At 29.2% G+C, this 1,111,230-nt stretch overlaps 163 protein-coding genes, 4 long non-coding RNA genes, 37 other non-coding genes and 6 pseudogenes across 253 annotated transcripts; 105 read left to right on the forward strand and 105 right to left on the reverse strand.

The window, feature by feature from the left end:
• Positions 1-6,171: 6,171 nt before the first annotated feature.
• On the forward strand, positions 6,172-7,624 carry LOC145750748 (contactin-associated protein-like 2). The gene is made up of 6 exons (XM_082566829.1): positions 6,172-6,434; positions 6,576-6,660; positions 6,737-6,871; positions 6,945-7,096; positions 7,236-7,368; positions 7,437-7,624. Exons 1-6 carry the CDS (start codon positions 6,225-6,227, stop codon positions 7,622-7,624), a joined length of 903 nt encoding a protein of 300 aa, XP_082422955.1. The 5' UTR covers positions 6,172-6,224.
• Positions 7,625-8,108: 484 nt separating this feature from the next.
• LOC145750749 (contactin-associated protein-like 2) lies at positions 8,109-9,280 on the forward strand. Its single transcript, XM_082566830.1, has 5 exons — positions 8,109-8,219; positions 8,362-8,581; positions 8,654-8,805; positions 8,891-9,023; positions 9,093-9,280. Exons 1-5 carry the CDS (start codon positions 8,151-8,153, stop codon positions 9,278-9,280), a joined length of 762 nt encoding a protein of 253 aa, XP_082422956.1. The 5' UTR covers positions 8,109-8,150.
• Positions 9,281-9,404: 124 nt separating this feature from the next.
• Positions 9,405-12,737, reverse strand: LOC145749476 (sialate:O-sulfotransferase 1-like). Of its 2 annotated transcripts, none has more exons than XM_082565247.1 (9): positions 12,620-12,737; positions 12,238-12,417; positions 11,926-12,068; positions 11,669-11,789; positions 11,423-11,604; positions 10,929-11,130; positions 10,495-10,793; positions 10,098-10,316; positions 9,405-9,942 (listed from the first exon to the last, which is right to left on the reverse strand). In XM_082565247.1, exons 1-9 carry the CDS (start codon positions 12,676-12,678, stop codon positions 9,581-9,583), a joined length of 1,767 nt encoding a protein of 588 aa, XP_082421373.1. In that variant the 5' UTR covers positions 12,679-12,737; the 3' UTR covers positions 9,405-9,580. The 2 variants fall into 2 exon arrangements, with proteins under 2 accessions (XP_082421373.1, XP_082421374.1); XM_082565248.1 differs by having other exon boundaries at positions 9,841-9,972.
• Positions 12,680-17,031, reverse strand: LOC145749477 (phospholipid scramblase 2-like). Its single transcript, XM_082565249.1, has 8 exons — positions 16,660-17,031; positions 16,304-16,584; positions 16,188-16,230; positions 15,912-16,008; positions 15,297-15,420; positions 14,692-14,853; positions 13,973-14,131; positions 12,680-13,218 (listed from the first exon to the last, which is right to left on the reverse strand). The coding sequence occupies exons 1-8, from the start codon at positions 16,676-16,678 to the stop codon at positions 13,156-13,158; spliced, it is 948 nt and encodes a 315-aa protein (XP_082421375.1). The 5' UTR covers positions 16,679-17,031; the 3' UTR covers positions 12,680-13,155.
• Positions 17,032-17,619: 588 nt separating this feature from the next.
• Positions 17,620-23,762, reverse strand: LOC145749762 (armadillo-like helical domain-containing protein 3). Its single transcript, XM_082565623.1, has 19 exons — positions 23,577-23,762; positions 23,330-23,386; positions 22,736-22,882; positions 22,248-22,499; positions 21,815-21,982; positions 21,623-21,679; positions 21,256-21,363; positions 21,123-21,172; positions 20,943-21,018; positions 20,700-20,775; positions 20,082-20,177; positions 19,811-19,935; positions 19,463-19,593; positions 19,129-19,217; positions 18,847-18,935; positions 18,586-18,712; positions 18,134-18,285; positions 17,909-18,025; positions 17,620-17,805 (listed from the first exon to the last, which is right to left on the reverse strand). Exons 1-19 carry the CDS (start codon positions 23,649-23,651, stop codon positions 17,725-17,727), a joined length of 2,073 nt encoding a protein of 690 aa, XP_082421749.1. The 5' UTR covers positions 23,652-23,762; the 3' UTR covers positions 17,620-17,724.
• Positions 23,763-24,250: 488 nt separating this feature from the next.
• Positions 24,251-27,256, reverse strand: LOC145749319 (ADP-ribosylation factor-like protein 8B-A). The gene is made up of 7 exons (XM_082565050.1): positions 27,041-27,256; positions 26,854-26,934; positions 26,611-26,684; positions 26,196-26,289; positions 25,741-25,808; positions 25,504-25,574; positions 24,251-25,320 (listed from the first exon to the last, which is right to left on the reverse strand). Exons 1-7 carry the CDS (start codon positions 27,161-27,163, stop codon positions 25,277-25,279), a joined length of 555 nt encoding a protein of 184 aa, XP_082421176.1. The 5' UTR covers positions 27,164-27,256; the 3' UTR covers positions 24,251-25,276.
• A 514-nt stretch (positions 27,257-27,770) lies between these two features.
• Positions 27,771-30,771, forward strand: LOC145749354 (ruvB-like 1). Its single transcript, XM_082565103.1, has 8 exons — positions 27,771-27,948; positions 28,068-28,196; positions 28,422-28,596; positions 28,939-29,096; positions 29,210-29,423; positions 29,635-29,833; positions 29,952-30,146; positions 30,374-30,771. Exons 1-8 carry the CDS (start codon positions 27,808-27,810, stop codon positions 30,531-30,533), a joined length of 1,371 nt encoding a protein of 456 aa, XP_082421229.1. The 5' UTR covers positions 27,771-27,807; the 3' UTR covers positions 30,534-30,771.
• Positions 30,772-31,326: 555 nt separating this feature from the next.
• On the forward strand, positions 31,327-44,213 carry LOC145750750 (uncharacterized). The gene is made up of 13 exons (XM_082566831.1): positions 31,327-31,405; positions 32,050-32,270; positions 32,341-32,440; positions 32,512-32,689; positions 33,177-33,298; positions 33,434-33,712; positions 33,801-34,004; positions 34,307-34,495; positions 34,753-34,922; positions 35,293-35,410; positions 35,566-43,161; positions 43,247-43,462; positions 43,626-44,213. The coding sequence occupies exons 1-13, from the start codon at positions 31,327-31,329 to the stop codon at positions 43,748-43,750; spliced, it is 9,597 nt and encodes a 3,198-aa protein (XP_082422957.1). The 3' UTR covers positions 43,751-44,213.
• A 357-nt stretch (positions 44,214-44,570) lies between these two features.
• On the forward strand, positions 44,571-46,992 carry LOC145750333 (bridging integrator 3-like). The gene is made up of 6 exons (XM_082566335.1): positions 44,571-44,673; positions 44,757-44,843; positions 45,616-45,802; positions 45,918-46,100; positions 46,182-46,316; positions 46,530-46,992. Exons 1-6 carry the CDS (start codon positions 44,666-44,668, stop codon positions 46,668-46,670), a joined length of 741 nt encoding a protein of 246 aa, XP_082422461.1. The 5' UTR covers positions 44,571-44,665; the 3' UTR covers positions 46,671-46,992.
• A 982-nt stretch (positions 46,993-47,974) lies between these two features.
• LOC145751682 (coatomer subunit zeta-1-like) lies at positions 47,975-48,929 on the forward strand. The gene has a single exon (XM_082567880.1). The coding sequence runs from the start codon at positions 48,132-48,134 to the stop codon at positions 48,660-48,662; it is 531 nt and encodes a 176-aa protein (XP_082424006.1). The 5' UTR covers positions 47,975-48,131; the 3' UTR covers positions 48,663-48,929.
• A 30-nt stretch (positions 48,930-48,959) lies between these two features.
• Positions 48,960-49,999, forward strand: LOC145751681 (methyltransferase-like protein 22). Its single transcript, XM_082567879.1, has one exon. The coding sequence runs from the start codon at positions 48,962-48,964 to the stop codon at positions 49,853-49,855; it is 894 nt and encodes a 297-aa protein (XP_082424005.1). The 5' UTR covers positions 48,960-48,961; the 3' UTR covers positions 49,856-49,999.
• A 5,829-nt stretch (positions 50,000-55,828) lies between these two features.
• LOC145749404 (uncharacterized) lies at positions 55,829-65,344 on the forward strand. The gene is made up of 11 exons (XM_082565161.1): positions 55,829-55,945; positions 56,164-56,464; positions 56,590-56,706; positions 56,859-57,595; positions 58,533-58,628; positions 60,541-60,589; positions 61,724-61,876; positions 62,075-62,116; positions 62,592-62,703; positions 63,226-63,326; positions 63,516-65,344. The coding sequence occupies exons 1-11, from the start codon at positions 55,905-55,907 to the stop codon at positions 64,200-64,202; spliced, it is 2,436 nt and encodes an 811-aa protein (XP_082421287.1). The 5' UTR covers positions 55,829-55,904; the 3' UTR covers positions 64,203-65,344.
• A 749-nt stretch (positions 65,345-66,093) lies between these two features.
• On the forward strand, positions 66,094-81,875 carry LOC145750222 (uncharacterized). The gene is made up of 18 exons (XM_082566203.1): positions 66,094-66,414; positions 66,700-66,838; positions 66,969-67,097; positions 67,532-67,626; positions 67,831-68,067; positions 68,256-68,381; positions 68,462-68,597; positions 68,755-68,860; positions 69,053-69,187; positions 69,788-69,905; positions 70,224-70,284; positions 70,869-70,957; positions 71,085-71,246; positions 78,576-78,846; positions 79,056-79,235; positions 79,415-79,754; positions 79,856-79,933; positions 80,061-81,875. The coding sequence occupies exons 1-18, from the start codon at positions 66,283-66,285 to the stop codon at positions 80,707-80,709; spliced, it is 3,183 nt and encodes a 1,060-aa protein (XP_082422329.1). The 5' UTR covers positions 66,094-66,282; the 3' UTR covers positions 80,710-81,875.
• On the reverse strand, positions 81,829-86,817 carry LOC145750223 (intraflagellar transport protein 81 homolog). Its single transcript, XM_082566204.1, has 14 exons — positions 86,566-86,817; positions 86,066-86,276; positions 85,823-85,882; positions 85,614-85,745; positions 85,363-85,532; positions 85,150-85,267; positions 84,397-84,585; positions 84,163-84,306; positions 83,895-84,075; positions 83,476-83,663; positions 82,989-83,147; positions 82,747-82,869; positions 82,322-82,414; positions 81,829-82,224 (listed from the first exon to the last, which is right to left on the reverse strand). Exons 1-14 carry the CDS (start codon positions 86,724-86,726, stop codon positions 82,129-82,131), a joined length of 2,025 nt encoding a protein of 674 aa, XP_082422330.1. The 5' UTR covers positions 86,727-86,817; the 3' UTR covers positions 81,829-82,128.
• Positions 86,818-88,946: 2,129 nt separating this feature from the next.
• LOC145751015 (uncharacterized) lies at positions 88,947-97,096 on the forward strand. Its single transcript, XM_082567084.1, has 5 exons — positions 88,947-90,156; positions 93,619-93,778; positions 93,970-94,129; positions 94,244-94,992; positions 95,086-97,096. The coding sequence occupies exons 1-5, from the start codon at positions 90,108-90,110 to the stop codon at positions 95,834-95,836; spliced, it is 1,869 nt and encodes a 622-aa protein (XP_082423210.1). The 5' UTR covers positions 88,947-90,107; the 3' UTR covers positions 95,837-97,096.
• A 2,427-nt stretch (positions 97,097-99,523) lies between these two features.
• LOC145751404 (ras-related protein Rab-6A-like) lies at positions 99,524-104,226 on the forward strand. The gene is made up of 8 exons (XM_082567537.1): positions 99,524-99,678; positions 99,944-100,002; positions 100,866-100,919; positions 101,244-101,349; positions 101,642-101,753; positions 102,038-102,131; positions 102,614-102,680; positions 103,001-104,226. The coding sequence occupies exons 1-8, from the start codon at positions 99,615-99,617 to the stop codon at positions 103,072-103,074; spliced, it is 630 nt and encodes a 209-aa protein (XP_082423663.1). The 5' UTR covers positions 99,524-99,614; the 3' UTR covers positions 103,075-104,226.
• A 21,292-nt stretch (positions 104,227-125,518) lies between these two features.
• Positions 125,519-151,104, reverse strand: LOC145750751 (uncharacterized). Its single transcript, XM_082566832.1, has 71 exons — positions 151,004-151,104; positions 150,290-150,455; positions 149,963-150,128; positions 149,229-149,495; positions 148,818-148,897; positions 148,255-148,353; positions 147,861-148,032; positions 147,566-147,704; positions 147,103-147,278; positions 146,752-146,858; positions 145,963-146,140; positions 145,488-145,692; positions 144,939-145,112; positions 144,557-144,789; positions 144,218-144,359; positions 143,789-144,004; positions 143,448-143,617; positions 143,263-143,353; positions 143,027-143,186; positions 142,783-142,924; positions 142,583-142,680; positions 142,313-142,470; positions 141,823-141,962; positions 141,311-141,611; positions 141,112-141,246; positions 140,806-140,963; positions 140,422-140,632; positions 140,109-140,287; positions 139,808-139,970; positions 139,305-139,497; positions 139,065-139,195; positions 138,668-138,854; positions 138,333-138,528; positions 138,144-138,188; positions 137,806-137,972; positions 137,518-137,696; positions 137,250-137,377; positions 136,945-137,132; positions 136,574-136,730; positions 136,301-136,415; positions 136,034-136,188; positions 135,678-135,794; positions 135,196-135,426; positions 134,894-135,022; positions 134,438-134,704; positions 134,151-134,307; positions 133,911-134,018; positions 133,597-133,751; positions 133,399-133,464; positions 133,185-133,328; positions 132,948-133,094; positions 132,515-132,756; positions 132,167-132,371; positions 132,002-132,022; positions 131,676-131,888; positions 131,135-131,420; positions 130,779-130,884; positions 130,442-130,604; positions 130,084-130,191; positions 129,685-129,950; positions 129,327-129,588; positions 128,581-129,166; positions 128,221-128,402; positions 127,972-128,048; positions 127,705-127,837; positions 127,516-127,620; positions 127,039-127,397; positions 126,693-126,892; positions 126,454-126,602; positions 125,975-126,211; positions 125,519-125,718 (listed from the first exon to the last, which is right to left on the reverse strand). Exons 1-71 carry the CDS (start codon positions 151,102-151,104, stop codon positions 125,579-125,581), a joined length of 12,129 nt encoding a protein of 4,042 aa, XP_082422958.1. The 3' UTR covers positions 125,519-125,578.
• A 3,223-nt stretch (positions 151,105-154,327) lies between these two features.
• On the reverse strand, positions 154,328-164,891 carry LOC145751395 (serine/threonine-protein kinase B-raf-like). The gene is made up of 18 exons (XM_082567527.1): positions 164,714-164,891; positions 164,381-164,482; positions 163,845-164,046; positions 163,627-163,724; positions 162,744-162,853; positions 162,369-162,486; positions 162,010-162,167; positions 161,225-161,276; positions 160,746-160,853; positions 159,710-159,725; positions 158,114-158,181; positions 157,411-157,610; positions 156,864-157,040; positions 156,534-156,580; positions 156,175-156,302; positions 155,802-155,924; positions 155,365-155,499; positions 154,328-155,251 (listed from the first exon to the last, which is right to left on the reverse strand). The coding sequence occupies exons 1-18, from the start codon at positions 164,798-164,800 to the stop codon at positions 155,105-155,107; spliced, it is 2,076 nt and encodes a 691-aa protein (XP_082423653.1). The 5' UTR covers positions 164,801-164,891; the 3' UTR covers positions 154,328-155,104.
• Positions 164,892-165,989: 1,098 nt separating this feature from the next.
• On the forward strand, positions 165,990-169,253 carry LOC145750490 (uncharacterized). The gene is made up of 6 exons (XM_082566536.1): positions 165,990-166,080; positions 166,179-166,256; positions 166,418-166,590; positions 166,689-166,833; positions 166,917-168,430; positions 168,545-169,253. Exons 1-6 carry the CDS (start codon positions 166,023-166,025, stop codon positions 168,623-168,625), a joined length of 2,049 nt encoding a protein of 682 aa, XP_082422662.1. The 5' UTR covers positions 165,990-166,022; the 3' UTR covers positions 168,626-169,253.
• A 276-nt stretch (positions 169,254-169,529) lies between these two features.
• LOC145749585 (uncharacterized) lies at positions 169,530-180,556 on the reverse strand. 4 transcript variants are annotated; one of them, XM_082565389.1, is made up of 23 exons: positions 180,422-180,556; positions 180,105-180,180; positions 179,833-180,014; positions 179,521-179,677; positions 179,306-179,349; positions 179,031-179,083; positions 178,630-178,784; positions 178,145-178,242; positions 177,724-177,942; positions 177,440-177,544; positions 177,132-177,313; positions 176,736-176,934; positions 176,472-176,586; positions 175,809-176,355; positions 173,362-175,499; positions 173,159-173,263; positions 172,833-173,059; positions 172,353-172,734; positions 172,120-172,269; positions 171,911-172,014; positions 171,652-171,771; positions 171,406-171,480; positions 169,530-170,733 (listed from the first exon to the last, which is right to left on the reverse strand). In XM_082565389.1, exons 1-23 carry the CDS (start codon positions 180,449-180,451, stop codon positions 169,756-169,758), a joined length of 6,441 nt encoding a protein of 2,146 aa, XP_082421515.1. In that variant the 5' UTR covers positions 180,452-180,556; the 3' UTR covers positions 169,530-169,755. The 4 variants fall into 4 exon arrangements, with proteins under 4 accessions (XP_082421515.1, XP_082421514.1, XP_082421516.1 ...); XM_082565388.1 differs by having other exon boundaries at positions 171,911-172,038; XM_082565391.1 differs by having other exon boundaries at positions 170,592-171,152; positions 171,911-172,038.
• A 2,543-nt stretch (positions 180,557-183,099) lies between these two features.
• LOC145749540 (actin, muscle) lies at positions 183,100-224,917 on the forward strand. The gene is made up of 2 exons (XM_082565330.1): positions 183,100-183,114; positions 223,765-224,917. Exon 2 carries the CDS (start codon positions 223,778-223,780, stop codon positions 224,912-224,914), a length of 1,137 nt encoding a protein of 378 aa, XP_082421456.1. The 5' UTR covers positions 183,100-183,114; positions 223,765-223,777; the 3' UTR covers positions 224,915-224,917.
• On the reverse strand, positions 184,720-188,999 carry LOC145749924 (sphingosine-1-phosphate phosphatase 2-like). The gene is made up of 6 exons (XM_082565808.1): positions 188,454-188,999; positions 188,019-188,190; positions 187,669-187,758; positions 187,309-187,441; positions 186,456-186,576; positions 184,720-185,943 (listed from the first exon to the last, which is right to left on the reverse strand). The coding sequence occupies exons 1-6, from the start codon at positions 188,891-188,893 to the stop codon at positions 185,643-185,645; spliced, it is 1,257 nt and encodes a 418-aa protein (XP_082421934.1). The 5' UTR covers positions 188,894-188,999; the 3' UTR covers positions 184,720-185,642.
• On the forward strand, positions 190,439-194,166 carry LOC145749964 (solute carrier family 13 member 2-like). 3 transcript variants are annotated; one of them, XM_082565861.1, is made up of 15 exons: positions 190,439-190,634; positions 190,712-190,840; positions 190,916-191,052; positions 191,312-191,432; positions 191,502-191,535; positions 191,623-191,691; positions 191,768-191,820; positions 191,933-192,072; positions 192,176-192,298; positions 192,359-192,445; positions 192,542-192,646; positions 192,817-193,048; positions 193,129-193,234; positions 193,585-193,778; positions 193,899-194,166. In XM_082565861.1, exons 1-15 carry the CDS (start codon positions 190,527-190,529, stop codon positions 194,037-194,039), a joined length of 1,779 nt encoding a protein of 592 aa, XP_082421987.1. In that variant the 5' UTR covers positions 190,439-190,526; the 3' UTR covers positions 194,040-194,166. The 3 variants fall into 3 exon arrangements, with proteins under 3 accessions (XP_082421987.1, XP_082421989.1, XP_082421988.1); XM_082565863.1 differs by having other exon boundaries at positions 193,637-193,778; positions 193,899-194,040; XM_082565862.1 differs by lacking the exon at positions 192,176-192,298.
• On the reverse strand, positions 194,435-201,181 carry LOC145751283 (tyrosine-protein phosphatase non-receptor type 11-like). The gene is made up of 15 exons (XM_082567396.1): positions 201,035-201,181; positions 200,781-200,903; positions 200,365-200,559; positions 199,753-199,915; positions 199,021-199,242; positions 198,750-198,846; positions 198,493-198,572; positions 197,931-198,086; positions 197,512-197,643; positions 197,251-197,364; positions 196,980-197,088; positions 196,612-196,763; positions 195,725-195,817; positions 195,550-195,653; positions 194,435-195,252 (listed from the first exon to the last, which is right to left on the reverse strand). The coding sequence occupies exons 1-15, from the start codon at positions 201,043-201,045 to the stop codon at positions 195,132-195,134; spliced, it is 1,872 nt and encodes a 623-aa protein (XP_082423522.1). The 5' UTR covers positions 201,046-201,181; the 3' UTR covers positions 194,435-195,131.
• On the reverse strand, positions 201,369-202,089 carry LOC145751284 (uncharacterized). The gene has a single exon (XM_082567397.1). It carries the CDS (start codon positions 202,046-202,048, stop codon positions 201,455-201,457), a length of 594 nt encoding a protein of 197 aa, XP_082423523.1. The 5' UTR covers positions 202,049-202,089; the 3' UTR covers positions 201,369-201,454.
• On the reverse strand, positions 202,323-203,301 carry LOC145750500 (protein SYS1 homolog). The gene has a single exon (XM_082566551.1). It carries the CDS (start codon positions 203,211-203,213, stop codon positions 202,638-202,640), a length of 576 nt encoding a protein of 191 aa, XP_082422677.1. The 5' UTR covers positions 203,214-203,301; the 3' UTR covers positions 202,323-202,637.
• LOC145749538 (glutamate-rich protein 6-like) lies at positions 203,745-209,298 on the forward strand. Its single transcript, XM_082565328.1, has 16 exons — positions 203,745-203,978; positions 204,130-204,236; positions 204,338-204,392; positions 204,481-204,617; positions 204,779-204,977; positions 205,120-205,201; positions 205,388-205,528; positions 205,703-205,873; positions 206,017-206,122; positions 206,274-206,428; positions 206,697-206,858; positions 207,162-207,286; positions 207,604-207,796; positions 207,873-207,949; positions 208,141-208,339; positions 208,635-209,298. The coding sequence occupies exons 1-16, from the start codon at positions 203,839-203,841 to the stop codon at positions 208,725-208,727; spliced, it is 2,142 nt and encodes a 713-aa protein (XP_082421454.1). The 5' UTR covers positions 203,745-203,838; the 3' UTR covers positions 208,728-209,298.
• Positions 208,965-221,520, reverse strand: LOC145749537 (conserved oligomeric Golgi complex subunit 3-like). Of its 3 annotated transcripts, none has more exons than XM_082565325.1 (21): positions 221,356-221,520; positions 221,055-221,195; positions 220,683-220,844; positions 220,368-220,508; positions 220,154-220,246; positions 219,854-219,982; positions 219,342-219,496; positions 219,099-219,210; positions 218,759-218,865; positions 218,479-218,618; positions 218,131-218,291; positions 217,896-218,001; positions 217,480-217,610; positions 217,240-217,365; positions 216,924-217,041; positions 216,546-216,690; positions 215,272-215,353; positions 214,752-214,830; positions 214,432-214,559; positions 213,379-213,477; positions 208,965-209,414 (listed from the first exon to the last, which is right to left on the reverse strand). In XM_082565325.1, the coding sequence occupies exons 1-21, from the start codon at positions 221,503-221,505 to the stop codon at positions 209,379-209,381; spliced, it is 2,541 nt and encodes an 846-aa protein (XP_082421451.1). In that variant the 5' UTR covers positions 221,506-221,520; the 3' UTR covers positions 208,965-209,378. The 3 variants fall into 3 exon arrangements, with proteins under 3 accessions (XP_082421451.1, XP_082421453.1, XP_082421452.1); XM_082565326.1 differs by lacking the exon at positions 208,965-209,414 and adding an exon at positions 212,446-212,588; XM_082565327.1 differs by lacking the exons at positions 208,965-209,414; positions 214,432-214,559; positions 214,752-214,830; ... (15 more) ...; positions 221,055-221,195; positions 221,356-221,520 and adding exons at positions 209,495-210,103; positions 210,268-210,393; positions 210,633-211,135; ... (1 more) ...; positions 211,545-211,754; positions 211,960-212,588 and having other exon boundaries at positions 213,379-213,471.
• Positions 221,584-223,210, reverse strand: LOC145749541 (uncharacterized). 2 transcript variants are annotated; one of them, XM_082565332.1, is made up of 3 exons: positions 223,112-223,197; positions 223,003-223,047; positions 221,584-222,802 (listed from the first exon to the last, which is right to left on the reverse strand). In XM_082565332.1, the coding sequence occupies exon 3, from the start codon at positions 222,793-222,795 to the stop codon at positions 222,088-222,090; it is 708 nt and encodes a 235-aa protein (XP_082421458.1). In that variant the 5' UTR covers positions 222,796-222,802; positions 223,003-223,047; positions 223,112-223,197; the 3' UTR covers positions 221,584-222,087. The 2 variants fall into 2 exon arrangements, with proteins under 2 accessions (XP_082421458.1, XP_082421457.1); XM_082565331.1 differs by lacking the exon at positions 223,003-223,047 and having other exon boundaries at positions 223,112-223,210.
• A 621-nt stretch (positions 224,918-225,538) lies between the features above and the next one.
• On the reverse strand, positions 225,539-228,643 carry LOC145749388 (neuronal acetylcholine receptor subunit beta-4-like). The gene is made up of 9 exons (XM_082565144.1): positions 228,389-228,643; positions 228,034-228,179; positions 227,813-227,967; positions 227,463-227,636; positions 227,237-227,377; positions 226,470-226,681; positions 226,052-226,267; positions 225,791-225,942; positions 225,539-225,709 (listed from the first exon to the last, which is right to left on the reverse strand). The coding sequence occupies exons 1-9, from the start codon at positions 228,447-228,449 to the stop codon at positions 225,596-225,598; spliced, it is 1,371 nt and encodes a 456-aa protein (XP_082421270.1). The 5' UTR covers positions 228,450-228,643; the 3' UTR covers positions 225,539-225,595.
• A 409-nt stretch (positions 228,644-229,052) lies between these two features.
• Positions 229,053-235,209, reverse strand: LOC145751576 (DNA-directed RNA polymerase, mitochondrial-like). Its single transcript, XM_082567755.1, has 11 exons — positions 234,974-235,209; positions 234,380-234,637; positions 233,968-234,215; positions 233,632-233,789; positions 231,852-233,407; positions 231,555-231,703; positions 231,161-231,391; positions 230,676-230,854; positions 230,295-230,439; positions 229,650-229,906; positions 229,053-229,442 (listed from the first exon to the last, which is right to left on the reverse strand). The coding sequence occupies exons 1-11, from the start codon at positions 235,068-235,070 to the stop codon at positions 229,181-229,183; spliced, it is 3,540 nt and encodes a 1,179-aa protein (XP_082423881.1). The 5' UTR covers positions 235,071-235,209; the 3' UTR covers positions 229,053-229,180.
• Positions 235,210-236,392: 1,183 nt separating this feature from the next.
• Positions 236,393-238,385, reverse strand: LOC145750752 (cytochrome P450 1B1-like). The gene is made up of 5 exons (XM_082566833.1): positions 237,717-238,385; positions 237,548-237,638; positions 237,353-237,371; positions 237,104-237,252; positions 236,393-236,982 (listed from the first exon to the last, which is right to left on the reverse strand). The coding sequence occupies exons 1-5, from the start codon at positions 238,383-238,385 to the stop codon at positions 236,393-236,395; spliced, it is 1,518 nt and encodes a 505-aa protein (XP_082422959.1).
• Positions 238,386-239,401: 1,016 nt separating this feature from the next.
• Positions 239,402-241,578, reverse strand: LOC145750753 (cytochrome P450 1A1-like). The gene is made up of 5 exons (XM_082566834.1): positions 240,907-241,578; positions 240,736-240,822; positions 240,570-240,646; positions 240,317-240,462; positions 239,402-239,997 (listed from the first exon to the last, which is right to left on the reverse strand). The coding sequence occupies exons 1-5, from the start codon at positions 241,576-241,578 to the stop codon at positions 239,402-239,404; spliced, it is 1,578 nt and encodes a 525-aa protein (XP_082422960.1).
• Positions 241,579-242,839: 1,261 nt separating this feature from the next.
• Positions 242,840-244,641, reverse strand: LOC145749794 (lipid droplet-associated hydrolase-like). The gene is made up of 3 exons (XM_082565657.1): positions 243,976-244,641; positions 243,800-243,898; positions 242,840-243,550 (listed from the first exon to the last, which is right to left on the reverse strand). The coding sequence occupies exons 1-3, from the start codon at positions 244,564-244,566 to the stop codon at positions 243,311-243,313; spliced, it is 930 nt and encodes a 309-aa protein (XP_082421783.1). The 5' UTR covers positions 244,567-244,641; the 3' UTR covers positions 242,840-243,310.
• A 24-nt stretch (positions 244,642-244,665) lies between these two features.
• LOC145749793 (uncharacterized) lies at positions 244,666-247,430 on the reverse strand. The gene is made up of 3 exons (XM_082565655.1): positions 247,188-247,430; positions 246,124-246,309; positions 244,666-245,952 (listed from the first exon to the last, which is right to left on the reverse strand). Exons 1-3 carry the CDS (start codon positions 247,346-247,348, stop codon positions 245,328-245,330), a joined length of 972 nt encoding a protein of 323 aa, XP_082421781.1. The 5' UTR covers positions 247,349-247,430; the 3' UTR covers positions 244,666-245,327.
• Positions 247,431-248,512: 1,082 nt separating this feature from the next.
• On the forward strand, positions 248,513-250,170 carry LOC145750754 (amine sulfotransferase-like). The gene is made up of 7 exons (XM_082566835.1): positions 248,513-248,753; positions 248,880-248,996; positions 249,134-249,240; positions 249,419-249,560; positions 249,643-249,758; positions 249,837-249,990; positions 250,058-250,170. The coding sequence occupies exons 1-7, from the start codon at positions 248,513-248,515 to the stop codon at positions 250,168-250,170; spliced, it is 990 nt and encodes a 329-aa protein (XP_082422961.1).
• Positions 250,171-251,329: 1,159 nt separating this feature from the next.
• Positions 251,330-255,421, forward strand: LOC145750756 (uncharacterized). The gene is made up of 12 exons (XM_082566836.1): positions 251,330-251,570; positions 251,699-251,815; positions 251,953-252,059; positions 252,152-252,293; positions 252,372-252,487; positions 253,718-254,009; positions 254,120-254,236; positions 254,337-254,443; positions 254,528-254,669; positions 254,789-254,904; positions 254,967-255,102; positions 255,187-255,421. Exons 1-12 carry the CDS (start codon positions 251,330-251,332, stop codon positions 255,297-255,299), a joined length of 1,746 nt encoding a protein of 581 aa, XP_082422962.1. The 3' UTR covers positions 255,300-255,421.
• A 1,396-nt stretch (positions 255,422-256,817) lies between these two features.
• On the forward strand, positions 256,818-258,348 carry LOC145750757 (amine sulfotransferase-like; annotated as a pseudogene).
• A 2,550-nt stretch (positions 258,349-260,898) lies between these two features.
• On the forward strand, positions 260,899-263,044 carry LOC145750758 (amine sulfotransferase-like). Its single transcript, XM_082566837.1, has 6 exons — positions 260,899-261,397; positions 261,662-261,696; positions 262,028-262,169; positions 262,237-262,352; positions 262,422-262,572; positions 262,661-263,044. The coding sequence occupies exons 1-6, from the start codon at positions 261,148-261,150 to the stop codon at positions 262,795-262,797; spliced, it is 831 nt and encodes a 276-aa protein (XP_082422963.1). The 5' UTR covers positions 260,899-261,147; the 3' UTR covers positions 262,798-263,044.
• Positions 263,045-263,637: 593 nt separating this feature from the next.
• LOC145749825 (gamma-aminobutyric acid receptor-associated protein) lies at positions 263,638-265,734 on the forward strand. The gene is made up of 4 exons (XM_082565690.1): positions 263,638-263,805; positions 264,331-264,409; positions 264,504-264,622; positions 264,941-265,734. Exons 1-4 carry the CDS (start codon positions 263,716-263,718, stop codon positions 265,007-265,009), a joined length of 357 nt encoding a protein of 118 aa, XP_082421816.1. The 5' UTR covers positions 263,638-263,715; the 3' UTR covers positions 265,010-265,734.
• Positions 265,680-270,128, reverse strand: LOC145749824 (uncharacterized). 2 transcript variants are annotated; one of them, XM_082565688.1, is made up of 13 exons: positions 270,019-270,128; positions 269,738-269,887; positions 269,321-269,383; positions 268,981-269,110; positions 268,489-268,591; positions 268,376-268,415; positions 268,201-268,295; positions 267,869-267,978; positions 267,642-267,729; positions 267,161-267,534; positions 266,834-267,075; positions 266,634-266,764; positions 265,682-266,522 (listed from the first exon to the last, which is right to left on the reverse strand). In XM_082565688.1, the coding sequence occupies exons 2-12, from the start codon at positions 269,793-269,795 to the stop codon at positions 266,640-266,642; spliced, it is 1,428 nt and encodes a 475-aa protein (XP_082421814.1). In that variant the 5' UTR covers positions 269,796-269,887; positions 270,019-270,128; the 3' UTR covers positions 265,682-266,522; positions 266,634-266,639. The 2 variants fall into 2 exon arrangements, with proteins under 2 accessions (XP_082421813.1, XP_082421814.1); XM_082565687.1 differs by having other exon boundaries at positions 265,680-266,764.
• A 744-nt stretch (positions 270,129-270,872) lies between these two features.
• On the forward strand, positions 270,873-275,284 carry LOC145750040 (major facilitator superfamily domain-containing protein 8-like). The gene is made up of 9 exons (XM_082565954.1): positions 270,873-271,059; positions 271,516-271,701; positions 271,876-272,138; positions 272,461-272,656; positions 272,882-273,039; positions 273,221-273,362; positions 273,615-273,734; positions 273,948-274,078; positions 274,402-275,284. Exons 1-9 carry the CDS (start codon positions 270,978-270,980, stop codon positions 274,537-274,539), a joined length of 1,416 nt encoding a protein of 471 aa, XP_082422080.1. The 5' UTR covers positions 270,873-270,977; the 3' UTR covers positions 274,540-275,284.
• A 2,734-nt stretch (positions 275,285-278,018) lies between these two features.
• Positions 278,019-280,442, forward strand: LOC145750564 (sulfotransferase 6B1-like). The gene is made up of 7 exons (XM_082566632.1): positions 278,019-278,299; positions 278,603-278,719; positions 278,869-278,975; positions 279,244-279,388; positions 279,565-279,680; positions 279,778-279,922; positions 279,993-280,442. Exons 1-7 carry the CDS (start codon positions 278,059-278,061, stop codon positions 280,103-280,105), a joined length of 984 nt encoding a protein of 327 aa, XP_082422758.1. The 5' UTR covers positions 278,019-278,058; the 3' UTR covers positions 280,106-280,442.
• Positions 280,443-281,810: 1,368 nt separating this feature from the next.
• Positions 281,811-282,468, forward strand: LOC145750759 (amine sulfotransferase-like). The gene is given in 4 exon segments (XM_082566839.1): positions 281,811-281,847; positions 281,963-282,078; positions 282,146-282,296; positions 282,356-282,468. Coding segments are annotated over 4 exon segments (417 nt in total).
• Positions 282,469-286,604: 4,136 nt separating this feature from the next.
• On the forward strand, positions 286,605-293,388 carry LOC145751250 (plastin-3-like). Its single transcript, XM_082567356.1, has 14 exons — positions 286,605-286,758; positions 286,894-287,045; positions 287,420-287,587; positions 287,944-288,035; positions 288,484-288,565; positions 288,899-289,064; positions 289,226-289,494; positions 290,211-290,391; positions 290,609-290,684; positions 291,150-291,250; positions 291,508-291,655; positions 291,786-291,912; positions 292,061-292,182; positions 292,505-293,388. Exons 1-14 carry the CDS (start codon positions 286,659-286,661, stop codon positions 292,635-292,637), a joined length of 1,917 nt encoding a protein of 638 aa, XP_082423482.1. The 5' UTR covers positions 286,605-286,658; the 3' UTR covers positions 292,638-293,388.
• A 1,003-nt stretch (positions 293,389-294,391) lies between these two features.
• On the forward strand, positions 294,392-297,828 carry LOC145751208 (alpha-enolase-like). The gene is made up of 9 exons (XM_082567310.1): positions 294,392-294,688; positions 294,857-294,985; positions 295,074-295,207; positions 295,397-295,636; positions 295,869-296,012; positions 296,245-296,384; positions 296,653-296,769; positions 296,983-297,150; positions 297,435-297,828. Exons 1-9 carry the CDS (start codon positions 294,508-294,510, stop codon positions 297,502-297,504), a joined length of 1,323 nt encoding a protein of 440 aa, XP_082423436.1. The 5' UTR covers positions 294,392-294,507; the 3' UTR covers positions 297,505-297,828.
• LOC145751209 (transmembrane protein 107-like) lies at positions 297,807-299,549 on the reverse strand. Its single transcript, XM_082567311.1, has 4 exons — positions 299,226-299,549; positions 298,751-298,919; positions 298,080-298,176; positions 297,807-297,988 (listed from the first exon to the last, which is right to left on the reverse strand). The coding sequence occupies exons 1-4, from the start codon at positions 299,310-299,312 to the stop codon at positions 297,922-297,924; spliced, it is 420 nt and encodes a 139-aa protein (XP_082423437.1). The 5' UTR covers positions 299,313-299,549; the 3' UTR covers positions 297,807-297,921.
• A 2,099-nt stretch (positions 299,550-301,648) lies between these two features.
• On the reverse strand, positions 301,649-321,664 carry LOC145750760 (uncharacterized). Its single transcript, XM_082566840.1, has 46 exons — positions 321,652-321,664; positions 320,290-320,421; positions 319,890-320,021; positions 319,372-319,497; positions 319,111-319,233; positions 318,776-318,898; positions 318,553-318,675; positions 318,077-318,199; positions 317,450-317,575; positions 315,423-315,497; positions 314,321-314,443; positions 313,888-314,019; positions 313,555-313,680; positions 313,033-313,164; positions 312,836-312,961; positions 312,520-312,651; positions 312,327-312,452; positions 312,084-312,206; positions 311,830-311,952; positions 311,574-311,696; positions 311,322-311,444; positions 310,253-310,384; positions 309,962-310,087; positions 309,437-309,568; positions 309,250-309,375; positions 309,004-309,126; positions 308,678-308,800; positions 308,376-308,501; positions 308,040-308,162; positions 307,609-307,823; positions 307,333-307,438; positions 306,681-306,812; positions 306,327-306,452; positions 306,014-306,145; positions 305,826-305,951; positions 305,507-305,638; positions 305,207-305,329; positions 304,871-304,993; positions 304,291-304,422; positions 304,013-304,138; positions 303,637-303,768; positions 303,253-303,375; positions 302,865-302,987; positions 302,604-302,729; positions 302,318-302,449; positions 301,649-302,086 (listed from the first exon to the last, which is right to left on the reverse strand). Exons 1-46 carry the CDS (start codon positions 321,662-321,664, stop codon positions 302,076-302,078), a joined length of 5,616 nt encoding a protein of 1,871 aa, XP_082422966.1. The 3' UTR covers positions 301,649-302,075.
• A 1,389-nt stretch (positions 321,665-323,053) lies between these two features.
• Positions 323,054-330,900, reverse strand: LOC145750019 (uncharacterized). Its single transcript, XM_082565926.1, has 9 exons — positions 327,351-330,900; positions 326,397-326,494; positions 326,198-326,289; positions 325,797-325,839; positions 324,819-324,955; positions 324,334-324,739; positions 324,059-324,169; positions 323,834-323,942; positions 323,054-323,441 (listed from the first exon to the last, which is right to left on the reverse strand). The coding sequence occupies exons 1-9, from the start codon at positions 330,832-330,834 to the stop codon at positions 323,392-323,394; spliced, it is 4,530 nt and encodes a 1,509-aa protein (XP_082422052.1). The 5' UTR covers positions 330,835-330,900; the 3' UTR covers positions 323,054-323,391.
• A 4,146-nt stretch (positions 330,901-335,046) lies between these two features.
• On the reverse strand, positions 335,047-338,373 carry LOC145750761 (actin nucleation-promoting factor WAS-like). Its single transcript, XM_082566841.1, has 5 exons — positions 338,257-338,373; positions 337,814-337,951; positions 337,270-337,356; positions 336,843-336,942; positions 335,047-335,063 (listed from the first exon to the last, which is right to left on the reverse strand). Exons 1-5 carry the CDS (start codon positions 338,371-338,373, stop codon positions 335,047-335,049), a joined length of 459 nt encoding a protein of 152 aa, XP_082422967.1.
• Positions 338,374-339,208: 835 nt separating this feature from the next.
• LOC145750032 (45 kDa calcium-binding protein-like) lies at positions 339,209-342,054 on the reverse strand. The gene is made up of 8 exons (XM_082565942.1): positions 341,728-342,054; positions 341,508-341,605; positions 341,077-341,252; positions 340,683-340,877; positions 340,468-340,564; positions 340,220-340,340; positions 339,972-340,135; positions 339,209-339,841 (listed from the first exon to the last, which is right to left on the reverse strand). Exons 1-8 carry the CDS (start codon positions 341,849-341,851, stop codon positions 339,665-339,667), a joined length of 1,152 nt encoding a protein of 383 aa, XP_082422068.1. The 5' UTR covers positions 341,852-342,054; the 3' UTR covers positions 339,209-339,664.
• A 560-nt stretch (positions 342,055-342,614) lies between these two features.
• LOC145750023 (uncharacterized) lies at positions 342,615-347,448 on the reverse strand. 3 transcript variants are annotated; one of them, XM_082565930.1, is made up of 12 exons: positions 347,312-347,448; positions 346,636-347,134; positions 346,154-346,387; positions 345,951-346,020; positions 345,700-345,828; positions 344,894-345,032; positions 344,652-344,739; positions 344,473-344,582; positions 344,055-344,312; positions 343,677-343,832; positions 343,214-343,375; positions 342,615-342,968 (listed from the first exon to the last, which is right to left on the reverse strand). In XM_082565930.1, the coding sequence occupies exons 2-12, from the start codon at positions 347,120-347,122 to the stop codon at positions 342,819-342,821; spliced, it is 1,983 nt and encodes a 660-aa protein (XP_082422056.1). In that variant the 5' UTR covers positions 347,123-347,134; positions 347,312-347,448; the 3' UTR covers positions 342,615-342,818. The 3 variants fall into 3 exon arrangements, with proteins under 3 accessions (XP_082422056.1, XP_082422055.1, XP_082422057.1); XM_082565929.1 differs by having other exon boundaries at positions 343,677-343,850; XM_082565931.1 differs by lacking the exons at positions 342,615-342,968; positions 343,214-343,375 and having other exon boundaries at positions 343,452-343,850.
• Positions 347,449-347,712: 264 nt separating this feature from the next.
• LOC145750762 (uncharacterized) lies at positions 347,713-350,541 on the reverse strand. Its single transcript, XM_082566842.1, has 7 exons — positions 350,218-350,541; positions 349,897-349,994; positions 349,552-349,688; positions 348,724-348,862; positions 348,285-348,529; positions 348,141-348,203; positions 347,713-348,057 (listed from the first exon to the last, which is right to left on the reverse strand). Exons 1-7 carry the CDS (start codon positions 350,539-350,541, stop codon positions 347,963-347,965), a joined length of 1,101 nt encoding a protein of 366 aa, XP_082422968.1. The 3' UTR covers positions 347,713-347,962.
• Positions 350,542-351,673: 1,132 nt separating this feature from the next.
• LOC145750035 (uncharacterized) lies at positions 351,674-354,022 on the forward strand. 2 transcript variants are annotated; one of them, XM_082565950.1, is made up of 4 exons: positions 351,674-351,912; positions 352,070-352,102; positions 352,940-353,187; positions 353,575-354,022. In XM_082565950.1, exons 1-4 carry the CDS (start codon positions 351,702-351,704, stop codon positions 353,758-353,760), a joined length of 678 nt encoding a protein of 225 aa, XP_082422076.1. In that variant the 5' UTR covers positions 351,674-351,701; the 3' UTR covers positions 353,761-354,022. The 2 variants fall into 2 exon arrangements, with proteins under 2 accessions (XP_082422076.1, XP_082422077.1); XM_082565951.1 differs by having other exon boundaries at positions 352,940-353,178.
• Positions 354,023-354,105: 83 nt separating this feature from the next.
• Positions 354,106-367,529, reverse strand: LOC145750020 (phosphatidylinositol 3,4,5-trisphosphate 5-phosphatase 2A-like). The gene is made up of 30 exons (XM_082565927.1): positions 367,421-367,529; positions 367,082-367,250; positions 366,867-366,930; positions 366,486-366,630; positions 366,108-366,309; positions 365,681-365,821; positions 365,286-365,435; positions 364,945-365,035; positions 364,617-364,712; positions 364,060-364,152; positions 363,777-363,894; positions 362,905-363,102; positions 362,557-362,753; positions 361,975-362,074; positions 361,497-361,611; positions 360,980-361,099; positions 360,445-360,563; positions 359,839-360,009; positions 359,460-359,549; positions 359,266-359,388; positions 358,732-358,914; positions 358,231-358,351; positions 358,068-358,137; positions 357,591-357,667; positions 357,354-357,466; positions 356,642-356,827; positions 356,064-356,281; positions 355,676-355,718; positions 355,052-355,151; positions 354,106-354,891 (listed from the first exon to the last, which is right to left on the reverse strand). The coding sequence occupies exons 2-30, from the start codon at positions 367,216-367,218 to the stop codon at positions 354,804-354,806; spliced, it is 3,669 nt and encodes a 1,222-aa protein (XP_082422053.1). The 5' UTR covers positions 367,219-367,250; positions 367,421-367,529; the 3' UTR covers positions 354,106-354,803.
• A 7,340-nt stretch (positions 367,530-374,869) lies between these two features.
• On the forward strand, positions 374,870-377,043 carry LOC145750036 (proteasome subunit beta type-6-like). The gene is made up of 6 exons (XM_082565952.1): positions 374,870-375,051; positions 375,177-375,244; positions 375,648-375,779; positions 376,030-376,159; positions 376,345-376,489; positions 376,682-377,043. The coding sequence occupies exons 1-6, from the start codon at positions 374,998-375,000 to the stop codon at positions 376,807-376,809; spliced, it is 657 nt and encodes a 218-aa protein (XP_082422078.1). The 5' UTR covers positions 374,870-374,997; the 3' UTR covers positions 376,810-377,043.
• A 525-nt stretch (positions 377,044-377,568) lies between these two features.
• LOC145750028 (hydroxyacid-oxoacid transhydrogenase, mitochondrial-like) lies at positions 377,569-380,430 on the forward strand. Its single transcript, XM_082565939.1, has 12 exons — positions 377,569-377,660; positions 377,813-377,853; positions 377,937-377,965; positions 378,074-378,178; positions 378,258-378,361; positions 378,478-378,674; positions 378,841-379,024; positions 379,163-379,264; positions 379,437-379,586; positions 379,656-379,734; positions 379,884-380,063; positions 380,191-380,430. The coding sequence occupies exons 1-12, from the start codon at positions 377,617-377,619 to the stop codon at positions 380,347-380,349; spliced, it is 1,374 nt and encodes a 457-aa protein (XP_082422065.1). The 5' UTR covers positions 377,569-377,616; the 3' UTR covers positions 380,350-380,430.
• A 327-nt stretch (positions 380,431-380,757) lies between these two features.
• Positions 380,758-382,262, forward strand: LOC145750037 (uncharacterized protein C1orf50 homolog). Its single transcript, XM_082565953.1, has 5 exons — positions 380,758-380,839; positions 381,105-381,229; positions 381,379-381,456; positions 381,597-381,737; positions 381,887-382,262. The coding sequence occupies exons 1-5, from the start codon at positions 380,824-380,826 to the stop codon at positions 382,061-382,063; spliced, it is 537 nt and encodes a 178-aa protein (XP_082422079.1). The 5' UTR covers positions 380,758-380,823; the 3' UTR covers positions 382,064-382,262.
• Positions 382,263-382,407: 145 nt separating this feature from the next.
• Positions 382,408-383,544, reverse strand: LOC145750034 (diphthine methyltransferase-like). The gene has a single exon (XM_082565949.1). It carries the CDS (start codon positions 383,506-383,508, stop codon positions 382,408-382,410), a length of 1,101 nt encoding a protein of 366 aa, XP_082422075.1. The 5' UTR covers positions 383,509-383,544.
• Positions 383,545-383,611: 67 nt separating this feature from the next.
• Positions 383,612-387,596, reverse strand: LOC145750024 (uncharacterized). The gene is made up of 11 exons (XM_082565932.1): positions 387,363-387,596; positions 387,009-387,135; positions 386,775-386,849; positions 386,326-386,686; positions 386,072-386,193; positions 385,716-385,916; positions 385,545-385,639; positions 385,222-385,468; positions 385,013-385,138; positions 384,544-384,715; positions 383,612-384,478 (listed from the first exon to the last, which is right to left on the reverse strand). The coding sequence occupies exons 1-11, from the start codon at positions 387,504-387,506 to the stop codon at positions 384,211-384,213; spliced, it is 1,938 nt and encodes a 645-aa protein (XP_082422058.1). The 5' UTR covers positions 387,507-387,596; the 3' UTR covers positions 383,612-384,210.
• Positions 387,597-387,808: 212 nt separating this feature from the next.
• LOC145750026 (uncharacterized) lies at positions 387,809-391,340 on the reverse strand. Its single transcript, XM_082565935.1, has 12 exons — positions 391,143-391,340; positions 390,911-391,042; positions 390,539-390,750; positions 390,263-390,400; positions 390,092-390,176; positions 389,922-390,030; positions 389,634-389,780; positions 389,315-389,481; positions 389,061-389,194; positions 388,813-388,924; positions 388,579-388,700; positions 387,809-388,373 (listed from the first exon to the last, which is right to left on the reverse strand). Exons 1-12 carry the CDS (start codon positions 391,255-391,257, stop codon positions 388,119-388,121), a joined length of 1,728 nt encoding a protein of 575 aa, XP_082422061.1. The 5' UTR covers positions 391,258-391,340; the 3' UTR covers positions 387,809-388,118.
• A 280-nt stretch (positions 391,341-391,620) lies between these two features.
• Positions 391,621-394,109, forward strand: LOC145750025 (WD repeat-containing and planar cell polarity effector protein fritz homolog). Its single transcript, XM_082565934.1, has one exon. It carries the CDS (start codon positions 391,907-391,909, stop codon positions 393,725-393,727), a length of 1,821 nt encoding a protein of 606 aa, XP_082422060.1. The 5' UTR covers positions 391,621-391,906; the 3' UTR covers positions 393,728-394,109.
• A 165-nt stretch (positions 394,110-394,274) lies between these two features.
• LOC145750029 (dol-P-Man:Man(5)GlcNAc(2)-PP-Dol alpha-1,3-mannosyltransferase-like) lies at positions 394,275-397,477 on the forward strand. The gene is made up of 9 exons (XM_082565940.1): positions 394,275-394,472; positions 394,707-394,817; positions 394,974-395,110; positions 395,523-395,659; positions 395,808-395,952; positions 396,134-396,339; positions 396,453-396,528; positions 396,770-396,906; positions 397,089-397,477. The coding sequence occupies exons 1-9, from the start codon at positions 394,301-394,303 to the stop codon at positions 397,270-397,272; spliced, it is 1,305 nt and encodes a 434-aa protein (XP_082422066.1). The 5' UTR covers positions 394,275-394,300; the 3' UTR covers positions 397,273-397,477.
• A 364-nt stretch (positions 397,478-397,841) lies between these two features.
• LOC145750763 (matrilin-2-like) lies at positions 397,842-399,306 on the reverse strand. Its single transcript, XM_082566843.1, has 6 exons — positions 399,141-399,306; positions 398,805-398,993; positions 398,543-398,677; positions 398,353-398,466; positions 398,165-398,272; positions 397,842-398,062 (listed from the first exon to the last, which is right to left on the reverse strand). Exons 1-6 carry the CDS (start codon positions 399,304-399,306, stop codon positions 397,842-397,844), a joined length of 933 nt encoding a protein of 310 aa, XP_082422969.1.
• A 1,314-nt stretch (positions 399,307-400,620) lies between these two features.
• On the reverse strand, positions 400,621-416,584 carry LOC145750764 (uncharacterized). The gene is made up of 37 exons (XM_082566844.1): positions 416,479-416,584; positions 416,245-416,357; positions 415,824-416,040; positions 415,526-415,690; positions 415,164-415,348; positions 414,927-415,072; positions 414,746-414,759; positions 414,290-414,404; positions 413,986-414,154; positions 413,640-413,787; positions 412,981-413,158; positions 412,622-412,747; positions 412,312-412,481; positions 412,023-412,130; positions 411,529-411,668; positions 410,901-411,081; positions 410,549-410,734; positions 410,321-410,473; positions 410,028-410,239; positions 409,639-409,753; positions 408,398-408,517; positions 407,950-408,065; positions 407,644-407,800; positions 407,377-407,490; positions 407,132-407,254; positions 406,947-407,057; positions 406,712-406,834; positions 406,495-406,617; positions 406,034-406,156; positions 405,764-405,886; positions 405,371-405,500; positions 404,954-405,087; positions 404,578-404,784; positions 404,374-404,493; positions 403,946-404,236; positions 401,018-403,534; positions 400,621-400,913 (listed from the first exon to the last, which is right to left on the reverse strand). The coding sequence occupies exons 1-37, from the start codon at positions 416,582-416,584 to the stop codon at positions 400,621-400,623; spliced, it is 7,872 nt and encodes a 2,623-aa protein (XP_082422970.1).
• Positions 408,482-409,326, reverse strand: LOC145750038 (uncharacterized). The gene is made up of 4 exons (XR_014283660.1): positions 409,279-409,326; positions 409,043-409,094; positions 408,874-408,959; positions 408,482-408,614 (listed from the first exon to the last, which is right to left on the reverse strand). It is a non-coding gene; the product is annotated as an uncharacterized LOC145750038 (long non-coding RNA).
• A 3,475-nt stretch (positions 416,585-420,059) lies between the features above and the next one.
• LOC145750027 (uncharacterized) lies at positions 420,060-427,924 on the forward strand. 2 transcript variants are annotated; one of them, XM_082565938.1, is made up of 3 exons: positions 420,060-420,904; positions 424,343-424,517; positions 426,788-427,924. In XM_082565938.1, exons 1-3 carry the CDS (start codon positions 420,147-420,149, stop codon positions 427,457-427,459), a joined length of 1,605 nt encoding a protein of 534 aa, XP_082422064.1. In that variant the 5' UTR covers positions 420,060-420,146; the 3' UTR covers positions 427,460-427,924. The 2 variants fall into 2 exon arrangements, with proteins under 2 accessions (XP_082422064.1, XP_082422062.1); XM_082565936.1 differs by having other exon boundaries at positions 420,065-420,900; positions 424,336-424,517.
• An 808-nt stretch (positions 427,925-428,732) lies between these two features.
• On the forward strand, positions 428,733-432,950 carry LOC145750033 (uncharacterized). Of its 5 annotated transcripts, none has more exons than XM_082565945.1 (8): positions 428,772-428,854; positions 429,616-429,680; positions 430,384-430,515; positions 430,808-430,943; positions 431,135-431,212; positions 431,419-431,591; positions 431,687-431,912; positions 432,095-432,949. In XM_082565945.1, the coding sequence occupies exons 2-8, from the start codon at positions 429,673-429,675 to the stop codon at positions 432,374-432,376; spliced, it is 1,035 nt and encodes a 344-aa protein (XP_082422071.1). In that variant the 5' UTR covers positions 428,772-428,854; positions 429,616-429,672; the 3' UTR covers positions 432,377-432,949. The 5 variants fall into 5 exon arrangements, with proteins under 5 accessions (XP_082422073.1, XP_082422071.1, XP_082422074.1 ...); XM_082565943.1 differs by lacking the exon at positions 428,772-428,854 and adding an exon at positions 429,032-429,452 and having other exon boundaries at positions 432,095-432,950; XM_082565947.1 differs by lacking the exon at positions 429,616-429,680 and having other exon boundaries at positions 428,733-428,854; positions 432,095-432,947.
• Positions 432,863-435,508, reverse strand: LOC145750030 (UDP-N-acetylglucosamine--dolichyl-phosphate N-acetylglucosaminephosphotransferase-like). The gene is made up of 5 exons (XM_082565941.1): positions 434,975-435,508; positions 434,611-434,828; positions 434,163-434,394; positions 433,610-433,798; positions 432,863-433,526 (listed from the first exon to the last, which is right to left on the reverse strand). Exons 1-5 carry the CDS (start codon positions 435,244-435,246, stop codon positions 433,220-433,222), a joined length of 1,218 nt encoding a protein of 405 aa, XP_082422067.1. The 5' UTR covers positions 435,247-435,508; the 3' UTR covers positions 432,863-433,219.
• Positions 435,509-436,279: 771 nt separating this feature from the next.
• On the forward strand, positions 436,280-439,147 carry LOC145750765 (protein artemis-like). Its single transcript, XM_082566845.1, has 7 exons — positions 436,280-436,584; positions 436,761-436,843; positions 437,381-437,595; positions 437,783-437,976; positions 438,203-438,382; positions 438,697-438,852; positions 438,986-439,147. Exons 1-7 carry the CDS (start codon positions 436,312-436,314, stop codon positions 439,145-439,147), a joined length of 1,263 nt encoding a protein of 420 aa, XP_082422971.1. The 5' UTR covers positions 436,280-436,311.
• Positions 439,110-450,320, forward strand: LOC145750018 (uncharacterized). Its single transcript, XM_082565925.1, has 24 exons — positions 439,110-439,143; positions 440,120-440,260; positions 440,388-440,519; positions 440,693-440,828; positions 440,899-441,073; positions 441,251-441,321; positions 441,394-441,505; positions 441,698-441,770; positions 442,218-442,312; positions 442,483-442,564; positions 442,940-443,111; positions 443,237-443,389; positions 443,634-443,772; positions 443,884-443,973; positions 444,183-444,260; positions 444,365-444,472; positions 444,591-444,778; positions 444,857-445,061; positions 445,197-445,494; positions 445,704-445,839; positions 445,942-446,954; positions 447,837-448,301; positions 448,752-448,772; positions 449,058-450,320. Exons 2-24 carry the CDS (start codon positions 440,197-440,199, stop codon positions 449,951-449,953), a joined length of 4,902 nt encoding a protein of 1,633 aa, XP_082422051.1. The 5' UTR covers positions 439,110-439,143; positions 440,120-440,196; the 3' UTR covers positions 449,954-450,320.
• A 99-nt stretch (positions 450,321-450,419) lies between these two features.
• LOC145750767 (parapinopsin-like) lies at positions 450,420-452,418 on the reverse strand. The gene is made up of 9 exons (XM_082566846.1): positions 452,365-452,418; positions 451,990-452,217; positions 451,753-451,915; positions 451,563-451,667; positions 451,344-451,467; positions 451,171-451,270; positions 450,899-451,042; positions 450,687-450,776; positions 450,420-450,551 (listed from the first exon to the last, which is right to left on the reverse strand). The coding sequence occupies exons 1-9, from the start codon at positions 452,416-452,418 to the stop codon at positions 450,420-450,422; spliced, it is 1,140 nt and encodes a 379-aa protein (XP_082422972.1).
• A 2,507-nt stretch (positions 452,419-454,925) lies between these two features.
• On the forward strand, positions 454,926-459,766 carry LOC145749704 (uncharacterized). Of its 2 annotated transcripts, none has more exons than XM_082565537.1 (14): positions 454,926-455,061; positions 455,193-455,264; positions 455,423-455,539; positions 455,738-455,824; positions 455,952-456,122; positions 456,243-456,296; positions 456,412-456,514; positions 456,658-456,775; positions 456,907-457,037; positions 457,388-457,529; positions 457,801-458,027; positions 458,235-458,364; positions 458,602-458,753; positions 459,045-459,766. In XM_082565537.1, the coding sequence occupies exons 1-14, from the start codon at positions 455,035-455,037 to the stop codon at positions 459,179-459,181; spliced, it is 1,668 nt and encodes a 555-aa protein (XP_082421663.1). In that variant the 5' UTR covers positions 454,926-455,034; the 3' UTR covers positions 459,182-459,766. The 2 variants fall into 2 exon arrangements, with proteins under 2 accessions (XP_082421663.1, XP_082421664.1); XM_082565538.1 differs by having other exon boundaries at positions 454,935-455,061; positions 455,738-455,809.
• A 5,234-nt stretch (positions 459,767-465,000) lies between these two features.
• On the forward strand, positions 465,001-468,210 carry LOC145750411 (transcription factor HES-4-A-like). 2 transcript variants are annotated; one of them, XM_082566448.1, is made up of 7 exons: positions 465,001-465,141; positions 465,506-465,601; positions 465,696-465,783; positions 466,591-466,751; positions 466,838-466,949; positions 467,040-467,446; positions 467,520-467,623. In XM_082566448.1, the coding sequence occupies exons 1-7, from the start codon at positions 465,055-465,057 to the stop codon at positions 467,523-467,525; spliced, it is 957 nt and encodes a 318-aa protein (XP_082422574.1). In that variant the 5' UTR covers positions 465,001-465,054; the 3' UTR covers positions 467,526-467,623. The 2 variants fall into 2 exon arrangements, with proteins under 2 accessions (XP_082422574.1, XP_082422573.1); XM_082566447.1 differs by having other exon boundaries at positions 467,040-468,210.
• A 2,597-nt stretch (positions 468,211-470,807) lies between these two features.
• On the reverse strand, positions 470,808-479,265 carry LOC145750021 (uncharacterized). Its single transcript, XM_082565928.1, has 23 exons — positions 479,177-479,265; positions 478,722-478,917; positions 478,450-478,641; positions 478,170-478,291; positions 477,859-478,081; positions 477,296-477,472; positions 477,163-477,204; positions 477,018-477,056; positions 476,839-476,942; positions 476,522-476,729; positions 476,190-476,378; positions 475,948-476,081; positions 475,668-475,884; positions 475,387-475,584; positions 475,244-475,291; positions 475,128-475,175; positions 474,950-475,053; positions 474,597-474,810; positions 473,877-474,068; positions 473,550-473,692; positions 473,242-473,473; positions 472,926-473,105; positions 470,808-471,256 (listed from the first exon to the last, which is right to left on the reverse strand). Exons 1-23 carry the CDS (start codon positions 479,237-479,239, stop codon positions 471,108-471,110), a joined length of 3,414 nt encoding a protein of 1,137 aa, XP_082422054.1. The 5' UTR covers positions 479,240-479,265; the 3' UTR covers positions 470,808-471,107.
• Positions 479,266-479,757: 492 nt separating this feature from the next.
• On the reverse strand, positions 479,758-485,255 carry LOC145749493 (lysosome-associated membrane glycoprotein 1-like). 2 transcript variants are annotated; one of them, XM_082565269.1, is made up of 6 exons: positions 485,082-485,255; positions 483,998-484,033; positions 483,508-483,875; positions 483,201-483,372; positions 482,877-483,038; positions 479,758-480,981 (listed from the first exon to the last, which is right to left on the reverse strand). In XM_082565269.1, the coding sequence occupies exons 1-6, from the start codon at positions 485,128-485,130 to the stop codon at positions 480,839-480,841; spliced, it is 930 nt and encodes a 309-aa protein (XP_082421395.1). In that variant the 5' UTR covers positions 485,131-485,255; the 3' UTR covers positions 479,758-480,838. The 2 variants fall into 2 exon arrangements, with proteins under 2 accessions (XP_082421395.1, XP_082421396.1); XM_082565270.1 differs by lacking the exon at positions 479,758-480,981 and adding an exon at positions 481,973-482,638.
• LOC145749492 (E3 ubiquitin-protein ligase RMND5A-like) lies at positions 485,202-487,210 on the reverse strand. Its single transcript, XM_082565268.1, has one exon. The coding sequence runs from the start codon at positions 486,844-486,846 to the stop codon at positions 485,671-485,673; it is 1,176 nt and encodes a 391-aa protein (XP_082421394.1). The 5' UTR covers positions 486,847-487,210; the 3' UTR covers positions 485,202-485,670.
• An 840-nt stretch (positions 487,211-488,050) lies between these two features.
• On the forward strand, positions 488,051-496,861 carry LOC145749324 (protein ECT2-like). 2 transcript variants are annotated; one of them, XM_082565061.1, is made up of 19 exons: positions 488,051-488,375; positions 488,532-488,621; positions 489,061-489,243; positions 489,449-489,646; positions 489,782-489,947; positions 490,147-490,304; positions 490,456-490,570; positions 490,663-490,796; positions 490,885-491,038; positions 492,290-492,393; positions 492,584-492,772; positions 493,004-493,211; positions 493,492-493,684; positions 493,919-494,015; positions 494,185-494,341; positions 494,537-494,649; positions 494,974-495,182; positions 495,483-495,762; positions 496,106-496,861. In XM_082565061.1, exons 1-19 carry the CDS (start codon positions 488,196-488,198, stop codon positions 496,331-496,333), a joined length of 3,156 nt encoding a protein of 1,051 aa, XP_082421187.1. In that variant the 5' UTR covers positions 488,051-488,195; the 3' UTR covers positions 496,334-496,861. The 2 variants fall into 2 exon arrangements, with proteins under 2 accessions (XP_082421187.1, XP_082421188.1); XM_082565062.1 differs by lacking the exon at positions 488,532-488,621 and having other exon boundaries at positions 488,052-488,375; positions 496,106-496,860.
• A 1,054-nt stretch (positions 496,862-497,915) lies between these two features.
• Positions 497,916-503,899, forward strand: LOC145749831 (protein MON2 homolog). Of its 2 annotated transcripts, none has more exons than XM_082565698.1 (3): positions 497,916-498,005; positions 498,138-502,298; positions 502,426-503,899. In XM_082565698.1, exons 2-3 carry the CDS (start codon positions 498,141-498,143, stop codon positions 503,146-503,148), a joined length of 4,881 nt encoding a protein of 1,626 aa, XP_082421824.1. In that variant the 5' UTR covers positions 497,916-498,005; positions 498,138-498,140; the 3' UTR covers positions 503,149-503,899. The 2 variants fall into 2 exon arrangements, with proteins under 2 accessions (XP_082421824.1, XP_082421822.1); XM_082565696.1 differs by having other exon boundaries at positions 497,922-497,985.
• Positions 503,630-504,881, reverse strand: LOC145749832 (DNA-directed RNA polymerases I, II, and III subunit RPABC5). Its single transcript, XM_082565699.1, has 2 exons — positions 504,751-504,881; positions 503,630-504,058 (listed from the first exon to the last, which is right to left on the reverse strand). Exons 1-2 carry the CDS (start codon positions 504,843-504,845, stop codon positions 503,950-503,952), a joined length of 204 nt encoding a protein of 67 aa, XP_082421825.1. The 5' UTR covers positions 504,846-504,881; the 3' UTR covers positions 503,630-503,949.
• A 307-nt stretch (positions 504,882-505,188) lies between these two features.
• Positions 505,189-507,800, forward strand: LOC145749464 (set1/Ash2 histone methyltransferase complex subunit ASH2-like). The gene is made up of 5 exons (XM_082565230.1): positions 505,189-505,424; positions 505,730-505,917; positions 506,040-506,276; positions 506,541-506,706; positions 507,113-507,800. The coding sequence occupies exons 1-5, from the start codon at positions 505,266-505,268 to the stop codon at positions 507,413-507,415; spliced, it is 1,053 nt and encodes a 350-aa protein (XP_082421356.1). The 5' UTR covers positions 505,189-505,265; the 3' UTR covers positions 507,416-507,800.
• Positions 507,579-509,432, reverse strand: LOC145749463 (dolichol kinase-like). Its single transcript, XM_082565229.1, has one exon. The coding sequence runs from the start codon at positions 509,305-509,307 to the stop codon at positions 507,841-507,843; it is 1,467 nt and encodes a 488-aa protein (XP_082421355.1). The 5' UTR covers positions 509,308-509,432; the 3' UTR covers positions 507,579-507,840.
• Positions 509,433-510,840: 1,408 nt separating this feature from the next.
• LOC145749367 (ras-related protein Rap-2a-like) lies at positions 510,841-515,290 on the forward strand. The gene is made up of 4 exons (XM_082565115.1): positions 510,841-511,077; positions 511,184-511,412; positions 511,621-511,866; positions 512,909-515,290. Exons 1-3 carry the CDS (start codon positions 510,956-510,958, stop codon positions 511,810-511,812), a joined length of 543 nt encoding a protein of 180 aa, XP_082421241.1. The 5' UTR covers positions 510,841-510,955; the 3' UTR covers positions 511,813-511,866; positions 512,909-515,290.
• Positions 515,291-515,646: 356 nt separating this feature from the next.
• LOC145751064 (leucine-rich repeat-containing protein 3B-like) lies at positions 515,647-518,700 on the reverse strand. The gene is made up of 7 exons (XM_082567144.1): positions 518,421-518,700; positions 518,149-518,298; positions 517,419-517,676; positions 517,199-517,279; positions 516,810-517,011; positions 516,435-516,564; positions 515,647-516,194 (listed from the first exon to the last, which is right to left on the reverse strand). The coding sequence occupies exons 1-7, from the start codon at positions 518,630-518,632 to the stop codon at positions 516,082-516,084; spliced, it is 1,146 nt and encodes a 381-aa protein (XP_082423270.1). The 5' UTR covers positions 518,633-518,700; the 3' UTR covers positions 515,647-516,081.
• A 6,578-nt stretch (positions 518,701-525,278) lies between these two features.
• On the reverse strand, positions 525,279-526,120 carry LOC145750768 (uncharacterized). The gene is made up of 3 exons (XR_014283693.1): positions 525,997-526,120; positions 525,669-525,763; positions 525,279-525,372 (listed from the first exon to the last, which is right to left on the reverse strand). It is a non-coding gene; the product is annotated as an uncharacterized LOC145750768 (long non-coding RNA).
• Positions 526,121-527,630: 1,510 nt separating this feature from the next.
• On the reverse strand, positions 527,631-530,777 carry LOC145750769 (transmembrane protein 26-like). Its single transcript, XM_082566847.1, has 4 exons — positions 530,506-530,777; positions 529,220-529,400; positions 528,667-528,867; positions 527,631-528,515 (listed from the first exon to the last, which is right to left on the reverse strand). The coding sequence occupies exons 1-4, from the start codon at positions 530,775-530,777 to the stop codon at positions 527,631-527,633; spliced, it is 1,539 nt and encodes a 512-aa protein (XP_082422973.1).
• A 7,009-nt stretch (positions 530,778-537,786) lies between these two features.
• Positions 537,787-541,155, forward strand: LOC145750236 (major facilitator superfamily domain-containing protein 8-like). Its single transcript, XM_082566218.1, has 9 exons — positions 537,787-537,982; positions 538,661-538,846; positions 538,965-539,227; positions 539,301-539,505; positions 539,665-539,822; positions 539,936-540,077; positions 540,157-540,276; positions 540,399-540,529; positions 540,677-541,155. The coding sequence occupies exons 1-9, from the start codon at positions 537,919-537,921 to the stop codon at positions 540,803-540,805; spliced, it is 1,398 nt and encodes a 465-aa protein (XP_082422344.1). The 5' UTR covers positions 537,787-537,918; the 3' UTR covers positions 540,806-541,155.
• Positions 541,156-552,246: 11,091 nt separating this feature from the next.
• On the forward strand, positions 552,247-565,037 carry LOC145749720 (thrombospondin type-1 domain-containing protein 7A-like). Its single transcript, XM_082565558.1, has 32 exons — positions 552,247-552,312; positions 552,463-552,611; positions 552,776-552,966; positions 553,243-553,366; positions 553,789-553,953; positions 554,194-554,330; positions 554,505-554,723; positions 554,807-554,927; positions 555,279-555,365; positions 556,554-556,816; positions 556,928-557,206; positions 557,340-557,496; positions 557,641-557,802; positions 558,213-558,384; positions 558,505-558,634; positions 558,844-559,003; positions 559,270-559,518; positions 559,617-559,814; positions 560,039-560,242; positions 560,420-560,531; positions 560,632-560,916; positions 561,024-561,120; positions 561,208-561,327; positions 561,513-561,663; positions 561,809-561,986; positions 562,148-562,273; positions 562,408-562,529; positions 562,621-562,704; positions 562,804-562,905; positions 563,255-563,437; positions 563,584-563,748; positions 563,861-565,037. Exons 2-32 carry the CDS (start codon positions 552,510-552,512, stop codon positions 564,194-564,196), a joined length of 5,181 nt encoding a protein of 1,726 aa, XP_082421684.1. The 5' UTR covers positions 552,247-552,312; positions 552,463-552,509; the 3' UTR covers positions 564,197-565,037.
• Positions 565,038-565,357: 320 nt separating this feature from the next.
• LOC145749721 (guanine nucleotide-binding protein-like 3 homolog) lies at positions 565,358-575,234 on the forward strand. Its single transcript, XM_082565559.1, has 17 exons — positions 565,358-565,456; positions 565,647-565,705; positions 567,962-568,105; positions 568,228-568,344; positions 568,495-568,587; positions 568,719-568,854; positions 569,007-569,110; positions 569,243-569,390; positions 569,686-569,773; positions 569,962-570,073; positions 570,401-570,466; positions 573,282-573,424; positions 573,639-573,732; positions 574,022-574,109; positions 574,313-574,452; positions 574,535-574,706; positions 574,866-575,234. The coding sequence occupies exons 1-17, from the start codon at positions 565,438-565,440 to the stop codon at positions 574,964-574,966; spliced, it is 1,824 nt and encodes a 607-aa protein (XP_082421685.1). The 5' UTR covers positions 565,358-565,437; the 3' UTR covers positions 574,967-575,234.
• On the forward strand, positions 565,815-567,419 carry LOC145749543 (uncharacterized; annotated as a pseudogene).
• LOC145750770 (guanine nucleotide-binding protein-like 3-like protein) lies at positions 575,046-581,828 on the forward strand (annotated as a pseudogene).
• On the forward strand, positions 581,640-588,423 carry LOC145750771 (guanine nucleotide-binding protein-like 3-like protein; annotated as a pseudogene).
• LOC145750772 (guanine nucleotide-binding protein-like 3-like protein) lies at positions 588,235-594,093 on the forward strand (annotated as a pseudogene).
• Positions 590,505-593,020, reverse strand: LOC145750323 (DNA-directed primase/polymerase protein-like). The gene is made up of 2 exons (XM_082566323.1): positions 592,855-593,020; positions 590,505-592,382 (listed from the first exon to the last, which is right to left on the reverse strand). Exon 2 carries the CDS (start codon positions 592,340-592,342, stop codon positions 591,113-591,115), a length of 1,230 nt encoding a protein of 409 aa, XP_082422449.1. The 5' UTR covers positions 592,343-592,382; positions 592,855-593,020; the 3' UTR covers positions 590,505-591,112.
• A 1,552-nt stretch (positions 594,094-595,645) lies between the features above and the next one.
• Positions 595,646-605,926, forward strand: LOC145749387 (tubulin tyrosine ligase 3-like). 4 transcript variants are annotated; one of them, XM_082565142.1, is made up of 20 exons: positions 595,646-596,546; positions 597,149-597,292; positions 597,643-597,708; positions 597,850-597,892; positions 598,209-598,289; positions 598,351-598,565; positions 598,862-599,021; positions 599,143-599,246; positions 599,455-599,580; positions 599,641-599,755; positions 599,971-600,087; positions 600,182-600,347; positions 600,428-600,576; positions 600,802-601,045; positions 601,442-601,558; positions 601,943-602,044; positions 602,174-602,325; positions 602,419-602,525; positions 602,663-603,608; positions 605,524-605,926. In XM_082565142.1, the coding sequence occupies exons 1-20, from the start codon at positions 596,451-596,453 to the stop codon at positions 605,736-605,738; spliced, it is 3,465 nt and encodes a 1,154-aa protein (XP_082421268.1). In that variant the 5' UTR covers positions 595,646-596,450; the 3' UTR covers positions 605,739-605,926. The 4 variants fall into 4 exon arrangements, with proteins under 4 accessions (XP_082421268.1, XP_082421266.1, XP_082421267.1 ...); XM_082565143.1 differs by having other exon boundaries at positions 595,647-596,546; positions 605,520-605,663; XM_082565140.1 differs by lacking the exon at positions 605,524-605,926 and having other exon boundaries at positions 602,663-605,489.
• A 1,186-nt stretch (positions 605,927-607,112) lies between these two features.
• Positions 607,113-610,321, reverse strand: LOC145750375 (uncharacterized). Its single transcript, XM_082566398.1, has 3 exons — positions 609,753-610,321; positions 609,347-609,459; positions 607,113-609,183 (listed from the first exon to the last, which is right to left on the reverse strand). The coding sequence occupies exons 1-3, from the start codon at positions 609,859-609,861 to the stop codon at positions 607,363-607,365; spliced, it is 2,043 nt and encodes a 680-aa protein (XP_082422524.1). The 5' UTR covers positions 609,862-610,321; the 3' UTR covers positions 607,113-607,362.
• A 2,832-nt stretch (positions 610,322-613,153) lies between these two features.
• LOC145750773 (sodium-coupled monocarboxylate transporter 1-like) lies at positions 613,154-619,932 on the reverse strand. The gene is made up of 20 exons (XM_082566849.1): positions 619,842-619,932; positions 619,648-619,751; positions 619,464-619,487; positions 619,356-619,399; positions 618,240-618,346; positions 617,957-618,089; positions 617,710-617,822; positions 617,458-617,615; positions 617,142-617,356; positions 616,199-616,230; positions 615,598-615,788; positions 615,461-615,526; positions 615,182-615,301; positions 614,952-615,106; positions 614,283-614,501; positions 614,101-614,213; positions 613,858-614,015; positions 613,560-613,774; positions 613,389-613,492; positions 613,154-613,320 (listed from the first exon to the last, which is right to left on the reverse strand). Exons 2-20 carry the CDS (start codon positions 619,747-619,749, stop codon positions 613,154-613,156), a joined length of 2,436 nt encoding a protein of 811 aa, XP_082422975.1. The 5' UTR covers positions 619,750-619,751; positions 619,842-619,932.
• Positions 619,933-620,311: 379 nt separating this feature from the next.
• On the reverse strand, positions 620,312-623,783 carry LOC145750774 (sodium-coupled monocarboxylate transporter 1-like). Its single transcript, XM_082566850.1, has 12 exons — positions 623,741-623,783; positions 623,512-623,615; positions 623,157-623,345; positions 623,015-623,080; positions 622,755-622,881; positions 622,299-622,443; positions 621,976-622,116; positions 621,786-621,904; positions 621,332-621,489; positions 620,816-621,030; positions 620,712-620,728; positions 620,312-620,478 (listed from the first exon to the last, which is right to left on the reverse strand). Exons 1-12 carry the CDS (start codon positions 623,781-623,783, stop codon positions 620,312-620,314), a joined length of 1,491 nt encoding a protein of 496 aa, XP_082422976.1.
• A 711-nt stretch (positions 623,784-624,494) lies between these two features.
• Positions 624,495-627,542, reverse strand: LOC145750775 (sodium-coupled monocarboxylate transporter 1-like; annotated as a pseudogene).
• Positions 627,543-628,951: 1,409 nt separating this feature from the next.
• LOC145750776 (sodium-coupled monocarboxylate transporter 1-like) lies at positions 628,952-633,189 on the reverse strand. Its single transcript, XM_082566851.1, has 13 exons — positions 633,150-633,189; positions 631,792-631,848; positions 631,562-631,665; positions 631,256-631,444; positions 630,917-631,036; positions 630,693-630,847; positions 630,472-630,612; positions 630,187-630,405; positions 629,950-630,062; positions 629,706-629,863; positions 629,360-629,574; positions 629,184-629,302; positions 628,952-629,118 (listed from the first exon to the last, which is right to left on the reverse strand). The coding sequence occupies exons 1-13, from the start codon at positions 633,187-633,189 to the stop codon at positions 628,952-628,954; spliced, it is 1,797 nt and encodes a 598-aa protein (XP_082422977.1).
• A 6,534-nt stretch (positions 633,190-639,723) lies between these two features.
• LOC145751210 (uncharacterized) lies at positions 639,724-640,729 on the reverse strand. Its single transcript, XM_082567313.1, has 3 exons — positions 640,549-640,729; positions 640,269-640,393; positions 639,724-640,118 (listed from the first exon to the last, which is right to left on the reverse strand). Exons 1-3 carry the CDS (start codon positions 640,650-640,652, stop codon positions 640,033-640,035), a joined length of 315 nt encoding a protein of 104 aa, XP_082423439.1. The 5' UTR covers positions 640,653-640,729; the 3' UTR covers positions 639,724-640,032.
• Positions 640,730-642,046: 1,317 nt separating this feature from the next.
• LOC145750778 (sodium-coupled monocarboxylate transporter 1-like) lies at positions 642,047-647,368 on the reverse strand. Its single transcript, XM_082566853.1, has 13 exons — positions 647,326-647,368; positions 647,001-647,104; positions 646,541-646,729; positions 646,396-646,461; positions 646,141-646,260; positions 645,924-646,078; positions 645,632-645,769; positions 645,242-645,460; positions 645,070-645,182; positions 644,730-644,887; positions 642,518-642,723; positions 642,306-642,409; positions 642,047-642,216 (listed from the first exon to the last, which is right to left on the reverse strand). The coding sequence occupies exons 1-13, from the start codon at positions 647,366-647,368 to the stop codon at positions 642,047-642,049; spliced, it is 1,785 nt and encodes a 594-aa protein (XP_082422979.1).
• Positions 647,369-647,619: 251 nt separating this feature from the next.
• Positions 647,620-651,015, forward strand: LOC145750779 (sodium-coupled monocarboxylate transporter 1-like). The gene is made up of 13 exons (XM_082566854.1): positions 647,620-647,662; positions 647,797-647,900; positions 648,018-648,206; positions 648,293-648,358; positions 648,447-648,566; positions 648,713-648,867; positions 648,988-649,038; positions 649,190-649,408; positions 649,548-649,660; positions 649,769-649,926; positions 650,115-650,338; positions 650,441-650,544; positions 650,834-651,015. The coding sequence occupies exons 1-13, from the start codon at positions 647,620-647,622 to the stop codon at positions 651,013-651,015; spliced, it is 1,728 nt and encodes a 575-aa protein (XP_082422980.1).
• A 2,718-nt stretch (positions 651,016-653,733) lies between these two features.
• LOC145750324 (putative glutathione S-transferase 8) lies at positions 653,734-654,829 on the reverse strand. The gene is made up of 4 exons (XM_082566324.1): positions 654,657-654,829; positions 654,377-654,579; positions 654,093-654,194; positions 653,734-654,014 (listed from the first exon to the last, which is right to left on the reverse strand). Exons 1-4 carry the CDS (start codon positions 654,787-654,789, stop codon positions 653,847-653,849), a joined length of 606 nt encoding a protein of 201 aa, XP_082422450.1. The 5' UTR covers positions 654,790-654,829; the 3' UTR covers positions 653,734-653,846.
• A 5,987-nt stretch (positions 654,830-660,816) lies between these two features.
• On the forward strand, positions 660,817-662,921 carry LOC145751178 (uncharacterized). Its single transcript, XM_082567278.1, has 5 exons — positions 660,817-661,068; positions 661,779-661,892; positions 662,094-662,237; positions 662,380-662,487; positions 662,584-662,921. Exons 1-5 carry the CDS (start codon positions 660,861-660,863, stop codon positions 662,604-662,606), a joined length of 597 nt encoding a protein of 198 aa, XP_082423404.1. The 5' UTR covers positions 660,817-660,860; the 3' UTR covers positions 662,607-662,921.
• Positions 662,922-663,818: 897 nt separating this feature from the next.
• On the forward strand, positions 663,819-667,085 carry LOC145751196 (intraflagellar transport protein 88 homolog). Its single transcript, XM_082567299.1, has 4 exons — positions 663,819-665,660; positions 665,849-666,225; positions 666,301-666,400; positions 666,534-667,085. Exons 1-4 carry the CDS (start codon positions 663,881-663,883, stop codon positions 666,770-666,772), a joined length of 2,496 nt encoding a protein of 831 aa, XP_082423425.1. The 5' UTR covers positions 663,819-663,880; the 3' UTR covers positions 666,773-667,085.
• Positions 667,086-667,147: 62 nt separating this feature from the next.
• Positions 667,148-670,635, reverse strand: LOC145751197 (ras-related protein Rab-10-like). Its single transcript, XM_082567300.1, has 6 exons — positions 670,378-670,635; positions 670,079-670,139; positions 669,252-669,390; positions 668,983-669,072; positions 668,552-668,653; positions 667,148-668,370 (listed from the first exon to the last, which is right to left on the reverse strand). Exons 1-6 carry the CDS (start codon positions 670,502-670,504, stop codon positions 668,278-668,280), a joined length of 612 nt encoding a protein of 203 aa, XP_082423426.1. The 5' UTR covers positions 670,505-670,635; the 3' UTR covers positions 667,148-668,277.
• Positions 670,636-671,457: 822 nt separating this feature from the next.
• LOC145751264 (proto-oncogene tyrosine-protein kinase Src-like) lies at positions 671,458-682,153 on the reverse strand. Of its 2 annotated transcripts, none has more exons than XM_082567371.1 (14): positions 682,041-682,153; positions 681,587-681,653; positions 680,376-680,581; positions 678,483-678,582; positions 677,673-677,771; positions 677,286-677,389; positions 676,687-676,836; positions 675,276-675,434; positions 674,452-674,585; positions 674,124-674,246; positions 673,762-673,915; positions 673,188-673,319; positions 672,864-673,027; positions 671,458-672,655 (listed from the first exon to the last, which is right to left on the reverse strand). In XM_082567371.1, exons 2-14 carry the CDS (start codon positions 681,643-681,645, stop codon positions 672,593-672,595), a joined length of 1,647 nt encoding a protein of 548 aa, XP_082423497.1. In that variant the 5' UTR covers positions 681,646-681,653; positions 682,041-682,153; the 3' UTR covers positions 671,458-672,592. The 2 variants fall into 2 exon arrangements, with proteins under 2 accessions (XP_082423497.1, XP_082423498.1); XM_082567372.1 differs by lacking the exon at positions 675,276-675,434 and adding an exon at positions 676,042-676,197.
• A 3,290-nt stretch (positions 682,154-685,443) lies between these two features.
• LOC145751073 (uncharacterized) lies at positions 685,444-692,005 on the reverse strand. Its single transcript, XM_082567153.1, has 15 exons — positions 691,716-692,005; positions 690,883-691,005; positions 690,491-690,610; positions 690,012-690,140; positions 689,269-689,394; positions 688,767-688,886; positions 688,331-688,459; positions 687,888-688,037; positions 687,524-687,694; positions 687,097-687,237; positions 686,620-686,784; positions 686,205-686,354; positions 685,913-686,071; positions 685,696-685,722; positions 685,444-685,599 (listed from the first exon to the last, which is right to left on the reverse strand). Exons 1-14 carry the CDS (start codon positions 691,888-691,890, stop codon positions 685,715-685,717), a joined length of 1,866 nt encoding a protein of 621 aa, XP_082423279.1. The 5' UTR covers positions 691,891-692,005; the 3' UTR covers positions 685,444-685,599; positions 685,696-685,714.
• Positions 692,006-694,838: 2,833 nt separating this feature from the next.
• LOC145749893 (integrin beta-1-binding protein 1-like) lies at positions 694,839-697,548 on the forward strand. The gene is made up of 7 exons (XM_082565776.1): positions 694,839-695,121; positions 695,271-695,376; positions 695,456-695,583; positions 695,703-695,795; positions 695,927-696,088; positions 696,214-696,368; positions 697,018-697,548. The coding sequence occupies exons 1-6, from the start codon at positions 695,041-695,043 to the stop codon at positions 696,319-696,321; spliced, it is 678 nt and encodes a 225-aa protein (XP_082421902.1). The 5' UTR covers positions 694,839-695,040; the 3' UTR covers positions 696,322-696,368; positions 697,018-697,548.
• Positions 696,427-704,017, reverse strand: LOC145749892 (cerebral cavernous malformations 2 protein-like). Its single transcript, XM_082565775.1, has 18 exons — positions 703,883-704,017; positions 703,287-703,481; positions 703,003-703,086; positions 702,703-702,793; positions 702,186-702,278; positions 701,751-701,806; positions 701,395-701,527; positions 700,964-701,018; positions 699,888-699,971; positions 699,523-699,718; positions 699,276-699,417; positions 698,790-698,898; positions 698,528-698,622; positions 698,083-698,297; positions 697,801-697,963; positions 697,593-697,687; positions 697,294-697,395; positions 696,427-697,195 (listed from the first exon to the last, which is right to left on the reverse strand). Exons 1-18 carry the CDS (start codon positions 703,937-703,939, stop codon positions 696,935-696,937), a joined length of 2,226 nt encoding a protein of 741 aa, XP_082421901.1. The 5' UTR covers positions 703,940-704,017; the 3' UTR covers positions 696,427-696,934.
• Positions 704,018-705,310: 1,293 nt separating this feature from the next.
• On the reverse strand, positions 705,311-715,116 carry LOC145749549 (uncharacterized). Its single transcript, XM_082565343.1, has 7 exons — positions 708,870-715,116; positions 708,042-708,199; positions 707,788-707,851; positions 707,483-707,586; positions 707,125-707,268; positions 706,887-707,049; positions 705,311-706,652 (listed from the first exon to the last, which is right to left on the reverse strand). The coding sequence occupies exons 1-7, from the start codon at positions 712,373-712,375 to the stop codon at positions 706,436-706,438; spliced, it is 4,356 nt and encodes a 1,451-aa protein (XP_082421469.1). The 5' UTR covers positions 712,376-715,116; the 3' UTR covers positions 705,311-706,435.
• Positions 715,117-722,711: 7,595 nt separating this feature from the next.
• On the forward strand, positions 722,712-725,392 carry LOC145749550 (isoaspartyl peptidase/L-asparaginase-like). Its single transcript, XM_082565345.1, has 7 exons — positions 722,712-722,904; positions 723,040-723,122; positions 723,298-723,440; positions 723,705-723,868; positions 724,015-724,163; positions 724,287-724,367; positions 724,672-725,392. The coding sequence occupies exons 1-7, from the start codon at positions 722,738-722,740 to the stop codon at positions 724,908-724,910; spliced, it is 1,026 nt and encodes a 341-aa protein (XP_082421471.1). The 5' UTR covers positions 722,712-722,737; the 3' UTR covers positions 724,911-725,392.
• Positions 725,393-726,358: 966 nt separating this feature from the next.
• Positions 726,359-727,750, forward strand: LOC145750780 (uncharacterized). Its single transcript, XM_082566855.1, has one exon. The coding sequence runs from the start codon at positions 726,359-726,361 to the stop codon at positions 727,748-727,750; it is 1,392 nt and encodes a 463-aa protein (XP_082422981.1).
• A 1,112-nt stretch (positions 727,751-728,862) lies between these two features.
• On the forward strand, positions 728,863-731,142 carry LOC145750781 (uncharacterized). The gene is made up of 7 exons (XM_082566857.1): positions 728,863-729,067; positions 729,126-729,328; positions 729,491-730,011; positions 730,172-730,334; positions 730,532-730,595; positions 730,680-730,845; positions 731,019-731,142. The coding sequence occupies exons 1-7, from the start codon at positions 728,863-728,865 to the stop codon at positions 731,140-731,142; spliced, it is 1,446 nt and encodes a 481-aa protein (XP_082422983.1).
• Positions 731,143-731,435: 293 nt separating this feature from the next.
• On the reverse strand, positions 731,436-731,554 carry LOC145751690 (5S ribosomal RNA). The gene has a single exon (XR_014283751.1). It is a non-coding gene; the product is annotated as a 5S ribosomal RNA (ribosomal RNA).
• Positions 731,555-732,241: 687 nt separating this feature from the next.
• Positions 732,242-732,360, reverse strand: LOC145751697 (5S ribosomal RNA). The gene has a single exon (XR_014283757.1). It is a non-coding gene; the product is annotated as a 5S ribosomal RNA (ribosomal RNA).
• A 515-nt stretch (positions 732,361-732,875) lies between these two features.
• LOC145749602 (transcription initiation factor IIA subunit 1-like) lies at positions 732,876-733,944 on the forward strand. The gene has a single exon (XM_082565416.1). The coding sequence runs from the start codon at positions 732,989-732,991 to the stop codon at positions 733,937-733,939; it is 951 nt and encodes a 316-aa protein (XP_082421542.1). The 5' UTR covers positions 732,876-732,988; the 3' UTR covers positions 733,940-733,944.
• Positions 733,945-734,346: 402 nt separating this feature from the next.
• LOC145749603 (transcription initiation factor TFIID subunit 9-like) lies at positions 734,347-735,426 on the forward strand. The gene is made up of 5 exons (XM_082565417.1): positions 734,347-734,487; positions 734,619-734,755; positions 734,821-734,958; positions 735,085-735,162; positions 735,244-735,426. Exons 1-5 carry the CDS (start codon positions 734,364-734,366, stop codon positions 735,301-735,303), a joined length of 537 nt encoding a protein of 178 aa, XP_082421543.1. The 5' UTR covers positions 734,347-734,363; the 3' UTR covers positions 735,304-735,426.
• A 139-nt stretch (positions 735,427-735,565) lies between these two features.
• LOC145749519 (uncharacterized) lies at positions 735,566-746,281 on the reverse strand. The gene is made up of 12 exons (XM_082565304.1): positions 746,018-746,281; positions 745,818-745,878; positions 745,604-745,737; positions 745,121-745,293; positions 744,750-744,809; positions 744,018-744,189; positions 740,033-740,176; positions 739,168-739,236; positions 738,758-738,906; positions 738,290-738,456; positions 737,916-738,012; positions 735,566-737,083 (listed from the first exon to the last, which is right to left on the reverse strand). Exons 1-12 carry the CDS (start codon positions 746,261-746,263, stop codon positions 736,813-736,815), a joined length of 1,743 nt encoding a protein of 580 aa, XP_082421430.1. The 5' UTR covers positions 746,264-746,281; the 3' UTR covers positions 735,566-736,812.
• A 1,887-nt stretch (positions 746,282-748,168) lies between these two features.
• LOC145750782 (P2X purinoceptor 7-like) lies at positions 748,169-751,729 on the reverse strand. Its single transcript, XM_082566858.1, has 6 exons — positions 751,545-751,729; positions 751,019-751,231; positions 750,193-750,867; positions 749,614-749,852; positions 749,125-749,276; positions 748,169-748,634 (listed from the first exon to the last, which is right to left on the reverse strand). Exons 1-3 carry the CDS (start codon positions 751,727-751,729, stop codon positions 750,708-750,710), a joined length of 558 nt encoding a protein of 185 aa, XP_082422984.1. The 3' UTR covers positions 748,169-748,634; positions 749,125-749,276; positions 749,614-749,852; positions 750,193-750,707.
• A 931-nt stretch (positions 751,730-752,660) lies between these two features.
• LOC145751382 (guanine nucleotide-binding protein subunit beta-1-like) lies at positions 752,661-759,184 on the reverse strand. Its single transcript, XM_082567515.1, has 9 exons — positions 758,880-759,184; positions 758,737-758,775; positions 758,327-758,433; positions 758,101-758,164; positions 757,700-757,862; positions 757,553-757,619; positions 756,798-756,999; positions 756,378-756,594; positions 752,661-755,665 (listed from the first exon to the last, which is right to left on the reverse strand). The coding sequence occupies exons 1-9, from the start codon at positions 758,949-758,951 to the stop codon at positions 755,559-755,561; spliced, it is 1,038 nt and encodes a 345-aa protein (XP_082423641.1). The 5' UTR covers positions 758,952-759,184; the 3' UTR covers positions 752,661-755,558.
• A 3,370-nt stretch (positions 759,185-762,554) lies between these two features.
• On the forward strand, positions 762,555-765,410 carry LOC145749474 (uncharacterized). Its single transcript, XM_082565246.1, has 4 exons — positions 762,555-763,357; positions 763,512-763,836; positions 764,010-764,204; positions 764,669-765,410. The coding sequence occupies exons 1-4, from the start codon at positions 763,133-763,135 to the stop codon at positions 764,899-764,901; spliced, it is 978 nt and encodes a 325-aa protein (XP_082421372.1). The 5' UTR covers positions 762,555-763,132; the 3' UTR covers positions 764,902-765,410.
• On the reverse strand, positions 765,162-771,686 carry LOC145749473 (uncharacterized). 2 transcript variants are annotated; one of them, XM_082565245.1, is made up of 16 exons: positions 771,415-771,686; positions 771,100-771,303; positions 770,808-770,882; positions 770,499-770,602; positions 770,216-770,363; positions 769,668-769,750; positions 769,412-769,532; positions 768,930-769,106; positions 768,337-768,498; positions 767,605-767,709; positions 767,411-767,499; positions 767,101-767,271; positions 766,883-767,015; positions 766,608-766,808; positions 766,406-766,530; positions 765,162-766,319 (listed from the first exon to the last, which is right to left on the reverse strand). In XM_082565245.1, the coding sequence occupies exons 1-16, from the start codon at positions 771,416-771,418 to the stop codon at positions 766,128-766,130; spliced, it is 2,094 nt and encodes a 697-aa protein (XP_082421371.1). In that variant the 5' UTR covers positions 771,419-771,686; the 3' UTR covers positions 765,162-766,127. The 2 variants fall into 2 exon arrangements, with proteins under 2 accessions (XP_082421371.1, XP_082421370.1); XM_082565244.1 differs by having other exon boundaries at positions 766,406-766,533.
• A 7,118-nt stretch (positions 771,687-778,804) lies between these two features.
• On the reverse strand, positions 778,805-780,221 carry LOC145749936 (UPF0488 protein C8orf33 homolog). Its single transcript, XM_082565826.1, has 4 exons — positions 779,999-780,221; positions 779,822-779,920; positions 779,465-779,599; positions 778,805-779,289 (listed from the first exon to the last, which is right to left on the reverse strand). The coding sequence occupies exons 1-4, from the start codon at positions 780,069-780,071 to the stop codon at positions 779,084-779,086; spliced, it is 513 nt and encodes a 170-aa protein (XP_082421952.1). The 5' UTR covers positions 780,072-780,221; the 3' UTR covers positions 778,805-779,083.
• Positions 780,114-785,934, reverse strand: LOC145749934 (ankyrin repeat domain-containing protein 49-like). Of its 6 annotated transcripts, none has more exons than XM_082565820.1 (6): positions 785,865-785,934; positions 784,954-785,121; positions 781,865-782,884; positions 781,068-781,218; positions 780,743-780,839; positions 780,114-780,506 (listed from the first exon to the last, which is right to left on the reverse strand). In XM_082565820.1, exons 3-6 carry the CDS (start codon positions 781,975-781,977, stop codon positions 780,349-780,351), a joined length of 519 nt encoding a protein of 172 aa, XP_082421946.1. In that variant the 5' UTR covers positions 781,978-782,884; positions 784,954-785,121; positions 785,865-785,934; the 3' UTR covers positions 780,114-780,348. The 6 variants fall into 6 exon arrangements, with proteins under 6 accessions (XP_082421946.1, XP_082421944.1, XP_082421945.1 ...); XM_082565818.1 differs by having other exon boundaries at positions 784,954-785,617; positions 785,865-785,913; XM_082565819.1 differs by lacking the exon at positions 785,865-785,934 and adding an exon at positions 785,504-785,838.
• On the forward strand, positions 783,342-784,144 carry LOC145750783 (cytochrome P450 2H1-like). The gene is made up of 4 exons (XM_082566859.1): positions 783,342-783,470; positions 783,600-783,685; positions 783,838-783,940; positions 784,028-784,144. Exons 1-4 carry the CDS (start codon positions 783,342-783,344, stop codon positions 784,142-784,144), a joined length of 435 nt encoding a protein of 144 aa, XP_082422985.1.
• LOC145750784 (cytochrome P450 2U1-like) lies at positions 784,301-785,580 on the forward strand. Its single transcript, XM_082566860.1, has 5 exons — positions 784,301-784,366; positions 784,443-784,572; positions 784,711-784,855; positions 784,978-785,135; positions 785,269-785,580. The coding sequence occupies exons 2-5, from the start codon at positions 784,465-784,467 to the stop codon at positions 785,578-785,580; spliced, it is 723 nt and encodes a 240-aa protein (XP_082422986.1). The 5' UTR covers positions 784,301-784,366; positions 784,443-784,464.
• A 362-nt stretch (positions 785,935-786,296) lies between the features above and the next one.
• Positions 786,297-793,825, reverse strand: LOC145750631 (uncharacterized). The gene is made up of 9 exons (XM_082566704.1): positions 793,705-793,825; positions 792,888-793,024; positions 792,174-792,678; positions 789,370-789,458; positions 789,084-789,169; positions 788,791-788,988; positions 788,396-788,541; positions 788,144-788,273; positions 786,297-787,296 (listed from the first exon to the last, which is right to left on the reverse strand). The coding sequence occupies exons 1-9, from the start codon at positions 793,801-793,803 to the stop codon at positions 787,166-787,168; spliced, it is 1,521 nt and encodes a 506-aa protein (XP_082422830.1). The 5' UTR covers positions 793,804-793,825; the 3' UTR covers positions 786,297-787,165.
• Positions 793,826-796,786: 2,961 nt separating this feature from the next.
• Positions 796,787-800,315, forward strand: LOC145750339 (uncharacterized). Its single transcript, XM_082566351.1, has 8 exons — positions 796,787-796,949; positions 797,090-797,302; positions 797,571-797,701; positions 797,921-798,191; positions 798,280-798,395; positions 798,738-798,916; positions 799,624-799,759; positions 799,904-800,315. The coding sequence occupies exons 2-8, from the start codon at positions 797,122-797,124 to the stop codon at positions 800,078-800,080; spliced, it is 1,191 nt and encodes a 396-aa protein (XP_082422477.1). The 5' UTR covers positions 796,787-796,949; positions 797,090-797,121; the 3' UTR covers positions 800,081-800,315.
• Positions 800,316-801,037: 722 nt separating this feature from the next.
• LOC145750785 (uncharacterized) lies at positions 801,038-807,200 on the forward strand. Its single transcript, XM_082566861.1, has 17 exons — positions 801,038-801,071; positions 801,218-801,361; positions 801,477-801,547; positions 801,685-802,357; positions 802,515-802,688; positions 802,894-803,061; positions 803,192-803,299; positions 803,377-803,472; positions 803,575-803,689; positions 803,804-803,925; positions 804,110-804,343; positions 804,844-805,049; positions 805,378-805,492; positions 805,555-805,674; positions 805,772-805,933; positions 806,079-806,245; positions 806,494-807,200. Exons 1-17 carry the CDS (start codon positions 801,038-801,040, stop codon positions 806,623-806,625), a joined length of 2,841 nt encoding a protein of 946 aa, XP_082422987.1. The 3' UTR covers positions 806,626-807,200.
• Positions 807,201-807,996: 796 nt separating this feature from the next.
• Positions 807,997-810,827, reverse strand: LOC145749888 (solute carrier family 25 member 36-like). Its single transcript, XM_082565769.1, has 7 exons — positions 810,387-810,827; positions 809,623-809,958; positions 809,366-809,536; positions 809,121-809,268; positions 808,844-808,976; positions 808,545-808,681; positions 807,997-808,442 (listed from the first exon to the last, which is right to left on the reverse strand). Exons 1-7 carry the CDS (start codon positions 810,728-810,730, stop codon positions 808,383-808,385), a joined length of 1,329 nt encoding a protein of 442 aa, XP_082421895.1. The 5' UTR covers positions 810,731-810,827; the 3' UTR covers positions 807,997-808,382.
• A 5,457-nt stretch (positions 810,828-816,284) lies between these two features.
• Trnam-cau (transfer RNA methionine (anticodon CAU)) lies at positions 816,285-816,357 on the forward strand. The gene has a single exon. It is a non-coding gene; the product is annotated as a tRNA-Met (tRNA).
• A 400-nt stretch (positions 816,358-816,757) lies between these two features.
• Positions 816,758-816,830, reverse strand: Trnam-cau (transfer RNA methionine (anticodon CAU)). The gene has a single exon. It is a non-coding gene; the product is annotated as a tRNA-Met (tRNA).
• A 104-nt stretch (positions 816,831-816,934) lies between these two features.
• Trnam-cau (transfer RNA methionine (anticodon CAU)) lies at positions 816,935-817,007 on the forward strand. The gene has a single exon. It is a non-coding gene; the product is annotated as a tRNA-Met (tRNA).
• A 220-nt stretch (positions 817,008-817,227) lies between these two features.
• Trnam-cau (transfer RNA methionine (anticodon CAU)) lies at positions 817,228-817,300 on the forward strand. The gene has a single exon. It is a non-coding gene; the product is annotated as a tRNA-Met (tRNA).
• Positions 817,301-817,965: 665 nt separating this feature from the next.
• On the forward strand, positions 817,966-818,038 carry Trnam-cau (transfer RNA methionine (anticodon CAU)). The gene has a single exon. It is a non-coding gene; the product is annotated as a tRNA-Met (tRNA).
• Positions 818,039-818,607: 569 nt separating this feature from the next.
• Trnam-cau (transfer RNA methionine (anticodon CAU)) lies at positions 818,608-818,680 on the reverse strand. The gene has a single exon. It is a non-coding gene; the product is annotated as a tRNA-Met (tRNA).
• A 1,627-nt stretch (positions 818,681-820,307) lies between these two features.
• Trnam-cau (transfer RNA methionine (anticodon CAU)) lies at positions 820,308-820,380 on the forward strand. Its single transcript has one exon. It is a non-coding gene; the product is annotated as a tRNA-Met (tRNA).
• A 184-nt stretch (positions 820,381-820,564) lies between these two features.
• Trnam-cau (transfer RNA methionine (anticodon CAU)) lies at positions 820,565-820,637 on the reverse strand. Its single transcript has one exon. It is a non-coding gene; the product is annotated as a tRNA-Met (tRNA).
• A 941-nt stretch (positions 820,638-821,578) lies between these two features.
• On the forward strand, positions 821,579-821,651 carry Trnam-cau (transfer RNA methionine (anticodon CAU)). The gene has a single exon. It is a non-coding gene; the product is annotated as a tRNA-Met (tRNA).
• A 400-nt stretch (positions 821,652-822,051) lies between these two features.
• Trnam-cau (transfer RNA methionine (anticodon CAU)) lies at positions 822,052-822,124 on the reverse strand. Its single transcript has one exon. It is a non-coding gene; the product is annotated as a tRNA-Met (tRNA).
• A 104-nt stretch (positions 822,125-822,228) lies between these two features.
• Positions 822,229-822,301, forward strand: Trnam-cau (transfer RNA methionine (anticodon CAU)). Its single transcript has one exon. It is a non-coding gene; the product is annotated as a tRNA-Met (tRNA).
• A 1,308-nt stretch (positions 822,302-823,609) lies between these two features.
• On the reverse strand, positions 823,610-823,682 carry Trnam-cau (transfer RNA methionine (anticodon CAU)). The gene has a single exon. It is a non-coding gene; the product is annotated as a tRNA-Met (tRNA).
• Positions 823,683-824,623: 941 nt separating this feature from the next.
• On the forward strand, positions 824,624-824,696 carry Trnam-cau (transfer RNA methionine (anticodon CAU)). The gene has a single exon. It is a non-coding gene; the product is annotated as a tRNA-Met (tRNA).
• Positions 824,697-825,096: 400 nt separating this feature from the next.
• Trnam-cau (transfer RNA methionine (anticodon CAU)) lies at positions 825,097-825,169 on the reverse strand. The gene has a single exon. It is a non-coding gene; the product is annotated as a tRNA-Met (tRNA).
• Positions 825,170-825,273: 104 nt separating this feature from the next.
• Positions 825,274-825,346, forward strand: Trnam-cau (transfer RNA methionine (anticodon CAU)). The gene has a single exon. It is a non-coding gene; the product is annotated as a tRNA-Met (tRNA).
• Positions 825,347-826,013: 667 nt separating this feature from the next.
• Trnam-cau (transfer RNA methionine (anticodon CAU)) lies at positions 826,014-826,086 on the forward strand. Its single transcript has one exon. It is a non-coding gene; the product is annotated as a tRNA-Met (tRNA).
• A 568-nt stretch (positions 826,087-826,654) lies between these two features.
• On the reverse strand, positions 826,655-826,727 carry Trnam-cau (transfer RNA methionine (anticodon CAU)). The gene has a single exon. It is a non-coding gene; the product is annotated as a tRNA-Met (tRNA).
• A 941-nt stretch (positions 826,728-827,668) lies between these two features.
• Trnam-cau (transfer RNA methionine (anticodon CAU)) lies at positions 827,669-827,741 on the forward strand. The gene has a single exon. It is a non-coding gene; the product is annotated as a tRNA-Met (tRNA).
• A 400-nt stretch (positions 827,742-828,141) lies between these two features.
• Positions 828,142-828,214, reverse strand: Trnam-cau (transfer RNA methionine (anticodon CAU)). The gene has a single exon. It is a non-coding gene; the product is annotated as a tRNA-Met (tRNA).
• Positions 828,215-828,318: 104 nt separating this feature from the next.
• Positions 828,319-828,391, forward strand: Trnam-cau (transfer RNA methionine (anticodon CAU)). The gene has a single exon. It is a non-coding gene; the product is annotated as a tRNA-Met (tRNA).
• A 667-nt stretch (positions 828,392-829,058) lies between these two features.
• On the forward strand, positions 829,059-829,131 carry Trnam-cau (transfer RNA methionine (anticodon CAU)). The gene has a single exon. It is a non-coding gene; the product is annotated as a tRNA-Met (tRNA).
• Positions 829,132-829,699: 568 nt separating this feature from the next.
• Trnam-cau (transfer RNA methionine (anticodon CAU)) lies at positions 829,700-829,772 on the reverse strand. The gene has a single exon. It is a non-coding gene; the product is annotated as a tRNA-Met (tRNA).
• A 941-nt stretch (positions 829,773-830,713) lies between these two features.
• Positions 830,714-830,786, forward strand: Trnam-cau (transfer RNA methionine (anticodon CAU)). Its single transcript has one exon. It is a non-coding gene; the product is annotated as a tRNA-Met (tRNA).
• Positions 830,787-831,186: 400 nt separating this feature from the next.
• On the reverse strand, positions 831,187-831,259 carry Trnam-cau (transfer RNA methionine (anticodon CAU)). The gene has a single exon. It is a non-coding gene; the product is annotated as a tRNA-Met (tRNA).
• A 104-nt stretch (positions 831,260-831,363) lies between these two features.
• Trnam-cau (transfer RNA methionine (anticodon CAU)) lies at positions 831,364-831,436 on the forward strand. Its single transcript has one exon. It is a non-coding gene; the product is annotated as a tRNA-Met (tRNA).
• Positions 831,437-831,656: 220 nt separating this feature from the next.
• On the forward strand, positions 831,657-831,729 carry Trnam-cau (transfer RNA methionine (anticodon CAU)). Its single transcript has one exon. It is a non-coding gene; the product is annotated as a tRNA-Met (tRNA).
• A 667-nt stretch (positions 831,730-832,396) lies between these two features.
• Positions 832,397-832,469, forward strand: Trnam-cau (transfer RNA methionine (anticodon CAU)). Its single transcript has one exon. It is a non-coding gene; the product is annotated as a tRNA-Met (tRNA).
• A 569-nt stretch (positions 832,470-833,038) lies between these two features.
• On the reverse strand, positions 833,039-833,111 carry Trnam-cau (transfer RNA methionine (anticodon CAU)). Its single transcript has one exon. It is a non-coding gene; the product is annotated as a tRNA-Met (tRNA).
• Positions 833,112-834,052: 941 nt separating this feature from the next.
• Positions 834,053-834,125, forward strand: Trnam-cau (transfer RNA methionine (anticodon CAU)). Its single transcript has one exon. It is a non-coding gene; the product is annotated as a tRNA-Met (tRNA).
• Positions 834,126-834,570: 445 nt separating this feature from the next.
• On the forward strand, positions 834,571-834,643 carry Trnai-uau (transfer RNA isoleucine (anticodon UAU)). The gene has a single exon. It is a non-coding gene; the product is annotated as a tRNA-Ile (tRNA).
• Positions 834,644-834,862: 219 nt separating this feature from the next.
• Trnam-cau (transfer RNA methionine (anticodon CAU)) lies at positions 834,863-834,935 on the forward strand. The gene has a single exon. It is a non-coding gene; the product is annotated as a tRNA-Met (tRNA).
• Positions 834,936-835,341: 406 nt separating this feature from the next.
• Trnam-cau (transfer RNA methionine (anticodon CAU)) lies at positions 835,342-835,414 on the reverse strand. Its single transcript has one exon. It is a non-coding gene; the product is annotated as a tRNA-Met (tRNA).
• Positions 835,415-836,310: 896 nt separating this feature from the next.
• Positions 836,311-836,383, reverse strand: Trnam-cau (transfer RNA methionine (anticodon CAU)). The gene has a single exon. It is a non-coding gene; the product is annotated as a tRNA-Met (tRNA).
• Positions 836,384-836,696: 313 nt separating this feature from the next.
• Trnam-cau (transfer RNA methionine (anticodon CAU)) lies at positions 836,697-836,769 on the reverse strand. Its single transcript has one exon. It is a non-coding gene; the product is annotated as a tRNA-Met (tRNA).
• Positions 836,770-836,936: 167 nt separating this feature from the next.
• Trnam-cau (transfer RNA methionine (anticodon CAU)) lies at positions 836,937-837,009 on the forward strand. Its single transcript has one exon. It is a non-coding gene; the product is annotated as a tRNA-Met (tRNA).
• A 12,423-nt stretch (positions 837,010-849,432) lies between these two features.
• Positions 849,433-853,977, reverse strand: LOC145750449 (tetraspanin-7-like). The gene is made up of 7 exons (XM_082566488.1): positions 853,842-853,977; positions 853,400-853,588; positions 852,985-853,059; positions 852,723-852,818; positions 851,548-851,718; positions 850,964-851,047; positions 849,433-850,215 (listed from the first exon to the last, which is right to left on the reverse strand). The coding sequence occupies exons 1-7, from the start codon at positions 853,923-853,925 to the stop codon at positions 850,147-850,149; spliced, it is 768 nt and encodes a 255-aa protein (XP_082422614.1). The 5' UTR covers positions 853,926-853,977; the 3' UTR covers positions 849,433-850,146.
• A 1,161-nt stretch (positions 853,978-855,138) lies between these two features.
• On the reverse strand, positions 855,139-856,377 carry LOC145750439 (uncharacterized). Its single transcript, XM_082566477.1, has 2 exons — positions 855,671-856,377; positions 855,139-855,581 (listed from the first exon to the last, which is right to left on the reverse strand). Exons 1-2 carry the CDS (start codon positions 856,102-856,104, stop codon positions 855,230-855,232), a joined length of 786 nt encoding a protein of 261 aa, XP_082422603.1. The 5' UTR covers positions 856,105-856,377; the 3' UTR covers positions 855,139-855,229.
• Positions 856,378-856,832: 455 nt separating this feature from the next.
• LOC145750786 (uncharacterized) lies at positions 856,833-863,303 on the reverse strand. The gene is made up of 12 exons (XM_082566862.1): positions 863,088-863,303; positions 862,288-862,416; positions 861,688-861,777; positions 860,833-860,960; positions 860,134-860,315; positions 859,974-860,044; positions 859,420-859,581; positions 859,034-859,143; positions 858,263-858,421; positions 857,939-858,075; positions 857,716-857,763; positions 856,833-857,498 (listed from the first exon to the last, which is right to left on the reverse strand). Exons 1-12 carry the CDS (start codon positions 863,301-863,303, stop codon positions 857,125-857,127), a joined length of 1,806 nt encoding a protein of 601 aa, XP_082422988.1. The 3' UTR covers positions 856,833-857,124.
• Positions 863,304-874,299: 10,996 nt separating this feature from the next.
• LOC145751235 (kinesin-associated protein 3-like) lies at positions 874,300-881,104 on the forward strand. Of its 2 annotated transcripts, none has more exons than XM_082567340.1 (19): positions 874,300-874,435; positions 874,967-875,098; positions 875,499-875,647; positions 875,820-876,053; positions 876,174-876,310; positions 876,458-876,545; positions 876,756-876,854; positions 877,018-877,199; positions 877,351-877,523; positions 877,765-877,840; positions 877,959-878,054; positions 878,199-878,333; positions 878,540-878,705; positions 878,949-879,074; positions 879,248-879,348; positions 879,620-879,703; positions 879,882-880,059; positions 880,347-880,470; positions 880,638-881,104. In XM_082567340.1, the coding sequence occupies exons 1-19, from the start codon at positions 874,401-874,403 to the stop codon at positions 880,771-880,773; spliced, it is 2,451 nt and encodes an 816-aa protein (XP_082423466.1). In that variant the 5' UTR covers positions 874,300-874,400; the 3' UTR covers positions 880,774-881,104. The 2 variants fall into 2 exon arrangements, with proteins under 2 accessions (XP_082423466.1, XP_082423464.1); XM_082567338.1 differs by having other exon boundaries at positions 877,351-877,519; positions 877,740-877,840.
• On the reverse strand, positions 879,626-885,542 carry LOC145749413 (glomulin-like). 2 transcript variants are annotated; one of them, XM_082565174.1, is made up of 13 exons: positions 885,387-885,542; positions 884,870-885,083; positions 884,520-884,685; positions 883,829-883,946; positions 883,502-883,637; positions 883,154-883,362; positions 882,919-883,006; positions 882,578-882,767; positions 882,361-882,490; positions 882,007-882,183; positions 881,774-881,897; positions 881,346-881,422; positions 879,626-881,277 (listed from the first exon to the last, which is right to left on the reverse strand). In XM_082565174.1, the coding sequence occupies exons 1-13, from the start codon at positions 885,504-885,506 to the stop codon at positions 881,185-881,187; spliced, it is 1,842 nt and encodes a 613-aa protein (XP_082421300.1). In that variant the 5' UTR covers positions 885,507-885,542; the 3' UTR covers positions 879,626-881,184. The 2 variants fall into 2 exon arrangements, with proteins under 2 accessions (XP_082421300.1, XP_082421299.1); XM_082565173.1 differs by having other exon boundaries at positions 879,626-881,422.
• A 154-nt stretch (positions 885,543-885,696) lies between these two features.
• Positions 885,697-888,847, reverse strand: LOC145749414 (protein odr-4 homolog). Of its 2 annotated transcripts, none has more exons than XM_082565176.1 (11): positions 888,709-888,847; positions 888,350-888,430; positions 888,118-888,246; positions 887,805-887,945; positions 887,542-887,676; positions 887,203-887,397; positions 886,996-887,109; positions 886,766-886,862; positions 886,325-886,434; positions 886,017-886,173; positions 885,697-885,931 (listed from the first exon to the last, which is right to left on the reverse strand). In XM_082565176.1, the coding sequence occupies exons 1-11, from the start codon at positions 888,802-888,804 to the stop codon at positions 885,864-885,866; spliced, it is 1,323 nt and encodes a 440-aa protein (XP_082421302.1). In that variant the 5' UTR covers positions 888,805-888,847; the 3' UTR covers positions 885,697-885,863. The 2 variants fall into 2 exon arrangements, with proteins under 2 accessions (XP_082421302.1, XP_082421301.1); XM_082565175.1 differs by having other exon boundaries at positions 887,194-887,397.
• Positions 888,848-890,221: 1,374 nt separating this feature from the next.
• On the reverse strand, positions 890,222-893,483 carry LOC145750342 (protein LTV1 homolog). The gene is made up of 13 exons (XM_082566354.1): positions 893,396-893,483; positions 893,247-893,311; positions 893,027-893,117; positions 892,749-892,890; positions 892,425-892,565; positions 892,054-892,192; positions 891,689-891,850; positions 891,398-891,544; positions 891,101-891,252; positions 890,918-890,970; positions 890,759-890,830; positions 890,532-890,651; positions 890,222-890,458 (listed from the first exon to the last, which is right to left on the reverse strand). The coding sequence occupies exons 1-13, from the start codon at positions 893,396-893,398 to the stop codon at positions 890,345-890,347; spliced, it is 1,401 nt and encodes a 466-aa protein (XP_082422480.1). The 5' UTR covers positions 893,399-893,483; the 3' UTR covers positions 890,222-890,344.
• Positions 893,484-901,274: 7,791 nt separating this feature from the next.
• Positions 901,275-904,355, forward strand: LOC145750637 (visinin-like protein 1). The gene is made up of 5 exons (XM_082566712.1): positions 901,275-901,452; positions 902,333-902,456; positions 902,828-902,973; positions 903,196-903,283; positions 903,614-904,355. The coding sequence occupies exons 1-5, from the start codon at positions 901,339-901,341 to the stop codon at positions 903,727-903,729; spliced, it is 588 nt and encodes a 195-aa protein (XP_082422838.1). The 5' UTR covers positions 901,275-901,338; the 3' UTR covers positions 903,730-904,355.
• Positions 904,356-905,526: 1,171 nt separating this feature from the next.
• LOC145751390 (uncharacterized) lies at positions 905,527-906,495 on the forward strand. Its single transcript, XR_014283733.1, has 3 exons — positions 905,527-905,635; positions 905,886-906,021; positions 906,376-906,495. It is a non-coding gene; the product is annotated as an uncharacterized LOC145751390 (long non-coding RNA).
• Positions 906,496-907,075: 580 nt separating this feature from the next.
• On the forward strand, positions 907,076-909,973 carry LOC145750645 (uncharacterized). 2 transcript variants are annotated; one of them, XR_014283689.1, is made up of 5 exons: positions 907,076-907,362; positions 907,745-907,886; positions 908,362-909,182; positions 909,340-909,501; positions 909,753-909,973. It is a non-coding gene; the product is annotated as an uncharacterized LOC145750645 (long non-coding RNA). The 2 variants fall into 2 exon arrangements; XR_014283688.1 differs by lacking the exon at positions 907,745-907,886.
• Positions 909,974-912,989: 3,016 nt separating this feature from the next.
• On the reverse strand, positions 912,990-917,583 carry LOC145750056 (calcyphosin-2-like). The gene is made up of 13 exons (XM_082565979.1): positions 917,453-917,583; positions 916,987-917,227; positions 916,797-916,868; positions 916,576-916,710; positions 916,268-916,369; positions 915,861-916,036; positions 915,552-915,719; positions 915,090-915,248; positions 914,736-914,872; positions 914,423-914,577; positions 914,224-914,305; positions 913,626-913,760; positions 912,990-913,462 (listed from the first exon to the last, which is right to left on the reverse strand). The coding sequence occupies exons 1-13, from the start codon at positions 917,512-917,514 to the stop codon at positions 913,284-913,286; spliced, it is 1,803 nt and encodes a 600-aa protein (XP_082422105.1). The 5' UTR covers positions 917,515-917,583; the 3' UTR covers positions 912,990-913,283.
• Positions 917,584-918,136: 553 nt separating this feature from the next.
• LOC145750787 (nose resistant to fluoxetine protein 6-like) lies at positions 918,137-921,872 on the forward strand. Its single transcript, XM_082566863.1, has 14 exons — positions 918,137-918,143; positions 918,390-918,535; positions 918,622-918,794; positions 918,923-918,987; positions 919,066-919,233; positions 919,453-919,642; positions 919,815-919,983; positions 920,121-920,200; positions 920,388-920,498; positions 920,722-920,911; positions 921,025-921,214; positions 921,357-921,515; positions 921,657-921,767; positions 921,859-921,872. The coding sequence occupies exons 1-14, from the start codon at positions 918,137-918,139 to the stop codon at positions 921,870-921,872; spliced, it is 1,773 nt and encodes a 590-aa protein (XP_082422989.1).
• A 127-nt stretch (positions 921,873-921,999) lies between these two features.
• Positions 922,000-946,758, reverse strand: LOC145751281 (uncharacterized). 4 transcript variants are annotated; one of them, XM_082567392.1, is made up of 21 exons: positions 946,534-946,758; positions 944,594-944,754; positions 943,411-943,513; positions 942,914-943,091; positions 942,601-942,722; positions 942,201-942,482; positions 941,896-942,087; positions 941,587-941,781; positions 941,250-941,425; positions 940,975-941,092; positions 926,703-940,769; positions 926,500-926,591; positions 926,104-926,263; positions 925,796-925,956; positions 925,442-925,562; positions 925,135-925,275; positions 924,805-924,918; positions 923,485-924,570; positions 922,768-922,986; positions 922,499-922,635; positions 922,000-922,410 (listed from the first exon to the last, which is right to left on the reverse strand). In XM_082567392.1, exons 1-21 carry the CDS (start codon positions 946,595-946,597, stop codon positions 922,393-922,395), a joined length of 17,907 nt encoding a protein of 5,968 aa, XP_082423518.1. In that variant the 5' UTR covers positions 946,598-946,758; the 3' UTR covers positions 922,000-922,392. The 4 variants fall into 4 exon arrangements, with proteins under 4 accessions (XP_082423518.1, XP_082423519.1, XP_082423520.1 ...); XM_082567393.1 differs by lacking the exon at positions 946,534-946,758 and adding an exon at positions 944,982-945,030; XM_082567394.1 differs by lacking the exons at positions 944,594-944,754; positions 946,534-946,758 and adding an exon at positions 943,615-943,754.
• A 3,025-nt stretch (positions 946,759-949,783) lies between these two features.
• LOC145750788 (solute carrier family 49 member A3-like) lies at positions 949,784-953,110 on the forward strand. The gene is made up of 10 exons (XM_082566865.1): positions 949,784-949,891; positions 950,084-950,295; positions 950,354-950,517; positions 950,816-950,901; positions 951,353-951,484; positions 951,673-951,796; positions 952,009-952,157; positions 952,224-952,378; positions 952,537-952,796; positions 952,938-953,110. Exons 1-10 carry the CDS (start codon positions 949,784-949,786, stop codon positions 953,108-953,110), a joined length of 1,563 nt encoding a protein of 520 aa, XP_082422991.1.
• Positions 953,111-953,408: 298 nt separating this feature from the next.
• LOC145750630 (uncharacterized) lies at positions 953,409-982,236 on the reverse strand. Its single transcript, XM_082566703.1, has 38 exons — positions 982,036-982,236; positions 981,681-981,811; positions 981,324-981,437; positions 981,090-981,226; positions 980,737-980,864; positions 980,341-980,521; positions 980,072-980,191; positions 979,752-979,948; positions 979,251-979,431; positions 978,938-979,016; positions 978,706-978,861; positions 977,827-977,974; positions 977,338-977,487; positions 977,077-977,180; positions 976,811-976,906; positions 976,469-976,623; positions 976,177-976,303; positions 975,884-975,988; positions 975,482-975,625; positions 962,387-962,577; positions 961,954-962,098; positions 961,723-961,857; positions 961,356-961,503; positions 960,957-961,101; positions 960,773-960,850; positions 960,544-960,657; positions 960,201-960,332; positions 959,355-959,459; positions 958,767-958,850; positions 958,553-958,642; positions 958,257-958,441; positions 957,013-958,164; positions 956,735-956,863; positions 956,473-956,608; positions 956,189-956,315; positions 955,894-956,006; positions 954,022-955,642; positions 953,409-953,881 (listed from the first exon to the last, which is right to left on the reverse strand). The coding sequence occupies exons 1-38, from the start codon at positions 982,163-982,165 to the stop codon at positions 953,783-953,785; spliced, it is 7,512 nt and encodes a 2,503-aa protein (XP_082422829.1). The 5' UTR covers positions 982,166-982,236; the 3' UTR covers positions 953,409-953,782.
• On the forward strand, positions 958,753-965,726 carry LOC145750632 (alpha-L-fucosidase-like). Of its 2 annotated transcripts, XM_082566707.1 has the most exons (8): positions 958,753-958,772; positions 963,609-963,756; positions 963,828-963,957; positions 964,100-964,310; positions 964,445-964,628; positions 964,741-964,817; positions 964,903-965,026; positions 965,157-965,726. In XM_082566707.1, the coding sequence occupies exons 1-8, from the start codon at positions 958,753-958,755 to the stop codon at positions 965,589-965,591; spliced, it is 1,329 nt and encodes a 442-aa protein (XP_082422833.1). In that variant the 3' UTR covers positions 965,592-965,726. The 2 variants fall into 2 exon arrangements, with proteins under 2 accessions (XP_082422833.1, XP_082422832.1); XM_082566706.1 differs by lacking the exon at positions 958,753-958,772 and having other exon boundaries at positions 963,171-963,756.
• Positions 966,237-968,866, forward strand: LOC145750633 (alpha-L-fucosidase-like). The gene is made up of 7 exons (XM_082566708.1): positions 966,237-966,582; positions 966,778-966,907; positions 967,072-967,282; positions 967,363-967,543; positions 967,781-967,857; positions 967,927-968,050; positions 968,125-968,866. The coding sequence occupies exons 1-7, from the start codon at positions 966,241-966,243 to the stop codon at positions 968,557-968,559; spliced, it is 1,500 nt and encodes a 499-aa protein (XP_082422834.1). The 5' UTR covers positions 966,237-966,240; the 3' UTR covers positions 968,560-968,866.
• Positions 969,311-972,025, forward strand: LOC145750634 (alpha-L-fucosidase-like). The gene is made up of 7 exons (XM_082566709.1): positions 969,311-969,643; positions 969,841-969,970; positions 970,150-970,360; positions 970,526-970,709; positions 970,923-970,999; positions 971,083-971,206; positions 971,338-972,025. The coding sequence occupies exons 1-7, from the start codon at positions 969,317-969,319 to the stop codon at positions 971,770-971,772; spliced, it is 1,488 nt and encodes a 495-aa protein (XP_082422835.1). The 5' UTR covers positions 969,311-969,316; the 3' UTR covers positions 971,773-972,025.
• Positions 972,097-975,289, forward strand: LOC145750635 (alpha-L-fucosidase-like). The gene is made up of 6 exons (XM_082566710.1): positions 972,097-972,369; positions 972,493-972,622; positions 972,793-973,003; positions 973,403-973,583; positions 973,835-974,035; positions 974,256-975,289. The coding sequence occupies exons 1-6, from the start codon at positions 972,097-972,099 to the stop codon at positions 974,697-974,699; spliced, it is 1,440 nt and encodes a 479-aa protein (XP_082422836.1). The 3' UTR covers positions 974,700-975,289.
• An 831-nt stretch (positions 982,237-983,067) lies between the features above and the next one.
• Positions 983,068-990,535, forward strand: LOC145750636 (calcium/calmodulin-dependent protein kinase type 1D-like). Its single transcript, XM_082566711.1, has 11 exons — positions 983,068-983,291; positions 983,504-983,635; positions 983,787-983,861; positions 984,119-984,257; positions 984,656-984,782; positions 986,565-986,640; positions 988,037-988,149; positions 988,270-988,348; positions 988,892-988,979; positions 989,101-989,177; positions 989,319-990,535. Exons 1-10 carry the CDS (start codon positions 983,227-983,229, stop codon positions 989,173-989,175), a joined length of 969 nt encoding a protein of 322 aa, XP_082422837.1. The 5' UTR covers positions 983,068-983,226; the 3' UTR covers positions 989,176-989,177; positions 989,319-990,535.
• Positions 990,536-997,232: 6,697 nt separating this feature from the next.
• Positions 997,233-1,004,305, forward strand: LOC145749885 (dual specificity tyrosine-phosphorylation-regulated kinase 2-like). Its single transcript, XM_082565767.1, has 7 exons — positions 997,233-997,610; positions 999,324-999,467; positions 999,629-1,000,024; positions 1,000,177-1,000,305; positions 1,000,646-1,000,780; positions 1,000,924-1,001,049; positions 1,001,876-1,004,305. Exons 1-7 carry the CDS (start codon positions 997,434-997,436, stop codon positions 1,002,539-1,002,541), a joined length of 1,773 nt encoding a protein of 590 aa, XP_082421893.1. The 5' UTR covers positions 997,233-997,433; the 3' UTR covers positions 1,002,542-1,004,305.
• A 419-nt stretch (positions 1,004,306-1,004,724) lies between these two features.
• LOC145749591 (neurexin-4-like) lies at positions 1,004,725-1,005,067 on the reverse strand. The gene is made up of 2 exons (XM_082565402.1): positions 1,005,007-1,005,067; positions 1,004,725-1,004,912 (listed from the first exon to the last, which is right to left on the reverse strand). The coding sequence occupies exons 1-2, from the start codon at positions 1,005,065-1,005,067 to the stop codon at positions 1,004,725-1,004,727; spliced, it is 249 nt and encodes an 82-aa protein (XP_082421528.1).
• A 1,771-nt stretch (positions 1,005,068-1,006,838) lies between these two features.
• Positions 1,006,839-1,008,412, reverse strand: LOC145749590 (neurexin-4-like). The gene is made up of 6 exons (XM_082565401.1): positions 1,008,199-1,008,412; positions 1,008,032-1,008,086; positions 1,007,802-1,007,924; positions 1,007,409-1,007,560; positions 1,007,186-1,007,321; positions 1,006,839-1,007,026 (listed from the first exon to the last, which is right to left on the reverse strand). Exons 1-6 carry the CDS (start codon positions 1,008,406-1,008,408, stop codon positions 1,006,839-1,006,841), a joined length of 864 nt encoding a protein of 287 aa, XP_082421527.1. The 5' UTR covers positions 1,008,409-1,008,412.
• Positions 1,008,413-1,008,975: 563 nt separating this feature from the next.
• On the reverse strand, positions 1,008,976-1,018,171 carry LOC145749638 (uncharacterized). Of its 2 annotated transcripts, XM_082565464.1 has the most exons (26): positions 1,018,063-1,018,171; positions 1,017,674-1,017,825; positions 1,017,403-1,017,563; positions 1,017,148-1,017,307; positions 1,016,808-1,016,982; positions 1,016,077-1,016,294; positions 1,015,716-1,015,889; positions 1,015,552-1,015,635; positions 1,015,071-1,015,233; positions 1,014,737-1,014,858; positions 1,014,301-1,014,456; positions 1,013,950-1,014,223; positions 1,013,592-1,013,770; positions 1,013,287-1,013,453; positions 1,012,874-1,013,061; positions 1,012,550-1,012,669; positions 1,012,332-1,012,412; positions 1,012,014-1,012,178; positions 1,011,445-1,011,553; positions 1,011,189-1,011,300; positions 1,010,936-1,011,064; positions 1,010,554-1,010,687; positions 1,010,235-1,010,360; positions 1,009,960-1,010,107; positions 1,009,552-1,009,732; positions 1,008,976-1,009,454 (listed from the first exon to the last, which is right to left on the reverse strand). In XM_082565464.1, exons 1-26 carry the CDS (start codon positions 1,018,106-1,018,108, stop codon positions 1,009,381-1,009,383), a joined length of 3,798 nt encoding a protein of 1,265 aa, XP_082421590.1. In that variant the 5' UTR covers positions 1,018,109-1,018,171; the 3' UTR covers positions 1,008,976-1,009,380. The 2 variants fall into 2 exon arrangements, 1 of the variants encoding a protein (XP_082421590.1); XR_014283641.1 differs by lacking the exons at positions 1,008,976-1,009,454; positions 1,009,552-1,009,732; positions 1,010,554-1,010,687 and having other exon boundaries at positions 1,010,088-1,010,107.
• A 303-nt stretch (positions 1,018,172-1,018,474) lies between these two features.
• Positions 1,018,475-1,019,778, forward strand: LOC145750317 (ubiquitin thioesterase OTU1-like). The gene has a single exon (XM_082566317.1). It carries the CDS (start codon positions 1,018,669-1,018,671, stop codon positions 1,019,572-1,019,574), a length of 906 nt encoding a protein of 301 aa, XP_082422443.1. The 5' UTR covers positions 1,018,475-1,018,668; the 3' UTR covers positions 1,019,575-1,019,778.
• A 1,928-nt stretch (positions 1,019,779-1,021,706) lies between these two features.
• Positions 1,021,707-1,023,291, forward strand: LOC145749947 (cleavage and polyadenylation specificity factor subunit 5-like). Its single transcript, XM_082565841.1, has one exon. It carries the CDS (start codon positions 1,022,368-1,022,370, stop codon positions 1,023,079-1,023,081), a length of 714 nt encoding a protein of 237 aa, XP_082421967.1. The 5' UTR covers positions 1,021,707-1,022,367; the 3' UTR covers positions 1,023,082-1,023,291.
• Positions 1,023,292-1,023,562: 271 nt separating this feature from the next.
• Positions 1,023,563-1,026,581, forward strand: LOC145749945 (heparan sulfate glucosamine 3-O-sulfotransferase 5-like). The gene is made up of 6 exons (XM_082565839.1): positions 1,023,563-1,023,846; positions 1,023,960-1,024,158; positions 1,024,466-1,024,637; positions 1,024,845-1,025,040; positions 1,025,275-1,025,435; positions 1,025,496-1,026,581. The coding sequence occupies exons 1-6, from the start codon at positions 1,023,693-1,023,695 to the stop codon at positions 1,025,586-1,025,588; spliced, it is 975 nt and encodes a 324-aa protein (XP_082421965.1). The 5' UTR covers positions 1,023,563-1,023,692; the 3' UTR covers positions 1,025,589-1,026,581.
• On the reverse strand, positions 1,026,488-1,028,989 carry LOC145749946 (transmembrane protein 45B-like). The gene is made up of 8 exons (XM_082565840.1): positions 1,028,827-1,028,989; positions 1,028,605-1,028,708; positions 1,028,176-1,028,346; positions 1,027,912-1,028,018; positions 1,027,687-1,027,818; positions 1,027,499-1,027,574; positions 1,027,228-1,027,339; positions 1,026,488-1,027,081 (listed from the first exon to the last, which is right to left on the reverse strand). The coding sequence occupies exons 1-8, from the start codon at positions 1,028,919-1,028,921 to the stop codon at positions 1,026,958-1,026,960; spliced, it is 921 nt and encodes a 306-aa protein (XP_082421966.1). The 5' UTR covers positions 1,028,922-1,028,989; the 3' UTR covers positions 1,026,488-1,026,957.
• An 11,757-nt stretch (positions 1,028,990-1,040,746) lies between these two features.
• LOC145751462 (uncharacterized) lies at positions 1,040,747-1,043,878 on the forward strand. 2 transcript variants are annotated; one of them, XM_082567620.1, is made up of 7 exons: positions 1,040,747-1,041,002; positions 1,041,220-1,041,318; positions 1,042,001-1,042,200; positions 1,042,317-1,042,479; positions 1,042,593-1,042,814; positions 1,042,880-1,042,966; positions 1,043,068-1,043,207. In XM_082567620.1, exons 1-7 carry the CDS (start codon positions 1,040,946-1,040,948, stop codon positions 1,043,071-1,043,073), a joined length of 834 nt encoding a protein of 277 aa, XP_082423746.1. In that variant the 5' UTR covers positions 1,040,747-1,040,945; the 3' UTR covers positions 1,043,074-1,043,207. The 2 variants fall into 2 exon arrangements, with proteins under 2 accessions (XP_082423746.1, XP_082423745.1); XM_082567619.1 differs by having other exon boundaries at positions 1,040,751-1,041,002; positions 1,043,037-1,043,878.
• On the reverse strand, positions 1,043,567-1,047,168 carry LOC145751463 (receptor expression-enhancing protein 1-like). Of its 3 annotated transcripts, XM_082567624.1 has the most exons (10): positions 1,047,021-1,047,168; positions 1,046,796-1,046,868; positions 1,046,551-1,046,627; positions 1,045,797-1,045,917; positions 1,045,395-1,045,596; positions 1,045,020-1,045,214; positions 1,044,753-1,044,845; positions 1,044,481-1,044,566; positions 1,044,346-1,044,377; positions 1,043,567-1,044,012 (listed from the first exon to the last, which is right to left on the reverse strand). In XM_082567624.1, exons 1-9 carry the CDS (start codon positions 1,047,050-1,047,052, stop codon positions 1,044,348-1,044,350), a joined length of 909 nt encoding a protein of 302 aa, XP_082423750.1. In that variant the 5' UTR covers positions 1,047,053-1,047,168; the 3' UTR covers positions 1,043,567-1,044,012; positions 1,044,346-1,044,347. The 3 variants fall into 3 exon arrangements, with proteins under 3 accessions (XP_082423750.1, XP_082423748.1, XP_082423749.1); XM_082567622.1 differs by lacking the exon at positions 1,044,346-1,044,377; XM_082567623.1 differs by lacking the exon at positions 1,044,346-1,044,377 and having other exon boundaries at positions 1,045,389-1,045,596.
• Positions 1,047,169-1,047,816: 648 nt separating this feature from the next.
• Positions 1,047,817-1,055,560, reverse strand: LOC145749587 (uncharacterized). Of its 2 annotated transcripts, XM_082565393.1 has the most exons (14): positions 1,055,270-1,055,560; positions 1,054,688-1,054,806; positions 1,053,587-1,053,823; positions 1,053,215-1,053,415; positions 1,052,606-1,053,088; positions 1,052,045-1,052,426; positions 1,051,121-1,051,245; positions 1,050,805-1,050,878; positions 1,050,512-1,050,647; positions 1,050,097-1,050,200; positions 1,049,674-1,049,827; positions 1,049,339-1,049,530; positions 1,048,702-1,048,810; positions 1,047,817-1,048,630 (listed from the first exon to the last, which is right to left on the reverse strand). In XM_082565393.1, exons 1-14 carry the CDS (start codon positions 1,055,372-1,055,374, stop codon positions 1,048,484-1,048,486), a joined length of 2,568 nt encoding a protein of 855 aa, XP_082421519.1. In that variant the 5' UTR covers positions 1,055,375-1,055,560; the 3' UTR covers positions 1,047,817-1,048,483. The 2 variants fall into 2 exon arrangements, with proteins under 2 accessions (XP_082421519.1, XP_082421520.1); XM_082565394.1 differs by lacking the exons at positions 1,054,688-1,054,806; positions 1,055,270-1,055,560 and adding an exon at positions 1,053,896-1,054,025.
• A 750-nt stretch (positions 1,055,561-1,056,310) lies between these two features.
• LOC145750452 (thiosulfate sulfurtransferase/rhodanese-like domain-containing protein 3) lies at positions 1,056,311-1,058,615 on the forward strand. Of its 3 annotated transcripts, none has more exons than XM_082566491.1 (4): positions 1,056,311-1,056,434; positions 1,056,515-1,056,862; positions 1,057,043-1,057,149; positions 1,058,062-1,058,615. In XM_082566491.1, the coding sequence occupies exons 1-3, from the start codon at positions 1,056,421-1,056,423 to the stop codon at positions 1,057,110-1,057,112; spliced, it is 432 nt and encodes a 143-aa protein (XP_082422617.1). In that variant the 5' UTR covers positions 1,056,311-1,056,420; the 3' UTR covers positions 1,057,113-1,057,149; positions 1,058,062-1,058,615. The 3 variants fall into 3 exon arrangements, with proteins under 3 accessions (XP_082422617.1, XP_082422618.1, XP_082422616.1); XM_082566492.1 differs by having other exon boundaries at positions 1,056,515-1,056,660; positions 1,056,715-1,056,862; positions 1,057,043-1,058,615; XM_082566490.1 differs by having other exon boundaries at positions 1,057,043-1,058,615.
• On the reverse strand, positions 1,056,948-1,058,492 carry LOC145750451 (uncharacterized). Its single transcript, XM_082566489.1, has 3 exons — positions 1,058,356-1,058,492; positions 1,058,031-1,058,258; positions 1,056,948-1,057,921 (listed from the first exon to the last, which is right to left on the reverse strand). The coding sequence occupies exons 2-3, from the start codon at positions 1,058,174-1,058,176 to the stop codon at positions 1,057,546-1,057,548; spliced, it is 522 nt and encodes a 173-aa protein (XP_082422615.1). The 5' UTR covers positions 1,058,177-1,058,258; positions 1,058,356-1,058,492; the 3' UTR covers positions 1,056,948-1,057,545.
• Positions 1,058,616-1,061,385: 2,770 nt separating the features above from the next.
• Positions 1,061,386-1,064,184, reverse strand: LOC145751076 (beta-1,3-galactosyltransferase 5-like). The gene is made up of 7 exons (XM_082567156.1): positions 1,063,912-1,064,184; positions 1,063,588-1,063,674; positions 1,063,204-1,063,353; positions 1,062,841-1,062,980; positions 1,062,614-1,062,704; positions 1,061,942-1,062,065; positions 1,061,386-1,061,677 (listed from the first exon to the last, which is right to left on the reverse strand). The coding sequence occupies exons 1-7, from the start codon at positions 1,064,182-1,064,184 to the stop codon at positions 1,061,424-1,061,426; spliced, it is 1,119 nt and encodes a 372-aa protein (XP_082423282.1). The 3' UTR covers positions 1,061,386-1,061,423.
• Positions 1,064,185-1,064,628: 444 nt separating this feature from the next.
• Positions 1,064,629-1,070,170, forward strand: LOC145749671 (rho guanine nucleotide exchange factor 26-like). Its single transcript, XM_082565500.1, has 14 exons — positions 1,064,629-1,064,834; positions 1,065,499-1,065,619; positions 1,065,816-1,065,906; positions 1,066,280-1,066,389; positions 1,066,536-1,066,696; positions 1,067,003-1,067,161; positions 1,067,296-1,067,422; positions 1,067,879-1,067,962; positions 1,068,156-1,068,239; positions 1,068,385-1,068,539; positions 1,068,724-1,068,829; positions 1,068,900-1,069,019; positions 1,069,177-1,069,230; positions 1,069,393-1,070,170. Exons 1-14 carry the CDS (start codon positions 1,064,752-1,064,754, stop codon positions 1,069,573-1,069,575), a joined length of 1,638 nt encoding a protein of 545 aa, XP_082421626.1. The 5' UTR covers positions 1,064,629-1,064,751; the 3' UTR covers positions 1,069,576-1,070,170.
• On the reverse strand, positions 1,069,736-1,074,070 carry LOC145750789 (gamma-aminobutyric acid receptor subunit rho-2-like). Its single transcript, XM_082566866.1, has 11 exons — positions 1,073,995-1,074,070; positions 1,073,423-1,073,527; positions 1,073,288-1,073,355; positions 1,072,799-1,072,919; positions 1,072,577-1,072,679; positions 1,072,206-1,072,288; positions 1,071,629-1,071,793; positions 1,071,338-1,071,490; positions 1,071,111-1,071,172; positions 1,070,848-1,071,007; positions 1,069,736-1,069,872 (listed from the first exon to the last, which is right to left on the reverse strand). Exons 1-11 carry the CDS (start codon positions 1,074,068-1,074,070, stop codon positions 1,069,736-1,069,738), a joined length of 1,233 nt encoding a protein of 410 aa, XP_082422992.1.
• A 719-nt stretch (positions 1,074,071-1,074,789) lies between these two features.
• LOC145750790 (gamma-aminobutyric acid receptor subunit rho-2-like) lies at positions 1,074,790-1,078,454 on the reverse strand. The gene is made up of 11 exons (XM_082566867.1): positions 1,078,358-1,078,454; positions 1,078,084-1,078,185; positions 1,077,354-1,077,421; positions 1,077,083-1,077,203; positions 1,076,880-1,076,982; positions 1,076,591-1,076,673; positions 1,076,225-1,076,386; positions 1,075,908-1,076,060; positions 1,075,707-1,075,768; positions 1,075,479-1,075,628; positions 1,074,790-1,074,951 (listed from the first exon to the last, which is right to left on the reverse strand). The coding sequence occupies exons 1-11, from the start codon at positions 1,078,452-1,078,454 to the stop codon at positions 1,074,790-1,074,792; spliced, it is 1,263 nt and encodes a 420-aa protein (XP_082422993.1).
• A 1,809-nt stretch (positions 1,078,455-1,080,263) lies between these two features.
• On the forward strand, positions 1,080,264-1,086,947 carry LOC145751383 (transmembrane 9 superfamily member 2-like). The gene is made up of 15 exons (XM_082567516.1): positions 1,080,264-1,080,384; positions 1,080,919-1,081,086; positions 1,081,420-1,081,535; positions 1,081,697-1,081,826; positions 1,082,351-1,082,478; positions 1,082,592-1,082,688; positions 1,083,056-1,083,244; positions 1,083,550-1,083,654; positions 1,083,903-1,084,050; positions 1,084,338-1,084,395; positions 1,084,607-1,084,766; positions 1,084,939-1,085,090; positions 1,085,385-1,085,496; positions 1,086,092-1,086,263; positions 1,086,348-1,086,947. The coding sequence occupies exons 1-15, from the start codon at positions 1,080,277-1,080,279 to the stop codon at positions 1,086,413-1,086,415; spliced, it is 1,911 nt and encodes a 636-aa protein (XP_082423642.1). The 5' UTR covers positions 1,080,264-1,080,276; the 3' UTR covers positions 1,086,416-1,086,947.
• A 71-nt stretch (positions 1,086,948-1,087,018) lies between these two features.
• On the reverse strand, positions 1,087,019-1,089,209 carry LOC145750791 (tartrate-resistant acid phosphatase type 5-like). The gene is made up of 7 exons (XM_082566868.1): positions 1,089,146-1,089,209; positions 1,088,859-1,089,064; positions 1,088,568-1,088,692; positions 1,087,996-1,088,187; positions 1,087,713-1,087,863; positions 1,087,281-1,087,399; positions 1,087,019-1,087,154 (listed from the first exon to the last, which is right to left on the reverse strand). The coding sequence occupies exons 1-7, from the start codon at positions 1,089,207-1,089,209 to the stop codon at positions 1,087,019-1,087,021; spliced, it is 993 nt and encodes a 330-aa protein (XP_082422994.1).
• A 979-nt stretch (positions 1,089,210-1,090,188) lies between these two features.
• Positions 1,090,189-1,103,974, forward strand: LOC145751132 (peripheral plasma membrane protein CASK-like). The gene is made up of 23 exons (XM_082567221.1): positions 1,090,189-1,090,301; positions 1,090,577-1,090,689; positions 1,090,940-1,091,045; positions 1,091,745-1,091,822; positions 1,092,087-1,092,159; positions 1,093,450-1,093,552; positions 1,093,823-1,093,998; positions 1,094,284-1,094,490; positions 1,094,653-1,094,764; positions 1,095,184-1,095,305; positions 1,098,526-1,098,684; positions 1,098,986-1,099,183; positions 1,099,353-1,099,431; positions 1,100,223-1,100,308; positions 1,100,472-1,100,540; positions 1,100,934-1,101,130; positions 1,101,257-1,101,372; positions 1,101,489-1,101,569; positions 1,101,656-1,101,736; positions 1,101,924-1,102,126; positions 1,102,252-1,102,338; positions 1,102,606-1,102,722; positions 1,102,896-1,103,974. The coding sequence occupies exons 1-23, from the start codon at positions 1,090,246-1,090,248 to the stop codon at positions 1,102,953-1,102,955; spliced, it is 2,679 nt and encodes an 892-aa protein (XP_082423347.1). The 5' UTR covers positions 1,090,189-1,090,245; the 3' UTR covers positions 1,102,956-1,103,974.
• LOC145751134 (uncharacterized) lies at positions 1,095,668-1,097,591 on the forward strand. Of its 2 annotated transcripts, XM_082567224.1 has the most exons (3): positions 1,095,668-1,096,455; positions 1,096,562-1,096,699; positions 1,097,160-1,097,591. In XM_082567224.1, the coding sequence occupies exons 2-3, from the start codon at positions 1,096,566-1,096,568 to the stop codon at positions 1,097,359-1,097,361; spliced, it is 336 nt and encodes a 111-aa protein (XP_082423350.1). In that variant the 5' UTR covers positions 1,095,668-1,096,455; positions 1,096,562-1,096,565; the 3' UTR covers positions 1,097,362-1,097,591. The 2 variants fall into 2 exon arrangements, with proteins under 2 accessions (XP_082423350.1, XP_082423349.1); XM_082567223.1 differs by having other exon boundaries at positions 1,095,668-1,096,699.
• Positions 1,103,918-1,105,597, reverse strand: LOC145751133 (coiled-coil domain-containing protein 42 homolog). The gene has a single exon (XM_082567222.1). It carries the CDS (start codon positions 1,105,426-1,105,428, stop codon positions 1,104,496-1,104,498), a length of 933 nt encoding a protein of 310 aa, XP_082423348.1. The 5' UTR covers positions 1,105,429-1,105,597; the 3' UTR covers positions 1,103,918-1,104,495.
• A 641-nt stretch (positions 1,105,598-1,106,238) lies between these two features.
• On the reverse strand, positions 1,106,239-1,108,085 carry LOC145750625 (testis-expressed protein 36-like). Its single transcript, XM_082566699.1, has 7 exons — positions 1,107,973-1,108,085; positions 1,107,721-1,107,855; positions 1,107,459-1,107,539; positions 1,107,107-1,107,224; positions 1,106,844-1,107,001; positions 1,106,667-1,106,743; positions 1,106,239-1,106,321 (listed from the first exon to the last, which is right to left on the reverse strand). The coding sequence occupies exons 1-7, from the start codon at positions 1,108,021-1,108,023 to the stop codon at positions 1,106,303-1,106,305; spliced, it is 639 nt and encodes a 212-aa protein (XP_082422825.1). The 5' UTR covers positions 1,108,024-1,108,085; the 3' UTR covers positions 1,106,239-1,106,302.
• Positions 1,108,086-1,111,230: the final 3,145 nt, after the last annotated feature.

Raw genomic sequence — 1,111,230 nt, forward strand, 5'->3', positions numbered from 1 at the left:
ATCAACGTTTAAAAAAACACACACATGTAATCGTGATACTAATGCGTAACACTACATTATTTATGTTGTATATGTAGACATTATTAATATAAACTATAATTTTTACCTAAGTGCAAATTAAGCGTGTGTTATCTTAGTTGTTTTAAATTTATATCCGTCGAAAGAACTATGTAGTTTTAAAAAGAGGATAAACTAAATTGAAATAAGTCACGTGCGTAAAACACCCAATCAAAAGCATTTTTAAAAACGTGGGATTTTATTTGTGGCATTTGTCTTTGAGTCGCAATTTAAATTTATTTTTGAACTTTTTAGGGCGTTTGGTGCGGGCTAACTTAAAACTTATGTTTTGCGAGGTATGCTTAGTGATAGATAATGTAGTACTATTACCTCTTTTATCGAAAAAAGAGTAGATATTACCTAGGGTTTGAGCAAGTAGGGTCGTAAATTAAACTCATTTATATATTTCGGGCAAGCTGGCAAGCAAGTATAGTTAAAGTTAATAGTAGTGATAACTTGGAAAATTAGTGCACATTTCCTACTAGGGTTGTTTATAAATAACTGGTTTGAATGTGTCATCGTATTGGTTTTATTAGTATATTTAGATATTTTCAGATCTTACATAAATAGATAAAAGCATAAGCAAATAAGGCAAGCATAAGCAAATAACACAAAGGGGGTTGTTCCTTGACCAATCTATACACTGAAGAAAATTCTAACACAAGCTTTTGTAACTTTAACTAACTTAATTTTTTATTTAAAGTGCTTAGGGTAAGGTATAATAGAAAAAAATAATTATAAAGCCTAGAAAACCTTTTAAAAAAGCTAGGTATTATTGCTATATGTTTAAGTATTTGACGCCCATTTAAGTATTTTTGTTTAAGATATGTTAAAAAGGAAACCCAAAAGAAGTTATTACAAAAGATTTGAAAATTTGTCGAAGGTTCAAAAATGGAGAAGAACGAAAAGAAATAAAAATGATACTGTAAACCAATATTTATTAAATACTTCGGTGCCTATAGTTATGGAGAAAACTCCACCAAGTTCAACCAGTGAAGACTCAGCAGAGTCTGTTAAATCTTTAGTATATGAATCTGAAAATGAGCAAAGTAAAAGTGTATGTTCTGATAACCATACAATGGTTAGTGATAAAAAATACACCATTTTGGAAGTTGTTCAAAATTGGGCATTAAATGAAGTTAATGTTCCTAAAGCCAGCATAACTCGATTGCTTCAATCTCTTCATGAATTTCATCCAAGTTTACCACGTAGTTTTTCAACGCTTTTACCTTCTTCAAATCTAAATTTTAGAGAAATGGGTGATGGTCAGTATGTTCATTTTCCCAACTGGATAAATTCTTTATCAAATTTGCTTCACACTTTCAGTTTAAAAGAAAGTGTTGGAATGACTTGCAATATTGATCTTTTAATAAACATTGATGGTTTACCATTATTTCAACACTCGCCAGACTTTAATATTCACCCAATTTTAATTACAATTTATGGTTTTCAATCTCGACCAATTTGTGCTGGTATTTATTGCAGCCATAAATGTTTGCGACGTGAAATGCCACCTCCTGACATTTTTTTACGCGAATTTATCACAGATCTTTCCCGAATTTATGAAAATTCAATTATCATTAATGGTATTAAATTTTGTTTGAAGTCCTATGGTATATTCGTGTGCGATGCCCCAGCAAGATCTATTTTAAAATGCATAAAATCTCACACTGGATATAGCAGTTGTGAACGTAGCAAAATTCATGGCGAATATCACTCCAATCGTGTAACGTTGTTATCTACTACGAGACCAAACACATGTTCCATAAATTTTTGTGATAGGAGGTTAAATAGTGATTTTTTGGAATGTTCGGATACTAATCATCATATTAAAAAATCTATTTTGGCCAGTCTAGGTGTGAATATGGTCTCTCACTTTGTGTTAGACTATATGCATTTGTGTTGTCTCGGTGTGATGAAAAGACTATTACTTTGGTGGAAGGGAGTTCCTCGGTAATTATTTAAAATTTTAAAAAGAAGTTACTAAAAAGATTGATTAAAACTGTATTTTAGCCCTATATTTTAAACTATAAATTTAAATGTTTAAAAATATATTATACCATTATTTACTAGTAGTAATGCATTATTTGTATATTTAAAGGCAGCTGGGTGCTAAGATGTCTCTGGGAGCAATTTCTCGATCCAATGAAAAAATTTTAAAGGCAAAAGTATTTATTCCTATTGAATTTAATAGAAAATTGAGAGGTTTATCAGACTTGGCGTACTGGAAGGCATCGGAGTTTCGGTTATTTCTTTTGTATACTGGATTTTCTATGCTTAAGAGTAAAAAAATATTGAGCAAGGCAAAATATAATCATTTTATAAAATTTGCTATAGCATTAAGGTTTTTAGTTTCTTCTGAAACTAAACCCAGTGACATATTATTGTCTTCACAACTCCTACAACAATTTGTAGATGAATCATCTACAATTTATGGGAATGCATTTGTAACATACAATATTCACAGTTTATCACACTTGGCTGACGATTATAAAAATTTTGGGTCATTGGATTTAATTAGTTGTTTTCCATTTGAAAGTTATCTTGGACGTCTAAAAAATTGTGTTCGATCTGGATTTAAGCCCTTGCAACAGGTAGCAAATTATGCTCATTTTTTAAATGAAAATGTTCAAAAGACCATTGAAAATAACATAGCTCCAACTCCAAAAGGTTTACGTGAGTATGGTGTTGAAGGACTTTTTGATGATGAATTTCCTGTAGCCCATTATGACAAAATAACAATTAAAAAATGTACAATTAGAAGACAAACCGAAGGAGACAGTACAGTACTTTTTGAGTCCTTTAATGTGGCTGAAGTGTGCGATATTGTTATACATAATAAAAAAATATATTTTATTTTAAAACAATATGAAAAAGTGGAAAATCTTTTTAATCACCCATGTCCATCGGTAAATGTGGGTATATTATTAGTATCTTGTTTATCCAAGAATTATTCTATTGTAGAGATGTCAAGCATGCCAATCAAATGTTTATGTATTCCTTACAAAAAAAAGTTTCTTGCATGTACTTTAGTTCACATGCTGTAATTGTTTAAATTTTAATTTCATAACGTAAAAGTACTTTAAAAGTTGTGATATTTTAAAAATACGGAAAATGTTTTTTTTTTAGATTTTTGTATTAAAAATGAAAAATTTCGTGTGTGTAAAATTTGAAAATCAAACCACTGATGTTATTCCAAAGCAGTGGATGTTATCCCCCACTGAGTGCTTGTGGCCCCCATCATCAAGCAATGCAAATGTTCAAATGATGGTGTCGAATAGAATCAGTCCACAAAAGGATTGGAAGGCATTTTCATGTGCCATACTTTGCCAAGCTTGTAAGTTTGTTTGTGTTTACACATCAATACTTTCATTAACAACTACATATTTATTTAGCTACTAAGGATAAGTGTGTGAGAAGGGCATATGCCGCAACTAATTTGGAAACTGAGTCGGAAGAATCCTCGGCAGATGATAAATCCCCTCCAAATTACAAGCTTAAAAGAACTAAAGCATGTCGCAATATTCAGGAATTCAGGTAACTTTAGGTTTTTTCTGAAATAATGTATCAGTAAATTAACCAAAACAATGCTTTAAATGGGAATTTTTTTTAGAGATTACTTTTCTGAAACTGAAAAACAAGAAGATTTTGAATTTCGTGTGCCGCAGTTGCCATTTTCTCGAAAAAGGAAAAGTGAAAATTCATTACCAGAAGTTGATGTGCAAAAAGTTTTTAAAAAAATAGAAAAGTTGGAGGAAAAACTAGACATCATTTTAACAAAACTTGATACTCCGAAAAAAACGCAATGGGATTTTCCGAAGCCCTCGGACACTCTTGAAAGTCTTCAAGAAATAATAAAGGAAAACATGGTAAAATATAACAATTATAAATATTTGTTTTAATAATGCAATACTGTTGTTGTTTGTGGACACTTAACTAAAAAATTAACTCACAGTTTATTGATTTATGGTTTGTACTTTAGGACATTGATGGTTTGGCACGCTACATAATATCCGACACTTTAAGGGGAACTGTGCGTAATTTTATTAAAGTATTCATGAAAAAGTGTCTGGCCCTTAAGTTTTCGTGGACAGGTTTGGGTACTAAACGAATGAAGAAAAAGGAATCATTTCGAGACCACCCAATCTATCAAATACTCCTAAGTAAGTTCTATTTTCTAAAATAAGTTTTGTTGAATTTATTTTTCTAAAATAAGTTTTGTTGAATTTATTTTAACAGATGTGCTCAGTTCTACCGAATTTTCAACATCAAGGCACTCTGAGATAGCCTGTGCCATTCAAGTGGTTTTTAACGGAGTACCTGACTGGGATGGAGGAAGAGCTATGCGGCGCCCGTATTCAGCTCCTAGTTCTCTTTAGTTAATATTAAAGCTGGGCACTAGAGACTATACATAGGTTTAGTTTTTTTTATTTTAAAAATAAATTGCAATTAACTTTTGTAAATTAGCAAACTATTTAAATGGTCTACTCTAAATACCACAATGTAGCTAATGTTATCCTTTAAATGCAATAATATAAAAAAAGCTTTTAAAGGATAACATCAGCTACATTGTGGTATTAACAGTAGACCATTGAAATAGTTTGCTAATTCACTAAAGTTAATTTTAATTTATTCATAGTTTAATGTAATTTTTTTTATTTTGTAATTTAATGAAGAAGTTAAATCTAAACAGTTATGTTAATAACTGTTATTTCTATAAATCATGTTTCTATCCTAACCCCCTTGACAGAATTTTTTAAATATTAAACTTGAAATATTGCTATTTTTAAAGCTATTTTAGTTACATGAGTTGATTAAGTTACTTTAGAATAACTGTGCCCACCTTTGATGTTAACTAAACAGGCTATTTTCAGTCATTTTTCAGTCATTTTTACCCACAAATACTGTAATTTTGTATTTTTTTGTGATTCTTTTTTACAAAAATTAATACTGTGGATTTTGTTCTTCCCTACTGTGGATTTTGTTCAGTTCTTTCTTACTGCTATTGTTGTAAATCTTATACTGTGGATTTTGTTCAGTTCTTTCTTACTGCTATTGTTGTAAATCTTATACTGTGGATTTTGTTCAGTTCTTTCTTACTGCTATTGTCATTGTTAAAGTTTTTTATGCTGAGATCGGTTACACCGTATTGAGTTAAAGTGGAATGGTGACTTTTACAAAAATTCTTTAGCGTCATTCGAAATGCTAATTTCGTCACAAGTAAAATAAACATAACTCTTGTAACCAATTAAAGAGAAAATTTATAATAATAATTAATAAGTTATCAAATAGTGACATTTTAAAATGTATTTTTTTAAATTTTGTTATGACAATAATCATTTCGTTTTATTTTTAATTAAGTATAGTCATCTTCAAGTTTGTACAATGATTAAAAAAATTATGCTGTAATAAATTCGTTTTACTAATTCTTGTGTTTTTTCATTTAAATCGGTGTGCAAAAATAACCTCATTCTAACAATGGTTGCAAACACCAAATCTTGACATTTAAAACTCTGTTTAATCTTTTTATCAAACCTTAAGATCGGATAAAAAAAATGCGAATAAAATATTTAGATATAGATAAGCCAAACTTGTTTGTTTTTTGGTTTACGTCTAAGTGGGATAAAATCTTTTATCCAGTCACCAAAACACACAAATTTCAAACTAAAATGTAATAAACTTTAACATTAACCCTGAGCTTAATGGATTAACTTGTTAAAATTTGAAGAAGTATTTATTTATTGTTGCTAAGATCGTGCGCTTTTCTTATAGTCCCTTATGTGTATCGCGTAAAAAGCTTTTTTATTAAGATTAGGTTTTTGTGTTTATTGTTTTTTACATTCTTTGGCGTAAACTAAATTTACAGTGAAAATTTAATTAAAAAAATTTATATATTAAAATTTTCCTTGACATATGTTTACAAACACATATAAGATTTAGCTAAGCCATTGCTTAAAATAATATATTCTAAAAAATGTTCAACAACACGAATATATGCCTTTTTTTAACAACCAATATATTTTTTCTGTAATATAAATTTCTTTTCGTGACTAACGTAACTAAGATTCAAAAGATTTAAACAAGTGCATGACATTTTTTTGGGCGCAAGTTAGTTTTCTTCAACAGCTTTTTGCGCAAATAACAAGGCAAATTGGTATATTAGAAAGATGTATAGGATTTTTGCAACAATTTTGTTTGTACATGTAGTAAGCAGCCAGCCTAATGATTGTGTTAGTTACACAATTAATCACAATTACCCATCATCTGACTTTACAGATAACGACAACAACATTGTCAACAACAATAACGACGAAGAAGTAAGACGAATACAAGGTCCTCCTGGAAAGCGTGGTCCTCCTGGACCTAGAGGAAGAAAGGTGCTAATAAAAATAAGTTACTAAAATTATTCAGTTTATTTTTTTAGGCATGTGATGACTACAAAAGAATTCTCCAATATTTAAATAATAAAAATACAAAACATGTTTAGTCGGGTTTACGACATTTAAGTTATTGTTAAGGGTGAAATCGGAAGTATTGGACCAGTTGGACCACCGGTAGATCCGACATTTTTACAAAATTTGATTGACGAAAGAGTTGTCGCTGGTATTTATAAAATCAACCATCTAAACTTTATTCTACACTAGAAAACGTAATCTTAAATTTTGGACTGCTTTTTTAGGTTTTAAAGGTTCTGGAAAAACATGTGCATATATTAAACCAGGAAGTCCATCTGGAAATTATCTCATTAATCCTATACCACAGTTATTGCCTCCATTTAACGTGTATTGTAATTTCTCCGATCCACACAATCCAAGTAAGCCGCCTCAAGCTATTAAAACTAAAATGTATAGCTTAGGTAATTTTTATTAACTTATTTTTAATAACAGTTACCATGTTGGGAAATGATTTTGAAACTGAAAAAGAAGTAATAAATTGCGAACCCAACAAATGTTCAAGTCAAACTGTAAATTACGACGTTGCCATGCAGCAAATAGTTTCCGTTATTGAAGCTTCACTTACATGCCGACAATTTATTAAAGTAGGGCCTTAGTAATGTTAATAGATTATTTTTTATCGGTAAAAATCTTTACAATTCTGTAAAAAAAAGGAATTTTTTATACCCTGTAGGCTACGTGCATTTAATAGATTAAATAGTTATGTTTTTTGATTTATTCTAGTTGCGGTGTCTCCAATCGGTGCTTTTTTACAGCAATAGTGATCCTATAGGCGCATGGGTGTCACGTAATGGAGTGGACCGACATTATTGGGGAGGAGCGACACGTGACTTTTATTGCGCGTGTGGTGAAGATGGTATTAGAACTTTATTTGATAAGTTTTTGCTTACAGCTAACCATAACTATTTATTTCTGTTATCATAGGGACGTGTGAAGATTCATCAAAAAAATGCAATTGTGACAAAAATAGCCTTCCAGAAACCTTTGACGAAGGTTATTTAACGAACAAGGACCACCTACCAGTTATTGGGTTAAAACATGGAGATGCAGGGGATTCTAGTGAAACAGCTTGGCACACTTTAGGAAAGCTTGAGTGTTTCGGCAAAGCATAAATAAGATAAAGCATAGCGTTGGTTTTAACAATAAATATACTAAACATTCATTGACTATTTGTATATTTTTTTTTCTATTGCTACTTTAGTATACATCGTGTAAAAGATGAATTTATAAACGTATGTTACCCTTTGTTCTAAAAGTGACCCTCGTTTCTTTTGTTGTGATTTAAACCTAACACATTGCTTTAAATTTGCATATATTCATTCTGGTTGTAAACGCATTAACTTAGCATGTGATACTAACACATCAATGGTGATCTTAAATCGTGAGGATTGTAAGTCATAACGAAAATAACGTTTTTGTTGTAAATAAATTTTACTTTAAAACAACTTTACTTAAGTTTTGTAAATGCGGTTTGGCGAAAAGTCAGATTATCTAATAATGAAGTGTTCTAAAAAGATATACCGAATTTTTGCAATAACTTTGTTGGCACATATAGTTAGCAACCAGCCTAATAATTGTATTAGTTACACCATTAATCACAATTATCCATCATCTGACTTAGAAGAAAACAACATCAACATGGAAGAAGTAAGAAGAATACAAGGTCTTCCGGGAAAACGCGGTCCTCAAGGAATCAAGGGAGATAAAGTAATGAAAGAAAAATTTAAAATTAGAAAAGAAAAAATCGATTTAAATAAAAAGATACAAATATGCGTTTTTAAAAGCCTTAAATAGAATATTTTAGGTAACTTGTTACCAAGTTTAAATAATTAAACAACACATTTTCAAGGGTGATTCAGGAAATATTGTACTGGTAGGGTCAGAGCAGTTAGATGATTTATCCTTACAAACTTTAATTGATGAAAGAGTTGTTGCCATGACAGGTATTGTAAAAACATGTGCGTACAAAGAACCAGGAAGTCCATCTGGAAATTATCTCATTAATCCCATACCACAGTTATTGTCACCATTCAACGTTTATTGTAATTTCTCGGATCCACACAATCCGGGTAAGATGATAACTTTTAAAAACATGCTTTTAAGTTAGGTTGATAAACCCATTATTACCATATACGCAATAGTAACTGTGTTCGGAAATGATTTTGAAACTGAACAAGAAGTGATAAATTGTGAACCAAAAAAATGCTCAAGCCAGACCGTAAATTACAAAGTTGAATTGGAAAAAATAGTTTCCGTTATTGAAGTTTCGCTGACATGCAGGCAGTTTATTAAAGTGAGTAATATCACATAAAATAAAATACAAAACCATCGTGGTGTAACTCATCAAACTAATAATGTTATTTTTTGATGAATTCCAGGTTCGTTGTCTTCAATCCTTACTTTTTTCAAGCAGTTCTGCTCCGTCGGGCGCATGGGTGTCACGTGATGGCGTTGACCGACATTATTGGGGAGGAGCAACACGTGACTTTTATTGCGCGTGTGGTGAAGAAGGTATTTATTTAAATAGAAATATAATCAAAAAATGTGCTCGTTGTTTTTACAACTTTGAAAATGTTTAAGGAACGTGTGTTAATTCAACAAAGAAATGCAATTGTGACAAAAACAGCCTTCCAGCAACTTCAGACGAGGGTTATTTAACGAACAAGGACCACTTACCAGTTATTGGATTAAAACATGGAGATGCAGCGGATAAAAGTGAAACAGCTTGGCACACTTTAGGAAAGCTTGAGTGTTTCGGAAAAGCTTAAAACTAATAAACATATGTTGGTAATATATATTAACTTTTTATTGTAGAGTATGTTGCATGTGTATATACATACTGTATCAATATTTTATAATAGATAAGAATTAGTACAAAACAACTTAATAGTTTTGGGGTTTATTTTTAACACAACATTAACTGTCGCTTAACATAAAAACCAAACTACCAGCAAAGCTTCTATTAAAATTGCGAGGCTGTTAAAATTTGTTTTAAGTTAAATTAAGAGTGTTGACGAACTCAGATTGTAATAATAAATATGTAAAATAAAAAAAAAATTATGAAAAATTTATTGGGTTCGATTTTGGTGTTCCCACTTTGGTAAAACTCCTAAGCCTTCATCTGCAAATTTCATCCGCAAATTTGCGATGTTTTTGTTAATTAACTCCTCTTGTTGTTTTGTATATGGATTAAAGTTAATTCTTTCCCTGCGTTTGTAAAATCCGTCAGGATTTCTTTTAAGACACGACATTCGCTTTTCAAAATCCAAAGGTTTAAACTCGAGAAATTTAAAAATTGTTTTCAGTTCGCGTTGAAAATTGTCCCTAAGGTTGTTGTATTGAACAAGCAAAATAGGCAATTTAGACGATAAAACAGTCTCGTGAATGTTTTTCCATATCCTAATGGAAGATTCGACGTATTTTTTCCAATCTATTTAAATCAAGAAAGTCTCATAAAAGCCTATTTCAAAACAAAAAAAATTCTAAAAATTTATTTTTAAAATAACATTACAAGTTTAATAAAATCTAAAAATAGATCTACTTTTTATTTAAAAATAATTAACTAAACTTATATTGGTTAGTTACCAGTTGAGTTGAATGCTTTTTTTGGTGCAAATCCTGTGTGGGAATGTTTATCGTTGTTATGGCGATTAAACTCGGCCAATATAGCTTCGTATGGATTTCGAATCAGCAAAATGACTCGCTTATAGGAAGAGGGAAATTTCGTGTACGCTTTGTGCATCACGTGATCTTTTACAACCAAGGTTCGACGCGAGGTAATATTATCCATTTCACCAAAAAATCCTGATAATAGCATAACACTAATAATGGTATTACCACAAAACAAGAAGTTGTCAAGAAATAAAAAGCAATATTAATGACGGCTTTTACTTACCAATATACCCCGATATTTGTAAACCAAAAACGTCAAAAATTAAAATATTATCAGAATATATTAAACAATATCCATAACTGTACCTACCATCGGTAGCAATATAGTTATCCGTGTAAACGCTTCCAGTATACACTCCACTTACTGTTTCTACCAAATACCTAGTCCACGAGTTTCCTGAGCCGGGAAAACTGGAAAGTGCCGTGTTGGGATATTTTCCTTTCGGCAAATAGTTTTTCACGCTACATTGCTCGGTATTCAGTGTCCGCCAAACTGACATGTGAGAGCTGTGATCGCCGCATAACAGCCCGGTTGTAAGCGATCTTGACTCGTCAGTACAGGGCACGTTACAGATTGAAGAATTTACACGAAGAGAATCTAGATCCAGCCTAGAAAAACAATTGCAGCGCTTGGTGAATTAAGCTTAAAAAAAGCTACGTAGAAATTTAGTCTATCAAATTTTTTTATTTATGTTGTTAAATTTATAAAAAAAATGTCCAAAAAAAACAGAGATTTTTTTTAACCTTTGGTGAAAGTTTGCGCAGAAGCACAGATGCGGAGAAGTTATGACAGCTAAATGAAACTTGGATCGCTCGCAAGTAATAAGACAAGCTATTGGACTAAGATAATAAGCAAAGAGTGCACGCGACATAAATTTCTCAAATTTTGCAGGCTTTCGAAAGCATCCATATTCTTGCGGAATAACATGCTCAGCCAAAATTGGGCCTTAAAAAGTATATCATAGTGTAATTAAAATAAAAACGGCGTTGTAGTGTGGTTTAAATATTGGCATTACTATCAAATGATTTTAATCACAACTTTTTTCAATTCGTAGCGCAACAATGAATATTTAACATTTTTTTAAATTTCAAAGCGAATCGAAACTGGGTCAGAATGTTAAGGTTACCCTATATGTTTATGTCGTAACGATATCCTTTCTATATCAAAAACAAAGGTGTACTAAAAAAAGGTCAAAGGTGTACCCGTGCCGTTCTATAACCCGAGTTAGTTTAGTTACCCTTGGAACATTCGTCCACTATTTTGTAAATTTGCCAGCCTTTCTTTCCACCGCACGTATCCTCAGGGTTTCCATTGCAGCGTGACTGACATTCGTCGTTGTCCACGTCAATCTGATGATCTTTCACAAATTCGTTCGTGCAAATGCACTTTGTCTCATGTATTGCAGCCAGTTTAAACTTGCTAAAAAATATGCACAATTTAGGTAAGTTATTACACCCTTGAGGTATATGTTTAATAAATTTACCCGTCTGAACAGAACGTAAAACATTTTTCTAAGGTCATCTCAATGCGAGTCAGAACTGTTATATTTTGAAATATCAGTTTTGGAAATCCCTTCTCCGATGTAATGCAACCAAGATCTAGAACTAAGTAAAATATATGGGATAGTTTTTTAATGAGTAGCTATGCTTTTAAATTTAATAATTTAACAAGGTCGTAAACCGGTGGGCATAAAAGACATGAAACAGTATGGCTAAACACAATGACATTATAATGAGTTACCTTTGCAGCGAAATCCATTTTTCATATACCGGGCGTCGATTTGAAGCAGTTCCGCTTTTTTGCCCTTTCCTGTCTTGTTAATCTTTTTATTTTCGTATTCTTTCTGTTTTGGACTGTGATCGATTACTTTAACGGAACGAATTCTGCAAAAAAGTAGGGTAATTAATTATGTTCCTATAGTTAATGAAGCAGTGAATATTAGTTTTGTTACCACAATTCCGTATTTTGTAAACACTATAATATATCTTTGCCATACTCAACACGCCAGTAAAATTCCAACGCAAAAAGTAACAAATAAAATCAGATACGTACGAAACGCTTCTTTCTTGGCTGCTGACTTCATTAGCTCGCCAACTAACTGCTAACCAAAACAAAGCAACTATACAAACTACACTAAAACCTTTGCCTCTTCGTTTTACAAATAAGCCGGCTCGGTTGCCGATGGAGTAGCAGCTGTTTAAATTTCGGGTTGCCATACCATGCGGATTGTATCTATAACAGATATTGGTATAAACTGTTTGAATGAATTAAACCTAACGTACGAACACCCTAGTGCTTCCGTTGTTTATTATTAAACTTTAACACAGTAACTTAAAAAAATGTACCAATAATTCCACATTGCTGTGGAAAAATAGTATATCGGAAACATGTTTTTTTTTTGATAAAGGGTGTGAAATTTTTAAAGCTTTATTACCTGGCATAGTTTATAGAACATTTCCTTTGATAATTGATCAAAACTGTTATAAAGTACATCTCTGAAATTATTTTTTTTATAGAACAATAAGTTGAACAACATAAGATTGTAGAAACAAAAATTGGTTATAATCTAAACAACACTGCTGTAAATTAAATTTTTAAAGAAATTTAAAAATAAAATCGACAACAAGACCTGAGAAAAAATCCACAATTTTAAGTGGGTTTGGAAATATTAAACGATATACACATTTCAATTAGTTGACTAATTTTTTTGATAAAATTTACATTTAAATTTTTGCAACTTTTGAAATAAAATAAAGGGTGGTCTTAATTAAGTCTTTACACATTGTAAATTTACAATGGAACTCTATAAAAATATATATTTCCAGTAATCAGTTAATAAAACTACACATTGCGTTAAAAATAAATCATAAAAAATATTAACAACAAAAGTATTATGCAAATACAGTTAACGTCTACACTTTAAATTTAATGCACTACATAAGTTCATTTATTTTTTTATTGCCAGAACACTTATTGCCAGACCCCAACTCTTTGATTGTTATCGTTATTCGTTTCTTCAAAAAACATAAAATCCTAAAAAAAAATTTTAAAAGCTTAAATTTTTAAATGATCAAATTTTTACGCACAAACAAAACGCGGCCCTTTATTAAAATGCGGTCCTTTTTTTTGTGTTTACACAGCTAAGTATAGACAAATAGACCGGTCTTTAAAAGCAAGGTTAAACTAACAAAGTGGTGATTTTTCAGCTAAAAATTTTCATTTATTTAAAATCACATTTAAACTCCTAAAAAGTAAATATCTCCAAGCCTTGTTAGTTAAGCAAATACATTCTATGATGCAAAACAGCTCATCAAATTTCAGGTTAAGTTTAATTTTTTTAAACAGAAAAAAATAGTTATGAGTATATATAAATTTTTTTCAATCTAATCTAACTTAAATTTTGTGTAGTAAACCATTTCATAAAATATTAAAAACTGAAAGCACAATAAATACCGCTGTGATAAAACACAGAATTTGACATAGAAACCCAGAATTCGATTTTGTAAACCAGTTAGTGTAATTTCATTTTAAAATGTATTTACTTTTCTCAGCCATATAAGTGCTTATAAATTATAAATGAGAAAATTAATCTTTTTTTATTTAATTAAATGTTTTTCTTTACACAATGGTGATACTTTTATGCTTATACAATTGATATAACTTTAATTTTTTTTTTTAATGTGTCACTTATGTAAAATAAATATATATAACTATATATAAATGTAATATAAAAAGTCACCTTAAAAAAGAAAATTGATATGGAATAAATACTGAAAGTTAAACTTACAATCAGGAAAACAGCTCCTAACAGACTGGCTTTCACTTTTACATCTAAATCCATTGGAAATTGAATTCCAAAGTTGTCGGCATCTGTAAACATTTCTTTGACCAAACCAGACCATTGTTTCGATATTTTACCGACTTCCTCACCTTTGGTTGTTAAAACCTAAAAAAAATCAAAAGATATGCTAAATTTTGATGCAGCATTTAAAATCTATTTAGCTTTAATTTTTAGATTAACAGAAAAATAATTTTTAAAATTGATGTTAAAAAAGTTGTTAAATTAACCTCAAAGATTAGTAAGGTTGATGAAGCCAATGCATTCAAGAAAAATTTTTTAATGTAAACCTTCAAATATAATTTAATAAGGCTTCTCATTTACTGCAAGATGCTATAATAGTTTTATAAGAAATTGAATTGCTTCCTAAGCTTACAATAACAGGAAATTTCTCATTAAAGCTGGGAAGGATATTAACCATAGGTATGGGCAAGATATAAAGCACAAAGTTTCTTATAATTTTATACACCAGTAAAAAGCAAAATGAAAACACAGTAAAAAGCAAAATAAGAAATTAAATTGCTTCCTAAGCTTACAATAACAGGAAATTTTTCATTAAAACATGCTGGGAAGGATATTAACCATAGGTATGGGCAAGATATTAAGCACAAAGTTTCTTATAATTAGCAAAATGAAAAAAAAAAAAAAAAATATTACACAAACCATACCTTAAATTCCACATCTCCACAAGCATTACAAGTAAAGCATGGGCCCTCAATTTTAAGCACACATTCCTTGTTTTCATTAAGGATATCAAACTTGGGCAAACAGATATCCCATTGTTGCTCAATATACCCGATAACAGTGCCAGGCGGGGCATGGATTTCCATCTTTAATAATTACAACATATTGTTACCAAAATTTAAAAAAATCATATATAATTTAATTATGAAGTACATAAATGTATCATTAATAAACTCTAAATGGCCCAAAGGCATGTTAATTAATTATAAACATAAACAAACAACAGGTGGTAGGTAATATTAAAAGCTTAATAATATTCCAATACCAACAACAACAGAAACATGAACAGTCATAGTTTAGATTTAGAAAACATCCTGATTAAATAGCCTATCTAAAAAATGTTGACATGAATAAGTAAAATAAAGCTTTATTCTTATACCTGCTTTATCCTAATTGTAAAAGGTAACACAAAATTTACATTTCTAAAAAATTGGGACGAAAAACTAACAATAAACTACTAAAATTTTAAGGGCCATTTAAAAGGCATGACCGCATGACCATTTCTTAAAAAATATAAGTGTCAATTTACCTTTTGAAGACAACAGGGAGTCCAACAAGACGCACATCTGAGTGGTCTTTCAAGATGCATGACTTCCTGCTGATTGTTGTCCAGTATTTTCATGTCAAAGTTACGAATAGGGCCACAACATTGCCTGCAATAAAAAAAAATATAAAATTTGTGAACTTTCAAGTTACCTATATCATGAGCCCCAGGTTAATTTAGATATGAAAATAGTGGGTTATTTGACTTACAAATAATACAAACGTCGGCAGTCAGAAATATTAAAAAAAATTGTATGTGTAAATGTTTATATAATTATCTTGATTATTAAAGTTAAATGATTTACAGATTTTTGTAACGCCATAAATGAAATTTTTTTAGCTTTGTTATTATTAATTTTTCGATTTAAAAAACCCTGTAAATTGTGGCAATAAATAAGTGTTGGGTATCTACTTTAAACTTATATTATGTTACACAAACCACCAAACACACAGTATTAGTTTACACTGTCATGTAGTCAAAAACCAGAACAAACAGTAGTAAAACTAAATCCGAACATCATAGTCATATATGTATGCTAAAAAATACAATAGCTGATATATAAACGATTATATATTTAAAGAAACTTTTTTTTAGTTTTACCTTGTACAACAATCACTCTGCTCAGCTGCAAAAAATACTTTTTGTCCAAGAGTGTTTTTAACGTCATATTTGTTTGCTGTTTCAAATCCAGTTATAGCTAAAAAATATATTAAAAACTCTTAATTTGTAATTATATACTTAGAGGACATCTTTTATTAAATAGATTACAAACCTTGGTATATATATTTTTAGTAAGAATATCTTTTTTACTACTTGTACTGTATTAAAATCGATTTTATAAACACCACACATTTGTCTTTAATAATGCTGCATTACCTTCAAGAAGCTCAACTTTTTGATGCACCAACAATTGATTAATCTTAAAATAAATCAAAAGTTTTAAACTAATTTTGCCAACAAATGCAAATAATAAAAATTATTCCTTAAATTACCTGAGTCAAGTACTCGAGCCCAGGTGGGCATCCTGTCACCCCTTGGGGTAAAGGCATCCACTGTGCTTGTGGTGGACCACCTTGAGGGGGTGCTCCTTGCGGAGGAGGATAACCACCCTGGGGAGGTGCATACCCACCTTGTGAGGGTCCATACTGTCCTTGAGGGGCATAACCACCTTGCTGTGGAGGAGGGTAACCACCTTGTTGGGGAGAAGGGTAACCGCCTTGCTGTGGGGGAGCGTAACCACCCTGGGGGGGAGGATAGCCACCTTGTTGATAACCTAAGATGCAATTTGTTAAATAAATTTAAGAACAAATATAAACATTTTTATAAACTTTAATATTGAAATACTTACCTGGATTTGTGCCTGACATTGTCAAGTTATCAAGCAAAAAAAATTTACGAACAACTTATGTTTATTAGGCTCAGATTCTAAAATAAAAATTTAAGTAAAATTAAAAGTTTGCATATTACCAACAGAAGAACGCAACCGACAAAAAGACATCAACAATTTAGATTTTCAAATAAAAACAAGTTTTGTTGATCAACTATAATAGCAAGTACCTCTCCCAAAAAGTCGCAATTTTTTTCAAAACGGAAAATAATATTTTTGTTAAATATATTGTTTGTTATAAAGCTCGCCATTGCAAATACTATATTATATACTCAAAAAGACACGTGTAAATTTACTGGTCTAAGAACCAAACGTCTTATTTCTAGTCTTACCATCACTTATATATCTGATCATGTGCTTCTTTACACATGATCATGTGATGCAACCGCACATCAACAACTAAACTACAGAATTACGTATTGTGTTGCTATTAACATCAGAATGACGATAGTTGCCACTAGAGGCAAAGGTTTAATCATTAAAAACGCCGATATAATTTTTTTTATAACACCAGACCGTTTGTGTACTTTTAAACATTCTATAGTTATATAAACTACTTGTTTTTATTTCTTTAAAAAAACATACATGAATATTATATAAATGTATGTATATTGCCAACGGTAACTTTCTATCGCACATAACGGTGCTTTGCTAAGCTCTGGATTTGATTAACTTAGCCGTAACTATAAAGTTATAATAGTTAGATTTTTAACAATAAAGGGTAAAACCATTAAATACAATCTTAGTACTACCTGAAGTTGGATTTTGACATAAAAAATGGTTGTTAAACGCAAAATTATTAGATATGCTAACAGGGATTTTAAATCAACCATAGTTAAATTATTTAATGACAATAAAATCACTTAAAATTCACTTTTTACATAACAAAACACCAGAAAAAAATTGAAAGTTATTTTGAACTCAATTTTTGCAATTTTATTCCAAGAAAAAAATTTATTGATTGCACAAATAGTAAAGTAACATGCACACAGTATTAAGACAACACTAAAAAAGTGGTAATTAAAATTAGGAGATGCAGGAGTATTTCTGTAGATCAATATGCTCAAAACCAAATCCTTTTTGATAACCTTCTATCACTGACCTAACCTAGAAAGTAGTATTTTTGTAACTGTACTAGAAATGTCTTTTGTATATATGCTTTGGGTAGAAAAAGTTAAAAATTAGGAATTTTTTTGGTAAAAAAACTTACCATATCGCTAAAGAAAGCAGCTTCTTTCGGTCTTTCTGAATATCTTTCAAAGTTGTCCAAATTATCCTGAAGTCTTAGTGTTAAACTATCGTAATTATTTCGAACAACTTCCAATACCTTAAAAAACATTTAACAACTGAGAATCGATAAAAAAAAAAAAAACACGACGATGCCAAAATTTGGTGCTAATATATACCAGCACAGAATTTTTTAAATAAATCCTACCTCTTCTTCTGTTAATGTTGTTAAATTGTTGTCTTTTGACCACTTGTCAATTCTTGGTCGAAAGTGGTGAACAATTGCACGAATGTTAACAACAGCATGTTGGAGTCTGGAAGCAAATTCCTTGTACTCAGGATGGTTTACATAACGTAACACTAAATAAGAAATTAAAATATTGGTATTTATATTGTTCTACATCTTTAACACTTCATTAGTACAATAGTATTACAAAATTCAAGGGCAGTTTTTGAGTCTAATTAACAATGTTCAATTTACAAGAATTAAAAATTAAAATATGTTATTTGTGGGGTGTGGGTAAATTACAAATTGGATATATAACAGTAAGCAATGTAATGGCAACTACCAATGTGTAAAATTTAGCCCCTTTATAAACACAACATAAAAAAATTTGTATATGTATACCACTCAAAATAAAAAACTTTTACAAAATATACCTATAGCATGTAGGTTATCAAATACTTGAGACATTCGCACAATCTCATAATAAAGCTCGTCATAACTGGTGGGGGATGGAAGAAAAGTGTCGCCAAATGTTATAAACATGTTGAACAAATTAATAACCTTTTTTTAAAAAAAATAATATTAAAGTTTCAAAATATAATATATATTTTCTTTTTTTTTAATATATTTTATTTTTGATAAAAATTAATTAAACCTAGGTTAAATTGTATTTTTAACAATAGTAAAATGTTTACCTGTGTTAACAAAACAAAAACTCCATTTTTCCACTGGGCAACAAAATGACTTTCGTTGGTCAAAATAAATTTAATAAAGGTGATCAAAGCTATAAAATAAAACATGTTCATAATAGATCTTAAAATATCAAAAACATTAAAAAATTTTAAATTAATAAATAATTTTTAATTAGTAATAAAGTAGTGGAATTACATTTAATAAATAAATACATTTTTTTTATTAACATTACAATGTATGTTGTAATAGTTTAACTGTATAAGACAAAGTATTGGTTAACATACCACTCCACAATTCTTTCCACTGATATTGCAGACGAATTTCACATTTCTTTTGATAGCACATTAACCTATGTATGATACCAATACATCTCCTATAAACAAACAATAATACAAGATTATTAATTTATGTAATTAAATATAGGCTACAAAATAAATAAAAAAGATTTAAAATGTAAAATGATTTTTATTTTATTTTTATTTTTAAATTAATTTATAAAAATTAAAAAAAATAGTAAAATATAACTTGCTATAAAAACTACATATGAGTAAAATTGAAAACCAAAAAAATGTTTTAAATGTATTTTTTTTAAAAACCTTTTTTCAATAAACAACTTACATGTGCTGCATAAACGGAAATTCCTTCATCATGTGACTAACTAGAAATTCTGTTGTAAGATCAAACAACCAACAAGCAAGTGGACGACTTCTACCATCCTCGTTTGAACGAATTTTGCGATGCCTCATTGGCTAAATTATTAAAAATTAAAAAATTAGGACAATTGACTATGTTTTACGTTATTAAAGTTAATTTAAAGAAACCACTGTTAAAAAGCAATTTATAAATACAATACCTAAAAAATAATATTTAAAAAAAAATGCAACTTTAAAAATTAACCATAAAATAACAATTTTATTTAGTGTTACCCTATAAATATGTATTATAAATTATATACTTTTTTATTACCATTCTGTGAATTTGTATGTGAAAAATCATGTTGTCATCATGTAAGAATGAATTTGCAAATTGATCTTCAGTAATGCAAGTTAAAATAAGAAAACACAACTTTGCGCTACTTATATTCTGCTTCACTAATAGAAAAAAAAATTAAAGTTTTAATCAAAACCAAATTTTATAGCATTATAAAAATCAACTCGTTCAATATTTAAAGACCCTTTACAATTTTTTTTGGGATATTTATACATTAAAAAAAATAAACACAAGTTAAAAAAGTTACGTTTAGTATCTTGCATGATGATAGAAGTATATTGGATAAAAGTGCACAAAACATTATTTGTTGTTCCAACCAACATTGTCATATCTGCAGTAGGAGCTGTAAATATAGGCTATTAATTATTGAAACAAATACCAAAAATTTAAACCAACAATGCAAAACCCTTAAATAAACTAACTGATAAATCAAATTTTACCAAAATGGCTTTAAATATAATTAAATAAAAATTAATTAATGTTTACCAAAAGCATCGTTTCACAAATATTTATTTAATTAAAAAAGTAAACAATAACTCATTCTTCTAATATATTTAAACACCATGTAAGAAAACCATAAAGTTGTAAATATTTTTAACGATGAACTGTAATTATTATAAACTTTTAACATACATATACATTACATAAAAAGTTTTCACTTATGTAAATACTACATACTCAAATATAATCAACAATATCCCAAACTGCCAAAGTCAAATCAAGACTGGATCAGGGAAAATGATGTTACATATGTTTAGGTGGTAAAGTCAACCTTCCCACATCAAGAATAAATGAATGAAAAAAAAAAATAATAATCAACTTTAGGTTATACAAGTTTAGATTACAGTATCAGAATTTCTCTTACTGTTAGGGTTGCTTATTCTTTCCCCTTCACTTTTTGGTGTCGAAGGCGGGGTTCCAATTAAAGTATCAGGGTGAGACTAAAGATAATTATTATTTAAATCTAATGGTCAATAAATTTAAACAAAACTTTTAAACTGTAATAGGAAATAGGCTTTTATTAAGATCGATAAGCTACTGCACATCAATATTACTTTAATTTAAAAATTGGATGGTTGTGTAACATAGACATAAAAAGATTGCTTACATGAGTAAGAACAGATATAAAATTTCGATTTAAGTTCACAGCTTCATATAATGCCAACAACACAGATTCATTTGTTCTACAAAAAAAAATTTTAATTAATTTTATATAATCTTTATTAAAATTTAATGAAAAATTGTTTTAAAATAAAAGAAAATACAACAAACTTTAATATTTACTTACTTTACCATTTGCTTTTGTTCATCTGAATCCCCAATAAACATATTCCCAACCTATTTAGATGTTAAATCAGTGTTATTAGATTTTTTACAGAAAAAACTATAAATAACATTACAATAAGTTATTTGTAACCTACCATATTGGTTATGGTTGAAAATAATCCTGTACTTTTTGACTCTTCTTGCTTGTTTACAAATTGTCGATTGAAAGAGGCAAGAGCTGAGGATATAACAGAAGACAAACCCTAAAAAATATAAAAAAAAATTTGAAATTTCAATAAATATATTGAACTCAAAAACTTTGTTTTAAAAATAAAAGCTGTACTTTACAAAACAAAACAACAATTTGAAACAAGCAAAGAACAAAACAAAAAAATGGTAATTACACTTTGATATTATTTAAGGTAACAGTCATAAACAAAGTTGCCAAGTTAGCATTTTTGCAAAAATTGTGTTGATTATGCATATTCCAATAAGAAAGTTTAAATTGGAATTAAAACTTACATTGAGAGCAAGCTCGTTGTCAAGCACCGATAACTTCATGATGTAAGGATTAATCGACTAAAAATAAATATATTTTAACTGTATAAAAACAATCAAACAATATATAACAAAATAAATATTTCAAAAATCAAAACAAATCAATTCAAACCATAATAATAATAATGACACCAATATTTTAAAATACAACATTACTTCATATTTCCTGTAATTCACTAAAAGTGTGAGAAGTAGAACAACATCTTGTCCATGCCTGCTTCTTTCAACTGGGTTGGCGAGCAACTGAACCAATGCATTTTCAATAACTTCTTCCTCCAATATTATGTACTCCAAAAATGTATTTTGACTGATGTTGTTGGAACCCTGGGAATGCAAAGCACAAAAAATAGCTGATTTAACATTTTGTTTGATAGGCTATTGTTTATACCCAGAATAAAAAATGAAATCACTACATAAACATATAACATTAGTAATTAAATACGCCAATTTAAAAATTTTTAAAATTGCACTTTTTATACAAAAATTCAACACTTTTTTTTATATATATCAAAAAACTGTTTTTTAATATAACCATTGGTACAGTGCTTAAATTTAACAAACACAAAACTAAATGAAAAGTTTTTTGTACCGTTGCTATGACAAGTAATAATTGCAAGATCAATGATTTAAGGATGGGTGGGTAATGTTTGTCTTCTTTGTATTCTTCTTCATTAGACATTGGAGATGTAATCGATGTATTAGTAAGTATAGAAGTTAGTGATCTAAGTAGAAGTTGCATTTGAACGTCAGCCGAGTTAAAACCAATCAGTAAATCGATCGCTTCAAAACTATGATCTCCTAGGTCATGGGTAAGCACGATCCGAAACAAACATGACATTGTCTAAAATTTAGTTTGTTATTTTAGGTAAAAAATAATTACATATATATTTTAGGCATTAAGAATTTTAAAAATTTTTGTAAATGCTTTTTAATTCGTTTTATGTTTATACATAAAACCAGGTATAAGAATTTTACTTAATTAACTTATAGGCTATACAAAAAAACTCTTTGTTACTTTCTAAATAATATTTGAAATCAACAATCTTTAAAAGTAAAAATAATAGACATAAAAGTAACCTGAATAGCATTGAGCATTCGAATAAGATGATCACATTCAATATATTCCGAACATTTACTAAAAAATCTGTTTAGATCTGGTTTGAAATTTAAAAGCTCTTTGGCAGTCAGTGCTTCAAATTTCTTTTCCAAATAGTCAGAATTTACCTTTTTTTGACAACCAATTTATAAAGTTAAATTGTTTTGAAAAAAAACAATATTTTTCAAATAGTAATATTTATATATATCTTTATCCTTGATGTGGAAAGGTCAAATGCGCGACCTAAACATAGAGTAACATCAGTTACCCCAAACCAGTCTCGATTTTTTTTTAGTTTGGGATATTATAAAAATTATAATTGCCCAGTAATTATGCTGCTGATTAAGTGCTGGCTCAGCAGGAGTTTATACCGTTTATAGCACCTTACTCAAGGGCGCTACAGCATGAGAGCAGTGGGGATTAAACACACAACCTCATGGTAGTGTAGCAAGTGTCTTACCACTACACTTTGCTGCCAGGTTATATGTAATTTATATTTAATTTAACACAGTTTTAGTGCATCTGGTAGTTAGTAAATATATTAAAATTAACAAAAATGCAAAACACATTTATACCTTTAATAAAAAAAATTCATCCCAAAAATTTGGATTCTCCAATGCTACATCGTCCGCCTGAATTAATTAAAACATATAATCACCATATAATTTTTAAAAAAATAGAAAAAAAACAAATTTAAAGATATTTTTGTTGCAAACTTAAATTCTGGCATCAAATAATCGTATATGCCTGTATATGTGGCTGTAAGTAAGAATCATGCTTAAACGTTCAAATTTGCCAGATTAAAAAAAAAACAATCCTCACCTTAAAGATTGCATCATACAGTAGTAAGACTTTTTCTTTTAATGGTTTCTTTCCCTCTGATCCTCTTCGAAGCATGTTATTCTATTAAACTTATATTCCAGGTTGTTGTTATTCTGCTACACGAAGTTATATTTTTTTATATATAACCAAACAACTTTGCTTTGTTGTCGTTGGTGGAAACATGGAAAATGTAAGAAAAAAATGAGAGAATGAAAATGGAAATAAAAAAGATATCGAAATAAACAAATTTTAATTATTGATTTTGCCGTTAAAACATAATCACAACTAATAACTTATATGATTTTTACTATCTAGATGTAATTCATTAGGTAATATTCTAAAGTTTACATAATTACTGTGACAATAGTTAGCTAGCTCCGAACATTAACTTTTAAAATGCCGAAGTGTTTTTAAATGAGACCACAACATAACCGGATTTTATACAGACAAACAATTTCTAAATTTGGGCAATAAAACCATAGTCATTGCTGTGGTTTTTCAATAACACCTCCAGAAGCAAATTTAAGCAGGCCTGAAACAGTCTACTTTCTCTTAAGTTAAGCATTATTATGCATGATGAAAGTTAAGTAGCTGTTTTAAACTTTTGAATTCTTTTGTTCTTATAATAAATGTATTTACAATTAAGCTATTGTGTTATAATACAAAAATTACAATACACAAGAGTAATTTGTATTTAACATTCAATCACAATTGGCGCAAAATATATTAAACAAAGAATAAACTATAAAATAAGCTTTGAAATAACACAAAAGATTTTTAAAAGAAAAATAAGATTCTGCTTAGGTAATATAAGATTACATTTTACTTAAATTATGTTAATTAATAAAAGCCTTTATGATACAGTAATCACCTTCATTTCAATTGCTACATTTCTAAAAGTCAAACAATCAAAATATATAGCTTTCAATAAAATAAAAAAGAAAATATCAATTCAGGAAATTAATTTTCAATAAACATTATTATTTTTGTAAAAATATGGCATACAGTTTTAATACGAAAAGCTCCGAAATGTGTTACAACAACAATGCGTAAATACAACATTAAGTCAAACAAAAAGATGATAAATTTTATCATCTGACATCTTTATATTTGAAACAAAGCTTCAAAATTTTAGTTATTATCGCCTTTTAGTAAGGCTTTCACAGTAGACCCAAAACATTCATACATTAAATGTGGTTCTTTAATAATTTTTTGACCTTGTGACCTAAATAAATTTAGAGCATTCACATATTGATTGCATTGGCTTTAAACATATATAAAAAATGAAATGTTCAAATATAGAGAGCTCCATAGGCTATAAATTTAAATAAATTAAAAAATCCTTTATAGTTTTTAAGGCTATAAAATGGCACGTTGTTTGTTATGCTATTCAAATTAAAAAAAATTAAATCACAAATTTAGAAACAATTTATCAGCAAAATGGCTACAATAAAGAAAGTACACATTGACAAAAAATTCCGTGAAAAACTTTCACGACAAAAATGACAATAAAATGTTAAACTTGTCTATATTCTTTTTAAGGATATATTAAACTGTAAGCGTGACATCATTTTGCAATCAATTTGAAGACAGTGTAAGAAATATTTTCTGCCAATTCATGAATTTTAACTTTTTCCACAAACTTATATTATTACTACTAATGCACTAAGTAAGTGCATTTTCTGCAAGTCGCCATTAATTTAACTGGATTTTGAATGCTGTGTAAGCCATTGTAAGGTTATATCTGTAATATAGTATATTATGTTTTAATGTTTCAAAATTAAAAAATATGAAACTTAATAGCATATGAAACTTAATAGCTTTTACTAAAATAGAAGCCTGACACATTTTTGATTTAAAATAAGTTTAAATATACAAAATTAAATGCAGTTTTAATTTCTTAAACTAGTTTAGTTACACAACCTACCTATATTATCTTTTTCTTTGCAGGAAATAGAGTAACAACATATTTCACGATCTTGTATTGCAGCCAAGTTCCTGTAGTTAATGAAAATAAAAAATAATAAACAAATACACAACTAATAATCCAGTAAAATACATGGTAATAACTTTAAAATATTGAGTAAAATAATTATTACATTAAAATTTTTGTTTACCTTTTTTGTGCATTTAAAATATTAAATTAATGGCCTTTAAAACTTACATTCTTTCTATTAATTCCTTTTCGTCCAGTGAATTAGGCAAATCCTTTTTATTTCCAAGTACTAATACCTAAATATAATTACAAATGGTATAAACAGAATTACTACATATTAGTGAATAAGTTAATTAAAACAGTAGGTATTAAATTTAATCTGTGTAATTGTAATATATATATTGCTAATGGAGGAAAATAAGGCTTTAAAAAGAAATTTAAAATATATATTTAATTATATAATTTATTCGATTACATATAAGCCAAAGACAACTCAGCCCTTGACAAATCAACCCAAAGGCAACTCAGTCTTGGACAAACTAAATGACAACTTAACCAGACTTTGGTATGTTTGTTATAATAAACTAAACTCTTAGGGGTGAATATATACAAGGTAGGGCTGTCATCGGGTAAAATTTACAAGTTAAAATTTTTTTAAATATGGTCTGTTTTTTTATATTTACAGGAATTCCTTGCAATTGCGGTTTTTCAAGAAGGTTGTGAAGCTCGTTTCTTGATGCTTCTACCTTTTCTATATCTGCAGCATCAACCATATATCTAAAATTATATAATTTACCTGTAGTTAAAACATGCAATTGTAATGACATACAATAATTTGTTATTTTTCTTTTTCGACTAATCATGATCATGTGACAATGACCACTCACTACAAAACAGTTTAGTTTTTCATTTACAAAATCCTTACATCAAATTAAAAAAAAATGTACATAAATATATCTATGTTTGCTATTTAAAAATAATGTATTATTATAAAATACAAAGTTAAAAAATATGTTATAAATTTGTCTTTACAGTCAAACTTTTAATACAAGACCGCTGAAAGTTTTTTACACTAAATTATTTTAATAAAAGACATACACAATTGCATTTACTCCTCTACAATATCGTTCCCACATGCTTCGAAATCTTGGTTGGCCACCAATGTCCCAGACCTGTTTTCAAAAATATTCATAAATAGTTTTTACAACAAAATGTATAAAATTGTTTTTATAAGAAAAACATATTGTATTTTGCAGCGAAAAGGTACATACTATAAAATACAATAAAATCAACAAAGATTAAATAACAGGAATATATTACAGATAAGTTAAAATTGTTTACCTTAATTGTAACATTTCCCTTTGTGACTTTTCTCATATTAAATCCAACAGTTGGAATCATGTCTTCATTAAACTGGCCAGACTAAAATAAACCAATAAGTTATGCATAAAAATATATATACTGTACATATAATATTGGATAACAAATAGACAAAAGTATTTTTTGACATTTTAATTAAAAATCATACCGCAATAACATTAACAAATGTGGTTTTTCCAGAATACTGAAGTCCCACTAATGTTAACTCCATTTCTTCCTTCCAGAACAGGGATCGAAACCAGTCAAGAAATTTGCCAAGGAACTCAAACATCGTTAATTTCAGACAAGTTCAATTAAATCAAAAAACACTAGATTTCTTTAGAAACAAGTAAACAACTAACAAAAACAATATGATAGTTAACACTAACAGGTTAATATTTAATTATATTCGGCGCAAGTTGATCTAGCGTAAAGTTACAACTGTCATTAACCTAACATTTAACAAACTAAAATGTAAACAACACACATCAACGTCACATGATCAACGAATTCCCTTAAAGTTTCTCTTTTCTCTATTACTTTGTAGTGCTGCGGTAACAAAATGTGACCAGTATCTAAAACAAATAAATATTTATCGTTTTAAAATTTTAACATGTCATTATTAGTTAATATTATTTAGTGTGAAAATAATTAATCTTATTTTACTTAGGACAACATCAAAAAAATATTTAGACAACCACTGATTAAATACAATGTTTATAAATTCATCCGCGTGGTGGCGTAGTACAGTCATGCTTTTATTTCTAGAGCGTTCGATTTTAAAATTTTTTAACGAACTTAGTTTTAAGAAAAATAGCGTTTTCTTAAGAATTTCAAAGTAGAAATTACTGTCACAATCAATTCAGATACCTTACTTGTTAATACTATTTTTTAGAATCAGTATACCATTTTTTTTTTAAATTAATAAATAAAAAAATGAAAATCGAAGAAGTAAAAAGTACCACAAAAACTCAACGAATTGCAGCTCATTCTCATATCAAAGGACTTGGTCTTGATGAAGAAGGAAAAGCAATAGCAACTGCTGCTGGTCTTGTTGGACAAGAAGACGCACGTGAAGTAATATATATTACCATGTCATATTTTCTTAGATTTTTTAAACTAACTTTTCATTTACCATATTTTAATTTGTATCCTACAGTCCTAGCAATGCAAAAATTTGAATTTCAATTTTTTAGGCATGTGGAGTTGTGGTAGAATTAATTCGAAGCAAAAAGATGGCGGGAAGAGGAGTTCTTTTGGCTGGACCCCCAGGAACAGGAAAAACTGCATTGGCACTTGCAATTGCACAAGAATTGGGAAATAAAGTATTTTTTAATTTTTACATTTTACCTATGTATTCTTATGAACCTTAAATCAATATGATGCGATAAATAATAATTCAATATTTGTTTAACTGTCGATATAACATTGTTAATTATGTAAAAAAATTTTTTACAAGTTTTTTTAGATGGTTTAAAAAAATAAACAAAATTTAAAGCATATATAGTTTTTTGTGATTTTTTCAAAATTAACTTCATAGTATTTTTTAGGTTCCATTTTGTCCAATGGTTGGTAGTGAAGTATATTCAAGCGAGATCAAAAAAACTGAAGTCTTAATGGAGAATTTCAGACGAGCCATCGGGTTAAGAATAAAGGAAACAAAAGAAGTTTATGAAGGAGAAGTTACGGAGATTACTCCGAACGAAACTGAAAATCCGATGGGAGGTAAAAAAACATTTAATTTATAAATTTGCTCTATTTTATCCGTAACATTTATATATATATTTTAATTAACTCACAGAAATGATATCAGTACTTGACATGTATATATTTTATTTAAATAGAACAATGTTTAGTTGACATCTACTGTTAATTTCTTTTAATATACTTTATTAATTGTACTAACGTAATTAAAAAAATGTGAATACCTATTTTAGTTTGACTTAAGTTATGTCTGATTATATTGTTAATTTTTTTTTACTTTCAATTGTATAAATTAATCTGAACACTCCTGTGATATCCATTTTTTTAAACAATTTTAATGTATATATAAAAATTCATATATAGGATATGGAAAAACTGTAAGCCATGTTGTTATTGGAATGAAAACAGCAAAAGGTTCCAAACAGTTGAAGTTGGATCCTTCCATTTATGACAATATACAGAAGGAAAAAGTTGAAGTCGGTGATGTAATTTACATTGAGGCAAATAGTGGAGCAGTCAAGGTAGTTTTTAACAACAACTTTTTATATATATTTTATGTTATGCCTATTCAAATATATGGTATATATAAATTAAACTTCAACTTAATAAGGTAAGAATTAATTCACATTTTTAGAGACAAGGTCGTTCTGATACTTATGCAACAGAATATGACTTGGAGGCAGAAGAATACGTTCCTATTCCGAAAGGTGATGTCCACAAAAGAAGAGAGGTTATCCAGGATGTGACTCTTCATGACCTAGATGTTGCGAACGCACGACCACAAGGAGGCCAAGATGTAATGTCGATGATGGGTCAACTTATGAAACCAAAGAAAACGGAAATCACTGGTAAACAATTTTTAATATTTAAACTTGAATAAAGGGTCTAGTTTAGTAAACATATAATTTTGGTAAGTTTTTTGTCGACAAAAATACCAATATTAATGAAACTGTTAATGACCCATTTTTTTTAATTTTATTTTGTATTTACATATGTTTACTTTAAATGTTGCAAAAAAATATAAAAAATATTATATAACTAAAATTTCTACTTTATTAGACAAGCTTCGAATTGAGATTAACAAGGTTGTGAACAAGTATATTGACCAGGGTGTGGCAGAGTTGGTGCCTGGTGTGTTGTTTATTGATGAGATCCACATGCTTGATATTGAGTGCTTTACTTATCTACACAGAGCATTGGAGTCTGCGATCAGTCCCATTGTTATATTTGCAACAAACAGGGGACATTGCACAATTAAGTGTGTATATTGCACTTTACTAAATCTGTTTTACAATCAATTTCGTTTTTAAGATTGATAGGCAAATTAATTTTGTTTTTAAAATATTTTTAGACTGTAAATTTTTTGAAATTTTTAGGGGAACTGAAGATATTATTGCACCTCACGGTATTCCCCTAGATTTACTTGACCGAATTTTAATCATCAAAACCATGATGTATACCACAGAAGAGATGATGCATATTCTTCAGATTCGAGCCAAGATCGAAAGTATTCAAGTCTCACCTGAAGCACTAAAAATCTTCGGTGAAATTGGACACAAGACTTCGCTGCGGTAAGTCATGTTTTATTAAAAAATGTCTTTTGAAATTTGATTATTTAAATATATTTTTTAAAAACTAGTTGATAAAAACTTAAGATAGCGTCATTAAAAAAAACGCTTTTGAACGTAGGTAGCTATTAATAATTACACAAAATTATAGCAATATGCCTTGGTTATTATACTTTACTTGTACATTAATACAATTTAACTGTTTTTTTTTAATTTTTAACCTAATACAGTTACGTAGTCCAGCTGCTCACTCCTGCAAACATATTAGCTAAAATAAACGGGCGGGATACGGTTATGAAGGAGGACATCGACGAAACGAACGAATTATTTTACGACGCAAAATCGTCGGCTAAAATCCTGACGGAACAGAAAGACAAATTTATGCAATAACTTCTCGTTGCGTAAATGGGTTAGACATGATTAAATTTTTGTTTTTTTAGTAACAAATGCCCCGTGTTTTGCGCTGTTGGTCAGATTATGACAAATTTTACTAGTTTTTCCAAAAAGGCTTTGCTGTTTTTGTGTTCAAAGCTTGTTTCATTCCGTGTTTATTTTTCTCGGTTTTTACTATTTTGTAGCTTTTCTGTAGTTTCAATTTAAAATGTATAATAAAATTAGCTTTTTTGTATCAGCCGTTTTTTATTTCAAAACAAAAAGAGAAGTAGACTAAAAAAAAAAGAAAATGTTTAATATTTAATAAATATTATTTTTCAAGAGTGATAAATGGGGTTAGCCTTGGCTGTAAGGTAATTTTAGCAATGACGTTATATGTCTATAATTAATAACGTTGCTTCCTGATAAAAAAAATTAAGGTATATTTGTTTGTTCCAAAATAGTACCCAAATGGAATGTCGTTATACGATAATAACAATCTTTAATCCGTTTTTACGATGCTAAAAAATTATTGGAGGATTTAGCATTTGTAAAGCGTTTCCGTCCTCTTGTATTTTGCTTTAACCAATGTTAAAATACTAAACAGCCATACCTAATAATTAACATTATATATAAAACAATTAATTACCAATAAATTTTTGTAATGCCGGATATCTATAAACAATTACAAACAAGATTTTGTTTATTGTTGTATTTGTATCTATAAGGTATTTGGAAAGAAATTATTTGCTTAGTTAATCAGTTAAACAAGATTGAAGATTCCGTATATTTAAATGTTTAAACTTAAAGAATGGAAAAGTTCCATTTCTATTTAATCTACATATTTGTTTCGTCGGTTTCTGTTATATTCGCACAAAAAAATTTAGATGGTAAGTCAATAACTTATAAAAAGTTTGGATTTAAAAAATCACATTATGCATTTAATAATTGTGGGTAGTATTTATATGTACGTTTTTAAAATTATTTTTCGGGTATTGTTGATAATCGCTTTACTTATGCTATTATTTTTTTCCGCTTTGTAAATTGTTTCTTTATTAATTCTTGTAATGCTAGTGTGTTGGCTATGCAATACTATTTACCCTGCTTTTTAACCGATTTAAAAACAAATCGTTAAAAAGGACCAGTAATTGTTTCTTTATCCAAATTACCTATTTTGACGTAAATTTATATAGTTTGGATAAGTTAAGAAAATATTTTCAAAATATAAAATATCTGTGAAAATTAAATTTTAAAAGCAGCAAGAAATCGACTTATTTCTATCAATAATAATTACTGGCCGCAATATAGTCGCAACACAAGGAATATTGCCCATTACAAACTGTGGGTTGTATGCCGTTTTTGGTAATACTTATTTTTCCAACTTGTTTGCTGAATATTATGTATTTAATTTACGTAAATTTGTTATTTAGACATTATTTTAGGGGTGCAAGCATTTGTTTCTACTGTTTTTCAATCAATGATATCCCCCCCCTATTATTTTGTTTCCTCTTTTTTAATATTCTTTATGCCTCAGTTGACTTAATTAAAAACAAACCTACTAAAGCTAATCTTTATGTTCTTGCAGTTCCAAAAATAAAAAATATATCGAACGTTACTCATAGAAGTTTTCATGTTGAATTTTCTGAAGTTGCAAACGCTGTTTTGTACAAAGTGGAATATATTCCACAACATAGTCCGTTAGATGTTGGAGCCGTTAGTGGTACACGGAGTCCTCTTGTTGCAACCGTAAGTGTAGTGACCCTAAACTGCTAAAGTAAAGAAGACGTAAAAATCAAATATAAATAAATAATTTATTTTTCTTAAGAGTAATGTTCAATCGAACATCAACTATAGGGTCAAGGTTAGATCCATTGATGCAAACAATAAAACAAGTGAATATAGCGAGAATTACGATGTCAGGACGGGTATGTTATAAATATGATACACAGAATTTTATTATTATGAACTTGATTTATTAGGCTCATTTGTCTTTTAGCACATTCAGGTTCAAAAGTTCTGCAATCCATATCAACGCCAGAGTTCATAACAGTTTTTATTGAACAAACACCAGGAGCTACAGCATGGGTGATTGAATACACTAACACAGATACAGGAATAGTAAACCAAACCATTGCTCCTGATGATGTACCTGCCAACACTTATTATATTGCAGTGTAAGGCAGTTAATTAATTACAAAAAATAATAAAAAAATGCTATTTTTTTATTTATTTTTTTTATTTATATTTTTTATTTATAATTTATATTTTTTTATATATCTTTGTTCTTAATGTGGAAACGTTGACTTTACCACCTAAACATAGAGTAACAACTGTTACTCCATCCCAGTCTTGAGTTGACTTTGGCAGTTTGGGATAATATAAATTATAATAGCCTCATAATGAAGCTGTTGATTAGGTGCTTACTCAGCAGAAGTTTTTACTATTTACACACTTTACTCAACCGCGGAAATCCCCGATGCTCAGCATGAGAGCATCGGGGATTAAACCCAGAACCTCACTTAGTGTAGAAAGTATTATGACCCCTACAACTTGCTGCTGGTATTTATTAGGTATATTATATGTATCATTAAATATAATAACTTTTTATAGCCTAAACTGCTAAATATTAACTAGTTATTTTTTTTATCCTTTAATAAATAGGATTCTTGGCTTAACACCAGATACAGAATATTCAGTAAGAATTCGAGTCTTGCGGATAAATGATGAAATAGTTTTTACTGAGGATCAAAGTCCTTTTGGACAACCTACCACAATATTTACTGGTATATTTATTTTAAAAAACTAAAATAACCAACCAAAGCTTACTCTAAATTTTGTAGTACTTTTATTAAAATATAGACATAGTTAATTTATTATAGAATATATTGTTTATTTAAAATTTCTTGTTAATTTAACAGCGAAGATAACTGCGTTTGGTCGGGTGCATTCCACCACTCTCGCATTTTCTGCTGCCGATCAAAACAATGCTACGTTAAAAGACAAGATATCTCAACAATTGACATCACTATACCAAACCTTATCAACCAGTGTTACCCAAGTATTTGTACTAAAGTTGTTTGGAAATACTATTGACCATGAAATATTTCTTAATGAAACAACTACAGAACCAAATGTAACAAACTTGATGGCTGCTCCATTGGGTCCAGGGTTTAGCAATAACACAGTGGAAAGTACAAGTAAAAACTTAAATTTTGATTATTATCACAAAAACATGTTAAATAATTTATGTAACCATAGTTATAAAATGTTTCAAAATTTTGATAGGATATTTTCTTGGTTCTTACGTATTTTCTCAGCAAAATAACTTGGCTTATAGAGATGCACCATTTTCCAATGTGTCTTGCACACCAAAAGATGTAAGAATATGGGCATTATATGACAAGAATGGGTTTATACAAAAATATGTTTTTAGTTCAACTGGTGGTGACTCTGCCTCTTCTGTGCACAGTATTCAATTTAATTGTAAAGGTATTTAAAACAATTAAATAATTATTCATTGGCTCATGCCATACATATGTTTTGTGTGTATTTATTTATTTATTTATTTGATACGTGGTTGATTTGTAATTGCCCAATGATTAACCTGCTCATTTTTTGGGGGGCTTAACGGCAGTTTATACTGTTAAGGGCGCCACAGCATAGTGGTTTAAACCTAAAACCATGTGTAGTAAAGGAAATTGTTCTAACTACAATACTGCCAGTATATATATATATATATATATATATATATATATATGAACTAATTTTAATATATATATATACTATAATAGATATCATCGATCAAACAAATGCAGTCACCATTTTTTCTTTGAAAGAAAACACTATTTATGGAATAGCACAGAATTATTTGATTATGTGTCCCGAAACTAGTTCGAATTTTCATTACGATGAATTTTATGCTGCTACAAACCAATTAACTGAACCAGCTTCCAAAAAGTATACCATCATGTACACAACAGGTTACTTAATAAACCTTTTTTACCAACCAAAATCTGTGTGGGCCTTGAAAATTTGTAATCTTATACGATTATTTACTCATCCTGTCCTTTTTTAACTTTGCAAGAGTTATTACCATTTATAAAGCATTTCTTAGAATTGATACCTCATGCAAACAGTTGGAATCAAACCTAGAACCTTGTGTAATAATGCAAAGTGTTCTAAAGCTGACTTTATAAAAAACGCCAATTAATTTAAAAAGTAAATCATATGTTTTAAGATCCTGATCCAGTAGAAATACTTTCTTATACTGTTTCACCCAATGGAACAAATGCAGAGTTGACAATTTCTGCAAATACATCAAGAGCAATTGAATATTTAATCAGCTGTAATGAAACCTTATTGACAACTTTAAAGCCATCTGATATAGATAGCAGTAGTCAATATTTGGTATTGTTATGTTTTACCAAACTATATTTTTAACATTTTTGAACAACTGGTAGCATGGTGTAGTAGTCAGAAAGAGTGGTGACACTACATGAGGTCCTGGGTCGATCCCCACTTATCTCATGCTGTTGCGTCCTTGAGTAAGGTGCTATAAACGGTATAACCTCTGCTGAGCCAGCGCTTAATTAGCAGCCTAATTATCGGGCAATTATATCTATTTCAGTCCAAACTGCTTAAGGCAACTCAAGAATGGGTTGGGGTAACGGTTGTTACTCTATATTTAGGTTGTGAAGTTGACCTTCCCGCATCAAGGATAAAGATATATACATAAAAAACAAAAAAAGGAATTTAATTTAATTGTTTATTGGTAAAGGTTCAAATTGAAAACCTTCAGCCAGATATGATTGTTCCATTAGGCATTACAGTCAAAGTAAGATCGGCAACCAATGCTACACTCACTTCTTCCACGCACATTTTTAACATTTCAACATGTTGGTAGTTTAATCAGTCAATAATAAAAATAAATACTATAATAATGTAGTTTTTTTGAAAAAGTGTGTATACTTTTTGTAAAACTTTAAATATATTTTTTTTCTAAACAAAATAATTTTTTACAATAGTAACTATACCGTTTTTTATTTTATAGATGTGAATAAATGTGAAATGAATACCAGCAACTGTAATGTAAATGCTGAGTGTGATTATCTGGACAGCGGATTTGGAAATTACACTTGTAGTTGTAATATTGGATATTCTGGAAATGGGGTAAACTGTGATGACATTGATGAATGCTTAGTAAACACAGATGATTGTTCTACGAATGCAACTTGTACAAATACAATGGGAAGTTTTACTTGTGGTTGTAATATTGGATATTCTGGCAATGGGGTAAATTGTGATGACATTGATGAATGCTTAGTAAACACAGATGATTGTTCTACAAATGCAACTTGTACAAATACAATGGGAAGTTTTACTTGTGGTTGTAATACTGGATATTCTGGAAATGGGGTAAATTGTGACGACATTGATGAATGCCTAGTAAGTACAGATGATTGTTCTACAAATGCAACTTGTACAAATACAATCGGAAGTTTTACTTGTGGTTGTAATACTGGGTTTTCTGGCAATGGAGTAAATTGTGATGACATTGATGAATGCCTAGTCAACACAGATGATTGTTCTCCAAATGCAACTTGTACGAATACAATTGGAAGTTACACTTGTGGTTGTAATATTGGATATTCTGGCAATGGGGTAAATTGTGATGACATTGATGAATGCCTAAAAAAGACAGATGATTGTTCTCCAAATGCAACTTGTACAAATACAATTGGAAGTTACACTTGTGGTTGTAATATTGGATATTCTGGCAATGGGGTAAATTGTGATGACATTGATGAATGCCTAAAAAAGACAGATGATTGTTCTACAAATGCAACTTGTACAAATACAATCGGAAGTTTTACTTGTGGTTGTAATACTGGGTTTTCTGGCAATGGAGTAAATTGTGATGACATTGATGAATGCCTAAAAAAGACAGATGATTGTTCTACAAATGCAACTTGTACAAATACAATGGGAAGTTTTACTTGTGGTTGTAATACTGGGTATTCTGGCAATGGGGTAAATTGTGATGACATTGATGAATGCTTAGTAAACACAGATGATTGTTCTACAAATGCAACTTGTACAAATACAATGGGAAGTTTTACTTGTGGTTGTAATACTGGATATTCTGGAAATGGGGTAAATTGTGATGACATTGATGAATGCTTAGTAAACACAGATGATTGTTCTACAAATGCAACTTGTACAAATACAATGGGAAGTTTTACTTGTGGTTGTAATACTGGATATTCTGGAAATGGGGTAAATTGTGACGACATTGATGAATGCCTAGTAAGTACAGATGATTGTTCTACAAATGCAACTTGTACAAATACAATCGGAAGTTTTACTTGTGGTTGTAATACTGGATATTCTGGAAATGGGGTAAATTGTGACGACATTGATGAATGCCTAGTAAGTACAGATGATTGTTCTACAAATGCAACTTGTACAAATACAATCGGAAGTTTTACTTGTGGTTGTAATACTGGATATTCTGGAAATGGGGTAAATTGTGATGACATTGATGAATGCCTAGTCAACACAGATGATTGTTCTCCAAATGCAACTTGTACGAATACAATTGGAAGTTACACTTGTGGTTGTAATATTGGATATTCTGGCAATGGGGTAAATTGTGATGACATTGATGAATGCCTAGTCAACACAGATAATTGTTCTCCAAGTGCAACTTGTACAAATACAATGGGAAGTTTTACTTGTGGTTGTAATACTGGATATTCTGGCAATGGGGTAAATTGTGATGACATTGATGAATGCCTAGTCAACACAGATGATTGTTCTCCAAATGCAACTTGTACAAATACAATGGGAAGTTTTACTTGTGGTTGTAATACTGGGTATTCTGGCAATGGGGTAAATTGTGATGACATTGATGAATGCTTAGTAAACACAGATGATTGTTCTACAAATGCAACTTGTACAAATACAATGGGAAGTTTTACTTGTGGTTGTAATACTGGATATTCGGGAAATGGGGTAATTTGTGACGACATTGATGAATGCCTAGTAAGTACAGATGATTGTTCTACAAATGCAACTTGTACGAATACAATTGGAAGTTACACTTGTGGTTGTAATATTGGGTATTTTGGCAATGGGGTAAATTGTGATGACATTGATGAATGCCTAAAAAAGACAGATGATTGTTCCTCAAATGCAACTTGTACAAATACAATGGGAAGTTTTACTTGTGGTTGTAATACTGGATATTCTGGCAATGGGGTAAATTGTGATGACATTGATGAATGCCTAGTCAACACAGATGATTGTTCTCCAAGTGCAACTTGTACAAATACAATGGGAAGTTTTACTTGTGGTTGTAATACTGGATATTTTGGCAATGGGGTAAATTGTGATGACATTGATGAATGCCTAGTCAACACAGATGATTGTTCTTCAAATGCAACTTGTACAAATACAATGGGAAGTTTTACTTGTGGTTGTAATACTGGATATTCTGGCAATGGGGTAAATTGTGATGACATTGATGAATGCCTAAAAAAGACAGATGATTGTTCTACAAATGCAACATGTACAAATACAATCGGAAGTTACACTTGTGGTTGTAATATTGGGTATTCTGGAAATGGGGTAAGTTGTGATGACATTGACGAATGCCTAGTAAGTACAGATGATTGTTCTACAAATGCAACTTGTACAAATACAATGGGAAGTTTTACTTGTGGTTGTAATACTGGATATTCTGGCAATGGGGTAAATTGTGATGACATTGATGAATGCCTAAAAAAGACAGATGATTGTTCTTCAAATGCAACATGTACGAATACAATTGGAAGTTACACTTGTGGTTGTAATATTGGATATTCTGGCAATGGGGTAAATTGTGATGACATTGATGAATGCCTAGTCAACACAGATGATTGTTCTTCAAATGCAACTTGTACAAATACAATGGGAAGTTTTACTTGTGGTTGTAATACTGGATATTCTGGCAATGGGGTAAATTGTGATGACATTGATGAATGCCTAGTCAACACAGATAATTGTTCTCCAAGTGCAAATTGTACAAATACAATGAGAAGTTTTACTTGTGGTTGTAATACTGGATATTCTGGCAATGGGGTAAATTGTGATGACATTGATGAATGCCTAGTCAACACAGATGATTGTTCTCCAAATGCAACTTGTACAAATACAATGGGATGTTTTACTTGTGGTTGTAATACTGGATATTCTGGCAATGGGGTAAATTGTGATGACATTGATGAATGCCTAGTCAACACAGATGATTGTTCTCCAAATGCAACTTGTACAAATACAATGGGAAGTTTTACTTGTGGTTGTAATACTGGGTATTCTGGCAATGGGGTAAATTGTGATGACATTGATGAATGCCTAAAAAACATAGATGATTGTTCTTCAAATGCAACATGTACAAATACAATTGGAAGTTACACTTGTGGTTGTAATATTGGATATTCTGGCAATGGAGTAAATTGTGATGACATTGATGAATGCCTAAAAAACACAGATGATTGTTCTTCAAATGCAACATGTACAAATACAATTGGAAGTTACACTTGTGGTTGTAATATTGGATATTCTGGCAATGGGGTAAATTGTGATGACATTGATGAATGCCTAGTCAACACAGATGATTGTTCTTTAAATGCAACATGTACAAATACAATTGGAAGTTACACTTGTGGTTGTAATATTGGATATTCTGGCAATGGAGTAAATTGTGACGACATTGATGAATGCCTAGTAAGTACAGATGATTGTTCTACAAATGCAACTTGTACGAATACAATGGGAAGTTTTACTTGCAGTTGTAATACTGGGTATTCTGGCAATGGGGTAAATTGTGATGACATTGATGAATGCCTAAAAAACACAGATGATTGTTTTTCAAATGCAACATGTACGAATACAATTGGAAGTTACACTTGTGGTTGTAATATTGGATATTCTGGCAATGGGGTAAATTGTGATGACATTGATGAATGCCTAGTACGTACAGATAATTGTTCTCCAAATGCAACGTGTACGAATACAATCGGAAGTTACACTTGTGGTTGTAATATTGGGTATTCTGGCAATGGGGTAAATTGTGATGACATTGATGAATGCCTAGTCAACACAGATGATTGTTCTTTAAATGCAACATGTACAAATACAATTGGAAGTTACACTTGTGGTTGTAATATTGGATATTCTGGCAATGGAGTAAATTGTGACGACATTGATGAATGCCTAGTAAGTACAGATGATTGTTCTACAAATGCAACTTGTACGAATACAATTGGAAATTTTACTTGCAGTTGTAATACTGGGTTTTCTGGCAATGGAGTAAATTGTGATGACATTGATGAATGCCTAGTCAACACAGATGATTGTTCTCCAAATGCAACTTGTACAAATACAATGGGAAGTTTTACTTGTGGTTGTAATACTGGGTATTCTGGCAATGGGGTAAATTGTGATGACATTGATGAATGCTTAGTAAACACAGATGATTGTTCTACAAATGCAACTTGTACGAATACAATTGGAAGTTACACTTGTGGTTGTAATATTGGATATTTTGGCAATGGGGTAAATTGTGATGACATTGATGAATGCCTAAAAAAGACAGATGATTGTTCCTCAAATGCAACTTGTACAAATACAATGGGAAGTTTTACTTGTGGTTGTAATACTGGATATTCTGGCAATGGGGTAAATTGTGATGACATTGATGAATGCCTAGTCAACACAGATGATTGTTCTCCAAGTGCAACTTGTACAAATACAATGGGAAGTTTTACTTGTGGTTGTAATACTGGATATTTTGGCAATGGGGTAAATTGTGATGACATTGATGAATGCCTAAAAAAGACAGATGATTGTTCTACAAATGCAACATGTACAAATACAATCGGAAGTTACACTTGTGGTTGTAATATTGGGTATTCTGGAAATGGGGTAAGTTGTGATGACATTGACGAATGCCTAGTAAGTACAGATGATTGTTCTAGAAATGCAACTTGTACAAATACAATGGGAAGTTTTACTTGTGGTTGTAATACTGGATATTTTGGCAATGGGGTAAATTGTGATGACATTGATGAATGCCTAAAAAAGACAGATGATTGTTCTTCAAATGCAACATGTACGAATACAATTGGAAGTTACACTTGTGGTTGTAATATTGGATATTCTGGCAATGGGGTAAATTGTGATGACATTGATGAATGCCTAGTCAACACAGATGATTGTTCTTCAAATGCAACTTGTACAAATACAATGGGAAGTTTTACTTGTGGTTGTAATACTGGATATTCTGGCAATGGGGTAAATTGTGATGACATTGATGAATGCCTAGTCAACACAGATAATTGTTCTCCAAGTGCAACTTGTACAAATACAATGGGAAGTTTTACTTGTGGTTGTAATACTGGATATTCTGGCAATGGGGTAAATTGTGATGACATTGATGAATGCCTAGTCAACACAGATGATTGTTCTCCAAATGCAACTTGTACAAATACAATGGGAAGTTTTACTTATGGTTGTAATACTGGATATTCTGGCAATGGGGTAAATTGTGATGACATTGATGAATGCCTAGTCAACACAGATGATTGTTCTCCAAATGCAACTTGTACAAATACAATGGGAAGTTTTACTTGTGGTTGTAATACTGGGTATTCTGGCAATGGGGTAAATTGTGATGACATTGATGAATGCCTAAAAAACACAGATGATTGTTCTTCAAATGCAACATGTACAAATACAATTGGAAGTTACACTTGTGGTTGTAATATTGGATATTCTGGCAATGGAGTAAATTGTGATGACATTGATGAATGCCTAAAAAACACAGATGATTGTTCTTCAAATGCAACATGTACAAATACAATTGAAAGTTACACTTGTGGTTGTAATATTGGATATTCTGGCAATGGGGTAAATTGTGATGACTTTGATGAATGCCTAGTCAACACAGATGATTGTTCTTTAAATGCAACATGTACAAATACAATTGGAAGTTACACTTGTGGTTGTAATATTGGATATTCTGGCAATGGAGTAAATTGTGACGACATTGATGAATGCCTAGTAAGTACAGATGATTGTTCTACAAATGCAACTTGTACGAATACAATTGGAAGTTTTACTTGCAGTTGTAATACTGGGTATTCTGGCAATGGGGTAAATTGTGATGACATTGATGAATGCCTAAAAAACACAGATGATTGTTTTTCAAATGCAACATGTACGAATACAATTGGAAGTTACACTTGTGGTTGTAATATTGGATATTCTGGCAATGGGGTAAATTGTGATGACATTGATGAATGCCTAGTACGTACAGATAATTGTTCTCCAAATGCAACGTGTACGAATACAATCGGAAGTTACACTTGTGGTTGTAATATTGGATATTCTGGAAATGGGGTAAATTGTGATGACATTGATGAATGCCTAGTAAGTACAGATGATTGTTCTACAAATGCAACTTGTACAAATACAATGGGAAGTTTTACTTGTGGTTGTAATACTGGATATTTCAAAGATGGTGTAAGTTGTGAAGACATAAATGAATGTAATTTAGAAATAGATGATTGTAGTCTAAAAGCTATTTGTACCAACACTCTAGGGAGTTATAAATGTGATTGTAATACTGGATTTACTGGCAATGGAGTAACTTGTGAGGACATTGATGAATGCATAATTAACACAGATAATTGTTCACCAAATGCAACTTGTACAAACATACCTGGAAGTTTTACCTGTGATTGTAATATTGGATTTTCTGGGAATGGAGTAGACTGTAATGACATAGACGATTGCTCAATTAGCACAGATAATTGTTCTTCAAATGCCACATGTGTAAACTTGGCTGGAAGTTTTGCATGTAGTTGTAATACAGGTTATATTGGTGATGGTATAACTTGTACTGATGAAAATGAGTGTAACACTGTTTTTCGTTGTGACCCAAATGCCCAGTGCTTTAATGTCCCCGGTAGTTTTTTATGCCAATGTAATTCTGGGTATTCTGGTGATGGTTTTACATGTACAGACGATGACGAATGTATTCTTGGAACTTATAACTGCAATGGAGATACACCATGCACAAACACACCTGGAAGTTATAGATGTGATTGTAAGATTGGCTTAACGGGTGATGGAGTAACATGTTCTGATGTTAATGAGTGTCATCTTGACAGTCATGACTGCAATGAAAATTCAGTTTGTTTAAATAATCATGGAAGTTATGATTGTGTATGTGAGATTGGATTTTTTGGTGATAATGTTACATGTTTTGATAGAGATGAATGTGGCGATAGTACGCATAACTGTAGTTCAAATGCAGAATGTCAAAACAACAATGGAAGCTTTTCATGTAGTTGTATATCTGGGTATAATGGGGATGGATTTACCTGTGTGGATACAAATGAATGTGCTTTAAATACACATAATTGTAATGAAAAAGCGACTTGTGTTAATTTTATGGGCGGATTCGTTTGTGAGTGTCTTGAAGGCTATTCTGGTGACGGAAAAAATTGTTCGTGTGAAAATTCTAGAATATCAGAGGTTTGTTCACAAGAGAATCAAGAAAAGTACTGCACGTTGGAAACCTGTGAAGTAATTGATAGAAGTAGGTTTTATTAATGGTCAGGTTATTTGATTTTTTTTACATAAATCAATTATTTTTAATAGTATCTTATCTAATTATGTTTTAGCTGCTCAAACTATCCAGTATCTGTGTTCTCCATGCGAAGTTCCAGTTAATATTGATTGCATACAAACAACAGCACCATGCTACACGAAGCCAGAATATTGTAAAATAAATACCACTTGCAAAAATCATCTAAACTCATCTTGTTCACCAGATACTACTGGTGGTTATAAATGTGTATGTCCAGATAATTTAGAATTTGATTCTGATCACTCAAATTGTAAGTCTAAAATTTATATTAAAAAATTTACTTATATTATAATTAACATCTCCCTTAACTTATATGTTATAGGCAAAGAATACTTTTTTTAAATGTAAATTTATTGAACTTATGTAAATTAGTTCGAAGTATTAAATGATTATATAACTATCATTTTGCAAAGGTCTTCAATTGCCGTCTAATCAGTTTTCGGGAATGGAGCCCTGGGTTAAGGCAGTTATAGGAGTTGTTGTTATTATGGCGGTCGGTTACACAATTCTATTTGTATGGTTTTACATAAAAGATTAGCCATTTGCAAAGTTTTAATTATATTTGACAATACCCAATTTCTAAGATGAAACTTTTCAACAACATTTCAATTTAACTTTATTATTATGTTGTGATCTGTTACTACATATGTGGTGTATTTTTATTTCGTCTTAATTATTTATATGACATTTGCTATGCTGCAAATTTAATTTATGTAGCTATACCATATTCATTAATGAAAGTATTTTAAGCCAGTAAATTAATTTTGAAACTATTTTTTATAATTTTGAAACTATTTTTTATAAAAACCGGCAGCGTGGTGTAGTGGTAAGAACACTTGCTACACCACACATGAGGTCGTGGGTTCAATCCCCACTGATCTCATGCTGTAGCGCCCTTGAGTAAGGCGCTATAAACGGTACAAACTCCTGCTGAGCCAGCACTTAATCAGCAGCATAATTACCAGGCAATTATAGTCTCTATAATATCCCAAACTGCTACAGGCAACTCGAGACTGGGTCGGAGTAACTTATGTTACTCTATGTTTAAGTCGCGCATTCGACTTTCCCACATCGAGGATAAAGATATATACAAAAAAAAAAAAAAAATAATAAAATATTGAGTGGATTTGAAGATGGGCAAATGAAGACATTTTTTGTAATATTAAATTGTTAAAAACAGTCAATTTTTATTCGTGGTATTTTATTTTTTGTTTGTGTTAAATAAAATTAATGACATCAAACCAATGATATATATATAATATATAATAAACCAATGATATATAATGTTTATTATATATCATTGCATCAAACTTTTTTTGAAGTAGGAGTTGTAACAATTGTGTGCGTTTGGTCGAAAATATGTCACAGCCTTTGTTAAATAAAAGCATCAAAAAGAAAACAAAGTCGTTTTCACTTTTCTGCGTTATCTTTTAGTTTTTCATCAAAATATAACATGATTAAGTAAGTATAAGATTATATTAATGATCACACGGTATTATGACATATTTAAGATAATTGGCGTTAAGTTTCACCCTTTTTTGCAGAAATATATTCAACAAACAGACAAGAAAAAGTTTGGTTTCAAAAGCAGAGGAGAGAGATTTTGAAAGAGAATGTACAAAAATGCAAAAGTAAGGAAACCAGTCTTTGTGTTTTAATTTTTTCATAATTAAAATTTAGTTTTTATGCATCTGGTTTTTCTAAAATTTTAAATGATATATACTATTCACAATAAAAAAGAGGAACTTGAAAAAATCTAGTATGCCAGACACTTTTGACTTTAGCCTGCAGACACCTCGGCTCAATTAATATATATTTTTTTAACAATAATATCCAAAAAACTGTTGTTATTTAGAATCAATGTATTTTTTTAAATTTATATACACTCTAAAATTTATTTTAAAATGATTTTGAATTAGGCAACAATGGCAAGTGAGTTTTGTTTTTTTGGAAAATATGATATATCATAGCCCAACTTATTTTTTTATAGGTTTTAGTTTGTAAAATTAAAAAATTGACACAAAAGGAAAACAACAACATATTTTTGCTTATTATTAAAAAAATAATTGATTTATTGCATATTTTATTTCAAATACTTTCTAAAAAATTGTTTATAAAAATGCAATAACAAAATTTTCTACTGTAATTTAAATGTTTTTAAAAACATCTTCGAGCCACAGCTCACAAATTTTTGAATCATGTCAACATTGTCAAGGTTTTCAAGTTAGGTTAGAGTGAATATATTTTAAGAAATCTAAAAAATAAGGAGAACTTTGTTATGAGAAAATATTAAAATTGTCAATTTATCATGATCCAAATTTATACTAATGAGTAGTAGCCCAAATACATTTATCTTTATTTCTATTATATATATTATTAAATTACTTTTGTTAATGATTTTAGCCTTGCAGAGGCCAGTAAAAAAATTCACAAAGATGCTAAAAAAGTATCAAGTTCTATTACTGAATATGGTAAAGCCAGTCTAAAACTAGGACAAGATGTAATTACCTCATTGAGTGACAACGATTCAAAAAATTTGCAGCCCTTTGAAACTGCAATGTCAAATAATGAACAGCTTCTTCAGGAAAAGGTATAAAATTTTTAATTTTACAAAATAATTATTTCTTTTCAACATAAAAGGAAACTATGGCGTTAAAATATAAATATTTTTATTCCTTAGTTTAAAAAATTGAAGATGTGTTTAGAGTGCTATGCTGCATCAAAGTGTTGTGGAGCCTATGAAAAAGTACAACACAATATTTCCCAATTATGCAGCACATATAAAAAGTAGGGAGAAAGCACTTGAGTTGTATACTAAAGCACAAATCAAGCTAGAAAAGCATGAAAAAAGTGAACACACAGGAAATATAGTTGTTAAAATTGAAATGGTTAGTATACTAAATAAGTTACATAAAACTATATTGTCAATAACTGATTGGTTTATTTTTAAATATTTACTCTTCGTTTAGGCCAGAAAAGATATGGAACCTGTAAAGAATGACTTTGATACGAAAAATGATAGATTAATGAATGAGATGCCCCTTTTTTATGACGATCGACTTAATTACATTCAGCCTTCATTAGAAGCAATGATAAATGCCCAAGTAAGTTTTTTTTTCAAATTCAATTAAGATTTTTAAACATTATTTACTTTTGCTGACTTAAAATCTCATCAACCAGCCTGATTATTAATATTCAAAATTTGTCAAACAAGACTAAGGAAAGACTAGGATGGAGTAACAAATGTTTTTTATTGTTAAGCCGATAAAGTCTTCCCTTTTTACTGCCAGAATAAATATATATATTTTATTAACTAGTGCTGGAGTTACAATGAGTCAATTAAAACACTTACCACTTGCCTTGATGAAATGAATATTGAGATCGGAGACAAAGCCGATATAAGTGTAAGAAATGCGTTACAAGAAATCAGAAATTTATCAATTACCGAAGATGATTAGAAAAAACAGAGTGCAGTTTTTTATATATATTTTTTTTAATGTGCTATGTAAAGTAAATGTTTGTGTAACATATTATTTTTCAATCTCCTGTTTTTTTAAAATATTTTATATGTAATTTTAATAGTATTCATCTTTTTATCCGCTCTTGTTTTGAATGAGTAATATGGTGTCACAATTAAAAACTTGCATTTATTTTTCTATGTAAATTTTTTTTTTTAATGTACAACTTCCTGGTGCAATATTGTAATAACATTTCAAAAAACACAATTGTGTTATGGCTTAAATTTATATTGTCTTTCAAACATTAAAAAAGGATAATATACAACAAAAACTTTGATCAATAATAAGGCAACTTATTTTTAGAGTTTATTTCATGCTTACCTAGTCAGTAGATAATCAAGTTATTAATCATAACATTTTTTTAAACTATTGCAACGAAAAATAAATACCAAAGTGTGCTAATAGTCTTTGTACGACATAAAATTTCGTTGATTGCAAATGATTTAAAAAAAACATTGTTTTTTTATTTTATAGTTGGAAACTTGACAAATACATGGAAACCCTGCAAAAATTCATAAACATCTTATAAAACGCGACGTGTTTAAGTTTACGTTTTTCTGTTTGTTGACGATAATAGCAAACTAAATAACTCAGTAACAAACCCACACTTAGACTTAGTAGCAGTTTGTTGTAAAGCTTTGTTAAAATTAATGTTGTTCATTATTAAAAACGTGTAAGTTTTATTGACAAAGTATAGTGCACCAATATATTAACTAAAAAACACATTTTTATTAGTTCGCATGTTTTTTTGTATATATATTTATCCTCGATGTAGGAAGGTCGAATGCGAGACCTAAACATAGAGTAACATTAGTTACTCCAACCCAGTCTCACGTTTCTTTTAGCGGTTTGGAATATTTTAGAATATAATTGCCTGGGAATTACTAATTATGCTGCTGATTAAAGTGTTGGCTCAGCAGGAGTTCATAGCGCCTTACTCAAGGGTGCTGCAGCATGAAAGCAGTGAGAATTATACCCACGGCCTTATGGTGGTGTAGCAAGTGTTCTGACTACCCCATGCTGCTGGTCAAGTAAATACATTTTTTTGTATTTATTTATCAGTTTATTAGAAATGTAATAAGGTCGACTTTACTGCCCAATGCAGATAATATTTCGTCCCACCCTTTGGCAGGTTGATTTTATTCCATAATATGTAACCCGCCAAGAATGGGTAATGGTTCGGCAGGAGTGCTTATGTTTATGGTAATGACTTCATGGCCATGGGTGACTATGGCACAAAAGTAGTAAGCATTAAACCGATCAACCCGAATACAGGACAAACAAACTGCTAGTTTAGTTGAAAAATGTTCTTAAGTTTTAATGTTCAATAACTTATTTTTACACTTTTGTTTCTACAGGAAGGTTTAAGTTTTACGCGATTCTTGATTTAATTAGTCCACAATGGAAGGTTTGGCTGAACCAAGTTTATATTCAATTAAAGCAATTATTATTCTTGACAATGATGGGGAACGACTTCTTGCAAAATACTATGACGATACCTACCCAACTTTGCGAGAACAAAAAGCATTTGAAAAAAATGTTTTTAACAAAACCCACAAATCTGATTCCGAAATTGCCTTATTGGAAGGGCTTACAGTTGTGTACAAAGGCAATGTTGACTTATTTTTCTATGTAGTCGGTAGTTCTCAAGAAAATGAACTTATGCTAATGTCTGTGCTTAGTTGCCTGTATGATTCTGTTAACATGCTGCTTAGAAAAAACGTGGAAAAGAGGATACTTCTCCGACACATCGACAGCGTGTTTTTAATTGTCGATGAAATCGTAGATGGAGGAGTTATCATGCAAGTCGAAGCGGGAAATGTCCTTGACCAAATTGCAATGCGAGGAGATGACATTCCCATAACAGAACAAACTATTTCTCAAGTTTTGCAATCGGCTAAAGATCAAATAAAATGGTCTTTATTGAAATAAACTAAAAAAATCGTGTTTATGCTTGCTGGATTTTTTGAGTTCTCACTTATTTTAGTGCAATTTTATATTATTAATGCATTAAATTAAACCGTGTGCTTTTGAAATATCCTAAATTAAAAGTCTAGATTATGATACCACATAACTGGTTTCAAATGTGAATTTAAAAAATGTTGTGCTGACAGGTTTATGTATAACATATTTTTAGTAAAATGTAAATAAAGATATATTAATACAAAGTATTACAAAGTACTTGTTATTTTTTTATAGTTTGTTTAGGCATATCGATTTTTGCAAAACTAATGGATGAAGATGAAGTTGTGTTATCTGATGTCCATATTAACAAAATCATAAAACCCAACTCTAAAACTTACCATTTATCTCGCTTTGTGTTTAAATGTTCTGAAAGTAATCAAACTAAATCTTCATGTGTGGAATACGATGATATCAACAATCTGACAACAGACAGTGATGGTGATTTTATTTTACCAAATGCTGCAAGAAATTGCGAAGTTATTTGTATTTATCATGAAATGAAATCGACCCTACCAATGGTAGGTCTCCAAGTTTGGAGGGGTGCTTTGTTTATGTGTGATTACATCGCAAGCAAACAGGAACATTTTTATGAGAAACGTGTACTTGAATTGGGGTGTGGAGTTGGTCTTACTGGTATTTTTGCATCCCAGTTTGCATCTTTAGTAGTTTGTACAGATTATGATCCAAAGATAGTGGATTTGTGTAGAAAAAATATAGAATATAATTCCATAATTTCTGGTGATAACTATATCAAAACTGAACTTCTTGATTGGTTTAATTTTAAGGGGGAAGAACTGTTAAACCTTTACACTGAATTGCCTAATGTTATAATAATTTGTGATTGTATTTATGATGATGAGCTGACTAATGCTCTTTTTGGCACAATATACAACATAATACAGTTTAGTAAGAAATTATCCCCAACACATTTGTTATTTTTTTACATTTCTCTTGAAAAGCGGTTAAACTTTACCCTAGAAGATCGAGATGTCACTTGTCGCCAATATGATTACTTTATATCGTCTGTAAAACAACTAAAATCTTTATGTAAAATGATATCTTTCGATATAAGCATAAATGTTCTTAAATGGAATGATGTGCCTCCCTGTTTTGAATATGAAAAGGTCAAGCAATTGGAATTATGGACCATTTCTGTTTAAAGCATACCATTGTTATTTATGTATTAACATTTTACTATAATAACATTTCTTTAAATATGGTGTTTTCTTTTAAATGTTTGAAATGTACTATTACACCTATCTAATGAAAAAAATAAAGATCCTTAGAGCAATAAAGTCTACAAATTAATCACCACGTTTCATTAAAAAATAGTTCAAATAAAATAATTGTGGAAAAATGTAAGTTACAAAATATATGAAAGTTTTATTTGATGTATAGTCAAAAGTTGTATTGAAAGTAAAGTGTTCTAGTGATTTTACATATTAAGTAACATTAAACATATCTTAATAAAATATAATTGTTGGCAACAGTGGTAACAAACGCAAATAACGGTTTTTAATGTAATTGGTACTAAAATTAAAACATAAAATGTATATATGTGTGGTGTAGTGGTAAAAACACTTGCAACACCACACATGAGGTCATGGGTTCAATCCCCACTGCTCTCATGCTGTAGTGCCCTTGAGTAAGGCGCTATAAACAGTATGAACTCCTGCTGAGCCAGCACTTAATCAGCAGAATAGTTATCGGGCAATTATAATCTATAATATCCCAAACTTCCACAGGCAACTGGAGACTGGATTAAAGTAACTGATGTTACTCTATGTTTAAGTCACGCATTCCACTTTTCCACATCGAGGATACAGATATATACAAAAAAATATATACAAAGATTGTTGGTCCAATGTCAATTTAACCCATACACTGCTTCACCAGTCAACAACTCTGGCTTAGAAAAATTAACCTCGTACCTTCCTAATTTTTTCATTCACCAAAAAAAAACCTTAAGGATTGAATTGTCCAAAGTTAAGTTGTCTTCAGATTAAACTTACTGGTCATCAATTGATTAGACAAACTTTTATGAAGCAAATGTTTCCCAATAACTCACTAACCATTCATTGTTTTGTAACTAATTAATTTTTGTAAATACAAAAGTTTTGTACAAAAACATCAAATGGGACAGAGTCAATCAAGTTTAACAATTGGGAATTAAGTAAATTTTGTGATGCTAACTTTTCATGCAATTTCCCCTTCTCAATAATTTTTCGTGATGCTTGAAGATACTTCAAAGCCTGTGCAAATTGAGAGGTACAAAAAAGGGCCGAGCCAAGACTACTGCATAAAGTAGCTACATATTTATCTATAGAAATGTCCATGGATATATTTTTGTATATTTCTAATGAAGTTTGAAATGCCAAAATTGCATCATCAAAGTTTTGAGTTACTAAGTGAATATTTCCTATGTCGCTGTAAACTTTCGCAACTTTTTTTTCTTTTTTTGCAATATTACTTTGATAAAAAACTTTAATTGCTTTTTGATAACAGGATAGCCCTTCTTGTTTAAAACCACTGAGAACTTTAACTTCACCTAGGTTTCTACAAGCCATTGCAATTTGATAAAAAGGGTATGGTGATACAGTTTCAAACATTTCAATGGCTTTGTTGTATGCTATTTCAGCTTCAGTATATTCTTTAAATTCGTGTTGACATTTTCCTATGATATCCCATTGAGCTGCAAGCCTTAATGGCATGTTTTTATATAAATTAGAAACAGATATATGGTCATATATGTTTAAAAACTTATAACAAAAATGCAATGCATTAGTAAAATCATTTGCAGCATAATAATAGTTACTTAAAAAGTGATATGTATCTGCTATATCAATATCAATTGCTTGGTCTTTTGATACAGATTCACATACAGCTAAAGCTTTTAACCCATATTCTATAGCCTTTAAAGGTTGGGTTTTCATTTTATGATAATTTACAGACATTTCTTGGTATATATTGGCAACATTTAAATTTTTATCTGGGTTTGGTAATGATTCAAACAATTTTAAAGATTTTTCTAAGTACATCTTTCCATCTTGGTGCATTTCTTCTTCAACTTTTAAAGCACCCATGTAATAATATAGTTGGGCCAGATCATTTACCTGGGTTTGATTATCAGGCAAAGTTTCGTATACCTTTTTTGCTTTTTCCAAGTTTTCCCAGGCTTGGTCAAAAAATTTTAACCTTAGCTTACAATGACCAATCCCTCTATAAACACTTGCTGTTTCTTTATCACCTGTTAAGGCTGCACAAGTATTTGTGTAGATTAACAGAGCTTTATTGTAATATACAACTGCTTCTTCAAAATACTCAAGTTTGGTTTTACAAGCTCCAATGTTATAATACACGCGAGCTAAATTAACATCCACGACTTGGTTTGTTGAAATCTTTTCATACAATTCAAGTGATTGTTGATAGAAACAAAATGCCTCACCATGCGAGTTGAGGTCTATTTTACAGTTTGCAATATTACTAAGACAAAGAGCTATGTCACCTGCCCAACTTTGTTTAATATTATTCTTTTTTAATGCCAGCTGTTTATAAATGTTTAATGCATTTTCATGAGTTTTTATAGAATCTGAACTTAAATTTAACTGTCTTTCACAATTTCCAATATTTGTGTATGCATTAGCAACCCCCGGATCAAGTTCTTTATTTTGTGTAATGCTTAAATGCAATTTTAAGGCTTTTTTAAAAATAATCAAAGCCTCAGAATATTGGTTAAGTAATGATTTACAGACACCTAAAGCACAGGTGATATTTGCCTTTTTATCCACAGATAAATCACCCTTTAACACAATCTTGAAATGCTCCACAGCTTTTTCATAATCTTGCAATCTCAAGTAAGACATAGCAATATTTTCATTAAGAAACATGTCTTCACTGTTGGACAATTTTAGTTGTTTAATAGATTCTTGTATTGCTCTCTCAAATTGGTTAATGTGGTACAAAACCAATGAAGAAAGTCTATAATCTACTTCTAAACCTTTTTTTAAATAACCAGTAAGGCTGTTTTGTGCAACAGCTAATAATTTTAAATCTTCATCAAAAAGTTGCAAATTCTTTTGCAAAGCTGCAATAATTACAAAATACTCCACAATGCTTTTTATACCAACTTCTTCAATAATCTCAGAATGATTCTGTGTAGTTAAAACCATTTCATCTTGTGATTTCTTTCTTTCATAAATTTTTAAGCGAGTTTCGCAAGCAACGGCAACAGCAAATTGTAAGTTGATTTTTTCAGTTGAGTTAAACAATGATTTTTTAAACAATTCCTCCACGATATCAAAACAAGAAAATAATCGAATCCAATATTTTCTTCCAAGAGCTGAAATAAACAATGTTGAAGTTCTGTAGACAATTCTTTTAATGTTTAAAACATATTGTCTTGAGTCTTCCAAGCGTTTAAAGCTGTTTAAAATATCAAACTCTTTAAAGTTTTCGGTAATTTCCTTTTTGTTCGAGGCAAAAAAAACGTTTGTTTCATTTTGTTTGATATGCTCCAGTTTTATTTCAACCAACACAGCAAATTTTTCGTAGATTTCAAGATTTCCGGCAACGAAACATGACATCGTCAGCATATCAGCCAAGTGATATCCATTCTTAATATCTTCTTCTGACTCAATAAAACTTGCCATTATGCTTGCAGGCTGAATTAATTCAAGTGGAGGTTTATTGTTTTCTGTTTCAAATAGTCGACCCAGAGGGTTTTTACATGCATAAGGCACCATCCCGTCCGGGGAAATCCCTCGAGGTGTATGAGCATCAAAAAACTTGAATACAGAATATTTTCCACCATTTATACTTGGTATATCCGCACATGGAATAATAGTTTCTCCCAAGTTAATTAAAATAACTTGAAAAATCAAGGCAAACCACCTAAAATATTCCTTCACTTTTTCATAACTTTTCAATCCATCCTCCAGGACAATTACATGCTCAAAATCGGAGTAAGTTGTTATTTCTTGTCGTGCTAGCGATCCAAGTCCCACCAAAGCAAATTTACAGGGGGGATCCCCCATTACAGTGACACATAAATTACATAAATCTTGCATTATATTTCTAAAAGTTTGAGTTACCTCAATTTGTACAGCCTTTACTTTTTTAATTTTTTCCTCCTTTAGTTTCAGAAACATTTCACTTTCTGCATCTTCAGGAATAATTTTGATTTTTCCTGATAATTCTGCAATATTTTCTCTCATAGTAGTAATTGAACATTTAATTTTGCTTGTAATTTTTATAAGCTCGCTACCCTTATTTTTTGCAGTTGATATCTGAAGTAATTCAAAGCAAAATTTATTTAGAATATTTTTAATTTCTTTTTTGTTTTCAGGATTTCGAACTATAGCAGCATTTAACAAAATTGCACATTGCAAAACACACATTTTTTTATTATATATTTTTTCATTTAAAGTTTCCAAACTTAAAGCTCTTTCTTTGTAAACCAAAGCAAGTTCATGAAGGAATTCTGCAGATATTTTGGGGTCAAGTTCCTTTCCATCTTTAGTGCATGATTCTTCAAGTTTTTTGGCAATTTCATTTTCCTTATGAACCAACATTTTGTTGAACCAAATTTACAAAATTCTAAAAAATGTCCAAAATATTTAAAAATATAAATTGTAGATTTTTTATTTCTTCACTTATAACTTTAAATGCTTCTTTGAGGTAAAAGTAGGTGTACAAACTCAACAAAGGTAAAAAAATGTGTACAGGTGTGTTAATTTTCAAATCAAATATCGCCAATATAAAAATTATTGTACGATTTGTGTTACTTTTTCTAACTGAAATTTATTTTTTCCAGAAAACGATTTTCAAACTGATTTCGGCGAAATTACAATCGTATATTAATTTATAATTTTAACGGATTTAGGGGATTCACCTACCTTGGCCACATTTCGCATGTAAAACACCTTTACTACGTTGCGGATGTGAACACTTTGGCCACAAAAGCAGAACTTGCCGCGTATTCCATAAAAAAAACACATGTAAAATAAACAAAAAATATTTTTGTTTACATATCTTTGTTCCTTCGCAACCACAGTTCCATGCCAATGAATTTGTTATTACTAAAGCTTATCCTCGATAAATAAATTGCAATTAATCTTAATTTGTTTTTTAAAATAGATAAATATTAAGAGTAATTTAAAAATAATTTATTAATGCACAAATGCGTTAAAATTTTGCTAAATTAAATTTTATGAGCAGTTGCAACTTTGAAACTTTTAAGTATGTAAACTAGTATCGCGACAAAAGAAAGCTTTATTTTGTTAGTTAAATTTTTATATTTAAACGATTAATTTCTAAAAAAAAGAAATTAATCGTTTTTTTTTTTTTATAATTTAGGCCCGAAAAATAGAAAACAGGACAGCCCTTCCTTCGTGACCCCTGACCCCGTCTTAATGGGCAATGTAATTTTAACCCTTTAACTATTTCAATGTCGATTTTTAAAGTATTATAAGGCTTAAAATCGGTTAAAATAAATAATTTTTAAAGTATTTAGAATTAAAATTAATCATCTTATTGATTAAAATATAATTTTGAATTTATTACTTCTAAACAATGTAAAATAAACTTTTTAGATGGATGATAATATTTAAAAAATGGTCCCAATATTGAAAGAGTTACCCGTACAAAACAGTAAAAAACAAGTTAAGACGATTTTAAGAAAACTTCGTTCAACACTAATTTGTTATTAAAAAAATAATTTCTGCGTGTAAAATATGTGTTTTTGTGTTTATTTGTTATAAACAGAACTCAAGATTTTATTTATAAAAGTTCAGGCTATGTTATTCGGTCTATGTTGAGTTATTTGCTAACTTAAAAATGTAATTTTTTTTACTAATCATCAATCATGGGTGTTTTTAAATTTGACAAAGTCCTATAAAATTTATTTACAACAAGAAGATTGTTTGGTAAATTCAACTTATTAAAATGGTATTTTCGACTGTCTGGGGCATTTTCTGCATTATATAAAGGAATTTGTCAGTTTGCCTGTCAGCGGCTAAAATTGTCATAATTAGAGTTTCTAGTTTATTAATAATTGTGAAGTTATTAGTAAGTACGGTAAGATGGTATACTGTCACTATTTCGTAATAAATTGTAAACTTCTTTTTGTTAGATTTAGGTTATAGTAATGCGATTGTAATTTTTGTGTTCGAATCGGTTTTGATTCGCTTTTTGTCGCATAAAAAGTTTGAAATGAGTGTTTCCGCCAATGATGCATTAGAACAGCATCCAGGGTGGGTAAAGAGTTTATTTAAGGCTTAATTTTTAAGTAAACTGTTACCTTGTTTACTTTTTTACATTCTTGACGTATTTTCGATTTTTAAAGTTATTTGTTATTTTAAGCGAATTAAATACTTGCTTTAGCAAAATACATAGTAAAAAACCTTTAGTTGCAAAGAATTTTACCTATAACGCTATTGCACCTTTATTTTATTAAAAATAAAATTTTTAGACCCACTCAACAGGCCTTGGCCAATCATCCAAAAAAGAAAGGAGGATTTGTGATCACGAGTGTCAAGGATAATGTTGATGGGGATGAAAGTGCAGATGATTTGGATGAATCCCATACCTCCTATTCGGACATGTCTTACTCTCGAACCACTGATGCGGATCATGATCCAGAGAGTTCAGCATCTGAAGATACCCTAAATATGACATTGGAGAGTACTTTAACATCAACAGGGGGTCAACCTGGCTATATTATGGCTCCAGGAATGCATGATAAAACTAATATTCAATTGTCTGGTCTACAGGTAATACAGTACTGCTATATAAATTTTGTTGGAGTCTTTTTTTAATGGTCTTCTTTTATTTTAAGTTTTTAAGTTTTAATTTTGTATTTTTTTATTACTATTTATTTAAACTAAGTTTTAAACAGGCAACAGCAATTTTACATGACATAGAAGCTAAAAAATTGAAACCAGGAGGGGTATTACTAAACCCGAGTAAAGAAAACAACTTAGAGAAAATCACTGAAAATGCCACTTCTTCACAGGTCACTGGTTTGATAATTTTTTGTTCAGAAATTTTATTATTATTATTACATATATATATATTTTCAGTGTGTTATTAACAAATTTTAATGTTTGTATTAAATTTTGTTAAACCGCATAATGACATATAGTTTTACAACTATGCTATTTTCAGGTTATTTTGCCTTCCACATCCAATGCTACTCAATCATCTGTTAAAAACTTAAATGAAAAAGCCATCTCAAACAGCCAAACACCTCAATCATCTGCATCGGCCCAAACTTTAAAACAGACAGCACAGGCAAAGGTTCCTGTGACAAATAAAGTGGTTACTACTACCAGTAATGTCCCAATCTCGTCTGTAGTAACTACAACTGCAAGCAAGCCAGCTACTGTAACTGGTGGTCCTACAAAGGGGGGTGCATCAAGAGTTTATAAAGTAGTTAAAAGAGAGGCTTTACTTCCTTCGAAGCGTCTTAAACAGCGCTGGGGTTTGTACGATTACGCCGACAACCAAACCCCACATTTAGATTTTATTGTTCAATCAATCAGCGATTCAAGATTGAATTTTCAAGATCCAAATCATCACCACTCACACCATCATGCTCCCACTCTTCCCTTATCAATGTCCGCCACTTCTGTTCCCTCAAGTTCAAGTGCTTATAATTTACATCATTCAGACAGTAACTCTTCTGTGTACAGAGACCCTAATAACATGCCTATTTCAATGCAACCAGGCATGGTTGGTATGCCAGTAGGTTTAGCAACCAATCAAATGCAGGTCCAACATTCAACAAGTGCATCTTCAGTAACCCATGAACTGGATAATAGATTGCTTCAAAATATGGGGGCACCTTATTCTTTTAATGAAAATCTTGAAGATCTAAATCGGAGAAAAAGTATTGAGGATAGGTAAGCAGTAAACTTTTATTTGTTCGAATATTTTGTTTAATTGAACCACATCAACTTAAGATCAATAATTTTGCATTTTGGAGAAAAAGATTTTAAGGAAGTTTAGAAACATAATATATTTAAAAAGAAATGTGAATTAGACCTAAAAAGTGTGTTTTTATTTGGGTTTGGTTTTTCGCTATCAGTTTAAACACAAAATTTTCGTTAATTTATTTTACCAATGTTACAAACTCCAAAATGTACCAGTTTATCTACCTAAGACTGTATAGCTTAGGTTTTCATTTAAGTGATGGACACCAAGTTGTTTGTTGCCAAAATTTAAAGACAACTTTATTGATTTAAATGTTGACAGCAAGCTCAGCTGTTCAAGGTTGTTAATGATATTTCCAGGTCTACCTATTGATTATCTCTTTCCTTATCCTTGAATGCTCTCTTTAGAAGGGAAGCTTAATTAACAAGTTGCTTGTGCAAGCTTGCAATTACTAATTGAGCAGGTTGGAAAAGAGAGCTGGTTTATAGCACTTAGTTTAAAAGATTAAAAGAGCAAGATCACCTGTATTATAGATCTATGTTTAGTTGCTTCTTAGGGATAGTGTATTATTTAGCTTATTCTATTCCTAGCACGATAATATTTTATATTGACTTGATTATGCAGAAATTTAAAGATTTTATTATGTAATATCTTATAATATTTTAGCAGCTTCAGTCAATATTCCCTAAATTGATTTGTTTTTTTATTATGATATTTCTGTAATATATTTCTTATATAAATTTTATTATTTTGCAATATTAGAATATATTTTATTTAGTTCCAGTAATTTTAAACCCAACTATAAAATAAGTTTTATGCTTTCAATAAAGCATAAAAGCTTACTATTAAATCCAAATTAAATTTTTCTAATTAAATTTAAATGGATTTATCGCAACATTGTGACAGATTGCAAGATGCAGAACATGACTCGATTAAAAATGCGATCCAATCTTATGCCGATTTAACAACCCAAGGGGCAGATAATACCTCAGAAGATGAAAGGTAAATTAAAATTTTATGCATTTTTATAAAACTGTTATATAAATATACATTGTGTAAAAAATTTTTTTTATTGCAACTTAGTATGTTAATTTTCTGTGACTTAAAGTTGTTTTATGGGCTTTAATTTGATTTTTTGTTGAAGTTCATAGTAGTATAGTTCTTACATGTAGCTATTTTCTATCTGTTTAATAACCAATGGGTATGTTAAATTGATTTGATAATTTGTTTATTATTGAACAAAAGTGTAATTAATGTATATAATCCATTTAAAATTGTTGGAAGTTCAAATGTTACATTGTTGGTCATGAATTTGGTACACAGCATTTATATTTTGATTAAAATAACAAAACCAAGTTTAATCAGTAAGCATTACTAGACATTATAGTTGTCTTTATAATATGGGTGAACAGTTAAAATACAATTTTTAAAACATTTGTCTTGGTTTGTGTATTCTTAAAGCTTGTGTTGGTCAATTTAGTTAATAGGCCTTTAAAATTAAAAAATATATATTTAAACAAATGACAAAAATATGAAAATGAAACCCACACATTCAACAACCTGTAGTTTGTTCTAATTTTCATATATTTTTTTTTGCATATAAGTTTACCAACTGTGATTTTTTACTGCATAGTTGTGATACATTATGGAATTTTAATGTAACATAGAGTGGTGTGTTATTTTTCAGGCATGCCCTATCTACACCTAATGTTTATTGTTTTGTCTATAGTTTACAAGGAAATTATATAGTCTACTTGTTTGATTTGTAAAACTATTTTTCTAGCGGCTTTTTTTATTTTTTAAAGATTTTGTTTCTTTAATTATTTAATTGATTGCATTTAAATTTTATGTTTTATTTTATTACATGACATACAGTTTTAGATATTCTTTATTAAATTAAATTTTAAAATTACATATTCTAATTTAAAATTTTACCATCTAATTTACAATTTGAAATTTAACGCTTTTTAAAATTTTTTTTTTCTTTTCTTCTAGGTGTCACCCTTCTTTTAATCATCTTTCTCTTACTCTTCTGTAAGTTTTTTATTCCTTTCTTCCATTTTTAATTTCCTTTTATCAAATTTACTTACGCACTTGCTTTTACATATTTTTACAAAGTGTTTTCTTATTAATTTTTTCAAGGTTTTCAAATTTAAGGCAAATTTTACAGAATTTAAGTCAAAATTGTTGTGTTTAGACTTGTTATAGATAGATTCTTTAGTGATTACTGGTTAGGTTAACCAGAGGTATTTTAATATACACAAAGCTGCAATAAATAACACATGATGTCATCATATAAAATCTTTAAGAAACCACATCACCTGACTTAAGGCCAAAATTGGAAATTATAAACCACAATTTACTTATAATGACCGATCCACTTGCAGTAATTATTATATTCCACTTGTTCATTTTTTAAATGCTTTTTTTGTAATCTAAAAGTTGATGGATTTCTTCTGTCGTTTGATTAAGTTTCAAGTACATGGTTGTTATCTTTTGATTTGTTTATTTTAAAGAAACACACTAAAGGTAGATTCATATTGCTGAGCCATGTCGTAATAACAGCTTATAGTTCTAAATTGTAATTGGCTTATAAACTGTAATAGAAATGTCAACTTGGCAGATAATTTAATGTTTATATTAATTGCATTTTAATTATATTGGTCAAGGAGTCAATGCTATAATATTTGATGTAAAAAAAATTGCTAAACTGCATAAAGTTTATATTTGTCTATTTAGTTTGTTGGTATCTTTTGTTTTGTTTTAATTAACTTGTAGTTTCCTTTAAATTTAGCAAGATTGTTTAGTTATATTTAGCAGGCTTTTGAGTATATAAATTTGAAATGACTAATGTGTGTTACTGTGTTTATGTAGTGTATATCAAATTGCAGTTAAACATGCATTTGATTTGCAGCGCCTCATCCAGAACTGTAAGAATTGACAACAAGATAGAAGCCGCTATGGTGAGTTTCATCTTTATTTTTTAATAAAATTTTATTTATATACATATATTTTTTTTGGAACAATTTAATGTTATTGTATTTACAAGTACAATAGTGGCAAATCATAAATTCTGAGCACCATTGGTAAGTTAAATCTCTAATTTTTGTATTTAAATGGTTATATTTACAAAACTGTATTCAACGCAAAATAGTCACAAACTATACTTGATGTTATAACCGAAATTTAATTACAAATCCTCTATTTCTTTTATATTTATTCAGTGATTTTTTTTACCCATAAAAGCCGAAATTTTTGTGGATTTTTATTGGCTTAAAGTTGCCCCTGGCATTATGGATTTGTGATTTTGTAATTACCACATAATAAGCACTGGCTTAAATACTTTTGTAAAATGTAGGTCAGGTGGTGTAATTTAAATACTTAAATGGTCAAGAAATTTTTCTAGGTAATAAAAAGTTCTTTTTCAGAATAGAAGTGCAATAAAGTATTAATGTATTTACACCTATTTAAAAAAAAAATTTCTGTGTTCTAAATTTGATAACTTTTACATTAAAATGTAGGTTAGTAGGCGATTAACTGAGAAAAGAATTTATGATTGATAAGATTAAATGGTGATCATTCATTAAAACACATTGTTGACTGTTAGCAAACTTTCTACCAATCCAATAAAACCACCTGTCAATTTTCACATTTTTCATTTGTTTGTTTTCTATGTGTTCGAATTTAAATCTGGTATTTGAATGTTGGGTTAATTGTAGTTTACAGTTCTTAAACGAACTGTTAAACTTTTTGGTTTTCTGGAAATTCCTCATTACTTAAATCGTCTATATATTTTCTAATGAGAAATTTTTTTTCTGTCATACTTGGGGTAACTTATACATTGGTATTTTTACTTTTAATATTCTTGTAACTTATTATAAACTATAAACCGAGATTATAAACTATACTGATTTAAAAAAAAACATGGATATTTATAAGTTTTCTTTTACTTATGAAATTTTGGTTTGTTTAACAAAAATATATTTTAATCTGTATTCAATATAACTTTAAAATACTAATTCCTAAGTTTATGAAGTGTATTCATTTTCTTTAAGCAAAAATATTTATTTTCTGTTTTAATTTTATTTTTTTAACAGGATCTAGTTAAGAAACATCTGATGCTTGCAGTTAGAGACGAAGTAGATGAATTAAAAGAACAAATAGTTGAACTTAAAATGGAGAATGATACACTCAAAGGCGTACTAACCCACGAACAAATTCACCAAGTACAACACAACTTAATTAGACAGGTAAATTTTTTTTAGTACTTTTTTAAGTTTATATTCAGTCACAAGAATAAAACAAACAAGTTTTTGTTTCGAATTTAAAATAATTATTTTTAATTTATTGCTTAAGAAATTATTTTTTATTTACATTTTTTATAACCTATTTTGCATGCCTAAAATTCACATTTTGATTTTTAAATTCCATTTCCTAAAATATTTCAGAAAACTCCTGGATCCTCACAATCATCTTTATTCCAAACCCACGTAACCAAACCTTAATTAAACCATTTGGTTCAATCTCCTTGCTACTTTAAAAACTTAAAATAACAACCAACTATCGGGGCTTAATAGGCTGCCTGTAATCACTTCACTGTATCCTGACTGTTTAAATTTATGTTTACTAAACTGCAGTTGAGCTGGCTTATTTAACGTTGTGATGGCTAAATATAGAAAACGTTTTCATATACTGGGCTCATAAATCATTTGCTTATTTATGATATTACATGATTTGAATATTGTATTGTGAAACTGGTGTAGAGCCAAAAAGTTAGATCAAAAATTTAAATTTCAATTGTCTTAAGAAATTAGTGCCTTTAATAATTGTAATTCCAAACCAATATTTAATTAATGTGTGGATTTATCACATTTTATATAACAAATATAGTTAGTCTCTTCTACTCTATATTTTGTAAAATTGTAAGCAATGGTGTATTTTATTTAATACAAAGTTTTATTTCAGCCTACTGGTGTAGGATCAGTGTTGGGTTACCCTATACAAGCCTTACCTGAGGGAAATAATCCTCAAATCTATCACCAAGTCCTTGGTCCGAAACAATCACTTCCAATGCCAAGTATGTTGTATTATCCTACAAATTTTTTTAAGAGTGAAATATACATAATATATACATAAAACACTGCAATTATTCTATATTTGTTTTTATTAGTTTGTCTATTTTATTTTTGATTTGTTTAATATTACCCTATCTTCAAAAAAGATTTTAATCCTACTCTAGCAGCTTAAATGCCAATTGCTTTCAATGGGAATGAACTTTATGTTTTATTAATGATAAAGTTTAATTTAAATATGTAAAAACGTTACAGTACATTTACATTCAATAAACATGAGTACATAGTGTGTAAATGCTAAAGGTTCAATTTTTTGGGAGTTTAAATTGAAATGCTGAATTGTGATCATTGATAAGTTGTGGTCAAATGAATATGCCAAACAACTGATATGTTATTTGACTTTGTATTTCAATATTTATTATTACCAGTTTAATTGGAAATGCATTATAGAATTACCACTAAATTTGGGTTTAATAATTTTGTGTTATTTTTTTATGTTATTTATTTTGATTTTTTTTTGTTTATAGATATGCCAACGACTCAAGTAGTTCCTCAAAATTTTTCCAAGCCATCGAACATGGTAAACCCACCACAAACTTATATCCAACCAACTCAAACTAAACCCACGGTAATAACCATTACATCATTGTTTAAAATGAGTTATTTAAATAAAATACAAACATAATTTTCTCCTTTACAATATAACAATTTTTAAAATACAATGGCTTAACAAACAAATAATATCATAATAGTAAACCTTTTTTAGTTAAGGTTTTAATTTAAAGTTTGTTCAATAAATTTTGTTTAATTAAAATAGAACTTGGGCATAATTAAACCAGTGAACCCACAAACCATTCATGTACAATCACCAACTCAACAAAATTTAACCATGGTTCCGCAACAACAACAACAACAAATAATTCAACAACAACAACTTCATGGGCAGTCGACCATCCCAATGCAAGGCAAGGTTGCTAATTTTCAAACAAATCAACAAGCCAACTTTCAACCCAATCAACAAATATATCATCCCAATATACAGACTCAACAACAACAGTTTACCCCTCAACAAATACATGGTTTGCGACAACAACAGGCTTTTCAACATCAAACGGGGCTGCCCCAAAACCCTGGAACCATCCCGCAAGGTTTTCAACAGCCTCAAGCTAGTAATTTTAACCCAGTTGGATTTCAACCGCAACAGCTAACCGTCCAGCCGACTTCAGATCCCATGACCCAATCACAACTTGTTTTTCAATCTCAACAACAAGCTACTAGGCAACAGCCCCAACAGCTAAGCCACCCAGCTGCTAATATAACAAGTCCCACCAGTTCTAATCCAACTGGCCACCAGATTGGAGCCTACCAAGTTCAACAACAGAATATTCCACCTCAAGTTCCGACCACAACTGTCTACAGACACTCTGCACCGATACCAAGTGCAAGCCAATCCCAGGTCTCCCACAACGGACAATTACCCGATCTAAGGCCACCCCATTCCTAGTACACAGCTGCTAACAAACTGCATCGCTGCCTTAATGTCCGAAGTTGTAGCCCAAGTTTACACCACTGATAAGGTATGGTGGAAAAATGTACATGAGAGTTATCCGACCCAGTGTTGAAAAATATATGAAGTGTCAAGTTGAGAAAAATTTACAACTTGAAACTAACGTATTGTTGAGTTTATGTTTTAATTCGGCTACAAATGTATGCAAAGATTACAAAGATATTTTTCGCTTATAGCGATAAGTTATTAAAGTTTAACATATATCTTGAATTTAGTTTTTGGCAATTATTTAACCCCAAACCATTTTTGTTGTTGTACTGTCAGATTATTATGACGAATTTTTTTTCGAATTTTAAGTTTTTTTTACTTACATTATACTAACTTTTTGGTCTTTAAAATTTCATTTAACTAATATCCTAAACACCATAAGGCAACTAGAGTATTTGATTTTGTATGCAAAAAATATTAAATATATAGTTTTCTTATAAATTGACAAAAAATTAAAATGCTTATTTGTGGTTGCATTCTATTAAGTTCTGATTTTCGTTTTTTATCTTAATTATAAATTGGTGTAATTTTGTTTCTCTAACATTGTAAAGTCAAGCCAATTTTATTATGTTTGATTCTATTTCATGTTTGGTATTATCAAAAAAATTACTTGAAACTTGAGATCTTTGAACGTACTATGGTTTTTTTGATTCCGATTTTGACAAATGATGGCTTGTAGCAAAAAATTAGTTCAAATTAAATTTACTTCACTTTTTTGTTTTTACTTTGCATATGGGTTAGTTCTTTCTCTCTTTAACTTCTGTTTTTTTTTCTTATAATAGTGCAGAGACAGATGACCTTTAATATATATTCTTGTTTAAAACTCTACATCACCTACTCTTCAGCGTCCTTGTGTTGTTTTTATGCATTTGTTAGCGTGCATTTTTGGCACACTTTGACGTCAAAGAGTTACGAGTTGTTTGTGATACTTAAATCTTGTTTTTTAAACTCTGTCAAAAATCTGCTATATTGTATTTGCTTTGCTGATTAACTAATATTTTGCAATGTCAATGTCGTTACTCGATTGTTAAAATGCAAGCTATTGTTTACGTATATTATGTGAATATAAGAAATATATATTATATAAAATATTATATTGTAAAACATGTTTTAAATATGGGTAGTGCAATGAAAATTGACATAATTGATTTGAAACCACAATATATTAAAAATAATGATTAACATAAATTAGTATTTTTAATTGCTTTTAAGGTTTCTAAGTTTAAACATTGAAAAGTAATTTTTTTTGATAATATTATTATTGCAAAATCGGAATTGAAGATATTGGTATTTGTTAAAATTAGGAGATATGGTATCAACCAAACATATAGATTGTTTTAAATTATTTTTTTTTGAATAGTAAAAGTGTAACAATAGATGGGTTAGCATTCTAATATTATTTAGCAAAAGGTTACCAAAAATGTTGGGTAAGGTTGTTGAAACTATATTCCAACAATAATTTTAAATACCATTATAGAAAAAGTATGCCCAAGGCGTTTTGGAATTGTGGATAAAAAACAATTAGTTGTAAAGTTTAGTTTTGCTGACAAACCTTTTCAGGTGAAACTTTTTTGCTTACTTTAATATTTAATGACGCATGCGATTTGCGGACAGCACATGGTTTTGTCTATTGTAAAGTTAGTACCCTGTAGCGTCCAGACGTCATGACATTTTCAAGTGGTCCCTTGGTAAAAGCTATACAGGTTGAATAGGCATTAAGTAGTCGAAATGTTGAAGTTGCTTGAGATATTCTACCGTTAACAAATTTTTTTTTATAGTCAATAAAATTAAAATTGTGATATTTTATTTCCAGCCTTAGGGTTATTGAAGTAATCGATTGAAACTTGACCGCTAGAAGCTAGGCGTTAACTAAACAAACGATGTTAGCAAACACGAGACGGTAATTAACGTGACGTAATGTTTCTTGGGATAAACTAAATTTGTTGAGTCAGGTTAAGGCAAATGCTTGCCTGTCTATTATGGTGAAAACTAAAACACCTGGATTTGCAAATTTCTTTATTTTATCAAAATGGATGTAATACAAACATCTTTGAGTGAGGAGAAAAAAGAAGAAGTATATCGTGTTAAGGAAGATATTCTGTTAAAGAACTTCTTGCAAAAATCAAGACAAGATAAAGCCAAAGTCCTACGCTTACAACAGGTACAAAAAAATACAATTAATTTTTATTTTTATAATTTTAAACTGAAACTTTTTAATGTCATTTAAAATGTTATAAATTATTTTAAAAACTCTGCTAGTATTATTGTTAAAAGATTATAAATATGAATTTCTGTATAACATTTATAACATTTAAATTTTAAAAAGTTATATATATATATGCCTACATCTTTTTCAAAAAAAAAATTGACAGTACAGGCTATATCATGTAAACAACAAATTATGCTGAAATTTTAAAAATGATATTTATTTATTTTATGTTTGTAGTTAAAAAATTATGAAGAAAGTTTACAAAGTGATGCAAGTGAAAAATTTGCAAGAAATCAAAAAGTAGCTGACAGACGTGTTAGTTTTTCATCATCTAGCCTTGTTCAAGAAGCTATAATAGATGGAAATAAATACGAAGGTAAAACTTAAACTTTAAACGCTATTTAAAAAGGACCAAAAGTTAGGTTTTAAATATATAACTTAAATACAATCTTATTTGACAGCTATCCTTAATTGATAAATTTATTTTTTCTGTTGTTATTTTACAGTATTGGAGTTAATCTCATCTGGTGGAATTCACTTGAATTTTAATATTTTACAAGGAGAAGGAATGTCTTTATTACACCAATCATGTGTTTATGATGATTATATTATTGCCCAGGCTTTAATTAAAGAAGGTAACTGTAAACTTAAATGAAAAATGCATAACTACATAAATTATGTCATCTGTATATAATGGGACTTAGTGGACGATATATATCCAAGTTACAAACCTTCAAAATAAAAAACACTACCGTTTGTGGTGGGCTACTAAATTACAACATGCAAGTATTTGTTGCAACCCTATTTAGGCAGTTAAAAAGCAGCTCAAAGGGTATGTAAACAAATAGTCCATATGTTAGACTTTAGTTAGTAAGTTTATTGCAATATAAATTGTATATATACAAGTATGTATAAACCAAATATAAACCAGGTATATTGCAATTTATATTGTCTACACCTATGAATATATATCCTATTAAATTTAAAGAAATAAAGAAAAATGTCTATTAAAGAAATGTTTAAACTTTGTATTTTTGTAACTTATTTGTATAAATATTTTTTTAATTAGGTGCATCGGTAAACAGTAAAGATGATTTTGGAGGAACACCTCTTCATATTTGTTGTATGTGGGAGTCTTTGAAATGTGCACAACTTCTTATTGCCGTAACTTTATGTTTTTTTATTTATTTTTATTAGGGTATTAAAATATTAAATAACCATCTCTTTATTTATGCTCTGTCTAGATATCTTGCTTAGTATTATATCAATAATGAATATTTATTAGACCTCTGACTCTAGTATGAAAATTTTTTAGGTGTTTTTGACCAAACAGTATTTTCTAAAAATTGAAAGTTTTTTTGATTTTAGAATAATGCCTCTGCAAATATTCTTGACGTTGACGGCAACTTTGCAGTTGATCTAGCTCCCGAAAACAGTCATTTAAAGTCTATGATGAAAAAACACATGCAACAAAAACTTAAAATTGATGACAACAATATACAAAATCTAAGAAACAAATCCCAAAAATCTTTGCTTCAAGGAATCCGTAAAATTTTAGAAGAAGGACAGTCGGTTGATATAACTAACAGCGATGGAATTTCATTTGTAAGAACAATTATTTAATTTTTTTTTAAATACAAATGTTAGACTGACATTTATTTTAAGTTTTGATTTTTATATGATTTTTAGTTTTAAATGTACTCCCGATTTTTTTCAGTTATTTTAGCTAAACATAGTATTGTAACTTGATATTTTTATGTTACATTTAACATGTTAAACATTAAATTGTGTAGCTTCATATTGCTGTCACGAATGGTTACTTAGTAGTTGCTAGAATGTTGTTGGAAAATAGTGCAAATGTAAATATTTCCGACTCAGATTTATGGACACCACTGCATTGTGCTTCAAAATATGGACAAGTAAATTAAATTATTTTAATTTTTTTTTTTGTGTTTCTGTCTTATAAGTCTAAGTTAATCTATAATTTTTTTTGTTTTAGGTAAAAATGGTCAAATTGCTTTTATCACATTATGCCAATCCACATGCAAAATCAAACACGAATTATACTCCGCGAGAATTTGCTAAAAATAAAGAAATAATTAATATGCTTGTTGATGCAGAAGATACATTTCTTGGTAAAATAGCTTATACGTCTTTATAACTTTTATTTAAAACACTTATATTCCTTGTTACTATTATATGGTTAAAAAAAATATTAAAACGTGTATAGTAAAAATAAATTGCCTTTATAAAATTTATTATTTTTACCTTTAAATTTAAAAAAATGTGTAGATTTACCAAAACAAAAAACTCCAGCAAAACCAAAAAGATTTTCTGCGAGTTTGTTGGACCAGTGTGATGATGATGAAGATATTATAAGAGTAACAACAAGATTTATGTAAGTAAAAGATCTTAAATTTTACTTTTTTCTTTTTTTTTTGTTTAACAGCATACAATAAAAATAATTTAGGTAACTCCATAAAAAAAAATTGAAAACTGCTTGTGGTAAGTATTTTATAAATTTATAGTTAAACATAAGTATAAAAATAAATGTATGAGTTAACAAACATGTGTTACTTTCATTTTACAGAACTTCAACTAAGTTGTGTAAGAGAGATGTGAGAAAAGAGAAAGAGATTGTAAATAACGTGGAGAGCAGTTTAAAACAAGAACTGAAGATCGATGTTGATTTTGTGCCACTTCCTAATTCTGAATCAGGACAAATGTGAGTGTTTTTCTTACAAAATAAATAAACTCCGCGAATAAAATTAGCATATTATAGAAGTTAAATAATTGGTTATTATTAAACATACTAAATGGATCATGGCGCCTTAATAGATTGTTTGGTGGCAAAGTCTACATTGATGTTTGCTCAAAGTTTAAGTCTTACATCTATTGTACTTAAACCACTTGTAAACAGGGGTGATTTAAAAGCTTTAATCATAAGCTAAAGAGTGTTAGTTTAATTTAAAAAAATTTCAATAGTACAAAGTTAATTTTTTTTATGATGGTTACCTTCCATTTCTATTAGTTTTATTTTTTTATTTTTTGTGTTGAAATTTTATTTGTTAGACTTGCTTGCTTGTCTTTGAAAAAAAAAGTTTATTTTATCCAAATGATAAATTAAATTTAATTATTTGTTTATGATTGTTAGCTTTAGCATAATTAAATCAAATTGTCCTATTAAATTGAATTATAAAAATAAATTAAATTTAATTCTTTGTTCTTATGGGTAATTGTTTAAAAAATCATTAAAACTTTGTTTATTTCTTATTAGTATTTGAAAAATTAAATTGATAATGATGTTTTTACAATTTTTGCTTAGTTTACGATCCACTTCCCCCTCCATGTGGAATTTCCTGCCACCCCCAGTTCCTCCTAGAGATGAAGCTCAATCTGAAGGGGTGGTCACTGATATTGATGGGAGAGGCCAATATAAAATGGTTAGTGTGATTGGTTTAATCTACTTTTGTTCTTAGATATTTTTATAGTAAAAATTGAGCATTTTAAAAATTTAATTTTAATATTAAAAGTAAATTACTCTAATCAAATTTTTTTAGGATTTAGTTATATTTTTATATATATATGATTTATTTTTTAAAAAATGTTTTTTAGAAGTTGAATCAAATTTTATTAAACCAGTTATGTTTGATTAAATAACTATGCATATTACTTTTTCCTTTTATTTTGCATGCCAAATTTTGATTTACAAAAAAAAAATTCTGTTTTTTTATTTTACTTTTTCTTTTATTTTATGTAAGACTAACAAAGCAGTGGTGCATGATGATATTACAGTCAATGCTGTTATAACAATACAAAGAGGTAAAAAAAATGTTTTTTTTTGTAAAATTTTAATCAAAGTAAAATTTTATTCTTTAAATAATAGAAAATCTAATAACATTGCATTAATGTTCGGTGCACATTTTCTTATTTTACCTCACTCATTTACTTATGATTTTTATGTTGCCAAGTTAAAATTGGAATTATTGGAAAATCTTTAAACATATAAATTAAGCGTTGATTTTTGTATGATTTATGTTGCATGTTTCTTTTATTTTTAACATATCTGTAGTAAAATTGATATTTGCATAGACTAAAATTTATTTTAAGTTAGGAGTTTTTTAAATTTATTTATTTCAATGTGGGAAGGCTAACTTTACAACCTAAACATCTGGTGGCATTTGTTACCTTGGCCTTATGTTGTCTTCAGTTGACTTCGACAGTTCGTTTTGGCTCGGCAGGAGTTAATACTGTTTATAGACATACTTGGGGGAATCAAGCATGGGAGCAGTGGGGATTGAACCAGACGCCTCATGTAGTGATTGCAAGTGTTTTGGCAGTTAAATTACATTATAATTTGTATGAAATATTAAATAGATTTTTTACTAAAAGTAATTGTGTTATAGCTGTTCGAACTTATCTATCGAGACGTTGTTTTGATGTGAGTAGAGCTTTAACCAAAATAGAGGAATGTGGGAACGCCTTTTTTGACCAGGTATTAAATTTAAAAATTTGTATTACATTTTATAATTGATAAGAATATTTATTTATTTAACTAACTTAATATTAGATACAAAAATAAATATTTATATGTGGTATCTTTTAAATAATCTTATTTTTAGACCGTGATACAAAATGCCGAAGATATCGCCTGTGAGAGTGACCGCACCAGGGCGCTAAGGAGCAGTCAACGAAATAGTTGGTGTGTTCAGGACAACGTGAGGACGAAAGTTGTTCGAAATTTGACCTCGCAATCTCGACCGCTTTCTACTGGGACTTTACCAGTAAGTATATTATTATGTGTTTCCATGGTGTTTAACAATTTCAAATAATAATTTATTTTTTTAATCGTATTTTATTTATTTAACATTTAATTTCTGCCAATTTTGTCACGATTTAGTTTATTTTATTCAGTCTTACTTTTTGTAGGGGTAAATTATATTAAAGAGAGAAATATATACGTTTTTAAAATGTTAGTTTGTAAGCTTATTATTGCAACACCCGATTTTACAACATTTTTAAAGCAATTATTTCTTATGCAAATTGTGACCGTAGTGGATGTCACGATATCATATGCTAATGCTTTAAAACCTGATGATTACGAGTACGTTCTGTCAGTAAAATTTTTTGAGCATAGGCTATTAGTCTTTTTCACGTCAGTCTAGACACTCCAGAAATCTGTGAATCAGAAACTTATTCGACCAAATGTCACCCTTTGCCGACCAAGGGAGTGGTAATTAAACAGGGTGCGAACATGTGTTCACGCCCCTTCTGCAGCGAAAGAGTTAGCGCGACTTTGCTTTAGTTTTTTCGGGAGTTTTTCGCTAAATTTCGTGAAAGTTGAAAGCGATTTTGATTTATGCCAGTGCGATTTTCAATTGTCCATTTCTCAAAAAAAAAATCACAGTGGGCGGTGAGGTCCCGCGCTACAGATTGTTTGATGTTGACAATAAAAAGTTGTCCGCTAGCAATATGACGTCATACAAGGGGGTTTAGTGTGTACATAAAGCTTGAAAAGCGTGAAGTATTACTTGACCGAAAATGTGGTATAGTAACATGGTAAGGTCAACAAAAACTAACAGACTAGAAAAGATAGATTAGTTGTAACATAAACACGTTTTAAAATTTTCTAGACAGGTAATTTACCCTGAGCTAAGTGTCGTATTTTAGTAAATGTCAAGAGTCAATAAATGTGTTTTTAAAATGGCTTTGTCATTTTTGTATAACTGTGATAAACCTGTTTAATTGCTATTGCCTAATAAAAAAAGGTAAAAACAGTAATTATAGTCATCTGATAGTAATAATAATATTTGCAGAACTGAGTCAATGCAAATATTATTATTATTACTCCTAAGACATCCAGTCTAGTCTTATAGATGTAAACAAAGAGTTACTCCGTTTAAATTATAGTAAAAGTGCCAAAAAGGGGATGTAAAGTAATCTAAGCATAAGATCATAATATTTACATTAGTGATAATCTTATTTCTTATGGAGATATAAAAGTTTATTTTATTGCTCAGTTTGTCGGTTGTTAGCTAAAGAGAATGGGTCAGCAAAATCTTTCGCAAATTATTAAGTTCATTTCTTTATTGATTTTGTATTTTTAATAAAAAATATGTAAGTTTGCTTAAAAATATAGGTAAATAAAATTGTTTTGAACTATTTTAAAAAGTTAATTTTGTAACTTATAACTTATTGTGCATTGAATGGCTGTGTTACGTTATTTAATTTGTTTTCTATCGAATTTGATTGTGATAAATCAATTTGTATTACCCCGTTTTAAAAACTTAGCAAAAAGGGGATTTTCGGGTTAAATGAATTCCATGGAAAAGTACCGAAAGAAAAATCTTTTTTCTATTTTAAGACCGGTTCGTTTAGGTTTAAAGTTTACTGCCAAACTCTTCTCTCAGACACAAACAACCTCGGATTATGACGTCATCTGAAACGAGACGGCTACGTCACGGTCCTGGACTTGTATTAATGACGTAATGAGCACCTAGTTGTGATTAGTCAGGCTGACGTCATGCATTAACCACGTGGTGATTGGATTTGTATTTTTTGTTATATAACCAATCCAATCGACCAGTCCAATCTATTAGGCCATAGATCTATATTTTGAATGTAAAGTATGGTAAGTCGTTAGTTAAGTTAAGATTTACTAGTCAGACTGCGGGTACGGCGTTAACATATATTGTTATTTACCGAGTACATGTACATGGTGTAGATTTATTAGTTTCTGTATGTACACTGCGTGTCGTTGCCGTAAACCCACACACAAAACTTTGAAATGTCGTGTTTTTGTACGCGCCAAGATAAGGTGCTTGTTAAAACGACAAAGTACGAGTTAATGTAAAAGGTGGTTTCTGTCGTTTCGTGAAACCAGGAGAAGTTAAGCGATTTTAATAATATTTACTAGTGTGTTTTTAGGTTTATAACTACATCAAACAGTTATTAAAGCAGCATTATTTAATCTGTAGGTCAGGCTAGCAGAACAGTCAAAACATTTTTAATATAACTGTAGTTAATTCTTATGTTTTATTGGTTGGGAAAACAAATGCTTATTCGAATTGAATGTTTAAATTGAAATTGCGGTATATTAAAGGAGTTTGTATTTCATTACATACGGACGTTGTTTTTATAGCCTAAATGTTTGTAAAAATTTAATTTAAAGTTTTAAATAATTATGAAAATCATTTAGACTTAAGTTGTAAGAAATTGCACATTTTTTGTATTTTGGTAAGGTTAGGTAACTAATTAAAAAAGGTTAATTGTGGGAAATATAGTCACGGGTTAAGAAAGGCTACGTCAGTTAAGCATTGGTTATTTCTATACTAACCCTTTAAGAGCGGGATTTATTATTTTAAGCATAACATATGCAGTAAACTTTTGACATGGAAAGATAAAGGGTTAATTAAAAATATTGATTTATAGAAACAGTTGTGATTAAACTGCACGTTTTAATAAGGCACAAAACACGAAAAACATTTAAACTAAACTATACATAACCACGCGCAGTATTCAATATGTTAAATCTTAACACACAGAGTCATACTATAAAATACACACACTTGTGAGTAAGGAATAAGACTTACAAAAATAAATGTTATAAATTTCTATATGTTTGTTTTGCGTTTCTGACATGATGTTAATATTCGTGACATAACTACCGACAATTTTTAGTATCAAGAAGACTGATAGTTCCTTGGTTTGAGCGATTTCTGTGACTGGTATTTTAAAGGGACAAATCAGTTTGAGTTTTAGTGATCTATTAATATCCGTTTTTTTGTGAATTTAAACACTGAGGTAGACAGGTTATAGGCGGGTATTGAGCTCTAAAAATACTACTTAAATGGTATGGAATTATGTTATATTTTAAAGTATTAGATACGGACTATATTTATATTAATATTAACTAGTATAAAATAGTCATATAGAAATATGTAAGTGGTTTTACATTTTTAAATGTAATTTTTTGAATTAATTTTTTTTTAAAAAACAGGAAAAAATGGATATTAAATAGCGATTTTTTTAAGACTTGTTTACATTTTAAGATTTTGTAAAAATCGAATTTTTATAAAATTTTAAAATAAAGAGAAAAAATTATATATAGTTGTAATCAAAAAAAATTTCAGGACAGCAAAATTTTTGGTTGTATAAAAATCAATAAGTTCGATAGGTTTATCGATGTCTTGCTGACACTCGATGTCTCTAATGTATTTATTTGTCAATATCTCATTCGTTATAAGCTCGTATGTGCGGCAGATGAATGATAAAAGCCTGACACGCTTTTAAGGAATAAACGTTCTCTGTGCCATCACGTTTTATTTAATTAAGTTTTTTTTTTTAGCTCTTGTATTGATAAGCTTATTTGTTGTCAGCCTGATGTATATATAGAGTAGCCTAAAAAGGGTATTTTTTTGCTTTAAAGTAATGTAAAAATATTAATATATGGAAATACGTAACGGTATGTATATATTCAGAAATATTTTTTTAATTTTAAAAATAAAATATTATAGAATTTTTTTTCGAGCAGCGTTTATACATTTAGTACAAACCGAAATATCAAAAAAAATTTTATTTGTTTTCTTACATTCCTACTAAATGTGTATTTAAGATGAGATAAAACATTTCGGAACTTGAGGTTTAGAAAGTTGAATTGCTAATGGGAAGTCTTTTGTTGAAAATCACTTTCTTGTATGATGTTAAGGGGCTAGTTACGTGCGTCAAAATGTATAGAAATGAAATGTATTCAGGATATGTGTACTTGCAATTGACGTCTTGCAGTAATATTTAAATAGGAGCTCATTTGGCATTCAAAATATCAGTTCAAAAATTCGAAATCAATTAAACCATTTTGTCAAGTGCGTAAATGCTAAGGTTTGACCCTTTGACTTAACATGTCAATTTTTAGGCGGTATTTTTTGTTGATTTTTTGTAGCGCGGTAGTTAAAGGGTGATAGACCGCGTTTCAATTTCCAATGAATTAAATAAACGTCTTCTGCGGTTTTAATTCGATTTCTATTTACGAATTTCAATACGTATTTTGACTGATTAATTTTTCCTTTATGCAGTAAACAGAAATGCAATAGAAAGTGAAATGTATTGGGCAAAATAAAAGAAATGTTATTAATTTAATATAGTATTGTATACAGTAAGATAATTCACATTTTATTATAGAACCAAACTTGGTTTAATATTTATTATTTTTTTACTTTTAAATATCCAAGTATCTAACATATAACTTTATTTATATTTAAATAAAACACTTGAATGATTTTTGATTTAAAAGTGAGGGAATTTTTATTCCCATGCGAGTTTTAACTTTACAATACCTAAACCTCGCGGGATGGTGGTTAGACAGTTATAGCCTATTGTTCGCTTTTCTATAGGGTGTATGCGCTAAAAAAATTAGTATTTCTTTAAATAGAAATATCGTGTAACTTGACCTAGGTTAGCTTATAATGAATACTGTGAAAAAAGTTAGGCAATTTGTCTTTAAAATTAAACGTCAGGCAATTTGTCTTTAAAATTAGTTTATTTAAATAAATAATGGCTTTAAAATGTGCTTTTCAAAGATTTTTGAGTAATTTAGAAGTTCTTTTTTGGAGAACTTTAGTGTGAAAAATATTTTGTTTAATAAACTAAAACAGTGAAAGTTGGTTAACTTCGCAGCTGTGCCCACCCGCACCTCACACCTGTGTTTGTTTATTTTAACAAGTTAACAATAAACTTAACCTTTAACCCTCGATTGAAGATACCTTAAAACAGAAACTTATTCTCATCGTTTAAATTGATTTGACATAAACAAAGATATAAAACACAAAAACTATTATTTAAATTCTTTGTTATTTTTTTCAATTTTGCCAACCTAAAATGGATTTAGTTAAACCATGTTTAACTATCATGGTAGCTGTAATTAATGAGGCGATCCATTTCCTAGCTTCCCCTTCCTAATTTAGGTGTTACTTAGTTTAGCGCCCATGGTTATAATTAAGGAGAAATTATACAAAGCTTGTGTAGTGTGATTTCAAGTATGTTTATTGCTTGATTGTAAGATAAATTTTTGTTTATTGGGCAAAAATTTTCAAAGAAAAAGAAAAGGGTTTTTGAAATCTCTGTAAGCCTAAAATCATAAAAAGGATCTAAAACCAATATAGTTTAATTAATTTAGTATTTTTTAAATTTATTTAAAGTTATATATTTTAATACGTTAGTAAAGGATGTTGCGTTTAATTAAACAATTAAAACAGTATTTTGAATTTTTTTTTTTATTAAATACGTGATACAAAATAGTGAAAGTTAAAATTTTAATTCGTGAAATATTAAAACTCCTATAAGTTTTTTAAAGGCAAACCATTGTCGTTAATTTTTGTTTAAAAACATTAATGTATTGGCATATATGTTATTACTGCTAAGAAGTTATTTTAATACGTATAATATTGCTTTTAGGTAAGTGCGTAAAAATGGTGATTTAAACGCTTATACCCATTACCGCCAAAGTTATATTTCTTTGTACTGGGAAAAAGGGGAGGGCGTTTTATTGTGTAATGGGAAATTGCCAATAGTTCAACCTTCTGTTAAACTTAATACCTGGTACGTTATTTGCCTTAAATCGTAACCCTACACCCTAGCATGTGATCGGTATTGAGAATTTGTATGGTGTATTTGTTTGCCGTTAAGTACGGCTACCCGTTCGATTGGAATGTGCTCATATTTAAATTAGTTCAAAGGGTTTAGTGATTCATTTATTAGGACAACTCTTCTGTTATTTATCGTAGCATACCAGGGTTAAGGTATCAACAGTTGTTGCGATAAGAATTTGATTAAACAGCAGCAAAAGTACACAGTCTGTTTGATGTAACCTATACATAGTACCAAGGGTATCAAGAAATAAAATTTCAAATATTTTTCAGAGTCGGGCGAAACATAGTTTTTGTTGGTGTAATTGATTGACTTGGCTCGTGATGTCATTACATTTGGCAGTGTTGTCTTAACACTCTTGATTTTTTTTTTTATTTGGCGAAAACAGTTTGGCAGTTAAATATTTTACCGATATTTGTATTGCGTTAAAAAACGAGGTTAAAAAAGACTTCAAGTTGTTAAAAAACCCTAAAAAATCTAAGATTCAAAAAATAAGTTCATTTTAAAAAGATAAGATAGTGATATCCGGAAAGACATGTCAATTATGGAATTTGATTTAATATTTATTTGTTTACTCCCTTGGTAGTTTAATCAAAAAAAATCTTCCAAAAATTGAAAAAAAATTTGGACGATATACGCAGTCAAATCACGTATTGGAGAGGCTAATTAAATGCCATAAGAACGATAATTATCCGTTTTAAGTAGAGGGGATTAAAGCAATATTGAAGATTATTAAGATGACTAGACGAGAAAACTGCCCATTAAAAATGCAGTGTTGTTATTAAGCGCTCAATTTATTACTCAAAACGGCAAATGCAGCCTTACAGTAGCACATAAAGCAGTCTAGGAAAATATGAAGTTTGTTGGGGGTTATTATACTTATTCAATAAGTTAAAGTTTAGCATTATTAGACACTTACATAAAAAAGGGCAAATGTATTCGTGACATTGCTTAAAGGCAATTTACAAATTCGCTTACAACAGAAATCCAATCTATGACTAATAATCGTTTGTGAATTGCGCGCACGTGAAAATGCTGGACTTGTCATTTTTAACATTGCTTCGAAATGTTACACTGTATTCACTTCCGTTTGATGTTGCATTAAGTGATTTTAAACTGCAGTAGCACGTTTTGGTTGTCATTCCAATTTTGTTTGCGATTTAAATAGAAAGTCGATATGCTAGTTAGGAAAGTCATAATTTGGATTCCCTATTTTAGGAAATTATCAGGTCACGTTTTGGAGCATTTCAACATTTTGAGATCAGCGTTATTAATTATTGATTAGCACTTAAATTGTTTGTTTCGTATTATTTGCAATGCCAGATAAGCAGTTTAGTTTTTTAATTTTGCCTACGCATGAACATTTTTGTAGCTTTTTGATATAACATTGATTTTATTATTTACAGATCTTTAGTTTTTAAAATATCTGTCTATATATGATTTCTATGTATAACAAAAACCCTTTGACCCAGATGCCGAACATGACTGACCCAAATCATGTGTGGGTTCATCACCCCCAAAAAGGGAGTTACCCTGACCCCTACCATCACTACGACTTACCCCCAGATGTGATACCCCATTACCAAGAAAGACCGGACACTTGGTCCACGATGCCCAGATCACGTATGGGTAAAACAAAGAGGGCTGATTCGTTGGATAGTGGGGTTTCAATGGATTCAACTAAAAAGGATTATATTGAGTTAGCTGGTACCGTAAAGAGAAGTTTGACTATGAAAAATAAAGGTAAACTTTCCCTTTCTCCCCCACAACTAGTAATTTTATCTGCAAATCTTGCACTTAACTGAACTTTTGCTTTAGTTTAAAAAAAATATAATTTTATAATATTTTGTAGGTTAATTATTTGTCAAATAGGTTTTTTAAATTTAAAACCAGGGTATTTTCTGTGTAAATTTTGCTTACACTTTAACTTATTAATAAATTTGATTTTACAGATTTTGAAAATGCTCGCGCGAAGCAATTTGGTGGGGTTCGATTGCGTAAAAACTCTTATCTTAACAGCGCAAACCCAACTTACTGCATGCCACCCCTTACCCCAACTGTGGCATCTTTACTCCACACTGCTGTGTCTAAACCAAGACACCAACATGACACCAGTAAAGTTATGAAGCCAGGTAATAAATGGTGGTTATTTTATTAGAAATGCTATAATAATTTTTCACTTAATAACAGATTAAAAATGAGTTAAGTTAAAATGTAAGAAAAAGTAAATTGTATAGTATTTTAAATAGATTTGTGGTTATTTGATATTATTTTATTTTTTATTCTTATTTTACCTTAATTTTTTTGTCAGTTATGTCAACACGGTCTTTAAGTGGTAGTTATTATGTTGAACCAAACTCCCAACAATATAACCAATACACTAGTTCACCAACTGTAAACCAACCAATATATGATATACCAGGAGACCATTATAGGCAGCCAGTTAGAAACCATATATACACCAATGTAGATGGTCCGAATACAAACCCATACAGCCAACCAGTAAATCGATATAGTCATCCGAACAATGCTCTCTACAGCACACCAAAAAACCACAATGACCATCCCAACCAATATAATAATCAAATGAACCATCAAAACCAGCAGTTTAACCGAACTAATTCTCCAGTTCAATCACCAAGAGAACACAGGTAAGATAACAAAAAAAATCAACACAAAATTTATTTAAATATTTTCTATTACCAACTTTTTTGTTACTTTATACAAAAAATGTTTTTAATTTCATTTTTAGATATGGTACATTGATGTCTAACAGAGCAGCAATATTAAGAGATGCAAAAAAAGAGAGGAACCTAGAATCGCAAGCCAGGTATAATTTTTTTAGTGCCTATTATAAATGCTTTAGAAATAGCTGTAACTAAACCTTTTTAAATAAAATTTTAGCATTTAAAGCCCAAATTGGGTATATTTAAAATTAATCGACTTCTTATTATTAGACATAGCTGGAATGGGGATAGGGGTATGTCCCAACAAGCCCAACCGGGGCCCTCACCCTTAAGGGCTGTTCACCCGATTATATCACCTCCTGCAGAGGTGGAAGGTAAAATGTTTACCGATGGGTTACCACCCACATCGCCAACAAATCATACTCGGTCAAACAGCAACCCCCATTTTGGGACCCAATTTTCTTTACCCAGAACCCCCTCAGGTAGAAGGGGGTCCAAAGGTTCAGAAAATCCTCCCCCACCGCCAAGGCGCAGTCCTAGTACTAAGTTAAGTACAACTGGGGCAAATAAAAGCCCTGTGGCCCCAGTTAATGGGCAAAAACAGCCATTGGGTTCACCTGGTCAATCCCCTGTAAATACCCCAATTGTGCCTGTTTCTTTACCCATCAATCAAAGTGCACAATTTCCTGCTCCTTCAACGGATTTATCTCCAGATGATGATCTTCCGGTAATACCCCCAGCATTACCCCTTTTGACCCCACAAGCACTTGTTAGTAGGGGGTCAGTTTCTGATAATTCGCTCCCCCCACCCCCACCACCTGATGAACTTTTAAAAGACACCCTTCGAAATATGGGGACCCTTAGAAAGCAACAATCTAAGGAACGGGAATTTTTTCCACCCCCTCCCCCATCTTTTTAACCTGTGAATTTGTTTACAAAGTCAAATTTTAATCCCTGCTTTTTCTTCATACTGCTTTATTATTTTCTTGTGCAATTTGTTTCCGTGTTGGTGTTTTTCCTTCTTCAAACACTTTATTGTCTAGAATCTGTAAATGCAGGTCATTTGCAGGTTACATATCTGACTCAAGAAAGTTGTTGTTAATATTTGCCAAACAAATTGTGGTCAGTTAAATAGGAATTAAAAAAAAATTCGTAAAAAGACTTTTTTTAAATTATCAAACTTACATATAATATTAAAATTAGGTCAAGTGTATTAAGGCTATTTGGTAAGTAAATTTTGGTCTGTTGTTAAAAAATTAATATCAATCAATTTCAATTTATATTTAACTTTAAAACTTTCCTAACATTTAACCTTTTAGTTATATCCGATTTCACTATTATTACAACAGAATGTTGATGCACTTACTTAAAGTGTTTGGGAATTAGCCAAAAATGTTAGTGCCTTAAATGATGGATGAGGCACTGAACTGAAATGTTATGCTTTGGCCTTACTTGTTCCTAATTTTATAAATTGGAATTTTTGTGGTGAAATTTTTTAAAGTCTTTGCTGTTTTGTTGTTGCTTCAGGCAAAGTAAAATGAAATCTATTGTTAAATTATGCTTTCCATTCCTTCTGTATAAGTGTTTTACTAAAAACAAAATTAATTAAGACTAACTCGGAATATATTTCATGATTACATTCCTCTTTGCTTTATAATCTGTGATTTGGTTTAACACTGCAATTACCTGTGTCATTTTTAAGACTGTGTCAGTGACCTTTTCTCCTACCTATATTTCTGTATTGCATTGTAATTAAGCCATGACACTCTGTCAAAATATTAACTAATTCTGTGCAGTTTTTTCAACAAACGCGCTGGTTTTTAAAACCCAAATTTAAATAATATATAAAGTTATATTTGGATTTAAAATGGTATGTGCTCTGTGTTTAGTATACTCAATGCTGTTTTAATTAAATAATGGTATTCTTTTTTGCTGTTAAGTTGTTTAATTTTGATTTAAAAGCTAAAAAAGCCTAGTTTTAGTTGTTGTCGATAATGATGTTTTAGCACAATTTACTGTTTTTGTATAATATTGTGTTCTAATTGGTTTATGTGCAAATTAACAATCAACATTTGAATAAAAATTTAAAAAGTATTGTTGCAAAAACTTATTCAGAAACCCAGTATTTTCTTGACCATTGGAAATAGCTATCAAAATTTTTTTGCTTGGTTAAATGTAAGTATTCCAACATAGTTCTTTAAGTTGTACTACATAACTCTAATCAAAACATATCCAAAAAACATCACATTTTTTAAAAGCGAAATTTAATACTACTTTGCGTAAACTAACAAACAACATATGTAAATGAACAACATAAAAGTTAGATGACCATTCTATCTTAACTTCCCTCTCTACTTGCAGAAAATCCAGGTGGACCTCCGTTTCTCTGAGGTGTTATTTCTGCTTTCTTTCTCTCGAGAATATCTAACTTTAGCTAAAATACGAATAAAGTTGAAGTTATGAATATATTTATTTTATTCTTGACGTGAATGGGGCAGTTACTTATAATGAATTTTGTTTTTTAAATTCACCTTCAACAAAGCTTCCAAATCCTTCCACATTGCAGATTGTTGAGTATTACTTTGTTGATTATCACGAACACTTTTCTGTCGATCTTTTAGTTTCTTGAATATAAAAAAAGGAAAAATTTTCTGTATTAGTTTATCCTTACTGTGTGGAGAGACAACTTTTTGGCCTAAACTCAGGGCCCACTTAGTATCAAGTTAACTTTGGCAGTGTTGAAAATTATTGAATATTTTTGCCTAATCCTTAATTTGCTGTTTTTTTGCTCAGCAGGATATAATAACATTTATAGTGGTTTACTGAAGGCTCTATAGTATAAAAAAGGGGAAAAAACTTGGTATCTCCTTTACTTAAGTTTATTGGATAAAAACCCGGGACCCTATAGTAAAGTTATGTGTTCTAAACACTACACCATGCTGCGAGTTGGACCTACCTTGGATTCATTTTCTTGTTCCTGTATTTTTTTGCTGTAATATTCACGGAGGGAATTCTTTTTATCACCCATCGTGTACAACTTCATCTCCTTACCAGCTTGCTCCAACTTTGATTGTGCAATCTAAAAATAAAGAAATAGTCCACCCAGGTTGCACAATGTTTGTGCTAAGTCATATTTTTTATATATGACACACAAAAGTAATTCATAAATTTGGACAAAAAAATAATTTTTATCTTAACCTTTATCATAGACTGCAAATAATAATATCGACTGTCATGAACAAACACTTCCTCTCTCAATGCTGACACCGAGTGTTCTAATTGTGATCGATTTGATTCCAACCCAGCAGCTATACCATCGTATTGCAACTTTTTTTCATCTCTCTCCAAGGTAAGTTCCTGATCAAGAAAATAGAAAAAAAAGTGTTAATGCATGAAAAGCATAAACAATACATAGCAATCTTAAATCAAGCACAAAATATAAGCATTACGCAAAATGTCATTTTATTATTAACAGGACACTAGTCAATATTTAAATTGTCACGAAATGTTTAAATTTTTTTTTATTTTTGCCAACTTTGTCTGCAGTAAATAAGCACCATCAACGGTTTTTAATATTTTTAAAGGCCTATTGAACCACGAAGTATGCCCCATTAAATATAGATTTTTGAAGTGCTACACATTAGCTCTGTGATCATAAAATTGGTACAAAAAAGGATAATATTACCTGACATTTTTGTCTCATTGGTCTCAGTTCCTTTAAAATAGGAGCAAGTGATGCTTTTTTCTCCATTACTTTAGCGTTGAGTTGTTTTACCATCTCTGACATGTCGTCCAAGGTTCGATGTTTGATGTCATCCATCTCACTTTTCATAGAGGAAACTTTTTCCAATTCATCTTGGGTGTCTCTGAAACCTAAAGGAGATATTAAAATATAATTTTTTTTAAATATATTCAATTTTTTTAAATATATTTTTTTAAATATATTCATTAGTTCTGATTTTCAAAAATAATACTTAACACTAACAAATTTTTTTAAGCTGTTTACCATTTGTTTTAAGCAATTTTCATACAATATTGTATCAAGATTGGTTATTACAAACCTACATTTGAAAGAGGGTTGAAATATGCTAAAACTATCTTTACCTTTAACCCCCTTTCTGGATTCGGTTGCAGAAAGTTCTTCTTGTGTTTGTGAGTGTAAAGTTTGTAAAACTGTTTCAGTTCTGGACAGAACTCCGTGCTCAGATCGAAACTCAGCCAATTCTGCTCGGTTACGCTTGTATTGATTGCTTTTCGATCGCAATGAGGTCACATATTTCTTGTACTGTAAAAAAGGTTAATCTCGAATATTTTTAATACAAATAAACCGAAGCATATTCTAGAAATCCATTTTTTCGTTTGTTTTATGCACCTCATCTCCTTTCAGAACCTCTCCTCCAAGTTCTTGCAAGGCCTTTCTCTTCTCAAACAACTCCTTCTGGATGACCTCCTCCTCTTCCCTGTTTCTCTGAACAGTCTCAGCAAGTTGTTCTTTCTTGTGAAGTAATATAGAGGCCTGGATACAAATTTTTCAGATTAATTTTTTTAAAGGTCATGCTTTATATATTATATTTTGGGTAATATAGGAATTAGGTTTTTTGTTAACCTGTTGTCGAAACATTGCCAGTTTGTCTTTGGCTGGGTTGGCGTTCATCATTCTTTTTTCCACAAGTCGATTTATCTTCACATTAGCTTCATCAATTTCTTCCTGAATTACCATCAAGTCTTGCTGACTGATTGGCTCCATTGCCACTTTCTTAAGATCCCTATACAACTTCTTTTTAGCTTCATATTCCTAGAAAAATTGAATGATTTTTTTAGTTTTTTTGGAAAAATAATTTTGGCAAAAATTGGCATACTTTAAAGTGCGGCTTTGCATTAGCACTGTTTGAATTTAATTTATTATTTTAATTCACAAAAATTAATTTTTCAAATAAAAAATATACTTTTGCTATTTGGTAAGTAAGTTTTGGTCTGTTGTTAAAAAATTAATATCAATCAATTTCAATTTATATTTAACTTTAAAACTTTCCTAACATTTAACCTTTTAGTTATATCCGATTTAACTATTATTACAACAGAATGTTGATGCACTTACTTAAAGTGTTTGGGAATTAGCCAAAAATGTTAGTGCCTTAAATGATGGATGAGGCACTGAACTAAAATGTTATGCTTTGGCCTTACTTGTTCCTAATTTTATAAATTGGAATTTTTGTGGTGGAAATTTTTAAAGTGTTTGCTGTTTTGTTGTTGCTTCAGGCAAAGTAAATAAAATCTATTGTTTAATTATGCTTTCCATACCTTCTGTATAAGTGTTATTTTAATTCATAAAAATAAATAATTTAAATAAAAAATATACTTTTGGTAACTTGTCCTCCAGAAGATAAAGATTGATCTTGTTATCTTCCTGCATCCTACTTATAAGAGATTCAGGAGAAGTATCTGCACCAGCTTGTTTTATTTCATACAGTTGTTGTCTGTCATTAAATCATTTTAATTAATAGCTTGAAGCTATTTTAATTGCAAATAATTACTAAAAAAAAGTTAAATTTTATTGTTTAACATCGCTGACCTGGTTCTTTGCAATCTTTGCTCTGCTGATTGCATCAGTCTTCTTTGCTGTTGAATCTTCCTCTGAAGATCAGTTCCTCTCTCCTTTTCCATTCTCATCTTCTGAGCAACTTGCAGAGTCTCTGTAAAGTCCGGAGTACCCTCTGCCTTTTTCTTTATTCTATCAACTTTCTAAAGTTTTTAAAAAAAATTAATTTTGAAAATGTAACAACAATAAAAAAACGTATAGGCTGTAAGATTATTATAATCTACTCTAGTCAGATTTTCTTTTTCTTCTTCCATTGTTTTGATGTCATTTTTAACTTCGGAAGTTCCATGACTTTGTTTTTTGATCTCAGCCAACTCTTTATGAATTCCAGCAAAATGAGTTTGCATTTCACTATACTGTATAAAACGATGATAATTATACATAAATAAGTATTAGCTAGTTTAATATGCTTCTATATATATATAGTGCCTACCTTTGCCCATGCATCTTGTAGTGGCATATCTGAAGAATCATGAATTAGTTCATCTGGAACCTAGGTTAAAATATTACCCATTAAAACTATGTTTCTACTCTTACCACACAAAAATACTAAGATTCCATTTTTAAATATGTTCCTTGCACAAAACAGTAAAGAAATAAATTGTAATAAAAATAACAAAACCACAAGACATGCAAAATTTGCATTCTTTACTAATAACTACAATAAGAAACTTACCTGAAGTTTGACAAGGTATCTAGCCAGGTAAGCTCTAAGTTTAAGGGCTTCTAGGTTGGTTAAAAGATAAAACAAAATAGGATGAACGATCGGTTTTTCACCGAGTACAATTCCCTGTCGAAAACTCGACACATCAGTGTTGTGAGGAACATATTTTAAGTTTCTTAGAAAAGTTAAAGTACGAGTTGTTCGTGAATCTGATGCTTCCTCTCTATTGAAAAAATATACAAAAATCAAAAAACTAACATATTGTATAGATTTATATATATACATAGTAATTATTAATCTCGACTTTAACAATTCTGTAATTTTTAAATGCCAAATTGCAATTTAAACTTTAATTTCGGCAACCATTTAAAATTTAGCAATTATACACCCTTAATCTGTTAATGCAGTGATGTTAATTTGTTAAACAGTTAGATAAAATTAGCAAATTAGTCAAGTAAGCAGTATTAGTAGTTTAAGAAGGTAAAATTACAATTTAAATAAAACTAACTTACCTGATATCGCCCCCTTCTTTTGGATCAATTTCACCTAAAACATCATTCAACAACTGAAGCAATTGTTCGGGTTCAAACGAGTGGAAAGTAATGAGATTTAAGTTTCGTTTTAGTGGTTCTTTATTAAGAAGTTCAACAACTTGTTTTGCTTCTTCGGTCATCGCTGTTTAAGTAATATTAAACTGGCAAATGAAAGTTTGTTGGAAGTTTTTTTTATTTAATTTTATATACTTGGGTTATTGTTGTCGCGCGGCATTTTCCTAATTCAAGCTGTTGCTAGAAAAAGGCTGACATCTAGCGAATATTACTAAACTACTTATTTTAAATGGACAATGAACTTAAAAAGTATGCTCAATGTTATCCCAATTTTTTAATTAATCAATTTGCAAAAAACATTAAAACGAAATTGACGTTGTTTTGTTATATTCAGATAAATATAACGTTGGTTTAGTTATTTAACTATAAAAGCGATATTAAACCAAGTCCCCAAATCAATTACAATAAAACTTATAAAAACAACCAAGTATTTCAAAAGAATACCTAAACGGATTTGTCAATATAAATGTCAAGTACAAAATCATGATGATGTATAAGTTCATAGAAAAAATAATAATAAAACGAGTTTGAATCGTTCTTGTGTTAATACAGGCAGGGATTATCTTTTAAAAGCATATAATGGCTTCGTGAGCTCTCTTTTAATTTAGAAACTTCTAATACAGGACTTGTACGAGCTATTAATAAACATGAAATATGCGTTTGTGTCGATTTAGTTCACTTGGGAACGATGTACGCGATAGTAATGGACACAGCATTTTGTTTGTTTAGCTGTCGGCGTTGAGGGATTTGAACAAGCGGGGATTTATTTGAAGCAATTTCGTACTGTATCAAAGTTACGATAAACTTTTATCTTTTACCGTAAATCTATTTTAAAATTCTTATAACAAATAATATTAAATTATCGTAATTAATAGAAGGTTAAACCAATACTTAAGGTTTATCACAAACTTGAGTAAAAGGGAAAGTGTTTTTTTTTAATTTTAGCTTTTCATTTTTTTTTACTATAAAAAATAACATGTTTTTCATTTTCTCAAACTAGCATTAAAACGCTATTAGGCCGCATTTTAAAGTAGTAAACAAAATAACAATATTTTTCAACAAAACAGTCTTATTTACGTGTAAATCTCACATTTGAGAAATTTTCGCTAGACTTGATTTTAATAATATTTATTCAACGTGATCCCGGGAATAAAAACCAGATTTTCATTTTAATATATATTCGTCATAACCCTACTGAATCATAACATTACCGTGGTAACATATAGGTTAAGTCATTTCAAGAGTTTTTAATGATGAATGTAAATAGCATTTCTTCCGCTTCAGTTTTGGTCGTCGTCGGAAATATAAAATGAAAAAAAATGACGTCAATATAAAATTAAAACGTCATTTACAGATTTTTTAACAAAATTTTTTTACATAAGTTATATTATTTTTTTATTAAAGACTAAAATTTCTTTCGAAATAAAATTATTTTTTGCAATGCTGCCTAAAAATATATTTTTACCCTTACTTGAATTAAAAATATGAATTTTAAGTTTTTCATTAAAATGATGTTAAATAATATGAAAAACACGAAATTTTTGTTGTGTTTTGCAATAATCAGAAACAGTGTGTTGTTATAGCAATATTTCTGTGTTAAAAACATACCATTTCTGATCAAAGGAAGAAGTGGTTTTGCGAAATACCGGCGACAACAAAAGCAAAACAAATAGTTTTACATATTCAGTCAATCATGTTGGGACACTTTTGTTATGTTAAAATCGAAAACTAAATAGTAACCACAATTAGTGATTGATTTAAATATTACACAATATGATTTTCGTGATATTCAAAATGAAAAAGAGTGAAAAATTATGCTGTTTTTAAAGTATGTGGTTTATTGAAATATTTATTATTTATTAAATATCCAGAAATAAAAAACAGAAAAAATAATTTTAAACTATAAAAAAAATTAAATTTGTAAACAAGTTATAAAATTAAAAGCGGTATTTTATTAATTGGGATTTAATTAGATTACAACTATTTTTCTTAGCATTATGCTTAATAAACATATTTCTTTTGAAATAAAAAATTAAAGGGCCGCTATCAATTCAATATGTTACATAAGAAGCGAACAGCACCATACAAACCTATGATATCAATATCCAATTCTAAAAATAAAGAAGCCGACATGATGTTTTGTTTAGTCAAGCCATGTTTCGATATCGGATTTCTTCTTTTTGTCGTCCACTTCGCCCAACTTTAAAAACTCGAGACTGGGCCGCTCGCTCGGCGTTTTGTATTCTCATTTCTGAGAGTTTAAAGTAGCGAAAGTTGGCATGGAATTTTTTTAAAATTTTGGCAGAAGTTAGTTATCATTAAATATACTTAACAAAATATTTGCGGACTAGTAAACCCACCTTAATGAAGAAGCGTTTTTAAAGTCTTTTAGATTAGAGTTGTTTCTAAACAATCGTATTTTTTGAAAGTGTGTTTTAAATATGAGTTTATAAGTTAATTATTAGGTATTTACATTTAGTTTTTAAAAACCTAATAAAAAATAATTATTTAGTTCAATATTTACCAAACCGGTGATTTAAAATGTCTAAAATTAAATTAAATAGTAAAATAATATTTAACTTACAGGGTTTTATTGAAATCGCGATCAAGTACCTGCAAATAAAGGAAGCAAATCGTCTTTGTTACGCTACATGTCAATCAGCATCGCATGTAGAAGAATGTTGATTATTAACTCGTAATTGTCGTAATGTGTTTTTTCCTTTGTTATGCTTTTAATTGTAGCAACAGACGCGTGCTTCGACCCAAGGAAATTAAGAGTGAGTTTAGGGCTGTTCGTTGTTATAGCGCAAACAACACAGTTTCGTTGGCTTTTAAGATGTAGATTTCGCCATAAGCGAGTTAGGGTTTGGTAAGGCTGAAACTGCGTTTTAACAAAAGTCGACGACTGCGCTGAGAATATAGCGTGTTAGCTCTGGCACAACGGCAGGGTGTGTTTAGCTGTTTTTCTTGTAACGCACGGCCCTTTAGATTTAGTAAAAGTTACTTTATATCAATTTAAACAACCACCCGATTTGACAGGCAGTTATATTTGCGAAAGATTAATGAACAAATGCGATCTGAGGTTTCGGTAAACGGCCCAACCTTATTTGCTCGCTTCCTGACACCTGGAAAAGGATTTTTTCATGAATTATTTGCGGTGCAATCTAAGTTTTACACTTAAAAGTGCAAGACACGTAAATTAAACAAAATACCTAAAACTATGATTTGTGGGTCATGAGAGGTATTGTATTAAAATGTAAATATTATATTTGCGGTTGTCAGGCATCAATTCCGGTAATTCTTTAAGGCCAAATGTAAGGTGATTTTGTTTTATTTAACCAACACCCATGTTTGTCTTTTTAAATTAGTATGAAGTTGTTGGTGTTATAATAGTAAGATATTTCTGATAAACTGATGAACACTGTACTTGAAAAGCCTACAAGATAATGAATGAAGTCTCATCTAGCCAATTCTCTGGATCAACAGCAGATTCAGGTATTTTAAGATTGATGCTTTTTTAAATCTTGAACTATAAAATCAAACGCCATGTTAAAGATTTGGCCTGTTTAATTAGGCAGATTGTAATACTTATTCAACGTATCATTCAAAGATGTACAAAATTAGTTATTTTAAACAAGCTACTTTATCATGATTAATCAGCTATTGTCCACCAATAATTATATGTTTTGTATATTTTAGCCTATATATTATATATTATTTTTTAATCAAGTAGCACTTTTTAATGTATGTATTGCTGATGTGTATGTGGTGTAAAATTCCTTGTTTCGTTCTCTTATTTGCACAAAGTTTGCTCTTATTTGCACAAAGTTTAATATATTGGTTACTACATATTATGTTTTAAATTCCTATAGCAAAAACAACCTTTTTCTAATAAGACATTAAACTCATTTAACTTAAAACCAACAAAGTACTTTGACCACGTTGCCTCTTGCAAAAGTCGTGTAGTTACTGGAAAATTACTGAAGAGGGTGAAAGTCATTTGCTCAATCTCTGCTTGGTTTGCCAGAGTTCAATGTGTAGCGTTCGCTCGAGGGCTTTTGGGCATAGGTTTTGAACAAGTTTGGTACAAGTAGGCTTCACTGAAGGACGTTGTTACAGTAGTTTAATTTCGCCGTCCCTGAAAAAAAAATTAAAAACAAAACTCTTTTACTTTCCCGGCCCGGCTAAAGTGGAGGAACGTGACCAATTTGAACCGCAGAAGGCAGTAATATGTGTGAGATTTTGTTATGTCATGTTCGTTTAACGCTGTTACAAATCAGCACATTACTAATAGAATAACACCTTGTAATCTGACAGAACATCACAGTTATGTAATTGCGATAAAATTTTTATTAGTTTATTTTATTTACCGAGCAAATAGGCGTGATGGTCAAGGCGGGCAAATTCCAATTCATTTGCGTCATCTTTTGATATTAAAACCTTTTATTGTTACCGGTCGGGTACAATGTTACGTGTTGGAGACGACAATATTATTACTTTGCTTTTTATGATTTTTTTCTTATACAGCATGATCTAAGGAATAGTTGTCTTGTCTAAATATTGTTCCTGCTCTTTTCAAGCGTACAATAGAGTCTGCGAATTGTAAAACTTTATATTTACGCGTTCCGTTGTGTTTAAACCAATGGAGGTTTTAATGTAAATATCCTGTAACTTTCCGTCTTATTGTTTTGGTTTATTTAAAGTGTTGTGCTATAATATTTGGTATGCATGACAGGCTCTGTGAAGTTTGTTAACTAAATAATTCTGCGCATGATATTTCGATGTCAAAACTCGAGTAAAGTTTAAAGTAAGATGATCAAGTTTTTGGCTTTTCCCTAAACCGTGTTCTGGGCGGTTTTCACAACAAACACGTGAGCAGCTGTCAAGGTTTCGTTAATAAAGCCCAATTCAATCAACTTTGAGCAACACAAAGCTTGACTTATTGTCGGCAATTAGTTCTTTCATTTATGATTTAACTCTTTATTTGTTCACGCCCGTTTTCATAATGTTAGTTTGTGGAAAGTGGTGCTTGTAAAAGGATTCCCGTTGTTTATGGGTCGGTAATCGAACAGGAACAGCACACGTGTTACTGTGTACAATAGGTTTACGAAACCAAGAGTATAAACCTAACGAGAAAATTTAATATACCAGGCTTTGTTCATTAACCTTTGTCATACATGCCGTTCTTTCAGGCTTATTACAAATGGAAATTTTACTTGTTTTCTAAATTTTTCCAGATCACAAAAGTTTGTTGTTAATATTGTCAGATTTTGAAAACTTTAAAATAGTTGTAGTTATTTTCTTTACCTAGCTGTTGATTTTTGTTGCAATATTTAACTTTTATTTGGCAATACTGGCTTAACCAGATTACTTCGATTTCGATATCCAAATCCAAACAATTATTTAGAGAAATTATTTGATGTTAAATGTAAATATTAAATACATTTTGCAGAATAGCCCCTTCTCAGAAGTATTAAGAAAATGTAATCTAATCTGCCAACATTTTAAAGATTAGGCAATGGTCCAGTAGCATTCCGTGTTTTTAGTATTAAACTAAGAATTAAAGTTTAATGTAAGGTTAAGGGGATCTTATCGTGTTAGTTTTTGGTTTATCACACTATAAATCAACTTCTTTGACAACTTGAATGACCATTGCGTGGGCCTTGGCAATATCAATAAAAAATTCTATTTTAGGCAACGAACCTACCTGCTCCCCGGCTATCAAATTTGTGTTGGCTTTAAAATGAACCTACCCCACAGCGCGGGTTTGATTTCATATTGTTATATTGAACTATGATCGAATTTCTCACGCTCCTAATGACAATACCTTGGCGCACACTTCAAGACTGATAAGAGCATGGCTGGCTCGTGCTGGTTGCGCAACACTCATATGTCAGACTTGTGTTATAGAAAATTAATTGATTACAAAATTAAGTGACATATTTGTTGCGAAATTTTTCTATTGAATTTTATGGATACCTTGCGTAACGAACTAATATATCTTTATAACGTTTATAAAGTTTAAAATTTTGCGTGCAGATCGCTCGATAAAATTTGCACGTTCTTTTTTAAGTTTCATATATTATAGTTTATTTTCAATACAAATGTATACAGTGGATCCTTATAATGTTGTTTTTGTCCCTCCAAAAATATCCAAAGTCGAGCGCATTTCAAGTGGCTTAAAATCAATTGAGCTTTATTATTTTTTTCTTATGACCAAGACCGTACCCTAGTTTTTTTGCTAAGGTTATCTTATCCCCTCTATTAAAAAAGAAGAGGTCGAGCCAGGATTTTTGTAAGGTGGAAAGCTACTTATATAAGCTGCTAAGTGGATATTGTAAAAATATTCACTATTGTATCGTTAAATAATGCTTTGAGCACGTATTACCTTTTTTCTAGTCACACTTCGGACCGAGAGTAAATAGTTTAAAGTGCACAAATCATGGCTGTGTAATCGCATGTATTTCTTTCTAAACCCACTTTCAATTGTCAACTTTACTGCCCATTTTGGACAATTGATGTATTAGGCGTTTGCTATTTTTTAAAATAACACAAGTTTTCTAAATTTAGTTCTCGGGGCTATATAAGGTCGAGTCTTCGATAAGGCTTTCAAAAGAAAAGTTTTTCGCCTAAATAATAGCTTTGTCATAATAACGCTATGTACTCTGCGTCGTTGACCAATCACAATGAAAGCATTTTCTTTTTGTTATTACATAACAGTCGTGGCGCCGACTGTAGTTCAGATCGTACATAGAGAATAGTCTCGTCCATTAAGATGCCCATTGTCCACCTCCAAGTCCAAATTTGCTCACTTTATCGACATCTGAATGTTTTTTGAGCAAATATCTTGAAATGTCACACTTTTAAAGTGCATTGTGCAAAAATGACCATTTATTAATGCTAGGCTTCAGTATTTAAGTGTTTTGTATTTAATAATCACATGTAATTGTTGTTTAGGTCACATTAGCGGACGTGAACTATTTAATGATGTACACAGTTGTCTAAAGAAAAAAGAAAGCACCTTCATTTGCGCTATCCGATCACAACACATGAGTCAAAATAACAAAATTCCGATTAAGAGGATTGTAGGAAACTCAACCCAGTCAACCAATCAAAAGTAAATATATTTTTTATTTATTAATAATTATATTATTTTATTCCTACACCAATTTATAGAATCTCTCTTAGGAACACAAAGTTTTAAAAAAGTTATAGAATTTATTATATTAACACGGATACAAACTTTTAAAAGTCACAAGTCGCTTTTTGACAAGAGCTAATTATAAATTAAAAATTAATTCATTATAGAAACGGGAAAACGAACATGAATGTAAAAAATGGTGGACCAAGATTCGTTCGAACCAACACATCAGACTCAATTCGAAACAATGTTAACGGATCTTATTTACAACCACCTAAGAGGATGAATTTAAACCAAAGACGAAAGTCAATTGACTGTACTTACGGGGTAAATAAGCCTTTTTGATTTATGTATTTAATTTGTCAATTAATTTGGTGACTGAATTTTTATCTTTATGGAAGTTCTTTTGATGGTAACTTAAGTTACAATTTGCTGTTACAGATTATTCGATCTCCTGGAGCTAAAATGCAAAGATCTTTTCTTCTCGTTCCTCCCAAAACGAGTTATTCAAGTCATTCGGACGAAGCTCACGAAGGATTGTTCCCACCACTTAACAATACTGCAAAATCTACTGCTGGCACCAATGGAAGTTTTAAATGTAAATCAAATGTTTCTAACAGCGACAGCCTTTCCCTGAGAGCTCCATCGCCCAACCCTCCTGGCCGAGGCCCACAAACAGCTCGCAATCTTGGCGCAAAATCGCCTAAGTTTGGTCTTATCCAAACTTCACGAAACGATACTGTACAGTACAGACCTACAACGAATTACGACCTAAACGGTCGCCTAACCCAACGAAATGTTAATGTTCAAGATCAACGAAGGCCTAGGCCAATTTCATCTGAAAGAAGAAGGTCGTACGATCTAGTACGACGAACATTCGATGTCCTGCCTTCAAATCATAACGAAGATGTTAACCCACAGACAACAGATGTGTATAATGCATGGAATGGTACTGCGCCAAAAATTCATGCCATTCCTGCCACCGCTAATCAACTTCAACGACGTTTAAGGTCGTCTAGTGTTTATTCTCCTTCCAGTGGTGGAAGTGCTGATAAACTTTCTGATCGAATGAACTTTAATCATCGCCGACGAGCTTCATTGCCTTGTGCAGTTCCTTTAGATACATCGAACAGTCCCGAGTTTTACAAAGCAGTTTCAGATCTGTGTAACAGCAATAAAAATACAACTAAGTAAGAACAAAAAACAACTCTTTTTTGTCAATAATAATGATAAGAAGTATTTTATATTTGTTTTTAAATACTTAATATAACTTATTGTTACAGTGTTCTTTCATCATCAGCAGCGGCAACTTCCGCTCTTACAAATAAAGATCTTACTCCAACAGGATTAAGAGGAAGAGAAGCACTTCACCGAATCACAGAAGAGGCTCCTACAGAAGAAAAAGATCCAAATCCTACTGAGGAGAAACAAGAAACAAGCGGAGTAGCGAAAACTCCTGAGCTTGTTTTACCGGACAGTCCAAACGATAAATCACGGACGGATTCCGCGTTTGTAGATTGCATTGATGAAAACAGTACCGAAAACGTTATTGATGAAATTTCTAAAGTAAATTTAAACGGAGATGCGACATTGCCAGAACCAGTCAAAGTAGACAAAAGCAAGTCGCGGTCGTTATTTTATATTCCCGAGCCCGGTACCCCATTTCACAAAGTTTCGAGCCGTTTAAAAGACACAGTCGAGATTTCCAAAAACGAGGAAAATCGACATTTCATATCGGGCATGCCAGCCCAAGTTCCCAAAAACGAAAATATTGAACAAAACGGAAATGACGCTTATTTTGAGATGCTCGACGGCGACGACGATGATGATTTTGTCGACTCTTCGATTCTCCATATTCCCGATGAAGACTTATGTGAGGAAGACTTTCAGAGAAAGAGAATTACAATCTGGTTAATGGGGGTACAGACAGGGGACAAAGCGGAGCAAGTTGTTGTTTCTGCTACTCCTCCCCCTTCCCCGGTACCTCGCAGAGAAACCGCGATTGTTGTAGTTTTTAATGGCGACGAGACGTGAGCATCAGTTACTTACCAAACTTTATGGTTAATCTGGTGAATTTTTTACTCCAAGTGGGAAAATTCACGGTATAATTTGTCATTCGGCGGTTTCCGTACATTTGCCAAAATGACTTCGGTCGTGACTAGCGTGATCCGTTCTAGAAATACACTAGCTTACAATAACGTGTTTTATTCTTACAAATCAGCCTTTATTACCTTTATACGACCTCACACCATTGTGCTGTAGTTTGATTTAATCAGGGTGGTTTTAAATAAATCGGCCTGCCTCTGTATAACCCCACGCACAACTAATCGCTATTAGTAGTTAGTTGTTGATTGAATTCAACGCTGGAACAACTAGACTTAAAAGTTTTTGTAGTAGCTTTCGTTTAGCATGCTATGTACACATTAAGCGATCAATTTTAAAAGTGTGGTTTCACTTTTTGTGTTTAGATCGTGCAATTATCCGATATATGTGCCCCAAAAAGTGTTTAATAATTTGTTTAGGTAAGATTATTTTAAACCATTTATATATTTACCTTAGCTTCGATTTTTTAAAATTTTGGGCAAAGATAACTAACGCTAATTTTCATTAATTCTCTAAATGTTTGGACAAAATACCAAAACTCTCTCTAAGCATTGTTATATTGTGATCGTGTTTGTTTAGTTGACGATGGCATATCGCTTTGATTTTGCCGAAATCATAGTTATAGAAAACCTTTCCATTTTTGGTTAAACCGAATTAAGCTAAAGAAATTTGTAAACCGCCAAAATTTATTATTTATTCTTATTTAATAATATGTCAAACTATCAAGCTTTATTTTTAAATTAATCGCCTACTGTCTTTATTATTTAAATATTTTAGTTTTAGCACTCTTCAAAGTTCTTTTAAAATTAGTTGTTCACAAAGTTCCTTTTCTTTTTCGCACTTAGTTTTTGTTAAAATACTTAATGTTCTGTGTCAAAGTGATGTTTTATTTTTTACTTCTTAACCATTTCTTATCTATAAAAATAACTTTTAATTTACATTTGATTTAACTTAAAAATGATTTTTAATAACATACAAATTTTTAAAAATGATTTACAAAATTATGAATTTTTTTTCATTTTTCATGTTTCTTTATTATATTTTATTTCGCATAGTCTTGCAGACTCTAACTCCTAGTAAATATTTCAGTAAAACTGGATAAACCACTTTTAATTACTTTCAGCATACGTGAATTGGGTGTTTGTTGACGAGCTAAACTGTGGGAAATACTTTTAGAAATAAATAAAAGACTTGAAAAGTAAAATGGTAGCTTTTTTAACTACAATTATTATTAAAAACTTAGTGCGCTTAAAGTTACGTTGTTTCTATAAAAGGTATAAAGCTGGTTTAAACGTAAAACCGGTATTCAATAGGGCTTATAGTTTAACCCTCATTAAGAGCTTAAATTGTTTACTTAAAATGAAAAATAGGATTAGTTGATTTAATTAGTTTATAGTGCAAGACCGAAGTGGTTTATTTTTAGCCAAAAACTTATGCACATTGTCTTTGCTGGAATTGGACAATAAGAAGACTCCACAATGGTGCTTTAAAAAAACAATGCTGCTAATACCAGGCATTGTTTAACGAAAGCAACGCTTAGTTGTACTGGAAAGTAAGCTTACCACATTAAACATTGTCAATTGCTACTTGGAAACCCTTTCGACTGTCGTTGTGATTTGACAAATCACTACCACGCCCCTTGCGTTAACGTGACATAAAAAAATTCCACTTTAACATTTTATTTTTTAAGATAATAAATTGTTCAAGGTTGTCGTTGAAATTAAAAAAAAATTAAATTTTTAAATAATTTTAACTTACCTAACATATTTTTATTTGATTGATACGTTTTGAAATGTTTTTGGAAGGTCTTGAGGTCGCGTGAACGGACATTACAGGCCGTGAAAACAGATTCGGATTAAAAACCATTGTCCAGCATATCTTCGCTAATATTGTGTTCATTTGATGTCAATGACCGCTGCCAAATTAAACCAACAAGTTTAATTTTGTTATTGTGTATGTGTTATTTCAAGATAGAACTATTTTGGTGATTTTATAGTAAAAGAGGTCCAGTAAAATTGTGATGTACCTTTAAAGCAGCCCTTGCTATTGTTGCCGGAAATAAGTTGTTTATCTATCTTTTATATTTTAAAACTCAGGCGTTTCTAATAACTTATGGAGTTTGTATTTTCTTGTATTTAAAAAAATATTTTGGGTGTTTAATCAATGTTTTTGTTGTTACGTGGCAGACTGTCATTTATTGTTAAGCCCAACCTTCTAAGCTTATTAATGTTTTAAATGCGTATCCTTTAACTGACAAGCTTAGCCTAAAAGTAAATATGAATTCCCAAACGATTTCATACAGTAAAATAATAAGCGTGACAGACACACTTATCTATAATCCCTTTAGGTGTAAAATCTAAAGTTTGGCATAACAGTTAAGTCAATACCGACGCACTTTTTATTTTTTTGTATATTAATATATTTTTTAACTTAATTCTAGGGTAATTTTCTTGTAATGAATCGGTAAAACTTTTATGCAAAACATGATTATGAAGTTAATTGATTTTTATTTAATAAATACAACAGAATATTTTATTCAATGCGTTGATAAACTAATAAACTATTAAACAAAACAATGCTGCCAATTTGCCATATATCCTTATGTATATTAAATAAGTAGTAATAATTACATTAAAACTGTTAAACAATAGTATCCACAATGTTTTAGAAAACAAGGAATGTAGTTGTTTGTAATTTTCAGGAATGTTAATTAGCGTGTTACCACAATCCAAGTTAATCTCAAAACAACTCTCCAAGCACTTCTTGAGGACAAAGATCTAAGTAAGCCTAATTACCACATCCGATTCTATTTATAGACTTTGCTTAATTTGATTGCTATTTAAAAGCTAATTATGTAATTGTGCTAAGAAATTACATAAATCTTTATCCAGTAAAATTAACTTAATTCATTTTGATAAAAATAATAGCCTAAATGTTTTACATAATAAAATTAGTACAAATTTCGTAAAAATGTTATATACATTGTAATAAATTTCTAAAAAAATAAATAATTATTATGATTTTTTTTTGTATGTGTTCATTAAAAATAAAAAATATTGCTTGGAAGTTGATTTTACTACTAGTAACGACAACGACGTTACAGTAATTTCAACTTTTGCATAAAATTCGATATGTAATTAATTACTTCGAATTGTATGTAATTAATTACTTTGAATTGTATTTTATGTATCTAAAACAAAGTTTTTTTATTTTAAAAATTGATATTACTTTTTTTTATATAAAGATCGACGAAAAATAATCGGTTTAGTTGATTTGGGGATAAACGTCTCTATTATACATGAACCAATGTGATAATAAACAACAAGAAATCTATTATGACGTAAAAAGTTTCATGCGTAACGGTCTATGTGGAAAAAGTTGCATTTCAGAAATTGCAATTTGTCCCTCTTTGTGATTTTTTTGTTTATTTCCGAATGTTTGGTGATAATGGATATTTAATATACATTGTGGATATATAATATTAAAATTAAGATGACAATTTTTAGCTAGTAGAGCTAAAAAAGCTAAATCTGTAAAGGTAATAAACAGTCAACCAGACAACTTTCAGACTTACAGACTTACGACGGTCTGACGATTAAAATGTGAAAAATAAAAAAAAAACTGGTTAAATTTTTATTACCATTTCATAAGATTTTTTTGAAAGATATTTTGTGTTGTAGTTTAATAAAATTTAGTATTAAAATATAAAATGACGAGCGATTTTGGAAATCCACTTCGTAAATTCAAACTTGTTTTTCTTGGGGAGCAAAGTGGTAAGATTAAAGTTTATATATATTGTTTTTGTTATAAATATTTTATAGTTTATGTAATGTTGTCACCTTTTTTATAATAATAATGGTATTTTATTGGTAAACCATTGCACCATGCCAAATACATTTTCAAATTTTTAAAAGAATAAAATAAATTTAAATATTTATTATGCCTACTAATATGTGACAAAATATTTTAATTGTATTTACGTAGTTTTTTGTATAAGGTTTTTAATTTATTAATTGAAAAATTTAATTCCATTTGCAGTTGGAAAAACTTCATTAATTACCAGATTTATGTACGATAGTTTTGATAATACCTATCAGGTAACATCTTACAACTAATTTAATTTTAAAATGAACTTTTACAATGGTTAAAATTTTATGTCTTAACAGACTTAGTTAATTGATCTTTTACTTAATATGATGTTACAAAATTAAAATCAAATTAGAACTTAATTGACTTCCAATTTTAAATAACGTTGATTTGTATGACTTTTTGTATTAGTTTTTGTACACTATGTAAAATATAGTTTATTTAAAAAAAAATACTTTTCTGTAAATATATATACTATTGCACCATTTGTTTATATTGGCGAAGTTATTGTTTATGTAGTTCTCTTGTGCTCAAAATGCTAATAAGAATCAATAATTTGTAATAGGATATTTTAATTTAAACAACTCAAAAGATATTGTTTTAAATATTTCAGATAAAATATAACTTTTATGAAATTTGTGTTAACATATATTTATATATGATAAATATGTGTAGCATCTTTTATTTACATAACAGTATATTTACATTTTTATTTTTGCGCTTGGGTTATTTTTCTCAATCAACAAAAGTCCAAGGTACAAATTACAAATGTTGAATGTGTAGCCTGTTTGTTTTTGTAAATTTTATTTATTTCTTAAAAAGCGTGCTGAAACATTTTGAGCACAAGATGAATTTTACTGCATATATATATATATGTGTTTATTGTTAAAAGTCTTATAACCCTAAAAGTACTTAGTATTGTTTCTATACCTATTTTTCTGTGGAAATCATATAACTTGGTCTTGATAAATAATTCATGTGTTCAATGTAGTCAAAGTATCTAACATATAGGCCAACTATTACTTACTACAATTTTATTGTTTAGGTTTTAGTCATATCAAAAATTTTGCTGACTTTAAGTTTTCTTTTTTAGGCCACTATCGGAATTGACTTTTTATCCAAAACAATGTATCTCGAAGACAGAACAGTAAGAATTTATTTTTATTGTTTACAATACTGAATTAAAATTTCCAATTTTGAAATATTTTTTATCTGGTTTTGGGTATATATGATTACATATATGTAAACTTTGGCTTATTTTTGTTTTTGGTATGCAATAAAACTTTAAGAGTCAAAAGGGAATTGTTATATAGGTCATGCTTATAGAAATTATTGATTTTTTAGTGCATGGAAGTTCCCTTTTTTCGAGGCCTTCAGAGTTCTTATTTAATGACAATATTAGTTTTGAAAATAAAATTTTAATTTAAAAAACTATTGCTAATGCTAAACATATTTTCAAATTGATGTCTAGGTTCGATTACAATTATGGGATACCGCTGGACAAGAAAGATTTCGAAGTTTAATTCCAAGTTATATTCGTGACTCAACTGTCGCTGTAGTTGTTTATGACATCACAAGTAAGTAGTGACATTGTTTGTGATGATGTAATGGTGGAGTAAAGCTCAAAGTTCCCCAATGTTTATTTAATAATATGGTAAACCTTTTAAAAACTACTGGTATTGTTATATTCATAAATATTAATAACATTGCTTTAAAGCTTACTTTTATTATGAAGTGGAAAAGATAAATTCAATTTGGTCTAACTTTTGTTTTTATTTCTCTAGCATTTTTTGTTTGCATATGCTACTTGTAAATATAAATTAAGATTTTGTGATAAATTTCAAGTAATATTATGCCCCATTTTTCTAGATGTAAATTCTTTTCAACAAACGTCGAAATGGATTGATGATGTTAGAACTGAGAGGGGCAGTGATGTTATTATTATGTTGGTTGGAAATAAAACTGATTTATCTGATAAAAGGTAATGTTTTTTTAATAAAAGTAAATTTTTCTTGTGCCTTAAAATTGCTTCGGTTGGGCTTCTGATTATTTTATTCATTATTTTTTTATATTTATTATTTTTAGTTTATATTCATTAAAACTAAGGTATTTTTGTTATTTAAATTTGGACAAAGCTAGGGTGAAGTACTGTAAAGTAGATTTTAGATTGGGGTCAGTTACAGGATCAAGTGATTTTTAACACTTTTATTTCCACTTAACAATGATGGAAGATTAAATAAAAACTTTTACTTTTTAATTCTGCAGACAAGTATCTATTGAAGAAGGGGAGCGAAAAGCGAAAGAATTAAATGTAATGTTTATTGAAACGAGTGCAAAAACCGGTTACAATGTCAAACAAGTACGTTTAAAACCTTAACATTTTACTTGACATTTCTCCTAAAAAAAATTTTGTCAAAGCAATTAAAAGCAAATTAGTATCTTTTATAGTGTATGAGTAAAGGTTTAATTTAATTTTTAATGAAAAACAAAACTTTAAAAATTATAATTTTATAAATTTTGTTTTAATTTTTATAAAAATGTGTGTAGTTTACATTTAAAAATATGCATTGATATAATCGTTTTTAATAGTAAAATCTTGTAGTTATGGTGTAGCAGTTCTTTATAAATTATTAAAACAATTTAATCATCTTAAAATGTAAAATATTGATTAAATTCTAAATGAAATACTTCTGAAGTTAAGATAGGATTTTGTATTCTAACAATATAAACTTTGAATTGTTTTAAATTATGTAAATGTAATGCATATTTTGTAGGGTAGTTTTTCAGTTACATTTATTGTAGCCTTAAATATATTTATGACATAATTTTTGTGTTTTCTAGTTGTTTCGTCGTGTTGCAGCAGCCTTGCCTGGTATGGAAAACTCTCCCGATAAAGAAAAGACTGTCAGTATCCTTTCACACAAAATGCATTGTTGTTGACAGAATATATTCAAACAACTTTTAACACTAACTTAAATATAGATTAAAAGCTAATCTTTTAAAAAAAATTTTTTGGCGATTAGTAAAATCTTGTCAAACTTTTTATTTTTTAGACTAATGCTAAATTTTTTAAAACTTTAAATCAGTTTAAGAATAGTGATATTCTTAATCCTTTATTTAATTTATTTTTTGTAAAGGATGTTTTATTTTATTGTTTAAAAATTGTTTGTGGTTAAAATTAATTAAAAAAGTTTTTTTCCTTAACTTTGGATTTTTCCCTTGCTTCAGTGGATGAAGTTGTTCTTGATCGCCGACCACAATCTGAACCCACTCAATCAGCTGAAAGCATGTGTGGTTGCTAAGCAACCATCTGCCAAGTCTGTTCTGAGACTACTGAATTTCCGATTCTGGACTATCAACGACTTTTTTGATCACAAAACCCTTGAACAGCAGCAATTTTTCCCAATTCAAATTTTAAAGCTTTCTCTTTCTAGTCTTACCAATTTTCTGAATTGAGAATCTCATTTATTGGATTGGAATCTTTTTTTAACATTGTGGACAGTTACTGCAATTGACTTAAAGAATATCAATGGATATTCTTTAGCTGTTTAAAAGGTACATCCGAAATGCCAATCAACCTGTTTGTACTTTTCCTGACTAGAATTCAATAATTGTTATATATATTTGTTTGTATTTTTAGCTCTTATTGTTACATAGAAACACTATATATATATTTGTGAACACTTTATTTTGATTTAATTGTGTTTATCAGGTTTTTGTGCTCTGCCTTAAGGCATTGCTGTACACAATTAACAAAATAATTATCAAGGGCTAAATTATTGTATTTAGGTCTATCGTTATGTTTAGCAGTAAATTAAATAGTTTGGTAGTTTGTTATTTTACTCTTTTTCTTATTAAATTCTAGGTATTTATAGTAATTTATACTTTTCGTTATTTTCAATACTGGTTCTTTAATTTAAACATTCCTAAACGAATAATTGGCTAAATTATTAACGCTAAAATGAGCAGCAATTTTTTTATTTTGCTGTTCAGTAAAATATATAAGGGTATCTTACTTTATTATTATATTAGTTAAGAAATATACTTAGAGAATGTTATTAGACAAATTTTTATTTTTTGCATTTTTTTTTCGTGCCTGTTATCTTACTTAAGAAAAAACAAATGATACGGATTTGAATTGGATATCTTTTAATTTTTTTTGTACATTTGGTCAATAATAAAAAAAGCCTTGTTAAATTCTGATATGGAGCATTGTAAAGCATTTCTTTGTACTAATATGTTACCGTTGCTGCTAAGGTGCTTACAGCTTGTAAATTTCTTATTTATTTGTAGCAGAAAATATGCTAACGAATAAGTATTTACGTAAATACTTATTAAAAAATGAAATTGTACACTTTATATTGGTATTGCTATTGTAAAAAATGTTTACTGGCTTTTTGTATCGAATTTGTAAAATTCCTTGGAAAGCAAATAAATAATTTAGAACGTTCAGCTTCGATCCGTCTAGTCTTGGTAAATGCTTTGCCTTATGGGTAGCACCAGCAGTAAGGCTAGAGTAGTTTTAATTATTTATTACGGGTCTCAATTGGAAAAAAAATTCCGAGCTATGACGTGTAGACATTTATTGTGCCTCAGTGTATTACGTCGTCACTAGTTTTTCGTTATATTTTTAATGTAATGTAACGATTTGTCCATAAACTCGTAATACTAACCCACAATGCATTTCAACACAGTTAAACTAACAAGTCACGTAATACAGATAAGTTGTAAATACGTGAGCAAAGGTGTAAACACGTGACTAAAGGTAGATAACAACTAAAAGTAAACAAGGAAATGAAAGATTCGTTACAGTAAAAAGGACGAATTTACACCCTAAATATAATTAAATTGACAATTAGTTTCCGGGTCAGCGGTATATCAAACCGTTTATACAGCACATAACTTAAGGTGATACAGCATAGAACTAGTAAAAATCGAACTCAGAACCTCGTGTAGTAAAGCCAAATGTTCTTACCCCTACGACGTATTGCAACCTAACACTTACCCAAATTTGTAAATTGAATTTTAATTAAACTTCCAAAACCGCACTGTTTTAAACAATCTATTTCTACTTTTAACTGAATTTAGTTTTTGAATCATCATTTCGGACAGCTTAAGTGACATAATTTTATATAACTAAGGCGAAAATAATTAAGATTGTGATCATACAAGTTTTTAATTTATTTTGAATTGCCATATTCGTTAAACATTACTTTACATTTTGCATTCTACAATTAATATATATAAACCTTACTTATTCTACAATTAATATATATAAACCTTACTTACCTTAATATTCTTTATTATATTAAAAATACAATTTGGAATTTTTTTTTTAACATTTTTTTTTATTACGTAGTTAATTACGCAAAAATGCAACATTTGTTGTATCGTTGTTGTGGCGTTATGGGTAAGGCGCATAATTTAAATTGTTAGGAATTTTGTTCGAATTGTGTTTTATTTAGAAGACCTAACCCCAAAATTGTAATTAAAAAATGTCCATTTTAGGTTTCAATAACTGTTGTTTAATAATTTTGTTTGTCGATTTTTTTATTTAGTTTGTTAGTAAGGTAAAAACGCCCCCAACGAAATGTTTAATATCGGGTTTTGAAATTTAGCACCAACTCGAAAGATATGTCATACCTTATCAAATATCAATTATTTTTTATCAAGAAAAGGTTGTTTAAACCTTTGCGAATTCAACGAAACGATTTAAATTTAATTTAAATTTTTTTAAAGTTTTTTGTCGGAATCTGTGTAACCCCAATGAAAACTAGATTTATTTGATAAATAGAATATGGTTCGAAATCAATTGATTATTTTTAAAATTAATTTTTATTTGTAAATAAATTTGTGCATAAACATTACCAAATTAAGAATAATAACTAAATTAATAAATCAAATATTACGTATTTATTTATTAGACTAAAAACCTATTAAACGTATTAAACTATTGGACTAAGAAAATTTTAAAACAAAATTATTTTAAAATTTTAAAATATTAATCTTATTTTCAAACAAGTAATTAAATATACTTAACAAACAAAAATTATTTTTCAACCCAGTTTTAAATCGATTATTTATTTCTATTCAAAAGTCAGTTAAATGCTTGTAATTGCACGATGCAGATAATTAGAAATAAACATTTAATTTAAAATAATAAATTGCTGTTGTTATCGTCATTATTATGGTTCGAAATCTTAAATTTCAAAACAATTTCGAAACATATTGTTATCGTCATTATCAATTAATATTATATTCCAGTGTCTTAAACTGTAAATTTTGAGTCGGAAAAACTAAATAACCTTTTTTATAAACTGTAAATTTTGAGTCGGAATAACTTTTGTTGTAATAGTCAAAAGTTTTGAAATTTTAGTATGTTGTTTTTTATCGGATTATGTTCATATTCTTCTTTTTTAAAATTTAATTATTATTAATTACTAACTAATAGGTTTTTATTTATTAAAATTTAAAGATTGTTATTTATTTTTTAAATCTTGGACATTTGTATAATATGAGATTAGTAACTCAAAAGTGAATTAAAATTTTAATTTTTATTACTAATTACTAATTATTAGGTGTTTATTTATAAAAATTTAAAGATTGTTATTAATTTTTTAAATTTGGTCAATTGTATATCATGATATTAGTAACTCAAAAGTGAATTAAAATTTTAATTTTTATTACTAATTACTAATTATTAGGTGTTTATTTATTAAAATTTAAAAATTGTTATCACTTTTTTAAATCTTGGTCTATCGTATATCATGATATTAGTAACTTAAAATAGATAGAAAAAATTAATTTTTGTTTGTTTATTAGATTTAAATTATTGTATATTTATTTAAATTTAAAGTTTGACATTAAGTATTCAAAATTTAATATAATGTATTTTATAATATAAGTAGTTAAAAAACATATTTGAAAAATAATTTTTGTTTATTTATCATATGTAAATGCCTGTTAATTTATTAGAAATCAAAAATCAATTTTAGTAATTTAAAATTTAGCATGATGTGTATCCTGGTATTAACAACTTAAAACTGGGTTAAAATATTAATTTTTGTATGTATATTTAAAATCAAAGATATGTAATATTCTTAGTGAATGTTTATGCATATCTTTTTTATTTATTAAAGTTTATGCTAAACATATTCAAATAATTTCAAACCATATTTTATTTATCAAATAAATCTAGTTTTTATTTTTATTCTTACTAATCCGAATTTTGAAATCGAATAATTTTTGTTTTTGTGTATATAAATTTTTAAAATTTTAGTATGTTGTTTATTATCATATCGTGTTTCAATCCTCCTATTTTGATAAATTAAATATTATTAATTGGTAATTAATAAGTGTTTGTTTATTAAAATTTAGAGATCGTTATTAAGTTTTCAAATTTTGGTCAGTTATATATCATAATATTAATAACTCGAAAATGGATTAAAAATTTAATTTTTGTTTGTTTATTATATTTAAATTCTTGTTTGTTTATTAAAAATAAAAGTTTGATATTAGGCATTTAAAATTTAATATAATGTATTTTATAATATTTGTAATAAAATACTTGTTTAAAAAATAATTTTCGGTTGTTTATTTTATTTAAATGCTTTAATTTTTATTACTAATTACTAATTATTAGGTGTTTATTTATAAAAATTTAAAGATTGTTATTAATTTTTTAAATTTGGTCAAATGTATATCATGATATTGGTAACTCAAAAATGAATTAAAATTCTAATTTTTGTCACTAATTACTAATTAATAGGTGTTTGTTTATTTAAATTTAAAGATTGTTATTAGGTATTTAAAGTTTGGTCGGTTATATCTTATAATATTTATATTTCGAAAATGAATTAAAAAATAATTCTTGTTTGTTTGTTATATTTAAATGCTGGTTTGTTCATTAAATATTAAAGTTTGACATTAAGCATTAAAAATTTGGTATGATGTATTTTATAATATAAGTAATTAAAAAACATATTAGAAAAATAATTTTCGTTTATTTATAATATTTAAATGCTTGTTTATTTAATAAAAATCAATTTTAAGAATTTAAAATTTACTATAATTTATATCCTAATATCACCAACTTAAAACTGGGTTAAATATTGGTTTTTGTTTGTATTATATATATAAATGCTTGTTTGTTTATTAAAAATTAAAGGTTTGTATTATTCTTAGTTAATGTTTATGCATATCTTTTTTTATTTATAAAAATTTATGTTAAAAATAATCAAATATTTTCGAACCATATTTTATCTATCAAATAAATCTAGTTTTTTATTATTACAAGTGCTTACTTAAGATATGTATACAATTTTGCATCATTGAAAGGTCGTGGCAGTTAGCTCAGTGCGAAAGGCCCACAACTCTCAGTACTATTATTCTTAGTTAATGTTTATGCATATCTTTTTTTATTTATAAAAATTTATGTTAAAAATAATCAAATATTTTCGAACCATATTTTATCTATCAAATAAATCTAGTTTTTTATTATTACAAGTGCTTACTTAAGATATGTATACAATTTTGCACCATTGAAAGGTCGTGGCAGTTAGCTCAGTGCGAAAGGCCCACAACTCTCAGTACTGAGTTTCGAGGTTTGGTTCCCAGCTTAGAGTCCTCAAAATAATCAACTTACAAATTTTTTGTATTTTGCGTACATATGGTCGGTCCTATGATCACGTCACCTACCTAGCACACTAGTAAAAAAGTTTTAAATTTTTTTTTTTTTTTTTAAATCAAAAGATAACTATACCAATAAAACCACACTGTTCTAACAGACATGCTTGCAAAAATTTTTAGCAAACATTAGTATTTCCGAAAGATATGACAAATTTATGACATTGATTTTTAAATTTTTTTAGAACTGTTTTGGTATAACTAATGCTCAAGATAAAGAAATTTTCGAAAATAATTAAAAAAACAAAAAAACATTTTTTTATTTCGCGTACATTGAATTGTTCGCGCGACCTTTTGACCTAATTAAACCCAAAATAAAAATTACCTCAAACTTTTGTTTTACTAAAAATTTTCGCGAAATGTTTTATCTTGAATGTTAGTTAGGCCAATGCACGTCTAATAAAATACAAAATTTTAGGTTTTGAGATTTCATAAATTTTTAATAAAAGTTTCATAACTTTTATGAATATTAATATTTAAAAAAAATATTTTGTAAACACGGTAATTGGACCTGTGCGGTTCTAACACAATAATTATTTTTCGATTTAAAATTTTTTATTTTTTTAAAAAAAATTTGTATGCAATATCATTGGCCAAAAATATCACGTGACCCAATGAAAACCAAAATAAAAATTACCTCAAACTTTTGTTTTACTGAAAATTTTCGCGAAATGTTTTATCTTGAATGTTAGCTAGGCCAATGCGCGTCTAATAAAATACAAAATTTTAGGTTTTGAGATTTCATGAATTTTTAATAAAAGTTTCATAACTTTTATGAATATTAATATTTTCGAAAAATATTTTGTAAACACGGTAATTGGACCTGTGCGGTTCTAACACAACAATTATTTTTCGATTTTAAATTTTTTTTTTTTTTTTTTAAATTTGTATGCAATCTCATTGGCCAAAAACATCACATGACCTAATTAAACCCAAAATACAAATTATCTCAAACTTTTGTTCTACTTAAAATTTTTGCAAAATGTTTTATCTTGAATGTTAGTTAGGCCAATGCGCGCCTAATTAAATATAAAAATTCAGATTTTGAGATTTCATAAATTTTTAATAAAAGTTTCATAACTTTTATGAATATTAATATTTTCGAAAAATATTTTGTAAACACGGTAATTGGACCTGTGCGGTTCTAACACAACAATTATTTTTCGATTTAAAATTTTTAATTTTTTAAAAAAAAATTTGTATGCAATATCATTGGCCAAAAATATCACGTGACCTAATTAAACCCAAAATAAAAATTACCTCAAACTTTTGTTTTACTGAAAATTTTCGCGAAATGTTTTATCTTGAATGTTAGTTAGGCCAATGCGCGTCTAATAAAATACAAAATTTTAGGTTTTGAGATTTCATAAATTTTTAATAAAAGTTTCATAACTTTTATGAATATTAATATTTTCAAAAAATTTTTGTAAACACGGTAATTGGTCCTGTGCGGTTCTAACACAATAATTATTTTTCGATTTAAATTTTTTAATTTTTTTTTTTAAATTTGTATGCAATATCATTGGCCAAAAATATCACGTGACCTAATTAAACCCAAAATAAAAAATACCTCAAACTTTTGTTTTACTAAAAATTTTCGCGAAATGTTTTATCTTGAATGTTAGTTAGGCCAATGTGCGTCTAATAAAATACAAAATTTTAGGTTTTGAGATTTCATAAATTTTTAATAAAAGTTTCATAACTTTTATTAAATATTAATATTTTCGAAAAATATTTTGTAAACACGTTAAATTGGACCTGTGCGGTTCTAACACAACAATTATTTGGCGATTTAAAATTTTTAATTTTTTTAAAAAAAATTTGTATGCAATATCATTGGCCAAAAATATCACGTGACCTAATTAAACCCAAAATAAAAATTACCTCAAACTTTTGTTTTACTGAAAATTTTCGCGAAATGTTTTATCTTGAATGTTAGTTAGGCCAATGCGCGTCTAATAAAATACAAAATTTTAGGTTTTGAGATTTCATAAATTTTTAATAAAAGTTTCATAACTTTTATAAATATTAATATTTTCAAAAATTTTTTGTAAACACGGTAATTGGACCTGTGCGGTTCTAACACAACAATTACTTTTCGATTTAAAATTTTTAATTTTTTTTCAAAAAATTTGTATGCAATATCATTGGCCAAAAATATCACGTGACCTAATTAAACCCAAAATAAAAATTACCTCAAACTTTTGTTTTACTGAAAATTTTCGCGAAATGTTTTATCTTGAATGTTAGTTAGGTCAATGCGCGTCTAATAAAATACAAAATTTTAGGTTTTGAGATTTCATAAATTTTTAATAAAAGTTTCGTAACTTTTATAAATATTAATATTTTCGAAAAATATTTTGTAAACACGGTAATTGGACCTGTGCGGTTCTAACACAATAATTATTTTTCGATTTAAAATTTTTAATTTTTTTTCAAAAAATTTGTATGCAATATCATTGGCAAAAAATATCACGTGACCTAATTAAACCCAAAATAAAAATTACCTCAAACTTTTGTTTTACTGAAAATTTTCGCGAAATGTTTTATCTTGAATGTTAGTTAGGCCAATGCGCGTGTAATAAAATACAAAATTTTAGGTTTTGAGATTTCATAAATTTTTAATAAAAGTTTCATAACTTTTATAAATATTAATATTTTCGAAAAATATTTTGTAAACACGGTAATTGGACCTGTTCGGTTCTAACACAACAATTATTTTTCGATTTAAAATTTAAAATTTTTTTTCAAAAAATTTGTATGCAATATCATTGGCCAAAAATATCACGTGACCTAATTAAACCCAAAATAAAAATTACCTCAAACTTTTTCTTGAATGTTAGTTAGGCCAATGCGCGTCTAATAAAATACAAAATTTTAGGTTTTGAGATTTCATAAATATTTAATAAAAGTTTCATAACTTTTATTAAATATTAATATTTTCAAAAAATATTTTGTAAACACGGTAATTGGACCTGTGCGGTTCTAACACAACAATTATTTTTCGATTTAAAATTTTAAATTTTTTTTCAAAAAATTTGTATGCAATATCATTGGCCAAAAATATCACGTGACCTAATGAAAACCAAAATAAAAATTACCTCAAACTTTTGTTTTACTGAAAATTTTCGCGAAATGTTTTATCTTGAATTTTAGTTAGGCCAATGCGCGTCTAATAAAATACAAAACTTTAGGTTTTGAGATAAATTTTTAATAAAAGTTTCATAACTTTTATAAATATTAATATTTTCGAAAACTATTTTGTAAACACGGTAATTGGACCTGTGCGGTTCTAACACAACAATTATTTTTTGATTTAAAATTTTTAATTTTTTTTCAAAAAATTTGTATGCAATATCATTGGCCAAAAATATCACGTGACCTAATTAAACCCAAAATAAAAATTACCTCAAACTTTTGTTTTACTGAAAATTTTCGCGAAATGTTTTATCTTGAATGTTAGTTAGGCCAATGCGCGTCTAATAAAATACAAAATTTTAGGTTTTGAGATTTCATAAATTTTTAATAAAAGTTTCATAACTTTTATAAATATTAATATTTTCAAAAGTTTTTTTAAACACGGTAATTGGACCTGTGCGGTTCTAACACAACAATTACTTTTCGATTTAAAATTTTTAATTTTTTTTCAAAAAATTTGTATGCAATATCATTGGCCAAAAATATCACGTGACCTAATTAAACCCAAAATAAAAATTACCTCAAACTTTTGTTTTACTGAAAATTTTCGCGAAATGTTTTATCTTGAATGTTAGTTAGGTCAATGCGCGTCTAATAAAATACAAAATTTTAGGTTTTGAGATTTCATAAATTTTTAATAAAAGTTTCGTAACTTTTATAAATATTAATATTTTCGGAAAATATTTTGTAAACACGGTAATTGGACCTGTGCGGTTCTAACACAATAATTATTTTTCGATTTAAAATTTTTAATTTTTTTTCAAAAAATTTGTATGCAATATCATTGGCAAAAAATATCACGTGACCTAATTAAACCCAAAATAAAAATTACCTCAAACTTTTGTTTTACTGAAAATTTTCGCGAAATGTTTTATCTTGAATGTTAGTTAGGCCAATGCGCGTGTAATAAAATACAAAATTTTAGGTTTTGAGATTTCATAAATTTTTAATAAAAGTTTCATAACTTTTATAAATATTAATATTTTCGAAAAATATTTTGTAAACACGGTAATTGGACCTGTTCGGTTCTAACACAACAATTATTTTTCGATTTAAAATTTAAAATTTTTTTTCAAAAAATTTGTATGCAATATCATTGGCCAAAAATATCACGTGACCTAATTAAACCCAAAATAAAAATTACCTCAAACTTTTTCTTGAATGTTAGTTAGGCCAATGCGCGTCTAATAAAATACAAAATTTTAGGTTTTGAGATTTCATAAATATTTAATAAAAGTTTCATAACTTTTATTAAATATTAATATTTTCAAAAAATATTTTGTAAACACGGTAATTGGACCTGTGCGGTTCTAACACAACAATTATTTTTCGATTTAAAATTTTTAATTTTTTTTCAAAAAATTTGTATGCAATATCATTGGCCAAAAATATCACGTGACCTAATGAAAACCAAAATAAAAATTACCTCAAACTTTTGTTTTACTGAAAATTTTCGCGAAATGTTTTATCTTGAATTTTAGTTAGGCCAATGCGCGTCTAATAAAATACAAAACTTTAGGTTTTGAGATAAATTTTTAATAAAAGTTTCATAACTTTTATAAATATTAATATTTTCGAAAACTATTTTGTAAACACGGTAATTGGACCTGTGCGGTTCTAACACAACAATTATTTTTTGATTTAAAATTTTTAATTTTTTTTCAAAAAATTTGTATGCAATATCATTGGCCAAAAATATCACGTGACCTAATTAAACCCAAAATAAAAATTACCTCAAACTTTTGTTTTACTGAAAATTTTCGCGAAATGTTTTATCTTGAATGTTAGTTAGGCCAATGCGCGTCTAATAAAATACAAAATTTTAGGTTTTGAGATTTCATAAATTTTTAATAAAAGTTTCATAACTTTTATAAATATTAATATTTTCAAAAGTTTTTTGTAAACACGGTAATTGGACCTGTGCGGTTCTAACACAACAATTACTTTTCGATTTAAAATTTTTAATTTTTTTTCAAAAAATTTGTATGCAATATCATTGGCCAAAAATATCACGTGACCTAATTAAACCCAAAATAAAAATTACCTCAAACTTTTGTTTTACTGAAAATTTTCGCGAAATGTTTTATCTTGAATGTTAGTTAGGTCAATGCGCGTCTAATAAAATACAAAATTTTAGGTTTTGAGATTTCATAAATTTTTAATAAAAGTTTCGTAACTTTTATAAATATTAATATTTTCGGAAAATATTTTGTAAACACGGTAATTGGACCTGTGCGGTTCTAACACAATAATTATTTTTCGATTTAAAATTTTTAATTTTTTTTCAAAAAATTTGTATGCAATATCATTGGCAAAAAATATCACGTGACCTAATTAAACCCAAAATAAAAATTACCTCAAACTTTTGTTTTACTGAAAATTTTCGCGAAATGTTTTATCTTGAATGTTAGTTAGGCCAATGCGCGTGTAATAAAATACAAAATTTTAGGTTTTGAGATTTCATAAATTTTTAATAAAAGTTTCATAACTTTTATGAATATTAATATTTCCAAAAAATATTTTGTAAACACGGTAATTGGACCTGTGCGGTTCTAACACAACAATTATTTTTCGATTAAAAATTTTTAATTTTTTTTTCAAAAAATTTGTATGCAATATCATTGGCCAAAAATATCACGTGACCTAATGAAAACCAAAATAAAAATTACCTCAAACTTTTGTTTTACTGAAAATTTTTGCGAAAGTTTTATCTTGAATGTTAGTTAGGCCAATGCGCGTCTAATAAAATACAAAATTTTAGGTTTTGAGATTTCATAAATTTTTGAGATTTCATAAAAATTTTAGGTTTTGTAATAAAATACAAAATTTTAGGTCTAATAAAATACAAAATTTTAGGTTTTGTTCTAACACAACAATTATTTTTCAATTTAAAATTTTCCATTTTTAAAAAAAAATTTGTATGCAATATCATTGGCCAAAAATATCACGTGACCTAATGAAAACCAAAATAAAAATTACCTCAAACTTTTGTTTTACTGAAAATTTTCGCGAAATGTTTTATCTTAAATGTTAGTTAGGCCAATGCGCGTCTAATAAAATACAAAATTTTAGGTTTTGAGATTTCATAAATTTTTAATAAAAGTTTCATAACTTTTATGAATATTAATATTTCCAAAAAATATTTTGTAAACACGGCAATTGGACCTGTGCGGTACTAAAACAACAATTATTTTTTGATTTAAAATTTTTTAATTTTTTTTAAAAAATTTGTATGCAATCTCATTGGCCAAAAATATCACGTGACCTAATTAAACCCAAAATAAAAATTATTTCCAACTTTTGTTCTACTCAAAATTTTTGCAGAATGTTTTATCTTGAATGTTAGTTAGGCAAATGCGCGCCTAATTAAATATAAAATTTCAGATTTTGAGATTTCATAAATTTTTAATAAAAGTTTCATAACTTTTATGAATATTAATATTTTTGAAAAATATTTTGTAAACACGGTAATTGGACCTGTGCGGTTCTAACACAACAATTATTTTTCGATTTAAAATTTTTAATTTTTTTTTAAAAAATTTGTATGCAATATCATTGGCCAAAAATATCACGTGACCTAATTAAACCCAAAATAAAAATTACCTCAAACTTTTGTTTTACTGAAAATTTTCGCGAAATGTTTTATCTTGAATGTTAGTTAGGCCAATGCGCGTCTAATAAAATACGAAATTTTAGGTTTTGAGATTTCATAAATTTTTAATAAAAGTTTCATAACTTTTATAAATATTAATATTTTTGAAAAATATTTTGTAAACACGGTAATTGGACCTCTGTGCGGTTCTAACACAAAAATTATTTTTCGATTTAAAATTTATAATTTTTTTTCAAAAAATTTGTATGCAATATCATTGGCCAAAAATATCACGTGACCTAATGAAAACCAAAATAAAAATTACCTCAAACTTTTGTTTTACTGAAAATTTTCGCGAAATGTTTTATCTTAAATGTTAGTTAGGCCAATGCGCGTCTAATAAAATACAAAATTTTAGGTTTTGAGATTTCATAAATTTTTGAGATTTCATAAAAATTTTAGGTTTTGTAATAAAATACAAAATTTTAGGTTTAATAAAATACAAAATTTTAGGTTTTGTTCTAACACAACAATTATTTTTCAATTTAAAATTTTTCATTTTTAAAAAAAAAATTTGTATGCAATATCATTGGCCAAAAATATCACGTGACCTAATTAAACCCAAAATAAAAATTACCTCAAACTTTTGTTTTACTGAAAATTTTCGCGAAATGTTTTATCTTGAATGTTAGTTAGGCCAATGCGCGTCTAATAAAATACAAAATTTTAGGTTTTGAGATTTCATAAATTTTTAATAAAAGTTTCATAACTTTTATAAATATTAATATTTTCAAAAATTTTTTGTAAACACGGTAATTGGACCTGTGCGGTTCTAACACAACAATTACTTTTCGATTTAAAATTTTTAATTTTTTTTCAAAAAATTTGTATGCAATATCATTGGCCAAAAATATCACGTGACCTAATTAAACCCAAAATAAAAATTACCTCAAACTTTTGTTTTACTGAAAATTTTCGCGAAATGTTTTATCTTGAATGTTAGTTAGGTCAATGCGCGTCTAATAAAATACAAAATTTTAGGTTTTGAGATTTCATAAATTTTTAATAAAAGTTTCGTAACTTTTATAAATATTAATATTTTCGAAAAATATTTTGTAAACACGGTAATTGGACCTGTGCGGTTCTAACACAATAATTATTTTTCGATTTAAAATTTTTAATTTTTTTTCAAAAAATTTGTATGCAATATCATTGGCAAAAAATATCACGTGACCTAATTAAACCCAAAATAAAAATTACCTCAAACTTTTGTTTTACTGAAAATTTTCGCGAAATGTTTTATCTTGAATGTTAGTTAGGCCAATGCGCGTGTAATAAAATACAAAATTTTAGGTTTTGAGATTTCATAAATTTTTAATAAAAGTTTCATAACTTTTATAAATATTAATATTTTCGAAAAATATTTTGTAAACACGGTAATTGGACCTGTTCGGTTCTAACACAACAATTATTTTTCGATTTAAAATTTAAAATTTTTTTTCAAAAAATTTGTATGCAATATCATTGGCCAAAAATATCACGTGACCTAATTAAACCCAAAATAAAAATTACCTCAAACTTTTTCTTGAATGTTAGTTAGGCCAATGCGCGTCTAATAAAATACAAAATTTTAGGTTTTGAGATTTCATAAATATTTAATAAAAGTTTCATAACTTTTATTAAATATTAATATTTTCAAAAAATATTTTGTAAACACGGTAATTGGACCTGTGCGGTTCTAACACAACAATTATTTTTCGATTTAAAATTTTTAATTTTTTTTCAAAAAATTTGTATGCAATATCATTGGCCAAAAATATCACGTGACCTAATGAAAACCAAAATAAAAATTACCTCAAACTTTTGTTTTACTGAAAATTTTCGCGAAATGTTTTATCTTAAATGTTAGTTAGGCCAATGCGCGTCTAATAAAATACAAAATTTTAGGTTTTGAGATTTCATAAATTTTTAATAAAAGTTTCATAACTTTTATGAATATTAATATTTCCAAAAAATATTTTGTAAACACGGCAATTGGACCTGTGCGGTACTAACACAACAATTATTTTTTGATTTAAAATTTTTTAATTTTTTTTAAAAAATTTGTATGCAATCTCATTGGCCAAAAATATCACGTGACCTAATTAAACCCAAAATAAAAATTATTTCCAACTTTTGTTCTACTCAAAATTTTTGCAGAATGTTTTATCTTGAATGTTAGTTAGGCAAATGCGCGCCTAATTAAATATAAAATTTCAGATTTTGAGATTTCATAAATTTTTAATAAAAGTTTCATAACTTTTATGAATATTAATATTTTTGAAAAATATTTTGTAAACACGGTAATTGGACCTGTGCGGTTCTAAGACAACAATTATTTTTCGATTTAAAATTTTTAATTTTTTTTTAAAAAATTTGTATGCAATATCATTGGCCAAAAATATCACGTGACCTAATTAAACCCAAAATAAAAATTACCTCAAACTTTTGTTTTACTGAAAATTTTCGCGAAATGTTTTATCTTGAATGTTAGTTAGGCCAATGCGCGTCTAATAAAATACGAAATTTTAGGTTTTGAGATTTCATAAATTTTTAATAAAAGTTTCATAACTTTTATAAATATTAATATTTTTGAAAAATATTTTGTAAACACGGTAATTGGACCTCTGTGCGGTTCTAACACAACAATTATTTTTCGATTTAAAATTTATAATTTTTTTTCAAAAAATTTGTATGCAATATCATTGGCCAAAAATATCACGTGACCTAATGAAAACCAAAATAAAAATTACCTCAAACTTTTGTTTTACTGAAAATTTTCGCGAAATGTTTTATCTTAAATGTTAGTTAGGCCAATGCGCGTCTAATAAAATACAAAATTTTAGGTTTTGAGATTTCATAAATTTTTGAGATTTCATAAAAATTTTAGGTTTTGTAATAAAATACAAAATTTTAGGTCTAATAAAATACAAAATTTTAGGTTTTGTTCTAACACAACAATTATTTTTCAATTTAAAATTTTTCATTTTTAAAAAAAAAATTTGTATGCAATATCATTGGCCAAAAATATCACGTGACCTAATGAAAACCAAAATAAAAATTACCTCAAACTTTTGTTTTACTGAAAATTTTCGCGAAATGTTTTATCTTAAATGTTAGTTAGGCCAATGCGCGTCTAATAAAATACAAAATTTTAGGTTTTGAGATTTCATAAATTTTTAATAAAAGTTTCATAACTTTTATGAATATTAATATTTCCAAAAAATATTTTGTAAACACGGTAATTGGACCTGTGCGGTTCTAACACAACAATTATTTTTCGATTTAAAATTTTTAATTTTTTTTTAAAAAATTTGTATGCAATATCATTGGCCAAAAATATCACGTGACCTAATTAAACCCAAAATAAAAATTACCTCAAACTTTTGTTTTACTGAAAATTTTCGCGAAATGTTTTATCTTGAATGTTAGTTAGGCCAATGCGCGTCTAATAAAATACGAAATTTTAGGTTTTAAGATTTCATAAATTTTTAATAAAAGTTTCATAACTTTTATAAATATTAATATTTTTGAAAAATATTTTGTAAACACGGTAATTGGACCTCTGTGCGGTTCTAACACAACAATTATTTTTCGATTTAAAATTTTTAATTTTTTTTCAAAAAATTTGTATGCAATATCATTGGCCAAAAATATCACGTGACCTAATGAAAACCAAAATAAAAATTACCTCAAACTTTTGTTTTACTGAAAATTTTCGCGAAATGTTTTATCTTAAATGTTAGTTAGGCCAATGCGCGTCTAATAAAATACAAAATTTTAGGTTTTGAGATTTCATAAAAATTTTAGGTTTTGTAATAAAATACAAAATTTTAGGTCTAATAAAATACAAAATTTTAGGTTTTGTTCTAACACAACAATTATTTTTCAATTTAAAATTTTTCATTTTTAAAAAAAAAATTTGTATGCAATATCATTGGCCAAAAATATCACGTGACCTAATGAAAACCAAAATAAAAATTACCTCAAACTTTTGTTTTACTGAAAATTTTCGCGAAATGTTTTATCTTGAATGTTAGTTAGGCCAATGCGCGTCTAATAAAATACAAAATTTTAGGTTTTGAGATTTCATAAATTTTTAATAAAAGTTTCATAACTTTTATGAATATTAATATTTTCGAAAAATATTTTGTAAACACAGTAATTGGTCCTGTGCGATTCTAACACAACAATTATTTTTTGATTTAAAATTTTTAATTTTTTTTCAAAAAATTTGTATGCAATCTCATTGGCCAAAAATATCACGTGACCTAATTAAACCCAAAATAAAAATTATTTCCAACTTTTGTTCTACTCAAAATTTTTGCAAAATGTTTTATCTTGAATGTTAGTTAGGCCAATGCGCGCCTAATTAAATATAAAATTTCAGATTTTGAGATTTCATAAATTTTTAATAAAAGTTTCATAACTTTTATGAATATTAATATTTTCGAAAAATATTTTGTAAACACGGTAATTGGACCTGTGCGGTTCTAACACAACAATTATTTTTCGATTTAAAATTTTTAATTTTTTTTCAAAAAATTTGTATGCAATATCATTGGCCAAAAATATCACGTGACCTAATGAAAACCAAAATAAAAATTACCTCAAACTTTTGTTTTACTGAAAATTTTCGCGAAATGTTTTATCTTGAATTTTAGTTAGGCCAATGCGCGTCTAATAAGATACAAAATTTTGGGTTTTGAGATTTCATAAATTTTTAATAAAAGTTTCATAACTTTATGAATATTAATATTTTCGAAAAATATTTTGTAAACACGGTAATTGGACCTGTGCAGTTCTAACACAACAATTATTTTTCGATTTAAAATTTTTAATTTTTTTTTTAAAGTGTATGCAATCTCATTGGCCAAAAATATCACGTGACCTAATTAAACCCAAAATAAAAATTATTTCCAACTTTTGGTCTACTCAAAATTTTTGCAAAATGTTTTATCTTGAATGTTAGTTAGGCCAATGCGCGTCTAATAAAATATAAAATTTTAGGTTTTGAGATTTCATAAATTTTTAATAAAAGTTTCATAACTTTTATGAATATTAATATTTTTGAAAAATATTTTGTAAACACGGTAATTGGACCTCTGTGCGGTTTTAACACAACAATTATTTTTCGATTTAAAATTTTTAATTTTTTTTCAAAAAATTTGTATGCAATATCATTGGCCAAAAATATCACGTGACCTAATGAAAACCAAAATAAAAATTACCTCAAACTTTTGTTTTACTGAAAATTTTCGCGAAATGTTTTATCTTAAATGTTAGTTAGGCCAATGCGCGTCTAATAAAATACAAAATTTTAGGTTTTGTAATAAAATACAAAATTTTAGGTCTAATAAAATACAAAATTTTAGGTTTTGTTCTAACACAACAATTATTTTTCAATTTAAAATTTTTCATTTTTTAAAAAAAAATTTGTATGCAATATCATTGGCCAAAAATATCATGTGACCTAATGTAAACCAAAATAAAAATTACCTCAAACTTTTGTTTTACTGAAAATTTTCGCGAAATGTTTTATCTTAAATGTTAGTTAGGCCAATGCGCGTCTAATAAAATACAAAATTTTAGGTTTTGAGATTTCATAAATTTTTAATAAAAGTTTCATAACTTTTATGAATATTAATATTTTCAAAAAATATTTTGTAAACACGGCAATTGGACCTGTGCGGTACTAACACAACAATTATTTTTTGATTTAAAATTTTTTAATTTTTTTAAAAAATTTGTATGCAATCTCATTGGCCAAAAATATCACGTGACCTAATTAAACCCAAAATAAAAATTATTTCCAACTTTTGTTCTACTCCAAATTTTTGCAAAATGTTTTATCTTGAATGTTAGTTAGGCCAATGCGCGCCTAATTAAATATAAAATTTCAGATTTTGAGATTTCATAAATTTTTAATAAAGGTTTCATAACTTTTATGAATATTAATATTTTCAAAAATATTTTGTAAACACGGTAATCGGACCTGTGCAGTTCTAACACAACAATTATTTTTCGATTTAAAATTTGCTATTTTAAAAAAAAAAAATTTGTATGCAATATCATTGGCCAAAAATATCACGTGACCTAATTAAACCCAAAATAAAAATTATTTCAAACTTTTGTTCTACTCAAAATTTTCGCGAAATGTTTTATCTTAAATGTTAGTTAGGCCAATGCGCGCCTTATTAAATATAAAATTTCATATTTTGAGATTTCATAAATTTTTAATAAAAGTTTCATACATTTTATGAATATTAATATTTTCGAAAAATATTTTGTAAACACGGTAATTGGACCTGTGCGGTTCTAACACAACAATTATTTTTTGATTTAAAATTTTTTATTTTTTTTCAAAAAATTTGTTTGCATAATCATTGGCCAAAAATATCACGTGACCTAATTAAACCCAAAATAAAAATTACCTCAAACTTTTGTTTTACTGAAAATTTTCGCGAAATATTTTATCTTAAATGTTAGTTAGGCCAATGCGCGTCTAATAAAATACAAAATTTTAGGTTTTGAGATTTCATGAATTTTTAATAAAAGTATCATAACTTTTATGAATATTAATATTTTCAAAAAATATTATGTAAACACGGTAATCGGACCTGTACGGTTCTAACACAACAATTATTTTTCGACTTAAAATTTTTAATTTTTTTTCAAAAAATTTGTATGCAATATCATTGGCCAAAAATATCACGTGACCTAATTAAACCCAATATAAAAATTATCTCAAACTTTTGTTTTACTTAAAATTTATTACTAATTAATAGGTGTTTACTGATTAAAATTTAAAGATTGTTATTAATTTTTCAAATCTTGGTCAATTGTATATCATAATATAAGTAACTCAAAAAAAAAATTTAATTTAATTTTTATAACTAATTACTAATTAATAGGTGTTTGTTTATTAAAATTTAAATATTGTTATTTATTTTTTAAATTTTGGTTAATTGTATATCATGATATTGGTAACTCAAAAATGAATTAAAATTTTAATTTTTATTACTAATTACCAAATAATTGGTGTTTGTTTATTAAAATTTAAAAATTGTTATTATTTTTTCTTAATGTTGGTCAATCGTATATTATTAAATGATTTACATGAAAACGAATAAAAAAAATTAATTTTTGTATGTTTATCATATTTAAATGCTTGTTTATTCCATAAAAACTAAAGATTATTACTTAAGCGCAGAACAATAAAAAAAATTATAATTTTTTAGTGTAATAATTAAAAAAGGTATACGTAATATTTGATTAATTAGTTCAGTTAATATTTTTAATTAGGTTATGTTTGTTTATAAATTTATTTACAATAAAGATTAATTTTAAAAATAATCAAATAATTTTGAACCATTTTTTATTTATTAAATAAATCTAATTGTTTTTATTCTTTCTAGTCAGACTTTTGAAAGACGATAACTTTTGTTCTTTAAAACTAAATGTCTGTTTGTTATTATCCCAACGAATCGCAAATCTCCTATTTACGAAATTTAATTATAACTTATTACTAATTTATAGGTGTTTGTTTATTAAAATTTAAAGGTTGTTATTAATTTTTTAAATCTTGATCAATTGTATATTATGATATTCATAACTCAAAAATGAATTAATATTTTAATTTTTATTACTAATTACTAACTAATAGGTGTTTGTTTATTTAAATTTAAAGATTGTTATTAGGTTCTTAAAGTTTGGTCGGTTATATCTTATAATATTTATATTTCAAAAATGAATTAAAAAATAATTCTTGTTTGTTTGTTATATTTAAATGTTGGTTTGTTCATTAAATATTAAAGTTCGATATTAAGCATTAAAAATTTGGTATGATGTATTTATTTTATAATATAAGTAGTTAAAAAACATATAGGAAAAATAATTTACGTTTATTTATCATATTTGAATGCTTGTTTATTCCATAAACACTAAAAATTGTTATTTAAGCGCAGAACAAAGAAAAAAAATTAATTTTTTAGTGTAATAATTAAAAAAGGTATACGTAATATTTGATTAATTAGTTCAGTTAATCTTTTTTAATAGGTAATGTTTGTCTATAAATTTATTTACAATAAATATTAATTTTAAAAATAATTAAATAATTTTGAACCATATTTTATTTATCAAATAAATCTAGTTGTTTTTATTCTTATTTGCTCGAATTTTGAAAGATGATAACTTTTGTTTTTTAAAACTAAAAGTTCTAAATTTTTAGTATGTTGGTTATTATCCTAACGAATCGCAAACCTCCTATTTACGACACTTAAATGTCACTAATTACTAATTAATAGGTGTTTGTTTATTAAAATTTAAAGGTTGTTGTTAATTTTTTAAATCTTGGTCAATTGTATATCATGATATTACTAACTCAAAAATGTATTAAAATTAAAATTTTTATTACTAATTACTTATCAATAGGTATTTGTTTATTCAAATTTAATGATTAGGTTTTTAAATTTTGGTCGGTTATATCTTATTATAATTATAATTTGAAAATGAATTAAAAAATAATTCTTGTTTGTTTGTTATATTTAAATGCTGGTTTGTTTATTAAAAATCAAAGTTATGTAATATTCCTAGTTAATGTTTATGCATATATTTTTTATTTATAAAATTTTATGTTAAAAATAATCAAATAATTTTGAAACATATTTTATTTATCAAATAAATCTAGTTTTTATTGGCCTATCTATATTGACCTCATTTGACCTTATATTGATACCATATAATATCACCAAAAACAATTTCAAAAAAATTAATTAATTTTTATCGAATTTTATTTATGTCAATAGAACCGCAATAACTTATATAACTTATTGTTAAAAAAATTAGAAACAAATATTTATAATTAATAAAGGTATGACATACTTTCTAATTTTTTACTGAATGTTAAAACATGAAATTGAACATTTTATTAGATCCACACTGGCCAAACTAACATACTAAACAAAAAAATTTGAAGCAAAATTAATTGGAACACAAATTAGAAATAATTTTTATTAGCCTATATTCCCTTTATTTGATCTCATATATAAGTCAGATTTAAAAAAAAAATTATTTTCATTCTTTTTGTTTTGTTTTAAATAGTTATGTTTTTTTATATGTTAAAACATTATTTCAATATCATATCTCTTTTTTTAATACTACTCTTTTTTTAAAGTTCATATATACGCTATTAAGTTAATAGCTGAGTGGTAAGGGTTACGCTCTGGTACGGTATGCCCTAGGTTCAAATCCGGTTGCCGTTTACTAGCTCCTAAGAATTATTGCTTGAAATCTTTAATTTTGTAACATATTTTTATTTAGTGTATTTATTATTATTATGGTTTAATATCTTAGATTTCGAAATATAATCTTTATTCCTTTGCAATGTCTTATTAGCTGTAAATTTTTCATTAAAATAACTTTTGTTCTTGAACATTTACAGTTTTGAAATTTTAGTACCAATCCTCCTATTTATAAAATTTAATTATTACTAATTACTTATTAATAGGTGTTTGTTTGTTAAAATTTAAAGGTTATCATCAACTTGAAAAGAAGTTAAAAAAAATAATTTTTGTTTGTTTTTTATATTTAATTGCTTGTTTATTTATTAAAATCAAAGATAAATTTTAGGCATTCAAAACTTTGTGCAAGGTCTATTCTGATAACAACAACTTAATGTTTTTAAAATTATTTTAACTTAAACATTTTAAACTACTTGAACATTTTTAAAATGGTTATATTACACTTTGTTTACTTTAGCATTTACTAATTTGCTAAAAATGTATTTATAAAAAATATATTTGTTTTCAATCCACTTGCTAAAATGTTGTTACAACTTTAGAAACGTTTACTGTTATGTTTTACTTTTAACGTAAAATAGTCAATAATTAAAACAATAAAACTCTAGATTCTAAATCATTTAATTTTGTAATCCTTTCTTAACAACTTAAAATCCTTTAATTCTAATCAGTTTCTTGTTTAAGCGTAAGGCATTGTTTTGTTTTTGTGGCGAGAGGCAATACTGAAACCTTGATTTTTAAGAGAAAATTTAAAATGTGCTAGTAAGTTAGTGTTGTTATATTACAAATAAATTATTTTTTTTAAATATAAATAAAAAAAAATCTGTGAAATTTTTTTTGTTTATAACAACATAATAAAGGTTTAATAGCATATTTTGTACTATACGTAAAGACAACTTTAAAGCTAACTCAAAAGAATCAATGACATCAGAAAACAATTTTAAGCACAAAAACAAAATAAAAATATGGAAAATAGTGAGGTGTTAAAAGAAATCACGTGATGTTTTGTCTTATTAGAAAATTCCCGTTAATTTTTCGTTGTCCGATGTTGTCATTACTTCGTAGAATTAATGTAACTTGTTCAGCTTGTATTGTAAACATTAAACCGTTGTCATTTGCACCAGAATATTGCCCTGAAACAAAACACACTGGTAAAAAATGCTGATAACAAATAAGAAACAAATAATTGCATTTAAAAAAGGTGATTTAAATTAGTAGCGGTTATTTAACTTTTTAAGTCATAATAAAGCATTAATAAAAATTGTTATATTAGAGGATTTTTTACGACTGGTATTGGATTAAATTAAATATTGGATTAATAGCAAAGCAATTTTGAGATGTGGGTTAATATATTTGTGGTTAACCAAAATAAATAAAATATCGATCTACCTGACAACACTTTATCATTTCCTGTTCCAGTATATACAAGCAACTCATCGTTGGGTGACGTCACAAATTCACTGAAACTGAACGTGATAACGTGATCAAGCATGTCAAATTCGTTTGATGATTGTGGAGCTAAGATGAGCCAAGTACAATCCCCATTACCAGTATGCAAATTGGGGTAATTTTTACTGATTATTTCCCCGTTCAAAAGTCCGTTATATAATCGCCTGCCCTCACAGCCTAGAAAAAATGTGATAAGACTATTTAAATAAAAGTGCAATGTCAATAGACTGGAGATATAGGCTACAGTTTTCATTCTGGCAAACTAAAATTAAAAATAAATATTTTTTTTATTTAAACGCGCAAGTTAATACTAAACTAAACGCTTTCGTTTGTTGATTAAAGGTAAAATAACCACAAAATTTAAATATAAAACTACTAAAAAAATATGCAACAGATAGATTGTTAATACTTAAAATCACCTGATTGGCAAGCTAATTCATCCGAATAATCCTCACAATCAAGAACACCATCACACACTTTTTCAGGTGACACACACATCCCATCGGCACACACATGTTGGTCTGCACACTCTCCCTCGGCCTCCATGTAAAATGTGAACTGTTGGTTTCTGTATGTGGAATTTAAAATTTATAAAATTATGAATTGTTTGACATTAAATCTTATATCGTAATAATTACAAAAACTAAATATATTTTACCTTATTTTAGTTAAATATTTTTCGCTCAATGGAGGTGATAATGTTAGTTGAATAGGTTGACCCGACACAGAAGTATAATAGTTAGGTCCAGTCGACCAATCGTTGGTAAATATCCCGCTATCCGTCGTTATTTGCAATAAACCACCGCCTATTACTGGATTTACTGCCATTTTAGGAACACGGATTACAGCTACTTTGCCCTAAATAGTATTATGGGGTTAGAAATTATAGAAATTTAACACCAACATTTTTTTATTTATTGTTTTGCATTTTATATTTTTTATAGTCAAAACTTGCGTAGATTGATTTAGCTGTGTTAGTATTGTCTACAATTTTCAGTACTTACTGGGCTTGGAAATATTAACCATCGACATTTTCCAACATGGCTCCCAACAACTTGATTAAACCGAATCGTCCTTTTTTTATCATCAGCTTCGTTTAACCAAGAACGCCGCGGATCTATTTCATTTCCTGTGACGTTTGCAAGATATACGTCACCAGGGAGCATAAAGCCTTTGTTTTTAAGGCTGGTATAGTAAACGTTAAACTGATCTTTTAACGGGTTGTAAGAACAACCGGAATCACAGTTTAGTTCGTCCAAATAATTGTCTGGGCAGTCAATTATTCCGTCACAAACACGATCCATTGTGACGCATTTAGTTGTGGAAGAAGATGGCGGATAGCAGGAGAATTCACCGGGACAAACTAAATTTAAAATTTTAAGTTGAACATAATAAATGTAAGCAACATAACCAATTTACTTTAGCTTATACTTTATGTAGAAAAAACTTTTGAATTTATTTAATTTAAGAAAATAACTTACCATCTTGCAAGGTGCTGTCGACCCATTGGTTAATTTTTGGAGTTAGTTTTGTGAAGTAATCGTTTCCAAGAGGCATACCCGATTCTGGTCGGGTAAACGAAAATGCTAAACAATAAGAATAATAAACTCTATTTTAGTCCCGTATTAAAAATAGTGGTTCATATTGGTTTTATCTACAAGATAACATACTGTGCATTTCACTGATAATAGTTGCAAAGTTTTGTCTGAGGTCGCTTCTTCGTAAGCTAAGCCAGTTAAATAGTCCGCTTAAAAACCAACGACCGTCGTAATGTTGACAGAACACTGTTAACCCTGGATCTTGCTAAAGTTAAATCAAAATATCACATTCTGTTGTTTAATTGTTTACAAATTTTACACTACTTAAGATTTATTTTTACCAACTTTTATAACTATTATTTGTCGCAAGGTTTGATCTAGCTTAAACAATTTTCTTACCATAAAACCGGCGGATTTTACTCCCTTGTACCCACTTAGAATTAAAGTATTGAGCTGTTGTTTAACTGAAGATGGTCCTAAAACAAAACAAAATATAGAAACATTTTTTTAAACTTTCATAGGGCATTTTAATTTAAAAAAAATAATATAGGATTTAGGATTTAAAACTTTTTCAGTTGCCTGCCTTTAGAAATAATATTATCTTGTTTACTGATAGCGATTCTTTAACAGATAAGTTTTACACTTTACCTCGAGTAGGCTGAATGGTGTCAAGTTGATTCATGCATTTCTCTCGCGTCGAAGTATCTTTAAATAAATCACAGAAAAATCTGCGTGCACTAATTTCCGATGACGTCACCGGAACTTTTTGCTGACGTAATCCCCACCTTAAATAACTGCCTTGATTATTTTCTGATTCTTCAGAATCGAAACTAAAAAAATGTTTAAATTTAAAATGCAGACCATAAAAGGGCAAATAATGTACACGTACAAGCAAATTTAATAACGCAACGCCAATACCAAAGGTATACTATTTAAAAGTCAGCAGAGTTTTAGTTTTTTTTAGGTTTTAAAATAGGTATAAAATTATAAAAACAAAAACTAATTTACTTTGTTATAGGAGAATGCCCAACTAAATAACAATTTGCTTTTATAGGGAGACCGCTATCTGGTCTCCCACTATCTGTTGAAAATCGTTCAAGTTCCAGCGGAAGTTTAAAAAGTCCTGAATCTGCTCTTCCTCCGATACTTCTGCTCTCTTCCGCTTTGGATATGGATGTTGGGATCTCAACGCAAGCAGAACTGGAAATTTGTTCCTCCATGTTTGTGATATTACCCATTTGTGCATCATAAAATATTTCTTCTTCCATCTCCGTCAAATCAAACTTTTCAAACTCCAAATTCTCTTCGTGTGAGATAGGATTTAATATATCGTCATCCATCTCTACTAAGAGAAGAGCAATGTCGTAGTTGATTTTTGAAAACTCCGACAAAAGTTCGTCAAAATCCTCCTCCGGATTTCTCGTTCTGTTTCCTCTTGACTCTTCATTACCCGCATTAAAGTCCGGATGCGTGATCGACTTTCGGACTCTCCATGTCAATTGAGGATTTTCTCCGATACCTTTAGGACTTAGTATGACGTAAGAATACCCTTCATCAAATTCAATATCCTCTAGTGCATTTTCGTCATCAAATTCTGAAAACCAAAAAATCAGTATATCGAGTGTAAACTAGGTTTAATTAAACTGTGCATCTTGTAGCAAATAAATTGTTTACTGCTTTTAAAAGCCATCTATTTTTTGTTCTTACACAAAGGAGTTTTAGTATTAACAGCAATAAAGTATGCATCATATTACCTGCTAATCCAAGATCTTCTTCCTGATTAATATCACTGCTAGTCCCCCTTTCAACATATTCAGCAAATGTTGATGGATCAAGTAAACAATGTGCTGGAACAGTAACCCAGTTTTGTCGAACAAAAACAGCAGAACATAAGAATGTGTAACCGTTATCTCCAGGTGTATGAACTTGGTTAAATGATTTCCTGGTTTTACGTGAAGGAGGTCGAGCTACATACAATCCAGCTACCCATGGCCATTTTTCTGGTTGTGCCACGACCTAAAATATTAAAATTCAGTTTCACATAAAGCTAAAACAGTTTCACATAAAGCTAATTTATAGTTTAAGAAATATCTTTTCTTCCACGATTCTTACTGGTAAAACTTGGTCATTTTCGTCCTCATTAGTAGAAACTTTTACATTTCCACATTCAGGATTCAATGAATCTTGTAATTTAGATTTAGATTGTTCGTCAGAAGTGACGTCACAAAATGATTCGTCATAACCCCCAAAGCAATCGTAAATCTGGTCGCACGTAAAGTTGTGAACTCGAGTTAACGACAAAGATCTAAGTCCACACCGATCCACGTTTTCTTGCTTGCAAATTTCATGAATCGTTGTGTCAACAGGAATAAGTCGTTCTACAATTTAATATAAAAATAATTACAACACAGCAGGTCATATATAACATTAAACTATATTTGGAACAATTTAAAGCAAACACCATAGTTATATATGAACATTACAACTGTAGTATAAGGTTTATACGCTTACCCGCACGGCACATAGTTCTCAATGTTGACTGACATGCCATTTCATCTGAACCACTTTCGCAATCCACTTTCCCGTCGCAAATTTGCTCTGACAAAATACATTCACCGTCTAAAAATAATTTATAATTAAAAATATTTAATATAATCATATGTTCTTTTAAATAATAAGTAACACTTGGAAAAGCAACAAGTTGTTCATTTAAAACTTTCATGTTATTGGATAAAGTAAAAGTGATTTTTTCCAACTGTATAAAATGACAAAAAAGAAACATCTTGAGATATATTTAAACAGATTTTGGCGGTTGAAAATACCCTAATAATTGTTTACTGTTAAGGTTGCAATATAAATATTTTATTACCACTATCAGATCCGGGTGGTGAACTACATCTATGAAAACCGCTATGAGCTTTACAAACATCATCACCCGATCCATCATTTTCACATGTTCCTTCAAATAATACAATATTGTCGATAGCTAAGTCAGACTGGTAAGTTCTACCTCTTACCCCTTCGAATACAATCTGCAATAGTAAAAAAATTAACACACTTGTTTAAAAATAATGGTTAAACTAAAGACAAATTTTACATTTAATTCAATAAATATTTATACCAAATTAACACTGTTTTGTAAATAACGCATTAAAAAAAGGTAATTACATATCATAACGAGAAGATACATATCACTAAAAACTAACCTGAAAATCGTTGTACGGGTAAAATGTAAGTCCAACATTTACCCAGGGTTCCTCATTAGCGCCCCTGTGCGAACCAGCCCTACTCCAAAGCAGATAACTTTGAGTTCTATAAGTAAAAACAGTTAGTTATAAATGTTAACATATAACATATTTATTAAAACGTTAAAAATACATCAAAATACAAAAATTTATTGACCATTTAAAAAAAAAAGCTTTTGAAAATTTACACATTGGAAATTTTAAACATCTGTAAGATTTGTAGTTATAAAAAATTAAGCTAATGTCCGACATAATAATGTTAAACGCCAATGACATAATAGGATTGAAAAATATAATAATAAAACCCCAAATCTTACCCCGATTGGATGCCTTGTTTTTCGGAACCTAATCCAAACATATAAACTAATGGATCGGTTGCTTCAACCGTTTCTATACGATCTTCATTTAAATCTTCACCAGTACTTGTTCGTTTAGGTGAGATCAAAACATACACGTTTAAAATTCCGATTGTCTTACCATACATATCGTAAGCAAACTTAAGACAAACTGGTTTATCGGGGCTAGCTGGTAAAACTGGTGTAACTATTCTAGCGTGATCTCCAGGAATTCGTGGCATAGATGTCTCGATAAAAATGTAATAACCTAGTAATAAAGAAATTTTACATAGTTATAATAGTATCGTGCTTTAGTTTCATACAATTTATTATACAATGTAGTTTTATTATTTTACGTTTTAATAAAAAAAAAATGAGTTAGATTTTTTAAATGTAAAACATCTCCAACCCATGCACAAATAAGTATTGATTTAATTGTATAACAATTAATTTGGTAAATCACCCAAATACGTTTAAGCAAACTCTACGTCACCAATTGAAGTCACCATGTTAAGAGTTTTACCCATTCCGTCGCTGGAGGCGTCGTAAGGCGGACCAGTTTTGTCAGAATCGGTGCTTAGTTGGTTTCGCCTCCAGATAAAATTTGAGACCGTAGTCTCGTGTGTAAGGCCACAAAAATCTTTTGAAAAGTCGCAAGAAAACAAAACGTTTTTAGAGTCTAAATAATTCTCAACTGGTAAGGCTGTTGGCTGGGTTGTAACGATGGCATAAAATCCTAAGATATAAAACAAGAACTAAATATCTAAATTGATATTTTGTTGTCTTATTAAGCGCTTAAAAGCTGGGATACATATGGCGCTGCACCCTTAAGCCGAAATCTAAAATTACCTTTATACTTTTCATTTATTCCTACAAAAAATGTAAGGTGTTTTATTACCAAATCCAACTAATTAAAAAAAAAATATTCGCATAAAAAATAATGCCAAATATTAAAAAAATTTACCAGAAATAATTTTTTTTTAATTTTAGTTGTTTATATAATTGTAAAATTACCTCTGTCATTAACCACGTGATCTGACGTAAACTTTAACGTCATCACATTATCGCTGGAAACTTGAAGGAAAATAAAAGCATCGGAAGCATGACAAAATATTCCGATTCTTGACGCGGTAGTATCTGGCCCATCGTAAAGCGTAACTGAATCGAACCTACAAAGAGCGTGGGCCTCCAAACTTAGCTCCGTGAAGTTAAGTACGATCTAAAATAAAAATAAACATATTGAGAATTTTATAATACCAGAAAATTACATTTGTACTCAAAAGTTGATACAAATATAGACTTTTAGGAAACACAATTTCGCAAATGCTCTATTATAATTAAAACTATTAAAACATTATGTACATGGTGGCCGGGCTGTGTTGTAAGTGTCCACAAACAATTTGACGAATATGGATAATTGTTGGGGTAGTTTGGTGAAAAAATTCCCCACCTCGTACTCTCGGGATTTAATTGAGTTGCTGTGTTAGGACAAGTAGAGACCACACTTGAGAAACTAGCAACAACATCGTCATCTAATGAAGTTGGTGTTAAATTTGAGGACAAAGTGGTTGTAGTGTCTATACTTTTAGTCAATAAAGGAAAAACTGAAATAAAAATTGACAGATATTAAATTAAACATATACTGTTATTTTAAATACACAGTATATATTAAATACCAATTTATATAATGATAATTGAATATTACAATAAAATCTGGCATAGAATGCTTCTTTTTTTAAATATTTTATTGTTATAAAAAAACTTAAAAACTTGAATAAAACTAAATTTAGCGTACCTGTTGGTTGATTGAAAAACGAAGCAATATCGTTAGCTAAAACAAGGTCTTGTGAAGATTGGGGCACAATAGGGTTAGCTATCATTAATGGTTGGTGGGTGGGACCTCCCATTAAAGGATGAACAAGAACAGACCGTGACAGTCTCTCTAAAACATAAAAATCGAAATAAAATATGCTTAAAAATACAAAAGTGTAAAATTTTTTTGAATGGGATTGGTTACTTTTCATTTACTTACGGTGATCTGACGTTTTTAACTCTTCTATTTTGTGATCATTGAACAGCGAACTATCAAAATTGTCAGTTACTTGATAAGAAATAGAAAATTTATCGCTAACAGATGGCATGTCTAATACTAAAGAAAGTCCATTTCCAGTAAAATCTAAATAAATAAATATTATTATAATGTTTATAAAATATAATTCACAAAATAAATAGGAATTTAAACTTACCCGCGTACACCAACAAAAGTTTTTGTTCAATTGGTTGAGTAATTTCACTATTATTACCGCTCGATTCTAAAAATTATCAAAAACAAATCATGTTAAAATATTAGTTAGAAAAAAGAAATTTTGTAATACAAACAGTTCAAAACATTGTAATACAAACAGTTGAAAACATATAACGTATTTAAAATATATATTAATTACCTTCTTGAGTTTCTATACTAAACAAAATATCGGTCATTGGATCCCAGTTTGAATCTGAACAATAACGGGAAGTTACATAGTTAAGAGCTGAAAAAGTTGTCACTGATATAGTTTCGACCAAGGTAAGTAAATCACACCAGTCTACTGTTGAGCATCTTAAACAATTTTAAGATAAAATTAATAAAAAAACGTATTATCCTAAGAAAAATAGTTAAAACAAAAAAAATAGTTTAAAAAGATCAGTAGTGCCATGAATTTTAGTAAAATTTACCCTTATCAATTAACATGTTTTGTATGTATAGATAGTTAATTACCTGGTTAATAAAGTGCAATTAAGAATTAGTAACGAATCTCCTAGTACATCAAACATTTTGTATATTTGACCAGCACATTCGTTTGATGAAAATCGTAGAAAAGATTCACTAAAAATAAAAATAACTTTAATCTTAAAATTATTTTTAAAGAGTACTTTAACTTAGCTTGAATTTTAATTTATTAACCAAAAAATTTTTCAAATAAAAATATATTGTATTATTAAATTTAAGTTAACTCACAAACATATCTGGTCTTGTGAAATATGGTTTGATATGTTTATTTCCTCTTCGCTCAGTATATCTAATAACATTGTAGAAGTTGTTGAGTTAGTTGTTGTTACTTCAGTTTCCCCAGACCCAGAAACAATGTTGGTATGATTGGTTGAAGTTATAGTATCTATGAATGTTAATACAAAATAATGTTCACATATGGGTATATGTTCAATCAAACAAAACATTAAGTGGTCGTATAAACATAATTTTACTTGTATAATTTGTTGAGAATCTAATCAAGTTAAAATATTTACCTATTATTGAAGTTCCTGTTAAAGTATACAATGGTTGTTTTCCAGATGCCACATCACCTTCATATATAACAACAGACTCTGATAGTTGATAACTGTTTATTTCAAGGAGAATAAATCGAGTTGAACTTAAAGTTGGAGGCAATATTCGCCAAATACAACTGCTCGCACTTGAGTTATCAAACTGAATCTCTTCAGCAATCGATTCAATCAAATGCATGCACTCTGTTGAAGTCATTGCACCACGACTTTCTACACTAGTTTGTAAATCTATAATATATAAAATAAGTGAAAAAATACACAACAATAATCTTTCATAATTTTAATAATTTAAAATATTTGGTGTCCGATTATATTTAGTCATGTTTAATCTAAATATAATCGTTTACTAATTTAAATAGTTGTAGCCTATTTTTGATTTTAATTTAATTGTGAAAACATAATAAGTTAAAATTCTACCTTGTCGTTCAGTAAAGTTAAGTTTGACTGTTCTCCAAGCGAATCCTGTCCACAATTGCCACTCTGCAGTAACTTGATTAGGCAAAGACGAACTGTCATTAGCATACAGCCAACTTTCCAAACCTTCGCCTGTTCGAAACGAAAATTTAAAAAAATAATTCGTTTACGTCGAATATTTAAATTAAAATGGCAATCACAATACTTTTCTGATAATAAATATTTTTACTTTAATTAAAAATGATAAATTTAATGTTTTTTCAAATGCATATTTTAAAATAACCAACGGTTACAACAAAACTTACCAGTTGAGCCAATTCCTTCTACTCTCCACTGTCCCAAAGTTTCGTGATAATATAATCTATGACGTAGCATCCGTCCATCTATTGATACAGTCTCTTTTGATTGTTCGTAGGCAGGTCTTCTACCAACAAAATGAGGGGTCGGATAAAAATTTCCGAGAAATTGTGTAACCAAGTTAAAAGTTGATTCAATTGTAGTCGACGCTCGGTTAATTGAAATAGGAAAAACTTCACCTGAAATATGCAAGAAAAAATATTAATTTTGTAAAGTTGTTACTAAGTACCAATTTTTTTTTTTAGATCATTAGTTTATATTAGTAAAACTAATAATTAAAACCTAATATTAATTTAAAACATCCAATAAATAAATATAACTAATAGGTTACAGTTAACTTAAAATAAAAGTTAAGGTAGTAAAACATTTTTTCTTAACATTTAAAGCCATTTTTCTACTAACAATAATCAAAAAATCATATTTAACCAACCTGTGTAGTTTGTAGGTTCTCCAACAATGGTCCACTTAGCCATAAAGCCATCGTCAACAATTCCTGTATCTGATGTAAATACAATTTCCATCGTTGCATTTTGGACGTTGAACACAGCTGCAAAATAAAATACAACAATTGCAACACACACGTTAGTTTTGATTTATGTTATTTGGCAAATCCAAATTTAAAAAAAAAAAATATAAAATTTAGTTTGCAAAAGGTTATGCATTCAAACACATTGCACATTCAAAAATTGCAACGAGTTTCATTTAAAATCAAGACCTTAAGGTATGTAACTTTTATTATTTCGAATTTTGTTATCTAAATAAAAACCAAAGCCCAAATTATAATACCTTCGTTATTTCCACCAGAAAATTGTGAAACGAGATTTGAAAACGAAACACCAGTGCGAAATATTGCAAGAAAGTCGTAATTTTCTTCAGTTTGAAAAGTCTCAAGCCGAAGTTGAATGGTTTGCCCAGGTCCAGCAATAATTCGATACGTACATCTTAAAAGTAAAATAAAGCTTGATTCAAGGCATTATACATTATTAAAATATGTTAAAACAATAAAAATTATATATTTTTGAGACCGTAATCTTAAAAGAAAGTAGTTTTTACTTTGCATCGTTCGGATATGTGCCTGGCCATCCAGGTGAAGCAAAGTGACCACTTGTTTGACCAAAATACGTTCCACCACATGTACCTGGTTGTATATGAATAGGTATAGGAACACCTGAAATAAAAACAATAAATTTACTAAAAAGTTTAAAATAGTCTTCTTCTATTTTATGTTTTAAAAATATTTATTTATCTAATCCCAATAAAATGTTCCCCTTGTTTGCATAAAAGCTCCGTATATAGCTGAATACTCGTTAAAATTTGTTTCCTTACTCATATTAGTGTGCAAGTTAATCCATTCAATAAAATACTGAACATCAGTAAGTACGTCAGGTTTTCCACGTAGAGCACAACCAATACTCCAGCTTGCAATACCAGTTAAGTAGTACGACCCAGAGTCTTCACAAACTAACGGGCCGCCACTGTCGCCCTATTTAACATACATCATATTAACGAAATCATAATTAATTAAAATAACAGAATTTGACCAATGAAATAGTGAATAGTTACGATAAACAAAGAAAAATATTTTTTTTCATATAAAAACATATATGAGCCAAACAAATAAAACAACAAACTTAAACCCTACGGAAAGCATTTAAAATGAAATAGACACGATAAAAAAACCTTAAAAAACAGCTTACGTTACATATCCCGGTGCCACCTGTCCGTGGATTTCCAGCACATATCATTCTTGGAGTAATGGCATCCTTGTAAAAGCCACTGTTACAAACTTCGTGCGCTACTATTGGTGTCATGGCATTAATCAATGTTAACGAGTGCATACCGTGTTCTTCGCGGTGGCCAAAGCCAGCAAGATGACAAACTTTTCCTAAAGTTCAGGAACAATTGTTAGCAATTTTTTTAAATAAATAACCGTAATAATTGTGACAATAAAATACGAAATGGGTTATTATTTTTAATCACATTACAATTAACATGTTTATACCGGGTCTAAACTGAACATCTCCACCGGGCAGGCAAGCAGGTAAAATATAACGGGAAAATGGTATTTTTCGATCCATCTCCAATATAGCGATATCCCAATCCGGTATAGTGTCTTCAGGTTTATAATTTCTAATTATATTATAAATTTTAAAACAATGTTATTGCAATATCAGATATACACGTTTGTCGTATATTTTGGTACTATTTACAACGTCAACATGTAAAACACATGGTTAAAGGACAATTTATTTTGTATTTTAAAATCTTACGGATGAATGACGTCACTGATAATGTCAAATTCATCTTCCCCGAGTTCTACGACCTTTAAATGATTAGATCCAGCCGTTACAATAAAGTCTTTGGATGAATTTTTATCGAAACAATGGGCAGCTGTCAGAACGTATTTTTCGGATATTATTGTGCCTCCACATCGGTGCATTTTTCCAGTCTAAAAATATGTTGAAAATTTACAATATTTGTTTTAAATTTTTGCATTTACCAATTTAAATTAAAGACATTTGCAGAAAAAAAAATTGCTTAAAGAACTAATTTGTTACCCTTAAAGCTACAGAAACCATCCACGGCCATCTTCCTCTTCTAGCCTCAACTCCACCAACAATCCTCAACATTGGTCTGTTTATCGTCGGTTTTTCCGGGTTACTTACTCCACATTGGAAGGGTTTGCAGTTTGCTATCCAAGTTTCACCAGAAACACATTCATGTCCTTTCAATGTTTTTAATTCACATAATGTTAGATTAAATATAATATTGACAATTTACATATTTAAAGTCGTAAAATACATGACTTAAAACTATGCTATAGTACTATAAATTAAATTGAACAAATATAGTAACAATAATTCAAAATGATATTAAAAATTAAGAGCAAGCTTACCAGTTGCAGGTTGATTTGTCAGAATACTTTGAAGGTACTGAGTGTCTAAACAAAAATTTTACAATTAACAAAAATGATCAATTAACCATTTTTGTGAAAATAGTATTTGTCTAAAATTATTAGTGAATAAATTTGTAATACTTTTTATAAGTATTTTTTAAACGATTTTGCCAATTGTTTAAAGTTTACCTTCTGCAATCTCTGAAGAGTTAGGATGTAAGATGTAGGGAGCAAATGTTAGGTGAGGAGGAGCCTGAATAAAACGAAGTGGTTCCTCCGCTTTCCAAAATCCTTCCTGACGACAAACAAGATCAGCAACTTCTGAAGTAAAATTGTCAGCGCACAAAACTTGAAACTGGTCGTTATGGCGACGAACTTCTAAAACCTACCAAAAAAAGGTTACTTGCAACAATTTATTAAAAAAAAGAGTAGTTTATAAATAATAGGTTTGTCTAATGCAGCATAAAACATTCTTACATTATAAAATAACTTTTTTTTACAAATAATAATAATTTTAAACTTACTTGTTCTTCTCCGACGTTGACAAATCTAGTGCAGTTATTTTCGTCCTCCTCTTCAGGGCAACCCACTATTCCGTCACAATTGTAATTGTCTGTGACGCAATAACGATCCGGGCATACCACGTGACAATGATCTTGTTCAACTATACTTGTTTGTATGTTTACCGTTGAGGGAAAAATAGAGACTAAACTAAATAAAATAATATAGAATTTGGGTGATTTTGATTTTGACGAAAACTTGCTAATGACATACTTTTCTTATTTTTAGTTATTATGTCTGTAGTTAGTAAAAGGTATAATAAAAATTAAGCAATAGTTGCACTATTCTGTGCTGAGATGTGTTTGTAAGCATCATACTTTGCTAATTTGTTGCAAGTACCTAATGTTTAAATTAAATTACCTTGTAAATTCCAAAATCACAGTTGTATCTTGATCATCAACCAAATAAACAGAATCTGATTCGAATTCGGTTTTTGTAAAAAGAGGATTATTATTTAAAACAGCACCAGAAAGGCCCCGATACACTTTTAGCTATAAAACAACGCGTTCAGTTAAATTTTTAAACTAATAAAAAGATACACATTCTGTTATTTTAATCAATTTTTTTATATAAAATAAACTAAAACTGAGAAAAATTTACCGTTAGCTGATTATCGTTATTTATCGATCTAAGTTTTCCGACTTTTACAAGCATGTGTTTTCCAAATTCTCCGTGAATTCTCCAAAAGCACGTGTTGCGAGATGTCGAGTTGTGTTCGATTAGTAAAGTGTTTTCTTTGCCAAATATATCAGCTATACCTCTACAATTTGACGGACAACCCACCTCGTCGGACCTTAAAAAAATTCGGGAATTTACTGAATAAGACATCCAAAAAAATAATCCATACAATGTATTTGTAAATGGCTACGATGATTAGTTCCCCCCAAAAATGCTAGTACTTAATGTTCACAAATTAAAGGTTAGAAGTACACTGGCATTCTTGTTTTTGATAAATTGAAAAATACATTGGCATTAATTATTTTAAAACAAGTAATTTACAATTGTAGCAACTAAAATCCTTATAAATTAGCGTGATTCATTAGTGTTAAACATAAAGTAAACACAAACGGAGAACTACTCTTATCGCGTGATTTTAAACCCACCAATCACCACAGTCGTTTCTTCTGTCACACAATGCACTACTTTCCACACATTTGTTGTTTGAGCACAAAACTTTGTTGTTACAAAAACCAGTTTCTTCGGTTGGACATTTACTTGTAGACAGTGAAATCGAGTTTACGAATGTTTCCAATAACCCATGAAATTCTAAGAAAAAATATTGTATTAAAATTATGTTTATACAGTACATTTTCTTTCTATGAGTAATGTATTATTTATTTTATTTCTACGCTTTTATATGGTATTAATATATTCTACTAAGCTAAAAAAAATTAACATTTTCACCAAGAACAAACATTCCGTTTGCTGCCAGAGCAACCGAAGAGTCGATTTGGACTCGCATGTTTAACCATGGTAACACTGACGTCACTGCTTTTAACTCATGTTGAGCAGTTGCTTTCCACTGGGTGGATGTCAAACTTCGAATAATTACTCCTATTGCACCATCTTGTGGCAATTTTTGTCTGAAATAAAAAAAATTAATAAAAACAAAAAGTCAAATTTAATTTTTTAAAGCGTTTTTAAAAAGTTCCAAAAAGTTGATAATAAGATATAATATTTTAACATGCGTATTCAAAGAAAGAATAGAAACTCCTACCTATAATTGATGTTTAAACAATAAACATCATAAAATTCAGAAATTGCTGGAATGGGCGGGGTCTCAATGATCGGGATGGTTGATAGGTCAGAAAAATCAATTACTTTGTTTGACGTCACAATTGTAGCCATCTCCAATCGGTCGGAAATAATAAAAGGATCAAACTGACCACGTTGATATAAATGATCAACTTTTATATATTCGATGTCGTCTAATATTGTTATAAAAAAATTAGTGTACGTTAAGTTTCTTTATATTGTTATTTTCATAATAGAACAAAAATATAAAGGGTAAAATGTATTTTATAATAACCCTGGGGTTTTTTTTATACTTCAATAAAAGTGTAAAAAAAATGTAATTTTTAAATTTTTTGAACTTTTTTACCTGTTGTCAATATAAAAGCGCATTGCTTTTTAACAGGTTCGTTAAAATCGCACTCGTACACTTGAGGTCGCAAACATGGCATTTTTGTTATAATGACGTCATCAATAGCAACGTAACCTTCGGCGGAACTACTTTTAGTTGTTAACTGAATATCATATCTATAAAACATTAAAAGGTTTTTTAAAATATAATCGTAGGCTATAAATTGTCTATAAAAAAAAAATTGCCCCATATTACTAGTATAATTTTATAATTTGTGTTTATCCATGTTACGTAAAAATTACTACAAACATTTATTAAACCTACTTTATATCCGGTGCTGGTATAGTGACACTTGCTTCTTTCCAACCAACATCATTAGTCGCATACATTGACCAAAGCATGTATTTACCGTTTATGTTAATTCCAAGTGTAGGGTTATTTTCACCATGAATAAAGTACCTAGAATTTTTAACAGTTTAATAAAACTAAATAAACAACAAAAATGTGTATATAAAACTCTTACCTAAATGATAAACACCATCTTGAATGCTCTAGCAAATTGATTGTCGAATTAGGCGATTTTTCAGGTGCCCTATACATTGGAATAACCAGTCTTCCATTGGTCGAACTTGCTGAATAATGATCAAACACAAGATATCGATCGACTTCGCGGTTAGTATTTGTTTTTGGATCGTAATCGATGATGGATTGGGGAATTGTGACGTCACAGCGATAATAGGTCGGCGCAAAGAATCTCGATACGACTCCAAAGGAGCGAATCGAAACTGGTTCGTTCCATCGCAAACGAGTAAACCCCGAGTTGCCTAAAAATCATACAACTTTTAAAAAATATATATTACTCAAAAATTAAATGGATATATTATCCTAATAAAATGGGTAGGCTACCTAGCAAAGGTTTTTTTTAAATATGTTATGTGAAATCTTGAAAACATTTTTTAAAAAGAATAATGGTCACTTAATTACCAAATAACTAGCATTTAGAAAAAAAATATAATTACTAAAAATTATGTTTACCTTTACAGTTCTTAAAATCTCCAACTTCGTACGCAAAATTCTCTCCTCCAATAAACTCACAATGATCTTCACCATTACCTGCTCCATCTCCAATATTCATAAACAAACCAAGTAGTTCGTTGCCAAGATATATCTTGTACCTTATTATAACAAACAATTGAATTGATTTATATTGTCAAAAAAAGCAAACTTAAAATATATAAAGCAATTGTTAAGTTATAGAACAATTGCTAAAATATTGAACAGTTGGTAAATACTTGCTAAAACGCTTTGTTAAAATAAGCATATCAACAAGATGCTTGCAACTATCTCAATAGATAGTTTGCAGTAATCTTAATAATAAGTTTGCAAGTATCTTAAAGTGCAGTTAGGCCTAAACCTAATAAAACTTTAACAAAAGGATAATTATATGTTTAATAATATAGGTTATTTCAATACTAAACCGAATTTTTTAAAAGTAACAGTACTGTGTACTTTTTAAGTCTCTTACTTGGTGGAATCGCATAATACTAGGCCGGCATATTTTGGACTTCCATAAGAAGTTAAGTCTCGAACAATTTTTGTTCCATTACATACTGAACAACCAGGCGTTACATCGTATTTAAAATCAAAATAAAACCATTCGGAACCGAGGTCAATAAATGGGTTCTAAAACACAATTTTAATTTTAATTTTAAAGTCATTTAAAGTTAGTTTTTTTTTATTTTAAAGCCTTTGAGAAATTATAAATACCGTTTTTTTTAATTTGGAAATAACTTACTATAATATTTTCTTCAGTAAGAATTTCGTCCAATGAATTTAAATTATCGGCCAATTCTCCTGATCCAATTAACCAACCAGAAGATGTTGCTGGCGAGCCTATCAATAATTTATTATTAATACTGAACTAAATTCTATAAAAATAATCAAGGATATGTTTTAAGTTATTTGTAAATTATTGCAATTGTTATCTTAACATACCATCGGTAAATCCACAAAGCGAATACTCATCTTTTTGAAAATCACAAATCTCCTCAGTTTCGCACAACCCATCATCGATTATGACGTCATCAATAGCAACGTCACTACGGTAGTCACCACCTCTTATTGCCTCAAAAAATAGCTGACATAAAAAAAATCAATCATTACTTAACGTTTACATTTCTAATTACTGTTACACAATTTTTTACATTTAGTGTTCTAATTTCTTCCTTAAATATGATACCTGATATAAACCATGCTGAGTTATTGACACTCTAGCATTTTTCCAAAATATTCCCTGATTTCCAGTTACGCTCCACACTTCTAACACGCGATCGGAATCTAGCGATCGAACTTTGATATTCAAAGAATCAATTGTGTCTCCCAACATAAAATAAGAAAACCTTAAAATAAAATATATGCAATGTTTATTTTTTGCTAATTTACTGATTATTAAATACTTTACGTAGTTTAACATACCTTAAACAAATTGGTCTAACAAACCAAGTAGAAATAAGTCTGGCATTAGCTCCTATGTTTTGTGGTGTAGCCTCAGTATACATGTACGAACCTAAACGTTAAAATAAAATATTTAAACACTGTTTAAACTTGTACCCAAAAATAACTAATAAATGACAAAGTGTGATTATTTTAACTGAACTTACTGTTTGGACTAAGTTTGGTATGGTCGAAATGAGGTCCGGTAAAATTGGAAGGAGTTCGTCCGCTCATTCTTTTCCAATCAAAGTCATCGCCGGAGTCTTGCTTCCAAAGACACAAATCTTCATCGAAGTTGCAAGATTGATTCTGAGTTGGACAATTTGTCTCGTCAGAGCTAATAAAAAAAAATGATTAATTTTTTAATGTGTTTTTTTTAAGATTTTAACAAAAAACTTTGTTTGGTTTTATAACATGTTTTCTACTCGGTGGATCTTCTTTGCGGGAATTTAATTTAAAAGTAATTGAAATCGTTTTTTTTTTAAATTTAAAAACAATCTAAACATACCCATCTCTACAATCTAGTCTTCCATCACACAACGAGCTATAATCCACACACTTTAATCCATTTTTACACTGGAACAACTCTGCTCCTATCGGTCGAGATTTTCGAAGATCTTCGCATACGTTTGTAATGTCACAATCAGATAAGAGTTCGTCATCGCCATTAGGACAATCAACTTTCCCATCACATTTTAACATAGAATTTATGCAAACACCAGAACTGTTAACAAAAATGTATTAATTTGAAATTAACCTGATAACATTTATTTCGGTTATCCGTCTCTAGAGAAAATGTTAAGTAAGTTTAATTGGTCCGGTCATTATAATTTTTACTACATTTACGGTTGCTATTTTTGGCTAATTTTTATTAAACTGAACAATCAAATTTTTAAGTTTAAATATTAAAACAAATATGTATCTTGTGCTAAGTTACCTATTCGAGCATAACATCTCCCATGGAAAACATTGGCTTGTACAAACCGAATCCTTTAACGTTGTGGATACACATAATTCCTTGCAATTATTATCTATATTTGAACACGAAAAACCAACTAAATTGGAGTTCAGAAGAATCGCTAAAAACATATATAATATAAAAAATAACATGATGTGTGTAACCTTATAGTATAGTACGTAAAAATATTAAAAAAGTCCCAGATATTTTAGATTGTCTTTTATTTTTTAATAAAAAAATAGTATTATATTTCGTATTATTTTACTACTCTACATATAGATTGCTAGATTTATTTAAAAACATTAAAACACTACAAACCTTTTTCATAATCTTTTATTACTGGTACACTTATCCCAGAAATAGAAATATTGATCAAAATATTAATAACTCTAGTTTCTTGCGGTTCATCGGTATTTGCAAAATCAAGCGACAATTTGTTCCACTGTTTGCTGACTCTGTTAATCCAATTAAGTTGTGTTCCACTAGCTGTGAGGTAAATGTCTTCGTTGCTAAATCCCATTGCTTCATTGTATCGATCGCTGCCATCAGTTCTGTTTGCATTAAAAAATCATGTTAGTTTAGCAAGTTTTTATATATTTTTGTTTAAAAAATTTAAAACTATCAAAGGATCACAATTAAAAAAATTAAAAATAGCAAGTATTTTAGGTTTATACAATAAAAAGAAATTTGTTTAACTTACTTTATAGATTCTAGATTTCCTTGGTTAGAATCAAACCAGTATAGTTGGTTGTTAAAGAGAGAGTAAGTAAGACTGTGGACTCTAATTTGAGGATCATTGACAAGAATCCTTTTCTCACTTCCATCCATTCCACTTCTGGTGATCTTCCCAGAGGAGTCGCTCCAGAACAAAAATCTTTAATGCAAAAATTACTCAAAACGATTTTTAGGTAAAATAAATTTGTATTGGCAAAATGATTATACAAAGTTTGGGAAAATATTCTTGACATCATACTTAAAAATAACCAAAAAACAATGAGTATTTGTGTTTAAATAAAAGATGGCATTCTTGTACATAAAGATTGATATCAATAAATTGTGGATTAACCACTGAGTCATATACGTTTGACTGATTGTTTTAATGATAATAAGCAAAATGATTGATATCTTGTATATTCGTTATAGCTGTATCATTTCTATCAAACTTACCATTTAACGTATTTAAAAACTATTAACGAGAATCATGTTTAAGCTAAGTTTTTAAAATTTTAAATATTTTTTTATTTACTACCTTTCAATTAGATTCATTGCAATTCCAATAGGTGTGTCACTGTTTTCCAGGGTTACCAGACGTCTGTTTAGTTTCCTGTTTTCAGGTAAATTAAAAATGTCGGAATAATTTAAACTGGCAACACCGATCGTTTGACTTGCAATGTCGGTCCAATAAATTGAGTTGTCATAATTGTCGATAACTAAACCAACTGGTTGAAGCAATCCTATTTATAAAAATTTATAAAAAAACGTGAGTGATGAAGTTAAATAAATGTTTTTCGTCCTTGAAATATCAAAGTCAATTGTAAGCTTTTGGCATATACATTTTCAAGCACTTTGACCTTACATAACCATCGATAATTAACTTACCACAAATCTATTATAATAACACAGTTACTAAAATAGGACCAGACTGGCAGGGTTTTATTAAGGTTTTTAACGTACATGTTACATAACTACAAAATTAAATATGTTATTAAGATCAGGTTTTTTACCAGAAACTAAGGTATTCGTTCTTATGACGTCATCGACAAACTCCGTTACTTTGATGTCTCGTTGTAATCTGTCGATCCAAAGAACCGAGTCGACCCAAGTGGGCGGAGCGTCGGAACTGTCAATCAACTTGCGGTGGTAAACAGCGTTCACTACACCTCCAGGTACATCCAAAATTTTCTACAAAATAAAATTATCCTTAAAATAGTTACAGTTTTCGTGTTTCACTTTTTATAATTGACCTATTAAAAAATAATTTAATTTAAAAAAAATATTATTATGAATCAGTTTATGGGCCGGTTAAGCTGTAAAATAAACGAACATCTAACCATGTAAAAATAATTTACTCAAATTGCATATCATAAGCAAATAAATTTAGTGTCTGCTACTAATTTAATAAACAAATGTGCAGAAAAGTGTGGCCATCTTATTTTAAAAGTCTACATTTTAAGTCATTAAACAAACAAACAAATCGTGTTTATCAATATTGTATCATTCATATCACAAAATCTGAAAATCGTTTTTTAAATATACAATTTCCGTTCGAAACATTATGTACATACGAACGTGAAATAAAAATAACATCCATTTCCGATTTTAAAATATCCTGGAGATATATTTATTACATAAAATTTCCATTTTGTCAATTTAGTTTTAAGTTAAGCAAAACTGATAGAATCAGTAAACATTTTTTTAACTTAGGGTAAAACGATTTAATGTAGTAAAATTATAGTTTATATTAAAACTTATTTTAAATCAGATAAAATGTATAATAGGAAAAAGTCTGTTACCCTAGCTGAAGAAATATCGTTGTTTTCTGCATATATTGTTTGGATATAGATTCCATCTTCCGCAGATATTAAAATTGAGTTCATAAGATCAGTCCCCAAAAAGTTTTCTAAGTAAATAATAACATAATGCCTTAATCGTTATATTTAAAAATATATATAATTCAAAATTTTGTTAAAAAAAGTTTTGTAAGTACAATATAACATGACGCTTTGATTGTTACATTAAAAAAATATACATAACTACAAATCTTATTAAAAAAACAATAAAAAGTCAGTGTGTTATATCATCACATACATATCTTGTACAATATTAAGATTTAATAGTGTCCAGTAAATAGGCTTAATACTTACGTTCAAAATTTCCTGTATAATAAGAAAAAGAAATTCCCAACAAGCTTAACACGTCATTGCTCAAGGTATGCAATGTGACAAGATATTCAGTCGAAGGTAGAATGTTTGTAAAAGTGTGATTATAGAGGAGTTGTGAACGTTTTACATTCGACGTCATAGCTTGAATAATAACTTTTCTGAAAATAGTAATAATAAATTTGTTTGTTTAAACTCACTAATCTGGCCAGTACTGTAACGCAAAAGCTACATAATTATTAATGTTTAAACAACTTTAAATCAAACAAAATTTAAGCATTCGCCCAACACTAAAAAAACACTTGCTTCAATCTATAAAAATACAAACCCAGGCTAGGATGGGTAAACACATTTTTCTATTTTTTGCTTAAACATCCTTAGATTGAGCCAACTCATATAAAAATTCAACATTGTTATAAATATCTCTTTTAATATATACATTACTTACTTTGAGTATTTACTTCCATAGGAACTGGTCAAAGTCAATTGAAATGCATCAAATATTCCAAGTTTTGGAGATTGCCAACTTACAGCCAAATTATTTGCTCCTAACATTTTAACTGTTACGTTTTGAGAATTTAAAGGTGCTAAAACAAAAAATATCCAATTAACCAAAACCTATATTTAAATGTAAATATTATTAATTTTTTGAAGCATTTAACATATTTTTTTAAATGTGTTTTCTTTTATCTAACACCCAAAAATTAATACAAAAAGTAGATGTCAAAAAAGATTGTACTTACGAACTACAACAGAATCAATCACAGAATCACTTATAAAGCCTTGATTAAATGCCGCAGCCAGCACAATTTCATATTTCACACCAGGTTGTACTGGACCAAAAACTATTTGCGTTTCAGCATCTGCAAACTCTCTAAGTGGAGTTAGCCTTGGTAACTCAGGTGATATACTAACCTGAAAAATAACAGATAAAAATGTTGTGAAATAAAATAAAATAAGAAATTTTATTGTTAAAGATGTACTGGTAAGGGAAAACTGCAAATTTAATTTGTAAGATAAATAATACAAAAATTGAAGTACTTTTGAATTAATTTAATGTTTAAAAAAAACTGTTAAAGTAAAAATAACTAAACACTCAACCTAATTTCTAAAATAATATTAAACTCAAATTTATACCTTGTTTACATATTTGTTAGTTCTCCAAATTAAACGAATGTTGTTAAATCTTAAACTACATTCCAATTCGTTGTCGTCGAATTCCGAAGCATATGTCACCTTAAAGGAAACAATTAGATAAAACATTTTGCATCAAACAAAATAGTTTTGGCATATAAAGCTAAGTTCGTCTGGTTGTTTAAAAAGTATGTAACATCTCATCAGTTCTTGTTTTAGCTGAATTGGATCTAATCTAACCTATTCCAACATTGAATTTAAGGTGGGGCAGCCAGTTAGATTAAAGTAAAATCTACTTATATATCAGGTCATGAAATGAAGACTTAGTTATTGCATATTTAACGAAACTTTACCCAATGTAATTTAAACGTAAAACCTATTCCTAGTTTGCTTCCTTTCTTATTAAACTCTTGTTTAACATAAACAACAATCTTATATCATAATTATAAGTCAATCTAATTTAGTTAAACAAAAGCTTGATATAAGATATTTGACTTAGAATTAATATCAGTTAGTATTTGGAGGTAGCGTATATCAGAGACTATATATTTTATGAAGTTACAAACCGTTTGAGGTATGTTTATTGACGTTTGGCATTCCTCTTCAGATTCTAGTTTAATGTTCACATCCACCACAGGAACTTTATCTTTAATAATAAATATGATTAATAAAAAAATCCCCAGTTTTATTTAAAATCTATAGTTTAAGTTGATAAGTTAAATATAAAGGTTAAAAATATTTGGAAACAAAATTTATAGTAAATAAAATTTACAAAGTTAATTTAATTCTAAAAGTGTTTATATTTAAATGTGAGGTGTTTTTTTAGATAAATAATGGTTAAAAAGTAGCTTAAAGTTATCAATGAAAAAATAAATTATTTTTTAATGTATTTATAGAAATGTTACTAAAACAACAACCTATTACATATTTAAATAATAAAAAATGTGTTTATTTATATAAAAAAAAAACGTATTTACTTGTTTGAAAAACAAAAACTGTTCCTCTACCAAAGTCCCCGCTTTCAAAAACTGGGGTTAAAGTCACCATATACTTAGTCATAGGTTTAAGATTTGTAATAGTTCTGGTTGTGTCATTTTGAAATTGCGGAACAACAATGTTCCCATATCGGGGTTGGTAGTCAACAATGTAATCAACAGGGGCAGGGTTAATTAAATTCCAAGTAAAACTTAAATTTGTAAAGGTTGCTTCTGAACGCAAAATTTGAAGAATTTGCTGGTTTTCAACTGAAACAAAACAAATTTGAATTAGATAGAGTACAAGTCTAAATGACCGTTTTACGCAATATCTCGTAACCATTTTAAATTAACATATCTTTAGCACGTACGAATTTCTTCGAAAGCTATAAACGTAAGACTTTGTAGAAATTCGTAGCTGACCAAAACTTTTAAAATATATCAAACTTTGCCTTACAACAGTTTTAAATATGTTGTTATATAAAATAAAGTTACCCATAAAAGCAAAAAATTTTTAGTTGATAAATTGTTCACGATATATTCAAATTAGGTTTTTACGATAATCTGCGGCTTTCATTACACTTCTATCCAAACTGTAATTACATGCGACTAGCCCATAAGTCGGGACCAAAAGAATTAATTATTCAAAAATCTCACTTACACTTCAATTATCCTATATACATTAGGGTTTGGCAAATTATCATTTATTCAGAATAAAAAATGTTAATATAAATTACCTTCAATTAGGTTGACAGTATCAATCGATTTCTTTATTCCTGATAAATTTTCCATTTTACTCTTAGGTTTTTGATAGTTTTGCACAGTTTCACACATTAAAGCAAGAGCGCTTTCCAATAAATTTAGAGAAAATCCTGTTTTGTTTAATTCGTAAAGCAAGTTTTTCTAAAATAAAAGTTATATTTTTTTAAAGAAAAGTTACACATAAAAAACAATGTTTTTTGTAACTTCATAAATTTCTACAAAAAATTAATCAAAAATATATAAAATATAAACTGAAAATACAACAAAAATTAAATTTATTTATTTAAAAATTATTATATTACCTTAGTCGGAGGACTGGCAACATCTTTTAACTGCGTTTTTGAGGCTTCTTGTTTTGCAACAACGATAATTTTGACACCAAATCTACGCAAAGACCGGGCCAAAAATTTGGGATCATCGTTTGATTTGTCGTCGGTGAAGATTAAAAGAACAAAAGGAACCCCGGGCCTAAATTGCAGACAATTTAAACTTATTAAATAACATAAAAAAAATTTTAAAAGTGATGTGAAATAAAAAATAATATTAAAGATATTAAGCAACTATCAATTGTGAACATAGAAAATAAACGTCTTACTAAAAAAAATCAAGTCATTCTTATCATACCCATAAATATTGTAGAACAATTAACTTGGTCACATTTAAAAAGTTTAATATGTTTTATCAAGAGGCATTTGCCGAGTAGATTTCTATAACCAGTTAGGCCAGTTGAGTCGTAACAAAATGTAGGCCTATTGATGCATGTCGCATATACGACAACATTAAACAATATCCATAACGATAATTTTAAAGTTTATTTATGATTGGTGCGAGTTGGCACATACGTAGATAGATACTAATCTAAGCCTTATTTAAACCCACAAGTTAATGCCAAAGATAAAGACATTTAAATGTCTAAAAATGGATAGTCAACATAACAAAATCATATCAAAGACAGCCAAAATAATTAAAAGTAAAATCTTATTAAAGGCAACCAAAATATGAATTTAAGAACTTGCCTTCTGTTAGCAAATCTTGCTTTAGATGTGAAATATTTTTGCCTGACATAGCGTAATGCTTTTCTCAAAAGATTTACTCTGACGATTTTTGTTAATTTCATATTTAAAATATCCTGAAGCATGGTGGTCTTGTTGGTGAAGGTACGAAATCCGAACTTATGTGTCGGTCGTCTGTCATACCTAAAAACAAGTTCGATTGAAATTTGCCAAACTTGATAAAAATTCAAATGTTTATTGTTAAAATAAATACAGCTTTTGTATGCAATGTAAAGTTTCTAAAGAACGGCCCAAAATATACGTCGATCCTAATCTTGCAGTTTAACTTGAACTTTAAGTGTTAGGTAGCCTAGGTAATGCTTTTATAGCTGGTATTTTTATTTACGAAAATGATCGTATCTGCAAAATTTTATAATCGAACTGCCAGAAAACAATAGAACAATAATTGGGCGTATCCTCTGACAACTGATTTGTTTTAATGATAAAAGAAGGAAAAGTTTACAGCATTTCAGCATATAAATAAACATGTTTTTAATATATAAAACGTCAAATTATACAAACCTTTAAAGAAATCCTATGAAAATATTTAAAACTTAAAAATTTAAAAATTATTAAAAATAACAGGGTGTTCATATTTAATTATTTAAAAAAATCTTAGTCGGCCAAATTTAAAAAGAAATTCATTAGTTTTTAAAAATTTTTAACATAAAAATCTTGTATCAGATGTAAAACCAGACTAATAATTGTTTATGACGTTAATAGTTACCAAGAAAAGTGATTTTAAAATCACAACAAATTCATTTAGAAGTAACTAAAAATAAAGACAATTTACCTGACTAACGCGACGCGGTTATTTTCTTCACCAACATCCAGAGCGTTAACTAAATGATACGTTGTTTGTTTCAAAATATTGAAACGGCTATCTACATCGTTGACTTTGTTTAAAGAAACACCCTTTGTCCGAGTTGAGGTATCTAATAATATTAATAGGTCCAGCGTTTGGTTGTTAAAGCAGTTATTAAGTCTCCATGGATTGGGGATATCTTCTGTACAACGTACTAAAGGTACGGATAAAAGGACAATACATATAATAGTCCACATGATAGTATTGTTTTCACGAAGTTATTTCACAATTTTAATAGCACATTTTTTAAATTACTTTGAGGCACTAATGCAGCTGTAAAATATAATTAGTAGTTTAAAAATTCAGTTTGTAATCAATTAACGTACAATTCTTTCTACATTGCTTAACTTATAAAAAGCACTTTTAGTAACTCTTAACTTTAGTAACTCTGTTTCGTTATTGTCGTAGCTTTAGGTTATTTTCTCAACTTATACGTAATTTATATAAATTCAATTGACGTCATGTCTTTAGGAAATTAGTTTAAAAATAATTTTATCGACGAATAAATATAGGGTGCTGTTGTGTTTATAGTTTAGATGTTTATTTGTTTCGTATTTTCAAGTAACTTTAAATATTCACGCATTCTTTGCCTGCCTTTGGCTTTTACGTATTGTGTATAAGTTATACAAACCCGGTTCTGACACTTATCATAATGCTTGACAGGTTTTTAAGTAAAGTTTGATGTAATATCCACATGGACTAAATACCGTAGGCTATAACGCTCTTTATACCGACCTGCTATAAGCTGTTTACAATTGGTTAACTCTTTTCTGTTTTGTCTACATAAAGGTACCGTATATTTCTTAATTACATAGTATAAGAACCTCAATTTATCAACATTGTTAAATCTGCACAATAACCTTTAAGACCAGCTGATGTATGTGACACAACATTTCTTTTAAACTGCTAGCTTTAAATTTGAACCTTCTGGCCTGCGGGGGTCATAGCTACTACGCACAAATAAATTTATATCAGTCAAATTCGTCGATTTCTGTAGCCTGTGGAAAGCGTTAAAACTTTAAAAATGTTTTGATAACCATTTAAATATTTAAAACACATCAAAAATATTGTCACAGTATATAAATAGACATTTCATCCCCAAATGTACGCTATTAAAGTATTATCTATATAAAAATATACATCTAAACTATATGTATTTTTAATAGCTTAGTGCTGAATTTACTTTATTTTTTTATTAGCTATTGTTAATTGTTAGTAATCTGATTAGTTTCTGTAATATATGACCACAAATATTTTAGTAATGCCTAATTTCTTTAATTGCTAGCGGCAAATTTGACCAAACCAGAAAAATTATAAAAACCTAATTTATCTTGTTTTTAAGTGGTTTTATAAGCTAGAGCTATTTTATTTAAAGTTTAATTATTGTTTATAGCTTTTTACCTAATTTACGTTTTGCAAAGTCCAATTGCTATCTATCTTTACATCTAAAATAATAAATAAAGACAATTTACAATTTTATATCTTGTTTTTAAGTGGTTTTATAAGCTAGAGCTATTTTATTTAAAGTTTAATTATTGTTTATAGCTTTTTACCTAATTTACGTTTTGCAAAGTCCAATTGCTATCTATCTTTACATCTAAAATAATAAATAAAGACAATTTACAATTTTATATTCTTGTCTTAAGTTAACGCTAAATCCTTTTCATTTTAAGCTTCTAACATGGTAGAAATGACCTTTCCATTGATTAAATACCAAAACATTGACACTTGCTTTTAAGTTATGGAGTTAATTGCTAATGACAGCCTCGGGCATTAGTTTACAAGAAAATATTTGGATAAAAGATATTGTTTTTTCCTATTATGTCACTTGACAATAGAGGTCATTCCTTTAATTACCACATATCGGTTGTTAAACGAATAATTCTAAAAAAACATTGACAAAGAAGTTGTAAAAAAATGTTTACAAATAAAATGAAAGACCAATAATCAGTAGCTTTGTATTTAAATAATTTAACAAATTATTAAAAACAGTTCAACGTCACAAAATTAATTGAGTAGCACATTTTTTTAAAAAGCAAATCCTTTAAAATTGTTTAAAACCTAATTCATTGCGATTAACTATGGCCTAAGTTAACAATAACTAATTTACACAAATTTTTACCTGTTACTTGCTTTATTTAAAAAAAATTATCTACCAACAAATTAAAAATTATCCACAAACGAAGCCGGAATATAACTTAATTACGAAGTTAGTCAGATAGCATTTGCTTTTTGAAATCCTAGTATAACAAAACTCAACCAAAAATGAATTTAGATACATTTATTAACAATTTTAACGTTCTCCTGGTTAAAAATCTGACTTTCTAATAAAACTTATACCGAAGTAATATGAACAACTTTTTAAACGCGGTTGTAAATATATTTTATCAAGAAAAGGGTATTACAAGTCGCACACCAAAACGAAAAAAAGCATTGTCTAGTAAATATAACAATAATTAATAAGGAAAATCAATAACAAATTCTCTAAGTAGCGTTATTACAGACTGTGTCAAAAAAACAAACTAAAAAATCTTAATTATGGTTTAAACTAGTCAAAAATAAGGCTTAATATTAATATCACTTGACTTTAAATTTATAAAGCAAAAAAGTGTGCAAAATACAAGTATATATATTCTGTAAATATTTTTTACCAAAAAATACAAGTATATATATTCTGTAAATATTTTTTACTTTTTAATTAATTCCGTGTTTATTTTTTTTGCCGAAAAAAAAATTCTGAAAAAAAAATTCTGCTCAAAATAAATTGGCAACATTACGATTTTTGCCAAAAGCTCAATTACACGCAACAAAGCAACGAGATAAGATTATAATGGCAAGCATTATTAGGGTATGTACTAATGTTTAAAAAAAGAAAAAAAATTAATACCGATGGTGTGACCACACGGAAATCGTGACGTCATCAGCAATAACGTCACGACGATCAGTGCATTTCGTGGATTGCATCATGGTTATATTGTTGTGGGTTATAAGAGAATTACTTTGTTTAAGGCAAAAGCAAAATCAGCAGTTATTGGCAATCTTGATTTTTTAACATTTGGGTCACGTGTTCGTGACGTCATCACGTCTCAAACGGAAGTCTTGTCGACCTTCCGCGAAAAAAACGTCGTTCGCGCTTTCCAACCTCGTTCTGCAAAAGCTAGAGAAATCAGGTGGTCGAGAAAAGGAAAAAGGAGTCGCGGTTAGGAGAGAATGAAGGTAAAAGAGTTTTGAGTTTTGGCGAGATCGTCGTTCGATGCGGTCCCGGCTCTATGTATATAACCAGGATCACTTTGACTTCGGTTAATTCGGGGTAAGGCTTGATAAATGGTGTTCAGACTGTTCCAAATCTGTTAAAAAAAGTGTTTTACAAAATATTTTCCATTTTGCAGATATAAAATAAGCAGATACCACAGAAATTAAGCCTACATTTTGAATATTTCAAATTTACTTAATTACATACCTCATCGAATAAGGGACGCTCGTCCCTGTCCTTTTGAATACAATTAGTTATAAGTTTTCTGCATGCACGTGGTGTATCTAATCTTATTAATGTAAAATCAGGTTTTAGGTAACCTCTTCCCACTTGAAACAGTATCTAAAAAAGTAAGTGATATTTCAATTTGAAATTACTTTTATTTTATAGTAGAAAAAATTATGCCAAAGTGTAGATATTAGGTTTTGTATTAGACTTCTATCAAATAGACCAAAGAATAGTTATACGTCAATCAAAAATGGGCCTTACAACATATATAGTACTGGCACTAATAATTAAACACCCAACAAATTTTACACAAAATCGTGGCTCAACAGACCAAGATTAGGGCTCAAAGGCCAAGATTAGTAAATGCACTTAATAGTAACCTATAATATTAATAAACCTGGATTAAACAATCTTACCATATCTCTGTTACCAATATGACTGTAAGGCAAAGTGCTGCTAACCATCTCAAATAAAACAATTCCAAATGCATAAACATCAGATTGAAAGGTGTAAGGGTTCCCGTCTATCATTCTTATAACCTAGAAATTTTATATAAAATTTTGGTAATAAATAAATAAATATATGTTTAATTAAATACTAAATACTATGGCACAAACAACATAGGCATAAATAAAAAGTCAGAGAAGTATTTTTTATTAATAAAATGATGTATAAGGGCCAATATATATTTATACAGAATAAAAAAAACATTTTTTTCATTAGTTTCGCAAGAAAATAATATCTGTCCAGTTATGTAAGTTAAAACAACATAAAAACCTAGGTAATTACCTCAGGGGCCATCCATAAAATTGAACCAGTGGGTTGCATTAGTTGTTCAGAACCTGACCACCTTGATTTAACAGTGGCCAACCCAAAATCTCCTATCTTGACTGTGTAGTCTTCCAGTAAAAATATATCTTTGTTGCAGACGATTGGGGTTAAGGCAAATTGTAATTAAAATAATAGTGGGCTAATAATTGTTTTTGGATCATATAAAAATTTAGTAGTAGGCTAATCTTATTACAAATTAATATATTATCAAAAAAAAGTTATATTTTAATTTAAGTAAAAAATTCCAACAAAATATATGTGAATGTGCAATTTTAAAACATGCTATAACAATTTTAGAAAATGTATTAAAAGGATACTATTTGATTTCATGTCTCTGTGGATAATATTTTTTGCATGAAGATATCTGTAAAACAAATTTAAACCGTAAAATTAAAAAATCAATAAGAAAATCTTTAAAAAAAATCTGAATTAAAACCCTAAATAAAAATCCATTAAATCCATTTTGGAAATAGCGCGTCTATCATGTTACAGGATTAATTAAATATCCTCTAATATAGAAATAAAAACGTGCAGCAACTGATCAATATCATATTGCAAACACAATACTGTCGAAAAAATCCATTAGGAATGGAAACCCCAGAGAATTTTAATCGGTAAAATTTCCCAAAAAAGGATGCTATACTTACTCCATTCCTTGCGCTGTCTGTCTTGCAATTTCTATTGTCTGGAGCATGTCTATTTTGGTATCGAGAACATGTAAATGTCGATATAAACTTGAGCCATCGCACCACTGGGTTACAATACACAACTGCTTTTTAATCGTGTACCCCATGAATAATAAAATGTTGACATGACGAGTCTTTCTGTAAAATGTTAAAGATGATTAGTTGCTTAATCCAATAAAGTATGTCTTACATATTCAACTTGCAATTATATTTGGTTCATGTACTGCTTTTTCTAAGATTAGTATATAGTACTTGCTTTACATTACAAATATTCTTTACTTAAATAAATTTTTGCCAAAAATATTTTCAAAAACAACCCTTTGTAGTACTTGTTATGGTGACCTTATAAATTGCAAGACTACACACATTAGGCTTTTTTTGCGATAAGTTTTTTTTTATTTCTTTTACTAATGGATTAGATTGCCTAAATATTAACATTTAACAAACAAATTCATTGATGTAATACCAGCTGCCACATGCATACCATTAAAATTAATAAATCACTTGCCTTAATACTGCAACTTCATTCTTAAACTCTTGCAACTGGGAAGGAGTCGGATCAGAAACATTCAAAACTTTTACTGCAACAATACCATGCCATCGACATCTGTAAACGATCCCATATGACCCCGACCCAATCTTCTCACCCCATTCGATCTCATCCTCCGGGACCTCCCAGTCTTCGTTAGAGTCTCTTCTTGGAGAATGCTGAAAATAAGAAAAAATGTAAAAAAAAAATTTAGAATTCTTTTTTAATATTCTTAATTATTAATAATTTTTATCTTAAAATATAAAACAAAAAAGCAATAGATTAGTATTAGTTCATATAGTTTTTCACAAGTTGTGGTATAAATAACTTGTAATAAATAGCATGGGAACAAATGAATTGAACTGGAATAAGGTCAAATAAATTAACACAGGAAGTTTTTGTGTTTGTATCCAAAAATAAACAAAATTTTGCAAAAATTACAAAAAACTTTTAAATATTTATTCTTGCTTAATTTTTTATTATTTTTAATTTTGCCTATATAGCTTACTTTTAAGTTAAAGTTTAATACCTACAAACTTGCATGTAAAATTGTGCCCGAATATCTTTAAAGAATAAATAAAACATTTAAATCAAACAGGTAACACAAAAATAAAGATGCATAAATTCTGGTGACAGTTTACTCTTAGTAATTATTTTATATTTCAATAAAACTTGAACTTACCCTGTCATTATGATGAGCAGAAGGGGGCCTATATTCCACATCTGGAACGTTTAAGGTATGCGAATATCCTTTAAATAAAAATAGAATATTTTAAAGTGTGTTAAAATAAAGGCTAAATCGCATTCATTTTAAAATTGAAATAATATTATTAAAAATTATATTGATCAATGAATTAATTAGTTGTAAGAACTTTAAAACAAGGGAGTGCACATAATTGATGAAATAATCAAATTACTGATAAAAGTGAAGTCCAATGTATTAGAAAGGCAAATATTAGATCAAGTAATTGGCATTCCTAACAAGTTAAAAATTGTTCAAATACTCTAAATGCCAGACAAGTGTGCAAACACTGATATTAGCTATCAAGTTTTGGCTACTTGATAACTAAGAAATAGTAGATAAAACATTCAGATGAATCATATTCTAAACAAATCTGTTATTAATTAACTGCATGCAAAGGTAAATGTAAGATGTGAAAAAAAATTTTGACTAACTAAATAAAGTCACTAAAATATTTTTTTAATCAAAAAAAACATTTTTCCCAAAAACAATGTTCATATTAGTTAGCCAAAAAAAATGCAAATCACAAGTTACTAAACCAAAATATCTGTAGCACCCAAAAAATCAAAATTAAAAATTGGATTAGATAAAACTGAACTATGCATAATGTTGCTATTTAATCATTCTTATAATGCTAAAAAATTAGAATATGCTTTGCTAAAATCATTTTAAAATAAGCTGAAAAATTATTTTTTGTTGCTAAATCACTCTTAAAAATGCCGATTTTTAAGAAAAAATTATTTTTTTTTCAGATTCAATCGAAACTGACTTCTAGTACCTGACCCCCTTCTTGAGGCTCGTTTATAATCAACACTTTGCACTGCTCGACTGAGCAGTTCTACTGCATTGGCCTGCATAAGTATGCCAGCTGCGATACAGCTCTCTGTGATTTTAGGGGCTGGGGCCTTTCCACCCTCATGGAGATGATTGACAGAGGAAGAGCGTTTGGAATGACTATCGAGCTTACCCTGGTTGTGATATTCAGAATGGCCTTCTGAATATGAACAGGCAAGTTTAGGGTTTGCTCAATTTTTAATCACTCTCGAATGCCCCTAATGTTTTTTTAACCTTACAGGCCTATTTCAATTAACAAAAACCCCATTTTATTATGATTATATTGTAGTGTAATTTTCATAATGGAAACCCAATTTGTAATTTATATGATAAATTGGCTGTTTCCCGACTTTAAAACAACAGCAAGTCCCAATTAACCCAAAAACATCATAAAAATGTCTCTAAAATTCCATTTCTGCAATGTGCTGCAGTCTCAGGATTATTCGAAATTAAACAAGTATAAATACACTTAAACCACCATGCAAAACAACCTTAATACCATCTAGAAGCACCCATTGCAAGGCTTATGTGCATGCAGCACCACATTAAACACTCATATATATATATATAAACAGTAAAGGTAATTTAGCTTTCAATGTAAGCATGATGAAACATAAACAAAGCATGTTTGGTTAATGTAATGTGTCTGTACAATTTACTGCATGCCAAATAAAACAAGTTATAAATAAAAAAAATTCTTACCTTGGCCATATGCACCCTGAAAAATAAAAAAATATTTATTAATTACATATATAAAAAAAAAGTAATAATAATACAAATACAAATTTACCAACAAAAATTGTACTTTTTAAAAGCTTTAATATAACAAAATTCTATAAGAAATTCTATTTAAACACTAATTGTATATAGGGATCGCAAGGTATTTCAGAATTTAATGTATATTACATCAAAGCATGATTTAACATACCAAAATTAGTCATACAACATCATATTATTGACCTAACACTGTTATGACATAATATCTAATAATATACATCAGTATATCATGTGCTCTTAAAAAAATAAAAAATAATCCAGTAACTGCTGATAAAAATAAACATATATGGGAAATTTTTATTGCAGCATATTGCTGTGATATTGGCTTGCAAACTGCTGCATGATATTGCAATTAATAAACATGGTAATGTATTGCTTTATGTCATACAGAAACTAGCATCATTTATTATCAAATTGGCGCCCTAAATATAGAATGTGTTTCACTTTAAGTTAAAATTCCGAGTAAAATAAAAATAGATTCGGTTCGTATTGAAACTTTCAAAACATGTTTTTGTAGTGAATGTGATGTCGCTTTAATACGAGTTAAAACAAGTTGTAATAATATATCCTACACAAGTGTTAACAATACAGACACAATAACATAGAAACTAAGTAATTAAACATACAACAAACTCACCTACACCAAACTAGATTGACATGAATGTTAGTTATGTTTGTACGAATAAAAAGACTAACATTTTTTGTGATGGCCTGATAGTTCTACACTTTTTAAACATTGAACGAAAAACAGGCAATGATAATTTTGACAATCCTTTAAATTAGCTGTTATTTTAAAACTTTAAATTTATTACAAAAACTTGCAATCTAAAGAGTAAAACAAACACAGTGTTTTTAAATACCGATTTATAAACAATGTAACCCTCTAAAAATAAATGTTAGGCCAAACTGTTATGAATTACAACCTAATTTAATCATTTTTTTTATGTAAACTGGGCAATACCTGTTGCCTACTGGACGGGTCTTGAACAGCAATACTGTGAATAAGAAGACTTGGTTGAGAACTGGATCGGGAACGTTGGAGTGTTGTAAATTGATCATCACTGCCGCTCTATAAATAAAATCTTACTTATTAAAACCATCCAGCTCATGTGTGTTTATTTGAAGTTATTTTGAAGGAATTTCTATTTTATCACCAGTTTAATTTTGACTTGTTAAAAAACTTATTTTATACAAATATTTAAACTAAATTTAAGTTATTTTTAGTTATACGAATTTATTTTAAGTTTATTTTACCAAAAAAATAAGTTGTTAAAAAAATATAAAGGTGGCCTAATACAAGCTAAAAAATATAAGGATGGCCTAAACCATGTTAAAAAATTTAAGAGTGGCCTAATACATGCTAAAAAGTATAAGGGTGGCCTAATATAACAATTAACAGTCTACTTAGCAAGGTAAAAATTTTACAAAAATGTTTTTTACCTGATGATCGTTGGGTGAATCGGGAGAAGGTGTTTGTGGGCGAATTGTGGCTCTAAAAATAAGAAAAAAAAATATTAATTTAACAAAAATAACAGTTCCCATTTAAATAAATAAAACATAAATAAATAATTTAAGCATAGTTTTTTAACTTATTTTATAAAGTTTATTTAAAATAAATGACTTTTAAATCTTAAATTAAAAAAATGGTATTTTTCTGCATAACCACATAAAAGATTTCACCTAACGAAAGAATAAAAACTCTAGAACATTGCACCTAATACCCCAACTAAACAAATATAAGCGTTCAATATTAATATATGATATATTCCATACAACCACTTTTTTTCTTAAATATACAAGAAAAAATATGCAGACCAGGTTGAACTAACAAATTTGGAATTTAATTTAAAAAACAGGCGTTGTGCCTTGATATTTAAAGGTCATTGAACTCTATGTGACCATTTGGTTCAGTTAAGAATTAATCAAAATAAATATGTTTCGTTAAATTACATGTCGCTGAAAATAGAAAGTTATTTATAGCCCTGTTAGGGCAGCTATATATAAATATTAGCTTTGTTAAACCAAGCGTTCAAATATTTGAAACCCTTAAAATGAGTAAATTATTGATTTATAAAATATGAAAAAAGCTAAAAATACTAAAAAAAAATTATTCGACACAAATTGATTTAGAAAAAACATACATAAAAAAATTATAATTACTTGTTACATTTTTAAATTAAACCAACTGGCCAAAATTAATTAATTTTTAACACTTCAGTACTTACTCAATTTTAGACATTTGGTCCCTGGTAATGCAGTAATCAGGCACATCCTGTACACATTTACTATGTAACTTATATCCACACATTTTACATGTGACTCCTTGAAATAAAATGCGATGACATCGATCACAATATGTCAACGAAAAAAATGTCTTGCGTGCCTTAAATTAATAAAAAAACTTTTTTATTAACTGTCAAAAAATTTTATTTTGTTTTAAACTAAAAACTATTAAGAGGTAATCAATATTTAAAGGTGTATGTTTTAAATTTACCATAAAAACTTATATTAAATGATTATAATATAGGCCTGATTAGTAATAGTAGAAATTATTTTGTTTGTGAAGTAAACATGTAGTCCTTACAAAGTTGTGGCTGGCTTGTAAAATTCTTGTCGATTTTTGAAAAGTTTTATTTTCGGTTCGTAGTTCCAACTGAATTCCTGCCAACTCCCCTGAATCAATTTTCCAACTAACTTGATCACTTTAAAAAAATAAAATAAAATAAAAAGCCATAATAAAATAATTTCTTAACATCCAGAATGGATCTCTTAATAACATTAGGTAGTTTAAAAATGACCAGTACTAAGAAGTACCAAAAATTCTTAGATTTAAAATTGTATATAAATAATAAAACCAAACGAAATAACAGATGCTGCACTATTTATGCTATACTTCAATGCTAAAAGAGGCCTTAATACAGAGTCATAAAAGGTAATAAATGTATAAGGTTTCACTCACTTTGTACCAAACTTATACACAGAACATTGATCAGCTTTATCACGCAGGCTTTTTAACCTTGCCGATTTAAAAAGGACTTCTTTCAGTCTTTTACCAGGAATTGCACCAATCTGAAACAATCATAAATTATGCATAATGAGCAATAGGGTTATTTATTCGAAAATAATAGCAAAATTACATGATGCCCCTTAACTTAATGCTTGATTGCAGCATGCAGTCTGCAATTGTGAAATAACAGTACTGAGTGCCAATCATAGCTTAAAACACACAAATTTATAATACCAGTTCTTATGAAATGGTAAACCATTAATCTTAACATGTTGCCGGCTGTTATGTTATAATATAAAAATAAATATACAAATGAAATTTCGCAATAGGAAATTTAAAAAACTTTGCAAAAACATTGCAGCACCGGCGTAACCTAAATATTGCATCATAATTGCCAGGTATGGTAAATTTGGAGAATAAGCAATGCTGTTTTATTGCTCTGTTAGCAGTTTAAGGATATTAAAATTATACCTTAAATGACTGGCTGAATATTAATGCAAACAGCATTGCAAAAATTAAATTCATAACATATTTTTTAATTTTTTTTTTGTTTATAAATTAAATAAAATTTAGAATTTTAGTGCAATATATAGTTACAACTTATAACAAATCACAAAAAATAGGGCGTTTATTTTATAAAAATTTGAAAAAATATCTGTTTTTTATTTGTAAAATCCTATATGTATATATATTAATCACAATTTTAAATGATAGTTTAAATTACTTAAATCAAAAACAACTCGACAACTAAAAACTTATTTCAAAAGCATTTCATCACCCTAATGATGTTATGTAAATGTTTGTTTAAGCCAATAAAAAATTATTTCTGTCTTACGGTTGTCTTTCCATTTGGCAAAAAGATTTTAATTACTCCGATCGGTTTTTCACCCTTCGAAGTTGATTGATTTGGTGAATTTGGGTTTTCCGATGAACCTAAAAAATATTTAAAAACATAAGAAACCATTTTCAGAAAAAAAATAATTTAAAACTTTAAACTTATACAATAATTAAACTAAACTAACATAGTAGGCTACAAAAATAAAAATAACCTACCTATAATTTGTTGATTTGATTGCCCGTTATGACCAGGTAACGTGGTTGGGTGATTTTTGCGACCCCTAGGTTTAGGAGGTGTGGGTGAAACAGGAGGAAGGCTGACCTCAAGTTTTGGTACATGATCAAGTTCTTTTATGTCATTTAATTCTTCGAGGCGATTCTGTAGCTCATCCAGCTTATCTGTCATTTCTCGATATTCCTATATTGGTTAAATGGAAATAGTATTACCTACCTTGATTTGTAAAAACTATAATTTCTATAATATGCTTAAGTATATTATAGTTGTATTAATGACTTGTTTAGTGGCATTATAAAATCATAATATATATAATGACACATTTGTGTTGGATTTAGTTTAAGCAAATAAAAGCCAAGATGTGAAATCTGACAACTTCATGTTATTGACAAACAAACAAAGTTCAATTAAAATTAATACTTGCAATAAATTAGGGTTATATATATACACAATACTGTAAATTGATTTGAAAAACAAGTTATTAAAAAACAACTTTTACTAAAATTCAAATATTTACATCTAAGTATATTGGGGGTGGGTTGACTTTTCCACCAAATTCCTGGTTAAGTCGAGTAATTGAAGCTTTCATTAAGGTAATTACATGTTCAAGGTTGGATATCTAAACATATAGATAATTAAAAAATAACATGATTTGAAATAGTGAATACATATCTTATTTGGTTGTGATTACATTACATTTAAAAACCCGATAAGCAAAGTGGTATGGTTATAATCTAAATTAGGTTTTATATTTTTTGTTACCTATTTTTTAATGCGATACCACAAATGCCAAAAATCATCCACAGCTTTTAAAAATTAAAGTTTATGCCAAATATAAAACAAGACTTACGTCTTCATCCAGTTTTCTTTTATCAATTCTATTTTGCTCGTTCACATAATTGTATACTCCACGTGAGCGATCTGTCATGGTAGCCATCAGGCAATAAGCATTGACCTCATAAATAAACCTACAATTTACTTTTTTTTAACAAACCTAACATACCAGCCTAGGTACCAGAAATATAGTTTTTATAACAACATTTACCTGTTTTCCGTGACTGACAACTTAATGATTAATGAATAAACTATTAGACCATACTATAATCAAGTCTAACCTGACAACATTGCTTAAGTATTACTCAATGCTTTAAAATAATAAATTAAAACAAACAGACAAAGCACAATAATTGTCTAACGAATTAGTCAGCTAAACTAATATCTATTATTGTTTTAATTGCACGTCAAATTAAAAAAAAAACTACTGGAAATCCCAATAACCTATATCAGCATTGATTGCAGTCTAAGTATGATGTAATAGTTGTAACCTTATCCCAGCTGATCAGCCTGCTTTGTTGTAATCGTCGTTCGCTTTTATTTACAACCAGACATAAAACAAGCGTCGTCAAATGTCCACTCCCGTATTGTGTCTACGAGCAGTAGTTGTAACACCAGTTTTTTTCCATTTTAATGTCACGTAAGAGTTTTTTCTCCCAAACCGGGTTATTAATAGCAACACGGCATTAGATTATATTAAAAAAAAATAACAAAAAGTTTATTTAAAGAAAAACATACCTTAAAAATGTAATTTGTTACTCGAGTTGGTGTTTTGATTTGTGTGCACAGTTTACTCGACTAGAATACGTGAAGTAAAGTACAGGTTAAACAAAATTAACATTGAAACGTATTCGGTCCTAACCCAAACTACCAGGTTATAAATGCAGTTTTAACAATGCAACCTCAAGCAAAAAAAATAAAAAATTACTGTCGTAAGAGTTTAACCGCAAGAAAAAGTACATTCTTCACTTGCATGCGGATGACGACATTGTATCCTATACGTGTAACAATACGTTTAATGAATCACTGTTTTAGCATGGATAAATATTACTAACATGGGGAAATAAGCAACGCCGTTAAGAAGTGGTCGGCATTATAGATGTACAGTTTCCAATAACAAGTATTTTTAAATTTAATTAAATTTGTTTGTTATTATTCATAAGCTTTTTTGTCTACTATTAATAGACTATGCGTAGTCTGGGTAGAAACTTAAGTAACTATAGAAAGTTTAATATAATTGAAATTTTCAATGCATACATAAAACAATATACTTGTTTTTCCAAAGTCAACAGAATGTTTATTTAGCACAATGATAGTTTAGAAAAATGGGATTAAGTATGGCAAAACTTATACATAAATCAAAAGTGGACGTTCTGATGTTTGGTAAGTAAGGTTCAAATTCGAACAACATACTGTAAACAAAAACGCAATTTTGAAATATTATCATTGTTTGTTTACAGAATTTTTTTTTGTTGTTTTAGGACTAAAAGATGTTGGAAAAACAACGCTTCTCTATAAACTATTAGAAAAGAAAAACTACAAATCTGTTCCAACATTCGGTTAGTATACATTGATAAAAATATAAGCTAATGTAGAAATATGTGTATTGTAATAAACGATTATGTGTTTAATTTCAACTAAATATATAGCTTGAATAACTTTTTGTACCACTTAAGGCTTTAAAAATTACTGTCATAGTTAACTTTTGCGATGACATTAGGTTTCAACATGGAGGTTTTACCCTTTGCTGATCTTGATCTTGACGTTATGGATGTGGGAGGTGATCCAAAGATCGTTCCCCTCTGGAAGCATTATTTGTTAGACGCCGGGGCACTCATCTACGTCATCGATGATGACGTCACGCAAATGAATAAAAACAGAGAACTTTTGTCGGTAAATATTGTAATATATGTAAATCAACTGTGGAGTATAAAATAACAACTTTTCTGTTTAAGTAATTTAAACGTTTTTTTTTGTTGTTATTATTGAAGGATATGCTATCGTGGCCTGAAAGAAAGCTAATTCCTCTATTAATCATTTTCAACAAGACTGGTCAAAATCGTAAACAAACATTGTATGTTGAAGATGTAATAGAACAACTCAGTCTACAACAAACATGCAAAAACAGAAATTATAGTAAGTTCAACAAGCGACTTTTAAAAAATTTAGCACTTTTTATCAAAATTTCAATCAACTAACAAATTTATGTAAAATTTTAGAAGTTCAATTTGTAGCACATGATTCTTACTCTGGATTGAACGAGGCGATCACGTGGTTGTGCTCGACACTGGGGTCATCTTCCGCTGCTAAGAAGCTAAAACGACTGAGAGCAAAACAAGCTAAAAAAACGAGAAAAATAAGATACAAAAAGCGGCGAAAAAACAAGGCTAAGGATGTACCACCACCCGGGTTTGAAATTAACAAAGAACAAGAACAACAGAAGCTAGTTAATGAAGCCCCACCGATACATCCTGCTCTTAGTAATCAACTTCGATCACGAAAAAAATCGCAAACCAAATCTTCTAACCCTAAATATAACGTTGAAAGTGGGGTCGAAAAGAAATCTTTTGTGTACGAGGAAAGCTTTCAAAGAATTGACAGTTTTTTTAAGTCGCACGAGGAAAGAAAAATCAAACCCAGAGAGCGGTTTCTTAGCAACAATGTTAATGACAATGTCACACCAAACATTATAGACACAATATCGACTGATCCATTTTCGCCTATATCACCACGTAGGCCTGGCACATTGGTTAGACTTAACGAGTTTATGGAAAAACGAAAGCTTTCAAAAGAACAAACAAAAAACAACGTTAAATCTTCTGAGCCTTTGACACCATCTAGGTTTGCGAAGGTTTTAAAGTTTTTCCAGCCTAGGCTTTCCCCTGTTATTGATGCAAACCAACAGGTTGATAGCAGAGCCAACAATGCTGATGAAAATTTAGCTATAGTTGAGGAAGAAAATGATATTAAACTATCAACTGCAACAACAGGCGAGTCACAAAACGTTTTGCTAGACGACAAGATAGATTCTGAAAATATTGTGACAAACACACAAGAGTTCAAAAAGTTATCAATAAACCAAAATAAGGAAGAAGAAATTCGCAAAATCAACTTACAACCTAACGACATATTCCCAAATCAGTGCAACAATACACATGAAAGTTCCATTGTCGTAGATCATTTAAAACATACCCAGACAACCTTGTCTGAAAAAATATCTAAGGATAGTGTAACGAAAATAGATAGCCCGCAACCCGAAACCTCGGCTACTGAACAGGTTCAAAATAACTTTAACCTTATTCATAATCACGAGAAAAAACTTTCGCGGAAAACCCCTCCACGTAAAATATCACAGCATGACATACACGTTAACACAGCATTGTTAAATCGAGTGCCTGGCGCAACTAAGAACGAACAACGCAGCAACGAAAGACAAAATGCTAAGAAAAAGGAAAACGAAGTAGCGTTAACTAAAAAGAAACCAAATTTGAGAAAAAGAAGAAAACGAAAGAAGCCGACTACATTGCCGAATGGTAATTCTGTCTTATCTCCATCTTCTACAAATGTAAGCCAAGTGTCACCAGTTAAAGTGAGTGTTCATTCTATTATTGCTGCATTGCGTTTTGGGGGCGGTAAAAGAGATATAGATTCTTCCGGAAACGAGTCGTATCAATCTACTTCAAATTACAAAGTGAAAACCAGCAATGCAAGTACACCCAACCCTATAGTGCAGGTAAATCTATTTAAGTATATTTTTAAACTTTTTATTTAATTTTATTAAAAAGTTCATTAACCTTAAAAAAGTACCATTAAGGTAATAATTTTAATTAAACTCATACCTTTTTAGGTTGAAACGCCTTCACCCAAACACCGCTTGCACAATGATCATATTGGAACTAACTTTGAGGTTGGCGAAAGCTTTGCGTAATCTCGACAAGAAATAGGATTACATCTAGAAACTGTTAGGTTCAAATAAGTTCACGCAAGTTACTTCATAGCGTAACTAAACGTAAATTTCGTTTGGTAATTAGCAAATAACATCAATTGAACCTCAATCGGGCCTGCGTCATTAATGAACTAACATGACGTCATTAATAAGTTAATCAGGGGACAACTGAATTTTAAATCCAAAAAAATTAAACTGAAAATACCTAAAATCAAAATGCAATAAAATGTACTATGTATACAACATATTTACATTTGAAACATAAATGATTGTTTTTATCACTTAAACTGGTATATAAGTATAATTGGCAATGGGTGATTGGAAGGAATAGTGCAAAAATGAATCACTAAAAATATACACTATACTAATTTAACATTACGTAAGAAATTTGTCCTTATAACCTTTTAGCCCTAAGTATTACCTTGCTTTACTTTTATTGTTGTTCACGGTGCTTATAGTGTTTACATTTGTTTTTAAATTATTTCTTGTAATAAATATATTAAAAGTACACCTTGGACTGCATTATAATCTGTTAACTCGGTGTTCATTTTATAATACCATGTTCTTACTAAACAAACATTATTTTAGTAATCCTTTTTAAACTTTTCAACAAATAAACGTCATTGTATGATTGATTTAAATTCAATTTGCCCTTATAACAGTATATGGTAATACTATAACCTTTATCAAAACAAAGTAATTCTTTTAAAGCAGGAACAATAAAATTTAAAATATTTATTTTTTTGGATTACCTTTTTTTAATGAAAAACTAAAACTTTTTAGTTTAAATAATTTTTGTAGTTCAACGAAAATATACTATTTCTAACCTGAAAAATTTGATTTAAATTTAAACAATTTATTAACCACTTAACACAAAGAAGAAAAAGTTTTTATTTTGATTTAAAGCACGGAATGACGCAAAAAACAAAAGCGCTACAGAAGTATTACAAATAAATACAAAAAAATGCAATTGTGTTTTACTATGGCAGTGGCAATCAAGCGAAAAATGTACAAAAAAAGCAAGAAAAGTGAATAGAACGGAATCCGAATTTCAATTTTTAAGTATTTTAGAGAATTGTTTGGACGAAAATATGAATTAACTTTTGAAATAATTACTCCTCTGATTCTGAACTATTATGATTTGGATTTTTAACAACTTGAAGTAAATTCTTTTTGGAATAAACTCGAATTGATCTTCGTTTTTTTAATATCGCCCCTTTCTTGATTGAAATTTCCCCTTGCTTGGTGGTTGAAGGTAAAATTTTTGATTTCATTTTTGACCCATTTCTAAGACTTTTTAGTTGATTGGTTTTAAGCAAGTTGTTTTTTACTTTAAACCTTCCAGAAAGTAGCACTTTGCCATTTAAAGAAGATCGATTCCGTTTTTTTCTTTCCGTAGCCTGAAAACTTTCTAGTAAATTATGTCTTTCAAGCTGTTTTCTTAGATTAAAATCAGTAAGATCGTAGGTATGATCATGAGAAGTTTTCTTGCAAAAATAAGTGTCAATGTCGTTTAAGTTCAACTTTTTCGGCGTTACTGAACTTATGCCAGTGTTTAGCTTGCCAACATTGGTAACAGGTAAATTATTTGGTTCTTCCACTATTTCTGTTCGCCTTTCAATGGACTCATCAAACTCCAAGTAAACATCGTAAGTATCAGAAAAATGCTGAAGACTATTGTCCACTTTTTCAGGTTTTAAAGATTTCCCGATCAGCCTATTTGCTGCAAACGGGTAATAGTTAGAGATTTGCTTGTCGTCATCTAACGAATGATTTTTGATTTTTGTGAGTAAATAATGCTGTTCCCTTATTTGAGGATGCATATCGAAATTTGAACTTTTTGGATTATTGTCGTCTTCGTTTTTTAAATCATTTTTGCTATTTTTACTCTTTTGGCTATCAGGTTTAACTTCTGAATGTTCGGGTAATTCATCGGCTAGTTTAACAACCGCAACAGCCTTTTTGATATCAGATATTTTCAAAATCCAAGTAAAATCAGACCAATCGGATTTTGGAATTTCAACTGTTTTACGGCCTTTAGGTTTTTTGTTTTCTAATTTACGAACCTTCTTAGCAACTGTAGGCAATTTCTATAAAAAAAATTTAAACAAACCAGAATTTTAATTTATAATATTTTGTCAAATTAAATTTAAGTTTATGGTATTATCGAAATAAGGAAAATAAGTAATATTTTTGTGCGTTGTATGTGATATACGTTGTGAAAGGCTATTCTGGGACGTTCTTTCTTTAGGTAGGTTTATTTCGGTTAGTCCCTTTATCACATGCAATTTATCGTGACCAGTTCGTGCTTTCCTACTAGAGCCATACTGGGTTATATTAAATGTAATTATTATTTTTTTTGAATTATTTTTTACACTGTAACTCCCATCGACAGTGATTGCTTTACTATTATAAATCAAATGTGTCGTAACTTTCTTTTTTTTTCGTACAATTTTGTTTTGTTATTTCGTCACTCCTTCGTTATAGTTTTATTTTTTTGGTGTATATTCTGTAAAATATATATTATTTATCGCATTTATTATTAATATAATCTATACTGGGTTTGGTGACCATGCCATAATGTACTATAAAATCTTTGTATAAACATTATTACTTTTGGCATGTTTTAAATCATTAAATTGATTTTGTCATTTTTTCCCGTCGCATTGTTGTAATAATAATTGTATATCGTATTTATTTATATACTTTTATCAATGCGCGAAAAAACAAAAAAACAAAAAAAAAGTTTTCTAAAAATTCACCTTTTCTTTCTGATTATCCGATTTCCGTTTTCTTAAACTATATCTTTCAACTAAGGAGCATCGTGAAACGTGTTTCTAAAAATTAAAATAACAAATTAGTTTTTATAGTAAGACAACTTGAGCAATGATATCCATGTTAAAGAATAAAATTCGTAGTACAATCATTTTACCAATTACAAATTTGTTAAGTACATGCTTTAATAATGCATGTTATATTTTAAAATTGTTTTTAGAATTTTTATTTACTTTGTACATAGATTTTCCCTTGACTGAAATATGGCAATGATTGCAAAAGTGAAGATCCTTATTCTCATTTGTCTTGGGAATTTCCCTGACTGTCCATTCCATTTTGGCCACTCCTTTTTCCTGGGAAAACATTTTTTGTAATGCATCAAGTAGCTTACAACACATTGAATAAGTTTCACTTGATAGTTACCATATGTATATACAGTTTATTATAACAACATTTGATTTCATTAGTGTTCTGATAAGACACCTAGCCTACCTTGGATTTTACTGCAATTAATTTTAACTTTTTAACCAATTTTTTGGGTTCTTCACGTTTTGGTGAAACATTTTCTTTTTTGCATGAAATCTTGCTTTTCTCTGCTGCTTTTAAGAAAGATTTAGGTTCTTAAAAAATTAAGAACTTGTGTTATGTAAATAGGCCTATGCAGCAAACTAACAATAAACACTGTAGAAAGAATAAGCTACCTTTTGATATTATATTGTCAACTATTTCACCCTTCTTAGGGTTTGGCTTGGTCAGGGTAGTTAAGTCTTTTTCGAAAGATAAATCAGTTTCTTTTAATATATCGTCGGACTCAGTTGAAAGATTTGTCTCTTTTAGTGCGGTAAATACAGCTACATATAACAAAATATATTTATATTTACAAAAAATACAGAATGATGTAAACGATTTTTTTAAATTATTTTTTTTAAATCACCTGGGTAATCTGTATTAGGATTATCTTTTTCAATTTTATCCTCATCTTTGTTTTCACAATCTAATATTTTACATTGATCATTATTAGTTAAGCCAGTGCTTTCCTCAATAGTTACATCAGAGCTCGTTTCGGCAAATTGTTTATTTGTTTTAGAGCTTTTTTTCACTGAGATTGTTTTGATTTCACTTTTGTCAGAAGAAACATTTTTTAACGATTTTTTCTGCTCAATTTGTGATTTGGTTGGTGGTGATTTTGTGGACATTTCTTCAATTACTTTTGGTGAACTGTTTTCACTTTCTTTTTGTAATGCCAAATCCTGACTTATTGGCGAATCACTTAAAAACAAATTTTCTTCAAGATCTAGTAAGGGTGGTGGACTTAACTAAAACAAAAAACGATCATAAAAAATAGGTAAAAAACGATAGTTATAGAACATTTTTTTAACTAAAAAAGTATTAGTACCCTAACAAATAATTTTACCTTTTCCTTTACACATTGAACTTCTTTATCTGCAACCTTGAAAAAACTTATATTTTGCATTGGAGAAGTTTCAATTAAAATAACATCATTGTCTTGTTCCAGTTCTGGTTCATTTAAAGATTTAAACTCCTCCTCTTCTTTGCTTGAGTCTTCTCCAGTTGTTTCAAACCCGGGAGTCATTGTCAATTTACTTCTTTGCAATTCAAAATTTGAAGTGGATATTTCATCTAAAATTAAAAAGTTTTTAATTTGTTATTTTATGTCAAGAATTTTTTCATTGAATACAAGGTTAAATAGTAGGTAGTATGCTAGGTAGTAAGCTAGACCTGCTCTTGAAGAAAAAGCAAATTGGTTGTTTTCAATTAAAGATCCAACATCTTTGGTCTTTAAAATATAACTTGCAGCAACATCGCATACACTATCAACTTTTTCTAAAGAATAACACAAAAACAAACCTATCAACAATTTCAATAAAACCTAATACAACACACATAAATATCAACTAAAAATTAAAGTGTGTCTGAATTACCATTTGCCTTAGTTTTTAGTTGGCCTTTAGAGGAAATTGTATTATAAATTGGTAAACCGAAAGAAGTGCATTGATCTTGAATATTTAGTTTTTCATTTCCAGCAGAAAATGAGCGTCCCCTTCTATGTTCCAACTCTGATTTAGCTTTTTCAATACAGCGTTGCATGACATCTTGGTCTGTAATGTTTTTCTTTGTTTTTTGATCTGAATAACAAGGTTCCTCGGTAAACTTTTCCTTCCGCTTTAGAATATCCAGATTTGCTTTAATAATATCGGAAAGGGGTTTAAGCTTTGTTTGACTTAAAAAATCGTTACCAAATTTATGATTATATTTCTGATAATCAGCTTGCTTTTTATTTTGAAGATTTAATTCAGTAAACCGATCATGAAAAAATGATGGTGCTGGGTTTGTTAAATCTTGTTTGTTTTGAAGATAAAAATCATTTGTTTTGGATGAACCAGGTCTGTATAAATTGGAACTATGTGGTTGATAATGTTTATTAGAATACATGAGATCTTTCGTCGGCAGTCTGTACTTAGGGGGAGACTTTTTTGGGTAGGGGGAGTTGTATTTGTTGGGAGAGTTTAAGCGGTAATGCTGAAAGCGACTTTGAGAATACTCGGAGCTGTTTTGTGGTTGTACTTTTGGCTCAAAACTTTTAGATACCATTGGAACGAAGTCATCACCACTTAAGCTTCGAGGTCTTATATGCGTAGGGTTAAAATAAGGTGAAAATTGTTCCTTAACATATCTGGTTTCCATTTGTGAGTTCCACGGCATGTTAATATCTGATAGTTTTTCATCAGCATACTTGTCAGAATAGGAAAACTCGTGAAAAGTGTTTAGTTGTTTAGTTGGTCTTCCACCTCCACACTGACCCAACACCTGCTTTCCATTATTAAACTCAACATTATGAAATTTTAAAGTTGAATTTGAACTTTGAGTATTGTCAAACTTGATATCGTGAAATCGAAATGGTTTTGACTGATTCTCTTTTCTTAATGATTGCTTGTCAACAAATGGTTTAATAGGTTTTACATTGCAATGGTCAATTTTTTTACTATCCAATGCTGTATCAGATAAATTTTCTGTTGGTTTCTTCTTGCTAAAATCCAACACACCATCTTTAGTAACAACATAATCATCCTCCTTTTTACTACTTTTTGTTAGATCAAGCGGCATTTCATTATCACAAGTTGACTTAGTTAATGTTGGTAACTTTGATTCTTTAAAAGCGGTTGCAAATTCTTTTTGAGCATATATTGTATTCACCTGTGCATTTTGTCTAAAATTGGGTCTTATTTCAGAATGTAAAATAGACTGAGCTTGAATCCGAGGTTTAAAACAATGGTGTGGTCTATTGTGAAAATTAGAATTTGAAGAAAAATCATTTCTATTAGAACGGTTTAAATTACGAGAGTTTCTACCAAGACTGACTTTTGGTCGATGATTTTCGGGTCTTGAAGATAACTGACAGTGACCACATGGGTGATTTCTATTGCAAGCCACAGAATTCATTTTTGAATTCCAACATCTATCCAAAAAAGATCCCCCACTGTTGGATGAAAAACGAGGCTTCATAAATTCTCGATGATTTCTTTCTTGAGAAAAAGACCCTCGACGACTGCTTCCTTGTCTTTTATCTCCCAAGTTATAACTTGGTATTTTCAAGGGATATTTCGAATAACTGCTTATACTTGGTTCAGCATGTTGATTCGAATACATTGCTGCTGACCCAGAGTTTAAATAATTGAATCTGTCAGCTTTATTCCTACTGGATGTCTGTAAATTGTGGTTCATAGAGTTGTAAGGATATGTTTTTTTACGAAACTGCTTAGAGGAATATGAATTAAATGGCCTTTGTGAATACTTATAACTGTTGTGTTGCTGCAAGTTTTGGTTTTGAAATTCTTTAGAGGGAAATTTTGAAGCATTTCTGTGCAGAACAGTTCCCATTCTTTTCTCCTGGTTATCTGATTGTTTTTGAAATGGTGGAATTTCCATTGGAATGATTTCTCGAGGAGATATCATTTTGCGATTACCATCTACTAATACCTGGTCATTAGGTTCTAGGTTGGAATGAAACCGATTTCTTGAAAAATTTTGAATTGAAAATTTAGAGCTAGAGACATCTTTACTGTAAATACGAAAAGTGGGTTTAAAATTAAAAAAAAACACAAATATTGAAACTGTTAGTTTTTAAAAAAAAGACATTTACTAGTTTATAAGGCTTCACGTCAATTTAACTTAAAGACAACTTAACCTGATAACAACTCAGCCCTGCACAAACCAACCTAAAACACTATTCCATTAATTTTTTTTTTTTTTTTTTTTTTTAAGTTGTCCAAAGCTAAGTTGTCTTTGTTAACCAGTTTAACTGACCAGCCATTAAGCTTTGTTGTAGTAGTTTAATCTATATACAGTAACATATTAACACACATTTTACCTTTCTTTTTTGTTTGAAAGTCGTTCTAAAATCTTGTTAAGTTTTCCACCTTGTTTTGTGTTGATTTTTTTGGTTAAATTATTCCTTTCCTTAGAAAGCAACACATTTGAGTTATTATTATTTTCTTGGGCAACTAAACCTAAATCAGGTGACTTATTTAAAATTGGGTCATTTGATTTTCTAATTAATGTTAGAGCTTTAAAAACAGGTGCTGCATTATTTGTGAATGAACTTATACTATTATCGTTATTTGTCAGGTCTATTTTTTCATAAAAATCAGATTCATGATGTATTTTTGTCTCTTGAAATAAAAGTGAATTTTTATCAGGAATCCATTTTTGAGTTGAGTTCGAAACAATTTTAAGTAATTCATCAACTGATTTTCTGGACTCCCTTTGGTCAAAAGAAGATTTTTTGTCAGGCAAACTAACTTTGTCAGCACCAAGTTGCGCTAAATCTATTTTGTTTTTCGATATGTTTGGTTCTTTAACAGTCTTGGCCACTAAATTATTTTGCTTGGTGCTCAATGTTGTTGCAACATGAATATCTAAAAAATATTATTTTTGTATGTAAAATTTAATATGAATGTTTAATATCAATATATTAAAATTTTTACTAATGTAAATAAAATCTAAGATAAAATATTAAGTTGAAATTAAATACCTTTATTTGTTATAGAAAAATTAAAAGATTTTTCATTTTGAGAGTTAGTTGCATTATCATCTTTTATCATATATTTTTGCACAACCATACTAACTGGTGCTGTAGCTCTAAGACTCTGTAAAATAATATAAACAAAATTTTATTTTATTGAAATATTTAAAATTGTGATTTTTGTTACCCATTAATAGCAAATGCATGCGAATATAACAAATAATCAATATTATTTCCCAATTTAGATAGTTTAATTAGCAAAAAAATCAATACCTGAGAGCGTTCATGTTTTAATCGATAATGTCGCTTTAAGTTAACGTTGCTGGTAAAAGATTTAGCACAATCTGAACATTTAAACGACCTTTCTGGTTCTTCACTATTTAAAGCCTTTTCTGACTTGGAAATTTTGTTTTTTGGAGAAACAGATTTATCTTTTGGCTTTAAAAATGCCTTTGGTTCATTTAATTTTTGGCTAAATTAAAAACATTATAAAAATAAGTCCAACTATAAAATAATAAATCATAAAAAAATATTGAATAAACTATGAGTACATATAACTTTTTTTAAAGTTGTAATATTAGTGCAATTTTAAAAATTTTTAAATTTTTGTTTGTATCATTAGCATTTTATAAAGACACCTATTTGCGCTTTAAAAATAAATGTTCCTACTTAGATTGACCCTTTAAATTTTGTGTTTTATCAATATTGACATATCCCATCAGCGAACCCTGTTCAAATTGATCAAGTTTTAAGTATGCAGCAAAGTCAATATTTTCTTCAAAACGATTATTTTTATCAATCTCCGCATTTTCAGATTTTTCTTCATTTTTTAAGGTAGGTTTAGAAGCAACCTACAATTTTATTGGTATTATTCAGATGTTTATTAATGTATTCTTACTTTCTGCCTCCTATTTCAAATTAGTTTCTATTTACTGTTGTGCTAATGTTAGGTTAATAGTTTCTGTGTTTGTACTTACACTTTTTCCTGCCTTTTCCGCCTTAGTTTTGGTCACTTTCATTTTATGAACTGACAGCAAATGTTTTACCATGTCGTTTTTCTGAATAAAATTCTTTTTGCAAACCTATAAATAAAAATAAATTATAATGCTAGTAAATATTTTAACAATAAAGCCAAATGTCAAGTTAGTTTTTTCCCAAAAAAGTTTGTGCGATAAATATATATCTAAAAAATTAAGATCATCCAAAATTTTTTGTTTTTATTTTTACAAACCAAATTAAATTCCTAAAAATTTTAACATACTTTACAGACATGAGGTCTTTCGCCTGTATGAGTTCTTTCATGTCTTCTTGCATTTGTTGACGTTGGAAACCTTTTCTCACAAATTCTGCAAGCATATGGTCTTTCTCCTGAATGAGATCTTTTATGGCGGTCCAATTCATGTCTGGTTGAATAGTTTCGATCGCAAGAATCGCAATTAAAGACGTTGCGGGTGGGGTTTACTACGTCTAAGTGTTTTAGCTATAACATATTTCAAAAATTGTTAGTTTTTAAAGGAGTGTACTTTATTTAAAAACTATTACTAATACAATAAACTGTTTAAAAATATAATTTTATGTGATGTTTAGTGTAAACCTTTACAGATCTGTGTTGTGTTGTGTTGTTTTGTTAACAAAAACTACCTAAATTTGGTAACTGTTAAAAAAAGAAGAAACCTAATCACCTGGTGATGATTGCGTAGTTGATTTTTTTCCTTGAAATAAACCCTTTGCCGACAAAGTTTACAAGCATACAAATAATGAGATTCATTTTCTGTTGTTTCTTGAAATAAATACAATAAATATAAAGTTAAATTGTTATGGGTATATGTAAACATATTGGCTTTATTTATTTCATAAGAAGTGACTTCTCGAGCCTTATACCACTTTTTTAAGACTAAAAGCAAATTATATTCCATACATTTCAAGTTTTGTTACTATTTGTTTATTGTGTGGTTGTGTCTGTTAAAAAATTCTGTTTTAAAAAGTTTATCGTTTAAATAATGCAAGACTTTTATAGCCGAGGGCAGAAATGCACTTTCATCTTGATATGTATTACGCAGAAGCAAATTTATAAAAAAACATTATTTTGCTTGTATGAATAAGAAAAATATATATAAAATCTAGTTATGTAATACATAAATTACAAAACCTTAAAATGAAATCTTACCGCCATTTTTGTTGGTTGTATTTTCAGTGTTATTATTTGTATTTTCTGCAAATTGTTTTGCCTTATTTTTAACAAACCGAGGATTAATATGAATTCTTTCATAATGACGTCGAAGACTGAATGAGCGTGGAAATAACATGTCACATATATCGCAACTAAATTAAAAAAAAATTATATTATGATTTATTTTTTGCTGAGTAATCTTGAACACTATGTCAAAGTAAATATTTTTCAAATTACAACGAAAAGCTTACTTTTAAAGTTTTAAGGGAAGTCATATGTAAACAGATAAAATAACTATTATGCAATAAATTTAAAATGTTTTTATTTCAGTAAAAACTATCCAAATCATAATTTTTTTTATTTATTTAACTTTGTAGAAAAGCAAATATTTAAAGTACCTATATGATGTCATTCGAGCTGATTTATTGTGTATAGTATGTTCAGGACATACCTGTAATAAAACATGTTTTTATTTGGTTTAATATCATGTGATTATGTCTGTAATTAGCAAATTTTAATTACATAATTAAAACCAGTTACCCAAGATTAAATATTGACCTTTTTTAAGTAGTTATACAAAAAAAATACACAAAAAACTAATTTTAACAACCTTAATAAATCAATTCATTTTACAATACCACTAAAGTTAAAAAAGAGAACTAACTATATTTACCTTGAATTTAAAGTTTCCCTCATCATCAAATGTAACACATTCACCTTTAAAATATTTATAACATTACCCTGTTATATTCAAATTAGATAGAAATATAAAAGCCAAATTATTACCCTTTAACGTTAGTCTAAACTAAACAATGTAAAATTACTTTAAAAAAGAAGAAAGAAATTAAAACATGAGTTAATAAAATGTTTTTTTTTGTATTATTTAACCTGCAGTTTTACTACAATAAAGTGGTACAACTTGAGTCTGAGAGCAGGTAGAATTTTGTGATTCCTGTTTTTTAGATTCTGTTGTTTGTTTATGCAAATTTTCATTTGGTTTGTTAGTTTTGTTTTTCTTTTTACTGCCTTCTTTTGGGACTGATGCCTGTAAAGTTAAAAGGACAATGACAAATAAAAAATATTAACTTCAATTTGAAAGCCCTACGTACTAAAAAAGTTTAACCAAACAATATTATTTTCTTATAATTTAATATTTTTTAACCAGTATGCTATTTTTTAACAATAATCGCAACAACCTACCTCATTTGTAGTTGGCTTGGTTTTATGAAAATCAAATCTGACAGATTTAGTAGGAAGATCGAATTCACTGTCTCGGTATCGGGAAGGTTTTCTTGTTATTCTGCCCAGCTTTGTTTTTTCTTGAATTTTCTGTGATTGAGCTTTTATCTCAACACAAGTGTTTAACTCATTTGTGGATAAATCTATAAGAAACAGTTGATTATTATGCAAAAAAGTAACACTTCAAGGTAGTTTTGGTTTTAAAAATTTTTTTTTTTATTTTAATTTTTTACCTTTATCATTCTGATCAACAACATCTTCTGAAATGTTTTCTTTGATATATTTATCCTGTTTAGAACTTAAAGACTTCTAAAACAAAAAATATAAAATAAATCTTTTATTGAAATTTATACCTCTATTAAAATTGAACAAAGTTAACTTATTATAATACATATTGATATATAATTATAATAGCACATTTTAGATAAACTTAATAAAAATAAAGATTCCAAACACGGTAATAGGAATTTTTATGAACACCCAAGTGCAATAGCCTTAAAAATACGTTAACAAAGTGAAGGCAATAGATAAACGTTATGATATAACAAACCTTATCATTTTGCAAAGATGCTTGAGCCATTTTCTTTGTGTTTAAGGTTTGTTTGACGCCTTTTTATCACTCAATTTTTAGTCAATATTCGTATCAGTGAAATTTGTGGGGTTGCTATTGAACAAATGGTGTTTCACTACGTTCTATTACAAAATACCTATGCGCACACTACAAAAAGGAATAACGTGTAATACTTTTAAACAACATGTAGTTGCAAGGGTAAACATGTTCACAATGACTCTGTCTTTTAAATAGTCCACTTAAGAAACATACCCTCCTTAGGAAAACAGTGTATCTTACGCAATAACTAAACTAACAAACGTGTCACATGTTATAGATTAAACTACACTAAAAAATTATAGATTAACTTACTAAGCTTTGCTTTAAAAAACTCAGTATTTAATAAAAAGGGCATACAGTTAATGCAACAAAAGTAACAAAGTGATTTAAATGACTAACAAAACATTTTTTAACTTTGAATGGAGTTCTAGGCATGAGTAATATTATAAAAAATCGTTCAAACTGGAAAAGTGCGGTTTGTCAGACAATCGAGCAATAAAAGTCGTACTAGTTTTATATACTAAAACCGATCTTACAACAACACATGTGTTTTTAATCCATCATTAAAATCAGTTTTATAGCTTTAACATCTATGAATTATTTCCGCTCATCAACATTTCCTCTCAATATTAAGTAATACAGTAAATTGACTTTATATGACGTTTTACAGTTCTATAACAATTTACTATACTAAATGCAAGCTATTTTAGGTCAAATTTCGCTGGGTACATAAAGGGCTTTTAAAGGTTTTAAATCGACCCCAATTGTGCGTGTTTGTTAGATTGAAACGTACACGTTCTATGCTTTGTTAAACAAATTTGACTCTAAAACTTGCTTTATTTATTACTAATGATCGAAATAATATTGAAGGTTTCTAAAACCCCCAACCAAAAAAGTTTCTACTTCAATGCCCTATTTTAGACTGTAAGTAGGTTATGAATGTAGTCTCTACTTAATAATCCAATAAGCAAATTGTTTAATAATATTTTGTTTTAACACATTGGGTGTTAACATTTTTTGTGTACTCCGTGATTGGGTGATCATTTCTAAATTAACACACGTAACCTAACTTAATCGATAGTTAACGTTAACTAATACTTATGGCTATACAAATATTACACAGCGATTTCAACATATAAAGGTATGTAAGCTTTCAATTTAAACGCCAAGTATAGGTATAGCATATTATTTTAAATGTAACCTTTCCGCCTCCGGGGAAATAGATCTACAAAATAACTTCCAAAAGCCAACGTCGTGTCCACATGCAATGTTTTTAACAAAGAAAATATCGCGCTTTTAATTAAGATCGATAACGTGTAAGGCAATGTATGTCTAGTCGTTTTTTCTTTACATATTACAGCCAAGCTTATCACAAGGTCAACTTCTAGTTGACTTACTGAAGTTAAATTGTATAGCACCGCCACATTATTTATTTAGGGTCATCTTTTAGGTTAAAACCTTTTTTAAACGAAAAACTATTTACAATTTAAGCTTAACTAAAAACTTCCAGTGCAAGGTAGTCTTCAAATTTAGATTTTATTCAAATTCAAGCCGTAAAATACGCTGCTAAGTTTTGTTGTATAATAATTTTAAACGTCATTCACAGTAGAATGATTTCCAGTTATTACTGAACGCGCTTTTTTGCACACCAAAGCCTTTATAAAAGCACAAGGGCACTCAATACACAAATAAAGATTATTTCTTTTAGATTTAAAACCTAAAATATTCGTTTTTATTCTAAAATAACAGTAGAACTAAACATATTTACTAAATTTTAACCAGCTTTTCAAACAACCTTTTATTCGTGATTGCTAGATGCAAATTTAGTGATGCTGTGTTAACTTATCATGTTTTACTTCACTTAATTGTAAACTAAAATCAACACTGCCATTTCCGTCCTAGTTGCTTTATTACATAAGCTAAACCTGACTCAAAACCATAGAGAAAAGCTGTGTGATTTTAGCATGTGCTTATTATTACCAAAGGAAACCTATTTTTGCCTCCAGTCAAAATTTATAGCGCAAAAGCATTCAGTCACGTATAACACAATACATTCAGATACAGAAACTGCATAGTTGTCTTAACTCTTGTACTATAAATGTAACTGGGTAAGTTAGTGTTTAATTTTACCAAACAAAGCGATAAGATACGTGCACGCCTTTTTCGCTATTGACATAATACCGAGCTTCGTTTGGCCTTTTCGAAACCAAGATGGCGCGGGAATCCGTCTGGCGGAGCATTACAAAAAGTTGGCCTACAAACCATGGCTTGTATGCTCATGTAGGGTGGTTTTTGACCAAAGCAACTGGTATAACGTACAGTGGCATATATGGACTCTGTAGTGAACGTGTTTTTGTTATGGTTTTGTGTGAGGTTTAGCTTAAATTCAAGCGTCAAGTCCGCCCACTTTTTGTCAAATTTTATCGAGTTTAAGAGAGAGTTTTTGTTTTGTGTGTGCGTCGCAGACAGGCGTTTCGCTTGGATAGGGTTGGCTAGCATTCGATCATTACTAAAAGCTCACATGGCGTGGTGTATGGTAAGTAGTGCTCAAAAGTACGTGATGTTTCGTGCGTGTGCGCTACGTTTGTGCACGCGCCTTACTAATAAGCCTTCTGTTTAAGTCTTCAGAATTTGTGGTATTCAGTAACCACGTTCTAATTTACAACATACCGTTTCTTAAAACTAATTATACGCTAAGTTTTTTTATCTATTTAAACGTGCTGTGTGAAGTAAATAAACATTATAATGTTTGTGGCAAATACATGATTTATAGAGATTAAAAACAATAAATTATTTATCTCCAGAGCAGTGGGCCTTTTTACATTAAATAACTGGCTTATCTACTTTTAAGTAAAAAAAGACATTGATTATTACAATATTAGACTAAAAAATCTTTCGTCAGACACTTCAAATACTCTTAAAAATGCCTTATAAAGATAAAAAGTTGAATATTTTTTTATTTCAAACAATATATTGCTTATTGACAAGTTTTTTTAAACCAGTTTTAAACAAAAAATGTTAGTACCTGTTAGTAATGTTAGTACCCCGATTTATTGGCAAGGGGCATTTACCAAGAAAAAATAGTAAAAACCACAAACAAGCTTTTGGGCAAACGCGTATGTACATTTAAAATTATTTTAGAAATTTAAGCAAAGTTAAAAGTTTAACAAAATCTAAAAAGTAAAAGTGTAATATAATTTGCTTAAAGTACAATACACACTTAAAAGAATGCACGTGGAGGCAATTAACTTTTTATTAAGTGTATTATATTTAAAACTTTCGCCTAGCTCTATTTTTACATGACTTATTGCATTTATGCAATATTTTAAAACAATTTTTTTACGTATATTGTTAATTGGGAAGTATCGTTTACAGGGTCTTAAAAAGTTTTAACTTCTCTTTTTATATTTACATACCGTACAGTTGCAATTTATAACAATTTAGACAATTTTAGCGTAAATTATTGTAATGTCAATACGTTCTTATTAAAAAAATTAAAAAAAATTAAAAGGCAAAATAAATATATATTTCCCAACTATTTGGGGATAAAATTAAGTTGACAAAATTTGGATTTGGGTCTATAGCACCCGTTAGCGGCAAAATGTAGACGTCAAAAAAGTAAAGTTTACAATATTACGTAAGTCAAATGTCCTTTACATTTTCTACAATCGATATACACAAACGGTTATTGACGTTTTAGTTTCAAATGCGACGTCAAAAAACAAACACTTTTTTTCATAGAAATTGATTTTAAGAATAGGTAAAGAATATTTTATACGTTGTGATATATTTTAACTGTAAGCAATGTACAATTTAATCACACATTACATCCATGTATTACATCCATGTATTACATGTACAATATACTTAACTTAAGATGTAAACTACAAAATAATTTGTCAACTGAATAATTTATAAGATACATAAATAGCCAGTTTAACAACAACCTCAAAGTTTCTGTTACCACGCAGTTTTAACCTTTGCACGCGTTAAAGCTTAAATAAATTAAGAGCTTAACAGAGTGCAACTAAAATGGAAAACTTTCAGCACATTTACCCTCAAGCTTAAGCCCTTATGCAAAAACAATAAAAATTAAGCTAAGTTTGCAAAAGCTAGCTAGTTGCTATCGAGAAACTATTCAATTGCTTAATAATTTAAAAAAAATCAAAATTAAATCTTAATTTTTTTCTTTTCTCAAATATCATACTACCTTGTCTCTATTATTAGATAAATTTTTTTAGTTTTATTGCAATGAAATTTTTAACAAAAAATCGAAGAACAGTAACAAAAATATGCATTAGTCACTGTATCAAGATTAAGAAACTATAAAATAAAGTCAGGACGAGTAAAAATTTGACATCAAAATTAAAATAACACTTAAAGAATTAAACAAATTAAAATGTTATTTCTTAAAAAATGCATAAACATAAACAGGCACAATTTCAAAACTTCTAAATTAGACTAAATTAAAATTGGACGTGAAATATTTTTACTAAAAGCAAAAAGAATATTTTTTAAAAGATCATTACAATACGATGTAATCATGTGTGACTGTATTTGCCATTTTTACATACATTTACTTAGTATAGCCTCACTTTAAAAAAAAATTATAGGTTGAATATAGTGGTATATACAGCTTTTTCATGATTTTCAATCCAAAGCTGGTGTATAAATTATGGTAAATATATGTACTATATATACATTAAACACCTAAAAATATATAAGTTGATAAAAAGGCCACAAATAAAAAAAATGCAAAAAGAAAAAGTATTAACTGTTATTTCTGCATTAATTTTACAAAAACTTTTTGGCATGAAATTACAAACCCATATTTAAAAAATGCTTTTTTTTAAATAGCAAATTTTGTTTTCTGCTTTAAAATTACGAAAAGCAACACATATGAATCCTGCATAAAAAAAGGCATAAAGAAACTTCAGGACGGTAACTCCATAGTTGCATTTAACAATTGTAAAAAATCTAACTAATATAAACCTAAATGATTACACCACACAACTTATTAATATGTACAATCAATTAATTTGCAACAACAGTTTAAAATTTTGCACACATTTAAACAATAACCTGAAAGTAAATTACAGAAATTCATTAAACATACATGACCCTGTGTTTTTGTGTTTTTTGTTTACCCTTATGTAATGGTCTAATTACTATTAGATAAGTTAAGATGATACATCGCAATTGGTGCAATAGCAATCGCCGTGAATCCCACCATGGTGTAAGTAACAAACTTGTACATTACTTCCACATCCTTTCGTTGCCTTGCTTTGCGATCATTTTTCGATACCCCTACAGCATGGCACACCAACGACAAACTTAACCACTTGGTGGCAAAGCGAGCAACTGCTGTCATGACTATTCCGATCACAGCTCGCAGACAACCGAGACTAAAACCAGTGAATGTAGGATAACCAATTTGGTAGGGTAGTTCACCTGCAGGTTCACTGTAATGTATAGGTGTAATTTATTGTGTTAATTGTTAAAGCAAAAGGCAGTAAATGTAAAACAGTGCCAGAAATAGATTAAAATGCTGTGAGCTAAATATAAGTAAGTGCTGTTCAAAAAAAATTAGGATGGCTTTGTTATAATTGTAGGCTTTTTCTTATAGTCCAAATCAACAGTTTTATTTTTTATCATATAGGGAAATTAGTTTCAAAATGGTTTTACATTGCTTATTTAAATGACAATGTTTAACAAATTGTTTTGACAGATTGTCAAAATCATTAAAAATTTATGATTAAACATGTATAAATTATGGTCAACAGGAACTCTATTGGGTGTTTTGCATTAGAATTTCTGAGAAAACAAATAAATTTGTTTGTGGAAATGGTATGTAATCAGATGTTTGTGATATTTTTGAATATACTTATATAAAACATATTTTGCATAGTTAAATTATTTTAAAGGCCTGATTCATATTAAAATATTTATATGTATTTGGAAAAAGCCAACTCACAAATTAAATCCATATTGATACAGTAGCCAAGATGCACAACTAACACCAGCGCCAGCTCCTAATATTATAACAGTATCACCTCTGCTTGTACTATATTGATCAGTACTAGGGTATATTACACCTAAAAATATAATGTTTAATAATAAAAAAAATCAAATATATATGCTGATATTTTTGACGCGTAAAATAAATAACATTTTTGGGAGATGTTTCCATTTGATTTAATTTTTTATGATAATTTATGCATTTACAAATAATAGTTTAAATAGTCAAGCAATCAGCAAAAACAACAAACAGTTGTTTTAAAAATGTAATTTACAATACTTAACTGCAATTAAATCATGACCTTTGAACGTAAACCAACTGTTATTGACAATTTGTCACAGTGTTATTGGTGGTCCTCAAAGGTAACTTAATGTCAATTAAACATTACCAAAAGGCAAAGTACAGTATATAATAATAGGCCTACTGTTGTAAAATTTTTTAAGAGGTAATAAGATCTGTCACATGCCTAAAAATCAACATTATGTCACTGTAAATTGGAATACACATTTGTGGGTGATATTGTATTTACAATTCGAAAATTCCAGTAAAGGAGACCATCTAGTTAAAATTTAACTTGTAAAATTAAAAAAAAACTAAGCCAAAAGGCATGCTTTTTAATATATTCCAACAAAGACAAACAGTTTATAGTATGGTTTTAACACAAAACAGGGTTATATATTAAAAAATGTCAAAATCTTAAATAAACTGAAGCATTTAAAAAAAGGTTTTTAAAATAATATGTTATGTAAAATTGCTACATGTTTTATTTTTATTGATCAAACTACTTCTAAAGTTGATTTTTTCTTACCTAACAAAAAATGTGACATTATAATAATCCACGGTGAAAATTTCGTAGTTAGTGTATACTCGTCAACCATTTCCATAAAAGGCCATCCAAGCCACAGATAAATTGCAGTAAGTCCAATCCCAGCCATAACATCCTGTTAAAAACAATTACACTAGTAAGCACTGTCACGTAAAATTTTGATGACAATATTAAAAAAAGAATGTAGTTTAAAGTCTATAACAACGTCTAAATATTATCACACTGCAAAAAATTGGTTAACTAGCATGGAATTTTATTTTGTTAGGTTTTCTTTCGTTGTGAAATAAATATATAAATATTTTGGCTTTAAATTTGCTTTTACTATTTAAATGATGTTCTTACCAGAATAGAATGCATTCCTACATACAATCTACTCAAGCAAACTAATCCACACCAACAGCATGCTAACAATACACCAATCTCCAGGGGAAACTATAATTAAACAATTACAATTTAAGTGAATAATAACAGTAAGTATAATAACAGCATAATTGGCATTCTTTAATCGCCTAACATTTTTGGAATATATATATATATATTAAAAAACTTAACTTTATTAAATATAGTAATTTTTTTTGTTAATTTGGCAAATAAACTTTTTAGAATGATTTCTATTTAAATCCTATTCAGATTAAAGAGTCATTTTATAGTTTATAAGCAAAAAACTGCATTATACAAGAAATAAGTTGTACCTCATATCTTCTATACATTGACATTAGTAAAGAAAAAGGTAGTGCAGTACCAGCAACAGCATGGGTAGAAGGTACCCCATATTCGGCTGCAACTCTTTTTTCCAATCTGAACACTGGGGGCCAAGAGGGTCTCGGCCATTTTATTAAATCTTTTAAAGCTTGTCCGATATACCTGGAAAAAAAGAGGTTTAAATCGTTATTCAAAAATGACAATTGGGTTATTGATTGTGTCACATTTCACTTCCTGTATTTTAGGATGTAATCGAACATATTGACTTTCTGTTTTGATTATTCATGCATAGGTTTATTTAATAAAAAAGTTAACACTGGATATTATTATGTAAAGCACAATAACACCCTTTTTACAATTGTTTTAAACAATACAAATATTTAAACACCAATTATGCATTGAAACAATGCAATAATTGTACTTACATTGTTACAACCCAGACGACAACCATTTTTCTTGCAACAAATGGATCAAGATTCCAGAACATAATCGGAATAATTGTTATGTAGAATACCTCATGGCCAAGCATCGATCCAAATAAGAAAAGGTAATGTAAAAAATGATTGGTCACAATATAGTTTTTCGTCTCACAATTCGTATCGTTAGTTTTCGCTTCATTATTGTTACCGTTTATATCTTCACTGCAACATTTCTCGTTTTGTTTTCGGTATGTTAGCTCCGTATTATTGCCATAAATTTCGTCGTAAAGTGGATTTTCGTTTGATGCTGGAACGTTTGGATTTAAATTCCCGCCATTAGCCCCTTGAGAATAACCTTTTGCCTCCCGTAAACCACACAATTCTTGAAATGTTCGCACCTTGTTGAAGTCCATAAAATAATCGGTAAACTTCCATAACAAATCCATATTAACTACCACCTTATTCTACTATACAAACGACACAAAAATCACCAAACAAATAGCCGCGCCCACTGTAGCAAGTAAATCCGTTCTGCGAGTAAAAAATAGTTTAATCGCATGTCACTGGTCACGCGCTTATAACTACGCTGACGAATATTTAAAGAGAGAAAACAATTTTTCTTTACGCGCCGCCGGCGGAGTGGTTGCTATACGCTATATTGTGTTGTTACAAAACGAGAGCTACGATATGTGCAAACAAAATTGTAAATTGTTTAATCCTGTAAAGTTTTTAAATTTGTATTAACCAAATTATTAATACCTACACACGCGATTAAAACTTATTATAACAAGATAACAATATCAAATTAAAGGGTTTTTGGTAACTAAACACAAAACAAAGAAATCTGATACATCACGTGATAGTATTTTAATATTGACCTTTGTTCTTTTTTCTTAATAAAAGAAGTAACTCTTTCAATGTATGTATTGAACATTAAACAAAAAAATATCAACACAACAACTAACGTGCGTGGTGTAATTTATTATTAATCTTTGTTTAAACATAATTTATTTTATTCATTAAAAGTCTGACTTCCGGATTATGGCATTTACCAATTGACGTAATGTAAAAAAACTAAAAACATTTGGACAGAATAAAATTCATTTTTAGGTCTTTTATTTTATGCTTTATAACTTTAGCCTTACTCTAAAATAAGGCGTTATATAAACTGATTGCACTTAGGCTTAAATAACACCGTCAGTGATTCAGCAATTTACAAATATAGCTTAAATCCCAAACTTTTCAAACCGCATACCACATGATGTTTTAATATACAAGCCCAGTTACTTTTTACACGTCACATAGGCACGTGTTATAACAAAAATATATTTTACGTAACAAATCTTTTTTTAAGAGACAATAAACTTTATTCTTATTGTTCTCACAAAAAGGTCAATTATAGTTATGAACAACTAATTTTTATATTTTTAATGCGTTAAATCCAACTTGATGCAAGAGAATATAGTCTACACCTTTTAAATTCAGTATATTTCAATACCAAATTAAATTATTTAATTTTTCCATTTTTAAACAAACATACGTGCATTTGTATACAAAACAAGTGGGTTTCAAATGTTAATAGACTATAATTAAATAAAAAAAAGTTTCCAGATCTGGTTGATCAGAAAACAAATTTCAATAAAACTTTGTGGCAAATTTAAGTCATTTAACAGTTTTAAAATCACGAAGTGTAGCGTTAAACGTAAAGTATTTATCTTATGTTTGCCTTGTTTAATTTTTTGTGATGCAAGTCGTCAGCAAAAACAACTCATGCATTAACAACACCAGTGTCCTACTTTAAAAAAATACGAAACAATAGTTCTAAAAAATATTTCGAAAACTGATAGCCGGAGGCTAGATAAAAAATGAATTGATGTAGAAAATATATTACGTAATCATAGGTATTTTTAGATTTGTAAATGCAATATTTTTACCCAGCCTAAGCTTAAAATATTTGATTTTAAAATCAAGTTTTGCAATTTTTAGCTGGTGCAATTTTTCTTCACGTTATTCTAATTACAGTAGAAAAATAACTTAATTAATCATCTTTCAAAAATTTATTTATCTAATAATTTTAAAATGGGAATAAAAGAATATTTCAAAGTTCTCTGGATATACAGAAATTCCTTGATTATTATTGCAACCCCTCTGCTGCTACTTCCATTGCCTTTAGTTGACCAAACATCGGTAAAAAATTAGTTACAAGTTAATATGGTGCAAAAATAATTACTGGGTATTAGGTTACTAAACATATTTGCATACAGGTGTCAAGATGCGCATATGCCCTAATAATAATGGCTGTCTTTTGGACTACCGAAGCATGTCCATTGGCCGTGACGTCACTACTACCTGTTATTTTATTTCCAATGCTCGGAATATTAACAGCTGACCAAGTAGGTGGTACAACTTTACTGTTTTTATTGTTAAAAAATTAACTATAACATAGACATATTAACTTTTTCGTTAAGGTTTCTATGTCATATATGCGACAAACTAATTTCCTATTTATCGGCGGTCTTATCGTGGCAGTTGCTATCGAGGAATGGAATCTACACAAGCGAATTGCGCTTAGAATATTAATGCTTATCGGCACCAAACCTTGCTGGCAAGTTTTTATTTTTAAAAGTCGATGCATTTTGATAACCTAAGCTAACATTTTATTGATATGACGTAACATTTTTATGCTTTTAATGATGGTAACCTCCCTATGGTTGTTCATTTATCGAATGGTTAATCATGGTAACTTTTAATGGATGTTTATCTACATTATGGTTACCCTTATTGTTTATATAATTTAAAATGATTGGTCTGTTTTTGCTAAATCGCATTTTATTGGTTTTTATTTTTTAATAAAATTGTTACAGGTTATTGCTGGGTTTTATGTTAGTTACGGCTTTTTTATCAATGTGGATAAGCAATACTGCTACAACTGCAATGATGATTCCTATTGCTGTGGCTGTTCACAAAAACACTCTAGAAATTCACGTAATTATTTTTGTGTAAAATGTAATATTTCAATCGTTTAACAAAAGAAAACTAAGACTTTAAATTTAGGATAAAGATGAAAAAGAAACAGCGGGTCTTACAGGTAACCAGCTTACAATGAAAAAAAGGATTTACCATATAATTTGAATAAATAGTTACTGTAATAAGTGTTTTTCTTTAAAAAAAACAGAAATAAAACCTGAAAACGAAAATGTAGAGGACAACCACTCTGACCTAGAAATTATAACACAAGAAATAGGTAAAATACAACAATTAAACACTAACTGTAACAAACCAATTAGACTTTTAAAATTATGCTATAATTTTCGTTACAGATGTAGAAGAAAGCAAGCATTTAAAAGAAAAGGACAAGTCCCTAGAAAAAAATGTATATTGAATTTAGTTTGTTATACCAAATCTTCAAAATTGATTTTATTAATTTTGGTAATGCATTATTTTTTATTACTTAATATATTAATATATGCTTATGTTATTAATAGAAAAAACTACGAGCACATCAAGAAAACCAAATGAGAAAGGGACTGCTATTATGCGTCGCCTATTCAGCTAATATTGGCGGATTTTCAACCCTTATTGGAACCCCTTCTAATTTAATTTTGCCCGGAACATTAGACGCAATGTAAGTTTAAAACATCAATCCTAATTCCAATTTTTGTATTATATTTATAACCTGGTTTTAAACCTTTGGGTTTCTACCGACTTTGGTGTTTTTAAATTTACAGTTTTGGAGAAGAGACTTCGGATTCGGTAGATTTTATTACTTGGATCGGGTTTTGCTTTCCGGTTTCCTGTGTATGTTTAGCTTGTGCGTGGATTTGGCTGCAAATCCGATTTACTGGAATTAAGTAAAATATAAATTAAAAATAGCATTGTTTTAGATTAGAAACTAACTAAATTATGTTTAGGAATCTTTGGAAAAAGGGAAATGAAGAAAGTGAAAAACGTGCGTCAAGATATATATCCCAGTCATATTACGATCTTGGTCCAATGAAGTAATATATTCTCATAAAAAAAAACTATTCTTTCTAATACAAATTACAAACTATTATAGATATATTGGATATAAATTGTTTTTATTTTTTTTTTAGATTTGGAGAATTTGCAGTTCTAGGACATTTTATTGTTTTAGCTTTGTTATGGATAACTAGAGATCCAAAGTTTATAAGTGGCTGGAACGATATATTTCCAAGAAGGTTAGTTCATTATTAAAGTTTTATATAGTCGGGATAACATACTAAGGTTCATAAAAAAGTTATTAATTTAAATTAAAGTAGACTGTGTGAATTATGCCATAAATTTATATTTACTTTATTGCAACGAATTTAGAAGAAATTAAAAATGAAGAATATTTACCTTTTAACAGCCTTATAAAAGATTCGACGTCTGCCATTATAGTAAGTTTCAGTTTGTTTGTGTTTCCATCGGAAAATCCATTGCCAGCTTTCCGAAAACTTTTCTGTTGCTGTGTGAATCAAAATCAACAAAACTTTAAATCATCGAAATCTTTGCTACCTTGGAAAGCAGCCCAAGCAAGACTGGCATGGGATGTGTTAATTTTACTAGGTGCTGGATTTGCCCTTGCAAAAGCGTGTGAAGTAAGTTTTAAATAAAATTTGATTACCTAATGTGCAATTACTTAAACGCTTGAAATTGCTATTTAATGGATTTTTTTTAGGAATCAAAGCTAACGGAATGGATAGGCGACCTATTGTCTGGACTTGGTAATATTTCTCCAGCTTTATTGGCCTTGATCGTTTCAATCGTTCTTTCGCTAGTTACAGGTAAATTCTGAATTAATATAAAATAATAATAATGAAATTTACATGTTAAGTTACTAAAAAAAACGTTTTTTTGTAGCCATAACATTATTTTGAAATAGGCACTTTTTAAAATTTATAAACTTAAAGAAGCCACCTGCATGTCTTAAATAAATCTTGTTATCCCTACTAGAGTTTTAATTTTCTTTACCAGTTTTGGGACACTAATACATTATAGAAGTTAAGTCAACTTTATAAAATCAGTGGAAATCGAACACAGAATTTAAGGTAATAAAGCTTAGTGCCTTAAGAAATGCTAAGACATCGAGTTTGAAAGATATAAATACTTGATCCTAACCAGTTGATTTTTTTAGAGTTTACTTCCAATGTTAGCACGGTAAGCATTTTTTTGCCTGTTTTGTGTAGACTCGCATATAACGTCGGCATTCATCCATTATACATCGCCATACCAGCTACAATATCTTGTTCGTTTGCATTTTCCTTACCTGTGGCAACTCCACCAAATGCAATCGCATTTTCGTTTGGCTCCCTAAAAGTAATCGACATGGTAAGAAAAAAATGTATCAGCGTAAGAAAATAGGCTTGCTAATTTACCTAAGCTACCTATTTAACATTATATAATAAAATTAAATGTTCACATCCCTTTAAATGCAATTTTGTTTTACAGATTTCAGCTGGACTAGTGCTTAATTTTATTTGTGTGTTTGTTCTTAATGTCTTTTTAAACACAACTGGGGTGGCAATATTTAATTTTAACAACCCGACACTTTTTAACATAAGTAGTACAGAAATAGTTGGACAAAACTAAACTAACATTTTTTAAAACCAATTAAAAAAATTTTTTTAAGCAGCATTTCTTACTTTTTATTGTTTTTTTAGTAACTTGCGCATTTCAACTGGTTTTACCTAATAATAAACTACTTTAACTGTTAAAATTATTTTTAATCACGAATTAAAAATATAGTTACTTTTCAAATAAAAGTTGATGAACTATTAAACATATCAATATTAATGCTAAACTTTTTTTACCTTGATATAAACTTTACTAAAACATTTTAAAAACGCGGCAAAAAATAATTTTTAAGTTTATTTTGTATAATAATAAACAATTCAAAGCTTAAAAAAAACAGACACAGCAAAGCAAATTTATAAAAATTTCATTTTTAATTTGTAAGTTAAATATATTTTGCCGTATATAATTAACACAAGGACTTGTTAAAAGTAATACTTGAAGCTTTTGTTGTAAAGATTAAGATTTTAATAAAAAAAAAATTAAATAAAATTATTTCAAATAGGATGTAAAGGATTGAGAGAAGGCACCACTAATATAAATAGCTTGGTAACATAATTATAATTAAAACAAATACAAATTATTTTACCAAAAATATACTAAAAAAAACATCATTTAGATAAAAAAAAAAGTTTACAAATTATTCGTTTGTAAATTGTGTTAAAAATAAAACATAGCGCAAAAAACATAAATTTGCATTAAATAATTAATTCAAAAGCAAAAAAAATAAGCAATTTCAGCGGTATACTGTTTGTTAATAAATACATTTTACTTACTTTTTAGTTTAATTTGGTAAAGTACCATATATTGTGTTTAATGATAATACTAGCATTAAGTAAATAAAGGCAGTATAATACAATTATTATATTTATTCAACTTAAAAAATGCAGATAATAAACTTATTTATAGGAACTTATACCATAGCTTACAAAAAAAAATATTTATAGTTTATATATAATTTAAATCATTTTTATATATGGTGTGGACATGTTTTGTCATTTTTGAAGCGATGTATTTTTTTACTATACCAAATTATTTTGAAAAGCAAGACCAAATTAAATTTCTTCGGTTTACGATAGCACAAAATAATAACTTTCTAAGTAAGTGCTTTTATCTTCTAGGAGCCATCTGCGGGGTATGTGGTGTACTTCTGTTATTGTAAATATTGTTTGTGTTTTCGTAGATGGCTCGATGGCTTGGTAGACTAAGTGGAGTACTGGGCTGACTGGGTCTAAAATATTTACAAAATTAATATAAAATTGCAAGGTTAGGTAATTGTAAGTATTAACAAATTTATTGTGAAAAATTGTAAATAGATCCCCAATAATTTTAAGATATATGTAAAGGTTAATAAAGTTAATTTGACAATGACCTAAAAGTTAATTCGACAATGACTTTTTTGTGACGATTTTATTGCGACTAAAACAAAATTACAAATGCAATGCTATTTAAAAAGTAAAAGATTTAGCAATATATTATTTAACATTAGCTGGGGTATTAATATTTCATTATCTTATATAATACTTACATGGAATTGTTTCTTATCCCACCTGAAGTGGGGGTGGGTGGAATAGGGGGTTGTAAAATCATTCCACCAGGTGAAGATGGAATGGCATTAAAAGGAGAACGTGCCTGGAATGTAAAAAATAAGTTTAAAAACAAAAAAACAATTGTTTAAAATATTTTTTTTTAATATTTTTTACATTTTGTAAAGCTGCAATGATAGATGGATCTCCTGCAGCTGCTTCTGTAGATTGTCTTGTGTTTATATATTCCCTTCCTTTTCCTCTGTTCATCTACAAATATATTAACTCACATCAATATTGTTATTAAGATCATTTTGTAACATCCCAAAAATGAAATAGTGAAGTAAACTACTGTATGGTAGATATTGATAACACATTAATGAACACAATTTAAAAAAGGCATAGTAGTTATTTTCAATTTCTTAACTTTTATAAAGTAATTGCATTTAAAATAGCCCAGGTATTAATCCCATGGCTTATACTGGTAGTAAGTAAAGATTAATCAAGGTTGAGTTACAGACAGGAAGCATGGAATAGTGGAAATACTTAACGTCATTTAAACTGTGCTTAGCTCTTTATTACGAGAACACATAAAAGTTGTATAACACGTATAAGTTGCTTTATGAACTTAATAAAGGTCACAATGAAATATAAAAAACAAAGAATCACACATAGTAACGAAAATTAAGGTTTTTAAAATTGTAAATAAAAATTTACAGGTAATTGGCAGCGTGGTTTGTTAGTTAAAAGGTTCGGTTTACCACATGTGGAACTGTGTTCAACCCCCCCTGCCACAATTTTATTGCATTCTTAAATGAAGCACTTTAATTAGTATAAACTTCTGATAAGCCAAAAACGAACAAAAAGGTTAATTTTTAAACAATATGTTTAACAATATCCAAAAAGGGCTAGAAACTGAGTGATCTTAAATTTTGGCTGTAGGGACATTTATTTCATATTGTGGATAAGTATACACAAAAAAAAATAAAAACTAGTAACCAACCTAATAATTGCCTTATACTCAAGCTATTATAAATAAAAGTGACAGTACACCATTTTCCTACCTGTTCTGCTTCCATTCTTTTAGTTAAAGTTTCGATATGTTGCTTTACAGCCTGATAAACAAATTGATATTGAGCTTCAGTCTGAACCATTCCTGACCTCTGACTTCGAACCATTTGGATCGTTCTTTGGATGTCTATTTCACAATCCAAACCTAAAATTATATAAAAACCAAATTTTTCGTGGGAAGAAAACAAAAATGGCCCCTTACAATAAATTACATGTTAGTGATATAAAATAAAAAAGGTATTTAAAAACAAACCCCAAAAATAATTAAATTTTTTTGAAATATTTCATTCACTTAAAATTTAGTTTTTTTTTAATTTATTTTTTTGTGTAACTCTAATCTTAAAATAACAAAACTTTTTACCTTGTTGTCTTATAATGTCCAGTATAATATCAATAACAATAAAAGTTCCAGATCTACCAATACCTGCACTACAATGCACCACAACAGGACCATCACAAGATAAATTCCTCTAAAAAATTGAACAAATTTGTGTTAAAATTAAACAAATCCCTAAAAAGTATAAAAACCAAATCAAAATAGCTAGGTAAATCAAGACACAAGAAACCATATTGAACTAACCAAACTAAAAAATATTACAAACCAATATTACAAATTATTTAATATAACTTACATAACGTTCGTTAATATCATGAAGAAAGTTTAGAACACCCCCCGGATCACTTGGAACTCCATGATCTGGCCAAACTTTAAAGTGGTAGTGAAATAAATGGCGAGGATTTTTGGGCTGTAAAAATAATTTTATGATTTTTATCAATTATTGTTTTTTTTATGTTTAGAATGTAACAACGACATTTCAACAATAAGATGAAAAATGAAACATAAATTTTTTTTGATTGAGGCAAAAAAAAAAAACAAGGCATTTTTTACTTACATCATTTTTATGAGATAACTTAAATTCTCTTAAAGTGTAATCAAGAAAATCTGTTTCATTTGCATTAAAAATGACACAATTTCCATGTTCTTTCTTTTCACCCTTTGGAGGCCAATATCGAATACATTTGTTCTAAATAATAAAAAATCAAAATTTTTGAGTTGAAAAAAGTAATTAAATCGATATTATGCCATATGTTGCTCATAAAATATTTTTTAAAGCAAGCAAATTTAAAATGCATAGGAGTTGGTAGCATATGCATTAATAACCATATTTAGATATAATTTTTCATTTTAGCCTATTAAATATACTTAAAATACAGTATATATAACCTACAAACCAACTACAAACTATTAAACATTAAAATTAGAATTCTGTATCCTTTTTTTTATTTTAGAAAAAGTAAAAATTGTGCCTACCCTTCCCCTTTCTACTTCTTTTGTTGTCATGACGATAATTTGAGATTTTTCTTGATAGACCATGTTCCAAAAATCATCAACTGTGTTAACCAAACAACCTTGTGTAGAAACATAAGTTTTACTCGTCCACATTCCACCCAACTCTTCAATATCAGGCTGTACAAACAAATTAATATTAAGAAAAAGAATAAAATTTAGAATAAAGATTTTCTATTGGGTAATTTTTTTAATTAATTTTAAAAAAAATTGTAATTTCTCGACTTAAAAAAATGTTATTCTTCTTAATCATTTTTTTTGCAACAAAAATAATTTTTTTAAATTTTTTTATCTATTTAATTAAAAACAGTAAGATTGGTAAGAAGAATAACTCGGCAAACAAGTAGGAAAACAACTATTATCCTTTTTATTAAAAACCAATGCTCTTTACATTTAAGTTCAAATAAAATATTTCATAAAAATAATCATGTACCAAATTAATGATAACAAGTAACAAATGTATTTTAAAACCATTGGGCACTTATGTAAAATAGCAAAAAATAGTATTTTAAACTAAATTACTTACTTTAATATAATTAGCGTTTATATAATCTGAACCTGGAACCTTAGAATCAACATCTTGTAATATAACTCTTGTGTGATCAACTAAAAATTATATATATACATTCACTTTTTATTTCAAAATAGCAAATATGTTTATCAGCACACTAATTTTGCATATCAGATATAATCATGTATTTCAGATTAAGGTATATTAAATGCCAATTAAATAGTCTATACAGTTTTGTAAGTTTAAAATTTTAAATGCTTAATTTAACCTACATGGTAAGATATTTTTGTATCTGTTTTTTGATTTGTTTTCAGGTTTTGCACCTTCCTTTCTACTAAATAAATGTTTGCATTCTTGTTGTTGTAAAGTCTATACAAAAAAAAATAAGATTAAAATTGATATCCTACTAATAAAATAAAAAAATGAAACCACAAAAAGTTTATATATATACCCAAGTAAAAAAGACATTAGTTAAAATTTAAAATTAAAAAATTAAAAACAAAAATTTTTAATTAAAAATTTAAAAATTGAGTCAAAAATTACTTCAAATTCTTCCCAGAACCCAGCCTTGCTGGCATCTAATTGTTGTAATTCCTTTACCCTAACATCGATTAATGCTGCATTGATTTTTGTGGCATTGTAAGGTTGTTTAAGATAGACCACACTACCAGTTTGTTCCACCATGGCATTATGTTTGTAGTGTTCAATTAGTTCACTGAGAGAGTCAAATCTTTGCCCGCCCCCGATATCAAATTTGTCATTATCCTAGATTAAAACATACAAAAATGGTAAAATTTTTAATAAAAATTGTAAATAATTCAACAGAATATTACATTTGTATATAAGAAATCAAACATAAAATTATATTTTTAAACATACTATTTAATATCTAATAGGAAATGTTGGCCAAAAATTTTTGAACATGCTCAGCCATTTGTTAATTATCCTGTCAATTATAGGGCTTGGCAAAACTAATTACAGCTAACAGCTCAGTCCGCAAAAAATATGAAAAAAAACAAAAAACAGCAATATAAATCTTAAAATTTTTAGACAGTAGGATTTTTAATGTCCTAAAACCTAGACATTTCTTATAGACACACTTGAAATTTAAATCTTAACAAGGTAACAGCTTAGCACACGAAAAATATTAAAAAAACATAGCAATATCAATCTTAAAATTTTTAGACAGTAGGAGTTTTGATATCCTAAAATCTAGACATTTCTTATAGACATACTTAAAATTTAAATCTTAACAAAAATAAATGAAAAACTTACGCTGTGACTGATCATGATGTGAATAATTTTGTCGTCACATCGGACCGAAAGCACAAACGCTCCCGGTTGGCTTAAACTTTGTCGAACTAAAAAACTTCCATTTTTCCCCTTTTCCATCAACAAATTCTCTGCTTGCTTACCTGAAGTATGACCATGAAACCACCTGGAAATAAAAAGAAATCTTTAAAAATAATAGAAATTATGTTATTTGAGCTCATATGTAAATAGTAATAATTTGCACTTACTTTTTTTTGTTATTTTAAAAAGTTTAAAAAAACAAAAAATTTTATTTTAACAAAATTTAAACACATTTATAAATTTTTTTAGCATGCGCTGTTAAGACTGACACTGTAATTACTGGGTTGTGGTAATAACTACTTAAATAAAATGGTATTACATGATTGACATTTTATAACAGGTAGACATTATTTAACATTAACACCAGCAATTATAAAAGAAATTTATATAATATTAATTCGAAAATTCATCAAAAAAAGACTGTATGTATAAAAAATAAGGTAGCCTATATATATACAGTTAAATCTATAGAGTTTAGAAAAAAAGCCTATACAAAAAAACTGTAAAAAAAAAAAAAAAATTGTAAATTGTCACCTTTCTGAAGTGGCATCAGCACAGTTAAGAGGGTATTTTAACTCGATAATTTCCCCGCTGACTTCTCTTAACTGACCCAGTTTCTCAGTGTAAAACTGAACAAGCTCAGCGAGGGTTGCAAATTTTTCACCACCGTATAAATCATAAAAATCTCCTGTACTTTGGATCTTTATATGTGTTACATCATCCCCTCTCCTGTTTATGTTAATAAATTTATCAGGACAAATCAGAAAAAAAATTTATTTTTTTAATTTTTGACATAATTTATAAAGTGCTAATTAAAAAAAAAATTATTATTTTTGATGTTAAATTTAAAAAAAAGCTTTTAAGTAAAAATATTTTTTTTGATTATCAACATTTTAAAATTACATTTAATTTAAATATTACAAGTGGAACGGTAAAAAAAATTAACCCACCTTACAGATAAGGTGAAATACCCGGGGTTACTTTTACTGGGTCTTGCTAGAAAACTTCCCGGCACCCCCCTTTCTTTTAACAATTTTTCTGCATCAGCCCCATTTATGTTGGGGTGAAACCACCTAAAATATAAACATTAATTTTTTTAACATTTAGTAATAAATTTATGAATTAAAAAATTTTTGAACATTACAAAATCTCTATATAAAAAAAAATTGAAAAAATAATAATAATTTTGTAATAGTATAGTTACCTTCGTGACATTAAAGATGTTACAAGAAAAATTAACAAACAACAACCTTTAAAAAAGTATAAAAAATATATAATATTTATAAATATAGGTGACTTTTGTTTAATAACATTTTGCAAAAAAATTAAAAAACAGTGCAACAAAATTTAGACATAAATATGAACAAACTAGACATAATTAAGCTTTATTTTGCAAGCACAGTAAAAAACGTAAAATTGATTGTTGCAAAAATAACCACAACAAACAGTAAACCTTACCATTACAAAAGACGTTACTACTAAACATTAACTAATATATGTTATACAATTTAGTTTATGATTACCAATGCATTTCATACAACATTTATAGGCCTATTCAATAGCACCAAATTTTATTCACCATAAGCTTAGTAAATTTAAATTCAAGTATAGATAAGAAATAGTGTTAATTTGCTGATATTTGTTGCTTAACTTGCAAGTAATTTCTTCTACTATCGATAGCCTGCTGCACCCATAATAATTCCATTGTAATATCCCTTCTTTTATCTAACAAAGACTTTATAATATCTTCCTTGTTTACAGAGGTATTGGTATGAGAAAGCTCATCCGCTTTTAAGGACAAATTATTAGAATCAATTGATGTATGTTCATTTGTTTCCAAAGATGTATCTGTATTATTTACAGTGACATTAATAACGTCCACATCTTTATTTTCAAGCTTTGCAGTAGAGTGTAACAGCTCTGTATTTCCACTATTTGAACTTGAATCATTCTCAAAATCATCAGAATATGTGACTTCCAACACACTAACATCCTTTAGTGGAGCGTGAAATATGCTTTGGTTGGTCAATAACAATGGCCTGCGTAACACTGAGTATTTTGAACTTTTTGGTAAAAAAATGTTCTTGATTTTATAATTTTTGTCATCAATTTCATTTAAAACATCAGTATACCATTCCAGAGTTAGCAATAATTCTTTTCTAGTTTTTTGTCCTCTCCATATTTTTTGTAAACAGATGGCAGCTTGATTATAATCCATTTTGTTTTACAGCTTTTATTTAACATTAAAAACCTAAAATGATTTCTAAAAATATTTTATTTCCAAGATTTAAATTTCCAAAATAAAAAAAATTTAGTTTTTATAATACATTTTTTAAAAAGAAAATGGGCCTAATTCAGAAATTTAGATTTAAATTATATTTGGCACGTTTTTATATTAAATTTTTAAGAAGTTAAAAAATCAATAAAAAGTTAGGCCTATTTAAAAAAAATTTTTTTCTAAATACATATGCAAAGTACCATGCCTACATTCACTAAAATATAAATAAAATTTTAACACAATTACACATAAGGTAATAATGCAATAAAGTAACACAGTGTCATTATTATATTAAAATTTGAATTTAAATATGTAAAAACGAAGTTCGTTGAACTTTTAACAACTATCCAACTTTAAAATTTAATATTAAATATTTTTCTTTAACTTTTTGGAAACCAAAAACACATCATGTTTAAACAAAAATTGTAGAAACATTTATATACATATTTATAGATAAATAATGAATCCATTTGTATAAAATACAAAACAAGTATATATAAATAATTAAAATAATAAAATAATTGCTGTTTTATACATCTGCTTTTGCCCCAACTAAGGGAATATCTTTCATGTCAGTTTTAAAACACAAGTATTCGCCAATAGAAACCATTAAGACAATACAAACTATTTGCACTAACCACCATGCTACCTGGGTTGGAAAATATCCAGAGTAAATCCAACATAAAATTAAATGAAACATGTGTAGGGTACAACTAAAGTCAAGGCATTGTTTTGCTCTTTGTACTATGTACCATAATGCCAATGCGCCCATAATAGAGTTTAAAAGATGGGCAATCATAACTAATTGATTATCGGGTCCATAGAATTGCACTAATTCCCACTCAAAAAAGTATTTTATTGCTGGGTTATAACTTCGCAGTGATAATAAAAATGTCATAATAAGTCCAAGTGTGGTGTAATAAACACATTGCATTGTTATAATTTGGGAGATAATCAACGGCGGATCCCATACGTAGCTTCGAAAACGTCCCGTAAAATTCGATGGCGCATTTGTGCTGAGTTTTTGATATTGAACAACTGAAGGAAAAGTTCTACCGATTACTCCTGTTATGTTTCCCCATAACTTCTGTGCTGGGCCCATCATCGAGCCAAATTTATGCTAAATTAATAAAAAAAACTTTTGTCTGTCAGTTTGTCAGTTTGTTGTTGTACTTAGCCTAAGTAAAGTTACAGTCACAGTCACGCAGTTTTGAAATTAACTAGTGTTTATAATGACGTCATGTGCTTACACAAATCGCCACTTGATGGCCTTCAATATATCCCTTTATTTTTTATAAAATATAATTTTTCTAAATCTAATTTTTGCAACATTTTTTTTTAGTTTATATTTTACAGTTAAAAGTTTTTAAAATATGTTTTATTTTTTGTAGTTGCAGGTAAAATTGCGTAACTTTATCTATTAATGTATTATTAAAGTTTTACATTTTCAATATATCAAAAAATCTCACTATATAAAGTAATTTAAAACTATTTAAATTATATTAAAAAACAAATTTATATAGGTTTTTAAATCTTAACCCCATTACCAAACGAACAAGGTTTTTCGGCATGTGGCGCTGTAATTGATAAACATTTCTCTATGGCAACCAGCTACGCGCGAAGGTGGGTTGTGCACTTTCACCGCAACTAAAAGTAGCAAGAATATTGCCTGGCCTATCAATGGTTCTGTAGTGAGTAATACGCCAATGCCAAACGTTTAGGCATTAAAGATGGAAGAGCAAAGCACACTGGAAAGTGAAATAACTGAAGAAATTAACCCAGAACTTTCTGCACAACCCCAAACCTTATCTAATATCGAAAGTGAGCGCACCAATTCTTTAGAAAATAACCCAGACGAAAAAATTGAAAAGTAAGAGACGAGAGTTATTTACAATCTTAACCTTTAGTTTAAACGTTTTTTTAGTTTTTAACATCTTGAATATTTTTTATCAAATGATAATTCAAGTCTTAAGGGAAAAAAAGCATTAATGGTCACACTATATTTATATTTTAATATTTAGAGCAAAGCCACGTGTTCCATCTGCATTGACCGTTGAAAACTTGAAAAATCATGATGAAAAAACAGAACCATTGAATGTTGCGGAACTTATGAACAAAACTGCTCCTGGTATGCTTTCTAGACCATTTAAACTACTACTTTTAAAACTTTATTGTGTGAGAAAAATTTAAAGAAAAACAAACTGTGGACTCTAACTTTTTTATTTTTAGATTCAACTGAACAGTCACAAAACACAACAGAAGAAGCACTTCATTTTCCTATCATGTAAGTAGGGTTATATTATTGAAAATTGGCACTTTGTTATGAAATTTTAGCAATAACACAAATAAATCAATTGCCAAAATATTTATAGTTCAAACAAAAGTCCAGCTGTTAAAGAGGTAACCAAAGGTTTAAAATTTACTGGGGAAGAATATATTGCAATTTCAATCGATGTTCAAACTGATGAAAGTTGGCTTAACCAAATTCTATTGGAACGAAAACCTGAAGGTAAGTAGTTTATAAGTGTAGATGATACACAATTTGAAATGGTCCCGTTATGAACTTTAAGATTTTACATTTTTAGCAATTTTGAATTTTAGCCTTTTGAACTAAATTTGGGACCTGTGTTGTGTTTTTATTTTCAAAAATTATTATTTACTTTTTTTTAGATCAAGCATTATTAAGGATAAGTCCAAGTAAGACATACAATGCTGTAGCCGCCACCGATGATGCAAAAAGTAGTTCAAATAAATCCTCGAACAAGCGAAAAAAGAAGCATATTACATCTGATTTGTCAACTTCTGATTTTTTGGACTCAACTAGCGCTGAGGAGGAAATTAGATCAGCAAAATTTAAACAAGAATTTAAGTGAGATATATTTAAATTAAGTTTTTATTTTTATGTTGGGGTGAAAAAGTTTTATCACTAACAACACTGTTACCTAAATAATTTATAATTTAAATATTTTTTTGAAGTTTACATAACTTGAAAATTTTCTCTAATTTTTTAGGAAAAGTCCTTCATTAAAGACCCCTGGCCAAAGCTTAACATCTACTCAATCCGAAACTGATGAAGACAATCCAATAACACAGGTTAAAATATTGATCAAACTAATAATTATTTACTTGTCAAGTTACTTTATGTATGTTATAGTTACTTCTTTGATATAACAAGCACTAAGCCCCACCCAAATATAAAATATGATGAAACAATGCCATAAAGTAAATAACATTCAAGTTGGTTTGATTTAGTTAATAAAACCAATTTATTTGCTTTAGGTTCATTTCACAGAGTCCGAATTTGGCGAATCTGAAATAGACACAAACTCAACAAACACAATATCAAGTGTTGGACCACCTTATATATTACAATATAAGGCTGAATCAAAGGCACCAATTATTGACTATGATAATATAAAGGTATAGAATGTATATTAATAAAAATATTATATCATTTAAATACAATTTTTAAATGACATTGAGAACAATAAATTTGTTTTAAAACTACCTAATCCTACTGTTTTTCAATCTTTTTTTATTTATATAAATGTTTTTAAATTTCAAAAAAAAAAAAAATATTTTTTTCAAACCAAGGATTCAATTCCTTCTGATCTTAACTGGGAAGACCTGAGTCCAGAGGACAAAGAGTACTATGAAAAGTTGATCAAGGAGACTGAGATATTAAGGAAGGAGAGGTATGAGGAAGCAAGTTTGCATGAGAAGAAGATCGACATTGAACCTCATGCTGCATTCGGAACACAACAAGTACTAATTTTAAAATAAAAGTTTAAAAAACGAGTTTTACAATTTAACAAAAAATAAATGCTGGAAAAACAGAAATGCTATTTTTAGTTAAAAAAAACGTCAAAAAAACCTTGTATTTATTATTCCTTACCTTTTTTATTTAGGATAGAAAAATGGCAAAAGAGAGAGATGCTGAGAGATTAAAAGCAAGAGAAGTAGAAAGACAAAAACACAACACAGTTACAACCAATCAGACTAACTTCTATGCATGTATGTTTTAATGCTTTTTAACAAATTTAAACATTTTGTAATGTCTAAAAAAGTTAGTATCTGATATATTAGTAACTTATTTAATACTTAAAAAACTAAGTTAAATTTAAAAAAAATTAAAAATTTTTTTTAATTTTTAATCTATTTTTAGTTGCCCGACAACTTAAAACTGTTAATTATTCGTTATCCTCGGAGAAGTGTATGGATGAAGGGTGGACGATTAGACCCAAGACTCCACCACCTCCCGCTGAACCTGCTAAAGAATTTTTTGTGCAGGAATCAGGAACAGATATCGTCAGTGCTAAGGTAAATTTTTAAACTTGTTCTGTTAAAAAAACTAAAAATTCATAACAAATAAGGGGTTTTTAAATTATATCTAAAATTAATATGGCAACAATGGAAATTAAACTCTTGACCTTAGGTCTTGGTGCAACCTAATGCTTAGTTTTCTCATTAGAAAATTATTTTATAGTCTACATTTGTCTATAGTTGAATGTGCCTTAAACAAATTAAAAATTTACTATTTTCAATATATATTTCTTATAACATATTGTGTAACTTGTCTGTTTAACAGAGATATCACCAAACTTTTGTGGAGAAATTTTATGACAATGGACAATTGTTTCTTGCTGTGTTCTCCGATGGAACAGGAAGTGTTTGGTATTCTTCTGGAAATCTCGCCATCTCCATTATAGCTGCTGAAAAGCCTGGAAAACTGATATTTATAATCCAAGAGGTAAAATAATGTGCTTAATTTTTGTAATAGCAAAATGTGAGATAGTTTGATTAAAATAAATATATATATCCTCCATGTGGTAAGGTTTACTTCATGACCTAAACATAGAATAACATCTATTATCCCGACCCAGTTTTAAGTTGCCTTTGGCAGTTTGGTATTTTATAGATTATAACTGCCCAATAATTATACTGCTGATTAAGAGTTGGCTCAGCAGAAGTTCCTACTGGTTATAGCACATTACCCCAGGGGGCCTACAGCATGAGAGCAGAGCAGGTTTCTTACAAAGTATTAAATTTTAAGGACAAGGAGAATGTCGAAATGCCAAGTATTCAAGCAGTGTTTGAACCAAATGGAAATTGTATTTGTTATTATCCAAGTGGAAGTATTAGAGTAATTCTTTCTCCTTTTGGTGGAGAATACCTTAGGTAAGGTTTTAAAATAGTAAATTTTTTTTTATATTACAATCTATTTGTTGCTATAATTTATGGCTACCTGTAAAGTTATACCAAAGACAACTTGACCCAATGACAATTCATCCCATAAGGAAAAATTTTATTAAAAAAACGAACAAAAATATTGTGCTATTGGGTTGGTTATTTCAGGACATAGTTGCCGTTGGATTTAGTTGCCGTTGGATTTAGTTGCCTTCGCGTTAAATTGACCTGAAGCCATCACAATTTCTTGCATTTAACTGAACGAGTAAATTAAAGTCATAAATAATTTATTTTATTTCGACTTGTAGTCCCTTTGGAGAAAGGTTAAAAAAGTGGAAATGGAAAGATGAAGAGACCCATGTACATGCCCCACCATTTCAACCAATCACATTTGGTTTAAGCAGACAAGTAGGAATTCGCATTATCGCACAGGAGTTTATCTACTTAACCTTCAGTGATGGGAAAAAAAGTGCCAGGTTTAATGTTGGAACTCTACTTAGAGTGAGTTTAAAAATATTCATAAAAGGGTACGAGTTATAAAAAGTCAAATATAATAATTTATTTTTCTACTTTTTAGTTGAAACAGGCCTTACCCAAAATGGATACAATTGATATGGACACTTTGGTTTTACATGAAAAAGTTGCTTACCTACAGTAGGTTGCTTTTAACAAATTCTTTAATGAGTTTATATTATAACTTAAAGTTGTAAAGGGCCTCTTGTATAGAACCATAATTTTAATACATGTTATAGCACAACATTTAGAGGCCTATACTCTTTTATAAATTAATAAATATACAATCTTAATAATAATCTTGATTACTGTTCATCTTATAATAATTTTAGATCACTTATGGAGAGGATTCACCACACTTTTAAATTCCCCAATTCGCCAAGACTCGAAAAATTGAGATTATCAAATCACCTGACCTCGAAAATACAGAGAACTGCTCAGATCAGGGAAAGAGTAAACTCAGTGACAAAACTTCCGGCCATCGAGAATAAAATGCACAAACTGATGACAAAATCATCTCAAAAGATAAAAGTAAAGCATTGTTTATTTAATCACATAAAAAAGGACTTAGTCTTGAGTCTATTATTAGAATTTTGTTTATATCATATTACTTAAAGACTTTAAAGCAGTGGGGATCAAACTCAGGACCTTCTATAAAAACTAAAGTTCTTATTACTACACCAAGCCATTGGTTAACAATTAAAATCAATACAAGAAAAATAATAGTTATAGGCATAAAAATAGCTATGGACACCTGTACAATAAATAAGATAAAAAACATACACTAATGTATAACCCTGTTTTGTTAAAACATTGTTTTGAGCAGAATAAGAAAAACAGAGTAAAAAGAACAAAACTACCTACAGCATTAGAACCTATTCCGTCGAAAGACAGCACCGCCACTGTAACAGTCAACTAATACGTCCCTTTATATTTAAATAAGATAAATTTTTTAATACTATACATTCTTTACCATGTTTACCATCCATTTTTCCCTACTGTGATAGAATGATTATTGCAAACTTAATTGCTTAGCATGTTGGACTTTTTATTGCAAATAACTGCCAAGGTTTAGTTGTTTAATAGAGTTTACCACGCACTTGATATAATGCAGAAAAATAAAATTATGTTATTTTTTGTAAATTATGACACAAAAACTCTTGTATAAATAATGTATTTGCGTAAATGTAATAAAATGTATAGGAAATATATAGAAAAAAAGAATATAGCACCGTAAGTGTATTGTACATATTATGTCAATTGAGAATCATTGTTTTAGGAATAGAAATTTTTGTGGATATTTTAAATTTGTGTTAAACTAATAGTGTTCTTATTCATGAGTAAATATTTGCCAATAAACAATACCTGGAAAATAAATATGTAAACAAACACAATAAAAATCCTTCTAGTAGAAGCTATTTTAAGTAAAAATTCAGCTGACGTAATACCTCCCCTTTAGATTCTCAGGAAAAAATAATCCATAAAAATTTTTATTTGAAGTGTCATCATATTTTCTTGTCTTTAGTTAGATATTAATAAATATTGCACAAAAATATTAAATATTGCAGCTTTACTGTCGAATCACGGTGTTCATAAGTAAACCAACCTAAAAAAATAAATTAAATTAAAATATTCCAGAATTTTCTGCAATAGTAAACAAAAGTTAAATTTCAAAGTTATAAACCCTAACTTCAACCTTTTTTTTTATTTAACTTTCTGCCAACTTAACTATCAAATATTAAAAGCACAATTTTGAATTAAAAATTTTTTTATTCGAAAGGTAATAAAAAAACAAAGGTATGTAGAAAAAGTTACACAGTGTAAAAAATAAATGTTTAAAAAATATCGAAAATTGTTTTATGCAAAAAACATATAAAAAACACACATATAATTTTTGTTTTAAACATTTGAAACGACTTCGTTTATTACTTCACAAACCACAGACTGTGGACCATCATTAGAAACATAATCAGAATAACTTGAAACCCCAGATGACATTGAGTTCCTTGGCTCTTTATGCCAGCCTACTTTTGGCACAGACAACTGATTTTGAGTATTAGATGTACTAGCATTACAACGACTACCTTGTTTTAAATTTGTCACCTTGTTTTTCCTTTTTTTAATTTTGTTAACACAAAACTTGCAATTTTTGAGGCATAGAAAGCGGACATATTTTTTAAGTTCTCGGTTAGTGTATGTGTATACAATTGGATTAATTGCAGAGTTAGTGAAGCCAAGACATAATAAATAAGTGGCCACTATATTCTGCAGATGACACGCACTTCCACATATAATCTAAAAAGTAAACACAATCGCTGAATACACATTTTAGTGGCCATTAAACCAAAAAAAAATATTAATAAAAATGGCAAAAAAATTTCATTTGAACAACATTGGTTGGAAACATAAAAAAAGTAGTAAGTAAAATTTTAATAGTTAGAAAGATGTTTTTTTTTTACCTGAACTGATGAGGTGATCAAAAAAGGACTCCACATTATAAAAAAAAATCCTGTTACCATAGCAACAGTTCGTAATGCTTTTACGTCTCTGGAAATTAATTTTGACGACTTTAGGCGATTTGTAATCTATGGGGAAAGATCAATATTAGTTTTTCGAAAACCACAAAAATACAATTTCCTTAAGATTTTATTATCGTTAAAATAACTATTAAATGTGTTTATTGCCCATATTAAATGTTTTATAGTTTCAAAACCAACTACTGACATTTGTAATAAAACATCAAAGCAAACACTAAAGGTTAACTCAAAGCCACAATTTTTAGAAAAAAAAAAAAAAAAAAAAAACTTCTAAAACTTATGCTTACTTGTGTGGTAAATGAAGGCATCCTAACATGGTTTGCATAAGACTGCGTTCTTCTTAAAGCTGCTCCAGTTATTTTCTTTTTGCTTGGTCCAACAGGTGGCCTTGTTGCAACATTAACTTTATCTGAATCCAAATCATTTATTTGAACTTTAGAGTTAACAAAAACCGAGTTAGAAGCATTGGAAATAGTGCCAGGTAAATCCAATGACCGCTCGAACACACTGTCTTTATCATTGTCATCATTAGGTAAGCTAAATCGAATACCAGTTGAGCATGAAGGATTAAAACTAACAGTTCGTGAGTGATATTGGGAATCAAACTCAAGATCCTTGCTTACCCGACGACTAAATATCGCAGGCCCCGCTCTGCCCATTACCGGCGAAGTGGGGCAAGATCGGGATTGGGGAACTTGTTTTTTTAGAATATCCTTAGCTAGTCGACCCTCTGACATTCTTGGAGTGTTAGGGCAAACCATAGCAATTTGCTGTGAGTGTTTGCGAGACACTAAAAAAATAATTAATATAGTTTTGTAATTTAAAATGAGTTTTTTTTCTAACATGAAAACTTTTCTAAAATAAGAAAAAGTTTATCTTATTTATATCTTACCTTTAAATAACCTTACATGTAGATAAACCACCAATGTAACTGACGGAATAAATAATCCAAAACACATAAAAGCGACATAAGAAGGTTCGACAACGTAAAGAAACGAACATTTTATATTTGTGTCAATGTGGGGTTTACCCCAGCCCATCATTGGGGCAAACCCTAGTAATATTGAGCACACCCAAATGCAGGCAACAAGGCAAAGACTCTAAAAAAATTAATAAAAACATATTTTTTTTCAATTTTAAAATCAATTTGACCCCCTAAAAAAAGATTTTAATACTTTTGTTTTTTAAAAAAAATTTACCTTCCATAATTTCATAAACAAATCATATTTAATTGGATGCATAATTGAGATATATCGATCGATTCCAATGGTAGTCATAGTGAACACTGAAGCAGCACAAGGAGCAACTGTTACACTAAGTTGTGCTAAACATTTCTTGTGAACGTGATTTCGCTCATTTTCTTGAGTTGAATATTGTAAAGAAATATTAACAACAGATACTAGACCAACCTGTTGGAATATAATAAATATATATATGTTAAACGCACAACTTTTAACATTTTAAAACATTGTTTTGAATTTCTTTTTTTAATTTTTTTTAATTTGGTGACAGAAAATTGTAAGATTTACAAGTTTGATAACATTTAATTATATGGTTTGCGTGGTTAATGTTTTAGGTCACGTATTAATTATTTAAATAAAAACTAAAACTTACCAGTAGATCAGCGATCGCCAGGTTGAGAACAAAAACATATCCAGCACGAAATCTCATATTACTTTGCCTGCTCGCCCTTCTTATTGCAATCTTTACCAAACTAATAATCACCACCGTATTAGCAAGCAATATCACAATAATAACAATCATCAAAATGGCAGCTGATATGTTGTAGTGAATTGTCCATGGGTCTTCCATGGGTGGGGGGCAACTGCAATTCAAGGACCCATTACCAAGCGAAAAATCGGGTAAAAAATTCGACGACGTTGTATTTGTCATATTCTGCAAAGTTGATTCTGTTGTTGTATCAATATTGTAGCCTTCAACAGAACCTGATCCTTCTGCGTATATGTTTAACTCATTTTGAGCAAATACATTTTCCCTTTCATACGGAAAAATTTGGCGCCCGAATGGCAGTAAAACTTCGCGACCTCCTTTTTCATCTGTAAACAAACGAAACCGATCTCGCTTGATAACAGATTTGTAAGCGATTCCAAGTTGTTTAAGTTGGAAAGTTTGAACTTTGGCCGCTTCTTGAATTCGAATCGTGTCATTTACCGTTTCGTTTATTTTTGTGTCGCACTCACATTTTCCAGAATATATCAGACCTAGGTAACTTCCCATTTTTGCTATAACATTATACGGGTATTACAGTTCCTTTTTAAATAAAAATTGTAAATAGCAAATAAACTATTAAAGTAGCATAGCTTGAGCTGGAATATATAGTAACTGAACTGTTAACATGTTTACAAAGTTTTCTGGACTTTTTTTGACCTTATATTAACTGCTACCTAATTTTAACGACCTATTTAATTTAAAACGACCATTAACTGTTACTGTGACCTTCCCACATACATTGTGTACTCATCTGATACAAAAAATCTCAGTGTTTCGCGTGTCTGCGTTATCTGAAACAATACGAATAATGGCGTGATAAAAAAAATTAACCACAAATAAACATTTAACAAAATAGATGACCATATAGCACACAGAAGATTTTCCACTTGATTTGTTGGGGCCTTGTGTTTTTCTGTGGATTTTTCAACGATGTGTACGCAAATGCTCGCTTGTTTACTAACCGATATTTTGTGTTTATTTTAAACTTCCGATTGCCTGAACATATGGCACAGAAATCGGCTTTCGGTTTTTACCGCAAAATTAGTTTATTTTATTGCAAAAATATGCTTTAAATCATTAATCCAAATTAAAAGACTAATAACTATTAATTTTTTTCAATGAATTTACGACTTTAAGTCTAGTGTCAATAAAAATTTAAAAAAAATGATTACAAATAATTTTTTTTAAATTTTTGTGTTTTTCTAACAGTAAAAATAAAAAACTATTGAATTTTTTTAATTTTATGATCAACTTTGTTTAACTATTTTGTAATTTCAGTAACTCTTAAATTTATTTAAATACCTGATCAGAAACAGGTGCAGCAATAATAGCTTTGTCTTCGTCCGTATAATTCTCAAGTAGCAGCATGTGCAATTTTTGAAACACTTGTTGAACATTCATCTAATAAAAAAAAATTAGAGAAAAAACATTTTTATTAAAAAAAAAACAATTTTATTTAAAAAAAAAAACGTTAAACAAAACATTTTGAGCATAAGACATTTATATAAATGTTAGTATTAAATAATTCCTTTAACTTGAAATATTATGTAAATTTTCCATAAAAAACTATTAATAGTTTTTTAACAGTTTATTTTAATAACAATAAATTTAACAAGCTCGATTGGGTTACAATATCATAACTGAGTCAATAAAAATTTTATCGTTGCTTTACAAGAATTGTTTTTTTGCTGTTCCGATAAAACAATTAAACAGTAAACTGTCATTCATGAAAATTAACAGTCAGCTAGACTATGTCAACTTTAAAATGAAATGTGTGTCACGTAAAGTTAGGTTGGTTGTGTTTAAACTAGATTGGAAAATTCTAAGTTTAGCATCAAAATAAGGGACTGATATTCAAAACAATTAAGTGCTTGTGGAAGTAAATTAAATTGTTACGTAACTTTTATTTACCAATGATGTAACTGTAACTTAAATTTTGCAACTCAAGTTTTTTAACTAATCATAATATATTTAAAAACTAAAGTTTAATAAGTAGTACAAATTTAACTTAATAATAGAATAGTTAAAAATTAATTTTAATTTTTTAATCTTTTTTTTTATAAAAAAAATCGTGAAAATTTTTTTAATTATTTTCAGTAATACTTTACCAACAAATATAGTGTTATAAAAAATAAATGTTGATTTTTTAAAGTGGCAATTAGATAAAGCAAATATCATGATATTATATCGTGCCACTTTCTACAAGGTTATGTCAATTCAAACCCACACAAACCTTAGCATAGATCCTAAAATGACACAACAAAAAAAATAAAATATTGTAGAGTCAATACTCTTGAAAATGTTGAAAAAAATTGTTATTAAAATTTTGATAATAAATTTTTTTGACATTCTTACCTTGATTGGTTTAAAAAGAATATTTTCAGTTTCCTTGTTAGCGAGATACAGAGACATACTTGTTGCTGTTCTCTTTATTAGAAGCTTAAGATCTCGGTATACTTGACTGACTAATGAATGCAATACCTCTACAAAATGAAAAATTCATAAGTTTAAAAATTTTAAGGGGCAAATATAATGAGAAAGTGACTTAAAAACAAACTATTTTAAAATAAATGCCTTCACACCCAATAAAAAAATCTTTTAAACATTTTTTTTTTAATTTTTAGAATATAGATGTCCCATATTAAGAATTTTATTTTTTTACATGATATAATCACCTGGAGTTGCATAATGTTGTTGCCGTAGAGAGGATTTAACAATTCCCTCTTCTTTGCTCATGTTGACAAATTTGTTTGCCTAATTGTTTAAAAAAACATAAATTTTCAACAATTCTTATTTTGTATAACAAAAATTACAACTGTTAGGTAAATAATTTTTAAATGTGTATAAATTCGTTAAAGATAATCTGTGATATTTTTAATTAGTTATATATTATACATTATTTCATTTATTTATCAAGATTTTTAAATTCTTAGTATTTTTGTACAATTTATTACTATTTCTGCTTACAAGTTATGTAACTATTGTTAAAGATGAAAGATGCCAAGTTATAAATCAATCAGTAAATTAGAAAACTACACACTTTTAAGTCTTAAATAAATATTTAGTTACTACACATTCGGTCGAATATGTTAGCAATAAATCGAATTTAAAATTCAATTTAACAAATTTTTTGTCAGAATAACAACGACTATTTTTTTTTATATTAGAAATATTAAATGATTTATTATGTTTTACCTTTTCGAGGAACTCCGTCAGAGGACCACAGAATTGTAACGTTTGGTGCGAAATGAATTCTTCGCAAACCAATTTTAACTGCCTTCAAAAAAATCAATATAGACAATAACACTTCACCAAAAATTTGCATATTACATTTGATTAAATATTAAATAAAATTTAAAGAATTAAACCATATGTTAAAAAATTGTTTATAAAAAAATTTTACAATTGCTACAAAAATAGATATATGATTTATGATTGATTTTGAACCGTATTTTGCAGATTTAATCAAACTATATATATATATGTTATGTCATAACAAGTGTTTTCCATTTTTATTTATTAATCTTTTTTGTATGTATTTTTATCGTCGCTGTATGAAAACCAATAGTGCGACCTAAACATAAAGTAACAACAGTTACCCCGTCCCAGTCTCGAATTGCCTGTGGCTGTTTGGAATAGATTATATTTGCTCAATAATTGAGCTGCTGGTTAGGTGCTGGCTCAACAAGAGTTTATACCGTTCAGGGAACGAAATAACGGGTCGCTATTCGCTAAAAGCGAATCGTTTTTTGAAATTAGCGAATCATTTTTCACAAATATATTAGAATTAGCGAATCGACCAAAAAAGTTCAACCGACATTAAAACATTAGTGTATATTAGTGTATTGTTACGATCTATTTTTAACCGGTTACACACATTTATAATTACATCATCATAATCCTGCGTAAATGTAGGTTACTATAGGGCATTTAAAACAATAACTTTCCATGATCTCACAATGCGTATTTTCCACTCTCGCATTTTGTTTTGTTAAGTAGTTGCGCAATTTTTTATATACATAATAGTCTTGATGTCTTGTTTTTTTGTGCAAAAAATAATTAACGATTGTTTAACAATACGTTACATTTTAAAAATCCCACGCAACCCGTCAAGTGTTATTAAAAAACGAAGATCATGACTTGGACCTAACTATTGCTCTAAAAATGCGACCTCCTTTTTAGCGAATCGTTTTTTAAACTTTAATTCGTACCCTGCCGTTTATAGCACCTCACTCAGGGAAGCTACAGCATGAGATCACTGGGGATCAAACCTTTCACAACCTGAACAAAGGTTAACTTTTTTTTGTCTTCGAAATCGACTTGGGCAGTTTGTGATATTATTAAATATAACTGCCTGTTAATTAACCAACCAAATAACTTTGGCTCAGCAGAAGAAGAATTAAATCCAATTGAACAAATTGATAACAAGATTGCAGTTAAGATAAATATAAACTTTAAAAATATCTTACCTATCAACATCCTTCTTGCTGTCAATGTAAAATTCCTTGACCTCTGGCGCCCCCTGGTAAACAAACTGCAGAAGCGAATTGCTGGAATTAACCTTAAGGAGATTTGAAATTGTACTTGGTTCCCAAACAAACTTAAAAGCAGCATCTACAAGAAATAAATGTATTGCATAATTATTAATAACATAATTACTTGCTGTTTAAAAAGAAATAATATCTAGGGTACAAGCTACATAAATAAAACAAATATTATGTTTCTTAACAAATATTATGCTAGTTAAAGAATATAACCAATTTTTAACTAAAGACTATGGCTGCAAAAATTTATCAATTTAAACGCAAAATTTTAAAATCTAGAAATGTTTATAAAAAAGAAAAAACCTTTAGTGCGGCTAAAATCAAGTTGGGTTTCTCTAATAGCAAAGTCAGCTTGAAAGGGAGCGATTTGTTCTCTTAATATTAGGAGATGTTTAATCAAAAATAACTGGCCATCAATAACCTTTAGATAAAAATAGTATTAGAAAAAAAAATGCTGTAATATTTTTTTAACTTTTAATCTTTATATAACTGTTATTGCGCCAAAGTAATAAAAAATTAATTTAAAAAGTATTTGTTTATTTTTAAATTAGTTTTGAGGTTTATTTTTTTTTAATTTTGCATGCAAAATTAATTAAAAATTTTTAAGTACACTTTTTACCTTGTTTTCGGGTTTTAAATTTGCTTGTTTTTTCAGATTTCCAGTTTTAATTGAATTAGCTGCAGTAACTAAAGACTGAACACAAGCTTCCAATGCCTCTTGTGATAACCCTTGAAATATTGTTTTCTGAAAAACATTAAGTTTTGTCATTTTGTTTTCGTTTTAAATTTTACATAAAAAAAGTAATATTTTGTTTAAAAATTGTATTTCTCCAAATTCGGTCTGAAATAAAATTCTTACGTCAATGCATCGATAAAGTTTTGACAAGCAAACAAGAACCCTTCGGACTGTTGGAAACCACATTCCATGCATATCAGCCGGCGATGTCTGAAATTTTTGCGATTTTCGAGAACCACTTGAAAGAGATGGATCTATAAAAAATATTAAATAAACTTTGGGCAGAAATTTTTTTTAAATTTAAAGACTGACTTAACAGCCTTAGCAGAGAGTAACACTTGTTATCCTGACCCAGTCTCAATATCATTAAATCTAATTGCCTAAAATTACTCTGCCAAATGGTTACAAGCATAACAGGAATTTTTAACATTAACATCAATAGCTCATGCAGTAAAGCCAAACGTTCTTACCACATCAAACCAGTTTTATATATATTAAATTGATTAAAATCATTAAAAAACATTGCCTCATGTTATTACCAGTCATTGTATTATTTTTATCCCCATTTTCTTCTTCAGTAAGTTGAATCTCCGTAAAAGAACCATCAAGACTTTTATTCGTCTGTTTTAAACTCTGTGCTATTTCCTAAAATACAAAAATTAAATTAGAAAAAAATACCTTCAAAAAGTCAAACAAACTATTTAGAAATATTCACATTCATTTATTTTATTTTTAACTTTATCCAAATTTTTTTTAATTAATTTTTTAACTTACCTCCATCATTTGTAGTTTTTCAGGATATGCAACATCTCCTGGAGAAGGTTTATATCCTCTGATGTCATCCCTGATGTAGATGTTAGCTCGGAAAACCAACCTCTCTTGAACATCCTCCAACATCTGAGATGCAACAGAGTGAAAAGCTTGCAATTGTTCAGCTAAGAAAATTTAAAAAAAATTCAAAAATTAATTTTATTTATTTTTACGAACTTGAACCAAAAAATATTTAGAAAAATAATTATTAAAAGAAAAAAGATATTATACAAATTAGGAAAACTAGTTTCTTGCTCACATAATAAACAAATTAAAAAAAGAATAGCATAAGGAAAAGAGTTTATAATTTACGATTGTTTTGTACATGGTCGTCAATCATTTCGGTTTTTAGAATTGTACAAAGTTCGGCAAGAGTTTCCATGTGGGAAACATGAATTATTAAAGGTCGAAGAAGGTCGTACAAATTACCACATAACCGAAGAAGCATTTCACTTAAATTAAAAAAAAATTTTAAATAAAATTCTGTGGAAATTAAAACTATAATTTATACACATAGAAAAATAGCAATTTTGTTTTAAAAAGTTTTTTATTTAATTGGTGAAAACCAAAATTCTTGATTTTTAAAACTTACTGAAGTTTGGGAGATTGATTTGAGAAAAAATGTCCATAAAGTTGAAACTCATCTTCACAAACATGAACCATAAAAGCACAACCACTTCTCACCAGTGCACAGTGGTCCTGGGTTATATTATCAATTTATTTACATATTGAAAAAATAATAAACAATTTTAATAAAATTTAAAAAATACCAGTAGATTTTTATGTCAAGTAAATAAATTAATTTAAAAAAAGTGATGGAAACAATGCAATCAGTAGGTATTAAACCCATTACCACAGGTTGTGTTAGTATGTTGTTAAATATTTATATCCAATTTGGGATGTTTTTTTTAATTTACAAAAGTGAAACAAACCTGTTTGTTTAAGTTAACTAACTCGGTCATAGCAGAAGACACAGAAGGACTAAGAAGTAGTTCACGCTGACTGAAGTAACAATAATGTATGTCTGACAAAAGATGTCTATATCTAAATGATAAAAAAGTAACCTGTTAAAAACATAAAAGAAAAAACAATTATTAATCAACAGAACTTAGTACCTTCCCAAAGTAAATAACAAAAGCATAAAAAGTTTTTTTATAAATATGTAAAATTCTTACTCTTGATTTTTCTCTAATCTCTGCTCTATCTGCTCCATAACTCCTTTAATTTTGGGAGCATTTGTTCGAAACTTCCCATAGTAAAGTGTAAAAGCATCTTCAGTTGAATCTGAGTTGGATTTGCCTTCATTTGAAGTAGAAACCTCATTGGCTTGCTATGAAAATAAATAAATTTATTCCAAACAAACAGTAAAAATAAAATTATATACTCTACGAAACAACAGTGAAATAAATTGGATAAAACACTTGGCTTTTCTACAAAGTGGAGTTCGATTCCCACTGCTTTTTATGCCTAAAAAGGTGCTATAAATGATATAAACCCATGTCAAGCAAAAAATTAATAAAAACTTTTTGCCAAGTCAAAAATATAAGCATTAATATGCTTGTGAGCATGGTTATTAATGCTACTATGATCAAATGAGCACATAAAGAATAAATAAAAAAAAATAAAAAATTAAATTAATGGTATAAATTGTATAGTCCCCCTTGACAAAAAAAATTCATTTTGTTACCTTTCTGTTAAGAATAGATTGCGTTGTACTCTCAAGTGACTTTACAACATAAGATTTAATCATTCCCAAAGCAGAAGACAGTGATGTTTTATATTTAAGCAAATAATCAGCACTGCCTTTGTAAGAAGACTAAAAAAAATAATTAAAATTAAAAAAGTATATAAAGTTCAGCAATTGCAATAATTTAACACCAATTTTTTGTTTTGTTTTGCAAATTTAAAGTGAACTATAAAATGTTTGGTGTTAATGAACTTTGGTTTTTTATATTAATTTAGAAATCATATTGTAGCTTAAACTAACATGTGCAGTCATGTACTCTATACAGTCATCTATCGTTGATAACATAGCTTGAAATGATTCACCAGTTACCAGAAGATTAGGTGAAGATAGTTTCTAAAAAAATATAAAAATTTCAAACAAAACTTTATTACTTTTTTACATGTAGCACCTTTAAATTCTTAACAAAAAATACGATCAAAATGCATTTACTGAATATTTAAGTTTAAAAACTTACTGTTGTAATTTTATCGATTTCATTAAAATATTTTAAATTTTTGTGGATTTCTTCAGCAGTGTTAATAAGATTGGTTTGGTCTGCGAGTAAGTGTTCACAAGCTTCGTGCAATGCATTGGTTTTTGTTGATACAAAAACATACTAAAGAAATTATATTTTTATTTAAATTTTTAGGTAAATCTAACTGTTTTTGTTCAAAAGCTCATTTACTAAGTTAAAAATATTACTAAACACTTACCTAAAATTTTAAAAATGTTAAAAGAAATATTAATTTACTGAAAATAAATACAACTTTAAAAACATTAAAAGCAATACCTCTTTATCTAATACAGTTAAAGATTCCAATGCTTTATTAACATCATCAGTTATATGTTGACAATACTGCTGATATCTCTTTAATGTTTTAACTTGTTCGTGATATTCATCAGTTTCTTTCTGGGACATTTGTTCTTCTATTTTAGAATACCAAGTGTAAAACTAGAAAAAATGTTGTTTAAATATTTATATTAGTGAAAAATAAAACTACTTGGAAACATAATAAATTTTTTCATATTTTTGCTCCCAAAAATAAAACCAATCTATAAAAAATCAAAACTTTTTTAAATACAAGTTAAGTTATTAAATGCGCAAAACATAGTAAAATATAATAACAAGATTTTTGTATGAAAATTTTTGTCAAACATTTACTTGTTGGGCATTTTCAATTTTACTTCTTCCCATTCCCAACTTAGAAAATCCCTGAGCTAATATGTCCTCAGTTGATCCAGGCACCAAAGCTCCCTTTATTGCCACTTTGTGGCCAATATTTACTGGCTCTTCAAGAGGAACCTAAAATTAACAAAAATTTTTGAATGCAACACATTTTATGTAATTTGTTTGTTTAATAAATTATTGAATCAAATTTTGACATTATGTAAACATTCCTAAATCTGCATATCGCTTAATTCATGATCTTAAATTTAGTTATAGCTTATTAAACAATTTATACCTCCTTGGGAAATGGTCTGTTAGAGGCTATTGAAGCTAACTCGAGAAAACTATCCTTTTCTGGATTGCCTAATGGCGCCAGTGCCTTATCATCTAGAGTATCCCATAAGCTTAATTTTTCCAATTGGCTGATGTTGTTTGATATATCCATTGTTTATTGTTTTAAATTTTTAATACAATTATTCACAAAAGTGTAATATATAAGCTTGCATAACAGTATTTATTATACCTAAAATCCAAGAATGTTTATCATTATTTAACAGTTGATCATTTTAATCAGTGGATAAACGCTTCAAACAAAAATGCAAGACACAAATAAAAAACTTTATAGCTACAGCAGGGAGTTTTTGGGGTTAAACAAGTACATATCAAAGCGTAAATGGTAATGTGAAAAACATTTTGATTTTGAAAACACCTTTGTCAAAATTTTATCATACATTCCCCTGTAACAATTGACAACAACATCACATTGAAAAAATAACATTTTGAGTTGATATAACTTCAGTGACGAAAACAAAGGTTTGAAAATGGAGGCATGATTGACGGTAAAATAAAGTTTAGTTCAAACTATAAAATAATGTACAGAAATGTGCTCATATTTGGCATGCAAAATAAAGATTACCAAACAAAGCAAAAACCTGTATGTACTTTGTAAAATGGTATTAACAGTTGAATTGTTTTCAGAATTACAAAAAAGTTAAGAATTAATATTGGTGGTTGATGCATTCCGAATTCAATAACCACCTCCTTGATTATAATTGCCACCCCCATATCCCCCACCACCATGACCATAACCTCCGCCACCCCCCTGTCCATATCCACCACCTCCATAACCTCCTCCTCCCCCTCCTTGTCCATAACCACCACCCCCATAACCTCCTCCTCCTTGGCCGCCATATCCACCACCTCCGCCGCCGTGACCACCATACCCTCCTCTATAACCCCCTCCTCCACCACCATAACCTTCACCACCTCCTCCATAACCCCCGCCCCCATATCCACCATCTCCATATCCACCCCCTCCATACCCTTGATCTCCATGGCGACCACCCCCATATCCACCTCCGCCATAACCTCCATACCCCCCACCTCCGTAATGGCCTCTTCCACCACCACCACCTCCTCTTTGATATCTTCCTCCTCCACTTCCTCCTTCTCCTCCTCTACTATCTTGATGGTCTGCAATTTTTACAACCAGTTCTCGATCGAAGGCTAGAAACCCATGCATAATTTTAACAGCTTCTTCAGCAGCTTTTTGGTCAGCAAAGGTAACGAAAGCAAACCCCCTTGATCTTTGACACGGCTGCCTGTCATATACAATAGCACAAGCAACAACATCATGGGTCTTTTCATGAAATAAAGCTTCAAGAGCTTCCAATTTACATGTAAAGTTAAGATTTCCAACAAAAACCTTGCATGGTTTTCTTTCTTCTTCAGACATTTTGAATCTAAGTTAAATCCAAAATTGTTTAGAAAATATTGTTAAAGTATGGCCAAGATAGACTATTAAAAATACTAGGTTTTAAATAAAAGTTAAATATATAAATCATTTCAACATCATTTAAAATAATGTTACAAAACATTATTTACAAAAAAAAACTTGTTTACTAACAATTTAGAAAAAAGAAATCAGGCCAGACGGGCTCACCTGGTTCCGTTTTAAATTATGGAAAAGAGCGTATGGCAGGTACTTCTGTTTGAAGCACATTGCATTTAGAATAAACTATAAGCCTACGTTATAAACAATAAACGCTTACCAGTCCAGTCAATAGTCAACAGTCAATTTGAATCAGGCACAAACGCAATAGACACGCAAACAGGCCTACCACCCAGACAGGAAACGTCGAAAAGGAAAATAAAATTTGTCAGCTTGAATTTTAGAGACGCCATGTGGCAGTTGAATTTTCCATAAAAAACATATAAAATTAGCGGGAACGAAGTGACGCACATTTAGTTATAATTCTCTTGGAGATATTTGTAAATTCATTGATTTTAATTTTGAAAAAAAAATAAAATTATAAAATGCGCTAGCAAAATAAAAAAATTATTAAAATAATTAATAAGTTGTGTACCACAACGAAAACTTATTACCAGAACAAATACATAAAATTGAATTTAGCCACCAAGGCAGTTGTTGTCGCCTTTCAATTAAAAAAATTCTCACCCTTTATATTAGCTGTCAAGTTCAGCTGGCGTCGCCAAATACGGTAATGTTTACCTTTTTCTAATCACAATTGTTGATATATAAAGAGCAACGACATAACAGCGGAACATCAAATCTAATTATTAGCAATTTGTTTTTACTATTCAAGCAGTACCAAAATAATGTAAGTAAAACTATTATTAAATTTCTTTTAACAATTCGTTAAGTAGTACAGCGTTAGTTATATAATTTATTTTTATTTTTTAGTTAGTTTTTTAACATGTCTGACTCAGAAGAAGATCAAACCGCTTTAGTGTGCGACAATGGATCAGGATTAGTCAAATCTGGTTTTGCTGGTGACGATGCACCAAGAGCTGTCTTTCCATCGATCGTTGGACGACCAAGACATCAGGGCGTTATGGTCGGCATGGGACAGAAAGACAGCTACGTAGGTGATGAGGCACAGAGCAAGCGAGGTATCCTTACCTTGAAATACCCAATAGAGCACGGAATTATAACCAACTGGGACGACATGGAAAAAATCTGGCATCACACTTTTTACAACGAACTTAGAGTTGCTCCGGAAGAACACCCAACCCTTCTTACTGAAGCCCCACTTAACCCCAAAGCTAATCGTGAAAAGATGACCCAAATTATGTTCGAAACATTTAATGTTCCAGCTATGTACGTTGCTATTCAAGCAGTCCTTTCTTTGTACGCTTCAGGCAGAACAACTGGTATAGTTTTAGATGCCGGTGATGGTGTTTCTCACAACGTTCCAATTTACGAAGGATATGCGCTCCCCCACGCCATCGCACGGTTGGACTTGGCTGGACGAGATCTTACAGATTATTTGATGAAAATTTTAACAGAAAGAGGTTATGCTTTTGTTACCACAGCCGAGCGAGAAATCGTTCGCGACATCAAAGAAAAGTTATGCTATGTCGCACTTGACTTTGAACAAGAGATGGCAACTGCTGCTTCATCTACCTCTTTGGAAAAAAGTTACGAGTTGCCAGACGGTCAAGTCATTACCATTGGAAACGAACGATTCCGTTGCCCAGAAACCCTCTTCCAACCTTCATTCATCGGCATGGAGTCTGCTGGTATCCACGAAACAACTTACAATTCAATCATGAAGTGCGACATCGACATCCGAAAAGATCTTTACGCTAACAACGTCCTCTCCGGAGGAACAACAATGTATCCCGGTATTGCTGACAGGATGCAGAAAGAGATTACTGCACTTGCCCCAAGCACCATGAAGATCAAGATCATTGCTCCTCCAGAGAGGAAATACTCTGTATGGATTGGAGGATCTATCCTTGCTTCCCTCTCAACCTTCCAACAAATGTGGATCACCAAACAAGAATACGACGAAGCCGGCCCATCAATTGTTCATCGAAAATGTTTTTAAATTTTTGATCTCATAATAATTTTTACAAAGTTAATTTATTTTTAATTTAAAATCTTTTAGGCTTAATCTTTATTCAAATCTAATAAAACTGATTGCGCACTGTTATTACATAAGATTTCGGTATATATTTTTGACAATAAAAAACAGAAGACTTTTATTTTCGTATCTGTGTTTAACTATAGCTCGGAATAATATAAAATAAACATATCGAGCCTTATCTAATTATCAATTAAAAATGTTTATTCGAACAACGTCTTTATATATTAAAAACTATAAAAAATATATTTTACAAACTTAAAAATCCAAACAATATATTTCGTTTTGCCTATATGCATAAAATACAGGTGATTATAAACTGCGCCGCCTACATACTCCAATAGATTTTTATTTAATAGGAAGCCTATAAATCACGGTTAGGCAAGTATATTACTTTATTGTTCTTGTACAATATGTTGATCGCCACTTTAAATGTATTTTAGCTAAAAATTTTCGGCTGTAAAAAACATTTAAAATGTTGTCATTAAACCCGAAATTAATAAATTTGCCTTAAATATTTTTTTATAATTTTTTAAAGGTAATGCTGCTATTATAGATAAAAAGACCTCTTGAAATCAGGAATAAGTTGTTTGTATATTTATTAAGAAAGAAAGCAAAATGTCAATCAAAATATTCATATACAAATTAAATAAAAGGTTGAATAAATATTCCCACTGTGCCGACCACACAAACAACCACAAAAACGTACAAAAATAATCTGTCTATTACCATGGCAACGTACTTCCAATCTTCCTTTACCTAAACAAAAAAAATTAAATCTTTTTAAGACACTTTAATTTTAAAATAAAATTTAAAATGACCGAACATTTTAAAACTTACATTCTGATCTTTGTCTTCACTTCTCATGTGATCTGCTATAAATTTAACCCCGTCTATCGCAGATTGTAATTCCGAAGTTATAGGCTTCGGGTTACGATTTCGTAACGCGTCACTTCCGGAAAGTTTCGTGACGTCATTTCCAGAGACATCATCTATATAAAAATGTGTTGCATTTTTTTAGTTGCAATAATCATAAAAGATACAAAAATTACACAAAAAGTTATTTTAAAGATTTAAAGTCTTCAATTTTATTTCTCTTACCGTTTTCACCATTAAATTTTTCCTCTTCACAACCGCAGTCAGTTGGCAAACTTGGTCTCTGCATGAACAAAATTTTTGGCAACTTGACCAAAAACATGCTCTTCATCCAGTCAGGCATGTTATGAGTGCTTGGCGATCTGTGATGAATGTTAAGTACAAGAACACTTGCTACAATACTGAACGTCACCAACACCATCGTAAACATGAGATATTTACCTAAAAAAATTAAATTTTAAAACTTTCGCTTATATTATAATACAGTGAAACTTAAATTTCTTTTCATTATGTTTTTATTGTAAAAAAAAGTTTTATTGTTTTTAACTAAACCTTTTTAATTAAACAAGGTTAGGCAGAGAATACTATTAAAAATCGATTCACTAAATTATTTTTTTAGTTTTTAAAAAAGTAACGCACTTACCTATTAATGGAACATCCAAAGATGTCGGTGGCACAATTTTGGAAATAAGAAGTAAGAAAACAGTAAGTGCGAGTAAAACCGAGATACAGAGTGTCATCTTTTCCCCACAGTCAGAAGGCAGATAAAATACCAGAATGGCGAGTGACGTAATCAGAATGCAGGGGACGATAAGGTTGACAGTATAAAAAAGTGGTTTACGACGTATGATCAGACTAAACAAGTTATGTATTTTATGTTAATGTGGTGTGTATCATTTAATAAAAAACAAGCACTTTAAGCCAAATAGACAAGTTTACTATTAACAAAATGCTGGGCGTGATATGGTCTAAACATAAAAAATATTTAGCGTCCCAACAGGTGATTTTGTGTTTTTTTTTGCTTAAACTAATATTATCAACCCTTTCTTGTTGATTATCAATTAATTAAACGTAAACATCGTTTGCATTTTTAATCCATTTAGAAGATTATTACTGAAAAATGCCGTAAAATAATCATAGTGATTTTTAGTCTATTTTTGTATATATATATCTTTATCCTCGATGTGGGAAAGTCGAATGTGCGACTTAAACATAGAGTAACATCAGTTACTCCGACCCAGTCTCGAGTTGCCTGTGGCAGTTTGGGATATTATAGATTATATAATTGCCCGCTAATTATACTGCTGATTAAGTCCTGACTCAGGAGAAGTTTATACCGTTTATAGCACCTTACTCAAGGGCGCTACTTTTAATGATACTACTTTGTGTAGGGCAAGCCAATATAAGTACCTGTACACGAGATCCTGATATGTTGGATCTAGGGGATTAAGATTTGAGTAGCCTGGTGTTGCAATTAAATCCCATTCACCACTTGGTGTGAAATCATCTAAGGTCGCTGTTGGTCGCATTAAGTTCAACTCTATGTCAATTCTATTTTAAAAAAGCGGTACATGTTCTGCACTTTTCAATGTTAAGTTTTACTCTTATTGTTTCGTGTACATTATTTACAATTCACCTATTATATGTCCACGATCTAAATTTCATTGAGCAGTTTTGAATGTCAAATGGAAAATCTTTAACTTTAATTTTGCAAGCACTTCTGTAAATAGCAGGTGGCATCCATGAGACTGTCCCGTTGGCTAAAACTATTGCATTTGACTGCAGGGATACTTCATATTTACCATCTGCACTAAACAAATGTTAAAATGTTTATGTTTAAATTAATGTTGTCTTGTTACGAAAAGGCTGATTTTACGCCAAATCTAAAATTTACTTGTACGAAGCAATCTTTTAAAACGTAAAAAAATAAGAATTTTTAAATATAGACTGGGCTTTTTAGACAGCAGGTTTACATTTCATACATACTTGTTAAATAAAACAATATCGGGTAGCCAAATCATGTCCGATGGCAACTGAACTTTTGTTATGTTTTCGTACTGACTCGGTTGCCATGTCAACCGATAATCCTTCCATACTTGAGGAAGCCAAACTTTTGTTATCATGTACTGCTCGCGTTCATTCTAAACCATACACAACAAAAACATCTTTTATAATAAAAATGCTTATATTATATAATAATAACTTACAATTCCAATTAGTTGTGATATAATTAAATCGAAGTAAATATCGACTCTGTCTTTTAACTCGATAGACGGTGGGACTAGCTTGTTATATTTTGATGTTTCCATCAAATACCGCAGCAATCTTTCTTCGGCATGTTCGCCAGTACAACCTTAAAGCAAGTATAAACAAAGAAGTTATTACAATGAATGTACTTATATAAAATAAAAAAGGTAACAGCCTTTTGAGAATGGTGCACACACAAAAAAGAAACAATTTAATTTTAAATCCATGCAATCGATATCAGTACTCTAAACACGTTTAAACTATTGATTAGGCGCTTAGATAGTGGTAAATGATAAATAGTATTATTTTTTTTACTTTGGAATTGTGCTGTACAGAAGCAAATTAGAATAGTTTTAAATATCCACAACTTTTTCATGTTCAAACTATTTTACGCTTTCTAATAATGTTCTCTTTACAAACTAAATTAACAAAAATACTGTACATAAAAATAATTTATTCTTGTTAAGTACCTAGTTTATCAACATGAACCTACATGTTTTCTTTTTATTTCTCTCACAGCTAACAAAAAAACTTTAACTTGTTACTTAACTAGCCTCTACACAAATTGCAGATAACTACATCAAGCCTATGCCTTAACTAACTTACCAATGTTGTGCAGTTTAGCCATACACAATCAAATCTAGAACAATTCCAGACCTCAAGGGAGTGACGTCATTAATTAAGCGATAGCAAAGTAGAACAGCTGTTTGTTTAGTGTATCAAAGGTGAAAAATATTTAGGCAAACAATCAATAAAAAAAACTCATTAATTTTGAGTACACTGATCAAAATGTTAAATAATGCTTTTAAAGGTGTATTTGGACAATTAAAGTGTAAATTTAACTCGTCAAACAACAAAGCTAATAGCAGAACACGTGTCAATTTCTTCTTGCAATCAAAGGTTTTTTTAACTCGAGTTATTTAATATATCCTAAAAGTATATTGATGGCTTACTATAATGGTCCTATCACGACAACTATTTAAATATATTAGGAAAACAACTATAAAAAGCCTTTACCAAGCTGCAAAAAAACTTTTTTTATACAAACATCGAACATTTTATTAGAAACTTTCATAGACAATTACAGAAATTTAAAAATTTGTGAAATCAACTGAAGAAAAAGGTTGACTTTTTAATATCATTTAAATTAAAATCTCCTTTGGAAGGAATTTGGTTTAGTAAAGTCTTAAACTCATCACTTTGGTCGGGGTCTTGACTTGCAAACTGACTCAAATGTTGACTTAAGTCACTCAGAATTGGTTGTGAGTGAAGTTTCACAAACTCATCACGACATATCACGTTCATGGCGTCTATATCACAAGCATGAGTCCAATAACAATCATGAATGGCATTAAACTTAATTCCGGCACTATATTTAGAAGAAAAAAAATATTGTTACAAAAATTTTAAAAAGAAAGTAGTGGAAATTTTACTTCAGATATAAAGTTTTAAAAAATAGGGACAACATTAGTTTCATTGTGTATCTTGCTAAGCTACATTATTAAGTAAAACCTATTTAATTAAATCAGCAATACAAAATTGATTTAATGAAAAATTAGCCATGAAAAAAACTCACTGGTGGCAATGTAAGGCTGTTAACATCATGTGTGTAGAATCTAATGAATGCACAAAATTAGCTGGAAAGGCATTACACTGTTTTTTTGTGTTTGGTTTTCGGCTGGGGTATTGGTAATTAAGTGCTTGAATAGTTGTCAACATTTTCACAGTATTCATTTGAAAGTAAGGTTGAACAACGTGTAATCCTAAAGGTGTTATCCACTCGACACTGTTGCCTTTGTTGGACATACAGCGAGCTAAACTGGTGAACCAGTGCTAAAAAGATAGTCATATAGTGAAGTTTTACTTTTATGTTACAATCATGACAAGGGCAACTATGTTGACGCTGTAATGTCAGGCTTTTAAAAATAAGAAAGATAATTCATGGTGGCAAGGTTTAATAGTTAGCACACTCGAATTTACCAAAAAAGGTAAAGTCACAGCATGCTTAAGTAAGGACACATAAGGTGCTATAAATACTGCCTACTCCAAAAAATTTTTGACATGTTAATTATTAGGCAATATGATAAATAATATTTAAAACTGCCAGAGGCAACTTAAGGCTGGGTCAAGGAGTCAAGGTAACAAACAATAAACTATGTTTAGACTAAAAGTCGGCTTTTTCAAATTAAAGATACATAAATATAAAGAAAAATGAACTTACTTGAATTTCACTGGCACCAGTAAACATAGATGCAAGGCACTCAAACAAAAGAACACAAACATACATGGAAGCTTTTAAGTATTGCTCTGGTGGAAAAGTTTCATGACTTTGCAACTGTCGCTTTATTTGACGAGTGGCACCAAACCTTGTTAAATTTTAGAACAAAAAAATTAAAAATCCATAAAAAATTAAAACAAATTTTTTGAAAATGCCCAAAAATGTATATAAAATTTAAAGTGTTTTTAAAAATTAAAACTAATTAAAGTTATCAAGTACTTTTAGCTTAATTTTATGAAGTAACATGACAACAGTTAAACGAGTAATCTACACAATCATTAACTTAATATAAAACAACATATTAGCTACAAAAAATAAACCTACTTAGTAACTCCATACACAGTTGTCATGATAGACTGTTTGACCAATTTTCTTTCAATAAAACCTTCCAATAAAATTGCCAATTCCTTTCCATTTGCTGCATCTTTTGCTCGACGCTCTTCAACTTTTTCAGCCACTCTTGAATAAACATCTTTCGGGGTTACAGAGGGGGAAAGATTAACCTTGAAAAATTGATTACAGTTTTATTTGGATTTTTTTTAATAATAAATAAATTACATAATTTAGTTTAGGTTAAATTAAAATTCTGTATTTATTTATAAAAGCTTTATTTAGGGTATATTTTAAAATTTAATAAAGGCTTTAGCTGATATTTAAGACTCTTCTAACAGTAGTTTTGTTAACACTTCGTATGAATTGGACAAACAACAAAACCTTTTTTTTCAATTTATGTTTGTATCGATTAGGGGTTCAATGGATTTGAAAATTGTAGACTTGTCAACCCTACAAACTAGAATCTAAAATTATACCTGTTCTGCTCCATCTACATCTCTTCCCATTGCTGCATAATGTTGTAAACCATTACATGACCCATCTTGGTAGATGGGCACACAGGAAACATATTTCTCGGGGTCAGGGCTTCGTAATGCTTCAGTGAGCTCTATGCAAGCAACAAGAGTTTGCCATGGTTCGTCGGACATCCTCCACCAACCTTCTCCATTTAGGGGATTATCAGCAGAGTCCATTATTTTATCAAGAACCTAAAATTTATTTTTAAAAATTTTAAAACTATTTTAAAACGTATTAAGACATGAATTTTATTATTATATTAAAAGAATTAATGAAGTCAAAAAAGTATTATTCCTTCCTTATTGCTTATTACCTAAAAATAATGTGTTTGCTTTTTAAAGCAAAAAACTTTACCTCATCAGCATATTTTAATCGGTTGCTTAAAGAACTCATTTTTTTAAAACCAGTAAGATTAATAAGGTGAATTTTGAGCCAATCTAAACCTTTCTTTCCAAGAGGTTTTCCGTTTGCAAACAAAAACAAAGATCGATTAACATCAGAACCTAGAAGGAAAAAAAGGGAGACTTAAAAATTTTTATTTACATACAACCAAGCTAACCTTAAAATAAATAATAATAAATATATATAAAATTCGTAACAATAAATATATTTTTAACTAAAACAAATTATAAAAAAAGTTTTAAAATTTACCCATGTAGTTAAAATAAGGTGGAACTGGATACATTCTTCCTCGGAAATCAAGGTTATGTGGGAACCAAATTATTTTGTCGCGATAATGATTTGCTATAGAAAATTTATAAAGTCCATCCATAAAAAGGCTATACATTTCCCTGTGCGATTTCTTAGCATGGTGGGCTTTCAATCTTAACAGTCTTTGTTTATTAGGATCTTCATCATGAATTGGGTTAAGACATGGGGGCAAATTCTTGTCTACAGCTTGTGGTATTTGCAGAGCTGCATCTCCTTTGCTTTTAAATACTTTTAATTGAATGTCTAAAACTCTTTTATTTATTCTCCAAGCAACTGAACTTAGGACATTAATTGCATCAGTTATTGCAGAAGCATTCTGATGTTTCACAGAAATACAATCCAATTTTGAGTAGTTATCTGGTTGTCTTATAAATCTTGTGGGAGTTAACAGAAGTCCTCCCTGTTCTGGATCAAGCCATGGAGTAGGAGGAACGACCATAGGAAGAAAAGAATTGCTGAATGAGAAATCGTGAGCTGCATCCTGCACAAGTTTAACATAGAGCGGATGCGGTAAGGTCATCCCATACATCTTCTTTCCCCATGCTTTGTAAGAGTTAAATGCAGCAGGAATAGACACATATGCAGGAGGAACTTTACTACCTCCAACTCCAACTTCAAATGATAACACTGATACCATAATTTCTAAGAGTTTTTTTCCGACAGTTAATTTCCATAAATCTTTCCACTGTTGAGTTGAACATTCAGGCCGTACATCTCCATACTTTAAAGCAAGATTTTCCCAAAACTCACGAGGTACATCTGTTTTATTTTTGGAAGTATACAGTTGAATATATTCTTTGTAAATCTGCATTAATCGTTTTTCAGAGTCATTTTCTAACAAATGCTTGACAGCATATCGATTATATACAGCTTGGCCGAGATCACAACAGGTTATTAAAGTTATTTCACCATTTTTATGCATTTCATACATTTTCCACAAAATAATTTTGGCATATTCTTCAGGGGAAAGCAAACAGAGAAAGGGGTACAACAAACCCCGTTTCATACTTGTATTTTTTACCCATCGCCCCTTTTCTTCTTCTTTGCAATCATTTATACCCTTAACAAGCAAATTCAGCCACGTGTTATGCAATTGTGTTAATTCTTTTCGCTTCTTTTTGATAAAACTTTGTGACTGTGCATTATTATTAAGAACTCTGGGTATTGATACAACTTGGTTAATTTCTTGTGACAATTGTTCTTGAAATAATTGCTTAATGTTCATTGTTTCCATTTCCGATTTCAACAACATTGCATTTTTTGATGCCTTTTGCTTGCTTATAGTCTCTAGCAAAGGCAAAGTATTTTTATTTGTTTTGCTGGTAATAGTACCTGGAACAAACTTAAAATTTGGATCCATTATTAGAATAGCTTTTTTGCAATACTTAAAGGTATCACTGTCTCTGTGGCAAGCATTTAGACACTCATTAAATGAATGATCTGGAATAGTATTGGTGTAAAAGTCTTGTAATGCTGTTTGATTGATATCCAAAAATCTAAAAATTTTATTAGTTTAGAAACCGTAGATTTTATAAATTATCCACGCAATAAAAGTAATAATATATAAGTATAAAATACAAAGTAGAAAATAAAAATTGTATTTAATTATTAGTTTAAATTGGTATCACTTTTGTCTTATTTAAAAAGTAAAAAATTAAGCATCACAATTCTTAAACAAACTGATTTTACAGGCCATTTTAAAAATATTAATAGTACTCACTTTACTAAAGAACCAATTGCACAGGCAGATATTAAAGGTGATGGTTTAAGTTCATAAGTTTTAAGGAAACTAAATAATAAGTCTAATTTATCTAAACTTGAGGCGTTTGTTGTTGGTTTTGGCAAATTTAAAACACTTAAAAACATAAGCTCAAATACCTAAAAAAATAAGATATCTGTAAAATTACTGTAAAACATTGTAAATTTTAAATAAAAATTCAAAAGAATATGATTTTTTTTACAAATATCATAATAATATAAATATACAATCAAAAAAAAGCTTTTTTTTTAAAATGTAAATGCAATAAAAATAGGAAAATCATCAAAATTAGAATACCTTTATATTAACAGATTGTGCTTTTTGTTTTGCGAAAACAAGAAAATGTTTAAATGCACCGTCTGTAAGATCAGCATGAATACAAGCCTGTAAAAAATTACTGAGAACTGTGGGGGAAACTGACATTTCGTATTGAAATCTGGTTCGAAATTGTCCTGTTTTGGTTTTGCGAGTGTAATCTTCAACCACAGAATCAGTGCTCGTAGTGGAATGGTTTTCGTTAACTTTATCTGTGTTGTTTAAAATTTCTAAGAATATAAACATAATAAAAAGTTAAAACATTAGTAACAAGCATTTCAATTTTTTAAAACTAATAAATTTAAAAAAAATGTAAAAGTAAGTTTGTGGTTATAATTTACAATAACAATAATAAATTGTTGTGCTAGGTTTACATAATATATTTTTACTTCACCTTCATAATTGTGAGTTTTAGCACCCAAATCTAAACCTTCTATTTCACTGAGATTCTCCATTTCTATTTGCTCAAAATAGTCAGCAAATTCTTTGTCTATTTGTAAGTTACTTTGAGCATTCGCATTGGCTTTGGTTTGGTTGAAATATCGTTGTTGGCACCATGTTAGTTTTGAACCAGCTTCAAGATTTTTGTTGAGCAAATTTGAAAGTTTTCTTAAATTAGGATTTTTTTTCGGTAGCAAAGTTAAATGTGAATCTGAAATAAAAATACAGTAACATTGAAAAACAGAGAAATAATTAAATTAACAAAATGCCCCTCAAAAGTTTTACATTGGCTATACTATTTTTACATTGGCTATACTCAAAATGCAAAAAAGCGTAGACATTTGTTTTTTGTGTTTAAGGCACATTGAAAAGTTATGGCCAGTAATAAGATCTGATTTGGCATTAACCATCGTACAAAATTTGAACCTCAGTCAGTGAGTATGTCATGTTTTTGTTATTCAAAAATTGTTATTGCTAAATGTTTTTACCCAAAATTTTAATAAAAAAATTAAAATATTTAAACAGACAAATCAAAGTCCTTTTGTACCTGGTTTGCAGTGTAATTTTATACAACGTTGTCCGGGATTGCGAAGGTCAAATTTCATTAAAAGTGTGCCCTTTCCATTTATTCGAAGTAACGACATTATCGCCCTTTTTCCTTATATGGATTTTTATTCCTTGTGTTAAAGATTTGAGTCATTTATTAATCGTTTTATGCAGTTTAATCCATAATGTTATGTTATGTAATTTCGTAAACCAGAAGTTGTTTCCAAGCCATGCTGTTTTAGCAATTTCTAAAACGCAGTCACCCAAAACGAACTACATTCAGAGTTTCCACTATATTACATGATAATTTTTCTTTGAACATGAAACACATTTAACCTATCAAGACTTGTTTTACTTAGCAAAAGGTTTATTTACAAGCTACAAACGCACAAATTTAGTATCATTAATCAAAAAACTATTTTTGGTTCACACGTAAAACAAAAAAACACCAAAGCAGCATCGTTTTTAATAAATTACCAGTAAATTATCCTTATAAATACATTAACTAAGAACTTATTACTGCCGAGAATTTTTTTGATTTTTTAGACTGGGCTCTCGGACCATATACTCCAAAAAGCAACACCAACCTTATCATATTCCTTCAACCACCCTGAACAAATAATTTGGACCATACAAAGCTACTTATTCATCCAGCTACTCCAACACTTTGCGTCACTAACTTAACTTAATTATGCAATCTCTCTTTAAAACTATCAATGTAATATATTTTAATTTATCAAGTTTCCTCTTTCTTTTCTATTATTAACTAATTTTAAACATTTATATTCACTTACTCTATATATGTGAACCCCCACTAGTTGGTGGGTTGTTTAATATTTTTTGCGTTGTATGTGATATACGTTGTGAAAGGCCATTCTGGGACGTTCTTTCTTTAGGTAGGTTTATTTCGGTTAGTCCCTTTATCACATGCAATTTATCGTGACCAGTTCGTGCTTTCCTACTAGAGCCATACTGGGTTATATTAAATGTAATTATTATTTTCTTTAAGTTATTTTTTATACTGTAATTTCCATCGACAGTGATTGCTTTACTTTTATAAATCAAATGTGTCGTAACTTTCTTTTTTTTCGTACAATTTTATTTTGTTATTTCGTCACTCCTTTGTTATAGTTTTATTTTTTTTGGTGTATATTCTGTAAAATGTATTTTATTTATCGCATTTATTAATAATATAATCTATACTGGGTTTGGTGACCATGCCATAAAATAATTAAAATCTTCATGTTACCATTAATACTTAGCATGTTTTAAATCATTAATTTGATTTTGTCATTTTTTTCCGTCACATTGTTGTAATATTAATTGTATATCGTATTTACTATCTACTTTTATCAATGCGCGAAAAACCAAAATAAAAAAAAAATAAATAAATAAAGGTCATACAATTAATACAACTCTTTTATTGATTTATTAACAGTTTTAGCTGTAAATGTTTGGGCTTTAGAATCAATCCATATTCTGCTTCTGTGGTAGGTGGGCAACTCGGATCATTAAACAACTCACACTTTTGAACTAGAATAGCAGTGGCAAGGCAAAGCCACTGTCGAGCCATTTCCACGCCAGGACATTTTCTTGTGCCCACCGAAAACACCATGTACTTATCAACCAATGAGTTAAGCTGTGTTGTACCATCTTCATTGACCGTAAGAAACCTACAAGGGTCAAACTTTTCTGGTTCGGGCCAATACATAGGGTCTCGGTTGATTGTGTATTGGTTTACGATAACCATTGTGTCTTGTGGTACCAGGTAACCATTTAAAATTGTGTCACCACTGGTGGTATGCGGTAACGAGCTTGGCAATAGTGATGAGTGTCGAAAAACCTCATGTATAAATGCTTCAATATAAGGTAACTGTTCACGATCTTTTAACGTGGGAAGACGATCACCTACAGCCTCGCTTATTTCTTTCTTCATTCGTAATTTGACTTGTTTGTAGGTTTGAAGATATGTTAACACCCAAAAGAAAGTTGAAGATGTAGAATGCTGTCCTTTAAAATACATTAAACAATTATTGTTAGTTAATGCTACTCATAAATTTACCCACAATAGTAAACTAATCCTAAAAAAGTTAAAGTTAAAATAAAAAATAATACGATTTAAACGGAACACCTGCTCCAAAAATGTCTTCAATTAAAGCCGACAGGCTTTCTTTTCCAGAATTCTTCAATCCCAAAGTATTAGGTAAAATGAATTCTGGTGTCAATGCAGCAACAAGATTTCTGCAGTCTTGGGAGGTAGAATTTAAAACCTCGTTAACCCTTAAATAAATAAAGTTACATGTTTGTTAATTAGGTTATACTAAATTTGAAACTCCTCTGTTTCTATTGTAACTCAATTTTAAATAGTTTGTCTTTTTACCTTTTCATTCCCCAATCATCTAATTGTTTATTAATAAACAAAAAATCTTTCATTGCCTTTTTAAACTTTGGTATAAACTAAAACAAAAAACAATAGTTAAAAACTATAGAAGCTTTTTAATTGTTACAATGCTATAACCTTTTGAATTCTAATCTATAGTAACCATACCACACTACCAAAATACTTATAATTTACTTACTGTTAACCAAGGCATTGCATCGACTGCGGCTCCTAGCGTTAAAACTGAACCAAATTCCGAATTCATGCCTAAAAGCTGGCAAAACTCCTGTTAAAACATAAAACATCAACAAAGGCGTTATTAAATATAAAAAAAGTAAATAAGTAATTACCTAAGTATACGTACCTTGTTATTGTATTCAAATCGTTTTCCAAAACAAATTGCGCACACTGAATTAGCAACCGTCATTCGTATAACATCTTCAGGATTAAAAAATTTGTCAGAACTTTGTGTAATTCGATCCAGCTCCGTGATCATGTGAAGCGTTTCCGTCGTGATAAGTTCGTTCATACGATCACGAGTTTTCACGGCGGTCGTGAACTGATGAAGATTTCTAACCAAGATTGCTCTGTTGCGTTTCCAGACCTCTCCTTGCGTATTAGTATCGTTAAACATTACACTTTGCCCGCGAGAAACAATCTTATACGTAGAAAAATCCGGGCGGCACGAAAACAAAGATTTTTGCAAACAGAATGCAGCCTTTGTAGTTGCTAGATCGTTGATCACAACTGCGTTAACAGAGCCTATTTTTACCTTGAAGATAGGTCCATACCTCAAAGCTAACTTATGGTATGTTAAATGGGGACTTGAACCAAAAGAAAGAATATTTCCAATGATAGGCCATGGAAATAAGCCAGGCAATGCAGGATGATCATGTTGTGCTTTGCGCTCTTTGACTAGAACAGTTCTGATTATTTTAAATAAAACCAGAGTCAATATGCAAAGTAGAATACTTTGCACTAAACTTATCCAAAATGAAAGTTGATATTTGGTTATACTTATTGACGAAGACATAATTTTATTTTAGTAAATTTACTTTTTTACAATCTAAATACATTAAACATAATTAATTAAAAATCGAACAAATAATTTTTCCATTTTTAAATAAAAACTTATAATTTTGAACAAAATTTATTCTTGAATTTTTTTATTTTAGCTTGAATTCTTTAAACAATTTAACGTTTTTTGGCAAAACTTCAATACAAAAATTTCACAATTCTAATTAATTTTAGATATCATCATATTTTACCTTATATGTTAAAATTATTTATTTAGCAGTGGCGACAGTGTTAACGCCTGTGTTTCCTGATCACAGAAATGCTAATTTTGATTAATTAAAATAACTTTAACAGAAAACATATAAACAAATTAAAAAAATAATAAAAGATTTGACAAATGAGTTTGTTATTGCAGGAAACGTATTATTAACAAATTAGGCAGTTTATCATAAATTGTAGCAAAGAATGCAACGGGCGTTTAGCTTTGTTCATCTTTATAAACTATGCAAATAATCTTATTTTTAAAACTTGCAACTTAAATATCTAAAAATTAAACAAAATTTTAACTTTTTGGATGTTTAAACTTCTGCATTAATCAACAACGTATACAATTTGACCCAATTTAGAATACATTTTATTTTGTTAAAATAGCACTATATAGAGTGTAAGTTCTACTTTGTTGCCCATGCATAGGCAAATGTACTTAAAAAGTTGAAATGCAGAAAAAGAACCAACCCTTTAATCTTAACAACAGTTTGTAGGTCACTGGCATACACCCTTCATTTAGCCATACATAAGTGTATATGCATTTTGCCTAACCCAAAGCAGTAAAAACTACAACGGTCTAAGCCGCTCACAAAACAAAAATTTAGGTTAAATTAATTTTTACGATAAGAAATGTGTCGTTACAGAATTAAAATTTATAAAACATCAGCAATCTAATGCTATTTATTAAAAGTATTTTGTTTGCAAAATGGTAAACATCGTCATATATATCTCGAAGCATAAACAATCATGTTAATTTTACTTTTTTCATTGGTTGTTGTTGTTTTTTAGTTTAAGAAATAAACGTTTTGGTTTTAAAACTAGTCCATATTCTGCATCTGTCGTAGGTGGGTGAATGGGATCATTTAATATTTCAGACTGCTGGACCAATATGGCAGTTGCAAGGTAAAGCCATTGCTTTGCTATTTCCATACCTGGACACTTTCTAGTACCAATAGAAAATACTATGTACTTATCCACCAATGAGTTAAGCTCTACGACACCATTCTGATTTGTTGTTAAAAACCTACTAGGGTCAAACTTTTCTGGATCGGGCCAATACATAGGGTCCCGGTTAATTGTATATTGGTTTACTATTACCATTGTGCCGCGTGGTACCAGGAACCCATTTAAGACTGTGTCACCACTTGTGGTATGAGGTAACGAGCTTGACAATAATGATGAGTGTCGAAATACTTCATGTATAAATGCTTCAATGTAAGGTAAACGGTCACGATCTTTTAACATGGGAAGACGATCACCTACAACGTCGCTAATTTCCTTCCTTATTCGTAATTTAACTTGTTCGTAAGTTTGAAGATAAGTTAACACCCAAAAGAAAGTAGATGATGTCGTATGTTGGCCTGAAAAAGTGTCGTGTCATTGTTAAAGAATTAAATCCTAGACTTTTAATAGTAATTACGAAATAATTTAGGCTAATATGAAGTTCAAACCCAAGCGTAATAAACATTAATTAACGCCATTTACATAAAGCTCTAATGAATATAGAGATAATTGGGCGACATCGTAAACTTGTATAATATTAGTAATTTGTTGGTACAAGCACCCAATTGCAACCTGAATTGACGCAATCTGGCCCGCCTAGAGGTGTAATGATAAAAACATTCACACGCCATAAAATTTTACAATAACGATTTAAAAATGAGTACAATATCAACGAACCGGCAGCAAATATATCTTCAATTAAAGCCGACAGAGTTTCTTTTCCGAAATCTTCCAACCGCGATGACGTAGGTGAAATAAATTCTGACGTCATCGAAGTAACAAGATTTCTGTTTTCGTTGGTGTAGTTTAACACTTCGTCAACCCTAATTATATTTGTAGATATTAAAAGCAAATTAAAATGGAAATAAGTCATAAGTTTAAGTTTAGCCCATTATATTACCAACAATTTTGAATTTAATACAACAAGGACCTGTTCATAACCCAATCATCCAATTTCTTGTTAATAAACAAATAATCTTTCATAGCTTTTTTGAATTTTGGAATAATCTACAACAATCATTTTATACTTTTTAGTGTTTGTAAGATTATTATTAAGTTATTTTTATTTAAAAAAACGGAACTGTTTGAAAACTTACAGTTAACCAAGGCATTGCATCAATTGCTGCGCCAGCTGTTAAAACTGCACCAAATTCCGTATTCATGCTTAGCAGTTGACAAAATTCCTGATAAAAGCAAAATTTAATAATATTTTAATTATGCTTTTGTAAAAAAAAGGGCAATTAATATTTTAGAAAAAAAATACAAACCTTGTTATTGTATTCAAATCGTTTTCCAAAACAAATTGCACACACTGAATTAGCAACCGTCATTCGTACAACATCCTCAGGATTGAAAAATTTCTCAGAACTTCGTGAAATTCGATCCAGCTCCGTGAGCATGTGAAGCGTTTCCGTCGTAATAAGTTCGTTCATACGATCACGAGTTTTTAAGGCAGTCGTGAATTGATGAAGATGTCGTACAACAGTCGACCTGTTTCGTTTCCAGTCCTTGCCAAGCGTTGTTTCATCGTTAAAAACAACACTTTGTCCACGTGACACGTATTTGTAACTGGCGAAGTTTGGACGACATGAAAATAAAGATTTTTGTTGGCAAAATGCGGATTTTGCAGTGGCCAGATTATTTATTATAACAGCATTTACAGCTCCTATCTTTACTTTATAAATTGACCCATATTTAGCTGCCAAATTGTGAAAGGCTAAATGTGGATTACATCCAAAAGAAAGGACATTTCCTATTACTGGCCATGGGAATAAACCAGGCAGCTCTTGGTGCTTTACTTTAATAACTAGTTTCTTCACTTGAAATAACTGAAAAAATTCAACTAGCATCGCGCAAACGGCACAGATGACAATACATTCGCCCAAACTGGAAGGAAATGCAGAAAGATAAACTGAAATAGAGTTTAATAACACTGACATGATTATACTTAAAAAATAAATCTGTAAAATGTCACCCATTTAATCTTTAGTTATACTATACAAAAATTTTTATTTGCTAAACTTGTAAGTAAGAAGATTTGCATCTTTTCTACAACAATGTTATACCCGTAAACTCAAACTTCATTCGATGTTAATATAAAACAGGTTAGATTCCAGCAAAGGCTCTTTTACAATAGGCCTAGGCCTATTTGTTAAGGGCTAAAGCCTAAGTTTTATTTAGCGACTAAATATAATTTGGATCGCAGCTATTTTATTAAGATTAAGACAATTAGTTCAAATAATTACGACCTGATGAAATAACAACGGGAAATCCATGTTAAGTGCCGCTTTTTGAAACCGCTCATCACGTTAACCAATTATTTTAATGTTAATTTATTTAAGAAAATTTTCACAGCCAATTGTAGCTATTTCGTGTAAAATATTTCTTAAGTTAAAATTTTGCCCTGTTACCTATAACTTACAACCAGGGGTAAAAATCGCAAATTTTTGTCTTGCAATATATGATATAAGTTAAGCATAAAAATCATAAAAAAATGTAGAATGTATTTTGTAAAAAAATGCACAACAAAACAATTAAACGAAACAAGTAAAATGGCAGTTTTTAAAATAAAAATTGATCTATAATTATTGCTCGTAAGTGTTTGGAAAAAAACAACTTTTTTTCAGCAAAATATATGGTGGTTTTTGCTTTTTTATATCATAATATAAAATAAATATTTTCTAAATTTTGCAAAAATAAATTTTTGCCAAGTCATTTGGCAAGATTTTGACTAAAATAGTCGTTATAATACCGGGGTAATTAAAATTAATAAGGTAATTAAAATAAAAGTAATTGGCGCTCTAAGCTAAAGAACATAAATATTCACCTCCCATTAACGTAAATTAATGGTAATTTTTTTATACCATCCCTACAAAATACAGATTTTAAGAATCTTTTTTTTTTCGAATAAGAAAGGTGTTGTTATTAACACTTACCTTAAAAACGTCCATTTTAAAATGGTAGACATCTCACACAATTTTAAGCTCTGTTATCAAGTCTAGAAATATTAATAACCGATACACATTTAAAACTTGTTTTGTTAATTTAAGTTAGTACTTTTATTACATATTTTATTTAATTAATTATTCTAATTGTGCCTTCAAAACCTAAAGATAAAAATTAAATAAAGAAAGAATTACAATCAAAAATCGATCTAAAAAATTACCTTAAAATTTTTAACATAATCTACTCGGGATTTTATTTAGCAAATTAAATTAACTAAATTTATTAAACACGTTATATAAGTTTAATATTTACACATAAAAAATCTAAAAGGTGTAATTTACAATATTAGGAACTTCATATAATAGTACTAAATTAATGCACAGAAAAAAAGTGCATAGTTGTCAGAGTAATAAATTAAAATGCATAACTTAGGATAAAATTTTACAAATATAAGAAAAGCTGCAAAAATTTTTGAATTTATGAAAATTAATAATAAAACTGCAGAAAAAATTTAATAAAAATAATTTTAAAAAAATGAAAAATTAACAACAACAAATTTTAAGGAATAAAAAACGTGAAAATATGGCCAAACACAGTATAATTAAAAACATTACTTCAAATACAACAAAACAAATGTTTAACAGAAACTACTACGCTTTTAATGCATAACATAATAAATTAAAAATTATACAAAATAAATTATTAAAACCAAGTATAAGTTAAACTTCAAATTTCAAGTTTAAGGTCATGAACCCACTTTGAAACAATGTGTGCACCTTCCACACTATGGGTAAGAACGAATGCATGTGGAATATTCTTTTCACATAGAAGGACATTTTGGGGATTTTTATACTCGCTACATACATCCTTGTAGAATGAAACTGGGCACCAATGATCATCAACACCGTAATAGAAGATCAACTTATCCATGTGCTTTTCAAGAATGTGGTCATCTCTTTTGTCAACCTAGTTAAAAAATATTTAAATTTTTATTAAAATATATGTACTGTAACTTATATATATAAATTAAAAAGCTTTAATGTTAATTGAATACAGTAATAACTTAACCATTGGACTAACCAATCTAATTCCACCTTTCTTCTGTTAGTTTATTTTAATAAACACCCACATTTGATTAGTTATCGATATGAGTTTTCTTCTCAGACTGTGGAGGTAAAGTTTGTTAACCTAAAGTTTTGTTTATATGTATTTTACCTCAAACATTTCTTCTAAGGCCATATAAGTCATTGAATCAACTGCTTGGGAATTAGTCATGTCAGATTTAATAGAGTCTACAATACATTTTTCTTTCGTCTGAAAAAAAAACAACATTAAAAAACAGTCCAATAAATCAAAATTTAAAGAATTTGTAAGTTCATTCTTACAATTACCTTCACAAAAGTTGACACTAACATATTTTTAAGGGCTTCAGGAAAGTATGAGAGAACCCCAGCAAGAATTACAAACAACCATCTAGCATTACTAAGAAGCGGGGTCATGATTTTACCCTTTGGTGTACTGCTCATTTTTTCAATAGTGGGAAAAAGTAAAAAGCCTTTGACGATCTGATCGCTTTGCATTCGATCAATGATCTGCAAGATGATGTAACATCCGATAGAATGACCAATAAGAATAACCTTTTCTGCATAAGGTAGAACTTCACTTTTAATAAACTCAATTTTGTGTAAAATTTGTTTTTCAAGACCACAATCTTCCTTTGCCGGGTGTTCAAGCCCTTTTGAGTTTCCAAGTTTCACATGACCAGTGTGGCTAATTCCCCAAACAGGTATGTTAGTCAACAAGTTCAGTGTTTCCGAGAATTTGTCGTAAATAGATATCGGACCAGGGTTTCCAGGGATTACGACAATCACAACAGGATGTTTAGAGTTGCTGTTGTTGTTCACATTTTTCTGGTCGCACTTCATAAAATTTATGGCAACACCGGATTGCGATTTCCACTTGTTTTTACACTTTCCAGACATTTTATTCAAAATTATATCACCTGAACAAAACAAATGAGTTTATTGATCGTATAATAATAGTATATAATAAATGAAGTATGGTATAACTTTACATTAAAAATACAATAATGAAAAGTAGCATAAGAAAAAAATAAAGCTTAACGCTAAACAAAACACACACTGTGATTGGTAATATTGACATAGTAAATATTATTATGATGTTTTTCTATTTAGGCAATTTAAGCTACGACATTAGAATACAGCTTAATACATATTAACTTCAATGAATGCTCTACATAAGATAGGTATTTTATTATAGACACTTTTAACATTTAAAAATCTTTTTTTTAAGGAATATAACTGTAATCTGTAAAAATAAAAACAAAATGAAATGGCAAAATAATGCAAATCAAAAATCTAAATTTCACTAAGGTTAAGCATAAGACTGGACAAGATTGCTAGCTGTGCAATACAACAAATCTAAATTCAAACAATGGCTAATCATTCAAAAAGAAAGTGAATATAACAAGTAGGCAAATAATATATTGACTTAAACCAGTATGAAAGTGTAACAGGAAGTAAAAAATTCAACCTAAATACAGTGCTTAACGATTGCGTATTACACTAAGATATGCATTCAAACACTCAACCATGTATGTTTTAAAGTGTGTTTGACTGAGATGAAATACTAATAACACTGTTAATCAATTTCTAACAAAAGGTAAATAGGCCTATATAATGTTGTCATATTAACCTTTATCAGGTAAAAAATAAACAATAGATTAATTTTGTTGCATGATTTCCTTCAATTCTTCAGTGTATCGCTTATGCAATTCTAAAAAGTTATTATACCGGCACACTGCTGTCGTTTTCATTGACCAATCTTGTTCAGAAACTTTGACTCTCATAGTATTGTGTTCCTTTTTTCTTCTCGACTTTGGACTGGGTTTCATAAATTTAGAAAGTCTGGGCGAATTTTTACCTTTTAAAGTGGTGCGTGTTGTACTTGCAATAGACACATTGTTACTACTCAGTGCATCTGTCGATTTCGATCGTCTTAAATTCTCAGATTTGGATTTAGTTTTTTTATTGGTATAAATGTTAAAATCAAGCAAATTATTTTCAGGTTCATCATAATCACTTGTGTCAGTAAGAGTATCAACTGAATTTGATTTCACGCTCAAACTGCTTGACAAAAAGTGGTCTTTTAAGAAAGTTATTTCAGGATTTGAAGCTGTATTGTTTCCCAAAGTTAAGGAACTTCGAAGATGTTCATTGGAAGACAATGAAGAGGTGGATGCTGTTGGAGTACTATCCTCCGAAGGAAGATTTATTGTCACTGTTTCAGTTCTATTTTTTAGTGCTTTAACCTCTTTTTCAAGTCCTTCCACTAATATTTCCAAATATCTAAACATTTTTAAATTATTTATTCATAGGAGGTAGAAAACAAAAACAAACAGTGATAAGCCTACTTTACTAGCATTTATACATGAAGCACTTAACGTAACTAACTAAAATAAACAATATTTAGAACTAGTTAATTTAATTGCGAAATATATTTATTTAAAGTTAACTCACTGATAACTTGAATTTGTGAGTGCCTTAATCCAGGCATTACAAGTTGCATCATCATCTGCTGTTAACTTATAAACTCGGGTCCCCTCACCAGGAAAAAGAATGGAAAATGTGTAGGGGGAATCACCACCTTCTGCTAATTGTACACAACAACCCTCTAACACTATTACTCCAATTGGGTTCTCTGATCTATAAACAATAAAACTTAAAATTAAATGCACACTATTTTTTGGATTTCTAATAGAAAATTACAAAAATTACAAATCACAATTGTAAAAAAAAACAGAATTACTTAAGCACAATTTTTTTACTTTAACTATAACCAAGCTTTGTGTAGGCAGTGAAAGTAGGATTTTTAACAGAATTAAAAATATGCATTTATACTATTTAAATTAAATAACACTAAAGTATAGAAGACAAAAAAGTATGGTATCATAAACATTAACCAAAATTTACGGATTGCAAATGGAACTTTCTAACTTTGCTGCGGAATGCGGTATTTACCTAAGAAGCTAAGAAACAATGCAGTAGTAATTTTTTTTTATTTCGGTTTTTCGCGCACTGTAAGAAGTAAATAATAAATGTGATGTATATACAAATAATATTACACATATGATGATAAGGGCAGTACAACCGCAATTTTCGTAAAAGTTAGCATACAGTCTGCTTATTTCCCGCATCATGCAACTTCTTTTAAATCTCTATTAGTTTCGCACGCCCTACATAAACAGGGTGTGTAACCAAAATGCGGCACATGTAATTAAACAAAAAGGTTGCATAAATTAAACCCTTACCCTAACCCTCATATTCAGTTTACCCATTAACACATCTGACTCGTAAAACGGATTAAGTTATACTCATTAAAACATATTTCAACTAATTTTTAATGTCTGGTTGAACAATTGCCATACTTAGGTTATAAGGCCTTGTTAAATTCGGGCGTGCGAAACTAATAGAGATCCCTTCTTTTAGTATAATGCCATGCGTTTACAATTAAGGCATAAATTCTAATTTAAACCCTTTAAATAACATATGTGTTTTTTTGCTGTCAAAATGTATAATCTTACCCCGACTTTTCATAGTAAAACAACAAGTTTCCTTTCAAAATGCAGTAACGTCGTTGATAACTTGTGTTAAGTTCACCTTTTTTCGACAACCAGCCCTGCTTATCAATTGCAATGTCCGGAGACGACCCGATATACGAGAGATGTTTATCATTCAGCTTCATACCATTAGCAAGTCGAGATATCCAAAACAATATTACCGCTATGCAAAAGTTATATTGTTAAACAAATTAGAAACCGAAGTAAAAAAATTCTTAACAAATCAACATGCAACACAAGTTATAACCGATGAGAGTTCGAGCAGGGCTTTTTTACGTTACTTTTTTTCTTTGTTTATTTTTTTTTGGTTACATACTTATTAATAGTTTGACAGTTTATAAAAACAAATAGAACAGTAACACATAAAAAGTACAGCAAGCCACAAAACTAAAAAAAAAAAGTCAAAATTCATAAAAATGACCACGCAAAACTAGGTATAGCAAAAACGGCAAATACATGTGTTAAAGTCAGAATAGGTTGTGGACTATGCCCTGTTGATTTTGCTAAAATTAAAAAAGCTAAGTCATAGTCATATTCTCAATACATAATTATTTCAGCGTAATTACATCACAAGACCTTAATTTCATGTGTCGTAAGGCTATTTAGTTTTAATGTTCCCTAAAAGACGTTTAACGATTGGTAACGTAGATACCAACACATAATAAAAACGGATATACACGCCTAATTTTGTTTTCGTACATCAAATTAAAATGTGACGATATCTTAGTATTAAATATCTTAGTGACGATATCTTAGTATTAAATTAAGGAGGTGTTTAGAGTTAGACCATTCAAAATAGCTTAAATCTAACATGGGGAAAATAGTTTAGTCTAAGGGCAGGCCGACGTATTAAAAAACGCATATTTAGAATTTTAGTATTTAAATTATCCTAATACAGTTTAGTGATTTTGTTGTTGTTTTTATGTTTTAAATAATTATAAGAGAAAAAACAAGTAAAACAAGTTGCCAAAACGTTTATTAAAAAGGCTAAATTACTTGGTATTTAACACATTAAATCATCGAAAATAACTATTTTTACATAAATTAATTGGTATTCAAAACATTAAAATGCCTGTGTTTAAAGTTTAGCCAACTTACTTATATTTTTACTTTGGAACTATTGCCAGGCACTATGTTATTTACAAAAAGATTTCTTATCAGGTGTTTAATTATTAAACATTAAACATTTAATGCAAACATTCGATCTTATATATAGTTTAATCTTTAAATTCATATTCTGTGTTAAAAAGTGAATCAAGTTAAAACGTTTAATTTGCTAAATATCAACGATGGAAAAAGTCTTAATGGCATCGTGCACAAAAGCATTTGATCTTATACCCAAAGAGAAACAACCTGACTTGAAAGCATTTTCAGTTGCGCTACAAAATGCTTTTCAGCTAAAACCAATAATAACGGAATGGAATGGATACTTCTTTTTTCCGGGCTTTGATACAGAAATTGCAAAGTATATTTACAACGAATGGCAGCCAAGAAAAGGAGATGTCGTTATATCATCTTACGCCAAAACAGGTTTGTTTTTTTTATTTTTTTGACCCTAAAGCTTGTATTGATTGGTATATTTTAAGACTAATGTATCAAATAAAAACATAAACCAAATGGTAAATACTTCTAATGTTAATGTTTTCGGAAAAATAGGCACAACTTGGACACGAGAAATAATCCGACAGATGATTTACAGAAAAGATAAAGCACTTCTTGAAGCCACAAATATCAGTGGACCGATGTTTTCATATTTGGAAACACTGCCAAAAGGTAAATAAAATATTGAATATGTTTTGATAACATCAGTGTTTTACCTTTTTATAACTTAAATATGGAAATACAGATGCACAATTTGTACGAGTAAATTACTTTGCAATGTGTGAACATGCAAAAATGTTTTTGTTTAGAGAAATTTCAGGTGATGGACAACTTTCCAATGGAACGAAGAGTTTTGGGAACCCATTTACCAGCTCCATTATTCAACCATAAAAAATTTCGAAAAAACGGAAATAAAGTTAGTTTTGTATAAATCGATCGAATATTCGGATTTTTTGAATTTATTTGTATATAACGTAAGTTTGGTATTGCTTTGAATTGCCTAGATAAAACATTCACATGACAAGACACAAGCTTAGGAACAGAACCAACGATCTTATGTAATATGGTTGCGCATTCTCATAAATTTTTTTTAGGTCATTTACGTGATTAGAAATCCGAAAGATCAAGTAGTTTCTTGGTATAACTTTACAATGGGTTTCCCTTACATTGACAAAGAACCATTCTCAAAAATGTTTCCAAGAGATGAAAAAGCATTTTTTGATCAGGCAATATTAGGTTAGTTTATTAGCTAATTGCAAGAAAGTTTGTTTTAATACTTTTTAAACTTATAAGACTAACATTTGTAATCTTTTTAAAGGCAATCAAAAAAATATGGCGAAGGAAGGTGAAGGATATTTAGAGCACATTAGAGGATGGTACGAACACAAAAATGACGACAACGTTATGTTTTTGTGTTATGAAGATATGAAAGAGGTAGAACATTAGAGTCACTAACCATTAAGTTAATCCAGTTATTACCACAATTAAAACCTATTTGCTTTTTGTTACAAGAATATATGTAAAGAGCTCAACAAAATTGCTAAATTTATCGGCGAAGATTTGTCCGAAGAAGAAATAAAAGAGGTGGCTAATGCAACCTCATTCAATAAAATGAAAGAAGTTGAAAAAAAGGCAAACGCCTCAGGACTAAACCTTATGCGAAAAGGTAACGTAAGGGTTTAAAGAGAATTAATAATAATAAAAATTTATATTTATAAAAATTTATATTTAAGGTCAAGTTGGTAGCTGGAAAAATCATCTGACGGTCGCACAATCTGAACTGATCGATTCCAAGGTTGAGAAAATACTTGGAGACACCGACATTAAATTTAGATATACGTTGTAAAACTTAAGTTATGCACAAGAGAAATAATATATAGCATTTGTAATACTCGTTTTACTGCTCAATAATCAATTAGATATAATAATATGTTAGGGTGTAGTTCCAAACCATTACCTGAATTTTTTGTTGCGATTACCAAAAGGTATTGTCGCTAGGATTAAAAAAAACGTGTAAAAAAGTGACCTGAGTGGTTTAACTTCGATTTACAATCCATACCAATTCTAATGTTTTTAACAGCATTTTGGCTTTCAACAATGGACACAAAATATAATATACAGAAAATCTAACAAGGCTTATAACAATTATTCTTAAAAAAAATTTTAATAAAAGCAGTCAGGCAGTTTGTCCATTTGCGTATATACTCGCTTAGCCTTTTATACATAAATACCAACTTTTAAGCTGCGTTAAGGCATGTAGTAACAAAATGAAAATGACCACATGTTATAGCATTGTTTTGTTAATATATATTTTTTTATATTGCTACACGATACGACGATTTAGTTTGGCATAACAATAAAAATATATTTGCTTAACAAAACCAGCCAAATGTAACTCTTGTAACATGTCTAAAAACTATATTTATTGCTGCAGCTAAACAAATATAACACTTAAACACAGTAGAACTATGCTTGGAGGGATTTATAAGCGTTTTCCTTATAGGTTAACTTTTAAAGAAAACTGGCATGGCTTCAAAACAGCTTATGATCGCATCACAAAGTGTAGCTAGCCATACCCACCCATTCGCCTACAACCCGGTGACGTCATAAAGAGTTCGTCGAAGTTTTAAAGCATCGAATCAGGCCTATTATAGACGTAAATATATTTTTAATTACATTTCTAAACTCAGTACAGTTAAAATAAATATGTAAGCTACCCGTATTTTTTATTGGGTTTTTCTTTTAAATAAATTATTAAGGTGTACTATACATTAAAATGTACGTGTTCAAAGTTCAAGCTATTTTAACTTTGTATTTACTTTGGAATTACCACCAGCCACTAAGTTGTTGACAAATTGATTTCTTACCAGGCATTTACTTATTAAACATTAACTTTAAATATTCACTAATGTTCTACAATCTGGCAATAAAGTTTGATCTTTTAAACCATATTTCGTGTTATAAAGCTAGTTAAGTTAAAAAATTTAATTTGCTAAATATCAACGATGGAAAAACTTATGTTAGCTTCTTGCACAAAAGCATTTGATCTTATACCAGAAGAAAAACGACCTGATTTGAAAGCATTTACAGCAGCACTTCTAAATGCTTTTCAGTTAAAACCAACATTAACAGAATGGGATGGTTACTTTTTTCCTCCGGGCTTTAATGCAGAAATTGCAAAGTATGTATACAACGAATGGGAACCAAGACGTGGAGATGTCGTTATCTCATCTTACGCCAAAACAGGTTCGTTTCTTTTAAATTCTTTTGGCCTTTAAGCTTGTAGTGATTGGTATATATTCCAAAATGAATGGATTAAATAAACATGGAGCAAATGGTGTACATTTTTAAATTTATTGTTTTTGAGTAAATAGGTACAACTTGGACACGGGAAATAATCCGACAGATGATTTACAGAAAAGATAAAGCACTTCTTGAAGCCACAAATATTTATGGACCGATGTTTTCATATTTGGAAACACTGCCAAAAAGTAAATACATTATTGAATGTGTTTTGATAATGTCAGCGTTTCACTTTTTATAACCTTTTAATATAAAAATGTAGATTTACAATTCCTAAGAATAAATTACTTGGCAATATGCTAACATGCAAATTTATTTTGTTTAGAGAAATTTCAGGTGATGGACAACTTTTCAATGAAACGGAGAGTTTTGGGAACCCATCTACCAGCTCAACTGTTTAACTTTCAAAAATTTCAAAGCAAGGAAAATAAAGTTAGTTTTGTAAAGTCGGCCGAATCCTCATATTTTTTTATTGATTTAATATACTTAACATAAACATTTTCCTCACATATTTCTGTTTTCAGGTCATTTACGTGATTAGAAATCCGAAAGACCAAGTAGTTTCCTTATATAACTTTATGATGGGTTTTCCTTACGTTAACGAAGAACCATTCTCAGAAATGTTTCCAAAAGATGAAAGGGCATTTTTTGATCAGGCAATATTAGGTTAGTTAAATATGGGGTTGAAATAAAGTCTGTTTTAATATTTCAAAAAATGCATATTTCCGTGTATATATTTTAAAGGCAATCAAAAATTTATGGCAAAGGAAGGTGAAGGATATTTAGAACATATTAGAGGATGGTACGAGCACAAAAACGACGACAACGTCATGTTTTTGTGTTATGAAGACATGAAGGAGGTAAGATAATAAAGTCACCAAACGTTTGATAATCTTGTTCATAAAACAATAAAATCTGTTTGTTTATTTTTTGTCACAGGATATATGTGGACAGCTTAAAAAAATTGCTAAATTTATTGGCGAGGATTTGACTGAGGAAGAAATAAAAGTCAATAACAACATTCAATAAAATGAAAGAAGTCGAGAAAGAAGCAAACGCCTCGGGGATAAACCTTATGCGAAAAGGTAACGTAACGATTTAAAAAGAATTAGTTGGAGAAAATATAATAAATTACCCGTTAATAATAATAATAATTTATATTTAAGGTCAAGTTGGTAGCTGGAAAAATCATCTGACGGTCGCACAATCTGAGCTCATCGATTCAAAGGTCGAGAAAACACTTGGACACACCGACATTAAATTTAGATACGAGTTGTAAAACTTAGTAGTGTGGAACGGAAATTATATATAACATTTATAATATTCGCTTTTACTGCTTAATATTAATAAAGTGTATTAATACGTTAGCATGTATTTATATTTCTAAACCATCACTTGCATTTTTCTAATAGCGATTACTGAAAGGTATTAAGGCTAAAATTTGTAAAAAACAGTTTAAAAAAGCAATCTGTGTGGTTTAACGTCGATTCATTCAAGTTAAAATACCATGTTCACAGGGCGTAAAGTGGATTTTCGTTTGAAATTATTGCAGTAGTGCCTTTCACAGTATATATCAAGTCTGAAGGTTTATAAGGGAAAATAGATAAAAGATTTAATGGATATTTAGCATTGAACAAACAAAAATTACATAAGCCATTGCATTACTTTCAGTAAGACGTGACAAAATGTATAACTGCTTTCCTATGACGTTAAAACGTGTAATATCAATTAATACAAGTCATGAGTTCGCTATTTTTTGTTATGTTTTTAACAAAGTTTTAAAAACGTTAGTAATATGCCATATTTTCAATACTAATAAAACAGGCAATACTAACAAAACAGCAAAATAAAAAGATTTATATTATTTGCGTGACTTAAAGTAAACGTTAATTATTTAGTTTTAATAAAACGAAAATTATAAAATACCAGGAAATATTTAAGTACAGATGTTAATTTTACAATTTTATGAACATAAGTCACTGACCGCCAAAGGCAACAAATTATCTAAAAATACATAATTTTAATCACAGTCTTTTTCAAAGTTATCTTAAAAGGTAAAGGCATTGTATCAATTTGTACTTTTTTAACGGGTTTATACCAAACGTTTAATAAGCTGTTGTAATTTGCAAATTGATACGAAAATGGAAGATATGTTAACAAATACGTGTAAAAAGGCATTTGATCTTATACCTGAAGAAAAGCGGCCTGATTTGCAATCATATGTAGCCACTTTACAAAAATATTTTGGTGACCCTGAACCCAATACTTCATGGAAAGACTTCTTTTTCCCTCCTTTGTTTTACGGAGATATTGCTAAATACATTTTTGAGGAATGGGAGCCAAAAAATAGCGATATTGTGATAGCATGCTATCCCAAAACAGGTAAAAATTAAAATCAACTTAAGGTTTTAAAAAATTCAGAAAAAGGTTTTTTATCAATATTAATTATTTAATTGTATTATCTGTATTATTTTAAATTTTTATTTATAAAGGCAGTACATGGGTTAAGGAAATTGTTCATCAGATGATTTACAGAAACGATAAAACTCTTTCGGAAAAAACTCACATGTATGGACCATTTTTCGTGTCTTTGGAAGCTGGGCCAAAGGGTACATTTTTAATACATAAACGATTTTTTATTTAAATTGTTTTGTGTAACAGTTGGATTTTGTATATGTTTTTTAAAACACTTAAACATATTTCTGACAGAAAAATTTCAAGTGATAAACAACTTTCCAATGGATCGAAGAATCCTGAAAACTCATATACCAGCTCCAATATTTAACTTTGAAAAATTTAGAAGAAATGGAACAAAGGTATTTTCTGAATAGATAATTGATCACCTTAATGTAATGGTCTTAAAGGCCTATTTTTAACAAAATATTATTTTGCAATGCTAGATTATTTACATGATGAGAAATCCAAAAGATCAAGTTGTGTCCTGGTTCAATTTCGCATTAAAACATCCGTACATTGACAAAAAACCTTTCTCTGAAGTGTTACCAAGAAAAGAAAAAGAATTTATTGATCTAGCTATTGCAGGTTATCTTTTTACCCGTTCTTAATTAAACATTTATTAACTAACTTGCTAAAAGTTTTTTTTAAATGTAAAAACAATTATTTAAAATTTAAAATATGTCTAACATTTTTTTAATAAAAAGGAAAACAAAAAATGTTTGCAAAGGAAGGTGAAGGATATTTGGAGCATATTAGAGGATGGTACGAGCACAAAAACGACGACAACGTCATGTTCTTATGTTATGAAGATATGCAGGAGGTAAATTACCAAAATTATTATCTTTAAACCAATTCATAAACAGTTTATATTTGTGTTATTAGGATATTTTTGGACAACTCAAAAAAATCAGTAAATTCATTGGCGAGAATTTAACTGAAGAAGAAATAAAAGTTGTAGCTGAGAAAACATCTTTTAAGAGTATGAAAAAGAACGATCCGTTAAATTTTGCACGAAAGGGTAATTGTCAAACTACCTTTAAATACCTACCTTACCTTTAAATTTCACAATTTTGATATTTTTCAAATGTAATGTTGTACTCAGGTCAAGTTGGTGGCTGGAAAGATCATCTGACAGTCGCTCAATCCGAACTAATTGATTTCAAGGTTGGAAACATACTTGGAGACACCGACATCAAATTTAAATACGAGTTGTAACAAATTCAAGTTTGTTGCCTTTACTGTTTATTAACTACTAAAGTTATATAATAGGCTGTTATAAAATATTTCTTAACCCATATACCTCGCTTACCTAATCGAGATCACGTCATTTAAAATATAAATCAATATATTATATAAATAGAAGTATTGTGGTTTTAATTACTAAAAAAAGGTGTAAAAGCAAGCTGTGTGGTTTATTTTAGTATTATGGATTAGATTAACCTATTTTATTATTTGTGGTCAAATGCAATCGTTATAAAACATAGAAAGTCGCATGGATATTACTGATACCATTTGCGATAAATATCAAGCCGAAATATGCACAGGAGATAGAAGAAATAAATATATTAAAAGTGATATGATTTTAAAAAAATAGTTGTTAGCTAATCGATTGCGTACCTTTCTGTCAAACGTGGCGGTGTGACATTATTTGTTTAATGTCGGTACATAAAAAAAGGAAAAAATTTTAATTGTACACAAAAAAATTAAATTTTTTAAATTACAGAAAACTTGACAAATATCAAGTTTACTATTTTAAAGAACATAAACCCCCTAAAAACTACGAGCAACAAGTTATTTGATTATATATTTTAAACCGAATTTGTTTTAAATTATGGAATCAAATGGAACGGATATAAATAAAACCGAATGAAATGAGGTAAATTAAATAAAGTTGCTTGACAGGGAATGAGAATAAAATATAAGTTTTCATATAGAATAAAACCAAGTAGAGATATAATTTAAGTTGAATGGTAATAACCCGAATTTTAATTTTTTTTCATTTCATTTTGTTCGACAAAAATCGGGTTTTACTAAAATCTGTGTTCCATCAAAATATTATCCGTTAAAAATCCGCTTGATTAAGATCCAAACCAATAGTTTCCGGTCCATTAGTTTACTTTTCATTTATTTCCTTTTATTTTTTCCCTCAGAAAATTGAAATACGAATTAAAATTGTATTAAACTAACTTTGTAAAGTGTTGCCGTTTGAATTATATGCGTTTTTGTGTAATAATTATTAAAATATTTGTATATAGTTTAATTAATGCACACTTTTTTAAATCATAAAAAATTACATATTTAAAGAAGTTTTATTTTTTAACTATAGGAATAGAATTAGAAATGTTTATTCTTCTTTAAGATATTAGTTGGGTAAATATCAGTTAATAATTTATGACCAATTCTTAAATCAATTGTGCTGTTTAATTTGTGAGTAAACTGTTAAATATAACAAACCTGTAAAAAGTTTAAACACGATATAAGAAAAGCTTTATAGAAATGGAAAAAAGTTTTAAAATTCTATAAACGAATAAGGTTAAATTATTAAAAATCATAGAAAATTTAACTATAAAATGTCGTTATATAATGCAATAGTTATTGGCTAAAGCAAGCAAAAATTGATTAAACGATTTCATTGATATGCTTTGCACGTTAATATACGATTTAATTACATAACCCAAAAACTTTAATTGACAAACGTATGGGCTAATATTATTTGCAGTAAAATAGAACAAAATGGAAAATGTGTTAACAAATACGTGTAAAAAAGCATTTAATCTTATACCTGAAGAAAAACGGCCTGATTTGCAATCATATGTAGCCGCTTTACAAAAAGATTTTAATGACCCTGAACCCAATACTACATGGAAAAACTTCTTTTTCCCTCCTTTGTTTTACGGGGATATTGCTAAATACATTTTTGAGGAATGGGAACCAAGAAATAGCGATATTGTGATAGCATCTTTCCCCAAAACAGGTAAAATAAATACAAAAATTATAACCTTATTTGACAAAAAAATAATCTGGCTTTACTGCTATCCATTGTTTTATGTATAGGTACTACATGGGCCAGAGAAATAGTTCGTCAAATGATACCGTAACAATGAAGCTCTTCTTGAAAGAACGAATTTGTATGGACCATTTTTTGCGTACTTAGAAATGGGTCCAAAGGGTATATTTAAATTTTTATTTATTTAACAGTATCTTGCATTAATTAAACACACCAAATATCTTTCGTCTATAATTGCATTGTAGTAGGATATAAAAATTACGTGTTGGTCAATAAGTACCACCTAATAGTACGTCAAGCCTAATTATTTTGAAAGAAAAATTCCAGGTTATTGATAACTTTTCAATGGAACGAAGAGTCTTGGGAACTCATCTACCAGCTCCATTATTTAATTTCAAAAAATTCAAAAGCGCTAAAGCAAAGGTTTGTGCTTTGTATATAACGTTGTCTACTAGTTGTCTGGGCCCTTTTTGCATTAAAAAATCTTCTTTCGTTGCTAGGTCATTTACATGATAAGAAATCCAAAAGATCAAGTTGTGTCCTGGTATAATTTTGCAATGGAACATCCGTATGTTGATAAAAAACCCTTTTCCGATGTGTTACCGAGAAAAGAAAAGGAATTTATTGATTTAGCTATTGCAGGTCAGCATTCGAATGCTTTTAGCCCCTGATTTGTAGCAGCCCACTAGCTCGTTTTAATTTAAAAAAATAAGTCTTATTTTGTTTTGTGAAAAAAGGAAAACAAAAAATGTTTGCGAAAGAAGGTGAGGGATATTTGGAGCATGTTAGAAGATGGTACGAGCACAAAAACGACGACAATGTCATGCTCTTGTGTTATGAAGATATGAAAAAGGTAATTTATCAAAATTATAGACTTTAAACCAGTTAATTAACTACTTAAATTTGTGTTGTAAGGATATTCACGGAAAACTAAGAAAAATCAGTAAATTTATTGGCGAGGATTTAACTGAAGAAGAAATAAAAGTTGTAGCTGAGAGAACATCTTTTAAGAAAAAGGACAACTCATTAAATTTTGCACGAAAAGGTAAAACAAATTTGAATGACAGATGACAGCATAAAGCTAAACTTGTTTAAAATGTATAAAATATAGAGATTAAATTCGTAATGTAATTTTGTTGTAAAGGTCAAGTTGGTAGCTGGAAAAATCATCTGACAGTTGCACAATCAGAACTATTCTATTACAAGGTCAAAAAAATTCTTGGGGACAAGGACATCGAATTCAAATACGAGTTGTAACATTAGGTTTCGTGTTATCAAAAGTTACAAAAAAATGTGTAATTTGTCTTGAAAAAAAAAAGTTATTTGTCTTAAAAAAAGGATGTTATTTGCCCTAAAAACTAATCTTGGGCTACTTATTTATCATTTTTAAATTGTACATATAAACTATACATGTTCAAATAGGTATAAACACCAAATTTGTTGTTAACGTATTGTAGTATAGCAACACATGTTGTGTTCAGAAAAAGTACCGTTTTAAATCAATGTTGGGTCTTATACATTTAAATTTGCAATTTGGTAAACTGTTGGTTTTGATAGAAAACCTTAATCTGTTTAAAAAATTAAGCAATTTGTTTATGTTAATAATACATCTTCTACTCTGTTATTTTTAAAGTAACTATTAAATATTGTAAAAATTTATATAAACTTAAAACGTAAATATAAAAAAAATCATTCCTTATTCTAATTTTATAGCAGGACAAATGTTTAAAAAAGTATTTGAACTGAAATATTAAGGCCTTTTTTACCAAAGTTATGATTTCATTTGCTTTTGATTACGTAATATTCTTTGGTCGGGCGGTTTCAAGTAGAGATCGTAAACTTTATGCTTGTTGCTTTGCTGCGTTTATTTAAACTATGCAAGTTTATTACAATGCTGAAAATGTAGATAGTAAGAAATACCATATTTTTAAACTAATTTAACAAAGTTTTTTTGTGTTAATGATATTTTTAGAAGTTTTTTTTCCTATGCTTATATTAATAAACATTAAATAAAAACATATTTATTATATAGCATCTCGTCAGAAGTTTTATTTTGTGCCAATATTAATTTTTAAATACAAAGTTGTTTAGCAGTTAAAATTTTGAATTAAAACGCTTATAATGTCGGAAGGTAAAGAAATAGATTCCATTAAAACTATATGTCAAAAAGAACTTATACCAGCCAAAAAACGACCTGATTTAGAAAAATATGTTGAACCATTTGCAAAAAGTTTGATACTTGAGTCAAAAATTACTAGTTGAATAGATTACAATTTTTTTACCGGTTTCAATGCCGACATGGCTAAGTATGTATATGAGGAATAGCAACTTAGAAGAGGCGATGTAGTAGTTGCATTCTTACCTAAAACTGGTAAGTTTTATTTAAAACATTTGATTGGCAACAACTAAACACAACATGTTTTTCAAGAACAACATGGACAAGAAAAATTGGTCGGCAAATCGTGTACAGAAATGACAAAAATCTCAACTAATTTTTTTTAGACCTTATTTTGCCTATTTGACCATGTTACCCAAAGGTACAAAAAACATTTTATAATAAAGGCTTATTACAGAATATTAACATAAAACCATTTATTTATTCCTTTTAAAACTGGATTTAGAGAAGTTTTAGGTGATTGACAACTTTCCAATAAAGCAAAAAGTCTTGGGAACCCATCTACCAGCTCCCTTATACAGCTCCGGTACGAGCACAAAAAAACGACGACAACGTCATGTTCTTGTGTTATAAAGACATGAAAAAAGTAAACTCAAACTAATTTAATTTAGCAATGGTAATGAGTATAAATACAATTACAAAAATAGGATATTTGCGGTCAAATTAAAAAAATTGGTGAATTTATTGGCGGGACAATTTAACAGAAGAATTTAAATTTAACAGAAGAAGAAATTAAACATGTTGTTGACGTCACGTCGTTTAGTAAAATCAAAAATATCAAAGAAAATTCATCAGTTGCTAAATTCTTGTTAAGAAAAGATTGTTTAATATAGATTTATTATATAAAATCTTATGGAATTTTTAAAGGGCCTATTTTATACTTATATATCAAACAACCCAATATTGTAGACCAAAATATTAATTTTAGTAATTCTGGAAATGTCATTTAACAGTCTTACAATCTTAACTAATCGATTACAAAGTCGAAAAGATTCTACGAGACATCGATATTAAATTCAAATACGAGCCATCGGGTTTTAGCGCTTTAAGTTGCGTGCCATCGAAATTCTAACATAAGTAATACATATATTTTTTTCTTCGTATATATCTTTATCCTAGATGTGGAAAAGTCGAATGCGCGACTTAAACATAGAGTAACATCATAGCGCTACAGCATAAGATCAGTGGGGATTGAACCCACGACCTCATGTGTGGTGTAGCAAGTGTTCTTACCACTACACCACGCTGCCGGCGTATATGACTTACTTTTCGTTTTTTACATGCTTGTTGCTATAGTTTAATAAGCTAGTGTAGTATTGCGACATTAACTTTACGTATATTTGTAATGTTTTTCAATTGTCTTTAAAATAAATCTTTATTGAGGTCAAACTGGTGTTTAAATATGTGAATTGAAAGCGTAAATGTCTTCGTTAAGGTTAATAATTATGTGTGTTACGTAACTGAGTTTGTCTGCGGTTATTTCAGCCAAACAGATATGGTTCGGCAGGTTTAAGAACAAAGCTATTTTGCTAAAATCAAGCAATTGCTGCGTTTATTGTGTATATAATATATGGCTTAAAGCTTAGTGTATAAAACACAACAGGGCGGTTAACCTAAGAGATTGCTTAAGACTTAAAATTCTAATTAACTGCAGATAGAAAAAAATAATAGACGATAATGAAATCTCTTTTAACATAGATTAAAGTAAAATCGTTTATTACAAAAAGATTTGCCAAAGCAATATTATTCTTGTAAGCTATTGCATGTTCTAAAATAAATAGACTTTGCCATTTTTGTAATTTAGTGTCGCCGAAAAATCGCCGAAAGATTTTAATTTGAATCAATATTTTTGCAATTCCATTGTAGAATCAGTTATTACAATGTCGGGGGGTAAGAACGGCGTTGAAGCTATATGTAAGAAGGTATTTGAGCTTATACCAGAGGAAAAACGACCCAATTTAGACGCATATGTTGACGCAATTGTAAAAAGTATGGGGCTTGAGCCAGAAATAACCCAATGGAAAGATTTTTATTTGTTACCCGGATTAAATGCCGATATCGCCAAGTACGTATATGAGGAATGGCAACCAAGAAAAGGCGACATTGTTATTGCTTCTTTTATCAAAACAGGTAAGGTTTATGATGATGTTATCTTAATAAATTAAAATTTTGGATTAAATTGCAATGATCGACCACTTTAACCTAAGCACCAAACTCACTTATGTCTTATTACGAGTTTATTTGTAAAATTCGTAAACTGGCTTTATTCTAAAGAATTTTTTACCAATAAAAGTTAGGTTAAATGTTTTATCCACAAATACTAACATTTAGTTATTCTATCAGTTTATTTAGAATTTTGCTTAAAAAAAACTAAAAAAAATACATGTTTTTAAGGAACAACATGGACAAGAGAAATTGTTCGACAAATGGTGTAGAGAAATGACAAAAATCTCTTAGAAAAAACTGATGTGATGAGACCATATTTTGCTTATTTGTCCATATTACCAAAAGGTACTTCTATTTTAAAAATTGGTTACAAAGTTTTATTATTACTATTTATTACTAACCATTCTTAAATTTAGAAAAATTTCAAGTGATTGACAACTTTCCAATGGAACAAAGAGTCTTGGGAACTCATTTACCAGCTCCATTATTTAATTTTGAAAAATTTTAAAAGCAAGGAACTAAGGTTGGTTAAGATTTATTATAAATGGATTAGACAAGATAATAGGTTAACTTCAGATAATCAACATGTTGCAGGTTATTTATGTGATTCGTAATCCAAAGGACCAAGCAGTATCAATGTACTATTTCTTAAGGGGTCAGATTTTTAGCAACAAAGAACCCTTTTCTGAATTATGGCCCAAAAACGAAAATAAATTTTATGACCAATGCATTGCAGGTTGTTTACATTTTTAGTTTGCTAACTAGTTAGTTTGATAAACTTATAATATGAATTAAAATGTTAGGAACTCAAAAAAATATGGCGAAAGAAGGTGAAGGATATTTGGAGCATGTTAGAGGATGGTACGAGCACAAAAACGACAACAACGTCATGTTTTTGTGTTATGAGGACATGAAAGAAGTAAGCTATAGATAATACTAAAAGGTGTTTGTTAGTATAAATACAACCACAAATTATTCCTTTAAACAGGATTTGTGCAGTCAGATTAAAAAAATCAGTGAATTCGTTGGCGAGAATTTATCTGATGGAGAAATAAAACATGTTGCTGACGTCACGTCGTTTAATAAGATGAAAACTAACCAAGTAGATACAAAGATTGCCAACCTTTTATTAAGAAAAGGTAAATCTCGATTTAATTTTATAGAATCGTAACTTGTGATTCAGGTCGTTTACCTTTTTTTGTTTATTAACAACTTTTTTTTGAAAAGGTCAAGTCGGTGAATGGAAAAATCATCTGACAGTCGCACAATCTAAAATGATCGATTCCAAAGTGCAAAAAATACTTGGAGACACCGACATCAAGTTTAAATACTCGATTAATAAACACCTGAGCACTGAGCAGTAATATTTAACAATGCGGCTAAACAATTAATGCTATGGTTGGCTTAATGTGTTACGCTGTTTTATCATAGATATTGATTGCAATACCGTGTAATGTAATATCTATGGTTTTGCTGTAGAACTTAATCTTGAAAAGAAGTTATTTAACTGAGATATAAAAAAGTCAGCTATTGATAGTATGCTATGAGTTAGGTTTTTTTAATACACCTCCTAATTTATTCTATTAAATTTTAAAATAAAGTTTTGTTAAATAATTTATGCTTGCGTTATATACTAACCTTAAAATAAAGTTTTGTTATATAATTTTAACACTTGCGTTATATACCACCAATTAAATTTGTATAAAACTTGCACAAAATGTGTTTAATATTAAGAAAAATAAAAAAAAAAACCTTAATGCAATTATTTTTAAATATTAAAAGCAAACTAATACCTAGAAATATCTCTAAGTCACGGCGGATGAATATCATGACGTCACAATGTTTTGTTTGTTTCGATCAGCTGACTTGTTTGTTGACAGTCACTCGCCAAGATTTGTGGAATTTGTTGGTGTAATAGTTTCGCAATGTTGTAGTGTTATACCGGCTTATTAGTTGTTATACACCTTATGATGTATTTTATAATATTTTTTATTAGCAATTTATATAATTAGCGTCAATTTAAAATCAAAAACTTCGTCGTACGTCTGTTTGCTTTGTCAGTTTGTATTTTTATGAACGTCAGGGGGTAAGCAAGGTCAGACAAAACAAGAAAAGTATAAAGGCACTTTTTGAGTTGTAAAATACTATTTTACATTCATTATTAAATTGCAATTTTAAGAAAAACTTTACCAAATAAACCATATTTTTTGTTCATATGCTTAGACAACTGATAAGTTTGTAAGTTATAAATCAAATTAAAATAAAGATCGAACAAATAAACTATGAAGTGGCAATACAAGGAAGAACACACTTTTGATAAGAGAAGAAGTGAGGGCGAGAAAATCCGAAGAAAATACCCTGATCGTGTTCCAGTAAAAACTTAAACTTAATTAATAATATTTTTAGGCATTATGACACGGATTTGAGCCTGATTTTGTAATGCATTAGCGATACATACTTCTGCTGTGCATTAGCGATACATTTTTAAAAAAATAAGCATTACATACAAATTTTAACTGGTCATAAAGCCAATATTAAATAATCAAGACCAAAATTCTCTTAAAGTCAACTTAAGATTGGGCAGGGGTAGTACAATATTTTGTAATTATGACTTTCTGTCATCGTGGAAAAATAAATGGAGAAAAATTATATATTATATACAATTGTAGTTTATAAAAAATTTTAGTTTACATTAGGCTTTGGCATTTTATTTGTATTTATTTATTTTTTAAATTCAAATTATTAAACTCATTATATTAAGTATTACAGCCCCTTAAGTCCCCAATTAAAAATTTGGTAATTACCAGTGTTCCATTAAACCAATTAAATAGATTAAAAAATTATAATTCAAAGCTGATTATAAAGATTTTTTTAATGGTGTATATATAATATTTAAGGTTATTGTTGAGAAAGCTGCAAAAGCTCGAATTGGTGATTTGGATAAAAAGAAGTATCTAGTACCTTCTGATTTAACAGGTAGTGTTAAAGTATTACAATATTTGTACCGTTCTTACACAATTCTATGCATTAAAAATGGTGTTAACAGGGGCTTATTTACTCTTATATTTAGTTGGACAGTTTTACTTTTTGATTCGTAAGCGAATCCATTTAAGGCCTGAAGAAGCCTTGTTCTTTTTCGTTAACAATGTGATTCCACCAACCAGTACAACTATGGGACAACTGTACCAGGTACTTTGATTGTAGATTACTTGTCATAAAAAATCTTATTTAATTGTTGTATGCTTTGCAAGTTTAATTGTTGTAATTGTTTGTTATTATGCTGACTGAATTCTGTTTAGTTCGGTATTTAAAGGCATAAGTTTGTGTTATTTTTAGTGTTTAACGCGCCAGTTTTTTGTAAATATTAACCCATATCAAGTGTAATTATACTGGTATTACTGAACTTAGCATAATAATAATTTCTAGCTGTAATTAGGATTAATGAATTGTCCGTGGTAGTTTTTTGCTTCCAATTTTCCAAGTAAAAACATTTTTTTCTTTCTTAAGGAGCATCATGAGGAAGACTTTTTTCTCTACATAGCGTACAGTGATGAGAGTGTGTATGGAGGAGTCTAATCTGCATCTTTAATTCCCGCTCTTTTCTTTCCTTCTTTCTGCCACAATAAAAACTGTGTTTTAACACAAACTTTTTGATTAAAAAGCAGATTTGCTTTAGTTGTAGTGTATTTTAGATGTTTCTTTTTCATTTTAATTGTGCAAACTTTTAATTATTTTAAAAACTGTTCGTTACAGTATAGTGGTTCTTCGTATCAAATGCTCTTTTTTTGTTAAAAAAAATGCGGTTTGTACTTTATTTTAGTACCATAAACCTTAATGTTCTCTATCATTTTTTTATAATCTTGTGTAAGCTTTGGTGTCTTACTGATAAAGTAAATGTGTTAAAACTAATTTCTTAACTATTGGTTTTAATGTGTTTGCTTAAATCAACTTAAAGGTTTGCTGGTGAATTAATCAAATCAGCTATTACTGATATAAATATTGTAAAAACGTAAATTCTAAACATTTTTTCATCTAAATTTGGGTACCAGTTGATACACTCATTAAACTGTCATGACAATAAAAATAGTTTACCTTCGAACAATTAACAATTTCTGTTTTAAATCCATTTGTGTATTGGAGCCATCTGTAAAATATCCTTAATTCAGCAAAGCACTTTGCGTTTTTGTCTTTAATAGCATAAAATAAAATGTACTTTTTTATGTAATTAAATTTTAAAGGAAAAAACTTTTGCTGTGTTTTAAATTGTCAAGCATTTAAAATGTCTACTTGTAGTAATAAGAATATCAAATTTACTATGAACCTAAATTTGTACTAAACATGTATTTATTTTAAACACAAATAAAGTAACAATGGTATGTTTTACACATAACTAAACAGGAAAATGAAACAAAAATACAGTACTATAAAGGCTTCTAAAACATAATTTTGGCAAAAATTCACAAGCTAAATCACACTAAACAATATTAATACTTTTGTTGTACAATGAATTTTAACATAAGATATGAAACAATTTTAGGTATTGCATTAAATAAAAATATATACAAATAATATAAAAGTTGGAATATTAAAAGTACAAATTGAGTTACATTATCAAAAAATGAGTTGATTATAATCAACTACAAAAATTATCTGACAAGGAAATTTAAGGTTATTTTGCTAAAATTAATTATATGAAAAACGTTTAAAAAATATGCTAAATAAAATAGGTACATTATAAAATAATAAAAATCAGTAAAGGCAGTAAAAAAATATCTATCACATTAGCATCGGTAATAAAATTTAACAGTTTTCAGCATTCTTCTTTGTGTTTTTTATTGCTTGCATTGATTTAAACTAACATGCCATTTTAGAGATATCATCACAAAATAACACATTTAAATTTAAACTGTAGCAATATACTTGACTTTTAAGTGTTGACATATAAATTACCAATCAACCCAACTTGACCTTTAATTATTAGGTCAAATATTGTTTCTTCCCTGTTTGTAATTCCTTTTAATAATGTTGTTTACATTTCCAATTTTCATTTCTGTTTACAATTTTTTATTTTTGTCGATGTTTTAATTCCCTTAAAAAAAGTTTGTTTACAATTAAAATTTGTTTACATTTTCAAATTTTAATATATATACACAATTCAATTTTAAACTAATTTTGTTACAAAATGCATTTTTGTTGTTACTATATTTTATTGTTGTTTGCAATCTCCCTTGCTCTTTTTCTTTTGTAAAGGTGGTTGATTCCTCTCGTGGTACCAAGATTCTTGTTCAGTCAAACGACTGAAACCCTCACCATATTCTAAATCTTCATCATCTGATTTAAAAACAGTTAAAAAAAATTTTAGAATAAAAAACTTTAATTTTAAACCTAACAACAACTCACTCTGTAGGTTATCCCTTGAACCATTTCTTTGCGGTCCACTACTACGAGTACTTCGCTGCTCATCATCCCCCTCTAATGGCTCAATAAAATGAGCTGGCATCCGATCAATAAGTTGTTCGGGTTGAGTTTGGGGTGGAGGGGGCCGACGAGGTTGTTCACTGTTAGTACGGCGGGGTGGGGGGTGGTCAGAAGTGGGTTCTTGTCGTTCTCTTACTGTATTTCTTCTTCGATCAAAAACAGGGCTTTGCAAAAATAAGGATAAAATATTTTAAACGCATAAATTTTTAATTTTTAAAAAGTTTAATTTTATCTGACACAGATTAATACCTCTCAGATGTTCTTTCCCTAATAGATTTCGGAACAGTTTCTTCAATATTGGTTTTTGGGGGAGGTGGTCGCTGCGGTCCTCGAGATCCTTTCTTCTCTTCCTTATGAAGGTTTCTATTGTCGAAGGATCTTTGTTTTTCTGGAGTTCTTCCTTCATGATAATCTCTAGAGCGGGAGTCAGGTCCTTGGTTTAAAGATTCATTGTTTTGAGTTCTATGTGATCTTTCTGAATGATAGTTTCTGTCCCGGGGATTTTTTGTTTCTTCCCGGGGTCGATTCCTTGATGAAGGGCCAGGTCTCTCATGATCTCTGTATCGAGGGTGATCAACAGGAAGGTCATCTGGGTAATACCCTGGAGGGGCATCCCCGGGAGGCTTTATAAGAAACAGTTTTAAATAAATATGTTCGGACTTTTTTATTTCTACACATTGATTTTTTTAAGAAATATTTAAGCAATTTTATTTCAGAACATTTTTAGTACCATTCTTGTTTTCTTTTTTCCTTTTTTGCGTCTCTGTTCTTGCTGGTACATCATCTCTGCTTCTTCCATATCCCTTTCATGAATATACCTTAAAACAAGCAAATCACTTGATCATTATTAAAGTCAAAAAACAAATTAGCAAAAAAAAACAAAAAAATTTGATCTGTGAGTAATTTTTTCTTATAAACCACAACCAAAACCCACCATGTTTTTATTTAAAAACTTACCTAGCTAACTCTTCATCTTGCATCTCCACCACAGTTTTCATATTATTTCTTTTTTCCTCTTTATATTTTAACCTAAGTTTTTCTTCATGTTGTAATCTTTTGGCAAGTTCCTATATCATATTAGTTTTTATAGGCTACTAATCAAAAATGATGCCACAGGTTTATGGTTAGGTAATATGTAAAATAGAAAACAGCATAAAGCAAAACGCAACTGAAAAATAACTTTAGAGGTTAACCTACAATGCCGACTTTACTTCACTAAATTTTAAACTATAACACACAAATATACATAAAAATGTTTTTGATAAAAATGATTAAAAACAACTTGCTACCTCATCTGATAGCTTTCTCATTCGATTTTCTTCTTCAAATTCCTCCTTACTCAACATTTTCGCCAATCTATGGTCCTCAACGTTTCTTCGGATATCTATATATTTGGTATATTGCATTAATGTCATTATGACTAACAAATAAGTTATGCCACTATAAAATGAAAGGAAACATTACCTCTTCTTCTATCTCTTTCCCTAATCATTAAGGCTGTTTCCTAAACAAATACAAAAAAAATGTAATTAGATTTTGCTTACTTTTGCTTTTACAAAAATTTAAATTTATTTTACCTGGTCTCTTCTTTCCCTCTCTTTTCTTTTTTTCTCCTCCATTAAATGTTTGTGAACTAACTCTTCTTGCATTACTTCTGCCAATCGTCCATCCAGTTCTTTACTAATAATAAATTAATGCAAATAAAAACGTTATAAAAACCAAAACTTATCCAATAAAAACAAAAAATACTAATTTACTTTTACTAATTGAAAGAAAAATAAACAAGTTATTTAGAATTACTGTCAAATTAATAAAACGGAAAAACAATAAAAGTATCGAAATCAAAATATATTAATTAACACGATTATAAAATAAAAATAATTTATCATAAGTTATATATATATAGCAATAATAGAGTTACAGTCACGGTAGATATAACATTAAAGTATACTAAAATATCTTTCAAATTAATAAAAGTAAAAATGCATTTGGTGAAAAGGTAAGCCTGAGAAGTGCACATGATTAATTAGGACCTTATTAGAACACTTTATACTTTAAATTAATCTTACATCTCTTCCTGTTGGTCCATGGTTAATATTCTTGCCTCCGTATCTTCTTCATCCTGAAGTTTCTTTGCTGTTACAATATCCCCCATCACGGTCCTTCTCTGTTCAACATTGCTGGAATAATGGTGCTCAACTAGAAAGGGTTCAATAATTTTATTAACAGTTTAAATACATAACCAATATAATTAAAATAATTTGGTAATTTTTTCAAAGGTTTTTAAATTTATTTTTTTACAACTATAATGTTCATTTTGACAGCATTTTAAATATAATTTTTTTTTTGTTATTTGGAATATGTATTTATAGGTTATTTAAAAAAAATTAATTTGTAAAGTTTAATTACTTTCTCTTTCCTGAAGGTAATATGCCAATGCCCCATCTTCTATTACCCTGTATTCCTGTACAGCTAAAAAAGTCGTTTTATTAATTTACTTTTCAAATTTACAAAATAAATAAATAAATATATATACATATATACATATCCATATACGGCAATAAATTAAAAGTAAATAAATTAAGGAATCATGTACTGACACAATGCGAAAATTTAAGGCAAAAGTCCAATACAGTACAATTATCATATTAAATTAGTGTTTTTTTGGATGATGTTGTTGGTAATCACATGGCCAAATAATTAATCTTGTCATAAGTTTTAAGCTTGGCAAAAGTTCATATTATTTATAGCATCTTTCTCATGGGTGCTACAACAATACAGCAGTTAAGTTTATTACGCTTTAATATAAATTACAAGAAACACTACCTTCATTCACTGGACGTACATGTTCACTTTCAATAGAAGATTGGTTAGTTGCTGCCATTTTATGCAAAGTTTTTGTCTTCTTTTCAAAAATGGAACAACTTAAATCATTTTTTGATAACCAGTTTTATTATCATAAATTGTCTAATGATTCTGTAACATGCAAGTATTAATTTTAAATCTCACAATCAATGTGAAAAACCCAAACCTACCCTTTTTGTTTTTTTAATATACAAACTACGTTAAAAACACATTTTTAATATTGAAAACTTTTCAAAACTTACTAAAGATTTATTAGTTATTACTGATTTGATTGTACTTTGTCGTATATTGTGACTTTTACTACACATTCATAAGTTTTTTAAATAAACAAACAAAATTACTAACTCCCCTGCTGTAAAACAATTTTATAGTTTAAAAGTTTACTTTTACTAAAAATGGTCAGATGGCGTTACACGAAAAATGACGTAATATGATAAGCGTTTGGAATCGCTTCAATACCGTTCAATACACGTTTCGATTTACTTGATCTACATTCTACACCACATATTTTATTACGCCAACGCATTGTGCTTTTTCATTATCAGCCTGTCACCTGTTTAGTCGGTTTTAGTTACAAAAAGTATACTTAAAAAACACCTAACGAACACTTCAAATTTTTAGCGTGCATGATCTTTTTTTATTTACTCAACATGGTTTTGCCTAAAGTGTAACTGTTCGAACAAAAGTATATATTTTTAATATAAAAACATTTTACTAACTTTAAACGAATTAATCTACGCAAAAGTTTTATTCAAAAATTAAACACAATTGCGATTTACGTATTTATTAAATAAACCAATAAAAACAATGGCTGAATAGAATATAACAAACGTGTAAAATGACTGGCATTAAAGAATAGTTGATTGTTTTCATTGTCGTTTATTAAAAAAAAATAATATAAACCAGACAGTAAGCAATTATCAATAAATAGCTTTTTTGAATATTTTTTCAGACATAACATATTAATGTAAATATTATTTTAATCTAAAGCTGTACTTAAAAGTAAGAATAAATTTGTACTTTATGAGGATAAATAAATCCTTTTAAATCCCTAAAAGTAAAACTATGTAAACAAATCAGCTGACTGAGTTATGTAACTAATTTGGCAATGTGCCACAGTTTAACTTTCTACGAAACCTTGGTTTAGGTTGCAGTTAAAGGAAAAATTGTACATTTAAAAAAAAACTTTAATGACCTAAATATGAAAGGGTGTTGTAAATCACAAAAAGTCGGCACTTATGCTGTTATTGGTCTTTACTTCTTTTTCAGTGGTGTTGAATATGGTAAGTTTATTTAAGTTTTAATATTCACTAGTTTAAGTTTTATTAAAGTTTTACAAATACGATTGTTAGTAAGGACTATTCAAAATATTTAGATATATATATATATTTTTTTGTATATATCTTTATTCTCGATGTGGTAAAGTCGAAAGCGACTTAAACATAGAGTAACATCAGTTACTCCGACCCAGTCTCGAGTTGCCTGTGGCAGTTTGGGATGTTATAGATTATAATTGCCCAAAAATTATGCTGCTGATTAAGTGCTGGCATAGCAGGAGTTTATACCGTTTATAGCGCCTTACACAAGGGCACTACAGCATAAGATCAATGGGGATCGGATTAAACCCACGACCTTATGTGTGGTGTAGCAAGTGTTTTTACCACTACACCACGCTGCCGGTTTATATATATATATATATATATGCATATATAATTGTTGATAAAATCTATTTTTGCCAGCGGTTATCCTTCCTACATTGAATCTGTACTTACTCAGCCTAAATGCACCACAACAGTATATTGGTTTTGTGATGTCATCATTTAGCCTTTCAGGTCTAATTTCTGGACCATTATATGGTATATTTACTGACAAGACTGGGTCAACGAAAGCTACTGTCATGTTTAGTGACTTGTTCGAAATTGCAGGTAATTTTATTGCAAATGTTTTAATAGTTTCTATACATAGGGTATTAATTGTTATTTAAGTTTGTATAACCTTGAATGAACTGTGTTTTGTATGATTTATAATTTTATATTGAACTGACTTTTTTATTGGTCAATAAATGTCAACTTTTATAATGTTTATAATTAAAAAAAAAGGAAATCTGTTGTACTTATTTGGATCCAGTCCTGCTATGATCTTGGGAAGTCGTTTACTAGCTGGAGTAGGATCTGGATCTGCCTCTTCTATTTTTGGCATGATCTCACGAAGTACAACAGAAGAGGAAAGAACAAAAGTCTTCTCGCAAATGATGTCCCTTCGACAATTTGGTTTACTATTGGGCCCAGCGTTTAATATTTTTTTAAGGAAACTGGATTTTTATATGGGACCATATCATGTTAATGCTTATACTGCACCAGGGGTAATAAATAATTTTTTATTTTTGATAAAAAAAAAACTTTAAAACAAATTTATTTGGCCTAATTTTAAATAGGCCTATTTAACCAACCTTTACCCGGTTGACTTAGCCTGATTTACTATTTAGGTGTGTGTAGTGTTTGTTTTTTAGCCAATGATTGGTTAACTAATGCAAATAAATGTATTTGCATAACTCTAATAAAAAAAACTATGTATCACATGTCAGTAGAAATGACAAACTATTTAAATCATTTTGTATATTTTTCCATGCTTTATAGTAAAACCTAAGTTATTAGAAATATTGCATTTCAAATTTATTTTTTTAGCTTTTTATGGCTTTGGTTTGGGGTCTTCACTTTGTTGCGATGTTTTTTTTGTACAAAGAACTTCATCAAATTAAACGGGAAGAACAGCAAATTATTGCACAGCAAAATGCTTCAAATGGAATTAATAATTCAGAAATAGATTCTGCTGAAACAGAAGTTCAACAACCTGTCAAATTTGGATTTTATGTAATAAAAGGTAGTACTTATGGCATTACTATATGTATTTACTTAGAAAAATTTGTAGTAGATGTATCTTAATTATAATATATGCATAGAAATATAGCTCTTTTTTATTTTATTTTATATATTCCATTACTTCATGCCAACTGAATTTTTATTGCCATTATTCAGCAGTTATAAATATGCCATAAAAACTGTATACACAAATTTGTAACACTTACTAAACAATCATGGAATTTAGATTTGATGCGTGAAGAGGTGGTGGTTTGCCTGTCTGTCACATTTGTTTTACTGTTTGCGCAATGTAGTTATGAAACATTGGTCACACCGTTAACGTTGCGCCTATTTGACTGGGGAGAATTACCAAATAGTATATTCTTTTGTGCCGCTGGGGCTACAGTAAGTTTTTAACTGATTTTGGTATTTTAAACTCATGTATATACATTTTTAATACTAAGTTTATATTTTACATATATGTTTTATAATATATTTTATAATGTATTCTAAATCTAGCACATACGCAGATTATTTGATGCTTTATTAAATGCTTTTAAATTTTTTTTTTACTTTTGTTGTTTAGATCATCATCAGTTTTTTGTCACTTGCAAAATTGAGCAAATATATGTCAGATAGAATGATGTTGTTGATTGGTACAACTACACTTACAATTCTTTATATCATTTTTATTCCGTTAATTATATATTCACTCAAAGCCCCAAAAGGTAGACAAAAAATGGTATTTTTTATTACAATTAAATAAATTAAAATTATTGTATTACATTTGTATATATAAAATGAATTTGTTTCAAAAAACAATTAACAACACAGCTGATTTAACATTTTATATTGGTAACTTAAAATAAAACTGAAAGTAATAAAACTATTACATTTATTTTTTTAGAATATTGAATAGTGTTTTTATATATTTTGTTATCAAATTTATTTTTTTAACATTTTTATTTATTATTTTTTAGGTACCTTTTGGGTGGTAGTTTTGTTTTGCGCTCACATGGTTTTAACTGTACTCGATCTACCTTTTGTTTTCGTACCTCAAGCTTCATTATTTTCAAAAGTTACCAGTAAAAAATACCAAGGTAAGTTAATGTTTGACTGTATTGGCCTTCTACTTAATTGTTTGTATATTTAGAATATTGTAAAATGAAAGTAGATATTTAAATTCCATTTTTTCAATATTTGAAATTAACTAACTAAGCCAAATATAAGATGTTCTTTATATTAAGTAAGGAACAACTAACTGAATTCCTAATGGGTTAACCTCATTTGTTTAACCCAATTTTCTTTTTTAGCATTTAATCAGGGCATAAGAATGCTTTGCCAAAGAATTGGTCAAATATTGGGTCCTCTATGGGCTGGATCTATGCTTAATAATCTTATTATTATGTCCATTGTTAATCTAGCGGTCACTCTTATGATCACTGTAAGTTAAATTTATCTGAATTGATTAAAATAATAGCTACCAACTTGTTTTTTTTATGTTAAAAATATTTATTGATATTATACTGTAGTACATAAAAATATTCTTGTTCTATAAATGTGATTATGAATTTGATAATTTTTCTATCCTGTTAATGTATTATCTATTTTATCTGTTTTTATTGTTTTTAATAATAGATAAAAAACCTAAATATATATATATATATATATTTGTAAATATGGAGAGTATACATATTTATTTGTAATTTTATTATTTGTATATTTTTTTAATTTAAAACCTTTTTAAATTTATTTTTTTGTGTTTAGTTGATGGTTGTTGCCTCTTACAACAGACTGAATGTTAATTATGATGAAGTTACTGCAAACAGGGACACAGAAGATCCAATGTATGAGAATAATTCTTCAGAAAAAACACCACTTTTACGTAAAAGTATTAATGCATAATGCTGTTAATTTTTTTCGAAAATTATTTTAGTTATTTTTTATAGAAGTAAAAAATATGAAAATAATGTTTTTTTACATTGTTTTGTAATTTGTTTATGTTAATTCGTACTTTATAAAATGTGGTACAAATATACTATCACTTTAAATATTAGCACAACACCTCTTCATATATTTGTACTTATATTTAAATTTTTTTTTATATTGAATCAATTTTTAATATATTCTACAAAATCAAACAATCCCTAAATGCATGATTTTGTAATTTTTAACCTTATTACTGTATAAGTAATCGAATATATATGCCATACCATTTAATATGCTTATGTATACGTTTTCACTTTCTTATTTACATTTGAATTTTGTTAACATTTAATTTTATTTATTTCATATGCAAGAAACATTTCTAGTGTTCCTTTGTTATTATTCTCACGGGCATTGTTTTGTTTAAATTTTTTATTTCTTTGGGTAAAATATTGTAATGAGATTTCCTTTCAAAAGTGCAATAATATATTAACATCAGAATTTGTAACAATTACACTTAAACGAATATTGCTTGCAACCTCATTAATTTTTAAGTAAATTTCTCTTTGCGTTTACTAATTGTTAGTTTTAAAAAAACTGTGTTTGTTATGAGAGCTTTAAAGTTAAAAACTGTGTTTATTATGAGAGCTTTACCATTTGTGGATGCAATTTCGAGTACTAATATACCTGTAAGTCACGTGTTATTATACAAATTAAAAAAAGTTTTGCATACTCTACGTTATATGACTGTCATCCACATTACTACCATTTATAAAAAAAAATTCTTATTTTACAGCAATTCAAAAGTAAGTATTTTTTTATAGTAATAGTTAGACTTGGACCCTAAGTAGTCTAAGGCGCTATAAACAGTACGAACTCTTGTCAGGCCGAAGAAAATCAAATTAAAAAAGATGCTAAAGAGTTTTTTGTTATAACGCAACGATTCCATTTTTACAGCGGTTGAAAACTTGAATTACTTTTACTTTACGGTTCTTAAAAAAAACTTAGGACCGTAAAGTACGATTGCGAGTGCCGTAGTACATAAGAAAATTTGCAAGGACCGTAAAGTACAAAAGAGAATTATCTAGGAGCTTTAAATACTACAAAGAATTATGACCGAAAAGTACAAGAGAGTTTTCTTTAGAACCGTAAAAGACAAGTGATCTTACAACTGTTTTGACAATTACGTTTTTTGGGAAAATTTGCCTTGTTTGTTTCAATGCCCTTTTTGTTTTTAATTATGCATCAAACATTCGATGTGTAGTGTACGACTTTATGTCTATTATTAATGTAATTTATTACAAGGTAGAAATAAATCCTGATTTAGTCCGTAGTTGACTATGAAGATTACGTCTTAAATGAGTTTAATTCCCCAAGTACAAGCTGAAATGGCTATCATTTTCAACCTGGATTTAATAGCAAAATTGCAAAGTACATATCTGAAAAATGGGAGCCAAAAACAAGTGACATAATCGTAGTTTCTTATCCAAAAACAGGTCCTAAAATGGTTGGGTTATATCGAAAATAAAAAAAGTTGTATTTGTATATTAAAGTACACAATTTTTTTAAAAAATTTAAGAAAAACAAGGTAAACGTAAAATATTTATCAGATGAACACCTTAAGGTAATAGGGAAAAATTTATAAAGTTGTCAAAGGGGACTAAACACTTTATCAGGGTAACAAAGGCATAGGGTGAAAATATATACAAATATAATTTGTTTAGGTTATTTATGTTTTACGCAACCCAAAAGACCAAGCCGTTTCCTGGTATAACTTTGCAATGACATTTCCATACATTAATCAAGAACCATGGTGCAAACTTTTGCCTAAAAATAAAAAACTGTTTTACGACAACTTTTAGCAGGTTTGATTTTACTGAAAGTTACCATAGTAACTTGTAGGGTTGTCAAACTATTTTAAAATTAACCATTTTACTTTTTATTAAAAATTTTGTTTAGGCAAACAAAAAATGTTTGCAAAAGAAGGTGAAGGATATTTAGAGCATGGAAGGATGATACGAACACAATGACGACGACAACGTTATGTTTTTGTGTTATGAAGACTTAAAAGAAGTAAATTATAAATCAAAAAATAATTTTTTTTTGATTAACGTGTTATCAAATTGTAGATACTTATGTTACAAATTTACTTACGATAACAAATAACGATTTACGTTCTACAAGTTGTACAGTTAACCTTTAACGTTGTCTAACACGCAGTATGCAGAATTGAAAATTAAAAAAACTGCAAACTTTATTGGAGAAAGTTTGACAAATGAAGAAACAAAAAATATTGCCCAATCTTTAAATTTCAAAACAATAAAAGCTAAATTTAGAGATCTCTCTAGTTCATTTGTAATATTTAAAAGAAAGTAAATTGCCTTAAATTGCTTGTGTACATACAGTTTTGTAAAGTGACACGCGTCATAATCTTGTGCTTTTATAAAAAATTATATATATTAACAAAGAAGTTTTTGGCCTTTTAATAAAGGTCAAGTTGGTAGCTGGAAAAATCATCTGACAGTCGCACAATTTGAACTCATCGATTTCAAGGTCGAGAAAATATTTGGAGACACCGACATTAAATTTAGATGTAACGTTGTAACATTATAGGTTTTAGGCATTTAAAGTTTAAACAGGCATTTTATTATTTTACTCTTACATAATTGAACAATTTTATATTAGGTTAACCGGCGAATAATGCAACAAATTGGTTAATAAAAGTAGATATTTTTTACTTCTAAGTTATTTAATAAAGGTAAACAATTTGAAAATTTTTTAAATACCAAAATTATATTTGTTATTTAAATGGACAAAAATGCACTTTAAATAAAATGCAAAAAAATATAGCTATAAGGTGAACAAAAATTTTGAAAAATATATTAATATATTACAATATGACACGGAATACATCCTGTTCTACTAAAATGTATCACGATTTTTCATGTTTTTTAGGTTATATTATAGTTTTTTTTTGCGACATAGTTAATAGACTGTAAACAAAAATAAATTTAATGACCTATTGACATTATATTAAACGGTACGATTTTCAAAAAAGTGTCTATAGTATTCCAGCTTGTAAAGTGTAAACAGAACATTTTTAGTTATGTGTTTAGATGAGTTCGCGCAACTTTACGACCCTTAGGCCTATAATTTAGACCGTGCTAAGTTGTACTAAAATACAGAGAAATAAGCAGAGCATATCACATTTGAAACAATTCTTGGTTTAAGAAACGCTTCGCCTACTTGTCAAGCACTGTCGTTTTAAGGCGTTTTTCTGCTGAAAACAAGTATTTATTTAGTCATCTTCGCAAGTTAATTAAATTCGTTACGATTTTTTAATTTAGTTTACATAAATATTTAGAAATTGCGTGTAAATGTAGAAAAACTGCGTAAAAACAAAACAAATATGTTATACAATGTATTTTTACACCGATTTTACCTATTTTAGTGTTTTTTTCTATTGTGTGTATTTGTAAGGCTATAGAATAATTAAAAATGGATCCTGCTATATTTGCCAAATATGTACAAAGAGCATTTGAACTTATACCCAAAGACAAATGGCCCGACATAGATAACTACGTTAAAGAGATAATGGAGCCAATGGTTAATCCACAGTATAAAGAATACAAGGAGTACTCGCTTCCACCCGGATTCGAACCAGAGATGATAAGGATAGTAAACGAAGAATGGGAACCACGAGAGGGAGATATTTTGGTGGCTTCTTATCCAAAAACAGGTAACAAACTTGATCGCACCGTATTTTTCATGTTTTGCGGTTAGTTACGTTTTACGCTTGATTAGCACCTAATTTGCCCGCGACTGCGGATTGAAGGCTTACGTGTGTTGTTAATTTTAAGATTCTTAGACGCGTAAAATGTTATACTAGGTAAACATTATAACGTTGTGTTTGACACTAAGTATACTAAAACGTAAATGACAAAATTTAACCCAATCTTAAGTGCTAAAAGCGCCGTAAACACATGCTGAAGTGTTATTATGGTTAACAAATATCAATAAAATAAGTTGCATTCATGTTTAGGAACGACGTGGATGCGGGAAATTATCAGAAATATGATATACAAGAACGACGATTTTGTCTTGGAGAAAACCAATTTGCCTTTCCCATGGTTTTGCTACTTGGAGTATCCACCAAAGGGTATTTATATATTAATTATATGTGATATATAGTTTTGTCTGTCAACTACAAAAATATTAGAAAAAATATGACATAAAAAAATAATATTTTTAAATACTTTTTATCTCAGTATTTCATTTAGATTAATATAATAATGTTATATATTTCAGAAAAATTTGATGTACAGGATTTGTATCCAATGAAACGCCGAATTTTTGCAACCCATCTTCCTGAGGAATTGATCCCCTACGAAAAATTTCGCAGTAAAGGCGTCAAGGTAAAGTTTGTTAACCATCTTTTTGTTTAATTTGGGTTTGACTTACTAAACATATTAAAACAATAGTGAAAGTAAAGTGATATTTTTTATATTTATTTATCTCTAAGGTGGTAATGTCGACTTTACGACCTAAACATAGAGTAGCATTAGTTACTTCGACTCATTCTCGAGTTAGTTTGTCAGTTTTGGATATTATTGATCTTATTCACCAGTAATTACCCTGTAGATTGGTTATTTAATGCCGCTAATTTTTTGTTTAACTATTTAGATAATTTACATGATGAGGAATCCCAAAGATCAGGTAATTTCGCTTCATAAGTTTTTGCTCAGTTTTCCCTTTGTTACAAAGCTGAAGCCGTTCACGGAGTATGTGCCACAGGATGAAAAGTTGTTTATCGACTTTACCTTAGAAGGTAAGTTAAAAAAAACAACTTTATAACACGCAGTTATGTTGAATGTAAAATAATCACTTATAAATATTAAACATATTATTAACAGTTTGTCATGCATATTATTAATATGATATTAGGTTTTAGCCAATGGCAATTTACAATGCTGACCAATATTTCGTTTATTTTACCTTTAATAGATAAACACCAATCCTTTACAAGGAAAGGTGAAGGATATTTGGAAAGCCTAAGAGATTGGTACAAACATAAGGATGATGACAACGTTAAAGTTGTTATGTTTGAAGACTTAAAACGGGCAAGTCAAAATAAAATTTAATTTCAATTACTTTTTTTAATCATGAACGTAATAATAGTCAAAAACATAAAAATCAACATGTTTTGATATTTTAAAGGATATATTTACCCAATTAAAAAGTGTTGCTGACTTTATTGGGGAAGATCTAAGCGACGATGAAATAAATGACATCATTCAAAAAACAACTGTCAGTGAAATGCGAGATGTAAGCAATGAAACTGGAGCCAAATTTGTGCGAAAAGGTATAAAAAAAACACGTTTATTTAAAAAAGGTTAAAATTGTTTAAAATTTATATTTTGTTAATCCTTAAGGCGAGGTTGGAAATTGGAAAAACCATTTCACCGTGGCCCAATCGCAAAAGATGGATGAAAAAGTGAAGAAAATATTAAAAGATACTGACATCGAGTTTATATATAAATTGTAACAAACCAATTAACTAGCTTTAATCTTTCATGATACTAATATAACAAGTTAACATAGCAGGCAATTTAAATGTATTTCTTTAGTTGTTTTTTAACATTTATATAACACACTTATTTACGTTTTGCACAACAGAAAAATTGTTATTATTCTTTGGAAGCTGCTTTAACTATAAAGTTTTTCGGCTAAAATTAAAAAGGAACTTTAGTATTGCTTACTTGTAAGCTAAAAGAAAAGTAAAAAAAAATGAACGTGTCTGTTCATCGCAATTTTTTCATGATTGAATCTTCACAATTTAAAAATATAATTCATTAAATAAAATTTTTAAAAGTTTCATGTTATTAACAAATTTTTTTGTCTCAAAGAACATTTTTGACCCATATTCCACAGCAATAGACATAACTATGGTTTACAGATTATCTTAAAAGGCTTATAACAATTATTTTAAAAGTTTAAATTTTTAATAAAAGGCGTTTGTATTTTTGCGACATAACTTTTTTTTGCCTTTTATACAATAATACCAATTTTTAAGCGTGTAGTAACAGAATAGAAATTACCACATATTATAGCGTTGTTTTACTAACATAATTTTATATATTGCTATATGATAAATCGAGTCAGTTTGGCAAGGTGATGAGTCTATTTGTTTAAACTTAAACAGTTGAAAATAAGTTCTTGTAACATACCTAAAAACTTTACTTTTGCTTATCTATACGAATAAAAACACTTGTACAATGTAGAATTATCCTTGGGAAAGCTTATAAACGTTTTATAATAATTTAACTTTTAGGTGTCGTTTCTGGAAAATCTATATAACAATGGGAGAAACCTAGAAGAAATTGTAACATAGGTATAACAAAACACATTTAAGTGCATGTCAAAGTGTTTGGTGTAATTAAAGGTCTTGTAAACTGATATACAACATAATGCATAGTGATTAATAACGGATTATGCCTAATATGGTAACAGAATTTTAAATTTAAAGTAAATGTTAGTATTTTAGTTTTAAGTATAGTGAATGATAAAAAGTAGTTTGCTAAGTTTTGAGAATTCAACTTCGTAAGTCAGTTAACATAAATACCAATTGTACAGTAGTAATTGTATATAAACATGGACAAAAAAGCAAGCAAAGAATTTGTTTTGCAAGCCTTTAGATTAATACCTAAAAACAAAACCTAAATTGGACACATTTGCTAAATATGTATTTACAAGAATATGGCAAAGTGAAATTTTAACCTGGAAAGGTTATAACTTTTGCCCACTCTTTGAGCGGAATTAACAAAATTTGTTTTTAAAGAATGGGAACCAAGATCTGGTGACGTTATTGTAGACTTGTAAACATCATATTACTTTCAAGCATGCCTTTATATTGATGGTATGTTTTTCAAGTACAACTTGGACGAATGAAATCGTATCTTAAATTGATTAATTGCTAACTAATGACTCGTTTTATTTGGTAATTTTTAATTTAGAAAAGTTTCAAGTAATTGACAACTATCCCTTTTCTCGAAGAGTATTTTTGACCCATATTCCAGCTCCACTGCTTAGTTTTTTAAATTTTCGACATAACAACACAAAAATAAGAATCTTAAATATAATATAAAGATACGACTCAGATTTATTAAAACATTTCATTCTCAATTAAACTTAGCTCATTTGTGTCATAAAAAATCCTAAAGACCCAAGCAGTATCTTGGTACAACTATGCAATGAAATTTCCGTATTTGGATGAAGAACCATGGCCAGGTTCATGCCAAGACATGAAAAAACATTTTACAACAACTTTCTCGCTGGTATACCAACAAAACATATAAAATAAAATCCTTTTTTTTGTTATAATTTTGTATTTTAAATTATATAGAAAAACAAAAAATGTTTGCAAAAGAAGGTGAAGGATATTTAGAGCATGTTAGAGGATGGGACGAGCACAAAAACGACGACAACGTCATGTTCTTGTGTTATGAAGATTTGAAAGAGGTTGGTAATCTTAATTTCGCAATGGGTTTTACTGTTATTATTTTAATTGTTTTATTTGCACGAAAAGGATATTTTTCGGGAAATAAGACGAATCAGTGATTTTAATGGTGCGGATTTAACTGATAAGGAAATAAATCATGTTGCTGACGTCACGTCTTTAAAAAATATGAAAAAGGAAGAATCAAAAACTAAAACATTTTTTGACGAATGTTTTAGAGGTTTGTTTAAAAAAATAAAAAGCGCATAATGAATCTGGTTAGATGTTCTGTTGCAACAGGTCAAGTTGGTGGCTGAAAAAATCATCTGACAGTCGTGCAGTCTGAACTGATCAGTTGCAAAGTTAAGAAAGTACTTGGAGACACTGACATCAAATTTAAATACGAGTTGTAAAATTGTTATTTTTAACAAAAAGGTTTCTTCCTTAACACGACCTTTATGGGTGTCAATATCTTTACTGGTATATATTTAGAATTAGCAGCAATACACCGCTAGCGGTTAAAAACGCTTGTTGCCTAAAGGGTGTTTTTCATGGTGACTTTTTTTTTAAAATCTTATATAGTAAAAGTCTAGGCCATACATAAAAAAGTAACCGGGAAATTAAGTTTCGTTTTTACAGTTCCTGGATAGAGTATTAATGTAGTGTAAGCTATAGTCAATAGAAGCGTTCAAAGATTGCTGACATTGCCTTATATAGTAATATTTACAAAGGGCTTTTTAGAAAGAAAAAGGTTGCGTCACTCGGCATAGTCATTTTATTAAGTAATTGTGTGATTAGACAGCTTACTGTTAAAGAGAAAGCGATGATTTCATTATTTTTACGAACTATGGCATTAGTGAGTAATTAATTCAATGTGTTTGCTGTGTACCTGCGTCATACGTAGTAAAGTATCATATTAATTAATATAGGGTAACATGCGTCACTAAAAGTATTTTAGATATCTGCACACTAGTTAAACCCTCACAGTTTGTAACAACTTTTTGTCGGTTGTAAAGCAGCATTTTTTACTAAAGTCGGTAAAAAAGTAGTAATAGGTAATAAAAAAAACATGGATTAATTTAAACAAAACCTTAAAACCTACTTCTGTTTGTTGTTTGCTTATTTGTTTAATTTTCTTTAACAATGGTGGTAAGCCAATTCGTACTTCTATATTTGTACTGGGCTTGTCAGCAGAAGGGTAGTCTGTAAGAGTAAATTGTCGTAATGAGTTATTGTTAGGTAATAATCAGCCTACTTAAAGAGAATTTCAGTCTTGGCCAACCTTGTTTAATGATTACCTAATTAAACTACCTCCAACGTTGTAATATTTATTTAAGGTCAAAAATTGCCTTTTTTGGGTATTTATATAAAAAAATAAACTTATAAAAATACAAAGTAGTTAACGTTTCATTTGTGTACAGTAAATCAAAATAATGAAGAAGTTAAAATGACCAGTTTATAGTACGCGTAATTTGATATTGAAATAAAACGGCTTTGTGTTCTATTTAGTGTGTAGATTGATTTAGAAAAACACCCACACATTTAAATTTAATAAATAGGCTGATATTCAGTAAAGCAGCTTGTTTACCGCAGTTTCTACAGATTACAAGCAAAAATGGCGTAAATGGGTACTAAATAATATGCATTTTATGGTTTGTATTTGTGTAAATTGAAGTTTACTTACGCTGGTCTAGCCTTGGGCTAAACGTTTAAATTGATTATACCTCTTTACCTTGTTGTAAAGCCCACTTTATGTCTGCTAAAAGTTTATGATTTAAGAAGTGAGTGTAGTGCATTTGGAAGTATTTAATGACGTGTACCTTAAAAGGTAATTACATTTTATAGGGTGTATTTGTTGTCTTCCGCCTTTAAAGTAATTTACCAGACAGGCCAAAGTTGGTAATTAATTTAAAAACTGAATAATATACGCCCATCTGGAAAATACCTTTGTAAAAAGATCAAGCAAGTCTACCAGGCCGTGTCAAAGTCTCATAGTTGAGATGTAAAACATATTTTAGTTGTGTAACTTAAATACATACAGCCGCGTCGCATCCTTTAGCACTGATGTAATCTTTTTAGTGGTTTTGTATTTATCAGATTAGGGAGTTTAACAGTGAATATAAATCACTGTCAACTATCCGGTTACATAAATAAACGTTTAAATAATGTAATTTCGTCAAATTAAAAGTAGCTAAGTAAAAATTAACAATCACTGGTCTGTACATCGTGATTTTTTAACAGCTTTAGAGTTTGACTTTTTTTAATGATTGAATATGTGGTAATGGTAATAAACTGTTATAAAAGTAGTGACTGTATTGTGTTAGCTGCTTTCCTATTTAAGTTATTTAGTTGTTTAACCAACGCTCGTTAACCTATTAATTGCTATACAAAGTTTAGATGTTCAAAGGCAGTGCGATAAGCAATTGTTTAAGTATAGCAATAAACCTAAAAATCTAAGTTTAGAATTTAAAATTTGCTTTCAATTCAGACTGGTCATCTTAAATATTTACAAAATGTTATCGGTGAGCGTGTAACTTATTTAGAAACACGCCCAGCAACTATATGATAAGTTTTGGAGATATAAATTAGTGAAACCTTTACAAGAATTTGATTTATGCGGTATTAATCACTTTTAGTAAAACCAATATTGTTTAAGTAATGTGCGCTGTTTGCCTTGAAATATTTTGCAAAATTAAAATTGGTTTTCGGTAACGCTACTTGTTGTGGAGCTTGCGAAATTGCCGAATGGCACTTTTTTAAATTTATACAACGAATGTTAAAACATAAAGGAAGTATAATATTGTTATAACAAAATATTTTTATTTAAAAAAATAAATGCTGGTTTATTTTTTTACGTAGAAAATGTTTATAAAATTGTTTGAAATGTGTTGTGTATGTTGGACTGGCTGATTATGAAGTATCATGCTGTGCTGTGAATTTTTTTCCAGTTTTTATTTTTAATTAAATACCAGAAAATTATTTACGCCAATTAAACATAGGGTTTAGTGTTTAGAGTGTTGTTGTCTAACTTTATTAGGATACAAAATGTTTTATATTTAAATGTAGAGCTACTTTAATGAGATGCAGTATTATTATGTCGACCATGGTTGGGCAAATTACCACATATAGTTTAATTAGCCCAATTCACTCTTAATACTAAGTTGATGTGTAAACTTTCTTTTATGTACTTACGTGGAAACGATTGTAAATCTTTTTATTGGGTTAAAACACTGCCATAAACGGAAAGTAGTCTAAATGAAAGTAGTTTTTTAATGCAAATTAGTTTAAACTTTTGCAACACAATTATTTGCGTTTATTAAAGTGAAAGTTAATTAAATTTAAATAAGGGCATAACAATAAAACTAATTAATATTTGGCAGTGATTCTTTAAAACTATAAATAAAAAAGGAGTCGCATAATGTTGTCATATAAGGTTTAGTTAAAAAATTACGTCACGTTTTAAAATATGTGCGAATGTCGAAATAGCTATTATTTCAATTGATTTACATTGACATTATGTTGCTTTCAGAAAATCTCACGTTAATCAATAATTTATTAATTTAAAGAGCTTTGAGTAATACATTTCTGGGCGTAAGTTAAAAGTTTGGCGTAAAACAAGTAGCCTGTTATTTAAATTTCGTCACAGATTGGGTCTTTTAGTTGCCTCATATTTTAATGTAATACTAGCTATTGATTTAAATTCTTTAAATACGTTGCAATTTTTTACGTAAACAAAGGATGAATAACCAACCATGCAGCATGACAAGTTATTGTACTCAGCGGGTTTTTAGTGAATCAAGGGACTTTATTATCGGGGTTTATGACGCGATGTTGCAGCGAACAATGTGCTGGACGACTATTATTATTAATATGAGCTTTTACCGGCTAGAGATGTGTGCGTTGCTAAGCATTTTAGGTGTGAGTGTGTGTACTAATGCGTGGCGCGTGGCGCGCGACTTCGGAAATGATGCATGTTGCGTCATAGCTTGGTAGGACGGCGAAGGAAGTAACTTGTTTATCTGTTGTTTCATTTTTCGGGACGCCTGGGCGTTGCTGGCTATGCGTTTGTTGTTAGAGTTAGATGTTTAGTGTTTTTATGAAAGCATTTAAATAAACGTGAGTTTATTTTTTTTGATTTCAGCTTATTGCTTTTCGACTTAGTTAAGGAAATAACAGAAATTTGGTTCGGCTTGTTTTACGTAGAAGATCTTACACTACTAATTAGTGCGCGCCACAGCACAATATTATTAAACAAACAACAAAAAATGTAAGCTATAAGTTTCTGCAGAAATTACAGGGTCGTGAAAGTTTGCAGATTTAAAAAAAATACGAAATGCCGGGTTTCAAGCCGGGCGCATGAATAGGCTAAGCCTATGCCCAAATAAGGCAATAAAGCGTACTCGAATGAAAAAAATAGTTAAGTCATAAACCATGTAAACAAACCCACAGTTAGTGCAGAGATGTTGTTAACAGTTATTAAAAAATATATGCTTAGCATTAAAATAAAATACACCTATATATAATATTATTTTTTTGTTTTTATAGCCACTCGGAAAAAGCTTAATATATTTAATTACTGTTGGTCTAAAATTGTTTTAACAAAATGTCGTACGAAGAGGGAATAAGGCAACAATTGGAAGGATTAGACGTCAACTTAAGTTGTGATGACAAAGACAAAATTGTGACAGCATTTGTAGAAGTTGGTAAGAAAAAAATTATTTCAAAAAAAATTTTCATTATTGACTCATGTTAAATATGAGTAAATTATTATAACTCTGTACTGCTATAAATATGTTTATTGCCAAATTGCCAACTAATTTCTTAATTTGTTTAACTAGATACTAATAAAAATGGGACAGTAGACCACGATGAAATTGGTGATTTGTTAAAATGTTGTAACACACCAACGGCAGCTTACAAAATCCGACAGCTTTTGGATAAAGCTGATCTTAATAAAGATGATGTCATCAGTCCAGATGAATTTGCTAAGGTAACGATAAAATGGTAGAAAAAAATTATTTTTTGTAGCTTTTGCAAAACCTTGCGAAAAAGGTTGAAATCACATGTAGTTTACTGTCATACATAACATGTAGGTCCAAAAAGTTAAAAGATGCGATAACTTTAAAAGTAGCAAGTATGTACAATATGTATTAGGTATTGCAAATATAAAATATTAATCTTTTATTAAATGTGTAGTGATTACATAGAGTTAGGTTTAAGATATACAAACTTTAAAGATATTTAACAAAAATTTGGCATAAACTGTAAAGATAAGGTGTAAGGACTGCAAACTACAACAAGTGATCCTAAATGAAAAAGTACTGGTTTTTAAATTCAAAGTAAATTAACATTTTTCGTTAATAGATCTACCACACCCTAAACGAAGGAGAAATGGGTAAGACATTCAAGCAGGCTATCAGAGCTAAAGAGGGAATTGTAGCAAAGGGGGGTCTGTCACAATCTTCAGCTGAAGGAACTCAACATTCTTATTCTGATGAGGAATGTGCTGCTTTTTCCAACTACATAGTCCGGGTAAAAATTTTTTGTGTTGCTTATTTTATATTAATTTTAACTATATATGCAAAGATGTTTGTAAAAAGACCAACTAGAGTAACATTTTGTTACCCCAAGCATAAAGTATATATTTTTGTTACTCACCAAGATTGTCAGCTATTTTCTATGTCTTTTAGGAAGTAAATTAATAATTAATTTGTTAGCGAGTTACCGAGTCCTAATTTCTGTTATCTTTGCGGCACTGATAATGTTTCTAGTAGGTCAAATAAAATCCTCTTATAGATTGCAGTGGCGCCCAAGTGTTGCACAACAACATAAAACAAATATTTTTAAACTATTGTATTAATACAGCGAATATTTTGTTTAATTTTTAGCACTTAAAAAATGATCCCGATTGTGCAAGCAAGTTACAGGGACTTGGAGGGGAAGAACTTTTTAAAAAAATGGGAGATGGAATTCTTTTATGGTAAAAAATATTCACTTTTGATTGAATTTTTAATGTATATACAATATACACAAATCTAAGTCATTAGAGAAAGTTATTAACCAATATCTTGATTTTACCTGCCACAGTTCTTGTTAATATTTTATAAATTTATTATCTGCCATGACAGTCACTCCACAATCAGTGACATGTGCTTATGGTTATAACACTTTACTACATGAGGTCTGTGGTTTAATACCTACTGCTTCTATGTTGTAGTACTGTTAAGTAAAGCGCAAAAAATGGTTCAGAGTGTGCCAAAAACCATTGGGTAAATTGATCTTTGGGCAAAATGATTAATAATATACCAAACTGCCAGAGTCAACTGAAGACTGAGATGGGTTTAATTATAAATAAATATTAAAACAAAGTCTGCCAACTAAACCCAATCTTTGCATTTTATTTATTTAATTTTTTTGCATTTTTTTAGTAAACTGATCAACATGTCAGCACCAGAAACAATTGATGAAAGAACTATCAACAAAAAGAATTTAAACAAGTTCCGAAAACAGGTATTATACATTTTATTTATTTAGTTAAATTAATTGTAAGCAACATCACCAGCAGCGTGGTGTAGTTGTACGAACACTTGCTACACCACCATGAGGTCGTGGGTTCAATCCCCACAGCTCTCATGCTTTAGTGCCTTTGAGTAAGGCGCTGTAAATTGTATAAACTCCTGCTGAGTCAACACTTAATCAGCAGCATAATTACCAGGCAATTATAATCTATATGATATTTTAAACTGCTAAAGGCAACTTGAGTCTTGGTCGGAGTAACTGATGTTACTCTATGTTTAGGTCGCGCAAGATATATACAAAAAAAATTGTATAAATTTTTTTTAGGAAAATCTTAATCTTGCTCTTATGTCTTCTGTTGCCATTGGTTGCAACATTGTCAATATTGGAGCAACTGATATCATGGACGAAAAACCTCACTTGATTTTGGGACTTCTCTGGCAAATTATTAGAATCGGACTTTTTGCTAAGATTGATTTACAAAAAACTCCAGGTTAAAAAAAATTAAAAATATTGCTCATTTATTGCTTATTTAGCTCAATTATATATGCTTAATTAGATATATATATTATGTATATATATAAATGGCCTTTAAAATTTTTCAAACATGTATATATGTCTATTAAATAAAATACGTAAATTAAATTTTTTTAGATCTTGCTGCTTTGTTGAGGGATGGTGAAGAAATGGAAGATCTTGAGAATTTGTCTCCAGAAGATCTTCTACTCCGATGGGTGAACTACCATCTTGATAACTCTCCGAAATATAAACACGCTAAGAACGGGGAACACATCAAAAATTTCGGCGCTGATATTAAAGACTCTATTGCTTATGCTTGTCTTTTGGAACAAATTCAACCAATCAATGATGAGGTAGACCCCCCGGAATATGAACTTGACTCACCAATCCAGGCACAACTTGAGGTTGGTTTATTACAATGTTTTTAAACAACGCAATGAAATATAAACAAAGTCTTAGAAATTTTTTTAAATTTTAATTATAGTAAATTTAACTTTTTTTTATTATTAATCAGATATTATTTATTTTGTTATTTTATAGTTAAGGTAGGTTTGATTTTTCTATTTTTAAACCATGACTATTTATTTGTGTTGCATTTTAGTACATTAATAATTAACTATTAATATGGTAATGTTTAATGTTATGGTACAAACTAGAACTTAGCGTTTTGTCATTGATTAAAAGATAAGCAAATATTGGAAATATGAATGCTTTCTCTTTATTCAACATGATCAAAAAAGAAAATTTAAATGAAAGCCATGGTGATTGATGAATGATATTATAAAAAAAATTTCTTTGTCTGGGCTGTAAAAAAGATTATGAAAATAAAAAAAAACACCAGACAGCCTGCCTACACTTTGTTTGTTTTCTTTGTTTTGTACAAAACTAACACAGGGAAATCATATTCTGTTATTCGTATTTTAATAAACCATATTTAGTTTTCTTATATTAAATTATTTTTTTACAAAAATTACGGATTTTTTTTATTCACTATTTAAATTGTAAAATTTTTTCCATGTTTTTAAGGGGTAGTTTTATACAAGTTATTTTTTTTAAAACAGGATCTGCTTAAGGATATACATTTTTATTGTTAATTAAATCCCTTTTGTTGTTTATATAGGCTTCGTCTGATTTAGTGAGGGCTGAGAACATGCTTATTGAAGCAGATAAAATAAACTGTCGTGAATTTGTGACAGCCAAAGATGTTACGAAGGGAAATGTGAAACTGAACATGGCTTTTGTTGCCAACTTGTTTAACACTTACCCAGCTCTTAAAGCAATGTCTCCAATTGAATATGAAGGTAGGCTTAATGTGCATTTTAAATAAATCAAAATTTTCATGGTATTTTGATAAAAAAGTATATAAACTTATGTGCATGTAACTATGCTTATAGCTGAACTATAAAATAAAACAATTTTAGGCCATAGATAACTTTGAAATGCATGTGCCTTTTTTAAAAGCACATTTTGTTGAAAGAAAATGATTAAATTTACAAGATCATTATTTTATTTTAACAGCGGAAACCAGGGAAGTAAAAACATTTAGAAATTGGATGAACAGCCTTGGAGTTCGAAGAGTGAACAAATTTCATAGGTGCTTTTTTAAATACAAATTATTTTGTTGTGCTATAAAATCGTTATAACTGCCCAGAATAGCATGAGGCATTGCACTTATAGTTTAAGTTAGTTGGTTAAAAGAAGGAACTGTTACAAGATTTGTAGAGTTTTGTTTTTAAATTGATGTGTAGTTATATCTGGGTAATATGAAAGATTGCAAGATTTTTTGGGGTTTTGTTTTCAAGTTGATTTCTGGGTATATTATGGTTTAATATAAATACCTTATATTGAGTATACTGTGTAGCGGCCTGTCTGCATTTTAAATAATATGGACGCAGCATTCAGTTAATATTCGCCAGCGATTATAAACTTGTGTACCACAAATTGCAAATTTATTTATTTTGTAGACCTGTAAATTGGACAAAATCTATAAATATCAATTACTAAGCTACATTATACATAGATATAACTAAAATTAAAAATAAATTTAAAAAATTAATAGAGACCTTAATGATGGAGTTGTGCTTCTGCAATTGTATGATCACATTAAGGATGGTTCTGTTGACTGGAAAAAAGTTAAACTTGTATTCAAAAGACCAAACAGTAAGTTGATAAAAAAACTATAACATTTTCGCTTGGCATTCTTTAGTAGTTTATACTTTATATTTACTTGCTTTACAATATTGTTAATAAAGAAGGTAACAGAATGACCCAACAATTAAAAAAAAACTTTGTTAAAATTATATTTATTTCTATAATAAAAATACGTAATAATATTCGATTTTGGCACTTTACATGTCATGAAAAATGAAGGTAGTATTGACAAAATCAAAAATTAGATATAAATTTCCATTTAACAGCGGCCAGGATTGAAAAGGTTGAAAACTGCAATTATGCCTGCGACCTTGGCAAAAAAATGGGCTACAAGGTTATTGGAATGGACGGTAATGATATCCAATCAGAAAACAAGACATTGACCCTTGGACTTACCTGGCAAATCATGAGAAGGTACAACTTTTTTTATTAAGTTATGTTATTAATTTTCAGTATTGGGAATTGTATTGATAAATATATTGGGGATGGTTGTGATGAATATAAATGTTCAAAAAACTACCAACGACCTTTTTTTGTTATGCAGTTACACTTTGAAAATTCTGGAAGATTTGAACATTGATGGAAGTGGGTCTCGTGACTCCCTGATTATTAACTGGGTTAATCAGAAACTGGAAGAAAACAATAAAACCACTAGGATTAATGCTTTTAATGTAAGATTTTTATTTATTCTCAATCATTATTTACATATTATTTGTGTAAAAATTAAGGTTTCTATTTTAGCAATGTTAATAACTTATTTACTTGAAATATTATTTTATATAATAAAATTAGTTTTTAAATTGCTTATTTTATTAACAGGATTCCAGCATTTCCACTTCTAATGTGGTTATTGATTTGATTGACTCAATTGAACCTGGATTTATTAATTACGAAATTGTTAAAGTGTGTGAAAATGATGCTGATAAGCTCAGCAATGCAAAGTAAGTAAAAAAATTTGTTGTTTATTTTTGCTATATAGTAAAAATTACTTAAAAACCTTCCTATTATGGTGCATTTTTGACCAATTTAACAGTTACTATTAAATTGCTGTAATTTAGTCACAAGAAATTGTTGGGTTTTTTTTTAAAGCCCATATACTATACACACATAGTGGTATGTATATACTTTGTATACCAGAAAGACTACAAATTAAATACAATTACAGCCCTAATACTGTTTTAGCTAAAAAAATAGATCAAACTTTTTTACTATAATGGCATACTTTTTATTAAATATAAATTTTTATGGCATTTAAACTTTTAGATATGCTATCTCCATGGCCAGAAAATTGGGGGCAAAAATTTATGCCTTGCCAGAAGATCTAGTTGAGGTAAAAGCAAAAATGGTCATGACTGTTTTTGCCTGTCTTATGGGCCGTGGACTTGACAAAGTATAACTTCATTTCTGTAGATGGCAAGATACTTATACATTTAGTCGTTAATAGTTTTAAAACACTGACTATGACTTAAATATGTGGATTTTTTGTTCTTATTTCTTATCAACATTGGAAAGTTTATGATTCTTGCTTCTTTTTATGCTAAGCAATTTAAAAACTAATCACATTTTTTAATATTAATATTTTTTTAGACTGATTTATTGTTTTATAATAATTCCTTATTACATTTCAATTGGCATTCCACAACTTATATTTTTCAGTTACACACATCATTTATATATTACACTTAATCTACTTAACATCGTGTTAATAATTCCTATTTTGCTGTTTGATAGATTTTTTCAACAAATTGTTTTTAGTAGTGCATTTTTGAATGTTGCTATTCCAGTAAATTCTTCGTCATTCCAATAAGTATTACGTCTATAAATCGATGATTGTTACGTCATCGCCGCCGAGCCCATTGTTTTTATATTCAGTGCAATAATTTGGACATATCGATTTTTAATTTTAGTCACTTGTTAAAATTTTCAAGTGTTTTGTATTTTTTTTATAATTTAAACAAATCTACACACGATGATGATATGCAGAAATGGATTTTAATGAAATATTGTGATAACCTTTTAACGTTGTGCCTTTGTCGTTCTTTAACATATATTTCCTTTAGAAAAAAAGCTAACCTTCTCGACTGCTGTTTGTATGAGTTAATTCTGACACTATTGTAACCACTGATAAGTAAACTATATATTCTGTTCCGAAACTTGTGTTATTTTTTCATCAGAGAAATGAAAAACAAAGCACTGTAGGCAAAATTAAAAAGTTTATCAGATAAGAAGTTAGTTCTGTAGATTTAGCATTACTATAAAAAAGCTTTATTTAAGGATCGATTGAAATTTTATTTTCTATGTTTTAAGTTACACATAGGTATTAATATATAAATAAACACAACTGTTGCTAATACTTAATTATCTTATAAGTTTTCCGATTAAGTATATAATACTGTCATTAATTAAAATATATTTAAAAATATTATAAAATGTGGATTTATGTAAACGGGTAGGTGGCGCAAAAGAGCAAAAAAAAACATCAATGTCATATCGGTTCATCAAGAAATGTCGAACAAGGTTATTTGGATTTGTTGAAGCATGTTTTAAATTAATACAAGGCGATGTATTTGTGCGAAGTAAATGACCTTCAAAGGTTGTTATAAATATATAGCATTGTTCAAAGTTTGTTTATTTAGTTTCAAAGATTAGTAACAAAAATAAAATAATAAAAAGATTTATAAATATTAAAAAAATTAATACCTATTTTAGCATGAAACGTTTCAGCTGGTAAGTTCCTTAATTTTCTATAAAAATAAAGTAACCTGTAGGTAATATACGGAAGTATCGTGATAGCGTAGCGAGCATACGTGCATCAAATAGCGTCTATCAATCACGGTATATATTGTTAGACGCCGCTATATACGTAACAACATAAACGATGCACATCGCACGTACACACCGCTATAGGCTGATAGGTAGCGAGTTTACCGTGGCTTTTAACCTTAATAAGCGCCCGCTTCTCAAATTGTGCACGCGTTGGCACATGCAGAAAAGGTTAGGTTTGGCAAATCTGATAAATTAGTTTTTACACACTTTTTGTTGATATCTTTTATGCCTTGAATTACCTAGACCTGGTGAACATCAGTTGTAAATTATTAGTAAAATTCATTAAAAGACAAAAACAGTTTAAAAGAGCTTTATAGTTATGTTTACAGATTTTTAAAACAGTTGTAACCTTAACAATTGCATAATTTTTAGGGTTTAGTTTTAGTTCACTCTGTTTCAATTAATACAGTTTTGTTTACACACTGCATCAATACTCGACAATGTCAATCTCCAAAATTCATGCCCGACAAATTTATGACAGTAGAGGTAACCCCACTGTTGAAGTTGACCTTGTTACCCCTAAGGGACTTTTTCGAGCAGCAGTTCCTAGCGGCGCATCCACTGGAATTTATGAAGCTCTGGAACTAAGGGACAAAGACCCCAAGGCTTTTCTTGGAAAGGGTATTTTGTTTAATATATTTTGAAATTGATAAATAACTGTAAATTGTAAAACCTTTATAACCCTTTTTGTAAATTACTTGATTGATTTGTTTTATTGTCATTTAGCCCAAAATGTGTTATAATTAAATATCTATTTGGAGTCATTTCTATTTATAAATTTTATTTTAGGAGTTTCCAAAGCCATTGACAATGTGAACACGAAGATTGCTCCTGCATTGATTGGGAAGAACCTTGATTTAAAAAACCAAGCAACCATTGACAAGATTATGCTGGATTTGGACGGCACTGAGAATAAATGTAAGATAAAATAAATAATTTACATGCACTACTACAGACTTTTGATCTTGAACAAATTTATTACTTTGACACTTTTGTTTATTTTTAGCCAACTTTGGAGCAAATGCTATCCTTGGAGTGTCCTTGGCTGTTGCCAAGGCAGCAGCATCCGAGAAAGGTGTTCCACTATACCGACATTTAGCTGACTTGGCTGGAAACAAAGATGTTTTGTTGCCTGTTCCTGTAAGTTCTACACTTTTTTAATTGGTTATTTAGAAAAAAAGGCCAAATGGTATTTTGCAAGGAAAGTATGTTGTTTTACCTAGCACTTGGTTTTACAATTAACATATTTAAAAAAACAACATTTGAGACATATATAAAACAAACTTTTATTCAATGCAATTTATTATTTTAAATTTTTTATTTTAATAGTCCTTTAATGTCATCAATGGAGGAAGTCATGCTGGCAACAAGCTGGCCATGCAAGAGTTCATGATTTTTCCATGCGGCGCAAATTCCTTTAGTGAAGCAATGAGAATGGGAGCTGAGACTTACCAGAATCTGAAAACAGTCATCAAGAAGAAGTATGGTCAGGATGCCACAAACGTTGGTGATGAGGGAGGTTTTGCACCAAATATTATGAACAACAAGGAAGCATTGGAGCTTATTAAGGTTTATACAAATATAAAATTTGTTTTAATTTAAAAAAAACATAAAAATGTAGCATATTTGGTTTTATAGGTTTATTATTAATGAATTCTATTTCCCTTGTTGGGTTGTTAATAATGAATTTTACATTTATAGATTAAAAAATAAAATGGTATCTGACTAACTATACCTAAATGAGATTTTCAGAATGTTGAATTCCTTTTTTTGTTGAATTCCTTTTGTTTTGTGCATTTAGGAAGCTGTTGCTAAAGCAGGTTACACTGACAAGATTAAGATTTGTATGGACACTGCAGCTTCAGAATTTTGGAATAATGATATGAAGAAATACGATCTGGACTTTAAGAGTCCAGCTGGGGATCCATCTGACAACAACAGATATGTTAGTATCAAACTAAAATATGAAAAAATAAATGGTTTGGTATAACATTTTTATGAGTTTCACATGTGGCAATGCTGTTTATATACTTACTTTATAAAATTATACAATATTTTTTTATTTTAGGCAATATTGTTAACCATATAATGCCCAAGATGAGACTGGCTCTATAAAACAAATGTTAAATAAAGAAATCAAAATCTTATCACCTTTTAAACAAATATTTGTTTAACAGAAAACTCCCAAAGAACTTGGTGATGTGTACAGAGGTTTTATCGCTGAATATCCGATCGTTTCTATTGAGGATCCGTTTGATCAAGATGATTGGGAAGGTTACGCAGCTTTGACTGCTTCTATTAAGGAACAAGTTGTTGGGTAAAAAAATTTATGAATAATTCATGGATTTTTATCGATTTCGTATTTTTATGGTTTTAAATATGTAGTTGGAAATTAAGAATTCTTGAATTTTTTGGGTCGTTAAAAAGATTATTTGTTTTAATTTTAAGTAGTGTATATAATGATGAATTATCATAATTTTTAAAAGTTTATACATTATATTTATTTATTTTTTTCGTTTTTTGGAATGTTAGTTAAATGAGAATCAGATTAAAACAGAAATAAAAGATAAATCTTTTTGCTTTAGTGACGATTTGTTGGTGACAAATCCCAAGAAAATCAACACAGCATTGGAGAAGAAAGCTTGCAATGCTCTTTTGTTGAAGGTTAACCAGATTGGTTCACTTACAGAAGCTATTGATGCGTAAGTATTAAAGAAAAAGCTTATATCACTGTTACTGGTATTGTATTTTTGCTGTTGTCATAAGGCTATATTTTTACATTTAAAATGCATAGCTGTAAAAAATTTTGAGTTTTTGTTTTTCTGACTAAAGAAAATGTATTAAGAAAAAGGGTTTTATAATAAAAAAAACATTTGTTTGTGAGCTGTTAATTTAAAATTATTTGTATTTTTAAGTTGTAAGTTGGCTCAGAGTAATGGATGGGGAGTTATGGTATCTCATCGCTCAGGTGAGACTGAGGACAGCTTTATTGCCGATCTCTCAGTAGGACTCTGCACCGGTCAGATCAAAACTGGAGCTCCATGCCGTTCTGAACGACTAGCGAAATACAATCAGCTTCTTAGGTAAAAATTTGTGTTGATAGCTACACTTGGCCTCTTAACCGCGATAATTTTACACCACAGTCTGCAGTTTTATTCATTTTGTAGGTCTATAAGTTGGACATACATAAATATTACCAAGGTCCCATTTATATAGAAAACATTGTAGCTTTTTAGGTGCTAACTTGATCTTGTTTTGATTGTAAATTTTGGTATACTTTTGTGCCCTTGGTAAAGTTCCCACTCCCCACAATACTTAGCAATACCATGTATAATAAGATAAGGAATTTAATTATTTTTTGATTTAGAATTGAGGAGGAGCTTGGTGCTAATGCTAAATTTGCTGGACAAAAATGGAGAAACCCATTGGCCCGTTAAATGTACAACAATGTTGTTTACCATATACACTTATAAGCTTTAAAATATTTAACCCCTTATCTGCCAAACTTTAATTCTACTAAAACTGTAATTGGCTTATACACATTTTTGTTCTAAGCTTTACTGTACAGTATCTACAAAGCTTTTAAATTTTGATTTTTATGTACCCCCACCTTTCAAATGGTCGTGTTTAATGTACATACTACGAGATAATACTTCTATTTAGAATTTAAAATGTTATTCAGAAGTTCAAAGTACCACTTACTCAGAAGTTCAAAGTATTACCACTGTTTGTTGCAAATAAAGATTTATTGGTTTGCATGATTTCGCGTTGAAATTTAAGTATATCAAAAATACAAACTATATAACAGAAAGGATAAAAAGATACTACTTGACTAGCAACAGTGTAAAAATGTTTTAAAACCCTCTCTTGAATGCAGCCACAGCAATTATAGTGCACACTTCTGTAAAAGCGGGTAGAAAACTAAAAATACAAGTTTACTAGTATCAATACAAAATTTTTTGACAAAAGGTTATACCCATTTAACCTGAATATTAGTTGATGATAATCATACCTGCAAAACCAAAAAATATACCAATACAATGTGCACTCCCATTCATCAAATATGAAAAATGAAAGTGTTACACTTGCTCCAGCATGCGCCGCAATTGCTACAACAAAAAAGCTTTATATCAATATATATCAAAGTTGTACTTAAAACGGGGGCCACAAAATAGGCAAGGTGTATTCAATTACCCTTATATCAACCTAAAAAGGAAAATCAACTACCTCGTAAACCATTTCTTATTGTTAAGTGTTTTAGTTGGTAATATTGGCTACAAATTTATTTTTAATAGAAATTCAGTTGTTGTGAATATGAGCAGTGTAAATTAAAACTGGCCGCTGGGCTTATCGGTCAAAACAATTTCTACAGTTCGACCCCCAGTGATCTTGTGCTGTAGCGCCCTTAAGTATGGCGCTATAAACGGTATGAACTCTTGCTGAGCCAGCACCTAATCATCAGCTCAATTATCGGGCGATTAAAATCTCTAATATTCCAAACTGTCACAGACAGCTCGAGACTGGGTTGGGGTAACTGTTGTTACTTTATGTTTAGGTTGAGCATTTGACCTTTCCACATTGAGAATAAAGATATGTACAAAAAAAATCTCTGCAATATTAAACATGTTATTGATACATGCTTTAAAATTTAATTTTATATAATAACTTAAAAATGAATATTACATAGTAAAGATTGTGAGCTGTTAAACATTGAAAAACCGGCAACGAATCCAATAAGTTCCACCAGAAACAGAAAAAGAGTAATTGAAAGTAACACAATTAAAAATGTTCGCTGGCTGTCAAACTCTGCAGTTGTGTAATTTGTGGGCAAGCATGCTAAAACATTAGCATCCTAGTCACAACATAAAAAAGACAAACATTAATTATTAACCCACTTTTGGACCAAATAATATTATCAGGGGTTAAATTATGAAATAGTTGTGTTATAAAGTGCTAAAGTTAAGGTTTAATATTAACACAAAAAAAGCTTTTTGTAAGTGAAAAGAACAATTGAAGTGCTTTTACATTACCATTAAAAAAAGTTTAATTGCTTTACATAACCATTACAAATGATAGAGGCAAACTAACTTATAATAAAAAAATAAAGTATCCATTTTAAAATGTTACAAAAAAAAATTTGATTGTAAAAATATCTTACCAAAGACCAAAACATTGTTGCAACAATAACAAGATGAGATATTATTGTTAGAAATCTTGCAGGCACTAAACCCTGAACAGCCTTCATGTTAAATATTTAAATTTTACTTTTCTGCTTATAATTATGGTTGGTGTATAAATATTATATCGTGCTATTTTTCTTTTCTTCTTCAGTTCTTATTCGTAAAGGGAGAAATATTGAACAAGGGTTATATTTCTAATGTTTATTTACGTAAAAAAAAAAAAATTTTTAAATATCATAAATGATTTACTAAATTTACAATATAGTTCATAGAAGTGACAAGTGAGACAAGTCACGATGTAATTTAACTTAATAAAAACGGAAAATTGGTTTGTGTTTACAATCTAATCCCGCTGGACTTGTTTTTACATTATTTCAAGCTGTTTTTATTATATTATTTTTCTAAAAAGTGATGCGCATTTTAATTTATTTTATGTTATAATAATTGATGAGTATTAATAACTTCAAAATGATCAAAAAAAATTTATCAATAAAATACGTTTTTCTAAAAGTTCCGATTTATAATACTTAAATCATAGATATTACATTACAAACAATTTTTTTTTTCAAAATTAAAAATTGATTACACTTTAAAAAACGTGGTTGTTTAACTAACATTTTTACAAAATTTTAATATCGTATAACAATATATACGCTAGTTATGACCAATTTATTAAATTTTTGCAAAGTCGTCAAACTCAAAAAATTGTATTGTAACAGAAGCGTATTGTCTTAACTAAGATTTTTTTTTCAAAACTTAAAGTTAATTACTCTTTTAAAATCTCAGTATTTAAACTAATATTTTTACAAAATTTTAATATCGTATAACAATATATACGCTAGTTATGACAAATTTATTACATTTTTGCAAAATTGCCAAACTCAAAAAATTGTATTGTAACAGAAGCGTATTGTTGTAACTAAGATTCAAGATAAAACATTTCGCAGAAAAATGCAATAGAACAAAAGTTACAGCATTTCTTTATCCCGCTGCCATTGTGACCTATTAACCTATAGGGTGGTATAGAAGTATCATATACAAATTGACCAAAAAAAAAAATTTTTTTCAAAACTTAAAATTAATCACTCTTTTAAAAGCTCAGTTGTTTAACTAAGATTTTTACAAAATTTTGGTATTGTATATTAATATATGCACTAGTTATGACAAATTCATTAATGTTTTGCAAAATCGCCAAACTCAAAAAATTGTATTGTAACAGAAGCGTATTGTCGTAACTAAGATTCAAGATAAAACATTTCGCAGAAAAATGTAATAGAACAAAAGTTACAGCATTTTTTATCCCGCTGATATCGTGACCTAGACAAAAAAAACACGTGTTTCATATTCTAAAACTCTGTTTCTTGCAAAATCATAATATATATTCTTTCATATTCTAGAACTCCGTTCTTGCGTTTCTTGCAAACCTGGCGCTAAAATTTGATCTCGGCGTGAATTTAATCAACGCGTGTGCGTCTCTCTTGATTAGGTTAAAGGGATGAAACGTTTCTCTAGAAGAGAATTTACAAATTTTTTGTAGGCATCTACATTTCCACTAAAAAATTTTTGTACCTTATATAAATCCCACGTTCTCTTTATGTGGTATTTAAGTAATGTTTATGCAAATCTTTATTTAGCGATTATAATAATTTATATTAAAAATGATCAACCGATTTTAAACCTTATTTTTTTAGTTGGTTTTTAAAATTTGCTGTTCCTATGACGTTCTTGTTTTGAAACCCACTAAACCCTACTATTTTTTATTTAAATATAAATGATCTGGTGTTTGTACTTAAAGCATTGGTTTTTTTCTTTATTTTAACCGTTTTATTAAACTGGCATAATTAATTAAATAGATTTATTTAAAAAATAAAATAAGGTTTAAAATCAAATCGTTTAATCACTCTTTATTTAAATTTGTATAGAAATAAATGAAGATTTATAAACAGAGTTAATTAAGTATACTAGGTAAATTAAACAACTAACTATTTGGTTTTAAGTATTTACATTTAAAATAAACGGGAGCCTTTGATCACTAATAAGTTTTTTTATTACACTTAAATAACAAACCACAACAAAATATTTGGCTCTTACTAATCTTATGATACAATTACGAAAACTGATTATATTTATAATAAACAATTAATAAATCGACAGACATTTAAATATAATAAACAAACAAAAATTATTTTTTTAACTTGTTTTCAAGTTATTGATATTAAGGTACATTGATCGAAATTTAAACACAATCGATAGGTTAAACACTTATTAATTAGTAATTAGGAATAATTAAGTTATAAAAAATATTTTCGACTTCACTATATCATAATATACAATATACTTAAATTTAAAAAAAATGTTAATGTACAAGAACAAAAGTTATTACAACTTAAAATTTATGGCTTTTAAGACAGTGAAATATAATTTGAATACTTATAATAATTATATGATCAAAATATGATAATTATAGTTTTACAACTCCACGGTTATGTCATAAGAGTAAGTGAGCAAAATGAAACTTTAAAACGGTATAAATTTACGAAAACAGCCTAAAAGTGAATATTGTTAATAGAAATTTAATTTAAAGCTGACAAAAGTTTGAAGTTGATAATCCCTTTATTTTTAACTAATTTTTAGTTTTGAAAATATTTAGAAAAATTATTTTTAAATCTTACATATATTATATTAATCATAAAAAAATTCAAAAAATCAATAATTTAACACATTTATTTGCTTAATTTAAAGAAGAAAAATAAAACAAAAATATTGTAGTTTTGAAAATTTTTATTTGATCTAGGAACTTTTTTACGTTTGCTGTCTTTGCCATCACATTATTCCAGTACTAAAAAAAAATTATATATAAAAAATTACTTTAAAACTAATTTTTTTTCAATATAGTATAAACTTAGACTAAAAAAATGGTGTTATACAAATAAGATATTGAATGTTATGTGTAACAAAAATTTATATTGGTTGTTATTGATATGCAATGTACCCTACAAAAATATTAGGCTTTTATACGGTAAAAAATAAATTTTTCTTTTATTTTTAACTACAATAAAGTTTAAAAAACCTTGACATCCAAAACGTCCAATTCCAGTTCCAGTATACCCAATATTACACATACAAGTAAAAAAGCCTGGTGTGTTTATACATCTTGCATTTATGTTGCAATTATGTAGATTTGTAGAACAATTATCTATGTCTGTAAAAAAAATAATAAAGTTTAACATCATATCACAAGTAAATAAATATTTTTTTAATAATATAATTTATTTATTAATAAATTTTTTTTATTCATCACAGTATATAATATGACTATTGATATGTAATTCAATTCTGTGATATTTTATTATTACCAGAACATGTTCTTCCATCTCCTACATAACCTCTATTACATCTACAAGTATAAGAACCTCGTGTATTTCTGCATGTTGCTAGAGTACTGTGACAATTATCAGAGTTCATTCTACATTCATTTATGTCTGTAAAATAAAAACAATCTAGCTATAAACAAGCTAATGATAATATTTACATTAAACACAATTCATTTCTAAAGATATATTAAACTCCTTTTTAATATTTAATAATAAATATTTAAAAAAAATTAGTAAATTAACCTGAGCATGTTACTCCATTACCAGTATATCCATCTCTACATCTACAAGTAAAAGAACCTTTTGTGTTTGTACACAATGCATTTCTGTGACAATTATCTCTATTTGTAGCACACTCATCTATGTCTATAAAATATCTTATAGTTGACAAAGAAGATTAGAAAATGAGAAATTAAAAAAATGGGTTAATACTTAAACGCCTAAAAGGTTTGAATTTTTATTGTATGTCATTTATACGTAATAGTGAGAAAACCAACTGCATATTTTAAAGCACCTTTTATATCCTAAAGGTGTTATTTAATATTAGTGCTCAGTTTGTTTAAATTTATATATCAAATGTTAGTATTATTTTTATAAAACAAAAATATAGTAAAACAGGTTTTATATTTACCAGAACATGTTCTTCCATTTCCAGCATAACCTCTATTACAACTACACAAAAAAGAACCTTGTGTATTTCTGCATGTTGCTAGAGTATCGCAAAAATCTGTACCTATTCTACATTCATTTATGTCTGTAAAATAAACTTGTTATTTAAACATTAAAAAAATTAAGATAGTTTTTTTTTATTCCCACTTAATCATAAGACATTATAAATTTAAGGTTATTGAAGACAGAATCTAAAATATCATTTAACAATAATGTTTCTAAGTTGTTACATTTTAAATCTGACGACAAAAAAACATTTTTTAAACAATACACCTAAAAGCTGTAAGTACTTAGTAATATATTAACTAAAAATTTAAATTATCCTGCTTTTATTAATTTACAATACCCTGACATCCTGGAATTCCAAAACCACTTCCAGTAAAACCATTTCTACATCTACACATGAAAGAACCTACTGTGTTTGTACATCTTGCATTTCTGTGACAGTTATTTATATTTGGATTACATTCATTTACATCTGTGAAATAAACCACAAATTTACATCAATTGTAGTTAAAGTTAAAAATGAATTGTTGAAAAAGTATTTATTTATGTGTTAAAGTTATTATATAAAAAGTATTTATTTATGTGTTATTTAAAAATATTAATAAAAACAAACTGGATAATTCAACATATCACTGTAATAAAAAATTAATTACTTAAATAAAAGTTAAATTTGTCCTAAATGTTAAGTAATCCTTTTAAAATCTTTTTATATTTACCAAAACATATTCTTCCATCTCCAACATAACCTCTTTTACATGCACAAGAAAAGGAACCTTCTAAGTTTGTACATGTTGCCAGAGTATTGTGACAACTATCTGTATTTGTAAGACATTCATCTACGTCTGTAAAATAAAACAAACATTTTTAAATTTATCTGAAAACCATATCGATTTAAAAATAATTTAACACTAGTTTTAATAAAAGGTTTAAACAAAAAAATCTTTAACAGGTATACATTCTTACGACTTTACAATTTTAAAAATGATAATATTACCTAGACATCCAAAAAGTCCAACTCCATTTCCAGTATATCCAATATTACATTTGCAAGTAAAAGAACCAACTATATTAGTACATCTTGCATTTAGGCTGCAATTATGTCTATTCGTATAGCATTCATCATCGTCTATATAAAATATTGCAGTTAAAATTAATTTCAAAATAAAATTGTAAAAATTAACAAATCACCTTTAACAACAAGATTATTACTAAATCAGAAATAAAACTGTTTAGTTGCTTACAAACTAATAAAAAAGTACATATATATTTTTTGTATATATCTTTGTCCTCAATGTGAGAAGGTTAACTTTATGACCTAAACATAGAGTAACATTAGTTACCCTGACCCAATCTTGAGTTTCAATTGGCAGTTTAGAATACTATAAAATAAAATTAAGCTTCCCATCAATGGCTGTCTAAGCAGGAGTTTATACCGTCTATATTGCCTTTTTCAAGGGCGCTACAGCACTAGAGCATTTTGAGTCAAACCCAGGATCTTATGTGATGTAGAAAATGTCTTTATAAAACATGTATTTAATTAAAATATAATTGCAAATTATAAATTTTGTATTTACCTGAGCATGTTACTCCATTTCCAGTAAACCCACTATTACATTTACAAGTAAAAGAGCCTGGTGTGTTTGTACAAACTGCATTTATGTTGCAAAAACTTGTGTTTGTCTCACATTCATCCATGTCTAATAATATATTAAAAAAACAATAATTTAATTAGTTATTGCAATGTTTAAAGAGTAATAAATATAACTTTAAAATTCTAACAAAATATTTTTTATTATTTTAGTATGTTGTTACCTAACTGCTTCAAAAAAAAGCAAAAAGTAAAATTAGATCTTTAATTACAACACTGGTATGATGTCATAAATTTTAAAAAATATAAATTATATATTTACCAAAACATGTTTTTCCATCTCCAGTATAACCTCTATCGCATGCACAGATAAATGAACCTGGTGTGTTTGTGCACCTTGCATTTATGTGGCAATTATCTGTGTTTCTAAAACATTCCTCTACGTCTGAAAAAACAATAAAGATATTTTTTTGGAATAAACCTTTAGTAAACAATAATGTTTTTATACCATAAATTCAACAAATTGTTTAAATGGGAGTGTGTATATATTTAAACAAAAATTTATTTGCTTGATTTTTCATAAATTTATACAGCATTACAACAACAAAAATGTTAACAAAACCTTGACATCCAGTAAGTCCAACTCCATTTCCAAAAAAACCATTAACGCATCTACAAGTAAAAGAACCAGCTGTGTTTATACACCTGGCATTTCTGTTGCAATTATGTCTATTCGTTAAACATTCATTTATGTCTAAAAAAAAATTAATAAAATTTTATGTTTATTACAACTTTTCAATAACTTTAATGAACATTTTTTGTATTTTTTATTAATATAAATTAACCTAATATTGAACAACAAATTAGGTTAAAATGTATAATATTTATGTGAGATCGTTATTAAAAAGCTTTAATTAAAAATATAAAAACTCTTTTATCACCAGAACATGCTCTTCCATTTCCAGTATAACCTCTATTACATGTACAAATAAAAGAACCTTGTGTGTTTGTACATGTTGCTAGAGTATTATGACAATTATCTGTATTTTTGTAACATTCATCTATGTCTGTAAATGAAGCATGTATAATAAAGTCTTTAAATATTTGATTATAAAAATATAAATACAACCTTGACAGCCAGAAAGTCCAACTCCATTACCGATATACCCACTATTACATCTACAAGTAAAAGAACCAAAAGCGTTTCTACACCTTGCATTTCCATTGCAATTGTTTCTATTTAAAGTACATTCATTTACATCTGCAAAACAAAATGTAGACTTACAAAGATATGTTTTATAAATTTTCAATAAATAAAAAATATTATGTTGTATGTCGTTTGTAAATGTTTGCGTACAAATGAAATAATATACTATTAAAACTATCTTGAAAAATATGGTAACATAATATAGCACATAAAAAAATAAATATTTTATTTTCACCAGAACAAGATCTTCCATTTCCAACAAAACCTCTAAAACATGCACAGGAAAAAGAACCTTGTGTATTTGAACATGTTGCTAGAGTATTATGACAATTATCTGTATTTCTAAAACATTCATCTATGTCTAAAAAAATACAATATTAAATTATTCAACAGTAAACGTACTCCTTAATCTAGCACATTAAACATTAGTTTTAAAAAATTGTTTAGTCTTTGATGTGCATATTTTAACATCTTTTTTCTAAATAAATTATTGTTCAAAATTTTAATAAAATATTTTTTAAATTTAATTAAAGTTTGCTATAGCATTTATATGCCTAATTTCTATTAACTACTGTAAAAACGTAACTACCTTGACATCCAGAATTTCCGACTCCATTTCCAATATAACCATTATTACATCTACAAATAAAAGCCCCTTGTGTGTTTGTGCACATTGCATTTGTGCTGCAGCTTTCATTATTTGTATCACAATTACTGTTATCTAAATAGTTTATCACACTTTATAAAACGGTTAAATATTCAAAGTTAAAAAACAGGGATCACTTGCACTAACTGATTGTTGGAGAATCTTAGAACCATAAAGTCCGAGAGAAAATTAGCAGGGACTGTTTTATACGAGAAAAAATCAGCTAGGACTGTGAAATACGAGAGAAAGACTTAGCTAGGCCACAATACTACGAGAAAAATATAGGTAGGATCGTAAAGTTTGAAGAGAATTAGGCAGTACCATAAAGTAAAAAAAGAGAATTACCTTGCAAAGTACAAAGGTTTTCACAAGAACCATCGAGTACAATTGACCAAAAAACAGTTAAGGGTTCAAACAGTTTAAAGTATAAAAAAAAATACGCTTAATAACCAATAAAAATTATTTTAAAAATTGTTAAATATAAAAAGCATAATTTAATTTTTAATATGTTTCCCATTTGATGTCGCTATTTAAATTTAACTTTTAACCCTTTATTAATGCCAATTGATTTAATTTTTATTAAAAACAAGTTTACCTGTCACAGTTACTGTGATACTTTGAAAAACTGTCTGTCTTTTTTGTAAGGGACCAAAAAAGTTGTAAGCAACACAGGTGTACGTTCCTTGGTCTTCAAATCCTGCCTTTATTAAAAAAATTAAATTTTTTTTTTAATTTTACCGATTTTTGTAATGGTTATATCTTGTTTACGAACAAACAGACACTTTTCTAAAACACACAAAAGATATTTTTTTACGACCAAAAAAAGTTTTAAGATTTGGGCAACTTAAATTACCATTTTTGTAATACTTACGTTAGTTAGAATTAGTCTACTAGCAGCATTTCCACCAGTTTGTATTGTTTGATAAACACTTGAGCTACTCGAATTAGCAACATCTTCATTATTTTTTCTCCAAACTACAGTTGGCGAAGGTGTGCCGGTTGATGTACAATCAACAGTAACTGTTCTTGGGTTACTACTTCTTATAATATCAACCTGAGATTCAGAGACCTGAATACTGACAGGAACTAATTTACAAAACAAATTTAGATAAGTCACAATAATAAAAAAAAACTTTAATTTTGATATAGAGAAAATGCGGTATTTGTATAAAGTTATAATACTTAAGATTAGGAATAAATAAACTAGTTTGGTAAGAATTATTTTGTTAACATTACATAAAGATGCATATGCTTGAGTATTTAAATAGGGTTTAAAAACCAAAAAAATTTAAGAAAACTCACCTGAGCATGTTACTCCATTTCCAACAAAGCCAAGATCACATCTACAAATAAAAGAACCTGGTGTGTTTGTACAAACTGCATTCATGTTGCAATTATCCCTGTTTGTAGCACATTCATCTATGTCTGTATAACAAAATTGATAAAATTTAACAAACATTTACAAACAAGCATTGTCAACTGACTGTCTCAATATTTTCATAAATTTTCTATGAAGTCCTATTTTTTTTTTTAAACAACATAAATAAACAAACTTCATAAAAATACTTTAATCCAATCAAGTATTTAACTTTTAATTTCAGTAAATGTGCTACAGGCAAAGAAATGCTTAATAAATACCAAAACATGTTCTTCCAGTGCCAACATAACCTCTAATACAGGCACAGGTGAAAGAACCTTCCGAGTTAGTACATGTAGCTAAAGTGTTATGACAACTGTCTGTATTTGATTCACATTCATCTATGTCTTTTAAGACAACAAAAGTAAAAATACCATGTTTTAAAAAAAATAATAAAAAATCCACACCTTACTGATTTAATTTTTTTAATTTAAATATGTTTAATATATTATCAATACAATTCTTATAACACATTTTTTTTAATATTAAATACCAAATATTTTAAAAATTTTTGGTAAATTACCTGAGCATGTTACTCCATTACCAGTATACCCATTTCTACATATACAAATAAAAGAACCTGGTGTGTTTGTACACTCTGCATTTCTGTCGCAATCATCTCTATTTGGATCACATTCATTTATTTCTATAAAAACAAAATTGATTAATTTAACAAGTATTGAAAAATTAGCATAACCACTGACTGGGTACAATAGTCATTTAAACCTATTTTATTAATCTTTTTAATTAAACATAAATTAACAAACTTTATTAAGGCAAAATAGAACAAAATTGTATTCAGTTTTAGTATCAATGAAATATACTTCACAAAAAAAGTCTAATACATACCTGAGCATGTGACTCCATTTCCAGTGTAACCAGTATTACATCTACATGTAAAAGACCCTTGTGTGTTTGTACAGACTGCATTGGGATCGCAACCACCTCTATTTGTATCACATTCATTTATGTCTGTAAAAAAATTAAAATAATTTAGGTTACTAAATACAAATCAATATGTATTTAGGCTATTTTTTTAGTGCCAAGCGCACTAAAATAATTATTATTTTGTAACAAGTTTTGCTTAATAAATACCAAAACATGTTTGTCCATTTCCAGTATAACCTCCATTACAAGCACAAGTGAAAGAACCTTGTGTGTTTGTACATGTTGCAAGAGTTCTATCACAGATGGATGTATTGGTAGCACATTCATCAACATCTAAAAAATAAAACATAAATTTCATGGAAAAATAATGTTGAAAATAAAATTTTAGCAATACCTTGACATCCTAAAGTTCCATCTCCATTTCCAGCAAATCCATCATTACATCTACAAGTAAAAGAACCAACAGTGTTTGAACACACTGCATTTATGTTGCAATTATCAGTATTTGTACCACATTCATCTATATCTATAAAATAAAATAAAATTGTACATAAAATATAACTTAGCAATCCCAATGACTTAAAACTATTTTTCAAGTTTTTCTATTAGCCCAAATTGAATGATTTTTACAGCAATGTTAGGACAATCTTTGATACAAAACATTAACGGATTTAACAACTTGAAATCACAAGTTTAATTTGTAAAGCAGATTAAAAATCAGTATTAAAATTACACTTATATGAAATAAAGTTATTAACTAAAACAAAATCATTGAATATGTTAATTAAGCAATCTAACAAAAAAAATATATTTGTACCTTAATATTATTGCTCCAAATTTAATAATAAGTTAAGATTGTTTCAATTACTTACCATCACAATTTTTTTTTTATGAAAAAATTATTTATGTATATACGAACCAAAACATGTTTTTCCATCTCCAGTATAACCTCTATGACATGCACAATTAAAAGAACCTCGAGTGTTCGTACATGTTGCTAAAGTATTATCACAATCATCTGTATTTATTCTACATTCATTAATGTCTGCAGAAATATATACAACAGAAATTAATATTAACTACATAAGTTAAGTTTATGTATTAATTAGCACTTCTTTAAATTATTTATCAAACCTAACTAAAATTAGTTTTGTCTACACTACTTAAAATTGAATATCTGTTTTTATTTTTATTGGACAAAATGTAATACCCCGACATCCAGAATTTCCAACTCCAAAACCAACAAACCCATTTCTACATCTACAAGTAAAAGAACCTGGTGTGTTTGTACAAACTGCATTTCGGTTACAATTATCTCTATTTGTAGCACATTCATTTATATCTGCAAAAAAATAAAAATAAATATAAAAATAAATTTAAACCAGTTTTGTTTTTAAATTAAACTCTTTTTTATTACTAAAAGCCTGATTTAATCCTTAACACTTCGTAACAATTTTTTATTTACCAGAACATATTTGTCCATCTCCAGCAAACCCTCTATTACAGTGGTTATATTAACCTTTTTCTAACCACACCTCCCTTAAATATTGATAATACCCTTTAAGCACCCCTTCTCTCAATTTTTTAATACATACAAAATGTATTTTTTGTCAATTTATATAATTAACTGCAGTAAAATGACTACTGTAAGTTACCTTTTTCTACAGAACTTATGCTTATTTTAATGACTACATAAACTCTTGTGCTAAGATCTATTTATCAATTTTTTTGTGCTAAATTTTTAAATTTGAATTTAAGGGCTTTGCCCCCTTGGAAATACCTGATGCCCCCCTTGAGGGCGTGCCCCCCTGGTAAAGAACCACTGCTTTATTACATACACAGACAAAAGAACCTAATGTGTTTGTACATGTTCCTAGCATATTATCAAAACTTTCAGACAAAATAATCAACATATTAAAATTAAAACATAATAATTACAGCATACACCAATTAATTAAACATTGCTAATTTTACTATCCTTTAATTATTATGATTATTTATTGTCATTAATTTCTGCAGAAATAAAATATTAAAAAAAGAATAAATATATGTTTAACCTAACCTAAATTAAGATTATATATTTTAATTCAATTTTCTTTTGATACAATTGATTATTTTTATTCTAGTATGACATTAGAACAAGTAGTTTTTATCAAGAGTAGCGAAAAAAAGATGACAAGAAGTTCCTTAAAAAATAGTTTGTTTATCAAATCCAACTAGAAATGTTTGGCTTTTAATTTGCAAAAAATCTTTTTTTTATTTTACAAAAATGTAAATACCTCTACATTCCACTCCAAATCCAACAAATCCATGTCTACATCCACAAATAAAAGAACCAACTGTGTTTGTACACCTTGCATCTTCGTTGCAATTATCTGTATTTGTAGCACATTCATTTATATCTGTAAAAAACAAAAGTAGTAAATAAATACACGTCAAAAGCTGTTTTTATTTAAAATAAATAGGCCACCCTTTAATGATAATAAAAGCATGATTTAACATTCAACACATTTTAGCAAGTGTTTATCTACCAGAACATGTTCTTCCATTTCCTGTATAACCTCTATCACATCTACAAGTGAAAGAACCTTGTGTGTTTGTACAAACTGCATTTCGGTTACAACTATCTCTACTTGTAGCACATTCATCTATGTCTGTCAAAAACAAAACCAGTTAATTAAAAAAATACGAATCAAGAGCTGTTTTTAGATAAAATAAATAGGCAACCTTTAATGATTTAAAGAACATGATTTAACATTTAACACATTTTGACAAGTTTTTATCTACCAGAACATGTTCTTCCATTCCCAGCATAACCACTATTACATCTACAAGTAAAAGAACCTTGCGTGTTTGTACAAACTGCATTTGGGTTACAATTATCTCTATTTGTAGCACATTCATCTATGTCTGTCAAAAACAAAACCAGTTAATTAAAAAAATACGAATTAAGAGCTGTTTTAGATAAAATAATAGGCAACCTTTAATGATTTAAAGAACATGATTTAACATTTAACACATTTTGACGAGTTTTTATCTACCAGAACATGTTCTTCCATTCCCAGCATAACCACTATTACATCTACAAGTAAAAGAACCTTGCGTGTTTGTACAAACTGCATTTGGGTTACAATTATCTCTATTTGTAGCACATTCATTTATGTCTGTCAAAAACAAAACCAGTTGATTAAAAAAATATGAATCAAGAGCTGTTTTTAATTAAAATAAATAGGCTATCCTTTAATGATTTAACATTTAACAAATTTTAACAAGTTTTACTCTACCAGAACATCTTCTTCCATCTCCAACATAACCTCCATTACATGTACAAATAAAAGAACCTTGCGTGTTTGTACATGTTGCTAGGGTATTGTGACAATTATCTGTATTTCTAGAACATTCATTCATGTCTGTAACATAAAAAATATGTGCTAGAAAGTAAGAAAAACATTAAAAAAAAATTAATATTACCAATACCTTGACATCCAAAAGTTCCAACTCCATTTCCAGTATACCCATTATTACATGTACAAATAAAAGAACCTGGTGTGTTTGCACAAACTGCATTTCTGTTACAATTATCTCTATTTGTAGCACATTCATCTAGGTCTGTAAAATAAAATAGATAAAAATTCGTAAACTAAACAGCCTTAACATTTCCTTAGATTTTTTACAAACTTTTATTAATTCATTTTAAATAAATAAAAAAATAAAAATTAATTTAATAAAGTATTCATTTTTAATATTAAGTAAATACTCTCAATGCTGAAACCAAAAAAGTTTTAATATTAACCAAAACATATTCGTCCATTTCCAGCAAAACCTTCATTACAAGCACAAGTAAAAGAACCTTCTATGTTTGTACATGTTGCTAGGGTACTATGACAATTATCTGTATTTGTAACACACTCATCTACATCTGTAAAAAAATGCATAGTTTTAGTTAAAAATGCATAGTTTTAGTAAAAATTACAAAAATATTATCAATACCTGGACATCCAAAGATTCCATCCCCATTTCCAGTATACCCATCATTACATCTACAAGTAAAAGAACCAACAGTGTTTGTACATCTTGCATTTATGTTGCAACTATCTCTGTTTGTTGCACATTCATCTATGTCTACAAAATATGATAAAGTTGTATATCAAAAAATAACTGTTTTTTTTAGTGTTTCTATTGAAACAAGTTGTGTGTTTTTTTACAGCAGTTTTAGGATAATTTTTATGCAAAAAATAAAAAAACTCTAGCAGTATAATATTGAAAAAAAAACACCTTAAGCAGATAATGAGTTTAAATCACATTTAAAAATTACCTGGCATAAACAATCAAAAATAAAACAAAGTTATCCAATATGTTATTATAAGAAAAATAACAAAACTAACTGTATGTTTGTAGTTGTACCTATTTTTTTTGCCCTAAATTTGTAATTTTTTAAAGTCTGTTTAAATCAAAAGAATTTCAGAAAGATACTTCTAAAAATAGCTTAAAAAATATAAATTTTATATTTACCAGAACATGTTTTTCCATCTCCAGCATAACCTCTATTACATGTGCAAATAAAAAAGCCTCGTGTATTAGTACATGTTGCTAGTGTATTATCACAATCATCTGTATTTAGTGTACATTCATTTATGTCTGCAGAAATATATACAAAAAAAGAGTTTTTGTTAAACCTCATTAAATTAAAAGCATAATATTTAAAAATTTATTTTTTTTAAAAAATTGTTGATTTTCTTGCTTGAACAACAATAGGCCTATCACTTTTAAAATTAAAAAAATAGTAACAGAAAATAAAACAAAATTTTTTTTCGTATTATTTTTATTTTCCAACAAAATAACTACCCCGACATCCAGAATTTCTCACTCCAGATCCAATAAAACCAGTATTACATCTACAAATAAAAGAACCTAGTGTGTTTATACACCTTGCATCTCTGTTGCAGTTATCCCTATTTGTGTCACATTCATTTATGTCTATAAAATATATTATAGGCTTAAAAAAAACAGTAATTTAAAAATATAATTACAAGACGAGATATTTGAATGTAAACAGTTAAACTTTTATTCTATGATGTTTCATTTTTAACTAAAACTAAAAAATGCACTGTATTTATTATTTATACATTAACTTTAAAATTAACAAGGATAAATGTTATATTAAATATCAGTGTCAAAGGTATTTCCAAAAGAATATTAACTTTAACGAAATTAACGACTTAGATCTTATCTTTTATTAATAGCTAAACAGGATTAAAAAAAACAAACTTGTATTAACCAAAGCATTCTCTTCCATTTCCAGCATAACCACTACGACATCTACAAGTAAAAGAACCAACTGTGTTTATACAAGCTGCATCTCTGTGGCAATTATCTAAATTTCTAAAACACTCATCTATGTCTGTAATATAAAAATAGTAATAATTAAAAGTTCAAATTTTATTGTTTCAAGTCTGTTAAACAATTTTTTTATACAATTTTAAAAAATACGGAATTAATTTTTTTGTATACAACTTTATCTTTGATGTAGAAAGATCGAATGAGCGACCTCAACATAGATTAACAACTGTTACCCCAACCCAGTCTCAAGTTGCCTGTTTGTCCCAGTCTGGAAAGTATGGTAGCGTGCCAGCACGAGATTTTGTTATGGTGAAAAAAATGCTTTCAAAAAAATTGTCTGCATGCCCTGAGTATTATTTAAGTTTGTCCCCAATTTTCATTCATACAACAATGTGTTTTTGACGTGATAATGTTTAGTAAACAACATTTTGGACATTTTTTATTATTTTATTTCTTTTTTACTTTTTTTTTAATTATATCTCTATTTAATAACAACACTACACGAAAAAAACTGCGCGTAAAAATGTTAAAATATTAGTAAAATGGAATTCCGGTGAAATTTTTAGATTTTTACGTATGGAGTTCTTGTAAAACGAGATTTTCGTGTTTTTTCCTATACCTGTATTGCATTTCTAAGACCCATTTTGATCTTCTAATTTTACTTCCGGTCATGTGTTAAACTACTTTTGTTTCTATATATACTTTGGGTCGGAGTAACTAATGTTACTCTATGTTTCAGTCGCGCGTTCGACTTTCCCACATCGAGAATAAAGATATATACGAAAAAAACAAAAAAAAAACAGCGAATTGACATTTCATTAGAACCATTCAACATTGAAATAATGTTTGTTTACAACTAAAATTACCCAGGCGAATCAAAACAATTTATTGTTTTTAGGGATAAAATAATATTTACAGGGTTTAGGATTAAAACACTGCTAAAACATTTTATTTGAAACTATTTCACATGCCGAAAAATTTTTATATTGTAAACTTATTAGCCTTTTATTAAAAAATTAAAATAACGTAAAATAAATTACCTTGTGTTAGTATCAGCGTAGGAGTAAAACTGAACAATATTATCAGCAACAGCATTTCCATTTTACAAACCAGTGCTAACCAAAAAAACAAATGTAATTAATTATTACCAAATTACTTTCGTTTTTTTTAAATTAATGCATTTTAGCGATCATATTACTTTTCTAGACTAATTTTTCAATTAAAATTTTGCCAAATCGCGCCGATTAAATTTGGTAGACAACACATCCTGTTCGAAACCTTTTTCATTTTGTAACATGTTTAAATGGCAATTTAAAGAACCTTGATTCACGTTATTCGTTTTATACACAGAAATATGACAAAATCGTGATCTTAGCAGACGAAATCATGATCCTAGCTTAATAACGTTCGTGGTGTAGGTCATCAATTAAATAACTAAAAGCAATGTATTGCCAACAAACATTTTTACAAACGGCTGTTTTGCGATAAAGGCAAAAACCAATTTAAATTTATTCAACTTCTTAAAGATATTTAAATAAATTACAAAATCAAATTCATAATTTTTAAATTTAATCCTTAAAGATAGTTTTTAACTTTTACATTCCCTATGTAAAGGATAATAAATAACTGACATCAGCACTGCATTTTAACCACACTAGTTTAACTGGGACATGGTTTATCGCAGTCATCTCTCCTAACTAAACTCCTAAACCGGCAGCGTGGTGTAGTGGTAAGAACTCTTGCTACACCACACATGAGGTCGTGGGTTTAATCCCCACTAATCTCATGCTGTAGCGCCCTTCAGTAAGGCGCTATACACGGTATGAACTCCTGCTGAGCCAGCACTTAATCAGCAGCATGGATACCGGGCAATTATAGTCTCTATAATATCCCAAACTGCCACAAGCAACTCGAGACTGGGTCGGAGTAACTTCTGTTACTCTATGTTTAAGTCGCGCATTCGACTTTTCCACATCGAGGATAAAGATACACAAAAAAATGAAAAAAAAACTACTTCCACAATACATGATATTTTACTCCGTATTAATAGTAACTGTTGGCCTGTACACGTAAAACATAAGACTTTTTCTTCTATATTTTTACAGGTTCATGAAACTGACAACAATCAATTATGAAATCACGCTTGCTTGGTTATACAATAAGCAAGCAATATTAAATACAAAAAATAATTAAATACTTACAAAAAACTGAAAAAATGGTGGTATTAAATTTTATTTTTGTCATAAATTTCGTTAATTGATTTAATTACTTTATTTACATTTGCCGTTTTTTACGTTACCTTCACTAAATCTGAAACAAATCCAGATAATAATAAAAATTTTACTTTTTCGTTTTTATAATGTCTTAATGGAAATTTCAATAAAATTATAGGAAAATAATTTTTAAACTTTTTCGAAATATTATAATTTTTGACTTAAGTTAAGCGGATTGCAGTTAATTTACAACATTTTTCCATTTCCAGTATAGCCACTATTGCAACTACAGGCAAAGGAACCATTAGTGTTTATACACACTGCATTTCTGTGACAATTATGACTATTCGTAGCACATTCATTTATGTCTGTAAAACATGTTACATTCTATAAACAAAAAACATGTTATTCAAATAATAATAATTTAAAAACATGTTATTCAAATAATAATTATAAATAGTCAGAGTTAAGATTATCCTAATTGTTTAATTCTAAATCATATTTTAATAAAAGTTTATCTACCAAAACATGTTCTTCCATCTCCAGTATAACCTCTATTGCATGTACAAATAAAAGAACCTGGTGTGTTTGTATGTTGCTAAGGTATTGTGACAATTATCTGTATTTGTTAAACATTCATCTATGTCTGATAAAAAAACAAAAAATATTGCAAAAAAACGCTCAAACACCTTAATTAAATTGTTTTAAAATTTTTACACACCTAAATTGTACTTAACCTTATCTTTTTTGTCACAGTTAGTCAACATTTTACAAATCCAAAATTTAATATACTTTAAACTTTACTTTTGTAATAAATAACTAGTATTTAAACTGTTTTTTTTTAGTATTTTAACCTGTTGAGCATGTTATTCCATTACCAGTATAACCATCATTACATCTACAAGTAAAAGAACCTGGTGTGTTTGTACATCTTGCATTAATGTTGCAGTTGTCTGTACTTGTAGCACATTCATCTATGTCTGTTTTATAGACAATCAGTTAAAAAAAAGTAATTTAAAGTAAAAATAAATTACGTTACAATTCGACTAATTATAAGTTACCTCCACTTCCTTTGCATGTGAAATAAAATTAAAAATCAATAACTATAAAAAAATTACAACAATAAAATGTATACTAAAAAAGTTTATAGATTTTAAACCATATAAATTATAAAGTATCAAAGAGGATTAAATCAATAAAATGAAAGTTTTAAAAATAATGTTAAAATATTTAAGCATTACAAATTTTTGTTTTTTTAGATTTATTATCTAAATCTACCCTACTAAAAATATTAGATAATCAAAAAATTTTAATGTTTTTACCAATATTATTTTTATTAACAAAAATGTTAACAATACCTTGACATCCATGAGTTACATTTTCATTATTCATAACTAAATGTAAAAAGTAAAATAGGTAATAACAATAAGATTAAATGCAAAATATACTTCTAAATTTAAAACAAAAATTAGTGTAAAGACCTGAGCATGTGACTCCATTTCCAGTATACCCACTATTACATCTACATGTAAAAGAACCTCGTGTGTTTGTACACTTTGCATTTATGTTGCAATTATTAGAATTTGTGGCACATTCGTCTGTATCTGTAAAAACAATAAAATTTCAGAGCATTTACAAGTTAAGATAACCACGAACTGGCTGATACATTTTACTAAACTCTTACCAACTTTTATAAATCTTTTTTTAAAAACATCTCATAAAAATGAGATTTAACAAAAATATTTTAACTAGAACATTCATCTATGTCTGTTAAATAAAACCATTGTCACGAATTGATGTTTTAAGTTTAACCAGATATAATTTACACAGTAATTACTTAACATAATTGTTTTTATTTTAATAAATGTTCAACAAACTACTAACACTAATTTAGTATTCATCAAACTTTACAAGATTAAATAATAAATATTTAAAAAATAAATTTTAGTAAGTTTACCTGAGCATGATTCTCCATTTCCAGTATACCCATTATCACATCTACAAGTAAAAGAACCAAATGTGTTGATACATGTTTGATTTGGGTTGCAATTATGTCTATCTGTAGCACACTCATTTATATCTGAAAATTGATAATAATCAGAAATAATAAAACTATAAGATCAACTTTATAAAATTTATACACCTAATACCTACTTTAAAAAAAAAATTAGTGTAAGTACCTGAGCAAGATACTCCATTTCCTGTTAAACCATTTCTACACAAACAAGTAAAAGAACCAACTGTGTTTGTACACATTGCATTTCTGTTGCAATTATCTCTTTTTGTATCACATTCGTTTATGTCTGTAAAAAAATAAAATTTACCATACATATACAAGCATAATCACTAGCGCGCTAAAACATTTCTTTTAAATTCTTTACAACTTTTATCACTCTTGTTGTATTTTACTTCAATAAACAAACTACAACTAAAAAATTAAATTTAAAACACTAGTCAACATTAATATAGAGAAAAAATAATCTATGCACAAAACAAATAGAATTTCTACATTTACCCAAACATGTTGTTCCATTTCCAGTATACCCACTACTACATCTACAAGTATAAGAACCTCGTGTGTTTATACATGTTGTTTTTGAGTTGCAATTATCTCTATTTGTAGTACATTCATTTATGTCTGTGAAATAATAACAATAGTAAATAGTATAATATCGATAATTTTTAAATTTGTTTAAAAGATTTATTTATAACAATAAATATACTTGTGAAAATAGTAATTAAGATTTAATAAAAAATATTTTAATTTTATAATTACCAAAACAGTGTCTTCCATTTCCAGTATAACCTTTTTTACACGTACAAATGAAAGAGCCTGGCGTGTTTCTACATGATGCTAGGGTATTGTGACAATTATCTGTACTTGTTGAACATTCATCTATGTCTGTTAAATTAAAATATGGCTAATAGTTCTATAATGAAATTATTGAGATATAATTTACGCACCTTTTCCTTATTTTAAGAATTTAGAATTTATTCTACATTCATTTACGTCTGTAAAATAAACTTATAATTTAAATCCTAAAAAATGAAATTAAAATTTTTTTAATAATTCAACCTTATAATTAGGTTTAAGAATTTTAATTTTTTTTATTAAAATAGTTGAGTAACCTATTAAAATTTATGTTACTAAGCAAATTTATAAAATGTAATATTAAAATTTTGACTACTAGAAACTATAATTTATTAAAATGCTTTAAGTAGAGATATATTATTACTAAAAGTTTAAACTCTTGTGCTTTTATTAATTGACAACAAACAAAATGTTAACAATACCTTGACATCCTGAACTTCCAGTGCCATTTCCAGTAAAACCATTTCTACACCGACAAGTAAAAGAACCTACAGTGTTTGAACACCTAGCATTTTCGTGGCAGTTATTTATATTCAGATCACATTCACTTATATCTGTAATATGAAATTAAAAAAGCTTAACAAACATTTACAAGTTAGCATAATCACTGACTGCCTACAACATTTTCTCTTATTTTTTATCAACTTTCATGAAGCTTTCCAAATTAACATAAATAAACAAACTTAATAAATACATTTTTATTTTAATAAAGTATGTTGTTAAGTTTATTATTTGTTTGAAATATTTCTTTATAAGAGTAAATATACTCTGATCAAATAATAAAAGAGGTTTACTGAAAAAAAAATTTAATTTTATATTTACCAGAACATGTTCTTCCATTTCCAGTATAACCTTTTTTACACGTACAAGTAAAAGAGCCTGGCGTGTTTCTACATGATGCTAGGGTATTGTGACAATTATCTGTTTTTGTTAAACATTCATCTATGTCTATGTCTGTTCAATCAAAACAGAATTAACAAGATTATTTGATGAACAAAATATGGTTAAAAAACATTTTATCCTTTTTATCAATATTCTTAAATTTAATTAATATATTAAATATATTATATTTAAAATTTAATTAACATCAACTTAAAAACAGAATATTGATCTTTAATTTTAAAGAAATAAAAAACTGTTTAGGTATAATTTACACATACATATTTGAACATTTTTTTTAAAACACATTTTTACTTTACTAATATTTTGAACTTCAACCCTGACAGCCAGACAGCGAACAAAATGCTATTTGATAGTGACCAAAATGCTATTTAATCATTTAAGCATAATAAATGTGTTAAGTTAAATTTAACCTGATGAAATATTTGAGCAACTTTTAAAAAAATTAAACTGTAATTACCCACAGTTAAATCTTCATTTTAAAAATTACCTCCAATTAACACAGTTTACATAAAAACAATAATTAAGTTATAGGCTAAGACTGAACTTTTAAACTAAAATCACTTTTCAACTTTATATATGAGGCATAATTATTCACAGTGGAATCTTTATTCTAAATAGCAGCATACGTAATATTTACAAATTAACAACATATTAAAGTTTCAGAAAATTTAAGTAGCTGGGCTGGGCTTTTGCTAGCATAACAATTGTTTTTACCTTTTCTTTGGTTGCCGAGCCCGTTACTTTTCAAATTTATTACAGACAAACAAACAAGGCGAATTTTTTTTAAATTAGTGAAAATTTAAAAAAACACCGAGTGACCAACGTTCTTATTTAAATATTTCTTAAAAAATACACTAACTAACTAACTAACGACTACACCTGAATTATGTTTTCAAAAATAATTTGAAATCAAAGATTATTTTTATATTTGTTTGTCCTCGATGTGAAATTTCGATTTTACTTTCTTAACATAAAGTAATTTTTGTTACTCCGACCCAGTCTAAGGATGACCTTGCCAGTTTAAAATATTATTAACTATAATTGCTCAATAATAAAGCTGCTGATAAAGTATTGGCTCAGCAGGAGTTTATACCGTTTATAGCTCTTAAATCAAGGGCTCACTTTTATTGTACGTAATAAATTTGGAGTTGGATTGCAACTACACATTTAAACGACAATAAATCAAATTTATTTTCCAAGGTTGAAATTTATATAATTTAACAAATCGCTATCACCAGAATACATTTTACGGAATAAACATTTGATCAAAAAACCATTTACCCATAAACGGCATATGGTTTTCCAACAACTTTTGGGGAAATGAAGTAGATAAAAAATTTAACTTTTAGGAAAATAAGGCAGAAAATAAATTTGACTTTTGGGAAACAAGGTTTGTACAAATTGGACGGACATAAATTTAACACTTTTTTAAAAGTTTAAAAATGTTACTGACATATTATAAAAAAAAAACATTTCACCCAATTGACCTTTACTAAAAATTATAGGTCTGAAAGGCAATTTTGGTGACAATTAGCCCCCTTTTATTCCAATCCATATCTATAAATCCCCTTTTATTTACAAAAAAAATTTAAATTAAATTTTGATTAATGTAGTTTTAGAAGATATGTAAACTCTGTAAAATAAATTTAGGTAACAATGGAAAATAATTGGCATATCCTAAAAAATAACTTTTATATGTTTTAATTAAAAAATAAAAAATACCTTGTGTTAACATTAATGAAGGTATTAAACTTAGCAATAGTATCTTCAATATCATGTCCATCTTACATACCAGTGCACAGAAAATATAAAGGTTAAAATTGATACTTAAACAAATTGCTATAGTTGTTTTTAACTTCAATATAGCTACGAAACTAAATCATATTCTTCCAATGCATTGTTTTAAATCATCTTTTTGCAAATTCGCTTAAAATATCTTATTTTAATTAATTTTATACACAGGAAGATGACAGGTTAAATCATGACCTTATCCATACAATAATCGTGGTCTGGGCAAATAATTTAATTACTAAAAAAATTGCAAAACTGATACGGAAAAAATGTGCAAACGTGTGCAAAAAGTTTACTTTAATATAGCATAACATAAAGTTTTTCTTTACAAACTTATTTATTAAGTACTTCTACTGGGTTATCTAACCTTGCTCTGTAATTTTTGTTAATCAACATTTATTCACCAAAACATCGGTATCACAAAAATAGTTTTGTTTACAATACTAACGTTTTTTTTATATTATAATAAAAAATGAAACCTTATTCCAAGATATTTACTCATAGTACTTTGAATATGTCTTAGCATAATTCATCCGTTTTTGCTGCGAAAGATATGTTGTAAATATACTTTAAAATTAGGTAAGATAAAATTTTAATTTTTTTATATTTTAGTGAGCTTGTCATTGCTATGTCATTTATTAACTAATGATTTAGTTAAAAGCTTTTTACCGTTACTGCATTTACCAAAAGAATGACAGGTTTTCTTCTTTATTTTTACAGTTTCATGTAACTGACATGAACAATCTATTATGATATTACACTTACTAGGTTATATAAGTAGATTAAGTATAAGCAAAATAAAATACAAAAGAACACAAAATTGCAAAAAAACGAAGCATAATTTTGAATAATTGGATATTTACAAAAAAAAATTAATAATAACGTTAAGGGTTACAACGATGTTTAATTAAAACAGCAATAGCTAAATAATAAAGGTAATATTGTTAATTAGAATTAATATTTTAGCAAACAATTACATTATGTTATCCTAAAATAATAATTAAAATATTGTTAAATACATTTTTGGTATTGGAATTTTATTTTTTTAAGTTAACTTATTTCATAACAAACGCAATTGCTATAAAAAAGACCAATAAATATAATTTTTAATCACGAAAAATTTAGGCAAAAATTTGGCGCATTATAGCATGATCGTGTATCTTATTCTAATCCAATTTTTTAATCATGATTTAAAATTATTTTTTTTTTAATTTAAAAATTATAAAATTTTTAATCACTCCATTCATCTTCACTATCTTCTGCCTCACTTGAATCCGAATCTGAAAAAAAATTCCAATCAATAATTTAAATAGAGAAATATTTTAACTTTAACTTTTAACTACAAAATTTGGCTAAATCAAAATTTACAACAGGTTGTTAATTAAAAACATAACACGTTTTATAATAAAAAAATTAATTATCGGTCTCAATAAAATTGTTTTTACGATAAAAATTTTTTTTAAATTAAATGTAATTATTAAACTTTTAAATACAAAAATTTAGATTACAATCTCAATAGAACACTTGATAAAAAAACTGATCTAAGGTATTGTTTTAATTTTGTTTATAAATATTTACACAAACTGTCCTTTAAAGCAATCTGATTCTAATTTTATTGATATTTAGAGTTAATTACTAACTTAAAATAAACCAAAAGATAAAATTTATTTACCTGTATGAATATCCTTAGCTCTGTTATGCAAAGCACGAGCAAGCGCTCCAGCAAGACCAACATCCTCTTCTTGAGGAGGAGCTTGTTTCTCAACTTGATCTTGAGACACCTTAAAAGATGAGCAACCAAGTTAATATGTGCCAGAAATTCCAAAAGTTTTAAATTCCTCCAAAAATTTAAAGATCCGAAAAAGGTCTTGAAACTTGTTTTAAACATGAAACAAACCTTATTTAGAGCAGCTCCCTTTCTAATTGCATCCAGAAGAGCTCCTCTGCCACCTCCACCACTACTGGGTGGTGGAGGATCATTTCGTTCTTCTGGAGCCTTTAACTGTTTCTAAACAAATTTTAAAACAAGATAAATTTTTACATTGTAAAAAATTCAACCTAAGACTTTTTTGATTTTTTATAAGAGAAACTCTTCATGAGCTTTCTTAATAAAAAAAAAAAAAACATTTTTAAAATAAAAAAAAAAAACATTTTTAAAATATAACAAATTACCCCTTGATGAATCTGTGAAAGCAGAGCTCCTCTTCCACCACCACCTGAGGGCAATGTTGGAGGGGGTGGCATCGCCCCTGACCCCCCTGAGAGAGTTGGTGGGGGTGGCATTGCAGAAAGTGTAGGCGGAGGTGGTATTCCACTCATCGATGGTGGTGGGGGTGGCTGGTACTGTTGTTGGGGCCTAGACTGGGGTTTGTGATGACTTTGTGGTGGTGGCGGGGGTGGGGCTCCACCTGATTGACGTTGAGGTGGAGGAGGTGGTCCCTCACGACGATTATCATGGCGCTTGGATTGAGGAGCTGGTGGTGGGTAATTGTTGCCACGTGTTGGGGGAGGAGGGGGAAGTGACCCCCTTCCACCTCTAGTAGGGGGAGGTGGGGGTGGTGCCCTCGTGCTGCGATCCCTAAATAATGGTAAATAAAATTCAATGAATTTTCAACATATTTATAAAATGACAAAATGCTAAAATAAAAGGAACATACTTTTTAACGGCTTCTAGACCTCCTTGTTTCTCAATAAAGTCATAAATAAATTGAGCTTTCTCCTTGTCCTCCATGTCCTTTTCTGTGACTCCAGCTTGGGCAAATAAATCTTTCACATCTGGATCCATGTTGTTCATCTGTAAAATAAAATTTGTTATAAAATAAATTCAAAGTTTTTGAATTTTTTAAAGTAATAAGAGCTTGAACAGACTTTAATTTAAATAAATGACTAAAAATGGTTCTTTTGATATTTTTTGTTCAAAATACAAAGCCAATATTTACAATTTTTTTAAATTAGTGACTAAACTAAAATATTACGGGGAAGTTATGATAACTAACTAAAAATAAATTACTAATTTTGTTAATTTTGATAGCTCACATGTTTTAAAGACGGTGTTTCATAAATAAATTTTGACATAGTTAATAGAAAAATATCAAAGCCTAATCCAGTATCCATTTTAACAATTTTCCCTTATTTTAATTAACTAAAGTTTTCTAAATAACTCAAATTTAACTACACCTAATATTTGTAACTAATAAACTTAATCACATTAACCAAGCATTATTAAAATATTTCACAATTTGTCCAATTTTAACAACCACTGAATTTAATTAACAGTTATTCTAAAAAAAATTTCCCTTAATAATATAAATGAATGTGCTTAATCATGCAGTTAACATTGAAAAAGGGATTAATGGCATATGCTTAATATGAATCTTAATCCTATTTATTTTTTTTACTTTAACACACAACTAAATTTGATATAATTATTATGTAATTTTATAGAAAATAGTTGTTTTAATTTTTATTTAACTGTGAAGGTTATAATAAAAGAGGTTTTTCTTTAACTTTTTAAATCATTATTTTTTTAAGTTTAATTAAAAAAAAATTTTTTTTTAATTTGTTCTGAAAAAAATATCATTTTTTCATGTTTTAATGCCTTATTCGCTAAATAAAAAAAAAATAAAAATACTTACATCAAAACCTTTGTTTGGGTCCCAGCCAACATGACCAACATGTCTAAAAAAATTTTAAATTTGGTTTAGAAAGAAATATTTAATCTATTAAAAAAACACATAAAACAATTAAAGTTAGCGATAAATTTTGCATAAAATGGCATTTTGTTTAGCAGCAAATACAAACACAACAACAAATACTAATTAATCAACTTAAGTATCCAATTTAGTGCTGATTGAAGACATGATAGTGCAAATTGCTGACAACATTTAATTGTTATCAAAAACAAATACATGACACCAAATTTGTTCACACAAATAACTATCTTTTAAAAATGTGCAAAAATATTTTTTTTAAAGAATTTTATCCAAAATTTAATTTTAGCAACTAAAAAGAGACAAAAAAATTATTAACAACTTACTGAAATCCTGATGGATTGCTAATGTCAGTCTTAGAAAGTTTCTTTTTCTTATTTTTTCCCTTTTTCTTGTCCTTTTTATTTTCAACCACAGGCTTAACAAAAAACAAAAATTAAAAACAAAAAAAATTTCTAATTACTAATTCCTTCAAAAATTCTACACAATTGCATTTTTAATTAAAAAATAGTTGAGGACATGTACCTTTGGTGGTTGTTTGTTATCAACAACAGTTCGGTTTATTACAGGTCTGGGTGCAGAATTATAACTTGGTGCATTGCTGGGCGGGACATGGTTTTGACCTAAAATATAGATTTTAATTTTTTCAATAACTCAAATATTAAACTAAAATTGCTATATATATATATTTTTTTTTTTATTCTACAGATAAGGCGTAATAGCTTAAACTTAAATACTGTTATGTTTATATATGTTAAGTCATTTAAAAAAAATAAAAAGAAAGACATGTAGTAAATGTTTACACCATAACACATTAACAAATGGTAAATCCATATTTGTATAAACACATAAAAGTCTATTTCCTAGACTTTAGCAATAAAAAAACTTTAGAAACTCATAGATTAGTAATTCACCAGTTAACTACAAAGTTAGTTTTATATATTTTCTCACCAGCATGCTGCCTTAGTTATTAGCTATTAAACATTGCTTACAAAAAAAAAACAGTGTTTAGAACAAGAAAAATAAAAGTCTCCCCGATATAGTTTAGTGGTGGTAATATAAAGCATAGAAAGGGAATAAGTTAAAGCACCGCCATAAATTGTCATGCTCTTGGGCATTTTTTATACCTGGAGATTGCAAAGGCCTTGGCGAGGTGGGTGTTCGAACAGATGGAGCTCTACCTACTTTTGCTGTTTACGCATAAAAAAGAAATTGATGGACTAACATTTCGTGATAGGGTTCAATAAAATATGTTTATTAGGTTTTAAAAAATAAGTTTAAAATAGAAAAAATGTTTGTAGCATAACATAATAGTTTAATGAATAAACCAAAAAACCAGACAAATCGACAATTTATTTCACTAACAAACAACAACATCAACAGAAAATCGAAATATACAAACAAAATAAGCCCCCATAATATAAGACAACCTAAACATTTAAGAACTCTACAAATCTTCCATTAAAAAGTTAAGCTTACCTAAAAATTGTGATTTTGATTTGCTTCGTTTTAAAACTTTACTCATATTAGACAATAAGGTATCCCCCATGCTTTTTTTTGTAGTTTCGCTCGATAATTTTTCCCTACTCTCAAACATCTCTCGAATTTTTCCAACTTTTTGAATCGAATCATTGTTGATAAATGATGACATAAGCTCGAGGCTTTCATTCTTCATCGTAAAAACTTTGTCAATATTCAACTGAAACTCAGCATGAGGATGCTGCATTCTGTCAGTAAGCGGCACCGAAACATCAAAAACTGATTTCGTTTTGCGACTCTTTCGCATTTTCGGAGCTTTAGTATCCGAGCTGTCACTCTCAAAAAATTTCCGCCGATCAGTTAGAGGTGTCCCGAATGGCGACAATGTTACGTAACTTGAAAGACTTGAAGTCCCACTGCTGCATCTGCTAAGTGTTTCAGAGTCTTGCTTGTTAGCATGTTTTTTTGGCGTCCAGAAAGAATTTGATCTTAATTTCATAGCACTGTTGTTAGCGTTAGCATTGATAAGCAAAGCTTTTCCATGATTTGGGCTGCTAGATGACAAGTTTTTTGTCGCATTTCGAAATTTAGCTAAATAGGATGAATTTGATACACCATTTTGTTGTTGTTTATTTGGAGAAGATTGATTAAAATTAGAAAATGTATTTGCCCGGTTTATCATCGATTGATGGCTGTGTTTTTTAGAATTCATTTTTGCAGTGTTTATAACTAACCCATTGCTGTGTATTGGATTAGGGGATTTTTTAGGGGTCACAATATTACGTTTGGGCAAAGGTGGGGTCTGGTAAAAAGAGTCATAACTAACATAATCATCATCAGACTCAACTAGATCCCCACTCTTATCAATATTTAGTTTGTTGTTGCATTTTCCATTTTCATAAATATCTCCACTAGCAATACACATTGCAGCTTGCAATGAAGACTGATTTTTAGAATTGTTTTTATTAACAAGGTTTGTTCTATTAGTCATGTTGATTTTGTTTTCAGGAGACTGGGGGGTAACAACAATATGTGGCACTGTACTGTTTTTACAAATCTCGTCAACACTTGGGGGCAGTATGTGTCTTTGCGGCAAAGGACTGCCTAATATTTTTTCCATATTGTTTAACAACCATGAATCTTTTGTGTTTTTTGTTTTCAATTTTTCGTGAGTGGAATTTTTATGAAGCGGTGATGAAAATTCAGGTGGGGGGCTGGGAAAAGCAAATATGTCATCAGGTTCTAGGCCATTTGAAGAGACCCTAACCACTGGAGAAGGCAGTGCAAACACATCTTCATTATAAACATAATCGTCACATGTCGTCAAAAATTTTCTATCAAATTGCGAGTAATCTTCACCTAGACTGGAAGTCCTTTTTTCAAGTGATTTATATTTAATTGACTCTGTTTTAAGAGAAACAGATAATGGCGTAGAGGACAAAGGTGATTTTTGGTTTTCCATGTTTTTCCTAAGGAGTTTAGACAGTCTAGCAGGACTGGCAACAGTGTGATATTGCCTATATGGAAGTGATACGTGTCTTTGTGACTTAAAACTGCTCAGATTCCTGCTGCTATGCGACGAGCTGAGCGTAGAATTGGACAACGATAAATTGCGTTTTCGTATGATGTCATTCTCACGTAAGTTAATATTATTGCTCAAATCGATCAAGCTACCTTCGTGTTGTGTGACGTCACTATAATTTGACCCAATCGACGAACCGGACAGCTGTTGAACAAGGTTATTATGCTCAATCCCGCTGTTTCTTGACCGCCTTCCGGTTTGATCCAGAACGGCAAGTCGCATTTTTAAGCTGGCCCTAGGGTCGGATTTCCTATTTTCGGACTTTGACTTTAGGTATTTTTCGTAACCGTCCCAAACAAGTTTTTCTGGTGATTTCTTAGTGTTTTTAGACATTTTTTCGCGGTTTTCAGTGTGTTGTTTCTCGGCTTCAACCATGCCAAAACTAGTCGTCGGTTCCGCGTAATTGTTGCACTCAGTAGGCTCATTAGCACCAATCATGATATCAATGTCTGTGATAGTGTCTGGCTCCATGCTCTTTCGAACACTGTTTGTAGAGTAAGCACCGCTTCGTTTTATTGACCTGCGTAGGAACGACCATTGGGTCTGACTTTTGCTGGGCGATCTGCGCAGTAAACTGCGGTAATCGAGGCACAGGTTGTCCATGTTGTCTTCCTTGTCGTACCACTTTTTAATTGGTGTTGACCGTTTCTCGTTGGACAAAGACGACGTATCATCGCTATATTTTGAACTTAAATCGCTGTATACGTCACTCGTTGAATATTCGTTGCTGTTCGACGTAGCCCGACTTTCCTGGCTTTTTACAGGTGTTGAAATAGGCTTATCCCATACGGCGTATATACTAGCACGTTCGAATATACTTTCATCGTGTCGAGGGTCCAACGTTTTTGACTTAGATTCGGGGTTGTTATCTCTAGATGCTGCTCTTTTTGCCGACAACCTATACGCTTCCATGGCTCTCTTGTAATGCTTCCATTGCTTTACCGTGTTACTGGTACAAGTGTCTGCGTAGCCTACGCTGTCCTCGTCCGTGTCTGTTTTGAGACTACGGTTGCTTAGCAACGACGAGCACCGTGACCTAGGGGAAGCCGAGGGAACAAAAGTGGTTTGGCCTCGGTTTCGAATCATATCGTAATTTAGAGTCTGGCATCGCGAGCGATCGATACTGTGGATTGGCGTGGATTGATAACTGGAGGTTTTACTAGTAGGCTCGTGTGATTGCTGTTGTGGTTTGTTGTTTAACTCTGGTGTTACAACTCCGTTTCGATTTTGAACCTTCGAAAGTAATGCTAAGCTTGTTAACGATAGGTCGACTGATTTTCGGCTCGGGCTTTTGATTTCTTTCGTTGTGTTAGGAACGTTTTCGAACAAATGAACGATCTGTGAAACGCCGTACTTGGCCGTTTGCTTGTTGATCGATAATTTACTGGAACGACGCCGAGACCATCTATTCGACATGGTGGGATATCTTTCTAGGGTATTTTTACCAAAAGAGTGAGTATTCTTAACACTATTACTGTTTGAAAGTAAAGGGGGCTTTTTTGCCATTTTAATAGAACTTCGCCTATAATCGTCATACGATTTTTCTGCTGTTGTATTATAGTTTATATCCTCAATGTGTAGACGTTCGTATAGGGAAGTCGTAATTCTGTTCGTAACGATTACGGGTATTTCAACAGAGGTCGGAAAAAACGGCTTCGTTCTGCGGGGATTGACGACCTGTTTTCCCGCGTTTGTGTTCCGTCTGCTTCGTATATCGCTGTTATCCAAGGCATCGTCGATATCGGACAAACTATAATCCGATCCTGTTTTATCGTCATTATCTATACTCGAATTGTCGTCGTTAAAAATATTCTCATAGTCGTTGTTTGTTGAATATCCCATTGTCTTGCGTAGGTTTAAATCCTTGTTATTGTAACTTCGTTGTAAAACAGAGGCAGACATTTTAGCGGATTAAAAATTGTATTTACCGAAGTAAAATCATATTTTATTTGACATATATATATATTTAAAAACCTGTACATAAGCAATACAAATTATTTAATTAAAAAATCTATAAAATTACGAATTACTAACACACCATTGTTGTAGCCAAAACCAAATAAGTTCATTAAAAACTGCGCCATGTAAAGTGCGGGACACCCAGGTTAAGTACCTGATAGAACGCAATTTTTCACGCGCACATTTTCACAACAAAATTTAAGGAAATTAAAGTGTTACCTTCGAATCATTAATTGTTCTAACACGAAAAAAAAAACATATTTAAAACAAAAACTAAATACAAAAATCTTTAAAATTTTGTCACGTTTTTCTGTTGTATGACAAAAAAAATAAATTGCGTGTAAATGACGTCATACAAACGTTTGCGGCCTTATTCTAAGTAAACATACTATTCCTTATTTAGTTATAATTTCTAAATATTTTATTAAAAAAATGTCAAAAAATAACTAACCTAGAAAAAAAATTTGTAACATTTTTTAATTAAAAAAAACTTTCAATATTTACGTACAATCTATATTTTACAACATTATTATTTACCAAATAAAAAAACCTAACTGACTTAAGAGTTCGCAGCACAATTCTGTTCTGACTATAGAAGATATTTTGATAGATATATAAAATGTATTACTTAGATGCAAACTGCATTCAATAAATTATAAATCCTATTGAATACAAATAACATGGACAATTTGATATAGTGCATTTGATACAATATATGACGCACTTGTGCCAATGAATGTATAGAAACAAAAATGAACTATCGTAATATATACATTAAATTAAAATCTAAATATAAATAAAACTAAAATCTTATTTTTTCAAAAGATTTTCAAACATATTAAATCTAAAATTAAATAAGAGAAACTACAAATACAATTAAAAAAAATTTTTTTTATTAAATTTATTTTCTATGATTGAATTTAAATTTATGTCTAATTTTTATTAAATCTTATAATGTGAACTTCTCTATAACTTCGACTTGAACTGTGATTCATTATAGCTTCCTAAAATCTGTTCTTTTTAAAAATAGAAATTAAAAACCATTTTGTAGAAGATATTTAAGAAGTCCAATAATTTATGAAGTTTTCTCTAGTTTGGTTTTCGAATGGTGTTATGACTTCATTATTGTTAAAACAAAAAGTACTTCCAAATTTTGACCAAATTTTTCGCTTATAAACTAAACTTTTTAAGTCAACCCATATCACCTTTCCATGTTAATATTTACATTATTAAAACTTTAAATCAACCAAAAAAAATGAACTAAAATCCATATTTTTTTTCGCTATATTTGCTATCGTTACGTAATGACAGACCTTTAAAACAGGGTTAGCGGGGACAGAATATTAATACGAAATCAGACAAAACACTAATTACTTTATCTTCACATGACGTAACAATATCCGATTGTTTTAGAATCGAAGAAATTTCTGTGTGCATAAAAGCATTTGTAATTAATTATCTGACGTCGAGAATAAGACATACACGTAGTATATCTATATTTTAAAAAATAATAATTAATTCAATATTAATTTTGAAAACAGGTCTACTAAAAGTTTACGGTTTAATATATAACTTGTTAACTTTACGGTCCTTACGGTTTATTTAAAAATATATTTAAATATAACTTTATGCCTTCACATGTATTTAATGACGGGTTATTATTTTAAAAATCTTACTTCTAGGGTTTTTGTACCTTTTTATTTTTCGGTCTAAATTTTGATTTTAAAACATAAATTTGAGTGAAAAAATTAATCAAAAAATTTGCCTTTTTCGTGTTTTTATAGAAATGCATTATCTATACAAGACAAACGCTATCTATTACGTCTGTAGTATATCCTATGTTCAATATTCTAATTTAAAACCTCAATGACTAATACAAACATATAGAAAACATTATTTAACTTGCGAAAATGAACACGTACATCAATGACCATTCAAAATCTGACGACTTTTTTGACGACAATTAAAACAAAACACTTCCTAAATAATTAACTGTTTTGTCCACAACAAAATTTTCATAAACGAGGAAATACAAACTTTAGACTTAAGTTAAGTCAAAATCCTAAAACTTAATTCGACGTGTGATTTATAAACTCGGTCAGTTTATTGAATTATAAAAAAAAACGTACAAAAATAATTTTCTTAAAAAAGTATTTTTAGATATTACAAATGATAATTACTGATATCCAAAATTAATGGTAATTAATTCATTAGCAGAATCTAAAAATACAAAATCTAAAGCCAAACAAGTTTTTATGTTTTAAAAATATACCAAATTTCGACAAAAAATTGAATTTTTTTTCGACATTTTCTGGGAATTGTAATTATCCAGATTCGAGTAATTACTAAATTGTTGAAAAAAAATTTGGCATTTTTCCCATTTTAACAAATTACCGCAATATAATTGTTTTAAACGAAACGTATTGCAGTGGTAAAAAAAGTAATAAAATGTAGGAAATTTCAGTAATCAACACACGCGTAGATGTAACCACAAATTCATGTAAACGGATATTTCTAACAAAGCGTGGAATTTTTTTGGTAAAGTGAATAAAGGCTACTTATGTAGCTTATCCTCTCTGGGTCGCCTGTAGTTTACAATTTGCAAATACTCATTACTATTACGGTTCTTAACAATTTTCCCATTAATTTTAAAACATACATACATTGTTTAACACTATAACATGCTCTAAATATATATACCCTGACCTCAGGTCTATAATTAATATATGCCTAACAATAGGTAAATGTTTATGCATAATTTTTCTATCTTTTTAACAAATATATAGTACAACATAGAAAAATTAAAACATAATGTAAAAAGCTACCTTTCTCTTTATTTTATATGCCCTCTTACTAAACCAAAAATTCCTAGATTCAAAAAGTCGCGTTTTTAAATTTTAACGCTAACGAACAAAAACCAAGTCACAAAAATGCCACAATAATAGCTCCGGAAACAATTGACCAATCAGATCGGAGTGATTGTTCGACGTCACGATACGACAACGTTGAAACGGATGTAGGAACGATGGCGTTGTGCTTTTATTATTCACGATTGAATAATGTTAAGATTTAAAAAAAAATGTTTATTTTGAAATCAGTGAATTGGCAGTTTTATGTAAGTTATTAAAAGGAATTTTAAATAAATGCATACCAAATAGGTAAAAAGGTGTAAAAAAAGGCAAGATTAATCCCAAATTAATTTTTTTTGGAAATACTAGGTATTTTTTAAACTTAATACATTAAAAAAATTAATATATTTTTTAATATCAACGAAGTTTAAAATTTGTACTAACATACACATAAAAACGTCATAATTGAATAATTCATTTAAATAAAAATCAACTAATTATTGATGGATATCAAATTCGTCGTAATAAAAATAAACGTGTTAATATAACGCGATCGAAAAATAAAAATGTTAAAAATATCAAAAATCTTTTATACTCCAGACTTTCAGATATGACATTTAAGAACGTCAGCATGCTGACAAATAATAAATTAGATCCATAATTAAAAATACGAATACTGCATATGTATTGGTTATCTATGTTTACTACAGGTTTATTTTTTGGTTTACAGGTTTATTTTTTTGGTTTATTAAATATGTAGTATAGTCAAATAGAGTTTTTTAGGTAAAATTAAATTTTTTACAGTTAAAAAAAAAAGGTTATATATTCTGTATTAATGTACCGAATATGTGATAATATTGTATTTAAAAATCAAACCATGGTCAAAACTAAAAAAAATTTTAGGACCTAAATGCTGCTAATAACAGCATTCTTCAAGACACCAGAAAAATTGTTATACAGTTTTTTGTTTAATTTGGAAAGATTTGGGCGTGTTCTGTGTTTAAGTAAGACTAGCGTGGATTTATGCAGGTCGAACGCGACACCCTGCGGATCATAATGCGATTTTACCAAGATTGGTATATTACCACATTACATAATTTTTTTTTTTAAACAAGAAAATTTAATAAACTGAAAACTTAATGATGGGCGACATCTAACGGTCAAAAATATTAAAAAATTTTAATATTAACTGAACCTAAATTTTATAAAAGTAGAATTAAACAAACTTAAAAAACATATTAGATAATACAATAAATTTTATCATCCTAAATATTTATTTAAAACATATTTTAAAGAAAAACTAAACTTATTCAAGTAAAGAGCCTGTATAAAAATGTAAATGTAGTTAAATATTTAATTCCATATTACAATCACGTGTTGTGTAGGTAATATTGACTTAACTTAAACTTATAATGTAATGGGCGCTTAGCAAATAGTAAACTGATAAAGTTATTTAAAATATAAACAAATTAACATAGAAGCGATTATGAAAGTAGATTTATAGAAATGTTTGTTTAACCATTTTATTTATCATACCCAGAAAAAATTATTTACAAATTTTTTTCAAAAAATTGCTTTAAATTAATTTTTTTTTTCATCAGCAAAATATATTTTATTTGAAAATTTATCACAGGCACAGCTAAGTATACTTTAACGATAGGACTCGTGTATATTGTATATAGCAATTCGCCCACGTATACACCGCTTTATAGAGTGTCTAGTGACTCCACGCAAAAGATACAAATACGATGTTTCCTGTGCATTTTATATCAATCAAAAATCATGTTCTTATCGGGCAAAACATTATTTTGCTGGTAAACGCAACATAGAAATAAGATAAATATGAATCTAGTTTGTTAGGCCAGGAAATAAAGTCGTCACGCAGAGGCTTCAAGCCAAAAAAAAAAGTTGCTGTTTTTTGTTTATAATTAACCAGAGCGACGCGTCGCCAAAATGCCTGCTTATGGTAATATTAACAAACAATAACAAATAAAAAATAACCTTATGTATGAATGTAAAATACTTTTTACAACTTTAATAAAGAAATTTAAAAAATATATACAGTAAACAGTAGGATATACTGATATCAAAAAAGCCTACATTACAGTTGTTAAATTGATTTTCGGTTACAAAAAAATAACTTTAACTTGTTAACATTCAAATTTTAATAACACATTCCTAAATATATCACATAAGTATTTAAAACTGTTAATTTACAGACGCAATCAATTTTTCACACACGCCCAATTTATATATCACATACCCGATATTTTAACATGGATTTTAATAAATATAGATTAAAGTCACTAATTACATCTTAGCTTTCATGGGCTGTGGCTGATTTAAGCGCTACAACGTGACCACAAAAACAGTGTTAGTTTTTAATTTGTAAGATTGTAAAACGGCGGGCACCAAACAAAAACGCTTTGTTACATGTCCAGTTAATTTAAACGTGCTTTGAATTTTTGTTTGTGCTAATACCACGTTTGGCCCATAAATAAACTATTTTAGATCGAAACAGTTATTTTTAACTAGCCAAGCTCTATTATGAGTAAAAGAAAACTTAACATTATACTGTAGTGTACAAAATAATGTTAATATAAGGTCTTATAAGTTATTTTTAATGACTACATACAAAATTTTAAGTGACGCAATATATACGTTTAAGGATGTAATGATGATAATTTCCTGAAAAATTTAAGAAAATAAAAAAAATTGGCAAACGTTGATGCAAAGTTTTAATTGATAAAAATTAATACAATATTTTTGACAATTTGTCATATAATAGTGTTATTCATTAAATAACACTATTATAACTTTTATTAAACACCATATGCTAGCCAAGAATATCATTTTAAAAGACAAGAAAAACACAGAATCTGACCAAGAATTTACACCATTTTTATATCAAAAAGACATCAATTATAACAATTAATAAAAGTTGTAAATGTTGCATTATGCATTGTGTCATTCTACCAAAAATATATTATTTTAACTACCACCAAAACCCACTACACTACACATATTATAATAATAAAAAAATGTTAACTGACTTAAGTTTAATTTTATTAATATTGTTAAATATATGTGAAAATGTTTTACCTGTCCTTCTCTCTTGTTTTTGCCGAATTTTTTCCTCAACAACATTCTGAAACTTGTTTGCTTCGGATTCGCTTGCAAAATTTAAACCAGCTCTACATTTCTATATCATAAAATATAAAAAATTTTATTTAAAACTGAGAAATGTGATGGTTTAGATATTTAAAAAAGTACTTAAAAAAATGTAGTTTATACCTAAAAAATATGGTAAGCATATACTTAAAAAAAATTGTAGTTTATACCTCAAAAATATTGTAAGCATACACTTAAAAATATTGTAAGTAAGTGTATACTTAAAAAAAATATTGAAGGTATTGTAAGTTTTTGAAATATAATAGTAATTATTGCATGAGTCAGTCATTTAAACGAGTTTATTTTTATACTTAAAAGCTCAACATAAACTTTTTTGCAACCACAAAAGTTGGCTTACATCGGTATCAAAAGTATGAAAGTAAGATCTTGGCGTGCTGTACTTGAACTGGTTGTACAACTCCTGTTCCCACACTTTAGAATGGTTCTGTGAAGTTGATGAAAATATTAGGATCAGCAATTTATAAAATCATGTCTAATTATAGAAACATTATTTAATAACATACCAACTACATAAGGGTGTAAGTAATAACGTATTAACAGCCCATAAATATTTAATTACCATTTTTTGATTTATATTTATTTGTAAATTTTATAAAACTTATTTTTTATTGCTTTAGTCACCAATACTGTACCAAAGACCAGATAAATAATTTTATATTGTGGTTTTTATTTTAGATGCACATACACAAATTACTAATGTTAAAAATTAACAAAAAACAATACTGCAAAGCAAAGTGGCAATAAGAGATCATTAACATATTTACTTAACACGACACAATACAAAACTAAAAGGATACAAAATTTTATAAATAAAAAAACATATTATATAAATATTTTTTTATATTATATAAATATTTTTTTTTATATATCACAATACTTACCCTTAGACTGTAAACTCTAATGTAGTATGACCTCATTGGATTATCTTTAACAAAACAACAAACCCCAGTGCATCTTTTCTGCCAATCTCTACCTGAACCCTCTGCAAGATAAACTTGCACTACACCTGTGGCTAAAGTCTAATAAAAAAATAAATCAAATAACTACTTTTATTTGTATATGACAAAGTTACATTTATATAAAAAAAAAAGTAGTTTTACAATTAAAAGGTTAAAGTGATAAATTATTATATATATAGCTTTAAATAAATAAAACCCAGATTCTTATAGATTAAATAAAGTTGTTCTTTAAAAATGTATTTTTTTCCCTTAAATAACATATATATTTTAAAACGAAACAAAAAAAACATCAATTTTTAAATAACTTTTAGATATTTTATGCAATATGAGTTAAAAAACACAAAATAAAAAACAATTAAACTTACAAAGCATTTTTTCCCCAGCATTCCAAATATGGTCTCATTTTCTTGATCTGACAATAAACTAGATGGAGAATTAGTTGCTGGGGTTCGATTTCTTCTAGGAGGTGGTGGCCCATTCATTTCAAAACTTTAACTTTGTTTTAACTTTAATATTTAAAAAACTTGTTTTGTCTAAATTTTAAACAAAAAGCTGTCAGGCTGTAAAGGCTATATATACACAGAAGTGTAATAAAACTAAGAAGCTTATGCTATATTAAGTTACATGTTTACAATTTTTTTACAACTAATTAGCATAGGAAATAGCACCATAAATTTATTGGTGTGCACAGCTATTCAGACAGAAAGACTATACAGCAATACAGACGCAAAGAATTTTTTTAAATATCACCTAAAATAGAATAATAAGACTTGTAATTTAACTGAATTAACTTAACTAAAAAACAAAAACGTATTTTTGGCGCAAATTTTCGTACGATAATCTGATCTGCTGAGTGATAGTTACAAGAGAAAAATTGCGCAATTCGTTTAATTAACGTTCAAACCATTTTTTCCCCAGTTTATATTTTTACATTTTTAATATTTCTTCTTTTTCCAGTACGCTTCTTTTTAATAAAAGTTTAAATATTTAAACAGTTTAAAGCAAATTTACACCAGCAAAAAACAAGATGCATGATTACCATATAAAATTTATCTCGTTTATTAAATTAGGAGATAACTACGTAAGAAGTCCTTCAACCATAACCTGTTTATCCCCGAGGTATTTATTTCCGTGTTGTTGAATTTAGTTTAAACAAATATTCTAAAATCCCTGTGTGATGATTTTTTGCCCAAGCTATCAAAAATAATTTATTTTGTCAAAGCTTAAAACTCGGACTCTTTTTCTCCAGTTCATGTACAAAATTTGTATTAATTTTTATTCCTAAAAATTCGATTTTTGGACTCACGTATTTTGGAATAAAAAAGTGTATTAAATATTACAGATGAAAATACGATTGAATTACAAATTATAATAAAAATAATTGAAGGATGTTAAAAATATAAAATAACATACACTTATTAAATTAAAAGTTTTACAAATACATCGACAGAACAAATATATCAACAACAAACTCTGAATATCAATTTAATAAACTTTAACACATCATAACAATAAAGTTACATACAGGTTTAGGTAGCAATACAGAAAAATGTTTAACATTTTTTATCCATTTTAAAAACTAAGTGATGAAATAGCACAAAAATATACATTCAAGAAAACTAGAACTGCTTTATTTGCTCTTAATCATTCTACAAAAGCAGTTGTACTAAAAATCTACAATTTAAAATGGAACTGCATTACTAGTAAAAAAAATATACTGCAAATATGAAACAATCTGGTCGTCACAGTTTACAAAATTGCACCTATTATAGATTAAAACTCCTCATGTACACTCAGTGCGTAGTTATACAATTTACTGCCAGTATAGTATTCACTGTTCTCCAATATCTCATCCAGAGAAAGTTTATCGTTTTCATTCTCATCTCCAAACAAAATTAACTGTCTTGCTTCTTGCTGAGACATCCCCTCACTTAAAGGGTTAAGATATTTCTACACAAAATGCATGAATAAAAACCTTTTTTTAATAAAAAAATAACAAAACGATAAGAATACATTAAACTTTGGCCTATGAACTTAAAATATAAGATTCAGTTATTAAAAGCATTTAAATATAAATTACCTCCAATTCATCTTTAGTTACTTTTCCATCTTTATCTGCGTCAATAATGTTCCTAAACTCCTCTCTCCTCTCTTTTCCCCATACATCATCCTGTGTGTCTGCATCCACATCAGATCCAATCGCCATGTACTCGTGAATTGAAAGGATTCCATCCGCATCGTTATCTTAAAAAATCAAAAATTTTTTAGATGAAATATGTATAACTTTTGAAATTTTTTTGGAGTAGTGATTACATCTCCTTCATTCACCCATATCATGCATAAAATCTTCCACCATAAAAGCAAGCATCCCCTTGCTTGCTTCCGGATGTTGAAAGTCAAGAAACTCTTGGGAGGACAAAGAATCATCTTCTGCATTATCACTTGAAGCCTAAACAAAATAAATAAAAATCAATGATCACAGAGTTACAATTCTACAACATTTTACTAATTTTATTACCTTGTGAAAAGGTATATATGTTTAAAATAGAAAGCTGTTTTAGGTATATAAGGCTAACCTGCAGCCATTCATTTCTCATATCATCAATTTCATCTTTGAGATCTTGTTCAATTTCAATCTGAACTTTGTTTTTTAAATTTTCAGCAACAAACTCTCTAAACAATTACATATTTTGTAAATTGATTATAAATTAGATCTACATATTCTAGTTAGCTCAAAGCCCTACAAAAAATCAGTACCATAAAATAGATTAAGTTTGTTCTTGTTAATTACCGATTTAATCCTTTTTGAACCAAGAATTCAGTTAAATATTCGTCCCAAGTTAACCTTTCATTTTCGTCTATATCCAACTTTTTAAATTTAATCTCATTTCCTTGTTTTGCTTCCTCAAAATGTTCCCGAGTTTTTAGTAAAACCCAAGCAGCTAACTCATCAACCCCAATTTCTTTGTCTCCATCAAGATCGATTCTGTAAACAAGAAATTATTTAAAGACAAAAAATGCTTTTTATATTTATTTGATAATTTCTGATAATACATATTTATTAAATTGATACATAGATTTAAAAAAAAAAACAGCACCCTTTATTTTTTGATACTATAACACAACAAAATTCTGAGCAAATTTAGAACAATTGTATTAATATAAATTATCAAAAATCAACTTACTGCTCAAAAATTTCTTTTAGTTTATTTTTCTGTTCCTTTAATGCATAATCTCCATTTGCAAATTTTTCAACATCCTCTCCCAAAAAAACTTCTTTGTGGAAGTTTGAGTTAAGGTTTCCATCTCTTCCAAATTTTACAGCATCCAAGTGCTTTGGGGGAGCAACATCAATCACTTCCTAAAATATTGCAAAAATTTTAAGATTTTAAATTTTTTTAAGTAACATGTTTTTAACTTAATTAAATTTGTCAAAAAAATATGCAGCAAAAACAAAACAAAAATTTTATACAAAAAGGTATATATATCTAAAAATATTATAAATTTATATATAAATTATAAAAAAGTAAGACCAGAAGTTATAAAGAACCGAATAAGAGACAAAAAAATGTAATAAATTTTAAAAATAACATAGTTAAGTAATATTTTAAAGTACAGGAACAACTAGATTTGCTGGGTCTGCATCTTCAATAACTTTCATTTTTGGTTTGTCTTCACTTATAAATTCTATTTGATTTTCATCATGAAGTTGTTCTATATTAAAATTTAAATCAGAGTATAAATGCCTTTACAACTATATAATATGGGTAATTTACTTACATGCATACATCCGTACTTATTTTAAGAAAATAGTTAACTAATAATTAAATATTTACCTTGTTTAGGCTCAGATTTTTCCAATTTTAAAACTGATTTAGCATTACAACAATTTAGAAGAAGCAAGCATAAAATGAACAATTTAACACTGTATAATTTTTGTTTAAAAATTATATTTAACATATTTGTTATTTTATGCTCTAAAGTCTGAAAGTCTATGAACCAGAACTTTAAAAAAATATTTCTTGACGAAATAAAATGAAGAGGCAAACTTCGGATTTACTGACCAATTGTAGTTAAATACAAAATCTTCTAATCCATCAACTTTACCGTTTTGACAGTGCATTTGCCAAGGGTTACGGTGTATGCCTATTACACAAAATCACAACGCTCGCAAGTTTTGTCAACAAAGATGACGTCACTACTAAAGCGACACGAATTTGGTGGTAACCGGCCGCAAAAATAATTTTGTATGTATATTTCTTATATCATAGATATTACATTGTAATGTAATATCTATGATAATAGTAACTGTTTTGTGAACGGAATGAATTAATAACATTGTAACTGTGAAAATTTAAATGATTGATTCCACCTAAATAAAACAACAAAACACTCGCGTGTAATAATTAATGCATTTCAAAATAATTTGTTGCTATGGTTTTTGTTATGAGTAAGGTTTCTACATTTTTGTTAATTTTTTTAAATTAGGTGCAAATGTTGTTTTAAAAGTCAGACTTGGCCATTAGACCCTAAATTAGACTTTCTTGTACAAAATAACCAAAAAAACACTTTAGATTAATTAAAATTGCTAAAATTAAAAATATTAACCATGCTGCATTAGTTCGTATTTCAAACTATTAAACAATAACCATTGTTACACAACAGGTAACTATTGTTCGACTTCAAACAGTTATTACGCAATTTGGCTTCAGCTTCTATTTTGCTCTAGGTCTATATTTGGCAAGATAATCAGTACAGAAAATATATAAAAAAATGTGCAGTATGTGCATATAAGAGTAAAAAATGACAAAAAATAAAATTTAGATACATAGAACAGTTTATACTTGGTTAAAAAAGAGAAGTAAATACTTATGTGTAATACAATAGGTAATAAGACAACACCTTTATATATGTTTACAGTGAATTTTTAAACTTTAAAATGAGGTCTTTTCTTTCTTCGTTTCACAGTTGGCTTTTTAACAGAAGGTAATTTTAACGCATATTTTGAAATATCTTCGTAACAAACACTTCCCTTTCGCTTTACATCAATTTGATCAACTACACGTTCAATTTCCAACTAAAACATTTTTTTTAAATAATTGTAAAAACAGAGATACCCAACAAGATTTTAAATAAGTTTAATGAAAAAAATAATTAAATTTCAAGGGTAAATAAATAATTTTTAATTGAATTTTCTATTACTTACACAAATTAATAAATAAAAATTTTTTAAATATATTTCTACCTCAAAAGTTTAAATTACAGATCCAACAACATATACATTAAACATCAAAATAAAAACAAAATTTTGATCCAACTTACCTCACTTATAGAATCCACATTGCTCAGAGCAAGTTTAAGAGTTTTGCTTTGAACAGTTTTAATATTCTCATCAGATAACGAAGAAAAAAATTCTTCAGCATCTATTCTCTTTTCCTTTAACACCCTATGTAGAATAATACCTCCACATTGTATTGCACTAGTCTAAAATAATTTGTAATTAAAGATAACAATAGCATACATTTTCTAAATATATAAAAAAGAATATCACTGACTTAAACAAATTGGTTATATACAAATTGAGATTGTGATTATAAGTGTTTCTGTTAAATGTACAAATGTGGGATTTCAAATACTTTATTTTAGTATTGCCTTTTTTTTGTAGTTATAATATTTTATGCCAGAAACTGTTTTCACAAACATTCATTAAATAATTCTTGCTACAATACCAAAAATATTATTTGTAATCATTTTAAATCAAATAAAAAAGTTGTTTATATCAAACCATTTTGTCAAGTTCAAATTGTCCTTCATAAAATATTGAAGCGTTTGACGATGTTGTTAATTTTTTGATCATAGAATTAATTTCGGGAGCAATTACGACTTCTCTTATACTCAGATCAATAAGACATTCACTTTGCTCCATGTGCTTTAGAAAAGCCTTCAAATGTACAATAATCTTTAACAAAAATACTTTTATAATGTTCACATAACAATATCTACATGTTTTTAACTTTAATTTATACTTAAAAGTGGTGTATATATTTTTAAGTCCAAATGATTTATTTGCAAAATAAAAAAAAAACATATGCATTAGGTACCAAAGTATAAAAAACTTTTATATTAACTAGTGATTTAGCTAAAAATAAATTTTACAGCTTACTGATATTCCTTTGCTTCCAAGTGGGTTTCGATCAAGAATCAGGGACCTTAAAGCACAACTTGATCGCTTGCTATGTCTTCCTTTACCACCACACACACCTGCAGCAAGTTTTTCTGCACCAAATGGCCCAATATGGTTAACAGCCAGTGATAAAAGGTGTAAGGTTGAGTTTGAAGCCAGAGGTTTGGCTAAAAGAGCTGTGCCCTCGTCACCAAGGCCATTCCAAGATAAATCAAGACTCTTCAACGCAACATTAACCTAGATTTTATTCAATTTAATATCATTTTAATATACCTGAAATCTCTTTATGAGCCTACGAATTTCTTACCAAACTTATCAACCTTCATACTGAACTAATTTTTACAAAAAATGTGTTCAGGCCCAAACTATATAGGCTATAAAAATAATTTTTTTTTACCTTTAAGGCTTTACCAATTGCAGCAGCTGTTACTTTACACAACATGTTCCAAGATAAATTTAAACTCATTAAATCATGATTGTCCATTAAAACTGCAGCTACCGCTTGACCTAGAACAGAAGGTTAGTTAGAAAATGGAGTACTAATAAGTAACCATAAAGTTTGGATAAAGAGTTAACCTGTTAAATCAGTGAAGTGATTGTGACTAACATCTAGAAATTCCAGAATGTTATTAATTCTTAAGGCTTCAAATAAAGCAATGCCCTCCTAAAAATTAAAATAATATTTATTTACTTAAATAAATTAACTAAGTGTAAACTTTTATTACTTTACTAATCAACAAAATTTTAATTTATTAAAAAAAAGAATTTAATTATATTTTGTTAAAATTTTTAAAAAAAATATTTTTTTTAAATTTCACCTTGTCTCCTAGCTTATTGTGGCTTAAACAAAGGTGAGTTATAGTTGAGTTTTCTTGCAACATAACCGCAAGTTGTTCGCCGGCAAAACTGTTCAAATAATTCTTACTTAAATCAACTCGATTGATGTGAAAATTTTTCCTAAAAAAGTTTTATGTTACACAATATTGACTTCATAAAATTAGCAATCGATATTAAAGTATTGAGTTACTATTATTATTTTTGAGAACAAAAATTTATTTTTGGAACATATATAATATACAAAAGAAAAAAATTATTTTCTTCTTAATTAATTTTAAAATTTAATTATGTCAATACAAAAAATTTAAGTCCATAGCCTAAGGTTCACTGGCTAAGCAAATAAAAAGTTTAATTGTTATTTTATGTCGACAATACAAATCAAATGTCCGAAAATAAACAAAAAGTCGACTTTTTAATCATCTGTTTAAACAGACGGGGATTAAATCTTGGCATAACAATACAAATTCTAAGTAGCAAATGTAAGTCAATATATCTAAAGGGTAAACAATACCCACTTGTTAAACCTTGTAAGAGGTACTCAAGGGTCGCAAGCTTGATAAAAGGTTAAAGATGACGCCAACACACCAGACAAAACACATTGTTTAGCAACACACACAATAGACAAAAGGGTACTTGTATTAGGCAACCTAAATTGTATTGTTCTTATGTTTAATTGGGAGGGATATTAACTGTAGTAATATGTTGTCCTGACACTTTTAATAATAAAAAGGTCAGACAGATATTCGATCTGTTTTCAACAATTTAAGTTCTAAAATAAATTATTTACTTTAACATTTTTGCAAGTGGAACCGCAGCAATATCTTCAATGCAATTTTCTGATAAGTTTAAAGATTGAACAAAGGTGTTGTGGGTTAATCCACTTGCTAAAGCAAAAGTATCTTTCTTGTTTAAACATCTGCAATATAATACCATAAAATTATAAAAAATACACACTGTAATTTAAAAAAAATAAAAATCTATTTCTAAATTTTCCCAAAAAGATATTTTAGAACTTAAATCAGGTATATAATATCTTACCTGTGTTGTAATGAAAATTGATTACTTTCCTCGGAAAGTTTATGTACAACTTGTTGACTTAAGGCAATATCTTAAAATTACAACATTTTTTAAATTAATGAAATCAAAATTATTAAACTTTATAAACAAAAACTTTTAAATGCTAAAAGTTTAAAAAATTTAAAATCAAAACCGAATAACCAAAAAAATTAAGTTTATTTTACTTTTAGCTTCACAGATATCTTGGTAATGTACAACTCCAGTATAATCATCTTCAGGAATATTGTAATCAACAAAATTATCCTCCAAATCAGTGTCATAATCCTCTGACTTTTGATCCAAACCTTCCAGAAAGTCGGTAAATGTCATAGAAGAATCAGTTCTAGTTACTCCCGATTCTCTGCTAGCAAGTCTTTCTTTGATCCATGCCCAATTATTGTTTACACTTGGGTTTGATCCTTTATTAAAATATAACAAAATGTTGAATATATTGTTAAACTTTTGGTACATGTTTCAAGAATAGAACCAAAAACAAATGTTTTGACCTTGAAAGATCAAAACTAATAAAATATTTTGTAAGACAGTACACTATAAATAAGTTTAATTTATATTTTTTATTTTAATTAGTTTAACAACTACAGGGCTATATAAAAATTGGACCAAAAATTTTAAATAACAAAAAACAATTGTTTTATTATTAACATACTTGGTGTATCCTCAAAAAATTTATCTGGTGAAGTTTGTAGTCTCATCAATTCTGGTTCTGGAGAACTTTGACCCCAGTTTTGTCTGTAAGAAATTAGTCTTTCTGTAACCTCTTGACTTCTGGGCGTACTTATAAGTTTTGGTAGGTCGTATTCATGCTCATATTGCCGTTTAGCATCGTCGTTGTTGATGCTATTCTCCCTGCTGTCTTGACTAGCATTGATAACAACAATTTTTGGGGGAGATCGATAAGAGATTGGAGAGGTACTAAATTCCGGTCTCAAAATTGCCGGAGCAGAAAAAACTTCTGGCCGATTTAAAGGCATTTTGGTCTTCTTTCTCCTGCATTCTCCTGATGTTATTAAACCGCGATGATATTTTCCAGAGTTTTTGAGAATTGAAAGTTGTTCGTGCTGAACTTGGCGCTTTGCAGCTCGACTTAAAACAGCCATCGCTCGAGATGAAATAGGTGATTCATAATCCATCATAATTTATCAAATCTGTTTAACAAGTTCATATTTTTTTTTAATTAACTAAGCACAAAAATAGTACCAATATACATCTATGTTAACTTAGAGTTACTAAAGTTAATTTTCTTTTAATTTATTTTTTAGTTTATGAAAGTTAAAGAAAGATTAAACAATGCTAATTAGAGTTGGTAAAAATGACAAACTTACCTAAATGCAATTGCGCTGCTAGTATACTTTTTCACTTGTCATGAATTCAAGAACCTAACTGCTATAAAATCTTGCTTAGGATAGCAATACACCTTTGCTATTTTAGCATAGTAATATATTTTTCTCTTAACCTTTCTGTCCCGTAGAGTTCCCGAAATGATATCAACTTCCATGTTTTTCAATGTTTTGATTGTTGCGCTGTAACGGCTCGTTAAGCGCAAAAGAAAACACGCGAGCACGTGCAGCTTAGTAGCATCACCTCGCGGATAACTAATTCTTATTTTACACTAATATTTCGTTGGGCTAAAATTGTTTATGGTATACACGAATAAAAATAACAACTATTTGAAGAGTGTTTGCAATGTTATTATTTATTTAAAAATTTAAAATACGCGGTAATTAATAAAAAGTAACACAAGGTGCAAAAAACTAACACAGCAAATAGTTTTATATATGGATGCAACAGAACAAATTGTAAAAAAATGTAGTACAAAAACTAACAGGTAACATTTAATAATAAAATTACTTTCCGCCAGTAAATGCCAACAGCTGTTAATTTTTTTTCTGCTACCTTTACTGGCATTTGTATCGCATTATAAACTATAATAAATTCACTATGTTTCTCAAAAAAATGCAAATGCCAAATAAAAGTTATTTCATAGTGCCCATTTCATCAATTGAAAAGTATAAAGATTCTTCTGGTGAAATAGGCAAAGGAGATAAATAACCATCACTTGAAGGTTGTCCTAAAACAACAAAATATTCAAACATGTTTAAAAAATAATTTTTTTTAAATAACTTTCATCACGTTTATCAATATATTGCTTACCAAATCGTGGATTTGCAACCGGTTCAGCGGATGAATACGTTGACACATCAGCCTTATCGTATTCTATAAATACAAAAAGTACTTTGAAGTTAAAACATATTTAATTGACAAGTGTATTAGCTGGTTTGATAAATATAAACTTACCAAATTTCGGTACTGGTAGCTGTTCATTATGATGAGTCCCATTAGAAGAAGACGGTGTGATTTCATGGTAAAGAGTATTGTTAACTGTTTTAGGAGCCCCTAAACTCGACCTTGCCGAATTATCCGACATTATTGTTGTCTGTCGAATTGGCAAGGCTGGTGGATAGGGATCCACCATTGTACCACCCCTGGACCTATTTTCTTCAAACATAATGTTGTTGTTCGCTGTGTTTTGTAGCACGGGTCTAAAAAATATTATTTTTTATAATTTTACATAAATTTACAACAAAGGCTATTTTTGATCATTTACACACGTTAATTAGCAATATTTTACAAGCCTTATAAAAATAGTTTAATAGGTTGTTTCATTTAAGCCCATATGCAAAAAAGTGCATGAATTTTAACATCTAAGGTTTTACAAGATGTATTATAAACTCACGGTTGTTGTTGCTTTTTCTTTTTTATTACTACAACAATTGCCACGATGGCAATACAAATTACAGTCACCGAACCCAATATAGAAGCAAGAATGATTAAATCGTTGCCGGCCAATATCGGAGGACTGGAAGGGGGTTCCTCTAAAAAACAGTTAAATATTGTCAATCGTAAATTTTTATGTCAATTATTATTTCTTTATATATTAATGTAGTAAGTGTATTGTAATTTTTTTTATGCAACAAAGTATAGATCATTATTAATAAGTATTCTTCAGTGCTAAGAAGTTTCTACTATTTTCAAATAATTTAAGCTTAAAATTAAATACAAAATTAAAACAAAACTTAATGCTTTTACAACATCCGTCAAAGCCTTTGCAGTAAAGTTTGTTATAATTTATTAATAAAAGTTAGCATGTCATATATCATTTAGGTGTAGTCTTTGATGGTAGAAAGTTAAACTGACGTTTATTACGGATATGACGTCACAATTTTTCGTGTCATCACAATGATTTTATAAAAATTGTTGCAAGTTTTGAGTGAAAAAAAAAGATAATTTCTACAACATACTCTTTATCCATTACAGCATATAAACAGAGTCACTTAAATTGTCTTTTACTCTTTATGTATTGACAAAAGTACCACTATTAGTTTTATTTTAAATAAACCCGTCTGTCATGTTATGACGTAATTTATCATGCCTTTAAGCTTGGTGAGCAACTTCACGGTTATACATGGCAAATTTACTACAAACGTCAAGCCAAAATGTCATCACGAAATTATTTAAATAAAATTTCTTCGCATTAATTAATAAATTTGTAGTTGCTACTCACGTGTTCCCAAGACTGGTGACTGTGTACTTGTTGTTGTCGTCTCTTGAACTCTTGTTCTTGTTGTTGGCGTCGTTGTTGTTGTTGTTGTAGGTAAGGTTGAAGATGTCTCGATTGTTACAATTGGAGGAATGGAAAAACTACATTAAATATTTTTACGCAAAATAAATTTCTATAATTCAATAAGAGATTTTCTAATATAGTAAATTTAATATTTATAAAAACAATGTACAAAAACACAAATGTACATACAAACGATATTGCAATAGCAAGAAACGAAAACACAAACAAAACAAAAGTAATTACATAAAATTACTGACAAACACAATATTTTTATTGTTCTTTTACCTTGTACATCCAGGCTGTGTCCTGGTGCAAGTTTGGGTTCGATGTTGATCTGCGTCCTCATTTGAACCAACACAATCTTTCGTTCGTCGGTTCGTGTCCTGTAACATTTAACAAAGTAAAAAAGCAGTTGTTTTAAAGAAACCAGAATACTTCAAAAACTTAAGGTGTAAATTTAAAATACAGTAATAATAAAGTACGAAAATTTCCTAGAGATTCTAATTACAAACTTTAGATCCAGTATTGAAAAAATTTATGCACTAAAAATAATATTCTGCATATAGTTAGCATAAAAAAATTTACATTTAAATATAATTAACTCACAATATAACACGTTCTAGATTGTTGCTGTTCACCCGGACGCCCACATATAGAAGTACATTGATTAGTGTTCGACCACGGCCCCCACTGCGCTCCACAGGTACACGTTTCTTGTACGTCACAATTAGTGACGACACCAACTGTACAACTTCTCTGCCTAATTCGTGTACAAACTCCGGTAAGGGTTCTGTCTGTACATTCACCCCAGTTTGTTAAAAAAGAACCCCACGACCCGGCATTCGAGATAAATTGACAAACACAAATACTTTGCGCATTTGAGGCGTGAAAAATTGTTACAAGTAACACTAAAATCTCTTGAACTAACATCTTAATATAATTTATGTCTGTGTTTAAAACCAAATAAATACGTTAAAGCGTTATAAACTAAACATTTTAGTTCACACAGTAACTTTAAGAGTTTATTGGTTTTTAAAAAATAGTAAATTTTTCTAATTTATATATAACTGTATCTTTTTAATATATAATATAACACTTTTAACTTACAATAAACAAACTAATGACCTATTGATAATACTGTAATGTGTTTTGAGTTAAACATTTAACAAAACTTTAAAATTATTTCTCCGGAAGCACGTAATGCTAAAAAGCCTTAAAGCATAAGCGTAATGTTTGCTGTGAATGCATGACATAAGCATGATATAAAACGTAAGTTGTCTGAAATTTGAAATATCTTCTAATTGGCCTGACGTCTATTCTAAGAAGATTTTATTTATAGCAGCATGCATGTCTGATTATATGTAACGTTTTATAGTTGAGTTAATACACGATTTTGAAATATATTTTTTAATTCATATAAATTGTAAAAATAAAATATTAATTAACAATTTAATTTTTGTTGGGCAAAAATTATTATGTCGTATATCATAACAAATAAGTAAAAATTAAAAAAAAAATTTTTTTTACCAAAAAACTTGTAAATTTTAATTTTAACGCAATAAATTAACAATATCTTATTTTTTATTATAAATAAAGTCCTTATGACGTTTAGGCAACATCCTTTAAATATAAAGTGTGTTGGCATTAAGTTTTAATGTTTGTTTTGTATTTATAATAACGAATGTAGAAAAATTTCGAACATTTTAACATTACTGTAATATGCAAAATTTCGAGAAATTGATTTTTAATATTATAAGTGTTTTGATATTTTAAAGATAAAAAAAATGTTTGGTAAATACATGCAAATACGCTTTTTCCATAATTTATCCAAAAAAATTAAAAAAAAGATTTTTAGTTAAAAAAGTAAACTTACTTTAACTTTTAAAAAACAATTTTTAAAAGATGCTTTAAACAAGAATGACGAAATTTAAAAACACTTCGTTTGCGTTCAGAAAAGACCGCGAATTTTGAACATGGCTTGAAGCATTTCAATGGAAAAAATATATAACCCACTATATATAAACAATAGTTATCGCGAACTTTTGCTACTTCGTTAATTCAACTTGTTCGCATAGTAAAGTATAAACGCAATGAGTTCAAGTTTACCCTTAAGTGTAATATTAATGCTGGTTATGACAGTAGCCTATGCGCAGTTTGGTAAAGAACTTTGTAGCGACCAGAACGAGAATTTTCAAATCTGTTTGGCGGTTAAAAATTTTCAGAACTTAAATCCTAAAACAGAACCAGAATGTGATACGAAAAAAATTGAAAATCTTGAAAAACAAGTCAACTTGTTGCAAAGTAAGAATATAAAAAAGTACTAAAAAGTATAAAAAATCTATTTTGGGGAATAAATAAAATGTTTTATTTTAAATTTCTCCAAGATAAAAAAGTTTCTTAACTTAATTTTTTGATAAAATTTAAAAAGTATACTAATAAACATTTTTTTAATTTGCAGACGCATTGGATAAATTTGTCAAAAAAGATCCAAGTAAGTTGTTACTATTAAAAAAAAACATTTATAACAAATTTTAACAAGTTGCATAAAATAGCCCATACTTATAAATTTATATGCTAATTTTTGGTTTTGTTTTGATAATTAAAAAACGACTTTCTCGATATTTTGTTAACCTCAAAAACAAGTCATCTAACATGAAAGGTCACTAAACAATAAAGCCAGAGTTTTAACATTAAGTAAATTACAAAACAATAAAGAAGATTACCTCAGATAATAATTTACAATCTTAAACGTGACGCATAAGCAAAGAGTGAGCGCGTGGGTTTTAATCTTAAAAGATTATAGCGCGATATTTATTGCAAAATCAACGTAAAAAAATTTTTGCCGCCAAGCAAAAAAATTCGGTCATATTTTTCGAAGAATTCAATTTTTTCGCTCCAGTTTTCCGGTATGTGGTAAAGAATTATTAATGTGTGTATTTGGTATATAGATTAAACGAACGTTAAGCTTAATAAGAAGTACTATAAAAATGTTATAAAAATATCACATTTTGTTGCGAAATGTTATCTTAATTTCAATTTGCCTAAGAACTTTGGTGGGAAATATTACATAACGAGTGGTTAAGTTGGCGGAATAACGTTCACAGTGACAATTTTAGTTCACCATAAAAATAATATTCTATTTATAACATGCACTTGGCATGTGCAATTGTATTTCGATTTATCCCAAATATATTACGGAAATACCGATCCACGAATATAGTGCTAACATGTTTTTAAGTGGAATGACATTTTTATAACTTAGCAATTATATAAAATTTCCAATGTTTTGAAAGTTTGTCTGATTAAAAATGATTTAAACGTTTTTTAGAATGCCCTGGAACGGTGTTTAGAAACAAATGTTACTTCTTACTTGACCGCAATGGAAATCGAAGCATGGTGACACATCTGCTAGCCACGGCAGCCTGTAGGGCTAAACGTGCTGAGCTGGCTTTTATCGACAACAACGAACTTTATGTCGTCATAAACAACTACATCGCGCAAAATTCGCGCGATTTTGTCGACTTGAGCCGTGATTTTGTTTTAGTTTGGACGGGAGCGACCTACAAAGTGGGTTCGGTATTGTATTTGGTGATATTTACATGTTTTGTTGACTAACATAGAAATGTGGAATGCCGTTGTTTTTGTTGAGAGCAACATAATCATTGTGAACAACAAAAGTTTGAGAACACAAGTGTTTTATAGAAATCAATTTAATTTAAAAAATCATTACTAATGTTAAAAATCAAGTTATTGTGATCATATAACAAAAATTAACTCTGGTTAACGAAATTTAACACTTTAATTTGGCCTGTTAACTCATATTTTAACATCACTTTTATTAACAATTTAAAAAAATGATGTCAGACTGTAAAGTTAAAGTCTTCTTACAACAAAAGTAGTTTAAAAATCGACTTTTTAACCTAATATTAAGGTGATTTTCATTTGCATTTTATCGAATTTTAGAACCAGCAAGTTTACATGGACGGCAGAACGTCTCAGTTTGTGCACTGGAATCAGGACCACCCAAAAAACGCAAAAGACAGAACAAAAATAGCTTTAGCTGTAGCCAATCGGTTGGATTTAGAAGGTATGGTGGATGCCATGCCATGGTTGCAGTTTTACCCACTATGTCAAACAACTATCAACTAAATTGCAGTTGTATAAAGTGGCTAACATTTTAAGAAGATTTAGATTTGACTTAATGTTAAATACAGCTAAGTCACCAAAATTTATTCCAAAAATAAAGAAAACTTAAGGGTATTTAGCACAACACCTTTTTCATAATTTAGATGACGGTAATTTAATGTTACCATGGTATTTTAAAATGCATTGAACTTATGCGTTGTATATGCTTGTTTATTTAAGTAATACGTGTTTTGCATTATTTATTTTAATAAATACGCCTGCCTATTTATAATCTGGAAATTTCTCAGTTATTTTAGGCATTTCATTAACTCGTTTGAGTCATAAACCAGATAAAGTTTTGTGGCTGCGTTATCTGCGTATATATTTTATTGAAGAATAATTTCAAAAAAATGATTAATAGTAATAACTAATTTCATTTACAGCGTTTCGCTTTCGACAATAGCAAAAATTTCCTAAGACAATTAAAGCAATTCCAGAAAACTGCAAGATTAAAAAATAAAATAACTTGAAAGCGGAGATGAACTAAAACAAAACATGGACAATGTTGTGAAGGGTTAAAAAATGTAAATGTAAATTCATTTTAAACAATACAGTGATTAAACAATATCTTAAAATAAAAAAAGTCAAATTAAATAACAAAAGAAAAAAGACAGCTCAATATGATTATAAGCAAGAATTATACAAACAAAACAAATATTTATAGCAGAAAATTGTAAATAAACAACTAAAATGTTTGCTAAGCAATGGCATTCTCTACAAACGCTCTATTTACTATATGTTAATCTCGCGGGGTATACTGCATATATTTTACGCGGATGAGTATTATTTACCTCATCAATACACATTGTGCAATGACGTCATAATTACCCTTGACTACGTCACTATTTACACACCAGTTACGTTTTGTAATTACAATACCAAGTTTTTGGTTAAAAATTTAGTATACTTATGACATATTTTAAATTTTGTGACGTCATTAGTTAGTAATTTTTGTAACAGCGAAGGTTTTATTGTGACGTCATCCCAAATTAGAATAAAAAACTTAATCAGAGTAAACGAAGTTGTTCCAATATTTTACGACAATGATTGGGGTTATGAATTCCTGAGTCAACTAAATCTTGCTCTGATATTTCACTATATATTCAAAAAAAACATAAATATTTGATAAATTTTAAAATAAACTTAAAAATGTATTCATATATAAAAAACTTAAAAAAAATGGTAAAATCATTAGAAATTCAAAATAAAAAAAATTTTTTTTTTTTTTTAAATAAATACGAAATATTTTTCTGACCTTAAAAACTCAATGCTGTCCCACCCATTTTGTTTAAGATCTGAGGTGTAATGTTGAAGATTTAATCTTGTTAGGAACTCTTCAACTGACGCTGGTCGTCCTAATTAAATTACAAGTTCAAAATAAAACCACCAAAAATTATCATATTTCGATAACTTTTATATTAAATATGTAAAAAATACTTAAACACATTTTTACAAGTATAAAAATTAAAATGCAGCATATAAAAAAAAAGATATCTATATACCTGTAGTTTTAAAATATAAATTTATATACTTAAGTGGGTAACATTTACATAACACTTAATTTAATTCATTAAATACTTAAAAAGTTAAAATATTTATTTTTGGTAAGCATATAGTTAAGGCTAGGTTTAATATAATAACTACTAATAATAAACATCAAACTATTTACAAAAATTCCGTTTTATTACTGAACCAAATTAATTAAAATATCATTACCACGCAAATAGCATTGAAAAAAATAATCTTTTGTTTGAAAAATAAATAAATAAAATTTATCTCAAAATTTCCAGACAGGCCACAATATAAAGCCTAATTAAATATCATAAAAGATTAAGTAAAACCACAAAATGACAACTTATAATTATCTTTAAACATTTACCTTCCGTATTGATTCTTAAAAGACTATTCCCCACAGGCAGCTTCTAAAAATTATAAAAAATAAAATCAAACAATTAATAAATAAACAAAATTAAAACCACGAACTTCATTAAAATCTTTTGTATTCCTAAAAAATATTAATGTTAAAAAAAAAACATTAACGCAGCGGCAGCGTGGTATATTGGTTAAAACACTTGGCTTTACATAAGGTTTTAATCCCTACTGCTCTCATTGACCCAGAAATCAAGCAGCAGAATAAATATTTAGCAATGAACAAGCTAACTAATGGGCTTCTTTAAAACCCTTAAGTTTTCTTTATTATATTTAGTATAAATAAATACAAAGAAAACTAATTACAAATTTTTTATTTACAAAAAAAAATTATTTACCATAATTAATTCCTCGTTCAAAGACTTTCCAACATTTTCGAACTCAGCCAATGCTTCATCCAATATATCATGCGCTTTCGCAACACTAGGGGTCCTTTTTACCCCTGGGGATTGATTAAAGGTGGGTGAATGGTTACCCCGAATAACAGGTGAGGGTAAGTTGGGTTTCCTGCCAATGTTGGGACGAGGGGAAGGCCGAGTAGGAGCTTGTTTCATCCCTAATTGAACACAAATTTCATATTACATTCTAATTCTACTACAAAACATGTCTATTTGGTAAATAAATTGTAATATATTAAATATATAAATTAAAAGCAGACTTTAAGCCCCAAATTTACATACAAAATATTACTAATTAGATTCAGATTTAACCTATTATAAATTTGTTTATAATTTATATTACTTGTTAAACCAATACAAAGACTCTGTTAAAACATTATTTTAAATAAAAATACTGGTTAAACATAATATTAAACTTTAAACTTGTTAAAAATAAAATATATTAACAAAACAACACATTTACATTAGTTTACGAAATAAATTATTATTAAAATAAGGTTAATTTAAAAAACAAAAACCTGTTAATTTAATTCCTGTTTGTGCCTTAGTTGGAGATGGGTTAATATCTTCATATTTTCCTAAAGTTTTTAACTCAGGAACATCCTCATATTGGGGGGCAATGGATTTGTTGGGTGAGTTATTTGGGGGTGAAGTTCTTATGTTTGGTCTTGCTATCGCATCAGGGTCAGCATATTCATTTTCAGCTAAAAAAAATAAAAGTTATTATTGTTTGAAGAAATGTTTATACAAAATATTTAATTTAAAAAAGAATGTTAATTATTAAAAAATGGATGTATTCAATAATCTATTTTAATTATTTATAGATATATAACAAAGCTTGCTTGACGATATTTTAAATATATGTATGACCAATAATATTTATTATAATTGCCCAACAATGAAGCTGCTGATTTGGTGTTGGCTTAGCAGGAGTTTACTGTTTACAGCGCCTTACTCAAGAGTGCTACAGCATATGAGGAGTGGGGATCAACATCACAACCTCATGTAGTGTAGCAAGTGTTGCGACTACTTAACCACTCCGACAAGTAAATGTATAGATTTACAAAATAAATAAAAATGAAGTGGTGCCTGTGTAAATTTTCGCAAGCAAGTATTAGTCAAGAGTTGCAACTTTTACACAACAATTAAAATGACAAACAAAGACTAAGTTATTAACCAATTAAATTATATTTTTTAACAAAACTAAAATAATTTTTTTTTAATTTTTACCATCAGGTACACCACCGTAAACAGCAACTTCTGGGACATTTGATTTATTTCCCATTTGCTTTCCAACTTTTCCCTTTTGGGGTAATAAACCGGGTAATGATCTCTTTGGAGACCTAAAATTATTACAAAAATACTGCTTATAGCAAAAATACACACTTATTGATTTGGTCAAAAAAAATTAAAAATTTTTTTTTTTAAATAACTAAAAAATTAAAACAGTAAAATTAACAATCTTACAAAGCTCTATTTCTAGGTGCAGCCTTAATAGCAACAGCTTTACTGCTTTCTGGTATATCTGAATAAGCTTCTTCAATCTAAAAATTTAATTTCGAATTAAAACCGCTTTTTTACATTATTTAAAAACAAATTTAAGTTAAAAAGTTTGCTATAAATTAATACTTCGCATTTTTACATACATTTTTTTTAGTTTTTTTACGAATCTATTTTAAAAACAAACCATTTTTTTAATTACTCGTTACCGATTTTTTAAATGACATGCAATTTTAAGATAATACTCAATCAATTTTTTTTAGACTCCTTAATTAATATATTTGTTAGGTAGGTTTTACCTTATTATGTCTAATCATATTTTGCATATTAAGGTTTTTAAATAATAAAAAAAATGTAATATTTCCCTGTACAACTAGGTTTTTAATATAGATACAATAGTATTATTATGGTAATAAAGAAAAATATTCAAAATAATATATTTACCTGATATCTTCCATCTGTATCTCTCTGGATGAAGTCATAAGTTTTATCTTTCCTGGACTGTGGCACATCCCTGTTTAAAAGTAAGAATAATTTAAAACATTCAAAAAAAATTATTTTCTATTATTTTTAAGAAAAATATTCTAGTATAAATATAAAATTCCACCTTGCTTTGACCAGCATCCTTCCTCTGATCGATCCTGTGTCTTCTCCCTTCCTCGTTAATTTTTCCTCAAAGCTCTGAGGGGAAGTCCCTATCATGGACCTTAGGGCCAGAACACACTCAGCTACAAATGCGTTTGTGTTTTTTACAAAAAAGTTTTTGATTTTTTTTTCCGGACAAAATGAACTTTGTGATATTAGATTTTTTTAAATCTGTTACATGGTTATAGGCTAAACAAAAGTAAGAACTGTAAATGTTGTCTTAAAAGTGACTTAAAATGTTGTCATTTGCTACCAAACCTTTTTGAATTAATATTAAACAAAAGATAATAAAACAAAGATCACAGAAAAATTATTATATGGCATATCTAAACAAAACCAAAATCACTGATAAATTTTTGAAACCTATAAATTCTGGTTTATAGAACCAATATTTATCAAGATATAATAAGGTTTAATTATTCAAAACAAAATACTGAACAATGAAATAAAATAATTTGATCACCATGAACTTCATTGTCATCTTCAGACTTGATAGAAACAAGAATATGTTGATCAACAAGGTAAGCTCGATCACTAATAATGGGTTTCAACACTTCAATGCTCTCGTTGTTCCAACATATTTGAACATGGTTGTTCATGTGTTCACATGATGAGAATTTTGTGTTTCGCTGACTTCTGACAGGCTCTAAATTTGTTGATGGCTTTTTAATTATTTTTATTGTTTAAGTTGTTACTTTTTTTTTTATTTACCGCAAAGTTAAATTAGTTTTTTTTATGGTATAATTTAATTCCCAAGTTTATAAACAGTTTTTATAAAATTAATTTTTTAAATAAATAATAATCAAAATAACTAGCCAATTTTTTATTTATGGGTTTGCTTAAGTTATGCACAAAAATCCAACTAGTCTTTTCTTAAAACAGGTAATTTTAATTTTATTATCTAAAACCTATAAATTTAAATGTGGACTTAAAATAAATAAAACAATAAACTATTATCAAACTATAAGTTTTAAGTAAAATATTTCTTTTAACTTACTAGTAAGGCACAATGAATGAAATTGGAGATAGAAAGTGCTTTTACCAGGAGCTTTTAAAACTATTTCAACTTGTTCAAAATTGATTGAACCCTGCATAGAACTGCTTGATGAAGCAGAAATACCTGAAATTTAACAAAAATGTTTGTTTTTAATCAAATTGTGGGACGAATTAAAACATAAAAAATAGATTTACCTTCATTAGAAACGTATTGGCCTCTGACACCAACTTTGAAGTTCGAGAATAATGGAGAATGATCGCTTGTCATGATATCTTCACTACAACCTATATTGAAGTAAAAATGAATAGGTTAGTTACAACTTTCAGTAATTTAATTTTACTTAGCAAATTAAAATATTTTTTATCAGTACTGACAATGACTTCCGAAAATCTTTATTTTCTTACAAAAGTTTAATTAAAAAATGTTTCTTTATATATTAGGCTGCAACATTATGCTAAAAACAATGATATATTAAGCTTTAATTTTAGAAGATGGAAAGTAGTACTTTACTTGTTAGTTAAAAAAAATGTTTTACTCAAAAATTTTACTAAAAATTTTAATTTCTATATTTACCATAAGCATGGCACTCATTATGGGTTTCTGGGTAAGATTTTTTCATAACTCGATCACACCATGATGGAACATTTATTTTAATTCCTGTTTTCTTGACTTTCATGTAAGCATAAACCTCCCTTGTACCTCTTTCATACCTGTATGTTGGTGGGAAACCTATCTCTTCCTCATCTTAAAACAAGAAAAAATGTTTTTAATATAAAAAAAATTCATAAAAGGTAGTAAGGTCTGGGGTTTAGGTGGCAACAACGCCATAGTGTTCTACATTAGGCCTTTGCAAAAGTTTATATGCAACTAATCAGGTTGACTTAATCTACATTTAAAAAAGACTTTATGTATGTTTTTGTTTTTAGATCTTCAGAATAAAAAACTGCCGTCGAGATGCATGGGCAAATTATAATAGAAAAATATTTGTTATTATCCTATTACACTAAGCAATGTGAATGTTGGCAGACGGATGGGTAAAAAAACAGAATTTTTTGGGCAGGCATTTTACTAAAACTAGTTCAACGAAAAAAAAAAAGTTTTTTAAAACTTTTCAACAAACATAATTATGCATACAAAAAACTAGGAAACATTTTTTCTCTACAGATTAAATGGACTTACTAAATCCATAAAAACATTTGTTAGAATCTTTATCTCTTCTTAATTGATCAACTTTCATTAAAGTATTTAAATCTTGTCTATTTAAATTGCTCATTATTTCTTGGTAATCCATCTCTAACCTGTAACAAGGTTCCATTTTTAAATTTTTAACACCCATTTAAAAGATTAAACAATAAAAAATACCTGGATACTATTATCCAACAATAAAAAATAGTAAAGTTAAAAAACAAGTATTTTTGTACATATTGTTAATGTAATGGAAGAACCATTTTATGGCCTAAACATTGTCTCGAATTGGTTTTGGCAGTATGGAATATTAATAGTTACAATTGACCAATAAATAATTTGGTAATTAGTATTTGGCTTATAAGAAGTTGATACATGTATCACACAGAAGCATTACAGCATGGAAGCAGTAGGAATCAAACCCAGAATCTATTAAACTAAAAATTTTTACCACTAAACAATTTAACCATGTAAATAAAAAGCATAACTAAATCCAATTTAAGGTAATTTTTTTTAAAATTTTTATTACCTGTAATTTAAATCTCCCAGAAAATAAAGATGATCGAATCTATTTGAAAGATCAAAAGCACTAAGCCTATCTTCACCCAGATTGAGGTTACGCATGATATCATGATAGTTTTGGTTTCTCCTGTATAAGTGTAAAAACAAGTAAGCCAAAAAGCACAGGAAATTGAGCCCATTTAAAAATATAAATTAAGTTACTTCCTATTATTTAAAATAAAGGCAAGCAATTATAACGTGGTTGTGGTGTTAAATTAAAACCAATTGACGTTATACAGACTTCAACATTATACTTACATCAAATAAATAATTACTTATAAATTAAAGTATAAATAAATATTTAATATTGAACAAGACTTTCTTTTTGAACCAGTGCAAACGTGTAATAACTACGTTAAATTAAAAATCGGAAATAAAGTAATAAATTTATGTAACATTACTACAATAAAATTTAAACTTTAATTTATTCAATTATTTAAAAAAATTGATTAAAAACTTAAGTCAAAAAACAAAACATTTTTTACCTCACACACTTTTCGGCACCCGATGTTAGATGAGCGTTAATAAAACAAAATGAAGTTCCACCAAACTGAAATGAAACAGCAACTGCTCCTTTATTTCCAAGTGCATTCGCTATTCCTAGAAACAAAAATACAAAAAAATAACACCAAAAAAATTAATTTTAAAATTTTTTAAACTTAATATTTAGAACACGAATAATGAGTATGTAATGCTGTTTAATATAAAAAATTATAAAAAATATTTTTTTAGGTTGCAAAGTAAAAAGATTATTGGTAGAAAGAACAAATTATTTACAATAAAATTAATGACTGTAAACAAATATTGTATTCGCTCGAATGAATCTTTAATAAAATTACAGATAACTAACATATGGCAAAATATGAATGATAATACTAAAGAGAAACATTACTAATAAATTACCTATGTACACTACAAAGTCCAAGTGTAATAAAGATTTTATTACTTGGTTAACAATTATACCTGTTTTTACTGTAGAGGTTCTTACATGACTTATCCTATTCTTATGTTCTTCCTTCACAAAAATGAGAATTTTGATATGCCATAAAGCATCCATTGCAATCTAAAACATTGTACAAAATTAAAAATATTAAAATAATTAGTATTTTAGCAGCAATTTCTGAGAATTTTTTGCTCATATTAAAGTATTTATATTATTTCCTGCACCTGGCACAGTATGACCTTTTTAAATGTTGTTCCAGATATTGACCAAAAAGATAATAAATTACATAAACTTTAAATGTAAGAAATTTTTATTGCATATAAAAACACAGACCTTACAAAATCAAAAGCGTATTTTATGAATTAGGGTAGCATTAGCTTTTTGCATAATATTACCCTTACATTAATGTAATATGTTTATTAATGAACCCTGCCACAAGAAAAACTTATATTTTAAGAATGTTACAATACTCGTCAAAGAAATATCTAACCATTAACTTTTAATTGAATACATTTTTTATGTAGAGTAAGTTTAATTCTTATTAATATATCCAAGTTTCAAGATTCAAAGGAATTTCAAGGTATAGTAACTATTTTACTCACCAAATGAAAGTTAGCCTGTGTTACTTCATGCACCGTGTCCATGACTTTGTGCATCCACTCCTTTTCGGGTAACCCAGTTTCTTGGGTCCCTACTACGTAGATATCATGGGGAATCCCCTGCAGGGAGGGGTCCAAACACTTACCCAACCCGCTGCATAGAAACCAGGAGCTTATGTCCGAAGGTGGGATTGCGTCCCCTGCATATTAAAAAAGTATTTAAAAAATTTTACTATCTGAAAAAAGGTAACCAAGTCATTAAGCACAATATTAATTAATTAGAGTTAGAATCAAAACTAAAAAAAATAATTTTTATTTAAATTACGATAAAATTCACAAAAATATTTTTACCCATGTTCCAAGAACCACAAAAAATTGAAACACAATCTGGTTCCTTTAAGTTGCTCATTACATTTCGAACATGTTGCATTAACTGACAAAATGCTTCTCGATCTGGACTTTTCTCAAACATAAAATCCTTTTTCTTGTTTCCTTCAAGCACAATTCCAAGTTTGCTTTTCGATTTGTTGTTTTTGATAATCTGCAAAACTAAATTAAAATGTCAGATTTTAGTTGAAAATAAAAAAAATTGTTTTTGAACAAAATTTTACCCGTCCGTATCTTATTCTAACTTGTGGATATTGATAAATATTTAATGATATTACACATACTATTAAAAAATTGATTATTTTAGATTACAATGTGCAAATCTCAGTTTAGTTATAATAATTAATGAGTTGTTTAATAAAATAAATTTAAATTTTAAGAAAAGCATAATTTGGATAACTACCCAAACAACACAACAATATTTTATATATTGCATAAGTGTTTACTCTATTAAAAAGATTCCTTTACTTTTGTATTACTTCCTTCTTTCAGTTAACTGCAACCTTATAACCTATATTGTTTAGTAAATTAAATACAGTTGGCTAAGCGTGTATTAAAAACAGGCTTTTGCAGTATTTTAGAGCAAAAATTATACAATAAACATTTTAAATACCATTATAAAAAACCTTTTTTTTTAAAAGTCATAAAGTTTAAAACTTTGTAAAAATGTATTTAATAAAAGTTCATAAATTTAAAAGTTTGTTAAAATCTATTAAATAAAAATTTAAAAAAATCTAGTTGATATTGGTTGTAGTATTAAAACTTAAGCTTGGTTATATTATTATTTGAATGATTGTTGTACAAAAAGTAACAAAAAATAATAAATGATTAAAAACCTTTTGTGTGATGATAGTCAATTTGTCCATCAGGTTTTATTATAGTTAACTTGCCCGTGTTGACATTTATTTTAAGTTTTTGTTTGTTGTAAGTCTTTAATGCTGTTTCTTGCTTAACCTACGCACATAAATATAATTTAAAATTAAAGTATTATTATATATATGAATCCTAAATTTTTTTTGCATATTTTCTCAAATAATGATTTTTCCATTAAAAAAAATAGTTTAAGTTGAAAAAAACCTACACAAAGAAATATGAAAAATTAAATTTACAAAAAGTTACCTCAAAAATTTTCTCAGTAAGAGGTACAATAGTTTTTGATAATTTTCGAACATTTTTTTGCTTCGAAGTGGTGGAGGCCAAGCCTAACGAACTCTAAACATAAAAAAAAATTATAATTTGAATTTATAATAACATAGCTAAAGAATATTTAATGCAAAGAAAGTTTAAATAAAACATTTAATCCTAATAAAAAAATAAGCAAAAAAGTTAAAAATTAAAAGATATAGTTGATAAAACAATGCATGAAAAATAAGTTGTGAGAATGCTGGCATAGTTCATAATAATTTTAAAAGCAACAATAGAATGAGCAAACAAAAGGTTTCCTTATACATTAATATCATGCGGAAAAAACAAACAGGCAGAGTGAAGCCCAGAAACAGAAACTGGTTTAAAATTAAATTAAAACCAGAAAAAATATTTACCAAGCAACTTGATTTGCTCGTAAAAAATATTTTAAATAAAACAAAATTAAATAATTTTTTTTTAATTCGTTCTCGCATTTATACACTTACAACAAGCTTAAATAGCATTAACTTAAAATGTTTTCTTTTATTTACCTGTATAGTACCACATGCTTGACTGTTAAGAGATTTAACAACAGCTTGACAGTCTGCAAGTTTTCTTAAAAAAGTCTCTAAATCCACATCTTCGTCCTTAAAATATAATTCAGTTTTTTTAAACGTTTGCTTAATAACAAATGTTTAACAAAGTAAATGATAATTTTAATCTAATAGCAAAACCACAAAATTTTTAAAACAAAATGTGGTTAAGTTCAAATAAATAAGAAGCCATGTTAAAAGTAAAAGTTTATATTAATAACTAACTTCCTTATTTAATAATTAACCGTTTTTATTATTGTATAATAATAATTTGAATGCCACTTACTCTATTGTATTCATGGGATGGTTTTGGCTTAGAAGAAAGATCGAACAATTGCCGCAAAACGTCAATTTTTAGATAAAATTTTTCTAGTTCACTGAAAAAAGAATAAATGTATAAAAAACAAAAAATTACTTATAGCCTATTCAGTTAATATTAATAATAACACTAAAAAAATAAAACTCTGGGATTAAATATCTAAAAGAAGTTGTACTTTCAAATAAATATTATTTATTACCATAATAAAAATATAGCCAGTTTATAGTAACAGCAAAAAAATATTTTTTAAATTTAAAAAAAAAAATTATATAATTAATTAAAAAAAAACATAATAAATAAAATAACACCTTTGAAAAGCTACCGCTTCTCTTGCAAGAAGAGTTTGTAGTTCAGCACATTGTACAGTTCCTCGTTTAACACTTTTAATATCAGACATTAGGCCCCCCTCTGATATATATTGGACCACAATGCTCATAAATAATTTTAACTTGGAATCACTAAAACATGAATATTTGTTTAATAATGTATACCAGCACTATGCCTTTTTGCTATAAAAATCTTATGTAAAGTGTTTATGTTAGGTTTTAAATTTGATATAGAGCTATATTTAAATAATAATATGTTACGAACTAATTTTTACTATAAGTTTACATAAGTTTATAGAGATGATCACCCTATGTAATGTTCGCTACTCTGTTTTTTTAAGTTTTAATTTTATATTTTGCAGATAGAGTTTATAAACCTGATTGAATTGATTTCAGTTATCCTAGAGTTCAGTTTATCTTGTAATTCATTTTCTTTATTAATTCCAACAGCAGCATTACTGTTTTGTTGGATTGGTGGTTTAGGTAAAACTACTTTGTTAAGTGGTCTTGGAGCCTCTCTAAATATATAATATTAAGATTTTTTTTTCTAAATATATTATTTAAAAATAAAAAAAATTATTTAAAAAAGCTACATTTGCTATTTTAGAAAAATTCTATGGGGTAATTTTTAATTTATTTTTTGTATTATTTAATTTTACAAATACTGCTTAATAAGTATAAACCATCTTTGTATTAAATTTCTTACAAAAGTTAAATAAAAATCCATTTATAAAAATACAGGAAATTCAAGTTTTCAACAACAGCTTTAACAAATATGTTTGTTTACTAAATAAATGACAGCACCTCGTCGGAACAGGCGGTAAGTCCCTAAAAGTTGGAGATTTTTCAGTCGTGTGAGGAGTTGAAGTGGTGGGAGCAGCAGAAAAAAAATCGGTGGGCATCACTTTTATACCTCCTTTTGAGATAGGAACCACACGAGATGAAGAGGGTAATGGGGTATTTTGAGGGGGTGGAGGGGGAAGGGCATCAGTTCGAATATGTTTGTCTAGATTAAACTTTTAATTTTTCCACGTTTTTAAATTATATAAAAAAATATTCTAAATTAGATAAAATATGGGCATTTGTTACTTTAATTTTTTTTTTTTAAATTTGAAATTTTTTACAACATAAATTAAAAATTTTTAATTTTGTTGCTTATTCGAAAGTGATGAAATTTTTTACCCCCAACGTTAAACATGGGTGAAGAAGGAACCTCAAGTCCAACTGGGTTAGTTAAACCACAAACTAAACCATTTTGTGAGCTGTAATATTCACGAATAAGATCATTTAAACATACAAACTGTCTCTGTTGAACTCCTTTTAATGTCTAAAAACAAATATATCATTCGAAAGCATATTTTAATAAGCAGCAAATTTAATTTTTGTGACTTAATTTATCCTTTATTTAAAAATGACAATATTGTTGGCCATTTGTAAAACAAGTTTTACCCTTTTTAAAAATAAGCTTGTTAAAATAAAAATACAATTTTAAATTGTATTTTTTTTTTTAATTGGAAGACAATTTTAAATCTTAGTACAAAAAATGATATAGAAATAACTTACTTGAACTGCAAGCATTCTATTTTCTGTTGGTAGAACGCGATAAGTATGCACAGTTTTCTGGTGTCTAGAAATCAACAAATATTTTTTAATAAAAATACTTCACAGGCATATATATCAAACCTCAAAACATTTTAAAATGATGCATATTTATCTGTGATATTTAACTTCTACCATTATATACCACAAGGCTAATATAAACATTGTTGATTACTTACAAAACACTTAAGGCATATGCTCCAGATATAGTTTCACTTGCCCTGACCACAAAACTACCATCAACACCAGCATTCTGAAGCATTTCTTCTGCTTTTTGTCGACTAAGACGACTGTGATACCATTTCTCCTCGGACATTATTCAGTTTTTAGTTTTTAATAGGCTCAGAACTGCTTTGGAAAGTAAATTTTACATTAAAAAAAAACAAAACAAATTAAAAAAATAAATTACCACGTCTGCACGTTGTAAACATATATTTTGTTATAAAAATATTTCTTTGTTAACTTTCGTTACATTCCTTTTAATTTAACTAAACAACGCTAACGAAAACTGTACCCACCTATGACCTATGCTACTTACACAAAAAAAAGTAAAAACGGTTGAAACCTGTAAAAATATACAACATGCACATTTACACATAGCCAAAAACGTAAGCCTATACACTTCCCTTCTCTATATCGAAAATACTTCCGCATCGCATTTTAAGTTTCTTTGCATAACACAACAACACTGCTTTAAGTGCCGATTACTGTAGTGTAAAGTCACGTGCATAAACATTACATCTTTAAGTTGTGGTTATCCTCACTATAAATAGCGTTTTATTAAATAGTTTTGACGGTTATAAAAACAAAAAATAAAATTAATTTAATTGTCATTAGCTTAAATAATATAAAAAAGCACAACAAGCTATACACATTAATTTTTAACAAAGGCTAATGTGATGTCACATAAAGAAAAACTTTACTAAAAAAGTACGAAAAAATTAAAAACTTTATTATCAAAAATCTATTTTATCGTTCACACGTAAAAATAAATTTAGATAAATTGCTAGTAAATTTTAGAATTTATTCTATTTATACTAATCAGTATATATCAAGCAAAATGGGAAATTGTTGTAGTGGATGTAAAAAGCCGAGAGAAGAGGAGGTTTGTATGCAATTTAAATAAAAGCTTGTTAAAAAATTAATTTTAGTTTTTTAATTTTTTTAATTTACACTTGAATTAACAGCCGTGTAGATCATAATGTATAAGAAATGTTATGTTCTTTGCAAAAATGTTGATAAAGTAACTCTATGTTATTATAAATAATAAATATAGATATATTTTTTTATTTAATTAGGATGTAGAAATGATAATTGGCATGCCAGTTGTCGGTAGTTCTACGTCTAAAACACCAGTGGTCAAAGTTACAATTGAAAATGAAATTGAAGGTAAAATTGTACCTTGTGACAAGAGCAATGTAGAGGAGATAGTAGTTAAGAGTAGCGCACTCTTCTCACCAAAATTGGTTGAGGTAATTTTATTTTTTTTATAATACATTAGTTTTAAACCTGTCACTTAAAAACAGAAAGCTAATATCCTTTAGACATTTTAAAACTGAGTTGGAGTATATATAATATGCCTATTTTTAATTTTATTATTTATAAATATCCTTTTTAGGAAGAAGCTGCGATAAAATTGGCAGATAGTTCTTTTGCACTGGTAAGTTCAGCCTAATTTCTAACGTAAACGCAACTTGCAAATAACAAAAAACATATAATTATTTATCAACATTGGTTTGTGAATGTATTAACTTTATTTTCAGAAAGACGTGCATGCTGTTAGTAGATGTGTTGCTACGTTAGTTGGGCGAGTTGATGATGAGGTATATTAGTGTTTAAAGTAAAGTGTTGTAAAGCACTAATAACACAATTCAACTTTGTACATAAAGCAAATTTGTCTGTTTAAAATCTATTTTTTTAGATTATGAAAAAGAAATGTGAAAAAACTGCCCAAGATTTTGTTAAATTGCTTTTGTTTGAAAGCATTAACGTTGTGAAGGCTGAAAATGCATTGAGAATCGCTAATGCACCAGGCCTTATCGGTCTTTTGGATGTAACAAATACAACAGCCGATGAAGTTTTATCAGATTCTGCAAGTATTTTAGGATCGACAGGCAAAACTAATACTGTCGAAGCAATTAAACCCGTTGCTGTAGCAGATATTGCAGTTGCGCAAAGCGTATTGGACAAAGCGATTGCAGCTGACCAGGTTAGTTTAGTAGCTTTTGATAATTTAATAATTGTGCCCTAGCTAAGTATAATATTGTTTAAATCTTGGATAATTAAAAGTACCAGAGTTTAAATGTTGTTTTGTATCTTGAATGGTTTAAAAATATTTCCAGGATAAAGAAAAGCGATTTGCTGCAGTTGCTAATAATTTGGTGACGTTGGTTATCAAGGGGAGCAAGGTTATTGTAGCTGCTGAAAATATCCTTGCCACTGGACAAGCACTTAACATTGCCACTGGACAGGAACTTGGCATTGTTAGCCACCCAAAATTGGCAAGTTTATCGGATACTGCCATTGCATTGACCGATAAAACGTTACTTGATTCTGTAAATGAATTGAGCTTAGTAGACTCAATGGATATCGCCCCATTATTGAACCCAACGGACGTGAAAATAATGGATGCTGGAAAAGCACAGAAAGAAGTAATCTTTAGGCACTTTAAGTTAACATTTTAACCTATTTTATAGTATGTACTTTTTTATAGAAAAATGCTTTACTGTAGAATTAGTTCGTCCATTTTATAACTATTCTTGTTTTAGATTATGAAAAAGAAATATAAAAAAACTGCCCAAGATTTTGTTAAAATGCTTTTGCTCAAAAGCGCTGATGTCGTGAAAGCTGAAAATGCATTGAAATTTGTCAATGCACCAGCCTTTATCGGTCCTTTGGATGCTACAAATGCATTAGCCGACGTGGTTTCATCAAATTCTGCAAGTAGATTGAGCTCAACGAGCACAACTAATACTGTCATAGCATTTGACGTCGTCGCCGTAGCAAATATTGCAACTGCACCAAGAGTGTTGAAAATGCCGATTCCAGCTGACCTGGTAAGTTTATCTGATATAGACAATAAATTAATCATGCACTAGCTTAGTATAATATTGTTTTTATCTTAAACTATTATTAGTAAAAGTAACAGCTTCAAATTTTGTTATTTGAATGATGGATTAAAAATATCTTCAGGAAAATGAAAAACGATTTTCTGCGATTGCTCGTGGTTTGGTGACGTTAGTTATCAACGAAAGTAAGGCTATTGTAGCTGCTAAAGATATCCTTGCTATTGGACAAGCGCTTGGCATTGTCAGCCACCCAAGCTTGACAAGTTTATCGGATACTGCCATTGCATTGACCGATAAAACATTACTTGATTCTGTAAATGAATTAGGCATGGTATGCCCAACAGATATCGCCCCATTATCAGATCCAATGGACGTGAATATATTAGATGATGGAAAGGCACAAAAAGAAGTAATTTTGGGGGGCTTTTTAAGTTTACATTTTTACCATTTTTATAAAATCTATTTTTCATAAAAAAAGTTTTTTTTTTGTAATGTTAGTTCTATTTTACAACTAGTCATCTATTTTACAACGAATCTTTTTTAGATTATGAAGAAGAAATGTAAAAAAACTGCTCAAGATTTTGGTAAATTGCTTTTGTTCAAAAGCATCGATGTTGTTGTGAAGGCTGAAAAAGCATTGAGAATAGCCAATGTAACAGGTCTTATCGATCCCTTGGATGCTACAAATGCGTCAGCCGAAGTAGTTTCATCAGATTCTTCAAGAATATTGGGCTCGACAAGCACTGTTGCAGCATTTGACAACGTTGCTGTGGCAGATATTGCAACTGCACCAAGAGTATTGGACATGGCAATTTCAGTTGACCTGGTAAGTTTATCTTACATAAACAATTAATAAAGCGTGCACTACTTCAGTATGGTGTTGTATTTATCTTAAAATATCATTTGTAAAAGTAACAGCTTTAAATTTTGTTATTTAAATGTTAGATTAAAAACATTTTAAGGAAAATAAAAAGCGATTTTCTGCGATTGCTCAGGGTTTGGTGACGTTGGTTATTAATGAGAGCAAGGTTGTTGTAGCTGCTGAAGATATCCTTGCCCTTGGACAAGCCTTGGGCATTGCCAGCTACCCAAAAATGGCAAGTTTATCGGAAATTGCCATTGCATTGGCCGATAAGACGTTACTTGATGCTACAAATGCATTAGCCGATGTACTTTCATCAAATTTTGCAAGTATATCAGGATCGGCAACCACAACTAATACTGTCACAGGATTTGAACCCGTCGCTGTGGCAGATAGTGCAGCTACACCAAGAGTGTTGGACATGGCGATTCCAGCTGACCTGGTGAGTTTATTATCTATTGACAATTCAATAATCGTGCACTAGCTTAGTAAGACATTATTAATTGTTAAAATAACAAGATTTAAATATTGTTTTGTATCTTGAATGGTTTAAAAATATTTCCAGGATAAAGAAAAGCGATTTGCTGAAGTTGCTAATGATTTGGTGACGTTGATTATTAACGAGAGTAAGGTTGTTGTAGCTGCTAAAGATATCCTTGCCACTGGACAAGCACTTGGCATTGCCACTGGACAAGCACTTGGCATTGCAACTGGACAAGCGCTTGGCATTGTTAGCCAACCAAGATTGACAAGTTTATCGGATACTGCCATTGCATTGGTCCATCAGACGTTACTCGATTCTGTAAATAAATTGGGCTTGGTATGCCCAACAGATATCGCTCCATTATTGGATCCAACAGGCGTGAATAAAATAGATGCTGAAAAGGCACATAAAAAGGTAATTTTTTTGGGCACTTTAAGTTTACATTTTAACCCATTTTATACTATGTATTTTTATAAAAAGTGTTTTTCTGTATATTTAGTTTATATTTTTTATAACTAGTTCTTTTTAGATTACGAAGAAGAAATATAAAAAAACTGCCCAAGATTTTGTTAAAATCCTATTGATCGAAAGCATTGATGTTGTAGAAGCTAAAAATGCATTAAAAATTGCCAATGCACAAGCCTTTATTCGTCCTTTGGATGCTACAAATGAATCAGCCGAAGTAGTTTCATCAGATTCTGCAAAAATATTGGGCTCGACGAGCACTGTCGCAGCATTTGACCCCGTTGCTGTGGCAGATATTGCAACTGCACCAAGAGTATTGGACATGGCGATTCCAGTTGACCTAGTGAGTTAATCTTATATAGGCAATTAATAAAGCGTGCACTACTTCAGTATGGTGTTGTATTTATCTTAAAATATTATTTGTAAAAGTAACAGCTTTAAGTTTTGTTATTCAAATGTTAGATTAAAAACATTTTCAGGAAAATAAAAAGCGATTTTCTGCGATTGCTCATAATTTGGTGACGTTGGTTATCAACGAGAGCAAGGTTGTTGTAGCTGCTGAAGATATCCTTGCCCTTGGACAAGCCTTGGGCATTGCCAGCTACCCAAAAATGGCAAGTTTATCGGATATTGCCATTGCATTGGCCGATAAGACGTTACTCGATGCTACAAATGCATTAGCCGATGTACTTTCATTAGATTTTGCAAGTATATCAGGATCCGCAAGCACAACTAATACTGTCACAGGATTTGAACCCGTCGCTGTGGCAGATAGTGCAGCTGCACCAAAAGTGTTGGACATGGCGATTCCAGCTGACCTGGTGAGTTTATTATCTATTTACAATTCAATAATCGTGCACTAGCTTAGTAAGACATTATTAATTGTTAAAATAACAAGATTTAAATATTGTTTTGTATCTCAAATGATTTAAAAAACTTTCAGGATAATGAAGAGCGATTTGCTGCAGTTGCTAATGATTTGGTGACGTTAGTTATCAAAGAAAGCAAGGTTATTGTAGCTGCTGAAAATATCCTTGCCACTGGACAAGCGCTTGGCATTGCTAGCCACCCAAGCTTGGCAAGTTTGTCGGATACTGCCATTGCATTGACCGATAAAACATTACTTGATTCTGTAAATGAAATGGTCTTGGTAGACTTAACAGCTAATGCACAGGGGTTGGTAAGTATTTTTAAACACTTTAGGTTTACATTCTGACTTTTTGTATTTATACTCTTGTTCTCTATTTTCTTTATAGAAAAAGGTTCAATTAAAATTATTAAAGGATGCTTTGTCCAACCAAAGCCCTAATCAGCTACCAGCTAAGCAGTCACCGAGTTTGCCAAGTTCTTCAGACACTGCCATTGCATTGGCCGATGAGGTATTGTTTGATTCTGTAAATGAATTGGGACTAGATGAATCCACTGACGTTGCATTTGGCTCTGATAATTTATTGGATTTGGTGAGTTTTTTATGACAATAAAGTTTAAACTAACTTAGGTTATTCACTAAAATGTTTCCGTTTGTTTATATAGGTCCAATCTTTTTAAGTGATTTTTAAAAAGAAAAGGATCGTTTGAAGTTCAAGCCCACGTTTGCTGTTCTTCAAACATTTATTTATATGTTATGTGTATTATATCTTTTTTAATAAACTGCTCAAAAATATATATTTTGTTGTTTGTTATTCTTATTATTAAAATAAGATTTCTTTCTATTACTTAAAAGTAAAAAATCAACCTTAAGTTAACGACTAAGGTATTAAATTAAGCAAACTACTGTTCAGCGAATAAGTTAGTTAGTTTTAATTATTAAACAAAATTTACTATTAAATCTTTGAAACGTTTAATTGTAAAGTGTGGGACCTAGCTTATTTTTTTGCTGACCTTTTTATATTAAAACACGCAGAACGCTACGCCAAAAAAAAACGCAACAAAACTGATAACTTAATTTATTATAAATCACCTGTAGTAATTTAAGTTTAAAAATCATTTTAAATAAACTTTTTCAAACACGAATTCACATTTCTAGATAAATTTTGACGTAAAAATGTGCAAACGCTGTTTCTTCAACATACGCTTTGACAATGTTTTCATTCGCGCTTTGACGTTTTTTTAATAATTTTATTTTATTAAAAAGTTTATTTTAATTTAGTTTGTATTCTTGTTTACTAAACCAAACCTTAGCATGACGTGAGAATTTCCTAAAAAACTATGAGACCAAAGTATAAAAAGTGCTCATTAATAAAATTGTCTTATAGCGCCTTAAATTTTTTTGTGTTTCCAATATCAACGCCAGTATAAACGCCAGAAGCGGAACCAATACTGTTTTCCTGACGATCTATGTATTTTCATAAGCGTGTTAGTATAAGCATAGATATTGTAAGAGTAAAAAAAACAGAATTCTATTTATATAATAATATACTATAGAACTTCAACCTTTGTTTAACTACAAATAAATTTTTCGCAAATTTCAAAGGTGAAAATAGCGTAACAAAATTCTCTGTTTCTTCTTTTGTGGTTATTTTATTACACACATAGATGTTCAAAAATGGGCTGTTTAAATGCATGTAGGTTTACAAAGCATTTAACCTACAATTTGGCATTTTTTTCAATTTAAAATATTCTATTTTAACAGAAGCAATTTAAGTTTATTAAAATTAAATTTTAAAAGCCTTCAATCTTACACACAACAATCGTGTTGATATTATAAAAAAATATCATTTTTTTATAAAACATTTTGCATTAGCCTAAGTTCTGGGTCAAACAATAAAATTGCCTTTTTAACAACCAAATAGCATACCTAAGTCATTTAACATAAAGTTTTACAATAATATTTACGTTAATGTAAAATAAGATTTTATGACCCAGAGCCCCAATTTCATTGGTAAGTATCACCATAGAGGTATCACGTGCAATTTCATTTCCTATTTTCTGTTGGTTTGACCATTATCCAAGCAAAGTTAAAAAATGAAAATATATGCTTCAGGCATTACAACGTAATATATTAAGTTTTAATGCAAAAAAAATTATCACTTTTTTAATTTACATGTGTCTCAATGACGTTTGGACTCAATTTAACCACGACTCTTGCTCCAGTATGATTTATGAAAATTGAAAACAAAATTAATCAAATAAATTTTTCGATATACTTTGAGCGAATTGCCAACACTACAGAGTGACAAAGCATTTATACATTTGTAACAAACAACAATATTAAAAATGACAGACTTTAATGGAAATTATGGACTTAGTGATAACGAAGTTAGCACTGGGGTAAGTTATGTAGGGTAACATAGACCATAGTCAGATATAGAGTTTATTTTCGTACTATAGACTTTATTCTGGTATTGAATATTAATTTAAAACAAAAAAATTTAATATTAAACTTTAAATTTCAGACTTCAATCATGGCCGTGGAATTTAATGGCGGCGTTGTTATTGGTGCAGATTCAAGGACTACTACTGGGTATAATTAATACTAAATTAATTTTTAGTTAAAGCATTTTAATTAACTTCTCAAATAAAATATATTATATATAAAAATGTGTGGTAATTTATGGGTACCTGTAAAACAAACAGGATCAAATAGACCGAGTGAATCAAATGTATATCAAATGGTTAGCGAATGAATTGAAAGAATCTCGTAAATTGAACCCTAACCCCAACCCTTATCCATTCAGCATAAACTTTAAACATGCAATCCACTTGATCCATTCGATCTTTTCGGTTTATTCGATTCTGTATATTTTTTAGGTATTGGTAATTTATGTCTGTAAATGATACCCATTAGCATTTGTCTGTTAACAAACTCTGAACATTTTTGGTATAAAATTTTTAATAAAAGATTAAAATTTGTAATTAATTTTTAGTGCTTACATTGCTAATCGTGTCACGGATAAGTTAACTCCAATCCACGATCGAATATTTTGTTGTCGATCAGGTTCTGCAGCTGATACCCAAGCAATTGCTGATATTGTTGCAGTTAATGTTGAATTAGACAGGTGATTATTGTTTGGATTGTTATTAAATTTCTTTAATTAAAAATTGTTATAGAAACATATTTTTTGGATGGTTTAAAGTGGTTAACTAAACTTAAATATTCTTAAATGTATTATTACTTTCTTTAAAAAAAAGTTCTTAATTATTTATGATTACTTTAATAAACCCAAAGACTTTTATCGCTAAGCTTGGTTCCTTTATTTTATGCATTTGAAGTAGTTATTTTTTTAACATTTCTTATAATATTTTCAGTATCACGATGGGTGGTTTACCCGATGTACACAAAGCAGCATCAGTTTTTAAGGAATATTGTTATGACTACAGGGATAGTTTAATGGCAGGTATTATTGTGGCTGGCTGGGACCCTAAAAAAGGAGGGCAGGTAAAAGTTTAAATGATACAATAAGTTAAAAAAATATTTTATATTGTTGCATTTAAATGCTTTTTATACCTTAAATCTTTTGTGGTGTTAACATAAATACCTCTTGAATATTAAATTCTTCAGTGCATTCGTACTAACAGTTTTGTGCTTTTTAATGAAACTCTTAAAAATATAAATGTTTCAAGGTTTATACAATTCCACTTGGTGGCATGTTAGTAAGACAACCTATTTCTATTGGTGGTTCAGGTAGTACGTATATCTATGGACATATTGATGCCACTTTTCGAGAAAATATGGAAAAAGAGGAATGTGTGAAATTCATAACAAATGGTATAATATTTAAAAATTTATTTTTTTATTATTTTTTTTAAAACAATTTTTTAAACTCTGAATTTTTTATTTTGGAAAAAATATCAATTGTAGTAAAGTACATTTAATTTTTTCTTCTTATTTTTATTAAAATTTTAACATTTTTTTCAAAAAGGGCCTTGCTAATCTATTTTAATTTTTTTATTTGTTTAGCTTTGGCACTTGCCATAAATAGAGATGGGTCAAGTGGTGGTGTTGTAAGACTTGCAATCATTACTGAAGAATCAGTTGAAAGAAGAGTTATATTAGGAAATGAGTTACCTCGTTTTTACGAAGGATAAATATGCATTTGAATTTTTAGATCAGAAATTTGAGTTCTTAAAACCCAGAGTTGGAAATGCATTAGCAGACAATTTTAAATTAACAAGCTTATATTCTGTGGGCTTATACGATGAAATTGTTTAAACGTTTTTGTATTGTATTTAATAAAAAGTTCAATAAACAACTCCTTTTTTAAATTACTATTGTATGGTTAGTTACTGTTAAAACTAGGCTACTGTAATAAATAAATTGTAAAAAAGTTGTATAAATATTTTTACACAATGTCATTGCTAGAGATTGGTTTTGCAATATTTGCTAAACAAGAACTTTTTGAAGGGTGCTATAAAACCAACACGAGTTACAAGATGTTGCAACTAAGACTTTGTTTAAATAAGTCCGCTTTCAATATTAATGGAGACTTTAGACTTCTTGCGTAAAGTAAATATTTACATTAGCTGGTACACGTTTTATTAAAATTCACTTTTGAAGAAAACTATTGGTTTTACTAAAAAGATTCTAATATAATTACTTGATAAGTTCATGTTACGTAAAACGCATGTTAGGTTTTTGCTTCGTCAGCAGTTTCCTAGGTTACGTTACACTGCACATGGTTGCAAGTATTATGCAGACTTATGCTTTTCATAAATTAACCTTTTCCATATATTTCTTATAACAGAAGCAGCTAACTATATGTTGTAAAATGACACAATTTTTGTTAAGCAACAATAAAATATTGTGTTAATTTAGCTATTTATAGAATCTTTTTGTGTTTAGTTTTTGCAGCAAACGTTAAACGTCGTTTAAATTAATTTTTGTAAAAAACAACAATGAAGGGTTTACAAATAATTGGAAATATTTTATCAAGATGCAGGTAAAAAAAATATTATTTAAAATAATAATTTCGATATTTTTGTATATTTTACTAAACCTTTATTAAACCTGCAATCAAATACTAGTGTAGTAAAATATAGGAAATGCAATTTACTGTTATTTAATTAAAACATTATATTTTAATTTTTTTAGAAGTTTAAATGCTATTTCATTGACAAGAAATTACTCAGCAGGTATATTTGTTTTTTTTGTTATTAAAAATTAATTTTCTATATATAGTTGTTTTTATTTCTTTTATAACGAATTATATATTTAGATGCAGCCCAATATGAATATGCCATCGAGGTAAATAAGTGTTTATTTTACCTTAGAAATGTTAATCAATGTTCCTTTTTTGACAGTCTATTAGGTTTAACATAATATAAATAATCAAGTATTAGCATGTTTTTGTAGATGGCTTGCTCTAATATAAGATATGGAAATGGGGTATCTGCTGAAGTAGGCAAAGATCTTGAAAATTGGAAAGCTAAAAAGGTTTTGGTTGTAACAGATCCAAATGTAAGTTATTTCAAAATGCTTATGTGTTAATTATTTATCTAAATAAGCACAGAAGACGGTAAATATTAATTTGATTTAGCTCGAGAAATTACCCCCAGTCCAAACTGTAAGAGTGTCTTTAGAATTAAGTAAAATAAATTATGAAGTTTTTTCTAATGTAAGAGTGGAACCAACTAATGAAAGGTGATTATTGATATATTTCAGTTTTAATTTAAAGTGAAAAAATTATATATAAAAGGTAATTAAATGTGGTAAGGATCACCTTATTTAACAAAAAATTTTACTAATATTTTCTATAGTTTTGCCGAGGCCATCAACTTTGCAAAACAGGGTAATTTTGATGCTTATGTTGCTGTGGGTGGGGGTTCAGTTATAGATACTTGTAAAGCAGCGAACTTATATGCTTGCCATCCTGACGCTGAACTTCTGGAATTTGTAAATGCACCAATAGGAAAAGCAAAACCGGTTATTAAAGAATTAAAGCCACTAATAGCTAGTAAGTAATTAATAACTGCATATTTATCGTAGATTTATTTATATAAGTATAACCCAATATAGGTTATCACAGTTATAAGATTTTTAAACAGACTTTTTTTTTGACAGTCTTTTTAAATATATAATTTCAAAATAATTTGAAAATTTTTATGAAATTATTTTTATAGTAACAACAACTGCTGGCACTGGAAGTGAAACCACAGGAGTAACAATTTTCGACTACTTGCCCCTGAAAGCGAAGACTGGTATTGCAAACAGAGCTTTAAAACCAACACTTGGTGTCGTTGATCCGTTAAATTTGTTATATCTACCCAACAGAGTGGCTTGTTATTCTGGCTTTGATGTCCTATGGTATGTAAAAATATTAGACTATACAATCTTCCATAAATTTAAGCATATTATAGAACTTCAAAACCATAAACTTGGCTTGATAATTTTCTGCAAAGTTGAATCCACTATAAAAACATTTAAAACTTTTTTGTTTTTCAGTCATGCCTTGGAATCTTTTACAGCAATTCCCTATAACGAACGCCAACCACGGCCAAGTAATCCAGCACAAAGACCTGCTTATCAAGGAAGTAACCCAATAAGGTATAAGAAAGCACAACATCTTTGCATAATTATTTGTTATTCATAACTTGTCAAATTTTCGCGTATTTAAATATTCTTGGTGTATAATTTTATTTTCAAGTAATATCAAATCCAAAACAATAATAAAAATTTTAAAGTGCTTTATATTTTAATAACAATTTTTAACTACTAGTGATGTTTGGTCCAAGCATGCACTTAAGATATCCAGCAAATATTTAAGAAGAGCAGTTAAAAATATGGATGATCTTGAAGCTAGGTCAAACATGCATCTTGCCAGTGCTTTTGCTGGGATTGGGTTTGGAAATGCAGGAGTTCATCTTTGGTGAGAATTACTTTTTCTTTAATAAAAAATGAAAAAGTAGTTTATAGAATTTGTTTTTGTTGGTTATAGCCATGGAATGTCGTATCCTATATCAGGAATGGTAAAAAACTATACATCAGCTGACTATGATCAAAATCAGCCACTAATTGTAAGTAAATAATAGTTATTTTAGTTAGGTTTTTCTTCTTGTTGAAAGTTACATTTAAGAAGTAAGAAAATTAGTTTTTAAAAATATTTATCATGACCGAGTAATGAATCCAATTTTTTGGTACTCACAATTTCTAAATTTATTTTTAGCCCCATGGATTATCAGTAATTATATCAGCTCCAGCTGTATTTCAATTTACTGCACCAGCATGTCCTGAAAGACATATTGAAGCTGCTTCTTTACTTGGTATGGATATATCAAATGTAAAAAGAGAAGATGCTGGTAAAGTTGTTGCTGATGTTCTGTTGGAAATTATGCAAGATTTAGAGGTTTGTTTATGTGTTGGGTATAAAAACCTTGAATTTAATGTGTTAATTCTGATTTTAATGTTAATTCTGTATCCCAATATGGTAGAAAAATTTACAAGTTGTAATTTTCAAATAAATTTGTATTTAGATTCCAGATGGAATATCAGCACTGGGCTATACCAAAGATGATATTCCAGCTTTAGTTGAAGGCACTCTGCCGCAAGAGCGAGTTACAAAGTTATCACCGAGAAAAGTTGGAAAGGAAGAATTAACAGATTTGTTCCTGAATTCTTTAAAAATTTATTAAATGGCAATATTAAATGCTTTGCACTATTATCATAATAATTTTATATGCTTTGTTTTAGTTTATATTATGGTTAATTTTAATGCAAGGGTGCAATGATAATTTCTATAGTGTTGTTAATTCATATTCCTGCAGTATTAGTATGTAATTTCCTTTATGCAAAATATGTTTAATTAATTACTACAAAAATTTTTGCAATCAACATACAATAAAATCATGTATTTAGTAATTCAAAATTGTAAAATACAATTTTTTTAAAAATGTGTGTTTTAATACCATTATTCTTTTAAAAAATAAGCTGTCGACCTTAAAACCTCTGAAGCAGGTAATTATTTTATTAGTATTAATGTAGCTCTTTAAAACGTAACACTTGCACAACCTTTATTTTGTGTTGTTTGTTTATATTGTGACGTCATCGCGCCACACGTTCTAAAATTTCATTACTGGCAAAAACGATTTGCCTTAAAAAGGAACATCATGTCCGAGGAAAAAGGTAAGAAGTTGGTTACTTTAAATCAGTTCACGTTTAACGATATTTAATTGGTAAAATATGTTAACAGTTTTGTGAATTACCTGAAAACAAAAAAAAATACTTAAAACGGAACAATAAAGATGTTTATTTCCTGCCTTTCTGTTAGCTCAAATAGCTAACAGCTGTAAAACACTATTTAAAAGGAATTAACTCTAGTTAATACAGTTGTTGAAAAATAGTAAACCTTAGTTTCTTTGTATTTTTTTATTTATAAACTTCTGTCAAGGCAAACCTACGATGTCGATGACAACATTCGACAATGGAACTTCAAGTAGAAAGCCAAACCTAGTAGAAGGTAGTAAACCAGAAAACAAAGAAGATTTAATCAATCTTGCACAACAAATACAACAAGTAAATAAAAAACAACACATTTAGATTATAGATAGTTAAACCTTATAACTTGCTGCTGTAAAAATACTATTTTATATATATAAATACTTTTTTATAGCTGTTACATTTATTTCATTTGTGTAATTGCTATGTCTTCGTTTATGTAACAGTGTGATGCTTCCGTTAAAGCAGCTGCTGGAAGTAAGCTTAGAACAATTTTAGATCAAATGAGACATCTTCAAGATCAGGTTTTGTTATATTTTGTTTTAATAAAACTTCTTATTTGTTGTTAATTGTCCAGATATTTATATAAAAAAATAATGGTATGAGGCAAAAGTGGTTTAGAAAGAGTAACAAGACCTTTAAATAATATAAAATTGTACTTCAGGCTCGCAGAGTTTTGGAGGAAGCAAAAAGAGATGCCGACCTTCATCATGCTGCATGCAACTTTAAGAAAATACCTGGAAAACTTTATTACTTGTATAAACGAAAATCTGGACAAACCTATTTTTCAATCCTATCCCCAGAGGTAAAAACAAATGTATACCTCAATAAGAACTGTAAATTAAAGTAGTTGGAGAAAGTTAGCAACAAATTCATCGATTTTTTATATTTTAGCAAAATATCTTTGTTGGCAAATCAATTGCAAAATTTGTAGTTTTTATGTTTTTTTTATAGGAATGGGGTAGTAGTTGTCCCCATGAATCTTTAGGATGTTACAAGTTGGAGTTTGATCTTACTTGGACGCTGTATGAAGATCTTCACAAGCGAGAAGAAGACAATGCAATGATTGAGAAATTAATCAACCAACAATTTCAACCTTCTTTAACTTATCATGATTCTAACCAATCATAACTTTTTAGGAGAATTTATAGTTTAAAAATATGCAAGATTTTATGTAAATGTATTTTTTGTTTTACCTGGTAATATAGTGGGTTTTAAAAATATTTTAATTTTTGTTTAACAGATACCTTATGTTTTAATATTTTAAAGGTAAAGAAATATATAAATATTTGGGGTGTAAGGTAGATAAATACCTGCTACAATTTTAATTATTGCCTAATAAATAAAAATCCTTATTTAAGCATGGAATTAATCTTTAAAGAAGCTTTCAGGTAATATAAATCAGTTTTATACCCAAATAAAATACAAAGAATTAAACATTTAGTTTTTTTTAATTACAGAAGTAAATGTAAAAATTATTTATTTAAGGTCCATTTCCATAAACATAATTTATGGTCATAAAATGAGCAGGTAGCAACAATATTTTCAATCTCAGTGTTAACATTGCCATTAATATTTTGCTTACTAACAACTGATAAATAACACCAATCACTACCATATGCTAGAGATTCGTGGTTTTTATACAGTGTCAAAATAGATTGTCCTTTACTAGAAATATCCGTACAGTCTAAAATTGCAAAACCATTGTGCATGGCAGCTGCAAATAAATACAAACCATCATTTGGTCTCCATTTAATTCTCCATACTCCACCCCCAACACAAGTTTTTGATAATGGTGTTTTTTTAATCATTCTTGTGTCCCAAATGCGAACGTTTTCGTCATAACTTCCGGTTGCTAATAAATTTTCTTTCAGTGGATTACAGTGCATGCTACATACCCCCATGTCATGAGACTTGTTTACAAATATTGCTGAGTCTAATGACATTCGCAAATCCCAACCCTTAAACAAACAATCATCACCTCCAGAATAAACAACTGAGGTGTTCCAGTAATTATGAGCTGTTATCCAAGCCTCATAAGAATGAGCATGCCACTGTGATATACAAGCCAAACCTGTGGAAGAGACAGAGTATAACCCTAAATCCCCAGTAGAATAACTTACTAAAATATTGTGTTTTGAAGTGTCAATGGCAGATGACCAATCCAGGGAAAGTGCAATACAAGGTTGTTTTGCTGCTATTTTCGATTGTAATTTCAATTGTTTTATATCTGTATTACAACCAAGAGCATATACATTTAAATCACCATTTGCATTGGCAGTTGCCAAGGCTGGTACATTATCACAAACTTTATGCTGACACCATTTCATATCTAAAATACCATCGGTATCAATTTTATCATGTTTTTGTAAATTCCAATTGTCGTTTACCTGTGTTAACTTATATACTTGAAGATAACCGATTCTAGTGTCGGTATCATCACTTTTCACTTCACAACTTTGTAGTTGATAAGTTCCACCAATAAGAATGTTCTGATAAGATTCAATAGGGCACCATTCCACTGTATCCGCATGTAAAACTGTATCCAATTCACAAAAAGTTTTAACACTACTCATAATATTTAAAAATTCAATCTGCAAAATAACCGAGATGATTTTTATCGCAATATATCTTAATAATAAATTAAATAAATCTTAATACATGATATTATATAACACAGGTTTAACATAATATTAGGCTTCATTTAAACATTGAGAAGAAATATTTTAACAGTACATGATTGAATTTGAACAAAAAATTACACTAATAACACAATAATATATAAATGTATCGACTTTACATGTTCACGAGACTTAACCTGACAAGGCGGTAACATAGTAAATAACGAAAATTTCATAGTGCATTTTTACAGATGAGTTGAATATGCTGCAACCTTCCACCAATGCTACCGAGTAGTAAGGAACATAACTATAACTAAATGTGTTCATATTCATTTAATACCATTTTCTATGCTTACAAATAGTAGGAACTTTATAAAATTATATTATTAATTATGTAGACAGTAAAAAAGTAATTATGTAGATTAAAATTAATTATGTAGACAGTAAAAAAAAGTTCACATTTAAAAAAAAATTATAAACAAAAAAAAAAACTTTTGAATTCTGTTAACATAATAATAAACTATTTACGATGAATTGCAAATAAGCATGGATAACAAAATACTTCTGTCAAAAACTCTGAGTAGAATTGGATTGCATACAGTGTCTCTTGCTCTTACATGACTTTGTTTTTTCAATTATATAACTAAAAATTAAAGTTTACAAAAGAGAACACCATGATGACCATCCATTATAACTTGTATCTTGATCTTTATTCGAACTTTCACTGTCATCCGAATCCGAGTCACTTTCCCTCTTCACCTTTTTGGTCGGAGTTGTTGGCATCTTCTTCCAAAAATGCCACCCCCCTTCCTCCGTCTCTTCCCCAGAGTCTGATTCTACATCTGATGGAGCAGCGTGCTTTCCAATATCACTTGTCGTCTTTCCTTTAAAATGAATTTTTCCTTCAACATCCAAGGAAGTGGAGCTACAAAAAAAAACAATTTTTATTACAAATATTTTTTCGCAATAGCACATAAAAATTCAACTTACTTTTTAAAATCTTGATTTTGTGATTCAATCCAAACTAAAAGTTTACTTCCACCAGTTACAAAAGTGTGTTTTGGAGCAAAACAGTCCACTCCCAGACAAGTTATTCTGGGAATTTGTGAATGGCCAAGGGTTGCAATATAAACCATTGGTGATTCCCCATTAATTACCCGGACTAAAAATTATTAAAATAAGTAAATATTAAATTATTTTATTTATATATCTCTTAGGTTAAAAGACTGACTAAATAACTTAATATAGACTTTGGCATAATGTTTATACTTGGAGAGTTTATACAATTAACACCACTTTATTTGAGAACTCTACCATGTAAAAACAGTTCGTTCTACCATGTAAAACAGGATTAAACCCAGAACCTTTTGTAGTAATACAAAGTTTTTTAACCACTACACAATCCCAATTAACAAATACTGAAAGCTTTTTGCTAACATAATACAAGAAAATTGCTTACGGTTTATACTTCCTTCTCCACTATCCAAATCATAAGAACTCATAAACAAAAAGTTGTTGAAAACAATAACATCGTCAGTAAACCCAGATGAACCTGCTTTATGGTTTGGATGGCGGGTTATTAGACCTGGATTTAGATGCAAAAATAAAATAAAAATTTTTATGCCAGATACATTATACTGCTTTCACATCTAAGTAGAAAATATTTGCCTTCAGATTTGTCCAAAACTTTAAGATTAACTCCATCGTCGCCGAAATAGATTTTATCTTTATTTATACAAGATGACAAAACTTGTCTTCCCTCTACAAAGCTGTCAGTATCCCTATATGAGTATACTAGGTTCAAGTTGACAGATCCTTTTATTTTATCCAAAACAGAGCGTTTGTCATTGTCGTAGACTTCAAATAATTTAAGATTTCCATCAAGTGATGTGGATACTATTTCACTTACATTGCCCTATAGTATATAAAGCTTTTTAAACATTTATGAAACAGTTAATAACACCAACTTATATTTGACAGTAGTGGGTCACCTGTAAGGATGATATAAGATCAGTGTGAATCAATTCTTCATAAACATTTTGTCCAGTTATTAAGTTATACCCAGTTAGTTTGCCAGTTTCAGAACCTAAACGAAAATTTAAAATTTTTTTAGAGCAACTGAATTAAATTTTTTTAGAGCCTCTGAATTAAAGTTAACTTACCCACAAAGACGTAGTTGTGAAAATAAAACATGCTTGAAATGGGCGAATAATTATAAATCGACTTGATGCAAAGACCCTGTGGTAGCAGCCATAGTTTAATGTAACAGTCAATGGAAACTGTGATCAAAAACTGTTCGCGATCAAATTCTTTGGTGCTGATATCATGCATTAATTCACTTACTTCACCCTTAATCATTTCTCCTGTAAAAATGAGAAAAAAATAGGTAAAAAGAAAAAGCTATAACCCTATCATTTTTTGGCCATTTAATAAATGAACAGGCTTAATATTTGCTTTCGCTTTAAATTTTACTTCATATGTAAGAGAAATACGAAAAAAATTTTTATACTGTACTTACTTAGTCTTTCTGTATCTTGTTCATTAATTAGTTTAACTCCAGTTACAGAACCAGTATGCCCAGCCATGTTTCTTATTTCAGATAAGGTGGATATCTTCCATAGCTTAACAGAAGTATCCCGACTAAAAAATTTAAAATTTCCAAAAATATTTTTAGGAAAAAATTTTTTTTTATTTTTAGGAAAAAATTTTTTTAATTTTTTTACCTAAAATTAAACTAGTTTTTACTTTGAATTTATCTTTAATCTCGCTTACCTTCCACTAACAAGCCAGTCATTATAGACATCGACATCACAAACGGACTCGTTATGGCCTTCCAAATATGAAACTTTGAAGACTTTGTTTCGCCAAAGCTTTCTTAATTTTGTGCGCTGTTTGTGGCGTTTTTCCTTCGCTTTTCGTTGAACTTCTGCATTTATTTCATATTTCGATTTAATATCTACACCATCGCCACTTTCACCAGAAATATCCTTGCCCAAGTTAGGAATATAAGTAGGTTTTTCTAAAGAAATCTGATCGCCAATAACCACTGTTTTAGCAGGAGGAGAGATTGTTGGAATATCTTTATCTTCAGCAATAATTTCAAGGTTTTGAGCAAGTCTTGTAGCTTCTAAATCTATATACATAAGAGCATCAGATTTATATTTTAAGAATGACTTTAAATTTTATATGAGACACGAAAATTAGTTGTCTTAAAAACCTACTTTCTCTTGCGGGTTGATACTGAGTTTCATTAAATTCAGGATAATTTTCTTCACTTTCTATTTCATTATCACCAACTAATTAAATACAAAGTTTAAATTTTAAAGTAAAGGAATACAACAAAAAAAACATGAAAAGAAAAAAAAGTTAATAAATAACCCAAATAAAAAAGATGAATTGTAACACCAACTCTAAAACTATTGCATAAATTATAAAAAAAACTTTAAAAATTAAACCATTAAGGTGTGAATCATCTTCCTCTGAGTTTTCATCCTGGACTTGATCTTCCAAATATTCTTCTTTATTACTTTGGTTTAATAAAACTTCTTGCAATTTCGAGCGAATATAAGCCTTGGCATTAAGCTATTAAATACAGTAAAATATATTCAGTTGATTACATAAATTACGATATCATGTAACAAAGCAAAACATATATCTCACCAAGAAAAAAAAAATATATATGTAAATAGTCATGTACTATCTGATTTAGTTTTCTCCTTGTAAAAAAATATGATTTCTTAATATAAAATAAATGTAAGAAAAGGGCTTTAATAAAACATTTTTTCACAGTTGTGTATAATTCTGTTTACCTTTTCTTGTTCATCTTCTGTAAGCTCCCTACCAGAAGCTTCTAATCGTTCAATTTGTCGCAATTTTTTCCGATATTTTCGGATAACTCTAATTGAATCCTCGGCATTCTGATCCCTACCATCCTCATCTAATTCCACAGACATGCGTTAGTTTTAGTAATTACCACCTAAATAATAAAGTTCCTGTTAAAGGCATTGCATATCCGCTTGAAGATTTATCAAAAAACTTTTCCGGAAAACGTGCCAACCATTTATATGAGGGAATTTCCCTAAATTGGTGACGTCACCCAAGCAAAGTCAACCAACCAAATATTTTATTATTAAGTTTTGCAAATTAAATATTTTAAAACCGAAATGGGATATTGTTTATTTATAGTTATTGACCTTTGCTCAATAAAACTTTTACTATTTAGCTGCTCTTGTTGAATAAAAAGAAACTATTTAAGCAACAAATATATTTATAAATGCAAAATATTACAAAACGAACTCGAAAGAACAAATTAATTAAATGAAACATCGAAGTACCATAAGCGCCATGCCAAAATTAGAAAAACATTTTTGTCCTTAAATTAATGGCCATAAAAGCAACAAAGAGATGACAGCTTAAGCAAAATTATTTTTTAGTTTTATAAGGAGAAAGCTTATTTATAACACAACCCATAGCAAATATACCAAACTCTCTTAAATAAAGATAATATTGAAATTATTAACCAAAAGAAATTAACAGAAATTATATATGTGATTCATCAACCAAGCTTATTTACAACACCGAATTGCCATCCAAATACAAAAACCTTCGTAGAAATCCTTCACATTTAACCTTTTGTAGAAACTACTACACAACTCATATGGCACACTATGATCTTCTTTACGAGCCATTGCCTCAGCGCAATGCGTTACTACCCAAGATTGCAGCTGTTTACATTTAACATCATCACTTAGTTGGCCACAAGGGGGCATAGCAAACATGTCAAGGTGTAAAATATTGGCAGCTTCGCATGCCGTTATTCTCTATAATAAAAAAGTTAACTAATATAAGAAATATAAACCTGGAAAAAAAATTTTTTTTTTTAATTATAAAATTTTATTAAATGCAGATTATGGTTACTGTTTTAAAAATCTTTTATGTTAATTAAATACAGGATATTAGTATGGATACTTCATTTTACGCAATGCACTTAAAATATTTAATTATCAGCATTTTAGTTATGTTTACCTTTTTGGGGTCAACCTCAACCAGCATTTCTAATACTCTTACCAAGGTGTTTGATATAACTAAACTTTGTAGATTTGGAAGATCTTTTGTCGCATAACTACATACATCTAATCCACTATTTTCTACAAAGCAAAACTTGGTTTTAACTTCAACTTTTTTAATTTAACAACAACCATAAAATACAAAGTATAAACAATATATATCCTTACTAAACTAAATCAATCTTTAACTTACCTCCAAACAGTTTTCTTCCAGTTAATATCTCATATCCAATAACCCCAGTTTTCCAAGCATCTGTTTTCCGATAATCAATTACATTTCTTATTCCAGGTTTTGCTTTAGCAACCTGTGTAAGTAACAACAGAACAATGATTTGCAAGTCAAAACACTACCTATAATCAATAGAATGCTTTTTTATGTTGTAAATGTCAAGAATAAAATGATTTGGGCTTATTTAACCAGATAAGTATAGTAAATGTTACCTCAGGTGCTTTAACAGATAACTCCTTAACTCTGGTATCTAGAGATTGATGGGCAAAAGGAACCTTTAAATCATTTGCCGAATTACCACTAAAAGCAAAGTCAAAACCCCCCAAAACAAGTTGAACAAAACCATCTAAAAAATCCAAAAAATTAAATTTTTTAAACTGTAACACAAAAATACCTAGTAAAGTTAGATTTTTTGTAGTAAGCAGAAATATGCCTGAAAACATGAAATAAATGAAAAAAAACCCACCCTTATCAGCCTCAATAAAGATATTATCAGTGTTAATGTTTCGATGAGTGATATTATGTTGTTCTAAATGAGCAACAGCTTCAAGAAGTTGTAACATTAAAACACAGGTTGTGATATCATCTATTTCATTGTGGTTTTTCAAATACGATGTTAATGTTGTTAAATATCTATAAAGAAAAAAACAAATATTCTATGATAAAATAGTTCTAATGGTATATACGAGTAGTAGTGTTATAATACTAGTACAATTGTATCTTTATTAAATTATTATATATATACACTGTTTTTTAATTTATTTATTTTTAATCATATTAATAACCTTTTGGAAACTAAATACATGGCTTTATCAGAGTACATCTCATCAAAAAGGCTGTAACTTTTATCAAATTCCATGTCAAGTTCTGGTAATACATTGTCAATAAAAGCCCGCTCTAAGTTAATTATATTGGGATGAGGTGGCATTTTCCTATAAACAAAATTCCAATTTTATTAAATCCTTATTTCAAAATATACATTTAATTAATTCCAGTTAAAAAAAAATGTGTTAATCCAGAAAAATCTGTTGTAATATTTTAAAAAGAAATTATTTAAAAATAACTTAATTTACCTTCCAAATTGATCACTTCTGTAGCACAGAAGATGCCCAGAAGCTCTTTTTAAAAGATTGTTGTAATTTGAAGATGGACATTCATTTAGCAAAACTTTTACAGAAAAATCTAAAAAATATTATATTTGCAAAATAATTTTTATTTTAGTAAAATCTAAAAAAAAATTTACCTGATTTTAATTCATTTACAGTCTCGGTTAAAATGTTGTCTTCCCAAACTGTATGCTCATTAATATCCAGAGAATTACCCTTATTCTAACATGAAATATTGTTGTTTGGTAAACAGTTTCAAAATGATATACATTATTGTATATTTTAAAAAACTTATATGATAAATTGACCTGTTGAAGTTGAGCATTAAGAACAACTTCTTTAGAATTTGATGACGTTTTTTGAATTAAGTTGAACTTAAAATCTTGAACTGAATTACCAAGATTTTCATCCATTGACTTTTTATCACAATACTCAGGAAAATATTCCTAAAATTTTAGTGGCTTATTTAAAATTTGAAAAACTTCAGTTTGTAAACAATTAGTTTTTTTTAATTTAGAAGTTAAACTTGGGCAATTTTGTTTCATAAATGTGTTAAAATATTTACTAAACTATAAAACTGTTACCTTAATATTTTCACAAATGTTGCTGTAGATTTTAAATTGAGTTTCAAGTTTTAAGTTTGATTCCTGTGTTTCTTCCTGGTACAGAAACAATCCTCCAAATGCAATCAAGTGTCGAGATCTTGCTCTGCGCCAAATAAAATCCCGACGAAAATAACTTTTCTTGCTACATTTTGTCAAAGAATTGTTCTGCCTTAATGCTCTTGCAGCGTTTTCTAAAACAAATTATTAGTAAATTAACTTTTTGTAAACGAAAATAAATATTTCCAAAACTATAAAAAAATTAAAAACTAATGAATTTCTAAACTTGTTAAGTTCAGAACAATTGTTAAATAAAATAAAAGTTTTACTTGTAACAAAAAGTAAAAGTTTTACCTTTTACTGTTGTTTGAAAGTTTTGCAACTTTAAATCAAATCGTCTTTGTACAAAATTTTCTGGTTGGGTTACAACATTGGGTTGTTGTCCGGATGTTTTGGGGCAAGCTGATGGAGCAACTTTCTTTTTGACTAAAAATTAAAAATTTAAGCTATGTGATTTTTTAAATAAACCACACAACTCTTATTTATAGGTACCAAAAATATTTAAAACAGTATCAACAATACTTACGCTTTCCTAGACTCTCCTTGACAACTTTAACAACATTGTCTACCTTTAGATAAAGAACATTTGTTCGATTTCCAATTTCTACAAAACTTTTAGGCAACAGCCAAGCAACCGGCATAGTTGCTTGGCCACCAGCTTAGATTTTTATATTAAAAATTTTAAATTCAGAATTTAGGTTTGCTGTAATCAATAAAATAGAAAGATGCATACCAAAAGCAAATCAATATAAATTCAAATACATTAAACAAAAACTTATCTTGTGTCAAACAACATTAACAAATTTAAAAGAGTATATTTACTTTAGGTTGAAATAGGACACAAAAAAGTTAAACACGTCAACTATTTCACAAAACCAATAACATTCAAAGTCACGTGACGTCGTTCTTGTTATTGTTTTTACCTGAAACGTTGTGTGTTTAACTTTTGCGAATAATTAAGTTACGATCATTCATGAACTTACTTATATCAAAGTTATTGTAAATTGATTTGTTTTTTCTTCTTCTTTTGATTTTTTACGTTTATAAAGTTCTTAAACAACAACAAGCCTAAAATGACAAAACGTGTCGTGTCAACTTAAATCGTCGTGCCGCTTTACAAGGGTTAAGTTCGGTTAATATTCAATTTAAATACTTGACTTGTAAGTTTGTACAAAAAGTAAAGTTTGGAAATACTGCATTGGGTATTTATACTTTAAGTTTACTTTAAAATATTGTTTATACATGAAGTGTTAGTTATTTTTGTAATCTGAAAAACTGAAAGGTAAAATAATGGCTGGCCATGGTTTTTGTTTAAAATTCTGGGGATATCAACAAAATCAAATTTCCGAAAAAGATATCACAGCTCTTCAATATTATGAGAAAGGAGCAGAGGATATTGGTGAATATTACAATGCTAAAAAAAATTTTGTTGAAAGTCGTGGTGAGCTTTGGACGCCACGAAACAAAAGACCTGAAAAATTACGAGATAATTTAAGTTCACTTGAAGATAATCTTAAATCTAACGAGGTCATTTTCATGCGATGGAAAACTCAAAATATAGTTCAACTTGTTTTTAGCTCCGGCCTTTTGGCTGATATCGTTATTGGAAACTCGAACGATATCAATAAAATCATATTTGATAAATCAGCAACTGGTGACATAACTTCCACATCTTCAGCTATTTATGCTGATCATTTTGTTTGTTTTTCTTTTGAAAATCAAGGTGCACTTGCCTATTCGAGTTTAAAACCTGATATCAAGTTAACATATGTAAACATGCCTGGTCCTAAGTCTCTCTTGACTCGTAATTTGTGTCTGAATGCCAGTGAAGATTTACTGGCTTGCTGGTGGCAATTTGGCCCATGGATACAAACTGCAAATGAGGCCGACAGGAAAAATGTTGTCCTATTTTCATGTTCATATGGTAGGCTTGATGTCTTGTGTTCACTGCAAACCGAAAACAACATTACACATTTAGAATTTAGTAAATATCCCAACCAGCTTTTAACATTGGAAAAATCATACAACACCAGACACGAACGACATGTTGATGTCGTGACATACGAGTGCAATAAAGATCACATACAAAGGTTACATGTTATTTCATTTCCCTTAAAAAGTGGGGTCTTGTCATGTTCACGGAATCATGATGAAAATAAAGTGTTGATTGGGTGCAGTGATGGGACGATTAATTTGTACGACCTCACAATACAACAATTGGTTTCATCTGTATCGAGAAACACAATTGTCCCAACATTGTCAATGTGGTTAGGAGGAGTTATTGTTGTTGCCAGTGGACAAGGCGAACTCATGACAATGGATTCAAATTTAAACCCATTGGCGCTTTATGATATGGAGGAAAAGAAATACCTTAAGTTAGAACTCTCTAAATATCTAACTTCTGGAAACGGGCTAATGCAAATGACAAATTCTGGTAATGCTTTACTTTTACTATTTAATGGTGGCCCACTAACTGTACTTAACATCCTTGGAAAGTTATCGACCATTGAAATAATAAAACAACATGTTCATAATAACAAGTTAACAGAAGCTGTCAGTCTGCTATGCTCTGTTAACTGGAATTACGAAGGTGATCAAGCATACCAGGGTTTAATGATGATTGTTGACTTTATCCTCAAACAACCCCTAGACCATGATTATGAGGTTCAACTTGAGTCAGCATTTTCATCATTTTACTTATCAACTCGACCTATTTCGGATGCTATTGTGCTTAAATATCGCAACACAATAAGTTGTTATGCTCGCCGTTTTTTCCACCACTTAATTCGGTATCAACGGTTTGAAAAAGCATTTCTCCTAGCAAAAGATATCAACTCAGCCGATTTATTCATGGATATTTATTTTAATGCTAAAGACGTTGGTGAGACTAAGATTGCAAAACTTGCAAAACAAAAAGCAGATGAAATTATTGCAGTTGAATCATCAGACAGCACTGATTCGTTGCCGGATGATAATCATTTTGACGGGCAGGAGTTGGAAGCCGAAGATTTAAAAGAAATGTTGGATGTATTGGATAAAAGTGTTGATAACACCTTAGATGCTTCTGAGAGTACAAGCACTCTGAAAGTAACCAACCTAGGCTATGTTTAAAATCATGTTATTTTTGTCCCCCTTTTTAATAAAATTTAAATACTTTCATTTATACAAATGTAATTGCAGTTTGTGTTGAATAATTTTAAAAATTATTGAAGGCCAATAAAATTTTCTTATGATCTAAGGCAACTTTTTTCTTTTTTTTATGTAACTAATGTGGTACAAATTTAACACTTATTTAATTTTAAAAGTTTTCTATTATTTAATTCACACTTAACTAATTTTCAGCTGTTTTGGGTGCTAAAATTCAACTCACATTTTCTTTTTTTATTTATATATACCTTTATTAAATCATTTAACTGTTATAATTTACAATAGGTCTGCTAAATGTTTGTAATTATGTTTAAGATGATATTTTATATAGATTTGCCTAAAAATAGCATTTAGTGTTAGAAAATAAAAAATGAATTATATTTAAAATATTTTAAATTTGCACTATAAAATGAAAATTAGCATTATTGCCTGTTAAATCGTGTCATATTTTTTTCTATTTTTGTAATAAAATTTTTTTTAATATAATGCAATATATATATTTTTTAGGTTTCAAAGGTAAAACAAGGTTTAAAAGATATGACTTTAATACAAAAAAGACCAAAAACTCATGTGGCAAATGCAGTATTCCGAAAGGTTCTGACAGAAGCTCCAAATTTTTTATTTGATCCTTCTTATATCTGGATGCTGGGGTTGCTTTTATGGAATTTAGAAATTGTCATAAATTTGTTTGTAATCAACCAAGTAAAATGTAAGAACCAATCTTTTATTAAGTTTTTAAATATAAAAAAGGTAATTTTAAAGTCAAATCTATATTTTTTGTGCATTTGTTAAGTTCTTTTTTCCATATTACCTTAATATGAATGCCAGGCTCAAGGGCGAATTGTGCAGCTCGACTTAAAAACCTTTTGTCCTGTTGCCTGTTGCAATGACCACTATACAACACTCCCAGACATTTATTTAATTTTTATGTTGTGATTTTTAGATACAAACATTGATTGGAATGCTTACATGCAAGAAGTGGAAGGATTTTTGAATGGAACACGAGATTACATGAAATTAGAAGGAGATACTGGACCATTAGTTTACCCTGCAGGTTTTTTACAAAAGTTGTTGTTTTATAGAAAAAATATTAAAAACCCTTTACAAGTAGTCTTATGCATTCTAATGTAAATTCTAAATAAAATCACTGATTTAGATTGTAGCTGATACATTTTTATAACTAAACGATCTTTGCTCTTTCTGTTTTTAGGTTTTGTTTATATTTACTCAGCTTTATATTATGCAACTAATCATGGAGCAAATGTCAGACTAGCTCAATATATTTTCGGTCTGTTCTATTTTATCAATTTGTTTGCTGTGATCAGAATTTATAACAAAACACAAAAGGTAAACCGAACTAATATACAATTGTTTCTACGATTTTAATTGTAAATTGTGTTTTTTAATGTATAGTTATTTTTTATTTTTTTATCCCCGATGTGGGAAGGTTAACTTTACAACCTAAACATAGAGAGATTAACAATAGTTACCCGACCCAGTCTTCAGTTGCCTTTGGCAGTTTGGAATATAATAGATTATAATAGCACAGTAATTGAGCTGCTTATTATGTGCTGGCCCAGCAGGAGTTTATGCAGTTTATAATGCCTTATTCAAGGGTGCTACATAATAAAAGCATTGGGGATCAAACCCAGGACTTTATGTAGTGTAGGAAGTGTTCTGACAACTACACCACGCTGCTGATTACCCACATTCTCTTAAATATTCTACACACAATTTATTTTTTGGTTTATCATTTTAGTGCCCACCTTATGTATTGATATTTATATGCTGCACATCATATCGAGTACACTCCATTTTTGTGCTTCGATTATTTAACGACCCTGTTGCCATGCTGCTATTTTTTATTTCCATGAATTTTATGCTGGACAAAAAATGGTGAAACAACAAAGAATGTCAATTAAAACCTAAATAGTTTTTTTTTAATTAAGGATTATTTAAAGTATTTGTCAGTTTAGGATTAATTTTTTTGGAAATTTGGGATTAATTTTTTTGTTGTGCTCTTTTTAACATTTTTATTTTTTAGGTACTTGGGTTCGTTTTTCTTTAGTTTAGCTGTTTCAGTGAAAATGAATATTCTACTTTTTGCTCCCGGCCTTTTAGTTATTTTGTTAGCTGAAAATGGGATTTTTAAAACAATTCAAAACTTATCAATCTGTGCTGCTCTACAGGTTACATAAAAAACATTTATTAATAAAATGTAAAACTAGCTGTAAATTATATAATATTGTCATCAACAGAATAGAATTTAAAAACTAAATTGATTTTTTTTTAAATTTTTAAATAGGCTAACTATTGTGTGTTTTAGGAATTTCTTTAAATCAATTTCATCTTTCTTACCTTTGATTTAAGGTTTTACTTGCTCTGCCTTTTTTATCCACCAACCCAAAAGGATATTTTATACGATCTTTCGATTTAAGTCGTCAATTCTTCTACCAATGGACTGTTAATTGGAGATTTTTAACACCCGAGTTATTTGCTGACAGAAGATTACATTTAGCACTTTTATTCTTACATTTATTTGTTCTATTTGCTTTTGCTTGTTGGAGGTGGCGAAGGTAGGAAATTTATTAAAATTTTATTTGTTTTGATATCAGAAGTTTTTCCAAAAAAATGTTTAAAATTGTTTCGAATTTTGTGCTAAAATTTGTTTTATTTTTTTTGTTTTCAGAAATATATTAGATTTGTTTCAACTTGTAAATCTAAAAGAAAGATGGGATAAAGGAGTTATTACCTTATCTGCTGATCATATCCTTTTATTTACCATAATTTATTGTTGTGTTTAAATAACCTAGAATAATTTTTATGAAATAAAACTAATAAAAATTCCATTAGCAATCGGAATGGTATCTTACTAGTTTTTATTTTAAATATATTTGTAGTTTGTTAAATTTAGAAATATATATATCTAATAGTTTTGTATATATCTAAAATTTTTAAATGCCTCTGTATTTCAATCTTTTCTTAACTCCCTATATTTTGTTCATACAAATTGCAACAGTTTTGTTCACCAGCAACTTTATAGGAATGTGCTTTAGTAGATCGTTACATTATCAGTTTTATGTTTGGTATTACCACACCATTCCTTACCTTCTGTGGTGCACTAATTACTCTTCAACATTAAGGTAATATTTGTATACCAAAAGTTTAAATTTATAAAAGTTTTGTTTAGTGAAATATTCTATTTTTCTGTTGTTTTAGTTTACTGTTATTTTAAATATTTTTTTTCTTTTTTAATTTTTCTTCCTGCAACTATTTAAAATCTAATTTTTTTAAACATTTGTACAAATTTTAACTCTTATTTCAGGTTACTATTGTTTGGCCTGATCGAGTTGTGTTGGAATACATACCCATCTACTAACTACAGTTCACTCTGTTTACATTTATGTCACATTATAATACTTGTCGGACTTTGGAAAAATAACAAGGTTGTTTTGGATAAGGAATACACTGCCATTCAAGCTGATAACAAAGGACAAAAAAAGCAATAAATAAATATTGATCATATAAATATAAAGTTTTTGTTGTGCAAAAAATTACATCTGGATATAAAATTTTACCTAACTATGCTTTATTGTTTAAAAAATTTAAATTCTTCAAATCATGTTTAAAAAAAGCAATATTTTTAGTTTGCAATATTAAATTAAATTGCAGTATGGTTTTGTTGTTGTGAAATTTTTGATATTGGTGCTTTTAAATGCCAAATAAAAAATAGATTATAACAACTGAGCTTTATATTATATCCCCACCCAGCAAATTAGTGTAATACAGAAAAAGGGTCAAATTTTAACATTGAAAGTTGTGTTTTAAAAAAAAATACCTTTGTAGCAAATGTCATATCTGAATATCTTGGGTAAAGTCTGTTACAGCAAGAATGAACAAAAAATGCTAAAAGTAAGTGAACACGTACTGTGATAGGGTTTTTGTTACCTTATTACAATTTTTTTTATCAAGAAATTAAACGAAAAATAACAATATATATTTTAATATTTATATACAAATATTCAGAATACAAAAAAATTTAAATTAAGATATAGCTTCATATGGTTGACATAGAAGATTACACATTAACTTGTTTGCATATCTTGTTGAGCACTAATGGAAATGCTTTAGGTAGGAGCTCATCATACTTTTCAACTCTTACAGTACTTTCACCAGAAAGTGACTTCAGTTGGTTTGGGTTGGAAGAGCCAAGTGTAACAGTAATTACCGAGGCTCCTACAGTGCGAAAACTTTTTCTCCAAAACTCAAACTCTTCTTGTGTTGTGGCACCCTTGGAACCTAGATTTAATTTTTTAATAGATTAAATGTAAAACACTGTAGATACAAATATACTTTTATAGAAATTAAAAAATATTATTAAAAGAAAATACTAATTGTTACCTGTTAAAAGTATCACTACACCAGGGTGATCTACCCTTCTACCAGCTAATGGATGAAAATTAACATATCTAGCTAATGACAAGGCTTTCCCAATTTGCTGACCTTTACCTACAACAGACAATTTATTATTGACAAATTTTCATACAAAAATTAAAAAATATTTGGGCTAAAATTTTAAATATTTTTACCTAATTCTCTCATGTTATTTACTGCTGCATTTACTATTATATTGTTAGTTCCATGTTCCAAATGCAATAAAGTTTTAGCTCCTAATGCAAACTGCACTATTCCGATATGTGTACCTGATAAAATAAAAACATTAGTTAAAAGTGTATTATCAAATTTATTATTTTATAAATAAATTTATAATTTATTTACCATTTATTCCTATTGGAAATTGTTGAATTATTTCTCTTATAAAATTCTTGGTAAATTCAAGATCGCTAACATCAATTTTTGTTCGAGAATCAATTACAAAAAGAATATCAAAAGAAGCTTTGGAAGGACATTTTTCTAAATTTACACACATAAAAATTAAAGAATTATTGAGTACAAATTTCAATAAAATATGCTATGTTTTTTTAAAATGCTTTACTGCTAAAAATTTTGAAATGACAAAATTAATAAAAAAGTAATTAACCTGGATGACTGTAAGGTGTCAATGTCATTTCTCTCCTCTTAACAATTCCTGTTTTTAAACTAGTTGGGCATAAATGTAATTTTAAATCATCCACATGACCAGCAAGATTGTAGGCTGATGGGGCTTCTATTATGTTTGCTATTTGAAGAGATCTGGAGTTTGTGCTATTTAAAAGCAACGTCTTTTCTCCTAAAATTTATATAAAAAATAACATTTTTTTCGTTTTTTCAACAAGTAAAAGTAAATAAAGAAAAGCCATTCAATATTACTATAAGTAAAACTTTATTTTTATGCCTAAAATAATAATTTAATTGTTTTAAATTACTAAAAACTTACCAATTAAAACAAATGTGAGATCTATGTTAAGGGAATCATAAGTTAAAAGTTCATTAAATATAATATCATGAGAAGGGCCAGAAGTGATAATAACAACTGAGGTTGGAATCATATTTCTTGATTTTCCTTGTGATGGAATTAAAAATCTTTCACGAACCCAACGCATAGCAGAACCTTAAATTAAAAAGAAATAAATTTGTTAAGTTTGTTAATTAAACACATTTTGTAATACAACAAATATAACTTCTTACCAATATCACGATTAGCATTTCTTTTTGTTCCAACAGAATTTGTTTTTCTCAATGCAGAATTAATTGCATTAAAATTGTGTCCATTTCTCAGGTAAATACTTTTAAAAGTTTTTGAATAAAAGGTTGCTACTCCAACCTAGCAAATACAATTTTCCATAGATCAACAAGCAAAAATAATAAATGGTAACCTAAATACATATGTACATATATTATGAAATAAATCAAATGCATTATCTGTTACCTGGACTTGATCTTGGCCAAGATTAAAAGGAAATGAAATATTTTTTATAAATTCAAAGATTTTTCCATATGTGAAAGGTGTTGAAGTACGATCAACTAGAAAGGCAATGTCCCGAGGTTGACAAATCATTGGATCAATCAAAGCTATAATTAATAAAAAATGTATTAAAATTAAAACAATGTATACACTTTCAGTTATTATATGATGATAAAACGAATATTTCCTCCTTTTACATTCATGATTTTTATTTTCTTTTTGTATATATCTTTATCCTCAATGTGGGAAAGTCGAATGTGTGACTTAAACATAGGGACATAAATTACATAAATTACTCCGACCCAGTCGTGAGTTGCCTGTGACAGTTTGGGATATCATAGAGAATATAATTGCCCGGTAATTATGCTGATTAAGTGCTAGCTCAGCAGGAGTTCATACCATTTATAGCGCCTTGTTAAGGGCGCTACAGCATGAGATCAGTGGGGATTAAACCCACGACCGCATGTGTGGTGTAGCAAGTGTTCTTACCACTACACCACGCTGCCGGTCACTACACCAGCTGCCGGTGTCTTTATATGTTCTTTTTATACCTAGCTCAAATAAAAGCCTTAATTTATATTAACTAAAGATGTAATTACCCTTGCATGATTTCCCATCTCCCTCATAATACTTTCTACATTTGCAATTAAATGATCCAATAGTGTTAACACAGTATGCATTTTTATCGCAATCATGTTCACCATAATAACATTCATTCAGATCTTGGCAGTTAATGATATGGGTATCTTCTCTGCTGTAATAAATATATGTTGATTATTTACATACTGAATCATAGTCTGATGTAAAGTTGGAAACAAAAATGTTTTAAATTAAGTTGTAAAGTTAATTTAACTAAAAAATGCAAAAAAATTAATTTGATACTTGTGGATTTAAAAATTTATGTTATTTTTGGAATTTGCACATTAGTTTAATTAATTTATCAGTTTTTATTTTACCTTCTGAATCCTTGTAAACAATCACAATTATAACCTCCTGGAAAATTATGACATGTTGAGGTTAAGTTGTTACACTTATGTTGTCCCGTTGCACATTCATTAACGTCATTGCACTGAAAACCATTGCCTTCATACCCACTGTAACATGAGCACCCATATGCACCTACAGTGTTAAGGCATTCTGCTGACTGGTGGCACTTGTTAGCATTTTTATCAAGGCATTCATTTACATCTTTGCAGATAAATCCATCGCCAGTAAATCCATTGGTACATTGGCAACTAAAACTGCCTAAAATTCGAAAAAAGAATAAATATCAAGATACACATTTTACAAAACAATAATTAAAAAAAACTACAAAAATATATTCTAAACAAATAAATAATATTACTTACCTTTAGTATTAGTGCAATTAGCATTTGCATTGCAAGGTAAATTAACACACTCATTGGTATCATTACATGTAAGCCCATTGCCAAAGTAACCAGTTCTACATTTACAAGAATAACTTCCAATTACATTTAAGCAATCAGCATCATCATGGCAGTCATTATCTAATGTGCATTCATTGATATCTTCACAACTCTTTCCATCACCTTTAAATCCAGTAAGACAATGACAGGTGTAACTACCCACAATGTTTGTGCAATTGGAGTTTTCATGACAATTGTTTTCACCTAGACACTCATTAATATCATCACAATCTGATCCATTTCCGTGATAGCCATCATAACATTTACATGAAAAATTTCCTTGCAAGTTCATACATTTTGCATTTTCATTGCAACCATGGTCACCCAGACACTCATTAATATCTTCACAATGTGATCCATTTCCGTGATACCCATCACGACATTTACATGAAAAATTTCCTTGCAAGTTCATACATTTTGCATTTTTATTGCAACCATGGTCACCCAGACACTCGTTAATATCTTCACAATGTGATCCATTTCCGTGATAGCCGTCATGACATTTACATGAAAAACTTCCTTGCAAGTTCATACATTTTGCATTTTCATTGCAACCATGATTACCCAAACACTCGTTAATATCTTCACAATGTGATCCATTTCCGTGAAAGCCATCACGACATTCACATAAAAAATTTCCTTGCAAGTTCATACATTTTGCATTTTCATGGCAACCATGATCACCCAGACACTCGTTAATATCTTTACAATGTGATCTATTTCCGTGATACCCATCAATACATTTACATGAAAAACTTCCTTGCAAGTTCATACATTTTGCATTTTCATGGCAACCATGATCACCCAGACACTCATTAATATCTTCACAACGTGATCCATTTCCGTGATAGCCTTCATGACATTTACACGAAAAATTTCCTTGCAAATTCATACATTTTGCATTTTCATGGCAACCATGATTACCCAGACACTCGTTAATATCTTCACAATGTGATCCATTTCCGTGATACCCATCAATACATTTACATGAAAAATTTCCTTGTAAGTTCATACATTTTGCATTTTCATGGCAACCATGATCACCCAGACACTCATTAATATCTTTACAATGTGATCCATTTCCGTGATAGCCATCAATACATTTACATGAAAAATTACCTTGCAAGTTAATACACTTTGCATTTTTATTGCAACCATGATTACCCAGACACTCGTTAATATCTTCACAATGTGATCCATTTCCGTGATACCCATCAATACATTTACATGAAAAATTTCCATGTAAGTTCATACATTTTGCATTTTCATGGCAACCATGATCACCCAGACACTCATTAATATCTTCACAATGTGATCCATTTCCGTGATAGCCATCATGACATTTACATGAAAAATTACCTTGTAAGTTAATACACTTTGCATTTTTATTGCAACCATGATTACCCAGACACTCGTTAATATCTTTACAATGTGATCCATTTCCGTGATAGCCATCAATACATTTACATGAAAAATTTCCTTGCAAGTTTATACATTTTGCATTTTTATTGCAACCATGGTCACCCAGACACTCGTTAATATCTTCACAATGTGATCCATTTCCGTGATAGCCATCATGACATTTACATGAAAAATTACCTTGCAAGTTAATACACTTTGCATTTTTATTGCAACCATGATTACCCAGACACTCGTTAATATCTTCACAATGTGATCCATTTCCGTGATACCCATCAATACATTTACATGAAAAATTTCCATGTAAGTTCATACATTTTGCATTTTCATGGCAACCATGATCACCCAGACACTCATTAATATCTTCACAATGTGATCCATTTCCGTGATAGCCATCATGACATTTACATGAAAAATTACCTTGCAAGTTAATACACTTTGCATTTTTATTGCAACCATGATTACCCAGACACTCGTTAATATCTTTACAATGTGATCCATTTCCGTGATAGCCATCAATACATTTACATGAAAAATTTCCGTGCAAGTTTATACATTTTGCATTTTTATTGCAACCATGGTCACCCATACACTCGTTAATATCTTCACAATGTGATCCATTTCCGTGATAGCCATCATGACATTTACATGAAAAATTACCTTGCAAGTTAATACACTTTGCATTTTTATTGCAACCATGATTACCCAGACACTCATTAATATCTTTACAATGTGATCCATTTCCGTGATAGCCATCAATACATTTACATGAAAAATTTCCTTGCAAGTTTATACATTTTGCATTTTTATTGCAACCATGGTCACCCAGACACTCATTAATATCTTCACAATGTGATCCATTTCCGTGATAGCCATCATAACACCCACATAAGTAACTACCAAATGAATTAATACACTCAGATTTATTGTGGCAATTGTTGCTGTTTTCGCATTCATTGATATCTTCACATTTCTGTCCATTTTCTTTAAATCCAGTTTTGCATGAACATTCATAAGAGCCTAGAGCAATATTGTTATATATTTTATGTTAAAAGAACTCTAATTAGAAAGTTTGTAATAATGTAAAGTACCAACAAAAAAAACAGCTCAATTTTTGTTGTCAATATTTTCCCAAAACAATAAAACCATGCAAAATAAATATTTCTTAAGTCAATTGCTTCACTAAGCAACATATTTAAACTTATCACCATAAAATAACATCAAAAAAAATTTGTGGTTTCTGTATTTCATGCAATCAAACATAAAAATCTCCAACACAAATGTAAAAATAAACTCTTTAAATATAAAAAACACAAAGTGCAAAAAAAACAGTTCAAGCCAAGTGTGAGTGTTCTGTTTTTACCTAAACAAAAACAAAATGCAAAATAAGCCTTGCAAAATAGTTTAAAAGTTTTTAAATCAGGCTTGAACATGTGCTTCCATCACCAGTGAATCCTGCATTGCAAACACAGTCAAACGAACCATTGTTATTGGTGCAATTTGCATTAATATCGCAAGCAGTTGGGTTTAGACATTCATCTAAATCATCACAGAATACCAATCCATCGCCAGTGTAACCAGGTAGACAAGCACATGTGAATAGACCTGGCATATTTGTACAAATGGAATTAGTTGCACAAAATCCAAGGGCACATTCATCTACGTCAGCGCAAGTAATTCCGTCCCCATTATACCCAACCTTACAGTCGCAAGTATATGATCCTGAAAAAATGATAACCTAATTAAATAACAATACCAAGATTTTGAAAAAGGTTACTTTGTGAATAAGATTTTTAATAGATAAGGCAAAGCTAAAAAAAAAAAACTTTACATTGTTTTCAAATTGGTTAAATAATTACCAAATGAGTTTGTGCAATCTGCATTCACATCACAATTATTAACCCCAGTGCATTCATCAACATCTGAACATTGCTTTCCATCTCCAATAAATCCAGTTGCACACAAGCAAGTAAATGTACCTTAAATAAGTAAAAAAAATCTGTTTTTAAAAAATATTCAAACAAATTAATCTTTAAAATATAAATTTTAACATTTGTATTAACCTGGAGCATTCATACAAACAGCTAGCACATGGCAGTCATGACTACCGGCTGTACATTCATTAATGTCAATGCAAGTATTTGTGCCAGTCCCATCGTCTTCAAATCCTGCGGCACATTCACAGCGAAATGAACCAGGCATGTTGACACAAGCCCTGTTGATGCCTGGACATATTGCGGAGATTGGCCCAGCAGAACATTCATCAATATCTATAAAAATATTGTTATTTAGTTCTTTTAGAATTTGTTTAGCAAGAAAAAAAGAATAAAAAATATAAGTTTACTATAAGTTCCACTAAACAATTTTTAAAAGTTCACTAAACAATTTTTAATCAAAATATTTGAATTAAGTTTTTTGTTTTAATTTTAATTATCTTACCAACACAAGTTTTTCCATCACCAGTGAAACCGGCTCTACAAGCACAATCAAAAGAGTTCACAGTATCAATACAGGCTGCATTTACATCACAATCATGAGTTCCAAGAGAGCATTCATCTGTTAGTGGTACTGCAGTTGTGACAGCTATAAAAATTGACAGCTATAACAGCTATAAAAAAATTATCTTACCAACTCCTAAATATTTTAATTTTAACAAAACAAAGGCTTACTTGTGCATGTAAATCCATCACCAACAAAGCCAGGGGAGCAAGTACAAGTATGACCTCCAACTAAGTTGCTACAAACTGCATCAGGTGAACAACCATGTGTGCCGATGACACATTCATTTACATCTAAAAATAATAGTTTGCGTAAAATTATTTTTGTTTAAAATAGGTCTTGTTATGTCTGAAATATTATTTACCAGTGCAAGTCCTTCCATCGCCCTGGTAACCCGGTAAACAAGAACAAGCAAAAGTAGCAGGAATATTCGAACAAGTTGCTTGTGGGCTGCAATTATCTATTCCTCTTGCACATTCATCAATATCTTTAGCGAATTGTAAGATTAAATTTTTAATAAAATAAGTGTAAAAACATGCTGCCTCAAGTAAAAATTATATGTTTAGAATTTAAAAAAGTGCAAAATAAAGATTTTAACATTATTGATTTGTACTTCCAATCTACATATTAACAAATCTACAGCATCTATGTTAAAAACCTATTTTAAGTTAGCTTAAAGAGTGGTACAATTAATGAAAAAATGTTTTTTTTATAGTCAAGATCTGTTATATATTTATAAATAAACTTTACCTTGGCAAACTAGACCTATCTTTTCAAACCCAGTCGTACAAATACAATTAAAACTACCAAGAGTATTAACACAAGTAGTTGTTGGATGACAAGTGTCTATTGCAAGTGTACATTCATCTACATCTAAATATTTAACATTATGCTTTTTTATTTAGCGTCAAAAGCTTTGTTTAAAAAAGCTAAGATGTAAATTTATTTCAAATCACAAACACTATAAATGTTGTTATATGTATATTAATCATGAAACACTATAATAATTGTATTATTTACCTGTGCATGTTCTACCATTACCCAAATATCCAGTATTACAAACACAAGCAAAAGCTCCATTTAAGTTCGTGCAAGTTGCTTGTGTATGACAATCATGTGTTCCTCTTGCACATTCATCAATATCTTAACAGTAAAAATATATTACAGATTGAGATAAAGAATAGTTAAACTAAGGCAACTTAAGTTGTTAAAATGTTAAACATGGGCATTACAAAAGTAAATATTTTTAAAAACAATACCAGTATTTAATTTTTATTTATTTCTATGTTTATTTTAAATGTGGGAAGGTCAACTTCACAGCCTAAACTTTAAGAACCATTTATTACTCCCAATTCCAGCTAAGTCTTAACTTCACTTTAGCAGTTTAGCATATTATTATTAATTGATCATAATTGCCAGATACAAAACCTGCTAGTTGGTTTTTGAGAACCCAAGACCATGTAGTAAAACCAAGTGTTTACCTATGCATATCAATCCAAATTTTTCATAATTTTTATCACAATTGCAATCAAAACTTCCAACTCTGTTCACACAAATGGTTGATGGGTCACAATCATTAGTTCCCAACGTACACTCATCTAAATCTATTAGAATAACAAAGTAGATAAAAGCTCTTATGCAAAGTATAAGTTTTTATACGATATAAGTTTAAACAAAAAGATTGAAATGAATTGTTACCGATGCATTCGGTTCCAACAAGATTAAATCCAATAGCACAAACACAAGTATAAGAGCCATCAGTGTTAATACAGCTTGTAGTTAGTGGACAGTTAGCTGTACCCAATGCACATTCATTGATGTCTGTTTAAAAAATAAAAAATAAATATGCCGGAGCTATATTTTTTTATTGATTTAGTATGTACATTTAAATTCCGTAAAAAAATATTTTATTTGTAAATAAAATATGGCTAACCTGTGCAAGTGAACCCATCACCATTGGTTCCAAGTGGGCAAGTACATTGAAAAGACCCAATTGTGTTTAAACAATTGTTGGGACAAACATTTTGTGCACATTCATTTACATCTGAACAAAACAAAATAACAATCAATAAAACAATACACAAAGAAATCAACAAATTTGTTTAAAAGAGGGTTTACCAAAGCAAGATATTCCATCTCCATTATACCCATTTTTACATAAGCAAGAATGTGATCCTGGTGTGTTCTGACACATTGCTTCAGCATGACACACATCATCACCAGTAACACATTCATTAATGTCTGGTAAAAAAAAATTGGTTAGTTTGGTTATTAGTTACTAACAATGTTTAGGCACTTAGCATCTCAAGTAGCGTTTAGTTTTTATAGTTAATATACTTATAAGCCTTAAGGATTTCACTAACCTTGGCAAGGGTTTCCAGCATACCCACGAATACAATTACAAGTTGGACCACTCGGTTGATTTTCACAAATCTCATTAGATCCAGTACAAGTTGTTGGTGTGCATTGGTTAATTACTAAAAAAGGTATGGTGTTTAAATTTTGAGAAAGGTAAAAAATGTAAAAGTATTTCTCTTTCTGGAAAATTATTTCGGATAAAGTTAATTTTGTTTTCCTTTTTCTTTAACTTCATATGTAAATGATTAAGTTGTTGTTTCTTTTAATCTTACTTGTTTGTGTGTAAGTATATATCCCTTCACTTGAAGCTGAACCACTTTGTGTCACAATGGAGAAAATAAAATCCGTGTTTTGTGTTAGACCATCAACCACTACCTTAGTCTCAGTACCAGGTAAATAAAATGGAGATTTTGGATTTCCGGTTTGGCCCTAGTAACATAATTAAATAATTTACAATCAAATAAATTAATTTAGAAATAAAAAAAATTTTAAATTGCACTTTACAAATTTATTTTGTTTTTTTTAGGCAAGATTATATTTTATCACTATCATTATTTTAAAAGTAACAATTTTATTACCTGTGGAAAATAAGTGACTTTATATCCTTCATGAAAACCTCTTGGTACTTGCCAGGATATCTCAACAGCATTTCCATTTATAGAAACTGCTCTTAAATCTTTTACGTCCAGAGGAGCTATTTAAAAGAGTAAATGTCAATAAATTTTCACTGGCAGCGTGGTGTAGTAGTCCCAACACTTGCTACACTACATAAGGTCATAGGTTTGATCCCCAATGCTCTCATGCTGTACTTGAGTAAGCCGCTATAAGTGGTATAAACTTCTGCGGAGCCAGTAATTAATCAACAGCTTAATTATTAAAGTTGGGGTAACAGTTAATACACTCTATGTTTAGGTAGAAAAGTTGCCCTTCTCACTTCGTGGATAAAATTATTTTAAAACAATTCTGCGCCAAGTCCTTTAAATAAATGATAACCTTAAAATTTCTTTTCGCATATTTTAAACTTACTTGTAGTTAGGTAAATGCTTGATGGAGCTCCTTCCCCCAAATAATTTATATTTCTCGCTTCAAATTGATAATTTGTTCCTGGTTCTAGGTTGTTCATAACTGCTGATGTTTTATCCTTGGCTACATTTACAGTTTGATACAAAGTTGCCAAATACTGTTGGTCTATGTTTGCATTTTTAAAGTAGAGGCCATCTGTTGCAAGTGGACTATATGAAATCTATTTATTTAAAAAAATTAAACAAAAAAATAATTAAAGTTATTACTATAAATTTAAAATGTAAAGGCTATTATTGCTCAAAGTATAACAGTTTTAAATAAAATACCAAAACTTAATTATATTGGACAAAATGCTTATGTATTAAAATGTAACCTGTGTCTTAAAGAATAATATATCTTAAAGCCAAAATGAATTACTAAAAAAGATTTAATCACCAAAAAATTTATATATATTCAAATAATCAAAATAATAATTCTACCTTTAAACTATCCACATCTGTTGGGACTTGATTCCACTGAAGTTCAACTGATGAATCAGAAACATAAACTGCCTGCAAGTTGTTAACTAAAAAAAGTATGTATATAATACTGTTAAAATTTTAAGAAAATTATATTTACATTGTAATGATAAAGTTGATTGCAACTTACCATTTGGTAGTTGGGGAACAGTTGGCTGCACAGTCCACTGGTCATTAGGATCCTGAAACATTTTAAAACTTAAAAATTTTTAAACTTAAAAATTTAAAACACAAATTTTGTCAAGTTTTAATAACTCAAAATATCAGCTAAATTTTTTTTGTGCAATAAACTTATTGGTTAAAGATTAACACTTGTAACTAACAAAAAAAATTTCTTAAAGTTAAAGGTAAAAAATTTGTTTTTACAATTGTTGGTGTAGGTTGGTTTGGAAGTGGACCACCATTAGGGTCGGCTTTGAGACTAAAACTCCTTGATGCAATGGCTGAACCTGGGTTGAGATCTTTGTATTCTTTGAGGCAATTATTCACATCAAAGTTATATGGAGCATGGCTTTCTAAAATTAACAAATGAACAGTTTGAATTTTTATTCAAGTATAAATCTGATCAGACAATTTAAACAATGTTTTTTTTAAATTTTTTAGATATTTTATGTAGAAAATCGCCTTATGCTTTAACTTGAGTAACTTTTACAAAAAAACATTTCTTTTTAACAAATATAAATTACAGATAATTACCAAGTAATTCACATATATATATAGTTTTACCTAAGTAAGAGAAAGCATAACTGCTATCCTTAAAACATTCTGGTGAATAAATTCCATTAGCAAGATGAAAATGAACGGTAAACCCAATAAAATCTTGAGTTACTTGCCAATCAACCTAATAAAATTTCACAAATTTTATTTTCAAATCATTTTAAATTTTTTTGATCAGATGCTTGTTCAATATTTTTAATCAAAATTTAAGGGCATTGCACAAATTCACATTAGCAAATGTTACTTGTTCAATAAAAACCAAAAACCATTATCAATAATTAGCTGCATTTTTCATTATATATATATATATTAATATATATAATATATATACGTATATATATATATACATCTAAACCTTTTTATATAAAATAGTAAATAGCAAAATAAAATAAATTTGCCTGCTCAAAAACAAAATGGCCTCCAGGTGGATTGCTTAAACTATCAGCAGGACAAGCTCCCCAAAATTGAAAAGTTTTAATCACACATTCTGGTGGAACAATCATCCCTAGCAACCATCTTCCCTCTTCGTTAGGTCTTGAGTCACGAATTTGAATGTGACCTTGACCGCCTGAGCCCCATTGGGTCATCCACTCAATATATGGTAAAAACTCTGGGTAAAATGTTTGATAAATATTAAAAAAAACATTTTTTTTTAATTTTTAGTATTTTTAAAAACTTCTTTTTAAAATACCTGTAAAAATTGGTTTGGGTTCCTCTCCAGGAGGCAATGGTTGGTTTTCAACTGGTAATAATGGTGTCTGAGTTGGACCAATAAAAATGGTTGTTGTGGTTGGTGGTATGGGAGGTGTTTGGAATGGTTGCGTAGTTTGTGGAACTGGTGTCTCTATTAAATATAGTTTTTCAAGTCTTAAAATAACAAATAGAAAAAAATTTAATATTTGTCATTAGTTGAACTCACGATAATAATTCACAGTTGTTGCTTGTCGAGGTACAGGCGGAAAATTAAAATCCCCACTACCCCCACTTCCTCCAAAGCCCCCACTGCCCTCCCAGAACCCACTTCCACCCCCTGAACCTCCTTCAAATATGTGGGGGAGTTGCCGTGGGCAATCATCTGGGGAGAATCGACCCAGCCATGGGGCAGCTAAAAATACAAAAAATTTTATTTTACTAACATAAGCTATCTTTTATATTACCAAGTTTTAACATTTTTAACACCACAAATATAAAAATGGTATTTACAATAAATACACTATTTAAAATAAAATAGTTTCAAGATTTTAACAAATAATGGTTGATGATTTACATACCTTCTTCTACTATAACAAATCTAAATGCTTCCTCACTAAGACAATTTCGAAAATAAACAGCTGAAGTAAACTGAAATTTAATTCCAATGAAGTCCAAATTATTCTGCCAGCCTAACTGCTGCATAAAGATTTCACTTCTTCGCAGATTAGAGTCTCTTACATTTAAACAGGCATTCCAGATCTAAAATAAAATTTGATTTATACACATGTTAGAAGTAACATATATACATTTTTTTTAAATTTGTTTATCCTCAACGTTGGAAGGTCAACTTTACAACCTAAACACAGAGTAACTTCAGTTGCCCAAACCCAGTTTTAAGTTACCTTTGGCAGTTTAGAATATTATAATATATAAATGCCTGATATTAACCTACTCATTAAATGTTGCAGGAGTTCATATTGTTTATAGTCTTTACTAAAGACACTACACCATGCAAGCAGTAAAGATTAAACCTAAGACCTTATGTAGTGTTCTAACCACTACAACACTTACTTTTTTAAAATAGTATATAAAATAAATGTTACCACTTTTTAAGTCAAATTAAAAAATTATACAAAATAAATTAAACATTTTTTGTATTAGAAAACTTGAAAGTCAAAATATTATGCACAAAATTTAAAATCTTACATCAGCATCAGTTAAAGGACATTCTGGTGGAAAAATGACTCTAAGTTGCCAAGCTCCATTTGGTTTAACATTGGGCAGAACCAACTGTAGTTCAGCTCCATTTGGCCAAGTATTTGTAACCTTAAGAACAGGCACTAAACCTACAAATAATATGAAAATAAAAAACAGTTTTTACAATAAGTAAATTAAAGAAATTAAATTAAATTTTTGATTGAAATATATCGATTTTTTATGAAGTTTTTTTTTATAAATATTGCCTTTTAGATGGACTGGGGTACCTATAAAATATACAGGCTCGAATAAATCAAATGGTTGTCAAATGGACCAATTGGATCTAATGTTTATCAAATAGTTACTGAATGGAACAAAAGGATCGTATAGATTAAACCCTAACCCCAACCCATATCCATTTGAAAACCCTAACCTTTATCCATTTAAATTTTTAGTATCGGTTGGACCAGAAACCCAGCTTTCTAGAAACATATTTAACTTACGGTGTTCACAATTTCTTCCAAACACATTATCAGGACAATCACACAAATAATTTAATCCAGCAATGTTTGAACATTCTCCATCATTATCACAAGGGTCAGATATACATGCTGGAAGAATAAAAAGTGTTTTTTATTAACACCAAAACCATTTTAAACTATGATTTATAAGCTAACGAAAAATAAAGCTATTAATATAATTCATTCTCAAGTTTTACATAACAGTTAAATGCAAATCCTTTTTTTTTTTTGTTTAGATATAATTAATAATAATTTTATTAAAATATTTTACCATCAAATTTAGGAATGTTATCAGCACTAAAAATATCAGCGGCAGCAGCATGAGGATCCATTCCAAGAATTACCTCGCTTGGTTGAACAAAAAACATCGAAACACCAGCTACTGCTGATTGAAAAGCAGAGTTGATTAAAATACTAGGTTGGTTTCCAATAAAATTTTTCCTAAAAATAAAATTAAGTATATATATATATTTTTTTAACTTCAGTTAAAAACATTTGCAAGTACTGTTAATATAGCTGTGTTATATTTTAGTAGTAAGCTATTTAAAAAAAACTTATAAAAATAATCAAAATATAAATACCTAGAGTCCTCATGTTTTCCTGTTGATCCTGGACCTCCGACAATGGCTCCAATTAAAGTGTTTGCATTGGGTTTTGATGATTTAAAAAAACCCCAACCACAACTTTCTGGGGGAGTTGGACAGGAACTACAAATTTCATTAAAATGTTACAAATACAAACCCTTTTAGGATCATTTTATGTGCAAAAATCACTTTAAAAAAAGGTTTATTCTATTCTAAACGTAACACATAATTCATAATGTGCCTAAATACCAAATAGTAAATATTTATCCATACTTAGAAATGTTTTAAGCCCAGTCCTTGAACTTAGAACAAGTGATTTATTTATTGTTTAACTGTGACAAACTTTAGTTTTTTACCTGTCTCGGTCGTGAATAAATTTGGGAAAATCATTTCCATATCCAACCATGTAACTTGTTCCGGAGTTTTTCCCCAATATTTCCTCAATTTGTTCGGTTGCCATTCTTCTGTAATTTGTTTTTCTTGCATCGTCGGTTACAAAGTCGGAAGCCATTAAACATAGAAATGCAGTGTTTGCTGTAAAAAATATAAAAATTTTTACACATTTAAATATATAAACTTTAAAGAACAAAAATACAATATTAAACTTTTTACAAAAAATCTCACAGAAACTAATATTTAGTTAAAGCTTAGATATTAGACATAGGGCAGCTTTTATTTAACTAAACATAACAAACCGGCAGCATGGTGTACTGGTCAAAACACTTCCAACACCACATGATGCTGTAAAGTGCTATAAATGATATGAACTCCTACTGAGCCAGCACCTAAGCAGCAGCTTAACTATTGGGCAATAATAATCTATAACATCCAATACTGCCAAAGGAAACTTATGACTGAGTCAGGGCAACTGCTGTTACTCTATGTTAAGTCGTGCATTTGACTCCCACATCGAGGATAAAAATACATATATACATAAAAAAATCGAAATATATTTTGCAATAACAATATCGCATCAAAAAAATGTGCTGAAAATCCGAAGAGTTAAAAAAGAGACCTGCAAATTTATTAGGATATTTAATTCCTTGCATTCCAAGTATTCCATCAGGAGTAAAAGTTGCTTGAGGTCCGCTCCAAAAATCACAAAATCTTCGAACTGGAACAAAAAATTTTGCACTGTCCCCAGTCACTTCAGCAAGCATCAACTAAAAGTTTTAAACAAATACTTTTAAATTTAATAATACAAAAAAATTTAAACAAGTATATATATATATAAATATATATACAGTTTGTAAAAAAATATAATCTTTGTTCTTTTGGCTGTAAGGTATGGCCAAATGGCATATAAAATTTGTATTGTAACTCACAAAAATAAAATAAAATCTTTAAAATTCAATTTCTACCTGAATTGCCAGAACTTTATTGTCATAATCAACTCCTTTCTCGGTTTTAACATCTCCAAGTTTAAATTCGTCATATTTGATCAAAGCCTGATCCATATATGCCTGATTATTGGTGGCTCTGTACAGCCAGATTGCAGCCCACGCCAATTCATCGCCATATCCTGTTGACCTACGTTGAAAAATTGTTTTAAACTTAATTTTTTTCAAATTCACATGTTTGAATCTAAAACAATGCAACACGTGTAGAATAACAAATGGTTTAGGGTTGCCAAACTAGATTTAATTTAACATTTAATATACTAACGGGTAAAAATTCTTCGCTGAAGGTATCGAGAAGGCATCGTATCTTCCTCGGTTCATATCAGCAAAATAATAAAGTTGTTCAGCATGTTGAATAAGAGCATTCGAATACTGTTGGTCTAAAATATAAAATTATGTAGAATGTGTATTGCAGATTACTTTATATTTAATCGCCATGTCGAACTACAAACCCCCATTTAATAAGGTTTGAACAAAACCAAATTTCATAGATCAAAGTAAAATACCAAAACAAAAATCACAACATTTGTGTATACTGTGACGTAAGTAATTTATTTCGCGTATCCCGCAATTAACCAATTAACATCGTCGCCTTGGCCTAGTAGTTATTTGAACACGTGTTTTGCCGGGAGCTTTAGGTTATGATTTTATAACTTATGACGAGCCTTTAGTGCTTATTACAAAATGTAAAGTTATTTGCTTTACGTATATCAAATAAAACTTATCTTCAAGAAACTTATATAAGCATACAAGAATGTATTTACAACATTCTTTGGTTTTTACCTTTTTAAATAAATCAAAATCGCTAAAAATTCCTAACGTCTAAATTATTAAAGAATTTAAAGTAATAAATCAGATTAAAATTTAAGCCCATACCTACGCCGACCAATAAAGAATTAAACAGCATTGCAGTTGAACACAAAGCAGCGACAGTTTCACCGATAAGGTCGGTCCCTGGATCAGTTGTTGTCAGTTTGTATGCTGGTCTTCTCCAATCCATACTACTTCCACTTTCCCATTCTCCATGCTCTATTGATGGATCCCCAACCTGTAAAGAAAAATATGTGATTTATTTAGTTTTTGACCTTATTTGTTTAATAACCTTAAGATTTCCCTTAATATTATAAACCACCACTTACCATTCCATAAAACACATTATCTTCAACGTGAGCTTTAAGGAAGTAATCGGTTCCCCATTTTACGGTTTTAAGAAGGTTAATAGTCTCCAAAGCTCGTTCGTATCCTTGTTTGTATCGTAATCCACCCCAAGCAAGCTGGGTCATTGCAAACGCCATGGGGTAACCAAACTTAACGTAATCTCCCGCTAAAAAATATAATGTTGAGTTTAAAAGATTATTGGAAAAAACTTGTTGATGAAAAAATTATAAAAGTTTTATATTTTAAAATAATTTTAAAATAAATTATTTAAGGTTAAGTGTTTATAAAACGCAAATAATCTTTATTAATGCAAAATTTTATTCACAAAACTTAAAATTCTTACAGATGTAGTATCCTCCAGTTAAGTCAACACCTTCTGCTCCTCCGTCGTAAGTACCGGAAGATTGTTTCCAAAACACAACTTGGTCTTTTGGCAAAGTCCCCGATTTTTGAGATTCAAAAAACCTCAGTGAAGAAGCAAGAACGTAATTAAAGTCGACCTGAAAATCTAGAAAAAAAAGATTGTGTTAGAAATTTATATTATTTACTAAACTTCAAATAAATACTTTTTATTTTAGTTCATTTATTAAATTAAATGTAATTCTTTTTTTTTAATTATTTTAAAAATGAACTAAACTTACTGTTATCAACTTCCAATGGAGTAATTGCCTTTCCTTTCGACAAACCTAAAACGTGACCTTGAAAATCAATGGTTAGCGAGGGAAGACCATTTTGAGAATATCCAAGAATGTGAAACTCGAGTTTTGATCCCGCATATAAGTTTCCGTTCCACGCTTGGTTCTCGATAACGTAATAAGTAAAATCGCGACCAACGTCACTGACTTTTCCGGTCCATAACTTAGACAAAATCGTAACAATTTCATAAATTATTATTTTGTTAAAAAAATGACAACATATTTAAAAAAGAGCGTCTGGATAACATTTTTAATTCAAATACTATCGCTGACTTGAGTTGTTATACGTTAACCGTTTTAATTTGTAAAAATATATATTAATTAGGTACAATATATAGTAAATTAGATATTTTTTTAAATATGTTACCTGTAATCCCTTCACTGGTCTGTCAAAGTTTATAGTTAATTTCCAAGTTCCTTTTGTTGACTCAAAAACTGTGACTTTAACATCACCTTCAAACCCTCCGTCAGCAAAAGTTTCTAAAAATTAAAAAAAAATACATAAACGTTAAAACTAATTAATTGTTATTTTAAAATAAATTCGATTACTTTAAAAATTGTTGATGTTTTAACGATACTATATTTTGTTATTAAAACTTACTTGATACTGACCAGATATCCGAAAAAGGACTTGCAAACGAACTTACAGAATAAATAAAATAATTTAAAAATAAAAATATAATAGAAATTTTCTTCATTTTTTCCATTTCTGCGCCAAAACCCAAGCGGCCCTTTTTTTGTTGTAAATAATTCGACTATAATAATGCCTAAATTTAAATTTAATAAAAAAACAAAGTTTTCTGCTAAAAACAAAAATTCCTTAAAAATAACAAAATGAAACATAGGAACTTGTTTTACTAACATTCACGTTATACTGACTACTTTAAAAAGTTAACCAAACAACTCGTAATAAACTAAAGTTTTCCCATTTTACTGTAATAAACAATACTTTATACCTCGTCTAACGTTCTTAGCCCGAGCAAATTTCCATAAATCTTCACGATTTTGACGTTGACAATCATCGATTGTTACGTAAACAATGGCCCCCAATTATGAGCAAACAATTAACTGGTATAATGAAGCGGTTTTACGGGCTAGTTAGTGTTAGACGACTGGAAATAAACGTCAAAGCTTGTAATAATTATGTCAGAACTAGAAAAGAAGACATGCCTCGTAAAAGTTTTACCAACAAATTGGCAAAAAAATTTTTGACCAAATAAAATAAATAAATATATTTTTAAATCAAAAATAAAAAAAAATTACCCAGTCTTTATTTCGATAAAAAAATTGTTTTCTCGAAATCTTAAATTTTTTACCAAAATATATAAAAAATAATATCGCTTTATATGTTTAATCTTACGCACTCTTATAAAAATTTGGGTTAAAAACAATTTAAATTAAATTGATATTACACTAATTAGCGTACAAGCGACGTTAATTAGTATATTTAATAACAGGCTAGAATTGATCTTATTTTTTAACACGTTTACGTAATGTGCACATTAAATACAAGTTATTAACAAATTTATAAACTATACCGGTTTATATGTAACAGTTAAAAAAATTTTTTTGCAGTAATATGTATTGATTCTGCTAATGTTAAAAATTTGGTGGTTAAGATTTTTAAAAAAATGTAGTTGAATTTTAAATGGTCAAAAAGTTAGAAATTAAATTTAGAGCAATATTTCAGATCAAACGAACATCACCTTGCGCTACAAAAATACTCAGCAGTAAAAATCATGGTGATGCTACATGTTGTTTTAACACACAACACGCTTTTTTTAAAAACATTTAACAATTAAAGCCTATAGAAATGTATTAAAAAACCCAGAATTCAAAAATACATCTTTTTAAAAAATTGAATAAGTCAAAAATTAATGCTTTAAAAATATTTCTTTCAGTTTTATAAGTAATACAGTTTGCCTTGATAAGATAACGCAATTGAAGCGACTTGTACCTGCAACATTTGTCCAATTACCGCAAATCATTTTAGGCAACAAGCTGGGTAAATAAACTGTATTAATATAAGTACCATTAGAGGGCGCACTTGAAGGTACTTAGCCTTTTCAGGATGTGTTTGATAATTCACGAAACGGCCACTTCAAACGCAACTTTACATAACAGTCAACAAAACAATTTGTTTTCGATGCCGCTTTGATATAATTACACCGAACTATTTTAAGCTTCTAAAGGCCACATTGGTTTACCCCCGAAAAGAGTCTGCTCAAGGATTTTAAATAGGAGTGTGCCGTCTTGTTTCGTATCACCAATAAAACAGTGTGAAACGATGGCTAATGAGCTCCTTTCGGCGTCATTGTCAAAAAATGTAAACGGTAATTAGCTGGGGCTGTATGACCGACCATTGATGTGCATGAGTGCCAATTAACGATACAGCGTTTACGTTTTTAGGCTAATTCAATTGAATTTCGATCCACTTTGGGGCTCGTTCAGAACTCGTTAATTAGCCCAACTAGTAACACTCAATGTCATCGCAATAGCACACGAAATGGTAAATAAATTACAAAGGGTATTTAGCGTTTAGGATTTTAACTAAATTTAGAATGTTAAACATATTTAAAAAAATGACTCAATTATAAATTTTTTTAATTCTTTCTTTTTTCGGATATTTCGCCACTTGTCCCCAAAAACGCCGTCCTCAGGATTTCATAACAAGATAAGTGACGTCATAACACCAAGGAATGTGACGTCATAATAGGTGAGACAACTTATAGCGCAACATTTCGCCAATACGTCGTTATTTTAAGTATATTGCCCATTGTTGTCGAATTATATCAAAGTCCCGCGGTCAGTTACGTGCCGTTTGATACAAATCAAAAGATCAAGAATTTCTTTGATCCGGATCTGATCAGAATAGCAGCGTCTTGGGAAGTTTTAAAAAATATTTTAATTTACAATTTTTTTTCATGTTAATTGGGTAAAGTAAAATTTAAAGCTTGAGTATTCGTTAATATACTGAATTTGGCGTAATAATACTAGTGTGTAAAAGATTGTACCTTGACACTGTAGCAAGTTTAATACTGTTAGAATACTTTTTAATTTTAAGAAGCTATCTCAAATATTGCAAGATCACTGTAAATATTTTTTATATTATGTTTTTTTTTATAAAAAAATATGAACCCAAGTTTGGTTAGTTATCCCAAACCCAGCTGCCCCAAAAATGTTTCTTTTTAGCTTATTTTAGCAAGTGACGTATTTACTAAACGTTGAATCAAAATTTCCGTTTACTTCAAAGAAGTATTCACGTATGTTTCACTTCGCAAAATAAACATCTATTCAAAATGGATTTTAACTGGATATGGGCTATTATTGTGGAAGTTTTTGCCTTCATGTAATGTTTAGATAGTAACATCACTTAAATTAGGTTTTAACAGAAGTTGACATAATTGTAATTTATTCAGAAAAAATTTAGAAACAAAACAAAAAATTGTAAAATTTATAGTTTGAAATTTTATTTTGTGTGATTTTATAAAAAAAAATAATGTAAGCACATTTTAGAATCATGATATGAATAGTATTTGTGAATAAATATAGAAATTAGAAATTTATTGTATATTTGAAGTCATTCCGCCAATCATCTGTGCATATGTATTCCTGTATTGACTTTATTTATATTCGGCTATCGATAGACCACTTGGTATTTATATTAAGCGCAGTAGTGCTTATAACAGCTTCTGAAATTCATATTAAAATTAATCACCTACTAATCAGACCGGCGTTATTTATAATCTGCACACCAGGCCCACGCATGTTTTGAGCAGAGCCAATGTATAAGCTACCACCATGCTTGCTTTTTAAAAACCTATTCCCAGCTATTTGCGTTGCTAGCTCGCCCAGACATTACAGCCTTGCGTAGCAGGGTAAGCTATATAGCAAATTGGTAGAACGTTACGTTTCCTGTTTGAGCGAGCAGCTTGCTATATCTACTCTACAGGTCACACAATGCCAGAGTAGCGCATGGAATTAGGAGACTTTTTTTTATATATAGTAAAGTTCTAGAAGTATTTTGGCTTACAGAAACAGCATCGCAGACTTTTATAAAATAATTTATATTGAATAAGACAGTTTACTTGTGCACGAAGTAACTATAAATGGATATACAGTAGTTTAAATTAGTAAATTCTTAACAAAACGTAAACAACAACAAAAATACCCTTTATATTAGAATATAATTTGGAAGATGAATGAAATTGCGAATAAGGGTAACCCACTTAACTTTTGAACTTTATTTTTGTAGAGTAATTATGCCAAATGGTGAAGTTTTTTGATAACATGATGCAATTTGAGAGTCCGGTAGCAACCACATTTTCAACCCCAGGAAACTCCATGACATCCAACACCCCATACGTCGCCCATCAACCCACCCCGTTTTACATCGACAATATACTTGGCCCCACATCACAGCAACCCAACGAAGAACAAGACGCGGGGTCTACTGTGGGTATTAGCAGAGTAAACGGGGAACCTGAGTTGAACAAATTAACCGCGTTGCCCAACGCGTCACCGAACGGGCATATTAACTCGATGATGCATAACGCCCCTGATATTTTAACCCCACAAAATGGGGTTTGTATTCAGGATCATCACCCGTCAAACGGGGAACAGCACGGGTCGATTCACGGCCCGTCGTCGCCTTACTTATCCGCCCCATCAAACGGGGGCGACAACAGTTACATTACCCCTTCCCCTCCCAATATGCACCCATCCAGTGCTTTAACCCGCCCAGAACATGTAACTCGACCTCTTGTTCCGACCCCAATTCAAGCAGTACCCAGTCACCATTCTTCCATGCTTACTTACCCCGGATCGGGTTATCCAAGAGGATCGGGAATGTATGACGGTCCTGGCGGGCTTCAAAGTCCTTATAACCCGTCGGCGATGCAATACGGCCCGGGACCTTACGGAAGTGGACCTCCCCCACACGGCCCCCCTGGCGCCCCAATTTACCCCTACCCGAGGCCCGATTCTTACACAAGCTGGTTTCTAGATCGTTCGTTTCCAAAAGGTGAGTTAAAACTTTTTTGTTGTTAAAATCCTAAACTAGGAAAACTGAAGAAATATTTAAAATTTTCTTATAAAAGCCCCCCCAAAAAAATAAAATTGCTAAAAATATCGAAAAACATTAAATTTGTGACAAGTAATTGGATTAGTAATAGAAAAGTTCACGACCACCGATTTTAAACAAATCAAAATGGCGGCCGTAAAACTTGACCACGTTAAGATTTAGTTTACAAATATGTCAGTTTCATAAAAAATCCAAATAAAAATTATAAAAAAATTAATTAAAAGTATAATACAGTTTTTAATACAATACATTAATAAAAATTTTTATGTTAAAATTGTGTTTATTACGGCACTTGCAATATTGTTTACGTAATAGAAAAATGAATTAAAATTAAACTAAACCAGAATAACAAATATGAAAGTGTGTCGAAATTTGCAACGTTACATTTTCATGTAAATTTAAATATAGTGAAAAAGAGGAAAATATCAAATTGCATAATACAATATAAATTTGGCAGTGCGTTTGAAATAAATAATTTTTAATAAACAGCGTTATTTTACCAAGAACCTACTTAACATTTTAACATTGTAAATAAGCGTAAATTTGAAAGTTAACTTTGAATTAAATGTTATCAAAAATTAAAAAAACCAATTAACTAATTATTTATAAGGCAAGTTTTAAAAAAAATTGTAATTATTATGAAACGAATTTTCGTTAAAATAAACATTAATTTTATTGAAACATTTTTCAATTTTGTTATGTTTTATAAAAATAAAACGCATCGGCTTTTTGAAATATTTATTAATTTTTGTAATTATTTGGTTGCACCGTAAATCGAATTTTCACTCGTTTTCGGCATTAAATGTTTTGTCATAAACATATTATTATGATGTCACATTTAGTACGTGATTTCACGCCGATCAAGTGACGCATCAATATATTAGCTGGGCAGTTTCCTTAAAATGTCGTTAAACGTTTTTGCTTCGTTCACGAAACGAAAACATTTGGATTTAACAAATTCTTGAAGAACGTCACCAAAAAATTTTCCGTTTTTGTCAGGATTATAAAACGTAATTCTTAGTTATGCTATGCCAAAAGAGCTTGTTCATTTTTGCCCAAAAAGTTGAAGTAAAATTAAGCAAAAATTGTAGATTTTTTTATACCCGGTATGTTGCATATTTTTATAAGCATGCTAAATAAGCAGAATATCAATCTCAGGTCATTTGGTCGCTCAAAGTCACGTGTTGAAGTTGGTGGTCACGTGACCACGTCGTTTTCCCGTTTAAGGAACGTTTTCCAGGCTAAGCAATTTCGGAAAATTTACAAACACAACACTAGACTTCGCGGCACCTTTGGACGTGTATGTGTTCGCAAAATACTTGAGACAAGTTTTCTACAACATGAAAGCAAAGTTGCTTAATATCAAAATAACACCAACAAGCTACCCTTAAAATTTCCATACAAAAATATGACTAAAAGCTACTAAAAGCGGTGGTAAAAGTTTTATATCATAGGTAGTGTTTATTATAACAAAAAAAAACTACTGCTTTTTTTTGGAGTAGATACAATTTTTTCAAAATCAAATTAAACATTTTTTGTCAGATTGTACATGTTTTGACATACATTAATTTAACCTTGCAATCAACCTGCAATTAGTTGGCCTTTACAACCGCGCATTGACCTTAAATCAACGCGTATTCGTTAAAGGAATAAGCCAATCCGAAATTGTTTGTTGTATATTAACTAGGCAGGGATATGTCGCGAAATTAAAGCAATCAAAACAAAGCAAATGAAAGAGCGTATTGTCAGATTCTTGCGGGTTTTTTATTAGCTGACATGTCCTAATCGCATGTAGTTTGCATTAAGTAAAGTTCAATATTTGCACTCTATTAATATGCAATTAAAGTGTGATATAATCGACTGGTGTAGCATAATTAACTAAGCCCGTTTTTCATTTTTTTGATTTATCAATTCAACGCTCAACATTTTCTTTAGGTATAAATCGTTTATTAGTATAATGGCCCTTAGGGTAATTGATTTTAATTGTTATCAACAATGTTGTTCATAAAATTCAATAAAGTTTATAGAACGAGATTTGGGCAATAACATAGCTATAGTGAGTATGTGCTTGTGCGTAATAAAACAAGCAATTATGTCATGATAAGTGGCCTTGTATAATACGCCGACATACTGTCCCCAACAATGTTTGCTAACCATAAACCCCCAAATCTATCTCGTATGTTATATTGAACTATATTGGCGTCTTCTTATCAGCGTATGATTTAAATGGCCAAAGATATCTATAACCTGTATTGCTGCGATCTGTTTGTTTTTCACTGAAAGTAAGCCGTTAATTGCTGCCGATAGAGAGGCCATTACATTATTAATTGTCAAGCACATTACTTCAATCCATTCACACGTTTTTTTCGCGCTTTGTGATATGCAAATGTTAGATTTGTTGATTTATTTTGGCGAAGTAGCTCTATCTTTATATGTTTGATTCATCGCTTGTAAGTGGAGCCTTAACAAACTCAGTGCAAATTGACTTAAGGCACTTTAGATATTTCCCTGTCAACATAATACCAAAACAAACGCTGTAAAAACATATATAGCAAAAACTGCTTTCAAAATTTAAAATATACAAAATTGTCGCATGGCGCGAAACTCGAAAAAATTTACTACTAAAACTCCATAAAAAGTAGATTTTTATTGGCAATAATTATCAATAAACATACAAAAAACGTTGTCCAAATTGTTTAATCACCCCTGATTACGTCATTGGCTGTTTTATTCAAACAAGTTTATTGCGGAACCGCAGTCAAAACAGACCCCCACTAGTGTTTTAGAACAAGTGTTTAACTTATATGGAGTAATTTTACTTTATAAGTCGAATCAACTCATCAGTAAGCGGCGCCGGGTCGTTAAAAAGTATAAAAAAAGACCACAAAACTAATCTTGGCTTGCGCCTATCGGAAGATTCTTGGATCCAGTGTCTTAAATTTAAGTTGGCAAATATTTATATCTGGTTCAGTAGCGGCAATACATTATTAGTTCATTGCTGTTTGACAAGATATAACAATGTTGGAAGTAAACACGGGGTTGGCGCCTTTTTTATTTGTTGGGACGTCAATCAAGAATGTGAAGCGAATGATTATGACGAGTTTTAAACATGTCGTAAATTGTGGCAACCTTAAATATTTTTTAATCATTTTACACTTATTTGTAACAAAAAAATTAAAAAACTATAGTTTGAATTAAAAACACGCTAAATAAAAATAAAATTTTATTAAAAATAATTTTTTTGTTTTTTTTATTATTTTTTTCAAATTTTAAAAAATGGAACTAACAAAAAACAGAATTAAACAATAAAGTGTACTATAGTATAAATTTAAACAACAATTTATTCATTTAAAAAATTTTATTCATTTTTTGCAGTGGGTAGACCGATGATTTGGGGTTCATTTGTGCATAGAAGTATGCATAAAAGAAAGGGTGGTCAAGTCAGATTCTCGAATGACCAAACAGCCGAACTAGAAAAAAAATTTGAAGCCCAGAAATATCTTTCACCCCCAGAACGAAAAAAATTGGCAAAATCGTTACAACTATCTGAACGACAGGTAAACCTACTGTTTATAAAATCAATATTAAATAATAAGTGATGGCTTATACAGAAACAGTCGTTATGTATCTTTAAATTATATTAAAATACTTCATTAAAAATGATATGTATTAAACGAAAAGTTTTCGAGAAAAAGCCTTTCGACTTGCTTATTTGAATAAGGAAGAATTATATTACGACTGAAATGAAAAAAACAATTCTTCCCACGCAAGCGAAATTCTAAACTTTAGTTTCGCTGAAAATTTTCCCCACTTCCCGGCTTTCCCGAAATGCGTCATCGCTCATAGGTTCGAAACGTTGTGAGAATACGCTCGCCTCGACCACTCCATGCCTGTAGGGAATGCGCGCCGTTGGCATAGGAACAGGATGTCACGTGACCCCCTGTTTCCCCTTTCCAGCTCAATCTGACAGCTTATTGTAGCAAATAAGCCAAAGAGTGGTTATATTATAGCGGTCATAATAATAGTTTGATTACAATAACACATGTGAAACCTATTGGTCTAAAAATTAAATTAAATTAATTCATAGAAAATGTCGATCAAACTTCGCATAACAGTTTCCACATCCCAGTTATTTTTGAGCTGTTTAAAAATAAAATATCATAATAAATTTAAGTCATTACTTAATTTTAATTGTTGCCCAATGAAAAAGCAAATTGTTTTTAAACAAATACATTTTGAATACCAGTTAATACTATCGCATATATATATTGGCAGGGTCTGTGTTCAAACAACATTTCGATAAATAAAAAAGTGTTGTGTAGTTATGATGATTAATGATAAATATTTCCTATACAAATTCAACACGACCTTGATGCGTTTTCAATGGTGGGAAATTGCGACCCTGTTTTGCTGTTAACCTCTTTCAATGTTGTTCTTTGAAGCTATGTAGAACGGCCCACGTATTCATGCATACTCTAAAGTACCATACGCTTCATGTTATTAATTCCCATCCATGTAAACTGAGCAGCAATTTCCTGCTATTGAAACCCGACAGCCTGTTATGCCGAACACGCAAGCTCGATTGCAAGCAATATACTGGTATAAATATCGCATAAAACTGCTATAGTTTTGACTGTAAAAGTTAAATGTTATGTCAAAAGTAGTGCGAAAACTACGAACCCAATTGCATTAATTTTGGCTAGAGTTAAAATTTATAACTGTGTTAAAATGTATTTATTTAATAGATCCTCCATAAACCTATCATCAATTTTATTAAATTAATGCTTTCTCTTTTTACTACATTACTTATAGTGAATGGCAGTGGCGGTATATACACATTTTGTTACAATAAAGACATTTACTATGAAAGGGTAATATAATCAATATATATTCGGCATATAGATTGATTAAATAACTGCCACTTCGTTGCAATACTACTGATCGATAATCGTCGCGTAGTATAAGGCATATACGGAAATAGTTGTTCTTAATCTACTCGCATGAAATAGCTTTACTATAACAAGCTTGTATTAAAACATACTAACCTACGTTATTTAGAATAGGATGTAGTTTGTAGATATATTTCACTCATTAAGCATCATTTCGTGCTTTATTGAGAAGCTTAATAAGCCAATTCGTCTAATCCAATGGTTAAGAAATGTGACTAAGTTTAGATTGTCATGTTTAAAGGCATGGCAAATAGTAGTTAAACTCCGGATTAATTTAAATATATTCGCCCACACATTTTGAATAATGCATATTCGTAAATTTTCCAATATTGCGCACAATATAAATTGGAAATTTGAAACCCTCATCCTGGCTAAGGAAATTTGCGCGCCAGGGCTTTTGTTGCCTACGTCATTGCATTCAAATTTTGTTGCTGGTGGCAACTGGGAAAGGGGAGACTGAAAACTCCGGAAAGAATGTCGCGTTTCGCAGTCGCTCGCGTGCAACTAGCTAAAAACCAACACATAAGCAAGAACCAGGCTACTGCTATAAAAGGAATATGCTTGGAGTTTGTCATCCGGTTTGTCCGACTGTCGACGCGTATGCGCAATGTGCTCAGTGGTCGCGCGCCCCGGGCTTTGTACAACAACAGGAAACTGGAAAGGCCATGCTTAGTGCGTTCGACCTGGCACAGCACGCGACGTCTTCCGCTCGTCCTAGAGTCGAGCTTGTAAACAAGTTGAAATCTTTAAACTAGTTTGCCCGCAATGACTAATGTTTTTAACTTACAATATGGCACGTTATGTTATCTTTAAGGAATTGGTTTAAGCATTTTAGAACTTGTTATTGTATTTTCACTATTTTTCTTTTATTTTTGCAGGTTAAGACTTGGTTTCAAAACCGTCGTGCAAAATGGCGTCGCTTGAAACAAGATGGCGGCGAAGGAGAAAAGGAAGAAGCTTTAAAGAATGGAGAAAGGCGAATAAAGAAGGAAGGGGGGTCAGACGATGAAATATCAGTCGATGACGACGATTCTCCGAATTATGGCGATGCAGACAAGAAAGCGAAACTTCAAGAGAACGGAATCATCGACGACAAAATATTGCCTTTAGAAGCAGCCAATAATATAGTTCCAGTCGAGTACCCAAATCACAAACTTGAGCCCGAAACCAACGGTAGCACATACCCCGAAAATTCCAGCCTACCGTTTCAACCTAACAACACATTAGTGTCGAGTCAATCCTCGTCTCTATCCCCTCAGTTACAATCCCAACCTTTCTCTACCGGTAGCTCCCATCCTTACCACAGACTTGCTAACTTAAGCACCCATCAGCCTTACTATCAAATATCTCACCATCCCCAACCCTTCCACCACCCCAACACAACATACCACGACTACCCGGCCGCCATTTTACCCAACCACACACCACATCAAGCCCTATTACCCCAATACGATTCTTACGGGCCTACAGGGTCACATAACCCTCAGCCTAACGATCAATCTGCTCCTGTATTAACCCACGGGTTAGGGATGCAGCCTTCGCCACAATGAAACGGTTATTTGTGGAATATTTTTTTAGATATCGACGCTGTAAATGTATCATAACCTACTGGTGCTACCACATTACATGCTGTCCAATCACATAAGACATTATCGTGAACAATTCAGCAACTGTGTAAAAACTGTATCACAGAATCAAGGTTAAGTCTCGTTTACCAATGCTGTTCTTATACTTTTTCACCCAAAGTGCTAAACATTTTTTACTTTTCCTTATGTACCAAACTTATCATATTTATTTATAAACTCATGCAACAAATTTTCATTTTTTTAAGTTTGTATTCGTCTGCATCAATTTTTTATTGTGTCATTTTTGATGTTTTCTAACACCATACAGCAATACTAAATTACCATATAACTCCTACAAGCCAAAAAGCTAAACAAATTAACACAAACATTTAAAACGAGATAATTTTGAAATATTGTTGTACATTTTAGCGTGCATAGTTGAACGTAATAAAGTGCTAATAAAGAATAATTCAGAAATACAAATTTGACCAACTACATTAAGAAATATTAAATTAACAAAAAAATTTTAAAATAATATTAATGACAATGGTTTTAGTTTTAAAATTTTCTTTCGCATGGTGGCGCCAAAGATTTAAATTTTGTTTAACATCGTTAGATGTTTGAAGTATACATTTACGAAGAATTAATTTAAAAATTTAACGAGGTCTTTAATATTGAAATCTTAATTTGGGTAAGTTATTCTTTTAAATTAAAGTATACACAGTCAACTGGCTACGTGCATCGTTAGTCCTTTAAATGACTTTCAACTAGAGACTATTTGTCACTCTATTTATAACGTATACAAGCCGGTATTAAATTTTTTAAATAATTCACTTTGATATCAAGAATGACAGTTATATAAATAGGTTTTCGAATCAAAACAATTCCAATTAAAAACTGACATCGATTGACAAAATATTGACTGGGAATGGTATAAATATGGGCATCAATAAGAGTGTGGTTTCCGACATGATATAAACAAAGAGAAATGTGACATTTTAACCTCTTTGACACAGTTTTTTTAGGAATTTGGTAAGCTAATTTTATGATATAGCCAACGCCGTAGCCTTGGCGACTAAATCCCTTTAACTAAGCGCTCGGCTCATGCATTGTTAAATAGCTACGGAATTTCTATTGTCCAAGGCTGGCTATTCATTTGTTTTAAGTTTGATTACATCTCTATCATTCGGTAATTGGAGAGCCTTTGAATCAGAACAAGGGACTTTAGCTTGCCCACGCCAAAGTTACCACTCCCAATATACGCTTTAATTAAATGCCTGCTTTCGACTTGTTACAATATTGTAACGACAAACAATTCAAGGTCTGACAGCAAGCAACAAATTTGTATTGCTCTAAGCAAAAAAATACTTCAAGTTTTCGGTAAGAAAATAAAAATCGCACACATTAACTAACTATTGCAACCATTTTTTAAGTAATACTAACCATTTGAACTGAACAGTTTTTTAAGGTATGTGTTATATATATTTTTTTGTATTTTTTTTTGCTGTATGTAAACAGAATAGTACAGAAGTTAGTTTTCTATTAATTATGCAGGGTATAAAGGATTAAAGTTTTAGCAAATGTTTTAGCAAAAAACGACCTTCTGTTTATTTTGGAAGAAAATATACAATTAACTCAAAACATAAATTTAAAAAGAACAGTTTTGTTTAGTGTTTCTTGCTTGGATTTAAATTCTATTCGTTGTTTAAAACCCGTACAAAGAAACTATTTGTATTGATTCTACCTAATATAAAGCATAACGTAAGTCCCGTTTATACCGAAAAAAACGAAGTATCGTTTTTTTAAATTGCTCTGCTCTTATTAAAAAATCGAAACCGCGTTTGAATGTTATTGTTTGGCTAGGATTATACCGCGTTAACCAAACATTATATTTGAAATCAGTATAGATGTAATCGTAGCTAAAATATCGAACAAAATTAAACGAAAAATTATGAGTGACCAACAGAATCAATTAACGGTAAATATTTGTATATTAACACATTCTAAAGGCGATTATAATTTATTTAAGTAAAATAAAGAAATATTATACCAATGGTTTATAAGGATATCTTCAATATTGATTCTAAAATTTAAAATTTAACCGGTTATGTTGCTTACGATTGTTTGTCGCTTAACTTTAGGCTGAAAACGGGCAGGATTCGGTAGCAGCATCGTTATTCAAGTTGACTTTGGATCGAATGGAGAGGTAATCGCACGAGCGTTTGTATGCTTTTATTATTTGTATTTTAATCAGGACACTTAGCATGTTTGCTCTGTGTGCTCAATCAAACGTAATGTTACAAATTAAAACTCAAAGCTAGGGTAATATATCAACCAAAGCTAGGGTAATATATCAACCAAGTTGATAATGACAAACATAGCATATTTTGCCTAAATTTAAATAAATGTCAGTCTTTATTTCTTATAAAATTATAAACTTATTGCGTTGTAGTGGTTTCTTTATTGTGTAAGAATTAGTTTAAGTAATAAGCGTAACGAGACGAATTAAGGAATTCGTAGGACCCGGGTATTCTTTGTGTGGCGACCCTTCAAACCTCTTCGAATTATTTCAGGTTTTTCGCTACGACAGTTTAAGCCATTTTAATAGAAATCTATATACCATATTAGACCAGTACAGACCAATGCAGAGAGTAGGGATAATAGAAAAAGGACACTTAACAAGTTTTGTATAATTTAGAGGTCAAAGTCATACTGGAGAAGGTTATTGAAACTATTAAATTTTATTCTTGAAAATTAGAATTTAACTAATAAAAAATATAAAATGAATGGCCATAGATCGTTTGCTGATAGCCCAAACAGTAGCCTTACGTAAGTAATCTAAGAAAAAATACTAGGTAACAAACCTGAAAAGTGTAATAAGTAATTTAAAATTAATATTTTTTTTGCAGAGATTATCCTAGTATGAGTAAATTAAGCCCAAGAGGAATGTCATCTGCATTAACAGCCTACACCAGTCCGACACATCAGAGTTGGGATTGCGCTTTAACTGACGTCTTGAGTGTACTGCGTATACAATACAGGTAAAATAAATCTATTGGGCATATCAACAAGTTTTTATTAATTGAAAAATTACCCAAGTCAGCAAATACCTTAATTTGCAAAGCTAAGTAATTACATATACAATGTAAGAAAAATAATAATTAGAAGTAAAGCATTATGTAAAACGTATTTATTTATTTAAATATTTGCCAGTAAACCCTTGACCTGTATAATGTAGTGTAATATCATTAAATATTCATGGGCATTTTCAGTTTTAGCGCGAAATTTAAACGATGCTAATACTATCACCAACAAATGGTTTTATTGTCACAGGAATGACGATGACGTCATGTTATTTTTGACCGACTCGGACAGGTTGAAGCAGCTTCAGTACAGCACTGCTGCGAAAATGGAATGGAACAGAAGATGTATTAAAGAAGAAATGGATTCCGGAATTCACAGCCCACCGGTACAACCATAAGTTTAAATGTATTCAAAATTAAAGACCCTATATATTATTCTATATCTTTATATGAGCACCACTATAAAACTCAAGATCATTTGTGGGTTTTGATATAAAAGCACTAGCGTTTGTGAACTAAAAACTTAAATTTAATTAAACCCAAAATTTGGATAATACTCTATTTTTTTGTTATTTAGAGATCGCGTAGAATCGCAAAAGAAGTTGCGATCGATTACATCAGAAGATATCTTGACGGAGAGGAAGAAAGAATGGATGTAAGACTTTAGCATTAGCCATCGTTTTTTTTATGAATTTTTATGGTTGGGGTATAAGCTAGCCTTAATAAATATAAAAACTGCGTCATAGAGTAATTAGAACACATACTAAAAAATATCACAGTATAGAAAAAATATATAATTGGTAAAATAAATGTATTTTACATTAGATATTTGTCGATTTTATTTCTAAAATATTGTTACAGTTGCTCCGTAAAATCCAATGTCTTCAAGCCGACAAAGACGAAACTTTGGGAACAATTATCGAGCTCGAAAGAGACCTCAAGCGGTGCAAAGAGGAAAACACAAGACTAAACTGTGAGAATTCAACCCTCAAGGACGACTCTGATAGATTAAGAACAGACGGTGACAGCGTAAGGTAAAGAGTGATGACCTAATAATTTCTCTTTAAGAGTAGAATATAAAAAATAGTGAAATAATACTAAATTAATTGTTTTTGTTTTTAAAACTTAGGGAAAACAACCAAGATCTTCGCCAGGAAAACAACAAAACACGTGATGAAAACGAACTTGTTCGTACTGAGAACGCTAAACTCAGAGACGAAAACAAGAAACTGAGACTTGAAAACCAAGATTTAAGGAATGAAAATGGAGCCTTGAGGTCTGAGAACCAAAAAGTTAGAGTGGATAACGGGAAATTGCGAGACGAAGCTGGTGATATGAGAAGTGAAAATATGAAGGTGAAAATCTATTTATTTTTTCCGCCTGAAAAAAAAACTGATTTTATTGTAATTCCACAGAGATTTTAAAATAACACGTTTGGATATTTTATCCCATTATTTTAAAATATTGCCCCGTATAATTTATAACAATATGGTTTCACATAAACTATATAGGCAAAATGCACATTTTTACGTTATAGGTTCGAGGTGAGAACCAAGCGCTTCGGGATGAAAACCAGGAGGTTCGCGGCGAAAATCTTAAGGTCCGGGACAACAACACAGGTCTTCGATCTGAGAACGAACGTCTGCGAACTAACAACGAGGTCGTACAAAGTGAGAACCGCAAGGTGGTGCGCGATAACCTGGAGTTGAGAGCCAGGGAGGACGAGATGAGGATGCTAGTCAACGTCCAAAGAAGCTTGTTGGCGGGAAAACCAAGAGAAGTAGAGGTTGGAGATGGTCAGGAGGAGGAGAGTAATTAATTGACGCGAAAATTTTAACGCAGTAACATTCTCTCTGTTTCCCATTTTCGTGATTTTTTTCAAATTGCAAAGATTTTTTAAACTACGTTTTTCTATTTTTATAACAACATAAAATTAGTCATCTTGTTTTTTAAATGACTATTTTCAGGCCTCGAATAGTGTAAATATGTAAGGATCAATTTTACTTCTTCTCAGCATATTTACGTAAGTTGCTAGCTTAACTAGCGCTGCTTCCGAAAGCCAGCTACTTTTTTCAAAATTCGCCAAAGTTAAAATGATTGTAAATATACATTTTTGTACTTATTATACACTAAAATCTATACACGATTCACAAGTTTAAGTCGTGTTTTTACATGGACAAGAACGTCTTACCTGTAAATATTGGTTTTAATAGCGCACATGCACTTCTGCCTAGGTTGTAGTCACAAAATTTTTATGTGTGATCTAGGCTTGTATTACTTAGATTTATTAAATACACAAAACGTATATTTAACGGGCGTTTTTATATTTGCATACATGTTTTTTTGTTAAATTAATTTAAAAAGAAGTAATTACCATGTACATATTCTTTATATATACAAATCATTTTTTTTCATTATCAGTTAGCATAGAAAGAAAAATTTGTAATAATAAAAAAGTCAACCCAATTGAAAAACTAAATTTTCTCAAAAACTTTTAAATCAAAGCAAATAAAAAGGTATTACACAGCCTAGGGAAAGTGCAAATCACACATATAACAAAAACATTATATATAGACATCCACATATCAATATGGAATGTAAATATTAAAAATAGGCTGCTTCCACTGACAACAACAAACAAAAAATGAAAAAAAAAGGAATTTTAATTGTAAAATATAGAGCTCAGATAATACCTTATAAAGAAAGCAACGCCAGAGCATAAACATTGTATGAAAAGTAAAAGTACTGTAAGTGACCTTTCGTGCATTGGGCCAAACAATTTTAGTAGAAAATTATTCAACGTTAAATTATTGCATTCAATATGGTCCCCTTCTTCACCCAACCCCCTTTTAATAGAAACAACTCCAAATGTTTCAGCAAGGCTTAACACCATACCACCAGGAAATTTAATTTCAGAAGTTTTAAAAGTGGCTTTGCTCATTCCTATAAGACCAGTTTCAGGATTAAATCTACAGAATTAAAGAAATATTAATGATAAAAATTTTTTTTGAACTATACATTTATATTCTTAATTAATGTATATACTACATACTTTGGCAACCGATGTCTTGGACAGGGTATAAATCGAAATAATTGTGGCAGAGAATAAAGAAAATTTAGAACTTGTGGAATAAAAAACAGGATCATAGTTTTGCTGAAATGGCCAAGAATTCCAACAACAGCAAAAGTCATTCCAGCAAAATAACAAAAAGTGTCGCCAACAAAAACTTTGGAAGGATACCTAGAAAAATAGAGCGACTTTAAATATATAGAAAAGTCAAAAAAGCTTACAGTGTAAAACAATAGTTTAAGTGCCAAGCATTGCACCCTTCAAAGTGGTAAGGCACATAGCCTGGCTTTAGCTGTTGTTGAAATTTTCGTAATAACAACAGCACTGTGCTTAGAAATAGTTACAAGTCTTCAGATTCTCCTGTTAACTCTTGCATTTAAAAGTAACCTATTATTTGTGAACCACACAAAAAAGATCTTCTGTCTATCGAGTATAGAGTGTAACTTAGGCAAAGCTTTAAATTGTCTTTGCACGAAGTCATAAGGTTTCAATTATATGCAATATTAGTGAGACTCTTGCTAAAATTTACACCTACCAATTATACTGCAATAATCCCAATGAAGTGCCCAAAAATGGCATCATAAAATATAATGAAAACTTATGATAGGCTGCTTCGGGTCCACGTAACTCAATAAGGTTATGTATAATAATCGATATACAAATAATCACAGATTGACCGACTTCTAAGCCGTTTATTCCTGACAAAATATTGATGGCGTTTGTACAAAAGACAGCTAGCATACCCATATAAACATAGTAAAGGATACCTAAAAAATAATAAAGGTATGCCACTCAAAACATCTTGCTTACTTCGAAAAAGTTATGGTATATATAAAAACAATTTTTAAAAATAAGTATATACAATTTATGTTTTAATGTGATAATACACAGTCCATGCCCTTAGTACTATACTGATAGTTACTTTAATACTAATACAACTATACAATACACTAATTATAAACTTTATAATTTAAGCTAGAAACCTAAGTCTAGTTCCACTCCTATGAAAAACTGTAAAGGTTTCGGTACAATGATAGTTGTGTTGCTAATATTTGTATAATACACCATTAATAAAGGCAGAGATGCAACCGTTGGCAAAGTAAGTTTATGCCTCCATTTTAAATTTAAAACATCATCAGCAAACCCAAGAAAGACCATACAACATATGGATAGTAAAGCTCCGATAAATTGAATAAACTCCCTAAAAGTATATAAATTAAAATTGATTAACTGAATAAAAAAATGACCCTTTTAGGATTTTATCTTAGGTAATTAAAACTATGAAGTTATATATTTGATATATTCCAATATTTATAGAAATTATATTACCAGATAACATATTCATACCTGTGATGAAAAATTAACTGATTTGTACCGTTTAACGACGTACTGAAAAACGGCACTGGAATGAAAAAGAACATGCAAACTAAAAACACAGCTCCAGAAATAACACCAAGAGCTTCTGGTACTTTTTGTTTAGATTTCTTATTAAGATCCCTTCCAAAAAGCCCAGCGGCAATAAAAGAATCAGAAAATGAAGGAATAAGCATAGAAGTTAGAATAAAACCAACAAAAGAGACAAGCACATTTAGTAACAGAGTGCCATCTAATTCAATCATTGTTTTTGTTATATTTGAAGGTTGAACTTCTAATTTCCCACTAACATCAACATAAACTGACACGATATAACCGGAAGCACTGCAAAGGTTAAAAAGAACCTGGTTCCACTAAACAGGCAACCGAAAAAAGCCTTGTTAATGGCGTACCCAAGTCTGAAGAAGAAAAATAGTGGAGCCTTTATTCCCATACTGCCATACAGATAAGTTAACTTTATAAACTATTATTGTACAATGATTTTTATTCCTAAAAAATAACAATAAAATAAGTTTAATTGATGATAGCTCATCTACCTATAGTGTAACTGCTTATTTTTTATGTGATAGATAACAATAGGCTGATAGGCAGTTGTTATATCTTGAATAAAAGAATAATAAGTTTTAAAATATAAGTAACAAAAGCTATTTCACCATTTGTCCCCAATCTTTTACATTAATTTGTTAAGAAATATTTTAGTTGTTTAGTGAAAGTTTAATTTGGTGTTATAACTGTTTGACTAACTGACTGACTGACTGTACAAACATTTAAAATCATATTTCATGTAAAACTGTAAAATGAGCTATGTAAACATTATCCATACTTGATAATTCAAAAAGAAATAACGTTTTAAACTTAATACACTAGTAATATAAACTTTTCTAAACAGATATATATATTAAAACAACAAATAAAAATCAGGACCAACCAACAACAACAGAGTCGGGTTATTTCCTTGTTAAAAATTATAATAGACAAAACGCGATCAATGTCGAATTTTCGAGAGGGAACAAGCAAAAAAACAAAAGAAAAAGGCAACCACGTATGCGTAAAAAGCACAATAATTTTTTTTTTTTAGTTGAATAACACATTAAACAATTCGTAAATAAAAAAATATGTGTTAATAAGTAATTTTTGATTAAATTATTTTTAAATATTAAAATTATAAATCTTAAAATGATATTAGTTTAGGTTATTCCCCCATTGTTTCTTATAATTTATGTTTTGCTTTATACGCGCCAAGATGTGCTTTTTCTTTAACCGTTTTTCAACAAAATCAAAAAAATCACCAACTTGACCTTTTTTTAAAAATGAGTTGTTTTCCTGGTCAAATGAACGAATATCAATATTTTTCCATTGACAGATTTGATGGAATAAACTTAAAAGCATCCGCATTTTTCTTATCTCATTGCCACACAGATCATATGATCGGTCTCGATTCACATTGGTTACTAGATGAATTAATTCAACGTAAAAACACAAAATTGTACGTTTCCAATGTCACAAAGATTTTGCTGTCTGCCGATTTAAAATACAATGAATTAAAACCTTTTATTGAAACGCTTGCCATTGAAGAATCGAAGGTATAATATATATTTGTTTTATATGAAATTGAAATTTAACAAAGTTATGTTGGGTGATGGTTTGCTTTATATTTAATTTTTTAATAGCCTACTTTAATAAATATGCAAAAACTATTTAATAAATATGTTTATTTTTATTTTATATTTTCATAAATAAACAATGTGTTTTTGTTTAGTTAATTAAAGTAAATGTTAAAGGTAAAGTTAAAAGGGTGACAGTTACTTTACTTCCTGCTGGACATTGCCCTGGTTCAGTAATGTAAGTTTACTTTAACTCAATCTGCATTTGTTTATTTATTTAAAGAATCGCACTTAATCCACCTAACGAAAATATATATTTGACGGATCAATGGATTAATGTATCGAGTTTTATTAACTGAATTGAATATATATTAAATAGATATTACATAATTCGAATGCATATTTGACGGATATTTAATTAAACAAATAGTTTGCATAAATTAAACCCTTACCCTGACCCTCACCTATTCAGATTACCCATTAACACATTCGATCCTTTGATCCATGTAATAATCAGTCAATCCACGCGATCCGAAAATATATTTTCGTAAGGTGGATTAAGTGGTAATCTTATTTAAATAGCATTTTTAAGGGTAAACTAGTATTTAAATTATTACTTATTAAAACAAAGTTTGAGATGTAGAGTTGTCAATACACCTAGAAATTTATTAATTTGAAGCCTAATTTAGAAATTGATTAAATTAAAGCGTATTTGTATTGTTGGTTTTAGGTTTTGTGTATTGTTGGTTTTAAGTATTTGTATTGTTGGTTTTAGGTTTTTGTTTGAGGGAAATGAAGGTACATCTTTATATACTGGTGATTTTCGCCTACCAACTGGTTCGGCTTCAAGAATTCAATGTTTAAAAGGGAAGAAGGTTGATCATTTATATCTTGATACAACTTTTTGTATTCCTGATGCCAATTTTATTCCAGACAGAGAAATTTGCTTGAAAGCTTTGGAAAATCTGGTGGAAAACTGGATAAACAAAAGTAATGTTTAATTTAAAAATTTTTTATATTCATTAATTATTTTTGATTAATATTATATACTTATTTTGTGTTATTTTTAATATTTTTATCTAATGTATTGACTTTATGTATTGTTAAACACATTTTAAATTAATATTTTTTAAAATAAGCTTATGTATATATATAATAATTTTTTTTATTCTTATAGGTCCTAATCATGTTGTGCGTATGAATTTAAGTGCAAAATATGGTTATGAATATTTATATGAAGCGCTCTACAAGAAATATAAATGCAAAATATATTGTGCAAGAGCGAGCAACTATAAATGTTTACCTGACATTGCTAAGATTTTAACTGATGATTCAACAAATGCACAAATTTATGCATGCTTTAAAAAAGAAGTATGGTTCTATTTTTCGACATTTATTGTAGTGAATTTTTGGAGTATATAGTATGGCATATTTGTAATTAATTGCATTATTGTATAACTAATACTAATTGGATACGTAGTATATATAGTTATATTTTGTATATACATTCCTAAATCAATATATTAAATTCAAAAAATTATATCTGCTAATATATATATATATATTGGATTTATACTTATAAATTTTTTATATTTAGAAAGTTAACAATCAATGGAAAAGTAGTGAAAATGAAGATTTGGGAAACAACAAACAATTTTTATTTGTTACTTTAAGTACCTTATATTTTACTCATACTGCCCTACCTGAAGATGTTTTAATTAAAATGGGAAAAAATCAGTACAGACTTTGTTTTTCATTTCATTCTTCACTAAGTGAGGTAATACTGATATTTAAAATTTTTTTGGTAAAGAAACAGCTGATATATAACTACACAATCTCTTTAAATTTTGATTTTTGTTGTTTTATATAAGCATTTTATTATATTTAATGCACGGTTTAACATTTTATTTACTTCATATATTTTAAAATTAATTTTAAATTGAAATTTTTTTTTTAATTTTATACATATATATAAATATTAATTACTTTGGTTGGGTATATATATCACTTTTAATATACTATTACTTTTATGTTATATAACTTTGTGTTTATATGTCAATTTTATAATTTAAAATGTAAATTTTTTATTAGGTTTGTGATTTTGTGCGGTATATAAAACCAGTTACACTTCATGCCAATGTTGTTCCAAGGCCACAAGAAACATTTCAAACTGTCGAAGATCGAATTAGGAAATTATGTTTTATGGAAAATTATAATTTTAACTATGAAAATAAGACTAAAATCAAGGTGAATATAATATGACAATCTTTGTTTAACATTTTTTTTGCTTAATGGTATTTTTAATTTTTAGTATTATTTATTTTTTTGGTACACTCTTATTTTGTTTTTGTTATTTATTTAAATTTTTTTTTAATTTTAGGTAAGAAATCAAACTTTAGGAGATTTATCGAAACTTATCGGCAAAAAAAAGAAATCAAAAACAAAAAACATCGAACCAAAAAAAAGTAAAATTTTATTGGATCAAAAAAGTAGTTCAGATGATGATTTCACATTTGTTAAAAAATCAAAAAAAGAAAAGTAATTTATGTTTTTTTTGTATTTTTGTTAGTTTATGTTTCTGTTTTTTTTTTTTTTTTTAAAGTTGGAAATTAAAATAAGAGTTTTAATGTATTATTAAAATTATAAAAAAATGTTTAAATTATAATTTAATAAATGTTTATTTGTTTATTTATGTTTATAAATTTTATTTTTGTTATTTGCTTTTCTTTAAACTAGGTTTGGTGAAGTTTGCTTTTGGATAAGATCAATTTTATTTGGGTGTTAAAAAGAATTTGCAGGCAAGAAAAGACTTATTTATTATATATTAACATTAACTATAGTTTAAGGCTAGATTGGAAAAAAAGGTATAATTAACAAAACTAGTTTAATTTAGAATTTATGTATTATGATTTATTTTATAGAAAGCATTTAAAATTTAACGTACTATTAAGAACATAGTTTGGTAAATTATGCAGAATTTACAAAACATTAAAAATTTGACTTTCTCTGTTAATACCAAATATTAAAAGCAAGATAGTTAAAGTAAACCTGAAGATATACTAAGCAATATATTTATTAACGATTATTAAAAAATTGAAAGGGTAGTTACTTAATACTAGCACTCTATGGAATAAGATACTTATAGTAACAAGTTTTAACAAATTATTGCGATAACTGTTATTATTTCGATTTCCAAAAGCATATATCAGCTTTTCTTGCCGAGGGCGATTTGACTAACGTGTCTCACCAGTTTGTAATCATATAAACTTGCTTGGCTATGTTACTAAAAATAGGTTGTTAGAGTTTTTGTTAGGTTTTTTATAAAACAATATTTAAGTTTAAAACCTATTTATTTTAGTTCACGAAAATTTTAAAATTACATTTTATTTACCAATGGTTAGATTGGCAGTTTTTAGATTAAATAGTGAAAATATGTGATATACTTTTACGTTTAATTCGTTAATATAAGTGTATAGACAGAAAACAAAACAATTAATCCCTATTTTTTATTTAGTTCAGGTAATTTTATTATCAGGAACTTATTCAGAATATTATAAATGTAAATTTATTCTCATGAACATATAAACAACCATGGATTCACTAAACAATGCTGTTAAAATTTTAACATTATATATCGCAACAATCACTATAGTAGGTAAGAAACAAAAATATTTTTAAATAAGAGAGCTTGAAATATACAACCAGAACATAGTTAAAGATTAAAAATATTTTTTTGTTATTGTAATTTATTTTTTATTTTCAAACATGTGTTTTAAATTCAGATTCGCAGTGTGTTGACACTGGTGGTGCTTTGTACTGTAACGAAGTTTTAAAGAACGTCCAAGGACATTGCAGTAAACTGAGTTCTGAACAGTTGGACAGATGCCGAAATCTATGCCAAGCCTGTCCTAAAGGTTTGTAAGGATCTATATTAAAACGTTAAATTTCGTAGTGTTGTCCTTACGATTTTTTGCCTTGGTAGAAGCCTATTTTTGACATATAAGCTAAATTTTAACATGTTAAATGCCTTAACTAAAAAAAAATAAATTTGCCGTAATTTTATTTTCTTTGTCTATGTTTTGTTTAGAAGTTGTACCTGCTGGTTCGAATCCCGGTGCACCCCCATCTTTTGCTCGTCCACCACCCAACTTTCCACCACCTCCAAGCAACAACAATAATTTTAACCCCAACACCAACCAAGGGAATGATTCTTCTTCAAATAGGTAAAATCTTTTTCAACCACCTAAAAACATAAATTTATTCACATACTTAAATTTTTGTCATTGTTTATAGCTTCAGCCTTCCCATTTGGGCTGTTATACTTATTCTTGGATTCGTGGTGGCTTTGTTTTGTAGTTTGATTTGTTTTTATTGTTACTGCAAACGAAAGAGAAAATATAAAAAGATGGAAAAAAATAGAATGTTGCTACAAAGAGCTGCATCGTCATATAATAATCCTACTATGCCAGTAAGTTATTGCTGTTTATTTATAATACAATCTTGCCTTTAAACTATAAAATAAAATATTAAATTATTAAACACTATTTGAACTATTAAATTTACTTTATTTAGGAGTTTGTAATTTTAGTATTTAATTTTTTTCACAAATTAGCTAATGCTTGGTAAATATGCTTTGTTATTTTAGCGGAATAATTCTGAGTGGGGAAATTTTCATGATGGATACGACACTTCAGACAACGAAAATAATATATCTAGGTAATTCTTGCAATAATTATTATGTTTTTATCATCAAGGGTAAAGTTATAAGATAAGGTTTTTTATCTGCAGGAAAGCGTCTCACCTGCCAGGTCACGTGAGTAACATGTCATGGAAACAAAATAATTTAAAGGACAACAATGATGTTGAATCTGTTATAAGAGACACAAGATATCATTCTTCGGTAAGTTTTTATTTCACTGTCTAAGGACTCAAGCTTTAAGTTATTAAGTAGTGAATATGTTTAGAAAGATGATATGCAACTTTAATTTTGTTATATTTTAATGTACCAATCATTAGTTGTTTATTATTTTTTTTTGAAAATTGAGGCTAAAATTATAAATTTTTAGTTATAAAATATTTTTTTTATTTACAGAAAAACATCAACTTACTTCAGCAAGAAACTGAAACTTTAAGAAGGAAAGCACCTCCACCCCCACCACCAGAAGGTTAATATAAATAAATATTAAATCATTTTGGTCATATATATGTCCAATTTACATGAGTTTTTAATAGTAACTTACTCGATGGGATTAAAAATGATAGAAGATAAATTATCGTAAAATAATATGACGGTACACTATCATGTTAAAATGGTATGAATTAATTGATAAATAGGGGGGGTGAAAATATCAGTATTATTCTAAAAATATAACATAAAAATCACTGACTAGTCCGCAATATTTTATGTGTTGCGCCCTTGAGTAATCGTTTTAATATTCTAAACAAAAGATAGTACCAAAAGTAGTGGTACCTATTTCGTTAACATTTAGATGATAGCTAACAATACGGCTTGAAAATATATCTTACAAATCCTTGCTTTTGGTGCGCAATATTTATTTTAGTGATTTTTAAAATGGTAATTGCCATTTTAAATGGTGCTATTTTATTAACAGAACAAGTGTATGAAAACTTGCCCATAAAGGAGGAAAAATACGCGACAACTAAATCAAGAAGGGCGCCCCCACCACCACCTCATACAAGCGACACGGTAATAACATTATAATATAATCAATATTATATTAACTTAAAGATTATGAAAGAATACTAAGTTAAGACAATTTCTTTATTTTTGCACATAAGCCTAAGTGAATTGTTTACAATATTTAAAAATTTGGTGTTTTGGTTTAAAATCAAATTAGTGAGTTATAATTTTTTTAGATGTCGACCATTTCAACGGCGACTTCGGTTCCTAACCCAAGATCTTCGGAAGTCGATGTTGAGTTTAAAAAACCGAACAATGGTTAGTTACTATATGTAACAAACTCCATCTATATATAATGGAGCTTAGTGGGCGATATTTGTGTATATAGTCCAATTTACAGGACTACAAAATAAATAAATCTTCCTTTTGTGGTAAATTATTGCAGACACATATTAGTTGCGCTTTGCGACCATATCTAATACTTAAAATACCGACCTTAGGTCGGGCTATTGACTAGTATAAACAAAAAATATACCAAAACATAACATTGTTGTAGTAAATATGCGTTGAATTATATACAATACAAAATTATTTATGTAAGTTAACTTGTATATATTTGAAAATTTTAATTATTCGTAAGTGTTAAAATATAAAATAGTTGAGCATAATTTATATGTGACGTTGATATTTTAGTGCCAAGCAGTGATGGATGGCCAACCTTACCACCGAACGTTAAACCTCGACCCGTAAGCATGCGTCGACCACCAACCGACACTTCTACAATTACTTCTGCTTCAAGGCTACCTGACTATGACAATTACGGCAATGATGACGTCACAGACAAAGAAGATGACCGTTCTGTTTTGTAAGAATTTAAAAAATAACAAAAATTATTTAATTTGCACCAAAGTAAAATAAAATATGACCTTTTCCTTTTTCTGTATTTACAAAATTGTTTAAACTTCATTTTTTAAATTAAATATTTTATAGTCCTTCAGACACAGATGCCACGTCATCATTTTTTACGTCACGTGATCGCAATTTTAGCGAAGAGACAGAAGCGACAGAATTAGTTGGAATATTAAATGAATGGAAAGAACATTTAAATGCTCAGAAAACGGAGCTGGAGGATTATTACAACAGGTAAGAAAAAGGAAAGGTGAAATACTCGTTCGCTAATTCATGATTTTACATTTATAACTTTTGACGATAGAGTTAAAAATCGTTTTTTAGTATTAATTTTTATATGTAATTTAGAGTTGTTTTAGCGTTACGTTAAACATTTTTTGGGTTTTTTATTGCATATTAAATTTTTTCAATAAACTTTAAAACCTACTTTGCATTTCAAATTAAAATTTCGTTTAATTTTATTCTGGTTTTGCTCTAGATTGCAGGGTTATGTTGATGCTATTTCGATCCAGCCTGCCGACAGTGTTTCAAACATAGATGGTGGAGATGACCACATGATGTCGCAAGAACCTGTTTTTCCTGGGGCCGGACTGCGTCGAAGCAGGTCAATGAGAAATGTAGGTTAAAAAGTTGAACATTTACAATTCCAATGAATATTAAATACTAAAAAGTACTGGCAAATTTTTTTTTAAATTTTTTTGTTTAATTTTTTATTGTTATGTTAAAAGAAATCTCGCATTCCGGCTTACCCTGATCCACCCGAGTCTGTTCGTGATGAATGGATTCACGACCCTAGTGATATACAAGGACAAAAAGGAGTAAGTTAACTATTTCTTAAGTGTGTGTATGTTAAAGACGCGAGTTTTAAATTATTTTTTTTAAGTCAATACATTTTTTTAGAGTTTGGTTTTATTTAATTGCAAACTTATTCAGTTAAGGGATGCGTTACTCCGGTTAAGGCTGTTAATTAAAGAAATTTTAAACCTTAATATATTAAAATTTAAATGGCTAAATTCCTTTTTTTTAGATTGTAAATGATTTAAAATTAAAATTGGCAGAATTGGAAAATTTGTTGCAAAGTACAAAAGAAATGGCTGTAGAAGAGGTAGTTCTTATTATTATTCTACTCCACCATTTTTTAAGTTTTAAGGAGCATATATTTAAAGATGTAAGCTTATAAAATATTTTTAACCTAATCTGGGAATGTAGGAATCCGTGTATGAAGCTGCAATAAAACAACCAGCAAACAAACAACCATATCAACCAACTTATGCTAAAATTGTACCAACTAAACGTAGAGAAAAGTTAACAATCATGGTAGGTATTATTGTTTATGACTTTAGAAAATCCTTTTTTATATTACATTTTTATGTCTAAAAATATAACCAGAAAAAAAAACTTTTAATTTTTTGATTTTTTTTACAATTTTTTTTAGATTTTCTTGTCCCGATTGGATCGAGCTGAAGGCGAACGAATTCTGTTAAAAATTACCAAAGTTCTAGAACAAGCTCGCAAGCATGTTGGCATGACGATGAACAACGAACATTTCGTAACGTCATCGTCATCCGCTCGGCTCGCTCGACAGATACATCATGTTATGCGTGACGTCATCAACCCAAGATTGTAAGTTTAAATAACACTTATAAATAAATATTAAGGTGGGAGTTAATTAATATAATAATCTTTTCGACTTTTTTTTAGGCATACTCACGTTCTATTAGCTGCACAAGCTGCTGCTAACTTGATGGCAAAAATGGCTCGAAGTCACTTCCTGGAGCAACAGGAAGTCGTGGGAAAACAGAAGGAAAATAGCGCAAGCCAGTGCGAGCGTATCAACTCGTTCGTCAGGGAATTTTTGAAGATTGCGCTGGAACTGGAAAATAGAGGTCATACTTATGGAAAACAGGTGCGTTTGTATGACTAAGAATTTAATCAAAATGGCTTTAAATCGTAAATAATATTATGTGAGTTCTAACAATAATGAATTAATTTCAATTGAAAATTTCTGTGATTGGATTTAAATTAAATAATAACTTCGTAGAAAATAACATCGTCGATCAACGTGTTCGTACAAACAGCTTTACGAATAATGGAGTCAACATATCGCTACGTTTGTATCGACATAGAGGCTCGTAAACCCGCCCCGGAACCTGTATATTCACCCCCAGTGTCTATCACCCCGACTCCACTTCGATCCCCGCCGAACGCTACTACGTCACCTGTTCAAGCCGAACCGGCAAAACAAGAAGATATTTTGCCGATCCTTAATGCTTTGACCGCTGGCGATATTGGGAAGTTTAATGTTGGATTGGCACGACTTGAACAGTTGTTAAAATCTGGTAACCTTATAAGCAAATAAATAATATATATGTTTATGTAGGTAAACAATAGAACAATATTTTAAACTTAAGTTATATTTAATTAACACAATTTAATTGTGCTTGGTTTGAAAGCTCTAATAAACATAAGACTAAAAAGTAAAAAGTTACCATAAACCATAAAGAGAAACCTATTTTATTGTAATAATAATTATGTTAACTTTTTTTAGGTAAAATTTCCGCTTTGGAAAATGCTACCACTCCGTCTACAAACACTTATCTCTTGCCGAGTCAAACAACTGATGATTTTGATAATGAATCAATGGTTAGTTGTGATACTGAATGCGATACTGAATCGTTTATCAGGTACATAAGTAGTTTATTTTTCTAAAAAGACTATAATTGATTTATTTTAATATAAGTTTGGTTGATTGTTCAAGAGTTTTACCGTTTTTAATCTTTTTTTAGTGACTGTTCTACTTGTGTGCCTGAAATACATCAGCAACAATATTCTAGTTTGCCAGCAAGAAATCCTTACTATTTTCCCGGTGCTTCCCGGCCTCGTTTTTCAATGTCTCCTCCTGCCACGCGGGAAACCGCAGGTGACCGTCTAGCTATGCGTCCGTCTGGTCGGCCACCAATGAGACCAAATCAGGATCAAAAGAAATCAAAATCAAGTGAAAAATCTCCAACTCGCCGAATACCTTCTAAAGAAGAGAATATTTATCTTGATCCGCGAGAGATTAAAAAAGGAAGAAGGCGTCCTGATCGCGGTGTCTTGCCTAACGTAGCGGAACCACTGCACACCAATCAAAGGCAATTTGAAGACCAAGAAAAAGACGCTCAACATCAACTGCTGCTTGCAAAATACCTAAACGATCTTCTGCGAATGCAAAATGAGAAGCCTATAGCATCTTCTGTACCACTGCGTCAAGAAAACCCTTACGCTCACGTGATAGCTCGTCCAGCACCGCCTCCAGATTATCGAGCTGACAGAAAACCAAAAAGTTATCCGTCTTTACCGAATGTTGATGTGGTTCGCAATCCAAAAGATAAAGCAAAGAAGAGCAGCAAAAAGAAACAAAAGAAGTCAAAAGACAAAGGTCCCAAAAAGGAAAATGTTTCTCCTTCTAAAACAGCAAATATTTTACCTATAAGCGTAGACGCTGAGCCAAAAGATAAACAACCAAACGCTGAACGAGAATCAGAAAAGAATTTAAATCAACCAAAAAAGAATAAACCAGAGGATGAACCACACAAACCTGAGGACAAGCAAAATAAACCAGACGATCCACAGGACAAGCCAGATGAACCAGAGGATAAGCCAGACGAACCTGAGGACAAGCCAGATGAACCAAAGGATAAGCCAGACGAACCTGAGGACAAGCCAGATGAACCAGAGGACAAGCTGTACAGACCAGAGGATAAGTCAGACGAACCTGAGGACAAGCCAGTTGAACCTGAAGACAAGCCGGACGAACCTGAGGACAAACGAGATGAACCAGAGGGAAAACCAGATGAACCAGAGGAAAAGCCAGATGAACCAAACGACATGCCAGATGAACCAGAGGACAAGCCAGACGAACCAGAGGACAAGCCAGTTGAACCTGAGGACAAGCCGGACGAACCTGAGGACAAACCAGATGAACCAGAGGAAAAGCCAGATGAACCAGAGGAAAAGCCAGATGAACCAAACGACATGCCAGATGAACCAGAGGACAAGCCAGACGAACCAGAGGACAAGCCAGATGAACCAGAGGACAAGCCAGATGAACCAGAGGACAAGCCAGATGAGCCAGAGGACAAGCCAGATGAACCAGAGGACAAGCCAGATAAACCAGAGGACAAACCGAACGAAACTGAGGATAAGCCAGATGAACCAGAGGACAAGTCAGATAAACCTAAGGATAAGCCGGATGAACCTGAAGACAAGCTAGATGATAAACCACAGGACAAGCCTAATGAACCAGAGGATAAGCCAGACGAACCTGAGGACAAGTCACCTGATGAACCAGAGAACAAGCCAGATGATGAACCACAGGACCAGCCAGATGGACCAGAAGATAAGCCAGATGAACCTAAGGAAAAACCAGATGATGCACCACAGGACAAGCCAGATGAACCAGAGTATAAGCCAGACGAACCTGAGGACTGCTCGGATGATGAACCTGAAGACAAGCCGGACGAACAAGAGGACAAGCCAGATGAACCAGAGGATAAGCCAGATAAACCAGAGGATAAGCCAGACGCACCTGAGGACAAGTCAGATGATGAACCAGAGGACAAACTAGATGAACCAGAGGATAAGCCAGATGAACCAGAGGATAAGCCAGACGAACCTAAGGACAAGTCAGATGATGAACCAGAAGATAAGCCAGATGAACCAGAGGATAAGCCAGATGAACCAGAAGACAAGCCAGATGAACCAGAGGACAAACCAGATGAACCAGAAGATAAGCCAGATGAACCAGAGGATAAGCCGGACGAACCTGAAGACAAGTCAGATGATGAACCTGAGGACAAGTCAGATGATGAACCTGAGGACAAGTCAGATGATGAACCAGAGGATAAGCCAGATGAACCAGAGGATAAGCCAGATGAATCAGAGGACAAGCCAGATGAACCAGAGGACAAACCAGATGAACCAAAAGATAAGCCAGATGAACCAGAGGATAAGCCGGACGAACCTGAAGACAAGTCAGATGATGAACCTGAGGACAAGTCAGATGATGAACCAGAGGATAAGCCAGATGAACCAGAGGACAAGCCGGACAAACCAGATGAACCAGAAGATAAGCCAGATGAACCAGAGGATAAGCCAGACGAACCTGAGAACAAATCAGATGATGAACCAGATGAGAAGCCAGATGAACCAGAGGACAAGCCAGATGAACCAGATGATAAGCCAGACGAACCTATGGACAAATCAGACGATGAACCAGTGGATAAGCCAGATGAACCAGAGCCGGACAAACCAGAGGACAAGCCAGATGAACCAGAGGACAAGCCAGATGAGCCAGAGGACAAGCCAGATGAACCAGAGGACAAGCCAGATAAACCAGAGGACAAACCGAACGAAACTGAGGATAAGCCAGATGAACCAGAGGACAAGTCAGATAAACCTAAGGATAAGCCGGATGAACCTGAAGACAAGCTAGATGATAAACCACAGGACAAGCCTAATGAACCAGAGGATAAGCCAGACGAACCTGAGGACAAGTCACCTGATGAACCAGAGAACAAGCCAGATGATGAACCACAGGACCAGCCAGATGGACCAGAAGATAAGCCAGATGAACCTAAGGAAAAACCAGATGATGCACCACAGGACAAGCCAGATGAACCAGAGTATAAGCCAGACGAACCTGAGGACTGCTCGGATGATGAACCTGAAGACAAGCCGGACGAACAAGAGGACAAGCCAGATGAACCAGAGGATAAGCCAGATAAACCAGAGGATAAGCCAGACGCACCTGAGGACAAGTCAGATGATGAACCAGAGGACAAACTAGATGAACCAGAGGATAAGCCAGATGAACCAGAGGATAAGCCAGACGAACCTAAGGACAAGTCAGATGATGAACCAGAAGATAAGCCAGATGAACCAGAGGATAAGCCAGATGAACCAGAAGACAAGCCAGATGAACCAGAGGACAAACCAGATGAACCAGAAGATAAGCCAGATGAACCAGAGGATAAGCCGGACGAACCTGAAGACAAGTCAGATGATGAACCTGAGGACAAGTCAGATGATGAACCTGAGGACAAGTCAGATGATGAACCAGAGGATAAGCCAGATGAACCAGAGGATAAGCCAGATGAATCAGAGGACAAGCCAGATGAACCAGAGGACAAACCAGATGAACCAAAAGATAAGCCAGATGAACCAGAGGATAAGCCGGACGAACCTGAAGACAAGTCAGATGATGAACCTGAGGACAAGTCAGATGATGAACCAGAGGATAAGCCAGATGAACCAGAGGACAAGCCGGACAAACCAGATGAACCAGAAGATAAGCCAGATGAACCAGAGGATAAGCCAGACGAACCTGAGAACAAATCAGATGATGAACCAGATGAGAAGCCAGATGAACCAGAGGACAAGCCAGATGAACCAGATGATAAGCCAGACGAACCTATGGACAAATCAGACGATGAACCAGTGGATAAGCCAGATGAACCAGAGCCGGACAAACCAGAGGACAAGCCAGATGAACCAGATGAACCAAAGGATAAGCCGGGCGAACCTGAGGACAAATCAGACGATGAACCAGAGGACAAGCCAGATGAACCAGAGGACAAGCCGGACGAACCAGAGGATGAACCAGACGAGCCAGATGAATCAGAGGATATGCCAGACGAACCACAAGAAAAGCCAAAAGAACCAGACGATAAACCTGAACCAAAAGACAAGACAAAACCAAAAAAGGACAAAAAATTTGGAGGATTAAAATTACCCAAATTGTTTGGAAAAAAATAGGGTTTTACGATACAATATACAAAACTTGTACTAAATTATATTTTGTTAAATGCAACTCTCGCTTTTTAAATAAACAATATGTTTGCGCCTACTTTTGGTTAAGAGCTATTTTGTTATAAATTATGTATATACTTTATATTAACTTGCTTATTTTTACTATTGAAAACAAAATATAAGGAGGTATAGCATTAATTTTATTATTTAAATAGAATTGATTAAATGGCGTATTTAATAAGTATAGGATAATCTTTTACTAAGCGGATTTTAATATATTTAAGCGCCGTGAAATGATTTCACGTTTATTGATTTCAAATCATGTTAGCATGACAAAATTTATGCAAAAATGATGGTCCAGATGTATTAAAACGATACAATACAAACACGGTACAAAGAACTAAAATTGTTTTTTTTTTCATTTTTCTTCATTGTTAAATATAAAATCCATTGCAGAAAACCGGGTAATTTTCTAAGGTGCTGGCGCAACTTGGTTGGTACTGACAGTTGTGACTTGAGATGCAGTACTTGGTTGACTTGCCATTCCTTCTTCGCTCCATGGGTTTTTGCCCTTGAAGAACATCTTAATCACACAGTCACGGAACTGGATAATGTAAAAGGCAAAAAGTTATTTAACTATTCCAGGTCGATTAAAAAAAACGCTAAACAAACTTATGCATGACATAACAAATTTTTATCCAAACAAAAATGCTTTGTAAAATTACAAAAAATCGTTTACCTGTCGATTAAGACCAATATAAATCAACGGATTGTAAATTGTCGCCGTTTTAGCGAAGAAAGCTGGTGCAGCGCCCATCGCATAATCAATCTAAATCGTTAAATAGAGAAGTTTAAATTAAGAATCTGGCAATTTCAAAATAAATTTTTATACTAAATAAGGGGCAATTTTTAGGGACTTTAAATAATATAAACACGTTTTCAGTTATCTACCTGTGCTTGTGGATTCACAACATTGTACATTGCAAACGTTGCATAAGGAAGCCAAGCGATGACGAAAGCGGCAACCATGACAACCACCATCTTTGTCACATCCGCTTCGGGGTTCTTACCCCCGGAGGAGCTCTCTTTAGCAATCTTAAAATATTACAACAAAATTAAAAAACATAAAAAAATTTCAGTCAACTTAGCGCAAAGTTTTAGATTTTTAATAACAAATTTCACTCCTAAATCAGGTTTTGTTTTATTTAATGTGATTTTTTTACCTGTCTTAATGTCCAGATAAGTTTTCCATAACATAATACAATAACCGTCAATGGAATCACAAAGCAGAAAATGAAATACAAAACAATAAACAACCGCTCTCTGTCAAAATTAAATAAATTTATTCATTTTCTTAACAAAATTTGTTGATTTAATTTGAAATTTTTGCTCTTACTTTTTGCCAGTGACAAACCAGTTAGGAGCACAACTAGTACCCAAACCTTCGGGGTCGTATCCATCCCACCAAATTAATGGCGGAGTGTTCCAGAACATAGCGTAAATCCATGTAAAGGCAATACCTATAAAAACAAATTTGTTTTAACCTTGAACTAAACAATTTATTAAAAATGTCGTAAAGTCAGCAAAAATTAATTTGTAATAAATAAGCAAATACCTATTAGAGAATGGTTTTTCTTAAAGGGTATTGGGCCGAATGGTTTGCAAATAACAAAGTAACGCTCAAACGCCATAACAGCAATCGAAAGTAGCCCAGTGATACCTGTAGAGAAATGTCAAATACATTTTAAAATTGTTCAATGTAAAACACAAACTATTTATGACACAAATGATTAACTTGATCTTACCAAAATTTGAAACTACGTAGCCTTCAATTTGGCACATAATTTTGCCCATGAAAAAGTAACCAGCACCGTTTGAAAACATACTGATACCACTTCCGATAAAGCCACTGAGCAAGTCTACGACCGCCAAATTAACAATAATGTAATTCAGAGGTTGTCGCAGTACCTACAAAAAGGGACATAGTTGTTAAAAGAATTTATTTTTTATATGTTATGTTTTTTTAATTTTTAATTGCGTACCCTGTTTTTTATAGTTGCCAGTATCACGATAAGGTTTAAGGAGACGGCAAGCAGAAATATAAACGTCATATAAACAGCGAGAAATGAATAAAGACTTCTGTTTGCTATAACAATATGCTGCGGGATCCAACCATCGTTTTTAAGAACATATGGATTAATTTCAGCACATTGTGGTATGTCAGGTAGATCTGTATCATGAATCTCATATTTTGGAAAGTCGTGTGTAAACTGAAAACCGTCGTCAGACTGTAATGCGTTTGCAACTAAAACGTAAAACTCAAGATTTAGCATTTTAAATTATCAAATTTATAATAATTGTTATTTTACACAATATTAAAAAAAGATTTACGTAATTTACTTACCACCAATTGTAGCTGTTTCATTCATCATTCCCTTTTCTACCAGCATTTGTTTTAGCCACCTGTCCATTTTATTATTTTGTGTTATTCTATTCAACTAAAGGTTACAACCATTCCAAAAACAAACCCTATAAATGTAAAGAAGTTTTGTTATTTAAAAACAGATAGGCCTGCACTAAATTTCTATTTCGTCACAATAGTCAAATTGTTTTTTCTCGATAAAGATCCCGACACTTTTATCAAATACAGCAAATAATAATAGCCTTTTGCTTATATATTAGATATTGTAAACATATGTTATCTTTTTTAAAGGCGATTAATTTAGGTAAGCGATAGAAATCCTCTTATAAGATAATATTTCTATGGATTGGGTTGATTAATTGATGTCTTGTAATTCTTGTTTTGTTTAAATGCTACGCTATTTTATCTTTAACTTAAAATCAAGTTAATTAAAAAAGAGTCTAAACAAAGTTTTTTTTTATTTAAAAAAAAAAGAAAAAAATTGATAAAGAAAACATTTTGAAAACTTAGTATCTAATGTTATGATATAATTTATCACATATGGTAAAGTATGATAGGCTACATAATCACTCGTAAAATTGCACTTATATTGGTGCACATGACGTGTATATTGATGCAATATTAAGCATGTAAAATTGGTACACAATATTGCAATATTCAATCAAAAATTCGAAGCAAATATTTGATTGATTAACTTTATTCCGAAATCGTAATCCTTAAAAATAAATATTTACATAGCATAGCGCCATAGCCCAAGCTTATAAAAAAATAGAAAATAATTACATTTTATCGTTTTCAGTGATGAAGATATATACAATGTGTTCTAGTCCAACAGTCTATTATTTCGTTTTGCAATCAAATCGTCAATTTCAACTTGTAACACTAAAGCTTCTTCCTCGATATGTTGAATCCGTTGCTTATTACCAGCTACCCTGCTGCGTAAACGAAGTTTTTGAGCGGTCAGCCTTTTGCGAGAGGTTTCCGCTTCAACGTTCGCGTTTTTTAGCTTTTGTTTTTCAGATTCCAAGTCGTTTATTTTTCGCTGAAAAATCATGGTGAGTTTATTCTTTTCCTCTTGAAGCAGCAAAGTCAATTGTTTAGAAAATTTTCCATCGCATTTTAACGAGTTGGTCTCATTTAAAATCTGATTTGCTTTTGTATTGCTGGCTTTAATTTGAGATTCGATTTCGACGATTTGTTTTGAAATATGACAGTTTGCTTCACGTGTTTCAAAATTTTTAACAAAGTCTTGTATTTTTGCACGATATAATGTTTTGCTTACTGGAAAAATATCCTTGGCAGGCGGGTTGGCTAATTCCGATTTTCTTTTTAGCAATAAAATAATCCTATCGCGAACTTCATTAATTTCTGACCGCAAGGTAGCACCCTCTTCCATTGTTAAGTAAGTTTTACGTTTCCACGATTTTTGTTCGTTGATTAAATTGGCGTGTAGTGCACGCAGCGAGGCTAGACTTGTGTTTTTCTCCAACAAAACGTCTTCTCTTACTTTAAGAAATTCAAGTTGCTGTTTCTGTTCTTCAGCTACCTTGTTCACGAAAATTGACAAGTTTGGCACCTCGTTTGGCTGGGCATTACGCAAGACTTCAACTGAACGTGATACGCAGCTGTAAGGCTGGTTATGGAAAGTCGACTTTTTAGCATTATTGCTGGGTATATTTTGCAAAGCTTTGAATGATATCAAAGCTCGCTTTGGCTGTGGAGGGCTTTCCATGTTCTATTATTTATTTACAACAATATGGCGAGTATAAAACTAAATTAATACACAAGGAATTTTGGAACTATACGGTTTTGATATATAATAAATAAAAATGCGATAACTTCACTGCTGAAAACATTAAAAATATTGGACAACTTTTGTTATTGTTTTTACGCGGTGTGTTTTTTAGCGCTCAAATTAATAAACATAACATAATTTAATAGTTTTTTATTTTTTCAGTTAATTATATTTTATATATTATTGCTATTTATTTAAATAACTTTTTTGTTAATTTGTGAAATATTTTGCAAATTACATCCGGGTTTTTAATGCTCATGCCATAGACATCGTAAATGTGACGTCATATTTAAAGATTTTTTTTCCTCTCACGTGTACGGCAAAAAAGAAAAACGTAAAAAACGTGGTTAGTGCTTTTTGGTTTGCTAGAATAAGGTTAGCTGTAATTTCGCAATCGCACGTGGGTTTCATGTAAGTTTATTAACTTTCTGCCTATAAGATTTTGTAAAACTAATCAACTTGCTAAGTTTTAAGCATTGTTAAATTTAATTTGCAAAAATGATTGCTAATTGGCAGACATTTTAATGTGTTAAACAGCGAAAGGCGTCTGCCATTCAGCCATTTTTGTTCTGTTGTCAGTTTGCTAAAATAGATAATTTGGCAATTCTTTTAAACGTTAGACTTTCTGTTAAAACGATTAAAATTGCATATTTATTTCGTTAGTCTTAATCACTTTTGGAATTATTGAATTATTGCGTTACAAATAAAATTTGACCACGTGTTTGCCCCACGTGTTGATTTTTTCGAGAATTTTTTTTATTAGATTTACGTATTGTTTAGAACTATTTGATTACATTTTTAAATTTACAGATTGGCCAATAATTAAATTATTTTCTAAAACTAATTTTTAACTTTAAAATATCTTTAAAAATGGTTCAATTAAAGTCAAAATCAAAGGTGAGATTATATTTAATAGATATTTTATATTTTAACATTTACATAATTATTGTTTTAGTATAAGTGTATAGTTTTGTTAAATTTTTTTTTATAAATGTTATATTGATTTCTTATTTTTAATTTAATTTTAGGGTGGCAAAAAAGACAAAACTGCAGTTGTAAAACCAGTTAAAATTGCAAAAGAACCTGAAGCAGAACCGGAGGTAAAACATGTTTTGAAAGCTTTATTTAAAACAATTTTTATTGAAAAATTTTTTATATTTTATATATTTATATATATCTATATAACAATTATTACAAAAAATGTAAAGTAAAATAAATATTTATTAAATGTATATACTGATTGACTGAAAATATTTAGTTAAAAAAGCCAAAGAAGGGAAAGAAGGCAAAAGTGGTGGAACCAGTAAAAGAGGAATCTTCGTCGGAGGAGGAAGAAGAAGAAGAATCTTCTGATGAAGAGACTGCTCCAAAACAGGTCAATTTATTGTTTATGTACTAATGAGCTTTTATTTATTAAGTTTTACTTTTAATAGGTGACAAAGTAAAAAAATGTTTTGTAAAAAAATACTTGCAATTGTTTGTTTTACACGAAGACAGTTGTTGCATATTTTTTGTTGGTTTGTTGCAGTGTGTTATATACATAATTTTTTAAACAACGTTTAAATAATTTCAGGTTAAAAATGGCAAAGTTGCCAAGAAAGAAGAATCTTCAGATGATGAAGAAGAGGAAAGTGACGAAGACGAAGTTAGTGAATTTTTGGTTGGATTTTAAACTTTAAATTTGGAGAATTTTATTAACAAAAAAAACTTTATTTTTTTTTAGCTTATATGTATTTTATCTACTTTAATTCTGTATTTTTTTCATTGTTATATTTGAATTTTTGCAGGAAGTAGAAGCTGAAGAGTCAGATAATGAGGAAGAATCAGAGGAGGAAGAAGAAGAGGAGAAAGTAACAAAAAAGACTAAAAAAGCTGCAGCAAAGAAGGAAGAGGAATCTGATGAGGAGGAAAATGATGATGATGACGATGAGGAGGAGTCAGAAGAGGAAGAAGAAACTGTAAATTTCATTTAATTTTAACTTAAACTCATAATTGCTTAAAACAAGTTTAAATACCCATAAATGTTTCCAACTTGTATTATTATTAAACAAAGTTTTTTTTAAATGTTTGCTTTTAAGGAGGCAAAAGCAAAGACAGAGGAGGATAGTGATGAAGACGAAGATGAAGATGAGGTTAATTCATGTTTTTATTTTAATAATTTAATCCATTGTAATCCACCCATTTATATTGTTTAAATAATGTGTATTTTTATCATAATTTCATGTTGAAAGTTTGTTTAATTTTTAGGAAGAGTCGGAAGAAGAAATGGAAGAAGAAAAAACTAATTTAAAAAGAAAGAAAACAACAGAAAGCGAAGTTGAGACAAAGAAACAAAAAGTTGACCCAGATGGTAAAATTTTGTCATATTAAATTTTACAGTATTAGTCTAAACAACACCAATTAACACTTCCTATTTTTTTATGTAACAACTGATGCTACGTTACATAGATTTTTTCTATTTATTTTTTTAAAGTTTGTTTATTTTGTTTATAGATATCACCACAATGATGTTTACCGAACTACCTGAAGGTATAAGTGACGAAGTTTTTAACAAATTTATGAGAAAACATGGAGTTCAGTGTGTTGCTTGCCGAGCCAATTACGGAAGACAGTAAGCTCGATTAGAATTTATTTTCAATGGACAGTGGTATACTTAGTGCTCTAGTTAAAATTTTGTATTTTTAACTTATTCAAAAATATAATTTACTTTTCCACGCATTACAGCATAATTTTTCTTTTTAGAAAAGCGTTTGTTGATGTTAAGAAATCGGACAAAGACAAAGCACTTGAGATGAACGGAACTGAATGGAAGGGTCAAGAAATATCGGTCACTGAAGCTCTTCCTAAAGGTCAACGGGAAAACAAGGCTGGCGGTAAAAATTGTCTTCTCTTTTATAACATTTATTTACTTTATTTTGTAGCCTGTCTAATACTTACATAAATGACACTTTAAATAAAGGTATGTGCTGCTTTAACACTACCTGTCAAAGTGTTTAACAAGGGACCTACTAACTACCACATAGAAAGCTTTGTTTGTTATTTGGGGATACTATCTTTTAATTAAAAACCAAATACCAACAATGAGAGACTTTTTATTAACCCCAGCCCTAACCCTTTTCTGGGAAATGCCCTTGGTTCGCCTCCTGTGCAGTCCTGTGTGGTAATTAGTAGGATTGTTTTAATATTGCTTCACGTTTTAAATAAAAAAAATACTGTTACACAGGTGATTGGGCAGACAAAGATGAAAGAACTCTCTTTGTTAAAAACCTTCCTTATTCGGCTGATGAAAGTATGGTGTCTGATTTATTCGAGAACGTGAAGGAAGTCAGATTATTGACTGATAGGGACACCGGAAGAGCAAGAGGGTAAGTTTCACTATTTTAAATATAAAAAAAAACAAGAGAGTAAGTTTCACTAAATAAATATAAATATTAACTACTAAACCTGATGTGTTTTACGATACAATACATTAAACAACATTTAGAAAAATGCCTTTAAATTTTTTTTTTGCATTTTTCCAAACCTTACTTAGAAATACTGACAATTCTTTCTCTAATCTGGTTAGTTGGGTTTCGTAAAGTTGTGTTCTAAGCCAATTTTATGCTCTTAATAATTTTAAACAACTTTTTATTTTAGAATGGGATTTGTTGAGTTTCAAAGCAAAGCTGACTTGGACACTGCTTTTGCAATGAAAGATGAGTTGGAGTTGGAAGGAAGAAGTGTCTTCATGGATCTTGCCACAAGTCGTTCAAACACTCCCAGAGGAAGGGGAAGAGGTGGCAGAGACAGTTTTGGAGGAAGAGGAGGAAGAGATAGTTTTGGAGGCAGGGGAGGAAGAGGTGGAGGTCGTGGAAGAGGGCCCTGTAAGTTTTTTTTGGTTAAAATATTGTAAGAATATAGTTTGTACTTAAAAACATAAAAAAATTATAAGATAGGTGTATGTAGAAAATAAAAAAGCACTACACAATATAGTTTACCAAACTTCCAAACTAACCCTTATTTTCCTTAATAAATTAAAATGCTAAATTCCTAGTTGTTGACAAATTTTAAATTTTTTTAATGAATTGCAGCCACTCCCAGCAAGACCTTGTTTGTTAAAGGAATCACCGAAGATATGACAACTGATTCACTTTACGAGAAATTCGAGGGGGCGTCCGATATCAGAATTCCACAAGACAGAGAAACTGGAAAAAATAAATAGTAAGTTAACCTCTTTGTCTACACAAAAAAGGTGAAACTTTGAATTATTTTTTTAAACTTGAGATAAATAATCCCTGATTTTTAACTGCTCCATATTAAGCCTTTAGGTTATTTTTCTTAAATTCGGTGAATAACAGTGAGCTAATGCCAATGACAGGCTGTCTATTTACTAATATTTTAATTGCAAAACAACTTTTTTCTTTTCTGAGTTTAAAAAAAAAAATTGTTTTTTTTCAGCTTCGCTTATATTGAGTATGACAGTGAAAGTTCGGCAACTCAAGTTTACAGAGGAGCAAAAGGAGGAGTCAGTTGTGCCGGTGAAAGATTGATGGTGGATTACGCTGCCGAGAGAAGCAATGATGGAGGTGGAAGAGGTGGCGGAAGAGGAGGTAAAAAGAAGATTTTATATTTTAAAATTAACTTTTATTTTTTGTGCTTGTGTTTGTTTTTAAATTCTCAAAATTTTTGATTATGTAGTAAGGAAAACTTACGTTCTACGAGTGTTGTTGCTGGTCCATTTAAATAGTTGTTTAGCTCCTAAGGACACCTTGATTATTTATATACTGTTCTAAGCCAAATTTAAAAAATTCCGCTATAAAATAAACAAAAATTTAACTGTGCAGAAGAATCTGACAGTTTTTGTACAAAATAATTTAACATTATTTTGTTTGTTGCGTTAGGAGGCCGTGGTTTTGGCGGAGGACGGGGCAGAGGTGGTGGTCGCGGGCGCGGCGGGGGACGAGGTGGTTTTGCTGCAGCAAAGAACAAGGGTACGATTCAACCGTTCGAAGGAACTCGTATCCAGTTCGACGACTGAGTCCCTTAAGCGAGTACGTAAATGTGCTCGTTTAAACTAAAACATGGATTTAAAACGATACCATAATGAGCAAATACGCTCTCTCGCCCCTGTGTGTTGCGAATCTTGTGTTTTCATTTTTTTGCGTTTTTAAATTAGTGTCTCGGTGTTTGTGTGTTCAGTTCGGACTGGTTCGAAATTCTACACCGCGATGATTACGTCATAACGCCTTCTTCTTTTTTAAGAAACCCGAGAGAAATTGCTTCGTCATTTGTCTTCTGTATTTTTGAACTTTTACTATCATGGGCTAGGGTTGGATTTAAGTAATTAAACGACACTGTACGATTTACACTGCCTGTGTTTAATACAAGTACGACAGTGTTTTTTTTTATTTCTTGATTATCCTTCATTTTATTTGCCAGTTTTTATTTTAAACAAAAATTAAAAGTTTCAACATTTTGAAACCTTAACTATGAACTTCACACTTCAAAAGATGTCGGTTTTAACCTCGAAATCGTGTTTTTGTTTTTTTGAAGTTGTCTCTCGTTTTGCTCACCGCTAGTTGGCGCCTCTGTGCTTCTCGTAATAAACCATGGATTCCTGCAATTTAAATGTTTGTGTTGGGTGCATAATTTGATGCAGTTTAAACTTTAGTTGATACTTATTAGGCATGACATGCGGGGTGTTTTTTATAAAGGATCTAGGTGCCTTGCTTGTCGTTTTTAAAAATGGACTCAATATTTTTAAAGCTATTATAAATAAATTTCCTTGGTAGATTTAAACATACCTAATAAAACAAGCTGTAATTTGACTTTGCCTTTATTAAATTTGTGAAATACTTGAAGGTTTAACCCTCGACTGCAGAAAGGTTAAACATTTTTTATCCCAAATACTGTTGTCGCGTGGTGGCGTTGTTGATTAGGACACTTAACATTAGTCGGGCTTTCCCTTTAACCTTTGTCCTATGAGATTAAATTAAATGTTTCACACATGTTGGTTAATTATTCGCGTGAATTGTTATATAAGCCCTCCTGATAACTTTATTTACTTTTACATTTTTTTAATAATGAAACTTTAGCACAAAGCTTGACGTTTATTGTTTAAAATCTACCCTTTTCAATTAAAGGTAAAATATATTAATTAAATTGAAATTAAGTTTATTAAATACACAAATTTTGCAAATACGTAATTGGTCAAGCTGCCAGATAGTAGGTCTCACAAATTCTTTATATTTAAAAATTTAAGATAAGTGAAACAATATAACTTTTTTTAAAACAGTTTTTAAAACAAAAAAAGCAAATTCGACACCTTTACTTTCACTGGCAAAACATCGCACATTTTAACGCCGCAAATTTTCACGCACATATTCTTAGATTCCAGGCTTCGGATTAATCTCTTAGAGCTAGGGCCGGCATTAGCGCGTGCACCCCGAGTCTTGGCAGGCGTGGTTATTATTTACGAGCAGGCTAAACCGCAGACGACGTAGCTCGGCCTGGGAACGATCGTTTCGCCACTTTCCCACACTAGCTGTTGTTTACATAAGACAGCGCGGCGCGTGCAAGGGTATAAGGAGAAACAGAAACGCACGAGCGAGCCGCGGAAAATTCGCTTCCGGTGGCCAAGTTGAATTTCGACAAAGCAAGAGAAAAATTCCAATGATGCGAATTTCGGAAATGCGATACCTTTGTGGGTATTCTAAGCCCATGACGTCAATAAATTGTTGTGATCGTCGAATTGAAGTAAATTTTTTATGTAAATATATCGCGGAGCGGGTGCTTTTTTGGCCGATAGTTCAATAGGTAAAGTTTAGAATGCACATACCGCGAAGTAGGTTAATGTACGTCGTATAATTCGATCTCCTACATAATATATTACCGTCTTAAACATTTACGACCCAAACTTTAAACCTTTTCAAGAAGGTAATTAAATTGTGCGGACCTTGAAGAGTAAAAAACAAACAATCTAACTTTTTAATGAATTGCTAAAAATAAAACTAACGCAATAAATTATATATTAATACCAACTTTAGTCATAACATATGTTAACTGGATTTTTGTTGCATGTAAAATAAAGCCAATTTAGGATAAAATTTCAGCCAGTGTTGTTGCGTGTTCAGTTAAACCAATTAGTGACGTCACTGCAGTTCTAGAATTCCTGGTCAACATAACAAGACTCGAGAACGAGCGCACTTTGATCGCGTGGCTTCGAAGTTTTTCTGTTGGCTGTTCGCGCCCGATTGCTTTCAAACTCGTTGCACAACAGCAATAGAAGTCACACTTCACACCAGTTTATACCCGGCCGTGGGAAATGTACACAAGGCAATGTCCCCACTTCGCTTTTATCTCGAAGCTTGTTAATATTGTTCCGGAACGTTATGACCGGTTATGGGCTAAGTCGTAATGCACGTTGCGCTTTGCTTCGGCAAGCGACTGAGGCCCGCATAAACATGATCGAAAACGACCTCCTATGATTTTGTTTTGAGGGGGCGTGACAAATAATAACTGCGCCGATTGAAGGCTCGATTTATTCGATTCAAATCAATAGATTTCAACAAATTTCACAGCAAAGCGAGGCTGGGAAAATGGCGAGGATTAAAAATTCGCTCCTTTATCGTCGCACACTTGTTTGTTTTTGTTGATTCGCTTATTTTTCTACTTTCTCGGTCATGCGTTTGACAAGTTTGAATCAACAGCGATCTCTATGCCTTTCTATTGACAGCAATTCATTCGAAATTCGTATCATCTTTAGACCGCGTTCTTTATTGTGTAAATACGCGGCCAGGTGGCATTGCGATAAGTTTAATAATAACTCCATTCGTGAGTAATGGCAACCTTACATTACCCCATCTCGACACTTTGCGTCTGTGTGTTCAAATTTAAAAGCAAAGTGTTTTAAAGTTAGAGTTAAATCACGATTTAAATTTTGCATACCCAGCGTTTAAGTTGACTTGGGCAGATAGCTACGAACACTTGTCTTTTAAATTGGACATGAGTTTGTTATTCTTAGCGCCTGTCTTTGAATCGTTAGGTGCACACGCAGGTGTGCAATTACTGAGATTTGCTCGTAAACGTTGACAAAATAACTTGATCGAAATGTAATTACAGAATTGGAAGATGTTATCGCAAGTTTTTCTACTTTATAAAAACAAAGACTTACACTCTTCAAAAACGGGGCCACCGATTCTCTTTATTAATATGCTGTAATCCAGCGGCGTCGTTTTGATAGGGTTTATGTGCTCTGGACATTATTAACCCTTGTACGAGTTAGTTTATTTGTTTAATCTCGATCAAGAAATTTTACCGCCTTTTATCTGGGTTCGATTACAAAATATGACCATGTTTATTTTTGAATGAATTTTCAATTGATGTAAAATTTAGAGAATGTTTATTTAAACATTTATGTAAACGACCTGCAGACTTTTAATGCGAATTTTATAGCGAACGGCGTCTTTACCCAACTGCTCTCAACGAAACGACATTTCTTAATACCCCAAAAATCCTATGTGAGATCATTAATCAACTTGAAGTTTTATATAACTTTTTAATATAAAAAATCGAATCAACAATAGTCCAAAACTGTATGCTAAGCGTTCATTAATCGTCAAGTTTTATTTGAGCGACGCCTACACAATTGGCTATTTGGACGAGAAAAGTCAAATAAACGGAGCTTTAATTTACTTGAAATTGTGAAGATTGGGCGGTGACGACTCTTGTCCGAAAAGGGCGCCTTTGTTTGTGCAAGTTATGTCAAGGATTTCGTCGATTACTTGCGCCGTTTCGAACGCACTAAGACGAGAGGTGACGGCCGTGGGAAAGACACACAAGACCGGTGTGCCAAGTACCGTCGTAAGTCAACCCAAGACCTCGTATAAACCCTTTAAATTCCACGAGCACAGCGGTGGCCCGAATTTTTATTCACTTTTTTATTAATGTTGTATAGCACGAGGGAAGGCTGTAAATACTTTACCAAATTCTACCAAGCACTATTTTTCTTGATCTGGTGGTGTCCTGTTGTTTTTACTTTGATTGATTAATCCCGGCTGTTATCACTTCAAGTGCTTTGAAAGGATGTTTTGACGGGAAGTTTTCATAGCGCACTGGGGCCTCATTGTTTTTCCACAAATTAAGTCACCTTTTCAACAACGTTTTCTATTTAAAATCTAAAAATTTAGGCAAGGTGGTCCCGTTTAACACAACCAGAACTCTAATTAAACAATGAAGAATCCATTTTTACTATATTTTAAATGGATAGGATAAAAATATACATAAAACATAAAACGATATAAGAAATTATGCTTACAGTTTTTTTTTTGGCTGTTTTTATTATTCTACGTATAAATTGTAAACGTCATATCGAAAGGGTCAAAGTTGAATGACGTCACACGCTGGGAGTGTCGTCAGCTCGCGTTTGTCGCGTGGCTTCTCTTGCCTTCTTTCTTTCCCTCTCTTTCCCTTTCTCTCTCGAAGGTGTGTGTCCGACGTTAGGTTAGCCACGCGCAAGGTACTCTAACTTCTCACTTGGCATTTAGCTCTTGTTGGATAAGCAGCCAAGCCAAAAGTGTTATTTTATTTAAATTTTTAGTAAAATATATTGCTTGTTTAAAAGATTAGGCAATAAATTGATTTCTGATTAGAATATTATCTAAATTTTTGAATTGCAAAACATAGGGCTCTTAAATTGGATTTTTTTTTATTCTTCCGTTGTCTGTAACTGAATAGCCCAAATTGATAGATAATTATTTAGAGTTATGCGTATGGAGGATAATTTAAGAGGTGTTAGTGTTATAATAATGATAAATGTTCGTTCGAAGTGTCATAATTTGAGTGGTCAAAACGAAAATTACCGGTTTAGATATCACATTTTTATATGAATATGACAGAATTAAAAAAAAAAAGATACGATTATTATTTTTCGATAATATCGTTTTTATTTAAAAAAAAAACTATAAGATACAGTAAATAATATAGAGTAAAGGGTTCAAGGACAAATAATATATTTGTTTAAAGATGAACTAATAACATTGATTAATATTGGAGTCTTGTCAGCTTGTAGCTTATTTAAAATCATTTTTAAGTTATTTTCACTTTGTATAAAAACAAGAAAACAAATTAAGTTAACATGCAAAATACTTCAGTTTAACAGCAACAATGTAGAAATTAACTTACAATATGGACGCAAACAAATTAAATGAAAAATATACTTTTATGTTATGCTTTAAAAAGTATGGAAATGGTCATTTGAAAAGAAAACAAAAGTAGCCAAAACTTTAAAAATTGAATAAGAATTAAAAATTAAACCCTAAATCAAGGCTTTAAATGGCGTTTTATTAGTTAAAAAAAGTCATGTAATATTACATCGCATGGTAATGTGTTAAATTATTCGGTCAAAAAGTTTACATAAGAATTTGTTAGACGTTTAAATGTTAAAGTTTCAATATTTAAAAGGTCAACGGCAAGGTCATATTCCAATATAACTAGGGTAACTAATCCTGTGTTCGTCTTTGTTTACGGTCAACGGGCGTCAACGTGGCTACATAATTGTTAAAAACACCTCTAAAGTTCTAAAGTTATTGAATATGTTTTATTTTGTAAATAATCCAAACTGTTTGCCCTTTTAATTTAAATGGACATGCTGTTTTCATGGTCCGACGATAAGCGAAATTAAATATCCCAAAACTAGAAGATCATGAAATTGATTTATAAAAGTCCTGCAACAAGTTTTTAACGGCGAACTTTACTAAAAATCTTAAACCAATTAATCGTCTTGTCGATCTGGCTATTTTTCTCTCGAAATTTTTTTTGTGCTTATTTCTGACTACAATTTATTTTTTTTGCAGAAACCTAAGGTGTATGTAAATACCTGAAAAAGTTTATTTTTATTTAATTTGTAAAGTCATGCAATCAGAGAGTATGTCGTCCAGTGACGAAACAATTGGAGATTCAGAAAGTCCTTCGACAAAATCTTACGCAGAAAGACGTAAGGTAAAAAAAAATAAAAATAACTAAAAAAATTTAATTAAAATATTTTTTTAGTTTTTTTAAATGATTATAATAAGGCCATGTGCACAAAAAATTAAAATGTATTGCAAGTATTGCTTTTAACAAAAATGGCCAAATTTAAAACGGTTTTATAGCGTGATTACGAATTTTGCGGCTTCTTACTTAAAATGGCGACATTTAGGATATCTAAATTTTACCTAATTACTTTTCAAAAGGTTAATCTTAGATTATGCAATCAAATTATTCAATTATCACATATCGATTTTCTCAAAATATCAAAATTTCTTTTTCGTTAACATAATATACGATGTATTTAAATGTTGAATATTTTATATTTCTATTTTAGTCGTCGAAACCAATTATGGAAAAACGACGCCGTGCCAGAATTAACAGCAGTTTAAACGAACTGAAATCAATTCTTCTTGACGCTTTAAAAAAAGATGTAGGTTAAATTAGAATTCCGGTACCTATATTTCTGCCTTTAAAATCGTGACATTAAAATTTGATATTTTATACAACATTTTTCTGATTTTTAGACAACTCGGCATTCAAAATTGGAAAAAGCGGATATTTTAGAAATGACAGTTAAATATTTGAAAAACGTCGAAAGACAACGGATGTCAGGTATAATAAAGGTTATTTGTATATTAAAGAAATTGGTCATTCTAAATTTAATTATTACTGCAAACAAAAACACATAAAAAAACAAACGCTTTTATAGCTTAAGTCAAAGATAAACGGTAACACGTTTATTTTGCGTTTTTAAATGACCAAAAAATAATAACAAATTTTGAACAAACGTTCACGTGACTGTGCAAACCTAATCCATCAGGATTTGAAACTGAAATTTGATCCGTCAAAAAACTTCTTCTTTTGGCCATTTCTTTGCGTACCCAAGATTCGCAATAAAGCGATGATATCGTATTGGTGTTTGCAAAGATTAGCGTCTAAAAAGCCCATCCAACCTTCCGCTAAATTCGCTCTTATTAAAGGATTTAGGTGAAAAGCTCCTTATTTTATTCACAATTCCACCTAAAAATGCTGGAAAGTGAAAAACATTGCTTGCTTTGCTTACACCAAAATGTAAAAAAATTGATTGATCGATACAGATTACATTATGTCATTTCATTTGTGCAAAAGACCTAATCCTGTGTTACTACCAGGCTCCATTTTAAATGGCTTAACAGTTGAACTAATAAACTCCAAGTTAAATTTGGAAACTTGGCATTTAATGTTTTAAAGATTAAGTTTATCCAGTTCTTAGCACTTATTAACATTAAACGCTTCGAAGTGTTACTTAACACCAATAGGTCTATTTATAAATCTTGTTGTTTTATTGTTTATACAAGTTTAATCATTTACAAAAGTCAAAAAGATTACATACACTAACACCTCACTATAACCTTCTAAAGAAGCCTTATTTTCACACAGTTTCGCTCAGTATTGATCCTGCAGTTGTGGATAAATACAAAGCCGGATTTAACGAGTGTCGAAATGAAGTTATGAGGTTTTTGAGCACTTGTGAGGGGGTAACAGTCAACGTCCGGACTCGGCTTCTTAGCCACTTGGCGGCGTGCTTACAATCAATTCAGGTTCTTATTAGAACAACTACAAACCTAAATATTTGGTTCGTTAGCACGTTTAAGTCATAATAAATGAGGTAATTTATGTTAACCAGAGCCAGCCTGGTATTTTCGATGATTCAAACTTCGATTGCCACAATCCGATTTCTTCTGGTTTGCTTATTAACGGACACAACCAACCAATACAACTGGCTATGCCAGAAACAGGTACAATCTAAATTTAAGTTAAATTTTTTTTTTAAAGCTTAGTACGTAAGCGGCTTGTACTATTAAATATTTTATTTTGGGTTAATTAAGGTTTTTACCCTGCATCAATCGCTCCGAGGCTTACGCCTTCTACCCAGTATCACCCTGTGTTTGATCCAAAATTAACCGTGATCAAACCTCGTGTTTCAACCCCCATCGTCTTAAAAGAGGGGATTCATCTGACGTCATCACTGAACGCACTGGGGCCTGGAAACATCACCCTTCTTCTACCCACAAACGATGGGGGTAACACGGCTACGTTTTTTACCACTCCGCTCTCCTCAGCCCATACTAATATTAGTCCTGAAAGACCGAGAACAAAAGTGGCCTCGCCGCCGACAAAATCGCCCAAAGAGTCGGCAAAAGCGACACAAAAATCTCCTTCTCTATTATCCGACATCGAAAGAAAACAAGCAAGTCCAGCGAACGTAAAACCCGAAAGCAAGTCAACAAATCAGGTAAAGCCCGTTACTAAACCACCAGGAAAACTTCGAAAGATTCTTTCTAATCCTCTTTCGACATCCCACGCAGACTTAGCGGAAAATAAAATAAAAGTCTCAGCTTCTGTAAGCGACAAAAATGTCCCAAATGCGAATGATGATCACATAGCTTCTAATAATATCCCGGAATTACCGCCGAAAACAATAACAACAAAAAATAGTTTAACCCGAACGCAATCCGGTGACCTCCGGAGAAAACGAACTTCGAGCGATTGTGACGTCATAAGTAGCGGTCACCATGACAGCGGCGTGGTGGGTTTGTCTTCGCCGAAACGAACTCGAATAGTGAGTTCTGAAACGTCACGTGATCGCCTTACTGAATCTCCAGATTGCCATAGTAACAGTGCTGTCCCAAACATAACCAGTTCTCTTACTTTTTTTGCCATGAACACTGTCGATACTCTTGCTGAGCATCAAACCAAGGCCACGTGCGTTGATGACGTCAGTTGTCGGCGATCCAATGCGCCTTGTATGACGTCAAAGGGTAACCCATGGCGACCATGGTCAAAATCTAATTTAATAAGTGATACCTAGCCAAAAAAAATAAAAATATTAATTAAATTTATATTTTATTGTTAATTAATTTTAAAGTTTAATATAGGTAAATCACATATGCAGTTGTAAGGGAATCCTTACAAAACTTTGTTAAAAAGTTCAAACTTTTAATTGTTTTTATATCGTTCCAAGTGTGTGCACTTCAATTTTGTTAACCCTTTAATAAATAAATGGTATTTCCTATAAAAACTGCAATATTTTGCAATGCAATATAAGAAAGGTTTAAAAATATTTAAAATTAATTATTAATTGCTAAACAAATAAAAGTCTTAAAGATTCGTTTTGTTTATGTCAAGCTCAAATTAATTTTAAATTATTTATAAGAAGAAGAAAAAGGTTTATTATTAAAAACTGAATTTATTTTTTTTTTAATTACACACAAGAAAAAAAATTATTTTATTCAAAAACACACAGAAATATTGTTTGGGTATAAACAGCTTTTTTCTACTTATTGATTAGTCAGTTTTTAAATTGAATTTTGTTATGAAATAAAAAGAGAATTTTTTATATTTTAAGAAATTTTTTAAGAAGAAACTTATCGATTTTTAGTATTATTCTAACACTAAAATACCTTTAAATGTTTTTTAATAATTGCAGTACACATACTTGAAATGTGTTATTATATCAACAATTTAAGGCATTTATAAAAATGAAAATACTTTTTAATCTATTAAACATCCACAGAGTACGATTGTAATATAAACACTCAACGTTAAAAGCATGTTCACTTTCCGTGTAATTTATTAGAGTTAATCGCAAAGCGGTTATGTTAAATTTAAATGCCTAGGTTAACTTTTAAAAACTTCTTGACACCAGTTTAAACTTTTATCCACTAACTAAAAAACAGTGTTTTAATAAAAGGCTTTTATGCAATAATAAAAATAACATCTTAACAAAATTTTAGGTGATTTAGACATAATATTTTAAACAACATAAATGGTTTAAACATTTTTATTCAACTTTATGTTTTTTCTTTTATTTCCAAGGTAAGTTTATTACGTAAAATTATGCTAAACATTTGTTTCCCATTTTCCACAAATATTTTGTTATTGTGCTCAATTTCAAATTAAAACTCTAATCTAACGGATTAATTTTCTTTCGATGGATTAAGCGAATTTGTTTGTCTATAAAGATGCAGCCTATATACGTCACACTATACTGCATCAAAAACTCTTCGATATTTATTATTTACTCAGAATTATGTTTCTAATCCAGCTTAAGAGTAAACTGAAAATTTCTTTCTGCCTTAAGCTGTCATGCACTAAAATAACAGAAGGAAATTAATGCTCAATTTTTCAAAATATTTTTACAAAATTTCTGACGTGAACGTATAGCATAGAAGATCATTTTTTCTTTTTTTTCAAGAATGGTTTTAAAATTGGTTACGTTTTTTGAACGTATAATATAAAAAAAATTGAAATTATAAGTGAATTTTACCTACAGTAATTACTATGGTTATTTAATTTGGAATATAACACAAAATGGCGAATTAAAACGAATTAAACACGAGTATTTAAAATTAAAAATTTTGATTTTATGAATAGCGTGATATAAAAATTCACTTTTTTACATATTGTTTTTAGTTGTAGTTTTGTTAATAAAAATTTAACAAAAAAAATTATAATTTTAAATTAACATTTATTTTAATAAGATTAAAAAATAAAATCAATTTTGTGATTATAACACCTTCTTTATAATTAAATAAAAATACTTCAAGTATATATAATTATTCATAATTGAAAAGTTATAGTAATTTAAATAATTTATTAAAATGCTATTATGCTTGTGTTATTTATTTAATAAAACAAAAAAATTATAGATATAATTTATAAAATAAAGCATAGATGTGGTTAAATTTTAATGCATTAAAAAAATTAAAAATTGATAATTTATTTTTTTAAATCTAAAAAAAAAAATTGTTTCCAACTCCATTTTAAAACTAAAAATATTCGGGGCTTCTTGTCAGTTCAAGCGATCGTGGGAAAAATTTGCCGATACAGAATGCTTACGGCAAAAAGCAATATCAGCTGAGTTAATCTACGAATATCTCGTTATGTTCGAACTTATCGCTGAGTATCAATAACACTAGAACACTGTCGGTATGTCCATGGTAAACAGCCGTAAAAAAACGCGACACTTAAATTATCATAACACTTGCAACTACAATATACCAATGTTTTTTCAGTGTTGTTTATTTTTAATGGTACCGAAGATTTAAGTGCTATGAGCAGAATGTTATGCACGTTTTTTTGTATATTAAATATAAACTCTTGTAACGTAGCTGCTTTTGATCTTTATATTAATACTCTCTGGTAACAACAAACATTGTTGTAATAAATGTTTGATTTGCATGTTATTTGGTGGTTATAGTATTGCCAGAGGTGGTGCTAATTTAATTAAAATTTAGCCTACTTAACTGGTTTTGACCTGTCTTTGAACTACAGTTATGATTTAAAAATGATGGTTGTAGATGAAAGCCGTTTGATGGCGCTATTAAGTTGTAAGTAAAAAACATATTTCTTTTTAATATGTGTCTGACGGTGGGGTATTTTAGCCATGGTAGCCGACTACTAGCCGAAATGTTTCGGGTTCGAGCCACTCCAAAGCTACAATCTGCCATTATGCCCGGCTTTTAAAAGTAGCTCAAACACGTCACAACAATCAACACCTTTTCAAAACGAATACAAAAACCTATCGCGGTACTTAAAACGGACATGAAGTTTTAAATTTGAATAAAAACGTGATTTAAACTAATTGTATTTGCTTCAATATTGCACATTTGATATTCATAAAGAACAACACTTCACAGCAATGTTCACAACGATAATTAATGACAAATATTATAATACACTCATTTACAAAGTACTACATTAACGAGTAATCAAACTATATTTGACGTTGAAAATATGCTTCAAAACAGTTATTCGTTTAGTATTATTACATAATGGTATATACAATTTTACACTTTAAACTACACGTACAAATAATTACAAAATTTACAGTAAAGCAAAGCGTTTTTTTAGCCCTGCTGTACATTTTAAACCTTAGTTGCATTAATGTTAACCTAAATTGTTTCGTATTCAGGTTTCTTTGACCTTGCTCGTCCAATAAAGTAAGCGACCATTACAATCACGATAAGACCAGCTAGTATAGCGCCAACTATGATTGGTATAATTGGGCTCAAATCATCATTACTTGTCGCACAGTCGTCAGCTATATTGGGTTAATAAGTAAAAGCAGGGCAAAAGATAAGTAAGAAGAGCATTGATATATAAAGTGAATGTGATTTATCACACAAGAAAGTAATAGGGTATGGCATACATAACATTTTTGATTGCAAAAATTGAATAAAATGCAGAAATAAAGGTAGCAAATAGAAGGAATGAAAGTTGGGGTAAAAAAATAAAAATAAATTTTGGTTAGTCTCGATTGGTTTATAATTTTGTGCTTTGTATTAACTTACATTCCTCTATCTAAACTACATTTATTTTTTTAAACACCACACAAAAAATTACCTTTAGCAATAATCAATAAATATTAAGTAAGTTTCTTAATTTAAAAATCGCTTTTGTAACACTGTTTTGGTAAAAATGATGCTTATTACAAAGATATTACAGTCAGAATTATATAATAACAGTAACTAAAGCATAATAACGTTTTGCATTTATTTATAGTCTAAAATAATAAAAATGTAGGCCCAAAAGATGCTCAATTTGGCATATAAATGATTTTAATTATTCTGTTGAGATTTCGGGCTTAAAGTTTTAATTTAAATTTATCCAAATGCTTCATATGCGCTTCGTGGCTTGCGAAGTTTTCGAAACACAATGAAACCAATGCCAGCAAAGATGGCTAACCCAACGACAATAATTGTTACAAAAATGGCAATTTTCGCAGTGCTCCAATCACCCGTTACTGCATTGCAGTCGTCAGCTAACAAACATTACGTTAAAGTTAAGTAGTGGACGACATAAAAAACGAAAAATTAATTAATGTAAATGTAAGCGTCAAGCAAGTTATTTTAAATGTTTAAATTAGGTCGTTTTTTTAATCGAATGGTTCGTAGGTGGTACGCGGTTTTCGCAACAAGTAAAACACCACGTAGAAGATACCGCTAAGAAACAACAGCGCCACCAACATAAGTGCAGTTAGGCCGACGATTTGAGCTGTCGTCCAACTGGGGACGGTAAGGCAATTGTCAGCTAACAAACAGATTGGTTTTGTTAAAATTTGGATTATGAGACAAAAGCTTAAATATTATAATAATCCAATGTTGATACATATACATTTATTATCCCCCAAAAATATTTAACTTCATTTAACAGTGGCGCCGTTTTTTTTAGTGTCAATTTTAAGAATTAATTTTTTACACGACAAAGTATATACAGGACTGATAAATTGTTAGTAGCTTAATTCTTGGTATCCTTTTTGCTTGTGTTGTCGGCAGATATAAGTAAGCAGGCAGGCTACTAGTACAACGAACACGAGGCAGCAAACAATAATAATTGCGATTTCTGCACCGCTTAAATCGTTTACCTCTATAGTAGAACAGTCGTCAGCTACACAGACTCAGTTTTAATATTTAAAACACATTTTGTAGGCTTAAAAAGCCCCCGCAATTAAAATATAATTTAACGTAGAAGTATACAAATAATACTAGTTATGTGGTTTGGAATAAATTAAATGTTGAAATTTCGTACAACTATGAATTCAAATTAGGTGTAGGCCATTATTTTTTAGCTGTAAGGTTAAAACGGTGGTATTATGCTTAACAGAAGACGACATTTGTAACAAGCCTTTACATTGAACCAAACTAAGACTTTATCTGTAATGTTGCCATTTTACCATTTTACCACTGTCAAAATGTAATATTTACACTTACCAGCACTGAATCCGCCGTCTTTGTTGTTTTCCACGCCGAAGGGTTGAACCTGGACATCTTTAAACTCAACGAAAGCCATCGATCCGTTAAGATGTACCATCTTGTCAGCCGTACATTTGTACGAATGGTCTTGGTTCGATTGAAACAAAGTCAGTGTGCTATTGTAAAGTTCATTCGTTCCTAAGAAATTAAAAACATGGTTTTGATTTTACATAAACAACTAAAGTACAAGTTTTGAGTTGAAACATAAAAAATTGGTCACCCAATTACAGTAACTTTTACAATGCTAAAGCATAAATAATAATTTTTTAGTTACCTGTTAAAGGGTGATTTGGAAAGAACTTCGAGGTGGACTCGTACATTATATTTATCATTTGCAGATAGAAATCAAATGTAGTGTTACTGGTGTAGTTTCTAGCAAAAAAGAATGTAAAACCAACCTGGCTTTCCATCATGCTAACTGTTAAGTAGCGCATATTTTTATTAACATCACCACATGATCCGGTGTAAGAAGATGAGTTGTCCAGGGGTATTCGAGTGGTCACCGTCTAAAAAAAGAGTTGCATTATTTAGAAAATTGATTTTGAATATTTTTTTACAAACTACATCTGTTTTAAGACTTACTTTTCCTGCTAGATCCATATAAGTAACATTGGCCACCATGGAGAACATATACTTAGCACATACGGTTTTGTTACCATGCATTATCTTCCAGTCTCCGACATTTGCTTTGAGAGTTGGTATAGAGTCGGCAAAGCAATGAGTAGCTGAAAAAAATGCAGGTATACCTTTAAATACTTGATGCCCACAAATTATTTAAAATTTAAATAATAGAAAATAGATTTCTTATTCTAAAACCCTATAAAGAGTACTCCAATTAATGGTGGATTATTTAAATTTTTATGAGGATAAATTAAACAACAATGCACCAACCGATGAGAGGATAATTACCTGCTGAATACGACTTGCTGTCAACAATACCGAAGGCCTGTACTTGAAGACCAACTATTCTAATGACTGCTGACGTTTTACCATCAGTGACTACAACATCTGTGTCCGCAGTATCACATTTGTACGAACCATTTCCCATTGCAACCATCTCATTTAATGCAGAACTTGCCAAGGTATAGGTCGTGTTGAAAACTAAAAAGTAAGTTGTTAAAGAACATTATTTTTGGTAAACACGTTGTAATATTTGAATGCTATAAAACTATGTGCAGACACCATTGTTGACATTTTTAACAATTGCATAGTTTTATTTAATTGGGTTATCTTTATATGTTATCTCAACCGGCAGCGTCGTGTAGTGGTAAGAACACTTGGTAAACCATCATGAGGTCGTGCGTTCAATCCCAACCGTTCTCGCGCTGTAGCGCCTTTAAGTAAAGCGCTTTAAAAGGTATGAACTTCTGCTGAGCCAGCACTTAATCAGCAGCTTAATTACCTGACATTTATAATCTATATAACATCCCAAACTGCCAAATGCAACTCGAGAGTAAGTCGGAGTAACTGATGTTACTCTATGTTTGGGTTGCGGATTTGACTTTCCCATCGAGGATAAAGATATATACAAAAAAATCCGTGATCTCGATAAACGGTTTATATCAAAGCACATGATATGTGTGTAGAGAACAGCATGAACTGTGACACACTTTAAAATGTTTAGCATACTTGTTTTATTTGCATGCGGGAAAAATTGGTTGATAGTGTACTTGGCTTCTACTTTTGTCAAGGCCGCTTTGTTGGTCGTTGTGTTTAGCATAAAAGTAAGGGTTATGGTTTGTGCCAATGTTGGGTCAGTAAAAGTAACTTTGGATGAAGTTTTTCCATCGCAGGAAGCCATTGTAGTCGTTCGGTTAACGTCGAAGCCAAAGGCAATATCAGTCTAAAATAGATTTTATGTTAAATTAACTGCGTTTTATTTTTAAGGCCAAAAAAATCAGATAACCGATAACAATTTATGACCATGTCATTTTTTACGAACTCTAAGTAATGTAACACGTGGATAATTAGGTAGTATTTACTGTTTTAGTGTCGTTGTTTAGGTAACTTGTCCTAAGTTGTAATCCGAAATCGGCATGTAGACAATTTGTTTTATTATTCTTCGAATCCGTAACGAAGTATTTCTCTGTTGTATGAACAATTTGTTAATTAAGAAGTAGTAGTAGCATTTATTATTGGATCATTTGACTTTATACTCACGTAATACTGGCTCAGAGGGAACGAACGGTTGCACAGTAGTAACTGGAGCTAAAAATAAATAATTTGAAAAAAAGATTACAATTACCTTACTTTTAACTTATTTTTTTTGTATTTACCTGTCGTCAGAGGCATTGGGGTTGTTTGTTCTTGGGCGCAAAACTGGGCTGTTAAAAAACATATGTTAAAATTTGGCGTTATTTTGCTACAAAATGTCCTTGTTTTACTACGCAGTTATTTAAGTGTGGATTAGAAATTATACCTGCGCTAAAGTGCCCTGTTTTGTTAATTCCAAATGATTCCCACAAAGATTTTTTCCAATAAACTTTCAGGCCGTCCATAGAATCTGTCTTGGTGTTGATCACTGATTGTTGTTGGAGGTCGCATTTGTAAGCCCGTTTCAAAGGGGTTTTGTAGAGATTTAAACCACTTGCACCAGCCATTCCACGCATTTCACGGTCTGTGTTTAAAATTGTTTGATTATTGTTAAACAAAAAAATTAACTTAAAAGTAGTTTAAGGGACGGAAACATAAACTACTAACCCATGTGATTTGGTAGATACGGGTTATTGTTAGAATACGACAATTTCACTCCTTCTAACGCGTACATGGTTTCGTTATCGGTTTTAATAAAACTTAAAGTTAGCTGGGTTTCGTTTTTTCCATCTAACCCAACAGTAATCGATGTTGCATTTGCACTACAGGCACTTGACAAAACTATTGTCTTGTTTCCTTCAATCGGTATAACGCCACTTTGAACCTAAAACACATTTAAAATGTTATAAGGTTCGTGTAAAAACCTTAAAGCTTTACTCATGTTTACCTTTCCCAAAATGTCGCTGTACTGGACGCTTAGTGAAAATGTAGACTTGATTCGGGCGCAAACACTGGTTTTGTTTATTAACCAATCGCCTTCAACTGCAGCAGGGGCTGGTCTGTCACTAAAACAGCTCTCCTCTGAATAAAATCAAGTTTATACTAATAACCTAAATGTATTTCGAATTATATATACACCAGCTTTAAAACCAGAATATTGTAAGGTTTTCAGTCTTTTGCATTGCTCACCTTTAGAGAAATTACTTCCTGCTAAGAAAGCCTCAAGGTGAAAAACGCTGGTTAATCTTATTATAACGCTGTCAATGGCGGTGGTTGCCAGAGCAACTTGGGTTTCAGTCAAACAGGTATAGGATTTGTTTAAGGGTGTTTTCAGTAAACTTAAACCGGTGGCGTTTGCAGTAGCTTGGGTGTTTGGGTCTGAACAAAAATATAGTATTATATTATGAGCTATTACATCTGAAGCAATGTGTAATGTAGTTACCAAGGAGGACCTTGGTTTTAAACGAGGTAAATACCCATTAAACATAGATCGAACTGATTTATTATAAGATGCTACTTACTTGATGCATTGGGAAAAGTTTGAGTTACGAGAGCGAATTGCAGCCTAACCATAGTAAGAGCGTACATTGTATTGTTGCCAGTTTTGGAGAAAGTTAACATCAAAGTTTGGTTTCTAGCAAGTTCTGTGATTGTCACATCAACTGTTTCGTTTCCACAAGTATCAACTTGGCTAACTTTTGTGTTAGTCATGTCGTAATTAAACCACACCTAAATAAATTTAAAGACTAAGCATTTTATATTTTACTTTCAAAAAGAAAGAAGAATTAAATTTTTTGTTTCTGCAATCCTACTAAAACATATGGGTAAAAATATTCACATTTTCTGTCATGTTTGCTGTATTGTTGTAACTTGCTCGCACTTGAATCCCAGCTTTGGCAAGAAAACAGGTTTTGTTCATTTTGTCCATAACCTTCCAAGTGCCTATTTAAACACAATTTACAACTTATATCGTTTTTTTACATTTTATAACAAGTTGCAATTATAAAAAAAACTTACTAGCTGTTGGTTGAAGGGGATCAGGTCCAGGCGTAGCAACTATAAATATGAAATTATAGTTTACAAAACAGGAAGTAAACTGTTAACAAGAGTCCTTCATTATTAACTTTTTTAATGTAAATTGCGATTAAATAAAACATTTTACCTGGTGTCATTGGAGTAGTAATCATAAGAGGGCATTTTTCGCCTAAAATAATAGAAGAGTTATTAATTTGTTAAACATTAAATAGATAAATTTTTTAAAGTTATGTTTTTAAAGGTTTAATTACACATCGTACCATTGTCAAATGTTTGGTTTTTGGCATCAAAAACTTGGAGTTGTGTTTGGTCAAAACTGGCTTTTAGAGAACTGCTAATTTTTGCATTTTGTGGAATGAGGCACTCATAAGAATTATTCATGGTAGTTGTAAACAACGCCAGGCTCTCGTTTAAAACAGTAGTTATATTTACATCATCTGGCAAAAATAGTTTGCTTAGTTTAATACACTTAGTTAAAGTAATAATATATTGCTAGCGTAAAATTAAAACAATGTGTTATTATACTGGCAGCGTGGTGTAGTTGTAAGAACACTTGCTATACCACACGAGGTTGTGGGTTCAATCCCCACTGCTCGTATGCTGTAGCCCCCTTGAGTAAGGGGCCATAAACGGTATAAACTCCTGTTAAACCAGCACTTAATCGGCAGCATAATTATCGGGCAATTCTAATCTATTCCATAATATCCCAAACTGCCATAGGCAACTCTAGGTTGGGTCGGGGTAACAGTTGTTACACTGTGTTTGGATCATGAATTTTCCACATCAAAAATAAAGATATATACAAAAAAATGTTTTGACTTACACTTATGGTTGGGGAAGTATCTGTTCGTTGAGTTGTATGCAAGGCCAAGCGCGGTCATCTGATATTGTCCAGATGCTGCTTTGGTGGCAATTTTTTGAAATTTCATCATCACACTAACCTTTTCCTCAACTGCAAATGTCACGGTGGCAGTCTTATTATCTGGGGCCTTTATAGAGCATGTAAAATTTGCATTCTTCGGCAGTGGGATCATTGTTTGAACTTCCTGCAAATAATAACATATTTATGCTTATCTTAAATTCAATCTTTTATTGAAAGTTTATATTGGATGTTGAACATAATTTAAAAAATACCATTCCAGATATAGTTTGGTACGTATAATTAAGCATAAGTGAGGTCTTCATTCGCAAACATGGAATGCTTTGATATATTCCAACTTCTGCTGTTCTAGGCTGGTCGGCAAAGCAATTTGAAGCTTGAAACATTTTTATTAAGGTAAGACTTTATTAACAAGGCAGTATACTTTAAGCTTTATGAACAATTATACACCTTTAAAAGAAGTTACCCTTTTTTCGTTTTTAACAACATAATGTTGTTATATATGTCACTAAGTGGGCTACATGTTTTACTTACCATTTAAAAATGTGTTATTTGAAACAAATGCTTGCAGTTGAATTCCTCCAAATTTAAACCAAGCTCCTGTAATTCCTTCTTCAGTGTCCAACTCTATTTCAGTACCCTTTGAACACAAATACGATGTATGTAATTTGCTTTGAAAAACCATGCCCGCCTTTGTCATTACAGCAGTGCCATTAGTATTTAGTTCTGCAAAGGTAAATATAACATTATTAGGATTATAATAATATAGCATAGGCCTTATAATCTTGAATATAGTAAATTCGTACTTGTTGCATTTGGAAAAGTCGTTGTTGTATTGTAATTCAATTTGAATTCGGTAAGTGAATACATTTTTCCATCGCTTGTAAACGTCATCAAAATACTGTTGTTTGTCTTTTTATCAGATATTTTTAACGCAATAATAGTGTCGTTATTGAACTCAGTTGTAATTGCACTGTTGGGTTGCGTAAAACTGATATTCACCTAAAAAAATGTTTTTTGCTTTAAAAATAAATACGGTCTTACCAATTTGTGTCAAATTCAAATATATCAAACATAGTTGGTAGTTTTTAAAAAAAGGGTTAGAAAGGATGATTAAAAATAATATTATATAACTATTAAACCCAACATACGAAATTGGGTGTAAAGGCAGTATAATATTATTTGTAAAAATCTAAATTTTATAAAAGTTTATTTTTTTAATTGAACGTTAGTCCACCATGTGCCTAGTTACAAATTTAACCTTAACAAGATTTTTGTCGCCGGCTATATATTGAGCATGAAATTTGAGGGCCATATTTGCCATAAATACAGTGATATTTTTGCCATCAGTCGACGTTGCGGTCCATAATTCTATATAGTTATATCAAAAAAAATTTTTTTTAATTTATTTATTGTTTTTTAGGTAATTATAATTGTAAAATGTTTTGTAACTTAAAAACTATTAGGGAAGGATTAAAATTTAAGGTTTTTAGGTTTATTATTACCTGGGGTGGCATCGGCGAAAGTGTGAATACCTGTAATGCATAAACAAAGTTTTGTAAAATAATTCAATACACAATAGTTTCAAATAAAGTTTTAGTAAAATATATGTAATAACTTACGGTAAATTAAGTTTTATCTTCAGTTTAAAAAAAAATTATTTTGCGGCTAGCGTTTTTAAGCTTACAATTAATTTACCAACACAATTTTAAGGGTGTACGTTACCAGTTTGCGTTAAATTTAAAACTATAACTGTACTGTTGGTATGACGTTTCATCTGTTACTAGGTATTTCTTTAACTTGTCTAATTAACTTTGCTAACATACTAAACAACGACACATGTATAATGAATTTGATATATTTCCACACAGTAAATAGAACTTTTAAAGAAGAAAACAAGAATATTTTCGAAAGCGTTTAAATATAACAGATATTAAAAATAAAGGGGATTTGGTATGTTTGTTGTGTTAAGGAAATAACAAAACTGGCCACTAGTTTTTCAAATTATAGTTTTTAAACAGCTAAAAATTGGTCATTTTATTATGGCAAACTTTGGTTAAGTTTTGTAAGAATTTTTATTCTTTAAATAATATTAATTTATTACAACGCCCACACTAATACTTTGCCAATGTAGCAACGTATTAGCAACTCGTTGGTTTTATGACACTATTTGCTCAATGCAATATCAATATCGATTTTAGTAATGTATAATCCATGTCGGTTTGGTAAACATGTGGTATCGCATAAATGTTTCATCACGAGTTAGATCGTGCCTAGCAGATCACGCGCCGATGCATCACGTATTAGCTAACTAAGTTTTGTTTGATTTGTAAATACGAAAAACACGTGCTTTTACGGTGTTTTAATGTGACTTTCAGAAGGCAACATTAAACTCAATTCTCTTTACTCAAGTACAATATAGCTTTAAAGTTATTCAATACACGAAAATGCGTTTTTGCTATTTTCCATTGACTACCAGTTAAAACTATTGCAAGGAAATGACGTCAGTCAGGTCACGTGATTCTTGAGACACAATGACAAATTGGGTGCTCACAATAATGCAGGAAAACGTGGTTATATAAATGTGTATTTAGGTGCGAAAACCAGAATAACAAATAGTTCAAAAAATATTTAATATCTTGGATTTAAATTTTAAATGATAGTACGTTAACAGGTGTAACTAACAAACCCCGTTGTTAAATTTACCAAAACACAAGAAATCATATTTTAAATTTATCCGGATTTTTTTGCAACGAAAATGTCTAATCCAATAAAAAAGTAAATTTTAACAAAAAAAAAAGCCATTCGATACATAAAAATTAAATAAATTATAAAACAACCACACGAACTTTACAAAAAAAGCAAAAACTTCACACTCTAAAAGTCCTGGGTAAGTGACGTGGCTTTGGCAACGGTCACGTGACTACATGGCCTCGTATCTGTGCTGGGCACGTCGTCTTCCAATCAAATAAGCAATCACAACTATGATGATCAAGCCACCCAATGCACAGCCAACCACGATCGGAATAAAGATGTTTTTCTTCAGGTCGCCGTTGCAAATTTGAGCTGTATTTGGGTTTAGGGTCGATTGTATGAAATGTGGGTACAAGATTGTGACGTTTTGGGTGTTTGTTGGGTAAGCACGACGTGTAATCAATGTGTGTAGTGTATTAAAATATAGTTTGGTGAATTTAGTATCGTTGGGTTCAGTGTGCAAGTACATAGAGTCATTTGTGTTTTTCGGTAAAAATGTGGTGAAATCGTTCAAAAATTGTTGTTTTGCAAATCGAATTATCCACATATGAAAACAATGGTGAAATTTTGAGTTGGTGGCATTTGTTATAGTGCGTGTGTTATTTAATGCAAATAGTGTTGTTGTAATTTATTGAGGGTTGGAAAAAAACAAAAAAATTGTTATTTGTTAAAAATTTGCCACCAACTTAATTATATAAGATAGTGGTTTGATTATTTATTAGTGGGCACTACAACGCTGACATGCAGGGAGTAGCAAACTTCAACCAATCAACACCTCTTACCACAAGAGAGATTAACAACTCCAAAATTTCAAACGCACAAAATACAACGACACGTTTACCAACCTAGAAATTGTATCACAAATTGACATAATACATACATAAAAGTTTCCTAGGCGCCAATGTATGACGTCACGCAACTATTTCCGGAGGTGATTTCCAAAAAAAATCATGGCGACTCAAATTAGAACAAATAAAATGCCGAGCTGTACAATTTTCGGGTCAAAGTATAAAAACTAAAAAGCTACGTTGCGAAATTATTGTTAAAATGGCGGTAAAATCATGTGACTACTATATCACGTGACCCATATAATGAAAACGCAGTTTTAATATCACTTTCACTCTATCGGCAAATGTCATAATTAATTACGCTTTAGTAATTTTAATTTATTTGACAGTTGTTGTGTTAAAATAATTACTAATGCATTTTAAGTTGCTTAACAAACAAAAGTTTGTTTAATTTTTTAAAAGTTTTGCAATTCATGACTATTTGATTTGTTGTTAATTATTAACAGCGAGGCATCTGACAGTCACAAGACCTTATTTTATTGCCTCAATGTGCAAACAAACACAGTTGAATTTGCTAAAAACAAAAATTATTGCTCACCGAAACTATGGAATTAGTTTAAGGCCTATTTTTGGTTTTTGATTTTTTTGTGTGTATTGAATGATAGTTAGTCATTTAAAAAATAATTACCCTATTTAAAAATCATAATTCAAAATTTAATTTGTATTAAATTTCTATGTAAATGAAACAATGTAAATGATTAAATTAAATGGGTTGATTGCTGTAAAGATTTTCTATTGAAGTTAAGTTAATTTGTTATATTGGCCAGTTTTGCTTTTGATTTTTGATGTTAAATTTTTTTGGGGTCAGTGAAATGTATAACCAAAAAATGAACTGCGTTTATATACAAAAAATAAGCAAACAAACTAAAGAAAAATAATACAATGAAAAAAAGCAATCTAACTGCTTTTTACTTATATGAAAAAAACACAAGTCCATATTACTGTTGGCTAAAAAAAATGTTGCATTATAAACAAAATATCATTTTAAATTTCTTCGTAGCCAGTTCTGCTGCGGCTACGCCCGACAATATAAGAGACAATCACAATAAGGACAAGGGCCGCCAAAACTGAGCCGACAACTATTGGAATTATTGGGCTCAGGTCTGAGTGACAAGTTGTTGCTACACACAAATATTTAAAAAAATTGTCAAAAAATTCTCATACGATTAATAAATCACCAATACATTTAAATAAAGGAGCTAAAATCCTATATATTAATTCAAATGCCAAATATGCCACTCTTTTTTCATATCAATTAATTACTCTTCAAAAACACTAACATACAAATTCACATGCAAACAATTTCAATTTTAACTTAACTAGTTGTAATTAAATAGGAATTATCTAACACAGACTTACCCGTTCCAAACTTATCCTGGGTCACGTTAAATGCTTGGTATTGTAAGTTGTTCATCACAAATGTAATGTTGTTTGATAGATTGATGGTTAAGCCAGTCAGGCACATGTATGAAGCCTTCATCGAAGCTTTGCCAACCATAAGGTTAGAAGCATTTGAGGTTACTGCACCAATTAAAAAAGAAATTCAAATACTATTTTTTTAATTTACCAGCCAAGCTTACGATAATCCTAAAATGTTAAGTTTGGATATTTTCCTTGTTTGAGAAAATAGAAATGATTTGATTTATTTAAAAGTCAAATGCTTTTAATGCTTAACAAACATACCTCCATACACATCAGCATCCACCTCTTGTAGAAAATAGGAGGAGTTATCCTTTGTCAACCCAAAAGTCATTTTGAACATATCCTTTCCAAATTTAACCGCCAACACATTACATGAGCTTTTCTTTGCATCAATAACTGCATCAGAAGTAACATTTACAATTGGTTTGCCGGTCTGTAAATCAAAATCATATATTTTTAAAAGATTTTAATTCAAGAGTTTTAAAATATAACAAAGTAGGAGGTACACTACATCTATTTAGTGATTGAGATATATAAAAATTTTTTTTTTGCAAATTTAAACTTTTACCTGTTCAAAATGAGCTTCCATCTGAACTTTCAAGCAAGTCTTGTTGTGGCTATCCATATAACTATACTTGTTCAAATTAGCGTCTGTGCTTGGCTTTGGTGTGGTTACAACTGCTGGTTTAGTTGTAGCAGCTCCTGTTGTCGGAGCATCAGTTGTAGCCGGCTTTGTTGTAGTTTGGGGTTGGGTAGTAGGGGGTTGGGTGGTAACGGGTTGAGTGGTAGGAGGTTGGGTAGTTTGGGGTTTTGTTGTATGGGGTTTTGTTGTAGGGGGTTGAGTAGTAGGGGGTTGAGTAGTTGGAGGTTGGGTAGTAGGGACCTTTGTTGTAGGGGCATCGGTGGTTGGGGCTTTTGTTGTTTTAGCTGCTGTAGCTGTAAACAAATTTTGTGTTTACGTATCTTACATAAGAAATATTTTACTTTCAATAGAAAAAAAATCATGTTGCATTTGGTAGCAATTTTAATTAGTATCAGATTTAACTCTTGTAACTTACTTGTTTTTTTGGAATCTTCACCCACAGAGAAGGTCACTAAAATCAAAAAATATATTTATATTAGTTTCTGACAATAATATAATTTGGTTTAAAATATATTTTTTTAATTGTAATCATAAATTATTAAATATTGTTATAATTCGATTAGATTTATCAAGAAGAACATTTTTTTGGGGTTGATTAAAAACCATGAAAAATCTTTTCGTTTTGCAATTACAACTCATCTTTTGTTTAATAAATATATATAATTAATTATATATAGTTGATTGTAAGTAGTGGGTCTTTTTATACAGGCGTTTGTCATCTTTTTGTAATTATTTAATGTCATGAAATGGTAGAAAGTTTTTAATTATAAAAGACACATTTAATTACATATTAGTTAACAACAATGTGACTTAAATTTTTTTTCTGATATGTTGATAAAAGCACACAATCATAAACAAAATTACATAACTTAACTTTTTTTGTAAAATCAAACAAAATTTGTGAATTAACCACTTTTATTTTTTTCCACAACACAACTCACCAAAATTTCTCCCACACTTTCTTCATAATTGGGAAAAAACTCATAGTATATAACAATCCCATAGCAGAAATAACATTTCAAATAATAAAATTTTGCGGTTTTTATTTTTTAATCTTATTAACCCTCCGGCTAGATTATATGCTAGATAAGCTAAAACTGAACTAAACAACCTTTACCACGAAATAAATACAGACTAATTATAAGCATTATAGGTCTTACTGTTGCGAACTATCATGTTTTAATACACTAAACTATATGTTTAGTTGTAATAGTATCCAAAATCTTTTTTACGGTATATATATATAGCATAAATATTAATAAAATAAAAATGTAACTTAATTAATCAAGCTCAATCAACCAACAGGAAACCATTTGCGTTTAATTGTTTAAAAGCAGAAACACCACTTTTTAAGTAAGGTGTTTCGATTATTAAACAATTTTTCATTGGTGAACAGGCCACCAACAAAATATTTTTAAATTTTTTTTAAATAATTGATAATATTAAGTATATATATATTGTGAAAATAGGTTACTTTATTAAAACAATAACAAACTTACCACACAGTGCAAGAACTCCAACTATCAAAATAGCTTTGACTGCTCCCATATTTCCGGCTTGCTTGTTGTAATATTCAACAAATCAAAACAAAATTTTTAACACAACTAAATACTGTCAACCTAGAAAATCCACAAAAGAACTTTGTTAAATAAAATATATCACAATTTATGTATCATGTGTACCAAGAAAAAGAAGAAAATAATGAGCAACAAGCTTTAAATTAGTTAAAACTCACAGAACGGTTATACCGTCTCTTTATAATTAGTTTTATAATACGCAACATTAGTATTTCATTGGTTTAACAAATACACCTGAACACCAGGTCTGTTATCTTACTATCACTTTACTTACAGTAATTAAATATAAAATAATAAACAGAAGTCAGGTAAAAATAAGTTATCAAATAAAATAAAGCTGTGTAAACATTTTAAAGATTTGAACAGAATTAGGTATGCAAGCAACAGTTTTCCAAAATTCATTCGAATATTTGATCTAATTAATTTTATTAACTAAATAAATACAAGTGAAATTCTTAACGTAAGTGATTTACAAATATATTTAAACTAGTTTCGCTTTTAGCCTGGGAATTTAAAAATAAACTTCTTTTGCATCATTGGGTGACTGTTCTACTGGACAGTATGGGCATTTTACTTTCGCCCCTGACACAAGTTTATTAAGAGCTTCTCTTGATATAACGTGGCCACAAACCAACCTTAACGGTGGATTTTTAGATGTGGTTTGTTGTCTTAGTATAGGACAAGCGAATACCGAGTGATAGTGCTGCGTAGTTTGCAAGTCAATGTCAATGGGTAACTCGTCATTGTTTGTTAAAACGCCTGAGCATTGCCTCTGTTCAATCACAGATTTTATTGCGACCAAAGCTGGTAATGCCTGGCATCCTGCCATAAAACTAGCCATTAGTGGGCTGTCAATAGACATGCCCATTAACCTACATGCATCTTGTGCAAAAGTGTCATAAACTTCTTCCCACAGGGAGTGGTTAAGAAATTTACTATAAGGCGATGATTGTAGGTCTTGTCTTAAAAATATGAAGCAGCCCATCAACTCTTGAATGTCTTGACAATGCTCATTGGCAAACTGTTGAAAGTTTTTAGAGTATGACAACGCTTCCAATTGATGAGATTGACCTTTTGATAAAAGTTCAATAAATTTAATACGATGAAGCATAAATTCGAGGTTGCTGTGATCTTGCGTCAGTTTTTCCTTATTTTGACTCGCCCATTCTAGTGCAGGACCAACGTCTTTATTTTTTAAGCTCTTTAGAATTTCGTTCATAATAACAAACGGTTTTCTCCATTTATCATCAATTTCTATAGTTGCTTCTTTTGCAATACTTTCTGCGACTGAAAGGGAGCCTTGTCTATAAAAATGTTCACAAATCGCTGTGTTTAAAAGTTTATGGTGCTCACTTTCGCTTAATATTTCAGTGATATTTACAGACCCACAATCGGCGTCAAAATTTCGATCAATCGTTTTTCCTATCCTCGATACGCTACTATGCAAATCTTTATGTTGACTTGAAATTTTTTGACCAAAACTCTTAACTTTTTTACTGTTTTGTACAACTACAGATTGCGTTGCTTTTGATATTACTTCATTTAATTCTGATTGGGATATCTCTTGTCGTAACTTTGTTAATTGGGCATATAATTGATCAAAAGTTTGGGCGGTTTGTTTACTGTACGAGTCAAACTTTGTTAAAAGTTTTTCAACATCTTTTTCGGTATTTATACACCCCTCCATTACCAACACTAGACAGCTAGATCACAGACAAACTTATGTCTAAATATTAATTATTTATATCAGGATGGTAGCTTATTAACAACGTTGAATTACAATGCGCAGTTACGTATGCATTGTGCTTACTTGGCAGCTGAATCAGTCAATAAATTTTAATGTAATTTTTCAGTTTTAAAATATTCACGCAAATACGAAACTATTAAATTTAAACATAAAAAAAAATACGAAACGTTGCCTTAAAATATTATTGCTAATAATTATTCAAAAAAATTACAATTACGTAAATTTATATACTGCGAAACAGCTTTTGCCTTATGACTTCGTTCTTTAGGCAAGTAAACAAAGATTTCTAACGATGACGCAACAAGTCATGGGGCAACGTTCTGATATTACAAAGAACAATTGTTATTCAATAAAGAACGCCTTTTTTGCGACACGATTGAGGGTTTCCCCATCATTAATTTAAATTTTAACAACAAATATTAAATTTCCAATACACAAATAATGCTCTTAACAAAGTTAAGCTCGCTTTTTGTTTTGGGCAGCTAAAATTTAAACTAACATTTCAAAAATCTGTAATTAATAATTTGTTTAATTAACAAAACAAAAATACAATAAAGTTTTTTCTAATACAATGGTATTGTTATTTGATAATTTCTATTTAATTTAAAAAATTATTTATATAATTTTATTAATTTGTGATACAACAAATTAAATTTATCTAGATATTTATTTAACGAGGATAAACCGAAAGTAGTGAAAGTGGTCACGTGTTAACGATAACCAATCACGAAACGATTTGAAATGGCTCTAATCAAAACGCATTTCAAACAAACAAAAAGTTACGATAAGGCAATGTTTCAGTAAAATGCTTTTTATTTAAAACCTAAAGATGTAGGTAACAAGCTAACAAGAAACAGAGATAGTGTAATAGTTTATCTGTGTTAGTGTATAAAATTATTATCAAGATTTTTATCGTGCGTGTTCAGTTAGTATGTCAATGAGTTTAGTAAATTAGTAAAACGCTAACGAATTTTTGAAAAGAAAAAATGCTTTATAACAGTTATAAGCAGATAAGCGGAGAAAGAAATGTCATAATTTGTAAATTTCCGTGTCAGTATGTCTGTATGTTAAATAACGAAACGAACTGTAGTATAAAGTCATTTTTATAGCTTAATTTTTGTTCTAGGCAGCTAGGTGATTAGGTAATTAAAGGTTTAGGGAAGTTTGTAAACTAAACTTAAAGTCTTTGCAACGTTTGAACAGTCTGACCGTTGAACGCGACGCGCCCTTTCGCCTTTTTATTGCTAATCATAACTTTTCTACTTGGACTGTTGGACAATATTTTAATCATGAGTATGATAAGAATGGAAGTAAGCCACGCTGGCTCAAATCAAAGTTTGAAAACATTGTCTTCAACTGTTGCTTCTGATTCAAGCAATGAAAGTAGTGGAAGACATCAGTCGATTGAAACTCGTGTATGTTTAGTTGGAAATATTTCTGGAAACGAAGGTCTCAAAAAAAAATTAAAGGTTTGTATTTATTAAATTTGATGAACACGTTTTTTTTGTAAAAATGGAACTACATATACCCTTGTATTTTGTTATATACCTACGTTAGTTTGTGTTGTATATATCTTTAATTTTATAAGGTTATTGTATATATATATTTTTGTAAAAACTCAACAGCGAATCATGAAAATGGAGTTGTTAGCTATCGAATTAATAAAACAAAAGGCTGGTGCAAAGCCAAAATACTCCTTTCATATTAGAACCGTGGTATGTGTTGAAACAAACAAAAAAATAACTGTCAGTTAACATGCAAACTAATAGTTAAAACAATTTTGCGCCGCTTTCAATTTTTAATATGAATCATAAAGCCTGTTTTGCATGTATTAAAAATTAAATTGTTTGGTTATTGTTTTCACTTTCTTTACTAACACAAGTTAACAGGTTATGAGTGTAATTAGTATATATATAAATTATTATGAAGAAAATTTTGATATGGTTGCTTCACTTTTTTTGTATAATTAAGTAGTTTTTGTAATTAGATAAATATGAAAAAATCTTATTATTTTTTGGCAAATAAAGTTAAACTAAATTTGGGTGTCGTAAAAATAATTTTAATGAACAAACTGTTAAATGTAACTATTACCTAATAAGACCTGTTTCCATTTAAATATACAAGTTATTTTTATTTCTTTTCTGTTTGTAATAGGACCTTAATATTCCATACTTAATTTCGGATTCTGGTATGGAATATGCTGAAGAAGATGACCCGTATTATGAAACTATTTTTATTCTCCAAGATTTTGAAGGACAAGTATTTGAATCCTTAAGAAAAACTGACAATCGTTTACTCGGTCCTCCTGTTATAAATGCTGTTGCAATTATAAATGAGGTATATATATTTTGTGTAAATTAATATTAATTTTGTTATTTTTGTGTAGAAATATTGGTAAATTATATATATTATTATTAGAGGAATTGTTTTATTTTTTTTTTTTTAAATCATAACTTATGTATTAGCTGTTGTCGTATATATAATTTTTTTTTAACTTTTTTGGACAAAAAACGGATTCAAAATTTTTGTAAATCTTTATTAGCCACTACCTTACACATCCCGTCCATTATATTGCACCTGCATGCAAGGAATAAATCTTTGTTTCACCAACTTTAAAACCAAAGAACACCTGGCTCATCTGGTCACCTTATGTCATTACATGGGTGCATGTATCAGAAAAGATATGAGCTCTAAGATTGACTTTCTAGTGACTAATAGCCTTCATGGATCAAAGTATAGGGTAAATTAATTTTTAAAACTGTTGTAACATATGTTATATATAAAAGGAAATAATTTACTTACATTATAAAATTTAAGCCATTTTATTTTACAATATGACATGTACCTATTTGTATAAAAAAATTATGTTTTTTAGACTGCAGTGAGTCTTGGAACTCCTGTGATGAAGGAAGAATGGATCCACCGATGTTGGACTGCTCGACATCGTGAAACTCTCTATAAAGCAACTGATGATGAGTTTTTAGCTCCTTGTAAATCAAGACCTTTTGAAGGATGTTGTGTCAGTTTTTTAGGATTCTCTGGTAAGTCTATATTGAACGTGTTAGTTTAAATTACTAAAATCATTTTTTGTGATAGTGTGTTATTTTTTGTTGTTGTGCTATTCTCAAAAAAATATATTTTGTTGTTATATGTGTAATTTCTTATAAAGTAAAAGGGATTTAAAATAACAATTTTTAGTGTATCAAAATGACAAAAAATATTTGAAATAACTTTTTTTAGAAAGTGAAAAAAATCACATGGAAGACCAGGCTCGCCAGCAAGGTGGATCTGTAGCTGAAGTAAATGATGTTTCATGCACTCATGTTGTAGTTGATGAAAATAATGTAAAAACTCTTCCGTTTGTACCACAAGGAAAATTATATGTTGTAGTTCAGGAGGTAAGCTTTGACAATGTTAAAATATTTTTGAAAGCCTAAGATGCCTTGTTTTATTAAGTCTTACATAAATTTAAACTTCATTTTTATTTTAACCCAACTATGACATACACAGAATAGGCCTTTATGTAAAATTCTCCATTTTTTTTGTTAGTGGTTTTGGGGTAGCATACAAATTGAAGCGAAAGCAGAGGAAAAGATGTATGTTTTTGATCGAGTAGAATCAAATAAAATAATGACAAGAAGCTCGACTACCTCATCTCTTCTTGGTAAAAAAAAATATTTTAATAAAATGTGAAATTTTCTTTTAGACTTTTTTTGTTTCTGCAAATATATGTTTTTAAATATTCTAATTTTCCAGGAACACCCAAATGGAGAGGATCAACAGGAACACTTGGATCAGCATCCCGAGCTACACGTTCCTCCTCTGGAAAGAGTCCTTTTTCAAGAAAGAGATCAAGATTAAGGGAAGAGACTTTAGCAAAACTTGCCCAGGTAATTTTTAAAAAAAATTGTTTTGCAAAAGGATATATTTAACTTTTATCATTTTTCTAATAATCTAAGATTTTGGTTACTTTCTCAGGACACGGATGGGGAAACAGGAAGACAGGTTCCTCCTAGAAAGCGACCCTCCACAGACACCTCTGCTTGTCTTCCCGACTCTATGTTGGATTTATCGAACAACACAACAACAACAAGTGTCAATCTTCAACAAACACCCGAGAATGTGTTTAGAGGTAAAAATTGTTTTTTTGCAAAGCAAGTTAATATTACCAGCATTAGGTAGATATTAGTCTGATTATAATTTGTGTAAAAATTAAATTGAAATTTATTTAATAGGCCTTTTTAGTTGTTTATATTTAAACATAAACTTAGATTGTAGACAAAGTATTGTATTGCTCTTAGGCCGAGGCAGCTAAGCTAAAAGACTAACTTTTTTTAACAACAATCACAGTATAATTAAATGCAATAGGTTCAGGAGTAATCCTTTTTTATATATATAAAATTTTATTTATGCAAATAATTTTAAAACAAGTTATAAAGATTTATAATATTTGTTGTAGGCATTAACCCAATGATGTTAAGAAGTGGTAAAAAACTTGTCGACAGTTTCTCAGATTTATCAAAAGTTAGCAGAATGTCAAACCCAAAGTTAACCCCAAAATCAGGATATCTAACTCCAACAGAAAGAACACAAAAGTTTAGGTCTAAAACGAATAGCCAAGGTAGTTTACAGTTAAGACAAAGAGGTGTTAATACAGAATGTATTCACAAAAAAACTCCCACTTCAGTGGATGATTTGACAAGGTTGAGTAGAAAAAGGAAAAGTTCTGAACAATCAACTAAAACCAAAAGAGGTTTGTTTAAGTTAGATGTAACTCTGTAACCAAAAATTAGGTATTAACACTTTATTTTTAGCATTCACTTTTTGGTTTTATTATATTTTGAAGGATTTAAATCTGTTGTTATGTTGGTTTTAAATCTAGAAAGTAGGTAAAATTAATAGCAGTAAATATACATAAATGTTTAAAAAGTAAACAATTAAATAAAGATAAAAAGCGAGAAGATGAGGAAAGGTCTGCCTCCCCTGAGTTTAAAACTCCAGTTGGTGCGCCCCCATCCAATAAAAAGTCGTCAAAAAAATCCGAAAACCGAGAAGTTGTAGTCTCAAAACGCAGGCGTAGATTCTCTGTTTCAGCCAACACATTACGTGAAACTACACACTCAGCTACAGGAGTCTTCAGAAGACTAAGTTTGCTTCCAACTGGAAAAAGGGGAGTTAATTTATTGTTAGAAGATAACAATAGTGATCAGTTAAGTGACAATGATGAGTTTAATAAGCAAAGTTTTGTAGAACAGGATGCATCGTTTAATGATGAGCTAGAAATTAAAGGTATATTACCTTGTATTAAAAAGAAAAAAAATGTTTTTTTTAGATTCATTTTTTTTAATATTTAAAATCTTTTTTTTATTATTTGTTTTCGCAGAAAAAAGTCCCAAGACAGCCCAACTATCTGCTCGTGGCCATGTTGCTATGGAACTTCTTCAGACTGAGAAAAATTATGTTGGGATTCTTCAAACCATATTAAATGTAAGCAACAATACTCTATGGATCAGTATTTATTATCCTGTCCAAAACTAAGTAATATTTTAAACATGTTTTTGTTAAAAGTTTATTTAATTAAATATTTTAAAACTGTTTTATTATTTTTATATACTAGTTGACAATGCTAATATATATAGACCTCTTACAATTTTTTACCATTTTTTCTATTTTTTAGTTATTTAAAAAACCATTAGACGACCCAAACCAAGCTGGGGGACCAATATTAGCCATGGAAGATGTAAAAGCAATATTTAGTTCACTGCCAGAGATTGAAGCAGTACATAGAAAAATGAGTGGAGATTTACAAACTGTTATTCAAAACTGGAATGATAGTTCATGTATTGGATCACTTGTGCTAAAATATGTAAGTTGTATTGTTTGTCTATTAAACATATAATTAATTGTCAATATCATTTTGGGTTGGGTTATTCATTTTCATAAAACTATTGTCCTAAAAATTAAATTAAATTTTATATATTTTTTAAATTTATATGAAAATTTATATGAACCTTTTTATGTTTGTTATAATATGTTTATTATATATACAATGTTTTTTTTCATTTAATTTTTTAAACAATTTTTTTTTTTAAATTAGGTCGAAGAATTTGGAAAGTGTTACCCCCCGTTTGTTAATTTTTTTGAAGTAAGTGCGGACACCATAAACCACTGTGAATCCAGATTACCACGTTTTCACGCTTTCCTTAAAATTAATCAGTCAAAACCTGAATGTGGAAGACAAACTTTAGCTGAACTAATGATCAACCCTGTACAGAGGGTGCCCAGGATAATACTTTTATTACAAGGTAAGGCTATAGGGATAAACATGCCAAAGATTGGTTCATCTTTAGGAAAAATGTTGTTGACCAAATAAGTTGAAATAGGATTTTACAATTAGCTTGCTGAAAGTTTAAATTTTAACATCTTTAAAAACATTAAAAATCTTTATTACTTAACTGGTTTAAAAACTATGTCGATTTGTTGTAATAACACCCCCCAAAAATTATGATGAGTATTAGTTTTTAATTACATTATTGTCAACTTATATACTTTTACAACAATCAAAACAATATATTTTACCCACAGATATTAAAAAACACACTGAACGTGAAAACACAAACCACCCCGATGTAAAACAAATTCAATCTTCCATCGACGCCCTCAAAGAAGTGATGACACATATAAATGAGGATAAACGAAAAACTGAGTCCCAGCGACAGATATTTGATATAGTTTATGAAGTAGATGGATGCCCTCCCACAATTGTATCTTCTCACAGGTCAGATTTGTCAAATTTAAATGGGTTGCGATTTAGAATTGTAGTTAAAAAAGGCTCGATTTTGTACTTATCCGAACTTAAAAATTAAAAAGGCTCGATTTTGTACCTTATCCAAACTTAAAAATTAATTTTACACATATTGTTGACTATTGTACTGACACTATCTAATTTTAAATTGTTCTGTGTATTAGATGGTAACTTTTTAAGATGATCTAATATTTTTTGTGATTTTAGGCAATTTGTTGGCCGAGCTGAGCTAGTAACAGCAGATGAAAATCTTTGTAACAAGGGAGATCATATTTGTGTGTTCATCTTTTCAGACTGTATTGAGGTAAGTATTATACCACTAAATATAGTCAAAGCACCAAATTTAGTTAAACTGTGTAATTTAATGCAATCTGCTAAATGTTGCTTATTTTTTAAGGTATATATATAAAATATTTTAAAAATTGTATTTATAATTTTTTTTATAATAATTTTTAAAAATAATCTTTTTTTAGATTGCCAAAAGACGGAGAGGTATTAAGAGTAGTCATAGTTTTAAGAGTCCAAGTGTTAATTCGAGGCCTCCCTCTTCTGCTGTTAAGTGCCTGAAACACATTAAACTTATGTCTTTATCTCATATTAAGAAGGTCGTCAATATCAACGATTCTGACGGTAGGTTACGTAATTTCTTCAGCTATTTTTTTACGTGAAAAATATAACACATCTTTGGTGTAGGGTGAATTTTTCTATGAATAGACTTTAAATAAAAAATATTTTAAAATGCTTGTTATCATAAAATTTTACACACATTTTTGGTCACATATTTATCTTTGAAAACCCCTCTTTTAAATTTTAAGTTTGTTTTAGATTGTCAAAACGCGGTTTCACTTTATTGCCGCACGCCAACCGACACTCAAGATTGGTTATATACATTTAAGGTTATTTCGTGTTCGGGTGGAAATTCGAACTCCAAAAATGACGTAAGTATAACTTATAACATTTAATTATTTATATTACGACTTTCATAAGATTTATTGCTTTATTGCAAAAAAATTTCTAACATGTAATTACTAAGTAGTGATTATAGGCAGCTGTTTTATACACGTACATAATAAAGATTGGGTTATTTAAATAATAGAATTAAGGTCGTTATAATTTAGAAAAAATGTTTGGGTTTAAAATAAAAAAGTGTAAATAAATAGTGCAACAAAATATATTTTGTTTGAATTAATTGGAATTTTAGATTTTTAAACTTAAAAAAGCTAAACTTGAAATTTTCTTAAATACAAAAATTAATTTTAAAGGAATCAACAAAGGAAAACAATGTACCGCAAAATAAGGAAAACGACGACGTAGCAGTTTTGGGGAAGTCCCTATTTCTCCAAACATTGGCAAGACATCGAGCAAGTACGGTGTGTAAGACGATCGACAACACGTTTGTGTGTAGTGTTAACCCTGACGAGTTGGATGTTAATACTGCCGATCTTGGATCGACTTTTGGCCGTGCAGTCAGGTAAATAATTCGATTTTTTTGAGTTTCACACAATTTCCCATAATCATGAAAAATTATCTAGTTTTTAAAACGTTTTTCTTTTTTAAAAATTTTACATTGGGAATAATTTAAAAGTAATACAGATTTTATTTTAGCATTTGTCAGCTATCATACTATAACTCATGTTGTTTTTAAACATTTTATATACTCTATTTGGTGGATTAAACACCATATTGTTTTAACGCTAGACTTAAACCAGGTCATTACATTATCCGCTAAAATTTTAATCGATATCCTGTTTTAAATTCTATTCTCCCACAGAGCCGCTAAGAAATCCAGCCGAAAACTGACGAGAGCATTTTCGTTCAGTCGGACCCCGCGCCGCGTGGTACAGCGAGCGGTAACCAACATGTTGAGTCCTTCCCAACAAAGACCACCAACTGGTCTCCAGCGTGCCGATAGCACAACGTCACGTGACCTCACTGATGACGACATGGGAAGCCAGAGCTCGGGTTTGACTCCAAGTATGAGCGTAACAAGTCTATGTACGCCACAGAGGGACCGAAAAGGAAGCCGGGTTCTTGGATCAGCCAGCTTTCAGGTGCTTGACAGTAACGGTCCCGAAACGCCCGGGCGCCGCGGCAAATTTGATGTTTTAGAAAGTAGCTTTGACTCGGACAGTGCTGCCCCGACGCTTAAACGAAAGGGAAAACTGCCCAAACTGTTGGCTTAAAATGGGCGTGTGTGTTAAATATTAAGTGTGTTTATAAATTAAAATTAAAGACCACTATGTTTTAAAAAAGAATTTATATAAAATAATCGTTTCAAAGTTTTAACTTTTGCACTTGTTTTTATTTTTGGGCACATTCTTGCGGTTTTCGTCACGTGTGTTGCACTTGTTTGTGATCGCATTCTTTCCATTGTGACGTCATAATCAACAACAGTCCGAAGACGAGGAAGATGCGACGCAAGCTCGATACGCCACCCTACGACCTTCAGTAAGCACGATGACTCTCGCACGCCAACCAACGGCCAAAGATAAATCGGATTTTCCAGCTGTGCCTACACCGCCGACCCGAAGAAAAAAGACAAATGCTATCAAAGCGGCAACCATTGCTTTCCATAGATCTGCTTCGTTCAGAAGGCGACCTAAGCTCGAATCAATGGTGTAATATCGACCTTAGATTTAAATTTAAAACTATATTGCAGCAAAAAGCACGAACTAAAGACTAGGTTTCATATTTTTATGATTTTGTTTTTGGAGCTCTACCACGAAAAAATAAGATTTCGTTGGTTTATTGTATTAATTTAAAAGATTTGCGGTGGTTCTTTTAAGTAGTTTTGTTATCTGTACTATTCATATTGTGCACCTCACTATAGCCTGTTCACACTTTCATTTTTCCATAACTTGCTTATTCTCATTGACAAAAGAATTATAATCTTTTATTTCTTATGCAAACAAACATATTTCAAAATAGAATTTGGTGCATTGCCTTTACTGCTACTTCTACACGCCCTGTCCCCCTTTCTTAATGTGTTATATTTATTTTTCGCTTCTTTTTAGATTAGCTAACATGCTGTTTAGCTAAGGTAGTTTTTTTTGTGAAAACGGCTAACAAAAATATGTTTTTCTTTTAATACAAATGAAGTACGAAAATTTTGTAGCTTATATACTATTGCATATATTAATTATTTTGTCAATCTCGGGTTACCCCAAAACATATTTGAATAAAATAACTTTTTGAAATATTCTAGTTCACCGGTTTTAGTAACCTTTTATAGTATTACAACAGTGAGGCTATAGAAGTAAACTGAGTTTTACATTAAAGATAATGTGAAATTAACTAAGTTGAGCAATTTATATTACAAACAATTTTTTAAATTAATGTTTTTCAATAAAAGATTTTATAAATATAATATTTATTTTTATTAAATTTTACGAAGATTTATAAATATAATATTTATTTTTATTAAATTTCTGGGTCGACTGAAAATGAGGGAATGGAAATTGAAGGAACGGAAAATGAAGAAACCGGAAAATGAAGGAACGGAAAATGAAAGAACCGGAAAATGAAGGAACGGAAAATGAAGGAACGGAAAATGAAGGAACGGAAAATGAAGGAAACGGAAAATGAGGGAACCGGAAAATGAAGGAAAGCAAAAAAGGAGAGGGCGGAATTTAAATACTAAAACGCGGAAATACCGTTGACTGTTTATTTAGGATTACTGTCATTTATTCGAGAACTGATAAGCGATAATAAGTTAATTTTTATTACCCCAGCATACCCTAACCCTCTTCTATAAAATGCCAGTTTATTTTTAAAATAATATTGACTTAAATACAAATAAACAGTCAACGGAATTTCCGCGTTTTATTTTTTTTAAATTCCGCCTCTCCTTTTTTCACTTTCCTTCAATTTCCGTTCCTTCATTTTCCGGTTCCTTCATTTTTCGTTCCTTCATTTTCCGATTCCTTCATTTTCCGTTCCTTCAATTTCCGGTTTCTTCATTTTCCGTTCCTTCATTTTCCGGTTCCTTCATTTTCCGTTTCTTCAATTTCCGTTCCTTCATTTTCCATTCCCTCAAATTCCGCGTCCCCAAATTTCTGATGCGTGACATGTGTACTAAAATTCGATATACGTCATTATAAATTAAGTTAAAAATTTTACGTACTGTAAAATGTCTGTTTATAAGATTAACATTGAAAAAATTATATTACTAATATTAAATTTGCACTTAAAACTCTTTTATAGATTAAAAGGCAAAATGTTTATAAAACTAACGATCAAAATTAAGTAAACAATATAAGGTGAAGTTCTGAAAGGTGAGAGTTAAAAAATTATAGTAAGTTTTACGTATTGTACACTTTTTTTATGTATGATATAAAATATATATAAATATTTGTAAAAGATCTTAAACTATCTACTTCTTTTAATGCACACATTTCAAAATTCTCCTTTTTTTTATTACCAATAGACAATGCCATCATCAAGAGAAAAGCGACTTATAGAAGATTTGCAAAGTGATTTGCGCCAACTTTCCAATGAAACGAAACGCAGATACCCACCTGTCAAAGAAGCTGCAGAATCGGCAATAATGAAAATCCGAACTGTCATACCATCCTATGGAAAAATGATGGAACCAAGTAATATAGTTCCACTTTTAAGGGATTGCTGTAATGACATAATGCAGCCATTTGTGATGGGTTGTGATACTAGAAGTTTACAAGTCACACAACTGTCCCTTACATCTATACAAAGGATGGTCAACCATGAAATAATTGATGCAACTATGGCACAAAATGTAGTTAATATGTTATGGCAACTTTTTGACCAAGGTGTAGAAGATATACAGTTGCGATTACTGCAAACCATCATTGTATTGTGCACATCAAAATCAAGTGGACTGATAGGACATGCTCTATCTCGTGCAATAGTGTTATGCTTTCGATTACATTTCACTAAAAATGAAGTAACGAATAACACGGCAGAAGCAACAGTCCGACAAGTTGTATCAATCGTTTTTGATCGAGTTGTTAATGAAGATGAACAAAATAAAGTGATTGATTGGGAAGGTGAAGATTACATTCCTAAATCCGGTAGTGACAAGTATGCCGTCCCTCAAAATTTAACACCAATGGTGGCTGATGCTTACAATTTATTTCAAGATTTATGTCAACTTGTGAACGCCGATAGTCCCCACTGGCTTGTGGGTATAACTGAGATGACTCGAACTTTTGGATTGGAACTTCTTGAAAATGTGTTAATCGATTATGAGAGCATATTCAAAAAGCATCCCGAATTTAAATTCCTTTTAAAAGATCGAGTTTGTGCTTTGGTGATTCGCCTTTTTTCGCCTAATATTAAACACCGACAAGGTGCCCCACCGCCACCATCTGGGGTGTCTCTTAACTTAAGCAAAGAAAAACCTTATTTCCCAATATCAATGCGACTTCTTAGAGTTGTGGCAATTTTACTCAAAAAATACCACAGTGCGTTAGTTACAGAGAGTGAGATTTTCTTATCTTTACTAATTAAATTTCTCGACACTGACAAACCAGGATGGCAGCGAGCTCTTGCCATTGAAGTTATTTGCCAGCTATGTGGTCAACCTAAGTTACTAAAATCATTTTGTAAATCATATGACATGCAAGTACACAGCACTAAAATATTCCACAACCTAGTGTCTGCTTTGGGAATGTTTATTCAGAATTTGTTTGGTCAAGCACAAGCCAACACTGGCAATATCCTCACTTCTACACTCGATAGCACAATGTCCAATACTGTAAATTCTCATATAAATTTTGAGTATCATGGCGTAATCATTCCTTTAATGTCACTGCCCGTAAGCAGTTCAAATTGCATCAAGTACATGTATTTGGAAATGCTTGATAAGCAAGAACCACCTGCAATACCTGATGGTTATGTATTGACTGTCGCTTATAATGCCATGTTGGACTTAATCCGAGGTCTTACAGCTTTGATAGATGGTGATTTAGCAGAGCAAAATCCAGAAAATGAGGATATGATTCCAATATTAGAAAATATGGTAAATTCGTCTTGGGTTGGTTTTTTGTCAGTTTTATCCCTACTTTTGGAGGGCAGTATTGAAGAAACTTGCACAGAAAATATATTAAAATGTATTGAGTCATTTGCTGGTGTATGTGGACAATTAAAGATCAATTCCGCCCGTGATGCATTTATTATTGTGTTGTGCAAATCATCCCTTCCCATTCATTATGTCATTCCTGTTCTTGTTTCTTCAATGCCCCGTCTTCCACAAAAAATATTCACACAAGATAGCAGCAGTGAATCAACAAATGAACAACATGTTGTTGCTGTGGGCCAAGCCTTGCCTTTTATAAATGGGTCTCAGCCTTACACAGCTACATCAGTTGCACTTACAGCTAAAAATGTGCAATGCATGAGGACTATTCTTAACCTAGCGAATTGCCATGGTGCTTACATGAACACAGCATGGCAACTTATCCTAACGACCCTTCAACATTTAGTTTGGATTCTGGGATTAAAACCCACCACTGGAGGGCAGCTAAAGCCAGGGCCGAGAGCTAGTGGAGATGGTGGGAATTCTGCTGGTAACACAGTCTTGACAACTGCAGTTTTAAGTGACCTTCCAGTTTTATCGAACATGCTGACCCGTTTATTTGAAACTTCACAAACTCTGGATGATGTTGCCCTACATCATTTGATTAATGCACTATGTTCTTTATCAGTTGAAGCAATGGACACTGCATACAACACTTCAGTGAAGGTCCCAAGTTTGTTTGCTGTTGCAAAGTTGCTTGAAACTGGTTTGGTCAACATGGATAGGATTGAAGTTTTGTGGAGACCAGTCACAGGACATTTGCTTGAAGTATGTCAACATCCAAATACACTTCTCAGGGAATGGGGTGCAGAGGGTGTTACTGCTTTGGTAAAAGCAGCATTGAAGCACTACCATGGGGAAAAACTTAATGACAACCCACGATTACTGAACATGTTTCTTATGCCACTAAAAGAAGTTTGCTCAATTTCGCATTTAGATGTGAGACATAAACAACTTGACGGCATACTACAAATTCTACACAGCTGTGGAGAGTCTCTATCAGCTGGTTGGCCAGTTATTTTATGCATTATTGGATCTGCAACCAACTGCCCATCAGAATCTCTGGTTCGTCTTGGCTTTAAAAGCGTTCAACTTATCATAACTGACTACATGTTGTCTTTGCCTATTGCATCGTTACCAAAATGTATTGATGTGGTTGCCCAATATGCACAACAACTCCAGGATTTTAACATAAGTCTCACAGCCATTGGATTATTATGGAGTATGTCGGATTACATGCATCAAAATCGGGATAAGATTACTCCTGGGCTTGAAACAGAAAAGAAAAGCGAAAATTTTAAGAAGTTTGAAAACGTGCCATCTAGTGATCTACTTTGGATGTATTTGTTTTGTACAATGGGAAAACTTTGTGTCGATGAGAGACCAGCTGTGAGAAAAAGTGCTGGCCAAACCTTGTTCTCCACTATATCAGCAAACTGGTCCAAGATGTCAGAAGAAACATGGCATGAGATTTTATGGAAAGTTCTTTTTCCTTTATTTGATGAGGTACAAAAGGCGTACATCACCGCTCCAAGGAACAAAAATGATGAACAAGATCAAAATATCTTGATGCATCATTCAAGAGACACAGAAGAAAAACAATGGCAAGAAACCAGTGTTCTTACTTTAGCAGGTATAGCAAGAGTTTTTAAGACAAAGCGAGCCATTTTGTTAAACATGGATGACTTTGAGCAATCTTGGGATAGGATATTGGACTACATACAATCAGCTGCAACATCAAACACCTGTGAATTATCAAGGTCGGCTTTATGTAGCTTTGAGGAGGTATTAAATCCTGTTGGTTGTGAAGTTAAGACCAATCAAAATGTTAAATTGTGGAAGAAAGCTTGGCAGATTTGGTGCAATATTGGCATTAAAGTTACTATCCCGCCTCCACCTGGTCAAACCGAACCAGATGAAATGTTGTCACAAGCTTACTTGACATCACTGATAATGCTTTTCCCCACTTTGCATAATCACTTCTTTGAAACCTTTACAACAATCAACTTCAAACAGCTAGGAAAAGTTCTCTATGGTGCAGTTTGCGTTCCAGTAAGATCCGATACAACTGCTTTTATCATGCCTACTTCAAACGATGTGTTGACCCCTCTACAAGAAGTTGTAGTAAATGCCGTTGACATAGTCCAAAAATCTATATCATCCCAATCAGATAGCACAATGTACCCTGCAGTGTTCGAATTCTTGCTTTCAATTGTTGATTTTGCTACAACGCCACCTACATACGGCGATATTAAGAACCACACTGGACCTCCAGATAAGAATAAATGGTTTTGTGTTAACTACATCAAGTTTGCTGAATATTGCATCAAAGTAGTTGTTGAACTATTCCAAATCACAGCCTGCCATAAAGCAGTAATTCAACATGGAATTTTAACATCAATTATTAAAACATTTCGAGTTCCAATTAAAAGAAAATATGGAACTAGATCATCTTCAACTTGGCAGTTAGCAGTCCATGCTTTTATGCAGGTTTTGCAAGCAGGATTGCCTGTTGTTCGCCAACATTCAAAGGTAAAACTTAAGTTTGCTTTTACTGTTAAGTTACCCTGTATATCTGAAGTAATTATTAATAAGAAGTTTTAAAAGTAAACTATAGCCTAAAGTTTATAATAACATTAAACTTTTTTGTGTTTTCCAGGTTTCTTTATTTTCAAATTTATGGGATGAATTAGCAGGATGCATGGAGGACTTTTTATTCCCTTCTGGTCCTCCCACTTCTACATTATCAGTGGAGACTAGAAAAAAACATGAATCGTTCGACATTCTCCTCATAGAACTTATTAGAACGGAGATCCTTCCTTACAACTCTTCGTTTCCGAAATCTTTTTTGGTGAGAATTGTTGCAATGCTCAACAAGGGATCAATTCCTCTTTCCACCCGAGATATTGGAATTGATGATGTAAAAGACCGTGGCAGAGATGAGTTAAGTAAACAGTGTTTCAGTACGTTGTTTCAATTTTCCATGCTCCCAACTGTAAATGGTGGAAGTGGAGGAAGTACTACAAATGACGACCACAAACTGAGTGAAATTAATGAAATGACTGTAACAAGCTTGGTGCAGAGATGCAGAAGTGCACTAACTCAGTACATCAGTGCAGACAGGTTAAAAACACAGCTTCCATTTCCAGAATCTCAACTCAGCGAAGTTATGTTCGCTCTAAAAGCATTGGATGCTTTACTTCAAAGCTTTGTCACCACACAAAAATCGATTGATAAAAATCTCTGGCGTCATGTGCTGGACATTTATCCTGTTTTGGTTGAGTGTATCCCTACATCAAGTCCAGATGTTAGAAAAGGAGTCGCACAAGTTATTGGACATTTTCAATCTTTTATGTCTCTTGAACCTGTAGTTAACCCTTAATTGGTTAGTTGGTGTGCAATAATTTTGATTAGAATTTAGTATATTCAGCTACCTAGGAAATAAAATTACCTTTCTTTTTTTAACTGCATGGAGGTGCTAAGTTTTTGCTTGTACATTGTACAAATATACATTTACAAGTTGCTAAATTATAAACTTTATTAAATTCAAAATAATCTCCATACAGTTAAGTATTTTATTTTAATGTTTATCGATAGTATTTTTCATAAAGCTTATTTAAATGAAATGTTTTTATTTATGGCCATTTGTTTAAACAATCTTAAGTTATTTATAAAATATATAATTGAAAGTTCCACTTTTTTGTGTTTTTATAGTAACCTGTTATAAACCTTCGTAACAATATTAATACCCTTTTGTTGCAATATTAGTTAAAAAAATTTAAACTGTTCAAATTAACTTTTAGTGAGGCCTATATATCTTTATATTCTCTGCTAAAATTTAAAAACAAAGTTGCACTACTGAGTAGAAAGAGTATATTTATTATTACTGGCAATGATAAAACAATTGTTCTAAATGTCAAAAATTATTAACGTTTATTGGAAGTCTTTAAAATGTTTTTACAAATTAGTATACCATGTACTGTGTAACCTGGTTCAATATCTTTCAAATGTGTCATTATTGTTATTCCATTATGAATTGTATTATTTAAACTATCGGAAAAAGAATGTTTGATATTTATAAGTTACATTTTAATGTACAGTGTTGCAAACTTATAAACCATTTTAAAAGTGGCAAATATCTGCGAAAAAAATAAGAGAAAAGTTGTTTTTTTGATAGTTTTAACTATTTTTCCAAGGGAGCATAATTAAGTAATTTTTCGATTAGATCAACATGAGACAATAGCATTCTTCGGCAGCAGTAACGTTTCAATCCCAAAGAATCCAATGCATCACTGTAAAACAATAAGTTGAAAGTTAAATTAAAGTTTTGTTCCTAATCCTTGCAGTAAAATAAGATATCAAAATATTTTAAAATTTGGCTAATAGAATTGTGATGTAAGTTACAATCTCTAAATATACCAATCTGGAAAGAAAGGCAGTTTTCAATGGGATCTCATGCATGTAAACGTAAAAAATTGCGTAACTGCGCGTGCATGCCTACCAAATTACCGGTTTATGCTGGACGAGTGATTCTTTCATGCTAATCGCTAATTTCCGGCAACCATTTTTTAAACAAAAAAAATTTTGTGCAAGAACACTGCATTACCTTTTACAGTGGCAATGTATATGTACACCTTTGGCAGTGTGTTGTACTGGTAAAAACACTTGGCTTTACTACATCATATCCCGGGTTCAATTCCCACTGCTCTTACGATGTAGCACCCTTAAGGCGCTATAAACGGTATGCTATTCTAATCTATTATATTCCGAACTGGCAAAAGCAACTCACACTAGGTCAGGTCAGGGTGACTGATGTTATTCTATGTTTATGTCATGAAATCGACTTTCTTACATTAGAAATAAATATTTAAAAAAAAATTACAAAACTACGTTGTACGTTATTAACAAAAATTTAACCTTTATATAACAGTATACAATTTAATATTTCGTTATAAAAGATTAATAAAAACACAAAAAAGATTACCCTTCTGTATATTCAGCTTGTAAAAGACCTAAGTACTTATCCCACTTATTTCCCACCACTTTTCCACAAGTAAAACATCGAATTGGGATAATCATTGCAAGCCAAGCTACGCCAACAGTTTTATTAATATAATGTCGTAGTGACTAAGGTTAGAAAATATCAACAAACCATGCGCAGCATTGGCAGTGTTTCCAGATTATTAGTTTTTGGTTCAGCTTGTAGTAAAAATTAAATTGTGATATATATTTTAATTTTATAGGATGTAAATTAAAAAATGCAATATTTTAACATTTTTTTATTATAAAATAGTTTTTAAAAGGTGAATTAATAGTGTGCAGCATTAACTTAGAGAAATACACATACTCGTTGAATGACAACACGCAACATTTGTACGCTTGATTTCATACAAATTGAATTTGTCCGCAAAATAAACGTAAACACAAGGTCCATTTTTCAACGTATTTAGCACGTGTTTTTTGTTTATCTGATACGTGTTGCCAATAGTTTCTCTAAAAATGAATTCCCCATATAATAATCCACCCCCACCTACCCAGCATACGAGCTCTTTGCCCGCTTTTGGCAAGGGAAGGGGCACAAGAAAGAAGAGAAAACAACAGGAAAATACAAGTGGAAGTTCGAACAAAAAAAGCAAAATAGAAGTTCCATATAGCCAGGTTAGTATTATTTTATGTTGTTTTAAAGAATTGAGTGTGTGTTCCTAAAAATTAATTAATTAATAGGCAATCTTATTTTTAAGAATTATTTAATTTCATTCAATTAATTCTTTTAAAATATTAATATTTTGCCAAATGTTTTTCGTTAATTATTATAAAATTAATTTAAAACTAATTAACCAAACTCTAAAAAATCTTCTTTTAAAAAGTGTTTTTATTTTAAATATATCAACATTTTGGTTTTTTGGTTCAAACAATATTCAAAAAATTTTATCAAATTTTTTTTAACATTAAAAAATCTTAAGCGTCTGCCTGCCCATGGTTTTCCTCTTGAGCATCCATTTAACAAAGATGGATACAGATACATCCTGGCAGAACCTGATCCACATATTCCCGATACTGATCCGGATCCTGATCTTCCAGGAAAACCAATCCCTGGAAAACTGTATAGACGATGGCTGCATGGGAAAGTTTTGCTGACATTACATGATAGGTAAATTACTGCCTTCCTTGACAATTTTTTTTTATCTATTTAGATATAAAATATGTCGTATTTTAATTTTAAATCCCTTAAATTTCTGTAAATACCAGTTTAATTAAACATTAAAAATTTAGAGCACCTCAATTAAAAATATCAGATGATCGTTTATCGGTTACTGGAGAAAAAGGGTACTCCATGGTCCGTGGATCTCACTCCATAAGAGAAGGAGGTTGGTTTTATGAGATCACAGTCAGTGACATGCCGGAGGGATCGGCTACAAGAGTGGGTTGGTCACAGAAACTTGGCAATCTTCAAGCCCCACTTGGATACGATAAGTTTAGCTATTCTTGGAGAAGTAGAAAAGGAACAAGGTTAATGCATTTTTGTTAATATTATTTTAAGTTTTATAAACAAAATATACTGTATAATGTATTACGTTACATATTTTGTATGTACTAATTTAAGAAAATTGTGATTGCCAATGTAATTTTATAATAGAATAAATAATTAACAATTGCTAGTTATCTTTTTTTAATGGAAAATATTTTCACACATTTTAACATTAGTACAGATTCGACACCTTATTACCACTGCTTAAAGTCTATGTAATTAAACTAAATTAAATGTGTTTAAAGATTTCATCAAAGCAGGGGCCATCATTATAGTGATGGTTATAAAAAGGGAGATATTCTTGGAATTTATATTTATCTGCCACCTACCCAAGCATCTCAAGGCTTAACAGATACTTGCAAAGAAAATGCTTTGATCAAGTTTAAGAGTTTTTTTTACTTTGAGGAAAAGGTAATTTGTTTTTGGATTTATTTAAAATGTTTATATTTTGTTAATAGCTAAATTAAAAAATAATTAATAAAATACATTTTATGAGCTATTTTTATACAACCTGTCAAAATACTGATTTAATTACCGCATGTGGACTATTGTTGTACACCATTTTAGTGTACTATAAAACACGTTTACTATAAGAATGCCAATGTATAGAAATTGATTCTTGTTGTTTTTAAATTACCTGTTTATGACTCAAAACATGTAAACAAGAAAATGATGAGTAATTACAATTCAAGCCCTGCATTAATTTCCTGTATTACTATCTACATTAAAAACTCCATATGGATCAAACCCCCCAAATCCTTAAGCAACTTATTTTAAAATAAATTTGTTTTATATTATTTTTACTTATTTTCTGTAGGATGAAGTTGAATCAACAGAAAAATCACTTAAACCGTTACAAGGAGCTTTTATCGAGTTTTTCAAAAATGGTGTTTCGCAGGGAAGAGCATGGGAAAATGAGATATACGCTGGTAACTATTACCCTTGTGTTTCACTCTACAAATCTGCAACCCTCGCTACGAACTTCGGACCAAGATTCAGGTATCCTCCTCCTAAAACTCTGCGACCCTGCAAGCCAATGTCTGCAAGGGCAAGAAGTGCTATTACTGAAAGTTGCTTGGCTGATATGGTGTATGCTGTAGAGCATGATATTGATAGTTAAAAATTGCCACTACAAGTGGCAAATGATTTGTAAGTGCTACTACCTTATTAGAGTTAGGTAAGGTAGCCTATGTGTCTATGTTGACAATATTAAAAATTGATGTTTTCTTCCAAAATTTGCTTGACCAAAGTAACGACAATCATATTTTTTTTTTTACATTTTATTTCTTGACACAAAACAAGTAGATTATGTTGTGTAACCAAACACAGATACATTTAAAATATTGATAATGGCACACCTGTAATTTAATATAATTGCATATAGGATATTTTGCTAAATAACAGTAAATATATTTACATTTGAAGTAAAAGGGCAATTTAGAGACATTAAATTGGAACTGTTCTAATAACAAATATTATGTTTATTAAAAATAAATTTTTAAAATAATTGTGTACATGGAATTTAAGAGTTGTGTTTGGTAAAAATCATAATAGAAAATACATCAGTATTGGAAGAACGAGGTTATCTATTTCCTTTGTATATGCTTCTACTATAGCAACAACACAAATGGAAAATAGAGTGTGAATAAGCCTTGCTTGCACTAAACCAAAAAACATCAGAAAAAATGCAAAAACTGTTTGTGAAATCACAGAAGCAATCGTTCCTTCCCAGGTTTTCCTTGTGCCTTTAAAATAAGTTTTTCCATATTTTGAGCCAATGACAGAGGCAACTGCATCACCAATTCCCACGGATAAAATTCCACTAAAACTCTGCAAAGGTGGCAAAAGTTGTGGGTTGTAGAATAATGTTGGGTTTTGGCAACAAGCAAACCAAATTGGGTATGACAACCCCAACAACAAATAAACCGGGGTTAAGACAAATTTACCACAGTCCTGTTTTCCAGTAAAAATATCCAATGAAGAATGAAGTCGGTTCCCAATAGGTGCAATTTTAAAAGCATGCATTGTTGCTATTACTGCAAAAAATCCACATACAAAACTAGAGCACAAAAAAAGTAAAGAAATATCCAACAAAAGTCCAGGAATGTAAACAAGCAGGATAAATATGTGAAACACTTTTCTTTCGGCAGTAGAGGCAGCCTTTTTTGATTTGCGAAACACAATATAATTAACACATGCAAATACTACTATAAACCAAAATATGATCAAGTAAAATCGAAACAGAGATTCTTTAATGAAGAAGTAATATGATTTTTCAAGGTTGCTTAATATCCACTTTTTATAAAAAATAAAACAAAATCCAAGCATAACACAAAGTAAGGAATAAAATACATAATTTTTTCTACTTTCAAATTTGTTAATGAGAATTATAGCTAATGCTATAAACACGGCAATAAATTTTGCATAAAATATTGAAACACTAAAAAAATATAACTCAGAATTTTCGTTGGCATAACCAAATAAAAATGAAGTCATGTGGCTGATTAAAATACTTTCACCTAATGAAAAACTTTGTGGGCAATAATTAAAGCATAGAAAAAATACAATAAGGAATACAAAAGTTTTAATAAGCAAGGATATAAAATATTTATGGTCAGTAAATACTTCAACGAAGTCCAAACAAACAAAAAAGTACATAATACAACTAACCAACAGAAATATTGTAAGACCCAACTTTGCACCAATATGAAGTTCACTACATATTAAAAGTACAAACAATGTTACAATTGATATAACCAAAGCGGCAGAATTGTAATGATAACTATGGGTCGAACTGTAGAAAATAACGTTAGGTAAAATAACACAGGAATAGTAAAGTGCATTATCTGTATTAGGACGAAATTTGTTAGTTAAAAATCTGAAACCCAGGCCATGAATAATGGCACATACCAGACAGAGAATAATGTTCACTTCGTCATGACACGCCGACCACTTTACTTTAGAAGTAAATAACGTGTACACAAACGTAGAAGAAATCAGCGCATTTTCCATTGGACTAAGTTTTTTTGTTTTGCCTTAATTTACCTAAATAGTCTTTGCAAAGTAAATTATATATATAAAACTTTTACAAATTATTCTAAAATATTTCCTACAACTTAAACCAGCCTAAAATACTGTTTTAGCTTATAGTCGCGCTTTTAAACTGAAAGTAAGTAGAGAAAAGATAAAGCCAATCAAAGAAGGGTAAAAATAACTCGGTAATCCCCTGTACAGAAAAGTTCTATTTTTTCTTCTAAATAGATAAATAAAGATATTTATAGTTGTACCTTTTAAATGCACGCAAAATTATTATTAATTGTATAAATTATCGTTATTCATATTTTTTTTTAATTTTTGCAAATTTTTCGTTTTGATTACAGCATCATTTTTTATTGAGGATAAAATACGTAAATCAGTTATTAAAAGTAAAAAATAGTTAACATAACTTATTTAAAAATGTTTATTCAATTAAAGATTAAACGTTAAAATTTAATAAAAAAAGCTTTTACGTTTTTCTTTGTTTTTCGAGTGGTGTCGAAATCTTTTAAAATTCACCCAAGGGTAACGGCGACGCCCGACGTCACGTCACATAGTTGGTCATTTCGTTCGTTCAAAGAGTGGCTGACTACTCTTTTTTTCTTTGTCAAAAATTACGTTACCTTGTTTATATTATACTGTACTATCGTAGGACATTCGTGTAAAATAAATTTAAAATAACCTATTTTTAACCTAATTTGTTGGCCGTACGTTATGATCGCTATTAACTTATGGTTTATGCTTGTCAGCTTGTTAAGACATTTTGCTTAAGAATTATAAAAAAAAATTAGTCAGCAAGTGGCAATTCATCATTTACATGTGCTAATGGAATGACGCGTATTTAAATTTTTTAGTCAGTTTCGGGTTATGTGTCTAACAGTAAGTTTTAGTTCATGTATAAATTATAAAGGGTAAAGCTTTACCATTTCAGCATGGTGTTTTTTAATCAAAAAGTGAATGATTGATTATTTATAACTTTTCTAAAATTTAAAACGAAGGTGTAAGGTCTAAAGGTGGAAGAATATACAAATGTTAGATATTATTTTTTAATTGAATTCAGCAGTTTAATTTAAATAAATTAAAAATAAACTGAATTATAGCCCATATTTTATTTTATTATATAATTAAAGAAATTAGAAATCAACAGTTTATGATACCAGCCGACTAGCTATAAGGGAAAACAAATTAGAAGTTGTTACTATATTTAAATATTGACCAATGTATAAAGAATTACTTAATTTAATAAATTTCATTCAACTTTCTTATAAAAGAGTTGTTGTAGCAGTTAAAATTAAACCCATTTTCTCTAAATAACAACATTTTTCACCATATCCTTCCACAAAAGACTACATTATTACTTTTTTGTTGTTAATGAAATGTATTAACATTTGCTATATATAATGAAATTGTCTGGTTTAAATAGGTGATTATTTTTTTATATATGTGTTTAACTGGCCTTTTGCTTTTCACATTTTTTTATGTTTTAACAATGTATTTGTTCTTAGGTCAATTTAGAAACAGTTTAAACCTGTCTAGACATATAAAAATAAATTTATTTTCATGCTCAGCATGGTGTGCTGAATACCCAAGGATTGTATCACAATTTTAACCAAAAAATCCTAAAATGAAAGAGTTTAAAGTAGTTGTTTTGGGCTCTGGAGGAGTTGGTAAAAGTGCTCTTACTGTTCAGTTTGTAACAGGAACATTTGCAGAAAAATATGATCCAACTATTGAAGATTTTTACAGGTGCTCAATTTGATTTTAAATTTGTTTTAGTAAGGGGATTATATATGTAATAAGGTTCTTATATAAGTAAGGTTATATATTTTAACCATATATTTTTTTTTATCAGAAAAGAAATTGAAGTCGACACCTCTCCGTCAATACTGGAGATTTTAGACACAGCAGGAACCGAACAATTTGCTTCCATGCGAGATTTATACATTAAAAATGGACAGGGTTTCATCCTTGTTTACTCCCTTGTTAATTCCCAGTCTTTCCATGACATTAAACCAATGAGGGAGCAAATATGTCGTCTCAAGGGGACAGACAGAGTACCAATTGTCCTGGTAGGAAATAAGGTATGTGTATATCATCTTTACCCTCTTTAAATAGATGTACTGAATGGAACATTTTTTACAGACTGTCTGGTAATTCTAATGCGGGAAATGTAAAATTGTCTCATTGTTTATATATTATTCGTGAAATATGTAAGCACAAGTTTACATAATTTAGGATTGAATTGCTGTTTTTCTGTCTTAATTTTTATATTGTTTTTTTAAAATTTAGGTTGATTTAGAATCCGAACGTGAAGTTCGAACAGTAGATGGTGCTACACTCGCAAGCGAATGGGGATGTCCCTTTTTAGAAACCTCGGCCAAGAGTAAGCGCAACGTAGATGAACTATTTGCCGAGATTGTCAGGGAAACAAATTTTTTGACGCAGCCCAAAACGGGAGATGGCTGCTGTAATATTTTATAGCTATTCCCACCCCTGGTGGAATTACAGGGGTCAATGACACTATAAATGAAACAGGTATGTAAAATATTAAAAAAAACTGGTTTAAAACAAACGTGTTTTGTGATTTTGCTTCAATAGTTTGCCCACCATTTCAAAAACATATTGTATAGGCTATATATACAATTTTTTATTTGGAGTTGTTTGTAAAAGAGTCTGCTTTTTATGAACAATTGCCCGGCAATGTCTCAAAAATGTTTGCTTTGTGTTTGGCACATGCTTTTCTATGAAAGATGATTATGTTTACTAAACAGTTTGGTAAAGTTATGGACAATGGTTTTAGAGTTTGATTCAATGTTGATTGTGTAAATTAGTCAAAAGACCATGTAGTCAAATGAAATATCAGTTGCCAGTTTGTTGAAAAGTGCATTGCACTAATTTAACCTTTTTTGTAATAACTTTTTGGTATTCATAACCAGCTTCTTTTCTTAAAGTATAAACTGTAATCATTATCTGTGCCACAGAATTTAAGCATTAAAATTAAAACTATTTAACCTGAGGGCATATCAAATTAAAATGGCAACTATGTAGTGTTAAATTAATTAAGTGTGATTGTATATTTTATGATAGCATTAACTTTTAAAAAGTTTTACAATATTTCCTATACCTAGGTGGGCTATCCTGTAATTATATTCCCTTAATTACTGAAACAAATACCTCATACATTTTTTACTTCTGGTAAAGAAATTTAAAAACTACTCAATAACAAAAAATTAAAATTTAATATTTGTCAAATTAATATATATTGAATATATAAAAATAATGGTAATACCAATAGATATGACTTACAGTTAATTAATGTGACTAAGACATTGGTGTAGGCAAATTTAAAGGTTTAACATGTAATTAATTACTTTGAATCTTACCATATATGGCCTTTAAATTAACAACTACCATATAAACTAGTTTATTATGAATATACAATTTAGGAAATTATCTTTTTTTGTATACGGAATTAACATTTTTTTAAGTATTAAAATTCCATGTGCCCTGCCCTTGGTTATTTAAATTTCTTCCTATAACAACCAAATTAAGGCTATTTTTTTTTTGCTTTTTTTAGGTCCACAGATAGGAAGTTAAACACCTGACAACTTTAAAACCAAACAAGCTCAAACTTTCCAACCATTTATTTAAATAAGAACATTTGTAAAACCAACTCACTATTAAGGTACTACAAAAACATATTTAGTCTTATTTTACTGATAACAAAAAGTCAAGAGTTCATCATATTTATGTTTGATTTTTATGTTTATGACTCTTAACTGCTTTGTACATAAACTAATATTAACATTTTTATGTAATTCTTCCTATAATAAATCAATTTTTTGCCTTAAAATACCTACAAATAAATCTAATGCTAGTTTGGTTAATTAGCATTTAAAAATGTTGTATAGAATATATTTTAAGTTATTTCTAAAATCTTTATAAAGTTTGCGGAAAAATATATTTTTTTCGTTGGGTGCCATTCGATTATAATTAAAATATTTATTTCAGCGCACTTTTTAATGATTATTTTATGTAATACACATAAGTGTGTCGTATTACTTTTAATATGTTAAAAAGTACAAGAAGTACAACAGTAACTGGATTTATATTTCAAATTTGAATGGTTTAGTTAAATTGATCAGAAAAATAATTTATATTATATACTTTTTCGTTTGCCTTTCAAACGCTTTTTTTATTTTGTTGTGATTTATTTATGAGTTTGTTATGAAAATGTTGCATTTTAAATTTGAATGTTATATAACTTTTTTAAGTTAGTTATTAGTATACATATGTGTAACATGTATAATGCTTAGTTTTTATTGCTTTTCCAAATATGCATATGTACATTTTAGAGTATATTCTATAATAAAAATTGGCCAAACTCGTATCTGGCTGACTTTAAAAAATTAACCAAATTTTGTAAAAATTCTAATGTGTACATTTGCTTAAAACCCTAGCACAATATTTAAGGCATTTTTTCATTTTTTTAAGTGCTGTTATTATGGAAAAGCTTTTATTTGCTCTGCCAGCCTTAAAATTACAGGATTGCAAAAGTCGTGTGCTTTATTTCATTCCAACTTTATACACAAGTGAATTTACGCTGGTAACCTTAGTTCAAACCTACGCTTATCCAAAACGTGTACAAAGAGACCTTCGTTTACGACATGGCGTAATGTTTACTCAAATAAAGCGCTTGGCAACGTTGCCTGTAAATGTGTATGATCGCTTGCTCAGCATTTTGGCAGTCGAGCGTCAATTGCACAAATTACAAACATCGACGCGGTGTTAATGACAATTAAGTCTGTCTTCCCCATTACACTGTACCTAAATTGACCGACTAAAAATCGACGTAATAACTGTATTTATATAGAACTAATCAGTTCGACGCCAGGCATAATTAATTAAGGAAATCACAACCGGTTTAGCAAATTATCGCCACCCTATTTAGCGTTTTCAAGTACAACATTTCGCCCTTGTAATGACTTACGCACTGTAATCGGTCAATTCAATTTTAAACCATGTTTATTTGGATAATGTTACACATAATCGAACACAGGTATTTTGAAAAGTTAAATTGTATATGAACATTAAAGCATTGTATTTAAATTAAAATGCCCGCCTAAAACCTACTACCAAGTTCAAATGAAGTGTGCCGATATACCTATTACAATTGATATATTTCCGTATTGCCTACAAAACAATTTGATATTATTGTTATTTGACATAATTTGATGTAACTTCCTACAAAAATTCTAAAAATAATTTAATTTCGATTTTACGGATATTTTCATTGTTTCAATGCGCTTTAAAAGAGTTTATAAGAAGTCCTTTTTAATTAACTCATAAAACATACATCTTGAATTGTAAAGTAATAAGTACTTTGTTTCGGCAATTATTTTAGGTTGTAATGGCATTCAATAACAATAATACCTGAGCTAAACCCTTTCCCAATTTCCTGTGTTTTGTAATACGATACAACCACTGGCGTCTAGTGTTAAAAACGAGCGGGAGGAGTAATTACCTTGAAAAAAGTCGCAGTAGTTTTTGTTGTCTAATCTTGGCCTTTATGTTCACACGATATTTTGTATGCCCTTTAGCAAATAAAAATTGTTAAAATTTTTGAAGCACAATTTTAATGCCTTTTTTGATACCAACTTAAAAAAATTGGGCTAACGTTAGGCAATGTTTTTAAGCAAATGTTTTTTAACTCATAAAATGAACTCAAAATTAAGTTTTCATTTTGGTTGCATGTATAAACATATCATACGATTTTACATTCCACCTGTACGCTTATATATTTTAAATCAAACGAATATTGCTTTGTAATTGTTTATTTTTCATTGATGTTATTATATTATTATTATGTGTAGCCTTATTGTTATTTTTTCGTATTTCGAGTTATCTAACGAAGATTTTTAAATAAATTACTTTTTTGGCGTTTTAAAAAAAAGTGTTTTTATATATTTTTTAAGAATATTTAATTAGATTACTTTTTCATTTATTAGGTTAGATAGACTCTGCTAAATTACCTTTCAAATAGTTTTTATACCCATTCCAGTGCTAGTTTAATTAACAGTTTAATTTATATTTAATTTACCGATACTATGACGTCATTATATAAAACTTCCTAATGAAAAATACCTAATTAATTTGTAAAACAATCGTTAAAACATGAATAATTTAGAAAAAATGTTAATTAACATGAACTTTATGATTAAAAATGTTAATTTCTCATTTTATGATGATTTATTATTTTAAAGAGAATTAGATTAGAAACAACTAAAGGAGAATAGAAGCTTAAAAATTCGCTGACGTAACTAAAAAAAAGATGACGCATGAAATGAAAAGCGAATATTTCATTGTTTCATAATGTTAAATACGTAAATAAAAATAACATTCGCCATATATGTACATGACATAATAGCCAAAAATACTCAAAATTATACCAAATTGTTTGTAACATATTTCTACATATAATGTAGATTAATAAAAAATATGAATTTTTATTCATAGGCCTTCATAGTATAATAAAAACCACAGATTGTGATGTGTGGGTAAAATTAATAAACAGCTCAATATATAAAAATGCAGCCTCGTGAATGGCGCTGTACCTGTGTGACCAATGCACAAATGACCCACTGAAATGTGCTATGGTTTTCTTGCATATGCGTATTATATACAGCTCCATAAGCATGACTTGTCTGTTGGCGCACAGTCCCGTCCCGCCCTCTTAGTCAATGTTATCTATTAAGACTTCGATAATGTGGGCGTTGAGGGTGTAGAAAAACTTTGTATTTGTCGGTGCTTCCAAATTGGGGACGGTTTTGGAAAATTTGGGTTTAGAAGTGGCCGCTTTACACCTGTTTATATTAAAAGCTTTATTTATTGACTATGTTCAATAAAGTGGTATACGGTCTTGGGAACAGGTTGGACACGACATGGTTTCGAGTTTGAACCTCACTAATGTAACACTATTCGCCGTTCATCCAAAATTTACAAGTCACATTTTGGACAGATTAGCTTTTTTAAATTTTTTATTATACATACATTAAATATTATAAGAATTAACTTTTAATACAGTGTCAACTATAAATGTTTACTTTTTGTGAGTGTTTCTTCTGAATTAGAATGATCACTTTTTCTACTCATAAATGGAGATTTATCAACACTAGTTTGTCTTAATTCCTTTAATCTCGCTAATCTTTTTGCCTCTTCTTCGATCGATTTTTTCTATTTAAGGGAACAAGAAATAATTGTAAAGTGTATGTTTGACAAATATAAGGTTATTATTATAAGCAGGTACAAAACGAAAATATTTGCATATTTAATAAAGAGTTTTTTAAAGACGCCAATATTGGCCCAAACTTGCAAAAATAACTTAAAACCATGGCCTGTTGTATTTATTTATTCTAGTTTTTGTTATAAACAGTTTATACCAAAAATAACTATAAATTTGCATTACTACTTGTAATCACCTTTTCCAACGACGCAATATATGATTTATGTCTTGAAACTTCTCTGTTGTTCCACATGACAAAGTGAATAACATATCCCATCATAACTCCAATCCAGGAAAAAATAACGATAAGTAAAGCGAAGTCGATTCCACCAGTTCTTATAATGCACATGTTAACAAATTGAAGGTGTCTTGAGATTGGGTCTATACTACTGGATAACCTTAAAAACATAAAAAAATACAGTAACAGGCTTTTGTTTTGCAAATTATGCTGTATGTTCATTAATTTTACAACCAGAATTGCTCGCAAACTTGTTTTGGTTTGCGAAGGACTTGAAAAAGCATGGTTATCTAAAATGTTAATAAATTTTATATTATATAATATAAGAGACTAAAACAAAAACAAACCTATTTAGTGGAACACCTTTTAAAGATTTCGGCGATTCGCAATATCCAATGGAATCATCTGTTTGAGTGATCGGAATAAACCTGTATAAAATATTGTTAAATTTACAAATATACGGTAGAAAATCACAGGAACGTGCTCAAAACGTCGAGAATTAGGAAAACATTTTACTATTAGTAAACTAGTCGTATTATTTTTCAGTAAAATCTTATATAGACATACCACACACAAACTGGAGTATCCTGGCAGCTGTGAAACTGGAAAAACTGCTGCAGGTAGCAAGAGCATTCCCACGGATTTCCAACAAGCTTTAGGCGCAACGTTGTGTTTCGCGGCTCGTACGTTTTAACAGGACAGGAAAATGGACTGAGTTGGTATTGCCATGGACAGAGCATGCCATCTGGTATAGTTCGTAGTTGGTTGTTGCTTAAATCAAGGAATTCCAGCGAGTTGAGGTGAATGAATGTATTGTTCGAAATACTAAGAAAAAAGAAAATAAGAACATTATAAATATGAAGCTTTTAAAATATTGCGAAATAAAAAAACTGATACTACTGAAGGTACACTTAATAGTTATACGTGTAGTTTAATATTTTCTATTTAATATATTGTACTTGAGGTCGTTTTTTGTCTATACCATGTTAAGATAAAGATATAAAGTTGTGCCACAGCCTCTTTTTTGGTTATATGCCAAATTAAGATAAAAAAAGAACGTTAAAACCATGCAGTTGTATATCGACTTGATAAGATCATTAATTACGTAATTTCATGTCAAACGTTAACGGTACATTAGACTACATCCATATTAAACCTAAAATAGTATTAAACACAGAGGCGGCTTAAGTGTTAATATAAATATAGCATAATATATTTTTACCTCTTTTGCAATTTTTTGGTTTTATCATTGTAACTAAGCATAGCACAGTTTCACTACATACGGGTATTACAATACCTTGATATTCTGTTGTTGTCCAACGCAAGTGCTTTAACGTTGCTTACATTTTCGAATGAGTTTGCGTGAATTGTTGTGATGTAATTTTGAGAAAGGTAAAGCATTGTGGTATTCTGTGATAGATCTGTGGGAACTGTTACTAACCGTTGCCTGAAAAATCATGTTTTTATTTATTTAAATAGTTAAATTTAATAAAACTTTATGATTTTTATTTAAATGTAACGTTTGGTTTGTTGGTATAAGTAAGTCAAACTATAATACCTAAATCCTACCTTTGACATGATACGGTCAATGCAAATTGCTGGTTATCAACCAAGGGTAAAGAATACATCGACGGAATTGCGTCCAACAATTCAGGTTCCACGTAGAAACATTTGCATTTTTTCGAACACGTGCTCAGGTTGGGGGCTTCCCCGCTATAACCTGTAACTTGTCCGACTAAAAAAATAACTAACGCCAGGATTTTATTTAAATGGGCTAACATGTTTTTTTTTCTCGTAAAAGTTGATCCAATTGTTTAATATTATGAAATTAATTTAGCATTTTGTACTTATTTCAACTTATCTAAACTAAAAAAAAGAAAAATTAGTATTTATTAGACATTTAAATTGATATTTTTGCGCGGGAATATAACCTTTTTAAAAGCAGTTTATCCTAAATATATATTTTACTATAATCTGTTACTTATAGTATGTGAATTTCGCTGCTTCATTTTTAACCTTAACTTTCCTAACTAAAACACAAAACAATTATGTTCTTAAAATACCAAAATATATGGTTTGTGAATTGTCTTCGTAAATGCTTAAGCGAAATTATATCGGGCTACTAAATTATTAATATAATGTCATTGACGAAGAAATTAATTGTACGGCAAATTACTTATTAAAATCAAACATATCCTTTAAAAGACAAAACCAGTCAATAACAGTCTACCGTGAATGCCCTTTGTATTGAAATTTTTATGATTGACATAAAGCATATTTAGGAACTGTTATTTTAGAATTTGTTACTAAATACCGTAATATTAAACTACTAAGGCGTTTAACAAATAGGCAATTACACTCTAGTACCAAATATTTAAGCGTTATAACACGATAAAAGTTAGTTTAAAAATGCTTTATTGTTAAAAAAAATGCTAAAAGTTTTTAAAAAAGGGGATAATGTTTTTAAATAGTATATTTAACATTTTTGTTATTTTTTAAATGAATTATAAAAGTAATAATCAGCAAGTTGTTACATATTTAGCGGTAACCTGCTGACATATCAGCTGTTAACGGATTACTAATGCATTTAATTTAAACATTACCGAAGTCATATAAAGTTCAAACTGTCATTGCAGTAATTTAGTTCAATTTAATACCTGAATTTTAGGTAAATTTGATCTATAAACTGTAAATGTTTAATGTGAATGGGTTTTTGATTATTTAATAGTACTAAATTTTTGTTTTATGCAGTTTAACAAAATAACAAAAATGTTACTATCCGACTGTCTATTTCTTTGACTTCAATTTTTTAATTCTCTATAAAAAAACTCTTAATAACTAGTATAAGCTACTTAATATTCAACGTAATAGTGGGTTTAGGAATAAACTGGTAATTAGGGCTGAGTACGTAATTTATTTTAACTAGCAATATAACTGTAGGCCGCACAGTTGGTAACAATCTAACATTAGACATTGAAAATCCACTGTATATCTATAACCAGCTAATATCATTTACTAAACGGTTTCACTCGCCTATCTCTGTATCTCTAATGTAATTAAGTGGTCCGTAAATCTGGCGTTCTATATCAGAAATTCCGTTGAGTATTGAGTTATGCCTTGCTGAAAATTGACGACGGGTGTAACGTTTCGGCATATCATAAACACAGTCTTATCTAGTTGTTTAAATATTAATTTTATTTTTGTGCTGAATTTTTTTAAACTTCATTTGTCTGTAGATCTGATATACAGTATGCCATATGCGTTTATATATATTTATAGCTTGTTTTAACATTTTTGATATTAGTAATCAATAATTGATCGAACGTTTATTAAAACTGACATGCGTAAAAATATTTAGTAAATTCACAAGTTTAGTGTTTTTAGGTTAAAAAAAATACTATGATATAATTTTAAAATTATGCTAAACAATATTTAGTACATTTTACATTTACAAAATAAACTTTTTCTTTGCCCTGTCTTAATCTATCTGGAGTATGATTAATATGTATGTCTAAATGTTATACCGATCAATATTATTTATAATTCCCAAAGACAAATCAAAGCTGTGTTTTGCCTAGGTATACACATACACAGTTAATTTGGGTGTTCGAATCAATAAATCTTTTGTAGGAAGGTCATAATATTTAATATTTGTGTTGTAAAAATTTTAAGGGGGATTTTTTTTGTTTTATAAAAACGTTACGTTAAGTTTGTAGTATTTTTTGGTTTAAAATATAGTAAACACAGATGCTTTATGTTAATTAAAATAATGTTTTTTTCTAGTGTCGGTAAAAAAAAACCATTTGCGTGGAAAATTATTATTTGATTTTAAACCTTAAATTTCATGTTTTTTGTTCCGATTTTAACCTAACTTAAAATGAGAAAAATAAGTAATAATTGGCTATTTAAATTGGATTTTTTTTTTTTCAATCAGACACAAATTATTTATTCAATGTAACGTTAACGAGTACAGCATGCAACTTTGTATGCGTTTAAAGATAACAAATTATTTGATTAAGTCAAATAAATAGATGACATTGCAAATATTCATTTTTGCTCAACTCAGTCGTTTTGTAATAAAGTCATACTGCGAAGTTGAAAAACTCTTGATATTAAGGTTTACGAAAAATTAAAATTTGTGCAGAATAACTTATAGCCTTTGCAATTGTTTTTAATATGACTATTTTTTTTTTTTTAATTTACAAAAATTATTCAAATTTAAAAGAAAAAACTGTTATTGTTCTTATGCAATATTGGCCTAAAAATGTTAAAAAATGCAATGCAATAGTAGCCCTAATTAAATTATTAAGAATTTTGTTAGTTAGTTGATATATAATTATGTTAAGGGTATTTACTATCTCTGGACGCATTAAAATAACGACGTAAATTTTTTTTAATTTTTAAACCGTTGGTCACAATTACGTCACAACCGCTAATTGTTTCTTTTCCTTTTTTTGTTCAAATAATTTTCTTTTCCATTCTGGGATAACTTCGACTAAATCCTCATCTTCAATTGAGGGTAACTGGGTTCTTGGCGGTTGTTTTTTGCTGTTTTTTAAGGGTTGTGTTTTTGGGCTTTGACCCTGTTTTTTTAGTTTGCTTTTCGGGATTTCTTTTTGAAATAAAATAAATCATTTTTAAATTGTAGGTTTATATTAATAAAAAAATGTTTTTTTTGTATGTAACATAAGAGCAAAAGTAAAACATGGTTTTAAATTTGAATTTTGCGTATTGGAATTTTGTGTAGCTTAATTAAAACCAGAACCATTTTATGTCAACAAAATATGTCATTGTCAATTACTTGTTTATATCTTACCTTTGTTAACATGTGGTGAATTATTTGGCTTCCAGGTATTAGGATTATTTACAACAAAAGCTGGCCTTGAATTTTCCTGTTTCACACTCCATTGGTATTTAGCGCCATCGTCCGACTAAAGTTTTGTAATTTAAATCTATAGATTGTTGTGTAAAATATGATGGTGTAAATTCGCCCGAATTTTCACCGATTAAAAACCAAACCTTGGTCTAATACATCTAACCCTGAGCGAGTACCCTTATCTTTTCTTTTTATTTTTATTTTAATTTTGTCATTTAAAATAAATAGGAAAGCTATTGAGCTTATTTAATGCAGTAAAAGATGATGGATAATTTCTTTTTCGGTAGTGACTTAACCAAAGGTAAAACCGACAAAAACGTAAACGCAACATTTACATTGCGGTAACTTGAGGATAACAATACCTAACAACGCCCTCAAGAATGTTGGATAATACACTTTCTCGACTTAAGTAAATTTGTTTAATTCTTACCGCAATAAATCGAGAATATCCCGCGTCTGAAACCCTTCTCACAGGGGTCTGTTTTTCTAAAAAAGTTAACCTTATTTAAATACAAGTTTAACAGATTGTGTGTCATTAACGTTAAATTTTTCGCTACTAGGATTGAATATTTGAAGCGTAAACAGTCTATTAAATTAGGTATGCTAAAAATTTGAATAATATGCTAATTAACAAACCTTTGGGTTGTTGGTTTTGAGGAGGTAATGGTGTTGCATAACTATGTCGTCTCATTTTAAAAAATATATCTTACATGTAATTCTAAATTGAAAAATTACATAATATTTATTAAATCACATAATATTTATTAAAAAAAAAAAACCTGCTTTACATACTTTTTAGTCCTATTGTAAAATCTATTACCTACGTCATAATATAAAACACTGCCCTACTAGATTAACTTTATCTTGTTACAACTTTATGTAAGCGCCAACAGTTTTAAAATAACAGCTTCAAATAAAGTCAACATTAGGTGTCACGCAGCCTACTTTAATGCTATTTACGTAAATCAATAAAAACCGCAGCAGCTATCACGTATATACTTGAAACCTAAGTTTATTAACGACTAGGTTTTTTAAGGGCGTGTTAAAGTAATGTAATAGCTGAAATGAAATCCAGTTTCAAAATATTTATACTGCTGTAACTTTATGTGTAAATGTATAGCATTGACTTTTTGTTGGCTAGCTTTTAGCACATTTATCTCCAGCTAGCTATTCGCTTTTCCACAGAGAGTAGGTTGCGACTAAAACTTGACAACTTTAATTGCTTTGTCAATTTTGCGGAACCTAACTTTAAATAGCCTTTGTTAAACTGTAACTAAATGTCCACAGCTACACGAGGTCATAAAGTTAACTACAAATAAAATTCCTACACCGAGCTTAGCAAATATGTGTTCAGTTTTTAGACATGATATTTACTGCCCTTTAAGTTACGACTTGCGAAATTTTGTTGTTGTATATTGAACCTTGTGACCATACATTAGGGTCTGTTATTTTACTGTTTTTATCTATTTTGCGCTTGTTTCTTGCTTTACCCAACTTTTTGTTTACTTTTTTTAAATGTAGATTTTTAAAACATTTTGTTTGTTCCGGAATACTATTCCCTTTTAAACCAATTTGTATGGGTACAAATTTTTTTTTATTTTTCACATAAAAAGTGCCTGTGAATAATAATAATAATAATATCAAGAAACAGATAATTGGCCCTTATGTAGAAAAAATTTAACATTTATAACTTTGAACTATTTAATGAAGATATTTTTTGTAGTTGTAAGTTGTATCTTAAGAAGGGTTTAAAATATTTATTTTTTTGTTATCTTATTTGCCAGGTTACCACTTAACTTAGAATTTTTGTTCGTAAAATAATCAATACACACGAAATATTACGAACCTTGATAATATGGATATTTACATTTTTTTGTTAATTTTGATTCAGTTTAACCACGTTTTGGCTTCACTGTAGATTATTACAATAAAGGTTGTGTTTATACCTGTCAGGGTAGTGGACAACGAGCTGACAGACCAAAAAAAAACAGAATCGACCAATTTCACAATGGGTTCGAATGAAGACTGGAAATAAAATAAGATACAACGCCAAAAGACGTCATTGGCGAAGAACTAAGCTTTGTAACGTTTATTTGCCTGATAGTCTTTTGCATGAAAACCGTTTTTAATCTTATAGTATTTTATTGCGAAAAGGTTTACAAACAACCGTTTACAAGCTTGTACCACGAATACTACATATAATACACCACAACACGTTTAACTAATAAATCACGTGATACAACCCACGTGATACAGATAACGGTGTAAACACGTGACTAGGAACAGATAACACTTAGCGTAAACAAGAAAATGGCGGATTCGTTTCAGCTTGGATTGTAAGCTTTTCTTCAACTGCAAAAAAAAATAATTCGGGTTCGAGGTATATGACTTACTTTATCGTTGGGATCGGTGTTACGAATAGCTTAACCACGGCCTAACATCCACAACTTTGCCCAGTAAAAATACAAAAAATGAGCCAAACGGAAACCTAATAAATTGAAAGTTTGAGAAGGGTTGGTAGTAATAAACTAGTAATAAACTAAAAGAAGGGTTGGTTTAATAAATAGTTTTAACTTTGTAAACTTTCTTTCAGTTCTTTAAAATAAAACAAAAAATGATTTTGTTGATATAAACTTGAGTTGCGATACATTTGGCAAAATAAAAAAGATTAACAAGCGTACATTTTTTTACAATTCGTACAATTAAACTAACGTTTAAAGTTTAAAGAAACACGCCTTAAATTTTGCCAAAACTGTTTGAGTTATGTAATTTTTTTTTCAAATAAATAACAGATTTATTTTCTCACGTTTTTTCTGACAACAATAAGTTACGTTTATTTAGGTTGAGTTAAATAAAGGGAGGGGCAAGCGAATTATTGCGTAAAATTTTTGCGTAGGGTGTAATCTTTACAAATCTTGTTATTTTTGGGTGACAATGTTTATGATCGAAATGTTAACTTATTGAAGATTAATTGGCGTAAGCCTAAAATAGACTTTTTGGAAAATGTCATTTTTTTATAATTATGTCAATATTGGGACGTTGTTTACCGCATGTTTTTGATGGTAATTTTTTAAGCAAATATTACAAATTTTAAAGGCAGCTGGAAGTTATTTTCTAAATACAAAATGTTAAACATAGATTACTTTAATTTGAATCACAGATTAATATTTAAAGAAATGTTATTGGTTTATTTATTGACTTTTAAATGAACTTTTTAAATGTTTTTAGAAGATTTTTAATTTTATGTGTAATAAATATTTTATTTTATAGTATTTTTTAAAAAATTGAAGACAATAGTTTTTTAAACTCACGAGGGCTTTTTCTTTATTAAAAAATAACATAAATAACATATCTTAATAAAAATCACAAGATAAGGCATTAATTGAAACAAAAACAAAAAAACACAAATAACAGCATTTTAGCAAATCACATACATTTAAATTGAAGTTTTAATAGAAATAAATAAATAAATGATAATTTGTAATAAATTAAATATAAAAAGGGCAAACTAATCGACAAGTTTTTTACTCGTGAAAACTTTTTGTTTAAAATCAAAAACAAAATCCATTCGGACATGGTAGGAGGTCCATAGAATTTCGAAAGACAAAGTTTTTTCGTCCGCATTTCCAAACATGTGGTGATTTGCTACAAAAAAAAATTTTTAGAAAATTTATATTATCAATTTGGTTTATTAAGGTTTATTTGCCTAAAGTAAACTTGAGTTATTTTATTTTTTCATTTTTTGTTAAAGCGTTAACTGCTTACAATTATCACATACAATAAACCTTTTAAGATTAAAATGGTTTAGCAAAACAAAAAAATACTTTATACAATATAGTGTTCAAGATTGTAGTTTTTAATTTAGGTAATTAAAAAACTTACTGTTTAACAATAAACTTTTTTTAACAAATATAAGTTTTTATTAAAAAAAAGCAACTTACCTAAATAAACGAGCTATTCGGGCACTTGATAATTTTCCTTGTAATAATCTTCGACAAAGTTCAATGTGGTATCTTCTGTGGTTACGTCCCTTGTTCTATATAAATTAAAATTTTTTTATTATTATTGTTACTTATTTGTAGATTTTTTCAGAAGACATTTTTGTTTGTTTATAAAATTTATTTTTTAAATACTGTTGATAGTTTAATTCTAAGTTTTTTCACCCGAAATTTCTAAAACTGTTACAACTTAAGTAAATACTTTTTTTTAATCTTTTTAAAGTATTTCTGTAAAACTAAACATTAATTGAATTTCGGTATAAAAACGTACCATGAATTGTCTTGGTCTAGCAGTTACAGTATTAATGAGTACACAGACAACAACAAAAATTACGAAAATTTTCAGTTGGGTAGGCATCGCTTTGAAATTTTAATCGTTTTTTTCGTCTTTATTTTGATTCGTCCTTGCAGAGTTAATTTTGCTACGTTTAAAAATGTTTTCCAAATCTCGGCTTTTATAGAATTTTGGATTTCGTTATTTTTTTGTTTAAATACTACTATTTTAAACCGCTTCGGTGGCCCTAAAAAAGAAACGTTACGTTTAAGCGTTTTTTGCGTAACGTTAGCGTTATAATTAGAGATAAATGTCTAAACGTGATGGGTAAAATCCAATCAAAATAACTTATTTATGTTTGCGCGCTTTAACAAATTGTTTTGGCAAGTTGTTTTAAATTTAGATATGTTGCCCAGAAAATAGCAACGCACATAGCTCATATTTATATAGTTTACGACAACACAAAAACGCTGTTGACAAACTTGTCACTATTTTTATAAAATAGTTTTTAATTTTAACCCTATATTAAATATAGGTCAAATCAATAATGCTGTTTACTAATTTTTATGTTAAATGTTTTGCTTTTTAGTCAAAGATTTAAAAGTCACTTCTCCTAAAAAAATTATGTATAATTTAACCAAGCAGAGCTTTTCGCGAATTTTTGCTAATCGGAAATAAATTCCCTCATGCATTTAACCTCAGTTAATTATAGATAATAAGATAAAATACAACTATTTTTAATTATTTTGTTGGTAATAATGAAGTAAATAAAATTTTACAACAAGAATTTTCTGCTTGATTACCACCTATAAGTGAATACCATACACTGTTTTCACTATTACTTACTACTACGCCAGGAAAAGTGTTGGAGATGTAGAAATTACTGAGAACTCTGTAAATTCGTTTGTCTTGTTGTTTTAATAGAATACTTGGAAATTAATATAATTTTTTTTAAAGAATTAGCAAATATTAATTTTATAGCAATTTCAATGCCAACTTTATTTGTTTTATTTCAAATGAAAGGAGGCAGTATTTTAAACTAAAAGAAAATAATATGTTCGTTTAAAAAGTCTAATTTTTTTAACACGGAATATTCAGTTTTATTTACTTTATTGACAGGTCATTTTTTAAAAATGCGTCAAAAGGTTCAAAATAATTATTCCTTGTTTTCACGTGACTCAAATTTACGCAAAGTCACGTTTTATTAAAAACTTTATTTAAAAGTATTTCGAAATAGATTTGAGAATTAATTTTTTTTATTATTTCTCAATACAGCGCGGTGGTTGTCATATGTAATTAGTTGTAACGGGGCATTCATTGACGTGAGTAACGACCGCCAAACCTATTTACTTTGCTCATAACAAAAACATCGCGACCCGAAGTGTTCGGTTGTGGGTCAGGCGGCGTAAAAGGAAGACACTACATCCAAAATAAAACTATTTAAATTAAATAAGTTGTTCAACAGTTTTTCTTTAACATCAAACAGTTTATTTAACCCTAGCAGAACGATAACTGTACATACGAAAGTTAAAGCAAAAACTCTGGCGCAAAAAGGCACAATGCGATTTCTCGAGTTAAAATACTATAAGACAGAATATGTTAAAGACAGTTTTTAAAAATAGTTTACATAGTTATGCCCTCCATATAATCCAACGTGGCTTGCTAAGTTTAGGAGTATTTTCTGTTCGATTTCTGACTTCACTTTGCTCTGTCTTCCCTTTTCTCGGTGGAAGGCCGAGTTCCTTCCTTCTCTCATCTTTGTCATTGTCTCTTTTTTTCTTTACTTCTCTCATATGCGTTTTCCAAGGCTTTTTCTCTTCCAGTACGATTACTCGAATGCGATTCAGCAGTAATAGGATAACAAGCACGTTTTTACACGTGAAAAAAACATTCATGTGAGTAACCACCCCATAATGAAGCATTATAAATAGGCGAATAATAAGGAAGGGGCCATCTTGAAATGCTATGCTCATTACCATTCCCCAAATCTCTGTGTAACAGCAAAAACATTCAAAGCACCGTCTGCCATCCACGAAAGCACTTACTTCTTCTTCCGCTTGGAGGCGCTCAAGGGCTTTACGACTGCTCGTCGGTTTTTCATAAATTTCATCTTTTTTGTTCGTGTCACCAGTGCCGTTTCTAGCTTTCGAATTATTGTTTTTAGCGTCGTTTTTTGTCTCGATTTCGTGGTTAAGCTTCGTTTGATTCGCAGTAATTGTGTTTCTTCTGTCGTGGGGGATTTGCAAAGTGTTGTTGTCAATATCTGGGTGTTTCTGACCGTTGTGTCTTCGCGACATAGGTGAACGATAAACTCCGTTTTCTGTCAAACCGTTTTTCTTGAAGGGATCTTCCATATTTTCAATATCCCCATTTTTGTTTTTGTAAATGGGAATATCATCATTATCATCTTCTAGTTTGGGCAATTCTTTTGTTGCTGTAAGAACAAACCCAAATTGAAGCAAGCTCCAACTCCATATAGATAACACCATGTAAACTATCTCACGATTTTGGCTTACCTATAATTTAAAAATATAATAAAAAAATATTAAATTTTTTAGGAAATTATTTATCAAAAAAGGATTAACCAATTTTTTTTTATCTATTTGCATACTTCATTTTTTATCTAATTTTTCTTTTTTTTGTGCATTTTTTTACTAACATTTTTACCTGGTCTTCACCAAATACTTCCAACAACTCAACAATGTCTGCTCCAGCTGCAATATTGACCAATAGGAGCTGAGAAAATTCATCACGTGACAGTTCCCCCTTTGGACCAATCCATTTACCAAGAACCAGGACGAAAATTAGAATTTGCTCCAAAGCTAGCGTCCAACCTTCATCACTTAAACTTAAAACGTTGTTGATTTGCTAAAATAAAAGAAGTGTTAGTTGATTATATTCAAACGATGAGAGTTTGCAAACGTTAAAAAAAAGATTCCCAGGTTAGCCCGGAATTTTATTTGTTACCGCGCAAAGTTACAGCGCAATTTGCTTGTAAGCGATATTTCTGGATAACTTTTTGGATCTAGCAATCACCTTTGCTTTTCCCATTGAGGATGATATATTACCATTGCTATAGCTAACTGACAGAGTATCTCTTTAATTTTGGTATATTGTGGCGAATTTTAGATATTAGCTTTTACCTAATTCTGATAGAAAAAGTTAAAATGCTAACAAGCAAGATTTATCTTCTACATTTTATAAAATGGTTTTTACTTACTGAAAGAGTATCTTGGGATTGTGTAACACTAACAAAAGCAGTAGCCATTGGAAACATGGTTGTCGTAGTGGTTTCTACAGCTGGTTCAGCTGATAAAAGTCGGTCTCGAACTAGCTTTAACTCTAGCAACCAAATGCACGGGATTCCACAAAGAAGGTAGAAAAACACGCTAGGGGTCATCCTAGTAAATACAACCGGGTTAGGTACTTAAGGTTCAAAGTAAACAATGATTTTTACAGATATTAATTCAAAAAAAATAGTTTTACAAATAATGAAGGTTGTGTAATTGTAAAGACTGATAAGTATTATATTATGAAGTTATTTTAAGCTAATTTGATATTTTTTGTTAAAAGAGAACCAAAAACTTACTCAAAAGTTGTTTTGGAAACAAATCTAAATAGCTGAAAAGATTTTATGAAATAAAATGTTTAAATAACAGTTTACTGTGACAAGAAAATGTGCTCAATAAAACATGTGAATGTCGACACAAAAACATTATCCACTAACAAAACAACACACGCACAGCCTCATGACAGGATTAAAATGGGCAAGATTTACCCGATCAAAAATTCGTTTTGGGCTAAGAAAACTATTCCCAGTTATTAATTGAAACCTTAAAGCTAGGTGTACGCAGTTTAAATAAATTTAAATCGATTGTTTATTTTACTTTGTTGTTTTGTAAACTCGACAAATTGTCGAATAACATAAAAAATAAGTGTAAAAACAAATTTTATCAACTTGAAAAACGGTAAAACACTCGGACTGACATTAACTAGATAATTTTAACAATGTCACAAATTTTTTGAGAACACTTCCACTAACATATTTTATTAAAAAATATATATACTCCGGTTCATGACGTTTTTTTAAATTTAATAAAAAGTTTGTTAGGCAAAATTTTCTTTTCACAGACATATCGTTTGAACTTCAAATTAAAAGTTTTAATCTATTGTGATTTTAAACTTGGTTGAACTGCCGTTTTTATGTTTGTTAAGGTGTTGTAATAGAGCAATTAAAAATTGTTAAATGTGTCTACAGACACTATGCTAAAAAAATGACTATGGTTTTACATTAAGCACAATAGATTTAAATTATCTTATTTGTTAATTTAAAAAAGTTAGAGTTTAAAATATTCTTGTAAAAGCCTAGATAACGTTTATAAAAAATTTGAAAATTTATTAGTAATAAATATTTAAAGCCTTCTTATCTTAGCATAAAGTTATTTCGGAAATTTAGTTCATAATTTGCATTGTTAAGATTACATAAGTTTTTTTTATAAGTTTTACCATTTCATTTCGTTTCCCCTTCTTACTAACACTGCATGTACAGTTTCAAGTGCAAGTGGACATAACGTCAGAAGCAGAAGCCAATATTCGGGTTCCTGTATTGCTTCTGTAACTCTCCACACAGCAATAAAAGTATATAAAACATACAAACAACGCGATAATACAGACTTAATAATTCGAAGTGTAGTTTTTAAAAAATTTGCAATCGAAGATCCTTTAATTGTTCCAAGTTTGGTGTGCCAACTTTTTTTTCGTAGAGATCCCATGCACATATTGCTACTTGTTTTTTGTTAAGACAATAAATAAATAAAACTATTAGAATGTGTTATGCAGGATAATTCACATTGTTTAAAACTCTAAAAAAATATAAATTGCTTTGGTTTAATTTTTTTTGTTTATATCTTTCTCCTCGATGTGGGAAGGTAGAATGCGCGACTTAAACATAGAGTAACATCAGTTACTCCAACCCAGTCCTGAGTTGCCTTTAGCAGTTTGGGATATTATAGAGATTAATATTTTATATAATAACTTCAGAAATCAACACATTTTGTTCTGTGCGACTGTAATCACAAAGTTCAGTAGGCAATCTTTTGTAACCCTATTGATCGCGTTTTATAACCACAATTTGTCATTCCAATTGTATAAATTAATCCGTGAAATGTTGTGTTTTTGTAAATCAAGTAGAGGACAAAACACTAATTCAGCTGTTTTTAAACATTCAATCAAACTTTAGCGAATTTTCAAAGACCGAGTTTACTTAGTTACTTAGACACGTTTAACTTATACCTTTAAAAGTTATAATCTTTTTTAGCATAATATAACCGATCAAACGTGTTGCATTCAATTGCTGAAATTATTAAGCTTTTCTTAAATATACAAAACACACGTCTATTGTTAAACATACTTTATCAATTTTACTTATAGGAAATTTTTGAATAGGTATATAACTATTATAAATTATGTGGTTTTGTTAGGTTTGATTAAAATTTGATTTAATTTGAACAATACAGTACTTTGTTTGTCAAATAACCTAGCGTAATTTTCTTTTAAATTGCCCTGGCAACCTAACGATTTTTATTGTTATTTAAAAAATAAAAAATGTTGTAACACAATTAAAAATAATTCAACTGTAATGGATTTAACAAGTTTGTGTTTTAAAACATTCAAAAATAATATTTTTTAAATTTCAGGATGGCTAATATTTTTCTTGTCTTAAGTTAACACAAAACTGTTTTTTTCTGTAACTGTTTGGCCCTTGTTATTATTTACTGATGCTATCTTATCAGATTTTTTACTCGCCAAAAATCGGCCATACTACGCGTTTTCAGATAAAGAATGCTTGACCAAATATTATTAAATAAGCTGTAGGACAAAATGTTAAACCACCATAAACTCTAAGCTGACATTACCTAAAGTACACCCTCCGTGCATTTTAATGCGCTTTCTATAGTTAAAAGTTTAACTAGTTAATTACGTGTTCCAATTTACTTTTACTTACCTATACCGGTTCTACTAAATAAATGCAAGCCAATTATAGAAACTTGCGTTGTTTTCGAAATCATTTTATCTAATAAGGTTGAGTTTGCTTTTATAAACACATTGCCCATCCCATTTGAAAATTTAAACATTTATTTGTTAATATAAATAACAGAAATAAATTATAAATTTTTGTAATCTTTTTTAAAATGACTGTCATACTTTTTGTAAAATTTATTTAATTTTAAAATCTATTAACTACCTTGTTTATTAGAAAACAATGCTTTAAACAAACGTATCAATGGCTAATTATTTTCTTATAAACTGAACTAAAACTCAAGTAAATTGTTTAGGCAATAAACCTAAATTAAAGCTGGCCTTATTTATTATTTAGAAGGTTAACAATAATTATAGTTAAGAAAATTGCCTTTTTGTTATGAATTTAAAATAATTGTTTAAACAGTATTTTTTTTTTCTATGTTTTAAATTAATTTAAAAAAATGTTATACCATGTCAAATTTTTTGTTAATTACAAAATTATTTAAAAAAAAAAACATCAAAAAACTATTACTATTGAAAAGTTTTAGTATGATAATTTGTCTTAACTAATAGAAAAACATCACAACTTAATTATAAAAACCACCTTATAAATATTTATGTAACTTATTTTTGTTAAATTGTTTTATACTTTATTCGTTGACAAAAAGGAATAAATTATGAAAACCGAAATAAGATATATAATGCTAATGTAATTTTTGCCTAATCTACTTCAACTTTTTTTAACGAAACTGTTCAATGTATTTTAGCCTTACTCAAACATTTAATTTGTATCATTAATTTAACTTCCATATTTGACTAATATAAATGAGACACGCGATATGACGTTCCTTTGCGCAAGGAGATTATAGATAAAGTTAAGCGCTACAGCGTACATACTCCGAGTCTTTTGTCCTCACAAATATCATCGAGCCTTAGTGCGTTTACCTATTGTTGAGCTCCAACTGCAGTAACAACATATAAGTTTTAACACCCCCCGCGCTGAAAGAACACTTGAATTTCAACGCGATTTCGCTCTAATGTTGGTTTAACTCCGTCGATTTTGCCGCCTATGGCTTCTGTTCTATTCCTTATCATTAGTTCTTTATGCAAAATTGTTTCTAATAACTTATAGCCTTTTGTAAATAGGATATAAACGTTATACCGGATTAGATGAGGAACTACGCAATAACTGGGAGAATATCCTTGTACTTAAATTCTGATTCGTATTAATAAACTTTATTCCTAATAAATCTAAAAAAGGTTATTTTTTAGGTTCCGGTAAAGTTAATATATATTTTTGTGGAAATTGAAAAAAGTTGTTCCTACTTATTTCATGTTTGAATAATTTTTATGTTTTATGTCTATTTTTAATGTTTTATTTCCATTCTTAGGTGTTAATTAAACAGTAAAAAATGCGGGTCCTGTGCGGTAACAATGTACTTCATATATCAACGTTGAATAGTTTGGGATTCTTATGTGATAATTAAAGACACTTTATCTGTGGTCCTTAGTGTTGATTGGTTACCTGTTTGATCCTGTGTGATAATTAGACACTCTATGTGGAGTAATGTGTGATAGTGGTCCAGTATGGTCCTGTGCGATTAGTAGAATCAATTTTCTCGCAATGGTCATACAACATTGTATCTATCATATAGTGGACAGACTTGACGCTGACCTGCCAAGGCGCCTTCGCGAAACAAAACTGTACTAACGGCGAGTAAAAACAAGTAGTGTAACAAATAGCGTTATCACTTAGTTTGTCCTCAATTATTTGGCGCCACTTACTTTGCCTTTAAATTAATGATTGGTCTGGACCCGCTGATAAGGGCGTCACAGTTTAGCGGCATGTGATTGAAAGTTTGAGAGTTGTATTTTATGTGGAGTGGCATTGTGAACAACCTGCTGAACGGTCAAGTTAAAAGATGGTGGTGATTGTGTCGTGCATTTTTGCTTGTAAATAAATATTATACGCTGAACTCTGTGCGAGGTTATAGTTACGGATAAGCTGCAGAGAAAAAGTACGTTACATTTGGAGGTCCTGCCGAGATTGTGTAGAATATTAAATTGAAATGTACTGTGCAACTTCAAGTGAAATTGGCGCACCTGAAGAATACTATGATGGAAATGAAAGCATTAGCCAATGCGACGATCTAGTAACCTGTGGGGATTTAGAAGAAATTAAAAAGGAAATTGTAATTAAAGTCATGGTTAAAGTGATGGATATCTTTGAAAATATGAAGAAACAGTTTGAAAAATTACAGAAAGATTTACAGCTGTTCAAGGAATGAAAAAATAAAAAAGAAAGTGTAAAAAATAAAAATGAAGAGATTTCTTTGTTAAAGACTACGATGTCACTATCAATTAATGATTTAAGGACAGCAGTTTTAAAATTGATTAAATCGAATGCTGTTGGTAATGAAACAAACCAGAATAAAATTCTAGAAGACACTGCAAAGAAAGTTAGTCACCCCGAAGAGAAAATCGTTTTGCCAAACTTTAATAGGCCTACGGGTAAAAAAGACAAAATAGATAACAACGCCCGGAAGAAAAAAGAAATGATCGAAACAGAAATGAAAAGTAATCCGAAAATAGTGCACATACGAAGAATAATTGCAACGCCACAAAAAATTCCCCTGCAGACGCCAAGCTCAATTCGTAAAGAACAAAATCTGGACAAAGATAAAAAAGGATTGTTTATAGGAAGAACACAAGTTTAAAACGACCAAGTTTAAATACGTTTTGCTATGGCTCATTGAGCAAAACCGATTATTGTCGTGCGTCGTGCATTTTTGCTTGTAAATAAATATTATACGCTGAACTCTGTGCGGGGTTATAGTTATGGATAAGCTGCAGAGACGAAATACGTTACAGTAGTTGTCCCATTAAATCAGTCTTCAACTGATGCTAAGAAACGGGCTTTCAAGCAGGCAATTTGTTAGTATGCTGCAAGATCTATTGCGATACGGGCGGGCGAACGGGCGCAGTGCGACTTCGACCATAGTGGGGGGGTGCTTTACTTTTTTCACTTTCGACTTTATAGATCGGGGTTGTTGACATTTTTATCTTATTTGTCCCAAATTCTAGTTTTATTAATTTTTTTGTATATATTTTTATTTTTGATGTGGAAAGGTCAAATGCGCGACCTAAATATAACAATTATTACCCCAACCCAGTCTTGAATTGCTTGTGGAGGTTTGGGATATTGTAGATTACAGAAATGGGGCATGTTAAATGAAATGCACACAGGGTCATTCCTGCGTCAAAACTTTTATCATATATCTATATAAGTAAATACTGCGGATAACTTTTCTACATTTTATGTACCTTCGATAGTTGTATATTTACTTTATGCTATAAACATCCTGACATAACATTCTGATGACGTTACCAAAACAGATCGTAACGTTTTAAAAAATAAAAACACTCCGCTTTCCGCGCTCTGCATTTGCACTCCGCCTTTTACAAAGCGCCATGGAGAATGACGCTGGTTAATGTAATCGCCGTAATCGGTATAAGTTAGCAGACTAGAAAACGAGTCGGAGTAATGACTAAAGTCTGGCATCAATGACATGCCAAACTATATTTGTGGTCTGGCCAAAGTTATTTTATGGTCGGGCCAGAATTTATTTGCGGTCTGGCAAAAGTTATTTTGTGGTCGGGCAAGAATTTATTTGCGGTCTGGCCAAAGTTATTTTGTGGTCGGGCCAGAATTTATTTGCGGTCTGGCCAAAGTTATTTTGTGGTCGGGCCAGAATTTATTTGCGGTCTGGCCAAAGTTATTTTGTGGTCTGGCCAGAATTTATTTGCGGTCTGGCAAAAGTTATTTTGTGGTCGGGCCAGAATATATTTGTAGTCAATATAAAAAAAGTTATTACGATCAGGGCAACCTTTATTTTCGGTAGAGTTAAATTGTTTTATAGTCGTTCCAAAAGTTTAAGACGGTTGGCAAAAGCAATACTTGTTTTTAGCCGATTGCAGCTTCGCCTACGTACGTGTTTTTCTATATATTATGTTATGGCACCAAACGGGCTTAATAACATTTAATGCTATAAACATTAAATAAAAAGATGTATAAAATGTAACCAAGTCATGTATTTTTTTATTTATTACTTTCTTTTATTCGTAAATTTTATTTTTAAACGGGCAATACTGACTTTAAAGCGCTTTGAAGCGAGTTGAAAATGGGCTCACTCTACCAGGGTTAAGGATTAGTGCTAAATTTTGTAATAAAAAGAAAAAATTATTTATTTTAACGAAACCAAAAAGTGTGTAGATGTATAAAGTCCATGTGAAAAAAAAAATTTAGTCACCTTAACAATAATTACAATCCCAGGATACTAAGCGAAGCTTTCAACCTTGTTATGTTTTTTATCGGCTAATAATTGGGTGTTTTTAAATTTGTAGCGTTTATTGTATTCTGTACGTTTATTGTATTTCTGTACATTTTGTACACATTTTATTATTTTACATGTAAAGTTACAATACTGACAAAAAAGGCTTAGAAAAAATAAAGGTTGAAAAAGTGCTAAGAAAACAAAAAGTTACGAAAATAAAAATGACCACCAACAGGTTTTTAAAAAAAAAGCATGTTTAATTCACACCTATTTGATTCTGGCTTCTAAAAATCTGTTATAAAAACGCCATTGCAAAGTGCGAAATAGCTCATGTTAAATAATTACTTTGACCTATTTTTAATTTTGTAGAAATTTAGTGCTTGAAAAAATTAAATTGCGTTTGGGTTTCTGTTTATGAGCCTAAAAACTTAGACAATATTACGTTATTTTGTTTAAGCAAAATTTTAAAAGGTCCTAATTTAAAAAAACAATTTACATCGTTTAACAAATAAAAAACGAGAATAATATTTTAACAGTTAACCTTTAAAACTTAATATTGTGTAAATTTGATTTAGTTTGTTTCATCTATGCAATTTTATTGTGAAAATTGAAGGAAATTGTAAATGTCTTAGTGTAAACTTTTAAGTGTGGGTATTTTAATTTTGTGTGTATGTTCGTTGTTTTATTTTTTACTATTTGTTTTTTTAAATTCGAGTTTTATTCGTTTTTTAAAACTTGTATTAGAGTCTTCTTTAAAATATTTTATATTAGAGTCTTTTTTAAAATACACTTTAAAATATTATCTAAATTGCAAAAAACTTTATAGATACAAATAAAATGCACTTAAACTTAAATATACTCAGCTGCAGGGCACAAAAAAAAATTACTATTGTCAGAAGTCAAATGTTTTAAAATTGAAACTTGTAACTTGTGCAAGACTGTCCGTAAGACCGTAATTTACATTTGGCAAAGCAAATTTAGCATGACAAAAAACATTTTAACCAGTCAGTAATAATATTTAGTTACGGTAATAAAAAAACTTAGGCTGTTTGGTAATACAGTGAATATAAAGGTAGTTTGGCCAGACCACAAATAACTTTTGCCAGACGGCAAATAAATTCTGGCCCGACTATAAAGGTAGTTTGGCCAGACCACAAATAACTTTGGCCAGACGGCAAATAAATTCTGGCCCGACCATAAAGGTAGTTTGGCCAGACCACAAAATAACTTTGGCCAGACCGCAAATAAATTCTGGCCCGACCATAAAGGTAGTTTGGCCAGACCACAAAATAACTTTGGCCAGACCGCAAATAAATTCTGGCCCGATCATAAAGGTAGTTTGGCCCGACCATAAAATAACTTTGGGCCGACAATGAAAAAATTTTGTGTGCGCAACTTGCCAATTTTTTATCATAACCTCTGTTGTAGAAAACGATGGCATAACGTTAACTTCAAATTTGTTTTCACTGTTAAATAAGGACATATGAATTATAATTTAGCGTCCCTAAAACACTACAACAACTAACTAGAGAAATTAGGATTCGTTACTTGAAAATCAGAAAAAATGGGAAAGCGAATCACTTATGGAATTATAGGAATTTATTACTTATTAAGTGGAGTTGAATATGGTATGTTTAGTAAATTTAATTTAAGAATTTGATTATTTCAGGTTTTATTTGTTTATTTTATATTTGGGTGGGTTTAATGTTTCAACAGCAGCGTTGTGGGTTCAATCCCCATTGCTCTCATGCTGTACCGCTCTTCAGTAAGGCGATATAAACAGTATAAACTCTTGCTGAGTCAGCACTTAATTAGCAGCATAATTACTGGGCAATTATAATCTCTATAATATTCAAAACTGCTAAAAGGCAACTCGAGACTTGGTTGAAGTAACTGAAGTTACTCTACGTTTAGGTTGCGCATTCGACCTTCCCACATCGAGGATAAAGATATGTACAAACAAAAAAAAATATCATTCAAGTAAATTTTCTTTATAATACTAAAATAAGGAATGCGAGAATTTGCGGGGTGCAGAAATAACAAGATCATAATGTTAACATTAACAAAACATTGCTAAATGCAGAAAGGGGTGAAGCTTTTATACCTTGCCCTAATCTTTCTTTGTGTTTTACAGTCAATCTCGTATCATTTCTCAGCTCTGCGAATTTTCGTTAACCTATCATTTCATCCTGCACTATCCCATATCACATACTTTAGAATTGTTCAAATTTCTGCATCTTTTTACCATAATACATTAGTGTAAACTGTAATCACCTCTAATGCTTTATTTTCTCCATTGATTTTAGCTGTTATACTTCCAACCTTGAATCTTTACCTGCTCAGCTTAAATGCTGAATCCTTTTACATTGGAATTGTAATGTCGGCTTTCAGTATTACAGGATTTTTATCAGCTCCAATTTATGGCAGAGTTACTGATGTCACTGGGTCAACTAAAGCAACTGTTATATTCAGTAATTTGTTTGAAATAGGAGGCAAGTTCAAATTGGTTTTCTGTAAATTTTCAAGATGTTTATTATGTACTAAAATATAAATAAGGCTTATGAAGAGCATAAGATTGCATGGAGAAACTTTTTTTTTTTCAAATTTCAGGTAATTTTATGTACTTTGCTGCCACAAGTCCATTGTTTATTGTTGGAAGTAGATTAGTGGCTGGAATTGGCTCTGGATCCGGCTCTTCAATATTTGGAATGATATCCAGAAGTACTAGCAAAGAAGAAAGAACTAAAACTTTTTCTTTTTTGATGTCTCTTCGGCAGTTTGGATTATTATTTGGACCAGCATTTAATTTATTTTTAAACAAGCTGGATTTTTATATTGGACCTTTTCATGTTAATTCGTACACTTCTCCAGGAGTAAGTTACTTGATTATGTTTAAATACAAAATTGCATAAACTATGTTTTTGATGTTAATATACTTTCATTTAGCTTTTAATGGCCCTGCTATGGTGTATTCATACACTGTTAATGGTTATTGGCTACAAAGAGCTATCACAATATGTTAACAACGACCTGGATGAGGTTTTTGAACAAGAAGTTACTAGCACACAAACTAATGGTGATGCAGTAGAAATTGATGTTGTGGAGGCAAGAGATAGAATGCCTTCTAAATTTGGAGCCTACGTTGTTGATGGTAAGTTATATCAATTAAAACAATATATGCCTAGTTATAATTTTATAATGTAATGTTGATTAAATTTCATTGTGTGCATTAATTAATCAATTTCTGAACTTGGTTAATAAATGTTTTTATATATATATATGTGCAATAAGAAATTTTATTTGTTTTTAGATTTACTTAGAGAAGAAGTAATAGTTTGTTTGACAGTTACATTTACTGTAATGTTTGCTCAAACTGGTATAGAAACATTGGTTACACCAATGACACTTCAGTTATTTGAGTGGGGAGAAATACCAAACAGTATTTTTTTCAGTGTGGCTGGATTAATAGTAAGTGCCAAGTGGTATTGTAATTTTGGACTAAATATTATTAATTTTATTTTGATTAAGCATTACTTTTTGTTTAATTTATATAGACAGACATATATATATTTTTTTTTTAGATTATCATGAGTTTTTTAACTTTAGGATATCTTAGTAAAAAATATTCCGACCGCCAACTGTTACTAGTTGGGTGTATTGTTATGGTGTCATATTATTGTTTCTTTTTGGTTTTTATAATCTTTGCAGTAAAAGCACCTCCAGGTAAATATTTAATTTATGTTTGAATATGTAAAACTGGTAACTTAAAACGTTTACATAATTAAAATTAAAAACTTTTTAGATACCACATGGGTTCTGGTCCTATTTGTCATTGGATCTTTTGTTTTAATATTTGATCTTCCTTTTGTGTGGGTACCTCAAGCTTCTTTATTTTCTAAAATTACTAGTGAAAGAACACAAGGTTTGTTAATGCACTTGTACACCTTATTATTCTTAATGTTGAAAGCCCAGTTTTATAATCTAAACATAGGATAATATTTGTTACCTCTAAAAAATTTTAATTTGAAATTATACTCTTTTCAGCATTCAATCAGGGTATTCGATTATTTGTGATGGGTCTTGGACAAATTGTTGGTCCTGTTTGGGCTGCTTCTTTATTAAATAACTTGACAATTATGGCTGTTGTAAATTTAACCCTTATCACTTTATTATTGGTAAGTATATGTTTTTTTGTAGTTTTTGTGTTAAGCTTCTAAATAAACAGGTCTAGGTAATTAATTTTTTTAGTTATGTAAGTGATAATCTATTTATTTAATGTAAAATTTAATTGAGTAATTTTCATTATTGTATTTTCTGTTAAGGTCATGATATTAGCTTCCTACAAAAGACTTCACGTAGAACCAGAAACCTCAGCTATTAGTAATTCGAATTCAGATCAAGATTTTTCAGAAAGAGCTCCCTTAATCAACAACGGTACAGTACAAGCATAACATTTTTGGGTAAAATTTGTTTTAAAATTGATGAAGTTTATGCAAAAATTATAAGTAAATAACAACTATTCGTATTTTTTTAATTTTATAAAAATAATGTGTTTGGAATATGATTTTATTTCAATGTCATCTTTTCCTTTAGTTTAATTAATTTGTTTGTTAAATTTTATAGCACTTAATGTTTAACTATATGGTTTATCTTGCATGTACTACGCATTTCTTTTTTAATGTTTTAACTTAATTTATTTTTTATTGATTTTATATGCATAATAAAATAGTAAATTATTATCATAGTACACCATTAAACTATTCCATTGTTTTCATATTTTATTTTTAACCTTTTTGTTTTAAAATATATTATTTTCTTGGTTGCCTAAATGTTAGTGCAATTTATTTTTAAAAACAAGTTATTTTTCGTATTCTTTAAATTATTGAAATTCTAAATTTTTGGTTTATTGTAATTCTAGTACAAAATACACTTTTGTTGTTTATGCTTTAGCAAATTTGTTTACAGTGTGGAATAGATTTTATTTTTTAATGTTTTAACTTTTAATTATAATTCAGATATATTTAAAACTTACATATGTTATTTATAAAATTAATTTAATTTAAAGCTAAAACAAACAATTAAATTTAACAAGATTATTGCAAAACCAAACCGAAATAAACTTTGTTGGATTTATTGGTGCTTTTTAAACATATGGGTTCTATAATTCTTTTAACTCTGATGATATAAAAAAACTAAAATTTTTAATAAAAAATGATTTCATTGTTGTAACAGTTGCACATGACCTCATGTGGTTAGTCATTGCACAGTATCAGTAAATTTATCAAAGAAAGGGCTAGATACCAAAGTTATGGAAAAAAATTTTTGATGAAGCTGCAATAACACAAAATTAGATTAAGGTTCTTCAGAAAGAGCTCCTTTAATTGACAATAGTATGGTAATAGCCTAATTTTTTTGGTTAATTCTTTGTATTTTGTTAAATTTTATAGCACTTTATTTTAAATAATTTAAGTTATACATTGCATTAACTATACTTTTTTATTTTTATTGTACAACTAAGTTGTGTTGTTATTTTTAAGATATGTTTTGCGTAATATAAATCTAACTGAACTTTATATCATAATAAGAGTGTATATTATGATAAGACTGTATATTATGCATTATTATTTTGTAATTGCTTAAATGTTTGTAGTACTTTTTTTAATCCTGGTATAGTTTGAGGACAAATAAATATACAGAGTTTATGCATCAGCAAATTTGTTTACTGTGTGAAGCGGGTAATTAAATAACAAAAGGGAGCCACACTTGGCTGGCTTTTAAATTTTAAAGCGTGTTTTGACAATCAGAATTTTAACAAAAAATATCGAGAAACTATAAAGAGTTACACAAAATCTTTGCAGTCAGACATAACTACCGAAACAGTTTTATCAACTGCCTTACTGCTCAATAATAATATTTGCATTAAACAGCTAAACAACTAGAGGTTATTTAAAATTGTGTTTGAATTAATTCTTACAGCAAAAAATTGTTAATCTTCAGGTCGTTGTAAAGGTTAAAATTTGGCATGTAATATGTGCGCGTCTGTTGCATGTAAAAGCCAATGTACAAACAAATACCTATATTTACACTGACAATTTGTATATTGACAGAATTTAATATGTTGGTTCATGTTTCGGTATTTTTACTTTCTACAAATTTAACTTGTTTTTAAAAGAGATAGGCCCGAACAGGTACATTTGTTAGGATACAGACGAATTTGTAGTCTTTAGTTATTTTATTTTTCATTTTCCTAACTCTCCTAGCCCATCGTTCCAGACGTTGAGGCAATGTATAAGAATTTGACTTAATTTTTAAGTTAAAAATTACAACTTACTTTTTCTTTTTAATATTTTGTTCCATGTTTACTATTTAGTGGCGCCCCATATCACAGTAGGTTATCAGTTGCACGACTTTGTTGTCAGTGACCCGTTACTAAGCAACGCAGACGACCTGTTCACTGACTACAAATTTCCTGTTTTTAATATACAATTAGGTCTTTGTTCTTTGATCCGTTTAATTCCTAGTCAAACCTATATAACATAACGAAACTAGGAAACATTTTCTTGACTGTAAATCATTTTTCGCATTTTTGCTTTTCGTAACTGTGGTGCATATATGAAATTAGTTGGGTAAAACGACCGTGATTTTAATTGTAGATTCTTTATTCTATTAGTTTGTACGATTTGTTTTAATGATTACATATTATAGTCATAGTTTTACAAATTTGTTGTTAACTTTAGATTTTTTTCTATACGCTAATATTATTTTGTTTTCGGCTGCAACATAACACCATCTAATTTTAATGAAGTCTACCGACAATGTAAATAACGAGATTGAAAGGAAATTGGATTAAAGTTTTGAAAACTGATCGCTTCTATTTGTTTTTAATGGGGCAGGATTTTCCTGCAACGTCTGTTTACAGTTTTTAGTCCATTTTTTTTCTTTTGGGGGAATAGAGGAAGTTTATATTTAAGTTTTATTTTTTAAATATAGGTTTTACAAAAACAAGTTATGTAAAAAAGTGGTCAAATTTTAAATGTTATCAGTATTAGTTCGAGTTTTTCTAATTTAAAATAAGATATTAAATTAGTTTAAAACAATATATATTGTACATTAGGAAGCATTCATTTAGCTGTGGAATAAATATGAAAAAATAAGATTTTACGAAAATTTTTAACCGCAAAAATAATTTTAAAACAAAATCAAAATTTTTATACGCGCGTGTGGTTGTGTAAAGTGATTATTGACTGTATAATTATGGTCAAGTTAAACTTAAACCTACAATTTTCTTTCCTGTGTACAAAATATAGGAAAACAGGAAACTTAAAATTTTCGCACGAATTATTTCTAACTTAGACGCGGGAATAAAAAAATTATGTTTTTCTGCTTAAAATTAAACAAAATTTTCGAAAATTGGCGGCAATTTGGTGCGGTTTTATAAAAAAATTTAAATAAAGGTCGTTTATCATTGTTAACCTATTGTGATGTCATAATGATTAGTTTTCGTTTGTTGTCGACCGCACGCGATTTAACTTTGAACTCTTAAACAATCAAAGATAATTTTCGAGCCTTAACTTACCCTTTAAACATACCCGGTCGTCGTTAGAGGGTTGTTAACGTGACTTTTTCTTGTTACACTAATAGCTTTCTATTGAGTCGAAACATTCAGGAAACTAGTAAATTTTGATGGAAAAACAAGCTTTGTCGTCGGCCCAGGACGCCATGTTATTATTTCTTTAATACCGGTGGGGTATTGTTGCTTAATACGCTCCGTTTAATTCTTTACGGAACACTTATTAGCTACAACCGTAGTAGCAATCGATAAAGCGAAAACGTCAATACGACAGATTGACGTTTAAATCAGTATTTAGTTTTTTTGATTTTTTGACTAGAAAGTACATATATTTTAACTTGTTATGTAATTTCAGGACATTATACTTGTTTTTTTTTACATTTTTAGACAATATTTATTGTCTATTTTAAATTGTGAATCTAGTTCTGCTTTTCGCCCAATTTTTTCCTTTAAAACGTATCGGCGATTTCAAAACACAACATAGTTATTAGTTCGATGTTCGTCCAGATGGCCAGCGGCCTAGCCGATAAGAGAGTGGGAATTTTTAATGAAAGGACTCGAAAACTTTAAACCCCCAATCAGGCGGCGTATTATAAAGGCGTTGGTCGCGTGTTAAAATGCGATGTTTTAATGTTCAATTTTTACGTGTTAATCGTTGAAGAATGGAGGCAGGTGGGGATGTACTTATGAATAAAAGTACAAATACATGTAGCATTTAATTAGGGGTAGTAATGGAATATATAGTTTAACATAACGACTTAAATATTTTATGAATTCTATTTTTTTATAATTTTATGAGAATTTTAAACTATTTAATGCACTGCTAATGTTAATTCACAATAAGAATGATAAATAAAAAGTTGTACTTCGATTTTTTTGCATTGCAGTTGCAGCGTAATTCAGAGAGCTTGTATCTAGTTGTATATTATAGGGTATTAAACTTTATTTTAAATTAACTCTAGTTTAATTAAAACATCTAATACACTTGCGCACGACTTTGTCGGTTTTCGATTGATTTTTTCCGTCGTATTCGTAATTAGGAAAGCCTAGCAAATAAAAATCGATTATTTTGCGACTAAGTCATGAGATTCAAACTTTTTTTGTCTCTTTATTATTTTTTATCTCTTTTGATATTTTTCAAAAAATTCTCATGGTTTAGATTTTGACAGAAAGATATACTGCACAGACACTATTCATAGTTTTTTATGCGAATAGCCTTTAATTTAGTCTGAGTTTAGTTAGTTTATAGAATACAGTGTGTATTTATGTCATGCAATATTCATGGTATAGTTCAAAAGAATAAGATGTTGTTGGTTTAGCAGCATTTTTTACAAAGGAAGAAAAATAAAAATTAAAATGCAATGCACTAATTTATAGTTTTGCATATTTACCCAAAAATAATATTTTTAACTCCTTTCTAGCCTATAGTTTTTATGAAAACATCGATATAATATGCAGGGTATTTTATATTTAGATACATAAATTAAACATTAAAGAGATGGTTCGGTCGCAGAGTTTCTTTTTTAATTATGTTGTATTTTTTCCAACTTGCACGAGAATACCATTATTTAAAAATTGGTTTAGTAGTTTTTGAGATATCGGGATTTGAAGGTAAATATTGTAAATAGGGAAAGTCCCAACGCTTGCGAGTCACGTGACGCATGACGTCATCGTCGTAAGATCATATGCTGGCAGACATAGGAAAATGACCTTATTTTGTCCTCTCTGAGCCGTTTGTTGTACTTTTTTTAATTTTTTTTGCAGAAAGCAAACTTAACATAAAAAGCAATATTTAGCTATATTATATAAGACATTTTTTACTTTTAAAGTATTTTTAATTAGGTAGGCTGTATTTGAAAAATTCTAACAAGTTAAGGTTATGTTGTTAATTTTGGAAATTTACAAGCCAGAAACGGTTGATATTGGCTGACAAACACTTACAAGAAACAGACAGGTTAACTAAGTGTTACTGAAGCAAAGTTAACCTGTTACTTTATATATCCTTTATATATCCGACAATTTTGTTGGGTATCATATAAAAATAGTTCTAATCACTAAACGTCAAATGGGTTAACCACATAAAGTATATAATACATCAATAAACTATAAACTAAATATTCTGGTTAACATCTTTTATGTATTTTTTTAATTAATAATTCCAAACAATTTTTAATATAACGTACAATATACGTAGGTACTTGTACCCCTGGCAACAAATATCAGTGTTTGCTGCCTTTTTTAACTTTAGTTTGTGCTTTACATATGTAAAAATATAACTAAAGTAATTGTTATAGTATAACCAAAATAAAAGTATATATCGTCTGTATAGGCTAAAAACGCTAATTTGAACAATTTGACAATATAACAATGACAAGATAACAATGAAGTGATTTTATTTTAAACAAAACTAAGACTGTGTTAACGGTAAACTTTGCTTTAATAAGACTTAGTTTACCTGTCTTTTTCCTGCAAGAGTTTGTAAGCGTTTTTGGCTGGTAAATTTTTAAAATTAACAGCATAGCCATAATTTGTTAAATTTTTTTAAATACGGCCCACCCAACAAAAAATACTTAAAAAGTAACAACTGTCTTATATAATATGGATAAATTTTGCTTTTCATGCCAAGTTTGTTTTTTGCAAAAAAGTTTAAAAAAAAAGTACAACAAACGGCTCAGAGAGGGCAAAATAAGGTTATTTTCCTATCACGTGACTCGCGAGCGATTTTCCCTATTTACAATATTTACCTTTAAATTACGATATCTCAAAAACTACTTGACCAATTTTTAAAATAATCGTATCCTCGTGCAAATTGGATAAATTCTAACATAATTAAAAAAGAAATTCTTCGACCGAACCATCTCTTTAAGTATTTTTTAGATAGTTTGTTATGTCTCTCCCTTTTTAAAAATGTTTCTAAGGCGACATTTAAAGAAAACTATTTTAGTAGATTTAATTTATTAAAATTTATTCAGAACTTAGAAAATTATAAAATAAATTATAACAAAGATTTAACAATTACCGTATTAGAATAGGCATTTTACTAAAAATATACAACTTATTAGAATTACTATTACAAAAAAGGCTGTTTGTTTATATTTTATTCGAAACCGAAGCAGGCAATTAAATCCTATCATTTTAATTACTCTAACGTAAACATTTTCACATTGGGCGTCTCGCCGACGTAACTGTGACGTCATAACAGAGCACGTGGTCTAGCGTCTACGCAAAGTGTGCCACTTAGCAAGGTAACAACTTTCAGGTAAATAAGTTCGTTTGATTCTTACAAATAAATTGCTACAGGAAGAAATATTGAATATTTTTAGCTAAATCGCCATATTGGAAGTGTCGTCTGCAAGCCAATTGTGCGCTCGGATTATTAGTTTAAGAATCTGTTTATTGGTATATAGCAGGCTGGTATATCAGGGGACGTGATTTTGTGGTCATTTTTTTGTCTACTAAGCTTAAATGTTAACAAAAAAAATTGTTTTTATTGGTGGGTAAAATATCGGTGGGCACCCGTGACCAAACCCTGTGCTGATAAATTTAGTAAATGTGTCCTATGGTATATTGACCTTTTAGTTAATATAAGATGTGTATTACACACGTCCGCGGTTATATAAATAGATAGCGCATCAGATTTCTATGAAAGATATCTTTGTTAAAAGGCAGTTCAAAAAAATTAACATGTTGTTTTTACATTTAAGAGGCTTTTAGTAATAAAAAAATAACAGACCAGTTTAATGTATTATCAGATATGCAAGTTTATTAAGTTTTAGGCTTGTATTTCAATAAAGCAATTTTATATAACATTTTTAAATGTTAAATTTGTTTTATAGCTTTTAGTTTTGTAACATAACATATAATGTGTCATACTTTTACTGTTTTATGATTTTTATAGAAGTCTTTTATTGCTGGGAGGCCGCCCGCCGCGTCGTATTTATATGACATCATAATTCAGTATTTATATTAAAAAACAGAAAAATTGTAATAGCAAAAGTATTTATTACAAAAAATTGGTTATAAATAATATTTATTTAAAACTTATTTTGGGCAATAACAATCAAATAATAACCTTAAAACCTAAATTGACTTATTTTAAATGCGATAAAAACAAGATTTTCCTTAAAACTTGTGTGAAAAAAATCGAATACAAACAAATTAATTTCAAAAATGTCAGTGGCCTTTTACTGTCATTCGATTTTAATTCAATCAAACTCTAGCTCTAACTTGTTTTCTTGCTGACTGGCGGGTTATATTGCAGTAACATATACGAGACTACGTGTTTTTGGAAAATGCCTTGATTAATTATTTCACCTCATTTTGAGAAAATTTCGATTAATATAAAACACACCTGGCCAGTGCTTTGATTGCATACGGAAGTAAGGCTAAGTGCTTACTCTGATTACAAGATACTTTTAGAAATTAAAACCGAGTAATTGAATTTACAGTTAAACAGACTTAGAAAAGTGAGTGATAGGCTGACATTTGTGATTTTAGCTGCTGACTGACATGCTTAAAAGTGGTCAAAGTTTAAAAATTTAAAAATACTGAGTTTTGGATATCTCGAAGTTACTTGTACAAGTGTATTTTAGAGTTACAAAGTTTTTACAACTTTATTTTTAATTCGATTTATTTAAAGTTTTGGTGGCCTATTGAAAACTGTTCAAGTCGTTTCGTTTTTCTAAAATGTTAATGATAACAAGTTTTGTCATTTACAGAAATTACTTTAATTGAATTTCAGATGATTTTTTTGCATTAATCCCTATCGCATCGCAAGTGACAGTTGTAACCTTTTAGCTTCTTAGTGAAACAATGGTGTGTCTAATTTAGGCAGTGGCACATTTAAAAAAACTTAGGTGCAAGAATATAAATTCAAGTCTAGTTTTGTTCTATTTATAAAAAAAATATTTGCCTTGTTTAAAAAATTAAATTAAGGTATGTTATCTGCTAGAGAAAGGGAGGTAAGGTAAGAAAAGAGGGTAAATGCGTGTGTAGCCACCTTATAATTTACCCATTTTTTGTCTTTGTCGAATGACGCCACTGTAGCATCTAAAGTGTGGCAAACGGATGCTTTTTATCAGTTGAGTAATGCGATTAAACGTTGGCCGAAATCGCCAGAGAGATAAAAACTCTTAACCCCGCGAACTTTACGTTTCCGCACCTAGCCCACAAGGACATATCGCGTTCGTAATCTTTCTTATGCAAACACGCAAATGTAACGAACGTATTAAAAGTTTGATTGACGGTTGTGTTGGTATGTAACGACAGATGCCAAAAAATGTGAGCATTTAGAGTTGGAGTCTTGTAGATTATAAACTAAGAATTAAGAGAAGTCAAAAAAATGTAAAAGTGTTCGAGCCCTACATTTTTTTAATATAGTATTTTTTTAATATAATCTGTAAAATATTAAAATGTAATTTAAAAACCTTGTTTAAATGATATCAAAAAGTTACTAGCCATTAGTGGAAATCAAACTAGTTTTGGTCGCTTAAATTAAGATTTGAAATGCATGAATTCACAATTTACTTTCCCATGAATATCGCTTACTAAAGGTCGGAGTTGTCACCCTTGTTAAGTCATTACAGAAAAATAAATAATTGGCCTATTAGTCGAAAAAATATTTTTGTTAAAATAATAAGTTGAGGGTATATTGTTTAACGGTTTAAAGTTTCATGTTGATTTTAAATGCAGTTGTGTAATGTTTAAATAAGCTAGAAAAAATATCAATAAGACAAAGTAGGGAAAAAATATCACTTTTATTTTTGTTAAATTGTTAATGCTTCATATTAAAATAAATAGTATTCTTGGACAGGTTAGAATTATTTTTGATTTACTTTTCAATCATGTTAGTGTTCGACCAATAGTTTAGCTTTTATGTCAACATTGTCGGACATTTACTTTTGTTTGTACAGAACAAAATTATGCCGATGTATTATGGTAGCCAAGTGATATCAAAACTAGAAAAATTATTCTTTAAGAGCTTGTCCAACTATGTGAACAGAAAAACAATTTATGGTATTTATTTGTTTATTTCAGGGCTTTAAAATTGTTAAAAAAAGGGATTGTTTAAGCAGTAGTTTATGCCTAAATTTATTAAAGTAATTGTATTAGTTGAATCAACGTAAGTGTCTTTATTTTTGGAATAGTTAACGTTACTAGCAGCAAAAATTTAGAATTTTGATAGACTCATAATTTGTTAAGTTACTTTCTAATATTAAATGTTTACGGATTTCAAATTTTAAGGATTACTTGAATTAAATCTTGTTATGCACGGTATTATATTCACACTGTGACCACCTTATAACAGCTTAAAATATAATTGTTAGTTTAAACTGGCCAAGCCAAAAATCCTGGGATTATATGACAATTATTTTCAACTCTTAAAGGATGTCGTTAAATTAGTTTCACCGGTGACCACGTGACTCACTGGACAATATAATAAAAATTACTGTTAGTAAATTAAAATTATAAATAAGCCACCTAAAAAGCGCGTTTTAGTAGTTTTTTCTAAAACTTATTTTCGTTATTTGTTTATTTAGGTAAATACAAAATTGGTGCCATTCTTTTTAATGTTTTGTTTATTGTCGTACCCTATTATAATGGTATCAGGATCAAATTAATCCCTCCACCCTGTATGAGTAATAAGAAAATTATCCCTAATTGCGTAACTACGTCATATTGTTGTTTGCAATATGACTTTGAACTTTAAATTGTTCAACTTCAAAGAATATTATTGTTTTTAAATTAAACTTGTAAATTATCACTACTTTATTTTATGAAAGTTAATTAGAATAACATTTTGTAATAGTGATTTATTTTTAACATTGCTTTTACGTAGGGCTTTATGATTTCGTGTTTGTTGATATGTAAAACGCTTTGTTTTGTCAGGTTAACTTACAAATTTATAAGGGGGTGACGTCACGCAAACTTAAAGAATCAAGTAATTTTTGCTAATTGCTATTCAATTTCTGTTTGGGACAATAAATATTACGTTATTACCTTATGAAATGTTTTGGTTCGTTTTTGACAAACACGTTTTTATATAAAAAAAATTCCCAGGACTGTTTAAATAATCTAATAAATGCGTAGGCTAAAAATAATTACGTTTTAGATGAACATTTTTAAGAAAAATATACAAAATAAAAATGTTTTGTGAGCTGTTGTTGAATGCGAAGATTAAAGAATATTTTTTATGATTTTTTAATCTGTAATTTTTTTAGTTTAAATCGCGTATTTGTTTAAAACTTGTAATTATTACAATTTAACCAAGTTATTAGGTAAAATTTTCCGTCCATTTTTTGCACACTCACGTTCCCTGCTGTACCTGATCAGTAATTGCTATTTAGGTTACTAATACGTGGTTTAAATTGGAAGTTGTTTTTTTATTCATCTGCTAAATTCACCAACCATCTAAAAAATCAAATCAGTTTAAAAATTGCCCTAGTATGTTTTAGTGCCACTATAGCAAGAATATTTTAAAAGCAGTAGCACATTTAAAACTTAGCTAAAAAATCAAAGATATACATGTTGAAGTAAAATAATAAGGGTGATAAAAATTTGGCGTAAAAATAAATCAAAAATAGCAAGTCCAAAACGCACGTGGTCTTAGCGGGCCATCAAAGCCAATGCGTAGCAATCTTCAGTGTTTAAATTGGCACTCAGTAGTGGTCGTTAGGCCGCTTTCATCTCTCAGTCAGCAAACACAAGTCAATGGTTATGTGGATTAACCTCTATTTGTGGTCACTATGTATATTCAGCGTGACGTTATATTTGATTTAAGGTATTTCGCGCAGGTGTTATTAGTTCGCGTTTACCTAATTTTGTTATTTGATATAATTTCATTTATATTTATTTTTGCAATCACAATTTTCTTTATATTGTTCTTAAATTTAAAATAATGAAGTTTAATGTAAATATTAAGGCATACGCAACATTTTTTTGTAATTGAAGTCCCTATTTTGGCCTGTTATGATGTCGACTTTTAAAATAAAATTGTATTTTTTCGTAGCGTTTTTATTGCTTTTAAAACGCTTTTTATTAAAAACAATTTTTTAGTAAAATTTGGTAAAAAATGTGTGATCAATCATCTCGAAAAATTGACACAGTTTTGGAAGTAACGACGTCAAATTGGCCACCCATAATAACTAGCACTTAAAAACTCAAACCTTATTTTTGTTCTATCTACAGAACTACAGGCGCCGTACGCGTGCATATGTAATGTTATTTAAGCCTAGTTAAGTGCCGGCAAAAACTGTGTAAATATGATCTGGCCTATGTCCAACTGCAAAAAGCAATCGACGTCACTTGGTGGAAGAATCTTGTTGTTTTTGTTTGTTTTGTGTCAATATGGTTTCGCGTCTACACAATTTGTTGGAGTATGGACCACAGGTAATTTAAAACTTTGTTTGACTTTTTTAGTAATTTTTTGTTAGTTATAAATATATAACGAAAATATTTTATTTTTGTTTTAAAAGAAAAAATATTTTTTTTTTACTTTTAATATTAATTTTTTTGCCTTAATATTTTTAAATGTTTTAGACACTTGGGGGCAGTGTGTGGGTGAATGTGGGGCTGGAGGGGTACAAATGAGAGGGGTGTCATGCCAGCATGCCACATCCAATTATCACATGACCAAAGAAAATTGCAATAAAAAGTTAAAACTCTTGGATAGAAGGGAATGCTTTAAAGTAAAAATAAAATTAAAAAAAACAATTAAATCTTTTTTATAAAAATTACATAAAAATGAATCTTATTTAATTATTTATTTTACATTAAATTTAAAAGCCTAAAAAGTAGTTTAATATTTAATAGAGAATCATTTTAATAAACCCACTAAACAAATTTATTTTAGATTTGCGAAGAACAAAGAAACCAATATAAATGGAGCGCTGGTCAATGGGGAGATTGTGTGACCCCAAAATCACTTATTTTGCCTCTGCAATGTGGACCAGTAGGGGGTCAACATGGTATTCAAACCCGAGACCTTTCATGTATAAGTAACTTGGATTCTAATATTAGAGTTGCTAATTATGTTTGTGAATAGTAAGTTTTTTTATTTGTTTTAAATATTGTTTTTAAGATTTAAATAAAATTTTTGTGTCTATTATTAAAAGAGGTGTATTTTCTTTTTTTATAAATAAAATTTTATCAATAAAAAAAATCTTAAATGGAGCAAATATTATTTTTTTTTTCTAACAAAATTAATATAATTAATAAAAAATATGTTTTAATGTTGGGATTTTAATTTGGTTTTAAATTTTAATAGAAATAATTAAATTGTTGCCAAAATATTTTATTTAATTTTGATTAATTTTTTAGTTTTACAAAATCACTAGCAACTGAACAAAATTGTTCCATACCATGTCCACAAAATTGTGTAACATCACAATTTGGTCCATGGTCAATTTGCTCAAAAACTTGCGGAAATGGAACCCAAACCAGGGTAAGATTTTATCAGTTTTATTTTTGTTGTAAATTATAAAAAATTATTTTGATAATTTATTTTACTGTAAATATTTCAGGTTTCAATTTTATTTTATTTTTTTATTGATTTTTACAGGATAATAAAAATATATAATTCACTGCACATGTATTAAATTTAATTCAGTAATAAAATAAATTGGAAAATTGTTGTTTGGGGTTTGTGGTTTTATTTGGGAGAAAGGAGAATATAATTTATTTTTAATTTTAAGTCTTTTAAATATGACATATTTAATTTTAAAATTATATTAACTTATTTACATTTTTTTCCTTTTTATTAGATTTATTAATTAATAAACTTGCATATAATTTAAGATTTTATTATATTTACTGATATTTATTTAAGAAATCTTGTTGTAATTAATTTATAAATTTATTTTTTAGACTCGTAATGTACTTAGAGCTGCTAAATATGGAGGCGAAAAATGTCCAAGTTTATTAGAAATAAGAGTTTGTAGTGATCTTAAATTTTGTCCGCTTCATTTTCAATCCAGTAATGACAAATTCAAATTTCAAGATTGGTCAAACTGCAAGCGTAGGAAGGTTAATGTAAGTACTGTTTAAAAAAGGTTTAATTAAGGATTAAATTTTTAAATTTTTATATATAAAATCATCAAAATATTGATACATTTTTAACATGAATAATATTTTTATAGATTTTTTTTTTATCAAAAACACTATTTTTTGCTAGAAATTTAAAAATATGTGTTCATTTTAAAAATAACAATTGGTCTTAAATTTTTTTTCCGAAATTTGGCTTTGTTGTTAATATTTGTTTAAACTATTTAGACTCGGACATTAGCTCGTGGTGGTCGTAGCAATAAGAACAAGAGAAGAAGGAGGCCAAGAGTAAATGAAAACTTAATTGGGGCAAGAAACAGAAAAGTTCGATGTTTAACTGAAAACGGGGAATCTTTTGGTGAAAGGTAATTAATAATTAAAATCTAATATATTTGTAATTGTAGTTTAAATTACTTATGTATATAACAGAATTTTGGTTTTAATCAAATTTTGTGTCTGACACTAGAAATAAGATATAGCAACCATGGTGTGTTGAATTACTACTTTTATGTTTTTCATTTCTAATTTTTTTTTTTTAGTTTTCGGATTTATGAAACATGTGCTTTAACACAACTTTGTGAAGTGTCCATGTGGTCACAATGGAGCAGTTGCAGTGCTTCCTGTGGCCAAAATGGCACACAATCTCGAACGAGAGATATAACAAAACTTCCACTTGGAGTTGATGTCTTACCATGTCCTAAACTTATCGACGTTAGACAATGTTTGGTGAATTTTCAAAAACAAAATTTATGTTTAAGGTAATATTTTTATTTATATTAAAACTGATGTTTTGTATTTAGAAATTTTAATATTATATATCTTAACAAATTGTTAAATATAGTTACAGATGGGTAGCCGGGGGATGGAGTGATTGTGAGTTAACTTATAATGTAAGTTGTGGAGGAGGATTGCAATGGAGACATGTTTATTGTGTTCAACATAACGACTTTATGAGGGAACAGGTTTGTCTATATTTTTTAAATATTTTCTACATGACATATTTTATATTATTAAGAAATTATATATAAAAAAGCTTAGTGGACAATATATATTTAATATGGCCAATTTATAGATCTTTCATTTGTGAAGCATAGGTAAATTAATGCGGGCTAATATTAGTTCCACGTTGACCATATTGCTACAATTAAAATACTATCATTTTAATAAAACGTGATATTAATTTTTATAATTTAGTAATATTACTTTTAACGGGGCATTTTTTTAGGTATATTTCTGCACTGCTTAACCATGTGCAACATACACATTTTTTAAATGTAGACTTTTAAATAAATATGTTTTTTGTTGTGTTATAGGCATCAACAACCTTCACTGTTGGTGGAATTAGTGGTGCAAATGCATGGGCTCAAATGATACCGGTAGAAGATAAATATTGCCAACAGGTAAAAATTTTAAAAAACATTTAATAAATTAATGTATATATTTTTAAAAAAGTTGTTAAAATCTGTGCATTATCTAGAGAGTAAATTTGTAAAAAATTTGTTTTTTTTTCAAGCTTAAAATTATTTGTATTTTCAATTTTAACTTTTTAAATCAATTTTGCCCATAAAAAATTTTGTGATGGATATCGATTTAAATTTGTTAGTGAAATTGTAAAACAAAAAAACTTGAAACGGAAATCAATATTGTGAATAATTGAACAGATTTGTTTAATTTAATTTACACTCTAATGAGATTTGTCTGTTTCATAATTGGTTTAACTTTTGGTTTGTTTTTTAAAAAGCATGTAAACTATATTCATTTTTGCATGTAAAATGTGTATATGTTCTAAGTCAACTTAATTTAAAAGATATATGTAACTATTATCACAAGATAAGTGACTGTTATTCTATAATTTTAAATTGCTTTGTGATATGTTAATTAAGTACAGCAATGTGAATATATAAAAAAGAACTTAAAACTTTAAGTGGCATTTAAACTGGGCTTGGCAAGCTTATAGGTGTTACATTATTCTGTGTTGAACATGAAATAAGTGTGACATATTAAAGGTCATTTTCAAGTGTTTTAACTTTGCTTTGTATGCTTTAATCATTGTAATTAATTTTAAGTGCTTAAACATAGTGGTTTGCAAAATAGGTGTGGCTATATTATTCTCAAATATTTTAAAATATAATAACTGGTTTTAAAACTCAAAGTTATATTGCAGCTTTGGTAATTTTGCAAAAAAATAATATTCAATTTTAAGAATTATGGCTTATATTAGTTATTTTTTGTATATATTTTTTTATAATTGATATTTTTAACTTAATTCGTTTGACAAGTGATTAGGCCTTTATGCATGTTAGGCAAATGCAACACATTTCAATTCTAACTGAATAATTAATGATTGTCACCTGACACATGCATAAATAAAAACATTTTTAAAATAATTTATTGATTTTATGTCATCTTGTTTACCAGTCAAATTATTTTACAATAAAAAGTTTTTTTATTAAAACAAATATTTTTTTTGGTATTTTTAAATTTTTTTACGACCTTCTTTATAAATAGAAAATTTCTTGCTCAGAATTTATTTTTAAAATTATTATTAACAACAAGTATTTTTATTTTTTACTTCTTTATTTTTTTAGTTTCAAAAACCTGTTGCGTGGAAAGAATGTGACATTGCTTGTCGTCAGAAGTGTCTGCTTGGTCAATGGTCTGACTGGTCAGATTGTGTGTTTGATCATTGTCCAAAGGACCCATCTATAGCACTTGTATTATCATCAGAATCTCGAAAAAATATGAGAAACAATAAAGGTTTTAAAAGAAGAAAAAGAGTTGTGTATAATGATAACGATAAACCTGAAGATTGTCCACATTCATTGGAAGTTATCCCATGTGATAAAGCAAGGTAAACATCACTAAAAACTAAAAAATAATCTATTTTTTGCCTTTAAATGCTATGTTAAAAAAAATAATGTAAAAAATAGTTAAAAAATAAATTATAAAAAAAAATTTTTAGGTGTTTTTCATGGCATGTCACTAATTCATCTAACTGCTCTCCAACACGTGGCATTTGTGGTAGTGGCATCATGACACGATCACTTGAATGTCGCAACATGTGGCGCAGTGTAGTTGATGATCGATGGTGTCGTAAATCTCCCGTGGCGTACCCAGTGTCCAAGGAAATAACTTGTGATGTTCCATGCGGAGGGGACTGTGTGTTAGGGAGTTGGGGAGAGTGGACTCCTTGTACCCATACCTGTAAGAGGGGTAAGAGGGAGTCAATTAGTCAAACAAGGTTAGTGATTGATTTGTGTTAGATAAAAATTGTAATTTTATGAAGCTTAATTTTTAGCAAGATTTGTTTTAAATTAAGAGAGTAAAAAAATAACTGGTTTGATATTATGTAAATATTTTTAAATATTTTGTAGGAAAAGGGAAATATTGGCTCGACCAAGTAGAACAGGAACTCCATGTCCAAGAGAAGAAGATTTAGTTGAAACAAGATTGTGTAATCAACATAAATGTTCAATTTATTATTGGGATGCTGGAAAGTGGGGGGATTGCTTACAGACTGAAAAGGACACTGTAAGATTTCAATATTAAATGAATATTTTTAGTATTAAATAATATATAAAAAAATAACATAAATTTTTTTGGTTACATTTTTAACGATTAATCTTGGTTTGAATCTTTAATATTTTAAACAAAATTATTTTTATAACATTTTAGCCTGCTGGTTTAAGTAACAAAATGATGTCAGATGAAGGTGTAACAACTATGGGGGATTCCCTTATTTACCCACAAAATGATGAACCTGAGGCATGTGGGGTAGGAATTCAAATGAGAGTGATACATTGCCGAAAAAAACACAGCGGAAGGGTGCGACAAAAAGTAAGAAATAAATTTATTTGATCTGCTTGATTTTTTACTAAAATTTATTTATTTTTGTATATAATTTATTTATAGAATTATACCATCCATAATTTACAATGTAGCACATAATAGCATAGTTAAAAATATTTTAATTAGGCATTTTTCAGATTGGATAAGAATATTTTGGTTGAGTACATTGGAATTAAGTTAGCATTACAATTTATATGTATTAAAGCTTAACAATATATACATAGACATTTTTATTGATTAAAAGGCCTTTAAAATAAAAAAAGTCGTTTTCGGTGCCCTAGTAAATTACCTTTTTGGTTGTGTATTGCAAATATATTATGACATCTAAAAAGCAGCTTGTAGGGCAAGCAATCGATTAATCATAATTAATAACTCTGTAATTTTATTTTCACTTTTAGATGTGTATGGAGTGGGACAAACCTGTGGACTCACGATCCTGTAATATTGAGTGCAGGAAAGATTGTATATTGTCTCTATGGAGTACTTGGAGTAGTTGCTCTCAGGAATGTGAAAAAGTGTCGACCAACACCTCGTCAAATCCTGTTTCTACCTCATCAAGAAAACCGGCTGGTAATATGATACAAAAAAACAAATATATTTTTTAAGCTTTAAACACAATACCAGAGATTTTTTATGCCTTCTTAACCAAATTTTTATCTATTTAATTTAAATATATTTATTTACTTTTAGGTTTAATTAGTGTTTATCAACGTAGAAGTCGATATATAATTCAACATAGAATAGGAAGAGGAGTTCCTTGTTTGAGGGAATTAGAACAAACTAAAATATGTGAACAAGCTCAAGAATGTTCAGTATATAAGTAAGTTTACAAAGAAATTTTAACCAAAGTTTTAAAAAAAATTTGTTTACTGAGTTTTATGCAATTTTTTCTTGTGTTTAAAAGTTGTGCCTCGAAAATTTGTTAATTTTGAAGTAATTAGGGCAAAATTATTATCTATTATAAAACTTAAAAATTTAATTTTTTTTAAATATGTATTTTTTTATTAACTTATTTTATGGTTTATTTAGATGGCATATTAGTAAATGGAGTCCGTGTGTATTAGCTACTGGTATGTCGAGTATTGATGATAGAGACACAAAATGTAAAGGGGTAAAGACAAGAACAGTTCAATGTTATAGACATATGTCAAGTGGTATTATACCAGCAGATGGGGCTAAGTGTATAATGGTAAGACAATTTTTTTTTGTACCTTTAAATTGAAAATTACAAATTAAACTTGTGTTTTTGTAAGTTTAAATTAATATTTTTATGATTTACAGAAAATTCTGCAAATTTATTTTATAAATTATGTTTTTACAATAAACTTACTAAAAACATATTCCAAACTACCTAAATCAACCCAAGGCTAAGCTAAGCAACAAATGTTACTTTAAAGTTTTGTTGTAAAGTTAGCCTTTACACATTTGAAATTTTATAAATAATTTTTTTTTTAGAGTGGTGTTAAAATTCCACATGCCACTAGACCGTGTCTATCTCTTTGTCCCCAAAATTTCCGTTTCACTGAGTGGCAGGAAAAAAATGGTTGCACTGCTTCCACAGCTGATGTAAGCACAATTGCAATCACTGAGAACTCTTTAGAAACACCTAGTAATGACAATGGTGAAGAGACAACATATAATCCTACTCAGTCTATTGCAAAACCTGTTGGCCCATGGTCTTCTTGTATTATTACAGTAAATAAGGTAATTGTTGTATTTTTTACAGAAAGTGTTAGTCTAAAAAATATTTCACAAGTTTTTTCAGTTTTAATTTTTTTTTTTTTTTTGGAAACTCGGTTTAGCTCTCTGTAGAAGTAGATGAGGATTTAGATTCGGAATACACCTCTGATCTTTTGCCTTTCTCTTCTCAGGAGGAAGTTGCTCCCCAATGTGGGATGGGGAAGAGGAAAAGACCTATGGGATGTTTTGAGGAAGGAACAGGAGTGATGTTGGAGATGTCATATTGCTCTGTTGAAGCGATTCAAGAAGAAGACTGTGAAGTAAAAATTCTAAAATCTTTAAAAAATTTTTGTATTTTTTTTTGTAAAAAATATTTTTTTTAATAGAAATAACTTAAACATTTCTATAAGAAGTATTTACGTTAAAGTAACTCTTTGGGTAAAATTAAGCAAAATGCAACAACGCTGTCATAACAACAATTTAAATTAAAAAATTTTAAATGTTTTTTTAACTTTTTTTTAAAATAAATTTTTTTTACATTCAGGTTCCTTGCCCCTTAGATTGTGAAATGAGTCAATGGACAAACTGGGGTTCTTGTGGAAACCTGAAAGAGGGTCGAATAACCCCCGACAACAGTGAACCTCAGGTATTTCCCTGTGGTGAGAACCTAAGGGTGAGGTATAAGTATTTTATGGAAATGCCACAAAATGGAGGAAGAAGTTGCCCAGTGTTGGATGCTCTAGGACAGGTTGGTTTTATTTAATTACTTTAGATTTTTTTAATATAAAAGCCAACTTTAAAGTTCAACTGTTTAAAGTGTTTAGTCGCTCTTTACTAGCCAAAAAGACAATATTTTTTTCTAATCATTTACTTTTTCAAATTTCAATAAACCTTTTTTTTAATTTAAAATATTCATGTTTTCTAGACATATCAAACACAACCTTGTTATAATGAATGTGATTTAAATTTCTGGGTAGCAAAGTCTTTCGACACTTGTCAGATTACAAAGAAATCTTTGTCACCTACTTGTGGACAAGGTCAGATAGTTTATTATTTATTGTTTGCTACGAATTTTATTGCTACAGATTTTTTGTTTAATTAAAAAAAAAACCTTGATTAATTGACTTGTATTTTTAGGAATACAAACTCAAAGTGTTGATTGTTATAAATCGATGAAATCTTCTGGTTTTGACAACGTCGCTCGTCTTTTAACTGACAAACGTTTATGTGATGTCAACATTATGCCCCTCGGTTCAAGAAAATGCTCACTTCCTTGTCCTGGTGAATGTGTGATCTCTGAATGGTCGACATGGCAACCATGCATGCAAAAGGATGGTTCGTTAATAGGACAGGAGGGCACTTGCTTAGGGGCGGTCAGGATAAGGACAAGAAGGGTGATTAGAGATGCTGATCTTGGATTTTGTAAGTAAAATTTAATTTACAGTTAAATTTTAATAAAATTGTTTATTAAAAAAAAAACACTTTACATAAACATAAATAATATTAAACTTGTGTTTTTACATTTACAGTGTTAACAGCTACTACACCCAGCGATCCATGTCCTGAAAAAAATAATCTTGAAGAAACTGAAAATTGTCAGCTTAACAAAACATGTTATACTTACAGGTAAACATTGTATTTAATTATTGTTCAATATTTGATTAAAAACAACCTTTTTTACCTAATAAAAATGCATTTTTTTGTATTTTTTAGTGTAATGTGGGCAGTTTGGAGTAGTTGTTCGTTGTCGGAGAACTCTCAATGTGGAAGTGGAAGAAAAATGAGAAGATCAAATTGTGTGAGAAGCGATGGATTGCCTGTTCATCGGTCAAAGTAATTATTTTTTTTATTGTGTGAGGAAATCTATTATTTGTTCAAATCTTCACACAATAATGCAGAATATAAATATAAATATATTTTGAGATTAAATTTTTTTTGAAATTGCAATTTATTTTTTAAACTTATGATATACTCATTTTAACTTTTAATTAATCTTTAATTTGCAATTTATATTGTAGATGTACTGACAGTAACTTGGTTATGTTACCACCACAAACAATGTCATGCTCTATCGCCTGCCCTGTAGATTGTCTGGTCTCTGATTGGTCGGAATGGGGAGCATGCTCGGCAACTTGTGGAACCACAAGAGTGCAGTCAAGATCTAGAGAAGTTTGTTATTGTTCAAAAAATAGTTAAAAAAAATTAAAATAACTTTTTATAATAGAATTTTATTATACACCATTTTAAAAGTCTTTAATAAAAACTAAAGTTTTTAAAAGTCTTTAAAAAAAAGTAAAGTTTTATTTTTTTTTAGGTTATTCGACAGTCTTCAGGCCCAGGTCGAATATGCCCGGAAGAGGTAACACAAAACTTACCATGTTCAGCTAAACCTTGTTATTCCTGGCAGTTTCAGGGTTGGAAAGAATGTGTTTTGTCACATGGAAATTGTGGAACTGGAGTGCAGGAGAGAGTGGTCGTTTGCACTCAACAAGGTTAACTAAAATTTTTTTATATATTGTTTTTTTTTTTTAGATTGGCAACCACTAAAAGAACTTAAATATGGTCTATAACTTTTTGATGTTGTTTTTACAAACCTAAGTCTTAGGACAATAGTTATATAATTTATACTAAATTATGATTTCTATTTAAACAGATGGGGTAGAGGTAGATAACCTGTTGTGTAAGCAACATCAGAAAAAGAGAGATGGAGGAAATGGACAACTTTATGACTGGTTTACTTCTGATCAACTAACAAGACCTTGTCAGATCTCTTGTCCTGGTAAATTTGATTTGTAATAATTTGGTTTGTCTTTATTTTGTATTTGAAATTTTAACCTGTTTATAAAATTTAATGTTTTGATGGCTATCAATTAAAAGAAGTTTGTTTATTTTGAAATTTTTAATTTTTTTTAGGGGAGTGTCATCAAACCGAGTGGTCAGCGTGGGGTCGTTGTCATGGTGATTGTGAACTTGGGTTTACGGGATCAGTAATGGGTAAGAAGACAAGGTCAAGAGTCGGATATGTTGAAGGACAAGTAAGGCCTTTTTAATCTCAATTTAAATTTATTCAAGGACTTTAATTAGTGTTTAATGGAATTTATTACTAAAACGTTAAATAAATTTTAGTTGGAGTTAGGACAGGAATGTTTAGATCAAGAAATAGAAGAAAAAGATTGTTATTTATCTCAATGTATCAACTATGTTTGGAAGGTAATTTAACTTTAATTTTACTGTGGCAACATGATAGTAAAACACAAACAACATAGAATATGTAACAAATTTTTAAATTTGATTACTTTATTTTAAAAGGTTGGCCCTTATATTGGACACGCGCGTGAGGTTTGGTGCTCCCAGGAGGATATTGATCTTCTTGTGTCCTACGGATGCAGGGAGGAGCTAAAACCTCCAAAGGTTTGTTTAACACATTAAAAACTATTTTTGGTAAATAGCCTTTGTTGTTGCGTTTTTAAAAATTTACATCAAACATTAAATTTTTTTAACCTTTCGTTAAAAAATACAAGCTAAATAGTTAGAACGGGCACTTTAAATGTATAGGAATAAACCTTTAATACCAAATTATAAAAAAAGGAAACTGCACTGATTTCATCGCAAAACGTGATATGGAGTTCTAAAGCCTAAATCTAAGAAAATTCTTACAACTAAACGAGTTCAAAAAATAAATAATTTGTATTAAATGTATCAAAAAAAATAAAAAAACATAACATCATTTTTATTACCCTTAAATCAATTTACATTGCAGAGAATATCAACACCATATTGCCGGCAACCTTGCGACCTGATCCCTTATAGTTACTGTACAGCAGCTGGACAATGTAAATGTCCGATCCCTTATAAACCTTATTACAGTTCAGATGGATTGCTGACGTCATGCGTTGACCCGAGTAATAATAATCAGAGAGATCAAGGCACAGATGACCTAACCGTAAGATTGTTTTTTTTTTATTTTTATTTCCTATTAGATTATTCGAAACTAATGGTAGTTAGTATAGATAACTTATTGTTAAGTTGTGAATATTTATTTGTTTATTAGTGCAAAATTTATTAATTTTTTTTTTCTTTTTTCATTAGGAAACAATTCAGTTAAGAAATTCTCCAAAATCAAGCAAAACCGTTGACGACAAATACGTCACAACCGTTGTCCCGGATGTTGTAGTGAAACCAGCCAATCAGAGTAATGAAAACGATGGGGTGTGGTCGATGATCAATCCATTAGAACACGACGGAACCTTAAAGGTAACAACTTTTTTTTTTTATGTATTTTTGCAAATTTTTTTACGAATAATTGTTATTGATTTTAAAATCGCTTATTAATTATGACGTCATTACAACAATTGTTACGTTACAGGTTTGGGCATACGGCGCGATTGCGGGATTGGTGATCTTGTTGGTTTTGGTATTCGCTGTCATTTACCTTACTTATTCAGCATGCCGTAAAGCGAACCCAAAGAAAAAACAATACCGGCCACGCCGGGGCCATGGTGCCGGGAGCAACGTCGGGGTCGGAATGGTGACCAGCAGCGGGGTGGGTTCCGCCGTTTACGGTGGAAACGGGATGCCCCCATATTACCCAAACTCTTTGTCTTCGTCGGGGAGACACACGCTGGGAAAACCTCTGAGTCGAACCTCGTCCGCGAGAAGCGGTTTCTCGTTTCCTGACCGGTACGATAGTGACGTAGGATGACGTGACGGAATCTCTAAACGTCATTGAAATCGTTTTTTATTTTTAAGTTTAAGTGTCAGTCATTTGTAAATGGCTTGACGTCATTTTCGCGGAGAAAAATATTCTTAATATGACGTCACTGGGACATTTAAGACTGAATAAAAAAACGTTTTTAAATGCAGTATTTTATGTCGAAGCAAATAATGTCGATTTTTTTCCATTTTCTTTTATTTATTTTACCTATTTTTATTTTTTATTTTATTTTTTTGTCATGCCAGTATTTTAATCATTTTTTTATTTTTATTTGTAAAACAACCATCAAAATAATAATACGATTATTCTTTCTGTTCACATTTGTATATATAATTTAATGGATAAGCTAAATTCATGACGTCATGTGTTTGTGACGTCACTTGAAAAGGACTAAATTGTTGAACCCAAATGATAAGTGCAGAGATTTGCGTTTATTTTCACTGTGATTTGATATTTTTATGTTCCACAATCAAACGGTGTGAAAATAACAATCAGCATAAAGTTTGTGATATGCGATTTCTTCTAACATTGTCAATTTATACTCAAAATTAGCTTTTTATTAATTTAATTTTTGAAAACTTGCTGCTTTACTAATCTAACAGATAGGCAACTTGCCAATGAAAAACCCTACCTCTTCCTTTGTTTTTATTTCTGGTGTTTGACCAAGGCAATTTTGTTGCAGAGTTTTGTTTAAAAATTAGCAATAATTTAGAGCAATTATTTTGGTAGACAACATTTCTATATTTTAGTAGTTTTTTGGCACAAGCACATTTTCATATTTTTTTGGTTTGCACTGTTTTATTTTTATCTATTTTATATTAGACTTTAAATCATGAGTTGTTTGCATGGTTCATTTAATTTTCTAATTTTTAAATATACATTGTCGATTTATCTAATTATTAATTTGATGGTTAAGTAAAACAAATACTTAAAACTTTTTTGATTGTATTTCAACTTTAAAACAACAGCATGCAAGAGTTAAAACCTATATATTAATAAACCATAAGACTTAAAAAGAATAACTAATACAAGTTAAGAAAACCATTAATATTACATAATTTATTTTAATATTGAGGATAAATTAGGTTAGTTGTCATGATTCTACGGTTGAAAGATTTCACGTGTCTTAGTTAAAAAGGTTTGTTTTTTCGTGAGTTTGTTTTAAAAATTTAGAAAAAGTTTAAGACGTATATTACATTTAGAAAAGGTTTAATTACAATAAAATAACTATGGGAATGAAAAGACCAAGTAAGATTTAAAACTTTGTAATGTTTTTGGACATAAAATCAACCTAAACTGTTGCATTGAGTAAAACTTTACAATTTTATTCTTATTTTCAAATTATTTTTTTTTAAACAGTCTGACAAGAAAAAAAATTACTTATTTTTAATTGATACACTAACTATAGTAGCAGATAATTAAAATATTTATATTTTAGAGCTTAAAAAGGCAAGCAAACGTATGACCTGCAGCAAAAAATATAGAATTGAAAAAAACGTAAGATATTTTATATATACTCAAATACCAGTCTGGACAGCTGGAATGTAGGGCAGTTTTCGACGAGATCTCGTGCGTGTAAGCAAAAAATAGGCGTAACTGCGCATGCATGAATACCCAAATTTTAAGTCTACGCGTGATCATAAGGTGTGATGTACTAAAGCATCTTCGACCTCTATACCCAATTACTTTTAAACTAAATATTTTACAACCCACAAAAACAATAGTTACATTATGTAATGTATTTTACTTAACACACTTTGCATTAGCTCGACTTAACAATGAATTAACTACGAAAAAAAATTAATAACCAATTTTTACACCATGTTTGGTCGGGGCCGTGGCCATGCTTAATATCACAGGTTGGCGACGGAAAAAGGCTTTTCATCCCATGTTGCAAAAGTGTTTTCGACAACACGTTTACGAGTAGTGCCTTTGACCAGTTTATATCTATTTATAAAAGTTACGAGGCTTTGGTAACGGCATTCTCCCAAGAACGGGAAACTGAAGACAGTTGCGAGGAATTAAAATATTTAATAAAAGGTCGAGATTTTTGCTTCGACCTGTGTAGTATTTTAGACATTTTAACTCCTATAATAACATTAATGATCAAATGCCAAAGCGTTTCGAATTACTTTGGTCCATAACCAAATGGTGGCCCAAAATTAAGCGAAAAATTATAGCGATGCAACAAAATATTTTTGATCAGTTAAAGAAACCAGCGAAGTGTATTTTAAATTCTGATCTTTTTCCTAAATTGTCCCACCACTTTGGTATAATGACGGTGAACAATGCAGCTTTTTAAATATTAATTTAATTAAAGGCTGGATCGTTAAAAAAACAAACAACAAATGAAGATTCGTCCAAAAAAATAAAAATATAACGTGGGTCGTCAGCAGAGACCACAAAGATTGCCTAAAAGAAGTTGGGAATTTTTGCGGCAAAATTTTTGAATTTGTTGATTTTTGCTACAACAAATGCGTAAAGAATGCTGCCTTTGTTCTTGGTAGGTGCTTCGAGCTCGAAGACTTACTAAAATTACTGAGCGGAAGCCCTATGAGAACAGCACGGCAACGAGCCCAATTAAGTGACTACGGGCATCATGATTTTGATTTGTTTTTTTCTTATGTGTGCGAATTACCGCATGTACAAAAACTTGCAGCGGAAATTCCGCAACTAAATTTGCTGTCACACTTCTCAAAAGAAGTACTTCAGTCGTATAAAAATGTTATAAACGCAGTTGTTTTTTACAATTTTTGGGGGATTAGAAACACCTGGTTTAATCCCATAGCTGGAACACTTCCAGATACAAATGCCGATTCTTTTAAAGTAATTGAAAACCAACACGATTTCGAAAATAATTAGGAGTTTGAATTCCTCGATATTGAAACAATTTGCTGTCGGTTAGACAAAGCAGCATACAAAACTTTTTATACTAACGAAAATGTATACGAGAAAGTGGAAAAAGAATTTTGCATTGCTTTGGATGTAGGGGTGGAGGCGGTCATTGAATCTTACTACTCAGTAATGAAAACTCAAAGTGGCGGACAAAACAATGACACTTTAATAGAAAGAACTAACATTGATTGGATTTATCCAATGCCCAAACGTAATGCAAGAAGTTTTCTGTTTGTATTTGGATGGCGATAAAAACTTTGGAATACCACAAGCACAGAAAACCTTTAAAAAATTCTTTTATTTTACGGGGATTTGATGATTAATATTTCCTTTGTTCTTAGTTTTTTTTTTTTTTGTTATATTTATTTTTTAATTAAATTTTGTGTTTGTTTATGTCTTTTGTACTTAAGTTTTTTTCTTATACAACTGTTTTGGATTTCTGGGCGCGTAAACAATAAAATGTTATAAAAACCACCCATCCCATTTCGTAAGAAACAATTTAAAAGTCTAAAAAAATCCTCATACAAAAAATTTCAAACTAACATACTAAAACGGTAGCATAAAAACTTTAGACGTGTTTTAAAGGAACAAAATAAATTAGTACCAAAAAAAATCACTTGGGCGCAACCGAAGCGAATGCGATTTTTTTTAGGCTTGCATTTTTTGCGTGAAAAAATATGTCGTGCAAGCAGACTGCCCTACTTTCCTGACTGGCTTGTATATACATTTTTTTTATTTATTTTTGTTACATTTAATTGTGAAAAAAGTTTTATTTTGTATTACCACCTTCAAACTTGAGAAATAAACTGTTTAGAATTGTTGATTAAATCAAAATGAAAAATTTTACTATTTATTTAGGTAAGAGCACACAAGAAAAAGTTGAAGAAAGAAGCAAAAAAGAATCCAGGAAAAGTGAAACAAATAAAACGAGATCCTGGTGTTCCTAATTCAGCTCCATTTAAAGAAAAAGTTTTAAGAGAAGCAGAACTTCGTAAACAACGAGTAAACAATTATTTGGATTATTTGTATTTTCCCATATTCTTGCATATTAAGTTTATTAAGTTTTGATAATTCATAAAAAATATATCTTTTTATAATGCAATATATATCTGTAAAACTTTTAGGCGGAAGCAGAAAAACAGAGACAGAAAGAACAAAGGAGAAATGAAGTTAATAAACGAAGAAGTTTGGAAGGTTTACAAAAAGATGCTCTGCAACGACAACAAATTTTTGAAACTGAAGTAAATTATAAATTAGATTTAACCATAACAAACTATTAAAACATAGTATTATATAGATAAAAAATTTTAAGTTGTTGTGCAATTTCATTTTTTTAAATTTAAATTGTTGTTTTTATATTAATTTTTGTTGTTTAACTTAACGTTTTTCAGAAGGTGAAAGTGATAAAGTTAAAACAGCAAAAATCTGTTGGTTTAATAAATAATGAAACTTCTTTGAAAACATACTACAAAGAGTTTAGAAAGGTATTTTTTTCTAACAAATTGGTGGCTAAAATTGTCTTTTTTAACAAAAAACATATATACCATTTTCTAGCTATTAATATTAAATATTATATTTAAATAGATTTTTGAATTTACTTCTTTTTTGTATATAGGTTGTCGAGACAGCTGATGTTGTTTTGGAAGTTCTGGATGCAAGAGATCCTCTTGGATGCAGATGTTTGGAAGTTGAGAGGACTGCATTAGAGTCAGGAGCTAATAAGAAAGTTGTTCTTGTTTTAAATAAAATTGGTTAGTGTAATATCAAAACGATCGGTATTGTTTATTAGTAAAAATTAAAACTATTCTAATTTTATTAGACTGTAAATTTGTATAAAGTTTGATTTGTAATGTAGAAACAAAATATCACTATTTGGAGTTTAATATTTGTGTTTTTAATTTAGATTTAGTACCGAAAGAAAATGTTGAGGAATGGATCAAATACCTAAGAAATGAATTTCCCACAGTTGCTTTCAAATCTTCAACTCAATCCCAGAAAAATAACTTGGTAAGATGTTGCTTCTTATTTTTTTAATTATATATATAAAATATACATATCTAATATTTATTTATCAGTTCACTAAATTGTAGTATGTATATAAATTAACTAACTTTTCTAAACAAAGGTATTTTTTATTAGATCCAATGTAAAGTCCCATTAAAACAGATCAACACTCAATTGTTGTCGACAACAAGTCAATGTGTTGGGGCTGAAAGTCTTCTTAAACTTTTGTCAAACTACTGTCGACAGAATGATGTTGAAACTTCGATAACTGTTGGTGTAGTAGGTGAGTACTTAGTATATTTTATTCTAATTTAGGTTCTACTGTGAAAATGTTTTATTCGCAGTTAGTGATGTTTTAATTTTTTTTATTGATCTTGAATAGCCTTCAAAGGTTATATGAATTTTGGTGACCCTATGGAAATTCAACCTTTGGATTTCATAGGTTTATATCAGATACTTTTGCTATCATTTTGTTAGTTGTATTTTACATAAAAGTTTCTTTTAAATTCCTATTTTGCATAAATGAACTCTTTCTTGGTCCCTAAGTCGTTACAATTTTGATTATATATAATTTTTAGGTTTTCCAAATGTGGGTAAGAGTAGTGTGATTAACAGTCTTAAGAGAGCTAAGGCCTGCAATGTTGGAGCTATGCCTGGAATTACCAAGTTTGTTTATTTTATTTTTTTAGTTTATATATATATAATAATTAGTTCTTTTAAATTATATATAATACTTAGGTATTTTTTAGGCTATATTATTTGTGGTTTACCATTGTCATAAATCTGTGTAAAAATAATATCTAATTTTAAAAAGTTTAACTGAGTTTAGTACAATTGACATTTATTTTATATAGGAGTATGCAAGAAGTCACAATAAACAAAAACATTAAAATTCTTGATTGTCCTGGTATTGTAATGGCTTCTGGATCAAGTGATGCAGCTGTTATTCTTCGAAATTGTGTCAAAGTAAGTTTTATTTTAACATTAGTTTAGTATTTATATAGTATATATATATATATATAGTATTTTTTATTTTTTGGATTTTTTTTAAATTAGTAAGTATATTAACTCTTTGAAGCTAGTTATGAATTGCTTTGACTTTTTAGGTGCCAATTTTTATAAAATTTAGCATATTTTATACTGCATTATGTAACCTAAGAATTTTTTGAGAATTTAAAAATTAATTAAATTTGCTTAAAGTATTATGTAAACAGTTAAAGAGTAATTAGTATCAATCTGTTTGAAACTAAACTCACACTATTTATAAAACTTTCTACTTTTATTTTCACACAGATTGAAACACTGGTTGACCCCGTGACCCCTGTACAAGCGATATTAAGAAGGTGCAACAAACAACAGGTTAGAAATTAAAACAATTACCCTGTTTACATGGACAATTTTTGCGCGACTAATACTGCTAAATCGACCGCATAGTGATGTAATATACGGTTCATTACACATAAATCAAAAAAAGGATAATTTAAGCGGTAGTTCTCTCAAATTGCAAATGACCGCTTGCAGCGGGTTGTCTTAGTATCGGTTGTTTTTGTTTCGGTAATCAACTAATTAGAAATAGTTTAACTGGGGTTTTTTAGAAGGATTGTAGCGTACATTATTTTTATTAAACACACTTTTTACAGATTATACAATTTAATATACAAATTAATACCTTATTCAAATATAATTACCTATAAATATTAGTTTCGGTTCCTTTATATCATGTAAACGGAACAAGAACTAACACATGCGCAACAATTGCGGTGACGTCAAAAATATCGGTATTAGTAGCGATATAAAAAGTGTCCATGTAAACAGGGTAAATGTTTAAGCTTGCGACAAAATTTAAAATAGTTAATATTTACAAGAATACTTAGAAAATTAAATTAAAACAAACAAAGTAAAAGTTTAGTTATCCCATGTAAAATTAAGTTACTATTAAACAACTTCCATTTGGTGGTAACAAAACTTAGTCAGAAAATCACTTTTTAATTAAATATATATTTTAATGAAACATTTAAATCTTAGTTCGGTCCAAATTTATTGTCAACAAATGATAATACAAATTTAATAACCTTACAATATCACGATAAAATTAACAAGAATAATTCACAGAAATTACAAAAAAAAACTTTCATAATCTATTTAGTTATAGCAGGGTTTGGATCGTTTTTTATTTTGGGAATATAATGAATGTCCCTGCATTTTAGTGGCTTGTTTTCTTCCACACATTCAAGGCACTCTAAATACATAATTTTTTTTGCTAAATCAGCTATTACAAACACCTCTAACTTTTCCCCTTCATGCCTTTCTTGAGTGTAACAACAATAATTGGTAACTATTCGAAATTTTACAATTTTTCGGTCAGCCTTATAATTTGCACCATTTAATTTTTTGAAATTTTTACCATATTCATCATGAACAAATTCTAAAGCCATTTTTCTTAAAAATTGATTGGGAATTCTTTTGATTGATTGACTTCGAAATTCTTCAATTTTCTTTGTAGGATAACATTTTAGGGGAAGGGGTTGTTCATATTCTGGTTTGCTTTCAAAGTAAATACATTCAGCATTAAAACATTTGCTATACATCGTTTTTTTGGCCATATCTGCACATACAAAAACTCCACTCTTTGTGTGTTCTCTTTTAACATTTTCACAATAGCGAGTTCCCCCCAATACATACGTTCTTGTTTTCCGTTCTTCGTCATAATTAGCACTTTTTATTTCTATTTGGGCTTCACCATCAAATTTTTTCAAAAAGTTTTTTTCAATAAATTTTTTTGCTTCAGCTCTAATATTTAGTTGTGGAATCATCTCTTTGTCGATTTGTATGTTGCGAAATTCTTCTACTTCTGACGGTAGTTCTTTTAAAATTTTGCATGTTTCCTGGTCAATGTTAGACACCAAGGATTCTAGAAAGATTTGCTTTTCGTTGTTAGGCTTTTGTTTTTTGTTTGGTGGATTCTTTTTTTTACCAAATATCTTTACTTCGTTAAAATCAAACTTGCAACTCTTAGAAAGTTTAAGTTCTTTTTCAGTATTTCTGCTTATTGATGAATATAATCTAAAATTTTGATTTCTTATATATACTCCAGTGTTTACAAAAATCTTCTGCAAATTGTTGATCTTGTATCAGTTAGTTTTAATCAAAAGATTTTTTAAATCACTAGCAAAGGAAAGTTGCTCTATCCAATGCTCTTTTGTATTTTCTTCTTCTGTAAATTCCCTAAATTCTTTAATAATTTTTCTGACAAATTTTCCGCATTCTTTGTTTGACTTGAATGCCTTTTTTTGGGGGAAATGCCATATTAAATGCTGGCTGAACTTTGTTTGAGTGCTTGATTCCAACTCAACGACGTTTTGTCTGCTACATTTAAGTTTAAATTCTCTTTTCAAGCATTCATTCACGTAATCAATCCAAAGTGTTACCATAGAGTTTCCATTCTTTGCAGGGTTTAAGGTTTTATCAAATTCCAAATCAAAATAAAGTCGGCAAGCTCTACTAGGTAAAATAACTTCATGGTAATAAAGGTCATCAGGATGAGATTGATTAATTTCAGTCCAAAGTTGCTCAGCTGTCATTACGTAAAATGTTCTTGTTTCGTCTTCGTTTTCAGATGCAAACACGCAATTATTTTCATTTTGAAAGCTAAGAAAACTAGTAGCATCATAAAGTGTATTGTATGGTTGCAGATGTAAACTTAAATGCTGTTGTTCTTTAAAACTACTGGTTGAAAGATTTTTATAACTTTGTGTTGAAAAAAAGTTATCATTTTCTTTTGATGGTGAAGTATGCCTCTTCCTTTTTCTTATTTTTAAACTATTTTCAGGAATTTGACTACTCATTTCTTATTGTTGTTTTAATACAAAATCTTATTTCTTTATGCTGAATAAGACTGTTTTGCCAAATCTTTTACAAAACTATGTAATTTAACTATAGAGTGAAACTCTTATCTTTGTTAGTTCAGTATTTTAATGTTGCAACATCATGGTTAATAATTAATTTTAAAAGGTTATTTACTGTTGCCATATTATATACATATATTTAGGCCTTCTTTTGATTAAATAATTAATTTTGATAATCAATTGAGGGTCGAAATTAAAGTCTATATTTATTTTATTTAAAAAAATTTTAAATTGACAATTGTTTTAAAATCTATTTTTATTGTAAACAGATGATGATGCGATATAATGTTACAAATTATGATGACGTCACAGACTTTCTGGAACTACTCGCAAAACGAAGAGGAATGTTAAAAAAAGGGGGAATACCCAACATCGATGCTGCAGCGAAACGAATTTTACAAGATTGGAATAGGTAGAAAACTATTAATTTTTGCAGTAAACTACCGTTTTCAATATAAATAAATGACATTTAAATTTTTAATATTTGTTTTTAGAGTATTGACTTTGTTTTGTATTAAAATGTTATCAAAACTAATTAGGCAACTAAAACACTTACATTTTTGTTCCCCAAAGTTTTAATGTATATGTTACCTTATCACAACTCTCAAATAATAAATTTGTTTTAGTGGAAAGATAACTTACTACACTCATCCTCCCTTAAATACTGAATCTCATGTTGAAGCGAAAATTGTGAGTTCAATGAAAGAAGAATTTGACTGGGTAAGTTAAGTTTGACTATTATGTTTTTTGTATAATGCAACATTAGTTTATTGATTGTCCACCGCAAATGCTGCAATTTTATCAGAAATAATATGATTGCAACAAAGTATGTGCATCGTAATTTATAAACTGCAATTTTTTTTTTTTAAAGCTCTTTAAATTAGGCACACATTCATATACATACAGAGTTCAATAAGCGTTGTATTTAAATGGTTAAAGTGCTTAATGTAGCAGTAATAAACAGGTAATGAATGGTGTATTAAATGATATTCTATTATTTTAATTATAGGATCTTCTTGAAGAAGAAAATAAAAATTCTTTGGAAAATTTAAGGGGAGCTCCTTCTGCTTCCAGATCTATTTTATTTAAATCATCAGGTTGATAATTTTATTAAAAAAAGTTGTATATATATAAAATATAAATTTTTTTGGGTTTTGGTAAATTAATGTTTAAACTTGTTTTTTTTTTAAAAGCATTCAATCAAAACATTATAAATGCATTAAGCTTATTTAAGGGTTACTATTTTATCCAATCAAAAAATAAAAAATTTGTTGTTTTTTTTTGTTAATTTTTATACTAGGTCCAACTGAGATGGCAGACCAGGAAGAAAAAGAAGAAGAACAAGAGATGGAGGAAAATGAGAAACAGAATGAAGAAGAAGGGGAAGATGATGAATACGAAGATATGGAAGAAGATGAAGAAGAATCGAAATCTTTGGAGGTAAAATTTTAAATTAGGTTTTTAAAAATTAAAGAAAATATTTAAAATTTCCCAAAATTAAGCAGTTTTTTAAATTTTGAAGCTTGGAGAAATTACAATAGATGTAAAGTCGAAAAAAGTTGAAGAGAAAGGCCAAAAAGAGAAAGAAGGGAAAATTAAGATGGAAGATATAGTCAAGGATGGTAGCAATATCCAAGCTAATAAAATGTTAAAGGAATTAATGAAAAACAACAAGAAAAAGAAGAAAAGAGCTGGTATGTAAACAATAAAATAACTGTTAGCTTTTTTACAGCATTTAAATAAAATGAATTTGTAATGATGGCTGTTTTTGTTTTAAAATATCAAAAAAAAAAATGTTTTGGCAATTTTTTCATATGAAAAACCTAATTTGTTTATAAATAAATTTTTCGCAGATAAAATATCAGATAAACTTGGTGATTCGTTATTATCTGCAATGGACTTTTCTTCGAATGAAAATTATGACTTTAACGTTGACCTTGGCCTGCCAGGTTGATTCAAAGCTACAAAAACAATTATAGACCAAGGTTTTGTTTTATATTTCTATAATATTACAATCTTGTAACAGTAAAGACATGAATACCAATGTATGACATTGGTAATTAAATGCAATCGTGTAATTTTTAGAAAGTTTTAAAAAATAATTAATTATAAAGACCTGAATTATAACATTTTCATACAAATATGAATTCTTACTATTTATCTGGATATTGTTGAAGTGTAAATGTTTATTACTTGAAGGAATAAATGACAATGGTGGATAATTTTTTGTGGTTTTGTTTAGATTAAATATTGGATTACAAATTAATGTCCAATTAAATTAATTATCAGATAAACTAAAATAAATATATGTAAATGTTGTTGTATTTTAGGGCATTAAAAATTGAGTTTATTCATTTTTAAATATATTTTTTTTAAATAATTTTGATTTTTTAAACTTGAAATATTTATGGCTTTGATGTTATTTCAGTTACAAAATGAGTTTTGAATGGTTTTTTAACACAAATAGCAGTTCTTTAAGGATATAAAATAGGAACAGGTTACATAACAAACATTCTTGTGTTGCTTACTTCCAAGCAATTTTAAAGTTTTTATATTAAAATTGTCTATTTTGTATTAATGTTTGTTGTTTAACTTGACGTTTTTCAGAAGGTAAAAGTGATAAAGTTAAAACAGCAAAAATCTGTTGGTTTAATATATAATGAAACTTCTTTGAAAACATACTACAAAGAGTTAAGAAAGGTAAATATGATGGCTTAAATTTGATGTTGTTCTGGAAGTTCTGGATGCAAGAGATCCTCTTGGATGCAGGTGTTTAGAAGTTGAGAGGACTGCATTGGAGTCAGGAGCTAATAAGAAATTTGTTCTTGTTTTGAATAAAATTGGTTAGTGTATTAACAAAAAGATCAATATTGTTCATAGGTAAAAAATAAAACTATTCTAATTTTATTAGACTGTAAATTTGTATAAAGTTTAATCTGTAATGTAGAAACAAAATATCACTATTTGGGTTTTAATATTTGTGTTTTTAATTTAGATTTAGTACCGAAAGAAAATGTTGAGGAATGGATCAAATACCTAAGAAATGAATTTCCCACAGTTGCTTTCAAATCTTCAACTCAATCCCAGAAAAATAACTTGGTAAGAGGTTACTTCTTATTTTTTTAATTATATATATAAAATATACATATCTAATATATATTTATCAGTTCACTAGGCTATATAAATTGTAGTATGTATATAAATTAACTAACTTTTCTAAACAAAGGTATTTTTTATTAGATCCAGTGTAAAGTCCCATTAAAACAGATCGACACTCAATTGTTGTCGACAACAAGTCAGTGTGTTGGGGCTGAATGAAAAAAAAAAAAAACTTAAACTTTTGTCAAACTACTGTCGACAGAACGATGTTGAAACTTCGATAACTGTTGGTGTAGTAGGTGAATACTTAGTATATTTTATTCTAATTTAGGTTCTACTGTGAAAATGTTTTATTCGCAGTTAGTGATGTTTTAATTTTTTTATTGATCTTGAATAGCCTTCAAAGGTTATATGAATTTTGGTGACCTTGTAACTTAAAGCTATGGAAATTCAACCTTTGGATTTCATAGGTTTATATCAAATACTTTTGCTATCATTCTGTTAGTTGTATTTTACATAAAAATTTCTTTTAAATTCCTGTTTTGCATAAATGAACTCTTTCTTGATCCCTAAGTCGTTACAATTTTGATTATATATAATTTTTAGGTTTTCCAAATGTGGGTAAGAGTAGTGTGATTAACAGTCTTAAGAGAGCTAAGGCCTGCAATGTTGGAGCTTTGCCTGGAATTACCAAGTTTGTTTATTTTATTTTTTTTAGTTTATATACATATAATAAGTAGTTCTTTTAAATTATATATAATACTTAGGTATTTTTTAGGCTATATTATTTGTGTATTACCATTGTCATAAATCTGTGGAAAAATAATATCTAATTTTAAAAAGTTTAACTGAGTTTAGTACAATTGACATTTATTTTATATAGGAGTATGCAAGAAGTCACAATAAACAAAAATATTAAAATTCTTGATTGTCCTGGTATTGTAATGGCTTCTGGATCAAGTGATGCAGCTGTTATTCTTCGAAATTGTGTCAAAGTAAGTTTTATTTTAACATTACTTTAGTATTTATATAGTATATATATATATAGTATTTTTTATTTTTTGGATTTTTTTTAATTAGTAAGTATATTAACTCTTTGAAGCTAGTTATGCATTGCTTTGACTTTTTAGGTGCCAATTTTTATAAAATATAGCATATTTTATACTGCATTATGTAACCTAAGAATTTAGCAAGAATTTTTTGAAAATTTAAAAATTAATCAAATTTGCTTAAAGTATTATGTAAACAATTAAAGAGTAATTAGTATCAATCTGTTTGAAATTAAACTCGCACTATTTATAAAACTTTTTACTTTTATTTTCACACAGATTGAAACACTGGTTGACCCCGTGACCCCTGTACAAGCGATATTAAGAAGGTGCAACAAACAACAGGTTAGAAATTAAAACAATGTTTAAGCATGCGACAAAAATTAAAATAGTTAATATTTACAAGAATACATAGAAAATTAAATTAAAACAAACAAAGTAAAAGTTTAGTTATCCCAGGTAAAATTAAGTTACTATTAAACAACTTCCATTTGGTGGTAACAAAACTTAGTCAGAAAATCACTTTTTAATTAAGTATATATTTTAATGAAACATTTAAATCTTAGTTCGGTCCAAATTTATTGTCAACAAATGATAATACAAATTTAATAACCTTACAATATCACAATAAAATTAACAAGAATAATTCACAGAAATTACAAAAAAAAACTTTCATAATCTATTTAGTTATAGCAGGGTTTGGATCGTTTTTTATTTTGGGAATATAATGAATGTCCCTGCATTTTAGTGGCTTGTTTTCTTCCACACATTCAAGGCACTCTAAATACATAATTTTTTTGGCTAAATCAGCTATTACAAACACCTCTAACTTTTCCCCTTCATGCCTTTCTTGAGTGTAACAACAATAATTGGTAACTATTCGAAATTTTACAATTTTTCGGTCAGCCTTATAATTTGCACTATTTAATTTTTTGAAATTTTTACCATATTCGTCATGAACAAATTCTAAAGCCATTTTTCTTAAAAATTGATTCGGAATTCTTTCGATTGGTTGACGTCGAAATTCTTCAATTTTCTTTGCAGGATAACATTTTAGGGGAAGGGGTTGTTCATATTGTGGTTTGTTTTCAAAGTAAATACATTCAGCATTAAAACACTTGCCATACATCGTTTTTTTGGCCATATCTGCACATACAAAAACTCCACTCTTTGTGTGTTCTCTTTTAACATTTCCACAATAGCGAGTTCCCCCTAATACATACGTTCTTGTTTTCCATTCTTCGTCATAATGAGCTCTTTTTACTTTTATTGGTCCTTCAAAATCAAATTTTTCCGAAAAGTTTTTTTTAACAAATTTTTTTGCTTCAGCTCTAATATTTAGTTGTGGAATCATCTTTTTGTCGATTTGTATGTTGCGAAATTCTTCTACTTCTGACGGTAGTTCTTTTAAAATTTTGCATGTTTCCTCGTCAATGTTAGACACCAAGGAATCTAGAAAGATTTGTTTTTCGTTGTTAGGCTTTTGTTTTTTGTTTGGTTTTTTCTTTTTTTTACCAAATACTTTTACTTCGTTAAAATCAAACTTGCAACTCTTAGAAAGTTTAAGTTCTTTTTCAGTATTTCTGCTTATTGATGAATATAATCTAAAATTTTGATTTCTTATATATACTCCAGTGTTTACAAAAATCTTCTGCAAATTGTTGATCTTGTATCGGTTAGTTTTAATCAAAAGATTTTTTAAATCACTAGCAAAGGAAAGTTGCTCTATCCAATGCTCTTTTGTATTTTCTTCTTCTGTAAATTCCCTAAATTCTTTAATAATTTTTCTGACAAATTTTCCGCATTCTTTGTTTGACTTGAATGCCTTTTTTTGGGGGAAATGCCATATTAAATGCTGGCTGAACTTTGTTTGAGTGCTTGATTCCAACTCAACGACGTTTTGTCTGCTACATTTAAGTTTAAATTCTCTTTTCAAGCATTCATTCACGTAATCAATCCAAAGTGTTACCATAGAGTTTCCATTCTTTGCAGGGTTTAAGGTTTTATCAAATTCCAAATCAAAATAAAGTCGGCAAGCTCTACTAGGTAAAATAACTTCATGGTAATAAAGGTCATCAGGATGAGATTGATTAATTTCAGTCCAAAGTTGCTCAGCTGTCATTACGTAAAATGTTCTTGTTTCGTCTTCGTTTTCAGATGCAAACACGCAATTATTTTCATTTTGAAAGCTAAGAAAACTAGTAGCATCATAAAGTGTATTGTATGGTTGCAGATGTAAACTTAAATGCTGTTGTTCTTTAAAACTACTGGTTGAAAGATTTTTATAACTTTGTGTTGAAAAAAAGTTATCATTTTCTTTTGATGGTGAAGTATGCCTCTTCCTTTTTCTTATTTTTAAACTATTTTCAGGAATTTGACTACTCATTTCTTATTGTTGTTTTAATACAAAATCTTATTTCTTTATGCTGAATAAGACTGTTTTGCCAAATCTTTTACAAAACTATGTAATTTAACTATAGAGTGAAACTCTTATCTTTGTTAGTTCAGTATTTTAATGTTGCAACATCATGGTTAATAATTAATTTTAAAAGGTTATTTACTGTTGCCATATTATATACATATATTTAGGCCTTCTTTTGATTAAATAATTAATTTTGATAATCAATTGAGGGTCGAAATTAAAGTCTATATTTATTTTATTTAAAAAAATTTTAAATTGACAATTGTTTTAAAATCTATTTTTATTGTAAACAGATGATGATGCGATATAATGTTACAAATTATGATGACGTCACAGACTTTCTGGAACTACTCGCAAAACGAAGAGGAATGTTAAAAAAAGGGGGAATACCCAACATCGATGCTGCAGCGAAACGAATTTTACAAGATTGGAATAGGTAGAAAACTATTAATTTTTGCAGTAAACTACCGTTTTCAATATAAATAAATGACATTTAAATTTTTAATATTTGTTTTTAGAGTATTGACTTTGTTTTGTATTAAAATGTTATCAAAACTAATTAGGCAACTAAAACACTTACATTTTTGTTCCCCAAAGTTTTAATGTATATGTTACCTTATCACAACTCTCAAATAATAAATTTGTTTTAGTGGAAAGATAACTTACTACACTCATCCTCCCTTAAATACTGAATCTCATGTTGAAGCGAAAATTGTGAGTTCAATGAAAGAAGAATTTGACTGGGTAAGTTAAGTTTGACTATTATGTTTTTTGTATAATGCAACATTAGTTTATTGATTGTCCACCGCAAATGCTGCAATTTTATCAGAAATAATATGATTGCAACAAAGTATGTGCATCGTAATTTATAAACTGCAATTTTTTTTTTTTAAAGCTCTTTAAATTAGGCACACATTCATATACATACAGAGTTCAATAAGCGTTGTATTTAAATGGTTAAAGTGCTTAATGTAGCAGTAATAAACAGGTAATGAATGGTGTATTAAATGATATTCTATTATTTTAATTATAGGATCTTCTTGAAGAAGAAAATAAAAATTCTTTGGAAAATTTAAGGGGAGCTCCTTCTGCTTCCAGATCTATTTTATTTAAATCATCAGGTTGATAATTTTATTAAAAAAAGTTGTATATATATAAAATATAAATTTTTTTGGGTTTTGGTAAATTAATGTTTAAACTTGTTTTTTTTTTAAAAGCATTCAATCAAAACATTATAAATGCATTAAGCTTATTTAAGGGTTACTATTTTATCCAATCAAAAAATAAAAAATTTGTTGTTTTTTTTTGTTAATTTTTATACTAGGTCCAACTGAGATGGCAGACCAGGAAGAAAAAGAAGAAGAACAAGAGATGGAGGAAAATGAGAAACAGAATGAAGAAGAAGGGGAAGATGATGAATACGAAGATATGGAAGAAGATGAAGAAGAATCGAAATCTTTGGAGGTAAAATTTTAAATTAGGTTTTTAAAAATTAAAGAAAATATTTAAAATTTCCCAAAATTAAGCAGTTTTTTAAATTTTGAAGCTTGGAGAAATTACAATAGATGTAAAGTCGAAAAAAGTTGAAGAGAAAGGCCAAAAAGAGAAAGAAGGGAAAATTAAGATGGAAGATATAGTCAAGGATGGTAGCAATATCCAAGCTAATAAAATGTTAAAGGAATTAATGAAAAACAACAAGAAAAAGAAGAAAAGAGCTGGTATGTAAACAATAAAATAACTGTTAGCTTTTTTACAGCATTTAAATAAAATGAATTTGTAATGATGGCTGTTTTTGTTTTAAAATATCAAAAAAAAAAATGTTTTGGCAATTTTTTCATATGAAAAACCTAATTTGTTTATAAATAAATTTTTCGCAGATAAAATATCAGATAAACTTGGTGATTCGTTATTATCTGCAATGGACTTTTCTTCGAATGAAAATTATGACTTTAACGTTGACCTTGGCCTGCCAGGTTGATTCAAAGCTACAAAAACAATTATAGACCAAGGTTTTGTTTTATATTTCTATAATATTACAATCTTGTAACAGTAAAGACATGAATACCAATGTATGACATTGGTAATTAAATGCAATCGTGTAATTTTTAGAAAGTTTTAAAAAATAATTAATTATAAAGACCTGAATTATAACATTTTCATACAAATATGAATTCTTACTATTTATCTGGATATTGTTGAAGTGTAAATGTTTATTACTTGAAGGAATAAATGACAATGGTGGATAATTTTTTGTGGTTTTGTTTAGATTAAATATTGGATTACAAATTAATGTCCAATTAAATTAATTATCAGATAAACTAAAATAAATATATGTAAATGTTGTTGTATTTTAGGGCATTAAAAATTGAGTTTATTCATTTTTAAATATATTTTTTTTAAATAATTTTGATTTTTTAAACTTGAAATATTTATGGCTTTGATGTTATTTCAGTTACAAAATGAGTTTTGAATGGTTTTTTAACACAAATAGCAGTTCTTTAAGGATATAAAATAGGAACAGGTTACATAACAAACATTCTTGTGTTGCTTACTTCCAAGCAATTTTAAAGTTTTTATATTAAAATTGTCTATTTTGTATTAATGTTTGTTGTTTAACTTGACGTTTTTCAGAAGGTAAAAGTGATAAAGTTAAAACAGCAAAAATCTGTTGGTTTAATATATAATGAAACTTCTTTGAAAACATACTACAAAGAGTTAAGAAAGGTAAATATGATGGCTTAAATTTGATGTTGTTCTGGAAGTTCTGGATGCAAGAGATCCTCTTGGATGCAGGTGTTTAGAAGTTGAGAGGACTGCATTGGAGTCAGGAGCTAATAAGAAATTTGTTCTTGTTTTGAATAAAATTGGTTAGTGTATTAACAAAAAGATCAATATTGTTCATAGGTAAAAAATAAAACTATTCTAATTTTATTAGACTGTAAATTTGTATAAAGTTTAATCTGTAATGTAGAAACAAAATATCACTATTTGGGTTTTAATATTTGTGTTTTTAATTTAGATTTAGTACCGAAAGAAAATGTTGAGGAATGGATCAAATACCTAAGAAATGAATTTCCCACAGTTGCTTTCAAATCTTCAACTCAATCCCAGAAAAATAACTTGGTAAGAGGTTACTTCTTATTTTTTTAATTATATATATAAAATATACATATCTAATATATATTTATCAGTTCACTAGGCTATATAAATTGTAGTATGTATATAAATTAACTAACTTTTCTAAACAAAGGTATTTTTTATTAGATCCAGTGTAAAGTCCCATTAAAACAGATCGACACTCAATTGTTGTCGACAACAAGTCAGTGTGTTGGGGCTGAATGAAAAAAAAAAAAAACTTAAACTTTTGTCAAACTACTGTCGACAGAACGATGTTGAAACTTCGATAACTGTTGGTGTAGTAGGTGAATACTTAGTATATTTTATTCTAATTTAGGTTCTACTGTGAAAATGTTTTATTCGCAGTTAGTGATGTTTTAATTTTTTTATTGATCTTGAATAGCCTTCAAAGGTTATATGAATTTTGGTGACCTTGTAACTTAAAGCTATGGAAATTCAACCTTTGGATTTCATAGGTTTATATCAAATACTTTTGCTATCATTCTGTTAGTTGTATTTTACATAAAAATTTCTTTTAAATTCCTGTTTTGCATAAATGAACTCTTTCTTGGTCCCTAAGTCGTTACAATTTTGATTATATATAATTTTTAGGTTTTCCAAATGTGGGTAAGAGTAGTGTGATTAACAGTCTTAAGAGAGCTAAGGCCTGCAATGTTGGAGCTTTGCCTGGAATTACCAAGTTTGTTTATTTTATTTTTTTTAGTTTATATACATATAATAAGTAGTTCTTTTAAATTATATATAATACTTAGGTATTTTTTAGGCTATATTATTTGTGTATTACCATTGTCATAAATCTGTGGAAAAATAATATCTAATTTTAAAAAGTTTAACTGAGTTTAGTACAATTGACATTTATTTTATATAGGAGTATGCAAGAAGTCACAATAAACAAAAATATTAAAATTCTTGATTGTCCTGGTATTGTAATGGCTTCTGGATCAAGTGATGCAGCTGTTATTCTTCGAAATTGTGTCAAAGTAAGTTTTATTTTAACATTACTTTAGTATTTATATAGTATATATATATATAGTATTTTTTATTTTTTGGATTTTTTTTAATTAGTAAGTATATTAACTCTTTGAAGCTAGTTATGCATTGCTTTGACTTTTTAGGTGCCAATTTTTATAAAATATAGCATATTTTATACTGCATTATGTAACCTAAGAATTTAGCAAGAATTTTTTGAAAATTTAAAAATTAATCAAATTTGCTTAAAGTATTATGTAAACAATTAAAGAGTAATTAGTATCAATCTGTTTGAAATTAAACTCGCACTATTTATAAAACTTTTTACTTTTATTTTCACACAGATTGAAACACTGGTTGACCCCGTGACCCCTGTACAAGCGATATTAAGAAGGTGCAACAAACAACAGGTTAGAAATTAAAACAATGTTTAAGCATGCGACAAAAATTAAAATAGTTAATATTTACAAGAATACATAGAAAATTAAATTAAAACAAACAAAGTAAAAGTTTAGTTATCCCAGGTAAAATTAAGTTACTATTAAACAACTTCCATTTGGTGGTAACAAAACTTAGTCAGAAAATCACTTTTTAATTAAGTATATATTTTAATGAAACATTTAAATCTTAGTTCGGTCCAAATTTATTGTCAACAAATGATAATACAAATTTAATAACCTTACAATATCACAATAAAATTAACAAGAATAATTCACAGAAATTACAAAAAAAAACTTTCATAATCTATTTAGTTATAGCAGGGTTTGGATCGTTTTTTATTTTGGGAATATAATGAATGTCCCTGCATTTTAGTGGCTTGTTTTCTTCCACACATTCAAGGCACTCTAAATACATAATTTTTTTGGCTAAATCAGCTATTACAAACACCTCTAACTTTTCCCCTTCATGCCTTTCTTGAGTGTAACAACAATAATTGGTAACTATTCGAAATTTTACAATTTTTCGGTCAGCCTTATAATTTGCACTATTTAATTTTTTGAAATTTTTACCATATTCGTCATGAACAAATTCTAAAGCCATTTTTCTTAAAAATTGATTCGGAATTCTTTCGATTGGTTGACGTCGAAATTCTTCAATTTTCTTTGCAGGATAACATTTTAGGGGAAGGGGTTGTTCATATTGTGGTTTGTTTTCAAAGTAAATACATTCAGCATTAAAACACTTGCCATACATCGTTTTTTTGGCCATATCTGCACATACAAAAACTCCACTCTTTGTGTGTTCTCTTTTAACATTTCCACAATAGCGAGTTCCCCCTAATACATACGTTCTTGTTTTCCATTCTTCGTCATAATGAGCTCTTTTTACTTTTATTGGTCCTTCAAAATCAAATTTTTCCGAAAAGTTTTTTTTAACAAATTTTTTTGCTTCAGCTCTAATATTTAGTTGTGGAATCATCTTTTTGTCGATTTGTATGTTGCGAAATTCTTCTACTTCTGACGGTAGTTCTTTTAAAATTTTGCATGTTTCCTCGTCAATGTTAGACACCAAGGAATCTAGAAAGATTTGTTTTTCGTTGTTAGGCTTTTGTTTTTTGTTTGGTTTTTTCTTTTTTTTACCAAATACTTTTACTTCGTTAAAATCAAACTTGCAACTCTTAGAAAGTTTAAGTTCTTTTTCAGTATTTCTGCTTATTGATGAATATAATCTAAAATTTTGATTTCTTATATATACTCCAGTGTTTACAAAAATCTTCTGCAAATTGTTGATCTTGTATCGGTTAGTTTTAATCAAAAGATTTTTTAAATCACTAGCAAAGGAAAGTTGCTCTATCCAATGCTCTTTTGTATTTTCTTCTTCTGTAAATTCCCTAAATTCTTTAATAATTTTTCTGACAAATTTTCCGCATTCTTTGTTTGACTTGAATGCCTTTTTTTGGGGGAAATGCCATATTAAATGCTGGCTGAACTTTGTTTGAGTGCTTGATTCCAACTCAACGACGTTTTGTCTGCTACATTTAAGTTTAAATTCTCTTTTCAAGCATTCATTCACGTAATCAATCCAAAGTGTTACCATAGAGTTTCCATTCTTTGCAGGGTTTAAGGTTTTATCAAATTCCAAATCAAAATAAAGTCGGCAAGCTCTACTAGGTAAAATAACTTCATGGTAATAAAGGTCATCAGGATGAGATTGATTAATTTCAGTCCAAAGTTGCTCAGCTGTCATTACGTAAAATGTTCTTGTTTCGTCTTCGTTTTCAGATGCAAACACGCAATTATTTTCATTTTGAAAGCTAAGAAAACTAGTAGCATCATAAAGTGTATTGTATGGTTGCAGATGTAAACTTAAATGCTGTTGTTCTTTAAAACTACTGGTTGAAAGATTTTTATAACTTTGTGTTGAAAAAAAGTTATCATTTTCTTTTGATGGTGAAGTATGCCTCTTCCTTTTTCTTATTTTTAAACTATTTTCAGGAATTTGACTACTCATTTCTTATTGTTGTTTTAATACAAAATCTTATTTCTTTATGCTGAATAAGACTGTTTTGCCAAATCTTTTACAAAACTATGTAATTTAACTATAGAGTGAAACTCTTATCTTTGTTAGTTCAGTATTTTAATGTTGCAACATCATGGTTAATAATTAATTTTAAAAGGTTATTTACTGTTGCCATATTATATACATATATTTAGGCCTTCTTTTGATTAAATAATTAATTTTGATAATCAATTGAGGGTCGAAATTAAAGTCTATATTTATTTTATTTAAAAAAATTTTAAATTGACAATTGTTTTAAAATCTATTTTTATTGTAAACAGATGATGATGCGATATAATGTTACAAATTATGATGACGTCACAGACTTTCTGGAACTACTCGCAAAACGAAGAGGAATGTTAAAAAAAGGGGGAATACCCAACATCGATGCTGCAGCGAAACGAATTTTACAAGATTGGAATAGGTAGAAAACTATTAATTTTTGCAGTAAACTACCGTTTTCAATATAAATAAATGACATTTAAATTTTTAATATTTGTTTTTAGAGTATTGACTTTGTTTTGTATTAAAATGTTATCAAAACTAATTAGGCAACTAAAACACTTACATTTTTGTTCCCCAAAGTTTTAATGTATATGTTACCTTATCACAACTCTCAAATAATAAATTTGTTTTAGTGGAAAGATAACTTACTACACTCATCCTCCCTTAAATACTGAATCTCATGTTGAAGCGAAAATTGTGAGTTCAATGAAAGAAGAATTTGACTGGGTAAGTTAAGTTTGACTATTATGTTTTTTGTATAATGCAACATTAGTTTATTGATTGTCCACCGCAAATGCTGCAATTTTATCAGAAATAATATGATTGCAACAAAGTATGTGCATCGTAATTTATAAACTGCAATTTTTTTTTTTTAAAGCTCTTTAAATTAGGCACACATTCATATACATACAGAGTTCAATAAGCGTTGTATTTAAATGGTTAAAGTGCTTAATGTAGCAGTAATAAACAGGTAATGAATGGTGTATTAAATGATATTCTATTATTTTAATTATAGGATCTTCTTGAAGAAGAAAATAAAAATTCTTTGGAAAATTTAAGGGGAGCTCCTTCTGCTTCCAGATCTATTTTATTTAAATCATCAGGTTGATAATTTTATTAAAAAAAGTTGTATATATATAAAATATAAATTTTTTTGGGTTTTGGTAAATTAATGTTTAAACTTGTTTTTTTTTTTAAAAGCATTCAATCAAAACATTATAAATGCATTAAGCTTATTTAAGGGTTACTATTTTATCCAATCAAAAAATAAAAAATTTGTTGTTTTTTTTTGTTAATTTTTATACTAGGTCCAACTGAGATGGCAGACCAGGAAGAAAAAGAAGAAGAACAAGAGATGGAGGAAAATGAGAAACAGAATGAAGAAGAAGGGGAAGATGATGAATACGAAGATATGGAAGAAGATGAAGAAGAATCGAAATCTTTGGAGGTAAAATTTTAAATTAGGTTTTTAAAAATTAAAGAAAATATTTAAAATTTCCCAAAATTAAGCAGTTTTTTAAATTTTGAAGCTTGGAGAAATTACAATAGATGTAAAGTCGAAAAAAGTTGAAGAGAAAGGCCAAAAAGAGAAAGAAGGGAAAATTAAGATGGAAGATATAGTCAAGGATGGTAGCAATATCCAAGCTAATAAAATGTTAAAGGAATTAATGAAAAACAACAAGAAAAAGAAGAAAAGAGCTGGTATGTAAACAATAAAATAACTGTTAGCTTTTTTACAGCATTTAAATAAAATGAATTTGTAATGATGGCTGTTTTTGTTTTAAAATATCAAAAAAAAAAATGTTTTGGCAATTTTTTCATATGAAAAACCTAATTTGTTTATAAATAAATTTTTCGCAGATAAAATATCAGATAAACTTGGTGATTCGTTATTATCTGCAATGGACTTTTCTTCGAATGAAAATTATGACTTTAACGTTGACCTTGGCCTGCCAGGTTGATTCAAAGCTACAAAAACAATTATAGACCAAGGTTTTGTTTTATATTTCTATAATATTACAATCTTGTAACAGTAAAGACATGAATACCAATGTATGACATTGGTAATTAAATGCAATCGTGTAATTTTTAGAAAGTTTTAAAAAATAATTAATTATAAAGACCTGAATTATAACATTTTCATACAAATATGAATTCTTACTATTTATCTGGATATTGTTGAAGTGTAAATGTTTATTACTTGAAGGAATAAATGACAATGGTGGATAATTTTTTGTGGTTTTGTTTAGATTAAATATTGGATTACAAATTAATGTCCAATTAAATTAATTATCAGATAAACTAAAATAAATATATGTAAATGTTGTTGTATTTTAGGGCATTAAAAATTGAGTTTATTCATTTTTAAATATATTTTTTTTAAATAATTTTGATTTTTTAAACTTGAAATATTTATGGCTTTGATGTTATTTCAGATACAAAATGAGTTTTGAATGTTTTTTTAACACAAATAGCAGTTCTTTAAGGATATAAAATAGGAAAAGGTTACATAACAAACATTCTTGTGTTGCGTACTTCCAAACAATTTTAAAGTTTTTATATTAAAATTGTCGATTTTGTATTAATGTTTGTTGTTTAACTTGACGTTTTTCAGAAGGTAAAAGTGATAAAGTTAAAACAGCAAAAATCTGTTGGTTTAATATATAATGAAACTTCTTTGAAAACATACTACAAAGAGTTTAGAAAGGTAAATTTGATGGCTTAAATTTGATGTTGTTCTGGAAGTTCTGGATGCAAGAGATCCTCTTGGATGCAGGTGTTTAGAAGTTGAGAGGACTGCATTAGAGTCCAGAGCTAAAAAAAAAGTTGTTCTTGTTTTAAATAAAATTGGTTAGTGTATTAACAAAATGATCAATATTGTTCATGAATAAAAAATAAAACTATTCTAATTTTATTAGACTGTAAATTTGTATAAAGTTTGATCTAAAATGTAGAAACAATGTTTTATTGGTTGGGTTTTAATATTTGTGCTTTCAACTTAGATTTAGTACCGAAAGAAAATGTTGAGGAATGGATCAAATACCTAAGAAATGAATTTCCCACAGTTGCTTTCAAATCTTCAACTCAATTCCAGAAAAATAACTTGGTAAGATGTTGCTTCTTATTTTTTTAATTATATATATATATGTATATATATATATATATCAGGGAACAAAATACTGCTCTAAAAATGCGACCTCACCTTTTGCGAATTGGTTTTCAAACGTTAATTCGTACCCTGTATATATATCTAATTTATTTTTATCAGTTCACTAGGCTATATAAATTGTAGTATATATTTAAATTAACTAACTTTTCTAAACAAAGGTATTTTTTATTAGATCCAGTGTAAAGTCCCATTAAAACAGATCAACACTCAATTGTTGTCGACAACAAGTCAGTGTGTTAGGGCTGAAAGTCTTCTTAAACTTTTGTCAAACTACTGTCGACAGAATGATGTTGAAACTGCAAAATTGTTGGTGTAGTAGGTGAGTACTTAAGAAATTTTATTTCAACTTGGGTCCTACTGTGAAAATGTTTTATTCGCAGTTTGTGATGATTAATTTTTTTTATTGGTCTTGAGTAACCTTCAAAAGTTATATAATTTTTGGTGACCTTGTAACTTACAGCTATGGAAATTTAACTTTTAAATCTCAAGGGGTATATTAGATACCTTTGCTAACACTCTGTTAGTTGTATTTTAAAATAAATGTTGTGTTAAATTCTTATTTTGCACAAACCACACTTTTTTGGACCTAAAGTTGTTGTAATTTTGATTACATTTTTAAGGTTTTCCAAATGTGGGCAAGAGTAGTGTGATTATCTGTCTTGAGAGAGCTAAGGCCTGCAATGTTGGAGCTATGCCTGGATTTACTAAGTTTGTTTATTTTATTATTGTTTCAATTTATAACAATTAGGCCCTATATATATATTATTTATGGTTTACCATTGTCATAAATTTGTGTAGAAACACAACCTAATTTAAAAAAATGTAATTGGAAAAACATTAAAATTTTTGATTGTCCTGGTATTGGATCAAGTGATGCTGCTGTTATTCTTCGAAATTGTGTCAAAGTAAGTTTTAGTTTAACATTATTTTTTTACCAATCTTTATCGTTAAGTTTTTTTTATATGAACTATTTGAAGCTAGTAATAAATTGCTTTAATTTTTGGGCACTAGTTTTTATAACATAGTTTTGATATTTTTTCTTATACTGCATTCTGTAACCTGAGATACTGGCAATTTTTGAAAGCTAAAAGTTAATTAAATTTTCTTAAAGTATTATGTAAACATTTGCATGGTAATTTTTATCAATTTATTTAAAATTAAACTCACACTATTTATAAAACTTTCTACTGTTATTTTCACACAGATTAAAACACTGGTTGACACTGTGACCCCAATACAAGCAATATTAAAAAGATGCAACAAACAACAGGTTAGATATTAAAATTTAGATAAATTAGTAATTAAAGTTTTAACTTATTTGTCTAAGTACCAATCTATATATAATATACATTAATGTCTTTTTCATAAGCTGTTAAAAATACATGCCAGATGTTAAATTATTATGGGCAATATTTAATGCTAACTCATACAACCAGCAATAAAATTGGAATTGGACCAATGGGTAATTATAAAACCTGTAAGACATGTATTTAACTGATAAAGCTGATAACAAATATAGTTTTTTCACTACAAAAAAAATAATAAAAGGAAGTGCTATAAATGTCAAAGGCTTTTAATTTTTAAAGGGCAATTCTAACACAAAAAAAATTGAAAAAACCAAACCTAATATACATACATATATTAAATATTTTTCAACAAAAGATTCTACAATTAAAAATTTACAACTATGCATTGTTGTACAAGTGTTTATTTCAGCTCTGCTGTTTGGTTAGTTTCTGTTGTGGACTTTTATATTTTCTGTTTGGGTAAACATGTTTGTGGGAGGGGTTGTTCATAATGAGGTTCATGCCCAAAGTAAAAACATTCAGCATCAAAACACTTGCTATACATTGTTTTCGAACCCAAATCAGCACACACAAAAACTCCATTACTTTTATGCTCTCTCTTGATGCTTTTACAGTAGCGAGATCCATAAATCACATACATGATGGTCTTCCATTCTTCATTATAAACTCCATTTTTTAGTTTAACATGTCCTCCAAAATTTTTACGAGCAAACTTTTTTGCCTCTGTGTAAATGATTAATTTAGGAATTGATTTTTCGTTGATTGGATTCTTGCGAAATTCTTCTACTTCTGAAGGAAGCTCTTTTAAAATTTGAGATGTGGGACTCTGCAAAATATTAGACACTAAAGATGCTAGAAAAATTTGCTTTTCGATGTTTTGCTTTTGTTTTTTAGTTGGTGGCTCATCCGTTTTATCCAAATTATCTGCTCCATCAAAATCAAACTCAGAATTATTAGAAAGCTCAAGTTTTTTTTTGGTACTTCTACTCATTGATGAATATAATCTGAAATGTTGATTTCTGTTATATAAATCTGTGTTGACAAAAATCTTGAGCAAACTGTTGATCTGGTATCGTTCAGTTTTAATCAAAAGATTTTTTAAATCACTAGCAAAGGAAAGTTGCTTTATCCAACATTCTTTTGTATTTTCTTCTTCTGTAAACTCCTTAAAATCTTTAATAATTTTCCTGACAAATTTCCCACATTCTTTGTTTGATTTAAACACAAATTGATCAGGTAAATGCCATATCAAATGTTTGCTGAACTTCAATTCAGTGCTCGAATCCAACTCAACGACGTTTTTCCTGCTACATTTAAGTTCAAATTCTCTTTTTAGGCATTCATTTACATATTTAATCCAAAATGTTACCATAGAGTTTCCATTCTTTGCAGGGTTTAAGGTTTTATCAAATTCCAAGTCGAAATACAGATGGCAAGTCTCATTCGGTAAAATAACTTCATGGTAAAAGAGATTCTGAGTATCTGAATCACAAATTTTGTTCCACATTTGTTCTGCTGTTTTAAGATAATAAAGTTTGGTTTTGTCTTTATTGGCATATGCAAAAACATGAACATCTTTATTTAAAGACTTAAGCTTTTTAGCAGCCGTATTAAGGTCATAAAAGGAATTCATGTGTTCCATTCTTTTCCATTGGTTTGCATAAGTACTCATCTTAGACGGCTATTTTTTGATATTCTAGTTGACTTAAATGCTAAAATAAAAGTTTTTAAAAGTTTGATGTAGCAACTAAAAGATATGGTAAGGGTAGCATAAATGGGTAGGTCAAAATCAGTCAATTCACATCAAGGAGAAATAAAAGTTAAAAAAAAAATTCAAAAATTTAATTTTTAGAATAACGTTTTTGTTGTAAACAAATGATGATGCGATATAATGTTTCAAATTATGATGATGTCACAGATTTTTTTAGAACTACTTGCAAAACAAAAGGGGGAATATTAAAAAAAAGGGCAATACCTAACAATACCTTGATGCTGCAGCGAAAAGAACATTACAAGACTGGAATAGGTAAAAGGCAATTTAACGGGCAAAACTCGTTTTGTATATTTGACCCCTAATTTTACATACTGCGCTATTTTCTTTGTTATTGAAATATAAAATTACTTAAAAAGGATAGCAATTAAACACTAATAATTTTTTTACAAAAGCTAAGACCATTTTCTTACCTTATTAAAAAATTTTCAATAAAAATATTTTTTACTTCAATATTTTTTTATAACATAACTTTCTTAATATAATTATTGCCGGAAAGTTTAAGCTAGTCTAACAACTAATAAACCTTTTTTTTATAGCTCAAAAATCAACACAAAGCTTGGTAAACAGGGACACATATTTACTCTAGAATAATAAAAAGTGTTTTAAAAATAACACAAACCTTGATTTTTGCCAAGCATACATTAACTGATTTAAAAAGAAAAATTGAAAAAAACATTATATCAGCTTGAATAGGAAACTTTATATTAAGGCTTGAATACTTTTTTTTATAAAGGGAATTAATTATAGACAATAAGAGATTGTTTTTTCCACCTTTGTTCATAAATACTTTTATTGTTTTTTTAAACTACCCAGACAAGGCAAGGTCATAGTTTATTTGTTTTCATTTATGAGCTGATTTCTTTTTATTAATTAAAGTTATTAAAAAAATGTTTAAAGCTTTAATATACTTTTATCTTAACTATATTTTCTGACTTCTATATTATATTTAACTTTTTTGTTTTAGTTTTTTTTTACTTGTATTTTTTAACAAAAAACACAGATAAATATGTATTTATATTTAGTTCATAAAAATTGCCAAATCAAATTGTCATTTTAAATATTGTCATTGTCAATTTACAACAGCTATAAATAATTTTATAAAATGTAAAAAGTTTTTTTGTTCTTAAGATTTGGACTTTTATCTTAATAATAAATTTGTTTTTAGTGAATAGATATCTTACTACAACCACTCTCCTTCTCGTGTTGAAGCGAAAATTGTGAATTCAATGACAAAAGAATTTGACTGGGTAAATTAAGTTTGACTATTATGTTTTTTGTATAATGCAACATTAGTTTATTGATTGTCCACCGCAAATGCTGCAATTTTATCAGAACTAATATGATTGCAACAAAGTATGTGCATAATTATAGGATCTTCTTAAAGAAGAGAATAAAAATTCTTTGGAAAATTTAAGGGGAGCTCTTTCTGCCTCCAGATCTATTTTATTTAAATCATCAGGTTGAAAATTTTATTAAAATAAGTTGTATATTTATATCTATTTTATGATAAACTTTTTTGGTTTTAAAAAGTATATGTTTTATTTTATATTAGTTTTATCCAACTACAAAATAAAAAAAATTCACCTTATTTTTTACTAGGTCCAACTGAGATCGCAGACCAGAAAGAAGAAGAACAAAATATAAAGTAGAATGAGGGACAGTAGGAGGAGGAGGAAGAAGAAGATGATGAAATTTTCGGAAGAGGAAAAGAAGATGATGAAAAAGTGGTAAAATTTGAAATTGGGTTTCAAAAGGTAAAAAAAAAATTTAAAACTTTTTAAAATTAAGTAGTTTTTTAAATTTTTTAAGCTTGGAGAAATTACAATAGATGTAAAATTAAAAAAAGTTGAAGAAAAAAACAAAAAAAGAAAGAAGGAAAAATAAAAATGGAAGATATAGTCAAGGATGGTAGCAATATTCAAGCTAATAAAATAGTAAAGGAATTAATGAAAAACAACACAAAAAGGAAGAAAAGAGCTTGTATGTAATTGAAAAAATAATTTTACAGCATTTGTAAAATGGATTTGTAACAATTGGCTGTTTTTATTTTAAAATATTAAAAAAAGCTGTTTTGGCACTTTTTTCATATGAAAAACCTAATTTATTAGCAGCAATGAACATTTCTTTGAATGAAAATTATGACTTTAACGTTGACCTTGGCCTGCCAGGTTGATTCAAAGCTACAAAAACAATTATAGACTAAGGTTTTGTTTTATATTTCTATAATATTACAATCTTGTAACAGTAAAGACATAAATACCAATGTATGACATTGGTAATTAAATGCAATCGTGTAATTTTTAGAAAGTTTCAACAAATAATTAATTTTTAAAGACCTAAATTATAACATTTTCATAAAACTATGAATTCTTACTATTTAATTGGATAACGTTGAAGTGTAAATGTTTAATACTAGCAGGAAAAAATGACAATGGTGGATAAATTCTTTGTGGTTTTGTTTGGGTATTAAATATTGGATTACAAATAAATGTCTAATTGAATTAATAATTAGGCAAATTAAAATAAAGATATGTAAAAGGGTATAAAAATTTAATTTATTAATACAACTTTATCTGTTTAAATAATTAAGATTTTAATTATTTTCTGCTTTGATGTTATTTTAGTTACAAAATAATTTTTAAATGTTTTTTTTAACACAAAAAGCAGATATTTAAAACTATAAATTAAAGAAAAGGTTACATTACAAACATTTTTGTGTTGTGTATTTCCTTTTACAAAATTGTATTCACGCCCAGAAATTGTTAAAAGCCTTTTTAGTGTGATTTTAAATCTATTAACATCAGCTTTTTGTGGGCATGGCAGGATTTTATATCATTCATGGTACACTCTCTATTGTTATGGAGCATTGTCTCATAAGAATTGCTATTGTAACCTAATAGTGTAACAATAGGCTTTATTTTTGCAGCTGGTTTTTAATAAAACTTTTACAGAAAAAGTTAAAATTTTAAGCGAATTTTTAAATTTTTTTAACAACGCTATGCCTTAACTAAAATCTGAACTTATTATATTTGAGTGTTTTTTGTGTTATGGACTCCTATAGAGAGTGGATTCTAACCAGAAATCTAAGAGGTAAACAATCTAAAAACTTTTACACGCTTGTTTTTGAATACAAAAGAGTGAAAAGGCGTCCTTGGTAACCAATTGTGTTAAAAGATACAGCTCGCGTTTAAGTACTTTGTGAGATATGTACCTTTAAAGACTTATTGACTTTCACTTGACAAGTGGCTCTCACTTTAATCCATTAACCATTTAAATAAGGAAAAAAGTAGGTGTGGGTTTTTGTGGGTATTTTAAAGAGGCTTTATTAGTTAGTTGTTTAGCTTTAAAATATTCAAGCTATTAAAATATTTAACTATCAAGCTTAGTAGAAATAAATTGATTAAAAAAATAGTTTTATAAGTAAGGCTGCATTTGTTATTTTATCATACAAAGGATTTTAAGTTTTGTTTAAGATGCTACAGCAAGTGTTATTTAATAAAATATGCATGGTAACTTATAAAGCTATAAAGTTTTTATTTGATCTACATGTGTATTTACAGGTTGAGCTTGTATGATGTAATCAAGAAATTATACGATAAAATTTCAAATTAAATTCAATGTTAGATCAATTTTTTATGTTTGGTTGATGAAGCGTAAATAGTGGTCTATATTTGGTTTTGATGTTATTTATTTTTGTTTGGGGAAAATTATCTTGTAATGACGCTGTGTTATACAAATGTATATAATATATTGTTTTGTTAGTTTAATACACAACAGAATTTGTGTAGTAAATACTATATTTATAGGCCCAGACTTAGTTATTTACAAAAACTACATTAAATTTGGAATTGCTTATTTTAAAAAGAAGTATTTTGTATTAAGTTTCATTGTAGCTTATTTAGTAAGCAGTAATATATTTTACAGAGTAGAACCTTAGTGTAGGCTGAACTAGAGTTGGATTTAAATAAAAGTTTGCTAATGCATTTTTATTAAAGTACAAAGAAAAATGCCTGAGGTAGTTGTTCCAACGCAGGAGAGACCAACCTCAAGTTTATTAAAAATTAACATTGAAGAGTTGGAAAAAGATCAGCCCAAACCAACGGTAAATATAAAAAAACTTTTCTTTACATACTTATATGTTTACATATTTAAAGGACTGAAATTGAATTATAAGCTATCATTTTGCTGTAAGTACATTAGGTTAACTTTTTGATTGTTTTTTTTAGTTATGAATTAAATAATTGCTCAAAATAGATTAAAACATTTTGTTTACTCTGAATTATACTAGACACAATAAAAATATTGTATAAAATACAAAGCTAATATATAATTTATTTAGTGGCCTCGATATAAAAACTCTCTTTGTAATATGCATTTGAAATGTTTGTTTTATTTGGTTATTGGTTACTATGCTGGCAAACCTTAAGAAAATAAAAACTTGTTTGTTTAAAAGTTTTAATTAAGATATTTTGTTTGCTGTTGGTTTTATTTAACTTCTGGTTTAAATATTTACCAGAAGGCCACAACCAAACAGCTAGAGTAACACAATTCGGGTTTCAATTATAAACCTTAGTTGTACAAACTGCAAAACTAGTACGATAAACATTTAATTTTTTTAAATGTTTTGTAATGCTAAAAATTCTAAAACCGAAAAGGTCCAGAAATAATGAAGTGCACATTTTCTTAAATTGAGAATATTTTAAGGCAAAACTAAGTCCAAAAGATGAGTTTGGCGCTGAGTTTACTTTTCATCCTCGAGTGAGTACGGCTAGCTCAAGAATTGTTGAAAATTTGGGGATGGATTTTTTGGCCAGACAAGAACGACATATGGAACGTCAAAAGAAATTAGTAAGTTGTTTTTTTAGACTAAAACATAACTTAAAATATTAAAAAAATAAAATGGTATTTTATTGACAAAAAATTTATTTAGGCTTTACTCTATATATTCTAATCAACATTTAAAACAAATATTTTATATTAAATTTCTTACAAGAGTTATAAAATATTTAAAAAGATTTATTTATCTACTAAAGAATAATGTAGCATTTTTCTAAAAATACTACTTATTATTTAGTTTGTTATTTACTGTAAACAATTAACTTGTTTAAGGAAACTGTGATATGTTATATGTAAACGATTAAGAAAAAATATTTTAAATTTTTGTTCCTTTAAAATTTGATTTTAAAATTATATTTTAGTATGAAGAAAGTCAGGCCTTACATAACTCAACATATACAGTTCAAAATGATTCAAAAAGACCCAAAGTAAAGAAAAAAAAAGAGTTTTAATTTTAAACCATATTAGATTTGGTTTAGATGTGTGAAAGCAAATTTTGTTTACATAAAACATTTTTAACATTTTTTTGGCTATAATTAAAAAAATTAAATGAATATTTTCATGTTTAGATAACAAATTCTCAAAGACCTTCTAGTACATTTAGTGCATATGGTAAGTTGTTTATAAATAAATATTTTTTTATTATGAATTAGTTTAGGGATTTTCTTATTAATTAAAAAGATTAATTTAATTGTTTTATTAAGTTGGATAATCAGTTTCATTAATGAATCAATTTATTACTAATTAATTTAAAAAAATAATGTTTGCCTAATCATAAGATTATTTAAATAGCTTAAATTGATTTTGTTAAACTAATAGTTTTAAACTTCTTTTGAATAAATTTTGACTTCAGTTAGTACTTAGACTTACACTATTTTATTGTTGTTCAAATATTTAAGGCACTATTTATAAATATCCAATAATTTAGGAGATAGAAGTTTATTAAAGAAGAGAACTAAAATGCCAAAGAATAATATAAGAAGGAAAAATACTACTCAAGAAGATATGGGTAAATTATTTATATGTTTTTATTGTAAAAAATCAAATATAATAGAAATATTTTTTTATAGATGTAGATGGACTTCCAAGGTCCCCATTACCTATGCCTGGATCCCATTCACCTCCTCCTTTACCCCCAAGGGCTAAGACCTTGTACCCAATGTCCCAGACTATGTCATCAGGAAGCTTTAGTTCATTAGCGGCAAGAAAACGAAACTCAAGTGACCCTTATGCAAATTTTGATCGTCTTCAAAAGGCAAAACTAATAGCTGAGAAAGCAATAAAAGTAATTTTTTTCTTGTATAAAATTGTGATGGATTAATTAAACAAATAAACATAAATTTTAACTTTATTTTTTTTAGTAATAATTAAGTAAGTATATTGCTTTGTAAATTTTCTAAAAGTCAATTTTGGTCTTATTGATTAATGAACTTTTCAGTCTGTGTAAAAATTTTTAATTAATTTTTTAATACATTTAATAAATGAATTAAAATGTTATGATTAAAAACTGTGTTAGGCTTATACTTATGCACACAAATGCACACAAAGTAAAAAAATTTCAACACAGTATTTATTTTTTAGTGTAAAAAAATATTTTCCATCCATGGTCCTTACCCTCTGATAAGAAAAGCTCTTCGTGATCGGGGATGGGTGGAAAAGGAGTTTAAACTTCCTCTTAGAGCAAAAATGAACAACAAATCAAACGACTCGGATGATGATGCTGATGACGACGATGATTTTGGTAAAGACTTTTTTAATTTATGTAAACACTTTAATTTTTAATTTTCATTAGTAAATTATTTTCTTTTAATTTTTTATTTGTGAACTAAAAAATATTTAATTTTGGTTCAAATTACTTTTAGATGATGATGTAGGACAGAAAGATAGCGGAATAGGAATGAGTCCACGACCTCCCTTTGAGTCAAATGAAGACGAAAACGAACCAAACGATTGTTATGGAATAATGGTAAAGATAAATTATCCCTTTTTGAGAAAAAGCAATAAATATATATTCTTTATATTAAGTAACTTTAAATGTTTATTTTAAAAGTATCTAACTTAAGGTCAGTATTAAACTAGCATAAAACTAACTAGGTTGTGCTATATATATTTAAATTTAAGCCAATTTTAATTTTTGTGTATTGGATATAAGATTTCTTTTATAATTTTTTCAGGGTCGCATGGTAAGAAATGAGACAGCAATGTTTCAATGGACAACCAGAACTGCATCAGTAGATTGGAAATTTCTTCAGAAAGATCAGATAGTTAACCATTTCTCTAAAGCAAATTTTACCACCAAGGTAAGTTAAAGTTATGTAACTATATAATTTTTTGCAAACTCTAAATTTTGTTTACTATAGGTTGGTTTGTGTATGAATCTTCGAATGTTGCAATGTTTCGGTGAAGGACATTCCGACACTTTCTTTCCTCGATGTTATCGGTTAAGTAATGATGAGGATAAACTCGATTTTATAGGTAAACACTTTTTTTCCAAATAAAATACATTGCAACTAGTTTATTATATTTATGGCATTAACAAAAGAAATATATTTTTTTTGGTCAACTTATCTTTACATTTTTAATGATCATTGTTGCTTAACTATAACATCTGCAAAATTAATTTATATACATTTTTTTGCTATATACTCAAAAATGTTTTGGTTAATTAAAAAGATTGTTTCTTATTTCAGATGACTTTAGACTTACAGCAGCCTCAGGAATACTTAAAATAGCTGTAGCAAGACACACTGATGATAGTTATGGACAGGAGACTGAAAAATTTGAAAATGGTCAACTACCTCCTCCTGGTATATTTATAAAAAATCAAGTTATTTTATTGTTTAAATATTTAAATAATAATTTATTATAAATAATAACAAGTAGTTATTTTTTGTGCTTCAGGAGGAACTCATGTTATCCCAACTGAGATTTTGTTACTTGCGATAAAAGTTTGTGAGATGAAGACACAGGAGCGTGACCATGACGACATTGACATGGATGAATGCCTTTTCAGCATTCCGGAGGAATCGTGGAATCAACTCATCTTCCATTACTCAAAACTTGTCCAGTAATATTTTTATATTGTATTTATCAAAACTTGCTAATTTTAATTAATTAAATAAAATAAATGTACATTTTACATTACAGTGAAGGAGCAGTATTAGCTCATAGTGGAAGTTATTACAAGAAATGTGAGGAAGTGTTAAGTAAATTAAAGGAATTCAACCCCCAACATGTTATTGAAGGAATGAAAAATACCTGGATTATAAAACCTGGGGCTAAGTCAAGGGGCAGAGGTAAAACTTTTTTAATTTGTTTTTAAAGAAAAAAGTATCGCTACATCAACTAAATACAAATCTGGGGACTAATTGTCACAATTTTTAATTTATGAACTGTCAAGTAAATAGGCTATGTTAAGACTATGTAGATAAAAACTAATGAATATAATCTACATAAATATGTATTGTAGTTTTTATACTTTTTAAAAACGATATTTTAAAACTCATTTCAATTTTTTTTAGGCATTCTTGTTCTAAACAAGTTAGATGAAATCCTAAAGTTGGTTTCTGGTGATAGTACTTTAATAAAAGACAGTAGATGGGTTGTGCAAAAGTATGTAGAACGTCCTCTTCTTATTTATTCGACAAAATTTGATATAAGACAGTGGTTTCTGGTTAGTGATTGGAACCCACTAACTGTTTGGATTTATAAGGAAAGTTATCTAAGGTTTTCTTCAAAGCCATTTACATTGAAAAACTTAGATGCGTAAGTTGATTTTTTAATGTTTTGTTTAACTGGTTTACACTGATTTGCTTACATAAATTGAGGCCATTTATATGATTGTGTTGTTATATTATTTTTTTGAACCATTGTATAATAGAGCTTAGTGGACGATATATATGTGTATGTCCACTTTATAGACCTGCAAAATGAATAAAACTGCTGTTTGTGGTGCGCAAGTTATTTATCAAGGACAAATATTAGTAGTAAATTGCAACTGTATTACGACCATTAAAAATCCCGTCGTCGTGCAGGATCAACTAATGATAGTAACAAGTTAAATATTTGTAATGCATTTTAATAGTTATTTTCAAAAGATGATGAAAATACATAAATTATATATTTTTAAAAATTTTAAAATTAAAAAAAAACTATTTGCAGAGCCATTCATTTGTGCAATTATTCCGTTCAGAAAAATGTTGAAAGTGATCTGAATCGCCACCCTTTACTGCCACCTAGTAACATGTGGTCAAGTGATGAATTTCAAGACTACCTCAAGTAAGTTTGTAATGAAATTTAAAGAAACTATTTTAATAAATCTAGGAATACTGTTTAAGTAAACCGGCAGCGTGGTGTAGTGGTAAGAAAACTTGCTATACCACCATGAGGTCTTGGGTTCAATCCCCACAGCTCTTATGCTGTAGCGCCATTGAGTAAGGCGCTATAAACGATATAAACTCCTGCCGAGCCAGCACTGAATCAGCAGCATAGTTACTGGGCAATTATAATCTATAATAACCCAAACTGCCACAGGCAACTCGAGATTGGGTCGGAGTAACTTATGTTACTCTATGTTTAAGTCACGCATTTGACTTTCCCACATCGAGGATAAAGATATATACAAAAAAAAATAATAATAGGCTATTACAACTTTTTTTTAAGGCAAAGAGGTTGTCAGTCATTATGGGAAGACTTAATCATGCCTGGTATGAAAAAGGCAATTCAACATATTTGCCATACTGCTCAGGATACTGTAGAATACAGGTATAAATTTTTAAGTAAGATATACTGCATTTTAGTGTCATTACATGATAATTATAGCATGATTAAAAAAGTTCATTAAGGATTAAATTTAATTTACACCCTAAAAGATAAAAAACAATATATATTTAGAAAAGGGTCATTTGAATTGTATGGAGCTGATTTTATGATAGATGAGAATTATAATCCCTGGCTAATTGAAGTAAACTCAAGTCCAACAATGTCACGTGCAACTCCTGTTACAAGTAAACTATGTTCAGCTGTACAAGAGGATACAATGAAAGGTAAATTTTAACTGTAGGTAACGGGTTTAATTATCGCTACTAGCATTTTGTATTTTTTATAATCAATAATTTTTATACTTTTATTTTTTGTAGTAATTTTGGACAGAAAAAGGGATAGAAATTGTGATGTTGGATTATTCGAGATAATATTTAAACAACCTACTGTTGATGTTCCACTTTATGTTGGAAAGGCTTTAAATGTAAGAAGTCATTAATTGTAGTATTGTTAAAAAAATCTACCAAATGCTTAATGAAAATATACTTTGTAGAAATGCGATTATCAGGCCTTTAACGCTTCTTCCTTATTAACTTATTGAGGAAATTATTTACTATTCAGGTGGAAGGTTTTACCATTAAAAAGCCCAGCCAATCACGTCGTAACATTAACGTTTCGAACAACCAGAATAACTCGAATCACAGCGGTGGAGATAACTCTACATCAGGAAGTAAATTAAACATCAAAACGGCGAGCATCTACGCTCAAAGTGGTACGAATCGACCGGCAAAAATAATAATTCGCAACTCGTCAACTTATAGTTCCCCGAAGCACGGGTCAGAGCGGTCTCCGTACGCGGCAACCCACTCGTCGAAATCCCGCGAAGAACGGGCGACCAGTCCCGTTAAAATAAAAATGTCGAGTACGTTGAAAAGGTTAACCAACGAGGCGAACAACACACCTAATCGTCCGAACGCGTTTAACCTTCCAAAATGCTCTCCGAGTAATATAAGCACGGGAAGTAGCAGTGGAAGCTCGGTTTCGTGTGCCACATCACAGACAAGCGTAATGCGAATGCACGGTTTAAGCAAGGGGCCTACTTACACCATTAAACTACCAGTAGATCCACAATCCCACTCGCCTAACATTAATGGCCATGTTCATTTTGTAAGCTCTTCACAATCAAAAGCCGCGTCATCAATGGGAATAATTAACTCCCCTTATAATGGACTTATTGCTGCAGCAAATAGAGGATGTCTTCCCGGCAAACTTGCTCATTACCCCCACCCTCCCCCTCAAGCAATTGTCCCTAAAACCTTTCCGGCTTCTGGGGTTCCCGGGGGCGACGTGGTGGCTGGAGGTAACCCGATACTGCACCCGGGACCGCCTCCTGGCGTTGTAGCTGTCACCCCTCAGACAATTGGTCTCGGACTCCCCTTTCAAAAGTACTTCAACGTAAACGCGAACGTCGATCATCTGATTGGAGGACAGCCGACCAATCAGCGTCGAAGTAATTACACAAGCAGCAATATGCCAGATTTCCGACTGAGCCGACCTCGAGTTTCAGGTATTTACGAGTGGTTAACCAAACAACAAAACGGCTTTTCTGTTGCTTGTTATTATTCACCCGACGGCGACCATACTCAGACCGATGACGTCATTGCGGGTGACGTCATTGGCATAGAGCCAAGTTGTGTAAATTTAGAATCCGATAATCTAGGATCGTTATGCGTGCCTGAATTAAACGAAGATGTTGATAAATCTAGTCATAATAAAAATATTCCCGAGTCAAATTGGAAAAACTCCTCACAGCCGTTAGGTGCCGTAAGGCCCCCGGGTAAGCCACGCCCACAAATGGGCGGTGACGCTTGTCCGTTTGGCGCCAAATTTCGATTCAAAAACAAAATTAAAAATCTGCGTAAAACCAAATCGGCCACTGTTAGCTTCCAGGCTCACCGCTTTACAGAATGCGAACAAAATCGCAACGTTCCCAAAACCAGTCACGTGACACCCTCGTACCCCACCCGGGGAACCCCACTACCGTTGGTGAAGTTGTTTTCGTTAAAACAGCGCCACCAGCGGTCGTTGAAAAATAAGCGAAAGAATTTCCTAACTATTAATTGTCCCGATAATTTGCCCCAACCAGTTTAATATCAAAATAAAAATTACTTTTATTGTAACTTTGCAAAAATAATTTATTAAAGTCAAATTGTATTATTTAAGTTTTAATATAAAGAACTACAACTTATTTTCTTTTAACTAATAAAAAATTAATAGTTTTGTTTGTAATTTTACCCTGACCTTTTTTAGTTTTTTTAATTTTTGTATTATTTTCTTTAAACATTTACCTACAGCCTGCAAATTATTTTTTACTACCAATTTACCTAACAACACTAGTGCACTTTTTTGTTTTTGCTTGCTTTTATTTTTGTCATCTTGTGTTTTTTTATTATTTTGTGTGTCGTGTGATGTTTTTTGCATGGTTTTTGTTGCCTTTGTTATGTGTTTTTTAACAATTGTTTTATTTTCTAATTGTTATGTGTTGTTTTAATTTAAACTGGAAAATTCAACTTAAATTCAGCATTTGAGTTTTCAGATTTAGTAATCATTTTGGAGTTATTAATATAAATCTGAAATATGGTTGAGTTTGCATTCTAAGTATTTTGCAGTGATAGGAATAAGCATGTTGAAAATGCGTTGCTGCATGTAGAAAGTAACAAAGAATCTGTTATTTAAAATATTTTTTTTACTTTGCTAATTTTGCAAAACATGAGCAAAAGGTTTTAAATATTGTAGCCAAACGCCCGCCCTTTTCTTGCAATTAAAATGACCCTTAGAATAGGGGTTACTTAACGCTCCTACCGCCCCTTAATTTAAAATAAAATTAAAACCCTCTAAATTTTATTAATTTTTTCGTTTTTAAGATTTTTTGAAACGATTTTAATTTTTTTCGTTTTTTTCGCTTGATTTCCAGTCAACAAACAAGATTATGTCGTCATAATTGAACCATGTGTTATGGTTTCCGCATTTTCAAGTAATTTAACGAGTTGTTTAACGCTTTCTCGAACTTACGTCACTCATGCCCTTTTATGGACAAACATTTCGGTTAGAAATTTATTAAATTTATTCAACGAAAAAATTTACACTGCGATTTTCAGTTTTAAACTTTTATCCGTAAAATAAGTTCTGTTTCTTGGTAATTGTAATATGAAATTTGCATTTAGTTTATGTTGCTAAACCTTCCCAGTTAAAAGGAAATTAGACAAAACTAAGTAAATAAACAACGAATTTTTAAAACATTTTAACGCTTTTAGCCGTGTTTTTTTTACTACATCAATCTGTAAAGAATATTTTTAAACTACGCCTTATAAAAACGTTTTTCTGATAAATAATGCTAATTAGTGACGTAATTTGAATGACGTAGTATGTGTGACGTAATAAAATAGCATTATCAACACCTGATGTCCAACTTTACCAGGTAGACTTTACTAAGTCGAACTGTGTCATTTGCGACCGCGCGGAGTCATCTCTCGGACGGTCTCACGAAGATTCATCCGCGGCGGAAAAGCCCCAGCCCAGAAACCGACGTCAGGTCACGTGCAACTGTTCGTCCAATCGCTCGCCGGTATGCGACGATTTTCTGACCAGTAGCGTTAACTGCACTGGCGACCCACCGCCAATCGGAAGCCGATCATGACGTCATAATTATTTTTTTTATAAAGCGCACTTAAAAAATATCATCTATGCCAATATTGGTTATTTTTTATAAAAATTATTTACTTAAATAGGATTAAAGGTGTTTTAGTTTTATGTGTTATCAGGTTTATTTCTTATATGGAAAAATATTTTATCATGTTTAGTTAACTAAATAAAAGTTGACTTCACTTATAATAATAAAAAATAACTTATGCAGTTTAGTGTTATTTAATTAGTTATTAAGGCAAAGACAAAAATTAGTTTTTAGAAAGAGGTAGTTTTCAGCAAATTCTCCAAACTAAAAAGTATTTAAAAAGTATATAAAAGTATTGTTTCTTGAAAAACAAGAGACTTGTATAAGTTCAAATCAGAAAATATTACTTAGAAATTTATTTGGTAAACACACGTTTTTTTACTTAGCCTTTTTAATCTAGGGCTAAACTACAAGAAAATGGTTGTAATCTTCATATACGTCATCATATTACAGTTGTCGTTTTTTTCTAACAAATGTTGTAGTCAAATTTTAGGTTTGGTTAGCAGGTTAAGCTTTACAAATCCTACTTAAGAATTTCCGTTGTAAAATGTTTGGAATTTATGTCGCCACAATACCTTGCTCTTTATTAACTATTTTGTCGAAAACCGCGTTTGCAAGTCGTTGTTTATTGTCACAATACTGCTTGGAATATCATGTAACCAAACACAAAGCAACTAAAAACTTTACCCTTTTGCTACGCACCGCAGGATTAACGTCTGATTTTCACTGAACTGTGACGTCACAGGGTTGCATTGTTTTGTTACAGAAGGTGCCGGATTAGTGCAGCTACATCAACAACGCCGGGGATAATTAAAAAAGAGAGTTTCTAGTTTAGTAAAAGCGTGTTAGTTTATTTAGCTATATTTAAATTGAAAGTTAAATTGATTATATTTCCCTTAGCACGTGTATAATTGTATGCACCTTTTAGTTTCACTTTTTTTTTTGTTATGCACCTTTTTTGATTCAATCACCAATATTTTAAAGTATAAACCTTTGACCCATTGGACATTACATTCTTGTAAAACATGACAATTTACACACCTTGTTAATGGCCTTACGGCACAGTGTTAGCAGATTGTTTATAATGGATATAACAAACTAACATATTCTCCTTGAAAAAAATCATTACATGACATTCAGCCATAATCTATCCTATAATCTTAAATAATCCGTATGCGCAGATGGCTAATCTATTAGCTATACACCTATGCGCATTTGTATATATAAACAAGCCTAATAAACTTTGTTTACTTTTTATGTAGCGTTATTACAGCATTGTATGCAACTGCTAACTTTACATTGCTAGATTTTAGTGATAAAATAGTTGCCACACGATTTTACTTGTAAGTACAACGTCTTTTCACTTTTATTTCTGACGAAAAACACTTGGTAAAGTCAGGCACATAAAGAATCACAGTGTTTTTGCAACAAATACCCCAAATATTTTACAGCTTAACCTAAATTTGGGACGTTAAAGGATAAACATTATTTATAACTCATTTTTGGATTTCAAAAAATGGTTGAAACATATAAAAGGGCTATAGCAATTATTTATATAGAAAAATATATTTAGTATCTACTTTTTAATTTATCATGATCCACAGTCTGTTACTGTTCCCTCAATGGCAGCTTTCATATCAAGAACAAAGTTTCTTTTCAATTCCAGTCGTCTTTGATCGTCCTCGTTTTCGCTACAACGACAATTTTTCACATCCGGACTGGATGGTTGTTTGACACAAGAATGTAACGGAGAATCCGACTTTTCGGAATTTTCGGCAATTTTCTCCGCCGCATCTTCGTCATCGGATAAATTTGTAACCTCCTGAATATCTTCTAACTTTGTTCTTCTCCTTCTCTGTCCTGAGGACGAGGAGAGTGAGGAAGGAGAAGAGGAGGAGGAGTGAGAAGAGGTCCTCTGGTATGTGCCGATCCCATGTAAAGATGAGGTACCTATTGGCTGATGTCTTCTGTTGTAGTGTTCTTGTTTGGGACTTACTTGGTGATTATGATTAATATCCTGTTGTTGCCGGTTGTCTGGTGATCGGATCTTGTGGTTGCTTAGATGGTGGTTACTAGGCAAGTGTTGGTGACGTGTATGCTTGGGGTTTGGCATAGAGTAAGTGTGCGATTGTTTGTTGTCGTAATGTTTGCGGATCACTTCATTATCGGGGCAATCCTGTTTTCTTGGGGAATTATTTTGCAATGTAAATTCTTTTAATGATCTTCGATCAGGCGACCGTGAGTGATCGGAATTATGTTCGGCATGGTAATAATTTTCAGTGCGTTGGTTTGTTGGGCTGATATTTTCTGATTGACAATATAAGCGATCAGACCTTTGATCAGAACTATATGATACGTATTTAGATCGGTAATCGTCGCTATAATATTGTTGTGATCTATGTCCATTACTACAATAACGTTCCGAGTGGTGATCTACGTTGTAATATTGGTTTGTTCGGTGATCAGAATTGTTTGAATAATCTGATCGGTATGAGTGAGACGAATCTTTTTGCAAAAGGGGCGCCGAAAAATCTTCGACTTCACAACCATGGTCGTGCTTCTTCCTTGGTGATTCTAAGTTGTCCAAGTAGCAACATTTACAGGGTGGCGATGCCTTTTCGCTGTATAAAAACGAGTCCTTGGTATCCCAAGGTGCATCGTGGTAATCGAACGGTGTACCTCGATCTGAAGACTCGGTCGTATTATAAGATTCGTCGCTGTATTGTCCTGGAGAGTTCCGGTAACCAGCAGGTATTGAGCGATGTGAATTTACAGTATTTGTAGCTGCCGAACTGTTCGAAATAGACCTCGAGAATGCGCTTGATTGTCTCGAATAAACTTTACCCTCTACTTGACTGGTTTCAAGTCTGTTCTGTCGCTCCTCTATTTCTTCTTGACGAGATCGTGACACCATTGGAAGTTTAACACGAGGTACGTTAGGTGAGGATGGTGCTGATAAGCGACTCCCGTCATCTGTTTGTTTATTTTGTCGCAAAATTGTGTTTCGTTGTCTAGGTGGTGACTTTGGCATGGCAGAATGAACGGAGACTGAGACCGATCTAACATGAGTAGATGGCGACCTTGGAACCAGATTTTGTATCTTATTTTCACTGATAACACGACTCCTCTCATTAATATCAGCCGCCACTTCTGTTTCCTTGTCTTTGTTTACACTTTCTGACTTCTGAGACAAGGACGAGCCAGCAGACGATTGCTGGGCACTGTTATCACCTTCAGGTGCCGCTAATACTTCTCTTCGTTCCTCTTGTAAGTTGGAAGCTTCTACAACTACTGTTGCTGTTGTACTTGTTGCTGTTGACTTCGTGATGGGCGGAGCTTGTACTTGATTGACGTCTGATTGGGTCAGGCTTGGTCGAGCACGATCGCTCTCGTAAATGTTTTTGTTTTCATCCTGAAAAAGAAAAATTTTAATAGTTTAAATGTCTTGTAAAGACCAGTATGTAGCATTATATTCGACTATTTCAAGTCGTACATGTTCAAGGTTTGTTAATTAACTGCAATATACTACAATATTTGTTTTTATTTGTCACACAATGTTCAAAATATAAGCTTACTGTTTTTGCTCTTTCAATGCGTGCCTCTTCTACCAATTTGCTCTTAAGCAATTGTTTCTTTAATTTTCGCGCCTGATCTTTGGTTGTGCTGTCACGTGATGCTAATGTAGAGGCTGGACAAAAAAAGATTATTATTTAAGGAAAAATTTGAATAAAAATTCGAGTGCCTTTCATAGAGATGAATTGATACTCAAATTAAACGATTAAGAGCGCAAATTAAACATTGAACATGGGTTGTGTATTTAACTTCAACTTGAAATTTTATTCGAAATGTATTGGAGTATTTATATCTTGACTTGTTTACTAAAGGGTTTTAAAGGACTTTTACCAAAAGTTAAAATTCAAGAGAGAAAATTCATAGTTTTTACATTTATCGCCTCTTAAATTTATCGTTTGTTTATTTTACCTCTGCTTTTGATGATTGGCACAATATCCACACAAATACAAATAATAATTGCCGCCATTGCACCGACCAATAGGATCACAGCAGTTACGATCAGGTGGATGTGTATCATTATGACGTAACAACAAGTCGAACATCCAAAAATTTATCGGCCAAAGCCTCAGAAAAATTTGATCATCGGTTTGAATATTGTTGCAAAAGTCCCAACTGTTTTGCCAAGAACACGCGTAGTGACGTCACAATAGAAAAATAATAGACAGTTTGTCACGTAACAAATAACCTCGTAAGCACGTGCTTTGGTAAATGTTTGAGTTTTGGGCAAATTGAGTGTTGATGTTTCTGGTGTTGGCGCCGCTAAAAATCCTTTCTATTTCCGCACGTCACGTGACTTCGATGTTGTCTTTTGCTTGTTTGATCTTTTGTTACCTTGCCAAGAAAACCTTTTAAACCTAATTGCTTATTATCGTTTGATAGTTAAGGAGTTGATCACAGTTTGCAAAAATTTCTAAAAACCTTCAAAAAAATTGAAACGTTAAAAATATGTAATTTGCTTGAAATGAACGCTACGCCCACTCTCGAGTTATGCGGTTGACTTTCAATACATTGCGCCATTCGAAAATGGTATTTTAGCTTAGATATTCGTAAGTACAGTCGTATAAAAATTATGCTTTGCTAAATTTGCGAAAATAGTTAAAATTCCGCGACAAGCTTTCGACCTTGCACATTCTACGCTACGTGACCCAAAGGTCTGGTCTTATTTTAACCTTTTGACACCAAAACACTAACTTAAACTCAGTTTAATATTTACACTAAGGATACTTCGTCGTTAAAGGATTAAATCAATGAAACTTTACCGGCCCTGTCCATGTTTCTAACTGTTTTCGGTTGATTGGGTCGGTTTAGTTGTTTTAACCGAACTTGGCCAACGTTTTAAACTTTTTAAGCTGTGTAAATAATATAGGCATTCATGCAGTATATACCTGAATTTACTAATACCCCAGCTAATGAATTTAAGACGGTTAATTATAATTGATGTATTGGAGTCGAGTCATCAAAACCCACAACAGTAAAACAACGCTAAACACTAACATTCTCACATACTTTAAAATAAAATACTTTTATAAAAAAAATTGTTTTTACCTGATTATAGTTGTAAATTTTTAATAAGCTGAGTTATAATTTAAGTCTTGATTATTATAGCAAACATGTTATATTTACTCTTTTAGACCACCCAATCTTATAGGTGCACCAAACCTATTATTTAACTTAGCCGGTAAAATTCGCCCGTATCGCCTAAACGCCAATATTTGATTGAATGTGAAAGCGCAAATACACTTGGTAATACTAGCTCGTATCTTACACCATATCGTCTATACTCAAAACCAATGCTTCGGGCGTTAGGCTGTGGCTTTTTTCGGCTAAATAAAGCAAACAAATACCAATTTTTGCCTGTTTTCAGTCTACCCGGCCCAACTGCGGTTAATCTTAGCCACTTATACTACCATAGAACTAACAAATAAGGCTAAAAAATGTGGCCATAGCGCGATTACTAATAAAAAATACAAAGGAACATTTATCAATAGAAAGCACAACACAACATTAATTAAACCAAAAGAAATTTTGGGTAAATTTGATGAAAATTTTAGTACGCACTTTGTTTAGCGATTTCATTTAAAAATTTATTTTTATAAATACAACCAGTTAACTTTTAAATACTAAATACAGCGTACAGTAAGCATAGTTTTATTTAACCCAACACAATTGTTATACAAACAAGATTTACAAATTTTCTCAATAATCTATTCGCATTTTCGACTTTGTACTAAACTTTATAGTTTACGATATTAACCTTGATTTGTGCCAATGTAGAAGCGATGTTGTTACCACAAAACTTAATTAATTTTGGCGATTTTCTCCTTTTAAAACCTCATTGCGATTGACAAGTTGATGTACACATTCAAATAAAATTAAACCGATTAGTACAAATAGATCGTAATGGTGTATACATGTAAATTTGCTGATATAAGGCTTTGATTGTATTTTCCGGGAGCAAAATATATGTAAAAACCCAACGGCATTAGTGGTAAATATAAAATTTAAATTTAAACTAATTAAGCATGTTGGATTATAATTACCGTTAACGAATTAAAAAAAATTGATTGATTTTTGTTGTACGTTGTTCAATCAACTTTGCTTATCTATTTGCTAAGTCAAATGACTTTAAGACATTTTTATTTAACCGACATACTGTGATAATCATCTTTATTTTCATGACTTAAAATTAACAATAACCAGATGTTAGGCCCTCAATTTAAAACAATTCGCGAATTTACACGATTTTAAACTAATATTTGTTTAAATTTCGAAATAGCTTTTTTTCCTACGGTTGTAATACTATATACTTTAAGGTCAAGTTTGAATATTTAACGATTTTAAATTGCGCAAAAAAATGATTTAATCTGGGAAAAATTCAGTTTAAAATGTTACAACTGGCCTATAAATAATATTAACAGCCCACTTAAACTATTTAACTATTCGGCAATGCTAGATAAAATCTTTAAAATTTAAAAATATATCTTAAATTTCTGACTAAGACTAAAAATATTTTTAAAATAAAACTTCGTTTTTTTTTTTATTTAAACGAAAAGTAACACTTATTTATCTTAGTGTGTATACAGCTTATCTTACTATGTAAGTGTTATTTATCGAACCATCTAGACGAAGCATGTGAGATGTCAGACACGTTTAAAATCATACAAGCGTAAAATACCTTAGCTACTTATTAAATTTTTGGCTTTGTAAATATTTAAATAACTTGTAAACAAATTTTCATAGCGTAATGTTATTCGTGTGCTTGCTTGCCGAAAGATTGGACTAACCTGTGAAGTGCTTGCCTTATCATATCTAAAAGGTTAGTATATAACTTATTTCACACATTACTGAAATCATTTTTTGAGTTGTAACATTGATTAAACTTCAGACCTGTTTGACATTTTGACTCTTGATATCTGTTTATTATATTTTTATCTATCTGTATCCTTCTATAAACATTGCAAACTGAATACCTGTCAGAAAACCTGATAACATCAAAACCTTTAGAATATCTCTCAAGCTGTGTCAGGTGCTTTCATTCGGTTTAACCTTTTAATTTACGCTCAATTTCATTTTGCCATTTTTTAAAACATTCCTTTCGATTTTCACATTAGAACAAAGCGTAATTTTGTTTTGCAATTTAACATTCCTTAACTTTCTTTTTGTTGTTTTGGTTAAAATTTTTAATGTCAATTGATTTGAAAAGATAATATTTAAAACATACAAGATATTTTGACATATATAAAGATAAACTAAATTAAGCAATGAATTAAAAGATGGTGGAACGTTATTAATACAAGCAAAGGATTAGTTCATAGTTTTGTCTGTTTTTCTATCTCTGTTTTTTCCACGTCATTTATAAATTTTTGATATTCAGGTACCCCAAAACGAAAAAATTTACGAATTTTTTCTGGAAAGATTTTGTTGTCGATCAGTGGAAGAAAATATTTCGGATTACATTCGGACGCGTTTTTTGCACCTGAAAAAAATTGCATTTATATAAAAGGATTTAGGAACTTTGTTATAATAAAATTTGTCAAAACTTACCAGTTGCAAACGATGCCAATAATCCAACAAAAACTGTTATAAAAAACCCCCACAAAAAATAAAGACCAAACGAAAGAGAATACAAACTGTAATACAGTGCTGGCCTGTAATAAAAATTGGGCATAATTACTACGTTAAACCCAAAATACAACAAACTTCACAATTTCTTACTTATTTTCAGCAGGCTCCTGTGGAACACCGGACCACGTGACAGATGATGACATCATGTAGTTGGTCGTAGTCGAGTTAGTAAAAATGGTGACGTCACATTGATCAACAGAAAGAGGTAACTGTCGAATACTTTCAGGAGTTTTTCCATGAATGGTCGAGCCAATTAAAATCCACAAAGAACACGTGATTCCAACCAATTGACCAATCAACGCTCCCTATAATAAAAGGTAAGGTGTTTTAGTTTGTGTAGTTGTAAATTGTGTGTAAATTTAAAAACTAAAGGTATGAAGCAACTTACTTTACTATTACACCATGGGGTAAATATACCTAGGGTAAAAGCACCTACAATTGGTCCTCCCACTCCACCGGTGACTGACAGTATAAGACTTATTGCAGTTCCACCAATTTCACTTACAATATAAGCAATTGTATAAGCCACAGCCCCAATCATAATTGCTACAAATAAAGCAAATTATATACCAATTTCTAACATTTCTAAGGTTTTTCCAGCGGATTTATTAAGTTTAATATATAAAAATACCCAGTATTTTTCCGATAACAACTTTTTTATTTTCATTTAAAGTTGGCTTATGCGGCAATATATAATCCTCTAAAATTAGGGAACTATATCCATTAATTCCTGAGGAGACAGTGCTGTAAAATGGTTTAGTTTAATGCTTTTTTAATTTTGTAAAAAAATTAAAAACAGCCTTAAAGCCTTACCTGAATGTTCCACTAAATGTTGCTGACACAAACAGTCCAGCAAGTCCTGGTAGATTCTGAAATATTTTAGTTACCATAAGTGGTACAAGTTGGTCATAATCTAAAACTTCACCGCTTTTAACTGGGTCACAGCCTTCAAAATAAACATACATTGCTAAACCAAGAACGATCGCTGCTGAATTAAAAAACGTCCACGCAATCATCGAATAAACAACTGCCCTGTAACATTAAGAAATTTGTTATAAATTTAGGCTCACAAAATAACAATGAAAATCAATAACAAAATTTATGATAAGTAAATATAGTTAAAAAATTAAAATTTAAACCATAAAAAGTGTTCTTTTTTACATTAAAACCATCAATTTATTATGTTATTTCTAGATGACCTTCTAGTGTGTTTAATTGACTTGCAGCACATATATCGTTGTGTGATTGTCTGTGAACAACAAGCAGAAAATATACCAGCAAAACATTGACCAACACATAAGGTCCAGAAGGTTCTTTGCAACAAAGGGTTTGGGTCAAAGCTGTAAAAATTTAAACTCTCAAACTAAAAGGTGAATATTTTAATTCTTTTAATTATTTTACCTTTAACGGTAACGAAAGACTAGGCAGATGGACTGTATGATACATAAGATATTAATAAGATAAAAAACATGAAAAACCTACTCCAAGAAGTTGTTTCTGTTATTGTTGTAAATAGCTTGCTGAATATTATGTACCCCTCCCACATCAACTATTGTTTTGATAATGGCTGCCAAGGCACCAGAAATCATAATTACACTTTGAGCTACGTCTGTCCATATTACAGCTTTTATTCCACCCTACATAATGTTTAAAAAAACTACATATTTAACGCACATTAGGTTATTAAAATACGCTTCGTAAATTATACTTACTATAGTAGTATAGAAAGTGCAAATAACGCTAACGATAGCAATTGATTCGTACAAACCAATTGGTGTAACAGCATTAAGGGCTAGAGCTGGCAAATACGTTGCAATTCCCATATAAATCATCTAGAAATGTTTTATAACAATGTTTACACGAGTAATAAAGTTTTTTACCTTTTGGTAAGATAACACTACCAAGTAAAAATATAAAGTTATTTTTTTCGAAACTTAATAAACTATTAAATAGGATACAAATTAACATCACTTTAAGGGGATTATACTCACCGTATCTATCATAGCAAGAATTGAACAGACAAGATAGTTTATTCGGTCAAATCGCAATTCAATATACTGTAGATTAAAATGATTATGTAAGATAAGGGTAAAACTTTTAACACAAAATGAGGTTGTAAATTGTTTACCTGAAAAATGGTCTTTAAATTTAAACGATGCAATAATGGAATGTAATAAATGTAAGCTACCATGTAGGATAGATAGGTGTCCGGTATATACCAGGCGGTTACCGTTCCATATAAATAAGATTCAGTTGGAAAGGATAATAAAAGTAAAGCGGAAATATGTGGGTAACAGCCATTGACATTCCCATTGCTAACTGTAAAATTTTTGATTTTAAATTGGCAATAAAACTTAAATAAACATAATGTTGAACAAATTGTAACTCGCATTTACGGCTAATAGTCTGTGTGCATAAATTCAAAAGTGATGCCCTTTATTAAAAATACAGTTTTAGAGTTGGGGAAAACTTGATACAATTTTTTCGTAAATATTTGTTGTATCTTACTGGCGACATGTTTCTTCCACCAAAATTATAGTAGTCGACATTGTTTTTCTTTCGATCTTTTATTGCATAAAAGATTCCAATGGCCAAAGATATCAGTAACATACCTTACAAAGGCATAAATTAAGTTTGATTAAGCATGTTTCAATTCGATATTACTTTTTTATTTTAACATAAGATGCCTTATTTTTTTAAAAAAAATATGGTTTGTTTTTAAAACTTACCAATAAACACAATAAAATCAACTGTTCCAAAACTTGAAGACATTTTACCTAAATTTTTTATTTGATTTTAATTCCTTAGACTCTGACAACTTTTTAACATAACTTTAATTATGGAGAGAATTAACATTAAACTGCGGTCTACACTGTTATTAAACTTGGTGACATTTAAATAAATTGCTTACTTCAATAAATTTTTTTTAATTTCAGAATTTGGAATTTCGATTCATTTTGACTTTATCAATCTACCATAAAAATTTTTAATTGAAGTAAATTTTCTGCAACGTAGCAGAATTACTTGTTTCCATTTAGTGATGACGCATTTTTCCATTATTAAATTTAACAAATTTCTAGTTTATTTGATCAATTAAAATCTCTTACATAAAACATTGCACATCTCTGTTTAAAATTTAATTGTTTTTTTTATTGGTGAAAGTATTTTATTTGATTTAGAACCAAAGTACATGAGTAAACAAACTAGCAAATTTATTGAATTTAATTTATTTTTATGAGTTGATATTACACGACAAATATATGATTTAACTTTACCACCTATTTAACATGGTTTAAAAATATATTTAAAGTTGTTAAAAAGATAAAAATGTCCCTCACAATGTTCTTTTAATTTCTGTTTCTTGTGGGTTTGCATTTATCGATCAGTGGCACAAAATACTTCGCATTACATTCGGATGCTTTATTTGCACCTGTTTAAAACTTGTATAAAAATAAATTTAGACAGAACGTTGCTATATAACACTGTTCTTAAATAAAAACAAGCTTGCCTGTAGCAAACGACACCAGTAATCCAACAAAAAATGTTATAATAAATCCCACCAAACTGTATAAACCAAACGAAAGAGAATACAGACTGTAATACAGTGTTGGCCCGTAATAAATATAGTCGTAAGTGATTTTAAAAATATCTCTGATAATAAAACCAATTTACTTGTATTCAGCTAGTTCCTGTGAAATAGCAGACCACGTGACAGATGATGACGTCATGTAGCTGGCCGTGGTCAAGTTTGTGTAAGTAGTTACATTACATCGGTCAACGGAAAGTGGTAAAACTCTGATACTATCAGAAGGTTTTCCGTAAATTGTCGAACCAATCAGTATCCAGGATAAGAAGGTGATTCCTACTAGTTCGCCAATCAAAGCGCCCTGTTATAACAAAACGACAAGGTGTGATCTTTTTTGCACAAAAACAGTTTTAAAAAAAAATTATTATCAACACATAATTGTAACTGTACAATATAATTTACCTTACTAGTGCACCAAGGTGTAAATATACCCAATGTGAAAACACAAAAAGTTGGTCCTCCCACTCCACCACTAACTGACAATATAATATTTATTGTAGTTCCCCCTATCTGACTTGCAGTATAGGCAAGGGTCATTACAACAACGTCGATTATTATTGCTGAAAATAATATAGTAAAACAATGTTAATGGAAAGTGGACTTATGTTATCTTTAATGGTTAGTTAAAACTAATTATTTTTTTAGCATTATTACTTGGAATTTTTCCGATAACAACTTTTTTCTTGTCGCTTAAAGTTGGCTTATGCAGCATGATAAAATCCTCCAAAATTAAGGAACTATATCCATTAATTCCTGAAGAGATAGTACTGCAAAAAAGATAGTGCAGGTTTAATATAACATAGTGCAAATGTTACAATTCTGTTACTTAATTAACTTACAGTTTGTAATGTTTGTTGTTCAAGTCACATTAATTTTGGGAGATAAAAATTAAAATCTTCACCTGAATGTTCCACTGAATGTGGCTGCAACAAAGAGCCCAGCTAGACCTGGTTGATTTTTAAATATTTTTACTACTAAGAGAGGTACGTGTTGGTCATAACCTAAAACTTCACCGCTTTTAACAGGATCACAGCCTTGGAAATATGCATACATTGCTAAACCAGTTGAAAGTGCAGTTAAGGTAAAGAAAATCCAGGTTATAACTGCTGCCACAATTGCCCTGTAGAACATAGTTAATTAATACACATAAATCAATTAATTTTTTTGTGTAATTTAGGGTATACCTCCTGGACTGTTGATCTGCATACAACATGCTGCGTAACAACCAGCAAAACCCTGGCCACTAAATAAAGTCCAGAACGTTTGCTGAAGTAATGGGTCAGGATCAAAGCTAAATAAAAACACAGTGTTGATATGCCAAAGGTTAGATATTCATTTAAAAAGTTTTTTTCCGTGGGCAAAACTAACGATAATTTTGAGTTTTATAAAAAAAAACACTTATTTAAGCGACAGCATTCTTACTCTAAAAAGGTATTTCTACTGTTGTTATATATAGCTTGGTGTACCCTGAACACCCCACTAACATCAGCAATTGTTTTTATTAAAGCTGCCAGTGCACCAGCAAACATTATAATTATAACAGCTTGAACCACGTCTATCCATACTATTGCCTTTATTCCACCCTTAAGCGAAAAGGTAAAATAAATTGTAAATCTTACTGCTTAGTAGTTTTTACAAAATACTTACTATAGTAGTATAGAAAGTGCAAATAACGCTGACTATAGCAATTGACTCGTACAAACCAATTGGTGTAACAGCATTTAGTGAAAGTGCTGATAAGTAGATAGCCATTCCCATATAAAACATCTATGATGAAGTTTGCTCAAAACATGAATACTATAAACAACTATTTAAAATTTTACAAAAAATATCCTATTTTGTTGAATAATTAGTCGTAGTATAATATTTTAGTTAAATAAAAAAAATTTAAAATTTAAGGCAACAGGTCAAGTTACAGCTAATAAAGTGTATAGGTTATCAAAAACTTCCTTAAGAAATTTTGGTCTAGGTCGCGAAAACAAATATTGCTCTCTGTTTAAATAGTGGTGTTATCCTTTTTACCTTGGTGGTAAATAAGTATATAAAAACATTTGAATATAACAAAAACACTAAAAAACGTTACTTACGATATTAATCATTGCGAGAATCGAACAGACCAGATAGTCAACTCGGTGAAACCTCATTTGGATATACTAAAATTACCAAATTATTCTCGATATGTCTAAGCTTTAGTTATAAAAAAAATAAAAAAATAAAAGGCGATGTATTATAAATTCATTTACCTGAAATATTGTCTTCAGTTTTAAACGGTGCATTAAAGGAACGTAATAGTTGTAAGCTAAAAAATTTCCAATAAAGGTATCCAATGTAAACCAGAAGGCAACTGTTCCATATAAATAAGTTTTAGTTGGAAAAGATAACAAAAGTAATGACGAAATATTGCTTACCGCAATTGACAATCCTAATGCAATCTATAAAACAAGTTTGAGTTTAAAATCAGATCTTAAAAAATATTTAAAATTTAATTTTAAATAAATTCTTACTGTTTTGTATTCTGCGTATAAAATTATAATACTAGAAAATGAATTATTAAAAATTATTCAATTAGTTTTCTATTAACGACAATATTACTGGCGACATGTTTCTTCCACCATAGTTATAGTTGTCGACGTTGTTTTTACTTCGATCTTTTATCGCATAAAATATTCCAATGGTTAATGATATTACCAACATAACTAAAAGTAGTATTTTTTGTAATACTGTTTATATTAACGTAAGTATATAATTCACGCCTTTTACGTTATTTTTAACTTTAAATTACTTACCAATAAACACAATTAGATTAACTGTCCCGAAATTTGTGGTCTTCTTTACTAAATTATTTTTTAATCAATTTTGAAATTTCTAATAAATTTTCGGTATAACTTAGTTGTGAATAAAATTTCTGAATGCACTCTAAGCCTTCAATCAAGTTCGCGGTTTAAAATCATATGTCATTTTAATTGCTTTAAATTCTCCATAGAATTAGAGACGTTAGTTCATTTTAATTCAATAAGCAAATACATAATATTTTAATTATCAAATACTTATATGTATGGCTACTACAATTTTTTAATTTAGTTTATTTCTTGCTTTATATTGAAAATAATAACGAGATTTAAAAAAAATTATTTTTTACGATGCTTTATTTTATTTATTCTATTCTAGGAATTCAGATAATTTAAAAATGTAATGATATTTTTATTAATTAAGTCTGCAATTCTAAACACACATTTAACCAAAGCTAAAATTAAGTTTAAAGTTCAGTTTGTTGATCTTTTTCTTTTTCTCCTTCGTCATTATTAAATTCCTGATATTCCGGAACCCCAAAACGAAAAAAACTTCGAATCTTTTCTGGAAAGATTTTGTTGTCGATCAGTGGAAGAAAATATTTCGGATTGCACTCAGAAGCTTTGTTTGCACCTTTTTAAGACAATCTAATTAAGCATTTGTATAACACATGCCCTAACTTTAAAACGTCAAAAAATAAGTTATACCGTTTTGAAACTAAACCAATAAATCTAACGTTAAACGTCAAAAACTAAAATTAACCTGTAGCAAACGACACCAGTAACCTAACAAATATCGTTATAAGAAATTCCCACAAAAAATAAAGAAAAATAAAGAATAAAGAGTAAACGAAAGAGAATACAAACTGTAATACAGTGCAGGCCTGTAATACAAACAAAAATTATTTTTACGTTTTTGTTTAAATTTTTAAACTAAATTGAAATATCAAAAAAAAATAGTTTTTTCTAACTTATTTTTAGAAGGTTGTTGTGGATAACTAGACCACGTTATAGATGTTGACGTCATGTAGTTAGTCGTCGTTAAATTTGGAGAACTTATGACGTCACATTGATCAACAGAAAGTGGTAACTGTCGAATACTTTTAGGAGGCTTTCCATGAATGGCTGAGCCAATCAATACCCAAAATGAACACGAGATTCCTACCAACTGGCCAATCAGCGCTCCCTGTTCGAGTTTTAGGTAAATATCATTTAATGTTAAGTTATTTAAGTAAGTTTATTTTTTTATTTTTTCAAAAACCTCTAAAACAAAAACGTTATCTTTTTAACTTTATTAACCGTTTTTTATTACTTCCTACTAATTAGAAAAAAACTATTTTATTTTTTAAAATAACTTACATAACATAAAGGATTTAACATTAAAGGGATATATAGAGATTAGCCTTGGAGGGGTTATTTATTCTGTAGGTTAAAGATCCGACATTATTTTAAATAAAAATATTTAAACATATTAAACTAAATCTTACTTTACATGTACACCATGGTGTAAAGATACCCAAGGTAAAAACACCAACAATTGGTCCACTCATTCCTCCGGTTACGGAAAATAAAATATTGGTTGCTGTCCCGTCTAACTGCGTTGCAATAAAAGCAATTGCCGTTACCACAACACCGATCATAATTGCTGGAATTAAATAAAATTGTTTATAATAGGTAATAACCTTTTTTGGTGCAACTAAAGGTTTAAGGAAAGGGCATTTACGAATACAATGTCTTTTTTTAAATAGTTTGCAACAAGTCTTTTAGACACTTACATAATATTTTTCCAATTACGACTTTTTGTTTATTGCTGATATTTGGTTATGCGGAAGGATAAAATCCTCTGGAATAAGGGCACTGTATGCGTTTATTCCGGAAGAGACAGTACTGAAAACAAATATACCTAAATAATTATCAGAAGTGGTACAAGTTGGTTATAACCTAAAACTTCACCGCTTTTAACTGGGTCACAGCCTTCGAAATAAGCATACATTGCTAAGCCAGTTACAACTCCCACCGATGTGAAGTAAAACGACGGAGTCAACGTATAAATCATTGCTCTGTAAAAAATTAGATATTAGGTCTAACTTTAGAAAATAATATAGCATTTTTTTATATATTTAGATGTCACCTTTTGGTGTGCTCAATAGATTTGCAGCACATATATCGTTGCGTCACTGACTGCGTGCAACAGGTTGTGTAACAACTAGATATACCCTGACCAACGAACAGAGTCCAAAATGTTCGCTGAAGCAAAGGGTTCGGATTAAAGCTGTAAAACAAGGTATGTTGTTATAAAGTATGTTAAATTTTGCTTGAATTGTAGGCCTGGTTTAACTTTGTTTTTAACACTTGCTTATTTTAACAAGCTTTTTCTCATATTGTTAAATGTACTTCTGTTAAAGTTAATTATGAATTTTAATAACATTTGGTAGTCTATTTTTTCGTACTCACTCAAGAAAATTGTTTCTGTTTCCATTATAAATACCTTTTTGCAACCTAGACACTCCTCCTACATCAAAAAGTATTTTAATTAAAGCTGCTAAGCTTCCAGCTACCATTATAAGAGTTTGTGCCATACTACTGCCTTTATTCCTCCCTGTTTAGAAATAATTTAGCAAAAATTACAAATGTTTGCTGGTTAAGCACAATGAGATAGTAGTTAACTGATGCATTTGGCATGGCCTTATCAAAATGGACTTTAATATGTTGCGACCTTGAGTAACGATATAAACTTCTGCCCAGTCAAAAAAAAATTAGCAAATAAATATTAAAAAAAATAATTTTTAACATTTTAAACTGTCAAAGTTAACGGGAGTGTAACTTAAAGTAGCGCAGGTTTTTTATGTTTAAAACGTAAAGTTATCCTTTTAGCATCAAGAATAAATATATACAGATAATATAATTTACAACTTACTATTGTTGTATAGAAAGTACAAATGACGCATACGATGACGATGGATACATATAAATCTATTGAAGTAACAACGTTTAACGAGAGTGCCGGTATGTAGGTTGCTAATCTCATGTAAAAAATCTAAAACATTTCTGTTTGATTTGGTAAGTTTAGTTATTCGATTAGTAACATGTTACATGTTATCTTTTTGTTTTAGAACAGAACATTATTACCCAACTTTGTAAATTGAATTTATACAAAACAAAAAACTTACAACATTTATCATGGCGAGAATCGAACAAGACATGTAGTTAATGCGGTGAAATCTTAATTCGATGAACTAAAATTAACAAATAACCTAGTTAAAATTATTACCATACTAATCATTTATTGGAAACGTACAATATAAAACATACCTGATAAATTGTTGTTAGTTCTAATCGATACATAAGATGGACATAGTAAATATAAGCAATCAAACTTGATAGCCATAATGTTGTAATATACCAGGCGGTTACAGTTCCATATAAATACGATTCAGTTGGAAAGGATATAAAAATTAAAGATGAAATATTACCGACAGCAATCGACATACCTAAGGCAAACTAAATAAAAAACTTTAGTGTTAAAATAACATATAGATAATTACATTTTCGATAAAACGGAAAATTAATGTTAAAAAATCACTAGTTTAATAATACACCAAGCAAAGTTTGGCAAGTGAATTAAGGTAATACTTGAAGGACGTTTAGATTCGTTTAACAATATTACTGGAGACATGTTTCTCCCGCCATAATTGTAGTTTTCGACGTTGTTTTTACTTCGATCTTTAATAGCATAATATACACCGATAATTAATGGTATTGCTAGCATACCTATTAAAAGAAAGAAAAAAAAATTAACGTTCCATATATTTTCTTACTAATAACTTAGTAAATATATATTATATATTAGATACAAAATTTAATTTGATATATTTAACTATAAAAGATTCACTTACCAATAAACACAACGAGATCTACTGTTCCAAAACTTGACGTCATTCTTACATACTTTTAAATTCTTTTTTAATTAATATTAAGATTTTCTAAAACACTTCTATTTCAATAAGGTTGTTAAATCTAACATTGACATTCACAAAAAGCAATAATACTTAAAATCGGAATTTTAGGTTTTTATGTTGTCATTTAAAATGAACTTTAATTAAAATTCTACCTTAGCAGTAATAAACTTGATTCGATGGGCCATTGAAGTTATATTGTTTAAAACTTTACAGTCAACGTGCTTAAATTTTATAACATATTATGCAACATCAAGCTTATGATAAGCGTATAAAGTTTTTACTCTTTTTTAATAATGATTTATTGCCTTTGCTAGTTAGATTTAGTTATACTTTTATCAAAAATTAAGTTAAATTTTTTAAAGAATAATTAATAACAAATTTTGCAAATCAAATTACCTTCAATATGAAGGCTATTATTTTTTAAACTTTACTTCAGTTCAATTTTCTTAATTTTATTAATTAAACTTTATATTTGAAAACATCCACTTTTACTATTTTATTGATAAATATAATATTAAATTTTGTGCAATATTTAAAAAAAACATGTAAAATCTACCATCTATCATTAATTTAAATGTTAACAAAACAAGTTTTTACTTTTGAAAATAAACATAAAAATTTACTATCTACTGTGTTGTATAAAAATAGACATTAAATGTAATAAACAATAGGAAATACAATACAAAGAATTTTAAAGTTTTGTTTGTTTTTCTATTGGTTTCTTTTCTACGTCGTCTTTTAATTTATTATATTCAGGAACTCCAAAACGAAAAAAAATTCGAATTTTTTGGGGAAATATTTTGTTGTCGATCAGTGGAACAAAGTATTTTGGATTACATTCCGATGCTTTATTTGCACCTGTTAGAAATTATGTTTTTATAACACAAAGGACTTATTAACACAAAATAGAGTTAAGTTAAGCCTACCTGTTGCAAACGACACCAGTAACCCAACAAAAAAAGTTATCAAAAATTCCCATAGAAAATAAAGAGCGAACGAAAAAGAATACAAACTGTACAATGCCGGCCTGTAAAAAATAATAAAGGAATTATATAATATTTGCCCTACCAATACCATGAGTTTTTGGTAAATTTTAAATTTTAATCACAAATACTTGTTTATTTCATCATCTTCTGGAATGTCATACTGCGATGACGACATGTAATTGATTGTAGTCGAATTTGTAGTTGTGATGACGTCACACTGGTCGACAGAAAGCGGTAACACTCGTTGACTTTCTGGCATTCTTCCATAAATTGTTGATCCAACTATTATCCAACATGAACATGCTGTACCGATTATTTGACCAACAAAAGCTCCCTATTAAGTAAACATTTAGTATGTTTACAAGTATACATAAAATGATAGTAATTTAGAATTACTTCGGTGTGCATAATATATTAAACTTTACGGACTGTTAGATGAGATTAAATTGGGCACATCACATTACACCATGGTGTAAAAATACCCAAAGTAAATGCTGCACTTAAAGGTCCTGTAAAACTACCAGTAACGCCATACATTACTGAAACTACTGTCTCATCTAATATTGTTACTAAAAAAGCAACTGCCATATGAACCACTCCAAGAAAAACCGCTAAATTCAACAAAAAAAAATATTATAAGTGCATTTGTATTATTTACAATTTTAATATAGCATTTTTTATCATATTACCTAATATTTTTCCCAGCACTACTTTTTGCTTGTTATTTAAATGTGGTTTGCAAGGTACAATAAAGCATTCCAAAATTAAAAGACTTATAGAGTTAATTCCTGACGACACGGTACTGTGTTATAAATATAATAATATACAAAGTTTAATAGGTTGTTAAAAATACAAAGTTATAATAATATATATGGCAACTTTATCCCTCTTTACAATTATTTCTTGATATTATCTATCTTGCAAGAAACGCTTCAAACTCATAAAACAAATGTACGTAATTAATATGTAAAATATATGTTGGGAGGTGACTGATGAGCATCTAGCCAGTAGATTTTCTAAAAATCCAACTAGATGTTTCTTACCTTAAAGTTCCACTAAATGCGGCTGCTACAAACAACCCAGCCAATCCTGGTAAATTTTGAAATATTTTAACAACCAATAACGGAATGAGTTGATCATGTATTAAAATTTCACCACTTTGCACCGGATCACAGCCTTAAAAATAAGCATACATCGCTAACCCACTTACAAATTGGACTAGATTAAGGAAAATTCCTGGAATATTGGAGTACAAAATTGCCCTGTAAACAAATTAGACTAAAATTATTTTTTAACCAAGAAAGTTTAAATTTAGTAATATTTACTTTCTGGCATCTTTAACAGATTTGCAGCACAAATATCTTTGTGTAATGGCTTGTGCACAACAAGATGCATAACAGTTACTGAAGCTTAACCCAACAAATAAAGTCCAAGTCGTACGCTGAAGAAATGGATTAGGATCAAAGCTAAAAAGTACAAATTTGTACTGACATGAACTTTATTAAAATTATTGTAAGTTGTGACTCTTTTTATCATTATTATGGTGTTTACTCAAAAAAAGTGTTTCTATCGTTGTTGCTAATAGCATGTTGTAATCCATAGAAGCCACCAACATCAATTATTGTTTTAATCATAGCTGCCAGAGACCCAGCAACCATGATAACAGTTTGTGCCACGTCTGTCCATATAACTGCTTTTATTCCACCCTGTTTCAAATAATTGGTTAGTTAATTTATTACTATTAAAAAAATGTAATTAAGAATCTTACAATTGTAGTGTAGAACGTGCAAATAACGCTGACAATAACGATCGATTCATACAAACCAATTGGTGCAACAGCATTAAGTGAAAGTGCTGGTATGTAAATTGAGAGTGCGCTGTAAAATATCTAATAAATGTAAAAGGTTAGATATCAAATGTTTGCACAAATAAGATGTATTTAATTTTAAATTAAAATAGCAAAAAGACGGTACTTACAGCATTTAGCATTTCGACAACCAAACAAGTCTGTTGATTTATTTTATGAAACCTCAATTCAGTATCTATCAAAACAATATTTCGATGCTGTGCTTTATACTATCAGAACTTTATAAACTTACTTAATCAAACTTACTTGGAAAATTGTTGCAAGTTGTAAACGATGTATTAACGGAACGTAATACACGCAAGAAATAAGTTTTGAAAAAAATGGAGTAACAATATACCATCCAGCAAATAAATAAGCTTCTGTCGGGTTAGATATAATATTTAAAGCCGATACTAAAGAAACAGAAATAGACATTCCAACTGCTAACTGCACAAAAACAAACAATATAATTGAGCTGGGTATATATACCTAGTTAAATTCATTCAACACATTCGGCTTATGTAATAACATAATAATTTTAATGCAAAGGGATTTCTATTCGAAATATTAAAATTTTCCCAGTAAAATATCTTTAAACTTTGGCAACAATAATCTTACTGGAGAGATATTTCTTCCGCCATAATTGTAGTTGTCGACATTGTTTTTACTTCGATCTTTTATTGCATAAAAGACTCCAATGACCAATGATACTGTCAACATACCTAAACCAAAAAAAAATATTTATAAAATAAACACTTAAACAATAATATTGATTGATATAATAAGAACTTACGGTTAGTTCGCAACTACTTGTTTTAATACATATACTTGTCTTTTAAATTAAGAATAATTAATTAGAACACCTACCAATAAACACAATAAGATCAACTGTCCCAAACTGTGACATTTTTTAAGCAAAATATTAAAACTATTTGAATTTAGTTTTAGATTTATTTTTAAATATTTTGATTAAGCACAATATTAAGTAACCTGTAAAAAATTGTGGGCTGCTTAGTTCGTATTTTAAAGTGGTTTAATATAATTTTTTTAACGACCCCTTCGTTATATTTTATTTGTTTTTTTTTATTTGTTTTGGTTTAATATATTTTTTAACGACCCCTTCGTAATATACATTTTTTTGTTTGTTTTGGTTTAATATAATTTTTTTAACGACTCTTTCTTTATATTTTATTTGTTTTTTTTTATTTGTTTTGGTCTAATATATATTTTTAACGACCCCTTCGTAATATTTAGTTTTTTTTGGATTACTTTTTTACGGATTATTATGCAAAGACGCATACATCTATAAAAACTTAATTAAAAGTTACAAAACAGCTTAACCAATAGAAATTTACAATAAAACATATTTAAATTTTTCTTTTAATTTTCATATTTAACAATACTTTTCAAGTTTTAATAAAGGCACAAAATGTAATAAACTTTAGTTAAAATCATTTTTTATGACTAAATTAATGCCAGTTAACTTTACATTTGGTCGCTTTATTTGCACCTGTAAAATTTATACATTAAGCCCACCTAAGTAAATAATTTTAGGTTTGCTGGCCTGTAATAATTTTTTTTTCAAACCGGCAGCGTGGTGTAGTGGTAAGAACACTTGCTACACCAACCATGAGGTCGTGGGTTCAATCCCCACTGTTTTTATGCTGTAGCGCCCTTGAGTAAGGCGCTATAAACGGTAAAAAACCTCGAGACTAGGTCGGAATAACTTATGTTACTTTATGTTTAAATTGCGCATTCGACTTTCCCACATCGAGGATAAAGATACATACAAAAAAAAAATATATATATATTTGTTTTTTTGGGCCACTTTTGTTAAATGGTATGTAACATGAAGAAAACCCTAATATTTTTAAACAAAGGCATTTAATATAAATTACCAACAACCTTATAATATATTTCATTTGCAGTTACATTACTATTGTTACAGGTTACAATGCAAATTTATACATACACCTATAAAAAACGTATTAAAAATAATTATTTTTGAAAATGAATTTTCAATAAAGGCATATTTAGATAATTTTACTTTTTTATTTTAAAATAATTTTTATTTTAGGCAAAAAATTGCTTAAGCTTTGGTTTATTACTTAGTTTTTATTATTTAAACAAGAGCTAATATTCCTAGTAGATATACGTAAAATTTATATTAAAATTTTATTACTTAAAAAAAGAAAGTTTGACTAACTGTTATATGACAAATTATTGCAGTAATTTTGATGTAGTAAAACTATTACTAAATGCCCAACTAATTTTAGCATGTATTTATACTAAATCATAAACTTATTAAAGTTTTTGTTACAGTCTTGTTTGTTTTTCTATCTCTTTCTTTTCTACATCATTGTCAAACTTTTGATATTCAGAAACTCCAAAGCGAAAAAAAATTCGAATTTTCTCTGGTAAGATTTCATTGTCGAAAAGCGGAAGAAAATATTTCGGATTACATTCGGACGCTTTGTTTGCACCTGTAAAATTTATTAAACTCAAAACTACTTTAGTTCATAATTTTAAGTATGTATTTAAAGCTTACCTGTTGCAAATGATACTAGCAATCCAACAAAAAATGTAACAAGAAATCCCAACAGAAAATAAAGACCAAACGAGAGAGAATACAAGCTGTAATACAGTGCTGGCCTGTAATAATATGACCTATGAGGGTATACGTAATATTTTATTATTAAATAAAATTTGAGTAAAGAGTTTTACATATAATCATCTTCCTTAAATGTATTTTTAGACCACGTGACAGTGGATGAGATCATATAGTTAGTTGTTGTCGAATTTAAAGAGGCGGTGACGTCACATTGGTCGACAGAAAGTGGTAAGACTCGTTCACTTTCTGGCATTTTTCCATAAATTGTTGAACCAACTATTATCCAACATGAGCATGCTGTACCAATTATTTGACCAACAAAAGCTCCCTAGCAAGTAAATCATTAATATGTTTATAATTGCATTTTAAATGTGGTAATTTAAAATTACTTCCCTTGATTTAATTTAGAAAATTTTAAAAACTGATTGATTAAGTGAGTTTGCGCACGTTATAACATACCTTATAGTTGCACCATGGTGTAAAAATACCTAAAGTAAATACTGCGAACACAGGCCCTGACACACTACCAGTAACAGAATACACTATGGAAACTACAGTCCCATCTAATAAGGTTATTAGAAAGGCAACTGCCATATGAACTCCGCCAAGCAAGACCGCTAAAATCATTATCAAAATTAATGGTGTGTATTTTAACTATTAATTGCAATAAGATTTTAAAGTAATAATTAATTTGTTATATTACCCAATATTTTTCCGATTGCCAGTTTTTTCTTTTCGCTTAGGTTCGGCTTGCAAGGCACTATAAAACATTCCAAAATCAGAAGACTAATTGAATTAATTCCCGATGAAACAGTGCTGTAAATGTAATGTTGGTTGATTACATATCCTAGCATCGTTGAAATGTAATTTAACAACGGAAACATAAGAACTTCATGGCAACCTGTGCAGAAACCAATATCAGGCAAACTATATTTTTTACCTTAACGTTCCACTAAAGGCAGCTGCTACGAACAACCCAGCCAATCCTGGTAAATTTTGAAATATTTTAACAACCAATAACGGCATGAGTTGATCATGTACTAAAATTTCACCATTTTGCACCGGATCACAGCCTTGAAAATAAGCATACATCGCTAACCCAGTTAAAAAGCTTATCATTCCAAAGCAAATCCCGGGAATATTGGAAACCAAAATTGCCCTGTAAGAACATTGTATTATATAGAATAAAGCAAGGTAAAGTTGGTTTGTGTTTAACAATGTTTACTTTCTGGTTTCTTGTAATGACTTGCAGCATAGATATCTTTGTGTCACAGATTGCGAACAGCATGCTATAAAGCAGGAATTAAAACTTAACCCAACAAATATAGTCCAAAAAGTTCGCTGGAGCATAGGATTCGGATTAAAACTAAAATAAGGGTTTGGAGTAAATACTCTTATAATACTGTTATATTTTGTCAAATTTTGTAGTATCATTTTGCCACTCACTCAAAAAAATTGTTTCTGTTATTATCACTAATAGCTTGTTGTAATCCATAGAATCCAGCAACATCAACAATTGTTTTAATCATTGCTGCCAGAGATCCAGCAACCATGACAACAGTTTGTGCCACGTCTGTCCATATAACTGCTTTTATTCCACCCTTTTTTAGATAATTGGTAAATGGTAAGTTAGTTTATTACATTTAACAAAATTATAATAAGAATCTTACAACTGTAGTGTAGAACGTGCAAATAACGCTGACAATAACAATCGATTCATACAAACCAATTGGTGCAACAGCATTAAGTGAAAGTGCTGGTATGTAGATTGAAATTGAATTGTAAAATATCTATATAATAAAAAAAGTTACTAATTAAATAATTTTTTAATAAAAATTATTTTTTTGTTTATAAAAACTTGATCAGCCATACTTACGCCAGATAGAACTGTAACAATTGTACATGTTTGCTGATTTATTGTGTGAAATCTTAACGCAAGTATCTATCAAGTTTAAATAACATTGTCATGATGTTAATTTTGTTTTAAAATATAACTTGATTAAACTTACTTGGTAAATTGTTGCAAGTTGTAAACGATGTATTAACGGGGCGTAATACATGTAAGCAATAACCTTTGAAAAAAGTGGATTAACAATATACCATCCAGCTATCGTTCCAAATAAATAAGCTTCCGTCGGACCAGATATAATAGATACAGCTGATACTATACTAACAGAAATCGACATTCCCACTGCAAACTATGTAGAAACAAAGAAATTAAAAACAGTTTTGATATGGTTTTAAATTTAAACTGTTTGTACGGTGAATTTTCTTGCAAATTTAAATGAATTTAAAATAAAAGTAAATGATCTAACCGGTGACATGTTTTTTCCCCCATAGTTGTAGTTGTCAAGATTTTTTTTGCTTCGATCTTTTATCGCATAAAATACACCGATAACAATGGAGATTACTAACATACCTTAACAAACATTGCCAAATAAAGTTAAAACACTAACAGTAAAACGTAGTTACAACATTTTACCTTAAATACAATTAATTTTTTTTAATTGTTGTTACTGATTATAGTAAATAATAAATGACTTACCAATAAACACAATATAATCCACTGTCCCAAACTGTGAAACCATCTTTTCGTGACTTTCTTAATTTTTGCACTTTAATAAAAGTTTAAAAGTCGTACAAAAAACTATAGCTACTATAATAGCTAGTTGGCTTCGGTTATATAGAGATATCGTAAAATATAAAATTTATTTTTAATATTTACAGCTTTAAACATGCGTTTGTATTTACTTATTTTAAAGGTTACTTTACAACACGATGTTATATGACACATAAAAAACTTAATTAAAATAGTAAGTGACATTCTGTTAAATAAAAATGTTCAATATTTACCTTTTTATTATTCTCTTTAATAAATATAAACGTAATATACACGTTCAACTGCTTGGGCTCACATAGGTAATATTTTAATTTATTTTTTTTTAGTTAAGTACTTGTTAGAACAAATATAAATTATTTTAATATTCTTGGTTCGTTTTTCATTTTTTTGGTTCTGCAGTAATTTTTGTTACATTCTTAGGAACTTCAAAATGTAAAAAATTTCAAATGTTTTTTCCAAAAATATTTTGTTGTCGTCAAGTGGAACAAAATATTTAGGATTACATTTATATGCTTTATTTGCACCTGAAATAGGTTTTTAAAAAAATCAATAATACCACAAAGTTCGAAACTAGAGAAAAAGATGTATGTTTGGAATTTAACACAGCATTAGATACTGATTTATTATAACTTTTTATTAATGATTGTTTTCTTTATTTTTAACTTACTTAAAAAAATTTTCCCGTCGCTCTTATAGATGGCTTGCTGAATACTATGCATCTCCTCCACATCAACAATTATTTTAATTAGAGTTACCATAGGTTACAAATACAAAACGATTTTCGGTAGATTCATTAAAAATAGAAAATATCTATCTTTAATGACTACCAAAAAATACATTTTAAGCATACTAAATTATACATTTTAAATTTTATTTTTAAAATTTATATAATTTAAGACAAAATAAAAAAATGATGCACGTTTGATTGACTTTGTAAAATATTAATATGAAATATTAATAAGAAACAAAATAGTTTGGTCTATGACATAAACACACCCATAAATATTTATTGTGTCCAGTTGCAAACGATGTAATAGTGGAACATAAAATATGTTAGCAATCGCTTTTGGAAAAAATACTGTGAAAATATACTAAGCCGCTATAGTTTTATATAAATATGAGTTATTAAAGTAAATATAACACTGACAGATATATAACACTGACACAAATTGACATTTGCACTGCAAAAACTTACGCTTAATTAGCAATAACTTGTTTCAATACATATATATCTGTTAAATGACCTGTCTGTTAAATGAAAAATAATTAATTAGAACACTTACCAATAAACACAATAAGATCAACTGTTCCAAACTGTGTCATTTTTAAGCAAATATTTAAACTATATTAATTTAATTTTGAGTTTTATTTTTGACTATTTTAATTTTATCACTAATTACTAATTAATAAGTGCTTGTTTATTAAAATTTAAAGATTGGTATTAGGTTTTTAAATTTTCGTCAGTTATATATTACGATATTTACAACTTAAAATTGGATTGAAAATTCAATTTTTATCATTAATTACTAACTAATAGGTGTTCGTTTATTGAAATTTAAAGGTTGTTATTAGGTTTTTAAATTTTGATCAATTATATATTACAATATTTATAACTTAAAAATCAATTAAAATTTTAATTTTTGTTTGTTTCTTATAATAAAATGCTTCTTAATAAATGATTATAAATAACTTTATTTGTCTTTAAGGATTATTAAAAAATAATTAAATGATTTCGAACCATATTTTTTTTATCAAATAAATCTAGTTTGTTTCGGTTTAGTATAATTTTTTTATCTACCCTTTCGAAATATTTTATTTGTTTTTGGATTACTTTTTTACGGGTTATTATGCAAAGACATATACATCTATAAAAACTTAATTAAAAAGTTACAAAACAGTTCAATACATAAAAAATTACAATAAAACAGGTTTTAATATTTTTCTTTTTTAATTTTCATATTTAACAATAATTTTCAAATTTTAATAAGCCTATAGGCAAAAATGTACTAAACTTCGATTTTAATCATTTTTTATGACTAAATTAATGGTAAAATAGCTGCCGAATAGGTATAAAATTTATATTAAAAACCATTGTTAAAAAAATACTTTTTTAAATAAGACAGTTGTTTAACCTGTTAAACAACGAATTATTGCAGTTATTTTGATAAACTAGAATTAAAACTACATATCGACTATTTTTATTTAAATAATGTAATTATCCTAAATAATAAAAACAACAAAATATTTTTACAGTCTTGTTTTTGATATTTAAAAACCTCAAAATCGAAACTTGAATGTAGAACGTGCACGTTCTTTTTTGTAGAACGTGCACGTTATACACAACTGCAGTGTAGAACGTGCAAATAACGCTGACAATAACGATATGGATTCATACAAACCAAATGGTGCAACAGCATTAAGTGAAAGTGCTTGTATTTAGATTAAAAGTGAGCTGTAGAAAATCTTTTTAATAAAAGCAAGTTACTTAAATATAAATAATTATAAAAAAACGTTTTTTGTTTGAAAAAAATTAAGCAATTATGACTTACACTAATAGGTATTGACACAATTATGCAAAATTGTTGGTTTATCTTGTAAAATCTAACTCAAGGTACTAACCAAAAAAGAATAATATCTTTATGCTATTTTTAAATTTAAATTAATAACTTAACGAGATGGTTCGGTCGTAGAGTTTTTTTTAATTATGTTGGAATTTTTCCAACTTGCACGAGGATACCATTATTTTAAAAATTGGTCAAGTAGTTTTTGAGATATCGGGATTTAAAGTAAATATTGTCAATGGGGAAAATCCCTACGCTCGCGAGTTACGTGACGCACGACGTCATCGTCGTAAGATCATTTGCTGGCAGACATAGGAAAATAACCCTTTTTTTTGGCAGACATAGGAAAATAACCTTTTTTTACAAATTCTTGCAAGAAAAAGACACGTCAACTAAGTGTTATTAAAGCAAAGTTTACCGTTAACACAATCTTAGTTTTGTTTAAAATAAAATCACTTCATTGTTGTTAACTAATATATTGTCAAATTGTTCAAATTAGCGTATATAGCCTATATATACTTTTATTTTGGTTATACTATAACAATTATTTTAGTTATATTTTTACAAATGTAAAGCACAAACTAAAGTTAAAAAAGGCAGCAAACACTAATATTTGTTGCCAGGGGTACAAGTTACGTATATTGTACGTTATATTAAAAATTGTTTGAAACTATTAATTTAAAAAATACATAAAAGAGGTTAACCAGAATATTTAATTTATAGTTTATTAATGTATAACAACCTTAAAGTAAACATGTTTTATAAGATTTATTAAATAACAATATTTAGCCTAATCAATAAAACATAATTAAAAAAGTAAAAAATAAAAGTCATGTAGAAAATAAAAAGCACAAATCTTACAATGCTGACAAGACACATAACAACTTTACCTATAACTTGTGATAAAAGGTTTGAAGGGCATTACAAATTGATTAATAAATAATCAAATGTAATTTACTCTGTGTATATACATGTTGTCCTATGTAAACAAATACTTTATTGCTTCGATTTTAAAATAAATAATTCGAGTATAGCAGTTTTCAGTCATTGTATTTTCATTGGCTTAAAATAAGCACAAGTTTATATATAAAGTAAAAAAGATTTTAAGTTTAATGTAGATGCCTGCAAACGAATTCGTAAATTCTCTTCTAAAGAAACATTTTGTCACTTTAAACTGAGCGATAGAGGCGCGCGCGTTGATTAAATTCACGTTAAGATTGCAATTTCCAGCCCCTGGTTGTTAAAATTCAAATTCCTAAAATTTGAAAATTAAAAGACAATTTATAACGTCATGCAACGGTCAAGAAAACGAAACCACATCTAGAAATGTAAATCAAAATTAAGTTTAATTTCAAAATCTTGAATGTCGATCTTACACCCAATAAGTTAAATTAATTTTATACTTAACAATGTATTGCCACAAATAAACGAAAAGCAACGATATTCAAGACAATAAAATTATTAAAAACATTAAAAATTCTTTTTTGATTTCTGATTTTTACATATAGTCAAATGAGGTCAAAATAGGCCAATACAAATTATCTCTAGTTTTTGTTCCACTAAATTTTGCTTCATTTTTTTTTCTTTAGTATGTTAGTTAGGCTAAGAGGCACCTTATGAAATGTTTAATTTTTAGGTTTTAACATTAAGTAAAAATTTGAAAAATATGTAATAACTTCATTAATTATTAAAGTTCTTTCATATTTTTTCAGAAATAAGCTATTTAGATCAATGCGGTTCTATCGGTACAGTTAAAACTCGATTAAAAGTTTTGAATTTGTTTTAATTTTTTTTTATGGTTATGGGATATAATACCAATATAAGGTCAAATAAGGTCAAAATAAACCAATAAAAATTAAATCTAATTACACATGACTACGATAGATGACACGTCTGTAATTGTTACATATGGCAATAAAACCAAGGTTTTAATGATAAAATGTCTTGCTAAGCCCTAATGTAATAAATGGTAGTTTAATGTAACACATTTAAAACAAATACTTAAAGCATTTACAAATATATTAAAAAAAATAGTAAGTTAAATTTGAAGTCTAATAAAGGATGTTGTTTAATATGGTTTTTGATCAAGTTTTCACCTTTTGCCTTATTGCAATAAAGCACCATTTTACATTAGACTTTTTAATACTTGAACAAACAAGAATTACCTTTTTAATTCGTTTTCCTGTTACTGATGTCATTAGACATAATTCTTTAAAATTTAGAAGCTTAGTATCCATCCTTAATTTTTTTTTTACAAACAAGCATTTAAGTATAACAAACAAACAAAAAATAATCACGGGGCAGGTAGTAACGTCATGTAGTTGGTGATTGTTAAGTTACTAGATATGACGTCATAATAGGTGACGGATAACATTACATTTAATTTATATTAATATATTAATTTCAGTAGTTTTATCCACCATATTGTTGCAATATGTGGTAAATATGCCATTAGAACTTTTAATATCACTCCTTTTATATGTCATGTAAGGAAACGAGTATTTAAAAAACTGCCTCATTCAAAATTTTTTGAGTAGGTTTTAGATTTGATTTTAAGGGCACAACAAAGTTTTTTTTGAATTATTGCACCACTCTTTTTTATTCCTGATAAAACGGTTCCGACAAATTTAAGAAAAGTGCTAACTTATTATAATATAATAATTCGGCACCGACTTCATCTCCTTATTATTTTTAATCTTAACGTCCCACTAAATGCAGCTGCCATAAGTTTGCCAGCTAGACCTAAAAAAATTTAGAACTTGTTTACCACGAAGAATACCCACCGGGGTTTTCCCCGATTAAGTAGGCCCAAGCGAACACAGTCATTATCGTCAAAGCCGATAAATACGCAACTACTATTATTATTCCAAGTGCAAACTTTATAACATAACCCCCCAATTTAATATAATACAATTTTGTGATTAGTTTAATCTGTGTTTGTTAAATAATAATCTTCTGTTACCAAGAATCAAGGCCCAAGAACTGCTTTGTTTTTACACATGCTTGTAATCCGCATTAAGGACGCCAATACAAATTGTTTTACTTAGCGTTGTTTATATGGCAACTAAAAATAATAAAGTGTTGCAATTTATAACTAAATGTAACACTGATTCAAAAACAATTTTAACGAACAGCAACTAGTCCTAAGATTGGATATTTCTACTTGCATGAGTAAGTAAAATTTATGTTCGAATTGTATTCGAGCTATGATATTAGTGACCAAGTTTGGCATGTCATCGTTAGCCTACTGTTTCTTTATATTTAAAAACTGAATTGTGAACTTGAGTGAAGTAACTCGTTTATGCAAATATTTAAGTTACAAAAATTAAGCTGCGCATAACGTTTTAAATGTGTTTATATTTGTTTAAAGGTTACTGGAACATGTTTTTTCCGCGTTAGATGTTGTTTTGACGTTGTTTTTACTTCTCTTTCGTTTTTACTTTTCTTTTTGGTATATTACAATAACCAATGAAATCACTACCATGCCTGAAAAATGGAAATACATTTTACGCTTGATATAAAACAAGCACGTTATTCTATTTATCTTGTACATAAAAGGGCTAAAAATTTTTTTAATATTTTTGTAAAAAAAACAAAATCTTTAAAATTGATTTTTTTTTGTTAAAACTGCAAATCAAGATTTTGACAATTTTAATTTTTAGTAAAGCCCCGTTAAGAATTGATACCAAGTAGTTGCTGATGTCATTTTGAACTTGAGTTTTATCATTTAGTACATTGTTGTGCAAAAATTAAAAGGAATTTGTAAGACGGCTTTTGCATGCACCAATACGAGAACAACAAAACTAACTCACGACTTTGTTTCTAAGAATAATACCACAATTTATCGTTGTTTTTTATATCATGGCATGATTAGTAAATAAAAGAAGTTTATTCAAGCACGTACGTATATTTCAACAGTACTCAGAATAAATAAAAATGTTTTTAATAAAATATATAAATATTTACTAGAAAATTTAACAAAAAAAATATTTTGCCTTTGAAAATTGTTGTTCTTTAAAATATTGTAACGGTTAGTGCATGAACTCTAATTAACTCTAAAAACTTTTAAATATTACCTTTAAAAGGAATTTATGTGAACCAGTGCGTAATAATTGCTGGAGTATTTCTAACTCAGCTTAAAAGCAGTTTATGCTAGCTTAAAATAAAATACAATAACAAAAGGATGGCAAAATATGAACTCGGCGGCCTAGAATATAATAACTCAACATACGGTTCAATGCTTCTAGAAAATGAGCCAATATCGTATTCACAGAAACTAGACTTCTCTTTCGAAGCATTAAACCGATTGACAATGTTTTAATTGTATTAAACAAACTAAAATGAGTGGGTAAACGTTGCCAAGCATAGTGAATATACAAGGTGAACGCACGCTAAATTTGTATTGTCAACTTTTTGCAAAATTTATTTTTAGTTTAGGGTTATATTTAGAGCTTTCGGTTTCTGGAAATAGTAACAGGTGGCAAAATAGAAAAGAATCCGAATTTTTTCTTTTTCCTTACAAAATTTTCAATATTTTAAACCTTATTTTTATGAGTCAATGTATAATTTTGTCTGTATTTTCAATAGATACGGTAAAATTTTGGTTCAAAAATCTTATGGTTTTTAATGTTTTCTACTTTTGACCGCCGCTGCTACATTAAACTTTTAGTACAAAACAAAAATAATAATTATTAAAAAAATGTTAAAAAGCACTTAAACACTTAAGTTTTACTTGAATCGTAACACCTGCTTAAGACCAAGGTGACCAAAGAGTATATGCGGAGGCGTGTTGTTTGTAATGAAAAAATGTTTTGGGTTGATTCGTTATGAATGCGTTAAATCCCTGGATTTGCAAAAAAATACATTTAATACGGAGAATTTACTTCAATAAACAACGCATGCAGTATGATAAGAAAAATGGTTATGGTTATGGTTGTGGCTAATATTCTCACGCAATAATATTTTCTGTTGTTTGCAAAAGACTAGTTGCTTCCAAAAACAACTAGTTTTTCAAACAAAAAGTTGATATTTAATTTTTTTGCAAATTCAGATTTGTGACAATGTAAAATTAATTAAATTCATTGATGTTTTGTTAACCTTACATAATTAGGCTTAAAAAAAAACAATTTTATGTTGCGTTTTTGTACTTTTTATAGCGAACCGTTTTAAACTAACTGATTTAAAAAAAAATTGAATTTAAATTCTCGCAGAATATTTTCCAATTAAAAAGTTGTGTGTGGGTTACTTTTATTTATTAAAATTTGTTTATGTGTATAAATATCACATTTTGTTACGTTAAGGTTCAGTTTATTTATAACATTTATATAGTAAAAGTGTTAATACAAAAGGATATATTTTTATAGGAAATTTGCAATACTAATCCGTCAAAAATAAATTATATACAAACAATTTTCAACAAAAATAATTTTAGCACGAAAGAAAAATAAAATAAAGTTCAATGATGATCAAAAAACTTGATTGTAAAGTTAATTATAACTATATTTAAATAAATAAAAATGGATAAAACAAGAGGCAGTGTTTTTTTCAACTTTTATTGAGTAAATAAATAATTTTTCAAATAAAAAAAAAGGTTGGAACTTTTTGATCACCAACAGCGATTATGACAAACTTGACAAGTTATTAAACGATAATATAAACTACGTTTCGTTCGGTTTTTTTCTTGTGTCAGATCTGTTAAAAAAATTGAAGAATTTAAAAAATGAATTATTTTTTAATGCTTTCAAAATTCAAAGATTGGTATTCGAATAATTTTGAGTTTCCGACAAAGTTAAAATTTTTAGTAATTTGTTAAAATAAAAACAAATTTGTAATTCAATTTACCTTTTGGTTGATCGGGGATACTTCGTTTCGAATGTATTTTAATTGTACATTGATTGATTTTTGACGAGCACGCTGTTCTTAACAAAAATCCACATTTTTGCCGTCTTTGTGAGTAAGTTGAATACCTATTTAAATAAATAAAAATATTAGTTAATTTTTTTTTTTGAAAATAGGTTATTTATTATTTTTTTTGAAAATAGGTTATTCATAGACAAAATTTAAAAAAAAATAGGTTATTTATTTTTAAAAAGCATTTTTATAAAAAAAAACAAACACTTACGTTCCGCATCCGTTTTTTGTGCAGATTCGTAATTTTTTTACCCTCCGACAGTCTGTCATTAAAATTACGGCTAATAAAACCATCAGCAAATAAACAAATTTCATTATTCTTGTTCGTAGTTGTTCTTATGCCAAAAACCTTAGAAATATTAAAATTTCGCTTAACTTTTCCTGTTGTTCAAGGTAGACGTACCAAGTGATAAATGATTTTTAAGGTCGATCTCAGCCTTTTTAAATCAATTTTGGGATTCATGAGAAAAAATGTTTTTACAGTTTGTTGCAGAAACTCGAACTTTCGTCATTTTTCTCCAAACTTAACGCATTTGCATTTCTCCGAAATGCGAATATTTTTAATTTTAGCGTTTAGTTAACAAAAGATTTTCTCTGTAACATTGTTTGCTCGATGGTAAAAGCGTTAAACCAATACAATTTTAATATTTGCACTAAAAAAACGTAGAGAAACGAAAAAACTAATTTAAATGTATATGTAGAATTTCAAAGAATTATACTATTAAAAGAAATTCTGTTCGCCAGTATTGTTTTTTATATTCATATAATTTTTGTAACAAACTGTGCTCTTTCTATTACATTTTTTTAAGCAATTTTTTATATTTATAATTTTTAGGACTTTTAAACAAAAGCATGTAATTGGGTTTATTTTATTAAAAATCGAAACTAATAAAATCCTAAGCCAGCGGTATTTTTTCTGCCTACTGAGCGTTGACGCATGTAACCGTGCAAATGGATCGGTAAGTTTTTGTGCAATCCGTAAATAGAAACTCAATACTTTAAATAGGTTCAAACATCTGTTATATTTGGAACTTGTTATTAATAAATGTCGTTTGTTTATAAACGTTTATGCACAACGGTGTGTAAAATTTGTTAAGAGTCATTGCCAACGAACTTGCAGCGGTCCAACGCATGTTGCCCTTCTTAAATTTATAATAGAAATTTGGTTGAAAAGATTAATAATCCTATTATCTGTACATTTTGTTGTACTAGTTTGTCAATTATATAAAGTTAACTTCAACGTAATGTTAAAGCCTGCATTTTTAAATTGTAAGCACTATAATAGCAGTTTCATTTACGTAACAAAATTTTAACCTAAAAATATTTCATTTTCTATTTTGGGTTTGTGTTGCGTAACAGTCAAATTTTTTGATGAATGATCGATTATCCAAATACCTTACGGATCATACAAAATTTGCATCCCACGCTTTTTTGGCTTAAATAAGTTTTGTTTTGCAGTATTTTCAATTTTTATTGTTTTTAACATTTTTTTTCACAAACTATTCTGACTGAAAAGTGTTATTAAATCAGTTGCTAGTTGATTGAGTACATTCGCTTGTGCAAACAACAATCCGATGTTTTGTAAATATTTATAATTTTTTAAATTTTGTGCATATTTAGGTTTAATTTAAAAAGCAAAATAATCAAATCAAAACATTAAAAAGGTTATTAAATTACTTTTAGGTAATTTATATACAATTAAATTTTTTTTAAATTTTTTCTTCCCTCAACTTTTTTGTCTCTTCCCAGTCATTAGCAACATTACCTAAACACTCAGAAACACCCAAACGAAAAATTGTTCGTATTTTTTTTGGAAATATTTTGTTGTCGATCAGTGGAACAAAGTATTTTGGATTACATTCCGATGCTTTATTTGCACCTGTTAGAAATAACGTAGGAGTTTTGTTATTTTAAACGAATTAAAATTTCCAGTAAATTCATTCCTTCTATATTTTTATTATAACGTACCTGTTGAAAATGACACAGTCAAACCAAATATCAGCGTAACCAGAAATCCCAATAAAAAATAAAGAGCAAACGAGAGAGAATACAAACTATAATAAAGTGCTGGCCTGTAACAATATTTATAACATTTAAATAACTTTCGGTCAACAAGCAATATTTATATTTAACAAATTTTTTTATACTTATAGATCACGCTGTCTAATGATGATTCGAACCAAGGTGATGACGTCATGTGGACAGAAGATGATGTCATGTGATCGGTTGTGAAATATGTGGTGTTGTTTAAACCGATATTGACTTCACATTGGTCGACGGACAGCGGTAACATTCGGACACTTTTAGGTAACATTCCATGAATTTTTGAACCGATCATGACCCAAATAGTACACCCTGTGCCAATTAATTGACCAATAAAAACTCCCTAAAAAAAGAAATAACAACACACATTATTTACGCTGATTAACTGATAAAATCACTTTTTATATTTTTAACACAGTTTTTTACGTTTTTTAACTTTTTCATACCTATTTTTACATACAAATATGCTATATTTAAAGAGTTGGTTCGGTGGTAGAGTTTCTTTTTCAATTATGTTGGAATTTTCCAACTTGCACGAGGATACCATTATTTTAAAAATTGGTCAAGTAGTTTTTGAGATATCTGGATTTAAAGGTAAATAGGAAAAGTCCGAACGCTCGCGAGTCACGTGACGCACGACGTCATCGTCGTAATCATATGCTGGCAGACATAGGAAAATCACCTTATTTTGTCCCCTCTTGACCCGTTTGTTGTACATTTTTTTAATTTTTTTTTTTGCAGAAAACAAACTTAACATAAAAACAATATTTAGCCATATTATATAGGACATTTTTTACTTTTAAAGTATTTTTAATTAGGTAGGCTGTATTTGAAAAATTCTAACAAATTAAGGTTATGTTGTTAATTTTGGAAATTTATAAGCCAGAAACGGCCAATATTGGCTGAGCAACACTTATAAGAAACAGACAGGTCAACTGAGTGTTACTGAAGCAAAGTTTACCTGTTAAAACAGTAATTTTGCTTAAAACTTAATATATCCGACAATTTTGTTGGTTATCATATTAAAATAGTTCTAATCACTAAACGTCACATGGGTTAAGACACATAAAGTATATAATACATCAATAAACTATAAACTAAATATTCTGGTTAACATCTTTTATGGATTTTTTAATTAATAATTCCAAACAATTTTTAATATAACGTACAATATACGTAAGTACTTGTACCCCTGGTAACAAATACTAGTGTTTGCTGCCCTTCTTAACTTTGGTTTGTGCTTTACACTTGTAAAAATATAACTAAAATAATTGTTATAGTATAACTAAAATAAAAGTATATATCGTCTATATAGGCTATATACGTTAATTTGAACAATTTGACAATATATTAGTTAACAACAATGAAGTGATTTTATTTTAAACAAAACTAAGACTGTGTTAACGGTAAACTTTGCTTTAATAACACTTAGTTGACCTGTCTTTTTCTTGCAAAAGTTTGTAAGCGTTTTTGGCTGGTAAATTTTCAAAATTAACAGCATAGCCATAATTTGTTAAATTTTTTTTAAATACGGCGTACCTAATTAAAAATACTTTAAAAGTGAAAAATGTCTTATATAATATGGTTAAATATTGCTTTTTATATTAAGTGGTTTTCTGCAAAAAAAAATTTAAAAAAAAAGTACAACAAACGGGTCAGAGAGGACAAAATAAAGTCATTTTCCTATGTCTGCCAGCATATAATCTTACGACGATGACGTCGTGCGTCACGTGATTCGCGAGCATTGGGACTTTCCCTATATACAATATTTACCTTCAAATCCCGATATCTTAAAAACTACTTGACCAATTTTTTAAAATAATGGTATCATCGTGCAAGTTGGAAAAATTACAACATAATTAAAAAAAAAAAAAAAGGTATTAACCGCTTTAAATGTTGCTGGGGTATTCAAGGTTGCTGGAGTATTTAAATTAGCGCTTAAACCGATTAATAGAGTAACCCGAAATTGCATTAGTCGCTTCAATTCTTCTGGGTGATGTTTAAGCGGTTAATGTACCAAATATTTTATACCTCTATAAAAAATAGCCTGTTTTGTTAAAAACGTAATATTGCTGAAATTTATTAACATTGAGAGTTGGGGTAGAATTTTCGAATATTTAAAATTTCAATATTTCTAATTTATTTTTCCACTTAGGCGATTAATTAAAATATCCCAGCAAACGAAGCGCACTTTCCAACCCACATCGAACCGGTTAATGGCTTCATCTTCTTTTTGCTTTGAAGCGATACATGGCTAACTATAATGACCAGATTTAGGAGCTAACAGGTGCTATCCACCAATAAGTGGGCTGTTTTTAAGGTAACTTAAGTTTTATGACATTTATTTACCGTACTAGTGCACCAAGGTGTAAACATTCCCATACTAAAAACAGCCATAAGGGGTCCCGACACGCATCCACTTATCGATATCACAATTGAAATAATTGTACCGTCCAATTTAGATGCAACAAAAGCTACTGTCATTACTGTAGCTCCAATTAAAACAGCTAGACCGAAAAAATCTTATATTAATACCGTGATATGATTAACATATATTCGTATATATCTGTTAAAACTACCTTTAAAAATTTTGTAAAGTGTATATAACAGATATTTTTATTTTGGATCACATTTTAAATAACAACTACTGTAGTTTTTTCGACATAGTTGTTATGTACAACACACTTACAAAATCCTTTGCCGATATAAACTTTAGTTCTATCACTGATATTTTTCAAGTTTGGTGACATAAAATCTTCTAAGATTAAAGCGCTAATCGAGTTGATTCCAGAAGAAACAGTGCTACAAAAATGAAAAGATATTAATTTATATAAAATGTGTTAACCTTAATTACCACCAACCTAAAAGTTCCACTAAATGCGGCTGACACAAATAACCCAGCCATTCCCGGCATATCGTGAAATATTTTTAAAACCAACAAAGGCAAAAGTTGATCATATTTTAATATTTCGCCGCTCTTAACCGGGTCGCAACTTTGAAAATAGGCGTACATTGCTAGTCCAGTCAATAAGGCTACAGTTGAAAAGAAGAAAGTGGGAAAAAGTGAAAACAATAAAGCCCTGATAAAAACATTAATTTGATTATAACTAAATGTCAAATTGATTATTTCAAGCATATGCTTTCGGGGCCTGTAGAAGTCCCCTTATAAATATTTAATAAACTCTGTTTACTATATATTAGATACTTTTAGAATAAAAAACACTTAAGGCTTTGTTTAAAAAATAAATTACCATCTGGCCTGTTTAGTTGAATTGCAGCTCATGTATCTTTGGCAAGCTAACTGTGTACATGTCAATTGAGTGCCAGCAAAACCCAATCCCACACAGAGCGTCCAAAACGTTCGTTGCAGAAAGGGATTTGGATCAAAACTAGAAAAACAAAAAAATTTTAATGCAATAAAAAGAGACTTTTTTATATTTTTGCTCTAAAATCGTATTTATTGGGAACCGCATTTACTAAGGCAGCACATTATTTAGAACCATTTTGCACGTATTAGGTAAATAGCAATCGGCGCAAACTTACTCTAAAAAATTGTTTCTGTTGTTGTTATTTATAGCTTGTTGTATCTTATAAAAACCTCCCACATCAACTATTGTTTTAATTAGGGCAGCTAAAGAACCACATGCCATAATGGCTGTTTGTGCCACGTCTGTCCAAATAACTGCTTTCATACCACCCTATTTAATAATATTAATTTTTTAAGTTATAAAATAAAGTTTATTTGTAAATTTTAACTTACCAATGTTGTGTAAATTGTGCAAACCACACTGACAGTTGCGATTGATCCATATAAGCTCAACGGTGTCACAGCGTTTAAAGAAAGTGCTGGTATGTAGATAACTACTCCCATGTAACATATCTAAAAAATTTAAATACACCTGTGCAAATTATTAATTGAAATGCAAGTAACTAATGCTGTTAAACAGCGTAAAACTTGTTTGTACAGATTTATTTTTAAAAGGTGTGCTTTTTATAGTCGTTGATTATTTCTTACCAGTCTGATAATATCAAGGCAAGAACAAAGCAATCTGTTTCGCCGATGAAATCTTAATTCCAGATACTACAAAAAAATAAAAATTTTAAACTTTGCGTTGATCTGCAAATAAAAGTAACTTATTTTTAATATTTTTAACTGTTACCTGATAAATAGTAAGCAACTGAAGCCTGTGTACCAATGGAATATAGTAAAGGAAGGCAATCAGTTTTGGAAATATGTGATTAATTGTATACCAGGCTGTTACAGTCCCAAATAAATAAGATTCCGTTGGCATGGATATAATTGTAAGGGCAGAAATATAAGTTACTGCAATAGACATACCAACTGCAAACTAAAAAACTTATTTTTAATTTTTGCTATACAATTTTTTAATAGCTCCAAAATACGTACCACAAGAAAAATATGAGCACATAAAAGCAGTAGACACACCCAACTTAAGTAAAGGTCTTTTTTTTCTTTTTTGGGGGGGAAAACAAACTTATTTACAAAAGCACTATTTATGTAAGTAAACAAAAAATTAATAATCTAAAATTTAACACTTCGAATGTAACTTTGGTATAAAACATTTTTTGTTAAATAAATTTGCATTTCTAAAATCTTACTGGAGACATGTTTCTTCCACCATAGTTGTAGTTGTCAGCATTGTTGTTACTTCGATCTTTTATAGCATAAAAGATTCCAATAATCAATGATATTGTCAACATACCTGAAAACATAATTAAACAAATATATAACAATTATTATATTTTGTGCTTTTAAAACTTAAAGTCTTTAAATAAACAAGTAAAATACCCTAGAAAACAATAAACATTATTATAGCTATATAAATAAATGGTTTTTGCACAATTTTTTTTATTAATAAAATTTTAAAAATACAAAAAACATAATTTGTTAAATTTAAAAAAAAAAGATTACTTCGTAACTTACCAACAAAAACGATAAAATCAACTATACCAAATTGAGATGTCATTATATATATTATAATTTTAAATGCTTTTTTGAAACTATCGTTTCAATAATTTCTATAAAATGACTTTTTCATTTTATTTTTTTCATGTTTGTGTAGTGGTATAAGTTAATTATTTGCTAAGTAAAATATAAAAGTTTAAAACAAAATTACGAGCGATAGGCACCCTTTTGGTAAACAAACTATTAAGTGTATACAGTCGTTAAAAGTATGCTATTTTGATAATTTACAAGGTAAAACAAATTATTATTAAGATGACATCACAGTTTGGAATAGTTGATTTTATTGTTCTTATTGGTAAGTGTTGTTGTTACTTTTATATTACAAATTGTAATTGGTATGTTTATAAAACGTTTTGATTTTATATTCATGAATACCTAGTAAATGTAAAGGTTTTTTTTTAAGTTAACATTTTTTTAATTTTGTGTAAGGTATGTTGGTAGTTTCATTGGTGATTGGAATATATTATGCTATCAAAAATCGAAATAAAAACAACGTCGACAACTACAACTATGGCGGAAGAAACATGTCTCCAGTAGGATTAAGTTAATTTGATTTAAGAAAAGGATTTAAAAATATTTCCTGTTGGCTAAAAAATAGTAAACGTGGTTTATGCTAACAACGTTGTTTGTATTCAATTTTAAACTTACAGTTTCCTGTTGGCATGTCTATTGCTGTGACTTTTATCTCAGCTATACGTCTTGTTACATTTCCCACAGAAGCATATTTGTACGGTACTATCGCTTGCTGGTATATATTTAACTTTGTTGTACCTAAGATGGTTGCATATCTATATTACATACCGTTGGTACATCGGCTTAAATTATTTACAATTTATCAGGTGAAAATTTTAATATAGCATGAATGGTGTAATTGGTTTTTATTTAAAGAAGGGGTCATTTATTTTTTTTTAAAATTTTTCTTTAGTTTTTAGAACTTCGATTTCACAAAAGAAATCGAACACTTTGTTCTTGCTTGGATATCTTAAAACAGGTACTAGCTGAAACATAATACTCACGAGTAATTAAAACATCAAAAAATAATACTGATATATAAGTTTAACATATCAATTTTTTTTAAGCTGTTCAACTTGAGCATATCAATATATGTTCCTGCATTATCACTTAATGCTGTTACACCAATTAGCATATATGGGTCAATAGTAGTGGTCAGCGTTGTATGTACATTCTATACAACAATCGTAAGTACGTTACATAATAATTATTTTTTTATTTTATTAAACTGTAATGCCTTACCTAGATTAACGAATATTTATGTCACATATTTTATTTTTTTTAACTTTTAGATAAAATTGTAAATTTTTATGAATTATCATATATAATTCAGGGGGGTATGAAAGCAGTAATATGGACAGACGTGGCACAAACAGCCATTATGGCATGTGGTTCTTTAGCTGCATTAATCAAGACAATCATTGATGTTGGGGGTGTATATAAAGTGCAAGAGGCTATATATAACAACAATAGAAATAATTTTTTAGAGTAAGTAAAACCCATGTTGCTGGTATTTTCGTCAGGCTTTTAACTTTCGCTTTAATTGGAAGCGCTATCGCACAAGTGGTAACCTAAATTTTTTTCTGTAATGTGAATTCTATATTTTAGTTTCGATCCCAACCCTTTTCTACAACGAACATTTTGGACATTGTTCGTTGGGTAAAGTTTTGAAGGCTGCCAAAAAATAAGTGCTCAGTCAATTTGTCAAAGATATATGAGTTGCAAATCTCCAGAAGTTGCTAAAAAGGAAGTTTTATTGTAAAACATACACTACACTTTAGTATACCAACTTAGAATGCTTTATTTGCAGGGCAATATTATTTTCAATCTTTCCATCCATGTTCTTTACTACTGTTGCGGTTTTATCTGGCTTAGCAATGTACGCCTATTTCCAAGGCTGTGACCCAGTTGAAAACGGGGAAGTCCTAAAATATGATCAACTTCTGCCTTTGTTGGTGGTAAAAATGTTTCAAAATGTTCCGGGCATGGCTGGTCTGTTTGTATCTGCTGCATTCAGTGGGACTTTAAGGTATAAGTACATCTCCAGTAGCATAACTATTCTTCTTTTAGCCATATTTTCAATTATATTTATTACCTAACCTTTGATAATTAATTAAAATGACCCGATAAGGTTTGATATTTTTTATGTAATCTTGGTTTAATTTTAGTTCTGTTTCATCTGGGATTAATGCCATAAGCACACTTATGCTGGAGGATTTCATTTTACCTCTAAAACCAAATATTAAAGACAAAACGAAAGTTTTTATTGGAAAAGGTTTATGTAAGTAATAAATCTTGATATAATTTTAGAGGATTTGTAATTTCATATAAAACAATTATGAATTTTTTAATTGCCACAAATATAAATTTTTATTTGATTTTAACTAAGCTGTTTTGATTGGAACACTACTAATGGTAATTTCCTTTGCTGCCTCACAAATGAAAGGGACAGTTCTCTCCTTATTAGTTGCTGTTAGATCGTGTATATCCGGTCCTGTGCTTGCTGTTTTAACTCTTGGTATGTTTACACCTTGGTGTAATAGCAAGGTGGGTTCAAAAGCTCTTCCACTAAACCTCAACATTGATCCTTTCTTTATCCAATTGAAATATTTGTGCGCTAAATTGTTGCTAGGAGAAAAGATGTATAAATACATGTAATGTAGGAACTAAATTTTTCAAAATATTATTAATAATAAATTTTGCCCCATTATATAAAACTGTTTCGTACTGTTTAGGGAGTCTTAATCGGTCAACTTGTAGGGTCAGCATGCACATTTTGGGTCATGATCGGTTCAAAAATACACGGCAAAATGCCAGAAAGTGTCAGATTGTTGCCGCTGTCCGTCGACCAATGTGAAGTCACTTCAAATTATACTCAGTATACCACGACCGAATATAAGACGTCATTGGCCCAGTTACATGACGTCACCACATGGTCTGCCGAAAACGAGATCCAAAAGTAAGTTATTAAATGAAACGTTGTTTATTTCTTTAAATGCAGTTTATTATGACATATTAAATACAGCATAATATGTAAAATAGCCTATATGTTTTATTACAGGCCCGCACTTTATTATAGTCTGTATTCTCTATCGTTTGCTCTTTATTATTTGTGGGGATTTCTTATAACAATATTGGTTGGATTACTGGCATCTTTTGCAACAGGTTAATATAATTTATTCGCGTTTTTACAATAAGTTTTTGTTTTAGTTTTAAAAGCGCGACGTGTTTTTGTAAACATTAGGAAGGCTTAAAGCAGCAGTTTTTTTAATTACATTTCAAGATTAATTGTGTAGAATTAATCATAGCAATTAATCATATATTTGCCGATGTTAACTTTACTGTTATATTAAATAAAGCTCATTTAGTAACTTAATCAATTTTATTAGTAATGTACATTTGTTCAAGTAAGATGCAAATAAGATAAATTTTAAAGTAAACTTATATTTAACAGGCGCAAATAAAGCTTCTGAATGCAATCCGAAATATTTTGTTCCAATGATCGACAACAAAATATTTTCCAAAAAGATTAGAAATTTTTTTCGTTTTGGAGTTTCTGATTATTTGGAAGTTCAAAATTCCAACTTTTTTCAAAATAAAGAAGCAAAGAAATTAATAGAGGAGGATAAACTTTAATAAAAATATTTAACGCACCTACGAAGTGCGAAGTGTTCGTTTTCATACTGGAGAATTTTACAAATTTACAAAGTTTAAAATGTTTTAAATATTTGGGATGTTTTTTTTAAGTATCAAATACGTTAAAATATTTATTTGTTAAAAAAAATTTTTTTTAAATAAAATGTTAAAAATTTAATCCGAAAACAAGAAGCATTTTTATTCTTATTGTCGAGAAATTGTACTTTCTCTTTATGTAATAAAAGCACTTGTTTTAACTTCATCTGCGATTTATACAAAATCTTGTACAAATTTGTAAGATCTTCATACTCAGCATCGAGATCTAAAAATAGTTCTTGGAATTGTCGGTAATTTAATCCGCGTGACAAAGTAAAATTTTTAATAACAGATGCCATGACGTCGTTAAAATTGTTGCACTATGTAATGTTATTTTATAACTTTTCTTGGGATACCACGCTGTTATAAAAGCTTTTCCATTAGTGCAACATCTTTTTTTATTTGGCCAACCATGGCTGGAGCTCCGTCAGTAGACTGTAACAATTCCGACAAGTTTTTATACATCAATTTTTAATTCTAATATTAATGTGTAAAGTTCATTAAAAATATCTAAACCTGTGGGCGCTTAAGTTAGTACTTTAATCGATTGCTTTACAAAAATAATCCAGCTTACTTAATGCTTCTCGCAAAAATTGAACCTCAGATGACATTGCTTTCATGCTAATAGTTTTTTAAACTTAAAAAGGTATTATCTTGAATTTTTTTCTCGTTAATAAATCTTTACAAAATATAAATATTTTATTACTTAAAAAACAAAGGTGGGCACCAAACTGTTAATCCGTTAATCGTTATTTAACGAAGTTAGATTTTCTCGCTAAAATTTAATTTTTAAGTTAACTTAAAATATCGGGATCACGTTAACTGTCCGTAACTCAACGTACAAGCTACGAATAAATTTGGGAGGTACGTAGTGTTTATCAGTTTTGTCTGGGTACGGACAGTTAACGTGAACCAAATATCGTTATCTGACCTGTTAGCATTCGTTAAATAGTGCTTCCGTTAAATTGAGTTCGTTAATTCAAAATTATTACAAGAAAACCGTGGTATAATAGAGATATATTTGTTAAATAATGCCGTTTATCAGGTTTAAACGTTGCAATTTTTAAACGATGTTTGCAACTACCATCTAGCTGCTACTATTTAAGCATTATTCCAGTCTTTTGAACTGACGTTCGTTTAGTTGTATTATCAACTAAGATTTTTTTTTAAAAAGGGGTCGTTCCTTCCTTTGTTTTAATTAAATTTTAACGTTAACGGTTATCGATAATTTCCGTTACCTTCAGTTTAATTTAACTAATTAACGTTAACGAAGTTAATGTAACGTAAATTGCCTGATATCTTTTGTTTAAAAAGCCGTATTAATATTTACAGTATTTTGTTGCGTAAGATTTACGTCAACCATCCACAAACTTGTATCACGAATACTTTGTACATAACATTTTAGTACATTTTAACTAACAAGTCACGTGGTACAGCCCACGTGATAGAAAAAAAGTGTAAACACGTGACTGTAGGTGTAAACACGTGACTAAATGCAGATAGCAACTTTAAGTAAATAAGAAACTAATTTATTGTGTAACGAATTACCATTTACCGAAGTTTACTTTTTAAGTTAACTGTGCCCACCTATGCTTAAAAATTATTTAAAACATAATTAAAAAAATTAAATTATTATTTCATAAAAGTTAAATCATAATACAAATATCGTTAATAGTGATTCACTATTAAAAAATTACATTTAAATTTCCAGCCAGGAACTTAAATTTTATCTAACATAATATTTATATACAGCATTCTATTACCAAAATGCATCCAAAAATATGAAATATCAAATAACATATAATTTGTTTACAGTTTAAGAAATGATAAACTTACTATCTGGTCAAAATTATATTAAACTAAAACATTTTAACGGCTTGGCTAATAAAACACCTTTTAACACCAAGAAAGTTGCCCTTTTTAAGACAAAGTTTGCTTTATATAGATATTAAACAGCACAAAAAAATAGTTAAAGTTAAAATTATTTATTTATAAAAGGTAAAATAAGTATCATAGGCCTACTTACAAATATATGATGAAAGAGAAGGTTTTATTACCTTTTTAGCTCTAAAACCATAATTTTACTGGTATGTATATGGGGTCAGCGTCCATTATGCCATTGCCATCGTTAACTGTTTAAAACTTGGTTATTTGTTTTAGGCAGCTAACTAAAGTTAAGCTGATCTGACCGTTTATAAATTTCACTATAAATTTGATTATTTTATATTAGCTTATTCCACAAGTGAACCTATCACCACAGTATTCTTACTATAACATTTAGTTATAACTGTATTAGACTAATTAAATACAAACTTTTTGATTTATTACATTTTAAATATAACCTTAAGCTTTTTTTTATTTTTTTGTTTGTGCTGGGTATTTCCCGTCGTCACGGTAAATTAAATTTCGCGCGAATAAATAAAAATACTGCACAAAAAGAGGATATTGGAACATAGCTAAACATTTTTATTTAAAATGTTAAAATATTTTATTTATATCTACTCTATAGATTATTGAAAACCATTGTTTAATAACGATCGAGGGCGTGTATTTTAGTTAAAGTTAGTTGGCTTCTATTGTTGTCTTTGAACAAAAAGCAATATCAGATAAATATTACTGTAATTGTGGTTTATTATATTTTCATAGAATGTGCAAATAAACTTTACATTTCCAAGTGATTGATCAAAAAATTCGATAAGGATAACAAAAGATTGACAAATGATCGAAAGGTTATATTAATATGCACTGACGGGTCGCTTTTCAATCCACTTCTTAATGTTGGGTCGATCAAACACCCGTTTTTGGAGAGCAAGCAAACATGGATATTCTTTCATCACATCTGGTTTAAAATTTGCCAACTCAAATGTTGCACTTGCGATATAAATGTCAGCAACACTAAACTTCTACAAAAAAAAACAACGTATGGTTAAGATGACGTTTTTTAAAACGTTAACATTTGTTAATATAAATTGTGAATTTACCTTTCCAACTAAATAATCACCACCTAATGCTTTAAATTTATTCTCAATTCGACTCAAAGTAGGATAAATATGATCTTTAAAGGCGGTGGCCATCTTTTCTTTCTAAAATAAAAAGAAAAACACATTGTATTAATCTAAATGTTAAAGCAGAAAAATTTAATTTATCACACAAAAAATTGTGTTAGGGCATGTGGTATTAACACTTTCAATTGCTAAATTAACAAAAATTGTAAAATCAAAAACAGGGTATTTCCTGAAACATTAAAGTTAGGCAAAAAACTAACTCTTTCATTCTCATCTTTAACAGTATAAGGGAGTTTTTCAAAAGCGCCTCCAATGCTCTCCATCAACATATCAATATAAGCAGATTCAAGAGAGGTTGTGCCGTCTAGTTTAAATTCGCGAGCCAAATATCTGACAATTGCGGTGCTTTGTGCCAGCGGTTTCTCACCAACGTACAGAACCGGTAACTGGCCAAATGGGGTATCTGGGTAAATTAAAAATACCACAAAATTATCACGCACCAATCAAAATATAAAGTTAAATTTCTATTTTTTTACATACTTGGTTTTTCAGCTTTCCACTGATCAGGAGTAAATCGAACGTCTTCATATTTTTGCCCAGCTTCGGCAAAAATTAAACGCATGATTTCTGCCCTTCCTCTTATGTCAAAATATTGGAGTTTGTAAGCCGGCATTCTGATGTTGATACTAACTTTTTTTTTAAGAGATTATCTAAAAGCTAGAAATAAATTTAAGAAAATTGTTGTTATAAAGTTGCTAAAACACAAACAAAATAGTGAAATCTGTTTTATTTCTAATATTATCTCTTTGGTAGTCACACTAATGCTATAACAAACCACTTTAAAAAAGTTACGGTTGTGCGTCTGTTATATATCGTACTTTACACACCTTTTCTTATTTGATTTTCTGTTTGTTTAAAATTCTTTTCAAATTTTGCTTTGTCACGAGTGTTCACCATTTTATAGCAATGACACGGCATTATATTAGGTACACGTTACTTTACAAGATAATGTTTAAAGTTAGTTAAATCAGGATTTATAAATGGAAACATTTCTTAAATTTACTTTTGTGACAATTTTACAATTTTATAGAAAATAACCAAAATTTTTTTTTCTTTGAAAATAGCGATAAATGTAATTTTGAATTTAAAATAAATCTAGTTAGCTATAAATAATTTTAAAAACATAGTTGGTCCCATTAAAAGCTTAAATTCTTTGTAAAACGCGTAAAATATTACAAAACGATTAAACTTAGTTTTCACATTTAACTCATCACTCAGAGCCGTTTAAATATTTAGACAGCCGAGATGAATATTAAACAAATAAAACAATAATAATAACTAATATTTTTATATAAATAAAAGGTTTGCTAAAACGGGTGTAACCGTAATACCCACGCAAAAATGAGTAAGCATTTTGGATTTTAAATAACGATCTATTCATGGGCAAAAAGCGATATGCTTAGATACCCCTTTTGTGCACTTTTGCTGACTCACAATGATTTTTATTTTTTTTACTTTAAAAAGTTATGGAAAGAATGTTATTTTTTTATGTATTTATTTTATTCTTCTAAAAAGTAATTTAAATTATCACAAATCGATGTTTTTAATTTACTTTAATTGTTTACCTAAAAGGAAACTTAGGTAAGTATAAATAAACCCAAAAAAATTAAAATACAAAAATAATTTTTTTTAAATGTCCCTTTTTAACATTTCAATCTGAATGTAATATTTTTATTGTTTTTTATGACCAGACCATGTTACAAAAAAACCAATAGGGATTGTTTTAACATGTTTTGTAAATCATATCTTGTGTCGCTTTTATGGAAACTGATATCAAACATAATACAATTACACCAGAATTCGTACCGTCTTGCTATTGATACTATGGTATCATAATACTTAAAATAGGTCGCGGGTAAGTTTTACTTCATCATTGGCATAAATATGGGTAAAATGACCGATTTAATTTAATATTTACAACTTCTGTATTAAGCCAAACTAACGTACCCTTGTGTTATTGATTTGTAAGAAAATTATTCTTCGATTAAAAAATGGATGCAGAAGCAAGTATTGTGGCTAGATTAAAACAAATTTGTACCCCGCAGGGTAAAGAAGAATCACCCCGCGAATCTGCAGTTCTGTTTTACGAACTAGCTAAAGTTTACATGAACAAAAGTCTCAACAAAACCTCTATTATTCAGATAGTTGCCTTACTGAATGCAGCGATATGTCGTAAACCAGAAAACGTTAAAGAAATTAAAAATGAGCTGGAAAATTTTTGTGATTATGTGTTTAAAATTAGTGAAGCCAGAGACACAAGCGTCAGCTTGGTCGCGGTAGCAAACGAAATTTACAAGAACGTAACAAAAATGCGAAACGAAACTTCGGAAAATTTTAAAAACTTAGATTTGGATTTAAATTCAAATCATACGGAGGAAAAACGAATTGATCTTGTCCATGAACAGCAAAATATGATAACTAGAAAATATATTGAAATAATGAACGAGATATCACAGAGCTGTATTCGTATTCTTGGTAAACCGTATTGTAAATTTTCTCTCGCTGGAATGGGCTCTCTAGCAAGAAGCGAGGTAACTCCATTTTCCGATTTCGAAAGCTGTATTTTGCTCGAAGAAGAAATACAAGATGACGTAGACTACCAACACATTCTAGAATACTTCCGGTGGTATTCTGTGCTCTTCAGCTGTGTTCTACTCAACTTTAAAGAAACGATATTACCGAGCGTCGCTATTCCTTGTTTAAACGACTTTTCCACTTCCAACAAGAGCTGGTTTTTCGACGCTTACACACCACGTGGTATCTGCTTCGATGGTTTAATGCCACACGCCTGTAAAAACCCACTGGGACGGGACGAAATTACGGAAAAGCCCTGGAAAACTGAACTCATAAAACCAGTGTCCGAAATGCTTAAATACCTCGATCCTGAGGTTGATAGAAAAAATGGATTTCATCTTGCTGATGTTCTTAGCGTAACGTGTCACGTGGCTGGTGATATTGAAATCCACAACAAATATCGAAAGCAAGTTTTGCAAAGAAGTTCTGGCTTGAAAGACGTAGACCTTATTGAACGAATTGAGAATGACCTAAACAGTTTTGCAATGTACAAGCAGTTGCCGAGCGTACATACCAGCAGGTATATTAACACAAAACAAGTTATTTATCGTAGTAGTACGTTATTTGTGTCCACCCTTGGAAAAATTCACGGCCTTGGCCAGGCGTCATGTTTTGAAATAATATCGGAATTATTAAAACTAAATATCTTAACTGTCGAAGCTGCGCATAATTTACATTTTGCTATCGCAATTGCTTGCGAAATCCGATTAAAAGTGTATCTTCTCAAAAGTGCGCAAAGTGATCGGTTAATTATCGAAGACAATCCATCAGTAATAAACGAGGATATTAACTTACTAGATTTAGTACGACTTCAAGACGTAATAACCTATTTTAAGGTCACTTACTGCTTGCAAAAATGTGTACGCCAAGGCCTGCAACGTTTTTACCCTAGTGACATGCGAACCGTTGGTAAAGTTGTGGAATCGGGTATTCTCTATTACTTTAAGCAATACAGAGAAGCTATTGATGTACGAAAACAAATTCGAGAACAGTTGGACATAGAAAAAGATCATGAACGTTTCGTTGCTAGTGATTCGTTTATTATCGATTGCTGGTTTCAGTTAAAGGACTATCCAAACGCCCTAAAGGAGTCGCAAGTCGAATTAGGTTTAAGAAGAGAAAATAACGAAGACAAAGCAAGCTATTTGCAAAATATCGGAAAGCGTTTAATAAGTCTCGAGAAGTATGAAAATGCAATCGAAAACCTTGAGATGGAATTAAAACTAAGAAAGACTTTTTTAAACAAAGGTGATGACGAACAAATAGAGGTTATTGAATGTCTAAAAAACATTGCAATTTGTTATTTTAAATCAGGGGATTTTGTAAAGTCATTAAGTTATTTTCAAGAAGAAACAAGTGGTCGTCTTACCCTTGGATCAAGTGCTGAAATAATCGAAAACCTTATGAACACAGGGGGCTGTTATTTTAAATTGGGCACTTATGATCTAGCATTATATAATTACAGCAAGTCTAAAGAATTAATAAACAAGACTTTATCTACACAAAAAGACAATGAAATATCATGTTTCAATGCTATTGCACATTGTTATTACAAGATGGAAAAATTTGATCTAGCCTTGGAAAACTACCTTAACGAATTTTCAAAATTATCTGAAATAGAAGAAAGTCAAATGCAAATCCATGACGCCCTTACTAACATAACACAATGCCAATTAAACTTAAAAGACTACAATGCATTCCTATTAACCTATGAAAAATTACAAAATTATGGCAATGTTAATTTTCCGGATATTTTACATTACGTTGGTGTGTGTTACTTAAATCTAAAAAATTATGAAAAGGCGATCACATATTATTCACGCGAACTTGACCTAAGGCAAGCCAAAGAACAAAAGGACGAGGTTGTTAAATGTCTACGACAAATAGCTAGTCTCTATACATTATTTTCTAATTACAAAGACGCTATACGCTTTCATGAAAAACACTTATACATGTTACAAAAACTCAGTTCTAACCCAACGAAATCGACAGCAATTTGCATTACTCAAATTGCAAACTGTTATGTCAAGCTTGGAAAAGATGACATTGCGATAGAAAAATACAAAAAGGCGCTTGAAGTTTTTGAATGTTTATGCCCAATGGATTATGTAAAGTGTTCAGATTGTATCATGAATATTTCGACCTGTTTACATTTATTAGGCCATTTCTCCGATTGCAATAATTAGTAACGGAAGTTATACGCACTAAAAATTAAAACAAAACAATCAAATCTTACTTTTTAAATAAAATTATTTTAGTTACCTAAATTAACGTTTCTGATTTTAAAAGAAAAAAATGCATTAGTTGTGAACCATTTAAAAACTTTCTTTTTTTTATTTGATTTTAAAGTTTAATATTTTAATTTACCTAATAAAATCGTGTGCGTAAGTTTTACGAATTAGGTCAACTGTATTTTTAGTACGTGTAATAAAAACTGTAAACCTTGACAATGGCATGTATTAGAAATGAAGCAAGTTGAAGATATACCAGGAAATTTGGCAAGAATGTTAAGTTTTACCTTTTAATTACCTAATTAATCGTGTTAGAAGAGCAAAAACAAAATCTTAGCGTTCAATTTTCGTGGCGCGCTGGTTTGGCCTCGTACCAGTCAGTCCATGCTAATCCTAAACAACATGTTAATAACCAAGCACTGCCACGACTTTGACATTGCTAGAACTGGCACGCTTTTAGAGCTTACACAAAAATACACCGTATTCTTATAACTTAAATATAGCTTAAATGACTACGCCCGACAGAACAAAAAAATTAAAAAAAAATAATTAATTTTTTATAAAATCCTGAGAATGTGCAAATTTCGAATAGATATATTTCGGGGCGAAATTATTTTTTAATTAAATTTAGTCTGTTTGTAAGTACGGGGTTGAAATTTTATTCGCTGCAATTAACGTTGTTGCGAACGGTTTGTGTGACCCGTAATAAAATTAAATACCTAAAAATAAAATAATTATAATTTGCTCTACCTAAAAAATGTTTAACAAGTTCGAAGAAATGAAATGTCCACTTTGTAATAGAATGCCAGGTTAGTATATAAATAACAAGAAAATAAACCACAGGTTAGTAAAGAAGAAGATGTGATGAACAGCAAGAAATAAAAGGTTTTAATAGGCAATGAAAAAAATATCAGCTTAGAAAATTTATTTAGGGGACTATTAAAACTATACAACTATACTCATAAATTTTAAATTTTTTAATTTAATTTTAGAATTTACTTTTTTATTGAATTAAAAATAATAAACATGATGAAGTTATTTTTCTTGGTGCTGATTTGCTCGTTTGCGGTCAACGACGCAATAATAAATACCTCCAGCTCGTCAGATGGGTTATTTGGGGGAATATTTGACCCCTTAGTTATGGCTTTTCGAAATCTATTTACAAATTTCAACTTTGACCTAACTCTCCCCGACTTAAGTTTTGGTGACAGACCGAGTATTTTGCAATTTTTTATTTTTCAAACAATTCTACGAGGCCCAAACCGTAAGTAGTTAATTTTTTAGAAAAAATATTTAATATTTTTATTTATATTTAGATTCAAAAATTTTATGCGAAATTTATTTGAATAACCTTTAATAAATTTACTGTTATTAAATTATTTTTCCCCCCCAAATTTTTTTAGAATCCGTATAATACATAGTTACGAAACCAATTCGCGTAAGCTAGATTTAAAAATACCCACCAAAAATTTTTATCGCGAAAACCGTGATCAATTTTGCGAAAGGAAAAATAAATAAATCTTTCGTTTTTCCTTTTTTACTTAATTGAATCATAGGCAATTTTGGAACATGTCAATTTTCAGCATAATTTTTAGACAACTAGTTAACCCTGCAGCACTTTTTGCATATCAAAAATTTTAAAAAGACTTTAACAATAACCGCGTAAAAACCCAAATCGTGCAAAATCCAAAAAACAAAATTTTTTCAAGGCTGGTACACAAAAAACACGCTTTAAAAATTTTTAAAAGCCCAAGGCAAGTTCAGTAAACCGCAATCTAAATCGTATATAAATAACAAGCGATCAACATATTTTATATGCTTTATACAACGTAACAAGAAATCGTGCAAAAATTGTACAAAAAGAGTCAAGCAAAACAAAATGTTTAAGCTTTTATTCGTGATCATTTGTGTAAGTGTAATTGTAAACGTGAACGCTGAAGTTAGTATTACTACCTCCATTGCACCGACGACAGCGCCTTCTAACGGAATTTTTGGCGATTTGTTGAGAAGACTTTTTGGTGGCCTAGACCGTGCAAATCTGATCCGCTTTTTAAAATTTCAATTAGTTTTGCGCAGTTTCTCGAATCGTAAGTTAAAAATTAATAACAAATGATTTAAATAACTTTATTTAGTGATTTAAAAATTAAATAGATACATTAAAAAATATATAAAAGATCAGTTGAGCAATTGTTAAAATTGCACAATTAAAAATTAACAAATCACTGGATTTTTTTTTAAATCTTAAGTTAAAAATTAATTTAACAAAAAATTGACAATTTAGCTTAAACTGTCGATTTTAAAAGTATAAAAAGTTTTACAAAAAAGGATAAAAAAAATCTGTAAACCAATTTTTAAAAGTGCATTAAGATTTTCACAAATTACCCAATTTAGTTTTTCAGCTAATAAAAAAATTAATGGAAAGCAAACAATATAATATGTTATTTATATAAAAAAAAAAAACTACCGATAAAAACTAAGAAAACCGGTTTGGAATGAATTGGCAAAAAAAATTTTGTTTGTTACGTTTTAAGCTTAATCAATAATTTTGGGATGCCTTAGGATATCACAAAGCCAGTTGCGTGCTGCAGTGGTAAACTTAAAAATTTTGTTAAAAGATCTAATCTTACTATACATGTTTACTTGATTGGGGATAAGTACAGCGCACTTGTGTATTCAAATAAATATGTCTGTACTTTTTTAGATAAAGCCTATTGAAAAATATAAAGTAATAAAAATGAGCCCCTGGCAAAATATAAAATATATTCATTTATTTTTTTAATTTAAACCTTTTTTTTAGCTTGTCGAGTGTGCACACATCGGTTTGCAACTTGTCGAACTTACAGCGGCAGACGCCCGGCAACATGTAAATGCAATCAAGGATATTCCGGAAACGGAATGGTTTGCAACCGAGGTAAAAAGATCCCTTCAGGCGTTTTTAATTTTGTTGTTTAAAATTTTGATCCGTTTTGTACCTTGTAATTTTCAACCATTTTCCTCAGGCTATGCCTTAAGCATTTCTAACTAATGTCTGATCCTGTGCAAGTATTTGTATTGTTAGTGACTTGTTAATCTTCTTTTAAACACAATTTCATTGTTCTGATTTTAAATTTAGGTTCTGGTTTTATTGCCCCAACACAGGCTGCACCGCGACGACCAGTTTGTGCTTGTGCTTCCCCGTATGCCACTTGCACTCCAAACAGAAGAAGATGTACTTGTAATGCTGGTTATGTGGCTAGCGAAAATGACTGCATACCAGGTAAAACAACACCAAAGACTGTTTATATATTAATATCAATTATTTGTTAAAGCATTCTTTGCCTAAAGACTTTACAAGTGTTTCTTAGTAATGGGTAATCAACATAAAAATGTTTTTAAATTCTTTGCATATTTTTTTACAGTGGGGAGAACTTGTGGAGGAGGTTGTAGTCCTTATGCCACATGCGACACAGGAAGAGGGGTTTGTGTTTGCAACCAAGGCTTTGAACAACGCGGAACCGATTGTATAGGTAAATAAAATTATTAAAAAACTTATGTTGTGACAAAATTTTGAAATAAGCCTTATACAAATTAAAGATTTTAATCTTTCATTATTACCATTGCAGCTTCAGCAGTAGGAAAAAAGTAAACTACATGACAGCAAAGTATAATTTGTTGTTCAACAAGAAAAAAATATATTCATAATTTTTACACTTTTATTAGTTTTTAGAAACCAACACTAAAAATAAAGTTAAATATATGTTTAAGTACCAAAACACAATAACCAAAGCCAACAAATCCGAATATATTTTGCTTAGAAGTGTATTTTGTATATAATAAAAATGTTATTTTGGTGTTTTATTATTAAATCTACTTTGTGCTTTTTCTTCTAAACCATGCTTTAGAAGTTTTAAAATATTGTACTTACGCATTATGTTTAAAATCTGCTTAAAATAAAATACCAGTATAAAATATTAATTTATTTTTTTCCGTATCAACTTAAGGTGATAGGTTTTATATTTTTTATTGGGCAGGGGTGTGATATTGTGACGTGTATAAGCAATCCGTAAACGCCGGGCTCAAGTGCGAATGGTGTGGGATAAAATTAATATTAATTTTATCTATTTTAGTGTAATCTGTGAGGATAAGCGACATCTAGTGAAATAATGTGCCCCATTAAAAAAGTTATGTTTAAAGCAATACAACTTTTAAAATGTCAATTAAATTAAAACAACTTAACTTATATTTAAGTAACACGTATTTTAAAAAATACAAAATTAATACTAAAAACATTTAAAATAACTTATTATTTAAAAAAAACGTAACTTGTTAAAATATTGAGGATAAATAAGCAACACAAGCGGTCGAAAACGGCTACCTTTAACAAATCAGGGAATTCTTGAGCAAAAATTGTTTGAATGGTTGCTACGAAAATAACTGTAATTTTTGTAATGAATTTACTAGCTGACTATATTTATAATGTTAACCCGAGCAAACTAATACAAAACAAAAAAGAAATGCATAAAAGTTTTGATTAAAGACAACTAGGAAGAAATACATATGATGTAAACTTATAATCTGGTTTTGATTAGCAGAGATTAGTTTGTTAGTCGTAGTTTTAAAATCCCAAAACTGTAAGTCCGCAAAATATATGTTAGTGAGCCGATTAAAAATAAATAAGGACCCTTACGTAATTATTTTCTTAATGAATTCGGAATACCCTTTTTTTTTGTTTTTGTTTAAACATGATTAGAATATTTAATTTTCAAGTTTGTTGGTTTGTTTAATAATTTGCACTATCTAGCCATTAGGTTTTAAGGTCATGAAACCTGTTTTGTGGATTAAAGGTATTACACTTAGACAATACAATTACAGACATTTTTGTTGTTATAGGACGTTTTTCAGTAAAATAGATCAACTAAAATGTCTAATCGAATGATGGCGAATATTCGCCTCGCAAACACAGAAGAGGATGAAGATCTTTATTCTGGATTCAACGAACACAATCCCATGTTTGAGACGAGCAATCTCGAAGAAGACGAGGCTTTTGTGAAAGCCGTTAAAACAAGTCACGGACGTCGACCACCAATGACAGCGCTTCGTGGTACAATGAAACCTCCAATAGGAAACACTGGCGGAGTTAGAAATAATCTTGCATCTTCGCTTGGCCGTATTCCGAGTGAAATGGAGGTCGGGGGAAGACCAATGACATCTGTTAGTGGAGCTGGTTTCTCGTCTGTGCCAAAACGAGGAATGATAGGAGGTTCTCAATTTGATCCGATGAATCAGGCTTCGAGGGGTTTATCAGCTGCTGCGCCCCCTCTAGAAATGGCTGAAGAGAATACAGTTGAGGATAAAATTAAAGCGCTTGAAAGAACCATCAATAGTTTAATTGAGGAAAGTGCGCAGGCAAATAATAACGGTGATTTTACGACAGCAACTGAAAGAGCTAAGGAGGCAGGCAAAAAGGAGCGTCAACTTGTTAGACAACGTGAGCAAGCTGGCCTGAGTGAGGGAATAAGTCTTGATCTTACCTACAGTGTGTTGTTTAATTTGGCGTGTCAATATGAGGCAAACGAAATGTACCCCGAAGCATTAAACACATATGAGGTTATTGTCAAAAATAAAATGTTTCAAAATGCAGGCCGTATAAAAGTTAACATTGGCAACATTCACTTTAAATGCAAAGATTACAACAAGGCTTTAAAGTATTACAGAATGGCACTTGACCAAGTCCCACAAACACACAAGGAAATTCGCATCAAAATAATGCGAAACATTGCATCAGTGTTTGTAAAGAAGGGTCAATACAATGATGCGGTGACTTCATATGAGCATATCATGAGTGAAAAACCCGACTTTAGAAGCGGCTTGAATTTGATTTTGTGTTATTTTGCCCTCGGTGACAAGGACAAAATGAGCAAATCATTTTTGAAACTTCTCTCTGTTAACTTGGGTATAGATGATGAGGACAAATACACGGTGAGCACTGACAACCCACAGGAAAGTGTATTTTTGGATGCTATACGTAATGATTCACTTCGCCAACTAGAAAGAAAGCGCAAGATGATAGCAGAGCGCTGTATTCTTAGTGCAGCTAAGGTTATAGCTCCAGTAATTGAATCTACTTTTTCTGAGGGGTTTGACTGGTGTGTAGAACAAGTTAAAACATCACAGTACCATGATCTTGGAAACGATCTTGAAATCCACAAAGCTTTAATGTATCTCAAGGAACGTGATTTCTCCCAGGCTGTTAGCATATTAAAAACCTTTGAAAAGAAAGACACAAACGTGAAATCACAAGCTGCTACCAACCTATCCTTTATTTATTATCTACAAGGCAGTGCTGAAAATGCAAGGAGATATGCTGATGCCGCTGTCAAGGCAGATCGATTTAACTCTGCTTCTTTAACAAACAAAGCAAATTGTTTAATGTTAGCTGGGGACACCGAGGAGGCAATACATTTATACCGTGAGGCACTAGAAAATGACTCCTCTTGTTATGAGGCTTTGTATAACCTTGGCCTGGTGTACAAACAGTTAGGCAACTTGGACGAGTCATTGGACTGCTTTATAAAGCTACACAACATTGTGCGAAACAATGCACAGGTTATGTTCCAAATTGCAATGTTGTATGAACAAATGGAGGACTGGACACAGTCAATGGAGTGGTTAATGCAATGCATTAGTGTGGCACCAACAGGTAGGTGTAAAAACATAACAAACAACAAAGTATAAAAAAATTGACCAAAAACATTACAAAAATCCCATTCTATGGTAATTCTCAAGAATAAACCAAATATAATAATGTCCCTGCTACCTCTTTATAATGTTTTTTTACCTACCTAAGGAACATAAGAAAAAACTAATACAATTTCATTTTAAATTTAGATGCGAGTGTATTATCCCGTATGGCTGATATATGTGAGAGAGATGATGGTGGAGACAGATCACAAGCCTATGCTTATAGAGCTGACTCCTACCGCTTATTTCCCGCCGATATAAACACAGTAGAATGGCTGGGGGCTTACTATGTAGACTCACAATTTTCTGAAAAGGCAATTAAATATTTTGAGCGAGCTGCAGTCATACAACCCAATGAAGTAAAATGGCAAATTATGGTTGCAAGTTGTTATAGAAGGAGTGGTAACTATCAGCACGCTTTCGAGAAATACAAACAAATCCACACAAAATTTCCTGACAATGTTGAAGTGTTGAAATACTTAAATAGATTGTGTAATGACCTTGGTCTCACAAAGGAATTACAGGTGGCTAAAGAAAAACATTAAGCTGTTAATAATTTTAGTTATGATAGTTAAAATAAATGACTTTTTATGTTACAGGAATATGCGAATCGACTTCGAAAAGCTGAAAAGGCCCATGAGAACAGAATTCAACGAACTGAAAGTGCCACAAAGCGAGGAAAAGGATTAAGGACACCAGGTCTGTTAAAATATTGTTTTTATACATGACCTGGGTTAAAAAAATTAAGCAAGGCATAAACTTAATGGGCATTGCTTGATTTTATTTTATTTTTTTGTTTCTCCCCATAAAAAATAATTCTCTGTAATTTTAGGGAGTGCAGACAGTTCCGGCAGCAGAGGAAACAGTGCTACTACTGGAAGCGGGTCGGCACGGCAACGTAGAGTGGTGTCAGAGTACAATGACAGCGAACCCCAAAAGAACATCGACGCCTCCTATTCCGATCCACTAGGACCTGCTGTCGAGCGACCAAAAACAGCTGCACGAAGTCGAGGAGCTGATGTTGATGATTTCAACGATATTGAGATTGATGACAATCTTTTGCCAGATTAAAAATAATTATGATGCCGCAAATATTGGACATCAGCTATCTTAAAATACAATTTCGCATGTTATTCTTGTTCTGACCTGTAAATAAAAACAAAGTTATTAAAGTTAATTCGACTTCTCATTGCTTTTTGGTTTCTATCCCTCTGTTGATCTGTAAAAAAAAGCCAGAAAGTTAAAACAGTTTGTTTTTTATGTTACACCTATTTTTGTACAGTAGCCTATGGTAAAAAAAATTATTTTCACTGTAACTTTTTCCTTTTTTTGTTTGTTGAAAGTGTTTATTTGTATATTTTAATTTTTAATAAATACTATAGATAATAAACTTTGTTAAACTTTTATAAAAGTCAATAGATATAATTAAATTTAAAAGTATAGGCTTATTTTTGTATTAGCGCAACATTAAAGTCAGTTTACAACTTTTTAGATAAAATTTTTCATGCAATTTTTAGTAAATTAATGTACTTTGTTGAAAATCAGCATTTTTTAGATAAAAAATACTGAAATTAAAATATTAATTATAACAATCGTTTATCTAATTTAAAGCATACACCATTTATAGTACAAAATTTATATCAATTTTTGTACAAAGACAGTTTATATAATTCCCTTATATGTAAAATATTAATTATTCAAAAACACTGATGTAAAAGTAACCAGCAAGTATATTTAATATTACATAATAGGTTAAACAGTAAGATAAGATAATATATTGTTAGTTATTTCAAAAAAACTTTCTTAAACTAAATTTTTAAAATTGAGTTTGTTAATATCAAAAATATTGTTTGGTCATTTAAATCATGTTTTAAAAAAAATTAGGCATTCCCACTAAAATTAAATTTTTAAAACCTTCATATTATAAAGGATGCTAATATAAGATCCTACCCGTTGCATTATTTACAGGCTTTTAGCTTTATATAAGACAAACAAACAACTTTAATATTTCAGACAAGAATCAAAAGAAAACGAATAAGAAAAAAACTAAGGCCAAAATCAAGGAGACTATTTAAAAAAGAAGACCAAAATATTTATTCAATTAAGTCCCATGAATTTAAATAACAACTGAATTTTTTAATTTTTTTTAATAACAATATTCTTTAGACAAAGCAGCTACATATACCCAAAACTCTTTATTTAAGATACTGTATTCCCAATGTTGCTAAGTCTTCCAGACAACAATTACATTAACTTTAATTAATGTTAAAAATAACAACACAAAAAAGATAGAGTGCAGTGACAAAAAAGTTATGATACAAATTTGATGTAACTTAATCCTTATAGCAAAAAGGATTAGGGTTAGGTCTTAGGATATTCAATAAACCTCAAGTTTTTCCAAACCTAACACACATTTAAATTACAAGTATGCAGCTTCTAAATACAACCTGTATGCCCTATATAAAAAATGTAGGGTAAAAAGAAAAGAAATACCACATAACTGTTGATGCAGCTGACATTTAAGAACAATGCAGCTGGGGGAGAAGATTTTTCTTAAAGTTAAACACAAGAATAAGTTAATAGGCTGAACAACATGATCTGTTTGTGCCTGACTTTTGATTTTGAATATCAACTCCTGTTGGACCTCCAACTGGATCTCTGACAGGAGTCTAAAAAATTACAACAAAATTATAAAACATTTATACAATTTTTTCTTATAAAAAAATTAATAAATTAGTTTATGGGGGGTCTTAAATAACAAAAAATGCAAAAAATATTTTTACAGTTGAGGTCAAAATAGAAATCAGGCGTTGTCTAAATTTTACAAAAAAATTAAAAGAAGTCTTTTACCTTATGTAAAATATCAGTAGCTAAAGCAATAAAAGCTGTTTCAATGTTGACATTGTTCTTGGCACTAGTCTCAAAAAATTTAATCCCATGTTCCTTAGCAATCTAAAAGGTTAAAAAGGTTTAAAAAATAAAGCGCACGCTCTTAACTGTGTTGCAACATTAGCAAATATTACAATAGTAGTAAAACTGCACTATAAGCCAATAAGGAATAGATAACAGTGAGGCATGCCTGGAATTAAAAGAAACTATGGACAAAACAATTTACCAACCTGATAACATAGGCTATAACAGTATATAGGCTGAACTATTAACCAAAATTTAAAACTATAAAAGAAAAACTTCTAACTAGTTTTTATATAATAAAAAATACATAAATTAAAAAAATTGATTTTTTAATTTTATTTGGTGTTAATATTGATTAAAAAACTGACCATTTCTCCTCTTTCCTTGCTGATCATTCTTTTGTCCTCCATGTCACACTTGTTTCCCAGCAACATCTTCTCCACATCCTCACTTGCATGCTAAAGGAATTTCATGAAATTTTTAAGTTGTAGGAGGAGATAATAGGGTAAAAATTTAGATGTACATTTAAATATTATTTTAGCTAATAATAACATAAGCTATTGTATTAGAGATGTTGTAGCCTGGTTCTAAAAAAATTAACAACTGACAAACGGTCATAAAAACACACTGATATTACCTCTTCGATATTTCGCAACCACTTTGAGATATTCTCAAAGCTTTTGGTGTTTGTGATGTCATACACTAACATAATTCCATTGGCACCTCGATAATAAGAGGTAGTGATTGTGTGAAACCTCTCCTGTCCGGCAGTGTCCCTAAAAAAATTAAAACAGTTAAAACAAATTGTCTTTGATTTACTTTTATATAACATGATTGGTAAATATATAAAAACATGTAACAATATATTAAGTTATACATTATTTTTTGTAGCAAATTTGAATAAGTTAAAAACAAATTTTAAGGTGAATAAAAATTGGGCAAAAATTGAGTTTTTAAATTGTATATACATATGAATAAAAATGACCAAAGAGTAAATACCAGTAAAATTAATAAAAATTAATACACAGATATTAGAATAACAGCATGTTTAAAATATATGTCAATAAAAGTAACCCGCAGTTAAATTTCTTTAAATTGCAACAGATAGAATGAAAAAACTTCCATATTAAATATTCATTGAACCTAATTTTAAAATTTAACAGGCCACTAAATATAATACAAAGCTTGTCAGATATAACAACAATAAAAAAACAGAATCGTGTCATAAAACATCACACACTAGTTGCTTAGTAAATAGTCATCATTTTAAAGTAATATGACTCACAACTCACCAGTTATGATTAAATATAAACAACAGTAAGGATATACAATAACAATAAATATTTCTAAAACACAGAAACTTTATATTGAGTCAATAAATCATTGTTACAAAGTTTTTAAAGCAAAATATTGGCTAGTTTGCATGAAAAACATAGAAATATATGTTAAAAAATGTGTATTTACCAAATCTGTAACTTGATTTTCTTGCCATTTAGTTCCACAGTTTTAATTTTAAAGTCAATTCCTTTAAAAAAAAGGTATATATATATTTTTTACAAGTGACATGTTTTTATTTATATATAATAATTTTTATAAGATTCAATTTAAATAAAACTGTCTATAGACAAAAATGTTTATATATATTATTGAAATAAAAAAATTTAAATATCTTCTAGCTTATAACTACCCTACATTAGGCTGTGAGGTAGGTATTTTTGCAACAAGGATAAATAAACATACATAACAACTAAAAGTTCACTCACCTATGGTTGATATGAATGTTGTGTTAAAAGCATCATCAGAAAATCGAAACAAAACACAAGTTTTACCGACACCAGAATCTCCAATGAGTAAAAGTTTAAACAACAAATCGTAAGTTTTCTTGGCCATATTGATCAATAAAAATTTGTATTACACAAAAAGTGGATACTACTAACCACCACTTCAAATTCAAACACAAATTGGAACAGTTTTTGGCTTAAGAATAATTATAACTTTAAGATAGTTTCTTAGTTAAACAACAATCTGTAAAAATAAAAATAGAAAGTAATTACATATCTTGCCTTAATACAACAACAACAATCATTATACAAAGTTGTGTATGTATGTACATTAATAATTACTATAATCTTCAGAGTAACTAAATAGCTAAATAAAATATTCAATCTTTACTGTTTATTTTTATTAAATTTAGGCTTAACATAAAATATATCTTGTCATGACTAATTTTTTAATTTTGTACGTACAGACGTAACGGGCATCCTGTTTTAAAAACAACTCCCAAAAAATTAAAAAGCCCACTTGTTTTAACAAAAGCCTGACAAAAAAAAGTAATTTTAGTAACCATAAAATACAAAAAAATAACAAAAACTTGTAATCAAACTTATTTTTCGTATTATTTCCTGTTACACGTGACTCAAAACCTTATGATGACAACACGTTAATTTCGCAGACGTAAAAACAAAAAATTAAATTTTAACAAAAGATCGATAAAACGTAAACGATGGTGTAAGCTGAGTAGAAGTTGTGACCACTTTTTTAAAATAGTAACTTTATAATGGCGCCGCCCTTTTTATATTTCGTTAATTTAATTTAAACGTGCAAACAAATTATAAAGTTAGGTAGAAACTGTTAGTTGAGTAGTTATAAAATATTTTAAATTAATTTAACAACATTATGAGCAGAGTATTAATTAATTATTAGGGGAAAATATTGTAACAAAATTATAAATGGTAAAAAATACGAATTGTTAATATTTTGTTCTCTTACCAAAATTGATATTATTAAGGTAATGCAATAAACTAATAAAAAACCATAAACTGTTAAAAGTCATAAACGGGCAATCCTCAAAATAATTTTCTTTATATTTTATTAATTTGCGCTTAAAATATGTTAAAATGTTAGCAACAGTATAAAAAACATACTTTAAAAAGTCTTTTGTTATAATTATTGCAAAAAAGCACACAACAAAATAAAATTATTCAAACATTTTTTCTATTAACAAAAAATATCGAAGTTCTGGAGATACTTTAAAAGTAAAAAATAAATCCTGCAGATTACAAATAAAAAAAGTTAATAACAATTTATTTTAAACAAAATTAACCAACAAACTAAAAAAATATCAACATTTCTATAATTGATCTATGAAATTTGTTATTGTTTTAACAGCGTTAACAGTTTGCTGCAATAACGACATCAAAAACAACAAAAATATCAACTTTAACACAATAGGAATATAATATAGAAGATTTGTATAAAAAAGAATTAAGGCAGGTTTAAAAAATAATAATATTCACAATTAATAAACTATAAAATCCAATTTATAAATTGTTTAACAAGTTTAAATATTAATATCAAATGCCAGAATTGCTGTATTAAATATAACCCTAGTGTGCATAGAAAACCATGCGATTTCGAATATAACGGTAGAAAAAATAAAGATAAAAAATATTAAACTGCCAAAAAGCAAATGCGTGATATTAAGGGAAAGAGTTAGTTATTAGATTAGTATGTACAGTTGTATATTGTGGTATTATGTTGCAGTTTTCAAGTGCACAATATATGAAAGTAAGACCAAACACTGTTTGAAACCTATGTCAAAAAAATTAGGGAAAGTGAAAAATCAACAGCAAATCTGCTTTTTTATAAGGAAATTGTAAGGTTTTGTCAGAAAAAAAGGATGAATTTACCTTTTGTAACAACCATTAACAGACCTTAAACTCAGAAAAATCCAGAAGAGTGTTCATTAAAAATTTTAATTTTAAAAAAAGTTAACTATAAAACTTCTTTTTTTAAGAGTTTAAGACATATTGGAAAAATAAGTTTTGCTTTTGATTAAGGAATTTTTTAATTCTTATTTCTTATAAAAAGTGTGGATAATAGGCTGAAAAATTCAATATTTGTCCACTTCGATATTTGCCAACAATATCATGGGCGTTTAAACAACCATTGTTTAAAAGTTTAAAAATAAATTGCAGTTTAGAAATCACTAGCTTCCCTATAATTCGGCTCAGTTGCTGTAAAATAATCTTCAAGAAAACCCTGAAAAAATAAAAATTTTAGTAAAAAATTAAAATATTTTTGTTCTATAGAGAAATGCAATATACATACTATTTATTATAAAAACTAAATGCCTGTATATTAAAAGCACAAACTACATTGTAAAAATTCAACTTTCAGAAATATATATTAAGACCTTTAAAAAAATGTAGAAGCAGAAAAAAAGAAACAGTTAATTCTCAGTATTTACCTGAATATATTCAAAAGTTGGTCTGTACATCACCTCCTTGTTCCAACACTGTATCATGAGGTCATAAAGTGAATCGGGGCAGGGGGCATCGTTGGGGCCCTGCATGGGTTTTGGCATTCTGTAACCTCGTTCTACTTGCTCCAGAACTTCTCGATTCATCATACCTTAGGGTAAAAATTTGGGGTAATAAATTTTATCCATTTTTTTAAAGGTTGTTTTCTGTTTTTTTAATTACAAATAAAAAAAGGAATTTTATATTTTATCATAACGGTAAATTAAATGGTGTGTTATATAGGCTTTTTGGACTTTTAATTTTATTGTTACCCGGATAAGGAATTCTTCCTTTTGTTACAATTTCAGTTAATAAAATTCCAAAACTCCAAACATCAGATTTGATCGTAAAACGCCCGTACATTGCTGCCTCTGGTGCAGTCCATTTAATTGGAAACTTTGCTCCTGAAAAAAATTAAAGTTTAATTTTCTAAAAACTAACAATAAAATAATTTTAAACTATTCTCTTAAATGACATAAAAATTGAAAAAGGAAAAGGTTTTATTGGCCCATCTGACATTTATAAAATGTCATTATAGTTCAATCTGTAATATTAAGACTAAAATTTCAAAATTATTTTGCCTTGGGTTATTAAACAAAGTGTACTGTATGCATATTTAAACTGTATGTATATCCATGTATATTTCAAAAAAACTTTGCAAAATATAAAACCAAAAAATTATTTTTTAAAGCTTAATGATAATAAGATAAAATATTAATATAGTCTTCGTGTTGTAAGTTATGTTATGGCTCAAGCATATACATTTACTTACTTCAACTAAAATTAATTTTTAAATATATTTTAAATAATTTAATTAAAAATAACTAAAGTAATTAATATTTTAACCTTGTCTTGCACTATATTCATCATCTACAATCAGTCTTGCTAAACCAAAGTCAGCAATTTTACAAACTTGATTTTTGCCGACTAATATGTTAGCAGCTCTTACATCTCTGTGTATGTAGTTCATTCTTTCAATATAAGCCATACCACCAGCAATCTGAGCAATTTTCAATGAAAACATAAAATTCAAATAAAGTATAGAATCCATTAGTTTACCTACAAGAACTTAAAAATAAAATAAATAAAAAAATCCTTTACTTTTCCAAACAAAAACTTTAGCATATTTGTAAAAAAAAATATTTTACATGAAAATATAGGGGAAAAATTTAACCCCAAAAGGTGTTTAACCCCCCAAAAAAATGTACCTGAGCAGCCATATCAATTTGGTCAATGAGGGTTGATCTGGATCCAGGTCCTTCCTTTAAATAGTCCAGTAAACTTCCATGACACATATACTCTGTTACAATGTAGATGGGTTCTTTGGATACCTAAATAAAAACAAGGTATTTTCTGGAGTTTTACATTAGAATCGTAATAAATTTTTCCAAAAAATTGTTGGCAACAAAATGAAGCTAAACTATTTTTAAATAATTTTTATTTTCCACAATTTTAAAAATTATATTTTCCACAATTTTTAAAATTATATTTTCCCCAATTTTAAAATTTATGTTTTCCACAAAGTAAACAACTTACCACAGCATAGAGACTGACAAGTTTTTCGTGCCTTAACATTTTCATGATTTTAGCTTCAGCAAGAAAAGCTTCTGGTGACATAGTTCCTGTTTTTAAAGTTTTAATCGCGACTTCTGTTGTGCCATTCCATAAACCTGTAGTTAAAAAAAAAATTAATTCACTAAGAAAATTAATATTTAAATTTAAATAAAAGTAGGAAATCTTGATACGCAACCTGGTCCAATTTAAGTTTACATGTTTGTGATATTATTAACTATTTAAAAGTTACCTAATTTTATCAATTTCTTATAAAATTAAATTCAGTTTCAGAAATACTTTTTCAATATTTGTCAAGCTTAAAACAGTTTTTACATATTTCTTACATAACAAAACATGCAACAAAAATCTAATTTTAAAAACAACAAAAATGTGCAAATAATCAAAACAATGGCAGACATTTTTCTTTTGCAGAATTTTTTAATAATTGTCAAGTTAATGTTTAGAGGATAACTAAAAAATGGCTGCCACCAAAAAAGTTTTATTAAAAATAAAATAAAAAACAAGCAAATCTAAAACACAAACGAACAAAGAATACAAACACAAAAACAACCAACATTCTAAAACATAGTGTAAAAAAACACAGTATGTTTTAATATAATAATTGCATTATCTTAGAACTTAAAATTGTATTACAAACAGGATTAAAAATAAGTTAACCATTCTTTACAACAATATTTTATTTAAAATAAAAAAAAAAAACGTTTTTTGATAAAAAATGTATAAATTTTTTTTATGCAAAATTTTTTTTAAACGAAATCTTTTTAAGGACCCAGTCAAGAACTTACCCTTCCAAACCTCACCAAACATACCAGCTCCGAGTTTTTTCTCAAGTTTAAGAGAATCTCGTGAGATTTCCCATACATCTCGAGCAATTGTGATCGTCTGCGGTTTCTCGAGAAGAGGGCAAGGATCAAGTAATCGACAACATAACCCGTCAGACACATCTGGGGCCAGGGGTAGGGGATAAAGGTCAACAGGAAGGATTTAGGACAAGATTTAATATATGTGTTCATGTCATGAAATATGGAAAAGATATTTTTGTTCGAAAAAAATAGAAATGAAAATATTTGAATTCAATTAAGAATTAGGATAAAGAGTTATTAAGTTTAAAAATGTAAATGAAACAAAATAATATGTTGTTTGCATTTAGTAAGGGTTTTTCATGTTTTTTATGTTTTCATGGTTAAAGTTTATGGTAGAATGAAAGTTATAAGAAATATTCAGATAACATGCAAATTTTAAAACACAAGGGTAAAAAGAACAATTTAATAGGTGGGAAAACAAAACAAAATAACAAAAATTAAAACTAAATCTAAACAAAAATCTACTCTAAAAGCATTGTAGTTTCATGGACTTAATAATTAACTAAAAATTCAATACAAATTTTGTTTGGCCATTTTAGAGCATTAAAAAGTTTCTTTTTTTATTTAAAATTTTGTTTTTAAACCCATGAAAATACAAATTAAACTCAGACCATACACTCCATGCACAAAACAACCGACCAATCACAAGCAACCAAGAAGTGCAACCAATCAAAACAGGAGTCATGACCTTTCCACACGTCGCCAAACATTCCTGCCCCAAGCTTGGTTTGTTTGTGAAGTTCTTCTCTTTCGATCTCCCAAACATCATGAGCAAACGAGGAAGGTTGGGGGTCATCAGTTGAACATGATTTAGTGAGTCGACAACACAAACCATCATTACTTCCTGTTTGAAATTATTTAGTTCTCACCCTAATTTACATCACATTCATACACACTTAACAAAATAAACCAGAATAATTTTTTTAAGTCGACTTCCCGGCCTAGTCACATTTTCTACCTAGACCTAAAGGGGATCAAACCCAGGACCTAATAAAACTAAGTGTTTAAACACTATACCATTTATTACTCTTTATAATTGCAAAACACACAATTTATTTATTATTTTAAGTTGGATAGTCATACTTTTGTTTCAAGTTTAATGAACTTAATTTTATACATTTTTTTTGCAAGTATAAAGTCATTAATTGTAATGAACAAACCAAGTGTTTTGCATTTATAAGTTTGAGTCAATATCTAATTTCTCAATTACACTGTCACACTCTATATCCATTTCATATCATTCACATATTAGCTACTAAAATGCTAAAACTTAAAAATCATATATATATTATAAAAAAGTTTAAATATAAACAAGAATTTGTATAAAACTTACTTTGATAATGTTCAACTAAATCTTTCAAAGCATCGAATTGAGCTCGAGCAGTTATATAAAATCCACCACTGTCAAGTTTTCTAATTCTGTAATGTTTTACGTTTAATCCTTTGGCCTGATCTTCATCCAATATAGAAAGAGAAAATGTTCCTAAAAAATAAAAAATAAATTTTTTTATATTTTTTGTAAGAAAATAGAATTTTGTTAGAATGTAAAAATCTTTTTTAATATTAATATTCATGAAAAGTCAATAATTTAAGCTATATTCAAATTGAACAGTGTAAAAACTGATTTCGTAATAGGGGGATTTTGTGTTGTGGAGAAAAGAAAATAAAGGGAAATACAACAACAAGAAATATATTTTATTAAGTAAACAAAAATAAAAGTTATTAAGACTTTCTTAAATATTTAAAAATATTGTATAATACATTTAACATAGTTGTTATGATTTAAAACCCAAAGAAAAATAAGTTGTATATATATATTATATGGGGCTATAGAGAAATAGGTACCATAAAAAAATTCACTTATGATAATAACACTATAAAAACTGTGAGCAACTAAGTAAACTAGTTGGTTAAATAAAATCAAAATTTCACCTTGTGCAGTTTCACTTTCCCTGATGAGAAAAGTCCCTCGCTGATTTTCCTGATTTATTAATAATCTTTCCGAATCTTTGCGACCTATTTTACCGAAAAACCATCTACATGGATAATTAAAAAATACGTTTAATAATCCAAATAAACTTATATGTTAGGTATATTTATATTTAATTCACTGATAAATGGTTTATTGTAAAAAAATTGATTTTTAACGAAATCACCTTAAAAATATTAAATTTTAAATATCTACATAGCTAAAATTAAATTTAACAATAATGTTGAAACAACAAAATTCAAAATCTAAAATAAAAAATAAAACAATAAATAAAACAACATGTAAAGAAGCTCAAAAAAACAAAAAATTGAATAAAATAAAAATCTTACTCTTCACATTGAACTGAGTTAGCAGGTGCCACATAATTACTAGGAATGTAGCCAGTATTTTGTGTGGCTAGTGACCTTGCCTCCCACCAGTCACCTTCCCTGCTCATGCAAACAAAGTAAAAATTATAAAAAACTTTAGATCACGATTGAAAATAAATTAAATGATGTGTTCCAGCTTATTTTCCAAAATAGTCAAAAAAAAAAATTTCAAATTTTGATCAACTTGATGAAAATAAATAAGCCTATACTAATCAAAAGCTCAGCCTAATAAAGATACACAAAAAGTAGACTAAAGAGACTTAATTTTTATCGAAAAAAAAAACCTAAAAATAAAAATCAAACTTAACAATTAAGCCTTATTTTTGCCCCAAAAAATTCCAAAATCATAATAATCACATTTTAATTCGTGCATTTTCATGATGCACATCTTACTCAAATGCTTCAACCGTATCAAGTTGGGCAATATAATTAAAAGGAACATATCCTTGTTTGAGTGAAGTGGCTGATTTTGCCAACCACCAGTCAGGGTCACTAAGTTAATTAAAACGAATTATAAACTCAAAATTGAAATATTAAAAATAAGCGAACTATGATTTAAAAAATGCCCTTTTACTGGTAATTATATTTTCTATTAACCCCCTTTACTTTAATTGTACTGTAGCAAATGCTCCTTAATTTTAAAAAACATTTTTTGTGGCTTTATCCATTAAAAAGAATGTTATTTTTCAGTAAAAATACAAAGTCTTTATTTTTTTTATTTATGGTTTACAAAATTATTCAAATAATAATTTTAAATCCAAAAATGCTTACGTGCTGTTTAAGATAAATAGTTGTTCTCCTTTCTTAAATGAAAGATCGTCTGCTGTTCTTGCTTCATAATCATACAAAGCAACATACCTTACAGCTTGTCCTATATCAAACAAAAATTAAGGTTAAATATCATAAATCTAAAGTAAACGAAAAGTTAAACAAAATTAAATTATAGGTTTTAAATAAAAATTGTTAGTAATGTAAATTTGCAATTATATTATATTAAATTCGTAACTAAAAAGATTTTTAGATCATGTTATATTTATTTATAAAACACTCTAGTACATTACACATAATTACAGTTACACTTTACATAAATACCATGCTAATCATTCCATACATGCACAATATAACATATATACTAATAAAAACCAAAAGACTATAAAATTAAAAAATTTAAGTAAAATTTATGCTGATGCTAAAAAATCAATTTGAATTAAATTAAAATTTCATTTTTTCTTTTTATTTAACTAAGCACAATTCTTTTTTAATTAAATAATTTTAATTTTTGTTGGAAGTAAAAAACTAAGTTAATATATTAAATAAACTCTTGACTTTAAATGTGTAAATTTAAATAACAATACAAATTAACTTGTTAGTAATTATTTATTTTTATTCTAACTACAAATCTAAAAATTATGCAGATTCCAAACAGTAATTATTCAAATCATTAATGTATTATTTACATAATGGCAGGTTTAAATTGGGCTTTGTAACTAAATATATATCTATTAAATTAAAATATCAAAAAAAATTAAATATCACTTACATTTACACTTTTAAAAGAATTAAAATTATTTAATAAAACATGCGCTAAACCTACTTTCAACAAAATATTATTAATTTTTTTTTGATTAACTTTTTAAAAAGGCGTTAAATTTATTTTCAGTTAAAACTTGCCAGTAGTTGTAGGCTGAGCAAGTAAATTATTAGTTGAACTATGAATCATGGGAGCAGTAAAGCTGGGTATTGTAGTTGTTAAGGTCTGGGGTTCAATATTAGTGGCAGTGGGTAATGATATATTTCTGCTAATTGGGTTAATTTTTAACAATAAGCATGCAATACGTCACCATTATACATTACCAGATTGTAAGTAGGTAGGTGGATATGTCAAAATAAACAAAACATGCAAAAAGAAAAAATCGACACCGAATGTTAATGTGATATTGAGTAACATCAAAATTTCAAATTTTTTAAGTTTTTTTTTTGAATCTAAAAACCTTATAATATCATGATTTAAAAATAAGTAGCCTATAATTTTTACGTTAATTGACATGATTCTAAAAAATAAACTTTCTTATAAACCTATATTTAAATGTATCTTATAGCTTCAAAATAAAACTAATCTGAATAATAGCTTTTCAAATTAAAAGTACAAAAAAATGGGATTATTATAGTATACAATTAAAAACTATTATTTATCAGTAATCAAAAACAGCTCACTGACTTTATTAATCACAACTTTATTGTTTGTTTAAGTAATCTATTCTTATTCTAGCCTAAATAGTATTTTTTATTAAACCCGGGAAAAAAAATTTGTAGCATATTTTATCCAAATAAAAAAAATTGTTTAAAAAATCACAATAATTGCATTAACCTTAATTATAAATACTATATACATAATTTTAGCATAAAATTTTTACAGGTTGTCTTGCTAAGCAATTTAGATTAGTACAAAAGCAATTATTAGTAAAACTGTTAATAAAACATTGCAAACAAAACAAAAACAACCAAAATCAAAACAAAATGCTAATAAAACATGGTTAAAAAATCCATATTTTGTGCTATTGCACCCACACAATCACATAAAAACAACATGCAAACTTAAAATAGTGTTAAAAACTTAAAAAATCAGCTTTTAAATTTTCAAAAATGGGACCGTGGTCTAACTACCTTGCATATTGGGTCGACTTGGCATACCTGGGTTTATTTGAGCCCCACCTGATTGTGGGTACCTCATTTGTGTTTGTATGTGCCCCTGGTTAAACCCTCCGCCCATCTGGGGCTGAGAGGGTCCCGATATAATGGGCCCCGCACTTATTTGGGGGCCACTTATGCTCGGTCCCGACATAATTATTGGGTCTGATTTAAAATGAGAACTGCAAAAAATAAAAGCAAAATAAAATTTTTACATTCCTGAAAAAAAATAATAAAATTTTAATTCTTGCAACCTTTACAACCATAACTAAAAAACAAACCAATTTAAGCCATAGAAAAGGTGCACTTGTTCCAACTAAAAAATGTCAAGGCTGACTTTCAATATAGTTATTAAAAAAATAAGGCAAGCCAAGCCCAGATAAAATACTCAAACAACAGTCATGATAACTAATAAACTTTAAGCTTTTTGTGTGGCACCTTTACCTGCAAGTTCAAGTTCTGGCAGAATAACAGCAACATTATTCGGTGACATTTGGGCAGAATTTGAACTAGAAACAGATTTTTTCCTTATACTTCGAACAACATTTTTAAAAAAAGACATATTCTCAAACTACAATTTTTTTCCTAAGTTAAGCAAAAATGCATGTATAACTTTTTTAGGTCTAAAACACATTAAAATGAATATCTTATTTTTATTTGTCTTTAACCCTTTAAATTCTTCAATCCAAAACTACAACTGATTTTTTACAATTGAATACAACTAATATAGACTGGGGTCTCCTATGATGTAATATCCTCAATTTGCACTGTGAGCTATTAAACAAACATTTTTTGTATTATTCCAGATAAAACTAACTACCTAAGCACATGCATATCCACAAAATTTGATATCAAATTTAAATACCTAACAAAAGAAGACTGAATGGTTGCATAATGTTCTTATTTCTGAGAAAAGCTATGGTCTATTGGTAAAGTTAACACGTTGATGATATCATCAATTACCTATTCTTGATCTGTATTGTTTTACATTAAACAACAACAACTTAATTTAAATAAATAATACAGCTCATTGTTCATGTTACTGAAAAATTCACTTTGAAAAAAAAAACCTTTGATTAAGCAATCGTTTGATCGTAAAAAAAAGGAAGTTTAAATCACATTAAAATAAACTTGATTATATTACAAAAAGAAATAACAAGTATATTTTAAAGAACAAATTAACTTACTTTTGCTGGTTTGAGCTGCTAGAGCCATGGCTCTTTTCTTTACTAGAGCAACAGCCCATTGTGTGCTCTGCAAAATATTTTAAAAAAAGTTACTTTATTGAGACATATTATTATAAACATTTATAATTGAGATATATTACTATATCCCATCTTGTTATAAAGTCCAAGGTTCGATCCCTGCCCCACCTCATTCTTTTTTTTGTAATACAGGTTTTACTTATTGTCTTTATATTTGCTTTAACAAACCAATCCACAGGTTAATCATCAGACAATACCACAAACCATACACAAGAGCTGACAAATTAGAATAGCAATTGGTTTATAAAAAAATTTGCTTATTCTTAAACTGTAAAATCCAACCTTTAACATTTTTACTAAATCGAATAATTAAAAATATAAGGTTTATTTTTTGTACTGCATTTGTACAAAACTACAATGGTTTATAAAAGCTAACCTTTTTTTAGAAAAGTCTAAAATTGATTCCTGTTGTTTTCAAGTAAACCAAATAAAACAAATTTATTTTACAATAATATAAATATACACACAATTAATGTCACCTAATTTCCTGTTGATAATAAATGATAACGTCGTCATAATTTATCGGTACAGTTCTATTAATTAGTTGTTTACATAATGTTTTATTGGTCAAATTTTACTCTATAGGATTATGTATAAAAATGGTTTTAATGCAAACTGTTATTTAAAGCAATAAATGACATGCCTTACAGAATAGGTTCTCACACTAATAAAAGTTTATAAGGTTGACTAAAGCATTAGGAACCTTGTGTATAGCAGAAATGCAAAAAAATTTGAACTACAAAACGTTGAAGTATCACAAAAGGACTCCCATCTAAAACGACAAAATAATATTCCATATTTGGCAATATATCAAATCAATTGCCAATAATTCTGTCTGATAAATAACTTGAACGCGCGACATAAAACTCTCTAATTTTGGTTTTAACAAATTTCTAAACAATCACATATATATCATGAATATACCGGATCGCAATACGGGAAAAACTATGTGATATTTATACGAAGTTCAAAAATAAAAAAAATTTTTGCGTAAAGAATGGAGACATATATAAACCCGCAAAAGTCATTTTAAACTTCGGTTATTTAAATGATATAATACAATAGTTAACCAATTTTTGTGATTTAGAATATATACAGGTTAACAAGACACGTTTTAAAACAAAAATGTAACGTTTTTCAATTACAATCAGACTTACACACGAACTACATACACGAGTTTAAACAAATTTGTAGGGTATCCTTTTTCGCGTAAAAACTGCTTTTTATTATTTGTTAAAACTAATTAATTAGTCGTATAGCAAATCAATTAATTATATTTAATTACTGGTTAAAACAAATACGATAATACTGCTTAAGTTAGAAAAGTCAATATTTAATAAGTCTACGATTACAGTTATTAAAATACCATTTAGTTTAAATAATAAGCTTAACCGTTGTTTAACATATTACTTAAGTTTTCTTGAGAATTGGTGACGTCACTCTTAAAAGCTAAGGTCACTAAATAATAAATCGACGAAGTCTGCACATTCCTGAAACAGCCGTTGGAGTGTATCATATTCAGATTACCGCCGAATTAAAAAATTATATTTAAACTGAGTATAATAATCGTAAAAATATATTTATTTTAAATTTAAAATAAATAGTTTGAATCAATTTTTTCCGAATACTTTTATTTTTCCCGCTTCGTGAAGGCTTTTATTCGCGTTTTGTCACCAATTTGTAATTTAAATAACATCGCTCTTACAAATTACACATTCAAAACATGTTCTAATTGCCGGGTTCTAATTTAACACGTAACTTAATAACGACGACAGTTTTATTGTTACTATTCAAACTGACAATATAACAATTAAAGATTTAATTTCATTACATGGAAAATAAATATTTTAACCCTTGTTTTGTGAAAAAATTAAGCAATTACTGCAAATATTAAACACTGACAAAAAGTAAATAAAATGCAATGTTGACTTAAAACACTGTTAATAATAAAAATAATAGAAATAATAGAAAAATATTAAAAAAAAATAATAAAAAAAGCCCAAATATGCAAACCAACTTTTTAGGAAACTATTTAATAAATGAACAATTCACCTTGCAGCATACCAAAACCAAAAACTAAAACTTGGTATTATATTGTCGATTACACAAACTTACATTTTAAAATTTGTTTAAAAGCAACAATCCTATCAACTACTTCCTTCCTTTTTTAATTGCTAACTTTACCTCAAATGAACATTAAATACTTTATTGAATATTACTTCAAAACTCAAAAGGTAATCAGTAACTCTTTAAATTAGTAAAATGTAAATTTAATTTTAGAATTCATTACCAAACAGTATTAAATAACAAACATAAATAGTGTTTAACTATTTTTTTAAACAAACTTGCATTGTTAGCAATGTCTTTAAATAAATTATTTGTTATACGAAACATTATGAACATTATAGGTGTAAAAGTTGATCATATTTTATTAAATTTACATATTTATTTAATTTTACATATATATATTTATTAAGAATCTAATCATCAAAAAACCTTGTGGCTTTTGCAGTTTTGGTGTGGTTTTAAATTTCGAGTGGCATAAAGATTGGGGTTTTGGGTATATATAAATAAAATATACTAAATTAAAACAATCAAATTGATCGCGTAATTAAATAGATTTGATAAATTTAAACCTGAACCCCAACCCTATATAAGATACACTTAAATATACGTTATTGTGCAATCCATTTGATCTGTTTAATACTGTATAAAAATAAATGATATTATATTTTAAAGGTAACAAAATTTTAAAACCATTGTCCTTATTGACAATAGTTTGTTACTGTGGAAAATTTTTTTTACTATTGATTAACTTTAGTAATAGTTTGCCTAAAAAACTATGATTGCAGTAAGAATTAAACCCGGGGCTACTGATTTGCTAAACATAAAGTCTAGCTTTTTAGTCGGACAGTTAACAATGCTTAACAAACACCAGTCTGCCGGTTACAAAATGCATGTAATTGCAATATTAATACAAACTATTTTTATTTTAACTTCAACAAACATAAACAAATTAGTCTCTAGTCAGTTCGTTTTAACAGCATGCGGATCTACTTAAAAATAAACTATTGTTCCACCAAAACTTTAGGGACTTTAACGTTTTAAACTTCTTATCATTCCTAATTTTGTGAAAGTAAAATTCACGAAATCTCACTTAACTTCTTCTCGTTTATTAAATCTTACATTTACATTCAACACGTGGCTAGCAAAAAACAACTGTATAGAATTCAACTACATATTTTCGAAACGCCCTTTACTAGATTTTCTTTTCACTTAACTTCGATTTATTGTCAATTAAGTCAAAGTAAATAAAAAACTAAACCACTAGAGGCAGTCTTTTTTCTACTATTTTAGGATTTTTTAACATAGAAATCCTATAATATTTTTTTTAAACCTACTATGTTAACTAAAAATTAATCTGCAGTTTTTTTATTATTGGACTTTTTAAATAAAGATTTTTTAGCAAAAATATAAATGTTAGGAAAGCAGTTAGGATAGTACATGTCGACCAATTAATTTGATAGAAGGCAAATTTTTATTAATTTTTACCTAATAAAAAAAATTACAATTAGGTTAATCTAGATTTAAAAATGGATGTAACTGCAGGACTTTTTAAATATTCCTACTTTATATAAGTTATCTGGGTAATAAACATTCTAGATATTAACATCAATGTCAAGTAATAAACTTATGTATAACTAGATTTCAAGAAGGCAAAAAATAGTTAATTTTTTAAATCCATAAGTCTCTTTTACTCGTCCGAGGTAATTTTATTAGGTAGCATATTTATTTGTGCTGTAGTATGGCTAGACGCTTCTTGTTAGTTAAATAGAAACAAATATTAAAAGTTGACAAAAACACCCAAAGATTATATAAATGTTCTTTGTACAATGACGCGAAAGGGCTGATTTTCTACGTTCTTCACTTGGTCACTGTATATATAAATATTTTTTAATATTTTTATAAGAAATTAAAACAACTAAATACCAAAACTGTATTTAGTAATCAGGTTATATGTTTGTACTTACATGAATGCATTACTCCTGATTAGTTTGCTGTAAAAAACATAAAAGAATTACAATCAGAATTTATATATATTCCATATATTTTTACAGAAAAGAATTAAAAAAAATTTGTACCTGCAAAAGTAAAGATAGTTGTTTACTTTAACAAAAATAAAAACAAAAAAAATAAAGTTGTCTTCGCGTTAAATTAAACGATCACCAAAAAGCAGCATTGTCCTACCTGCCACGCATCCTACAAGACCAACTCTAACAAAGCCTGTAAGGCAAACGCATACGAATCTAGGTCCAAGAGCTTGTGTGTTAGGTATACACTGAGCATTCATTCCGCATGGAGCACCACACTGTTGCGTCACAACTTGAATTGTTGGGACAGTTCGCACTAAATTTGTATTTTTCCGATTACTAACTATTCATTAGTTTTTAATCCCACCAAAGCAATGATAAGGTAGACTAAAAAATACTTAGTACATGCAAAGCATAGCAGGCCAAGAAAAAAAAACAGAAAAACTTACGAACGCAAGTTTGGCCATCTCCAATGTAATTATCTGGACATGCACATTCTAACGGTCCTCCATTAATTATTTGCCTACAAGTGGCTACTTCAGCACAATTTATACAGTTTGAAGCATCAAGCCCTAGGCCTATATTTAACCCGGCGTTCACTAAACATAAAAATTGTAGTTAGTTTAAAAAAAAAGTCTAGTTATTGCATTGCGTCCGGCTTAGGGGTCAAAAAGGTTTCATTTCAATTCAACCCCGGGCAAACCAGCCTAAAAACATTTCTCTTTCGCTTAGGTAGAATCAGAGTTATATTGTTTAAAGTAAGGTGGTCTTTGTGTTAAATTAATCGATCTCCCCCAAAAAAATCATACTATAAAATAAAAAAATAGTTTTAAAAATAAATAACCAAAATTACAAACTGTTAACCTGAGCAGGTTAGTCCATTTCCGGTATAACCACTTCGACAAATGCATAAAATTGGACCTATTCCAGCCAGTGGACTTAAGCAGTTAGCATTCACATCACAGTCGTCACAAGTTTGGGGCTGGGAAGGGGGTGCCGGGGGTGCCACGAATACCGCGGGAGCGGCTCCTAAAGATGATTTACGTAAAGTTAAAATAAAAATTTAAATTTTATAGTAATTATTTTTTACATTGTATGACTGCATTTTGTAATTACCTTTTTTGTTAATTTTATTAAAAAAGAAACTTATACAAGTCAGTTTCTTACAAAAACTAATAATTAGGGGCAAAAAAAATGATTAACTAAACATAAATAACTAAGCTAAACATATTTATTTATTAAAAAATGCACCAAGAATTTTATGAATTCAAAAAAAACTTCCTAAAGGTTTTTCAATTTTAATCTATATTTTTTTTAATCATACAAAGACACACTCCGTACCTAAAGAACAAGTTATTCCATCTCCGAAATAACCTACATTACATTGGCAAATCAAAGGAGGACCAGCTAAAAGGTTTGGTACACATCTAGCATTAGCATTACATGCTACTTCACAGGTAGCTACGGCTGGTGCGTCGGCAGCTAAAAAAATAACATTATAATAAAGTTTTTTTTCTAAAATTCAATTTAAAATAATTAAAAAGCAAAATGTGTTTATAAAAATTTGATAAGTGATATATTAAATTTACAGTAGGTTTAAAAATAAATATATATTTTAAAGTGTACATCGGCAAACTTACATATTAAAAAAACAGTATAATACTTAAAAAGTGTTAGTTACTCAATTATAATACAATCTTAGGCTATTTATACCAACTATTTATTTAATATCAATTTAAAAACCGAAATTTAAACCACTATATCCCACCGGCGCATGTAAGTCCATCACCAATGTATCCGTTATTACACTGACATACAAATGCAGGTCCAATGCCAAATGTGTTGGCAACACAAGTTGCAAAAACATGACACTGGTTTCCACAACTTGGCCCAACCACAATAGCTGGGGTTACTACTTGTTGTGTTGGGGCTGCAAGAGCTTGAACAAATTTTAAAAATTTTTTTTATAAAAATAACTAAAAAAAGTAGTAAAAAATGAGTAAAATTGAATTAAAAAATTGTAATTGTATAATAAACAAAACCATTAATAAGTTCAGGTTTAGCGCAGAATATATTTTAAAAAGTAATTTCAATAAAATCTAAAATTAAACATTTTGAGTTTTAGTTTTTACCTACGCAGACTCGTCCATTTCCCATATAATTATTTATACAAACACAGCTATACTGTCCTAAGGCTACATCCAAAGAACAGAACGCGTTTCGATCGCATAACAGACAGGGGGGAGGAACAGTTGGAGGGTTCGTAGCTGACGGCACGAAAGCTAAAATCAAAATATATTAAATAAAAATTATCAAAGTATAAAATTTAAATAAATAAAAAACACTGGTAAATATTCTATTTAAATGAAACCGTTTTCAAATTTATTTTTCGTAATGGCTGTCTAAAGTCCTCGCTTAAAATTAAAATAAATTAATTCAATATTTATCAAAAATTAAACTAAAAAATAAGATAATTTTACAAAATATTTTAAACACAAATAAACCAATACAGTCTTTTATTCTTTAAAAATTCTAAAAAATAAGCATTTTTTTAAATATTTATGTGGAAACTTACGATCGCAGTTGTTAATACCATCACCTTGGAAACCAATATTGCAAACACAAACCAAATTTGTACCAGAGGACAGACACTGAGCGTTAGGAAGACAAGTGTCACAAACTGACTGTGTTGGTGCGACAGCTACTAAACAATAAAATTCGAGAATAGGTTAAAAATCTTGATCACGTTTATTTTGCGATTTTTTTAAAAATTAGGATTGTAAAACACGAGAGTTCGTTCAAGAACCGTAAAGTAAAAGTGATCCAGAATTTTTTAAGTCACACATAACTTTGGCGACTTTGTTGAACTAATAGTTTGCAATAACAAAGTCGAAAAATTAAAGTAAACCAAATTACTCCATACTACACTGTAATACAAATCGAAACACAAAAAAGTAATACTTGTTGATTTTACAAAATAATAAAATTCAACAAAATTTTAAAATATTTACGATTGCAAACACGCCCATCTCCAACATAACCATCCCGACATTGGCAACTAACTCCGACTCCAGTGATTATATTACAGTCAGCGAACGGGCTGCAAATTGCACATGGGTCTTGAGTGACAGCTTAAAAAAAAAAACATGGAAAAAAATATTTAATAAGAATGGTAAGATTATTATTTGACAAGAAATTTACAGTCTTCGTTTTTTTTATTATCCATATGACGAACGTAATAGGTTTTTGTATTTATTTATTAAGAAGGGTGTATTTAGCACGTGTTTGAATAGTGTGACAATGGTGAGGCTCATCCCTAAACCTTTTGGCGCGTATGGCGGTGCCATGACCTCTTAGCCACACTACCGGACACCTTACAGTCCATGTTAAAGATGCTTAATTTTGAAACAAATTTTGAGTATTTTAGTGGTTGTCCAGAAGTACTGTTACCACAATTGCAAAGCTTTGGTATAGTAATACTGGCAGCGGACAACATAAGCGGAATGTAAATACCTTCGCATTGGAAACCATTCCCAGTATAGCCAGCCGTACAAACGCATTGAAATTGTCCATTTGATGTTCTACTGCATACAGCAAATCTGTCACATCTTTCGCAAACTGACGGCATTACAGGTCGAACTAAAAGGTAAAAATGTTTTATTAGTTAAGTCCAAAAAAGTATGAGTTAAACATTTTTTTTAGTCAATTGAGTTATTGTTTACCCATTACATTTTTGATAAAGCAACGCACATGTGTTCCTACTTAAGTATAAACCTTACAATATTTTGCTTGCCCTTTCTAACCTGGGGCCATGTTACAAATATAAACTGACCTTATCTCTAATCATCATGGGCCAACTTTTTTTAAAATAATAGTCGTTTAATCGCGTGCCGAAAAACTATTTCTCACTTTGTGTTTGTATATAAAGCCGCATTTTATATCAATAAATAAATTCTATGTCAAAAAATGGTTTATTTTGGGCAAATTCGTGTGAAGTGTTCAAAGTAAACTTGCTTTTTTAAGTATGTGAAGACCGGTAGGACATCATATCCAAGTAAAATACATGGTATAGTTTAGATGAAAAGCAATGTGAAAAAATTGCTTTATTTTTTATAAAACGTAAAAAAATGCTGGCAACAAAGATAAAAGTCCATTATTATTCATTTTTTTAATGTTAGTTTAAAGAAAGGAGTAAAAAAATACTTTAATTTAAAGTAATTTCCAATTATATGACTGAGGATAAACGAAATACTTACGAGTACAAACCAATCCGTTTCCAACGTATCCTGCGTTGCACCGGCATGAAGCGCCTCCAGTGGTAGATCGAACACAAGTCGCTTGGGCATGACATGTTGGGCAAGGTGTGGCAGTTGGAATAGTTTGACCTTTTTAATAAAAATGTAATGTTTATTAATGTAATACATCGGTGGAAGCAAAAGACTACAAGCCGAAAAGTCACTGGTTAGAGCCTTACCAATATTATAATATGCGCTTTTTAAGTCCGGTTTTTAGCTAAACACGTTATGACCTAGGAAGCACAATATAAAGTTCGAGGTTTGATCCCCACTGCAGTTTTTGCAGCATACTTAAGTACTTTTAACTGTTGCACATATATTTTGGGTAACCAATTAGACAATATCACTGGTCTAAAATATAGTCAACTAGTCATTATAGTGTTTTAAAGAAGCTTTTTAAATCTGTCACATCAAACGTTAATAGAAATAAATTTAATTACCTTGACACTGGAATCCGTTTCCAATATAACCTTCACCACAAATACATCTGTACCTTCCTCTTGTACCTGAAACACAACCGGCATTGGCGTGACATCGATCACAAATAGCGTCATTTCGTCCTTTATTAAAAATAAATGTTAATATATATCATAGTTATAACATGAATTACACTTTTTTTTAAGAAATATAAGAACATAATTTTATAGTTTTGTATCAAGTATTAGATGGTAACTTACTAAATTAACCTATATAAGAAAAATTGCTTTTTAAAATGATACGTATACCAAAAACTAATAAAACCAGTATTTAATAACAACAACGAATTTTTAAAATTATAACCTTAAAACGAGGTTCACTTTACATATTAAAAAAGTTTAAATTTTTGACTTACTTCGGCACCAAATTCCATTCCCGTCAAATGAATCAGGACATCGACATATTTCCCGTCTTGAGTATTCGTCGGCGCCTTCTTCCACCATACAAGTCGCAAATACTGAACATCGGTTTCCACAAGCTTAATATTAAAAAAATATTTAATTTCGAGCAAAAATTTAATTAGGTATACAACATTTAAAATTAACTGATTTAATTTTGACTTTTTGGTAGAACATTAAAAAGTATAATAAGTTTCAAAATCCGAATACATTAACAATGGTTTAGAAATCATTTTTAGCAACGGGTCCACTTTATTAATGTTAAAATGCCTTCATACATTTTTTTATACAAAAAACGGTAAAATCTTACAAAAATAAGTAAGAATTTTGCATAAAAAACGAAGTTATAAATTATTAAAAAATAATTTAGGGAGTTTAAGTTTATATAATAATACTTACACGAAATAAGGTTATTTTTCGCAAAGCATTTGACAATCAAAATGGTTTCAATCAATTTAATAGCCCATAAAAATGCCATCTTATGATTTTTTAAATATTTCCTTAGGCCTTTAGGCAAAACATCAAACCGCAAAACTGGTTTCATTTGGGCAGAAAAAAAAACAGAAACGATTTTGGAAAGAAAAAATGTGATAACCACGCCCAAGTTATATAAAGCGACGAAAACTACATTGATTGGATTTAATTTGCATGCCATATATCACAATCAAGCCATTGGTACTCATTATAATTTTTGGCATAATCCTAAGTCATTCGCTTTAGCGTGATATGCTAAAGTAATACCACTACTTATAATTAATAAAATATTTATTAAATATAAACAGGTACTCACGTCGAGAGCCTCCGCCAAATATGCTTGGTAAAAGCAGTAAATTGAAGTAATTACTTCCTTGGGCGACCCCGCTGTTTAACCTGCTAAAAAAGCTGTTGAGAAATTGTGACGTCACCGGCGAAACATCGATGACGAACAAACAGGAAACAACGCAAACTAAAAAGTTTAATTTCATTTTGCGAGTTTTTTAAACAAAAGTATAGGTGTCTAAGTAAAAACAAAATAAATAAAAAAGAATTTTAAATTTTATTTTTATTCGTGAAAGAAAAAAGAAAATATAGTTGGGCCTAATACACATATCACTAAACCCAAACAGGTAAGCCATTTTAGGCAAAAGCAGTTGCTTATTTTAATTGTGTCCCCAATTTAAATGAATTTAAATAAAAATGTGTATTTATTCTACAGCGGATTCCGACAAGCTACACAACAAAAATGTGGCTTTTAAAGAAACGCCCCTCCACCCTGCCCAAAATAGATTCTTGGACAACATTGTGTCGGGGCAGCATAGTCGAGGTACGGTGCCTCTCCGTACCGTTCAACACACAGAGCACATTCTAAAATGCCCGTGGGTATATTTTGTAATACCGAAGCGGAAATAACTTCCGCTTGCTGCGGCAAAGTTTTTACAACTTGAGTTAATAAAAAACTTTTTCTATAATTAACCATGTTTTTTTTCGAATAATGTATTAATAATTACTGCATACCCTTACCGCAGGAAATTTATTAAATTAAGTGGCACACATTACTTTAGAAACAAATTTTACTTAAAAATACGCTGCATTTTTTTTTAAATTAAATTTTTTTGTAAAAATCGTGATCGTAATGGTTAAAATTTAGCGTAAATGTTATATACGTAATTTAACTTGTAAGCCTATAATTTGAGTTACCCTGGATTCGCCACAATTTTACCGCTAAAACTTATTTGCTTTTCTTAAAAAAATGTTTCTTTTATTCCTAAAAAAATAAAAAAAAATTTATCTTTTATTCTTAAAAAAATAAAAGAAAAAAATTTGTTTTACGAACAGCAATATTTAGCCATGCAGTTTTTGTAAAATGCTTTTTTTTATAACTTGCTTTAAAAAAAATTACTTTATTAAAACCATTAGTACGATTGATTTGCTAAAAAAAATAATTTGGAACAGCTACTTATAGTTTAAATTCAAATTAATTTATAACGTTGTTTATTCATTAATCACAAATTCTTTTATTTTAAAAAACAAACACAGTTAACAAGTTTAAAAGCTGTCAATTTTTTTTTCGACACGCCCAAAAATAATTCAAAATTGCGAAAAAATCGACGTTATGTAGTATAACCTATATCCTAACTACACTGACAAAATAATAAAAAATGGGCACCTTATATACGTTAATAAGTAATAGCCAAAAGAAAATGTATTTGGCTTAAGGCAACTAAAGGTAAAAAATATGAAGGGTACGTTTTTATCGCTGTTATAATCACGAGGCTTATTTACATTCTAAAAAACGAATAAAACCCTTTTACAATATGTGCGCACAGGTTACGTCTACTATAACACAATAGCTGTGTTTCGTATAGTAAAAGGGTTTTAAATGCAGGCCATGGTCAGAATGCGACCCCATTAAATTTTAAATTTGTTACAATAATAAACTGATTTAAATTAAACAGTAAACGTAATGGTGCTCTACTTAGGTGCACTTGTTGTCACAGGTCAGCTTCCAATTGATTGTTAGCTGACCGAAGTAAAAGTATAGAATAACGTTAATAAAATAATAAAATTATTAAATTAGCAAAAAATATCAAAATAGTTTTTTTGGCTATAATAAAAAAAAAATAAATCGATAAAAATAAATAAAGCGTTTTAATTTTAATTTTGTAGATGTTTTTTTTTAATATCCGCGTCAAGTGATCAACTTTTTAGCTACTATTATAAAAAGTCCCACTTAAACAACCTTACCAAAAAACGTGTCTGATTCTCATTCAAACATGGTTAATTGTTATTTGATTGATAAACAATTTTTAAACACCAACCAGTTATAACGTTTTTCAGGACTATTTCTACAAAAAAAAAACAGGTTATAAGCAACAGAGGAATTTGCAATCGCATAAAATTTTTCTGTTGCCGTGTAAAAATGAAACTGCCTTAAATTTATTGTTCAAAAAATTCATAATTTATTTTAAACCTTTACAAAACAATTTATACATAGTCACATGTTTGGATTAAGGCGGTAAAAACGGCCATTATGGTATTTTTCTGTTACGCAACAGAGAATATACAAACAACAATCAGATACGTTATTTTAATAAGGTTAATTAAGTATAACTCGATAATTAATGATCATGCACTACGCGTTAAGTAATACATAGAAATGTTGTAAAGTTTAATAACTTAAACTAAAAAATTATTCAAGAGCATAAGTCGTTTGTTAAAATGATCCTTTCAGTCCGGCTAAAGAGGAAGAGGACATGCGATAACAAGACCACGTGGCTAAGTTACCTAAGCGAAAACTACAAAAGTTACCAGGTGTCAAAAACATAACCTTCAATAAAGACTAATAACTTAAAAAAAAGTACCAGAAATTTACCTTGTATGATATTTTTTGTTATCTTGTAAGGGGAGAGTGTAATTTCAGGTGATAGTTTATGGTTGCCAGTAAATTAGCATATTTGTTTGCAAATAGTGCTCTTCCCCTTAACTTGTTTCTCTTTGAATTAATTCTTTTACAAAACAAATCAATTTCATTTAAACAAAACAAATCAATTTTATTTTTTTAAAGTATGTTTATTCTGAGTTTCGTTATTTGCTTTAAAGAAAAAAAGGAAACAAATTTAGGATAGTACTGTAAAATAAGCAACTTAAATGAAGCGGTCAGATAAAATAAAAACGAAAAATAGAAACAAATTTTTATATGTTTATGTTTATTTTTTATCTTTTTTTACTATTAACAAGTTTTGTAATGTATATCAAACCTAATATTTTATTTTGGACAGTTGAAATTTATATGTTTTTATTGCAAAAATTAAAAAATTTGCTAAAATTTCTAAAAATAGAATTTTTAGTTCGTTATTATTATAGTTTGTCCTCTTTTCAAAACTGTTTACAAATGAAATCAGTGTACCGTAACAAAGTGTGATTTTCAGTGGGCGTTGCTTTGAATTTGATTAATGATTTCTGTTCTATAAATATAAATTAATACAGGATAAAAAGATAACCATGCTAAGTGTAACCCACTAATTATAATAATCCATATAAGTATAAAGCAAAAAAAACTGTGTTTTCTTTTTTGAAATAAATGGAAAAAAATTGAACTTACAGACTTAATACCCATCCAAGACATTTAAATTAAAATGCCTCTTCGAAGTCGGCCAAACAGAAGTAACATTGACGGAAGTGAACATTCTGTTAGTATTAGCAGTTCCCAAAGCAAGGTAACTTAAACTTTAGTCCAGTAAACAAATTTTTCACATAACAATCACAATCTAATTGTGAAATGTAACTGTAACTAATACTCAACTAAACTATTTTATTAAACATTTAGCTGTATAGCTAACTTAATTTTCCCAAAATATTTTTTCAGTCTATTGATTCAAGTGACGAATTATCTTACTCAGGGACTTTATCTAGTCCTGAATTTGACACAAAAAACACAATATCAGAAAGTCATTCCTCAGCAAGAAATTCAGGTTCACTAAATTTACAGTATTTTTTAACTTGCACAAGTACTTTTATAAATAACTTTTCAATATACCATGTTTTTTGTAGTTCCAGATTCTCCTTGTAGTAACATACATACTTCTGAATACCCACTTAAGTTTGTTGGAATATTGGAAAACTTGGAACGCCAGGGAGAAGGTTCGTTAGACATAATCAACATCATTGATATTGCTCAGGTAAAAACTTAGGTTTCAGATAAAAAATTATATTTTTACACCCTTGAATTAAATGTTTCTAATGCTAAAAATGTTAAATCTGAATTTTTGTATCACTTTAGCATTAATTTTTTTTTTAGATAGAAAATGACATTCCTTTAATACCAAATGATGAGGAAGTTTTAATGTCTCTTTCAACACATGGGATTGTGGTGACCGCCAGCAATCAAAGGGTAAAATGTTAATTTATATATACTTTTTTTTAATAATAACAATTTTAAAAAAAAGTACAAAATTTTTATGCAAAGAAAGAACAAAACCAACTACATAGTCGCTTTAATTATTCGTTAAATTGTATTAACAGGATATTTTAAACCGTTTTCCACTTTACAAGATTGAGCGTTTGGTAACATTCAACGATGGTGTGCTGGGCAACACCATGCTGGCACTAAAAGTTGTTCATTTTCCTGATAATTTAAACAAGAAAAGTACATTCAGCTTACACATATACCAGTGCATAAATGAGGTAATTAAATAAAATGTTGATAAAGTTAGGAAAATTTTAACCTGATGTATTGTAAATAAGTGTTTATTGGCAATTCCTAATCATTCTTTTTTGTTTAATTAAAAATTAATTTGTTACATTTGCAGGTCACTGGCCTTAAAATAGCAAGATCGTTTAGTCACATTTTAGACACAGTGTTGTCCACACCAACAGAAGTAAACCCAGATGCAATGGATGAACCCATGAGTAGTTAAGATAAATTGGTTTCTTATACCAGATGTGAAAATTGTAACCAGCCAAGGTAACTACAAAGAGGATTAAGCATTAAAGCCATACACAACAATTGATAAAACTTTGTTGTGAATTTGTGTGTTGTGTTGGTAGTAATAGTATTTCGATATGATTATGTATGATACATTGTAATGGTTCCTACATTTGTCTTGTAAAAGGAAATTAAACTAAGCTATACAGTGAATGGTTATTTTAATATCGATAAAACATCCAACCCTTGCATGCATGAGAGTTTGAGATAAATAAAACCGAAATATTTTGAAACGTTGTCGATTTAATTGCAATCAAACAAAGTTGGCCGAGGTAGAAAGTGAAAATTTCGGAAAAAGCAGCTTGTTTAATTAAAAGCCTTAATATAATCTTGTGCAAATTGTTTGAGTTTAATTATTTTTTTAAAACTCATCCCTGTATAAGTTTATTATTAGTATGAAAGTGCTTGCTAAGATCATACTCTGTCTTGTTAAAGTAACTCTAAAAAAGGAACAAACAATTAAAAATAAAAAAAACCTAAAAGCATAAAATTCGAATAAAAATTGAGTAAAATGCACCAACAACAATAAAATTAATGAAATAGATTTATAACTCGGTCACACTGCGGTGTGTAGCGGGGTCCGATTTTCCAATATTAAATTTATGTTTCTTTTTCTTGCGATGTTCAGATTTCAAAGCCATGCGATGGTGATCTTGTAGAGAGGAGGACTTAGCTGCACTGGAAAGATCCCCTTCCTCCTCCAGAGTACTTGGAAGAGTCCGGTGTTTGCGCTGTGTCATTGGATTTGCTCCGATTAAACTGGAAGGAAGCTCTTCATTTGGAGAATTCGGATTTGAAATAGAAATCTTTACGAAAACATTTTTTTTAAATCATGAATTGCACATCATTTTATTGTGAAATAATGGAAAAAATTTATATTAAAATTCAGATTTTTATAACTTACGCTTGCGCTATCTTGACTTAATTTTTTTAGCTTTCGTTTTCTTTTTTCACTTGAAGAACTTGATAATTGTAATTTTTCTTTTATTTTTGAGGATTTTGATAGCTACATTTATCAATATTTAAAACTGTTATTTTATAGTTTTTTTGCACTAGTCTCGTATTTAAAAACCAAGTTAGCTAACACTAGAAAGAAAATGTGTTGTAAATAGTTTTAGGCAAAGTGTATATTTCAATATTAAGAACTTAACTTTTTTTAATCGACATTCATAATAAAAAATATTTTAAAATTTTTGTAGCCACCTTATTTCCATTACTATCTTCCAAATCATCGTCTGTTCCTCCGGTAGCCATGGAAGGGTAAGGAGCTCCTAACTCTATTGCAGATGGTGATTTACCTTTTGATAAAATATTAAAATTAAGTAACTTATAAATGCCCAGTGTAAATACCTAAATGATTAGTTAACATGCTATCTGCCTGGTATCTTCTACGTTAACACATTATTTCTACCTCTTTGTTTCTTCTTTGATTTCACTTTCTCGTGCCGTGATTCCTGATGTTGAATCAAATTAACACGGTTGGTATTCACCGGTTCTTCCCCTGATCTTAAAACTGGGGAATCACCTATTTCTGTGCTAAACAAAACTTCACTCGTCAGCGCAGTTTCATCATCCTGAAGATAAATACAAAAAAATATGAAAAAAAACAAGTCAACCAGAAAGTTTTCTAATATTTAATAATGGCCTTTTTTCTACAATTTTAATCTTTTTAAATTTTAACTTAAAATCTAACCATAACAACTTCTGATTTTCCTGAGGTAAAGGTTACAGGTTCTTCGTTAATAATACTCGAGCTCCCACCACAAACTAAAGTGTTATCCTGACTTGTTGATGTTTCATCATTTTTACTTTGAAGTTTAAGGTTACTAATCTTGCTCACTATTGAGTTCCACTCTCCACTGTCTTGGTTAGATGGAGTCGAGTTTGGTTCTGAGTTGCTGGAAATTTCTAAAAAAATAAAGAAGAGCAATATACTTGAGATTATTTTAAAGTTAAAAATTAATTAAGATTATATATAAATTTTTGGAACCAACTTTTACTTTTTTTTTAAACTTTGCCATTATTGATTTTGAAAAAGTTTAAATGCATTAGTACTAAAACAATAAGTAAGACTGGCAAACTATACTGATTAATATAATAACATAAGTTTTAAAATTAATTTTTCATATGTTACTTACCGGTCACATGACCTGAAGGAATGGCAGTCAGACTTTCCTCAGTCTCTGAGACTGTCCGAGACCCACTACCACTAGGAGGAGGTAGGGACCACCATCTAAAATAAACAAACATTAAAAATAAAAAACAATTTGTACCAAAGCCTAATTACAATGTCAAAAAAAAAGAAAAAAACATTTTAAGCAATAATTTAAAAAAAGAATTTTTTTTGTCTTTTTTTAACAAAACAAAATTTAATCTCATTACTTTGACAGCCACACCCACCTTTTAGTAATATCACCGTCCTGGTCCTCTGTTGATTCAACATTGTGTTGTTTTAGGAACGACTCAAAATAAACTCGGTCCCTGTTACCTGGAATGAAGTGCCTCATTCCTGCAATAACATTGTTCATTTAAAACATTAAATGTTTATACATGCATTAGGCTACAAAAATTGGTATATATATGATAAACTGATAATCACTGTCTTTTTTTTAATTTAAAGTAGTTGTTTTCTATTACACATATAAATAAATACAATGTTATGTTTTGATAAACTTGATATAATAAAACTTCAAAAGAACAATGTTTTAGTTATAAAAACACACTGTTCATTCAACATGTCTAAAATTCCCCTTAAAAAGAATTTATTATTTCATTAACCTTTAAAAAATTTCAACATAAAAAAAAACTTTCCAATATTTAAAAATACTTAAACAAATATTCTCCCTTCGAAAAAAAAACATATCACATTGCAAACCCATTGCTTACCTAGCAGCAAAGATTTTCTTTTTTGAGTGTAAATTTCCATAAGCTGGTCGCAGAAGATTTTAATTGGCATTCCACCTGTCCTAAAACCATGAAGATGTTGGGCAAATAAAGTTAGTTCTTCATTGGTGAGTCTCTCTCTTAACTGAAAATAAATAAAATATAGAATCTAAAACAACAACAAACCATGTAAGGTAAAAGCAATTCTATAATAAAATTATCAAGTTTAGCATATTCACAAATAACTAACCACTTCTATATATTCTTTTAACTGCATTTGATGGTGGATATGGGAAGACGGAACAGATCCGCTACTGCTTCCGGACCTTTGATGTCTCCTCATGGAGGAAGGAGAGGAGGGAGTAGAATTTGAGATGGAATTTGGTTGGTTGCTAGGAGCATTGTTGCTGTTGCTATGGTGGAGGTGTATGTTGTCACGACGTTGTCTAAATAAAAATAACTTTTTAATAAGTTTTTTTATTTTTTTGTGTAAGCTTTACAATACAAATAAATACAACACTATTTTTGTACTGTTATATAGTCATAAACTAAAAGTCCCACATCGTTTAAATATAGCAATTAAAACTTTAAAAAATACAAGTAACAAAAAATTACATTGATGAAGGTGCAGATGAAGCAACTTTATGTTTTAAAATTTCTTCTCCATGTATTCCATTATTCAAATCACCAGGTAATAAACTAAAAAAAATAGGCTAAAATTACTAAAAAACAGATTTTTTGTTAAGGGACTTGATCTCACAAAAACTAGTTTAGTAAATTGTGAAGTATTTGTATGTTTATGAATAGTGTTAAAAGAAACCAACCCTCAAAATCGTACTTGAAAGGTTGATTTTTAAGTTTAAATTTAAACATGACTGGTATAATAAGAGGTTTATTATAAATGTTGCTAGGATTACTTACATAAGCTTATAAATAGATACAGGCAGTTATTTCAATAACTATCATGTGGGGGTAGCGTAGGTAGTAACCTCTTACAAATAGATTAATTTTAAATTTTTTAATCATAGGTTACTCTTACAGGCTTGGTAACCAAATGTTCTAATTTTAGTTATTTACAAATAATTACTTTCCTTTTTGTATTTATTTAAACAGCAAATTTAATTTAGATTTTTATTTTTAAAACACTTTTTATTCGATTATACGCTTGACGTCAAAATATACTCACTTATATTTGTTTTAGGTGTTATTTAAACAGAAAAATGTCCAAAATTAGAATATTGTTGGTGGTTTCGGATTATATAACGAATAATTTTATTTAATACACGAAATGCTTTATTTTAAATTTAAATAAATGGTTTAAAAGATACAGCATCTAAAATTTTATTTTAATATTTATTTATATCCATTCTCAACACACTAACGACTGACTAAGGTTCCATTTTTGAATATTTTTTTAAATCTAATTTTAGCCTCGGTTTAAAGTTTACATATAGCCATAACTAAATATATGATTAGCAACCCTAAATTAAAATTTTAAACAAAACAATTAGTGTCATTGTGTAAGTGGTGTAATATTAAAAGGGAATTCTGTTATTCAAATTTACTATTCAGAACCAAAGCAGTAGAGTTGAGAATTGAATAAACAATACAGAATTATGTTGCTCATTCATGACACAAAACAGTCTTGAATTGATAAATTTAAAAATAATGTTTGAAATTTTCCCACTTACTTGAACTCAGAATTAGGGGAGAATTTAATTGTGTCCCTTTTTTCTTGCGAATCATCTGTATAATAAACAAAAATTTATTTTGAATACCGAAAATCAAAAAACAAAGTACAAAATGAATGGAATAAAAAAAAATAATTGGTTTTGGTAAGTAAGTGGTAAACCTAAATAAGAAAAAATTGAAGTAAAAAAAAGTTTATAATGCCTATATAATACACAAAATGACAAAAACTGGATATAAACACAAAATAAAACCAAGATAATTTTACAAATTGCAAAAAAAACCTGTCAATTACCAAAAAATTGTATTAAGAAAACAATTAAGAAACAGTTTTTTTTTCGGCATGAAATTATAAATATTCGTAAGAAACTTAATGTTAATGTTTAAGGGTATAATTTGATACTTAAATTATGAAATAAAACAACTTGTGTACCTGTACTATATGAATGATTTTTTGGTGTGTTAGCACCTTCTTGGATGCTTTTATTTAAGAAATCCATCGTTGATTCAGTATAAATAAGTTGGAATAATTGTTGAGTTAAACAACATATTTCTTCAGTTAACTCCTGAAAATTAGAAAAAAAACATTAAATGTAATATATATAAATAAATAAAAATGAAAACAAGCAATATATTTAAAAGTTCGAAAATATAACTGGTATTATAATATAATTTCTGTTTAAGCTCATGGTTATATTAAAAAATATATATACATATATATCCCAAAATAAACTAAAATATGCACTTGCATATTAATTTAATAAAAACAAAAAAATAACCAAAGCTTACAATATTATCCCCACAAAATATTGCCAGATTACTCATTTCATCATTTACTTCAGAAGCTAAAAACAAATAAAAAATTTAGAATTAAAAAAAAATTTGCACTTACTTTAAAAAAAAAATCTTGTGTCACTTTAAATATTTTGTTTTTAATTTTATAGCTCGGTACATTTGTAAACCTTTTTGGTGTAGCAAATTACATATTATGGAAGTATTGACGAAATGTCTTAAACTATTGATCAATGACATCATAGCACAGGTAAATTTAACATTTCATTTCCCAGAAATCAAAGAAGTGATATTTAATTAATCACTCAAAGCAGACAATTTAAAACAAAATTATGAAAAAGATAGTAAAGTTAAAATAAAAATTTATCAAATTTTAAAAAAAAAAAAAACCACCAAAATTTCTATATTGAATTAAATAGGAATTAAAATTACCGAATTTAAAAAATAAGAAGACTTGTGCATCATCTTTCACATAACCAGTAGAAGAAATTCGATGCGTTGGAATTCTGTAAATAAATCGCTCACCTAAAAATACATGTATAAGGTTTACAAAACTTACAGAAACAGAAAAAAAAACAGCAATAAAAAAGCATTGACATTAAAAAAAACAAACACATTAATCACACAATTATGTCAAAGTTAAAAGCCGACAACAAAAATATTATCAGCAGTGCAGGAAGTCAAAAAATTAATCAAATGCACGATTTTGTAATTACATAATTTAAACTGGCACTGGTTGTAATACATGACATATAAATATCATTGTTTTGCAACAAAATATTTAAATTTTTGATTTACCAAACTGCCCGAATTAAGTAAAAATATGTACTAACAGGTGACACAGGCAGCAATATTGTAAGTAAAATCTAACAGGTAAAGCAATAAATTAACACATTACATATAACAACAAGTAGATTGCACAACATTAAAATTTACATGTTATTCTTACCATCTCGTGCTAAAACTTTAACATTGTAGACAGAGAAGCTAAGGATGACATCATCTTTATAACCTAAGTGCCAAGGCAACTGATTGGTTCTCTAGAGACAAGAAAGAAATTTCGTAAACACATATTCGCTTAAGTCATTTTAACAAGTTTGGTTACCATAAGATGTTAATAATTGTTAAATAAATATTCGGCAAAAAATTTGACTTCGGTATAAAGTACCAAGAATTCAAGTTCAATATTTTAATAATGAATTTAAGGAGGCTATTTACACTTAAAACGTATAATGAAAAATTAATTTACTCTTTTTTCATCAAGAAGAGACAATATTTCAGTTCTGTTTCCTGCATCAAAATCATTTCTTAAATCAGATATCGTTCCCAGATACTAAACAAAATAAATACAATGCTTTTATTTACTTTATGTAAGTACATATAGAACTAAAAACTACTTTTAATAAAGAATAAAAAAACATTTGAATTAAAGTGAATATTGTTGGGTATAGCACATAGATAAAAAAATGGATTCCTTTTAACTTTAATTTAAATTTAAGAAAGAGTAATTTTTCAAGAATTTAAATATTTCACCTTAATTTCCTTCTCGACGTAATCTCTTAGCAGAACTTCGGGGTCAACTTTATACTTAGGTCCCACAGTAGGGACTGAACGTAAAGGGCGTCGTTCTCTTGGAGGTGAAGTGAGGCCAATGCCTTGAGTTGATGGAGCATGACTGCGGTGAATGGACCGACTACTACCTCCAAAAATGCGTTGAAAAATACCACCCTTAAAAATTAATAAAAAAATAAATGTAGCTTTGATCATCTAATTTAGAAGTTATACACAGAAAGCTGTTTGCCAGTTGATCAACATTAGGTAGTGTTGAATTCGTTATTGCATTGAGTAGATCCTTATTGATTTTTCCCATATCACCATGATACGGTAACTATGTTAATCTAGTCCAATTATTAAGCTAGGAAATATTTTTTGACTTGATGTAAATTTCAATAACACATGAAATTACTATGACAAAACAATAAAGCAAAAACATCAGACTTAAAGAAACAACCAATTTAACCTTAAACATTGAAATTGTTTAAAGTTTCTGAACAATTTAAACTTGCATAACCTTACATTAATTTCAATTTAATAACATTTTACATAAAGAAAGGTTTTAAGTGACTTACTCCTTTACTCCTTCTTCCATCATTATCCATCGCATAATCCTTTACAAATACCACCATGTCCAAATTACAGTCATGTCAAACACTTTTTGTTTTCAAGTTTAACATTAAACAATCCATCTATTAAAACAAACAACTATAAACATATTAGCATATTAAATTGATAAAGGCAGTAACATTATTCACAGATTAATAAATAGCTCTTTTTGTGTATCAAAGATGGGTGTTGACTATGTTTTTGCTAAATTAATCCTTATCTACCTATTATATTTTAATAAAATAATCTTTAAGTTAGTTTTTAACTTAAACAATTGTCTAATCAGCTAATAAACGTTAAACAATGACGAATAGTCTAATAGTTGATAGTTTTATGTTTTAACAAACAAAAATCTGAAAAATAATTAACTTTATTTAGCTATTTCTGTATTTATTTGCTGATATACAAACAAAGAAGCTTAAGTCTGTCAGTCTGTTGGTCAACTATTTAAATATATATACAGACATACAACCATCTGACTTTATAAATTCTCTAGTATATTAGTATTGGTTACAAAAGCTCAGTACTAATGCATTGCTGTATGAGCAACAACTCGAACTAGTTTAAATGCCAAAAATTTATACAAATATAGACAAAAGTATTTAAAAATTGCGTAACTACAAGAAACCTCGAAAATGCCGATAATAACTGCAATTCATATTTTCCCGAACAGCTGATTTGGGTGTGTCGTTATATTAATCGTACTCTAGCTACCGGAAAAAAGTGATTTTTAAACCAATGAAAAGCAGGTTTCTACTCTCGTGTGAATTTTTAGAGTTGAATGAATGTTTGTTAATGACGTCAAGGGCGTTGTCGTAAGTTTAAATTTCAACATTTTGTTTGGATAATTACGCAAAAAAAATATTCGAACCAAAGGTGACTAAGATATTTCATTTCCTGACGTCACTGTATTGGAAATCTTGTTTGTTACTATATTTAGAACAAAAATTGCACAACCTTTCAACCCCACGTGACTGTGATCGAGCAGCGCGAAATTTAAAAAGAAGGTATGGTTTAATGAAAGTTATTGGCAATAAACTTGTAAATAATAATTAAATACAAATGCATGTGCTAAAATTCAATATTACTTACCTGTTTAAAAATGTAGACAATAAAATAATGTTTAATTAATAAATATTTTCAATTCAGAATTAACAGCAAAAATTACACGTGAATAAGGTGGCCCAGAAGAGCAAAAATATATTTAAAAAAATATAGCTAAAAATCGAAAAAAGATCTTTATCGAAAAAAGAAAATAAACTTTGATGTAAACCCTATGATATCTAAAAACCATTAGATGGCCAATTCGCTAAAAATAGTGAAGCTAAATTTGTTAAAAAAAAGAAACAAAATTAAACTATTTTAGTCAATTAATTACCACCATTTTTTTAAACACTCTAAAATCAAAATAAGAGTATAAAAAACATTCAAAATATGTTAAAAGTAGGAGTAAACGTTCGTACCAAACTGAAATACGTGTTACTCATGACGTCACAAATTGGGAGGGGGGATTAACAACTTTTCTATTTTGGCGCTTTTATGTATTTTACATATTTTGTGGAAAACAACGTACCCAACAACGACATAAAAAAGTGAACAAAATATTAGAAAATAGTCAAATACAGGTGTAAACTTTGTATTTTCGTAAAATACACAACAAAAGTGATGTCACAAATTGGAGGTTTTAACAACTCACTTATCATGGTGAAAACAAAGTTTAAATCTAAATTTGACCACTTTCTGTTACTTTCTTTACTTTTTAAAGATATGTCGTTGTTTTAATATATTTTTTATAAAAATAATTTTATAAAAACAAACGGTTTTATAAATATATTTGGTTTTTAAAAAATATTTATGTTTTTTTTATTATTTTTTTGGTTTGTTCTTATGGGTCAAAATATGTGTGGCCTTCTACGACGAATCAAGCTAAAAAAAAAGTCGTAAGGAAGTAAACATAAACTATTTGTATTTTAGTAAAATATATCTATTTAAAAACACTTTAAACATAGTAACTGTGTAGTAGATTTTTTTAGAAACAATTTTCAAGACATGGACGTTTTGATCATATAACACAGTGCAAGAAAACAGTGAAAATTCTATAAAATCAACAGAAAGCGTGCAGATTAAAGCTAGTTGTGTAAAAATTACGTTTAACAATATAAATATTAGAATTAGAACTGCCGAATCATGTAAGCGTTTTGTGTTTAAATATTTAAAATTTTCTAATAATACATAAGTAATAAAATTTTGCTTTTTTAAACTAGCAGCTTTTTAAAAGCGCGTATGATGCCATTGTAAACTTCGATAAAACTATTCTTTAATTATTTGAAGATTAAATATAGACTAAAAAATCTGATGCTTTTACAGAAAATATGATGCTTTTTACAGATTTCACTCTATATGCGTTTGTGTATAAATTCGTGAATACACAATCAAAAGCACGGTATACTTAAACTATAATCAGACAACGAGCACTTTTTATTTTTCAAGAGTAGAAAATAAATCGAAAATTCGCGAAATCAGGAATCTTTTTCGGCGTTTTTCTTTCGCTTAAGTTTACGATTTCGTTCGTACTTTATAGTATCCGTCTCTAGTAAGCTGAGTTCGGTCAGTCTTTGCTGAAAAGAGGGAGGGGCGGAGACACAGGGGTCTGAGTAACAACACTCCTTTGAAGCCGAGCCGAGGTAGGATTGTGACCCGTCGTACCTGCAGCCGTAACGACTTGACATCCGAGACCTTGACAACAGATACAAAGAGTTATAATCTTTGTTTAATTTTAAACCATTGACCAACGTTAAAGTAATATTTTTTAGATATTTAAACTAATTAATTTAACCAATATTTTGAACTAATTAATTTAAGTGATACTAATCAAAGAATAACTTATATAAGAAGAATGTAATACTTTTAAAAACATTATTTAATATAACTTATTTTATCCTACTAACAGTAGAAGGAACAGTTTTTTACCTTGTAAAACTTGGTCCGAACTTCTCTTTACCCGGCGGCAATTTCTGATTATAATTCGATGAAGGACCACTGATGCTTAAAGAGCCCAGTCCGGACACGTCCATTCTTCCACCGGGTTGAATCGGGGTTGAACCATAATAACCACCCCCGTTTACAGATAAATCTGAGCGTTTATTTTTTTAGACGATTAATAAACTTTGTGTTAAAAGAGCAGTTTAAGAGTATAAAAAATACTGACCCCCCATTCTGTAGCTCCAGTTTTGTCTCTCCTTGTGCAGCCTGAATGTCGTCACATTATTAGCACCTGGGGAACCACCCTGGTGTGCTGATTGACCACGTGACCCGTTTGCAGGAACGTAATTGGTCGAAGGTGAGTGACGAGCTGGTAAAAAAATACTTTACATAAACTTTAATAATAGGATTTCCGTTAATTATTTTTAACTGGTAAATTTTTTAAAGGTTTATTTGTGTTATTGCTTATTTTATTAATTATAGACCGTAAAATAATTTGTTGTAAATAAAAAAATTCAGTAATACAAACTATAAGAAAACGCTTGCAAGTACAATTTATAACTAATTTTTTTTTAATTTCTTACTATTTCGTTCTTCAATACGAACTAGTGATAACGGAACAACTTCTTTGTAGTTGGAAGGCGAAATAAAGGGAGACCTTTCTCTCTGTTCTTTGTGGCCAGGTAAACTAAAAACATTAAAAAAAATTTCATTTAAAAAAAATTTTAAATTTATTGGGAGTTTTAAAAAAAATGCTCTAAAAATCTTATTGAGATGACGCAAAACAAAAGTTAAAATAAATTTTTGGCATACAAATACTCTTAAAATTCTGACTTGTAATTAATTTTATGTAAATCAAAATATAGTGATTTAAAATACGAAGACTTACGTTTGATTTTCATGATTGGTAAAATTTTGCGAAGGCAGTTTACCACGTGTTGAAGAAGTAGCCCCTAAAACAAGACAAAAATCTTTAAACTTATTATTAATTTAATTCCCACAGTCAAAGCTAAAAGTATGTCAATTTTAACTTTTTTGTTATTAAAAAATATGATTGAATAGCCATTGAAAAAATTATTGGGGAAAAAAATGTAAAAATGCGTCCAAAAATATTCCCAAAAAAATAAAGCTAGTAATTATTACCCTGCATTCTAGCGGTATCATCATGTCCACTAAAAGCACAGAAAGTTGAATTATTGTTCGAAATATTTGCTGGATTATATCTACTTCCCTCGTCATAAGATAAATCGCTTGAGACTCTATATGCTGCAGTCTGAGAGTCAGGAATAATAGATGCAGTACTATAAATAAAAATAAGTTGAGGTAAATATTAAAAAACGTTTGTAATTTAAAGTGTTATGTTACAGAGTTTTGCAATTTTGTTAGTGATGTGTATAGCATGTTAGTATGGTTGACAATGCATCACATATTGGCTTTGGAACCTTTAAAAAATGTCTGTGGTAGTTACAATTTAATTTTCAAAAATACTGGAAAATGATTAACATAAAAAACCAGGTTACCATTTTTTTGTGTGCCGTAGAAAGTACCAAGTAGCGTAGTGATTTACCTTTTGCTGGATAAAATTCATCAAACATTTGTATACAAGCTAGTACTTTCTACGTCATCATTAACAGGGCTTCCCTTTTCATTTTTTTTAATTAATTTTATATTTTTTAGGTGAAGAAAAAGTAGGTAAAGTTATTTAAGGTTAAAATCATTTTTGATTTCAGTTACACCAACTTTATTAATTTTTAAGTATAAAAATATCGCTAATATAAAACTTTAATAACATTTTGGATATTAGTATATTAGGTAACTAAGGCAATATTTGCTAAAATAGGCCGTATTGTTGCTTGACGTATACATTTAAACAAAAAATAAACTTTTCAACTTAAGGTGTTAAAAATAATTTAACAACGAAATATCGACCCGGTTTTGCAAAAATAAACAAGACGTGGTGCTGCAACTTACTTAGAAAAAGACTTGTCGCCATGCTGGTAAGTTTTAGGTTCATTATTATCGGTAACATCGTAAGAAAAGGGTAGAATTTTTGGTAATTTCGGTCGAGAATCAGGTCGAGTTAAAAACTGTTCGTTAAACTTAAACGGCGCAGAATTGCCCGATAAAGGATCCCTAACCAACATGTTACTACTACTTCGTGCCTTATCCGTCAACTTCAAACCATTTTCAGGAAAGTTTTTACGGGGCTCAGTAGTAGCGCATCGTCCTATGTTGTACTGTTGCACATTAGTGTGCGTAAGAACGCTGTTACTTCGACTTATCATCGGTGTTTTGTAGTCGATCAGTTGTAGGCTAGTGCGAGTGCGCCCAAGTAGCCTCGACGCAGCCCGGTCTGCAGCTCTGTTAATATTTTCTTCCGATAAATCGCTTAAAACCAAGGTTTGTGGCGGATCAACTTCTGGTTGGAGTACTAAACTATCACTGCTTTCGTTTGGTAAATTCTCGTTCGATACAGCATCTTCATATAATTTATGCTTCTTCTGTCGCAAAAGTAAACTGTAGTGCGCGACATTTGACTTAAATCCACCACCTGCTGCTGTTTTAACACGTACAGCACTGCCATCACCAACTGGACTGGCAGTGTGGCCGATTTTTGAATGTTGTCTACATCGTTTTGGACTCGCACTTGTTGCAACTTGATTGGTTGCCTTAGAATCTTGTATATCACCAGAACTTAGAAAATTTAAATTCTGTGAGCCACCTTCCTTAAGAAATAAAAAACCTGGGTTTGGGTCCAAGCATAAGTGATCGACGTTGAGACTTTCATTTATCGCAATATTATCATTAATCGGCTCCTGACTTGTATTGTTCTTCTTCGTAAGGTAAGATTTAGGGTCAACGATATAGGAATGATATCTGTCTAAGTAGCTAGACTTTCGAACAGTGGATAATTTAAACCGTGGTATAAGCCTAGGTCTTAGTACTGATGGCATATTTTCATCTTGTTTTAAAGAGGAGGGGACAACGATTTGAACGAGAGGACGTTTATTTTCAGTGTTCATTGCCGTATTTACTTTGCTTTCAGTAGATAAAGTATCTTTCTCATTCGGGTCATTATTCAAAAATCCTTTGTCAAAGCGTTGTGTCGACGTTGCTATACGACAACCGCTTAAGTCTCGGTTATTCACTTCATTTGCTTCTTCGTTCAGTTTGGGGTAATGATTAATTGTGATTTTACGACGAAGCACTTTAAACCCTTTTAATGGACTTACGTTGCCGGGCACTAGGCTAGGTTTATAAGCAATCACAGGAGTTGTCGTAACTTTAGTAGGCTTAGAAATAATCGGAGTTGGTATGTTAGATAAACAAGGCTTTACGAGTAAAGATTGTAATGGTGTTATAGGAGAACTCTTGCTGGATATATGGAAGGAAATATAAGTTTTCTGTTGAATTGGTTTATTTACAGAAACATTTTTTTTGTTGCAATTCTTCAAGGACGGTTCATCGACATCTGACAAGTCAGATTTCAAGCTTGATGATGTCACGGAATCGTCAATTAGAGTTGTGACGTCAGTTGAAACCGGGTTGTCCGATGAGGTCATTTTTTCGTCATCAGAAACTGAATTTTTTGGCTCGCAAGTTTTAACTGGTTTGATATTAAGCGAGCAGCCTTGAACCATGGCCTCCAAACTAAACGAGTTCGAATTGACCTGGCGTTGTCGGTCGCTGGTCGCCAGAATACGTCCTGCTGTAACGTTACGTTTCCCGGTGGACGTGGTTTGAGTTCGGGGGGCCGAATTGACCAGAGATTGACTTGGTTTCATCTGGTCATCCCCCATAAAATTTTCCATGTTGATAACAGTAGGTTGCGAGTGCGAGTTCGGGTAGGCGTGAAATGTGTTTGGAATTGAAGTTGGAAATAACTGAAAGCGATTTTCTTCAAGCATAGGCGTTGGGTTAGGAGCGTAGGGGTGATTTATCACTACTGAAATATCCGAAGTTGTAGCAGTGGAAGGACGACTGTTGTTATAGACTGCTTGTTCTGTTTCATAATTTCTGTTTCGTATTGTGTGCTTAGAGGGCGACATCTTGCGGGTTGAGGACTCGTCTAAATGTAGTTCAAATTGGATGGTTTTAACTTCGTGTTGCTGCTTATTTGTTGAAAAAACTACATCAGCATTAAGGTCAGCATCCAAATCAACATCATCAGTGTTATCCAAAAGACCTTGAATATCTTCTCTAGCTTTGCTTTGTAGTCTTTTCAAAGCCTCGCGTTCGTTTTCGTCCTCCTTTGCCGCTAAGCGTCTTGGTTTTCTCTTATAATAAAACGAAGGTGGAACGCTTGCCTTTGGACCTGCCACTGATCTCAAATATTGACCACCATCTTCAAAAATCTCCTGTTCTTGAATTTCCGGGTAAATAAATCTACCTGTGCTTATATCAACTACCGTGGCGGTGGGTGGCGCTGTGCCCATGTACGACAACTGTCTTTGAGTTAGGTTTTTTGTGTTATGTTTATTATGTCCATTGTTTACCAAAGCCACAGCGGATATAAATGAAGAATGCGCCTCAGATTCCGTGCCACTGCCACATGTAACATTTTTTGTGGCAGATGTCACTTTTTCGATAGCGTGTTGGTTAAAATAGTTGGGGTCATATTGGGTACCAGTTTCAGAAATTCTGTACATTATGACATCATTGTTTTTGTCGATGTCATTTAAAATGTTGTAATCTTGGGTAATGTCAGCACTTATTCCGCTATCACTGTTTGAAACATCCGTTTCTCTGCGTTTACCATGTCTTGAAATATCTTCTAAAGCTTCTTGTTTTTTAGTATTTAAGTCATCAATATCATGACCTGTGCCCTGGAAAATATTGGTACCTATAAACGGTTCAATTAGGCTTAGTTTTCGCAACGAAGATAAAACGTTTTCATTGTAATCAGAATCTGAATATCTCTCGGAATGCAGGATGTCCAATTTTTTTGTTATTTTTTGATAACTTCCAAAATCCTTATTTGAACTTAACACACTATCGTGATTCAAGGTTTTGCCTTTGCCTGACTTCCCTGAAGGATCAGTAGATCTTTTAAAGGTTGATTTTGTGTAAAGATTGCGACCAAAATGCTCTCGATTTAGCTTTAATGTAACCGATTTCGGTGGCACAGGTTTAGTAATGGAAGAACCTATACACATATTGTCAGCTTGACTATTGTCTAAATTGTTTTTAGCTTCTTTAAAATTAGTAAAACACGAACGCTCATTATCAGGCTTAGTCTGCAGCCGATAGATTTTCGCAGTTGCATCCAATTTTTGCAAGTTGATTGATTTTTTTAGTATACCCCGTGGTTCTTGGTACCCATTTTCCCGGGGTGATTGACGTATTTTTCCGGGGTTAGACAGGTAGGGAACCCCTACATCCTTCTTCGGTTTAATCTCAGGGTGAAATGTGTTAAATTCAGGTGGTTTTCCAGAAAAATTTAAAGACCGTTTGTCGAGTTTATGAATTTTCTGCATGGTTTTCCAATTTATTAGTTTCTTTGTATTTACATTATATCAGATTTTATAAAAAAACAAAGGCCCTAGTGGCGCATTGTATATCTGTTTTGTTTAAATAGTCTCTGCGCACAAAATATAACATCAACAGAAATTAAACAACATTATGGTGTTGACCAACAAAAGGCTAAAACTTCCTTAAAATAATCTCAACAAAATGTCGTTAAATATAAATTTATTTTGTTCAAACTTGGCCACTTTCCAGTTTAACTACTTTTCAATTTCAAATGACCACTACAAAACCACTTTTATTTTTGCTAGAATCTATTGACTTATTTCGTTAAATACTTGCTAGCCTTCGCTAAACAAAAGATTAGGCAAAACATTAAACAAAAGACAAAGGCAATTGTTGCGGAAATAACTGACTGGTAAGTGTAGCAACTATTTAAGAGGCTGGCAACTACACCTAATTGGCTAATCTGTAAGTAAAAACCAAATTTACCATGTACTTAAACACTAAACATCTAACAAAAGAAGCAAGGACTCAACTAAAAGATATAACCCCACACCTAAAATTTACTACAAAATTGGTTAGATAATTTAATACAAATTTTATATCAAAAATCACATCGAAGTGACAACTTTAATTTAATAATGAAAAAAATTGATACTAATGCTTTGCGAAACTTAAATTGTTGACACTTCGTATTTAAAGATTAAAATATTTTACATTGTTCAAGTACTTAAACCTACAACAATAGTTATATAACCTTAAATGCACACGCCAGTTGAAACCTCTTTATACATTGAACCCCAGTTTTGTATAAGTCTTTGAATAGATAAGGTTTGAATTCATTATTACGTCTTATAACTAAACATTGCCGCCAGTATAGAAGGTTTGTTTTTACAAGGTTTATTTTGTATCTATAACAAAATTTAACAAACAAGTTTTGCAAAATGCACACCGATGCCAATTTTATTCTGAGTTATATTAACAATTTTCTTACGCCTGCTGCGCAAATACACACTTCTTTTGTACCTATATTGTTTGGAACACCCCAAAATAAATAAAGAATATTAAACAGCAAATGTGAAACCTGATTACAAACCTTAGCCTTAATAAGCATTTTAAGCTAGCTGCAAAATAAACAAAGGCATAGTAAAGAAATTAAAACCTAGGCATTTTTTACAACCTCCAACTTAACCAAATAACATTGACTTGTTAACTTGAGACAACGTGTCTATACAAAACACATAATAACTAGCTACTTGAGTGACTATAGCAGTAAAAAACGGGCCGGGTCTCTACTGTAAAGAAGTAGCACTTACTGTTAGCACCAAGTGTGTATTTACAAGTTCCAATTCGAAACCTTTTCAACAATAAGTTGATGGTCTAAAAGCGCCAAACCATAGTCTACAAAACGTGCCTAAACAACTATTGTTGGAAAGCCACAGCGCTGTACACACAAAGTTTAGCAATAAAAACACATCTTAAAAAGAGGAGACAATGCAAATGTCAAATTTCTGATTTTGACAGAGAAACGAATGAGGCTAATAGAGTTTGTCTAAAATTTTGCCAACTGTTTAGAAACTTTTCAAGTTAAAAACATTTAAATACAGCTGCAAACCCTTACACGATTTTGCATTTTACAATACAAACAAAAAATATTACAACCAAGTTACAAAACCTGTAAAAACTGTCAAAAATGATAGCTTTTTAAAACATAAAACTAAATTTTAAAGTAACTATAATCTCAAAACAACTAACCTAGTAAGCGTCCTTGCCTATACCTATATCGACCTAGTGGTAAAACTAACACAATTACCAGCTTGAGCTACAAGGCATTTGTAACAGAGTCAAATACTTTTTATATATTCAGTCAATAGTTGATTCTTTTCTACGTGCAACTTGTGTAAACACGGCTAACATGGAACGAAACAGAGGTATCGGTTAAAGTTACAGTTTACAGATGTGGAAAAAATAGGCTGAAAAGCGCTTAACAAGTTTAAACAAAGACGATAAAATTGTATCAGTTATTTAACAAAAATGATTAGTTTTAAAAGACTCAAAATTATGTTTACGTAGCGGGAAATCGGACGTTAACAAGGTAAAACATTGTTAATTTACAAATTTAGCTGGTATAGAAAAAGCACAAGCAATATCATTTGACAAATTGAGGCATTTTTAGCCTGTCGTCACAATCTACACTATAAAATTGGCCGAATAAAACAAATTTCCAAATTCAATCCACAACTAGCGCGATATAAACGTATGGTTGTTGCGAAGTAACGAAACCATTTGTAATTTAACACCGAGCATTGCGAACATAACGTATCGGGAAGTAAAAAAGCATTCCAAAGCACATCAATACCGGCCTATACAATTTCAATTCGACTTGATAATTGATACGAAAGGTCGTATACTTTGTAGTTAGTTGAAAACACCCTTGCTTACATAAGATTGGCGAAATACAAACGATTTAAATGTTAAAACATAAACTATCTAGCGGCATCAAACGACTATTTTATTTAGATTTAAAATTTTTATTTCATTTTTGTTGATAAAACGTCACGAATACTAGTTTCTAAGGCTAAAGTAAGGTTATATAACAGGCTATAACCAAGTATCTTACTTGGTATTAATTTTTATGTTGACGGTGCATTAAATAGTAATTTTAAAGCACAATTTTACATCATCCATTATGAGTTGTAACACATGGTAATACAAGTTTTAGATGTTTTAAAGAGTTAAAATGTTTTAATTTACATAACTTACAAGTCATTTCCAATCTCACAAAGTTTCGAAATATTTCCATGATTCCTAGTCACACTTAGTGGTTCTATAATCAATAAATTAAATGGATAAATGCTTCTACATGTCTATTAACCTTTAAAAATTACGAATTTAAGTTTTTATACGCCTTCTAAAAAAAAAATTTCGAAGGTGCAAAATTAATAAAAGTTAAAAGAACTTTATTTAAAATATTCATAATTTAATTGGTTAGAATCCTATGCTAATGTCTTAAAAAAAAACAAATTAATTTATAATAAATATATTGTATAAGCTTTAAAATATCTACTATTATTTGCCCCATTTTGCATTATTTAATTTTTTTTATTTAATTAGGATATACATTTTAAATAAAACAATCTAAAGATTATTATTAAATTCATACTTAAAAGTTTAAGTCGTTGTCGCTCCAACATTTTCCTATGATGTTGTTGTTGTCTAAAATTGTTTGAACTGTTAATTGATTGCACTTTACTGCCCCCATGTGATGACCTTGCTAATATATCAGAGGTCATCGTACTTGCTCCATCACCATGAAAAGATTTCTATGAAAACAAAAATTTTAAACATCTTTTTATTGAAAAAAGCAAGTTAATTGTTATAATTTTGGTTTAAATTCTATACCAATGTTTTTATAGCTCCTCTAAAAACTAAACCTCAACTTAGATTTTAAATATTTGGGTTAAAAATAAATAAGACTGCTTGTTAATAGGTAAATAAATTCTTAAAAAAAGAAAATTATTTAACTAAAAAAAACAAATAAATTATTAATATATATTTAAAATAAACATGGTAATGGTGAAGAAAAATTGTTTTTTAATAGTTTACAATGTAAAAAAGCTGTACACAAATACTAAGTAGGTCCTATTTAAAATAAAACAACTTATAAAAATATAAAATCAAACCATTCACCTGCATGGAATATAAATCCACCGGCAAGTCCAAATGTAACAAAGGCATGATTTTAAGTGTTAAAACAATGGGTCCCAGTAATTTATATATTGCTAATACAACAACCTTGATCCCCTATACCTCAATATGAATGGACTGTAAATATTACACTTAACACAGATATCATCTTTGCACATGTTTTAAATTCAAGTTATTAATTATATTCTATTAGTAACACAATCAAATTGTTTACTTCTACACTAATACTTATTGCCTGTAAATGCCAAACTTAACTTTTAAAACTTTTTTTAAACTCAAAAGCACATTTTATATGCCTTCTAAAGCTTTTAAGCCTTTGTTTTTAAACAAAAGTACTCAGTTTTACTGCTATTTATTCTAACATTATTTTAACTATAAAATGCCACAATTAAAACTGTTATTAAATAACGAAAGTAATCTTGTTTAAACTATTACTTTTAAACCAAATTTACTTTTACTTTATTTACAAACTTGTCTTTACACGCACATCTATGTCACCAGCTTTAAACAAACAAAACTTAGTCAACCTTCGTAGGTTAAACATCATGAAACACAAAAAACAAAATAATTAAATTACACTCTCCTTCTATTACACAATACCAACAATTGGACAATTACACTACTTGCCAGTTATAATATTTCACTTTAATGTGCTCAAGAAATTGGGTTCAATATCAGTTACTGCGCTATTTATATCACATAAAATTGAAAAGTTGAACATTTTTTTCTGTACTTTAAGCATACTTAGCTTGCGAAATCTACAAAATTGGTTTATAAAATTACAAATAAATTGCTTTTTTAACCTTACCACTTTGACAGGGGTATTTATTCTAAATCTCAATTCCTTACCAATCTATAGAATGATACTCAACATCAACAAACACTAAGCTTTTGTTGCTATTGCTAATTCTTTCAAATACTGATCCTATCTGTTTGATAAAACGATTCCATTACCCTTTACAACAAAACACACAACAATACAAATATTTGAATCATTTTATTACGATTAAATAGCTTTAACTAATTCCTTTATCATTTACTATTTAATTATTTATCTCACAATAGCTTTAACTTAATTCTTCTCACAGACTCTATAATAGGCAACCACTTCAACAACAATTGAAGAAACATTAGTAAAGCCTCAAAAAACGCTTTAAATCTAAAGAAATAATTTAAATGGTCTTTTCAAGTAAGATAGATTGTATCTTAAAGACTAATATAACAAAGTCTAAGCATCTATGTGATTAAACCAATATTTAAACAGAATACAAAAATCTGAAAATCTTAAACATTTAAAGTGTGTTACCATAGTAATTTTTAATATTTTATGAAAATGTATATTCAGCTAATAATATACTTGTGCTAAAAATCAAAACAAACATTAAATAAGCACTTGTCTTAAGGTCAAGAATGGTACTTTTTATATTAATTTTAACCAGACGACATTTTAATACACCTTTAAGTGTACTTCATGGTTTTTTCAATTGCAGTTTGTGGTTTAAAAAAGTCACAAATAAATACCTAATTTGTTTACCCAACTGTTTTCAACTATTTATCAAAAATGCTTAATAAAATATAATAAAATTGTGGTCCTTTAATAAAAAGTCTACTTACAGAGTTTTTGAGTTGATTTTCTTTTTTGTTAGGCAAACTCATGTGACCAAGATTAGAAACTGGAACGTTGAAAGAAGAAGGCAGGTTGGCGAATGAATGATGTTCCGAAATCATTACTGAGTTGACAGGGGCAGTTCCTATAAAAAAAGCAAAGTCATAATGAAAATGTATTGAATTACAACTAGTGCTATGTCATTGAATCTTTCTTTAAGCGATAATAGAATTTAATTTTGCTAAACCCCACAAAATTGATTAGTAATTCAATGGACAAAGTTTACTAACAAATTAATAACCTATATATACTACCAAAATGACATACTAATAAAAAAGCAAATTTCCACATTAATACTTGACAGGAAAAACCTTGTCACTCTTATATAAAAAAATAACTGAACAAGTATTTAGGTGACAGTTAACCATTTACCATTAATTTTCTGGTGTTTAGAAGAGTGACTTAGTGACCCCATGAGTTCTGGACAGTTAGAATCACTACTTAAATTAGAAAGGGCAGTGTTGTTTAATGACGGCACAGAGTCTAAAATTAAGTAATTAAACAGAAACAAAAAAGCCAAACCAAATAATATAACATTTTACATTTTAGCTAGTAACAGTTTTAAAATAACTAAATTATTATTATTAAAATATTTACGAATCAAGAAACAACAAAATAACATGATTTTACCTGCAAGACTTCTCGGGGTTAAATCAATAAAATGAAGAGAAGATGATTTGGATAAATTAATGTTGTTTAACCCACTTTGTTGAAATATTCCCCAGTTATAAGAACTTGAACGAAGTCTTGAGTTTCTTTGTTTTTCAGGTCGGACACTAAACAATTTTTTTTTTAAATATTTGGTATTGAATAGGCATAAAGTAAAAAAGAAAATACAAGTTTAAACATTTTTGCAATTGTTTACCTTACAAGTATGAACTTTTGCATGTAAATACCCATGAATAACATAATGTAAATAAAAAAATATTTTTAAAAGTCAAAAAAAAATACCTTAGGTTGACAATAGCAGGAGTTGAAAGTCTAGCTGGAATTGACAAACCTAGCCGACCTCCACAAGAAATAATTGGTGATATATCTTTGACTTCAAATTCTTGCCTTAAACTGACATTTTTTTCAGAAAGTGGGAACACAGATCTGTAGGTTGGCTTTAAACTCTCAAAGGATTTTTGACAGCTGAAAATAAGATTCAATCAATTATCAAAATAAAATTTGTTATATTTGGACATTATTTTGTCAATAATTTACAAGCACCGATAGCGTAGTGCAGTAGTAAGAACACTAGCCTATATTACATAAGGTCTTAGGTTTGATTCCTACTGCTTTTATGCTGTAGAACCCTTCAGCGAGGTGCTTTTAATGGTGTTAACTCCCACTAAGCAAAAAATAAACCCGCAATTTATTTATTAGGCAATTCTATTATTTAATATACCAATTGCAAAAGTTAATACAGGACTGGTTCAGATTGAAAAATGTTACCCAGGCATATTTAGCTGTGAAGTCGACCTTCCCACATCAAAAATAAAAAAGTGAAAAAGACTTTTAATATTAATTAAAAAAAGACTTTTAATATTAATTAAAAATCTTCTATCAAAAAGACACCAAAAGAAACATTTATTGCTTTTTTTATTTATTATTTAGAAAGTAATCTAACCATCTTCTATCTCCTCTTATATTATCTTGACTGCAGGAACCACCTAACTCTTTATCCTCCTTACAGTGCAATGAACTCTTTGTTACACTAGTTAATGATATGCTGTTTTGTTCACTAAAAATACCATTTAAAATAGTTAGATTAAATAAAAATTATTTTAAATAGCATTGCAATAAGTAACATTATAAAAATTTCACTGACAAATTTGATTTAATTATTTAAAAGATATTTTAAATGTATTTTTTACAGTAAAATAAAAAAGTGGTAAAATTTGCTATACAAAGTCTATATTGCTGCCTGCATTAAATTTTTAAAAATAGGTATTTTTTTCACCTTGAAGTTTTTTTCCTTGGTAGTAAATGGGAAGAAGTAGAGATTGGAAGAATGGAAGAAAACTCAAATTTTCTTCTGCTTCCTCGAGTGTGCAGGGATCTTATCAATCTCTGGAGAGGAGCTAATGTTGTAAGAGGAACAAAATTGGATTTTTCTTTAGGAGGTTCAGATGATTCTTGGACCTTATATAACTTTTTTTTTATAAATACATTTAAATTTTAAAATAATCTTTTTAACATCTTAAAAATATTTTTTATGTGAAATTTTAACTATAAAAAGTGAGCACATAATTGTGTACAAACCTTGGTTGCGTTGCTGTTTAACTTTTCGATGTGAAGTAAATTAGTGGGGCATGACCTCTTTAAAAGTGGAACTAATATAGCAAGATTGTTCGATAATCTATCAACAATATTTACATATTAGGTCATTAATATTACTTTAACTTTTGTTAATGTATAAACCATAACATAATAAAGAAATTAAGTAATTGAAACAAAATTGCATCAGACAACATATTTCCAAGGATAATTTAAGTTAAACTATAATAATTGTACGAAATTATTCAACAGCAATAATTTTACTTTTAAATTAAAAATAAATTGTTAGTCCATTTATTTATTTAAAAATATCAATTTTCTTAATAAACCTGTGTTCTAGAATATTTAGTTGAGATTTAGCTTGTGACCTTCCTGATACAATTTGTGCTTTAAAATCTTTTTGTTGTACGTTTCGGCGTTTCTTTTGTGTTTTAAGGTGATTTCCCAATTTAGGAAGCTCAGCAAATTCAGTTAAAATGTTCGATGCAGTTAGATGAATTGATTCTAAAGGAGCTAAAAACACAAAATTTTACATTTATTACAAACTTAAGAATGCTATATTAAAATTAATAAATGAGTTTAAATATTAGTAAACTATTAGTTTATATTTATATATATTTTTAAAGACAAAAAAAAATTCAAAATTTAAATCTACCCTTTGCAGTTCTGTTTTTTCTACACTTTGCCAATATTGCCAAAGTTTTACTTTTTCCAATTCCACAAGTGTCTGAACTAGATTTGCTCACATTCTATACAAAACAAAGTTTTACAGAGTTTAAAATTTTAGCTATAATTTATAGTTTTATCTAAGTTAACAATATATATATACAAACATAAACCTCAACTGTCTTAACATCTTACTGACAAACTAAGCTCAAAAAATTAACTTTTGAATTTTAAAATATTTATTCTGCGATTAAAATGATTTTTCATTTACTAAAAGTTGATCTTTTTTAGGCATGCTTCAAAAAAACATGACCAACCAGACGCTAACTGCATTCTTTCTCTTTCATTACATTGTTAAACCTTATTTTTCTAAAATTACAAACTAAAATTACAACATGCTTATTCTATAAAACTGCAAAATAATAAAATTACATGCTTTACAAATACACGTTTGTTAAATATGATAAGCACAAACTGTTTTAGCTGTAAACATGTAACTGGCAATTTAACTTATTAGTTTATCACATCTTATATGCATTAAACGCTTTAATTAAGTAACATTTGCCGTAATTTTTTTTTAAGGTTACTACTTTCACAATCTAACTTTTTAGCTTTAACGTTTCTATGGATAGTGATAAATATCACCACCAAGTGAAAAAAAAATAACATTTTTATTTAATTTTATCAAGGGCAAATATTCTTGACAACATGTCAAGGGTAAAAAAATGTAGTGCTAGGCTGAGTATTTAAATATCTCCACAAAATTTGCAATAATTTTTTTAACAGTATTTTTTTAAATTTAGCTTACTGAGACAAAAATGCAGTTTGCGTCTACGTACATTTTAAAGGTAGTTAAGAGTTGCAACAGGTAAATATACTAAACCAATTTTAAAAATTTGGGTGTTATCAGTTACCAAGTAAAAAATAGAAGTTAAACTGGTCGGCCATAATGACTTAGCATACCGAAGCGTAAAAAACGTAAACAGTCCATTTACATGACGCAATATTCCGTTATTACCATACTGTGTAAACTTATGGGCAAGTACAGTGATTTTTAAAGTAATAGTAACTAGTAATATATACCTGAAAATGAGGCCTGGAGCTATTGAAATATAAAAAATTAACTTTTTTTGAATTAACTAACACAGAGGGTCTTTTTATAAGATTAAGTTATTTATAATCCAGTCTTGGTCAGGAATTTAAGTTACTATAAAACCTTCACCAGAGCATACTCAGCGGTATGTTAAAGTTACCAAGAATATAGGTTTTGGGAAAAGAAGTCGTTTAAATCATTTGCTAGTAGAATTATAATTATAATACATGTAAAAGACCTTAATAGTTTGGATACAAGAACGAATCATTAAAATAGGAAGTGACGTTTAGTTAAGCGTAGACTTTATGCCGAAATGTTACTATATAGTCATTAGTGTAATGACTTGCTTTAAAAATCAATAACAGTATTGCTTTTTAACGAACCAGCATTAATTCGCGTTGTTCGCGTTGCGCCAAAAAGCAGCATGTGCTTTTTACATAAGCACTAACGTGAATTAAAAGAGAAACATTTAATTTAAGCTATTAAACAATGGGTCAAACTTGGTATTCTCACGTGGTTTTGTAAAGGGTAGACATTTAGTACAGAGAGGCGTTCTCTGCTATTAATTCTGTGATTGGTAGACATGATACGCCTTCGTTCCTCCCTAAAGAATAGCCCAACGTAGGGTAACATGAAGTGTATGAAATAATGTATATACATAACACTCAGCTTAGCGAAATAGATAATTAAAATGTTCAACAAAGAACGGTTCTTACGTAGAAAGTGAACCGAAGTATTATAGCTAGTTTTATGGTATATAAATAAACCCACACAATTGTTTTAGTATTAAGATATATTGTATTGTAAAAATACAATTGTATTGCGTCATTAATACAGCAAACACCGTGTAGTAGAGTTTAGTGTGTTTGTATTATAGCCCTTTCTGTATGTATACAGCTGCCTTAGTCTTTTAAAGTATTCAAGTTACTATGTACTTTTTATAGAAAGTCTTTGCTTTTTAATTTTGCATTTAAAATGAACGGTTCGATTTCGAATGAGGTTAACGGTCTAAAAATGAATGGAAATGGAAATGCCAATTTTAAACCAGTTTTGTTGGTTCATGGAGGCGCATGGAAAATTCCTGACGAAATAATTGAAGAATCTGCGGAAGGTGTAAAAGAAGCAGCAATTGAAGGTTATAGGTAAACAAACTATTGTAAAAATAAAATTTAACTTAATGAAATGGGCAAAATGTGTTGATAAGCAGGAGATATATGTTCGTGATATATTAGACATAGTTAAATGACTATGCATTATAACTATTGTTTTTGTTTTAGAGTTTTAAATGCCAACGGAAATGCTATAGATGCTGTGGTGAAAGCAGTAGTCAGTTTAGAAGACAATCCATTCTTTGACGCTGGTAAAAACATAATTTTGTATTTTTGAAGTTTTGATGGTAAAATGCCAAATTTTACACGGTCGCGGGTTGCGGGTGACTAAACTTGTTGTATCAAATTTCGTTGCTGTTTATTGCAGCATTTTTAAGTCAAAAACATGTGCTAATACAGTGCCTTGTATTTTGTTTTTAAATAAAGGAAGAGGATCAGTTCTTAACGAAAATAAGGAAGTCGAAATGCATGCCATGGTAATGCGAGGAGATACCTGCGATGTAGGCGGTGTGTTAAGTATTCAAAACGTTAAAAACCCCGTCCTAGCTGCAGAAATCGTTCTTAAAGAGGTAAAAAATGTTTGCAGCGTCCGTGAAATTTAAAACATATTAGTACACCTGCGCACTTAATATTTTATTGTATTAACTTAGCAAATAAAGGCTATACTTTGCATTTTAAATTTTTTTTTTAAATTGGCGGTATATTCTACAAAATAAATAAAAGAGGCTTAAGTATAAAAATTAATAATAGAGTATGAAATCACAAAGCCAAGAATAATGTTTTTAACCTTTCGTATTTAAAATCAGATCTATTTTTAACAATGACTTTTACAGAGCCATCACTGCCTATTTAGTGGACAAGCGGGTCTTCAATTGGCAAAGGAACATGGACTGGAAGAAAAACCTCTGGAATATTTCATAACCAGTTCCTCGCAGAAGGAATTCGCGAAATATCCGACGTACACAACCTCAATCAACAACCTATTTGACAGTACAGAGTAAGATTACCTATTTTAACGTTAAAATAATTAGTACAACGTATAAGCAACTTTCATTTAGTAATAGTTGCTATTCTAACATTCTTGTAATCAATTAAACATATGATTTACTCATAAATGTATATATGAGTATTTTTACATTTTAGCGGTCATGATACAGTCGGAGCAGTGGCGTTGGATTGTCATGGTAATCTTGCGTGTGCGACATCTACCGGTGGCATAACGGCACAGAAAGTCGGGCGAGTTTCAGACTCTCCAATCGCTGGTTCTGGAGGTTATGCTGATAACGATTCCGGTAATAAAAGTTTAAATAGACTTAATATTAAACAAATATAATTTTATTTTATAATAACCGATTTTTTAAATACTAGAATTATAAAATGCTCAATATTTTGATATAAAACGTTTTTTGTTAAAGTTGCTGTTTCCACTACTGGCCATGGAGAATCCATTCTGAAAATGAATTTAGCGAGAATGGTCAGTTTTTATGTGGAAAATGGTAAATCAAAGTTATTGCAAAAACAGTTTTAATTGCAGAGTATATTTGTAAACCAAATAAAATACAACATTTTTTTCCAATTTTATAAGAAGGTAGTGTCAGGTTATATTGTTTTGTTTGTTTGTTTATATTGATTAATGATATGACAAAACGTCATTTATACGTAAACTATGCAACCTTATATGAACCGCTTTTTTATTAAAAATGTGAAACCACAACTGGGTATCAAATTGTACAAATATTTTTTAAAGAAAAGAAATAAAACTATTTAATATTGTTTTAAAATTTCTATAATATATCGCAGGTCTTTCACCACAGCAAGCCATAGAAAAATCGTTAATCAAGATGAAAGAAAGGGTTGGTGGTAGTGGAGGGGTAATAGCTGTAGATGCTATGGGCCGAGTAGGCTTTCATTTTACAACTAACAGAATGTCGTGGGCGAAAATCGGTGGTGAAAATTTTGAAAAAAATGTTTCCAATGAGAGTGGGGATTTATTTGTTGAATATGGAACAGATACGAACATTCGCAGGGAGAAATTGTAATTTTTCCATTCTTTTTAACTCACGCTTGTTTTGTTTTATATGAAGAAAGAAGGATTCATATATCAAAAATGTCGTTTTACCTAGACACCTTTATTTTTATGATTCTAATTTTAGTGGAGACTCTTAGTATAATTTTTTTGGTCGCGTTTTTATATATATAGTAGCAATAAGTTACCAATTTAAACTCTTGTATACACAATTATTTAAACACTTTAGTAGAAAATATAAAGACATTTGGCACTTTTGTACAAATATCACTAACAACTAATTAATTTAAAAGAACTATACCTGTTAAATACTAAACAACTAACCAACATTCTTATGCCTTTGAATGTACCAATTATTTAACAAAAAAAAGTTAAAAACGCATTTCTGTAATAAGAGCAGAATAATTTTGTCGCAGAACATTCTTGAGCATGTTACCTTATTTTGCATAATCAAAATATATTCGAATTTAAATAAAACATTCCGACTTCATTTTTATACAAAATCTTTCTTCACTGTTTGATATTTACCTTTCTAGAACAGTTTTAGTTAAAATTTTATATTTTTTGTGAAATGTATAAAAGTGATGTTGTTATTATTTTTATAAAGTTTGGTTATGAATTGTTTTTTTTTTTTTTTAAATACAATCTCATTTTTGTTTATTACCCAAAATTATACACTATTTGCTACATGTGCAGACAATAAATTTAAAGAAATAAAAAATGAAAAAAACAGAAAATAAGAGATAACGGAAATTATACAAAACCCAAAAAAGAAGAGTTGGTTTCGCCTCTTAATGCTAAATAACCTTATCCAAAAAAAAAATATTTTGTAACTTCGTTATTATAATTTTTTTAGAATTACTTTAAATGTTTAATTTTGGTTTAAAAATCGGTCTTTTTTTAAAAAAGCCTACACTGTTAAAAAAAAACGTAAATTTTACTGTGACCGGTCGCGTGAAATATTACGATTAAGTTATGTATTCTTAAATTACGGATTTTTTTCGTAAATCCAGCGTGCTTGTAAATGGAATAAATATTTCAACCAATCACAGCGTCCGAAAAGTTTAACTCGCTCACGCAGACTAAAGTCACTGCGGTAAGGTTGTTTTGGGAAGTGGTGTTTCTGTTTAGTAGCTTTAGGTTTATGTAGCTTATTTTTTTAATAAATTGTTAAATAAGTAGTGTTTCGTGGGTTAAATTAACTTTCCACTAGAATAGTGATTTTCAATGAGACTGGTATTCAAGTTAGTCAGACAGTGGTAGGCTTGAAGGCTAGATGCCTGTCGGTCAATTATGTTTTAATATCACTACAGACTTTATTTTTGAAAATTTGTAATATACTAACTAACAAAAATAGTTTGATTTGTTTAAAATCGATATCTTATAGGACTTTTAATGTACAAATAATTTACTTTTTAGCTTTAGTCAGTCTACAATAACTGTCTATTAAGTAGGTATATTATGGATTTTGGCTGTAGCCTATTATGTTCACTGGAAATTTGCAAATCTAAGTTTAATTCTGTAAAATGTATGATTAAACATTGTAAGCAGCATATTCGGAATGGATTTCAAATTGATTGTCCATATCACAACTGTACCAAATCTTACAAAATTGTTTCATCTTTTTCATCCCATTTATCACGTTGTCATAGTCTGGAAACAGATAGGCCTATAGAAGAAGAAATTACACAGTTTAATCAATCTGTAAACTTGCCTTCATTGGACTGTTCATTTTCTGAAATTCAAAATATGAATATTAAAAAGACTCAAGATATAACACGCTCCAGCATTTATTTTTATTTTATGCTTCAACATAAGTATATGGTTCCTGGTAATACTATCAAGGAAATAATTTCTCATCTGCAGGACCTCTTGGAATGTTATTCTACTTCTGTTTACTCTAAGTTTCAAAGAATTTTATTAAATTATGGAATTTCGGATGACATTGTTTCAAAAGTTATACTTGATGCAAAAGATAATGATGAAATTAACGATCTTTACATTAACGGTTCCTTAAGGTCCATGCACACAAGGGAGCAATACTTACAAAAAAACTTTAACTATGTTGCTCCTATACCAATGAAATTGCTTATACAACCAGAGGATGGCATCTCTGAAACTTCTTTTCAATATATTCCAATCCTTAAGTCGTTAATGGCACTTTTTAGTAATAAAGGTGCCCTAAACCAATACTTGTCCCCACACGGAACGTCCAGTGGGTTTAAAGATTTTGCAGATGGTTTGGTTTTTCAAAACAACATGTTGTTCAGCGGTGTTGAGCCAGCACTTCAAATTATATTATATCAGGATGCATTCGAAATTGCTAATCCTTTAGGATCTGCTAAGCGCAAACATAAACTTCTTGGGGTATATTATACACTTGCTAATTTTTATCCTTGTCATAGAAGTAAAATTGACACATTTCAACTTGTTTTATTGTGTAAAGACAAATACATTACATCTTCTTCATTGGATATTGTTTTTCGCCCTTTGGTAGAAGATCTTAAACTTTTAGAAAAGGATGGAATCGACTTGGGAATAGGAAGACCGGTTCGTGGAAGTATTTTGTGCATATCTGGTGATAACTTGGGCAGTCATCTAATTGGAGGTTTTACTACAAACTTTAGCACTGTATCACATTTATGTCGGTACTGCACTATTAATCAGACTGATTTAAAGGAAAATTGGGCATGCGAAACAACAATGAGAAATGCTGATTCCTATGATTTGTCATTATTGCAAGTCGTTGATTCCAATCATTTTGAAGGAATTAAAAAAGCTAGCATTTTTAATGAATTAAAATATTTTCATGTTTGTTCACCAGGTTTACCACCATGTTTAGCTAGCTCATGATTTGTTTGAAGGGGTAATACAATTCGATATGATGCTGTTTATTAATTACTTCATACAAAACCACTGGATTACAATGGAGTTTTTAAATTTTAAGCTTCAACATTTTAAATATTGTTCTAGTGATGCACTATCAAAGCCACCTAAGATTATCTTAAATTCTAAAAGATTGTTGGGAAATGCCAACCAAAATTGGTGCTTATTAAGATTATTTCCTTTATTTGTACTAAACAATGTGGTTGATGTGGAAGATTCTGTATGGAAGCTGGTTCTAACTTTAAGATCCATAACTGAAGTAGTGGTGGCCACTTGCTTAAACAGATCGGATATTTCTAATTTAGGATTTTTAATCTCAGAATATTTAAACAATAGAAGTGCGATTTTTCCAAACGTTTTTTTAAGACCAAAGCATCACTACATGAGACATTATCCATGGGCAATTTTACAGTTTGGTCCAATTTCGCATACTTCGACCCTACGTTTCGAAAGTAAACATTCATATTTTAAACGAATTATAAGACATACTAAAAATTTTATTAATGTGTGTTATACATTGGCACATAATCATCAATTATTGCAAGCTTGTTTGCTGGAAAAAGAATTTTTTACTGAAGATGCCATTGCTGTTTTACCTCCTGCCAAGTTTTCGAGTTATATTTTGAAAACTGTAGAAAATTTTGGGCTTGAGTTATTTAAATGCAATTTTATAACATCTGCAAAGTTTAAAGGTTCTTTGTACAAGGTTGAAATGTGTGTTGTTCTTTCTAAAGATGGGTATGATTTAGTTCTTGGTAAAGTGTTTGCAATGTTTATACACGATTGTAATTTATTTTTAATAGTTTCTCGTGAATTTGGTTATTACTTTCCTCATTATGGTGTTTATGAAATTGAACCATTTACAAAAAGAGAGCCTAAATTAGAGTGCTTGTCTGTTACTGATTTATATGACTATATTCCACTACCTGTTTATGTACTACACACCAAAAAATTAATTGTATTAAAACAGCATATTTGTATTTAATGTTGTATCTGTACCCCTTTTTTAAACAATCTTGTTTTTGTATAAATTTATAGGTTATGTCTATGTATAATTTAAAAAATTATATTATAAAAATATGGAAAATTTTCAAAGTGTACTATTACAAATCTTACCCGAGTTAGAAGAAGAAAAGACTCGATTGGAAACCGGTTTGTCTCATCTTAATTCTCTAGGTGTGCTTAAAATAGCCGACCTACAGCATTTAGAGCTAGATGACTTACTGGGAACTTTTCGTCTCGTTCAAGCGCGAAAATTAATCAAAGCTGCCAACATGGATTTCAGTAAGTATTTAATTTTCACACTTTTTTCTTTATATTAATTTTCATTTTGTATTTACAGCTTCGTCTGGAAGTGCAAGTACAGAGCCAGTGCTTTCGAGTGATTCAAATTCCAGTTCAGATTCCTTGCACTGGATTCATGACTTTAAAATTCCCTGGGATCAATGTTCCCTAGATCTGAAAGCAATTTTAGAAGAAGGTGGGGTTCCTAACTTTGGTCAGCGCAAAGAGCTGATCCACAAAACCATTGAAGCTGTGATGAATGTAAGTATAGTTGGTGGACCTTTATTTGTTAATTGTTTAATCTAGGCAAAATGTAAAATGCTTTGACTCGCAGAGTCCTTTTTTCATTTCTTATTCCTGATTTATCGTTTATAAAGTTTTAATTTTTTAAGACCATTTTTCATAATTAAATTAAAATTGTAGATTTATGAAAAACCAGGCCGAAAGAACTTGGACAGAATTGCTTTTAGCATTGTGTCAAAATATCCCAAATCATTTCGGGATATGGCTGATGGTGTTCCTATAGGTAATGGACATAACTCCATTGCCAATCAACTCTTTTATAGATGGGAAAATGAGGCCAGAAAGAAGAAAAAAATATTGCATAAAAAACGTGAATTTGGTTCAACAGGTTTAAAATCCTCCTATGGATGTCGTAACTGGCAACCACCATCAGGTCAGTCTGATATAGAATCTAAAAAGTGGCTACAGGAAGTATTCAAGAGTCAGAATATTGATATGGAAAAAATTTGTGAGGTGATGAAGAAAACGTATGCATTGCAAAGAGAGGATATCAATAAAAATACAATAGTGCAAGAAGTATTGGTTGAATGGCCCTTTTTGAGGTATCCAAAGTGCCTATTGCAGCACTACAGTCAGTTGACAGAGAATAATGCAGAAGAACTTATTTCCACAATTGCTAACAGAAGTCTTCAAATTTACAAGTAAGCATTTGTAATAATAAAGAATCATTTTTTTAGTTTGCAAATGTTGACATATATGCTGCGCTGTGAAATTATTAAGTTAAGGTTACAACCTAATAATGTACCTAAATTCTGGTGTGTCTAAAATGTTGTGCAAAAGTTATTTTATAATTTCCTTTAGAATATTAAAAACACATGCGAAGCCGAGTGTTCTTAAAGTGATCCAGAGTATAGAAAAAGAATCAAGTCTCATTACAAATGAGACACCAAAGGCTGCATCAATTTTGTCTATTTTAACATCCCACTTCAACGAGGAAATATCAGCAATTCTCAAATATGTGGAGGTAAATTTAATTACTATTAATCTATATATCACTTGTTTCGGTCCTAATCTTGTAATTGCATGTTCAACTTAAACTTAAAAAAGGGCTTATAATAGCACTTTCTATAACTGAAAATCAAGACCAGTAAATGATCTAGTATTTTTATCGCCATTTTTAACTAGCACTATAAAGTACAATAATATTTGTGTTAAATTTAGGAGGAGAGTCTTCTTTTGGATGTAATTGAGAAAAGTGAACCAAGTCCAACTCTTTTTGTGTTAGGTAGGTTTATGTATTTTCGAATAATCTTATGTTAAATGTTTTTTTATTGCTCTTTCCCCAAATCAACAGTCATTTACTTTTTAGGTGATTCGCCAGCAAGGGCTCCAAACTTTGTCCTAGCCATAGAAAATAAATTGATACTGAGGTGTGACAATTATTTTCTGGGTGTTGCATGCCTGTTTATTTCATACTATGTCTTCAACATGCTATACCCAAAAAAGGCTGTGGCAACACTGGAATTCATACAAAGGTTAGCATGAATGCGAGATATTGAATTTCTTCCAGTAATTTTTTTTTTTGAAATACCTAAGAACTTACTTTTTTATTCGATACTTCACCTTATGGTTTTAGGTTTATTTTCTTTGTAGTTGGCAAAAATGTACTAAGATGACTAAAACTAATCAAATGTTTTCTTTTATACAGATACTTTGCTGGAATTAATGCTCCAGGTTCAAAATGCAGCAAAAAACGCTATACTGGGGGTGCACATCCGAAGGTTTTGGCATTGGGAAGGCTAGTGCAATTCACTACCCAAACTTTGGACTAAAAAGTTGAACAAATTTGTGCCTTTTTATTTTACATGTATCTGTGTAAAAGTGTGTGTTTACTGTTCTTTTTTGTGTAAAAACTGCTGCCAGTGATTTTGAACGTAAATAAAACTTGAAACGTAGCAGTAAAAAATACCTTAAATAATCGCGTACTTTTTACGATAAAAATCAGTAAAAACTAGATAAAAACGGCGTTAATCGCGTTTATTTTTACAGCATTTCGTACCGTAAAATTTACGGTAATACTCAGTAAAAACTGCTGCCTGTACTTTTCACAGTAAAATGTTTTAACAGTGCACGGCACCCGGTATTCCCAGGCGGTCACCCATCCAAGTACTAACCGGGCCCGACGTTGCTTAAATTCCCAGATCGGACGAGATGGGGTGTACTCAACGTGGTATGGTCGTAGGCGAAATCGTTAGCGAAAGGTGTGTTCTTATCCGCTTATTATTTTATGACGTAACGCAATTTAAATTAAAATCGAAATAATGGCATAATAAAAGCAAAGTTCTCTAAATGAAAAAATGTTATTTAACCAACTTTTAAATGTAATTAGTTGGATCACTTTTCTAGCGAGGGTTTTAATCCTTTCATTGTTCTTTGTAAGCAAATATAAGAAGATATTAAGTTGTGTTGTAAGCTGCGTATTTAATCAAGTCTTCTATTGTTTAAATAAGCATTATTTAAAAAAAATATTAATTTTTTAATACTAAATTTATAAAACTTTAGCAACAAATAGTTAATTGGCAATTGGACGTATTTATTTAAACAGTAAAACTACCTCTTTTAATTGGTAATAGAACGTAAAAAACACTATGTAAAATAAAATATATTGTATGTAAGTGACAAGTGTAGTATAATGTATTTTGTTTAACTTAGATTAATTGGCGGATTTGTGGTATTAAAAAATTTTAAATTACAAAATAGCTTTTCGTTGTAAAAATGCTAAAAAAACAGCAACATTTTTGCAACAAATTTTTATATAAAACTTTAAACAATTAAACTACTATATAAATTATTTTAAAATGTTATTAGGCGTTTATAAATAATATTTTTGCATATTTTTATACTACATAAAAAAATTGTTTTTTATCAAAAAGCCTACGGCACCCGGTATTCCCAGGCGGTCACCCATCCAAGTACTAACCGGGCCCGACGTTGCTTAACTTCCCAGATCGGACGAGATGGGGTGTACTCAACGTGGTATGGTCGTAGGCGAAAGCGATAGAGAAAAGTGCGTTCTTATGCGCTCGATTGTTTGTGACGTCACACAACTAAATAAAATAACAGAACATAAATAATTAGTTCTGTAAAGTTACATAATTCAAACAAAATGTTCAAATAAAAATTTAAAATAAATAACTTCACTTTATTATTTGACAACTTTTAGTTATGTTCTTGTAAGGGAACGTTAGTTGCATGTCATCAATTTCCAGTTTTACATGACCTTTCAACTTCCATGAGTTTTCACGTCTACATAAAAATTCAAAGCGATGAGAAAATGGCGCAGTCCTAAATTCGAGACTGCTAAGTTAAAGGGCGAAGCGTTATGTGATTTTAACTGTCTATTTATTGTTTATTAACTGTGTTTAAAACTATTTAATAAAGGTAAAAATGTCGTATACTTATATGGTCTTTAGTATAGATGGCATTTAAAAAATGTACTAGCAACTGAACTGCTGGAGTTTACTTAGTCATTTTGTTAATTTTGCTTTTTATCATTTATAGACTAAAAACAGGCAGACAGAACAATCAATTTTTATCGCCTGTATTTGTTTTAAATGTGTAAAAGCTAAAAACTTCGTGTTTGAACCTTTTAAATTGAAAAAAGATCGACATTTAAAAATGTCAAAGTCTGTAAATGGACAAAACGCTGTCGGAAAATTATACCAAACAGTAATCGATGACGTCATAAACAACATCCGAGAAACATTTTTAGACGAAGGAGTTGACGAACAAGTCCTACAAGAACTGAAACAAACATGGGAAAGTAAAGTCGTTCAGTCAAAGGCAGTGGAGAATCCAGAAGACCGAAGACCACAAATGCCTTTGTATGTTTACCAAGGTGCTGGGAGCTCCAATGACAGACAACAACACATTGTTTACCAGTCTAACCGCGGACAAGCTATGACAATGACTGCACCAGGGCAACAAGCAACCTTAGCTCTTCCAAACAATGTTCTGTTTCAACAGCAACAACTAACTGGAAATCAACAAGTTTTTACTGCATATCAACCTCATCAAGTACAGAGACAAACCACTGCACATCCTACAACACAAAGCCAAGGAGACAAGAGTCAGCCATCGGCTATAATTCAGGTTGATGGAGCTTGCGATAAAGAAGAATTTACCACATTGTCCCAAAACTTGCCAAGCTGTAGTTCTGTTAGGTCAAAAGAGGAACAATCTTTATCAACAAACAATAAAAAATGTTTCAAAAAGAAAACTTTATCTATAAATATTACTCAAAAATCTAACATTCCACAGTTTGATGGCAATGTTGATTCCTCTTCAGACAGCGATGATGACTCGGAAGATGATGATGATGAGGAAGAAGAGGAGGAGGAGGAGAAAGAAGCTCCAGAGCCGGTTGACGAGGAGCCACTATGCTCTGATGATGACGGAACTGATGAAGATCCAATCGAACTGTTTGATACTGACAATGTAGTTGTTTGCCAGTATGATAAAATTCATCGTACTAAATGTAAATGGAAGTTTAACTTAAAAGTTGGGATCATGAATCTTAACGGAAAGGATCATGTCTTCCAAAAGGCAACCGGAGAAGCAGAATGGTGAACAAATCATAGATTGTTTTAGATCTTAGTTTTCTACTGTTACAATATAACATTAGGATATTACATGTTTTAACATGGTAAAGAAATTTCTTAATAAAATACAAGTTTTATAAGAAATTATGTGTTGAGAATTTTTTTTATTTGCAAAAGAAAAAAACTGTTAAACAGTTTTTTAACAAGTTATTTATATTTTTAACTATCATAAAACTGAGGTGTTTTCTTAAAGTTGCAACCTAATGTAATTTAAACATTTGGCATAATGTGTTAAGTGAAAAGAATATTTTTACACATAAACTTTATTTTGTTTGTTAATCAAGGCCTGTAATTTTTCCTCTAAATCCAATGCTCACAATTTTAATTATTGCTATTTTCTAACCATAACAATTTCTATATTTAAGATTATTTTATATATAATATTAAACAAAATGGAAAGTAATAATGAAGCAACGCTACCCAAAGACGCACAAACAATTATAGCAATCTTAAAAGACATGGGAGTAACTGATTATGAACCGAAAGTTGTTCACCAATTATTGGAATTCACATACAGTAATAAAACAAACCTATATTAAAATAATTCGATCCCTTTTTAAGTTGGAAAAATTCTAAAGGATAAATTTTAGCTTTGATTAGGTTGTTAATTAAACCATTATGATAATAATAATAGTTGTTTTACATAGGATATATCACTGATGTGTTGGAAGATTCCAAAACTTATGCAAACCATGCTGGAAGATCAAGTATAACAATGGAAGACACTAAACTTGCGATTCAATGTCAATTAAATACTTCATTTCAGAATCCCCCTCCAAGAGATGTAAGTAAAGTTATAGCAAGTGGTTTATTTCATCATGAATTTTATGTTATATTTAAATGTTTTAGTTTTTGGTTGAAGTAGCAAGACAGAAGAACAGCACTGCTCTTCCTCCATTAAAAAACTTCTCAGGAGCAAGACTACCTCCAGATCGATATTGTCTTTCATCAGTTAACTACAGACTGGCCCCAGTTACAGAACAAAAGGTATAAAAAAATTAACAAGTTTTCAAAAGTTGTTGTAGAACTACAAAAAATTAAATATTTATTCCACAATATTTATTTAAAGAGTTGTGAAATTTATTTTGTGATAAATTATTGTTATTTATTTAGCCATCATGGAAAAGTAACATCAACCGACAAACTTCACAACCGCAAACCCCACAAAAACATCAATTTATAAATCCCCAAGTAAGCAAAAACTGTCCAATAATTACCTTTAAAAATTTAATTTTTTAAAGGCAAACAATGAACATTTTTAATTTTTTTTAGATTATTATGCCTTCTAATTTCAAGAGGAAATGGGATGAAGAAGATGATTATGATAATTAAAGACACAAAACTAAATTTGTTTTTGTGCTTTAAGTTCAATAAATTCTCCCCGAGAAGGTTTTTGAAGGTGTTAAAAAGACAATTATTGATGCAGTTTATTTTCTTTTTGTAATAAATGGTATATATTTAGTTGTGTGTATTTTCTTAAAAAAAATTAAAAAAAAAGACATTTGTCAACTTAATAAACTAACTTATCTAATCTTAAAAACAAAACACTAAAGAATCAAGTTGTTTACAAAACACAATCATCTATTATCAACAAAAAAATCTAAAGTCAATTAAGTTGGCAGCATTATGTTCAAAAACAACAACTTTCAACAAATATTAACGCAACAACAAAAAAAAACAAAGTTCAGATTTATACCAATCAGACAAGGATGAAAACTTCTTGATTATGCTAATTCAACATTTTTAAACTAAAACAACAACAGAGTAGCAGCAAGAACGCTTGAAATAAACAGATTTTTGAAAATGACCCAATTTGTAGGGCCAGAAAATATAGAGCTCTATTGAAATGAAATATAATTGAATGTTAAGTAGGTGCGAATAAGAAAATTAATGTGGAAAGGCAACAGGAAAATTTAACGGTGAGGGTAGATGAAATAATTACTGTACAATATTACAAAAATGTAATAAAACTACTTCTTACTAGCCCAAATTTTGTGAAAGCAATGACACACTGCTTTAATTAAATGGTTTAAGAAAAAAATGAATTTAACGACACTATTTACAACCCTGAGAATGACCATTGTTCAAATGAAAATAATATAATAGCTTAAGCTTATAGGTTGTTATAAGTACTACCTTTTAAACAAGTTATACAAGACATTAGCCCAGCCGACATTTGGCTAAAAAAAAGAATTTATAAACATTGGTTGTTAAATTGAAGAAACAATTTCTACAAATAAGTTTCTATGTAAACAACACACTACACAACTAGGATATAATTATTCTAACTTCCGGCAGTGTCCAGTAAAAAAAAAATTACATATTCACAAAAGTGGCTACATTAAACAAGACCCAAAATTCGTTTTAAAAATATATAGAAGATTTATGTATCATTAAGAATTTACAAATAAAACGAAATATATGCCTAGTTTTACATGTAAGCTGCACAAAATTTTGTGGACAAAAATTTGTAAAACATTTTTAAATGTTCAAAAACAGAGTTAGGGTACCTGACCCTAATAAATTTTATAAAAAGTATTAAATGTTTTTCTATTTACAATTTTAACAATACAGCCCTGCTAATTAATTTAACAAGTTTGACAAAATTTATCAAAAAACATGTCAAAAGTCTACCTTACTAACATCTGCCTATTCCAAAAATGATCACCAAATTAAATGTGTATCATTTAAAAAGAGAATGCTATTCAATTACCTATTAAAAATAGAACAGGGAATTCTTTAAATTGCAATCTTATGTCATCAACTAACTGACAAACACTTTAGAACGAAAACAAAACACCCTATTGTCTTGCATTGTTAAGCATCCAACACCTCAAGAAACTAACAATCGAAGGTTTTATCCATCGGCGTCGAACCTCGAGATTCACTTCCTGAATCCATTCCAACACTGCCACTCAGTGGCGTCAAAGAGATGTGGCTCGAATGAAGACCAGATGAGGAAGATCGAGAAGAGGTAGAGGGAGCTCCAGAGTCTGTTACCATAGCAACCTCATTGTCCTCTGGGTCAGAGCGAGAAGAGAAGTTGTTGTTATTGTTGTTGTTGGATTCTAGAATGTTCTCGCCCATTTGTGTGATTTCACATTGTTCGTATCTGTGCACATGAACAGAAAAGTAAATTTTTTGGATTGTAAACACCACTTGCAACAACAATAAAAATGGGAATTATGTTTATCTGGGCAAATCAAAGTAAAACATGAAAGTAATTTAGGTACACCATGCAAGTTAGTAGAATAAGTAACACAAAAAAGTTAAAAACCTTTTACAGTATAAGGTATCAGAAATAAGATCTCCAGTTATTGAATGTTTAAATGCTTGACTACTTAAGCTGAGACTGGAATTTTACAAACAATTTAAGGTTTTTTAATTTTTTAAACTTTCTGTACATTTTTAAATTTGGAACTTACAAGAAATAAAAGGCCCAGAGTTTAATTAGAAAAGGGTGATGGTTTTTATAAATGCTTTTCATGCAGATTAATTAAACAAATCAAAAAAAGGCTAAGCTAATGAAACAACCACACACTAAATACCTAACTTAAAAACATTTCTAAAAACATTGAAAATAATTAACCAAGCTGATAAAATTTAGGTAAACACCCGCTTAACTATTTACAACAAAGACCAAATTTCTGGTAAAAATATTCGTAAATTATTAATTTGATTTGCTTGGAAAAAACTAATAATTTACCTATAAAGGTAACTACCAGGAAAATTTTATGAAACCAATCTAAATCTAGTTAGTAAACAAAACATATAAAGGTAATAGGCTAACATTCCTGTCACCTACTATAAGTCAAAAAAATCTTTTTTAAAAAAAAAATCTTTTAATATCTTGTATAAACCTACATATTGAGTTACTAAACTAGGACTCTTACAAAAACATGGGATGTTGCATCTATGTTAGATGAAAGGCATTTTTAACTTACTTTATTTTTGGTGCTGTTCGATTGGAAGGATCTTGTATGGTATAACTTAAACTTGGAATCTCTCCTGCATTGCTTTTACTTGGTAGACCAGCCATTTCTGTTAAAACCAATTTCTTATTAATATTTGTTGTACTTACAAATTTGCAAATAAAGTTCTATATTGAAAATACTATAAGCATATTTTGGTTGTTTTTAGCATTTTTATTAGTTTGTTTGTGGTAGGGAATATGTGACAAATTGGATTTTTTATCTTAATGCCTTAAAGCTTAACAAAGTTTTATCTAAAACTTTAGGTATATTGATAAAAAATAAGAAACAATTTTTATTTATTCTAAAAACTAAACAATTTTTAATTTTCAATAAAGTTCACTTACGTTCTATGTAGGGTTTAAGAACAGGTGGTACAAGGGATTGAGCAATCTTTAGGTTCTCCTGTGAACATGAACCTGCTTCTAACCCATAAGCCATCCCCATTCTTTTAAGTACTTCAATATCATCATGGATTTCAAATGTGTTGTTAAAGTTAAACATGTATTCATATCTTGAAAATAAAAATTTTAAATAACAGTATTAAATTTTTCAAGATTTTGCAAGATCATTTAGTAATTTTAACTATTTTTTTATCCTTTATTTTATATACACTTAAAAATAAACATTCACCAAATTAACTAAAGCGATATTTGCCAACCATTCATAAATTTGAAGCATTGTACAAAACAGGTTAAATTTAAAAGAGTAAACAAACATGGATTCAAAGAAAAGGGTCATTTATTATAACTTTAATACAAAGCATATTGTTGCAGCATTTACTTAGAAAAATAAGAATAAATATAGTGCATTACTTGTCATTTGATATACTGCAATCGATGACTGTTTTCTTGCTTGTGTTGACGATAATGAAAGGAAGCAGAATGGAGGAATTTTCGGGAGGCGGGCCTTGAGTTTCCTGCATTTTCTTGTTTCTTTGAACAAGGTTTTTAAAAGCAATTTGCTAGAAAATAAAACAAAAACTTATCTGATAATGGTAAAAATGATATACTTAGTACATTAAATTCATAACTTAATATGTCATTTTTTAATTTAAAAAAAATTTTAATTAATAAAAGTTTAACAGTAACATTTTTATATTCTGCAGTTTTTAAATATAACAAAGATTGCAATCACTAGTTTTAAAATTTTGCCATTAATTTATGCACAATTTTTCGGTATTTATTAACTAACATCAAGTTAGAATAGTTACAGAAAAACATACTTGTAAAATTAATTCTTGTAACTGTAAAGTTTTCTGTTGAATTCTTTGTTCTCTCTTCTTTTTATCATTCTGTTGAAAAAAAATGTCAAGTATTTCAAGTATTTGTCAAAGTAGGCAGTAAAAAAATTTAAACCAAACCCAATTTTTTTGATAAATATATAACCACAAAAACAGATTTTAAAATATGTGTGGGTGGAAATGCAAGAGAGGTAATAGTATTAGTATGTGTGGGTAGTTATTTAAGGGTAATGTAGTAAAACGAATACGGCCGAAATCTTAGCAATAAATTGGTCATATTAGAGTCACAGGGTAAATATCAAAAAATTGTTTTGACACTCAAGTACTTTTTTACTACATATTCAAATGACATAACATGATATTGAAACAATATCAAAACGTCAAATAAAATTAACCCTTCTAATCACTGTTCATCTTAAAATTGTAACCAAGTGAGTCATGGTAACAAACACGCGTCAAAAATTCCTAATATCAATTTTAAAACCAATCATTTTAAAAATGGATTTATTAATAAATAAACATACATCTTAACATTTATGTAAGAAAAAAATTAACTTAAATGGGTATTTTTTTGTTAACTTTAAAAAACACAACTGCTGGTAAGTTAGGAGTTAAGCAAAGTAAAACTTCAGGTTTTAAATTAAAATACAACCTGACTTAAATCCGGTGTTGAAATATTACCCAATATTTATTTATAAGTAGAAAAAAAAATTTCCCGGAAAACCAAACTATGAACCGAATTTTTGACAGTCAATTACAAATTGCTTAAATATAATAAAACCAGTGGCCATATAAAATTCCCTTGTTAAAGTCTAATTAAACCCTTTTGTCTTTAACAGGTACTTACAATTAGGGTCTGCACTTCCTGCGCAGAATTAGTAGGCAATCCAACCCAGTGGATATCCTTCTTGTCTTTGTAGATAATATCCATTGCCATTAGTACATTGAGGGCATCATACACTCGTCTTCTAATATTTTTTTGATCATAAGGCTACAAAATAAACAAAAAACTAGGCTTAAATTATGTACAATACAATATACACTAAATAAATATTTAACAATTAAATTTTTACAGTTTTGTAAGGCTAAATAAACAAAATTTTTACACATTTTTAAACCAAGTTTTACATTTTTCTGTTAATAAGTTATTTTTTGTGAAACTATAAATGGTGCTTGGCACTGGTGGTATTCAACTTATGTCTTATCAGTGCTTACTTTACATCATTTACCACATTTTGTCGAAATAAGATAACATAAAAACAAGTTTTGTAAAACAAGACAAAAATGTGTAGAAAATTACATTGCAATGTTATTTTTATTAACTTTAATTTGTTAATGGTTATTTTAAATATGAAACAATGTATGTTTAGTTTATTTTTTACAAAAATAACAGTAAAATTTTAAAAATCAACTTATGGTCAGTATTTTCTGTTACATCTTTCAAAAAGTCATTAATAAAAATTTTATTTTTTCTATTTTTGGCTGTTTACACAAGCCTGTATTTTAGCCTGGAATTTAAATTGAAATTTTGATGTTATTCATTGGAATGTAAGAGAAGAAAATAGCAGGCCAAGAAATGATGTCATTATTAATTCTCTGTGGCATTCTAGCTTTAAACATCAATAAATTCTTTTCTACATTATTAACGCTACATTTAATTTTCAAGAATTTTTAGGATTTTAAAAATAATTTAAAATGAAAAATATTAATAAAACTGTAATTAAAAGTTTTTAAAGAATGTTAATTTTTCATTAATATAATACCAATAAAAACATTAAATATACTATCATTCAATATTTTTGTATCGAAAATGGCAGTATAAATACAATGTGCCCAATTAAAGTTTTGTATATTTAGTTAACTTTAAACCAGTCACAAAATAAGGACACAAAGGGTTCACAACTCCACTCGATAAATAAGTAAAGAAAATCGGGTAAGTAGTTTTAAGTACAACCCATTCCAATAAGCCATGTGCTCTCTTAGCACAGCGCTACAACGAAATATGCTTTGTGAAAAAATGGAAAAGAATTCGTGGCTTTATATTTATAGAAACTATAAAACTCGTCCAAAAACGGGCAATGCCAACCAAGAGCTACAAAAGAAATAAAAACAAAGATATTTTGTCGATCAAATTGTCGGCAAAGAGAGCATACAATAAAAGACGAGAGTAGCAAGAGAGTGTACACTCTGTTAATTCTCTAAGCGAGAACGCCTACAACACTCTTGCTTGTTAAAGCTATGTGGTCGCGTTTGTTATTCATTACATTGGCAGCTAATATACAACCACGTGGCACGCTTACTTGTTTCCTTTATGTGTAATATATATGTATACGCAAGGTATATATTTAAAGTTGTTGGTTGTTTAATGTTTTTGTCCTATTAAAGAAAATGTGTGTCTATAGATTTTTCGGGATTATACCAAATGCACTAAAACACTTTACACAGAGGATTTTATGCAATGTTAACTCATACCAAGACCATGGCTTTCTTTATTACAATAAAATATGTTTATATGTTGGATGGTGATCCCTTTTAAATACGGCGACACGTGAAACAAATGTTATCGTAGCATGCCCTTACATCCGTTTCTGAGCAATCGAGAATTGATCTAGCTAATAAATAACCAAGTTGATACAGAAAAATTCCGATATTTACTTTTGTTGAAAATAGACGAAATAAAATATTCGGAAAATTTCCCGATCGCTGTTAGGCAAACCTTTTTATTTTTATTTTTTTCTAAACATAAGATTTAAATAAAATTTAAGAGTTTAAAACATTTATAGTTTTTAAATTTTATCGCAAAATCCTGTAGTCATAGAACAAATCTCTTACCGGGACAATATATATAATTTTAAGCTTTTAACGGTCAAAAATAACAGCGGATATAATTATGCAAACAACTGCACGTTCAATAACGCTACTCTGTGCAAACAGATCGGCATTCTCCTATGACGTAGACAATCACTGTGGGTGACGTCATTTGGCAAGCGCGGGAGGCAGGTGGTGTATGCGAAAGCCGTAGGGAGATTTTTTTAATAAAGTAAAGAGCGAAAAAATGCCTGATTGGCGTAAAAATAAAAAATATTTTTTTAAATGTTGGGGAATATGCACGCGATCTGATGAATTAATAACAGTATTTGTAATTGATTGGCTTTTTCTTTTTCGTCGGGTACTCAATCATAACTGATTTAAAATTAAAAATGACCATGGACAACAAGGTCAATGTGTTTATCGTTTATTATCATATAAACGCACATTTAATAACTATATAAAATTACCAGAAAAATGCTTAATGACCAAAAAAAGCAAAGTAAAAAATAAAACCATTTTTGTATGCGTGTTATATAGCTGTCCATAACGCGACCTAAATGACCCGAACATCCTTTTTTTAATAATAACACTTCCTATCCAAATGTAAATATATCAGTGAGAAAAATCCAAAAATATTTGACATCATCGTCAGGTCAACTAATTTAAAATAAACACAAGCAGTTTAAGTAATTGCAAAATTGTAAAAAAAAAATCGTAAAATCAACTGTTTTAAATATACTGAATGCATTTTAACTTAACAACCATAATTAAAACACAATTTTTATGAAAAACTTAATGTTATTTTCTTGTATAAACCGTTAACTTAACATTTGTTCTATATTATAAACTGTTTTAACGAAAAAAAATATTAAGGAAAATCTTAGGAAACGTATGTTAATGAAATGCTGTTCATTCATAAATTTGTGATATAAATGGTCTGACGTTTATCAAAGCCTATTCCTACGGGGCATGATTATATTACAGTGCGGTAAAAATATAACTACATGCATTAAAAGCTTACCTATGTAATTATATTTGCGAGGATAGAAAAGCAACATTTATGGCATTACCAATTTTAAAAAATGTTTTAACAGGTCAAAAAAAATGTGAAATCAGCGTACACAAAAAAGTCTTTGATTAAACTATATAAATTCATAAAGACATTTATAGCCTCTTAATCAGAACCACATCAATTTTATGACAATGGAAATTCTTTCACAAACTTTAAACTATTTGAAATTAAACAAATATTCACACACCCAACTTAACCCAACTGAAGTGATTGTTATTTATGTTAGCATATGCCTTTGTTAATTTGAAAATCAACATGATGCCTTTGTAAGTTAAAACTTTCAAAATACCATTTATATATAAACAAAAACACAACCTATAAAAATTCTCAATCAAAAACAAAAACCTTTTGTAACAAATAATACAAAAACTATATACATGGTCAACTTATTAACACCCAAATGCCCAATTGACTTTTATTTTGAAGTGTCACACCAAAGACAAAATGGGCTAGATAGATTTCTTTTGGACCAATAGGTTCCCTCAAAATGCCACATTTTAAATATTGATTAACCAATTAGTTGTTTTGTTATTTACAAACCAGGTCAAAAATGTTAAGTGTAAAATTTTACAAAAATATTTAATAAAACTTTAGTTACAGATTGGCCATATTGTCATTACTTTTCATTCTATTTGTATTTTTAATAATAATTTTAAATAAGGAAATATTATAGTCTAATACTATCCATTTCTTTTAAGTATTCAAGGAAGAAGATAATAATATATGCTCTTTATATTACTAATCTCTAAATACTATATTTAGTTCTATTTACAATTGAAATTCAACTGTAGTATGGGAATAATAGGAAAACATAGATTGCAAATCTTAAACCTATAATTTGTGAACACTTTATATACAAACTATAGGCCCCTTTACAATACCGTACAAAATCTATAACAAATTTACAGAGTAAATATAATGAAAAAAATACAAGTTTTGATATTTTTACCTGGTCGACAACATGTCTTTTTTGTGTTTCTGTATAATCAGCAACCAATTCGTCGGCAACTTCGTTGTAAGTTGTTGTCATTTTTTGTTTTACTTTTTCGCAAACCAGCATGGCAAAATGACGAAGTCCCTTGTTGCCCTTTTCACCACAAGTAGGCGTCCTTCGTCTTTTGCTAAAATTATTTTTTTCAATTTATCCGAAAATAAATTTGAAAAAATATGTGTGTATTATACCGCTTATGGCATCGAACTTTGTGTGAGTTATACCACGCATATCAGCAAACTACAAGTCAAAAGGTTTCGGGCTCGAGTTGCACCAATGCCACAATATTCACCCCTGAACTCGGATTACAAAAAAACTAAATGAAATTCTTACTAACACCTTTCCTCACAAAAAATACAAAAACCGATTATCACCATCAGTTAACACAAAGAAAAACAAAATATTCACAAATGTAATATAATAATTAAAAAGAGTTACATCAAGATATCGGACTTGTCAATGATGATATTAATTTTTTAATTAGATATATAACAAGTTACAAAAATAATAAGTTATTTATAGAATTAATATTTAATGAATTTTAAAATACTATTGACCAAATTTAATTTAAAAACTGCAATTTTTTATCAGTTGGTTTTCAAACAGAACCTATGTTGATATGTATCAAATAAAAGTTGACAAATTATCCAAACAAAATAAGTTAAAAGTAAATAAAGTACAACAACTTACGTTTCACTTTGTGGAAATGATGTATCCATAAATAATGACGATCTTTTTTGGCTCATCGGGCTGTTAATTGGAATTTTATTTGTTTTAAGTTTGAAAAAATTCTATCTGGGTTATGCAATCAATAAATGAATTCTTTTTCAAATATGATATAAATTTTACAACATTTTTGACAAACAAAAAGTTAAGTTTGAAAATTTATATTTGTTTAGATTAGGTAAAACAAAAAAAATTTAAACTTTAATGTTTTACAGTGTATTTATCAGTTTGACACAAGTGAAACATTTTTTAAATAACTAAATTTTGAATTACAAATTTGTAATTCTTAAAAAAATTAAATTAAATATCATGTTTTTTTGTTGCCCTCAACTTACCTCTGGGAATGAGACCAAGTTTGCGGAATGGTCGGCAATCTTGCAGGGGAAGCAGGTTGAAGATTGTAGGGGGATTGAGAAGACATAAACAGATTAGATGATTCATTGTTTGATGCACTTGGTAGTGGACTTGAGGAAATACTTGACAATAACTTGGTGGGGGTTGAGGGAGTCTGTAAACATGATACAAATTTAAAAAAAATTAAAGTAAGTCAACAGTTCTCTTTGGAGTAAGCTTTTCAATATATATATAATTTAGTTCATGCAATAATTAAATTTTTTATGCAGAGTTTTACAAATAAACCCAATAATACAATATTTTTTTGATTTTTATTTATCCATGACATGGAAAAGCAGACTTTATGGCCTAAATCCAACCCAAGGTTGAGTTGACTCTATTAATTTCACATAAAAAAAGTAACAGATTTGAATTTTTAGACATTTTTTTAAATTAGAACACAAATTCTTTTTTCAGGTACTCACAGTTGTTTGTAGGCCTCCAGTAATAGGAAGGTGAACATGATTTTCATTAACAATTTGTGATTTTGGGATAGTTATTGTGTCTCCTACTTTTAGTTTTTGGACTTTGGCACCAACAGGAAAATTAATAACAGTTCCTATTATAATATGTGTTATGTTTAAATATTACAGAAATTGGCAAGTTTTATTAAAAATCTTCTTGAAAATTTTGTTTTACCTTTTATTGGGCTTGATAGTGGGCCTCTCACATTTATAATGTTCTGGGTATGATTATTAGTCTACAAAATTAGTTTAAAAAAGTCAGTAAATGCAATTGTAACTACTTTGCAATAATATGTTATCAATTATTTATGCCGGATTTTAAACAAAAAATTTTCTGAAGTTTAAGTATGAAAAATTAAGTTGAGATTAATTTACCCCATCTATATTGCTTTTTATAAGCCTGACGATTTGAGGTTGACTTGTGCCATTTGCTGGTATAGTTTGAACAAATCGAACTTGTGACAGATTTTGTTTTGCACCCTGTGCTGCAACAACCACGCGACCTTGCGGTATTAAAGTTTGAAGGTTGCTACCATTGTTGTTTATAGTGGGTAAAAAAGAAGATTGCAATGCTGCACTTGACACAACAGATGCTACATTCACATCTTCCTGAACAGCCATTATAAACTACACCTAATATTAAACAACAAAATGCAATAAAGAAAGATGGGTTTATATTATTTATGCTGTTTAAATAGGTGTTTAAAAAAATCTGTTTACCAATATGGTAAATTAGTTTGCCCAACTTTCTGGCATTTAGACAGACAGTTTAATACCTTGCCAAACTTTGTTCGTAGGTTATTAATTTATATTTTAACTACAGAACTCTCTGACTAATCTATCATTGATTAGCCTTAAACTAAATATACTGATATATGCGCAGTATAAACGTTAATTATTTTCTTAACAAGAAGCTACAATATCATTAGCCTATATTACTATGGTATAGTACGAACAGTCCGCACAGCCTGACAGCCGTAATGTAAAGTTGTTGAAAACTATCGTTTAACAATTTTGCAAAAATAGCATTATTAGTCTTACGTATGGTAGGTTTACTACAAGAAAAGCCTATTTGTGAATGGTTACCAAAATAAATGACATAATAAAAATATAAAACGTAAGTCAAATACAAAAAATGTAAAAAACGTGCAATCCAAACAGAAGAACTCTGGTCCAACGACTTTCGTCTTTCGCACTAAAACTAAACTGACTCTAAGTTTCGCGGAATTACGATACGGTTCAATATTCTTGTCACGTGTTAGTAACCTCGCATTGTGACATCATGTCAAATGTCATCAGATAGTTTCTATAGTTTTGATGTCGTGTAAAATTTCATAAGCTTGGTTATATAAAATTTACCAATACGCTTATCTTCGTAAAATAACCATATCACATTTTTATCTATAAACAGTTACTTCAAGGCGGAAAACATAAGTTTGTTTTTGGTACACCACTAAATTACAGGTTTTGATGGAATTAATTTTTATTTTTTCACAATGTTTGAGTAAAATTTTGCCTACAAAAATTATAAGTAAATTTTTAGTTACATAAAATATTAATGAAGTAAAGTTGTGACTAAAATATTAAAGAAGTAAAAAGAACAAAAAAGTTGTTTTATTTTTATAACCTTGTTAATTTATTACTGTGGAATTTATATAAATGTATCCTTTGATCATTATATAAGAAGTTTTATACAAATGTTATAACAAAAAAAAAAAAATTTAAAATCTTTTTAAACAAATAAATGTCTATTTAAAGATTTTTAGATCTATGCATTTAAAGTTTTTCTATAATAATTTTCTATAATTGGGTAATAAAAGTTATAGGCTTATTTTATTTATTTAGCTTGTTAAAGGGCCTGCGACATGCAAAATTAATTTTTTTTTAATTAATAGTTTAATTAAGAAAAATTGAAAAAAAAATTTTGATGACGTATTATAACTAAAAATTGACGGTGAACCAAGCATTGCACAAAATCCTACAAGGGCCATTGTGACGTGTCTGCTGGCCCCTGACTACAAATTGAATTGTTTAGTAACGGCGGGAAAAATAATATTTTTTAGTATTTATTGTCTAAAAATGGTAAGACGCTGCGTTTTTCCAGCCTGTGCAAGTAAAGGAAGCACAGGCATAAGTCTGCACCGTTTTCCTAAAAACGAGGCAATAAACTCAAGATGGGTACACTTCGTTTCAATCCGAAGACCGTACTATAAACCATCAAAAAACGATGTTATTTGTGACCTACATTTTATTAAAAGTGATTTCGAGGATCCTTTCGGTTGGAAAATAGGGGCTGGTCATAGTAATTCAGGAACTAAACTTTTAGAAACTGCTGTTCCTACTGTATATCCTGAATTGCTGGGTCCAGCCTCCAAAAAGCCCTGCATAAGAGGGGCCTACAAAAAAAGACAAAGAAGCAGGGTAATTTATTTACCATTACACATACAAAACAAATAACTAAAAACATAAAATTGCTCATATCAACAGGTAATAGAAAAGTTTCTTAGTTCTGAAATCGATAAAGAAAATAAAATAGAACATAAAGTAACTGAACTGGAAGAAACTGAAATGGAACAAGATATGTTAAGTCAAAAGGTAAAATTACACATTTGTCACAAATTAAATGTTATAAAACAAACCTTAATAACTTAGGAGATTAAAAAAGAAACAAAGTCAACGCAAACATGCTGCAAAAAAGGAAAGCATAGCAAAGGTTACAAAATAAAATAGAAATCCATCTTTTAAAATTTGTCCTACACACATTGTTTACTAACATTTAACAGGTTCACAATGTTTTCCTAAATCGTGTACCATCTCAACACAATGCAACCTTTTGAATGCTCCACCAATTCAAAAATTATCAAGTGTGGCATATTCATTCTCAAGTCAGTCTACAAGTGATACCGTAGATAATAAAAGCAGCGTTAATGACAGTCAAGATCTTTTTTCAACTTCCTCTGAGCAGAGTAGCCAGCAGTAAGATCAAGATAAACTGCAAAATGATATAAAACATAAATTTAGACAAAGTACCACTATGTTTTTTTTTACAGAGATAGTAACAAAGTAAGTGATGACGATAAGCAGTATCTAGTGAGCCATCATCAGCTATTAAAACTGTTTAAAAAATGTTCATGTTGTTCAACATTGCTGAGTACAACAAATATAATCAAAACTGTTATTGGAGCTCTTATTGTTGTAGAGCAAGTTTGTACAACTTGTAAAAATACAATAACATGGGAGAGCCAAGCATTTATAGGAAGGGTTCCTGTTGTAAACTTTCTGATTACATCAGGAATACTTTTTTCCGGCTCCAACCCAACAAAAATTTTAAGGTTTTTCAAGTTTATGAATGTACAAAGCATTTGCTACAGGTTTTTTTACTATTAAAATTTGAATTGTGTCATGATGATTACAGCAGTCACAATAACAAATTAATTTGTACCATAGGACATTTTTACGTCACCAAGAGCAATATTTGCAACCTGCTATATGTAGAGTTTGGACGCATGAACAAAACAGCCTGTTTGATGTGCTTCGCTCATATGAAGAACCACGAATTTTAGGTGGAGATGGCAGGTCAGATAGTCCAGGCCACAGTGCAAAATTTGGGACCTACACAACGATGGATATGGCCCTAAAAAAAATAATTGATATTCAGATTGTACAGGTATAAATTATGCAAAAATTATGTGTCCAAAAATTTATATTATTTTACAAATTTTTTTACAGAAAAACGAGGTTGGAAGTTCTAATAATATGGAGCTAGAAGGTTTAAAACGCTCAATGCAAAGGCTTCAATTAGAAAATATTGGTATTGAATCCATTGTTACTGACAGACATATTGCCATTGCAAAATGGATATCAGAAAATTTAACCTGCCATCATTTTTTTGACATTTGGCATGTTGCAAAAGGTAAATCTAAACACTTCTAAATACATAAAATACACTAAACAAGTTTAAAATTATGTACCTTATGTTAAGGTTTGAATAAAAAAATTAAATCTGCTGGTAAATTGTCTGGGTGTAATTTGATTGAAGAATGGAGACAAAGCGTTATTAGCCATGTATACTGGTCAGTTGTTTCAAGTCCATATAAAAATGAGGAACAAATTATTGCCAAGTTCACAAGCATTTTAAATCACATTCACAATATTCACAATGGCAACTATGAGTATATTGCTTGTAGCCATCCCCCACTATTAGAGGAGACTAAAAAAAGAAAAAAATGGTTTTTACCTGGTGAATATATAAATATATTATGTTTTGCCATTACTTAGTGGTGAAAATGTTTGTCAGATAAAAAAAGATCCAAAAAAAGGTTATTTCATTTTTAAATTAATATCAGGTAACAAGGACAGTGTTAAGCTAGAGGAAATTTTAACGCAAAAAAAATTATTACATGATATCAAAAAGCTTTCTCCAACTTATCAAACAGCAGAAATTGAAGCCTTTAATTCAGTTATTAATCAATTCGCCCCAAAGATGACAGCCTATAGTTATGAAGGAATGCATTGTAGGTAAGTGAAACGCAAAACTAATAAAACATTACCTTTACTGTTTAATGTATAAAACTTGTATTGCAGAACTTTGCTTGCAGCTTTGCATTATAATGAAAATGCACACAGAGTGCAGGCTGTAAATAGAAACGGAGTTTTTCAACACAAGGTGACTTTTCCAAGGGCAAAATCAGGAGGTTTTGTTATTCGAAAGATACTGGAAAAATCAACTTATAGTAAATAACAAAATATAATCATGTTTAAAAATTGGCCAAATTTATTATAAGTATCCTTAAAACATGCTGTTTGTCTAGATTATGTTACCGATCTACAGGATACCGCTGCCTCTATCATTGCTTCTGGCAGAAAAAATGAACTTCGGTACACGTGTATGTTGTACCCCCAAGGAAGGCCTCCATTTCTGTCCGAAAATTGCATAAGACCAGATATGGAGATGGCAATTTCCCAAAAAATTTCCCGATTTAACAACTAATAAGTTTAACTTTCTAAAGTTTAAAAATTTTTCATGCATTACTTTTAACGACTGTTTTATTAAAAAAAAAAAAATTTAGTTTAAAACAGGTAAAACAAATCCTTTGTATTGTGTGCTAGGAAACGTATTTCTTATTTTAGTAACAGCACAAGATGGTAATGGAACTCGAATACTTTTTCCCAGGTATCCCCAATGCCATCTTACCAGTTGTCTATATGCAAGATGTCTATACTTCCTGAAATAATAGAAAAGGGGAAAGTCAGCCAAACAAGTTAAAAAATTAATGTTACATCTAGCTTATTCAACTTTATAACTAATTGAAATAACAGCATTTTATCACAACTATTACTGATTTTGTTTTACCAAAAAAATTTAAATATACTTACTTGTGCTGGTTACTATTTATTACACCGACATCATATTGCTGTCTATAACCAAACAAAGCGGTTTGTAACACCCATGGATTTAAACAAACCGCTTCAAATCCAGGGTGCTCAATGATGCAAGGATCTTTTGGTCCAATGTTTAATTTAGAAATTTCTTTACAGCATACTGATTGGTATACTGAGTCCATAGGAAGGCAGTTTCCACACAAACACCTGTAAAAATATGTTTTGTTACTTAAATACTCAATGCGTAGGTGTATACTATTTATTTTGACTCAAATATATACTGCAACATTTTTTTGGAGTTATTCAGCTACATTGATCATAATTTAGCAGTTCTGCTACTTGTTTCAATACAGGTTGTGCGCAGGGTAGAATAAAAAACATGAAAAATAATTATGTACTAGTGGACTAGGCTGATTAAGCTTAATACAATTCCAGTTACAACCATTTAAAAAAAATTTTTTTTTCATTAATTAAACAAGTAATACGTGTTTAAATCCTGACGTGTTTAAATCCAGCTTACCAAGCATTATCTTTAAGGCGATTTTGTCCATTTTGCTCAAATTCATGAACCACAGAAACAGGGGTGCTCATTTTTAAAATTTGAGCATCGCTATATTCCGGCTCAAACATGTAGCCTGTAGAAAATAGTTGGTCAACATCAGCCTCAGAACCCGTAGAGCTACTACAACTATCAAACTTTGACATAATTTACTTTACTTAAATACTTTTGGACTTTCTTGAGAAACAAATAGTTTATTCGGCGAAAAGAAAAATGTACACGAGGCCCGCAAACGCGTCATAGTTATTTTCACACCGGTTCGCGGGATTTTTGCAATGTCAATTTTCATAATTAAAGAACTCTACTATTAGATTATTAAAAAATGTAAAACTTTTTTTTAAAAATTGAGAAAAAATCTGCTAACATTATAAGATTAAAATATATTACTTTAACTAAAAATACAAAAAACATGTCGCATGCCCTTTAAATAGGAGCTTGGAATCTACTAAGCATGATTATTATTTAGCAAAATCTTCACCATTTGATAGCGCAATTGACCACAAACGGGCGCTAGATAGCTTAAAAGCACAGACCCAGTGATGCCAAAATAAAACGATGGGTGTGGTGTGCTATGTTGCGTGAACAAAACTCACAGTAACTTCTTTATTATTAACCTTTTCAGGGCCACACAGTAAATGTTAATCACATCATTACCAGTTTATCAGATTTCTACTTTCCCTTAACTGACGGCCTTAATTCTATTTTTTATATTGGTTTAAATTTATATACAGCAAATTTTAATAAATTCGATCTCGTGATTTATCATCGAAAAGCATAAAATCACAATTAGCCTTCTGGTAAGGCCAGCAAAACAAAGTGATCAATTTTAGAAATAATATTATTGCAATATTATATAGAATTTTGCCGCTTATTGAAACCAGAAGCAGGTTTTTTTTTGTATGAATGAATAATTAATTAATTACCAAAGGACCTTGCAAATTTTGCGCCCATACGATCTCCTATACCGCAGCAGGTGTGCTTTTTTATTAAATAAAGGTACACACAACTGTTTGCATTTCTTTATATTTTATTTAGTGATAGACAAGTTCACATTAAAATACATATACCTAACTCACCACTTTAAGACAAATGTGGTATTTTTGATAACATGGAGGTCTCACTAGAACGACGCCACTTTTACCATTGATTCGGGCTTGCTTACGATTTAAAAACAACGCCAGTAACAAACATTATGTACAACAACATGAGCAAAAAACAAAGCGATTATAATATTAAGGGCGAGCGACCTGTTACAATAATAAGGATAAACCCAAAAAACGTAAAATAACGAAATGCGTCATCATTGAAAAAATGGGCAAAATAAAAACAAGCGAATTTAATGCGACGTCGCGACATAATTTTCCAGGCCTAATATGATGCAATACCCGTCGCGTCGTTGGACTGCTGGGTTGCGCGTGTTGGCCTATATACGCACGTTAAAATCAATCGATACCAAGGAATGTAGAATGAAGCACTGCGATAATGTTATTTATTGACCAAAACCATCGATAAAGCTATGCCACAGTGACACAAACGCCTTCAAACATACGCGACCTTATTCGCGTTTTAACTACGACATAATTCACACAATACTGCCATTTTGGCAACTACACTGCGGTAAAGACATAAAGCCTGTAATTACGTCGGAAACAAAGCTGTTTCCTGTTAGAAGTTAAAAGATATAACAATCTGGCAAAAATTTAACTACACGCAAAAACGTCGAATTTAGACTGAAAAAAAAAATCGAATAAATAGTATAAAAAACACATGCGCGGTAGGTTAAACATTTCCCAATATAGCAGGTTCAGTGTGGGCGGAAACAAAGTTTCGTTCGCAATATGCGAGGCAAAACCTAAAAATACGTTTTTGATAAAGTGTGGGGTTGCCAAAACGCAACAAAAATATGACGGGGGATTAAAAATATAAATATAGGGGTTAAAATTACAACTCCTGATTAAGAGATTAATTAAAAAGGGCAAAAAAATCTGCAAAACGCTAGCAAAACGAATAGTTGCCGTGATTCTCAAGACTGCCATTGAATCGCACTACGTCATTCGTAATTATAATAATAACAGCACAGCAAGACAAAGGGTCTTGCAGAGAATGGCGCTCACACGATGATATAGCAACGAAGAGGCGACAAATGGTCGATACGTTTTCGTAAGAAATTGCAAATCAATAACGCAACGTAAGCATTGTACTTTCATTTATCAAAACGTCTTATATGGAGTATATTCGCTCGATCAATACTCACATGCGAATTTGGAAATAAACTCTGCGAACACAAATTTGCTTAAACAAACGATTATGTATGATGGGGTTTAACAGATGTACATTTGTTGCAAAGGCGAAACCTTTGCAGCAACAATTATAACATTTCGAGGCAAAAAACATACATAAATGAAGATTAATTAAAAGCGTATAAAAATTACTTTTTAAAACATGCTTAGATTATAAGCAGGCCCTGCTGCTCCTTGTCTGCGTTGAAAAAAGGTTTTCTATTAGTCTATCAGGCTATAAAAAAGTCAATTGGATGTTTTGGAGTCTGTGTAATGTTATATTATTCACAACAAAAATCCAATACAAGAAACAACAGCGCCCGCATATTAAAACTACTCATAAACATGAACATTGGTTAAAAGCATTTGGAAAAAATATTAAATTAATCGAATAATACACATTGGTTTGTGTGATCATGCAGATTGTAACGATCAGTATTAAAACAAAAAAATTTCGTTAAAGTTGGTAAATTATTTTCGATCATGCATATTATAAGAAGCGACAGCAAATCTGGAAAAAAAGGGTTTCTCATGAGCGCGTTCGATACGCGCAAATGAAGTATTTTTAACATGTACAACATACGAGACAGAACAAAAAAAAGAAAGGGAAAAACACACAAAACTGAATTAACAACAGGCCTGGGGTTTTGTATTTAAATAAACGGCCCGTATGGAAAATTATTGCACTTTATTACAAGGTCCTTTTTTTCGAAATGTATGTGACAAAAATTACTAATCGCTTTAAAATTTCAAAGGTTTGTATTTTCCATATTAAATGCGCAATGGCACATGGCTATAGCAGCAACTACAACTTACAGACAAAAGAGAGAGTATTACGGACGAGCGTGAATACGCTGGGGTGGGTTTTAACCTGTGAGTAATGATAAATCGACAGCATAGGGCGGAAGGATAAAACGGTGACACTGGCGTCGATAGCCCAAACGGCAATGTACATAACATACTAATTGATTGAACGCCCCAGATCGCTGCTGTTTTGTTAAGGTTAGAATAATAGTAATAATATAATAATAATAGTAGACTTGTAGCAAACAAAATAATAAAAAAATGATAAACAGCAACAAACAAAATTCACATAATATTGAAAAAACTAATAGATAATAATCTAAACGAAATTATTGATTGCCAAAGACAACTTTCGTTACAGGAAAATTTGTTGCGTGGCAAAACAAAAGTTTTTAGGTGGTTAACACATTTAATTTCATTTGAATACAAAGCCGGTGGATAAGAAAACAAAAAAGGAGCTGATTAGTTACTGGCTTCAACAAAACATGATAGAGCAACTAATCGTCAATTTATAAAAAATTATTATTTTAAACATAATTACAAGAAAAAAACTTGACAAAAATAATTAAAATGTTCTAATAACAGGAACGTATGATTCAGCTCCCCTGAATAAAAATTGATTGGAAAAATAGCATCCAGACTTTTTAAAATACTTACAAACACAAATACAACTCAGACACGTATCAAGTTCGGCTCTGTCTGTATGTTCCACTGCAATTGGAGAAAAACAAGAACAATTTAACAAATTTTTGGAGTTCTAAAGGAGAGATTATTTTCGCAGATCTGCGACTCCCCGGTTCTCTATTTATATTTGTGTTCATGCGTTTAATTGTCTCGCCGGCGAGCGTACGACAACAGAGTAGAAGGCAGTGTACGATCGACTGCCTCGCCGTTAATTCCAAACCTTTAAAAAGGAGTCCCATGAGCCAGTAGCAACAGCCATTCCGTCAACAGTGATGCCTAAACAGCTCACTCGATTGTCATGACCAGCCAAAACCCCTGCAAAAAGAAACAATTAATTTTATTTTAATAAAAGAACATTTAAAACAACTGAAGTGTAATATTTTGAATATATAACATAATACACTTATTGGTTAGTTTGATTGCTGACAAGACAATCAATTTAAATAAAGTTAACATTTTTGTAACAATCTATTTAATGTTTGTTTGTATATATTTTTTTCATTTTTAAGAAAATATTTTGGCTGTGGAACCACAGAGGAGACCGTATTAACCTTCACAAAAAACCACAACACTATTAGAATAATAAAAACTATCGATTTATACATTATTAAGTAAATATTCAACACATAATTTTACTGAACATTCAACAGAGAATAATGCAAATTGGCTTCCAATTGTAATAACTTAGCGATGTAACACAAACTGTAATCAGTAATTATAACGGAGTAATAGAGTTGATCAAAGTATAGGAACTGTGCAAACAGGAAACGAGGTAGTTACATCACTTAGTCATTAGCTTAGTAATATGATCGATACCTTTAGTGCTAACCCACCTAGCTTTATAACAGACTTAATTTAAAGCAAACTTTATAGAATTTTTATTAGAGACACACCCGCTTTTTGACAATGACCAAATATAATTGCAGCCTTTAAGACATACTTTTCTTCACAAAACTGGGTAATAATTTTAACAACAAGTCTTTTTTAAACTTTAACTCAAAAAATTAGTATTTTTAAGTAAACATACCTGCTCTATCACCCTTCATAGAGTCCCAAATATTGCAATTAAAATCATCATATCCTGCGAAAAACAGTCTTCCACTTCTGCTAAATGCAACACTTGTAATACCACAAGCAATGTTGTCATTGCTGTAAACCATTAGTTCTTGGTCAGAACGTATATCAAACAAACGACAAGTGGCATCATCAGAGCCAGTTCCGAAAGCATTGTTGTTGGGGAACATCTGAAAATAATAGTAGGCCTATTATAACTGTGTTGTAGTAAAAACAAAATAGTAAGGTCTAATAATAGACTGCTAACCAAAAATATAAATAGTACAAGTCATTCCGTTGTTTACTAAAAATTGGGTTTAAGCTCTAAAAAAAAATTAAGGGCAAAGAGTAGGACCAATTTCCTGCTAATTAGAAACTTAATTTGTAATTTTACCGTGACAGCGTTGATGTCCGATTCATGGCCGCTAAATGTTTGGCGGCACATGCCATCTCTCAAGTCCCAAAGTTTGGCTGTGGCATCACAAGCGCCAGAAATAAAAGTATTTTTGTCGTCAGTGACAGACAAAGACATTACATCACCAGTGTGGCCAGTAAAAGCTGTTGTTTGCATTCCAGTTTCAATATCCCATAAAGCACTAAAAATGTACAAAATATGAAAAATATAATTTCTATTAAAGTCTAAAATCAATTATCATGTTTATTTATTCAAGCAAGTTTGTTTGTAATAGGGTTTATGGTTAAGAAGCACCACAAAACCAAATTTTCAAAAATATTATTATACATGAAAATCTGTTATGTAATTCTTAAAAAAGGACATAAGCACTGACTTCTAGGCAGAATGGGCTTGTGCCAATAATGATCAATACAACATAAGCAAAGCTCTTATAAATAATTAACAACTAGACAGCAGCACATTGGCTGTATGCCACCAAATGAAACAAGAAAACTATTATTAGATAGAGGTAAGCAGGTGAGATGAAGGGATAATAGAAAAACATCAACTACTCAACATAAATACTGGCCTTCTAAAATCCAAATATCAAGACTACTTAACCAATAATTAGGGGCAAATGAACATCTACTTTCACTTTAATGGTTATTTAATTTTGAAACAGAAGGTGTACGACACATTCACAAAATCAATTTTTGTTTTAAGTAAGAGTAATTAAGTAAGTTAATTATATTTACCATGTCATGTCGCCAGAACTTGTAACAATTCGTGTATCATCCAAAAATCGACAGCAAGAAAGATATCCTAAAAGTAAAAAAACATAGAAACTTAATAAAACGCAACATATTTTTTTAAACTTGGGCATTAAAAGGTTAATATCTTACCAGTATGGCCGTTCAATTCTCTAGAAACCCTAACATTGCCTTCCCTAGTTGTTAAACTGTAAATGGAACAAATATTATCAAGGCCACCACATGCTACAAAGCTGCCAGAAGGAGCATATGCGCATGTCATGACCCAACTTGAACGAAGTGGAATAGCATGAACCTAAATCAAATATATAAAATTTTCACAATCGAAAGCACATAGGGTTAAAATATAATGTAGAAAAAATTGGTATTTACATATGTATAATTCAATATATAACATACAATGCCTTACAAACACTAACACTGTTTAAACAAATTTAATTTTTACAGTTTAATCATTGACAAGATAAATTGTATGTTCGCTAAGATAACAATTCTTGTTAAATGCTAAGAAAGGAAGTAGCAAACATGCTGACCTTATTAGTAGTGTAGGAGTCCCATAAAATTAATTTTCCATCTTGTGAGGCACTAACTATATGTCTAAAAAGAAAGTAGGACAGTATTACTTATTTGTTTGTCTTTTGCTTTACAAAACACTAAATCATGGCCCTAGGCTACTGAACAGTTAGTAAGTAGTCATGATGATTATTTGACATGAAATGTGTTGTAGTAGAATTGATTTCTTTTGGACATTTTCTTTACCTTGAATCTGTGCCCCAATGCATGGCATATATTTTGGCTAAATGACCACGCAGGGTCCTTCTTGTTCTCATTTGAACACGACCGATTGGGTCTACATGTTGCGCAACCTACAAAAATACTTTAATTATTAAACATGGCCAAAATAACTTAAAAAATTAAACTTAATTATGGTATCCTTGACCCATTTAAATACATTGACCCATTTAAATACAATTTGTATTATTATTAAGAAAAATAAGTAAGCTTTTTCAATGTCAATTCAATCCATCTAAAACTGATTTCTGGGAATTAAAAGCAAGGTTTATCTTAGTCAGTTTGAACCATATGTTGTAATGATTATTTTTATGGATAAATTATTACAGCTTAAAGAGAGAAAGAAGACATTAAAAAAACAAATAAATATGTCTTACCTCCATAAGTGAACTATCACGAAGTGCTTCTCGTTTGTTCTACAAAAGTTAAAACAATAATTAATAAAAGTATTTACTGCAACCTATAAACTATTATTTTAGTCCATACACATATTTCTTAAAAATCAGCCAAATGAACCCACCCTAATTTCTTTTTTAATTGTTTCAGCTTCATTTCGAAGATGGTCAACATGTTGTTGCGAATTGTTTGCCATTTTTTATAATTTTTTTCAAGTTCGGTGCCTTATTAAAACAGACACAGTACTTTTATTTCCGACTAATTTTTAACACCAATGTTTAATTTCTCTTTGACTCTGGGCTAAAAAATCTTGATTGGGCCTGGTTTTGTTAAGATTCTTTAAGCCTTTAGTTGTGATCAATTGTCCATAAAATATATCACTGCGTGGCAGAAACCTTATAAAAACTTATTCGAATCTATATGCAAGAATGTGCTGTAAATTTTTGTAATCTAATGATATATATATATATACATTATTTTCAAATAAAACTAGCTTTCAAAATTTCATCATTAATTCAAATCATAGTCAACTAATACCAGTACTTCAATAATTTTCCGATACATTAAAATCAAAATTTTGTTTTATCAAGTAAACACATATGTTGTAAACATATTATGCATGTACTTTTAAATAACAAAGTTTAAATTAATACAATAATGATTTGCATGACACAGACCATTTCACCATTGTTGCAAGCCCACACACATTACAGCTTGTTATTTGAAAACAAATTCTTACAAACAAATTTGAAAATAAAACAATAAAAATCCATTTTTCTTTTGATTCTACAAAATTATGCTAAAAATTTACAGATGTTTTAAAAATCTCAATTCTTAAAACTACTAGGCGTGGCATTATCACAACATCCAAATTAGTTAAATAATATATTACTTGTAACAATTAAAATTAAATAAATCTACAGATTTATACATTTGCAAAATTTTAATAAATTAAAAAACAAAAATATTAATAAAGATGCAGCTTACACAAAATAACAACTTTTCTTAACATTTTAACAAAACGTATAAACTAGTTTATATAAATGTTTTAAATTTAACAAATTAACATTGTTTTTTAGAATGTGAGAGTATATATAATAAAAACACAAAACTAATTTAAAATCTTGGTAAGCTTTAACGTTTAGAATATGTTATTTTGCTGACATTTCACAAAAATGTTTAAAAATGAATAAAAATAAATCATTAAGTTATCATCAAAATAAGATTTACTGCAAAATATATTGACTTAACCCATAACTATGTGCCAAATTACAAGCATATTAAAAGATTTATTAAAACAAGCAGTTTTAAAAATATAGATAAATGGGAATATAGATCATTGACTCACAGGCACCTTTTAGTAATCAAAAATTGTTTTATATAATGCTAAAATGGTTAAAATGTAACTTTTTATAAAAAAACATATACAAAATAAATTTCTTATTTTACTTATAAAATGCAATTAAATAAGACTATTTTTAACAGTTTAAAGTTAGCCAAACAAACTTCAAGGTAAAATGCCCATTTACTTTTACTTACTAAAGTAACAAGTGAATTTGTGAAAAGTAATGTAGCCTATTAAACTTTTAGAATGTTTATAGATAGTCTTACTATTTCTTTATTTAACAATAAACTGCCTTGCAACAACAAAAGCCTATCATTTTATAACATACTGTTAATAATATTAATTTTAAACCAACATTTATAATCATCTATTTGTTGCAAATTTGCCATATTTGGTCATATTTTGTTAACTATTTGACTACAATAAAAAGTCTAAAATGTGGCACATAAAAGCTATAAATTTGTTAATATCTGCCGTTTTATAAAATTTTATTTGCCAAATTTATTTATAAACTAGTTCTTTGTACAAAAATTAAACTATTCCGGCGTCCAACTTTTACATGCAAAACAATAAATCGCGACCGCTAGCCAGTCTACAGCCTAACAAAATGAAAGACAAAATTGCAATTGAATTTAGACTTGATTGTTCGATTTACAACGTCCATTGTGACAAAAAACTATCAACTACACATACATTTTTACTTAAACAAACATTATTGAACGTTCTTTTTCCTAAACAATCACACTTTATTGCTGTTAAAAGCGATGCAAGCACTTTATTTCTGTATTTTCTGGCGAGCGTTTTATAATTCTTTGATTATATTTTCATTTTTTAGTATTTTCCTTTAGCCAACGCCCCGGCCACAAACTATCCCGGATGTACACAACGAACCAATCGATGGAAAGAAATCAATAAAAAAAATAATTTTTTGAAATTGAAATAATAAACTTTTTACAAGAAAATTAACTTTAAGCATATTAACTAAAAGATAAAAATTTATATAACATTCAAAAAATATTAAACTTTGTTTAAATATCGAATCGCATAATCTACAAGACTTTAAAAAGTTATATAACTATATTAAGAAAATGGAGGCAAAAAATTACTCCATAATTTATTTACATATTAATAAAATATATAATATTTTATTATTCTAGCTTCAACTTTTATGCTATTTGTTAAAAATTAAAATTAAAAAAATGCGGATAAACTTGCTTCTATTTTAGTTGCGCAGTCAATAAAAATTCTATAAATAGACAACCGAATTTGGGTAAAAAAATGACTATCATCAATGACTTGGATTCGTAATTACACCACTAAATTAGTAAAACGCTGAATAATTTCGGGACAGAATTTTTACATAAACCTAAAAATTATGATCAATATTTTTTAATACGCGTAAAAATAAGATTATTTTTCGCTTTTTAAACATGACGTTGCGAACTTTTCCACAGCCATTGTGACGCAGTGACACGGTTTACTAATCTAAGGTTCGTGATAGTTTGCACGTTTTTAACTTTATTACATACTGATATGTTTTGTCCATCTTGACTAAACAGCTTAGATAACTTATTCTTATTTAATACCAAAACGTTTATGGTCAATTTATAAAAAAATATAATGTTACGTAACGAAAAACGATGCTTAAACACGTCACAAATATAATTTTATACAAAACGATAAATTGTAAAACGCTTTTTACAAGTTGTTTAGTAGCATTTAAATATATATGTGTAAAACGGATTTTAAGTTATTTTTTCTGATATGTCATAATTATTTTTTTGCGGTTGTTAACGGTTGTAATTAATTAAATAGTTCACACGTCGAGTACTTTCGGTGAAAGTTGGTATTTTCCAAGGCATTAGCCAAGCACTTAAGAGACTTTAAATAGAGCAACAACCTACTTTAGAATGAGCCTAACAGTATTGTGTGTAAATCGCGTGCTCAATGCTTTCCACTGGACTGAATAGCCAAAAAATATTGGGATTTAGTTAAAAAGTACCATTAACTGTAATAGATAATTAATTTAGATGGCGTGTAAACCTAGCAAACAAAATTGTCAAAAATAGAACAGAAAAATATATTGGATTCCTTTTTCAAAAATTATTTTATTTAGTTTTACGCAACTTTGGAAGCATTAAAAGAAAAAAACATTAGCAACAGTTACAAAACGCCTTTAGATTTATATATATAGTTGAGGTAATTAATTATCAAACCTTCAAATCATTTTTGGCATAAATTGTTTTAAAGTTACACCTCGCGTTATAAAATGTAATTCACAAGTAGAACAAAAGAAACATATAATCAACCCTAATACTGTGCATCGCTGGCATACAACCCTATGCTTACCTATATTAAGTTACATAATTAAATCTTATTGAAAAGTTATATGATATCGGTTTCGGTATGTTCAAAATTGACTGCGCGACCTTTTTGACCTATAGTTCTATATTAGTGACATAGGTCTTGAATTGATATATCGCTTGGTACAGAGCGTGGTGTATTCGCTTAGATTAACTACATTTATATAAACCTAAGGAGGCTAGAAAAACAAAGCGATATAGGAGTCGTTAGTTAGTCAAAGTGCTATTAGATTCACCACAAAATCAGTTTAACTTATGTCACTTTAAAGTCTAGGTTGCTATACTAGCTTACCAAAACTTCTAAATGTTTTCGTAACTCGTAACAATTTTTGTATAGACCTGAGCTCACCTATTGTTAGCTGAGTAAACAATTCATCTTTACGTTGCGCATTTATATATGGCTGTTGCTAAGCAAAATATGTGACAAGTGTACTTTTGCCTAAACCAGATAGAAATTAAACATTTTATCAGGCAAAGTTGTATATTTTAAGGTAAAATATCAGATTTAGATAGAATCCAAGACCATCTTAACCCAGTTAACTCTGCTAAAACGTCGATAAGTAACTATTAGCAAATTGTTAGCTAAAATTTTTGCGTTTTAAAGGGTTCAAAACTCAATCTAAGCTGCTTTACGGTTACAATGTGATGTAAACTGCGTTACTAGTAACCATGGAACTAGACACTAGAACAAGCGAAAACTTTGGAATAATTGACACAGAACCAGATAAAAGTTCGCTGTCACCTGCCGAACAAAAAAAATTAGACAAGGCCGAGAAATCCCTCAAGAAAAAGAAAGAAAAATGGAAAGTGTTTGTTGATTTTTTGTTGCGACACATAAGTATTGTGACAACAAAATATGCAAGCTGGGAAAAGGAAGAATTCGAACAGTTCAAGGTAAAATATATTTAAATTAGGCACAAAAAACTTTCCCGTATTACATATATGCGAATGTAAATAATAAGTTGTATTGGTGTAACCATCCACTTGAAAAAAACCTACCAAGCTTGTTTATCTTTAATCCAAAATTTTAATATTAACATATGCATAGGAGGCACTAGAAAAAGCCCAACGGTTAGATGAAAAGGAATCAAAAGTGGCCGCAAACACTTACAAGAAACTTAAGGAAAGATCTGAAATCCTGGCCACGCGAAGATATTTTGGCGAATGTAATAAAATTCGAAAATACATCGATTTAATCGCTCGCATGAGGGCGCTAAACCTCATCGCCAGAGACTTTTACAAATCGATCAAAAAAGGAAAACTGGAACCATTAGAAGGAATATTAAACCACCTCCAATATTGGAAGGGCTTCGTGGGTTCCACATTCGACATTGGGGCGCTAAACCCCAAAGGGGTCGACCAAAATCACCCTGGTAAACTTTTGAACACCCTAATTAAATAAACTTTTGAAACTGAGGTAAAATTTCAAAAACTACGTTTTAAAATTTTTTAGCATACAAGATCCGGGGATTTTTAATCTCGTTTTCCCCCATTTTTTTCTTTTGTTGTAATCGGAAAATTACGTTACCGCTTGATTAAATTTCAGGAATGAAATACGTAATGTGGCTGTGCTTGGTCCGTACCCTCCTTAATCTGGGCCAAAAGTTTTTGCAGTGCGCCTCTGAATTGACCGAAATTCCCCTGGTCGCCGTGTCCCTGTATGTAAGTTTCAACTTGACCGAAGAACAAATGGTCGTCTGCTCGAGATTAGAAGACATTTTGGCTACTCATGTGACCAGGGGTAATTGATTCTAAAAAAATTAAAAACGTGTTATTCGATTCAATTTAAAATACGCTTCATAGTACATGTACTTTACGCCTTTTAATTTAGATTTAAAATTTTTTTTTTAAAAACACACACAATTAGGCATATTAGGCAACCTATTTTATAATTCATTTATTTTAGCCAAAAAAAGAACGCTTTAATCCAATAATAGCAGTTTTTTTTCAATATACCCTCCAATAAGGGATTAATTCACGCGATTATTTCTTTAAAATATTAACTTTCAGGTGCAGTTATTTTTAATAAGATTTTAATAATTTTTTGGCTTTTTTACGGCTTGTTAGTTTTTTGCAAGCCATGCGCAAATAACAATAGAACATTCGAGAACGGTGCTAAAGTGTTACCAATTTTAGCAAAATAATCACCCTTTTTCGCTAAAAATATGCATACCTATATTTTTTATGACCTTTTTGTTGTTATAGCAACTGGGGTTCAAGCATCTAGTTATAATAGTGGAAGTAGCCTTAACTTTAGTGGTATGGCTTCTGCGTTAGACGTCGGCAAAAAAAGAAACGGCCATGCAATACAGCTACCAGGTGAAAACGACCATCTGACCTTTGAACTTCCAGACGAGCCACCGAAAGACAAGAAGAAAAAGAAAAAGGGCAAAAAAGGAAAAAAGGGGAGCGCCAAGAAGAAGAAAAAAAAGAAGTAAAAAATGTAGCCTAAAATTTGATTGTGCAATAATTTTAAGTTTCCTTTGAAAATCAGGACAGAAAATGCACTGTGAATATATAGACTGTAATTATAATTTGTCCTTATAAAATATATCAATATTTAGTGCCAAAAACGATATAGACTCTTTTAAACGTCTAAAAAGAAAGAAATAGCATTACAATTACTTTGATTGTTTTTGTTTGATATATAACTGTCGACTTTCTATGTGTACTTCTTTTAATTAATACAAAATTATGATATTTATAATTTTTTATTCCTTTAAATATTATAGCGGGTAATAATGTAAAGTCTAGGGTAGCGTTCATAAAAAATCAATTTCATAAAGCATTAAATAAAACAAAAAACTAGCACTAAAAATATAAAAAGCTTTTAATTTAAATATCTAACTTCAAAACCAAAAACTTAAAAAAATTGTTACTTGTTTATATTAAATGGCATGATCATATCTTCAACACAATTATACTAAAAAAAATAAAACCTAAATAGTGCAAGTTGGGGTTTTTATCTAAACTAATAATGTAATTTTAATATGTGTACAGTGGGTATTTGGTCTGCATTTTATCAGTAGAAAAAACACAATTTCACATAAATACAATCAGGTCTAAATAAAAATTATAATAACAAAATTTAAAATTTTTATGCACTTGAAATAAAATAAAATTATAATCTATCAAGCAAATTGTTTTTCCGTAATTTCTATAACAATTAAAAATAGGTTAGGCACCAATAAATGCACAGTGTAAAATTGGTGCAATTTTAAACTGCAAAAATATTAAAAAAACTGCAGTATTTTTTAACCAAAATAAATAACCACGGTGTAATAACTTTCTGTTTCAACAAATTTTTACAAAAAATATCAAAACAACCATAAAGATAAACAATATATGTTGATTTACAAATGACTAGCACTACAAATGTCAACTTAACAAACTGGGCACTTTTTACATTGTTGTAATGAAAATCTTAAATATATATAAATAAAGATTTGATTACCAATCTGATAAATAAAAAAAAGCTTGTTTCTACTGAAAGGTGAAATATATAGGTAAAGTTAAACAATCAGTAAAAAAAAACAAAAAATAATTTAGGGAAATGTTGATTTTGAAAACCATTTCAACCCTAAATAATATGACAACTGCCATTTTTAGTAAAACTGAATAAAAAATGCATACTAACCAAACTTTTAAATTTTTTGCCAAAAAATCACATTTCCCTCATTCTTTGCTTCTTTTTATTAAAATTTTCATTGTTCCCATTGAAATCCTCGTTGTTGTCTTCATTGTTGTTATCGAAGGGATCGTCCATTGTTTCCTCTGCCTTGTATCTTTCCTCCTCATCTTTATCTTCCTCATTGTAATCATCTTCCTCTTCTCCATTGTTGTTCTTATCATAGTTCTATAATATTATAAACAAAAAAAATTTAACAAAAATCTAAATTTTTTCTCTTTTTTTTATAAGTTGCTAAAATAAATATAACATACATTGTCATATTTTTCGTTTTCTTTTTCCTCCTCATTTTGATTGTTAAAAGGAGCATCCAGGACTGGAAGATCATCCTCCCCAGCAATTTTTGCTGCTGGAGGTTTATTCAAGTTACCTTGATCTTCTTCTTTTTTTAAATTAGAAAAAGAAATACATTAAAATGTCCAAAAAAGTTATATGGAAATTTTTTGCTTTTTTTACCTTCAAAATCATTCCCATTATCAAAAGCATCATCTCCATCCTGCAAGATCCCATCATCTCCTCCTAGATCCTCACCCAAATCTTCCTCTTCATTGAGATCATCATTAGGATCAACCTCTTCTTCTTCACCTTCTATATGATCTTCCTCCATGTTTTCATCTTCCCCTTCTGGATCTCCCTGGAGCTCTCCTTCAATAAATCCTAAAAAATTTAAACTTTTTTAAGATTTGTTACTAAAATAAACAAGTTTTAGTTAATCTAAATTAATTTCCCACCATCATCTTTTTTCTCCTTCTTTTGTTGCATTAATTTATCCATATTGTCAAATTGGGCTTCATCAATTTTCTTAATTTCTTTTTGATTTTTCAAAAACTTTTCTTGAATTTGAGCAATATCCAAATCTTTTACCTAAATCAAATTGAAAATTAAGAAGATAGAAAAAAGACAAAATGAACACATAAAAGATTAAGTATTAACTGTACAAAAATCTTACTACAGAGTCATGCTGTTGTTCTTGTTTTGGTTGCTCTTGTGGCTCCAAATGTTGTTGTTGTTGCTGTTGTAATTCTATTTTTGCTTTTTCTTCAGCCAATCTTGCAATACTTTCTTGTTGTTGGACAGCGTTTACTTTGGAGTTGTCAATATTGTGATTATCTCCAAACACCTAAAAATATACAAAAAAAAATTGTTTTATTTGTTTTAATATTTTTTCAACTTGCCACAAATTGTTAATGATAAGATTTTATTGTCACAGTTTCAAATTAAAATTAACTGCAAATTGTATTCAAGATAATATATTTTACCTCACTGTTTATGTTTAAATCATTTTCAGGACCTCTTTTAGTGTTTTCGAATTCGTTTGTATCCTCAACATTTTTAATGTTTGTTATATCTAAAAAGTACAACAGTAAATTTTTACGCATAATTAATATTGTTAAAAAAAATTCTAAGATATGAAAAGAACATTTCAATATTAGGTGACAACTTTGTAGCCTACCATTTATATGATTATCCTCTAGGTTATTTTGAATGGGAATATTTTGTAAATTTAAATCTTGATTTGGATTGTTGACTTGTTGTTGAACTTCCTTCTTTTCACCAACTTAGAAAAAATAAAAAAATTCCAAATTTTCCAAGTTTAGAGTTTATTGTAAAAAATGAACTTAAATATTATCTATGATCTTGTGTTGTTACAAAAATATATGACAAAAAGTATCAAACTTTTTATTGTTTAAAAGAAAAGTAAGATTGTAAAACAGGTAAATCCAGTTGCACTACTTACATATAAAGTGGTTTACAAGAATTTTTAGTTTTACCATTATAACTTAACTCAAGGTTATACAAAGCCACAAGATTAAATTAAAGCTTTTTTGTTAACAAAAAAAGGTTTTAAAAGCCAAAATACCTTTACATTTTACAAAATAAATAAAACCAATGCAAAAACGAGATTACTTGTACTCTACCGCCTTCACTAATTCTCTTTTTCGAGTACAAGTGATGCCAAAATTGCATTGAAAAGGCAAAATGTGGCCAACCACAAATTACTAAAATATTGTTTTAGTAAGTTATTAAAATAACACAAAAATAGATAAATTTTTTACAATCTTTAAAACAAATACAATTCCAAAACACACAAAAAAAAATCGGGCAAAATTCATTCAAAAATCCCAGAACAAAATACACCACAAATATTTAAAAAATGGTAAAAATAAAACTTTAAAAGACTTACTGTTGCACTTATCAAAGCACTCCTGATAGGTAGCAAAGTTATTCATATTTCCACCACAACCAGTAAAGGTAAATTGTTGGCACGTTGAAGCAACTGGGTTGAAGTAAAATCGAGAAAATTGGGAGTTACACGAACCCACATCCACGGGAAGATTGCAACTATCTAAAAAAAAACAAAAAATAATACAATGAATATGAATACCCATACATAATTTTTAATTTAAAATCTTTTATGATAAATAAATGATGTATTAAGGTGTGGTAACCACTGTTTTTCGTCTTATTGTCTGTAATGTAACTGTTTAAAATTGTTGCCAATGTGGCAGATATAAAACAGATTTGGTTGGCTGCTCATATACTTATTTACAGTGAAAGAAGTAAATATAGACCACAAACCTACATACCAATTATGAGCGGCTAGGCTCACAACTAATAGGTAAATGCAGTCCACATAAATTAACAAATGAAAATATTTTATTTTAATTTTGCTATAAAGGATTTACACCTTGAAATTAAAGACTTGAGCAAAATAACATACACTACATGTTTAATTTTAAATTTATCCAGAGAATAACAGTCTTAAATATCCCTTACTTAATTCTGGAGACTCCACAATATTTGGATTTTGTTGGTTTTGTTTGAGAGCAAGTTGCTGTTTTTTTTGTTCTTCTTGTCTTAAAATAGCAGCCTCTCTGTCAACCTTCTCTTTTTGAAGCTGATTGCGATTACTTTCCAGAATTTCAGCATGTTTTTGACTTCCACCAAAATGAGCTTTATAATATTAATCAATTTACTTTACAAAATAACTAAAGTTATTAAACTTTTGGCTGGTACATTAACTTTTTTAAAGTTTTTTTAAGAATAAAATGCCTGATTTTCAATTTGGTTTCAAGGTAATTAACTACTCAAGTCATTTTAAATTTAATACTTTCACCACTTGATATTTAAGAACTGCATGAAGTGCACTTAACATAAAATATTTAAAATGAAACTGTTTGTAAAATATATTAACAAAAAAAATTAAACATAAAAAAACCATTATTTAATTTTTCATTGGCTTAAAAATTTATATTAACCAAATAAATCCATTCTATTCTGTGCTGACAAGTTCTCTAATTTGGGATGATCAATTTTTAAAACGTCCACCCCAACTTCTTTTAATATTGATTTCAGGTTGTTGTAATTTTCCACTTCAGTCTAAAAAAATTAAAACTTTTTACAAACCGTCGACAAATCCAACTTAAAAAACTAACAAAACAAAATACACAGCATTAGATGGAGTTAAGTTTTTGAGCTAATTTAAGAATTAATAAAAAACACCACATTTAGTACCTTAGCTTTTTGTAGATCCAGGTTTAAAATTGCCTGAAATTCTTTAGCTTCCTTAAAGTTTTCCTCTAATTTTATAATTTCATCTGAATTCATAAAAATGCAGATTTTAAAAGATTGAAAGGTTATTAACATTTTATATATACAACTTTTTTTTTGTATATATCTTTATCCTCGATGTGGAAAAGTCAAATGCGCGACTTAAACATAGAGTAACATTAGTTACTCCAACCCAGTCTTAAGTTGCCTGTGGCAGTTTAGGATATTATAGAAGATCATAATTGCTTGATAATTATGCTGCTGATAAGGTGGTGGCTTAGCAGGAGTTCGTACCGTTTATAGCGCCTTACTTAAGGGCGCTACAGCATGAGCTCAGTGAGGATTAAACCCACGACCTCATGTGTAGCGTAGCAAGTGTTCTTACCACTACATCAAGCTGCTGGTATTAAACTTAAAGTTCTAACACATAAAAAAACATTTCAGTATGGCTTTAGCAAAAAATTGTTCTTTGTTACAATATATGTAAAAAAGAAAAAATATTTAAAAATTACTTTTCTTTTGTTGTAGAACATCACCAAGTTCTTGTGTATTGGAAGCTTCATCTCGTAACAGACCCAGTTGTGAGTGTAATTCATTGATCACTTCTTCGTGTTTTGCTTTCTGGTTGCTAAAATCTATCTTTAAGCCATCAAGCTCATTCTTAAAAAAAAAAACATTTAGGCTGTTTATTGAAAAGGTGCACTAATAAAACAAAAACTAAGCAAAAAAAAGTTAATTGTTAATTTACCGAAAAGAATTAGCAAATAAAAAATTTGTTATTAATATGTCACAAACCTGGGAAGAGACTAATTCTTGTTCTAAATTTGAATATTTCTTCTTGTGTTCTTTTTCCCTGTCAATCATTAAATTTTCATGCGATTCCTTAACACTTTCTAATTCTAGAATAAAATTTAAAAATTACATTTACGAACCAATAAAAAACAATTTGCATTTTACAGTTTAACATTTCATAAAAATTTAAATAATGGTATCAAAACAGTATAGGCTACTATTTTTTTTGTAACATAACAATCATCTTTGTTTTTACATTGTTTATCAAAATATTGAACTTAACAAAAATGATTTCCTGTAAAACTACATTACCTAATTTAGTATTTTGATGATCATTTTTTTCCTTTTGAAAGGAACCTTCCAGTCTTGACCTTTCAGCATAGACAACTATAAAAATATGATTTAACAAAAATTTGCCCACTATTAACTAACATTTACCTGCGCACCACTAATGGCAATTTTTTTAAATTTTAAAGGCCTTTGAATAAAATATAACTACATTCATACATAATACATATCGATTACAGAGGTCACTATAACTAAGATTGTAAGACTACTAATTGAAACATCATCATCATTTTCTAACTAATTTCAATTTATTAACCTTGTAATTGGGAAGATAAGGATTGATGTTGGTTGAGATATCTTTGCTCCTTAACGTCCATGTGCTTTAACTTAACTTGCAAAATGTTATATAAATAAAACCCATACCCAACCGCAACGATTAGAATTAATATGATGGAAGTCTGGATGACACCCTTATGCCTCCGATTAAACATACCAGAATTTTTTGAAGAATGAGTGCTAACTAAAAAAAAAAAATTTTATTTAAATTTGTATTGTAAAGAGTGTTTTTGATTGTAGTAAAAAAAAAAAAATTAAACATTTTCTAAAACGTTAATGTTAGTTTGTAACTTACTCATAAAATATGTTGTGCTTCACGAAAAATAAAAAAATTGTTTAACAAAGTTGTAATATTATAAACTCATTGCCAAATCAAAATAAGCTAGCAATTAAATATCAATTAAGATTTTTTCGGAACAAATAACCTAAATTTAGTAGTTTTTAAGTTGAAAGGTTTTAGGCATTTCCTTCATTACCTGCCTGCTTACCAGTAAATCAAAAACGTATTTTACCCTACATAGTTAATATAACCGCAAAATGATCATTACAACCGCATAAAGGCCAATCTATAACATGAAATTGACGTCGAATATTTGGGGATGTACTAAAACCAGACACCCGACACTTTTTCAGACACTTTTTCAGACACCTCTAAAATTCACTTTATCGTTGTTATTTTTTAATAAAAATGATTTTTCCGACTTTAGGACTATTGTTCCAGCTTGCCTCAACAATTTTTTTTTTGTTTTAACGTGTTGAAATTTGTGGCAAAATTTTTTTAATTTAGGGGTGCCGGAATTTGCGGTAATTTCACCCTCATCAGACACTTCCAAAAACCAATTAAACAGTTATAAATTTCAATAAAAACTGCCTTAACAACATAAGAACGCTTAAACTAACTTGCCCAAGTCGTTTTTATTAAAAAATAATGGTTATAAAATGGTTTTTAAAGGTGTCTGAAATTGGCAATAACGACCATACTTAAAATTTCTTCATCCTCAGACACCTCCAAAAACCAATTAAACAGTTATAAATATTAATAAAAACTGCCTTAACAACATAAGAACGCTTAAACTAACTTGCCCCGGTCATTTTTATTAAAAAATAATGGTTATAAAATGGTTTTTAAAGGTGTCTGAAATTGGCAATAACGACCATACTTAAAATTTCTTCATCCTCAGACACCTCCAAAAACCAATTAAACAGTTATAAATTTTAATAAAAACTGCCTTAACAACATAAGAACGCTTAAACTAACTTGCCCAAGTCATTTTTATTAAAAAATAATGGTTATAAAATGGTTTTTAAAGGTGTCTGAAATTGGCAATAACGACCATACTTAAAATTTCTTCATCCTCAGACACTTCCAAAAACCAATTAAACAGTTATAAATTTTAATAAAAACTGCCTTAACAACATAAGAATGCTTAAACTAACTTGCCCCGGTCATTTTTATTAAAAAATAATGGTTATAAAATGGTTTTTAAAGGTGTCTGAAATTGGCAATAACGACCATACTTAAAATTTCTTCTTCCTCAGACACTTCCAAAAACCAATTAAACAGTTATAAATTTTAATAAAAACTGCCTTAACAACATAAGAACGCTTAAACTAACTTGCCCCGGTCATTTTTATTAAAAAATAATGGTTATAAAATGGTTTTTAAAGGTGTCTGAAATTGGCAATAACGACCATACTTAAAATTTCTTCTTCCTCAGACACTTCCAAAAACCAATTAAACAGTTATAAATTTTAATAAAAACTGCCTTAACAACATAAGAACGCTTAAACTAACTTGCCCCGGTCATTTTTATTAAAAAATAATGGTTATAAAATGGTTTTTAAAGGTGTCTGAAATTGGCAATAACGACCATACTTAAAATTTCTTCTTCCTCAGACACCTCCAAAAACCAATTAAACAGTTATAAATTTTAATAAAAACTCCTAAAACATAAGAACATTTAAATCAATATTCCTCAATTTTATATTGTATTATGCAAACAAATTTAAAGAACTTAGGTTAACGGATTTTACAATAGTTAAAATGTTTTTAAAAGTAAAAATTGGTAAATATACTTATAGGTTTTGGATGGTTCCAAGTAAAAAGCTTATTAAATTTTTTTTAAATTTCCCTTTTAATGAAAAAACGACTTAATACAAATAATATTTAAGTGTCTATAGTGTCTGTTTTTTTAATTTAGTTTAACATGCACAAATCACATATCCAACTTCTAAGTTTTGTAACCCCCTTTTGACATTTAACGTGATACCACTTCCTACAAACACAACATTGTATTTGTGGCAAATATGTACCATTTCCTGGACAAGACGTTGATTCACATATGTTCCAATTAGTATTTGAATTCAGAACTAAGCATTTAAATTCCTTTCGTTCTATTTTAAGTTGAAACGAAGTAGGCTTTAGGTTAATAACTTTTTGTAGTGCTGATTTTCTTTCGTTGGCCGAAATTCGCTTTGAAAAATCTCTCAATCTATTTTGTTTTATAAATAGTGCAGCAAGCCATTTTCTTGCTAAATCGACATTAAATGCATTTGGAACCTGACCAGATAGCACGTAATACGTGTTTATGATTGTGTAAACCCCACAGTCATCACAATTATTTTGTTGTGGGCAATTGTTCATCAAAGAGACTGTCCATTCCAAGTTATTAAATGGTATGTCAATTACAGCATACATAAAGGATAAAATTTTAAGACAACACTTGGCTGATTTCTGCAGGCATGCTCCATGCAATTGACAGACCATAGAATCAAAAATCCATATATTTTTTTGAGAAATATTACAGATAATTAATTGCCAGTGAATATTATTAAGGTTATTAGGAAAAACAATTACATTAAAGTCCAAAGCTCTGAGTGAACTAATATAGTTTGAGACCAACTCCACATTATTGTTATTTTTTTGATTTTCAAATACTAAAGAAGAAAATTGGAAAGCTTCATTTTTTAGGTCAAGATAACTTATGACTCCGTTAATGCACTTTTCAATGCATATGTCATCCAACCATTTTTTTTTCCCAATTAAACATTCCATTGCAATTGAACAACTTTTTTTTTGATCTGTTGTTACCAAAAGATTCTCCTTTTCCCAGGGGGCGTTTCCAAAAGACGTTTGATTTTTCTCCATTTCACCATCAGGTGTTTTGTAGTTTTCCCCACTTTCATTTTTATTTGTTTTAATTTCGGGCATATTTTCTGTCTTACCTTTTTCTTTAGTATATAATTTACTTTCGGAATTCTTATCTTCTCTGCCAATATTTTTCGGCATGATTTCAACTACAGATTTAATATTTTTTTTGCCAATCTCTTTTGCGTTTGCTTTAACTTCAATGTGCTTACTTTTTTTTAAATTTTCCTTTTTTTCTATTATGTCTTTGGGTTTATTACCCTTTTTGACAATTTCTTCTATTGTAATATTACTTTCTATTAGACCTAGGCTAGTTAACTCATCACCATGCTCTTCGTCGCTACCTTTACACATATATTTTTTATCTTCTGTCTCTTGACCTAGGAGCACATCCAGGTCGATGTTCATTTCTGCACTGTTGGGAGCAGGAATTACGTCGTAATCGTAGTCTCTTTGTCTAACCTTTTTTTTGCCTGACTTACCATCTTTTCCCTTTTGCCTTTTGTTTAACGCCGTGAGTGTATAACTGCGATTCTTGGGATTTTTTTGGTTGGTTTGCAGTCGTTTATGGACAGCAAGTACATGCCAGCATTTTGCAGTAATACTTGAACAACTACAAATAGGTGGAAATAATGTAACGGCATGTCGGGCATCAGTAAATGGATTTATCACAACAAAAGTGCCAGTGTCTCTATCCAAAGATACGCCACTAGACATAAGGCACATTTCAACAACTTCAGTATAAAAAGTTTTTTCAGGGAACTTTTTAGTTTTAGAACCAGAAGCCAAATTTTTTTGTTTTAAAATTTCTTCTTTTATTTTGTTTAAATAAGCCAATTTAGGAATACTGTCTTTAGAATCTTCGCCGGCAGAAATTGTTTCTTCAGAGGACAAAGTAAACCTGCCAAATCCTTTTTCTGCACGAAAAAGGTCATATGCAAAATTCTGAAATAATTTAAAAAACAATATAATTGTGTAGTCCAATCTATTTTCTTTGTTGCCACAAATGTCCTTCAGTACCCTATTGAATGACTCGCTCATGTTGTTGGTTACAGTTTTTCCATTAAAAATTGTAAACTGTTTGGTGTAAAAAAATACTGAATAAGCTAGTATATCTTGTTGCAGATTTTTTTCAAAATAATTTACAAATGTTGGTGACCATTTTGTTTTTAATTCCAAATACAATTTATTAAAGTTATCATATGAAGTTGAAAATATTAGTTGTTCAATTTGGTCTTTGTAAACTTTTATGTCCGAAAATTTTCCATTTTGTTTTTTTAACCAGAATTCAACATCTCTCAATATATGATTAACGCAACAAACTAATTTTAGTCCAGTGGTTTTATTAACTGCGTTCATTATCGCTTTTTCCCTATCAGCCGTCACTGGAATATTGTCCAATTCGTGTAATTTTAGTTGTTTGCTAATTATTTTAAAAAGTTCTTCGTGATATTGTTGATCTTTTTTTTCATGAATCATCGCGCCGATGGGAAACATTGGATTTCCATCTATATCCGTTTTGCGCATCGTTAAAAATGACACATAAAAGTCCCCCATTTCGAATGTTGTGTCGTATCCAAAACACTGAGGTATTGCTTTATTTTTGCGAAACTTGGTTAGTTCTTTTATAGCGATTTTAATCGTCTCTTCATTCACAAGAATGGCATACACACTAGGCACTATACATAATTTTTGAACAAAATTTGGTAACACTGTAGTCAGTTCTTTGGTAGAAAATATTTCATCAGTGCACATTTGAAAATCCTTTTTTTCCTTATATGCAATGTTGTGAACCTGCTTTAAATCTCGCGGTCGATCGACAGACATCCTATCTTCACCTTCATCATGTTGCTTTTTTGCTGTCATTTTGGCATATGTTTGAAACGGAGATTTGTTATTTTCTAATTGAATACTTATATCGTTTAAAACATTTTTTTGTGTTGTAACAAAAATCTTGTTTGGATTTTTGCTATTACCATGTGAGGATCGAAAATATTCTGACTTATCACCAACATAATGTAATAAATAATAATTTTTATCCATTTTCGTTTTCGATAATGTGTACAAAAATTTTTTAAAGCCTAAATGTTTATTTTTTTCCAGGGGATTTTTTAAATACCATCTTTTTTTTATGACACCTGGGGTACCAACAATGCGCTTTCCACCGTTTAACCAGTTGAGAGAATCACAAAGATAATCTCTAACGCTTTCTTCGTCACATTTAAACAAATATAAATCTCCATTACATGGATTTATAGGGGAATTTTTAATTAAAAAATGGTCCTCAATTTTCTCATTTGAGCAGTCTTTTAAAATTCCAATAACTTTTTTTATTGAAAGACTGTATCGTTTATTTTCATAAGCCATTTTCAAATTAAGACTGTGCAATTATTAAAATATCTAAAACACAATAACATATTTTAATTTTTTTTTTTAATTTTTTTTTTTTTTTAAAATGGTCTAATGAGCTAAACCATAACTTTTATAATATGGTTAATACAAATAGGATGTTGTTCGGCAGTTTGTATTAAAATATTTGTTTATTTAATTGGTTTTTCGAGGTGTCTAGTAATAAAGAAATTTCCACTATGGTCGTTATTGCCAATTTTAGACACCTTTAAAAACCTCTTGATAACCATTATTTTTTTTTAAAAACGACTTGGGCAAGTTAGTTTAAGCGTTCTTATGTTGTTAAGGCAGTTTTTATTAAAATTTATAACAGTTTAATTGGTTTTTGGAGGTGTCTGAGGATGAAGAAATTTTAAGTATGGTCGTTATTGCCAATTTCAGACACTTTTAAAAACCATTTTATAACCAATATTTTTTAATAAAAATGACCGGGGCAAGTTAGTTTAAGCGTTCTTATGTTGTTAAGGCAGTTTTTATTAAAATTTATAACAGTTTAATTGGTTTTTGGAGGTGTCTGAGGATGAAGAAATTTTAAGTATGGTCGTTATTGCCAATTTCAGACACCTTTAAAAACCATTTTATAACCAATATTTTTTAATAAAAATGACCGGGGCAAGTTAGTTTAAGCGTTCTTATGTTGTTAAGGCAGTTTTCATTAAAATTTATAACTGTTTAATTGGTTTTTGGAGGTGTCTGAGGATGAAGAAATTTTAAGTATGGTCGTTATTGCCAATTTCAGACACCTTTAAAAACCATTTTATAACCAATATTTTTTAATAAAAATGACCGGGGCAAGTTAGTTTAAGCGTTCTTATGTTGTTAAGGCAGTTTTTATTAAAATTTATAACAGTTTAATTGGTTTTTGGAGGTGTCTGAGGATGAAGAAATTTTAAGTATGGTCGTTATTGCCAATTTCAGACACTTTTAAAAACCATTTTATAACCAATATTTTTTAATAAAAATGACCGGGGCAAGTTAGTTTAAGCGTTCTTATGTTGTTAAGGCAGTTTTTATTAAAATTTATAACTGTTTAATTGGTTTTTGGAGGTGTCTGAGGATGAAGAAATTTTAACTATGGTCGTTATTGCCAATTTCAGACACTTTTAAAAACCATTTTATAACCATTATTTTTTAATAAAAATGACCGGGGCAAGTTAGTTTAAGCGTTCTTATGTTGTTAAGGAAGTTTTTATTAAAATTTATAACTGTTTAATTGGTTTTTGGAGGTGTCTGAGGATGAAGAAATTTTAAGTATGGTCGTTATTGCCAATTTCAGACACCTTTAAAAACCATTTTATAACCATTATTTTTTAATAAAAACGACTTGGGCAAGTTAGTTTAAGCGTTCTTATGTTGTTAAGGCAGTTTTTATTAAAATTTATAATTGTTTAATTGGTTTTTGGAGGTGTCTGATGAGGGTGAAATTACCGCAAATTCCGGCACCCCTAAATTAAAAAAATTTTGCCACAAATTTCAACACGTTAAAACAAAAAAAAAATTGTTGAGGCAAGCTGGAACAATAGTCTTAAAGTCGGAAAAATCATTTTTATTAAAAAATAACAACGATAAAGTAAATTTTAGAGGTGTCTGAAAAGGTGTCTGAAAAAGTGTCGGGTGTCTGGTTTTAGTACATCCCGAATATTTGTAAGTAACTGTGTAATCCCTAAAATACACCAACTGACAACACACGTATTATGTTAACTCATTCCTCTAGTGGTAATGTTTGTGTGAAAATAGCTCGCGGAAATATCATTTGAAAATAATTTCTTCATAAATTTGACCTAATCAATTATAGAATGATTAATGTAACATAACCTAGACATTTATATTTTAAAAACCCTTTTTATTTTGCTGTTACATAGTCAGCTTTACACTTTTTGTAGAATATCATATTATGCCTGGGTAACTATACCGAAGATAAAATAATTACTCGTCTTAAATACAGTTTATGCTAGTTAAAAACATATTAATTGTTATGCACTGTATAGACGTTTTACAACAATATGCCTTATGTGTTTCATTTAAATATTTACCAGTATACATAACTAACCAATTTGACTTATCTAACGAACACATTTACTTAACTCATCTATTTAAATATTTATTTAGTTGTCTTATTAAACAATTAGTTAAATGCCTGAAGCAAAAACAGAACATAACCAAATTAAAAAAGTACGAATGTTGTTGAAATGCAAAATAAACATTTTTCATTTTTAGATCGTCACATACTTTAATTTTAGTAATAACTTATATTTTTTTAATATAAAATTAAAAATTTATTTTACTACTTAACACCACCAAAGTTTTAAGCAAACTTGCAACATTATGTTAATAATTGGGAAGTAATAAATGTAGAAGGCAAACTATATTAGTAACATATAAAAAATGTTTAAAGTAAAAACCCAGTCTATTCTTCATCTATTGCAAAATTAAAACAAAACTTATTTTGGGCAGAATTTTCTATAGTTTTAGATAAATCATTTACATTTTGAATGTTTTTTTCTGATTTTGATATAGGTTTTGAAACAGCAGTTCTAATAAACTTATTTGATTCTTTAGAATGAGTTGTTGTAGCTGGCGATATTTGGACTTGCTTCATCATTTTAATTGTGTCTAAAATACATTAAAATAATAAATTGAATTAATATTGTTAAGCATTGGATAAACATATGGCAAAAAATACAATACATTCTGGTAATAAATATTTGCAATTAGATTAAATGTTATTAACTTTAGTATTATATTGAACAAAAAATAAATCCAAATAAAATAAACAAAAAAGTTTTACCATTTTCCCATTTCTTTTCCTCCCGTTCCATTTTAGTTTTGTAATCACCAAAAACTTGTCTCATAACTTGACGTTTTTTAATCAGGGGAGCTTTCTGTGAAATGAGTATTTTGATATAACGTGAGCTGTCATCAACTTGAAATAATAATAAACTTAATTTAACTTAAAAGCATTTTGTGATTTTAAAATTGCAAAACCAAGATTTTTGCTATAGAAAAACAATTAGTTAAGCTAGATGTTAAAACATTTACAAAATACCCAAAGACTGGGTCAATTTTACTTTATGTTTAGGCTGTAAATTCAGCCTTTCCACAAAAAGTATAAAAATATAAAAAAAATTCTAACTTAATTACATACCTTGTTTTTCGGTAGGATTTTTGGTGAAAACACCCATTCTTAATTTATCAACACACCAGGCAATTTCTTTGTTTAATTGAATTTCTTTTAATGCATTATCTGCATAAAAAGATTATTTTAACAACACTAAAACATTCTATACAAAATGTTCAAAATTAAAAGTGCAATTCTTTTTACCTGTTACATTTTGCACTGGGTTTGGAGAAGCATTTTTCTTATTTTTTTGAACTTGTTTTGTAGACAGAGACATTATAGTATAAACACCTAATATTATTATTTATATAAATTACACCTAAAAAATGTATAAAAATAATAAATTAGAAATATGAAAAAAAAAAAAAATATCACAAATAGTATATTTATACTTAAACAAATTTTTTGTGTTATGGTATATGATATAAACGTACAACAAAGTTAAAATAAAGTTCAATGCTTAAAATGTGCCAAACACTAACTAACTCACACAGAAACACAAATAAATACAATTTTCTTATTATTAACTACAGAAATGAGTTCATTGCATTGATTCAGTTTATGTGTTCAGCAACCATAGTAAACAAACTAGCAAATTTATCAGTTCTGCGGGCTAGATCGTAAGCCGTATCTCCTCCATTTGTCTGAAGTGTGGTGTCAATGTTTTGATTGCTAAGAAGTAAAACTAGCACATCTCGGTTCCCTTTACTACCTAATAAAAAGTAAAATTGGTTAGTTGATTTTTAATTGTTTATAAATGAATGTCCATAAAAACTTAAAATAATATTTAAATGAAATAAAATATGGATAAAAAAGTATATTTATAACTGTATGTTAAATATAAGAAACCAATATTTTATTTTTGTGATACGGTATTGCAAATGATATATATTCGAAAACAACTTTTATGAAAAAAAATTAAAATTGCAACAATTTTTGAAAAATTACCCGCAGCAGCATGTAAAGGGGAAACACCTCCATTTGAAACTGCATTAACATCAGCATTACTGTGTATTAACAACTGAGCAACTTTGGCATTATTCCACTGTGGAAAAAAGGAATTAAGGTTAATTTAATTTACCAGTTGAAACTATATTCCAACAAGATCTAAATAACATTTGGTGGCATTTTAATTGACGAAAAATATACAATGAAAAATTGTTTTTAACTTCAAGGTATTTTAACATTTTTAAAAAAAATCATTTAAAAAACTGTTTCCAAAAATGAATCTACCTAATCTACAAACAGTAGGTTTTCTTAAATAAATATTTACCCTGCAGGCACAGTGCAAAGGAGTCCATCCATCGTTTGTTCTTACATGAATGAACTCACTTTCTAGTTCACCTTGTTTCAGTATAAACTCAACTATGTTAACATGACCTTCAGAACAAGCAACATGCAGAATGGTGTATCCATCTTCATTTCTTTAATTTATAATAATATTGATTAAAAAACTTTTATTTATTTATCACAATTTGTATAGCATCAGAAACTAACTAAAAGTTATTTTTATATACATACATGTTCTAGAAAAAAATAAAAGTAAAAAATTTGGATAAAAATAGTTTAATTTTATTTAAGATAATATTTTTACAAAACATTTGTATCAATACGAATCCTTAAAATAGTATTTATTTAAAAAAGACAACATTGTTTGCACAAATATTTCTAAAAATTTTGCAAAAGTGTGTTCTGCAAATCCGCAAAAGCGACCAAAAATAACAAAACTATTTTATAAACATATCAGCTCACTTTCCGGTTGACTTAATTTCAAGAAAATATAAATATGTGAACAACATATTTGTTTGGGGTGCACTCATGGGTGAAGTATATACCCTTTACAATGCAGTTAAGTAATTAAGTTGTCACAGCAAACTACATCATGCATAAAATTAAATAAAAATAGCATAAGAATTCATTTCTTGGTAAAAATAAGCCAAATATTAAAGTGTTTTTGGTGGCGGCCGAAATTATTGTAACCATTTTAAAAAAAATATATATATATATTTTAAAAGAAAAAAAAATGTACTTTGCAAACCTGATAATAAAAATACAAACAAAATAATTAACCTGTAATTTAAAAGCTTGGGATTTTCAAGTAAAATATTTTCTAACATTTCCAAATTTCCTTGCTCAGCTGCCCACATTAATTTTAATTCGAAATCTTTAAATTCCTCCATCATTTAGAATAACTTATAAATGTTAATTCAAAATTTTTAGCACCTACATGTCTAAAAAATAATCAAAATAAAAAAAATTCAAAAAAAAATTTGTAAATATTTTAAATAAAAAATGTTAAACTTGCACATAGGTTATACACATACAAGTATTTAGACAATATTTGCATAAAACATACTTTGGGTTTTTTAGTTAATCAGTGCTAAAAGTAACCTTTGTACAGAACAGCCACATGACCCTAGTTCAAATACTACACTGAGTTAAACAAGGTTAAATTACACCGATGTCGTTTTATTAATGAATACCCAAAATCTATAAATAAAAATATCTTGTGACAGGATCTCTATATTTCCCGTAATTTCATTGTACATATTGGGTTTGTAGTAAATAAATACACAAGGTAACAAAAGCATGATTGTTAAAATCGTGTATCCCAATGTATAAATACTTTATCAATCAGTCTGCAAACTCGCACATGATTTTCTAAATTCCTAGAAGTTATAATTAAACTGCTTATTAAAGAAGATCAATTAAGGCAATCTAAGTAATTAGGGCAATCTTATATGCAAAGTAAACATGTTTTAATCTATTGTTTGTTTATGCAAAAATATAAATCAAGATTTTATGATATGAGTGTAAATACCAACAGGATTTAAGGTGAATTTATATAAATAAACATATTCTCAAAATAGGCAATTCATAATTTGAATTTGAAAAATTCTCGTTGATAATGTTTATGTTTGCCCGATAACGTTAAAGCCAATTTTAAATTAAACGAACCTAAACTAAGCCAGGGTCAACTGAAAATGACAAGTTTGTTATTGTTAACCTGATATTATGCTTACGTGATAAGATCGGTTTGTTTTTGTTTGCCGAGTATCAGTAACCCGATATTTTGCTTATAAAGGGCACCTGCAAGACAAGAAAAAACATTCTTGAAATTTTGTTTAGAAAGAATGTCAATAAATTTAGAAATTTAAAAAAAAAAATTTTTAACTAAAAAAAGTTTTACGAAAGGTCGTTAAATATTTTAGGGAACTGTCAAGTATATAAAGCATTAGTTTTTAAAAAAAGAAAATAGTTAAAAAAGAGAAACAGGAATTTTTTTGTTAAACCGTTTCATTAATAAAAATTTTTTTATTAATTAAAAAATTTTTAATTTATTTAAAAATATATTTTTTCTAAAAAAATTAAATTTTTTTTAGAAACAAACAAAACAATGATAAAAATTAGCATAGCTTATTATTATATCTCTCCAATCACCATAGTACTAATTGCTATGATTTTACTGCTAATCATATACCAATGGGCAATCAGTACATCATATAAATTACCCCCTGGACCAATTAGTTTACCAATAGTGGGTAGTATGCCCTTTATGGAGATGTTGGCAGAAAGAAGTTTTGCAAAATGGTCACAAAAATATGGCCCTGTAATTACTGTACAGACTGGGCAAGTAAGAAGTGTGGTTCTTAATAGTTATGAAGCAATCGAACAGGTGAATTTAAAATACAAAAATAAGTTATAAATTTGGTATATGGAGATGCAAAAAAATATATATTAAAAAAATTGTATATTTTTTTAGTTAAATAATAAATAAAATTTAAAATCACTTTTTACTTTTTAGGCATTTGTTAAGCAAGGGTCTCAGTTCAACAAAAGATATATTAGTTACTTCACTAAACTAGCAACAGATGGGGGACATGGATTAATGTTTTTAAATGATTTTGAAAAATGGAAAAAACAAAGAAATTTTGGTTGCAGAGCCTTAGCAGGGTAACAAGATTTTATTTATTTATTTAAAGGTAAAATTCTATTGGTTTATTGATAAATTAAAACATTTTCTTTTACTTTTATTTTTTTAGATCTGGTCTACAAGGAATTAAATTAGAGGACCGAATTTTGGATGAATGTAAAATAGTTTGTGACATTATTAGATCAAAAAATGAACAACCTTTTGTTATAGAGGTAAACCTTAAAGTTTTATTTTTAAAAAACATATATAATGTGTTTACTATTTGTGCTATAAAAAATAATCTGCAAAATAATTTTTAGGATATACTTATCCAGTCAATAGCAAATGTGATAAATGGAATAACTATTCAGGAAAAATGTAATGAAAAAGGAAATGAAAAATTATTGGAATATGTTAAGAGCATAATAGAAGGGTAAAAATTAACTTCAAAAATTTTATTTTATATTAACTTTAAATGCAAAAATGATATACTATGCTATAAAAAATTGTTTAAATATTATTTAATTTTTGTTATAAACTTAGATTTAGGAGAGACGGGTTATCATTTTCATTAATGCATGTGTTACCATGGATTCGTTTTTTTCCACCAGTTTCTACCTCTTTGGTGTTTATGAAAGAGGGATTAAAACTAGGAAATGGTCAGTTAAAAAAAAAAATTTTTAAAAAATTTTTAACGCCTATATCTATTTCTAAAAATTAAAAAAAAGTTTATAGCCTAATATTTTTTTTAGAAATAATGATCAAGTTTATAGAGGAACATGAGAAACAATATGACCCCGAAAATCCCCGCGATTTCATAGATTTATTTTTAAAGGAATATAAAAGAAAAACACCTGGATTTGCGGTAAAAACCAAACATACTAAAATTAAAATTTAAAGAAAATAAATTACAAGAACAATAAAATTTTATTTAAATTTAGTAAAGTATATATATAATATATCTGTTAAAAATTAAAAAATTTTTATAATTTTATTTTATTAGAAAAAGGAGCTTAGATATTATCTTAAAGAGTTGTTTGGGGCAGGAACTGAAACAACCACAAGCACAATCAGATGGGTGTTATTAAGATTGATTAAACACCAAGATATTCAAGACAAAATACATCAGGAAATTGATGCAGTGTTAGGTAAAAAAATGTATACACAAAAAATATTAGCTCACATAAAACTTAAGAAATTTAATAGAATATTTTTATTTTATTAAAAAAAAAAATAATATTTTCACCTAATTTTTCCCAAAATTTAACAGGTAGAGAAGGTAGGATCACTTACAGCTCTGATATTCCGTACACAAAAGCTGTCATTCAAGAAACTTTTCGTCTTCATCCAACAACACCACTAGGTGTCCCCAGGTGCACCAATGAAGATGTTGAATTCATGGGATACGACATTCCTAAAAACACACAAGTAAACTTTAAACTTTTTGCTAATTTCAAACTACCTAACAAGTGCTTTTAATTCAATATAAACTATAAAACATCAGCAAAAATCAGTTTTAAATTGTAGAAATGTTAAAGAACTTTACATTGTTTTCTGACAGATTATCCCAAATATTTGGTGGGTCCACAACAACCCCAATGTTTGGACAACACCAGAAATTTTTAACCCTTTACGTCATATTGACAGTAATGGAAAATTTATCAAGTCTACAAAAATTATTCCATTTTCTATTGGTTCCCGAAATTGCCTTGGCGAAAATCTTGCCAGAATGGAAGTGTTTTTATTTGTTGTCAGTATTTTACAAAAATTTAAACTTTGCCCAAACCCAAATTTACCATATGTTTCGGTTGAATGTCTTCCAGGTATTGTAGGTACTGCACCCCATTACCCGTTCGTAGTCAAGGAAAAATAATAAACACAAGTATATTCAGATGTTGTAAACCTACTCACTGCATAAAATTTAAATAATATCCTGCCAATTTTTGAGTTTTAATGATAATGTGACAGGTATTTAATGTATTTATTGCCATTTAATGGAAATAAAAGATCAAAAATTAAAAAAATAGTAAATACAACTTTCATGATCATGAACATAACACAAGCTTACCTAAATTTATCACGAACAATTAATAAGTTTACGCAAAAGTATTTTAACCAATACTACGACAGAAAAATCACATTAAGAAATTAGTTTACCTGTTTTGCATTTAATTTTCGTAAATGATTTATTTTCTGTGAAGCCACGAGGTCGAAAGAGTTAATTTAAGTGATATTTATGTTTACATGTCAACGTAACAACCTAAACATGACGTTTTGTGCCACGCCACTATTTTATACATTTAATAGCCACGCTTTTACTTCATCTTTTTGATTCTAAATTGGGAACACTTAATGTAAATTTTATTTTGTATTTTTGTACATTATTTAATAAACCAACAACTATTTTGAGATTTTTATTATTTTATATTATTATATTATTTTTGAGATTTTTATTATTTTTTTAAGCTATATATTGAAAAAAATTTAAGAGTGCTTGAAATGATTTTTTTAGCATTGTGTATAATATTTATTTGCACAAAATAGTAACTTTAGTAATAATTTGGTAAAAAGATAAAAATGTATGTAAGCTTTATTTTATATTCAGATGTTTAGATTAACAAATTTAGGTTACAATTTTAAAATAAAGTTAAAAATGTGGCTTCAATGGCAACAAGAAAAGTTCAATGTAGAAAAAAAAAACAAAGTAAAAAAAGAAAAAGTTAAACAAAAAAAAAAACAAAAGGTAATATTGTTACTCATAGGCAACAACCCCAAAATGCGAAAACATTATTGAAAGTAAAAAAAAATTAAGAACATCTTTTTAGTATTTCAATGGTTTACTGATTAAATTTAACCACTAGTTGATTAGTTTAAGAACTTTAAAAGCACCAATTGATATAAAAATATACAGCAACATTATACAGAATTCAAGACAAAAAATTAAAAACTTTTAAAAACCAAATTATTTTGAAAATGCAACAACAAACTTTATTCTAAATAAAAACAAAGCAACAAATGTATGCTGCATGTCTCTTATAGTGGAAAATATATAAACAAGTCTATTAAAAACACAAAAAACATACTAACTTGTCAAGATAAAATAAAGTTTATATTGTACCTAATGCTATATGTACTTGGCACTTTGGTGAAGTTAAAAATTAAAAATGGTAAAACACAACGCTATTGATTAAATCAATAAATCAATTTTAATTGAAATGGAAGACTAAAAATTAATAAAAAAACAGATAACTTCAAAAAAATTTATATAAAGCAGCTTCAAAAAGTTAACTACTGGCATTGAAAATTGAATAAAAACATTTAAATGACAATAAATCTAGATTATATTAACAGTTATGAACCATTTGCTTATATCTAAAAAAAAAGATGTTATCGTCCCCAATCAGTAATAACAAACACCACAAAAGTGAAGCAACCCAAATCTAATAGAATTTTCTTTCTTAAACTGTTGTTTCCGGACCAACATCATTCATGATTGCTTTTGCATCCTCCACCTCCACCAACTTCCCATCTTGCTCCATTCTAAGATCTTCCCTCTCCATCAACAAGTAAACAAGATCATCATTTAATGCTAGAGAATAAAAACGTTGCAATGTTAAATAAATTACTAAATGTTTTTACATTTTTTATAATAATGTTATTTTTAAAAAAACAAATCAATGAAAAATTAGAAATTATATAAGGATGACAGATAATAAGATAATAAGTTATTTTATATTTAAAAAATGTAAATTATTGTTTTTTTGTATTTAACAAAGTTTTAATTTCCAAGAAAATGAAACTAACTAGTATTTTATAAAATTATTTCAAACTTATTGTTTTAAGCATCAGAAGTTATTTTTAAACTTTTGTAATGTCTCATGCATGATAAGACTAATTACTAAAAGTTAAAAATAAATAGAAAGGAATGCGTTGTTACAATATAATGTTCAATAAAGTCTTACAAGAAATTAAACAGGAAGTATGTCATCTTATTAACATTTCTGCGAAATAATGAACTAAATAATGTATGCCAATAATTAAACCAACTTTAGAAAACACAAACTCCTAAGAGGTGGAATTTACAACTAATTTAAATAATTTTTTTTGGCTTTTATTCTGTTTAAAATATTAACTTTAATTTATAAAAGTTGTTAATAAAATGTTTTAGAGAAAAAATAGTAAGTTATTTGCAATTTTTTTATTAAACCAATATGTAGTACAAAATTTTATTATTTTTTAAAGCTTTAATGTGTTAATAAAATCTGCTCAGTTTTTAAAAGATTTTTATAGCAAAAGTTAAAATAAAATATTTTTAAAAGTGAAAAACACTAACTTTACTTATTAATTGGATTATATTTTTTGTAAGCTATATAAAATATTCATCCTGATTTAGTATATGTTTACATTAAATATTTAAAACAACACATTAATCTTACCTTGTTTTTGCGCATGCATATCATTTAAAATTAATTGTAATTGACCCAGGGTCATTCTTCTACAATCAGATTTGTAGAGTGAATAGGTTTTAATTTTTCTTGTGGTATCATCATCTAACGTGTCACTTAACTAAAAAAATAAGTGGAGATTAAATTATTGCTAGAAATATAAATTGTTTGCAAAGAAGTTTTTGTTGAAAAAGGTTACTTCAATAAATCCAAATTGATTAAAAATTTTAAAATTTTACTTACAAGTCTATGTGCGAGGGAAGATGAAATATTCTTCTTCATCTTTCGATCCTGTGCAGCTTCCAATTTTGCCCTCTGATGAGCTTGGGCTAGTTGAAATCTTGCTTCCAACTCCATCTCTTCTTGCCTTGATCTTCCACTCCGGAGATCTGAAATGAAAAACATGTAAGATTTAAATTTCTTTAAAATTAAAAGGGTTGAGCATAATTTTTTTTATATTAGAAATTTAAAAAAAATAATATTATAATTAAAAATTAAACAAAAAAAGTAACACAAAGAATTAAAATGCCACTCAGAAAAAAAATAAAGAAATACTACTCAGACATTGAAATAAGAAAAAAAAAGAAATAAATGGGTATATAGAAAAAAGCCAAAACTTAAAATAATAAAATAAACACCTTGATGATGATGACGGATTATTGTATTCTCATTCTTTAAAGAAGACATCCCAATAGAAGAAGAGGAGGAGGATTGGGAGGAGGTTTCCGATAATCTATTCTTCCTTAAATAACCTGATCCATAACCATTACGAGGGGAGAAACTAGGAGAGGAAGGTGTTTGGGGGTCAGCCTTAGGGGAAGTTTTTGGGTCACCATCTGGGTAAGAATAAAAAAGTAATTTGAAATTTATTTTGTTAAATTAAATTTTGTTAAAGTAAATTAATTTAATAAAGATTATTAGGTTTAATCACCTTCAGAATTTTCATCTGAAGAACAGGATTCATTGATGTAACAAATTTGAAGACTTTGATTGTTGGCTGAATATGAACGTTGGAACCTAAATTATTATAACTTTCAAATAGATAAAGATAAAAGTAATCAGCCAAATAACATAAAGTTGTTTTTAGTCAACGTCTTTCATATTAAGATTGTTTTTAGTTACCTTCTATTAAAAATAATTACTATAACAAACTTTAGGGTCACAAAATAAAAAATGTAAAGATAAAATAATTGGTTTAAACATTTTATTTAATTTACTTTGATTGATATAAGAAATTAACATCTTCTTCATCCGAATCTGCCATCGACAATTTTTGTCGAATAACTTCCCGATCCATTTTCTGTTTCTGTTAACAAAGTATTTGGTTTAGATCCAAGCTACATTAATTCTTTAAAGTTGTTTTGCATCATAATAATAAATAACAATTTTCATGGGCCCCAATAATTGAAACCTTGATAAATTGTATTTTGATTTATTTAAATAAAACCAAAACAAATTTGAATTATAAACTCTTAAAAATAAATTTAATATGTTGAAAGAAGTAGCAACCTCTCTTGGGGTTAGGATTTTAACCTGGCCACCACAATTTTTAAGTTTTTCTGAACAAGTTCCAAATGAAATCCCACTATCATTATCTTTCCAATCAGTTTTAAAAGGGGATGACAATGTGTCAGAATTATCAGAAAATATACTATCAGAATCAGTAGGGTCAGATCGCTTTGGCATTTTAGGTTTTTTGTCTGATTTTCGTAACTGAACTAACAGTTCTTTTAATGTTAATGTAGCATTAGATAAATCAGCGATGTAATTACGATATTCCCAAACTGTTAAACCAGCATCTTGTGCATAATTTTCTTCCATGCTTTGAGGGAACATTTTATTTGTTTTATTAATTGAACAACTATTCATTGAACCTAATTTGCAAGAAGCCTAAAAATGTTTAAACTTAATAAAATAAAAAACATTTAAAAATAAAATGTTACTCTTTTACAAATTTTTTTGTAAAGAAAGAATATCTTTATTTATTATAACCATAATCTAAAGCTTTATTTGCTCTTGCTTTAAAACTTTATCATGATAGAATTTTATTTTATTTTAGTTGTCCACACCCTTATTCTAAAGCCTAGCCTGTCGCCTTCATAAAATAACTCCTAAAACTCTCATGAATAAGTTATAAGACATATACGGAGAAACAAATGTTGTTTTAAATTAAATTAAAGAAAAAAAAACACAACTGTTCAAAAACCTATTTTTCTAAACAATGGCCTATTCAAGCTACCATTGTAATATGGTTTGCTAACATTTCTAAATGTCTTAAAACTGTCTAACTACACAGAGAATAAACAGACAAAACTGACATGCCTTCAATTTGAATTTCCAATAATGATTCAAACAAGCAAGAGAGAGCATAGGGAAATAGGGAATAAAATAAACTCATTTAAATGAGGTCATCAGGTTATAAAACCAAAACTAATTTTATAATACCAAACCTATGTGAAGTTTCAAATCAATGAGATTTAACATGGCAAAATAAGACTTAAAAAGGTGTAAATTGTCCTATATTGACCTAAAATAAAAAAGTCTTATTTTAGACACTTAACTTTCTTGACCTAGTTTCTCAAAACTGCAAATAGAATTAACAAAAAACTAGAGCAAAAATTGGGTTACCATACTTCTAGTCTTAACTTAAATGTCTCACTGAACAAAATATTGTAAAAGTCATAAAGAAATTAAACACTAACAAGTATATTGAGAAATTCTTACATATGTCCTTGATATGTTATAACTGTAAACAGTATATTATGTTGCTACATAAACAACATTCTAATATGACTATTTACTTACATTATATTGACATTATAGACAAATAAATATCTAAGGAAACCTAACATTAACTAAGTCAAATACCTATTTAGTATTTCTTTAGATGTCTAGACAACTAATATTCCCAATAAGAACACTTACAGGAAATAAAACTAAACTACTCCTTTAAACTTCAATTATATGTATTCACATAAGAAACTAAAACTAAAATATTGGTTTCCAAAGAAAGCTTTGTTTCATTAGAGTTCTCACAGTTGGAATTTTTCTGTTGTTGGCCTTTTTAAACCAATATAACATGCATGAGTGCAGCTTTTACTGTTCTCAATCTAGGCAATAAAACCAATTTATTTTTATTGATTTATAACCTTAATAAGTTATTAAATTCAGGTGCCTGACTTTATATAATTTTTTACTTAATTTACTGATTTAAAAGCATTAAGAGTTACTTCAAATGCTGTTGCATATAAATATATATATTTTAACATTTTAAATATGTGTGAATTTTAACACATGTATATTACTTTCGCTAGGCATTAATTGTCTTTCAATTTTGCTTTAGCCATAAATCTTTTTTGATTTTAAAAACAAATCAGATTTAAAATACATGTGTACAAATTATAAAAGTTGCTGAATTGGCTTAAATGATGTTGCAACTGATTAAATGTACAAAGTCCAACAAATAAAAACTATTCAAACAAATAAAAATATTTGTTAAGGTAAATAAACCAAATCAAAGTCACACAAACTTTAAATTTTTTTTTAAATTGAAGTTTTTATAATATGTATGTTTTTTAAAGTGTTTAAGAAATTTAAGTAAAATCTATAAGTTTACTAATGATACAGGATAATAAAACTTAAAATATAGGACCTAAGGCCATGATTAAGTAAACTATTTATTTAAGCTAACAATTAAATTGATTTTTATGTTAAAGCATGTAAAACCATATGTCCAATTCGTTGGTTAAAAACTAAATAATATCAATTCTTGTATTTTATTTTAACACTACTTTACAATACTTTTTTCTTTTAAATTATAAAACTAACTGATAAAAATAATTAGCCCAACAAAAAGTTTTTTTAAACTAAATCATGTTTTTAAGCTAGGCAGGCTACATCAAAGTAACAGTTTATACCAGACAGTTGTGTTACTATGTAAATTTTTAGTTTTTTTTTTTATGTCCCATTTTTAACTTTCAAAATATCTTAAATGCCAAAATTAAAAATAATAAAAACCAACCTGAAATGAGTGACGATCCCTCCTCCATGATCTCGGTGAAGTAATAAGGGAAATATTTTCATTGCTGTTTGTTTTGATTGAGTCATTGGAAATAGCTTTGCTTACTTTCTCAATATGAGCATCATAGGAAGACCAATTAAAAGAATTATGATTATCATTTGAACTTAACTCAAAAACCGATTGACTGTGATTGTCGGAGTATAATCCATTGTTGTGGTTTTGATTGTGATTGTTTTTAAGCCATGGTAAGGTGTTAGTTTGATTATCAGAGTTTACAGATATAGGCGAGATATAAGTTTCCGATTTAAGATCAGAATCATCCCAAGTGGGTAGATCGGGCGATAGTTTAATAAGTTCTTCAGTATTTTCATTGTCATAATGGTTTCCATTAATATTTTGTGTTTGATTTAATGTAGAATCAGTGTCGTTATATTGGTTTCGTTCTGGAAAACTATTTGGTTTTTGATCTTTTTCATATTCAGCAGCAAGTTGATCAAAAACTTTCCTAAAATTTAACAAAAACTTTATGTTGTCAGTTATTAACAAGAATATTAATTAACCCTCAAAGATTAACAAGAATATTAATTAACCCTCAAAGTGGCCCTTGTTATCACAAATTACTCCAAAAAACATAATTTTGGAATTTTATACAAATAAGACCTTTAAATTTACTATTAAAGATTAATTAAAAATGTTATTTGTGTATATCAATACCTTCTATATTCAAGGTATGCGTCACTACAGAATTCTTGATTAGTGTTTTCCAAATGGTTAGTTGGGTTCATGTGACCATATACAGCCATACCACCATCACTGTTATGCTGATTATGTATTGGTAAACTATGTAAATCCTGTAAAGTAAAAAAAAAGTTTATTTTTAGTTTTATAACGAAAAAATAATGTTTGATAAATAGCATCTTAACGAAAATCAATTTTCAAGTTCAACCACGATAGGAGCTTTATTAATCGTATATAAATAATTTAAACTTATTTGACCTACAACCTGTCAACTGACAAGTTTGATGCAAAATTAAACTATGAAAAATCCCAAATCGACACCTAAACTAAAAATACCCATACGTATAAACAAATAATCTACATAACTTTATAGTAGATGAAAACCAAATATATCGATAAAAAATACTAAAAAAATGCCCCTAACTTTATAAACAAACAGACAAATAAATAAACGAAGTAACTTTTAATTTAAAACAAATATATTTTAATAATAAGTAAATTCCCAGTCTACAAATTTTAATAATAACTTCTAAATTCCCCAATACAGTGTCGAAACTACAATAAAAACTTTTAAGTTTCTTAGTTAATTGAAAACAAAAAATCCCTTAATTGAAAACAAACAAAAAAAGAAAGTAAATAGAAGTTGCGATGTTAACACCGATATTTCAGAGTTGCCAAATAAAAGTGGGAGAGTCTTTTGTTAAAAAAACGTCATAAACTAAGTTTTAACAACGAATTTTGATTAGAATAGACATAGTATTTTAAATTACAAAAAGTTATAAATTAATAGTACCTCTAACGGTATATCTTGATCTTCGATTAGTTTATTAAAATATGAAAATCTTCTTTTGGAATTATGCATGACGTCAGTTTCCATTGTTCCTAATTTCATTGCTTCTTAATTAAATTAAAATCGTAACTTGAAAAAAATATAATTAAAAATTTGGTTTAAGTTGATGCTTTTTAGTACTAATAGTTAATAAGAGCTCTCCTAAGACCCCACTTGTGCTATACTTGTTAAAACGAAACTGAAATTTAAAACATGTGTTTTTAGAAATATGACACGGCATTGATATATATAGTCTACAAATACATGTTAAGGGCATGTAAAGAAAATTTAAAAAAGATCGTTCAATACAAGATGTCAAATACTTCCTTTAGATTTAGCGACCCTTACCGTGACGTCATATTCTAGACTTTGCTTATATTTCCTTATTAAAAAAGTGAATGTGACTTAATAGTGACTATTTTATTTAAAAATATACTGAACAAGTATTTTCTGTGTAGTAACTAACTTACTATCGACTAAACGCAAACACAAAATTTATATATATCGCAGTCGGGGTATTTACGAAGGGAAAATTACCTAAAAAATAAAAAACGTGCTTAAAAATATATTCCCTTATAAATAAGATGGACATTTTTAAGTTTCACAATAAATTTATTAGTGCAGTTTAAAACTATTAAAAAAAAGTACCTAAAACTGTATAAGTTAGCGTATTGTTTAAAGTAACCGGCCAATTCCCCGCCTTGTCTGTATATTACATTACTTCTGTTAGGTTAATCTTTCTAAAGTTGTTGTACCATTGAACTAAAGTTAAATTTTACCTGCATCCTGTCTGTACACATACCTTAAAATATTTCGGCCGTATATAAAATCAGCGTCAAACTACGCAACAAAACAATCAATTAGAGAAGCTCAAAGTTCGGATGCTTGTTGACACTTATGTAATAAATGCTCGTGGTGTAATGGGCTCGTAAGCAATATTTCAACACCATTTCTTATAGTTGAACCAGCTAACAAGAACGCTTTGTCATCAAATCAAGATAACTTTGCACATCCACGAATCATGCGACTGTTTGCTAACATTTGTATTGGCTTGTTTTTGTTTGTTTGTTATCACAACTATTCAAAACAGCTAACTGCATTTTTTGGCATAGTTGTTACTATATGTACGCATTTTTTCTAAATTTTTGTCTGATTTTTTAGTTATGATTTCGTAAAATTAAAAGTAATTATAAACAAATTACAGACAAGCCCTGCTTAGAAGTAAATTTTTCTATACAGACAACCGCCTGGATAACATCGAAAATAAACAAAAAAAAAATAGTTAACGACAGATTTGCACAAAATTACAGCAGCCAGTCTTAAATTTTCACACCACTTTGAACAGGATAATTAACCAAACTTAGGCAAATAGGAAATGGTAATATTACACCAATGTGCAAAAACCGCAAGGAGCAGGTAAAACCACGTGGTTGTAACAAAATTAAAGATAGATGTTTGATATTTAAAAAAAACAAAAGTTTCGTAATACAGTGAATTCATTTCATTAAAAAATTTAAAAAAAGAAGTTTTCTATTTTCTTAAAAAATACAGAATTTAAAAATATTAATAAAGGGTAAAAAATTAAAATATAAAAACTTATTAGAAATCATTTTTAATAAAAATATTTAAAAAAGGGCAACTTATTACAATAGCATAATTGCAACATCTTGTGTTAGAAAATTTGTAAATTTTTACAGCTAAGGGGCGCCATGTTGTGATAGTAACTGTTGACTCTTTTTTAAGTCAACATTTTTTTTCGTATCACTTTAAGGTTACAGGTTTTTGTATGTTTTGATTGAAAAAGTGCGGTTTGTTCGTGGTTATGCTATTCGTAATGCAGGGGTCAAGGGTTAATGTTGTGGAATTGGTGCGGCTCAAACCAGAAACCTTTTGGCCCTTAGTCTGCTGGCAAGACCGGTTTACTACACTACCGGATATTTTTAAATTTAACCTGTTATAATTTTTTGCAATGAAGACATATGCTATATTTTTTCGCCTTATTTAATTTTTTGATCGTTTTTTTTTGTTGGAGTGATATACAACAACATAAAACTTTTTTTAACAAATAACAAATTGAAGGTATTTTAGTATACAAACATGGAAAAAACCTTAAAAAGGTACAAATAAGGAAACGTTATATGGTTTTTACTTAACATATTTTTAATAAAATGCCAAATATTAAATTAATTAAATATTTACTATTGAGGTAAAAAACTTAAAAACATATTGTTTGACGTCATTAGCAAGATATTACTCATATAAGGTTTCCGATCAACGTAAATTTAAGTTAACTTAATACACAAAAAACAGTTCAAACCTGTGTCAGTTTACTTAGTTCTGGCTATAGTGACGTCATTTTTACTAAAAAAGTAAATACGTGCTATTTGTAAAACGTTTTTGAACCGAATTGGTTTCGGAAATTACTAAGTTTACTCATTAAAAATATCGTGTTCCGTTAAAAATATAGACAGCAGGCCAACCAGGGTCAAACTATAATTATTTCCACAGAAGGTTCGAAATTGTAAAATGCAAAACAGTTTTAATTGTAACCAATTAAGTAGCAGATATGTTAACAGATAACTTCCGAAACTCAGTAGTTTAACCAAATTCTGCAACGATTGCATTATTTCACCAGAATTATAAACTTTTTAGAAGAAAAATGATAATATTTGTGTTAAATGAGTAATTTATGTTTTAAACAAACACTTATATGTAAGTTTCTTTTATAAAAAAGTCTGAAATTTCCAAGACACTTCCTCTAACAGGATGCAACTATTGTTAACAATCGAAAATAACAAACGATTGTTTGTTACGTCATTTTTTTTATCCCAACTGACCGCTTAGTTTTTAAGTTATAGGCAAATAACAAACACAAAATGTATTGTTTATACCTTTCCCTTATTAGTTAACGGAAAAACCCATGCATACCACGTGACAGCGCTACCAGATAACATCACCGCTGTAAACGTAAACTGCTGATTAAGTAAAAAGTGAATCAGGGACTTAACTTAGTTACCAAAAGGAACGGACGTGACGACATTGTCATGGAAATTACAACTCCATTTGTGGTCATACGGGTTTTAGAAGGAGTATATAAAACAGACCCAGTTCTAGAAAGAAAATATTGAGAGATAACTCAAAAGTAAAATAGCAAGAAAAAACTAGAACAAATTAGAAGTTATTAAAAAAACTTAAAACAATTTAAAAAGGTAATTGACATTTATATAATTTAAAACAGAAAATATTTAAAGTTTTAGTTAGAAATATAATTTACAAACTTGTAAATATTAATAAATAGTTTAAAAAACCATAAATTTAATATTTCATTCTAAACCAAATTATTTTTCAGAGCCTACAAAAAAGAACTTGCAAAAAAACAAGATGAAGTTATTGATTGCCGCTATAGCTTGTACCCTGGTTGGTCAGGTGTTGTCTCATAGTTGGATTGCTTGCACTGATTACGCAGAAAAGAACGGAGCAGATTGGAAACCTGAACTTTGCAGAGGTTTCGCGAGAGATAGTCGTCAATATGCCAACAAAAATTCTTTTGGGCAAGACAGAGGTAAATTTTTCATATTTTTTTAATCAAATGCATAGCAATTGGTCTAAAAAATTTTAACATGCTTACAGTATTTAAAAATTTTAAAAACTGTTTAAAATTTTTTTTGCCAAAAACAACTAGGTTAATAAACTAACACTACAATTTTTTTTAACTAACGCACAGTTTAAAATCAAGGATATATTTGAAATTAAACAACATTTTGTTTACTGTAATTATGCAAAAGATTAACAAAATTTTCATCGTGCTTAATGCGTTTTGATATTTTTAGGTTTTGATCATAGGCCAGGTAATGGCGGACCAGCTTGCAAAACATCTTACAGTGGAACTTCGTACGACAGCGAATACCCTAAAGCTGTTTACTTTCCTGGACAACAAGTCGTTCTCGTCCACCCCATGAAGGTAATTTAAAATTTAAAAATAAAAAGATATGCATAAATTCCGTATCTTTGCCCCCACTTTTTGGCGTTTCCTCTTCTTTAAACATATATAAACGCAGTGCCTAAGTCCTAGCTATAATTTTCCACCGAAATAAAATAGTTAAACAGCTTTAAAAATAAACATTTCAATTTAGCTTAATCAATATTTTTAGAATTATATAACAAAACTTTTAATTTATAGAACCACGGAACTGGATCCTGTACCAACCCATTTATTCCCGACAACGGTAATGCTGTTTATCGTGGTCAAATGGGAACTGATGACCGAAACAGACCATACAGTTACTACAAGAATTTCTTAGTCGCCGATTTGGGAGTTTCCCTTTTCGGAAGTGCAAACACAAATCCCGATGTCTACCCAAAACCTGGTTACCAAAATGCGCCCAAATTTTGCGAGAATACCGACAGATCGATGGGAACATACAGTTTCAACATGCCCAGAGATTTAGCTGGTACTTAAAAAAAAACATACAAATAAATTTCTGCCAAACCAATATAAAATAATAATATGTTTTTCCTAAATCTTTTTTTTAATTTTAGCTGGTGAATACACTTTCGTTTGGCGATGGTCGTTTAATGGAGTTAACGATCTTTACTCCACCTGTTTTGACGTAATTGTTGTTTCATCCAAAGCCGAAAGAGACGCCATGTTATTGGTATGTATTGTAAAAAATAAAACGAAACCTAATTAATATTTTTACATTTTAAATTTAATTAATATGTAATGGAGTATAGTGAACAAAATAAGTCTAAATGAGTTAAAAACAAAAAATATAGTTTGTAAAAATTCCACGGAAAATATGTATCGTGCCTATATAACATTAGCTAAAATTCAGCCCGTACAGCGGTCAATCAGCTGGTTAATTTGAATATATTTTTAGAAATAAGACACTTCGAAATTAAATTGCCTTTAGTACAATTTACAAGTTAAACAAGTGTCAAATAAAGAATTGCAATCAAAATAACAAATACGATTTTAATGAAGTTATAACTTACAGGCACAAGGACAAATGAATCTTGATGTTCCTTGCGACGGTCTTCCTACTTCCGACTTGTCAGCTGGTAACGAAGAGTTCTGCCCCAACGGTGGTTCAACCCCTGCAACCACTGCCCCAACCACCGCTCCAACAACAACAACCGGACGCACCACTACGACCAGACAAACCACCACTACCACGTAAGAACCATTAAAAAAAATTGAATATGGTTGAAAATCAAAGGTGAAGTTTGTCTAACAGTTGTAAAGTTATATATAGAAATACCAAAAAATGGAGAATTACAAAATTTAAAATAACTTAAACTAGCCAAACAACATTTTAACTTATTAAAAAGTTTGATTACTTTTAATAACACGTCAATGCAAAGCAGTATACGTAGCAACCAAGCACCTACAATGATTGTTCATAATGACTCATAACATTTCTGTGACATCACAACATAAAACCAGCTTTGTTAACATTAAGAAAAACATTTTGTAAATGTAGGTGACACGACAAGAAATATGATATCATCGCTACGCGAATGTTTTTTAAATCTCAATAACCGGACTGACGTGTGGTGTTATGTTTAACATAAGATCACAATCTTTAATGCGGCTATTTATACAAAAACATTTTTCCGGTTTAATTTTAGTTACAGAACTTTAATCCTGTGGCGGTTGACTATTTTTAAAAGCAGTCATTAAACGCTATTTTAAACTTATACTTAATATACCTTACAAACAAGTATAGGAAGCCTAAAAACAATATTTTTTAGTTAAAATAAATAAAAAGAGAGAAAAACTGCCACAACAAATTACGTTCTACAGGTCTGTACTGATATACCCCAAAGGTATAACATTATTATTATTGGCAACGCTCAATTTATCTCTTTTTTGATTTTTAGAACTCCCCAACCAGGTCAAGGTAGAGCACGAGCACGAATTTACCAAGTCTCTGGTGAGATTGAGACCGAGACACCAAGAAACAACTTGAACAGAAGATTTGTTGAAGTTGAATTTGGATGCCCAGTTCGAGCTAGCGTAAGCACTTTGAAAAAGATAACACCATTTTTACATAAAAATCGAATTGCATTTAAAAAATATTTAAAAGTATATAAAATATACTCTTTTTCACACTAAGCTATATTTTACTTATTTTTTACTTATTTTTGCTTATAAATTAAGTTCTGGAACGGTCGAGTTATCAACGAGGAAGAAACGGACGAGGGAATGAAATACGAAATTTTGCAAGAGACAGATGACCAGATTTATTCTCGAAGAATCTTTTTTGTCGCCAACTATGAAACATCATGCGACATGATTGCCGAGCCTATATACGCTCACATTTTTCGAGATGAATAAATTTTTATTTTTAAGCGATGTTTGGTGAAATATTTTAATCATATTCATTTCTACTAAAAACTTTTTTTTATATTTAACCCTTTCAGATACTAAACTTAAAGAAAATTAAATTCTATACCTCCTTGTAAATTAGATTGATATATATATATTTTTTTTATATTTAGTATTTCATTTAATATTTCACCTTTTTATATATTTTTAATGATTGCATTATTAACTTAAGCAAACTTATGTTTAAAAATCGATTAAGCACTTAATAAACTTGTATTAAAATAATATAAAAATTTGATTAATTTATTAAAAATGCATAAATTCATTAAGATAAAAATAGAAAAAACTAAAAATTGATCAAATTTACCACAAAAAATAATAGTACTTAGCTTAGCACATAAGTTTTTGTAAAACACAAAAGTTTGAAATATAGAAAAAATTTGAATTAATTTTGTTGTAAGCATAAAATTATTTTTAAGTTTTTTATATATAATTTTACTGACCTTAAACCATTGTAAAGGGTCTTAATGTATTTTGCTCACAATTGGTAAATTTGGTAAAAAAAATTTTTACAATTGGTAAATTTGAACTATATTTTTCCTGATCGATATTCCTGGTGTCGGATATTTTATTTAAGGTACAGGAAAAAACGAATTGTAATCATTTATCGACAATTAATTGATATCCTGTATTTAAACCTGAGGAAGGATACCGTTGCGTGACTCGACCGGCAAGTCTGCAACTAAGATTAAAGAAAAGGATTTTTTTGACAGACTGTAAATTTTAATTTGTTTAAATTGTTAGATGAAATACAAATGTTATAGTAGAAGTTTAATTTTTTTTAAAGAAATATTTGCAACATAATAAAGTTATTTATAAAACAAGTTGTAAGATTGCCTTATTTCTTTTTTGAAGATTAAGTCTTAAAGGATAAAGAAAATTGATTGTTATGAAATTGAATCTAAAATGAATCTACGAAAGTTAATTGTTCTTATAACAGGTAAGGTTATGGTAAAAAGTTGTCAGTTTAAATTTATAGTACCTATTTATTTTAATACAATCTTACTATGATTGCTTTTTTAGATTAAGTATTGCAACGAATAACGTATTTAATTTACAATCTAAAATTTAGTACTATTCTTACAGTTATAAATACCTCAACAAGCATACCGATCCTCATTAAACCTCAATATAAAATACATGAAACGTTACATTGTGTAAACGGATTTGAACAAAACCAAGAATGTATATGTTACCACGGTTTTACGGGACCGCTTTGCGACAGCAAGTGTAATTTTGATATTTAATACTTTATATAAACGTGTTATACGTATTATACTTGAACATCGTTACTTGTCCTATATAATTTTGAAAAACCTCGTCTTATAATTATCATTATTTGCAGCAACCAAAATCGTTGACCATAAATTCGATGTTGATCCTGATTTTAAAGTAGAAAAAGCAATACAACGCATGGTACACAACATTCATCTCTCATCCTTATTTTAACTAATTTATTCCGGTAAATCTTAATTATAATTCTAAATAAAAAAAATTTAAATACCAAATTATATTTTTTTAACATCATTTTAAAAGCTTTATAATTGTTATAGAATATTGGGCCTCGTGTAAACAACGAAGACATTGATTTTGACATCACCAAATCAACAGCGCGATCTAGCGAACATAAGATTAGACAAACAACTAAACCCTTTACTTCGGAAGAAGTAAATTATTACTTCGCGCCTGTTACAAATACAGCAATAAATGTACAAAGCACGACTCAACAAAGTTTTGATGTTAAGTTGGTGGAAAACAACTCAAAAGAAAAAGATGATAACGATTCGACCACTAAAACTAAACAAATAGGCCTCCCGAATTTTGTACAAACTAAAAAATTTTCTTATTTTACGACAACTAACTTTAATCTAGTAAATAAAAATACAAGTTTAAATGAATCTGAAAGCTGGTCTTCAGGGTTCGAAATAAGCGGGGCAAACTCCGGGAACGAGTTCAATTTTGGCAGCGTTGGCGAAGACACCAAATATACAGACTTTTCCGGATCTGGTTCTACCATTATTCACACAATTAAATCTAGTTTACAAAAACAAAGTATAACTGGCAATTACGTCAGTTCTGGAGACTTAAGAGGCGAACACGTGAATAACACTTCCTTGCAGCAAAATGAGTCGAGATACGATAGTTTTATGAGGAATGGTATTTACGGAGATACCCAACTTTTAAAAACTAATAATTCATTCATTATCCAAAATCCCAATAGCACAGGTAGGTGTTAATGTATTGTAAAAAATAGACTAAAGCGAATTACACTATTTTTCAGGTTAAAAAATAATAAATATACTAAAAGTTTAGCACGACGAAAAGCTAATAGGGACTTCCCCTAACTTATAATTGTTAAGTTGTTTACAAAAAATTACACGAGTTAACTATAGTTTGCATTACTTCCTCGGTTACATGGCTAAGCCTAAAACAAGCTGCGAAGTTTTGTTTATTATTATTTATTTGAATTTAGTGGAATGCCAACATGGAATTGTACAACAAATTTTCAAGCAATGTTCATGTGATATCGGATACACAGGAAAATTTTGTGATACAGGTTTGAAAAATTTGAAATTACAGTTGTTTTAAAAACCTCTAATTACTTTTAGTTGTAATTTAACTTAAATATATATTACTTGATATAAATATTACAAGAATATTGTAATGCCGTTTTCTTTGTAGATGCGTTATTGCTTTTGCTAAAAAACACAAAAAATATTTTTTCATGTAAATATTATTTGATGAATTTATGTTTTTTTTAGGTTTAATAAATTACAGTTCAGGATCTGGTTTTATATCTGGTTCTGGTAGTGATTTAAATGAACAAACAACAAAAATACAACAAACTGATAAATGCTATCATGGAATTCCAGTTTATATAAAATTTTGTTTATGTCATTTTGGTTATAGTGGAGTTAGTTGTGAAATAGGTAAAGTAAATATTTTATAAATTTTTATTTAAATTAAGCCTTAAAGCAAAATCATTTGTCTGTTCTAGCTTAATTGATATTTCTGAACAACAGAAATTTTTTTTTAGAAACATGTTTTTATTATTGACAGATTTGTTAAATCCAATTATCGATTATTCTATTATAAATGAAGCATCTGGGTCAAGCTCTGGGGAAGTATTTAGTGGGTCTGGGTCGGGAGAAATTTTTTTACAAGAAGGTAAAAAAAATTTAAAAAAATGTATATATTGATTTAAATAAAATACCTACCAGTTTAATAATTGTATTGTTCTATAGAAAAAGAATCAATGTGGTCAAACACACAGAATGATAATTTACCATGGTTAAAAATTACTAAGTTTATGAAACCATTTCGATTATTAGCAACACCTTGTAAGTATAGTATAGTGGGCCAAAATTTTTAAAAATTTGGAAAATTTATAAAAAAAAAATTAAAACTACTTTTTATCACATTTTTATTTATTTTATTTACAGTTCATGCCAATGAAAAAACATTTGTGGCAGTTGCTAGTGGAGTAAAAAATACAATTTCTGAATTTCATTTTTCCCCTGACATCTATCAAAATAAATCTAATGTTTATATGTACAGGTAAAAAATGTTTACATTTGGAAACGACCAATTTTTTTACTTATTAAACAAATTTTTTTGGCTATCCACATAAACTTAATGCGCTTAAAAAGTTTAATAAAAATTTTTATTTAGATTTTCCCTTGTACCCCAACTTTCACCTAGAATCACTTCCAGGTTAGAAATAACCACTTGTTTTGTTACACAACCATTAGCTTACAAGTTATTTAAAACAACTATGTTGGACCCTATCTTAGGTAGGAAATAGTAGCAGTTAAATAACTGCTTAATTTTGGCAATTAAACTTTAGAGTGTAAAAAACTATAAAAGATTATGTAAAAAAAACACAAAAAAGTAAAATTTTTCTGTAAATAATATTTCTTTTTATGCAATTTAATATTCCAAATTTTGTATTTGAAAGGCCCAAATTTGTTGTTACAGGAACTGCATTACCTACTTACTGTCCAGTAGTAAATGAACCAATATCCAATCTTTTTACCTATTCTTATGAGATATTTCTACCTCATGCCGACTTTTCACCCGACGCAACTTTTATATTAGCACAATGGCATGGAACGCCTGACCCTACTATAATCATGGATGAATTTGGTTGCGTGGCAAAGTTAACCAACTATGATAGGTACAGATTGTGTGAGAAAGGGTCTTGTAGTAAAGGTAATTGAAAATTTTTTTTATTTGTATTTTTTTCCAGTAGTTATAATAGAGAAACCTGCATACACAATTTTGTTTAAAACACACAAATTTTTTTTTATATTTATTTATCCTCAATGTGGTAAGGTCGTTTTTACGACCTTAACACAGAGTAACACCTTTTACCCCAACCCAGTTTTGAGTGGCCTTAAGTAGTTTAGAATATTATTAATTAAAATTGCACTATGATTAAGCTGCTGATTAAGTGTTAGCTCAGCAGGAGTTCATACCGTTTATGGTGACTTACTCAAGGGTGGAGATCAAGTCTGAGACCTCATGTAGTAAAGCCAATCGTTTTTACCACTATACCATGCTGCTATTAAAAAAAAACATTTAATACAAACTAATTTAGTCTATTGATCAAAAATTTAATAAATCAACATTTTACAAACCATAAAACTATTTATTCTAATTTAAAAACACTGTAAATGTTAATCTTTGCTTTTTTTATTTTTCTAATCCAGGGAAAGTATATGATGATGAAAAACAATATATTGGACTTCAATATCAACAAGGAGGATATCCTCCCTTAACATTTGCAATAAAAAATCAAAGTTTTATTGTAACATCTCGCTCTGATGCCCGATGTTTTATTGAAAGAGGAGGTTGCAGTTTAAACACCGCTAATCCTCCTTTACATTTTCATTGCCCTCACCACCCAAAACAACAGGTAAAAATAATTGAATTTTGTATGTCTAAACTATTTTTTTTACAATCTTGCCAATAATCAACATAAACTTTTTAGTCAAATAAACTTAGTCTTAATAGTTGTCAGTTGTTTTATATTTGAGTTTATGCACTTTAAGCAATCTGTACTTACAATATTGGGAATTTTCAAATTTGTGAACCTATTTAAAAATGTTTTATAATATCTAGGTTATAGAATATCTTAATATCTGTCTTAAAGTATAACACTTTACTAAATGTTATACTACATAACTAAATCATTAACAAAGTGACTTATAACAAAACAACTAAACTTTGTTTTATTTAAACAGTACCAACTTTTATGGTCAATGCCTTTTGAGAAGTTCACGTTTGATAAATGGGTAAAGTTTGAGTGGAAAATTAAGTGGAGTGAATATGGAACTCTAAAAAACAAACAAAGCAATGGTAATAATATTTCACTTTTCAATTTTTTACATTTTTTCTAAACATATTTTTCTTAATCTTAGACCCTGGAGCATTGCTTTTTAACTCTTGGATTCGATTATATATAGATGACATAAAAGTTTTAGATTGGAAAGGCCCTTGTGGAAGAAATGATGAAGGAAGAGTTCCTTACTTTAAAGCTGGTAAATCAACACTAACCTTAACCCATGTACTATTGCCAAATATAAGCAAAAAATGAACATATGAATTTTTTATTAATCCAAACTCATTTATTTTTAGGTATTTATAATCCCAGTGGAAGTCCTTATTCATCAAGATATTACTTTAAAGATTACAAAACCAGAAATAATGACATAGGTTCTATACCAGCTTGGGAACAAGATGTTATTAAAAGTTTAAAAGTGAATAAAAATCGATACCCATCAACATTAAGTCTTAACAGTATGTCAACTTATAGTATATTGTATATTGTTTATTTAACTAAAAAAGACTTAAATTGTTATAAAAACATGATTAAAATTAAAACACAAAATAATTTTAAATAAAATTTTTAAGAATCTTATTTAACATAAATTTTTTTGTGTAGGTTTTCGTACAGATTTAAAGTTTTTAAATGTTGGAGGTGATGGGAAATGTGTTCTTAGACCTCAAATTAACCACGTTGCTAATCTTATGAAAACTAAATTAAGCAATAACTTGGGGTTAAACAAAAATGCAGTTGCACTTTTAAGAACTATGAGAAATGCTATAGAGGTTGGAGTTACTATAAGCTTGAATTTTATTATTATTTATATATATATATTTTTTTATTCTTGATGTGGAAAGGTCGAATGCGCGACCCAAACATAGAGAAGCATTAGTTACTTCGACCTAGCCTGTGGCATTGCCCGAGATATTACATAGATTATCATTTAATATAATATGAACTTTTATATGTTGCAAAATAGCAAATTTACTAATAACTAGTCATACTTATGTTCAATTTCATTTCTATTTTTTAGGAGCAAAGTTTTCAAATCAAGAAACTACAAAAGAGGGTGAAAAAATGCGAAAGAAATCAAAATTTTGAATCGTCTGGTGACATTGAAAAATTAAAACTAAAAAGAATTAAGAAATCAAAGAGAAATTTATAACAAAAAAGAGATTAAAAAAAATATACATAACAACATTAGCCTCATACTATTATTTTATTATATGTGTAAATTTATTACCTCATATTTTACAACAATATCTAAAAAATAATACAAAAAAAATTAATTTTATAAAACGCAGTGAAACTAGTTGAATTCGACGCTAGGTGGCCCGCGAGAGCTGTTTAGAAATCATTCTATTTTTTAAAGTCAATTAATTGGGTTGGGTTGGAAAAATAGTTTTCTTTTTAGATGTTAATCAAGTAAAAAGTTGGAAAGTGTTTTGCAATTAGCTAAAATGTTTTGCAAAACAGCTTAATATAATTATATATGACGCATATCATTATGTGAAATGGTTAATGTTCCCTAGGTTACAGTAAGTGTATTTTATATAATTTCCATTTACAAATTACACATACCTTCGAGTTTTTTTAAAACAATGCATACATTAATTATTATTTCACACAAAAATGTGATGACATTACCTTTTTTACAAGATTTTTGTGTAGCCTTATAAGGCTGCAAAGCGCGCACTATGAATAAGAAAGTGTTACCAATATACAAATATTTGAAAAACTTGTCGGTAAATATATAAAATATGTTATTTATATGTATTACAGTGGCGCAATTTCCTGTTAGGTAACTTAAACATTTCAAGCAATGTAAAAATAAAAAAGCACAACAAATACATTTTTTTGGTTTTTAATTTATAATGACTTCAAACTAGCATTTTTTTAACCATTTCCGCTTGTTAAAAATGTAATTTTAATTACTTACGTTTTTTAAGTTAGCTAATACTAAAGTGATATTTAACACACAATACATGTTTCATAACTTTCTAATGACAACACAACAACCATTATAAAGTGTGATAGGAAATGTATATGTATCACCAAGTAGACTAAAAGTTAAAGGAACATCAAAATCATTTAATATTTCTTGTTGATTTAGATTAATACAAAATTGCTTAATCGGGGTAAATGAATGACTTGAAAATGGTCAGCAAATTTTATCAGGCCAATATAAACAAGTTTATTTACTGATGCATTTCTGACTACTTTGCTTGAGGTTAATTAAGCTAATTTAGTTAATATTACGCAACGTTATTAAAATTTAAATATTGTTTATGTTAGAAGAATTTAACCAGACAAATTATTTCCATTCCGACGATGTTATATTACACTGGAGGCTGTTTCTGACCCTCGCGTGACGTCATTCCCAGTTTCTAAAGCAGAAAATGACGTCATATTACGCGTGAATTTGACAATTTGATTTCCTTCCAGAATTGAAATGCCAATTTAATAATGGAAACGAAAAATTAGCTGAGTTTACGCTTTTCTGCTAATGTCCTTATTTTAACTTTACCAGTTATGTTTTGTTATAGAACAATTTTATTGAACAAGAAAAATAATAGTTTTAAACGCACTTATAATTATATAACTCGACTACTGACGTGTTAAACAGCGGTATATGAATGGCAAGATACAAATGGAACAACCTTGTATAACAAACAAATATGCAATCACACAAAAATCGTATATATAAATAAATACAGAATTGCATCAATTGAAACTTATAACACAATTATATTGCATTAAAAGACAGTATTAAGGTACATTTTGCTGGACAGTACGCAAAAGCAACAGAAAAATTGCATTTTTACATTGTTTGCTTGATTTGAATGAGCTTTGAAGACTTAGCACTCAGTTTGTATGAATTGGCAAATTTTTTTGATTTTTTAAAATTGTGTGACATTTTTTTTAGGATGCAAAACGAATTATTCCTTCATAAACAACCATCACAATCGCCATATTTGGCACCTAAATATTAAAAAAAAAAAATTTTAAATTGTTTAAAAAAAAATAATTTGGATATTTTTATTACTAAAAAAGTTTTAAAATAAATATAAAAAAATTACATACCTGTCTAACTAAATGAACAGTAAGACCACCATATAATCCTCTTACACCTTCATGACCATAAACTTTTTTAAATGTTTGTAGAACTCCGGTATATTTCTTTTGTTTGGATTCTTCCCGAAGTCTGGTACGAATAACTTCTACAAAAATTTAACAAAAACTGTAAATTTATGAGGCTATAAACTTAATAAATATTCTCGCATATGCTTTTAAGGTGCTTATGATATTCAATATCAATAACTAAAAAGGCTAAGACAGCCAAATCAGTAACTAGCATTTTTAAAGTTTTTAAAATGATCTACCTGCTGGGTAACTCATCACGGTTGAAGTAACTTTACACCCTGCACTAATTAAAGGTATGATACCAAATAATTCAGAAGATTTTTTAACATCACAATTTATACCACCAGCTTCAGGTCGACACAGGTATTTCGACTGCAAAAATAAAAAGTTTAATTAATATTTGAACACTTCTAATATAAAAAAATTATTGTCCTTTTTAAACTTAACCCAAATAGTATTATTTTTTTGTGTTTTTCAATATTGCATAAATAGTAACAAATATATATTAATATTTACCCTTAAATTTTCGTACATCCAAAAATACAAAACATTCTCAAACATAAGGCAATATGAAGCACCAACTCCTCTGTAAAAACCTTTCCAGCCCTCAGTACTCCACACTTTCTTACCACACTCAATTAAACCTAATGAGGTGTTATTTAACCTAGAAATAAAAAGGACAAATTTAAATTATTGTCAACTTTTTAAAACTTAATTAACACAACATTCAAAGCTACAAATATCAAAAAATAAGTGTTTACCTTCTATGTAGTTGTTGTTTAGTTTTTAGCAACCAAATAGGGGATGATAAAGTTGTGGCACAAAGAGAACCAGTAAAAGCAGATAAAATATGATTTAAAGATGAATCGGATTTTATTCCATTTTTCTGCAAGATTTCTTTACTTTTCTTGTACATGCAAAAATATGTTCCCCTAAAACGAAAAAGATGAATTAAAAATAAATTTTTTACCACATTTAATTTTATTTATTTTATAAAACGTCTTAAAGTTTATCTTACCTAGTTGGTACTATGGCAATTAAACTTGGTGCAAGTCCTTTAAATAAGGCTTGAGGGCCCTCAGTACGCACAATACATTTCCAATATTGAAAAATCAAGGGTTGCAAACTGTTACTGGTGAGCGTAACACCGGTGCTATGTGCATTTCTTGCCGAATTACGAAACATTGAGGATATCAAATTTCTACTGGTGGAGTTTTTTAAAGGTGGGGGGCGTAAAATTTGCCTGGATGACCCAGGGTCATTTTTAAGGACTTCTAAAGGCCCAGACGACTGTTGTCTGGTCTTTAAAAGTTCTAAAGGCAAAGTTACACATGTTGATACAGCACCAGCCGTTCTGAAAATTAAATATTGATTTTAATAAAAAAATTTAAAACTTTTTAATGAGCTTTAGAATATTTACACAGAAAAAAATTAAGGTTAGGTAATCATTACCTTTAGTTTTACTCTAAAAATAGACTCAATTTAATCTTTATTACACTATATAAATTGTTATTGGCCTAATAATCAAGTAACGTTGTTTATAACAAAAATTTACTACAAACCATGTAATTAATTGCATGTAAACAAATACGCCAACAATCGTCAAATTACGTCATAATGCAAGATTTTACGAACAACGAAAATAATTACCAAAACAATTAATTAACCAATGAGCGACAAAGGCAAGACGCTGTTATTTACAACTACGTGACATAAGTTATAGTGAGTAATATATTGACTCCCTTAACCACGTCTATGTGCTACAAATACTGTATAACTTACCCGCCAGCGATGAAGTTGAGTAAATCGCCCACTGGTTTCTTCTCACAGTTTGAAACTTGACTTGTTTTTGGTATATTCGGTTGCTGTTTTAATTTGATATTTTGTTCGTTTGTTATTCGTTTAGATAATTCCGAATTAAGTCCCTTGCTAATATTTTGTTCTTTTTGCCAACGCGAATCGAAAGAACCAGGCTTTTGAACAGATGATAGAAAGAAATTGGCGACCTCAACACCCCTACTACTGGAGCGCGAAGTTTCGCAATCAAATGATAATTTTTTCCCGGGTAATTTATTAGAGTTACCACCGCAAGCACAATCTTGTTCCGTACTCCATTTACTTTCCATTTTTCTTAGTATTATATTTTTATCACCGTAGTATTAAACAACACTTTAACAATCTGCAATTTAAATTAAGAAATGTTAAACAACGCTATCGATAAAACCTAAAAAATTACCGATAAAAATACGATAGTAATTTTTATAAAAGTGCCGTGAATGGAATAAACGCGAATTAAAAGCATATAAAAGAAAAAGAAATATAACCAGAAATATAGGCTAAAATATTTCAATTTGGAAATTTATATGAAATTCAAGACGCTTTCCATAAGCCGGCATTTTTATACTGAATACGTTTTTGCAGGGCGCAGTGGCTATATAGAGCTAGTACTTTTCCATTGAGCGCAAGATTGCCAGTATTTTTCCATTACTGAACACTCACGACCCACGCGGCCAAAGCGTGATACATTTACCACGTGTCGCATTGACAACAAGCGAGCACATGCTAATATAGAAATAACATCACGTCGTCACATTTATTAAACTCAGCATACCAACGCATTACAAATAATACAACACGGGAATAGAGTGGTGTCCAGCCAAATAAATGACACTAGTTTAATTTGCAAAATATTTTTTAGACATTAGTCATAAAATATTAATCATATATAACGAATACCGTGAAAAATACTGATTTAAATTGAAAAAAGAAAGAAAAACGTTTTACGCTCGATTTACTGACTACGTGTCTAACTTTTTCGGTTGTCCATTACGAAGACTTAATGGTCAGAACCGACTTTTGTACTTTTTACGCTCTGCAGGTTAAGTAGGTGACGTTTATTTACGTCACAATATAAACAAACTAACTACGTCATAATTCGTTCTACTTTCGCAGAAGAACATTTTACTTGATGGTATTTATTAAGAAACTTTATTTTATTAGGTTAAGTGTAATTTAAGCTTTATAATTTTACTGCATGATATTTAGAATAAATAACTCGGACAAAAAAAACAACACAATTGTTTAGTGTTACATAAAACACGACCTTTTTGGTTTGGATTAAAATAAAATTAAAAAATATACTGTATTTCTCATTACACATTTAATCCAAACCTTAAATATACAATTGCTTAAAGCTATTTTGCTAAATTATCGTTTAGCCAATCACAGTTTAGGTCAAAGCCGCAAAACTTAAACAGGAAACTATGTAGTTCGCTATGGAAAATTACCAAGCTCGGCACAATGATTTATGAACGTATTTGCTACAATACCATTCCAGCAGCGTTAAATCATATTGTATTGTTAACTTCAAAGCATATGAAAATGTACAAGATATATATTTCCATTCAGTTTTACAGTGAAAAAGGGTGTAGACATTAAAACACACCACGACCTAACGGCCAATCGCAGTAATTGGACTACAAACAATGACCGCCTACACTCAATTATCAAAAAATATAATTTGACTACAACAAAAATAAACTTTCACAACAAGATATAAAGTATCTAGCGATTTACAATAACAAGAAAAACCCTTCGTGTTGTTTACCAATTTTAAACAATTTATTGTTTACCGCAGTTGGTCGATTTTTGTCACGTGATCTTGCCAGCACGTCAACAAAGACGAATTCTTGTGGCTAGGGTAAATGTTGACAATACTATCACGTCAATTAATGAGGGGATTTAACCTTCGGGTATTTATTTTTAATTTTAAAAATAAAAAAAAAATTCAACTAAAAAATTTTGTGATGTTTTAATTAATTTAAAAAAAAAAGAAAAGATGATTAACTGTTAAAGATGTTAACTGTTAAACACATCTCAACTTTACCATAATTTAATTACATCTTGTACAACTTAGCAGTGGGTAAAATTAAATTTGCTGTATTATAAATTCTCAGAGGAGTAATATTAAATTTTAATGGATAGACCGCATTCAGTAATGTATGTAAATAACATTGGTTAATTGTCTTTCAACACAAAAAATATAGAATAATTAGCAGTTTTTTAATAAAAATATATTTTTTTTAATAATAATCAACTTCGTAATTTACCAATTTTTGTTAAAAATATATTTTTGTTTTTTACATTTTATTATTTCAGCTCGTTTTTATATTTGTTAATTACTAGCTCATTAGCGCCAACTAACGATTGGGTTACCTCTAACATTTAAGCAGAAATTATAGCTGGACCAAATAATGCGGATGAAATGCTAACTAGACTTTGCAAAGCCTAGAGTACATTAATTGCTATAGATTGGCTCTTTAATTGGGAACTAATGATCTTAAACATAATTTAAAACACCAAATTTTGCACAGCATTTTTAATCATATTTTCTGTTTTAACACAAAATTATTAATATAAAAGATATAAACAGTTTAATCTAATTAAATTAAAATTTAACATTTACCCATATATATAATATATATATTTTATTAGACTTACATTGTTTTTAGTACTATTTTAGTACTATTTAAATAAAACTAACATAACTTAATATTTAGTTCCAAATTCAAAGTTGTTTACTTCACAATTTTGGCCGACAACTTTGTTTTACTGCTACGCTAAAAAAAGGAATTTAAAAAAATACGTTGCGAAAAATGTGAGCTTGCCTCTCTAAAAACCCGTGTCTCGGTTTAAAAAAGAATTTTGACTCAATACAAAAAGTAATTGGTTTACAGCTATTTAAATAATAAGTTAATAATAATTAATTACCCAGTATAACACAATATTTAAAATAAATGTAAAAGTATTAACTTAGTTAATTTAAAATGACGTTTTTATTTTTTATCAATGGAAGATTTTTTGTAGTATTTTAATTTAAATATTCTTAATTAACACGTCACCCTGTATCATAATCACATTCAAACGTAACAATCAACAAATATTAATACAGTAAATATTTATATTTTTACTTTAAAAAATAGGAAAACAATAAATAGCGGAGGCTGATTTAAAAGTTACTTCTTTACAGAAATTCTTTATGTTTTAGGTATATTTTAGGAATTTTTTAATCTAAAAATATACAAAATGATTAATATAATAAAGATTCATGTGTTTATGACCATTTTGTTGGCGTTTTTCGTAAACTTTCATCAAATTTCGTGCTCGGCGAGAAATGTGGACTGGATATGCGAAGGTAAAGTTTTTAAATACAATTTAGTTAGTTAACTAGAAACAAATATCTGTGAATTTCTAACCATGACTAAAAAATAAACGTTATTTATTATAGTAAACGAATCAAAGCTTTTTTTATAACTAAAACGAATTTAATTTCCGTTTAGACCATTTTTAGCCGACTACTTAGGTTTTCAAGCGAGCTACTGTCATTTTAACGTTAATTTAAAACTACCAAGTGTTTTATATTTTGAACGGTAAAACTTAGTTTTAACGAGCACTTATCAAAACAATGTATCAGATAATAAAACTAGTCGTTAAATCAGTGAAGTTTTCTTACAAATTTATATATTTTTAGACTCTGCACCGTGTCTTAGAATTATTCACCCCCACGGAGGTATAGGAAACGCGGACAGACACGACAGGGAGTACACACTAGAGGTTGGTGTGCACCGCAGGGAAGAAGAAAGAGAAGAGATGTTGCAGAAATGGTCTTCCAAATTAGGTGAACCGACATGGAACGTAGAAGTAAAATGGTTTAAACTCTTAGAACGAAATGTTAGAGTCCCTCTACCTTCGTGCATGTAAGTATTACTTCATTTAAAATCGTTTTTTACAGATAAAGTGCCTTTTTAATATGTTAGGGCTAACAAGTAATGGTTATTTTTAGAAATAAACTAAAGTGCAGTGTCTCACTTTCTGAAGTTCACGAGACACGTGACACAGTCTTGATTCAGCATTTTGAAGTTGAAGTTCGATTCCAAGGACATCCATCTGTGTCTAAAGCTGAAATCCTAGTAAGAAAAAGTTTTGAAAACGAAGATTACCCTAGTTACGATGAGGCAGTTGCTAAAAATCAGCACCTAATTAGGCCTGTAACACAGTATAACGTGCCAGATCACTTTCCGAAGCATTATAGCGGCCCAAATCAGTATATTGAACCAGCTTCGGCTATTGAACCAGCTTCGGCTATTGAACCAACACCAAAGCAGTATAAACAAGAAACTGAACCAACGCAATATCAACCGATACGTGAACCACCGATTGCACATAACCTTATGCACGATTATAGTCAAATACAGGTTAAGGACAGACATGAAATATACGACTTTTTGGGGGGAGAAGCTGTAGATTATGCAAAAGATAATATTCATCAGGATATGCCCATTTCGGAAGGTTTATTTAAAGAAAATAACGATGTATACAAAACTCCAGGCATTGTGGATGACTATTTTGCGTATGATAGTGAAATTAAAACAGCTGTTGGAGAAAATTTAAACAGCAATTTTGAAACTACTGAAGATTATGATAGTTATAAATACCACTATGATCCAGTAAATGATGATGGTATTGCTTACCAAAATGTCGAAAATGATGCCAATAATACTAATTCAATCGCTACATTTCTACAAGAAATATTAAAAGGTAAGACTGCAACTTCTACATTCTTAGCTGTTTTGTTAACCTTGTTTAAGCCTAAGATGTTTAAGCAATTTCAGGGCTTTTAAGAACTTTGATGAAACCTAATTGCCTAAAACGTGTGCGCGGTTGTGGTATTTTCGGTTATATACGAAATAAGGCGAGTAGTTTACCTCAGCAGAGTGGCGCAGCGGAAGCGTGCTGGGCCCATAACCCAGAGGTCGATGGATCGAAACCATCCTCTGCTACATATAGCCTCGATGGCGCAGTAGGCAGAATTTGTAAACAATATATTAACAGTTTTACCAGTGTTTTACAGTAAAAATAAACCAAACAAATCAAAAAATGTTATTGACAAAGTTACTAACTATAGGCATTAAGAACCCTTCGAATAAAATCGTAGAAAAAACAACGCAAAAATTACAATCATTCTATATACTAACTTTTTTAGTTGCTGATTGTTTTAATACTATTTAATTCTCACACTGGACGGTTTTGTTTACTAAACATTGCCTAACAAATTAACAGATGGTCATTAGTTTCAGTTATTAATAAGATTTTAAATGTAATTATAAAAAATATTATTATAACCTTAATACGTTAAAACATTAAAAAATTCCTGTTGTTAAGATCGAATCACGACCTTGAGATTATAAGATTCACTTGCTGCCTACTGAGTCATTAACGCTGCATTTAGGCGTTATCAATACGAGTTAAACCTCTTCATGACATTTTAATATTCGATCAATAAAACGTCGTAGCCAAAGGAAACAGTTACTAATAATACTTGGTTGTGGCCTTGATGGCGCAGTTGGCAGCACGTGAGTCTTATAATCTCAAGGTCGTGAGTTCGATCCTTACTCGACGCCTTTTTTAATGTTTTCTACGATTCTATTTGAAGGTTTTTTGTAACTAGAAAATAACATTTGTTTTTGGAATTTTATTAATTTGTTTAATTTATTTTTGTTTTAAAATACTGGTAAAAATGTTATTTTAATGTTTATTAATTTTGCAGGGTTAAAAAATTAAATAAAGTAAAAATCGAGCCCCAAGTGAGGATCGAACTGTTATTGATTGCAGTTAAATGTCGCCTCGATGGCGCAGTTGGCAGCGCGTGAGTCTCATAATCTCAAGGTCGTGAGTTCGATCCTCACTCGGGGCACAATTTTTCTTCATTTCATTTTTTAAACCACGCAAAATTTATATACATTTTTGCAAGTGTTTTAAATAGAAATAGACCAAACAAATTGATAAAAAGTCATGCACAAATTAATTTACTAGGTATTAGTAATCTTTTTAATAGAATCGTAGGAATCATTGCTAAAACATTAAAAGTTGCCATTTTTAATTAATTAGCATTGTATTGACTGACACATGTTCAATGTTTTCAATAAAGTTTTCTACGATTCTATTTGAACGGTTTTTTGTAACCAGCAAATAACATTTGTTCTTGAAATTTTGTTAATTTGTTTAGTTTATTTTTGTTTTAAAATACTGGTAAAAATGTTAATTTATTGTTTAATAATTTTGCAGCATTAAAAAATTGAATAAAGCAAAAATTATGCCCCGAGTGAGGATCGAACTCACGACCTTGAGATTATGAGACTCACGCGCTGCCTACTGCGCCATCGAGGCTTCAAACAAGATTTTTCAGTAACTGTTACCTTGGTTACAACATTATATTTGTTGGTTAATAAAATGTCATAGAGATAGAGAGGTTTACCTCAGACCGCAATGCAGCCTCGATGGCGCAGTATGCAGCGCGTGAGTCTCATAATCTCAAGGTCGTGAGTTCGATCATCACTCGAGGCATTTGTTAATGTTTTCTACGATTCTATTTGAAAGGTTTTTGTAACTAGAAAATAACATTTGTTTTTAAAATTTTATTAATTTGTTTAATTTATTTTTGTTTTAAAATACTGGTAAAAATGTTATTTTAATGTTTATTAATTTTGCAGGGTTAAAAAATTAAATAAAGTAAAAATCGAGCCCCAAGTGAGGATCGAACTGTTATTGATTGCAGTTAAATGTCGCCTCGATGGCGCAGTAGGCAGCGCGTGAGTCTCATAATCTCAAGGTCGTGAGTTCGATCCTCACTCGGGGCACAATTTTTGCTTTATTTAATTTTTTTAACTCAAAATTTAAAAACATCATAATTTTATTTTTTTACCGGTGTTTTAAGCAAACAAAAAAAAACAAATCGACAAAAGGTCATGGACAAAGAAAGTTATTTACTAGATAAAAATTAAGACCCTTTAAATAGAATCGTACAAAAAATTATTAATGTTTCATGTTGGTAATAACTCTTGCATGTAGTTTCCATGTCGCTAAAGAAGGCACATGTAAGTCTCATACTCCCACGATCGTAAGTTCAATTTTCACCCCGAAAATTTTTAACGTTATAGTGATATTTTTATGATTATATTTAAAAGCTAATCAATAACTGGTACAGATGGCCATCTATTAATTTGTTCAATTTGAGTAAAAAAAACAATAAATGTGGTGAGTAAATGGTATTAAAACAAGCAGCCACGAAAAAAGTTGGTTTAGTAACTTTTACCGTTGGTTATAACGTTATATTAACTGGGTAATATAGAGATTGAGTGGATTAACCTATTTTGTTAATTTGTTTAGTTTATTTTTGTTTTAAAATACTGGTAAAAATGTAAATTTATTGTTTATTAATTTTGCAGGGTTAAAAAATTAAATAAAGCAAAATAGTGCCCCGAGTGTGTACTGTAATAACCAAGGGTAACAGTTACTGATCGTAGCCTCGATGGCGCAGTAGGGAGCTCGTGAGTCTCATAATCTCAAGGTCGTGAGTTCGATCCTCATTCGGGGCACAATTTTTGCCTTATTCATTTTTTAACCACGTTTTTTTTATGTCCTTTCTTAAACCACGCAAATTTATACACATTTTTGCAAGTGTTTTCAAATAGAAAAAGACCAAGAAAGTTGATAAAATGTCATGCACAAAGTTATTTACTAGGTACTAGGAATCCTTTTAATAGAATTGCAGGCATCATTACTAAAACATTAAAAATTGCCAATTTTATTAATTAGCATTATATTGACTGACGCTGACATATTAATTAGACAAAAAAATGTCGGTAAGAAAGAGAGGATTAACCCATATTGATAGCACCAATTTGCAGCGTCGATGGCGCAGTAGGCAGCGCGTGAGTTTCATTATCTCAAGGTCATGAGTTCGATCCTCACTCGGGGCATTTTTTAACGATTGAATAATGTTTTTTTCGATTATGTTAAAAGGGTTCTTTATTTCAAGTAAATAACATTTTTTCTTGAAATTTTGTTAATTTGATTAGTTTATTTTTATTTTAAAATACTGGTAAAAATGTAAATTGATTGTTTATTAATTTTGCAGGGTTAAAAATTAAATAAAGCAAAATAGTGCCCCGAGTGAGGATCGAACTCACGACCTTGAGATTATGAGACTCACGCGCTGCCTACTGCGCCATCGAGGCTGCATTTGGACGTTAACAATATGCGTTAAACTTCTTTTTGACATTTTATTAAACAATTAATAAAATGTCATTACCAAGGGGAACAGTTACTAAAAGAACTTATTTGTGGCCTCGATGGTGCAGTAGGCAGAATTTGTAAACAATACATTAACATTTTACCAGTGTTTTACAGTAAAAATAAACCAAACAAATCAAAAAATGTTATTGACAAAGTTACTAACTATAGGCATTAAGAACCCTTCGAATAAAATCGTATAAAAACAACGCAAAAATTACAATCATTCTATATACTAACTTTTTTAGTTGCTGATTGTTTTAATACTATTTAATTCTCACACTGGACGGTTTTGTTTACTAAACATTGCCTAACAAATTAACAGATGGTCATTAGTTTCAGTTATTAATAAGATTTTAAATGTAATTATAAAAAATAATATTATAACCTTAATACGTTAAAACATTAAAAAATTCCTGTTGTTAAGATCGAATCACGACCTTGAGATTATAAGATTCACTTGCTGCCTACTGCGTCATTAACGCTGCATTTAGGCGTTATCAATACGAGTTAAACCTCTTAATGACATTTTAATATTCAATCAATAAAACGTCGTAGCCAAAGGAAACAGTTACTAATAAAACTTGGTTGTAGCCTTGATGGCACAGTTGGCAGCACGTGAGTCTCATAATCTCCAGGTCGTGAGTTCGATCCTCACTCGACGCATTTTTTAATGTTTTCTACGATTCTATTTGAAGGGTTTTTGTAACTAGAAAATAACATTTGTTTTTGGAATTTTATTAATTTGTTTAGTTTACTTTTGTTTTAAAATACTGGTAAAAACGTTATTTTAATGTTTATTAATTTTGCAGGGTTAAAAAATTAAATAAAGTAAAAATCGAGCCCCAAGTGAGGATCGAACTGTTATTGATTGCAGTTAAATGTCGCCTCGATGGCGCAAAATGTTATTGACAAAGTTACTTACTATGGGTATTAAGAACCCTTCAAAGAGAATCGTAAAAAACAACGCAAAAATTAAAATCTTTATATATACTAACTTTTTTAGTCGCTGATTGTTTCAATACTATTTAATCTTCACACTGGACGGTTTTGCTTACTGAACATTGCCTAACGAATTAATAGATAGTCATCAGTACCAGTTATTATTAAGATTTTAAATGTAATTATAAAAAATATTATTATAATAACCTTAATACGTTAAAACATTAAATAGCATTCAGGCGTTATCAATATGAGTTAAACCTCTTAATAACATTTTAATATTAAATCAATAAAACTTCATACCCAAGAGAAACAGTTACTAATAATACGTGGTTTTGGCCTCGTTGGCCCAGTAGGCAGCGCGTGAGTCTTATAATCTCAAGGTCGTGAGTTCGATCATCACTTGAGGCATTTGTTAATGTTTTCTACGATTCTATTTGAAGGGTTTTTGTAACTAGAAAATAACATTTGTTTTTAAAATTTTATTAATTTGTTTAGTTTATTTTTGTTTTAAAATACTGGAAAAATGTCAATTTAATGTTTATTAATTTTGCAGGGTTAAAAAATTAAATAAAGTAAAAATCGAGCCCCAAGTGAGGATCGAACTGTTATTGATTGCAGTTAAATGTCGCCTCGATGGCGCAGTAGGCAGCGCGTGAGTTTCATTATCTCAAGGTCATGAGTTCGATCCTCACTCGGGGCATTTTTTAACGATTGAATAATGTTTTTTCGATTATGTTAAAAGGGTTCTTTATTTCAAGTAAATAACATTTTTTATTGAAATTTTGTTAATTTGATTAGTTTATTTTTATTTTAAAATACTGGTAAAAATGTAAATTGATTGTTTATTAATTTTGCAGGGTTAAAAATTAAATAAAGCAAAATAGCGCCTCGAGTGAGGATCGAACTCACGACCTTGAGATTATGAGACTCACGCGCTGCCTACTGCGCCATCGAGGCTGCATTTGGACGTTAACAATATGCGTTAAACTTCTTTTTGACATTTTATTAAACAATTAATAAAATGTCATTACCAAGGGGAACAGTTACTAAAAGAACTTATTTGTGGCCTCGATGGTGCAGTAGGCAGAATTTGTAAACAATACATTAACATTTTACCAGTGTTTTACAGTAAAAATAAACCAAACAAATCAAAAAATGTTATTGACAAAGTTACTAACTATAGGCATTAAGAACCCTTCGAATAAAATCGTATAAAAACAACGCAAAAATTACAATCATTCTATATACTAACTTTTTCGGTTGCTGATTGTTTTAATACTATTTATTTCTCACACTGGGCGGTTTTGTTTGCTAAACATTGCCTAACAAATTAGTAGATGGTCATCAGTACCAGTTATTGATAAGATTTTAAATGTACTTATAAAAAATAATATTATAACCTTAATACGTTAAAACATTAAAAAATTCCTGTTGTTAAGATCGAATCACGACCTTGAGATTATAAGATTCACTTGCTGCCTACTGCGTCATTAACGCTGCATTTAGGCGTTATCAATACGAGTTAAACCTCTTAATGACATTTTAATATTTGATCAATAAAACGTCGTAGCCAAAGGAAACAGTTACTAATAATACTTGGTTGTGGCCTTGATGGCGCAGTTGGCAGCACGTGAGTCTTATAATCTCCAGGTCGTGAGTTCGATCCACACTCGACGCATTTTTTAATGTTTTCTACGATTCTATTTGAAGGTTTTTTGTAACTAGAAAATAACATTTGTTTTTGGAATTTTATTAATTTGTTTAATTTATTTTTGTTTTAAAATACTGGTAAAAATGTTATTTTAATGTTTATTAATTTTGCAGGGTTAAAAAATTAAATAAAGTAAAAATCGAGCCCCAAGTGAGGATCGAACTGTTATTGATTGCAGTTAAATGTCGCCTCGATGGCGCAGTTGGCAGCGCGTGAGTCTCATAATCTCAAGGTCGTGAGTTCGATCCTCACTCGGGGCACAATTTTTCTTCATTTCATTTTTTAAACCACGCAAAATTTATATACATTTTTGCAAGTGTTTTAAATAGAAATAGACCAAACAAATTGATTAAAAGTCATGCACAAATTAATTTACTAGGTATTAGTAATCTTTTTAATAGAATCGTAGGAATCATTGCTAAAACATTAAAAGTTGCCATTTTTAATTAATTAGCATTGTATTGACTGACACATGTTCAATGTTTTCAATAAAGTTTTCTACGATTCTATTTGAACGGTTTTTTGTAACCAGCAAATAACATTTGTTCTTGAAATTTTGTTAATTTGTTTAGTTTATTTTTGTTTTAAAATACTGGTAAAAATGTTAATTTATTGTTTAATAATTTTGCAGCATTAAAAAATTGAATAAAGCAAAAATTATGCCCCGAGTGAGGATCGAACTCACGACCTTGAGATTATGAGACTCACGCGCTGCCTACTGCGCCATCGAGGCTTCAAACAAGTTTTTTCAGTAACTGTTACCTTGGTTACAACATTATATTTGTTGGTTAATAAAATGTCATAGAGATAGAGAGGTTTACCTAAGACCGCAATGCAGCCTCGATGGCGCAGTATGCAGCGCGTGAGTCTCATAATCTCAAGGTTGTGAGTTCGATCCTCACTCGGGGCACAATTTTTGCTTTACTTAATTTTTTTAACTCAAAATTTAAAAACATCATAATTTTATTTTTTTACTGGTGTTTTAAGCAAACAAAAAAAAACAAATCGACAAAAGGTCATGGACAAAGAAAGTTATTTACTAGATAAAAATTAAGACCCTTTAAATAGAATCGTACAAAAAATTATTAATATTTCATGTTGGTAATAACTCTTGCATGTAGTTTCCATGTCGCTAAAGAAGGCACATGTAAGTCTCATACTCCCACGATCGTAAGTTCAATTTTCACCCCGAAAATTTTTAACGTTATAGTGATATTTTTATGATTATATTTAAAAGCTAATCAATAACTGGTACAGATGGCCATCTATTAATTTGTTCAATTTGAGTAAAAAAAACAATAAATGTGGTGAGTAAATGGTATTAAAACAAGCAGCCACGAAAAAAGTTGGTTTAGTAACTTTTACCGTTGGTTATAACGTTATATTAACTGGGTAATATAGAGATTGAGTGGATTAACCTATTTTGTTAATTTGTTTAGTTTATTTTTGTTTTAAAATACTGGTAAAAATGTAAATTTATTGTTTATTAATTTTGCAGGGTTAAAAAATTAAATAAAGCAAAATAATGCCCCGAGTGTGTATACTGTAATAACCAAGGGTAACAGTTACTGTTCGTAGCCTCGATGACGCAGTAGGCAGCTCGTGAGTCTCATAATCTCAAGGTCGTGAGTTCGATCCTCATTCGGGGCACAATTTTTGCCTTATTTATTTTTTAACCACGTTTTTTTTATGTCCTTTCTTAAACCACGCAAATTTATACACATTTTTGCAAGTGTTTTCAAATAGAAAAAGACCAAGAAAGTTGATAAAATGTCATGCACAAAGTTATTTACTAGGTACTAGGAATCCTTTTAATAGAATTGCAGGCATCATTACTAAAACATTAAAAATTGCCATTTTTATTAATTAGCATTATATTGACTGACGCTGACATATTAATTAGACAAAAAAATGTCGGTAAGAAAGAGAGGATTAACCCATATTGATAACACCAATTTGCAGCGTCGATGGCGCAGTAGGCAGCGCGTGAGTTTCATTATCTCAAGGTCATGAGTTCGATCCTCACTCGGGGCATTTTTTAACGATTGAATAATGTTTTTTCGATTATGTTAAAAGGGTTCTTTATTTCAAGTAAATAACATTTTTTATTGAAATTTTGTTAATTTGATTAGTTTATTTTTATTTTAAAATACTGGTAAAAATGTAAATTGATTGTTTATTAATTTTGCAGGGTTAAAAATTAAATAAAGCAAAATAGCGCCTCGAGTGAGGATCGAACTCACGACCTTGAGATTATGAGACTCACGCGCTGCCTACTGCGCCATCGAGGCTGCATTTGGACGTTAACAATATGCGTTAAACTTCTTTTTGACATTTTATTAAACAATTAATAAAATGTCATTACCAAGGGGAACAGTTACTAAAAGAACTTATTTGTGGCCTCGATGGTGCAGTAGGCAGAATTTGTAAACAATACATTAACATTTTACCAGTGTTTTACAGTAAAAATAAACCAAACAAATCAAAAAATGTTATTGACAAAGTTACTAACTATAGGCATTAAGAACCCTTCGAATAAAATCGTATAAAAACAACGCAAAAATTACAATCATTCTATATACTAACTTTTTCGGTTGCTGATTGTTTTAATACTATTTATTTCTCACACTGGGCGGTTTTGTTTGCTAAACATTGCCTAACAAATTAGTAGATGGTCATCAGTACCAGTTATTGATAAGATTTTAAATGTACTTATAAAAAATAATATTATAACCTTAATACGTTAAAACATTAAATAATTCCTGTTGTTAAGATCGAATCACGACCTTGAGATTATAAGATTCACTTGCTGCCTACTGCGTCATTAACGCTGCATTTAGGCGTTATCAATACGAGTTAAACCTCTTAATGACATTTTAATATTTGATCAATAAAACGTCGTAGCCAAAGGAAACAGTTACTAATAATACTTGGTTGCGGCCTTGATGGCGCAGTTGGCAGCACGTGAGTCTTATAATCTCCAGGTCGTGAGTTCGATCCACACTCGACGCATTTTTTAATGTTTTCTACGATTCTATTTGAAGGTTTTTTGTAACTAGAAAATAACATTTGTTTTTGGAATTTTATTAATTTGTTTAATTTATTTTTGTTTTAAAATACTGGTAAAAATGTTATTTTAATGTTTATTAATTTTGCAGGGTTAAAAAATTAAATAAAGTAAAAATCGAGCCCCAAGTGAGGATCGAACTGTTATTGATTGCAGTTAAATGTCGCCTCGATGGCGCAGTTGGCAGCGCGTGAGTCTCATAATCTCAAGGTCGTGAGTTCGATCCTCACTCGGGGCACAATTTTTCTTCATTTCATTTTTTAAACCACGCAAAATTTATATACATTTTTGCAAGTGTTTTAAATAGAAATAGACCAAACAAATTGATTAAAAGTCATGCACAAATTAATTTACTAGGTATTAGTAATCTTTTTAATAGAATCGTAGGAATCATTGCTAAAACATTAAAAGTTGCCATTTTTAATTAATTAGCATTGTATTGACTGACACATGTTCAATGTTTTCAATAAAGTTTTCTACGATTCTATTTGAACGGTTTTTTGTAACCAGCAAATAACATTTGTTCTTGAAATTTTGTTAATTTGTTTAGTTTATTTTTGTTTTAAAATACTGGTAAAAATGTTAATTTATTGTTTAATAATTTTGCAGCATTAAAAAATTGAATAAAGCAAAAATTATGCCCCGAGTGAGGATCGAACTCACGACCTTGAGATTATGAGACTCACGCGCTGCCTACTGCGCCATCGAGGCTTCAAACAAGTTTTTTCAGTAACTGTTACCTTGGTTACAACATTATATTTGTTGGTTAATAAAATGTCATAGAGATAGAGAGGTTTACCTAAGACCGCAATGCAGCCTCGATGGCGCAGTATGCAGCGCGTGAGTCTCATAATCTCAAGCTCGTGAGTTCGATCCTCACTCGGGGCACAATTTTTGCTTTATTTAATTTTTTTAACTCAAAATTTAAAAACATCATAATTTTATTTTTTTACTGGTGTTTTAAGCAAACAAAAAAAAACAAATCGACAAAAGGTCATGGACAAAGAAAGTTATTTACTAGATAAAAATTAAGACCCTTTAAATAGAATCGTACAAAAAATTATTAATGTTTCATGTTGGTAATAACTCTTGCATGTAGTTTCCATGTCGCTAAAGAAGGCACATGTAAGTCTCATACTCCCACGATCGTAAGTTCAATTTTCACCCCGAAAATTTTTAACGTTATAGTGATATTTTTATGATTATATTTAAAAGCTAATCAATAACTGGTACAGATGGCCATCTATTAATTTGTTCAATTTGAGTAAAAAAAACAATAAATGTGGTGAGTAAATGGTATTAAAACAAGCAGCCACGAAAAAAGTTGGTTTAGTAACTTTTACCGTTGGTTATAACGTTATATTAACTGGGTAATATAGAGATTGAGTGGATTAACCTATTTTGTTAATTTGTTTAGTTTATTTTTGTTTTAAAATACTGGTAAAAATGTAAATTTATTGTTTATTAATTTTGCAGGGTTAAAAAATTAAATAAAGCAAAATAGTGCCCCGAGTGTGTATACTGTAATAACCAAGGGTAACAGTTACTGTTCGTAGCCTCGATGGCGCAGTAGGCAGCTCGTGAGTCTCATAATCTCAAGGTCGTGAGTTCGATCCTCATTCGGGGCACAATTTTTGCCTTATTCATTTTTTAACCACGTTTTTTTTATGTCCTTTCTTAAACCACGCAAATTTATACACATTTTTGCAAGTGTTTTCAAATAGAAAAAGACCAAGAAAGTTGATAAAATGTCATGCACAAAGTTATTTACTAGGTACTAGGAATCCTTTTAATAGAATTGCAGGCATCATTACTAAAACATTAAAAATTGCCATTTTTATTAATTAGCATTATATTGACTGACGCTGACATATTAATTAGACAAAAAAATGTCGGTAAGAAAGAGAGGATTAACCCATATTGATAACACCAATTTGCAGCGTCGATGGCGCAGTAGGCAGCGCGTGAGTTTCATTATCTCAAGGTCATGAGTTCGATCCTCACTCGGGGCATTTTTTAACGATTGAATAATGTTTTTTCGATTATGTTAAAAGGGTTCTTTATTTCAAGTAAATAACATTTTTTATTGAAATTTTGTTAATTTGATTAGTTTATTTTTATTTTAAAATACTGGTAAAAATGTAAATTGATTGTTTATTAATTTTGCAGGGTTAAAAATTAAATAAAGCAAAATAGCGCCTCGAGTGAGGATCGAACTCACGACCTTGAGATTATGAGAATCACGCGCTGCCTACTGCGCCATCGAGGCTGCATTTGGACGTTAACAATATGCGTTAAACTTCTTTTTGACATTTTATTAAACAATTAATAAAATGTCATTACCAAGGGGAACAGTTACTAAAAGAACTTATTTGTGGCCTCGATGGTGCAGTAGGCAGAATTTGTAAACAATACATTAACATTTTACCAGTGTTTTACAGTAAAAATAAACCAAACAAATCAAAAAATGTTATTGACAAAGTTACTAACTATAGGCATTAAGAACCCTTCGAATAAAATCGTATAAAAACAACGCAAAAATTACAATCATTCTATATACTAACTTTTTCGGTTGCTGATTGTTTTAATACTATTTATTTCTCACACTGGGCGGTTTTGTTTGCTAAACATTGCCTAACAAATTAGTAGATGGTCATCAGTACCAGTTATTGATAAGATTTTAAATGTACTTATAAAAAATAATATTATAACCTTAATACGTTAAAACATTAAATAATTCCTGTTGTTAAGATCGAATCACGACCTTGAGATTATAAGATTCACTTGCTGCCTACTGCGTCATTAACGCTGCATTTAGGCGTTATCAATACGAGTTAAACCTCTTAATGACATTTTAATATTTGATCAATAAAACGTCGTAGCCAAAGGAAACAGTTACTAATAATACTTGGTTGCGGCCTTGATGGCGCAGTTGGCAGCACGTGAGTCTTATAATCTCCAGGTCGTGAGTTCGATCCACACTCGACGCATTTTTTAATGTTTTCTACGATTCTATTTGAAGGTTTTTTGTAACTAGAAAATAACATTTGTTTTTGGAATTTTATTAATTTGTTTAATTTATTTTTGTTTTAAAATACTGGTAAAAATGTTATTTTAATGTTTATTAATTTTGCAGGGTTAAAAAATTAAATAAAGTAAAAATCGAGCCCCAAGTGAGGATCGAACTGTTATTGATTGCAGTTAAATGTCGCCTCGATGGCGCAGTTGGCAGCGCGTGAGTCTCATAATCTCAAGGTCGTGAGTTCGATCCTCACTCGGGGCACAATTTTTCTTCATTTCATTTTTTAAACCACGCAAAATTTATATACATTTTTGCAAGTGTTTTAAATAGAAATAGACCAAACAAATTGATTAAAAGTCATGCACAAATTAATTTACTAGGTATTAGTAATCTTTTTAATAGAATCGTAGGAATCATTGCTAAAACATTAAAAGTTGCCATTTTTAATTAATTAGCATTGTATTGACTGACACATGTTCAATGTTTTCAATAAAGTTTTCTACGATTCTATTTGAACGGTTTTTTGTAACCAGCAAATAACATTTGTTCTTGAAATTTTGTTAATTTGTTTAGTTTATTTTTGTTTTAAAATACTGGTAAAAATGTTAATTTATTGTTTAATAATTTTGCAGCATTAAAAAATTGAATAAAGCAAAAATTATGCCCCGAGTGAGGATCGAACTCACGACCTTGAGATTATGAGACTCACGCGCTGCCTACTGCGCCATCGAGGCTTCAAACAAGATTTTTCAGTAACTGTTACCTTGGTTACAACATTATATTTGTTGGTTAATAAAATGTCATAGAGATAGAGAGGTTTACCTAAGACCGCAATGCAGCCTCGATGGCGCAGTATGCAGCGCGTGAGTCTCATAATCTCAAGCTCGTGAGTTCGATCCTCACTCGGGGCACAATTTTTGCTTTATTTAATTTTTTTAACTCAAAATTTAAAAACATCATAATTTTATTTTTTTACTGGTGTTTTAAGCAAACAAAAAAAAACAAATCGACAAAAGGTCATGGACAAAGAAAGTTATTTACTAGATAAAAATTAAGACCCTTTAAATAGAATCGTACAAAAAATTATTAATGTTTCATGTTGGTAATAACTCTTGCATGTAGTTTCCATGTCGCTAAAGAAGGCACATGTAAGTCTCATACTCCCACGATCGTAAGTTCAATTTTCACCCCGAAAATTTTTAACGTTATAGTGATATTTTTATGATTATATTTAAAAGCTAATCAATAACTGGTACAGATGGCCATCTATTAATTTGTTCAATTTGAGTAAAAAAAACAATAAATGTGGTGAGTAAATGGTATTAAAACAAGCAGCCACGAAAAAAGTTGGTTTAGTAACTTTTACCGTTGGTTATAACGTTATATTAACTGGGTAATATAGAGATTGAGTGGATTAACCTATTTTGTTAATTTGTTTAGTTTATTTTTGTTTTAAAATACTGGTAAAAATGTAAATTTATTGTTTATTAATTTTGCAGGGTTAAAAAATTAAATAAAGCAAAATAGTGCCCCGAGTGTGTATACTGTAATAACCAAGGGTAACAGTTACTGTTCGTAGCCTCGATGGCGCAGTAGGCAGCTCGTGAGTCTCATAATCTCAAGGTCGTGAGTTCGATCCTCATTCGGGGCACAATTTTTGCCTTATTCATTTTTTAACCACGTTTTTTTTATGTCCTTTCTTAAACCACGCAAATTTATACACATTTTTGCAAGTGTTTTCAAATAGAAAAAGACCAAGAAAGTTGATAAAATGTCATGCACAAAGTTATTTACTAGGTACTAGGAATCCTTTTAATAGAATTGCAGGCATCATTACTAAAACATTAAAAATTGCCATTTTTATTAATTAGCATTATATTGACTGACGCTGACATATTAATTAGACAAAAAAATGTCGGTAAGAAAGAGAGGATTAACCCATATTGATAACACCAATTTGCAGCGTCGATGGCGCAGTAGGCAGCGCGTGAGTTTCATTATCTCAAGGTCATGAGTTCGATCCTCACTCGGGGCATTTTTTAACGATTGAATAATGTTTTTTCGATTATGTTAAAAGGGTTCTTTATTTCAAGTAAATAACATTTTTTATTGAAATTTTGTTAATTTGATTAGTTTATTTTTATTTTAAAATACTGGTAAAAATGTAAATTGATTGTTTATTAATTTTGCAGGGTTAAAAATTAAATAAAGCAAAATAGCGCCTCGAGTGAGGATCGAACTCACGACCTTGAGATTATGAGACTCACGCGCTGCCTACTGCGCCATCGAGGCTGCATTTGGACGTTAACAATATGCGTTAAACTTCTTTTTGACATTTTATTAAACAATTAATAAAATGTCATTACCAAGGGGAACAGTTACTAAAAGAACTTATTTGTGGCCTCGATGGTGCAGTAGGCAGAATTTGTAAACAATACATTAACATTTTACCAGTGTTTTACAGTAAAAATAAACCAAACAAATCAAAAAATGTTATTGACAAAGTTACTAACTATAGGCATTAAGAACCCTTCGAATAAAATCGTATAAAAACAACGCAAAAATTACAATCATTCTATATACTAACTTTTTCGGTTGCTGATTGTTTTAATACTATTTATTTCTCACACTGGGCGGTTTTGTTTGCTAAACATTGCCTAACAAATTAGTAGATGGTCATCAGTACCAGTTATTGATAAGATTTTAAATGTACTTATAAAAAATAATATTATAACCTTAATACGTTAAAACATTAAATAATTCCTGTTGTTAAGATCGAATCACGACCTTGAGATTATAAGATTCACTTGCTGCCTACTGCGTCATTAACGCTGCATTTAGGCGTTATCAATACGAGTTAAACCTCTTAATGACATTTTAATATTTGATCAATAAAACGTCGTAGCCAAAGGAAACAGTTACTAATAATACTTGGTTGCGGCCTTGATGGCGCAGTTGGCAGCACGTGAGTCTTATAATCTCCAGGTCGTGAGTTCGATCCACACTCGACGCATTTTTTAATGTTTTCTACGATTCTATTTGAAGGTTTTTTGTAACTAGAAAATAACATTTGTTTTTGGAATTTTATTAATTTGTTTAATTTATTTTTGTTTTAAAATACTGGTAAAAATGTTATTTTAATGTTTATTAATTTTGCAGGGTTAAAAAATTAAATAAAGTAAAAATCGAGCCCCAAGTGAGGATCGAACTGTTATTGATTGCAGTTAAATGTCGCCTCGATGGCGCAGTTGGCAGCGCGTGAGTCTCATAATCTCAAGGTCGTGAGTTCGATCCTCACTCGGGGCACAATTTTTCTTCATTTCATTTTTTAAACCACGCAAAATTTATATACATTTTTGCAAGTGTTTTAAATAGAAATAGACCAAACAAATTGATTAAAAGTCATGCACAAATTAATTTACTAGGTATTAGTAATCTTTTTAATAGAATCGTAGGAATCATTGCTAAAACATTAAAAGTTGCCATTTTTAATTAATTAGCATTGTATTGACTGACACATGTTCAATGTTTTCAATAAAGTTTTCTACGATTCTATTTGAACGGTTTTTTGTAACCAGCAAATAACATTTGTTCTTGAAATTTTGTTAATTTGTTTAGTTTATTTTTGTTTTAAAATACTGGTAAAAATGTTAATTTATTGTTTAATAATTTTGCAGCATTAAAAAATTGAATAAAGCAAAAATTATGCCCCGAGTGAGGATCGAACTCACGACCTTGAGATTATGAGACTCACGCGCTGCCTACTGCGCCATCGAGGCTTCAAACAAGTTTTTTCAGTAACTGTTACCTTGCTTACAACATTATATTTGTTGGTTAATAAAATGTCATAGAGATAGAGAGGTTTACCTAAGACCGCAATGCAGCCTCGATGGCGCAGTATGCAGCGCGTGAGTCTCATAATCTCAAGGTCGTGAGTTCGATCATCACTCGAGGCATTTGTTAATGTTTTCTACGATTCTATTTGAAGGGTTTTTGTAACTAGAAAATAACATTTGTTTTTAAAATTTTATTAATTTGTTTAATTTATTTTTGTTTTAAAATACTGGTAAAAATGTTATTTTAATGTTTATTAATTTTGCAGGGTTAAAAAATTAAATAAAGTAAAAATCGAGCCCCAAGTGAGGATCGAACTGTTATTGATTGCAGTTAAATGTCGCCTCGATGGCGCAGTAGGCAGCGCGTGAGTCTCATAATCTCAAGCTCGTGAGTTCGATCCTCACTCGGGGCACAATTTTTGCTTTATTTAATTTTTTTAACTCAAAATTTAAAAACATCATAATTTTATTTTTTTACTGGTGTTTTAAGCAAACAAAAAAAAACAAATCGACAAAAGGTCATGGACAAAGAAAGTTATTTACTAGATAAAAATTAAGACCCTTTAAATAGAATCGTACAAAAAATTATTAATGTTTCATGTTGGTAATAACTCTTGCATGTAGTTTCCATGTCGCTAAAGAAGGCACATGTAAGTCTCATACTCCCACGATCGTAAGTTCAATTTTCACCCCGAAAATTTTTAACGTTATAGTGATATTTTTATGATTATATTTAAAAGCTAATCAATAACTGGTACAGATGGCCATCTATTAATTTGTTCAATTTGAGTAAAAAAAACAATAAATGTGGTGAGTAAATGGTATTAAAACAAGCAGCCACGAAAAAAGTTGGTTTAGTAACTTTTACCGTTGGTTATAACGTTATATTAACTGGGTAATATAGAGATTGAGTGGATTAACCTATTTTGTTAATTTGTTTAGTTTATTTTTGTTTTAAAATACTGGTAAAAATGTAAATTTATTGTTTATTAATTTTGCAGGGTTAAAAAATTAAATAAAGCAAAATAGTGCCCCGAGTGTGTATACTGTAATAACCAAGGGTAACAGTTACTGTTCGTAGCCTCGATGGCGCAGTAGGCAGCTCGTGAGTCTCATAATCTCAAGGTCGTGAGTTCGATCCTCATTCGGGGCACAATTTTTGCCTTATTCATTTTTTAACCACGTTTTTTTTATGTCCTTTCTTAAACCACGCAAATTTATACACATTTTTGCAAGTGTTTTCAAATAGAAAAAGACCAAGAAAGTTGATAAAATGTCATGCACAAAGTTATTTACTAGGTACTAGGAATCCTTTTAATAGAATTGCAGGCATCATTACTAAAACATTAAAAATTGCCATTTTTATTAATTAGCATTATATTGACTGACGCTGACATATTAATTAGACAAAAAAATGTCGGTAAGAAAGAGAGGATTAACCCATATTGATAACACCAATTTGCAGCGTCGATGGCGCAGTAGGCAGCGCGTGAGTTTCATTATCTCAAGGTCATGAGTTCGATCCTCACTCGGGGCATTTTTTAACGATTGAATAATGTTTTTTTCGATTATGTTAAAAGGGTTCTTTATTTCAAGTAAATAACATTTTTTATTGAAATTTTGTTAATTTGATTAGTTTATTTTTATTTTAAAATACTGGTAAAAATGTAAATTGATTGTTTATTAATTTTGCAGGGTTAAAAATTAAATAAAGCAAAATAGCGCCCCGAGTGAGGATCGAACTCACGACCTTGAGATTATGAGACTCACGCGCTGCCTACTGCGCCATCGAGGCTGCATTTGGACGTTAACAATATGCGTTAAACTTCTTTTTGACATTTTATTAAACAATTAATAAAATGTCATTACCAAGGAGAACAGTTACTAAAAGAACTTATTTGTGGCCTCGATGGTGCAGTAGGCAGAATTTGTAAACAATACATTAACATTTTACCAGTGTTTTACAGTAAAAATAAACCAAACAAATCAAAAAATGTTATTGACAAAGTTACTAACTATAGGCATTAAGAACCCTTCGAATAAAATCGTATAAAAACAACGCAAAAATTACAATCATTCTATATACTAACTTTTTCGGTTGCTGATTGTTTTAATACTATTTATTTCTCACACTGGGCGGTTTTGTTTGCTAAACATTGCCTAACAAATTAGTAGATGGTCATCAGTACCAGTTATTGATAAGATTTTAAATGTACTTATAAAAAATAATATTATAACCTTAATACGTTAAAACATTAAAAAATTCCTGTTGTTAAGATCGAATCACGACCTTGAGATTATAAGATTCACTTGCTGCCTACTGCGTCATTAACGCTGCATTTAGGCGTTATCAATACGAGTTAAACCTCTTAATGACATTTTAATATTCGATCAATAAAACGTCGTAGCCAAAGGAAACAGTTACTAATAATACTTGGTTGTGGCCTTGATGGCGCAGTTGGCAGCACGTGAGTCTTATAATCTCAAGGTCGTGAGTTCGATCCACACTCGACGCATTTTTTAATGTTTTCTACGATTCTATTTGAAGGTTTTTTGTAACTAGAAAATAACATTTGTTTTTGGAATTTTATTAATTTGTTTAATTTATTTTTGTTTTAAAATACTGGTAAAAATGTTATTTTAATGTTTATTAATTTTGCAGGGTTAAAAAATTAAATAAAGTAAAAATCGAGCCCCAAGTGAGGATCGAACTGTTATTGATTGCAGTTAAATGTCGCCTCGATGGCGCAGTTGGCAGCGCGTGAGTCTCATAATCTCAAGGTCGTGAGTTCGATCCTCACTCGGGGCACAATTTTTCTTCATTTCATTTTTTAAACCACGCAAAATTTATATACATTTTTGCAAGTGTTTTAAATAGAAATAGACCAAACAAATTGATTAAAAGTCATGCACAAATTAATTTACTAGGTATTAGTAATCTTTTTAATAGAATCGTAGGAATCATTGCTAAAACATTAAAAGTTGCCATTTTCAATTAATTAGCATTGTATTGACTGACACATGTTCAATGTTTTCAATAAAGTTTTCTACGATTCTATTTGAACGGTTTTTTGTAACCAGCAAATAACATTTGTTCTTGAAATTTTGTTAATTTGTTTAGTTTATTTTTGTTTTAAAATACTGGTAAAAATGTTAATTTATTGTTTAATAATTTTGCAGCATTAAAAAATTGAATAAAGCAAAAATTATGCCCCGAGTGAGGATCGAACTGTTATTGATTGCAGTTAAATGTCGCCTCGATGGCGCAGTATGCAGCGCGTGAGTCTTATAATCTCAAGGTCGTGAGTTCGATCATCACTTGAGGCATTTGTTAATGTTTTCTACGATTCTATTTGAAGGGTTTTTGTAACTAGAAAATAACATTTGTTTTTAAAATTTTATTAATTTGTTTAGTTTATTTTTGTTTTAAAATACTGGAAAAATGTTAATTTAATGTTTATTAATTTTGCAGGGTTAAAAAATTAAATAAAGTAAAAATCGAGCCCCAAGTGAGAATCGAACTGTTATTGATTGCAGTTAAATGTCGCATCGTTGGCGCAGTAGGCAGCGCGTGAGTCTCATAATCTCAAGGTCGTGAGTTCGATCCTCACTCGGGGCACGATTTTTCTTCATTTTATTTTTTAAACCACCCAAAATTTATATACATTTTTGCAAGTGTTTTAAATAGAAATAGACCAAACAAATTGATAAAATGTCATGCACAAATTAATTTACTAGGTATTAGTAATCTTTTTAATAGAATCGTAGGAATCATTGCTAAAACATTAAAAGTTGCCATTTTTAATTAGTTAGCATTATATTGACTGACACTGACACATGTTCAATGTTTTTAATAAAGTTTTCTACGATTCTATTTGAACGGTTTTTTGTAACCAGCAAATAACATTTGTTCTTGAAATTTTGTTAATTTGTTTAGTTTATTTTTGTTTTAAAATACTGGTAAAAATGTAAATTTATTGTTTAATAATTTTGCAGCATTAAAAAATTGAATAAAGCAAAAATTATGCCCTGAGTGAGGATCGAACTCACGACCTTGAGATTATGAGACTCACGCGCTGCCTACTGCGCCATCGAGGATTCAAACAAGATTTTTCAGTAACTGTTACCTTGGTTACAACATTATATTTGTGATTACAACTTAATCCACCTGACGAGAATATATTTTCGGATCGTATGGATTGATTGACTATTAGATGGATAGAAGGATCGAATGGGTCGGATGAGTTAATGGGTAATCTGAATAGGTGAGGGTTAGGGTAAGGGTTTAATTCATGAAAACTTTTTGTTTAATTAAATATCCGTCAAATATGCATTTGAATTATGTAATATCTATTTAATATATATTCGATTTAGTTAATAAAACTTGATCCATTAATCCGTTCGATCCGTTGATCCGTCAAATATATATTTTTGTCAGGTAGATTAAGTCCGATTCTATATTTGTTGGTTAATAAAATGTCATAGAGATAGAGAGGTTTAACCTAAGACCGCAATGCAGCCTTGATGTCGCAGTATGCAGCGCGTGAGTCTCATAATCTCAAGGACGTGAGTTCGATCCTCACTCGGGGGAAGATTTTTCTTCATTTTATTTTTTAAACCACTCAAAATTTATATACATTTTTGCAAGTGTTTTAAATAGAAATAGACCAAACAAATTAATAAAATGTCATGCACAAATTAATTTACTAGGTATTAGGAATCCTTTTAATAGAATCGTAGGAATCATTGCTAAAAAAATAAAAGTTGCTACTTTTATTAATTAGCATTATATTGACTGAAACTGACACATTTTTAATGTTTTTAATAAAGTTTTCTACGATTCTATTTGAACGTTTTTTTGTAGCCAGCAAATAACATTTGTTCTTGAAATTTTGTAATTTGTCAAGTTTATTTTTGTTTTAAAATACTGATAAAAATGTTAATTTATTGTTTATTAATTTTGCAGCATTAAAAAATAAAATGAAAAAAAATCGTGCCCCGAGTGAGGATCGAACTCATGACCTTGAGATTATGAGACTCACGCGCTGCCTACTGCGCCATCGAGGCGACAATCAACTGCAATCAATAACAGTTAGATCTTCACTTGGGGCTCGATTTTTGCTTTATTTAATTTTTTAACCCTGCAAAAGTCTCATAATCTTAAGGTCGTAAGTTCGATCCTCACTCGAAGCATTTTTAATGTTTTTAATAAAGTTTTCTACGATTCTATTTGAACGGTTTTTTGTAACCAGCAAATAACATTTGTTCTTGAAATTTTGTTAATTTGTTTAGTTTATTTTTGTTTTAAAATACTGGTAAAAATGTTAATTTATTGTTTAATAATTTTGCAGCATTAAAAAATTGAATAAAGCAAAAATTATGCCCCGAGTGAGGATCGAACTCACGACCTTGAGATTATGAGACTCACGCGCTGCCTACTGCGCCATCGAGGCTGCATTGCGGTCTCAGGTTAAACCTCTCTATCTCTATGACATTTTATTAGACAACAAATATAATGTTATAACCAAGGTAACAGTTACTGAAAAAACTTTTAATATACAGCAATTATAAAGTTATAAGCAGTGTTACCATGGTAACACTTTAATAAATTTTTCATGTGGCCTCGATGGCGCAGTAGGCAGCGCGTGAGTCTCATAATCTCAAGGTCGTGAGTACGATCCTCACTCGGGGCTTTTTTTATTATTTAATAATGTTCCTAAGATTCTTTTCGTAGGGTTCTTAATGCCTAGTAAATTACGCTGTTTATGACATTTTATGAATTTGGTGAAGTAGCCTCGTTGGTGCACTAGGCAGCGCGTAAGTCACATCGTCTTAAGGTCATGAGTTAGTTTCTCACACAGCGTACATTTTTATGTTTTATTAATATTTAAAAAAAAATTTAGATGAAAGAGTAATCATTGGCCTGTCAGCTGCCTTGGGAGGTACATTCTTGTTTTTATTTACATGTTGCTGTATTCAAATGCGAAATAAAGGGTAAGTATTAATTACCTTAACTCTTAACAAACGCTGAAAAACTACTGCATGTTAATAAGTAGCGGTCAAAGCACTTCTATTTTTTATGATTTTTTTAGAAAAAGGGAATCTCAACACCGAAGCCGAACGGTTAAGCTGTCCCCGAATATTGACATGGGTAGTCCAAGAAAAAGAAAGGGGTGGAAACGATTTTTACCGCGGTTCAGAAAATCAAAACAAACCAAATACAACCCTATACCGAGCATGGTAATTTACATTTCTATGTACTACTAAAATCGAGTCAATTAAATTTAACTAAATTTTGCCTTTTTATTACAAGTATTGGTCAAAACACAATGCTTTCGTTTTGCTGACTATAGATATGGTCCTTATACACCTACTTTTATATAAAATAAACCTTTTTTACTAGGGTGTTAAATTTAAATTTCCCACCAAAAAAAACGGAGAATATACGAGTTTATATTCTGATGCCTCAGACGACGAAGAAATATATTCGGTTTACGAAGATGAAGATGTTAAGAAGAAACGACTTGGCTCAATCATTGAATCAACAGTAAAGTTAACTAACCGGTAAGTATATTTTTACTTCTAATATGAAAGCAAAGTTAATCGATTTTAAGTTTTTTATAATTTTTAACTTATTATAGAGCTAAAGAGGCATTCGCTAACCCAACGATTTTGCCAAAAAGAGATGGTTTACTGAAGCGCATTTTTCGGCCCATTGTAAAGGCGTTTGACTTCGTTAAATTTCTCATCGTAGCATTTTTTATGAAGTGTTGTGGCAAAAAGGAAGAAACAGATCACCAATCTGACAACAGCAGTGAAGAAACTTCGTTATTAACCGAGGAAACAACCAGTGAAAGTTACGAGAGCGAAGCGGGAAAGCAAAATACAACTCTTGCGCCGTCTAGCGGTCCCCAACAATCATTCAAACCAAAAACAGACATCAGTGGGCGGTTTATTGTTGGTTCTCGTACAAACGAACAAGACAATCGGTTAGACGAAACAAGCACTTACGACTACTCTTCCTATGGAAAAGATGCGGTTAATAATATTACGAACCCTAATAAAAGTACAAATGAAGTTTTAATTGACATATCATCACCACCCAAAGAAAACAACTACTTAAAAAATCCGCCCCGGGAACGCGACATCGTCACACAAAGCGAGTACGTATTGTTACGCCACCATTTAAACAACACACTATTACAACCAGAACCCGACAACACACAAACACAGAAAAGCAACAGCAACAACTATTCTAACAGTCGTGAAGTAGAGAACAACAATTCTTCTGGGCCAACATCAGTAGCCAACTCATCTGCTGGAGGAAGGTCAACATCTGTAACATCAATCAGTTCGAGTGCGATAACGTCACAAAAAGAGTCACGTGACTTAAGTTTGGGAGACGCCCCGGCCTCAACACCATCACCCAAGTAAGTGTTATTCATACATACAAAGTCCTAGTTATAGAAAAATTCCAATCTTAATATTACGAAATAAGTAAAAAAAAATTAGAACCTAATTTTGTTTTTAGTTTACCTAATGTTTTACGCAAGACAAGAGATGGTTTTCGGCGCGAGAATCGTCGAATGGATGCATTGTTACGTCAATGGGAGCACCGATCTTCATCTTGTGTCGTCATAGATGAAACAAAAAGAAGAGAACGAGAATCATTATCAGTTCGAGCAACGCAGAATCAAAGAAAATCGACATCAGGTTAAAAAAAACGAATGGACAATGGTTTAATAACTTACTGCTGCTAAAGGACAGACAAAAACATTATTATGTATTTATAATCATAATGTCTTAAAGTTTTTTTAGATTTAGCGTTCCACTTACTTCACCTTATTTTTGTATGTTTTAGTTCAAGGTAGATTTCTTAATATTAAAGCTGAAGAAAAAACTAAAGTCCCACCTCGGTTATTGTATCGTAGAAACAGGTAAACTTCATTCAAACTTACCGACACTTTTGTAAAACATTATAACATAAAAAAGTTCTAATAACAAAAGGTTATTTTTTACAGGCAAGCTCAGAACTATTTACCTGCCACCGAAATCTGTCAGAATATTATTACTAAAAGTGTCAATATAGAAAGGTTTGTTAAATAGTTTAATCATAATCATTATTTAAAGTTAAACGGTATATTTAAATTACAAACATTGAATGATACAATATAGTTTAATTGCGGACAACAATGACTTGGCCATGCTTAGTTTTTACCTAAATTATGCATTTAAATATTCTTCTTTTACAAAAGTTGTTTTTGTTTACAGAAACAAACCATTACTATGTGTTTCAAAAACTAAAAAACTTTCAAAAGACAAACCACCCAAACCTTCACACCACTCAAAAACTTTTAAACTAAGAAAAATTACACCGATCAGTTCGATAAATACTTCCGAAATCGATGACATCATTAGCGTGGGAAATTCGTCGTCGATTCCAACGTCATTTGCGTTATCGAGCGCGGAAGAAAAAGTTAATGACGTCACAATAGCAAAGCCGATAATTAAAAAAACAACAAAAAAAGAAGAACCAAAATCAAACGAAATTTCAAAACTGCAAAGATATAAGCCTACGTCACACAGCGCCGCGGTTCGAGCGTTGCAATCAGCGACGCACGCATTCCTAACGTCGGATGACGAAAACGTGACGTCACCGGATGACGATTTTGAGAGTTTTTGGAGGCGTAAAGGCGGTTGATAAAGTTGCCTTAAAAAGCGACAATGGTTTTAGTTAGTCTCCAAGCGAGATTTCAAAGTTGTTTCTTATTGCTAAAAAACTTGTTTTAAGTTCGTGGCAGGTCCACGCGCATTTACTTTTAATAAATTGTTTTGTTATTGTACAAAAAATCTTACTTGTTTAATGTTTGTTGTAGTCAATGTCCACTCTAACGAAATTTAGGTTGCATTGCTGACTGTGTTTACAGACTATTTTATACAGTATTAAAAGTTAAAAATTTAAACAATTTTCTAAATTAATTTTTTAATAAATTCTTTCGTAATTAGTAAATGTTACTCAACTAACACAATTAAAAAAAATTCGTTAAAGGAGACGCACTGGAGTAGTAAGTTACTGAAGACCTACATTCCGGCATTTTACGTCGCTACGAGAAAAAGCTTTTTTTAAAAAGCGAGAAGCGTTTTTGAATTCTTAATACATGGTTTGTTTAATATTTAATGTAAAGTTAAATTTCATTCTCTTAATTAAAATTAAAAGAATAATACAAAACTAGATTTATTTGATAATAAAATATGGTTCGAAATTATTTGATTATTTTTAACATAAATTTTTATAAATAAAAAAAGGTAAGCATAAATATTAACTAATAATATTACATGTCTTTGATTTTTTGTAAACAAACAAGTATATTATACGAACAAAAGTTTATATTTTAACCCAGTTTTTTGTTGTCAATATCAGGATATACAATAAACTAAATTTTAAATTCTTAAAATTGATTTTTGATTTTTATTAAATAAACAAGAATTTAAATATGTTAAATAAACAAAAATTATTTTTTAAATATGATTTTTAACTTCTTATATTATAAAACACATTATACTTAATTTTTATATATCGAACTTACTGACAATAACAACATGTTTCGAAATCTAAGATTTCGAACCATGATAATAAAAATACTAAGAATAACAATATGATTCGAAACCTAAGATTTCGAACTATAATTACAGATTGTAGATATGAACAAGGCAAGGTTACGGAATTTTTTAAAGTTTTGTTTGCATGGCGACCAAATTATTACAATACAATAGTTAATTGAATAAAATAGCGCCATAAATAGGTTACGAAACGTTTCGTCTATTTAACTAGTAAATGATTTATTTAAGTTGCAAATTTTAAATATTTTGTTGTACTTTTGCTTCGTATTTGGGCAATATAATAGTGTCATCACAAGCACAGCTAACACACAATAACAAAATAATACGATAAGCTAACATCAGCCAATACTAATAAAACAATGGTCATCATGCTTTAGTTGCTAAAACATGAACAATATGGACATTTAAAATGTTGTCGAACATATTCACTCCTAACTTACAAACTTTTTTGGTTATGCTTTTAATATTGAAGTAACAGTAAAACATTAAACCTGTAACAAATCGGAACCCGCCAGCACGGGGTTGGGTACCGGGACCTCTTCCATTCCATTCGGTCTCTCCCCGCCCCCAGTCCAAACACTCAAAACTGTACCTGGAAAGCTCCCGGAAGAGGACTCAGAACTCCCATTCGGAGATGCGGCACGGGCTAGGAAAGGTTTCTTTCGCAACATCATGATATCCTGTGACGTCTGTCTGGTATAGTGTCGTGCTGTTCTACAAGTCAAAGTGAACCATCTTAATGCTCGAAGTGGGATCCCAGTGTTTATTTTCTATAGTGCGATCAAAATATTTAGTTGCACAGGGTATAACTTAATCGAAAGTAACGGAAACAAAGCTATGGTAATTACAAACGTTTACATTAATTCTATTCACTCGAAGATCAATTAATTATATTCATGTGACATTAAAGCAATACTACTAGTTAACTAAACCCGGTCGGTAGGCTGATAAATCCAGCTAATTGGAAAGCATTAAAAACAAAATGGTTTAATGATTATACGTTGTTGAATATTTAAAATTAAAATAAAACTTAGTTTGAGTTTTATATTTATAAAATAATAATAAAAATGTGTTTAAAAACTAACAAACATTGGATTTCGATTTATTAAAATTAAGAAAAGGGAATAATATAATTTACTATAGCTTTAACTAGGTCTGTTATAAAGCATAGAAACTTAAAATTTTCCACTAAGCGAGGGGCAAGGAACGTGACGTCACTATTAGTGCGCCTCCTCGAAAAATTCCTCTACCAGGAGGTCTCGGGTGCAAATTTTTATTAGTTAACATGTGCAGACTAAGCAGAGCTTTTATTACCAAATAAGGTTATAAAATGTAGATAAATCCAGCTGTAATTTATCAATTAAGCGAGGGGAACGGGCCTCTTAATTGGTGCGTTTCCCCGAGAAATTCCTTTAAAACACGAGGTTGCATCATAATCAGAAATTCCTGGTGATGCAACATAATGCGGTACGTTAACGCACGTATAAGTTGTTTAGTCGTTATTTGAGACGTTAATTGTTACAAATAATTCTTAAAAAGTAAATAAACATAAATATATTATAACAGATTATTAGTTTGTGTTGCTATATTAACATTTAAATGAATTGTTTAGAAGATTTAAGCAAAGATATTTCGAGTGACAACTTGAAAAGCGCTTTTTACTGCAAGACGCGTCGTGCACGTATACACACGAACACGTGAAGAGTCACGTGACTTGGTGTTTCGTGGCAAATTTGAATTGAAATCGTAATTTTAGTTCTTTCTAGATGGACTTTCGAGGTGAGTAGACGTGTTTTTGTTATAGTGATTTGTGGTTTGGTTATTTAAATTTTATTATTAACAGTATTAAGTGTGGCAAATTATAAGCTGATATTTAAATATAAATATATTTATATAAAAAAACAGTTTTTAAACGATTTTAATTTTTTTTAGAAAAGTTAGTGAAGCATCTTGCGTTCTAGTTTTCTGAACATTGTTTCAGGTTTGTTAATTTTTATTTAATTGATTTAATATTGCTTTTTAACTTTTAACTAATTTTAAATAGATCATGAAAAAATTGTATTACGTTATCTTACTTGCAATAAAAAAATAATTTTTATATTTTTTAATTAAAATCTTATAAACACTATTAAACCTGTGTTGATGCGCAGGTACTCGCACAAAGTAGTTAAATGAGGTATTTAAATATATACTTAACTGTACATCTGGCATAAATTAAAAAATCTGGCACCAGTTATCACAAACAGCACATTTTAAAATTGTTGGCAAAAAATAATAATTATTTATTAATAACATTTGGCATGTGAATTAACATAATTTAATGTTGTTGGCACTAAAAGAAGTAAAAATTGACATAACGTAAAAAATTTCGGCTCAATTCGACATATCATAAAGTTGACATTTGAAAAATGGTAATATTAAGTAGGGTTTAGTGTCCATTTCCCTTTTCTAAATAATGTTTTCTATGTACAAAAAAGGGGACTATATTTGGATTATATAATTGGGAGGAAAAAGATAATGGCAGGAATTGGAGGAATGGAAAGCGGTTGGAATTTTAATAAGTCTCCCTTGCAACTAGCAAGGGGAAGTTAAGTCAAAGAAGTCAGGATTTAAAAGACAACTTTGGAATGGATTGGATCATATTTCAAACCTAAAAAAAACTCAAAACCTTATTTAGTTAAGGTCTGTAGGGCTGTAGGTTTTCACATGCCTGATTTTTTATGTAATGCATAATTGAGCGTTTTAAATTTTCACGGGTTAAAAGTTTCACGTGTCTGCATTTTCTTTTTATTTGTGACTGGTTAAAAACTCATAATTTTGCGCATTAAAAGTAGTATAGTTGACACAGTTCCAATGTGTTTAAGTTTCTGTGTGTTCCTAGTTATATTAAACGGGACTGTTTAATGGGTTTTTAGATGTTTTGCGCAAGTAATAGATAAAGTATATAGAACAGATTAATAAAACTAAGCCTATGTGTGTGCTATGTGTTTTTTTTTTAAAAAAAAGAAGTAAAAAAGTCTTAGGACCTCACTTCAACTTGGCAAAATTAAAAAAATAGTCTCAGGACCTCACTTAACAAAAGGTGGGCTGTAGGGCTTCAGGTCTGTAGGGCTGTAGGTTTTCATGTGCCTATTTTTTATATGTACTGCATAATTAAGCACTTTAAAAGTTTTCACGGGTTAAAAGTATCACGTGTCTGCTTTTTTATTTTAACTGGTAACAACTCATAATATTGCGCATTAAAAGTAGTATAGTTGACACAGTCCCAAGTGTGTTTAGGTTTCTGTCTTTTCATAATTATATTAAACGGGACTGTTTAATGGTTTTTTAGATGTTTTGCGCAAGTAAAGTATATATAAAAAATTTAGAAGACTACATTTTAGAAAACTAGGCCTATGTGTGGTTTATGTTATATATGTGTGTAAATTCACTGTATTTTATTTGCCCTGTTATATTTATGTACCAAACCTAAATGTGTGAGTGGATTGGAACCCAATATAAATAATTTAATTTCATGGGCGGAGCCCGATATAAAGCAGTATTTTATTTCGTGGTTGGAAATCCAAACACAAAAATTTCCAATTTCTCTCTTTTATTTTTTGCAGGCCATTCTTATTTCCTTCTACCTTTAAAACTGTTATTTACCTCCACAGGGGCCTCTTGAACCATTCATTTTATTTCCTTAAGTGTCATTACTAACCAAATTATAATTTTTTTCAAGGGCCTTTAAAAAACTAAAACCATCATTTTTTTCAGGGGCCTTTAAAAAACTAAAACCATAATTTTTTTTCAGGGGCCTTGAAAAAACTAAAACCAAAACTTTTTTTTCAGGGGTCTTTAAAAAACTATCATAAGTTTTTTTTCAGGGGCCTTTAAAAAAACTAAAACCATAACTTTTTTTAAGGGCCTTTAAAACCTAAACCATAATTTTTTTTTCAGGGGCCTTTAAAAAACTAAAACCACACTAACCGTTTTTTACAGGCTTTTTTTCAGGTCAGATTACCAAAAACAAATTTAAACATTCTGTTTTTTATTTCTAGATGCTGGTTGACTATTTTGAAGAGCTCGTCGATTTGTTTTTGGCCAATTTTAATTTGTTCTTTATTTTTAGAGATCCTGTTTAAAGAAAACTTCAATCTAACCTTTATTTTTTTGCAGGGTAGATTGCCATGAACAAATACTAACTCTGTTCTTTATTTTTAGATTCTGGTTGACGAGCAAAACTACCGAGTTCGTATAAAATCTATTTTAATGTAAAAAGTCATCAACACAAAACGAATAAATAACATAATCTTAATTTAAATGATACATTTAGCTATAACACAATCAAATAATTTTTAAATATTTGTCACTTTTAAATATTTGTAAGCAGTATTCTAATCTTTATTTTATTATTTTATAGAAAAAAAAGATCGAAGCATACATACAAAGTTTGCTAAAAGACCCGCTACTCCGCTTTTTGCCATCCAACCACCCATTTTTAAGGGGCTAGTTGTCTTCTGAGGGGCCAGCCTTTTTTGTCAAAAGCCCAATAACCATTTTGCCGAGGTTTTGTGACAATCTTATTTACAGATCCAAATCAACTGTACAAACAGACAAAGACATTAACTGTATAAAGTTAAAATTGCACACTTCTATAAAACTGAACATAAATTTAAAAAAACAGTAATTTTTTGCATACTTTTTATGTTGTTTTACTACAAATTTTGTACGTCAAATTAACTGCTTTTTCATCCATAAAACAGTATTTTTTATCTCAAAAGTAGTTTACTTATGACCATGTATACCGAATTTCAATATTTTTTGTACTCTTTTTGTATGTAATTATTTCGTTTTTTTTATTCTCAAGTGTAATGTATTTTTGCATTTTATTTTTTCTTCGTATTTATTGTTTTTCTGACATGTTTATTGTATCGTCATTTTTATTCTTTAGTAACCTTTATCATTTTTTCAATGTAAATTATAAATGTTTTTACTTTTTGCCTTATTTGTATCGTAACTGTGTTTAATATGTAGATTTTTAACTTAGCAATGTCATAATAAAAATAGATAAGTTAATATTCTTAAACCTTGGGCTCCTATTCTGCCATGTATACCATTAAAAAATTTGTCCAATGACATAAAATAAAACCTTAACTTTGTCCATAAAAAGTAACTTAAAATTGATCCAATTAACATGGCAAATAACTTAAAAATTTTTGTCAAATTTATATGGTAAATAACTTAAAACTTTGTCCAATTAACATGAAAATAACTTAAAATTTGTTTAAATAACATGGCAAATAACTTAAAACTTTAACTTAAATTTGGTCCAATACGCATGGAAAATAACTTAAAACTTTGTCATGTACCATGGGAAATAAATTAGTTCCATTAACATGGGAAATAACAAGACTTTGTCACATATAAAAGTAATTTAACATTGGTTCCATAACATAAAAAAAAAATAAATCGAAATTAGTTCAATTAAAATAGAAATAACTTAAATTTGTCCCATAACCTGGAAAATAACTTAAATTAGTCCAATTAAAATGGAAAATAACTTAAAACTTTGTCCAATTAACATGAAAAATAACTTGACTTTGTCCCATAACATGAAAGTTATTTAAAATAGGTCCAATTAACATGGAAAATAAACTAAAATTAATCCAAATAAAATGGTAATAACTTAATTTTCTCCCAATAAAATTACAAAAAATTTAAAACTGGTCCAATTAAACTGGAAAATAACTCAAAATTGGTCTAATTAAATTGGAACTTTGTCCTAAAACATAAAAAAATAACTTGAAAATGAAACAATTAACATCGAAATAACTTAACAAAAAATTACGTAAAATTTGTCATCAAAAACCATGCTAAATATAACCTCTTAATATAGTTATATACACCAGAAATTATATTTAAATAACATGTTTTTTCCATGCATAAATTAATACATTAAACTCAAGGCCAGGTCAAAGTAAAACAATATATTTTGATATTTAATAAGTTTAATAAAGAATGTGTTTGGAAAGTAAACAGCACCATTTAAAAAAAAACTAAAGAAATGGTGTTAAGAGCCCTGCAGTTTATTAACTATAGATTCATAAGTCATAAAAGTATACTTAAGGGGTATATTAAGATATAATTTAAAAAACAATGTGTTTGCATTGTATTTTTGTTAATGGTTATTCAAAAAGCTTATGCTCATTAAGCTATGCACTTTATTTAACAAAGCATTTCTATAACTTTTTATACCAAATAAAAATTTTTGTATTCGCGATTTAATTTTAATGGAAAGCCTAACCCTGGTTTTCCTAACCCTAATCGAGCTCAAGCCCTAGCTCATGCGGTTTCAAAATAAAAAGCGAGATTCGTGACGTCACGATATTTGCGTAAATTTTAAATTACATTTCAAGTCATTAAACAACATTTTATTAAAATTATTTTATCATTTACCTTTTGTTAATAAATTTAAATATCTTTTTTATTAATTATTTTAATGTATGCAAGTTTTTATTAATTCCTATAGAAATTAGATATTGAGGATAAACGAAAAAGTGCACAGTTCAATGAGCATGAGCTTTTTAAATACCCATGAACAGAAATACAATGCAAACACATTGTTAATTTTGTAAACACGTTAACTGGACCTGTTAGTTCTAACAGAACAATTTTATTTTTCAATTAAAATTTTTTTTTTTTAATTTATATTCAATATCATTGGCCAAAATTATTACGTGACCTAATTAAAACCAGAATAAAAATTAGCTCAGACTTTAGTTTTACTGAAAATTTTTGCAAAATGTTTTATCTTGAATATTAGTTAGGCCAATGTGCGTCTAATAAAATATAAAATTTAAGGTTTTGAGATTTCATTAATTTTTAATAAAAATTTCGTAACTTTTATGAATATTAATATTTTTGAAAAATTTTTTGTAAAGACGTTAAATCGACCTGTTCAGTTTTAACAGAATAATTTTTTTTCGATTTAAATTTTTTTATTTTTTTTACTTTTGTATGCAATATCATTTGCCAAAATCATCAGGTGACCTAATTAAAACAAAAATAAAAATTACCTCAATGTTTTGTTTTACTGAAAATTTTTGCAAAATGTTTTATCTTGAATGTTAGTTACGCCAATGTAAGTCTTATAAAATATAAAATTTTAGGTTTTGAGATTTCATAATTTTTTTAAAAAAAAGGGTCATAACTTTCATGACTAATAATATTTAAAAAAAATATTTTGTAAGCACGTTAATTGGACCTAGACAGTTCTAACAGGACAATTATTTTTCGATTTAAAATTTTTAATTTTTTTCAAAAAATTTATATGCAATATTATTGGCAAAAAATATCACCTTCCCTTATTAAACCCAGAATAAAACTTAGCTCAAACTTTTGTTTTACTAAAAATTTTGCAAAATGTTTAATCTTGAATGTTAGTTAGGCTAATGCGCATCTAATAATATACAAAATTTTAGGTTTTGAGATTTCATTAGTTTTTAATAAAAGTTTCATAACTTTGATGAATATTAATACTTTTAAAAAATATTTGGTAAACACGTTAATTGGACCTGTGCAGTTCTAACAGAACAATTCTTTTTTGATTTAAAATTTATATTTTTTTCAAAATATTTATATGCAATATCATTGACCAAAAATATCACGTGACCTTATTAAACCCAGAATAAAAATTAGCTCAAACTTTTGTTTTACTAAAATTTTTTGAAAAATGTTTTATCTTGAATGTTAGTTACGCCAATGCGCGTCTAATAAAATATAAAATTTTAGGTTTTGAAATTTCATCAATTTTAATAAAAGTGTCATAACTTTTATAAATATTAATATTTAAAAAAAAAATTGTAAACACGTTAATTGGACATGTGCACTTTTAACAGAACAAATATTTTCGTTTTAAAATTTTTATTTAATTCAAAAAATTTGTAAATCATTTAGACCAATAAAAATATATTTGATGTAAGTTGGAATCAAACTCGGGGAGTTTGATCAAAAATCGATGGCTCTCACTTTAAAGCCATAATCGCGGATTATCAATTCTCACTTTATTGCAACTAGATCATTTTTTTCTATAAAAAGTTAAAATCAAAAAAAGTTTTTATAATTAACAGCAATATTAAGCTTAAATATTAAAGTTTTTAATTTTGTTTAATAAATTCAAAATCTGATAAATTAGTTAAAACTCGTGACCATATGACGCATTCAAATTTTCAATCTTGTAGTATATATCTTGTAATCGGAAATCAGAATAATGATCCACGAATTAGCTATTTTTAAAACGTAGTATTTTAAATTTATTCGACTTTAGTAACTATCTGCTAATAAGAAATTATATGATTTTTGTTTTTTATTGAACGAATTACGGCTTTTACGAAATGCAACAATTTAATATGTGTATAAATGTTTTTAATTATTCATTTAAAAGAAATGCTTAAGATTAAAAATATTTTTACTAAATTCTTCAAAAATCTTTATTTTTTATCATTAAAGTATAAAACATACAGCACATATAGAGTGGTTAGTTCAATGAAAAAATGACATTAAAATTATGTAATATATTCTTAACACATTGCAATAAAGTACAATATACAATTCACTATATTTGACAAATGACAAGGCAAGCAAAACTAACACTTTTCTATTTTGACAAAAAATGAAATGAAAAACAAAAGCAATTAGTTTATATTTTTAAATATTATTGGTAAAATATGTACATATATTAATGAAAAATAACCCCTAATTAGCTAAAAGCTGTTTTTAATTTCAAGTAATTTTAAAAGACAAAAATATTTCAATTATACTGTGTTTAAATATTTCATTCCTATTTAAACTGCACATATAATTTTATCAAAATTAAGAAATAACAGTTGATTTTTTCCTACAAGTGCTATAATATAAAACCTTATTAACAGGTATTTTAACTGGAAATACAGAATTATTAAGAAGTGTGTAAACCACCATATTATATTCAATTGCGTTAGTTAAAAAGAAATTGAAAATTAAAAGAGGAAAATTTTGACAGAATTATTGAATAAATGGATTTTAAAATTATAATTTCTTAGCAAAGTTAATAAAACTGTTTCAAAATGTGAAATCAAAAAAAAGTTACAAAAAATTTATTTTGAACCATTTTTTTAGTTTATTATTATTATATTCAGTGGCCTACATTACATACATTAACACATAGAGCATTTTAGTTTAATGATGCTTTAAACCAATTCATATTTGTTTGCATTTATACTAGATGCAAGACAACAGGCCAAAACTATTCCAATGAGCTAAAAAAAAGAAAAATTAAAAAATTATTATTTATTTTTTTATTGATTATTCTGGTATTCAATAACCCTTACCCAGTTTAGTATGTTTTAGATGGGGTAATAATTTAAGATAAATTCAAAAAAATCATATCTATAGAATATCATTGGTAAATATGACACTTGTTTTTATATAAAAAACAATTGTTCTTTTCTTATAGGCCTATATATTTTACCCAAGTCCAATTGATTGTTTAGTTTAATTAAAGGTCATATTACTAATTAAAAAAAATGCAAATCCACCCTTTAAACATAAACAACTATTTCCCTAAATTTCAATGACTTAGCAAATAAACTTTATTATAATTACATAATTAAGTTAAAAAAAATGTAAAAATTTACAAATGTTACATTTTTAGAAAATTTCAAAAAATAGTGAAAAGGTAAGATAGATAATGCACATTTATTGAAAAAATTGATTTTTATTTCCGATAAGAACCTAATTATAAATTATTTATGTTTCCAATAATGAATATAAAGGATATGCATTATATTTAAATAAAAAATAAGCATACAATTTCAACTGATCCATGAATATGTGTAAATTATTTATTAAATTCATTTATATATGTTAACCAAAAAATACCAATTGTTTAACACATTTACAGAGTCCTAAATTGTAAAAAATGAAAGTAATCAATAACATATATAGACTATATAAGTGTTGTAAATTTTCAGTTATTAATCCTAGTTTTAATGCATATTAACTAACCTGAAAAGCAGCAACCCCAAACATGCTCCCGATAATAATTGCAAGATTGCTGTTTATTACACCAAACACTAAAGATGGACAGCCCTAAAAATTTGGGTAAAAATTTAAATTAAAAAATCTTATTCTTTTGTACATTAACAATAAATATTTTTTGAAATAAACCTATTTTAAAAATTTAAATTTGTAATTTTTCGATACAACAGTATGTAACATATTTAATATGACATGTATTAATCACTGATGTCTGATAATGAAATATGTGTAAATATGACTATTTCAAAGCAATACAGTACAGACTATAAACCCAAATGTATGTATGTTTGTATTATCATGACAATTCTAATTTTTTTTTAATTTAAAACTGGAAATTTGTAGTTTAAATGCCAACGAAAACTTAAAAAAAGGTTTAATGGTACACCAATAAACTAGCTCAATTAGCTCATACTAAAAAAAATTAACACGTTAAATTCACACTTTTTTTATAAACAATGTGATACTAGTACAACAAAAATTGAGTATTATTTTAAGAGTAATATTACTATTTACTTTAACAATTTTTTATTATTTTGTAAACTTTAGTTCACCTGCGTATCAATAACTTCACTTGCATTCTGGCTTGTAAGATCCAATATCAATCCAGTCTTAAATGCATCACAATTGATCCCGGTCTTACAACAACTATATGGAACAGTGTTTACTTCCCAATTGGCATCTAACCAATATGAACTTGCATTAGAGGATCCACAACAATGTAACTAAATTAAAAAAACAAAAAAAATTTTTTTAGTATTTTTTTTTTAAAATTAAATTAGTATTGTATAAAAATAGAATTTATAATTTAAATTTATTATATGTAAAACACATACAAAAAATTACACTCTTAAAGTATTTGGTATTTCAAATAAACCTGTTATTTAAAGAATCGATTATTGATTAATGTCATATTTATTCCATTATCTATACCAATACAAATAAAATTATTGATTATAAAAAAATAAATATTAAATTTTTGCGAGGCTATTTAATTTATATGAAAAACTGGCAAATAAGTTTGGCTAAAAATGTTTTTAAATATTATGTTCAACAATGTTTGTTTTAAAAGGTGGTAATTTTTGTAAACATTTTTGCAAATATTTATGTTGTTAATTTTAAACAGATGAGACTATTTTGTAAATATTGGAATTTTTATTTTCTGTTAAAAAGTAAACACAAATACCAGGATATCAGTGTAATATGAGATTATTTTTTCAAAATATAAGAATAAAAAATTGTTAAATTAGTAAATATAATTTATTAGTATGTAAAAAATTGGAAATTAAAATAAAATCATGTTCTGTGTTATAATTTATAAAATTAGTAGTTATATATGTGTTGTTGTGTGGAAAAGTAAATTTACCAAACAAAATCTTAAATCAACAAAACATTCTTTTTATGGTAACGTTGTTTAAAGTATGCCTAAAATTATAATTAAAAAAATTAAAAAAGTACATAGTATGAAACTATGGCATATTTTTTTTGTAATAATTTAATAGCCAATAAAAGCTGTAAGCTGCACAATTAATATTAGTTTCTAATTATGCCTAATATCCTGCCTTTAAACAGAATTATGTTACTTAATTTTAGGTAATGAAACCCCAGTAATTATGTTATAAATTTAAATACTCAATATAGGTTAAGTTAACCAAAATGAAATTAAAACCAAATTACCATGTTTGTTTAGGTTAATTAAACACCAATGTAATAAAAAAGAAAAATTTACCATGGTTTGAGCTTTGTCAACTGCCTCCTGATATTCAGTGTCATTCTTGTAATTTATCATTGCAGTGAGCATACCTTCATCAAAACTATCACTTATCTAAACACAAATACAATCACATCAATTGTAAACAAATAAAAAGTTATATATAAAAGTTATAAAAATAATAGTCTATACATTTATATATCTTTTAAGTTTTTTCCCATATTGAGCAAAAATGGTAAAATGTTTAAAATAGTTTTCACAAGAAATTAAATATATTTACCTTTCCTTTAAATACAATCACAGCAATAGCTCCAACCATTTCAGCTAAAAATATAACCCCAAGGCAGATTGCATACTAAAAAGCAAATTATAAATAATTACAAGTTTTTAAACTCATTGTTAAATGTATTGTATTGCAAGCTTTTACTGAAGCCCATAATCTCAAAATCCATTACAAATAAACAAATGTGCATTTAAAACAAGGTCATTATTTTAAAATAAATAATAATGCAATAAAAATGATATATATATTAAACATTTATCATTTAAGGAGATGATAAAGTTTAAATTAGCGTTGTAAATATTCAAGAACTATTAAAATATTTAATATCCCACTCAAACATACTTACGCTATGCAAACATGGACTTCCACATATTAACCTTACTTATAACATAACACAATGAAAGGAACTTACAGTCCTCAATAGACAGGTATTTCCTTTAGAAGTACAACAGCATCCAGCTAGCCCAATGATGAAAATAAACAATCCGACGCCGATCATAACCCAAGGTGCACTTGTGTAGTTCATGGTGGAGAGTTTAAGGTATACACCAAGTTGGACTTTGCTGTAGATTCCAATTCCCAAAAGCCCAGCACCAATAATCTAAAATAATTTAATACTGTTAATATTTAAATCAACACTTTTCATCGTTTTTAAAAAACGAAATTAAATTTATTTTGGTTTTGTGATAGACTGTCTTTTTAAGTTATAACCATTTCTATTATAACACAACTAATTATTTTTAAAGATTATAAATAAAACTGTAAAATAAAATATTTGATTTTAGTAGAAACTACTTTAAAAAAATGAAAGCAATTTTAATTGGGTGAAAAAACAATTTTACAAACAAACTTACAGTAAACACAACTGTAAATATAATAAGAAATGTCTTAAGACAAGTAACAGCTGGAGTAGTCTTCATGCTTCTTGATGAAACCATTACGTAATATTTAAATAAAATTTAAAAAATTCCTTAACACCAAATAAAACACAGATTTGATTTATGTTTTTGCAAAATGTTAATATACATTTGCCAGTTAATTTTAAAAATAAATTTTAAAATATAAGGCCCATACGATAACTATTTTATTAAATTGTCTGGATATCACAGTTATCTGTCTACGCAGTTCTGAAAAGAAGACTCACTTAAACCCTTTTTTAAACGAACAAAAGCTTAATTAGGCATCCGGTCACTTACAAAACTGCACGTTTATAATTAAAACTTTCTTTTTTATGTCATTTTAATTTAAGAGAACACGAAATATAAACTTTAAAATCGCTCTGCTTTTGTCTACGACGCAAAACGATCTTATAACAATGAGCTGTTGTTGTGTCATATTTATGGGGACGCGGAATTTGAGGGAATGGAAAATGAAGGAACGGAAATTGAAGGAACGGAAAATGAAGGAACCGGAAAATGAAGGAACGGAAAATGAAGGAACCGGAAAATAAAGGAACGGAAAATGATGGAACCGGAAAATGAAGGAACGGAAAATGAAGGAACGGAAATTGAAGGAAAGTGAAAAAAGGAGAGGCGGAATTCTAAAAAAATAAAACGCGGAAATACCGTTGACTATTTATTTATATTTAAGTCAATATTATTTTAGAAATAAACGGGCATTTTATAAAAGAGGGTTAGGGTATGCTGGGGTAATAAAAATTAACTCATTATCGCTTATCAGTTCTCAAATAAATAACAGTAAACCTAAATAAACAGTCAACGGTATTTCCGCGTTTTATTTTTTTAGGATTCCGCTACTCCTTTTTTCACTTTCCTTCAATTTCCGTTCCTTCATTTTCCGGTTCCTTCATTTTCCGTTCCTTCATTTTCCGGTTCCTTCATTTTCCGTTCCTTCATTTTCCGGTTCCTTCATTTTCCGTTCCTTCATTTTCCGGTTCCTTCATTTTCCGTTCCTTCATTTTCCGTTCCTTCAATTTCCATTCCCTCATTTTCAGTCGACCCATATTTATCAGACCATGTGACCTGTGTGTAATCGTCCATAGCAATGTGTAAAAATGCTGCACTATTTGTTTTTTTTTGTTTATCCTCTTTTATTCTTCAAAGTTTAACTTTAAAACCTATGCAAAACTATACCCTTTTACTTTAAATGCAAATCATTAAATGACTATAAATTCTAAATATTAAAAACCAGTTAGTAACCAAAATGTTTATTTAATGTTAAGTAAAATAACATTTTTCGTACTTTTGCGTTGATTTTATTAGTTTTTACAATAACTGCAGTTTTAAAATTTGTGTTCATTAACTTCCACAAGGATAGTAACATAGAGGCGATTTGTTAGCGAAGCGATTAAAGCAAACGAAAGCAAGATTACATACGAGAAATACCAGCCATAGTCGAAGAGAATAAATTCAAGCAAATGAAAGATATAAAAAATAACATGCAGACACAAAACAGAGAAAAATATTGTTTTGACATTGGCCCGATAAAAATGGACTTTGTAAGTCTCATACAATGCAATGCCGCTAAGGCTGACAGCTATGCCTAGTAGAAAGTAGAACGAACCGCGGTGTATCAGAACAAGGAAATAGCTAAATGACGTCACCAGACTTACTGCCCAAACATGTTTTGGATTCCTGTATAAACATATGGAACAATATTAAATATTCTAACAGGTTAACCTATACAATTGCGTATCTTTAATTAGGTAAATAAAAATGCTCACCAGCCTCTTCTTAAATGCCGACTCCAAGAAACAGACCAGCCTAAAAAGGGAAGTAATCCCCAGTTGCTTAATGACATCATTCGTCGAATAAATACGTCATTTTTAAGCGGTTCATAATAGGCTCTTCTTATGAGAAAATAAGCAGCAAACTGCAAAAGTCCAAGTCCGTTTAAAACGGTGATAAAATAACAGTCAACCTGTGTTATTTTTTGTTGCTGTGCTAAACCCCATGCTTTAACAACTCTCCAAAAACATGCACCGATTAAAAATAAAATAATAATAGTCCAGATTAAACTTGTATCTTTGGATAGCTGTTTAAACTTCAAATCATGATTAAAATTGTATACGTTGTCAAATATACCAGTCCATACGACAGCAACTGTCAGTGTACAAAACGGGGCTAGAAATCGAACATCGTAAGGTAACTGTGCCATTTATCAATTATTTATTAAAATACCTTTAACTTGCATTAGCATATATTATCCTACACCGTCGTAAAATCTATGTATAAGACTAAAATTAACGCAAATGATGTAATTTAGTCTTACCCTATTTACGGTTTGTTCCGCGTATCTAGATATACTGTAATAACCTTAACCAATAAAGCATGAGGCCATATTATCGCGATACAAAATAGTGGTCGTCATCTTTACTTTAAACTCGTAAAACACTTGCACCATGTTTGCGTAAGTCCTATTGATTATAACTAAAAGCCAACCATACAATTGTAGGAATAGGGTTATGCGAGAATCACGAGCGCGCACAAACAAAACGCCTTTTTCGTGCGGTTAATCTGGTTTTCTTCTCTCGCGTGGTAAACATACTTAAAAGTGCAAAGTCCGATACTTAAACCGAACAACATAAAAGAAATTCAAACTAATAATTTAACATAAAAGTTAGATACTGACAAAAACTACAGTGTGTAAGCATGTAACTTAAACATCAAAACGCATCGCCAAGTCTAACGATGCGCATTTGACACGTGGTCGTGTAGCTTACCTTCGATCGGGATTTAAACCCGAGGGTTTATGAATGCTGTTTTACTGTAATTTTGAATCATATATTGCAAGTTAAATATTGGGTAGTTGGACAAATTCTGTGTAATAAACAAACAAGAAAAAAATCAGTTTTAACAAAACAAATTAGGTAAACGAGGGTCAAGTAAAAACAATTTAAAACATCTCAGAAATAATAATTACAAGGATAAAACTAATTTTTAAAGCCAACTGGACCACTACATAAGTTTAAAATATGACATTCTCTTAGAGAATTAATAAATCGGTACCAGGCCAAAACTTATATTCGTGAGTTTCTGTATCGGCGACAATTTAAAAACAATCCAATTTTAATGTGAGCGACGTCAAAGTAAGACGTATAAGGACGCATTTAAAAAGCCTAAAACAGCTTTTAACAAATCCAAATTTTAAATGATGTCATACTGTTTGGTGATGACGTCATATTGCGCTTCCCATCCACACGCCGCCGTACAAATCATCAGTTGAGGTGAATAGATGACTTTCTCCTAAATCTTCGCCTTCTTCTAACCTTTCCGTCGGTTCCTCCAGGACTTCGCTCACCCCGGTTATAACTTTGGGGCTTTTTGGGGCTTCGTTTCGCAGCGAGCCAAACATGCCTCTTTTTCGCACGCTTCTGCGCGTCACGTGAGGCAATGTAACGTCACAAAGTTGGATATGATCCAGGTCAGCCTCATAGTAGTCGGGAAAAAGGCCCCTTTCTTCCTGTTCTTCTTCTTGTTTATTTTCTTGTTGTGAATGATGAAGCTGTTCTTGAGGTACTTGTAAGTGCTGTTGCTGTTCCCCTTTTTCTTCTAAAATAAATTTTAAATTGCCTTAGCATGATTTTTTAACTTCGCTTTATGGTAATTAATTTTTTTGTAAAAAAGTGTTCTAGACGTGTTTTGGCCTCCCACGATAGTGAGACTTAAAGCCAAAACCTTTCGGCTATTTATTCAATATCTTAGCCGGTTATAGTTTGCACTTTGATTATTGAGAAATTCCCATTTTTTAGTTGAATTTTAAGCCTACCTGGATTTTGATTGATCAATAAAGAATCTTTTGTGGTTCCAGCCAAACCTATAACAAATAGCAGTAAGGGTTTAAAAATAATAACTTACTTAGATTTAGGACCATAAAGTACAAAAAAAATCAGCGGGAAATTTCGTTCGAGGACTGTAAAGTATAGAGATTCTAATTATACAAAATTAACAAAATATTAATGTTTATTAGAACTATGACATTAAGTTTTTACCCAAGTTGTTGCCCAACCCTTGATTTTTATTAAGTGCGTTCACGGTGTTACTTTTTCTGTGTCTTCTACTGAACCCCACCACACTGCTTCGTATTCGAGTGGTTGTTGTGTACCTCATTGATGTCCAAAAACTCTGTCTGTCATTTTCAAATAAAGAGTTACCACAAAACAAAATATATTTTAGATTTCGACGTTATATAAAATAAAAATATAGCGTTTTTGTCTTTAATGCAAAAAACTTATCAAACATTTAGCTTAACTTTCTTATTTTTTTAAACAATATAATTAAATCTTACTTTAAACACAAATATTTAAAACATTTACCTATGTCTTCGAAGAAAAGCGTCACCTTTAGGGGCGCAAGAGAACAAAATTCTCAATTTCTTTCTGAAAGTCAGGCTCATGAAGGAATAAACCAGAGGATTCATCATCGAGTTCGAAAATCCCAAGCAAGCCGTTATTAGATGAATGTGCATTACGGTCCTGCAAAAAAGTTGTTTTTATTTTCAATGCAAACAATTCTAAATACATAACTTTTTTCACTTTAAATCAAAAAAAAAATTTAATGTTTGTTTAGTTAATAATTATGTTGGTAGTAAATATAGAAATTACTTAAGCCCTTTCAGTAATATAAGTCTTAAAAAAAAAACGTATAAAAGTAGTAAGCATAAAATCAAAATTTAATTATAGAACAAAATAATGACCATGGAATCGATATTCGGACAAAAATAACATTAAAAAATCGTTCAATCAAATAAATAACTTAATTTAAATTTTTAAAAGCCTTAGGCACTAACAGGCTACAAAACCAAAAGGACAGAAATACGCTGTTTAAAATGATTTATGAGTTAATGTCCAATATTTTTTGTACTTGTTTACACAAAAACCAAACAGTTTCATGTTATCTTAAAGCTCATCACACAAAAGCATATTTTATATATTTAATTATCTTCGTTTTTAGAAGAATGACTTGACATGACATATATATTCTAATCATTCACCTATACCCAAATTCATTTTGGTTAGGAAAATAAACATGTAAAAAGTAAGAAATAATACTTTATTTAAAATAGAGTAAAAGTGAAATAAATTTACCAAAAATTTGAACAAGATTTCGGTTTTCTTAATAAATCTAAAGTCTTGTTAAATCCTGAAGGAAAATTATTTTCTGCAAATGATGCAATCGAACTAAACAGAACGGAGGTCTAAAAAAAGATCAAACGGAATATAGATAAGTATCATAAATAAATAAAGTTAGCATATGTCGTGCCAATAACATTATTATTTTTATATATTCGACTTAAATTAATTTTAATAATTGACGTGTTTAACGTGGTATTTTTAATATTCCCTTTAACTTGTATACTTTGTAACAAAGTTTATACAATCATAACCACTTATATGACCAGAATACGACAAAGCGAAATAGTGTAAAATATGTTTAACTATATATATCATATTTTCTTATATAAAACACTCACGTTTCCGCCCAGAAACTCGTTTAAGTTCCATCCAGTTAAGTTGCTTGATAAAGTCGAGTTGAGCAAAGCAAGATCAGCATGTAAACCAATCTTTTTATCTGTTGTTACGCAGTTGTAATCCAGTACACCGAGTAATTTTAACAAATGAACAAAATTTGTAATCTAAAAATAATTTTAAATAGATGATACAGGAGTAAGATATAGCTTTTTTATTGAATTTTTGTGTATGATAATTTGGGTAAACAAAAATTATTTTTAGTATCTAAAGGTATCAATATTTATTTCTCAAATTGGTTTGGATTATTTTATTATCAATTTCATCGAAAAACGTTAATTTAATGTGGTTAAGGAAAATCAATAAATTGGACCACTATATTGCTAATAATACTCAAGTTGCGCCTTTTTGTAAGTGTGTTAACAGATATAGCAAAATAATAATAATGTAAAAGTGTTTTTAATTTTAGTTGCATACACATTTTTTTTTATTAAAAAACATTTTAAATCAAAATAACGTGGTTATTATTTCTAATGTTAAAGTCTGGCGTCATTATTACCTGATTAGGTAACCAAGATATAACGAAACAAGAAATAACGACCATGATCATTATAGTTAACTTGTCCTTCTCTAAAAAAAATAAAAATAAATAAAATTTATAAAAAATAAATACAAATTAACGAAAAAATATTTTTTTACAATTCCCACATTTTTTTTACTTTTGTTATCGTTTTTATTTTTCTTTGCTTTTGATCTTTTTCTCATAAACAAGTTAAGGTCGGTGTAGCAAAAAATAATAACCATGAGGGGGACCATAAAACCCACAATGGTTCTTGATACATTGTAGGTAAGATTTAAAGAAACTTGGGATTCTGCTGGAAACAACCAAATACAACGTTCCCTTAAAAAATAAAAGTAGTTAAAATGTTGGAATCACTTATACCTTAAATTTCCTTCTTTTTCTTTTTTCTTTTCTATACGGTATAATTTTTATTTTTAAGAACTAAAAAGTACAAGTAATCTGAGTTATTTGCAACTTTAGAAAATTTTTAATAAAAAAGTCAGATTTTTAAAACGTTAACACAAATTTACATTAAACCAAAGTTCTCATTAATAATTAAAATGATATTTCGTAATTTTTAGCACGCTTTGGTGTGCTTTTGACATATTTCAAAGATTAAAAATCAAAATAAATATATTAAAGATTAAAATTTAAAAAACTAAAATGAAAAAAAATATTAAAGAACAACAAAAATTTAAGAAAAAATTTGATATAAAAGATAATCCTAAAATACAAAAAAAATATTAAAGCACAGCAAAAAATTCAAAATAAATTAAAAAATCAAAAATAAAACAGAATATTCCATGCTTTTATAAAAGATAATCCAAATTTGCACAAATATTTTTTATTCACTTACTTTCCGCGTACTATTTTTGTGGTTCGAAATAGAGCCGGTAATATTATAAACATTACCCCAACACCCCAAATAATTAAACAAGTTATCCAAGCGTTCCGAACCGTTCGCAAAGATCGACATTTGATTGCCTTAAATGCAAAAATATTGATATTTATAAAATAAACCCAATTATTTACTAAAAAAAGGCTATAAATTATTTATAATATAATGGTAAAATAATGTTAAAGCTTATTATTTTTTAAACCGTAAAATGTTGGTAAAATTTGAAATTTTGTTTTGACAAAAACATCGAAAACAAATGTTGTATGTTGGTGCACGTTGAAAAATATTATAATTTATTTGTAAAAAAAAATCCTACTCATCAATATTTAAACAATTTCGATAATTGAACAATAAAGGTCAAAAATCAGGTCTAATGAAATTAACGTCTCAACAGCGTGTTTATTTTGAAAATAACCCTATATTAGCCAAACTTAAACAAAATTTACCCATTTTAGAAAAAAGCATTTTAAAGTGTAAACTTTAAATGTAAAATACTAAGATTTACTCTACTAAATTGAATAAATAATATACTTTATTTAATCTGTTGCTATAACTTTATACTACTTCAAGATAACTTGTATGTTATTAAAACTTGCTAGTTAAGTTTAAACAATTTATTTCATTATTTCGACGTACTATTAATTAAAGAATCTACAATTTTAAAAGTGAAGGGCATTTTAAAGTACTTTGTTTATTTTAAAGTAGATTGTATAGGTCTTACTCTACTAAAGCAACTTGTAATAAAAAGATGTATTAAGAGTGAAAATTGTAGTTTTCAAATGTTATCAAGTATATATATTACAAAAAAAAAACCTTTACGATTGCTAGCCAACGGTCTAAGCTCATGGCGGCCAAAAAGAAAATAGATGCATACATGTTCATGTATGTCATGCAACTGGCAATCTGCAAAAAATATTGTTATTTGTTAAAAAGGTTGAACGACTAAGTAATAAAATATGTTTACAGTTGAATTGCTTTTTATGCAACATACCTCATTGACATAACATTTTAACTTAAAATTAAAGTAACATTAAAGGCATTATATTTTGTTATGTTGTGCATTGCAATTGAGCGAAATTATATGCGTTTTTGCAGCTTACCGAAATCGATATATGCCGTAACGTTGACAGGTGCACTAAATTTTTTTCCCATTTATTCTGTTGCATAATTATTAGATTATAGTCCAAATTGTTTTGTATTGCTTAATTTATAACGTAATCTACAGATTAATGAACAGTCAACAAAACAAAGTCAATAAAATCAAAAACTGCCATAGGCAACTTTAGACTTGGCCAATTTGCGAAGATTTAGGTACTGAACACGACTTTTTTACATCATAGTGCAAATAAATAGTAAAGCAAGAACGATGTATATAATTTGTGAGCCCACAATCAATACAAATTGTTAATATACCTTACACATTGATTTCCCAAATACCCATTCTCCTAGAATTAACTCAGTCGCCCAAAATGGCAAATTACTCAGCAGAAAAATGTCAGCAATTGCTAGATTCGTAACGTAGACATCAGTCACTGATTTTGACTAAAAATTTAAAAAATCACTTTTACTTTTGTAATATTATTAGTTGTTTATTTAATACCACATTGTTCCAGTGTTATGAACAGAATCAAAATGGATTCAGAAATCTAGGTTGAAACATTTAATAATTTGATCAAGGTTTTCGTTCCTTAAAACATCTAATAAAATAATTATTTAAAAATTATAAATTAATGTTTTGGTTATTAGACAACTTTTAAATAAATTTATCGATCATCTTTGGCACAACAATAATCCCAGCGACATTTACAGCCAAAATTAATTAAAAATTGAAGCAAAAACTTACGTTGGACCATACAACAACGCAGCAGAATTTGAAATAAATTATTGATTTCAGATAATGTATAATTCACATATTAAACAAGGCCAAAAATAGCTTGGATACTAATTAAAATTTTAAGGTTGTCAAATTAGAGAAAACTGAGATAAGACAAAATTTAAGTAACTTTAAAAAAGTATTTTTTATCAACATTGAAACATATACTAAATATGTTTTTTTATAAAAAACGTTTAATAAAATTTAAATTCGGTTTATAAAAATTTAAACGACAAAAAAATTTTAAACCTTAATTTTTTTAAATGTTTTTTAAATTTACCTATATTTAACCCAGTTAATAAAAAGTACAAACATTATAAATAAAAAAAAATTGTTTTACCTTTATCATTGACCCCATGATATATAACACAATCCCATTGCCAGTGAGACCAATTGTCGCAATAAGAAAATAAATCGTGGGAATAACCATCTGACTGACGATGTCATAAGTTGGATCAGTGACGTCACCAGTCAACGGCTGCTTCTCGGTTGTGATAGGGTCATAATAGTTACTTGTTGGTGATTCAGTAAAACTTATATTGTTAGGTATACCCATTTTATTAAAAAAATCTTATAAATAATTAGCGCTTAAAAATAGAAAATTTAAAGTTGTTTAAATAATTTTTCTTGTATTTTTGCCATGATCATTTACACTAATACCTTAAAAATTATTAAAAAATCTTATTTTTTTTATAAAAGAATAAATTTATAAATGCTCTGTTTTATTTGCAATATATAAAGCTTACTATTTAACTTTGACAGGTAAATTAAAATAACATATTACTACGAGCCTTTTTAAGTGGAAATGATGCTTTTAATTTAATTATTGATTCTTCTTAATGTGACCTTTAGCTATAAGACATTTTGTAATTATTTGTAGCCTACTTCGCCAAAACTTCTTATCTTTTTAATCCATTTTAATCTAAAAAAAACTGACCATGTGCTAGTTTGTTTATTGTTTTAAAACATTTTAACAAGTTGTAAATTATTAATGATAACAAAAACACTTTTACTACCATTAGTAACCAACAAATATGCAAGCTGCAAGCTTTAATATTTACGTTTAAAATTTAATCAAAAAACAACGTATCCTTAAATTAAAATTACTGTAATAAATTTCAATCGATTTATCACGGTATTTTTTATGCTATATGTACAACATATTGATTTTTATATCATAATAAATTTAATAAAATACAAATCAATATTGTACTTTTATCCAAACAAAAATAAACCATTTTCTACCCCTGTACTGTAGTCACGCTACTTTTTTGCGATTAAAATTAATTTTGTTTTTGATATTACGTAATGCAAAAATCGAATGAAAAATAACAATAATTTATTCCCAAAGGTTTTCAGACGTACAGAAATTGTTTTTCAAAATAAGTTTTAAAATAAGGTAATACTTTTTTATTGTTTATTTATAAAAAAATTTTCAATTTTTTTCGAATTTTTACTAAATTATATTATTATGTAAATTGCAACACTAAATTAATTACATAATAATAAACATAAGAAATCCGATTAATTTGTAAAATTAATTTAAATTTAACCTCATTTAGGTAAATCTAATTTAAAAACCAAAATTAACCAACCATTATGCGCTTATAAATTCAAAATAGTGAACGAAATTTAATTTCAATCTGCTTAGCTTTATAAACAAATTCTCCCTTTTTTATGTAGATTGTTTTCTCTAGCAATACACATAACTTACTCTAACTACACAAACATTATATAAAATTTAGAAAAAATAACTATTTTATATTAACGGTTTAAATGTAAATACATATATCCTAACCGTATATACTCTAATTTTATATATTATACCTTTAACTTTACCATCAGTACATATCTAATGGTGGTTTATTATTATTTTTATAATCACAATAACTATTGTATTATGTTTAGTTACATGTACGGTTCTCGCATCATTTTACTTATACGGTCCTATTTTTTAGAGAACCTTAAACTAAGAGTGATTCGATTATTGTATACTGACATTCGCAAAAAGATTTTTATAAAAACACATACGTTGTTAGTTAAGTTCTCAACTTTAACAAAAATTTCTATCACCTAAACACCTTTGCACGTACTATAACAATGCAAGTGTGTTTATATATCTTATACGAAAGTTGTTTACTTATTTACGCATTATTTTAAACGCGTATCGGTTATTAGTTCGACGGTGTAGCACATTGATTAATATCGATTTGATTTGGGACTAAGTACACTCTTGCATTGATTTCTAACTTAAATAAACCGTAATCTTCATACGTTGCTCTAATTGGATACAACGCGTTCTTTTAGGCTCTAAATGTGCAACAGTTAACGATAAAAAAAATATATTATTTTAATTCTAAAAACTAACATTAAATGCAAATTGTCATTTAAATAATTTGATCTTTGCTATTTTCGCTCGGCTCAATACACTTTTTAAAATGACCAAATTATTGATACAAATAATAAAGAAAAGCCAAATAAGTAGACGACAATAACAGTGTCTTTTTTACAGTATTTCAAAATGTAGACTTGTTCTAATTTAATTATATCATTTAGGCAATAAATATACGTGGTGCAACAAATAATATTTAAAACAATTCCTAGAATTTGAAAATACTTTATATACGCTTCGCTAACTTAAGGTATGCCAGTATACCAACTCTCTATTTGTCATACACAAAACAAACTGTTCATATTTAATGGCAACCTTACTTTTAAATCTCTGCTAAACGAAACTTAATCCAGTGCGTTGTTGTACCTTGAGTCTTACAACGCAGCGAGTGGTACGAAATAAAAACAAAATCTAGAATATTTGAGAAAAAATCTTTTTTCTGTTTGTGCGTTGAAAATGTGACGCTCACTTTTATATTGCTTTGCAGTAAAGAAGTTGTTTCGTTTTAATCACTTTATATTTATACCAGGATAAATTTTATTGTATCTTTTGGGCAATGGGCTAACTTTATTCTGCTTGTTTATTATGTTCCACTTAAACTTTATATACTTTGACGACAAAGTTAAATACATAATTTAAATCATACCGAAACTTTAGAATATTTATACATGTACAATACATTATAGCACGATCATCAAGCCCAATTTATAGTTCTTTTAGGAAAAAAGCTAAGCGCTAAGGCTTTATAAAAGCCTGGGAAATAGTTTCATTTACATAATATTTTTTAATAATTATAAAACGTACAAAAACTAAAAAAATATAAATTCATACGCCGAGTTTTTTTTATACGGGTTTATAATTTTTTTTAAATTTGTTTCACTTATTAATTAACGTTAAAATGATAAATAAAACATGGGCATTGAGGTTATACTTACCGCGGAACTACACTTTAAACAAAGTAAAATCTAAGTCCCTTGGCAGGAATTAAATTAAATGGATTTTATATTGATTGAATAAACAACTTTCGCTGTATAGATAAAACTTAGAATATACTTAATATCGACTTCCAAAACGTACATTTTTAATTAGCATGCTAAGTGATTTTCGATTTAAAAACAAAATTGAGCATTTTAAGATACTTTTTAAACTCAAATATATAAGGCAAAACTGTCGTGGCTTATAATTAATTAAGTTCAAATCAAAAAAATACATTTATTTAAAAAAAAAAAGAGAAGTCTTTGTAGCTTTCGGCCATTCAAGTACTTAGAATCGTAAGAAAAGTCACGAAAAAATTGACAATGACCGTATAGTTAAACAGTTCGCTCAAGGACCGTAAACTACAAGTGATTCACGATTTTTATGTTATAACCGTAAAAAAAATTTAATGAACTTTGTAGTCAAAAACTTAATTACAAACAAAAAACGTCTAATTATTAGATAATTGTCGTTATTTACTTTTTTGTAAAATATTTGTTATATTTTTGGACACCATTTAATAAATTCTTTATCTATTCTTGAAAAATAAAACTGTTGCAAAATCTCGAATATACATATTGTAAATTCGATATTGATAAAACCGAATGACGTGTTCTGGCCTAAATTTTTCATTTTACTGCGTGTTAATGATACCACATAACAACAGAAACAAACATATTAAAACCAGTAAAACAATGTCGGGCCTACGCACTGAAGTCTAATAAAAAAGTTATAGCCCGTCGCTTGGCTATAAAAAGAAGCTCTCGTATGGAAATGTGTCTCATTTGTTTTGATTGTAAAAATACTAGATATTTTTTTAAAGTTTAAAAAATTTAAAGTTGTAGAAATAATTATGGCAGGCATTTTGAATAGAACACTTCCCGGTTTACCGCCTACTTTACCGACTGGTTTACCACCTGTAATTCCTAGTTTACCGCCTGGTATTACTGGTTTACCTCCTGGTATAACTGGCTTACCGCCAATTATACCACCTATTCCAGAATGGGTATGGAGATGCGAAGGACCAACACCTGCTTCCGCTCACATTTTATTTAACCTTTTCTATAGTAAGTTTTACAGCAAACTTTAATGATTATTATTGATTAAATGTTATTTTTTAAACAGGTTAACATAACTTTTTTTTCCTTAAGTTGCCAAATCAGATGAGCGTGGTTACATGATCTCAGCGGCAGTAATGGTTGCTATAATGTGCGTTAATTTTCTCGAGCAGATATTCTGTATTTACCGCACCATTGAAAACAAAACGCGAGTGTTATACCTCGTATGGATCGCTAGTATCTACCCCGTAAGTTGTTATTTATTTATTTCATTCGCCCGCGACAATAACAGTTTAGGCGATGTAAAATATTTTATAATAATGCTACATAGAATGGTCAAATTCATAATTTAAAACATGCCATACTGTGTTTACGTTTTATGCATAAAATACATTAGTCTAGCATTTCATTGTCAGTAAAAACTACACATTATAAAAATCTTAATTTATTTTGCTAGGATGTACTTTTTAATTTAAATTATTTTTTAGGTGATGGCAACTTTAAATCTTTTGGTTTTATATGTACCAAGGGCTGCCACGGTTTTTACATACGCCCAAACCTAGTAAGTTTAAAATAACAATTTTACCAGGTATGCCAACATAAAACTAAACATTTTATTAATTTTAATATTAATTTTATGTTTAATTTTTTTAAACCTATCGTTTTTATAAAAAGTTTATCACGCTTAACTTTTGTGTAGTTATTTCGGAGTTGCTTTAAACAAGGTATTTGCATTAACGATGCATTATTATGGTGGAAAACATGGCATGGTTGAAGCTTTGCGAGGTAAAACTGTATCGACTCACCCTTTTCCCTGCTGTTTCGTTTGCTGTTGTGGAGCTAGTCAACCTATGACCATGTAAGTCATTAAGTTATACTAACAGAATATCCAAACCATTTTTTAAAGTTTATCTTTAAATTTTAATTGCGATTTAAATTATTGTATAATAGTTGTTTACAAAAGTCTAATGTTGCAATTTGTTTACTGTTTATTTGTAATTCATATAGGCAACGTCTTAATAAACTACATGGCTTTTTAAGACAAGTTTATTTTGTCTATCCCATTTGTTATTTTGGAATGACCGCGGTTTGGTTAGAAAACGTTGATAACAGCGGCATTGTTGTAAGTATTAAGATATTAGCACGTTTAACAAATAGTGACTTGAACAAAATTTTTTTAAATTTTACGTACAAAAAGATTTGTTTGATACTTTTAAAATACATAAACTAAGTCATAAATATGATTTTAAGGTACAATGTAATAACAAACAATGCTTTAATCTTGTTAAGGCTATTATCCCAAGACTACTCGATGGTGTTGCATCTTTGTCAAGCTTTTTAAGTGTTTATGCAATTATTGTCATCAACCGATCCAATAGATTTTGCCTCGAAGAATATAACAACAGAGGTGAGTTGGTATGGTTAAAACTTAATATAATCTCACTTCAAAATTAAAAAAAATTTGTTTAAAATAGTGATTTTTGTTGTTAAAAAACACAAGTAATTTTAGTTTACATTTATTAATCAAAGATCAAAAAGGAACGAAGTCTGTTTTTTTGTAATTTTAACCAACTAAATTTGATCGTTTTTTCACAGCTAAGTTTGTTATAATGAACTGTGTGGTCGGGTTGAATACAATACAAGCATTTGCGTTGTGGATAGCAAGTGCAGCTGGCACATTAGATTGTGGTTTTCCATATCCAGCTGATGAAAAACGAGCTGAAAGTAAATTTACTAATTAGTAAACCGTTTTTAAGTTTTTTAGTTATTTACCACATTTTATTAAAATTAAACTTTTTTGAGCTGTCGATTGAGGCCAATTCTATTTTTATTTTTTTTTTAAAAAAGATTATTTTTTGCTTAAAAGTTATAAAATTTTATCGCTTTTACGGAGAAAAAAGATTTGGCTTTCCTATTGGCATACACCTGCGTACAAAATTTTAATGAGTAAATTAAATATTTAATATTTGGCTGTAAAAATTTAATGACAGGCAGTTAAAAGTTCAATGAATCGAAGCCTACCTTCATAAAATAGATTGACGTAAACTGATTGAAGTTTACGATCCTAATAAAACCCCAGGATACGAAAACGATTAATAAACTTACCTTAAGTAAACACAAAAAAAAGAAATGCTATTTTAATGTTGTAATAATATTATCTTATTGGCTGTGATATAAAAAATGCTCCTACATGTGTTTGAAGTGGTTACGAAGCTTTAAAATGCGATAAAACTATGACTAGCCCCGATGTATTTTTTATTATGGCAAAAATGCGGTTTAATTTTGATCGTGTCGTTAACAAAAGTTATCTAACAATAAATGATAACTTTAAGGAAAATTGTTGTGTAATGTTATACCTTTTAAATATAAATCTCCCTTAAAAATCTCTTAATTATTTCTTTTAGTTTTTAACTCGTGGATGTTGGTGTTGGAACTGTTCATTTTACAGTCGATCACGTGGTACTTCTTCAGATTATCGGACAAAGGTGCAAAAGCTGTAAAAAGCTGCGATTTGGAAGCTGTGAGTTGTCTTGGAAGTTTAAATTTTTTTAAATATTAATTTTTTTTAAATATTAGAATTTTTCTTTTTATCACGCATAAAATGTAAGAAATTTTGCATAAACATACCCACAGCTTGCCTATAAAAAAATGGCATAACTTCCTAATGTATTATAACCTTACTTCAAAAAATTGAAACTTCTTGTACATGTAAATAAAAAATAATTTTTATTTTTTAATTTTAGTATCGCGCTATGAAAGCAAACACAATTCTTTTGCCAATTCAGGAACAACCAAACGACTTTGCTCTTCCAAACTATAACGAGGCTTTTCAATACGACAACGAAAAGCAGAGTACAAGTTCGGCAAGCTCAATTAAAAAAGATTCTGAATAAAAAAAAACGATTAAAAAAGTTTAGTTTTGATGATATGTTTATTTCTCTAAATGTTCAGTACAAAATTTGTTTTTATTAAAATTTGTACCAACTTTTTAAAGTATTAAGTGGTGTACTAAAATACATCTTTCTGTACATTTGTATGTAAATTGTTTTATAGTTTTTGTAATATATATTGGGTTTTGTTTAAAAATTTAAAAATATGTTAATTTTTCGCATTTCAATAAAGTATTTTTACGGATTTATTTACGGACTTTATGTTGCAAAATTTTAGGTTAAATAAAGAAACGCTATGTATGTTTATAATCGTAACATTAAATTTGTTGTATATCTTTGACTTCACACTTTATATTCTAAAGACTTTAATAACATTAACCCCTACAAAAATAACAAACTTTAAAATTTACACAAGTACTATCTTAACAATTAATATAATACTGTGTTGTTTGTTAAATTATGTGAATGCACAAATTATTTTTCACTAAAAACCTTTATATTGACCATCTATAAACCTTAAACTAAAAATAAAGCTAATGATTTACAATCCAAAGAAAATATAAGATTAATAAATTAGTTTTACAAATGTTAAATCTAAAATTGCCTTAATTTAAGACAAAAATTTACCATAAATATAAATTTATGACAAAATTTTAGTCCATGTGACCTAAGTTTATTATTTACAACAGTTTTATTTTAGTTTCAATATTTTAAGTTTATATTTTATTGTTTTTAGACTTAATAAAAAATACTAAAATTATTTTTTAAGTTATTAAGTGCATGGCACAAACCAATGTTTAATCAACTTTACAATTTTTTGGACTCGTCCATCTGGGTATTAAACTTGTACTTTGCTTTGCAATTTTTATGAGAGTTTTACAATAAATTTGAACATTTTTATTTACATTTCTAATTGTCTGCTTTAGCCTATTTTTATTGCTTATTTTTAGGCAATAAAGCAAATTACATCAAACAAAGTTTAAGTAAAAACCAATAGTAAGCTGATGCTAACCGTAATATGACAGCAATTAAATTTAACACCCCCTAAAATAATTTAAAGTAGTAAAAGTTAATATCATTTCAAAGTATATAATGACGTTAGATTTTAAAATGCCGGCAATTGGCAAAACTACTTTTGAATGTGTTACCCAGAATAATATTTCTCAAAGATGGCAAGCAATAACTTGACGTTACCACCTTTTTATTGGTTATGTGAGGGTCCAGCACCAAGTAGTTTTCAAATGCTTCTAAATTTATCGAGTAAGTTACAAATATAAATTAAATCTATAGCTCAAAAAATTAAGCTTTTTTATTAGGTACAAAATAAACTAATTAATTTTAATTTTTTAGTTACAAATTCCAAGACAAAGGGAAATTTAATCAGTGCTGTAGTTATAGTAGCTATAATGATTTTCGTATTTTTCAACAAAGTCTTCCTCATTTTTAATAACATTGCGAATAGAAAACGGGTGTTATTTTTTATATGGATGGCCAGCGTTTACCCAGTAAGTTATAAAAATGAATAATTGCTAAATCAGAAACTTAATTAAATTATTAAACTAAGTTTTATTTTGTTATTTTTTATATGGACGGCTGGCGTTTACCCAATAAGTTATAAAAAAGAATAATTTCTAAAAACTGAAACTTAATTAAATTATTAAACTGAGTTTTATTTTATGGATAATAATTTTATTTGACCCTGAAAACATTTCTTTGTTAATGATGGTACTTTTTAATCCTTTTTTTTAACTAACGATTATATTGTAACAGGTAATGGGATCGCTTAACCTTATGATCTTATATGTACCAAGAGCTACTACAGTATTTAAATTTTCACAAGCTTAGTAAGTAAAGTAAACAGATTAAAATACTATATTGTTAATTGGTATAATAAAATCTTTTATTTTTAATTTTTTTTTAAAAGATATATTGTTTAAGTTCAAAATATTCAACATGTTCTTTACGTTTAACTGTTTATCTTAGTTATTTTGCTGTATCTCTAAACAAAGTGTTTGCCCTACAAATGCATTACTATGGGGGAAAACATGGCATGGTCGAAGCTTTGAATAAGAAAACTGTCTCAACTCATCCCTTTCCTTGCTGTTTTGTTTGCTGTTGTGGAGCTAGTCAACCTATGACTTTGTACATAACATAAAATAATTTTTCTATATTTGTATTACAACCAACAACCTTTATAAAATAAATCTACAATTTAAAGTCCATTTACCGGATAAGTTAATCTATTTTATTTGGCAGGCAACGGCTTAACAAACTTCATGGTTTCCTGAGACAAGTTTATTTTGTGTATCCACTTTGCTAATTTGTTATGACCTGCATCTGGATGGAAAATGTTGAACAAAGTGGAGTGCTAGTATGTTTTTTTGATAGCTCTATGGGCCTTTATTTAATTGCAGGATGTGATTAAAATATAATTTTTTTCTGATTTATTTTGTATATGTAAACTGTAACATTTAAGCTAAGTACTGCACAGGTTAACATTTTGTATATTTTAGGATGTTATTGCAAAATTGAATGACGATTGCGCGTCTTTGTCCAGCTTTCTAAATGTTTATGCAATTATAGTGATCAATCGAGCTAATAGGTTTACGCTCCAAGAATTTAATAACAGGCGTAAGATTTTTTTGCTTATCTAAACTGGTGCTGTAAAGTGAAAAAAATATGTTTAAGTCAAAAATTAAAAAATATGTCTCACTTTTCAAATATATTCAAACGTTTGAACAATTTATTTACAGAAAAATATGTTTTAATGAACATTGTGGTCGGCCTTAATACAATACAAGGTTTTATAATTGCATTGTTAGATCGAATTGGAGCTATTGAGTGTGGGTTTCCTTACCCAGCTGGGGATAAAAGAGCAGAAAGTAAAAAGTTTTTATTTATTCGTATGGGTGTTATATCTTTACATTTTTAACAAATATTTAAAAAAAATTTTCAGCAAAATTAAAATTAATATCAATTTTAAAAAATACTAATAATTTTAAAAGAACAAAAACAAATTTTTTCAATTTTTTTTTATATTTCATAAATTTGTACTTTAATCCAAGTAAATATTTGGCAACAGTTCAAAGGTTTAAAACTCATAAAACTAATAGTCACAAAATTTTACTACTACTCGACGTCAAACTTTACAACATTTACACTAATTCCTGTCATAACATTTTTATCTGAATAACCTGTTAAATTAGAAAAAATAACATTTTGGTAATTACATTTTGGGATGGGTCATTACGTTTTTACAACATAAAAAAACACCTGTTCTATTAAATTTTATTCTGATTTAGCATATTTTGCACATTTTGCCGACTAAAATATATACATATATATATATATATCTACATGGTAATAATAATAAAACAATAAAATATTTTCCTGGTTTTCAATCACCATTTGATCTAATTAGTTTTTTATTTTTTAGTTTTGAATGCCTGGATACTAATATTTGAGTTATTTGCTTTGCAATTAGGATCTTGGTATTTTTATAGAAAATCTGATAAAGGGTGTAAAGCGATTAAAGTCTGTGATTTAGAAAAGGTACTTACATTGAGCCGCTATTAATTTGTTTTATTGTGTTATAAAAATCCGTTAAAGTTTGTTCTGTCAATATAGTTTACTTAACTTTAATTTTTAATGGAAAGAGATGTTATCCAACTTTATTATACTTCACATATTATTTTTAGTACAATGCTTGGAAATAAGTCTTGTGTACAAATTAGAAGTTGTTCAAATGGCCCTCCACAATATATTGAAACTTTTGAAAAGGACAGTGATAAACAAAGTTACTCAACAAGTTCCAAAACTGAAAATAATTAATAAATTATGCTTATTTTTAGTAGATGTATATATGTAAATACTCATTAATTATCGTTGCTGTATATAAATCGTTATTAGTTCACGTTTATTTAAATTATAACCGCAGATGTTTCAAAACACGCTTTTTATTTTTAAATAAAATTTGTATCAAGCAACTATTGTCATTTTTTATATTTAGCATATAACCAAAATATCAAACCTTTTAATATTAAGGTATTGGTTTAGTTGTAACCAGACATTAAAACTAACTGAATCGTTTTTTTTTTGTCTGGTTATAACTAAACCACGCCCTTAAAATAACAATTCCAAAAATGAGGATAAACAGATTACGTACAATTTAATACTTCGGTAAACAGCTTGAACTAAAGTGAAGCTTATAAATTATTTATTTACATTTTTCCTTGCTAACAGTTAAATTATCGATTTTTATAATTGTTTTAAGTAATTAATATTTTGTTTAAAACATTGTAATTATAGCGAAAATTGTTTCTTTATAGACTGTCGTTATGATGCAAACAGAGGACGCAAGATATTTAAAGCGGTAAGACATTTTATTTGTTGCCAAATTTTGTGCCATAAAAATTAAAAAATGGACAATACTAAAATACGGGATGCGGGATAGTGCGGGACCGTATGTAATCGTTAATATAAATTCGCGGAATGCGGGACGGAACGGAATTTTTGTATTTTTCTGCGGGATGATTGCTGTATTTATTAAAAGGGCTAAGGGTTGATGGGGGATTGACTTTAAAGACTAATAAATGATGCAAAATCAAATATAAAGCACAGAGGAAGATTGGGGGAGGGTATAAAAATTCCTTCCTTCTCCGCATTCAGTGATTTTTTGATAACGTTTACGTATGGTCTTGGTATTTCCCGCGCCCCGCAACTTCCCGCATCCCGTATTTTAGTGCTACCCTTAAAAAATAATAGAAAAATCCTATTTAAAATTATTTTTAAAAATAAGGGTAATAAAAAAATAAATTTTATTATGATTAAATAAGACTATTTATTATAAAATTAAATTTCCAAAATACCTTACTATTTTAATATTGGAAAATTGAAATATAAGGAAAGTAAAAGGTGGAAGTATTGATGTCCACCCAACTGAAAGAGCGATTATTGTTAATTATGAAGTTGAAGCAACAATATTGGGTGAAATGGGGGACCCTATGTTGGGGGAGAAAAAAGAATGCCAAAAAGTGTAAGTTTTTTTTCATATAACCCACAATTGAGGATATATTTATATGTTGCAGTATAATTATTAACGATTTCGAGGTTGATCCTTATGATGATAAGATTTCGATTCATTATGAAGCAGCATTGGTTGATAAAAATACTTGGGAGATTGAGGAAGAGAAGTTAGGATTAGAAAAAGTGTAAGATAAGTTTTAAGAAGTTTATTTTTGGTTTCCTAAAAACAAAGTCAAGTGGTAGAGTAAAGTTATAGTAGGCAGTTTTAAAGTTTGTTAGATATAAAGAAAGTCAGAAGGTATTTATGCCAATTTTTTACTTAGCCATCTATATATACCAATACAAAATCTCAAATATTAAACTAAATTTAAAATATTTTTTAGTAAAAATGTTTTTTTCTACTTTCTTAGCATTCGATTAAAAAGTTTAAACGAGACAACAGATATAAGTGCATTAGCACAAGAAATAGTTGGACGATGCAAACTAATTCATATATCCAAACTACCCGAAGTTGAACAACTACTTTACTACTTACAAAACCGAAAAGAATCAACAAAAGGTAATTCTCATTACATACCTTAAACTAAAAATTCAACCTAAAAATTACCATATCTGTAAATAGGATAATAAATATGACTGCATTTCAATTTAACTAGACTGAAAATGTAAAACAGTTCAATGTCAACTTCTAAGGAATATTACTTTTTAAATAATAGTTTTATTATTTGTAGGAAATTCTTCAAACAAATCTCAAAGTGACAAAAAACAATTTCTCGGTTTACAAGACCCGACACCTGATTTTGTAACCGATGGTAACACGTTCGACGGTGTGGAACCAAGTGTGAATGACATCGACAATTATGTTGAGTTACTTTATGAAGATGTTCCAGCGAAGATTAGAGCATCAGCAATGCTGTTAAGACTTGGCAGAAAGTCTGATAATTTGGAGGAATTAATAATACATGGTAATAAATATTTAAATGACAAGTACCCAAGTCTTTTTAAGACAATATTTGTATTTTCTCCTAATTTTTTGTTCATATGGTAATTACTTAATTTTTTAGATTAATTATTTTTTTTTGCAGGGACTGTTTTGGGAGCTTTAACAAGAGTTTTAAGAGAGGATTGGAGAAAAAGTGTAGAACTATCAACTAACATTATGTATATTTTCTTCTGTTTCTCATCGTACACTGATTTTCATAATGTGATAGCTAGGCACAAGGTATCAATATTAGAAAAACAAAGTTAATAAACAAAATTTAAATTAAAACTTTAACAGTACGAGGTTTTGAGTGATAATAAGGTATGGCAATTAAATTAAGTCATATCTGGTGAATGAAATACAAAAAAATGTCTTCATTTTTCCCAGATTGGAGCACTATGTATGACCATAGCTGAACACGAACTTGCAAGACATGAATCTTGGCGAGAAGATGTCGAAAAAAGGAAACAGATTTATATCCTTAACTACTTACTACTGTTACATTGACATTCCACTTAGATAAACACTCACTTTAAACATTTTTTTTAACCAACACATTTTTAATAGTGACCAAAACAAAATAGTTTTTTAAACAACACCAAACTACCAAATCTTAAAGACACCCAGTTTAAACAGGTATAAGTAATCTTAAGCCAAAACAATTTTTTCTTAACAATTTATATACTATCTGGAGAACCAAATAATGAACAAGCACTGAAGGAATATGAAAGTGCTCAGAAAAAATTCCAAGGACTAGTCAACAAACAAAATGCACTGCTTAGAAGTAAGAAATATTTTAAATAAGTATAAATCTGCTCTTAGTAACTAAAATTTGGTTGTGTAGATATTTGTATTTAAACCAGATTAAAAAAAGTAATTTGTATTAAACCTTGAGAAAATATTAACAATAAAATAAAAAAATTTTTTTTAATTTAAACTTTTTTCAGTTGCTTTTTATTTGTTGCTAAACCTTTCGGAAGATGCAAGAGTAGAGATCAAGATGAAGAATCGAGGAATTGTTGAGATGTTGGTGAAAGCTCTTTCCACAAGAAAAAGTCCGGATCTTCTCATTCTTGTTTTATCTTTTCTTAAAAAGTTGAGCATTTTTTTGGAGAACAAGAATGAAATGGTAATCATGATATTAAAGATTAAATTGTTTACAAGAAAATCTTTTAAATCCTTTAAAAAAAATATATATTAAAAATTTTGGTAAAAATTTTTGGTAACAAAGCCTTAAAAAATAAACTTCACCAATAAACGAATTTTAAAATAACTTACAGGCCACACTTGACATCATCCCAAAACTGACCCCACTTATAACTTGTGAAAGTGCCGACCTATTGAGTTTAAGTCAAAGGTTGATGTTAAATTTATCGTTTGATTCTGATTTAAGAAAGAAAATGGTGGAAAATGGAGTAGTTTCAAAACTGTCTGAAAATTTGGCTAAGAGTAAGTAAAAAAGCCTAGATAAAATCATTAAACTTTTTTAAATTACTGATATTTCTATAACTACAAACAAATTTAACTAAAACAGAAATCAATACAACATACTTTAAATATATGTAAACAACATTCAGTAAGTTTTACCATAACAAAAACTTCCTACTCACTCAAGAATATAACGACACTTCAATAAACCAAAGTTGCTTAAAAATTAAAATATTTGCAGTGCAACCTGACTTTCTACCAATAAGCACAATTATTTTGTACCACTTAAGTATGGATGATAAAGTTAGAGTCATGTTTTCTTATACTGAGTGCATACCACAGGTAAGAACATTTCTTACAACTACTCAGTACAATAATTAGAAAATTATAATTGTTAGTAGAGTAATAAAAGCTGAAAATATAGCAATATTCTAATAACCTAAATTTTGTTGCATTTTAGTTAATTCAACTTGTGCTTGAAATGGAACCTGGTCCTGTGAACATAGAAGTTGCAGCTTTATGCATCAACCTTGCTTGTAAAAAAAGGAACACACAGGTAAAAGAAAAAAAAACATCAAATAAACATTATTTGAAATACCGGAAACTGAAAGTAATTCTTACTTTTAAGTAACCTATATCACTGCAGTTATGTCTACCTGACTTTTAAATATTTTTCACAAGATATTTTTTTAAATTTCAGAGAATATGCGAATGTGCTAATGGAACAGCTTTAAAGTATTTAGTGAAACGAGCTTTCAAATTTAAGGATGTTTTGTTAGTAAAAATGATCAGAAATATGTCACAACATTCTGGCCCAACTAAAGCTTTATTTGCAGTAAGTAAAATTAAAATACTAAAGATGTAAAAGTTTAAGAAATATTATGTAAACTTTTTATACAAATTACAACATATATATATATATATATATTGAAATCAATAAAAGACATATCAAACTTATAGAAACAAACAAACTTAATCTTTTAGCAATTAGAACATGTTGCTCCCAACTAAACCTTATTTTTGTATTATTTATATCAATAGGAACACATTGGTTTGTTTGCGAAAGCAATCAAGAAAGAAAACAATGAAGATTTTGCTTTGGAATGTCTGGGAACTCTTGCCAACTTAAATATTCCTGAAATTGACTTTGAGTTAATTTTAAAGGAATGTAATTTAATGTCGTTCATCGAAAAAGTTTTATTGCCTGGTAAGTTTAAATATTTGCCAAATACTTGCTATAATACAAATTTAAATTTTAACAACCAAACAAATAAAAGTTAGAGTTAAGCAATTAATAAGTTACCATTTGCCAATATACGTATTTTGTAAATGCATTTTACTACCCAATGTATTATGTATGTCAAATTTTTGTATTTTATTTTTAAAAAATCCTTTTTTTTTTTCTTGTAAATCATTTTTAAAAATCCTTTTTTTTTTCTTGTATTTAAAGGTGATGCCGAAGATGATTTAGTATTGGAAACAGTTGTTTTACTAGGAACAGTTGCGTTAGATGGAAATTGTGCAAAAATGTTGGCTGAATCTGGAATTATTCAAATACTAATCGACCTTTTAAACGGTAACATGATTGGTATTGTAATGGCTATCGTTTTGTAATACCAACGAATAGTATAACTGTAAGCAATTAATCCTTTTTAATGTCAATATTAAAATTAAGTTACCAACACAGATTATTAGGTATCGAAACTCTAACTGTGCCTACAAAATTGTAACCAATTTTTTGTTATCTAGCCAAGCAAGAAGATGATGAACTTGTTTTACAAATTGCATATGTATTTTATCAAATGATTTGGCATGAGGAGACAAGAAGTGTTCTTATCACCAAAACACAAGTAAAATTACACTTTTAATCAATGGTTAATTATTTTCCTACACCAACTTATGCAATATGCAAACTAATAAACAAAATTATTATACACCAAAACAATATGCTGTATTTTTTGTTCCTAAAATATATCTAACTAAAAAATGACTATATTGACAGGAATATCGACAAGCTTTTTGTATTGGTTTTAACGTTTGTTTTTATTATTCTAGAACACAGAAATAAGTAGTATTGGATTATTGTTGCTAAGTATTAAAAAAAATTTGTTTTCATTTAAGGCACCAGCTTATTTGATTGATCTCATGCATGATAAGAACGCTGAAATTAGGAAAGTTTGTGACAATACATTGGACATGATAATGGTAAGTCAACTTTAATAAACCAAACCTAATAACATTGGATACTATTTATTTTGTCAAACTAGTATAATTTGATGTGCAAAAGCCAAATAAAGTTTATATAGATTTGTATGTTATTTATTTTGTATTAGGTATTTTTAAAAATGATTTCTTAAATATTCCAACCTTTTTTATCTATTAGGAACATGACAAAGATTGGGCTAAGCGAATTAGGCTAGAAAAGTTTAAATGGCATAACTCTCAGTGGATTGAAATGGTTGAGACCCAGCAACAAGATGATAACATGGACGATGATGATCTGTATGGAGATATGTTGCCCGCTTATTTAAGGAACGATGACATGTTGCTATATGAGCCAAGTAGGTTTTTTATTTTACAAGTTAAAAAGTATATATTTTAAATTTTAAGTTCCATTACCAAAACCTAGTCATTTATACTGTTGGTATTGCTAGGTTGTTAAACTAGAGACTGATTTTTTGCTTAGCTAAACAAAATGCTAAAGACAGAATTATAAATAATAATTCATCATCGTAATTCCAATATGGAACCTGTAGTTTTTATTGCATGTATTAAGTATATGCAATACTAGTTTAAAACAAATATCTGTGAATTTAAAAACGCTTTTCACATTTTTGATAATTTTTAGCATTTGATGATGAGCTGTTAATGGAGAATGGGATGAAACCGGAGTACATGGAGGAAGAAAGAAATGCAATGATGGCTTCACACATGATTCCACAAGGATTTGATATGCCACCAGGCTATGAGGCGTAAGTTTTTTTGGACCAATCTATTTTTAGGCAATTTTTCGTTGTATCAAAAACAATTAAAAGTTAAATGTAGATAGTAAGCAAATATAAGATTTAGTTATGTACTTCTTTTTTACTTTTATATAAACAATAATTAATTTCACAATTTTTTGTTTTCTTTTCTGAAGATACCTCCAGGGGTATGACCCGGAATCGGACCCCAGGTTTATGCAAATGCAGAATGAAATGGAGGGGTATTACCCAGGTCCCTATATGAGGCCCAGTTCCCCTAATTATACGGGGTACAATGATGTCCCATATTGAGATGAACAAAGAACTTTTTAAAATAATTTACATGACATCAACTATATATTAAACACAAATTTTTTTGAAAATTAATTAACTAATTTAGCACCAAGATATCTGCTGACCATAGCGGACATGTTTATAGATTGCTTTTTAACATAACACATTACAATCTTCTACATCTATATATATTATAGTTCATATGTCCCATGTACAACTCGCTAATTACTGCTAAAGTATATACACTGTGAGCTGGAAAGTATTACTTAAAATTAATTTATTTTATGTTAATGTCTAACTAAAATAAACTGGATATAAGGATTCTGACTGCTTTGTAACTATAGCTTGCCTTTTTTACCCAAAAACTAACTTGGGTAACCAATGGTTTAAAAAAGAAAAACTTGTAATATTAAATATGAATTGTCAGAATTAGGGATTTGCCTGATGCAAATCAATGTAATGTTGTACTCTTGAACATACAGATTGCATCATGTCAAAATTAGAGATAGCAGTTTCCAAGACCTAGTAAAAGACATAAAAGTAAGAATAAATTTTGAAGATAAACTAAATTGTTTAATTTGAATAATTACCCTTTTTCTTTCTTCAATTGGCATTGAAGGTAAACTTATTCCATTAATGGAAAAATTTGTTTCATCTGCTTGTTTGGCTATTTTTGATTATAATTTTAAAGGTTATATATTAAAAAATAGTCAGGTACCTATAAAATATACTAAACCAAACAATCGACATATTATAAAATGAATTAAATTGCGTGGGTTAAATGGATATTAAAAGTACTGTATATATTAACCCCAACCCTCCCGCATTTAAAATACACTTAATACAAGCAATCCAATTAATCCAATCGATTTTTTTGATAAAAATTCAAACCAATACATTTTATGGGTACCAAACAATTAACAAAAATAGTCATATAGTAATTTTAAAATATGAACAAAAAAAATTTAAATCATAACAAAAAAGGGATTTTTAAATTAAAACAAAATACTATAGTTACCTAGTTTAGGTTTTGATTGTGTTTTTAGTTCTTCTCGATAATGCATTCTTGATAAATTAATTCCAGTTTGTAGGGGATTTAAATATTCCAATTCAATATTTTTAACTTTGCTCCAAATCTGAGTCTAAAAATATATATATTTGTTAATTTAGAAAAACTTTTAATTGTTGTATATTGAAAAATAGGTTGATTTTCAATTTATATTTTATTAATTTTTTTAATATTATATTTACCATGTTTTCTTTATCTCTAATAAACAAGAACAAAAGCAGATTGAGAGCTGCCATAATCTTATCATATTCTGTCAAAATATCAGTTTCAGATTTATGTGGTAAATACAAACAGATTTCGATAAGTTTAAAAAATCTTTCTTTTTTTAAGAAAATGTTGCTGTCATCTAATACTTTGTCCTAAAAAAAATTAAATTTATTGAAAACTAAAATTTAGACTAATATTTTAAATATAAATATCTTCAATAAAGCAACAACAATATCCTGGTTTTATTAATGAAGATTTACACAACAAATGTTCTTAAAGTAACAAAATTAAAAAAGTTTATTTTAAAAATAAAAATTTCGCATATATACCTTTAAAACTTCAGCCAATTTATTTTTGAAGTAAGTAATCAAATACCCAACCAATCCAAAATGGTCAACATTGTTGAACAAGTAGTTAAGCAAATTGTATCTGTCTAGCCACACAAATTTATCTAAGAATCTACAACAACAAAAATCATTATTTTATTATGTATAAAGTTTTAAAAAGGATTTTAAATTCATGTAAAAACCAATAAAATTAGAATACCTCGTTAAAAATTGTAATGCTCTTTGTCTTAACAATTTAACTTGACAATTAATTGTTATATTTGATGCAGCTTGAAGGAGTAAGTTAGTGATATTATGTTGTTTTGTTAATTTTAATTCTTGATTAATTACAACAGTTTTTAAAGCAAAAGGTTCAAGTTTATTACTAACTTGTCTGCATAACTCAAGACCTAACAAAAAAACATTTTTTTAATTATCAAAAAATCTGAAAATAGATGTAAAACTTTAATTAGATTTTTTAGCATATGTTCGAATCTAAAATTAGTATAAGGTGTAAGTATTTTTTAACTTGAAGTTGAAATAATATTAACACTTTATTACCTTTGTGAATAGTGATCAAGTTTTTTGATTTAATCAAATTAAGGATAGAAGGAATGCATCTTATAAATGCAAAAACTGGGTCTATAATCTGGTATTCAGAATAAAATTTAAAAAATAGTAAGTTTTAAAGTGTAGCATAACAAAAAATGCAATATTTAGATTTTTTAAATTTTTATAAATTATAAGAAATAATACTTAAATTTGAATAAATATACTTTAAATATAAACTATTAACTTGTGGCATGTTTCCAATGTTTTTAACTAAACATATTTGCAGAAAAGAAGATCTTGCTTGGTTTATTTTATTGAAGTCTTCAGCATTTGGTTTTCTCTCAAAACTAACAAAATTTCTCCATGTAACATCACACAATAATGTCCAGGAAGTGTTAAGTTTAGTGGTTAACAAAATAAGATTTTTTGAGGTATTTATGGATAATTTTTCACCTGCAACATAAATATGTTTTATTAAATATAACAACACTTTATTTTTTTGAAAAATCAATAAAAATTCTACTTAATTTTTTCCAATTTAAAAAAAAAAGTTGACCAAAATTTGTTGTCAAAATTCACCGGTTAAATATACCTAAAGAATCCTTGTCATTCTCTCTTGATTCTCCGTCACTTATTTTTACGCAACCTGTATACACTGGTTCATGTTCACTTATTTCTCTATCTTCTGCATCAATCAGTGTGAAAGTTTCAAGAAGTCCACAACACAACTAAAAGCAACATTTATACAAATTTTAATAAATCAATATTTAAGAATATTTTTAGCATATGTTAATAATTGAGTGTGTTTCACATATAAATTATCATTTTTTTTGTTTACTTACTATTGTTATTGCAAATTAAACAATTGGCTATTATAAATAAGCCTTTTTAAAAAAAAATCTTTAAAATAAAGTTTTACCATCATAAGTTCTTGTTTAACAGCTTGAAAATGAGTTTCAGTAATAATTTTCTTCTTTAATTGTTTCTTAACATTATTTAACACTGCCTCGCCAAAGTCAACACAATCTTGAATAAATCTAAAAACAATATTAATATTAAAAATTAAATAATATTCAAGTTCAACTTCTAAATAAAACATTATAATTCAAAACTGAACTTTGTTAATTAAGCTAAAAAACATGAAAGTGTTATGTTACAGAATTTTGCAATTTTGTAAGTGATGTATATAGCACGTTAATATGGTTGACAATGAATCACAAAATGGCTTTAGAACATTTAAAAAATGTCTGTGGCACTTACAACTTAATTTTCCAAAATACTGGAAAATAATTAGCATAAAAAAACCAGGTTACCATATTTTTTTGTGTGACGTAGAAAGAACCAAGTAGCGTAGTAAATGTATACAAGCTAGTACTTTCTACGTCATCACATACAAGGCTTCCCTTTTTTTTTTTTTAATTAACTTTATTTTATTTTTTTAAAAGTTGTATAACTTAAAAAGTAGGTGAAATTATTTAAAGTTAAAATCATTTTTGTGTTCAGTGACACCAACTTTATTAATTTTTGAGTTTAAAAATATTGCTAATATATGACTTGAACATAGTAGGCCAAATTATTCATAATACTATTAGTAAATAGCACTAGGCTACCTGGCAATTTTAATTTCTTCCAGTAATTCTGGGGTATTTTTAAGAGGGTTAAAATCAGTATAGTTAGGTAAATTCAATCCATCCAAATAATATAGTAAGGCTGACACCACCATTGCTATGTTGTAACATTGATTTTTTTTATCCTTTTTAATCAAGTTTTGTGAAACTAAAAAAATATTGTATAAATAATAAATAATAAAAAATATGATAAAAAACAGCTTTTACTATGTTTAACATTAAATACTATCAAATTTCTATGCCTAATGGCATTTAATATTAAATACCATTGCTAAAAGCCTTAAGTAAAATTTAAGTATCATATTTTTAAGTTAAATATTTTATTTATTTACCAATAATAATTGCTGGAACTAACAGTTGAACAATATCTAACTCGATCATTGGATCAAAATGCTCTAAAAATGCTAACAACATTTCTTTAGAATTTCCCATTTCTGCAATATAAGAAAAAATATCTCGAAAATACACGAGATCCTCATTTTGAACCTTGTTATTTTTCAGGTGGTTTATTAATTTGGTTAAAACTTCCCAACTTTTCTTGGAAACCTAAAACACAATAAAAAAAATATCCCTAACAAAATCAAAATTAATATAATTAATTGGAATGATTGCACAACAAAATTATTTTGTGCGGTAATTTAAATTGTATTTATATAATACAGCCTAATAGTTGATATATATATATGCATGTATGACTTTCAAAACAAAATAACTATCGTTGTGCTTATACTAAAATGCAGCACCTAAGACAGGTAGCGAACAGACAATTTTTAGCATATTTTAAACACAAAAATTTTAAATATATACATATTTATATTAATGCACAATTTTTTATCTGTTAATTCTTACTTGTCGTTCATTTACTAAATCAAGGCAATAATTTCTTAATTCATTATATTCAAAAATTTCCAAATATTTTGAAATCCGAGGTGATATACTATCTTGATATTCTTCAAGCATGTCCACCATTTTATTATACTTACATTAATATTATAAAAACCCTAACACCTTTTGACACAAAAAAATTCAATTATTATATTATCTACTAAAACAACTTTTTACAAAAATTAAATAAACTCTTAAGCAATGCAAACATTAAATCAAAAAAGCATATATGTATAACTCCAAAGCATAAAAAATGTCTTTAAAAGTATAGGCTATATATTTGAATTATGAAAAAAAAATGTTACAACACTTTGCTTAAATTCAAAATTCTAAAAAAAGTTGTGATTTATACTTTAAACCCTGTACAATTAAAATTATACCAACATAAAACACCACACCAATACAAATTATTGCACAAGATATAAACAGCCAATTAAGTAATTACTCAGAAAAGGTAAAATAAGATAAAGCTGCTGCAGCTAATGCTACCCCAGTTGCCAAGATTGCTCCTAGAAAAATATATGTATTTTTTATTAGTATATATATAAATTTCTACTAAGCTTTTGTGTATATATATAATTTATATAAGCTTACTTATGGAGTTGGAATAATTATTTTTGCTGTTAATTTCTGTTGCCTCATTATTATCAATATCTTCATTATTTTCCGAATTATTGTAAGGTTGAATATTTGAAAAATTTTCTAAGTCATTATTAAAATTGCTTTTATCCAATGTAATATCCAAGGTCTCCTATTTATTAAATTATTTTTTTTTATATTTATTTAAAAGAATAATATATATAATTTAACTATTTGTTCAAAATACTAAATTTTTGTTATTTATTTAATATGTATATACACTAAATTTTTTTATAAAAAGGTTTAATATTAGGACTAATTACCTTTATTCTTAATATAGCGTCAGACAACAATTCATTGGGAAAAGAATAATCAAAAAACATAAAACTTTCATCAGTTTCCTTAAAACACAATCGCTTCGGAAAACTGCACTCTATAAAAAAATTCAACTTACAAAACATAGATCCAGAATTTTTGAAGTATGATGTTAAAAATGTACAAAATTTTATATTTTGTTAGAACTAGATAAGTGCCCGCCCTACGTGCATTTTTAATCATTTGGTCAGTTTCTTTTACATTTTACCTGCACACCATAAAACAAAAAGCAAGTTTTTTTTATATTAAAGGCATATAAAATAAACATAATCATAATTCTCCATTAAATAATGTATATTTAACAAAAATCTGTTTATAAAAATCAAGTAGTGTGGTATACCAATAATGGCATTGAGTAATATGAAAAAAAATGTTTATAAACTACAAACCTTTAATTTGTTCAATTGAAGTATTTCTATCCCCTAAATCCTCACTTAACAATTGAAAACGTCGATTTATGTTTCTTATTAAATCAACTTTAAGTTCCTATCATATAAACAAAATAAGTTGCCTTGACTTTGTATAAAATACTAAATTTAAAATGTACGAAAAATGCTTGAAAAAAGACAAACACAAAATCATAATACAATCTACTATAAATTTTTTTTTTATTTAAAACCTGAATTGCTTCTTCAACCGTAGATTTAGAAGAAAGGTAAGCACAAGCAAATACAGTTCCTTGTATTTCAATAACTTGATCACTTGTCTGCAAATCAACTGCACTGAAGTTTTCCTATATTCAATTAATTTATTATTCATTTTGCAAAAAATCTTAAATAATTTTTAACTGTATTAGAGATTTAAAACAAAAACTTACTATACTAACTTTATCATCTAGATTCAAGTAAAAATTACAAGTAAACGTTTTGCCCCATTTAGAAGCAGTTGTACTTGATTTTGATTTTCGGTTTTTACCGGTTGTAACCGGTTCTGGGTCTAATATTTCAGTTGGCAGATGTAAAACGTCATTAACTTCAACCAAGGCATTCGATATTGAATCACAATATGTTGACATTTTTGCCTTAAGTTAATATAATTTAAGTTAAATTTTCATTAAGGTTTAAAAAAAATTTAGGGATAACATTTAAAATTGAAATTATGCACAAATTGTTTAATTATTGCAAACTAAAAAACAAAAATTTTTAAATTTAAAGTTTTCTCTTACATTTATTTTTTCTTCCAGTTGTTTTGAAGATAAATTGTTTTCGTTTAATTTTAAATTAATTTTAATTCTTGTTTCCACTAATGACCATTTTGTTGCTGTGTTACTATATTTCCAATCTGCTGGTTTCATAGAGCTCTAAAAAATAAAAAAAAAGAATAAACAAACTTTTATTCTATTATAAAGCAAATTAAAATATGACTCAAGATAATATAATAAGGAAGTTATTTATAATACTATTAAAAAATGTTTAAGTTATTTATTACTGTTTTGTCATTCATGTCATATTGTTTGCAGTAAACAGTTTTTCCATTTGTTGCTTCTAAGTGAACAACTGTCCATAATAATTGATCACATTGCTCAGATAAATGTTCATTTGATAAACATTTATAGGTGGTGTACATGGCCTAAAGTTGTTAAAAAAAAAATTGTTACAAAGTTAAACTTTTTCATAACTTTAATTAGGGAAAAATATTGGTAGAATTATGGCCTTGTTTTTTAAGCTTAAAACTATGTTTTTTAAATTCAACCAAGACTAAAAAATAATATATATATATATATGTAAAAAATAACACATACCTGTCTTAGTTTGTTATATGTGATATTGTCTCCCTTGTTGGAAACAAAAAAGATTCCAATAATATTTAAACCACCTGGTAGCATGTAAGTCAACTCAACAGCATGACCTGCTATCCAGTTTTCGTCAATCTAAAATAAGTTCAAAATACAACATTAATTTAAACAGTTTCCTTTAAATAAATTTAAAGTGTTGAATGAATTTAAACCATATTATTATGTTATATTGTTTTACCTCTATTCTGTTTCCCTTCGAATTGTCATCCTTGGTTGGACATTTTACCAATTTTATTACATAATCCTTTGCTTTAGAGTTCTAAATTTAAAAAGTATATATATTACAAAATAACTTAAAGTATAAGACCACAATGTTAAACATCTAAAACTGCAAAATAATTAAAAATCCTTTAAGTTATATTAAAATAAACAGACACTCTGTATTCATTATCGAAAAATTCGACAATCCAAAAATAAAAACATATATATATATATATGACAAGTTAGTATTGTAACACTATAAATTTTAAGCAATTACAAATCAAACGATCTTAAGTTTATATAATATTAAATATGTTTGCACACTTAAAGACCAACCTTTCCAAGAATTAGACCTACAGCTGGATGTTTATTTTTGATAATTTTGTTCACGTAATTTTGAACATCTTCCTCAACTACAATGTTTCTAACCATTGTAATTTTTGTTAAACATAAATTTTCAATAAAAATTTTTAAAAAAATCTATAAAACAAATCTACTTATTGAACATAAAACATTAATTTTAAAATATATTCGAAAATCCTTTCGGAATGTAACTTAAAAAAAGGCTTGTAGAAAGCCCATGCGAATAATACGACTACAACTAAACTACCAGAATAAGGTTTTGTTTGGAGCATTACACAAAAGTTAAAGTGACTTTATACTTAATCTAAATAATTATATAATGTACAGATTGTAATGGTTTGACAAATAGATGTATAAAAAACATATACCCACTTAGAATAAAATTTTATTATTAAGTTAAATTTAAAAGGATTATAAGTGAGAGAATAAGATAACAACCCAACGAGTAAGATCAAAATCGACAAATAAGATTATTACCAGCGAAAAAAGGTCACAACTGCTGGAATAAGATTACAATTTGGGATATTATAAATTATATATGCCAACTAATTATAAGCTGCTGATTAGGTGTAGGCTCAGCAGAAGTTTATACCATTTATAGTGCCTTACTCAAGAACGCTGCAACATGACAGTGGGGATCAAACCCAACTCAGGTCATGTAGTAAAGCAGTAACCAGACTGCCAGACCACGCTAGTTAAGTTATTTTATCAAATGTGATCTTACATCCTTTAATATTATTTTAATTTTGGTAGTTATTACAGCTGTACATACAGACATATAGTCAGACAGTCAACAGTGTAGTTATATCTGTATATGGTCTGATCGTAGGGGATCAGAAAATTCGGCCATAAAAAGATTCGACCAGCCACGAAATTCCCGTGTATAAAGTCAGCATAAGACCATATTTTACCGATATTCAAAATGAAATTTTGCCAAAAGTACAGTATATATAAAAGGTTGAATTGGTTGTTACCTTAATGACAGTTGTAAGTTTTTAAGATTTATGTTACAAAAACTAATTTTGATGGTATTTGCTATTCTGTTTTGGTTTTTATTTAAAAAATTTAACATAAATATGTTCCTTGTGCAATTCTTGAGTGATACTATTCTAGTAATAATTTAGCTACTGACTGCATTGAATAACTTTAAATACAATTTTATTCCAAAAATACCTTTTTTTGTTTATAATCTTGTTATGGCACCCACTTTAAGTAATATATCAAATCCCTTTGTTTATTTTCAAAATTTACACGTGTTTGAACGAGAGTTAAAACTTATTTGTAAAACACACAACAAACGTTTAGTTTATCCTCAGTTTGTGTAAATATTTTAAAAGTGCATCATTTTTTGGTAAACAATTAAAGTTATTTAAATCAAGCAAATTATATAGTAGTTGTTATATTATACCTAAAATTGAAACTTTAAGGACGCTTTAATTTTCTTTATCAGCACATTCTTGTTATGACCAGTTGCATTTTATTGTCGAGTTTGTTAAAAGTAGCTCTGTAAAAATGGTTTAATAAACAACTCGTAAATAACCCCGAAAAGAACAGAATATTCTGGTAAATGTATAAATTTTATTTAAAAAAAAAGTTTGGCATAACAGAATTAAGATAAAACAATTCCAGAAAGATTTTGCCGAAGATTTATCAATTCTTTTCTTTGTCGACATTTTTCTTGAGAAAACGCAGTCTTTGTTGCTTTCTTTTCTTGTCTTCTCTCCTAAAAAGAAATAATTGTTAAGGTTTTGGAAAAATCATAAATTATAAAAAAAAGTTAAAAAAGTTATTTTTACCCTTTTTGCTTCCTTAACTTGTTGTTTTCTTAAAGTTTTTTCTTCTTTTGTTTCATTTTTTCGATCAGTTTTATTAATCTTTGGTTTATTTTCTTTCGGCTCCAAATCAAGAGATTGCAACTAAATAAGAAAAAATTGAATTTAAATTTTATTATAATGTATCCAATTAATATAAAAAGTTACGTATTATAACATGTATGTATTAACTTAACATATTTAAAATTTACCTGTTTTTTCGTTAGTTTTGGTTTTCCTATGGTATCCAATGGAATTCCTGTTTTTTGTGAAACTTTAATTTTCTAAGAAAGAATCATTTTTTTGATACAATTTCAGTGAAACTTTTTCAGTTAAATTTTTAATATTAAAATAAAATCAGCAATATTTACCTTTGGTGGATCTTTAATTATTTTAGGGTGATTATATAGGGTTGAATAGGTACCTTAATGCAAAAAAATATTCAGTAACATAATATGTATTATGATAATATGATATTTGCAATGTAAAACAAATATATTTTTTATTTTGGGGAAATTGGAGTCCTTGTAAAATCAATAATAAAAAAAATTTACTTAATATTGATTCACAATCCCATTGTTTGTCTGTTTTTTCTTCAACAATTTTCACCATTTTTACATCACAATCACCATTTTCTTCACCACTATCTTCTAAGTTTAAAGCTGAATATTCTTTCTTGGGTTTCTCTGCTTCTTCAACAATATTTCTAATAAATAAAAACTATGCAAATACACAAATATACAAAGAATATATGGTTAGATTTTTTATCGGCCTGCAAATGTATAAAAAAGCAAAAGAAACAATGTGACAACTCTATGTTATTAAATTCAAAAGAAAATGGCAAAACTCACAAATCCTCCTCTTCCTCTTTGATTCCAAGCAACATTTTCATTCCCTTCCATTGATCAAGATCCTCCACTGGAAGTCCTCCTTCAATTTCTACATGGCTGATATCTCCAATCTTTTCCTCATCATAATCTTCAAACATCTTTTCAAATCTGAAAAATTTTATAAATTAATTTTTTGAAAAAAAAATTTTTAAACTTAAATCTAAAATGAGTGTTAAAAAATATAAAATAATCTTTACAATGTTTTTTTTTTAATTTTATTATTTAACAAATGTTTTACAAAAATTTTTAAACCTATCGTCTAAAAGTGTCAATTGTTCGTTTCTTCGCATCACTGATGATGTCATTGAGTATGCAGTGAAGCGTGACTTGGTTTCTTCTTCTGAGAATGAATCATCAGAAAACCGATCGTTGCTGTCAATATCTGAATATTCCGAGTCACTGTATTGATCATCACTAAACAATTCATCAAATAATTTTTAAAAAGTTAAAGCATTGTTAAGAAATTTAAAATTTGAATTACAACCAAAAACTAAAAAACAACTGTATAACAGTTAAATTTAAGATCCTTAACTTAAAAATTCTGGTAAATAAAATTTTAGGTTTGAAATGTTGAAACCTTTTCGGTACTAGGGTTTTAAAATTCTTTTTTTACTCACTGTTCTTCTTCTTGGAAAGCCACATTTTTCTCACATGCAAGAGCAATAAAGTCATCCTCAAGTTGGTTGTCGGGATCACTGAAGTCAAAATCTTCATCCAATCCAGCAACGACATCAGGATCCCAGGTTGGCTGTGGTCCTAAAAAATTTATGCAATTTATAATATAATTAAAAGTTACTTAAAACTATATAACCATTTTTGAAAACTTCATCAAAAAAAAAATTAATTTAAAAATCGATAAATGTCAAAGAAACTTTTAAATAATCGACGAACATCAAAAAAAGAACTTTAAATTTAAAAATACCCTTCCAAAAAAACAATATTTATTTAAAAAATTTATGAAATTTATTTACAGATTTTACAAACTAACCAACTGGAGGAAGAGCACGATGCAGCATCCCCACCTCTTCTTCATTTTTCGATCCAAACACGATTGAGGGTAGCCGCATAACAGCCTGGTCATCTTTAATCACAACTGCTGCTCCGTCATCATCCTTTTCGATTGCATCAACTAAAAACAAAAAAAAAATTTTTTAAGGTGATTTTAATTTTTTTTTTTAAATAAAAGAAATTTAAAGGGTTTTTACTTAAAATGAAATTTAAAAAACAAGATATAATAGAACAAAATTAACTAATGTAAGAATAAAACAATCTTAATTTAACTTCTATTTTTTGTAACCCAATTTTTTTTAACCTCTTGATGTTTCTTTTGGTATTAAAATAGCTCTTTCATCTTTTTCTGGTTCTTTTAAATGTTGTAAATAATCATAATCATCTTCAAATCCAATCCCAAAAGTTTTTTGTTTTGATAATCTTGCTTCATGTTCTATAGTAGTCTAAATAAAATAAATTACTAGATTAAAAACCTGAAACTACAACAAATTTTAAAATTAAAACATTACATTTTTTTGCCATGTCAGTATGTACTTAATGCATGTAAGTAAAACATAAAAATAAATCTTAATTATTGACTTCTGATGATGTTGATTCAAGTCTTCCATCCATTGGAACCAAAACCCGTTGCGGAGCATCTTCATCTGCTTGCAGAGGATCTTTTTGACTCCTACAAAATAATCATAAATTTAAAAAACTTACCAAGATTTGGACACATATTAAACTTTTTAATTAAAATAACACAGTTTTTATAAATTTAGTTCTGTGATGTAAATAACATTTAGTTTAAAACAGCTACCTGTGCACCAATTGAAATGTTACCGATTTCTTTTTATCAATAAATTGCTTTTTTGGTCGATGCGGCTAAAACGAGGTAATTATTAAAAATATAGTTTTGAAGATATTATTTGTGTATTTTAAGTATAATCTCCACCATACAATACTCACCATTATAAAATTTATTTGGTCAATTTACAGCAAATGCAAATCGAATATTATCTTTTAAATTTATTTCTACTTTTTTTTATCACGTGTACGAAATCTCAAAAAATCCCCTTAAAACGGAGAAGGTACTTTATCATAAAAAAAGTGTCGACGCACAACATTAAATTTTTATCCCCAATGTCATATTCTAAAACTTTTTAAAAAAAAAAAAAAAAAAAGGGTAGTAAAAACAGTAATACAAAAAAATTAGTTAAATTTGCAAAAAGATGTATAACTCAATATATTTTAAAATATAAACTAGATTTATTTGATAAATAAAATATGGTACGAAATCCTTTGATCATTTTTAATATATTGCTTTATAGATAAATAAAAAAGTGAACAAATAAAAACAATTTTACAACAGAATAAATTTAAAATTTTATAATATCAGTCTTAAAATTTTAATAAACAATTGGAAATTTAATTGTAATAGACAAAAAAGTTAAATATTATAGCTTTTTCTTTTATTAACATTACGTAAACAATAGACCAAAGTTAAAATCATTAAAATTGATCTTTAATTTTAATAAACAAACAAGCTTTTTAATAGGCGTAAAAAACAAAAACTAATTTTTAACCAAGTTAAAAGTTATTGATATCAGAATATATACTAGACTAAATTTTAAGTTCCTTAAATTGATATTAAATTTTTAATAAACAAACAAGCATTTAATTATAATTAACAAACAAAAATTAATTTTTAATCCGTTTTTGAGTTACTAATATTACAACAGACAATTGACCTAAATTTGAAACCTAATAACTATCTTAAAATTTTAATAAATACAAGCAATTATTAATTAATGATAAGGGAATTTTAAAAATGAAAAGATTGAAACACAATATTGATATAAACATTATACCAAAATTTTGGAACTTTGTATAAACAAAATAAAAGGTTAATTTGAACCAAAATTAAATATGTTTCGAAATCTAAGATTTCGTATCATATTTAAACATTTATAAATTAATATTTAAAGGTTAAATTGTTATTCAAGATGATTTTTCAGGCAGGGTTGCTATTAGTGAAGTTCTTCGTAACTTTATTAAATCTTCATGATGTATACCTACGGCGTTAAACCTTAACGCCCTCTATTGTTTTGTTGGTATGTGCAAACACTTTAAAGTCTTAAGCCTTTGTTAAATTCGCAGTAAACTCAGGCTTTGTTCCTGTTTAATACTTTGAACTATATAAATGTGTACTTTCAGGGCTGCACCTTTTGGGTGTAAAACGTATAAGAATGTTTTTCTACTGTTTGACCTTTTGACAACTTTAGAGGTATATATAAAAAGTTTTAAAATATTGTCGAATTGTAATACTAGGTCTTACATGCCGCAGATTTGCGTGTAAATTTCATTATGAAATTGTCTATTTTAGTGGCAATTATAGCCGCTTTAACCTGTGTTTATGCAGTGGAAGTTGTTCAAAATAACTCGGAAGCTCAAGAAGAAGAAAAATTTATTCAGGTTTTTTAATTTAAATCTAAACTATGTAATAAACGTTTACATTGTGTAATAGAAAATGAACCCCCATTATGTTATAAAAACTGCACCAGTTTTTCTTAACTTAATTTTAGATAAAAAAATATTTACAAAAATTTTGATTATTTCGATAATGAATTTGTGTTTTTATATATATATATTATTTTTTTTTCATTAGGATGTAAAAAAATGGAGTGATATTTACGAGGAAAGGGCAAAACAAGAAAAAGAAATAACAAAAAGTAATTTATAAATTTTTTGTCACTTTATTACAATTTATTTTAACATTCATAATAATTAAAATAAAAAAAAATTTAAAATTTTTATTTAAACTTTTTTTTTATTTAGAATCAAATGTTCAAGGTCAACAGCAAGCACAATCACAAAGCCAACAAATTCATGTTCACCTGCATCAAGTTTATAATCATTATTCCCACAACACTCAAATTCAACAACAAGCTCAGGTAAATATATTTATTTTTTAAATTCTTATTAATCATTTCGATATGAAATTTTACTTAAAAAAATGAATTAAACAAATTTAAATTTTGTTAAAAACTAAAGTATTTTAATTAAAACGGTTTTTATCAAAATTAACTTATTTATTATACCTTATGGTGTGAGTGCTGGGGTTAAGTCATAAATAACAATTATTTAATTATGATACATTTAATAATCAAGCAAATAACAAAAAGCAAATATTAATACATTTTAAACCAGGGACAAAATGGGCAGTATCAAAAACAACAACAATACCAACAGCAGGTAAATAAATTTAATAAGTTAATTTTTTCCTTTTTTTATATTATTTAATTTATTGTTGTTAAATAAAATTCGCTGCATTTATTTTAATTAATCTTTGTTTATTAAATATATTTGTCAAAATTTTCAATTATTTTGTAGTGTGGCCTACCTACTTATTAATGTTATGTAGGCTTACCCGGTTTAAATTTGTATTACCTATGTATGAGAATATTTACAGAAGGTCACGTATTATAAAATTTCATATTTACGTAAAGAATATTAAAAAATAGGCCACGTAATATATTAGTACAGGGGCAAATGCAAGCTCAGGGACAGGTAAAATTAAAATCAGAAAACGAAAACGAGCGATTACGTGTTTAATTTTTTATCTATATAAGCATTGTGAGTTGTTGTAGTATAAATGTAACAAAGCGAGTTAAAACGTAACATGGCTAGATTTTTTAATTTGTACAATGCTTTTCTACTCAACCATTTCAACACATTTATATTTATTTAGGGACAAAATGGGCAACAACAAAATCAGCAACAATATCAACAACAAGTAAATTAAATTCAATAAGCTAACCATTTTTCTTTTTTTAAATTTAACTTAAATTTTTTTATTTATATTTGTAACCAAACAAACAAGGTTACTATTTTTTTAAAGTTTTATTATTTATAGGCAGGGAACGGTGGACGACAAGTACAGACACAACAACAAATACAGGTAAAAATAAATAATGTAAAAAAAATGCAAGGCCAGGTAAATTTGAATGTCAATTTTGTTAAATAAAAAATCAATTTGACTTATAATAAGTATTTAAATTGTAGCCGAAAATAAGTAAACATGCAAATCAGTTTGACTGCGACTGCAAAAGCGGTTTCAAAGTTCAGTTCAATGTTATATTAAATTTTACAAAACTCTTGTAAAAACTTAGTTCAATTAAAATGCTAAAATAACTTGTTTTTGAAACAAATTCTTCTAAAAAATTCTGTTTTACCATTTTCCAGGCTGGTCATGGCGCAGGTGCACAAATACAAGGCCAACAACAACACCAGGTTTGATTACTATGTATACAAAATTTAAACTCTACCTTAACAACATAAGCATGTATTGCAACCATTATGTCGTACTAAAAGCGAATCACTTCTTGCAATGTTGTTAAAATTAACGTACTTTTATGTTTAGAACGGTGCAAGTGGAAGCCAATCACAGTCTCAGGTAAAAAAGTACTTAGCAGCTTAAATTATTGTGTGTGCCAAGAGTAATAAAGCAATAACATTTTTACAAGGAATTATTTAGAGATGCGAATTGGATATTATATCCTAAACTTGAGATATAATGCCAGACTGTTCATTAGTAGGCCATTTCTATTAAGAAAACGATAAAAAATAACAAAGCTCTAAATAATATTACTTTTAATACAGATTCAAATACAAGGAGGCAATGGGGGCAGTAAACCACCGTGTAAGCCTGGGTGCAAGATCATTAGAGGAAGAGAAATTTGTCCTAAGCCAAGTTGCAGAAGAGTTAAAGGCGTTAAGGTATGCTGCAAGCTGGTCAAGGGCAAAGAATCATGTTGTAAATATATAAATGGGAAAAAAATTTGTCCATCGAATCCAGTGTGCCGATGGAACAACGCCAAGAAGAAAAAAGAATGCTGCCAATGGGTAAACGGTAAGAAAGAGTGCTGTAATAGGTGGATAAAAGGTAATCTAGTATGTCCAAAACCTCCATCTAGACCAATCTGCAAATGGAACAAAAAGAAGGGTAAAAAAGAATGTTGCCAAAAGATCAACGGCAAATATAAATGTTGCGCTGCTGTTAAAAACGGAAAATTGTTCTGTCCAAAGCCGCCACCATGTAAACCAGGCTGTAAAATCATTAATGGAAAAGAAGTCTGCCCTCCTAAGCCGACTAATCCAGTTTGCAAAAGAATCAAGGGTGTTAAGTATTGTTGCAAATACATTAACGGTAAGAAAGTATGCTGCAAGTACGTTAACGGCAAAGAAATATGTCCAAGCAACAAGCCTGGGTGCACAATAGTTAACAAGAAAGAGATTTGTAAACCAAAGCCAAGACCTCCATGCAAACCAGGATGCAAGATTATTGCTGGAAAAGAGGTTTGCCCACGACCACCAAAACCCCAGGTAAAATATTCTTTTTTTTAAATAAAAACAATTTTAAGCTATTTAAACTAAAGTTTAATTTGGCATTTTTCCAAAAGTATAGTTCAGGAAAAACCCTAGCCTAAAACAATATATATTAAAATGCTTTAAAAACTGCTTGCTAAACCTATAATATATTTAATAAAATTTATTTTATTTTTACAGTCTCCTCATCCACCTAAACCACAATCGCCAAAGCCCAGTGGAAGTCACTCACACTCTCATAGTTCCAAGTCAGGCAGTCATTCCCACAGCTCGAAATCTTCAAAGCATTCTAAATCTTCAAAGCATTCTAAGTCTTCCAAACATAGCAAGCATTCCAAGTCTTCTAAGCATAGCAAACACTCGAAACATTCTAAAAGTTCAAAGAAGCACAAGAAGAAGGGAAAAAAGCATTCATCAAAAAAATAGTCTGCCTTTGTCTGACCCTATAACTTTAGTTTAATTCGTTCGTAATTTGACTTTTAATTATTGTAGCGATATACCAAATGCTTTATTATAATCGGGATGTAATTTCATTGATCAAAATGTTTTTTTTAATTAAAAAAATTTTAAAAAATGTTGCAACCCCTTAAATATTTTAAACAGTTTCAACAAACACATTAAACAAAAACACGGCAAACAACATTTAATAAAGGTTTTAAACAAAGCCACGTGAACCTTTCAATTTAAAATCAAATTTTGAATAAGGATTAAATTTAAAACGGAGCGGGCGGCTAAATCGCACATGTCCACAAATTTAAAATAAAAGCTAAACTAAATTAAATATTAATGCGCTATGTTTATACCTACAGGGGAATCTAAATGTCCATAATTGTATCGTGGCCTTATCGATTAGAGGGAATTTATCTCAAATACTGTAATTTTGTTAAAACAGCCCGATTTGCCTTTCATAATTAATGTGAAAGCTGAATTAATTTATGCACAAGAAAAAGGGGGATTTATGTTTTAAAAAATCGCAAAAAATGACCTAAGATTTACATTGTTTGAACAGCATTTTAATATAAACAGCGGATATTTAAAAAAGGTTTCATGCCAAAATAACCTTAAGGCGATTTTAAATTACCTGTGTCCGTTTATGTCACCTACATTGCAAACGAAATTAAATATATAAAGAATGTGGTAAAGTCAGACCGAGATGTAAAGCTAGCTACGGACCATTAACATAATTATAAGTTAGGTAAGTAACTAGTTAAAATAAAAGGTATGGTGTAATTTTTAATAATAAAAAACTTAATTACGTCAAAAACTTGAAAAACTTTAAACTAATAAGAATACTAAAAACAATTTAGAAACTTCCAAAAATAAAATTAAAAAAATATAGCGGGTGACTTTGTGAACGTAGTTATTATAAATAACTTTCTCTATAGCGGAAAATGACGTTTGTGAATGACTGAGTGATTACACGCGACGTATATAGAAAGCGCATAGCGTGCAGTGTAATAATAAACTAGGCTACTGGTTAAGCAATTTATATTTGCTAAGATGCGTAAAGTTCGCGTTATTACAATAGGCTATAATTTTCGGTTCACGTAGCTTTACGAGGCGAGGAACAAAGTGTAAATCTCACAATAAAGTTAAACTGCGCCTCGGTTGGAGTAGAAATAAAACACGAAGCTAAATAACGTCAAAAAATACAGCGACGCACAGAATCGTTCTAAGTTTAATAAAGCGAACACAATAATGTAAACAAATCACTGCAGTAGAGTAGTTAGTAGCTGATGTTTTGTTAAAACTGGTCACTAGTTTAGTAAACGTTGTTAAGTAAGAGGTAATAAATAAAGCTGGTTAGCAAAATACGTGACAGTTTAACTTAAAATAAATTCATAGAATTGGCAATTTATATTTTTTCAGCGTTAGAATAATAAATAACTGCAAAATTTGATATGTTTAGCTTTAATTTTCTAGTTCTATAAAAGGCAGTAATAATAAACAGGTGATAGAATTGTTGCCCTATACATTTGATGCTTCGCAAAACTGAAAACATTTGAACCTAAGTAGCCCCGTGGTTTTGACTTCAAACATGCTTGTGTGAAATTGTAAAGGATTCGCAGTAGTTCAGTTATTGAAACAGAGGAAATGAAACAGCTTGCTTCCTTATGTATGGTATGTCATGTTTTAGGTTTTCAGTAAACCAAAACATTGCTGTATTGAGAATGGTTATTTGGAATAAAATGTGTAGAAATATAGATCGCATTGACATGTAGTAAAAATTATTGAGTGTAGAATAAAAATGAAAAATCTACTGCATTGAGAATTGGTTTAAAAACTAGCAGTCTACTGACAGGTTACAATAATAAGCAAAAACTTTAACACTTAATATTTATAATTGAATAAAGCCAAGTTGTTTTCAAGTAGCGTCTGAAAGTCAATATTAAACTAATTAAGTCGACACACAGTGTTGTAATATACTCTTCTTTAAATATAAAAATCAATAGAATAAATAATAATGTTTTCACCCACATCCAAAGGCATAAACATAAATATTATTCTTGCACAAACGTCATATAGCAATTCTAGTAAGCAAAAAGTATCTAATAGGGTCAGTGTTTACTTTTATCAAATCTTACTGTTTTGTTGTGTAATTAAAAAGTTGTTTTGCTTATAATTAGATATAGTTTCTGTCAACGTACAATGTGCGTGTATGCAGTTGACCATAAGATTGTACATTACAAAATAAGCAAAGTTTTAACAGCACAAAAATGTACGTGCGAGTTGCAGGGTTTTACATAGTTGAACTGCTACATTTAGGGCGTTTGTCTGGGTTACAAAAAGTACAACTACTGGTCATTTTATTCGTAACGCACATAGTATCAGCTAAGAGCACGGTTTAAAGCAGCTCTAACTAAATTATTATTGCTAGAATGAGCCACAGCATGTGATGACAAAACACAATAAATACACAGCCTAACTGTGTATTATATCCGGACCATGATGCGGCATGATTAATAACTGTCGAGCCAGCAAAATTACAGGCTTTTTACTTTAAAATATAAACCAGATCAATTTTGATAAAATGTCATGTACAAATCCCATGAGCTGTTATATGCAATCCCAATCGATGTCGCCTATTTAAGATAGACAATAAAATTAAGGCCGAAAATTAGCCTGTCAAAGTGTGTTGTAATATTTATGCTTCATGCACAACAGGCTATTGTGTTATATTATAGCAATATTGGCATTAATTTTTGATGAGCTTAAAAATGTAAAATTGAAATTGAAAGAACTTGGCATAAAATCGTTGAAGTAATATATTGTGCAGCGGGTGATATTAGAAGCTTAGCCAAAGAGAAAATTTGAAAATTGAGTAATTTCCGGGTATTTATATTTTGTTTAAGAGAGAGCGCATACGGAAGATTTTATTTTCTAAACGTGTGCTTATGCACGTTTTTCTATGTGTATATACCGATGGACTCACCAACTATGCATTTTACTATTTAGAGAATAAGTGCAGTTTATAATGAAAATTTAATTTTTTTAAATAAAGAATAATTTATATAACTTTTAAAATGGGATGTGCCAAGAGTAAAGACAAGCTGGAGCGAAAGGAATCTGACCAATTAGAAAAATTAACGAATTTTTCTTCTACGGAATTAAAAAATTGTTATGAAGACTTTATTAAAGTAAGTAACATTCTTAAGGCTATGTTAAAACTATTATTGTAGCAACGGATGTGTTAAAGCCTAGATTATAATTCAATTTAATTACAGGCCTTATTACTTTAAAATGTGAAAATTTGCTTTCGTTTAAACATTATCTATAAAGCCTAAAAATTTCATTTAACTAAGTACATCACAGTCAATATTTAACTTTCGTTATGACGATAAAAACCAGGCTAGCAACAGTAAAACGGTTCAGTAACATAAGTTACACTTGACCCGTCTGGAATTCATTTTAAAGCGTGTTATTGCTTATTATGTACACACAAGCTGCAAATTGATAACCGCGGCGATGAAGTGAACTTGTTTTTGCTCATTTTTACAGTTTTAATTACAAAAATAACTCAGATTTTGCCCATATTGTTTTCAGTAATCACAAACACAGTTAGCTGTTTATGCGTAGGCTTGTGCGTAACTTAACTGACGGTAAAGTTTAGTCACGTCATAATAACTACGTCTGAAGAGGAAGCGTCGACCTTTGCGTCGTGTTTATTGTTTCCAAACTTTGATAAATGGATTAATACTTTACCCGGCTGTTATTAAATGGCATCATCATGCAAGGGTATAAAAGGTATATGTGTGAATGCACTTTTTTCTAATTTAGTCTGTAAGTGCTTTAAATGGGGGAATTTTTTTATTGGTCAATTATTTATAATTTTAAATACATAATAAGTCACGTATGTGTAATAACTCGACATAAATTAACATTTTGCATACTGGCATTTTTTACGCTTAAGCCTACAATTGCTCTACTTAAATTGGCAAAAATGACATTTTGTATTTGCCAACGCGTGGTTTTTGTAAGCGGTAACTTAAAAAAAAATTAATTTTAAAATCTTTTTAGGAATCGGCGTCTGGTCAAATGAACCGACAACAATTTGAAGATTTTTACGCGAAAATATTTCTAAAAGACACTGACAAAAATTTCGTCGAACATCTTTTCCGGACTTACGACTTTAACGGAGATGGTAAAACCTAAATAGAAATTGTAAAAAATTACACAATTTCTTGTTGTATGATTAGTAATTTTTAGTAGGTCTTACTCGTGAATTTTACATACAAATTTTGTGCTCTGGTGATCTTCTGTTACTTAAACAAACAATTTGTATATTTGTCCCTCGTGTTGAATAAGCAAATGTTAAATCAACCAAACAATTGGTTTTTGTACGGACGACATTCCAAATTTAAAAAATAGCAATTCTATTCACAATTATACCAACGTGAAACTGTTTGTCAAGTAGTTGCTTTTATATAAACACTACAAAAAATTCTTAATGTAACTGACTTGTGACTATTGTAAATATTGCAAACTTAAATTACCTAATAGTTTACATTACAGGATTTATCAACTTTAAAGAATTCGTTTGCGGTCTATCTATTACCACTAGAGGGACGACGGAGGAAAAATTAACGTGGACTTTTAATGTGTATGACGTCAACAATGATGGGAAGATTACAAGGGATGAAATGGGGGAAATAATGAGGGTAATTTTTATTGTTGAACATTTTATTATTTTTTCTTTTATTAAACAAAAACTCTAAAAGATAGAACATTGAAATATAAATAATATTTGAACACCCGTTTTTATGGCCGTATGATTTTACAAATAGCAACAAAATAATATATGCTTAAAATTTCAAGTTAATAAGTTACATCCTATATAACATAACACACAATTTAAATATAATCAATTGGTTTCTTTTTAGTCAATTTACACAATGAATGACGTAACACTACCAGAACAAATTAAATCCGGACAAGACGCTTTCCAAGGTCTAGACACAGACGGAGACGGTAATTTTATTTGTGCTAAAATTTAATTAATGATTGCGACTGAGTCAATTTTGATTTTAACTCAATTGTAAATGTCTCGATCGTGGCATTAGTACGCATAAAAATAAAATAAACTCCATTTACCCAATGCTTTACATGTTACTCAATAGCGTCAAAAATAGTTACCTTGCACAATGTCAATACCAAAAAAGTACAAAGTGTTTTTTAGCAAAAAAAATGTTCATGGGGATAAGAGAGGTTGAAAATGCAACGTTATATAGTTTTATAATCTTGATAACGTTGTTTAATATAAAAAGCGATATTTAGATATTCAATATTTAATCCTAACAGGTCTCATCTCGGTTGCCGAATTTGTTAAAGGGGTACAGAAAGATGAACGCTTGGTTAAGATGCTTAACAGAACATTGGACAACGAACCTATACCGACAAAAACGGAGAGCTCTTAACGAATTGGAGGTTAAGGCGGCCTAAGAATACAAAAAACAAGCTTACTCGTGTAACTCATCTGAGACAAAATAGTTTGTAACATTTGGGCACAGTACTAGAAACTGTATACCTTTGCGCTGTCTCGTTTCTTTATGACCCAAAACACAACTGTATTACAAGTTGATTAATTTAAAACTTTGAAATAAACGTTATAAAATTTAGAAGTATGTACTTTTGTTTATACTGCTACAGAATGTATTAAAATGTGTTTTTTAAACTTTATTTCAATATATTACAATGTATTATAGCAATTAAAGTATGTATAAAACTACATAATGATAATACAAGTCTTGTTAGAGGATTTATATTTTTTTAATTTTAAATATTTCATAACCAATATATTTAAGACATAATTACTGCCGATAGTAACATTTACAGCTTTAAATTGCTATAATATTGCTAATACAAAATAGAAAGATTTTTTTTGAGTTTGTCGAATTTATTTTTGTGTATTTTACCATAATACCGCGTGGTCGTTTTATTTTATTGTGTTTACTTTAAAAAATGATTTGCTACAACCCTTTTTAAATTTTATGTTTTGTTTTATTTTAAATGTACTTAGTGTATTAAAATTTTGCTATTTTGATTTGCATTTAATATTAACTTCGAAGCTCGGATTTAAAAAACAGGCGATCAATTTATTACTATAACATTTAATGTAAGCGCAAAGAATATTAGATTACTAATAGTTTTTATATAAATTGATTACACTGAAAAATAAAAAATCTGCCTCCAGACATAAATGTCATCTTAATGCACTAAAACCACAGCGTTATAAACTTTTTAAAATCATGTTATTTCATATTGCAAATACACAACTTTTAAAATCTTTTCAATCTTAAATGGTTTAAACTAATATAACATCTTTTATACAAATGTTAAAATCTGTATAATCTAACAACCACAATGTTTGTGTAGTAGCATCTAAAGTTGGCCTTTATCGCATTAAAAACAGGATAGGTTTTTAAAGGAACCTTTATGAAAAAGTTAAAAAAAAACACTCTAAATTAAACCAGTTTATTTATGCAATTAATTTGAATTTAGCTACAAAATGTAAAAAAATAAATACATCACTTTTAAGTAATATATTTGTAATAACAATTAAATTAAGTTTTTTTTACCTTATATCATTTATCCTGTATTTACTCTAATTCTAAGGCTTTTTACGTTTTTGAATCGTAAAATAGGATGTACTTGACACTACTCTAAACTTAGTTAACATCACCTAAAAATACGCTTTAAAAAAACTTTAATAGTTTGTTTTTTTATAAATATAATGGTTCAAAATATGCTATTTTAACCTTTTAAACAAACTTAAACCTTAATTTTGTATAACGTAACTAAAAAAAATTTTGCATAACGTAACTAAAAAAAAAAAAAACATTTTAATCTGTAGTGCGTTAATGCACTCAACCACAGCGTTTTAAATTTCTTTAAATCATGTCGTTTCTAGACCACCTTTATACAATTGCTTAAATCTTTTAAATCTTATAAACCTCAAATCAATATAAAAACACCTTAAAATCATGTCGTCCCTTGCAAGATATATAACTGTTTATTTTTCGTAAAAGCTGATAATTTTTTTAGCACTTTCTTAAATCACGCGTTGTCTCGCAAAAGAAGATCAAGATTGAATATTTCGGGAATCGTTACAAAATGTCTACAAAAACTTGGCAAAATACCCATAAAAGGCGGCAAGAACCTCTTAAAACGGCTATAAAAGGAACAACTTAAGGGACACATATCATTCTTTTAAAGCAAGTTAAGATTTGTTTTCAAAGTAAACTATCAGTTTACCGAGCTACAAAATGAAGTTAGTTGTGATCTGTTTGGCTCTTATCATTCTGGTTTCAAGCTCTAATGGACGTACGAACTTTATTAAATTAGTTTTTTTGATTCTGAGTTTGAATAGCTGTTTACGTGAAAAATGCTTATGTTTAAAATAAGTTTGTAACCTGCACTATAAAAACAGTCTTCTGCATTATAACATAATTTTGTACAATATGAGTGTATTTTTGAAGTTATATAAATACATACAACAAGACAACGAGGGTAATAATATTTTTGTCAACGAAGGTAATATAACCAAGTGTACCAATATTTTGTTAAATTTCAGTTCAAATGTGCCCTAAAGGAAAACAAGGATCAAGCAAAGATTGCAAATTATTCTCTTTAGTTTGCAGCTTTAAAAGCAATGGCGCAACCTGCTCGTGCCAGACAACATACCAACCACAAAAAGTCACTTGTCCAGGGTCAGTAAAATTGTTTTTTGTTTTATTGTATATTTAAGGCTAAGTTATTTCTAGTTGTTGTATTTTAAAACCAAATAACACTTCGAAAGTCAAATATGGCAGTTTCAAAATAGCCATTGGACCTAATTATTAAAATTAGAATTTCCTGGGTTTAATCTCTTAATGAATTAATTTTAAAGTAGTATTAAGGGCATTCAATAAATATTGAATCCTTACTTTACGATCAAGTGGCATTTAAACATTTAAACACAGAACCCCAGCAATGTTGTATTAAAGATATGTATTGGTTACATTACAACTACAATATAAACTTCTCACCAACAATGTTCGTTAAAGTAAATTTTATATTTTTAGGCAATAATTAACCAGGACAAAGATTGGTTCTACATGGTGGCTTTTTAACTAAATTTAAATCGTAAATTTGACTATCATTTATATAATTTAAATAATCGCTAAATAAAAAAATTGACGGTGAATTTTGTGCTTTTTTAGAGTTAACATTGAAAAACTTTTAATTAGAAAATAAAATTATGAAATAAGGTTAAAAGACTGTTAGAAATATTCAAGATGCTTCAAAAAGTCAAAAATAATATTAAGGTTCGAGATTATGTATAGGTGAACAATTCATCACTGCAAAATTCAAACTATTATAATTATTTATTTTAAAGAAAGATAATTTTCGATTTCAATATTCTATATCTGTTAAAATAAGTTGTGGTGAATGTGGTATTATGTTCACTGGTAAAAAAATGTGTTGGTAAAAGTTTTTAAAAATCATTTTTTGTTTTATCAAAATTAGGCAATTGTTGAACTGTATCAGCTACGCTAGCAAAAAATTTAAAAAAAAATTGCGTTTTAAAAAAAAAGTTAAATATTTTAAAAAACAATTTTAGGAAGTATAACCTTATTTGTCGACAAGGCCTTTTGCGGTATATTTTAACGAGTTGTGTTTTTTTATGCACCAACTATTTTGGTTGCGCAGTAAATTTCAGTATTTTGATTGACATAATTATGTTCGTATTCTGATCAGTTTAAACTTGGGTTTGTGCTATAAACAGTTGACGATTTTGTAACTTTGTAATTTATTATTTCTTATTTGCTTAAAAACACCGCGTTTTAAAAAAGAGGGTGAAATAAAGATAAAAAAATTAGGATTTTATATTAGACAGCAATTAAATAATTTTAAACTGAAGTTTGTGTAAAAGGTAATTACAATTTATTTTAAACTTAGCAAAATTTGTGTTGAAGAAAACTTATAGGTTTAACGAAGATACAATACGAAGTTCATTGTGATTTGTTTTGCTTTAGTCGTTCTGATCTCAGGAACTAAAGGACTTAAAAGTATGTATTGCTTGCTTGTTAGTGGTTAGGGCACTAGACATTTTCCAAATAATTCCGAGTTTATAATTTTTATAGCCTTTATGTCATAACGTCATAAAGAAAGGCGTTATTGTTATTATACAGACGGTATAAAACTAGCCTAAAATTAAAATTATATCGGCAAATTAAATGTTTGATATTAGACTAAACTATTTTTTTTTAAAATAACAAAATCCTCAGCCAGGCCAACAAAATTTACTCTACTTAAAATAAACTTTTTACATCTTTACATACGTTGTATTTAAATATTTAAGTAACCCCCAAATTTAACTAAAAAATATGTGCATGGCATAACAAAAGTAACCAGTTAAAATAATTAAAATCCAAACCTATATATTACCAGCATGTAATAAAGGGAATAATAACGGTAATAAAGGGAATAAATTTACAAAGATATGCAAAAATTCCGATTGCTACCATGGACCAAATTTTTAAAAAATGTGAATGTTCTGGAACATACAACACGAGATATACGTATTTTATAGGTTAGTATAACATTAATCTAGCATTATAAGGTCGTGGGTTCAATCCCCACTGATCTCATGCTGTAGCGCCCATGAGTAAGCGCTATAGACGGTATGAACTCCTGCCACTTAATCAGCAGCATAACTACCGGGCAATTATAATCTATATAGTATCCCAACTGCTAAAAGCAACTCGAAACTGGGTCAGAGTAACTGATGTTGCTCTATGTTTAGCTCGCGCATTCGACCTTCCCACATCGAGGATAAAGATTTATCCAAAGAAATGACTTGATATTTAACAAGTTGGTTAAGCTTCTGCTTTGTAGGAATTTGTACATAGCGTTTATAGCGCCTTACTTAATAACATCACAACACGAAGCAGTGGTGATTGAATCCAAAATGTGTTATACTGAAGCCAAACTTTCCAACCAAGACTATGCGCTGTCAGACAACTTATTAAAGCATATGGCAAAAATATTTTTTTTTTATTTAACAGATGGCGTTTGTAAGACTCATGAGTCTAGCGGCCTTTCTCCAAAATGTCAACGTTTTGCAGCATGTGCCCTGGAATATAAATTGCCTAATAAAAAAACATTTTAAAAAGCATTACAACTTTTTTAGATTTTTAAACACGAAGAAGAATGGATTTCTTCTTAGATGAATGTTTCAAAAACGAAAATTTTTAAATTAATTTGTATCCAAACAGAAACATTATCAAAAAAATGTTGATAAATTTTTAAAACGATTTAAAAAAATGTGTTGTAATTTGCTTGTTTAAGCTATTTTAAAACTAAAAAAAAACATCTTAGTTTAAAAAACTTGTAATAAAAAAAATATCAATAAAATAAATTCTAATTTAAGCATTTGTGGTAATGTACAATGAAAAGGGCATATATTAACAAACAAGAGAAAATTTCTACACGTCATGAAAATTTTATTTTGATGTTTTCGACATTTAATATACCACCAATCGTTTTGATTTGAAACCTACCAAAACTTTGAGTTACCCTGAGTACCTTCCTATTTTTGTAACAAACGTCATAACAATGAGTTGTAATTAAGATAAAAAAAACAAATTTATTATTTCTAAAAAAGTTACTATTCTATAGAATCTTCGTGGATTTAACGCTGTAGGCAAAAAAAATATTTATTGAAATAAGCTATAAAAGTCCTTCCAAAAAGTTAAACCATTATTTGTTATGAAGTAGCAAATAGCTTACAGTTTGGCTTCAACGTAAACCATCAATTAACCAAGTTCCGAAATGAGGTTTATTGTAATTAGTTTGGCTTTTATTATTCTGATTTCAAGCACCGAAGGTATGTCATAAAAACTTAACAACATTATGTAACTAATTTTAAAAAGTAAGTTTTAAATATTTTAAAACATTATCCTTTTAAGCAGATTTTTAACTATGTTTGATGGCCAACTTAAACAGTTAAAATATCTTACAGCTACATTATTTTAAATTTACAGGTACAAAAAAACAAAAAACGAGCGTTTACTGTAAAACAGGAACACATTTATCTAGCAGAGCATGTCTGTATACAAATCAAAATGTAATCTGCTTTAATAAGATTACCAACATAAAGTGCCAATGCAGTGGAACATATGAACCAAAATTTGTAGCTTGTATGGGTCAGTGAAAAAATTAACGTACATTTAAAATATATATTTTTGTACCGAACTTGGTGGTGCAATATAATGGCGTTGAATTAAAACAACTAAAAAGTTGCAGTTTTTAATCGCACCAAAGCCATTTTACCCCTAATAACAGCTCACATTTATTTAATAAAATATAAAACTTTTAACTTTATTATTAGTAAAAATACCAAATGGGATTCTAATTACCGCTTTTTTAAAAACCTTACAATTAATTTATTTTTTAGGGTTTGGTGGGGATGAAATTTTATCGGTAGCGAAGTAGTTTTCCCTTTGGAAATATGCTTGCCGAGGGTGGCTTAAATTAAATTTACTTACATTGGAAAAAATAAATTAAATGCTAAGGTCTAAAAAAATGTTTCGGTATTTCTATTTGTTTATTTTTCATACATGATAAAATCAAAATGTTTTTTTTTAAATCACGTTTTGTTAACTTTAAAAAAGATATAAACCCACACATTTAATATATAACCCTCGTTCTTATTATATGGAGAGTAAAGATTTTTTAAAAAGTAAACCAACATACCACGCTGTATAATGAGGTTGATTGCAATATGTTGGACCTTTATCATTTTGGTTTTAAGCATCCAAGGAGAAAAAAGTATATATAATTTGCTTAGCATAAACGTTCATATAATAAAGTGGCCGTGTTTTAATGCTTTTAAAATAATAGTTTTTAAAAAATGAATAAATATTTTCCCATGCCACAGACCTTTACGAAATACAAAAAAATAACCAAACTGTTCTAGGTATAAACAGATGGCATATGTAAAATTGGTGCAGATGGATTAAATAAGGATTGTCCTCCAGGAAATCCATTTTGCTATACTTTTACTGGAGATATATGCCACTGTGTTGAAACCTATAACTGGAAAAACGTTAAATGTTTTTTTGGGTCGGTAGAAAAATAATATGTATATTTTTAAGCATTTTTATTGTTATATATTTATCCTCAAATTCGACATTTAAACAACCGAAGAAATAATTTTACTCAATTATTTAATATTTTAAACTACGTGCTACCAGTGTTAAATATAAAATTAAAAAATAATTATATTTTTTATAGGTGACTTAACATGAAAATGCTTTGGAAGAATATTTTTAAAATCAAAATTAAAAGTTTATTTATATAGGAAGAAAATAAAAAATAAAAAGGTTAAACACTTTTGCGAGAGGCCTATGTGGCTTTATTCCTTTAGACAAAAAAAAAACTTTAATAAAAAAAAAAACTCAAAATTTTTAGCAACGTGCAAAAAGATAATTAAGGTAAGGCTACATTTACCCAAGCTGATAAAACCTTATTTTAATCTGTTTAACTCTTATTGTTCTAATTTTAAACACTAAAAATAAGTTATACAAACTTCAACATAATCGAAAAAAAATTACAACTAGTATATACATATTATCTAATATATTCATTTCCTTAAAAAATTGCTTTAGGTAAAATTACTTTATCGAATGTATTTTTAAATGTGCAGGTGTTTTATGTTAACAAGGAAAGCCTGAATCAATCAAAATAAGATGTCCGCATAGAATAGCTTAATGCTTTATTAATAAAATTTCAAGAAAATGATGCCAATGTTATTTAACATACGTCCCAAAATATGCCACTTGTTTCGGTCAGTATAAAAATAATTGTCTTATATTACAAATTAAAGTTTATATTACTTTATTTTTTATTTAATTTGTTTATAATTTCGTTAAATCGGAAAAAAAAAAACATTTTTATAAGAATCTTTAATCCAATATAACGTAGATCGAAGTAAATTTATTTTTAAAATTAAATTTTCAACTCAAATAATAGAAAAAAAGGCCAATATTAAATTTTGTTTTTATATATTTTTTTATCGTTTAAACAGTAAGGTAACAAACAGTTTACTTTGCGTAATGTATAGAATATCAGTTAAAAAAATAAAAAACCACCCAGGTTACAATGCACGAGATTTAAAATTAATTTAAGCAATAAATACCTTGTACTTAACAAATGCACGCTTATTTCAAAAGCAAAAAAGAAAAACTTTAGTAAAAATTCATCTTACAAAAATCTTTTTTGGTGATTTTAACCTTTTATTTTCGATATTATCAACATGTCTCTGTTATGTTTAGCGCATTAAAATCCTGTGGTTTTAAAAATCATGGCTGTAGCCTAATATCACGATTTTTCAAATTTTTTTTAAACTTTTTAAATCAAGTCTTTTACGAAATAAAAGATAAGATTAAATATTTTGAAAAAAATTTAAAAACATTTCCAAGAAAGTTCAGAAGATCCTTTAGGCAAAAACATACGACTTTTAAAACATCTATAAAATAACTCGCACGAAATAAAATCATCATTTGTTTCTAGCAGCAAGCAAAGTGTTGTTTAACCAAGCCTCAGAATGAAGTTTATTGTGATTTGTTTCGCTCTCATCATATTGATTTCGAGCACTAATGAATGTAAGGGTAAAACACATACATTATACAACTTGTCATTTTTTACTATTAGTATCACTATCATATAGTTAGTTACATAGGTCAACTTTTGTTGATCCAATAATTTAACCTTTATTGTTAGATTAACTAGACTTACTACTACTCGTACTTTTTTGATAGCGATATAATTTATACAGTAGAACAACTTATCTTATTGCTTAATGGATATAGGTCGCGTGTGCCGAAAAGGAAGCAGTGATTGTCCTTACGATGGTGCAGGGTGCCAAGTTAAAAGAACAATTCTAACATGCAGGTGTGAAGATACTTACGATCCAAGTGTCGTCCGTTGTTTCGGTTAGAAAAACATTTAAAAAATTTGTGTATTGTATAGACTATAGAGTATATAGAGTAAATTGAAATCCTAATGCAATGATCTTAAACCCATAAAAAGAGTATCTCTAACGCAAAAAAAGAATTAGAAATTTGGCAGTGTTTACTAAAAATACTTGGGTAACATAATAATAGATACCAGTAGCTTAACTTACTTAAAACTGGTGGTAAGTTATAAGTTAAGATTTCCGTAAGAACAAAGTGGAAATCGAGCTTGTAACCGTAGGCGAAAAACCATCAGTTGTAAACCCAGGAATCGATAATAAATTCCCGCAGCAATTCAAAAAAAATTTATGACACAACATTTTAGCATTCCCAATTTTAAAACGAGTGGTTTAAAAAATCTTTCTGTTTAATAAACCGACGATCGGCCATTTAACCATTTAAATAATTTGTTTTAAAAGAAGTTTTCTTTTGATTAGGACCGAACGATGCTGATCTTGGAATACATAACCAAGACTAGATTCTTGAGGTATCAAATGGACTGCATTGATGGCTTTAATCAATTTCCAAAATAATATACTGCCATTAAAATGTTAATAAATGCTTAAAAAATTTAAAAAAAGTTGTGATCACTTTTTATGATATTAGCTGTACTTGTACCAAAGTATTGCTTGATTATGCTTTAAAAGTTTTCAAAGTTATAAATGCAACATGGGCAATCTATTTAAATAATTCTATATTGATTTAAAGCAAATATGCTTTCGAATTTAGCAGTGATTTATATATTGAGAATAGAAAAAAATTACCTAATATAATATAAGATAACTTATGTTGAATTTAAACAATAAACTTAAAAAAATAATAAATGTATATATATAAACTTGTATAACCAAATTCAAAACAAAATGTATAAAATTATAAACTATAAAGATAGTTAATTAAAACATAATCCTCAATATAAATTTATCAAACTAATGTTTAACAAAAGTTTAAATTGCCCGAGAATAATGTTTTTAAATACCCCAACAATTTCGAAGCAGGTTAATAAAATCTTCATCTTTTTGAACAACGATGCTTAAACCTTCATAGTAATCCTCAAACTCAACAAATGAAATTGTTTTATTTCGAGCGGACATAGGTGATGAAAAAGCCTCCATAAATTGAGTTTGCATCTCAGATTCAGTAAATTTGCCTAAAAAATTTTCACATTAGTTTTCGCTTTTGAAAAAAATTAATTTTAACTTCTTTAAATACAAAAAAACATTCTAAATGAAACGCTTCTAACTGCCGCCAAATTGCTTTAAAAATATTAAAAAAAAATTATTTTCCTAGATTAATAGGACAAATTACATTACCCGAGATAACTAAAGGATGTTTTTTGACACTGTACATTTTTTGAACATCTAGAAAACTTGCAGTTCCGCTTTTATGAGGGTCTAACTTCTTGAACACTTTGCGCACCAAACCTTTACGTGTTTCGTTCATTTCACCTGTAATAAATTAAAAATTAATTAACAACGCTGCAAATTTTTCATAAATAAAAAATTAAAATTTATTGCTAATAGTGTTATATATAAAAAAAACTAATAAAAAGATCAAAAATAGTGTAAAATTTATTTTATGGTAACTAAAATATAACTTTTTAAAATAAAGTTAAATATAAAATTAATAACAACGAAAGGTAATTACAACATAAGTTTAGTAAAGTTATTTAAAAAAAAAATTTTAAACTAGTATCTCATACCAAACTTTATAAATTTTAGTTAAACCCACGCCACTGGGTGATATTTTAACTTATTTAGCCTACTACTATAAAATTGCTTATCAGAAAAAGTAGTTAGTGAACTGTTTTTTATTTTAAAGGTTTATAATTTGGACTAATGTAACACTATATATATTATTCGATAAACTTATTTATATACAGATTACCCAAATTTTAAAGCAATAAATTACCTATGAAAGCTCTCATAAACTCTCCATAATCAATCGAACCATCGTTATTTTCATCCACAACCCTCCACACAGATTCAAATTCCTTTTTACAATTATTTAAATATTGTAATTTAAGTTGAAGTTAAAACAATTAACCATAAAAGCCATGCAGTAATGGCTTTACAATAACAAAATTAAAAAAAATTAAAAAAGATCCCACCTTGGGAGGTAATTCGATGTCAAATTCTTTTAACGAGGCCGACAGTTCTTCCTTGTTGAGAAAACCATTTCCTGAAGAATCAATCATGCGGAACAACTTTCCTAAACCAACAACAACACTTACACTTCGTCCTCTAATCTTATCCCGAATAAAATCTAAAAAAATATAAACAACAAACTTTAAAACAAATATATATAAATAATCAAAAAATTTTAAATTCTTTCTGCCCGAGAATGTAGTTTTCATTTTAAAAGTGATTAATTCTTTGTTCATTATAATTTCTATAGTTTATTGTAAAGAAAATTGTTCTTACTTTGTATATTTTTTGTAATCTTTCTATCGTTTTGTTCAAGAGCAGTGTCAGAATTATTTCGATCTGTTGTGTCCATCTCCCAACTTGAAACTTGTTGGTTTTGGTTTACTTCAAATATTCTTAAATTTACAACAGGGCTAAAAATTATAAAAAAAATTTTAAAAATTAAAAAAAAAATTTCGACCATCATCAAGTCTCTTATTGTAAATATTTTTTTGTAACGAAAATTAAACAAAAAAACAAGTACCTATAGACAATAAATTTACCTGCTTACATTTCTCATTTATTGTGTATAACTAGTGTTAATAGACTTATTATTAATGAAAATTCTTTGACTTATATCTATTAACTTACAATTGTTTTAATGAGTCGGGCAAATGTGGCTGCTTGCTTGTTAAAAAAGTTAAGTTTCGACCAATTTGAAAATCATTAATCTCATAAGCTTTACCCTTTCTTCTCCCAACAACATGATAATACTTTCCACGATCAATAAATGGCAAAGCCTTGTTTGTACTAGGGTAAAAAATATGATTAGATATTGTATTAAATAGAGATAAAAAAACTATGCTTAAGACCTTTTTTACAAAAAAACTTTTTAAAGGTAAAATTAAGTTTTGTATTTAAGTAACAACAACTATTAGCTATCCTGTAGCAAGTATTCTATTATATGTCACATCTTTTATGATATTTTTCTTGAATTTTTTATATCCACTTTTAAAGCCATTCTGTGTAATCCTGTGTGGTATCTTTATTGTGAGATACTATAAGCAAAGAAGCTAGTACCTATTCCAAAATTCAAACAACCAAAATACTTACTTTTTTCCAAAAAGTCGAAACTCGTACAACGTTAAAGTCTGGTCGGTGTGAAAAAAGAAACCAAATAATTCTCTTAAAGCTTCTCTTCCATCTCTTGTTATCAACCGAGCACCAAATGTTGTTCGCTCTTTTAACTTGGATTCAGTCAAGGCATTTGCAGTGCTTACTCTGGTAAAAATAATTATTTAAACATAATTAACAGACAAAATGTACTTTTAAAAATTTACTTACATAAAAATCATAAAAAATTAAGATAAAATTGTTGTTTAACATATAATGTTAAAGAAAACAACAATCTCAATAACTAACTTTGTGTCATGAAGTTTTCTGCTCTTATTTCTAATTGGAGCGTTTCCAAAACTCTCTGAGTTTTGCCTTGCTGGATCTTTATCTTGATCCATATCACTGATTACATGACGTGACAGTTGATCAATCAACACTTGCTCAATTATTTCTTGCTTCTGTTTGTTTGCAATGTCATTTTCCTACAATATATTTAAAAAACATTTTAATGAAATCAAGTTATATATAAAATTATAATTTTTCTTCTAATTTGTTTATAGTCATTTTTCTTTTAAAAAAAATAAGCACCATTAAATTACAGTAGCCTATTCAGTTTTTAAAAATTAGTCAGTTTTTGTACAAATGTTTCACAAAAAAAAAATTTGATTAATAACAAAAAAAAAACAATTAACTGATAACCTTTTACAACTTACTGCAGCAAATTTTCTTAATTGGTGCATGTCAGAGTAGGGTTGGTTAGTAAAGTTAGCTTGATTCTTTGCCATTTCATCGATCGAGTATTCTTCCTCTTCACTCTGTTTATAAACAATTAATAGTTAAAAAAATTATGTTTAAACTGTACAAGATAAAGCAGTATGAAGCCTACAACGTTATATAAAAACCTTTATTTCATTTTGAAAATTTATTAAAAATTTTACAACTTAGATAACAAAAGCAAATTAATACAGTTATATATATATATACTTTACAACAAATAGGCCTATATAAAGTTATTTCCTACCCCTGTAACTTCAGGTTCATCTTTTAGATCTTCATCTAAATACCAATATTTTGATTTATTTTGATTCTTAGGCGATTTCATTTCTTTGTTTTGTCTTGGTGATTTATTCTGTTGATAAGCTTCAGCAATAATAACCTGAAAAAATATAATTAGTAAAAAGAAAAAGATAATTTTATTATTATTTACAGAAACATATACTTTTTGGTTTTAAAATGGCAAACCTTTTTTTGTTTTATTTCTTCTGGCTTTTGGTGGGGTGATTTCGCTACTTCTGTTTTTTTATGAGTGATTGGCTTTAATTAAAAAAAAAATGTTTTGCTTTAATTAAAAATAAAAAGCGCATGAGCTGCAAATTAAACATACGAATATCCTACACTAAGCTTTATTATATAGGCCTATAGGTTAACTTACGTTTCTCTGTAGTTGTTTATTTCTGTTGTGTTGCAAATGTGTGCAAGGTCTAAACACTGTTCCTCCTACCCTGTCATTTGTGTTTAATCTATGAGGATCAGTGTTGGGGGTTCCCCAGCTGATTATGGATCGAGATGTTGGAGTTTGAAATGATTTGTTATGGTTTGTCTTTAAAGGATTTTCAAGCAATTGGTTTTCTTTTAGATCTGGATGAAGGCTGTTTAATTCCAAAGGGGGGACTCTAAAATTGTAAAAACTTTTAATTACACACACTTTTTATAGTACGCTGCCCAATTTGGTAAATAACATACTATACATGCAATACACAATTACTGTGTTTTTATTGTAATTGTATGCTAGTATCATCAGTGGTATGCGTGTTTCACTTTGAAAAAAATAATAAATAAAAAATTAATTTACGTTAAAAATAAAAGTCCTATCTTAAGTTAGAAATAATTTTACTTACGAATCTGGTCTTTGATATTTTTCTTTACTTATTTTATTTTCATTATTCATGTGTGTTGACATGATTAAAATAACATTCAAGTTAAAATATTAAAACAGTTTAAATTCTTGAAAAATTTAACTTGGCGTGTTTGTTTATTATTAATTGTAGCGGTCAAAGAATGCACATAATTATAAAAAATTCAATTTATCCTCAGTCGCGAAAAACAAATAAACTATAATAAATTTAACTTACAGAAAAAAGTTTTTCAATAAATTAGTGCAAACTAATAAATGTTAAGCGTTAGAAATATTTTATTTAACTATATAAAAATATAATGTTGTTCTCACGCGTAAAATTGTTGTGTAACGAAATATTACAATAATACAATAACGTAAAAAGAACACGCAGGAAATAATTAATGCAAAATACAACAACGCTACACGTTTACCATTGCATAAAAATAAAATTTTAAAATGCAAAGTTTAACACAATTATTTTTTTTCGCGATATTATTTTTATATCTAAAGACAGTTTATAGCATTAAACCATCAGAAATAATACTAAAAGAAGTAGCAAATCGCCATGAACTTGATGAGGCATATTTTTCGTTGGATATTTTGTTTGACCGTTTGTTTAACAACAACGAAACGATTTTATACAAACTTTCACCAAAATGTTTATCAGAATTAACTCAATTTTACAATGACCTGTTAAAATCGAAATTGTATGCAATAAAAAGTATGTAAGTTTTTAATTATTATTAAAAAAATTTAAGCAATAACTTACAAATCTGATTCACAAGGGATAACGAAATTTTGTTATGAATTTACATTATGTTATTTAATAACTATTTTATCAGTTAAAAAAAAGTTGTTTACAAACAAATTTATTTTAAATATTGCATTATTTAATTCTAAAAATTAAGCATGTGTTAAAAGTTTATAATGTTTAATAGTGTTTGATGCATGGGGAAAAGCAGGCGATGTTATTCTTAAAGGTCAATCTAAGTGGCCAGGTCAATATTTTGATTGCCTGCAAATTAAAAACAAAAACATCCAAGGAAAATATTTTCAAGTTTCGGTTCAAGCAAAACATGCTTTTGTACGAAGAAATTTTAATAATTTTAAATTATTTTTTATAAAATAATACCTAAAATTATATATATAATAATGACATTTTTTGTTTAGGATCCGTTTAAGCATTTAGAATCAATTGGTGAAGTATTTGGAATATGTGTTCCTAGTAGTTGTTCAATATCAAGCGTTTTTAACTTGTATAGATCTCTGGATCCCTTTCTTAAAATACGAGTCACTCTACCAAAAACGTTTCAAACTTGGCATAAAACTGAAATTATTGCATTGTACGTTTAAATAAGTTGAAATATAGCTTTAGAACCCATTGAAGACGTGTAATTATGTTAATATTAACTTAGTGTGAGTAAATTTGTTCTGTTATAAATTTGCATCTACGTTTATAATTATTTTGTAGTTGTGTTTTGGTGCTTACCATATTAATAGCTGCTCTTGGGACAGCAGAAGAACACATCAGAAAAGGTATAAACTAAGTACAATTACAATCTACATTAAATAATTTCATTAAAGTGTTACAAATTCCACATTATTTTTTTGTAGATAAAACAAATTTATATTTGTCTTCATTTTCGATATTAAAAAATGGAAATATTTTGTTAAATACTGAACAAAATGAAGGTCAAATACACTGCATTCATGGAATTCGTTTCTTCACAATAACAGGAATAGTGTTAGGACATTCCCTTGTGTATTTGTTTAGATTTTCAAGTAAATTTAATTTGTACTCTTATCTACCATATGTATATTCTTAGCTGAACTATTTGGGTATATTTATCAACACTTAAAAAACGGTTTTTAATAAATTTATACGTTTTTTTAAACCTATGTAATTAAAACAGTGATTTAATAAAAATATATACATTAAAACTACCTTAAAGCAACAAAAGTATTCTCGTTTGATGCGTATTAATATTGGCGTTCTTCCAGATAACATGAAAAAGGCGGGTAGATGGGCATCAAATTATTGGTTTTCACACGTGATTGGATTTGCCAGAATTGAAGTTGACTCTTTTATTTTTATAAGTGGTGTTTTAGTTGCATACTTGGGCCTTAAATATATGAAGAAAAACAACGGAAAGCTTAATATACCACTGATGTTCTTGTCAAGATACGTTAGGTAAAAATCTTAATAATTTTTTTATTAATCTTATTTTAAATTAAATAAAAACTTATTAATATATAAGCATGCTACAATACAACAACTATATACATCTTGTTTTTTTAAAATACTACTAAAAGTAAGATTATCAAGCAAATAACCATTATATATTTTAAATAAACTTTGATAGATTAACCACAACTTACGCATTCGTAATGTTCTATGCCTCTACCTTGTGGCCTAAGATTGGTGAAGGACCATTTTGGTCCAATGGTGTTAATGCAGTTGTTAAAGACTGCAAATCTTTTTGGTGGGCAAATCTTTTTTATATAAACAATTTCACGACCTTTAAGTTTAAGGTATTTGTATTTCTGGCCATTTTTCAAATAATTTATGATAACGAATTGTTTTTATTGATAGGAAAGATTTTAAAAATATTATTTTATATTAAAATTGTTCTTACAAAACAAATAATTTACCACATTGTTTTATTTAGTGTTTTTCTTGGGGTTGGTATCTATCAAATGATATACAAATGTACTTAGTTGTGCCAATTATTCTTTACCTACTTTTCAAGTAAGATTTTTCATTTAAATTTAAAAGTACATATTTATTAGCAACTTAACTACACCATTTCACCAAATTATAAACTCTTTTTTCATTTTTGATATGGTATATTCGATTGTAAATAACAAAAATATAATAGACTAATTGGTATACCAATAAATGGTTAGTAATTTTTAATGTAAAATATTTTTTTAAGATGTCACAAAATAGGAATTAGTGTCGCCTGTGTGGCAACTATTTGTAGCACAATCTATGCTGGCCTTGTGTTTAAACAACCTTCTCCTTTAGTCATGGAGTTTCATAACAAGTATGTTATGTTTGAGTTAAAAAATATCAAATATTAAAAGCAAATTTGAGATAACAATATCAAGTAATAGAGGTTGTTCATCATTTTAAAAAAGGCCTAACTGGTTAATTTAATACGCCTTCATTGGAATATCTGTTAGTGTAAAATAAATGCTATACCAAATTGATACAACTCCTTAAAAATAATTATTAATACAACAAAAACACTTCAACTTACATTTTAGATACATTGGTTTATTAAACAGTGGTCATGTTCCCACAAATGAAAGTGAAATTTTAAAGGATTTTCTTACAACAAGAAATGACATGGGAGGACCAAGTACAAAACCATGGTGTAGGATTGCTCCCTATATTATAGGAATGATGACTGGATATATTCTGTACAAGAACAAAATGAATATTAAAATACATAAGGTATTGTGATAAAAAATCACATAAAACAGTATAGGCAACAATAAAATCACTTGATATTTATATTTGACTTTAATTTTGCAATAACTTTTAATTGTTTACTAATATTATTACAGGCAGTTTTATGTATTGGTTGGGTAGCATGTTTCTTTGGAAGTATGTTTGTTGTTTTTGGTTTATTTCTTGCATGTAAGGTGGGACTTCCTTTAAAGGGGTTTTCCCTCTACCTTTACAATGCATTTATCAAACCTTTGTGGGGATTGTGCATGGCTTGGATCACAATAACATGCTCAACAGGATATGGCGGTAAAAATATATATTTATCACATTTTATATAAAAACAAAATAAAAATAATTTAGGTTCAGTATTAGTTCTTAAAATACTTCAGCTTTACATATTTCTTTTTTAAAATTCTTAATATGCCATATTATATAATTACTACTTTAGGTCTAATCAATTCGTTCCTTACCTGGAAAGTTTTTGTTCCGCTTAGTCGACTTTCTTACTGCGTATACCTTTTACACCCTCTTGTGCTACAATGGTTTGTTTACTCTGGCGAGAACTACCCTTCTTACTCCATACAATCCGTTATCATGCTTTTCATCAGTAAGTATAAAGTTGTTACAATTCTGAAAGCGATAACCAAATGTAAAAATCAAAACAAAAAGTAAGGTGGAAATATTTGTCACCATGCATTTACTACTCAAACAACAATTAAACAAACCTTTGCCATATTGTTTAATTAAGGTTCAACTGTCGTTAGTTTTCTGGCAGCATTTGCTGTTTCACTACTTATCGAAATACCAGGATCCAACCTGTTTAAGCAAACAATGTCACAAAAAAGTTTTAAACTTGAAGGTATACAGAAAAATTTCCCTATCAAAATTGTATTCATTATTATGACAGTATTATATATGGTGTATCTTATTATTTAATGCACTTTGTTTAGTACTTAGTTCATAAAGATATATATTTAGTTAACTGTAAACAGACAGGGCTTGTGTTTAGTAAATTAATTGTTAAACCATAAACTATTTAAATTTTAAACTTAAAATATTAAACTTTATAAACTTTTTTATAAATTTATTGTTATACAAAATTCTATGACATTTATTGTAAATTCAAATACAAAAAATCACAAATAAATATTTAAAACAAAAATAATTCATGCAAGCATTCATTCATTTAACATAAAACAAAAAAAAATATTTAAAGGTGTTGAGGATTCACTTTACAAGAAAAAAAAAATAAACAACAAAATATATTTTTTTTAACTGAAAGAGTTAATCTATATAACACATAAAAAACACAAAAACAAACTTAAAAAAATGAAGCAAGCGAAAGTAAAAACAGTGTCACTATTAGTGTAAATAAGGTGTATCATTTAAAAATATAAATACAAAACATAAAATTCAACAAAACATAAAAAAGTTTGTAAGTGCAGTGGTTTTTGTGCAAACAAGTAAAATTAAGTTCACTTTCACTAAAAGTTTTTATGAAGCTAAAAATAAAATAAAAAAAATTAAATAATTTGGCTATATAATTTGCTAAAATTTCATTAAAATTAGTTTTTATTAGTATTTACTAACCTGAAAACTGCCACGTCTGACATTTCTAAAGTATTGGCATACTACTAATAAAAAAAAGAGAAAACAAATTAAGAGAACAACTATAAAAACAATAAGCCATGCAGGAAAACCGGCCACCTCAAAATTTCTTGAAATACCTAAAAAAAATAATACCAGTAAAAAAACTTCATAAATAAATGTTAAATAATTAAACTAAATTATTAAAGTTCTTTTTAAACCCAAATTTAAAAATATAGGGTTGTAAACCAAAAATTAAAAGCTACACCTACATAAAGAATGATCAAGATTGTATTCAAATCCATCTGGACAACTACATTGATAACTTGTCTCATTCCTTTGCAAACAGACTGAATTATCACGAGCATTACAAATCCCAATTTCTGAACACAAATTACTTTGATTCCCACATAACACTGTTTCATTTGCTTTTAAGCATTCGTTGTACACAGTTACATTGCATAGACAAGAATATTCAACACTTTGGATTCCTAAACACAGATACTTTGAATAGGGTATATATAAAGTTTTTTATTTTTTATGTAAATTGAAAATTAAAAGCAAAGATTTAAGTTTAATAATAAGTAAAGAAATAGTAGCAAGGTTTCTTATATTATTACAAATATTAATGCTGTAAATCTAACCATATTAAATGTGGTTCAAGTTTCTGACAATACTGAGGAACCGGCAGCATGGTGTAGTGATACCAACATTTGCTACACCACCATGAGGTAGTAAGTGCAATCCCCACAGCTTTCATGCTGTAGCGCCCTTAAGTAAGGCGCTATAAACAGTATAAACTCCTGCTGAGCCAGCACTTAATTAGTAGCAAAATTACCAGGCAATTATAATCTATATAACATCCAAACTGCTAAAGGCAACTCGAGACTGGGTCGGATTAACTCTTGTTACTCTATGTTGAGATCGCGCATTCGACCTTTCCACATCAAGGATAAATTTAAACATATAAAAAAGGCAAGATATCTTACCCTCTTCCACAATAGAACAAGTTTTCCCAAAGTCACATTCTTTTGTTAAATTAGATTGCAAACATATTTTATAGGAAAGATTTGGGCAAATTTCACATAAGCTTTCATTAAGGAAAAAACCAAGGGGACATTGACATGTAAAATTTCCTAATGTATTAACGCAAGTTTTGTTACCAATGCAGTTATGTGTTTGCAACATGCACTCATCCAAATCTGTGCAATTTACTCCATCGCCAGAATAACCATTATTGCACATACAAGTAAATGATCCAGTTGTGTTTGCGCAATTTGCATTACCATGACAATTATTTTGTGTGTTGTTCGCACATTCGTTTATATCTGTGCAGTTTAATCCATCACCACTATATCCAGTGTTACAAGCACAAGTAAATGACCCATATGTGTTTGTGCAGTTGGAATTAGTATCACAATTGTCTGTCTCTAAAGTACATTCGTCAATGTCTGTGCAGTTTAATCCATTACCACTAAATCCTATATTGCAGGTACAAGTAAATGATCCGTCATTGTTTATGCAGTTGGCATTTCTATCACAACTGTTCATTTCTAGAGAACATTCATCTAGATCCGTGCAGGTTACTCCATCTCCAGTATACCCACTATTGCATAAACAAGCGAATGACCCATTTGTGTTTGTACAAGTAGCATTGTTATCACAATAATAAGTGATGTTTGTACATTCGTCAATATCGAAACAAACAGTGCCATCACCAAAGAACCCAGAATTACAAGTACAAATAAAGCTACCATCGATGTTACTACAGTTTGCATTTGCATCACATATTTGTAGGTTTCGACATTCATTTATATCGACACAATCTAAACCAACTCTGCTATATCCATTTTGACATGAACAATCAAAGCTACCCATAGTGTTATCACATTTAGTGTTGATACCACAAGAAATGCATGACATGTTGTCAGTACAGTTTGGCAGGTTACACTCATCTATGTCCCCACAAACAAACCCATTTCCAGAAAATCCGTTTTCGCAAAAAAAGCACATGATGTCATCTTCACTGTCATCGCAAAACAACGAATGTGGATCACAAGGTTCAAAATCACAAACTACAAAAAAGTTAATAATAATTTATTTTTTATAAAAACAATCAGGAGGGTAAATCAGCAGGGTCAGGCAATATCAGTACTAGCAAAATACTAAAAAAAATTTAAGATAAGGTTATATTTGTTACTCTCAAATTGGCATTTTTACATTAATAATAAATAAAAGCTAAATATTTTTAAATACATTGACATAAAAGATCTATTTTTGGAACACATTATAATAAATAAAGCATAAACCTGGAAAAACTCTCGTAAAAATAGGTTCACTGCAATCAAGATCTGCCGTACAAGCAGACACAAAAATTTGATAATGAAAAATTTTTTGAAGTTCATCAGTAAAAAACCACATATCTGAGATATTAATGTTACATTTGTACTTGAAATAATGTTAACCTTATTAATAGTTTATCACAATAAAAACTGCCAGACAATGTTAAAATCTAATATAATCCAAGTTGTACCACTTTAAAACTATTAAAAAAGCTTATTTTAGCCTTAAATTTCAAAATTAAAAAACTATTTATTTAATAACATTTTTCTAACAATTAAAACCTAAACAATAAGTACCTGAAACAAAAGTAATATTGCTTGGAATATTAGGTTCCAAACGAACTCGATAAAATGAGGCTCCTTTAACAGCAACCCATGATATATTTGTTGTATCACCAGTGTAAAAATTGATGGTTAAAGTTGCAAGTGCTACTGGAACTGCAAAATTTTAAATTGATTAAAACAAAATGACATTTAAAACAAATAAGATTGGTCAAAAAAGGTCAAGTTAAGCCCATACTAAAATTCCCAAATCTATACTAAAAGTCCTAAATTAAATTATTAGTTAAATTTGTATGTACACTTTAACAAAATAGCTTTGAACCTGTTGTGACAACCATTTGAGTCGATTGTCCTACTCCTCCAGAGTTTATGGCTTTTACATCAATATCATAATTAGTGCCAGCTGTGAGATTATTAATAGTAGAGTTGGCGAATTCTGATATCTATTTAAAAAAAAAATATTCTTTAAGCAACATTTGCTTGCAGAATTTATTTTGTAAACCAAAATAAATTCTGTATTGTTAAGTAACCAAAAAAGTTACAAATATTTTATTAAACAGACAATTAATAAAAAATGTTGTTTAACCTATGTCTGAATATCTTCACCAAATTCCTCTTTTTAAATATTAATTAATTGAATTTTACAGTTTTTTTTTAATAAATTTAAAATTCTTACGGAGGTGATTGTTTCACTTATTTGCCTTTTTCTTCGACTAGTTACAATTTCGATTGTTGTAACAACAGAATAATTGATAGCACCAGGCACTTCGTCCCAACTCATTATAATTGAATCATTCCTTACGGAGTCAGCTTGTAAGCCAGCCACCCCACCAGGCACTAACAAGTAACTAATTTATTGGTCAAATAATAAAAAAAATAATAATAGTTTTAAAAAAATACAGCTACACAATAAAACAATATTTCTACTGATTTTTAGCAAATCTCGAACTAACATGAGCCAAATTTAAACCTAAACTAATTTACCTGTATATTGGTTTAAATTAGATGAGTTTACAACAGTTCCATCAAAAAATGTAGTGGAAAGGAAAATAGTGTACTCGGTTCCAGCATTTAAATTTACCATTGCCAAAGGAGGGCCAGTGATGTTTGTTTTAATAACATTTTCATCTAGCAACAAAGACCACTGAAAATTAGGAAAAATAACAACTTTAGCATAAAGCTTTAACAAATGCTATAGCACCATAAAAACAATTAATGTAATATTTTTGTCATTAGAACAAATGATCATTTAAAAAATACATCATCAGTAATAAAACCTGGCTAAAATACAAACAAGATTATATAAACAATTATACCCAAAACTAATTTTAGAACATGCCAGCAAGAAATTTCAAGCAAACAAATACAATTATTAAAAACCTCAGAGTAGTTTATTTCAGTTCTTGTACTCCAGTTAACTTGCATAGAAGATGTTGTTATATCAGAGGTAGATAACACAGGAGGGGTAATATCTAAATAAGATCACACATAAACAGGTAATTTTAATAAACCCAAATAAAATAACAAAATTTTAAAACAAAATGTGATCTTATAAACTTATACTAACAGAAATAAAAACATACCGAAACAAAAAGTACCATTTCCGCTAAAATGAATGCTACAAGTACACAAAAAATTGTTTTTCAAATTTGTGCAGTTAGCATTTGCATCACAATTATGCGTGTTGTTTGCACATTCATCTATGTCTGTGCAGTTTACCCCATCGCCAGTGTATCCAGTATTACAAGCACAAGTAAAAGATCCATTTGTGTTTGTACAATTTGCATTATCATCACAATTGTCTGTCATTAAAGTACAATCGTCTATATCTGTGCAGGTTACTCCATCGCCAGTGTATCCAGTATTACAAGCACAAGTAAAAGATCCATTTGTGTTGGTACAATTTGCATTATGGTCACAGATGTCTGTCATTAAAGTACATTCGTCTATATCTGTGCAGTTTACCTCATCGCCAGTGTATCCAGTATTACAAGCACAAGTAAAAGATCCATTTGTGTTTGTACAATTTGCATTATCATCACAATTGTCTGTCATTAAAGTACAATCGTCTATATCTGTGCAGGTTACTCCATCGCCAGTGTATCCAGTATTACAAGCACAAGTAAAAGATCCATTTGTGTTAGTGCAAGTAGCATTATCATCACAATTGTCTGTCATTAAAGTACATTCGTTTAAATCTGTGCAGTTTACCCCATCGCCAGTGTATCCAGTATTACAAGCACAAGTAAAAGATCCATTTGTGTTTGTACAATTTGCATTATCATCACAATTGTCTGTCATTAAAGTACATTCGACTATATCTGTGCAGTTTACCCCATCGCCAGTGTATCCAGTATTACAAGCACAAGTAAAAGATCCATTTGTGTTCGTACAATTTGCATTAAAATCACAATCGTCTGTCATTAAAGTACATTCGTCTATATCTGTGCAGTTTACCCCATCGCCAGTGTATCCAGTATTACAAGAACAAGTAAAACATCCATTTGTGTTGGTACAATTTGCATTATCATCACAATTGTCTGTCATTAAAGTACATTCGTCTATATCTGTGCAGGTTATTCCATCGCCAGTGTATCCAGTATTACAAGCACAAGTAAAAGATCCAATTGTGTTAGTGCAAGTAGCATTATCATCACAATTGTCTGTCATTAAAGTACATTCGTCTAAATCTGTGCAGTTTATTCCATTGCCGGTGTATCCAGTATTACAAGCACAAGTAAAAGATCCATTTGTGTTTGTACAATTTGCATTATCATCACAATTGTCTGTCATTAAAGTACATTCGTCTATATCTGTGCAGTTCACCCCATCGCCAGTGTAACCAGTATTACAAGCACAAGTAAAAGATCCATTTGTGTTTGTACAATTTGCATTATCATCACAATTGTCTGTCATTAAAGTACATTCGTCTATATCTGTGCAGTTCACCCCATCGCCAGTGTATCCAGTATTACAAGCACAAGTAAAAGATCCATTTGTGTTTGTACAATTTGCATTATCATCACAATTGTCTGTCATTAAAGTACATTCGTCTATATCTGTGCAGTTCACCCCATCGCCAGTGTAACCAGTATTACAAGCACAAGTAAAAGATCCATTTGTGTTTGTACAATTTGCATTATCGTCACAATTGTCTGTCATTAAAGTACATTCGTCTATATCTGTGCAGTTCACCCCATCGCCAGTGTAACCAGTATTACAAGCACAAGTAAAAGATCCATTTGTGTTTGTACAATTTGCATTATCATCACAATTGTCTGTCATTAAAGTACATTCGTCTATATCTGTGCAGTTCACCCCATCGCCAGTGTATCCAGTATTACAAGCACAAGTAAAAGATCCATTTGTGTTTGTACAATTTGCATTATCATCACAATTGTCTGTCATTAAAGTACATTCGACTATATCTGTGCAGTTTACCCCATCGCCAGTGTATCCAGTATTACAAGCACAAGTAAAAGATCCATTTGTGTTTGTACAATTTGCATTATCATCACAATTGTCTGTCATTAAAGTACATTCGTCTATATCTGTGCAGTTTACCCCATCGCCAGTGTAACCAGTATTACAAGCACAAGTAAAAGATCCATTTGTGTTTGTACAATTTGCATTATCATCACAATTGTCTGTCATTAAAGTACATTCGTCTATATCTGTGCAGTTCACCCCATCGCCAGTGTAACCAGTATTACAAGCACAAGTAAAAGATCCATTTGTGTTCGTACAATTTGCATTATCATCACAATTGTCTGTCATTAAAGTACATTCGTCTATATCTGTGCAGTTCACCCCATCGCCAGTGTATCCAGTATTACAAGCACAAGTAAAAGATCCATTTGTGTTGGTACAATTTGCATTATCATCACAATTGTCTGTCATTAAAGTACATTCGTCTATATCTGTGCAGGTTATTCCATCGCCAGTGTATCCAGTATTACAAGCACAAGTAAAAGATCCATTTGTGTTAGTGCAAGTAGCATTATCATCACAATTGTCTGTCATTAAAGTACATTCGTCTAAATCTGTGCAGTTTATTCCATTGCCGGTGTATCCAGTATTACAAGCACAAGTAAAAGATCCATTTGTGTTTGTACAATTTGCATTATCATCACAATTGTCTGTCATTAAAGTACATTCGTCTATATCTGTGCAGTTCACCCCATCGCCAGTGTAACCAGTATTACAAGCACAAGTAAAAGATCCATTTGTGTTTGTACAATTTGCATTATCATCACAATTGTCTGTCATTAAAGTACATTCGACTATATCTGTGCAGTTTACCCCATCGCCAGTGTATCCAGTATTACAAGCACAAGTAAAAGATCCATTTGTGTTAGTGCAAGTAGCATTATCATCACAATTGTCTGTCATTAAAGTACATTCGTCTATATCTGTGCAGTTCACCCCATCGCCAGTGTAACCAGTATTACAAGCACAAGTAAAAGATCCATTTGTGTTTGTACAATTTGCATTATCATCACAACTGTCTGTCATTAAAGTACATTCGACTATATCTGTGCAGTTTACCCCATCGCCAGTGTATCCAGTATTACAAGCACAAGTAAAAGATCCATTTGTGTTAGTGCAAGTAGCATTATCATCACAATTGTCTGTCATTAAAGTACATTCGTCTATATCTGTGCAGTTCACCCCATCGCCAGTGTAACCAGTATTACAAGCACAAGTAAAAGATCCATTTGTGTTTGTACAATTTGCATTATCATCACAATTGTCTGTCATTAAAGTACATTTGTCTAAATCTGTGCAGTTTATTCCATTGCCGGTGTATCCAGTATTACAAGCACAAGTAAAAGATCCATTTGTGTTTGTACAATTTGCATTATCATCACAATTGTCTGTCATTAAAGTACATTCGTCTATATCTGTGCAGGTTATTCCATCGCCAGTGTAACCAGTATTACAAGCACAAGTAAAAGATCCATTTGTGTTAGTGCAAGTAGCATTATCATCACAATTGTCTGTCATTAAAGTACATTCAACTAAATCTGTGCAGTTTATTCCATTGCCGGTGTATCCAGTATTACAAGCACAAGTAAAAGATCCATTTGTGTTTGTACAATTTGCATTATCATCACAATTGTCTGTCATTAAAGTACATTCGTCTATATCTGTGCAGTTCACCCCATCGCCAGTGTAACCAGTATTACAAGCACAAGTAAAAGATCCATTTGTGTTTGTACAATTTGCATTATCATCACAATTGTCTGTCATTAAAGTACATTCGACTATATCTGTGCAGTTTACCCCATCGCCAGTGTATCCAGTATTACAAGCACAAGTAAAAGATCCATTTGTGTTCGTACAATTTGCATTATCATCACAATTGTCTGTCATTAAAGTACATTCGTCTATATCTGTGCAGTTCACCCCATCGCCAGTGTATCCAGTATTACAAGCACAAGTAAAAGATCCATTTGTGTTTGTACAATTTGCATTATCATCACAATTGTCTGTCATTAAAGTACATTCGTCTATATCTGTGCAGGTTATTCCATCGCCAGTGTATCCAGTATTACAAGCACAAGTAAAAGATCCATTTGTGTTAGTGCAAGTAGCATTATCATCACAATTGTCTGTCATTAAAGTACATTCGTCTAAATCTGTGCAGTTTATTCCATTGCCGGTGTATCCAGTATTACAAGCACAAGTAAAAGATCCATTTGTGTTTGTACAATTTGCATTATCATCACAATTGTCTGTCATTAAAGTACATTCGTCTATATCTGTGCAGTTCACCCCATCGCCAGTGTAACCAGTATTACAAGCACAAGTAAAAGATCCATTTGTGTTTGTACAATTTGCATTATCATCACAATTGTCTGTCATTAAAGTACATTCGACTATATCTGTGCAGTTTACCCCATCGCCAGTGTATCCAGTATTACAAGCACAAGTAAAAGATCCATTTGTGTTAGTGCAAGTAGCATTATCATCACAATTGTCTGTCATTAAAGTACATTCGTCTATATCTGTGCAGTTCACCCCATCGCCAGTGTAACCAGTATTACAAGCACAAGTAAAAGATCCATTTGTGTTTGTACAATTTGCATTATCATCACAATTGTCTGTCATTAAAGTACATTCGACTATATCTGTGCAGTTTACCCCATCGCCAGTGTATCCAGTATTACAAGCACAAGTAAAAGATCCATTTGTGTTTGTACAATTTGCATTATCATCACAATTGTCTGTCATTAAAGTACATTCGTCTATATCTGTGCAGTTTACCCCATCGCCAGTGTAACCAGTATTACAAGCACAAGTAAAAGATCCATTTGTGTTAGTGCAAGTAGCATTATCATCACAATTGTCTGTCATTAAAGTACATTCGTCTATATCTGTGCAGTTCACCCCATCGCCAGTGTAACCAGTATTACAAGCACAAGTAAAAGATCCATTTGTGTTTGTACAATTTGCATTATCATCACAATTGTCTGTCATTAAAGTACATTCGACTATATCTGTGCAGTTTACCCCATCGCCAGTGTATCCAGTATTACAAGCACAAGTAAAAGATCCATTTGTGTTTGTACAATTTGCATTATCATCACAATTGTCTGTCATTAAAGTACATTCGTCTATATCTGTGCAGTTTACCCCATCGCCAGTGTAACCAGTATTACAAGCACAAGTAAAAGATCCATTTGTGTTTGTACAATTTGCATTATCATCACAATTGTCTGTCATTAAAGTACATTCGTCTATATCTGTGCAGTTCACCCCATCGCCAGTGTAACCAGTATTACAAGCACAAGTAAAAGATCCATTTGTGTTCGTACAATTTGCATTATCATCACAATTGTCTGTCATTAAAGTACATTCGTCTATATCTGTGCAGTTCACCCCATCGCCAGTGTATCCAGTATTACAAGCACAAGTAAAAGATCCATTTGTGTTGGTACAATTTGCATTATCATCACAATTGTCTGTCATTAAAGTACATTCGTCTATATCTGTGCAGGTTATTCCATCGCCAGTGTATCCAGTATTACAAGCACAAGTAAAAGATCCATTTGTGTTAGTGCAAGTAGCATTATCATCACAATTGTCTGTCATTAAAGTACATTCGTCTAAATCTGTGCAGTTTATTCCATTGCCGGTGTATCCAGTATTACAAGCACAAGTAAAAGATCCATTTGTGTTTGTACAATTTGCATTATCATCACAATTGTCTGTCATTAAAGTACATTCGTCTATATCTGTGCAGTTCACCCCATCGCCAGTGTAACCAGTATTACAAGCACAAGTAAAAGATCCATTTGTGTTTGTACAATTTGCATTATCATCACAATTGTCTGTCATTAAAGTACATTCGACTATATCTGTGCAGTTTACCCCATCGCCAGTGTATCCAGTATTACAAGCACAAGTAAAAGATCCATTTGTGTTAGTGCAAGTAGCATTATCATCACAATTGTCTGTCATTAAAGTACATTCGTCTATATCTGTGCAGTTCACCCCATCGCCAGTGTAACCAGTATTACAAGCACAAGTAAAAGATCCATTTGTGTTTGTACAATTTGCATTATCATCACAATTGTCTGTCATTAAAGTACATTCGTCTATATCTGTGCAGTTCACCCCATCGCCAGTGTAACCAGTATTACAAGCACAAGTAAAAGATCCATTTGTGTTTGTACAATTTGCATTATCATCACAATTGTCTGTCATTAAAGTACATTCGACTATATCTGTGCAGTTTACCCCATCGCCAGTGTATCCAGTATTACAAGCACAAGTAAAAGATCCATTTGTGTTAGTGCAAGTAGCATTATCATCACAATTGTCTGTCATTAAAGTACATTCGTCTATATCTGTGCAGTTCACCCCATCGCCAGTGTAACCAGTATTACAAGCACAAGTAAAAGATCCATTTGTGTTTGTACAATTTGCATTATCATCACAATTGTCTGTCATTAAAGTACATTCGTCTAAATCTGTGCAGTTTATTCCATTGCCGGTGTATCCAGTATTACAAGCACAAGTAAAAGATCCATTTGTGTTTGTACAATTTGCATTATCATCACAATTGTCTGTCATTAAAGTACATTCGTCTATATCTGTGCAGGTTATTCCATCGCCAGTGTATCCAGTATTACAAGCACAAGTAAAAGATCCATTTGTGTTAGTGCAAGTAGCATTATCATCACAATTGTCTGTCATTAAAGTACATTCGTCTAAATCTGTGCAGTTTATTCCATTGCCGGTGTATCCAGTATTACAAGCACAAGTAAAAGATCCATTTGTGTTTGTACAATTTGCATTATCATCACAATTGTCTGTCATTAAAGTACATTCGTCTATATCTGTGCAGTTCACCCCATCGCCAGTGTAACCAGTATTACAAGCACAAGTAAAAGATCCATTTGTGTTTGTACAATTTGCATTATCATCACAATTGTCTGTCATTAAAGTACATTCGACTATATCTGTGCAGTTTACCCCATCGCCAGTGTATCCAGTATTACAAGCACAAGTAAAAGATCCATTTGTGTTCGTACAATTTGCATTATCATCACAATTGTCTGTCATTAAAGTACATTCGTCTATATCTGTGCAGTTCACCCCATCGCCAGTGTATCCAGTATTACAAGCACAAGTAAAAGATCCATTTGTGTTGGTACAATTTGCATTATCATCACAATTGTCTGTCATTAAAGTACATTCGTCTATATCTGTGCAGGTTATTCCATCGCCAGTGTATCCAGTATTACAAGCACAAGTAAAAGATCCATTTGTGTTAGTGCAAGTAGCATTATCATCACAATTGTCTGTCATTAAAGTACATTCGTCTAAATCTGTGCAGTTTATTCCATTGCCAGTGTATCCAGTATTACAAGCACAAGTAAAAGATCCATTTGTGTTTGTACAATTTGCATTATCATCACAATTGTCTGTCATTAAAGTACATTCGTCTATATCTGTGCAGTTCACCCCATCGCCAGTGTAACCAGTATTACAAGCACAAGTAAAAGATCCATTTGTGTTTGTACAATTTGCATTATCATCACAATTGTCTGTCATTAAAGTACATTCGACTATATCTGTGCAGTTTACCCCATCGCCAGTGTATCCAGTATTACAAGCACAAGTAAAAGATCCATTTGTGTTAGTGCAAGTAGCATTATCATCACAATTGTCTGTCATTAAAGTACATTCGTCTATATCTGTGCAGTTCACCCCATCGCCAGTGTAACCAGTATTACAAGCACAAGTAAAAGATCCATTTGTGTTTGTACAATTTGCATTATCATCACAATTGTCTGTCATTAAAGTACATTCGTCTATATCTGTGCAGGTTATTCCATCGCCAGTGTATCCAGTATTACAAGCACAAGTAAAAGATCCATTTGTGTTAGTGCAAGTAGCATTATCATCACAATTGTCTGTCATTAAAGTACATTCGTCTAAATCTGTGCAGTTTATTCCATTGCCAGTGTATCCAGTATTACAAGCACAAGTAAAAGATCCATTTGTGTTTGTACAATTTGCATTATCATCACAATTGTCTGTCATTAAAGTACATTCGTCTATATCTGTGCAGTTCACCCCATCGCCAGTGTAACCAGTATTACAAGCACAAGTAAAAGATCCATTTGTGTTTGTACAATTTGCATTATCATCACAATTGTCTGTCATTAAAGTACATTCGACTATATCTGTGCAGTTTACCCCATCGCCAGTGTATCCAGTATTACAAGCACAAGTAAAAGATCCATTTGTGATAGTGCAAGTAGCATTATCATCACAATTGTCTGTCATTAAAGTACATTCGTCTATATCTGTGCAGTTCACCCCATCGCCAGTGTAACCAGTATTACAAGCACAAGTAAAAGATCCATTTGTGTTTGTACAATTTGCATTATCATCACAATTGTCTGTCATTAAAGTACATTCGTCTATATCTGTGCAGTTCACCCCATCGCCAGTGTAACCAGTATTACAAGCACAAGTAAAAGATCCATTTGTGTTTGTACAATTTGCATTATCATCACAATTGTCTGTCATTAAAGTACATTCGACTATATCTGTGCAGTTTACCCCATCGCCAGTGTATCCAGTATTACAAGCACAAGTAAAAGATCCATTTGTGTTAGTGCAAGTAGCATTATCATCACAATTGTCTGTCATTAAAGTACATTCGTCTATATCTGTGCAGTTCACCCCATCGCCAGTGTAACCAGTATTACAAGCACAAGTAAAAGATCCATTTGTGTTTGTACAATTTGCATTATCATCACAATTGTCTGTCATTAAAGTACATTCGTCTAAATCTGTGCAGTTTATTCCATTGCCGGTGTATCCAGTATTACAAGCACAAGTAAAAGATCCATTTGTGTTTGTACAATTTGCATTATCATCACAATTGTCTGTCATTAAAGTACATTCGTCTATATCTGTGCAGGTTATTCCATCGCCAGTGTATCCAGTATTACAAGCACAAGTAAAAGATCCAATTGTGTTAGTGCAAGTAGCATTATCATCACAATTGTCTGTCATTAAAGTACATTCGTCTAAATCTGTGCAGTTTATTCCATTGCCGGTGTATCCAGTATTACAAGCACAAGTAAAAGATCCATTTGTGTTTGTACAATTTGCATTATCATCACAATTGTCTGTCATTAAAGTACATTCGTCTATATCTGTGCAGTTCACCCCATCGCCAGTGTAACCAGTATTACAAGCACAAGTAAAAGATCCATTTGTGTTTGTACAATTTGCATTATCATCACAATTGTCTGTCATTAAAGTACATTCGACTATATCTGTGCAGTTTACCCCATCGCCAGTGTATCCAGTATTACAAGCACAAGTAAAAGATCCATTTGTGTTCGTACAATTTGCATTATCATCACAATTGTCTGTCATTAAAGTACATTCGTCTATATCTGTGCAGTTCACCCCATCGCCAGTGTATCCAGTATTACAAGCACAAGTAAAAGATCCATTTGTGTTGGTACAATTTGCATTATCATCACAATTGTCTGTCATTAAAGTACATTCGTCTATATCTGTGCAGGTTATTCCATCGCCAGTGTATCCAGTATTACAAGCACAAGTAAAAGATCCATTTGTGTTAGTGCAAGTAGCATTATCATCACAATTGTCTGTCATTAAAGTACATTCGTCTAAATCTGTGCAGTTTATTCCATTGCCAGTGTATCCAGTATTACAAGCACAAGTAAAAGATCCATTTGTGTTTGTACAATTTGCATTATCATCACAATTGTCTGTCATTAAAGTACATTCGTCTATATCTGTGCAGTTCACCCCATCGCCAGTGTAACCAGTATTACAAGCACAAGTAAAAGATCCATTTGTGTTTGTACAATTTGCATTATCATCACAATTGTCTGTCATTAAAGTACATTCGACTATATCTGTGCAGTTTACCCCATCGCCAGTGTATCCAGTATTACAAGCACAAGTAAAAGATCCATTTGTGTTAGTGCAAGTAGCATTATCATCACAATTGTCTGTCATTAAAGTACATTCGTCTATATCTGTGCAGTTCACCCCATCGCCAGTGTAACCAGTATTACAAGCACAAGTAAAAGATCCATTTGTGTTTGTACAATTTGCATTATCATCACAATTGTCTGTCATTAAAGTACATTCGTCTATATCTGTGCAGGTTATTCCATCGCCAGTGTATCCAGTATTACAAGCACAAGTAAAAGATCCATTTGTGTTAGTGCAAGTAGCATTATCATCACAATTGTCTGTCATTAAAGTACATTCGTCTAAATCTGTGCAGTTTATTCCATTGCCAGTGTATCCAGTATTACAAGCACAAGTAAAAGATCCATTTGTGTTTGTACAATTTGCATTATCATCACAATTGTCTGTCATTAAAGTACATTCGTCTATATCTGTGCAGTTCACCCCATCGCCAGTGTAACCAGTATTACAAGCACAAGTAAAAGATCCATTTGTGTTTGTACAATTTGCATTATCATCACAATTGTCTGTCATTAAAGTACATTCGACTATATCTGTGCAGTTTACCCCATCGCCAGTGTATCCAGTATTACAAGCACAAGTAAAAGATCCATTTGTGTTAGTGCAAGTAGCATTATCATCACAATTGTCTGTCATTAAAGTACATTCGTCTATATCTGTGCAGTTCACCCCATCGCCAGTGTAACCAGTATTACAAGCACAAGTAAAAGATCCATTTGTGTTTGTACAATTTGCATTATCATCACAATTGTCTGTCATTAAAGTACATTCGTCTATATCTGTGCAGTTCACCCCATCGCCAGTGTAACCAGTATTACAAGCACAAGTAAAAGATCCATTTGTGTTTGTACAATTTGCATTATCATCACAATTGTCTGTCATTAAAGTACATTCGACTATATCTGTGCAGTTTACCCCATCGCCAGTGTATCCAGTATTACAAGCACAAGTAAAAGATCCATTTGTGTTAGTGCAAGTAGCATTATCATCACAATTGTCTGTCATTAAAGTACATTCGTCTATATCTGTGCAGTTCACCCCATCGCCAGTGTAACCAGTATTACAAGCACAAGTAAAAGATCCATTTGTGTTTGTACAATTTGCATTATCATCACAATTGTCTGTCATTAAAGTACATTCGTCTAAATCTGTGCAGTTTATTCCATTGCCGGTGTATCCAGTATTACAAGCACAAGTAAAAGATCCATTTGTGTTTGTACAATTTGCATTATCATCACAATTGTCTGTCATTAAAGTACATTCGTCTATATCTGTGCAGGTTATTCCATCGCCAGTGTATCCAGTATTACAAGCACAAGTAAAAGATCCAATTGTGTTAGTGCAAGTAGCATTATCATCACAATTGTCTGTCATTAAAGTACATTCGTCTAAATCTGTGCAGTTTATTCCATTGCCGGTGTATCCAGTATTACAAGCACAAGTAAAAGATCCATTTGTGTTTGTACAATTTGCATTATCATCACAATTGTCTGTCATTAAAGTACATTCGTCTATATCTGTGCAGTTCACCCCATCGCCAGTGTAACCAGTATTACAAGCACAAGTAAAAGATCCATTTGTGTTTGTACAATTTGCATTATCATCACAATTGTCTGTCATTAAAGTACATTCGTCTATATCTGTGCAGTTCACCCCATCGCCAGTGTAACCAGTATTACAAGCACAAGTAAAAGATCCATTTGTGTTTGTACAATTTGCATTATCATCACAATTGTCTGTCATTAAAGTACATTCGTCTATATCTGTGCAGTTCACCCCATCGCCAGTGTAACCAGTATTACAAGCACAAGTAAAAGATCCATTTGTGTTTGTACAATTTGCATTATCATCACAATTGTCTGTCATTAAAGTACATTCGTCTAAATCTGTGCAGTTTATTCCATTGCCGGTGTATCCAGTATTACAAGCACAAGTAAAAGATCCATTTGTGTTTGTACAATTTGCATTATCATCACAATTGTCTGTCATTAAAGTACATTCGTCTATATCTGTGCAGTTCACCCCATCGCCAGTGTAACCAGTATTACAAGCACAAGTAAAAGATCCATTTGTGTTTGTACAATTTGCATTATCATCACAATTGTCTGTCATTAAAGTACATTCGTCTATATCTGTGCAGTTCACCCCATCGCCAGTGTAACCAGTATTACAAGCACAAGTAAAAGATCCATTTGTGTTTGTACAATTTGCATTATCATCACAATTGTCTGTCATTAAAGTACATTCGACTATATCTGTGCAGTTTACCCCATCGCCAGTGTATCCAGTATTACAAGCACAAGTAAAAGATCCATTTGTGTTAGTGCAAGTAGCATTATCATCACAATTGTCTGTCATTAAAGTACATTCGTCTATATCTGTGCAGTTCACCCCATCGCCAGTGTAACCAGTATTACAAGCACAAGTAAAAGATCCATTTGTGTTTGTACAATTTGCATTATCATCACAATTGTCTGTCATTAAAGTACATTCGTCTAAATCTGTGCAGTTTATTCCATTGCCGGTGTATCCAGTATTACAAGCACAAGTAAAAGATCCATTTGTGTTTGTACAATTTGCATTATCATCACAATTGTCTGTCATTAAAGTACATTCGTCTATATCTGTGCAGTTCACCCCATCGCCAGTGTAACCAGTATTACAAGCACAAGTAAAAGATCCATTTGTGTTTGTACAATTTGCATTATCATCACAATTGTCTGTCATTAAAGTACATTCGACTATATCTGTGCAGTTTACCCCATCGCCAGTGTATCCAGTATTACAAGCACAAGTAAAAGATCCATTTGTGTTAGTGCAAGTAGCATTATCATCACAATTGTCTGTCATTAAAGTACATTCGACTATATCTGTGCAGTTTACCCCATCGCCAGTGTATCCAGTATTACAAGCACAAGTAAAAGATCCATTTGTGTTAGTGCAAGTAGCATTATCATCACAATTGTCTGTCATTAAAGTACATTCGTCTAAATCTGTGCAGTTTATTCCATTGCCGGTGTATCCAGTATTACAAGCACAAGTAAAAGATCCATTTGTGTTTGTACAATTTGCATTATCATCACAATTGTCTGTCATTAAAGTACATCCGTCTATATCTGTGCAGTTCACCCCATCGCCAGTGTAACCAGTATTACAAGCACAAGTAAAAGATCCATTTGTGTTTGTACAATTTGCATCATCATCACAATTGTCTGTCATTAAAGTACATTCGTCTATATCTGTGCAGTCTACCCCATCGCCAGTGTAACCAGTATTACAAGCACAAGTAAAAGATCCATTTGTGTTTGTACAATTTGCATTATCATCACAATTGTCTGTCATTAAAGTACATTCGTCTAAATCTGTGCAGTTTATTCCATTGCCGGTGTATCCAGTATTACAAGCACAAGTAAAAGATCCATTTGTGTTTGTACAATTTGCATTATCATCACAATTGTCTGTCATTAAAGTACATTCGTCTATATCTGTGCAGTTCACCCCATCGCCAGTGTAACCAGTATTACAAGCACAAGTAAAAGATCCATTTGTGTTTGTACAATTTGCATTATCATCACAATTGTCTGTCATTAAAGTACATTCGACTATATCTGTGCAGTTTACCCCATCGCCAGTGTATCCAGTATTACAAGCACAAGTAAAAGATCCATTTGTGTTTGTACAATTTGCATCATCATCACAATTGTCTGTCATTAAAGTACATTCGTCTAAATCTGTGCAGTTTTCTCCATTGCCAGTGTATCCAGTATTACAAGCACAAGTAAAAGATCCATTTGTGTTTGTACAATTTGCATCATCATCACAATTGTCTGTCATTAAAGTACATTCGTCTATATCTGTGCAGTTTTCTCCATTGCCAGTGTATCCAGTATTACAAGCACAAGTAAAAGATCCATTTGTGTTCGTACAATTTGCATTAAAATCACAATTGTCTGTCATTAAAGTACATTCGTCTATATCTGTGCAGTTTTCTCCATTGCCAGTGTATCCAGTATTACAAGCACAAGTAAAAGATCCATTTGTGTTTGTACAATTTGCATTAAAATCACAATTGTCAGTACTTCTATTACATTCATCTATGTCAGTACATATCATGTCAATGAAAACGAATCCATTATTGCATTCACCTGTTTGTGTGCACAAAATTTTTTTAATTTTTTTAACCTGCGTATTATATTATTTTACATGTTTATGTGTATTAGTAATTTTAAAGTTGTAACTCGAACCGAAAACAGGTTTTTAATTACCTTTTCTAGACCAATATAAATGGTCTATACATATAGAAAGTTGTTATCACAATATAGCTTAAAATCTTTAGCAATGCATGTTAACCTGTTAAAAAAGTAAAATTTGCCAAAGCAGAAGTTTGCAACAAGCCGGTCCCTGATCTTGTGGTTACTTGAACTGAAATTGTTTGACTTGAATTATAAGGAAGATTATTCAAGTTTACCTAAATGTTTATATGGCCAATGTTTATTAGCTCCAGAATAAGTAGTCCTTTTCCTCTAAGATAACTTACATTTTTATTTTTTTTATATTAAAACTGTCTTTTAAGGTGTTAATAAATATAAAGTAATATATATATAAACATGTAAAAAAATAAGAACCTGGTAATTGACTGAACTATCAAGATTTTGTTCAGTAAGTTGAGCAACTTGTGAACCATCTCGCATAAATGTGTAATCTACTGCTCTGTCTATACTTGGTTGAAAATTCAAGGTTCCACTTGTACCAGAACCAGATGGAGTATAAGTAAAGCTAGTTGTATTTACTGGACCGGGATCTAATTTTAAGTTTATTGTAAGAAAATTAAAAAAAAGGGTAAAATTGTTATATAAAAGTTTGTAAGTTATTTGGTAACCTCAGTTTTGAATTATTTATTATTTAGAGATTGCCTTATTAAAAAATAAACTTATTAAAGTATTGAAAAATTGAAATATTTACCTGTTGTATAGATCACAGTGTACCTTTTAAATTGTTGAACAGTATTTATGTTCAAAGCGGTGTAAAAACGATCATAGTTTAGACCATCATCTGCATTTGTACAAAATGCGAGATAACTTTGTTTAATGCCATAAATTGTGTTTGGAGAAAGCCTAAACATTTCAACATCTGGACTAGGTTCAGTTGCAATTAATTCTAAATTTACAATTTAGTTAATTTTAAATTTTTTTTAAATAAAACAAAATATTGCAATGTTGTAGGAGGTTTTTACAAAATATACATTTAAAGTACTATTATCAAAACACTAACCAGTCTGTCGAAAACTTATACGGTTTGCAGCAAGTGCATTGTCTCCAGCTGCACGAAAAATATAACTTGAGCCCAATGAGGTTTTATCATATAATGTCCATGTTCTTATATCCATGGGTGAACAGGGAAACCCACCACGGTAAGCAATTCTATCAGACGTCATAGTAAAAATATAGTCGCCCACAAAGTCCACTAAAAAAAGTAAACTTAAAAATGTCACAAAAAAAAATTAATTTGATAAATTAACAAATCAAAATAATAGTTTACATTATTACTTAAACAGAAAAATTATTTCACATATATACTTGTATTTTCAATTTGACTTGTTCCAAAACCATTTCCAAGACTTATATTTAAACCATCAATAGACGGGGGAATTTCTCTGTCAGTAACCAAAATTTCAAAGTCAATCATTGAACTTCCTATAATTAACCTTAACACAGTCACATTTGTAATAGTCATATTTAGATTTGTATAAATTTCAGTTAATTGAGCAGAAATTTCATTCTGTAATGTGTTGTTGTCGTTGTCTTCTCTGGTAAATGTTAAAAAATTGGAGGAAACCCTTCCAAAAACTGAGATTTGATCTAAAAAAATTTAAAAATAAAATGGTCTAAAAAATCCATAACTTATATTAGATTTGTTTAATTACACAGTACATGATGGTATTTAAAAATAGTAAAAATAACAAAAATGGATGCTGACCAGTTGTAATTAAAGTAGAAGCTCCATAAGGACTTTGAGCTTCAGTGAAATTTATATTTTCATTTATTTCACAAACTCGAATTCGAACATTATAAGGAGTGTTAGGGGATAAACCAAGTAGGCTAAAATAATACGAAAAAACAACATAATTTTTAAAGCCTAAAACTATAAATCCACAAACTATTTTCAGCCTTAAAGAAAATCTAGATTTTTATTTTGAGGATTAATAACAAATTTACATTAACAAGAAAATTGAAAATAAGAAATACATTTAACCCAAACTAATTACACTAAATACTTGTAAAGATCTTACATAGCAACATTAAAGGTGTTAGCTGGGACATCTTCAGGAACATTAATAAGATTACTTGTTCCACTGATTGTATTGTTAAGCTCAACTGCCCATTTAGTGGCACCAGTGAGCTCCTCCATAAAAATTGTAATAAATTCTGGAGTTGTAATAAATTGTAAAAGTGCTGGTCCAAAAGGAGCTAAAATTAAAAAAAGTTAAATTAAATATATGTTTACAATAAAGTGATTTAATAAGTTATATTAAAAACCAGTATACCATTAGAGAAGATTTTATATCTTTACTATATATACTAATAGAATAATAAACAAAAATTATACTAATATAAAGCTTTAGTCAAAAAACTATAATTTAAAATTACATAGTAATTAAAATTCAAGTTTTTAAAATATAGCTTATAATAAGATTAAAGTTATATAGATTTTAAAACAATTTATTAACGTATTTATAATTATATGAAACTAATGAATACAAATTATAAATAAAAGTATAATTTCAACCTGTTCTAATAAGTATAGGATCACTGTAAACCCCAAGACTATTGTCCGATCCCATTCCTCGAATTTGAACATTGTAGTTAATATTACTTCTTAAACCATTAATCTAAATTGTGAAGTAAATAATATTTGTTTAACCGTTAAAGTGATTCTAAAAAATTTCTTGAATTCTACATTTTTTTTAAATATTTATTTATCCTACCTTACCCAATCTTAAGTTGCCTTTGGTAGTTGAGGATATTATAGAATATAAATACTCGATAATTAAGCTGCTGATAAGTGTTGGCTTAGCAAGAGTTCATACTGTTTATTGCACCTTACTCAAAAGCGCTTCAGCATAAAAGCAGTGGGAATCAAACCAAAGACCTTTATGAAGTGAAGCCACGTGTTCTGACCAATACATTCTGTTGCTGGTGTACAAATATTAACTGATATGTATTAGATACCCCATTTATAAAATATTAATAACCTATCACTAGATATAAAAAAGTTTTAGAATTAGTGTAGGTTTATATGCAAAGGTGAGCACCAAACCGTTAACCCAATAATCATAATTAACAAAGAAAACTTTTGCATAAAAATTTAACATTTAAGTTAACTTTAAAAATGATTATCAGACCTGTTAACTGTTGTTAAATTGTGCTTTCGTTAATATAGGTTTAGTATTTCAATTTTATAAATCTAAATTAATAAATGTTATAATAGTGCTATTTTACAACTGGACAAGTGGAAAAAGCTCCTTCTGTGGTTGGAAGTCCCTTTTCACTTACGAGATGGTTAGAATGGAGGTAAGGAAAATAGTTAAGATGGTTAAAATGAAGGTAAGAAAAATAGTTAGAGGACGGAGATAAGGAAATCAGGTAGTCAGGGTAGGTAAGGGGGTGGGGTAGGCTGGGTAGATAAAAAACTGGTGGCATGGTAGGTGGGGGAAAGGCAAAAATTATGTCACCCCTGTGTACCACATCCTTTTTGCCATATTTTGCCACAAATTACCATTTAACGAGGCTGTGCCCACCTATATGTATGGTTAAGGTAATTAAATTTACATTTTAAACTATAACTGTGTGCAAATATCTACAGAAGATATAACCCACAAAGTAATGCTTAAGCAGTAAAACCATAGTCAGATTTTTAGACAAAGTTTGAATGTAAAAATCCATCCATTGAAGTAATAATAATAACATACTTGTTCACCAGTTGTCGTAATATTTAGGATTGTAGAATCAATGGAGTTGTATAATGCACTATACCTAACTTGATAGAGAACTGCAACAATCGACGGATCAAAACTTACAACAAAACTGTTGAAAGTAATGTTCAATACAGCAAAGTTCTCAGGATTCACAGCTAGAAAATCAAAAATACAAAAGTTTTTTAATTGAATTTTTCTTTTTGAACTACCAAGCATTTAAGCAAGAAAAAATACACATTAAAGAAAAATTTGCAAAGTGAACAAATTTATAAATAAGAATATGGATGTAAAATCACGGTATATATATATATATATATATTTATATAATAGTAGATATTATTATTATTGTTACTTAAAATTTTGATTTACAAAATTTTCTTACATTAAAAACAAAAAAATTTAACCGGAATTCCATTTTGTAATATATTTCCAATTTATGCACAAAAATTAATATTAAAAATAAAAGATTGTATTTCCTCGTGTCGCTAGGCTCAATATGATATAAAATGTTAGTACAATCAATTTCAGGTCTGTAGTTTAATTTTTAGATTGCTATAAAATGCCATACTGGGTTATATTAAATGTAATTATTATTTTCTTTAAGTTATTTTTTACACTGTAACTACCATCGACAGTGATTGCTCTACTTTTATAAATCAAATGTGTCGTAACTTTCTTTTTTTTTCGTACAATTTTATTTTGTTATTTCGTCACTCCTTTGTTATAGTTTTATTTTTTTGGTGTATATTCTGTAAAATGTATTTTATTTATCGCATTTATTAATAATATAATCTATATTGGGTTTGGTGACCATGCCATAAAATAATTAAAATCTTTGTATAAACATTAATACTTTGGCCACGTTTTAATTTACTCGTGTTAATATATATACCTCGTGCGTAAAAATTATACCTCTTGCGTAAAAATTAACTTAACTTCTTATTTTTACGAGTTTGTAACATGTGTTTGGTAATCCCCATTTTAGAAAGTGTTTATTTAAAATTCGTTTATCCTCAATGTAAAAAAAATTTAACAAATTAATTTAAGTAACGTTTATACCACTGATCTAGTTTAAATTGCATTTATAAGTATTTATATCCCAAAACTTCAAACCGAACCTAGAACGTAATGTTATTATGTAACAATCAATTTAAAAATATAAAAATATTTAAACATTTTAACGGTGTGAATTCAAATCTGTTAGGGCTAAGGGACAATCGGAAACGTTAGTTAATAGCCTTTTAACAATAGTTAGATTGGCAATAATATATTTTATGCATTCACCCTTGCAAGGAAATGTCACTGGACCACTGTCACGATACCTGATGACGGAAGGTTTTGCAAATTCGGAGAAAACTTGCATACGTTAAGCTTGTCCAGAAAACGGATTGAAAAGTGTTTTACTCACTTATTTAAATACAACGCAGTGATATTTTTCTTTAAAGTGTCTTTAATTTTAAGATAACAGAAATGTTTTTACATAGCTTTATATTTATTTTTTTTTTTACTTATCCAATTATATTGTTAAAATTTATACGTTTATAAAGTTTTTTTGTGTAAACAAACACTGTATGCCAAAAATTTTAAAACATATAAGTTAACTTATAAAGTTTATTTTTAAAACTGTTATTCGCAAAAACGAAAAGTCATCGTGTTTTGGCGATAACTTAACTTTATTTGTTGGCAATCGAGCGTAAAAATGCCCTTTTTCAAAGAAACTTACACAAAATTTACTAAAATCAATACTTATAAAAAAAAGAAATAATATGTAAAAATGTTTAAGTGGCAAGGCTTTTAGCGTTAGGAAAATAAAATATATTTTACTATTTTAATTATGTAATATTTGTTTTAGTAAAATACCCTAGTAAAAAGATATATTTTTATTAAAAATAAAATGCTCTAGTAAAATAAAGAAGAAATCAACTTAATTTTACCTTTTGTAGTCATAAATCGTAGAAAAACTAACAAAATAAAACTCCTGGCTAATTTTCCATCCATGGTTTACTTCAAATGCCTCAAAACATAATTTAATTCATAACACCCACTTTTAACTCGAATTTTAACATATTTTATTTCTGCAAAATCACATGGTTAAATTATCATTTACCATTATATACCCTTGGCAGCTTGAATAATTTATAATTTTTCGTTATAAAACGCTTTAGCACACACAACTATTACTGAGGCAAAAACGTATTTTTGGGGCTAACCTTTAAGAAAATGGACGAAAAAACGGTTTTAATTGATTAACGTAACCAACCGTCAATCATTACCTATTCTAATATTACAGCTAGTCAGCGAATTTTAAAATCACATATTTAGATTTTTGTCGTAGTAACATTTCTACCTTATAAAGTTATAAAAATTCTATTTTTAAACAAGTTAAAAAGTTATTTGTATATCCAAATACTAGCGAGAACTGTTTACAACTAATCCCAGTTTTTTTTTAAGTTCAGTAAACTTATAATTTAAACGCTATAGTCTCTAGATATTCGCTCAACCAACAAAATTATAGTTCACGTTAATTTGCCGAGATCAAAAATATTTGAATATAAGTAACTTTTTGCTTTATTGTATAACATGATTATATACTATATGTATAGTATAAACCCTACGCGCTTTTACATTCTCCTGTTTTCTGTAAAACTGTATAAACTAATTTTGTTATTTTATTTTTGAAACTAAATTTTAAAAAACAGTTCTTACGAACTAATTTTTCTATCCAGTGAAATCGTATGCAGATTTAACACTTGATATTATTTTACAAATAAATTATACCAAGCCTTATGTTACGCATCAATATTTTTTCTATTGAATTAACGCCACCAGCGCCATGTGCAAATCCATTCATGCTGAAAAAAATGAAGAAACAATAAATGTTAAAGCCGCCTACTTACATACTTTCGCAATTTAAAGTGGATAACAAAATGTTTAAATGTGAAACTATGAATACCATGAAAAACATTTTTCGTGGGCTATTAGTGTTGTTTTATTTATAAATCATAACCTAGTAATTTTAAGTACACGTTCACTTTATCATTATAGACTCATTTTTACGTAAAATTAAATAAATAAATAAGTTAATTTAATTTGCTGGTTTTGTATTAATATTATCTTAGTTAGTATTTAAATTTTAATAAAAATCATATTTTTCAACAAAATCGTAACAAGATAGCATATATACGATCCATAAATACAGATGTTTTGACGTAAAAGATCAAATACAGCAAATATAATGTTGTGAAATCTGAACAGTTTATTTTTAAACTGGTTTACTAAGTGAACCCTTAACAAAATAAGTTGACTCTGCAAGAGTGAGCAAAAGAAAAACGCAGTAAAATGACATTTTAACTTTAGTATTTACCCTGCTTCGCGTAATTCTACATAAAAAATACAAGTTTGTTCGGGTTACGAATGTCATACTTCCGTTATTCCAGGAATAAGCGAGGTTACGGTTTATAATTATGTGACTTGTTAATATTTTATTATCCGGCATCTTGAGTAACTTTTATTACAGTAAACGGCTTCAATTAAGTTTACTCCGTTTAAAAATTGTTTCTTTTAAAAAATATTTTGAAAAACAGAGTTAAATATTTTTTTAACAATTTTATTTTACAATTGCAAACATTTTTTGATTATGGTTACTGTTAACACAATTTTACCAGAATTTATAAAGCGTAAGTTTTTTGTCAGTTTTCTATTTTTTTATTGACATTTTATTGAAGCGTAAACTTTAAAGCACGATTGAAATAAAAATTTTAAATTAAAGTTAAAAAAATATTTATTAGCAAATAGTTGTAAGTACCGGCAAAGCACTTTATCCAAATGCCGTTACAAAAAGGTAATTCGTTTAAAAATAAAACCCGGCAGCGTGGTGTGGTGGTAAGAACACATGCTACACCACCATGAGGTCATGAGTTCAATCCCCACTGATCTCATGCTGTGGCGCTCATGAGTAATGCGTTTTAAACGGTAAAACTCCTGCTGAACCAGCACTTAATCAGCAGCATAATTACTGGGAAATTATATTCTATAATATCCCAAACTGCTACAGGCAACTCGAGACTGGGTCGGAGTAACTGATGTTACTCTATGTTTAAGTCGCGCATTCGACTTTCCCACATCGAGGATAAAGATATATACAAAAAAAAAAGCTGTTTTGTTTCTTAAAACCATAAAATTATTTTACTAAAAGAAATAACTGGTGGTACTACATGACGCATTTAAACTAACCGATAATAAAAAAAACAGCCTGGGTGCGGTGTGGCTCTAAAATTAAGGCTTATTTGTTTGGGCCAAGGTGTGTATAAATAAACTTTATGTAAATGCCGAATTTAAATAGAACAGTATGACTCTAATGTAGTGTAAACCAGGAACTTTGCGCACTATGAGCAATCGGTAATTTATGTGTAACAAAACAACGTTTGAAAATATTGTCGTGACCAAACATCCTTACATAAAAATCCTTTTTTAAAATACCTACAATTTAATTTTATCGCTCATTACTTTTATAATTTGTTTGTCGAACAAACATAAAGCCAGTACAGCAAACATTTTTTTTAGCTGTAACGAATTGATAGAATTAAATTTTTCTCTAGTAAAGGCTTTCGGAATTCTAAAAACATAACCATATTCGGAGTTTAAGTGTTAAATGTAGATTTAATTTTACTCGTTAATAATGTACATGTTTGCCTTACAACAAAATAGATCACAAGGGAGTTAAATGAACATTTAGTTTTAAGTTTATAAAAATACGGGACAAATAACATTAAATAAAAAGCTTTTTAAAGGTGCAAGAAAACCACTTAATTTAGGCCTTTCAATAAATATTTACTCGAACCAAACAAGAGTTAGTATGGGCATGACTAACGGCAACCTTAACAAACTTTAATTTAATTGCGGTTAAGCATAAAAGACGGCATAGGTGTAGCTGCTTAATGCTTGCAAACTAAAGAATAATTTGTAACAATAAACTACGAAATAGAAAAACATAAAAAATGTGTATTTTACAAGGCGTGTTTTGTAAAAATAACAAATTTTAGATGTTATGCATTTAGCCATAAAGGTAAAATTACTAAATTGTAGAAATACTTATACTTAAATCAGTTAATTTTTTTAATACAACAACACTCTAATTCTGTTAAGATTAATTAATATTTTTAAATTTAATTAAAAATAATTAAAATGCAAACGAAAGAGAAAGAAGTCGAAGGATACATTGAGTACAAATCTTATGCAAGAAGATGGTTTGTGTTATTGTCAGTTGTGTTTATCAACATCAGTGGAGCCATGGTGAGTTTGTTCGACTTATTTAGTAAATTTAATACAACTCAATTTTATAAACATATACACTATTTAACTAACGATGATACGAATTAATTTAAGCCCAGTATTTAAATAAGCTTAATAAACGTTGGATTTGTAGTGTGTTTTAATTAGTATTGGTTGCGAAAAGGAGCCCTCATAAAAATGTACAATTTTTAGATTTGGTTAACATTTACGCCAATTGCCTACAGTTCTTCTTTGTTTTATGACACCAGCTTGGACACCATAAACTGGTGTTCATTGGTATTTATGGTTACTGGAATACCAATGGGCATGGTGGCAACTTGGACCCTCGAAACCTATGGAATACGAATTGCTCTGTTAATTTCGGCGTGGCTTACTTCTGTTGGAGGAGCAGTTCGAATTGGGAGGTAAGTCGTTTAAATATTAACGTTTTTATACAAACTTTAAATGACATTTGTAACACAGTGCTGCAGAAGGATTATCTGCTGACGGACGTCTTGCGGTTTTGTTCGTTGGACAAACATTGGTTGCATTGGGCCAACCTTTTAGTATGTATTCACCGGCTAAAACTGCATCGGCCTGGTTTCCAGAAAGTCAAAGAGCATTGGCCAACAGTGTTGCAGCAGTCGGTAACATCCTTAAATTTAAATTATATGTCGGTTTGTGTAATGAAAAATATACTTTAAAGTCCAAAGCATAATGCAAGGTTTTTCCTGTTAAACATATATTATAAACACGATCGTGTGTTCCCCCTTTTTAAATTAAATTAAACGATCTGTTAATTTTCTTTTTGAGGCTAGAAAACATATTTATCTGGTTGATATAAAGTTCGTGATAACTTTTAACAATTGTAGACCACGTGCGAGATCAACGATTGTAACAAAAAATGTCATGACGTTTTATTTATAAAATAATTATATATTACAGCAAATCCAGTTGGTGTTGTTATTGCTGGCCTTATCGCTCCAGTTTTTCAAGATGAAGACGGAGTTACTTTATATACAATGAACTTGGTAGGTTTTATATATTTTTTTAATTAAAGTACTTCTATTTATGTTTATATGCTCCGTTTGATGCAATTATGAATTTGTTACATCTTAAATGCTATCCTATAATTTTGGAAATTAAAATATTATGTGTAAATATTATAAAATCCTTAAATTAAGTTATCAAATATTATATGTTTAACCTTTATATTAAGAACTTTACATTACGTGAATATAGTCCTTGCAATACAAATATTTATCTCATATTAAACCTTATTCGACAAAAAGATTATCAGTTGATTAATGTTTAACTTTTTTGTACCCCAAAAGTTTAAAAATCATATTGTACACCTAAGTAATTTTGATGTGGCATTTAAAAACAGGTTTTCTTTGTGGAATCATTCAGTTATAATTTACCCAACAATATTTAAAACATGTCTCTAGAACTTAAAGGATTAAATAATCACCTTTTGTATAGCTAATCACCATGGCGGTACCAGCAGCTTTCGCAGCTGTATGGACGACAGTTTGTGTGACGTCACCGGTACCTAAAACGCCACCAAGTGCCGGGGCAAGAAAGAAGAACGATATGTTTGGAAAAGGAATAATGGTAAGCGCCAAAAAAGCTAAATAGCATATCAATGTATACATTAACGCGTATACCATATTGCTTTACTAACTTTGTTGTTTTGATAGCAAATATTTTTTATTTGCTTTGATTTTGCTTTTAGCGTCGTTATTTACGAGATATCAATTAGACCTTTATAACACCCCCGTTTAATCAACACTTCTGTTTAGAAAGCGCTGAAGAATAAGAACTTTGTCGTTTTGGTGATAACGATTGGCGGTAGTATCGGTTTGTATTCGACCTTTGCCACGCTTCTTGAACAACTTTTATGCCCGTGGGGTTACACAAGCGTAAGTTAAATAATAAAATTTATCAAATATTTATTAAATTTTAAATGTACACGATCCTATTTTTCAACAAGAAAAACACAAAATTTAAATTTCCTTATAAGTCCTACATATAATTTTTCAAATGTTCTAAGTTGATTTATAAGCCCCAAAATAAAAATAAAAAAACACATTAATTACAATCATATTTAAATTTATGACGTCATGTTTTATAGGAAGAAGCCGGGGTGAGCTCCGCAACTTTAACCGGTGTTGGCGTCCTTGGTGCAGCTGCAATGGGAACGTATTGTGACATCACCAAACAATTTTCTTCTGCATTAAAACTATGTTTTGTTGTCACAACTATTGGAGAAATAGTTTTTTGTATTGTAAGTATGAATTAATTTAAAAAGTGAGTTAGTATTTTTTTTACATCACTAACTTTTTTATATTAGGTTTTTCATATAGACATGGACTATCTTATTCTTATTATAGTGGGGACAATAGGTTTGTTCTCGTTTGGTATTTTCCCTATAGGAGTTGAACTGGGGGCTGAATGTACTTACCCAGTTGGTGTTGCTACAACATCCGGACTTATCATGATATCAGGGTAAAATGACGTCATTAACGATAAATTATTAAAATTATTCAACTAATTAAACATTAAATTGATAAAGGAGACCACAATTAAACTAACCGTGAAAATACCCCACTAAAAACTAACTGTATTGAAATCCATTTGCAATTTAAATAATTTTGATATTTTAGACAACTTCAGTCTGTGTTCCTTATCTTGCTACTTCCCCTACTCGGTCGTGAAATGAGTATACGAGAAACTATTGATAGCAACGCACAATGTTATGGGTTCGACAAAACCAATATAACTAACTTACCGACCCTATCTCCTTTTAAAACCACAACATGGAATTTACCATTTCCCAAACCTACCCAGCAAGAAGCGACTTTAACTTTTACTTTGCCGACTACTACCCAGTTTGTTAACCCATATCCAACTTACGATTTAAGCTGTGAGTAAATAAATTTATACTGGTAAAATTTTTAAACTTTTTATTAAGTATAACGCTTAGGAATTAAAGTTGTTATTGTAGTATGCCCGATTCTACACGTTATAACATAATCCCAATCTTTAATTTTGTTATTTATTTTAGTGACATTATATTTATGTGCTGGTTACTTTGGTCTTCTTGGTATAATCGTTATAGCGTTTTTTCGACCAGTTTACAAACGTATGGAAGCCGAACAACGCCACGATGACGTTACATCCACAAAAGAAACTCTAGCGCCATCTTACGCCACATATAAACAAACAGAAGACGATTAAATGTTGATAAACGATAACTTAGCATAATTTTTCTATAAAGTTCCTACACAGCTGTGCGATAGAGTGTAAAAATAACCAATTTAATTGTAAAATTTCTACAACTTTTACTTCTTTAAATTATATTTTTTACTAATACCTTAAATTTCGCATTTGCAATAAATTAATTTAATGTCTATTGCCAGCTTTTTTCTAAAAATAAGGCAGGTATAATGTCATACCAAGCATTTTCTATTACATTAAGTTAACCTTAGTTAATACCAGCTTTAAGAAATTAATAATAAGTTTATTGGCAGCGATAAATACAACGTAATTAAAAAGCGGCAGTTTTAAACATTATTTTCATTTAACATAAATAATCGAACTTAGTTACAAACAAACTCAGTTGTAAACAAAAGTAAATTCTGTTAACCTCAACTGTCATTTTTATATTAAAAATTCGAGTCAACATAATATAATACTAAATCAACTAAAACCTAATAATTCAAAAAATAAAGGTACTCATAAAAAACAAATAACTAAACCAAGATAATGTAGAAGATTTTGCCTTATTTTAACAAATGCATATAAACTAAATAAACCGTAACATCGTTGTTTTAACTTTTTCGTAGAAAATTCATCACCAGGTTATTAAAAATTAAAATATCGCAATATTTTATTTTCTCCAAATAAATTTTATTCTTTCTGAACTTTGACCCTTGATTTTCGCGGTCTACCAACTGATTTATCACGCGACCTAGTGTTTAAACTTGGTACTTCTGGCTCTAATGACGACTGAAAATTAAAAATGACATCATTAAATTAGTGAAAAAACATAAATTATTAATCAGATCATTTTTTGGATTTCTGTAAAACCACATTCGATTTAAAAAATAAATGTAATGCCGTAATAATAAAATAAAATGACGTAATACCTTTTTTTTTCCTGTTTTCCTTTTTGTTTTCAATTGCCCTTGTTCTTCGCCCACTGGAATCTTAATAAGATTAATGACGTCATTTTCAAGATTGCGGCAATCCTTTTGTTCGTTTTCTTCTATGACGTCATCAACAGACACTTTGGTTTTTCTCGTTCTTCTTTTCGATGACGACGTGTTTTTTGTTGCAGTTTCTAAATCAATCGATTCAGAGCCACCATGTGTCCGCCTGCGTCTCGGTGACATACGTGTCACGGTTGTGACGTCATCAGTTATAACGTCACTGCTGTCGTCTGGTATCTTGATAGAACGTGTGTGTTTTCTCCTAGACGATGACCTAACCAAGACTGGTTGATGTTTTAAAACTTCTTCCGCTAACTTATCGGGTGAGCTGGGTTCACGGAGATCTGATGACGTGACATTCAATAACTTGGAGAAAGTTTTTCTCGTACGAGATGATGTACGCAGAACGGTTGGTTGATCTTCTGATGACGTCACCGGTTGGTCCTCGAGTGCAACAACAAGTGACTTTTTGGAAGTTCTTTTTGTTCTTGAAGACGTTCGCGTTACGGTTGGTTGATTGTCCGATGACGTCACTTGCGATGTATTAGTGGAAGTTTTTCTGGTACGCGATGAAGCACGAAAAACTGTTGGTTGATCCTCTGATGACGTCACCGGCAACGTTTTTGCAGGTGTACGTTTTGTACGCGATGACGTACGTGTTACAGTGGGTAGGTCTTGCGATGTTGTCACGCTTTCTTCATTCTCTAATGACGTAGGTAGCGGTGTTTTGACTGAAATTCGACATGATCTTGATGACGTGCGTTTCACGACTGCAGGTTCTTCTGATGACGTCACAATGAAAGGATCTTCTGATATCGAAACTAAAGACGGTTTTGCTGGAGTCCTCCGACTTCTTGATGACGAACGCGTTACGGTAGGTTGGTCTTCTGATGACATCATGGTTTGGTCATCGGAAGGTATAGAAAGCGAATTTTTTGCGGGGGTTCGTTTAGTTCTTGATGACGTACGTCTAACAGTTGGTTGATCATCTGATGACATCACAGCTTCCGATGACGCAGTCGCAGGTGTTTTCGCTGGAGTTCTTTTTGACCTTGAAGGTGTACGCGTTACGGTTGGCTGCTCTTCCGATGATGTCATGGAATGCTGAGTTTCTGATGACGTCACTGAAGGTGTTTTAGTTCGCCTAGTTCTTGATAACGTACGCGTGACAATTGGTTGGACAACAGATGAAGTAGCTGCTTGTTCAGTTGTTTCCACGATAACGTGTTTTTCCATGACCAAGTGACAATCTTCGTTAAACGTTATGACGTCATGTTTGGGTGACGTTTTTGATGATGCAACAATGCGTTTGGTTCGTCGAGTGCGAGATGGAGTTTTCACGACAACTTCTTCAACTTTAGCCTCGTCCACAGCCATGACATCATCAACTACTGGTGTGATGTCATCGGAGAGCGTTGTGACGTGATCAAATATTTGCTTAGAGTGCAGAGTGGAGCGACCACGTGATGACGTTCGTGTCACGGTCGGTGTTTCTGTGTCACGTGATTCGCTGGATCGAGTTTTACGACGAGGTAAAGGTTCAGGAGCAATTGGTTCACTGTAAAAATATATTTAAAAAAAAAAGTTTTAAATCAAATTTGCATTAATAGAAAAAAAGGAAACATTTATTTAATGCATTGTGATTTTTAAAGATCTGAAAATATATATACAATTCTTACTTCTAACTGTTTTAAACATAGACTATAGCCCCTACCAATTAAAAAAAACAAAAAGTAAAACTAAAACAAAAATATAGCAATTAACCTTGAATAAAGCTAAAAAAAATGTTCAAGTCTAATTTAGATCTACCTTTTATCTTCTTGTGATAATTTAGTTTCCTTCAACTCTTTAGAAATAATAACTTCTTGTACTGACATTTGTTGGGTATCAGTGTCGTCAGTGACTTTTTGTTCTTTTATAGACTTTGGAAGAAAAATTGATAAATAGGTTATTTTAAAATAAACGAAGTTAATATTCCTATAGAATGTCCTTTAATTAAAAAAGATATCAAAGTCTAAAATTTTACCTATTCTAATAAAATTCTCTAGTAGGAAAAACACATTTTGATGTTTAATTTTTTTTTTAAATTAACTTACTAATTTACCTGTTTTTTTGTACTGATTCTGGAAGGAGTAGTTGTTTGTGGAGTTTTTAAAACTAATGGAGGTCGTCCTGTCACTGATCTGCTCGGTATTTTTAACTTTTCTGCACGGGATTCAAATGTAGAAAGCCTGAAAAAGTGTAAACAAGAAAATTAATTGTAAGTAAAAAGATAAATTAAAATTTTTTTTAAATACAAAAAATACATTTTCTGATAATATTTTGTTAAAATCCAAATTCTTATAAACTTAAAATTTTTTTTTTAAATTTGTTTTATAATCCACAAACTTGATATTTTTCTTTGGAGTTCCCACATCTTCTTCCTCTTCTTCTGGCCCTCTTTTCCTTTTTGATCGAATGTTGGGAGGAGAAAAGATAAAAACAGGAAGATCTTTTGTTTCCTGGGAAGTTGCAGAAATCTCATCTTTTAAATAAAATATTTTCATTATATTTTCTAAACAATTATTTTTATTATAAAAATTAAAAAAAGTAAAAAAGTCTGGGAGCAAACAAAAGTTCTTTAAATTACCCACAAAATTACAAAAAATACCTTGCTTGATTTTCTTTTTTTTGTTCCTAGTTCTAGGTGGAGATAACACAAACATAGGTTCTCTTGTAAGTCTTGTTAGTGTTGGAGTTTCAATCAGTGTTGGTTGGACACTGGCAACTGGTGTAGGATCTTTAAAAAAAAAATGTTTTTGTACAAAATAAGTGACACAGAAAATATTATATTTTTTCAAAAATATCGAATATTCTTAAATATGTTAAAACCCCTGCAATTTTTACAAGTAGGTGAAATCAAAAATAAAAAAAAAATTCTGATTTAACCTGATACCGAACTCGATGGAACAACATTAGATGTTGATTGGGGAATTATTTCCAGTGATTCTGATTCCATTTCAACATCAATTTCGACATTTTCAGCCACAATCTTTTGGGTTACCATTTCAGTTTCAACAAGAGTTTCTGTGTGTGATTTAACAACTAAATCCCATTCTTGTGCTGCATGAATGAACTCACTTTTCCTGTTTAACTCCTCATCCTCCCTTTCATTAACAACAGTCTGCTTTTTTTCTTGTATAAAAATCTCATTTTCTGCTTGATCAATAACAAAACCCCCACTTTCCTCTGGAACTGGTTCCAAATAATCTTGGTACAAGGCTTGTGACACTGGATCCAATTTATCAGTTCCATAAAAGTTAACATCACCATCAATTTCACTCGCTAAATTTGTTTCTTTGAATTCAATTATTTCTGGAGTTTGCAATTCATGGCTTGCTTCCATAGTTTGAATCACTTTCTCTGCAGGTAAAATAATGGATAAAGTTGAATCAGTTTTTTCAAAATAAGAATTTTCTTGTTCTAGTTTATCTTTGATTACAGGGTTTACAGTAATTGTAAGTTGTTGTTCTTGTATTTTCACTTCACCATCCTGAGAATTCAACTCGTTGTCTTCAGGTAAATTTTCAGTTTTTTTGCCCCCAGAAAACTCCTTTTCACTATCGCTGAATGATTTTTCCGAATCATCACTCAAAATTAAATTAATTTCTTCTTCTGATGCAGTATCAACACCACTAGTGAGTGCTATTTCTTCAGTTGGTATAGGGTGGTTAGTTGATGTCACTTTAGATGCTTCTGTGACATCATAGTTAATATTTTGTTGAACCTCATTTTGTTCTTCACTGTTTTCGATATTTTCTTGCAAAACCTCCTGGTTACTTCCAGAATCTATTATGACGACATCATCATCATTTTCGGTTTCAATGATGACATCATCTTCATCGTTAATTTGATTTATAACATCATCGTTATCACTTTCTTCACTCATAACATCATCATCATCCTCTTCATTGTCATCACTTACAACAACATCACTACTCCCCTCCACACTTTCATCATCCGATGACAAAATTAAAATTTCTTCAGAAAATTGGGAATTATTTTTTCTTGTTTCTTCTTCAAAAATCGGTGACAACTCAGCTAAAAAAATTTAATTTGCATTTTTTAAATTAGTTTAAAATAACATCGTTTATAATAAGGTTTACTAAAAATGAATAATTGTGAATATTCACATATAGGCTGTTGATCAATATTTTGTTGTTCTGAAATTTTCTGGTAATCAACATTTTCTTGTTGAATCTTAGAATCAACATCAACAAACAAGGTTGTATTATCTCCGGTTACATCAACAATCATATCCTCATCAGCTTGTACTACCACGACTACTTTGTCATCATTTAAACTTCTTAAAGATGATCTGTTAAAATTATTGAAATTGAAAATAAATACATTTAAACAGTGGTATTTTGAGACATAATAAGTACTAGAGGTTTTTGTAACACTAAAATATCATGTAATAAAAAGTTACTTTTGTTTATCTTTTTCTTCTTGTGATTCAGCAATTATAGTTTCACTTGTATTTAATCCAAAAAACCGAAGTCTTTTTGGTGTAAAAGACCTAAAGTAAAAATGGGAAGAATCACTAACTTTACAAACAACAATATATTGAAAAATATAATTAACTACAACACAAAAAAGTACAGGTTATGTGAAACATTATATTGAAGAATGACTATAATTACTTTGGTGTTTCTTTGATGTTTTCACTGTCAAAGTTTTTAGGTAATTTATCAACTGGGGGAGTGTCAATTGCAAACAATGATTTCCTAAAAAATAACAACCCAAATTTTAGAAAAAAAAACCTTTAAAATTAACAGATCTAAACAATATTTAAAACTTAAAAAAAGTTAAAACACCTTCTTGAATAAATACCATGATTATAACTTAAAAAAAACTTTTTCAAGCATAAAAAATTAAACTACTAATTATTTTTAATCACTACACCTTGTTTTACATAAAGCTTTATTTCTACTACTTTCTGGTGTCATTTTAGAATCTGAATTTTTGTATTCTGACAATGTCAACCATTTTGTAACTAACAACTCTGAATCCTCACTGTTCTCTTCCAAAATTCTTCCAAAAAATCTTATTACTTTTTTTATATAAAATCCTAGGTTTATATTCATAAAACCCAGTGCATTATACATTTTTAAAATCCAACTAACTTATTTCAAAGCAACTTGTTAGATAAAATTATCAAAAAAACAAGCTTAAAATGTAAAGCTACGTTGGAGACTTATTAATTATTAAGTAAACTTTAGTTAACTAACCTAGTTGTGTTACCATCCAATCCAGACAAACTTTCAGTGTCATAAAAATCAATTTTTTTGGGAGTTGTGGTTTGTGATATACAAGGAAGAGAAGGAGACTTGCTTCTGTTACAAATAGTTAAAAATTCTAGGTAAAAACATTAAAACCTAATAAAGTTAATTAACAACATAATTGTAAAGTAATATAGGAAAATGTTGAAAACCCAATTAATTATAAAACAAATATTAAACAGGAAACGAAATAACGGGTTGCTGTTCGCTAAAAGCGAATCATTTTTTAAAACTAGCAAATCGTTTTTTAAAAATATATTGGGATTAGCAAATAAAACTTTCGTGTATATTTGTGTATTGTTACGATCTATTTTTAACCGGTTTCACACTAATTTAATTACATCAATATAATCCTGCATAAATGTAGGCTACTATAAAGCATTTAATAACAATAACTTTTTATGTTTAACAATGCGTAAATTTCACCCCAGGTTCGTTTAGTTGTTGCGCAATTTTTTAAATACACAACACAGCCTTAAAGTAATCAAAAATGTCTCGTTTTTTGTGCGAAAAATTATCAACAATTGTTTAACAATATGTTACATTTTAAAATAGCCACGCAACACGTCAAGTGTTATAAAAAAAGAAGATTATGACTTGGACCTAATTAGTGCTCTAAAAATGCAACCTCACTTTTAGCGAATTGTTTTTTAAACGCTAATTCGTACCCTTTTAACTAACCTATATTTGGCTATTTTTATGTCTAGCAAGTTTGGGTTAAAATATATAATTTTAAATAAAGGTTGTAAAAATAAATGAGTATTTACAAATATTCTAAAAACTATTGAAACCTACTTCAACAATTTGACTTTAAGAATAGATTGGGGAGTCATAAGCTCAATGTTTGGTCGCCGTGACGACGAACTTTTTCTTTTTCTTTCTATTGTTGGAGTTTGTAAAAGCATTGAAGCCATTTCATTTACTGAGCTGTAGATTAAATATTTAATAAAAAACCTTAAATTACAATGTAAAAATCAAATAAAAACTGTTTATACATAACATATACAACACATTTAGGGAAAGCTTTTTTTCTATTTCAAAAATATATGTATATACTGATTTTAAATCAATTTAATATTTATCTTTGAATAAAATTACCCAAAATATAATGCACAATAATGAAATTATTAAATTTTACCTTTTTCTTCTTTGTTTTTGGTTCACTTGAATAACCGGTGATGTGCCTTGTATACCAGACATTCTACTATATCTCCTGTACATAGGTGATTCCCCTATCGCAGATTGGTTTAACCTAAAAGTTTTTGATAACTTGCATTAAAACTTGTCTAATTTTTTAATGCTTTCTACTAAAATGTTTAAAAATGAAAAAATGTAAATTTGGTGTATTAATATAATTAAAAAAATACTTGGTAAATGATTGTTGTGTAACTGAAACATTAAGATCTTGTGGAAAAATAACTTTACTTTGATCTAAGCGAGAAGGCCTAAAAAAATATTATTTAAAAATCTAAAAAATATTAGTTTTAATTTAATTACCACTTAAATTTTCCCAAAACAGTTTTTTACTAAAATCATATTTAATTTACTTACACATTTTTCTTGAAAGGAGTCATTTCAACAATTGGTTGTTGTTTTTTAGTTTTGTTTAATGTCAAAGCAAGAAGTTCAGAATGAGAAAGTGGAATATTTATTTTACGAGAATTTAAGGATGATGATAAAGGGTGAGGTTCATATACTAAAAACAACAAAAATAAGTAAAATACAAAGAATAAAAAATATCAAAAAGGCCTATTCTGTATTTAACTAAAATCTAAGTTAATACCTATAGGGAAAAATTACTTTTCGAACAGGTCTTAATGAAAAACAAAAATACTTAATAAATGCATTAAACTAGTATTAATGTTCTAATTTATAAACATTAAAAAACACAAATGTATTATAAAATGTATAAAAAAAATAAGGTATTAACCCATTTTAACAAGTGCTCACCTTCTTTTCTGATCATTTTGTTTAGGTGAACAGGGGTGTCATTAGAAAGAGCAATCTCACGCTGAACTTTGGGTAAAATGTTCATATAACCTTGCACTATCCTGTTTAACGTAGTATGTTTTCCCTTCTTGTTTTGATCATGATCTCCCTGGATAAAGTTGAGTAAATTACAGTTGTGTAAATTTGTGCATAAACAATTCTATTGTTTTATTTTTAATGAGTAAAAATATAGTCAGCCTTTTAATGTTATCAGTGATTAAGTTTTTTATAAGAAAAAGGTGTAGATATCATTTACATTAAAATTCAAAAAAAAATTTATTCAGAAAAATATTAAATATTTCAACCATTAAATAAATAAATGTTATACCATAACAGACATATGACGTGTTTTTTTGTGTGATTTAATTGCATCAATAAATCTGGACTTTTTAAGATGATATAAAACCAATATATCATTTGAATTTTGAATTTCACTTTTCTCTAAAAATCTAGAGACTAAATTCTAAAAAAAACATAAATCATCTTTAAAAACATAACTAAGAAATGCGTTTTTTAAAAACAAGAATTAACAAAATAAATTATGTTTACATGGACTTACATCTTCTTTTCTTGAGATAGATACTTGTAACATGGAGTTGAGTTCATCATTCTGATGACAACATGAAAACAAGTGAAAATAAATTGATTCACAATTTGCGGTATCCACTTTACTTCTAGCCAGCTCCAAAGCCAAATGAGAAAGCCTAGAACAATAAAATTTCTGCTAAAAAAACCTATTGCAATGGTTACAATTATTCAAATTAAGTAAACTATTTTAGTTTAACTAAAAATATAAGAAAAAGTAATAATTCTTTTGCAAAAAAACAAAAATAGTTAACCTAATTAAAAACACTATGTTTGCATTAACTAAAATGAATTCAAATAAATTAATTTTACGCTTTTACCCAATTTACAATACTAAAGTACTTTTAAATTAAAATTAGAAAGCAATTTAATTAGCAAACCCACTTAATTAAGCTACACACACTAACCCATTTTTAATGTAGATATCGATAAACAACTTAACATCATCCATTGAAGAACACAACGGTTGAATTGTGATTAAATATTTAAGTGCAAGGTCAATATGACCCTGCAAAGAGTAAGCTTGTAATATCTGACGATGTTGAATAGAAGAAGTTACTCTAGCTGTTCCTGCTTCACTAAATATGTTTAAAGAAGCCTAAAATATAAAAATTAAAATTAAATTTTAGTTAAATTTATATTCCATTGAAAGGGTTTTAAGAGTTTAAAATATGTGCATAAAACTTTAAAATTTATTAAAATTAATCTGTAGCCAATATAAAAGAAACTTTAATATTATTTGCATATACATCAAAAAAATTAAAGATTATTTTTATTTTGTTGGGGTAAATTTTTTCATGTTTTTCATAAAAAAATTTCAAAAATATAAGAAGTTGAAAAATAATTAATATTTGCAGTTTGAATTTGCATTTTTTCTCGACTACAAATGGTATTAGATTTGATATTTGCACAAAGCTAATATAGCACAATCATTTCCTGTTCAAAGGATCACATGATAAGAAAAATATAAATACACAAAAAAGAGAGAAAAACCTCTGAAAAAAAAGAAAACACTGTCAATGAGTGCAGTCAACCATATGAAAGCAAATACTGTGTAGCATATGTCTGTTATTAATACAGAGAAAATAATTCTTGGGAATTGGTGATTAAATTTAAGCCTTTAGGCTAAATAAAATGACTTAACTTAAAATTTTAAATAAAACTGGTGGTATAACTACAACATCTTGAAACTATAAATTAAAGGAAATTATTCTTTGCAATACAGAATGTTTTTTTTTCAATTAAAGTAGTCTAGTTTTAAAACATATTTGTAACAATATTTGCAAAAATAGTCACTAATACAACAAACAAAGCATATTGTTAGTTGTTTATGTCACAAACATAGGCATTGTCAGCATTATACAATTTTATGCAATGTATTAAAGCCATTACATAATGGAAATAGTAATAGTAATTCTAAATGCAGGGTAGCAGTATGTCAGTTAAATTTGAATTTTGTTTATGCGTTTTGTTGGTCATTACTACTGTAAGTAGCAATTCAGAAACACAGGGCAAGTTTACCGAAGAAGATTTTTTATCAAGAAAACTTTATTTTGATTCCAAAAATAAAGAAATCACAATACAAGAAGACATTGTGGAGTTTGAAAAACCAATTAAACCTAAAATTAGAACCACAAAATATGAACCAAATTGGGAGTCAATAGACAGTAGACCCCTTCCAAGCTGGTATGATGAAGCTAAGTTTGGAATTTTTATTCATTGGGGCATTTTTTCTGTTCCAAGTTTTAGAAGTGAATGGTTTTGGTGGTATTGGAAGGTACGATAATAACCGTTAATTTTTATTCTACTTTACCTATAAATACATCGCTAAATATTTTCTTTTATTAGGGTCAGACACAACAGAGTGTTGTAGATTTTATGAAGAACAATTACCCCCCAGATTTCACCTACCCAGACTTTGCTCCTTCTTTTACAGCAGAGTTTTTTGATCCTGAAGATTGGGCTGGCCTCTTTAAAGGTAGAAAATTAAACTATATATAAAATAAACAGGTTTCATCTAAGTCAAACTAAACACTTAAATTTTAATCAGTGCAGGTGGGTAGTACAACAGTTTTTAAGGGCATCTTTTTATAATAAATAGCATACACTTTTTGTTACAGAATCTGGTGCAAAATATGTTGTTTTAACAAGCAAGCATCATGAAGGTTTCACAAACTGGCCCTCAGCTAACTCATGGAACTGGAATTCAATGGATGTTGGGCCTCATAGAGATTTAGTTGGAGAACTTGCAACCGCAATAAGAAATAAAACTGATATCCATTTTGGACTTTACCATTCTCTATTCGAGTGGTTTAATACACTTTTTCTACAGTAAGCCTTTCAAACTAGCAAAATTGTAATTTATCATCAATCAAAATTAATTAACAGTCACGATTTCTGTTACACAAGTCTGTTTATAATTAATTTATTTTGCACATGATTATTTAAGTGATTTATACTCACAGGGACAAGGCATCCAATTTCACTGCACAAAATTTCGTAAAACGCAAAACAATGCCAGAGTTATATGATATAGTAAACAAATACAAACCAGAGGTTGTATGGAGTGATGGTAGTGGAGGAGCTGATGCTGATTATTGGAACTCAACTCATTTTCTAGCTTGGTTATATAATGAAAGTCCAGTAAAGGTAAAAAGGCCTTAAAGTTATCTTTTCGTGCTTAATAAAGCCTAATATTTATAACTGAAGTCCTAAGATCACTTAAAAAAGCATTTTAAATTAATTAATTAAATATAAACAGGATATTGTGGTGACAAATGACAGATGGGGACAAGGAGGAATATGTAAGCATGGAGGGGTGTTCACTTGTATGGACAGGTAGATTTATAAAAAAAAGTTTAACTTAATTAAATTTCTGATTTCAATGAGTTTTAAAGTTTAATATTGTTTATGCTACACACAGATACAATCCAGGCAAGCTACAAAACCACAAATGGGAAAATGCGATGACAATAGATAAAGTTTCTTGGGGCTATCGTAGAAATGCTAAACTTGAAGATTATCTGACTATTGAAGAAATAATAAAGGTAAGAGCCTTGACCTACAGAATTATCAAAAAAATGTCTTAATGAAATACAACACCCTAAAGTTAACAATTTAGCTACGATAACTAATCCTTAAATAAATTAAAAGACTTATAAATTGTTTAAAATTTAGACTTTTGCAAGCACCATCAGTTGTGGAGGAAATATGTTAATGAATGTTGGACCAACAAAAGATGGAATTATTGCTCCAATATACCAGGAAAGACTTAAGCAAATGGGAAGTTGGTTAAAAGTGAATGGTGAAGCGGTTTATTCTTCAACACCATGGACATATCAGAATGACAGTCTAACTTCAGATGTTTGGTATACAGCTAAGGGTTTATTGGCTTATGGCATTGTCTTATTCTGGCCTAAGAATAATGTGTTAGAGCTTGGATCACCTGCTGCCATAGGAACAGATTCTGAAATCACGTTGCTAGGTTACAATGGTGCGCCGTTGAAGTGGGTTATAGATGCAAATATTTTAAAAGTTACATTTCCAGACCTGACTGATTCAGAATTGCCATGCAAGTGGGCTTGGGTGTTAAAATTTAAAGGATTTAAGTAAAAGAACTTAAATAAGACAATATAACATCACAGAAATATCAAAAACTATAAATACGGAATATATTTTAAATTTTTTTATAAGCAGCATATTACTTTATCATATATTTTATACAACATTAAATTTTTTGCAACAAAATGTTATCTAGTGACAAACATTCTATCTGTGCAATATTTGTTCATAGAATATTAAAAGATTTAGTTTGTTTTGAAAATGTTGTATGCAACTATAATATATTGCCATTTTATATTATTTACATACTTGCCTTTTTATTTAGAGAATCCAAATAGGAAAAAATATTTTAACTAGGTTCAACTTTACTACTGTGTGGAAGAGAACATTTGAAAAAGGCAGTTAAATAGAGTTTAAAGTAAACATATAAATAAAAAGAAAGAGAAATGTAAAGTTAAACAGGGACCAGCACTCATTATTTGTATTCTGTAAAAGGGCTTATTGTTACAACGGTGTCTTAGTGTTTAAACCATAAACACTTTAATAGTCAAGTTAAAACAATTTAAATAAACCCTAGTAAAGGAAAATAAAGTAAACAAAAATGTAACTACCAAAAGAAAAGCTAATTTAATTGCTAAAAATCAACTGAGTTTATTTCATTTAACTGATAGTTGACAAAATTAAATGCAGAGCTAGGAAAATGTTGCTTAGGTTAACTATTTTAGTTCTTTGTTTATTACAATTAACAATAAGTAAAAATGTGAGGCAACAAGACCAGGTTGTTGAAGAAGATTTTTCAGAAAAATTGTTAAAATTTGAATTCGGAGAAAAAGAAATTAAGATCCGAGAAGAATATATTATGGAGTTTGAAAAACCAATAACACCAGAAATTGAAACCACAAAATATGAACCAAATTGGGAGTCAATAGACAGTAGACCACTGCCAAGCTGGTATGATGAAGCTAAGTTTGGAATTTTTATTCATTGGGGTGTTTTTTCTGTACCAAGTTTTAGAAGTGAATGGTTTTGGTGGTATTGGCAGGTTAGAATTTTTTTGTAACTGTAAAATTTTTGCCGCAACAATTAACAGCATTAGACCTTGACTAATTTTATTCACTAACAAAATAATTACCAACATTATAACCTACAACAACAAGCTTTACTTAATTCAGAATTTTTCATAATATAAACACAAAATCAGACAAAACTCGGATTAAATCTAATCCATATATTCTAGGGAATACCGAAACAAGAAGTAGTAGATTTCATGAAGAATAACTACCCCCCAGATTTCACCTACCCAGACTTTGCTCCTTCTTTTACAACAGAGTTTTATGATCCCTATGAATGGGCTGATATATTTCAAGGTAATGTTAAATTTGTGATTTTAATTTTGTATGTAAATTGCTACCTTCACTAAAACTAGATTTACATTTTCTTAGTTAAAAGACATCGCTGACATCAAAGTAAAATTGACAACTTTCCTGATTTATCTTTTTTCAATAATTTAAGTTGTACTTATTGTTCATAGATTCAGGGGCCCAGTACATAGTCCTCACAAGCAAGCATCATGAAGGTTTCACAAACTGGCCCTCAGCTAACTCATGGAACTGGAATTCAATGGATGTTGGGCCTCATAGAGATTTAGTTGGAGAACTTGCAACCGCAATAAGAAATAAAACTGATATCCATTTTGGACTTTACCACTCTCTATTCGAGTGGTTTAATCCACTTTATAATGCGTAAGTAAGAACAGATTTTTTTTGCTAAAATTATTTTAAATCAACTTACCAGCTTTGCATAATAAAAAATCTTCACATAGGGACAAGGCAACTAATTTTACTGAAAAAAACTTCGTCAATGACAAAACAATGCCAGAGTTATATGATATTGTAAACAAATACAAACCAGAAGTTCTGTGGTCTGATGGGGATGCAGGCCCAGTAGATTATTGGAACTCAACTGGATTTCTATCTTGGCTTTATAATGATAGCCCAGTTAAGGTGGTTCACCAAACAAAAAACTTCACATTTTTTAAATTAGTTTAAAACAAAAAAGTGGTTAAAAGGTTTCACTATTTAACTGTGATTTAACAATAAATTTAACCAATATAAAAAAACCTTAAAACTTTCAAAAAACATTTCATGTTTTGCATTAAGTATTCTTCTACACTACATGAACAATAAGTTATTTACACTAAGTTATGCACATAATACTTGACTATATTTTCTTTTTTAAAGGATGTTGTGGTAACAAATGATAGGTGGGGAGCAGGAAGTGCTTGCCATCATGGTGGATATTATACTTGCCAGGACAGGTAAAACTAATTTAAAATATGTAAAAGCACATAAGATTCCTATCATGAACAAATATATTTTATTTAAAGATACAATCCAGGCAAGTTGCAGAACCACAAATGGGAGAACGCAATGACAATTGATAAAGAATCCTGGGGTTATCGTAGAGAAGCTAAACTTGAAGATTTTCTTACTATTGAAGATATATTGAAGGTAAGTAAATCAATAACCTATTTTTATAAAATATATAAAAAAAAAGCTTATAATTTTTTTATTTGTGTTTTAAGACCTTTGTTACAACTATAAGTTGTGGGGGAAATATGTTAATGAATGTGGGACCAACCAGGGATGGAATAATTGCCCCAATATTCCAGGAGAGGCTTAAACAAATGGGAAGTTGGTTAAAGGTGAATGGTGAAGCGGTTTATTCTTCAACACCATGGACACACCAGAATGACAGTCTTACTTCAGATGTTTGGTACACAGCTAAAGATACATCTGCATATGGTTTTATCTTATTTTGGCCCAAGAATAATGTTCTTCAGCTTGGGTCACCAGTTGCCATGGGAACAGATTCTGAAATTACGTTGGTAGGCTTTGGTGGGGCACCATTAAAATGGTCTGTGGATAAGAATGTCCTAAATGTTGTTTTCCCAGAATTAACCGACTCAGAGTTGCCATGTAAATGGGCTTGGGTCCTTAAGTTTGATGGGTTCAAGTAGATAACAAAGAGCAAGACCATATTTACCAATAAAAACTTTTGCAATTAAAGTATAAACCAATTTCATATATGTAGCTGCAACTTACTAAATTATAAGTGTGGGTGTGACAATAAACTGTTTAAGAGATTAATGATTAGCTTGCAAGTATATCGCTATGCAAATTGAAACTTTTTAATTTGTGTTGATTTATTGCTGTTGTTTGTATACATTCTTTAAACTCATGTGATGTTTAATTAATACTTAAGTTGTTGATTGTTCACTGATTTGCATGAAATTATTTATAATTACTATTTTCATTTTCATACAGGTATTATTAAGAAAAATTGAAAAAAATAGGTGTTAATTGATGAAAGTGTAGAAAGCCAGGCTCCAAAAATTTTGAAGTGTATGTTTAAAAACGGTTGAAAGACAAAAAAAGACATTCTCTTGGGCAGCCAACCATTTCAAACTGAATCCTTTCGTCACGGTATAGAGTTTCATTTCCTTACTTTAAATAACTATTTCTATTATGTGACAATTTGATGCCTGTAATTGCACGTAATAAATAGCACTAACTGAGTAGGAACAACAAAGCATTCAAACAGGAAAAAGATATAGAAACACTTAACTTATATTGACAGTTCACTGAAGCAACAATTTGAACAATGCTTGTAATAAAAGTAACAGTCTGCTAAGCTTAGTAGCTGTAGGTATATTTCTTCATAAATTAATCAATGGAATTAAAATTTATTTTATCCATTATTTTTTACAGAACAAGATGTTTTATAAACTGCTTGGTATAGTTACTTTTGTAGTATGTCTTGCCCATTTAAGCACTGCAGTAAGACAAGATGACTTTTCATTAAGGGAACTAGAAGTTAAATTTGAAAATGTTGAAATCAAAATTGAAGAAAAACACATTGAGGAGTTTGAAAAAACAAAACAACCTACAGTTAAAACCACAAAATATGAACCAAATTGGGAGTCAATAGACAGTAGACCCCTTCCAAGCTGGTATGATGAAGCCAAGTTGGGAATTTTTATTCACTGGGGTGTTTTTTCTGTGCCAAGTTATGATAGTGCATGGTTTTGGTGGTATTGGAAGGTTAAAATATTTGTTTTGTTTAGTTAACCTTTAAAAACATACTGTAAACGCAACTTTAGCCAGCATGTATAAATGCCCAAATCTACCAACTGTCTTTATATAGTTTTAAGTCTATGCAGTAGTATAACCAAATTGTACAAAGTAAATAACAATGATCATATGTAAAACTAAAACTGGTAATGTTTTTAAAAATTCAGGGTCAAACACAACAAGGTGTTGTAGATTTTATGAAGAATAACTACCCCCCAGATTTCACCTATGCAGACTTTGCTCCTTCTTTTACAACAGAGTTTTATGATCCTAATGAATGGGCTGAACTGTTTCAGGGTAAAAGTTATCGTTGAACTTTTAGTTACACAAATTGACATTTAACAAAAGTTAAACAAAAAATGCTTGTTTAAAACTTGTTTTATGCAAAACAGTTGAAAATGGATTTCAGTGAAAGCATTTAAATAAAACTTTCAATTGTTCTTACAGGATGAAACTTATGTCCATTATTGTTACAGAATCTGGTGCAAAATATGTTGTTCTAACAAGCAAGCATCATGAAGGTTTCACAAACTGGCCCTCAGCTAACTCATGGAACTGGAATTCAATGGATGTTGGGCCTCATAGAGATTTAGTTGGAGAACTTGCAACTGCAATAAGAAATAAAACTGATATCCATTTTGGACTTTATCATTCAATGTTTGAATGGTTTCACCCTTTATTTCAAGCGTAAGTTTGCACTATTAAACTTTTAAAAAAATTGACTGTGGAAATTTAAAAAAAAAAAAATTTGCTGTGGAAATACAACTCATTTACATAAGGTCTTTCTTTGTTGCTCGAGCAATTTTTATATAAGTTTACAGTGTAAACTTTTAATCACCAAACTCTTAATAGGGACGAGGCTGCAAACTTTACAACCCAAAACTTCGTCAGAGCCAAAACGATGCCCGAGTTATATGATATAGTGAACAAATACAAACCAGAGGTTGTATGGAGTGATGGTAGTGGAGGAGCTGATGCTGATTATTGGAACTCAACTCATTTTCTAGCTTGGTTATATAATGAAAGTCCAGTAAAGGTAAAAAATAAAAAACAATTTATCATAGTTACATGAATAAAGTAAATAATGTTTAAGTTTTGTCAACACACAAATAAAACAATTAAACACAAAAAAATCCACAAGGCCATAATCTCAGATAATCCATAATCAGTGAAAAAACAAATAATTTGCAAACACATAAACTACGGCTAAAGGCTAGTTTATGGCATAACATATCACTCTTTTCTCCAGGATTATGTGGTTGCCAACGACAGATGGGGGCAAGGAGGGATTTGTAAACATGGTGGATATTATACTTGCATGGACAGGTAGGAAAATGATCATTTAACACAAAGTATAAAAAATGTTATTCTTGTATTTTTAAGTTGGGTGTAATTGTATTGATGTACAGATACAACCCTGGCAAGTTGCAGAACCACAAATGGGAAAACGCGATGACATTGGACCGAAAAGCCTGGGTTCATAGAAGAGATGCTAAACTTGAAGATTACCTAACCATTGAGGAACTTTTGAAGGTAAAAACAGTTTTAAAACCAAGCAAACCTGTACACCAAAATTACTTTTAATGTAGTTCACGTACTAATTAAAAGGAAAAGTTATTGTATAGCAACACGTTTTAAAATAAAACTTATGACTTCGTGTACAGACCTTTGTGACAACAATCAGCTGCGGTGGAAACCTGTTAATGAATGTGGGACCAACAAAAGATGGAATAATCATTCCAATATTTCAGGAAAGACTTAAACAAATGGGAAATTGGTTAAAGGTGAATGGTGAAGCGGTTTATTCTTCAACACCATGGACATATCAGAATGACAGTCTTACTTCAGATGTTTGGTACACAGCCAAGGGTTTATCTGCTTATGGTTTTGTCTTAAGTTGGCCAAAGAATAATATGTTGGAGCTTGGATCCCCTGCTGCCATGGGAACAGATTCTGAAATCACATTGCTGGGTTATGACGGTGCACCGTTAAAGTGGGTTGTAAATGAAAATATTTTAAAAGTTACATTTCCAGACCTAACCGATTCAGAATTGCCATGCAAGTGGGCTTGGGTTTTAAAATTGAGTGGATTTAAATAAGAATGGAAGAAGTTAAAATAAACTTGAACTCTTTTATGCCAAAAAGAAAATTGTAATTTGCTTTTAGTTACCTTGTAAAATGTGGATGATTTCAGATATATGCTTTTCGTTACCTTGTAAAATGTAGATGATTTCAGATATAAACTTTAAGTTACCTTGTAAAATGTGGATGATTTCAGATATATGCTTTTCGTTACCTTGTAAAATGTAGATGATTTTAGATATATGCAACCAATATAAACATGTAGTCAATGCTAAATGATTTTTTTTGCAATTATTGTTTTTCAAGTAAAAATAGCAATCAAATCTTTTTTATGCAGAAATATGTGTTTAAAAATAGGTTTAGTAATACTTCTGATAATTTCTGTTGCAACAACAAGGGGGGATTTGAAGATTAATTTACAAGAAGACATTGTTGAGTTTGAAAAACCAATAACACCAGAAATTAAAACCACAAAATATGAACCAAATTGGGAGTCAATAGACAGTAGACCCCTTCCAGGCTGGTATGATGAAGCAAAATTTGGAATTTTTATTCATTGGGGCGTTTTTTCTGTTCCAAGTTTTGTAAATGAGTGGTTTTGGTGGAATTGGAAGGTTAGAAAAAAAACAAGAATAATCTATTCTTATTTTAACAGTACATAAATGTAAATAATTTGATGCAAAGTTTGCACTGCATGGCAGATTTTTGTATTTATGTTTTATTTTTCATTGTTACAGGGATCTAAAGACCCATCCACTGTTGCATTTATGAAAAATAACTACCCCCCAGATTTCACCTACCCAGACTTTGCTCCTTCTTTTACAACAGAGTTTTTCGATCCCAATGAATGGGCTGAACTGTTTCAAGGTAAACTTTAAGATAGACAACACAAGTATAAGCAAAAAAAAACTTCAATGCTATTTTAGCAGCCACATTCCTTCTGTTATACAATTTTACTTACAACCAAGAACAAAAATGGAGCACACTTGGTTTATAATTTGCAGACTTGAATTATAATAACTAATTTTATTTAACAGATTCAGGGGCCCAGTATATAGTCCTTACAAGCAAGCATCATGAAGGTTTTACAAACTGGCCCTCAGCTAATTCATGGAACTGGAATTCAATGGATGTTGGGCCTCATAAAGATTTAGTCGGAGAACTTGCCAGTGCGATAAGAAACAAAACAACAATTAGATTTGGTCTTTATCATTCTTTGTTTGAGTGGTTCAACCCAATGTACATAAAGTAAGTAAGATTGACACATATGCTCTACGTATAAAAAATTGGAGGTCAAAATACTTTAAATTTTATGGCAATTGTATATATGAATGTAAACTTAAGTGAAAGATAATACAATTCTAACATTTAAAACTAGGGCATGTAAACAATGCAGCTATATTTGCAAGAAAGCAATAGCGTATCCAGTCATGTGATAAAAGTCATATGATTGCAATAAAAACAGCCTACTCAACCAATCAATAAACAAAAAATGTGCAGTCATGCCAATGCCACTTTTACTGCAAAGTTGTAAAATAAAAGTTAATGTTTTGTTACACAAAGACAAATATAACAACTATAATCAAAACAGCATAAAAAACCGTATAAAAAATAAATAAACTAAATCCTTAAACTTGTTTTAAACAGGGACAAAGCAGATGAATTTAAGACACAAGAATTTGTATTCAGGAAATCAATGCCCGAGTTATATGACCTTATTAACACTTACAAGCCAGATATTATTTGGTCAGATGGTGATTTTGCCCCTGATGTTTACTGGAACTCAACTGACTTTTTAGCTTGGTTATATAATGATTCCCCAGTTAAGGTAATAACATTAAATATGATGACATGGTGTTAAGGTAAAATAACAAACAACTTATTAAAACAAATATATACAATAAATAAATTAATAAATAATTTTTCTTTAACATCTAGCATAGTCTCTGCTTTAATCAACTAAATATAAGCAAACTTTGTCAACAAAAAAAAACAAAAGTTAAAAGCACAGACATAAAGCAACCATTTTTAATAACCAAACAAAGAATAAACTGATTTATAACCACACTAAATTAACAGGACCACATCGTAACTAACGATAGATGGGGTACAGACATAAGATGCCATCATGGTGGGTTTTATTCATGCTCTGATCGGTTTAATCCGGGTAAATTGCAAGCACACAAATGGGAGAATTGTATGACTATAGATAAGTATTCTTGGGGATACAGAAGGAATGCCAAATTTGATGACTACCTTACAATAGAAGAAATTATATCGGTATGAAATAAATATATATACCAAAGAAACACAATGATTTGACACAATTTTGCATGTAACACAAATACTATTAACCTTTAAAAACTTTAACAAATAAAAAAAATTCCTAAAAACACAAGTGTGTAATCAAATAGCTTCAAAAAGAGTTTACTTAATAAACCCTAAAATACTTTGTGAAATGTAGATTATCTTAATTTTATTTGTTTTTATTAAATGACAGACTTTAGCTGGGACAATTAGTTGCGGAGGAAATATGTTAATGAATGTGGGGCCAACAATGGATGGAATAATTGCTCCCATTTTTCAGGAGAGGCTCAAACAGATAGGAGGTTGGTTAAAAGTAAATGGGGAAGCAGTTTATTCTTCAACACCATGGACTCATCAAAACGACAGCCTAGCTGAAAATATCTGGTACACAGCCAAAGGAGATACTGCATATGCTTTTATACTTACCTGGCCTAACAATAACATCCTAGAGCTTGGATCACCCGTTGCTGGTATATCATCTGCAGTTGAAATGCTAGGCTGGGATGGAAACCCCCTAATGTGGGAAGGGATGGGTCCAGGTAGCAACAATGGGGTAAAGATTTTCTTACCGAATGTTCCTACTGCCCAGTTGCCTTGTAAGTGGGCCTGGGTACTCAAGTTGATCAACTTTAAGTGAGGCTTAAGGTTTTGTCATTGTAACTGCAGAATTGGCATAGCTATAATTATAATTACCAAAAAAGTCACTATTTATAGCATGTATTCGTGATTAACACTACTTAATTACTTTTTCCGCCTTTAAAAGAAGTTAAAGCTGTAATTCTGTCTAACTTTTATGCAACATTAACAATAATGAATTATTTTTTGATCTACACAATAACACACAATCCTAAAATTTAAAAACCATAATTGATATACAACTGCAGAATTGGCATAGCTATAATTATAATTACCAAAAAAGTCACTATTTATAGCATATATTCGTGATTAACACTACTTAATTATTTTTTCCGCCTTTAAAAGAAGTTAAAGCTGTAATTCTGTCTAACTTTTATGCAACATTAACAATAATGAATTATTTTTTGATCTACACAATAACACACAATCCTAAAATTTAAAAGCCATAATTGATATCCAACATAAAATGTTGCATAAACACACTTATTTACTCTATTGTGCCATACACAAAATGAAACAACAATTTACAAAATTGTAACCAATCTGTTTTTTTTTTTTTTAAACCATTCATTTTAAATATTTTATATATAAAAGCAATAAAAAGAAATCATGTAATTTAACTGCCTGATATTTTGTAAGCTTATAGCTACACTTTTAAATAGCCTATGTTATATTCTTTAAAACAAATCTACGTATCTATCTAAAAAAATGTAACTGAACCTAATCTAACCACCCTGCTTTAAGACAAATTATTTTACCATATATTAAAACATGCCAACATACCTGAAAGGACTTGTGATCCAAAAGCCAGAATGCTTTAATAAGTTTGGTTTTGGATGTAGGTAGTTGGAAAGTTTGCGGGAACAAAGCAACAATTTCTTGGTGTTCGATCCTCGATGTTTCATAACAAACATCATTCATTTCATCCTAAAAAGGTTTTTAGTTTAAAATCATTGTTTTATTACACATTCAATATTGTATAAAATAATTGTTGATTGAGCAAGCAATACTTAAATAGTTTAATAAGTTAATCCCGAGATAAAAAAATTATTAAAGTAATTTTCAATAAACTGAAAATGTTTGACCCATATCAACTTTTTCATACTAAAGATATACAAATATATCATGCCAATGTATTTTATATAGAATAAAAATAATATGGTTTTATTTTAGTATTATTTTTACCTCACTTGCTTCTTCTAATGCAAGAATATCCAATAAAAAATAAGTGATGATTGAATGTTTTAAACTTGTCTCTACAGTTTTAATATAGTACATATCTAATAAGACCTGCAAACAACAAATTATAATGCTAATAAACATAATAAAATATTTAAACAGTATGTTATTTAAAAAACACATAAAAAAAGTTATATACCCTAAAAATGTTGTTAAAACTTACACACTTTATGTTTTATTTAAATTCATCCTGAAAAATATGAAAATTCTTTATAAAAATGTTTTGTAATCAAGTTTACCATTAAGCTGGGTGGGGGGTATAAGTCACATTTATCTTTACTTAACTTCTGCCATCTTTTAATGATAACATTTTCATCTGCTTCATTTATTAAACTGTCAATCATCAGTAAACTTTTTTCTGGTGCACTTAAATTAAAAAAATACTTTTAACACCAAAAAAGGTTTTTAGACTAGTCGACATTTTATAAAATATAATTTTTACTTTTTAAAAGTTAAATGTACTACATTAATATTTAAAATTTTAAAAAAATCTCAAAAATTAAAACTATTACAACTACAAAATGTTTTTACTTTTTAATATGTTTAATTTCTAATCTTCTGTTATTAAATATTTCTTGTAGCTGAGTTTGTTTAAATATAAAATGAAATTGGTTCGTTGGTCGATCCAATACCAAACATTCTGGTTGCTCTGGTAATAATCTTGCACCAATAAACCATCTTAATATCTATGAATAATCATAAAAATATTTAAAAAATTAAAACTAACTTTTAAATCATTTTAAAAATTCGTTTCTGTTTTTAATTATTATTATTTTTAAACATAGTTTCAGTAGTATGTTTTTAAAATGAATTGCAAAATTAATACACAATAAGATGTTTAGGAATTGATTAAGAATAGAATCATTATTTTACCTTCATATATTCTTGAATAATTTGAACAACATTAATTTTAGTTTCTAGATCAGTAATACTTTCTTGGGTAGAATCTACTGCCACACGAAGTAATAACTAAATTAACAGATTGTAAAAATAGGTCAAGAAACAAAAAGTTAAGATAATTTACTCAAATATAAGTAAAACATGGTACATTCTAATTTTTTAAAAAACAATTAAATTATAATCATAAAGTTACTGTTAAAGTTAGCTTGTATCATTAATTTCTTAAACTACAAATTTACCTTAAACACAGACTTAAGATCTGCAAGTTGATTTGTATACAGAGTAAGATTTAAATGTACTAAGTTGTCTAATACTAACAAAGAGCAGTCAAATATAGGACCACCTAAAATTAAAATCATAGTTACTATGTTATATCTGAAATCAATTTCTTGTAACCAAATAAGTTATTGTTTTCCGAATCATGTTAGGTAAGTATAAAAACAACAAACATTTATCCCAATTATTTCATAACTTAAAGAATTATAAAATTTAAAACTTACACAATTTGTCAAAAGAGTCTTTGATCACTGCAACAGCTTTCCAAGCCCATCTTAACACCATCCTGAGAGTACAACCACTGGAGGCATAATCACCACTTGAAAGATCAATAATTACTTTTGATATAAAACTGAAAATGCCATGGTCTAGGGCTAAAAAAACATAAATTTACACAAAACAAAGCATACTTTAATACAAATAAAATCATACTTCAATACAATAAAATATCGAATATTTAAATAAATTTAAACAACTTACATCAAAAGTAAACACAAAAATGGCCAGAACAACACATGTTTATACTTTGTTTTACCTAGTCAGAGTTTAAGTGTCGTAATATGGACGCTATTCTTAACTCATAATTTTCATGCGCAACACAAACGGCAGTTTTATTTAATTTGTAGGCCAATAAACTAGACATACATACATATATATACTTACTGAGCTTTATTAAATATATAAATTTTTTTTATAAATACAAAAAAAATTACCAGCAGATAAAAGTTTTTCTCTTTTTCTGTCCACAGTAAGATTAGATATTGTAGTTGAATCAACAAAACCAACTGCACACATTTGTTCGAAACTCTCACTTGGTTCAACCAAACAATCTCCTCCATTCTCCAACAAATATTCTACTACCTATGTAAATAATAGAAAACCAAGTTAGTTAGAAATGTACATTTAAGATTTGTGTTAACCAAATTTCTAAAAAATAATTTTCCAATCTTTAATTTTTATATATCACCTAAAGTATGATAAATCAAACAAGATTTATTTGGCAAATAAAAGATAGTTTGAAATTTTGAAAAATAAATTGATCATTAACACTAATAAAATTAATCACTTAACTTATCTTTTAAAACAAAATATTTTTCTAGACCAGATGCGATATTAATTGAATTTACCATGTAATTTTTACTGATAATTGATTACCTAACGAAATAAACGAATTTAAGCCATGTTTTTTAACAACTATTTGAGTATTTGCCTTATCAGGTGCATTTATACCAATATTCGCAATATAGTAGCAAATCTATTTCTATTCCCCTGAGTTAATGCGTGCACCACAAATGCTAGTTCAAAAAAATAGTTTGAACCAATATAAAAAAGGAATATATATATTTAATAAACATGTGATTATTTCGTAAATAGGGACCACCAAAACTCGATGAACAAACTTAAGCTGTATTTAATGATAATTAACAAAATTTTTTAAATATTTAGCAATTTACAGGCTGAATAATAATAATAATAATACTGACAATAACAATATGTTCTAAAATCAAATACTTTAAACCATAATGATGCCAATAACAATATAAATTTGTGTTTAACTGTCATACAAGAAAAAAAACAACACTAAAACTTACTTGTACTTGTACACCTGGTAACTTAAAGGTGAGAGTTTCAGAGGTTAACAAACAGTGAGAAGTGAGAGTTAACGAGGAGGGAAGAATAAAGTTAAGAGGAGTGGGGTGGAGTTTTGACTTAAATGTGTGCAGGGATAATTGGGGAGTGACCATTGCCTAAAAAAAATAGTTTATATACTTTTAAAAAATTCAAACCAAGTTTTGCATAGCAATTGCTAAATCATTTGGTTACCAATATTTTATCCTTTTTACTTGGCAAAGCTGAATCTAATTCCCATATTGCCATGTAATTTAAATCATCACTGTAACCTCTATAACATAAAGTAATTTATTAATTATGTAAATAAAAAAAGGCATATTTAAATATTTAACATTTTTTTTAAACGCCAATGTAATTAAATTCTTTTTAAAAATAGGCAAATTTTACTGCAACTAATCCAAACAAAAAATGAAAATAGCCTGTTAAGTTGACTACATCAACAACTTTAACTTAACTACAAACCCTCACAATAATATGACTTATAATTATCCATAAATTGACCTACCTGTATTTACTGGGCATGTGAGCAACATACCAACTGTTAATATCAAACACGACCATTTGCAAGTTTTTGGTTTGCTCGTTGTTTAAAATAGTTTCCCAGCCAACAATAAATAAACTTGTAATTGGACTCGAACAAAACTCAGTTTCCTCCTTTGAGTTGAGTTTATTTGAGGCATAACATTCTAAAAAAATTACAAAAATATAAAAAAAATTACTGATATTTCTATGAATAACAGATTGTAATTACTGTAAAAAAAATTTTAAGTTAATAAAATATCAGTGTAATAAAGACAAAAACATTACAAAAATATTAAACTTAACATATATATACAATTTAAAAATCTTTCTTAATTTTTTTTTAATTTTAAGAATAGAAAAAGTTATTTGTGATACAAGATTCAAATGCATATAAAAATCTAAAAAACACAGAAAATTGAGTTCAAAAACTACAATCCAAAATGTCTAACCTAGTATTGATTAAAAACTTAAACATACAACTTACCTAAACTTGTACATTGCAATAAATTAGAGATCCCTGGTATAGTAGTGATACCAAGAGATGGGTCCAAGGTGATATTATAACATGCTGAACAAAACTCCAAATCACTGTAAAGTGAAATTGTTTTTTCTAATTGTTTGATGTAATCTTTTGTATGGTAACATATCTGAAACATCGTGGCAGTAAGACTAGTATCATCTCTAAAAAATAAATTTTAAATCAATTTATGACAGTCAAGTTAAAAAAAATATTTATATATAGACAGAAAATTTGATGTAATAAAAGGTTTAAAAGAATTTTAAATACAAAAAAAACATATATACATGTCTTCTTCTTCAAACAGTTTAACAATCCAAATATAACAAAACTTTCTTGGGTCATTTTCTGGTTCTTGGAAAGCAAATCTTATAATACTTCCTTCCCCTTCCATATCGGTGCTGTACCTGTACGAAAAGTTTAATGAAAATTAAAAAAAACAAATTCTCTTGGTATCAATATTGCAACAGCAATTTTAAACAATATAGTAAAAATCCTAATAAGATTAGAAAAATTTTAAATTTAGAAATAAATTTTATAACAATTTAACACTTACGTTAAACTTAAATCTTTAAGGTCAAATATTTGAAATTGTCCAAATGAAAATCCAACGAAAAGTGATGTTGTTCTCATTTCAAAATACAATGAAGAAACACTCACATCAGCCGAGACAAAAGTTTCTATAATTTCATCTCCATTTGTAACATAATGGTAATTTGAATTTTCATGACTAGATTCTGTATTAAAAAGATAAGTTTAACTAAAGCAATTATACTCTTGGTCTTACCATATATTTTATAACGTCAGATTATTTTATTCTATAGAGAAAAATAAAAAGTTACCTGTATTAAATAAATATAGCCATTTTTAAAAATTTAAGTATTAAGTAAATATAAAACCAAAAAATTTTGTTGTATTTTCCAGACATTTTATAAAATAAATTACAACTTACCCATTAGTTCAAAGGTCACATGACAAGAACGTCGATTAATAGCAGATCTGATATTTGGAAGATCGCGAATTACTGTCGGAACAGTTTCTATCTTTGACAGTTCATTATCAACACTTGGTTCATCAAGTCTATATAAATATTAACCTTTACTACAACTAACAAATAATTAATAGGCAACCAAAATGTAAATTAACCAACCCTAAAAACTTCAAGTTAGTTACATTAAAAGTGTTTACCAGACTAAGAAAAATTTAAAATAATTTGTTAAACAAAACAACAAAAAATATATATATTAGAAAACCTTATGTTAAACCAGTTCCAAATTAATTTTAAACATTGTTTTTGTTACTTACTTTAAGTCCACCAAATAAATGTGACCTTCCTCTGTTCCCACAGCAACCACACCAAACAGCCATCTGAGATTTTGTGAAAAAACTTTGGAGTCAATATTTGCTCCACCCTTGAATATTATTCCCTCTATACATGTGATCTAAAATGTAAAATATTATTAGTAAAAATGTGAAATATTTCTTGAATAAAATTAAAGAAATAATGTTTAATGCTTGTTTCACATATTTAAAACTTACTGAATATGGAAACTCGATTGACTTAATAACTTTTGAGGTTCTTGGATTAAATAAATACAAAATTCCTTTATAATCCTCGTATTCTGCTCCAACCAATAATAAATCATTGTATTTCTAAACCAAACAAACAACTATTAAGCATAGGCCTATGCGACAAAGTATATAAATCATTTAAAATATATAGGCTATACAAATTAAAGGTAGGCTGCGGTATATATATCTTAATTATGAAGTGGCCATGCTTGTAAATAAGTATTAAAAATAAACCTATTTTTTTAATAGTAAATATTCCATTTAAACAAAATAAAAGTTAAAAAGCAATTAAATTAATGATTCTTTAATTTAAGTTAAACACACTTTGCAAATTGTTATTCTTATTGAAGATTCTTCAGCATATTGTGAAAATCTTTTAAAACACATTAGTTTTTGTGTTCCATGGTAAATCAATGTTAAATCAGAGCCTCTAGATAACCAGCATAATTTTCCATCTAAAAGAAAAAAAATAATCAAGCATATAACAAAATTTTAGCAAGCAATGTGGAATGTTGGTATAGTAATAGGCAAGGGCTCTTAGTTAATTTCCCAAAGCCTAAAAAATAGTTATGCAACGGACATAATTAACTTAAATCGGTTTAATTGATAAAAAAATATTATAACCTAAAATTTTATTTTTAATCCTTACATTGATTTATTTTCAATACTTAATACTCACCATCTAAATATCCACCAATAACTGGATCTGGTTCAGTACTATCCGAAGACCTTTTGTTAAGTTTAATGTTAAATGCCTGATGTGGTGAAGAATATCCCGTATCCAATCTGGCATGTAATATATTGTCCATTGTTATAGTACTAAGTTCTGCAGTCAAGACAGTTTAAAAATTACTAGCATTGTCAGATTGTGGCAAATACTAATGCCTGTAGGCCTGCCAACACATTAAAAAAAAACTACTTTTGTGAAAAAAAAATTAATAAAAAATCTAAAACATTTTCTAAGCTGTGTTCAAGTTTACCAGTTTAAGACATCTGTTCTTATGAATAGAATACTTGGTCAGTTGGTAAACTAACTGTCTTATTTGTAATTTGTCTGTAAGTCTGTTTGTTTTTTTATTAGTTTATCGTTACAGACAGACAGGCCAAGAATAAACGTTAATACTTATACCAACAGTCATGTATTTATAACCCAATATATAAGGAGTTATTTTGACTTACTGTTTAGCTAACATAATTTACATTTTATATATAGTATTTGCTTAAAATTGCAATCACACGTGCAGACGTGTGTTAATTTTAAATATCTAGTTTAACATTCATTCGCATATGAATAATAGCGGAACAGTTGTAACCAATATCGTTTAACGTCCCCCCTTAAAAGTTGCAGACATGAATGTTAAACTTTAACATCCGCCCTAGAAAGTTGCAGACATCTTAAATATTTGTCTATTTTTTATACTGGTTTAATATTAATACATACTTGTGCTTAATTACTAATAAAGAAAATAATTAAATCAAATATTAAATTGTCCAGTGTTAGTTATTTGTTAAAACTGCTGTTGTGGCTTTTTTCACAAAACTCTCTCAAATTTTTAGATTCTCTTTTAGTTTAGATTCACTTATAAACGTTTGTAAATCACGAAAAAGAATTGCGTATGCACGATCATCCCGATTTTAAAGTGTGTTTAGAAAAAAAATTAAGAAATCGCAATGCTTAAATAATTAGACAGGATGCGTCTAACCGTCAGATATTCAAGAATTTTTAAACAAACAAAAACATTTAGTTTACTAATTTAATTTTGCGGATTAAACATTAATTTGTTTCTCTACAAACTGTAAAAGAAAAAACTAAATTTTACGAAATTTAGATCGCCATCGCTAGGTTTGTTAATACTAAAAAAGTTGGGCAATGACGTCGACTGCAAATAAAATTGATATAAGGACAAAATATGATTTAAAAGAAATATTAGGAACGTAAGTTTATTTTATTATCTTCTTTACTTTGTACATGTAACTTATGTTTAATAAACTAGCAAAACAAATTTTGATTTTCCATTAGACAATACAAAGTGTTTAATTTTTTTCAAAATTATTCTTCTTAGTATTATTAATTAATTTGTTTGTTTGTAGCTAAGCTTTTTATATCAAGTCAAAAAAATATTTAGTAAAATATTTTGTTTTTACAGAGGTGCTTTTTCGAAAGTTTGGCTTGCTGTAAATCGTAAAAATGGTGACATGGTTGCTGTAAAATGTATTCCAAGAAAACTTATTAAAGGGAAGGAAGAAAGCATAAATAATGAAATTAAAGTTTTGCGAAGGTCAACATTTGTAAATTAAATTTTTTTTTTTAATTTCCGATATTTTTATATACTACACAATATGCTACTTAGTGTATTCTAAAAAACATCTTTTATATTTTTTTTTAAAAAGTGGGGTAGATATTTAAAATATTAATTTTGGTATGTTTAGTTTAAAGCATCCTAATATTGTTGAACTAATGGAGATTTTTGATAATCCTTCCCATCTTTATTTAGTGATGCAATTGTAAGTTTTTTTAAAATGATTTTAGCATTGTACTTGTGGATTTTTTATTTTTTGGCAGCTATAATTTATAAAACATTTTTTTTGGTTAAGTTTAAGAGAAATTGTATAACTATAATTTATGATTGTTATCATTTCATTATAAATGATGACTGATTTTTTTATCATACTTAATGATTGTTGATTAACTAACCCAGTAACAATGCATGACTTTACTTAATTATATTATTTTTAACTTTATGATTTACAACAATTTTAAGGGTATCTGGGGGTGAGTTATTTGATCGAATAATAGCAAAGGGAAACTACACAGAAAAAGATGCAAGTCAACTCATTTATCAAGTGCTTGATGCTGTTTCTTACTTACATAATAAGGATATTGTCCACAGAGATTTAAAAGTAAAAATTTAATGATTTAATTATTTTATTTTATGTGTATTTTTTTAAGTTTAATTTATATGTTTAACTATTATTTGTTCAAATTATATAAACTTGGGTTTGTGTTGAAAAGTATTGAAATTGGTTAACAGTGACGGCATTGGGTATTAGTTTGGTTTAAAAGCAAGTCAATTGGGTGATTCTTTCTGCTTTACGGTCATAGCACACTGGAGTAATGTGCTATAAACGGTTTTAACTTGTGGAGACAAAAACCTATGTGCAGCTTTTCACCTAATTCTGTACTGGGCAATATAAGTAATATTATCACAAACTGGGCAGTTTAAGACACGGTTGTTACAATGTTAAAAAAATTATTTATAGGTATATACAAATAAGTTTTAAATAAAATTTACTCTTAGCCAGAAAACCTTCTTTATCACAGCCAAGCTGATGACTCAAAAATAATGATTAGTGATTTTGGGTTATCAAAAGTAGAGGGGGAAGGTACTATGCTTAAAACTGCTTGTGGGACCCCGGGTTATGTTGGTAAGTTAAAAATAATTATTTAAATAAAGAAAAACATTTTTTTTAAATTTTTTCCTGAAAATATAATTTTGTTTTATTGTTGGAATAATTTTTGTTATTAAAGTTATGATAAAAATAGGCTTTAGAGTATGAAAGTGCTTTACATTTAAGCTAAATTTACTTCAAAAAATTGATCTTTGATGTTTCTACAGTATATTATAAGTCTATTATAACACAAGGCCTGCTTTGTAGATATAGGTGAGAATATAACTCACTAGGCACTAGTCTAACATGGTTTGTGTACTTAACAACAGTTTACTTTGTTTGCAGTATCTCATTTGTTTGTCGACTTATCATGGTATTTTTTATCTGGTTTTGTAGCCCACTTGACTTAGTTCAACTTTTTTTTTTTTGATATAACATTAGGATTATGTCATCTTAAATCAACCTTAAAATTCAAAAGAACTTTTCTTAGAATTTTTGTTTTAATCAGATGTCTTGTAAAAGGCACTGTAATATGTTTTCATGTTAATTAATTAGTTTATAAGGTAGCAATTTAGGACAATTAAAATAATTTTTTATTTATGTAGGTTATAATTAAATTATAATTATATAATACTTTCTAAGTAATCAAAATTAAAAAAAATTACTTTTGTTTTTTAAATAGAATTTTTGAATTAAAAAAATCTACTATCAAAGTTTGGGGTTTAATTTTAGGTCTTGCATTACTTGGGAAGGCCTATAAAGTAATAAAACAGCTTGTTCCATTGTATTTGTTTACTCATGTAGGAAATTGCTATGTAGGTTTTGCTAAAGTCAACATATTTGCTCTTATGCTGCAACATAACTTTAAATAAAATACACATGTAAAAACTTGGTGTCATTAATATACATACTAACCTAAAATATTTTTTTAGTGTCGAAAAGTTTTATTTATTTTAAGCCTTTAGTATTGTCATAAAGATAAGGGTTTTTGACTTGATCTGTCACTAAATCCTTTTTTGTGGTTTAGTGAGCTAAGTTAAACTTCCAAATTTCTTGTGTTGAATTTATTCTCTTTTTTTGTTTTTTTAACAACGGATTTATAACAACAATAAAGATTTATATTATTTTTTGGTCTTTGTTTATAGAAAATATTGATAGATTGAAATATATTTCATTTAGTGCTAGTCTGTTTAATTCTTGACTTCTGCGCCATATGTTGAAATTTGATTCTTAAATTCAATTATAGGTTGATGGGTGTGTGTTTATTATATTCCCTTGATATTGTAAAATCTCTTGTATAATTAAGTCTGTCTTATCATAATACACAAAATGACAGAGTTGTTTAAAAATAAAAGTTTTAGTCCATAAAAAATATGGATTTTTAAAGTTTTAACTAAATAGATATATTTTATTTTAAACATATAAATAGTTTTATTTTGTATTATACTAAGAATTGTGTTTTTGTTATGGTCAAAATGCGTCACAAATTTTGATTTTATGTTAATCAATCTAACAGCTTGAAAAATAACTAACATGTTATTATGCCCCAAGCTAATAACTTAAATGTTAATCAATATTTTTTTCGGAAATTTATGCAAACAAAATAGTTGAACTTATTTCACTTTATTATTCTTTAAGTTAGCATTTTTGTACTACGCACTCATTATTAAAAATCTTTTAAAAGCAAAAACAAAATTATTTTAGTAATACAGTATTGCTTGTTCAGACTTATCTTACCTTTCTATACTATTGGTATGCTTCTGTTTATTAAGTTACAATTGATTGTTTGACATTTTATTATGGTATTATTTTTTTTAGCACCTGAAGTCCTTAAACAAAAACCCTACGGGAAAGGAGTTGATGTTTGGTCCATTGGAGTCATTGCATACATTCTGTAAGTGAAATTATGGTTTTAACACAATTAAATATTGGTTAAACTTTTATTATTAATTTTAGGTACAAGTTATTAGTTTAACTAAATTAAAAATAATCAAATATTAATTAAAATTTATTTTTTTGGCTAAAACACTTTGACACATAAACAAAAAAAGGGTATATGAAGCTACTAAATAAGCTAAGTAAGTAAACATTATTAAGCTATAAATAAACAATATTAAAAGTATTATATATAAAGTAGTAATCAAGAGTATATGTTTGTTATTGAGTTCCCCTAACGTTAAGCCTTAACGTCATTGTATCCTGTATTTTTTGAGTTTGTTACTCTGTAATGGATATATCCTGTCTAGTTTTTTCATCATATGCTAAAATAAATGTTAAATTTGAATCTTATTGATTGGGTGATGATGAGTTCATTTACAAAAAAATCTGACATTTTAAAATATATATATATAATACATGTTGTGTGTTATACAATTTTTCTCTTTGAAACATTATTTGAGAATTGACATGCATATTATTTACCACAGTTTTGCCTTATACTTAGAATTTTTCGGATCAATGATTTTGGTATCAGATCAAGTTTCAGACCATAAATTTCTTTCATAAATTTATCTACTGTTTATAGTAATAAAGCTTGTCTTACTTTTACCAACTTGCTTATTTTATATTCAATAACAACTATAACATATGTTAGGGGTTGGGTTTATGTTATTTATATTTAGTACGCAAAAAAGTGAAATTTAAAGCCCTTGACTTAGGTTTCCTTTAGTGTAGTGTTGTATGTTGGTTTTCTGAATTGCTTTTATTAACATAAATTTGATGTTTGCAGCACATACCTGTAAACATTAGGTTGTGTTTTTGGTGAAAGTATATTAACCTTTTGTAATTGGTTTAAAAATTTATTAGGAACTGACAATCTGTTTACGAACATGAAGTTAAAAACTCACATTTTTTACAATTTTTTTGACAACTTGACATAATGTGGTTTTCATGTGAGCAAAAACATTGCCAGTTTAATCCTTTAAAGCACAATATAAGTTGTGTAACCTGATGAGTTGAATCATATTACAAATTAATATGTGTAGACTGATTAAATGATGTTTGTAACTGCTTCTGAATCATTAAAACATTAGTTGTAATTCAATGAACACATAGACGTCATAAAATATATATATTTACAATTTATTTTATCTCAAATTAAAAATTATTCAATAAATTACAAATCAATATTAAATGTAACATTATTATATTAGAGTTGTGGAAAACAAATTAAAAAAATGGGATAATTAAGTGACCAAACCTATGGTGTTAAAAAAATTATTTTGTTTTAAAAAAATATTATTTTTTTTAAATTTTTTTGCGTTTAATTTAAAATTTTATTTATTGTGTAGGTTGTGTGGTTATCCACCATTCTATGATGAAAACGACCAGGAATTATTTCAACAAATTATGAAGGGAGATTATGAGTTTGATTCCCCTTATTGGGATGATATCAGCAAATCTGGTAACTTCTATTTTTGTCAAAATTTATAGACCTTTTTCACTTATATTTTTTTATGTTTTTTCTTCTTGTAATCAGGTTTTATTTCTATGTAAACACATTGAAAATTTAATTTTTCTGTAGCAAAAACTTTTATCCGGCACTTAATGGATTTGGACACAAAGACAAGATATACTTGCAAGGAGGCTCTAAATAACCCGTGGTAAGTTAAAACATTACTGAGTACATCAAACATTTAAATTTCAACCCTTAATATGCAAGTCTTTTTTAATGTAAATAAATTTAAATAGGATACTTTGAAAGAATTGTTATAAAGATTTTAATGAAATTAACTGTGTTTTAGTTTAAAAATTGTTGTAGTGAGTTAGTTTCAACACAGGTGTGCTTGATCTGTTAAATCAATAGTAAAAATTATGCTTACAGGTTTAAACATTATTGATTTAAACAATTTATTTACATCTATTATTTAGCACTTTCTACTTAGCAGCTCTTATTGATTTTATGAAATTTAATTTTTTGAATGATTATTTGTCAGGTTAATATGCTGTGTGTTTAGGCTTTTAGGGAAGATATTGATTTTAAAGAGCACATTACCTTAATTAAATTCATAAAATTAAATATTTTAAACTTATAGCAACAAAATTATAAATGTTTATAAAAATTTTTATTCTTAATTTTAATTTTTTTTAATTATTATCGAATTTGTAATACTAATTAATTTATTTATTGTTTTTTTTTCCACTAGGATTGCAGGTGATTGTGCAAGTACTAAAGATATTCATGATTCTGTAAGCAGAAATATTAAGAAAAATTTTGCCAGAACTAAGTGGAAGGTAAGAGTTTAAATATTTTTTTATATTTAAACAGTTTAACTTTTTTCTATAACAATTTGAGTGAGAAATCATTTTAAATTGAATTAAGCTAAAGTAAATGTTGTTTTTAAATATATCTTAGCAAGCCATTAATGTTGCTACCGCTACTGCAAGAATGCGGAAAATGAATTTGACTTCACAGCCTAAGGAAACATGACTGTAAGAATCATTTTTAGTAATAAAAATAATTACAGTTTTAGTATAAAAAGGGTCTAAGCATACTTGAATAACTTAAAATAAATTTAAATTTGTTTTAAAATTTTGTAAAATTTAGTATAAAAAATTTCTATCACATTTTAGTTGTTTCATTATGAAAAGTTTGAAAAAATTTCCATGACTTTGGCAGTAAAGTCTATTGTGAAGATGACTAATTAAATTGCCAATTTTAACACAACGACTATTAACACTTTATTATTTTCGAGTTGTACTTAAAAATAACTTTTTAATAATTTCACTTTATTGAAAGAAGCAATACTGCACATTTTATAAAGTTTTTCAGTCAAGTAGTAAATGTATGTTATTTTTTTAATCAATTTTGTTAGTAAAATGATTTTTATTTTTTAGGTTTAATGAATAGCTGTATTTTATCATAAAAATGTTTTGTAACTTTTACCACTAGTTTTTGATTTTACCATACAGAAATTTAAAAATGCTTATAAGATTAATTACTTAAAATTTAAAATAGTGAATTGGCATGTTTAAATATGTTGTGCAATTTTTATAATTTGTTTGAACTTATTGAGTTATTTGCCATTTATTTGTATGTATTTTTAACAATTTTACAACAAAAATATGCTTTGTAAGAAGGTATTTGTAATTAAATTTAAGTATTTTATTCAATTATGTAATAGTACGGTTTTCCTATAAATATAGGCAAAGTGCACTTATTTAATTTGGGTATAATTTTAATATATTATATATATGTATTGTATTAAGTTTCAAAATTTTAAAAATAGTAGTAAATTTTTGGCATAGGTGATTGAATTATAATATGCCTTTTGTTAGGTTTTTTTTAATCATTAACTTAAAAGTTGTATTTTCCATGTATGGTGTTTGAAAATATATATATTCATATTAAGAAACTGTTAACTTTATTATTTGAGCATGTTGCTAAATTAAAATTAAAAACTTGTTATTATTCTGTAAATGCAAAAATTTATTTTAATTAAAATTAAGTTCTGATAAAATACATTCCTTTTGAATAAGATGCACGAATTTCGATATGTTATGCGCATGTCTATTTAATTATTTATTAACAATTGATGGTTATTTTTTCTGATACGATTCACAGGTTATGGCTATGGATTTTGTGGCAAAATTTCTATAAATGTTTAATGCGTATTTGTTGCACCGTTTTACTAGTAATGTTAATTTTCTATTATTTGTCCCAATTAGATTATATGTGTATTTTTCTATTTTCCTTACTAACTTTTTTGCTATTTTTACTATATTCAAAAATACTAATATTTAGAGATATAATTTGGTTTTGGAATAATTAAAATAAATAAAAATACCTATACAAATGTCTAAATGTTATTTTTAAATTTAAGGATCACTTGGTTAATTTTTTATTTAATATTACAGTAAATAAATAATAGAAATGTGTAACAACACAAAATTTATTACATTTGCATTGTAAAATATTATGCTACTTAGTAGAAACAAATGTTTAAATTTTTCTAAATTAGGTGAAAAAAGATTATAAATAGTAAGTATCTGCGATGAAACATTGTTTTGTGTTAAAAATTTTTAAACTTAAGTTTAATGATTTTAAAATATAAATTGCAATATAGTTTAATAGAAGGCATATAAATATTAATTATTCTATTTTTTGTTATTTATAGTTACTTATCGTCGATGTGGAAAGGTCGACTTAACAACCAAAACGAGAGTAACATCAGTTACCCCGACCCAGTCTCGAGTTGCTTAGGATAGGTTTATAATTGCGCAATAAATAAGTTGCTAATTGAATGTTGGCTCAGCAGAATTTCATCCCGTTTATACCGCCTTTCTTAGGGCCGTCATAGCATAAAAGCACTGAAAGCCAAGTAAAGATCACTACACCACGCTGCCGGTTGGTTAGTATGTAAGAATTACGGGGTGTAATGTCCAAAATATTGAGCATCACAACCGGTGGGTTTTCCTTTATTCTTTAATAATTATAATACTTTACCTTGTTTTGTTATTACCGTTTTTTTTTTATCAAACAACAAACAACAAAAAATATTTTATCAAACAACAAAAAATAATCTATTTGTAGTTTTTACTAATATTTTCATTTTTTATTTTAACCTGTTTGACAAGCTCTTTTAAATAATTGCTTATTTTTGTAGAATTGTAACGCACAAAATATTTATTAATTAAAAAAATAATAAATAAGTGTCTTTGCAAAAAATTATGTTGTAAATTTTTTTTATAGAGAACGCGGTCTGTTTTGAGTCTATTTCGGTTGGTTGTTGCTAGGACGGCAGTTTGATGTTTATGACGTTTTCAAAATACTGAAGAGTTATTTTTAGGTTTAATTATTTAACTAGTCGGTAACCTTAGTTTGGTTATATCAAATAAATTAATGTTAGTAGTTTTTTACTTATAGTTAGTGAATATCAGAATTCTAGTACAACGCTAGTATTTTTTTAATTTTTAACAAAAACTTGAATAACTAATTACAAAATTCGAAAGTCTAAATGTCTGCATGCACGTAACAATTAGAAATAGCTATGTCGAAACGCACAACTTAAAAACAAATAGGAAATGGGCAAATTTGCTCTATATGTTATTACTAGTGAGTCTGTAGCCTTAATGTTTTTAATGTAAGGCCCTATGCTCTTAGACTGTTAGTTCAATTACTATTACTCTTCCCACGCAGCCATGCTGTATGAGTGTATGAGTATGCATTCCAGAAGGATAAAATGCTAGTTTTCCACCCCAATAATGAATCAATTTTAAAAATATAAGACCCCGGTATATTTTTATGACCTGGTAATATTTTTTATAAATTTATACACATACAGACATAATGTATATAACAATTCTGTGAGACAGAATTTAAGACTAAAATTTTTAACAATAATTTGTTTATTTATTTTTGTATTTAAATTTTTTATATGTTCATTACTTATATTACAGTTTATTGTAACCGAATTAACTATAAACATGGTAATCCTATTTTGTAAACTGTTGTAATTTCCTTATTTTTGAATGGTATGCATAAATGTTGTGGTTGTTATTTTTACTTTAATTAATAAACTTTAGATCTTTTAAAGTTTTGATTTAACCATAGTCTACAGGGGTCGTAGTTGAGTTTTGCTTTTGTAAATATTTTTTAATAAATTCATTTCTCTCTGTGATTTTTGTTTGTTTTATCACTAAAGAGAAATATATTTAGAGATAATTTAAATTGGTTACATACACATACATTCAATTGATTTAATAAACATTTATTTACTTTGAAAATTTTGTTTTTAAAAAATATTTGTTTTTATCAATCAATATTGTTTTATTCTCCATAGTAAAAAATACTTTTTTGATTTCGATTGCCCAATTTAAATTTTTAACAAACAATCAACTTTATACATTAAATAGGTTCCCACTATGTGTTTACGAGTGAATAGCCACTAGACTAAATCCACTTTAGCGTTGTTTAAAAACGCACAGACAACTCGTCGTTTGGTTTTAAAGCACACACTTATTCCTTTAACACAACGTTTATTTCATTAACTAGTCACGTGGATTTAACCCTTTATTACATCATCATAATTGATTTCTTTCCGTTTTTGCATAATCATTCTCTATTCACCGAAAACTCGATTTTAACAATTTGTAAACGTTTCACTGGAGATAATTAATCTTAACTGGCAGTTACGAATTCACTTTCAAATTTAATTCGTCAATGGTAGGTTATTAAAAATCTTTATTTACCTATTTTTTAAATCAGAAAATAAAATGAAGCGTGTTATTAAGTTTTTCAAGCGGTTGTTATTGCATTTTTTGGGTGAAAAATACTTTCTTGGTTAATTTTAGTGCAAATTTAACGCGGCGTTAATTTTTGTTTAAGCAAATATAATAGAGTATGTATGTTAATTTGTAACAGTTTTAGAGACTTCTTCATTATTTATCTTAGCTGAATTTTAAGATTTGGTATTATAGAAGTCGTATCACCGGTCTATTTTACAACATTATGTAGTAGCGTAATTTTTATCCGAAACTAATCATACGCAAATATGGCGTTGTTTTGTTGCTCAGTGACGTCACCGAATCTGTGCGCGCGCACCTTTAATTCTCATTAATCTGTGTTTTATAATTAGGTCATATATTAATATAGTGATATGAGTTATAGATACGTGTATATCTCATTAGGGAATGCACAATGCCTAACTATCGCATGCATCGCGTATATTGACAGCTGATTGCTAAGTCCCATGTTAACGCCATATTCTCCTATTTTGTCTATTGGTTTTTAGCGTCTAGTCAGCTTTTTAAATTCGCCGTACTTTTTTTAAACCGTGTTTTGTTTACGATATTTGTTTACCATTTTTTGTTTGACTTTTGTCCCAATAGGAAGTAAAACAAATTTGTATCTGCCAATTAGGATTTTTGTGCAGTCTATAAATAAAGTTTTGATTTTCGGAGTTGTTAATACTGGCATATATAAAGTGGGTTGAAGTTTAACTTGTATGCTGTAACCAGTCATTATTAATAAAATCTATTTTCTGAAACTGGTAGTTAATAGAGGTTACTGCCTTTTTTACGTATTTTCAGACCATAGTGAGTAAAAATAACTAATAATATTTTTGTTTTTAAAAAACTTGGTAGTCTTTGTTTTGATTAAAAATGAAATATTTATTCTGAATATCATAAAGGCTCGTAGTTGGAAAGCTTTGTAACACGAAATTATTTGTGTTAAAAAAGATTTAAAAATTCTCAGCAAAATTGTATGTAAAAGTGGTCAAATAAAAAAAAAGGTGTAGTTTATTTTAAGGATTATCGCGCTTGTTTGCTAAAAACATTTGCAAATTATCAACTACGTTTGAATAAACCACCTACTTTAAATAAATGATGGTGTGGGTAAATTGCGCATTGGTGTAGCAATTTCCCACGAAAAATAATAAAGTTTATATTGCGTGGTCTGTTATCCAGCTGACGTAAGCTAAATCGTTTTGTCATTTAATTTCTAATTTAATTTTTGCTTATATTTTACTTGTAAGTGTTAATTCTGGTTTAATTTAAAATGTGTATTTACGTATTGAATTTAAGTTATTTTAAAGTTTCTAGAATACAGGATATTCGTACAACATTTTACAAGTAATAACACTGTTGCACCTAATGATAAATAACGCTGTTTTTGCTCATTAATTCTTAATAAAAGATGATCACTCATTTTTTTGTAGATTTTCGAGGTCTTGACGCAATTACTGCGTTGTTAATTTAGGCACCAGACAGTTTAGACTTTCTCACACTTACTAAAGGTGTATGTAACTAATACAAACCCGTTCAGGTAACACGTTTAGTGTACAGATTACAATGCTTGATGATAATGGAATAAACACACGGAAAAAAAAACGAACAGCTGCGCACACCCTTCGATTAATCTCTTTTATTGTGACGTCATAAACAAAAGGAAGATTTCTCTTTTATGTTGGAGATTAGAATTGCTCGACAAAAGTGTCAGATCAAATTTTATAAGCTAGTCATAAGACACATTTTAATTTTGTGGGTTATTTAAATATGTTTTAACAAATGACAGTCAGACAGACAGTATCAATACGGTTTAAATAGGCAGGAAAAAGATGTTTAAATTAAGAAAATTAAATACAAAATAATACAGTTTAATACCAGAACAACAGAGTATATATATAAATATTTTAATTATTTAAAGTATAGCATACTAGACCGGGCAAACTATTTTTCTATACAAAATAAGCGCACTTTTCTATAAAAAGCATATATATAAACCGGTTTTATTATTTTTAACCTCAAATCTTGTCACGTGACATCGCGTTTCAGTATTTTTAATTGCCGAAAATTACGATTTACGAATAACAGATTAATGGAGACAAAAGGTCGGCGATTTACGGTAATTATGATGTCATAATTATTTCAGACCACGCGATAAGAGGACGTTATTGTAAATTATTTTGATTTAATAAAAGTGGTAATGGTCACAATGATGTTTATCTTGAAAAAAATATGTTTTTACCACAATAAAAAACATAATAACCAAAAATTTGGCCGAATAATAATATGAACGCAATTGTTTTAGGTCTATACGATATTTTGAAGTATTATCCATATTTCTTAATGTTAATTGTACCCTTTACTATCCTAGGTATTCACCCAGTTACCTACCAAAGTAAAGGGTTAAGTTAAGGCCACCTTGCTTTATCACATTTTAGAAACTTTGTCAAGCATATCCGCCTCGTGGTTGGTTGTTAATGAAATAAAAAACAATTTCTGGCCAAGCGAAACGATTTCTATTGTAACTAAAACAGACCTGGCTAAGTTTTAAGTGTTACCGGGTTTTTATAGTTTAGTTAGTAATACCTAGATACATGTGATGTCATATACTGTACGTGTACATATGTTAGTCTTCTAGAAGGTCAGTTTAGAGTTAGTAATTGGGAATATACGCCGCAATAATTAAGTTCATTTAAAGTTATTGAGTTGTGTAATTCAATTAAGTCGAATACTCCGCCCCATATTTATTTAAAGGTAGGGTTGTAATGGTTTTAAAAATAGCAAAGTAATCGCAAATTTAATAGGGATAAGAGAGATATTTTGGGACCAAATTGACCGGGTAACGTTAAAAAATTCACCGTTAGAACAGGAGTGGCAATCCTATTTATCTATATCACGTGCTTGTAAAGTTTATTCCAATTCATAGTTTAGTTTAATTAAAACTATTGAGATTATTTGCTTTATCATACAGGGTTGTTAGGAAATACGAATATTTTGATTTATTTTGTTTGTCAACTGAAATTTCTCAATTGTTGGTTATATTCTTAAGCCTTTTTTCTGTATGGATTTAAAACCTCGTCGTTGTTATGGAGCTTATTTGTTGCTTTGATATTTCAAAGATATACGAGTTATACGTTGGATACCTTTAGGCCATTTCGTAGCTTTAAAAACCTATAATATCATCGCGTTTTCGGATGTAATTGTACGCTGACTAGCGACCTATTAAAGCTATTATATTAAAGCAAAGCACGACTTCATTTTAGCCTTACTTGATTTAAACTCATTTGTCCTTGACCGTAAGTCAAACGTGGTATTAGTTTTTCTTGTTAACTTAGTAATTAGATTTTAACCCGACGACGTGAAAAGTAAAATAATTCACATTAATTTAACCGAATAAGCAGCTTGTTAATTTGGTAGAATTTTTAAAATAAATGAAGTGAATTAGATATGAAATATTGCTTAGTTCGTTTTGGAAGCCAAGGAAGGTCATATTTTTATATCTAGTTAACTTAAAATACCGTACTTCTGTTTTATTTAAGTACGTAATAACACAGATAATTTCTGCATGGAATGAGTTGCTTGCAGAATTAGGTAATTTCTTCAACAGAATTGTTAAGTTAATTGTGTTAAGTATATACATTTACAATAGTCTAGTCGGTGACCTAATCAGCGTTAGTTACTGGTGTTGTGTTTGTGATTTATACATCCACCTTAGTAGTATTAGCAACTAGTTTTTGTGTTGATTAAATACACAGGTTAAATGAATCACCTATCTATAGATGTTTGGTAATTTGTTTCATTTCGTACTAAAACATTTTTATTTTTTAACCAAAGAATTAATCAGAGTGATTAAAACTGGCATTTTTGAATTAATATAAAACAATTCTAATTTGTTTAGAACAGTTCTTATTTTTGTATTTTTTTTATGTATTATAAGACATGTATTAGACACTGTGGCCGGAATTAGGCAAAAATAACCTTATAAATCTGTCAAAATTATCTCAAACCAAACCGTGGTTACGCGGTATGCCAGCATTTAATCGATACAATACTTAATTTGGGATTTCAAAACCAAGTGAGATATATATGTGTATATTTTTGTGGTATCTTTCAAGTGCATTTTATATTTTTGAGGGTTGGCAGCTGTAAAATAATAAAATTTAAGGGATTAATTCAACATTGACACTTTAAAATAGCATAGTTTTATAAAATGCGCTAATAATGTTAACTTGTTTATAAAATATTTAAATCTCTCTGTAGCTTAACATTTCTTCTAACCGACCATTAATTTAAACTTTATTTCAGAGTTGTTAGTAACATCAGTATGTTCCATATTTAGGTTAGAAAAAATTTAAAAAATAATTATTGCAACCAGCAGAAGCCTATTAAGGCCCCATCATACCTTCCCTGACGTCACACCGCTCTCGACACCCTATTGCGGTGAAAAGTAATGCAGTTGGGATGGTAAACGATCGGAACAAGAATATGCTGACGAAAAATATAATAAACAGTATGTACAGTCAGCCACACCAACAGCCACATACAAGAACAATTACCGATCCTGCCCCCCACGTCGGTTTACCCCCGATTAAAAACCAATCGGTCGGTGGAATCGGCGATATATCGAACGGTCTACAGGTAATTTTTGTTTGTTTTGTAAAATTAGTTTTGGTTTGAAGGAAAGAATTTTGTTTAAAGGTAATTTATTTTTTGGTAATCATTTTTAAGGCTATATTTATGCTATAAAGGTAATCGCCTATATAATACACTTGATGATTGTGCTACTTAAGTTTAATTGAACTAGATTTAATGTAATATAAATGTAATTATAAAAAACGCGTCATTTAATTAAGTAATTTACCAAAATAAGGATGTTAGTTTAGGATGTCGCTTAATTTTGGGAGATTTTAATTGTGCGAGTTGGTATTTATGTAAACATTCTCTTAAAATGATTTATTTTACCTCGCAACACAATTAGAGCAATTTTCATTAAGATTGTCAGTCGGGTCGTCCATAAAGCGTGTACGCTAATTTCTATTAATTATTCAGGGCTAAATTACGAAGCCTTCATGTTCAAGCTATACGTTATGCACTCGCACATAAGTATGACGTCACTGGTATATCACGTGACTGCCGTACCTTCACTTTTGCGGTGGTTCTAATTAAATTTTCGATCATTAAACGCATAAGAAACTAACAAACAAACGAAAATGTTATATAACAGTTATATAACACTAACACTGTTCATGCAAAACTTATATAGGCAATCGTTAGGCCAGTCATGTATATATCTATTTATCAAACGATTTCTAAAAGTTTAATAATTTTCTCCGTGTATATGTTATTCGTAAAACCACCTATGTCATATTAACGTTATAATAAAGAAGTTCACGGTTATTTTAGACACTTGTTATTAGCTTTCTACCAGCAGCTGTATAGGTAACAGTTAGTTTAAAAAACGTGCAGATATGTGAATAAAATTGGTTTGTTTATGTCAGTAATAAGCAAAATATTACCCAAAAAAGACTGATAGTGGTTGAAATATATGTGATAAAATTTTATTTTTGTTACAATAAAAGCTTTTAAAATTTAAACAGAATATTGCTTAGAGTGAAAGGCGACAATTAGAATACGTCCACAGTGTGATTTTAAAACTTCTAATCTAACAATATTTATATGTGGCCACCAGACGTGCGTTAACTGCCAAGCGTTTAAGATCTGTACAAACCGAGAGTTTAAAATGCATAGCCGATAAGTAAACTCCACTTAAAATATGTCGCTTTTTTATCATTGAATGATTGGGCATATGTAAGAGTTGTTTTGGTTGTTCTAATGTAGTTTTAACGCCTGGTTTTAACGCTAATGTGCTTTGTCGCCAAACAAAAACTTGCGAAGACGCCAGTTCAAAAATTTAACACCAGTCAATTTTTAAGTGTAAGATGCAGTGTTAATGTGTTAAAGGGGCGTTATTTATAAATATCTCAAATTATTTTTATTAATAATTTAAAACTAAACTACCGGTACTAAAATACAGAAATTAAGGCTTTCGAGTACAGTAATGTAAGGTTAGCTGAGGCAAAAATTTATTTTTCAAACCAAAATTCACTAAATCACTACTTTGTTAATGTTATGTTAAGTTTTAGTAAAACACACAGCTGGAGTGATTTTGCGATTTTTTTGAATGAGATTTATTTCAAAATTATAAAGATGGTGCAATAATAACTATTAGCTTTACATTTACGTGAAAGTGCATGCTTTTTTAGAGATAGCTTATAAAAAAAATTACAAAATTAAATATTATGTAGAACTGTAAATAAAAAGTTTTAATTTTTTATTGAAATTTAAAATTAGGTTCAGCAATTGTTTGAAAATCCACATGGTGATGGAACAATAGGAAATCGAACACGTCATAATGCTATCGGCGTGATGCAAGTTAAGAAGAACTCTTCCGCTCCCTCCTCAGGGACCACCAAGAGAAGATCTTCCCTTCCCACGGTAAATTAGTTTTTATAATATTTTAGATTTTCGAAATTTAGTCTTTTTTTCTTATTTAAAAAATGCTGTTAACTTTCTAATTTTTTTTGTTTAATTTAATAAGCAAGTAAGGCCTTTATGTAATTGTTTTTTTTTAATTGAAAATTCTTGGTTTGTTTTAGGTTAAAGATGGGTACGGGGGCAACCAGCAATTTTCGCCGGCCCGACGAGCTCTCGCCCCGCAGCAAGTTCGCCGGGGCTCTGGGCTCGACGATTCCGGTTCTGCGTCGACCAAATCGAAAGGCGACCGAGACTCGGCTCAGTTAAACTACATGACCCCCGAACATGCCATGAAGCAATATATGCACAAACTCACGTCGTTCGAGCACCACGAGGTGTTCAGTTATCCTCATATTTATTTTACCGGTACTTCCGCCAAGAAAAGACCAGGCGTAGTAGGAGGAAGCAATAATAACGGATACGACGACGACCAATGCTCTTACATAGCCGTTCCTCACGACCATATTTCTTATCGATACGAAGTATTAAAAGTGATAGGAAAGGGCAGTTTTGGCCAGGCATGTTTATCGTTTTTTGTTTAATTAGGATAAACTTAAGTTTAAGGCTAGTTTATGTGGCACAACATGATTTTTACAAACGTTTTAAGCAAGTTTTTGTTGAAAATATTTTGTGTTTAATATCTTTTTAATGAGTTTTATGTTTTTTATAGGTTGTCAAAGCATACGATCATAAAACTAAACAGCATATCGCCTTAAAAATTGTCAGAAACGAGAAACGTTTTCACAGACAAGCCGCCGAAGAAATCCGAATCCTTGAACATCTAAGAAAGCAGGACAAGGTACTGTGTGACGTCAAACTTGAAATGTGATAAAGTTAATTTTCATTACTCACTGGCGTTTAGATATTTAAAAATGTTATACTATGTGTGGGTGTTACTGTTTCGTACGCAGTGTACATTGTTAGATGTATATTGCTAAGTTTTAAGTACACGATTAAGCATGGTTTACAAAATAGAACAGGCATAAATATTTGCATTTGCTTAAATGTAATTCTTTTTTGTGTCAATTTTGCCAAAAAAAATTATTGTTTTATTTTTAATGCACTAACATGAGGCATACTAGGATAATATAATTAATATTTTTTTGAAAAATACAAATATTTTCTACATTTATTTTTAGGACAATGTGATGAACATTATCCACATGTTAGAAAGTTTTACGTTTCGCAACCATATTTGTATGACCTTTGAACTTTTAAGCATAAATTTGTACGAACTTATCAAGAAAAACAAATTTCAAGGTTTTTCCTTACAGGTAGATATTTAACTGTTATAACAAATTTAACAACTAATTTAAATATTTTTTTATATTTTTATAAATAATTTTATACCCGATTTAAACATTGCAGATTTAGTAATGTCACAATGCAAAAATATTTTTAAAAAATACCTTTTTAGTTGGTTCGTAAGTTCGCCCATTCCATATTACAATGTCTTGAGGCTTTATATCGAAATCGAATTATTCACTGTGATTTGAAACCAGAAAATATTTTGTTGAAGCAGCAAGGAAGAAGTGGTATAAAGGTAAACATAAATGATTACGTTTTTAATTTTATGAACTGTAAAATAAAATTTTTTATATTTAAGTTTTTGATTAGGAAAATATTTAAAGATATTTTGCCTTGTCTTGTTTATATAGCAACAGTTTTTTGACTTTTAATGTTATCAATTATTTATAAATTTGGTGAATTAATGACGTTTAAAACACAACACAATAGTTGCCATTTTAAATATTATCATTTATTGTTGGTAATAATTTAAATAGATAAATTAAATTGACTTACCCAAGACATTTACAGTAACAATTGACTTTATATTTATATCTAAATAATTGATTTTATCGTATATTATTTTGAGGAAATGAAATTACCATTTATCGAGGCATAAATTTTTAAATTCTATTTATCGGCCGTGTTGAATGATTTATTCCAAATCTATCGTTTATTTTCCGTTTTATTTCTTCTATAACCTCTCCTAGGGATAGATCGTAAATCGCTAAGCACATGCCTCATAAACATACCAAGTACACAGTCAGTATGTCAAAAAAAAGCTGGATAAAATCGATCGAAACGCGAATTAAAAAGGTTTTACGAGGCTATTACGTATAAAGCAAACCCGTTAAAAATCCGGTCAATAATTAATAAAAAGATCATTACATTACACTAAGAACCGTGAACATAATAGTAATAATGCATTTAAAATTAACCCAAACTATAAATAAAATTATTATAATGTAGGGATTTGATTGATATTTAAAGACAACAGTTTTAACATATTTATTTAAATGGATCTCGTAAAATGTGTAGTTATTTTAATTTTTGGTCGATTTATTTTAAATTTTCGATTTTAGGTCATTGACTTTGGGTCGTCGTGTTACGAACACCAGCGGGTTTATACCTACATACAATCCCGTTTTTATCGGGCCCCCGAAGTGATTCTGGGAGGCCGATACGGCATGCCAATCGACATGTGGAGTTTCGGTTGCATATTAGCTGAGCTCTTAACCGGGTACCCTCTCTTGCCAGGCGAGGACGAGGGTGACCAACTTGCTTGTGCTATCGAGTTGTTGGGAATGCCACCGCGTCGACTTATCGATCAATCAAAGCGGGCTAAGAACTTTATAAGCTCAAAAGGACATCCTAGATACTGCCAAGTGACAACAATGTCAGATGGAACCACCGTGTTAGGTCCCGGTCGGTCACGCCGCGGTAAACTGCGTGGACCCCCCGGTCACCGCGAATGGGTAAGCGCCTTAAAGGGGTGCGACGACCCCCTATTTACTGACTTTTTAAAGCGCTGTTTAGACTGGGACCCGGCGACTCGAATCACCCCCGCACAGGCGCTCCGTCATGGGTGGTTAAGGAGGCGTCTGCCGAAGCCCCCTAATGTTCAGGCCCATGGCAACGGCCCCGTAAAGTCGTACAGCAACCGACAAACCTCTGGTAGCAAAGCCAAAGATATGCCCGTAGCCGTAACCACGACAACGCGAACCGTTCTACCGAAGATCGTCGGTTGATGACGTCATTGTTGTGACGTCATTGCTGTTTGTCCGTCTGTCTGTTTCTGTTTTTATTGTTATTACCAGATTTAGGGTTTTTATTGTATTTTTTGTTTTTTTTAACCTTCGAGAAAGTTTTGACTGTGATGAAATTAAAGTTTTCTTTTTCCTGCGAATCACTCAATTTGAGCTAAATCCTCTTTTTTATATTTTATTTTAAGTTACTATCAAATTTTAAGGTGCTTTTACTTTTTTAACGCCTTTTTATTTATGTTTTATTAAACGCGGTACCACAGTGTTCCACTTGACCCCAAGTTACCTTTTTTTAAATTAACTTTGGACGAACCTTTGCAAACAAAGAGATTTTATTCTCAGGAAAAGGATGTATTTTGTATTCGATTACGTCACCAAATCGTGAAGTAATATTTTTACGGTTGTTGTTTTGCTTATAGTTCGACTCAAATTTAAGCCATATTTTTACATGACACTTGCTTTTCTACTTTTTAAATAATCTCTATTCATATTTACAAAAATCTTTTTTTTGGGGAAATAATTTGTTTAAACAATTTAACCCGAAGTTGAAGTTTTCTTTAAAGGTGAATTAATTGACTTAACAAAATTGCCAGATTCTTATCCCAAGCTTTACAATGCGTATTCATAATCAAGGTGCAATTCGCTACTTTATAAAAATTATTAATGGTATAAAAACATAGCCTTTATTTAAAATTGCGTTTTTTTGATTTTTTTTTTTTCATTTTAAAGTTTATAATGTATTTTATACCTTTAAAATATCGGTATAACATTCGTTTGTTTAAGTTTTTTCTTTGGGATTTTGTTGGTCAATTGTCAGAAAGTTTACTGTAACTTGCCATCTTATCTTCGTATTGTGTTAAACATGTTTTAAAACACACGGTAAACGCTGTACGGTCGTAACACGAATAAACCGGGCTTTGTTAAAAAGCGGCCGATAAACATCTTTATTGTGACGTAATACATGTCATTGTTCGCGCATTTTTCCGGATTTGGGAATTGTTTTATTTTAATTTGTCGCAGAGCAATGTGGGAGGAGAAATATTGTGTTACAAACTATAAAGATAAAGGGTTTTTCGCGATATTTACCTAGCATATACGCATATTTTTATGACCTTTTTCCATTTACACGCGTTTTGGTGCCTTGCCCTCTAACGCCATGTTGTATATTCATATGTTTATTAATCGGCTTAAACAAACAAATGTGTCTTAACATGACCTAAAAACTATCAATTTGGATTTGGGTTTTTTAACTGAAACTTTATAAATTGTTTCCTAAATAACGATTTACTGTTTGGCCTTCTGTCTGTAATAGGTAATCCTCCCTATCACTGTGATTTGAATCTTGTTTTTTTTTAATATTTTTCTCTTTTATTGCCTGCAAAATTTTTTTTAATTATGTAGTTTGAATTTTTCTTTTCCAAAAATATTAAAATATGGAATTTCTTATTTTTAAACCAAACTCAAATTTAAAAAATTATTTTTTGCCACAGCTTATCTAAAGAAAAATAACTTTAAACGTTTTATTTATTTTAAATTTATTATATAATTCGGTGTGTTAAATTTCTAAAGTTGAGCTAAGTGGTTATATTTTCTGCTGTGATTTACATTTGACATAAAACAAATTCAGATTTCTTTCATCTTTTCATTATTGCTCGACGCTCGATCAAAACCTGGCGTTTTTTTGTTGCACGTTGAAATAATGTTCCTCTTTTTCGTGAAAATATATGAGTTGACTCTTACTTTTTACTAGATAACCAATTTAGTCAGTCTTAGTTTTATTTTAAAATTTAAGGTCAATGTCCTTGCTGACGTAACTTACATAAGTATTTTATTCGTAGAAGTCAATTATTTATTGTTATAGTCACTTATTTTAAGGTTTTTAACACAAAAAAATTATGTTTGTAAAAAAGTGATTGCTATACATTTACATAATACCCAATGCAATTACAAATGATTAAAAAAAATAGTTTGAATATAAGGCATTTTTTATAACAAATTATTAAAGAAAAAAAAGATATTTTAAAGTTACAATAATTAACTTTATTTGCATAATTGACAAAAAATTAAAAATTTAGATTTTATGATTTTTTTTTATTCTGCATTGTTTCCTTTAATTAAGCCTTTTAAAATTTAACCGTGTTTTTGTATCATTAAGCTTAAAGAAAAGTTCAGGCTATTCCCGAGCATTTTAATCTGCCCAAAGTATGCCAAGCGAACTCGCTATCATCATCTGTATCTCCATGTTTAAATCCCATAACAGGTAGATTGTTTTTATCAGTTATGTATCCTTCGTCAGAAGTTTCTGGGCTGCTGTTTTTGTCGCAATTACATTTCTTGGTGGGGTCAACACACGAGCCTACATTATATATTTAGTTGGCAGTACGATTTAAAAAAAATGTTATTTTAGCGTTTGTGTGCAATTTTTTTTTTTTTTTAACTTTGAAACAAACCTTTTTCACCACAAGCACAATACCAGTCTCTTTGTGACGTAGCTCCTCCCCAATAATGCATATCTTTTTCATGTCGTGATATCCAAGCTGCATGAAATTGGTTGTCGTTGTATTTAAAAAGGAACGACGCATCACATCGAACCTAATTTATCTTAGAATAGCAATTGTTTTATTTAGCTTTTTATATAATCTTTATTGACAAGACATATTAGTTGTTGTTTTGCCTAATTGGCATAAAAAAAACTTTTATTAAACCTTAATAAATTGTCGGCAGGTGGAAGAAATATTAATTAGTGCTGTAATTTGTTGCAAGGTTGCGCTATGCTCAACAATCTCATGGGCACATTTCGGGTTCTGACACCTTCTAATAACTGCAACTTCATTTACGTAATTATTTCCTACTTCGGTCACTAAAAATTAAGCAAATGTATTTTAACTTAAAATCTGAAGAAACTTGTAAAATATTTTAAAAACAAAAACAAATGTAAAACAATCTTTTTTTTAACTTTTATTTTATACACTTTTATTTAAAAGAAGTTGTGCATCTAAATTAAAAGGTAAATACTAAAGTTTTTAACTCGGAGACTTGTTTAAGTTAAAATTATAAACATAAGCAAAAACTAGAAGTTGAAAGCCAACCTGGTTCCCTTGGATTACTGAAATTGCAAAAGACATAAAAAGGTTGAACTAGATCTAGGTTTGGTGAAATAAGATAAACTCCTGTGTGTGCGTTTTGCACATGTGCACATGATTTTGGTATATCTAAAAAGTATTACAACAGTTGTAGCATTACAATCTGATATCTTAATTTTACCAAAATTAAACAAAAAATGTAAAATGCTAGTTCATTATCTAATAAAAAACAAGGCCAATTAAAGTATTTACCTGATAGTGTTAATGAGATGCCCCTTTTACCTTTTCTTCCAATTTTGCCCTGTTTAATATATAAAAATTTAGGTATTTAACTTTGAGTTGAAAATTAAACATTTTGATATTGTTTTTGTATTAGCACGACAGCGACAATACCATACATAAACTGTACACCGCGTAGTAAATTTTTTTTTTTATAGTTGTTTAATTGTATACACCCTCCAAAGTAGTGGTAAACAGCTGTTTTAGGTTAGTTCTTACTTTGTCTCCTTTTGGTCCACGTTTTCCAGGATGTCCTTGTTTTCCTTTTAAAGTTTGAATCTGGTCGTTTGAAACAGTTTCAGGATAATTGTGATTTATTGTATAACTTGCACATTCATTTCGATTCGAGGGCTGGCATAAAGCTATTGCACAAGTTAGGCCGAACCAAATAAGCAAGTATCGCATTTTAATGACTTTAAGTTATTATTTTAGATAAAAATTAATATAAAAAGTAATATTAATCACTATTACTATTTTTAAAAAGCAACGCAGCTTTTTCTGCCAACTTGTTAAGGCAAGTCTAATGGTCGTGTCAATAAAGTGTTCTTCCTTTGGTTAGGCCTATCTATATTTTATTTATTTTTTTCTTTAATGACTTCAGACCTTGTTTATTAAAAAGAACCTTGTTAAGAGTTTCTGTAAAACGACTAATGTTCTATGTTTATATTGCTCTCTTTACATGAAATTATATCAGAAGCTTGTAAAAAAATATTTTGTTACAGCATAAAGTTAAAGTTTGATTGATATTCTGATAAATCATGCAAATATTTTTTTTATTTACATGGGTAGGCACATAAACAAAAAAGTTTAAAGCTATTTAACTTTTTATTTAATATCAAAGTATTTTAAAACGTTTTAGTCTAACTTTTTAAAATTTATTGTTATTTACAAAATATGTTGAAATGTGAAAGACTTAGCGGTTAGACTATTCCCGAGCATTCCAATCTGCCCAAAGTATGCCAAGCGAACTCGCTAGCATCATCTGTATCACCATGTTTAAAGCCCATAACAGGTAGGTTGTTCTTATCAGTTATGTATCCTTCGTCAGAAGTTTCTGGGCTGCTGTTTTTGTCGCAATTACATTTCTTGGTGGGGTCAACACACGAGTCTACATAATAAAAAGCTTAAGTTGGAGACGCGTAAAAAGATTTACATTTAAACAGTTATGCTTAAACTATCGCGTAATCATGAACGGTCCGTTTATTTTTGCTTGGATTTAATATTGGCAAAACAATGTTTAAATGATAAAGAATAATTTTAATTTTACCAGTTTCACCACAAGCGCAAAATCGGTTTCTATGTGATGTAGCTCCTCCCCAATAATGCATATCTGTTCCTCCACGAGAGATCCAAGACCCCCAAAGGTCACCCTTGTGAAACAGAACTGATGCAATACAACGTACCTAAAATTTTTGTTTAGAGTTACTGTTTTCTTAAAATATGTATTCGCACATTTTGTAACAATGTTGCTAATTAATTTATTTCAACACCTTAATGAATTGTCGACAATGTAAAGAAACTTCAATGAGGGATACAATTTGCCTCAATGTAGCACTGTACTCAACAACATCATGCGCGCATTTTGCTGTTGAACAACTTTTAACTGGAACCTCGTTTAAAAAGTTATTTCCAATTTCCGTCACTAGAAATAAAAATGCTATAATAAGCCAAAACAATGTTGGGTAACAGGTTATTTACTAGTGCAAGTTTCAATAAAAATGAAGTTAACAGTTAACTCTATACAACCATTCGTGTACCTTACCCGGTCCTGATGTAAAATGGATGCGAAAATTTACCCATCAGTCATGACAGCTTAACAATAGCATAACATGTCATTCTTTACTACTTATTATTATGTTACTTGATTTTAATTTAGTTGTTACCTGATTTTAGGATATTACTGAAGTTGCAAAAGACATAAAAAGGTTGAACTAGGTCTAGGTTTGGTGAGATAAGATAAACTCCTGAATGTGCGTGATGCATATGAGAACATGATTTTGGTATGTCTAAAATATACTATATTTTATTGAGTTGATTAAAGATAAAAACAATCTGGGACCAGGCAATAAAGAATATGGTATATTATTAGGCTGCAAAGTTGGTCTTAATTTACCTGTTTGTGTCAATTGCGTAGAAAACCCCATTTCACCCTTATACCCTCTTTCTCCCTTAAAAAACATAGTTATACATTTTTTTATGTACCTACTCAATATTTATTTGGTTTAAAAATATTAATATTTTAAATATGTTACAAATCTACACAATTTGCTGTTTTTATACCTTTTCCCCCTTTGCACCTTGTTTTCCAGGATAACCTTGCTCCCCTCTTATTGTTGTAATTTCTTCACCATTTAAGTTAGCGGGGTAGTTGTGGTTTATCGTGTAACTTGCACACTCATTTTGACCGACAGGTTCACTTGCAGCAAGTATAAAAATAACTGCTAACCAAATCAGTAATAACTGAACTTTTTTTATTGCAACCATTTGCATTTTAATTTACAATTGGTTCTTAAAGTCTAAAAATAGTGATTTTTTGTTTTGCTTTCCAACTGCATTTATAGCCAATTTTAGCATTTTTTTGGCTCTTGTTAATCACCTTTGAAAAAATACTCCCTCGAGCTAAAACTTGGAAATTTTATTGAGTTAATTTTATAATTATAATACATTACATCATTCTTTTAAAAAGGTTTTATGTTTAAGTGTTGACGACAGTTTATATGTTATCCAATACCAACTTAAATAAAAATGGTTTATTAAGAAATTTCTAATTTTTGCAGAGTTTGTTTATTAATAACTGTGAATGTATTTACAAGAACTGATAAAATATTGATGTGAAAGTTTTTGGTTTAAAATTTTTTAAGCAGCTTTACGGTTGACGATTGATTGAAAAAGATTTGTGGTCAATTTAGTTTTTTTTTAGAAGTCTTATTTTTCCTTTTTTTATTTATTTACTGAATTTTTAAGAGGTCAAATAGACTTAATTAATTCAAAATTATAGCCTTGTGATAGCTTTAGGACTTTAAGTCAAAAACAATAATTTATGATGTGGTTTATTATTTACAGCAATTGCATAACATAATTTTACTTCTTCAACAAAACTACACCACTAAATAAAGCAAATTGAAGTAAAAGTTTTTACACTTACACTTGAACCTTGAAGAATTACAAACTTGTACAATATATGAAAACATAATTTTACTTTTTTAACAAAACTACACCACTAAATAAAGCAAATTGAAGTAAAAGTTGTTACACTTACACTTGAACCTTACAGAATTACAAACTTGTACAATATATGAAGCTAGTAAGGAAAGAGAATACACAAACAAGAAACATTTTTCACAAGGTTGAGCTAGTCTTGTGGAAATTAACTGATTAGGATTTTACAGAATCATACTTGCCTATTTACAAACTTAAAAGTAAATTTTCTTTCAACAATCCTATGAAGCTTATTGTAAATAATTAGGAAAGAGTAAAATCTTTCAATGGATTAAGTTGTGAACTGATATGAAGGTTTTCAACAGTTGAATGAGTTGCTTAAAAAACATAAAAAGTATTTTAAAAATCAAGTCTCAAATACAACTAAAATTTAATTATATTTTATTATTTAAGCTTATATTTAATGACACTTACGCAGCTCGAAGTACTCAACTAATCCACGGTCATGCTTGGTTGCTTCGACTGCTCGCTTGAGTGCGATTGCGACAGACAGAGATGTACAAAGTGGGGGTTCCCCAGAAGCTTTGGAGCGCAAAACCCCATAGGGACAAGGGGTGTCCTTAAGGAGCTCAATGTTCCAGATTTCTGGTATGTCCTGGGGGGTAAAAAAATAAAAAAGGCGATATCTCGGGTGGTTGGATATTCTCATCCTTATTTTAAATATCTAGAAGTATTTTGTTAAAATACATAAAATCCTGGATTTCAAGACCATAAAAAAGGGTATACAATAAAAAGGTGTTTTTTTACATAAGTGTACAAAATAAATCTAGTTTAAGTTCATTTGGACAAATGCAAAAACCATTTCACTTATCACTTTTTTACCTTTGACATTGGTGGCTTATAAGTCCAAGTGCCGTCAGTGATTAACTTCCCTGTCTTTTGATCATATTTAAACTGTTCAGTCAACCAAAATCCCACTCCCATCATAAATGCACCCTCAACTTGACCAATATCCACTGACGGATTCATACTTTAAAAAAAATGAAAACTAAGTAGATTGAATAAAATCTAAAAATTTTAATTTTAAAGCTTTCTGTAAAAATTGAGCCTTAAATGTTAAATAAATAGGTGTCAGTACTTTGGGTTTTTTATTTTACCTTTGCCCACAATCATACATAATGTCCACTCTTGCCAGTTTATATTCCCCTGTAATCACATCATACTCAACTTCTGCAGCTGTTGCACCGTACGAATAATACATACCTCCTTCAATGGTAGCATCCCTAGAAAAAAAAAAAGGTATTAAATTGTAGTAACTGTAGACAATTATGTTGGGTCATGTTTCTTATTGTGAACTATATTTAAACAAGAAAATATATTTTCTAAAAAGCTATTTTTCCTTTGAAAGTTCTTAAATTATTTAAATCTTCTATTATTCAAAATGAACTTTTATGTGTATTTTCAAAAAAAAATTACATAAAAGTTGCCGACAATACAACGTTGTCCTTGTAGCATTGGGAGATAATATCTTTCCAAGGTGAATCTGGGGCCATTTTGTTTCGGGTCGGGTCAATTCGACCATTAAGTATTTTACAGCAACCAATTGCACTCTTTAAAATGTTTAAATTCACTTTTAAATAACAACACAAACATAGAAAAAGGCTATTTTTTAACCAAATCAATTAAAAAAAACGTTTACACCACCCTAAAATATTGGTTGGCAAGGGGATAGATGTTTTAATGGGAGTAAGGAGACGATATTTTTTATTAAGGGATGGTTTCTACTTAAAGTTTATTCCATGACAATCTATAAATACCAGAAAAATGCTAGGCTATGTTGAAATTGTTTTTACTGTACCTTACAAGCTAGCTCACTTGAGATACTGCCACCAGAACCAGCGCTGTTTGCTGAAGTGATAGTACATGTACGTTGAATTATTATGTCATTGATATCAACTCCTAGAGTGTATGCCACTACCTGGGCTACCTGAAAATTTTATTGTAACAACACAATTGGAAAGTACAGCAGTTAACATATTACTAAAGATGATAGCAGTTGTAAAGTAGAAAAACTGAGTCCAAACAAAATTTAAATATTTGTTTTATTTTACCTTAATGTTAATTCCCTGACCCATCTCGATACCTCCATGAGTGACCAAAATTGTTCCATCACTTTGGTATATTGAAACCATAACCTGATACCTCGCCCAATCCCAACCAACCCTTGAAACGAAAAGTTTTTGAAAAAATTCAAGTTGTGTTTAAAAAAGGTTAATCAGGTTATCAAGACTGATTCAAATTGCTTGGAAATAAATTATTTTTTTTAAGTTGTTTAATATAGATTTTAAAATTACATATTTAGTTTACCCAAATTTCATCGGTGTAATTGCAAGCCCCCTTTTCTTCCATTTATTGGTTTCATTATAGGAATTAACTTCTTGTTGTCTGTGTGTTACTTCAGCACTGGTTAGCAATTCTGTAAAGCAATTAGATATATATCAACACATATACGGCTATATGCAATTTAAGCATTCCAGACCTCTTTTAATTGTTTTTTTTACTTCTGGATTAAAATTTAAACAATGGTGTTACAAATAATTAATGGTAATATAAATAAATACCTTTTTTTTAAATAGGTTTTCTTTGTTTGTTTTAATTAAATTTTAAAGGCTATTTATAACTTTTGTTACATTTCTATTAATTTTAACTAATCAAAGTTAATAAAGTTAATGATTTATGCAACGAATTGTCATTTACCAAAATTATTTTTTCGGTTAATTGTGCCCACCTTTGGCCATACATAAATATATACTAAACTCGCAACTATATTTGTTTGTGATAATTAACCTGCACACCACAAAAGGCAGTTTATTTTATTTAATTTTTACATTCACACATTTACAAATTTGTCAACATAAATAACTGCAATATCTTACTGTCGTAAACTTTTCCCATGTTACAGTTCACCAGTTTGTGACCATTTAGTGCAACCTGGCCTTCCTTGTAAAGATTTTTGTTCTTTATAACAATGGGATCCTGTTTAAGATAATGGGCAATATGTTCCATAACTAAATCTGCGAATGCAGTCATTTGCACACTTGCTGTAAATAAAAAAAGGGATGTTTTGTTTCCATATTTTAGTTTTAACAGTTTTTAAACAAAATTAAGATAGTAAATGTTCTGCTTTGTATTTTTTTTTAAATGTGGTTCGTGTAATTAAACAGTTTAGTTAAAAAAAATTACTGTAAACTTACTTGGTGATCTACACCAGGTGGTTGACGGTGTGTTGGTCTTGCAAACTTTACTAACAAACTTTCGATTTGGGCAATAATAAGCTAAAAAAATATCAATTTATGAATAATTTTAAAAGACTTTATTTTTGGTCAGCAATTTTAAATTTTTTTAAAGTAAATATTTTATTTTAAAGTAAATATTTAGATAAAAGGTTATTTATTAAAGTAAATTTCTTTACCACTATCGGCCCACAAGTAAACTGCCTCTGAATCACCGAGATCACTGTCATTAGAACAACACCCACTATCTTGAAACAACTTATATTCAATTGCCTGCAATATACCATCTTCAGAAAATCCTGTAAAAATAACAGGTTTATAAAATAAATTTAGTGCAGTTTGTTAATTTCAAACAAACAGATTTTGTAAGCCAAAAAGTTTAAAAGTTTCCCCTTAATCAAGGGATATAAATCACTATTGCCTAATGTTATCTACTATACATTGAGTTATTTATATTAAATTTCACAGCCCAGCTTTTTACAACAAAGTTTAAATCAACTTACCAACTTGATATTCAAGATAGTAAGGTGCTCTTCCTCCTAAAACACTCATACATGTTTTTAAATCAGCTTGGAACCTAACAGGTCGTCGTGTCACATATGAAGCCAGTGCTGCTACACATGCTGCCATTTGCGAGTTTGATGATTTACCACCATATGCACCTCCTACTTGTTTAGTTCGTACTTCAATTCTGGGGACAAAGTGAATTTTTACACATTAGCACACACACCAAACAGAAAATTTTTCTGTAATTCTCCATACAGATAAATTCGTCTGATAACCTTTTTTTGTCATTATTAGGTTGCTAATTAAACATGAAAGTATTCACAAAAATTCATATTTTAATATAACTTAACTAGAGTAACAGGTTTTAGAAAACTACATAGCACTTAAAGAATGAGGAAAGTCCACTTACTTATTGACTGGTAAGTTGAATGCTTTTGCGAGAGCATCTTGAACACCTGATTGCCATTGTGTTCCAATATCAATCTCAAACCCACCTTCTTCAGTGGGGGTTACTATAGCAACTTGTGTCTCCATGTAAAAGTGATATTGAGAACCTGTGTCTATTTTACCTGTTACCTAAATTTTTATAAATTAAAATTAGATTAAGGGGGAATTTATTTAATTTTTAATTACTAAAAAAACTACTAAAGCTTTAGCTGTTACTTTTCCGAATAACATGGACAAATTTTTTTTTAATCTATTAAATACACTTGCCACATGTTTGGCGTTCTTCATGGCAGTTTCAGGATCACCATAACTAAGATCTGGCATTGCAGCTCCTTCAAAAAATGAGTTTTCAGTAATAGCATCTTGAATACTTAATATTGGCTTGTTTTGATTTTTGTAAGTCACTTGAACTGCCGAGGCAATCGCCTGTGCATGATGATCAGTATCTAAAAGATAAATAATTTAATAGTTAAAGCTCTTTTTTAACGCTTACATAAAAAATTAGTTCAGGTTACTTCCAATGCTTAAAGTTAAACCTCTACTGTACACAATATTTTATTATCAGTTAAGTATTGTAGAAGTGTATGTAATAAAATTAAATTTTAGACAGAATATTTTTAGATACCTGCAATAACTATGGCAATAGGTTGTCCAGCATATTTGACATGATCGTCGGCAATGATCGGCACAGAAGAATCACCTTGTGCTATAAACATATTAGAAATTCCAGCTGGTATATCGCTTGCTTTTATTATATCGACAAATCCTTCCATTTGACTGGCTGATGTTGTAATGATGTCATCAAGATCAGCATTGCCAACTTGAGCAAGCACCAAAGCACAACAAAGTTCACCAGTGGTGGGCATATGATCACTTATAAATACAGCTTCACCAGATGTCTTTCATAATAAAATGAATACAAAGGTTTAAATAACAATAATTTTTAAAGCAATTAAATTTTAATAAGCAGTAATACCTGAAGTATAGATGCTTGTTTTGGAAGTTTTTTTGAAACCGGGTAGGTTGAAGGGTCAGTGGAGAAAGTTTGCTGAGATTGGTTTACCCCGCGTGTGATTGGTTGAATTGCACTCTTCATATTTGCTGGTATGGAAGGGCACAATGACAGAAAAAACTTTTAAAAAATGGCAAATTTTGTTAAATTTTAAATTATTACATGAATTTTAGAAAATATAGACAGAAAATAAACAATAAGTTTAAAAATTTAAAAAGTGTGTTAAAAAAACCTTTTCGTACATTAACTTAGTTATTTTGTTTGTTTCCAAACCTTATAACAGTAAGGGTCGTAATTTTTACAACAATTTTGAGTGGTCAAATAAGACTGCTTAAAATTTTATTTTGTTAATCTTAAATTTTTGTTTTTGGTAAATTTAAGGGGGTTTTGTTGAACAAACCTTGTAATAGAGACCAATTGCAAGATTATGAATGTAATCATCGTATTCTACAAGGTCAAAACTTTCAAATTGAGAATGGACGTTTATAGGTGTAAGTTCATCTGACAAAATTTTCAAGGACTCTAAAAAAAAAAAAAAATTGAGTTTTTTGTACAATATTATCTAAAAAATTAAAACAATAATGAAATAATACGAAAAATGCAAAACATTTTTAATATTGTGGAATAATATTTATCTTAATAATTTAGAAAAAGGTGGAAATTGTGTTACAATTTATTATCACTGGATTAAAAAAATTTAAATGCCAAATGGCGTTATTTAAAAAAAATTTAACCTTGCAATGTTGATTCATTTATTTCCTTTCCATTCAAAAATTGCTCAGTGTTTTTAGCGTGTGTAAAATCCTGTATTCCGCCAAAAACAATTGAAACTTGATCAATTTTATTACTTTCTGACATCTCAGCAATGAAAGCTGCATTCACATAAGCATGTGCATTCTAAATTAAATTAAATTGTATGAAAAAGTGATTTAATATAAACAGTCAATGTTTTTCTATATATAACTTTTCTATCTTCGAAGAAATAAATTATTAAATTTAAGTTTAATACTATTGTTATAAGACAAAATTATTTCATACGTTATGAATATAACAAAATTTTTAGTAATTAAGTTTGTTAATGCTTTACATATATATTAATTTTATATAACTGTAATTCAAATTGGCGGTGAAAAAATTTAATATATTAAAAATGAAAACCATATTTTACTTATTTACTATCAATTCCGACATATACAGTATGAATTTTTTAGCTACCTGCCATCTTGGTGTTACTTTAAATGAAGAAAAATTAACATTTTTCTGTGGATCTGGTCGTGGTATTGTCATAGAAACTATAATCTGTAAATTTAAAAAACAAAATTGTTACATATGTATATAAGGTCCATATTTGTATCTAATTTAGAAGAAATCTATTTGACCTTTTTGTCCATAGAAGTAGTAAAAAAGTCAGTGACACTAAAATTCTTGTTTTCACCCAGGTTCACGTCATAAACTTTAATCACTGCATTCATTGCATCCATCAATGTGCAAATATCAGAGGGGAAATCTCTGTGATTAAACTTGGTCATCACATTGCCAGCCCAAGATCCAAGCTATACAAAAGATCGAAATTCAAGCGAAATACAGAAAGAATATTTAAAATTTGTTGAAATAGATAACCTACAAAAAAGCCTAATATTTGTTATACATAAACTATATTTATTACACAAAAGATTATGTGAATTTAGAATATTTTTTGGAGAAAAATATAAATTTTGTATTAAATGAAGAGTTTATTACATTTCTAACTGGGACTGTGGCAACCCTCTCAATATGTTCAGCAACTTTGGAAAAGGTCTGAGAGTCGTCTTCAACATTTTGCAATGTTAGTATGATGTCATTTAAGGTAACACTTGCCCCAAATTGGATTTGAGTGTTTGTTATTTCAATTTGCTTTAGCTCAATGACTGCTGTAATGTCAACTAGTTGTGTTGGAGAATTTTCGATTTTGTAAATCCCTAAAATTTGGCATATTTAGTTTGGTGAACATGGTATAAACAAGAGTGCTTATTTAAAACGATCTATTTAATTAACTGGGTAAGTAGATCTTAAAAATTTTAAATGTATTTTATGGAGTAAATGTCACTGAAAAACAAACATAATAAAATTAAATAGATTTAATTTGCAAACGGTACAACCAGGTACCTAACAGATAAAAAGAAATTAAAATCCGTTTAACAATATAAAAAAATAATCCAAATAAAATCATCATGTGATTTGTTGGTGATAATGCATTATTTGTTGGGATTTCAAGTAATAAAATTTTATGCATTTTATAAATATTTACTTAGCTATTTAAATCAAAGCTTACAAAAAAATAAACAAGCAGTTTTATTGAAAACGTGCACCCACTAAGTTAAACATTAATTAAAATTAAATTGTTATTATGTATACACTGTTCACTTTTAAACTAAATTGCACAATACCAAGGTTGAAAGTTCATATTTCATCGTTTAGGTTTAATTCTTTACCTGTGCTTGTATTTCCACATACCAATCTGTAGCTTTCAGTTTGGGCCTTTATAATTTGTTCCAATTGCTCTAAATTGAGAGGTCTGGCCCACTGTGTTGTTTGATTTGTTAGCTTGAGTTGTGTTAATGGCTGCATGCAAGACTTCGTGCACTTTTTCTGACATTTCCCTAAGTCCTTAAAACAACAGAAGTAACAAAAAATTATTTTTAAATCTGAAATATCACAGCCAATATTGTTTTTTTGAACTATACAACATTAATATAGTTGGATGTGATATTTCAGATGTAAAAATAAATTTTGAGAGTATTTAATTTAAGCCTTATCTAAAACCATATTTACCTCTATATCCTTGCATTGATTCATGATGCTAGGATCAGCATCTGATGCAAATGATTTCATCGCATCCAAGATTGGCCGATAACCCGTACATCGACAGATATGCCCATCAAAGTTATCCACCACATTTTGTTGTGTGGGCAAGTTTTCTTTTTCAAGTAAGCTAAATTATTTTTTTATTTCTAAAATCTTTTTTTGGCTGTTATTGTATATAAATTGTTACAACCTGATAAAAATTCTATTTTTAAATTTTTTTACCTGTGCATCGACATTACAAAACCGGGAGAACAATACCCACATTGACTACCCCCAAAATCAGCCAGGCGTGACTGAATAGGGTTAAATCCATCTCTTTTAGATCCTAATCCTTCCACTGTGGTCACATGACACCCGTCAATCATACAAATCGGTAACAAACACTTTAAAAATAAGTTTAATCATAAAAAACAAGTTCTATTATAACCAATTTTTTAGTTTTTCATGATATTGATTTATAAATTCGAGTAATCATTAAATACTTTATTTTTACCGAATTCACCGCCTTTGTAGTGTCATTTGGTCGCAATAAAGAAACAACACAGCATCCACAACCTCCCTCCTCACACATTACCTTTGTTCCACTTAATCCTGGTTGTTTTCGAAGCCATGTGCTTAAGGTGGTCAAGGGGTCAACATTTTTAACTAAAATATATATTTTTAAATAAATTTTAAAAAATGTAATTTTTTATACAGGAGATCATTGAAAGTGTAAATTGAGTAATTTCACTAAAATTTGTTTACAGTTCTTCGAAAAAATTTACCAGTAAAATTATCTGACCTAATTAAGTTGTTGATGGTTTTTTTTAGTCAAATAATAATTAAAAATAATTTCATACAATTAATTTTATATTTTACCTAACATATTTAAATGTTTATTACCTTCGTATTGCTTTTCATTGACGAAAAAACTAATATTCGATGACATTGCTGCAACATATACTTGTCACGTTGCGTTTCAAAAACAGAATGCAAGTCCAGTAGTTTGGCAAACTGATAAAATGGAAAAACAGCACTGTTGTTTTAAAACCATAAACAAACACGTAACGGTATTCCCCCAACTGAAGAATTTGTAAAATGTTATCGGCAACTATTCCTGTTTTTTGTTTTTTATTAAAAAAATGGTTTATTTAGCTTTTAAAAGTGAAAAAAAAGTGTCGCAAAGGTACAAAGTTAATTTATATTTTTTTATTTCTAACGAGGACAAACGATATATGTGAGAAAAGTTTAAATCAGTCTTCCGTAACATCTTTTCTTTGAATTCTCTCGGGCGTTTTTAAACAAATAATTTAAAAGTAATTAATTTAATATTTAACTAAAACAGAAAAAAAACACTATAGATTGGATAGTATTTTATAGTGGGATCAATCCAATCTATATTTGGTTTATATATGTAACTGTTAACTAACATTTCCAACTGCAATTTTTTCATTACAAAACGTTCAAACTGCCAAAGCAGCAAAACGATAGGCATAATTGCACAAAAAAATGGCAGCTTTACAACTAAGATGTAAATCTGAAAAAGGAACACAACGCCTAAGTAATAAATTAATTTCAACATCAACTTTAAATGAATTAAAAGAAGCAATTCAAACTGCAAGTGGTGTCAAAATTTCCTCGCAAAGAATAATGACAGGTTATCCTCCTAAGACTTTGGATTTATCAAATTCCGAAGCAACTTTAAGTGATCTGCATATTCGATCTGGAGACACCTTTACCATTGTTAACACGGAAAAAAAATCGACACTTAAATCTCAAGAGCAAAAAGCAAGTTTTCCTGAAATGAAACGAAAAGAGGTGCCAGCAGATAATTCATGTTTATTTTATAGCGTTTACTTTGCATTACATGGTCACTTATCAAAAAATAATTACAATGAGGCTAAAAAATTTCGTGCAGATATTGCAAATGTTGTTACTTCCAACCCAAATAAATACACTGAAGCCTTTCTGGGCAAAACAACATCAGAATACAGTGTTTGGATACAATGTGATACTTCTTGGGGAGGTGGAATAGAACTTTCAATATTATCTGAGATATATCAAGTTGAAATAGCAGCTATTGATATTCAAACTGTAAGACCTGACATATACGGACAGGAAAATAAATATGCCACTAGGATATTTCTACTGTACGATGGAATACATTACGATCCTATGTTTCTTGATCCAGATGATAGTAATTTTCCAATTCAAACTATATTTCCTGCCTCCGATGATATGGCCTTAACTAAAGCCCTAAAATTGGCTGATGATTCAAAAAGTGCAAGGCAGTATACTGATGTTGCTAACTTTACCTTAATGTGTTTAACATGTAACACTCGATTAACTGGGCAGAGATCAGCTCAACAACATGCCAAGGAAACAGGGCATGGTAATTTTGGGGAAATCCAATAACGATTTTTTTAGTACTTTAATGTTTTTTATCTACTTGTTGATTAAACTGTTGTGGCTTTTTTGACTTTTTTTTTGTTGAAGTACACCATAAGTTATAATAAGAATTCAGAATAAAAAAAAAATCACAATTAAGGAGAAATGTCTTTTTTTTAATGAAATGTTTCTATATCACAAAACACACATTTTCAGAGTAAAGTTAGGGGAAATGGAATTATTTAAAAACGTTATAATGTCGATGGGTTGAATGACATTTATGAGCATATGCTGTTCCGTAAAATAGCTTTTAATTAGGTTTCAGAAATCAACAAAAAGGTGTTAAAACATTTTGGTTGTAAAGTCATGATTTACATTGCAAAAAAATATATTTAATAACTACGTTATTTTTACTCTCATGTAAATAAAATTTTGTAATAAATTTGCATATTAGTTACTGTTTTTATACAAATTTGTAAATTAGTTCCATTCTGGTGCTAAAAAATAAATATAATAACATTCTTTCAGTATTTTTAGATATTCTTTTGCATTTATTTTTAGCTTACAGGGGGTACCTTTGTATTTTTAAATCATAACGGTTTTATGCGGACCCATAACCTCTGGTACTGCGTCGTTTACTAAAGCACTTTCCAAAACTTTTGATAATTTAGTCTTTACAGTCTAAGGCCATGTAGAGCTTTAATTTTTGATTTGATTTTTAATAATTGCTGGGTCTGTGCGAAGTAGCAAAGCGAATTGCTAAAACAAATGCTGATGCGATTAGTTGAAATCCGACATTAATTAAATCAACACTGTACTTCAACCGTAGTTTTTCGCTTCCCGTTTTCTGCAAACAGTTGCCAAGGGAAACAGTGGTAAGGTATTTATAAATACGAAAAAAAAAATTTGAGTTATGCTAAAAATGTGTTAATTTTTTAACTAATTTGCGGCAGGAAATCGCCCCTGGCGAAAAATGTGTAAATTTTTCGCCCAAATCGAGGATAAGGTCACCCAAAAAATTTATAAAGTTGGTGTTATATTAAGTTTGATTTACTTAACAACTTCTGAAAATTACAGCTTTCGAATCCAACTAATATTAATTTTATAGACCCTAAAACTATTCCCGCGTAATACCGTGTTGCCACAAGTTTAGTTTCACACGCCAATAAACTACCTCTGACGTATTAGTTAATAACTCGACTTTTAGTTAACCGAATAAGACGATTTAAATTTTGTACGAAAGAAAAAGACTTTACCTACAGTAGTCACCCATCAAACCCTCTTTATCGCACCCTGGCGAAAAATGTGAAAGCTTTTAAAGTTAACCGATATTTAGTGATATACGAAAAATCGCTTAAATTGAATTAATAGTTGAAAACGATAGGAAATATGTCAAAATTGGGTGTTGTTATCTTTTTTTTACTAACATCTGTTAAATCATTTAATTGCGTAATACTTTATTGAATTGCACGTGGGAAAAGCAGTTCAAAGAATAACGATATGTGAAATAAAGTACAAATATTTAGCTGTAATGGGCATTTTTTATTACCCCAAAAAAGCCTTAGAGTATGCCCAGGGCATGGGGTTGTTGGCTTTAAGCCAATAATGTGATAAATGTCACACCCCCATGACTCTGGGTAACTTCAGCTGTACTCTTGAAAATAAACGCTGGAATTGTCCCAATCAAGTAAGTTATGTTTATACTACATTGTAATTAAATTTAAAAACTAAAAATGACTATATATGTTGTTTAATTACAAAAAATTTTTTTATAAGCAGTCGTAAGGAAGGGAAGTTTTTTTAATATATTAGTATCTTTATGTTCTTTTTTGTTTATATTGGTATCTCTATGGTCAACCTTTCCTAATCGAGTCATTGAAGCATGCGGATTAAATTACCCAAAATGCAACAAAACAACATGCTTGATTTTATTGTTTTGCAAGCTTAGTTATGGATTGGTTTTGCAACTAGACGCAGAAAATATCATTACTTACTTATATATATATATACCTATTATATATATATATTTTTTAATGTTTACGATCTATAGTAAAAACGTTGGCAATAGCAAATTAACGCCGTGTGGTCGAAAAAAAACCAAAGTAATTAAATACTCCCATAAATTTTTTTGTTAATTTAAACATGTTAGTTTACACCTACTAACTAAAGAGTTTTGGTTAAGTTCGTAAATGAAATGATCAATCTGACTAATAAATAGCGGTATTAAAAAATTAATTATCAGTGACTGTTTTGCTGGCCTGCCTTAAAATCACGGACAGACGAAGCTCTATTAGTCTCTATTAGTGTCATACTTGGTTTTTAAATGCAAAAAATGCAGAATTTTTATACCTTTTTGTAATCTTATCTTGCGAATTCTACCCTTTACCGCATTTATTTTAGTACTACTTGTTGAATTTGACGAATGTTCTTTTGACAATATATTTTTGGGTAGTACTAAAGCACGGGATGCAGAAGTTGCGGTGTGCGGAAAATACCGAGGCTGTATGTAAATGTTAACAGAAAATTGCTGAATACTAAAAAAGGACAGAATTTTTACACCCTTCCTAATCTTCCTTGCACTTCATAGTTAATTGCACATAATTTCTGGGCCTTAAAATCAATTCCACATTGTCTCTCAGCCCTTTAGGTAAAAACTGCATTTAGACTGCAGTAAAATATAAAAATGCTGTTTCCTCCCACGATCTGCAAATTTTTGATAACATTCACATACGAACTAACCCGCACTATTCCTCATCCCGTACTTTAGTGTTATCAATATTTTTGTCTTTAGTTTTATAATAACTTCATAAGTACTGAGATATGGCAGTTCGGAGGCAAAGCAGTGGCAGTGGATCTGGGTGGCCTCGCCACCAACAATATAATAACAACCAACAATATAATAACAACAATGATAATCATGAAATTGTAAAAGCGCAAAATGTGCATATTAATCGGGCAATCAGTTTGTATCCTTTGACAAACTATACTTTTGGTACCAAGGAACCTTTGTATGAAAGAGACAACACTGCCCAAGCTAGATTTCAAAGAATGCGAGAGGAATTTGATAAAACAGGACAGCGACGTTCCGTTGAAGGGGTTTTAATTGTTCATGAACATGGGCTTCCCCATGTTTTATTACTTCAACTTGGAACAACATTTTTTAAGTTACCAGGAGGTGAATTGCATACGGGTGAAGACGAAGTTTCTGGTTTAAAAAGATTAATGACGGAGACGCTTGGTCGTCAAGATGGGGTCGCGCAAGATTGGGTTATTGAAGATTGTATTGGAAATTGGTGGAGACCAAATTTTGAACCCCCATTGTACCCTTACGTACCAGCTCATATTACCCAAACAAAAGAGCATATTAAACTGTTTTTGGTACAGCTGGGTGAAAAGGCGTTATTTGCCGTGCCCAGAAATTATAAACTTGTTGCAGCCCCCTTGTTTGAGTTGTACGATAACTCTACTGGTTATGGCCCAGTTATTTCTAGTTTACCACAATTGCTAAGTCGGTTTAACTTTCAATACAATTGAACATTATGTAATAGATTTCAATTTTAATATTTGAAGCTTTTCACAGCCATAATTGTATTTGAATGTTTTTGTCAAGTTTAAATTATTAAAAATTTAATGAGTTGACTAAGCTGTGAAGTTTTATCTCAAAAAATGTTTTGTAATAAAAAAAACTTTCGATCATATGTCTTTAACTATTGTTACCAAATTTGCTTTTTTGAATATATATATACACCTTATCCAAACTTAATCATTTCTATATATATTTAATGAAGGGATACTGTCATTTTATAATCCCATAATTAACATGTATATCTTGTTCTTGTTACTTTTTACAGTTCTTGCAACTTTAACACTTTAAAAAAACGTAAATTACTTACATATATTTTTTTTTAAATTCTTTTTTGTTAACAGTAATCCCAATTTTTTTTATGCGATTAAATGTTTTTTTAGCACATACAAGCTTAATGTTAAATATGAAGTGTATTTTATTTTTAGGTTAAACTGCTATGATTTTATGTTTTTATATATTTTATATATAAGGGTTTGGATGACAAAATTTATAACATAATAATGGTTTTTTGTTAAACAACCTGACAAGCATCAATTTTATATTGTATTTTTTTTACAAAATGAAAAAATCAGTTGTTAATAAAACCTGGGTATGGACTTTGTTTTGGATTTTTGGATTTGGTTGGAATATATACAACTACAATAGCGACCAAATAACACGTTTTACCAGCATTAAAGTAAAATCATTGCATGAAAAAGTTTGCAATGAAAAGGGTAAAAATTCTGTATGTTAAAAAAATTTTCCTTACTTGTTAAAATTGGTTTTTTAATTATTTCTCTTTATTTTATAAATAATATGTATTTAAAAAATAGCTATGTTAATTTAGATAAAACTTGTTTTCCAACATTTATAAAACCCGAAAGTTTTCAACAAACAAGGTTCCCACAAGCAATAATTATAGGTGCAAAGAAATGTGGAACCCGTGTTTTGCTTTCTATGTTAACTGCTCATCCACAAGTCAATTCCTTGTTGGAGGAAGGTCATTATTTTGATGATAATGTCTCATATGCATTGGGTGATAATTGGTAAGAATTCTTAAAAAATCTGTATATATATAATAAAGTTTAGTGGCTGCCAAGGTGTAATATCAAGTGCATTTGCAAGTTGCAACTATATAATGACAAGTTATTTCAGCTCGTTGGGTGGGCATTCAACTAATTATTTTATTGGAATTTAACTGGGTTTGTTATATTATTATAAATTAAACAATATTTATTTTCAATAAATTAATTGTTAATTTAAATTTAAGATGTTTAGATTAAATATAAATCATGAAGGGCTATTTCTAATTTAACACCGTTTTTTTTATCTTATTTATATTTTATCACATAGGTATAAGAGTAAAATGCCACAAACAACCAAAGATCAAATAACAATTGAAAAAACACCATCTTATTTGCCGATAGGTTTTGTTCCAAAAAGAATTTACAAATTTAATTCAAATATAAAGTTAATAGCATTGTTGAGGAACCCTGTTGATCGATTGTTAAGTGATCATGTACAGGTAGGATAAATAAATACTAAATTTCCAAAATATCTCCAATATGGAGTACTAAATCATATAAATACAAAACAATGAGAACAGAAATGTAAATAATAATTTTTAAAATATAAATTTTATTGCTATTGGTAGAGTTTGCTTTTTAACTGTAATTTAGTTTTTTTAAAACTAATAAAAAATGTGCTTAATAATGGTGCTGTTTTTATACAGATCAATCAACTGAGATTAAGTAAAAACAAATCTTCATTAAAAAAAACAGGAGAAGAATATATTGATCAAAAACTGTTGCAAGTCAGAGATAAAACACCAGTTAAAATTGGAAGATATGTTGAGCACGTTAAAAATTGGTTAAAATATTTTAAATCTGACCAACTTTTAATACTGAATGGAGACGATTTTGTTAAAGGTAAAAAAAACATTAAAAACTACAAATTTTTATGTGCAGTGTTTTTAAAATTGGTATCTGGTCAATTTAACTGGAAAACAACTTAAAACTTTGACAATTCAACCCCTTTTATTTTTTTAGGTTTTTAACTAAACAAAAGTAAGGTTTTGTAGGGTTGGTTTATCCGGAGCTGACTTGTCATCCTAACAAATTGACATAAAACCCTTTTTAACTTGATATCACTTTGTGTTTTAGATCCCTTACCTGTTCTTCAGAACCTCGAGATATTTTTAAACCTAAAACCCCACTTTACAAGTAAAAATGTATTTTTTAATGCAACTAGAGGGTTTTATTGTTGGTTAACAGAAAATGGACCAACTTGCGCTGGAAAGGAAAAGGGAAGAATCCATCCAAAGGTACCAGGGTATTTAACTAAGTTGACTTCGCGGACTAAATATTTATTTACATTATTACAGATTAGCATGAAGGATAGAACAATACTGGAAAATTACTACCAGCCTTATAATGAGGAATTATTTAAACTTATTGGGAAACAATTTTATTGGTAGACCACTATTTTGTTTTGCTATTAACGAAAAAAAGGTGGTGCAATTTCCTATTTTATAAGTTTTAATTACATTTTAAGTACAAAAAAACCTATATGCTGTGTTTTATGAGCACTGTATTTTTTGACAGATTTTGTGATTAGCCTAAATGGAGTTTTGTTTTTAAACCAAATTTAAAATGTACATTTTACTTTAGGGGTTATTTTTTTCTTGTTAAAGATGTTAATACCTTTTATGTAGTATATCTGTCTTGCTTTTTGTGATTACCTTTATTTTATTCTTCAATCCATATTCGTTATGTGCAATATTAAGAAGTTACCAAATACATTATTTTTTTTTTGTATATTTCTTTACTTTCGATGTGGGAAAGTCGAAAAAAAAAGATCTGGAAAAGTCGACTCAATCACGTGTTGCCAAAGGCAGTTTGAAATATTATAGAATATAATTGCCCGTATAATTAAACTGCTGATTAAGTGCTGGCTCAGCAGGAGTTCATACTGTTTATTGCGCCTTATTCAAGGGCGCTACAGCATGAGAGCAGTGGGGATTGAACCCATTACCTCTTTGTGGTGTAGCAAGTGTTCTTACTACTACACCAGGCTGCCGGTTGTAGGGTTGGTTAATGTTTTATAATTAAATGAACTAGTTTAGCATTATATACGATCAGTGATTTTTAATATCATAAAAAGTTTGCCTTCCAAAAGGAACAATTTTTGTTGCAGTTCCTAATTAATGGCAACAACAGTCCATAGTTGACATATAATTTCCAAACATACAAAAAAAATTGTTTTTTTACCTTGGGCAAGAAAATTAAAAAAGTAAATTGGAATTTAAATTTTAACTGTGTAAAAAAAGAAAAATATAACTGTATTATTAGACTGCATACATAAAAACAGGTTTAAAAATAAAAAATACAACTTTGCATTAATCTTCTTTTATATGTGCATGGAATAATAAAATCTGAAACTTTACAAAATTAATTAGTGCAAAATAAACAATGTACCATTTAAATAACTATATTTGATTATAAAGATTTTATGTTACTTGTACAATTTCACATAAAAATGTCAGGATTAGAGAGGTAATTAACAATAGGCATAGTATGTTCACCACAAAAATCGATAAAAAGGAATTGTACCAAACAATAAAACAGGTTTAAGGTTTCTGTTATTAAGGGGCTTCTTATGTACCATATCGAATTGTATAAAAATTGCAAATATAACATGGACTGACTATTTCCGCATGCATAATGATAATTAAACAATAATTAATAACTTGTGACATCTTATTCTGCAACAAAATTAATTTCATTTTAAAAATATATACAAAGGTAATACTTTAATAATATTTACAAGAAAATCAACATTTAAGTTTAAAGTTCGTCTTCGTCTGATAATAAGGCACCATTCAAGGGAGTTGAAGAACTAATTTTTCCATTTAGGTTTTCGTAAGATTGTGAAAAACTAGAATCTAACTGACGTCGCATTTTTAAAAACCTTAAATTAACAAAGCTATTAGTTATTAAAGAGTAATAATCATTATATAACTTCCTGTGGATATTTTTCAAAAAAAAAGGTAATATATATTATTTTAATTGCTAAATTAATAAGGTTATAACAGGACATTTAATTGAAATACTTACAGATAAATAAGATAGTACATGACACCGACAAATATCATGCTTGCTGCTACATGCCAGGACCAGAACAAAGTAATGAACATGGTGTTCAACATTGCTTCACCATCATTGCAATCTTAAATGTATTTTTATATGGTTTTAAATTAGGAAAGCTCAGGTACAATGGAATATTTGCTATTAAAACGGAGCATTTTATTATCTAAAATTAAAGATGGGCCAAACCAAATAAAATTAAAGATGGGCCAAACCTTATGATAAATTAATTTAAAAATACCTCCATCATGTGACGAAGCTCCATGTGTACAAGGGTCCCAAGATGGCTTGCCAGGAGGATACAAAATATATGCAACCTATAACAAAAAAAAAATAGAAAAAATTTTATTAAATTTTATTTGTCGCAAAAATGTTCCTATTTTATAAAAATAAAGCATACAATTTCGGAAAGATGTGTTTTTAACTAACCTGCCAAAACCATGTCCCCTGAGCTATGAGCAACACTACTGACAACATTTCAGACACATGAAGATATTTTTTCTTGTTCATTAGGAAGACTTGGGCAAATGAAAATAATGCTCCAGCCCAAACTGTAACAACCTAAACATACAACAACAATGAAATGTTTTTATAGGATTAGTCTTTTACCATAAAAATGATAAAACTTTAATACAACAATGATATTAAACAAACCAATAAAATGTGAACTCTTGTGTCAATATGAGAGCGGCCATGGAGATGAAAATAGAACAAATATCCTTCAATAAATAAAGCTATAGCAGCTCCAAGTCGATCGATTCCTAATAAAAAATTAAGTGTTTAATTTAAAAAACCTTTTTTTAAATTTATTTATCTTATAGGAAGGCTTACTTTACATCCAAACCATAGAGTAACATTTTTTACTTTAATCCAGTCTTGAGTTTTACTAAAGTACAATTAGGTATAAATACTAATTACCTGCTGGAATAACATGTCTAGCTGTGTGGCTTAATATATCACAAACTCCAGCCAATCCGAAAAAGAAATACATAGTTGCATGTTGCCAATTTGCGGGCCCCGTGAAACTGCCTGTAGATGAATATAATTTACCCATGGGAGCACCGGGGTAAAATAATTCTATGAGAATACCTGAAAAATACATATAGATATAAGTTTGTTTTTTTTAATTCAGTTTTTCATGCAATAATGAAAATAAAAAAAAGGATATAATTATTTATACAATAACTATAACATTAATGCAACAGAAAAAAAATAAGAAAATTAATTTTATGAGAATATACTAATAGTTATTATTTAAACAGCAGCAATGCATAATATACATAATGCCATTGTTAAAAATCTATGCCAGGTTTCATTATTTATGTGTAATTTATTAAAAATACAAACCAATTGAAACGAAGAAAATTTTAATGACTCCTTCGATAACAATTCCTGAAAATGGAATTTTTCCACAACAACATCGGAAAGTTCCACTTTTATTTTTATTATCCCTAAGAATATTATTTAAACACTAAGAATCTAATATAGGCTATAGTAGTTTAAAAAGATTATTTAACATAAAAAAAATTTAAAATGGTTTTTAACAGTTATATAAAACACTTTTAATACCTTTTTAAATAACTTGTAATAAACTTCAATGTGTACCACAACCCAAATAAAAGAAAAAATGTTCCTGGCAAAACATGGCCACCATAGCTTCCCATATTCAAGTTAAATTAAAAAATTATTAAAAATAAATAAGTAACTTGATTGGTACACCTTAACTTGTTAACCTCCTGTTAAAATTAAATCATAAAATTTTATTTTTAAACGGCTGTTACTATTTAAATCACAAATGTCCCTTTCGATTTTTTAAATTTAAAAATCTATTTTTATCATTTTAAAGCATGTTTTCTAATAGCTTGTCTTTTGTTACATAATTGTATGTAAAAAAAGTAAAACAAAGCAGGGTAGAAATCACATGATGATGTATTTGATATTCATTGTAAATAGCCAGAGGTTATATTACTGTTAGTAGCGGGTTTTTTCATTAAAATGTTACGTGAATAACTAATACATTAACGCTCAAATTGCTAGCGAAATTACTATAAATTCAGTATAACCATAGATATAACACAACATGTAATTCAATATCTATAACATAACTGATTTACCGGTTAACCAGACACGCCTTATTTACCACTGTCATTCTGCTAGAATTTTTTTTTTTATAAATTCTAGCAGAACTCCGCATTTTTCCGCAAAATGTTGTGTTTACATAAAAAGTTAATTCGGCAATATAAAAATGTTAAGCTAGTAAAGAAATCATTACTTACTATTGTTTAATCTGCTATAGAATAAAATGTAAATTTTATTCTATAGATTGTTTTACAGAGGGTGCTTTTTAAGTAATAAGCTGGTATAAACCAATTTTATGCTAAAGTTGAAGTTTTACATTCGTTATTTGCATAAGTTGTAGAGCGACGAAAAAACATTAAAGAAACCAACATTTGCTCGGCCGTAATTTTAAATACTTTCCAACGATAAGAGTTGAAAAAAAATTTAACATTGCATAACTCTTATAACAAAGATAAAGTATTGTCATTTTTAAAGGCCACAAATGTTAATTACGTCAGTAGTTAAGCTAAAACTTATGGAAAAAAGTTGGATGAATCGGCCGAACGTCGACATTTGGGGCTATTTATAAATACTTTCCGACAATAGGAGTCGAAAAAATTTTTTAACCCGGCTTAATAGTTTAACAATAATTAAAATAGCAAAGTTTTGAGCGCCACATTTTACGTTTACAGCAGTTATTGACCCGAGAAATAACAAAAGAGAAACAAAGGCCCGCTCCTACCCGAAAAAACGAATCTCACTCTCCAGCAGAAAGTATATTCCGACAATAGAATACAGCCCAAAATTTAACAATCAATAAGTAATGCCAAATAAACATTGTACGCCAAGTTTTGAGTTTCACACTTGTTATTTGCAAAAGTTGTAGAGCGACGAAAAAACATTAAAGAAACCAACATTTGCACGGCCGTAATTATAAATACTTTCCGACGATAGGAGTTGAAAAAAAATTCAACATTGCATAACTCTTATAACAAAGATAAAGTATTGTCATTTTTAAGGACCACAAATGTTAATTACGTCAGTAGTTAATCTAAAACTTATCGAAAAAAGTTTGATAAATCAGCCGAACGTCGACATTTGGAGCTATTTTTAAATACTTTCCGACGATAGGAATCGAAAAAAAATTTTAACCCGGCTTGATTGTTTAACAATAATTAAAATAGCAAAGTTTTGAGCGCCACATTTTACGTTTACAGCAGTTATTGACCCGAGAAATAACAAAAGAGAAACAAAGGCCCGCTCCTACCCGAAAAAACGAATCTCACTCTCCAGCAGAAAGTATATTCCGACAATAGAATACAACCCAAAATTTAACAATCAATAAGTAATGCCAAATAAACATTGTACGCCAAGTTTTGAGTTTCACACTTGTTATTTGCAAAAGTTGTAGAGCGACGAAAAAACATTAAAGAAACCAAGATTTGCTCGGCCGTAATTATAAATACTTTCCGACGATAGGAGTTGAAAAAAAAATTCAACATTGCATAACTCTTATAACAAAGATAAAGTTTTGTCATTTTTAAGGACCACAAATGTTAATTACGTCAGTAGTTAAGCTAAAACTTATCGAAAAAAGTTTGATAAATCGGCCGAACGTCGACATTTGGAGCTATTTTTAAATACTTTCCGACTATAGAAATCGAAAAAAAATTTTAACCCGGCTTGATTGTTTAACAATAATTAAAATAGCAAAGTTTTGAGCGCCACATTTTACGTTTACAGCAGTTATTGACCCGAGAAATAACAAAAGAGAAACAAAGGCCCGCTCCTACCCGAAAAAACGAATCCCACTCTCCAGCAGAAAGTATATTCCGACAATAGAATACAGCCCAAAATTTAACAATCAATAAGTAATGCCAAATAAACATTGTACGCCAAGTTTTGAGTTTCACACTCGTTATTTGCAAAAGTTGTAGAGCGACGAAAAAACATTAAAGAAACCAAGATTTGCTCGGCCGTAATTATAAATACTTTCCGACGATAGGAGTTGAAAAAAAATTCAACATTGCATAACTCTTATAACAAAGATAAAGTATTGTCATTTTTAAGGACCACAAATGTTAATTACGTCAGTAGTTAAGCTAAAACTTATCGAAAAAAGTTTGATAAATCGGCCGAACGTCGACATTTGGAGCTATTTTTAAATACTTTCCGACGATAGGAATCGAAAAAAATTTTTAACCCGGCTTGATTGTTTAACAATAATTAAAATAGCAAAGTTTTGAGCGCCACATTTTACGTTTACAGCAGTTATTGACCCGAGAAATAACAAAAGAGAAACAAAGGCCCGCTCCTACCCGAAAAAACGAATCCCACTCTCCAGCAGAAAGTATATTCCGACAATAGAATACAGCCCAAAATTTAACAATCAATAAGTAATGCCAAATAAACATTGTACGCCAAGTTTTGAGTTTCACACTTGTTATTTGCAAAAGTTGTAGAGCGACGAAAAAACATTAAAGAAACCAACATTTGCTCGGCCGTAATTTTAAATACTTTCCGACGATAGGAGTTGAAAAAAAATTTAACATTGCATAACTCTTATAACAAAGATAAAGTATTGTCATTTTTAAGGGCCACAAATGTTAATTACGTCAGTAGTTAAGCTAAAACTTATCGAAAAAAGTTTGATAAATCTGCCGAACGTCGACATTTGGAGCCATTTATAAATACTTTCCGACGATAGGAATCAAAAAAAAATTTTAACCCGGCTTGATTGCTTAACAATAATTATAATAGCAAAATTTTGAGCGCCACATTTTACGTTTACAGCAGTTATTGACCCAAGAAATAACAAAAGAGAAACAAAGGCCCGCTCCTACCCGAAAAAACAAATCCCACTCTCCAGCAGAAAGTATATTCCGACAATAGAATACAGCCCAAAATTTAATAATCAATTAGTAATGCCAAATAAACATTGTACGCCAAGTTTTGAGTTTCACAATCGTTGTTTGAGTTAAAAGATAATTTAACACTGCACAACGGCCACAAATGTTAATTACGTCAGTAGTTCAGAAGAAATCTAAATTTCTAAAGAAAACAAATTTTAATAAATCGGCCGAACGTCGGCATTTGAAGCCGAATGCTTTAAATTTTAAATTTTAAGTTAACTTATTGAGCAATCTTTGTTTAAAGCCCAGATCCCACGACAAGGGGTTGCTCTTCATCCGGGAAAGAAGAAAAAATAGAAAAATAAAAAGGTGTTTTGTTGATAGTAATAAAGCAGTAAAAAAATTTAAAGGTCAATTGGTTAATACAAAAAAATAGATAAATGAAAACAAAAAAAGAACAGATAATAATAGAATTATTACAATTATATGAATTAAAAGATAGATTAAATGTAAAGGAATTAAAAAAAAGATTGTTTGCATAAGAGGCAAAAAATTTACAATAAAAATATAAAACTGAAATACAAATTTGTTTCAAATCATTTCGATTAAAAAATAAAATATTCGGTTTTAAGTTGCCCTTATCACTTTGATATATTATCAGATTATAAACGTTTACCTGAACAGTAAGTTTTTGATTTCTTAAGAAAAGCCATATAAAAGCATTTTAAATGTTGCGCACCTATAAACTAGATGTGTCAAGTTTGTCGCAATAGGTTAAGCAACGAATTCCCCATTCGTGGCAGATCTGGGTATATGTTTTGTTCTGTAAAACTGCATAAAAAATTATTAATCCCTCACTATCTAAAACTTGTCTTACATAATTTTCACAATAACCTATTTCTTTGTTTGACTCCTCGAAGCTTAATAGATAACGATAAAGATCATGTTTGTTATTTAAGATTGATGGTTTAAACAAAAAACGAATCCTGGGTTGAATAACGAGGTCACCGATTTTTTTTGTGGAATGCTCTGTATGCTGTTTCAGACAAAATTGATTTTTAATAAAAAAAGTTATGTTGCGATAAATATTTTCAGTTACGTGGGAACCAAACATATTGTATTGACTAAGTTTATAATTGTGGCCCTTTAAAAACAAAGAATGACGATAACCATATACAGTGTTTTTTGATTTATTAAATGGTAATCTAATGATGGTTAAAATCTGATTTTGCACATTTTGTAACAATGGGCTACTTGTTTTTGGCCAAGAAACATCCTTCGCATAAATGTAATTACAGTCCAAAAAAAAACTCTTGGGTTTTTGAATGTTAGTTGGTTCTGTTTCATAACTTTTTTTAGTTAGAATTAAATTTTTCTCGGAAACATCACAATTATGATTGTTGTCACCAAATATTGTAGTACCCTTTAACGTATAAAAAAATATATATCCGTTTGTATTAATGTCGTCGTAAGCCGTTTCATGATTAACAGTTTTGATTACTTTAGCAGCAGTGTCATCGCATTTATATATAATTTTGCCATTGTCCAAAATGTTATAAGTTATGTAATGACCAGAAACAAGAGATGCGCCCAAATGCACTACTACAGACCTTAACTCATAAGTTTTTTGAGTATTGCAAGCGGAATTAAAAAATTTTAAATGTTTGTCCGGACGAATTGTAGTTTGATTTTTTAGCTGAAGGCCTGCTCTTAATAATGATATTACTAATAAATTTGGTGTATTAAAAAAATTGCAAGTATTAATATTTTTGCAGTTGCATTCTTGACAGTTATCTGGTTCATTTTTTGCTATAAAATAATTAGAAATATAACTTGATAATTTACTATCCTTAATTGTAGGGTTGATCGGAATTAACATTATATTAGGGGTTATTTGAAAGTTTGCGGGACGAACAAAATTACATGATTTGCAAGTTAAAACCGAACTACATGAAATTTCTGTGTCACAGCCGATTAAATTTAACAAGTCACAAAAATCACTACTTTTTACAAAAAATTCACTTGCGTCCTGTTGGTTTCCGAATTGTAAATTATAAATCGTACAAACTTTTTTTACGGTTTCTAAATGAAATTGATTATCAACGTTATCGTTTAAACTAATTGTATGAATTAATTGAAAAAGATTAAGCCAATCTGAATTTATAGTATTTATCATGGTTTCGGTTATGGAAAATGGTTCAACTATTGACATTAGAGCATGCATAACGGAATTAAACCAACATATGTTGTCACTGTTTAATAAGCCTGTGAAACGCAAATGTGCATTTGATACAATAGCTTGTATGCCAGAATTATAGTTTGTTGCAATTTTAAACAAGGTATAAACCACCCAACACCTGTATAAATCTAAATCCTGAAAAAAAACATTTTTAATTTTTGTATTTTCGCATAAAATGTCTGTTGTAAGACAGACACAAGCTCCACAATTATAACCATCTCGCTGTACAATAAGCGTACGCTGCGAAAAACTTATTTCGTCGGTAAAACCTAAGTCGTTAAGCAAGGAAATCATGTTGGTCTTAATAAGATTAATAAGTGAATAATTACTACCATCCGCCGAGTCATACAAAATTACACAACCTTTACTTTTAACAAACGCAATTAACAAAAAATGATTTTTCCACAGTATCGGAAAAAAGACGTTATCTCTAAGCTGGCTGTCTTCCCGCAATATGCTTTTAAAACAACGTCGATAGCGTTCAAATTTACACTTACCCTCTACAATTTTATAAGTTATGTCGCAATCTACAGCTCCAAAGTTTAAGCAATTTTTAAGCTGTTGCGATGGCGCACGACTGACGAAACATACGCGTCAATTATTGATGTCGAAAACCAACCGTTTGAATATTCCTTATAAAAAATGCGAATTGAGCGTTGTATCTCTAACGATGGATTTACATTTACCGTTGCCAAATCCACCCACTTAATTTTGTGTTCGTCAAAAGTATTTAACGCTAACGCTTTTATATTTAAGCTTGTTGGAACAGAATTCCAAATTTGTTTTGCAAAGTTTTCTATTTTGTTAAGTTTCCACAAATTTAAACCAAGTAAAACATAACAACTGGGTGTGAATAATTTAGATATCATTAAAGGTTTGGTTATTTCAATATATGGTTGTGCATCCACATCAACAACAACAGGGGAAGATGAGACCAAAGGCTGTTTATTTGATGTGTCTATTATTACCGTAATTTTAGATGTTTTTCTTTCCTGTATTTTGGGTTCAACCAAGTTAACGTAGCGTAGTACTTTTGACGCACCGTTCGACGTGTAAAATCCCTTATTGCGACGCTTTCTTTTTTTAAAAGAGGATACTACAACGGGAGTTTCTTTTTTCGCCGGCGTATTTTTTTGCGTTGGTGAAACGTAAATTTTGGAATCAACTAACGATTTAACTTTTGAAACACTACATTTTTGGGCATTTTTAGAATGAATAATTGAATATGCAAATTGTTTTTCTGTTTCTACAATTTCCTTTTGAAATTCTTCAACAAAGTTATCCAGTCTGTTAAATCTTTTACCTTTTAAATATGTGAGTTTAAGTTCTCTAAAATGTTGCTCTATTATACCTTGAGTTAAATTGTTTACGTTAACAGATTGCAAGTTTAACGAATTAAGAGATTTTATAAATTCGGATTGGTTTTGATAAAATACAACATTTTTTTTGTTAACTGATTGTTGATGCCTGGATAAATCCCCCAGCAGTAATTGGGATGTAGTTGAAATCCTACTTAATATAACTTTAATTATATTGGTGCAAAAATGTATATTACAATATTTGTTAGGCCCAATCGAATCATCAATTTCGTGATTTATTTTTACAACACTATCCAAAAATTTACGGTGAAGCCGTTCGTAGTAAATAAAAAAAGGTGAATTTTGTTCCTGTTTTTTGTCCGAACTTTTACTAACAAAAAAATTTATTTCCTCGGATTCACTTTCATCCGAAGATGAACCCGAATCACTTTGACTAAAATCAAAATCCAGATTTGTTGTGTGCTCAATATTGTCAGACATTTGTTTTAACTTCTCAAAATGCGTTTTAACTAAATCCGAAGTATTTTTACAACTAGTCATAATAATTATGCTTTCCATTACATTATCCAATTGTTCTAAAGTCGTCGAAGAAAAAAGTAAAGATATCCAATACATAACACAAAGACGCGTCGCCGAACTTTTATAATGTTTAATTACAATTCGCTTCGCAGCACGCATCGCATGACTTAAACAATTATGAACAAACGTTGACGTCATATCGCCAGACTTCGCCTTTCCTTTAACAATACGCCAACACCGATGATAATATTCAACTCTATTCTCTCTACAAAACGCTTTAAGAACCGCATTCCACATAGCCATACTACCGTCAATCATAACCATAACAGGCATTTTAGAATTATTACAAAATTTAAGCTTGTCAAATAAAAATTTTTCAAGAAAGTGGCTAATGCTTACTCCGCTATGAGATCGCGTAATGTTACTTGCAACCGGTAGTGCGATTTCACCTTCATTGGGATTCCTTACTAACAAAGTATAAATTTGAAAATCAGCCTTATTTTCAGTGTGCTGGATAATACTACCAGTTGCATCAAAATAAACCACGTCCCTAGTTAATAATTCACAGAACGCCCGAATTTGACCAAGCGAATACATAATCACTCCGTGTTCGTGGGCAGTGATTTGCCGAATACAATCCTGACCTAACCTAATATATTCGAGGCGCAAAAGTTCTAAATTGTAGTTACAGTTGCTAGTATAACGCTCGGATAAATTTCCTTTAGATTTAAAATTTCGCAAAACAGATTGGGATGGTGCGAACGTATAAGATCCAAGGTAGCGCTCGGTTTCAGTTAATTTTCTGTTTAAATGGCGTTTCGCTTGCGCCGCGGTGCGATTACGAAGAACGTCGTTTAGTTCTTGTGCCTGAATTCCGGAGACGCGTCTACTTTTTATACATGATGGTTTATGCGATCGTTTTCCATAAACCTTAACATTTGCAACTACCTCTTTTATCGTAGAGTTTAGTGTAACTGTGGATTGTACTTTACAACCACAACATTTCGCGTGCGCGCAATACGTAGTAACACATCCTTCTTCGTAACTCTCAGTCGAAGATTTAATGTTTAAAACATTACCAACCCTTTTCAAATAATTATTACGAATGCATGGTACGCAACCGTCGTAAATAGCATGAACGCCTTCAACTACTATATGCTTATATATAAGATTTCCAAAATGTATTTCACCACGGTTGTGAATCATTTTTTTCCATTGGGGGTTTGTTATATAAAAAGACGAATTAATGGTAACATCAGTATTTCGATAACTTTTCTTGTTTTTAATCGGCTCTGCCATGTAGGCCAAGCTCTCCAACGTACTATTTGACAAAAAAGGTTTTAAATTTGCGTCCCCATTATCAATAGTTATTTGGGTCGAAATAATATCTTTTATCGTCGAAAACTCTAAGTCGCCTGAAACTGTTTTTGGGGTCGAAATATTATCTTTTATCGTCGAAAACTCTAAGTCGCCTGAAACTGTTTTTGGGGTCGAAATATTATCTTTTATCGTCGAAAACTCTAAGTCGCCTGAAACTGTTTTTGGGGTCGAAATATTATCTTTTATCGTCGAAAACTCTAAGTCGCCTGAAACTGTTTTTGGGGTCGAAATATTATCTTTTATCGTCGAAAACTCTAAGTCGCCTGAAACTGTTTTTGGGGTCGAAATATTATCGTTTATCGTCGAAAACTCTAAGTCGCCTGAAACTGTTTTTGGGGTCGAAATATTATCGTTTATCGTCGAAAACTCTGGGTCGCCTGAAACTGTTTTTGGGGTCGAAATATTATCTTTTATCGTCGAAAACTCTAAGTCGCCTGAAACTGTTTTTGGGGTCGAAATATTATCTTTTATCGTCGAAAACTCTAAGTCGCCTGAAACTGTTTTTGTGGTCGAAATATTATCGTTTATTGTCGAAAACTCTAAGTCGCCTGAAACTGTTTTTGGGGTCGAAATATTATCTTTTATCGTCGAAAACTCTAAGTCGCCTGAAACTGTTTTTGGGGTCGAAATATTATCGTTTATCGTCGAAAACTCTAAGTCGCCTGAAACTGTTTTTGGGGTCGAAATATTATCGTTTATCGTCGAAAACTCTAAGTCGCCTGAAACTGTTTTTGGGGTCGAAATATTATCGTTTATCGTCGAAAACTCTAAGTCGCCTGAAACTGTTTTTGGGGTCGAAATATTATCGTTTATCGTCGAAAACTCTGGGTCGCCTGAAACTGTTTTTGGGGTCGAAATATTATCTTTTATCGTCGAAAACTCTAAGTCGCCTGAAACTGTTTTTGGGGTCGAAATATTATCGTTTATCGTCGAAAACTCTAAGTCGCCTGAAACTGTTTTTGGGGTCGAAATATTATCGTTTATCGTCGAAAACTCTAAGTCGCCTGAAACTGTTTTTGGGGTCGAAATATTATCGTTTATCGTCGAAAACTCTAAGTCGCCTGAAACTGTTTTTGGGGTCGAAATATTATCGTTTATCGTCGAAAACTCTAAGTCGCCTGAAACTGTTTTTGGGGTCGAAATATTATCGTTTATCGTCGAAAACTCTAAGTCGCCTGAAACTGTTTTTGGGGTCGAAATATTATCGTTTATCGTCGAAAACTCTAAGTCGCCTGAAACGGGTTTTGGAGTCGAAATATTTTCCTTTTTGATTGTAAACTTAAAGTCGCTCGAAGGAGTTTTGGGGGTTATTAGTTTATTTTTACTTATCGGGATTTTTTTTGGTGTTAAAAATGTAGGCAATAACAAGTGCTTACAAAAAGTTTTTATATTACGATGTCTTAGCACTATGCGATCGGTTATATTAACACTTGCATTTTTGCAAACTAAACCACAAACTTTCCATTGTTCCTCAGTTAATGTAAGGGCAATGTGTTGTTTATCGAAAACACAGCAAGGGTGAAACCATTCATTACAACTTTCACACGCAACCATAAGCTCCCCAGCAACCCAAATATTTTTACACACGCAAAACACATCATCCACACTAAATGAATTTTCCCAATCACTCGACACATTACATTTTAAAATTGAATCACTTTTTAAAAAGTCGTGAAATAGCAACAAGCAATAATCAATTTTATCGACATCACAAACATTCTCAAAGGCATTACAAGTTAATTTACATAACTTCCATTGATCCTTTGTTAACATCCCGCCTAGATTACCACTTGCAAATATATCGTTAGGATTGAACAAATTGCCGCAATTAATACATTCGATTGTAAAACTTTCCGTCGTAGGACTACATTTTGTACTAGACAAGGACACCGTTACTTCGTGATCGCTAAAGGTTGACCTATATTCTGTAAAAACAGTATCGCGATCCGAAAACATTTCCCGGATGTGTTTTCTTAATTCACCATTTACAATCCACTCCCTTTGTATTTTTATTATGTTTTTGCGCGTTGGTTGTACCTTATTGAGTTGCAGATAAAACTTATAAGAGTTATGCAATGTTAAATTTTTTTTCAACTCCTATCGTCGAAAAGTATTTAAAATTACGGCCGAGCAAATGTTGGTTTCTTTAATGTTTTTTCGTCGCTCTACAACTTTTGCAAATAACGAGTGTGAAACTCAAAACTTGGCTTACAATGTTTATTTGGCATTACTAATTGATTATTAAATTTTGGGCTGTATTCTATTGTCGGAATATACTTTCTGCTGGAGAGTGGGATTCGTTTTTTCGGGTAGGAGCGGGCCTTTGTTTCTCTTTTGTTATTTCTCGGGTCAATAACTGCTGTAAACGTAAAATGTGGCGCTCAAAACTTTGCTATTTTAATTATTGTTAAACAATCAAGCCGCGTTAAATTTTTTTTTCGATTCCTATTGTCGGAAAGTATTTAAAAATAGCTCCAAATGTCGACGTTCGGCCGATTTATCAAACTTTTTTCGATAAGTTTTAGCTTAACTACTGACGTAATTAACATTTGTGGCCCTTAAAAATGACAATACTTTATCTTTGTTATAAGAGTTATGCAATGTTAAATTTTTTTTCAACTCCTATCGTCGGAAAGTATTTAAAATTACGGCCGAGCAAATGTTGGTTTCTTTAATGTTTTTTCGTCGCTCTACAGCTTTTGCAAATAACGAGTGTGAAACTCAAAATTTAGCTTATAAATTCTTTATAACAGCTTATTACTTAAAAAACTCCTTCTGTAACACCATCTATAGAATAAATTTTCATTGTAGGTTAAATAACAGAAGGTAATGATTTCTTTACTAGCTTAACATTTTTGTATTACCGAGTTAACCTTTTTATGTAAACACAACGTTTTGCGGAAAAATGCGGAGTTCTGCTAGGATTTAAAAAAAAAAAAATTCTAGCAGAATGACAGTGGTCCTAATTTCCTGACAAGCTTCGCAACGTTTTTTGAACAATTTTGGTTTTTTTACGCGACCGTCGTCACGTATCCACGGCGTTTGTTTACAGGGGGTCTTTTTTAAAAAAAAACCGTAATATTTCTAACTTTAAGAAAAATTATTTCCAATAGCTTTAAATAATTTTTATTATACCTGCGATGTTTAACATATTTAAAGGTCTTTTTATTTATGTCATTTTACTTGATGACACTTTTGTCCAAAACAAAGCTACATATAAGCTCTGCTCTTTCATTACATGTGAGGTTATTACACTTGTCTTGCACGTGACATAATCTTTAGAATTATCAATAAGGAAAGTCGTAACTTGAGTAAAATAGGATGTCTGAAGGTGATGCACCTCCAACTGTTATTAATGACCTTGAAAATAATGAAGAGGTAAAGAGTATTTTAATTCTAATTGTTAAAAGTTGTCAAATCGTAACTGTTTTTTTTTAATTTTTTGATATCTGGCCCAACAGCCACATGTTAATGATATAACTGTACTGCTGTATAGTTGATAATATATTCGACAAACGGGCTAAATTAAAATAAAGTTTTGATATAGAAGCATAGGGCTAAAAAACATAATATACAAATTAATTACTAAATATAGCAAAACGAAGAAGTTAGTTCTGATGATGAAACCAAGAAAACAGATGAAACCCCTGACGAAAATTTTGATACAACCGAAATGTTGGACCCAGAAGCTGAGGTCTTACTTAAAATATTTTTTTTTAAATCTTAAAAAAGATGGGCCTCTTTCAAAACATTTATGTGGTGGTTGGAACACAGGTTTACTCAATAAGGTCGTGGGTTTAACATTCACTGCTTACATGTTATTGTGGACTTGAGTATGATGCTATTTCGGACCTCTGCTCACTCTGGAAAGTAAGGCAGTGTACACAAGATTTTTTCGTTTAAAAAAATGCCCGCCTAAAATTAGCACTTTGCATGCCTGGTGCTAAAAACTCGTGTGAATATGCAACAGAAATCACATATAGACCAATAATTTTGATATGCGTGCAAGTGTGGTCGCGTCATTGGTTATGCTTGCGTACGAGATCTTGACGAAAACTGCCCGATTTTTCAGACTGGCCTCTGCTAAGCTCAAAACCCATTGGCAGACTAATGATTGGGCAATGGCATTAAAAAACAATTCAAAATTGGGGTGGTGTAACATATATATAATTCCATGTTTGGGCGAAAAGGGGGTCTTCCCACATTCCAAATTTAGATTAACAACAAAAGGGTTTTTTACACTATGTTAGCACAACTTTTATGTTTTAAACAATTTAAAAGCAGTTTTCATATTTAAATAAAAACCTTATATTTTTATAACTAGATTAAATTTACATTGTGTACTTGTAAGCAATAAAACTTATAAATATTCATAGTATGTCAACTTAGAGCATTGTCGCATTGGAAGTTTGGAAGGTTTTGATCGTCTTAAAAAAGTAGAAGAGTTGTGTTTAAGAAACAATTTATTGAAAAAAATTGAAGGTCTCGACTGTTTATCCTCAACGTTAACTGATCTTGATCTTTATGATAACCGTCTTAAAAAAATCGAAAACTTAGAAAGCTTGACTTTACTAACGTAAGGATTTTTTAATTAACAATATAAATGTAATATTTAAACTATAATAAACTTAAAAATGTTTTAAATAAAAAACCAAAAAATATTTGACTTTTTTTTTAAATGTTCCATTACAGAAGTTTAGATCTTTCGTTTAACTTATTTCGATCAATTGTTGGTCTTGAAAGTTTGGTTAATCTTAAGAAGTTGTATCTTCTTTCAAACAAGTTTACCAGGATTGAAAATCTAAATCATTTACAAAACATTACAATGCTGGAATTGGGAGATAACAGAATAAGGGTAAAAATTGCTGTTTAAAATAGTTAAGTATATATATTCTATTTTTCTTAATAACATGATGGCTTTTGCATTTATGCCCCAAGTTAATTGCACAAAAAAGAAAATTATTTTAGGAAATAAACAACCTTGACAACTTGGCGAACTTAGAAGAGCTATATCTTGGTAAAAACAAGATCACACAAATCTCAAATCTTGGCAGTTCCAAGAGATTGAGAATTCTTGCACTTATGAGCAATCGAATCACTAAAATTGAAGGATTGGAAGAACTTAATGATTTGGAACAACTATATCTTAGTCATAATGGCATCGAAGTTATTGAAGGATTAGAAAACAATGTAAGAAATATATAATATATATATCCAAAAAACTTTTAAACAATGTATTACTTTTTGCATTTTAGCTAAAATTAGACACCCTTGATATTGCTGGAAACAAAATTCAGAAACTTGAAAATGTTGGTCACTTGGCTGACTTGGAAGAATTTTGGGTAAGTAGATTTAATAAAATATATATTTTACCTGAATTTTTTTTAAATGGCCATAAATACAAAAATTCAGGCTAACGATAATTCATTTTCTGACTGGAAAGATGTAAAGGAATTAACCAAATGTAAGAAGTTGGCAACTGTTTATTTGGAACGAAACCCAATTCAGACTAGCATTCCTACACAATATCGACGCAGACTTATGGCTTTGCTTCCAACCATTAAACAAATAGATGCTACCTACACACGAACTGGGATGTCGTAATTCTTTTCCGATGAGATTTGCTTTTAATGTAGCACTTTTTGTAAAGCTTTTTTCTGTTACTGTCAATACATAGTTTTTCTTTTTTTTCAACCAGGATTTTTAGATTTATATTAATTGGTATTCTAATGGTGCATAGTTCTTCATTTTCTTATGCCAATTTTGAGTTTCAGATTTATTTATGATTAATGTCATTATTCTATTTACAACAACTACTCTTAATTTGTATAGCTAGAAGAATTTTTTAAAGATTTACTTCTTTATCAGGGTTTAGACAAAACTGTATACCACTGTGCTATATTTAAGTTACTCCACTGATTCTAAAAAATTACAGGTTTTTGTAACGATATAAGTTTATGTTCAATAAGCGAGAGAATTGTGCAAAATAAGCTAATTTTACAGTAAAAAATACAAAAACAAAGGAAATCATAAGTTTAACCTACAATCTAGTAAGCTTTCATTCTATTTGATGCAACCACACTTAATCCCTCACCTAAATTGCTTGCAATACAAAAAAACATTATGCAACATTTGGCAAAATAAAAACAAAATACAAACAACAGGACAAAGACATGAATTAAGTTATGTAACAACAATTTTAAAAAAAGCTTGGAGAATATTTGTAAGGTTTTATCGCAACTGTTTATGAAAAAGGGGCAAAATGGAAGTAATAAATTAACTTTTATTCGGTTATGAAATCAGAGGGTGCTTCTACGTAAACAGGTTTTTTGTGGGATTTTCTTTTTGATCTTCTAACAATATATTCTTCAGTAGGCAAAGGTGGCATCTGCAAATTAAACAGTGATTCTCAAATTATTTTAAAGTTCTAAAACTATAAAAATACCTAAAACTACTACCCTACTGATGCAACAAGATTGTTAATATTGATTTAAAAGATTTAGGAATATTATATTGAAGTTTGTTTAATTACTGATTTTGAAGTGTTATTTTGGGTAGTAAAAGTAAATCAATAAATAAGAAATCAAAAGAAATAGAATTAATAATAATTGCAAAAATATAAAATTTTTCAACACCGAAAAATTAAAAATCACAAAAAATTAAAGATATTTCTATTAGGATTTATAGTTTTTGATATTCACCAAACTACTCTTATAAATACCATTATTTTTTTCCTTTGTCTTTAGCAATAGGCTAAGAAAAAGTAAATGAAATTTTAAATAAAAAACCTTCATTACAGTACAGGTTACCAATTTTCAGGCAAATTAATATTAAAATCTTTTTGTCAAAAAGAAACCTGTTTTGTGTTGCTCTTGGAAGTTTTCTTTCGACGTGGCATTGTGTAATAGCGACTTGGTAACCCGGCAGGCTGTGGTACCGATTCTATTTATAATTAAAATTAAAAAAAAATAATTCTGTTTCAAATGCAGAAACAGTTTATTTAAGAAAAAAATAAACATTGCATTCACCCAAAATTAAATTAACAATTCGCACTGATTCTTTTAAATAATATTCACCTATGTATGCAAAATTATTTACAAGCTTATTGGCATGCTTAAAATATTATACCTTCAGCGTAATTACTTCTTCTTGTTATTTGCATGTCATCAATTGTATAATCCACCGGTGCTGAGGTAAAGTCATCATCCAAGTTGGATAAACCTAAATCAAACATAAAATTCATTGTTTGTGAGGCCCTAAATTTGTATTGGTTCAAATTAGAAGTACATTAATTTGTAGTGCTTAGTTTGCTCATTACATTTATTATTTAATTTAAAAACTAGGTGATGATGATTTAAACTATACACAGTTTAAACAAATTGTTAATAAACTTACTTTGCAAATTGTTGTTTGCATTTTCAGCTGGATCATCGGTTGGCAATTGTTGAGACAAGTTCATCATCGAGTAGGCTTTAAACTGTGTTGTTAATCTACCATCACCACCAGGGTGTGCTGCAGAGTCCAGTGTTACCATTGGCATCGCACTTGCTGACATCTGATGTCGTTCATGCATGATTCTTGGATCCCCCACTAAAAATAAATTTACATAAATTAAAGTTTTATTTTTATAAAAACAATAAATACTGAAATGTTTATTTCTTTATTATTACTATTAAAGCATTACCAACCATTAACAAAAAAAAATATATTTAGTTAAAATAAAAGTTAAAATTATATATTTCTTTTAAGCTTATCTTTGTTAACGATTACTTTGACTGTGAATTTCTGTGTTTTCCGGTATTTGAGTAAGGTCCATTACACTGTAACTTCTTAATTTATCGGTGACCACAGCTTGACTTTTAACAGCTGCTGTTACCATAACATTTGCTGCCATATTTATTCCCTTAGATCCCACATCTACCATAGTTTGAAAACTTTTCTTTTGGGCATTTTCAAGAAACAAATCTATTTCCTAAAAAAGTAAAAAAATTGTGTAAGTTTTTTTTTTCAAGTAGTGGTTTTTTAGGAATCTTTGTTTTTGTATTCAAATAGTATTGATATTATCACGCAATGGTAAATGAAAAATTTACAAGAACCAATAATTTTTTTTTAATATGAGGATACAAAAACTGCTAAACAAAATAAAGCCAACAAATATCCCATTTTAATTACCTGTTCTCGTTTCGATAAGTTAGGGTGAATAAATTTCCGATATAAATAACTGGAACCCTTTGTATAAGGCAGTGCCAACCACAAAACAAAAATCATTTTTCCTTCGTAATAAAATGGTAGCCTACGAAAAAAAATCATTTTTGAAAATCATGTGATTTCATGTCACATTCTTTATTGTGTAAATACTGTCATGCATACCAATAGAAATGTAAATAAAAAGGAATAGTTAAACTCAACCTAAGAAAAACATTATTAAATAAGGGTAATTTAGCAAAAAAACCCTTTGATGTTGAATTTAAAAAGATTTTCTTGTTTAATCAAGCTTAACATATTAAGGGGAAAAATCCTAATAATTTAGTAATCAAAGATTATCTTTTATTTAATATTCTTAAACATGAATGTTGTGTTGATGTTTGTTAGTAAATTCATATAATTAATTTAATGTATATATTTTGTATATAAGCATCATGATCTTATGTCCCTAATGATTATAAAATAAATATATCTGGCTTTTTTTATTTTCTAATTAATTATTAACTGTGTCAATTTACAACACATGTGGGTACCCAATATGTCAATAATAATTAAGGATAACTCTTTTTGTCTTTTTAACTTGGTTAAATAAAAATAAAATCAGACACACAAACAAACAATACCTATAACTTAAAGTTATTTTTGAAATTATTTATATATATAGTTAAAGTAAAATCGATCTTCATTTAACACAAAATATGATGTTATAAATTATTCCTACCATGATAAAAACACATCTGTAAAAGTTTCTATTGCCGTGTACAAAGCAAAAACAACCCAATACATGATCCATCGAACCTAAAAACAATGTAAAAATTACAATTACCTAACAGTTTTTGTGTAATATCTATTGTAAGGCTTGAAACGTTTTACATAAATAACAATTTTTTTTTTTTTTATTAAAAATAGTGGAAGTTGACGCAGTTTAAATATTATGTTATTGTTGTTGTTAGTCATGGCACTTACATATTGTCTCACATTAGCACCTTTTACTGCTTTGTAGGATGAATAAGCTGGATATAATAAACCTCCACTTACACTATAATATAAAATAATATTTAGAAATAAAGTTTTGCCAGTTTGATTAACATATTTTATATTGAAACATTTATTTTGTTAAACAATTTTTTATCATGCCTTTTGTTCTTTTAATACATTTCAAAAGAAATCATTTGTTAAATCATTACTTACATTGCAAGTCTTGATACGACGGCACCACCCATTCTTATACACAATATTGCACTTATTACATTTCACTAAACCTAAAGTTTTAAATAATAACCCTAAAATAATTTAAACGTAAATAAAAACCTAAATCTTACAGTACCAAAAAAAACAAAAATAATTCGCCCTACATTATTGTTAATATTGTTTTTTTTTGTAAGCTGGAATTTATTTTATCTTAATAACTATAGCCACCGCCCTACTAAACCTATTTTCTTATAATTTTATGTTAAACAAATTTAATAACAGTTTTAAACAACGAAAAAATTACCGAACAGCTGACCAAATGACGTTTAAAATAGATTCTCTTTCATATTGCGCCTTGGCTACGTAACAACGGGATATTGTCATATTGCTTTTTTCTTTTTTAGCCCTGTGGCTATCTTTTTAGTAAAAATAGATCACCCATGTCGAACTTACAACAATTTACTGGTTTTATTGCTCGTTTAGTCATAAAAATGTGTATATCGTCCTACAACTAAGTTAATGGTGACAATAAAATGTTTTCCAAGCTTGAAATTCGGTTTATAAAAATTCTCGAATTACAAGTGTAATATCTATGTTTAAAAAAATATTTACTTTTGTTTATTTTTATTATGTTAATTCAATTTTTTTGATATAATACCAAACAAAAAAGTATTACCCATTCACATTTAAAAATTATTTCAGATACAAACCTTGAAAATTTGCAGGTATGTTATTTAAGTTTCAAAAACATGCCGAACTAAGATTTTTTTTCTAACATAAAATTTAAAAATTTCTGAGTAAACATTTATTTTCCCAACACCTTTGTTGTTATGAAAAATGCAAAAAAATAAACAAAAAATCATAAGGGCACCATAAAAGCAATAACATAACATTTGTAATAAAAGTATAAGCCTGTAAAAGTATCAGTTCTTTTCAAGTAACATTTTAAAATAAAACAAAAAACTTGCATAAAAATAGAAAGGAGGCACCCTTACAAGCTAATCAGTACCAGTAAAATAATGATCCACATTAATTATTTTTAATAAGTTTTTGTTTAAATATATACAAGATAAAAAAATGAAACTTAATCAACAGTATTAATACCAATAATTGGCATGAAGACATTTTCTTTAAACTAGAATAAAGTAGCAGCACCACAAGCGGCATTAAATCAAAATTTTTTAAATAAAACAAAATTTTGTAACATTCTATGGTAAATGTTAATTAAAAAAAGTTCGATACATGAAAAATAAATCAAATGTAATAAAAATGACAACTGTTTTGTCAAAATTTAACAAATTGGTAACTCAGATGCTAGTTATGTTAACAAAATATTGTTACTAGATAAGTAACACTTTTATCCGGATTCTGCCTTTTTTTATTTTCAAAAATTAAAAAATAATTTCCACAGTGAAAAAAATAGTTCGTATCAAACTAAGTCACAAAGAGGTCACAATTTTAATTCACGGTGATCGAAAAGGCGCATTGTGTTTTTCGATTAAAGCTTCAAGTAGTCGTAACTTTGCTTTCATCTCCTTGTATTCAGCATATTCTGTTGCCATGACGATGCGGTCGGCTTGTGTAATGCTTCGATTGTTCTGTTCTTTAAACTATAAATTTGAAAAAAAATAAAATAGTTTCCAAGAAAAATGTAATTAAAAAAATTTAATCTTGTTTTTACCTCCTTCTCAAACTCTTTGAGTTTTCTTCTCATTCGTTTCGATTGACCTTTAACTTGTCTTTGTTGTTTTCGGAGTTCATTGATTCCGAGGTCACCTGAGACATGATCTCTACAAAAAAATTTAAACAAAATGTTTAATGATCATGAAACTTTTAAAAACATTGTAAGGTAACACTTATTATTTCACCACATAGTTGTGTAAAATTTCACAGTAAAACCACAATAACAATGTACATTGAATGTGAATAGGATCATGTTCTCATGTTTACTGCTTTGTTATTCACTCTTATTTAACATTTTTACAAAGCACAATATTACATTTCAAGTTGCCACAACAAAACCACATTCAAAATGTTTTTCAATGACTAATATAACCAATGTGATTAAAAAACAAGTACAAGTATTTCAATTACATTAAATACCAATAATGTTAAATTTATTATAAGTAACACTAGAACAAATGATTTATGACATTTTTACAATAAAGTTTATATATTTTCAAAACCATTTTAGTTAATTAAATGACAAGCTTACATATATAAAAGCCATATTTTAAAAATAATAAAATAACACCATGTTTGCTAATTAAAATTAAAAAAACGAATTCATTTAATTTTTTGTTTAAATGTTAACTTACTTATTAGGAGATAGTAGCGGTACAGTGTTGTGTTGATCCTGGTTTAGGGTAAGTAATTGGGTCACTCCAAACCCATCTTCCCCTTCTTCATTATTGATGACATCACACTCAAAATCTGCATCATCATAACGACGACTCAGCGTTGAGTGAAAAGGAGGTGACATAGCATCAACTAGTAATCGTTTAACCATTCTAAAAAAAATTAAATTGGTTAGTAAACCAAAAGGAAAGTTTTTAAACTCTAATAGACATGTTTTTGTAAAAAAAAATATAAGTAATTTAAAAAAAAACATACAATTTTAATAGAAAAAAGATTAAATTTGAATATTTTTTACCTGTATCTGTCATAGACTCCTCTCATGACCTCTTTTTGACCTTTGGTGCTCGGTCGACCGTGTACACCTTCGTAACTGAGTAGTTCCTTCTGCATAGACAACTTCTCGGCTCTTATTTGTTCCCGGGTCATCAGGGTTAAATCTTCTGGGCGACCTTGAAAAAAATGTTTTCCTTTGAAGTAAATTTTGATTTAGAAAGTATTATTAAGCAAATAAAAAATTAAAAATATTTTTTTAATATGTTTCCGAGAAATTAGTAATGCGTGCCATTAATCTAAATTTTTATTGACAAATTTCATGTCAATATACATTAGTAAGTTGTCAGCCTGTGTCAAAACATGGAAAGTGAAAATTTGACATTTAAAAATGTTTATACTTAAAAATTTCAACATTTGAAACATTACAAAATAAAAATATAGTTACTGTGATTTTTGCGATTTGTTTCTAAGGCAATTAAGATATTCTTTAAACTCATTTCAATTTCATTTAAGTTGTCCGTTTCTTTAAAACCTTTTGTTACTTTAGGCCTGCAATTTAAAACATTAATAATTAAATATTTAATTAGAGTCTAATAAGTTGTTATGATACACTTTAGACTGGTGGCATTTTTTATTTAAAAAATTTTGAACTTTGGAACGACAGGATATACAGAAATTAATCACCATTTAAAGTTAAATCATTTTTTAAATTAATACTATAAACTGTAGAAGGCCAAGGTTAAATGTGAAAATTATCTATACAGTATGGAAGCATATCACACAAAACTGTAAATAGAATAAAAAAAATTCACACAAAAATATATAACTTAAGTTTAAAAAAAAAATAACATATCTAATACCTGTTTATAGAGGTGGAATGGTTGTTGTGGTGATGATGGTGTTTATGGTGGTGGTGGTGATGATGGTGTGTACGAGGAAATTGGTGTTGGATTGGTGATGATGGTGCAACTTCTACATCAACATTTTCTCTCTCACCTTGGAAATAAAACCGTGAAGTTGATAAGAAAAAAGTTTTGTAAAAAACAATAATTTTTTAAAACAATCACAAAAATTTAAGAAGAGATTTGATTAAATAATCCAAAATTGCTATAAATTTAGAATTAAAATATTATTCATAAATCCCCTTATTTACCTTGATATTTTGATAATTTTTCGACAACTTGAGGATAAATTTCGTCGTCATCTGTTGACCAGGCATCTCTCCATCTAAATATATTATTATGAAGTTATAAATTTTTATTGTAATGTCACATCACCTTATTGTTTGAATGTATACATTTAAGCAATATACATTGTACACCCCTTAAAACAAATATACCTTTGGTAAATAATAAAATTGATGGTTAACTTAACTACACTTTATAACACATAAAAATTTTGTTGAAAAGAAAGAATTCCGTTTAAATCCCCCCAAAAAATCAATAAATTTAATTAAAAATTCTTCTAACCTTGCACTGCCTTCTTCTTTTGGTGAAAAATCGTTTATGACATCACTATTATCATTATCCGAGCTGTCATGCCGATTGCCATCTGGTATTGTGATAGGTTCTGACTTTAACTTTTCGTAAGCAACCTGCAATAAGTTAAAACACAAAATACATAAACTGCACAAACACATGGTCTGTGTACTTGAAACATAAAACTTCAATTGCTTTATAAACAATAAGATGCCATCATACTTACAATGATTTTACTTTCTGTAGACAACATGATCCTCTATGTTTACTATACACCACTGACACGTAACTTACATATGTAACAAATCGAAATAAAACGGTCTCCTGAAATTTAATACTTTTGTTCTATATGGGAAAACTAGGAGGCTAGCAACTAAATTACAAACACCCGTGTATCGCATTACATTTTATGTATTGTTTGTGAACTGAACGTTGTTTTATGGGAGGGTATAATATCAATGTGTGTATATGGGAAAATATGCTTGCTTTTAAGACATTGGTAAACAAAAGTTTCGAGAAAAAAACTTTAATATTAAGTCAAGCGCGAATGCAACCCACAAAATAATATGCACCATTGTTTTTGTTGTTAATGTCACGTTTATGGTGAACAAATATTTTTGTTTTTTTACCAAAACATTTTATTCGAAAATAAACGTATATTGACCATGTTTAAGGTTAGTCATAAAAGCTAATTTGACGCATTTACAACTGAGCAAACACAGTGTACAAAAGCCTTATGTCAATAAGCTGCTTTCAACTATTGTATTTTAATATGAAACCATATTCCAAATATACCCTAACATCGAATTTTGCTTTTCACACAAACATGTCAGTTAAAATATAAGTTTATCAACTTTAAAGCAATTATTAATTTAATTTTTTACATTAACTAAAAATAAACATTTTAATACTAACCGGTGTTGGACTGTGTTGATTGTTTTTTCTTCTTTTCTTCTTGGTTTTAGTTGGCGTTGTTTTGAGTTTTCTAGGCAACGGTTTTGGTTGAGTAACAACATCAACTTGTGTAAATTCTGACAGGTCTAAGGGTGGAACTGTTTCCATGGCAATATTTTCATTGTCATCTATCGCTCCTTGCAAATCAAGTTTTGGAATGATAACTTGACCAGTTTTAAGTTCATCTTCTGCAGTTAAACAACCCGAATCAGGTGTAGTAACAGTGGTTGTTGTGTTAAAGGAACTAATGTCAGTGCTGGTTTGGTTTTCTGAGGTATTTAAAGTCCTTGGTGAGGACACAATTGGTTTTTCTGTAACTATTTCGACATCTTTTATTGGATTTCTGAAAAACATATTTTTAAATCATTAAAATTTGTATGGGTTAGAAAGGGCTACTTTTTTGTGTTAAAATTAACAATCAAAAATAAAGTTTGTTCATACATAATTTTCCATGCTTAAATATGTATTTAACATTCTTATAACTATATATATATAGGCCTATTTAATTTTTTTTAAACCTACATTTTCTTCACATTTTTAGTTTCAGTACAAGTGGATATAACAGCATCAGGAATACTTGCTAATGGTAGTAAAGCACAGTTATCATCAATATCACTGTTATTATCAGATTCTTCATTAAATCGGGGGGTGTTTGCTGCTGAGTCATTGAATAAGTGTCTATGCACGACATGACTAATCGTTTTTTCGATCATAAGTTTATCAGGCGCAACAATTATAACATCATCACTCAAATCCTCTGATTGTGATTCCAATAAATCCAATACATCATGCTCTAGTGACTCTACTCTATGGGGAATCCCTGGGTGAATGCCATCACCCTCTCCATGCTGGGGGATAGGCGGAGGTGGCAAGGGACGGGCTTGTTTGGGTACAGGAGGTGCTTGACGAACGGGTTTTGTGGGATATGAGGTAGGTGAATCCATATTAAGGTAACCTTGGTCGTCAGGGAGTTTTTTGCAAATAATATCACTTGTCAGAAGTAATCTAAACAAAATTATGAAATGAAATAAATGTTTTTAGACATAAAAATTGTCTAAGGTGGAACTAAAAAAACAATTACAAATAAGCTCAATAGCCCATTATTGTTTGGTAATGTTATTAATATTTAACCTTTCAAAAGTCTTATTAGCAAGTGCTTGTTGTTCAAGACCTTCAATACCACTCGATATTTCAAAAATGTTTGGTCCAAAAACAACAGCTAATCCGGTAACTGTCATACGATTCTCTGCATTGCGCATAACATTTTGTAAAAATGAAAGTAAATATTGTAATGTGCATCGGTTAGCTGCTGGCCAGTTTTCCATTGACAACCTGGTAAAATTTTAATATGAATTTTTAACATTTATATTATGTTGAATAAATAATGTTAAATTTGTAATTTATAAGGTATGTTAATATCTTTCATTATGGGTTCATAAAACTGACAACTACAACTTGTGGCTACACCAATAAAGACAATTGACTCAAAAAATTTGTTTTTACCTCGAATTTAAAGCAAATGTTTCGTCTGATACACATATTGAATCTTTGGCAATCTTTAAAATATTCGTATTAATCAAGGGTTCCGGTAATTGACGAAAAAATTGTTTTAGAACATTTGCAGCAGTGTTGCCATCGATATTTGCTAAGGCAGTCACTGAAATTTTGTCGTCAAAGAAACTGTGACTTTTCTCGAATGCTTCTCTAAGTTTTAGTACCTGAGAGCTTGGCGCCGATAGTCTAGAAAGCAGAATTTATTTTAATAAACAAAAGCTTTACCAAAACTTTAATAACTAAGTTGTTTATGCTTACTTTTTAATGTCCAATTCTAAGTTCAATTTTATACACATTTTGATTTAAGTTTTAAAGCCCTATGCAAGCTTACTATACCATTAGTCTTGGATAGTAAAGATAAAAAAAAGACATGCACACACAGTTTATATAGTTTTAGTAGGTGTTCAAAATCATTTGTGACAAACAAGAGAAAATGCATTTCAGACACTTTAAAATTAAAACTTAATTAAATTGTCAAGCAGTCAGTCATATTTGCATAAGTTTGTGACGCCAGTGTCTTTAAACGCGCTTAATTTTATTGGGTGTCAGTCCATTGAGAATAAAAGAAACATTCTCTTTGCTAACACATGGGAATATTTAACTCTATTAAAACTGGCACTTATACTTCTTTTAGTATATTTTGTCTTATTGACCCTGGAGCAGGATATGCCCCTTTATTAAAACATGGTGTTAGTAAATCCCTTGGCTCTAGATATGGTGTCTAAATAAACCAATTAAATATTGAAATATATATAAACTTGCTATTACAGCGAATTCTGTACTTTGAATGGGCTTATGTTATTTTGTGATGTTAGGCTACACAAAAAAATTGGTTTTGTGTTTTTTTTTAAATAACAAAATTTAAATCAGATTATGCTAACAATTACTAAGGTATTTGTTTATAAATAATTGATTTGTGTTTTTTAAGTTCCTATTGATTTTTTTAAATTTTCAATACATTAAAAACTAATTTAACAAAGAGTAATAAACATGCACATTATAAATAACAAAAAAACATTTTTTTAATCATAAATACCCTAAATAGCTTACCTAAATATTCCCTCAGAACTGATGTAGTTTTTGCTAATAAATAAACAGATATCTCGAACTAAATAGGGGACATTTCCTCCCTCTAAAGCACATAAATCAACAATTGATACACCAAACACCTAAAAAAATATTTATTTAAAAAAAACTTTAAAAAAATAATTAGCACAACTATAACATAAAAGTTAACATAAAAATACATCCAGATTTTTTATCTAATAACCACATAAACACCTAATAAAATAATAAGTTTTAAGCCACATAATATGGTTAAATACCTTAGCTTTAAGTAAATATTAGTTACTGATAAAACGCTAAGGTCACTAATTAACACAGAACAAACAAACTAGCATTGGCTAATTATGAGTAACATTCTGAACGCTGTAAACCTGACGTTAATAAATTTTGTTAACTAATAAAAAACACTTTAGTCCTAATTATTTTATAACCCATATATACTTTTTCACTTTAGGGTTTACTACAGAGTATAGACGTATACATTGTAAATAATACATTACAATTTGACACTAAAAACAACACAGCTTAAACATCATTTATGAAACAATTTATAATGTTTCCAAATACCTTTGATAACTTTTTGTCGGGTTGAGTTAAAGGTTGTTTTTTAGGCAGCATTTTTCTCACACTGACTTCAAAAGAAGTTCGAACATTTTCAATCATTGCGTCCATTGTAAACAAGTTAATTAGGCTTACAATAGCAGAAACATTATCCGAGACGCTACTTCACCTAATCCTTTATTACACATATTGAGCTGTCCGCATACCAAAGATTTAGTTTATATCAGTTGTTATGTGATCACTATACCAAAACAATTAAAACGACGAAAATCACGCCACCTAGGCAAATATTAAATATGTTTTAGATCAACATAGTAAGTCTTACACATAGTTTTAGCAATATAAACTGCATGGTTTCTCAGTTGCTATCTATTTTTTTTGTACATACAGACTCCTACAGCTGCTTAAAACATTTTCCTGTTAGTAAAACGGTATACTTTCTGTTGCATCGTAATAGCACAAGGCTATCTTTCTCTTGAACCCACTGTTCGTTAATTTAATGCATATAAATAAATATGACCTTCATTGATTTATATAAAGCTAATCTATGCTAAGTATACTTGATGCTTTTTACGTCAATCACCCATGATTCTGACGTCATCGGATATTACTATTCAAGTAGTAGAAAATTAATATCGTAACTCTTTCACTACCACGTAGCGTGTCTTATAAAACAATTAAGCTTAACTATTTCTCACCATGCCTACAAAACAGGGAACTGCTTAGAAGTAAAAATCTGCTCTAAAGTCTTATTCAAAAGAAAGAAATTGGGCTGTCGACAAATTTTAAATGTTGACATAAATAATTAATACTTTCATTAGCGAAAAACGATTATGTTTTGTTTTTAATTTATCACAGCCCTCTGCGGTTTAAACGACCACTAAAACCCGATTCAAGCTAAAACGTTGCGTTGTTTACTGCTAGATACGTGCTGTCATTCATGTGTGTCGATTAATTCGGGCTTGTGTCCTGCTTTCCGCTTTGAACGGATACAGATCGTGAAATACAACCAACTGTGTTATTTCCTTTTACTATTATTGATGATTCTATCAGTACATTTTGCATTCCATGCAATGTTACAACAAAATTTACTTTTGTGATCAAATAAAGGGATACATAATTAGAAAAAGAATAGGTTAAAATTTATATTTTTCAAAATGAGTAGCGCAGGGTAAGTAATTTTTGGGATGAGACATAAATAACATCTTGGGATAGAACCAAAATTATCTTATTTTACAATTCTTTTTGTAGGCAGGGCAGAAATGTACCACTACCCGAATTCCATGACCGTATTACCACCAGTGACGTCATGATGATTGACGTAAGAGAACCGCAAGAAGTCAAAGCCGTTAGAGTGAATGCAAAAAATTACGTAAACATTCCTCTTCGAGTCTTCGGTAAACAAGTTTTTTCTTTTTTTTTAAAAACTTTTTACCAGCTATGTGTTACAGAAAACGCTCTAATAATGGACCCGGACAGTTTTAAGCAGGCTTATAAAGTTGGTAAACCATCCAAAAATGACCAGATTTTATTGATTTGTCGATCTGGTAATCGAAGTGATCAAGCAGTAACGATTGCTCGAAAACTCAATTTTAATTGGTAACGTTTAAAATTTTACTTTTGGTCGCAATTTACTTAATATATTACTAAACAGCTTTATAAGTAAACAACCAAACACTTTTAGTCTTAAATATTACTACTATATTAGCAAAATTGAATATTTTTCTACACATGTAATTTAGTACAAAAATATCTTTGATTATACTTTTTTGTTCAAAGTGCATCTCACTTTAATGGAGGAACATCTGGGTATGAAAGGGCTTACCCAAATGAGGTTATAAAAGAATAAAAGGTTTCAAGAATTCAACAGTTTTTGAAGCAAGATGGTATAATTTAGTGTTGTCATATTTGAATTTATGCTTTTTAAAAATACACTTTACTTGTTGTAAATTATGTTATATGGTAATTAACTGTATAGCCTAAGTTATACATAGATAAAAACGTTAATAGTAAATCTAACGATTTACGAGGTATAGAAAAATAATATTTTTAAATATACATTTTATGTATACATTATAAAGCTCATAAAGTTGCAGAAAATAAAATTTAAAACCTAACAAAGTTTAGAAATATGTTTAGATACAGGCTATTGACAAACACATTAGTTTTTTACGCATCAATTGTCGTACATTTATATAAAAAAGAATATATTTTTTGTATACAAAAAAAGAGTTAAAGACGGGGAGGCACCATATCTATTGTTACTCACTCATTAAATAAGTTCAATACCAAATATCTTTTCCGTTTAGTTTGGGGTTTAGTTGAACTGTACTGTCATGCTGTTTTTTAAGCCATTCATTCCGACCACTAGGAACCGATCGCCTTTTAGTCAATCTTTTTTTCTTGTTTACAAATAGTTTTTCCTTCTTTAAGTCACTTGATGTGTTAGACTTCACGTTTGTAGCCAACACAGTAAAACCTGGGTATGTTACTCTATTATTGTTTGATACAAACGTTTTCTCGCTAACGTTACTGCTTGTAACGTTTGAACTGGTTAAGTTTGAGGTGTCACGGTATGCATAATTGATTTGTTCTTGTCGTATATTTTTCTTAAGGTGCGATATCTCGTTAATTTTAATGTAATACTGGATTTCTAATCTAAAAATGAATTAATTTTTATTAAAATATGGATGGTAATTCAGCTTATTTTAAATGATAATGCTTATTTTGGATAACACTATTTAAACACAAAATAAAATTATTATACCTTAATGCTTGTTCATCTTCTTCCACTTCAGTGTCTTTACCCAAGTTGTCATGGCGATCTAAGGCCTTTTCTATGTCACTCATCTCGCGCATGCGCAAACCAAGCTCCTCTAGAAGGTGGGTCAGGTTAGGAGGCGGTGACGTCATAGGCGGCGAGGAAGTTGCGTCATCATGTTCACAGGATGCTGGGGCCAGATCTTTGCTTTTTAATACAACCACGGATACATCACTAAATATTTCAAGTTTTAAAATAATGTAGTGTAAAATATATGCTGTCTGTTGTTTTGAAAAATTTAAACAAACGATGTTTTGATAAAATAATTTACCTATGTTGCCGTTTCGTTAATTTTCTGGTCTTTTGAAGTTTAGACTTTCCTTCTTCAAATAAATCACGAAGTCTTTTATTTTCTTTTTGACTATCACGAAATCTAAAAAAACACAAAACAAGTACATTATGGCCATATTTTTTTCAGCCAAAATGTTTTTGTTCGAGTTGTACAGCTGTAGCGCGGCCATGCATGAAAACCGTTTTTGTATAATTTATCTAAAAAAGGTAATGTTGAAATATCTTACTTCATGTTTATTAGTTCGACTTTTTTCTTAAACTTTCTGATTTCTGTGTTATATTCAAGTTTTAATCTTAGGATTTCTTTGTCGTTTGTTTTCTCAATTTCTATTATTTTGTTTTTCGAATCTTCCGTTATTTCTTTTTTAACTTTGTCAAACTAAACAACAAATTAAAACATGTTGAGTGTAAATTACTGTTTGTTATTTTTTTTGTTTACCTCTTTTTCTTTTTGTTTGACTTTTGTTTTGACTTTTTCTTCGACACTTTCCTCGATTTGTTTTTTTTCTTTCTTAAAATTTTCTTCTATTTTCTTTTTCTCTTCTTCTTTGTCAATAATAATTTTATTTAATTTTTCTATCTGCAAAACAATGGCAAAAAATAAGGTAAAACGAAAAAAATATTGCTCATAATAAAGTGTTAGTTGTGATTGAACAATGCAAAGCGACGCTGATTGTTTTTAATGAGCTTTTTAGTTTTAGAATATTTTTTTGCGTGATTGTTAAGAATTATATGTTAAAGCAGGCTACTGGTACTTAAAAGTTTCATTTGGTATTTTGAAACGGAATTGTAAGTGACTTTAAAGTTGGAAAACGTTTTCCAGCCACAAACTTTGTTAAAAGTAATAAAAATAAATTTTAAAATTATGGATTATGATATAGAGGTATAAAATTTTTTTGTTTTAGTTTGTAATATTGGATCTTCTGTGCTTTATGGTTCTATATAAATTTGTAAGCTGTTAAAGTAATAAGATGTTGGAATTAAAACAAAAACTTATTATTAGGTATATAGTGATTTTTGAGTAAGGGTTGGGGTATACAAATCTATTTAAAAAAACTCTATATGTAACAAGAAATTTCGCATTAAGTAATATTGTAAAGTTGGATATACTTCTTCGTTTTTCAATTTTTTATCCGCCTGCAAAATTTGGTTGCAATTCTCTTGAATAATTTTTGTTTCATTTTTAAATTTTTCTTCCAAATTCTTTCTCAATTGGATAATTCTTAAAGTACAATGATTTTTAATCTCTTCCATATTTTCCTGGTATCTAAATATAAAAATCATAAAATAATTTTTTTTATCACTTTTTTTTATTGTTTTTTAATTAGTTTTGTAAAAACCGCCATTCATGTTTAACTGTAAAATTTATGAACTTTTATAACTCCTGCGAAATTAAAATTTTAATATTACATTTGATAAATAATTTATTAGGCCCGAGGTGAAAATATTTCAAAAGGTTATAACAAAAATGTTATTAAAACACGATATAAAGAATAAAAAAAATATTGTACCAAATTTAATGTAGGTTTGTTTTAAATTTAAATCTAATTTAACTTTAATATTTTAATTTTTTCACTTTTTTTTGAGGTTTTCATTTTCGGTCGTGATTTCATTTTTTTGTTTTTGGTTTTTCGTTGTCGAATTTTCTAGAAGTTCATCTTTTTCTTTTAATTTTTCTTTTAAATCTTTGACAACTTCTTCTGTTTTTTCCATCTTTTCTTGCCACTTGATGTCGCGTTCCTAAGTATTACGTAACATAATAACGTTATATTTTTAATAAAAAAGTTACTGATTTAGCATTTAAAATTTTTTTAAAAGTTTTTTAAAATTATTGTTGTTCTTTGTAATTTTATTTTAATATTATTTATTTAAATTAAAATTTACCTTAAACACATTAATAATTGGTTTAACATCATTTTGTAACTTTTTGATTTTTTCTTTCAACGTTTTTGTTTCTAATTCTTTCTCATTTTCAATTGTGGTAAGTTTTGCTTTTATTTCGGTCAGCTTAGATTTATTTTCAGCCCGCTCCTTGTCGATGGTTAATTGAAGATGAGAACTCACACTTTAAATAAATTATAAATTGAAAAACAGTTTTAACTATACTTATGTTTTAATGATAATTAACTCTTTTTTTGCTATGAAGTTGTAATAATTTGCTACTGTCCTAATTAGGGTCCAACCTAATTTTTGGTCAAATAAGATAAATAATCATTTAGATTGTTAAAATATTTATTACCTTTTGACTAAATGTCACCAACTTTTAACCTTACAAAAGTAAATTTAACTTATTAAATAAATATTTAACGTCGCGGTAAATTTTAATCTTGTTACCTTTCTTTTTCTTCGTTCAATCTGTCGACATCTTTTTTTAGTGAATCTATGACGTCACGATGCCGTAATGAGGCCGTGTGAACTTGGTCATATTTTGATCTCCAAGCACGAACTAGGGACAATAATTTAGCTTTTTCATCCAGCTAAAAAAATCAAAATGGGTAACGTCATTTATATTACCTGTTTTAGTTAATAAGCCCAAATTATTATAACATACAATACTCTAACAATTTGTTTTTTCATTATGCCAATAATTTTATTGAATTGATAAAACTTAGCTAACTCTAAGGTTTTTAATTCATACATTTTTAAAAGTCATTAATAAAAAATATAATTTATTTTTGCGCTATTAATTCCGTAAACTTTGGAGTTTAATCAAAACTGTTTTTATGTTAGATATTTTTTAAGCGTCACCTATTATATTTTTTTCATATTTTCAAAGTAAATATTTAACAAAGCAAACATAAAACATAAACTGTTTAACATGTTCTGCTACTATCTAACATTAAAAAAATATTTGGCTTTAAATTACCTGATTAGTTTGAGCGTTTGAACTAAGCGATAAAGTTGAGGAAAAAACCGACATTTCTACTGCTGGTTATTAACACTATAACACTTTACAATATAACCACATAATAGTCATCATATATGATCAAACATGAATAATTTATTGCGATATGAATACAAAAATAAATAATAACGTTGTCATGGGGATTACGACTTATTGCATATCGACCTCATTTTGGGCCAAATTTCACGGTGTTTTTCTTCGGTGTTTAAATGCAAGTGTACCACGGCATAATTGCAATGGTTTATGTCAAAGTTTTGTACGGATTTTGTCAGTAAAAACTGATCAAGACTCTGTGGCGTGACATTATTTTCGTGCAGTAATATTCCAGTAAATACGTCATCAAGTGGAATAATGGTGCGAGTTTTTGAAGTTTTGTGCAGTAGCGATGCCACGTCACCTATTGCAATAAACAACAATTAAATTAAAGTTTTAACAAAAAGAGATTTAATAGTTTTTAAAAAACTCCGTAAAGTTTTTAAAACAAAATAATAACTAAACAAAAATGTAAAACATTTTAAATTAAAATAGATCTTAAACTTGAAATGAAAAACTTCTGATTTGGAATTATTCATTTTAAACTAAAATAGTTTTAACCCTAGATTTATTCCCAAAAAATGTTCTAAAGCTAAAAAACAAAGAAATCATAAAATTGGTAAACCACCTGACATGACGTAGCCGAGATTCAAACACGTGACCGGAAGTTTGTCGTTTTCGTAATCGTCAAACGAAATATAAAAACTACTTTCCGGGTTTCGGTTCGCCGACTTCGATTCACATTTTCCTCCCTAGATGGCGATAGAGAGCAGCGTTAAATCAACAAACAAATCGTCAAAAATAATTGGTTTCGGGGTAAATCGTAAAATAATAAACTTTGTTGGACGTCTGACATATCATAAATCAAGCTACTGTTTTTACTTTTGTTTTCAGATATAATTTACTTTTTAACAATTTGTTTAAAATGACTTAAAATGTATGTTAGATTATATATAAAAAATTTAATAAACTTGTATTTTTGAGATTTTATGTACATTAAAAAAAACTCCTACATTATAATGTTTATATATTAAATTTGCCTAATTAATGTGCCACACATACAATAACAAAGTTCTGATTTTTTGTTTAACTTTTAGGTATTTAATTTACTTTTAAAATTGTTTATTTAATATTTTTTACCCATTTTTTCTTCTTTTTTAAAAATATTACGATATTGTTTTGCAAATTAAGAAAACAAAGTTTTATATGTAAGTTTATATACAGTTATAGAATCGTGTTTTAATCCTAGCCGCTAGTTTATAAACGGATTAAAATTACTTAAAATTGTAAGCAATCTTACCACAAAGTTTTTTTTTGGAATTCCTGGTAAAATGTGATTCATTAGATGCTCAATATTGATAATGACGTCATCTTCAGTCCGTAAAACATATCTTTAAATTAATAAATATCAAAAATTCTAACATTTCAAATTTTTGAAAATAACCAAAACATATTTACAAGTAAGTTAAACTATAAAATATTTGGTTTTAGTTTTTGTTTTACAAAATTGGAAAAAAATGTATTTACTTTACGTCCATACAATTATTCATCAGCCATTTAAGACCCTCAAATAATATTAAGCTTGAATTTCTCCTTGAATAAGTGTATGGCGTCATGATGACGTCGCCATGTTCTGTAATTTCGTCGTCCAATTTTTCGAAATGTTGCTAAAATGGTAAAAGAAAAATTTGACCTAAATTCTAGCAAAAATTTTGGATAAAATGAAAATAATTGGATGACTGAATTTATCGAACCTAATAATTACGGTTAATGTCCAGTTTAAATAGGTATAGTTCATGCTGTATTTAGATTAACAAACGTGTTATTAAGGTATCGTTTAACAGCTAATTTCGTTTATTAAAATTAAAACTAATTGTGCATTCAACAAACCCCTGGTTCGGCTTGACCAATCAAAAATAAACACGTCATCTTTTGGTCATTGTTAAATATTTTTTTTTTACACCACGTTTTTCTAATCGTGTTTCGTAACTCTGTCATTGAGGTTTTTGAGAAAATTAAAATCACTAAATCTAACGGCTCCTAAAAAAACAAATTAAGGATGTTAATGTAAAAAAAGGAATTTTGAATACTTGGTACAATTTGTTTGGCAAGAATTTGTAATAAATTCCGCTGCTTAATATTTATTCAGTTAACCCTCTGTTATTCTTTTTATACAGCTTTAGTAAATTTTCTCCATTTAATATAGATTTGGACTTTAGCCACAATAACCATATATAGATATAGGTTCAAATACACGTACAGTCAATATTGTACCTCACATTGTAATGTTGGATTTTCTTTGTTTGAAAGCAGGGTCCTGTGATTGTTTAGTTTCACTAAGTCAATATTTGCCAATTTTTTCTGTCACGAACATATAATAGTTTCAGTAGTGAAAGTAAAACACTCTTAGTTTTAGAATATGTATTCGTTAGTTTAAATTATCTGCTTCAAGATGTGAAGTGGTAATGTGTGGTTTACATCTAATATTGTAGATATAAGCTTAGGCATTTACTGAGGCAGTGTTATTTTATTTTGCTAGTTTTTGGTATTTAAGCCTAGTGGTGCTATTTGGTTTAAATTGAAAATAGTCTTACTCACCAAACCAACATTTTCGGTTGTTTTAAAACTTGGTTGTATATCTTTTATATATTTTCTTTCGTTAGAATTATATTTAAAAACATTTAATTCCCGCGGTAGTTTAACCGAATACTTTACTCCCCGTCGTTCATTCTTTATCATTCGTGACGTCATAAACAGTAAGACAGAACCAAATGCAACCACTAGTAAAAACGCGGTTTGATTTTTATGTATTCTACGCTTATCTACACCAATAACTAGCCTGTTTTTCGAGTCTTTCCTTATTCTACTCATTGTTCTGATGTGTTAGTAAAGTTTGTTATGAGTTGTAGATGATTTTTTACGAAGCGAATCGCCGAATGGCCGCGGGGCAAGATCAGTTTGAAGACGTTAAAACCTAAGATTAAAATAAAACAATTCCTTATTACAGGTTGTAAATTGTAACAAGTGTTTCAGATAAAGAACAATAACATATCTATATCACACAAAATTTTTATTTAGTTTTCAACTTTTTTTTTCAAGAAAAAATTGAATATAATTAAATTTTTCTTTTTGCGTTATTATTTATTAATTGCCTGATTGCAACATCATAAAATTTCTATTGCAATCACACCCCTGTTTGGTTTACTACACACTTATATGACGTCACAACAATCTCTTGTGTTTGCGCGTGGGCCGCGATGCGTAGCGCGTAAAATCTGCTTAGATTTTATAAGGCATAAAAAACGTAAAGTTAAATTTTAACTAAGCCTACAAAGTAGGATTAAAGTGATAGATTATTGTCATGTTAAGATAACACAGTTGTTATTTTAAACTTTCATCCAAGGTAATCATTAGTTTTTATGACGTAACAATAACGATATGGGTGACGTAATTGACGAACTTGATTATGACGAAGAAAAAGACAACGAAAGTGTTTTCAACAGAAATTCAGTTGAAGAAACGTAAGAGTTATTTGAATTTAAAACAGGTGTATTTTTAAGTAGGGTAGGGTAAGGTTACATACTTGAGATTCAATATCTAAGTTTAGTAAATGTCGTTATACATCTATAAGTGATTTGTTTTTGCAATATGATTTGACAAAGTTATATAATACTGATCGTATATTTACCTATTGAATATGTTTAAAGTGCAAGATTATTTGTCATTTGATAGGTATTTTTATCAGTTACTAATGAACACATTTAAATATTATTTTTAACAAAAATATAATTTAAATTGCTCAGCTAAAATAACCTTAACTCGTTTTCAAGTAATTTTTAATTGATGTTAATTTGGCGTTGAAAAACTAGTTAAAATAGAAAAGAATTTATATGCCCTAGGTAATCAAATTTGTTTTTTTGTTTTAAAGATGTTATATTTGTTGTTGAGGTTAAACAGTTAATTTTCTTCGTAATCCTGACACTGTTAATGTAGCTTAAAGGCATGATTTAGATCACTTTTTTGATATCATTTTCTTATAATTAATACTGCACTGCAAGCTGCAATATGAAAACAATCCTCATTATTTTAAACATTTTACATAGCTAATAACACTTTTGTTTAAATTTAAGAAAAAAATGATAATACTTTTTTGTGATTTGCAATACTAAGCACTTTTCTTTGTAGGGCCTTTGAGGAAAAGAAAAACTTTCGTCAAATCCGAACCAATTCCTACTACCGAGCTATCCGTACTCCCCCTAAAATTAACATCCAAAAATCATTGTCACCACTACCCGAAAAAAATGAGGTAACTTCAAACTTCAAATTTTTGGATTTTGGAAAATTGCATTTGCAGACACTGATTTTTTTATTTAAAATGTCTTACTTAATTGTCATAGCTTAATGTCCATACCATCGTGAAATATATATAGCGCGGTAATTAATTAGATGTAAATAATTTTTTTTATAATCTAACTTCGTACTAACATTTTTTTATACCAAAGGACACTTCACTATCAAGTGAGATCTTGTATCAGGATGTCAAAGAGAGAGGAGTGCTTAACGACGATGAAGAAGATTTCGACTGTGACGCAAGTAAACGCCATAATTATTTTAAATAGTTAGTTAAAGCGGTATGGTACCGTAAACTATTTTAATCATAAATGACTAATTTATTTCCGCTTTAGTATATACTGTGATTTTTATATATTTAAAATTGAGTTTTAATGTTTGTTTTAGTTTAATAAATATTGGTCTAAATTTTACAAAATATTGTTTTGTAAATTGACGATAGGATGTCATAAGAATTTTTTTAAATTTAAAAAGGTTGATTTGTTATTAATTTTCTGAACAACAATAGTTAAAATTTTAAGATATTACGTGTGTTGTAAAATAGGTTATATAGTAAAACTCCACTTAACACGTATAGCCATAACATTTTAACAAAATTTTACAAATTATAATTTAGTTTCATCAACAAGTATATCAAGAGGTCGGACAAGTTGGAGGCTCCAACCGAAAGTAATCAAAAGCGGAATTCTGGAAAATATGACAAGTACAGAAAGAAAACGACAGGAGGTAAAAATCACAGTAAATTTAAACAAAAGTAATTATAAATGTTAACAGTATTTATTAAGATTTAAAATTTTCAATATTTTTTTAAAAATAATATACAAGTAATAACAATGAACTTTATAATATAATTTTAACAACTTTCGTTTCAGTCTATGTTCGAATTGATTACGTCAGAAAGTTCATATTTACGTAGTCTAAACGTTCTCGTAAATACCTTTATGTCGTCATCAGAACTTCGTTCTTGCTTGACGAAAACTGATCTACATCACGTGTTTAGTAATATAGAAGAAGTGAGAACTGCTAGTATAAAGTAAGATTTAAACCAAATAAATTTTATATTTTATGTCTTAAGTTTGTGGTATCATTGTCTTAGTGACATTGCCTAATTTTAAACTGGTTAGCTTTTAAAACATACCGCGTTTATGAAGAACGCTTCACATTTGCAGCACTGGAAGTCGAACTCAAGACATTTTGTTGTGGGTAGGCAATACCTTATCAAATAATGCGCCAGGTAGCCGATTAGGTATCTGCATTTATACTTAACATTTAAGGTGGACAACTTTTAAATATTTTTATGCAAAAATATGTTATAATTATTTATTTAATATTATTTTAGGTTTAATTCAGCCTTAGTAAAGCGAAAAAAAGCATCCTCTATAACTATTGATGACGTATGCGACATTGTTCTTGAATTTGTGACGTCTGGTGCCTTTAATTGTTACGTCACTTATTGTGCCAACGAAAGTTTTCAGCAACGTGCTTTATTACGTGCAATGTAGGTAAAATCTATTATAGTTTTTATTTGGCAAAAGTGTAGGCTTTTATCTTTAGCTTTTAATATTTAAATTTGTTTTGTTGTTCCCTGTAGTACGTAAAATTAAGTTTACAGGTATATACTTTATTTTTTAGGAAAAATCCAATATTTGTTCAGTTGTTACGATCTCTCGAAACACAGAAGGAAACGAAGGGACTTCCCCTACACTCATTCTTTCTTCTTCCGATGCAAAGAATAACAAGACTTCCGCTACTTGTCGATGTAAATTTTTAACCTTTTTTGTAGATTATTATTAAATTTTTTGTAAAATTTTTGGATTACATGTACTTTACTGTCTTCAAAAAAAAGTTGTTTCAGTGCCTATATTGCACTTAACTATTTTTGCATTACCTTGTTTTAAGAGTTTTGAAACAGAAAGGTAATTGGGTTCAGTTTCAAAATAGTTAAATATTTGTTTGAAATTAAATATCAGCTAGTACTTTATACAAATATTTACAGCTGAAGTTTAGTGTTTAATTTCACAGTTTAAAGTTTGTTTTTATTTTTTTTCCTTATTTACAGTTTACTTAGCCAGCAAAGGTTTGTTTAACAAAGTAAATAAAAACCTTTAAATTAATTTTCGCCTACCCGGAATATCAGTTCTCAATTAACTTAGTTCATTCCTTTAAATAAGAATAATTTATTAGTGTGGGTTTAATTTTGCCCTCTTATTTTTAGACTATAAGACAGAGATGTGACGTCACCATGCCACAATATGAAACTGCTTCTAAAGCTTTACGGGAAACTACGAAGCTGGTTAAGGTCTTCGAATATCTTAAAATTATTTTAATAAATTTTAACCGACTGCGACACAATTAACAACGCGGTGGTATATTGGTATATTGCGCTTAGGGTACTTTTTATATCAAGGAAAAACACAAAATATATAAAAATTTGCTATTTAACATTAAACTAAAAATTTACCCTAAAAACAAATAAATAAATTATTTTACAGCTTTGTAACGATGGTGCGAAATCGTTAGAGCGAACTGAGCTGATGATAGAATTGCAGAGCCAACTTGAGTTTAAATCATCAAGGGTAATTATTTTTTCAAATAAAGAAATTTTTTTCAACTTATTTTCAATATAATGTTAGATGCAACAAATATCCTATATATTTTTTTGTTTGTTTGTATGTTTTATGTGTGTTTAACAAAACATCGTGCTTGAATTTTGACTTTTAGTCATTCGCTCTTGTTTCGCCAAGTCGTTATTTGGTAAAACGTGGACCTATAATTCGCTGGAACGAAGATCACGTATTTGGGTTTAAGCGAATCACGAGGCAGGACGTATACATGTTTCTTTTTAACGATGTTTTGTTACTCGCAAAACGAAAAAGGTAAAAAAGTTGAAATAAAATATATTTTTAATAACTTTTTTGGTATTTTTATTTCTTAAATTTTTTAATTAGTTACTTTTATAAAACAAAGAATGTAAAAAACGCTCGCTTAATCATCATATTATTGAAAAAGGTCTTTTGTTTTATATAAGATTATAATATTTAAATTACATAAATATTTAAGCGATGAAGAATACAGCGTATTTGATTATTGCTACAAACATCGATTACATTGTCGTGACGTCACAGATGACCTCACAGCTTTTATTTTGGTCATGGATAAAAACCAGGTTAGTGCGTTTTAAAACTTTAAACAAATTCTGGGTTAACTTATATTTTTACGTTTTATGTTGTCATTAGGAAGGGAACAAAGTTGAATTAAAGTTGGAGGCAGATGCTTCAAACACCAAAGCAAGATGGATGACAGCGTTTAAACCAATCCATAAACACGCACAACAAATAAGTAAAGCTAATATGCAGGTAAATTGATTGTTTTTATTTAAAATCTAGTTATTTAAAACAATTAAATTTTTTTTTGGCTGGATGGTTTTAATTTTTATTATTTCTGGGATACTTCCTTGTTTTATGTAACGCTTTAAATTTGTGGATTATTTAATAAGATTAAATAAAATTTTAGGTTGAAATTATCAAGTCGTTGAGGTCAACTGAAGAAGATATAGTTTCTTTAAAGGTAAATCTCATATTTGTTGTTTATATTTATTAGTAACAGGACAAAAATATTGCAACATAGATTTAAAACAACAATTTTAGAAAAAAATGTAAATAAACATTAGTAGGGTTGTTCATGCTAGTTAAATGTATTTTTATTTTATTGAAACATTAAATTACTTAGGTATTAGATGTTTATGTTATTTTGACCTCCACACCTGACGGTTGGTATTTTGGCGAAAAAATATCTGACGGTTGCCGCGGTTGGTTTCCCTCTATTCACTGTAAAGAAATCCTAAGTTTAAACACGAGAGAGCACAACTTACAACGTCGATACAGGCTTTTAGGCGATCACACCTCAATATGACGTCATTAAAAGAGGAGGTCATAACGCTCAGCTAAATTATGTCACAACAAAGTTTTGTTTTAAGGAAACGCAATTTGACCTTATTGCTGCTGATGGTAATAACTGACTTAGTATTAAAAATATCCCATGTGACGTCATAATAGTAGTAAAAAGAAACTTCTCAGGAGTCGTTGTTGGCATCATGCTTAGTCACTGTGACGTAGTACACCCAGTAAACGAGGTTAAAAGCGATGAAGGTTATAAAATACCCGACCCGAAAATAAAAATCCAGTGATGTAATATCTTTTAGAAAGCAAAATTGGGTGCAGGAGTTTTTTCGACTCTGTGGATAAACATATATTTATAAAAAAAAAAGTTATTAACCTAATTAAATCATACTTTTTTTAGTTTTAAAATATGTTATTTATTTATGAACAAATCAATAATTTAAGTATATCATCTATTTTTTTAAAATAAACAATTGAGTTTATGCATTAAAGCGTATATTAGGCTATATTCGGCTTCCAAAATTGTTCACTATTTAAATTATTGTTATTATTCTAAGTACATGAAATAATTAATTTAAAATAATAAAGTTAAGTTGTTTTTAATTATAAACAAAGTTGGCTGATTGTAAACTGTAAAGTTTTTATTTATGACAGGATTTATCTATGTATTCTTAAGCTTGTGAGTTTTTCCCTAGCGTAAAAAAATATAAATCTAAGTAAATATACCTCCTTTGTCAAAAGCATGGACTTTGGAGATTTCCTTAAATTCCTGATTGCGTCCAACATATTTTTTTCATCCAAAATCATTAAGTTTCTTGTATCAGATTGTCTTTTTGATGGAGTTTTAATCGAGTTGGAGGAGAAACTGTTATAATTTCTATGACTACAAAAACCAAAATTTAGACTATATTTTTAAGTTTTGTTGTGGTGTTATTATTTTTTTATTTATAGATAATTACAACGCACAAATATTAATTTAAAAATGATGTCTTACACTGGGGTTTGAGTCTGCGAAGTTGCCGCCCATTTGTTTTGTATTGCAGTTTGAGAAGCTAATTTCTAAAGCAAAAAGGTTATATATGTTTATTTTTTGGTAAAAAGTCGTGTGTTTAATATATAACAGTCTTCTTAGACTTGTTATTTTATATTAACTTTACAAAAACAACTATTTCCTCAATAAAATTTAAAGCTTAACTAAGTACAATTTTTTGTGTTTTTCTCAGTCTGTCATTTGTTTACTGGTTGGTATATGAAATGCGAATTATATTAATGGAGGCAGATAAGTTTACCTTTGTCCTGTAGTTTTCTAACTCTGTTCTCTTTTCTGTAAACTTTTTTGCTCGTTTGGTTAAAAAAAAGTTAAGAACACAAAATTCAAGGACAGTTGAAAACACGAACAAAAAACAAACCCAAAGATAAATATCCATGGCTGTCAGATACGAAACCTAAAATTTATATATAACAATAAAATTGTATTTTTGTTTAATTGGACTACATCATAAAAAAATCTAAATTCTAAAACATGTTTTTAATTTGTTATCTAAATACCTTTGGCAATGACGACTTCAAACCAGTTATTATTGTGGATATTGTAAGAACAGATGTAACACCTACACACAAGAGAACGAAATCATAAAGTTGGGCTATGCTTAATATTGCAATAAGAGTGCACTTTTACTTGATAAAACTTTTTGACAATAAAACTATTGTTCAACCTTAGAAATTTTAATAATATGTATTTTAAGTCCATATAAAAAGCAATTGAATAAGTCTACCAAGAGCAATTCTAGCAGGAACAGACTTCGGATCAATCCACATTCCCAATCCGGCAAGTGCCACCATAATCATGGCTGGAAAATAAGATTGGAAGAACACTGACAACAAATATCTCTTCAGCTCAAAACTTACTTTTAACTGAGATTTTGTATCTTTATGATAACATTAGGTTTTGGATTATTAAAATAAGCAATTTTATATTTTTATTACTACATTATAAAAAAAAAGCTTATGATCGTATAATGCGTTATATATCAAAATTTCTTTTAACTAAAAGTTTAAAGATTTACCAAAACCGTTATAAAAGTTCCTTAACGACATGTTAACAGAATGGAAAGTATGATGCACAAGTTGAAACTTGGGCATATTTTTCACCAACTTTTTGTCCATAAACAGGTTGACCTCGTTAATACCTGATTTCCATTCTAGAACAACCTCTTCTGTTGTGTATCCAACTATATTTCATATAGTTAAACAACACATAAGAGTTAAATAAGTGTTGTTGTTTAATTAATTATTTTTTTAACGTGATTGACTTTGGGGTATTCAAAATTTAATTTTAGGTTCTTTGTTCAGTTATATAAAAAATATTTTGGGCATTTGGTCACAAATGATTAGTATTCTTGCCTAATAAAGTTATTTTATATTTAAATTATTGTGTTAATTATTTATCATATATACTTTTAAATAATTTTTAAATAAATGTTGAAATAATTTTTTTTTTTCGCTAACACTTTAGTATGCTTTTATACTTATACTGCAAACTAATAATAATGACGACCAGTCAATATTAGATTATCGGTTTTTATATTCCCCAAACTCATTTTAAATTATCGAAGACTGTTTATTAAAATATTTTAAACTTACGACTTTGGAAGTTGAGTGAACACTCTTCAATGTCCAGAGGGAAATTGTAAAGGTTCATTTGACAAGCAACTGTCGTTGTTATTCTAAAAATACGATTGGACATTATTGAAAAAATAAAAATAGTTAGTTTTTCAGGCAAATTAAAAAAATCATATCGGGTCATACCCTTTTTTTAAACATTTTAAATATCTTTAACAAACTTTATTTAACACTTTTTTATAGAAAACCAATGCAAATTGTATTATAATAATAAACAACATAAGCTAACACTGATATGCATTTGTTCCCCATTTTTTTAATTATTTACATCAGTTACTAACTTATAGTTTTTAAATTTTTTTTTTATTTAAATAAAATTCTATATAAATTACTTGACTTTGTAGTCTATGGTCCCGTCGTTAAATAATCGCATTATTACGTTATTTACAGAAGTCTTGTGAACAAATGAGTTTTTTGATCCGACAATAAACAAATCTAAATCGTTAAAATTTATAAAAACGGATTTTAAAACTAAATTATTATTCGTCGTTATAATAAAAATATTCGTCTAAAGACTGTTATATTAAAATTAAGTTTAAGTAAATTAGTTTTACCTGGGACCCATAGCTTTTCAATAATTCGACTTGGTACCACAACACTATCTTTCTTATTCCCGTTTAGCACCAAGCGACTGTCTCTCCAAGTCTCGTGCATACTTAATGTAAAAGTCAGATCCTACGTAAGGTATTACGTTATTAAGACACAAATTATATAAATTAAAGGCACGTGCTAATAATTTACGTTAGCGTAGACTTTATAGCTGCATTGAAACACATGTGTACAGTTCTATGTGATAAGCATTAACAAATTCTGTTAAATATTGCCAGAACATTTCTTCTATACACTTTCGATTAATTAAATTTAAAACAGATATATATATATATATATATCGGTAATTACATGGCCCATATGCACATTTATTTCTTTATCAATATCTCACAATTTTAATTATATTTTAAACGATTTATTTTAAAACAATAAAACCTGACTTAACTTTAGTCAGTTAACATTAAAAAACATTAAAAATATTGCTAAGTACTTACCATGTTTTTTTCTGATATATCTGTGATACTTTCAATAATAATAAACAATCCAACTTTAACTGGTTTACCTGAAAATAAAAACAGTTTGATTATATAAATGTTTAACACAGAGCTGTTTTTATTCTAACACATTACCTTCGTTTTCAGGTTTTATGCTCAGTTCGTATGAATGTGATTTTAATGTTGCTTCAATTTGTCGAGTTATTTTATTTCCATGTTTGTCCTTATATGGGTTGTGTCCTAAATTTTTTTTAATTTTGTGTTTCACAAAAACGTGACACAAAAATATTTAATTTTGTTAAAATGATTAAACTAAAAAATTTTAAGTACTAGGTTTAGTTGTGTCACGGCCCATAAAATTTTACACGGCTTTTTGATTTACAAATAAAAAAAACTTTTGCTTTATTGCTTTATTGTAAGAATGTGTAAATTAAAATCTTACACAAAAGATTTACAAAGATTGCGTTATCAATAATTAAACAAACCTTTGTATTGTTAATTTATTTTGACATTTGCAACATAAAATTATGACAAGATATGTAAATTTTAAATATATATTATTAAACTTCATTTTCAGTAGTAAAAAAAAATTTTAAAGCTCTAAACAGTTATATTACTATTTAAAAAATGTGTCATTTTTATTTACCAGCCCAAACTATTTAATCTTTTTTAGTAAAAAACGTTTAAAAATATTAAAAATATTTTACCTTTTCTTGAAGATCTTAATTTAACACTAATACTAAAATTTAATAAACAACACAAAAACCAAACTAAAATTCTCATCTTGAAAACACTTCGTAGCATTTACGTTTTAATTTTATAGCAAATAAAATCAAACAATATAAGTTCTCAACTAAGAAATATGATTGTTGTTGCAAAACACAATTACGTATGACATAATTAGTCAACTGACAGCTACACTTATTTTCCATATCGATTATTTTCCACCCCAACCTGCTACCAGACAACCAAGAGATTTCAAATTAGGCCTGAAATTTTACGGTAAAATATGACGTGTACCGATGATGCTTTTAGATGATATAACCTTGTTTGATTAATTAATTTTTTTATTAATGACTTTTCTTATAGAATCAGTTATGCAATATAATTTTTTAGTAAATACAAATAAAAATATTTTTTATAATAGTTTAAAACCAGTATGTTTCAACGTATTGAATTTAATTTTAATTTGGATATTTTTACAAGTATAAACATTGGATATCATTGCATTAGAAATGTTGAAAGTTAGTTTAGCAGTTACATTTTTAAACAATTTATGCGTTTTACAGTAGTCGCATGGTAACGCCAAGGAGCAATATGTGCATTAATATTATGTAGAGCAAGTCTGTTACTAGTACTTCGGATTGCTCTATCTTTTCGAAACAAAAAGTCTTATGTGAGCTTGTTGCACATGTTAGTTCATTTGACTTTTTGCACTTTTTCAAATGCTTTGTTATACGTTGAACATACTGAATATTTAATTACACATGGTGATCTTGTTCTTAATCACTATCGTTAGATTCGTGCTGTGTCATGACAATGTAGTAACCCCAGTAAGCTCCGTTAAAGACAAGAAAACTAAAAAAGTAAACAACTCGGAATCCAACGTCTATGGCTTCGGCATTTTGAGGCCAACATCGTTGGAGTCGATTTTTACTTTTGTCCTGTCTTGAAATTGGGTTCTTAAAAAAAACATGTTAAAGGTTTGTTATATACGTTAAAAAAATGGTATTGCTTTTTTAATATTTTAAAATACTTACTTTTCGGGGATAGTTTTGACTAAACGGACTTTCTTTTTTGGATAATTTATCGGTTTGTGTTGACCATAACGAACGAAATATTATAGCTCCGTCCTCGGATACTTTATGGTGATGAAAACTTAATAAAAAAAAAAAATTTAACAAAGTTTATTAACATTGAAAAATAATAATTTTAGCAACAACGTTTTTAAAGTTAATTGTAAAGCTAAACAAATTAATTTAAATGTGAATAAAGTTTATAGCATTTTTAGGTATTTATTGTAAAGCCTACCCTCTGTTTTGTAACTTCCAATTATTTTCCGCTTCAATTCTAAGTTTATTGCAAAATCTCTGCAAAAATTATTATGTATTACTTACTAATGTTAACAATGTATTAGTTAAGCCACATTGCATTTTTAAGTTTAATGTGCAAAATCTTTAGCTCAACTTACAGAATTTCCACTTGCGATATTGGGAACTTTCAAGGATTTTCTGACGGTTTTGGTCATCAAAAAATTAAGAACACAAAACTCTAGGACAGTTGAAAACACAAACAAAAAACAAACCCACAAATAGATATCCATAGCTGTAAGATACGAAACCTAAACAGAATGGTTTAAAACATAAAATTATAGATGCAAAATAGCAAACATGTATGGCATTATCTTAAGTTTACTTACTTTTGGCAAAGACGACTTTAACCCAGTAATAATCGTAGATATTGTCAAAACAGATGTTACCCCTACAAAGAAAAACTTAAGTTAGAATTAACATATTGGAAGTTATGCGAATATTATATCAGTAAAATAACACTTTTTGCCTAATATGAGGTTTAAAAGTTAGGCAAGGTAAAAATATTGGAAAGTTTACATAAAACCTACCAAGAGCGATTCTAGCAGGAACAGACTTTGGATCAATCCACATTCCCAATCCGGCAAGTGCCACCATAATCATGGCTGGAAAATAAGATTGGAAGAACACTGACAATAAATATCTCTTCAGCTCAAAACTTACTTTTAACTGAGATTTAGTTCCTAAGAAGGTAAGAAACAATTAATTTGCGACTTTAAAAACTAAAAATTTATACAATGTAAAAACTATGATTTATATTTACATAAGACTACAAATCAAACATAATTACAACTTGACGGTAATAAATACAGTAAAAAAAAAAGTAAAACTATATGCAAACATTTACCTGGATACCATGATATATCAGTAGAAACGTTTACTGTGTGAAATGTATGATGTACTAGTCGAAACTTGGGCATATTTTTTACTAGTTTTGTGTCCATGAATAAATCGTCCATGTGGTCTCCTGTTAACCATTCTAATGTTATTTCGTCATTGTTGTGACCCACTGAAATATAAATACGATAAATATGAAAACACAAAATAGTTTTAACAATAGGCTTTTGTGCCAAAATGTAATACACTCTTTGGCAGTATAGGCAAATTTTACAAAAATATTATAAAACAGTTCTCTTTTTTTAAAACGATATTGTTTTTAGAAAATTCGATTGCTTAAATCATTAACCTTAATTGAACAAAAATGTCAACTCACAACTTTGAAAACGTAGGGAGCACATTTCCATATCAAGAGGAAAGTTATAAAGTGTCATTTGACAAGCTACAGTGGTGGTTAGTCTGTTGATATTCAATAAAAACAAATTAACAAAAAATTATGCAAGAGTATTTAAAAAATTTTAAAACTTAAGTTTAGAATCTGATTTTTATTTTTAATTTACTAACTTTATTTTAAAATTTGATAGCTGCATATATTCAAGTGATTAGGTATTTTTAGCCTAACTTTTCCTATTTTACGTTTAACCGAACATGTTAATGTCATTTACTTTACACTGTAGAAAATATTTCCATCACTAAACAATCTAAGGACGACATTTTCGATTGTTGTTCGATGAACAAACGAATTCTTTGACCCAACAATAAACAAATCTGTGAAGTGATAATTAAAAGGTCATTAAGGGTATTTTATACGTCACATTTAAAACGTCTTGTATGACTAAATTAAATGTAATATATCAAGTAATAATACCTGGTACCCAAAGATTATTAATTAATCGACTTGGTAGAACGATACTTTCTTCCGTTTCCGAGTTAAACTTTAGCCTTGGATCAATCCACTTTTCGTGCATGCATAACGTAAACGTCAGGTCCTGCGTAAAAACCATTTTTTTTATCTTTTTAAGAAAAAGAAACAAATACTTAATACAACAGTATATTTAGGTTGCATGCATTCCAAATCATGTTTAGGTACAATTTAAGTTAAATTAATTTTTTATCAAAATTTATTACATATTAATTACCATATTTTTTTCGGAAATGTCAGTAATACTTTCGATCACAAGTGCAACTCCAACCATTATAGGTAATCCTAAAATATTAAATTTAATTTAATTTAGTATCATAGTATAATTACAATACATTTATTTTTTTGCAAAAATTCATGCATTTTTTAAATTCATATAAATAAATAAATAAATAGTGATAAATAAATAATTAATATGGATTTTAAATTTATTGAGGCCTTATTAAATACCATTTAAAGAAGACTCAAGGGATATGAAAAGTGTCAACACACTTTAGAAAAGAATTTAAATTTATGAATCGTTTAATTTCTTATTTTTACCATTGTCATTTTTATTGAAACACTCTAACATGATTTTTTGACATCCCACGAAAAGTAATTTAAAGATATCTAATAGATTTTGACAGGCAGTTAACCATTAGTTAGATATGTCATCAATTTTGTTATATTACTTAAGAAACTTTAAACAACAGATAAATAGAGTGTATTATTTACAAATTTTCTGCTTTTTTAGAATTTTGTGTTTTATTAACTATAAAACGGTTCAAAGTCCAGCCAAGCCCAAAAACAATCAACGGGTCAATATCAAGCAATATAATTTACAATATTATTTAAAATTGCCAAAGTCAACTTAAAACTGAGTCGAGGTTATATTACTGCTACCCTAAGTTTAGATAGTGAAGTCAGCCCTCTCACGTCAAGGATAAATATATATACAAATTAAAAACCTGAATTTCGGGGTCGTATGCTGAGTTCGTAAGAATGATCGCGAAACATATTTTCAATTTGTTGAGTTACTTCAGTACCATGTATGTCCATACGCGAGGTATCTATTTTAACATGCGAAATTAGATATTTATGATTTTTTATATTTCGGTAAGTCCTATATAGAATTACCAACATATCGGATTTTGACTGCTTGTTATAACAAAATAAAAAAGCAATTTGGAAAATTAACATTAAAAGAATTAACTAGATGTATTACAAAGACGTCCATCTTACCAAAACTGTTGAAAAGACTTTCGGGCGTATTTCCATGTAGGCTTTTTATGTGAAGTAAAATAACAACTAAACCCAGCCGTTGATAACTTTTCAACATTTTGTACAATATTTCCTACTGTAATCTAAAAAAATTAAATAACTGTTTTTTTGAAATAAAAATGTTTAAATATAATTTTTCATAATCGGTCTTACTCCTGGTTCAGCAATAATATACTAGATCTAAGTTTTCTTATGTTGCCATATGCACAACCTGTTTTACGACTTTTTATTGCACATGCTTGGCAAGTAAAATAGACGCTGATTATCAACTGGCTATACATGCACACTAATCCAGGTCCGCAGGTTTTTTTATAACTATATTAACGTAAGACATGACTAATTAAGCTCGCAATCGATTGGCCACTGCACATTTTCAATTCGTAAATATACCTATAACCAAATACTGGTAATTCTATGTTCACACTTCTTAGCTTAGATTAAACTTAATTTTTTTCTTTTTCAATTTTTGATGAAATAGTATATACACTAATTGTTTAGTTTTAAATCTAAACAATCGTAATATAATTAATAAGATTTTATTATTTAGTATCGATTAAATCCGTTGATTGTTTTTATATTTAATCTTTCAATATTCACTGGAGGTTACATTTGACAATAAATTAATTAAAATATCTTTATATTATAATTAAACATAAATAATAAAACAAAATTTATTGCTAAAAATATTATTTTATAATAAAGTATTGTTTTTATCATTTTTATAAATTATTATATTATTCTTCACTTCTAATTCCAAGTTTTTTTTGTTTTAAAAACAATACTCGATTGTTAAGTTCTCATTACGTCACACTCAAATCGAGTTGACATGTTAACGAAAACGGTTAAACAAGATTGTTAATAATTTATGTTTTTTATTTATTGATCTGTTTAAAATTAATAACTACTGATGGCACAACGTTTTACATATTTAAAAATACAACGGTTTTTCATTACATTATATTTTCTTCTATAAGTTTGTAATACTTTGCAAGTGGTCTAATGACGGAGTGCATTTGCAAAGTAACATCATTTTACAATGTCTAGGATTCGATTCTCACTGGTTCTATATCATAGCAATTTTACACTGTTTCCAAAATTCAAGAAAAATGACATAATGGTCCTTCAAAATAATGGTCTTGAAATTATACCTGATTAAAAATATTCTAAGGTAGTTAATCAACTTAAGAATGCTCGAAGAAAACGAGTTACGTCTGTTTATGCTAGAAATCCTTAGATACAGGACAGCAATGTTATATTTTAATGTATAATTAAAAATGGGTTTTACAAAAATAAAACAAAATATCAAATATAAATTTTATATAAAAAAATGTGTTTATTTGTTGTTTTGCAACTAGAAAAAAAATTTTTTTTACGTTATTTGAATGCTTGCCTTTAAATTGATATAGCGGTTTCTAGTGGTGGAAATTATTTACAGGTTACCGGGATAAATTTGTCACGTGATCAATCGACGTTGCAAAATTATTTTTCTAGTTTTCTGTTTATTCTTGTTTAATAGTTTTTCGATGTTTTTATATTCAATTGTGATAATTAACTTTGTTTAGTACACCTAACAGTATTCGTCACCAAGTTAAAAGTGTTGCTATTTTAAGATTTTTTTATGGAATGTATTGGGAAGTTTAATTTAGTCGCTAAACATGCAATTAATAAAATATCAGAATTTAGCGTTTAATGTTTTACAATAGGCAATAGGGGTTAATTAATGTCAATTAAATGATTAAGGTTTTTACTATAAATTTATAATCTTTTTACAATTACTTTAAAAAGTCTAATAGTAATATAATTTAAGTCATTTGCAAAATTTTGTTTTTTTACAAAATCGTTAATATATTTTTATTTTTATAGAACTAAAAAAAGTCAAAATGTTAAGATTGTGTTGTGTATTATTGTTGTTGTCACCTTGTTTAAGTTTCTATCTTCCGGGTTTAGCACCTGTAAGCTATTGTGAAAAATCTACAGAAACATGCTCTGTAAGTATTAATTTTGATTTTAAAAAGGAACTAATAATTTTTTGTATTTTGGGTTTCAAATTGTATATATACAGAATATATTGTATATATTTATGTACTATCATTGTTTTAAAATTAGATTAAATTATTTTGTTAAAGCTTTTTCTAAATGGTAAATAATAAATATTTTACAATTGTGTTAAAAATATCAAGCCAGTAAAATTTAAAACAAATTTATGCTAAAATAGGCTTCCTCTCTCAGTACAGAACAATGGTGTCAGGAAATAATACTTAGAATAAATATTCTGTGTTTTAACCACAAACAATGAAAATTCATCTGTTCTGTTAATTCCAATAAACCTAATATCTTATGCAGTTTTTGTTGGTGCATATGGTTCTAAATTAATTACCTTATTGTTCTGCAAATTAGTATCTCCTAATTGTAATATTTTAGCAGTAACTTACTGAATACTGATTTGTTTTTAAATATTTTTAAAATGGAAGTCTTTGTTAAAAAAAATTTCTTTAATTTTGGTTTATATTTATTTTTTTTAGAACAATATTCAAGTATTCGTGAACCGATTAGTTTCAGTTGAATCAATTATTCCCTACGAATATTCATCATTTGATTTTTGCCCTTCAAAAGATAAAACAATTAAGTCACCAACTGAAAACCTGGGCCAGGTTTTATTTGGGGAAAGAATTAGACCATCTCCTTATGCTGTAGGTTTTGTCGATAATTCAAAAATGTTTTGTATAAAAACTGCTTTAACAAAGTTTTTTTTAACCTAAACATTATGTGATTATGTTTTTCACATTTTTTTTTATGTATATATGTATATATTTACAAAAACTTTAGATTCTAACTAATTTTTTTACAATATCAGCATGTACTTATTATTTTATATACTATTAGATGTATAGTCTATACAAATTATTATGTTAGCTATAATAAAAGATAAGATTTGTTTAATGTTTTTATAATGCTTTTTAGTTTGCAGGGAAATCGGTTGATACTCTTATGAGATTAAAATTACTTATGTATTATTTATTTAGTTTTCATTCAACAAATCTCAAACTTGTCAACCTATTTGTAAGAAGTCGTATACTGAAGAAGATGAAGCTTTAAAGTTTCTCAAATATGGAATGTTGTTTTCTTATGAAAATAGATGGTAATTTTAAATATTGTTCACATAATTTTAATATTACTTAATTATTTTTTATATATATACTAAAAGATTTTATTCCTTTTTTTTTGAAGTTTGTGAATAAAATTCTTTTTTATTTTTTTAAAATTTTGGACATTATAATATATTACCACTTTTTATTTTAGGATTGTCGATAATATGCCGATAGCTTGGTGTTATGACACAACAAGTAACGAAAAATTTTGTAGTCCTGGTTTTCCAATTGGATGTTTTGTTGATGAAAAAGGTGTACCAAAAGATGCTTGTGTGACCAGAGTAAGTGTGCTTTTTAATATTCATGTATTCAAATTTTACAAGTTTGACTTTTTTTTAAACTATTACTTTTAGAAAGCTATGCATTTAAAATGATTTTTTTATTTTTTTGTTTTATATAATCTATGTTAATAAATAATCGCTTAAAGTATTTTTCATTGAGTTTCAACTTATAATTTTAAAAAGCGAATGTTGTCAACTTAAGATTATAAATGCCTGGGGCAGTTTTCTAATTAGTTACAACAAAACTCGTTACACGTGTTTTACAATATATATAACTCTACAATCCTATTCCATATAATATTGCACATGATACCTAGTTTTTTTATTTAAGAATTTTCCCTTTATAATTAACTTTAGGTATTATCACCATAAATTCAAACAAAACTTTCTTTAACTATTGTTTTAAGTTAGTTTAAGGAAAAAGTTTTGTAAAAAAACCAGTAATTTTTTAAATAATTGTTAATGCAATTCAGTAAAACTATATAGTATTTTAATAACCTTAACCTTGTGGTGAATCATTACAGGGAGAATACAACAAACCTGACACCTACTACATTTTCAACCATGTTGATATTACAATTTATTACAACACTGGAAGTGATAGTGACAGAAAGGGAGCAAGATTGGTCAAGGCCACAGTGGAACCAAGAAGGTAAAAACTAGATTTAATCTGTATGCTAACATTAAAAGGATATGTGTTTCAATGTGAAACTATTTATTTTATTTGTGATTCTGTTTGATTTGTAACTTATTGCTATTTTTTAGTGTTTCTGACGACAAATGTGGTGAAACACCTCTTGGAATTTCTAAAAAATTTGACAAAACTGTTGACATACATTACACCTACTCCATTAAATTTGTGGTATGTTATATAGCTTTTGTATGCTACTTAAAAAATGGACATTGTTTTTATAACATATAAATACACTTTTGGCCCAATTATGGTTAGGTTTGTTTTTATGATTTACATATCTTGAGTTTGTTTAGGGCTCTTAAAATACGTATTTATTAGGATTTTTTTCAACTTTAAACATTTTTTTTGTTATTTTTAAACAAAAAAATGTTATTATTTAACTGGGGTAGTAAAATATATGTTATTTGCAAATTATATCTTGAAAGTAAAATACTAGAAGAGAAACAAGACAAAAAGATGTTATGGTCAACCTTATAACAAATTTCCTTTTACAAAAAAAGTTTAAATTAAAGTTACACAATTTAAATGATTTTAGGAGCAAAATGAAATTGCTTGGGCATCCAGATGGGATTACATTCTTGACTCGAAACCTAGCACTAACATCCAGTGGTTTTCCATCATGAACTCTCTTGTGATTGTTCTTTTCTTATCAGGGATGGTTGCCATGATTACAATCAGGAGTTTGCACAAAGATATTGCAAGATATAACCAGATTGAGGCAGTGGTTAGTCGTATTTCTTTTCTTTGTACTAAAATTGGTGTATAAAGGCAAAAAATTAATATTAAGTATATATATGCATAAAATAAGTGCTGTTACAATAAAAATGATTAAATGTATAATTTCATTACAAATTGAACAAAATTACTATATTTTAAAAAAAAATTGTTAAACAGAATTTCTACACTACTAATTACATATTATTTTTGCTTTTTTTAATGTTATGGCATAATATTTAACTAGCTTAAGTTTTTTGTTGTCTGTTTATTTGGTTTTTGTTTTATTGTAACAATGTTTTATTTTGATCATAGGAAGATGCTCAGGAAGAGTTTGGATGGAAATTAGTTCACGGAGATGTATTCAGACCTCCTACTAAAGCAATGTTGTTGTCTGTATTTGTTGGAGTTGGAACTCAGGTACTGTATTTAAACATAAGACAAGTTTTAGTCTACTTTTTATATTTATTTCAAAAAAATAAATAAAATTTAGGTATGAAAATGCATGGAATACTTTTAATGTTTTCTATTGTATTACTAAAGCTGAAATTTAATGTGTTTTACATGTATTCGGAACTTTGTTTTGTTTTGACTTGAGGCTTTTTTTAATCTAACTACCTGTTAGGGATCCAATAGGTTTATATTAATGAATATGTTTTGCTATTTAGGTAATCACCATGACGTTTATAACTCTTCTTTTTGCCTGTTTTGGTTTCCTTTCTCCAGCAAACAGGGGAGCTCTTGGAACAGCTCTTGTTGTTTTGTTTGTGTTTTGTGGAGTTGTAGCAGGATATGTTTCAGCTAGATTGTACAAAAGTAAGAGATTTTAAATATATTTTGCTATATTTTATTAAGTTTCTATATGTGTTTATTTTATTTTAGTAACGCTAATTAAATAAGAATAAGATTTTAGTGTTTATTTTTACAAGCTTTTTTTGCTTTTAAAGATTGCTATTGTTATGGTAATTTTTATAAAAATCTGTTTTTTTGTGTCTTAAGTATATAATTCTTTTCATAAAAGTTTTGCACGCCCAATTTTTCGCTAATCTTTTTTAAATTATTTAGTGCAATACAAAGCATTTAATTTTTGTTTTTATTTAAAGGTTTAGGAGGAGAAAAATGGAAAACAAATGTTATAATGACAGCTTTCTTGGTCTCAGGGTAAATACTCATATTAGATAATAAAACAAACAAAATTTTAAAATAATTAAATTTTTATACCAATTTTAAGATAAAAATTTTGCTTAGCATAAACATTTTTTTCAAAAGAAATTTTATGCAATTAAGCAATTTATCTTTTGCTTTGAATGTGAGTTTTTTAAAAATATATTTTATTTCAAAAAACTTTTTTTTAACTTAAACAATTCTACAGATTTGTGTTCCTGATTTTCTTTATGATCAACTTGATATTATGGGGTGAGGGTAGCAGTGCTGCCATACCCTTCTCAACCTTGATTGCAATCTTAGCTCTTTGGTTTGGGGTCTCAGTCCCTCTTACTTTTATTGGGGCCTATATTGGATACAAAAAACAGGTTGGTGTATCTTATTTTTATTTTTGTATGGGGTAATAAACCAGTCATTTTTACAAGTTAGGGTTTAAATTTTCAAGAACAATTTTACCTACAAATATATTTAATTTATTTAAATATTTGTTGCGATGTTTTACATTTTTTTTTTTTAAATAAATTTTTTTTCTCTTCGCAGCCTTTCGAGCATCCAGTTCGCACAAATCAAATCCCTCGTCAGATCCCAGAGCAACTTCTTTACACTCAACCTCTTCCCGGAATTGTCATGGGAGGAATTCTTCCGTTTGGTTGCATCTTTATTCAACTCTTCTTTATCCTTAACTCCATCTGGTAAGAAAACCTTTTGGTAAACTTTTCTTTTAAATTTAAAAAAAGATTATCAAAAATTATATTTTTTTTTTTCGAGAATTATTTCACTTTATTAAAGTTATTGTGAATAATATAAACATAGGATTAAGCTTTTTAAAATCATTGTAAATGCATGTATATTCGTATTGACTTTAAAAATTCATTATAGATGGTTAACCCTAGTTTAATCAAGATTTTTTTAATAAATTTAGTTTGTGTCTGTCTTGCAAAACAGTACTAATTTAACTAAAAATATTTATCTTTTAAATTAACTAGGTCACACCAGTTATATTACATGTTTGGATTTTTGTTTTTGGTTGCAATTATTTTGGTGATTACATCGAGTGAAACCACCATTCTACTTTGCTACTTCCATCTAGCTTCCGAGGTAATTTTAATACTACTTTTATTAAAAAAAACTTATACTATAGTCCGGGTAGTTATCTAGTTGTGTTTACTAAAGTTAGATAGGGCAAAATAAAAATAGTATAAACGTGAATATACTTACTAACGGTTGTTCAATATATTTAACTTTGATATGATTAATATTTATTTTGCAGTACAGTGTTAAATAAGTAGCTGTTATGTACATGTTTCAGATATTTTACCAATTCATTCATTTAATATTTAAAAAATGTTGTTTAGTGTAAATATACATCTTTACTGAATAGGAATTTATAGAATGTCTTATTATAGCTGAGGAAATAATTAACAGTATAACATATGGACAACAACAACTTAAGTAGAAAAAACAGAATAATATATGCCATATGCAATAAATGTTTCTTTTGAACATTGTAAGAAACTGTGTTTTAATAAAGTCAACTTTGTATGTTATACATGTTTTAACATTCCAATATTTTTGCAAAATTTGAATAAAACCTATCAGAAGACGAAGGATGTAGAATTTTAAAATCTTATTATTTGTGTGTTTTATAAGAACTTAAATTAAAATTCCTTTTTTTTAAATTCACTTTTTACAGGATTATCGTTGGTGGTGGCGATCTTTTCTAACATCTGGTTTCACTGCAGTTTACTTTTTTATTTATGCAATTCACTTCTATATCACTAAACTTGCTATTGAGGGATTTGCGTCAGCTATGCTCTATTTTGGTTACACCCTTATTATGTCTGTCATGATTTTCCTTTTTACAGGTATTATGTTTTTACCTTTTCAAGTTTTTTTTTAATTTAAATATTTTTACTTTTTTTGTTGCTAAAAAATTTGAATTTTTACAGGCACCATCGGATTTGCTGCATGCTTTTGGTTTGTAACCAAAATCTACAGTGTAGTAAAGGTGGATTAAATATTGCACAAGAGAAAGGCTTTGCTAAAAAGTTTTTACCTTTTTTCAAAAAAAGGTAAATTAGATGACATTGCACAGTGAAATTCGACAAATATTTTTTTGTAAAAATTTTTTGGTTATTGTTACCAAGAAAAATTAGAAACTTTTTATTAAATATTTCTTATAAGTTTGTAAATTCTATTAACAAAGAAGTGTATATTATTGTATCCTTTAGGTGGCTTTTAAACATGTAATTTATATATATCTGTTTGTATTTTAATACCTTTTTTCAGTGCATTTTAAATACCTATTCTGAAATGCAAAATTTGTTACTTAATATACTGTATCGTAATCGGAATCTTTTATAGATAAGTTTTATCAGTTTACACGTTGGTTAAATGGTTATATTACTTAGTAAACTCATTTAAAGTATGTAAAATTCTGCAAAATTAAGTTTAAACTGAATTAATTCATGTATTAATTTAACTGTTTTAATTAAAAAAAAATTGGTTCTGTTGTGTCAATTTCTGCTGATGTTACAAATAAAAAATAAACCCAGCTTTTAAACCTTTTTGTTTTTATTTTTGCACTGAGTATGACGTCATCCTGTTATGGGGTCACAAATTATTTTTGACGTGGTTCAACATCGTAGGAGTAGACTTCCGCTCCATCCCGGCCTTGAATAAAAAACATTCTTAGGCTCTTGTCAGTCACCTCAACTCGACCAAAACAACCACCCAAACCTTCCATCTCTCCCCATCTAAACACAGTGTTTTAAAAACTTTATAATTTAGTGGCATGGGATTAGATAAATCTTCGAACTTGGGATCTTATATTAGAGTATTTTACCTAAAATTATATTGGTTACCAGTTGCGATTTACTTACGTGTAGTTGACATGAAATTCTGTTGCGTTTTGGTTTCGAAATGTTGGCGAAACAAAATTGCTACAGCCCACCACAAAGTAGTTTGTCACCGAGTTCTCGTTGTTAGCCTCGTTTAAATGCTAAAAAAATATTTTTATCCGGTCTTATAAACTTAAAAGTGTGCGACATTTTACTCTGTTCAGTTTAATATTGGTTGTTACTAATTGCTATGCAACTGAATACGTAAGCTTAGCCGAGAGTAAGAAGTTTTACTAATAGATAAGTAGCAGTTTCATTTAATTATACTTGCAACTTTAAATTAATTTAATGTTTGACATACATATTTCTCGTAAATTCGTAATGTCAAACGTTTTATTTGTCATTACGTGAAACGAATTCGAAATTTGCCTACACGCCCACGTGAAAGGCCTATTATTGTTAATTTAATATCACCTGTAAATTGTGCTCATGTCCAGCTAGATAAGCGGATACTTTATATTGATCCAAAAGAGGTTTTAGTCGCTCAACTAAACATGGATTTGTCGGCCCTGTGATACCAGCAGCCAGGATAGGATAATGTCCAACCACCATAAGGTAATCAGCACTAAAATAAACAAAGGTTTATAACAAACAGGATAAATACAAACTTATTCTGTATTAAACTGTACTTTCAAGTTAATTTTTATATATCTAAAAAAAGGAAATTAAGCCAACCAACAAGTCATATTTTGATTACTCTTTTGCATCCTGAAGTTGTGTTTCTAGCCACAACCATTGCTCGGTTGCCATGGTTTCATCAATCGGAGTTCCTTTCCCGTTGATACCACATTGAATCGTTGTATCCATCATTACAATTTTGGTCTTGACACTCACCCCACTCGACGTATTTATTGTGTAGTCTAACGTGTACCAATACCAAGGGTATGTCCTGTAGAAGTGTTGGGGTAGTTAACACGAAACTATAGCTGTGTGTATAGGCTAAGGATCGTATTCGTGCCCTTTCTAAATATCTTTGTAAGAATTTTACACAATATAATAAGCTTTGTGGTTATTAAAGTTTAATACCACGACCTTTTTAAATTTGTGTTTTATACACTACCATTTTAAACACTAAAAATATCGAAGTTTTTAAAAAAAGTTGTTTTATCGTGAAGAAATGTTGGTTGGTTCTATTTTGGTCTTTGAATTATTATCCGAAATCGAAACTTTTTTAAAATGTGACATTTTGACGACATTGTTCGACTATTTATACTAAACTAAATATAAAATTAAGAACAAACAACAACAATTTCACTTTCGTTTACTTACCATCGTGACGAAATGTGAGAATAATCCAGCTGTGCCTTTGCGCTACCATGCCAATCATGGTTGCCCATTGTTGGGTACCATGGCACAAACAATGAAGACGCATTGTACACGTCTTCATACGTTTTCTTATATAAAAAAAAACAGATAGTTATTTACATTTTATTTTAAAACGTTTAACCCCTTTTTAGGTTATTGTTTATGCTATATTATTTTTTAATTTGTTATGAAAATGTCATTTACGGCAAAAAATTTAAGTTAAAAACTTGCAGTAAAAATACATTTCCTTGTTACCTTGAAACGTATGTCGTTTTCATCCTTGACTCCTAGAAAGTAAAAGTTATCGCCCAAAGCCAACACAAAACTTGAATCCTTTGCTTTCCCCACATCACCCATCTTTTCAGCGACCCTCCATTGGGTTGGAGTCGTATAAAATGGGGGCGGCCACCCTCCGTAGTCACCCGCAATCAGAAAGTGAAGCGTGTCTTGATTAAGAGTAACTAAAACCAAGAATATTTAAGATTTTTGCTCAAATTATCTAAACTTGAAATACAGAATAAAATTTTTAGCTTAATACTCACCTTCGATGGGTGGAACCTCAGCTACGGCAACAGCGAAAACGCTTAAGCAAATTAAAAACCACATTTTCAAGTTGTATTCAAGGATAAGTACGACTTGAATATGTCAATTGGGGTTAATATTTTTTGTTTATATATGTCTACAAAATTATCTACTCGGTCATGTGACCACAAGATAACGTGGAAATAAAGATTACAACTTAATCCACTTGACGAGAATATATTTTCGGATCGTATGGATTGATTGACTATTAGATGGATAGAAGGATCGAATGGGTCGGATGTGTAAATGGGTAATCTGAATAGGTAAGGGTTAGGGTAAGGGTTTAATTCATGAAACTTCTTTTTTTAATTAAATATCCGTCAAATATGCATTTGAATTATGTAATATCTGTTTAATATATATTCGATTCAGTTAATAAAACTCGATCCATTAATCCGTTCGATCCGTTGATCCGTCAAATATATATTTTCGTCAAGTAGATTAAGTCCGATTCGGAAATAAATAAAATATTTTACAAAAATGCACAATAGGGAAAAAATTTAAAATCTTAAGTTGTTTTATTTTTTTATTTTTTATAAAATTTTTTACCAATATTTAAATTTCTTTAACATGTTTTTTAAACTTTATTTATTTTTGAGGATCATTTGTTTTGCAATAAAACTTTAGATATTCACTAAAGCGTGTCGTTTTATGACGTCACTTGTAATTGTTTGTTTTTTGCAATAAAAGGCAGATGTGTTCTGCTTTGGAAAGTAAGGTTAAATAAATAATTGTTACGAACCTAGAATATTAACTTTTTAAGTTTCCGTTTCTGTGTAGATTTAGTTTTTGTGTATTTTTGGATTTCAGGAAACTAAAGTTTGGCTTTTAATCACAGACAGCTTTAAAATTAAACTAAAAATGAAAAAAAAATTAGATTGATATGGTTAATATTCGCCTGTTTGTTAATTTTAAAAATCACATGTCTGCATGTCATTTAGATCGAGTTTTTCACATTTAATTAAAAACTAAATTTATGTATTTATTTAATTTGTTTTATTTAGTGTACTACTACTTCTTTAAAATTGTTATGTTTTTGCTCTATCACTAAAACACTTTAATGATGGAAGAACCCAGTTTTGAAGATAATTATGAACAGTTTGAAACAATTGGAAAGTATGTTTTTTATATATTTTTTATTAATTATATATATAGCTTAAAGAATTTAATTGAAAACTTTATATCAAACACAATTAAACAATTTGCTATTTGCTGAAATTTATCCTATCTACCTTTTGATTAAATTTAAAATAATAAATTAAACAGAAGTAAATAATTAAAAAAACAATTTTTTATTTTGTATAATTGAATTTATAAAAACAAGCTTTTTATGACTTATTAATTATGAAATTAGGTTTTTAGATTATTTATAAATGTGGTTTATTTTGCAGGGGTCCATTCAGTATAGTTAAAAGATGTATTCACAAAGAAACACATTTTCAATATGCTGTAAAAATCGTTGACGTGGCAAAATTTACTGCGGGTCCTGGTTTAACGACAGAAGGTGTTTTGTTGTATTAATGCTTATTTAACTAAGCTTTACTCAATATATTTTTCCTTCTTTTTTTTCCAAAATATATATATATAATATATTTTTTATTGTTAAAAGAATGACCTTTTAATTTAAGTTGTATACCATTATTTAAATTTAACTTTGTGTTTACTATAAGAAGTTGTAGTATGAAATATATGCATATTTTTAGATCTCTTGTTTAAAATGTTATGTAAAACTATAATTCGTTGTCTTGCTTTAGATTTAAAAAGAGAAGCAAGTATATGTCATAGATTGAAACATCCTCATGTTGTTGAATTGATTGAAGTTTACAGCAACAATGGAACTCTCTACATGGTGTTCGAGTAGTAAGTATTTGTTGTTTGTTTTATGTTGTTTTTTCGTGTTTTTATTGCAATGTGGGACTTAATTGTTTGTTTAATTTACTTGTGTTAAATTTTTTATTGGTGTGCTAAAAACATTTTATTGCAAGTAGAATTTAGTTATATTACTTTGATTTAGTATTTATTGTTTAAAGCATGTCGTTGTTGTAAATAGTAGTTATAGTTTAAAAAATGTGAAATAAAAAGACAAATTGCAGTTTTGGGATGTGGTTTTATTTGCTAACCACAGATATAAAACATGTTATTTAACTCGAACAATACTAACCATTAGTCACACCATTCATATTCCAGAATTGTTGCATTATTTATAAGATAAGCCCAGTACTTTTGTATAACAAGTATATTATAATATTTGTGGGAATAATTTTAATTTTATGCAGTAATTTTTATGCGTCACATGTTATTCTGTAGTAGTCTTGAAACTTAAAGCTTATTTATATTATTTATTTAAATTCCCTATTGTTTTGTTGACCATATTTAAAATATCTGTTATATGCAACATTTTGTTTTTCTGACATTTCTTTTAAGTTTATAATAAAAAAAACATAGCTCTATAAAGACGCAGAATCTGAAATTGAAAAAAATAAATTTATTATTTTTTATAGCCTATGTAATTTAATAAAAGTTTAAATATTACTACATGGTGTAATTTTGTTTTTGCAGTATGGATGGAGCTGACTTATGTTTTGAGATTGTAAAGAGAGCTAACATGGGATTTGTTTACAGTGAAGCTGTTACAAGGTAAAGTTTTAACTATTAGGTGTTTACTTTGATGAAATTTATCCTTAATATTGATTTTATATCGTAATAAATATTTTCTGGTTAAAAAATTTGCATAAAAAAACGTATTTTTATTATTTACAAGTGTTAGTTTTTAATACGGTTAAAAAATATAACAGTTACTTAAATAAATTTTTTTTTTCAAAGGGATTTTTCTTAAGATTGGTTTAAATATCAGCAAATATTAATTTATGTTTACTGATATTTACTATTTTATTGTTATAGTCACTACATGAAGCAAATCTTAGAAGCTTTAAGATATTGTCATGAAAACAATGTTGTACATCGTGATATAAAGGTAATAAAGAGATAATTGGCCAATTAATTATTTTTTACAACTTATTTTTTTATACACAAAATATGTTTGTCCATCATATTTTTTGCTATAAATTGACAGGGTATTGTCATTAAATAGTAGAAGTGCTAAATTTAATGGTTTTATACTTACAAACAATACATATTGTAGGTTTTTTAAATACTGCTGCTATACATTTAATTGTAACTTATAACTGTATTGTCAATGTTTTTCTGCAAAGATATATTTTTGTCAAAGAAAAACTTTTTTAAAAGAGATTTATTTTTGGTGGGTCATGGGTGTAAAAATGTGATTAAAACTGGCACTTAAAGAAGGTAGATGCATTCAAGTGTAAATTCTGTTTGGTGTATGTTTTTTTTTTACAAGTACAGGAAATCAGTTTAGTTTGTAATTATACAAGTCTACTCTATTTAATGGGTCCACTGCCACTGGTTGATTTACAATCTACAACTTAAGTTATGTCGATATAGTTTTTATAAATATTGGATAATTTTTTGTTCATTGTAAATATGAAGAAATTATTTATGTATATATACTTCTATCATATTTGCTAGTAAATTTAAATTAAGAGTCATGTTTATAATTGATCTTTATTAGACCAAAAAATCTTCGTTAATGTTAATAAATTAAACTTTATATATATTATTTTAATACTGCTATTTTAATATTAAATTAAATATTTAACGATAAAGAGTTGTTCAATATAATAAAGTTGTTATTGTTATATTCGATTTTTTAATAAGCGTAACAAAACTTATATTTTTTATGTAATCCTCTTTAATATTAATTAAAAGGACTTATACCAACTAGGATTTACTTAAACAATTGTTTTAGTTACTAATCTGAAATGCTGACTTGGGTGTATGGTTGACAAAAAAAATTACTAAATAGACCAAAGTCCATAACAATTGCTGATATGTTGTGGGAAAATGACTTAAGTTAGCAAAATTTGTGTGATAGTTTTAATATATCTGTTGCATTGTTTTATTATCTAGAGGGTTATGTTTTAATTTGAAAAATATAAATTTGGTATGAAGTCTCCAAGGAATTAAATTGTCACTTAAATATTCATGCACCTGTCTTAACCTGGTTTTATATTCGTAATCTAGTTGTGTTAAGTGTTCCAATTTAAATTTTTTACACCTAGGTTAAATTGAATTTATAAACAAATCAAAATTAAAAAATTTTGAAAATGGTATCAAAAAAAAACTTTTCTGTGTTGTAAATTTGGTATGCATTTTAACTATTTTAATTTACTTCCTTTGTTTTTAGCCGCATTGTGTTCTACTTGCATCAAAAGAGAACTCAGCTGCAGTAAAGTTGGGAGGTTTTGGGCTTGCTATTAATATCGAAGATAATGGTTTTATTGAAGGAGGTAAGTGTTTAGAAGTGGAATTATTTCACTTGAAACTTTGTTGTTTTACATTTCTCATGTCTGTGTTGTGACTGTAAAGTTGTTTGTTCTAAAATTAATATTTTAAATGTCATACAAGTTAAGCTTGTTTATTGTAGAACTGTTTTTTTTTAACAATTTTTGTATCTAACTACAATTTGTCTGCATCTTAAAATTTTTTTAAAAATTTTATTTAAAGTGTATATATATATTTTTTTACATATTTTAAAATTATTATTTTGTTTTTGTTAGGTAATGTTGGTACCCCACACTTTATGGCCCCTGAAGTAGTTAGGGGTGAGCCTTATGGGAAACCGGTCGATATTTGGGGTTGTGGGGTCATGATGTTTATTCTCGTGAGTGGGAGTTTACCTTTTCATGGGACGAGGGAGAGGTTGTATGAATCAATCACACAAGGAAAATATAAAGCAAGAAAAATTAAATTTTACAAATTTCTTTAACTAAAATTTTGTGTTAAAAATTCTTTACCTTTGTTTGCTTTTGCCAAACTTAACACTATACTTAATAATATACAACTATATAGAATTGCTTGTCATTATAGCTTGTTAAATGTCCCAAAAAGTGAAAAAATACTTCAAAAAGAAAATAATTAATATTTATATAATGTATATGATTTTTTTAAATAAACTTCAAGATTTACCACATTTTTCATTTTTTATTTGTTATTTTATGTTTAAACTATTATTTTTTAGATGAAACCACAAGTTTGGAACGAGATTGGAGATACTTGCAAACACTTAATTCAGAGAATGTTAACCCTTGATCCAAATGAAAGAATAACTGTGTTTGAGTGTTTAAATCATCCCTGGATTAAAGAACGAGATCGTTATGCACCTAAAATCCATCTTCAAAATTCTGTCGAACAACTTAAAAAGTTTAACGCTCGACGAAAATTAAAGGTATTTTAAAATTTTTAGTTATTGTAAAACATTTTTTTTTTATAAAAAAGGTTGCTGGTATGGGTAATATTTTAATAAAGTAAGTAAATTTATTTTCTTATAAGCTAATTTTTTAAACAATTTAAGCATTTTTTATTAAATTTAACCAATATTTTGTATTAGGGGCAGGTTTTAGCTGCAGTGTCAAGCCTTAAATTTACCTCGTTTTATAGCGACCCACCACTAGATGGTGATGGAGGGCCACTTTTTGAAGAACAAGATCCAACTTCTTCAGGTAGAAAATCTTTTTTTTAAAATGATTCGCTTATAAAAACATTTTTAAAAAATGTCAAATATTATGATTTTTATTAAAATAAAAAAAAGTTTTTAATAAAATTTGCTAAAAAAAATACAACATAATGTAATGCAAGATTGCGCAACCATTTAAATAAACAGAGTTGTTTACACGTACAAAGTTATGAGAAAGTTATGTAAGTTTTTGTAAAATTTTGTGGCTAAAGCAAAATTTACGCAATATCCGTAAGGCGGAAGCTATTAAGGAAACTTTTTATTAATATTTAAAAAGAACTTCCCAGAACTTGCAAAGAGACAGGTAGCGCAATGCGACGTTAGACCTGTTGTGTGAATAGGCCTTAATGCTACACACCTAGACACAGCCACTCTGTATTAACACTCACAATATTTATACTGTAGGAGCTGTTGCTCATGTAATGGACAGTCTGGAAGAAATCCATGCTCTATCGGATGGTGCTGAAAACGATTTGGAGTTTTTACAAAGTTTACTTGATGATAAATCACTTCACAGCATGTTAGAGGTTAGTGTAAAAAACTCTAAAATTTATGCTGAACAAAATATTTATGAGAAGTAGTTATAATAATCAAATTTTAAAAAAACTTATATAGCGTTTTTTATATTTTACACTGCAAGTTTTAAATTAATAGCTTAACAGAAATTAATATTGGGAATTTTTAAGTGCTGTAAAAGTATAAACTATAAAATAAAATAAAATTTACATGGGCATGTTACATAACAATTCCTTAAGTATAGATTTTGTTTTATGTAAACATTAATAAAAATGTCAGTATTGATTTTTTTATCAGCAAAGGTGTCATATTATTATATCTTTTTTTTAAGAATGACTATTGCATAAAAAAATTTAAAAATTACCCAGAAAAATTAGGCTAAAACAAATTGATTTAAAAATATGTATATTAACTAAATTCTATCACCAGTCGTTAAATAAATGCAGTTAAACTAAATAAATTTATTACTTTAGTGTGTATTTTTAAATTTATTTTTGTTTAATCTGGTAAATGTGTACCCATTAATATTTAACAAAACTGGAGCTACTCAAGGTTATATACAGAATCTGGTTACCAAAAATTACCAAAACATATATTCAATTTAAATAATGTTTTTGTTTCAAGCTGTAGATTAAAACACCAGTAACTAAGTTTGATTTGTTACTAAGTTTGATTTGATATTTTATATGTTTAAGTTTTTATTCTTTTTTTAAATATGTTATAAGAAATAGTAAGAAAGAAAGTAATTAAAATTTTCACTGCACCTACATGTTATGCCAAGGTAATAATTAACAACAAGTCAAGTTAAACAACTTATAGACTCGACTTGTTTGCAAGATTATAATTTAACTTAGTTAGTCTTAGTAATTCCCAGACAAGATTCATAGAAAAAATTGCCACATTGCGGCTCATTATTTGCATAACAAGATAAAGAAAACCATAGATTGTGCATTTTTTGTCATCAGATACCAGGAGTTTTATTGATGATTCAATAATATATGATATCTTATCAGCTGATATAACACGGAAAATCGTGTTATATATTGAGATATTGTAGATTAGGAAATTGTTAAAAGAAACTGTTTGCAAACTGAAATATTACTGCAAAGAATTAAAAGAAGGATTTGTAAGAAGTAAATTAAAGAAGTAAATAAAAGCTTGGTAAGCAAATTTTGATTAATATTTTTGTTCTTATTAAAATGTTTAAAAATTATAAATTGCAATTAAGTTTTATTTTATTAGTTTAAAAAACAATATTTAAATTAAGGAATATGGAAGATAAAGTGAAGGTATTACGATTTGACACAAATGCTGAAACATTTGGGTTTGAACATTCATTTGTTAAAAGATGGGAAAGTGCAAAACAATTAGACAGCCTTTATAAAGAAAAGGAAATGCGTCATAGGTAAAACAAAATTTAATTTTTTGTTGTATTTTAAATTTAAAAATTCCCTTATGGGCCTATTTAATATTTTAAAATTTTTTCGTTTTAATAATATAAATTTAACATTTTTTGGGTATTTTTGGGTATTAATAAAAAAATATAAATTTTTAATGGATTTAGTTGGCCTTATGTTAAACCATAAATTACAAATTTATTTTCCATTAAACCAAAAGCTATTTATACCAAGCATAGGTTAAATATTAATACAAATAGAAAAGTTTGTTTTAAATTATTAATAAGGCTTCAGGTCTAACCACAAATTTAACAAGTATAATTATGTAAAACCTTTTTTTATAAAATTAAGTTGAATTTTTTTTTATATTCAGCAAAATAAATGTTTTTAAGTGCAGTTATTTTTGGAATTTTAGTGACATTTTTGATAAAAATAATGGAAAGGATTTTGTTTCATTGTTTTTTTCAGATATGAGCAATCCCCAATTTTATCTCGAAAACATGTTCGAGTCTCAAGACAGCCCTCTAGTGACATGAAAACCACAAATTTATCAGACCATTCGGCACTACAGGACAGTAAAGATCGACTTGTGGTTGCAAACGAAAAAGTTCCACTTTTGAAAACAAATCCATGGAAAACAAACACTGTCCAACCTGATAAACAACTTTAAAAAACTTCGTAATAAATTTAAAAAATAAATATCTATTTAGGCAAACACTTATTTAAACAATTTTAAGACAAAATTCCTAACATATAAAAATGTTAAGTTTTTTTCAGAATAAACTTTTACAAAATAGTTTAAAAAACAGATAAACAATTCAGAAAAATGTTAGAAAGTTTAAAGTTTAGTTATTTCATCTTTTTTTAATGTAATTGACATTGTGTTTTCCCATTACCGAGTGCTGCCTTTTTGAGTTTAATTTCTGTATAGAATGATATGAAATGCTTTAAATTTATATTTTCCTTGTTTTTTGTTTTAGGTTTAGGTAATTATAAAAAATAGATTGTTGTCATTATAACATGTTAATTATACTTTTGGGATTATTAAGTTTCTTTAAAAAATCAATAATATTAATTATTTGATCTCCTTAAGGTAAAATTTCATTATCATCACTCAAATGCAATCAATTCCTTTTAAAATAGGGAAAAAAAGTTTGAATTTAAATTGGATTACTTAAATAAGAGAATAATTTACTTTGAAAATATGTTAAAAGATTAACAAGATTTTGCTTTTAATTTTAGAATTATCTTTAAAGTTTTATGAAGTTTGCTTTTTATAGTTGATAAAAATTGCTTATAAAGATAATTTAGTTTTTCAAGGATTTTTTAAGGCAATAGACAAAAAATTTAGGTTTAAAAACATGAAAAAGTTATTCAGCCTTAATTTTTTATCAAAATCAGTTAAATCAGTAAAAAAAAATTTACGGCAAACAAAACGAAAATGTAAAACCAAGATAAAAGTAAAGTTTAATTATTTTTTGAATATTGGAACAAGAAATGAAGCTTCAGATTTATTTTTGTACAAAATTTTGCAAGAAAATAATGAACCTGCCCCTTTGGTGAGAAACTATTTGCAAAAATTAAAAGCAATTTTTCACCTGGTACAGTTTTTAGGGAAATCATGTATATTATACTTTCAGGCTTATTTGTTCTTATTCCATTGCAACAAACTTAATAAATATTGATTAACTTTTGTGTTTATTGTTTATATTTTATTAAGGTAAATAGCATCAAAATAGTATTAGAAACACCAAGTTGTAAATGACAAACAAAAAGTTGTTCAGCAAAATGTTCTTTTAATTTTTTTTAATTTAAAAAATGCAATTTTTTACAGCTTTATGATCGAATTAACACAAATCCATCTTCCAAGAAAACTTCCCCACCTAGTGACAGTATAAGTCGAGTCCGTGAAGTTCTATCATTATTAAATGATTTAGGAAATAATTCAAGTTCACTTGAATTGATGGCCATTTTAACACAACCTCATTTAAAAGTAAAAATTTTTAAAATCAATTCTAATATTTATATAATGTGGTCATAATTATTTTAGCATTTACTTGTATCAGAAAGTTTCTAAAACAAAAATGTTACTTGGAAAAATAGTCATGCACAGTGTAAACTACTAATAATTTTTCTGATGTTTTCCATATCTATGTAAAGTAAGCGTATTCATAAATGAACTTTTATATAAATTCATTATGTATGTGGTAAATTAATCAGTTTACCTTGTTGTTATAACCTTTTTTAAATGCTGATACATTATAATTAGGTATAATTATAATTTCTGTTTTCAGGGGCTACTTCAAAGTCATGATGTTGTGGCACATGAACTTTACAACGACGAACTCCCCTACCCTCCAACAGCGAACGGTCAACCCCTTCACAATGGTCACCATGACAGCGATAATGTCACAGAGCAGGATGGTGGGGAGGTGACAGAGGTTACTCGAGTTCGTCTTGTTCAGTTTGCCAAAAACACAAATGAACCTTTAGTAAGGAAGTTTTAAAATTAATAAAAATTTACACGTAACCCCCCCTCTAAAGTTTTTCTTATGAGATAAGTTATCTTCTGACACCCCCTGATATGTTTTTTATTGGTGTGTATCTATTGTTACCCTTAAATGTTAAAATTCTTATTAAGCCTTATTGTTACTTCAACAGGGTATTACTTTGAAAATGAATACTGATCAGCATTGTGTGGTTGCAAGAATTATGCATGGGGGAATGATACACAGACAAGGTGAATAATTTTGTTTCAGTGTTTATTAAATAAAAGTGGGCACTTTTCTACAGTTTAAGATATGTTCCGCTTGCTGTTCTTACACTCGTATTGGTATATATTTGCAACAAAAATTCTTGCTCAAAAATAAAACACACCACAAACAGGAAGATTTTTTGTAGTAAGGCTATGTGTAGGTTGGAAAAATTTGGTTGTATATGCACAATGATGATTCGCGCAGGGGTACTGATCAGTCACAATGAGGGCTGGACACTCAACTTGTAGAGAGTGTTACAATGCGCTTCTGAGTGTATGATTTCAGTATAATTTGATTAATTTTAGAATAATTTTTACCTTTTTTAGCTAATTTTAACTTGTTTTTTTTTAGTTATTTTTTCTTTGGGGCATTGTATACTGCAAATTTATGTGTTATATAATTTTTAACTAATATAATTTTAAAATTGTTTTTATAGAAAGTTGAATATTTAAAATGACAGTAAAGAATAACCAATTCTTGTAATATTTAATAGTTTCCTTGTAGAAATAGTTAAATATAATTATATAACAACATTCCCTTGGGTAATCAAGTGAGGCTTTTAACACTTTATATTTACATCTTATTTTTAAATATGGAACCATATGACCTTGTTGTTTAAATAGTAACTTTGTTAGACAACTTTTATCTAATTTAATAGCTTGATTTCTAAGCAATTATAAGATGTGTATATTTTTAATTTTTGTTTTTCATTCAATCAAACTTTTGGCTTTAAAAAATTGAAATTTTCTTTTTAAAAGTTACTTTTATATTTAAGGTATCTTACATGTTGGTGATGAAATTCGTGAAATAAATGGGATAAATGTTGGGAATAAAACTATTGACGAGCTACAAAAAATGTTGGTAGGTGCCGGAAGCGAAATTTTAAATTAAAAATATAATTTTGGATATTGTTGGTTTTTATCATAATAATAAATATATTTTAGTAAAATATAGCTTAAAGCATGAGCTAAAATAAAAATTCAAATCTTTGTGTTCGATTAAATGAAAATCTTTTTTATTGTAGAAAGAATTACGGGGTAGTATTACTTTTAAAATCGTACCAAGCTACAGAACTCCACCTCCAACTTGTGAGGTAAAATTTGCTTTAATTTCAATTATTTTTTATTCGGCTAAGGGGCAACTGAATAAACAACTCTTAACTTATAATGTGTATTTTAAAATAATTTCCAATAATTTAAAAAAACACTGGCCATTTTCTATTTGTTGTGTCTTATGTTCTGTTACTATAATTATTTTGTCTTAAATTTGTTGAAACTCCCCTTAAGTATTTAAATGGAGGAAGTGGGGTATTTAAGCAGGTATGAACGCCATCATATTTCATCGTTTCTGTTGTAATTTGCTGTTTTAGCATTGTTGTTTTTTGGTAGTTAATTTTTTTGGTTTATTTAATTTTTTAAGCAGATTAGTAAAATAGTTTACGAAGTCCTGGGAAAAAATTTACCTAAAAATTAAGTATTTTTTTCAGATATATGTAAAAGCTCAATTCAACTATGATCCACGAACAGATGATTTGATTCCATGTAGGGAGGCAGGAATCAGGTTTAAAACCTCTGATATTCTTCAAGTGATCTCAAAAGATGACCACAACTGGTGGCAAGCTATGGTCATTGGTGATCCTAATGGTTCAGCTGGCCTTGTGCCATCACCAGAACTACAAGAATGGTAAGATGACCTTCTTTTTAATATTATTTGTTAGAGCTTCACATTAAATATTTTATTGCCATATTTCTTATATCAGTGTACTGTTTTGCACTTTTTTGTAAATAAAAACCTTTTTTTATCTAATAGGAGAGTAGCTTGTTTAGCAATGGAGAAAGCCAAGGAGCAACAAAATAGTGGAAACTCTTGGTTTGGCAAAAAGAAAAAACCTCAGAAAGATAAATATTTAGCTAAACATAATGCAGGTATGTTTAAAAAGTAAACTAAAGTTCTGTTTTTCTTTAATTTTTACAAATTTTGTATATTTGTGCTAAAATAAATTCTTGTTTTACAATATTTAAAAAAATAAATTTTGTGTCAGTTTTTGATCAATTGGATCTTGTAACTTACGAAGAGGTTGTTAAACTTCCATCGTTCAGAAGAAAAACTTTAGTTTTACTTGGTAAGTGAAAAATCATACTCAGCCAATAACATTTTAACCTTCAAGGCAACAATAAGTTATAAAATAAAATAATTTGCAATGAACAGGTGCACATGGAGTAGGTAGGAGACATATTAAGAACACGTTAATTAGCAGTTATCCTGGCAAGTTTGCCTACCCTGTACCTCGTAAGTTTTTACCAATATTACCAATATTTAAAAGTTTGTTTAAAATGATACGACACAAAACAATGCATTTATAAATAAAATTGTAGTTTTTTTTTTAATTACAAATATATGTCTCAGACATCAAAGTAACTTTAAATTATGTAACTTTTAAAAACAATACATTTAATTCAAAAATTACTACACTCAGATACCACTCGGCCACAAAGACCAGATGAGCAAGCTGGGGTTAACTATTATTTTACATCATACGAGACCATGATGTATGAAATTAAAAACAACCAATATTTAGAATATGGTACTCACGAGAATGCTTGCTATGGTACTAAATTAGACACCATCAAAAAAATACACCAAGATGGTTTAATGGCAATTTTAGATGTTGAACCACAGGTATATTGGTTTTACTTTTCTTTCTGGTTTAATTATTTTTATTTTTGGATTTTTTTTTAATTAATTAATTTAAATAGTTAAATTAATTTAAATAGTTTTTTGAAAATAAATATAATTTATTTTAGGCTTTAAAGGTTTTAAGATCTTCTGAATTTGCTCCATTTGTTGTTTTCATTGCTGCCCCTGATATACAAGCAACCTCATTGGTTGAGGTAACTATCACTTTCCCACACTAACTATGTTATTTAATATTTAAAGTTAAAATTTGATAGGTTGCAAATTCTTGTTTAAAAAGAACAAACAGTGCTTGAACTGCTATCTCTAAATCCAACAATACCTAGACTTAATATAAGTACCTTTATCTAAAAGGCTATCTAACTACACTTATCATTGAAATATGGGCTTTATTTGTAACTGTTTATTCTGTTTAACTTTATTGTTTCGAATTTTTATAAGTGAACAAATTTAATATTTTGCAGGATGAAAGTTTAGACAGGCTTCAAAAAGAATCAGATTTATTGCGGGATGCCTACCAACATTATTTTGATTTAACTATTGTTAACAATGACATCGACGACACTATTAAAACTTTAGAGGTCAGTATTTTGTTTAAAATTGTTGCATTTTTTAAAGTTAAAAAAATTGGTATAATACTTTTTGTGATAAATTAAAAAAAATTAAAGCATTGTTCAAAAGATTGGCCAAAAATAAGAAGAACTTAAGTTATTAAAACTTGATACAAGGTTTTAAATATAACCTCAAATTTTAGACTGCCATTGAAGAAATATGTACAAAAGAACAATGGGTTCCAGTGTCTTGGGTATATTAAATATTTACACAAACCACACATGCAACAGTAATATGTTTACATAAAATGTTGTCCATGGGAAATTTTGAAAGTAGCAAGAAATTTTACAAAGGAATCAATGATTTTGGGCATTTTTTGGGAGGGGAGATAACATATATTTGTCAGAAGTTGGTAATTCAAAAATGATGTCTTCCTACCAATTAAAGTTATAATTAACCAGAAATTGTTATTTAGCCCCTTTAAATCTTAATTTTGCAACAAATATAATTTTAGTGAGGATAAAATAAATATTTTTCTTCTTGCCATAATTTAATAGTTACCTATGCTATCTTTAAAGGACATTTTTAGTAGTTAAAATAAAACCATAGTATGTAACATAAAGGAAAGCATAGCAACTAAGAACTACTCTTTAAACAGTTTTTGTAAAACAACACACAAACAAGCAGTTAAGTTTTTGTCTTAGTTAAATATAAACAGATTTTGTTAATATTTTTACATTCGCTTAATATTTTTTTACAGGTGTATTAAAAACTTAATAATCTCAAATAAGTACAGCTTGTCATTTAATTACTATTATCTTTTTTGATTTTAAATCTAATCATGTTCTTATGCTTGTTATTATTATTGTAAACATGCTACATGAACAGTTTTAAGTACACTTGTAATTTTGCAAATTTATAAAAATATTAATTATTGTTAAATATATTTTTAAAAGTACCGTCATTTTTCCTTTGTTATATTTTTGGAAATATTTTGATTTTGTTAAAATTGTGCCAATGTTTTATTAATTGTAAATGGGCTGCCATATTCTAGTATTAGATCATGTTATATGGGTGCTTCACATTTAAAAGTTTCACTTAATTATGGTTGCTGGTTGTTAAGTTTTTTAATTTTCTTATAATCAACTGTGTGCTGTTTAATAATAATCTGATTCGCTAACTTTGTTCTGGATTGTTTTTGAAATATCCTTGTACAAATATCTTGTTTATTTACTCATGAAAGGAAATATAATTTTATTAAAATAAACTCACAATGTTAGAAAAACACAACCTGTTTTTTTGTAAATGTAGCATTTGATTTGTTTAAATTTACAGATTAAACTTTAGTCTGTATTTTATTTTTAAAATGGCAGTTTTTGCTAGTCATATGTTTTTTCTAGTTTTTTTTTAAATTAAAAATCACGCACAAAGTTAGTTAAAGTTCTTGTTGGCTCAAATGTTAAACGCAAAAAATGAAGAACTGCACTTGCACATTTCAAAATTATCCAGAAATTAGCACAGAGTGTTACAATATGTGCCTGAGTGGAGTGCACTAATAAACAAAATTTTACCCACACCATTAAGTCAAGTGAATTAATATGCCACTATGTGGATCATTAAAAGACGTAGTATTATAAAATTATACCCAATATTTATGATCAAATTTAGAGACCACCAACAATGAGTTTATGCTAGTACCACAAATTACTAGAATTATATTTTAGTATTTCACTCATTCAAAACTTTTATTTCTCCGTCAATTTTTAATATTTATTTAGTTGTAATGGCATAAAAACTTTAATCTATACAGAAGCTGGTTGATTTGCAGCTTCGACTCTTTTAATCTCCATTGTAATTTGACTTAAATCTTGAATAAACATCTGAATCTTTTCAAGCTGAAGAGGAGTATTTTCAATTGGAACAGTAGCCTGCTGTTTAAGATGTTTATTGACTAATTGGAACAGATTGTGAGTAGCGATCTTAATTCGACCTAAAAGCAAAGTTTTCTTAGCAGCTGTGTTTTGAATGTGAGTCCACTTGCTCTCCCATTTAACAGCTTTACTTTGGGCTTGGTCTAATCTGGTTTGTAGTTGTGCAAGCTGGTTATTATAATACAAAATCTCATTGTTTTTATCTTCGGTAAATTTTACAAGTTTAGCTTTTTCCTTCTCGATTGCATCTTGGTTAAGTTGATCGCGTTCAACTAAATCAACATGGGTTGCAACTAAAGTGTCGTAACGACCAATGATCTCTCTTATTTCACCAAATTCATCTGTAGATTCTTGAACACGCTCCATGTACTTTTGGAAGATTGAATTTTTCTCAAGTTTCTTTTGATAACGATCTCGTTCCTTGCTTAAGTGATTAATGTCGTCTTTTAGCCGATCAATGTCTTTTTCCTTTGACCTTCTAAGCTCGCGCTCATCATGAGACTTCTTCACAGCTCTTGCTCTTTTCGAATCATTTTCTTTTAAAAACTTGTCAAACTTTAAAAGAGACTCTTTCAACTGGTGTTCTTTTCGTTCTAATTCCTCTCTTCTTTGCTGCAAACTCTCCATTTTCATTTGAAACTCTTCCTTCTGAGCAGCTAGGGCCTGTTCTACCTCTGCCATCTCCCGCCTCTTTTCCAGCAGCTTTGTTGCCGGGGTAAGATGATCGTCCTCCCTTTCTGGCATCTTTACCAAGAGTTTATCTTCAAAAGTACTTCGAAAATAATCTTCTAAATTAACCGTCATGATCGCGTCGTTTGTTTACTTATTTTAAAACCTTGGTGTACAGATAGAGCTTATAGAGCGTTGGTACAAAACTAAATATCCAAAGGGTTGCTTTGAAGACGAAAGTCTAATTTAATATTGTCTTTTTCTGTGTAACACAATTAATATCTGTTTACGCGTACATGCCATATAGAAATGTAGCAATTGTGTTGCTATGGTAGCGATCATTCACCCGTGCCTTAATTTGTCACTTGTGTTGCTATATTATTTTTAAAATTGTCTTAAATTTAAGTCATGAAAATCTGTAAAAATTATAGCGTTAATTAGTTTATTACGTTTAATTTTTAAAAACTTTATCAATTTTTTTTGCTGTAACTTTAAAATCTTTCTGATACTTAGGCTAAACTTATACCTAGCACATAAGTACTACGGGGACGCGGAATTTGAGGGAATGGAAAATGAAGGAACGGAAAATGAAGGAACCGGAAAATGAAGGAACCGGAAAATGAAGGAACGGAAATTGAAGGAAAGTAAAAAAATTTAAGTCAATATTATTTTAGAAATAAACGGGCATTTTATAGAAGAGGGTTAGGGTATGCTGGGGTAATAAAAATTAACTCATTATTGCTTTTCAGTTCTCGAATAAATGACAGTAAACCTAAATAAACAGTCAACGGTATTTCCGCGTTTTATTTTTTTAGGATTCCGCTACTCCTTTTTTCACTTCCCTTTAATTTCCGTTCCTTCATTTTCCGGTTCCTTCATTTTTCGTTCCTTCATTTTCCGGCTCCTTTATTTTCCGTTCCTTTATTTTCCGGTTCCTTCATTTTCCGTTCCTTTATTTTCCGGTTCCTTTATTTTCCGTTCCTTCATTTTCCGCTTTTCATGTTTTTTGTTAGGCTTGTTGATTATTTCTATAAACCAAAAAATAACAGCTAAATTTTCCTAATTTAAAAAAGTTTTCATGTAAAATACAGATTGTTTTTTTTATTTGTCACAGTATTAAAATACAAAATTTATGAAATTAAGGCAATTTGATCACATAAAAAATAACAAAAATACATTTGTACCATTGGGCAATAAATCTATATAACAATATGTTATGATTTACCCTATTTAAAAATAAACACTTTAAAGGGCTTTTGGCAATATTACAACTTGCAGTGTAATTCCCATTAAAAAATAAGACTAGTTTTATTTAAAAGTGCGTAAATACAAAATATAAAACACTGTTCATGCATATTAATTAAGATGTATACTGTGGTCTTTTGCGATGTTGTGAAAAAGAATGGGCATGGTAGGAATACTTCCATGAATTTGGCTTTGGAATTAGTTTCTGCAATAAAAGAAATTACATTTTAAACTAAAAAACACAACCTAAATAATACTTGCATTCTCACAAAACTGTTTAGCAAAAGCTTAATTTAATTTCTTACCTGAGTATTTGCTAAAGTTTGCAGGTAAGTCATTGGCACTTCTTCATTTTTCTCAACCCACATTTGAATGCTTGGAGCAGGCTTCAATTTATTGGGGTCTGGTATATCATAATGCTTTGAATATCGGCGGTAGTGTTTAAACTTTTTTAATCTATCCCCTAAATACAAATAATCTTACAGAAATATATCAAAACATTTTCTTACAAAACAAATTAAAAAAAAATTAATATATTAATTGGCAATATTATCAGAATTATTTGTACCTGAATAATCTTCTCTATAAAGACTGTTTATTGAATCAGCTTTATTTTTTTCCCAAGTTAAAATGTTATCTGAGTTGTGTTGGTTTTGTATGGGGGGCACCTTGTGTTTACCTAGACCCTATACAAATCAAAAAATAAATTGACAAATAGTTATGTTAAAAGAAATATTGTTAACCAATGAAATTGACACTGATACATTCAATCACTAAACCAAGTTTAAAAAATATGAGGGGGAAAAGGTTAATTGTCGTTACATATCAATACAAACTTTTTGACAGATAATAAAAAATGGTAGATTATGAACACAATTATTTGTTATTTTGAAGTGTTAAACCATACTAAATTTTAGAACCTGGCCAAAATAAACTCCATGTCCTTGGAAAGAATCTCTATTGTCATGGGTGGAAAATGGATTTTTATTTTTATAAGGAACCTTAAATAAAAATTTAAAATAAAGTTTAAATAATTAAATTTGTACATTAATAAATGGTTAAAATCAATTAAAAAAATACTAAATTATTGTTAAGCATTTTAAGGCATACACAATTTTTTACATATATTACAAACTCCCTATTACATATATTAACAATAAAATAAAAAAGGTTTATACTTACCGCTAATTTTTCAAGAAAACGTGGAGGGTTTCTTATATGTTCACTATTGTTCTGATGTAGCTCACTGTGCATAATTCCTGTGGTTGTTCCACTTGATCGATTTTCCATGGCCTCTGACATCCCACGATGCCGAAACTATATAAAAAATAACTTATTTGACATTATTTACATTTTATTGTTGGTAAATCTGTAAATTAGTTTAAGTTTTAAAAAGCAAATAAAAAATACAATATGTTTATAAAATTGTCTTACCCAAATTCCGTGCTGGTCTTGCGATGGCACAAAATTTCTTCCCTTAGTCATATTTAAAAGTTGACGGGCTACTATGAAACGTTTAAATAGCCCGATCAACTTTAACTTCAACAAAATTCCATTTCAAACAGAAGCTGTGGTTGTTGTTATAGAAACGTAGCGCTCCTTGCGGTTCGAAATCGAAACAAAAATTTTTATTTTACTTTTTACAACAGATTTTTTTCTTACATTGTGGTTATATATTAACTTAATGTTAACAAAAAAATTGATTAATATTTTTTGTTAAAAAATAAGTAATAATTAGATAGGGATTTTCCCGTCAGAATTTTTAAATTAACACACGTGTCTGCTTTTTAGCGCTTTTTATGTCATATGGGCAGATGGGTATTAAACAAATGACAGATTTTACAATTTCTTAAATTAAAAAAAATTAATCATATTAAATATTTTTTTGTCACCGGACAATCATTATTGTGTAAGTTTAATCGGTAACAATTATTAGTCGTTACGAAAAAATACAATACAATATTTGTATTGTAGTATATAATTTAACGGTACATATATAATTTTGTGGTATATTATCCAATACAAAAAGAATTTTAAAATTTTTATAATTAATTATTCATGATTATTAAAAAAAACGTTATACGTTATTTCGAATTGGTAATTTTATGTAATAAAGTGAAAGATATTATTTGGAACATTTTAATTTATTATGGTTATGCCATTTGTTAAAATTGATTAATAAGAAACAAAAATGGGATTATATTGTTTATTAAACATTTTTGTATTAACATTTTTGAGTTCATTTTGCTTAGTTTTGACGATTAGCAAAAATTCTGGTATGACAATTATATTACTAATTTTTTTTGGTTTAATAATGCAATTTTTTTAAATTAGAATTATTTTTATTTTATTTTTAAAAGTAAATTTATTAATATACTAATCTTAAACTTTTAATTATCTATTAATGCTACTATAAAATTGTATTTTAAATTTTTAGAAATTTTTGAGATTTCTTCTCTTTTTAATGAGGAAAAAAGGTGGTCTTTTGAAAGTAATGGGAAGTTAGTAGAATCTTCCTCTTTTCTTTGTAAGTTGGGTTAATTTAAATGTTAAAATGTTTTTTTAAATATTAGAACTTGTGTTTGGTTACAGTAAATTAGATTACTTTTTTGTTAAAAGTAGGTTAAAAATGTAAAAGAAATTTGAACATTTAACAAACTTATTTAAGTCAATTAATGTTCTGAATAAGGTTTTACCTAGGATTTTTGTTTTTTAGCATCAAGATTTCAAATTGAAGCTTGTCCATTGATCGAAACCCAACCTAATTATGTACAAAGTGTTGCTTTGCGTCAACTTATAAATTTCTGGTGGCATTTCGGCATAGGTGCACACAAAAATTATGTTTGCCACGATCCCACTAATTCTGATTTATTACTTGGAAGAGTAAATGGAGATGTTGTTAATGATATAGTTGGAAATGTAATAGTAAATGGAACTTGCTGTTTCTTTAAAAAGGAAAATGTTTGGTTTGAAAATAGTGTTTCATTTAGCTTAGCTAATGTTTATCCGGAGAAGTTTATACAAAGGTTATATACTTATTTATTCTACACTTTTTAGACAATTAGGTAGTAAATTGTTTATTCAAGCCATGCTTTTATTTTATTATTTATTAGAAAATATAGAAGAGTTTGGTTTAATCTATGTAATTTGTTTTTAGCAATGACAATGTTATATTGTCAGTGACAAAGGTGTTGTAATTATTTTTTTCTTTTTTTATTTAGGACAACAATATTAGAAGATTTAATAGGTGGGACTACCCTAACAATTGACCAAAAGGAACGAAGTTCCTTTCGATTTATACCAAGCAATTTTTCACTGAATATTCATGGTAAGTTACTGATTTAACTACAAAAATTAAATCTATGTGATGTAATGTTCTACAAGTTTTTTTTATTTAATTCTTGATTTTGTTGTGTTAGATTGGATTAAATTTGGCAATACAAAAATTAAACTTCTTAGTCCTACATTAACAACTTTAACAACCTCTTTAAATCATGCTAATGGTACTTGTCAATTAATTGGCGCTACTATATTTTTACCTAAGGATGTAAATGAACATATTGCTGTCACAAAGATATTAAGACAATTTAAGGGTAAAAAAAATTAGGCCTATTTAATATCTTGGTAATATTTTATGAAATTCTAATAAAGAAAAATGAAAACAGTTTTTTTGTAAATAAATATTAACTTGTACTTAAAAATACATTACTAACAATTATTGTTTTAATATTACAAAATCTAAATGGAAATTATTATTTAAATTTAGTCACAAGTGTTTGGGTCGGAGTTATCAGTAATTTGGATGAAGAGAGCAACTTGGTTTGGAACACACTTTATAATGAGCTTTATTCCAATTCATTGTTGGACTCAATCCAAATTAAGGAAAACCTTTGTGTAATTCTCAGTATTTTTTCAACATCACAATGGTATTCTAAAAACTGTGACGAAAAATCCTTTATTCTTTGTCAGAAAACTGGTATTTATTTTCATTTCTTTGTCATTTTAGATCTTAAATTTAATAAATGAAAAAAAACAATTTTTATTTCTAATTAATTATTTATTTAACCTAGTCAACAATAATTTATTTAATGCTGTTAAAATTTTAAAACTAATAAAAAAACAAGAACCCTAGATTTTAAAAATTAATTGTAATAAGAAACATGTTTAAAAAGAAATGTGTGTCTTAAAAATAAAAAGCATTAAACAAAACTCTAATATTAAATCTAAAATTTTTATGTAGATCTTCTTTCACCAGAGCCCAGTATTAAAGCAGAATTTAAAAATTTACAAATATATCAATCTACCCAAACATTGCCAATACTTGTTAAAGCTAATTTCCTTAACCCATCCAATAATGATCATGTGATTGTCAGAGCTTTACTGAATGTTAACTTTCTTGATAATGTTTTTGGTTATGTAGATAAGGATGTTTATTGGGTTGTGTTTAATGTTTCCACTGCTTACCAAACTTATTTTGTATGTTTTTAACAAAGTTATGCTATAATAATTTTTAAAAAAGATTTGTATACCTAACATAAATAATTAAGATAAAAAAAGTTGTTTTATTTAAAAAATTAAAAAAATTATTTTTATTTATTTAAATTTTGTTTTTTGTAGTAAGCCACATTGTTTATAATTTTTTTTAGGGAAAAACAGCATTGTTAGGACAACAATTTAGTCACAACCAAATAG

This window comes from Corella eumyota, chromosome 4 (genome assembly GCF_963082875.1).
Source record: "Corella eumyota chromosome 4, kaCorEumy4.1, whole genome shotgun sequence".
Classification (NCBI taxonomy): domain Eukaryota; kingdom Metazoa; phylum Chordata; class Ascidiacea; order Phlebobranchia; family Corellidae; genus Corella; species Corella eumyota.

Coding starts and splice junctions, on each gene's coding strand:
- LOC145750748 (XM_082566829.1), top strand. CDS start 6,225: ATGTATAGGATTTTTGCAACAATTTTGTTTGTACATGTAGTAAGCAGC. Junction 6,435..6,575: donor CTGGACCTAGAGGAAGAAAG/GTGCTAATAAAA, acceptor GTTATTGTTAAG/GGTGAAATCGGAAGTATTGG. Junction 6,872..6,944: donor CTCCGATCCACACAATCCAA/GTAAGCCGCCTC, acceptor TTTTAATAACAG/TTACCATGTTGGGAAATGAT.
- LOC145750749 (XM_082566830.1), top strand. CDS start 8,151: ATGGAAGAAGTAAGAAGAATACAAGGTCTTCCGGGAAAACGCGGTCCT. Junction 8,220..8,361: donor AAGGAATCAAGGGAGATAAA/GTAATGAAAGAA, acceptor CACATTTTCAAG/GGTGATTCAGGAAATATTGT. Junction 8,806..8,890: donor CATGCAGGCAGTTTATTAAA/GTGAGTAATATC, acceptor GATGAATTCCAG/GTTCGTTGTCTTCAATCCTT.
- LOC145749476 (XM_082565247.1), bottom strand. CDS start 12,678: ATGTACTTTATAACAGTTTTGATCAATTATCAAAGGAAATGTTCTATA. Junction 12,069..12,237: donor AGCCAAGAAAGAAGCGTTTC/GTACGTATCTGA, acceptor ACTTTTTTGCAG/AATTCGTTCCGTTAAAGTAA. Junction 10,317..10,494: donor TAACTATATTGCTACCGATG/GTAGGTACAGTT, acceptor TGCTATTATCAG/GATTTTTTGGTGAAATGGAT.
- LOC145749477 (XM_082565249.1), bottom strand. Junction 16,231..16,303: donor GGCTCGAGTACTTGACTCAG/GTAATTTAAGGA, acceptor ATTTATTTTAAG/ATTAATCAATTGTTGGTGCA. Junction 14,132..14,691: donor GTGGAGATGTGGAATTTAAG/GTATGGTTTGTG, acceptor GATTTTTTTTAG/GTTTTAACAACCAAAGGTGA.
- LOC145749762 (XM_082565623.1), bottom strand. CDS start 23,651: ATGCTTCGAAGAGGATCAGAGGGAAAGAAACCATTAAAAGAAAAAGTC. Junction 21,983..22,247: donor TATTACTTGTCATAGCAACG/GTACAAAAAACT, acceptor TTGCATTCCCAG/GGTTCCAACAACATCAGTCA. Junction 19,594..19,810: donor ACATACAAATTCACAGAATG/GTAATAAAAAAG, acceptor TTAATAATTTAG/CCAATGAGGCATCGCAAAAT.
- LOC145749319 (XM_082565050.1), bottom strand. CDS start 27,163: ATGTTTGAGTTCCTTGGCAAATTTCTTGACTGGTTTCGATCCCTGTTC. Junction 26,290..26,610: donor AGAGGAGTAAATGCAATTGT/GTATGTCTTTTA, acceptor ATATAATTTTAG/ATATATGGTTGATGCTGCAG. Junction 25,575..25,740: donor AAGGAATTAATAGAAAGAAT/GTAAGTTTTAAA, acceptor CATTAACTACAG/GAACTTGGCTGCAATACAAG.
- LOC145749354 (XM_082565103.1), top strand. CDS start 27,808: ATGAAAATCGAAGAAGTAAAAAGTACCACAAAAACTCAACGAATTGCA. Junction 29,834..29,951: donor AGGGGACATTGCACAATTAA/GTGTGTATATTG, acceptor TGAAATTTTTAG/GGGAACTGAAGATATTATTG. Junction 30,147..30,373: donor GGACACAAGACTTCGCTGCG/GTAAGTCATGTT, acceptor AACCTAATACAG/TTACGTAGTCCAGCTGCTCA.
- LOC145750750 (XM_082566831.1), top strand. CDS start 31,327: ATGGAAAAGTTCCATTTCTATTTAATCTACATATTTGTTTCGTCGGTT. Junction 33,299..33,433: donor ACCTACCACAATATTTACTG/GTATATTTATTT, acceptor TTAATTTAACAG/CGAAGATAACTGCGTTTGGT. Junction 33,713..33,800: donor TAACACAGTGGAAAGTACAA/GTAAAAACTTAA, acceptor AAATTTTGATAG/GATATTTTCTTGGTTCTTAC.
- LOC145750333 (XM_082566335.1), top strand. Junction 44,844..45,615: donor GAATGTACAAAAATGCAAAA/GTAAGGAAACCA, acceptor TAATGATTTTAG/CCTTGCAGAGGCCAGTAAAA. Junction 46,101..46,181: donor TAGTTGTTAAAATTGAAATG/GTTAGTATACTA, acceptor CTCTTCGTTTAG/GCCAGAAAAGATATGGAACC.
- LOC145751682 (XM_082567880.1), top strand. CDS start 48,132: ATGGAAGGTTTGGCTGAACCAAGTTTATATTCAATTAAAGCAATTATT.
- LOC145751681 (XM_082567879.1), top strand. CDS start 48,962: ATGGATGAAGATGAAGTTGTGTTATCTGATGTCCATATTAACAAAATC.
- LOC145749404 (XM_082565161.1), top strand. CDS start 55,905: ATGAGTGTTTCCGCCAATGATGCATTAGAACAGCATCCAGG. Junction 56,707..56,858: donor AAAATGCCACTTCTTCACAG/GTCACTGGTTTG, acceptor TGCTATTTTCAG/GTTATTTTGCCTTCCACATC. Junction 62,117..62,591: donor CATCTTTATTCCAAACCCAC/GTAACCAAACCT, acceptor GTTTTATTTCAG/CCTACTGGTGTAGGATCAGT.
- LOC145750222 (XM_082566203.1), top strand. CDS start 66,283: ATGGATGTAATACAAACATCTTTGAGTGAGGAGAAAAAAGAAGAAGTA. Junction 67,627..67,830: donor GTGCACAACTTCTTATTGCC/GTAACTTTATGT, acceptor TTTTGATTTTAG/AATAATGCCTCTGCAAATAT. Junction 79,934..80,060: donor AACCTAGAATCGCAAGCCAG/GTATAATTTTTT, acceptor TCTTATTATTAG/ACATAGCTGGAATGGGGATA.
- LOC145750223 (XM_082566204.1), bottom strand. CDS start 86,726: ATGACCGAAGAAGCAAAACAAGTTGTTGAACTTCTTAATAAAGAACCA. Junction 84,307..84,396: donor TGGCAATGTTTCGACAACAG/GTTAACAAAAAA, acceptor ATTTGTATCCAG/GCCTCTATATTACTTCACAA. Junction 82,870..82,988: donor ATTTGCAGTCTATGATAAAG/GTTAAGATAAAA, acceptor CTTTATTTTTAG/ATTGCACAATCAAAGTTGGA.
- LOC145751015 (XM_082567084.1), top strand. CDS start 90,108: ATGAATGAAGTCTCATCTAGCCAATTCTCTGGATCAACAGCAGATTCA. Junction 93,779..93,969: donor ACCCAGTCAACCAATCAAAA/GTAAATATATTT, acceptor AATTCATTATAG/AAACGGGAAAACGAACATGA. Junction 94,130..94,243: donor CAATTGACTGTACTTACGGG/GTAAATAAGCCT, acceptor TTGCTGTTACAG/ATTATTCGATCTCCTGGAGC.
- LOC145751404 (XM_082567537.1), top strand. CDS start 99,615: ATGACGAGCGATTTTGGAAATCCACTTCGTAAATTCAAACTTGTTTTT. Junction 100,003..100,865: donor GTTTTGATAATACCTATCAG/GTAACATCTTAC, acceptor TTTCTTTTTTAG/GCCACTATCGGAATTGACTT. Junction 101,754..102,037: donor ACTGATTTATCTGATAAAAG/GTAATGTTTTTT, acceptor TTAATTCTGCAG/ACAAGTATCTATTGAAGAAG.
- LOC145750751 (XM_082566832.1), bottom strand. CDS start 151,104: ATGAAATTAACAAAAATCGTCAGAGTAAATCTTTTGAGAAAAGCATTA. Junction 146,859..147,102: donor TTATACAGGAAATTTTGAAC/GTAAGTATTAAG, acceptor TTATTTACTTAG/AAAACTTTTTGGGGACTGAT. Junction 133,329..133,398: donor ACTTTTGTTGGTGTACGCGG/GTAAGTTTAAAT, acceptor TTATTTATTTAG/ATTTTACTGGAAATGGACTT.
- LOC145751395 (XM_082567527.1), bottom strand. CDS start 164,800: ATGGCTACCATGACAGATCGCTCACGTGGAGTATACAATTATGTGAAC. Junction 156,581..156,863: donor CAGACAGCGCAAGGAATGGA/GTAAGTATAGCA, acceptor TTTGTTTTACAG/ATATCTTCATGCAAAAAATA. Junction 155,500..155,801: donor ATATTGGTAACAGAGATATG/GTAAGATTGTTT, acceptor TTACTTTTTTAG/ATACTGTTTCAAGTGGGAAG.
- LOC145750490 (XM_082566536.1), top strand. CDS start 166,023: ATGGGATTAAGTATGGCAAAACTTATACATAAATCAAAAGTGGACGTT. Junction 166,257..166,417: donor CAAATCTGTTCCAACATTCG/GTTAGTATACAT, acceptor CGATGACATTAG/GTTTCAACATGGAGGTTTTA. Junction 168,431..168,544: donor CACCCAACCCTATAGTGCAG/GTAAATCTATTT, acceptor ATACCTTTTTAG/GTTGAAACGCCTTCACCCAA.
- LOC145749585 (XM_082565388.1), bottom strand. CDS start 180,451: ATGGCTCAAGCATCTTTGCAAAATGATAAG. Junction 180,181..180,421: donor CATCTTTGCAAAATGATAAG/GTTTGTTATATC, acceptor TTTTTGTTTTAG/AAGTCTTTAAGTTCTAAACA. Junction 177,943..178,144: donor AACTACGCAATCATCACCAG/GTGATTAGGTTT, acceptor AATATGTTATAG/CTAAAACACTTAGACGTAGT.
- LOC145749924 (XM_082565808.1), bottom strand. CDS start 188,893: ATGGATTTGTTATGGAAGTTTACCGATTATTTTATGGACTTCAACAAG. Junction 188,191..188,453: donor GTCGTCTGGGTTGTAACAAT/GTAAGTACAATT, acceptor CTTTTTTTCCAG/GTATATCGGACAAGCTTTAA. Junction 187,759..188,018: donor CAATGTATAGAAGATATGAG/GTACAACTTATT, acceptor GTTTAATTATAG/TTTCCCCTGGAGATTGGTGT.
- LOC145749964 (XM_082565861.1), top strand. CDS start 190,527: ATGGGAATAAAAGAATATTTCAAAGTTCTCTGGATATACAGAAATTCC. Junction 191,053..191,311: donor ATCGGCACCAAACCTTGCTG/GCAAGTTTTTAT, acceptor AAATTGTTACAG/GTTATTGCTGGGTTTTATGT. Junction 191,536..191,622: donor AGAAACAGCGGGTCTTACAG/GTAACCAGCTTA, acceptor TAAAAAAAACAG/AAATAAAACCTGAAAACGAA.
- LOC145751283 (XM_082567396.1), bottom strand. Junction 197,365..197,511: donor AGTTATCTCATAAAAATGAT/GTAAGTAAAAAA, acceptor TTATTTTTACAG/CCCAAAAATCCTCGCCATTT. Junction 195,818..196,611: donor AAAGAATGGAAGCAGAACAG/GTAGGAAAATGG, acceptor ATATATTTGTAG/ATGAACAGAGGAAAAGGAAG.
- LOC145751284 (XM_082567397.1), bottom strand. CDS start 202,048: ATGGATTATAATCAAGCTGCCATCTGTTTACAAAAAATATGGAGAGGA.
- LOC145750500 (XM_082566551.1), bottom strand. CDS start 203,213: ATGATGGGCCCAGCACAGAAGTTATGGGGAAACATAACAGGAGTAATC.
- LOC145749538 (XM_082565328.1), top strand. CDS start 203,839: ATGGAAGAGCAAAGCACACTGGAAAGTGAAATAACTGAAGAAATTAAC. Junction 204,237..204,337: donor TATGAACAAAACTGCTCCTG/GTATGCTTTCTA, acceptor TTTTATTTTTAG/ATTCAACTGAACAGTCACAA. Junction 207,287..207,603: donor TTTGGTGGAGAATACCTTAG/GTAAGGTTTTAA, acceptor TTCGACTTGTAG/TCCCTTTGGAGAAAGGTTAA.
- LOC145749537 (XM_082565325.1), bottom strand. CDS start 221,505: ATGGATATATCAAACAACATCAGCCAATTGGAAAAATTAAGCTTATGG. Junction 219,497..219,853: donor AATCTATTCTTAACAGAAAG/GTAACAAAATGA, acceptor TTATTTTCATAG/CAAGCCAATGAGGTTTCTAC. Junction 218,002..218,130: donor AAAAACTACAAATGATGGAG/GTAAGTTAAAAA, acceptor TTTGTATTTTAG/GAAATAGCACAGAGTTTAAA.
- LOC145749541 (XM_082565331.1), bottom strand. CDS start 222,795: ATGTCTGAAGAAGAAAGAAAACCATGCAAGGTTTTTGTTGGAAATCTT.
- LOC145749540 (XM_082565330.1), top strand. CDS start 223,778: ATGTCTGACTCAGAAGAAGATCAAACCGCTTTAGTGTGCGACAATGGA.
- LOC145749388 (XM_082565144.1), bottom strand. CDS start 228,449: ATGAAAAAGTTGTGGATATTTAAAACTATTCTAATTTGCTTCTGTACA. Junction 227,968..228,033: donor TATCACAACTAATTGGAATT/GTAAGTTATTAT, acceptor TGTATGGTTTAG/AATGAACGCGAGCAGTACAT. Junction 225,943..226,051: donor AAAATTTAATGGTGAAAACG/GTAAGAGAAATA, acceptor ATTTTTATATAG/ATGATGTCTCTGGAAATGAC.
- LOC145751576 (XM_082567755.1), bottom strand. CDS start 235,070: ATGTCGTTACTTCGAATAAATGGAAAGGGCACACTTTTAATGAAATTT. Junction 233,408..233,631: donor GCAATTGGTTCTTTAGTAAA/GTGAGTACTATT, acceptor TAAAATTTTTAG/ATTTTTGGATATCAATCAAA. Junction 231,392..231,554: donor GATTAAAATATGCTGATGAG/GTAAAGTTTTTT, acceptor AATAAATTTTAG/GTTCTTGATAAAATAATGGA.
- LOC145750752 (XM_082566833.1), bottom strand. CDS start 238,385: ATGTCTTCGTCAATAAGTATAACCAAATATCAACTTTCATTTTGGATA. Junction 237,639..237,716: donor GATTTGAATACAATAACAAG/GTACGTATACTT, acceptor ATGTTTTAACAG/GAGTTTTGCCAGCTTTTAGG. Junction 236,983..237,103: donor TGAAGACATTTTTGGAGCAG/GTGTTCCGTTTA, acceptor TGTATTTTAAAG/GACAGCATTCTACATCTTCA.
- LOC145750753 (XM_082566834.1), bottom strand. CDS start 241,578: ATGTCAGTGTTATTAAACTCTATTTCAGTTTATCTTTCTGCATTTCCT. Junction 240,823..240,906: donor GATTTGAATACAATAACAAG/GTTTGTATTTTT, acceptor TGCTTTTATCAG/GAATTTTGTCAACTGCTAAG. Junction 240,647..240,735: donor ATGCAATGCCTTGGTTAACT/GTAAGTTTTCAA, acceptor TGATTGTTGTAG/ATTATTCCAAAATTCAAAAA.
- LOC145749794 (XM_082565657.1), bottom strand. CDS start 244,566: ATGTCTGGAAAGTGTAAAAACAAGTGGAAATCGCAATCCGGTGTTGCC. Junction 243,899..243,975: donor TAGTGTCAACTTTTGTGAAG/GTAATTGTAAGA, acceptor TTTTTTTTTCAG/ACGAAAGAAAAATGTATTGT. Junction 243,551..243,799: donor CCTTAGAAGAAATGTTTGAG/GTAAAATACATA, acceptor TTTTTTAACTAG/GTTGACAAAAGAGATGACCA.
- LOC145749793 (XM_082565655.1), bottom strand. CDS start 247,348: ATGAAGCTGAATGATAAACATCTCTCGTATATCGGGTCGTCTCCGGAC. Junction 246,310..247,187: donor TTTTACTATGAAAAGTCGGG/GTAAGATTATAC, acceptor TATTGTTTATAG/ATCAGAGAACCCAATTGGAG. Junction 245,953..246,123: donor CTCACAAATTCAAGTTATCA/GTGAGTTAACTT, acceptor AAAAATGTTTAG/ATATTTGGAAATATTAGTGG.
- LOC145750754 (XM_082566835.1), top strand. CDS start 248,513: ATGGAAAAAGTCTTAATGGCATCGTGCACAAAAGCATTTGATCTTATA. Junction 249,241..249,418: donor TTCGAAAAAACGGAAATAAA/GTTAGTTTTGTA, acceptor AATTTTTTTTAG/GTCATTTACGTGATTAGAAA. Junction 249,561..249,642: donor TTTTGATCAGGCAATATTAG/GTTAGTTTATTA, acceptor ATCTTTTTAAAG/GCAATCAAAAAAATATGGCG.
- LOC145750756 (XM_082566836.1), top strand. CDS start 251,330: ATGGAAAAACTTATGTTAGCTTCTTGCACAAAAGCATTTGATCTTATA. Junction 254,670..254,788: donor TATTGATCTAGCTATTGCAG/GTTATCTTTTTA, acceptor TTTAATAAAAAG/GAAAACAAAAAATGTTTGCA. Junction 255,103..255,186: donor GTTAAATTTTGCACGAAAGG/GTAATTGTCAAA, acceptor TGTTGTACTCAG/GTCAAGTTGGTGGCTGGAAA.
- LOC145750758 (XM_082566837.1), top strand. CDS start 261,148: ATGTCGGGGGGTAAGAACGGCGTTGAAGCTATATGTAAGAAGGTATTT. Junction 261,398..261,661: donor TGCTTCTTTTATCAAAACAG/GTAAGGTTTATG, acceptor CATGTTTTTAAG/GAACAACATGGACAAGAGAA. Junction 262,353..262,421: donor GTTATGAGGACATGAAAGAA/GTAAGCTATAGA, acceptor TCCTTTAAACAG/GATTTGTGCAGTCAGATTAA.
- LOC145749825 (XM_082565690.1), top strand. CDS start 263,716: ATGAAGTGGCAATACAAGGAAGAACACACTTTTGATAAGAGAAGAAGT. Junction 263,806..264,330: donor AATACCCTGATCGTGTTCCA/GTAAAAACTTAA, acceptor ATAATATTTAAG/GTTATTGTTGAGAAAGCTGC. Junction 264,410..264,503: donor AGTACCTTCTGATTTAACAG/GTAGTGTTAAAG, acceptor TCTTATATTTAG/TTGGACAGTTTTACTTTTTG.
- LOC145749824 (XM_082565687.1), bottom strand. CDS start 269,795: ATGGCAGCAACTAACCAATCTTCTATTGAAAGTGAACATGTACGTCCA. Junction 267,979..268,200: donor TGAGAAAGCTATCAGATGAG/GTAGCAAGTTGT, acceptor AATATGATATAG/GAACTTGCCAAAAGATTACA. Junction 267,730..267,868: donor CAAGATGAAGAGTTAGCTAG/GTAAGTTTTTAA, acceptor GCTTGTTTTAAG/GTATATTCATGAAAGGGATA.
- LOC145750040 (XM_082565954.1), top strand. CDS start 270,978: ATGAAAGGGTGTTGTAAATCACAAAAAGTCGGCACTTATGCTGTTATT. Junction 272,657..272,881: donor TGGATTTTATGTAATAAAAG/GTAGTACTTATG, acceptor CATGGAATTTAG/ATTTGATGCGTGAAGAGGTG. Junction 273,363..273,614: donor TTCACTCAAAGCCCCAAAAG/GTAGACAAAAAA, acceptor ATTATTTTTTAG/GTACCTTTTGGGTGGTAGTT.
- LOC145750564 (XM_082566632.1), top strand. CDS start 278,059: ATGGATCCTGCTATATTTGCCAAATATGTACAAAGAGCATTTGAACTT. Junction 278,300..278,602: donor GGCTTCTTATCCAAAAACAG/GTAACAAACTTG, acceptor ATTCATGTTTAG/GAACGACGTGGATGCGGGAA. Junction 278,976..279,243: donor TTCGCAGTAAAGGCGTCAAG/GTAAAGTTTGTT, acceptor TTAACTATTTAG/ATAATTTACATGATGAGGAA.
- LOC145751250 (XM_082567356.1), top strand. CDS start 286,659: ATGTCGTACGAAGAGGGAATAAGGCAACAATTGGAAGGATTAGACGTC. Junction 289,495..290,210: donor CAATCCAGGCACAACTTGAG/GTTGGTTTATTA, acceptor TTGTTTATATAG/GCTTCGTCTGATTTAGTGAG. Junction 290,392..290,608: donor GTCTCCAATTGAATATGAAG/GTAGGCTTAATG, acceptor TTATTTTAACAG/CGGAAACCAGGGAAGTAAAA.
- LOC145751208 (XM_082567310.1), top strand. CDS start 294,508: ATGTCAATCTCCAAAATTCATGCCCGACAAATTTATGACAGTAGAGGT. Junction 294,689..294,856: donor CAAGGCTTTTCTTGGAAAGG/GTATTTTGTTTA, acceptor ATTTTATTTTAG/GAGTTTCCAAAGCCATTGAC. Junction 297,151..297,434: donor AAATACAATCAGCTTCTTAG/GTAAAAATTTGT, acceptor TTTTTGATTTAG/AATTGAGGAGGAGCTTGGTG.
- LOC145751209 (XM_082567311.1), bottom strand. CDS start 299,312: ATGAAGGCTGTTCAGGGTTTAGTGCCTGCAAGATTTCTAACAATAATA. Junction 298,920..299,225: donor CAACAATGTTTTGGTCTTTG/GTAAGATATTTT, acceptor TGTTGTGACTAG/GATGCTAATGTTTTAGCATG. Junction 298,177..298,750: donor CAGCTCACAATCTTTACTAT/GTAATATTCATT, acceptor TTTTTGTTGTAG/CAATTGCGGCGCATGCTGGA.
- LOC145750760 (XM_082566840.1), bottom strand. Junction 315,498..317,449: donor TGGAATAACATGCTCAACAG/GTTAAAATACTA, acceptor TTTTTTGGTTAG/CACTGGTTTGTAAAATGGAA. Junction 312,962..313,032: donor TGGAATCTTTGGATGTCCAG/GTATTGATAATA, acceptor ATTTTTTTACAG/ATGTAGATGAGTGTGTTACA.
- LOC145750019 (XM_082565926.1), bottom strand. CDS start 330,834: ATGTCTGCCTCTGTTTTACAACGAAGTTACAATAACAAGGATTTAAAC. Junction 326,495..327,350: donor ATCAAAATCACAATTTTTAG/GTAAGCTTAACT, acceptor TCTATATTTTAG/GTCAAAACCATGTCCCGCCC. Junction 324,170..324,333: donor TTTCACAGATTCATCAAGGG/GTAATTTGTTAT, acceptor AAATTTGTTTAG/AAACAGTTAAAGGCTCCAGA.
- LOC145750761 (XM_082566841.1), bottom strand. CDS start 338,373: ATGAATGGGCCACCACCTCCTAGAAGAAATCGAACCCCAGCAACTAAT. Junction 337,357..337,813: donor TTAGAGTTTACAGTCTAAGG/GTAAGTATTGTG, acceptor TCAACTTCACAG/AACCATTCTAAAGTGTGGGA. Junction 336,943..337,269: donor TTCATACTTTTGATACCGAT/GTAAGCCAACTT, acceptor TTTATGATATAG/AAATGTAGAGCTGGTTTAAA.
- LOC145750032 (XM_082565942.1), bottom strand. CDS start 341,851: ATGTTAAATATAATTTTTAAACAAAAATTATACAGTGTTAAATTGTTC. Junction 340,878..341,076: donor CTAAAAGAAATTTTTGAGCA/GTAAGTTGATTT, acceptor TCTTGTTTACAG/AATCGATCTTGATGGAGACA. Junction 340,341..340,467: donor TGAGAAATGAATGGCTGCAG/GTTAGCCTTATA, acceptor TATTTTGTTTAG/GCTTCAAGTGATAATGCAGA.
- LOC145750023 (XM_082565929.1), bottom strand. CDS start 347,122: ATGATGGATTATGAATCACCTATTTCATCTCGAGCGATGGCTGTTTTA. Junction 346,388..346,635: donor ATTTTTTGAGGATACACCAA/GTATGTTAATAA, acceptor ATTTTAATAAAG/GATCAAACCCAAGTGTAAAC. Junction 345,829..345,950: donor CAATTTTCATTACAACACAG/GTAAGATATTAT, acceptor ATTATATTGCAG/ATGTTTAAACAAGAAAGATA.
- LOC145750762 (XM_082566842.1), bottom strand. CDS start 350,541: ATGTTAGTTCAAGAGATTTTAGTGTTACTTGTAACAATTTTTCACGCC. Junction 349,995..350,217: donor AATCTAGAACGTGTTATATT/GTGAGTTAATTA, acceptor TAAATGTTACAG/GACACGAACCGACGAACGAA. Junction 349,689..349,896: donor ACACAGCCTGGATGTACAAG/GTAAAAGAACAA, acceptor TATTTAATGTAG/TTTTTCCATTCCTCCAATTG.
- LOC145750035 (XM_082565950.1), top strand. CDS start 351,702: ATGAGTTCAAGTTTACCCTTAAGTGTAATATTAATGCTGGTTATGACA. Junction 351,913..352,069: donor ACAAGTCAACTTGTTGCAAA/GTAAGAATATAA, acceptor TTTAATTTGCAG/ACGCATTGGATAAATTTGTC. Junction 353,188..353,574: donor CGACCTACAAAGTGGGTTCG/GTATTGTATTTG, acceptor ATCGAATTTTAG/AACCAGCAAGTTTACATGGA.
- LOC145750020 (XM_082565927.1), bottom strand. CDS start 367,218: ATGTCCGAGGAGAAATGGTATCACAGTCGTCTTAGTCGACAAAAAGCA. Junction 358,138..358,230: donor AGGATGCTGGTCAAAGCAAG/GTGGAATTTTAT, acceptor ACTTTTAAACAG/GGATGTGCCACAGTCCAGGA. Junction 356,282..356,641: donor AACAGGAATTAAATTAACAG/GTTTTTGTTTTT, acceptor GTGTTCAATTAG/GGATGAAACAAGCTCCTACT.
- LOC145750036 (XM_082565952.1), top strand. CDS start 374,998: ATGACAGACTTTAATGGAAATTATGGACTTAGTGATAACGAAGTTAGC. Junction 375,780..376,029: donor GTTAATGTTGAATTAGACAG/GTGATTATTGTT, acceptor TAATATTTTCAG/TATCACGATGGGTGGTTTAC. Junction 376,160..376,344: donor ACCCTAAAAAAGGAGGGCAG/GTAAAAGTTTAA, acceptor AAATGTTTCAAG/GTTTATACAATTCCACTTGG.
- LOC145750028 (XM_082565939.1), top strand. CDS start 377,617: ATGAAGGGTTTACAAATAATTGGAAATATTTTATCAAGATGCAG. Junction 377,661..377,812: donor AATATTTTATCAAGATGCAG/GTAAAAAAAATA, acceptor TAATTTTTTTAG/AAGTTTAAATGCTATTTCAT. Junction 379,735..379,883: donor ATCAAAATCAGCCACTAATT/GTAAGTAAATAA, acceptor ATTTATTTTTAG/CCCCATGGATTATCAGTAAT.
- LOC145750037 (XM_082565953.1), top strand. Junction 381,230..381,378: donor TTGCACAACAAATACAACAA/GTAAATAAAAAA, acceptor TTTATGTAACAG/TGTGATGCTTCCGTTAAAGC. Junction 381,738..381,886: donor TTTCAATCCTATCCCCAGAG/GTAAAAACAAAT, acceptor TTTTTTTTATAG/GAATGGGGTAGTAGTTGTCC.
- LOC145750034 (XM_082565949.1), bottom strand. CDS start 383,508: ATGAGTAGTGTTAAAACTTTTTGTGAATTGGATACAGTTTTACATGCG.
- LOC145750024 (XM_082565932.1), bottom strand. CDS start 387,506: ATGTCTGTGGAATTAGATGAGGATGGTAGGGATCAGAATGCCGAGGAT. Junction 386,850..387,008: donor AGATGATTCACACCTTAATG/GTTTAATTTTTA, acceptor GTATTTAATTAG/TTGGTGATAATGAAATAGAA. Junction 385,917..386,071: donor ACAAGATACAGAAAGACTAA/GTAAGTACAGTA, acceptor TCATTTTTACAG/GAGAAATGATTAAGGGTGAA.
- LOC145750026 (XM_082565935.1), bottom strand. CDS start 391,257: ATGCCGGTTGCTTGGCTGTTGCCTAAAAGTTTTGTAGAAATTGGAAAT. Junction 390,401..390,538: donor ACATTTGTGAAAATATTAAG/GTAACAGTTTTA, acceptor CTAAAATTTTAG/GAATATTTTCCTGAGTATTG. Junction 390,177..390,262: donor TTAATGCTCAACTTCAACAG/GTCAATTTATCA, acceptor ATTTCATGTTAG/AATAAGGGTAATTCTCTGGA.
- LOC145750025 (XM_082565934.1), top strand. CDS start 391,907: ATGGCTGGCCATGGTTTTTGTTTAAAATTCTGGGGATATCAACAAAAT.
- LOC145750029 (XM_082565940.1), top strand. CDS start 394,301: ATGACTTTAATACAAAAAAGACCAAAAACTCATGTGGCAAATGCAGTA. Junction 395,660..395,807: donor TTTATGCTGGACAAAAAATG/GTGAAACAACAA, acceptor TTTATTTTTTAG/GTACTTGGGTTCGTTTTTCT. Junction 396,529..396,769: donor TTATTACCTTATCTGCTGAT/CATATCCTTTTA, acceptor ATTTTGTTCATA/CAAATTGCAACAGTTTTGTT.
- LOC145750763 (XM_082566843.1), bottom strand. CDS start 399,306: ATGCGTTGGGTTCGTGAAAGATTTTTAATTCCATCACAAGGAAAATCA. Junction 398,678..398,804: donor GACACCTTACAGTCATCCAG/GTTAATTACTTT, acceptor GTGTAAATTTAG/AAAAATGTCCTTCCAAAGCT. Junction 398,273..398,352: donor AAATAACATGAGAGAATTAG/GTAAAAATATTT, acceptor TGTCTGTTGTAG/GTAAAGGTCAGCAAATTGGG.
- LOC145750764 (XM_082566844.1), bottom strand. CDS start 416,584: ATGGAAAAAATGAAGAAAATTTCTATTATATTTTTATTTTTAAATTAT. Junction 413,788..413,985: donor ATAAAGTTCTGGCAATTCAG/GTAGAAATTGAA, acceptor TAAAACTTTTAG/TTGATGCTTGCTGAAGTGAC. Junction 405,501..405,763: donor GATAGGTCTAGTTTGCCAAG/GTAAAGTTTATT, acceptor AATTCGCTAAAG/ATATTGATGAATGTGCAAGA.
- LOC145750027 (XM_082565936.1), top strand. CDS start 420,147: ATGGTGAAGTTTTTTGATAACATGATGCAATTTGAGAGTCCGGTAGCA. Junction 420,901..424,335: donor AGATCGTTCGTTTCCAAAAG/GTGAGTTAAAAC, acceptor CATTTTTTGCAG/TGGGTAGACCGATGATTTGG. Junction 424,518..426,787: donor TACAACTATCTGAACGACAG/GTAAACCTACTG, acceptor TTATTTTTGCAG/GTTAAGACTTGGTTTCAAAA.
- LOC145750033 (XM_082565943.1), top strand. CDS start 429,426: ATGAGTGACCAACAGAATCAATTAACG. Junction 430,516..430,807: donor GTACTGCGTATACAATACAG/GTAAAATAAATC, acceptor TTATTGTCACAG/GAATGACGATGACGTCATGT. Junction 431,913..432,094: donor TGAGAAGTGAAAATATGAAG/GTGAAAATCTAT, acceptor TTTACGTTATAG/GTTCGAGGTGAGAACCAAGC.
- LOC145750030 (XM_082565941.1), bottom strand. CDS start 435,246: ATGATTGAATTAGATGGCACTCTGTTACTAAATGTGCTTGTCTCTTTT. Junction 434,829..434,974: donor CAGTTAATTTTTCATCACAG/GTATGAATATGT, acceptor ATATACTTTTAG/GGAGTTTATTCAATTTATCG. Junction 433,527..433,609: donor CCAAGACATCGGTTGCCAAA/GTATGTAGTATA, acceptor TTAATTCTGTAG/ATTTAATCCTGAAACTGGTC.
- LOC145750765 (XM_082566845.1), top strand. CDS start 436,312: ATGAGTTGTTTTCCTGGTCAAATGAACGAATATCAATATTTTTCCATT. Junction 437,596..437,782: donor GGAAAACTGGATAAACAAAA/GTAATGTTTAAT, acceptor TTATTCTTATAG/GTCCTAATCATGTTGTGCGT. Junction 438,383..438,696: donor TTCATTCTTCACTAAGTGAG/GTAATACTGATA, acceptor ATTTTTTATTAG/GTTTGTGATTTTGTGCGGTA.
- LOC145750018 (XM_082565925.1), top strand. CDS start 440,197: ATGGATTCACTAAACAATGCTGTTAAAATTTTAACATTATATATCGCA. Junction 443,390..443,633: donor CTGGAGGATTATTACAACAG/GTAAGAAAAAGG, acceptor GTTTTGCTCTAG/ATTGCAGGGTTATGTTGATG. Junction 443,974..444,182: donor ATATACAAGGACAAAAAGGA/GTAAGTTAACTA, acceptor CCTTTTTTTTAG/ATTGTAAATGATTTAAAATT.
- LOC145750767 (XM_082566846.1), bottom strand. CDS start 452,418: ATGGACAGGTGGCTAAAACAAATGCTGGTAGAAAAGGGAATGATGAAT. Junction 451,271..451,343: donor TGGTTTGTCACTGGCAAAAA/GTAAGAGCAAAA, acceptor TAATTTTGACAG/AGAGCGGTTGTTTATTGTTT. Junction 451,043..451,170: donor TTATCTGGACATTAAGACAG/GTAAAAAAATCA, acceptor TAATATTTTAAG/ATTGCTAAAGAGAGCTCCTC.
- LOC145749704 (XM_082565537.1), top strand. CDS start 455,035: ATGGTTCAATTAAAGTCAAAATCAAAG. Junction 456,297..456,411: donor AAGACGAAGATGAAGATGAG/GTTAATTCATGT, acceptor TTTAATTTTTAG/GAAGAGTCGGAAGAAGAAAT. Junction 456,776..456,906: donor CGAGCCAATTACGGAAGACA/GTAAGCTCGATT, acceptor TTTTCTTTTTAG/AAAAGCGTTTGTTGATGTTA.
- LOC145750411 (XM_082566447.1), top strand. CDS start 465,055: ATGCAATCAGAGAGTATGTCGTCCAGTGACGAAACAATTGGAGATTCA. Junction 465,784..466,590: donor CGAAAGACAACGGATGTCAG/GTATAATAAAGG, acceptor ATTTTCACACAG/TTTCGCTCAGTATTGATCCT. Junction 466,950..467,039: donor ACTGGCTATGCCAGAAACAG/GTACAATCTAAA, acceptor GGGTTAATTAAG/GTTTTTACCCTGCATCAATC.
- LOC145750021 (XM_082565928.1), bottom strand. CDS start 479,239: ATGGCAAATATGGCCCTCAAATTTCATGCTCAATATATAGCCGGCGAC. Junction 477,473..477,858: donor ATACTTCCCCAACCATAAGT/GTAAGTCAAAAC, acceptor TATTTTTGCCAG/ATGATGTAAATATAACTACT. Junction 476,082..476,189: donor AGGAAGTAATTTCTCTAAAG/GTGAGCAATGCA, acceptor GATTTTATTCAG/AGGAGAGCTGTTTTAGTGAC.
- LOC145749493 (XM_082565269.1), bottom strand. CDS start 485,130: ATGGGAGCAGTCAAAGCTATTTTGATAGTTGGAGTTCTTGCACTGTGT. Junction 483,373..483,507: donor TGGAAGCTCATTTTGAACAG/GTAAAAGTTTAA, acceptor TTTGATTTACAG/ACCGGCAAACCAATTGTAAA. Junction 483,039..483,200: donor GGATGCTGATGTGTATGGAG/GTATGTTTGTTA, acceptor TAATTGGTGCAG/TAACCTCAAATGCTTCTAAC.
- LOC145749492 (XM_082565268.1), bottom strand. CDS start 486,846: ATGGAGGGGTGTATAAATACCGAAAAAGATGTTGAAAAACTTTTAACA.
- LOC145749324 (XM_082565061.1), top strand. CDS start 488,196: ATGAGTATGATAAGAATGGAAGTAAGCCACGCTGGCTCAAATCAAAGT. Junction 489,948..490,146: donor CAGTTTTTTAGGATTCTCTG/GTAAGTCTATAT, acceptor AACTTTTTTTAG/AAAGTGAAAAAAATCACATG. Junction 490,571..490,662: donor GACTACCTCATCTCTTCTTG/GTAAAAAAAAAT, acceptor CTAATTTTCCAG/GAACACCCAAATGGAGAGGA.
- LOC145749831 (XM_082565698.1), top strand. CDS start 498,141: ATGCCATCATCAAGAGAAAAGCGACTTATAGAAGATTTGCAAAGTGAT. Junction 502,299..502,425: donor TTGTTCGCCAACATTCAAAG/GTAAAACTTAAG, acceptor TGTGTTTTCCAG/GTTTCTTTATTTTCAAATTT.
- LOC145749832 (XM_082565699.1), bottom strand. CDS start 504,845: ATGATTATCCCAATTCGATGTTTTACTTGTGGAAAAGTGGTGGGAAAT. Junction 504,059..504,750: donor CAAGCTGAATATACAGAAGG/GTAATCTTTTTT, acceptor ATTGTTTTACAG/TGATGCATTGGATTCTTTGG.
- LOC145749464 (XM_082565230.1), top strand. CDS start 505,266: ATGAATTCCCCATATAATAATCCACCCCCACCTACCCAGCATACGAGC. Junction 505,425..505,729: donor TAGAAGTTCCATATAGCCAG/GTTAGTATTATT, acceptor AAAAATCTTAAG/CGTCTGCCTGCCCATGGTTT. Junction 506,707..507,112: donor TTTTTTACTTTGAGGAAAAG/GTAATTTGTTTT, acceptor TATTTTCTGTAG/GATGAAGTTGAATCAACAGA.
- LOC145749463 (XM_082565229.1), bottom strand. CDS start 509,307: ATGGAAAATGCGCTGATTTCTTCTACGTTTGTGTACACGTTATTTACT.
- LOC145749367 (XM_082565115.1), top strand. CDS start 510,956: ATGAAAGAGTTTAAAGTAGTTGTTTTGGGCTCTGGAGGAGTTGGTAAA. Junction 511,078..511,183: donor ACTATTGAAGATTTTTACAG/GTGCTCAATTTG, acceptor TTTTTTTATCAG/AAAAGAAATTGAAGTCGACA. Junction 511,413..511,620: donor TTGTCCTGGTAGGAAATAAG/GTATGTGTATAT, acceptor TTTAAAATTTAG/GTTGATTTAGAATCCGAACG.
- LOC145751064 (XM_082567144.1), bottom strand. CDS start 518,632: ATGTTAGCCCATTTAAATAAAATCCTGGCGTTAGTTATTTTTTTAGTC. Junction 516,565..516,809: donor ATATTGCGTCGTTGGAAAAG/GTGATTACAAGT, acceptor TCCCTTAAATAG/AAAAAATCGATCGAAGAAGA. Junction 516,195..516,434: donor AGAAGAAACACTCACAAAAA/GTAAACATTTAT, acceptor TAATATAAACAG/GTGTAAAGCGGCCACTTCTA.
- LOC145750769 (XM_082566847.1), bottom strand. CDS start 530,777: ATGTGCATGGGATCTCTACGAAAAAAAAGTTGGCACACCAAACTTGGA. Junction 529,401..530,505: donor AGGGGAAACGAAATGAAATG/GTAAAACTTATA, acceptor TGTATTTACTAG/GATGACCCCTAGCGTGTTTT. Junction 528,516..528,666: donor AAGTATTTGGTGAAGACCAG/GTAAAAATGTTA, acceptor TTTAAATTATAG/GTAAGCCAAAATCGTGAGAT.
- LOC145750236 (XM_082566218.1), top strand. CDS start 537,919: ATGGGAAAGCGAATCACTTATGGAATTATAGGAATTTATTACTTATTA. Junction 540,277..540,398: donor TACTAGTGAAAGAACACAAG/GTTTGTTAATGC, acceptor TACTCTTTTCAG/CATTCAATCAGGGTATTCGA. Junction 540,530..540,676: donor CCCTTATCACTTTATTATTG/GTAAGTATATGT, acceptor TTTTCTGTTAAG/GTCATGATATTAGCTTCCTA.
- LOC145749720 (XM_082565558.1), top strand. CDS start 552,510: ATGAGAGGGGTGTCATGCCAGCATGCCACATCCAATTATCACATGACC. Junction 554,724..554,806: donor AAACAAAATTTATGTTTAAG/GTAATATTTTTA, acceptor TGTTAAATATAG/TTACAGATGGGTAGCCGGGG. Junction 562,274..562,407: donor TTGTCAGATCTCTTGTCCTG/GTAAATTTGATT, acceptor AATTTTTTTTAG/GGGAGTGTCATCAAACCGAG.
- LOC145749721 (XM_082565559.1), top strand. Junction 568,855..569,006: donor TCTTGTTTTAAATAAAATTG/GTTAGTGTAATA, acceptor TTTTTAATTTAG/ATTTAGTACCGAAAGAAAAT. Junction 573,425..573,638: donor ATTTTACAAGATTGGAATAG/GTAGAAAACTAT, acceptor AATTTGTTTTAG/TGGAAAGATAACTTACTACA.
- LOC145750323 (XM_082566323.1), bottom strand. CDS start 592,342: ATGAGTACTTATGCAAACCAATGGAAAAGAATGGAACACATGAATTCC.
- LOC145749387 (XM_082565140.1), top strand. CDS start 596,451: ATGCCTGAGGTAGTTGTTCCAACGCAGGAGAGACCAACCTCAAGTTTA. Junction 597,293..597,642: donor TGGAACGTCAAAAGAAATTA/GTAAGTTGTTTT, acceptor ATTATATTTTAG/TATGAAGAAAGTCAGGCCTT. Junction 597,709..597,849: donor ATGATTCAAAAAGACCCAAA/GTAAAGAAAAAA, acceptor TTTCATGTTTAG/ATAACAAATTCTCAAAGACC.
- LOC145750375 (XM_082566398.1), bottom strand. CDS start 609,861: ATGATACACATCCACCTGATCGTAACTGCTGTGATCCTATTGGTCGGT. Junction 609,460..609,752: donor GCCAATCATCAAAAGCAGAG/GTAAAATAAACA, acceptor TTTTTTGTCCAG/CCTCTACATTAGCATCACGT. Junction 609,184..609,346: donor GCATTGAAAGAGCAAAAACA/GTAAGCTTATAT, acceptor TTTCTTTTTCAG/GATGAAAACAAAAACATTTA.
- LOC145750773 (XM_082566849.1), bottom strand. CDS start 619,749: ATGTTGGTAATATCATTAACCATTGGAATATTTTATGCGATAAAAGAT. Junction 618,347..619,355: donor CCTTTATTGGAAATTTTTTA/GCTTACAACTAT, acceptor GTTTTTATTTAG/CTTTGATCCTGACCCATTAC. Junction 614,016..614,100: donor TGTTATCGGAAAAATACTGG/GTATTTTTATAT, acceptor CTTTATTTGTAG/CAATTATGATTGGGGCTGTG.
- LOC145750774 (XM_082566850.1), bottom strand. CDS start 623,783: ATGACGTCAAGTTTTGGAACAGTAGATCTCGTTGTGTTTATTG. Junction 621,905..621,975: donor TCTATTGAGCACACCAAAAG/GTGACATCTAAA, acceptor AATTTTTTACAG/AGCAATGATTTATACGTTGA. Junction 621,490..621,785: donor TAAAAGCGGTGAAGTTTTAG/GTTATAACCAAC, acceptor ATTTAATTCCAG/CAATTATGATCGGTGTTGTG.
- LOC145750776 (XM_082566851.1), bottom strand. CDS start 633,189: ATGACACAGTTTGGAACAGTTGATCTTATTGTGTTTATTG. Junction 629,864..629,949: donor GGCAATCGGAAAAATATTGG/GTAATATAACAA, acceptor TAATGATTTTAG/CGGTCTTGCTTGGCGGAGTT. Junction 629,575..629,705: donor CACCATGGTGCAACTATAAG/GTATGTTATAAC, acceptor TTTACTTGCTAG/GGAGCTTTTGTTGGTCAAAT.
- LOC145751210 (XM_082567313.1), bottom strand. CDS start 640,652: ATGAAATTTGTTTATTTGCTGATGGTTTTATTAGCCGTAATTTTAATG. Junction 640,394..640,548: donor ACAAAAAACGGATGCGGAAC/GTAAGTGTTTGT, acceptor TTATTTAAATAG/GTATTCAACTTACTCACAAA. Junction 640,119..640,268: donor TATCCCCGATCAACCAAAAG/GTAAATTGAATT, acceptor TTTTTTTAACAG/ATCTGACACAAGAAAAAAAC.
- LOC145750778 (XM_082566853.1), bottom strand. CDS start 647,368: ATGACATCTCAATTTGGTATAGTTGATTTTATCGTTTTTGTTG. Junction 646,079..646,140: donor GCACAATTTACACAACATTG/GTAAGTTAAAAT, acceptor ATTATTAAATAG/GGTGGTATGAAAGCAGTTAT. Junction 645,183..645,241: donor GCATTTAGTGGAACTTTTAG/GTTGGTGGTAAT, acceptor TCATTTTTGTAG/CACTGTTTCTTCTGGAATCA.
- LOC145750779 (XM_082566854.1), top strand. CDS start 647,620: ATGACATCACAGTTTGGAATAGTTGATTTTATTGTTCTTATTG. Junction 648,567..648,712: donor GTACATTCTATACAACAATC/GTAAGTACGTTA, acceptor TATATAATTCAG/GGGGGTATGAAAGCAGTAAT. Junction 649,927..650,114: donor CACCTTGGTGTAATAGCAAG/GTGGGTTCAAAA, acceptor CGTACTGTTTAG/GGAGTCTTAATCGGTCAACT.
- LOC145750324 (XM_082566324.1), bottom strand. CDS start 654,789: ATGCCGGCTTACAAACTCCAATATTTTGACATAAGAGGAAGGGCAGAA. Junction 654,195..654,376: donor TTAAAGATGAGAATGAAAGA/GTTAGTTTTTTG, acceptor TTTTTATTTTAG/AAAGAAAAGATGGCCACCGC. Junction 654,015..654,092: donor GTGATTATTTAGTTGGAAAG/GTAAATTCACAA, acceptor TTTTTTTTGTAG/AAGTTTAGTGTTGCTGACAT.
- LOC145751178 (XM_082567278.1), top strand. CDS start 660,861: ATGTTTAAGCTTTTATTCGTGATCATTTGTGTAAGTGTAATTGTAAAC. Junction 661,069..661,778: donor TTTGCGCAGTTTCTCGAATC/GTAAGTTAAAAA, acceptor CCTTTTTTTTAG/CTTGTCGAGTGTGCACACAT. Junction 662,238..662,379: donor CGAAAATGACTGCATACCAG/GTAAAACAACAC, acceptor ATTTTTTTACAG/TGGGGAGAACTTGTGGAGGA.
- LOC145751196 (XM_082567299.1), top strand. CDS start 663,881: ATGTCTAATCGAATGATGGCGAATATTCGCCTCGCAAACACAGAAGAG. Junction 665,661..665,848: donor CATTAGTGTGGCACCAACAG/GTAGGTGTAAAA, acceptor TTTTAAATTTAG/ATGCGAGTGTATTATCCCGT. Junction 666,226..666,300: donor GTCTCACAAAGGAATTACAG/GTGGCTAAAGAA, acceptor TTTATGTTACAG/GAATATGCGAATCGACTTCG.
- LOC145751197 (XM_082567300.1), bottom strand. CDS start 670,504: ATGGCCAAGAAAACTTACGATTTGTTGTTTAAACTTTTACTCATTGGA. Junction 669,391..670,078: donor AAAATCAAGTTACAGATTTG/GTAAATACACAT, acceptor TAATTTTTTTAG/GGACACTGCCGGACAGGAGA. Junction 668,654..668,982: donor GCAAGGAAAGAGGAGAAATG/GTCAGTTTTTTA, acceptor TTAACCTTTTAG/ATTGCTAAGGAACATGGGAT.
- LOC145751264 (XM_082567371.1), bottom strand. CDS start 681,645: ATGGGCTGTTGCTCTAGTAAAGAAAAGAGCCATGGCTCTAGCAGCTCA. Junction 677,772..678,482: donor CTATTTATCTTAAACAGCAC/GTAAGCATTTTT, acceptor TTGCATGAGCAG/GGAAGGTGACTGGTGGGAGG. Junction 672,656..672,863: donor CAACTTTTGAATATATTCAG/GTAAATACTGAG, acceptor TTATTTTTTCAG/GGTTTTCTTGAAGATTATTT.
- LOC145751073 (XM_082567153.1), bottom strand. CDS start 691,890: ATGAAATTAAACTTTTTAGTTTGCGTTGTTTCCTGTTTGTTCGTCATC. Junction 690,141..690,490: donor AAACGGATTCCAGTGTCAAG/GTAATTAAATTT, acceptor TTTATTAAAAAG/GTCAAACTATTCCAACTGCC. Junction 686,355..686,619: donor AAATGGACTAACCTGCTCAG/GTTAACAGTTTG, acceptor TTTTATGTTTAG/TGAACGCCGGGTTAAATATA.
- LOC145749893 (XM_082565776.1), top strand. CDS start 695,041: ATGCCTCTTCGAAGTCGGCCAAACAGAAGTAACATTGACGGAAGTGAA. Junction 695,122..695,270: donor TTAGCAGTTCCCAAAGCAAG/GTAACTTAAACT, acceptor ATATTTTTTCAG/TCTATTGATTCAAGTGACGA. Junction 695,584..695,702: donor ACATCATTGATATTGCTCAG/GTAAAAACTTAG, acceptor TTTTTTTTTTAG/ATAGAAAATGACATTCCTTT.
- LOC145749892 (XM_082565775.1), bottom strand. CDS start 703,939: ATGGTGGTATTTGTAAAGGATTATGCGATGGATAATGATGGAAGAAGG. Junction 703,482..703,882: donor ATGGAAGAAGGAGTAAAGGA/GTAAGTCACTTA, acceptor TTAATTTTTAAG/GGTGGTATTTTTCAACGCAT. Junction 697,688..697,800: donor ATCAAAGAAGAAACAAAGAG/GTAGAAATAATG, acceptor TTTTATCAAAAG/GTAAATCACCATCTGCAATA.
- LOC145749549 (XM_082565343.1), bottom strand. CDS start 712,375: ATGCAGAAAATTCATAAACTCGACAAACGGTCTTTAAATTTTTCTGGA. Junction 707,587..707,787: donor ACCAATCATGAAAATCAAAC/GTAAGTCTTCGT, acceptor TAATGTTTTTAG/TTTACCTGGCCACAAAGAAC. Junction 707,269..707,482: donor TCGTATTGAAGAACGAAATA/GTAAGAAATTAA, acceptor TTTTTTTACCAG/CTCGTCACTCACCTTCGACC.
- LOC145749550 (XM_082565345.1), top strand. CDS start 722,738: ATGAACGGTTCGATTTCGAATGAGGTTAACGGTCTAAAAATGAATGGA. Junction 723,123..723,297: donor CAATCCATTCTTTGACGCTG/GTAAAAACATAA, acceptor TTTTAAATAAAG/GAAGAGGATCAGTTCTTAAC. Junction 724,368..724,671: donor CAGTTTTTATGTGGAAAATG/GTAAATCAAAGT, acceptor AATATATCGCAG/GTCTTTCACCACAGCAAGCC.
- LOC145750780 (XM_082566855.1), top strand. CDS start 726,359: ATGGATTTTGGCTGTAGCCTATTATGTTCACTGGAAATTTGCAAATCT.
- LOC145750781 (XM_082566857.1), top strand. CDS start 728,863: ATGGAAAATTTTCAAAGTGTACTATTACAAATCTTACCCGAGTTAGAA. Junction 730,012..730,171: donor AGAAGTCTTCAAATTTACAA/GTAAGCATTTGT, acceptor AATTTCCTTTAG/AATATTAAAAACACATGCGA. Junction 730,846..731,018: donor ACACTGGAATTCATACAAAG/GTTAGCATGAAT, acceptor TCTTTTATACAG/ATACTTTGCTGGAATTAATG.
- LOC145749602 (XM_082565416.1), top strand. CDS start 732,989: ATGTCAAAGTCTGTAAATGGACAAAACGCTGTCGGAAAATTATACCAA.
- LOC145749603 (XM_082565417.1), top strand. CDS start 734,364: ATGGAAAGTAATAATGAAGCAACGCTACCCAAAGACGCACAAACAATT. Junction 734,756..734,820: donor AGAATCCCCCTCCAAGAGAT/GTAAGTAAAGTT, acceptor TAAATGTTTTAG/TTTTTGGTTGAAGTAGCAAG. Junction 734,959..735,084: donor CCCCAGTTACAGAACAAAAG/GTATAAAAAAAT, acceptor TTATTTATTTAG/CCATCATGGAAAAGTAACAT.
- LOC145749519 (XM_082565304.1), bottom strand. CDS start 746,263: ATGGCTGTTCAGGAAGATGTGAATGTAGCATCTGTTGTGTCAAGTGCA. Junction 744,190..744,749: donor TCATTTCCACAAAGTGAAAC/GTAAGTTGTTGT, acceptor AAATAATTTTAG/CAAAAGACGAAGGACGCCTA. Junction 738,013..738,289: donor TCTTAAACCCTACATAGAAC/GTAAGTGAACTT, acceptor TGGTTTTAACAG/AAATGGCTGGTCTACCAAGT.
- LOC145750782 (XM_082566858.1), bottom strand. CDS start 751,729: ATGTCAAAGTTTGATAGTTGTAGTAGCTCTACGGGTTCTGAGGCTGAT. Junction 751,232..751,544: donor CGCCTTAAAGATAATGCTTG/GTAAGCTGGATT, acceptor ATATTTTTACAG/GTGTTTGTGTGGAAACTGCC. Junction 750,868..751,018: donor ATAAATAGTAACCAGCACAA/GTAAGTATATTT, acceptor CTATTATTTCAG/GAAGTATAGACATCTTGCAT.
- LOC145751382 (XM_082567515.1), bottom strand. CDS start 758,951: ATGGCAAACAATTCGCAACAACATGTTGACCATCTTCGAAATGAAGCT. Junction 757,863..758,100: donor ACTCCTACACTACTAATAAG/GTCAGCATGTTT, acceptor TATTTGATTTAG/GTTCATGCTATTCCACTTCG. Junction 755,666..756,377: donor TATGAAGGGTGATAGAGCAG/GTATGTTTACTT, acceptor TTCTTTTTGCAG/GGGTTTTGGCTGGTCATGAC.
- LOC145749474 (XM_082565246.1), top strand. CDS start 763,133: ATGGAACTAGACACTAGAACAAGCGAAAACTTTGGAATAATTGACACA. Junction 763,837..764,009: donor GGTCGACCAAAATCACCCTG/GTAAACTTTTGA, acceptor ATTAAATTTCAG/GAATGAAATACGTAATGTGG. Junction 764,205..764,668: donor GGCTACTCATGTGACCAGGG/GTAATTGATTCT, acceptor TTGTTGTTATAG/CAACTGGGGTTCAAGCATCT.
- LOC145749473 (XM_082565244.1), bottom strand. Junction 767,710..768,336: donor GTGCTTTGATAAGTGCAACA/GTAAGTCTTTTA, acceptor ATTTTTTCTAAG/TTGGTGAAAAGAAGGAAGTT. Junction 766,809..766,882: donor GAAGGAGAAAAAAGATGATG/GTGGGAAATTAA, acceptor TAAATTTTTTAG/GATTTATTGAAGGAGAGCTC.
- LOC145749936 (XM_082565826.1), bottom strand. CDS start 780,071: ATGTCTCTGTCTACAAAACAAGTTCAAAAAAATAAGAAAAATGCTTCT. Junction 779,921..779,998: donor CCCAGTGCAAAATGTAACAG/GTAAAAAGAATT, acceptor CTTTTTATGCAG/ATAATGCATTAAAAGAAATT. Junction 779,600..779,821: donor AAATCCTACCGAAAAACAAG/GTATGTAATTAA, acceptor TATTATTTCAAG/TTGATGACAGCTCACGTTAT.
- LOC145749934 (XM_082565820.1), bottom strand. CDS start 781,977: ATGATGGAGGAATTTAAAGATTTCGAATTAAAATTAATGTGGGCAGCT. Junction 781,219..781,864: donor CCCAAGCTTTTAAATTACAG/GTTAATTATTTT, acceptor TATAAATTAAAG/AAATGAAGATGGATACACCA. Junction 780,840..781,067: donor CTTTGCACTGTGCCTGCAGG/GTAAATATTTAT, acceptor TTTTTTCCACAG/TGGAATAATGCCAAAGTTGC.
- LOC145750783 (XM_082566859.1), top strand. CDS start 783,342: ATGCCCTTTATGGAGATGTTGGCAGAAAGAAGTTTTGCAAAATGGTCA. Junction 783,471..783,599: donor GTTATGAAGCAATCGAACAG/GTGAATTTAAAA, acceptor TTTACTTTTTAG/GCATTTGTTAAGCAAGGGTC. Junction 783,941..784,027: donor AACAACCTTTTGTTATAGAG/GTAAACCTTAAA, acceptor AATAATTTTTAG/GATATACTTATCCAGTCAAT.
- LOC145750784 (XM_082566860.1), top strand. CDS start 784,465: ATGATCAAGTTTATAGAGGAACATGAGAAACAATATGACCCCGAAAAT. Junction 784,856..784,977: donor GGAAATTGATGCAGTGTTAG/GTAAAAAAATGT, acceptor AAAATTTAACAG/GTAGAGAAGGTAGGATCACT. Junction 785,136..785,268: donor ACATTCCTAAAAACACACAA/GTAAACTTTAAA, acceptor GTTTTCTGACAG/ATTATCCCAAATATTTGGTG.
- LOC145750631 (XM_082566704.1), bottom strand. CDS start 793,803: ATGAAATTAGGAACAATGGAAACTGACGTCATGCATAATTCCAAAAGA. Junction 789,170..789,369: donor AATTTCTTATATCAATCAAA/GTAAATTAAATA, acceptor ATAATAATTTAG/GTTCCAACGTTCATATTCAG. Junction 788,274..788,395: donor CTTCCCTCGCACATAGACTT/GTAAGTAAAATT, acceptor TTATTTTTTTAG/TTAAGTGACACGTTAGATGA.
- LOC145750339 (XM_082566351.1), top strand. CDS start 797,122: ATGAAGTTATTGATTGCCGCTATAGCTTGTACCCTGGTTGGTCAGGTG. Junction 798,396..798,737: donor AAAGAGACGCCATGTTATTG/GTATGTATTGTA, acceptor TATAACTTACAG/GCACAAGGACAAATGAATCT. Junction 798,917..799,623: donor AGACAAACCACCACTACCAC/GTAAGAACCATT, acceptor TTTGATTTTTAG/AACTCCCCAACCAGGTCAAG.
- LOC145750785 (XM_082566861.1), top strand. CDS start 801,038: ATGAATCTACGAAAGTTAATTGTTCTTATAACAG. Junction 803,062..803,191: donor TGGAGTTAGTTGTGAAATAG/GTAAAGTAAATA, acceptor TATTATTGACAG/ATTTGTTAAATCCAATTATC. Junction 805,934..806,078: donor ATCAACATTAAGTCTTAACA/GTATGTCAACTT, acceptor TTTTTTGTGTAG/GTTTTCGTACAGATTTAAAG.
- LOC145749888 (XM_082565769.1), bottom strand. CDS start 810,730: ATGGAAAGTAAATGGAGTACGGAACAAGATTGTGCTTGCGGTGGTAAC. Junction 809,537..809,622: donor ATTGCCATAGTACCAACTAG/GTAAGATAAACT, acceptor TTTTCGTTTTAG/GGGAACATATTTTTGCATGT. Junction 808,682..808,843: donor CGTGATGAGTTACCCAGCAG/GTAGATCATTTT, acceptor AAATTTTTGTAG/AAGTTATTCGTACCAGACTT.
- LOC145750449 (XM_082566488.1), bottom strand. CDS start 853,925: ATGGTTTCATCAAGAAGCATGAAGACTACTCCAGCTGTTACTTGTCTT. Junction 851,719..852,722: donor TTGACAAAGCTCAAACCATG/GTAAATTTTTCT, acceptor TTTTTAATTTAG/TTACATTGTTGTGGATCCTC. Junction 851,048..851,547: donor GTGAAGTTATTGATACGCAG/GTGAACTAAAGT, acceptor CCAAATTTTTAG/GGCTGTCCATCTTTAGTGTT.
- LOC145750439 (XM_082566477.1), bottom strand. CDS start 856,104: ATGGCACAGTTACCTTACGATGTTCGATTTCTAGCCCCGTTTTGTACA. Junction 855,582..855,670: donor CGGCATTTAAGAAGAGGCTG/GTGAGCATTTTT, acceptor ATGTTTATACAG/GAATCCAAAACATGTTTGGG.
- LOC145750786 (XM_082566862.1), bottom strand. CDS start 863,303: ATGGGTATACCTAACAATATAAGTTTTACTGAATCACCAACAAGTAAC. Junction 860,316..860,832: donor ACAAAAATAGTACGCGGAAA/GTAAGTGAATAA, acceptor TTATTTTTTAAG/GGAACGTTGTATTTGGTTGT. Junction 857,764..857,938: donor AGGGTTGGGCAACAACTTGG/GTAAAAACTTAA, acceptor TATTTGTTATAG/GTTTGGCTGGAACCACAAAA.
- LOC145751235 (XM_082567338.1), top strand. CDS start 874,401: ATGATGCAAACAGAGGACGCAAGATATTTAAAGCG. Junction 875,648..875,819: donor CCGAAAAGAATCAACAAAAG/GTAATTCTCATT, acceptor TATTATTTGTAG/GAAATTCTTCAAACAAATCT. Junction 879,704..879,881: donor ATACATTGGACATGATAATG/GTAAGTCAACTT, acceptor TTTATCTATTAG/GAACATGACAAAGATTGGGC.
- LOC145749413 (XM_082565173.1), bottom strand. CDS start 885,506: ATGGTGGACATGCTTGAAGAATATCAAGATAGTATATCACCTCGGATT. Junction 882,184..882,360: donor AATTGGCTGAAGTTTTAAAG/GTATATATGCGA, acceptor AATTTTTTTTAG/GACAAAGTATTAGATGACAG. Junction 881,423..881,773: donor ACAATCAAAACCTAAACTAG/GTAACTATAGTA, acceptor AATCAAAAATAG/CCAAACAAGCAGATGAAACA.
- LOC145749414 (XM_082565175.1), bottom strand. CDS start 888,804: ATGGTTAGAAACATTGTAGTTGAGGAAGATGTTCAAAATTACGTGAAC. Junction 888,247..888,349: donor CGAAGGGAAACAGAATAGAG/GTAAAACAATAT, acceptor AACTTATTTTAG/ATTGACGAAAACTGGATAGC. Junction 887,946..888,117: donor CATATAACAAACTAAGACAG/GTATGTGTTATT, acceptor TAACAACTTTAG/GCCATGTACACCACCTATAA.
- LOC145750342 (XM_082566354.1), bottom strand. Junction 891,545..891,688: donor TTGACACTTTTAGACGATAG/GTTTAAAAATTT, acceptor AAAATTTTTCAG/ATTTGAAAAGATGTTTGAAG. Junction 891,253..891,397: donor AAAGAGGAAGAGGAGGATTT/GTGAGTTTTGCC, acceptor TTTATTTATTAG/AAATATTGTTGAAGAAGCAG.
- LOC145750637 (XM_082566712.1), top strand. CDS start 901,339: ATGGGATGTGCCAAGAGTAAAGACAAGCTGGAGCGAAAGGAATCTGAC. Junction 902,974..903,195: donor AAATGGGGGAAATAATGAGG/GTAATTTTTATT, acceptor GTTTCTTTTTAG/TCAATTTACACAATGAATGA. Junction 903,284..903,613: donor TCTAGACACAGACGGAGACG/GTAATTTTATTT, acceptor TAATCCTAACAG/GTCTCATCTCGGTTGCCGAA.
- LOC145750056 (XM_082565979.1), bottom strand. CDS start 917,514: ATGTCAACACACATGAATAATGAAAATAAAATAAGTAAAGAAAAATAT. Junction 917,228..917,452: donor AAATATCAAAGACCAGATTC/GTAAGTAAAATT, acceptor TTACAATTTTAG/AGTCCCCCCTTTGGAATTAA. Junction 914,578..914,735: donor GATTACAAAAAATATACAAA/GTAAGAACAATT, acceptor ATATTTTTTTAG/ATTTTATTCGGGATAAGATT.
- LOC145750787 (XM_082566863.1), top strand. Junction 918,536..918,621: donor TTCAAGCAAAACATGCTTTT/GTACGAAGAAAT, acceptor TTTTTTGTTTAG/GATCCGTTTAAGCATTTAGA. Junction 918,988..919,065: donor AGAAGAACACATCAGAAAAG/GTATAAACTAAG, acceptor ATTTTTTTGTAG/ATAAAACAAATTTATATTTG.
- LOC145751281 (XM_082567392.1), bottom strand. CDS start 946,597: ATGGATGGAAAATTAGCCAGGAGTTTTATTTTGTTAGTTTTTCTACGA. Junction 924,571..924,804: donor TTTTACGAGAGTTTTTCCAG/GTTTATGCTTTA, acceptor ACTTTTTTGTAG/TTTGTGATTTTGAACCTTGT. Junction 922,636..922,767: donor CAATCTTGATCATTCTTTAT/GTAGGTGTAGCT, acceptor TATTTTTTTTAG/GTATTTCAAGAAATTTTGAG.
- LOC145750788 (XM_082566865.1), top strand. CDS start 949,784: ATGCAAACGAAAGAGAAAGAAGTCGAAGGATACATTGAGTACAAATCT. Junction 952,158..952,223: donor GAGAAATAGTTTTTTGTATT/GTAAGTATGAAT, acceptor TTTTTATATTAG/GTTTTTCATATAGACATGGA. Junction 952,379..952,536: donor GGACTTATCATGATATCAGG/GTAAAATGACGT, acceptor TTGATATTTTAG/ACAACTTCAGTCTGTGTTCC.
- LOC145750632 (XM_082566706.1), top strand. CDS start 963,400: ATGCAGGGTAGCAGTATGTCAGTTAAATTTGAATTTTGTTTATGCGTT. Junction 963,958..964,099: donor TTGGGCTGGCCTCTTTAAAG/GTAGAAAATTAA, acceptor TTTTTGTTACAG/AATCTGGTGCAAAATATGTT. Junction 964,629..964,740: donor ATAATGAAAGTCCAGTAAAG/GTAAAAAGGCCT, acceptor AAATATAAACAG/GATATTGTGGTGACAAATGA.
- LOC145750633 (XM_082566708.1), top strand. CDS start 966,241: ATGTTGCTTAGGTTAACTATTTTAGTTCTTTGTTTATTACAATTAACA. Junction 966,583..966,777: donor GGTTTTGGTGGTATTGGCAG/GTTAGAATTTTT, acceptor CATATATTCTAG/GGAATACCGAAACAAGAAGT. Junction 967,858..967,926: donor TATTATACTTGCCAGGACAG/GTAAAACTAATT, acceptor TTTTATTTAAAG/ATACAATCCAGGCAAGTTGC.
- LOC145750634 (XM_082566709.1), top strand. CDS start 969,317: ATGTTTTATAAACTGCTTGGTATAGTTACTTTTGTAGTATGTCTTGCC. Junction 969,644..969,840: donor GGTTTTGGTGGTATTGGAAG/GTTAAAATATTT, acceptor TTAAAAATTCAG/GGTCAAACACAACAAGGTGT. Junction 969,971..970,149: donor ATGGGCTGAACTGTTTCAGG/GTAAAAGTTATC, acceptor TTATTGTTACAG/AATCTGGTGCAAAATATGTT.
- LOC145750635 (XM_082566710.1), top strand. CDS start 972,097: ATGTGTTTAAAAATAGGTTTAGTAATACTTCTGATAATTTCTGTTGCA. Junction 973,584..973,834: donor ATAATGATTCCCCAGTTAAG/GTAATAACATTA, acceptor CTAAATTAACAG/GACCACATCGTAACTAACGA. Junction 974,036..974,255: donor CAATAGAAGAAATTATATCG/GTATGAAATAAA, acceptor ATTAAATGACAG/ACTTTAGCTGGGACAATTAG.
- LOC145750630 (XM_082566703.1), bottom strand. CDS start 982,165: ATGGACAATATATTACATGCCAGATTGGATACGGGATATTCTTCACCA. Junction 979,017..979,250: donor CACATGCCCAGTAAATACAG/GTAGGTCAATTT, acceptor TTTATGTTATAG/AGGTTACAGTGATGATTTAA. Junction 958,165..958,256: donor TATTGATCAACAGCCTATAT/GTGAATATTCAC, acceptor AAATTTTTTTAG/CTGAGTTGTCACCGATTTTT.
- LOC145750636 (XM_082566711.1), top strand. CDS start 983,227: ATGACGTCGACTGCAAATAAAATTGATATAAGGACAAAATATGATTTA. Junction 983,292..983,503: donor TTAAAAGAAATATTAGGAAC/GTAAGTTTATTT, acceptor TTGTTTTTACAG/AGGTGCTTTTTCGAAAGTTT. Junction 988,150..988,269: donor GGATGATATCAGCAAATCTG/GTAACTTCTATT, acceptor ATTTTTCTGTAG/CAAAAACTTTTATCCGGCAC.
- LOC145749885 (XM_082565767.1), top strand. CDS start 997,434: ATGGTAAACGATCGGAACAAGAATATGCTGACGAAAAATATAATAAAC. Junction 1,000,025..1,000,176: donor GAAAGGGCAGTTTTGGCCAG/GCATGTTTATCG, acceptor TGTTTTTTATAG/GTTGTCAAAGCATACGATCA. Junction 1,000,306..1,000,645: donor ATCTAAGAAAGCAGGACAAG/GTACTGTGTGAC, acceptor ATTTATTTTTAG/GACAATGTGATGAACATTAT.
- LOC145749591 (XM_082565402.1), bottom strand. CDS start 1,005,067: ATGCATTATTGGGGAGGAGCTACGTCACAAAGAGACTGGTATTGTGCT. Junction 1,004,913..1,005,006: donor TTGTGCTTGTGGTGAAAAAG/GTTTGTTTCAAA, acceptor TATATAATGTAG/GCTCGTGTGTTGACCCCACC.
- LOC145749590 (XM_082565401.1), bottom strand. CDS start 1,008,408: ATGCAAATGGTTGCAATAAAAAAAGTTCAGTTATTACTGATTTGGTTA. Junction 1,007,561..1,007,801: donor CAGTAATATCCTAAAATCAG/GTAACAACTAAA, acceptor TTTTATTTCTAG/TGACGGAAATTGGAAATAAC. Junction 1,007,027..1,007,185: donor TTGCGCTTGTGGTGAAACTG/GTAAAATTAAAA, acceptor TTTATTATGTAG/ACTCGTGTGTTGACCCCACC.
- LOC145749638 (XM_082565464.1), bottom strand. CDS start 1,018,108: ATGTCATCGAATATTAGTTTTTTCGTCAATGAAAAGCAATACGAAG. Junction 1,017,564..1,017,673: donor CTACAAAGGCGGTGAATTCG/GTAAAAATAAAG, acceptor TTATTTTTAAAG/TGTTTGTTACCGATTTGTAT. Junction 1,015,234..1,015,551: donor AAGTAACACCAAGATGGCAG/GTAGCTAAAAAA, acceptor AATTTAATTTAG/AATGCACATGCTTATGTGAA.
- LOC145750317 (XM_082566317.1), top strand. CDS start 1,018,669: ATGGCAGCTTTACAACTAAGATGTAAATCTGAAAAAGGAACACAACGC.
- LOC145749947 (XM_082565841.1), top strand. CDS start 1,022,368: ATGGCAGTTCGGAGGCAAAGCAGTGGCAGTGGATCTGGGTGGCCTCGC.
- LOC145749945 (XM_082565839.1), top strand. CDS start 1,023,693: ATGAAAAAATCAGTTGTTAATAAAACCTGGGTATGGACTTTGTTTTGG. Junction 1,024,159..1,024,465: donor TATGCATTGGGTGATAATTG/GTAAGAATTCTT, acceptor TTTATCACATAG/GTATAAGAGTAAAATGCCAC. Junction 1,025,041..1,025,274: donor TGGAGACGATTTTGTTAAAG/GTAAAAAAAACA, acceptor TTTGTGTTTTAG/ATCCCTTACCTGTTCTTCAG.
- LOC145749946 (XM_082565840.1), bottom strand. CDS start 1,028,921: ATGGGAAGCTATGGTGGCCATGTTTTGCCAGGAACATTTTTTCTTTTA. Junction 1,028,709..1,028,826: donor ATTACAAGTTATTTAAAAAG/GTATTAAAAGTG, acceptor TAATATTCTTAG/GGATAATAAAAATAAAAGTG. Junction 1,027,340..1,027,498: donor AGCTTCGTCACATGATGGAG/GTATTTTTAAAT, acceptor AATACATTTAAG/ATTGCAATGATGGTGAAGCA.
- LOC145751462 (XM_082567619.1), top strand. CDS start 1,040,946: ATGTCTGAAGGTGATGCACCTCCAACTGTTATTAATGACCTTGAAAAT. Junction 1,041,319..1,042,000: donor TGTTGGACCCAGAAGCTGAG/GTCTTACTTAAA, acceptor AAATATTCATAG/TATGTCAACTTAGAGCATTG. Junction 1,042,201..1,042,316: donor GAAAGCTTGACTTTACTAAC/GTAAGGATTTTT, acceptor GTTCCATTACAG/AAGTTTAGATCTTTCGTTTA.
- LOC145751463 (XM_082567623.1), bottom strand. CDS start 1,047,052: ATGGGTGGTGCCGTCGTATCAAGACTTGCAAT. Junction 1,045,918..1,046,550: donor ACAGATGTGTTTTTATCATG/GTAGGAATAATT, acceptor TTTTTTTCGTAG/GCTACCATTTTATTACGAAG. Junction 1,044,013..1,044,480: donor CCAAGAGCAACACAAAACAG/GTTTCTTTTTGA, acceptor TTTAATTTGCAG/ATGCCACCTTTGCCTACTGA.
- LOC145749587 (XM_082565393.1), bottom strand. CDS start 1,055,374: ATGGACGCAATGATTGAAAATGTTCGAACTTCTTTTGAAGTCAGTGTG. Junction 1,054,807..1,055,269: donor CCGACAAAAAGTTATCAAAG/GTATTTGGAAAC, acceptor ATATTTTTTTAG/GTGTTTGGTGTATCAATTGT. Junction 1,053,824..1,054,687: donor AGTTCTGAGGGAATATTTAG/GTAAGCTATTTA, acceptor TCTGCTTTCTAG/ACTATCGGCGCCAAGCTCTC.
- LOC145750452 (XM_082566490.1), top strand. Junction 1,056,863..1,057,042: donor CGAAAACTCAATTTTAATTG/GTAACGTTTAAA, acceptor TTTTGTTCAAAG/TGCATCTCACTTTAATGGAG.
- LOC145750451 (XM_082566489.1), bottom strand. CDS start 1,058,176: ATGACGTCACCGCCTCCTAACCTGACCCACCTTCTAGAGGAGCTTGGT. Junction 1,057,922..1,058,030: donor GAAGATGAACAAGCATTAAG/GTATAATAATTT, acceptor ATTCATTTTTAG/ATTAGAAATCCAGTATTACA.
- LOC145751076 (XM_082567156.1), bottom strand. CDS start 1,064,184: ATGAGTAGAATAAGGAAAGACTCGAAAAACAGGCTAGTTATTGGTGTA. Junction 1,063,675..1,063,911: donor CAACCGAAAATGTTGGTTTG/GTGAGTAAGACT, acceptor TGTTCGTGACAG/AAAAAATTGGCAAATATTGA. Junction 1,062,981..1,063,203: donor TTGGTCAAGCCGAACCAGGG/GTTTGTTGAATG, acceptor TTACCATTTTAG/CAACATTTCGAAAAATTGGA.
- LOC145749671 (XM_082565500.1), top strand. CDS start 1,064,752: ATGGGTGACGTAATTGACGAACTTGATTATGACGAAGAAAAAGACAAC. Junction 1,064,835..1,065,498: donor AGAAATTCAGTTGAAGAAAC/GTAAGAGTTATT, acceptor TTTTCTTTGTAG/GGCCTTTGAGGAAAAGAAAA. Junction 1,068,240..1,068,384: donor TTGAGTTTAAATCATCAAGG/GTAATTATTTTT, acceptor TTTGACTTTTAG/TCATTCGCTCTTGTTTCGCC.
- LOC145750789 (XM_082566866.1), bottom strand. CDS start 1,074,070: ATGAGAATTTTAGTTTGGTTTTTGTGTTGTTTATTAAATTTTAGTATT. Junction 1,072,920..1,073,287: donor ATATATCAGAAAAAAACATG/GTAAGTACTTAG, acceptor TACCTTACGTAG/GATCTGACTTTTACATTAAG. Junction 1,071,008..1,071,110: donor TGAAGTCGTCATTGCCAAAG/GTATTTAGATAA, acceptor TATAAATTTTAG/GTTTCGTATCTGACAGCCAT.
- LOC145750790 (XM_082566867.1), bottom strand. CDS start 1,078,454: ATGTTGAAAAGTTATCAACGGCTGGGTTTAGTTGTTATTTTACTTCAC. Junction 1,076,983..1,077,082: donor TAATAATCTTTGGGTACCAG/GTATTATTACTT, acceptor ATCACTTCACAG/ATTTGTTTATTGTTGGGTCA. Junction 1,076,387..1,076,590: donor CTCCCTACGTTTTCAAAGTT/GTGAGTTGACAT, acceptor TTTATATTTCAG/TGGGTCACAACAATGACGAA.
- LOC145751383 (XM_082567516.1), top strand. CDS start 1,080,277: ATGTTAAGATTGTGTTGTGTATTATTGTTGTTGTCACCTTGTTTAAGT. Junction 1,084,051..1,084,337: donor TTCAGCTAGATTGTACAAAA/GTAAGAGATTTT, acceptor TTTTATTTAAAG/GTTTAGGAGGAGAAAAATGG. Junction 1,085,091..1,085,384: donor TTTATCCTTAACTCCATCTG/GTAAGAAAACCT, acceptor TAAATTAACTAG/GTCACACCAGTTATATTACA.
- LOC145750791 (XM_082566868.1), bottom strand. CDS start 1,089,209: ATGTGGTTTTTAATTTGCTTAAGCGTTTTCGCTGTTGCCGTAGCTGAG. Junction 1,089,065..1,089,145: donor TGAGGTTCCACCCATCGAAG/GTGAGTATTAAG, acceptor TCTTGGTTTTAG/TTACTCTTAATCAAGACACG. Junction 1,087,864..1,087,995: donor CAACTTCAGGATGCAAAAGA/GTAATCAAAATA, acceptor TGTTTATTTTAG/TGCTGATTACCTTATGGTGG.
- LOC145751132 (XM_082567221.1), top strand. CDS start 1,090,246: ATGATGGAAGAACCCAGTTTTGAAGATAATTATGAACAGTTTGAAACA. Junction 1,090,690..1,090,939: donor TCCTGGTTTAACGACAGAAG/GTGTTTTGTTGT, acceptor GTCTTGCTTTAG/ATTTAAAAAGAGAAGCAAGT. Junction 1,098,685..1,098,985: donor TAACACAACCTCATTTAAAA/GTAAAAATTTTT, acceptor TTCTGTTTTCAG/GGGCTACTTCAAAGTCATGA.
- LOC145751134 (XM_082567223.1), top strand. CDS start 1,096,566: ATGGAAGATAAAGTGAAGGTATTACGATTTGACACAAATGCTGAAACA. Junction 1,096,700..1,097,159: donor GAAAAGGAAATGCGTCATAG/GTAAAACAAAAT, acceptor TGTTTTTTTCAG/ATATGAGCAATCCCCAATTT.
- LOC145751133 (XM_082567222.1), bottom strand. CDS start 1,105,428: ATGACGGTTAATTTAGAAGATTATTTTCGAAGTACTTTTGAAGATAAA.
- LOC145750625 (XM_082566699.1), bottom strand. CDS start 1,108,023: ATGACTAAGGGAAGAAATTTTGTGCCATCGCAAGACCAGCACGGAATT. Junction 1,107,856..1,107,972: donor AAGACCAGCACGGAATTTGG/GTAAGACAATTT, acceptor TTTTTTATATAG/TTTCGGCATCGTGGGATGTC. Junction 1,107,225..1,107,458: donor ATGGAGTTTATTTTGGCCAG/GTTCTAAAATTT, acceptor TGATTTGTATAG/GGTCTAGGTAAACACAAGGT.